A 1,153,433-nucleotide genomic window follows, 5' to 3' on the forward strand; every position below is an offset into this window, starting at 1 on the left:
GGCTTTCCTAAAATATAGCCTCTACCAAAACTAGGCTGCCCCGAACCCCTGGTAATGGAATTGTTTACCTTTATACCAAGAAGGTTGGGAAAGCACCAAAATCTGCATGTGGCGTGTGCCCTGGCAGACTTCGAGGGGTTCGTGCTATAAGACCTAAAGTTCTTATGAGATTGTCCAAAACAAAGAAACATGTCCGCAGGGCCTGTGGTGGTTCCATGTGTGCTAAATGTGTTTGTGCTTTCCTTATCGAGGAGCAGAAAATTGTTGTGAAAGTGTTGAAGGCACAAGAATGGGGTCAGAAAGCTAAACAAAAAATGAAACTTTCTGAGTAATAAAAATGAAAAGACTTAAAAAAAGAAAGGAGCAAGCGGGGAGCCCTAAAACCTGTGTAGAAATTCCCCCAGGTCTTCAACTGACCTCTCAGCTATGCCTGAGTGGGAGAGAGTCCAGGGAAACTTCCAGAAGGAGGCAGCTGGAGTGCTGAGGCGACGAGGGAGGAACGAGAAATAAGATGTAGTAAATCTCAAAAGGTTGACGTTTTGGGGAGCATGTTCTCTGACCACAGTGAAATTAAACTAGAAATCGACATCTTGAAAATCTCCAAAAAGCTATAATGGGCATTACTGGGCAATTGGTGAGCTTTGATTATGGGCTGAGGATTAAAGTAATAATATTGTATCAGTGTTAAGTCTCCGGATTTTGATAATTACACTGTGGTCATCTACAAGATGATCTTCGTTTTTGAGAAATACACACTGGAGCATTTAGAGGTAAAATGGCACAGACTGTGGGGGGAGGGAGAAGGAGATAAAAGGGAGGAGGAGGAAGAGAGGGGAGTGAAAAAGCAAATGGCATAAAATGTTAAACAATTGTTGAATCTGGGTGAACAGTATATGGGGGCTCTTTGTACTATATTTGCAACTTCTGTGAAATTTTAAAATTATATCAAAATTTACCCTTTAAAAAAAAACACAACCAAAAACAAAAGAAAACTTAACTCGCATCCTATTTTGCTTCTATTTACTTCTGGAATTGTCTGTGTAGGAGATTAGAGGCAAGACCTTCCAAAGCGTCCCACCCTCACACCCAGCTGGGAGGGGCTGTGAATGGTACCATGGGGATCGTGGCCAAACAGAAGACAGGGGCTTTGTCACCTAGCGCAGAGGGCAGACCAGGTCCCCACAGCTCCAGCCCGCTCCTGAGTACCGTCTCACCATTACTGGGTTTCTAAGTGGACGGCAGCAAGGTCCTTGTGCTAAACTGCAAAGCACATCGCAGAGCCCAGAGGCAAGGATTAGTGTCTGCTAGACAGACGACCAGCTGCGATGATCATCTTGTTCAAAGTTTAGAAACATCTAGATAGGAAAGGTGAGAGAGGAATTGTCTCTGAATAATAAGTTTTTGTGTGGTGGCAGTGGTGGTGGCGTTCAGAGGAGGCTGAAGAGGGGAGGGAAAGTTGCCACCCATGAAGCACTTTTAGAGAGCAATATTGACTTCGTGATCTGCCCGTCTATTGACTTCGTGATCTGCCTGTCTATTGACTTCGTGATCTGCCCGTCTTAACATTTCCTGCACATCCCCCATGCACCACACGCCTCAGATGGGTTCTCTTCTGTCTTTGAAGCAGGCATTAACTCTGCACACGCTGGTGGTCCTGAAGCACCTCTCTGCCGCCTTCCTGTGTTTAGGAGAATTCCCCCTCCTGTGTCTCAGTGGGAGGCAGAGACTGACTCCCACAGCAGAAGATACAAATGCCAGCGACTTGCTTCCTCAGCCTTCCTTACAGTGTAAGCTGGGATGTGAGGCAGCCAATCAGATGCATTTGCCCAGAGTCTCAGGGGCCCCCAAGGCCCTCTCTCAGGCAGCTAGCACAGCTGCAGGCCATGGAGACCCTGGGTCAGCAGTGCAGGTGCAGCACCCAGCAACTAGGACCCTCAGCGGCTGCAGCAGCAGTGTCCCTGAGGACTGGTCACGGGCATGGTTCCCACACACCCAGCCGCTCTGCGACTTGCCAGACATCATGTGTACAATCCAGTGACATTAAATACTCTCTCAATGTTGTGCAGCCATCACCACTAGCTAGTTCTAGAACTTCATCACCCAAATGGAAACCCTGCACCCAAGAAGCAGCCGCTTTCATTCCTCCCTTCCCCACACGGCCCCTTGCAACCACTAGTGCATTCTGTCTCCATGGATTTTCCCTTTCTGGATGTTTGATATGAATGGAATCACACATTATGTGGTCTGACCTCTTTCCTTGAATGTTTTCAAGGCCCATGCACGTTGTAACATGTGTCAGAGCTTCAGTCCTTTCTATGGCCAAACAATATCCCATTGCATGGATATATTACATTTTGTTCACCCATTCGTTTGTTGATGGACAGTGGGTTGTGTCCAGCTTTTGGTGATTATGAATAGAGCTGCTATGAATATTCATGTACTAGTTTTTGTTTGGAGACCTATTTTCCATTCTTTCGGGTATAGACCTAGGAATGGAATTGCTGGGTCATATAGTGATTCTATGTTTAACTTGCGGAGGAACTGCCAAGCTATTTTTCCCAGTATCCTTTTAATACATTATTTTATCTTTAATATAAGCAGAGTTTATTTCTGTTGCTTGCAACTACAAACCCTGACTGATAGCTTATTCCCACCTTACTGATGGGAAACCTGAGGCTCAGGGAAGACTGAGTGGTGTGTCCAAGGCTCCTGACTGGATCCAGGCTACAAATCCCTTAACAGTTTGCTGCTGAGACTCTAGGACAGTGAGATTCCCTTTGCATCTTACCTTCTGCATAAATGATATGGTGCGGTGGTTCCCAACAGGGGTCCCTGGAGGCCAAGGGTGCCATGAATTATTGACCAAGGTCTGGGAGCTATTTTGAATATTTCACTAAGTGTAATGGAAAACCTCCACTTTCGCACAATGAAGCTGTTCAGGCTATCTAAAATGTCAAGTTTCTTTGCTTTTGGCAGAAATTAAATCAACCCACGGTGGTAATAAGGATTACTGCCTGCTCATCAGAGACTCTGGCTCTCAGGCTGGCAGTTACATATATCTTTGATTAATTTTAAAAATGGGAAAATGAATAAATTATTACTTAATAAATGCAGTTGTTTGGTGAATGAAAATCTTTTAAAACATGGGGTCCACAGGGAGAGAAATCAGACATGAGTGTCTTGGTGACGAGAAAGTCATCAAAACATTGAGAACACATCCTTGGCTGTCTCCTGGGACTCTGGGTCTGAGAGTCTTGATTCTGCCACTGACAGCTCAGACCTTGTGCAAGTGACCGTGGGTGTCCCCTTCTCTGCCACAGAGGGGCTGACTTACCGTTGCTAAGCTTCCTTCCAGCTGTGGTGTCCTGTGATTCTAACCCACCTATGAAGGGAGGCAGCGATGAAGAGGGGAGATAATTCATTTCTTTCTAGGTGGCTGTGGGGCAGTTTCCCAGGGAAGCCAGAAGCTGAGCTGCCCGCAGGACACAGCAGTGACCAGAGATGGGAGGTCCTGTGGGCACCCCAGTCTCTCTCTCCAGACCCCTTCTCCTGCTGTATCCTCTGGCTTGCAGATGGCCACTTTCCTTCACCCCTCACCTCTTCCCTCGCCCACGTCCCACCAGGCCATTGTCAGGCCCTTTCTATCCCTGGAGGTCTGTCCCCTGGATCAATACCTGTCTGTCCCCAGGCTGTCTCCCACAGTGTCCCCAGCTGGGCTCTGAGCCTCAGGCTGGGCTCCTGAGCATTCACCACCTGTTTCCCCGGCTGGCATCACAGAACCCCGATATCTTTGTTTTGTCTTTGCTAACAGTGGTGTGGTCACATCACAACTTACTTGGTGTAAGGTAAGCAAGTAAGGTAAGGTGTCACGAAGCAGCCGTGGCACCTGCCCTCCCGGCACACCTCTCACCATCCTTCCTAAAGCCTGCACCAGCCGCAGGGAGCCACATGCGGCCTCCTGGATGGCCAGGCTGTTCCCGGCCTCCAAGCCTTTGGGTCATCCCTAATTGCTTTCTTGACATTTAGCTTGAAAGACTGACAAAGTGACATTTTAACTCCTGGCGAGACATACTGGTCCTCATGACAGATACAGTCAGCCCCAGTGGGCTTCTGTGTGGTTTTGAACCCGCCCCTCCACCTCTCTGGGTGCTGAATACGCTCATCACCTGAAAGAACATTTACTGTCTGCCTAACCATGAGCTACGGACATAAATAAATTAATGTTTGTAAGGAGCCTGAGAACGTTCAAAGGACTGTTACCCAGCAGTGAGTAAACAGCTCCGTGAAGTGCCAGCTCTGGAGGGCAACCTTGCATGTCGTGAATACTAACGTCTTTGACTGATGAACCCACAAACAGGCATTCATCAGTCAAAGACAATGGTCTGTGAACTCTTGAAGCTCATGCCCTGTGTGGGCATCAGACCTGAGATTTACCGTTTAATGGGCCTATTTAATATCTACCCAGAGATAGCGTCAGATGCCACAGGGGGAGGGCTCAAGTGTCCCAAGAGTACCCCTCAGCCCTCAGACACCAGTCACAGGGCCAGGCCTCCAGAGCTTCTGACCCATTGGCTTCAAGTTGGGGTTCCTACAGCTCCCACTTTGTGTTTGGTTAATTTGCTGGAGCAACTCACAGAACTCAGGGAAACACGTATACCAGTTTATATTAAAGAATGTCACAAAGGATACAGATAAAGAGAAGCACAGGACAAGATATGGGGGAAGGTGCCTGGAGCTTCGGTGCCCACCCTGGGCGTGCCCCCCTCCAGGAGCCTCCCTGGGTTCAGGTATCCGGAAGCTCCCGGACCCTGTCCTGGTGGGTTTTTATGGAGGCTCCAATGCACAGGCATGCTTGACAACCACACGGAAATGTGACCAGACAGAAAGCACGTGACTTAAACCCAGCAAGGCCGGCCTGCTCGGACTTTTCGTGGCCTCTCCAAGCAGCGTTCCTTCCTCTAGGGTATGGGTAGGACCTTCTGTGGAATGAGGGTTTTTTGATCCACAAACAGATTAGCATCCCGCCGTGGGCAAGTGAAAGAAAAACAGGAGAAGGTCAGAGAGAGAGATTCTGTTTCCTGAGTCCTAAGGCGCCCCAGCATTCTAACAAGGAATGTGGGTGTTGGGAGCCAGGAGCCTGGACAAAAACCAGTACGCATATCCTAACACCACAGGCCTTCTGCGATGCAACGTTTTTCCAGACACTTCCCAGACCTCACAATCCCTTCCGTCTTCCTTCCATTGTCGACTTCTCGGCCTGATTTTAGCAGCTTTTGCACACACTGTGCCATTTAACACTTAGGTGTGGCTCAGGGAGCTTAGCGGGTGCTCAAGGACACTGGATTTGAACTTGAACTGCCTGACTCCAAAGTCCAAACTCCTCACTACTTTGCTAGTCTTCCTGTGTTCATCTTGAAAATGTGCTTGAGGCAACCCTATTAAACAGCGTTTCTCAGATCTGTTGCCCACACACGGCAGAAACTGCCAGGGCTCACAGGCCCTCTCCTGGCCTGGAGTGAGTCCCCAGCAAATCCCAGTTACAGCCTGCTGGGGATGCAGGCACAGAAAAGGCCAGGCAGCGGGGTGCTCTGTCCCAGGCTGGAACAGCACAGCCGAACCACGTCAGAGCCAGTCAGCCCCGAGGCGTGAGGCAGGGAGGCTGGGCTTGTTTAGCTTTCTCTCTCCCAGGGTTCTGTGGTGCCTGTCTGTAGGAGACAGAGCTGCTCTGTGAGCTCGTTGTCCCTGTGCTATTAAAAGGCCCTGCAGACGGTGCCGCCTGGGCATGGGGGTGATGAAGGCGCAGTGACAGCAGGCTGGCCTGCTGCCCTGGTCGGGGAGCGGTGCTTTGCCACACTGTTTCCCTCATCAAACGGGGGAAACAGGTGGCTGGGTCCAAAGTGCTTCCCTCTGACGGGAGTGCGGCTTCGCTCCCATCATCTAAGTCTGAATTAATCCCATAGCAGCCTTCTCCAGGTGGGCTGGGTGGGAGACAGGTGCATAGGGGAGAGAGCGGGGGAGGAAAGTAGTGACAGGAAAGATAAGAGGAAGGGAGAGAGGGAAGGAGGAAGTTCCCTTGCACTGCCCAATGCCAGTGCTTTGCAGGGTGGGGAAATGAGAGAGGAGGGCATTGAAGATGTTTCTCTTATCCAGGCTTCCCTTGGGACCCTCAGGATTTCCTTTGCCTGGGTCCCAATGACCTGTGACTGGCTAAGGGGGCACCGCGAAATCCCCTCACATGCAACCACCTCATCAGAGCAGAGAATGTGGACCTGCTGGGCACAGGCAGCCAATGGTGGCCACTTCCTTGCTCCTCCTCCTCCCCACTGAGTAGCAAATTCTTAGGGAGTCCAGAAGACATTCTTACCTGCAAGTGCCGAGTGCCTGGGAGCATTTGAGATCCGCAATTCCTCTCGTCCCAGCTGTCACTGCCCTTCTGTCTCTTGTGCCCTCCAGTGCTGAGGTCATGGGCTGGCAGAGCATGTGGTCTGGACCCTCTGTGCGTGGACAGGCCCTCCTCAGCTGACTTGGCCTGAATGGGGAGCCGGCAGGCTGGGACACCCCTCTGAGTCTCAGCTGTGGATTACGGGCCAGCTCATAGGCTCTCAGTTCAGCTGCCCGACAGTGTGCCTCTCCAGGGCTGCCAGAACACTCGGGGGCATCTGGGTCACATGAAGGCTAAGCATCTCCTGGGGACACTAAACTTGAAGGCCCCCTTCAGCCTAAAGACACCGTGAGCCCCCAGTTTACTAGCTATGGTCACTGTCACAGGTAGGCACAGGGGGAGTCATCTGGGAGAAGGGCATGGTCCCTCTGTCTTAGGCACTGTATTAGATTCCTAGAGCTGCCATAACAAAGCACCTGGAGCCGCGTGGCTTAAAACCATAGCAATGCCTGGTCTCACAGTTCTGGAGGCCCGACGTCTGAAATCAAGGTGTCAGCAGGACCATGTTTCCCTCTGAAACCTGTAGAGGAGGAGCCTTCCTTGTTTCTTCCAGCTTCTGGGAGTTTGCTGGCAATATTTACGTTCCTTGGCTTATAGATGCTCCATTCCAATCTCTGCCTCTGTAGTCACGTGGCGTTCTCCAGGTATCTCTGTCTTCATGTGATCATCTTCTAATGAGGATACCAGTCACATTGGATCAGGGCCCAGCCTACTCCAGTGTGACCTCACCTTCACCAATGACATCTGCAAAGACCCTACCTCCAAACACAGTCACCCTCTGAGGTGCTAGGGGTCAGGACTTCAACCTTTGTCTTTTGGGAGACACACAATTCAACCCATAACTGGGGCTCTCAAGGATCCGAGGGTGAAATTTCCTTCCTCATTCCTTGTGTAGTCTACTGGTTAAGCCTTAATGGTGAGCAGCTCAGCCTTGCATGCTCTGAAAAGAACACACTGCTCCAGCTCCCCTGATCGCACGAGTTGCCTGGGGCCTTGTTAAAGGCAGATTCAGACTCAGCTGGTCTGGCGTGGCGGGGGGCACCCAAGACTCTGCATTTCCAATAAGCACCCAAGTGATGCTCAGGCCGCTGGTCAGTGAACCAAACTTAAATAGCAAGGAGCTAGACCACAAAGCCTTCCCAAGGAGTCAGGGCCCTCCTGCCCCAGAGGAGAGGTGGAGGGCTGCAAGTTTCAAGTGCTAGAAGGAAGGAAGCAAGCAGAACGCTCCAGTTTAACAGTCAACAGAGAACGGCATCCCTATTACAAGTGCATAGTCAAATCTGCTCCAAGGCCCCAGGCTGGGAGCTGCCATCTGAATTATCCATAGCCAAATCCCTAGCAAAGAGTGGAGGACAGGCCAAGCTGCCAGGGGGGCCTCAGGGGAGGCCCACCACTTCTGCCTGCTTCCACCTTTGTCCCAATTCAATCAACTCCCATGCTTTTATTTCTCTTGGGAAATACTTTAGAAATGGGATTTTTCTGGGTCATATAGTAAATATATGCTCAACTTTTAAAAATAACTTTTTATTAGGTATAATTCACCTACCATAATATTCACCCTTTTCTAAAGTGTATGATTCAGTGGCATTTAGTAGATTCACAAAGTTGAGCAACCATCACCACTGTCTAATTCCAGGATACTTATGGATTAAAGACTTAAATGTTCAACCTAAAACCATAAAAACCCTAGAAGAAAACCTAGGCATACCATTCAGGACATAGGCATGGGCAAAGACTTCATGACTAAAACACCAAAAGCAATGGCAACAAAAGCCAAAATTGACAAATGGGATCTAATTAAACTAAAGAGCTTCTGCACAGCAAAAGAAACTACCATCAGAGTAAACAGGCAACCTACAGAATGGGAGAACATTTTTGCAATCTACCCATCTGACAAATGGCTAATATCCAGAATCTACAATGAACTCAAACAAATTTACAAGAAAAAAACAAACAACCCCATCAAAAAGTGGGCAAAGGATATGAACAGACACTTTTCGAAAGAAGACATTTATGCAGCCAACAGACAAATGAAAAAATGCTCATCATCACTAGTCATCAGAGAAATGCAAATCAAAACCACAATGAGATACCATCTCACACCAGTTAGAATGGTGATCATTAAAAAGTCAGGAAACAACAGGTGCTGGAGAGGATGTGGAGAAATAGGAACACTTTTACACTGTTGGTGGGAGTGTAAACTAGTTCAACCATTGTGGAAGACAGTGTGGCGATTCCTCAAGGATCTAGAACTAGAAATACCAGTTGACCCAGCGATCCCATTACCGGCTATATACCCAAAGGATTATAAATCATGCTACTATAAAGACACATGCACACGTATGTTTATTGTGGCACTATTCACAATAGCAAAGACTTTGAACCAACCCAAATGTCCATCAATGATAGACTGGATTAAGAAAATGTGGCACATATACACTATGGAATACTATGCAGCCATAAAAAAGGATGAGTTCATGTCCTTTGTAGGGACATGGATGAAGCTGGAAACCATCATTCTGAGCAAACTATCGCAAGTACAGAAAACCAAACACCGCATGTTCTCACTCATAGGTGGGAATCGAACAATAAGAACTCATGGACACAGGAAGGGGAACATCACACACCGCGGCCTGTGGTGGGGTGGGGGGCTGGGGGACGGATAGCATTAGGAGAAATACCTAACGTAAATGACGAGTTAATGGGTGCAGCAAACCCACGTGGCACATGTATACCTATGTAACAAACCTGCACGTTGTGCACATCTACCCTAGAACTTAAAGCATAATAAAACAGAAAAAAAAGAAAAAAAAGAAAAATGCGAATTCACTTGTAACATTGTACTGCTAGAAACTAAGAGTTCCCCATGCCTTAGCTGATTTTAGCCTCACTACAATCCCATGAGTATGATTAGCACCTTCATTTTCCAAGTGGGGAAACCAAGTCACAGAGCTCTGGGAACTGCTCAAGTTCTCCCAGCTGGTCAGTGGCAGAGCCACAGTTCATGCCTGATGCCCGAGGCATCTAACCCTCAGCAGGGCTTCTGGTTCCTCCCAGGTGGCGGGTTAGATGGGTTGTTACCCAGGGGATGAGCGGCATGTGGGGTGGAGTCAGGCCCTGGTTCAAGGGCGGGTGCTGGTCTCACCCCATCTGAGTGGAACGAGGCAGATGGAGGGGCTGGCAGCCTGAGAGCAGTGGGGAGAGGCTCATGGAGTCTGACTCCCATGGGTGGGAGAGGGGCTTTCTACCAGGAAGCCGTGGGCAGCTGCCCTGGCTTTGCTGTGTGGTCACTGGGTGGGAGATAGACTCAGGAAGTACTCATGCCCACCACGCTGCTCTAGCTCAAGGGACTTTGGGAAGAAGCAGTGTGGAGAAACCAGAGGCTCGACCCTCAGCACTGGGGTCTCACCCTTTCCCTTGCCTCTCTGTGCTGTTGAGTCCACCCTGTCTGTTCCCAGGATGCTGCCCAGCTGGGCAACGTCAGCAGCCTCTGAGGCTCCAAGGAAACCACCAACAGTTGGGGCCACATGGCCTCATTGTTTCTCTCCCTTTGTCCATTGCAGGCCTGGCGTGCACCCTAGACACCTCCAGCTCCACCGTTCAGCCTCATCCATGTGGCTGTCACTCTCCTGGAGAGAGCTCCGTGCCCCAGGTGTTCCATCAACTCAAGGCTGACCCTGTCCCCAGAGCCCTTTCAGACCCACTTCTCTGCCCATCTCTTCTGGAAAATCTGCTCCCTCGGCCCTGAGCTGCCATCTCCACTTAGGAGCTGCGCTGCTCATTTGGTTGTGAGATGTAGCGAGTCATTTTCTTCTTCTATTGTGGCATAATTTGCATACAGTGAAAGGCATAGATCTTAAAGTCTAGAGTTTGATGAGTTTGGACAAATGCATTCATCTGCGTAACCCACACTCCTATGAAGACAAGAACATTTCTGCTCAGGTGTGGTAGCTCATGCCTGTAATCCTAACACTTTGGGAGGCTGAGGGAGAATTGCTGGAAGCCAGGAGACCAGCCTGAGCAACATAGTAAGACCCTGTTTCTTAGAAAAAGAGAGAGAGAGAGAGAGAGAGAAAGAGAGAATTGCTATTTGGGAATCTGGGCAGCCTCGCCAAAAAAAAAAAAAAAAAAAAAAAAAAAAAGATAGAGAACATTTCCTATCACCTGAAAATTTCCCTTGTTCCCCTTTACAGTAAATCCCTTTCCAGCCCCAGGGGACCTCTGATCTGTTTTTTGTCACTGGAGATTAAGTTTATCTCTTCTGTAACTTCATAAATGCATTTCCCTGCTGATAAGTAATGTTGAGCATCTTTTCATCTTACTGGTCATCTATAATCTTTTTGTGAAGTATTTTTTCAAGGCTGCCCATTTTTTCAAAATGGTTTTAAAAAACATTATTATCAAGTTGTAGGAATTCTTTGTATATTCTTGATATAAGTCAAATACATGTGTTACAAATATTTTTTCCCAATCTGTGGTTTCCCTATTCATTTTCTCAATAACATATTTCAAAAAGCAGAAGTTTTAAATATTGAAAAAGTTCAGTGTATCATCTTTTTCTTTACTGATGTTTTCTGTGCCCTTTCTAAAATATCTTTGCCTATCCAATGTCAAAAATATGACCTCGTTTGTCTTTTTCGTTAAGCTATTAGGTAGTAAGTTTTTGGCTTTTGTATTTAGGTCTGTGTGCCGACTTGAATTAATTTTGTGTGAAGTAGGGTGTCGAGATTTTTCTTTCTCTCCTTATATGAATAACCCGTTGCTCCACCATCATTTGTTGAAAATGCCTTCCTTTCTCTACAGGACTGCTTTGGCATCCTAGTTATTCCTTAATAATAAAGTATAGAAGGCATCAAATGATTCACTCTTGATACTAGCAGCTGTTTAAAAATAGATGTCAAAGTTTCCTTTATACTAATGTCAAGCTCATACATGTACATTGTGAGGTCTGTTTTGATAGGGAGACCAGGGGCAAGTTGTGCTCTGCAAACAGCCACGGGTGCACCTGTGTCCTGCATGTGAGCTTCTAACAGCTGAGGGTGCAGCAGGAACCACGGGCCGGGAAGTGTTGCTCTGGGAAGTTTAACACGCTGATTTCCTTTTCAGATGGAACCTTGTGTAACCAGTCTCAAGAGCCCACCTTGACTTCTCATGTTGAACTCAACATTCTCTCCACTGTTTTGCATGTGAGAGCGTGCTATGGCCTTCCTAAGGCTTAGATCCAGAATAGACAAAGACACACTTCATTTGGGGAGGGAAGGCTGTGGAGGGCAATGCACGGCTCAGATTCATAGCGTTCCCATCTGTTTTCCATGCTTGGCAGACATATGGCACGGAAGGAAGGCCGTGGCCTTTAGTCTCATGGAGAAGGGGCCTTAAATTCTATCTCCAAAACCCACTAACTGAGGACTCAGGCCTGGGCCTTGGGCCTCAGGTTCTCAACTCCCAAGTAGACATATGGTAGCTACCTTTTGTGGAGTTTTTGTGAGGTTAAAACGAGATGCATCAAGTTTTACACACACGATTTCCCTACCCCTTGCTGAGCCATTCACACTAGGGCCAGAGGTTATAACCTCCGTTTCCGGGTTGAGGAAATGTGGGCTCAGGGATGTTAATGACTCATCGGTGGCGGAGCTGGGTTTAGACCCCCAGTGTGGCCTTGGGCTTGGTCCAGGGCTCCGAGGAGCACTCCTGCTCCACTCTCCTCCTGAGCACAGCCCCTGAGCTCGGAAATGGGCTACAGAAAGAACCAGGGCAGGATGGTCTCATCCACATTGCTGGCATCGCCTGCGGCGCCCGCCTTTGAATAGGGCACTGGCTGTGTTTTTTTGTTCGTTTGTTTGTTTCCTTTTTTGACTTTCTAAGCAATGATGCATTTCTGGGTGCAGAAGCCACTTAGAAAACTCAGAGTCAGCATACTTTGGAGTGATTGCTGAGATCAGGAATAAGCACGTTCCCTCCCTCTCACTGGCCCACTTCCTGGGCGCTAGGATACACCCTCCTGGGGACACCATCATCCTTGAAGGATCCTAAGATTGCTCAGTTCAGAGTTGCCTCTATTCCTCAGGACATCTGATTTGGCATCCTGAAGCCACTGCGGTTGCAACTGTAAAGCTATTGACAACTTTGAGCATCTGAGGATAAAGTGGGGCTTCTAATGGTTTTGACCTACAGCCCACAGCTGGTCCCAAGGGCCCACGTTCCATGACCTAGCACCTTACAAAAGGGTCCCATGGCTTGTTTGTGGCTACCACTGTTGCCTTGGAAGTTGAAACCCCATGCAGTGGATGTCACCACCACGGTGGTGGCCCACCTGCCTTTGCCCTGGTTCAGAGTGAATTCCTAGCCCTGGCAGTGGGTGTGCCTGGGCAAGTGTGCAGGGGGAGTCGAGGGCAAGGTGACAAGCACAGATTTGGACGTGAGGCCTTCTGAAGTTTTAGCTTTGCAATGGCTCCTGGAACATGTTAACCTTTCACTTGGAGAATGGGGAGCATGGGGCCGGCTGGAGGGGATGGAATGAGACCATGAGCATGGACTCCACGAGGGCTGGGCCTTGTCTGCCCTGTTCGTGGCTCTGTATCTCCCACCTAAGACAGCAGCTCCACTCTCTATGGGACTGAGACTGCGGGGTGCCGCACCTGCACACTACAAACGTCAGCTGCCATCCCCCCACATCCCTGTTACTAGTGACGGCAGTGCCCCACCTACCTGCAGATTGGAAGAGCGCAGACAGCCCTGGCCAGGAGCTGCTAAGTGCTCCTCAAGTCATCACGGCCAGTGGGTAGCGTGGAGAGCTCCTGGCATGAGAACCAAAGACGCACATGTGCCTAGTGGGGGGTCTGGTAAGCAGGGCCGGCTGAGGGGGGGCATTCGGAGGCCACCACACAGAGTTCACTCACTTGTTTCCTACATATGAAAAAAATTGAACTTCCAGTGTTGAGGGGCTTCCTTTCCCATTTCTTGGCTGCCTGACCACCAGCCACCGCTGGGAGCATCAAGCCCCTGTTGAGCTTTGCTGACTTGTTCAGGACCTGGGCACAGCCAGGAGCAGAGCAACCTGGGGAGGGGACAAAGACACAAATGGCTGTTGAGCCTGCAAGGCCCTCGGCTCCACCCGAGGCTCCAGATGGTCACATAATTTATTCCCACGACATTCCCAATTGCTAATGCCTGCTGGCCCCAGTCTTGCTGGCGTCTGTAGAGGCCTATCATAGGGACAGGTAACACATGTGCTAGAAGGATCCTTGATCCACAGCTCCAGGATATGGGCTTCTAGACCATCCTTACAAGGAGGGAAACTCCCTACGTAAGGTTATCCTCTCACATCACTGTGTGTCGAAGCACCAGACAACAGGGCTGCAGGGAAACTTCTCCCAAAGACCATGGAGTTGCAAGAGTCAAGCCCAAGGGCCCTTTAGGAAGAGGCCTCTCCAGTATTTCCCGAGGTGCTGCAGCCCTGGCCCGACCTGTCCTGACCCCATGGTGGCCTTCCACCTAAAGACACCTCAGGATCTCTGCTTCATGTGGTGTTTGGAAAAATGCTCTGGAAACCCCAGTCCAAGGCCCAGCTCTACAATACTTCACTGTTACTGTGCCCTTGGGTAACTTGCCCCTTTGTACTTCAGTGTCCTCACATATAGACTGGGGGGACATGTGGATGCCCTGTGAGATCTGTTCCGGTTTGGATGGTTCATGCTTCCATTGTTTTCTCCCTGAATAATGATCAGAGCAGTGACCCTTCTTGATGGCTTATCAGGTGCTGGGTTCTGCGGCAAGTGCAGTATGTGATGTCTCACACAGCCCTCACCACAGCCTCTGCAGCAGGCGCTATTATCATCGCCATTTGACAAAGGAGGAAACTGGGCCTCCTGGAGGGTCACAGCCACAGTGCTGGTATTGGTCACCATGCTGCCCTTCCTATGGGAATCATGTGTTTCTTGAACTGCAAAGTGACTTCATCTAATGGATTAATTTACCTTTCTTTTCCTCGTTCATTATTTATTCTCCTATGGGAGTCACATGAAAAAGTCAAGAGCTGGATGTCCCCTTGGCTCTTCGGTGGTAGGGAAGGCTCACTTTTGGCACAAGTGCTGGTCGGTCAGAGTGGACCCTGAGGGGGTTCTGCACAAGCCCTCGTAGAAACAGAACGAAGGTCTAGGGAGCAGGAGAGAGGCACAGACCCTACAGTCAACCCACTACTGTTTACACATATATATATATATATATATATATATATATATATATTTTTTTTTTTTTTTTGAGACAGGGTCTTACTTTATTGCTCAGGCTGGAGTGCAGTGGCACGATCATGGCTCACTGCAGCCTCCTGGGCTCAATCAATCCTCCCACATTGGCCTCCCAAGTAGCTGGGACTACAGGGGCATGCCACCATGTCCATCTGGTTTTTAAAGTTTTTTGTAAAGGCCGGGTCTCACTATGTTGCCCAGGCTGCAGACAGACATTCTTAATGTGGAGGCCGTGGACTTGAGTGTGAGGCCTGCCACTTCCTGTGTATGTACCTTAAGTCACAGACAAGGGAACAGAGGCCTGAAGAAGTCACAGCTTAAGTCATGGCCAACTCCTGTGACTTCTTCAGTCCTCTGATCCCTTGCTTGTAAGATTTAAGTAACAGTCAATTACACCTCATGGAGTGTTGAGGGGAAGGTTCAAGAAAGGCCTCTGTGAACGCTTTGGAAAGTCAGCCCTACCCCAGGACCTTAGTATAGGGTTTGGCACAAATATAGTATCACATAACAATGTTTCAGGCAACAACAGATGGCATAGGGGACAGTGATAATACAGTATTTTTGCTATAACTTTTCAGTTTAGAGACACAAATAACATTTGTTACAAGTGCTTATAGTATTCAGCACAGTGACATGCTGTGTTACTCTGTTCTTGCACTGCTATAAAGAAATACTTGAGATTGGGCAATTTATAGAGAAAAGAGGTTTAACTGGCTCACAGTTCCGCAGGCTGTACAGGAAGCATAGCGGCTTCTGCTTCTGGGGGGGCCTCAGGGAGCCTTTACTCATGGCGGAAGGCAAAGCGGGAGCAGGCGTCTCACACGGCAGAAGCAGGACCAAGAGGGTGGCGGGGAGGGAGGGACTACACATTTTTAAGCAACCTGGTCTCATGAGAACTCACTATCATGAGAACAGCACCGAGCGTACGGTGCTAAACCATGCATGAGAAGCTGATCTCCATGATCTAACCACCACCCACCAGGCCCCTCGTCCAACATTGGGGCTTACATTTAATCATGAGATTTGGGTGGGGACACAGATTCAAACCATACCACATGCTGTGCAGGTCTCTAGCCTCTCGCCTGCAGCCTCTAGCAATAGGCTATGCCGTGTAGCCTAGGGGTGCAGTATGCTATACTGTTTAGGTTTGTATGAGTACACTCCATGGTGTTTACACAATGACAAAATCACCTATGATGCATTTCTCAGAATGTTTCGCTGTCCTTAAGTGACGCGTGACTGTATTTGACAAATATTGCTCAGATTCTGGGCCACAGGGCAGCATCATGGTTTTGCATTTTATACACCTTGCTTGCTTTCTTAAAGAACATTATTAACAGGTGCCTAGCCAGTCATGGGGATGAAGGGACATCTTGAAGTGCAGCCCAAGGCTGAATCAGAAATGGCCTGCTGGCAAATGCTACTGAAGAGGAAATCAGTGATCACATTGTGCCTTCCCACTCAGATCTATCCACTTGGGGAATTGTACCCGTGGGCCCTAAGACCCCAGAAAGCGGTTTGGTTCTAGGATTGGGTGTGGGACTTGGGGTATGGCTTCCTTAATTCCCTTAAAAATCCAAGGGAAGAGTCCAAATTAATCACATGGTAAGATGACATTAAAGCCATTCCTTCCCTTAGGAAAGCAGCTGCCCACCCCCATGCTGCTAGCTGATAATGGCCACTCCTCATCAAATATTTATTCCAGCACTTGCAGCCCTCCATCAGCCTCTAGCATCATGCCAAGGATGGAAGCTGATTATTAAAACCGGTCATGAATGAGGCAGGCAGACTACAAAGTGCCTGGGATGGAAAGGGGGGAACATCAAAGCCCCATATTCTTCCTTAAAGGTCGCCTTCTGGAACTGGAGGCTGCCTGCTGGGAAAACTTGAAGGGAGTTTGAGGACCTGGCCCCTCTGTGTGCCTCCAAGATTCTGGGGCAGCTCTCGCCCCTTTCCTTCCTCTCCAGTGGGGCAGAAGGCAGCTAAGCCCAAGTCCTGGGGCCAGAGGGCTGACTCCAAGCCATGGGTTTATGAAAAGCAAATAGATATCCTGCCCTGGCTGAAAGACGTACCTGCTTTCACATTCGACGGGAGCCCTGGCATTTCATTAGTGTCCTCTTTGAAGCCTGCCCTTTGCAAAACTGAAAAAGAAGAGAAGGGAGGAAGGAATGGAAGCTGATTCAAAAAGCCTCCTGTATTGTATCGGGAATTTCTGATGTCCCTCTGTGTGGCTTCACTCATTACATGGGTGGAAGAGCCTGTCAGGCGGGAAATCATGCCTGGTGCTTAATGGAACCCAGGGACCAATTAACCATACCAAGCACCAATGCCAGTGGGCAAAGCACTTCTAACAGGAGTAGGAAAAGACCTTCCTCCTTGCCCCAAATAAAAGACAAATGCTATGTCAACAGCTTTTCAAGAGCGATCTTTTATTTTCTGAAAGTCCTAAAACTGATCCATTTATCAAAAGATGATTGATGCCCCAGTTCACAAACCATATCTTTTTCTCTTTCAGCAAATCCTGGAGCCCCAAGAGGGCTGCAGCCTGAGTGAAGTGGTGACATCAGAACCTGCCCTCCACACCCAACAGCTGGACTGCAGCCTCCTGCAGGGCCTGGTGGATGTGCCTGACCTCTCTCTGGGACAGAGTCCGTTCCATGTGGCGGTAGGTGATGCGGTAGCAGTGGCTGGTCTTGTGCGTCCTACAGAGAGGAAGAGAACACAGGTGAGTGAGGGATGAACAAGGCTGTGCCTGAAGGAGCAGTGTGGCTTGCCCAGCCAGATCTCCCCAACTGCAGTGGAGAACTGAGGTTGGAATCCAGGTACCATTTACCGCTAACAATCTGCATCTTTTACAGGGGGAGAAGGTGATAGTGAGGGAAACATTAGCTTGACTAAAGGAGGTTGCTGGCTTCCACTGGAGTGGATGTATCAAAGTCCCCTGGGAAGGGAGCTGACAAATTTGATTTCCCAGGCCACTCTCTGGAGATTTGGATTCAGCAGGTGGGAGGTGGGACCTGGGCTTCTAAGCCTGTGCCAGGTTCCCCACGTGATTCTAACAAACCCACGTGTGCTTCCTTCATGTCATGGAAGGTAACCGTGTTTGTGAGGCAAATTGCGGTATCAGCAAGGCTCGAGGCAAGGCTGAGGGACTCATTCCCTCGGCACCCCTGTTGGCTGTCCAGGAAGCATACAGGCCATATATGCCGTGTATGTGCTGTGTAGAGAATTACTTTAGTCTGTCCTTTACGACATTGGTGTTGACTTAGTTTGCATAGAACAGCTGAGTAATTCTGGAATATGTGGAGATCACAGCAGTAGGGCCTTCTATTTGCATGGCAGGTGCTAAGACACACTGGTCAGTTGACCTCATGAGAAAGACCCCTGGGCCATGAACTGGCAGGCCTGGCCCTGTCCCCAACCTGTCTCTCACTGGCTGTGTGGCTGGGTGTCTGACACCTCACCATCTCTGAATGCTCACATTTCTCTTTTATACAATAAGGGGATCTAGTCACACAAATTCCTCTTTTCCAACCCCCAGCAGCAGCAGCAGCAGCAACAACAACAGAGGCAACCGAATCCCTTCTTGGCCTTGGGGGAGGAAACTGAAACAAACTGAGGGCTCCCAGGCAGATTCCCTTTATGATGCCGTCAACCAGCCCTTAGCCTAGCCAGGGAGAGGCCACGTGCTTTCTGGCAGGTGAGAGAGGGCTGGGCCTTCAGTAACACCAGGGCCTTGAACAAATGGGCTTCCGGTTGAGCTGGCACCTGGGCCACTCCCACATATTCACTGGAAACTGGTAGTCCCATTGATGCCACCTGAGTCCAGAGCCTTTGCTTCCAGGGGCCTCCCGACACTTCATGGATTGCTCTCACTGGATTCTCTCCTCTTTCCTCTTCCTCTCCCTCATCCGAATGCCAGAGCCCTTGGCTGGGCAGAATATGCCTGGTGCATGAGAGTCTGCCTTGGTCCTGGTCTCCCTAGTCTGCCCCTTCACCTCCCTTTCCAGTGTCTCCTCCCCTCTCCCCAACCCTGGCTTGGTCATCTTTGTCCTGCTTTTGTCCTTCCACTTTCAGGGAGGATAAGCTGCTATGCTGTGCCTCACAGGATTATGTGCATTTCAGCCACGTATGCAGTCCCCGTTTGGATCAAGCCACAGGAGGAAGTTACCACTGAGGGGCTGTGATAGACAAGCTGGGCTGGGGGTGGAAGTTTTCTGTAGGGACTTCCTGGGGATTCCCGATAGCACATGGAGGCCTGCCCATTCCCTCACCCAATGTCAGCTGCCTGCTTTAGACCAAGGGAGAAATCAAATCCTCTCCCCACCTGGCTCTTTCTTTTTCAGTCCAGCTCAGGCCAATGGCTCTGCTCTGTGGACATTCCTCTGGGGTGGGGACCCTGACTCCTGGGGGAGGCACTGCTGCCCAAACTGCCCCAAGGACCTCCCACAAAGTAGAGTGGTCTTTTCTCCTCACTCTGTGCTCCTAACAAGAGCACTGCAGGTACCATGCCCACCCGAGCCTTTCAGGCACCAAAATACAGCGAGACAGAAAAACCTGGCTTTGAGAGGAAAACAGAGGCTCTTCAGGAGTGGGAGCTCATGAAACCACATAGCCAAGACCCCTGCTGCCACCAAGTGCTGACCCATTCCATTCAAACTACAATTGCTCCATTTACAGTTATTTGGTTTTTGACAAGGGCACAAAGACTATCCAAGGGGGAAATGTCTTTTCAACAATTGGTACTGAGACAACTGGATATCCCCATGCAAAAGAATGAAGCTGAATCCCTACCTCACACCACACACACATAACTAACTCAAAATATATCATATATCTCAATATAAGAGCTGAAACTATATCACCCTTAGAAGAAAACAGATGAGTAAATATTCATGACCGCATAGGCAAAACCTCCTTAGATGACACCAAAAGCACAGGTGAAAAAAATAAAAAAAAAAGATAAACTTGGAATTAATCAAAATTAGACATTTTTTTTTTAATTAAAGGCATACCATCAAGAAAGTCAAAAAGGAACACACAGAATGGGAGAAGATATTTGCAAGTCACATACCTGATAAGGGATTTGTATCTAGAATATACAAAGAAATCTTACAACTCAACAATAAAACAGCCAACAACACAGTAAAAAAAAAAAGTACAAAAGATTTGAATAGACATTTCTGCAAAGATAAACAAGTGGCCAACAAGCACATGAAAAACGTTCAACTTCAGCCATCAGGGAAATGCAAATCAAAACCACCATGAGATACAACTTCAGGCCCATTAGGATGCCCATTTTAAAAACAAAAGGAAAATAACAAGTATTGGAGAAGATACGGAGAAATCAGGGCCTGTTTAGAAATTGACAGGACTCTGCAAATTATAAAGTGCTAATTGGGTGTGAGGTGAAAGTATCATTGTGGCGATTGTTACCACATTGTATTTTTTCACTGGTTCATTCTGGTCCCTCCTAGCAGAAGAGCTGGTAATACGGCACTTCTAAAAGTTATTGCGAATTGAAGACGGATGGGGAAAAATCTGTTTTCCTATTTCTATGTGCTCAGAAAAAGGCCTCTATAAGGATTCTCGGGATTCAAACAGCTTATACACAGCATTTTAATGAGTTAGGTGTAAATGATTCATAAATACATGGATTATGAGATAAATACTCATAATCTATAGATATGAGAGAAATACTATTTAGCAGAATGTTTGTTTGGTGATTCTGTCGAATTCAATAGAATCAAGTGAAAACCAACCAGGTTTCCCTTTTCCTAACATGAATGATGAAAGAGAAGGCTTCCTTTTATTTTCTAGAAACTTCTGTGTGTAGCTTTCAGATGACAGGACATACTCCTGTCTTCCTTTTTCATGTTGGAAAGCTGAAAGAATGGAGCTGGCAAGTGGTCAGGAGTGGAGGACCCTGGTCCCTCATTCTTGAAGAGTGGTCTCCTGAGGAAAGTCACAGGCACATGGAGCTGAAAGTTCTTGGAGCTCATCAGTGAACAGGTAAGAAAATTGATTCCTCAAGTGAAAGATGCCCTCAGCAACCAACCCCAAGTGTCTGGATTCTAGTTATGCTGGTTCTTTTATATCACCCAATGCAGCCTCTTTTAGACCAAAAGCTTTTCAGTCTTCCACCTGCCATGACCTATACTGTCTCTCAGTAACAGCAGCAGCAGCAGCAACAAACATTTTTGCAGCAGTTTTGTACACCAGGTACTGTTCTGAGGCATTCACATACACCACCTCTTTTAAGTATCACAACCCCATTGAGTAAACAGCATTACTGACCCAGTATACAGACGAGGAAACTGAGGCACAAAGAGCATAAGTAACTTACCTATGCTCACACAGCTAATAAATAAGTGGCAGGGCTGTATTCAAAACTAAGCAATCTGGTGGGAATGTAAAATAGTACAAGCCACAGTATGGTGGCTCCTCAAAAAGTTAAACACAGAATTACCATATAATCTAGCAATTCTACTCCTAGGAATATATCCTAGAGAATTGATAGCATGTGTTGAAACAAAAACCTGTCCAAGAATGTTCACAGCAGTATTATTCACAACTGCCAAAAGATGAAAATGTCCATTAATATCTGGACGGATTGGCCGGGTGCGGTGGCTCATGCCTGTAATCCCAGCACTTTGGGAGGCCAAGACGGGTGGATCACTTAAGGTCAGGAGTTCGAGATCAGCCTGGCCAACATGGTGAAACCCCGTCTCTACTAAAAATACAAAAATTAGACAGGTGTGGTGGAGGGCACCTGTAATTCCAGCTACTTGGGAGGCTGAGGCACAAGAATGGCTTGAATCTGGGAAGTGGAGGTTGCAGTGAGCGGAGATCGCCCCACTGCACTCCAGCCTGGGCAATAGAGTGAGACTCAGTCTGAAAAAAATATTTTTGGATGGATTAACAAAATGTGGTATATCCACACAATGGAATATTATTTAGCCATAAAAAGGAATGAAGTACTGATACATGGATGGATACTAGATGGAGTGTGGATGAACCTCAGGAACAGGAGTGAAGAAGGCCAGATGCAATAGAGCACATATTGTACAATTCCATTTATAGAAGATATCCAGAAAAGGGGAATCTACAGAGATAGAAGGCAGACTGATGGTTACCAGGGGTCGCAGGGGGAGACTGCTTCATAGGGATATGGTTTTCCTTTGGGGTAATGACATATTTTAGAACTAGATAGAGGTGATGGTTGCACAACACTGTTCTTATACTAAATACCACTGAACTGTACACTTTAAAAAATGGTTAATGCTATGTAAATTTTTCCTCAATTAAAATAATAAAAACTAGGAAATCTGGTTTCAGAGCCCAGCTATTAACTGTCACCCTCTTCCTTTAATCCCAACGTCCTCTAAGAAGTGACAAGGTTTGCAAGCTATGGAGAAGAGTAATTTCTTTTAATTGTTCTGTTAAAAAAAGAGATGGCATGAGCCCATGCTTCTCTCTGGCTCTGTCCTTCCACCAACAGAGGGCACAGCTGGAGAGGAAGAATGACTGTGAGTCGGGTGGGCTGTACCTGGGGCACAAATGCTTTAATGTCTTTCCTGCTTATAGGGGCATTAAAAGGTGGTCTGGGAAGCCAGACAGCTGGCTGGGAAAATGAGAGGGCTGCAAGGGTAAGAAAGGAAGGGTAAGAGCATGGGGGCCGGGGTGGGCACCATGAGGTTGCTACTGCCCTCCCCCAACTCATGCAGGCACACTCATCAGGACAAGAAACCTGCCCCGAAGGACAGAACAGCCTGCATTGACTACCTGGAGTTTTAGAGGCAAATAAAAGTTCTCTTTTATGTACTTCACAGCTTCTACTCATAGGCAAAGTAAACCAGATTGTCCATTACTGAGTCTGAGAGGTCAAATCCCATTATAAGGAGTTTGAAGAGAGAGTCTAAAAAATTTTTTTTTGGTGCTACAATTTCATTGCATTGGGGTATCGGTTAAAATGAGTTGGTCACTGGATAGAGTTTGATTTTTTTAAAGATTTTGGTATAGGAATCTTAGAATGTTTGAACCTCTGGGGCTTCCATTGTCACCAGTTTATTCATAGATTCCTTTAGTTATTCAACAAACAGCATGTTCCTGTCACTGAGCTGGACACAGAGAAGCACATGAAGGGGACCCAGTATCTGCCCTCAGCCAGCTCACCTCCGGGAGTTAGCAGCCTGCTGAGGTCCTGCAGAAACCCAGGAGCCGGCTGAGCAGAGGACTGCTCCCTAGTATGCGCATGACAGCAGGAGGGGCTGGTACTTGCTTGGCGGTGAAGTCAGCCACACTGCACCCCACGTGGAACCTCATGTTCTCCCGCGATTTGCTCTTCAGTGCATAATTTTTCCCACCTCCCTGAGAACACTGACACGCGCTGTTTGTCTAGTACAGTGTGGCACTACAGGACCCACCAGAGGGCTTCAGATGATCCTGCCTGCTAGGAGCTTACCTCTTGAGAGGGGCAAACAGAATATAAGACAGCCCACGCTCCCTGCCATTGGCAGGTGATGAACGACGCCATGGCACATGCTGTGCCCAGGGCCCACCTCTTCCACTCTCCCACTGCCGCCCATCAGCTCCCCTTCTGAGAGAGTCAGCCTGGCTCTTGAAACTGGAAACATGACTCAAACTTTTCCTGAAACTTAACTTTCACTTCGATCCTGGTCCCTGCTCCAGTGTGAATGCCACCTAACTTTACCATCCTGTACAAGAGTAGCTGCTTGTGTGGAAGCTGAGAGCCAGGGTCAGAAGGGCAGCCCCGTGTGGGCCGATGGGAGAGCTGGCTGGATGGCAGAATGCAACAGCAGAGAGGGGATGGCGTATTTCGATGCCGCCTCCTACCAGAGCCCTTAGACCAAAGACAAGGACATATAGGTGCTGAGTAGTCAAGGCTGGATCAGTGAAGCATTCTCAAAACTATAAATGTTTAAAAGGGGTCCCTCCCCAGTGATTATTTCCTTTTCCTGATCAACTTAAGTGATACAAGTAACAAGTACCAAAAGTACTGCCAAGAGTGTCACTGCTCTCCAGTTCCAAGTGTGCCAAGAGGAGATTTTCTGAAGAACTCAGGGCTCTCAAGCCTTATTGGAAAGCTGGCACAAGGGGTCAGAGTGTTAGCGAGGGTTGGAATTCCTCTATCATACAACCACTTGGTTTACCCTGGCAACCAAACAGGCTCTGAACTCAAAATAAAACCTTTCCAGGGGATCCAGCCAAATCCCAGCTCCTGCAACATCCACAATAGTCTGCTTCTCCATCTGTGACAGAGCAGCGACTTCATGTTCTTGGATGGTGCGCTCGACACCTCCCAGAATAGATCACATATGACCAGCAGTCACTGCAGCTGCCATCTATTCATGCAGGGATTACTCAACGGGAGAGAAGATGCTGTCACGGGGCAGCTTCCATTTTCAGAATAACAAACACTGGGTTTCCCCGGCTCACTCCTCATCTGTCTCCTGCTTGTCTGATGCAGAAACTCAGTCTGGAGCTGCCCACGTCAGAGGCACCGTGCATGGCTGCGAGGGTCAATACATGCAATGCTTTCGTGGGTGGGGCTGGACTCGGGCAAGTGGCACAGTATGGCAGGAGGAGGAGGAGGAAGTGGGGACAAGTTCCATGGCCTCTCCTGAAAATATAGAACTGAATGGGCATGGTGGAGTGGAGAACCAGAGTTTGCAGCTAGAGAAACCGGGTTCTAATTCCTGCTCTGCCCTTTGCTATCTGTGCGACTCTGGGCAGTTTACATCATCCTTCTTGCCTCAATAACTCCATCTGCAGAGTGAGGCGAACAAAACTTGCTTTCCAGAGTTTGTGAGGACTGAATGAGCGGGCATGTAGAGTGTTAATACAGAGCCAGCCACCCAGAGTAGGCGCTCCATACCTATGCATCCGCCCCATCTTCCTCCTTTACTCCTGTGGCTTATTGGAGAGTGGAATGAAGCTGTGGGGGTGAGGGACTTGTATTTCCTGTGTTTCTTTTACCCTCCTCAGAGTTTGGACTCTGACTTTGGACTGAATATGGGAAGAGATTCCTTCCCCCGGAGCACAGATGCATTAGTTAGCTCTGGCTGCAACAGTGAAGTGAGGAGTGGAAGTCAGATTGGGCAGGATTTAAATAAGTGGTCTGGAAACTAACCTTCTCTTTGTTTAAAAAAAAAAAAAAAAAAGGGAAGAGAAGATGAAATTCTGATCATGAGACTTAGGGTCTGATGACTCTATACGGCTTTCCTAATGAACTGCTCTGGGCTTAATGCAAGAAGAGGACACAGGCCTGGGAGGCAGGAGCCCGGGTGCCAGCCCAAGCTCCCGTGATGACTGTGTGAGTCTGGGCGAGTCATTTAACCTCTACTGGCCTCATTTTTGCCCCCAGTGACAGGGGTGGAATAAATGAGCTCTGAGGCTCCTTCTGGCTCTAGAATCCCAGGAGTCACCTCAGAAGACAGAAGAGATCCTTTTATTTTATTTATTTATTTGAGACATGGTCTTGCTCTGTCACCCAGGCTGGAGTGCAGTGGCAGTGGCACAATCATGGCTCACTGCAGCCTTGACCTTCTGGGCTCAAGCAATCCTTCCACCTCAGCCTCCTGAACAGCTGGGATCACAGGCATACACCACCACACCTGGTTAATTTTTTGATTTCATGTAGAGACAGGGTCTCGCTATGTTGCCCAGGCCAATCTCAAACACCCAGGCTCGAGCAATACTGCAGCATTCTCAGAGCCTGCACAGGAAGAAAGGGCAAGGCTAGGATGGGCCCATGATATGAGTGATGACAGCCAGAGGGAAGCATGCAGGCCTAATGAGGGCAGAGTGCAGCGGGGCAGGGCCACTGAGAAAGCCGTCATGCAGATGACGGGGCTCCAGCAGGAACAATGCTCTGGGCACTTCTTCACCCCCTCCATCTATTCCCTTTGTTATTTCGCAAATACCATACACGCACTGCCCAGAGGAGGAGAGGAGGAGAGGAGGTTCTCCTCCTCATTCTCAGAATGGTCTGTCCTGGGCCTGACGCTCCTGTGGGGCCATTCTGAGCGGTGTCTCCCCCAGCTCCCAGCCAGTGAACACCAGTGTTGCCACTCCCTGCTGCTGCTGCGTCTGTGATTTCCTCCCAGAGGGATTTCTGTTCCTCAGAGTCAGTCACAAGAAACCAGTCCAGATGGTTCCTCTGACAGTTACTGCCTTGGGAAAGACAACTCCAATCCAGGCCTTGATGGAGGCAGGGCCACAGGCAGAGAGAGAGAGAGGGCCTCCCCCGCTGCGCCCAGCTCCCAGCCAGCACACGTCGGCAACGTAAGAGTTCCTTAGAGACACGCGTTTTGCAGGCAAGAAATGCTTTTTAACATCAAATACTCACCAAGTCCCCAGGGATGTTTCAAAACACCCCCAGGTTTTTATTCCCATCACTCCCTGTGACTTCTCCTGGTACTTCCCAGTGAGTGTGTCCTGCCAAGCACCTCCTGGGGGATGTGGCCGAGCTCCTTGGTCCTTGCATGCGTGTGTATATGACAATAACTGCTCTGGGGAAATCTAATGGAATCTCTCACGGGGAGGCTTGGGATGCAGACTCGCCTAGCTCCACCCCTTCTCAGTTACAGAGTCTTGGGCTAGTTCTTAATTTCTAGTCCAGGTTCTCCTTCTAAAATATAGATCATGAACTGACAAGAGTTTTTGAAGGAATTGAATGAAAAAAATGTACAGGTAAAGTGTTAAGTGTTGTTCAGGCTAACAGTTAACAATCGGTATTATTATTCAGGCAGCTGAAAGGTACGGCGTCTCTACTTTGGGCCACACAGAAAGACCTGAATGACCTTAGACAAATTATCTGAGCCTCAACTTCCTCATCTGTACAGATGGATCACGGATAGGATGCAGTCTACAACACAGATGAACCCTAAACACATGGTGCCCAGTGATTATTACTAGAAATGCAACTTGGGAACCCACATTATATTGAAAAACAAAACAAAACAGACAACAGCTGACTGGTGTGCACACAGCGGGGGGCTGCAATGAGTCTCATGTGATTGGTTTCTGCCCTCCCCGGATGGAGCATCTTCATGATTTCATTAGCTTAGCAACGAAGATACCTTGCATTGTATACAAATGACTTTTTTTTTTTTTTTTTTTTTCTTTTTAGATCCTCCACTCATAAATGCTATGGCAGGGTCTGGCCATATTTAACACATTCTTTTCAACTATTCCATTATCTTCTGAGCCATCCTTTTACATTTCTAAAAAGAAGTAATGTCTCATTTTGCACAGATTTCCAAAGCCCTGTGCTTTTCATTTGTGTGGAAAATTTGGAAGAGATTTTATTTTTCTCTCTGGCTTAGTCTGCAGAGCCAAAGTCAACAGAGCTAACTTTAACTCTGTACTGTTACAAGGCAGCCTCCCAATCGTGTCGACACTTTGGTGGATGAGTCAGGTTACAGAACAGAAGATCTGTGGCAGGTGAAGTGCTACGTTTCCAACTCAAGCAATTGATCAGCATTTATTTGTTCTGTGCTGAGGTGGACATTGCAGGAGACACAAACAGGTATACGAACTGCTTGATCAATACATACATATTCATGGAGTGGCTGTTCTGTGCATGACACAGTGGTGGTGTGAGGGGAAGATGTATCTCAAAGTTACAGAAAGAAGGATTAGGTTATATTACAATCCACTTGGGGTCCATAAGACATTCATACATGAATAGACAGTCAACAGGATGAAGCCATTAATACTAAATGTTAAATAAATGGGATGGACCATAGACAACTTGAAAGTCAGTAAAGACTGGCAGAGGAGATGAGATTAGGTCTAGATGTTAAAGCACAAGTAGGATTTTGACAGGTGGAGAGCAAGGAGCTCAGTCCAGCTGGCAAAACATCACCAGAGGTACTGGTGGCAAGGGGCATTCATTGTATTATTTCCCCTTCCATTTCAAAAACGATTTGCTGAGTATATGTTCCAGGTACAAATGGCCCAATGGGGGCCTCTTCAAAGGGCGCATGACCTACTGAAAGAGGACAGGCTGTGTACAATCACCGTAGGAAGCTGGCTTTGGCCATGGCATGTCCACAAAGTGGTTCACCCTATCCAGGAGGGATCAGAGCGGTTTCACAGACTAGCGCCAGATGAACTGGTGATGGAAGGATGGGACAGGACTTCGGCACATGGTTAAGTGGTACAGAGGAAAAGCCCTTTCTGTGGAGGGCACAGACAGAATCGTGAGCCTGCACAGACAGGTCCAAGGAGCGGCAAATAGTTGAGAGCAGCTGGTCTGTGTGTACAGAGGGTAGAGTACAGAAATGGGCTGGGAAGCGGCAGGGAGGGGTGGGGTCACAGAAGAGGGCCTTATATTTCTGTTTGAGAAGGCTCAGCCAAAAATCCATCATTAAGCAAGCAACAGGAAAAACTGGACCCAGGATCAGGTCCTGAAAAGACTCCTCTGAAAGGCTGGGATGACCCTGCTCTGAGCGGCTTCACTGCATACAGACACCAGCCTCCTGTTCACTTCAGGTCTCATTTCTGGCAAATAAGAGAGAACTACTGAGATGTTAAATGAATGGCACGGACCATAAACAAGTTGGAGGTCAGAAAAGACAGGCAGAGGACATGAGATTACCATGTCACCCATATGGTATGAAGAGCCACCTATCCAAGGAGTTCACTGCAGCATCACCCTCAACCCCCATTATTCATGAGTAGAATTACCTATGACTGTGTTATGTTGTAAAACTTTTATTTCTTCAGTGACTAATGGAAGATATAGGTTAATCACTTTAAGACTCAGTGTCAGTTAATTATGAAGGAATTACACCTCGGTAAAGAGAAATTTGTATACATTTTCAATGACACTGTTATTTTGCAAATACCCTTGAGGGGAACCCTGGGTCTAATTAATTGCACCGTCTCTTGACAAACAGTGAGAGGGTAAAGGGAAGAGGGGCAAAACAGGGATTTGGCTGGCAGGATGCACCTCCTCCATCTATAATATTCTAGGCTGGAATATAGCAGTGATATCCTGATTAAATATTCATCATACAAGTAATATGTCCATGAAATCACAGAGTCAAAGGTAAGGCACCAGAGGGGTCTTCTGGTCTATGCTTGAGCTCTTTCTGCCAGGCCTTATGTTGGATTCCTTGTGGGGCGGCCCATTCCACGCTCTGACAGTGTGGGCTCCCCTTACACTGAGCTGACGAGTGTGTCCTATGTTTCTCCTCACTGGCCCTGGATTCACTCCAGTCCTTCTCCCCCATGACAGCCCTTCAAACTCCTCTACTCATTTTTGTCAGCAAAACAGCATGACAGCCCTGGCTAGGAAACGCCAGGACCACTGGTGGTCAGAGTGGAAAGGGACCCTGGAGGCAGCCCATATGATGTTTAACATCACCACCCCCATTCATGCATCCACTCAATTCATTTATTCATTCAGCAAATGAATGCCGACCACCCACCATATGCCATGTATTCTGCTGGATACTGAGGACCTAACAGTGGAATAAAACAAAACAAAACAAAACAAATAAGACATGACTTGCAGATTCCACAGTCTAGCATAGGAGACAGGCATGAGTTAAAGAATTACAAAGAAATGTAAATTACAATGTACTAAAAGTTAGGGAGGGAAGGTACATGGTGCCATGAGGCCACACAAAAGGGCTATTAAAGGTCAAGGAAGGTTCCCTGTGGAGGCACCAACAAGCTAAGGCCTGACAGAGCATAGGAACCGATGGGGTGAAATAAAGTGAGAGCAGGTGGTGGGCAGTCCCAGACAGAGGGGACGGCACATATCAAGGCCCTGTGATCTGAGTTTAAATTCCCATTCTCCTCCTCTGAGCTATGGGATCTAGGCAGATCACTTACCTTCTCTACATATGGGTTTTCTCATCTATAACATGGAGAAAACAGTTCTGCCTGTCCCATCAGGCAGGGAAGCTTGGTGAAGCTCAGTTCGGAGCACCACCATCTCAGGGCCTCCTGGCTTAGATCTTTTTTTTTCTAATGAAACAGAACCCCAATCTCTCTGCCCTTCCTATTTGTATCCCCTAAATTACACTGTATGTGGCACAGCTGAAACCAAAGCTGCTCTAGCTGAAGGGGCAAGAGGACCCCACATACTAGCCTTCTGCCCCACTCAACATAGCCCCTCCCCATCTGCTCCTCAGAACCCCTAAGGCTCAGGGGGCAACTTTAAATCGACTCCATTTTTTAACAATAGGAGAAAGCGAAGCTTCCAGAGACAGTGATTTGCCCAAACTCATCTCAGAATTTACAAATCCAAGCGAAACTTGTTGAAGACATGATGGGAACTCATTTAGGGGAACACATTCTTCCAAGGAGAGAGAAATCCTTGCTCTGCAGAGCATAAACGCAGCAAGAGAAGCAGAAAACAGGTTGAAGAGGTCAGACACTGGATTCTCAGCTTAGAGCTCCTCTCTGTAAGAGAAGTGAGTTGGTGTGAGTCCCTTCATGGCTCTAAGCCTAGGTAGCCCTGTTTTACAGTGGGAATTCCAACTGCCTCACAGCGTTATTGAGAGTGGACAGGATTTTAAGGCACTTTATAATTATAAATGACTATTCAAATTTATCACCATAAAAGGAAGACTTCATTTTTGCAAATGGCCCAGCAACATTTAGAGCCAAAATTGGTGAGAAAAAGTAATCTAATTGATTCATATTCCATATATGTTAAAAGAAGGCATAACCATAAAGTAACAAGATATGGTTCCTGATGTGGCTTATTATTGGGCCTATAAAATTCTTAAAAAAAAAAAAAAGAACTGGCTGCATTACAGGACTTCAACATAGACCACATGGAGGGTGTAGTGTTTGCCTGAATTCAGAAGTTGCTAGAATGTTTGTGCTTACTGTTTCATAGCTGTATCACAGTTATGGCACATGTCTTGTGGATTCATTTTTACCTTCTAGGGAGGAACGTGACTACCCCATACCACCTCTTCACCTGAAGAGCTAACATGACAAACTGATGGAAACTCATCCTAGAACTATGTACTTCTCTGTGAAAACAACCTTTAAATTCCAAATATGCATAAAACTAAAGAAAGCTCTGGGCCTTGCCATCACACAGTGTTTGTAAAATTGAAGATATTTTATTAATAGTAACTGTAGCAACAATAGAGACAATGAACAATTATAAAGTTACGCAGCTTCCACATGATCTCACTGGCTGCGATTGGAACAGCCATCCTGAGAGGCAGACACTGTCACCTCCTATTGCAGAGGCACACCCAAATATTAGGTGACAGAGGTGGGATTCCAATTTAGGCATGCAACTGCCTCCGAAGCTATGCTCTTAATCCTGGCTAGAAAACATCGTCTGATGTTTGCGGTCAATGTCTCAGCTATATCCCACCTCAAAGCACTAGCAGGTTTCATAAGGCTGATCCCTTGATGAAACTTGAGGGAATAGCCTTAAAACGGACTTCCGTGAAAAAGTGATTTTGCTTGGGGCAAGTGGGTTGGGTTGGGTTCAAGGGCACAGTTTTTTTTTTTTTTGGAGGTCTGGCTATCTTTGCTACTTGGATAAATCTATGGACTCTCCAGGTCTCAATAAAACAGAAATGATGCTATTTGCTCCTAACTACTCCCTCAGTTAGGAAAAATTGAAGCCATGAGAGTGAAGCATTGTCAGCAACTTGGAACAAGTAAGTGCTAATAAAGCAAAAGTCAGAGTCAATAAACTCTTTCAAAATCATATTGAGTTGCAGTTGCCCATTTCCAAACTTTGTGAAAAGAAGTGTTCTCTTCTTGGTATTTTCTTACTTCAAAAGAAAAAAAAAGATGTCAGGCTTACATTTCTGGTGCACTGGAGAGAAACATAATCAACTTTCTCAAGTTGAAGTCTGTCTATTATGAATGCTTAGGCAGAATTTAATAAGACTGCCTATGGGTTAATTTCAAAGGCAAAATGTCAAGAGGCTTCAATTACGGGCTTGGGGGGATTGTGAAACACTGTCATGCCTTGAAGAAGCTACTGGTGTGGCCCAACATTTTTAGGCCCCGTTGCTTCGTGCTGAATTTTTTACTGGGCAAATAAATGAGCACAGATTGGGTAGAGTGTGTGTTTTGGACAGGTTGCTGAAACACGTGATCAAAGAGTATGTCTATCTCTTTCTCTACCACAATTTTTCCTATGTATGACAGTTAGTTTATAATCAGATAGTATGACTTAGAAAGTTCTAGAGTGATGGAGAATAAGATAAACTAAAGATTCTACTGCTACATATACCCAGATGTGCTGAATAATGTTAATATGATTTTTTTTGACTCTGTGTCCCCACTTAAATCTCATGTTGAATTGTAATGCCCCTGTGTTGGGGGAGAGATCTGGTGGGAGGTGATTGGATGATGTGAAAAAATTTCTCTCTTGCTGATCTTGTGATAGTTCTCATGAGATTTGGTTGTTTGAAAGTGTGTAGCGCTTCCCCCTCACTCTCTCTCTCTCCTGCTCTGCCATGTTAAAACATGTCTGCTTCCCCTTTCACCATGATTGTAAGTTTCCTGAGGCCTCCTGGTCATTCTTCCTGTACAGCCTGCAGAACTGTGAGTCAATTAAACCTCTTTTCTTCATAAATTACCCAGTCTCAGGTAGTTCTTTATAGCAGTGTGAAAATCAACTAATACAATATGTAAGAGTAGTGACTTTATCAAAAAGTAGGTAGCTGAGGAGATAATAAGAAAGCAAGGGAAAAAAATCTCCAGACGCAAAAAGTAAATAACACAAACCACAGCAGTAAGTGCCCAATGCTGTAGCTACCTGGAGCAGAGAAAGTATCCATTATTGTAACCTAGAGCTTAGATTTTAACCTTCACCTGAGAATGAAGGCTTTGGCCGACATGAACCAAGAAGTTGGAACTGAGATTCCTGCCTGGTGCAGGTATTCTAAAGGGTTGCCACCCTTGATGTAACAGCAGACTAGGGAAAACAAAACAAAACAAAACAAAACATACCCTTGGCACAGATTGGCAAAAAGGAATCTTGTCTCTGTCTGGATTTGAAGAACACAGAGAAGAAGCCTACCCTGAAAATTAAAATTCCAGGTCTGTGTCTCATGTGGATTTAGAGTTCAAGGTGTACAGTACCTCAGACCCTCAAGCTGAGAAATTAACATAAAACTGGTCTTGGGAAGGTGCTAACCCTTGAAGAGCTGGCAGAAGAAAATGCAGAAACAGCACTGAGGAAAAGGCTGGCCACAGGGGATTGTCTCAGGATATGCTCCAATGAACATAACCTCAAGGCCCCAAATTACAGAACACATGAAGAAATAACCCATTATATACTAAACATAAAAGACAGAAGGATCAGTGTCCTAAGGGTTTCAGATACGAGAACAATCAAAAAAGTATTTAAATGATTGAAAATGAATTTAAACAATTAAGAATGTTTAAAATACTTAAAGACATAAAAGAACCACATGAAAGAGCATAATGAAAAAAGAATGGCAGGGACATGGATGAAGCTGGAAACCATCATTCTCAGCAAACTAACACAAGAACAGAAAACTAAACACCGCATGTTCTCACTCATAAGTGGGAGTTGAACAGTGAGAACACATGGACCCAGGGAGGGGAACATCACACACCAGGGCCTGTAGGGGGGTGGGGGGCTAGGGGTTGGATAGCATTAGCAGAAATACCTAATGTAGATGATAGGTTGATGGGTGCAGCAAACCACCATGGCATGTGTAAGAAAACTGCACATTCTGCACATGTACCCCAGAACTTAAAGTATAATAAAAAAAGACTTACATAAAATGTATAGAAATAAAAATATAATTTAAAAATGAGTCACAGAGTTAAATGACAGATTAGACACAGCTGAATGGAGAATGAGTAAACTGGAAGGCAACTCTAAGGAACTGTTTGGAATACAGTAGAGAGAAGGACAGAAATGGAAAATATAAAACAGGTTAAGAAACATATAGGATAGAATATGAGTATCAGAAACATGTAGAGAGAACAAAGAGAGGCAATATCTAAAGAGACAATGACTGAGAAGTTTCCAGAATTAATGAACTCTTCAGACTCAGGAAACAGTAAGTCCTGAATGGGGCTAATTTTTAAAAATCTGTATTAGTCACATTGTAATGAAACTGCAGAACACCCAAGATGAAGAGATGACCTTGGAAATAACTAGAGAAGAAAAACAGGACTTACAAAGCAACAACAAAGAAATAGCTTTCTCGGTAGCTACAAAGAGTTCAGGAGCTAACGGAATAATACCAAGAAAGTGTCAACCTACATCAATTATACCCAGCTAAGCTGTTATTTTAGAATAATGGCAAAGTAAAAACATTTTCAAAGTGAGACACAATGAAAAGGTCTGCAACTCACATACCTTTGAATAAAGACCTAAGAAGGGTATATTTCAGGAAAAAGAAAGATGAACTCAAAAAGGAAGTGGATGTGAGAAACTAGCAACATTAACCTGATGGTTCGGATCACAACCTGTGGAAACTAAGTTTACTCTCTGGCAAGACTGTTGTAAAGCTGTGGTTTCAGATGTCCCAGTCTTCCAGAGATACTCTCAGATGGTTTTTGCAGAATTGCCCTAAGCTGGAGTAAATAGCTCAGGAGAGCTGATCTCCTGTCCTGGCCATTACAATCAGTCTCAGGCTTCCCAGAGAACTGATTACTCGCTGGAACACACTGTGAAGCAAAACAGCAGAAGGGCTGAGAGCGCAGGCTCTGAAGGCCCATGGACCCGCTCTCAGTGCACACTAGGTGATTCCAGTGTGGCAAGTTACTGAATCCTTCTAATCCTCAGTTTCATCACCTTTAAGTCAGATAGATATATGTGTATGAGATCCTAACACAGTGCCTGGAACAAAATAAATACTCAATAAAAGATAGCAGTTACTATAATTATCAGTATTACAAGCTTTGTTAATTTGTTTAATGAGCAACACACATATTTATTTAGATTAATAAAAAGTTATGTGTCCCTGGCGTCACTTAAAAAGAAAAAAGTAAGAGCATTGATGTTAACTAAAATTTCGGTGCCACGTGTTAGACACTATATAGGCAATCTCATACTATTCCTGGCCTGTGAGCCCCTCCAGCTGCATGTGACAGGTAGGCAGGTCCTCTGTCAGCACCACCATGGTGCTGGACTGCCACTTTTCATTAAAACTATGAGAAGTTTTAATGACCGGTGAGTCTCTCTCTGAAAGGCTACGTTGACCATATTTGATTTGGAAGAAGAAAGATCCTGTCTGGTTTTGTCTTTTAAAAATCACACTCTGCAGCAACCTCTGGTCATAGGAAAAATCAAAACAGAGCGGAGAGAGAAGACAGATGTGCTGCTCCCTTTTCAACAGATAGGACAAAGGCATGAAATGTCTAAGCATGTTACATGGGGAGGTGATAGGTGGCAAGAGAGGCTGGGCTACTGACAGCTCTGTGCCACAGCTGATCATTTCTGCAATTCATTAAAAGACACCTTAGCCTCCAGGTACAGAAACTGGTCTATTCCAATGACAAACACAGCAACTCACAAATGTAGGCAAGTGTCCAAGGAGAAAGCTGCAGAGGGATCTAATATCTTGTTGGCAGGCACGGAGCAGAGCTCTATAGCTGGAACAGAGGTTTAAATATAAATTCTGAATCCTAGAGAAAAACATCCGAGAGGGCACCCTTTTTTTAAATTATCTACCAAATAAATTGATGTTCAAAGTAGAGTCCCCTCTGGCCACCATCTTTCTTCAAAGTTTGCGGTAGTAACTTTGATTCATAATGTTTTCACACAACAAATGTTCTCGCTGTCTCCTCCCTCACCCTCTCTCCGCCTCATGGCCCTCAAATCAAGAACGAAGGGACTTTTAGGTGCCTAAAACAAGAGTTTCTACTTGTTTTGGGCGATCATATGACTACCTCATATACTTCTCAAACTCTTACAGAACATTACACTTACAGTAACAAGCCGGAAACTGAGAGCTGGGAGGGTCGTGACTTGCCGGTTCACCCTGCTGGGTGGGGCAGAGTCAGCAGGGTCCTCTCCGGACACCACACTGTCCCTTCCTAAGACATACCTGGGAGAGAGACCTGGGGGAGTCTTGGGGAGGGCAAGGTGTGGGGTGTCAAGAGGTTTGGGTTCCTATGATGTGGGCCTTCTTCTTACCCATCTGTGTAATCCTGAGCAACTGCCTTCCATCCCTGGGCCCCAGCTCCTTCAGCAGGACCAGGTGACCACTAACTCTCTCTGGCTCCTCAGCTCTAAAAGTCTCCAAGAGCTTCCTAGCGCTTCTGTGTCAATCTCTGGTGAGGAGAGAACAAAAAATCTGGGATCCAGGGGAAAGCATGTTTCTAACTCATTGCAGAACCCGTCTGTTCTGTTCCACTCTGGCCACCCTGGCAGTGATCCTTGCTGTTAGCACACAAGTGAATCAGGGGCTGGGAGACCTTGCTGTTTGCGGCATTTGAAGCGAGACTTCGCTATAGCCATTCTGAATAAGTAGCTACAAAGCTGCTAATTGGATTCGGCAAGTTGCTGAGTCACTGTCGTGTAAGATCAAGTTGCTCTGTGCTGATGATGAGGCCCATCCTGTCAGCAGCTGAGAACATTTTCTTTGTGATTCAAAAGAACAGGAGTGTGCAAAGACACGTTGTGGATTAGTTTTCACAATTTACCATGAGTAATTAAAATCTAACAGACCGCAATTAGACAACATCCACCAGAACCTTATTTGCCATTAGTCTTTTAATTAAATATGTCTCATGATTTAGCTCTAATTCTGCACAGATTTCTGATGGGGGTGGGGGAGAATCAGAGCGCTGGGCACCCTGATGTATTGGTTATGACATCTTCCTGGAAGAGGAGGGTAGGGAGGAAGCTTGAGTGTTTCGTATAAATCACTTACCTTTCCCTTCTTGGGATCTTTGCACAGCACAACAGAGATATGAAGTGAGCCCGGCTACTCACTAAACCACCTCCGGGCACATGACGCATCCCAGGACACCCCATGAAGAGGGGCCAGGGCAGAGCTGGTTGGGGACTTTGATTTTTTAATCTTCCAGCACTGACAAGGTGAGAAGTGGGAGAAATGTGTCATTATGCCTTAAAAAGAAATGTTTAATAGGGCACTCAGGCACAAACTGAGGTGGAAAAATCATTTTTAAATGGAAGAAACTGAGAGTCCTTTTTTGTGATCTCATTGGCTTATCATGAAGGAGGAATGTCAGTGCTCGGCATGTCCAGGGTCACTGTGTGGAATCAGAGCCATAGAACAAGGGCGTGGGGAGGACCTCTCTTCTTGTGCACAGCCCAGGGGTGGGGGTGGTCCAGGCCAGCACGGGCTTCCACTAGGCCCACCCCTGGCACTAGTGGGCAGAAAAGCATTTACTCATCTGCCTTCTTTGGAGCTGGGCATGGAGAGGGAGGAGATATTCTACTCTAGAAGCTTGGAAAGGATCCATGATTGTAATTAGATTGATGGACTCTTTTAAAGGATTCCTCACTAGAATGAATGCGGGTGAGGACAGAGTTAAAGGCAGTTCACATAATGGCTCATTCTTAAGCTTGCTTTTTGCCCAACAGGAAAATGGTGTCTACTGCTTGCTGAGAATTGATGCATTTGTATTATTTCAACAACCATCAAGTGCCCAGGATAACAGCACCTAAACCCAAGGCCAGAAGATGCCATTTGCCTGATAAACTAAAAGTAGATGGAAAGCCCAGACTTAGCCTGAGTCCATTCATTGGCTACTCTTGGCTTTCCTCCCAAGACTGACAAACTGCGGAGGTTCAACTTATATGATTTCCTAATACAATTAAAATTACTCGAGGGAGAGTCCTTACAGAGAGTTATGTTCCAAAATATCATCTGTAAGACTGAGTTTGGGCCTAGAATGCATCGTACAACTCAGAAAAAACATTGAACAGTATATGGTGTTAGGACTCCGGCCTAGCCCCGCAAAACCCACCTAACTTATTATATTTACAAAGTTCACCTTAGCATGGGAAAATGGATGCATCAAGTTCTAGGTTGAGTAAACTGGGTGTCTAGCAAAACAATATCCAAAATGATGGTGACGAAAGACTTAGAAATCCTAAAACAAGGGGTTGACCATGAGAGATGATCAGAGATGAGTGGGGAAGTTGAAAGAGAGCCTATTAATAGTCATGTTTTAAAATATTCTAGCCTTTCTTTCCAGGTGGAAATAAGAAGCCACCAAGAAACGCTTTCAAAGTCCTGCGACCAAAATCACAACTCCCCCGCCTCCTGCATTCACACCAATCCTGTTCTTTCTCTTCTGTCCTCTCCTGAGTCTAACCCCACCATGGCGAGCTGCATTCCACTGCCTTCGACTTCTCAGGGGCCTTGGCTACCATTGATCCCTTCTTCCTCCTGCACCTGCAACCCCTCTTTTGTCTGGGACCCTTCTCTTCCCTCCTACCAGCACTTAGACAAGCCGAACTCACTCCTGACTGGGCCTCCTCTCTGGTCATCTTGTTTATCTCTTGCCTCTCCTTCTCAACCAAGCTTCCTGAAAATATCTCCATTGTCCAGCCCACTGCCATCTTGTCTGATCAAGGGTACAAGTAGCAATTGAAGGCCGGTTTGTGCATCAGGTGCAGGGCTGGGTCTGTGTCCCAGGAGAGAAGGGTGCCCGGTCATCACTCCCACGAAGTCATGTTCTTCCCCTTCGTCTATATCCTGCCCCGCCCTCGACCTTCCATTTCATCAATTCCCACTCATTCCTCAGGTTTCTGCTTGGAAGGTCCTCCCTGGAAAAGACTTCCCTGCCCCACTCTTTTACGTATTCCCCTGGCATTGCCGTGCCGTCGTATCATGATGGTCTGACACTTGTCTTTTCCCCCAGCCCCAGACCCACTGACTCCGAGAGGGCAGGGACTCTGCCTTTCTTCACTTTCACTTGCATCTCCAGCACCTGGTATGATGTTTGGCCCACAGGAGGGGCTCCACAGATACCTGGTGAATGGCAAATGAACAAATGTCCTTACTGGGTGGAATGCCTGTAACTCCCCACAGGCCCAATATCCTCAGCCTCCCAAGGGCCACTCCACTCGGCCAGCTGGAGCACCTTCATGGTGGCAGTGAGTGGAGGCAGCACACAGATGTGGACCTGGATTGCTTCGTGTTCTCTCATTAGCAACATGCATGCCTTCCCTAGTGACAAGCCCTCCTCCACAGGGGAGGAAGTCGGGCTGGTAGCCTGCCAACGACTGCGCCTAGGTTATAGCTTTGGGATGGGGAGGATAAATCTCTTTATGGCCTTTTTACTTCATAAACTGTAAACATGCCAGAAGGAAGAAGTTTTCAGGCTGAGAATGAACCTTGAAGAGCAAACACTTTTCACAGGGGCCTTCAGCACAGAAGGCATGGGCCAGGGTCTGAGGCCTGACACAGCACGGTTGGTCTTAAGGACCAGCAGCTGTATCTGCCCCACCTGGGTCAGTGCCAGTCCCAAGGAGGAGCTGGCAGCAGGAGGTGACACAGAAGCCCCTGGCTGGCCTCTACTGCCAATGGCAACTTCCATCCAGGCCACCAGCAATGTCTCTGTTTCTGGTCCTCCCCATCCTGACTGCAGCCTTCCTCCAATCCCCACCACAGCTGGTGAGATCTTTTAAAAACATCAATCTGATCATGTCACACCCTGCTTAAAATGCTTAGCCAGTCTGCCTGGCCCCAGCCACTTCCTCACTCTGTTGTCCTGCCTCACTCCTGCAGCTGGAGCCCTACAGCCCTTTGGTGTGTTCTTGGAGGCATTCTCACAGGCTGCTCCCACTCCCAGACCTGGACTCTTCCCTGGGGGAGGGCTGGTATGAGGGGAGGGGAGGAGAGGACTGGGCCCGTGGCTCAGCCCCCTTTTGGACCAGCTCATCTTCTGGCTTGCAAGGCCATCTCTTCAGAGTTGCAGTAGAGGTGACTTCAGGGAAGGCAGGTTAGGGAGCCTGACTGTGGCTATAAATCGAGCCGTAGCCTCTCATTTCATCATATCAGTAATGAGTATTTGATCTTCGCCTGATTCCTGTCTGTACTCTTCATGACATCTGAACTCAGCAAAGGAAGAGGGATGCCACTTACAGGTACCCCTCAAAACATCAACAGACCCAATCTTTTACAGTTGCAGGCTCACATATACAAATTAGAAAGCAAAGCAGCAAGCATCCACAGCATTCGCCCATAGGCAGCACTTAATTTGTATTGGTTGAATGAGTGAATGAAAAGTATTCAGAACTGGCTGGCAATAGTTGAACTAACTCATTTTTGGTTACTGCTCCAGGCTCTGTCACTGACTAGTAGTGTGTCTTTGAACGAGTTACTCAACCTCTCTCGGCCCCAGCCATGCCATTAGGACAAAATAATATACTGGATGTAATACATTTAGCAATCGTCTGGTATACACTGATAATCAATGTTAGCTCTTTATTTTATCAGTTTTTACTCTGATCCTTGATTCTTGCCCATGGCCATGATGGCTGGCTGGACTCATGCCTGGCCCTCACCATTCTTGGTGAAAAAATGGCCAAGCACATTAGCTTTGAGGCTTGAGAGTCCGAAAGCTTTTGAGGTTATTTTCTCTTTACATTTTCTGCATTGAAGTTGGCTGTGCTCTTTGTACCAAACATGCCATCTTTTCCACTAGATATGAGTCCCTGAGACACACTTATTTCTAGCTTTTGCTCAAAATGAGAGGTGTGATTTTCTCCCTTGGCCAACCACAAAGAAAGGTGCTCCAGGTACCAGTGGGAAAGCATGAAGGGGAGAAGGCCCAAACCTCAGAAAGCAGAGATTCCTGCTCCCACAGCAGGGACAGTGATAGGAAGCTGAGGGGAGGGGTGAGAGCGGGTAGGAGGGGTGAGGGAAGGAGAGAGGGGTAGCAATGGGAGTTTTCTTGGGATGAGGGTTGAACTGGGTTTGGAGGCAGATTTTGAGCAACATTATTTGTTAAAGCTATTTCAGATGAACTCTTGATCTCAAGAAACGATCCAGGATGAAACACAGAATATTTCAGAAAGGAAGGAGCTTAGAATCAGAGAAAATGGAGGCTTCGGATATAGATTTTTAAGATCAATTGATCTCTGAATTGAATAATTTTAAAAAGAGAAGCATCTTGGGAATATAAAAAATGGACTGACAACTCAATATATTTCAGCAATTAATAGGAAAAGATTATTTAGCAATGAAGTGAAGGCTGTCAGGTGACTGCCACCTCCGTCCTTCCAGCTCTCAAGATTACATGCACAGTTTCAGCAAGTGATTGAACCCTCCAATCCTCACTGCAGGGGCTGCTGGGTGCCTCTCAGGCATCCATTCACCTCCATCCATTGTGGCATCCAGCTTCTAAGACAGTGCCCAACAACTCCTGCCATCTGGCACTCATCCCGGGCCTGAGTCCCTCCCACATCATACTGGGGTTGGCCTGTGAGACCAACAGCATATGGCAGACAGGACAGGGTGTCACTTACTTCACACCCTGCATCTAACCCAGAAGCAAATCCCACAGGCTCCATCTCCAAAACATACCCTGCACCTGAGCACCTCTCACCACGTCATCACTGCTGTCCAACCACCACCATCTCTTGTTGACATTTTTGCAGTGGTCTAACTGGGCTCCCTGCTTCCACCCTTGCCTCCTTACAGCAGCCAAAGTCATGCTGCTAAAACAAGGCACATCACATCCCTCCTCCTGAAAATCTTCTAGTGCCTTCCCACTTCCTCCAGAGTAGAGGCCATCCTTTCAATGCCTACAAGCCCATGTGATCTGGCTCCCGCCTATTCTTCGTGACCTTATCTCTTTGCAACGCCCATCATGGACCCTGCCCTAACTGCTGTGGCCTCTCTTGGCTGGTGTTGATGGTACCACCGCCTGTTCCTCAAACTTGGGGCATGATGCTGCCATACCCTTTGCAACCGCTGCTCCCTCTGTCTAGAATGCTCTTCCCAGTCTCCACCTGGCTCACTCCTGCATGTCTTTGCTCAGCTGTCACCAGCTCTGCAAAGCCTTCCCTGACTGTCCCATTTAAAACTGCACACGCTCTCCCATCATAATCTAAAGGTCCTACATATGTTCCCCATTTATTTTATGGTCTGCCTTTCCCCACTTGCCAGCTGTACATGTACAGAGCTTTCTCCTTCTTAGTTTTGTTCTCTTCTGTTGTCTTTGAGCCTGGCAAACGCAAGGGTTTAATAAATATTAGCAGATATTGATACTGATCACTATTAGTGATGTGCACTGTTCCATGCACTGACTGAGGCAAAAAGGATGAATAAGACCTGACCCCTGCCCTAAGGAAGCTCAGCCCCCACCCCCACCTCTGCCTATTCTCCACCCTGCTTCCTCCTGACAGAGCCCGCAGTCTCACCAGCCAAATCCTGCTGCCACCTGGAGGCCGGGACAATATTCACTGAAGCCCTCAGCCCAAGGAGATGCTGCTTGCAAAGAACTTTGGTTTGAGAAAATGAAGAGCACCCTGTCACCCTGCTTGGCTGGGGGACTCCGAGTCGCAGGACCTCAACGACAATGGGGACAGAATGCTGCCGTCTGGATTGCACTCAAAGTGCAAATGAATGTATGGCAAGCAGACAAAAACCTGCCGTTGTCAAACACATAAAGCAGATACCATCCGTATGGAAGAACAGTGCACACACACAGACACACGCTCTTTAAAATCCCCTCTTCCACACACCATCTAAGGACCACGTGGCCATCGTGTCACTGTCTTTGTTCATGAGGGCAGGCTCTGACTGCTCCTAGTGGAAAGCCTGCCTGGCTTTGGGTTGGTCTCAGCAGTGTAAAAGGATAATTATCTGCCGGCTGCCTGGGAATGTAAGGTATCAAATAGATTACCTTAGTAATTAAAATAATGAAAAGAATCATCAGGACTAGAAGATATTTTTTATCTTTTTAATTGAAGACTCTAAAGAAGGCCTAAAATATGAATTGGAGAGGAACATCCTTATTAATCCATCTCATAATTATGGGCATGCAGTTGGAGGCTTAGTGCCTCCTCACAGCCTTCTGGGGTTCCTTCCAATGGTGAGGTCTCCCCAGGGTTCTCCTCCGACTCTATACCATACAGGGTCACAGAGGGCTTACCCTGATATAAAGGTGGCTGTAAAGATCTATTGATGGGTGGGGTGCAGTGGCTCACACCTGTAATCCCAGCACTTCGTGAGGCCGAGGTGGGAGGATGACTTGAGCCCAGGAGTTTGGGACCAGCCTGGGCAACATAGTAAGACCCCATATCTACAAAAAATACAAAAATTAACCAGGCGCGGTGGTGCGTGCCTTGTAGTCCCAGCTACTTAGAAGGCTGAGGTGGGAGGATCGCTTGAGCACAGGAGGCGGAGGCTGCAGTGAATCAAGATCATGCCACTGCACTCCAGCCTGGGTGACAGAGTGAGACCCTGTCTCAAAATAAAAAATAAAAAAGACCCATTGATTTATTTATTCTCTTATTTGCAGCAAATAGACAAACAGACCTTTTGATTACACTGTCTTTGAAAAGAGCTAATAAAGAATCAATTACAGGAGATACACACAAACTGAAATTGGTATTTATCTACGCAGGATATCTCCTGAAAAATGAAAAGATCATTAAAGCACAGACACACATAAGGAAGTGTGTCTATTTAAGATGGCCCACCTCAACTGTTAGTGTGCTCTGGCTGGCACAAGGCCATGGGTTGCATGACAGATGTCCCTCCTAATGGCCTTGGAAACCACTCTCTAACTTTGGATTTCCAAGAAATCACTTTAGGGGCCATTTTCCCTGAGAATTTGGCATCATGAGAGACAGAAAGTAGAACAGGGCTAATAATAGCTTCATTGCTGCTATCGCCCTAACTCAGTCAGTTTTATTTCTTTAATGGCTCTTTTCTAGGATACCATTTCATGGGTATATTTGTGGATGTTCATTGTGGCATGAATGGTATAGACTAGGGTATAAACACCATGACTTTTCCTAAAGAGTGTCAAATGCTACAGGTACAGGTAATGTCGTGACTAGGCCAGGATGATCATCTTGATTTCCTTTGCCACCAACATTTAATTGCCAAATCCAAACAGCTCTTGATTCGGGTATTATTTTTATAATTGTTCATTATGTCATGTATTTATTTTTTATTCATTTTTATGCATGTGTGTTACATCTAGCCATAAAAAGGTCTGAAAGACTTAATGTGCTGCCTCCCGTTAGGTTTCCTTGGCTACGCGCCAATCACGGGACTGCCCTGAACTTTGAGGTGTGCTGCAGAAGCCACTGAAACACTTGCCCTGTGTTCTGGCCTTTATCCATTTTCGCTCAAGGGCAGAGTCAGAGTGGGTTTCCTCCTGCTTCCCAGAAAGTGAGCGCCTTCCCGATGATAAGCTGGTGAGGATGTGGGAACAGATGGACACCGCTGGGCAGAAGAGGCAGGCTTGGGAATCAGACAGAACTGGGTTTGCATCCCAGTTCTGCTACTTAGTCCTGTGATCTGGAAAAGTTAACTAACCCCACAAAGCCTCTTCTTCCTCATCTATAAGACTTAACGGTACTTATCTCAGAGGACTGCCGTAATGGGTAATTTACTAACATACTGATTGTTACCAATGCGAACATACTGTTGGAAGTGGGTAACAGAATTTCCAATCCAAACAGCTTCAAAGGATGCAGAACTGTGTTGGACTGAATTCGATTCATGAGGAGGAGGACAGGGTTGTCCTGCCACAGTGGTTCTGGCTTGGTCTTTCCACCCCTGTTCACCTCTGCTGTCCTCTTTGTGGCAGCTTCGTCCCTAGGCCTGTGACAGGCCCAGCTGCTCACCCTCCCCAAGCTTCTCTCTCCAGAGTGAGGCATCACTCCCAGAGGTCCTCAGATCTCGCACACCTTCCCCTCACAAACCACTGTTCCCATTTGGGTTATCCCCTGTTCCTAAGCCAATCCTGTCCCACAGGAAGTAGAGTGCACTGACTGGCTTAGACCTGGTGAGAAAGCTGGGGTTAATGCCCCAAATGGTCAAGCTCCTATATAAGAGATAAGACAGGAAGGACGTTGAGGAGAAACGCACGGTGAGTGTGACACACACATATGTGATTAGCACTCAATGAGTGGAAACTATTACTGTGTAATAGAGTCAATAACAAGACAATTATTAAACGCCTGTTGATAGAATACCTTTGTTTTTAACTTCTTCCAAGGAGAGTGAAACAGCTGACTTTGAACTCAGCATGTTTTCGATGACAATGCTTTCCAAGCTTCCATTCATCTTCTCTCTCCCGCAACTCCTCCAGACAGTGGTGTCTACCAACAATGTGTTCCCTTATGAAGCCGCCCTAACATGAAAACAGCTTCGGTGCCAGTGTGAGCCTTCAACAACAGCATTCGAAGGAACATGGTTTTGTTCTAAGCCAGGCTTGCTACTGATCAAATGCTAGCATGAAACTTTCATAAGGTTATTATAGAGCATGGCTTTCACCTTCTAATATTCAAGCTGTTCTGTACAGTTGCAAAGGGACAACAAAACTAGGAAGCGCTCCTGTAAATCAATACAAACACTGTGGCCTTTCAGCTGCTGTCAGGAAGGTGATGTAAGGTCCTGGCCTCATCTGTTGGCATCCAGAGCTTGTGGCCAGTGCCCCTAAAACAGGGTGGGCTGTGGATTCCAGTGTTAGGGCTGGGGTAGGTGGAAGGAGGTCTCCACCATTTCCAATGTGGTAATTTGAAGGATGTGAGTCAACAACTTAAGGCTGGTCCATCAATAGAATTTTAGAGATGAGAAAAGTGAAAGGTTCAAGAGGGTGCTAAAATTGCCATTGAATCAGATATTGGCACCCTTAAAGGTTCCCAAGAGAGCTTGAGATGACAGCCGGGGGAGATTTTCAAAATTCAAATACCTGGACATAGCCTACAAGGCAAAACTGATAATGCCATTGATTTTTGGGGCCCATATATCCTGCCCCTGCCCTGTGAGCCTTATATACACCCCACTCCACCCTCACACAAACACACGCACCCCTGGAGGTACCCTGCTGGCCTTCAGGAAACACACATGCTCTCAGGAGTATTGGGAGCCCATTTCCTGAGAGCTCATTATTTCCTGGCAGGGCTGTGGACACTTGCTCCTTTCCTCCTAGATCCAAGGATTCCTTCAATACTATGTCGTGGTTTTTTTTTTTTTTTTTTTTCTATTTAAAGAAACTCTTATGGGGTAGAAAGTTTACCAGTTCAGAACAATGTCACCTGATGATTTCTCCTTGTTTGCAATACCCTCAAACATATCTACTTTTTTTCAGACACTCAAAAAGCAAGACGTAAGTAGAAGAGTGGAAGTGGCGGGGTGGTGTGAGGGTAGGAAAATGCAACCAACCAACAAAACCAAGATAACAAAATGAAAAACTCTGCCAGATAAAAAATAAGAGGAAACTTTGTACAGAAAAAACAACAAAAGTCTCCAATTCTAAAAGCTTTCTACCAGTGAAATTGTCATTGAAGTCAGTGCTTAGAAGGTACTACATATAATGGGGAAAAAAATACTGAGTGCCTAATAAAAAACAACCTACTAGAATTCTTCAGAATTGTCATCCCTCTCCCCGCCCTCATCCCGTACACTAACTGACTTTGTTCTTTTGTAGAAACCATTTAGAATGAAAGGGATAAGAAATATGGGAAGAGAAGCAATGCAGAGAGAAGGTTTCAAAGTAAGAGATGGGAGGAAAGTGTGACGATTAAAAGCAAAGTTGGGGAAGGGTGAAAGTTGCACCCCAAAATGGATCTGTGGGACATGAGATGCCGGCTGCATGTGAGCATCTTGGTAATCAAATAATAGGAAAGAATGTGGAGCAGGCAATCCTGGGGCAAAAGCTGACGCCAATGTATCCACTCATCTTAGAATTGAGACTCTGATCTGTTTTTCCCAAAGCCAGATCTACAGAGAAACTTTCTGTCTTGGGCAGAATAGCTGGCTGAGACATCAGAGACAGAGACTCAGGAAACATCCCAGGAGCCTGCTGACACAGAGGCCCTGATAACTACAGAGAAGTCCCAGCTGGGAGTGGTGGCTCACGCCTGTAATCCCAGCACTTTGGGAGGCTGAGGCGGGTGGATCACTGGAGGTCAGGAGTTCGAGACCAGCCTGGCCAACATGGCGAAACCCTGTCTCTACCAAAAAATACAAAAATTAACTGGGGGTGGTGGCACGTGCCTGTAATCCCAGCTGCCCAGGAGGCTGAGGCAGGAAAATGGCTTGAACCCAGGAGGCAGAGGTTGCAGTGAGCCGAGATCGTGCCACTGCGCTCCAGCCTGGGCGACAGAGCCAGACTCTATCTGAAAAAACAAACAAACAAGAGAAAACAAAAAGAAGTCCTTCAGCGCAGCCAGGCCAGGAGGCTGTTGTGCAGGCCTGGCTGCCGGTGCATACCCACAGGGGTTGTAGACCCCATGGGAGTGGCCCCGTGGAAGCAAAGGTACAGGAGTGAGCAAGGGTCACTGGTAACATCAGCTGAACCATACCCTGGAGAGGCTCCCCCAGCTGCTGGGCATTCTAATCCTGTACATAGTTTGGATGAATCAACAGGAGACCTGGAAATACATGAAGAACACCTAGAAGGGCAGGGAAAGACATGGCGTCATAGGCGAAGCTGCTGCATGACCAGTGCTCTCCATTCCCATAGCATCCACACGCCCTGTGCATCTCCCGTGCAGTCAGCATACGGTAACTCTCTGTACAACTGTGGGCCCAGTGCACAGAGTCAGCAGGAAGAACAAAAGCTACAAATGTGTATCTTACTAGTACTTGGTTAAACCTTTCTTCCTCAAACTTAAAGTGACTGCTGGTTTTAACAGGAATTAGTTCACCAACTCTCAGGATGCTTTAAGACCTGGATGTGCACCAACTCTCTCGGGATGCGGAGGCTGGTGTGGGAGGAAGGGCAGGCATTTCCAGAGAGGCCCTGGGGGACCCTGCCGTGGTCTGTGAAAGCACTGACTTGTTTGAACAGTGTGGCGGTCAGAAGTGAGTACATTTTCCCTTTAGTAGATCCAGTAAGCTGTCGCGCATATTCTGCCTCAATAAGGCTCCTAGTAAGGAGAACAGGCCATGAAGGGCAGAGTGTGCCAGCAGTAATCTTCTCAAAGGCACTGGTCTACAAAAGACGGAGCCTGGGAATGAAGTGCAACACGGATCCCGGAGCGCTGAAGTCTCTAGCAGTGGTGCTATTCCCCCAGGTTACAGACTAACGAGTTGTGTCCCTGCCTTCAATTTCCTGGATACTGTGTGCTTGCTTACTGGAGATAAAAGGCAGCCTCCAGGAGGGTTTCTCTTTGCCCAGGTGAAGCACGGTGGAGATGCGCTTTCTTACTGCGGTAAGCAGTGAGCAATTGGAAAACACAGCATCTGGAAACAGGGGCTTTTGTGGCTCCACGACAAGCCTGGGAGGGAGGTTTGTAAATATCCGCAGTGCTGAAGCCAAGCTGATGGATTTTGCTTTTTTGAAAACAAAAAACAAAAAAAAACCTCACTTGGTACTTCATTTTGATTAGGAACAACCCTTGCACAGGCTGTGCATCCACAGGCTTAAGAAATCTCTACTATTTACTCACCTCGTTGGTAAAAATTAAAATGGCCTCAAAGGTCACGTGTATCTCAAAAAACCATCCAGGCAGGCTGCTCTACGATGAGGCTCCCAAAAAACTTATTTCGGACAGTTTCCTTACTTTTAAGTAACAGCTGAAACTTTCTTGTGTGTATTTTATCATGCCTTAGATGAAAAGGCTTTGAAGGGCCCTAACCCACTCTAGGAGGGGATCCAAGATAAGTCTGGAGGAGATACTCTCGACTTCCAGTGTCCCCAGGACACATTCCCTACCAGCACACAGGGGACAGATGCCACTGTATGTAGTGGTTTGACCTGTTCTTCACTTTGGACTAAAACCATGCAGTGGTCGGAAGCATGGACTCTGGGGGCCTTTAAACCTTGGTTTAGGTCCTGGCTTTGCTATATGACCTTGACGTGTTAATTTTTCTAAGCCATAATTGCTTTGCCTGTATAATTGGGTCAGCTATACTATTGCTATAGTATCTATCTCGTAGAGATACATACTATTGCTATAGCATCTATCTCGTAGAGTTGTTGATGGGATTAAATCAAATGATGCAAGCAGTGTGTTTAGTGGGGTGGCAGGGACATGACAGGCTCCAAGAAGAGGGAGGTCGGGATGTAGACCCGGTAGACCTTTGCTCACAAAGGCCGTGTGACCTTGTGGTGGCACTAAACACCATCCTGCCTAACCTACCGTTCTGGGTAGGGGAACCCCTCACCCCCCTGGATTCAAAGCAAAGACCACAGAAGAAGGTTTAGAAGGAAGATTATTTTCTAACACTCCAGAATTTTGCTGTAAGAAGCAAAGTGGTCACTGCTAGCCTGAGAAACATACATCTGTCTTGTAGACATTTCCCACGAAGCTGGTCCTGCCTCCTACACACAGGCCATTGGGCACCTGAGGGCCCCAGGCCACAAATTCCTTCTCCTAAGCCATTTTAAATTAATTTTAAACATAAAGAAATAACCCACTGCTTTATTTTGTTTTTTATTATTGCTTCCCGGGGAATAACTGGTCAAACAACAGGCCAGTGTTCCAACTTTGCCAAAATTGGAAATGGCTGTGCTAGAAGTTAGGATTCTTGATTTTTTTAAATTACAAAATTTTTTTTTTTTAGAGATGGGGTCTCACTATGTTGCCCAGGCTGGCCTTGAACTCCTGATCTCAAGCAATAATCCTACCTTGGCCTCCCAGAGCACTGGGATTACAGGCATGAGTCACTGCACCTGGCCAGGATTCTTCATTTTTTGATACACACAACAACTTGGATGAATCCCAAGGGCATTATGTTGAGTGCAAAAGGCCCATCTCAAAAGGTCACATTCAGTATGACTCCATGTACATAATATTCTTAAAGGGACAAAATTATAGAGATGGAAAACAGATTAGTGGTTGCCAGAGGGTAGTGATGGTGGGGGTAAGGAGAGCAGGTGTGACAAGGACTAGCACAAGGGAGATACTTTTCATGACAGAATGTCGCATGACTGATGCCTGTTCTAACGAGTCATTGTCCAGGCTGTGCTGGCTGTTAAATATTATGAATATAACCCCTAAGTATTCCAAGATTTTGTCTTGCATTCTAGAAAATGAAAAAAACCAACAACAATACACATGCAACTCTTCGGTTAAAGTTTTAAGCTTTCAGGAGTCTTGAAACTGCATTTTTTTCTAAATGTATGGTCTGTGTTAAGTTTTTTGATTTTAACTGTTGGAAAGAAATCTGACTAGCTTCGTGACTCGTAACCAACTCTTCTTGCTGTTACCATATGGTGTTTCCTTTAATAAAAACATTTTACAGAAATAATGATAAAAAAATACTTTAAGCTTTTATAAAAGTTAGATGTTTCTGGCAATAAAAACATCCCTTATAATTATGTAGATAGCTTTGTACCCAGTAAACAGGAACAACTCTGTTCTCCTTGCTGCTTTACTTCTAAGAAATGATGATGCTCTCTGTCATTCATCTTTGGACATATTCTGAATCTCTTATTCATTGACCTCACTTTGGATCGTAGTAATGTACACTGAAAGAACCTGTTCTATTCATATATCTTTCAGGGTTCTATTTCCTCTGACTGTTTGCAGTAGAGCAACATATTCAATCTCTTCAGAGCTCTGGCATACTGTGTCACTTCTGATGAGGGCAGCTGCATTCAACAAAAGAAAAAGGACACATTTAAAAAATGTTAGAAGTAGCTGGGTGTGGTGCTTATGCCTATAATCCCAACACTTTGGGAGGCCAAGGCAGGAGGATTGCTTGAGCCTGGAGTTTGAGACCAGCCTGCGCAACATAGTGAGACCGTGTCTCTATAAAAAAATTTAAAAATTAGCTGGGTGTGGTGGTGTGCATCTGTAGTCCCAAGTACTCAGAAAGCTGAAGTGGGAGGATTGCATGAGCCTAAGGGATCAAGATTACAGTGAGCCATGATTGCACCACCGCACTGCAGCCTGGGTGACAGAGCAAGATGTGGTCTCTAAACAACAACAACAACAACAATAATAACAACGAATTCTGAAGGTATGCAGACCAAAGCAACTACTAATGGTGCCATGGGGAATCTGGGCTCTTCTTTCTGTTCCACCATCCTTAGGAAGCAAGCCACTGTCTTCATGGGTTGCGAGATGGCTGCTCCCTCTCCGGTCCTCCTATCATCAATGCACAGATAGATGGAAGAAGGGATACATGGTAAAAGGCCAAAGGGGCATGCCAGACAAAAAGCCCTCAGGAAACCTCACCCAGAAATTTCTGCTTATTCTCATTGGCCAAAACTGGGTCACATGACTGCCTGTAGGCTGGGATGGGGAAGTTATGCATGCAGGCTAGGTCAGCTGACCAATACCATCTGCCACTCACACTATTCCAGAAAGCAGGGAGGGGGCTCACTTCCCTTCCCATAAGATCTTACTTCTTTTTGAGACAGGGTCTCGCTCTGTCACCTAGGCTGGAGTGCAGTGGCACAATCTTGGCTCACTGCAACCTCCACCTCCCAGGTTCAAGCAATTCTCCTGCCTTAGCCTCTCAAGTAGCTGGGACTACAGGCACATGCCACCATGTACGGTTGATTTTTGTATTTTTGGTAGAGACGAGGTTTCACTATGTTGGCCAGGCTGGTCTCGAACTCCTGACCTCGTGATCCACCCGCCTCGGCCTCCCAAAGCGCTGGGATAATAGGCATGAGCCATTGCACCCGGCCAGGATCTTATTTCTAAAGCCTATTCTATTTCTTGTTTCCCCCCATTGCCTTTCAGGATCCCTTTTGAGTGGCTCTGAGTGTATTTCTGTGAGGTTTTCGAGGCTCAATTTTACTTTTGATGGAAGTAACTGTGTGATCTCCCTTCACGCAAGCTCATCTGTGTTGCTAATATATGGTACCTATGAAGTCTGATTTCATTTCCTTACATTAATTCATAGGGCAAAGGGAAAGTAGAGTAAATTTAAATGAATGTTTCCTCCAAAATCATCTGGCTTAGTGTGGAGGGCGAGAGGAAGGGAGCAAACTCACATGCTAATGGGAATGGTGGAGACAGAAGAGAGATGAGTGAGATGGCATACAAATTATTCCACATTACAGCAGCTGAGGCAGTAAATTGGTTTGCCGTGTACTTACCCATCACTGTTAGATAACTCTCCCTTCTGGATTAAAAAAAGGGGTATTCTAGCACCTATGTGGTTTAAATTTATGCAAGAGTTGAATTCATGCTGGTTTATATTTAAAGATCTGCAGCCATTTCTATGATAAATAGCAAGGGGTACATGTAATTTAAAAAAAAAAATCCCTTGAGGTTAAACTGGAAAAATAGTTTCTAGCTTGTTTTTAAACTATTATCAGTTGAGCTTTTTGCACTTGAATACAGTCCAAACAATAATCAGGTGACATGTCTTAGAATAAATGTGGACATAACCTTATTCTGAAGGGCTGCCTGCCCTATTTGGGATGGTCTTTTTAGAGGTAACAGTTGTGAGGAGGATGAGGAGAATTCTCTCAGCTCTCCAGAGACAAGAATGTGCCACCTGTGGTGGCACACTCCAGAGATGCCCCCTAGAGATCCCCACTTCCTGGTGTTCCTGTCTTGCGTGGCCCCTCCCACACTGGACCAGGGTCGGTCTGTGTATTCAAGAGAATATGGCAGAAGAGATGGTGTGTCACTTCCAAAGCCAGGCTACACAAGACGTGTGGCCTCTCCCTGTTCTTGGGTCACTTCTGGGGAATCCAGCTGCAGTGCTTGCCCTGTGGAGGAGCCCAGGTGGTGAGAAGCTGAGGTCTCTGACCTACAGCCAGGGAGGAACCGAGCCTTTCCTGGCACAGCTGACTGACTGAGCTTTGAAGGGGGTCCTCCAGCCCCAGTTAACCCTTCAGATCCTTGCAGCATCAGCTGACATCTTGGCTGCAACCCCGTGAGAAATCCAGTCAAAATCAACCCGCCAAGACCCTCTGTTTTAGGGGGCAATTCATTCTGCAGCAATAAATAACTCATCTAATATCCTTCCCACTTCCTAAATGGTTCAAGCCAGCTCTCCAATCTTCTTGAGAACAGTTTCCTAAAAGAAGAGCATCAGTGGCTGTCAGGATACTGTTAACTTCCTTATGAGTTTTGGCAGGTCAGCGTGGGACAGCACAAAACATGGTGCCATAGACAGGTCCGGCCCCACAGCATGTGTTCGACAGGCTGGGGATGAAGGCAGCTCCCAAACAGTGAATTTGAAGGGTTAGAACATCACCACTGCTGACCACGGTTATTAACAGTAAATACGTGCAGCTTCACAAAGGCCTTTCAGACTTCATACTGCTTTATTAGCAGGTGAAAGATAAAGAATTCTTGAGAGAAAACAGCCAGGACTGTATGGTGTACTATTAATTATAACCACAGTGACCACTTATGTGCTGACACTTCACATCTTTCTTTCATCTGATCCTCACAACAGCCTCGAGAGAAACGGAGGCCCTGAGAGGTCAAGTACCCAGGGAGCTTAGCGATGGAGCGGATGGAGTCAGGAGTGGCCTGGAGCTGGCTCCCTCCAAAGCTCCAAGCCCTTAGCCACCGAGTGTCCAGCACTTTCCTTGGTCCAGTCCACTAGTGTGACCTGGTGAGCTACACACACCAACAGAAGGATCATAGGAAAACGATGTGGAAATAGCAGTTGATAGAATCAGAGAATCTGGAATCAAATTACAGTTCTGCTACTTATTAGCTCTGTGGCCTTGAGTAAGTTACTTAACCTTTCTGAGTCATTCATACATAGATATATCGCATACATTTAAATTCTATAATAAATGTATAATAAATGTAGCCAGGGGTACATAGAGTAAAAAAGCCCTTGTGGCTAAATTGAAAATTAAAGTTTCTAGCCTTTGTTTTAAAGTAATAACTAATAATACTTTTTTGCATTTTAATATAATCCACAAAATGACCAGGTGACACATCTTGCAATAAACGTGGAGTGAATCTTCTAGAAAGCTGCTTAGTTTATTGGGTTGGTCTTTTTGGATGCAGCAGTTGTGAGAAGAAGAATTAACTACCTATAGCTAGATATAGTATACTATACTAACGGTTTCTATCTGTGTGACAGACAGTTTCTATCTACACTATAGATTCAGATTCTATGTATGTATATATGTATGTATCTATCTATCTATCAATCAAACAACCATCTATCTTTCCCTCTTATTTATAGAAGAACTCTCCAGGCTCTAATGAACTGTCCTCATTTTGTGTCAATTTCCCTTGGTATAAGATGAATACAATATAACGCCTATATCAAAGGGTTATTAAGAAGATTCAGTAAGATAATTTATATAAGGCATTTAAACTACTATCTGGCTATGTTAAGTGCTATTTACGTGTTCCCTGTCGTCATCACCATCATCTCCTTGCTCCCTCTCTGCAGAGAGGGACTCTGATCTGATGGGTCAGATTCTGGGTCCAGCTGGCTCTAAACTAGAGAGCACAAGCTTGCCATGTATTGAAACGGTGCCCACAGATGCATGGCTCCTCCTGACACCCTCTCCTTGCTTTATGTCACAGTGGAAAGAAGACTGAAGGCCCAAGGCCTGCTTCCTTCTCCCATGTGCTTGTAGTCCTAAAGAGGACCAGCTCTTTCCTATGGGACAAGAGCTGGCTGCGGCTTGCTTTCTCAGGATAATGGGCATTCAGGATCGCAGGCTCCTGTGCTCCAGTGGTCAGACTCCAAGTGCTGGTCTGTGGGGGACAGGAAGAGGTCTCTTTGGCCTTTAGGAATGGAGTCCTGCTCCAGCCTAGCTTTCTAGAATTCTCGTAAGAATGATACAGGGCTCTATTTCCATCTGCCACTGGAACTTGCTAAGAAGTGGTGGTCATTGTCCACAGCAGGTTTTGGCAATCCCAAGTCCCTTAGCTAGTACACAAATTTAGCACTCTTGGATCCCTTGATTACTTTTTACAACAGCAATGGTGATTATAATAGCAGGTATTTCTTGTGGACTTACCATGCATTAGACATTCACATATCCATTCATTTAATTCTTACAACTCCAATAGCAAGGCTATTCCAATCCCTACTCCATACATGTAAGAAAACGAAGTCCAGAGAGGCTAGTGATTTCACAGGGTTACACAGCAAAGAATTAGGCTGGGACCAAAACTCAGGTCTCCCTCACTTTGGAGCCGGTGTCCCCCATGGTCAGTGGGACCTATCAGTGTGTGGCAGCTATGGGATCTCTGATCTGATTTCATGACATTGAGGAAAAACCAGATGGGGGGTACAGCATGGACTCCACAGTGTTGCCAAGACTCAACTCTGGGCTATGAATCTTTACATGTTCTTGGGCAAAGGCAGTTAAAGACTGGAGAGTCAGTGTGATTAAAATTAGGGCAAGGCAGTGCAGATGAGGGAGAACAAAAACAAAACATAAACCCACCTGGGCTATGAAATGTTTTTGGTATTCTGGAAAGAGAATCAATGGTTAGGATGGAAAAAAATCACATCTTTTTAGAGCAAAAATTCCCTTTCCTGGTCCGTGGTATTGCATAGATTAAAGAAAATGGGCCATGTGACCTCCTGCTGTAATTTGAAATGATTCAGGACACACTCCATGTGTAACTGACAGAACTCCAATTTCCTCTGTTGAAAAAGAAATCCCATTTTCACTTGTGGGTATTCCATTCATCTTTGCTTTTTTGGTTTTTTAATTACACAGTAGAAAGTGCTACTGTGATTTCCTCCCCATGTCACGATGGCAGTATTCATCAAGAAGTTTTTAATTCTATACAGCAATTGCTTCTCTTCAAAAATCTAATTTCAATCTCCGCAGAGGCAGAAGGGTAGGATTTTTTGACCCTGAGGTTAATTATCTGCTAATAAGTTAAAATCACACAAAACCTCTTCCTGGGAAAAGGGAATCCAAGCCCGACCCCTCACTTCACCTGTCTGGCCGTTGGTGGTGGTGTGGAAGGTGAGGTTGGGCTGGGCACCACCTAGCTGGGGGGTGTGGGGGCAGGACTGTATGTGGCATGAAGGAAGAATTCAGCAACTGTGGAAGGGATGCAAAGTGAAGGCAGAGTGAATAGAAGAACAGGATTTGAATCATGCCTGATTTTTTTTTTTTTTTTTTTAAGGATATGAAAATGTCCTATCTCTGGAGGAAAAAAGAAAGAGAGAAGTGAAGAGGAGACCCACTAGGAGCTGTCCAGGAGCTTGTGACTGGGGCGGGAGTCTGGCTGCCCCGTGGCAGGAAAGCTTGATGTGTCCGGGAATCAGGCTCTTGCTCCCAGGCTTGGCCCCTCAGCACTGTGCTGCTTTTCTCCCTCCTCACTGAGAATGTCCACTCTTCTTTCCAAGTTCTCTAATTCTCTCTCGATGGGCCCAACATTCATTTCATTCATGGTCATTTACTCATTTGCTGAACACAATCTGTGTGGTCTGATATTGAAAGCTGGGGGAATGGGTTGGAAGGGAGAGGAGCTACAGAGATGAGAACAATGAGATCTAACAGGTGTTGCGTGCTTGCTACATGCCAGGCCTGACTGTAAGGCTTTCCCAAGCCTTAACCTGTCTAATCCTCACTGCCTCCCTAGGAGGCTGAACACACCTGGGTCGCTGCCCTCCACGGAGGGCTGGAGTGTACACCGCCATATCACCCACACGTACCTCTCTCAATCATGATACTCTTGTTTCCTGCTACTAGAGCCATTTGTTGACACTGTCACTTTCAAGGACTGTTCATTCACTTTTGTGTCCCCAGCATCCAGCATTGTGGCTGGTACATAGCAGGTGCTGAGCAATGTTTGCTGTGTTATTTGAGCGACTTTCAATCCAACAAGAAAGGACACTCACATAAGAAGAACAAAAAACCGTGCATGAGGAGCATCGGGGAAAGCTGTCTCAGTGATGGGGTCAGCAGGACCCTCAGGAGGAGCACAGGAGATAGGGAGGCAGAGAGTGTGGGGGCCAGGTGCAGCTCTACAGGGAGGCTCTCCTAGCTCGGGCTGCATGAGGGTCTCACACAGCCAGGCCCATACAGCCCAGATGAGACATGAAAGAATAAATCACATTAGGACAGCAAGAGGGGGAAGGGTCCCAGCCATGGCTAGCAAATGTTGAGGACCTCAGAGGGACCAAGGGGCCCTATTTTTCTGATTTTTTCTGATCTTCAGTTTAATGAGAAAGGATGTTGGAGAAGACAGACAGAGATCAAACAGCGTGTCCCAAAGTGAAAGATCCATAGGTTTTGGTGGAATTTCACAGCAAAGGGACTTTGAGCTCCAAGTACACGATATGCCCTGGCTTCTGCCCTGCTATGTGACATGGTGCTACTCATAGAGGAGTATGCACGAGATCAAAGGGTACAACAGAATAAAACTGTTCATTAAAAACCATACTCCTGTGTGTGAAAAGTGCTCAAAGAATGGCGCCCATGGCTTCTAATCCAAGGGGCAAGAGCCTCTCTCTGCAGTGAGTGCAGAAGCAGGAGACATGGAGCGAATCTGGGGAGCAAGAGGACTGAGGATCTGGGGCCACGGTCTCTGAGGGGACCAAGGAGACAGCCCCACAGAGGAGGAGAGTCTAGGGGGCTATATGGAGAGAGGGAAGAGCTGAAAACAAAGAGGAGGAAGAAGGGAAAGAAGAAGGCACATGCAAGAGAAGGAGGAAGAGGAAGGAAGGAAAAACAGGAGCGGGGCTTGTCTTCCTCTGAGTGGTAGTCCCTGGGGTCTATCTAATACACCCAGTCTCATTTTCCCAGTTTCTTTATGCCTCTTTTAAAAAGCCCAACTCCCAGTTTCTCTGAAATAACCAATGCTTGTCACTTTCTCAGATCAGCTGACTCTCCTGACAATCACTGGGGGCGGGCTGTATGGTGGCCATGTACACACATGCTCCAGGTCTCAGTGTTTTCTCCAGACAAATGAGCAGGTAGTCATTAGGGCTGATGCTTTCAGAGCCAGCAGCGTGGGTCTGTGTCCCAGCTCTATCACTTAGTAGCTGTGTTACACTGGGCAAGTTACTCAGCCTTGCTGTGTTCCAGTTGCCTCATCTCTAAAAGACCATCTAGGGCTGAAAGGATTAACTGAGTTAATCCATATAAAGCTCTCAGAACAGTGCTTGAAACATAAGCACACAGTAGAACTGGCAATCATCATTGCAGTGATTAGGGGAGGTAAGATTACTACTACCGAAAGAACCATTTAATGAGAGTGAGTAAGCGAAGACTTAGCTCCTGACCTCTAAAAGATTGCCAACCCTTGCAAAATCTGTCCTTTGTGATGTATAATTTGCTCCTCTTAGGAGGAGATTTAATTCTTCTCTACTGGCCCTGGGCTTGGAGATATTAACTGATGATGGTGAATTACTGCCTTGTGACACATCTTTGGAAAATAAATCTAAGAAAAACAGTTCTAGTTGTAAAAAAAAAAAAAAAAACAAAAAAACTCTTTGTAATCTAGAAAATCCTTTTTCTACATAAATACATCTAGGACTGGGTAAGTGATCTTCCTTATGACCAAAACATTTTCCTCTGTCTTTACCATTCTTCCTTCCCTCTGGTCTCAAAAGAGCAGCATCTATCTTCTCCCAAGTATCTTCCCTCAACTATTTAGTACCTTGGATCTTATCCAGCTTTCTCAGTAATTATCTCCTCTATCCTCAGTCAATCAATCGCACTCTCTCACTGTCTCTCTCTCTTTCTAGAAAGGCTCACGGTTTGAGTATGTTTAGCTCCCAAGGCACCACTGTCCCAGGACGGATATTGGGCAGCTCAGCTACATGGATAGATAGACAGATCAATGGGTAAGCAGAGAGGTGAATAAATGAACAATTATTAAACATTCAATAAATAAACGGACTGGCATATCTTTAAAATGGGTGGGCTGCCTTGGTGTGATTCCTGTAGACCAGTGGTTCTTATCTGAAGGGAATTTTGCTCCCTAGAGGGCACTGCACAATGACTGAAGATATCTGTGGTTGTCACAACTGGGGTCAAGGGGCTGCTCCTGGCATCCAGTCAGCAGAAGCCAGGGATGCTGGTAAACAGCCTACAATGCCCAGGTCAGCCCCCACGATAAAGAATAATCTGGTTCAAAATGTCCATAGAGTTTCAAAAGGTGGCTCTTAGGAAACAGGTAGGTGTTTTCAGGGTAAGTGAAGGAGCACAGGAGTCATTTTATACTTGAAAATATTGTGCCTTGAAAGCAAACATACGAAAAACAAAAACAAAGCATAGAAAGAAGCCTGTGCCTAAAAAAATGAGGGCACAGGTACTTGTGGGTAACCTACACGTCCATCCTTGAAGGGGAAAGAAGAAGGAAAGGCAGATGCAGTCCTTGAGTACCGAGGAGGACAAAGCATTGCAAAAGACCCTAAACATTTTCCAAGAGAAAAATACAATGAGCATAAACCTCATCTTTGGAAAATACTTACGGCCAGGTGCGGGCTGCTTTTTCTGGACAAGCTCCCTAGCCTCTAAGGTGTGTGTCTACTCGGCTGCTTTTGCCCATTTCCTCCAGTGATCCCACTCCAGCGTCCTCAGCCCTTGCTCTCTGGGATGTCCACGCCCCCATCCCAGGGGCAGGCTCTAAGCCTCGCCTCTGCTCTGCCCATGGGAGGGCTGGGACAGTCACAGGGCCTAACTGGACACCTCCAGAGACTGATGATGCTCTGAGGACACCTCATTCATTAGCACAAGCTATTCATTTCCCTTACCTCGAGAGGAAGGTGAGTCAACACACACTCAAGACCAACTCCAAACACCAGCTGCCCAGGGCCTGGCTCTTGCCTGCAGCAGGAAGATTGATTCTGCCTGGGACTAAATGCCTGCTATGCTTAAGTGCCCTTTTCAGTTAAGTTGTGAAAAATGGAAATGAGTCATCTGCAGTATGAGTGAGCACTGCAGATGCTGGAAGCCACCGGAATCTCCAGCCAGCTTCCCAGGTAGTGGGCGTCCTAGCAGGCTTCAGGACAGGCCACTGTCAAGAGCACACCAGCCAGGGCTGGGGACAAGGAATATCTCTCCCCTTCTACCACCTTCAAAAGTCAGTGAAGGGACAGTGGTGAGCTCAGGCAGGGTTCCGGGGCAGGCAGTCCCTGCAACGTAGGGTTGCCGAGGGAGGCCAGCGCAGTGGCCGAGAGTGGAAAGTTTCACCCAAATCGGCAGCTCACATCGGGAGAGTACCTGGTTATTTTCTGAAGAAACCCAACCACGGGAGGCTCAAGGCTGGACCTGCCACTTCTAGTACTCTAAACCCAGCCTCCATTTCTTTCCTCCAGCTAGACTTTCCTGAAGGAGAGGGAGCTGTGTATACTGAGCCTTTCTTTATGATTTAAACCAATTTGCTGCTAGTTATAGCTATCCACGGCGCACAATGTGTTTTTCCTGTCACTTACTGCAGGCAGAGAATCATGTGAGTGTGTTCTCAGCTTTGCCAACAGCAAAAATCATTTTGAAGAAGGCATCCTTTTTCCATGAGTAGAATTATTCCCTATACCTCCTCACCCCCTCCTTGTCATGAATAAACAGTCATTTTAGCGTCAGCAAACCTCACTTCAAAAACAGGCAAAGCAAAACAAAAAACAAAAACAATAAAGCTTTAATGCTCCAAAATCCATAATCCCCCTCCAAATGTCACTGAGTGAAAGCACTCGAGCCCCTTCTAAGCACATTAGCAAGTGAAACCAGCCCATTCCCAGCTATTAGACTATTTTGAAACAAACCCAAATTATCGGGTGGAATTGCAGGCCCGGCCTAATTCCTCCATTTAAGTTTCTCAGGAAACTATCCCTGTGATCGGAAACCCTGGCCACCCTTTGAGATGAACAAAGGAGGCAGACACTGTTGATGAAACATTAATGACCAATTTGCAAATGTTCTCAGACCCAGTTAGTTCTTCGAGGGGCCATCAAGGCGGCATCCACTCATCTCTCACTTTATTCTTTCAATTATTTAGCATCCATTAAGTGCCCAGGGTGGTAAGCTAAGCTCCCAGGGACCTTTCACCCCAACACTTCCCCTCTAATAGCGTCATTCACCTGGTGGCCCTCCCAGCTGCACGGGCAACTCAACCTTTGCCTTGAGGCAGGAAGCTCATTTAGAAATCAGTCTGTTGGTATCCCTCACATTACATATCCAAGTGCTGGGGACACATGGCAGTGAGCAGAATGTACAGAAGCTCGAGGAAGTGTTCTGAGCTGTCAGAGTGCATTGGAAGAAAATGCACCTGAAAATGTGATCCTTGCGGCACTCCAATCTGTGAACTCCTCAGACCCATTTTATCTGGACTTAACTCATTAATTGGGGCATGTATTAAATATGTATGGGTGCCACAGTGGCCCAAGTATAGCTTCAGTGGGAAGACAGGGATACAGTAACAGCTGCAGGGAGGGCTGAGCAAGGCTGCAGGCTCACAGAGCCAAGTCCTGACCACATGGAGACCGCTGAATGCACTTTCTTCAGTTACCCGAAACCCACTAGCGTGGCATTTTACTTGAACAGAAAGTCTCTGACCTGGCCCTTCCTATGTTCTGGCCAGTCAGCACCCTGCGTCTGAAAAGTGTAACAAGTATAAATGACACCACTGCCTCAGAGAAAGTAGCAGGTGCTGTGAGACAGGCACAAACACAGGGTTCCAGGAGACCAAGGGAGGAGGGAAAGTTCTGTGCAGAAGAACGGGGTCCAACCTCATAGAGGAGGCTGCATTTGAACCATCTGAACCACTGAATAAAACTAGTGATGAGAGGAACAGCCCCTCCCATGCTCACCCCTACAGCAGCAGCCGCCGTTACTGCTGACTGAGCAGCTTCCCGGGTGCCATGCACTGCAGTCACGCTTTTCCTACCAGTAACAGCCCGGTGAGGAAGGTACGTACTGCAGAGGCATTGCTCCTTTACGGACGGTGGAAGTGAAGCTCGATGAGGCCAAGTATCTGACCCAAGGCCATACTATTTGCAGTGACAGCGGTCATGAAGGTATTTGAACTGTGCTTGTTTTAACCAAGACCATCAATGTGATAGCCTAAGGATGCTACTTTCAGCCCCTGTCCAGTTACCCAGGAAGCTCACCCTGGAAGGGCCGTGATCCTGAGGAAGCACTGTCTGTGAAGAAGGGAAGGGCCCACTGTCTCTGGCGCAGGAGCCGTTGGCTGGGAATTTCCATTCCTAGAGATGGCGGTGTCCTTGGGGCTTAAAGAGGGCAGAGGGGTTCTGCAGACCAGGGTAGTTCTTTAAGAACTGACATCCCCCACCCTCTGGAGCTCTCCATCTCTGCTAAAACAATGGCTGCTCTGCAGTTGTGGTCTCTGAGGCATAGAGGGATCCTGGGCACATGCTCCCTCCTTTATTTTTTATACTTTAAAAATATCGTTAGGACAATTGCAGAAACATTAAAGGAAAACAATTCATGTGCTCCTGCACTGCCCATCTTAACACGAGCGCCCCTGTTTATCTGCATTTCTTTACGGCCCTGGCTCATGTGCAGCCATGTTTTTACATCGTGAGGACCATCATGCATGTGTGGTTTCAGGCTTTATTTCACTTATCATCATTGCCTAAATATTTGCCTATGCTGCTGCAGAGTCTTCGTTCTTAGCACCATACTGGTGGGCTCCAGCCATCACCTAGGAGCCCCCTGGCACTGGGCCTGCTGGTGAGGGAGTGAGGCGCTGCAAATTCCTTCCCCAAGTCTACGCATGGGCAGCATGGCCTCAAACACGCACATGTGTATTGTAACCCCTGATGAGGGCCCCCCGGAGGTGATTAATCCCAAGTGAGGATTAAAAAAAAAAAGATTCTAAAAAGAAAAAAAGAGCCAGGTTTCTACTTATGTGAGTGAACATAGTGCAGGTGCCGTTTTGAGGAAGGTGGCAGCATACCTAGTCTTTTAAAGTCAGGCCTCTAGTGTGCCCTACTGTGAATGACACCCACTGACCCAAATTCACCCACCTCCTTCCAATGCATGTTCCAACAATGATGATGACAATGGTGGTAATTATAATACCAGCTTACCCTTATTTATTTATTTAGAGGCAGAGTCTTGCTCTGTTGCCCAGGCTGGAGTGCAGTGGCCCCATCTCGACTCACTGCAACCTCTGCCTCTCCAGTTCAAGCGATTCTCCTGCCTCAGCCTCCCGAGTAGCTGGGATTACAGGTGTGCGCACCACGCCCAGCTAATTTTTGTATTTTTAGTAGAGACGGGGTTTTGCCATGTTGGCCAGGCTGGTCTCAAACTCCTGAGCTCAACTGATCCACCAGCCTTGGCGTCTCAAAGTACTGGGATTACAGGTGTGAGCCACCACGCTTGGCCCCAGCTAACCTTTTTAAAGCACTTTTCCACAGCTAGGCATGGCTCCAAAAATGTCACATGCATCAATTCATTTGCTCTTTTAAGTACATACCACTATTATTTCTGTTTTACAGATGTGGAAACTGAGGCACAGAAAGGCCAGGTAACTCTTCCCACTGCCAGTGGCCAGGATTGGGCAGCCAGGCTGCAGAGGCCATGCTTGGAACCATCTTATAATAACTGCCTCAAAACTCAGATCTAACTTCCCTCCCTGCTCAAAGCTCTTCTCACCTGATGATCATCAAACGCAGTTCCAACTTCTTACCCTGGCACTTAACACCTTGCACAACCTGCCTCCAAAGCTCCTTTCCAATTTTCTCACCACGGACACCCTTCAATTTCCTCCATACACCCCAGTGCCCGTGTTTAAAGTCATCACGCCATCACCAGAACGGGCTACGAATTTGGTGATCGCTAACCCTCTCTTTCAACTAAAGAAAGCTGCTCAGCACTGTGGTGTGTGCTCTGCATCAGCCAGAGATTTCATGGAGATCCCGTGGCTTTTAGGTCAGGCCATTGCAAAACACCTTCCCTTAGCCAGAAAACACAGCTGACTGTTTTCCACATGTGTGGTAACACAGTAATAGCGAGAACCTTCATTTTATCTTTAGAATTTTGTGTGATTATTTGTTTAATGGCATCTGCCCCACTACATTTTAGTCTCCTGGAAGGAAAGATCTATGTCTGTGTCTTGTCTGCTGCCTGGCATGGTGCAGGACACAGAGTAGACCTAATATAAATTTCGAAAAGGGGCAGATGTATTTCATGTTACTGTGGAGACCTGAGTTAGGATTGATCTGTGGAAATTATGAGGCAGATTATGGCTCAATGTAAAGAAGAATTCCCTAATTACAAAGAGTTGTCCTTAAGTCCAGTGGGCTGCTGTGCATGGAGGCTGAGGGGAGGTGAGTGGAGCCTGTGCTGGGGAGGACACAGAAGCCTCAAGACCCTTCCGTGAGGGACAGTCTTAGCCTTGGCTGGCCCCAGTAGAGCACCAGGCTCTGGCTGCAGGATGCGCTGTCTCCTGCCAGGCACATTCATGAAAGGAGTTCTTCTACTCCCTTCTCAACTAGTGGTGGCTTCTTTTTGTGCCCTGGGGGCTCTGTTCCTTGGCTGTGGGCCACCCTGGGGACTCAGAGTAGGCTCTGGCCACCTTATGGGCACAGACAATCCCGAGACTCAGGCCACAATGGCACCACTATGGTCATGGATATTTCCTGATGACCACAAAGGGAAGGGATGGCTCCAGCAATGGAGTCCCCTGTCATTTCCTGTGTGCAAACATTCTGCTTACTCCTTGTCCCTGCTAGCTCCTCTTCATGCTGGAACCCAGAATCACCCAGCTCCTCTTGAATCCAGCAGGGAGGGCACCGGTGGTTGCCCTCTCAGGTCTCTGACGGCTGACGGCCCTGTGCCAACCCTTCCTTAGGAAAGGCGTCTAAGCTGTGGAAGCTGCCTAATGGGGCAGATTCTAAGCCCCATCAGAGAAGTGAAACCATGCAGTGTGGGGAAAAGGGAACTGAAATTGAAAACCCTTGCCTGGAGCGGCTTCCCGTGTAACCCACTGGGGCAGCCCTTCCTTTCCTACCGAGCCCACTCTTTCTCTGACAGCCCTTGCGCAGTGGGCAGCCCAGCGTGGCCACCGCTCTGCAGGGCGTTTCCTCTGTCTTGGGGGAGTGTGCTTGTCCCTAGCTGGGCCCCTCACAACAGAGACCACCTGCTGTGGCTGCTTCTAGAATTCATTTCAAGGCACAGTTTGGCCCAAAGCCCTGAAGCCTCTTTTCAGGAAGAAAGCAAGGAGCCTCCCAATTTCATTTTGTTTTCTTACTGCTTGTTCAAAGGACAATCATATAAGATAAAAATACCATCCCCAGGCAAAGAGAATTTAATTCAAACATTCTTGAGAACAGATTCAACAACCTTTTCCTCACAAGCAAAACAACAACAAACCTGCTTCATTCTTGGTTTTTCCCAGTCACATAAAGAAAGGAAAAATGGATAGACAGAGGCAGTGTATACAGGAGAGAGAATCTCCACCTGTGCAGTACACGTGACTGAGAGGCTTGTGACAGCGGTTCACAGGCATTGTCCTGTTCGATGTTCTCAACAAGCCTATGAGCAGATCCCATAACTATTCCACATCACAGATGAAGAAGATGAAGACGCTGAAGCCTGGAAGGGTCTGCAATGTGTCCAAGGGTGCACACAAAGCCGAGTTTTGAATCCAGCAGCCTTTTCCCATGACCCATGATGCTACACTTGATATTTGCATAACTAGGGTTGAACAAGCTAGAAATCAAACTTCTGGCGTGTAAATAAATGAAATATATAGATATGAGCTTTGTTTCTTTTCTACCCGTATTCTCTTTTTATATCAAACCCAGGGGCACGTACTTGGGTCTGTCATGACCCGTGGCTCCCAACACACTCGTGAGTGGCCCATTCGTGGCCTGTCACCTTCACACACTCACCCTTACTAAGATCACAAACACCCACAAAACACCACTCACCCCCAGAACCGGAACTCGGATGAGGACATTTGTCCATCTGTGGAGTCTTCCCCAACTCGTCCTCCTGCCTGGCCTCTCTCAGGAAATCACTGTTCTGAATACTCGTTTACTGCTCCCTTGACTTCCTTTGTAGATAGCTCTGAGGTTTTAATAAGTTGTTTATTTTATAAAACGAATACCATGCTGTACGTAATCTTTTGGGATTTTCTTTTTCACTTATATTTACAACTTTATAAATAGGGTTTAGAGTTTCAAACCCAGTCATGGCCCCCTAGAGAAGAATGGAGGTGGAAGTGGGGTGAGGGGAGACTTCCTGAGGCTACAAGGTGGACATGACCTTTCACCTTGCTTCACACCCCTCCAAGGACATCCTCGTTGCACTTAGAATAAAATCCAGCTCTCACCTTGGTTCCTGAGGCCTGATCAGTGTAGCCCTCGACAGCCTCACTGACTTTTCTCTCCCCACGCTTGCCCCTCCTCGACACGCTCAGCACGGGGGTTCTTCTGCTGCCCCTGGAACATTCCCTGCGAGCTCTTGCCATCAAGCCTGGGCTGCCTATCCCAGCCAACCTGCTGTTAAGTTTCATCTTAAACGTCACTGCCTCCGCAGCCTTTCACGGCCATCCAACCTGAGATAGCCCCTCTGTCACAGCGCACTGCTTTGTTTTGGTTATTTTGTTTATTATCTGTCTTCCTCCTTTACAAGAAAAAAGTCTTGTCTATATCAAACTGTATATCCAGTGAGGAGTTTTAAAAGACTGTTCTGCAGACCTGTGGGGGTCTCCAAAATCCTTTCAGGGATTTGTAAGGTCAAAGCATTTTCATACTATTAAGACTTGATTTGCCCTTTTCGCTGTATTGCCACTTACATCTTTGCTGCAAAAGCAACAGTGGATAAAACTGTGGGTGCCTTAGCCGGGATCAAGGTAGTGGCACCAGCTTATACTGGTAGTCACTGCATTTTTTACCATCTCACACTTACAGGGAAAAAAACAACAATTTGTTTCATCCATTAAAGCTGGAAAAAAAAGAGAATATTTAAAAAGTCCTTAAAAAGCAGTAAAAATTATTACCTTTATTAAGTTTCAACCCTTGATATGTCTTTTTTATATTCTGTGTGACTCAGTGGGAAACACACACAGAGAAACCGTGGTACACGCTGAAGCACAAGGTTGTCTCAAGGAAATGTGCATCTAAGATTCAACCGTGAGCTGAACCAGCAACTCTTTTTCATGGAACATTATTTTTACATGAAGGAAGTGCTGACAGACCATAGATGGCAGAGATAATAAATGCAGTGAGCCTGCCACTTCAAGAACTGACAGTGTTTTCGGCCAATGATAAAATTCAAGCAAATTTGGAAAATTCTCAATGTTGGCAAATGTGTCTCCATATTTCCCAATAATTAAGGCATTCCTGATAGGATTGGTGATGATACTAACGAATGTGATTTTTTGATCTTAGATAATGAAATGTGTCAATGCTTAAAAGACTTACATAACTCACTGAACCAATATTTCTAATTGAATGATGCATGATTTCACACAATCATGAAAGAGTGAATGATCCATTCAAAATTGCAAGATAGACTAATAGATTTCAGTGTAACAAGTGAAAAATTATATCAGTCATTGATAAAATTTCAGATTTCACAATGCAACTAACTTTTAAAAAACTACTACTTTTCCAGGTTTGGTAGAGTGTCAAAGAATGAATAGCCACGATTTTCTCAAAAGGCTATTAACACACTTTTCCCTTTTCTAACAAAATATCTGGAGTAAAACAACTTAGAGCATCAGACTGAATACAGAAGCTGATACAAGAAGCTAGTTGTCTTCTTAGACCAGACCCGAAAAAGATTTGCAAAAATATAAATTGATGTCATTCTTTTCATAAAAATTTTTGTAGTTATTTTTCATAGAATTATATTAGGTTATTATGCGATGGTTTTATTATTGATATGTTTAAATAAATTAATAAAATCTTTTGAAATGTTTTACTTAAAACATTTAAACTTTATTTCTTTTTAAAGAGACAGGTTTCACCATGTCACCCAGGCTAGAGTGTAGTGGTATGATCACAGCTCACTGTAGCCTCGACCTCCTAGCCTCAAGCAATCCTTTCACCTCAGCCTCCTAAATGGCTGGGACTACAGGCATGTGCTACCATGTACAGCTAATTAAAAAATTTTTTGTTTGTAGAGATGGGGGTCTTGCTATGTTGCCCAGGCTGGTCTTGAACTCCTATCCTCAAGCAATCCTTCTGCCTCTACCTCCCAAAGTGCTGGGACTATAGGCATGAGTCACTATGCCCAGCCAAAACATTTAAACATTTATCTACAGTTTTAATTTTTAATATGGTCAATATCAGTAGATATAACCCCAAATAAACAAAACTCTCTGGGGTCCTCAATAATTTTTAAGAATGTAAAGGGGATCTTGAGGCTATTTAAATTTAATAATCTCGAGACTTGTGAATGTAAAGGTGATCTAGAAAACTAGTGGTCTGAGAATGCTGCTCTAGTGCCTAGTACATGCTAGGTACTCAATAAATGCTGAATGAATATTGTAAAGACACATTCTCTTTAGAATTTGTCTGCCTTCTGAAGCTTTTCTCTTTCAAAATATCTCCAATTAACATCTGGAAAACTGATCTGTTTGTTTTATTTTCTTGTGAGCCATAATGCTTTAACTATGGCTCATACACGTTCGAGTAGCGCTACTTAGATGAAGACCCAATGGCAAGAGTCTGTAAGCCCCAGACTCAGAAGTTACCCTCAGAATCACTATAAATGTCTCCAACTATTTTTTATCCTTTCCTTTTTCTTAAGTGCCTACATCAAGATAAAAATTAAAACTATTTTGCAATGTATTTGATGTAATTGCTTTTATTTTAACTTTGGTATTGTAGCAGTGGGTTTTTTGGTTGTTGTTTTTTTACTGTTGAGCATTGTGAATGCAGGGTGATGTGGCTACACTGCATACTGAACAGGAGCCTAACTACCATTTAAACAGCAGTTTTTAATAGGAAAGCACAGACCAAGTTTTAAAAGTGACTCTCAAGTGTCCTTCTGGAAGACAATAGACGTTGTGGTTATAACAATTTCTGTGGTATAATAGAGAGTCCACAACGGGTTTGTGTCACACTAAACGGAAGCCACATTGCAAGCTGTCTCATGTTTAAGCAAACACTATGCTTTACAAGATTATTTTTGAATGGGCTGCAATACATAAAATCAACGACAAGCTTTCAGATGAGCTGAATGATGCTACAGAACCTGAACTTGGAACTACCTCGTCTTGGTAAGATGTACATTCTCTCTGTTAGTGTCACATCAACGACAAACTGATGACAGCCACAGCTCTTGGCTGGTGACATATCCAGAACTTCTGGTAAAATCCACATAAAGCTCATCTTTGTGTGAGGCCCCAGAGAGTTGAGGCCTCACGAGGGCATTGAGTTGCGCCCTCACAACTGCCTTGCCTGAGATTTCTGAAGAAAGGTCTCCCGCTTTCAAAATCCCACATTAGCATCTCAGTGCTATCTTTCAGCTACAGCAGTCAGCTCTTTTCTTCTCTTCTTTTCTTTCTCTCTTTATCTTTCTTTCTTTCCTTTCTTTTTCTTTCTTCTCTTCTTTTTCTTTCTTTTTTTTTTAAAATTTTTTTTGAGACAGGGTCTTGCCTCAGTCTGTCACCCAGGCTGCCTCAGTCTGTCACCCAGGCTGCCTCAGTCTGTCACCCAGGCTGCAGTGTAGTGGTGTGATCACAGCTCACTGTAGCCTTGACCATTCAGCTCAAGAGATCCTCCCACCTGAGCCTCCCAAGTAGCTGGGACCATAGGTGTATGCCTCCAGACCCAGCTAATTTTTAAATTTCTTGTAGAGAGGGGATCTCACCTTGTTGCCCGGGCTGGTCTTGAACTCCTGGGCCTAAGCCATCCTCTTGTCTCAGCCTCCCAAAGTCCTGGGATTATAGGCATGAGCCACTGCACCCGGTCAGGCAGCCTTTACTTCAGATGAGCATAACTAAATCCGTAGGAGAGGGAGTGAGGTGAGAGACAAATCTCAGATCCTGACTATGATACGAATTGTGATTTGTTCTGCATAAGCTGCAAGCACTCAGGCTCAAAGTGGGATAGAAACATTCCTGCCATCTTCCATAGGAAGACTGGTGAGACACAGTGGCTCAGAAGAACCAAAGATTTAGTATTAACAGGAAGATTCTAGATAACATTTCCCTGTTTTGCAACACACCTAATCTGAATTTAATAAGCCAGGATCAAATAAAAGCATTTTATTTTCAGATCCAAAATACGAAGCCACACAGCCTTGGGCTGAGAGTCAGATTTCACAAGCAGAGCAGGAACAGGCCCCATCTTCCATTAGCTACTCAGTCAAGGAGAACTGGAGCTGCGAATTGGGAGGGAAAAGGGCCACATGTTTTCTGGCTCAATTAGGTAAAAGAGGCTTTGGTTTAAAAAAAAAAATGAGCTTGCATTCTGAATTGCCAGGCTTAAATTTTATATTTCAGATGTCTCTTGTGTGTATATGTAAGTTACAGCCTGTTTCACCTGGTTTACTGTTGAACAGTGGCATCGTCTGAAAATAGGGAAGTTGTTGAAAAGCTATCAGCAAAAATGCCGCCAACACTTGTATCACAGGAAATCTTCGCAAAGGGTATACAGTAACAAGTACCTGATTCACTTACTCAACACCTACTTACCAAGATCCTACCACAGGCCCAGTTGGGGGTGGGTGGGCACTGAGAACTAGCAAGACAGACCTAGTGCCTGCCCTTGGGAAGTTTTCAGTCTAGCATGGAAGGGTTAAGTAAATTATTACATAATTAATACAAAAATAAAATGGCCCTTTAATAGCTGATACTGGCCAGGCATGGTGGCCCACACCTGTAATCCCAGCACTTTGGGAGGCTGAGGCAGGTGGATCTCTTGAGGTCAGGAGTTCCAGACCAGCCTGGCCAACATGGTGAAACCTCATCTCTACTAAAAATACAAAAATTAGCGAGGCCTGGTGGCACACGCCTGTAATCCCATTACTTGGGAGGCTGAGGTTCGAGAAGCACTTGAACCTGGGAGATGGAGGTTGCAGTGAGCAGAGATCACGCCACTGTACTCCAGCCTGGGTGACAGAGTGAGTCTCTGTTTCAAAAAAAAAAAAAACATATATATATATATGTATGTGTGTATATATATATGTATATATATATATATATATACCTGATACCTTCTCATTTTCATGCCTTTGCAATATGAGGGAACTAGGGCATGGTAGAAAAGGCACTGTTGCATTCTCAGGAGGCATTTACTAGAGTTATGAGGAAAGCCAGCTCCCTGATGGATAATGGACTTAGGCAGTGCTCATCAATGGCTGTGGAATATATTAGGTAAAAAGCTGATGGGGGAATTTTATAATTATATATATTCAGTTAACAACACCTGAATCTAGTGGTCAATCTCAATAGCATGAAAGGAGAGACATATGGAAGTAAGTAGATAACCACTCATGAAGTAGTCTTGCCAAAACCCAAACCAAACGAACTCAAATCTGATCAAGCCTCTAGATTCAGCTACTGGTTTTCAGGAAATACAGAGGATAGAAGAATATGTTAAATGACACAATGGGGATACAACCGGCAACATTCCAAACATGGGAAACTGCACAGGGCCAACAACCCAGTTTCTTTAAAAACAACAGAGTGACCAGACAGGGGGTTGTGAGAGAGATATACATAGACACACACACACACACATACACATATATACCTATCTACGTTTCTAACCACGGTTCCTGGCTCATAACTCCCATGACCTTTGTTACACTCTTTTGTTACAACATTGGGGCACTTTAGGTCTCAGATGCAGGCCTCAGAAAACAGAATCTCTCTCTGACCTTCTACCTTCTTTTCCCCTGCTCCTTTTTCTCCCCAAGGCAGGACTCTAATCTACCCCCACCTTTCTCTGATCTACCTTGTCTGACTCTGGGTCATAAGTTCCCCATTTCTGAAGGGGCCCTGCCTCATCCCACGAGGAAGGAATGCTGCACAGAGAGACCAAGAAGAATCTGAAGAGACAGGACTTGCTGGGTTCCCCACTCAGTCTATTAGTGTTAGATCATACCCTTTTTGTCCAATCACATATCTTCCTCGTTGTCCATGCTTCAACATGCCTATTCAATGAAGTCTCCATACAAGCTTTAGGAGAACGGTGTATAGAGAGCCTGCAGATAGCTGAGCATGTGGAGGTTCCTGGAGGAACCATGCGCCCGGAGAGGGCATGGAAGCTCCATTTCCCCTCCCCCATATTTTCCCCTCTGCACTTCTTCATCTGTATCCTTTGTTATATCCTTCAAAATGAGCCAGTAGATGTTGGTACATGTTTCTGAGTTCTGTGAGCTGCTCTAGCAAATTAATCAAACCCAAGCAGGGAGTTGTGGGTTCCCTGAATTATAGCCAGCTGAGGCTTGTGAAGGCATCTTAAGCGGAAGCAGTCTGGTGAGATGGAGCCCTCAACCTGTGGGCCCTCCAGGTAGACAGTGTCAGAACTGAATTGGAGGGCATCTGCTGGTGTTTGCTGCAGAACTGACTGCTCGCTTGTTGGTGGGGAGAAATCCCTGCGCATCTAGCCACAGAAGTCTTCTGTGTTGATTGTTGTGGAATGAGAGCAGAGGAACAGCATTTTGGGGATTTGTTTTGTTTTTTCCAGCTCAGGGGAATGGGGAGGGGGGTCCCCTGAGCTGGAAAAAAAACACAAACAAAACCCCCAAGATAAATATTAACTAAATGTAAGTGTGGGCCTTGTTTGGATCTAGATTAAACCAATTAATTTTCTTTTAAGTATGAGACAAACATGGAAAACAAGAAAATCTGAGCACTCTATATGTAATAATTAAAGACATTTTTTAAGGTAGTGATAGCAATATTGCAGTTATGTTCTTTAAAAGTGTCTTTATCCTGTTATAGGTATACTATATGAGTATTTATAGATGAAATGACATCCCGAATTAGCTTCAAAAGAATAGCTGGAAAAATAAGCACATGAAAAACGCTCAATATTACTGGCCATCAGGGAAAAATGCAAATCAAAATTAGAATGAGGTAACACTTTGTACCCACTAGGATGGCTATAATAAAAATGAGATAATAACATGTGTTGGTGAGGATGTGGAGAAATTTGAACCCTCATACACTCTAGTACAAATATACAACGGTGTGGCCACTTTGGAAAACAGTTTGGTAATTCCTTAAATGGTTAAACATAGTTATCATGTGTAACTCAGCAATTGCACTCCTAGGCGTACACCCAAGAGAAATTAAAATGAGTCTACAGAAAAACATATATAAACGTTCATAGCAGCATCATAAATAGCCAAAATGTGAAAGCAGTCCAACTGTCCATCAAATAATGAATGGATATGTATGGCTTATTCATACAATAAACTATGCTGCAATAAAACGACATATTGATCCATGCTATAATATGAATGAACATTGACATCATTATGCTGAGTAAAAGAAACCAGACACAAGAGATCACACATTATATGATTCCTTACATATGAATGTCCAGAATAGGTAAATTGTAGAAACAGAAAGTAGATCAGGGGTTTCCTGGAGCTGTGGTGTCAGGAACAAGGAGACTGGGGCCAGTGGCAGGGAAAGGGTGGTGATTGCTAAGGGGTCCTGGGTTTCTTTTGGAGTAATGAAAACGTTTTAAAATCAACCGTGGTGATGAATGCACAACTCTGTGACTATATGAAAAGCCAGTGAGTTGTATGCTTTGAAAAAAGCATGCTGGGGAGGGTGTGGGCAGGGTACAGGTGAAACATAACATGCCATGTGTTGAAAGCTTTTAAATGTGTAGGCTCTATCATCAGACCCCTTGGATCAAATCCTCACTCTCAAAATTATGAGCTGTGTGACCCTGGGCAAGATATTTAACCAGTCTGAACCCTAGTTCCCTCAAATGTAACATGAGGATAGTAATATAGGTGTGCACAAGTTAAATGAAGTTGATATATTTAAGGCACAAAGAACAGTGTCCTGCACATGTAAAATGTCCACAGGACATCAAGTTGTTTTTATTTTTTATTTTTGAGATGAAATCTCGCTCCGTCGCCCAGGCTGGAGTGCAGTGGCGTGATCTCGGCTCACTGCAACCTCTGCCTCCTGGGTTCAAGTGATTCTCCCATCTCAGCCTCCTCAGCAGCTGGGATTACAGGTGCCTGTCACCACACCCAGCTAATTTTTGTATTTTTAGTAGACATGGGGTTTCACCATGTTAGCCAGACTGGTCTCGAACTCCTGACCTCAGGTGATCCACCCACCTTGGCCTCCCAAAGTGCTGGGATTACAGGCATGAGCCACCGCGCCTGGATGGACATGAAGTTTTGTTACTGTCATCTGCCTGCTTTGGGTCGGCTCCTTCAGGAGTGCCCATTTCTTCAGCATCTCCCTCAGAAACCACAGTCGTTAGGGACACCTCGTAGGGGCTCACAAAAGTCTCCCTTTGTTGGCTCTGACCTTCTTCGTTTTTATGATGCTCCTTACCAAGGCATTATCTTCAAAAGGTTCTGTTTTCTGTGACTTAGTAAGTTTGTTTTCTGTTTGATTTTAGGCTACAGATGAAAATGTAGAAGTAGCAGCAAGAGACGGAAGGAGACCAACTGAGCCACATTCATGGACTCTGTGCCAGAGGGCCTGACTTCCCCTCCCCAGGGCCATGCATGCGGGGACAGCGAAGGATAATAAATCCCATGGACTCTCCTTCCAGACCCTTCCCATTGGCGATGCCATTAGAAGACTGGCTCAACCTGGAGGCAGCTGCGTGCTGTTCCTGACATTACCAGACCTGCCCACTCTCCCCTGGATCCCAACATTGCCATCCGCCTGGGTCCTCACTCTTGCAACCCAACGATGGCTCCTAAACTAGCAAAGTACTTTGGCTCCTTGTCAATAACAAAGGCTCTTTTTGAACCTCATCAGTGAAACTATGATAAATACTTTATAAATGGCACTCTGAAAGCACAGCTCGACACACGCGCACTCACACACACACACAATGGCATGTTTAGATGCTCACATGCGCTCTCTGCACAGGGCTGCAGCATTTTCTCCCCTTCAAGTTTGCTCCCAAACAGATTTATTTTTTAATTTTATTATGTTGTACTGTATGTATCAACTGCACAAGGCAATCAGCCAAAGAGAGATTTAAACATATGGACTAAATTTCATGTCTTTGGAAAACATGGTAGAGCAAGACAGCAATATGCTCTTCCACTCTGCTCTCTGGGGCTGCCACTTGGCTGGGGAGGGGCCACGTTACACCTGGGCCAAATCATCCTGGGGCTCAGGCTCAAAGCGCCACCCTCATGTCTGCAACAATGGCCTGTGCAAATATGCAAAAGCCCCTCTGAAAGCTCTGTGGTGCTGCTTAGTGGTGCTCTTTGCACCTTGAACAATGCTTACTCACATGCAAGACCTGCCCAGGGATATACCAGGATTAGCAAAGCAATCCATAGTCCTGAATTTCTGTGGGTGCCTGCATGTGCTATACTACAAGAGTAAGAGATTGTCACTTAACAGTGAAAAATAAAGGTGGTGTTAATTAAATTTATTTTCCTAAGTGTCAATGTCTCCAGACCTCTATTCCTTTTGTAAGGTGAGCAAGTCTGTCCTACAAAAGAATGAGCCAGAAATAAACTTCATTTTACTGTGATAATACCCAGAATTCACACATTTTTAAGCATTTGCCAAAATAAGTAGTGATTTTACAATTAACTTGCATAAGCTTGTTGTATTCCTCTGGTTTGGAAATTGACATAGAACTGGGTACTGTAGTACTTTGCCCAGATACAACGTTAACACTGATGTTTTACAACCAAAATGCTACCACCTCTAGGTACATAGTGTAACCTCACATACACTGTGTATAACTTGCCTTCTTCCCTGTTAAATGTATCCATTTCCAGGTCAAGTTAAAGAGAGTAGAAGTTTAAAGACAAAATCACAAATCAGCAGCTCCACTATAATGCCAAATTGCCAGGAGCATTAAAGGTTTGTGACTGCACACCGGAGGCAAAGGTCAGGATAAGCTAGGGCACACACTGTACATTGTAACATGGCTCTTTCTCTTACTTCCAGAAAGCTTATCAGATGGAAGGATCACAATGGTGACAGTGAAAGTTCTACAGATACGCTTTTTGTACACTCCATTGTAGATACAGGTAGGTGTGTCTACTGTGTGAGCTTCAGGACTAAGCATTAGTTACGGGTTCCTCTGTGCATGCCTGACTGTGTGTCTGTGTGACCACAGCAGCTGCAGAGCAGTGATTTGGCAGTGTGAGTGCAGGAGCTCCCTAGGCCAAGCCGTTCAGGATTACAAAGCAAGGACGGCAAGGACTGGGACAGGTGGGCAGGGAGCTGGAAGACAGGCAGGTGCTACAGCAGAAAGACTGCGGGCTTTATTGTCAGACGTGCCTTAGTTGGAAGCTTGGCTCTGCCGCTTTCCAGCTTTGTAAGTGGAGGAGTGAATTCACTTCTCCTAGCCCTATGTGTCTCACATGAGAAACAGGAACCATCTATATTTCCGAGTTGCTGAGGAGATGGAAAGTGAACAGCAGGTGCACAGCAGGGGAAATGGTGGTTCTAAAAGGTGGGTGCAGAAGCCGTGGAGGTCCATGCCAGGGACCCAGACCTACCCACTCCCCCATGGACCCTTGCCACTCTCAAGAGACTGGGAGGCCTGGAAACCAGAAGGGTCCTGGACAGGCTGACTGCTTATCTCAAGGGATAGCTCAAGCTGAAGGCACTGAGTGGCCTGATTTATTTTTGTAATGAAGTAACTCAGGTTTTTCAATCTAAATTCATTATGTTACTCTATGAAGCCACTAACATCACTTGTGATATTAGGAAGGGCTGTCATAGTGAGGATGGGAAGGAGAAGTAGGGAAAGAATAAGGGGGAGGTAGCTACTTCAGCTGTGCTGTATATTTCGTTTTGGTCCCTTTTTAATATTTAAAATAATCTGGTAAAGTGAACGCTTTAAAAATATTTATTGCCTTTGTTTTAAATATTATGTAATTAAGTTTATATAATTACTTTTTAATAAACTTTTTATTTTAGAAGCTTTAGATTTACAGAAAAATTGGAAAGATACTACAGAGTCCCCACATTCCCCCCACTCAGGTTCCCCTGATATTAACATCACACATTAGCCTGGTACACGAGTATGCTAGTCAGAAGGAGTGAACCAACGTCACTACGTTATTTTCACCAGCATCCACGCTTTATTCAGACTCCCTCACTTTTCCCCTGCTGTCCTCTTCTTGTCCAGGATCCCACACTGCATTTAGTTGTCATGCCTCCTCAGGCTCTCCTGGCTGTGACACTTTCTCAGACTTCTCTTGTTTTGGGTGGCATTGACTATTTTGAGGAGCATTGGTCAGGAATGTTGCATAATGGCCCTCTATTGACACGTGTCCGATTTTTTCCCCTTATGATTAGACCGGGGTTATGGGATTCTTTTATGTGGAAGATTGCAGAAGTTGAGTACCATTCTCATCACACCATAGCAAGGGGACATACTGTCAGCCTGGCTTCACTCTTGATGTTGGCCTTGGTCACGTGGTGGAAGCAGTGGTCGTCAGCTTCTTTTACTCTCTTTCCTCCCTTTCCAACCCCTCCTCTCTGGAAGGAAGCCTCTATGTACAGCCCGCACTAAAGGGTGGGGAGTTATGTTCCACCTTGTTGGGGGAAGAGTATGAATTACTTGGAATTCCTCTGCATGGGAGATTTCTCTCTTCATTCATTCATTCATTCATTCATCCGGCATTCATTTATATTGGTATAATCAGATGGATTTTTATTTTATATTTTGTGTTATAATTCAGCACTCCACTGTTTATTTTGTTCCTTATGTGTTCCAGCTCTGGCTGTTGGAACTCTTTCAGTTGGCTCCTGTTCCCCTTTGACATTCCCCCATCCCCCAATATTGTGGCCTTTTTGGAGTACTTTCTTATTTTCTGGCATTATGAGATATTTGTATTATATTATTATTGCATTAATTATTGGCTCATATATTTCCTGGCCCAGTCCTAGAATCAATTACTTCTCCAAGAAGACTTGTAGACTTGCTTTTTAAGCATTAGCAGCTTTCAGTGCAGGGCTGTTTGTTCTCCACCACTGAAGTAATACCCTTCTGAGTATCGTACCCAAGGTTCATCCTCCCGTGGCTGCTGGGAGCACAGACTATTCCCTGCTGCACACGAGCTCAGAGATTTTTCTGCCTGTTCTTTCTGGCGTTTTTTCCACAGCTGCCATGGGAGCTCCTATGCTCACACACATGTCGATCAGTGCCCAGCCGAGGACCGGGGGATCCTGTCCGGAAATCCAGAGCCCTCTCTCTGAGCAGCTCTTGCCTGTCTGGTACTCTGCCTTGAGAATTACAGATACTTCCATGTCCCAGATTCCTATCTCTGTCTCATGAATTTAGAGACTCCTGGGCTTTGTGTGGGGTCCCCTCCCCGTGCTGTGGCCTAGGAAGCCCCCCAGGCAGTGAGCAGGGGAAGCCGCAGGGCTCATCTCCATTGCTGTCCCTTTCAGCGACCACCGTCATGGACTACTCTATGTCCAACATCTGAAAACCCTTGTTGCACTAATTTTGCCTAGTTTTTTAGTTGTTTAAGATGGGAAGGTAAATCCAGTCCTTGTGACTCTGTCTTGGCCTGAGTAGAACTTCTAATTGACTCCAGCATTTACTGCACAAAGGGTCCCATTTAGCAAGAGACTGACTTTCCTGGGATGCATGCTAAGTAGTCTCATCATAGTCAGTGACCCACAGTGAATCTCCTGAGCAAGGGAGGGACACGGCTTGGACCATGCAGCGTTGTACAGCGGCGCTCATCTGTCTCTACCAGCTATGAGGTTGCTGGTCGTACAAAATGGGAATGCATTAGACTGAGAGGCTCTGAAAGCCAAAGGCCTTCCTACTTGCTCTACAGGACCATCAGGTGGCTGCGGGGAGGGCTGCTGGGCAGGCCCAACCACTCTTCTCAGGAGACAAGGGTCTGCGCCGGCCAGCAGCCACCACGGGTTTTAAATGAAAATGGCCCATACAAGTGATACGCGTGGCAGCGCAAGTGGCCTCAAGAGCCCAGGAGAACAACTGGTTTCACAGGAGTTCCCCTCATCCTGGGCAAGCTAAGAAGTGCTGGTTAATATGAGCACTCACCAAGAGCTTGAAAACCCACTCGGCTAACAAGGGTGGAAGGTGGCGAATAGGGCTGCGAATGCCCCCGGGCCTCTGCTCAGCATCTCTCCTTCAGCTCCACTACATCAGAATCTCACACACACACACGCACCACAACTCCACCCACCCACCCCGGCCAACATGCACACACACACACCCTCTTGGAACATCAACAGGGGACCATAATTTTCTTCTTCGTCTCGATGTCATTGTCTTCCGATCTTAGAAACTTTCCTTCTAAAACAGTGAGGTAGGCTTTAAAGATTTGCGAACAATTTTTTTTTTTAATCCAGGAACCTTATACTAAAGGAAAGAATGCTTTCCAAAGCTGAGTGCAAAGAAAATTTTCTTCAAGCAGCTCACTGTGTACATCAGAGTTCCTCCAATTGGCAGATTTACCTATAGTTTGCAATAAGAACCACAAAGCCATCACCAAGTGAGTTAATGAGACCGCATTCTCTGTCCTCCTTCAACCAGCTGTGAGGGCAGGTGCAGCTGGGATGGAAAAGGTGCCAAGGAGTGGCACTGCCCTCCGCTGCTCGGGCCCGCCTGCCAGGCCTCCACTGTCCTGAGGGTAAGGTCCACTCTCAGCATCTATGGCCTCACCCCCACCTTCAGTCTCATTCCACACTCCCACCAACCACACCTTCTGGCCCACCCAAAGCAAGAAAGCCCTTAGAGAAATGAAAATGTTTCTCCTCATTAAAAAAGACTTCTAATTAGTGAAGCAACCATGAATGACCATGGAACTCCTTGTTTCAGACATGGAGCTTCTCCAAGACCTGTTTGCTGCTGTTCACAACAAGGGAGGAAGTGTCCCATTAAGACAGATGAGGGCCAGCAACCCTGGCTTTAGAGTTAATTAATATATTCATCTCTAAGAAGGGAAAGCGTCTCAGTGATTTGGGAAGCTGAGGCAGGATGATCACTTGAGGCTAGGATTTCAAGACCAGCCTGGGCAACATAGTGAGGCCCTGTCTCTACAAAAAATAATTTAAAAATTAGCTGGGTACAGTGGTGCATGCCTGTAGTCCCAGCTACTCAGGAAGCTGAGGTGGGAGGATGGCTTGAGCCCAGGAGGTCACAGCTGCGGTGAGCTATGATAGTGCCACTGTACTCCAGCCTGGGCAGCAGGGCGAAACTCTGTCTCTAAAAACCCTAAAGTAGGGGAAGGGTATGTGAGGGTGTAGAAGGATTTGGGGGGATTGGCATGAGCTCAGCTTCAGCAGGAAGCCTGCTTTGAGTAGTTTGACCAGAGGCTTTACACTCGGTTGGCACTCACAGATCTCTGCTGGATGAAACTGAAGTAGTTTCCATGACTGAGCCCCCTTTTCACCTGATTCCCTTCAGGACACCCGCCTGGGGCCGGAGCTGTGGACTCCCACAGCCTAGGGGACCACAGGACAAACTGGAGCTCACTGACCACGTAGGTCGTCCTGAGTAATGGTGTGAGCTGGCCAGTGACAGGTCCCCTTGGGTCTCACATCCTGCTAAGAGAGTGGAATGAGGCCAAAACAAAGAAAAAAGAAAAATCCATCCAATGCAAGATTTAGGTTCAACCCGTAAGGAAATCCCATCTCCCGCACAAATCTAAGGAATGAAAATATCTCACAAAATTCAGGGGCTATTTTCTACAATAACTAATCATTACCTCCAGGGCAATGTTGGTGCAAAGCTCTGCTACCCGGCCCTTGTACCACCCAGACAGTTCACTGTTCTGCAATCACACCATGACTTTGAGGCCCACACATTTGCATTCTAACCACAACAGCCCCCCTCTGACCTGTTCCACCTGGGGGAATTCTTGCTTCTTCTCCAAGGTTCAATTCCAATGGCACTTCCCCTGTGAGGCAGTCCCTAAGATCCCATGATATTTGCCACGGCCATAAGGAACTGGTAGCCAAGGCTTTCTTTCCTGGGCTCCCGCAGCTGCACCCCACTGCTTGTTCAACTCCTGCCTTCTGTTTTGGACTGTGAGGCCCCCGATGGCAGGGCTTGAGATTCATCCTGTCTGGGGCCCCGAGGCTACCCAGGGACAAGATGGGGCTCTGCGAGATGTGCGCCGGGGGATGGACACAGGGACGGAAGGACATGGCTGCTCCACGCTGGCAGTGTAGGGCTTCAGGATTTTCAAAGTAGACTGGCATGTGTGCTCGGATTCGCCCTTCCCCTCCTGGGGAGGCAGAAAAAGTATTATTCATGCTCCACTCACAAGGACACTAGTGTTGGAAAGTGTGAAATGAGAGGGAGCCTGATGCTGCCCAGAGTCCTAAACTAGACCCACAGAGACTTGAGCTCTAGTCTTGGCTTTCCTCCAGAGTATTCTGGGTGACTGTGAGCAAGTCTGTGGGCCTGGGCTGTAAGGAATCATCTACATTATCTCTGATCCAGGTGCAATCGTCTATGCCACCCCTTAGGCCACGTGTTCCTAAGTGGTGAAGCCTGAACTAGCATCAAGGTTTTCAGATGCTTAGCGGCTTGTGAAAGGTCCTGGTACCACTTTATTCTCATGGGCTGAATCTGTTTTTCAAATCCATGTAATATTGGAATAATGGTTGGTCATCAACTGGTAATGAGAAGTTGTTTTTATGAGTGAAACCCTCATCGCCAGCTCGGCTTGGGGTAGGTCCATGCTGCTAACTCCAGACAGGGATCAACAGGAACCTGCATGGACACATTCATTCCTTTCAGCAAATATGGCAACAAGATGATGATATCCAACAGGTCTCTAATAAAAGAATGCAGGAGAAGCACATACGGAAGAATAGAAGTGAGTGAGAACAAGCAAGTGCTTACAGGTTCTGTGCTGATCACGCCTCTCCTAAAACAAAAACAGAACATTTTGGTTCATCAAGGCGCGCTGGAGAAAGCTGAGCTTCTGCTGCTCAGGCTCCATCAAGCCCTGCTGACTGTGACATGGAAACAACAGGAGCCCCATCAACGGATGGAAAGATCGTAATTTCTCGACCGCATCAAAGTCTCGCAAAGCCTTGTCTGAATGCTGTTCTGAGTGTTTCATTCAGCAATATTTGGCAAATCTCAAGGCTGGAGATGTAGCAATAGGATTAATAGAAGGAGGAGTTGCTGAATGCGTTTCTCAGTTCATACACAAGGAGCAACAACACAGAAAGTGAAAACATGGCCAGTGATTCGCAGCTGGCTTGCTCAGGGTAGCAGCTGAAGGCCTCCTTCGAAAGCTAAATATGGTCTTCCTTGTAGGAAACCCAACAGTCGATGTAGCCACGAGTTTAAAAGAACCTCCCTGGGCTACTGTCAGGATTCCCAGGCAGGGTAAGTAGCACCTACCAGCCAGGCCCTGTGAGCCTCCAGTCCATAAGAAGTCAGCCAATGCTGCCATGGAACGGGAAGGGGCCCTAGAGTAATGGGGACAGCACTGGCCAACTTTAACATTAGAACTACTGACCATGAGCATACTATGTGGGAGAATCATGATGGTGATCAAGACACAGCCCTGCCCTCAGAGAGCTGTCATCTAACACAGGAGTCCCCAACCCCCGGGCCGTGGACCAGTACCAGTTCGTGTCCAGCTAGGAACCAGGCTGCATGGCAGGAGGTGAGGGTTGGGTGAGTGAGCATAATCACCTGAGCTCTGCCTCTTGTCAGATCAGCAGCAGCATTAGATTCTCATAGGAGTGAGAACCCTATTGTCAACTGCGCAGGTGAGGGATCTAGGTTGTGTGCTCCTTATGATAATCTGATGCCTGATGATCTGAGGTGGAGCAGTTTCATCCGGAAACCATTTCCACCCACCCCATCCATGGAAAAATGGTCTTCCACAAAACTGTTCCCTGCTGCCAAAAAGGTTGGGGACTGCTTCTCTAACAGATGGAGTAAAACAAACACGTCACTGCTGAACACAGAGGACTAAGATAACGATCACCAATGAGGAGAAAATGGCAAAGTGAGATGGAGGTTCAGAGGAGGTAGCGAGCACAGGCGACTGGAAAAGAAGGGGTGGCTTTGTGTGTGCGGTTGCATTGGAGATGGGCAAGGAAAGATGGGCATAAGCTCAAAAAGTGGAGATGGGGAGGCACAGGGGGGTGAGCTGAGGGATGGGTGCATGGAGGTGTTCAAGAAATGGGAACATTCCAAATGGCTCGAGCAGAGACTATGCAACTAGGCAAACAAAAGGAAATAACGTTGGGAATATGATGGGACCAAAAGGGCAGTGAGCCACAGGCGGGACCCCTGGGTTTCAGTGGGGAGAATGCGGAAGCACTGTGCCCTCTTCAGCGGCCAGGTGTCAAGGCTGCCATCGAGGGGGCTGGCTGCACAGCAAATTCAGGTTGAATCGAGGTAAGGAGGCAGGCACAGGAAACCAGTTACTGGCAGTTACCGAGTGCCTCTTCAGACCCTCAACCCACCTGTGTGAAGAGCCATGCTCTATGGCTTCAGCAGAACGCAGAGTAGGCCATCTGCCAACTCACACACCGGAATCGCTCTTCATGGCGCATGCAACTCACGTCGCATGGCTTCCACGCTGTCACTTAGCAGAGGAATTTTGCCAGCTTTTCCTCTGAGCGTGAAGTCGGGAAGAAACATGGGGATTTTCTAATATTTCACTACCTGGGACTATTAAAAAATGGCAATTTCATGATTCAAACTATATTTTCTATTTACTTTATGGCTTATTTTGTCAGATTGTAACTTGGACCAACTTTTACAACTATTTATGGTACTGCCATAGTTTTGGTCATTTCTCCATCTTGAATGACCAAATGTAGCATTTCCGTAACAAAGCACTGTTATTTTAATTCATTCTGGAAAAACCTGATAGGCTTAGAGAGATGGCTGTCTTTTATATTAATAATAATAATTTTGATAACTATGACAGCCCAGACAGCACATCGACATGTACAGAAGCATGCCACGTGTATTACCTCATTTATGCCTCACAACCACCCTGAAGTAAGTTCTGTTATCATCTGCATTTACAGATGAGGAAACTATTTAACAGAATTCCGTTAATAGACAACTACCAAAGGCCAGAGTTCAGTGCCTCTGCAGTGCAAATAAGTTTGAATCTTCAGATGTTCCTTATACTTCCTATTTGTATTTTCCTTTTTGGGCTGCTTTTATAAAATCATGACACTTGCAGATTCACAATCCACAGGCACAGTAGAAGCTTAATTATTACCACTTGCATATGTCTTGAGTTCTAGGATTTATGTATTATTTTCACTTTTTTTGGACACCAATGAACCACTTTGAACTGATCCAACCATTGTTGCAAAGGGAAATCTAGCATATGTATATATTAACAGGTGAATGAGACAAAACACAGTTGCAGAGAATTACACTCTTTTTCTTAAATGTTAGCTGAAAAGTGACCAAGACAGTCCTTGGAGCATATGGGCAATATACTTTATCATTACTCCAAAGTGAGTGTTTATGTTCCCTCCAAATTCATGTTAAAATCCTAACCCCCAAGATGATGGTATGAGGAGGTGGGGTCTTTGGGAAGTGATTAGGTCAGGAGGGCAGAGCTCTTATGAAGGGATTAGTGCCCTTATAAAGAGGCCCTGGAGAGCTCCCTTGCCCCGTGACATGTGAAGATGCAGCAAGAAGACAACCATCTATGAGCCAAGAGGTGGGCCCTCACAGACACCAAATCTGCTGGTGCCTTGACCTTGGCCTTCTCAGCCTCCAGAACTGTGAGGAATACGTTTCTGTTGTCCCAGCCTTTGGTGGTTTGTCCCAGCCTATGGTGGTTTGTCCCAGCCTATGGCGGTTTGTCCCAGACTATGGCAGTTTGTCCCAGCCTATGGTGGTTTGTCCCAGCCTATGGCGGTTTGTCCCAGACTTTGGCGGTTTGTCCCAGCCTATGGCGGTTTGTCCCAGCCTATGGCGGTTTGTCCCAGCCTATGGTGGTTTGTCCCAGCCTATGGTGGTTTGTCCTAGACTATGGTGGTTTGTTACAGCAGCCAGCACCGACTAAGACGATCGTCATGAAAACTAAGCTGACCGGCGCTGGCATCTCACCCCATCTCCACCGCTGTAGGAAGGAGAACCCAGCAGTATGTTTCTAAAGCTCACTAAAGGGAGGAGGCAACAGAGGAAGGAGGAGGAGGGTGGAAGGATCTCAGAGAGGGAGGAGAAACAGCTGGATCGGGGCAGTTCAGGAGGCACAAGCCAGGAAGGCAACAGAGGTTGGAGGATCCTAAGAGAAGGAGAAGCCAGGAACCCAGGCCTGCACAGCATTTTCCAAGGGTGGCAGGGCCTCTGTGGGAGAGCTCTGGGATACAGGGTGGACTGAACATCAAGAGCTTCTGGGGCCCTAGTGAAGAGCCCCCATGTCCACTTTGCATGGAAGCACAGGAGCTGTCTGCCTTGAAGAGACTCTCAGGCCAAGACGGTAGGTTGAGAGGGCGTTTTCCCAAATGTTCCCAAGGCCTTCCCCAAATCTGGTCTGTGTGTGGGTAGAGAGAGGAAGAGGTAGTGTGAAGTAGATGAAATCAAATTTAGACAAATAGAAGGTGGCAACAGTTCTCACACCCAGAGTTGTGGGATAAAATGTATATCTGCTATAAAGTGTTACTAAGAATACAATGGGATAGCTGCAAAAATCACAATTGATCTTATATTTCATATTTCCTCTAAAATTACCAAGCTGCCAGGAGACCCACTAGTTAGCTCACAGAGACCACCAGAGACCCACAAACCTTATTTTCTAAAATAATGTACTGGAGCTTAAGCAACAGGTGGGCTGGGGCTTTTCAGCACCCAGCAGAGAGTAAGCAGACAGTAAGACGGCACTGAACAGTGTGGATTGTGCTTGGTTCTAGTTGTTAAGTGGTGACTTCAGAATCACAACAGTGTGAAAATCTCCCATCCCTGTGGCTACCAGAGGTTCATCATTCTTTGGAACCAAAATGTATAATCCACAGGCTTGACAGCTATATTTGCTTTTTGACAAATGTCTCAATTTTAAAAAAGTAATTTGTTTCCATTAAAAGTTTTGCCTATGGAAGTTTTTGAGCTTGAAAATTTCAGACCTAGTTTCACTTTGAAGCAGAAAGATCCCGTAACACTGAAAAGCTGATATCCATAAAACCAAGGCAGTGCCTGTGGGAGTTCCACCAAAGTCCCTTCATATGAAATTTCCTGGTGTCCCCAAGGGTGAACACAGTGACATCCCAAGGGGTACAGGAAAGACAAGCCCCCCCCAAGACCCTGTCCAGGAGTCCTCCAGCCTGGGCCTCCCCCCTCATTCTCTTAGTCCTAAATGTTTAGGGACATGAAAGGGAAAGGAAAACCAAAATAAAATCCTAGTTAGCTATAAAACCCAAGCAACCAGAATCCTTGGATGAGTTTTAATTTTGCTGCCTTATTTCATTTTTAGGAAACGCGAGATGAGTGTTTTTACAAAATAAAACAAAAACTCCCTAACTATGACTTAGGGACAAGTTCCAATCTAGCCTGGAGCTCTTATACCTTTTAAAGTTTACAGTAAGAACTGACCTACACTAATCTGTTAAATTAGTGAATTGACTTTCCACCAAATTCTAGAAACATCATGGATTACAGCCCATTAGAAAAACATTTTAACTATCCAAGAAAAATTAAAGCTATATTTTATCTATTCTAAACAGGGCAGAAGGTACACATATCGCTTATAGAAGGATAAGAAGAATAGAAAGTAAAAGTTAAAAGTTCACTTTTTTAAACATTGAAGAAAAATGCCACTAGAAATCTGGTTGGGCATATAGTTTGCTAAAGGAACACTTTGAAATACTTCGCTTTCTAGTATCCTAGTTAAAAAGCACAAAACAATTTCTAACAGAGAGAGGAATATTAAAATGTGTTTTTCCCTTGCTGTTGCTCATTTGCTTACTCTGAATGGAACCTTTAAAAAAGATACATATCATTGGCTGTCAAAGTCCTAGCTTTTGGGATACCTTCTACAAGCTACACCAAAGTTTCTATCTGGTTGGGAGAGGGAGGAATGTCAAGAATAGCAGTACAATAAAGCAGAAGTCAGACAAAGGCTTGACAAAGTTAAAAAACAGCCAACATAAATTTGAAAATGGCATGAGAACACATCTGTAAATATGCTGCTGTATTTTGTATCTGACAAGCCACCCATCATTTTCTACCTATCCTATGTTATCGCTGCCGAGATCTATTTTAATATTTACCGTATATGTTAATAAAAATGAGTAATGAAAGCATCACGACTCAACCACATGCCACGAGCAGCCCATTAAAGCACAAATAACCGACTAATAAAAAGTTCTTATTAGAATACAGAGAATTCCAATTAGCCTTTTTATTTACTATTATTATCTTAGAGTCGACATAAAGTTAACCGCTTCCTGCTTTTAATTTAGTTCATTCTAAAGACTATTTCTCTGCATCTCTACTGTTCGTTTAGGGATGAAGATGTGGATAATGAAAAACAAAAGTCCTGCCAGCACTAACACTGTCAAGCCTTGATATCGGCACTTAAAACAACTGTTTGTGAGAGAGAACCTGATCTGGCTTCTGATGTTTCAGTACAATCTTCTATCCTGCACCTGGATGACGTCACTGTTGTGTGTGAGTCCTTGGTCCCAATAATAGCCCAGTACAGAGGCGCCAGGGCACGCTTTCATATTCACATTCATACGGACATAACAGGACTCCTGAACTGCATGCTTCCCCCAGTGTCACACGCCCCATGCCTCCAGGCTGTGCATAGGCAATGTGCACTGGCAGCCCAGAGGGAGAGGTGATTTACGGTGGCTCAGGCAGACACCACTAATACCGGCTTTTCATATGTTTGACCAACAGCCTTTGCAGAGATGTGCACACAGGGCCCTAACTCTCCGGGGGCTGCTGGGGCAGAGCCCGGTAATCCTGACGACTTAGTGGATCCTGTGCCTCCCAAGGCTGGCGCCCACGGTGACTGCACACTTGTCACAGACTGGCAGGCCATTTGTCTGCTGCAGCCCACCAAATCCCATAGATCCTTCTGGACCCTTTGCAGCAGGCTTTTCATACCTCGAATCTTATTTAATGTTCACATGAAAAAGCAACTGCTGCTTGCTGCGCTCATAAAAGCCTTGTTAGAAATTAACACCTTGCGCGAATAAAAACATCAAGTAAAGTATTTATCTGAGGTCGTTTGGAAAAAATAGTCCCGCGGGTAAGGTTTTATAACAATAGGTGCTGTCGTGACAGAGGAGTGCTCTCCAAAACAACGGGGCTCTCTGAACTGCCAGTGTGCAGCAGAGCGCGGCCCATGTGTGCAGCAGAGCGCGGCCCATGTGTGCAACCTCATTCCATTAGGAAAGGTAATAAGGAGGTCAAGGATCCTGATTTCTGTCTCCAAAGCCAAGTGTCTCTCAAACATGTGTCACTGATCACAAGTGGAGGTGAAGCAATGAGAGTAATGAAAAGCAGTTGTGGACACACCTGTAATCCCAGCACTTTGGGAGGCTGAGGTGGGCGGATCACGAGGTCTGGAGTTCGAGACCAGCCTGGCCAACATGGTGAAACCCCGTCTCTACTAAAAATACAAAAATCAGCTGGACATGGTGGCATGCACCTGTAATTCCAGCTACTCGGGAGGCTGAGGCAGGAGAACCCGGGAGGTGGAGGTTGCAGTGAGCTGAGATCGCGCCACTGCACTCCAGCCTGGGTGACAGAGAAAGACTTCGTCTCAAAAAAAAAAAAGCAGTTGCCCCTGCTACTGCGATACATATATTTTTAAAAGCTCCTCAGTTTATAACTCCCAAAGTTAACTCAATGAAACAAGCATATTCTTCCAATTACCCATCTTATTTTTGATGTTCAATAAGACCAAAACCAAAAAAGATACATAGCACCACAGTAAGCTGTCATCTGGATGAATCAAGCCTTACATTTTATTAATCAGGAAAACTAAATGTACAATTGAGTAAACACATGTACTTATGTCTCCGTGACTTGTACTCGTGGCACTTTCAATGAAAAATTTAGATACAGTCATCCTAGGCCCTCTCCAGTCATGAGAAGAAGGCGTGTACAATGCCTGGTGACTCCTGCTAATAGTCTAAAACACATTATACAAAAGCATAGAGCGTTCGGGGACTGGAGGTCAGTCTGATATAGAGTGAAAGACGGCACAGGGAAGGTTTGGGAGCCACACTGTAGGTGGTTGGGAGTGTCCCCTGAGTCCCTAAACTCCAGAGTTCTCAAATTCTCACCCATGATGGTCACCTGAAAGCTTTAACAGATCTTGGTGCAAGGCCCCAGTCCAGACCTGGAAACTGGGAATTGGTAGCTTTTAAAGCCTTCCAGATAATTCAACTGTGCTGCCAAATTTGAGACCCAATACTAGGCATAAGTGCTTTTCGAACTTTAATGTTTGAAATCTCGACCAGCCTGGCCAGCATGGTGAAACCTCATCTCTACTAAAAATACAAAAAATTAGCCAGGCATGGTGGCGTGCACCTGTAGTCCCAGTTACTTGGGAGGCTGAGGCAGGAGAATTGCTTGAACCCGGCAGGCAGAGGTTGCAGTGAGCCGAGATCGCGCCACTGCACTCCAGCCTGGGTGACAGAGTAAGACTCCATCTCAAAAAAAAAAAAAAAAAAAAAGAAAAGAAAAGAAAAGAAATCTCCTGTGATCCTGTTAAGATGCAGACTCTGATTCTGCAGGTCTGGGGTGGGGCCTGAGAGGCTGCATTTTAGCAAGATCCCAGCTGATGTTGATACTGCTGGTCTATGGACAAGTTTGAGTTGCAAAACTGTAGAGAATGGGAAACCTCCAAACATTTCTGTGTGAGGGAGTGATGTAACCCAAGCGGAACTGTGCAAAGAGGAATTAAGCATCCCTTAGCAGAAGTAGACTTAAAGGGGAAGGAATGAGGAAGGAGACCATTAAAGAAGTTAATGAGAGAGAACAAGAGATGGGCTTGAGAAGTCTGAATGATTCCTGGTAGCAGGCTCCCTGTGGAGAAGTAACCCTATCACATTCAACGCCACTCTACAGCGGGCTGTTGCTATGGAGTGGGCTTGTAAAAGGCCCTACCAGGATCCCAAAGACCTTGTGAACTGTAGTCTACTTTGATATACAGTCCTTCCCAGCAGTCTGAGTTACCTGCACAGCACAGTGCCTTCCCTCTGCTTCCAGGCACATGGGGGAATTGCCTGTACCTGCCCCTTAGCAGTTGGCAGGGTACGCAGGTGGTGTGGCTTCGTTCCCTGCAGCCCAGCAGCCCCAAGAACAATCGAGAGAGTAGATCCCTCACAGACCAGCTCTGTGTGTGAGAATGATGCAGAGGGCACCTCACCCACACATGGCCAGAGTGAGAAACACATTTCTGTTGGGTGAATTCACAGAGATTCTCAGGTGATTTGTTACTGCAACACAAGCCTGGCCAACCCTGACTGATACACTAATCAGCTGGACCCACACCCTGTGGGCCGGGTACAGGAGCCTGGCAGAGGTGATCTGAGGCCTGGTGAGCCTGCTGGAGAACTGCCCCGATTCCATTTATATGGGGGACATTGCTTGAGGATGTTGATCCTAATAACTCACCTAACCTCCAGGACCACTGGTGAAACCTGGCAAGACCTCACATGTTAGAAGGGTTGCCTCAGCTCCTGAAGATTTCCTTGTGATATGGTTTGGATACTTGTCCTTGCCCAAATCTCATGCTGAATTATAATCCCCAATGCTGGAGGTGGGGCCTGGTGGGAGGTGTTTGGATCCTAGGGGTGGATCCATCATGGCGCAGTGCCGTCTTCGGGACAGTGAGTTCTCATGAATTCTGGTGCGTGTGGCACTTCCCTCCGCCTACTCTCTCTCACTTGCTCCTGCTTTCGCCATGTGACGTGCCTGCAGCCCCTCGGGCTTCCACCACGATTGTAGGCTTCCCGAGGCCTCTCTAGAAGCCAAACAGATGACAGCATGATACTTCCTGTACTGCCTGCAGAACTAAGAGCCAATTAAACCTCTCTCTTTATAAATTATTTAGTCTCAGGTATTTCTTTATAGCAATGCAAGAAGAGCCTAATAAACCTTGTGAGTAAGATATTTCCTAAATCAGTGCTGCTGGCTGTGGTGCTTTATCTTTTCTTTCCTTGTCCTCCCATATCACCGTGAGTGAGAATCAGACATCATCATTTGGCTTTCACTTCTGCTGTCTACTTCAACCCGTGCTGCATTTTCTACATTGAGTTCTAACCAAAGAGCATGATACAATCTGCTGCTAAGAAAATTGAAATAATATTGGATTTTTTTTATTTTTTAATTAAAAAAAGTGTTGCTTTTAAGTTGAAGATTTAGCTTGATATTCTTTTCAGACCTCTCACTTCATGCCAAACCAAGGAGAGTTCACAGGGCTCTAATGTCACTCAGCTAAGCTTCACCCTGAAATGAGATATTTGAAGTCTGCAAATGAATGCAAAACAGGTTCTGTGTGAACCAGGTATTAAAACAATGACCTGAAACTACTTCAAAGGTGAATCATCAATTTTAGTTATATCTCATGATTTTGCCTTTGTTTGTTGAGAGCCACACTTATTTCTCAAGTCAGTAATGAGCAATGTCCTAGAAAAATATTCTTCTTGCATCAGACAAGATCAGGAAGTGGAAAGAGTATTGCATTGGATACTCGTTATTTTTAAATTGAATTAATGAAAAATGTACTTCTTGAAAAGGCTCAGGACAAATGGCAGCGAAGGCTACGTGGATACACAGTTGGTGGGTAAGCACAACGTCATCACCTTAACTTTCATGAGAATGAAAAGAAGAAATTGCTCCAGAAAAAACCAGAATTGAGACAAGAAATAAAAGCGTAAAAGCTTACATGGCATTTATATATATCTGTTTTTTTCTTTTAGAGACAGGGTCTTGCTCTGTCACCCAGGCTGTAGTGCAATGGTGTGAGCACAGCTCACTGCAGCCTCAAACTCTTCCAGGGCTCTGACGATCCTCGCACCTCAGCCTCCTCAATGGCCAGGACTACAGGTGTGTGCCACCAAGTCTGGCTAATTTTTTTTTTTTTTTATGTAGAGGTGTGGGGGGGTTCTCACTATGTTGTCAGGCTCATCTCAAACTCCCGGCCTGAAGCGATCCTCCTGCCTAGGCCTCCAAAGAGCTGGGATAATAGGCATGAGCCACTGCACCTGGCCGTTACATGGCATTCCACATAGGAGTCCTCGTTTTTCAAATGAGAACTCATAAGCGCTACACATTGCCGAGTCCTTTAGAACATAGAGAGAAATATATACACCTGGTTGAAGGTCGTGCTGAATATTCACACTCGGTCTCTTATCTGATTCTATTTATCATGGCTAAACAGGTAAAAAAATATAAAATATAAAAATTCCTCCAAATTACTCAATTATTTAAAAAGCTTCTTACTTTAACAGAAAATAGAGTCAAACTTTAATCAATTCTTATATGAAGGAATCTACTTTCCCCATGATTTCTAATCAATGTAACCTTCTATTATTCAGGAAAAAAGGTAGCCTAGATCTAAGGTATCATGATGTAACTGATTAAGAGCGGCAGTAGCTTTTTTGGTTGAATTTCAATTTCCAAATAGCTAGAAAACACTCCTGTTGGCTACCTGTTGTTAACTTAGCATCAAGACTACTGTTCAGGTACCAGGCCTAGCATACACTGACCTTAGCTACTACAAGAAATGCTAAGGATTAGCTATATTCCTATTAACATGTTTTCAGATGTGTTTTCGCCAGAGAACTCCACTTGTTTATTTCCTACAGAAACCTCTACATAGAGCACAGCACAATCTCTCAAATGCAGCAGCAACGCTATCTCCCAACTTACACGATCTTCCAGTGCAGCTTTGACAATCCTCCCCTTGAGAGGCGCAGGCTATGTCCTCTTGCCTTGAAAATGGGTGGGCTTTTATGACTGTTCCCGCTAGTAGAGGGCAGTGGAAGTGATGCTATGTGACTTCTGAGGCTAGGTGACAAAGACAGCGGAGCTTCCACCTGCTGACTTGCACACTTGCTACCACATAAGGAAGCTAACAATTCAGAAGCCACTGCAGTGAGGAAGTCCAGGCCACTTGGAGAGGTGAAATGTTCTCCAGCCATCACCACAGCAAGTCCCAGCAGACAGCCAGTGTCCAGTGCCAGATGTGTAAGTAAAGATGCCTCATCCCAGCCTAGCCAAGCAGTCACTCCCAGTCTTTGAGTCTTCCCAGACAAGGCCCCAGCATCACAGAATGGAGACAAGGACACGTGAGCATAATGAAATCAGTGCTTTATGTCACAAAGTTTTGAGGCAGTTTGTTACATGGCAATAGATAACTAGATTTTTACTCTAGGTTTACTTAAAAACAGGCCACCCTGCAACTGCTAAGGATAAATGATTCCCCAAAGCAGTGCAAAACTTCCGCAGAACAATGCAAACGCACTAGCCGCCTTGCCCATTAATATCCTGCTCAGCAGCCACGCTCTGGGAGGCGGTCGTTCGTCTCTCCCTCCCTACATCAAAGCTAAGCAATGGATTCCCCATAAGTCAACAGGCTGCTCCAGGATTAGCGGTGAGGGGGCAGATCTGGTGAGGGTTTTCTGAAAATAAAGTAAAATATTTAGATCATTTTGCAAGTTGCTTTTCAGATGCCACATTTTTCACTTTCATCTGTTCCAGCTGACAACGTGTGACAGTTGTGTCTGTGGCTGTTTAACCTTAAAACCATTTATCCTGAGATCATTAAAGATGGATGTCAGGCTGGATTTGCTATGTGTAAACTAACAGGACGTTACTGTGTCAGAAGAGTACAATAATAACTTATTGTTAATAATATTTGTTTTGCAAAACAGATGAAATACAAATTCCTTAATACAAAGTCTAACACAAAACAACAGGATGGGGAAGGGAAATATGGTATTGACTAACCTCAATCTATAAGGATCCTCATTTCTGGTGGGGGAAAAAAAAGGAGGAGGGTGGGATAAAGAGCCAGAGTATTACCTCTGAAGCTTGGGAGGGTTGGCAGCAACTTGGTGGGCTTGGTGACAGCACCCCTGATTTGGCCTTTGTGACACCTTTTAAACATTTGGGCCAACATACAAGGATATAAAACTAGTGACGCACACACATCATATCCCACATGTTCATAGGCCACAAATTCAGTACATTCGTCATGACATATATTTTCACGCCAGCATCTATTATCGATTTTTATACATTACAGAAATAATTTCATATTCCTCTGCTAACATTGGTTAACATAAACAGATTAAGATTTTTAACCATTAAGCAGTATACTTTTTAAGCCCATTAGCTTTTGCCTATCTATTTTCCTTCAATCTAAAGGTTTCAAAAATCCTATTATCAAAGTCAGTTCTGAGCATGACTTCGCAGTGCCCAGCCCAGTGTGTGGTGCAGAGTGAGTACTTAGCCAATGTTTTGGTGGACGGTAAAGGAAACCCCAGGCCAAGGCAGTGAATATATGGTTTGCCAAAAGATACAGCAAGGGCTAGTTATTACTTTGGCAGCTGAGGTTGAGATAAATTTTAAACAGCCTAAGAAGTTCATAGAAAGACTGTTATCATCCACAATATCAAACCTGCATGACTTCTGCAGACATCTATCGAGTGCTCACTACGGCCCAGGCACTATGCTAAGAAATGCAGGGGAAACAGAGATGAAATCTCATCGTCCACCAGTCTTTCTTGGGCGTGCTTCTGGGAGCTGTAAATTCAGCTCTGGCATCATTTTCACCCTTCATGTGGGAATCCTGAGGCAGCAGAAGTGATCTGAATATCCTCCGAGTGGTCTTGTGGGAAGAGTATTCTAAAGTTATTCAATCTAAATAACATGACTTAAAAATTACAGTCTTCATTCTTGCTAATACAAGGAGAGTTTTCTCACCTTAAAATTGGAGGAAATACTGTCCAGCAACTAGACTTGAATAGGAAAGGGCAGGGCCTCTTCTAAGAAGCCCTTGAGTGCAACCTCAGCTCTGGTCCTGGGTGAGGCCTATGGTAGCTGGTCCAAGTGAGGGTGTAGCATGTTCCCCTTACCCCAGCATCCAGCCCCCTAGGCCTAAAGCAAAAGCCTCGTACACTTTATCTACTCCAGGTAGAATTTAAAATGCCTTCTCCAGCCCAGAGTCACTCTGGCTTAAACTGCTCCCCAACCCGAGTTCTGCCTACACTGTGCAGCAGAGTCAGCCAGGTCCTGAGGACACCCCTCATTCACTGCAGTCACACAGTGGGCCAGTCACCTCAGGACTAAAGCCACCCTGGTGCAATAGTGACTTGCAGGGTGTTGCAAAGAGGCCTAACTGCTCACCTCCGTGGCCACGATTTAGGATGGGTTGGAAGGATTGGACAGGGCAGTTCTGAAGCCAGCCATTGGATCTCCAGACCTAAATCTTTTCAATACTTCAGTGTGACGAGACCCAGAGGAAACCAAGGGGGAATCCTGGTTCCTGTACCTGGCTCAAAAATAATGAATCCTTTATGAAAAAGCAACTATACGTACAAGGGAAAAAAAATTCTTCCTTGAAATGGCAGATGTGAAGAAACTATTGATTGGTTCTGTCTCCAAAACACAGGAACCCTTCCCTTTTGCTTCCATTCTGCTTGTGGCTGGCTCTGCTGCTTCTTGGGCTGGCTGTGAAGAGCCTCCTGCCTCCAAGTGACAACCCCACACACTGGTATCATGAGCCTCCATGGGTTCCATGGTGTTTAGGGCCAAGGATTCTGAGTTTCTTTACTTCAAGAAGAGAAATTATAAAGAAAGTTGCTCTCTGGCTCCACTTAAATTTTTTTCCTTGATTGCTAAGGGGGAAGGCACACAAATTCTTCCCTGGCTGGTAATGGGCAATCTGAATGACTTGAAAAGCTTAAATAGAGTGCTGGGGGTCACAGAAACCTGTCTTAATAGAGTTCTTTCACAAACATAATAGAATTCGGCTCCTGTTAGTAAGAAAAACATCTGATGGCTGAGATTAGCTCCCTAAATTGTCCTTTCAAAATTCATTCCACCTCTCCACTCAATGTGTAAGATGTCTCCTTTAGGTGACAGGTACTGGGATTTTTGAGATGGTATTTAAGAGAGAGAAAGAAGCTTCCTGACTGGAAGCACTAAGCAGTGCTCAGAGGGTGAAGCTAGCTCCTTGTTGCAGCTTTTCATTTATACAGCTGGCTTACTCTAGGGTAAGGGTGATGCAAATAGCCCTTGGAAATAAGGCGTCACATTTGCTAACATAGGAGGGCAGTGATAATGAAAACAAACGAATCACCTTAGTTGGCAGGAATCCTCAGAGAATGATGTGCCAGTTTAATTTTCTGGATACTCAGGGATTCATAAGGACATCATCCCTTGGTCTCACTCTTGAAGGGACTCTTTCTCAGCTGTAGTTTTGCGTACTAGTGCACAGGGCTGGGCAGGTGATGGGCGTGCGGCAGAACTAGGTGAGGGGCCGGGGACGTGTCAGTGCGGTTTATTATTAACACAGTAGGCACAACAGGGATGGTCCTCTGAGGACCCGGGCTGTGACTGCTCATGCACAGGAATGCAGGTAACAATGATGACACCGTTATGCACCTGAATTAGGCGTTAAGTGGTTGACAAAGCTCTGAAAGGCAAGCTGGGCTGGTATACAAGAAACCGCATTCTGAGAGGCAAAGTTATACTCTCTCTATAAAACTGCTATTTTGAGCAAAGACTTGGAACCAACCCAAATGTCCATCAATAATAGACCAGATAAAGAAAATGTGGCACACATACACCATGGAATACTATGCAGCCATAAAAAAGAATGAGTTCATGTCTTTTGCAGGTACATGGATGAAGCTGGAAACCATCATTCTCAGCAAACTAACACAAGAACAGAAAACCAAACACTGCATGTTCTCACTCACAAGTGGGAGTTGAAGAATGAGAACACATGGACACAGGAAGACGAACATCACATACTGGGGCCTGTCGAGGGGTAGGAGGCAAGGGGAGGGAGAGCATTAGGACAAATATCTAATGTCTGTGGGGCTTAAAACCTAGATGACGGGTTGAAAGGTGCAGCCAACCACCATGGCACATGTATACCTATGTAAATAACCTGCAGTTCTGCACATGAATCCCGGAACTTAAAAGAAAAAAAAAAGAGAAAAAAACAAAAACAAAAACAAAAAAACACTGCTTTTTTGTAGCAGAGGCGGACCAGACCCATGTTTCCCAGCTCCTAGGCTGGTGGTCTCTCCTGTATCCCTAGAAATCCTTTTCCTGCCCTGAAGAGATAGCCATGGAGTTCTGGGAGTGAGCAGCAGCTCCCAGACTTAACTGAGCACACTGGAATCAAAGCTAGGCAAATGTTCACCCAGGAATAATAAAACCTATTCCTTCTTCCTCCCAGAAAATGACATCACTATTGACCTGCTTACTTAGCCCCAAAGCCAGGATGTGTCCTTGTCTCCTGGCTTTTCCTCACACCCCACACAGCATGCCCTATGCATTCTGCCTTCAGAGCAGACTCTGACTCCCTTCATTCCCGTGCCCGCCCTCCCAGGCCAGGCCACCTGGACGCCTGAAAGCCTCTAACAGCCCTCTGCTACCCTCTTCTCTGACAGTCCATTTTCTCAATAAGTCAGATCACATGCTAAATTAGTAAATCTGTCCCACCCCTTAAAACTCTCCACCTCACTTAGACCCCAGGTTGTGGCCCACACAGCCCTACATGTCCCAGCCCCTGCTTCCCTCTCTGAACGCATTTCCTCTCACAGCCATGTCAAACTCGGTTCTGCCTCAGTGCCTTTGCACGTGCTGTTCCTGCTGCCTCCCAGCCTTTCCATGGTTTGCTCCTTTACTTCCCTGCTTTCTCAGGAGTCTTCCCTGACTCTCCTTAAAATGAGTTACTGCTTTTCACTTCACTCTCTGCCCCACACACTCCTTTACTTTTCTTCACTGCAGGTGTTACCACTTGAAATCACACTGCAAACAAACTTGTTCACTTATTTAGTTTACTTTCTGTCTTTCGCAATGCCTGGAAGCTCCACGAGGGCAGAGCCTTGTCACCCTTAACCCTGTGTATCAGCTGCAGCTGAACAGGACCTGGCTGACAGCAGGGCTCTGTATCTATTGAGTGCATGGATAAAAGAATGACATGCAAGGCAAGGAGGAAAAGCCCCATCTGCTCACTGAGGACTGAACAGACATACTGGAGTCCAGCACAGTACGTTTTACGTAAATTCAGTGTGGAAAAGAATGACATATTCAGTGTTCCCTTCGGATAGAGCCAGGCCGCCCATAATAACATCTTTGCAAATGAATTCCATCACCCCTACTTTATACTTCTTTACAACTTAACATGTTATTAAACTACCTTAAAAAATACATGGGTCTTGCATAGTGTCTGGCATATGATGAAAGCTCAATATTTATTGCCAAATTTAAAAAATTTCTCATCTGCTATTAAATTCTCTTTTTTTCCCTGCTTCCTCTATTTCCTTCCAATACAAATGTATATTTTTACATTGTTTAACTATATACAGATATTAATTTGTTTCCTGTTTTTCTCTGGTAATACTTTTTGACATTGCAACCTAGTTATTGTCATTTTTAACAGCTAGGTAATATTCCATCAAGGTGATCTACTACCATTTGCTTTTTGTAGTCTCCTCCTTTGGGCATTCGGCTACTAAAAGTTCACTGAGAGTAGAAATGCTAAACAAATGGAGGCAGAGTCGGAAGTGTCCTTTTAGCAGAACCAAACTACATGCTGACCAGGGCAGAGTAAAATGGCACGCTGGTCTGTCGCCCAGCAGCCTGAATTCCAACTCTTTACCGCATTAGTTTATTAGAGCAAACTGTAGGTTGCTGTTAGAAAGCTCTAAATCACTTTACAAATTATTGATGAAAGAATGACTTCAAGCACTGAACAAATGTAGCCACCAGCCTCAGGAAAAGCAGCAAAAGAGGGAGGGAGCCCGAGAAGGAAGGGGAGGGGGAGAAGCAACAGCTGTAAGGAAGCTGAGAAGACTTCAACAAAGGCCCTTGCTAGAGCCTGTTTTATTTCTTCGATCTCTTGAGAATACAGTCAGCAGTTTGTTAGCAGATGGATCAGCCAAAGTCAGAAGGAGAAGAAAGGGCTTGTCTATCTTGGGGATTTCCCCATCTTTCGTTGTTAGAATGCTTCATAAGCTGCTGAAAGAGTGATTTTCTTCTTTTTCCATTTTTTAAGTAACTTTTTCCCCCTGTACGCAACTGAAATACTCACTGAAAATAATTTGGGAACTACGGGAAGGCATAAAGAAAGTAAAAATCACCTGTAGTCCTGTGAACCACGGATAACCATTGTGAAAACTGGATCTGCTGTCCCGCCCTCCCTCATGGACATAACATGAATATTTATAAAATGTGAACTAGGTCACATATTCTTCTCTTTACTGTTTAAGCCCACTGTTATATTGTGAACTTTTTTTTTCAAAGGTACACAACTATTCTTTAAAATGTTTTAAATATCTGCAAAATAGTTCCTTGTCCAGATGAATAAACTATAATGTATTTGTTTCTCAATAGGTAACATTCAGGTTGCTTCCAAATTTTCAATCTAATAAAGTATAATGAATAATAATAAAGAATAAAGAGCCTTTCTCAGATAAATCTCTTAGCACAGATTGCTAAAAAACAGAATTACCAGATCAAGGGTATGGGCACTTCCAGGCTGATTCATGTTGACAAAACACAAACTTGGAGATTTACACTCAACGCAGCCTTCTATGAGAGCGATTATGTCACTACTTCCTCATCGGGAGCAGGTATTATTGTTTTTAAATTTTTAACTGTAGGTGAAAAATGGAATCATTATTTTAAATTACATTTCTTTGATTACTGGTGAGGTAAAACTTTTAAATTTTGTTTTCTGGCTATAAGTGTAGATAAACTGTTTAGTGAACTGTTTTTATTGAGCTGCTGCTCATTTTTCTATTAGAACAAATTTTTTTTCCACTGGTTGTTGGAGCTACTATAACGGTACTTGCAGAAGTAAAAAAAAGACAACGTCTGTATTTTTTGCAGAACAAAAAAGATGTGCATGAAAACAAAATTAGAAGGAAATACATCAAAATGTTGACCAGGTGTTATGGGTTAGGTGGTAGGACTGTGGATACTTGCTGAATTTTCTAGAAGCAGCCTAATAAAAAGGTAACAATAAACCATCTTCCATATACGCCTCATGTGGTGCTGATGGCAGGACAGATGGGGCAGCTATATGGGAAATACAGGGAGGACTGATTTTCCTTTTAATTCTAGTTGATCATAATTCTCATTTAACATTTTCTCTGTGTTCACCTGTGTTGTTGATAGAGATGCCTACCAGAAATTCTTTTCTAGTTGACCCTGTGGATAAACAACGGCAGGTGACAGCTGCTTAAGCTGGTGGTGTGGATGCTTATGCCTAACCCGTGGCTACTCATGCCTAACCCGTGGCTACTCCGACCATCAGCTACACTCTTGTTTTCCTGGTTATGTGTCTCAGTGTTGGTTGGGCACCTTTACTGAAGTACAACTTTGCTCACATTCGCACAATGTCCAAGCACACACAAGTGCTCTGAGCACAAGCATTGTTTCTAATGCCTTCATCAAGACCCTAACAGCATCAGAGCTACGCTACATTCTGTAGAAATCAAATAATCATTAAAATAACTGTGATTATGTAGCAAGAAGGAAAGATTGCTGTGGACATATTCCTGGCTATAGCTGTTTCCATATTGGGTTGGAGGATGAAATTCAACTTTAGAGGGAGAACAACTCTTTGGGAAAACACTTTGATGAATTTCCTTATTATGAAAAGTAAGGCCCTCAGGAACTGGGAAGTAAAACGGAAAGTAAAAGGATCTCACTCTAAGGTGTTGTTATGAAGGAAATGTGTGTGTTGGGGGGTGGGGGTGGGGGAAGTGAGGGTTCCTCTGAGTCAGGATAAAAAAGATAGGAGTTTTGGGAGGACCAGGCACTCAGGAAAAACCAGGAAAGGATAGAAGCTTTTCTAAAGAGACGGCTGCTTCCAGGTGTGAATCTATTCACAGGGCAAGGATGGAGTAAGAGATTATGGTGATGAATCACTGATAAACTGTCAAAACTGCAACGTGGAAATTCAATTTTAATAGTTTCCTCTCCATTATTTCTTTTAAAGCCATTGTACTGTTTAGGAGATCCTGGGAAAAGAGGGAGGTAAGGTGATCAGTATTGTGGACATGTTAACAACCCAGGGAGTGTTGACAAGAGGGGTGATGGAGGAGGGTCTTGAAGCCAGAATTTAGAGCTGGAGGAGACAGGAGGACATAAATACCCCCAGGCAATCTGCAAAAGCACTCAACAGGGCAGGCCAGTGCAGTAGGGCTTAATGTTTTTATTTGGATTTTAGAGGGAAGGGTAGAAGGAGGCTGGTGACCCCAGGGCACATTTTGGTCGCAATTATGTTCCAGAGGCTGGTATTGCTCATTTTGAGGACCAAGTTTTAATGTCTTGGGCAGCTAAGGTCTCTCAGGATATAGAGGGTATCACCCCTAGAAAGCATAGCCTGAAGGAAGCATTAGAAACTGAGAGGTTTGCTTTGTCACCTCAGTTTTCTGGCCTTCAATGGAAGGTCAATTGTAGCATGTCATCTCTTCACCAGCAAAAAAATTTGTGAGACTATTTCCTAAGGACAAGCCTCTGGCAGGATGTTCCTAGAGCTTAGCTTACTATTCCGGCCACAAATCAATGTGTTTCAGACATTCCTTCTGATCCAAGGGGCGCCACTTCTGGATCAAGACAAGACTGCAGCCTAATTCACCAGGTTATAAAACAGACAGTGGGGAGAACCTCCAGGAAGCACAGCAGGCATTTCCGCATTCGGTCAGCTGGTAGAACTTTCAGAGAAGTTCTTGGGAAATTTAGAGAGCTCATTCCAAAACTTTGGAGAAAGAGGGGCTCAAAATAGAAAATGAATTATTTATCATATTCTCTCTGTAACTCACAGACTTTAAAGAGCACGTACCAGGGTCTTTCACTCCTAGCTTCCATACCACTCAGCTAGGTAGGTCTCTCTTTGGCACTTCTGAAGGATGTGGGAATGAGGCAGGTTTGAAGCTCCAGAGGCCTCGTATTACAAAGGTGGCTATGTGTGAAATGAGGTGAATCTCTTCCCTGAGAGATTATTTACTTAGAAAGTAAGAGGCTATCTGCAGTAGTGGTTGAGGGCGCAGCACTGACCACACAGACTACAAAAGCATGTCCTCTGTGATGTAAACTTGGTGCCTCTGAAAGAAGCCAAGGCCTGAGGGGCTAATCCTGGCCGACAAGACCCTCCTCCAGGAGGCCAAAGCGTCTCCTCAAGGCACCAGCTTAGATTTCCTATCTCCCCCCCATCCACCTTTCCTCCCAAGTCTACAAAGGATGGCAACCTTCAAGCATTGATGGAAATGTCCCTTAAAACATGGACATCTGCTAAGTCTACAAAATAGTCTTGTCTGCTTATCAGACCTGCAGGAACTTGGGTGAGGTGTGGTAAGGGGAGGGGACGTGAGAGGCTAGAAACACAGGCACCTTTTAGGGGATGCTTCTTTGAGAAAGAGATTGTGACAAACTGTGTATCTGTTGGCTTCCCTCATGAGGTTTCTCACTGAGTTCCCCATTTCTACAACTGCCTCCCAGGCTCTTCCTTTTGCTCAGCTCAAAGCCTCGGAGGCTTTGAGGCCTTGATCTCTCTTGCTTTTCTCTTAGTTTTCTCTCTCAGTTTTCCACATCCATCCATTTCTTGCAATTTTCAAAGATGCCATTCGAATCCATACTTTCATTGCTGCCATCTGCATTAACGGACTGCCTGACAGACTGATTCATTCACTCATTCATTCCTCACCCATTTACTGCACTCCTCCTTGGAGGATGGGCATGAGACATAATTCCTACCCTCAGGAATTTCACAATCAAGTCAGCAAACAGACACGTGAACACTTCAAGTAGCGGCGAGATAAAACTATACATGTGAGAAATGAACACACAGTCTGTTATACAAGCTCCCAGGGAAGAACAATGGCTCTTGCCTTTGACTCTTTGACTCCAGCCGCTTGCTTGGCTCTGCATGAGCTGGGTACCCACTCCTCTCCGTCCTATTCATTGAAGCCAGGATAATTTCCCAAAGCATCATTGCAAGGCCACTGTCACTAACAGGGACTTACCTGTGGCACTGGCTCCCACACAGGTATCTTGGTTCTGATTGTTGGAAAGTATTTGGAGCAGAGCACTTCAATGCTCTACTGCCAGAGAAGTCTAGCCAGAGGAATTTGATTATGCCGGTTCATTGCCAAGTTCTTTAACCAATATTACAGTGTGAAGGCGCGAGGCAGAGGCAGGGGCATTTGTACCTTGCCAGAGAGGAAAGCTGGAAGAAATAACTTGAATGGGAGCTAGGAGGAGATAGAAGAAAGCAGAACACAAACCTTACCTACTTTACAGTTCCTCTTTAGACCAGGCCTTTTTAATTATGGTTGCTTTGATTCTCAGTACTGGCCATATAAAAAGAAAGCGAGACACATGGTTTGCTCAAGAATTTGTTCTGATTCACAAATTTATATGAAAGTTAATCATGTTTGGTTATATAAAAATTACTCATCTTTGGTTTGTTTTAAATTAAAAAATAACATTTCATGAAATTAATTGAGAACAGTTTTAGATGTGTGGGCACTTTAAATACACATATGCCTCTGAATTGAGATTGATTTTTAAAAATAATTGTTTCCAATGATAATAACCATCTCCTGGTTGTTCCAGGAATGACTATACTCTGTGGTTTTCTCAAATGGAATTTTCTTTGTACTAGGTAAATATTGAGACAACATTTAAGTTGGCTCAAGTCTGTCTATATTGACTGCGGAAAGCAGCAAATATCATGGGACAATACCAGAATGAGAGAGGGAATCTCGCAGTCATAAGATGGGGCATACACTTGAGATTGACTACCAAGATTTTCTCTAACATAGAATAAAAGCACACACTAAGTCCTAGTAAGTTTGGGAGCATTTAATAGATAATTAAACAAAATGAAAGTCTCACATTCAGAAATATGACTTCATATATAATTCTTTTAACTGCTGTGAACACTTTCTATAAAAATCCTATTTGCGATCATTGAATATATTATTATAAGGCATGTGGCATACAGCCCACCTTCATGTGACATTGTAAATGTCCTTATGGCTAGCTCTGCTCTTTGCAATGGTTTTATTAGAATGTTATTGAGAATTAGAGCAGATCCCAGACTCGGACACCACAGGCATGTGCAATAAAATAATTGTTAGTCTCATCATTTTAAAATAGATTATATAAATCTGAATTTGCAAATATGTATCCAGTCTAATATGTGTATTGTTTGTATTTAACGAATACAAAATCCAGTTGAAGGCCATGCCTAATATGAGAATGTAGGAGGAAAGAGAAGAATCAAATAAATGAAATCATCTATAAAAGACGAGAGCAGAATCCCTTCGTTCATCTCACGCTCGGTTCAAGCATGTTTCCTTTATGACTGGAGCTGACATCTTTGAGTGTCCTTAAGAAAAGCTTCTTGCATACATAAATGGGCCGTACTAAATTAAGCCTTTCTGTCACAAACTTGAGTCAGGTTGTTTTGACTGCCATTTTACTATTTTTTTATATGAGCCTAACCAAATTTAATAGTAGTTATCTTTATTTTAATTTATACTTTAAGTGCTTCCTTCATTCAGTAAAAAAGTGAAATTTCCCTCAGGTGAGAAAAAAAAACAATGATTTTCACCTTAGGTTCAATGCAGCGTATGCCATGATTATGACTGAGACGTTGTTCAATATGTAGGAAAGTTGATTAGGAAAACAAATTATGTGCTATGCAGAAGACAGTGAAATTTCAGTTCCTACTGGATATGTCAGCCAATGGGAAACAATGAAAACAATGTATCTTCTGTAGGTTGTTATGAATTGTCCAGGGTTATTTTATTCATCTCTGAAATTTTTACTGAATTTGGTAAAGATCAGCTCTCCCAGGCACTTATATGGAACTTCTCTTTATGTTTTCTAAGTTACTCTTTCAGAATGAAACATTCAGAAACTTGGAGACACAAATCTCAAAGACATACTGTATAATTACTTGGTAACGTTCTTACTGTACTTGTTCTGTGATTTATCCTAGCTGAACAGGACTCTTTTTAACACTGTATTGGGTACATGTGGAATGGCAAGTAACATATTTCACGACTAAACAAAGAGTTACTGCAGACAATACTACACTGATACCAAAATACACACAGAGATGTGTACGGCTTTCTCACTTCAACAATTCTGATAAGTTTCCATTGAAAAGAAGTCTATTTTCTCTGTCTCCTAAAATTCTCTGTCACTCCTCCCCAGAGCTTCTTCCTTTGAACAGAGCCACACAGACTGGGATACATGACAATCAAGTCCCTGTATTGACTGACAGCACACATATGGTTACCAGCTACTACATATCACCGGGTGTGTGTGTGTGTGTGTGTGTGTGTGTGTCTATCTACCTGCAAATATAACGCATTTTTATTGACTCAAGAGGTAAATATATATGCAACTTTATCAAACACCTTCTTCACCAAATATTTATTGACCACCTATGTTGTGACAAACTCTGTATTTTTATCTTTCCCCCCAAAAATGCAGATTAAAAAACATTTTTTATTAATTCCCCATAGTAATTGGGAAATATTGGTAGAAAGTACAGAGTATGACCAGTAGTAAAAAGGAAACTACGGTCTGGCCTCAGCCTGGCCACTGACCACTTCTTGTGACTCTGAGAACTTCCCTTTGCCTGTGTTGGTCTCAATGGTTTCATTTGTATAATGAAGGAACTAGACCAGGCAATTTCTTTAAAAAATCCCTCCAAGTACAAAATGCCACAGTTCCAAATATGGAAGTATTTTATAATGTTGGTAACTGGCAAAAATAGTACTTCTCCCAGAAGAACGAAACGATATTGATCTCATTTAGGTTACAGGCATTCCTATGTGAGAAGAAGGCAAATATCACGCCTCCATCCACCCCCTCAAGAATCCAAGAGGCTAGGCAAAGAGAAATCAGGCATTCACAGAAGTACTGTGAAAAAAAACAAATTTGAATGACCACAAACATTTTGCAAATGTAACATGATATAAAATACAAATAGCAAATCATTGCTCCTTGTCTACAGTTGCTGGGTAGTAAGAATTCCCAACTTCCAAACTATTACCTCTGCATGGGTCCGCCAAGGGTCCGATCCCCAGTGGTCTTTACAGTGTGGCCAACTGGAACCAACATCTGACCAACAAGTCTTTTTCTTAATATCCCTGTCAAAAACATCCTCAACAGGAAGTTAACTTTATAAGAATGTCAATAAATGAAGAAAGTTGGCAGTTCGGGCTGTTGCCAATATTAGGCTTACAGGCAAAGAAAATAAATGGTGTGACTCTATCAAGATGTGGCAATTTCTCTGATATGTGACATCTGCTTTCCTGTTTCTTTTTCTTTCCTTTTTTTTTTTTTTTTTAAATGAGAATGCACTAACTGAAAAGAATCCTTTTTAAACTGACAAAATAGAGGACACATCCTCAGGGCAAATGGTTTCTGAGACAGTGTTTGAATATAACATATACATAAACCTTTGCCTGGATCACCGAACACTGATACCTTCCACTTCAATATTTTGGCTAGTATTTGGTTGGGCTGAAAGAATTCTTCCACACACACAATAAATTCTTACAGATTCAGAAGTTTGAATAAGCAAATAAGTAAAATTATTAAAAGATTCCATAAACCTACCATCCAGAGAGGTACACATTTAACACCTTGTCTGTCCAGTCTCCGAAGATGTACAGATACATTATATATAATATACATTTATATGTATATTCATATGTTAAGTCCATCTCATACTCCAGACATATCAAGGTGTCCCAAGAGCTGCAGAGATCATTATGCTGGCACCCCTGTGTGCAAATCTGTGAACTAAGGCACACTGTTTGGGAAGCTCTACTCTACACTTCCATAAGTTTGAGTTTCTCAGAAACAAGCATCATCGACATGGCAGCAAACAAGCTTCATTTCTTGGAAAGTCCCCATGTTTCTTGTATCTGTCCCTCACTTCCACAGAGCTGGCATGAGTTCAACTAGCATAAGTTTAGCTGAAGTCTGCATAAATGACGGGGAGCATAGAATTTCCTCACCGCCCAAGTCCCATTAAAAAAATAAAACCATTGTAATTGTATCCTTGCTAACCCGGATCTCTTCTTGCTTCCTCAGATACTTGCACCAGGATGGACAGGCCCAAATTTGTGGCCTTATTAACTGTGGTGCCCTAGGAAGGGAATGAAGGAATGTTTTCCCGAACGAGTCTTTCTGATAGCAGAAGTGGGGAAGCAGGTGCTGGAGGCAGGACCCATTCACTTCAGCTCCAGGAACACAGGTGCCATGCGCAGCAAAACCAGCTGTGGCTTCTGCCCTCCAGGCGCAAACTGGTGTGGAAACTGACACATACATGATTATAATCAACATGGGCAGTAGAGAGTGCTTCTCTAATTGGTTTGTGCTTCCCCAAGTTCCTTCAGGGTAGGGACCGCATATTCTATCATTTGCCTTTCCTCAATGGGAAGCACAGTTTGGGGCCCAGAGAAGGTGTTGGGGGGCTCTTGGTTGGTAGACTGACTTGATGCTAAACTGCAAAGGCAGAGGAGATAAATTCCCTTCACAGCCCCAAAAGTCTTTGGTTATGTTAATTACTCCTACCTTCCCCTAACAAATGGCTAGGGTGTCACAGCACCAGGGCCCAGAGGGCTCTTTAATTGCAGTGGCCCATCTCATCCCATTACTCTCACTATTCAAAGGTGTTTCTAATCCAAAGGCAAAATACTGTGTCTCCAAACTCCAGGGAAAGAACAGAGAGGAACACATGTTGTCAGTGGCAACCAAACTTAGCTTCATCATGAATCACTGTGGCCTCATTCTGACAGGTCCAGTTGCAGCCTAGCCCTAGATCGCACCAAGCAGTGACTCAGCTACAATAAAACTTCAGATGCTATTTTTAAGGGGGGCTCGCAAGGGGAAGGAGGGAGGTGTAGAAATGCTTTATTATTTTTTCCTGAATTTTTATAGCCTCAACTAAATCTTTACTTTGAGACCAGAATTCTGGAAAAGTTAACCTGCCCCTGAAGTTACGTAACCCATAGTTTACTTTTTATATCACAGCTTACCCGTTAAAGTCACAAACCATTTCCATGGCCAAAATTTGTTTGAGCAAAATTGGAAAGGGGAGTTCTCAGAAGAGTCTGGACCCAAGGGAAGCAACTATGGTACAGTGGGAGGAACACTGGCTTAAGAGGCACAAAGTTCTGTAGCTTGTAAGCTGCGTCACGGTGGGACTGAATGGCCAGGACGTGGCCAGGGGATAGTGAGGCTGAGGTGGCTGTCCTGGATAGAGTCTTAGGGCGGGCCACCACGGGCATGGTTGGGTATGCCTACCCTGCTAACTCTGCACTTTGGATTGGTGAAGAAACCCCACCAAAGCCGCTTTAGATTCCACAGACTTCAGTGCTGTCTTCTCTTTACTCTCGCCTTCCCACTGAAGGGGCTTTGCTGTTCGCACGGCTACCGACTGATTCCTGTGTTCATTTACTCATCCTTCTCTGGACTTTTTCCAACTGCTACCTTCTCTTGAGCAATTAGCACAGTGCACATATTTCCAGAATGGAGACATGGTATTTTTGTGGAAAAGTAGGACAATGTCTTCCTCAAATGCACGTTCCTCACGATGATCAGAATTGTGTTTCCTCTCCTGGCACGGTCCCTGTCTTCTGGGGAACAGTCCCCCTACAAGCAATGGCTCAGAAGCCTCACCTCCCAACGTTGATGCGATTTCTCCTGCGGGTGTCCCTGTAACATCTTTGGTAGTGCAAGCAATCCAGCTCAGAAGAGCTCTCATGAGGCAAAACCTAATCTAAAAACTCTTCAGTGGCAACATCTTTAAAGGTTAAACCATCCTCTGTAAACATGTGCTTGGTTCTTGGAGTAAGTCCTTCCCTATTTTTTCCAGAGCTAAGTCTTCCAGGCTGCAAGGCTTAGGAAGAAATAACGCCCAAATTGGCCCTACAGTGTTGAGTGGAAATGGGGCACGAGAAGGGGGGAGCCTCACCATCTGCTGATAAATCCATTCATATCACAGTGACCTTGAACACCATAGTTCTTTCTGTAACACCAGAAGTTCCAGCAGAAACAGAGGAGAGAACTGAGCAGAGCCCCAGCTCAACACCGAGACTTCCTCTTGCTACACCACATTAATCCTATGCCTGAAGAGCTCATTAGCCAATCACTTTCATGAACAAACCCATCCAGCTCTGGGGACAGGAAGAGCAGAGACAGAGTGGGAGTAACTCTTACGTCATGCTCTGAAAGCTCGGCCATGAAGCCTCATTTTTCTGAGGTACTCATGGACACTGCAACTTCCTCCTCCTCAGCTTCTGGCCAGCAACAGGCCCTAAATTAGCTAAATTTAACTATAATAAACATGCTGCAAATGAATTATATTTAACTCTAACAGCCACCTCAGGGTTTGTCTGGAGATGAAATAATTTTAGCTTATGCTACCATAAGTCCCCCAACTAAGGCAGAAAGTAATTACCTAAGGATTTACTGTAATGAGTTCACTGACACTCATTATTCATTATAGTGCGTGAACATTCCAGTCTTTTATACAGTCAGGCATAGACTGCATGCTGCTGAATACATAGTCTTGAGTGAGCACAATAAGGACACTAAAAATAAAAAGCCACCTGATTTCAGTCTTAAGAATTAGTAATAATTATGAAGAGCCCTGGTTGAAACTTTACACCATCAGTAGAACTGGGCCTGCTAAGAAAATGAACAATGTGATAAGCTTTTGGAGTGACGGACACTGCATGGCAACACTTAAAAAGTGTGCTTATTTAAAAAAAAATGTAACTGGGCTTCAGTGCTGTGCATACTAATGAGAACTCATGTTTTTCTACCCATTAAAGCAGGATCCTACTCAGAAGCATTTGGTTAGGGGAAGAGACTGTGTTTCTAAAAGTACGTACAAGTAATAACTTGCCCAAAATGCCATTCCTTATAAAATATTATGATATTCTACATTTCATTTACTCTGAATCATCTTGCCATTAAAAAATTCTCATTTATCTAGTCACCCCTCGTGATTCATTGTGCATCGGTCGTGGGCCAAGTACTATAAGCATAAAGAACAATAGGACATGGTTTCTACTCTCTAGAAGCTAAAAGTTTAGCAGGGGACACAGCCCTGTAAGTAAATGATTTCCTGAATTGTGATCTCCACAATGATCAGGGGGTGTACTGACTGTTGAATACGTATTATCTAGTCAGTATTGATGTAAGTTATTTGGGTGGAGAAATCTAAACAGGACTTGATCAAGGACCAAAGCAATTCTAGCCAACTTTGGCCACTGAATGTCCTCTGTATACTTGTGCATTCTGGGCATAAGCGCCCATGCTTGGCTGCATATATCATTAATACACTGCTGTTAACTTCTATATAAGTGTTTATATCTTGCCTCATTCTACAAAAATTTTAAGGAGGCCTACAAAAGAAAATATACAACAAAATAATGTTTGAATATGAACAGAAATCAAGAATCAACATAAGAAATGGGATGTTATTGACACTTTTCTCATGTCAGACTCCATTCTGCCTACTTCTTCCCCACTCCCGTTCATAGGTCATGAGCTGTGCAAGCAGCTAAAGGGATCTGAAGGTGTGGGGTTAGAGGGAGGCAGAAGGCGTGCTTAAGTCAACTTGGCCTCTTCTTCTCCTTCACCAGCTCCTCCAATAAGCCCAACTCCGGACAAGGTGCTGGGTGCTCTTGCAGGTGAGAAGGTGGTGCCGGCAGCCACTCTGCTTCACTCTGAATCTCAGGACCTCTGTTTGCCATCAGGAGGCCAAATGACTAGCAGGGCAGGATTTGGGAGCTCTTGACTTGGGCCTATAATACCACAGAACAGTATCAAAGCCCTCTCCTAATACACTGCAATATGATGAGCGAAAATATTAGCAAGTACAGGACTACTGAGATCAGGGAAAAGAGCAACATAACAGCAAGCCCTGGGGGCTGACACGTATGGTGGCTCTCCCCGGCCACAGTAAGGAAAAATGGTCACTTACAAAACCCTTAAGGTCAAATTTACCCTTACCTTGAGGCACACTAACACTTGGTGCTTAATTTTTAAAACAGTTCCCACAAAAGGTTTTATAGGCAGCAGGGGGAGGGGTGGGCTGAGTGATAGGAATGGACAACCCTCAACAAGCTTACTATGGGACCTGCAGGAGCAGTTTTCTCTGTTTCTCAGGATCTGTTGATGGAATCCGAGGGCACAGTGTTCAAGTACTGACCACAGAAGGCAATGACATAGGAGGCCAGGATGACACGTCTGCTCCGTGTCAAGGAATGGCTCCTATTTTCCCATTCCAGGAGTACTTTCTTAGGAGAAAGGGAATGAACATCTGTTTGTTTTTTTCAGGGACTGCGCTAGGTACCTTATATTGATTATTAAAATATAACCTTGAAAGCACTGTGCACTGTTATCATCATTACAAGTGGTAAAAGCCCTTGAGGCCTAGAGAAGTTAAGAAACTTGCTCAAGGTGGGCCGGGTGCAGTGGCTCATGCCTGTAATCCCAGCGCTTTGGGAGGCCGAGGCGGGTGGATTGCCTGAGTCAGGAGTTCGAGACCAGCCTGGCCAACATGGTGAAACCCTGTCTCTATTAAAATACAAAAAAATTAGCTGGGCGTGGTGGCGGGTGCCTGTAATCCCAGCTCCTTGGGAGCCTGAGGCAGGAGAATCACTTGAACACGGAAGGCGAAGGTTACAGTGAGTCGAGATTGCGTCATTGCACTCCAGCCTGGGCGACAAGAGTGAAACTCCATCTCAAACAAAAACAGAAACAAAAAACAAAAACACACAAAAAAGAAACTTGCTCAAGGTAACATGGCAATGAAGAGGTAAAACCTGGATTCAAACTTGGATATTCCTTCAAAGCCATCCATTTTTGCCTCAGCTGTTTCTACATAAAGAATAACAAATGTTTTGCCTGAATTAAACAGTAAAAAACATCTAAACGTCAATTCATTTAATTGAATGAAGTTCAGGAATTCACTCTCCCTCTGGTTTCTCTGGCTATTTGACCAGGGGACCAGCCATTTCAGTATCACATAGACACACGCAGATAACCCTAACAGTGTGCTGGGTGTCCAATAGTCATTCCCGAGCTTGAATTGGTACAGTATCATTCACATGAGCTGCTGCTGTCCAACAGCACAAGAGTGACAATAAATTAAATATTTGCTTATGTTGCTGCTTATAAGATACATATAAAACAGAAAATAAACCTCACATTATAAGCAAGTCATCACCATTTATAAGTAAAATTCAACATAGCTGAAGCTACTAAACCCCACATCATCCCTTGAGGGAAGAAAGCCTCTCATCTGTTTTCAAATTTAAAAACCTCTCATCTGTTTTCAGGCCTACCATTTATTGTCGGTATACACAGACATCTGAAGGAGCTGAGCAAAGGAACGGTAAAGAGAACCTCTCTGACGGTGGGCATTAAAGGAAAGTGGGCTACGAAATAATAGAGCAAGAGATTGTGGAAAAGCTCGGCAGCTCAGGAAACCCACACACCACACACAAAATCCCACATCAGTGTTAGAAAGTGTTTCTCTTGCTCTAAGAGTTGATCACCAGCAGCCAAAATATTTTTTGAGGAAATAGCACCTGTCTTTTTCAACCCACTAAAGTTAAGATGTATTTACCCACTGTAAACGCAGCCAGAAAGAAATGTAAACTAACTGTTGCTAATACCTTTGCATGGCGGGATCTCCACTTCCCCCTCTGCAAAATAACAGATTTGGACAGATTGTTCTAAGGGCTTACCCAGCTCTGATGTTCTAGAATTCTGTGGGTTTGGCTGGAGGCTCCATGTTTGGTACTGATAGTGATTTTCTTAAGGGGTTATCTTTCATGCCAAATGATATCTTACTTTTCCCCCAAATTTTCATTTTGTTTATATTCACTTTGTTATATTCAAAAAAGAATATAATCTTTTTGTTTTGTTTTGTTTCGTTTTTTTGTTTTGTTTTTGAGACAGTAATCCCAGTGTCTTGCTGTGTTGCCTAGGCTGGAGTGCAGTGGCGCAATCTTGGCTCACTGCAGCTTCTGCATCCCGGGTTCAAGCAATTCTCCTGCCTCAGTCTCCTGAGCAGCTGGGACTCTAGGCATGCACCACCACGCCCGGCTAATTTTTGTATTTTTAGTAGCGATGGGGTTTCTCCATATTGGCCAGGCTGGTCTCGAACTCCTGACCCCGTGATCTGCCCACCTTGGCCTACCAAAGTGCTGGGATTACAGGCGTGAGCCACTGTGCCCAGCCAAATTTAATCTTTTTTTTTATTGTTATTACACTTTAGGTTTTAGGGTACATGTGCACAATGTGCAGGTTTGTTACATATGTATCCATGTGCCATGTTGATTTCCTGCACCCATTAACTCGTCATTTAGCATTACGTATATCTCCTAATGCTGTCCCTCCCCCCTCCCCCAACCCCACAACAGTCCCCGGAGTGTGATGTTCCCCTTCCTGTGTCCATGAGTTCTCATTGTTCAATTCCCACCTATGAGTGAGAACATGCGGTGTTTCGTTTTTTGTCCTTGTGATAGTTTACTGAGAATGATGTTTTCCAGTTTCGTCCATGTCCCTACAAAGGACATGAGCTCATCATTTTTTATGGCTGCATAGTATTCCATGGTGTATATGTGCCACATTTTCTTAATCCAGTCTATCGTTGTTGGATATTTGGGTTGGTTCCAACTCTTTGCTATTGTGAATAGTGCCGCAATAAACATACGTGTGCATGTGTCTTTATAGCAGCATGATTTATAGTCCTTTGGGTATATACCCAGTAATGGGATGGCTGGGTCAAATGGTATTTCTAGTTCTAGATCCCTGAGGAATCGCCACACTGACTTCCACAATGGTTGAACTAGTTTACAGTCCCACCAACAGTGTAAAAGTGTTCCTATTTCTCCACATCCTCTCCAGCACCTGTTGTTTCCTGACTTTTTAATGATGGCCATTCTAGCTGGTGTGAGATGGTATCTCACTGTGGTTTTGATTTGCATTTCTCTGATGGCCAGTGATGATGAGCATGTCTTCATGTGTTTTTTGGCTGCATAAATGTCTTCTTTTGAGAAGTGTCTGTTCATGCCCTTTGCCCACTTTTTGATGGGGTTGTTTGTTTTTTTCTTGTAAATTTGTTTGAGTTCATTGTAGATTCTCGATATTAGCCCTTTGTCAGATGAGTAGGTTGCAAAAATTTTCAAACAGAGAGCCAAATCATGAGTGAACTCCCATTCACAATTGCTTCAAAGAGAATCAAATACCTAGGAATCCAACTTACAAGGGATGTGAAGGACCTCTTCAAGGAGAACTACAAACCACTGCTCAATGAAATAAAAGAGGATACAAACAAATGGAAGAACATTCCATGCTCATGGGTTGGAAGAATCAATATCGTGAAAATGGCCATACTGCCCAAAGTAATTTATAGATTCAATGCCATCCCCATCAAGCTACCAATGACTTTCTTCACAGAATTGGAAAAAACTACTTTAAAGTTCATATGGAACCAAAAAAGAGCCCGCATCGCCAAGTCAATCCTAAGCCAAAAGAACAAAGCTGGAGGCATCACGCTACCTGACTTCAAACTACACTACAAGGCTACAGTAACCAAAACAGCATGGTACTGGTACCACAACAGAGACATAGATCAATGGAACAGAACAGAGCCCTCAGAAATGATGCCGCATATTTTTATTTTTTAATTTTTATTTTAAGTTCAGGGGTACATATGCAAGTTTGTCATATAGGGAAACTTGTGTCATGGGGGTTTGGTATTCAGATTATTTTGTCACCCATCCTAGTACCCATTAGTTATTTTTCCTGATCTTCTCCCTCTTCCCACCCTCCACTCTCCGATAGGCCCCAGTATGTGCTGTACCCCACCATGTGTCCATGTGTTCGCAACATTTAGCTCCCACTTGTACGTGAGAACATTCAATATTTGGTTTTCTCTTCCTGTGTTAGTTTGCTAAGGATAATGTCCTCCAGCTCTATCCATGTTTCTGCAGAGGACATGATCGCATTCTTTTGTACGGTTGCGTAGTATTCCATGGTGCATATGTACCACATTTTCTTTATCTCTTCTACCACTGATGACCATTTAGGTTGATTCCATGTCTTTGCTATTTTGAATAGCAATGAATGCACATGTGCATGTGTCTTTATAATAGAACAATTTATATTCCTTTGGGTGTATACCCAGTAATGGGATTGCTGGGTGAAATGTTAGTTCTGTTTTTAGGTCTTTGAGGAATTGCCACGCTGTTTTCCACAGTGGTGGACCTAATTTACAATTGGATATGATCTTAACCACATTTTAATTATTTTGTCTGTTTGTCTGTCTTTGCCTCCAGTGTCTAGCACTGTGCAGGCCTGGTATACAGCAAAACTATCATGTACTATTTATGAAAATAGCACTGCTCTCTCTCCTTGCAACTGGAAAGCTTCCTGGAACTTTAGGCACTGGGTAGTTCTTCTACAGTCAGGCTGGCTGCTCTCCTGACTTGAACTCCTGGCGGGGGGCGGGGGGGGCCATGTTGGTGGCATTTCTTTCAACTCAAAGCAAATTCAGGGACCTGCAGTGACCATTAACCAGCAAGTGTTTACTGAGCATATTTCTGTGCCTGACACTACATAAAAAACAAAACAAACAAACAATATTGTTGACTCTTAGTTATGTTTCTTTTAGTTAGGAAATAAATATTCTAAGTTAATTGAGGGAGTCACTGGATTCTTCTTTACATAGCCCATCATTCCTGGCACTAAGCACTGCACACATGAGGTACCCAGTATTTTGGATTTAGTTGAGTTCAATGAACCAATAAATACCATAGTCCTTTCAAGTGCAGCACCCCAGACCTGTTATGCTATGAATCTTCCCTTCCTCCCTCCAGATCCTACCATGGAGCCAGAGGTACTTCCCTTCCCTGGGTCTCTTCAATGCCAGTGCCTGTGCAATTAAAGCCACCTCCTCTCCAAACCCTCATGACATTCAGCCACATCACCAACTCCTCCCACTCAAGGAAGGGTGGAATTGTCCTAAAAAGGAAGCAGAAAGCTCTCACCTCCTGCCAAGAAGCTGCCCAGTAGTTGGTAGTAACTGGTTTCTCACTTACCAATTTGAGTCCTTCCAGGGTCTGTTTCGTGAAAGGATTAAAAAGGCAATACTAGACAGTTAAACCTCAAAGGAATTAGTTGAAAGAAATTTCCATTATCTTTTCAAATGGCTAGATGCATCTCAGCCCCTTATGTTTCCAGACATCGTTTAGAATGTCCTTCTCTCTATCCCAGATCACTAACATGCCTGCTCTGGGATATGTGGTTCTGGCTCAGACAACCTGATCTGAGGGGAAAATAAATATGATAGAAACATAAAGCTTACTACCTTATTATCAACCAGTTAGAAATCACCTCATCCACACACACCCAGGCCTCTGCATCTCTCTGACAGTCTCCTCTCAAATCTCTCTAGAGTCTGTGAGACTACAGCTCCGAGAAATGCTTCCTGTTTTGAAGATGGAGCTGCATCGTGACTTCCGCACACCTGCCTAGTCAGCATACCCCAGCATTCTTGCAGCTGTGACCCATGTGCTTAACAACACTGTGGGGTGCCAGCCTCAGCCACCCCTGGAGAGAGCCCGCAGAATCATGGCCCGTATTCACCTGCCTGTGGACCATGCTGCTTGTCAGCGGAGGCTCCAGATGTCAACTCTCCAGGGTGAGCCACCAGTCAACATCCTGGCCATTGGGGCTTTTGGGTGAGGATCCTCAGGACAATGATCTCATGTGACCGCCCAGCTCTACTTAAACACATTTCGTCCCTTCACAAACAGCCTGTCCTTAGAAAGCTCTTTGTGAGGAGCTGAAATCAACCTTTGATAACTTTCTTCCCACTGGTCTTTGTTTTGCCCTGAAGCAACAAGTATACTCCCTTTTCTCTTTAAAACGACAAATAAAACAAACGAAAAAACCCTTCAGCATCACTGTATATGGAAGGATACAGGAAACCAGATGAAGAGAACTGGCAGGACCAAAATAATAAAAATAAAGTATCTTTTTGAACAAGTTAAGGAGCAGGAACAAGACTTCTAATCTCTTCTCTGTCCAGCTGCCCTTGAGCTACTGAATAACAGACCCATAGGAATCTTCAGAGATCACAGATATATGCCTATGCTGAGGAAGGGTCCATGTTGGTGCTCTTAAGGACTAGGACTAGGATGAGATCCATCCTCAACATCTCATGTCCTACTAAGAGAGACAGACCAGTCTAGAAGTAAGCATTAACACAATGTCCACTTCTTATTCAAAGAACTTATAGTCATAGATTATAGGATACTTTGTGCTTTTGAGATGATGCTTTTAATGGATTAATTATTCATTTAAAACAGAAGTGGAGGAAACCAAGGGAAGTCAGCTTACTACCTTATTATCAAGCATGAGGTCTGGATATAACCTGCGAAATCATTGGTGCAAGACCAAGCAGACTGTGGGCGAGGGATCCATGCCCAAGGCCTGGAAGCCAGCTCCCGGGATGACAGGCAAAGGCCTCAGCTCCCCTGGCAGGACCCTCGGTGTAACACTGGCTGCCTTGAGAGCATTTTCTAAGTGGAAATGAGTCAAGGGGGTCCACTTGATTCTCAGCCACTTGGATAGTCTTTGACTTCCCAGCCCTTTCTCTCCTCTCCAACACAGGGGAGTTCCTATTTTCAGCATAAAATTAGCATACAGATGAAACCATTTCAGGGAGCATAGAATGAATTGACACAGGAGACATTAAGTTTTCTGTTTCTAAAATGAAAAAGTTTTCCTTTTTCTTTAAAACCCCAAAGCTGCCACTTAATTTGTGTTCAGATTGTACTTTCACTGCAGAGCTGCTAACAGTGGGATACTGTTCAGGGGGGCTGAGGGGGCCAGGGGGCCACAGATCTGAGCTGTGAACACAGCCATCTACTATGGGGCCATTTAAGCACCTGCAGGCCATGGCCCTGGCCAGCGTGCATCCATCCTTTCCGCCTGCAGTAAAGACACCAACGCAGCCCAGGTGCGCACAGTAGTGCTGAGTACATATTCCCTGGAGATCTGCAGAGCAGGACCTGGTCCTGCTCACCTCCATGTCTGTCTCTGGCTCCCCTCATATCATTTCAAAGACATCTTCCTTGTTCTTTTGGACAGGATTTCTCTTCATCTCTCTTCCCACTGGAAAAATGATTCTAAATAGCTGGACTGGGACGAATGACAAATCTGCCATGGAGCCCGCGCCACCCCTTCTTCCACACCAACTTTTGTCTTTTTTTAGGTTTTCTCACATCTCTCCTCTCCGCTCTTTTAAGCTCTCAAGTCCTCTCCACTTTTTCTTTAGTGGATTGCTTCTGATCTCATCGAAACACATTCTCTGAGTCATTAACAATACGAGGCACTGAAGAAAGCTGTCTGCTGGTGGCCCCAAAGGCAAGCCCTGGCCAATGTCAATGTCAGGGCTTTTCAATTAAGGGAGCACAGAGCAGCTTTGAATAATGCCGGATCCTTACGGCAAATGATTCCATCCAAACAGATTTTGGGAAGAATTTTTTTGAAAGTTCAATCATCTGATCTGACTGCTAAATGTTTAAAACAGCTGAAAAGGAAAGAGGTTTTACTTGTGCCAAGCTGGCTAAGATACTCCCTACATCGAAGAGCCACTTGGTACCCAGGGGGGCTTGCTTTTAATGCAAACGGAATGTCTATTGATTATTATGTGTATGGGAAATGAGAATGTAAACATTCATCTGCTATAAAATCTTATTACTGTGAACCCTATTATTTTAGACATTGTGAAAAACTGGACATAGAATCACCTACTTTTAGAGTTGTATGTGACTAAAACAATAAGTATTTCCCAAATGAAACTGCAACACGTGGAGGCAGCAGAAGGTAACAGGCTTCCGAAGCACCATCACTGCATCCAAGATGCTAACATAGAATTTATTAAGTACTTACTATGCATCAGGCATTGTTCCAAGAGCTTTATGCAAACTAATTTAATCCTTACAATGATCATATGAGCTTGGGAGTATTATGTCTGCTTTATAGCGAAGTAAACCGGGGCACAAAGAAATTGTAAACTGCCACGGTCACACACGGCCAGCAAATAGCAGGACCAGCATTCAAACCCAGGGATCTGATCTGAGAATCTTCCCTCTTGACCACCGCACACACCAATTCTACATTGCTAGCTTCTTGATGAAGGGCCTAAAAATTGACGAATTTGCATAACTTTCTAAGATAATTATAGTTCCAATAAATAACTGAAAGTAGAAGTTCATCTCTTTACACACATTTGGATGGATCTAGAGACACCTGTCCCTGAGTTAGTTCAAATGGTAAAGCCAGGAAGAGGAGTGGCCTTGGTAGGTAATGCCTCCCTCCAGGGCTTCATCCAGAGAAGGATCAGGGGAGGCTCCTTCCAAATGCAAGTGGCAACGTGACTGACGCTCTGGAAGCCAGCAGTGTGGGTGACTATTTCCACATTGCTGTTTGAGTGAGTTTAACATATAGCACAGAGGTGTCTTGAGAATGATTGTCGGATTTCATAAATTACATTCTGCTATTCATGGGGAAGTCCCTGCAAAACTAAAGTAATAACATGCATGTGGAACTGTTATAATAATATTGTCTGCAATGCACTGCAAGGATGGGAAAATATAACAAATGAATAGAACAGTTTGTAATAAAAGAGCCGACAAAGAAAAAAAGAATGAAAATATCCCAACTTTCTGCATTTAAAAATACATTAGGTGGAAAACCCATGGTAAAAAGTCCATAAAAATTACAGCGGCCTAGATCCACGTCAAAGATAAGCCCAAGATGAAATCTAAGCAAAACAAGAGAAAATATTTTTCCTTTTCTTTTTCATTCAATGTAAAATACCCTTTTGTCCAGTCTAAGGTCAACCCTGCTCACCCTCCTCCAGTGTGGGGTCCCACGATGTCTTACCTTCTGAGGCACACTGTACCACTCAGTATCTCTCCTCTGTCTCTCTCTCTTATGTAGTTACCTCTCCTACTCTACTGGATCCTTCTACTGACTTTTACACACTCTGAAGTTTATTATACTTTTACAAAACTTCTCTCACTGCACACAACCTTTCCAAGCATGGCCTTGTCTCTCTTCTTTTCTTGAGTTGTCTACTTACTATCTCCATTTCTTCTCCTCCCACTTCATTTTCAACCCACTCTAATCTTGCTTCTGGCCCCCTGAGTGATCATTTCTCCTCACAGTCACCAGTGACCCCTGTTGCTAAATGCAATGGCTTTTTGTTGATCATGTCATTGGCTCTTCAGTGATGTTGGCTACTCCCGCCATCTTGAAACCTACTACCCCTGGCTTCCAGCGCTCGCACACCCTGGCTCTTCCTCACTCCGGGCTCCCCCATGTTCCAGGCAGATTTGCTCTCCTCTATCTGGCCACTAAGGGCCCTAGTTCCATAAGATTCATGCAAAGCCCCTTGCTCTTCTCACTCCATGCTTCCTAGTATACCTTCTCCATACTTCAGTTTCAAATACATTCTCAATGAAGATCACTCACACATTTATATGCCAGTCTCTGTGTTTCCTGTAAGCTCCAGACTGTTTCAAACTATTTGTGCAACATGTTTACTTCAGTGCCTCCAGTAAACCTCAAGGCCAATGTGTTCAAACCTAAATCTCAACCAGTTGTGTCCTTAACAACAATGGCAGCATCATCCATCTGGTTCCATAATCAGCATCATCCCTCCTCCTTCATGTTCAACCAAGTAGCAAGTTGTGGAAGTTTATGGTTTTATTTATTTTGGGATCTGCTGAGTTATCTCTATCCCCTCGCCACAACCTCAGCTGGAACAACTTGTTGCTTGTGTAGCTGTGCTGTGGCCTCCCGCTGGTTCTGCAGCCACACTCTTCCCTTTCAGTCCCCCTCCATAAAGCAGCCAGAGTCATATTTTTGAAAACCAAATCTGATCGTGTGACATTCCTTGCTTAAAACATTCCATGGGCTTCCTATTGCTCTTGGTAAAGTGAGAGATCCCCACATGGTCAAAAAGGCCCAGTGTGGTCTGGCCTTAGCCCTGTTTCAGCCTCAACACCATGCCTCCCACTTTTCTAGCCACACTGGCCTTCTTTCCAGGGCCCTGATCCATAGATATCTTTTCCTGCCAGGGAGCTTTGCTTAGGCGGCTCCTTGGCTTTGAATGCTCTTCTCTCCCCGGCCTCACACTCAACCTTGACTCCACTGCTCACTGTTACTTTTTTTTTTTTTTTTTCTGAGACAGGGTCTTGCTCTGTTGTCCGGACCAGAGTGCAGTGGTGTGATGATGCCTCACTGCAGTCCTTGACCTCCTGGGCTCAGGTGATCCTCCCCACCTCAGCTTCCCAAGTAGCTGGGACTACAGGCATGCGCCAATCATGCCCAGCCAACTTTTTAATTTTTTGTAGAGATGGGGGGTCTCATTATATTGCCCAGGCTGGTCTCAAATTCCTGGGCCCAAGCTATCCTACAATCTCGGTCTCCCAAAGTATTGGAATTACAGGCCTGTGAGCCATGGCGCCCAGCCTGCTCACTGCTCTTAAAGCATCACAGCTGTCACTCACATCTACATGTGTGATTATTCCACAAAAGTTAATTTCCCCTTTAGTCTAGACTATTGCTCTTGGAGAACATCAGCCATGTCTGCCTTTGCTTTCCATAGAGACTACCGGCTTAGTAAACAGTGGACATTCAAGTGAATAAACAAATGCATGAATGAAAGAAAGAACTAATCAATGAAGGGAACAAGCAGATGGTGAGCCAGAGAGTGCAGGATTGGTGGATGGCATTCTCTTTGCACTCTATCATGGAGCACAAGACTAGGCCCACCTCCTCTAAGCAATAACACAGGTGGGACTCAGTCTTGAACTTAAGAAAGAAAGTAAAAGAGGGAAGGGAGAGGAAGATAGTAAAGCGGGTTTCCCAACCTACTTTAAAATGTAAATACCCCAAAGAAGGAGGTGCATTGTAAAGTTCCTTCGAATGACTAACACATGAAATACCTATGAAAACCTCATGAGGATTTAGGCAGGATGAAGTTGTGTCTTCCATGTACCTTGTCATGTTTATATTACAGTTCCTTTAATACTTGTTTGTACCTTGTTCTTTATATGCTTGTCTCCTTCAACTAGACTATAAATTACTTGAAGGCAAGAACCATGATTTTTCTCCACTGGTATGTAGCATTTAAGTGACTCTGGTGTCCAGCATAGCTCAGGCATTCCTAAGTGGTTTTTGATGAATGACTTATAGATAGAAAAATAAATGAATGGATACATGGAGAGACAGGCATCAAAAACAAAAGCTCCCCACTTTACAACCATGTGGATGGATAAGAAGCTGAAACAGTATATACCAAAGGCATACCAGTACAGGGGAACAAGCAATGGGTTGAGAATCAGAAGATAATTATCTGCTCACCTGACTGTCACCTCGCTGTAGTGTGAGTTCCTCAAGGGATGGCAGGGCCTTTTTTATTTGTCCTTGTGCAGAGTGAACGTGAGCTCTCTTCTCATCCCCCTTAATGTAGTTACTGAACGAAGTAAAGTCTAGTCTAAGCCCCTGCACTAACGACCGGGGTTAGACTTGGCTGGAAAAGCGTTGTTTCTCTGGACTGAAAATGAGACAATAGCACTAGATGATCTCCAAGATCTTTTTCCCAGCTCTAACATTTGATGAATCCATAATTAACCATGTGAACAAGCAGAGAAAAGCTGGGGACAGCCAGGGCTTAAGCAGTTGCACTAATCCCAGTGGGACACATATGACTTTGAAAAGCCTTCCATATCGTAAATCATATGAGGTACTGCTAAGAATGGTAAAGGAACAACTGTAGTCCAATGCGGGCAATGGGCATCAAAGTCTCCCAATACATAACAAAGCACTATCAGGAACAATTGTAAAACGCAGGGGCGAACATTCGTGTTGGGGTGCCTGGCAGCTAAGGAGACAGTAATTCAAACAAAATATAAGCAGAACTTGAAATTGGATATGAGCATATATCAAATGTTTGTATTTTCAGGGTCTGTGGAAAGGATATTAAGCCATTTGACACAAATTTAAAATTATCCAATAACTTGTATTATTGGGGTGGGGGGAAAGATGCTTAATTTCTCCTAGAATTCATCTCCTTGAAAATTTCTATGACAGAAATCCAGTCATACATTTTGCTAACCATCTATCTAATTCTAGAAAAGATTTTCTTTGATGAAAAATTCTTGTAACTTCCCTCCAGTTTATAAAACATAAATGCCATCATGGCTATGACAATAAAATGCTGTGCCATATACATTTCTTAAAGAGGCGATGTGTGAGTAGACATATAATGTAGTTTTCGTAGTTAGAGTATACATGTATATACTAGAGTGCACACTGGTATACTCTTGGGACTAGAACGGTACATTTGAATAGCTCAATGGTCACCCCCTTAAAGTACCCATATGTTTTTGGAGTTTAGTTACTAGAGATAAAAAGTCTTTGAAAGATTATGTGTTAATGCTTCCAATCTCCGCTAAGTAATAACAATAACTTAATAATAGTAACAACCCCCAATGTATATTGAGCAATTATTTTGTGCCAGGCACTGTTCTAAGTTCTCTTTTTTTTTTTTTTTTTTTTTTTTTGAGACGGAGTTTCACTCTTGTTGCTCAGGCAGGAGTGCAATGGCACGATCTCGGCGCAAACTCCGCCTCCGCCTCCGCCTCCCGGGTTCAAGCAATTCTCCTGCTTCAGCCTCCTGAGTAGCTGGGATTACAGGCATGTGCCACCACACCCAGCTAATTTTGGACTTTTGGTAGAGACGGGGTTTCTCCATGTTGGTCAGACTGGTCTCGATCTCCCCACTTCAGGTGATCCGCCAGCCTTGGCCTCCCAATCTAAGTGCTTTTAATATGTTATCTTATTTCTAATATTCACAACGATTATGAGGAAGGCATTGTTTATGACTATTCCCCACGTCACAGAAGAGGAAATTGAAGTTGAGTAACCTTCTAACCAACACGGCTGGTGAGGGGTAGAACCAAAATTTGAATCTAGGCAATCTGCCTGCGAGCCTCCACTCTTAATGATGACTCAAAACTGTTCCTTTCTAAACTACTGACCATAACAGAAATTTTTATTGGAAACTGAGAGTTATAATATTGAACATCAATTTTTGAAAATGACTCTGTCCTCCCTTTCATATTCTCTGCTTTTAAGAACCGTTAATGCAGCCCAGGTTTTGTGTAGCTAAATGCATATAAATCTCCCTGGAACACTTATAAACCAAGACCCCTCTGAAGCCAGAACCTCATTTAGCCAGGGCAGAGGATGCCAGAACAACAGACTTCCAGGACCAGTTTCATAGTCACTGCCTTCCCGCATCTTAAGAGTGGAAACCTCTGGGTCCCATAATAAGAGGACTTCAGTGATCCTGTAACAGGAGGGCAAATATTTCAATGATTTCCCGCATCTGATCTTCCATGCCATTTCCTATTCTAAGCTTGATTGGTCAATCTAATCAGTGCAGCAAAGTGGAAGAGATGCCTTCATTTCAACAAGCAATCTTTCATCTGGGTTTGTCCAGAGAAACTTAAACTCATAGGCCCTCGTTTAGATAAAGGCTTCCATCTTGAAAGATACAAGGATCAGTCTTCTGAACTGCGAGGGGGGTGGAAGCTGAACAATAATAGAGGGCACTTTCTATTATTATTTTTTTTAAATATACATTCCACAAAAAGGGGATAAGGAGATAATAGTTGAAAAGAATTCACAACGCCTTTATATATATTTTCACATATTGTGATACATATGTATATATACACAATGTATATACATATATGCATTACATAAGGATATGTAAAATATATTTGAGTATCTGTAAAATATCTGTATAACATTATTAAAGTATCTGTCAAATACAGATCAAAAGCCACTCATGTGACACTCACTGGACCACTAAGACATATATGGTATGGTTAGCCGTCCACAAAATTTTCATTCTCATTGGGACACACCACATGGATGCTTAAAACAGCTGTGTCAAAGAACAAGGTTGGCCAGACACAGTGGCTCACACCCATAATCCCAGCACTTTGGGAGGCCGAGGAGGGTGGATCACTTGAGGTCAGGAGTTCAAGACCAGCCTGGCCAACATGGTGAAACCCTGTCTCTACTAAAAATGAAAATTAGCTAGGTGTGGTAGTATGCGCCTGTAGTCCCAGCTACTCAGGAGGCTGAGGCAGGAGAACCTCTTGAACCCGGGAGGTGGAGGTTGCAGTGAGCCGAGATTGCACCACAGCACTCCAGCTTGGGTGACAGAGCGAGACTCCGTCTCCAAAAATAAATAAATAAATACATACATACATACATACATACAAACCAAAAACAAAGAACAAGGTTAAGGAGAAACATGGTCGAGAGTCAAGAGTTTGTTTAATGTCACTGCTCTGGTGCTCTGGGGGGTGGCAAGAATCAGAAGGTAAGTAAAAGTGCAGTGGACCCTGGAGCTCAAGCACATTCCTCACTCAGCTTATTTCCTCTCCTCTACGAACACTTCTAGTTCTAGGTCACCTGGTTGTGCCCGTGTGGCAGATGAGAGATTGAAGCCAGCTACAGCTGATGTGTGTGAGAGGAGGTCAAAGTTTCCACAGCAAAGCCAGTGACAGGTTGGCACAGATAGGAGCTCTGGAGTTGGGGATAAAGAAGGCAAGAATCCACAACAAAGATGATGGCAACAGCAACAACAGAGGGACTATTCTCTTCCTTGTCTTCCATTGTACTTGGAGATGAAAGGAGAGTTTCCAAGAAAAATGGCGACACTGGTTTTTCTAGAGTGTCAGTGGTTCCCTAGGACGATACCCAACACAGCTGGAGTTCAAGTCCAGTTTTCAGAGTGATAAGCCACAATCACTGTAAAGATAATTTAATCATTTCCCAACTGTTTTAAAGAACTGAGAGAAATTTTCTAACATTTATTACTTTATAACAAGGAAGTGAGTTATGTGTTTTGAAAACCTGGTCCATAAATACTCAGAGACAGAGATGGGGAAACGAAACAACCAGCTGAGTTTTAAAAATGTTTAATTAGCACCTGTGGTAGGTAAAAGAATGATCCTCCAAAGACACCTACCTCCAATTCCCTGAAACCTGAGAAAATATTGCCTTACATGGCAAAAAGGACTGTGCAACCATGCCTAAGTTAAGAATCACAAGATGGGGAGATGTGTATTGTCTGGGTGGACACAACATAATCACAGGAATTCTTATAAGAGGGAGGCAGGAGGGCCAGAGTCAGAGAAGGAGACGTGAGGAAGGGGCCACAAGCCAAAGGATGCAGGGACCGCTAGATGCAGGAAACAGCAAGTCCATGGATTTTCCCCTAGAGCCTCCAGGAGGTGCCAGCCCTGCCAACAAGTCTGTTTCAGCCCAGTGAAACTGATTTCAGGCATCTGATCTGCAGCTGTAAAATGATCAATGTGTGTTGTTTTAAGCCACTATGTTTGTGGTAATTTGTTAGAGCAGTGATAGGAAACTTGTACAGCTACTCACTGCAGTGAAAGGTGGGATCCTGGACACAAAAAGGAATGAAAAAAAAATCGATCAAGCTAAAAAGGATTATTGCTCAAACACCAAGGAAAGAGAGGTTTCTCAGACCACAAGCTGGAAGCTCAAGCTCTATAGAGTTTAAGGAAGACAAAATTTGGCTAGAAATTTTTTCTCAAGGAGAGAAAAGCATATATGGTGGGCCCTCGAACAGCATGGGAGTTGGGGACACCAACCCCTCACCCAGTCAAAAATTCACATGTAACCTTTGACTCCCCTGAAACTTAACTACTCATAGCCTACTTTTGACCACGAGCTTTGCCAACAGTGCAAATGGTTAACACATATTTTGTATGTCGTATGTGTTATATACTATACCGTTACAATCAAGTAAGCTAGAGAAAAGAAAATGTTACTAAGAAAATAAGAAATACACATTTACTATTAACTAAGTGGAAATGGATTATCATAAAGGTCCTCATCCTTGTCGTCTTCACATTGAGTAGGCTAAGGAGGAGGTGGAGGAAGAAGAGGGGTTGGTCTTGCTGTCCTAGGGGTGGCAGAGACGGAAGAAAATCCACGTATAAGTGGGCCGATGAAGTTCAAACGTGTTCAAGGGTCAACTGTAATTAAAAGAGAACCACTTCCCGACAGGATAGATACTGAAACCACCCACCGATGGGTCTCAGGTGCAGTGGTGTATGGGGCTCCCAACATACACAGCGAATATGTAAATACCCCTAACACGGTCTTTGCAAGGCCTGGAATCCGCCCTCGAAGAGTAGCAGGTCTTTGAGTCTTAAAGCTTTTCGGTGTTACACTCATCCTTGTTGAACATTCAGTTAAACCTAAGGGGAAGGGCAGTATCCTAACCCCAGAGGCAATTAATGCAGTCCAACCTATTATCCACAAAGGATGTATCAGGCTGACAACATCTTTTTTTTGGAATAAATATTTTAAACATCAACTGCAGGAAAACATTTTTAAGTTCTGATTTAATCTCTCTAAGATGGTTATCAGTGAATACTGTAACAGAGATATTGCAGAAGAGTCATCCGACCCCACGGTCTGCCAGGAGGAAACCCATGGATGTGGCAGGTAGGGTGGTCCAGAAAGGATGTTATGTCCCATTAAAGCAGACCACACTGACCTATGACCTGGCTGGGATGGGGCAGCCCTGGTTTCCACAGAAGGTCTCTGTTCCTGCAGCTCCCCTGTGGACTTAGGGCCTAATGTGACTGCGATTCAATGGTCAAAGAGTCAGGGCAGAAGCTTCTGAGAAACACTGCTGACTCCACTAGCGATGTCCTGATGCTCTCAGAGAACCCAGGGTGCCACTGATACTATACGTACACACAGCACCCATGCCAGCCAAACTCCAAGACCGCCAAGGACTGCCCAGCATTACATAGGAAACTTCCAAATGCTCCTAGAAAGCAAGGTAGAGTCAGAGCAGGGAGATGCAGCCTGCCCTTCTCCACTATCCTCTTCCCTGCACTCCACGAAGGTGAGCTTCGCTTTGGTGCATCCCCAGGGTCCAGAGGAGCATCCGACACGTAACAGGCACTCAAATTGTTGAATGGGTAAATGAATCAATGAATGAAGGTTGGGGATGTGTTATTTTATAATTCCAGTAGTGCAAATCCCTCAACTCATGTCTATCTCTTCCTGATCCCTGAAATGAGATGTCTGCCCCTCCGATCCCCCAGGAGGGGCCTGCTTGTTCCTCTCATACACCATTCTTGTCAGACTTGTGTTGTGGTCAGTTAGTTCTTAGGATTTTCCTTTTCAAAATAAAATGCAAAAAGCTAAGGGCTGAGCCTGCTTTACTCATCATTATACCCACTGCAGCCGGTCCAACGCCTTCCGTGTAGTAGGTGCACAATAAATACTCGTGGGTCTGAATTGGTAAAACATTTTTTCTTCAATTCTTTTTGGAGCGATAGGGTTTGCATAGAAAACTCACTTGTATTACTGAGCAGAAGATTACAGTAGATCAGTGTACTTTTTTGTTAAAATCAGGTTCATAATTACCCCGTAGTAGGAAGAACTGCTATAAAATAATAAGAGGATACTTCAGTAAGAGAATTCAGGTTCATTAATGTCTAAGGTTCTGCCAGAAATGAAAAACATTCTTAAATCAATTTATCAATATATAAACACTTGATATTAATGTAGATACATATGCATATATTTATGATTAGATTTACTAATTAATAGGCTTTCCCTATCTTTGAAGTAAGAAGAGATAAAAATAAAGTGGCATATTGCACTGAACAAACGGCGTATGGCATGCTTTATAAATATACACACTTTGTCTCTCTCTCCTGCATACACACAAGCCCCAAACTCTGCCTTTCAAGATACTGGCCTCTTGCCCTAGTTGGAGGTGGCTAAAAGGAAACTCTTAGGATCCTGGATGGATCACTGCCTTACAGACTGTCTGGGGCAGCTCCCCCATTACCTGCAGCCAGGAGGGCACCTTTGCTAGTGCCTCAGGAGCAGTCAGACACTGTCACTGTCCCTTCCCACAGCCGTGGGAACTGCTCTACCCACATTAGCTATGCCCCACATCTGGCCATTTGCTGGGCCTCGATCCAGGCACCCAACAAGGCCACGGATGGTAACAAGCACTCATCAAAGTCTCTGTCAACAGAATCCCCTGCTTTTCTGTCCTTCCCTGGAAGTTAGCAAGCGAGAAATGAAGGCCTGAAGGGCAGCCAGGCCATTCTGAGAGAGGTGAGCCATCAGCGGCCGCGTCGCGCCGGGCTTTCATTTCTGCCTGGGACGGGAACTTGTCCTTTGAAAGAAAAAGGAAAGAGGAAAACTAACATTTACTGAGTTCCTAGGAAGATAAAACAGATTTATTTTATAACAGTACTGCCAGGTATTTATTCCGTTCTAAAGTTTAGCTTTTATTTTTATCAAAGTTCTACTTGCACAGATTCGAAGGGTCAAATAATTCTCAGGACTTTTCCTGAAAGACAGCAGCCCCCATCCCCTATCCTGCCACAGTCTGCCCAGACGGCCTACAGACGACCTGTTTTCAACTCGTCTAGTTGGTTCCTTTGGTGGGTCTCTCTGTAGCTTTAAACAAGCTATTTTTCTTGCTACTTCTGGTTTGTTACTTGTTTTAGTTATCGCCTCTGTATCACCAAAGAGAAGCACTTAGCTCTTTCATGCCTCACATCTCCTGCCCATGCCTGTGCCTGTGCTCCTCCCGGATCTTCCTGATGTGGGCATGCTGAGACTCCTGTCGGATCACCTTTCACACTGTTACCTGTTTAGGTCACTACTGAGCTCCACAGTAAACTAAGATGACTTCTTTTCTGTGCAACGTTCTGTCTCCCCCAGCTTTCCCAGCTGTGTTAACTTGCCATTAGCTTGGTTTCTCCTGTTGTCAAGGGGGTGAGGTGTGGTACGCTGGTTATGAGTGTGGACTGCCTGGGTTCAAATCTCAGTTTTGCCACTTACCAGCTATGCAATTTTGGACTAATGATTAAGCAATGAGTGCCTCAATTCCCTCACTGATAAAAGGAGGATAATGACTACTATCTAATAGGGCTACTATCAGGATTTAATCATTAATACATATATGCTTAGAACTGTGTCTGACACACAATGAACACTCAATAAATATAAGGGGCAATGGTTGTTATTTGGTTTGCAATTACTTAATCCTCTCAAAGCATCCCTGAAGCCTTCAGATCTGCTCCAGTCTGAACAGACCCCCCCTCTGATGATGACTGCGCAGCTGAGGCTTTGGGATGGTTCTTGCCTTGCTTTTTTTGTTGCAACTCTTATTTCGTGGATCTTGTCTTAGCTTACTTCTCGTTTTGGTGGAAACACCTTGCTTTTATCCTCTCCAGAGAATAAATCTCCAGACTTCTACCAAGATGAAGGCCTGTTAGTGAATGGCAGAGTGGTCCTTTCGCTACACGTCAGTGAGGAGAAAATCGAGGGTTCTGCTCCTCAAACACATTTTCAATCGACAGTCCTGTGTTAGCCCTACTTCAAGAGGATGCTTGTACTACTAACTCCTGAATCTTTTGGGGGGTTTTGTGGTTCAAGCTGGATTGCTTCTTGATTGTCCCCCTGCCAACTTGGATTTTGGCTTTCTTGGGTCTACTGAAACCTAACTGCTCCACTTCTCCATCTGCTTTTCAGCTTCCAAAATTATGTTGCTGATGTCTCCTCTCCCTGTCACTTAGTCTCTAATTACTTTATACCTGAGGGGGAAAAAACCAAACCCTTTACTATTACTGTACTGAGAGGCAACTGAGGTTAAAGTTTATGTTCAATCTGCCATCTTTAATCAAAAGTCTATTAACCCTACATCTTACTGGTAGGGTAGCTGAGGTACCACGAGAGGGTAAATAATTGGTGGAAGCTCACAAAACCAGTAAGAATCAGAAAGTGAACTCAGGATCAGGTCAGCCTGATCCTAAAGTCCAACCCTTTCCACTGGAGCACACTCCCTCTCCAGGGAAACATGGGGCCTCTTCCAGTAGGAACTGTTTATTGGAAATGTGTCCCACTTTGGCCGGGCGCGGTGGCTCACGCCTGTAATCCCAGCACTTTGGGAGGCTGAGGCAGGCAGATCACGAGGTCAGGAGATGGAGACCATCCTGGCTAACACGGTGAAACCCCATCTACAAAAAATATAAAAATTAGCCGGGCGTGGTGGCGGGCGCCTGTAGTCCCAGCTACTCGGGAGGCTGAGGCAGGAGAATGGCGTGAACCCAGGAGGCGGAACTTGCAGTGAGCTGAGATCGCACTACTGCACTCCAACTTGGGCGACAGAGCAAGACTCTGTCTGAAAAAAAAAAAAAAGAAAAAAAAAAAAAAAGAAACGTGTCCCACTTTGACATCGGTACCAGGATAACTACCATTAGACCCTGAAGATTCAGGTGACATCTCTCGGCCTACTGCTGGTACCATGCCACAATCCATGTCCCCCTCCTGAATGCCCCTGCACTTTTGCTCCGTGAATTCTTTTAAAACCCCAGGCTCGGTCCTCTGACCTTAGTTTGAAAGGGTTCCTAACAGGAAAGAAAATGGGTCCGGCAGTGGGGCCCTTTCCCTTGCTTGCCCTATGATACGACTGTCAACTGGAACCTTTCCCAGTGATCAAAGTACCTATAGGAAATCTAAGAAGCCCCTTCTCAGAAAAAGTCTGGGGTCTTTTTATCAAAAAGGCAATGAGAGGGATATTTTTAGGCCTCACTCACCAACAATTACTGCTTGCAGCTCATGAGCAACCCTATACCACATGTGCCAGACTTGGCCTGTGGATCCCCATCAGTCTATCCTACACAGCCTAGTGGATAAGAATACCAGCTCTAGAATCACATGGACTGGGGGTTCAATCCCAGCTTTGCCACCTACCTACTTGTGTGGACTGAGGACAAGTTACTCAGTTCTCTAAGCCTTGGTTTTCTCATCTATAAAATGGTAATAGCTGCAGTATTCACTTTATTGAGTTGCCATCAGTTTAAATGAGATATCATATATTAAGCATTAAGTATAATATCTGGTCTGGTGCCAGGTAGGGCGAACACCACAGGTATCCTTCACGGTGTTCCTGGTAATGAAGACCCCAGCAGCCTGCACCCTTAGCTCCTGGCCCTGCATGTAAACCTCGAGGGTCACCAGAAGCTGGTCTCAAGGTTCCAGGGTTGCCCCCAACCACTCAAATCTTCCAAACAATGTGTACTGGGGACAGAAACTTTGGTTATGTAAAAGTTTAAAAGAGTGAAGTGATGCAAGCTACTTTAAGGATACTGGAGATAAATGATCTATTTATATTTTTATGGTGAAGACATAAATAGAAAAAAACACAGCACCCAAAGAAATGTTCCTTAAAATATATGTACAGCATGGAAGAGAGATATATGCACAGAACAAACAGATGCTAACTATATACCTTTTCACATCAGCCATAATTCTGCAAGACTCATTAATTCAAGGAGATTTACCAAGCACCATTATAATTTTAAAAATCAACCCTCTAACAAATTGCGTCATGGTGTGCTTTGGTGACTTTGAAAAGACATTTTGTAGTAAGTCTGTCAAAACAGAATAATGAGGAGCTCCTAAATCCCAGCCTTAACTATTGACCCACAGACATTAAAAATTACAGGAGAATGTTGTTTTATACTGTATTTATTCATTCAACAACTATTTACTGAGCACCTACTAAGTGCCAGGCATTGTCTGGGCCCTGGGGATGGAGCATGCGCCATGGAGACAAAATCCTTGTTCCCACAAAAGGTGTTTGCCAGTGAGGGGAGAGGGCACCAAATATGCTAATACATAATATTTTTATATAACTAAAAATTACTATAAAAATAGTAGTGGAATTGAATTAAATACTTCAAATAAAGACAGTTGGGTAACCCAAAAATCTAGCCTTCGGATTTGAATCCTATGAAGGGTAGATGGAAAGAGAGAGAGAAAAAAGGAGAGATTAAAGGGGAAAAAAAAGAAAGCATCACAAAGGAAGTCAAGGAGCTCTGAGGCTCATGAAATAGGAACCCAGGAAGGACACTCACCTAGAGACCCTGGGTCCAAACACCCTGGTTTCCTCCCTTCACCCTACAGGGAATGGATCCCCAGTGCAGGGAGAGGGAGGCCCCCTTTGGGTCCCACTCAGGATGCAGAGAACCCTGACGTGCAGCACCCCAGGTAGGGAGAGAAACAAGCTGACCAAGGGGAGTTGATGGGGTCACAGACGACATGGATCTGGGGGGACCCTAGATTCTTGCCAGTAAGTGACAGCAGAGACTGAGGGCTCCATGTAAGATGCCAGCCCTGTTTCTGAAGTTTGAAGAGGTGCTGATGTTGGCAAATTAGCAAAGGAGGCCGGCTGGCTGCTAAAGGACATGAGGCTAATGTGTTTAACTTGAGGAATTTACTCCCATTTGGAGTATGTGACTTCACTCACAGGAAATTCTCTGGAATTATCTTAGGTCTTGTAGACTGTGTACAAACCAAACAAAAGTATATTTATTTACAGTGAGAAACTTAATTGTCATTGAGTCCAGAAGGCAGTGTGCCTGGCACTTCATGTATATTAATTTATTTTAATTCTCACAAGAACCTGAATGCAGTAGAAAATATTATTACGTCCATTCTACAGATCAGGAAAGTGAAGGACAGAGAAATTAAAATAATGGTGAGTGAATACAGAGCTGTGATTCAAACCACGGCAATGTGGCTCCAGATTCCATACTCTTAACCATTGAGTTACATACTAATTACAGGAGGTGAAAAGAGGAGGAGGATTTAGAAAGTGGTTTGGGTCACTGGGTGTGTGGTATCATGCACTGATGATTCTGTGGAAGTTAAAGCATGTGTTTGCATTTAACCTGTCTTTGTTAGTCCTTTCCCCATCACCACGTTTTATTTTGAACCTGTTTTGCTCTGTTGATTTCAAGGTGTGGTGCTTGACATATAAAAGACAAGCTTCTCTTACCTTCTGAATGAAGAAGGCAGTGATTTGGGTGAGTTTGACAGAATAAGTCATCTATCTTCCATTTTGATACAGAAATCATAAGTGATCAATCAGTTGCCAAAACTTTTTAGATAACTCTAATCAATACTTAGGCAGGAAGTGTGCCTCTCAGTCCCAGGCTGGTAAAAGTGAACATGCTCTACCTTTCCCAGCTCATGTTAGTTTCCATTTTATTTTGAGGAAATATTTGATTATGTTAAATTCTAGTTTTAGTTCCATGTCTTCCTTCTCACCTTCTCAGCCCTAAACTTTGGACCAATGCAGTCAACAAATGTATTTTGATTATCTGGTATGTGCCAAACTACACTAAGGGGACAGAGATGAAGGAGACATTGGTTCCCCCAGGAAGAGAGGCGGGAAGGTGGAAGGAAGCAGGAAAAGGCAGATAGGCCTAGAGTCACACTCACTACTTGAGATGGGATGAAGGTGAAGACCTTCCATGACAAAAGAGTAGTAAGCAATAGCAGACAACTCTACCTTTACCGTTGGTAAGGAACACAACAGAAAACAAAACCAAAAATACATTTGGGCCATTGTTTTCATTCTCCTGCTCCTACGCCTTAAACTAGGAGCTTGTCACAGCTGATAATACGGAAAGGGGACATGGAGGGGGTTCATTTCACCTTACTAGATATTCTCTGATGAAAATCTTTACAAGGAGCTAGGGAAAACAAAATATAGTTGGTCCTCCATATCCATGGATTCAACCAACTGTGGATCAAAAATATTTGAAAAAAGAAAGGATGGTTTGGTTCATACTAAACATGTACAGACTTTTTTTCTTGACATTATTCCCTAAACAATACAGTATAATAACTATTTACATAGAATTTACATTGTATTAGGTATTATAAATAATCCCGAGATGATTTAAAGTATTCAAGAGGATATGTGTAGGTTATATGCAAATACTATGCCATTTTATATCAGGGACTTGAGCATCCCTGGATTTTGGTATCTGCTGGGGGTCCTGAAACCAATCCCCTATGGATACCAAAGTGAAACTATAGTTATAGTGAACAGATTCATAATCCACACCCTACTAGGCATTCTTTTAAAAACCTCTCCTCTCTTCAAGAGTAGAGGAGCCGTGAAATCCAAGGCCGTGACGCATAGACCACAGACTGGCAATGCTGGAGTAGACCATGAGACTGTGTGTGCCCACTGCCCTCACTGCACAGGTGGGAAGCAGGCTCACAGAGGCTGAGGGACCTGTTGAAGGTCACACCACAGCTGGTTTGTCAGAACCACTACAGCCTGCATATAATCTTCTCTAATCTAATTCTCACCGCAATACTATAGCCTGGATATTAGGGCAGCATTAGATATACTCGGAAAACAGTGAGAGGCCATGGGAGCAAGAATGTCATTCAAGTCTTAATTAAGGACACACGGTGACCTCAAGCAAACCTCACCATTTTTACCCTGTATCTCCCTGCTGCTCCCTCTCTGTCATGTCGGTTCTAGCTTCTTATTCTAAGAAAACTCATCCTTATCTCACTCTGCCAAACCATACGAGACTTACACAGAAAAATGCCCCTTTCGTCCTAAAAACAGGATGGCTTCCTGGCATCATTCTAGTCCCTACCTCTGTTAAACTAAGTAAAAAACATGTAAAAATGCCTCACTCTTTGAAGGGAGTGTGAGACAACCAATTGCCACATGGCACTAAAAATGGCAACGCTGAAAAGGTTCTTTGTTGAAATGCATGGCTTATTATCCTATAGCCTCTGGAAACATAAGAGGCCTGTGCAATTAATTTTAATATTTCACCCATGCCGTCTGTCAAAGCACCAGGTCAAATGAATGCAGCCGGCTGCGCCAGACAATACATTTGCCAAGACAAAGGCAGGATTCGACTGGATCCAAGCCCCCCCAGTTCTCAGGGCAGGCCACCTTCTTAAACCTGACAGCCTCCACATGCACCAGCTTCATTTTTGCAGCAGTTCATGCACACAGAGGAAGTTTCAGAGGATGGAGAAGCGGGAAAATGGCTACGTGGCCCTGAACAAAAGGCACATCTGCTCTTCTGCATGCATTTTCGTCATTCCTAAATGAATCTGTGAAACCTGGCCCGACTGTGTGTGGGGACAGAGGAGGAGCTTGGCACTTGTTCCTCATCCCTTAGGGTTTGTTAATCTCTTTACACTCTCTTCCAAGATAATATTCAAATCAACCACACAGCTCAATTTACTTTGCTTGTGACTCTAATTGAATAAATCTAAAATAACAACAGACGCACTGGCCCAGAGCCTTGGCCAAATTTTTCCTTAGACACTTAAAGCACATTCTGGCTGTTTTAATTCTGCCTGCAGGCAGGTAAATGCACTCTTGTCCAGTGCCTAATTTTACACCAGAGGGAGAATGACTGTCATTCTGTGTACTGTTTCCAAGGTGGCTAATATTTACTGATGGGTAGAAGCTTTGCAGGAGAAGTAACCCAAGGAAAACTTCAGCATCCTTGAAGGTGGGGAGAATATTCTCATCCAAGTTGGTTAGCTGGCCTTTCACACAAAGATGTTTAATAAGGTACTATTCTGTGCCTGAATATCACTTCTTCAGAATCATAAGTGCTGAGTCGGCTCTGAGAGTTTGTTCGGTCTCTTTTCTAGGTTATGTTTAGCTGAGTCTTCAACGATCCTGAGTATGCAGCTATTCCCATTTGTAAACATATCCAGAGAACAACTGCTCTGACAAGCCTGCCACTCATCCTCGTTTCTCTCAATCCTTTTGTAGAGGGTAAGAATTTTAAAAACTGGATCATTACCTACTAGGGGTAGGAATGCAGGCCGAGCCTTAGGAACATGGCAAGATAAGCAGCCAATGATAGTTTAGAACAGGTAGGTCAAACTTCAGAATGTCCAAGCTTTCCTCTGGGGCACATCACCTAACGAGAATGTTTTCGAGGTGGCTCCAGCACTTTGGGAGGCCAAGGTGGGCTAAAGATGCTGAGTATGTTTTTAAGGTCATGCGAGTAGATCTGCTGGCATTCTTGCAGCTGTCTGAAGACAAGAGTTAAAAGGAAACAACAGGCCGGGCACGGTGGCTCACTCTTGTAATCCCAGCACTTTGGGAGGCCAAGTTGGGCAGATTGCTTGAGCTCAGGAGTTCAAGACCAGTGTGAGCAACATGGTGAAACTCCATTATTACAAAATGTGAAAGAAAAAAAAATTAGCCAGGTGTGGTGGTGTGCACCTATAGTCTCAGCTACTTGGGAGGCTGACATGGGAGGATGACTTGAGCCCAGGGAGCTTGAGCTGCAGTGAGCTGTGACTGCACCACCTAGCCTGGGTGACAGTGTTAGACCCTGTCTCAAAAAAAGAAAAAAAAAGAAAAAAGAAACAACAAACATGATTGGCACCTCTCCAAGAACGGAAGGAACCTGCCAAGGGTGGCTGTGCTATGGCTAGGTGGTGATGGTGCTGTGGCAGTATCTGCTATCTTAATGACAAATGAAGACACCCCCACAGGTGCAGGGCCATCAAAACAAGCATGTCTGTTTCTCAGTGGGCAAGCGTGTTCATTACAGCTGCATCCAACATTGATCAGAGTTTGGAAACTCTTTCTCATGGGTACAGTAAATGCCCCAGCAAGCACTGTCAGGCCAAAAGCCTCTTCCAGCTTCTCTACAGAGACCAAGTGGCCTTCGCCTTCTCAATAAGTCTGCCACACACTTGACCCTAGCCCCTCCTTGAGTTTTTCTTCTAGGTAGAATTATTCCAAGTCTTTCCCTTTTCCAGGCCCTGGTGTCTCATGAAGCCCAGGCGCAATGAATGCTCAGGCTGGTAGACTGTGGACCAAGCACTTTACCCTTGGAAATTGGCTCCAAACCACTAGGAAGTCTGGTCAGAAGGTGTAGTCTTAGCAACCCAAATCCACCTCCGGTACAGATCACCTCTGATGTCAACCTCATGCTTCAGTGAGAGCCAGCCAGTTGCCCTATCTTTGTATATAAGGGTAGCATGTGATAAGTTACCTTAACATGTGATAAGTTACCTTAACACGGCTGCTAATACCACCACCGATGCCCAACACAGTGAGGAAATGTTTACTGAGTGAATGAACGAATGTTGGCATCACTCCCTGGAGCAGACCTCCGTGCTTATTCAGTATCTCACAGCCTGCACGTTTCGGCTCCTATTCGAGGTTTTTCCTCCTTATATTCATCGTCTGCCCTTCTGAGCCCACATCTTGTTTCTAATCACAGCTCAGAGTGAAACACGTGTAAGGTAATGACTCCTCAGCGTGCTGTGGCAGCGCTCATTGATTAGAAATCGTTTTCACAGGGAACACTATAACAAGGAGTTTTGATCAAAGGTGGATTATTATTTCAGTTCTTTGTCTCACCCACGTACATTTGCACCCTCCTCCTGAAAGAAAATTTGTGTGTGTGAAGACAGATCCTAAGGGAGACAGGAGAGTTTTTTAGAATGAAGCTATTTATTTAAGTAATCTTAAGTAAATATTTCTTTAAAATAAATTACTAATCAAGCTTTTTCCTGAAGCTCATGCTCTGAACCCATAATGTCGTCCTCTTCAAGCTCATCTCTGGGAAGAGGCTGTGTTCGTGTCCAGATGTCCTGCATTGCAGGGCCAGACCCAACCACAGCCAGCGCGAACACGCTTCATCAAGGCTGCAGGGGGCTGGGGTATCAGGATCCAGTGGGCTCTTCGAAGATATCAAATGGTCTGTGGAGGTTTGATGAATCCAGTGAGTTTACTTACAGGTCCTGTCTTTCTGTGCCTGCCCTAAGAGTGGACTGAACTCAAAATAACGAGCAACTATACCACACGAGGCATTTCAAGTGTGTCCTTCTTTGAAGTTGTTTACAGCTGTATACATCATTCTCTTATCGAATACTGGAAAGCAGGCATCTAAGGTCTGCAACAGAAGCTGAGGTGAGAAGTGCAGGAGGAAGTTCAATTTTTTTTTATTTGACATTTAAAAAATCATCTTCCATTCTTCTTCCTGAGATGCTGGGTTAGATTCCATATGCAAGGGGGAAGACAGGGCATGCTCTGATGTCAAGTCTCAATGACTGCTTTAGATGGAGAAAGAATAACTCAAGACATTCCAAAAGGTTTTAAAATTACAATTTTTTTTAGTAACATTTTTACCTTGGCATAAGGTATCATTAGTCCTTAATCCAAGCAATCAGAAAGCTTAAACAACAGACAAGAAACTTAACAAAAAAGTCCTATCGGGGATTTACAGTGCTCAGAATAGCACTTCCCATGGATTGTCCTGGATCAATGTAGCTCAAGCTTAAGTCTATCATTCTACATTTATAGTGCCCTAGAGGAATAAACCTACTCCTCCCAAAATGATAAGCCACACGCGTCTAAAATATATGTTGTGTATGCATATATACACGTATGCATGTGTTATAATACACATATACATACATACACACATACAGGCACACACAAATATACACATACATATATGTATGTATGCACCTATGTAGTATTAGTGGGAGTCCTTGGCTAAGGAGATCTTATTCATTCAGTGAATATTCTAATTGTGCAAGCATTATGGTAAGTACCAAGGATAACATCAGCAGATTTCCTACCCTCAAGGAGTTAACAGTCTAGTGAAAGGGACACAAAGTCAGTAAGTGTCAAACAGCAGCTTTCCGATGGACCTACATGTAGGTACAGTGACCACCAAGGATGACGACCTTGGAGGACAGGGGCATCATGAAAGCTTTTCTAAAGAAGTAGCCTTGAGAAGCATCTTAGAGGTGTTTGCCCAGAGGCCTCGGTGTATGAGATCTTTGATACATGGTTATCTTTGATATTCTGCTCTTGGTATGTATGGTAACTTATCGATAACCATTTGGGGTATGCAAACATCTTCTATATTAGCTCAAAGGGCTGACGTCAATCCTGAGTTTCATTCCCTGCCCTTGGCATCCAGTGAATGCAGCCTAGGTGCTTTCCTTAGAACTGTGGACACGTGAGGCTGGGCGCAATGCCTCACGCCTGTAATCTCAGCACTTTGTGAAGGCAAGGTGGGCAGATCCCCTGAGGTCAGGGGTTTGAGACCAGCCTGGCCAACATGGCAAAACCCTGTCTTTGCTAAAAATACAAACATTAGCTGGGCGTGGTGGTGGGCACCTGTAATCCCAGCTACATGGGAGGCTGAGGCAGAAGAATCACTTGAACCCAGGAGGTGGAGGTTGCAGTGAGCCAAGATCACGCCACTGCACTCCAGCCTGGGTGAAAGAGTAAGACTATGTCTCAAAATAAAATAAAATAAAATAAAATAAAATAAAATAAAATAAAATAAACTGGGGATATGTGAAACGGACAGTGCAGTGTACAGAGTGGAGGTTCACCAGAAATGCCTGGTGAACTGGATCAGTTGGTGCCCTTGCCTCTCAGTGGCCCTGTGATGACGTACCACTGTGAGCAAGAAACACACCCAGAGAAGTGAAGGGTGTTTTGAAAATAAAGACAATGTTGCAGAACAACTGTTTGCTATTCTCAGAGTACTCCTCTTCCCCAGAGGATGACAAGCTGGCCTCCTCTCCAGCCTGCACTGGGAGCAGGGCATGGAGGGGCTTTGTCAGGAAACCTTTGCCATTAGCATAGCCAGGTCAACCCAAAGGGAGAAACTGAGGCAAAATCAGTAAGAGGGGAGTTTATTAGGGCCAAGATAAGAAGAGCTTCTTAGAAGATTCAGACCCAAGTAACCTTGGACATGAGTTCCATTTGACCTCTGTTATAAGCAGGATTTAAAAGCCAAGAAAAGGGACAAGGAGTGGGGTGTCAGAAAGGTGTTTGTCAGGAATTCTCATTGGTTTACAGAAATAGCATTGATTAGTGATTGGCTATATGCAGTTGAACTATGTGGTATGGGTCAGGTGTCTGGTGTGCAGTATTGTTAGGTTAATTTACGGCCACTTGTGACAAGTCAGCTTCAAGAGATGATTAAGTAGCTCAAGGGGGCAGTGGGATGTGGCCACTGCCTCATTCCCATGCCTCTCTGGGCCTGATAATTTAGAGGTGGCTCACATTCCTCAGATAAAATGTTTCTTTTTCTTCTTCAGTAACTATGTGAGCAAACCAGGCCTCCAGTCTGTTATACTGACCTAGAAGGAGTAACATTTGGATGCTCCAACTCGGGGGAGGGAGTGGCGGGAGTGGCCAACTCGCAGATTTAGCTTCCTTGTTTGCCGTGATATGAAGCCAATTCAGATCTGCTGCATCTCCTTCAATCCTGCCATGACTGCTTAATGGCCATGAGACCTTAGACCTGTAAGTCAGACGCTCTGAGCCTTGGTCCTCCCACAGTACCAGTACATAATACGGGACCTCATACAGAATGGGCACTCAATGGCATGTGCAAGTACGTGTCTACACGTGTGCATCTAGGCATGTGTGCACGTTTTCTCAGGTACACACACACACACACACACCTGACAAAAGTTCCCTCAAATGATTAAAGGAAAAAGGGACTTGAAAGACACATACTCCCCCAAAAGTTAAACATTATCTTGGGAATACAACTTTTACAGGCTCAGTGCAATAATGGAACAGATATGGCAAAATGGATCCTGATGTTAAAAAAACGTTTTTCCAAAACCCACCAGATGAGCTGAGAATTTACTAAAGAGACCACTGAGGAAAAGCAGGGTACCCACTTGGGGCACTAATGCTCTGAAGTGAGCAGAATAAAGCAGGTCACTCTTCAAAGACCTCTGGGTTCCAGCCGATGCCCAGGACGTGACGGGCAGCAACAGAGACCCCAGCACAGAGGCACTGACTCCATCTTTAGTGGTAAGCAGCCACTGGTCATCAATGAAGTGTTGTAAGTACAATACGACACCTTTTCAAGGGCTTACACTTTAAGAGCCTCGCTTGGCACTGTTCTTAGCTGACTCATTTGCAAATAAACAACAAATGTGGACAGAAGAAGAGAGGAAGGTAGGTCTGATTCCCCAGTTTACAACAGAATATGGCCTTTCCCAGGCACCAGAGTTTCCCACAGGACATTCATGCAAAGAGCCCCATGGAATCACACCCCTCTACTTAAGCAAGAGAAATCTCTTCTCATTCTTGAAAATTCCCAAAGGTATTCTGAAGATATCTGTCATGATTCCCAGATAAGTGCCTATCTTTAGGAGTTCTTTTAAGTACAAGGTGTAAACATGGTAACATTTCATATGCAAATTTCAAATAATCACTGAGAACAATATAGCTTCTGGCTAAGTTGTAACTCCCATGATGGGACTTGAAATGCAAAGGCAGAGTGACTGCGCCCTGGCACTGGGAATATGCTGGCCACCGAAAGGCTGAAGAAACACATGTCAAAATGAAAAATCCATTTCTCTGATGGCCAGTGATGATGAGCATTTTTTCATGTGTCTTCACCATCTCACACCAGTTAGAATGGCGATCATTAAACAGTCAGGGAACAACAGGTGCTGGAGAGGATGTGGAGAAATAGGAACACTTTTACACTGTTGGTGGGACTGTAAACTAGTTCAACCATTGTGGAAGTCAGTGTGGCGATTCCTCAGGGATCTAGAACTAGAAATACCATTTGACCCAGCCATCCCATTACTGGGTATATATCCAAAGAATTATAAATCATGCTGCTATAAAGACACATGCACACGTATGTTTATTGTGGCACTATTCACAATAGCAAAGACTTGGAACCAACCCAAATGTCCATCAATGATAGACTGGATTAAGAAAATGTGGCACATATACACCATGGAATACTATGCAGCCATAAAAAAGGATGAGTTCATGTCTTTTGTAGGGACATGGATGAAGCTGGAAACCATCATTCTCAGCAAAGTATCACAAGGACAAAAAAACCAAACACCGCATGTTCTCACTCATAGGTGGGAATTGAACAACGAGAACACATGGACACAGGAAGGAGAACATCACACTCTGGGGACTGTCATGGGGTGGGGGGAGGGAGGAGGGATAGCATTAGGAGATATACCTAATGTAAATGACGAGTTAATGGGTGCAGCACACCAACATGGCACATGGATACATATGTAACAAACCTGCACGTTGTGCACATGTACCCTAGAACTTAAAGTATAATAAAAAAAAAAATGAAAAATCCAACACCTTGCTTTGAAATATGTGGATGTACGTTTAAGCACTTCAACTCATTTTAGACTTACAATACTGCTTTTAAGGTAGGGTTATTACATCAGTGGCTCAGAGAGGCTAAGTAACTTGTCCAGATGAGAGAGAAGCTGGGGTTAGAACACAGGTCTCTTTCTACTACATCAATCAATTTCACTGTACATGCATTTTAGAGAAATATCTTTAAGACAGAGATTTTATTTTGTAGTTGACAGGCTATACAAATTGCTAATCAGTTATGAGTGCTGTTATAAGCAGCTTTAGAGTGCCTGCCACCTTCAAGGCCCCTGTATAAGTCTGTGCCTGGACCTCATCACCAGGGCTGGGTGCCAGGCATTCAGCTGTGAGTGGCCTGAGCTCTGCCCAATGGAGGCCCCTATCCTGATGGTGACTCTATGGACCAATCAGATTCTCTCTCACGAGGAAACTGGACATGCCACCAACAGTCAACAGGAGCAGCAGGCTCAACTGCAGGAGGCCCCATCAAGTGCCCAGCCCCCATACTGGTTGAGCCAGAGCAGGGGGTATGGGAACAGGCTTCCTGGAATGCTAGCAAGGCACCCTCTCCTGAGAGTCCTCAGTTTTCAGTGAGGCCTGCTCTGAGAAGACTGGGATGGTTTTTGTTTTTTGTTTTTTGAGACAGTCTCACTCTGTCAGGCAGGCTGGAATGCAGTGGCACGATCTTGGCTCACTGCAGCCTCTGCCTCCCGGGTTCAAGCGATTCTCCTGCCTCAGCCTCCCAAGTAGCTGGGACTACAGGCACGCACCACCACACCCGGCTAATTTTTGTATTTTTAGTAGAGATGGGGTTTCACCATGGTGGTCAGGTTGGTTTAGAACTCCTGACCTCAGGTGATCTGCCCGCCTCGGCCTCCCAAAGCGCTGGGATTACAGGCGTGAGCCACTGCACCCGGTCCGGGATGGTTTTAAGTCTCCCCTAACAGCTTGTATATTCTCTCTACAAGCCTCCAGTACCTGTAGTAGCTCTTTTCATTGTAACTTAGCAGAGCCAAGCATATCATTGTTTTAAAGTACTGTATTAGAATACAGGATCAGAGAGTGACTGGACAGCACCATCTTGCAGTATAAGGCACAGCATCCCCAGGCAGAAGTCACTGTTCCAAAAGCTCTCCTGGCTTTCATCACCCACCTTGGACATCAGATGGACTGAAATTTATGGCTATCCATAAAAATCCCTGGAGGCATCTGTTATGGGTTGAACTGTGTCCTCCCAAAATTCGTATGTTGCAGTCCTAACTGCCAGTATCTCGAATGTGGCTGTATTGAGAGACAGACAGGGTCTATAAAGAGATAAGAGGTCATTAGGGTGGCCTAATCCAATCTGACTGGTGTCCTGATAAGAAGTGGAGGACACAGACACATACAGAGCGGGGATCACATGAGGATACAGGGAGAAGACGCCATCTACCAGCCAACAAGAGAGGCCTCAGGATAAATTAACTCTGCCCACACCTTGATCTTGGACTTCCAGCTTCCAGGACTGTAAGGAAATATATTTCCGCTGTTTAAGTCAGTCTGTGGTGTTTATTATGCAGCCCTAGCAAATTCATACAGAAGTCTTCAAGTTGGGTTTTTATGAAAAGAAGAGGCTCACCAGTGATTAAATCAATACGCTGGAAGCAATATAGAAATGTGGTAAGAATATGGTCCTGGATTTTGACTGCTGAGGGCGATGCTGTCTCTGTCACTTATAGGCTGTGGCTCCCTGGGCGAGCTGCTTTACCTATGGCCTCATAAATGAAAGGCAGCCAGGAACACTGCACAGGTCACGGGTGTGGTGAAGGCGTAGTGATGCCAGGCGTGCAAAAGCCTTGGCATGGTGCTAGAGCCTGTGATCCTTGTCCTCAAGAAAGATTTGCTTTTATTTTTACCCAGTTAATCCAGATGCCATCAGATACAACTACCTAGATGTGATATGTGGGGGATGAAGCTCTTGGTATCCAAGGCCTCCTCACCAGGAATGGTTGGAGAGCCTCGTCTGACCTGGCAATTGGAACGCTCCCCGTCAGCTCTGGGTTCTCTTCTCTGCAAGTCCACCACGCTGGCAGGAGCCTCTCACGCCACTGAGGCCGGGAGAACTGTGTGCATCTATTCGGCTCCGGATCTTCGTCTCTTCCTATGCTCTTGCCTAAAGCCCCCTTTAACTGAGAGTGTTTATGGAAAACAAAGAGCTTTGCTTCTTCACAGAATTTCTATGGACTTCTCACCATCTGGTGCCTGCAGTGGCTTTTCTCCCTGTGAGGTGCTGGGGCATGCTGTGCTCACTACCTGAGGTCCCCTTGCCGCACCCACTGCTTCTGTCAACGTAGTAGGTCAGGGAGAGTAACTCATTGATCGAGGTGGACCCTTAGGCTAATGAAGAGGCTCTCAGGGGACAGAAACAGGACACCTCTGTGCTCCCAGGTGCCTCTGCTGGACTCCTGGGGGCAAGTAGTGGAAAGCTACTCCTGGTGGCTTGACCAGGTGGGGAACTTGTTTCAGAAGCTAGCAGACGAAGGCGAGGCACAGAAATGGGGACTCGAATGTCCTCTGGACTCTTACATCGTCCTTCTCTGCTTCCCTCTGAAGGGAAACTTGCTTCTGCTCTCTGCAGACTGCCATTCTTTGCCTTGCTGCTGCTCAAGGCAAACAGACAATGTGGAAAGTGACTGTGGAATGAAAGACTACCTCTATCATTGCCAATTGTAAATTCCTTCGTGAGTCAGGCATCTGTCCGGGTCCAATCAGCAGAGACTCCAGGGTAAAAGGATGCCTCACTGCACAAAATGGCTGCCAGGGCCCATGGTTCTGGATTGGGAGGGAGAAGCAGTTGCTAGCAAAGGGGAAATCACCGGGAGCTGGGTGGACACCCCAGACAGTGACCGTACACTGTCAGGCCTTCGCTGCAGAAGCTCAGGTTCTGTAATCAAATTTTCTCAACCCTGCTATCACATAGAGGGCACTTCACAGTGATTTTTCCTTTTAGTCTTCCTTATAAGAGCTGCCCATTTTGTTAGCAATAACCAGTGTTATAATTTCATTTAGGACTTTAAATTTGGGGATGCTCATTAAAGATCTCCAAAGAGAAATGCTGATAAAAAAACAAACAAACCAAGAAACACAATTGCTTTTTGTGAATGAGTATAGCGGTGCTATTTTAAAACAGACGTCTAGTAGCTTATGTGTTTTGGAAATTTTTTTACCATAACATTTTTTTAAAATACCAACAGATAATGCAAAATAGTGTCATATCCTAGAAATATGGCTGACATCTCTTATTTCATGAACACTGACAGTGACTGCTTGGTATTTGCTTCCATCATCAAATCAGCAGCTCACTGAGTTCCAAATGCAAATACAAAATGCCACATGCCTTCTGCAGGCTCCCTTTGCCATGGGGTGGGCTTTGGGCCTGAATCAAAACCTGGGGAAACAACGACATGAGGCCTGGCCAGGCTGCACGTCTCATCCGACGCCGCCCTGCACACACAGGGGCTGGGTGCGTGTTCCGATTCTGCCATTTTCTACACGGGGCGCCCTTCCCATTTCCTCTACCTCACTTCCCCACCAGCACATGTGTTACCTACATCCTATAACACTTACTGTGCATAAAAAAAGAAACAAAAGTATATTGCAACTTTTTTCCTTAAGGTGTTAAAAAAATTTCTTTTTCAGATCTTAAGAACCCATCAAACTTTTATTCTCAGCTTGTGACATCTTCAACCTGCTTTATTCTTTTTTTCTTCTTTTTTCTATCGAAAACAATTAGACCTTAAGAAAGTAATTTTATTGTTTGGAGTAAATTATCATCAGCAACTGGGTGCCTATTTTGAGTATGGGCTTAACTACAGTAAACATAAAACACAAAGTTTGCTCATTAGAAACTTGGCTGTTCTTTGTTTGTATTTAATGCTTGTACTTAATTACAATTAGTTTTTCCCAGAGGAAACTCACCATTAGGATGTAACCAGCACCATCAACAATAACACTTACTGGACACTTGTTATGCACCAGACACTGCAAAATAACCTTCTAAGGTCCGTTCACTGTTAAACCCAAAGATAAGAAATTAAGGCTTAGAGAGGTGAGTAACTTGCTCGAATGGTTCCACGGCCAACAAGTGGCAAAGCCAGGACTTGCACTCAGGGTGGCCTCTAAAGCCAGTGCTGTAGCCCCTACTCTACAAAGACTTCATATTCCATTCCTTCCAGGACACATTAAGAAATAAGACAGAATATGACAAAAACTATATTGTATAGCGACTGCAGGACAACTGAACTCCAGAAATCATGATGAAAGCTCAGGAAATTGATCAATCTGACTGTGGAATGATTTAGCTGGGTCGAAGGGCACACAGAGGCTTTGCATTCCAGTTACTTATGGCTACACTGTGGCCTCCAAAAAAGGGACTACGGGATTGCCACATGGGCTACTCTGGTCTGAAATGAAATTAAGGCTATCTTTTGGTAAGAATAGGAGCAAAAGCAAAACGAACCACAAATGAATTGCTTCATATACAGCTGGTACCTAAAGTACTATTTTAAAAATTGAGCAAGGCCTGGCATTGTGGCTCATGCCTTTGGGAGGTGAAGGTGGGAGGATAGCTTGAGCCCAGGAGTTCGAGACCAGCCTGGGCTCTCACGCCTGGGCAACACAGCAAGACCTCATCTCTACAAAAAAACCAAAAAACAAAAATTAGCTGGGCACGGTGGTACACACCTGTGGTCCCAGCTATTCAGGAGGTTGAGACAGGAGGCTTGCTTGAGCCCGGAAGGTCAAGGCTGCAGTGAACTGTGATCATACCACTGCCCTCCAGCCTGGGTGACAGCGAGACCCGGTCTCAAAAATAAAAATTAAAAAATTGAGCAAAATAATTGCTTTTGTATCTTTTGTAAAAGATTCACTTACTGTAAATTATCTATCCTATAAATGGTATCAGGAAAGCTGGTTAACTGTTTAGAAAAATAAAAGTTTGATTCTCTCATCTCACAACACCTTAATAACAATTCCCGATGGAACTAGAAAAAAACGTTTAATAATAAACAACTTAAGAGAAAATGTAAGTAAATATTTATATAATCTTTTGATGGATAAGAACTTTTTGCATGTAAAAGCAATGGACAAAAATTAATGAAAAAAATGTTGGATATGACAAAACAAAAAATATAAAATAAATTTATGCCCCACATATGATGAAGGATAATAAAAGGCAGATAACAACTTGAAAAATCTGTAACAAATATGAGATAAAATGGACTACTTTGGGTATATAATTACCTAATCATTGATAAGAGATTTTTACTATTTATAAAATGCCAACAGAAAAAGTGGGCAAAAAAAGACTTGAACAATTAAGAAAGGAATACAAATGATTAGCAAATATAGGAAAATATTTTGTTTTGCCAGTCATAACAAATGCTCTGATAAATAGATGCAAATAACTATAATTTTGCCATGTAAAAAAGGGTTAAAATATTAAAATAGTATATGACAATGGCAGAATTTTCTTAGTATATATGTATGCAAGTTTATCCTACACATTTTTTAAAAAGACTAGAAAAAGGATATAAAACTTATCTCTGGTAAGCCAGGTGCCGGACGTGGTGGCTCACACCTGTAATCCCAGCACTTTGGGATGCTGAGGCGGGTGCATCACCTGAGTTCAAGACCAGCCTGGCCCACATGGTGAAACCCCATCTCTACTAAAAATACAAAAATTAGCTGGGTGTGGTAGCGCATGTTTGTAATCCCAGCTACTTGGGAGGCTGAGGCACAAGAATCACTTGAACCCGGGAGGCGGAGGTTGCAGTGAGCTGAGATCGCACCACTGCACTCCAGCCTGGGCAACAGAGCGAGACTCTGTCACACACACACACAAAAAAGCCAGGCATGGTGGCATGTACCTGTAGTCCTTGTTACTCAGAAGGTTGAGGTAGGAGAATCCCTTGAGCTCAGGAGTTCAAGTCCAGCCTGGGCAACATAGTGAGATCTTGTCTCTAAAACAAAACAAACTCTCTGGGTGGTAGGATGATGGGGAATTTAAATTTTACTCCTTAGAGCTTTCTTTTCTAAAATAAAAACCCATTACTTCTAATAACAAAATCCAATACTCTCAGTATGTAAGAAGCAAAGAAAGGAAAGAAAAAAGAAGAAAAGATGGAAGGAAGGAAAAAAGGAGGGAAGGAAGGACGGAAGGAAGGAAAGAATTCTTCACTTTCGAGAGGTTAGGAGGCAATGAAAAGTCTAGAATGATAAGGGTCTAGTGTTCAGAATATATTAAGAACTCTTACAGCTGAACAAAAAAAAAGAGAACTCAATTGAAAAGTGGGCAAAGGACTTAAATAGATGCTTCACCAAAGGAGTACATAAATGGCCGAAAAGCACATTAAAAGATGTTCAACATCATTTAGTCATCAGGGAAATGCAAATTGAAACCACGATGAGACACCATTTCTCACCCATTAGGATGGTAAGAAAGAGAAAGAAAGGGGAAGAAGGAAGGAAGGAAGGAAGGAAGGAAGGAAGGAGGGAGGGAGGGAGGGAGGGAGGGAGGGAGGGAAGGAAGGAAGGAAGGAAGGAAGAAGGGGGAAGAGAAAGGACGAAGGGAAGGAAGGAAGGAAGGGTGGGTGGGCTAAATGGGTATGCAGCTTCTTCTGGGTAATGGAAATATTTTGTAACTAGATAGTGGTGGTCGTTACATTAAGTACCACTGAATTGCCTGCTTGAAAATGGCTAACTTTATGTCATGTGAATTTCACCTCATTTAAAAAAAAAAAGAAAAAAGAACACTCTTCCCACCTCACCAGAAAAAGTTTGGAATGGCCCTTCTAGAGTGTCAGCAGCTGAATGGAGAACAACTTAAAATAGGTTTGTAGCATATTCTTGAATCTGAGACCTCGGATTCAGAGGTGAAACACCAGTAGAGCACGTCCCACCTGTGAAGAGATTCTCCTCCTGTCATCTGCTATGAATTTTTTGGATCTATTTTTCCACAGAATACACCTATGGGACATTTTAACAGATACAGTTTCTGAATGTTTATTGGGGCATAGGGTGAAAAAGTGATTTTTAAAACATAATTCAAAAGCCCAACTGATAAACAAATACAAAGTTTGAAATTATGGCTAGTTTTATCTAACTTTAATTTTCAAATTTGCTGATGAAAAAGAACTAAATCATCATCTAACAAAATTATTAGCCACTCAAGGAAGCATACCAACAGATCATAATAGCTATTTTTCACAGTTGCTTAAAAATGTGTCAGAACAGTTGAATATAATTTTAATTAAACAAATTTGCAATTATGAGTATAATAACTGCCTTGACATTTTTGCATTATAGCTTGAGAAGGAAAAAAAATTCTCCTTTTATTGCAAGAAGCATGAAACTTAAGTAAAAATATTATTTAAAATAGTTAAACAGTATAATTACAATATGTAAAATGCATAAATCGGGTCACATGTTATAGGGTTCAATTTCAGACCTCCACTTGGTCCCGCCACTGGCTGAATGAAGCAGCCTGTAGAGCAGATGGGATCCAAGATCCCAGAAAATTCCAGTCATGGAAGAAGGACTCCACGCAGACAGGATGCAGGGGCACACCTGCCTTAGAGGGCCCTGGCTACACTCTCTAAGAGAACTTTGTTTCTCGAGAAGCACTTGAGACAGCTCTGCTTAGAAGGTTAGAGGGACCTTGAATTTTGGTTTTCTATTACCTATTAGGATCTTTCCATCTTGAATATCTATATTGATCTCCTTTACTTAAACTATGCTAAGAATAGCTTCCATTCAGGCTAGTTGTCTTGAGAATTTGATCTGTTTAATATTGCCAGATTTATTCCTGTATCAGACATGATATAAATTTATTTGGGATTCATATTTAAATAGATTCTCCTGCAGCAGGAATCCCAAAACCAAGACGTTCCATGCAGAGGTATTCACTGATTCAATCTGGGTTGAAAAACATTCTAAGTATAATCAACTCTTATCTGTTTTCCCAGCAATATGTTCCTCACACCTTCCTTTCCCAGCTTGCTTTCTCTTATTTTGAGGAGGCTGTTTTTAGTTTGCGAGGTGAGTGGAGGTCAGGTCTAATTTCAAATTGTGCATACTTTGTATTGTATTGCACTTTGCTTCCCAAGGAGTGGGTTTCTCCTTTGGAGGAGGTAATTCTATGTAGCAGGTGAACAGATTCTCCTGCCATACAAAACTGAAGGGAAGTAAATGCAACTTTAAGAAGTTTTCTCCCCCATGTGCCATATTAAGAAATGCTGATCAAAGCATCGCTCAGACTCCATTCATATTTTCAGGTCTTAATTTGCATGCTATATCCTTTCTTAAGTTAGACACACTGGCTTTACTTGATGAAGAGAATTTAATGAGGCTTGTCTTAAGTGGGCCACCCCAGTGCTGGGGAACTCTGATAGCCAATCATCACGTCTGTGTAATTCTCCCTTCTCAGAGAGGGCTGACAGGAGAGCTTTCTGCCATCTTATCCCATCCTTCAAGTGAGCTATACGAGGATGGAAAATCAGAACGGGTAAATGACAGCAATGTGAAACTTCTCTGCAGTATTATTCCAAATGCCTATTACCAGACACATAACTATGAAGAGGCGGGTCTGGTTTCCAGAGTCGGGACGTTCTGCTTGCTCCATGAGACACCAACCCACCAACCCTCTGCATAAATCCATTAAATCAAGTATTCTCTAGTTATGAACACCTGTGGAATAAATACAAGTAAAGGCACAACAGGGGGGATATTTAAAGAAACATGATCATCCAAAGTATTTTTCTACCATTGAACTGACTACTAGAAGACTACTCATTGTCAAATCCATGTGGTCTGCGCTTGTTTTCTGACGACACTACGGTCTCACTCCTGCAGGAGACTGTACCTTCCAATGGCTTTCGTTCCCAGCCTCTGCTCTTTGACTTCCACCTCTTGGGTCTCCCTTCTTAGTTCCTCACTCACTCTCTCCAGCATCCTTTAAACCTTGGTGTTCCCTCGGGTCCTTTCCTCACCTTGCTCTTCGCCTGTTCTAGACATTCACCAGGCACTGAGGTCACGTCTGGAGCTCCAGTGGTCAGGAGCAGTACACACTCCAATCCTGGCCTCTCTCTGCTGAGCTCTTACGGTAACATTCCCTTGTGTCCTGCCTCAAACTCAGGAAGTCCAAAAGTCAATAAATCATCTTCTCCACCGAAGCACTGCTGCCCCTACTTAATTCTCATCTCCATTCCAACAACCAAACTCTTGGCCACACAGGTCAGGACTCTGGGAGTTATGTGGTTTCTTCATCCCCACGATCTCTCCTTTGAACTGGCCCCCTTTCTCATAGATTTGAGCTCCTGTCTTTTTTTAATATTGTCAGCTTCTCCCCACAAGGCCCCCGGCACTGACTCAGCCCAGACTCTCATCTCCTCTCAGTCAGACTATTTATTAAAATTTTCCTTGACCTGTTTTCCAACCACCAACTTTACCCTTGGCCAACATAGTTAAGATAGGTAATCATTTAAAAACTGCACATAGTAGAATTATTTAATGACTCTCCACATTTTCTACCAGAAAAGCCCACATTTTTATAAGGGAATACAGGCTTTAGGATCTAGCCCCTCATCTCCCCAGCCTCATTTTCCCACCTCTCCCATCCTCCCTATTACTCTGTTCACACTAAATCACTCTCACAGTTCTGTCTTCATACGTGGGCAACATGTACAAAGATAGACATACACATTCTACCTGAAATTTCTAGGCCCCTTCCATATCAAATTCCTATTTGTTTTTCAAGACTCAGCTGAACCACAATCTGCAAACATTTCTTGAGTATATAAGGCAAAGTAAGGTGCTACCCCTGTTTGAAATCATGGTGACACGTTTCTAATTTAAGAAATTTTTTCACAATGAATCACATTTATCTATGTGATACCTCCTATCAGACTGTGAGCTTCTTGAGGACAAGCACTCATTTTTTAAAAGTTATTTTTATATCTCAGACCATAAATATCACAGATGGCAAACTGCCTCACCCATGGTAAGTGTTTAACCCATTTATGGGACATCCTGTGATCCCTGGAACGGATGTGTTAAAACCTGACATGGTGCTGATTTTCAGCTGTTCTAGCTATAAGGAAAAGAATCATTTTCAGTTCATACTGAAATGGTCACCTCAGCCTCAACCCTGTGGTGCTCCAGAGTTCTCTCACAGGGAAGTTGATCACTTCAACCTCTTACCTCTTCCTTCTTGTCCTCTTCCAGTGCCTGAAGTCTGCAACTGCATGTGTTTTAGAACTCATTTGATCTCAGGTGCTGGCAACGCACATCAAACCAGCTTAAAGAACAGGAGAATTACCACCGGCTCAGGGAATCTGAGGAAGGCCTGGATAACCAAGCTGTGGAAAGGGCAGCATGCAGCTGGGTGCCAGGACACCAGGGAACCAGGGATTCAGGCACACCAGCACCTTTCCTCCATCTCTCATCTCTGTTCACCACATTCTCCCCTTGATGGGAAACGTGGCCAGGGATGGTTCCTAGGTACTCACAGCTTCAGCCGCTGGAGGAGTAACCCAAGTGCCCTTTGGTTTTCTGTCCAAACATTACAGAGAAGAGGCCTCGCCTGCCCAGCTTTGCTGGGTGCCCATCTTCAGATCTGTCCACGGGGCCAAAGCGTGGAGTCCCACTCTGCCAACATGGAGGCTCCCTTACTGACCATGCATTTGGGGGAAGAAGCTGCTTCTAGAAAGGGGTTCTGACAGCCCGGGCCAGAGGTCCACTATTGCTGTCACTCCAAATAGGATGGTCTAGGGACACAGTGGTTTGGAAATTACACCTTCAAGAGACCTGAAGTTTCTCTGCCTTCCCTGTACAAACAAGCTTTTTTCCTCCTTTCATGTTACCTTCCTTCAGAAATTTTCCCTGCTCCTCATCTGTGGCAAACAAACAAGCAAACTTACACACAAACACATTACAGTTTGACTCCTTGAATTTCTATCCAACCCTGTGATCTCCCCTCTTCCTGTCAGAAAGGGTTTCCCAGGTAACCATGAATAATTTACATACTTCCTACAGTTTTCTGCTCCTGGAAGCTAAAGAGTTTAAAACTATATTTCGTATAGGATATGACCAACCTTGTTAAAAGCACTTTTCTTTTTTTTCCTTTTTTCCTTTTCCCTATCTGAATATTTGGCCTGCACCAAATAATTTTTAAATCAGCAATTTACTTAGGACCCAACTTACTGTTTACCCAACTTCTGTTTCTAAGGAGTATTCTCCACCCCAGCCAGTTTCTCCCTTTCAATAAGTCATCATAATGGATAGTAAAGAGTTCTGGTCATCTAGCTGGAAAACACTGCCAACTGGGGTTAAGTTGCAGCCTGTATAGCAAGTTAGGTCAGTTACATCTGGAGAAAAAATAACACAACATACATTGTTGGTGGAATTTCTTTTTCTTTATCATTAATTCATCAAAAATATGTATTGAGTACTTACTCTGTTCCATATCCCAAATATAGTAGAAAGCTAAAGACCCAGTAATTAATAGTAACTCAGTGCAATGATGAAAAGACGTATAAACACCATGCAATGTGGCAATTGCTATAACAGAGAAATGGGTTAGAAATGCTTATTCCATCATCACTGCAGAATTTCAAAAATTGTATGCCATGTGCATTGCCGGACAGGCAATGTGCTAGGAGAAATGAGCATATTTAATGAATTCTGAGATAATCAATTACTCTAGTAAAATTCTGTGTAAATGTCTAGACCACAGCTGCCATTATATAAATATTTCACCTGCTTAATTTTCACTACTAGTTTCCTCTTTCTTCATCTTACTACTGTTATTTCCTTTAGGGGGAAGTGAAAGCAAAGAAAAGCACCACATCTGTCAAACACAGAATCCAAAACCTACTGCAGGGTATGCCTTCATTCCCGAGAAGTATAACACAGATTAGGCTCATCTTATAAAATACAGTCATGCACTGCACAACGGCATTTCAGTCAAAGAAAGACTGCATATGCAATGATGTCCCCATAAGATTATAGTGGAGCTGAAAGCTACCTATCACCCAGTGACATTATCGTCAATGTAAAGTCACAGAGCAACACATTACTCATGCATTTGTGGTGATGTGGTGTAAACAAACCTACTACACTGCCACTTGTATAAAGTATCTTCGGATATGTTCAGATACTGTACTTAACATTGTGTTCCAACTGCCTACAGTATTCAACACAGTAACATGCTGTGCTTGTTTGTGGCCTAGAAGCAATAGGCTACACAGTACCCTATACAGCCTATGTGTGCAGTAGGCTGCACCTTCTAGGTTTGTGTAAGTATACTCTATAATACTTGCATAACAAAATCTAATGATGAATTTCTCAGAATGTATCCCCATCGTTAAGTGATGCATGACTATAGTTATGTTCACAAAAGATTATTAGGCAACTGGAATTTTGTTGATTTTGTCCTCATTTCTGAACTGTGCTCCCATGGAAAAGAATTTAGTCAAAACTGAGATCTAATCAGGTCTGAGGTGAAATCTCCAAACCTTTATTTGCATGGGTTTACCTGGAGAGGAAAGCCTAAGGAGGATTTGGGAGAGGGGCTGTGCAAGGCTGGTAGAAAGGTGGGGTTCAAAGCTGAGTTGCTGAAGTCCCAGGTGACAAGTTGACAGTGGGGAAAGTCACAGCTCTGAAATACCACTGGACACCATGATGGCTCCAAACCCTCAACGGTGGTGTCCCCTGGGGGCCCAACGGGAGTCACTGTCGTGTCCAGTGGAAGTTAGCTTGCTGTGGACACGCCCTGGGACCTACAGAAATACTTTTGGGGGGCTCTGCAGGATACTGGGATCCATGACAGCAGGTAGGTGGCGATGCACTTGGGACATCTGAGTATGAACCTTATTACATTCCCTCATCTGGACCCGCAGGCTGGGGATGTCTGAGTCCGAGAACTCATTTCCTACGTGTCTGATGAGTGCCTTTTCCTTGAGGTAGTTCCCACTAGAAAACAGGGATTCCCTTATTTGTACTAGGCTTCCTTCAGGCATTATCTCCTTCCTGTGAATGTCATGGAACATTCTACCTTGCTTTTTCCTTACTAGACACCCAATTAAATTCCAACATGATAACACCTTCCCTGGCTCTAAACTATACATGAATATGTACATCACTAAGAAGCTGTACACTATTAAACAAAACAGAAACAAAGCAAAAAACCAGCTGAAGCCCCTGTAATGACCTGCTGGATGCCTGGATGTTCTAACTTAACCATCCCCACCACCTGCGCATCTGAGATTCAGCCTTGTAATTCCAAGCCCAGTCCCACCTCTCAGGAGAGGCCATCTGGAGCCTGGCCAGTGGCTCACCATCAGGGCAGGCAGGCAGCCTTGCTGATGATTCTGCTGTAACAGCAGAGTCCCACATGCCAGGAAGTGGCCTCCACATTCCTCTATAATTGTGCCTTACCTAGGACTCCACTCTGCCAGTGACTGGATTGCTGTCCCCCTAAGCCTTATTTCTCTGTAACCACACGTCTGCCCCACCACACATGTCCACAGTGTCCACTGGCCACTTGCCTCTCTACCAAACATTCCTCCTAAGACAGATACCCAGGATCTTGGGTGCCATTAGGACCACTGGCAGACATCTGTGCACATCATCAGTCCCTCCCCCTGGAGCTGACCTCATCCCTGTCTATGCTGGCCCCTTGCCTTCTTTGGTTCACCCTCCTGGCCACTACTCGAGCCTCAGTTATGAGCAAATTAAAGAAAAGAATTAGCACAAGAGACATGGGAGCTGCCTCAGCCTGCACCCCCGTGTCAGTCGTGGCCCTGCTTGTGTGATCCTGGGGCCCAGCTTGTTTCTTGCCCTGGAGAAGACCAGCAACGTGAGGCCCAAATCTGCCAGACCCGTCTGTGCTGCTCAGAAATGTGAATTGGTGAAGCGTGACTCCAATAGGTGTTACCTGCATATCCTTGAGACTTTCTCACAAATCACAGGCCTGTCTTTGGTGACCTAACTCCAAGATCTACAGTTCAGATAATGGTCCCTCTGAAGGGGCCAGGATGTATCCAAATTCATAAATCTCTTCTTTTTCAAGACAATATCATTAACTGTGGGAGCTATGGTACGTTCAAGGCTGAGCCATGTGTGGGATGGGAAGAACTCAGGAGACACAGGTGGATGGATGGTGAGTTAGGCGGGGATGAAGGGCAGACTCCCAGGCTGGCTCTGGACATCGAATTTGGGTGGTAGCCAGAAGGAAGTGATCTTGTGAATGGAGGGAACAAGTTTAAAGACCTCGAACAATTCAGAGTCTCACTCATAACTGCCCAAAATGAGGGGGCGGGGCTGCCCCACCCTACCCCATTCCTGCCAGCAATTCTGTGACTTACATCATGTCGCAGGTTGCTCTTGGTGTGTGTTTAACTTGCTTGAATCTAATCATGAGGGGGTGGGACAAGGAACATCAAAGGATGTGAGTTACTCTCATCCCTCATCTTGGAAAGAGTGTTCCATCGCTACACTACAAAAAGGTGCCCCGGATGCCAAAGGAAGACAATAGCCAAGGACTTGCTGAAAACCGCTAAGTGAAAGTTAAAAAGGATTTCACAAAGGTGTGCATTACAACAGCAGATCATTGAAGACACAGCTCCTTCAGCGCCTGGCTTCTCTCCCTGCCTAGCTGCTGTTGAGCAAGCAGTCTCTCTGCCTCTGCCCTTCTCTCTGCAGAGACACTACTCCTGGGTCCCAGCCAGGACAGCACTGAAGGGAATCCCGAAGAATCTTTAGGCAAATGGTGACGTGCAGGGCAACAAGGAGGAACAAGGTGTTTGGGGACTGAACAAACTGTGATTTAATTCGTCTAATGCTGGTGTCAAACAGGGCTGCTATGTGATGGGAATGAGATGCACCCATCGTAAGCTGTTAAAAGAAAGCTTGGGGAAGGAGGAAAGAGAAAGGAAGAAGGGGAAAACAGATACCCAGGCTACAAATAGTTCGTGAGAATTGCTTTTTCAGCTGTCTGAACCACCACAACAAAAGTTCTTATACCCACATCACCAGCATTACAATAAAAATGGAAAAGAAAAGGGAGCAGCCAGGAGAGTTTTAAAGAGGCCTGGCAGCGTCTGGCCATCTCCTTGGTACCGCATGCTGTCAATTTCAAGGGGACACAACTTCTGACAAGCTCCCTGCACCCACGGCTCTCTCAAGATTAGCTGTCATTGGCTTTTCAGCACTAGGCTATCTTTAAGTTCGGATAACTGCACTTATTTGGCTCTGTCCAGAGGAATAAGACCAGGATGTGATTTGCAAACCAGAAATGTCATCTCATCTGCCACTGTCCACAGCATTTTCCCAACACGGGACCCAGAGAACACCCAGACTGGCTATATAACTCTGCTGACCAGCGTCGATGCCACTTTACAAAGTCTTTTTTTTTTTGAGACACAGTCTCGCTCTGTCGCCCAGGCTGGTGTGCAGTGGCATCATCTAAGCTCACTGCAACCTCCGCCTCCCGGCTTCAAGTAATTCTCCTGCCTCAGCCTCCTGAGTAGCTGGGATTACAGGTGCGCGCCACCACGTCTGGCTAATTTTTGTATTTTTAGTAGAGACGGGGTTTCACCACATTGGTCAGGCTGGTCTCGAACTCCTGACCTCGTGATCCACCTGCCTTGGCCTCCGAAAGTGCTGGGATTACACACATGAGCCACCATGCCCGGCCTACAAAGTATTTTTTTAATTAAAAATTTCCTCCTTAAATTGCAGGAATAACATGCATCATTTCCAAATTGACAGTTTTATACAAAGTCTCATTCTGTTTCCCTTCATTATCACAACTTCCCAGTTATATGCATTTGGCTGCCAAGTCCAAGGCTCCCCGTTGTACTGATGTTATTCTTTATTTTAAAGAACAAGTTAGATTGACTATGACACTTACTGGTTTTTTACTCTAATAGCTAACTCGTTTTTTGGAACTGTCGTAATTTTCAAAGCATTTCACATATATAGTATCATCTAGTTTTCCTAGCTACCATTTATGGATGATATTACTTCTGGTGGTAGATGAGGAAACCAAGACTCAGAAAAGTCCCAATATCACACATCTAAGGTGTGAAAAGTCAGGACTCACCCATGCCTTCCAATTCTAAATTCTGAGCTCTTCCACTAAACTACACTGACTCTACTTCCCATAAACTATTTCCAGTCATTGAACAACAGTTCCTCTAAGGAAGGAAGAAGGACTTTTTAATCACCCACCAAACATTATGTAGTAAGTCTCCCTCCACTGACATAAACATTGCAGGAAGATGAAAATGAGCTATTGTCTTAATCTGTTCCTGCCACTATACAAAATAGCTTAGATTGAGTAATTAATAGAAATGCATTTCTCACAGTTCTGGAGGCTGGGAAGTCCAATATCAAGGTGCAAGCAGATTTGGTGTCTGGCGGAGGCTGTCTCTCTCCACTTCATAGATGGCTCCTCTTATTCGTCCTCACATGGTGGAGGGACAAAGACAAAAGGGACGAACAGTGTCCTCCCCAAGGTGGAAGAGATGGAAGGAGCAGGCAGCTCTCTGAAGCCTCTTCTATAAGGGCACGAATCCCATTCATGAGGGCAGAGCCCTCATGACTTAATCATTTCCCAAAGGCCTCGTTTCTTAATACCAACACAATAGAGATTCCTGTTCGACATGAATTTTGGAGGAACACAAGCATTCAAACCATAGCAGTTACTATTCCACAGGCCTCTAAGGAGTTTCCATCATGTGGAATAGCCTAGAAAAGTTTAAATGCAAATAGAGAATAAAAGCTAAGAATAAGCCAATAATAAGGTGGTTACACAGAGTTCTACACATGGAGCTGACTGGTGGTAGGTCGGGGAAAGAGGAAGGTGGTATAAAAAATCTGATGGGTCCTCCAGGTTGAAATTGCTCTGCCAATGGCTTCCTGCTCTGGCGAGTAGGACTGGGCTGTTTTATAAGTGGCCCCTAGTGAGATTGACAATGGATTCTTAACCCAACAGTGGTCCATGTGCAAGTGGCCCAGCACCCCAGGAGGCAGCCTGATGCAAGGGGATCTGCCCAAAAGGCACGATGGTGTTTAGCTCAGTCAGTCAGGCTATTTCCCTCCAGAATTTGCACTGGATAATGAAGCCGACTGGCTAGAAAAGACTGCAGGTAACGTAGAAAGAGAAGAGATGTTAATGTGTGTATGGTGGGGAAGTAGAGGATACAGACTGGCCAGCAGAAGGAAGGACAGAAACAGAGCCAGAGGCACCCAGAGGCTGAAGGTCTCTGGCCCTTAGACCTTCCCTCAGTTCTGAAGAGCTTTCCAGTTTGGATTCAGGTGTATCCTCAGATAAATCCCCTTTGTCTTCAAGTACCCACCATGAGTGGGTCTATCCTGGCAACAGTTTATGGAAGCTGAGTTTCTATGACAGGTAGTTCACACACATTAACTAGAGTTGGGACTGTGTACATCTCATTCATAAGGGATTAGAAGGGAGACAGACATACACAGCTTGCTATTGTTTCCTTAGTAAACTTTCCCAGACTGAAGGCCTCTTTCCTCTGAATCTACAGCCCTGGATGATGGGTACCTTCCATTTCAAGTCAATCAAAGTTTCCTGAGTGTTAATTACGTGCAAGAAACTGGGAAGGCCATTCATTAGGCTTAACCAGCCTTGTTACATCATACTTTTTATTGCTATTTCACTTTTCGCATGTTATTTAGCGCCATAAAAACCGAGATCTTGGCCAGGTGTAGTGGTTCACACCTCTAATCCCAACATTTTAGGAGGCCAAGGAGGGAGGATCGCTTGAGGCCAGGAGTTCAAGACCAGCCTGGGCAACAAAGCAAGACCTCCATCTCCATTAAAAAAAAAACAGTTAGTCAAGTATGGTGGCCTATGCCTGTAGTCCTAGCTACTTGGGAGACTGAGGTAGGAGGATCACTTGAGCCTAGGAGTTGCACTCCAGCCTGGGCAACAGAACAAAGCCCTGTCTCAAGAAACAAACACAAACAAACAAACAAACAACCCAGAATCTTGCCTCCATACCCTTATGACCCCACAGCAATTAGCCCAATGTTTTCCACAGCACAGGAACTCAAGAATCAATTGGCAAATGTATTTATGGCACATCTCTTTGCACGAAGTTTAAGGAAGTCTAGAAGTGGTGGTGCCTAAATCAGAAGCTACGTAGTTCAGGTGAAAGAGAAAATAAAGAAGGATGTGTAAGAACAGTAAACCTACTGACATATGGGAGAAGGCCGGAGGCCTGTCCACCTGACCCACGTGGCTAATTAGACCCTGGGCAGGCATCTGACTCAAGTGGAGGCCATCCACCAGCTGCCTCTGATCTGGCAGGAAAAGTTGAGTTGGGCTAATCAGGTCCCTTTGCTGAGACCATCAGAATAACGCAAGGGACTTGAAGTTGGTGCTGATTGCTGAACAGTGAAGGTCATGTGGACTCGGGGCCGGGTGGGGTATTCTGAACTCTGTATAAGACAAAAAAGAGCAGAAACGACATGGTGGGAAGGTGGGGAGAGACAGAATAAGTGTGAGAAAATGAAATGGAATAGGGAAGTGGTGATACCATGGAAAGAGTGAAGGTCAGACCCTTCAACTGCCTCAGTTCCTGCTCCTTCCAAAGCCTGGTTAATTTGTCCGGCTTGTCCTACATTTGAACAAGTGGGTCTCTCTGTTCCTTGGGACAAGAGCCCCTACTAGAACACCTCCTCCTGTGATGTGTTCTATCTCTTCTCCCCACCGCTCATAACATAAAATGAAGTACAATTTTATGAAACTTTTTTTTTTATAAGAAGCATAAGACATTCTTCATTAAAGAAAATCCCAGTGGTTCTCAAACTGGGGGCAATTTTGCCTACCAAGGGGGCACTGGAGACATTTTTGATTGTCATGTGTGTGCGTGTGTGTGTGTGTCTGTGTGCACGCATGGTAGGAAGGTTGTTACGGTATCTAGTGAGTAGAGGCCAGGGGTTCTGCTAAACATCTTATAATGCACAGGACAAACAGTTACCGGGCCTAAAATATCGTAGTGCAGAGGTTAAAAAAGCCTCCCCAAGACCAAGGGATGACAATGCAAAGCATATACCAACTTCTCTATGTAAGGGTCGAAAACTCATCTGATGTGCACATATGGAAAACAGCCATGATTGGGAAAATGTAAAAGTGTAAGAGCTGTTGTGTTAGGGTGTTTAGATGATGGGTGAATCTCATCTTTTCTATTTTCAAATTTTTATGCATTGGCATTTTTATTGGGCGTAATTCGACAAAGTGAAAATGAATGAACACATGGAAAAAAGAATGAAGAGAGGGAGACTGGAAGGAGAATGCACTGCTCCAGTACTGCAGGAGGAAGAGCTTTGACCAGGTCAACGTCCATGACTCATGCACACTGGGAAGCCAGGCCAGCCACACCGAGAAGGTGCCTCTCAGGGTGAAGACCCTCTTGAGAATTCTGTCAGACATGGTCACAAGTGTTCTAGTCTACCCACTTAAGCCAAATTATAAAAAATGGCAAGTGACAGATCACAGAAGGGAATATAACCATGAGGAAGTTCAAGTAGGGATGAAGAGAACTGAGAGGTCCCTTTGGTGACCTGGGGTTGAGGAAGGAGCTCACCTCTAGCATCCCAGCTCTGACTGACAGTGCACAGACTCAGGAAGCCCCATGTGTGACTGTGAGCAGGAAGTGGCAGGCCAGCAGCAGTCCCAGGAACAAGGAGTGAGTCTAGGAGCAGAATCGGGTTAGGAGCATCAGTGAATCCACCCTTTCAAACCTGCCCTTGCTGCAGGTACCTGGGGCATTTTTCACCACCAAACCCCTCCTTGCAGTCAAAGGAAGGGGATAGTGAAAAAAAAATTTTACTCCTCAATTCTAACTCTCAAAAAGGTCTGTCTTAAACCCAGACCAAATCTGACCTATTAAGGTCTACTTTATCTTCCAGTCCATCTCCACAGTTCATAAATAATCAGCTGGCATCTCCAAATGAAGTGTTGGCAGCTAAAGGCAATGGCTAAGTTCCCCTGGGATACTCTTCATTCTTCCTCATACCCCATTTTGCTAAGAAATATTCTGAGCAACTGGTGTCACAGAATAAAACAAAAAACAACACTATAATTCCTTAAGGTGCATGAATTTGGAGACTGAAGATGATCAATGTATTCATATTACAAATGTGTTGGAGGGGATATCAAGTTCATATACTGACATACATGATTGCCTTCTCGAGTTTCCCATTTAGTCAATGCGTCATATAGTACAATATTTCAAAGATGTCAAGGGACATGGCAACCTGGTTCCCTTCCCTACAGGTAATCACCATTCTATTTTTTGTTACACTAAATTTTAGAACGACAAGAACTCTTCTGCACATTAAGTGGCCCACAGATTAAGTGGCAAAGATCCTCTGGGAGAAGGTTCTAAATGACTGGCTGGAACAAAATGCCATTTTCTTCTAACCTGAACATCTATCCTCCTTCAGGGCACAAGCTGTTATTTGTAATCAAGAAAAAATTTCTCCATTTGTCTAATATTATGAAATTAGGCTCTTCTTCGGCAGTTTATGTCTCCCTGAAACATCCTGGGATCTGTTTTTGTTCAGAAAATAACACGCAACGTGTTCAACGACTTTGTCTTTCACTCAGTCCTATCGCGTCTCACACTTAAGCATGCTTTGATGTTAGGCAAAGAAAGGGTCGGCGCTCTTTTGCACTATCAGGCTATATTTCATTTATGTGTTTAGGGAATAAATCTTGAGGTCAAGGTTCAAGGTCAGGAGACCATTCACTTCCTATCACCTAAGTAGTCAGGGACTTGGTGGGGAGATGGGAGGGCGGGCACGGGTTGCTCAAGGAAGGATGATCTCCTAGTAGAGGGTTTTGGAATTTGGGAGTCAGAGTCTTTAAAAAAAACTTCATATCTCCCCCTCCCACAAATCAAGGGTTAGCAACCTACAGCCCATGGGCCAAATTCACATTCCACTGTCTGATATTGTAGTCAAAGCTTCATTGGAACACAACTAGGCTCATTTGTTTATATTTTATCTGTGACTGCTTTTGCATTTGCAGACTTGAGTAGTTACGAGGGAAATCTTATGACCCACAAAGTCAAAAATATTCACAATCTGGTCAACCCTTGCCCTAGATACTTATTGAGGATCACTGCACAGTAAGCCATCATGACTAAATAATGTGTCCTTTTCCTCAGGTATATTTCCCAGTACTATAATAGCAAGGTTTCGCTTTGGCTGTCAATAATGAGATCTAAAACATAAGTGGCCTAAACAAGGTATTTCTCTCTCTCAGCTAGAAGTCCAGGGCTGAAGTGACACAGATTCACGCCCCAGGCTGTTTCTTCTATGTTGTTGCTCCACTCCATACAGTCTCCATTGCCAAGTTCGCACCATGGCCCCAAACGGCTGCCAGAATACTAGCCATCACATTCACAACGCAGTGGCAGGAAGAAAAAAGAATACCCTCAATTCAACTTTTAAAGCAACTTCTGGAAATACCACTAAATACATCTACTTACAAATCATTGGCCAAATTTAGAAGTATGGACTTCTAGTTGAGTGGAAAATTGCTGAGCTAAAAAGTCAGGTTTTTGTTATTACAAAAATCGCACCCGGTGGAAGGACAGGGGCAGGGGGAATTGGATATTGAGAGATAATTAGCAATCTCTGCCACGGGAACCTTACTCCAATCACCAAGCCCCTTATTTCCTAATAAGGGACACATACCCTTGGCAGCCATGCCCTTTGGCATAGCTCCAAAAAAACAGTCTTTAAATATCTGTACAATATGTATTTAAGATATTGTAAGATCAGTGCCAATGAGGAATGTTTTCAAATTTCTAATCAAAAGTACTGTCTCCTTCAGAAGGAACTGAATAAGTTCACCTTGTAGCAGTCAGTATGGGGTTGTGCGTGTATACCTGCATTAAGAGTATTTCTAATACTCTATTTTTTTAGAAAACTATTTATTTTTTTCAGTGATTTTTTTTAATGGGGTGTCTGCCTGCCTGATCTGTCCCTGGGTCCACAGGACCCCAACACTACCCTACTCCCACTGCAGTCTTTCCAGTTAGCATGCCCACTCAGCATGCCCCTTGAACACTACCAAATTATCAAAAAGATTCAATGTTTACCCCCTCCTCAAGTGACATCTACCCCCCACATCCAGCACAACAGAAATTTCTCTCAGCTTCCTAGGTTTTTAGCATCTCTCTGTAACCTGGTAGGTTCTGAAAACCTCCAGTGCGAAAGGGCTACTCATCTCACTTTTGACGCTGGCAAGGGTGAAGCTACGGCCATATCAGAAAGCAAGAGACTGTGAGCTCAAAAATTAAGAATGAATTCCAAATCCCTGATTCCAGAGTTTTCTGTAGGTTGAGCATCTCTAATCTAAAGATCCAAAATCCAGACTGCTCCAAAATCTGAAGCTTTCTGATTATTCAATATACATAAACTTTACTTCATGCACAAAATTATTAAAAATATTGTATAAAATTACCTTCAGGATACATGTATAAGATATATACGAAAGAAATTTTGTGTTTAGACTTGGGACCCATCCCCAAGATATCTCATTACATATATGCAAATATTCCAACATCTGAGAAGATCCAAACTCTGAAACACTTCTGGCCCCAAGCATTTTTTGGATAAGGGATACTCAACTTGTACTAAAAAAGAATGGGAAAAAAATTACAAGTCACATGCATTTGGCATATCAATTAGTACTTAGCAATCAGTCTTGTTCCAATATTTTTCCTTCTCTTCAAATGTAAATAACTAGACTTCCAGTATCAACATGGAAACTCCTGGAAATTTCTTTCTCACATAAAAGTCCAGAGCTGAATTGGCATTCCACAGCATCAGGGATCCAGACTACCCCATACATTCTATTTTCTGTAAAGTTAGGAGACAGATATCATCTGCAAGCTCCAAAATACATTTAAAGGCTGCCAACAGCAGCTGAAATCAAGTAGACGCCAAATGAGAGGAAGTGAAGAGAAGAAATACACAGAGTGGCACATCTCAGAAAACTCCAGCAAAAACATGTTTTTTGTTGTTGTTGTTGTTGTTTTTTTTTTTTTTTTTTTTAGAGCTAAGGGTTACAATCTGAAGTGTAAAGTCTCTATCTCCAAGTGTTGATAATGGGGTAAGCAAAGGTAATTCTTCTGTTTCTAACAAGTGTAGATTTGGGGTGGGAGGAAGACCTATACAAAAAATTCAAAGAGATGAGTCATGTTTAAAGAAAGTTGGTTTCTTGGCATTGGAGAAAAAATAAAGCCTTAAGAGCATGAAAACAAGTTAGGTTGAATGTCTATCCCAGCCCCTTCCTGCTATGCCAACTCTCAACCTCCCCCCAGTCTTGTGCAAATAGCTGGTCCAGGAAACCCAATGCATTCAAATATGAGCGGCAAAAAAGCGATCCTATGCACACCATTGACGGACCAATTAAAAAAGAATTGAGGGAAAAAAGAGGACAACGGCAGAGAAACAGAAAAGTCACAGAAAAATGTTGCCATTGGAGCATATGAAATTTCTGGCTAAATATTTTACAATGAATTTTTAAAATGTAGTGAAGCAATTTCTCTATGAAGGAAGACAGAAAGCAGAAATAACTCAGAGAAGAGATGGCAAGAAAGCAGGGGGAGCTGAAATATGAGCTTGCAGAACCCAGAATGGGCAGAAAAGCAAAGTAACTACAGATGGAAGGTACACAAGGGAGAAAAGAGAAGGAAACACAGTAAGGGACAGAGAAGATAACAGTGAGGAAAGCATACCAAATGAAGCGGAAATAAGAATCCTAAAACATTAGAAAGAAAATAATAGGTACAGAAGTCAGACAAAGGAGAGCCTACTTATGCATAACTGGATCCCTGAAGAATGAAACAGAACAGAACAATGGATCAGAACAAATCCCTAAATATATAATTCAAGAAAATTTTCCTAAAATAAATAAGAGTCCAATCCGATCTCTGAAACACAATGATATATACTAGGGAGAAAAGATCAAAACTGAGGTGGAGCCTGATAAAGTTATTAAACTTGAAAGATAAAGAAGGAATCCTTTAAAACAAAAAGCAAAAAGATCAAGTATGGCACCAGATTTCTTTATATGAAATTAAACTTGAGAGGACAATCGAGCAGCACTTACGAGATCCTCCCTAGAAGAAAGACCAAGCCAAGATTTTACTTCCAACCAAACTGTTATTCAAGTGTAAACAGATAAACAGTTTTGAACATGCAAGAGCTCAGGGACTATTGTTTCCACAAGTTTCTGAGCAATTCTAGATGATGCACTTCAGTTATTTAGATGACTGGGGAAAGTGAGGCAAAAGAATTGGCAGTGAACACTGAACATCTTTATCTAGAGAATGAATGCTTTAAGAGACAAAGAAGGAAACAGGTGGGAGTCTGAATGACAGGATAGAATGTGGGAGCCAGGAGCCCTGACAACGTAGATATGACACACCTGGAACAATCAGGAGGGGAAGGGAAAATGGAGGTGTGAGTTAGACAGGATTTGGTGACCGTTTCTTCTCTAACAGCTAGGAGCCAAAGGGGACCATTGAAAGGTGATTAGTCAGAAATGCAAATCAAATCACGTCACTTATCTCTCTGCTCCTATCCTTCTATAGCTTCCCACTACAATTCGGGTAAAATTCCAAGTCTCAGATCTTGCAGGTTCTGGCCCCACCTAGCCTTGGAAAGACATCACTACCCAACAATCACCACTTTACACAGCCTCCCCCTCGTTCCTCGAGCTGCCATGTTCTTGGCTGCCTTCTGCATCTCATGTGCCCTTTTCCCCCCCAGGACTCCCGTGTGCTATCTGGGATGCTCCGTCTTCTTTCTTCACTGCCCATCATCCTTCTGTTCTCAGCTTCCATGTCTCAAAGCGGCCTGCCCTGACTCCCCAGATGAAATTGGTTTTTTGATGACACCCAATGCATTTTTCCCTCATAATAGCACGCTTTCATAATTATGTATTTAATGTCTGCCTCTCTCACAAGACTGTAAGTTCCAAGAAGGCAGAGCGAAGTCTGTTTGGAACACATTTAATTCCTAGGATGTAATATAGATCTTGGTGTGTGGTAAGTGCTTAATAAATATTTGCTGAGGGACTATCAAAACAGCTTCTACTCCACAAACTGCTCTTTCTGCCTCATTTCCTCTGCACCTGGAACATGCCAAGGTAAGAAGTCACTTCCAAAAACAATACTGAAAAGCTGCAGGACTTTTAAAAGATTCTGTTTCATCTATTTTCTTTACTAAGGCAGGAAAGATGGAAAATGCGTCTTGGAAAGATTTTCAGAGAGGACTGATATCAAAGAGTTTCCTGATAAGCTATACGTTCACTACAAATTCAGAAGACATTTTGTCTCAGATACATTGGGTTTCAGCAAATTTTATGATATGCTTCCATATGACAGTTATCACACAGAGATAGTCAAGGGTAAAATCAGAAAGCTTTTCACTTACTTTGGATGTACAAACTTGTCTATGAGATCAACCTTTTCCACCAGGTCTCCTCCAATTGTTCGGACTAAGTCATAGAAATCATTTTCTGTGTAATTCTCAGAGGGCAACCAGAATGAAATATCATTTATCACAGCCGGATATTTGCTAAGAGGCTAACAAAACAAGAGGAGAAAAGATACATGAACTTGTTAGTTGAACAAGAATATTTAAATTTTTCATAAAAAGTTGCACTTGACTAATTAGGAAATGCTAGTAAAACATCATTTCAGCATCTAAATTTGCAGAACAAAATGAACTTAAAAGATAAATCAATATTCAAAATTAGCAAATTCCATTATGAATATTACAGATTCTTATCACATTCATGTGTAACTGTACCATATGTTATATTTATACTGCCATTAACGTTCAACTTAGTACAAAGAAATTTGAATGTATTGTATTTCAGTTTTTCCCATTTGAATACTAGAGGAGAAAAGTTCAAATTTAACTAACATGCAATTCATTAACTTCTTGCGATACTTTCAGAAAGCCATTTTAGTAGAGAAATAAGAGCTTATCAAAATTGATATTTCAATTAGTAATGTCATTATTTGTTAGTATTTCTAATTACTAAAATAAAGGATTGGGTTGATAAGTAGTCACTTGGGGAATTATTTTTCAAATTATGCCTTTAAGGATGTGATAAACATAAATGTCCATTTCCCCCACTTTATTCCATTTTTTCCAGCTTATTAGCTCAGTAGTTCACCATTATATAGGACAGAGATTTAAAATTAGATATGTTTAGAAGTTTATTGCTTTCACACACATGCACATATATATATATATATCACAACTAAACATATAGCTCTCACATATATACATCAAAATTATACATAGATACATGTGTGTATGTGTGTATGTTTTGGTCTATAAGTTACTGCTGCAATAAAAAAAGTTTCGTTACATAACTATGAAAACCTAAGGGAATATCTGCTAAATTCAAACATCTTTTAGAAGGGCAAATTTACCAACTAATGTATGCCAAGCCTGACATTGCTATAAACCCTTTGGTGAATCATTCATCAGAGAAAGTATAAAGCTTTTAAATGGCAAAATATCTGAAGAACTAAATGCTCAAACATAAATGATTATTCAACTTGAAATATCAATAAAGTTATCAAACAAATGCATCAGTTTAGAACACACATTTCATACAAACACGATAAAGTTAGCATCCAGGTGCTGTTGACAAAATATGTTGGTTCCTGAGAAGCATTCTGTTTTCTCTCTCCTAAAGTCACAATGCTGTGATAAATGACCCATGGGTTAATGTAACAATAGATGACAGGAGTTTGGTGGTTACGCAGGTTGTTTCTCCTTTTGACAATACCCTTTTGTTCCTTATGGAAAATGGAAATTTAGGGAGAGAAGAGGCTGAGATTGCCAAGAATTAGCATGGAATTTCCTCTTCAATTAATCCAAGCTGAGGTACCATACTTACTGAGTTCTGATGCGAGACATGGTGACAGAGAAATGGCAGAAGGTGTCCCAATGAAACATGTGTCAGCAATTCATGGACAACAGTCAATATGATAATAATGCAGGCACCCAGAACACAGACCCCAAGACGTTATTAAAACACACATTGTGGTAAATACAGTTTAAAATCCATGCAGTTTAAAAGAAAAACCCAGACAGCTTATTGTATTGCGAGCCTATTTCAAGCTAAAAAATATAAAAAGTTTAATGGTTTAACGGACAAGAAAGCATTTAATCCACTAATAGGTAGGTATCGGACATGGGATACCTACTAGTGGCCTTTGCTTTTTTGAACGGGAGAAATAGAATTTTGTCTGGGAAATAAGCGGCTAACTATAGATCATGGTTACTGAGATGTGGGCTTTCTTTCAGGTGCTTAACCAGCGCTGGCGGTAAAAACCATTCGGTGGCTCCCCACTGCCCCAGGAGAAAGCCTCCAATTCCTAAAAGCTTCTACGTCTTTCTGATGTTCTCTAGGTTCAGGCCAGCCCAGCCTACTGGGTTTCTTTTTTTTTTTTTTTTTTTTTTGAGATGGAGTCCCGCTCTGTCCCCCAGGCTGGAGTGCAGTGGCGCGATCTCGGCTCACTGCAAGCTCCGCCTCCCGGGTTCACGCCATTCTCCTGCCTCAGCCTCCCGAGTAGCTGGGACTACAGGCGCCCGCCACCATGCCCGGCTAATTTTTTGTATTTTTAGTAGAGACGGGGTTTCACCATGTTAGCCAGGATGGTCTCGATCTCCTGACCTCATGATCCGCCCACCTCGGCCTCCCAAAGTGCTGGGATTACAGGCGTGAGCCACCGCGCCCGGCCCCTACTGGGTTTCTTAAACACACTAAGTGGCTTTCTCCACATACAATTTCCCACCCTCCCTATCTCACTTCTGGCCCTCAGCTACCCTGTTCACTTGGTATCCTCACAGACTCCATCAATCCCGTTACTGCACCCTATCCTTCTCCTGCACAGTACTTTTCATCCTCACTGTGTACTTACTTACTTCATGGCCGTCTTCCTGAGAGGTTGCCATTTTTGAGGGTGGGGCGTGCATCTCTGTTTCCACCTCTGGGATCTCTTTATTGTGCACAGTCCCTGTTACATTGTAGGTATTCTAGAGCCTAGAGGAGTACATTACAGAGCCGCCTGCTGTGAGCAATGACTACATTACAGTCAATGCATTCAGCTGTGTTTTCTCTTGTAACTGCATGAGCTAATGGACATACCACGTGGGTGAGACACAGAGCCTTGCCTGCATCCCTGGATTGTCCTAGGGTTTAGCAACCATGTGGAATGGCAAAGAGGCTGAAGCTGGACAGGCAAAGCCACCTGGTAGGAACTTGGCAACCCACAACCATAGAATCGTGGAATTTTAGAATCCAAAGGGACCTTCAATTACATACAACATTATTCGTGTTTTATTTCTTTTCTTAACAGAAGGATGACTATTTTACTAGTTTTATCAGATAACTGCATATAGTCGTCCCTCAGTATCTGAGGGGGATTGATTCCAGGGCCCACACAGCTACCAAAATCCTCAGGTCCCTTATATAAAATGGTGTAGTATTTGCATATAACCTATGCACATCCTCTGGTATACTTTAAATCATCTCTAGATTACTCATAATACCTAATACAATGTAAACGTTATGTGAGTAGCTGTTATATTGTATTTTTAAATTTTTATTATTTTTCATTGTTGTATTTTTAAATTGTTTTCCCCAAAATATTTTTGACCTACGATTGGCTGAATCCACAGATGTGAAACCCCCACATACAGACAGCTGACTGCATTGATGTGTTCTTTTGTTGATCCTCTTTATAATTTTTTTTTTAAATAATTGAAAAGGGCATCAAAACTACAGATATGAGATACGTTTGTCAGCTTGCTACTTTCTGCTCGTGGACGCCACCAAAGAAGCATCATTAAAGCCTCTCTTCTCCCTGCTGTCCTGCCTAAGTCAGAGTCTCCTAAAGAGCCCAAACAGCTGAGGAAGCTCTTCATTGGAGGGCTGAGCTTAGAAACAACCAATGAGAGCCTGAGGAGCCATTTTGAGCAATGGGGAACGCTCCTGGACTGTGTGGTAATGAGAGATCCAAACACCAATTGCTCCAGGGGCTTTGGGTTTGTCACATATGCCACTGTGGAGAAGGTGGAAGCAGCCATGAATGCAAGGCCACACAAGGTGGATGGAAGAACTGTGGAACCAAAGAGAGCTGTCTCAAGAGAAGATTCTCAAACACCAGGTGCCCACTTAACTGTGAAAAAGGTATTTGTTGGTGGCATTAAAGAAGACACTGAAGAACATCACCTAAGAGATTACTTTGAACAGTTTGGAAAAATTGAAGTGACTGAAATCATGACTGACCAAGGCAGTGGCAGGAAAAGGGGTTTTGCCTTTGTAACCTTTGACGACCATGACTCCGTGGATAAGACTGTCGTTCAGAAATGCCATCCTGTGAATGGCCACAACTGTGAAGTTAGGAAAGCCCTGTCAAAGCAAGAGATGGTGAGTGCTTCTTTCAACCAAAGAGGCAAAGTGGCTCTGGAAACTTTGGTGGTCATGATGGTCGTGGAGGTGGTTTGGGTGGGAATGACAACTTTGGTCATGAAGGAAACTTCAGTGGTCATGATGGTTTTGGTGGCAGCCGTGGTGGTGGTGGATATGGTGGCAGTGCGGATGGCTATAATGGATTTAGTAATGATGGAAGCAATTTTGGAGGTGGTGGAAGCTACAATGATTTTGGCAATTACAACAATCAGTCTTCAAATTTTGGACCCATGAAGGGAGGAAACTTTGGAGGCAGAAGCTATGGTCCCTATGGTGGTGGAGGCCAATACTTTGCCAAACCATGAAACGAAGGTGGCTAGGGCGGTTCCAGTAGCAGCAGTAGCTGAGGCAGTGGCAGAAGATTTTAATTAGGAAACAAAGCTTAGCAGGAGAGGAGAGCCAGAGAAGTGTCAGGGAAGCTACAGGTTACCACGGATTTGTGAACTCAACTAAGCACAGTGGTGGCAGGGCCTAGCTGCTACAAAGAAGACATGTTTTAGACAAATACTCATGTGTATGGGCAAAAAAATTGAGGACTGTATTTGTGACTAACTGTATAACAGGTTATTTTAGTTTCTGTTCTGTGGAAAGTGTAAAGCATTCCAACAAAGGGTTTTAACACAGATTTTTTTTTTTTTTGACACCCATGCTGTTGATTGCTAAATGTTAATAGTCTGATTGTGATACTGAATAAATGTCTTTTTTTTTTTTTTAATGTGCTGTGTAAAGTTAGGCTACTCTGAAGCCATCTTGGTAAATTTCCCCCAAGAGTGTGAAGTTAGAATTCCTTCAGGGTGATGCCAGATTCTATTTGGAGTTTATATACAACCTGCTTGGGTGGAGAAGCCATTGTCTTCAGAAACCTTGGTGTAGGTGAACTGATGGTTACTGTTGCCATCTGAAGTTCACCATTAAAAGTGATTACCCAAGCAAAATCATGGAATTATTGGTTATAAAAATGATTGTTGGCCCATCCTATGCAATATATCTAAATTGAATCTGCTACCAGATAAAATTATAGATGGGAATGAAGTTTGTGTATCATTCATTATCATGTGTAATCAATAAACGATTTAATTCTCAAAAAAAAAAAACTACAGATATAGTAGAGACTTTAAAAGTCATAGGTGAATATTTTGAACGATCTAATAACAATGAACTTGGAAACTTTGATTAAATGGATATTTCACTCAAAACAGAAAACTTAAACTGATGACTAGGTACCCACCATCAGCAGTGCTCTGTCTCACCACAGGTCTAACCAAGGCAGTAAACAAGAAATAGCTATGAACCTAATGAATAGAAATGGCGTAGGCAAAAATGTGTGATCCCAAATTTAAAGTTTTCCTACTAGGCATATGACTTGGACATGCGCAAACTGATGCTAAACACTCCTGTAACACTCTCTTCTTACCCTTACATTTATCGCCCTGCGGCGACTTCCAACGGTCTTGAAACAATATCCTTATATTTGAGGTTAAAAAGCAAGTTACAACAAAGTTCCAAGAATGAGTAATACTAAGTTTTCCGACATCAATGCAATTAAATTTGAAGTTCACAATAAAAAGATATTCGTTAAAAGTCACAAAATTCATATATTTGGAAACTAAAAAAAAAAAAAAAAAAATACATGCCCAAGTAAAAAGTAGCAATATAATCAATGTTCTTGGGGTGTTTGTAAGGTATATTACCTCTCATTCTGGTGTGGTCACACTTCTTTATTGTATTATTCAAATCTTCTATATCCTTTCTTTTATCTGCTTGATTTTCTTGATCCATCAGTTTCCAATAAAAAGATAATAAAGTCTCCCACTTTATCTCTGGGAAAGGTCCCTCCTCAGTCTCAGGGAATGAAAGTCATGACTTGTTAATCAAGACCAGTATAAGCGAGTCATGGTTATTTACACCATTGGCCAGGCGAAGAGGGGGCATGACCCAGCTTCACCAATGAGATGTTGTGGCAATTCTGTGGAGACTAAAGCATCAGACCTCAGTGAGGACAGCTTTTTGACCCTTCCTTCCTGCTTGAGATGTTGGAACAAGGTCATGATGACTGAGTGGCTTCAGATTTTTAACAGGTCACTTTAATCTATTTATATTCACTGTGATTATCAATATATTTTATTTCTACCATCTTCATTTGTGTTTTCTGCTAACCAGTCTTCCTCTTTTCATACATTTTCTCCTTTTCTGCCACCTATTGGATTGCTTGATTTTCAAAATATTCTAATATTTTCCCTCTGGTGTAAAGAGTAACTTGTATTTCTCTTCTTTAAGAAATATATATATATACACACCCACACATACATATTATCCTTTAATAAATTGTTCCAAATACAAAGTTATTTAGTGTCTCTATTCAGCTCCTAAAAAAGACAGGAAGCTTCATTTTCCCTAGCAGCCCCCTCTTCCTGGTTATTCTTGTCTAGAGCTTCATCTTCTAAACAAAATCACAGGAAAAACAGTAAATTAACTCAACAGCTAATTTTAAGTTAAAATATTTTTAAATGCCATATTTTTTTCTTGTATTCCACCTCTTTGTTGGGGGGCAGTGCTCTACGGAGTTTTCATAAAACTTGTGGTGGCTTGTACACCACATAGCACTGGAAGATGATTAGTCTCTCCCCTCTGGAGCAGAAAGCAGGTTTGTTCCCTCACCAGAATGATAAACATAATGTCTTCCTCAGGGACAAAGATGGAGCAGGTTTACTAATAGCCCCTTTAAAAGACTGGTATAAAAACAAACACACGCAAATGGACAAATGAAATACTGGAAGGTGCCCAAGCTTGAGGGTTTTCAGCTGTGTTCCAGCCCAGTGTGTGTACAGCATCCGGAGCTGCTCCGCCTCCCCGCTATTGAACTGGGGGACTAGAAGAGCCAATGCTAAGAGAACTCACGCTGCCTCCATGCTGAGTAACAAAGTCTTTGGTCTTTGAGGCAGGAGTCTCTTGTCTTTCTGCCTGCATCTATGAAAGTGCAGCGGTACCTTGTTAACCCACAAGTGAGGTAAAATCTTAGGCCTTTCCTAGTCCTAACACAATTCCTTCTTTTTCACTTCTGCTCTCTAAGTATCCTTCAAAGGTTTTTTTTGGCAGTGAAAGTCCACAGGAAGCAAACTCTCTCAGTATTTACATGTCTGAAACCCCTCACACTTTAATAATCTGGTAGGACACAAAATTCTAGCTTCATGTTTGTCTTCCCCAAGTACTCTGACAATTTCCCTGCCGCCTATTAGTAATGGTGACGAGTCTGCTGTCAGTCAGTGCTACTTCTTCACAGGTAAACTGTCTTTCCTTCCAGGCAGTTTGGAAGCGGTGTATCTTTATCCCCAAGGCTCTGCAATTTGACTCTGATGAGGCTGGGTCTGCATTTATCTTTATTTATTCTGCTCAGTACTCTGAGAGCGCTCTCAATCAGAGGGTTCACGTCTTGTTCCAATTCTGAAAAATTCCAGCACTACTTCTCTGCCATTCCTTTCATTCTCTCCTGGAACTGCAATAATCCATACTGCGTAGCTTCTGAATCTATCTTCCTCTCCTCTTAACTGACCTAGTTTAGGTTTTATTCTGTGTGTGTCTGTGCTGCATTCTGGGTGAATTCTTCAGTAACAGCATCTTAACTACTAATCCTCCTGTCAACTGAGTCTAGTAGTCTCATCTGCTTTTCCTTCTTTATTTTAATGAATCCATCACTCATTTCTGAGATTCTATTTTTTTCCTTATCTACTTACCCTTCACTTCTGCCAGTTTTTGCCTCTTATTCAGAATTTTCCTTTTTTTTTTTAAATGGTTATTATTTCTCCAATGGTCTCTTTGAGGGTATCTGGCATTTTTTTTTTCCAAGATAGCTTTTTTGTTTTACTTTACTCTCCAGTGAATTCACATTCTGCTTGCTGATTTGGATAGCTGACACCCCAAGGTCAGAGTTCTTCACGTGGCATGGAATTTGGGTGGGCAGGCTTGGCCTGCATGGGAGATAATTGTGAATGTTCTGTTGCTGATCACCCTCCCTGCTCAGAGGTTTTTGTGGTTCCTCTGCTTGAACCCCTCACACAGAATGGAGTTAATGTGGTGGTCTGGGTTCTTGCCCAGTGGTGATACGGCTGATGATGACATGGGGTACTTAGCTCAGCTCCTGATAAGGAGGCCTTGTCTCTTCCTGTGCTCTTCCCAGGATCAAAGCTTTCTATAGGCTAGAGGTTAGGGCAGGCAGTGATTCGGGCCTCCCTTCTAGATCAGAGGACAGGACCACTACCCCGCCCGCTTTCAAGCAGAGTACACGCTCGGGCCTGGCACGTTTAGTCTTACTGCCACCAGAGGTAAGCCTGTTTCCACCTCCCGGCTTGCGATCCTGCAGCCCACAGTGTCTGGTTTCACACTCTGCTTTGCGTTTGTCTCTGATCTATAGTGATATATCTTTTTTAGGGGAGTAGGGGGCATGATTATGATTTTTCCATTTTCCCTTTTTAGATTTTGATCTATCACTGCTGTGTGTTTGGAGCAGGCAAAGTGCAGCCTGCAAAGCAGCCACAACATGACTCTGTTTCTTCACACAACGGTTCTTAACTCTGTAGGGGAGGAGGACACAGGTCTCCCTGAGAATATGAAAACAGATTCAAATTCTCGTTCCAGAAATGTATATATCTTCTTAAATACAGATTTTCACGTAGAACTTTTAGGATTCACAAACCCAATAAAGTCATTCAATGACCAGAATAAGGATCTGGTCTATGACCCAGACTCCAAACTGTGTCATGCAGTTCAAATACAGACGGCTGAGATGACTGTCTTAAGGGAGTTAAAAAATACCAAAATCATACTTTACTAACATGATGTATACATGTATGTACATGTATATATACCTCGATATTGTTAAAAATATATACTTAACGATAAAATCAAAAATGAAGGCAATCATTGTTTGTCTTGTGGTTAACTACTTTCAATGCAGCATATTTATTTAAATTTAAAAAGTCCACCTTTTATAGGCTAGAAGACAAACCCCTGCCTGCAGCTCACACAGTTCTGTGGTTTCAGAGCCACCTGGGGCCCACCGAGGGCCTGGTAGTGAGTGCACGGCAGCCCACCTCCTCCGCTGCCCATTCCTGCTGCCACCCCTGCCTTTCCACAGGTGTTGAACCTGCGAGCACCTGCTAATGAGCTTGTGGCATGTTCATCTCTGCCTCAGAGTTTGCTTTCTGGGGAAAACTGACCTGTGACTCCGAGACATCAAAAAAATGTCAGCAACCAGTCAACATAAGAATTGGTGTCCAGGGAAACAGCAATCCTCAAAGAGCGTAGATGGGAGTGTGGCAGACCTGGCTTAGAATCTGCCCCTGTCCTACGAGCGATGACAGAGGAACGGCTCTGTCGGGGCCCCCTGGCAACCTCACACATATCTGCATAAGCCACCAAGCAAAGACTTGAACCGCAGCTCATCTGTGTCTTGAAAGGATAAATGCCTTGTGATCCTCTGGTGTTCAGGCCTCTAAGGAGCTGCTGGGAGCTATCTCCTACCCACCTGCCTACTTCCCTGGGAGGCTGTCATGAGGCAGTTTCTCCTCACCTCCCAGGTTCTGAAGGGGTGTGAGGCTCTCTGGCTCCCCTCCTTGGAATAGTACCATAGAATATAAAACCTCTGGGCTGCAGCCTTTAACTGGCTTCTCTGCAATGGGCTATGTCACAGCTGGCATTGTAATCACCTGCTCTGTTATGGACTGACTTGTATTCCCCTCCAAAAAAAAAGACAGTGGGAGTCCTAAACCCCAGTACCTCAGAATATGAGCTTACTTAAAGACAGGATCTTTACAGAGGGAATACATTTAAAATGAAATAATTGGAGGGACCCTAATGCAATATGACTGGTATCCTTATCAAACTGGGGAGATCTGGACACAGGCATGCACACAGGGAGCACACCACGTGCAGATGAAGCCAGAGGCTGGATAATGCTCCTGCAAGCCCGGGAATGCCAAAGTGCCAGCAAACCACTGGAGGTGAAGGAGGCACAGAACAGATCCTCAGAAGGAATCACCCCTGCCAACACCTTGATCTTAGACTTCCAGGCTCCAGAACTGAGAGACAATAAGTTTCTGTTGTTTAAGCCACCCTGGCTGTGGTACCTGTTTACGACCGCCCTACTAAACTAACATACCCTCCCTTTGTTTCAGGATCCTCCTTTCCTGATGGGTGGGAGCTTGCACCTTTGGCTACTCTTCCTTCTGCGTCTATGTAATAAGCTGTCTAAATCTACCGGGGCTCCCAGCCTGGCCAACATGGCAAAAACCATTTTAACAAAAAAATACAAAAATTAGCTGGGCGTGGCGGTCCATGCCTGTAGTCCCAGCTTCTTGGGAGGCTGAGGATGGAAGATGGTTTGAGCCCAGGAAGCAGAGGTTGCAGTGAGCCGAGATCGCGCCACTGCACTACAGCCTGGGTAACACAGCGAGACCCTGTGTCAAAAAATAAAACAATAAAAAATAGAGTGGCCCCTTGTATCTTTACCAGCCGAAATCGGTCAGGCCTTCGCCCTGACTGGTGTGCCGTGGGCTTGACACATGACTGAGGCCAATATGCCTCAGTTTCTTCAACTATAAAATGGAGACAGCACCTGTGTCAGCATACTGTGGTGAAGATGACATGAAATAACATTCACAAAGCACAGATGTCATGGTGTTCTGGACAAAACACTGATTTGGAGAGTTCAACAGATACACAAGTTTGATGGGTTGTCCATGACCCCATTATAAATTATAAGCTTGCCAAAAGGGATTGGGGAGGGGAGGGCTAAAAAGTGGGATTCTGGTTTAACAATGCTATTCCATCCTAACTGGCCCCTGCTCTGGGCCTAGCCCCCATATGTGAAATACAAATGTCTCCACGCACCTTCCAAGGTTAAAATCCTGGGAAGTTTCCTTTTTTTTTTTTTTTTGAGACAGAGTCTTGCTCTGTTGCCAGGCTGGAGTGCAGTGGCATGATTTTGGCTCACTGCAACCTCCGCCTCTTGGATTCAAGCGATTCTCCTGCCTCAGTTTCCTGAGTAGCTGGGACTACAGGTGGCCGCCACCACGCCCAGCTAATTTTTTTTTTTTTTTTTTTTTAGTAGAGATGGGGTTTTACCATGTTGGCCAGGATGGTCTCGATCTCTTGATCCCGTGATCCACCCACCTCGGCCTCCCAAAGTGCTGGGATTACAGGTGTGAGCCACTGCGCCCAGCCAGAGGTTCCCTTTTATCATTCCGTGATTGAATAAAAATTCTTCAGCTCCCATGAATCTGTTCATAAACGTTCTCAAGAAAGCTAGTAACACATTGTCAGCTGTTAATACAACCCAGTACCGCAGCACCCTTATTTCAGTAAAGTTTCTTTCTGCATCAAAATCTTCCCCTTACCTTAAAATTCTCTTCTCCTTTTTAATGTTACTGAAACGGTAACATTATCATTCTCCATTTGCAAATTTTTCCGTGCAAGTCAATCATTATTAAGTCATTCTCTGGTTTCCTTCCCTTTGGGCTAAGTTAGTATGTTTTTTGGTTTTCTTTCTCAACTCAGAAATTATTTGGAAAGCCTGTCAAACAGGAGAGGGTCTCTGTTTTCCCCACAAGTTCTCCACAGAGTTATGACATTGCCAAGGTGACTTTCAGTCAGCTTCTAACCATGGCCACAGTTAGTTAAAGGACCACTTTGCAGCTTCTATGGCACTTGTTCTCTTTCTAGATCAGAGCACATGTCCCCTGATTTTGATTGTGATTATATGATCACCAATGTTCACCGTTTGTGGGGTTGCTATGTGCCAGAGACTGTGCCAGCCACTTCATGTGCATTATCTCATAAACACACAGCACAACCCCATGAGATAGCCACCATCACCACTCCATGTATCCATGAGGACACTGAGACTTAGAGACCTTAACTAAGCTGTCTAAGGTCCAACAGCCAGTAAGTGGCAGAGCCAAGGTCAAATACAGGTCTACTAAGGCCGGGCTATGCTGTTAACCCCTGTACTTCGAGGCCTTCCACACCTCATTTTTTTTTTTTTTTTTTTTTTTGTGATGGAGTTTCACTCTTGTTGCCCAGGCTGGAGTGCAATGGTGTGATCTCAGCTCCCTGCAATCTCCACCTCCCAAGTTCAAGTGATTCTCATGCCTCACCCTCCTGAGTAGCTGGGCGCCCGCCACCACACCTGGCTCATTTTTTTGTATTTTTAGTAGAGACAGGGTTTCTCCATGTTGGTCAGGCTGGTCTCGAACTCCCAACATCGGGTGATCCACTTGCCTCGGCCTCCCAAAGTGCTGGGATTATAGATGTGAACCACCGAGCCTGGTTCCAGGGCCTCCCATTTAAAACTAAGGGCTCTGCTCTAGCTTGGGCTGCTGTAACAAAAATATCACAGACTCGGTGGCTTGAACAACAAACATTTACTTCTCACTGTGCTGGAGGCCATAGGGTGCCAGCATGGTTGGGTGCTTGAAGGCCCTCTTCCCGGTTTAGACATGGCGGCTTTCTTGCTGTATCTTCACATGGCAGGGGAGAGAGAGCTGCAAGCTCTGCTGTCTCTTCCTCTAATGGCACTAATCCCACTTCTGAGAGATCTACCCTCATGACCTCTCTAAAGCCCCACTTCCTAATACCCTGGTGGTTGGATCTCAAAGTACGAATTTGGGAGGGACACACACATTTAGTCCAAGTTTCTACTACTGTTTCCAGAAGCAGTCTATTCGGCCTAATTAACAATTATGTAAATAAGCCCAAATCGAACATTTATCCCTATGGTGCCTTCAATGACATTTCCTTTTCAAATGATTAATTTAGCTTTTAGATTAATTATCTTGAGTCATAAGCACGTCCAGTCTGTTTATAGCCCATGCGATCGTGTTCTTATCTAAATTAACTTAAAAATCAGCTTTACCTATAAAAAAATAGCATGCCCTATCAGTTACTTTGTTTTACATCTAAATGTTTGATGGCCCTTACTTTTAATTCCATCTATTCATTTTGTAATAAAAACTGCTTATCAAATTTGGCTGGTGAGTTTGGTACTTTATGAATTCAGGTTGTTTTAACTTATGATTTCATGCTGCTTTGATATTTACAGATTTTCTCACTTTGTTCCAATATTTTGTTTTTATTCTTACTTTCACTGAGTACCAGGAGCATACTGTGTTGGCCAGAGTCAGGCACAGTTCCTACTCAGGCAACTTTTGTTCTGTTACTTCATTAAGAAACCACACGAGACTCACCAAGTTCTAAACATCCCTCTAAATTGTAATGTTTCCCATATTTGTACCTAACTTTTGATAGAATTTCTGTAAGTATTTCTATAAGGAAATCATATGGAACGATCATTTTGGTAACCTTGTATTCAATTAACTTTTGATGTTTCAATATCATGGTCCCCCAACTATCTAGTGAATTCCTTGAGGACAGAAACAGATTTTCAAGTCTTTTTGAATCCTTTCATATTTGCCTTAAAGGTCTAGAATGCTTTACTTAAACAGATGATGCATTTGGAAAATGGAGCTACAGTATGCTACTCTAGTTAGACAGGGGAGTCAGAGCCCGTCTGCATTGCATGTGGCTCCAAAATCTTCATGGGGACTTAGGGTCTGAAGCAAGGTTTCAACGCCCCTGCCTGAACTTACTGGTTTTTCACAAAAAAAAAAAAAAAAAAAGAAAAAGAAAAAGAAAAAAGCGAGCCTGAGAAATCTTTGTTAAATAAAATATCGCATGTGCCTCTGGTTAAGGAAGGACTCGCAGAGGAGGTGGAGGCCTCAGCCCAGAGTTCATAATATTTCACTGCCTTTGAACATCTGGCCAGGTATTTTATACAGAATAAAAATGCCAAAGTACAGTATCTTGTGGGGTGATGAAAATGTCCTAAAATTGACTGTGGAGATCACGTATCTGTGAATATACTAAAAAACACCATTGAATTACAGACCGTAAATGGGTGAATTGTATAGCATGTAAATTAATCTTGCAAACGTTTTTATGAAACAAAAAATGAATAAATATATTGATAGAAGAAATATGGAGAACTTCTCTTTTCTATTCTGTCTATCTCATCTTCAGAACTTATCAAACACTTCATCTTTTACGTTCATTTTTTTTGGTTAAATAACTAGTCTTTCTGGAGGCGGCATTACTGTCACACTCTATTTTTCCTCTCAGAGGTAAAATATTTGCAGGAGGTTTGCCCATCTGTGTAGATCTTCCATTGCATTTCTTTTCTGTATCGTCATGGCCTTGTACCACCATGTACTTTAAGTGAACTCACGTATGGTTTTGATTATAATTTCTCCCAGTTAATCATGCTTACTGTGAGACAGATATAAGCCTTCCATTTGCCTCATTTAAAATGAGTGGAGATGCTAGGTGAAAACACACATAATGAGAAGCTAGGTCTGTGAACTCCTAACCTTGAATTTAACCTCAAATATACTTAGAGGATGAACTCTCAGAGCTGGCTCACAGTCTCTTGTTAATTTTACATCATCTCCGTCTCTGCAAGGCCCCCATTCTGATAGGGATTATATATGCTGCAAGGTAAAACTGAGGCCCAGCTAGCAAAGTCACTTGAATTTGCCTGAATCCACACAGAGCTGGCCTTCTGACTGTTCCAGTGCACAGAGGAAAAGGAACAAATTGAAATGAACCCAAAGAACTTAAGATGTGACTTCCAATGGCTTGTTCAAAACTGGAGTAAATGTCAAACTTCCAAATCTCACAGAAGGAAGGTCTTCTATAGACTGGACCCCCTTGAATCTGACCTTCCTCCTTTCTTCCTCACCCTATTCCCAAGCCCATGTCCTGGTCTAGTGGTCCTTTGGGGCCAGATGCTTTGATACTACGTTTTAGATTTCTTCCTGACCTCCATAGTGCTAAAGAATTAACACTGTTTCTGTTGTCTCTCTGCAGTGACCCTAGTCCCCCAGTAGACATTCACCCTATGCCTTGTTAGGGAATCTTTGTTAGAAGATAGCATTGTTCTCTATCCCTTCTGGTGACAGAAATATCCAGGGAAAGTGGTTATGCTGAGTTGATTACTTCTGAAATTATTTATTGATTGATACTTCCAGAAAATAGCCTAACATCAACTCTCAATTATAGGGTAGAAATGGAGAGAAGACAAAAAAGCTAAACATGACCACTTATTTATTTAATTACATACTTACTTACTCGTTTATTTATTTATTTATTTTGGAGACAAGGTCTCCCTCTGTCACCCAGGCTGGAGTGCAGTGGTACAGTCATAGCTCACTGCAGCCTTGACCTGCTGGGCTCAAGTGATCCTACAGCCTCAGCCTCCAGAGTAGCGGGAAATACAGGCAGGTACCACCACACCTGACTAATTTTTTTTTGCAGAGATGGGGTCTCACTATGCTGTCTAGCCTCATCTTGAACTTTTGGCCTCAAGCAATCCTCCCACCTTGGCCTCCCGAAGTGCTAGGATTACAGGCGTGAGCCTCCTTGCCCCATCTTTCACCTAAATTTTTAAGAGAAAATATCATAGTTGCTCTGGGCAAGGAAAGGGGTGGCAGGGAGACAGGATGGGGAAGAAAACTCTTGGTGACCCAAGGGACTGGTGAGATTGATCACAGGTCCGGTGGCGGCTTCATGGGTAGCTACTGTATTATTATGCTGTATAATTTCAAAAGAGCATATATTTTCTAAATATCAAATACTAGATTAAAAAGAAAATTAAAGGAAAAAGGATATCAACGTTAGTCATTACCTAGAGAAATTATGTAATGGAAGGAAATATTGACTACGGTTTATGCATTTGTATGTTTTTAAAAATTGACTTTTCTACATTTAAAAGAAAATTCCACCTGTTAATATTAGAGTAGACTTCAACAAAAAAGACAATGAGTTCAATTTCTCCACATTAGGGAGAAATGTGAAATGTTATTTTCTTTTGGGCCAAATTCAAATGAGTCCAACAAAGCCTACACCAAAGTTCACAGGGGGCTGCTGCGATGCCTTGGTTAGCAGGGTGCTGTGAGTATGGAGTGCTGCTGGAGAAACGGCTGCCTCTGAGCTCAGGCGGTGGCCTGCAGAACTCAAACATCAGACCAGAGAAAAGAACATCAGGAGCCACTATGTGTCTCGCCTGCGATGGCTGCTTCAGCCACTCAGACTTCCTCCCTGCTTCCCAAGAGCTCGTAGGCCAGAGGGGAAAGGGAATTTTAGACATGGCAAGTGCAGAATGTGGCACTGTGCACCAGGAGCAGAAGCAGACCCAGCCATCTTGGCAAACCTGGCTCAAAGCCCTCAATGAGTCAGGTCATGCTCCCCTTCCCAGCAACAGCCGCACCTTCCATCCAGCAAGCAAAAGTCTCAGTAAGATCAGTCCATTCAAATAACAAAACACGGGTGAATATTTACAAGTTTTTGGCCATCTGTTGGGTCAAATGCCAAACTTAGCAGGGAGAAGAACAAGGTACTGAGTGCTTTCTGGAGCAGCTGCTTTCCATCCAGGGCAGCAGTGCCGGCGCTGGGCCTTCTTCTCCCTGACCAGGCACAAACTGCCAGCTTTCTGCATCCAGGTTTCCTCATCTGCAAAAGCGGGTGCTCAGCACCTCACACACTGTCACCTGACCAAAACTATCCCACAGGGTGTCACGAGGGGGACTGTGAAAACCCTGGGCCATTGTCAAGTACCCTGAGACATGTTGGATTTAACCAAGTTAGGCAGGGGAAACCTGACAAAGATTATAAGTGAGTTTGTCCTTCCTACCTTGTAAACCGAAAAGACCAAGTGCAACCCAAGTTTTGGATTCCACTGGTTACTAGAGGCCAGAAGAGAAGCTGGCAGGGGCATCGACATCCGACTTGCAGGGCATCTCACCTCTCACCTCCACCCAGATCACTATTCCTGTTTCTCAAAATGACCCTGGGCTTCTTGCTGGTTTAAGAATATTAACTATTCGGAATCTGGAAAAGTAGCTTTTTAGTGTTCCATCAAATAAACCCTATACAATGTCGCTGAGGCCATGAACAAGCAAAATCATCAATTAAGAGCTAACATTCTAAGCCCTTTAATGATTAATTTCCCTTATGCAAAATGAATGATAATGGTTCCATACACAGCACTAGCCAGGAAACCAAATTTAGAGATGTCTTCTTTCTCCCAAAACTATCACATGTGCTGGTACCTACATATGACAAAAAGGTTTTCGACTTTCACTTACCCATTCTCACAATGGAGCAAGGCAGATGGTGTTGTCCAGATTTTGTGGACGGGGAAAGCGGGTGCAGAAGCAACTGCACTCAGGGGTGCACGGTTAATGAGCGAGAGGAGAGCTGGGATCAAAGCAGAGGTGCGTGTGACTCCCAAATCTCCTGTTCAGCCATCAATCACAGCACACCAACAAAGCGTCACCTCTTCCTGACGGCCTCCCTGAATATGCTGAATGTATAATGGTGGTGGCGCCTCACCTGTCTCTTAGGGACCATCTCTATTCCTATTTTAGCTTCAGTAGACTCCTACAAAATAAGACTAATATCCTTACCTCATCGAATTATTACGAAAATTAAATGGGGCAACATATTTAAAACCCTTATAAATTACAAAACTCCACACTAGGTAAGGTATAATTAACTACCCCCTTTCTCTTGCCAGGCACTGTTACTTTGTTTCATCTTCAAAGTCTAAGGGGGAGGTCACTCAGCCGCTACAACTCGGCTCTGCTACTTGCTAGTTTTTGTGACCTTGGGCATTTCCTTAATCGCCCAATCTCCCATCTACTAAAAGAGGGATCATTCCAGTCGTCTGTCATGGCGTTGCCAGGGAGGATTGAAGGTGTCAGCGTTGGTAAAGCATGTCATAAATACATTTGTGTTTACTATTTTACTGCTCTTCCATTCATGGCCAACCACAATTTAGTTCAGATCCATCTGCTTCTCCCACCTCCTCAAGCTGTGGCAATGACCATCCCAGTCTGTAACCTGGGGAAGAGTTTACATTTCTGTTTATGTCACTTGGTGGCAAGTGTTAAGGGCAGGGATCACATCTTCTCCCTCGTTCTATTAACCATAGTGCCTGGCACACAGTGGAAATAACCAACATCTGCGGACTTGAATTAGAAAGTCTGTGGCTCTCTTTCATGATTTCTGGTTTCACCAGCCTTGATCTGGCTGTGGTACCAGGGATGCAGGAAATGGGGAGAAGGGCCATCAGGGAACGCCGACAGAAGCGAAAACCTATCAGAGAGAGCATATGATGGGCGGTTCTGCTGAGACGCCATTTCCCCTTAGGTACACATCAAGGGATTAAGGGGTAGACCTCCTAGGCAGAAGGTATGAAGGGATTATAAAATGGACACTTGGAAATGCTGAGGGTCTTTTAGACTTTTTCTCTGAAGAGCTAAAGGGTCAAACTCAGAGCTAGAGAGGAAGAAACAAGAAGAGAAAGTGCAGGGCTCAAAGCTACAAGACAGGACCTTCGGCTTTGCTCTTGGGCTAACAAAGCAGTAATTAAGCTGTGGCCTCTCAGCTCCAAACCCCCTTCCTGCACTCTGCTGTGGGAGACTGGGTTGGACTCTGCAAACTGCACTTCAGCTTGGCCAGCGGCTCCCCAGGAGGCTCCTCCAGTTGGCCCTGGAGGAAGGCTGCTGGCCGGACAGAGGAGAAGGGGCTGGCTCCATTCTGCTGGCTTCCTGTTCCTGTCAGAGGCTCAGCAGCGTGGCTTCTACACACTGGCAACCAGGAGCAGAAGCTTCATTCACATCACAGTTTTCCCAACGTCACAGCATCGGCCTCATCGAACCCCTCCTCAGAGATGCCAGCACAGCCCCTCTCCTTGGAGGTGGGTCCCAGCCCCACGGGTCCCTCCTCTGAGCTCAGAGACACCTGCTCGGCTTGTCCTCCGCTTCAGGGGTTTGGGCCTTAGCTCTGAAGGACCGTCCACTGAGGTTTTAAGTTTCATTAATTCCAGCCTCTTCGACTGTTCCCTCAGCCCCAGGGTGGGGAGCTGCTTTCTGCCATCTGCCTCCATGATAGCTCCATGTTCTCCTCTTGACTTCTTAATGACCTCACTCAAAGGCTAACATTTCTTTAGTTTAAATTCTCTGTATTAAAAACCAAACAAACGGCATGGTTTCCGTCTCCTGCCTGGACCTCACTGATACGGCAAAGAAGGAAGGGAGAAACAAATTTATCAAGAAGTCTGTGGTCTCTATCCCTGTTATCACACCAGATTCTAATAAAGTACAGAAAGAAAACACAGAAAAACCAATTCACAACATAAATTTAAACAAAGAACTGAAGGAACAAGGGTGTTGATAAGTTGCTCAGGGAATAACAAAGGTGCTTCAGGCACGAATCCTCTGCTCGTTGAGGGAAACTTCAAAGGTACCAACTCTCTCTCCTCTTGTAATACTCAACAAGAAAACATTCTCCAAGTACTATGCCCTACACTGAAGGATCCCCATCCCTGCAAAGAAAAGATCCTAGGCCCACATGCCCTCAAGTTTCTTTCCCTTCCACTCTCAAAAAATACTCCGCGATGTCAGAAGAGAACTCCAAACTAGGTGAGGGACCTGGGAATGAATGTCAGGAAGGGTGAAGGAGTATGGAACAGGACAGGAGGGGCCTGTCCCCATGCCTGCCAAGTGGAAACACTCCTTCCACAGATCCTTAGCCAGGGATTTAGCTGCTGTGTGTTCAGCCACATGCTGCCCTGTGGGGCCATCATTAATTGTGTTTGAACAACAGCAATGAGCCAGAAAACACAGCCCTACATTCCGACTGGCACAGGACTCTCCCACTGTCCTCCTGTCCCCATGGCTTCCCCACTGCCCTGAAATGCCATAAAAAATTCAGCCTGAGCCTGAATAAAATGGAATCAAACATTTTCCTACGGGCTATTTTTTTCAATAACTTCCTCCCCAAATAACCCAAGGATTCAAAATGGTTTGCAGAGCCTCACCATTGTCCTCACTTGACAGGTAATATGTAGACAGCCTTTGTTCCCATGGAAAGTGTGAAGAACCTGAATCTGACAAACCACACAGGAGGTAATTTCCTCTTGGCAGAGTTTTCCACAGGTGCTGAATTTCTTTAATTAATTTATTTTTGTGGAGAGGGAGGTGGAAGAGGATGGGCATAGAAAGATGACTACTGGCTCGTCATTTCAGGTGGAGGGGTTTCTCTGCAACATGTTCTCTTGCTGCACCTTCTCTTACAGCTATCACTTTGTCCCTGCATTGTGAAGATAACTGTTTGCTGGGTATGGCGGTGCACCTCTGTGTTTGGAAGGGTGCCAGCAGAGGCTGGGGGGCGGGAGGTGCAGTTCCTTCACGGAGGAGCCATAGGGGTAACCTTCCAAGACACACAGCTTCGCGTGAGCTGGAAAACCTTGCATGGATACGCTTGTTACTCACTCACGGTCGGCAGGATCCTGTCTGTTCTGTCTACCCCTTCTTACTTGTTCTGTATGCTGCTAATGAACCAGAACCACGGCAGTGCTCAGTTCAGCTTTGGTCGGCTCACCCTTTCTAGTACTGTGACAAGGAGATAAGGCAGAAAGCAGAGATGGGAGGAGGGTGAGGGCCAGAGGGAAGATTTGGGAGATGAGGCAGAGAGAGAAGAAGCGCCGATCGCCTTAAGAGGCTGGGCCACGATCAGGCTGCGACTAGGCGCTGTGTGGTCTGGTGTGATGGATGGTTGGTCCCTCATGCCACCAGCTGTGACTTCAAGAGGCCTGGGTACCTGCTAGGTCCTCCTTTCTGGGCTTCTCTCGCTTCGGGCCTGGTGGCAGACAAGGAGTACTGACTGTGCTGTGAATATGAAACATTTCTTTCCTAAGGGAAAGCGAGGGGAGACAAAGCAGGGTATGTCAACATCAGAGACAGTGTCTGCTGTGTTCCCCATTCTTATTGGCTACCGGTTGTTTTGAAATACGGGATCTCTCCAGGTGACTAGCATATGTCCTCTCAGCTCTAAAGCAAAGGCACTAGATAAATCCAATAAACAAAGAAGGAGTCTGGGGTGGAGGCTCAGTCTATTTCAGGGTTGGCAGGTTGGTGAATTTTCCACTGTAAAATCACACCACTGTTTTCAAGGGATTTAAAACATTACAAGTGGTAGTAGAGGCTGTGTCTCTTAAAGATTTGAACCAATCAAAGTAAATATGGCAGGTTTGTTTTTTCTTCTTTTTTTTTTTTTTTCCTGTTTTTTTTGGAGACAAGGTCTCGCTCTGTCACACAGTCTGGAGTACAGTGGTGTGATCACAGCTCACTGCAGCCTCAACCTCCTGGGCTCAAGTGATTCCCTAACCTCAGCCTCCCAAGTAGCTGGGACTACAAGCCTACACCACTATGCGTGGCTAATTTTTGTATTTTTTTGTAGAGATGGAGTTTTCCCATGTTGCCCAGGCTGGTCTCAAACTCCTAAGCTCAAGCAGTCTTCCCACCTTGGCCTCCCAAAGTGCTGGGATTACAGGCGTGAGCCACCATGCCCGGCCAAATATGGCATATTTTAAAAGGCTAGAGCAGCGATATAAAAATATGAGCATCTACAAAATGTATTGTCTGCAAACACTTTGGCATCAAATGACCTATCTTAGACAGTCTTCCTTTTCTCTTCACTCATTCATTCAACAAATATGTATAGAACGCTATGTGCGAAGAAACATGAAAGGCAAACAAGATTAGTAAGATACTCTTTTTCCACAAGAAATTTACAAAGTGATGGAGAAGTACGTATGGGTTAAATTAATTTAAATATTTAATTTAAACATCGGTTACACTAATTTAAGGAATGAAGTACAAACACAGTACTATGGGAATCCAAAGCACAATCATGATCTGTTGGGAGGATCACAGAGTGAGGGGCTATGTGAATTGATGATTGCATAATGGCAGGAGTGGAAGGGAAGAAGGATCCTCGGGGCAAGAAGAAATGGGTCCAGCAACAATATTCCATCAGCAAAGCCTGGGAGGTAAAGCTGAGGTTCCTTAAAGCTCCACGTGCCATGGTATAGATGAATGAGGTTTAGTATGTCGAATGTGGAACACAACAGGTCATCCAAGTGGACATGCCAGCAGGCACCTGGATTGCCTATATCTAGAGGAGGCGCCCAGGCCAGAGGTAAACCTCGTGAGAGCAGAAGTCACGTCTTGTGTTTCTGTGATCTTCCCCACAGAATCTAACAGAGTGGTCACAGATGTGCTCAGAGAAGCTGATGTAAGTTGCGGAGGGAACATAAGATTTCTTCTCATATTCAATCAACTCTCAAATACAGAAATCTGACCACCTTGTCTAGGACCACTTGGTTCTAGTGTTTTCCCTTGTTCCTGCTGTTACTTGGCCTTAGTGTGACTTTCAGATATCTAAACTTCATTTAAGTATGGTATTCTTTTCTCTAAGTTCCAGGAAATTAATTTATAACTTTGTCAAAAAACATGAAATGGTAGGGTTTTCTTATCCAAGATTCAATGGCATTAACACCAAAAGATTCCCTCATCCATTCCCAATGGTCCAATAAACAGAAGTCTGGGTTTATTGTGAAAGTGTAATGTTGCAGTCATACTTATTTTCTCAGATCTATGTGTGTTTTATGTGTGATCGATATGCATAATTTATACCATATCACCAGAATACATTTTCACAGCTCATCACCATGACTGCTTAGTAATTTCTCATGGTTAATCCATTTTCCAGGAATTTCACTCTAAGCTTACAATGTGCAAAGCAATGAGCTGTTAGGAAATTTAAAATAAGTAAGATGTAGGTATTCTTCAAGAGGAGTTTGAAATTTAGAGAAAGGGAAAGGCCTAGAAATGTTTATAACATAAGACATGACAGGCCAAATGCAAAAATGGAGCAAAATATCTCTTCCCTCAAAAAATTAAAGTGCTGGCCAGCTTCAGTACAATGTACAAAGCTGTACTTCCACTGACGAATATAAAGTCTACTGGGATGAGACTGCACATATGGGATCGAGGGGTAAAAGATGAATGTGAATAGTGCATGAGGTCCATTTCCTACTCAAATACATATCAACAGATGCTATGCTGGGAATATTTTTCTCAGAGATGGGGATGGAATGAATGCTTACATTCCCAGCCTGTCCCTCATCAAACAACAAACACCTCTGCGCTAGACGACACCAAGGTACACCTGGTAGCTATGACCTCAGTAACTGTGGAGCACTGTGCTGGAGCTGAAGGGCTCCCAACTGGGCTGGCTGGGTGCCTGAGACTCTATGCAAGTTAATCTACATCTCCAGGAATAGTGCTGGGCATCAGTCTCCTCTGAAAGCTCCACAGAGAACTTGGACACATGAGGAGCATGGGGAAGCACTGCTCCAGCCTCATGCAAAATGTGTTTATCTCACTCTATAAAAGGCCACTGGTCATCTATGCATCATTCTTCACTATCACATTTGCCTGCACTGAGATCCAGTCCAGTAGCACCATCAACTTTAAATACATTATTTAACATTACTGGACACTTAGAGTATGTCAGGTACTGAACTGAGAACCTTACATACATTTTGATATTTAATCTTCAAAAACAACCTTAGGAGTTAAGTACTATATTGGCTTCCCAATTCATAGATGGAGAAACTGTAACTTGCAGTTAAGTGACTGTGCAGTCTCATAGCTATGCAGGGTGGGGTTGGGGATGGAAACGCTCACTGCTTGGCATCCAAGTTTATGCTTCTAATCACTAGGATATAGCAGCTCATTTATATGTATGGAATATTCAATTTTTTAATGTGCTCTGCATCTATGCACAAAAGCTAGTTGACACATACTTATCCATAAAATAGAGAAAACTAAAATATCTACTTGGAAATGATTTACCAAAAGGTTATATATTCAGCATTTATTTTCATAAAACATTTTGCTGCTTATCTGTGTCCAATCTCAGCAACCAGACTCTTAGCAGGATACCACTGGTGTTCCCAGATATGGCAGGTTGTAATGTGCTTCATCTAACACTTAAGGAATCACTGCAGTGAGGCTGCTGCATTACAGCGCATCTGCAGAGGTAGCCGCACTCAGTGTACAAATCGAGCAGGCTCTGAAAAACATGGTACTGCCAAAGCAAAGCTACGGGGTTCTTGCTGTCTTCAAAATAAAAGATGATTCTTATATTGTTCAAGGAGAAGATTACTGCCACAGACAAACTAGTTTTCTGAGCTCTGTCCTCTGATAAGCATGTACTGCAATCCTGCCACATGAATACTAATTTTACCACTAAGGGTCAATATTTATGCAGCTCTAGCTACCTGCCAAGTGCTGTCTTGGGGCTTTGTGTTAATCCTCACACCAACCCCTCATCAGAGCTGAGGAGACTGAGGCACAGCGAGGCTAAGAAACTTGCCCAGGGTTAAGTTAGGAAGCAGCCGAATTGGGGCTCGGGGACCTAGGATGGGGGGAGCTGGCTCTAGCTCTTGGCTTTTTACCACCCCCTCCCTGCAGACCAGGCTGTGTGACAGGCCTTGGCATTATAAAGGTATCAGAGATGCAGTTCCTTGAGAAGCGGAGAAACACACCCATCATCGTTGAGCTGGGACATGGAGGGCCAGTTGTCTGTTTAAGTCTAAAGGGGCAACATAGTAAAGACTAACCTCAAACTGTCAAGAAAGACTACCAGGAATGGCTCCCTCTCATAGAGTATTAATTCCTGGAAAATGGTCCCAAAGAGCTGATCGCCTATGGCGATGATGTGAATATAGAGAAAGGCATAGAGAGACAGGCAGGCGTGGCCTTAGGATGAAAAACAGAACTGAAGGCTACAATGTCAGGTTGCCTGGGGATCACAGATGAGGCAGTTGGATCCCCACAAAGAACTGCATGCGAAAGAACCTAGCAAGTCTGGAGCTTGGTGGACAATCAAATAAACTGTGATTACCAGTTAGAAAGCACTTGGAGAAAGAGTCCTATGATGGAAACCGAGGCCCAGTAGGCAGAACCAGCGGAACCCATTGCTTGAACAGAAGACACAGGTTTTCTTTCTTCTTAGCAAGGGGAAAGGGCAGAGGTCAGAGCAAAGCTAAAAGGTGAGCAAGCTGGCAAGGGAGGGAGAGGGCAGCTGTGAGGAACCCATTAGCAGAGGTCCCTAGGACTTTGCTTTTACATGCAGACACTGCAAAACCAACAGCTCATGGGCCAAACAGTGTGCTGCTTTGTGTTTTAATCTGAAAAATTTGTCTACAGAAAAATCAGGAAAGTTAACATCTTCCAGATTTCTAACTTACCTTTTAAAAAATAAGTCAAGGCAGATTGGCCTTGGGCTCCCAGGAGGCCACAGTGTGGTCCTGAGGAGAAGAGGATGGCAATGCCCCGCTGCCCACGCCCCATACCACTTCCCCCTGCCCTTCACCCTGGGCCCCTTAACATGTTTGCATCCCCTGCTTGGCCCACGTACACATTTGAATAGGTGACCCTAAGTTCAGATACTAAGAGCAGGAGGGAATACGGCTGCCTTGGGGTAGAACAAGGACCCATGCTTTACAGTAAGGGGAAACTCGATTATGAAGAGGCCTAGCTGTCACCTTCATTGGGGAGTTAAAGGCCAGAGAGGACCACTAGCCCATGAGTGATTCCAGCCTGCTCCCACCTCCTATTCCCACCACAGTCAGGGTTTTACCTATCTTAAAATATGTTATTTCATAATTTACATACACTATCCCATTAAACAACATGTATTAAAAGATATATTACCTTGTTTAACACCCTTATGAGATAAATATCATTGTCCCCCTTTTACAGATGAGAGTGTTGAGGTTTAGAGAGTTATGATCCCAAGGTCATACAATGGAGATCTGAACAAGGGCAGTCCACCTCAGAGCTCACAAACTTGAGGTGGTATATGGGATATTAGACCCAAAGAATGTTAATAGATGATCTCTTTAAAAGGATTTTTCATGTCAAGTAAGTTAGGGAAATACTCCTTTCAGGTTTCTTTCTTAAGATTCTCAGAATCTTTAAAATACTAATGGGTTTTGTGAATCTTCAAGTAAGAAAATCTATGTCTCCAAATTGAGTCATGAAAACTTTGCCAGAAACACAGCATGAAATATGCTGTGGTGGAAATATGGCTTCTAAAGCAAGACGAATGAAAGCTTGTAATTATGGGTTGAGCAATGTGGATTTTCTAAGCCAAATCAATTATTTGCAAACCTTACTTTTTTGAAAACAGTATTTCATGTATAGACGTCTATTAGCTTATGATCCCACCTTTTCCTCACTAACCTAAAATCTCAATTAAAATAAATCCTGTTGTTATGATTCTATTAATCTGAAATTCTATGAACTGGGACTCTAACACTTCAACCACAGCAAGATAATAAAAAATAATCTCACATATGTAGAGGATATTTTGACATTTACTGTTTTACATATTCCTTAATACCACCTTTATGAAGGAGAAATGATTTTGTTTCCATTTTACAGATGAAGAAAATCAGGCCCAAAAAGGTTAAATGAATTGAAAAATGTCAAAGAACAACCCAGTAAGTGACAGTACATCTTTAAAGGTTGCCAGATATTAATGTACTGACTAAATACTGATACAGTTTTTATAATAAAAGCATTTAGTTCTCTTACTTTTCAGGAGATTATTCATATTATTAAGTCATATAGCTTCCATTAGCCACACATTTTGATAATCCCATTCCTCAACCTTGGTAGTTTATAGAGAATATATTATAATCAGTCTTCTAAGTAATGTGGTTTAGCATAGCAGGATTACAAGGACTTCAGTACACCAAAAAGCCAATCCTAAGCGTCAATAGTCTTTAAAACAGAAACACGGCTACCAAGAATTTAAGGAAGAATTAACAACAACCCTTCTCAAACTATCCCAAAAATTTAAAGAGGAAGGAGCACTTCCAAACTCATTTTATGAGACAAGCATTATCTCATTCCTAAATTAGGCAAGGGTACTACAAAAAAAAAAAAAAAAGGAAAGAAAAGAAAAGTACAAACCAATATTTCTAATGAACATGGATGCAAAAATCCTCAGCAAAATACTAGTACACTAAATTCAGTTGCACATTAGAAAGACCATATACCATGATCAAGTGGAATTTGTCCCTGGGATACAAGGATGGTTGAACATACACAAATCAATAAATATGATTCACCACATTAACAGAATGAAGATAAAAATCATGCAATCATCTCAAAAGAGGTAGAAAAAGGATTTGACAACATGCAACCCTTTCATGATAAAAACAATCAATAAATTAGACACAATAAAAACCATATATAACAAGCCCACAGTAAACATCATACTCAAAGTTGAAAAGCTGAAAGCTTTTCCTCTAAGATTAAGGAAAAGATACAGATGCCTACTCTTGCCACTTCTATTCAACATAGTACTAGATGTGCTAGCCAGAGCAATTAAGCAGGAAAAAGAAGTAAAAGGTATCCAAATATGGCAAGAAGATAAACTGTCTGTTTGAAGATAATATGATCTTACATATAGAAAACTCTAAAGATGCCACCAAAAATCTGTTAGAACTAATAGACAAATTCAGTATAGTTGCAGGATACAAAAATCAACAAATATCAGTTGTGTTTCTATACACTAATAATAAACTACCTGAAAAAAATCATTATGGAAAATAGTACGGTGGTTCCTCCATAAATCCATAAACTGAAAACAGAACTACCATATGATCTAGCAATCTCATTTCTAGGCATATATTCAAAGAAAATGAAATCAGTATTTAGAAGAGAGATCTGTACCCCACGTTCAATGCAGCATTAGTTATACTAGCTAATATGTGGAAAGAGCCTAGGTGTCACTGATAAATGAATAAAGAAATTGACATATATACGTTTATATAAGTGTTTTTATGTAAATATAAGTATATGTGTGTGTGTGTATTCCATATATAATGGATTATATTTGAATATTATATATAATGGAATATTATATATAATATATTGGAATATTATTCAGCCACAAAAGGAAGGAAATCCTGCCATTTGTGACAACATAACGAGAACTTGGAAGACATTATGCTCAGTGAAATAGGCCAGACATATAAAGACAAATAGTACATTATCTTACTTACATGAGAAATCTTTAAAAAGTTGAATTAACTGAAGCAAAGAGTAGAAAGGTGGTTGCCAGGAGCTGGGGGTGGGGGAATGGGGAGGTGTTGGTCAAAGGGCACAAACTTCTAGTTATAAGATTAATAAGTTCTGGGCATCTAATACACAGTATGGTTACTATAGTTAATAATATTGTATTGTTTTCTTGAAATTTGATGAGAGCAGACTTCAATTGTCCTTACTATACATACACTCACACACACACACACAAAAAATGATAACTGAGTGGTGATGGATATGTTAACTAATTTGATTGTAGTAATCATTACACAAGGTATGCAGACATCACATCATCACATTGCATACCTTGAATATATAAATTTTTGTCAATTAAATATTTTAAAAACCAGTAAAATAGAAATACGAAGATTTTTAGTCTACAGAAAAGTAAATATTTGTTTTCCCCACATAATTCTGCTTTCTTTTCATATATAGCTTATATATATATGCATCTTAAAGACCTTTAGCACCATGTTTTGGTATGAAAAAGAATATGAGAAGAAGGATATCACAATAAGAAAAATAATGCATTTTTCTTCTCTATGCTGCCTCTTGTCATTTAGTTTCTGTGTAATCTAATTCTTATTCTGATCAGAGAAGAAGGAACTGAAAATCAGGATTTTATTAACACCATCGATATCTCCCCACTCTCTGGCAAATGCACAAACATAGGCCTCTGGTTTCTAATTATGCATTTCACAGATGAGTTTCCACGGCTGCTCTCCATGCAGATGATGAATAAAGTAGCTTTTGTTTTCAGAGATTTATTTCGAAGACCTCTTCATTAAACACTATTTGGGGGCAGATGCATATCTATGGAAGGTTAAAAAAAACATGCTGATAAAATAGCCATCAAGGAAATGTGCCACTGACAAAATCTAACATGGCCTGACTTCAAATAATACATTTAAAATATATAAACATACACACATGCACAGGCATACACGGGAAGGAGAGAGGGAAGAGGGGAGAGAAAAAGAAAGGGGAAGGCTGGGAGGAGGAATTAATTTTAAAAAGACCTTTGAAACCACGTTTAAAATATATGAAATTCCTAAGCAGAGTAATCATTACTTGCAAATATGGCTGAGTGTTGAAAAGTCAAACCAAGAGGTCTGCTTGTTTGTTCTGATGGGGGGTGCTGGGGTGGGGAAGAAATGATGATGTTGCAAAACTTACCCAATTCTTTAAGGGAATCTAGTAATTCTGCTTTTTTCAATCGTACAGCTTTGATGAATGGGTTTATGAAACTAAAAGGAAGAGTGCAGAATTCTGACAGGCAGTGGGAAGGGGCTGACTCTACGCCTACTTCTTATGTTGTCAGGCAGGAACTCAGGGCCCGCAGGGTCCTCATCCAAACACTCAAGGAGTGTGTGTGTGTGTGTGTGTGTCACAGAGAGAGAGAGAAAGAGAGAGAGAATGTCGGGGGGAGCTAGCTGAGGGGAGAAACTGGAACTAATGGCTATTCCATTACAGAAAAAGAGATACCTCCTGGAAAAATCCTTCCTTCTGTTTTTGAATTCCATACAAATTGGATAAAAAAAGCCATTGAACCTTTAAGAAACAACAATAGTTTCCTCAGGAAATAAGTGCAAAATGCATCATATTTAGGGACACAAAGAAGGACCCTTGCAGAACAGACTTCCCCAGTGAGAATAGCCGCTTGCCTGTGCCCCGGATGGAGGGTTATCACATTCAGGAAGGGTACGAACCAGACTGCCTGGGTTTAACCTGGCTTCCTCACTTACTTTCAGAGTTCTGTGGCCTTAGGCCTGTTATCTAACCTTTCTAGGTCTCAGTTTCCTCATCCATAAAATGGGAATAGTAACAATATCTATGTAATAGATTTTTTAAAAATATGTAAAATGCTTAGAACAGTATCTGGAAGTAAGGCTTAAGGATCTGTTAAACAAACAAACCACTCTAATTGTAAATATAGACAGGTAGAGTGAGCTGGTTTCTGCCAGGGAACAATTTTATTTATTAATAATGTAAATGGCAGCCATGTTTCTCTGGAAGATTTTAAGCTGCCATACAAATGAAACCTCTTGGAAGTAGAGCTGTCTTTATTCATTTGATAAATAGGGAGACTGAGGCACAGTAGAGAACACTGAAGCATGTATGATTCTTCCACAAATTCTGCAGAATGCCTCTCACCTGGCTGCAGGTGCTCAATGAACACTGGTGGACTGAGCTGAACTTCCAGAGGTCCAAGACCTATCTGCTCATGCAAACAAGATAGAAATGTTCTTCTTTATTCTAATTTCACTCATTTTAGAGGTTCTAATTGCTAAGGAAGAACAGTGATATATTAGGCATAGTGACCATTTTGTTTTTACAATTACTTTTTAATTTTAAGCATGAGAATTATGTATTGGACACAGGGGCCACTTATCCATTGACTGGTAAGATGTTTGTTTAGAGGGTGTCACTGGTCTAATGATGAAAGAATGAGGGCTGGAAATCACCAGACACACCGCCACAGCACATTTATTTTTTTACAGCCCATTAGGCCTCGGCTAACCCATTTTAATACAAGTCAAATGTCTCTGTGTGAGCTTCACAGCTCACCCTGCAGGCAGGGAAACACACTCAAGCAGTCAAAAATCAACCATCACGGAATCTGCAAGTTGAACACTGTTGCAACCACAATGATATCATAAACTTTAGTATTCCATGTCTCAGAGTTTAACATAAAGAGCTATTTTGCTGAAAGTGCAAACAAAAATGTTTTAACTTTGTAGAAGGTCATCTTTTTAATTTGGTGAAATCTGACTAAAAGTTAGCCCAGCCATGGAGCCATGGAGAGTTTTACATCAGTATATACACACAAACTTAAGAGTTATCTGGTAGCAATGGCTCTGCCAGAAATGGTCAGCATGAACTACATGAAATTTTTAATAAGTGACTGGTTTTTGACACCTAAAAAAGCAATTTCATATGGGCCACCTGATAGTTGTGTAACGTAGGACAGATTTCTAAATTCTCTAAATGTCAGTTCCCTCATCTGCAAAATGGGACACTCTTAGTACTTTCTTTATGGTGTTATTGTAAAGATTCTAGGAAATACATGAAAAGTATTTAGCATAGCCACCGTGGGTCCATAAGTACTTAACATAGGTAAGTCATTATTTGTAGTCAGAATATGAGCATCTAGTTCTGATGCTAAACTGGAAGTATGTTACTGTGACCATTTTTAAAAGCACATCAGAAATTAAGGGCCTGGCTCCTCAGAGAGAACCACTCCATGCCCCAACGTGCAGAGGCAGGACACCTCACAATGCCCTTCTTTCTTTGTGCTCCCTCTTCAGCATTAACAGCAGTTTCAACAAAGCAGCTGTCAGCTGGAGGGGGGTGCCAGGGCTCAGAGCAAACAAGCATATACCCAGCAACTGGCACACACCTGGCTGGAAAGTGCCTGTGTGAGATGCTGAGAGTTCTGCTGCCCTCTGGGACGATGTTCAGCTTCTTCAGCAGCAGCACTGGCTGGCTAGACATATGACAGACTTTGTTCATGAAAAAGCAAAATATAACTCACCTAAAGGCTTTCTGAAATCCCCTTTCTGCCCACAATGGCCGACCCTCATTTCTCTATGTGTGTGCATGGGTTTTGTTTTTAACTTCTTTTTGTATTCCTAGTCAAGAGAGCAGTAAATGTTTCTTGGGTGTTGTTTTTCTCTCCTCAGCTGCACTCGGTGCTAAGGTAGAGCCATCCCCCGTGCTGGGCACATACTAGGCTCTCAGTAAACAGATGGTGAATAATTGATGCTGCAAATCCAGTTGTGAAAATGGCTTCTTGTCCTCTGTAATTTTGCACACCTTTAAGGCTGCATGCCTTCAAAACAACAACGATGGTCCTTTTCAGCTTCCTGTAAACTCTGTCATGCTGCTGTGAATTCCAAATTCTTAATTTTATGCACACAGAGGGAAAACTTTCCAGAACCAATGAATAGACAACTTTCCCAAAGGTTCTGTTTATCTTTCATACTAAACAAATATGGTTTTTGGCAACCTATGTCTTCCACTAATTGTGCATATTGACAGATAGATATTTATATCCACAGATGGTAACAGAGGATAGGAACCAGTATCCAGTGTAGACGTGAAAAGGGCTGCCTGGACTGGGAAGGGTGATGCCTCTCCCTGAGAATGGTTTCCCAACTTTCATCTCATGAATGGCGGTGTCCAGAGCATGACAATCAATCACATCTTCCTAGCACTGTCTAGCACTATCCCTGCACACAAAGTCATCTCTCAGGCAAGGTCTCAGTTATCCTTGTGATATGAGTAAGGGAGGCATTATACCCACTTTACAGAGAGAAACTGAGGCAAACGTGGCTGCAGAGACACACAGGTGCTGCTGCTGCTGGCCATGTGGGTATCTGGGCTTTAGGTGGGTGCAGCTGTTAGGACAGGGGCACCTTGTTTCTGTGTGGTTGTTTTTCTGGTTGACCAGACTATATTATAATAAATATGCCTCAGAACGCCTCTATTTCTTCAAATGAAAAATGAGAGTAACACAATCTAGAGAATCAAACCATCTTAAACTCTACCCTTTCTTTCTTTCCTTCCTTCCTTCCTCCCTCCCTTTTTTTTTTTTTTTTGAGACGGAGTCCCCCCTTGTCACCCAGGCTGGAGTGCAGTGGCATGCTCTCAGCTCACTGTAACCTCCATCTCTCGGGTTCATGCCATTCTCCTGCCTGAGCCTCCTGAGTAGCTGGGATTACAGATGCGTGCCACCACGCCCGGCTAATTTTTGTATTTTTAGTAGACACGGGGTTTCACCATGTTGATCAGGCTGCTCTCGAACTCTTGACCTTGTGATCCGCCTGCCTAGGCCTCCCAAAGTGCTGGGATTACAGGCGTGAGCCACTGCGCCCGGCCTACTCTTTCTTTCTATAGGCCCTATGTTCTGACAAAGCAAAAGCAGACAAAACTAAAGGCAGAAAACAACAACAACAACAAAAAACAAACAAAAAACAAGATAGAACGAGTAATTGATCCAAATGTGATGGCAATATTTTTTTAAAGCTATTTTATTTTTAAGTAGATTTGCAGAGATGCGTAAAGTCTTATTTGCGTCATTAATAAGTGACAGCATTGCCATGGTGATTACTTATTTTCAGAAAAGAAATAACCACAGAGAAATCATTAATAACTCAACAAGATACAAGGTGCTGGCCAGGGACTGTCAGGCACACACATCCCTCCACATGCCGTATAAAGCATGTTCGAATGAACAAAGAAAAATACTGGTTTGGGGGAAAAATAACTTGTTTCTTCTTCTAAACCCAGAGAATAGGCATTAAAACCTGATAATAGTCTGGGTGCAGTGGCTCACGCCTATAATCCCAGCACTTTGGGAGGCTGAGGCAGGCGGATCATCTGAGGTCAAGAGTTCGAGACCAGTCTGGCCAACATGGTGAAATCCCATCTCTGCTAAAAATACAAAAATTAGCTGGGTGTGGTGGTGGGCGCCTGTAATCCCAGCCTGTAATCCCAGCTACTCAGGAGGCTGAGGCAGGAGAATCACTTGAACCCAGGAGGCAGAGGTTGTAGTGAGATCGTGCCACTGCACTCCAGCCTTGGGCGACAGAGCAAGACTCCATCTAAAACAAACAAACAAAAACTTCATAATAAGATGGGCAAAGTCATTGGCAAAATGTAAGAGCAGTGAAAAACATATTTTGAAACATTTATTTACACCTGTAAGTACATACAGCAACTCCTAGCAGGGCAAGAAGAAATTTATACACAAGCCTTAATATACTTATTTAAATACATGTAAAGCATTTATTTAATATACTAACATGGACATTTATAGTTATAATAGTTAAGGCAATGTTTTCTATATGTCAGGTACTGTGCTAAGAATTTTACGTGTATTGAAACTCACTAATCCCCACAAAACCTTATCCTCCATGTAAGCATTAATATTATTCCCATTTTACAAATGAGAAAACAGGCCAGAGAAATGTCATAAGGCAGTAGAGTTGGGATGTGAATTCAGGCCATCTGGCTCTAGAGCTCATGTCTTGCCACTGTTTTCATTTTTTGTTTTTTTGGTTTTTTTGAGACGGAGTCTTGCTCTGTCGCCCAGGCTGGAGTGCAGTGGTGTGATCTGGGCTCACTGCAAGCTCCGCCTCCTGGGTTCACACCATTCTCCCGCCGCAGCCTCCCAAGTAGCTGGGACTATAGGCGCCCGCCACCACGCCCGGCTAATTTTTTGTATTTTTAGTAGAGACGGGGTTTCACCGTGTTAGCCAGGATGGTGTGGATCTCCTGACCTCGTGATCTGCCCAACTCAGCCTCCCAAAGTGCTGGGATTACAGGCGTGAGCCACCGTGCTTGGCCCACTGTTTTCTTTTTGCTTAGTTATCTTTTTATTTGAAAATAACTTTAAAAAAAATTGAAAAGGTACTAATTCCACCTTCCAGCCCCCACCCCATGAAACCAGGCTTTTTCACGGCCATTCACATGTGGAGCGAGACACAAGCTGGGTACTGTGAAGAGGAGTTTGGTTGAGCATAAGCTCAGTGCAGCCCAGAGTTCCCTCCCTGCCCAGTGAGAAGGGGCCACTGTCTGAGCTGCTATGGGTGGGTTAGGGAGCAGTGGCTGGGGGCCCTGGCTGAGAACTTGCTCTTGGACACCAGCACCAAACAGGTGCTGAGGAAGAAGGTATTGGGGCAGACACAAGAGGGCTTAACCATTATTCACTCTTATCCAAATGAAATGGAAATATTATCACATTTCAGGAAACATCAAAATTAATATTTGCAAGAGAACACAATAAAAGATACAATGGCACCTGTAATCCGAGCACTTTGGGAGGCCGAGGCGGGTGGATCACGAGGTCAGGAGCTCGAGACCATGCTGGCTAACATGGTGAAACCACATCTCCGCTAAAAATACAAAAAATCAGCTGGGCGTGGTGGCGGGTCCCTGTAGTCCCAGCCACTTGGGAGGCTGAGGCAGGAGACTGGTGTGAACCTGGGAGGTAGAGCTTGCAATGAGCTTGGATCACGCCACTGCACTCCAGCCTGGGCGACAGAGTGAGACTCTGTCTCAAAAATAAATACATAAAAATAAATAAATAAATAAAAGATACAATGGCAATCCAATTATTGTTTGATCCAAAGCTACTGCTACATATCGGTATATCCTACTTTCCAGATCTATGCTTATCAGAGATTCCACAGTCTTGCTCTCTGTAGTTTTAGTAAGCAGTTTAAAAAAGAAAATGAATGTAATTAAATCCTCCAGAAAGGACTGTGAAGAGAGAAATAAAAAAAATCTTAAAAGCATATCAAGTTCAACAAGATATTCCAGGCTAATCTTCTATTTTCCCTGCCCTGGCCACAAGTTCAGTCTTTTCTATAACAAGCCCTGCTTCCTTTTAATGGAGTGTAGTATTTAGAAACCAAGATCTGAGTACTAGGGTAGCTCAGTGCTATTGTTGTATTGTGTCCAGGCCCTCAAAGCTGGCAGAGCTAGGAAGGGACAGACACACACACACACACACACACACACACACACTCTCACTCTCTATTTTCAATGTAAAAAACCATGAGTTTATATCAATACCTTGGATTCTAATCTAATAATCAGGTTTATTATTGCTTCTCTGTTTTCCATATCTGTAATTCTATCTATAATTCCCTTCTCAAGCAGTGAGAAATCTGACTCCCATTATTTTCAACATATTTACTCTTCTGCTCAAGCTGGAATTAAAAGAAGGTAATTTCAGAATTGCTCACCCATACTATTATTTTAAAAGCACCCTCCTGACTAGGATTCATTGTTTTTTACAGTCTCTTTTTGGTAAAATTTATATACATGAAATGTCCAAATCATAATGCACATTTCCATGGGTTTTTATACATGTGTATACCCTTAGAACCTAGCCCCATCAAGATACTGAGCATTTCCAATGCCCTCAGGAAATACAGAGATTGTCTAAGAATCATGGAGACATCAAAGGGACATAGGAGGCAGCTGGAAAGGGCTCCCAGTGGCCAAATCTGGGAAGATAAGAGGTTCAAAATTAAAAAAAAAAAAATGATAGTAATGAATTGCAACTCATTGAATAAAATTCTATTTATTTAGGTATTTACTATCTATTTAATCAAAAGTCCTTTTGATATTAATACAAATTACTGAATGAATACATAAAGTTGGGAGAGGAAAAGTTCTTCCTTATAAAAGAATGTCAATTACTGTATTAGGGTTCTCTAGAGGAACAGAACTAATAGGATATATATATATCATATATATCATATATATCACATATATAATATAGATATCATATATATCACATATATAATATATATCATATATCATATATCACATATATAATAGATATCATATATATCACATATAATATCATATATGTCACGTATATAATATAGATATATATCACATATATTATATATCATATATATCACATACATAATATATATCATATATAATACATCATATGATATATATTACATATATTATATATTATATATATATATGAAGGGGAGTTTGTTAAGTAATATTAACTCACATGATCACAAGGTCCCAAAATAGGCCACCTGCAAGCTGAGGAGCAGGGAAGCCAGTACGAGTGCCAAAGCTGTAGAACTTGGAGCCTGATGTTTGAGAGTAGGAAGCATCCAGCATGGGAGATAGATGCAGGCTGGGAGGCTAGGCCAGGCTAGCCTTTTTACATTTTTTCTGCCTGCTTTATATTCTAGCCATGCTGGCAGCTGATTAGATGATGCCTGCCCAGATGAAGGGTGGATCTGCCTTTCCTAGCCTACTGACTCAAATGTTAATCTCCTTTGACAACACCCTCACAGACACGCCCAGGATCCATATTTTGCATCCTTCAATCCAATCAAGTTGACACTCAGTATTAACCATCACAATTACAAATGCCTTACAGATAACATTAGTGGATACTAAAACCAGTGAGTAGAATGTGATGAGACTCAATTGTTTTAAAGTACCACTCCATAAATAACTTACTTATAATGTGTGAAGGGGAAAAGGGTAAGTCTGTGGTAGAGAAACATGGTGTGCATCACCTTAACCTAATGGTTAAAACTCTCATCACCAATATGGGGGCAAACTGACATCATGCCCCTCCAGACACAATGCATTGAAAAGGACAAAACAGCACTTCCATGGTATTCCACTAAAAATGCACAAGCTGAAGCCAAAAAATAGTATAAAACAGAACGAAATAGAATTTTATGTCATGAGGAAGGTTCTGCCAATTCAAATGGAAGCCCATTCTACTATATTGACCTGTAATCTTCAAAAATGTCATGATTAACTAACACAAAGAAGGGCTGAGAAACTATTTCAGATTCAAGGAGACCAAAGAGCTATAACAACAAAATACAATGTATAAAATTGTATTGAATCCTGGACCAGGAAGAAAATAGCAATAAAGAACACTATGGGGAGGGCTGACAAAATTTGAATATGGGCTTTGGATTAGATATTGAATCAGCATGAAATTTCCTGACCTATATTAACTTTACTGTGATTATGTAAGAAAAAGTTCTTGATCTTAGAAAACACATGATGCATTTAGGAGAAGAGGGTATGTGTCTCCTATTTGCTCTCAAATACTGGGTGGAAGAGGGAGGTACAGATACACAGCTGATCCTCATGATGCCCAGATTCTGAGTGTACTAATTCATCTACTTGTGAACATTTATTTTTAACCCCCAAATCATTATTTGCCATGCTCCACGGGGGAGTGAAAATTTTGAGAAACAGAACACACATGTTGCCAGCTGATGTTGAACAAGGTGATGGTCTATGGCCTGCATTCTTGTTTTATTTCGATTAAGTGCCACATTGTTTGAAATTTTGTGCTTTATGTTGGTGGTTTCACTGTTTAAAATGACCTCCAAGCATAGTGCTGAAGTACTCTCTGGTGTCCTTAGCCCAAGAAGGCTGTGATGTGTCTTACGGAGAAAATACATGTTTGAGTTATAGTGCAATTGGTCAAGAGTTCAATGTTAACGAACCAACAACACACAGCTCACCCTTGAACAACTTGGGTTTGAACTTCGCTGGTCCACTTATATGTTGTATTTTTTTTTTTCCATCAAACGTAAACGGAAAATATAGTATTCTCTGGATCCTAGAATACAGAAGCTGACATTTTGTATATGAAGGTTCCACAGGGCCAACTACGGGACTTGAGTATGTACAGGTTTCGGTATCTGCAAGGGGTCTTGGAACCAATTCTCTGAGTACACTGAGGAACAACTGTAATTTAAATAAGGTACCACTAAACAGAAACACACATAAAACAAAGTTATTCATTAAATGATTTGATGAAAAGGTGATCAGAAGCTCCAAGGAACCTAATCCTGCATTTCCTCTAGGAACTAAAGCTCAGTATTCAGTGTTCAGGGCAAGTTTATAGAACATATTTACTGCAAATAATGAGAATCTACTATACACACATACATACACAAAATCTGAGTAAAGGGTATTTTTTTCATTGCCACAAAGTATTTCTTTTACACATTCTGCATAATGTATTCAACCACTCTCTTCCTGAGGGAGGCATAGGATGTTTTCAACCTTCTACCATTATAAATATGACTGCTCCATATATTAGACCTATTTTTCTCAAAAGACTCTCCTAACGCCTGTAATCCCAGCACTTTGGGAGGCTGAGGCGTGTAGATCACAAGGTCAGGAAATCGAGACCATCCTGGCTAACACGGTGAAACCCTGTCTCTACTAAAAATACAAAAAATTAGCCAGGTGTGGTGGCACACACCTGTAGTCCCAGCTACTCGGGAGGCTGAGGTAAGAGAATCAGTTGAACCCGGGAGCTGCAGTGAGCCGAGATCGCACCACTGTAGTCCAGCCTGGATGACAGAGTGAGACTCTGTCTCAAAACAAAACAAAACAAAAAGACTCCTAGTGATTTTAATAAAGAAGTAGTTGAGAAGCACATGCAATTAGCATATTCACTATTTAAATACAAATGCTGCTGTTGAAGTGTTCCTTGGAAAAAGTTTGCCAGCCTTTAATGTATAGCAAGCTAAACATTTCTCCAATTTTCACCATTATTTTGGTGAGCAAATACATTAAGTCTTAGACTTTAGAAAATACACTTTAACTGAAAATGTTCTACTTCCCTTAGATTGTTCACTAAATATTACTGAATACTGATAGGACCCAGACACTGTGCTTGTGATAGAGAGAACACCAGTGCTGGGCCCTGAATGTACAAGGAATGCAATGTGATCCACTATACTTAAGGATCTCCCATGTCCAGAAGCAGAGAGAGAACTCCAATGCCTGGAAAGTGTTGTAATTAAGCCCAACATAAAGAAGGCACTTAAATGTTGTCGGAGGTTTGTTGAATAAACAAAGGGCAATGGAAACAATAAGGTAAAGGGGTGTAGGGAAGGGGGGATGAAGGATGGATAGAATGTCTGAATGCAGCCTGAAGAAGCAATGGAGCACAGGAGTCAGAAAGACCAGGTTTGCAGATCCAGTTCACCCGCACTAGCTCTGAGACTCTAAATTTCCATTGCTTTCACCATAATATGGGGTTAACAATAATACCTACACCATTCAGCTGGGATTAAATGAAATTATACACACACATATGCGTCTATATGCGTGTGTGTGTGTGTGTGTGTGTGTCTGTGTGTGTGTGAATAAAAGAAAGAAGCAAGGGAAAGAAGGCTGGCTGGCTTAGGCCCATTTCTTGGCCCATGGTAAGCACTCAATAAAAGTTGCCTATTGTTTTCAATGAGAGAAATGGAGTGAGGAGGGTGTTTTCTAAGAGGAGTAATTGAACAGAGGCATGGCTATAATCTCAGTAAAGGAAAGGGCTATGTCTTGGTCATGAACTCAACGGCTGAGCACAGAGTCTGTAGCACAGCAGAGACTCAACAGACAGTTATTGAATCAGTGAATCAACAAATAAATTTCTACTGACTTCAGAAAATAGAAGTCCTATGTGACTGCCAAAAAGCAGGTATAAGGGAGCAGGGGGCGAGACAGACTGGATAGGAAGAAACATTTGGTGAACAAATATTTTCCATATTGTGCTAAGGAACTCAAGATCTATTCCTTAAATAATGAGGAACTATTGAAACAAGACAGTATTAAACTATTAACATGAGACAGTACCATGACATGTGGATGATGGCCAGAAATAGGAAGAACCAAGTTAGTGGAACCAGTCCTTTGGTTATTACTATAGTGTTGGTCAGAAGTGCTCAAACTTTAAGGCACAGAAGAACCACTGGGAGCATTTTAAAAAGCAGATTTCTGGATTCCATCCCCAAAGATTTTGATTAAGTACATCTAGGATGGATAGAGGCACCCTGAAAAAAATCAGAAGTGGAGAAGAGAAAAGATGGGGGATTTCATGTCAGATGGTCTAAGTTCTTTTCCTGGAATAAAATGAGGCTACTTGTTATGGGCTTGGGGTGGGGAGGCGGGTAAGGAAGCTGTGGCACAAACCTAGAACTCCCAAGAGGAGATCGTACATTTGTATGGGAGGCAATCATCGATCTCTTTCTTACTATTTTTTTTAAGGCATTGATATAGTTTAGATATTTGTCCCTGCCCAAATCTCCTGCTGAATTGCATCCCCAGTGCTGGAGGTGGGTCCTGGTGCAAGGTGTTTGGATCATGGGGGTGGATCCTTCCTGGCTTGGTGCTGTCTTGTAAAAGTGAGTGAATTCTTGTGAGATCTGGTCATTTAAAAGTGTGTGGCACCTCCCCACCCCCAAATGTCTCTCTCACTTGCTCCTGCTTTCACCATAGGACGTGTCTGCTGCCCCTTCACCTTCCGCCATGGTTGTAAGCTTCCTGAGGCCTCCTGAGAAGACAGCAGATGCCAGCACCATGCTTCCTGAATAGCCAGCAGAACTGTGGGCCAATTAAACCTCTTTCCTTTATAAAATTACCCAGTCTCAGGTATTTCTTTATAGCAATGCAAGAATGACCTACTACAGGCATGTTCAACATGAAAGCAACATGTCCAAACAGGAAAAAGATAAATTTGGGGGCTGATATAGGATAGGGGCCTGACTAAATAGTCTGGCAGAAATTAAAGGATGAGGGAGCTGAGGGTGCAGGTGACAGGACAGTGCACACAGGTGACTGTGGGCTCGGTCTGGGCTTGATGGCACAAGAAGTGAGGCTTGAAGTTTGCCTAACAGCAGACTGGCAAGGAACAGACGGGGGTAAAGAGCCCAAGAGAGGGATTGGTGGAAATGGGGGGAAGGGAGAGAAGAGTACCAGATCCTGGGATGAGAGTGGATTTCTGATAAAAGAAAGGTGGCTAGGGATCCAGGTGTGGCTGTGAAGATCTGTGAAGTAAGAAGGAAATGCTTTTTTCCTAGTTTACAGAAGACTGAGTTACTGGGGCACTTGCACTGCCTCTAGGCTGGTGGGGAGAACCCCAGCCAGGCGCTAGAACCACTAGATGACACAGAAGGGATGATCAGGAGGCGACAGATGATAGTGTGAAGCAGAGGGCTCGTGATTCAGAAAGCCATCTCTGAAAAGGCCAACTTGAAGAATCCTAATGAAGGTCCTAGTTGTGCCTTCTTTTCAACCTCCGATGCTTTGGTAAGTAGGATTCTCCATGTGCGTTGGTGAGACTTTCTTTTTTATATGATTTAATCATCTTTTCCACTATATTAGCTTTTATTATTTAATAGCTAAGTAAGCATCTAAATCAATTTGAAATGAAGGTATTACACCTGTATGTCACAGAAGAGGCATGAGTTAAGTTAGATCAAAATGAAATTGACATCTGCTTATATTCATGCAGGCCCATCGTGCATAGTTTCACACATTTCCATAGGCTTCCCTCTGATCACAAGAATACTAATTAGTCAATAAATAACGTTTGAGGCTCTACCTCATTTGTTCAGCATATAAGTTCAATTTACATACTAATGGCTGCATATTTGCCTTTAATAGATGCACTATGTGGAAGTATAATAAATGAATAACCATTTGAGTGAAAAGTTCCCAGGTCTTCATGAAAAACTTGAAAACGAAACAGTCAGTGAATCTATTTATTTCTTCTATACTAGGAAATAAAGCTAAGTCCAGGATGAGATGATAAATGGAAATTATTTCAGAGCGGCATAGTAATGGAAGTGGTTCAGTGATTCTTCCATAAAGAAATGTGCAGAACCTGACGGATCAGGCTTGGCTTCTGTGGTGTGAAGCTGGAAATGCATGCACAGCTGCGGTGACAGTGCAGATTACCCCCCTGTTTCCAGGGGTCTGCCAAAAGCTTTTCTTGTTCCAGTTCTAGAATCTATTAAACAATCAGGTTCTCCCTGTCAGCAATCATGTTGTGGTTCCGTGCCCAGAGGCATCACTTTTTGAGGTTGAAATAACCTATTAACAGAGTGTTTTCCATTCTCTCTTTTTTTCTCTAAAAAGGCTAAATGGCATAATACAATTTTCTGTGCAGCAGGTGTGTAGTTAACAAGGTGCTAATTGGGAAACTGGGTGAGAATAATAAGAAACTCATACAAAACTGGAAATCTGAATCATGCAGGAAGAGGACAACTGAATTACCTTACAAGATGCAAAAATTATGGCAATACAATATTAAAGATGCAAATTTAAGCCCAGAAGAGTGACATAAAGAGAAGATGTTGTGGTTTTTATCACTGCACCAGAATGCAAAGGGCACACCATAATACTCAAAATTGTCAAAACTTTAAACAAGTAATGCAAGTCAACTTTCAATATCATCCTCTCTTCTCACTTCCTCACATTTCCACCAAAATAAACACATTAGGAAGATGTTCCAACTATTCAAATCTAGATAGCACTTTCTAGATAGAACACTTTATTCTATCTTTTTTTTTTCACTTTTCAGTCCTTGGTCAAGGAAGAAATATTTTCTGCTTAACATACAGAAACATTTGGGAGAACAGACCTCCAAAAGCTTAATACAGCTATGATTAAAAAATAATAATAATGTGAGTTTGGCTTTTGCTCATGACTAGCATTTACATAACCTGTCCTTAAGCAAGGTTCAAGAATTGAAGGATCCTTAAAGAATACAGCATGTTGGACAGGCAGGGAAGAAAAACTGTATGCCTGACCCTGACATCCGTCTTCTACCTCTCTCCCCAACCCCTGTTAATGCAGTCCTCTTTTCTGGAGGAAGCTTTATCTTACCTGTTGACCTTTGCGCTCTGTCCTCTTGATAGCCATTCCCAAGCATCAACCCATGCCAGTGCCTGCTCAGCAACTACCTCTCCCCCATAATAATATGCCCTGACTTCACCTCCCCTGGACCATCCTCTCTTACTCTTGAAGGGCTCAGCTCTGACTCATCCTCCACAATAAACACCCCTGTCCCAACTTACCACTTCTACCTTGGCCTGAGCTGTCACTGGGGCCAGCCACACCTAAGACCAGATGCTCAGCTGAAGACTTGACTATGCCAATTAAAACAAACAAAACAAAGACAATGACCACTATCACCACCACAATGAAGTTGTTTAAATTCACATTTTTATATTCCTGCCCAAACACAGTGGCTCACGCCTGTAATCTCAGCACTTTGGGAAGCCGAGGTGGGTGGATCACTTGAGCTCAGCATGGGCAATGTGGCGAAACTCCATCTCCACAAAAACTATACAAAAGTTAGCCAGGCATGGGGGCATATGCTTGTAGTCCCAGCTACTCAGGAGGCTGAGGTGGGAGGATCGACCGAGCCCAGTTGGTCAAGGATGCAGACAGCCATGATTGTGCCACTGCACTCCAGCCTGGGCAACAGAGTGAGACCCTGTCTCAAAAAAAAAAAAAAAATTATACTCCTGTACTCACTTGGCCAAAATTGAACTCATCATCTTCTTCTCCAGACCTGTTTTTTCTCCTGTTTCTCATCTACCCAGCTCCCAAGGCAGAAACCTAGGAACCATTTTCTTTCTGGCTCCTGTTTACCTACTGTGATTAAACACCCACTTTACCCAGGTCAACCGCAGTTTGCACCGAGACATGCAGCACAGTTATTAACAGTGACCCTGCAAGTCTCAAAGGCAGCCAGACCCCAATTTAGGTGTTAAGCCATACAGTCACTGTGCCTCTGCCTCACATAAGGATCCAAGATCTTTCAACGTTGTCTCCTAAAATTTCCTGAGCCCAACCCGACCTTCTACTCTCTGTTACTGCCCTACACGATATCACATAATTTCTTCTGTGCTGGGCCTCGAGTGGGCTCCTAGCCTCATGGCCCCAATCTATCCTCATCTTATCCACACTGGGATCTGTCTAAAATAGAAATCTGATCATGAAATTGGATGTCTTGCTAATTGCCTTACAGAGACCATTCAAAGCCTAAGCTTTGCAAGCTAAGTTTGCCACTGCCCACAGAAGGCAGAAATAGCATCTTCAAAGAGCTAAGGGAGAATGATTACCTTTCCAGAATGTTATGCGTTGTTAAACTGCCATTCAAGAATGGGAGTAACATGAAGACATTCTCAGATATACAAAGACCACAAGAATGTACCACTCATAACCCCTCACAGAAACAAATACTCAAACAATATACTTCATTAAGAAGAAAAGCAAACTCTAAGAGAAGGTTTGGTATGCCAAAAAAAAAAAAAAAGTGTGTGCAAAATTTGATAAAATATTAACAATTATGCTCAACTGTTGACTAATTGAAAATAGTGTTTCTTTAAATCAGTATATTAAGAGAATATTACCAACAGCTTTATGCCAATACATTTTTTATTTGTTTGTTTTTGTTTTTGAGACAGAGTCTTGTTCTGTCGCCCAGGCTGGAGTGCAGTGGCATGATCTCGGCTCACTGCAACTTCTACCACCCGGGTTCAAGCAATTTTTGTGCCTCAGCCTCCCAAGTAGCTGGGATTACAGGCATGAGCCAGCGCACCCAGGTATTTTTTTTTTGTATTTTTAGTAGAGACATGGTTTCACCATATTGGCCAGACTGGTCTCAAACTCCTGGCCTCAAGTGATCTGCCTGCCTCTATCCTCCAGAGTGTTGGGATTACAGGTGTGAGCCACAGCGCCCAGCCGTGCCAATACATATGAAAATTTAAAATAGACAATGCCCTAGAAAAAAACACAATTTATCAAAACCGATACAAAATAAAACAGAAAATCTGAATAGCCTAATAACTATTTAAAAATTTAATCGTAATTTAAAAACTTTCCACAAAAGAAACTCCAGCCCCTGGTGACTTCACTAGTAAATTGGATCCAACACTTAAGAAAGAAATAACATAAATCTTCAAAATATTCTTCCAGAGGCTAGAAAATGGAAATACTTCTAAACCAGTTTTATGAGGATATCATAATCTTAACATCAAAACCTGAGAAGATCGTAACAATCACAGGAAGTTAAAGGCCTAGTTCATCCCTGAACACAAAGTTAGAAATCCTGAAGAAATATTAACAAATAAAATCTACAAGTATATAAAATGGTAATATTTTACAACCAAGTTATATATATTTCAGGAATAAAATATTGGTTTAACACTCAAAAAACAATCACTAAATGTCATAAGATTAACAGAATAAAGCCAGAAATCATGAGATCATCTCGAAATATATAGACGGATTTAATAAATTTTAGCATTCATTTGTAACAAAAACTTTAAGCAAACTCAAAGTAGAAGGAAACACCCCTAATTTGATAAAATGCTATAGAAAAAACTTATAGGAAGCATTTTAAGTAAATACTCATTTCAAAACTTGGAAGAGCAGACATTTAATTAGGTTTTAATTTTATATTACCATAGTTCATTTAGTTCGATCTCCTCAATTCAATTTACTCCAAAAATAATGAAAGAATCACGGTAAAACAGCTTTTTCAAAGGCGGCAAGCTAATAAATTGCTTTTCACATTTAGATCTATGAACCCCCTGGAATTCATTTTTGAACAATTATAAATATGGGGTCAAGTTTCATTTTTTTCCATGTGGATACCTAATTATCCCTGCTCCATTTACACAGAAGCCTTGTCCTCCTGCCTCTGTTCCATAGTGCTAGTACTGCCATAAATCTAGCATAGTGCGCAGGTGTGTTTCCAAGCTCCTCATTGCATTCCATGGGCCTTTGTGTTGATCCTTGCATCAGTTCCGCATTCTCACAATTACTATCGCTTTTCAAAAAGATGACATAAGATTAAGCAAATCCTTCAACATTGTTATTTGGCTATTCCTGGCCCTCTACATTTCCATATACATTTTAGAATTTGCTCAACAAATTTCCAGAAAACCTCTCTGGATTTCTATATTTTAGCGACTTTGACCATATAATATAAATTTTGAAGCAATCCTACAAAATGTTTTTTGGACACATACAAATGGAGTAAGAACTTAAGAAAGGTAAATATCAAACTGCAGCTAGTGGTGACCTCTGGGGAGACCGGGAAGCAAAATGAAATCAGGGAGACGTAGGTGTTTCAACTGCATTTCTAATGCTTTTACTGTTTTTTTGTTTGTTTGCTTTGACATAGGGTCTCACTCTGTTGCCCAGGCTGGAGTGCAGTGGCATGATCACAGCTCACTGCAGCCTTGACCTTCCCAGCTCAAGCAATCTTCCTGCCTAGCCAACCAAGTAGCTGGTACCACAGGTGCACCGCCATGTCTAGCTAATTTATTTTTATTTGTTCTGTAAAGACGGGGTCTCTCTATGTTGCCCAGGCTGGTCTCAAATGCTTAGGCTCAAGCGATCTTCCCGCCTCAGCCTCCCAAAGTGCTGGGATTACAGGCGTGAGGCCCCTGTGCCTAACCACTTTTACTCTTTATAAAATCTGTAGTAAAATCCTAGGATTTGACAGAGGTAAATAGCTGGCTGGTAGGCACACAGTTCTACATTTTTATTAACAAGTTAAATCCAGAAATATATGTTTAGATAATCATTTTAAAAATGAATCAAAATAGATGCAAAATCGCTTCTCAAATCACAGTTACCCAAGAGTTCAAACTCTGCCATATGGACTCTTACAAGGGTCATCCATTTACAATTCACTATAAAGGACAGTGAATTATAACTTGTAATTAATAAATCTCACAGAGAGCATTAAAAAATAAATTCTGAGGCCGAGGCGGGTGGATCACGAGGTCAGGAGATCGAGACCATCCTGGCTAACATGGTGAAACCCCGTCTCTACTAAAAATACAAAAAATAAAAAATAAAAAAATAAGCTGGGCGTGGTGGTGGGCGCCTGTAATCCCAGCTACTCAGGAGGCTGAGGCAGGAGATTGGCGTGAACCCGGGAGGCAGAGTTCGCAGTGAGCCGAGATCACGCCACTGCACTCTAGCCTGGGTGACAGAGAGAGACTCCGTCTCAAAAAAAAAAAAATAAAATAAATACATAAATAAAATGAATTCTTCTCTCACATTGAAAGAAAACATTTAATTCATTATTTGGCCAAGTGATAGAAAGAATAATTAAACTATCCACTATATGAAGTACTGCTTCCTTTAACCACATTCTTCATCTTCGAGGTTGCAAGATTACACATAGAAAATGCCAGTATAAATGCACGAAGTTTGAAAGGCCATGTGACACTGTACCTACAAAGTAACTCATTTCTGTGTCTAAATACAGGCAGCCTTCAATTCCTCACATCTCAGGTGTGCCCATGTGCTCCTCTCGCCCTCTGAGTAGAGGAGCAGAATAAGCCTCTGATTGAAATAGTGAAGAAATGTGTTTGTTCTTTTGTACAGGATGAGGGAAGTTAACGACACAGAAAAACTACATTTACCTTTCTTTTTTATTTTTTATTATTATACTTTAGGTTTTAGGGTACATGTGCACAATGTGCAGGTTTGTTACATATGTATCCATGTGCCGTGTTGGTTTGCTGCACCCATTAACTCGTCATTTAGCATTAGGTATATCTCCTAATGCTGTCCCTCCCCCCTCCCCCTACCCCACAACAGTCCCCGGAGTGTGATGTTCCCCTTCCTGTGTCCATGAGTTCTCATTGTTCAATTCCCACCTATGAGTGAGAACATGCGGTGTTTGGTTTTTTGTCCTTGCGATAGTTTACTGAGAATGATGTTTTCCAGTTTCGTCCATGTCCCTACAAAGGACATGAACTCATCATTTTTTACGGCTGCATCGTAATTATTCTTACTCGGTAAATTACTTTGACTTAATTTGGTCCCCAGAACGTTAATGTGAACCTTGACTTTTCCATTTGAATTAGTTCTGATCAACATTTGAGAGTTCCTTGGTAACTCTGAAGATGTAACTCCTAGGTTGTGTAAAGTTAGTATTTGCGCCCTTTTTCCTTTTGATCAATACAGTTAAGTTAGTTGAATGCACCATAATGACCCTGATTTCTATACTCAATTTCAAACAGAAAAAAGTGTTCCATGGCTACATGCTTCCCACCAATCCTGTCCAGTTATCCTATGAAAGGTAGGCACAGCCAGTTCTAGGCAAAAGGAACATGTTAGGTTTACCTAGGATTAAAGTATTAAACTAAAGGAAGCGAGCTCTAAGGGGAGATTTCAAGCATCAGTCAGCAGAAGATAGACTGTAGGTTGCGATAGTTTTTCCAGTAGCCCCATCATCCATTTCATAAGGGACTATCTGTTCATAAAAATATCTACAGTAACAAGAGATATCTTTCTCGATAGGCCATAATTGTAAGCATGTGGCATTGTTCGTTGTGAAATAATGCAAAAGCATAAGCTTTACTGACAAGAGCTCAGTACAAACATCAGAAAATAACAGGCTAACTTCACAGACCACTCCAACTACCTTGAAAATGAGATGTGAGGGAAGTCTGCTGAGGTCTCCCAGAAAAACTCTCCCTCACACTTAAGAAAAGGAAGCAAATGTGTTCCATTTTCTGCCTCTAGACTTTGTCGTAAGAGGTAATGCTTGGTAGTCCCGCAACCATCCCTCAATCTTGAGGGGACAAATTTGAGATTAAAATGTTCAGTGTTTTAGAGCCCTGGCATCATTGCAGGTTTGCTGCTGTTGTTGTTATTTAAACCATTCTTAGCTGGGTCTTCTCTTGGTTGAAGCCGAAGTCATCCCTCCTACCACCCTGTAACAACTACTTCCCATATTCACACGCAGGAAAAAAAAAGACATTCACTTGTCCATCATCACTTAATTGACACGACCTTTCTTTCTATGTCAGTTCCTTCAAACCGGTATTTGTTTCTGGTCCCTATTCTGATGATCTCTTTCTACAACTGTAACTTTTTAACTCTATAATCCACCAAGTATTAAATATACACTTTAGGTGATTCTGTGCAGTATAAAAGTATCCCTCTGATTCCAGGGACTGAAGTGACAAAACTTCTTTGGTCAGATAGATGATTCCTAAAATATATTACACCTAATTTGTCAAATTTTATAGACTGTTGGCAAGATTTAAGGTTTAATATGCTATCTATAAATAGAAAGTTCTCATATATTTATTTCCTTAAGGTTAATAGCCAAGAAAATGCAACAAGGATATTGGATATGTTTAACATTCTTCCAATCTACACTACAAGAAAACTGTAAGAAAATGCTGAGGACCCAGTTCGTTCATTTTTTTTTCTTTCTTTCTTTCTTTCTTAGTAACTCAATAAACAAGAAAGAAATACGGAGTTACAATAATCTAAATATGTAAAACGTACCAAAAGATCTCCTTTTTCACAAAAAATCAGCCCACAGACCTCTGATGGAGCAGGTTTCAACACAAGCAGAGGGCCACAATCCATAGGACTCCACAGACTACAGGGCAATTAAATGTCCTAACATCATAAGGCTAAGGTTATACAATATCAATGTTGGCAAAGCAAGCTGAAGATGGAAACTGAGGGTACAAGGGACTGAGAATCATGAGGACTGTGGCTGCTGCTCTCGGAACAGTGTATGTTTCCTTTTGACCCATATAGTTAAGTTAGTTGAATGCACCACAATGACCCTGATTTCTATACTCAATTTCAAACAGAAAAAAGTGTTCCATAGCTACACACTCCCCACTAATCCCATCCAGTTATCCTATGAAAGGTAGGCACAGCCAGTTCGAGGCAAAAGGAACATGTTAGGTTTAACTAGGATTAAAGTATTAAGCTAAAGGAAGCGAGCGCTAAGGGGAGGTTTCAAGCATTAGTCAGCAGAAGATAGACTGCAGGTTGCAATAGTTTTTCCAGTAGCCCCTATCATCCATTTCATAAGTGACTATCTGAAGTTGTGGGAGTGGTGGTGACAACAGAATAGTAGTAGTGGTGGTAAAAATGTAAATAACATTTAGCATGGATTAAATGCTTACAATGTGACAGGCTCTGTTATAAATGCTTTAGATATAAGCACTGTGATTATTCCAATACAAACTTGTCTATACTCTTGGTCACTGCACCTCTCCTTATTTTGAAGTCAACAATGCTTACTGAATACATATAAAAGGTTCTATGATTGGTCATCTTTCACATTTCTTCCTGTATCCCTATTAGTTTTTTCTGAGATAAACATCTCTTCTCCAGCAAAAGAAAATCCTTAATATACTTTTGGGGGAAGTAAAGTGAGAAAAATACACATGGAAATAATGAAAAAGTTTGAGATCCACGAATTTCATTGCAACACAATGAAGCTGATGCGATTCTCACAGCTGGATTTATTTGGGAATAGAATGAGGAAACACTGCGAAATCCCACATTAAGTCTCTATTAGACAACATTTATGATAATGACAGCAAAACCAGATCTTGAAGCTATTCCAAGCCAAGGAGATCAGCAAGTAATCAGAGGCTCAAGGCCTAATACAATTCTGGAGAGACGCGGAAGGATTTAGAGAATTAACTAGCAAAAAAGGATTAAAGAAAGGAAGAAGAAAATTTTGACCGCCACATTCATTGGTCAGTATCAGTGAAATTCGACATTCACCTGTGTATAGTTCCACCACTGTTACATACTGTATTAGTCCCTTTTCATGCTGCTGATAAAGTCGTACCAGATACTGGGAAGAAAAAGAGGTTTAGTTGGACTTACAGTTCCACGTGGCTGGGGAGGCCTCAGAATCATAGCAGGAGGTGAAAGGCACTTCTTACACGGTGGTGACAAGAGAAAATGAGGAAGATGTAAAAGCAGAAACCCCTGATAAGCCCATCAGATGTCATGAGACTTACTCACTATCACGAGAACAGTATGGGGGAAGCCGCCCCCGTGACTCAAATTATCTGCCACTAGGTCCCTCCCACAACACGTGGGGATTATGAGAGCACAATTCAAGATGAGATTTGGGTGGGGATACAGAGCCAAGCTGTATCACATATTATAAGTGTCTCTTGATAAATCTGCCTCATACTCTAGATTAGAAATAACTTGAAGTCAGGGACCACCAAGTCCGCCTTACTCTAGCGTCTAGCACAGCAGCTTGGTATAGGCAACAGTAACAGCTTATTACTTCAATATTAGGAGGTCTCTGGAGTCAGCTTTGGTTAAAATCCTGGCTCTGTTACTTACTACGACAGTTATGGCTGCATCACTTGCCGGTGCTAAGCCTCATTTTCATCATCTGTAACACGGATTTATAGTACTCACCTCATCCACTGTGATGCATAAAAGCTGTAACAGAGGCAAAGTATTAAGCTCAATGGCTTACACACAGCATTCAACAAATGGCAAGTATTATAAGGTCCTCAACAAATTAACGTACAGGTGAATAGTGTATTGAACTGTGATTGCTACAAGGCATAAAAGAGCCAGCCCTGGCCTTAAGAACCCCCCAGGCCTCATATCATGCAGCACTCAAGGCTGATGCTTGCTACCATAGAAACAGCAAGGATGAACTCTGACCCAGAGTTTCCCCTGGGACTCTAGGCATGACTGACCTCAGAGATGACCTAATTGATACAAACTCTTTCATAGTAACTGTCCCTCCTACTGATGCTTCCAAATTCTTTGCCCTTTCTCTTCTTTCTTCGTCTTTAGCTTCTTTTTTTCTGAAGTAAATACTAACACTTTCCTGTCACAAATTAACGTGCACAAGCAAATCTCTGACTTAAGTATAATTTTTAAAAATGTGCATTTAAACTAAATGAGTTATTCACATAGTTCCCTCACCTTGAAAAATACAAGGGAGGAAGGAAGAAAGGAAGGAAGGAGTTTCAGCAGTTAATCCAAAAAACAAGTGTAATAGTTTTACAACTGTTGGAAATCCATGGAAATAAAATTTAGGGCAAAAAGAAAGAAAATAGTTTCAAGATTGAGTGCCAAAGGTATCAAATTACAGACCTGCTTATTATAACAGTTATACTCAAAATGAGAGTGCAACAGAGAAGGAAGTGGGTTTCACCACCTAGTCAGACCATCTTTTACCATCTAATTGAACAACGATGTAGCTGAGACCCTGACAAGTTAAATAATTTTAACCATTATTACTTTGATTCAGAGTGTGGCTTGTGGACCAGCAGCATGAGTTTCACCTGGGAAACTGTTAGAAATGCAGAATCCCAGGCCCCATCCCAGACCCACTGAATTAGAATCTGCATTTTAACAAGCTCCACCAGGGATTCACCTGCACATTGAAGTTTGAGAAAGCATTAATACTTGCAGCCTACAAACCAGTAAGTTCATAGATTAGATCATTTAAACTTCATGCTGTATTTGTCTGTAAACTGTATACTGATTTTTAGATTTGTTAAAAAAATTTAAATCCTTTGGCTCTGAATAATCCACCTATGAGTTTTATACTCAGGTTAAACTTTAGGGAATGGCTTCTGGAAGCCCTGATTGAGCCACATACATAACATAACAATGCTATTGAGATGATGGCTCTGCTACAACTTTCTCACGTATAACACAGCAAGAATAACAGCACCCAAACTCAGAGGGTTACTGAGAAAATTAAATTACAACATGGAAAGCCTTTATAATAGTGCTTGACACAGAGTAAGGCTGAAGTAAGTGTTAACTACTAACTACAAGTATTATCATCTTGGATAGAGTGTAGTATCATAGGTTTGCAGCCACTACCCATCCATTCTCATCTACTCCTGTTGCAGTGATAAGTATTTGAGACCCCATTCAGGATTAGAAATATTATAGTCTGTGGCCTCAGAAGACAGCCAGTAAAACCCTTTAACTGGGAAAAAGATAACAGCCAATATTGCTGAATTATTTCATCCAATGAGGACTGACCTTGTAAGCCACCATGGATAGACACAGAATTAGTAAGTCCTAAATAAAATCTGTAAGTAAAATGTACAATGTTGAGTAATTTTCAATAAGTATCGCTCTGTGTAGGACTAAATATTGAATTCATAATTTTAGACTGTTTAAAAAACAAAGCATAAATTAAAGTTTTATTATTGAATATTCAGTTCAATGCACTGAAACAGCAAATTTTGCTTCAGGGGAGTTGGCAGGAGTATATACAACAAAGACCCAAACACTCAGAATGAATACAGCATGGGAAGTTGCAGTGGTGGACAGAACAAGATATCACTTGCATAACAGAATAACCATATTGTTGACCCACTTATCTCAAGCACAGATCCAGGTTGGTTAAAGAAAGCCATGGTAGGCAAAGCACTTAATTCAAAATAAGTAAAATGAACATCAAAAATTGAAATCACATTTTAACTTGAGTTTCATACTGACTAGATTTAAAACTGGGTTTCAAGGTATTCAGGAAAAGAGTCGCACAGGTGAGGAATCAGGGTCCCATCAATCAGAGACTGTTGCTAGCACCCAGGAGAGTGCCCCACAGCTGGACAGAAAGATGTACAGGACAGGATGTGGAGGCCACACAGAGAAAGACACCACAGAAGCCAACACGGCCTAGAACATAACTTAGGAGGGCCTAAAAGGAGACCAAGGAAGAGAAATTTCTGCTTCTTGCACAACAGGATTCCCAAACGGCTTCCAGAGTTTCCTGGCCAGGGGATCCACAAGTTCTTAGCTGCCAGCAGGCCTTTTCCCCATTTTCTCACCCCACCTCTGGGATTGCAGAGGATTACAATCATTTTAAGTATTTTTCTCAAGGCAGGTCAACTGTAGTGATAAAACAAGTTTTCTGTCAACACAGTCCCCTCTAATATATGTAAATATGACAACTCTACATAAATAGTTGAAAATGGCTAATGCTTTAGTTCTATCCGTATTTTTTATCCCTAAAGACAAACCACTCTATTATATCTGAAGGCAAGCAATCTGTCATGATGAAATAGGATATAAAATGGCACAAGTGCTAGGCTAAATAATAGCCCCCTTCCAAAGATATCCATGTCTTACTCCCTGGAACCTGTGAATATGTTATCCTATATTAAGAAAGATATTTATAGCTATAATTAAGGAAGGATGTTCAGATGAGGTGATTATTCTGAATATCCTGGTGGGTTCCATGTAATCAGAAGAGTCCTTCAAAGAGGGAGGCAAAAATTCAGAGACAGGGTAAGGTGTTTACAGAGGAAAGTGGCAGGGCTTGGGGGAAGGCATGTGATGCTGTCATAAGCCAAGAACTGAGGACTGCCTCTAGACGGGCAAAGGCAAGGGAACAGATTCTCCCCCAGAGCCTCCGGAAGGAACCAGCCCTGCTGACACTTTTACCTTAGGCCAATCAGGCTGATTCTGGATTTCTGTCCTCCAAAAACATAAAATAATAAGCTCACGTTGTTTTAAGCTTCTAAATTTGTGGTAATTTATTATAGCAGCAACAAGAAACTAATACATATTTTTGTATCTGGAAGTGAGGTATTGCTTGCAACAAATACATAAAAATGTGGAATTAGCCTTGGAATTGGTCAATGGGTAGTAGACAACTTGGAGCACCATGATATTAAATGGCTATTTCGCCTTGAAAAGACTCTTGTAGAAATATGGATGTTACAGACTCTGACAGGCAAGGAAAAAGTGAGGAGCATGGTAGAGAAAACCTATTCTGTCTGAGAATATCCAAATATTCATCAACATACTGGTGGTAGAAATACAGATGTCAAAAGCCCTGCTGGTAAGGGCTCACGAGGAAATGAGGAACATGTTAGTGGAAGGTAGAGGAAAGGGGATTCTTGTTCATTCATAGCGGCAGAATTAGATGAATTGGAAATGGAAAGCAAAACTTGTAAACAATGAACTTGGATATTTAGCTGAGGAAATTTCCAGGCAAACAGTGAAAATGCAGCCTGCTTTATTCTTGCAGGAGAAAACAGACAAATTAAGAGAACCGCTATGCAAAGAGAAGCAAGGTTAGACAATTTGGGAAATTCTTAGCCTATCTAGACTGAAAAAGACAAAAAGTTCGGGGTTTCACTGAAAGAAAAGTGCTCTGGAGAGAAAGCCATGAGTGCAGCTATACAACCCTTTGTTAATGCCTCAGAAGTTTCGAAGGATCAGGGTATTTAGTGACACAGAGGGCTCTTTGAAGAAAGTAAGCATATGATTCAAGGATCCCCTCAGGCATCTCAGCAGAAGCCAAAAATAGCTATGAATTATTCAAGAAAGAGCTGCAGAGGAGCCTCTTGTGTAATGGAATGAATCCCTATGATATACATGGGAGAGCCACGAGGTTTTGAGAATGATTTACCATCAGGAACACTGTCAGCTGGAATTGAGAGGGACAAAAGAAAAGAACAAAAAGAAAAGGAAAGAAAGAAGCCTATTTGACTCCTCAAATTCTTCAGGCAAAAGCCAGGGTAATAAAACAACTCACCTGCATATACATGCCACCCTTAATAAAAAAGGAGGTTAGGCACAGTGGCTCATCATGCCTGTAACCCTGACACTGTGGGAGGCCAAGGCAGGCAGACTGCTTGAGCCCAGGAGCTGAAAAACAGCCTGGGCAACATGGCAAGACACCTTCTCTACTAAAAATACAAAAAACTGGCCGGGTGTGGTAGCATGTACTTGTAGTACCAGCTACTCGGGGGGCTGAGATGTGAGCTTGGGAGGTGGAGGTTGCAGTGAGCCGTGATGGCACCACTGGGCTCCAGCCTGATGACAGAGCAAGACTTGGTCTCATAAATAAATAAATGAACTTTAAAAAAGAAGGATATTTTAGAGGGTAGAAATACAGGTCAAAAAGGTGAAGCCATGGGCCATACAGAATTATCCCCAGGCCTTGAAACCTAATGGCTGAATTTTGAAATAGCTTGGAACCAGTGACTCTTTTTCTTCTCCTTTCATTTTCTTCCTTTTTGAATGGAAATGTCATGAGTATTCTCCAATGCCTATCCTACTCATTGTATTTTGGGAGTAGGTACCTTGCTTCAGGTGCAAAGGTGGAGAGGAATTTCGCCCCAGGATGAATCATACCCAGAGTGTCACATAAACCAGCTTTAGATAATTAAATGATGAAATGGGACTTAGGGGCTAATGATATTTAGATGACATTTTGGATTCTGAGTTGATTTTGCAATGGGTTCAGAGTTTGTGGGACCTTGGGATAGGCTAAATGTATTTTACAAAAGACAGACGTGAATCTTTAGGGGTCAAAGGGAACACTGTGGTAGACTGAAAAATCCCCCCAACCCTACCCAAAGATATCTATGTCCTAATCCCTGTAACCTAGAAATATGTTACCTTACATTCAAAAGGAAATTTACATTTCCTTTTGTATTAGAGAATTAATTTGTATTAAAGTATTAAAGGATTACTTTAAAAGAAGTATTTTGAGATGGGAAGATTATCCTGAATTACCCAGCAAGGCCTGATATAATCATAAGGGTCCTTAAAAGAAAGAAGCAAAGGTCAAAGAGAAGGCAATGTGACAAAAGATGGAAGCAGACAGAAAAGGCAACATGATGCATGGCTATGATCCAAGGACTGAGGATGGCCTTTAAAAGCCAGAAAAGGTGATAGTTCGCAAGGACAGAAAACCAAATAATGCATGTTCTCACTCATAGCTGGGAACTGAACAACGAGAACACTTGGACACAGGGCGGGGAACATCACACACCAGGGTCTGTCGTGGGGTGGGGGGAAGAGGGAGGGATAACATTAGGAGAAATACCTAATGTAAATGATGAGTTAATGGGTGCAGCAAACCAACACTGCACATGTATACATATGTTACAAACCTGCACGTTGTGCACATGTACCCTAGAACTTAAAGTATATTAAAAAAAAAAAAAAGCCAGAAAAATCAAGAAGGTGGATTCCCCAGAGAGCCTACAGAAGGAGCCAGCCCTGCTGACACCTTAACTTTAGCCCAGTTGGGTGGATTTTGGTTTTCTGACCTCTAGAACTGTAAAATAATAAATACGTGCTGTTTCAAGCTACTAGATTTGTGGTAACTGGTTACCTAAGCAACAGGAAACTAACAAGAACAGATACTAATTATAAGTGAATACGTAGGTAATAGTATGATCTATAATCTACACAAAGTAGTTTATGAACATATACTAAATATGAATATACAAATCCTAACTGCCCCATTAGAAGTTCTTAAGTTTGTTACACAAAGACAACTATAAAAATTATATATTAGTGCAGGTATGCATATATTGGCTTTCAAATTTGAAGGCAGAAAGGAGAAAAAAATGACATTTAGTACAAGAGATCAAGAGTCTATTTCTGACTACGTGTCTCATAAAAAAAGATTGTTGTAAGTACACTTAAAATTGAATTTGAGCCACTTAATTATGGTGGCAACTGTGTTTTTCATCTTTATTTGTCACACCGTGGTGTTGAGCACACCATTCTACACAATGTTGGTGTTCCATAAATGTTTGCTGATTAAATAACTGACAATATGTTAAAAAAAAAGAATGAGAAAAAGTTACAGCCTTAGCCAGGTTTTATTGTGAATTAGATACAGCTTTATTTCAAATTAGTCTACAAGGAAATTGATGCTAAAATAAAACATAATTATTCAAGTAGAAGTTTTTAAAAGTCCTCATAGTTTGGGAGGCCGAGGCGGGCGGATCACGAGGTCAGGAGATCGAGACCACGGTGAAACCCCGTCTCTACTAAAAATACAAAAAAATTAGCCAGGCGTGGTGGCGGGCGCCTGTAGTCCCAGCTACTCGGAGAGGCTGAGGCAAGAGAATGGCATGAACTCGGGAGGCGGAGCTTGCAGTGAGCCGAGTTTGCGCCACTGCACTCCAGATTGGGCGACGGAGAGAGACTCCGTCTCAAAAAAAAAAAAAAAGTCCTCATAAGGTAAAACCAAAAATATATGCACATATACATATACACATAGGAAGGTTTAAGATGCAGATGGGCACACACACAAAATCAGTGTGCTTCACTGTAACAATAAAAAAATACATTCACAAAAATCACACCTGTCCTTAAAGTTGATGATATGGTTTGGCTGTGTCCCCACCCAAATCTACAACTTCAATTGTATCTCCCAGAATTCCCACATGTTGTGGGGGCAACTCAGGTGGAGGTAATGGGATCCCAGGGGCCGGTCTTTCCTGTGCTATTCTCCTGATAGTGATTAAGTCTCACAAGATCTGATGGGTTTATCAGGGGTTTCTGCTTTTGCTTCTTCCTCATTTTCTCTTGCTGCCGCCATGTAAGAAGAGCCTTTCGCCCACCACCGTGATTCTGAGGCCTCCCCAGCCATGTGGAACTGTAAGTCCAATTAAATCTCTTTTTCTTCCCAGTCTCAGGTATATCTTTATCACCAGCATGAAAATGGACTAATACAGTTGAAAAGGTCTGTACACAAATATAAATAAGTATAACTCCAGAGAGAGATGAGCCCTTCTAGGTAGATAGACACTGATGGCTGCTTTCACCGCTGGGGCATGAGTAGGCAGAAGAGCTAGCCTGCTACTGGCAAAGACATTTTGTTGGAATAAGAAGAAATGAGCCACACTTGCATGAGCCAAGCATGGGCTGGCATATGGCAGATTGGAAAATGGAGAAACAGAGCTAACCCTCACTGCCAGCCAATTCTCCTTCATAATATTTCTGCTTACAAATGCTGGTGGTGGAAGAAGCTGGTAAGTGGATGGAAAGCAGAAAGAGATCCTGTGATCTCACATGGTTAGATCCCAAACTCTGCTGCAGGCAGGGCTAGATCTCACCATCAAGAGGAAATCAGATGTGAAATTCAACTCAAGTCCTGATTAGAACAAAAAGATCTGGCCTAGTCACCTTAGCAGCCAGAAGGTAGAAAGCATAAGGCTTTCTGGGGATACATTTTTATCTACCTCCGTCTTTGTCCATTCAAACACGATCAAAAAAAAAAAAAAAAGACAAGTGAAGAAGCAGGAAAAATGTAAGCCATGATTAGGAAGGGAAAACAACCACAACAAAAGAACACTAGATAACCACATGGTTGGAATTAAAAGACAAGTACTTTAAAATAACCATTATGAGGCCGGGCACAGTGGTTCATACCTGTAATCCCAGCACTTCGGGAGGCCAAGGCGGGTGGATCACCTGAGGTCAGGAGTTCACGACCAGCCTGGCCAACATGGTGAAACCCTGTATCTACTAAAAATACAAAAGTTAGCCAGGCATGGTGGTGCATGCCTGTAATCCTAGCTACTCGGGAGGCTGAGGTGGGAGAATTGCTTGAATCCAGGAGGCAGAGGTTGCAGTGAGCCGTGATCACGCCATTGCACTCCAGCCTGGGGAACAGAGCAAGTCTCCGTCTCAAAATAAAATAAAAAATAATAAAATAAAATAAAATAAAATAAAATAAAATAAAATAAAATAAAATAACCATTATGAATATGTGAAAGAATTTAAGGAAGAATGGATGAAATGGATGAAAAGATCAAGCATTTCAGTAGATAAATGAAAACTCTAAAAAGGAAGCAAATGCAAATTCTAGAATTGAAAAATACAGTTATCTGGGGAATGATTAATTCACTGGATGGGCTTAATAGTTACTTGGACAAAACAGGAAAAAAAAAAGATTAGCAACCCAAAGAGAAGACAATAAAAATTATCAAAAATAAAGCACACACGAAAAGAAAATCGTTAATTAAAAAAACCTTTCATCAGAGTTCTATGGCACAGGATCAAATGGTCTAACACATATGCAGCTTCAATCCGAAAAATGAATGGAGTAGAATTGTTGGACAAGATACTAGATGAGGGCTGGGTGCGGTGGCTCACGCCTGGAATCCCAGCACTTTGGGAGGCCAAGGCAGGCGAATCACAAGGTCAGGAGTTTGAGACCAGCCTGGCCAACATGGTGAAACCCCGTCTCTACTAAAAATACAAAAAATTAGCTGGGCGTAGTGGTGGGCACCTATAATCCCAGCGGCTCAGGAGGCTGAGGCAGGAGAATTGCTTGAACCCAGGAGGTGCAGGTTGCAGTGAGCCGAGATCGCAGTACTGCACTCCAGCCCGGGCGACAGAGTGAGATTCTGTCTTAAAAAAAAAAAAAAAAAAAAAAAGTACAAAATTGGTTCTCTGCTTAGACTAATAATATTGACAAATATCTTTTCTCTTGCATAAAATTTCTGAAGGTTTATAAACCCCTTGTGTGTTTATGGACCTCTATTTAGGAACTTCTTTTATTTTTTGAGACAGAGTTTCACTCTTTTTGCTCAGGCTGGAGTGCAACGGCACGATCTCAGCTGACTGCAACCTCCGCCTCCTGGGTTCAAGTGATGCTCCTGCCTCAGCCTCCCAAGCAGTTGGGACTACAGGTGTGTGCCACCATGCCCAGCTAATTTTTGTATTTTTAGTAGAGACAGGGTTTCACCATGTTGACTAGGCTGGTCTCGAACTCTTGACCTCAGGTGATCCACCCGTCTTGGCCTCCCAAAGTGCTGAGATTAAAGGCACGAGCCACCGCGCCTGGCCAGGAACTTCTTTACAAATTCACATTATTTAAAATTCATGCAGCCATAAAAAAGAATGAGTTCATGTCCTTTGCAGGAACATGGATGAAGCTGGAAACCATCATTCTCAGCAAACTAACAGAGAAACAGAAAACCAAACACCACATGTTCTCACTCATAAGCTGGAGTTGAACAATGAGAACACATGGACACAGGGAGGGGAACATCACACACCGGGGCCTGTTGGGGGGTGGCAGGCAAGGGGAGGCAGAGCATTAGGACAAATACCTAATGCATGCGGGGCTTAAAACCTAGATGACAGGTTGACAGGTGCAGCAAACCACCATGGCACACGTATACCTATGTAACAAACCTGCACGTTCTGCGCATGTATCCCAGAACTTAAAGTAAAATAAAAATAAAATAAAATAATAAAATTCAATGGCTTTCAAGTACATGATCCTGTCGATCCTTGACGGCCATTTTTATTATTATCTATTCAGTTCTTCCAAGTCATCTTACCTGAAACTTCACCTTCTGATTAATGTTGGATACACGGAACTGCTTCAGGAAGCGCTCGTCCTCACACCAGAAGAGACGGATATCAGGGATGTCGTAGAGGATCATGGCTAGCCTTTCTAATCCTAAGCCAAAAGCCCAGCCGATTCGGTCTTGAGCACCAGCTATGATTAGGAAACAAAATAGTTGTTTTTAAAAAGTATTGAGATTGGATAGGTTCATACCACTCCCTGATAGTTATCAGTGACACTAATTAGATGCCCACAGTGGCCAAGGCACTGGGCAGCCGCTACAAAGACATCCATGAAGGTGCCCAATCTTCTACGCTTTTTCATCTCCATATTCCTGACTGCCCTCATGAAAGCATTCTGAAGTCACACTGTCTGGAGTACTGTATTTCATTTCTGATTAAATTCTAGGCTTTCTGAAGCACTGGTTCCTGAACTGAGTTACGATTTTTCTGTAGTCTTTGCTTGCTCTGATTCAAACATTTAGCCCACTGTATATAGGTTACGGAGTGGAAAGTAAAGACGGTCTCTGTCCTTAAGTGTAGTAGATAATGAGATACATTCAAAACATGCCATACTAGCCATAACATGTTTAGAATGAACTTACATTAAGAAAGTGCATATGTCATGCCTTTAAGAACCTCAGCTTTATTAAACACCATAATGCTTATTCTTAGCAAGAGCTACTTCAGCATTGCAGAGAATACAAGCAAGCCCAGATGAGGGGCATATCTAGCACCACCTACTCCAAAGATAGAGGGTCCTGCTCAGATTGTGTCAATGCCATGAATTAGAAGGGTTTACTTCACAAACTGAGGCAGTGTAAAAGGGAAGATAGAAACTGCAGAATGAAGGCAGGCAAGGGAGCAATTCACACTGCTGGAAAGCTTATGAAATGAGCTCATGAAAGGAATATAATTCCAATGGGACACTAACAGATGAGTAGGATCCTGTGGTAGGCTGAGACGGCCTCTGAGACCCCCATCCCGCATGCACATGCCTTGTGTAAACTCCTCCTGTTGAGTATGGGTGGGATCTAGGAACAGGATGGGAATGTAAGCCTGTGACTGCTTTACTTTTTATCTAAGACTCCATCTTGGCCTATTGGAGAGAGATCCCCCTCCTGGCTGTGAAGAGGCCGCATGACTCGGGCCCTTGAGAAGTCCTAAAGGAGCTCAGAGAGGCACCAGCAGCCAGCGAGAAAATGGGAACTTCACTTCTACAGGGGGACGGAAGAAATTCTCCCAACAGCTGAAGTGAGCTGATGATAGGACCCCAGCTTCAGAGAACACAGCCCTGCCTCCGCCTTGATTTCAACCTGGAAAGATCCTGATCAGGGGACCCTATCAATCCATAGCCAGGCTCCTCATGAAAGGATATTATGATATAGTCAATTTGTGCTATGTTAGGCCACTAAGTGTAATTTGTTACCCAGAAAAAAAAAAAAAAAGCAAACAAACAAACATAACTAATCCAGATTCAAAATGTAGAGAAAAGTGATAGGAAATTCCAGACTGAAGGAGTTTCTTCAATAGCAAAGGGAAGGGATGCAGCACGGGAAGGCTGAAGAGTGGATTCTAGACATACAGGCAGGACTCGTCTCAATGAGCCACAAGAAACATTTTGTTCTCATTTCTACTTTGCATTTAATGTTTTCCTAAAACATAAAAAACTTGGCCGGGAGCGGTGGCTCATGCCTGTAATCCCAGAACTTTGGGAGGCCGAGGCTGGCGGATCACGAGATCAGGAGTTCAAGACCAGCCTGGCCAACAGTGAAACCCAGTCTCTACTAAAAGTACAAAATTTAGCCCGGCATGGTGGCGTGTGCCTGTAATCCCAGCTACTTGAGAGGCTGAGGCAAGAAAACTGCTTGAACCTGGGCGGTGGAGGTTCAATTTCAGCAGTGAGCTGAAATTATGCCACAGCACTCCAGCTTGGGCCACAGAGCGAGAAAACAACAACAACAACAAAACCCTTACAATTGTTTCACAAATCCCCATTCGCTCTAGCTGAACCAGAACGTTCATGGAGCTTCAGGATTAGATGTGCAAAGTCCAGGAGGGAAAAGGCTTCACTATAAGTGAAACACCAGCGCCTGTGGTTATCACTTGGCATCAAGGCAATCATCAAGACAAACGGGAACACAGGCTATAAGCTACAGATAGATCGAGATGCACTGGTCATTAGCAAAGAACTTTTTAAAAATTTCCAGCACATCACAGGCTGATAATTTGGTTGCATATAAAATTATGCACATGACATTCCACTCAACAACAACATAATTGACATTCTTTTCAAGTGTACATGGGTCATTCACCACCACAGACCATATTCTGGAACACAAAATACATTTCAAATATTTAAAAGGATTGAAATTGTACAAAAAAAGTTCTATGTCCAAATGCAAATAAATCAGAAATCAACAGAAAAATATCTGAAAAATCTCCCAAGTATTGGGAAATTAAACAACATACTTCTCTAAGTAACACATGAGCCAAAGAAGTCATCACAAGGGAAATCAGAAAATATATTTAAATGAATAAAAATTAAGATGTGACACATTAAAACTGGAACTCATAAATTATTGGGTGGGAATGATAAAACCACTTTGGTAGTTTCAAAAACAGTTTGGTAGTTTTTTACAATAAACCAACATTTCTCAACTGGGGGCAATTTTAGCCACTACGGGACATTTAGTAAGGTCTGAAGACATTTTTGGTGATTAAAACTGGGAGTGGGGAGCATCGTGACATCTAGTGGGTAGAGGCCAAAGATGTTGCTAAAGATCCCATAATGGAAGGAATGGTTTCCCACAACAAATAATTATCCAACCCAAAACACGAAACAGGGAAACCCTGAAACAGACACTTAGCATATGACACAGCAATTCCGTTCCTAAGTATTTACCTAAGATACGGAAACATGTGCACTGAAAGTCCAATATATCAATGTTCATCACAGCTTACTTCAGAATAGCCCAACCCCGAAACACCCCAAATGTCCATCAGCCAGTGAATGGAGAAATTGTGGTATATTCATATAGTAGAATTGTCAAAGGCATCTGAACCAGAGTGACTCCACCTTGAGCAGGGGCTGGGTAAAATGAGGATGAGACCTGCTGGGCTGCATTCCCAGGAGGTGAGGCATTCTCAGTCACAGGATGAGATAGGAGGTCAGCAGGGGTGGTATCACAAGATACAGGTCACAAAACCCTGCTGAGAAAACAGGATATGGTAAAGAAGCAGACCAAAACCCACCAAATCCAAGATGGTGACAAAAGTGGCCTGTGGTCCTCCTCATTGCTGGTTATATGCTAATTTTAATGCATCAGCATGCTAAAAGACATTCCCACCAGCGCAATGACAGTTTACGAATGCCATGGCAATGTCTGGAAACTACGCTATATACTCTCAAAGGGGGAGGAACCCTCACTTCTGGGAATTGCCTGCCCCTTTCCTGGAAAACTCATGAATAATCCACCTCTTGTTTAGCATATAATCAAGAGATAACCCTAAGTATTATGCAGTGGAACAGCCCATGCCACTGCTCTGTCTATGGAGTAGCCATTCTTTTGTTTCTTTACTGTCTTAATAAACTTGCTTTCACTTTACACTGTGGACTTGCCCCGAATTCTTTTTCACACAAGATCCAAGAACACTCTCTTGGGGTCTGGATCAGGACCCTTTTCTGATAGCAGAATATGACCTAGTATAAAAATAACTTATTCCTATACAGAACAAAATACATGAATCTCAAAAGAATTATGTTTAACAAAAAGAGATTAGTCACTAAAGATTATCTACAATATGGATTCAATTCACATGACATTCTAGACAAAGTGAAACTATAGAGACAGATAACAGATTGGTAGGACATGAGAGAACTTTTCCGGGAGATGGAAATTTTCTCTATCTTGATTGTGAGGTGTTTACATGACTGTATATATCCTTCAAAACTCATCTAGCTATGTTTTGAAAGTATGAATTCTGTTGTGTGTAATACTACTTCAACAAACCGGCAATTCAAACATCCTACACTTGAATGACACAGCAGTACCAAGTCAAATTGCTGTAAGTTTCTAAACGCCTCTCAGCATCTGTGGTTATCTCCTTGTGAACCGGAAACTGATAGTTTGTGGATCAGCACCATTCTGAGCACCACACGTTGAGGTACACTGATTTAAATGATATAGAATATGCTCATATAGCTTATATATATATATTTAAACCCACAAAGTTAAGACGTTCCATAGCAAACTCTTACATATTCTAAGTGCTGATCCACAGACCCCTAGGAATCTGCAGACTGCAAGCTGAGAATCACGACTGGGAAACAAAATATAACCCCTAACAACACCACCAAAGGCCCCTCACACCTGGTGCTGGGCCCAGCACCTCAGATTATCCACAGTTCTCTAAACATCATATGTCGTTGTCATAATATAGCGGATCTTCCTAACACTTGTCCCTCTCCTAAAGTAACCTCTCATGGTCCTCTAAAACTTCATTGAAGTATTCTGACTGTGAGATTCTTCCTCTGACCCTGAAGCATTAAGTTTACCTTCATTTCCCCGTGACAAACACGCTGTACATATTTCTATAAGCAACTATCACACTTATAAGTCTCTCTCCCCATCTAAACCTGAGAGTTCTGAGAAAACAGTCCCTACACAATGTCATACACAGTACTGTCTACTCCATAAACGAGTTTTAGACATATATCTGTGCTAATGAGAAGAACATGTGCTTCCCATATAGTGGATTCTTTGAGTCATTCTCACAGCACAAAGCTGAAGATACGACAGTGCGAATGAATGATGTCTCAGAGAAAAACAAAAAAGGGCTGGTGTTCTGAAAAGCAGAGTTTACACAGTGTTCACAATTAAGGGTTGGGAGGCTAAAGGCGTACGGAAGAAGAAAAAAAGCACTAACTGCTTCATTCATTGCTTGCTAGACACTGAATACCAGTTTCACAGATGGGAAATGGAAATGATCACAAAATGCTCAGAAGTAACAGCATTGAAGGGAATAAATACCATCTAAAAGGTAAATCTACATTCTATGATGTTTGTCAAAATAGAAATATCAGAAACAGTAAGAAATAAAGGTATGAGTCCAAAATTGAATTATCATAAAGTTATGGAAAAACAGAGAAATTTCCCATTTGCTATCTTCCTCCCAGCTGAGCCAGGGAGCTGCCAAGCACAACAGTCCTGAAGAGGCCAGACCCACGCATGAACAGCCACGTGGTACAGGTGAGAAACATGGCTCAGGAAAAGGGTGAACGAACTTCACCTAAGAGGGAGCCCCATGGCTGCCACTATGATGGCAGTCTAGGCTCCACTGTAATATGTCTCAGAGTAAAGGACGACTTGCTTTACCAGCCTCATGTGGCCCAGCTTCTGAATGGAGCAGGGTAAGAGGGAGCAGAGGGAACACCGCCAGCTGGAAATCACATCTGCAGAACACGGCGAGGGGAGGCTGGGCTGTCCTGTGTAAGGCTGCACACTGGGAGTAATGTTGATGATGAGAATTCAGTTTTTCGCATTCGGAGTAATGCTGATGATGAGAATTCAGTTTTTCGCATTCGAAATGGCCACAATAGATAGTTGCTCCTGCCATTCCATTACTGCCACACAGAATGGCTTAACATCAGTGAGTCTTTAAAGTCATTAATCACATTGGCTAATATCCAAGAATTCACTGAAAAGATAAAAATAGTTACCTTCACAAATACAACTTCCAATTGCTTTTTTCAGAAGGCTCACTGCAAAGCTACACTGGTAAAAGTCAGATGTTCTAGAGCTGGTTTATTAGAAATGTAGAAATGGTTGGCCGAGCGCGGCAGCTCACGCCTGTAATCCCAGCACTTTGGGAGCCCAAGGCGGGCAGATCACGAGGTCAGGAGATTGAGACTATCCTGGCTAACATGGTGAAACCCCGTCTCTACTAAAAAAAAATATATATATATATATATACACACACAAAAAAAATTAGCTGGGCGTGGTGGCAGGCACCTGTAGTCCCAGCTACTTGGGAGGCTGAGGCAGGAGAATAGCGTGAACCAGGGAGGCAGAGGTTGCAGTGAGCCGAGATCACGCCACTGCACTCCAGCCTGGGCCACAGAACGAGACTCTGTCTCAAAAAAAAAAAAAAAAAAAAAAAAAGAAGTGTTCGTTCACTGGTCTAAGTGAATGACTGGCAGGACCACACTGAAAGGTTGATGGGGGAAAAGAAGGCTGATGGTTGTGCTAGGGATATGCATATGACTCCGGAGCCTCAGTCCCATGTGGCTGCCCGTAGGGACACCCTCTTCTAAAGACAGGAGACCGGCTCTACCTGAGAGGACCCAGTGCTAAGGTGAGTGAGGGGTCATTCCCGCGGGCACATAAAATCCCACCACCTGTGTGTCAAAGCTTATGGACCAGACCTTCACTGGGAACAGAGAGCAACTGGACTCCAGCTGCCTACCACTGCCTACAACCTTTCATTCTCATAATCATCCTAATAAAAAGTTTGCCTGTGACGATCAATTTTCATGGAGGGTTGCAAGAAAGGATACGGTGTCCATTTGCTGAGTTGCATCAAATTTTACCTTTAAAACATTTTGTTTTGGTTCCCTTTCGATTTGTTTCTTTTGAATCGCACCCCTGCATTGTGTCATTGGCCTATTCCATTAGTAAGACAATACTGGCGACTCCTGTGAAGGACGTGACCACTCTATCACATAGCTTTCTGTAGGAGGCTTCAGGAAATAAACTGATCTTAGATTTAAGAAAATGACTTCGGATCTTGGGAACAGAAAAGCCTTCCTTTTCTTGACAACTGGATTGTTTTTAATTTTAAGGATGCCATGTGCTACATAATTGGTCAAAATTCACTTTTTACTTTGGCCCCATGGGAGCTTAGAGGCAAACTTGCAGGTCACCTCTACAACTGCACAAGTGTTCAGGGTACATTTCTCTTTGGGACTCTTGCTCCAGTTTTATTTTCTTATCTGCATTTCCTCTTTGCCCTGATTATCTCAACTATTTATTTTATCCTCGGGTATGTACTTTCATAAGGCACTTCAAATTCTTTATGGAAGAAAGTGAGTCATAAATACACAGACACTTAAAGGTATTGTCAACCAAGGTAGGTATAATTTTCAGGTCTTTGGCACTCCTCAGCTGTAATTTGTTGCCAAGTACCCAGGTCTGACAGGGTTTTAAGGCAGTATTTTTTTTTTTTTTTTTTTTTTTGCCTCATTCCAAAACTAGTGAGTTCCAGTAAACTAGAGTCAACAGAGTATAGAATTCACTGTGGAGGAATGTTCCCAATTAGACAGAATATGCAGGATTGGAAGCAGTTAGGCATTTTGACTAATGTAAGTCTGTACAGCACTGAGCATCCCATGCAGGAACATTGTTTGTATTTATAATTGTTGAAAATCTTCCTAAGAGGGCGACCCTATGCACAGAAGCAAAAGAATGTAAGAGAAGAATCCAGAGATGGGAAACTTTAAAAAAAAAAAAAAAGGAAAGGAGAAAGCAGAGGAAGAGGAGAATGGCAATAGAAAAGAGGACAGTGAGAAGTTATCAGTGTGAAAGGAGAGAAAATTTATCTTAGAACTTGAAAGATTCTAATCCCACGGGGCGACCCTTCTAAGCAGCAGCTGGCTCTACAGGCTCCACCTCTATAGCTGCAGAGAGGGAAGCATTTGCAAAGGACAGCCCAAAGCACAGTGGTTCTGCACGTGGCCTCTTGTCTGCATCTCCAGCTCGGAGGAAGCCCGGGACATCTCCAACTCCAGAGGAGGCCTGGGACATCTCCAACAGAAGTACAGCTCTGTGTAGGGTCTGGGGTGTAGAGGGAGCAAAGAGCACTGTGGCAAGACTAAAAATAAATGTTACTGATCAATGCCATCCCTTCAAAGGCACAGGACGTCTGTGCTGTCTGTGGAAGGCACTGGGGAAGGGGTAGGGATACTTCTCAAACCTCTATCCCCAATGTCCGTAGTCCTGTACAGCATCATGCAGGAAAAGTACACTTCAAAACTGGAGAAAGAGCTGAGAATGGCCAGGTGTGGAATGTGAAACTGGGGTCTATATGCAAGCAGCAGTGTGCTTGGGTTGTATCAAGGCAAGTGTAGCCTGTATGCCTTCACTCAGGGTGTGTGATGATCCTGAGCCACAGAAGAAAGGTACCTTTATACCATTATACTGTCATCAGTCACTGCTAGAAGGTGAGTAATTTTGGGGGGAAATTAAGTTTCAAACAGTGTCTTAAATTTACATGAATGTCTCTCAACTTCCAACAAAATTAGCTTTTCAGATTAATCCTTTCTGAAGATTTAGAACAAGTTGGAAGGCAACTGGTGTTTAAATGAAGCCAGATGTAACTTCTTGTGCCTATTCAAAGAAGCTACCACAGTGAGAAGATCTTTCTCATTCTCTCCTGGGAAACCTGGAAAGACAAGTGCTCTTTTATCTGTAATTCTTATCAATGACCTATTTAACCTTTTGGAGACAGAGTAAAGTCCTTACTTGATAACATAATCTACACCAGGCTACATGGTCACCAGGCTACATTGGTCAGGTCCAAACACATCAATCTTTCAGAGATGAAATATAATATTAAATTTGATTTTCATTGTACTTTTGGCTATGGAATGAGAATGTAAAGGGATTAGAGTATCGACATATTAATATTCTGCATTCTTGACCTCCTTATAGGGTTCTGCCTTTTTATCCTCACCATACTAGTAAGTGGCAGAGTTTATTTTTGACTTACTTATAAAACAGGAAGGACATTCCCAGCAGACACTCCTATTTTTTCAGAAGTTATAACATGAGAAGAAAGATGAATTAAAACTGAAGAGATAAATTAAAATTAAAGAGATAAATTAGGCCAAGTGCGGTGGCTCACATCTGTATTCCCAGCACTTTGGGAGGCCTAGGCAGGCGGATCACGAGGTCAGAAGACCGAGAATGAAACTCCATCTCTACTAAAAATACAAAAAATTAGCCGGGCATGGTGGCGGGTGCCTGTAGTCCCAGCTACTCGGGAGGCTGAGGCAGGAGAATGGCGTGAACCCGGGAGGTGGAGATTGCAGTGAGCAGAGATTGTGCCACTGCACTCCAGCCTGGGCGACAGAGTGAGACTCTGTCTCAAAAAAAAAGAGATAAATTAAAACTAGAGGTTTAAAGTAAAGATAGTTTCACAGGGGCTCACTACAAGAAAGCCACATACCAATATCTCTTATGAACATAGATGTAAACTTCTCAAGAAATTACTAGCAAACCAAATTTAGCAGCATATTAAAAGGATCATATACCATGATCAAATGGATTTATCCCAGGAGTGCAAGCAAGAATGGTTCAAAATATAAAAATCAATCAATGTAATATACCATAACAATAGAATAAAAGAAATAAAACCCACATAACCATATCAATTGATACAGTGAATGCATCTGACAAAATCCAACACCCTTTCATGATAAAAATATTCAATAAACCAGGAATACAAGGGAATGCCCTCAACAAAATAAAGACAATGTGTGTAAAACCCACAGCCAACATCATACTAAACGGTGAAAGTTGAACACTTTTCACTCATGCCACTTAGATAAATTTCACTTAGATCGGGAACAAGACAAAGATGCCCACAGTCACCGCTACTAGTCAGTATAGTACTAAGAGTTGTAACCAGAGAAATTAGGCAAGAAAAAGAAATAAAAGACATCCCAACTGAAAAAGAAGAAGTAAAATGATCTCTATTCGCAGATGACATAATTTTATATGTAGAAAGCCCTGAAGAATCCACACACAAAAAAACTGTCTAAACTAATAGACAAATTCAGTAAAGTTGCGTGATACAAAATCGACACATAAAAATGTTGCACATATTTACATTTCCATATACTAACAATGAACAATCTGAAAAGGAAATTAAGAAAACAATTTCATTTACCAAAGCATCAAAAATAAAGTTCTTAGAAATAAATGGAACAAGAGGCAAAATATTTGTACACTGAAAACTATAAAATGTTACTGAGAGAATTTTAGGAAGATAGACAAATGGCCAATAAGCTCATGAAAAGATACTCAACATTATTGGTCATCAGGGAAATACAAATACAAACCACAATGAGATACCACTTCACAGCTACTAGGGTGGTTACAATAATGAAAATAATCATACAAAGTGCTGAGAAGGATGTGGAGAAACTGAAACCCTGTGCTTTGCTGTTGAGAATGTAAACTAGTGCGGCTGCTGTGGAAAGCAGTTTGGCAGTTTCTCAGAAAGTTAAACACGGATTTGACCATATGACCCAGCAATTCTCTCTCAGTCTGTGTGTGTGTGTGTGTGTGTGTGTGTGTGCAAGTGTGTATGCGTGCATGTGTGTGTATACATATGTGTGTCTCTATATATGTATATATGCCTCTGTATGTGTGTGTGTATCTCTAAAAGAACTGAGTAAAGGAGCTCAGACACTTGCACACCAATGTTCATAACAGCATTATTCACAATAGTCCCAAGGTGGAAACAACTCAAGTGTCTGTCAACACGTGAATGGATAAACAAAATATGTTACTTACACACAATGGAATATTATTCAGCCCTAAAAAGGAATGAAGTTCTGATACATGCTACAGCATGGATGAACCTTGAAAACAATAGGCTAAGTGAAAGAAGCCAGGCGAAAAAAATCTATGATTTCCCTTATGTGAAATATCTAGAACAGTAAGCAGATTAGAGGTTACTAGGCACTGGCGGGAGAATGGAATGGGGAGTTAATGCTTAATGGGTACAGTATTTCTCTTTGAAGCAATGAAAATATTTTGGAGATAGACAGTGGTGATAGTTGCACAACACTGTAAATGTTAGTAATGCCACTGAATTGTACACTTAAAATGGCTTAACTGGCTAATTTTATATTACGTAACATTTTATCATATAAAAATAAAATTTCAGAGGATGTAGATATTTAAAATTTTAAAGAAAGTTTTCATGTGTTCCTCACTTTCTGAAAGGAAAACAATATACATATATTTTTTCTCATCACATCTGTCTCTGAAAACACTGATATACACTAATTGAGCCATTATACCACCAATTATTTCAATGGACTTCGGCTTTTTCTCTCATAAAGTGAAGAACAGCAATGATAGGGTGTCTCAAGTTCCTCCCAGCTCTGAACAGTATATGATTTGGCTCAGTTTAGAAACAGTTAACTAAGGTTCTATTCTAAATCTTCCTTAATGAAATATAAACTACTGCAGAATAATTTTGCTTAACATTTAACAGCATAACAAAAGATGCCTGCCAACTGCTCTCTCTCCTCTTGCCACCTGGTCCCCTTAAAGCCTTGAGACATACAGGTACATTCAATGTCACACCCCTTTTGGGGCAGTGATGTCCAGGGGAACGGTCTTCCCTCCATCTGTTTCAGGTCCCTGTTTGAATGCCCCCTTCTCAGTTAGGTCTCCCAGCCATCCACTTTAAAATTGTAAACCTCTCCATCAACCTACTCTCCCCAACCCCCTCAACTCTGTCCTCTTTTCCTCAGAAAATATCATCTTCTAATATGCTACAGTCTTTTATTTACTTATTGTTGGCTTTCAGACTCCCCTGCTAGCCTGCAGTGCATGAGGGGAGCATCTTCACTGGTTTTCATCACTGATCCATCTTGAGTGGCTGGAACACTGGCACGCAGCAAGTGCTCAGTAAATATTTGCAAAGAAACAACAGAATAGCATGGTAGGAAAGGTTTCAAGATTTTCCCACTTTTTAGTTTACTTAATTTAAATGGACAGTATTCGGAAGAATTTCATACTTTAAGTTTTCAATACAAGTGATGACTTTCTTTGTTTTTATATATGTGAGAGATTTTATCTATCATATTATAAAGTGATATTTAACAGTAGTGATATTGGGGGTGCCATTTCTGAAAAGACATCTCAGAAAGGAAAGAATTGGAACAAACAAAGTAACAGAAACAAGAGAATATTCTAATCATTGACCCCTACCTTGGTCACCATTCACTGAGCTCTGCTGTATACAGGGCACCGGCAGGCACAGAGTCGCAAGTGCCCTGAGGCCCAGGATCTTATCGCCACTTCTGCTTCAACATTCTGTCTTTCTATTTTATTTTCTTCCCCAATGACTGAGCTCTGGTAATATAAAATTAGCCAGTCAAGCCATTTTAAGTGTACAATTCAGTGGCATTACTAACATTTACAGTGTTGTGCAACTATCACCACTATCTATCTCCAAAATATTTTCATTGCTTCAAAGAGAAATGCCCCTGCATCCTCCGGTTTCTCCTCATAGATTGTTTTGTTACAAGAGACAAGTGAAATGCTTGAACTATTACATATTGAAAAAAAAAAGTTTTGTATTATTGTAAGTATATTTTTCCTTCCTTGTCAAAAGGGTTGACTTCTAGGAATTCTTCAACTTAATGAACTTGCATGTTTCCAAAATAACTGCTACAAGGAACACTAAAACAACCTAGCAATTAACATTCATATTATTATTATTATTATTGAGACAGAGTCTCACACTGTTGCCCAAGATGGAGTGCAATGGCACAATGTTGGCTCACTGCAACCTCTGCCTCCCAGGTTCAAGCGATTCTACTGCCTCAGCCTCCCGAGTAGCTGGGATTACAGGTGCCCACCCACATGCCCTGCCAATTTTTTGTATTTTTGGTAGAGACAGGGTTTCACTATGTTGGCCAGGCTGGTCTGGAACACTTGACATTGTGATCCACCTGCTTCGGCCTCCCAAAGTGCTGGGATTACAGGCGTGAGCCACCGTGCCCAGCCAACATTCATATATTACAGAACTTCACCAATGACAAAGAACTTCACCTATATTATCTTGAGTTTTATCCTCACGATGTTCCCATGGGAAATGTCAAGCTGGTATCATCTATGTTGAAAAGATAAACACCGTTTAAGAAAGATCACATAGACATTGGGACTTGAATTTATGTTTTGACTTTAAGTTTACACCCAGTAAATGTTCCCCTAGATTCACGCTGAAACATTAACTGAGAACGGCTATGTTCAAAGTATTTCAAAACACCAGAAAGTGCTGCTGACATCTGTGTGCTTTCTATGTTGTCATTGCTGATTTCCTGGTTGACCATAATTATTCCACGAAAGCCAGTAAAATGGTTTGTGTAGGTAGGTGCTCACATAACAGTAGATTTCTCTTCTGAATGTTGGGTTTTATCGCTCCAAAATGCCTTTCACACTGGATTTCACTGTAATATACACACAGACCTACTGAGTGAACTGACGGGTCTAGTAGTTAGCAGTGGTATTGAACGAAGGCATCCACGTCCCTTGATTGTTAGTTACGATGATGGAAACGCAGGAATAAAAGCACTGCAGTATCATGTTGAGACACTGCACATCCAGAGGCAGGCCTAGAAAGGTCAGCACAGCTAGGTAAATTCTGATTTCTTCTCCTCCAACCTTGTATGTAGTCCTTCATCCCCTGCTTTCCAGTCACGATACTTGAACTGCTTCCTCGGAGACTCACCACCAGATGATGACTTCCCAAGCTGTGCCCAAAGATCAATCTCCTGCCTGAAACACTTCTCCAGCTGTATATATCCTTGGCCCCAAACACTCTGTCAAAAAGTGCTTCACCTAATCCAAAGGCAGACGTCTCTTTTAAAAGAAAGCTTTTCATGGTACGGAGCAGACGGTGGATGAGAGTCTCTGGGTCTTACAAGCAGTGTTCTTTAATACGGTCTGAGCTGGATGGCATTCTAATCAACTTACTGCAAAAAACTTTCACACCCATCTCAAAAAAACTCACTTTGGACCATTCCCTTTCCTTCCTGAGTCCTAGATTTTGGTTCTCTGGAGTTTAGTAATGAAAACTGCAGTGTCTGAAGCACATGCTAATGAGCAGTGCAGGACGCAATTCCCAATGGTCCTGCGCAGTGAGAATCCTCCTTACACGGAACATGTAGAAAGTGTTGGTCCCCCTTTCTCTGCAGTTTGGACAGTGATGCACCACCCCCTGCAGAGGCTTGACTCCCACCCCCACCATTTTCCAGTGACTGGCTGAGGGGAGAGCATGGCCAATGAGATGTGAGTGATATAAAATATAAGATATATGTGAACATCTGCTAGGATGCTCACAAGCAAGTTTCTTTTCAGAAAAAAAGGCCCTTCTGAACTACTCCCTTATCTCTTCCCACATCAGATGCTATCACTCAAGAATATAATGCCTGGAGCTGCAGTAGCCAACATGTGACCGGGGCAAAAAGCTGGAGATCAGCAACCCTGTATTTATATTGACATTTATTAATATTTATAATTTATGTGTAAATTATATATTTAATTATATATGTATACATTATATAGTTATACAGATTGTAAATATATATCTATTGATATATAAGTATAAATATATATATCTATTGATATATTTATAAATATATCTCCATTTATATATTGATATATTTGTCAATAGTTATATATTATATATGAAATATTAATATATAAAATATATAGTTATATATTTGATATTAATACAAAATATATAGTTATTGTCCTATATATTTTATATTTATAAATATAAATATATCAATATATTTTAAAATATTATAATAATTTATCAAGTCATCTGAGAGTAGGTTACATACATCAGGCTCCTTTACCACTGAATACTTCTGTGTATACTTCCCAAGAACAAAGATATTCTCTTACATATCCATAGTACAGTTATCGAATTCAGGATATTTCACATGGATGCAATAACTCCACCTTATCTGCAATCCATATTCAAACTTTGCCATTTTTGCCAATCATGTCCTTGTAGCATTTTTTTCCCTCCCATTCAGGATCCAGTTGAGGATCACATATTGCACTTACATATCATGTCTCTTTAGTCTTTATTAATCTAGGACCATTCCCTAGCTTTCCTTTGTCTTGTAAGACATTGACATTTTGGAGAATCCTGGCCGGTTGTTTTATAGAAATGTTCCTCAATTTGAGGTTACCTGGTATTTCTTCATGATTGGATTCAGCTTCTGGACCCCAGCTGGAACACTACAAAAGTGCTATGGTGTCCTTCTCCAGGTGACACATCGGAGACCCCTGATGCTTACTTATCCACTTCAGAGCTCTTCTAGATCATTTATTTTTTGCTGCAAAACCAACCACCCCAAAACCTAGTGGTTTAAAACAACTATTCACTTAGCTCAAAGTTGGCTGGCCCTTTGGACTTAGGTGGAAAGTTCTTCAGCTCTCAGCTGGGTTTATTCATGCATATGTGGCCTGCCGGAACTCACATGTATGGTGTTGGCTGCCTGCTGGCTGGGGCACTTTGATTCTCTGACATCATCCAACCAGCTAGCTTGGGCTTATTTATGTGGAGGTTGCAGGGTTCTAATTGCATCAAGAGAGCAAGCCCCAGGGTGCAATCACCTTTCATGCATCTGTTTTCATCATGTTTGCTACTCCCCTGACGGGCCAAAGCAAGTAACAGGGCCAAGTCAGATTCAAGAGGCAGAGAAAGACTGTCTACTCAGCTATTAAAAAGGCTGTGAGAAGCCATTAGAGTGGCTTATCTTGCAAAGCCTGTTCAACTGCTTTATTCTGATATTCATTTACTCATTCAAATGATAATTACTGTGACTTAGGCCTGGCGCAGTGGCTCACACCTGTAATCCCAGCACTTTGAGAGGCTGAGGCAGGTGGATCATGAGGTCAAGAGATCGAGACCATCCTGGCCAACATGGTGAAACCGCGTCTCTACTAAAAATACAAAAATTAGCTGGGTGTGGTGGCAGGCGCCTGTAGCCCCAGCTACTCGGGAGGCTGAGGTAGGAGAATCGATTGAACCCGGGAGGCGGAGGTTGCAGTGCGCCGAGATCGTGCCACTGCACTCCAGCCAGGCGACAGAGTGAGACTCTGTCTCAAAAAAGAAAAAAAAAATTGCTGTGACTTGTTTTTGTACAAAAAATGTGATAGATGCTTTGTGGCAAACAATACCGTATAAAGGAAGGAGAAAGAAAGAAGCATTGACTTGCTCACCACGAGTCAGATGATGTGACTCATTAATTGTCACATCAACTCTGTTAGGTCACTATCACTAGCTCCATTTTATAGATAAGAAAACCAAAGTTTAGAGAGTTTAATTTGTCCTAGATTATACAGCTATCTAGAAATAATTTTGGCTGCAAGCAATAGAAAACTCTATTAAAAGTGATCTAAATAAGAGACATTTAATTTCCATAAAAAGGATTCTAAAGATAGGCATTTCCAGATTTGGTACGGGAGCAAGAGGATGCCACTGAAGACCCTTAGCTCTTTTTATCTTTCTGCTCCAACATCCTTAGCAGGTCAGCTTCCATCATTATTATGGTGATTTCATAACTACAAAATGGCTGGTCGATCTCCAGTCATCAAGTATCAGTCAGGAGGAAAGCAGGGACAGTTCCAGTGTGCATGACTTACATACCTGTTGCTTTTATAGGGAAACACAAGCTTTCCCAAGGGTCCCCAACTGTCTTACATTTCATTGCTCCAAACTGGTTTGCTTGACCACCCTTAGATTTAAAGGATGTGAAGAGCATAACCGTCCGGCTTTTCCAAACTCTTGAATGGGATGTATGCAAGGACAAATGGTGCTAGGACTGCCACTGAGTCAGTCAACAAACAGCAAGCAAGTGCTCGATCTGGGATGTGAACCCAGGTATGCGTAACTCCATAGTTCAAGCCTTCAAGGGATGTTTACTTTGAAAGCAGAGAGAGAAAGACCTATAAATGCATATGCAAATCAGTGCCATGAGTGATAGAAATTAGGTTCTATGGGGTGACAGAAAGAAGAGGTCACTTAAAACATCCTGAACAAGGATGTTTTGGAAAAGTCAGTCAAGTATGCTCTAAAATGACATGTAGGCATTTTCAAGGTGAACTAGGCACAATGACATATATATACCTGTAGTCCCAGCTACTCAGGAGGCTAAGGTGGGAGGATTACTTGAGCCCAGGAGTTCAAATCCAACCTTGGCAACAGAGTGAAACCTCCATCTCTTTTTTTTTTTTAAATACAAATTTTAAAAAAGGTAAAGATCTTCCAACAAGAAGGAAAAGTAAACACAAACATACGAAGATAGAAATGTGAAATAAAGATGAATTGACCAAATTGGGACAGGGTATTGCAGAACCTTTTGAAAACGTAAAGGGAATAGCTATGCCTTGCTTAGCATTTATTAATAGTTAAAGGCTAAATATACTGACTTGCATATGATCTACCAAGGACTCATATACCACGTCCTACATCTCCCTTTGACTAGCCCCCAATACAGCATTATGTCTTTCATCCCTTTCCCTCAAATTTCAATCTAAGTTCCTAGAACTCAGAATTAAGTACTGTTAAGCAGATCATTGCAACAAACAGTTTTCATTCAGCAAAAGATAGATTTCCTAACAGTTTACCAGTCTTGAACAATTTCCATTTTTCAGATAGAAGTTGTTTTTGTTTGATTGTTTGTTGTGGTTTGTTTTTAGTTGCCTGAATTGAACTGCATACAGAGCTTCAGGAAACAATATATTCCCCCAAATTTATAGGCAAGACTTTAAAAATCTGAGTGATATTTTAAGTGCATTAAAATGATCATTAATCAAATAATCACTTTCAACTTAATGTGGATTCTTCATATATCAGTTTTTATAATGTGAGTCATATCCATAAGAGGAGTTTGAGGACACACTGTTGAAACATTGTACAGAGTTGTGAGTGTTGGGAAATGTTTTCATTTACTTCAACTGTATTATTAAATTCCTTATTAACAAGTTATCAAAACTAGGCCACGAGTAGAAAGCTAACTAGGGTTTCGTGAGTTCACTACAGTAAAAATAAGTCTTTCGGAAAGAATAGAGCAGAAGGGAAAGGAAATTGAGTAAATCCTCTGAGCCAAAATTATGGAGACACTATGACTGTAGGAGATATGCTGTTGGACGGCAGGGTCAACGCAGTCCCTCTGACAGATGCCAAGAGCCTTTATTGCTCTGATTCCACTCACAAAACAGACTTATAGGGTCAGTTCCAGCTTGGGAGAAGCACTGGCCCAGCACATTGCTGACTGGTGAGAATACAACCCAAGAGTTGACAGAAGGAAAAAAACAGTGGATATAGCAGTTGAATAACTTTTATGTATATCTATATTATACTGTATACATTAAGAAGAGTGTCTGATTCCTTCCTGAGTGTGGAGAATATGAAAACCCACTGATAAACCTTTTAAACACTTTCACCCCTTGCTGAAATTCTTGAAGTATTATGGTACATATACTTATCTGTTTCTTTCTGTTAAGAAACCAGGCATAGGCCAGACACGGTGGCTCACACCTGTAATCCCAGCACTTTGGGAGGCTGAGGTGGGCGGATCATCTGAGGTCAGGAGTTTGAGACCAGCCTGGCCAACATGGTGAAATCCCATCTCTACTAAACATACAAAAATTAACTGGGTGTGGGGGTGGGCACCTGTAATCCCAGCTACTCGGGAGGCTGAGGTGAGATAATGGCTTGAACCTAGGAGGCGGAGGTTGCAGTGATCCGAGATCACGCCATTTCACTCCACCCTGGGCAACAAGAACGAAACTCCATCTCAAAAAAAAAAAAAGAAAGAAAGAAAGAAAGAAAAAAGAAACCAAGCATAATAGTGGCTTTCATATCTCCACTAGAAAAATTGCTTTCCAAAATAAAAGTTAATAGTGCTCTATTTCTTGTCACACTGTTATAATTTTTTAACCAGGAAAGGAACTTAATTTAGAGTAAGTGATGCCACTGTCACTTAAATATATGAATGATAAAAGGGATGTCAGCTGCTCTAATTCCATAATTCCCAAGTAATGACAATTAATGAAATACTCTTTACTAGAGGGAGTTGCTTTAAGCAGTAAAGGAGTCATTGAGCCTTTTAAGATTCATTCTCATAACCAAATTGCATCTTTCTTCATCATTATCCAAAATATAATTAAAAGATGATATTTAAAAACAAACTAGAAAATCAAACTGCATCCCACTCCCGAAGGAAAAGCAAGTGAGAGACAACTCTTTCCTTCCACTTGAGCGCTGAGAGGAATTTGAGAGAAACTCCCATCTCTAACTTCTAACCTTTGTGCTTCAGCTGTGGTCCTGGAGCACCAATCTCACTTATCAATACAGGAAACACTGGATAATACTATCATTGAATCTTATTGGATAGATACTAATTGAGTAGTTTCACTGCTGCAGAAATATTCTTCAACCTTTCCAAAAAGAAAACAAATCAATAGGGTTACCTTGAAAGACTTCTGTTTTCTCCCTCAGTTTGCTCCAGTAGTGTAAAATTTATTGAGTTGCACATTTGTAGTCTTCCTGCTAGAGCATCTGTTTTACCAACTATCTACACCAAGAGAAAAGGCACCTTTTAACATTTGTCCGAACACAAAATTCAGTGGCCTCTATAACTCCTTGGCTGGAGCCAAGTTAATTATCAATACACAAAATTTCTGAGAGAAAGTTAAACATCTTGATACAATCTATTCCCAAGTATCTTAAGGGCAAGTAACTAAAACCTAGGCAAGCTCTTTGAACTGCTTTTTCCTCCTTATTTTTAAATCTTAATCTACCAGTTTCTGTTCCCCTCATTGACACTCACACAGTTTTCTTTATAAGACTTAACTCTAACAAAGTGTTTGCTACTGGAGGGCACATCCCTTATGAAGCTACAGTAATCAGAGGTTGATTAGAGGCATGTGGTCAATGCCACTCTGGAATTCTCCAGGGCCTGAGCCTCTCAGTTGTGTGCAACTGCTTACAATAAAACCTGGAAATGCATGAATCATGTCGCAACACAGTCCTGAAGGGGCACTGTTCATTCACTGTGTTATGAAATATGTAACAGCTGGCAACGTTACAAAATACCAGCTACTGATTTCCCACAGCAGGAAAGCCAGGGATGGAATAATAATCTAACCATAACAATAAGTCACTAATAATATTAAAAATATACCAAATGGATTTCTTTCTATCAACATAGAAAATAAGAGTTTTTTTATGGGGGGGCTCTGCTTGCTGGGAAGAATACAGAAGCCAGGCAGAGATGAATCTCCTGGGAAGCAGAGGCTGTACGTCGGCAGCCATTTCTTTTCCAGGAATTTCAGACGAAAGCGAGTGCTCGAGGAAAGAAGGAACACCGCCCTTTTGCGTTTTACAAAGGCCTATTTATTGGCCATTCCCTGCTCAGAGCTTCCCCAAGAAGCAATGCTTGCTCTTTAGTAGAAAGCAGAACACAGTGGTCTCAGGCCAGTGGCAAAAAGCTACTGTAGAGTCACTAGGGTTTGCTTTCCTTCTCAGAGGAAAACTGGGCTCTAGCTAAGCTGCAGCCTCTTCCTGTCCTATAAGCATAGCTATACAGTTAGCTTAATCACACACTATTCACCTATCGAAAGAGTAGACAAGTTAAGAGCACAGACCCTGGAGCCAGACTAATCCTGGCTACACCATTTACTGGCTGGTGATCTTGGACAAGTTATTGAATCTCTCTCTGATTCAACTTCGCCATTTGTAAAGTAAGAATAATTGGCAGTACTTACCTCCTAGAGCTACTGTAAGGCCTAAATCAGTTATTACAGGGAAAGGGCTCAGAAGAGGGCCTGGTGCAAACGAAGGATTAAAAAGGTAATCCTTATGGTAAGTATTATCATTAGACAGTTCTGTGTAGATACCAACACATCAAGTAGCAATGAACATGCTCTGCCTTTAACTTGGGATTTGTCTATGAATCTTCACTGTGAACAAATCACTCATATCCTATACTAATGCATCTTCTCTAAATCCTCTCATGTTCACACAGTAGCTTTTATTCTGCGTAGGGATTCTAGGATTCCCTGTAGCTTCCTCTGCCCAGGAAACCAAGCGCCTCTACATGACCAGCCCACTCTGTAGTCAGGCACTCAGTGCCCTCACAATTCCTCTTTCCCGCATATGCCCTTTATCCTTGAAACCCAGCACACATCCTCTTTCAAGTTCCCTCTCTCCTATGGGTCTCACTACTATTAGTGTCTTATGGATTGCTTGCCTTAATATTTCCTTCCCATAGGTAACACTGTTATCTCAAAAGATGTGAATAGGAGTAGAATGTTAAGTGGTACATTATCTATTGTCAGTGGAGGTTCCAAAGGCTAAAAAGAATAGACGCTGGGCAAACTGTCAAATAGTGAGACAAGTCTTCTCATCACTCTCCTTTATGCTGTATTGGTAAAAACTAAGAATTCATCATGTTCTTGGAAACATGACCCCTTTGAAGAATTATCATTAGATAATTGCCTTTCCCTCGCTCCTAGGGAAAAGAGACAGTGGCTCTCCCATCAAAGAAGTAGGGGGTTTTGGGAAGCCACATGGAGAACTCTGCATGTGTCTCCTTGGATTTGAGGGACCTAGAGACTAACCATCATCCATACCTGACAAACCCTAAAGGGTAAAGACAAAATGGAAAAGGCTATAGCCGTGCAGCTGAGAAAACACACACAAACACACACAGAAAGTGTGCTAGATAACAGTAGAGAATTGTGAGTTTGCTGTAGCCTAGATTGGCACCCAAGCAAGCAGCAGCTGTCTGTGAGCCTCCATGAAAAGCGCCCTATGCACGAAGTCTGATGCAGCGGCTGAGCCAACTGCAGCAGAAAGAGCCCACAGGTATACCACTGAATACAGAGACCCTGAGTGGGGACCCAACCACCAGCCAGATATGACATCACCCATGCCCAGGCCTCCAATCCAAAGTCACTAATGGGGAATCTCCAAGAAATCCACCAAAGCACTCGCATGAGAAAAAAAAAAGATAGCATCTGTATACTGGTCACACCCATGCTGGTGGGTTCCAATTCTACCAGTCAAAAAAGCCCTTTGTTGTCCTTGCCCTACTTCTCCTCTCCCTACCTGACCCTTCCCAGCTCACCACCACCATACCTCAAGCTTCTACGCCTGTGCAGGTGTTCTGAGCTGAAGGAGGGAAAGAAGCTTTAAATTAGATGGAAGATGGAAGCTTTGCCATTAGACTGGACTGGTCATGAAAATGACGAGGAAAGTTACAAGATCCCTTGAAATTTCACTCTGAATGAGGAAGATTCTGGCAGAACTCCGTGAAGGCAGTGGGATGTAAAAAATAAAACTCTTCTAGAAGTTTACTTCCGCTGAGTCCAGCTCATTGAATGCAATGGTTATCACTATGTTTTACTTCAACCTTCCTTCTGTCCTCCCTTCATCCCAAATGTCTGTACTCAGTTCTCTTTTCCTTTCTGTTTTGTTCAATCCCATATCTGGCCTTGTCTCCTTATGCCTCTAGCCAACAAACAAATACTTGAAATATTTAAATACTTTATTCCTGGCTCAAATTAGAGTAACACATCATGTTAAACTAAGTAGAAATAACGAAGAAAGAAAAATGAAAGAGATAAATGTGGGTTAAATGGGCCCAATTTCTCTATTTTTATTCCTGTCTTTCCAATGTTAAACCTTGCCAGAAAATTCATCCAGTTAGTCAAGAAAATGGCCACTCTTCCCAAGCAAACCCAATGCATCTTTTAGCCATGGCTATGGAATATAAGAAAGAAAACAGATGGAGGAGGAACTTAAAAGGACACTGGAATAGTGATGGATAAAAATAAGTTATTGGCTGGCAAAGCCAAAAACATACTTCCGCTGGTCCGAGCACATGAAACTTCTATAACAAAATGTGTTAATGAGGCAAACCAAATTGGTATAGTTTATCTGTGGAACAATGATGCAGGCTGTCCCTTTCATCAACAAACTTTGTCAAGTCACACCTGGGCTAGTAAGAATGACTTACATGAGAGAAGATGCTATATGAAAACCACATTCTCCTCTCCCTGGTCAGAGAGGAAGCTGTATGTCCTAAGCCCCTTGCAGACAGACTGGGGCCACATGACCTTCCTCTTGCTAGTGGCATCTAAGCAGACAGACAGACAGACTGTGAGCCCCTTCCAGGTCTGGGCTTGGGAGACCCTGCAGCTCTCTATTCCCTTGCTGTGAGGACCTTGGTGGCCATATGCTCCAGAGCTTATGACTGCACATGGTGGACTCCACACTGGTCTCTCTCTGACTGAGAAACAAAGTGTCAATGAATTAAGTCACTTAAATTTCAAGGGGTTTATCTGTTAGCACAGTAGCAGCCTAGACTATCCTGACTATTAATCAGCCCTAACATTCTGGTACACAAGAGGAATCTGGAGTCACCAAAGAGTTACATAACCTCTGAATGGTACCAAACTCTTAAGGTCAATGCCATTTTATCCTTGCCCTATAAAAATAATTTTGCTCACTAATTATATACTTTTCACTTAAGCTCTAGAGGAGGAGATTTGTAGTGACTCAACCACTTATAAACAGTTATAAAGAAGATAATGTTCTTCAATAGTGCAAAGGTTCAATAAGCAAGACTTTGGTTAAAATATGAAAAAAGAAAATCCTTGAATGTCTAAGGACCTACACACTGAAACAGGTTACCCAGGGAGGTTGTATCACCATGAGTTCTGCAAGTCCCTATAATTAAGACTGACAATCATATATAGTCTTGCCTGTATCCAAATTTTAGTTAGTTTCTTGCATAGCTAGAGTCTTGTGTCTTGGCCAGAAGAGCTTTCCCGGCTTTATAATTCTTTGTGCAAGCAGTGGCTTTCTAATACAGGAAGAAAACAGAGGTAACTCTGGTGTGCATTTATCTGACAGCTATTTAGTGAGTGCTATCTATGCATGCATCAGCACTGCACCAGTATGGGGACACAACAGGAAATAAAGAGCTCCTGCCTTTCCCTTCATACATTCACAGTCCAGCAGCTTTAAGGGGCTATCCTCATCTTTTTTTTTTTTTTCTTAGTAGAAAAAGACAAATATCATATATTGAACACAGCTTCTCAATTTGAGTGTCAACTGCCAACTGGTATTCTAAATACCGAATGTTATCAAATGTCAGCACACAATTTCCCACTGCCTGGCAGCACCAAAACCTAAATCTTACATAAAACCTCAAAAGAAATCACCAGGATCTTCTTCAAGGCCCTAGGATTCAATTCTTTCAGAAATGTGTTCTTTGAAAGTTAAAACAGAGAAACAAAATATAAATACAAAAATAATTTAAAAGGGAAACAAAGGATTTCTAAGAACTCCTACAAGTATGCAAAAAAGCTTCTAAGAACCAGAGCTCATCTGTAGTGCGATTTTATCAGGAAAGAGGCAGGAACAAGACTATCACTCTTGTTGTTAAATAACACCTGTCAAAAGAAGCCTACCCTGATTCTTTTGGGGGTAGCATCCAAATCCATCATTTCAGCAACCAATCAAAATCCAACAGGACATTAAAAATATTCTGATTCACTAACACACATACATGTCAATATTCTCTGATTTTCAATTTTAATAAATTAATCATGAATTTTTAATCAATATTTTACTTCCTTTTGGGGCTGTATTTCTTTGAGAATGTGTCCTTCATGTGTTATTTTTCTCAGGAACTCCAAGGATAATTTGAAAAATATAGCTTCATCATTTTTCACTCATCAGATTGGCAAATGTGTCAGTTTGACAATGAAAAATGTTGGCAAAAAGGTAGTCAAACAAGACGTCTATATGCTGATGCCAGGGGAAGGAGGGTAGACAACAGGCTTCATTTGTATCTGTAATGTCTTCTTTCTTAAGCTAGTGATGTGAACAGGGTGTTTCTTATATTATTCTCTATATTTTGTGGAATGTTTGAAGTTTTTCTTCCTAAGAATTTTTAGAGTATGTCCCGTAACAGGACAGGTCACTTTGTTCACATCCTGCCAAATATAAAGAAATAACTATGCAAGTCTAAGAAAGCAAGACACAAGCACTTTCCTAACTGGGCAGCTCTGAACTACATGTGGCTATTCCCAGCAAGAGTGAGACTCCAGTGGGAAGTTGTGAATATCTTGTCACCAGGTGTAATTACAGCCTCTTTTTAAATGCCCACATGGAGGCCTCAGGAACCTAGAAATAATAACATTATTAAATTTAAAAAAATCAACCAAACATGAACCCAAATTCAGTTCAAACCCAATCTTTGAACTAAATTTACGATCTTCAGGTTTTGCTCACCCTAGGGTGCAGCAGGTTCCTCCTTAGCTTCAGGCCAAGAGAGGGTACTATTGTCTACCTCCCCTGAAAAAGTGCTAAGAGCACAGCATTGTGGGGAACTGATCAGAACTGTTCAGCAGGGAGACCCCAATCTATTTGACACAAAGCAAAGTCGAATTTTAAGGAAGTCATCAAAGGTCACTGCTAAAACTTCTGAGCTTGAATTCTCTCTTCTAATTTGGCTATTCAAAGCAATACAATGATATTATGAATAGATATGTCAACCACTTTCTCAATACAGCTTGTTATTAAGATTACACCACAAGCCATCCAGTGAGGCACAATGGAACCAACATCATGATGGTATCTACAACCAGACAAATAAATTTGATGACATAAGGGGATACTTGTTTTATTGTATTATTATTATTTTAATTGCATAGGGGACTGGACTCAGAGTCATACTGCCTTTAAGAGTGTAGTTTAAGAAAATGGATATTTGGAATACAGAACTGCTCTTTTATTAGATTCATCTTCTTCGTTGGCCTTGTTTGGAAATTAATAGCCTTATTTTTGTTCTAACTCAGTCCTCACTCAGCAGTCTGTCTAAAATCATGACCTCTTTCTTCAACCAATCAACATGTTTAAAACCCTCCTATCACAACAAAACCCTCCTTGACTGGTACCCCTTCTAGCATACTTTTACTTCTTGGTTTCTGGACAAGCTTCTTGAAAGAGTAATCTACACTCATGGTTTTCACTTCCTCAACTCTCATTTACTCCTCAATGCAATTAAATATAGCTGTGATTTGGCTTCTATCACACCATTCTATTAAATTACTTTCACTGACATTGACAAGAGCCCCTAGCCTCTGATTCCAAAGCTGCCTTCTAAAGCCAATCTATCTTACAGCAAGTTTCTGTTGACACGGGAAACAACACCCTTCCTTTGGGTTTGCACCGACAAACCACAGCTCATATACTCAGGGCTAGAGCCTGGTCACCATCCTTTCAGAGCTTTTGGGAAAATTTTCCAACCACAATTTTGTATTCTATCTAGAATTCTGTATGTTATGCACCATATCAAGTATTATATCAATATTTTAGAAGTAAAATTTTACCACAAAATTATCACCTATTTTGTGCAAAATGACTCCTTAAAACTTCAAGTGTTATATCAGTTCACACTAATTTGAAAATCTTCTAAACATCCAACAAAATTGCAAGTGCTGCTACTATAACCACTACAAAGCTTCTGTTTGCCTCAGAAATTCTTAGATTTCATAAGGAATTAGTTTTGCTGCTAATTATTAACAAAAGCAGAAATCAATTTTATTAGGAATTATTAGTTACAAACGTTATATAATTATTTAAAATTCTGAAGTAATTATGAAAAAAATGTATTTCTTGCTTGATGCCAATACTCACATTACTAATAATAGAAACACTATACTTTCAACATTAATTATAATAAAAATTAGTGACCCTTGATGGAATCAGTGGTGGGTTTTTAAATATATGTAATCAATCACAGTCATATATATTCATATATTTTCCTCTGGTCCTCTCTTAAAAGTCGATGTTCTTCCAGCAACGATTTCTGCCTCCTATACTTCTACTCTATATTCTCATAGAATTTCACTGTTTTAGCCACCAACTGATGACTTCCAGGTATATTTCTCTAGCTCTGACATCCTTCCAAAACTTCATTCATCTACCGTAACTTCTTTTGAATATGCTACATCCAAGTTATATCAACATTTCCAAAACGGAACTCACTCTGTATTCTTCCCAATACATAGTCTACTTCTCTGAAATTCAAAATCTCAGTTTTGTGACACAACTGCCCACCTGTCACCCAAAACAGGAATCCAAGAGTCACGTTTGACTACTTGCTCCAAACTCCAAATCCTGATCACCAGAGTTATAGCCACTGCCCTTATGCAACCCCTCATATTTGCTCCCTGGATACGGCAACAACAGCCTTCCGACCAGTACCCCAGCCTCTGCTGTAGAGCCTGGTGCACCATCACCCACACAGCCTAGAGCTAAGTAAAATGCAAACATGACCTCATGACTCTCATATTTAAAATTCACCAGTTTAAACGCCTTATTCTGAATCTGCTTAGAGAACAGCACCCAAGACTTTCCACACCCTAATTTCTGCCACTCCCTGCACCAACAACTCCTACCACATCTTCCTGTATGAGTTATGCTCTAGCACAGCCCAGGCCAAGGCGGGGATTTACATTATATTTCTATTGGGCTGGACTATGCTAGAGTGTAACTTGAATAGGAAATTTTTTAAATGTTCTAGCTACATTTAAAAAGTGAAAAGAAACAGGCAAAGTTGATTTTATTAATATATTTTATTTTACCTAATACTATATATCTAAAATACTCATTTCACCATGTATTTAATTTGGAAAATTATGAGATATTTTACATTCCTTTTTTTGAACTAAGTCTTTGAAACCCAGTATGTGTGTATGTGTGTATATATGTATATACATTCTTTTTTTTCTTTTTTTTTGAGACTGAGTCTCACTCTTGTCTCCCAGGCTGGAGTGCAGTGGCGCGATCTTGGCTCACTGCAACCTCCACCTCCCAGGTTCACGCGATTCTCCTGTGTCAGCCTCCCGGTAGCTGGAATTACAAGCGAGTGCCACCACACAAGGCTAATTTTTGTATTTTTAGTAGAGACAGGGCTTCTCCATATTGGCCAGGCTGGTTTCAAACTCCTGAACTCAAGTGGATCTGCCTGCCTCAGCCTCCCAAAGTGCTGGAATTACAGGCAATGAGCCACCATGCCTGCTGGACCTCAGTGTATATTTATACTTAAAGCAAGTATCTGTTGGAACAAGACATATTTCAAGTGTTTGCTAGCCACATGTGGCCAGTGGCTATGGACAATGTAGCTCTAGCACTAATAAAATGCTTGATGTTCTTCCTCATAGACTGTGCTTTTTTACACCTTTGTCCTTTTTTCCAAACTTACTCATATCATTCTTTGAAATTCAGCTCAGACAGCCCTTCCCATCTCCCAAACTGTGCCAAGCGCAGACACTCTTCTTCCATCCATGCTCATATTCCATACCACCACGGTACCTCCCAAGGCACAATGGATGCATCTATCTAAACTTTTGTCTCTCACGCTAGAAGATTAGTTTCTCCAGAACAACATCCTACCAGATCTACTCATTTTTATACCCCAAGCATCTTGCAAAATGCTTATATGTAGCAGTAAACAGAAACATCTTCACTGAATTCACAAGATTCAGAGTAGCATGTGCACCACTGAAGCTGGAATTGAAAATTTAAATTGGGGGGGGTCCTGAGTAAACATATTATATACGTGGTTAATTAAAAAATGCAAAGTTACACTGCAAAGATACACAGCTCCTTTATAAGTTCTCTTTCAATACAGAGCCTCCTTATAACATGATACTTATGGTCAGAGCTTGAGTTGAATAAAGAAATTTAAAAACTTTGGAGTTATAAGGGATCTTAGGCATGACCTAGTTATTTTGCAAACGAGTAGAAAATAGGTGAAAGAGTTTAAGTGACAAACACAAATTTGAAAAATTAGCTAACACAGAATAGCACCATAATCAGGAAGGTGCCCAGGTCCCTAGGTCCCTATAGCTTTTGTTACACCACTCTGCTTCTGTGGCTGTGTCAACTATGCACATTAATCAAATAAAATTTATAATTAAAACCCATTTACAAATTACAGAGAACCTGTACTACTGCAAACCCTTTGGGTTGTTGTTGCTGCTACTATTGCTGTCAATTACTTCCAAGATGGCACGGCAGAGAGCATACTGTTATACAAATATTCCTTGTGCTATACTTTCTGGTCCCTCTATAGTCTAATGGGGCTACGTGACTCATTCTAGCCAAAAAAGTATGTGTGAAAGTGAAACGTGTCCCTTCTGGGCAGAGACATTCAAGAGCTGGTGTGACGATTCCACGCTTCTGTTCCCGCACTCCAGAACTAGTATTGGGCTGGCACTGCCACAGTCTGGAAGGGCCCTGGCTGGCTATGCTGAGTTACCACACGGAGAGGTCAACCACTGCAGACTCGGAGCATTTGCAAGAGCAAGACATAACCTTGTTGTGCTAAGTGACTGAGGTTTTGAGATGTTTTTTTCTGTTGCAGGAGCTCATGCTTAATTACCCTAACACAGACAGCAAACTAAATTACACACATAGGGCTGTGCATCTTGAAGTTGAGTACTGTAACAAATGTAATTAATATGATATAAATTACTAAACATAAACCCACTTAAAATATTTTTCTGCTATTTTTATTTTAAAATGATATGCTAAATTATACATTAAATTTAAGATGTATCAGGTATAAAACCTGATTAAAGTCCTATAAAATTATCAATGTCTAAAACACACAGTCAAAATCCAATGCTGGGCTGGGCACAGTGACTCACGCCTATAATCCCAGCACTTTGGGAGGCCAAGGGAGGCGGATCACTTGAAGCCAGGAGTTTAAGACCAGCCTGGCCAACATGGCAAAACCCCCTCTCTACTAAAAATACAAAAATTAGTTGGGCATCGTGGTGCACATCTATAATCCCAACTACTTGGGAAGCTGAGGCACAAGAAATGCTTGAACCCAGGAGATGGAGGTTGTAGTGAGCTAAGATCACATCACTGCACTTCAGCCTGGGTGACAGAGGGAGACTCTATCTCAAAACATCATTCTCAGTAAACTATCGCAAGGACAAAAAACCAAACACCGCATGTTCTCACTCATAGGTGGGAATTGAACAATGAGAACTCATGGACACAGGAAGGGGAACATCACGCTCCGGGGACTGTTGTGGGGTGGGGGGAGGGGGGAGGGACAGCATTAGGAGATATACCTAATGCTAAATGACGAGTTAATGGGTGCAGGAAATCAACATGGCACATGGATACATATGTAACAAACCTGCACATTGTGCACATGTACCCTAAAACCCTAAAGTATAATAAAAAAAAATAAATAAATAAAATAAAAAATAAAAAAACGCTGAATCAGGTTTCCAGCACTAATTACTTTTTCTAAAACTGCAATATCCCCATGAAATGACCATATCATAGTCATTGTCTGAGTCTAGGACCTAGAGTTTTCGTTCCACATGGTAATCATACACCATGAGAAAGTCCTATTGGCAAGAGTTTTACGGAACTTCAATTAAGCTTCATTTGTTATCTCTGAGTAGCAGTGCGGTGTCACATTATTTCCAGAGCTACAAAAAAGTTTTTATTATTACTGTCAGATGTACCTCTTTCAATTTTACTATTTGCTATTATTTCCCTATGGCCACACATATTACAATATGTCCATCTTTAATTAAAAGCCACAGATAGAGTTTCGCTTGAAGGCTTGTCCGTGTAATCCCAGTTACTCAGGAGGCTGAAGCAGGAGGAGCACTTGAGACCAGGAGTTCAAGACCAGTCTGGGCAACAGTAAGACCCCCATCTCTTGAAAAAAAACAAAAAACATTTAGCCAGGCATGGCATGCACCTGTACTCCCAGCTTCTTGGGAGGCTGAGGCAAGATGCTCACTTGAGCCCAGGAGGTTGAGGCTGCAGTTGAGCCATGTTCATGCCACTGCACTCCAGCCTAGGCAACACAGTGAGACACCATCTCGAAAAAAAAAAAAAAAAAAGCCACAGATGTCATTTTGGGAGAAGATTAAGAATGTACAATTTGAATCTCATGACTGTACCCATAGGGATGTCAGTATAAGACTGTAGTGGAACATCTGGAAAGAGAGTTGTTCTCAGTTTCAGAGAAAATACTCTTCACCAGGTAGAACTGCTCACAGCAATAGCTACTTTACAAACTAAAACCATGATTACTTTGTGTTTCAGCAAGAATAGTTCAGCCAAGTGTGGGGTGAATTCCCTAAGCCCAGAATGTCCCAACTTTAAATTCATACTGAAAAACTTTTAGACATCTAGAACAGATTTTCATGAATGTTTAGACTTTTAAATGCAGCCAAGCCTCTCTAAATAATAAATGAAATTAGGCAAGTCCCAATCACTATTACAGAATGACTATGCAAGACAAGGCTATCCACATTTCTGAGATGATCAAGAATTTTGTCTTTTTAATGTTCCTCTAAAGTACATTTCCTTCCATTAGAAATGTGTAGTTGGAGAGAATTTCATTATAATTCACAAAACTTGTTTTAACTAGGTGGCTGGCAGATTACTTATGCTTCATTTAAGGGTTTGGCTGCATATTTGTGAATCTGTAATACACAGAATATTTCTTTAAACTACAACACATCTGGCACATTCCTAGATTCACTTTATCATATATATACATATATATGTCCTGATTTTTATGTTAATTTTCTATTTTTTTTCCCTACTTTACTGCATTGTATATCCTCCTTAAGTATCCTCAAACCTTCTGTATACTGTGGGAGAACACAAATCCCCAGTGAGGAGATACAACAGTGCATTTGGCTGGATCAATAGTTGTTTTTTTTTTTTTTTTTTTTTTTTGAAATAACCTAAAAATACCCCATAAAGTCATTTTTTCTTGAACTCTGTGATCTGTAATGGTACAGAAAGCCTTCCCCACCCTGGGAACCCGGCAGGGCCCTGACTAGGGCCTACGTGCCCACTTAGACAGCAATAAACTCTGAGAACTCAGCGTTCATTTTCTGTGACTGAGGGCTGCTGAACGAGATCAGGAAACTAAACGCTTAATAAACAGTAGTTACTATGAGGTTACCATTCTTATCACCCTGGCCAACCTGCTGCCTCCCTGCACACACAGAAGAGGCTCAGGAACAGCAGGCCACGACGCAATGCCAGGAGTAGAAAAAGGTAGAGGCAGCACCCAGAACGAAAAGACACAGGCACCCTGGATGGCGTTGGAGAGTCAAACACAAACACTGCAAACTTCTCTATCTTCCCTGATTGCTTCCAAATCATTCTCGACCTTCGGATAAATATCACTTCTTCGGGTGGCCTCCCATGGCCTTCTGAATTAGGATAACTTCCTTTGTCAGTACTTTCTGGTATGGTCCTTTTTGTAATATTCAGGTATTCACTCAAAAACATTGACTGAGTCCCTCCTACATGTCAGGCACTGCTCAGGTTAAAGTGGATACAACAAAAACACAACACTGCTCCTTTCCCCAGAGTTCGACTCTCAGGTAATGACCTCGCTGTTCACCAAAGTTCCTGACTGTCTGAACTCCATTCCCTTCCTCACCTGTCACATGAGATGAGTCACTAGGACTTGCTGATTTTGACCTCTGGATTCTCTGGTGAATCTAGTTTCTCTCCATCCCAACCACCGCCACCTCGTAGCGTCCACCCTCTCCCCCAGGAAATATTCCCATAGCCTTCATCAGGTTTTCGAGCCTGCCGTCCACCCCTCTCCAACCCAACCCACGTACTTGCAATTGGAGTGCCTGGAATGAAAATCAGACCAGGACACTTTCTTGCATCAAACCTATCCAGGGTCCCCAATGTGTCTGATGACTGGACATCAGCCTACGTTTTTCCCTCGCTCCCATATCCTCCCATGTGTGCCCTGTGCTTCTGCCATAATGAACTATTTGCAGTCCCCAACCTATGTTCTACTTTTTTTATGCCTACTAATGACACCTAGCATACACAGTTCCTGTCACCTACTTTGTGCTTAATACATATTTTTTGCTGAAAAGAATGAATGCATGAAAGTGTTTGTATTTTTACACTTACTAGGCCTTCTGCTTGAATTGTCCTTTGTCACCAAATTATCAATGTCTTTATCACATTTGCATTTTGGGTGCCTGGCACAGCATATGTAACCTAGGAAATGCTGAATAGCATTTTCAGAATAAACGGATGGACAAATAATTGACAGGCAAACCATCTACCTTAGCTTAGGACACAAAGTGGAATACAAGTAGGTAGAAAGCAATGATTTCTCCTTAATGAAGGCACCCAAAAGCCTTTGCCAATTTCCTTCAGGAACATGAACAATGCAAGTCTTGAGAGGTAAAATCAGAATAAATTATTAGTGACCCCAAGGAGAAGACATGCCCTTCTTGTTTCATTTTGTTTTTAATTCAGCTGCTATTGATTGAGGTAGCATAGAGGTAGCACCAGGTAATGGAAAGAGCATTGCCCTGGGAGTCGGAGGACCTGAAGTCAATTCTAGAACTGGCTCTCCCTCTAATTAGCTGTGTGGCCTGAATTCAGCTGAATCAGACGCAAGCCCACCACCACCACCACCACCACGCCCCGCCCCCGGGCCTCCTATTATGTGAGCAATTGAAATTCCTTTTTTTGCTTTAGTTGGGTTTCCGACTCTTGGAACTAAAAGAGTGCTGACTAACATCCCATTCTTATTATCTCTTGTGGTTGCATTTACTGGGCAGGTAAGCCAAAAAATGCCATAAATAAAGCATATTCTGATTATAGCAAAGCACTTGGCCGAAGTCCCCAGAATATACTCACAAAAGAGAAAAGAGGACTCAACTGTTTATTTAGATGGGTCTGAAACTTGTTGAACCTTTATATGTGAAAAGTTCTGACTAATGAATGTGTACACATGGAAAGAGGTTTCTTGTATCCTCTTACAGACTCCTGAACCTGTCCCTGTTCTATTTAGGGCTCTCAGCAGCCACTCAGAGAAATAAAAGGGGTGCTTACAAGACTTCTAGATCCCTCAGAGCTAGAAGAAATCATCAATATAACAGCGGCATGAGTCGAGATTCACCAGTTTAATGAGGAAAACAGAGAAAAGGCATGGTTAGGGCCACAGGTCTCCGAAATGACCCTTTTCCTCTGATATCCCTCCTAATACATTACCTGGCTTAGGTATTACCTGGCTTAGGAAATGAGACTCTTCTGTTTTTCTCTTTGGTTTTTATGGCTTATAATGAAGTTTCTTGTCTGCTTGTGTGTTTTTATTCTACTTTGTGCGCAGGGTATTATTTCTTAATTGTAACTATTCCTAGAATTATTTGGGAAACTTGCCCATTTGTGATTAATTAGCTTTTTGATTATTGTGTGTTTAAGAGCCTTGTGCCTTCAGGCATGTGCACCTAAAAATTAAAATGTATTAATATGAACATAATGAAATCAATATGATTTTATGTAACTGCATGATTTATGCTTATTGAGGAGGTTATTTAAGTATAATTTATAGGTTAGTTCGTACAGCACAAATGCTTTCCTTCTCCTCATTTTCTCTTTTTCTCCTGCAGGAAAATTGCAAGATCCCTTAAATATCCCTTAAATACCTTCTCATGTACAAAATCTTTATCTTGGCATCTATCATTCTTTCTTGTTCTTACTTCTGTCCCTCTACCATTCGTGTGCTGGTTTGACTAAAAGTTGGACCAATTTGGGGTGAGAGTGTGGGACACTTATGCCATCTGGCCTCTCCTTCTCCTTCCTGTGTCTTGAGAGAGAAGGGAAGTTCAGTCCCCTCTGAGCTCAAGCATGGGAGACAACTCCAGCTCCAATCCTCAGGCCCCCCCAAGCCCTGCTGAGGGAGGGAGAGGAGGAGATCTCACATCAAGCCCACTGGGCGGCTCCACCTCTGCATACCAGTACAGCCCAGCACAGACAGGCACTCCTAGGCATCTGCGTGCCATTAATAAACACCAGCGCATCTCTCACTGGCTCATTAACTTCCTGAGGTCATCTCCTCTGACAGTGAATCCCCAAAAGGACAAGAGGACAAGAGGGGGGTGGGTGGGGCTCAGAAACAAGGCTGGGAACCCGTTCTACTACATATGGGGTCAAGCTCATCACTGTTTCAGCACTCACGTACTCGCTTCTCACTCGGCCAACGCTGGTGAGTGTGCTAGCTCTCTAGCAGGCACAGGGGCTGCAAAGATGAGTGAGACACAGGCTCCGCACACAAACAGCTCACAACCCTCTCACGCGCTCAACAGGCACTGCGTGCCCACCATGTCCAAGGCCCTGGGCGTGCGGCGGGCATTCGGGAGCTTAAACACTACGGTGAAAGACAGGCCAGGCTGCGGCAGAACAAAGGGTCAGAGAAATGCTCTTTGAGGTCTGAAGGGGAGAGGCTGCTTCAGCTCCGCAGCTCTGATGGGGCTGCCTGGAAGGAGGCAGGCCAGGATGGCACCCTGCAAGGAGAGGGCAAAGGGACCAGGCAGAGTCTCCCCTAAGGGGTCGACCCAGGCAGAGTCTTCCCTAAGGGGTCGACTAACTCATCTGCCACCCCTGAGGAAAAATAATATAACGTTTCACTCTGCAGATATCCACAGAATCACCGAACTACAAAAAAAATTTGAAATGAGGCAAAATCTTTGTTTAAATAGAAAAGGGAGCAAAAACCAACCAACCAACCAAACAAACAAACAAAAAACCCCTCCAAACCCCAGCCTTTGGTTGTCCTATAAAAATCTAGCAGTGCTGCTTCTTGCCATCTATCCAGATGACACTCTCCTTAATCCCCAGCCCAACACTGGCGGCCCTCACAAAATGTAGAGCTAAAATGACAGTTAACACCAACGTAAAGAGCTCCACGTTAAATGAGAAAACAAAATTGGGCGACATAATGTATTTTGAGTAAGAGGAAAATAAACCAGAAACGATGTGTATATATAAACATGTAGAGGAGTGTGCATATGCTATGCGTTGGTATATATAGACGTTGTGTTGTGGATAATGCTCTTCCCAGTAACCTGTTTTTTTAAAAAACAGCACACTCCAGCAGGTATCCACAGAAAGAAACCACCCACTTTCTGCAGAGACCACAGTCCCCACGCTCAGCCTTTTCTGCTGAGCTTCCACAGCTCTCCCGCCCTGGCGCCAAGCTAGATGGACGACCCTCTGGACATCCTTTTCTCCGTCATTATCGACTCCTTGGAAAAGCAAGCCACTCACAAGTGGCTGGGACCTCTCGCCTTACCCTTAAGAACCTATTTCCCTGCACTACGCCCATCGAGTCTGCCCCTTGTCTGCTGAGCTGCACTGGAATTGTAAAAACCGGGGCCAACTGTGTCCTACCAGGAACAGCTCACTTCACTGAGATTTCTGCGTGACATTTTCATCAGCTACGTGGTGTAAGCTAGGAGCCATTCACCAGACAGAGGGGCTACTGCTTCAATCAAACCTCGTAACTTGTTCCCTTTCTCTATCTGCATACGCAAACCCAGCGTCACCCTCGAGCTCCACGCCAAGGAATGCTGGGCAGGAGAACCTGGGCAAAGCTGGAAGTTTAGTATCTCAGGAAGAAAGTGTTCTCAGCAATTCTGATTGGGTAAAATGAAACCTTGGCTACAAGGTTAACAGCTTTTACCCAATGTCTACGTCTATTCTCTAAGGTTGAAAATGTTCTTTCATCCCTTCTATCAGGGATTGGCAAACTATGGCCCTTGGGGCAAACACAGCCACACGCATGCACGGATGTATTGTCTCTGGTTGCTTTCACACTACCATGGCAGAGCCAAATAGTGACAAAAATCAACTGGAGACCAGCCCGCAAAACTCAAAATGTTTACTATCTGGCCCTTTACAGAAAATGTTTGCTGACTCCTTCCTTTATGTTTGTCACTAAATACTGTTGTTTCTTCCTCTGAAAGTCTTCTCCGTTTCTCAGTGCCCCCTCATTTCCCATGATAGTACTATGATTCAAACTCTGTCCACCTCTCTGTGCGGGATAGCTTCCCATTCCAGTCCGCCCTGCGTACGGCTGCCTGGCTGTCATCCTGTCACTTGCTGAATCCGCTCAAACCCATGCCCAAGAACATACATGCTCTTAGTTGCCACCAGAGCCAATCTCCTAATTTTACCTTTCAGGGCCTTCAATTCAGACTTCGGTCTCACTTCTGTCCTGTACCCTTTGGGCCTGTGCCCTCCCTGTGGGCACACCCATGCTTTCCTCCACTGCTGGGAGGGCTTCAGTGCCTCCTCCGCCCCACCTACCAGCGCTCTGCTCCCCTTTCCCCAAGAAGATCTCCTGCTGATCCACAGATTCCCTCCTGGCCTCTCCGCATTCTGCCCTCTGGTTCAGTCCCTGCTGTCATGTGTTCACTCACCTGAGCTTGTTTCTTGCTGAATTATCTGCTCATCTTATAGATTCCAATGGTAACAACAAATAAATTAGGACGGAGACTACAAGAAAGATTCTGATGAGAGGAATCCACGTGGGGGATGATACCCTCGGAGATGTGGCATCCAAAACTATACTAGGCCTCAACATGGCGATCGCCTACACTCCAGGCGAAAATTCCTGTCTTGGTGCACACTGCACTTAATGGTTTATATCACTGACTTAATTGCTTTCCCAGACATTTCACATCTTTGCCTTTTATCTCTTCAAAGAGTTTATAATTCCCCATTAGAATATGCATATATATTGCAGTGCTAGATAAGTAGAGGAACTTAATAACTTATTGTGAAACATAAAAGTATACCTTGCTTTAATAAAACTTCATACCTTGTTCCCTTTCTCTATTTGCCTATGAAAACCCAGAACTCTCAATCACTTGCTTACCAGACATTCTGAAATTGGGAAGCAAAGAAACCTTCTCCTCCCTCGGGGCATATGCTCTGGCCACACATCCCATTTGGATGGTCAGGTTTTAACAGGCTACACACTTATAAATAAATTCTTATACACCTCTAAGTTTTTCTCCCCTGCTCTCTGCTTCTCCTTTGTCCCTCTGCTCCCTCTGGTCTTCTCTCTGTGTGCCATCATGGCGTGTCAGCAGTCTGACCCACTAGCCAGGAGGCCACTGAGAGATGGGCTGGGAGACTGGAAAGTGAGCCTCATTTAGAAATTAAGCTCAAATCATAATTTCCGCCTCTCTTAAAAGCTATTACCATTGACAACGAACAGCTCTGCTTCCTCTTCACATTCTCTTAAAACCACCATGAGCCCCTGCCTTCCACCCCAGCCTGCCAATTACACACTCTTGTCTGGGGACTTTCACTTTTAACTGCTTTTTACAGACATAAATGAAAGCGCTAAAAATTAAAAGCTGAAAGGAGATGAAAAGAAACATGCTTCAAACTCCTTCTCAGCCATTACAAATCAACAGGAGCTAAACATCAGATTTTTTTTAAAGAGCTTCCTTTTTATGAACAAGTAAAACATATGTAGAAGAGAATACCTCAAACCCCAAATGGGTTGTGAACATAACATTTTAACTTGTGTGCCCAGTTCCTAAGTAAATGTTACCAGTGTGACCACACTTAACAGTGGAAAGACAGTCAGGCATGGCAGACTTAAGCAACTGCTATCGTTAACCACACTTAATGTGTTAGAAGCCATCACTTTTTTTGCTGCCAAATTCTGAAACCTCTGTCTTTGAAAGGCTGCAAGCACTGTATTCACAGAGAAGGTAGGTGGCAGAAAGGGGTTAAAGAGGTTAGGTGTCTGTGTGAATCAGTTTTCAGAAAGATCTAAAACTCCAAACAGCAGTGTGCATGCACTCAAATGTGCAAAACTGGAAAAAGTCATCCTATGTTGAAAAATCAAAGCCATTTACAGTAGACATGTATCCAGGAAAGGGGGGCAGTCTTTAAATATATGGTTAGCCTCTTAGCCTCTCTCTGTGAAAAACTCTGGATTGCCAAGAGCAACACTGAAGATTTATTGTTATAGTCAGATTTCCCCTGCTATCTTATTGTTCACGAACTTTCAGAGCGATTCTCCATCTAGCTGTTTTCATGAATGCCTCAATGATCAACCACTGAAGCAGATGACCTTCCTCACCAGTTGCCATGTCTATTAGCTAAATCTGCTCTTTCTCCTCAAAGCAGATCCTTCCCAGGCTCCAAGCATCTTAGTGTAACATTATGAAGTTTTGTATATGCTAGGTGTCCACAGAGTGATACCTATCTGGAATCTTAGGCAGTGGTGGGAAGTGCTAGAGACAAACCAGGGAAGCTTCTGCACTGATCCCATCCAAAACATGGAGAAGGAGCCCACAGAATCGTAAACAGCAGACGATTCGGTGTTTAAGAGGCTGTGCCCAGCCCCACTCTCTCTAGCTGCCCATTTGAATGCTGGACCAACAGTGGGGCATTCACGAATCTTGAGAGTCAAGGTTCAGGTTTTAGTTTCAACTCGCAGTGGGGTGCCTCCATTCTGCTGGCCTTGTGTTTTCTATCTGCTAAAAAACTTCCATTAGAGTGACTCTCCTGACCCCGCACCCTGCCCTTTACTGAGTCCTGCTAGGAGCTCAGTACTCCCTCGGAGGAGCAAGTTACTTGCTGGTCCATATTTCTGGATGAGGCGGAGCTGATCTACTAAAATGCCTTAAAGTTGGGAATAGGCTTTCTCGCCCTGCTCTCCACTGGGACAGCTGAGAGACTATGCTTGTTATGCAGACTCCACCATTCCCCAGGTTGGGCTGGTGGGGAGGGAGGGAGAGCAGGCCCTCTTGATGTAGATGCAAAGCCATGTGATTCAATCAGCTGAGGAGAAATAAAGCTGACATTGTCTTTCCTTCACCTGTTTCAATGTCTTAATTTGCTTAAAACTCAGGTGGAAAAGAAAAGACTCTTCTGGTTGCCAACAGCAAGTAAACTTAGATTTACAATGGCAAAAGGTTAATTTATTATAAAAATGTTTCTAATATTATAATGGCTGGTGGAACCGAAGGGGAGTCTCAGGCAAAACCACACCCTGGATATCAAACATGCTGTTTTCATTCTGCATCTGCTGTCTTCCTTTTCTGTTGGCAGACTGGCTACCTCTGCTCCTCAAGTGCAAAGTTGAGAAACATGATCGTTCAGTGCTCTCAGGCATCGCATCCTATAGCTTCAGCCATTGAAGAGGGACAGTATGTTGCGGGACGTCAGGGACCCCAAACGGAGGGACCGGCTGAAGCCATGGCAGAAGAGCGTGGATTGTGAAGATTTTATGGACATTTATTAGTTCCCCAAATTAATAATTTTGTAATTTCCTATGCCTGTCTTTACTTTAATTTCTTAATCCTGCCAGCTGAAGAGGATGTATGTCGCTTTAGGACCATGTGGACAGTACTCTTTCTTCTCTTAAATCCAAAATTCTCTGGCTAAAAGTGTGATTGCCTCCACAGTGAGGGGACTATTCCTAGACAGACAACTGTCCCAGTTGCAGTGCAGCTACTCAATTAAGAAAGGGGGTCATGGTGGAGCAAAACCACTAAAGCAGAGCAAGGACTAAAGTATCCATCTGGAAGAGCGAAGGAAGCTCCCAGGGACGGAGCTGCTGGACCTCCAAGCCTTTTCCATCTAATCTCAACGTTTTGAGTTCCACCATGTTTTAAACCTAAAGATTCACAAAAGCTATTAATAAAATAGCCATATAATTTATCATTCACACCAAGACACTTCTGAGGGTGAAAGTAGGTATTACAAATAATTAAAATTATATTATTTTGAAATGTCTATTTATTGACTAACAAACTGATTTTCTCATAATCATGGATCTATAGAATCACTTTTATTCAGAAACTATTTTCAAAACTAAAATCTTTCTTTAAAAAACGTCCAAGCCAGGTGTGGTGGCTTGCACCTGTGGTCCCAGCTACCTGGGAGACTGAGGTGGCAAAGGCTGCAGTGAGCTGAGATTGTACCACTGCCCTCCAGCTGGGGTAACAGAGAGAAAGACCCTATGTCAAAAAAGAAAAAATAAAAGTCCATATACATTAAGGCAAAATATAAAAACTTTATATTCTTTACATTCTTTATGTTAATTATAAACATTTAAAAGTAATATAAATAGTAATTGGTCTTGGCATATATTTACATACCTTGATCAGTTTTGTGACTGCATGTTTTGAATTCTGTGCTGGTATTGCTCTAAAAGTATTTGTTTTTGATACAAGCTTGGTATCGGTAATTTTTGTCAGTCTTCCTTAATGTTGCATTTTGTGCAACTTGAAGTTGTTGACATCTTCAATGGATGTTTCTGTTAAGTCCACACTATTTTAATTTTTGAAAACACCTAAGGGTAAGTTATAAGCTCAGAGCAAATCCTACCAAAGGAAAATGTTCTCAATTCTTTTTTTTTTTTTTTTTTTTTTTACTGGAAAGCATAAATATTTCATTCCCAATATTTTTAAAGACATTATCTTTCTGCTTCCACTCAGTGTATAGGTCTTTAACGAAAACTTTAGCAAGATCAAGCTCTTCATATTAATTCTCTCTTTATGATTCTTTTGAATGTCTGACCAAATGTGGATGATGCAATATTATAAGCCTTTTCAACTTCATTCCATTGTGATATAGAATAAAAATTTATCCAGTAAAATACAGAAGTCTCATGAAAAAATTATTTCCATAACGTAGTTGTTCTAAGGAAAAATTATACAATTTTGAAATTAAATTGTGTGTACCTACCATTAGGCCCTCATCCTATAATTTGTCACTCCCCACTCTGCTTTTGTGAGGAAATACGGCCATATCTTCTAGTTTGCAGGCCGTGGTTTTAACAATGGCAAGTCTCTAAAACCTGCCTATGCTGAAGTTCCTGATGCTCCAGTAATTGAATACTTTAAGATTTCCACTTGATTTGGGGCAAAAATGAAGACAAGATTTAAAGGATTCATACACTCATTAGCAGTGTAGGATAGTTACAGTGAGATACAAATAAGTTTTTCAAAGGCTGACATATTTAAGATCTGATCAATGATGGGGGCAAAGAGAGCAAGTGTGTTCTTGCCACAGTGAGGTGTGTTTTTGTATTTAACTTCAGCATTGAAAAAAATCTGTGGTTCAATCATTCTGTGTAAAGATATAAATATCTGTACATTTTTACAATGGCAGCTTCTAATTCTAAGAGTACCATATCACAACTTGTTTGGATACAATTATCAATTATATGTACATTCTATACTCAATGATTTTACAAAATACATTTCATATTATATACTTGTATATTTTATTTAAATATTTTAATTTATTTTCTTTTAAAATCATATGTACTTATGGTATGCAATAAGATGTTTTAATATACATATACATAGTGAAGTGATTACTACAGCCAGGCAAATTAATATAGCCATCATCTCACACAGTTATCTCTGTGTGTGTGTGTGTGTGTGTTTGTAAGAATACCTAAAATCTACTCTTAGCAATTTCTAGTATATGATATAATATTATTGACCACAGTCCTTGTGCTGTAATTTCTAGACTTGTACTTCACAACTGCAACTTCGTGTCTTTTGACCTACATTTTCCCATTTTTAATAAAATATTTTATTTACTATTTTCTTAAAATATTTTTATATATTTTATTAATTTTTAAACTATGAATTATATACACATATATCTTACCATCAATCCAGGTATTTTTCTGCTACACTTTTCTTAATTTACTGAGGATGTTGTTTTTATTAAAACGTTGTTCTCCATAAAAGTTTTCATATATCATCACTACAAAAATAAATAATTTGATCATAAACATTGAGCTTTTTGAATGGATTTACAATCACATGCACAATCAGGTGTGTTACCTTTGACAAAATGAACTTCCAAAAGCATTCCTCTTATCCCATGAATCAGATGGAAAAAAAAAAAAAATTGGAATTAACTAATTTTCTATTTGAAGTATCTGATGAGATGGCTGTGATATAAAATTGGCAGGATCACTTAACTGTTTGCAAAGTTATTTTGCTAACTGAGCCAAGATATTAAAAGCTATACCTACATTTTTACATGTGTGCAAGAAAACTTAAAGAATGAAATTATCTTATAATGAGAGTTACTTGTCTCACCTAAATGAAAAGTCATTCTTTGAAAACAATATGCAAAAATGCTGCATTGTTTGTTACTCGCTCATCTTTGAAATTTTTAAAATTTTAAAAATTGTAAAGCCTTCTTCAATAGATTTCTTTCTTTTAGAAATCTGGTCAGTGATACTGTTATGACTTTTATGTGAATGGTAAATATTGACAGGTTACACATTCAATATCAACTTTCTTGACAAATCCAGTAATCCATTTTTCCTTAAAAGGTGCTTTTGGGGAGAGAGTAATTGCTACCAAAAGGGTTTATTGAAAAATAATTTTAAAAATTACCAAAAAGTAAAATAAATGAATAACTTCAGATGTATACCCTATAAAACGTGACAAACCCTTGCAGAAAGGGCATGCCAAACTATTCTCTGCATCTGTAAGTTCTAACACATAATAGCTCAGCCTCTCTCCAACACATATTTTAACGAATCAGTTGCTATAATTCTCACTGTTTCATCTGACTAAAGGCCAGTGGCTCCTGCACTTTGCAAGCTATGGAGTGGTCCACGGAACAGCTGGCTGACACACCACAAGGCTGGCTGGGGTAGCAGTCTCAAATACTCCTCCCACACCATGCTGGACTGGGAGGAGTTAACTGCCCCAGCCACTGGTGTCTCAACACACTGCTTTATCAAGAGCACCTGCATGTTTCATTCAAGGAGGCACTGGCTCAGCTGCACTGTGAAAAGCCTGAGAGAAGAGAAGAAGGTCATTGCTGGACAGATTTAGATTCCACTGAGAACTCTGTTCACTGCACACGCATCTCACATGTGACTGGAGGAGCACCCTGGCAAGCTCAAAGTACAAAGCAAAGGTCTATCAACCCATTCTGGCATATTTTAATGCAACCCGTAATGATACTTTATTTTAAAAAATAAGAAACCAGCTGGGCGCGGTGGCTCACACCTGTAATCCCAGCACTTTGGGAGGCTGAGGCGGGCGGACCACTTGAGGTCAGGAGTTCAAGATCAGCCTGGCCAACATGGCAGAACCCCATCTCTACTAAAAATACAAAAATTAGCTGGGTGTGGTGGCTCATGCCTGTAGTCCCAGCTACTCAGGAGGCTGAGCCATGAGGATCGCTAGACTGGGAGGCGGAGGTTGCAGTGAGCTGAGATGACGCCACTGCACTCCAGCCTGGGCAAAAGAGTGAGAATCCATCTCATAAATAAATAAATAAATAAATAAATAAATAAATAAATAAAAATAAAAAATGAGGACCCAAGACAATGCTAATTAGGAAGGTTAAAGGAACTCACTGGGACTGTCCTGGGCAAACTGAGCTGTGTAGTCACCCATTAGTTAATGGCTCTGCTAAGAAAATGTAATTAACACAGCTAAGAGTTGAGAACTTACATGAAGCATATGCCAAGAGCTTTATAGGCAGTGTCTCTTTCAGTATGCCCACAGTGAGCATCTCTCTGAAATAGGTGTTATTTCTTCATTAGACTTATGTCCTTTGTTTATCTTAAGTACAAGGCTGAGGTATACAGATACCACCTAAACTCTTTGAGGTTTAGATACTAGATGGCGAGTGGCAATGTTCATTCATATCATATTTACATCTGCTAGCTTGGTCTGTCTAGCAGCTCTAACCCCTTCTTTTGATAAGCACAGTCCAGTTTTCTCTGGGTGAATGAATCTTGTGTTTGTTAATCACTGCATTCCCTCTTCTAACCCCATCTCCCAAAATAAGAACAAGACCAGACCTGGCATCTCTCTGTCTCTCTCAGGGATTTGAAGCTTGACTGGAATGTCGCAAGGACAGAAAATGTTTTGTTCCAAGTCATTCCAGTGGCACCACCTTCAAGTGGCTGTCCTAAATACCAGAACTACCCTGTTCTTATCCTTTATTCTTTCAACTCTTCCACCAGTTCCGTGAATTATCCACTGTCCTTTTAATACATCCTCTCCTTTAAAAAAAAAAAATGTAAGGTAGCAAAAATTGGTGCTACAGCTTACAACCAAAGCACCCTGACTCCCTTAGCAATTAAACCTAGGTTTGTCTAACTCCAGAGTCCGTGCCTTAACCATGGTACCCTGGTATGTTCCTTAGCCAGCACCTGGTATCAGACAGGCCTGCAGTTTACCTGCTCTGATGAAAAACACTGGAAGGAAGCTGCACAGGCCTCTCCTCTGCAAGCTGCATCTGAGGCGCCTGGCCTTGCCCCACCCTCCACTGGTGTGGCTGCCCTTGATTTCCCTTCAGTCATCCAGGAGAGATGCTTACTAATGTGGTGTCTTCCTCCTCAAGTCTTATTTGGTCTCCATTCTGCTTCGACAGAACCATATGGGCAGCTCTTTGCAGCCTGGGAGAAAAGCTGCATTTCTATGAGTACTTTCCCAGCCTCCACAGCAGCCTTTTCTCAAGAAGCTGAAGAAAACGCAGTACCCAAGTTACCAGAATTTCTCACTGTACCACACACATTTTCCCAAGCTAGAGAAAATAAAGTTTTCTAGGGAGGGAGGGAGGGAGGGCGGGAGGGAGGCAGCATAATGAAATAATAGAGAACAGGATCAGATACTCAATAGACTTCTTAAATGATGGCAAGTGGCAAAACTGCTGACACGAAGAATCATGTAAAAATTATATCTTCATAAAACAACACATTTGGAAAGGACACTGCCCCTAGAATTGCTACCTCAGCTTGGTACAGTTGGCATTTGCTTCTGCCAAAATTTCAGATGCCCCTTGTATTAATGTATGCAGAGAGAAGAAAGAAGGCATTGAAAAGGCAGCAATCATACAGGGACAGTTGAAAACCAACACAAAAGAAACAGGAAATGTAGGCCATTGCTATACCCAAAGTTTAAGTAGTTAGTGACTACTATTTGAGTCACTTAGTTTTAAAAAGTAAAAGAACAACTTATGATCTCATCAAAGATATTCTGGCACACAGAACTGGATAAATGGCTTTGTACCAGTTTTCTATTTCTGCAGGCAATGATATCACCAAGCCAAAGGAAGCAAATTGGGAGACAATGATCCTGAAGTTCAAACTACAGCAAACAGTAAGAACTCTATGGGGAACTTGAGGGAAGTTTGAATTTTCTAAATGCACAGATTTTAGGAGCAGCAATCATTAGCTGTCAATCCATTTAACTCACTCATGGATGAGCATGTTAGGACCCAGAGAGATGAAATGACTTGCTCCAAGCTCACAGACCCAAGCAGTGCTAAATCTGAAAACAGAAATCAAACCTTCTGACCTTATTCTAACCATTCTTTCTTTTTCATTACATTGCCCTAATTCACTCATGTCCTGCACTGAAGGGCACCAAAGTGCAGTCTGCGTCTCATGAAGGAAACATGTGTCTGGACCTCCCTAATAAAACCACTAGGGAAGCACCACACTGTCTGACTTGCTTCCCTTCTTTCTACTCCCAAGAGACTTCATCCAGAAAAAAATGTCCAATCTCCCAGGTTCCTTGGGGTAGGCACACTTTGGCCAGAACCAAGTTAGTGAACTGCCAGTGAAAGGTCAGATGCAGCCTTCATCAATACACGCCTTGCCCAAGATTCTTTTAACAAGAAAAGGGCACCACTTCGTGACCAGCCTGGCCAACATGGTGAAACCCCGTCTCTGCTAAAAATACAAAAATTTTTTTTGCTGGACGTGGTGGTGCATGCCTGTAATCCCAGCTACTCAGGAGGCTGAGGCAGGAGAATCGCTTGAACCCAGGAGGCAGAGGTTGCAGTGAGCCAAGATGGCACCAGTGCACTCCAGCCTGGGAGACAGAGCAAGACTCCATCTCAAAAAAACCAACAACAACAAAAAACAAAACAAAAAAAAGGCATTACTGGCTTCAATGGAAATGCAACTGCCTTGTTTCAATTTCTAGCATCCTGCTTAATTTATGTTGTAGGTTTTCCCAATTCAATTAAGGAGCTCCCTCGTCTTAACTCAGATGTCTTAACCTTCTCTTCATGCTCCTACCCTGCTGTAAAGAACAGGAATTCAATCTGAAAAGTGACTAAATGCTGGTGGTAAGTGACAGCTGCTTTGAGGAGGTATAGAGGAGTTAGTCATAGGTAACATAAAGCCAACTCTACTTTTTGTGTAAACTAAAAACAAAACAAAAAAAAAAAATGGATCATAAATCTAATTCAACAATTGAACATAGCCAACATCTACTGAGTATCTGGTGTGTGCAGTCACTCCGCTGGTGTTAGACACACATTGATGAACAGATTCCTCCCTGAAGCAACTTAAATTCTGGAGGAGAAACACTTATGCTTTATGATAAGCGAAAAAAGCTCCATCAGACAGTCAAATGGTTAACCTGGCCGATCTGATTCACCTTGGCATTTCCCTTCCCCGCTGATGGTCTTGAACGATAACTCTTAAAAATGAAACAACCAAAAGCCTAGTGACACAAATAAAAGGAAAAAATAGGGAGCCTGAAAACTCTGCCACTCAAATAATCTTATCTTTTGAGATAATCCAGAACTGACTATTTTATCATCAGAGGAGGATGTGTTTCCAATTTAGAACACCAAAAAATGAAAAAAATTGTAATAATTTCTTATCCTTTAAGATCTGTCCTAGATTCCATTCAGTGAAACTACAAGTACCATCAAATCGCCTAACTCAACAAATGTGTAAGTCCTAAATACCCCTAGAGAGTCCCTTCCACTCCCCAGGGCCCCAGCACAGTAGGTGAAAGCAGATGTGATCAGAGAAGGTATCTATCCCTCTCAAAACTGGCTCTGGAGTTGTATAATTAGCTACACAATCCCTAAATTATAGCTCTCTGGGGAAAGAGGGTGAAACTATTTGTTTATTCACAATGAATGATAACGTAAAACAGTTAATTGCTTTCAGATGCTCACGCTCCTATTACAATGAGAGGTTAATGAATTACTTATTTAGGGTAGAGGAGAATAAATGAAAGGATTACATTTTAAAAATAAACATTTCCTAAAATTCTACTTAAAATAAAAGAATAATAAAATTACCCACATCTATTGCTCTCAATCAGAACAATATTGAGAAAAATATTTTAAATATATTTAGAGAACTATAAGCAGTTTGAATGATACCATTGGCATTCATTTTCCATGTTAAATATCTTATTTACCATGATAACAGTTAATACAGGCTTTTAACTGAAGGTGTGAAATGATGTTTGTTGAAACATTTTTGTTTCTATTATTAATGAAATCAACACCCAGTGTTCCTTTTACTCATTTTTCTGACATTTAATCCATGACAGCCAATCATTTTAGGTGCTGTTCAGTTTGTCCTTTATCCCACATTAAGATTTTCATTCTCATCAGGCCTGGCAAAAAGATTCACTATTTTAGAACAGCTCCAAACTCAAAGAGTTGCAACGATGCTGGCCCCTGGCCTGCTCCTAACATCTTGGTTTCCTTCTCTACATGGACTGGTTTCTCCGGGAACAGTATCAAATTCAGACTCACTCTTTCCTCACGTGGACTCAGTCATTTCAAACAGGATCAGTTTTATATCATAATGATCATTATATATATTGTTGTATTTTATATAATAGTGATAACGATGCTACCATTCTTATAAGTAGGGATTTGGAGTTTTCAAAATCATCATACACAAGATTTCATTTAAGTCTCAGTACCATCCTATAAGGGAGTTAGTCTTACTTTTATATTGAATGCTGTTCACAGTCACAGGATTAGAGCTTATTCACCCCATTTGGGGCTGAATCATGCCCCCTCAAAACATATATTCAGAGCTGGGTGCAGAGGTGCATGCACATAGGCCCAGCTACTCAGGAGGCTGAGGTGGGAGGATTGCTTAAGGTCAGGAGTTTGAATCCAGCCTAGGCAATATAGTGAGACCCCTATCTCTAAAAAAAAAAATTAAATAAAAAGAAGGAAACAACAACAACAAAAACTACATACATTAAAGTCCTAACCCCCAAGGACCTCAGAATGTGATACAGCCTTTAAAGAGGTAATTAAGAGGTAATAAGTTAAAATGAGGTCATAAGATGGGCCCTAATCCAATTTGACTTGGATGACCTTATAAGAAGAAGAGATTAAGACACAGATACACACAAAGAGAAAGACCATGTGAGGACACAGGGAGAAAGTCACCATCTACAAGCCAAGGAAAGAGGCCTCAGGAGAAACTAGCCCTGCTAACACTTTGATGTCAGATTTGTAGCCTCCAGAACTATGAGAAAATAAATTTCTTGCCACTTAAACACTCCACTCTGCAGTATTTGTTATGGCACCCGTAGCAAGTTAACACACACACACCCCCATCTCTTGTATGCTCTACACAGATGTCCAGCTTTTAGGTAGAGCAAATTCACTAATTTCCCAAAGCTCCTCCCTCTCGATGACAAAATATTCTGAATGCTGAACACCTTGTAAGGCTTCATTTTAAATAATCTTATACTGATTCCTATAGTACCAACACCAGAGTCATCAACTAAAAACACAGAAGTGACAAATGGCCCACTTAAGCAATGTGCTCTGCTGCAGAGCAACTGAGAGACATGCAACGTATTCAAAAGCAGAGTACTCAATAGAGTATTAACCTCCCTCCGCCCCCCCACCAAAAAAAAGATAAGAAGAAAAGGGCATATATTGTTTTATATGGCCAAAGTAATTGGGAAGAAAGTAGAAGAATTAGTTGGGGGTAGGGAGTCAGGGAGAGTTGGGCAGGGATCTTGGTGGAAAAGCTGGTCATAGTAATTTGAGATGATTTTAACAAGACAAGCTTTCTTCCATATTCAGACAGTGAAGGGCTGGTTAGCTACTCAGGAAGGGCATCGTGTTACTGAATATTTTATAGGACCATGGTCCATCAGCCCTGCACTAGGGACTGATTAGGTCTGATACACAAATTGTAATCTATTTACTATTCCTGCTTAAATCATGAGAATTTAAATACAAATCTCTCAGAGTCCACATTGTTCTATTATGGTCTCTGCCCTTGATTACTTCAGCTGAGAAGATAATTAGCATGGATCAAGCCAGTCACAAGCTCTATGAGCTACCACCTCAGTATTACTGGTTTAATTTTGGATAAAACTTTCTAATGATCTGACACAAAGAAGAGAGCAAATTTAGAACAGAAAACCCGAAGGCTTAGAGGGCTGATGTTCCATTAGGAACTCTTTAGCCTGAGTTACAAGCTTCCATTTTCCCTTCCTAGCTCCAGATTTTTTTTTTGCACCTTTCCGTGTTTCTATTAGACTAGACCCCAGAAGCATCGGTGGAACAGAGGAAGTGTTCCCATTTCCAATTCACTTTTAATTATAGAAAACAGTTGGCAAAATATCAAAGCCCGATGTACAATTTCTTCTGGCTCCACTGGGAGCACAGGGGTTTACCAAAGGGAGAGAATAACAGAGAAAAACAATAAAGTTTGAGAATTACGACAATGTAGAAAAGGAAAGAAAAGATGAAACAAAGGCAGAAAATGATGACAAATTTACATCTTCCAGCTGGCACACTACCTTGGCTCAAGAGCAAAAATGTGCATTATAATTTCAGGCGGCTACAATTTTCACGGGGTTTAACCTGAGTCACATTTTGACCTCTACAGTTTCTATAATTGGAAAAGGATTTTATTATCTGAAAGGGAAGAAAATGAAGGCAATGAGAGGGAAGGAGGGAAAACAACAAAGTTCTCTGCTCTGGCAGACCTTCGTCACCCACAATGTTCAACCTCACACAGCAGTCATTTTAGGAGGTGTGTTCTGAAGAGAAGAGCAATTACCCCTGAAATAGGCCAACATGTTCATTTGTTTAAAGGGGTCAAAAAGAAAGGGATGAAACTGAACTATAAGGAAGCTTGTAAAAGAGTTATTTTTTATTGCTTTTCCCTCATCTAGTTTTCTTTTGACATTTTAGACCATTAGGACACCTTGAACTAGCTCTAGGGGAAAAGGGGGAGAGAGGAAAAAGAAAATAATAAAGCCTCTTGGTACAGACTATGTTTGAAGTTTCATTCCTCAAACATGTGAACTTGTGCAGGCAATACAGCAAGGGAGACACGGGAATGATAAAGAAGGATAAGAGGTGAAGGATACAACAGAAGAGAATACTCCAAGTGGAAAGGATGGGTAGTAGGAAGAGAGAGAAGAGAATTAGTGGCCAGGAACCTAATAATGGAGTTTGCCCTTCCACAGCAGGACCACCTTCCCAAAATGTAGGAAGTAAGTCTCTACAGTGCAAACCGAAAATTTGCTCTTATTAGCAATAGAAAGATACAAAAAGAATAAGAACCTATCAAGGACACCTAAACACGCAGAGTTTCAAAGCCCGCTGAGAAGCGAGGCAGTGTGAAGCCACAGCCAGTACAGACCCGGATTCCAGTCCTGCGGCTACACGAGCTTGGCAGGCTTCCTGAGCCTTCTCCGCCTTCTTTGTGAACTAAAGGATAGGTGGACTGTATGATCACCAAGGCTGCTGCTTTCTTTGAAGGTGTTATGGTTCTAAAACATAGAATTTTACTTTTTAAAACCAAACCTGACTCAAACAAGTAGTCACTGACTATTTAAACTCTGAGTATATACCCTACATTTTAAACCATCCTCACAAAGCCTACTTGACACCACAAAAAGAAAAAAAAAAAAGAAAAAAAAGGAGGAAACAGAAAACAAGAACTAGAAAAAAACAACGTAAGGAGTATTGAAACGCCCCAATAGTGGCCCAAGATGAACTTCTGACAGGAATTCCAATAGTTCTTGCTGCTGAAACAGCGCTGGCACTCACTGTCATTGTATCACATGACACTGTCCACTATGTCTTTAAACTAAAATGGTATTTTCATAATATAGAGGGGTATGCCATTAATGCAAGAGACAAAATAAAAGCAAATGACAGTAAAATATTTGTGCATGTTGACTTTATAAAGTCATTGAACTGTCATTACATCTCTAGTGCTTTATGAGAAAAATGTAAATAATTTGTTAAACGTTTGTGAGCACCTACTATGTAAGAGATCTTCATTCATTCCGTGTGCTTTCTGTGCATCATGTCTTTTAATCCTCAAAACAACTCTATGAATAACTAATACTACTGGTCCCATTTTATAAATGAGGAAACTGAGTCTAAGAGCCATCAAGTGACCTGTGCAAGGTCGCAGAGCTAGCTGGCAATACAGCTAGAAGTTAGATCTCAAGTCCCAGCTTGGTGGTCCGGGGTAGACATAAGGTCCCCTATAGAGACTGCGACTTTGACTTTCCATTCCTCTTGGAGGTCAATACACTGCAGTCTTCATCTAGCCACACATCAAAAGACATTTGTTCTATCAATGTTTTGTCAGACCCTTCTTTCATTTAAAGCAGTATTTCTTAAGTGTTGCTCTGCACTGAGCACTGTACTAAGAGATACGTGATCCCTACCTTCTAGAATATTAAATTCTACCTGGAGAAAAGAGGAATAAATGAGAATGAAAAGCAACTGTCCAATAGTTAAGTAAAGAGAGAGCAACATAGTGCAATATGTGGCTCATTTCTTTCTTTCTTTCTTTCTTTCTTTCTTTCTTTCTTTCTTTTTTTTTTTTTTTTTGAGACGCAGTCTCCCTCTTGTCACCCAGGCTGGAGTGCAATGGCATGATCTCAGCTCACTGCAACCTCCGCCTTCTGGGTTCAAGCAATTCTCCTGCCTCAGCCTCCCAAGTAGCTGGGATTACAGGCACTGGCCAATAAGTGGCTCATTTCTAAGTAAGAAGTACACAGAATACAGGGCCATAGGAGAAAAAATCCAAAGGAAAAAAATGTGTAGGTGTCTTTGTGAGCCATTGAGACCATATTACAGGAAAAGCAGAGGCAAACATCAGCTCCAGCCCACAAGGGCATGCTTATAAGGTTGGAAACCCTAAAGTGGTGGGTGGCACGGCAGGAACAAGGTCTGCAGAGTGTAAGGCAGCACAAGCCGACTAGAGCCACTATGCAAATTCCATAAACAAAAGGTTGCAGGGAAAGCCGGGCATAGTGGCGCATCTCCATGTCAGCCTCTCCAACTGGGACTCCCTGGACTATGAGATTCTCAGCTTACTCATTTCCATATATTCACTCCCAATACTAGGCCCAGAACATGGTGGGGGCTCGATAAATACTTGTTGAATAGAAAATAAAGTTCATAGAAAATATGCCAACTGCCAACATTGGCATTTACAGACCTAGTACAATGCTTAATACCTAGCAGATACTCAATAAATATTTGCAGACATGATTATACTGCTGGTAGAATTTTAAATCTTACTTAAAATAAAGCTGTGAAGAAATGCCCATTTAAACAAAACCAGCAATAAATAGTAATATTTTATCAATGTTTACATAATACATTTTACTTTTTCAGAGTTTATCCTTTAACTCATCTCTTGAGCTAGAAAAGTCGAATATACACCATCTTAATAAATCAGTCCTGTATTGAGTTATCTTAAGGAATGTAGAAAGATCTCACTTCTTTCTATAAGGCTGTTTTGTAATATATATACAAATTAGAATTATGTTTTTAAAGAAAAGCATTCAAATATGACAATGTACTATCTGTGTTTTCACCATTCAAAATGCTGTTTGGTAGTTGAAACTTTAAACTACTACTACTTTATTAAAAGTCATTTAATAAAGTGACCAAAATGTGTTGTGCTCTTTATTGCACTTTCAGAGATTTGAAAATCTATGCACATACTGTTTCATAGAAAATGAGTAGTTTTTGTTGACCTAGATAATGGTAGTTCTTTTGCACATTTAGTGATTTAATATTGGGAGGTCAAGAAGTTTGGTTACTGAATCTGTTATATACTAAATCTTGTAAAAGGAGATCTCTAACCTCAACCTTTTTGAGGTTAGAGATCTCAAAAAGAGATGTCAAAAAGAGATCTAACCTCTCTCAAAAAGAGATCTAATCTCAAAAAGAGATCTCTAACCTCAAAAAGAATTTACATACCAGGAAAAAAAATGTTTACAATAGCACCGTGAGGTAGGTGTTATGAAAATTCTGCTAATTTGACTGGATATAATTTTCATAGAATTCATTGTGCTTTATACTTACATGTGAGTTGTTATAAGAGTGGCAGTAGCCTATGATATCTGGTGAGTACAAAAGCAATGGGTGTTAAAGGGACTAGTGAGAAAGAGGGTAAGATTATAATGGAAACAAAAATTAGGGATGACTATAAAATATGAACACATAAGAAAATGACGAATGTGCTATGGCATATGCAGAAGAAAAAATGCTCATATTTTTCAGGAAAGGACTCCTGCAACATGGGGAAGTACTGTGTTTATGGAACCCTCAGTAACTGGCAAGAGACAGGGAAGTGATTAATGATATGGAAAACGTTTTGAGTGCAGGCTGGAGGATTACCATCAATGGTGCGTGATTATTAACTCGACGTCACTTCAGGAAAATGGAGGAGATGGACAACTTAAAGCTAAGTATGATCCAAATGCTGCTAGAAAGTTACTGCAAGGCTCACTTAATTCTGCACAGCAACAATTATGGTGGCTGCATCTGGTAGGGATTCTCATCTCTTATAGAGATGGGGCAACAAATTTTCAGCGAAGAAAACACAAAATGAAAACATAAAAATGACTCAATTTTTTAAATGGGCAAAAGATTTGAACAAACACTTCACAAGAGAAGACACACAAATAGCCATCAAAAACATGAATATAGGCTCGACATCATGAGTCAACAGAGAAATGCAAAACAAAAACACGATGAAATGCCACCACATAACTGCTAGAATCGCTAAAGAGAACTAACAATATAAAATGTTGCTGAGGGTATGGAGAAGATGGAACTCTCCTTGTATTCCTTATCTATTGATGTGTAAACAAATTATCCCCAAACTTTGCAGCTTAAAACAACAAACATTAATTATCTCACACAGTTTCTGATGGTCAGGAATCCAAGAGCAGTTTACTTGAGTAGTTTTCCAGGTCTCTCTTGAGGCTGCAATTAAGAGGTCCCCTGTGGCTGCAGGCATCTGGAGGTATAACTGGTTGGATATCTGCTTCCAAGCTCACTCACATAGCTGTGAGTAGGCGGTACCAGTTTCTTACCGGCTGTTGGCCAGAGGCCTCAGTTCCTCACTATGTGGGTCTCTGCATAGGGCTGCTCACAACACAGCACCTGGCTTCCCCAACAAAGCAAATGATTCACGAGAGCATAAATAACCAACCAAGACGAAAGCTAAAGTGTGTTTTAGAACCTAAGCTCAGAAGTGATGTACCACCTCTTTTGCTACACTCTGCTGATCACGCAAACCCATGCTGACAAAATATGGGAAGAGACTGTATTACCGGCACAAGCCCAAGGAAGCGGGGATCACTGGGGGCCATCTTGCAGGCTGGTGGGAATACAAAATGGTACAGTCACTTTAAAAAATACTATAACAATATTTTAGAAAAGTAAATATACAGCCCTATATGGCCCTTCACTCCCAGTTCTAAGTATTGAAACAAGAGAAATGAACACATTATCCAGACAAACATGTGTCCACGAATGCTCACAGCAGCATTAATACACAACAGCCCCAAACTGGAAGCAATCCAAACGTCCATCAGCTGATTAATGGATAAACAAATTTTGATATATCTACACAATGGAATGCTACTTAGCAATTACAAAGAACAAAATATTAATACATACAACATGGATGAACCTCAAAAATACTTTGTAAAGTTAAAGAAAGCAAACACACACATCTAAGTATTATCCAAGTCCATATATATGACATTCTAGAAAAGGCAAACCATAATGACAAAAGAAAATCAGTGATTGCTTGGGTTTGGGGATGAAGAGAGAGGTCAACTGAAAGGTCCACAAGGAAGTTTTTTAGGGTGAGAGAACTTTCTGTATCTTGATATTGGGCCTATGCGACTCTATATACTTACTGAAGTTCATCAAATTGCATGTGAAATGAAAGACTTTTATTTTATGTAAATAATACCGTAATAAAAAATATTATTATGTGCATGGCATTATCATATGCTTTTCAGCCTCAAAGAAAACTATGGCAATTTATTAAAATTTTATAAAATTTTCATAACCTATTTATTTCAACGTAAGTTCACTAGACATAAAATGCAAAAATTTTCTATAATAATAACCAGCAATTAATAATCAAAAATCAAATTTAAAAGAGACTAGTGACTGGTAGGCCTATCTGAAGGCTAATATGCCTGCACAGGAAAGAGTGATAAAGCCCAGAACTACAAGTAATGGCATCGTGAGTAGAGAGAAGGAAATAGATGGACGCATATTACACGGGTTGAACTGACTGAATTTGTCAACTGACTGGAGATGAAAGAGAATCAAAGGAGAAATTCAAATGTCATGATAACATTGAAACATCAAATGTCACCTTCCCAGTGAGGCATCTGATGATTGTCTTATTTTATTTTATTTTTTGAGATGGAGTTTCATTCTGTCACCCAGGCTGGAGTGCAGTGGTGCCATCTCAGCTCACTGCAACCTCTGCCTCCCGGGTTCAAGTGATTCCCGTTCCTCAGCCTCCCGAGTAGCTGGGATTACAGGCATGTACCACCACGCCTGGCTACTTTTTGTATTTTTAGCAGAGACGGGGTTTCACTATGTTGGCCATGCTAGTCTCAAACTCCTGATCTCTAGTGATCTGTCCACCTCAGCCTCCAAAAGTGCTCAGATTATAGGTGTGAGCCACCGCACCCAGCCTGACTGTCCTATTTTAAACTGAAATACCCCTGCCCCCACTCCCACACTCAGAATTTCCTATCCTTCTTCCCTGATTCATTTTCACTCTATCATTTATGACCTGATGAAACTAGATAATATAATTTACTCATTTTCCTTGTTGACTGCCTACCCCACCATACTGTAAGCTCCAGAAAGGTAGAATTTTGGCCTATTTTATTCACTGCTATAGACCCAGTGCCTAGAAATGTACCTAGGACACACTAAGAGCACAATAAATATTTACTGCATGAATTGACTGAAAACATTAAAAGAAATCCGAATATCCAAAAAAGAAACAGGCATGTACATGTGTGTGTTTGAGGAAAGCAGGAAGAAACGATGGATTCAGGTTTAGATATGCGGAGTATGAAGTATTTAAAAGCCAAATAAAAGCCAGAGACTGCAAGTGAAGTTAGGATGGTGATTTTCCCAAAAATAATGGTTGAAGTTCTGCAAAGACACGAGATTTCCAAGAGGCACCTCAAATTCAACAAGTCCCAACTAAACTCTTATGCTCCATTAAACCCACTCTCTTTCACGAAAGAGATCTACAGCAAATAAACAAAAATCTGCAATATTTTCTTCAGCACTGTACTGTAAAATTATTCATTTGAACATGAACAGGTGAATATGAACACATTGTAATGATGACTTCATATATGGTCAAATATTAGTACAGAGCAAATAATTCTGTCCATGGAATCAAATATAAGTATATTAGATTAGAAATACTTAGGCAGTGCAATAGTAGATATTGACCCTACTAAATCCTTCAGCTCTCATAGAACTAGTGGAAGCCTGAGTACTTCATATATATAGAACCACTGAAAAAGTTCTTCACAAGGAACAGAATTACAATCTGACTAAAGATAGCCTTTTGAACATTATCACTAATGCATGTCTGTACTTTTTTCCCTGAAGTTTCAGAATTCCAATCACTGCTGTTAGGGGAAAGCTGGGATCACGTTAGGCAAGATTCAGAGAGACAGAGGTAAAGAAAGGGTCTAGGCTTAGCACAAAAGCAAAAGATGAAGTCCAGGGCACAGGAGAAAACACATTTGTCCAAGGACACAGCTGATCATAACATCTACTTTCTGATGAAGAGTAAAATCCAAAAGAAATAATCTTCAAGCAAAGAACACTGCTTCAAGGAGAGAATATTCTCCAGAATAAGCCCCAGAGTCCAGCTTCCATGCCCCTACAACATGGGATAATATGGAAGTCAGTCTGCTCATTAATGCTTACTGAGCCTTTCCACATGCCACACACATGCAGCACGTGTCCTCATGGAGACCAGGTGACGTAAGCAAGTAAAGCCACTGAGGGGTCTGACGACTGCAGGATCTAAAAAAACCACGGCATGTCAATGACCAAAGGTCTTTGGAGCAGTCTGGTCAAACCATTCATTTTCCAGAGGAGGCCCTGAGTATTAAAGCCATGTACCTACATCAGATGTCAGTGAGTGGCAGAGACAAAAAGAGAACCCACGCATGTTGGGGAGACCACAGGATCTGCCCTCAGACCAGCTGGGGTTGAATCTGGCTCTGCCACTGACTGAAACGTGCGACTTCAGGCAAATTATCTTCTCTATGCCTCCACTCTGTCATGGGTGACATGGGAATAGCAACGATAGTGCCAAATCGACAGGGCTGTTGTAGGTATTAAGGGAGATTATTGAGGTATGTTTTTGACCTTGGTGCCTGCCACATGGTTGCTGAGTGCACGCTGTATGTTAGGAATTGTAGTGCTGGTTGGTTCTATCATCACTTCGATTCTGTTTTTGTCAGTGGTCATTGGAGACTGGTTCTCACTAACTCTGCTCCAGGATGTATACTCATGGGGTTATGGAGTTTAGCTCGCCTCCACTAGCCTGTCAGTGCAGACAGCTTGTTCCTACAACGTTGGCACCCAGGTAGGTGCACTAGAGGCTGTGTGATGAACCCAGAGGTCCAGGGAAACAGCACAACACCTGGATGTGGAAACTGAAAGACAAACAAATGAAAAACCATCTCTGTATAAGCAATGTTATATCAGCTGAGTATTATCTTTTTATGCCCACCTTACTTTGTGATTTATTTGAAAGAATCATCAGTAACCCTGGACATGAGCAGCCCATATCCAACTACCTTCATTTCTGTCAGTGACAGGGCCCTTCTAGGATTCTGTGTGATGTACACGGCACAAAAAAACTGGTAAATGAGTAGGTAAATCATACAATTCAATCGATCAAAGGTTCATTTGAGATTGCTAATAATACTGCCATTGTCAGCTGATCATATTAGCATTTAAAAACCATGATCTCTCTTCGCAGAAGACAGAGGTAGATCATTTTGCTTGGAAAGATAGAAGGATTAACTCCTGGTGGCCTATGCATGCATTCCCATGATGGAAACATAGCTGACAGCTGACCATGGGGGATGAAGGAAAGCAATGCAAAGCTTAAGCCCACACCTCAACATGCTGACCTCCTGGCATCACATTTGGCTCATTAGAATATATTTTAAAAGTCTTGTTGTTCAGCAACAAAATATCCTAGTATTGAAAGAGAAGCTAATCAATACAGCACTAGCTATCCCTCCTCACAAGCAAAGGGAAAGCAATCATTTACTCCGAAGTTCTAATGGTGGAGCCTTATCCCCTGTGAGATAACTTTTATCTCTAACCCCACCACTAAGCTGAACAAAGACTGTTACCACAAATTTTTCATGAAATTACCACAGAGTGAGAACTCACCTGAATAGAAGGTTAAAATAAAAACAAGTCATAGAAATGACAGATAACAAAGCCGGGCACGGTGGCTCACACCTGTAATCCCAGCATTTTGGGAGGCCGAGGCGGGTGGATCACGAGGTCAGGAGATCAAGACCATCCTGGCTAACACAGTGAAACCCCATCTCTACTAAAAATACAAAAAAATTAGCTGGGCGTGGTGGCGGGCACCTGTAGTCCCAGCTTCTCGGGAGGCTGAGGCAGGAGAATGGCATGAACCCGGGAGGCAGAGCTTGCAGTGAGCTGAGATCGCGCCACTGCACTCCAGCCTGGGCGTCAAAGCGAGACTCCATCTCGAAAAAAAAAAAAAAGAAACGACAGACAACAAGAACAGACTTGTTCTGTGTGGAAACAGGGCTTGGGGCTTAGAGAAATACTTCCCTTTCTTTTTTTTTTTTTTTTTTTTTTTTTTTTTTTTTTTTTTTTGAGACGGAGTCTTGCTCTGTCTCCCAGGCGGGAGTGCAATGGCGCGATCTCGGCTCACTGCAAGCTCCGCCTCCCGGGTTCATGCCATTCTCCTGCCTCAGCCTCCCGAGTAGCTGGGACTACAGGCGCCTGCCAACACGTCCGGCTAATTTTTTGTATTTTTAGTAGAGATGGGGTTTCACTGTGTTAGCCAGGATGGTCTCGATCTCCTGACCTCGTGATCCGCCTGCCTCGGCCTCCCAAAGTGCTGGGATTACAGGCTTGAGCCACCGCGCCCGGCCGAAACACTTCCCTTTCTCTGGTCAACTATTGAGACTAAAACCAAAACCTCATCTCTAACTTCCCAGGTGTCCTCTAGTGAGTATGATAATCCTTTTCCAAATACAAAAATATGTAATATATAAAAAGTTAAGCTTCACTAAAATGAGTAGTAACAGAAATGTATCTGTTTCTATATTAATAGCTAACACTTACTGAGTGTAAATGGCCCTGTGCTAAGCACTTTATATTCATTAAATCCTTGCCATATCCTTGAGAGAGGTAAGGCTATAATTTCCATTTTACAGTTGCAGGGAAAAGAAGTTCAGAAATAACGAAACTAGTCTAAGTCCCCAAGGTTAGCAGTGGCAAAGTTAGAATTCCACCTAATTCTGGAGCAGGGCTGCCCGACGGAACTTCCTGAGTGAGGGAAATGTCCTGTGTCTGTGCGGCCCAATTCGGTAGGCACCAGCCACATGTGGCTAGTGGGCACTTGGAATGTGGCTAACCAAGGAACTGAAATCTCAATGGTACCGAATTCTAATTCACTGGGACGTACACAGCCGTGTGTGGCTCATGGCCACCCTGCGGGACGGGGCACTCTAGAACAGGGGTTGACAAACCAAAGCTGCAGGTCAAATGTTCCAGTCTTGAGCAAAAAAATGTTTTGTACATTTGTTAAAAGATCTAAAAAAAGATAAAGATGCAACAGAGACGGTACAAAGCCTACGAAGCCTAAAGTATTTACTATCAGGCTCTTTACAGAGAAAGTCTGCGGCCTCTGACCTGAGAGCTATACTCTTAGCCCCACAGTCACTGCCCCGCAGGAAAAAGGATTTCAAGCCCAGTCCCCACCACTTTAAATTTTAACAGTATGAAGATAACATTAAGAACTGTGTCATGTGAGAATTTTCCTGTTTGCCAATAAGAGTATTTAAGGGATCCAAGCCTGAGAGAAGGCAAAAAATGCTGACCAAGGTATGCCCTCATTAAGTTTTGTACAGTCGGCCTCCAAAACAACACTTAACATTTACCATTTACCAACTGCATTTGCATTCATTATCTCATGTTTTATTTAAAACAATCTCATGAGCAAAGTACGCCCATTTTACAAAGGAGAAAAGTGAGACGCCATGCTCAATGCTGTATCAAAGGAGAGGCAGCTCCAAGCCCACTGACTTGGCCACGCAACAAAATTTCTGTAGAAGCTGAAAAAAATGGTACATGTACCAGGGTCACAGGAGTAGCCAATAAGTTCAACTAATTCAAGCAGAATAGCTAAGGCCATGGGCTTTCTCCCTCTTTGGGAGGAAGAGCCTCTCTCCTCTCCACCAACTGAGTGCCGAGGGAGGGCTCCTCGGGGGCCACTTCACGTTTCCAGAACACCCACAGTGTTCTGGAAATGTGGCTTTTTCACAGGGGTTCCTAAAAACTAACACAAACACAGCCCCAGGAGTCCAGGCCCCCTCAGAAAGGTGAACAGCTGTGCCCCCGTCTGCCTGGCCTTCAGCTGCACGCACTAAGGATACCATTCTCTCAGCAACAACAGAGTCCCTTTGGAAACTCACTGTGCCCTTCAACCCAGCTAGGTTTCTCTCTGACACACCCTCCAGGCCACTCCTGTGATTCCTGGGATGTGAGGACCTTCTGGGGCCTACAGAGTAAAGCAAACTATCCTTTTCTTTTTCACCCTGGGACCACTGACTGTCCCCAGGTTTCCCAGAGGTTACATGTGAGACTTCAGTATTTTGTATCCTTTCCTTATGCTCTAAACATCACTGTCCAATAAAGCAGCCAGTGGCTATTTCAGTTCATACTGATTAGAACTAAGTAATATTAAAACTCAGTTCCTCAGTTACACTCACTTGGAACTCAAGTTCACCAGTCACATGTGGTTAGTGGCTACCATACTGGACAGCACGGATACAGAACATTCCCATCATGACTGCAAGCTCTACTGGACTGTGTTGCCACCTAAAACCTAATACTCACACAATTCCAATTAGATGCAAATATATGATGAGGGAGATCGTGATTTCCTTCTAACTTCTGATTGGTAATGCACCAATGCCACATAACCAGATAATCCCTTCACAGCATAATGAATTCAACTCATTATGATTACTTTTTGAACACTGCCTTCTATATGTCCCCCTTGGTCCATCCAGAAATAATGGAATCACTTATTTATGTGTTTGCCTGAACGTTTTTCACTTTTGTTTTTGTTTATTTTTAGAGACGGCGTCTCGCTCATTCTGTTGCCCAGGCTGGAGTGCAGGGGCATGATTCTAGCTCACTGCAGCCTCGAACTCCTGGGCTCAAGCAATCCTCTAGCCTCAGCCTCCTCAGTAGCTATTGCCTGAAAGTTTTACTGGGCATTTCAAACTTCCACGTCTCCTTTTTCCCCTGGAGTATTCTGGTGGTGGTGGCATGCATTGAATCTGTTCAAATTACTCTATGAACCGCTTCAGGCTTAGAAGTGCATGTACGGCTTTACCTTCTATCCATCCGCTCTGGTTATCTTTGTCTTAATGCCCTCCCTCACCTGCTCATCCTCTTTTTCATCTCCATCTCTTGGGCTACCTTTGTTGAGCCAGTTTTATAGCATATTCTAAATCTCCTTAACACAAGCTTTATTTATTTATTTACTTATTTTTTGAGGTGGAGTCTCTGTCACCCAGGCTGGAGTACAATGACTCAATTTCGGCTCACTGCAACCTCTGCCTCCTGGATTCAAGCAATTCTCCTGCCTCAGCTTCCTGGGACTACAGGTGTGCAACACCACGCCTGGCTAAGTTTTTTATTTTTAGTAAAGACAGGGTTTCGCCATGTTGGCCAGGCTGATCTCGAACTCGTGACCTCAGGTGATCCGCCTGCCTCGGCCTGGGAATATAGGCGTGGGCCACCATGCCTGGCCTAATATAAGCTTTAAGTTAGTACTATGAAAAAATTCAGTACTGAATTACTTTGGGTTGCTCCAAAAACAGAGCCAAAGACAAGGACTTGGTTGCAGGTAGGTCTTTTGGGAATTGATTCCACAGAGTGAAAGAGCAGGGGGAGTGATAAAAGGAGAAAAGCTACGATAAAGGTGTGTTTTGAGATTGCTACTGTGAGTAATAGTATCCACTGCACTGAATACTTTTAGAAATTGTCAGCTTGAAGGAGAACCCAGGAGTTTGGGGTATCTATCCACCAGCTCCCACCCCTCCTTATTTGAGGGCTGCCATTCCATAATGCCCTTGTACATGGACCCAGGGAGTGCCCACAGAGCTGCAGAAGTCCCAGGCAGAGGTGGATAGATGTGCGTATGTGCGTATGGCTCCTTGTGGGCCCTGGCAGCAATGGTCAGTCGGAGTTCCAGCGATTCCTTCCAATGCAGCTGTGGCAGAGACCAGAGCTGGGTCATGAGGAGGAAACACAGGTACACCCAAGGCAAGCTTCTTTACAAATGAGAACAAGCACGATTTTCCCAACTGTAATTTCTGGAAAGTGCTGACTCTGAACTTTCCTAGCTAATCCATTATTGTCCTTTAGGACTCAGCCCAGTGGCCCCTTCCTTGAAGCTTTTCCTACACAGCCCCATGTCAACTGAGCTGAGGTTTTTTTCTCTGTACCTCCCCAACACCTTGCAGTGCTCATCACAGTGATTTACAAATGTGTGCTGCTCTGTCTCTCTCCACTAGACTCTCAACTCCCTCAGGATAAGGCTGTCCTTCACTTCCAGGAACCTTGCACCTAGCGCACCACCTGGCACTCGAGTGTTCAATACCTGGAGGAAGCAAAGAAGGACAAGAGCATCCCTAGAAATGCACTAAGAGGTCAGGATTCCAAGTCTCTCTCCATGTTTATGCTCTCCATTAATGAACCTCAGGAAAAAGGGCCCACTCTCAAAAAAATTAAGTGGGTATTTGTAGAGTTCCGCATGCCTCATCTTACTTCATTTAATCCAGCAACAGTCCTGGTCAGTTACACCATATTGAATCAAATCAGAGACAATAAGATGCTGTGTTATTTTATTTACCACTAAAAAAAAAATTCTGCCAAAATAATTGAAAGATAATATGGATTATACTGATATCAAATACTGATACCAGAAATATAAAAATGTGAGGAGGGATTGTCCTTCCTAGACTTTTTGGAATGTGGCATTTATTTATTTTCCATCTGATTCCAAAAAAAAAAAAAAAGATGTAAAGTGGCAATCCTATGACACAGATACTACTATTCACTTTACCAATAAAAACCTGAGGTTTCTAAGAAAGAGAAAGCATGTTTCCTCGGCTTCTTTCCTTGCCGCTTCATGAGACTCACTTCCCACTCTGGTACGACCTTCCTTCAAGAAAGCCTCTGATGAAGCGATTCATGCTGAGAAGGAACTGACGAGGACAGTCTTTGAGCATATCCACGGATACTTAGGGAGGGGCAAGAAGCCAACCTAAGGGCTGCATCTCCACGTGTGAAAATACAGCATCGCAGAGCAGACCACGAGAGTGGATTTGGAAGCAAGGAGGGTCTTTTTAACAGCCTGCCATTCCAATCTGCCTAAATATCCCTGTCAGAATGTATACTGACACCCCAAATTCCCAGGGAAAAATGGCTGGATATGCTCAAATGACCAGTGAGAAATTTAAAAGGAAATTCTCTTGACGCTGTGCATGACAAATGCAAGCAATAAATAAATACGACTGTGACTCTAAAAGACAAGGGCCTCAGGATAGAAAATGGTATCAAATTGTTGTTTTCTTTCAAAGAGTCAACTTAATGGTCACAGATTCTAGACTACTTGTAACAAATGGTTGGAGACAGCTTCTCCCCTTCCCATTTCTAAGAACAATGAACTGAGGCAGACCCAGAAAAACGACAAAGGAGAAGAAACTGTGGTAGTAATTACAATTTGCCCTGTGTCCAATTGACAGCTTGCAATGTGCCCCATGTCTTCACTCTCCCTTCACAACACCACAGGCAGCCTTAACTAGCTAATAAGTAGGTGGCTGTGGCTAAAAGCTTTGCAGTGCTTTACACATCCCCTCCCCCTTCCCTGCCTATTAACACGTCCGCCTGGCACTGTGTCCACATTTCCATGTGGTGTGCCTGGGCAGGAACACACGGAGGGCTCCCCTGGGCCCTGGAGGCAGGTGGTACCCGTTCTGAACCGAGACGAGAAGATGCTTGTGCCAGAATATTTCTCTTTCCAGCAGGGAGAGATGGGGAATTGAAAGGGAGGTGTAAGACATGCATAAAGGACTGACTGCCTTTTCCTGCTGCCAGTGAACACTGTGCTGCAGGCTAACTGCAAGGATTGTTTTAAAGAGTGCTTTCATTTTTAATTTTGCAAAATGGCTTCGACCAACAGACTAGCACATGCACAAATGCACGTATGCATGTGCACATACACACACTCATACACACTCAATGTTGTTTTCATTTTTAAAGTCTTCTATAGACCCTGTAGAATCCTGCTTTAAAGAGATGTCCATTATGACACTATAAACTCACCATGCAGTTAAACCTAGGAGGAAGGAGGAAGGATAAAAGATTGCAGGCAACTCAGTCAGAAAAGAAGCCACCTATTTGGTAGCTTTGATTTAAGTGACAGTGGTAGCAGAAGTTTTTATTTGAGGGAAGGGGACAGAGTGGCAGAGAGGCAAGAAGGAGATAGCAAAGGGCAGGGCTTACTCCAGATCCTTGACAATTTCCCAAAATGTGCTTGAAACCATCATTCTTACCTCAAAGAGTTTATCCAAAAGTCACATGTCTCAACCTATCTCAACTTGCAGTTAGAATATTTGCACTTAACTTACTAAAACAGGTATGCCATTAGGTAATCTCTGAATTTTAATGTATCTCAGGTCAGGAAGAGAAAAGAAACACCAAATACAACAAACCAGATGCGTTCTGCACCGTATTCCTACTTTTTTTTGAGCTGCATACGTACTTCCATAATATTGCCTGCATTTTTCAACAGCCTTATTATAAGTTAACTCATATTGAATCTGTGACAAATTATATCCTCCACTTCTCTCCACTCTGGAGTTGTGCAATTAATTTTTTAAACCTAATTTGAAGGCTTTATATTTAACTTTACTATTTTTCACCCTGTTATTTCTGGCGCATCCGTTTAGACGATCACAATTTTCTTGACTCAAGATCAAGTCACTAATCACATTAGCTATCCTCCCAGCCTTGTGTCAACTGCCAGTTTGATAAACATGTCTTCATCAAAGTCATTGATAAAAATCGTGAACCAGACAGTTCTGAGGACAGGGCTCTGCATCACCCCACTAGAAATATTCCTCCAGGTTAACATTAAGCCAATAATTTAAACTTTGGAAAGATCTGTTCAAATAAATACAAATATAACTAAATGCATTATTCCTCTACTCAGCCCACATCTTTCCAGTTACTCAGAAGGGCCTCTGGGGAGATTTCATCAGATGCTTCCTGGATATACAGATGTGCAATATACTCTGTGGTCTCGACCCACTGTTAGTTAGATAAATGAAGGTCCTGAGCTCAGTTGGATAGGATGGGAAGGAGAAGGGAGGGTAACGGAGGGTAGGGAAGAGCTTTCAGCCACATCTTGGCAGCACGATGGCCATGACCACCAGTCACAGCTACCCTGGCACCCCCAGTCCTAAGGATGTTGTTCATAACCATCCCTCCTCCTACCTACCCAGGACTTCAGCCCCCTGCATTGGCTTACATACTCCCTTTACCAGAGGTCTCCATATTGGTGGGTTAGAAACCCAAGACATTTCATCTTCAGAGACAAAGTAAATCAAATTCAAAACCTGAAAATGACATTTTGAAAACCAGCCTCAAGCAGTGAAAGCATAAACTACAAGCCCTTGGGTAGTGTCTTTTCCCCATGTGCTTGTGCACCTCTCCTGGAAGGAAGAGGCACTGAATAGGGGCTCAGAAGACCCATGCCCCAGAGCTGCCAGGAAATGCTCTATGTCCTTGATCATGCCAGTTGTCTTCTAGGTATTTCAGTCATTTTATCTGTCAAAGGAGGGAGCTTCCTTGGGAGGGCCCAGCTATACGCCCTCCTCAATTCTGCACAAATCATTACTTGCCCTTATTCAGCCTAACCCCTTTTTTAGTTTGGGAGCTGAGGCTTATCCTGCAAGGACAAGAAAACCAATAGACACACACACACACACACACAGAGAGAGAGAGAGTCTGTCTTGTGTCAGTGTATGTGTGCTTATTACCGTGGGTAAGTAGAGGACCTACAGACACAGACATGACAGAAGGGGGCCGTAGGTCCCTAACTCTTCCAATGGTCCTGCCCTTTTCCTTCTCCTGAGGAGCAGAGGGCTGTGCTAGAACAGGATGCATCAATATAGCTAGCTGATGTCTCCCTGAGACTGGTATATTCAGGTGTGGCTGTGTGGGTTTTGGCTTAACTGCTTTAAAGTTGTTACCTAACCATACAATTAAGTTGTAATGTGGAGTTAATATAATAATTCCAACCAGAATGATTTTTTTAAATCACTGTGGAATTTTATATATACGATACTGCCTGAACTGGGTCACTGCACAGGGCTTTAGCAATTGCTTTATTATGCAGAGATTTGAGCTGTAACAGCATTTGTTATAAGAAGTTATAACTTCTGTGGATATATTATGTAAAAGTAGAAGTTATGGATCAGAAAGATGACAAAATTTAAAAGATAAACAACCATGTATTAGAAATGCTTTTATCCTGCTGGGAGTTAAAACTAGATGACTATCTGGAGACTTTGCTGTCCTGGGTTTTCAAGAAAAGACTGTCCCCTGGTCAAACGCATGAACACGGCCGGGCACGGTGGCTCACGCTTGTAATCCCAGCACTTTGGGAGGCCGAGGCGGGTGGATCACGAGGTCAGGAGATCAAGACCAGGTGAAACCCCGTCTCTACTAAAAATACAAAAAATTAGCCGGGCGTGGTGGCGGGCGCCTGTAGTCCCAGCTACTCGGAGAGGCTGAGGCAGGAGAATGGCGTGAACCCGGGAGGCGGAGCTTGCAGTGAGCGGAGATTGCGCCACTGCACTCCAGCCTGGGCGACAGAGCGAGACTCCGTCTCAAAAAAAAAAACGCATGAACACTAAAGCAAAGTAGAACTCAATTCCTGCTTCAGACTCCTTAAATGCACTCTATGTCATGTTGCCTCGCCCATTGTGCTATCTCCTGGAATAGAATATAACATTTTGAATACAATAAGTAGAATCTAACAATGCCAACAAGAAACAGTACACACACACAACACATTTTATAGGCAACACGCTAAATGCTGTAACCCCAAGGAGGATTTCCCTAAACAAGGGATTACAAGTGAAAAGACTGTACACAGAGAACCAACTGTGCTCAGATGACCAGACCCTTAACCTAAGCAAAAGTGACTACAGGCTGATATGCATTGCAAGTATGTCCAGGATACAGATTCATGGGTTCACCCCAATGGAATTCCCAAAAGCCATAATTTTACTACATAACAAATGAACTAATTGCTTTTATATACTAAAATAAATGTGAATATATGATGGTATCTATAATTTGTATACTTTATAATCAAGAAAAGATAGGGAGCTTCTAAAAATATTGGCACTTTCAGCAAGTATTTGGGGCTCTGTCTCACTCCCCTGCAGGCCTGAACACTCTCTCCTTGGCTGAGGGAGAATGGGGCAATCCTGGGAAGCCCTGCTTTGTGGCCACCATGAGGGAATGAACAAACCACAACCATCTGGCCACTCATGGCAGCTCAGACTAGGTACACAGCAGCCCGAAGAGCACTAATTTGGGAGAAGCCAGGGAAGCACCCTGGATGAACCACCATTTTAATGGTGGTGTTGGCTGTTCTGCACTTGTAATATGGGGGCACTGAGTCGATGTGAGAGAATCATGGTGGTTTGAATGCTTATCTTGCCTGGGCGTCTGGATATTTATTCTATGTTCATTGGTAGCATAGATTGGGATGAACAGATGGGGAGCTCCAGCCAGGGTCTGGGAAACAGGAGGCTCATGCTCTACTCATGCTTCTGCCATGAGTTATTAAGGACACTTAACCTCTCTGTACCTAAGCTTCCTGTTTCATAAAACGGAAATGATATTCCTGTCTATTCCCAAGACTAGCTGTCAGGATGAGATCAGATAGTAAGAAAATAATCTGCAAAAGCATCATACAAGTGAAAGATATATTACCACCACCTATCTGTCTGTACCATACTAGGATTTTATCTAGAATTGGAAAAAGCTACCAATAGACAGCCAGGTTAAATAGTAACTGGTCACGGTTAAGGCTAATGAAATTATCTGGAGCCTGTTACAGCCACATCAATCTGTGCTCTTTCAGTTGGATTCCACACATATTGACTGAGTGTCTTCATGTGCCAGGTTAATACTGACATCACGTTTAATATGTGCCAAGCACTACCTAAGTGTTTTATTGTGTGTGTGTTGGCAGGGGCGGGTCATTGTTACTGGTTTGTTTGTTTGTTTGTTTTTTGAGACAGGGTCTCGCTCTGTCACCAGGCTGGGGTTCAGTGGTGCAATCATGGCTCACTGCAGCCTCGACCTCCTGGGCTCCAGTGATCCTCCCACCTCACCCTCGCAAGTAGCTGGGACTACAGGTACGCACCACCACGGCCAGCTCATTTTTTTTATTTTTTGTAGAGACAAGGTCTCACTATGTTGCCCAGGCTGGTCTTCACCTCCTGGTCTGAAGCCATGCTCCCACCTTGGCCTCCCAAATTGCTGGGGTTATAGGCATGAGCCACCGCACCCAGCCTTACCTAAGTATTTTATTGGATTTATTTGCTTACTCCTCAAAAGATATCAGTTAATTACACACACAAAATTAATTAATTTACAATAATTTGTAAACTGAGGCTCAGAGACATTAAGTAATTTGCCCAAGGTCACCCAGCTCGTAAGACTGGATACAAACACAAGCAGTCTGACTTCACAGCCAGTGTTCCCAATCACTATGTTATATGTCCTGGAGATGCTGCAGTGAGACAAGACAAGTGAAAACATTGTAGCATTCTCTATCTCAAGTCAACTAGGCCTTATAATAGTCACAATTGGCATTAATCAACCCTGTTCTCATGGGTCAAACAAATAAAAGTGGTATTTCAGGAAAGCAGGAAGTGTCAGCAGGAAGACAGTAAGCTAGGGTAATGAGATAGGGAATACCTGAAGGAAGTCTGTTGCGAGCTGAGACACTGCTCAAAAACTAGTTCCTGGCTAATCTCTCACCATCTAAGTATTCTTAGAACTAGCTCTGTTTGTTAGACCCAAGGACAGTCAAGGTCTTTTACTTGGTTTTGGTTTGGTTCTAATAAAGGAATTATACACAAATTATTATGATAGGCACATAAAACAGGGGCTCTGGCCACATAAATTGAATTGGACATGCAGTCTGCTTTTGAGTCATGCATAATAACCAGGAAAGAGAAGTACCAATTGCCAGGCCTGATTATCTTTATAAAGAAAGAGAGGGATATTTTCTTCTGATTATAAAAGTAGTCTGTCTTCATTTCTACATTTTCAACTACCAGCTAGAGTTCCACACTGATGCCTAACTGGCACTTAATATTCTACACTTCCAAAATACACTTCCTTGTTTTCCAGTATTGCAATTGCTATTCCTCCTACGTCCTATTCCTCCCAGTAACCCCTGGTGCAGCCTCAGGAGTTAAGCCCACCTCTCCCCGTTTCCCCCCTGGCTGCAGTTCCAGGTCATGTTAGGGTTTGTCACATCCCTTTCGTGTGGCCCTTCCCCACTGCACTGCAACAACCAAAGGGCAGGCTCTCAATACCTAGCTGTGAACTCCTCAGCACAGCAACAGCCTTCCATAAGCCCTCTCCAACCCCTCCCTGTGATATTTTATAAAATATACAAGGGCAACACGAATCTCCCTCCCTCACTTCATTCTTTCATTTGTTCATCCCTCCCTCACTCCATTCATTCATTCATTCATTCATCCAGTAAATATTTATTGGTCACCTACTGATACTCCTCACACTGTTCTAGGAGTTGTGAATTCAGTCAACAAGACAGGTAAGTTCCTGTCCAAATGAAGCTTAACTGATAGTAAGGAAGACAGGCAATAAACATGAGAATAAATAAACAGGATAATTCACCAACTGACAAATGCCATGAAGAAAATAAAGCAGAGTGATACAAAAGAAAACATCGATTAGTTTGCTCCCACTCAGGTAATAGAAAACCTGACTCAAAGGGACTTGAGAAGGAGATAACATCTCACAAAACAAAGAGTCTAGGTGTGGGCACGTTCCATCCATATCCTGGCTCTCTCGCCAGGGGCTGCCTTCCTGTGAGTGTCAACTGTCCTCACTCAGCAGACCCAGACCTCACCTCCTGATCTTCAACTTGGAGGGAAGGAAGAGGCAACATCTCTTTAGTGACATTTTCACAGAAGGGAAGACACTTCTCCCCCATCAAGTCTCATTGGTCCCTCACTGGGTCACATGCCATGAATGAACCAATCACTGATAATAAGAGAATTGCTATGATCAGATTAGCCCCTGGCCAACGGATAGGCACACCTTCCCTGAGTTACAGAATGGCTACTGGAGCAAAATCATGGGAGAAAACAACATCAGGGGAGCAACGACCAGTGTCCAGGACAGCAAGCCACTTGGGACTGGGGCATAGAGAGGGGAACTGGAGGTTGGGAGATAGGCAAAGAGTGGAAGACGGACTCTCTGAGCTGCACCTGAGTAATGAGAAAGGCATCCATGCAAAGCCCTGGGGTAGGAGTATTTCAGCTACAGAGACCAGTAAGAGCAGAGCCTCAGCTGGAAACAGTAAACAGTGTGACTACAGCAGTGAGGGAAGTAGACAGTGGTCTATGATGTCCAAATAGGAGGCAGGTGCCTACGATGCACAGCCTTGAAGGCCATGAGCTAGAGCCGAGATTCTACCTGAAGCTGCATGGGAAGTTTTTGGAGGACTGTGGTCAGGGGAGAGTCCTAGTCTGAAACGCACATGCTTCATGCAACGTCTTCTCATCTGTCCTCTTTTATTATCCCTCAACTCACTGACTATAAAAGGAAGTCTAAACTCCTTGGCTGAGCATTTAAGGTCCTCCGTAATCTGGTTTCAGAAGGCTCTTTCTACATCATACATTCAAATCAAGTTCTGTTTCTTTGTTATGTCCAAAGTAGTACTACGCCCACATTCTTGCACGTGCCTAAAATATACTTCTCTTCAAGCCTGCATATCCAACTCTTTTCGAGAACTGTCCAAGAAATCTAGTCTTTCAACCATTGGCTATGAGTGAATTGAGAACCTCTTCAAAGACTAAGTCAGATGCCACAAAACCTTCCCCAGTACCCATGGAGAAGTCATTTCTCCTATCTGCAAACAATTGTATCCTTTCATTTAGTTTTCCTCTTGTGGTATTTGTCAATTTCCACCTTGTATATGGTTCTTTCTGTATACTGTCATTCACCAAGTAACAATGTTTCAGTAAATGGCAGACTACTTATATATGACAGTGGTCCTGTAAGATGACAGTACTGGGCCGGGCGCGTTGGCTCACACCTGTAATGCCAGTACTTTGGGAGGCTGAGGCGGGTGGATCACGAGGTCGGGAGTTCAAGATCAGCCTGGCCAGCATGGTGAAACCCCGTCTCTACTAAAAATACAAAAATTAGCTGGGCGTGGTGGCGGGCCCCTGTAATCCCAGCTACTCAGGAGGCTGAGGTAGAGAATTGCTTTAACCCAGGAGGCGGAGGTTGCAGTGAACCGAGATCACACCACTGCACTCCAGCCTGGGCGACAGAGTGAGACTATCTCCAAAAAAAAAAAAAAAAAGTACTGTATTTTTACTGTACCTTTTCTATGTTTAGATATGCTCAGATATACAAAAATGTATCGTTGCATTACAATTGCCTACGGTATTCAGTAAACTGCTGTACATGTTTGTAGCCTAGGAGCAACAGACCATACCATACAGCCTAGGTGTGTAGTAGGCTACACAATCTAGGTTTGTGTAAATACACTCTATGATGTTCACACGACAAAATTGCCTAACAACATGTTTCTCAGAATGCATCCCTGTTGTTAGGTGATGCATGACTGTATATCTTATCTCCACAACACACCTTCAGCATAAAATTTGGGACTGTGGGTCTCCCTGTGTCCCACCTTCATCTCTACTTCAAGTACCCAGTACACTGCCCAATGTATGTCAATAATAAATAAGTAAAATAATGCATTAATGAACAAACAAATAAACAAACCGTACTGGCTGGCCCTGGTTACTGAAGCCCCAGCAGAAATTAATACATGTAGACAGTGGCATGTGCCATTAGAGATAACAGAAATGTGATGATGGCTCAAGAAGTACGCAGTCCTTTAGTTTGATGGGTATGAAGGACATTCATGAATGATGTGTTTTCCTGCCTTCACAGAACCGAAGGGCTGGTTATTGGGAGGCTACATGGAGAGCACAAATTTGGTAACAGGAGGGATCCTGAGGTTCCTAAATCATTCATGGATAGACTGGGTTTCTGGAGTGGTGTTCTGAAAACACAGTGATATCAGCAGTTAGGGATGCAGGGGTCTAAAGGTATCCAATAGGGTAGCATCCATTCTGTGTGGCCTGTGCAGTAAGATCTTTGCTTATGCTGATTATTTTCTTTTTCTACTATACTGAAAGACACCGCTGCCTACATCACAAACAAATCTATCCTTATATGCCTGGGTAGATCAGGCTAAAATGCAAGTAACAAAGATAATCCAATTTAGCCTGCAAATAAAAAACTGAGTCTTCCACCAAATTCACTCTAAACAAGAACAATGGAATAACCCTGAGGAATGCTGTAAGAAAAACAATGTATGTAAATATAATTCAATGTTTTCTAAAGCTTTCGATGCCCTCTCCTGAATCAGGAGCAGGGTATTCTTTTTTTGTTTGTTTGTTCTTTGTTTTTTTGTTTTGTTTTTTAGACAGTCTTGCTCTGTCACCCAGGCTGGAGTGCAGTGGCACGATCTCGGCTCACTGCAAGCTCCGCCCCCTGGGTTCACACCATTCTCCTTCCTCAGCCTCCCAAGTAGCTGGGACTACATGCGCCTGCCACCATACTTGGCTAATTTTTTGTATTTTTAGTATAGACGGGGTTTCACCATGTTAGCCAGGATGGTCTCAATCTCCTGACCTCGTGATCCGCCCACCTCGGCCTCCCAAAGTGCTGGGATTACAGGCGTGAGCCACTGCGCCTGGCCAGGAGCAGGGTATTCTTAATGCACACAGTGTATCCAACATGCGTGAGTTACAAACCATGAGGTTTTGCTTGTGCTGATTCGTGTCACAACCTCCTTGGCATTATTTAAACATAGTGTTTTGTATACAAATATAGATAACACCAAAAGTAACATCTCAAAGAGAACAAAACAAAAACAATACATACTGGTTAAAAATAATTCCACGTATGAACATATCTATGGACTGCAAACATTACCCTTTTAGGCCATGAACATATATTTGCAGATACGTCATCCAAACGTTAACACACTTTTTCCTTATGCACAAAATTTTGTGTGTGACATATATTGAATGTGTGCTCTCTGTATTTAACAAAGTTGCGGGTGTGTGTATTCTTATTTCTTCCACCCAAATAAACAAGCAGATTGACATCACAAGGCTTCTTTTACTTAGGCAGAATATTGAGCAAACAAATATTTATTCTGGGTTACTCAGCTGTGATACATAAGGGGATTCATGACATGCTATGTCTGGTGCCTGCTAAGCTTTTACAAGATAATTGAACCTTGGACCACCTAGGACATCACATTAAATGGAGAGACCTGATTTTAAAATTTAAAAAACACAGAATGGGCAGAATTTAATCAGTCACGCTTCTATAAAATTAAGGAAGATATAAATAAATGGGCAACAGAAAGGTGCAATAAAACCAGGATTAATCAAACTGTGATTAATTCAGGATCAGATTAAAACCAATAGTGCCAGCTGTATCTGATCCATTCTGCAGCATTATTCTCTCCTGCTCCTTTTTGTCTTCCCATTTTTCCTCCTTCTCATTCCCCGTTGCTCTCACCCCTAGGGCACCCTCCTTGGTGGATAAACCTGCAGGAGAGTTAATTGTCACATACATGGATTTAATCAGGCTGCCCATCACATTTGGGGGCCCTGCCTTCAGCGATCCATGACTAATTGTTGTGGTAATTTTTCAATCATTAACAGCAGCACATATGCTGCAGACAAATCCCAGCGTGCCTGCTAAACCCCAGTGACATGCGGCCCACAGGCTCCAGAAGCGCCACTACACCAGCCCCCAGCCCCAATCCTATTAGTCATGCGTGGTCATTAATATACATCTATTCCAGGGATATATCAGGCAGCAATGAGGTCGGAGGGGGCTGAGCATGCTTTATAACACAGCCTTGTTTTCAATCTATTCTTTGAAAAAGGAAGAGGAAGAAGAGGAAAAAAGGAAATTAAAACTCCATGTGGGATAAGGAGCTGGGGGACTATTCTGAATTCCACTTGTTTCTCATTCATTTTCAGGCAGGCTCCTGAGCTGTGGCAAATGCCCTTTCTTTGGGTTTCAGCAGTATTAGCGATCTCCATGGCAACCACCAGTACGCATCTGCTGCACCACACTGCAGCTTCCTTGGGCTCAATTCTCAAGTCGCCCTGGTGTCAGACGGGGCGCACCATGTGCACTGGTGGGACAAGACCCTGCCTTGGGGAATCATCCAGCTGATTGAAGCCCTGCTCTAATCACCACATAATATGAGCCAACAAGATCATACAGAATATGATCTGCCTGCACTAGGCAACAGGATTCCAGGACTGCTATTTATTTTTCATTTTCCTTTTCTTAAGGGCCTTTGTCGGTTAAAAGCAAAGAGCCACTAGAACAGCTATCTAACAAAAGGGATTAATGTTAAAATAGGTGGTACAGTGTTTCGGGTAACATTTACTTCAAGCAAAAATCTCATATGTCCTTCATTAAAGGAATTATTCAAGAGGAAATTAAAACTCCTCGAGTTTCCCTTTGGTTCTTCCTAAATGAAGGGCTATTTGGGATATTAGCCAGAGCAAGAAAAGGTAAGAGAAGGATTCCTGGGTTTTTGCTGAAATTCTGACTCTTGCTATGGAGTCTCAGGAAATTCCCTCTTATACCCAGTTTCCCCAAGATTAAAATAAGATCTACTTATTTTAGGCACTTAGCACTGGATCACTGAACAAGGCCTCAGCAAGACTTAATTAATACGTGCAATTCATTTTTAGCTCCTCAAATGAAAGATGTTTGGTGCAGGCTCCATTATTATGAAATGAGCGGCCGAGCGCCCTCTACTGCTGCTTCTGGGTCAGTCTCTCAGTGGCTAAAACTCCTCAATGGGGTTCACTTATTGTTAACATGTAACTCTCACACTCTAGCTTAGAAAGCCTTTTCTGATCAGTAAGAGTGGGAAGAAAGGAACACAGGAAGAGGAAGAGAACCACATAATAGACGGGTTATTATAAATAGAATATACCTGTACCAAGACTATTCAAAGGTACTTGAGGTTAATATAGCAAAGGGAGAAAGGTCTGGGAAAATTCAGAGTGCTCAATTTTGTATCATGAACACATATTAAAAAGATAAAAAAAAATTGAGTCTCTTACTTTCCACTCACCTTCTTCCAGGACAATGAGACTTACAGGATCTCATTGATTTGTCTATTTTCTAGAAAAGTTAGACGAAAAAGAAAGCCTTGTTTTTCTTGGAATTTTTAATAAACACACGACTTAGATTCCAACTTTGTTTTTGAGTTTAGTAGCAACAAACCCAGTCCCATGCGCTACACAAACTATAGAACTAGAACTACACAAACTATACAGAACAAATCCACTTTTAAGCCTTACATAGAGTTACTAGTTATTCTAATAAAAAATTACAGAGGAGAAAATAAAACAATCTGAATATTACTCTTATTCTTTTTTCCATTATGTAATGATGATACTTAACATGTATACATCTGTAAATACGAGTTCGCTGTAGAGCTGAAATTAGGCAGTATACAGTCATCCCTCAATATCTGCAGGGGACTGGTTCCAGGAGACCCTGCAAATACCAAAACCTGAAGATGCTCAAGTCCCTCATATAAAATAGCATAGTATTTGCATATAATCTATGTGCATTCTCTTGTACACTTTAAATCATCTCTATGTCTACTTATAAAACATAATACCATGTAAATGCTATGTAAATAGTTGCTATGCTGTATTGTTTTTTACTTGCATTTTTTTTTTCCTGAATATTTTTGATCCACACTTGGTTGAGACTGTGGATGCAGAACCTGCAGGTATGGAGGGCCAACTGTATTAAAGAAATTCTGCTTCTTTATCAAAAATTAATTCCTTTTGGAATGGTGTTGTGAACAATAATAGTAATAATAAAATAGATAATAATGAAGTCTACTACTCATTGAAGTTTTATTGTGTCAGAAACTATTCTAAGTTCTCTGCATCCATCACTTTTTAATTTTTACAACTCTTCAAGGTCAGCACCAGTATTATTCCTATTTTTGAGATGAGAAGAATGAGACTCAGAGAGGTAAGTATCTTGTGTAAGGGCACACAAATGACAAATGAGAAAACTAGAATTCAGATGCAGAACCTCGAAATCCTAAACCCACAAAGTTAGCCATTAAACTATATTGAAAAACACTGATTAGAAATCTAGTTCCCCTAAAGGAAAAAGAATAGTTGTAAAAGCTCTGTTCATCTTATATTTTCCTACTCCAAATCCAAACCTTATCTTTTTTTTTTTTTTTTTTTTTTTTTTTTTGAGAGGGAGTCTCGCTCTGTCGCCCAGGCTGGAGTGCAGTGGCGCAATCTCGGCTCACTGCAAGCTCCGCCTCCCAGGTTCATGCCATTCTCCTGCCTCAGCCTCCGGAGTAGTTGGGACTACAGGCGCCCGCCACGACGCCCGGATGATTTTTTTGTGTTTTTTCAGTAGAGACGGGGTTTCACCATGTTAACCAGGATGGTCTCGATCTCCTGACCTCGTGATCCGCCCGCCTCAGCCTCCCAAAGTGCTGGGATTACAGGCGTGAGCCAAACCTTATGTTTTTAGAAGCAATGACCACATATTTTTCCATCGCCTTTAATTTTTTCATGAGACATTATCAATTGACACTTGAACTGAGTCATTCTCACTGACAGAAACCCAGTTCCCTTAAGAGATGCCTAGGCCAGTGTACAGAACATTCTACACGACTGAATTCCAGAGGCTGGCAGAGGGTCTGAGACTTCCCGCAGTGGCAACTAACAGCTAGGCGCTGGATTCTGACATGTTGGAGTAGGAGAAGGGGTTTTCTCAGCTCTCTGCAGTTGTTTAGAGAGAAAATCAAGAAGGTATCCAGCGGAGGGATTAGCTACTGTCACCTGCTGAGGTACACACAGCAGGGATATGAAGTGTGGGGCGGGGCTCCGCAAAACGGGAGACAGGCCGGTTCTGCTGTGAGGTGGTGAGAACGGAGTGGGATTGGGGCGGTGCAGCAACGCACAGGAGAGGAACCTCGGTGGACCAAGCAAGTGGCGATAGCTGCATGAGGGAAAACAGCAGAAAGTGCGAGCTGGGCAGCTGACTGTGGGCCTGCCACCAAGTGGTCCCAAGAAACAGTCAATGGAAGTGGCAATGGCTAAACACTGGTTTCTGTGAAGACATCTGTGTAAGGGATTCATGTCAGTCTCGAGCCCTTTTCAAGAACCCAAATCTCATCAGGCTTGAAATGACCAGAATCCAGTAAACTGAGATTGGCAGGAAGATACATTTTCAAAATGTACCCGTCACATAACAGCTGGAACAGGGAGTTATGGTATGCCAAGTCATTTGCACATCTGTGTTATATGGATACAAATTCCAGATACGGAAACCCTTAAATTTCATCATTCCAAAAGGATATGACTATACAGGAACATCTCCCATACATTACCCTATAAAGGCAAATGAAATCATCTTTCAACTCTTATCTCACCATCATTTTCCTCTGTAAGATCAGAAACGGACTACAGCATGCTGGCATCGCATTCTTGTGAGTATGAATAACTGGCTAATTGTTAGAAAACAAAATGGACTGCTCATTATGCAAGGAATCTGTAATCCATTCTGCAGACACAGGAAAAAAATGAACAAACACTGGCATTAGAATAGTGTCATTACCTTTTATGAATGAAATGGCCCTCTTTGAAACAGATTCAAAGATTTCTGGTCGAATTATATTTTAAAACATAAGTATTCTTTCTATAATATTATGGATTATCCTTAAATAATTCTGTCCCTAAATATGAAGCACTTGATGAAAATATTAAAGGGAATTCGATTATTTTAATAAGATACAACATTACTGTCACACAAATTCTCCTTTTCTTTCATTATATGGTTAACTTTTTTTTTTCTTCCGCTTTCACCAGCCAAGGGAAAAAATATCTAATTGGCATGTTCTGAAATCTTGAGCTAACCCTGGTACTACAGATGTGTAATCTTTCATGGTTTGGCAATATTATTTTGCAGTGCATCGTAGAATGAGAAATGCCACTTAGAAAATCATGGGTTTTGATGTTGCTGACACAAAGGGTTTCCATGACACTGAAACTCTTGAAAGAGTTTATCTTGATGTCTATAACATGTCACAATAACTCTTGGGTTGAGAATATCACCACTTTCTGAAAGCAGGGACAGACAAGATGTTCTCTCAGGTTCCTTCCAACTCTGATATTTGGTAGCTATAAGTTTTTACCCCTGGCCTCAGTCTCTCAGTCAGGAAAATGGATAATAAACATTGCACCAAGATATATCCTATTTAATGACATTCTGAAGTTAGCCATGTTACTAAGAAAATAAATGTTTTGAAACATAGTTCATCATTCCCTTCTGATAGCTTTCTTAAGGTAATGAGCATCTATAATCATCAAAGTGTATATCTAGAATCATAGAACTACAAAATGTTAAGGCATAAGTCATCTTAGAAATCATCTTTTGGTCTGACCACACTTATTTTACTGATAGGAAACAGAGGTCCAGAGAAGAATAATAAGAACAGTAATGATGACAATAAAACTTATGACTATTATTATCATCATCAAACTAACATTTATCCACAGAAGAGAGTGGAAGCTACCGGAAAAAATTAGACTGTTCACCTATAACATGTAGCATGGTGGGGGTACTGTCAGTATGGAAAGCCCACATTCTGAGGAGTTGACACAGGAAGAGGATATAGCAAAGTTGACTAAGAAAGGAGATCACTGAGGAATATTTTATTAACATTTCAGACCTATTGTATCTTATTTCAGCATCTAAAACTTCATGGGCAAATGTTGTTAGCTCATAAGCTTGTAGGACTCTAGATATTACAATGAGAAATTACTTGGGCAATGATCGTGAACCTTCTCAGAAATGAAATGGCCCCTAGATTAGGGCTTCTGAAGCTTCGAAAGTCATTCTCCAACTGCAGTAAAATGTTGTTAATGAAACCTTAAAATGCCCATTTAAGGATTGGTTAAGAATGGGTGACCACCTGTGGCAATAAATAAATAAATAAAAATAAAAAATAAATTATTAAATTCATACAGTCAAAAAACGTAAACCACAGATAGAAACATTTAATCTAATTTAAACAGACTAATTCTTAAAAATGGAGGGCTTAACAACCAATAAATCGGGGAGTGACTATTCAACTCACAAAATAATTCACTGCCGGTATCCCATGGTCCATTTATAAAACTTTAATTTGTATTCAATGTCTCAGAAGCACATCTGTTGCATGAACTGAAGAATATGTGCCTCTTATCATTCCTGCACAGGCTGTGCTAGTAAAGAGAGAAGTCACTGCAGCGTTAAGGCCGAGGTGCCCATGTGCTCATGGGTTCAAGGAATCCATAGAAGAGCCAGCATGGGCTGCAGACTCCAAATGGGCTCCATTCCCAATCCAGATCAGCTTCTCAGAGGTGGATAACAACTTCCTGCACCAGAATCACCAGGGATGCTGCTTCAGTCTACAGATCCCAGGCACCACACACAGCCTTGCATTCGACTCTCTGGAAGGAAATAGGCATTTTTATCAAGCTCCCCAGGTTTGAAAATCACTGAGTCACTTTGCCAGCATGCCTGAGAATGAGTTCTCAGTGGATGGGTGGGTGCCATCAAGACCATTATGAAGTCTCACATCCTCTGAGTTGATGTGAAACTGAAACAAGCCTAGGGAATAACAAACAAACAGAACCTCCAATGAGGTATAGAACATATTTCCTTATCTTCTTCCACTAAACATGTATTATGTTTTCAGAGCTAAGCCTGGCAATATACAGTTGACTAAGACATGGCTCTTGCCTTTAAGGAGCTCAACATCTAGTGGGGGAAACAGGAAGGAGACTCAGAAATCACACAGGCATGACAATGGCACTGGAGAGAGGTACACAGAGCATTTCAGAAATACAAACAAAGGTTTCATGTTGGCCTGGAGGTGGGGATAGGAATGGAAAAGGAGGGGCAGAGGCAGGATCTGTGAAGACTTTGCAGATGAGAAGCAAATTAAATCTTCAAGGATGAGTAGAAATTAAGGGAATGGGGAAGGGACTACAGCCAGGAGTGGCATGTGTAAAGTTACCACGGCAAAGAGAGAAGGAGCATTCAGAGAGCTGCGCATTACCCGTCGCTGTTGAAAAGAAAGAACTACACAGGTGTTGTGTGTGAGAAATGAGCTTCAGAAGCCTGCAAAGATCAGAAAAAAGAGGCAGGTCTGTCCTGCTAAGGGCCACTCACCACAGTTATTGAGGTATGTTAAAAATAAGGATAAAATTGATTCTCCTACAGTGGAAGCATTATAGACATGGGAAGAATCCAGACAGAGGTTGATAAAAAAATTTCTGAAAAAAATTCTTTTTTTCAAAAAAAGTATGGCTATGAAGAGGTCTTTATAAGTTAAAATTGAATAAATAAAAAAGCTAATGATGCTTACATTAAAAAAAACTACCAATGAATGGACTTTTAATGCCCCCATTTATTGAAAGAAAAAAGATATCTCCTAGTGCTTATCAAATAATTTCTGACAAATACCAAAGGTTACAGGACTGGTTTTCACAAGAGTACTTAGAGTGACATGGCTATAGAAGGTAACACTGGGTTGAGAATTAAGAGGTGTGTCCGTCAGTGTTAATGGGGATGAAACAGATAAATGGGAAGACCAGGGGGTCTTTAAAAAGTCAGAACAGAAAATCGATTGGAGATGTAGTCTGAAGCAAGGTGCTAAGCTGGTCTAGTTTTAGTTAGAAGCCAATGAGCAAAATAGCAAGTAAACTATAATATGCAGATAAGACTAGTATAGTGTCCAGACTAAGTTAACTTTAAACTAGTATTAACATAAAATGAAGAAACAAAAAGTATACACATCACCAACCGAGGTTAGCACCTTGCTAACCATGCTCTCAGAATTCTCATTGTTTTTCCTTTTTCAAATGATGTAGGCTTAACAGACAGTTGTTGAAGATGAAGAGCACAAGTTCAGTTTGCATCCTAATACAACTACACAATAATTAACTATTAAAAGCAGATTTTTTTCTCCTCTTTTTGCTTTTAAATAGATTTGACTGGTACTTGAGATTAAAATGGACTTTTCCAAGGATGTTCCACGTATCTATTCCTTTCAAGAGGACTGTATTTAAAACGCCTCCAAGAAATGAAAATCTCCTCGGTCAATTTCAAAACTCTAACATACTCTTCATAACTCAGCTCAAGCTTCCGCACTCTCCAGCAGCTAGAGGGTCTTCGTTATAGCTAATCTAAGGCCCCCATGCTGCTGCCTGCGCGACTCTTCTAGTTGTTCTCTTCAAGGACACTTGAAAAGATAATTCATCCTCTTTGTAGAAAGATGTTCATTTTGTTATTTTCATGTTAAGATGTGATTTCATGAGTAAGTTGTTGACCTCTCCAAGGAGGCCAATTTCTTTATTTTCTTTTTCTTTTCTTTTCTTTTTTCTCTCCCCTCCGCTCCCCTCCTCTCCCCTCCCCTCGCCTCCCCTCTCCTCTCCTTTCTTTCTTTCTGAACTCTATAAGAGATACTTTTCTCTGGTTTGCGGTTTGAAAATTTTCATGTATTATAAAAAGGTAAGGAATGCTGGCCTGCTGCTGATTTCATAGTTATAGGAAAACACTGTATGTGGTCCCAGTACTATAAGAGCTTATAAATGAAAGAGGAAAATAGATATCTAATAGGTTGAGGAAAACCTAAACACTACTAAGGAATGTTCTCATCCCTGGTAATTGAGTAAAGGTAAGGAGAGTGTTCAAAACAGAGAAGGGAAAAAGTGACAAAGCAATCTTATAGGTTCAGCAAGGCCTGACTCTCGGGCAGCAGCTCTTTCTCCCCCAACATATCCCCAATAGTGAGGAAGACCTGGAATAAGCTAGAAGACAGCCCAAGATTCCCAATGACTCCACCCAGACTGCTCTGATGGACTTGGAGGACACTGGCCCGAGGGCCAGTCAAGGTCAGGATTGTCCATTGTGGGAGTGTGAAGCCTGCACATATGGTGGAACCAGCTGCTGATCAAGCCAGCTGCTCTGCTGAGTCACAGCCTGTTCCTCAAACTCAGCTGGGTGGCAACACAAGAAACTATTTCTGTCTATCCAAAATGTAATGCTGGCCCCTTAACAGGGACTAACTTTCCTTTGCATTTCTAGGAAACAGCACGCAGCAGGTGTTCAATAAATGCTGCTTAGAAATGAATAAACTGGTTAATAAAAAAATAAGATGGAGAAGTGCAACCAAATGTACATACTTAAGTCCAGAGGTGGAATCGTGGTCCACTCCACAGCACCTGCCATGAATCCTGACACTAGAACAACCCCTTATGAAACCTCCTGTGCCTGAAGTTATTAGCACGACTACATTACCTTAGTAGAGACTCTTCCATTCCTTCATTTTAACAAGGCCTTTCCCAACTGGCTATTACTGGGGGAAGGGGAGAGAGGAAATCAGTAATGTAAACCAAAAGGAAAATGAAAGAAATGCAGGGTTGAAACATGCTGTTAAGGGACTAACTATGCAGAATCCACCAAGCAGTTTTCATGCACAGGGCAACAGAAAAATGGCAGGTGCTATGTGCTTTAATCCCAGTTTTTTTTTTAAGAAAACAAATCTGCTCATAATGCTGTTGATATATTTATGCCACAGGCATACGAAATGAAACCTACAGATAATTTGTATTATTAAAGTTTTAACACACCTATTATTGTTGAAAATTTTTCCTATGATAGTTTCAGTACAGGCATAATAACATAACCATGCTCTTTCTCTTTCTTTCTTTTTCCTTACAAAGACGAGGCCACAAAACAAATACCCTAAACTCAAAAAAGGAATTTTACTGTTAGTTTTTTTACAGATGACAAGAAAGTTGGCCCATGCAATGGATGAAAGTAGATCCACACCAAGGTACACAATGTGAGGTTTCAGAACCCACAAGGACAAAGAAAAGGTTCCTGGAAACCTTCTAGAACTAATAAACAACTTTAGCAAAGCCACAGGATACAAGATCGTCACATGAAAATCAATCATATTTGTATGTACTAGGAATAAACAATCTGAAAATGAAATTTAAAAAGCAGTCCCATTCACAATATCATTAAGAAGAATAAAATACTTAGAAATAAATTTCATTAAGTAAGTGCAAGACTTGTACTCTAAAAACTATAAAACACTGCTGAAAGGAATTAAAGACGATCAAGTCAGAGGCCCAGGGTCTGTCTGGCCTCCAGCTTTCGTAAATAGTTACCGGAACACAGCTCATTGTCCATACTACTTTCTCACCACAATAGCAGAGTTGAGTAGCTGTGGCAGACACTGCAGGGCTTATGAAAATAATTCTTCACTACCTAGCCCTTTCAGAAAAAAGTTTGCCAAGCTCTGATATAAATATAAATTCCATCCTAACTCAATACTATTGAGATGGCGATTTTCTCTAAATGATCTAAAGATTCGATGAAATTCCTATCCAAATTCCAACAGACATTTTTGTGAGATTGACAAAATTGGTATTCTAATACAAAGGCAGTAGAATAGCCAGAAGAATTTTGAGAAAAGAACAGTTTGAGAACTTAACACTAACCAATTTTAAATAGATTCTAAAGCTTCAATAGTCAAGACTGCACAGTACTATATACAGACTTTCAACAAAGATACCAAGGCAATTCAATGGGGAAGCACTAACTTTCTCAACAAATGGTTCTAAACAAATGGATATACACATTCAAAAAGATGAATTTAGAACCTTTCCTTATGTCATATACAAAATTTAAATCAAAATGGAAAATATACCACAATGCAGGAGATAAAATAATAAACTTCTAGGAGAAAATATATGGGAGAATCTATGTGACTCGGGTTAGTCAAATTGTTCTTAGGTACAACACAAATATCATAATCCATAAAAAAAGGATGAATTAGATTTCATTAAAATTTAAAATTTCAAAAGATACCACTAAGAAAATAAAAAGACAAGCCACAGACCAGAAGAAAATATAAGCAATCACACATATAATAAAGATCTTATATCTAGAATATGTAAAGAACTCTTACAACTGAATAATAAGACAATCCAATTAAAAATGGGCACAATATTTGAATAGGCATTTAATCAGAAAATATATACAAATGGCTACTAAGCATATGAAAAGATGCTTAACATGATTACTCAAGAGGAAAATGTAAAGTAAAACTCATGAGATACAAACTCACTGGGACGCCTATTTTCAAGAAGTCAGATAATACAAAGTGTTGGTGAAGATGTAGAGAAACTAGAACCCTCACGTATTGCTCATGTACAGTCACTTTAGAAAAAGTTCAGCAGTTTCTTTAAAAGTCAATCATAAGCTTACCATACAACCCAGCAATTCTACTCCTGGGTGCCTACCCCAAAGAAATGAAATCATATGGCCACATAAAGACCTGTATGTGACTGTTTATAGCATCTTTATTCATTACAGACAAAAACTGTAAAGGATGTAAACGCCCACTGACTGGTAAATGGATAAATAAAATATGTACAATACCATTCAACAATAGTAAAGAACAAACTACTGAGACATGCTAACAGGATGAACCGCAAACACTGTGCCAAGTGAAAAAAGCCACATGCCAAAGACTACATATTGTATGATTCCATTTACCAAAAATGTCAAGAAAAGACAAATCTATAGAGACAGAAAGTAGAATAGTGGATCGCGCCACTGCACTCCTGTCTGGGCAACAGCAGTGAGACCGTCTCTCAAAAAAAGGAAGTAGAACAGGTGGCTGCCTGGGGCTGGAAGTCAGGACTGGCTGCACATGGGCATGAGGAAATTTTTTGGGGTTGTGATGGTGGCTGGAAAACTCTATAAATTTACTAAATAATCTTTGAATAATTACCTAAAGTTTTCCTCAATTAAGGTATTAAAAAAATTTTAAGTCCCAGGGAGAAAAACTGGCTACAAATAAATGATCAGAAATTAAAATGTCTGGGTCAGGCGTGGTGGCTCATGCCTGTAATCTCTGCACTTTGGGAGGCCAAGGTGGGTGGATCACCTGAGCTCAGGTATTCAAGACCAGCCTAGACAATGTAGTGAAACTCTGTCTCTATTAAAAATACAAAAAATTAGCCAGGCGTGGTGGTGCATGCCGGTAGTCCCAGCTACTCGGGAAGCTGAGGTGGGAGGATTGCTTGAGCCTGGGAGGCAAAGGTTCCAGTGAGCTGGGATTTTGCCACTGCATTCCAACTTAAATGACAGAGTGATACCGTGACTCAAAACAAACAAACAAAAAAAGACATTAAAATGTCTCAGTCCATCAAAACAAGCCCATAAACACACACACACACACACACACACACACAGCCCTGGTGTAGTGTGCACGGTGGAATGGCACTCAGCATTCATTTCCATTCCCACCTGCCTTTCTGTACTACAGAACCTATAAAGTTAAACACCACATTTCCTGGCCTTCCTGGAGTTCCTTGAGTAAAGGAACTCCTACAACTGTTCCTTCCTGCAACTGAGTTCCTTGAGTAAATTCGGTTTCTCCAATTAGATGTACTCAAGTAAGACTTGAGAAGTGAAGGTGGAGGCCATCGTTCTGCAGCTTGGCTCTTTCTCCTGGTCGGCATGTAGAGGGCTACTGGATTGTTCTAGAAGTACTTCAGCAGTCAGTCATCACCAGCTTCATGGGTATCAAGAGGCAGTAGCTGCAATGTAAGGTTCTGATCCTTGGACTGCAGCTACAGCAGAATGTTCTTGAAGTGAATAGTCACAGAGGCGGCCTCCTGACTCCCTCCCATCCTAATGTGGCAGATAAAGCAACACCCCCGGCAGGCCAGGGCAGCTGTGTGGTTCTGGGGCATTGCTGGAAACCTAGTCTCAAGCCCACTCCTCCAGCCTTTCCAATAATTTAGAAAGCACCTAATCTCTCTTTTAAATCTCTTTCTATTTAAAATAGCTAGTGTGGTTTCTGGCCCTCCAACTGAACCCCTGAAAAACATAATACACAGGAAGACACAGGAAACAGTACACCTATATGATAAAAGAACAGCCTGCCTAGGCAGGGGCAGGTCAGAGGTTCTGGGACAGACATCTCCAAAAGATCAAACAAAAAGAGCGATGTATGTGAATGTATTGAGAGTCAGTACAGGCAATTTGTAGAGAGTGTGCGTTTGCATTACTGAAAAGCATACAGAAAACTAAGCAGACAAAAAAAGACTGAAGAAAAAGTTATGTGAAAGAGAAAAGATAATTACAGTTTACTAAATATTTTACCTGTGGATAGCATCAGTCAAAATAACCTAATACAGAGCACCGATCTATTCCAAAACACGCTCTAACTGCAGAGAAGTTGGACGAATGAAAAGGCTGCCATTTGGTTGGTTTGGGGTTAGGGTAGGGAAGACATGGCTAAGTCCTCATATTTCACATTGCATGGTCAAAGGAGAATATTTAAAACGGAAAGAAATCAAGGAACAGCAATATGAACATGTTACTTAGAGATACAGAGAACGATTCCAAAGACTCAGATGTCAAAAGAGTTGAAACTGGAAGCCTCTAGGGAGGAAGAAATAGGAAGGTGGAGGGAGTCAGGGAAGAAGGAAAGGCGTATAGGAGACTGCTGGGGCTTGGTAATAAACCTTGCAGAATGATTTGACTCCTTAAGCTAGAAAGTGAGTAAACTTTAATAGAAAGAATAGAAGTCTTTTTTTAAAAGAGTAAAGAAAGAGGAACAGGCAGTGACATGGAGTCTCTGCATCATTCTAAGGCCAAAGTGCTGTGGTCAAAATGATGTCCCTCCCGCTCTGGGCACACCAACATGGGCAGCAGGCAACCGGAGCACATTCCACCACCGCCCACAAAGGTAGCTGGGTCACTGTGAGCCAAGAGCACAAAAGAGAAAAGGAAAGAAGTTCCCACAAAAGTGGAGCCAGAGTAATATAAGAAAATCACATCAAAAAGCCATCCCAGTATACTACAGTCAAAAAAAATTCATAAATTGCTTTTTAGAGATAAAAGATCTGAAAAAAAAGTTTGAAGCAACCACTAACAACAATCTCTGTCCAAAAGAGTTGTGAAAATACCAACATTTTGAGCTAAAGGTTAATTAGATTGCCTAAATTCAAATTTGTTTCTGATGTATCCAAGAGTTTCCATTTCTAGAAATATATTAAACTAATTTGTTTTTCTTGGAAGCAATGCAGTTCCAAGAAACGGATTATTAGACTGCTCTCAGAGGAATCATGTTTCCCTCCATGCCCGCCACATGGACCAGTGTCACCAGTTCTGTTGAACATTATGAGACAATGTTAAAGTTTCACAAAGCAACACATCAAGTGGAAACAAATCCATTTCGTCAAATTAATATATTTCATGCTTTAATTTTAATGGAATGCATCTGAGAGAACAAAAGAATAAAAATTACTACCACCATTCTTGTTAAAATGTATCTTCAGGGTACAATGGCACCATTTATACAGGCATGGATGGCCCTTCTCACCACAACAGACAAATTTGCACTTGCCTGAGCAAAATTTCATTCTTCCTGCAATTAAATTGCTACCAGCATGTTTGTGAACACTGTAAACCTGCCCATGTTGATTCTTGAAATGAAAAATATCAAGGGAAATAAAGAATCCTTTACTCCCTGCCATTCTTAGGAATAAGAAACAGACATTTTGATGAGGTAGAGGAAACAATAAACATGTCCTTATTTAGCAGGCTTCTGCTTGGAAGTGCCAGTCTCAATACTATCCACGTGTACGAGGTGGATTATATAACTGCTCAGGGCTGATGGGCCTGATCTCTATGTGGGAAACAAGATCCTGATTTTACGCTCTTAATAATTCACTATTATTAGCAGTTATGGGGGAGGTGGATCTGAGTCACCTCCTGCTCTTCCCATTTGTGAATTCATGTTTGACTACAGAGGCCCTTACTCTGGCTGGCCAAGGGACTAGACAGCAGTCCCCTTCTAGGGCTCCAGTGCTCCTCAGCCCTGGCAGGAAGGCCAGCTTTGCCAACCCAGGATTCTTGCATCCCTAGACCTGGGAGGGCCTCAGGTGTTTCAGACACAGGTACAGCCAGCTCTTGCACAAACCCCTTTCCTGCCAAGCCAGGACTGCATTTCCAGTCATGGGCAGGCTTTGCTTCAAATGATTACATAGGACTAAACCCAGACAGACCTGAGGAGCAGAAGGCAGAGTCAGGCCAAACCAGAGCCAAGGGGAAGGGAGCCAAGGGGACTTGGCCGTGGGAGCAGACGCACAAGCTGCGCCCTGGAGCTGATCGAGTCCCTTGCAGGAGAGGGCTGGGCAGAGGAACCACGACGGCCATGCGGAAGCCACACAAGAGTGATCCAATGTCTCATCTCCGCCCTCAGTCATGGCCTCCGCTGGTGCCAAAGTAAACCCATTCAGCTTCAGGAGGTTTTCAGCAAACAAAGCATAATTTGTATGACAGATCTGTGTGTGACAGGTAGGAAATTCTCCTGAGTGGAGAGATCTGGAAGCTTTCTAATATTACAGTGTTCTTGTATTGCTGAATTTCTCTCTGGATTTGTAGCCTTGGTTGACACATCAGCTTGTGAGTTACTTATTTTTCTTTGACTCAGTTTCCCCTGAGAGAAACAGAAATAAAAACCCTATGTTTATTTCCACCTCTCAAATTCAACTATCCAGGAACTAAATTCTGTTTATTTCAGGCTATTAAATATTCATGAAGTCCAAGAACCAGGTGCTTTAGGTGATTAAAAAATAAATAAAACCCAGGCCCTGCTATCAAAGAGCTCAGACCTAGAAAGTTTAAAAATATTCTAAAATAACCATGCCAAAAGGTAAAATGTGGTAAATATCACAGGAGATTATGATAACAGTCTGCTCAACAATTTCAGGGGATCTGGTATGTGACAGGCATTGTGATAGGCACGGAAAACAAGATCAAAAACGTTGGCCAACCCTTCCCCCGCAGCTGTGGATGGTGCAGCAGGGACTGAGAGATCCAGGGAGGAAGAAATAATCTCTGATCCTAGTGGCCGAGAATTGGATGGGTGGGTGCTGGCAAGCTCTGATGGCACTGCCATTCAATACCCATGCCCCCGGCCATAGGGTTGGGAGGTGGGGGTGGTGGAGGATGTTGGCAGGCAGAGATAGTGAGTCAGCTTCTGAACTGTGAACACACAACACAATGGCCTGCAGATGAGACAGGGTGCACCCCATGTGCTGGAGACGCCGGGCTGCCAGCTTGCCCACTGACTTGGACATATGTAGGGGAAAGGGAGGAGGGTGGCTCGGGGCCTGGCTGGACAAGCAAGTGTTTGTACCTTTGTCTTGCACACTGTAGAGGATCAAGGGCATTTGAAATGACACATCTGGAAGCTAAATCCAACAGCAGGGGGGACCCTTACCAAGGCAGGTAAGTGGGCTACCCTCGGCCTCCCTTTCCCTGCTGTTGTTTTGGTAGCTGGACAGGGCTAGGGACAGGAATATCCTTTCCTCCTGTGGACCGTTCGGGGGGCCATGAGCAATGCCCTGGGGGAGCCATTTTCACCAGCCAAGGTAAGATGGAGCCTCATTTTTCAATCTTTTCAATCCTGCCTGCTAATGACCCTGCCCATCTCTCTCTTTTTTTTTTTTTTTTTCTTTTTTGAGATGGAGTCTCACTCTGTCGCCCAGGCTGGAGTGCAATAACGCTATCTCAGCTCACTGCAACCTCCGCCTCCCAGGTTCAAGCGATTCTCCTGCCTCAGCCTCCTGAGGCTGGGCTTACAGGCGCGCACCACCATGCCTGGCCGATTTTTTGTGCTTTTAGTAGAGATGGGGTTTCACCACGTTGACCAGGCTGGTCTCAAACTCCTGACCTCGTGATCTGCCTGCCTCGGCCTTCCAAAGTGTTGGGATTACAGGCGTGAGCCACCGTGCCTGGCCAACCCTGCCCATCTCTTTACTCAACATATTCTCCAGCCACAGCCTTTAATCACACAGAACCTTTCATAAATTGGGACTAAATAGTAAGCCCTTCAAATGCTGCGTGAATGCAAGCTGTAGGAGGACAAGAACACTGCTTTGTTTGCACTCTGCTGTATCTCAAGCACCTGGGAGAGTACCTGGCACATAGTAGGCATACAATAAATATTTGTTTATTTTTTTGCTTTTTGTTTTTTTTGAGACAGGGTCTTGCTCTGTGACCCAGGCTGGAATGGAGTGGCACAATCACAGCTCACTGCAGCCTCGACCTCCGGGCTTAAGCAATCCTCCTGCCTCAGCCCTCCAAGCAGCTGGAATACAGATGCACGCTACCGTGCCTGGCTAATTTTTGTAATTTTGGAGAGACTGGGTTTCACCACGTTTCCCTGGCTGGTCTTGTACTCCTGGGCTCAAGCAATTTGCTTGACTTGGCCTCCCACAGTACTGGGATTACAGGCATAAGCCACCGTGCCCAGCCTTGTTTGTTAGGTGAACAAATGAAGCCTGATGCATGGAGGGAGTATAAACTGAGATAATAAATAATCTTAAATACCATTTCTAATAGTTTCCTTTTATAGATGAGAAATTGAGGCTCAGAGATGTCAAAGGATTCCTCTAGGGCGAACAGTCAGCCAGGCAGTAATCAGCTAGTTAAAAAACTATTGTCCAGGCCTCCTGATGCTGAGTATAAAGCTCTTTCTACTATCCTACATTACTTCTGTTTTTTGCATTTTCAATGACCTATAATTAAGAGCAATGAAATTAGAAAGCAGCAGTTTATAGATCTCCAAAGAATTTTATTCTAAAGATGTTTAGAACCTCCATGACACAGAATATTAAGGTAATAAAAACAAATTAGAAGTAGGATAGAGGAAACAAGCTGATTTCAGGTCAATGAAATGAAAGCAACACTCTCTCTCTGTGCATTTACAACGCTGCTGCTTAGAATTTCTGAGATTACCTCCATTACTCTGCTTTGAAATTGCTCAGTAAACTACATCAGACATCACTCCACTAACACTCTCACAATCTGGCCTTCCCTGCTGGTTCCCTGGAGACTAACACATACCCAAGCTTCAAAAATTTTCCCTTGGCAATAAAAGTGTATATATTTTGAAAGGCAATAAAATAGAGGCTTGTGTCATCTTTGGAGGGGCTTTTTGGAATCTTCTGCAAAGATTTAAAAATCAAAAAGCTGCTTGGTAACCATCTGCAGGGTAAGAAACAAATAAGCAATAAACAAGACGGTTTTGAATGAAAACCGGAAAAGGAAATCTCCTCACAATGACATCAAAATCAAGTACATGTGACCACCCGCTCTGTGCCAGGTATCGTGCTAGATGCTGGTGGGTCAGCAGTCTACGACCAACAAGGTCCTTGCCCTCAGGGCACTTGCAGTCTTGGGAAGGGGAAACTAGAATCAATGACATTAAATAAAGACATAATTACAATTGGTTTACTACAGTGGTGATGCCTGCTGTGAAGGAGATATGCAGGTGCTACTGGAGTGGGTCACAGGGTCATCAGATGTGCCCAGGCAGTCCCAGCAAAGGAAGGGAGAACCAAAAGGCTTGCTCAGCTGGAATGACGGTGAAGGCGGGTCCGCATGGTCAGAGAGCTGGTCAGAGCAAAGCAGAGTAGGCACTGCCTCGGAGGACACATTCACGGATTTGGACCTTTACCCTCAGAGCAATGAGAATCCAAAGATTATACGGAGATTATCAGGACCGAGAGTTAACTGTTAAAAGATTATTCCTTAAAAAACAAGGCCAGGCTCGGTGGCTCATGCCTGCAATCCCAGCACTTTGAGAGGCTGAGGTGGGTGGGTCATGAGGTCAGGAGATTGAGACCATCCTGGCTAACACAGTGAAACCCCATATCTACTAAAAATACAAAAAATTAGCTGGGCATGTTCGCATGCACCTGTCGCATGCATCCCAGCTACTTGGGGGGAGGCTGAGGCAGGAGAATCGCTTGAACCTGGGAGATGGAGGTTGCAGTGAGCCAAGATCACGCCACTGCACTCCAGCCTGGGCGACAGAGCGAGACTCCATCTCTAAATAAATAAATAAATAAATTTTAAAAAACAAGTGTTGACATTTTCAGAACAGTACAAGCAGTTTGAAATAAGCAAATGTAAATTAGGATGTAAGGATTATTTGACAGCATTCACAAGCGACAGCAGAAAGGTATGTCCATGGGTCTAAAAAAAAAAAAAAAAAAAAATGGAGGGAGAACTTAGTAACCCCAAATGGCACTGATAAAATTACTAGGAATACTGCTTTGAAAAAAACAAACAAACCAGGGACATGATGTTTCTAAAGATTGTACTAAAATTCAAGATTTGTCAAAATAATCAATTTTTTAATTTAGTGTATAAGCTAAACAATAATAATAATAATATTGATGCTATTATTAAAAGAAAAAGCATCCCTCCTTGTTAAACCTCCCTCGGCTCCTCCAGCCCGCACTGGTCTTGTCATCTTTTGAATTCACAGACCCCACCTGATGTCTAAGCAGGTACATAGCAGTAAATCAGGCACGGCTCCGTGGGCTCTCCTGTACGGTTTCTCACTATTCAACTCTTGCATTTAACATACTTTCCATGTGTTTATGCCTAGACTACCCACTGGAACTGTGAGCTCCTTCAAAAATTCCTACATACCTTGGTACCATCTGGGGCACCTGGCAACCTGCCACACACACAACAGCTGCAAGTATTGACTCACCAATAGAACGATTGGTGTAAAAGAGAAAAAACAGGGTTTTAGAAATAATTTGCAGATTTGGATTCTAGAGATCTTTCACAATTAACTTCATCATATGTTAAACAGAGCAAATCAAATCCTATTATACTAGTAAGAAGAGACTAAGGAATGTCAGAAAGCTCATTTTGAAATTCAATTGTTTGGAACACATTCCGCCTCATAAATGAGGGGAAATTTTTTCTCAGCTTTCTCTGTCAAGAATATTGTGCTTTCTCTGAAAAAGAATGAGCATGTTTTTATCTTGCAGACACTGTAGATAGTATTAATTTATTATGTTTCCCTCCTTCCTTTTACCATTAGGCAGCTGAAATCCAAATCTATGCTTTTTTGTGGCAACTGAGAGAAATGTATATTTCTTCGTGCAACCTTACCCTAGCTCTGCTATTTTCATATTCTTATTTTCCCTTTACCTTTTGCCCCTTGGTTTTTGTTTTCTCCAGATGTATCTGTATCTACAGATGTCACTATCTCATATCCTTTATAGAACTATGTTGCAGTTAAATTCGTAAATAAATTGAATAGTTGAACGAAGGATGCTTTAGTGCTCCACAATTTACTATGCTGTGCAACCTTTGGTAGTGAAGTTTTTCAGACCAAGGCAATTAATCCTCAGTTAAGCTGATTCATAAACAGACCTACACAGAACGGTTTCCACTCCCATCCCGTACCCCCACTTTCGCCCACCGACCACCCTGCAAAACATCTAGTGATATGATTAGGCGGGCTTCAGGTGCCTGTCTTCAACCTTTCCACTTCCCTTAGCCCTTCATAGCATCCATTTTATCCGCTGATCACTGGGTCCTGTCAGTTCTACTTGCCCAGGTCTCCAGAATCTATTTCCCCCCTTGAATTTCTACTGCTACAGCTATACTTCACAGGCTCAAAGCTTCTCTCCCAGGTATGACGCTCCTGCTCGGTCTCACTGCCTCCCATCTCTGCTCCGTCCCATCTATCTTCCAGTCCATAAGTGAAGGTTTTGTGCCAAAATGCATTCACCCATCCAAACATTCAATAAATATCTACTAAGTACCCACTAAAGGTTAGGTGTGCGTGAAGCCCTGGTGACAAAGAAATAAAGAGACCCGGCCTCTTTCCTTAAACAGCTAGTGAATTGTGCAAACCATGGCACGGTTTGAAAAATGAGCATGAGGACTGCCTAGGGTCCCTTTGGGAAATGCTCAACAGAGTGCGCATGGCACATTCAAGAGCTCCTTGGAGCATGGAGTACCCACAGGCAAGAGTGGGAGAGAAAGCGAGGAGGCAGGCAAAGGCCAGGGCAGGAAGGCCCCAAAAGGCCATGTGGACCTCACCACGTGATTTCTGTTTAGAAACTTTCAATGATGCCCCATTCCAAACCCTTAAGTATGGCCTCTGTGCGTCCTGGTGTAGCCCCCAAGCTACATTTCTGATCCGTTCTCAACTCCTAGTACTGTGCTACACCCACCTACACCTCACTCCTCAAAGACTCCAAGTAAACTCATGCTCTTAGCCTGATTCAAATAATTCCCTTAAGCCACTCTGGACCCCAAACCATCTCCTCCACATCTCGGCCTGCTGAAACCGGACTTACCGTTTCTTCAGTATAATAGTGCAGCCACTAACCAATAGGAATTAAGCACGGTCCTACCTTCAAGGAGGTTAGACTCTTGTGGAAGAAAAGGATAAGTTTAGTAACTATCGTGTAACTATAAAAGACATGGTGATGATATGTGATAGGTGTTTCCAAAAAATAATCACTTCATTGCAATAACAATACAGTGGGAAATGAGTTGTTGGATTTTGCAAGGAATGTTTCAAGAATAAAAGCATTTAAACTGACCCTTGCCAGTTAAATAGGGTCCAACCAATCACAACAGACACTAATACCAGCTGATTGTTACCTTTCCATCTCTTGCTGTACCTCATTAACAACACAATCTCAAAAAATGCCTGCTGAATAAACCATACATATGCATAATAAACTCCAAAAGAAAGTATTAATTATGTAGAGTATCATCCTTGATGTTAATTCTCTTCATTCTAACAAAAATCTAGAGAGGATTTTATATTAGCCTTATGCCAATGAGACTGATGTCCCCAATGTCCCCTGTAACCTCAGACATGGGTTACATGAGGACCTTAGTGATAAAAAGTCTCCACTGGCTATTTCTCCATTAATTATGGAAATGAGCAGTGAGCCCCAGCTCCCCAATTCTTATGACAGTTCAAGAGCCATCACCTTGACATACTTGAGAATTAAATACTAAGCAGAACATGTTTCCTGGAGACAAGAATAATTGAATTTTCATGAAACGTAACGCAATGTTTGTTCATTCTATGTAAACACATACAGATTGCAAGTAAGGCTAGATTAATTCCTTCAAAGCACACTAGATTTCCACAAACCTAATGAAGCTGTCTGAGGTAATAAAGCCTTAGAAGTCAACATTTGAAGACTTTTTCATTTATTTCCCTATACCTGAAGTGGCAGGATAAAAATAAGATGAAAATATAGGACTTTTATATGTAAATTAATCCCAAAGTAACTTTTCCAGGAAATATACAAAAAGTTCAGAATGAAAGCAAACTATGTGTGCATACATAGGAATGAGCAGTGGCCTAGAGAACCCTGAAGTGTTTACAGCACCTCCAATCGTATCTAAAATACTAGATTCCTGTCAGTGGAGCAGGATTTTTCCCAAATCTTCATGAAAGGAAGCTGAGGCAAACAAAGCAGAAAATGAGGGGAGAACCCTGAATACCTTCATGGAGAATCACGGAAGATTTTCCAGAGAGGCACAGCAATAATGAAAGAGATACCCAAGGCGATGTATCCAGGGATTCCACGTAGGGCAGACTGGAGGAGGGAAACCCTGGAGGCAAGGACACCCCTGAGAAGAGGTTCTCAGAGAAGCCCCTGTGTGCTTCTCTCTCCTCAACCTTTGAATAGGCTGTTCCTTGTGCCTGGACTAACATGCAGCACACTACCTCCTGCACGCCAAGGCTGGCTCCCCAACCCTCTGGTTTTTGTATGGCCTACAAGCTAGGAATGAATTTTACTTTTTTAAATGGTTGAAAAACATCAAAAGAAGAATACTATTCATGATGCATGGAAATCAGGGGAAATTTTCAGTATCCATAAATAAGGAGTTATTGGAACCCGGCCACACTTCACCGATGGCCACCGTGACCTTCACACTACAACAGCATTGGGGAGCTGGAGCAGGATACCAAGGCCGGCCCAAACCCAAATGCCTACCACTTGGCCCCTTACCAAACTAGTTTGCCCCTGCAGCCCACATCACACTTCCCCTTCCCCACTCCCTGTTACCACCAACCCTTACTCATTCCTCACATCTCAGAGTAGGAGGCCTTTCTGAAAGCTTCCCCAAGTCACACTAGATGCCACCTCCTACTCTTCCCACAGTGGAATATACTGCTCTCCTCACAGCAGGTGTCAGTACATACTGACATTACACGTTTACCTGACCATATTTCCCACCTGACTGTGAGCTGCAGGAGGGCAGGGGCCATCTGTAGCCTCATACAGTTGACCGCTGAACAACAAAGATTGGAACTACACAGGTTCACTTCTACATGGATTGTTTTTAACCAACTGTGGGTCAAAAATACAGTATTTTGCAGGATGCAAAACCATGTATACAGAGGGCCAACTTTTCATATACACAGGTTCCTCAGGGAACTGCAGGACTTGAGTATGCACAGATTTTGGTATACTCAGGGGTCCTGGAATCAATCCCACATGTATACCAAGGGATGACCGTATTTTCATCATTAACTGGTACAGCTTGAGTATCTCAAATCTGAAAAACCTGAAATCTTAAATGCTCCAAAATCCAAAACTTTTTGAGGGCCCACATGATGCTCAAAGGAAATGCTCATTGGAACATTTCTGATTTCGAGTTTTCAGATTAAGAATGCTAAATCAGTAAGTATAATGCAAATATTCCAAAATACACACACACGACAAATCCAAAACCTAAAACATTTCTTGTCCCAAGCATTTAACATAAGAGATATGCAATCTGTACCACCAGGTATTCAGCAAATATCGAAATGAATGAATGCATGAACAATGAATGAATAAGTCAAATAAAGACCTGAACCACATGAGAACTTTTGCCTTATGCCAATGAATTCTAGTAAATTTAATAGATAAAGGAACCCAGGAGAATGTTTATTTTTCTGAAACCTTATACTTTTTGGCCTTTCTCTTCTTTATGATAATTTTCATATACATATATATATATAATCTTAAGTCTATGAGTTTTCTTTTCTTTTCTTTTCTTTTTTGAAATGGAGTCTTACTCACTCTGTCAGCTGGGCTGGAGTGCAGTGGCACAGTCTTGGCTCACTGCAACCTCTGCCTCCCAGGTTCAAGCGATTCTCCTGCCTCAGCCTCCCGAGTAGCTGGGGTTACAGGTGCACCACCAACACACCCAGGTAATTTTTGCATTTTTAGTAAAGACGGGGTTTCACCATGTTGGCCAGGTTGGTCTGGAACTCCTGACCTCAAGTGATCTCCCCGCCTCGGTCTCCCAAAATGCTGGGATTACAGGCGTGAGCCACAGCACCCGGCCAGTGACTTTTAACTTCACTGATGAATTCAAAATCTCTTACCGAGCTCTCTTACACTCTCCGGTCTTTCATATGCAACTATCTCCTAGATATTCCTACCTAGATGTCTTATAGACACTTCAGACTTAAGAGTTCGAAAGCTTGGATGCAACCTACATAGCTTCTCTGTCTCCATCTTGTGAAATGGCATCATGAGTCACCAAGGCTAACTTCGCCCCATCCTCCATTTTGCTTACTGCTTACCCTCATTCAATCCACATACCAGATATGACTGCTTCACCCCAGGTCTACTTAATAGGCATGATGTCTATAAGAATTATAAATGCATACACTGTGTGATTTAGCAATTCCACTTCAAGAAATAAATCCTATAGATGTACTCGCATGCAAAATGTGACACATGTACATAGTTATTCACCGAAACATTGTTTTTAATAGCAAAAGAGGGAAACACACAAAATGCCCATCAAGGGAGCACTGATTAAATACATTATGGTTCATACACACAATGCAATACCATGCAGCTGTGAATAGAAATGGGAATGCTTTCTAACATTCAAACATGTCTAAAATATACTGTAAATGAAAAAAAACAGTAAAATACGTGTGCTGCTTTTGTTTTTAAGAAGAAAGAAAATACACATTTGTATTTGCATTAAAAAACTTAAAGGATACAGAAAAATAGGCATGAAAGTGGTGGGAGGGAGAGTGTACACACTCACAGGCACACTCACACCCCAAATAAATGCATGACCTATAAAATAATTGTATACAATACATGAAGAGGCGGACTCCCTTCTTCCACTCTCTCATCGCCTTCCCTTCCCAAATACGTCTCTACTGGCTGCAATAACAACAGCACGGAGTCCACACTCCTTTAGCTTTGCGTACAAAGCGTCACACTCCAGGCTTCTCTGGATCTACCTCCCACCAGCACTCTCATTGTCCCCTAGGCTACCCCAACCACACTGCCATTCTCTGTCCTCAAATAAACATTCTGGATCTTTCAAAACTCTGTATCTTTGAATGTGCTATCCCATCTGCCTAGAAGGCCCTGCCTTCCTATTGTCCTAGCGAAGGCCTATGCATTCTTCAAGATGAAGGTAAAAGAACATCTCTTCAAGGTAATTCTTCTGGGATAACTTCCTGATTCTGCAGGCCACTTGCCTCCAAGCATGATAACACATCTGCTTATGGGGCTATTTGTGAGACTGTGTCCCTCATCAAACAATTCAATCCTTGAGGGTAGTTGTGCCTTGTTCATCTTCACTTGCCAAGCATCCACCTTTCTTACAAATGCTACTCAGCCTCCCTACCTTATCCTCAGTAAACATTTGTTTTATCCTCAATAAACTACACAGGTTCACTTCTACATGGATTGTTTTCAACCAAATGTGGGTCAAAAACACAATAAACATTTATTGAGGATAAAGTAGGGACGATGAGTAGCATTTGTACATTTTGCCTTCTTAGGTAGCAAGAGGCTTCACCTAACAGATTGCACTTCTCTGGATAATGTTCTTTAAAAATATCTCCATGATGAGGAAGAGGTTATACTAGTGATTATGATTTAGGCAGCTTAAGGTAGAGAATGGGGGTAAAAAGCATGCTGTGGAATTCACCTACAATTCTCTGGAGGGTGTACCAGTGGCAGAGTATTGCTCAAAGGTTCTGTGTGTCAATTATGCTTAGGAAAGCTACAGTCAGAACTAGTCTGCTCCTTCAATCCATGACCTTTTCCTCATGCCAAGAAGGTGGTCCCCTTGCACACAAAGCCTGGTGATAACTCTTAAAAGGCACACAATCTGGCCCCCTCTCTGCCCACTGCTACTGCTGCTTCAGCTCCTGCCCTCATCATTTAGAGCCCAGACAATTCGCCTGTCCTCCTTGTCTTTGAACTTGCATTTCTTCCACTCACACTCCACAGTAATGCCAGATTCCCAAATATCAATCTGGTCACATTATTTTCCTACTTTAAATATTTCAATGCCTCACTACTACCAGAAGGATGAGATGTAAGGTCTTTGATTTTGCATTCGTAGCCCTTCTGGAACTGACCCTATGTAGGTTCCAACCTCCTCCACCTAACTAACATGTTTCATGGTGTAATCCAGAGATCCATGCGTCAGTCCTCCCAGACACACAGCGCTGCCTCTCACTCCCTGCATCTCTGCACAAGCAAATGAGTAGCCAACAGCTGGTCATGACACAGCGGGGGAAATGGGTGACTAAGTGAGATGATGGCTATGTTAATCCGTTCCCCTGGAGTAACCATATTACTATATATATATATCTTATAACATCATGTTGCATACCTTAAATATACACAATAAAATGTACTTTAAAAACCTTCTCTTCCCTCAGCCCCTGTCGTCTAAACTATTCAGACTTCATCTGTCAGCTCAAGCGTCACATCCAAGTATGAAGCTTTACACAAGCTCTCAGGGAACCATTTCCTTCTTCAACTGTTACCATAGCACCTTGGACAGAGCAGCTTACCCATCAGCCTCTACCACTGGACTCGAAGTCCCCCAAAGGCAGAAACCACCTCTACATCCATAGCACATGGGTATAGTTCCTACCACACAGATACTTAAAGGTTTGCTTCAGGGATGGAAGAAAAGAGGGAAGGCTGATTCTACTAAATGAAGTATCAAATACATACAATGGAATCTGAGAGCTTTTTTCTTCCTAATGCCTTTGAAGCCCATGAGCCCTCAGTTTCCAGGGCTCCACAGACAAATAATCTAAAATGATAAATGGATGTTCTGAATTACTTATGTTAGTATCAGCTACTTCCCTTTGTATCGAAGGCATGCCTCAAAGTAAATTTTTTTTTTTTTTTGAGATGGAGTCTGGCTCTGTCGCCCAGGCTGGAGTGCGGTGGCACGATTTCAGCTCACTGCAAGCTCCATCTCCCGGGTTCACGGCATTCTCCTGCCTCAGCCTCCCGAGTAGCTGGGACTACCGGTGCCCGCCCCCATGCCTGGCTAATTTTTTTTTATTTCTTTTAGTAGAGATGGGGTTTCACCATGTTAGCCAGGATGGTCTCGATCTCCTGACCTCGTGATGGGCCCGCGTCGGCCTCCCAAAGTGCTGGGATTACAGGTGTGAGCCACCGTGCCTGGCCACAAAATTTTTAAAGAGTATCTTACTGTAGTTTGTCCCTACTTCCCCAGAAAACATTTCTATCAGCCTCCTAGTTTACTGTCAATCCCAGCAGCCAATGGATGGGCATGTCCCCATGTGTCCTTCTTGGGACAGGATCCATAGAAGAAATCTTTTCATGAAGGGATTCTCTGGTCAAAGAAGTCTGGAAAATACTGCACACTCCCTCCCTCAAACAGAGCTACTTCTTCCTAGCTTGGAGACACTCTCCAGCAAAGAAAACTCAAACTTTTTCGGACCATCATTTGCCATACTTAGGTGACTATCAAGTCTTTATTTCTGAGAATCACCCAGTAATATCCAACTCTTGAATTATACCAATTAAGAATCACAATTTTAAAACCTGGCATAAATTTTGCCTAGTGACATTACCTCATTTTGTTCATGGACATAACAACATGGCCATTTCATGAAGACACTGCTTCCAGCCTAAAATACAGGAATGAAGCTTGAAAAAAAAATGATACAAGAAAAATAACTTAGCAGATTGTGTTTATCCCCACAGTACCATAAATAATTCCTAAACTTCTAAATTGCATTTTTGCAAGGGAGAAAATAAAATTGAGCCATTGAGAGCACATCACTACCTGCCTGCAAAGCTGCAGTGATCCCATGAAGCAAGAGTTTCATAAATAGTTTAAATAAAATCCAATTATATGAGCATCCTCTTTTTCTCTCTCTCTTTTTTTTTAAAGGTCTCTAAGAATTTCTTTAAGAGGAAGAAAAACCCTGATTAACCAACCATATATACCCAAGTCCTGCTGCTATGCGATTTTCTATGTGGTGCTATACAACAAAACACAATCCTCTATGAGTTTTATTAACATTAAGAATCTCTAGGCTGTTGCAGATTTGAGAGCTAAAACGAAATCTGAAAATTATATAATTTAGGCCCCTCATCTTACAGATGAAGAAACTGAGACCCACAGGACTTGCCCAAGATCTCCAGCCCAGCTGGCGGCCAGGCCTGACTGGAGCCAGGTCTTCACTCTGAGGCCCATGTGTTTCCCACTGCACCATCCTTGGAAACTGGGAATTGTACTGAGCAGCTGAGGGCAGAAGGAGCCATGAGCAAATTTCAAAAATGATGTCAGTTTCCCCCCTACATTTTACTGTTTCCATGAGCCTGAAGAAAGAATAACGAGCATTGGGATGAGGAGTGGGAGGTCCACACACCCACACAGGCATCCATCTAATTTATACATGGATATTGAGTGTCTTCTATGTGCTAGGCATTGTTCTAGGAACTGGGAATACCGTAGTGATCAAAACCAAAAAAATTCCCTGCCCTTATTAAGCTTACATTCCACTGATTCCAGAGTCTTCAACCGGAGACTAACTAAATTCAGACACCTGGCACTAAGATTTTTTTTTTCTCTCTTTTTTTTTTTTTTGAGACAGAGTCACGCCTTGTCACCCAGGCTGGAGTGCAATGGCGCAATCTCGGCTCACTGCAACCTCTGCCTCCTGGGTTCAAGCGATTCTCCTGCCTCAGCCTCCCAAGTAGCTGGGATTACAGGCACCTGCCACCATGCCCAGCTAATTTTTGTATTTTTAGTAGAGACGGGGCTTCACCATGTTGGTCAGGCTGGTCGCGAACTCCTGATCTCGTGATCCGCCCACCTTGGCCTCCCAAAGTGCTGGGATTACAGGCTTGAGCCATTGCACCCAGCCTGCGCTGAAATTTTAAAAAGATTATATTGCGAACACATGCACATGTGTGCATGCACACACACACACACACACACACACACACACACACACACACACGAGGATCTTCCATATATCAGTAGCTTTTCAAAAACCTCCCATGTAGAGGACATTCCAGATAAATGTCCTCCCCTGTAGAGGACATTCCCACTCCAAATCCCTGTCTGGTTTTCAGAACCACCACCACAACCCACTAAAATACTGAGAAACTATTTCAGTGGCTTTTCTGCAGAGGGGGGGAAGTAAAAAAGTCAAGTTCTTTCCAAATATCCTTCCTGCTAAGTTAGAAAGGGAGGTGAAGAGGAAATACTTGAGAGAAATAAATGAGCTGAATTTTCTGTGCAATGATTTTGGAAGAGAGAATCTTCAGCATTCTATGAGCCCTTGGTAAGCTGAAAAAGAATATGACAACTACAATGTATGTTTTATCAGCCAGCTACAGCTGATCAACAAACCACTACAAAATCTCAGTGGCATGCAACAACAACCACCCGTGTGCGGGGCTGGGGCTCAGCTGGTCCAGACTGGCTGGGCTTCAGGCCCTGAGGTTGGTTCGGGTCCACTCCACATGCTTCTTACTGTTCTGGAACCAGCAAGCTACATAGGGCATGTTCACCTCATAATGGCAGAAGCTTAAAAGGGCAAAAAAACAACTCCCAAGTACATTTCAAGCCTCTTTTCCTGTCACATCTGCTAATTTCCCTTTAGCCAAAGCAGTTACAGGGGCAAGTTCCAAATCAACAGGGCAGAGAAGTATATTCTTCCCATAGCAGACAGTGCTTCAAAGTCAGGGGACCAAGTGCACAGATACAGGGAGGGGTGAAGAACTTGGAACAATACTACAGTCTGATAAAAGAAGGAACCACTTGCATCAATACCAACTTTGCCAAATTCCATTTCTTTTCAATCCACACCTTTTATTTGCTCACTCACAAACTGTCCCAACAGCATCTACATGTAAAAAGCTAATGGTTAGACTGTTATTGGTGTTACTGTTTCAGGAATGGGAGAAGACAACAGGAAAAAGGGCAACAGTTTAAAATGGAAAATTAAGTCCTCATTGATGGGGGGAAACTGGAAAGTTAAATGGAAATTGCTTTATATATCTGGCAAGCATACAAGACCTTAGACATTGAAATGAACACCCAGGACAGAATCTCGGCTTTCCAGATGTTCCTTATATCTAGAAATCATGCCACAGACAGTACACAACACGTAACACAACAGTTGCAAAAACATCAGAAAGGTAGACAGATACCACAGCTTGAGACAAGTTGCCAAAGCCTTTATTTTTATTACAGTAATGGAAATACTGGAGGCATGGTGTGGATGAGAAGCAGGATTAGGGAAAACTAAAACACATAGGAGGAAATAAATCCAATTCAGTGAAATGGGCATCACTGGGCTCCCAGGCAAGCTCTAAGCTACATTTCCTAGTCAAAGAAGCACATCCTAGAGTACGACTTCCCAGCCAAGGGAAACTGTCACCGAGGGTGGGACTAAATCTGACAGAACACTAGGAAAGAGAGGGTAAACGCTTGAAAATCATTAAATATTTAGAATCCCAATGCTGAAAATACGAATGATAAGGCAATAACATGAGAGACTCAAACTACAGAATCAAGCATGACAAGCAAAAGGGTTATCTTCATGAAACTTGCCAACTTACACCCACGCACAATCCCTGGTGAAGTGACTTTTTTGGAGAATGATGTTATATAAAGAAACCTAAAGCTACTCAAAAAAAAAAGAAATGTGTGTGTGTGTGTGTATATATATATACACATTCATTCCATTTATGAAAGAGCAACTTAAAAAAAGAACAGAAAAAGAAAAGCCACAAACCTGAAGAATATAATTGCAATACATAGAAATGACAAATGATTAGTAACCGATATAAATGTAGAATCCCTGCCAATCAGTTTTAGAAGACAGAAATGAGCCTCACCCAAAAATGAACAAAAGAAAAACTATAAATGTCAAATAAATATATAAAAATGTGTTCAAACTTAACTGTAACCAGGTAAATGCAAATACAAACCACAATATACCATCTGATTTCATTTATTATTTATTTATTTAATTTTTGAGAGAGGGTCTCACTCTGCCACCCAGGCTGGAGTGCAGTGGCGGCCTCATGGTTCAGTGCACCCTGATCTCCTGGGCTCAAGCGATCCTCCCACTTCAGCCTCTAGGCTAGGGCTACAGGCGCACCACCAAGCTCAGCTAGAGATACTATTTTAAACATATCAGACTGCCAAAATAAGTTGAACGAGGTCGAGTGTTAAAGAGGATGTAAAACACCAGGGAACTTTAGAAAGGCTCAAGACAATATAAATTGGGCCAACCACTTTGGGAAACAATTTGATGATACCCAAAGATGCTCGTAAGTGCTGACTTTTGGCAATTCTACTGCTAGGTAAAACATAGCTCAGTGAAACTCTTACACCTATACATTCAGAGGTACAAGAATGTTCAGCGGTAGCATTTGTAATAGCAAAAAGAAAATTGTAACCAAGCAAATATTCATTAAAGAATGGATGAATGAACTATAAAACATTCATCCAGGAGAATATAAGCTGCAAAAAACAAAAGAACTAAAACTCTACCTATGACAACACAGATGAACTTCACACTAATGCATGAAAACCTAAAGTCATGAAAGGAGCTATACTGTGATTTCATTTGTTAAAACATAAAAGCACATGAAAGTTAACTTGTTCTAGAATATAAATAGTAAAACTCTAATGAAAATCAAGGTAATAACACAAAATTCAGAATGTGACTGCTCATAGAAAGGAGAGAGAGAGGGAAGGAGTGAAGACACTGACAGGGAGGGATACACAGAGGACTTCAACAAAGATGAGAATGAGGTTATCATTTGGAGTGAAAGAATAAAAACAAAAACTTGCAGAATATATTCTGGCATCCTTTCTAGTCTCATTAGAAAATGGACTGAGTGGCTGGGCGCAATGGCTCATGCCTGTAATCCCAACACTTTGGGAGGCCAAGGCAGGCAGATCACTTGAGGTCAGGAGTTCGAGACCAGCCTGGCCAAAATGGTGAAACTCGGTCTCTACTAAAAATACAAAAATTAGCCGGTTGTGGTGGCACACACCTGTAGTCCCAGCTACTCAGAAGGCTGAGGCAGGAGAATCACTCGAACCTGGGAGATGGAGGTTGCCAGGAGCCAAGATTGTGCCACTGCACTCCAGCCTGGGCAACAGAGAGAGACTCTGTCTAAAAAAAGAAAAAAAGAAAGAAAGAAAATGGACTGAGCCAATAGCTTCTGGGAACATGTTCAGTGACACTGGTGACCAGAAAAAAAGAAAGGGAATTAAACCACCACCACTATAAACCGGATACTGTGGCACATGCCTGTACTCCCAGCTACTTGGGAGGTTGAGGTGGGAGGATCACTTGAGGCCAGGAGCTCCAATCCAGCCTGGGCAACACAGTGAGACCCCCCCCCACTTCTGAAAAACAATAACAACAAAACACTAGTATACATTTTTTTCCTGTGAAATGTAAAGAGTAAAGAGATAGATAATGTTCAATATTGGTAAGGGTGTGGAAAAATCAACTCTTTCAAATACTGCAGGTACTTTTTTTCCAGTGTGCCTATGAATATGCATCATAAACCTAGGGAGGAAAAAACCAGTAATTCCACTTTTATAAACTTATCCCAGGAAAATATTAAGAGAAGTGCACAGGACACATGGATAAAAATTTTATTGTCAACAACCCATCAACATGGTAGTGGCCAGAAAGATCCATCCACAGTGGCTACGCAGCCACTGACAATGATGATGTAGATAAATATGTGGTAACATCAAAGGACACTTGTGTCACATTTCTTGTGGAAAAAATTAATACAAAAAATATTCAAAGTATGATTCTACTTTTTATAAAATATATATATAACTTCTACAGGTAGGTATATCTGACAATTATAAATATGCATAAAGATTTAAAGTTTTATATAGGAATTAAATTTTATAAAGAATCTATTTTATGTAGGATCATGGAATTACTTTCATTTTCATTTTTATATTTTATTTTCTTAATTTTTCAGTGATTACAGATTGCTTTTATATCAAAAAAAGTCTCACCATCTTAGCTGTTTTGAAAAGGGAAAAAGGCTAAGTAAATATTTGAACAGACATCTCTATTCTGGCAGCTTGAAAATATGTCACTAGGAGGAACTCGAGGCAAAACCTACACACAGGGCTGACGTGTATTTGTTTGCTTTTCTGAATGGGCACTAAGAGGGGCAAGACTGACTTAAAGGAAGAGAGGAAAGTTAGGAAGGTGAAAGAAAGGAACGGAGAAGGAAGGGAGGGCGGGAGGAAGGAAACGAGCCAGAGTTTCACAGATCTTAGATGGTCTCAACTAATTGGCCTCAAAAATGTACCAGGCTTAATTCTGATTAATAAAGTTGATAGAGTAAATAGACAAGTGGAACCAATACCTCCACGTTTCCAGTATCACATACGTGTGTCACGCAATTATCCTTTCACCTGGAGTGCATTCACAACCCAAACTACAGTTCAGGTCCACTATGGGGGCATGAGCCCACCAGACTATCCCTCTCTCTGATTACAACCAAAATCTCTAAACAACTAACAGAGGACTCTGAAAAGTAAACAAACAGAAAAATTAAACAGGAGAGTCGACACTTGGAAAGGCAACCCACACAGGGTGAAGTTCCTGCTTTGTTTTCTTCTCACATGATGTTTCCCCAAAGATGAGCCCCAGTTGCACAGCTGCACAACAACACAGGCAACTAAACTCAAAGAGAAACCTGTCTGTCTGTCCGCAGATAAAGGGATTCTGTGAGTTGAGGAGTCTGAGGGGATGATCCTGGGGTAGGGAAAGCCCAGGAAAGGATGCCCAAATTCTATGTGGAAACCTGCACAGATATCGGCCTGACACTGGAGTGACACGTGCACAGCACAGATTCCAACCAGCACAGAAAAAGCTGAGAAAACCGAACTGAGATCTGAACCACTCACACAAGTTGCAGACTAACCCCTTAAGTACAAGATGGACAAAAATAAGCACAGCAATGACTTACAATGAGAACTGAATCACTGCCCCTAGGAAGCAGGTCCCACTCAAAGCCTAGAGCTCACCAGGTTGATCACCCTACTAAAACATCAACAGCCACCACAGATGACAGGATGCCATTCAGAAAGTGCAACATACAATCCAAAATTTGTTTACAAACAACCAGGAAAATGTCACCAATTCTTAACAGAAGTCAATCACAAGACGATCCAGACATTGGAACTATCAAACAGATAAAGATTCAGTATCCCAATCCAAAAATCCAAAATCCAAAATGCTCCAAAATATGAAACTTTTTGAGCGTGGATGTGATGGCCATTAAGAGATGCACATTGGAGCATTTTGAATTTGGGATTTTTGAGTTAGGGATGCTGAAACAGTAAGTATAATGCAAATATTCCAAAATCAAAAAATCTGAAACACTGCTCGTTCCAAGCATTTTGGATAATGGATATTCCACGTGTACTTAAAGCAACCACTGTCACTTTGCTCTATGAGGTAAAGAAAAACAAACTTGATAGAAATGAAAATACAGGAATTCTCAGATGAAAAATAGGAACTATAAAACAAAACCAAATGCAAATTTTAAAACAAAAAAAAAGCACTCAAATAAAAATATATTTGGTGATCAAGGCAGCAGAATGGAGAGGACAGAGAACAGAGTCAATGAACATGAAGATGGATCTGTGGAAATTATCCAATCTGAAAAACAGAAAGACAAAGATTTTAAAAAAAAAAAAGTAAGCAGAGTCTCAGGGTCTCCTGGGACAAAATCAAAAGATCTACCATAAGTGTGAGATAAACTTAAAAGAAAACCATACCTAGACATATCAAAATCACACAGCTGAAAAACAAAGATTGCAGGGGGTGGGTAGAAGCCTTGAAAGTAAATAAAGACAGCACAGTAAAAAACTATAGTTAATAATTTTTTTTTTTTTAAAAGGAAAGATAACAGTATTTACAAGTGAAGAATGACTGAAAAGATTTTGGATCTCTCTTTAGAACTATAGATGCAGAAGAAAATGGATCAACATCTTTAAGTTGCTGAGAAAAAAAATTAAAATCCATCAATCCAGAATTCTATATTCAATAAAAACATCCTTCAAAATAAAGGGGAAATAAAAACATTCTCACATAAAATAACACTAAGAAATTATCACCTCTTGACGTGGTCTATAAAAAATGCTAAGGAAAGTTTTTCTTATTGAAGGAAAAAAGGATAACCAGAAGGAAACGTATTTTCAGGAATAAAGGAACAGCAAGAGAAATGGGAAACAGCTAAGTAAATATAAAAGAAAACTACTTTCCTCTTAATTTTTTAAAAAATGCATATGACTCTTTAAAGAAAAAAGTGTAACATTGAATCACGAGGTTTTCAATGTATGTAGATGTAATATATGTAACTATAACGATATAAAGGTAACTGGGGAGGAAGGAAGACAAGACAGGAATGGATATTGTAATATAAGTGAAACAGAGTCCAAGGAAAATTACCAGAGACAAAGAAAGACATTTCTCAGTGATAAAAGGAAAAATTCCTCATGAAAACATAACTACTATGACAATATATGCACCTAATAATATGGCTTCAAAAAAATAAAGAAAAATTGACAGATAAAAGGGTAAAATAGACAAGTCCATAATCATAGTAGAAAATCTTACTCTTTTCTGAGCAACTGATAGAGTACTAAGACCAAAAAATCAGTAAACATAGAAAGAAGAGCTAAACACTATTCAATTACCTTGATGTAACTGACATTTATAGAACACTCTACTCATAGGCTTTTTGCTTCTAGAGAATGAAAATATATGTCCACACAAAGAATTTTACAATGAAACACTACTCCAAATAAAAAGGAATAAATTGATACACAGTACACACAACATGGATAAATCTCAAAATCATTATATGTTGAGTGAAAGAAGCCAGGTATAATGAATACACACTGTACAATTCCATTTATACAAAATAGTAGAAAATCCAAACTAATCTATAATGACAGCAGGTAGATCAGTGGTTGCCTGAAGACAGGGATGGGTGGAGGAACACATTACAAAAAGGGCATGAGAAACAGGAATGAAAACATTTATCATCTTGATTGTGGTGATGGTGTCACTGGTGTATACATATGTCAATAACTGATCAAATTGTACACTTTAAATATGTGCAGTTCATTACACTTCAATTATATCCCCAAAAAATTGGGAAAAATATTCAACCTATGCTATAGATAGGGTTTTCAAAGTACGGTCTGAATGTGGGTCATTCATAAGAATTATCTAGGGTATTTGTTTAATATGCATATCTTGATCTCCATCCCAGACCTCCAGACTCTGATGCTCTATGAACAGACATTTTAAATAACCTCTCCAAGTAATTACTAGTCACACATCTGAGAATGACCATTTAAGGCCCAATTCAAAGACCATCTCCTTTATGAAGTCTCTACTGATCCAACTGATAGACATAGTTCACTTTTCTCATCTCACAAAGCTCGTTCTCACAAAATGCATTTATATGCATGACTATGTTCTAACGATATAATCTTATCTGCCCTACTACACAGAACTACAAGTTTTCACAGGGAGAAGGTGTGTTTCATCCATTTTCCTAATTTCCTCTGTCCAGCACAGTGCCTTGCATACAAAAGACACTAATTATATAAAAGGCATGTTTATTACTAGTACAGCCTTGGTCCATGCTATTACAGATTCACCAACTTAGATCAACAACAATGAACCATGTTAAGTATGTGTAGAGGCTATACAGATCAACTACCAGAGAGAGGGACAGACTGGAAATAGATTCATGCTAATATAGGAAAAGCAAAGAGAAAGTATATCCCTCCTTGCAAACAAGAACCTAACTAACTCTGGGATACACATTTCACATATCTATCGCATCAATGTTCCATCCTGAATGTAACCAGGGAAAGGCCTGGCACCACCTTCTCTAATCCTTCTCTTCCCCACACATTCTGTCCACGGTACCCCTGTTATGAATACTTACCACATGGAACTGTAATCATTTGTTTATATGTCTGTGTGTGCTGTGATATTTTCAAAAGCAGGAGCAATGCTAATTCACTTCGCTATAGCCTTGGAAGGACTTGCAAGAAATATTTGATAAGCAAGCCAATAATGATCCTTCAAAACCGGAAGCTGTTCATGTACCTATTTATAAGGTTTTTCCAAAAGAGCCAATTTTTAAATTTTGACAAAAAGGTAAGGAAGGTAATTTCATTTTTAAAAAGATACTTTTGACTATCAAGCTTCTGCTCCCTCTTGGCCCACGTAAAATCTTCTAAACTTCACAGGGGCAAGGAATGGTAAATTCCTTCCTGGCATGATCACGGCTCATAGTTGTCCCAGTGATGGTTTTGGACACCGTGCTCCATTTACTATGTGAAAAGACACAGCAGCCTGAGTCAACCCAGTGGGAGGCAAGTGTGTAGTATTTGGGGACGTGACTCAGTACTGTCCTCAGAATACCTCCCTAAGGAAAAAACAACCAAGTCAGCCTGAAAACAGTCACCACTCACATCACAATCACTCAGTCTAACGATCCCGAAAGCAACGGTGAAGACACTATGACTTAAGGAAGAAGAAATAAAGCAAAACGTTATAAGCCATTTAAAAGAGCTGTGTTCTGGCCGGGCGCGGTGGCTCACGCTTGTAATCCCAGCACTTTGGAAGGCCGAGGCGGGCGGATCACGAGGTCAGGAGATCGAGACCACGGTGAAACCCCGTCTCTACTAAAAATACAAAAAATTAGCCGGGCGCGGTGGCGGGCGCCTGTAGTCCCAGCTACTCAGAGAGGCTGAGGCAGGAGAATGGCGTGAACCCGGGAGGCGGAGCTTGCAGTGAGCCGAGATTGTGCCACTGCACTCCAGCCTGGGCGACAGAGCGAGACTCCGTCTCAAAAAAAAAAAAAAAAAAGCAAAAAAAGAGCTGTGTTCCACATAAAAACACATATATGCCACAGTCACTTAAATGTGTAATAAAATGTCTTCACTGACTTTTCAAATTAGCAATCTAATTTCATGCTTTAATTAAATACACTCTATCACAGGGAGAGAACACACATGGTGGCATAGCCCTTCTTTAGAGGTAACTACAGAAAAAATAAAGTTTTGTTTGCTATGTATTTGTTTCAGTTCTTTCATTCTATGTTAGGCAGAATGATTTATTTGAAATGAATTTTTAGCAACTTCAAAATCATGCAATTTACTATTTGGGGAGCATAGCTTATTAGTTAACTTGTCAGAAAGACTTGGCAAGTTTCACTAGCACTGTCTAGCTATTTGATCTGAATTACCTTTCTCCTGGTCTGTAAAACACGGGTTATAATAGCATCTACCTTGGAACCCTGTTATCATGGTTAAATGAAAGAAAGCACATACAGCATGCTTTATGGGATGCTGGCATACAGGAAGGGCTCAACTGATGTCTGCCACTATCATTGCTCTATCAGTTCCTTTGTTTTCTGGTTATTTTAGCACTCACCTGATTCTCTATAAGAACCTTAAAGGGGAGTCATCAATTATATTGTTTCTTGGAAGTTCCTTTTTAAAAGAGAAGGGAATGAAGGAAAGTAAAGAGAGGGGAAGAGCAGGGGCGGGGAGGAAAAAGGAAGGGTGAGCAGGGGAGCAAATATAGAAGAAGAGATAGAAAGAATAGCAAAACTAAACGAGTGGGATAAAGCATACATATTCGGTCTTTCTCCAAGCCATAAGAACTCAAAAAACAGAAAATTAGCTGCACTTGCAAATGTCTGTGGTTAGTGACTGCCAGGCAGTTTACAGATTTTAACTACAGACATCCAAACACCTTCGAATTTGAGAACACAGAGCAGAACTTTGTCATAATAACTTCAAATTCAAATAGCAAAGTCTACACAGAATCTCTTCTATAAAATTGTCTCTTCTTCCATTTCTTTAGTTTCCTTCTCTTGTGAAATATTTAATTTAAATATTATGACTGGGCGCAGTGGCTCATGCCTGTAATCCTAGCACTTTGGGAGGCCAAGGTGGGTGGATCACCTGAGGTCAGGAGTTCGAGACCAGCCTGGCCAACACGGTGAAATCCCATCTCTACTAAAAATACAAAAATTAGCCAGGTGTGGTGGAGGGCGCCTGTAATCCCAGCTACTCAGAAGGCTGAGGCACAAGAATCGCTTGAACCCAGAGTGGGCAGAGGTTGCAGTGGGCTGAGATCGTGCCACTTCACTCCAGCCTGGGCAACAGAGCGAGACTCTATCTCAAAAATTAATTAATTAATTAATTAATTTTTATGTGTACAGTTTCCCCAAAACTCAAAGCACTTCCTACCATCACTGTGAATCTCTGAAACATATTTACAACTTAGCTGTCTTTTTCACTTTGCCATTCTATTCAAGACTATCTAACATGGCTGATCTAATTGCAGAACAGCAGCCTCATTAACGTGCAATAATGACTTGGAAACCTGTTTCAGATAACAATATTCAGCCAATTACTGTGTGAATAAACCTCATAAAAACCCATCAAGGATATTGGAAACCGTGCAAGGAAGTGCAATTCCAAGCGACAACTGATGTGTAAGCTGATCATCCCTGACTTGCTTTCTGAGCTCCAGCCCCCTGACACCAGGCACTCCTGGGAGGAAGCCTAGTAGTCATTCAAGTCTTTTTCTAAAAAACTAAACTATCAAAACATCACAGAGGTATTTGAAGTCAGCTCCTACTCAAGGAGAGATTAAATCTTTCATATTCACGCCCAGTATTTTATGTTTTCTGTTCAGATGCACATACATCTATTAGGCTGATTTTCCTTTTCTTCCTGTTTATTACTCTTACTTTTCTTTTTCCCTGTAAAATCACTCACTCAGTATAAAATCACAGACACAGACATGACTACAGGTCAAAGAGGCAACAAATTACACTTGGTTAGAAATTGTTTCTATCACAGGCAGGAACAACTTCTGTTTAAATATTTCCTACTAAGGGGATCCTCTGTTGATACATGGCTCTAGCCATTAGAAAAATTTTAAGTACAACAACATCAGCAGTTAATTTTTACTGAATGTTTGCTGTGTGCCAGACCCTTTGCTAAGCACTTGAGAGGAATCCCCTCAATCTATCCCCATAATGGAACTCTGAGGGTGTATCCCTGCACCCATCTTAAGCATGAGAAAGCCAAGGCTCGTGGGGTGACGAACCCACCTAAAGAGACACAGCTGTTAATTAACAGAAACCCTGGGTTTCCAGACACCCAAGCCCAGGCCTCACAACTTCTCCTCCCAGGTCCTGATGTCAACCCCTGTGCTCCCTCTCCTCTAGGACAGCTCTTCACCTATTTTAAAAGTGCCCATGAAGCTTCCAGCCCTGTGCTGGGCTTTCCCCTGAGGCTTCCTCAGCAGGATGAAGAGGAATCTGGGAGCTTGTGCAGTCCAGACCTCTGCAGATGGAGAGTACCTGAGCGTTAAGAAGGGAAGGCCAGGCCTCCAGTCTCCCAGCCGAGGTAACACAAGCTCCCGCACTTCATGCACCCTGTCTCGTCACTCTCTGCTCATCCTCATTTTCCAAGCCCATGACCAGATATCATGTCCTTACCCATGGTCTATTCACATTTCTTAGTTACCAAGAAGGACCTCTCTTCATTCTGCTACAGGAGGCTGGGCGGTGAACCCTGAGTCAAAGCTGCCCTCCAAGGCCAAGCGGCAAATGTCCTCCTAAGGGAGCAGAGCCGGAAAGGTTTCCTGAACAATCCACATCAGTTCCTATCCAATTTGGTGCTCACTGCTTATGCAGTGAGCTCAAATGCCCAATCCAAGCCAATTTCCCATTTTTTTTTTTTGGAGGATTTATACTCCGAAAAAAAAATAATTTTATATATATATATATATACATACATACATATATATATACACACACACACACACATATATATATATATATTTTTTTTTAAGACTGAGTGTTGCTCTTTCGCCCAGGCTGGCTGCAGTATAGCGATATCGGCTCACTGCAACCTCTGCCTCCTGGGTTCAAGTGATTCTCATGCTTCAGCCTTCCAAGTAGCTGGAATTACAGGCACACCACCACATCCAGCTAATTTTTGTATTTTTAGTAGAGACAGGGTTTCACCATGTTGGCCAGGCTGGTCTCAAACTTCTGACCCCAGGTGATCCACTCACCTCAGCCTCCCAAAGTGCTGGGACAGCCTCCTAAAGTGCATGAGCCTGTAATATTTTTAAATTAAATTAAATTAAATTATATTAAGTTTTTTAATTAAACTCAGATAGTGACTTCAAAAAAGTACTACATTGAGACAGTGACTTTAAAAATCAAATTCAGATAGTGACTTAAAAAAATACCAAATTCAGATAGTGACTTAAAAAATGCTCAATTCATATAGTGACTTAAAAAATACTAAATTCAGATAGTGACTTAAAAAAAAACCTCACAGCTCTGAAATTACATTTAGAAGCCATCATTTTTATTAAGCAATGGTCTTACAGAAAAGAGCCAGACAGATCTTTCTGAAATGCCTATAGATATGCGTAGAATTCAATCAGCAACCTCGTGTTTCCATTTTCTCTCAGTCAGGTGGCGCCGCCTATGCAGAGGGAGGTGATGGATTAAGCATTATGGGCCTAAGTGTTTTTACATTGCGTTTTAGTGTATTTATAAAATACTTGCTGAATTTGGGACACTATACTAGGTGCAGTAAGAACAAAAATGGATTATGCATTGTCTTTGTTCTTAAATAGTCTGAAAGACAAACTACACTCCTGTGACATGCAGCAAATGCCTTTGGGGCAATTACAAAGCAACATATCAACAAATACAAAATCACGAAGTACAAATCCAGCAGCCAAGTGCTGACAAGGAGGATCTCCAAAGACAAAGAGCCTTTGCAAATAGAGATGTGAGAAATAAGTTTTTCCAGGGCTTAGTATCAAAGACAAATCTAGAGGGGAATCTGAAGAGAGACCAATGATGCTGCTGCCCCTACAGAAGTATGTAATAGCTGCAAGTGTGCAACGGGGCTGCCTGAGAAGGGAGGGTTCCTTTACAGCACGTGTAAATAAAATGTGGGATTCTTTTTTACCTGAATTGACCAGTTGTTGTTCCATCACCCCGCAGCCAAGAACTTCCAGCCATTCTCCATGAAAGTTGATCTCCATCTCAAAGGAAGGATGCGTAAAAGGAAAGTAGCCGTCCACCCATCTTATCTCCAGCTCTGCAAAGTTGCCAAAGAAACAAATAAGTAATGTTAAATAGCTGTCTGCCCTTTCTTGTGATCAAATTTTCCCTTCCACTAATGATACCAATTACTACATTCTGAGTAAAATAAATAGCAAACAAACTAATTTGCAACATGTTAGAGTGAGGCAATAAATCTTAAAACTTGTGAAAAACTGGGCATGCCTTCTCCAATATAAAAAACACTTCGTGAAATTCCAGGACCCTCTGAAACCAAATCAATCACTTGTCAAATCCCTGCCAGCAGCTGGCAGAAGAAAAAACTAGGCCAAGATCATGGGAAAGCAAGTAATTCTGTTAGTTTCTACACATGAAAATGACATTATTTCAGAGTTAAAGAAAGTATATTTTTACTATATTTTCCTCCAAACTTACATATCAACGATATGACCAATTCAAGATAAACTGATCAACTTTTACTTCCATAAGTATATATAGATATATATATTATTTTTAAGTTTGTAAAGCTAATAAAAAGTCAGATTAAACCAAATCTATCAGTCAATTTTAAGTAAAATGTTTTAAAAGTCCAACATTTTTCCTACAGATGAATGATTAAAAAGTACATGCTAAATGCCAGAATGAATTTCTAAATAAGCAAACATAAATACAGCACTTTTGAGAAAAAGTGCTTAATTTAAGCAATGGCCTTATTATTTAACAAGGGAAAAGACTAATGAATTCAAAACAATTAAAGCCTGCAAAGAGCAGAGGTCACCAAAAGCAGAGAAACCATATCAGAGGGTCACCTAGAAGCTCGACACCCACTGAGAAGAACACAGAAAAAAGTGGGCATTTGGACAAATCCTGTGTTCCTGTCCCTGTGTTCCTTTCCCTTCCTGTGCTGACCTCTTCTTTTTTTAGGCAATACTTTGCTAAAGGACTCGACTCTCCATGGTAATATGAACGTGCCCTCCTGTGAATTTAAACTACTCTGTTCTCACCCCAAACTACCTGCATGTTAAATCTTGTGGGAATCAAAATGTGAAGCAAATAAAAATAATGACAAAAATGGCTTCCATCTATTGAGGACTTCCTATGCTTCTACCAACCCATTTCATAGATTCGGGAAAAAAAAAAAAAAAGGCAATTGTCTTGCCCAAAGTCCCACAGCTAGCAGATGACTGGGCCACTGTGCCAAACCCAGGTCTGCCCAACTCCAAAACCCCTGCTCTTGCTCTTGTTGTTTTTTTGTTTTGTGTTGTTTGATAGGATCTCACACTGTCACCCAGGCTGGAGTGCAGTGGCTCCACAATCCTAGTTCATTGTAACTGCAAACTCCTGGGCTCAAGCAATCCTCTCGGCTCAGCCTCTGAGTAGCTGAGACTACAAGCACGCATCATCATGCCTGGTTAATTTCTCTACTTTTTTTACTTTAGAGATGAGGTCTCGCTGTGTTGACCAGGCTGGTCTTGAACTTCTGGCCTCAAGCAATCCTCCTGACTCCAACTCCCAAAGTGCTGGGATTATAGGCAGAAGCCACAGCACTCAGCCCCAAAACCCAGCTCTTGACAGTTAAAACATAATTGTCTGCCCATCAAAAAAGATATTTTGAGAGTCAAACAAGATAAGAGTGTAATTATCAAACACAGGGGGGCTTTCCTATGCCCCAGATTCCACAGGAGAAGGCAGATTTTTCTTTAATTGATTTGTTTTAATTGCATTTATTTTCCTTCTTACCTGCTGTCTATGACAAGGGTCAACTGATTTCTGTTTACAACAGTAATACAGTATTTCCCCCTCTTATTTTCTCTATGGTATAATAGACAAACATTAAAGTGCACAGATATAAAGTGTATAATGTGCCAAATGTTGACATAGGTATGCACCCATGATACTGTCACCACAATCAAGACAATGAACGTAACTATCACCTCCCAGTTTTCTCATGCCCCTTTGTAATCCTACCCACCTGCCCACTGCCCCACTCTTCTCCTGACCCCCCAAATCTGCAGGTAACCACTGATTTCTTCTGTCACTATAGATGAGTTTGCATTTCCTAGAACTTTATAAAAATGAAATCATATAGAATGTACTCCCTTTTTTCTTGCTTCTTTCATCGTGGTTATTTTAAGATTCACCTGTGTTGTTGCACCTATCAACAGTTCATTCCTTTTTATTGCTGAGGTCGCATCAACACTTTTTCTAACTGGGAAAAAAAAGCTGGCCTTGTTGCAGGCCATTGGAGAAATGTCCCCAGGTCCCCTGAGTAGTCAACTTTTCTGTGTGGAAGCTCAGACATGCAGAGCCACTGCTTATTTGGGACTGTCTTCTGAGAAGAAGGGATTTATACACCTGTATCCTTGTCCATCTTTGGGACCAACAAGTCCCTATCAATATTTTTGTAAAAAGCACCAGAGACAATCCTGCTAACAAACAGAACTGTGTGACGCCTTGGGACATGCAAGTGAGTGCAGAAGGACTGACAGACAAAATAATTTTTATCTTTCTTTTTTTATAACTCTTGGCAGGTACGCGGAAAACATTTTATGAGACAGTTTGGAACAATATATTTTGTGTACATGGCTTTTGACATTTGGCCTGAATTTTACCAAAAGCAGGAACAGGACTCAGGGTTAACAACACGATTTCATATAATTAAATATAATTAATTTTATGTAATTAAACGTTACCTAAATGCTTGGAACACAGCGGTAAAGTAAGTTCTACACAAGTTTACTTTCTCAGTATGCTCTTAGGTTCTGTTAAAAAAAATCATTTTAGATAGGTTAAATAAATATGGAAGAGTTCAGTTATACAACTCCATCTCTCACAAATGTAATATCTTAGGTTCCCCCTAGTCCAAGAGGAAGGCATTTCAAGACATTAATAAGCACTCAAAACAATTACAAGTGTTGATTAAAGTCATTCCATAATCAATGTTTATTAAACCCTAACTAAATGTCTACTGCATATGGTCTCATAGGAAGACAGGTCCCTGTTTACACACACCCACTAGAGCTGCTGGTGCTGATGGCGTCAGCACAACACAAGGACAGAACTGAAAGTGATGTGATGGCTCTTCCCTTCTCCAGGAACGTTCCTTCACTGAAGGGCTTTTGCTTTACCACTTCTATAATGAGAAAAAACAATTATAGCTTTGGATTGAACATTTCTGTAATGTTGAACAAATTCTTAAGATAAAATATGTTTTATCAACCCTTGCTCTTTTTTTGGTTTAAGATCTCAGCCACCACAGCCCTCAGTTTCTTCTTCCTCAGTCATCCTGCAGGTGTCTTTTTTTGGTAACAACGTGAGTAACTGCTCCACAGTGAAAACTACAGATAGCCAAGAAAGAAAAGCAGGGAAGTTAGCCCATGTTTTTCAGAATCCACCAAGATGATAAACACTAACGATTTAATGGAGCAGAATCTGTTGATAATACCATAGAAACTAAAACAGAAAACACAGACTGGTAAAAGTTGTGTCTAATGAGACCAGGAAGTTTTTAATCCTTTTTACCCCCTCAGATCCTCTGCTCAGTTTCCTTTTAAAATCTATACGACCCCACAAAGAATGCCAAATCTATACACCATTCATTTGCTTTGCTCTGCTACTTTAAGGACTTCCTCAGTTTTTAAGATTTGCCTCTTTCACATAAATAGACAAAAGTCAAAATCTACGCTTTTGAAGTCTTATCCATAAAACCTTTGCCTAGACCAATGTCCTGAAGCAATTCATCTATGTTTTCTTCTAGTAGTTTTATGGTTTCAGGTCTTACATTTAAGTCTTTAAACCATTTTGAGTTGGGTTTGTATACGGTGAGAAAGACAGGACTTGCTCAGAATCACTTATTGAAGAGAATATCATGATGGATATGCTAATTTCCCTGATTTTATCATCACACATTGTATACATGCACTAAAATGTCATTCTGTACCCCATAAATATGTACAATTATGTGTCAAATAAAAATAAAAAAGGCCAAAATTTGCAAAGCACTATTTTTGAGTACACTGTGTCTCTACTTCAAACATAAATAGTAATTATTTGAAAGTAAATTACATTAGTGTGAACTTTTTCCCACTATACCATATTTTCTTACACATTTTAACAATTTAAATTTGTTAAGTTGAGGGCTAGACACAGTGGCTTATGCCTGTAATCCCATAGGAGGCTGAGGCAGACAGATTACTTAAGATCAGGAGTTCGAGACCAGCCTTGCCAACATGGTGAAACCCCATCTCTACTAAAAATACAAAAATTAGTCGGGTGTGGTGGCACATGCCTGTAGTACCAGCTACTCGGGAGGCTGAGGCACGAAAATTGCTTGAACTTGGGAGGTGGAGGTTGTGGTAAGCCAAGATTGCGCCACTGCACTCCAGCCTGGGTGACAGAGTAAGGTTCAGTCTCAAATAAATAAACTAATTGTTACATTGACACATTAACAGAGATTTTTTAAAAAATCATTGGTAGTGAAATTATTTCTTGAATACTTTGATATTACCCCCAAAATACACTTTCTTCTTGTTTTTCAAGCTGTGATCTCAAAATTACTGTAGGTATTATTATATCTAGTTGAAAAAGCATCTTGACAAGCTTCTTGTATTAAAAGATACAATGCCAAATAACTAGCTCAAAACTATGTTGAGTGTGACTTATTTCACATGTCAAGTATTAGAAGTCAGAATATTTACTAAAAATTACGTATTTCGTGTTATATATTAATAGAGGAGCATTTTCAGTAAGCATATCCAAATCATATGGATTCATTATGCATAAGACTAACTTCTTATTGGGGCTATAGAGGAAAATTAAGTGCATATATGAACTATATATCTAGTGGAAAATAATGCCAAGGTTTTGGGTTTTTTTTTCTATTTCCTTCTTTCTTTTTATGAGGGGGGAGGGGAACTTAATAATTTCCTAAACCACACAGATGAAGCTCAGAGCTTTTTTAACGGCTTCAGAACTCTGAGATTACAGCAACTGTCAAAAATTATACACCTCAATTTACAGCCTAGAGCCACATAAAAGAAAGTATACTTTAGAAAAAAAAAAAACACACCTGGGTTCAAGCCTCAGCCTTCTACCTTTTTTCCTGTGAAACCGTGGGAAGCTTACTTACCTTCTTTGAGCACCACCTGCCTCTTCTCTACACCGTGGATGATGATTGCTCTCACCCAGTGGTTTCAAGAAAAGACGCTGTGGGAGCCCAGGTTTTCTCAAGGGGCAGCGATCGATCGTCTTTGGAGATCTGGACACTGACTCGAATTTCTCCTCTGAATAAGGATGTTGAGTTTGTTCAAGAATGAGGACAGCCCAAAGTCCAGAAGCAATCCCTCAAGTGGGACTTGAGAAATAAGTAGAAATTCCTCCAGGACAGTGACAGGAGCCCAAATGGAAGAGGTACAGCAAGAATTCTAAGCCTTTCTCAACCCCAGCAGGACATCACCTGCCACAGGGAGGGGGACGGCAGCACTGTACCTCGCCTGCTCTGTGTACCAGCCTCCGGACTTCTGCACCTTTGGCAAGACCAACCAGGGACACGTACAGGGCGGGTGTGTGTGTGTGTTTGGTCTCTTCCCACCAATCCCTGAAGGGCCTGAGCACTCTGTCTGACATACTATAAACATTTAAGTAGACGTCATTCCATCCCATCCCACCTTCGTTATGGATCTCATTCTGAATAAACATCACGTTCCATTTCCCTGATTTATTGACTCATTAAAGAGATTCCTCTGTTGTTTCCCATACCGTTTGTATTTAAAGATGGGACTTTGCTATCAGAACTGCCTTCCACAGGTGGTAGAATCTAAATTTTGAAAGATCAGTGGCCCAAACTAGAGCATATACCAGTGATTTTCTACACCATACCACGGGTACCCTCCATGAATAATTTTTTTAAATTAACTAAACAAATATGCCATTAATCACTGGTGCTTGGCATTATTTTCAAAATAGATTTTCCCTCAGTTGACACCAGAAAAAGAGTACAATATAGTGGTCTAATATCAGGGTTGCCACTCACACTTTCTGAACAGCTATGCAGTGTGTATCCAAGAAAGGAAACAAACGTGGAAAGAAAAAGGAAGGAGGGGACTCTCTGGCTGGAAATAAATTCTTAAAAACCTGGGATCATCCTCAATAACCACAATCTAACCACGGGAAATCGTCCAGCCGCCACTGTCAAAGACACCTGATGATTCCATCTCTTCTGCTTCTGTTGAAGACCCATAACCTTTTGATAGAGCCCATTTTTTCATGATGTTTCAATAGTGCTCTAACAGCATTCTTTTATATATTGTTTTGTTTTGAATAGGAAATATGTTCACAAGGTTCAAAATCAAAATACTATAACAGGATCCATCTCATTATGTAATAGGGCATGACAAAGATGTCTCACTTACCTTCCTTCCCCATCTTACCCCAATCTCCTGGACCCTTACAGTAAACTCTCAGTAAAAAAAAGGGTTTCCTTTTTACTGCCAGATGTTAAGCCAATACAAATATCTGTTTCTGTTTTCCCTCCTTTCTTATATAACAAGCAGCATAGTGTGTACTTGATTCGGCACCACGCTTTTTTCACTGAATGATATGTCTGGAGGCCTCTCCACATGAATGCATAGAGCACGCCCTTAGTCCTTTTCTTACTCCTGCCAAAGATTCCTGCATGTGGCCCACGTTCATATAAGAAGTCTTACTGATACACACTTGGAGTATATTCAGTATTTTGCTACTGAAAGCAATGCTGCGACTAAATACCCTGTCGAGTTGAAGAGGAAATGCTTTTATGATTTTAATAAATGTTGCCAAAACACCCTCGATAGGTGTTGTATAATATTTTGCACTAATATTAGCTTTCACAGGGGCCAAGGCCATAGAACTAACTGGTGGAAGAATACAACGAGAGTGTAGGTCCCAGACAAAGATCCAGGGCTTTGCCGATAAAAGAATACCAGCTCAACCATCTTACACAGCTCCCACTTAGATAAAGCAACAGTTGAGTACCCACAGGCAAATTCCCAGGGCTGCCTTCCTCGCCCTTGCTGTTTGCATCTCATCTCTCCCCTAAGAGAAGAAAAGAGTGTCTTCTGGACTCAGGAAATGTGGCTGGCAGTCATAGGGAAGAGGAGGCACTTTTAAGGCCTGAAGCATCCATGTGGGAATACAAACACTGATTCTGTTTCCAAAGCCCACCTCACACGCAGCATGAAGTCAGTTGTGACTTATACTTCATCCCTACCTAGGGCCTTACAAACCTGGCAATGCCACCACTGTGACTCTTTAAAAGCGCCATATATATCCTATGTGTCCACACAACCATGTACCCTGGAGTCCAGCGCTGCAGAGTGCCAAGTGGAATAAAAGCATTCCTACTACAAAGTTAATGGTAAATACCACCTCTTCCCTCTCATAGAGAGTAATAAAATCCTCCAGCGCGGGACCTTCCAAGCACACAACAGAAGATATTAACACTGTTTCAGCCACAATGACTCCTGCTAAGACATACACAAAGCAATAGGGGAAAAATAAAAGGCAGGCGATTTCCTCCACCATTGGCAATGGTGTAACTGGTCCCACAGCTATTATTCTTCTGCTTGGCAGAAAGACCAGTGTGTGAAAGTGCAGTTTCACACTGTTTCCCTGGGACTTCTCTACGCAGGGATCCTTTTGACTAGGGCTTGGATCGCAAGATGATATGATTGTTTCTCTACCTCACAATGAAATGAGAAATGGAGTATGGCACAATTTAATGGGCCCCTCATTCTGAAATCTGGGTATGGGTTCAGAGGCACTAGGGTAAGTGATCACTCGCGTGCTCTCTATCAAGCAGCAGAGGGGACAATCCAATAGCATCCCGGCCTCAGGGAGAGCCACAGCACAGCCCTTTGGTCCTCGATCCTCCTCGTCAACCTGTTCTCGAAGGAAACTGTCTTCAGATCCCTGCAGACTACACAGAGAGGCACTGTAGACAGAAGGCTCACACACCAGCCTCCACAAAGCTGGTCGGGTGGGGGACAGCCTGGATCTAAGAGTCAGCACAGATCTAGAAGCAAATCCCAGCTTTATCACTCGCAGCTGAGTGACCTCAGGCCAGTTACTTAACCTTGCACTGCTTCAATTTTGTCAAAAATAAGAATATCTCACAGAGTTTCTGTGACAATTCAGCATGGAAAAGTGTGTAAAAAACCTAACACAGTACCTAGCAGCTCATAAACACTCAGTGGGTATTTTTTTTTTCATTGAATGTCATGAAATTCAGCTCATAATCTGAAACATCTCACTTTTTAATAAAATATGAAAAAATAAACATGTCTAAATTGTGTTCCTGGGTAACTGACATTTACTGTTCATTTACTATGTGCTGGGCACTGTGCTAAACACTTCCCATGCCTCCTCTCACTTCATGCTTATGCTGATGTAAGGCTGGCATATAAACTCATATACACTGAACAATCATTACTCTCATTCCCACTTTGCAGATGAGGGAAATGTGACTGCAACAGCTTACGTATCTAATCTCGGTTTACAGTAGAGAGTAAATGCCAGGATCAGAACCAGGTGTGTGGGACAGCACAGCCCCATGCTGCCCTCCACTGGAGCAGCCAGTGCAACAACACATTAACTCAGCTTCCAATACAAAGCACACTCATGAGACCAAGAAGGCATGGTCTGTGTCCTTGTTCCCCTAACACACAACAGTGACATTTATGATTTTAAAAAAAGAGAGAGAGAGAGAGAACCAAACAGGCATAGTCTAAGTTGAAAGCTAAAACGTGATATGGTTTGGCTGTGTCCCCACCCAAATCTCATCTTGAATTCCCATGCGTTGTGGGAGGGGCCCAGTGGGAGGTAACTGAATCACGGGGGCAGGTTTTCCTGTGCTGTTCTTGTGATAGTGAATAAGTCTCATGAGATCTGATGGGTTTAAAAACAGCACTTTCCCTGCACAAGCCCTCTTCTCTTGTCTGCCACCATGTGAGACGTGCCTTTCACCTTCTGCCATGATTGTCAGGCCTCCCCAGCCATGTGAAACCGTGAGTCCATTAAGCCTATTTTTCTTCCCAGTCTCAGGTATGTTTTTATCAGCAGTGTGAAAACAAATTAATACAGTAAGTTGGTGCCAGCAGAGTGGGGCACTGCTGAAAAGACATCCAAAAATGTGGAAGTGACTTTGAAACTGGGTAACAGGAAGAGGTTGGAATAGTTTGGAGGGCTCAATGTGGGAAAGTTTGAAATTCCCTAGAGACTTGTTGAATGGCTTTGACCAAAAGCTAATGGTGATATGGAAAATGAAGTCCAGGCTGAGGTGGTCTCGGATGGAGATGAGGAACTTGTTGGAAACTGGAGCAAAGGTAACTCTTGCTATGTTTTAGCAAAGAGACTGGTGGCATTTTGCCCCTGTTCTAAAGATTTGTTGAACTTTGAACTTGAGAGACATGATTTAGGGTATCTGGCAGAAGAAATATCTAAGCAGCAAAGCATCCAAGAGGTGACTTGGGTGCTGTTAAAGGCATTTGGCTTTATAAGGAAAGCAGAGCATAAAAGTTTGGAAAATCTGCAGCCTGACAATGTGATAGAAAAGAAAATCCCATTTTCTGAGGAGAAATTCAAACTGGCTGCAGAAATTGGCATAAGTAACAAGAAGGTGAATGTTAATCCCCAAGACAATGGGGAAAATGTCTCTGGGACATGTCAGAGGTCTTTGTGGCCGCCCTTCTCATCACAGGCCTTGAGGCCTAGGAGGAAAAAGTGGTTTCATGGGCCAGGCTCAGGGTCCCCATGCTGTGTGCAGCCTAGGGACTTGGTGCCCTGTGTCCCATTTGTTACGTGACTGAAAGGGGTCAACGTAGAGCTTGGGCCATGGCTTCAGAGAGTGCAGGCCTCAAACCTTAGCAGCTTCCATGTGGTGTGGAGCCTGCAAGTACACAGAAGTCAAGAATTGAGGTTTGGGAACCTCCACCTAGATTTCACAAGATGCATGGAAACGCCTGGATGCCCAGGCAGAAGTTTGCTGTAGGGGTGGGGTTCTCATGGAGAACCTCTGCTAGGGCAGTGCAGAAGGGAAATGTTGGGTAGCAGCCCCCACACAGTACTGGGGCACCACTCAGTGGAGCTATGAGAAGAGGGGCATCGTCCTCCAGACCCCAGAATGGTAGATCCACCAACAGCTTGCACCAGGCACCTAGAAAAGCCACGGACACTCAACGCCAGCCCGTGGAAGCAGCTGGGAAGGAGGCTGTACCCTGCAAAGCCACAGGGGCAGAGCTGCCCAAAACCATGGGAACCCACCTCTTGCATCAGCATGACCTGCATGTGAGACATGGAGTCGAAGAAGATCATTCTGGAGCTTTAAGATTTTACTGCCCCACTGGATTTCACATTTGCATGGGGCCTGGTAGCTCCTTTGTTTTGGCCAATTTCTCCCATTTGGAAAGGCTGTATTTACCCAATGCCAGTACCCCCATTGTATCTAGGAAGTAACTAACTTGCTTTGGATTTTACAGGGTCATAGACAAAAATGACTTGCCTTGTCTCAGATGAGATTTGAGACTGTGAACTTTTGAGTCAATGTTGAAGTGAGTTAAGACTTTGGGGGACTGTTGAGAAGGCATGACTGGTTTTGAAATGTGAGGACATGAGATTTGGGAGGGGCCAGGGATGGAATGATACGGTTTGGCTGTGTCCCCACCCAAATCTCATCTTGAATTCCCATGTGTTGTGGGAGGGGCACAGTGGGAGGTAATTGAATCATGGGGGTGGGTCTTTCCCATGCTGTTCTTGTTGCAGTGAATAAGTCTCACGTGATTTGATGGTTTTAAAAATGAGAGTTTCCCTGCACAAGCTCTCTTTTCTTGTCTGCTGCCATGTGAGACGTGTCTTTCACCTTCTGCCATGATTGTAAGGCCTCCTCAGCCAGGTGGAACTGTAACTCCGTTAAACCTGTTTTTCTTTCCAGTCTCAGTATGTCTTTATCAGCAGTGTGAAAACGGACTAATACAAAATGTAAACTTCCACAGGCCAGAAGCAAAACAGGAAGAGAGGATAAAGTGAGCCTGCTGAGCTTGGGGTCCACAACCAAGAAGAACCAGGAGCCTGCCTCCTGCAGGATGGCACACTGTGGGCTTGGGGCAGGAGGGAGGCAAAAAGCTTCAAGTCAGAGGCTGGGATGGGATAAGCTCCATGACGGTGCCAGAAGGAAGTCAAATACTGTCACCCAAATGCAGCATGGGGCTGTAGCTCTAAGGAGCTGTAAGATTAGGGATCCAAGCCATGGGCATAGGATCAGCTCCATCCCCTTGTTGTATGAGTGCTAGACATCTGATGGATCCCTGGGAAATCTCATTCTGGATTTCAAGCCTACAGAATTCGGTGGAATCACCTGCAAAACCACTTATAGGGTGAAAAGCAAGAGACGGGGGATGGGGAAGAAGGACAGGAAGGAAGAAAACAGAGAAATGGTAAAGAACAAAAAAACCTTCCTCTGAATATGACCCTGCAACCCAAAATTCTAAAACACATGGATAAATCTAATGCTAAGTAATACAGCCAGCAAAACAAATAATCAAACATTAACTTACCTCAGATGAGATTATTTTTATGAAACAATCTGAGACTTTAAAATAAGTGTTTTAGATATCCTAAGAGATACATGAAAGTACAACTCACTGATGTGTTCTAGAAAATAAAATTCATAAAAATTCTGATTTTGTAAACCAGATCTAAAAATGTATCTTCAGGATTGTATCCATCTCCCATCAAATTCTTCTCTGAGAAGGAAAACACCAGCCACCCTTTCAAAGAGTTCCTGTCACAAACATTAAGCTGCATCAGAAAAGAAGACCAAAAAAGACACAGAGAGTAAGTGATGAGAGAGATGTAAGAATATAATGAAGGCGAAGAGGGGAATGAGATGTAATAGAAAATTGCAGGAAGGAAGGTCCAGAAGGAGTAGCCAAACGATTCAAATGAAAAAGAGAAACTTCCACATCTGGACAGGATGGAATAACAAACCAGTTTTACCCCTCCATATGAAAAACTAAAAAATAAAAAAGGACAAATATATAAAATCACACCACTCAAAACATAGGATACCAGGTGACCAACGACACAGAACCCCCAGAGGGGTGAGACCTAAGGAGAACACAGGAGAGCCCAACAGTCTCCTTGATTTGAGGAGACAGAGCCAGGAGTCTGGACAAGACAGGATAGCTAGAATTCTCAGGGCAGAGTAAAGGAGAGAAGAGAGGCGTGCAGAGAACTCTGGAGATCTGCAGAAGAACCCCTTCAGCATTCAACTGAACACTGATCATGTGTGTTGAAAAATCTACCTGAGGTCAGGGAACAAACCACACAAAAGGATTAGAGGGAATAAAGTTGGAGCTCACACAGGACCAAGAATAGTGCCAGTTCTCAACGGCCAAGTGGAAAACCTCATAATTCACAGGTTATCAGTTACAGAGCTAAGATAGGTCTCGCATAGGTAGTGGGCAAAACTATCCCCAGACTAAACTCTATACTGGTCCTGCCTAATAAGGCTTACAAAGAAGACCTAAAATGATCAAAGTGTTTCTAAGTAATCCCAGAACAAAGCTCATGGATACTAGGAAGGTAAAAAATATCCAGCGCATCAGTAGGTAAAATTAACAATATTTGGCAATAGCCTATAGTAAACTACCAGGCATGCAAAATAGAAACAAAATACATAAGGAATAGAAAAATCAAACGCAATTCACCAAAGAATGACAGATGTCAGAATTAGTAGGAAAAAATGCGTTAAAATATGTATTATAATATTCGTTATGCTCAAAAAGCTAGAGGAAAGACTAAACATGTTAAGTAGAAACAGGGATGATATTAAAAATATCCAAACTGAAGCAAATGAATGAGATGAAAAATACACAGGATGGGGTTGACAGAAAATTAGACACTGTAGAAGAAATATTGGTAAACTTGAAGATAAAGCAATAGAAATCATCCAAAATGCAATACAGAATGAAAAAAAATCACTGAAAGAGAAATGAACAGAGCACCAGTGGTGGAAAAGTTTTAAGTGGCCACATACACATGCAAGTGGAGTACCTAAAGGAGGAGAGTGACAGAAAGTATCTGAAGAAATAATTGACCAAAATTTCCCAGATTTCATGAAAAATATAAATCCAAGAAGCTCAACCAATTCCAAACATAAGAAATCTGAAGAAAACTGTATCTATGTACATCATAATCAAACTGCTTAAAACCAGTGACAAAGAAAACATTGCAAAACGACTCAGAGAGAAGAGACACATTATGTACAGAAAAACAAAGACAAAAGCAAAGTTAAGAGCAGATTTCTCACAGGAAACAGTGCAAGTGAGAAGAGATCTAGGAATATCATCTCTAAAAAACTAAAAGGGCCAGGGCACAGTGGTTCACACCTGTAATCCCAGCACTTTAGGAGACCAAGGCAGGAGAATCACCTGAGGCCAGGAGTTCAAGACAAGCCTGGGGAACATGGTGAGACTCCATCTCTCTGCAATTGTTTTTTTTTTTTTTAATTTTAAAAGTTAGCGGGGTGTGGTGGTGCACAGCTGTAGTCCCAGCTCCTCAGGAGGCTGAAGTAAAAGGATCCTTTGAACCCAGGACTTGGAGGCTGCAGTGGGCCATGATCACACCATTGCACTCCAGCCTAAGTGACAGAGCAAGACCCTATCTCAAAAATAAATACATAGAAGTAAAAAAACTATTAATCTAGAATTCTTTTCCCAGTGAAAATATCTCAAAAATAAAGGCAAAATAAAGGCTTTATCGGACATACAAATGCAAAAGAATTCATCATTAGCAGAAGCAGACTTTCTGCTGTGCAGAAGGAAAATATCAGTTGGGAACCCAGATGAAGAGCACTGAAGATGGTAAGGACCTAGGAGACATGAAGGCTTTTCTTATTATTTAAATATCTTTAAAAGCTGACCAACTATTCAAAGCAAAAATAATCATAACATATTTAGGGGTTGACAGCATACATAAGAATTAAAACATGTGACGGCACAAAGGCCAAGATGGGAAAAAGGGAAGTCTGCTGTTCTTACGCTATACAGGAGTGGGGTAATAGCACTCAAAGTGAGACTGTGATAATTGTAAACCCTAAAGCAAATGCTACAATAACAAAACAAAAAGTTACCCCTCATAAGACAAAGGAAATAAAATGGAATAATAAAAAATACAGTTAATCCAAACAAAGTAAGAGAACAAAGAAAAAAAAAGTTACTCATAGAAAGCAAATAGCAAAATGATCATTCAAATCCAACTACATCAACAATAACATCAAATGTAAACAAACAATCTAATTAAAACAACTTTAAAAAAAACAAAGTTACAAGAATTTAACCGATTTCAAGACTTATTATAAAGCTACTGTGATAAAGACAGTGAAGTATTGTGTCAAGATAACAAATAATAGATGCATGGAACAGAATAGAGAGTCCAGAAATAGCCCCAGACATATATGGTTAATTGATTCCAGACAATGGTACAAAGACTTTGCAGTGCAGAAGGAAAGGTCATTTCAAGAAATGATGCTGGAACAACTAGTTATCAATATGGAAAACAAAATTTCAATCCATACCTCAGATCATCCATAACATTCTTCAAAGGAATCATAAATCTAAATACAAAACTGAAAACTATAAAACTTCTACAAGAAAACATAGTAGAATAATCTTTGTGACCTTGAGTTAGGAAAGATGTCTGAGAAACAATATCAAAAGCATAATCCATAAGAGAAAAAAATTGGTTAATTCGGTTTCATCAAAGTTAAAGAACTTCTGCCTTTTGAGGAACAACACCAATGAAAAGACTGAGTGAAAATATTGCAAATCCCACATCCCACAAAAGAATCATATCCAAAATTCACAAAGTTTCAAAGATCAATAAAAAGATAATAGGGCCAAGTGCAGTAGCTCACACCTGTAATCCCAGCACTTTGGGAGGCCAATGCGGGCAGACTGCTTGAGCCCAGGAGTTCAAGACCAGCCTAGACAATATAGTGAGACCCCATCTCTACAAAATATAAACAAAATTAGCTGGCATTGTGATGAGCACCTGTAATCCCTGTTACTTGGGAGGCTGAAGTGGGAGTATCGCTTGACCTGGGAGGTCAAGGGTGCAGTGAGCTGAGATCATGCCACTTCACTCCAGCCTGGGCAAAAGAGCAAGATCGAAAAAAAGAAAGAAAACAAATGGGCAAAATACTTGAAACTTTGCCAAATAGTTCTATGAATGCAAATAAGTACATAATATTCAGCATCATTATCGACTAAGAAAATACAAATTAGGCAGGGAGTGGTGGCTCACGCCTGTTATCCCAATACTTTGGGAGGCCGAGGTTGGTGAATCACCTGAGGTCAGGAGTTCTAGGCCAGCCTGTCTAACATGGCGAAACCCTGTCTGCACTAAAAATACAAAAATTACCTAGGTGTGGTGGCATGCACCTGTAATCTCAGCTACTTGGGAGGCTGAGGTGGGAGAGAACTGCTTGAACCCAGGAGGTGGAGGTTGCAGTGAGCTGAGATCACACCACTGCACTCCAGCCTTGGCAACAGAGCAAGACTCTGTCTCAAAAAAAAAAAGAAAAGAAAATACAAATTAAAATCATAATCAGATACCACTACACTACACTCCTGTCAGAATGGCTAAAATTACAATGACTGTAACAAGTGCTAGCAAAAATGAGGAGCAACTTCCACTCCTAGGCACTGCTAGTGGAAATGTAACATGGTACAACCAGTTAAACAGTTTGACAGTTTCTTTAAAAGTTAGTCATGGCCGGGTGCGGTGGCTCACGCCTGTAATCCCAGCACTTTGGGAGGCCGAGGCAGGTGCATCATGAGGTCAGGAGTTCAAGACCAGCCTGGCCAAGTTGGGGAAACCCCGTCTCTACTAAAAATACAAAAGATATTACCCAGGCATGGTGGCAGGTACCTATAATCTCAGCTACTCACAGGGCTGAAGAAGAGAATTGCTTGAACCCAGGAGGTGGAGGTTGCAGTGAATCGAGATCACGACGCCGCACTCAAGCCTGGGTGACAGAGTGAGACTCTGTCTCCAAAAACAAACAAACAAACAAAAACAGTCATATAGCTACCATGGAGCCATTCCATTTGTAGCTATTTACTCAAGAAAAATAAAAGCTATGTCCATATAAAGACTTGTCCACAAATATTTATAGAAGCTTCATTTGTAATAGCCAAAACCTGGAAACAACCCAAATAGCCAACAAGAGGTGGATGAATAAACATATTGTGGAATATCAATACAATGTAATACCCTACTTAGTGACAAAAAGGAATGAAGTATTGATCACACGCTACAAAATGCATGAATCTGAAAATAATTACGCTGCGTGAACGCAGCCAGAGAGAATACATACAATAGGATTTCCTTGAATATAAATCTAGAAAATGCTAACCAACCTACAGTAACAGAAAGCAGATCACTAGTTACCTAGGCCTGGTGGGTAGGGAGAGTGGGCAGAAGAGGTGGTAGAGAGACAGTGAAGGAGCACAAGGAAACGTTTTGGGGTGATGAGCATATCTTGATTATGGTGATGGTTTAGTGCGTGTATCATTATGTCAAAAGTTATCAAACTGTACACTTTAGTTTATTGGAAGCCCATTATAATTCAATAAATAAAAGAGTAAGCAGAAAGATTCAGCATAGTAAGTGTTTTCCCCACTCTATTGAATTTTATAATTTGGAAATCAATTGTGACCTCAACAGAAACTGTTAGAATGAACTAACCACCCGTGCCTCTGTTGGGCAGCAATTGGAAGGTATACTTCATAAACTGTAGCTGAAAAGGACAGTAAGTTTCCAGAGAAAGATGGATCATCAAATAATGGTAGTTGTTTGTTTTATCATGAGATGACATAGTTTAGGGTATATTTAAAGCCAATGAAACAAAATTCTAGAGAAACTGATGTAATCAGCAGTCCAACTAAGCACAAAATCCACACCCAGTCACCTAGATTTTCTCAGTAAAATACAGCTTATCCTCTGACAAAGAATAGAAAAATGGAGACTGAAAAAACGGTGCAGAATAACAGAAAAAAAGGGATTTGTACAGTGAGCTGACCAAAAATAAGAAAGAAGAGAGCCACCAACCTTGACCTGGCTAAGGTGGCAAATCTGAGTCGCTACAGGAGGGGGAAGCACAAAGAGATTTGGGCACTGATTCAAGGCTAGGTTTTCATCGAGTGTCTAGTGCAAGTCAAAGGAGTGAAGGAGTTAAAGTGGTTGATAACAGAGTTCCAATAACTAACTTTATGCTGATGATCAATTCCTTAGTAGAGCTAGAAGAGAGGCCAGAAGAGAAGAGAAATCAATCAGGAAATTGAGCTTTCTATGAACCTAAAGAGTAGAAGGAGAATCTTCCCTCTCCCCCTAAATCTTAATGGTTTCTAGGTTACCTGTATACCAACCACCTGAGAGTTATTAGTACCAGTAAAAATAGTTTGCAATGGGTATAGTTCCAGGCACACTGATGGTTTTCATTACAGTAGCCCTAAAATTTTCAGTGCCTTTTTCTCTGTACCTTAAGATCCAATAATTTAATTTTAATTAATATAAAACCCCAACCAATCTCAATTTATTACTTCCCTAGATTAGTGAACCTCTCTGTTATCCTCTGCCCAACTGCCATAGAATCAGGAAGGTTTTTGGGCTCCTTAAAAGTATTACAGTTCAGCTCAATCGTTGCTATCTCAACCTTTCTCTAAAGAGGTTCCCTTGTACCAATTCCTTAGCCCCCGAAAGATCAACCCTAGTATATATTTTCCCCATTCACTAGACATCTAAGGAAAAGTGGGTCTTAGGCCTCTCTCCACCTGATTCCTAGGGTGATGTCTTATTTCCACTGAGTCCCTCCACTGGCTTAAAGCAAGGCACTTCATTTTTCATAGTTAATGATCCCAAGTCTCAGAGATTGAAGGTGTTGGCCCGTTTTTGTCGGAAAGAGCAACCTGCTCTAGGCTACATCTAAGCTACAGTGAGGCAAGTACAGACAAGTCAAAATTGCTTGAATGAAATAACTGCCTTGGCTACTTCACCGTCAGGGAGTACTCTGAGAAGGATAACACTCCCCAAGCCAGGCAACACCAGCCAGCCCAAAAGAGCTGATTTAAAAATTAATAAAGTGATACACACTTACAATTTTTGATGTGATTCCATTTAGGAAGAATGCAGCACTAACAATTAATTATAAACCTAATTCTTACTCTCGATCCCTTTCACTTCATTTATGCTAATAGAGCCTCATGGATAAAAAAAATCTGAAAAGACATGGAAGACATGATTCCTTATTACCATGATTAAGTGATTTCACTCCTGACCAGGACATCACTCACAACACAGGGCCCTAGAATGTTTCTGCTGGATGGGACCATGTATAGGTCCCTATGCAGGTTGGGCTGGCAAGCAAGTTATCTGAAGGGAATCAACACATGTGGATGGAAGACAGTGGCAGCAAACTGGGCACAGGGAGAAGTCAACCAACTACAGTCAGGCCAGTGAAGCCTTTACCTTGCCAGAGGTCTGGAGCAGACAGCCCATCAGGATGGCCCATGGAGGGCCTTTGTATTCTTGCCACATTCAGTCTTCAGATGTGGGCTGCCCCGGGAAGGGCATGTCTTTGGGCAAGGAGGCTCCCTGTAGCTGAGGCAATTCCCCAAGAAGCTGACAGCTGGAGGCGATCTGCAATCCCATCAGCCCGGACCCTTGGAGGGGACGCTGGGAGGTGCATTTCAATGACCACCACAGGTCTTTTAACAAGCAAAGACAAGACATGACTCCCCCAAGGTGACATACCTTGTCAAAAACAGAGGGTCCCAATCCATCTCTCCTTCACACTAATTAATCTAAACTGTGCTACGAGGCCAATCCTTTAGAAAGGGAAATGCCAACGTTTAGCAAAGGAACAGTGCCAAAGAAAGGCTGGAAACTCAAGGACAGAAAGAGAAATTTACAAGTCAGAAATCCTAAATCCCCACCTTAGTTACTCTGAAAGAAATGATCTACTAAGCACAGTACAAAATATACAGAAAACACTCGAGAAATATTAAAAATGACAACAAAATCCACAAGCATAAAAATAGTCTAAAGGGTTATTTTATTTCTTTCTAATTCTAAAATGATAACTTCTCTTATAATAGCCTTAGGATACTGGTACAATTGAAATGTTAGCAGAAAATAATAAACCACATTTGGACAGGAAAAAAAACCTGAAACTAAAGCAGCTGTAATAACATACTGCCACAAGGAAATAGTGTGTTCTAATTTTTAATTTTGCTTTTCAAAAACAAAGAAATCCAACAATAAAAATAAAAGGTGAAAAGCCCGGACCATAAAAACAAATATAAAAAGAGTTGCTCAATATTTCGGAGGCCTGTAGAGGCAGTTCCCATTCATCACTAATTATAGAAAGAGTGAACCTTAAGTTTTTAAATGGTCTTTGCTACCCAGAATGTAATTAGATATGATGTAGTAAATGGAGGCTTTACCACAAGCTAGCTACCAGGAGGCACAGAATGGGAAGAGAAGGTAAAGGAAAGAATCAGAGGAAGAATCAGAGGCAGCACCTAGAGAGAAGACGATTTGTTTTGTTTTGTTTTGTTTTGTTTTTAAAGAGACAGGATCTCAGTCTGTTGCCCAGGCTGGAGTGCAGGGGCATGATCACATCTCACTGCAGCCTTGGACTGCTGGGCTTAAGCAATCCTCCTGCCTCAGCCTCCTAAGTAGCTGGGACTACAGGCGTGAGCCATTGGGCCTGGCCCTGATTTGTTGTTGTTGTTGTTGTTGTTGTTTTTGTTTGGCCGGGGGGACATCATGGCTTTTATAGGCCTCACAGTCTCTGAAATATTACTAATAAGATTTCTTTGTATCCTATCAAAAAGCTAACTTCTGGTATGGCCTTAGAAGTCAGACTGTGGGCTCGAACTGCCTCAAATACTTGCCAGCCCTGTGATTTTTACATGGCACTTTATTTCTCTGTGTCTAGGTTCCCACATCTGAAAAACGGAGATTGTAACACCCATATCATAGATATGGTTTAAAAATTATTAAAGTGATACACACTTAAAATTTTTGATGTGATTCCATTTAGGAAGAATGTAGCACTAACAATTAATTACAAACCTAACTTTTATTCTCAATCCCTTATCTGAATAATGGAGATTGTAACACCCATATCATAGATGCAAGTCAAAAGAAAAAACTCCTTGTCAACGTGCTTAGCACAGGGTTTCACACTGTTAACTATTATCTCTATCGCTACCATTATTACAATTATTATTGCTATTATTAATCTAAATTTAATCCAGGTTGATGGCACCTAGATAGGTTTACCAAGACATTTTTCAGAAGCTAGCAAAATTACTTCATTAATAAACCAACCAACAGCAAGAACCCAAAACCCATAACTAAATAGTGCTTCTGAAATTCCTGAAATAGAACAAGGCGGCCAGGTACGGTGGCTCATGCCTGTAATCCCAGCACTTTGGGTGTCCGAAGTGGGTGAATCACCTGAGGTCAGGAGTTCGAGACCAGCGTGGACAACATGGTGAAACCCTGTCTCTACTAAAAATACAAAATACAAAAAAGTAGCCAGGTGTGGTGGCGCACGCCTATAATCCCAGCTACACGGGAGGCTGAGGCATGAGAATCGCTGGAACCCAGGAGGCGGAGGTTGCAGTGAACTGAGATCACGCCACCGCACTTCAGCTTGGATGACAGAGTGAGACTCCATCTCAAAAAAAAAAAAAAAATCACAAAAACGAACAAAGCACTTTTCTTCAGAGTTCAGAAGAAACAGCTGAGAATCCTGCAAGAGTTGTTAACATTCAGTGTGAGCATGAAGGAAGTGCACAGCACTGTCTGTGTTCTGTGATACAGACCCTCTCACTTTTCTAGTTCATCAGATGGGCCCGGGTTCCAGTCACCTTCCCACTTCACTTCACATCTCCCCTGAGAGGCAATACGACGGACGTCACAAACACAGCAAACATGGTCGGGGACAAGCTCACACACCTCTACAACAACAGCTCGTGGCAACACAACCGGCAGAAACACAGCAGGGCATGGCAAGGGTGTGTGAATGAGGCGCCTTTCAGCAGTTTCAGGATGCCTGGCCACTGTGTGGATGGGGTTAAAAATGACCGTGGCTCAAAGGAAAGAAGAAAAAGAAAAGGCTTTCTTCCCAGACAGATTCTAATGCGTGTGAACCAACATGTATTCTCCAAGCAGGTGGATTTTTCAACTTTAATTCCATTCCATAATTCTGCCAACTGAGTCTTACAGACAAAAAGCGAATTTGAACATTTATAAAATAGCAACATCGATCTGTAATAAAAGCTGACTACCAAAAGTCTAGGATGACAATATTTTTAAAACAATAAAGCAAACATATGCCTAAATGAAAGAAGCTACAACTTCACTGCTATTCTAAAATTTAAGTTTCTTTTTTTTTTTTTTTTTTTTTTGAGTCAGAGTCTCGTTCTGTCGCCCAGGCTGGAGTGCGGTGGCGCAATCTCGGCTCACTGCAACCTCCGCCTCTCAGGTTCAAGCGATTCTCCTGCCTCAGTCTCCCGAGTAGCTGGGACTACAGGCGCGTGCCACCACGCCCAGATAATTTTTTGTATTTTTAGTAGAGACGGGGGTTTCACCATGTTAGCCAGGATGGTCTTGATATCCTGACCTCATGATCTGCCCAACTCGGCCTCCCAAATTGCTGGTATTACAGGTGTGAGCCACCGCGCCTGGCCCAAATTTAAGATTCTTAATTCTTGGCCAGAATCATGCCCACTATGTCAGGACAGGCATCACAGTCAGAAAAGTCATATATTGCAAAAATTGTTCTTTGTAAGGAAACCCGCCATCTGGATTTGAAAGCTATGCAAATACAAATATAAAAAATAATACGAAGGAAAATCTGGGACCATATTTTCAGAGAGATATATATCCTGAAGCACCTTTGGGCAGCTTACATAATCTATACAGAGGCTAGCACGTGGCTTACTTTTTAAAATATCTCCTGGTGCAGATATGAAAGCCACCATCAGCACCAACAAGGCTGCGGTGCCACGGTCTGGTACACAACTCCTTCTTGCTCTCTGAGACTTGATAAGGGCAAATCAACCATGACCGTTAGTCTTTGATCGTATTACTCTTTCCTCATGTGCTCCCTGCTTTTACTGTCTTGTATTAACTTTCCTTCCCTTCCTTCCTCCTTCCATTTGTTCATATTTACACATTTATCTGATATTTTCTACTTACAAGGCATCTTTCACATTATCTTGTTTTATTCTCGAGTGAAGCAAGTATCATCACAACTTTTAAAAGTTAGAAAACTGGGACCTGAAATGCTACGTGACCCGTTCAGGACATCAGAGTAAAGGGATGAACAGGAGCTTCATTTTAAATTTTCTGATTCTACACTACTGTTTCTCCATGGTCATGAGTCGGCTGTCAATCATTTTTCTTCCCCTTGCCTCTTCTTTCCTTCTTTCCGTAGACTGTGCTACATCATGCTTGCTTTCCATGAGTACTTGTGTCACCTACTTGGTCATTTTTCACCCCATTCTTCTGCCCCTCCCCTTGCTTATCCGTTCCCAAGGCTAGTTCCACTTCTCAGGTGTCAGTGTGCATGTGCCTCACCAGGAGCCTTCCAGGAGCACAGTCTGGGCTCAGGTGGAGACGCCTTGCCTGTGTGCGCGGAGAACATCCTATGTTTCCCAAGGAGAGAGCTCAAGATCCAAGGCTCCACGGCTCTTTGAAGACAGGGAGTATGGCTAGTTTATTGAATATTGTGATGCCTGCAACAGGGTGCCAATCCAGTTTCTAAACCTCACCAACAGCAAATCATTTGATTATAGAAATGTGTAGGATGACATAAAGAAGGAAGATGCTAAAAAAAAGTCTCTCCATAGTTTGGCAATGGAAAAATTCAGATGAGCCTGAATCTTTCTGTTAAGACACAACACTATCTCCTTAAAATACTAGAATCCCTTCTACCTCATCCTGCCTCTAAAATGGCCTAAACAGCACAATCCATCTCCCTGCATTTGTGTTAAATAGATGATATAACTGTTTAAAATATCACAATTCCTTTCTTTTATGATGAAAGCAAAGAGATGCTGGCTATCATAGGTTTTTCACATCAGCAATTTCTATTTGAAACCTATTTCACTATTATATTACGCCATTTTAATGAAATATATCAAACCTAGAGACAGGAAGAGAAAATAGCAACCACCCATATACTCATTATTCAGTTTTACCAAACCATAACATTTTGTCATATTTAACTTTAGATTTTAAAAAATAAAACATTATAAATACATTTGAAACATGGTATCCACCTCTCCCTAATACCATTTCCCACTTCCTAGAAAAACATTATCCTGAAGTTGATGTGCACTTTTTGAAAATGTATTTATATTAAAAATATACAAGATTAGCTAGTGGTTTCTTATATGTTACATTAACTACGCATTTGGCAATATGGCAGTCAAGATACTCTAAAAAACCTTGCTAAAACAGAGCAGGAGAGGCTTAATAAATTACAACAAGATTCTCTTTAAATACATATTTGAGCTCAGGCATAAGCAGGGGAAATCTGGAGTATGAAAAAATAGAGGTGAATCAAGAAGAGTGAGTACTAAAGTCCCAGCTGGAAGAATGGTGACCATGAATCCTGCATAAGGCCAGAACTTTGTGCTATACTCTATTTCTCTACACCTTTGTCAACAATTTAAAATGTTAGATTTAAAAAATTATTTCCCATTTGAAAAAGCTCTTCATGGTTTTCTTTTGTTTTTCCCTGATTACTAATAAAGATAAGCATCTTTTCATATATTTATTGGTCATTTTATATATATATAATATATATATATATTTTATATATATATATAATATATATATATATTTTATATATATATATAATATATATATATATTTTATATATATATAATATATATATATATTTTATATATATATATAATATATATATATATTTTATATATATATATTATATATATATATATATTATATATATATATATAATATATATATATATCATTTGCCACCTTCATGTTCACTGATTTTTCTCTTCAGTTGCAATTTGTTTATATGGAGGAGTCCTTTATAAATGACAAATGTGTATTTGACATACCACTGGACTCCTGTTAGAATGGCTACAATTAAAATGACTAACCCTATCAAGTGTTGCTGAAGATGTACAGCAACTGGAATTTTCAGACTACTGGTGGGAATTGAGATGGTGCAACCCTTCAGAAAACAGTTTAGCAGCTTTTTTTTTTTTTTTTAAGTTAAACATACACCTCTTATTTGATCTAGTCATTCCACTCTTAGGTATTTACTCAAGAGGAGTGAAAACTTAGGACCCAGAAAGAATCATCCATGAATGTTCATGGACACTTTACTGGTAATAGCAAAAAACCGGAAACTACCCAAGTATCTACCAGTGAGTGGATGGATAAACAAATCACGGAATTGAATACCTTATAAATGCCAAATGTGTATTTCACATACCACTAGACCCCTGTTAGAATGGCGACAATTAAAATTACTAACCCTATCAAGTGTTGCTGAAGATGTACAGCAACTGGAATTTTCATAAACTACTGGTGGGAATCAAGATGGTACAACCACTTCAGAAAATAGCTTAGCAGTTTTTTTTGTTTGTTTAAGTTAAACATATACCTACGTCTATGAGGAGTGAAAACGTAGGACCCAGAAAGACTGATCCATGAATGTTCATAGATGCTTTACTGATAAGAGCAAAAAAACTGGAAACTACCCAGATACCTATCAATGAATGTATGGATAAACAAATCGTGGAATGGAATACTGATTAACAATAAAAAGGAATCAACTACTGATATACACTATGACATGGATGAATTTCAACATAATTATTTTAAATAAAACAAGCCAGACAAAAAAGATCACATAATCTAAGATTCCATTTATATAAACCTAAAATATGCAAACTAATTAATGGCACCAGAAAGCAGATCACACGTTGCCCGGGGTGAGATGTGGTAAGGGCAGAAGGGAAGGATCGCCTGTGAGCAGGAGGAAACTCCTGGGAACAATGAAGATGTTCAGGTATTGATTGTGCTGGTAGCTTCATGGCATGAACTTGCAAGATGTCAAAACTTGTATGATTGTGCAAGTATGTTCGTGTTCAGTTCATTGTATGTCAACTTATCAAAATGTACACTTTAGATACGTATAGCTTACTTTATATTAATTACACCTCAACAAAACTGATTTTTACAAAAGCTCACAAGAATAAGAGTAAAGGAGAATCCTAACCACAGTAGGTAATCTGTCTTCTCAGATAAGAAATATAAGTATTTCTTAAAGATAGTCACAATTAGGAAAATCCACTAACCTTCTCTTTATATTGTGATTTAAAAAAACAAAATATATCTCAATTAAGTTAAAAACAGTTGGAGGGGGAAGGTGGCATTACTGAAAACAAGTATTTTTCAAAAAATAAAGGCAAGTGACTAAGTGAGGTCTAGATTGTAACAATATTGTTCCTCCTTGAGGAAATATACTGTTAATGTTTTTGCTGTTGATAGTGGTAATCAGTATGGCAATATGTCAAGTTTTCCACTGGTTCATTCACATGGTTAAGAACTTTGCTCCACTGGGCCAGGCGTGGTGGCTCACGCCTGTAATCCCAGCACTTTGGGAGGCCGAAGCAGGTGGATCATGAGGTCAAGAGATAGAGACCATCTTGGCAAACATGGTGAAACCCCGTCTCTACTAAAAATACAAAAAATTAACCAGGCGTGGTGGTGGGCGCCTGTCGTCCCAGCTACTCAGGAGGCTGAGGCAGGAGAATGGCGTGAACCCGGGAGGCAGAGCGTGCAGTGAGCTGAGATCACCCCACTGCACCCTAGCCTGGGAGACAGAGCGAGACTCCATCTCAAAAAAAAAAAAAAAAAAGAACCTTGCTCCACCGATCACATCCTCATGTAATGATAACATCATAATATACTCCAAATCGGCCTGTATATTTTCACTCCACTGATGACATTGACCTAATCCATTATCATTCTTAGCAAACGTTATAATCGTTTTTCTTTCTCTAGCTAAAAGTTTCTGAGTGCCAATCTGAAGCCACAAGTGAAACATTTTGTACCTGACCTCATTAAGATTTTCAGTCAAATCGCAGTCAAAACTTTGTTTCATGCACGAAATTATTTAAAATATTATATCAAATTACCTTCAGGCTATGTGTGTAAAGTGTATATGAAATACAAATGAATTTCGTGTTTAGACTTGGCTCCCATCCCCAAGACATCTCATTATGTATATGCAAGAATTTCAGGCCGGGCGCAGTGGCTCATGCCTACAATCCCAACACTTTGGGAGGCTGAGGTGGGCAGATCACGAGGCCAAGAGTTTGAGAACAGCTTGGCCAACATGGTAAAACTCTGTCTCTACTAAAAATATAAAAATTAGCCAAGTGTGGTGACAGGCACCTAAAATCCCAGCTATTCAGAGGCTGAGGTAGGAGACTTCCTTGAACCTGGGAGGTGGAGGTTGCAGTGAGCCAAGATCGCACCACTGTACTCCAGCCTGGGTGACACAGCAAGACTCCGTCTCAGGGAAAAAAAAAAAAAAAGAATTTAAAAATCTGAAAAAAAAAAAAAAAAAAAAAAAAAACCCAAATCCAAAACACTTCTGTCCCAAGTATTTCAGATAAGAGATAGTCAACCTATGTTTGAGTACTTACCATCTCCAAAAAGATGTACCATGAGCCTGGTAAGCGTTTGCTTAAGATCAAACTCTACAAGCTTCACAGCCTCCATGGTGTGTGTCTCTTGTTTATGTGCAGAGCGAGAACTTTGTTCAAAGAGCTGCAGGCTTTCTCCATCCTTTATACCAGCAAATAACTGTAAACCAACAGGAAAGTATAAATAAAGAAAATATCCTGGCCCATCTATATCAGCTAACTTTAAAATTCTGCTAAGAATCTTTGATTTTTAAAAGTTATAATGTGGGAATAAGACTCATTAAGTCCTGTCAATAAACGTAATGAAATTAACATTCACTTAGTACAACTCTGAAGAAAGCACTACACAACAAGGTATGGAGGGTCTTCAGAGAATTAAGACACTCTTCTGATCTTTGCTAATCTGTTTTTGATTTGCATGAACTTATAGTCAGTTCCCAATAAGAGACATTATCCTCAATTCTAGTGGAAATACTAGTGAATCGCTTTCATACTCTAAAATTACATCCCTGACCATCCCACAGTGTCGAGGAATGAAATCCTGTAAGGTCCATGAAGGTAGGAAGCAAGCTGGAATTTGCTAGTCCTGTATCTCCAAAGCTCAAGGCAGAGCCTGAAACATGTCTCTGCCACTTACTATCTGTGTAAACTTAGGCAAGTGATATAGTAGCTAAGCCTTAGGGAATCATCGATAAAGTGGGAATAATAATAGTAAATTAGTAGATTTTATTACAAACAAAATAATATATAAAAAATACAAAGTATCTGGCACATTCCAATGGCTAAACAAGTTTTCCTCATTATTGTCATCATGATTATTAACCACAGCTATCATCAGTCATAAGCTGCTTTACCACTGAAATAAAGTAACTTTCTGGTTAGCGACACAGCAGGTCTTTACTTGGTAGAAGATTGGCTCAAAAGGGATAACTGAGCAAATGAATGTATCATTCTTCCCACCCAAAGTCCCATAATCAAACATAAAAAATGTTTTAATAAAAGAATGAATCAGCTGCCATTTCTAGTCATGTTGGTTTGGATAATTAGAACCAAACTTCCTGATAAATGCTATTGAAAAAATAACAGAAATTCTTAAAAGCATTGAGGAAGTAAAACTGAGATAGGAGTGACTGAACTCTACAGGAAGCATGAAGCCAGGAGTAAAAAATTAAAAAATAAAAATAAAAAATAAAGTAAGCACAAAGCCAGAGAGAAGCATTGAGAATATCTGTCTATCTAACCTACCAACTGAAAACCTGAACATGGGTTGTAACAACTTACCATGGAAGTGAGACAAAAGAGAAAACTTTGCTGTGGAACCAAGCTGGGGTGTTTGAGTCCCTAAAAGACTCATCCCCCTGATAAGGATGAGCACAAAAGTAAACCAGTCCTTGTGTAGACTTGCAGTCTTTAGTCAGGACTAAAGACAATAACAGCCGTCAATGCTTCCTCTAAAAATAATCTAGAGCAACAAGAAAAACAAATAAAACTATTGAACACAATGCCTTTGGCAGGCAGGCAGGCAGGAAGGAAGACCAGTCAAAACCTAGGGACAGAACTGTTACACTCCTACCCCACTGATAAGGCTTTGAAGTAAGCAAGAGCAAGCTGGAAAAAATGAGAGAAAGGAGAATGAGTGAGGTGCTAAGGTTGACTTTAGAAACTCAGAAAGTGTAAGTTACACTAAGTGTGAAAATCCTTTAAAAAGAGTCCTAGTAGACCTGAGCAAGGATCACAGAAAAGTGGTGTAAAAGCATGCCCAATTTGAAGTGACAGGCTTCCAAAACCCATAGTTACAATGGAAGAGAAAGGAGTTAATACAAAGTGAAAGACAAACTTTTCAATCGAGTAGGAAGAGAAAAAAGATGCAAACAAGAAAATTCAAGGTTGTGAAAGATAAAGCACAACTAAAAAATTAGAGGATTTACAAAACCATTCTCTAACTCACACCAAAAATAAATAAACCACTAAAGTGTGCATTGCTACACTAACAGAAGAGGGCACCAGAGACTAAGGAAGTCTTTTACACAACCAAAAAGGAACAACAAATAAATTCAATAAAAATATAGAAAATTATTACTCAAAAATCAGAAAGTCAATTCAAAAAAGCTCAACTAATGAAAATCCAACTTTTCTCCCACCCACCCCCCAAAACTAAGGAACACTAGAAAGAAACACAAATACTTAAAAACTAAGTTACATATGCTCAATCAAGCATTTAAGGATATAAATTGCTTTAGTCAGAAACTCAAAAATTAAGAACAAAAATAGAGAAAAAGTGAAAAGAGAATAGATTTAACTCAGAAAAAAAAAACAAAAGAAATAAAATCATCTCAGAAACAAAATCTAAATTCCAAAGCATGCAAGGGACAATGGAATCAATCAAGATTTAATAAGGGGGCATTGAAGAAAAGGAGAAAAACAACCAGAAGGAGGATGGTAAAATAAAGAAAGAAGAATCAGAGAGAAAGTGGTAGAAATGGAACACAGGCAAAGAAGGAATTACATTTATATAATTGGAGTCCGTTAAAGAGGGAAAAAAAACAATGGAGCAGAACTAATACCAGATAAAATGGGTACCTGTGAAAAAGAACCTGGAAGGATCAAATATAGGACATATTCTTATAAAACAGATTTCACAAATAATAATGGGGAAAATCGTCAAGACCTCTAGGCAAAAAGATCAACTAATGTAGAAGAGTAAAGTAATCAGAGTGGCATCAGATTCTTCAAAAACAACACAGAAACAAGACAACAATGAAGCCACATTTTCAAACAACTCAATTTTTAAAAATGTGGGCCGAGAAGTTTATATCCATCAATGCTGTCCTTAAAGCACGAAGTCTACAGAAAAAAACGTGAAACACACAAGAGCGTAGGGAATGTCACATTAATGAGCTCTTTCTGAAGAATTTACCAAAGGATGAGCCTTGTTCAAGTAATAAATAACTAGGAAAATTTCAGCACAAAACAAATGGAGAACATGTTAATACATAAAAATTACAGATTTCAGACTAAAAGCTGGTGATTACATTGAAAGACTAATACCCAACTGTTATATGTTCTGACAAAGTAGACATAACGTAACTAAACAATGGAAGAAAGAAGCAAAGAGGAAAGTAGAATATACTGATTATGGCATAGGCAATAGTTAAAGAATACTTTTACTAAAAACAAAGTTAACTTTGAGGGATAAGGGAATTTAAAAGTTTTAAGTATAAAAGCAACCATTAAAACAAAAATATAACCTTTGTAAAGAGCAACAAAAATTTCAATTCAAATGCATAATAAAACATATATTGTAGAGAAATAAAATATAACATGTTATGACATATATAACACCACATTATGATAGAGTTGAGATCAAATATATCAATAACTCAATAAATGTGAAAGTCATATCAATAAATATGAACAGGCTTAATTCACCTCTTAAAAAAAATAAATCTGGCCACAAAGCATGACTCAACTATACAAAAGATACACCTAAAGCAATGTTAAAAACAAATGGATGGACAGAATATAACAGGCAAATGGATACAATAAAAAAGCAAGCACAGCATTCTTAAAATCAGAAAAAGTAGAATTCAAGCAAAAAAACACCAAGCAAGACAAAGAAGATCTTGTATTAATGCTAAAAGTTTCAAATCACAATGAAGGTATAATACTTATGAATATCTATATATCAATAAGACAATTATTACCTTTGTGTAGAAAGAACCATAGGGGATGCAAAAGACACACATAGAAACACATTAATATTAATGATAATAGGAAACTTTAATACACCATTCTTAGTATAAGATCACATGTGCAAAATTAACAAGATAAAAGACCTAAAAACATAATTAGGAAATGAAATCATGTGTGTATACATAAATATGTATATGTATATTTTACACACACATACATACACACACATTAAACTTACTCCCTTCATAATGAAAAATACATTTTATTTTCAAGGTCCCAGAGAATATTAACAAAAATTGATCACATAGTAAGTCACAAAGAAATAAGTATATTCCATAAAGAAGAAATAATAAACTATACTCTCTGATTAAAATACAATAAAACTAAAAATCATTAGCAACATACAAACACACACACACACACACACACACACACGTCTTTCCACCTGAAAACTGACAAAAAAAGAAGGGGAACAAAAGTTAGGAAACATAGACCACAAAGAGGTAATACCACTAATGTAAAGAAACTTAAAAGTTGACAAAGGGCCAAAAACTCCATAGAAAATGAACAGACAATTCACCAAAAAAAAGATATGAAAATGACCCCTGAACATATGAAAAGGAATTCAAACTTAAAGAGCAAATTAAGCAAATTAAAATAACACTGACATAATACTTCCATCACAATGGCAAAAATTTAAAAGCCAGACAACATATTCTTTTGAATACGTTGAAGCTTTGGAAAATAAGTACAGTCATACTTTGCTGGTGAAAATGGAAACTGGTAGAACCCTTTAGGAGATTAATTTGACAATATCCAACAAAACTACGTATCTGTTGATCTCTTGACCCAGTCCTTCCATTTCTAACTACTTACTCTGAAAACATACTTCCAACATTAATACATATGCATAAAATTTTCATTTTAGTATTGTTTTTAACTGCACCATATTTTTTTTAAAAAGTCTTACATTGGAAAGATGTTAAATAAACTATGGTCTACCTATACAATACAGTACTTCTGCAGGTGTAATAAAGAACGAGGAAGATCTCTCTGAACTGATACGGAATGATTTTCAAGATATACTGGTAAGTAAAAAAGGCAAAGTGCAAGACAGCATATATTACTTGCTACCTTTCATGTAAGAAATAAAAAAATACACATGAATCATCTCATTTGTGAAAAGAAAGAAGAATAAGCTAGGAATAACAGAAATAAATCACCTACAGAGAGGTGGGTAGAAACAGGATGGAAAAAATGGTTGAGTGGGAATGGAGTATAACGAATGGCAGAGTGGAGGTCATGACCTCTAAGTAAACCTTGTACAGTTCTGAGTTTTAGAAGGATGTTAATATTTTATCTACGTAAAACATTAAAAATAATATCCTGACACCTGCAATCCCAGCACTTTGTGAGGCTGAGGCAGGAGGATCACTTGAGGTCTGGAGTTCAAGACCAGCCTGGCCAACATGGCAAAACCCCGTCTCTACCAAAAAATACAAAAATTAGCCAGGCGTGGCACATGCCTGTGGTCCCAGCTACTTGGGAGGCTGAGACAAGAGAATCACTTGAACCCAGGAGGCAGGAGTTGCAGTGGGCCTACATCACGCCACTGTACTCCAGCCTGGGCAACAAAAGGAGACTCCATCTCAATGATGATGATGATAATAATAATAATAATAAATATAAAATCTACCCAGAATAATAATAATAATAATAAATATAAAATCTACCCAGAGGTGGGAAGAATCCAAATGGAATACAAACAGTAATGATGGACAGAAGTTTATTCTAAATAAATGACAGCCACTTAAAGAGAGTGGAGAAGAAAAGAATTAACCAAAATAACTTTCAAAAACAGTATTTTAACTAAATATTTTAAGTGAAAAACAAAATAACCATAGCAAATATTGTACACCAGTTAGCAAATTTTTTCCACAGAGGTATGTGTTAACAATTATGAAACTACCTTATGTTCATTCCAGGACTGAACAAGAAAGTAAATATATCATGAGTAAGAAGAACCAGGTTTCTCACTGTCACTGTCAAAGGCAATGCGGAGGGCTAGAATGAGCCATGTGGTGTTGGCTTAGATTGGAGGTACCCATATGAATTCATATTTTGTAACATATATGCAGATACATCAATACAGAAATAGAAGTAGGTATATATATTTCCTAGCTCTGTCACTGGAGGGGGCCTACAAGTAATGATATCCCTAGGGCAATAAGTACACTCAGGTCCAGGCTTCTAAATACCATTCTTTAATAAAAAAGGAGCAGAGTTTCTTAAAGAAATGACTGATTCCAGGGCTGGGGTGGAGAAAGTAAAAGATGAATCTGGGATATCTCATGGGCACAAAAAATGATAACATGTCAGAGGACACAGGAGACTACTTGAGGGGGCTCCCAAAGACCAAATCTGGGTAAATTTCAGCAATAAAATAAATCATTTTAGTAATAGGTTATAACCCATACAATAACCAAATATTCATGAAGCCATACTGATATAAATAATTAAATAAATGTATAGGAGAGAAGGTAAAGGTCTTCCTTACAGTAAAATTCTAATTAATACCTTTAGAATAAATTAGAAAGAAAATAACCATTTGACAAACACCACAATAATTTCAGGCAAAAATTATCAATGGAATCCAAAGTTAATAGGGCAAAATATTATGAGAACTATTTATACAGTCTCAAAGTATCTTCCTGCAAACACTATTAACTACAAAGGGGAAAATAATAATGGCGGAGAATCCTAATAGATGCCACATTTACCAAGTGATCAAAGTTAACATATCAACACCACGTTCTTCATGATATAACGCACTAAGGGCACAACAAAATCTCCATGGCATTTTCATCAAAAATGTAGAATATGAATTTCACTATGAGAAAATACCAAATTATGTCAAGTTGAGAAACATTACACAAAATATATGGCCAGTACCTTTCAAACATATCAAAGTCACGATAAACAAAGAAAGACTGAGTAACAATATATGGCCAGTACCTTTCAAACATATCAAAGTCATGATAAACAAAGAAAGACTGAGTAACAATATATGGCCAGTACTCTTCAAACATATCAGAGTCACGATAAACAAAGAAAGACTGAGTAACAATATATGGCCAGTACCTTTCAAACATATCAAAGTCATAATAAACAAAGAAAGACTGAGTAACAGTATATGGCCAGTACTCTTCAAACATATCAGAGTCATAATAAACAAAGAAAGACTGAGTAACCATCCCAATTTAATAAAGGAGATGGAGACATGAAAAATATAACATGTAATCCTAGGTTGAATTCTAGTCCAGAAAAAGGACATGTTTTTAAACTTAAGCAAACACATTTTTCAATTTTCCATGTCCTGTTTAATTCTTTCTCAAATCAGTATAGTCTCTTTTTTTAAATAAAGACTTTTTTAAGAGCAGTTTTAGGTTCACAGGAAAATTGAGAGGAAGATACAAAGATATCCCGTATTAATTCCCCCTCCACACATGCACAGCCTCCTCCACTATCAACATCCTCCACCAGAGAGGTACACTTGTTAGACTAGATGGACTTACACTGACACATTATAATCACCCAAAGTCCTTAGTTTACCTTAGGGCTCACTCTTGGAGTTGTACATTCTATGGGTTTAAGCAAATGTCGAACATAACATCCACCATTAGTATCATACAGTGTTTTCAGTGCCCTAAAAATCTTCTACGCTCAGCCAATTCATCACTCTCTCCCCATTGGGCCCTGATAATCACTGCTCTTTTCACTGTGTCCCTAGCTTTGTGTTTTCCAGAACATCATATAGAGGGAAACATAGAGTATGGGGCCCTTTCAGCTTGTCTTCCTTCTTGAGTAATATGCATGTACATTTCCCCCATGTCTTCTCATTGATTAATAACTCATGTATGATCTTCTGTTAAAAACTATTTTTATTACTTACACATATTTGAGATTGTATTTTCTACTTCTTTAAAGATTTCATACAGTTATTCTATACTTTGCGCCAAGGAATTCAAATAGCTGAAGCAATTGGGTGTGATTTCTGCTGATTTTCACACAGGATAGTTTGTGTGTGGTGATCTTAGGCTGGATGAAATCAATTGGGGAAAACGTGAGGGCGTAGGTAGGGGACACTTGCCTTCAAAGACTGTGTGTAGCCAGGGCACCAACAGCCCTGGAACCAATTTAGCGCTCTTGAAGAGGCAAAGGTGAGGGGCCCAGGTTCAACTTCCCCATCTTGCCGCTACCACGAGGCCTGATCGCTCAGCTGCCCTGCTGCTAACAGCAGCTGTAGCACCTCCACACACTTCATGTCAGCTCACTGCTCCTGGCACTCAGTTCCTTCCATTTTCTCCCCTCTCCCTTGGGAAATTCTCTCACTTTTCAGTGAGCCTAAAAATTGTAACAAAATTATTTTATGTGGAGTCTTGTTGGGGTTTGTTTAGCCAGCATATCTAGTCTGTGAAAGAAGTGGAAGTTTCCAGAACTTGATTTCATAAACTGCTTTCAGAATCAAATTATAAATCTCCCAGGGGGTGAAAAATCCTTATACTTTTATACCTTGTTCTTAATCAAAACAGTATTATTACTCCGCTTGACAACCCCAAATTCCAGCCTTGTAGCCAAATGATTTTTTACAAATGATTATGCACAAAACAAATCTCTGAAGTGATGAAGGCTTAGTACCAATGACAATATATAATGGTGAAATTAAACACAACTCTAACAATATTTGAGCAACTTTAGCATCACTGGAATTTATTTCCCCTGAGGAAATTAACTGAAAGATAAAAATAGCCTAATTACTAGAATCTGTTTTTAAAAATCTCTCAGTACCTTTTAAACATAATATACATGCAACATGGAGCTCTTGGGAAACAGTTTATATGAATTCCAGGTTTCATGAACATTATTCTTCTTTAAGAACAATAAATTTAGTAAATACAAAAGATTAAATTAGCAAGCAATAACAATTTTCTTTAAAGAACAGTTATATATGAAATAGAGTTATTCTAATAGAATACCAGAATGTCAGTGGGCTATGACATTAACATTAAAATTCAAGATTTAAAACAAAACCATAACATTAAAAACATTTATCACCACTAGGTGGTCAGGTTGCCCATAATTTTGTTTCTTCTCGCTGCTTTTATATATTTTATACATTTCCTCAATAAGCAAGATTACATTTGAAGTTGCAGAGAAAACAACAAATGTTACTACAAGGATAAAAAGAGGAATAGGAAAGGATTCAAATGTCAGTCTCTCCTAATGCTAGAAATACAGTGGCCAACCCCCAAATTATCATAAGCACACAGTGTTTTGATCTTCCTACAAATGAAGATAAAGCTGATTTTTCCTGAGATGGAAACTACTCCCAGAACACATTAATTAGTGGGGAATAAGGAGAGGAGAACTAATAAGATGAAATGGAGGGGAACATTTCACTAGTAATGGTACAGAGAAAAATGAGGTGTTCTTGGTCAAAATGTGGCTCCAGGTAGAGAGTGTCATCCCTACTAAACAAAAATACAAATAACTGATCAGGGCCAGAAAGACTCCAGGTTCCAAAGAATATCTTTTATAATCCAGGAAAAGTGAAAATTCTGTTACCTGATCTAGTTTGGTAATAAAAGGAAGTATTTACTTGCAATTATACATTAAAAACCAATCAGTGGCCAGGCACAGTGGCTGACACCTGTAGTCCCAGCACTTTCAGAGGCCGAGGCAGGTGGATTCCTTGAGGTCAGGAGCTCAAGACCAGCCTGGCCAACATGGTGAGACTCTGTCTCTATTAAAAATACAAAAATTAGCCCAGTGTGGTGGTGCATGCCTGTAATCCCAGCTACTCAGAAGGCAAAGGCAGCAGAATCGCTTGAACCTATGAGGCAGAGGTTGAAGCAAGCCAAGATCACACCACTGCACTCCAGCCTGGGTGACAGAGCAAGACTCTGTCTCAAAACCAATCAGCACAGTGTTGATGGTCATTCAACTAGAAAAGGGAACTAGAGCAGGGCCTTGCAGAATAAGCCTGGCTAAACTAAGAAACAGCAAAAAAAAGAGAGAGGCCCACAAGGTGACAGTCCTACCCTCTTTCAAAAGACATAGATCATCCTTTTTTAGACAATGGAATATGGTTTCTGTACCACTTCAAATGGCAAATGAGTGTGATGTCAAAAGTTAATGAGCATCAAGAAAAAAAATTCTTTTTATATTGCAGTTATTTAAGGACACCAAATTTTTTTTTTAAAAAAAAACACTGTCATTTACTAACAACACAGACGTTTCAAAGTGACACTTGGAAGAGAAAACAAACAGCCCCTACTCCATGTCACTTATAGAAGGTACAAGAAAAACAGTGGAGTTTCCATGAGACATTACCAGTTCGACATTTTCTAATTAGGTACTTAGATTATAAAACCTGAGTAATAAAACCTTCATAGTTTTACTGTAATTTTTATATGTACATATATGTACACACACAAGCATGTGTCACTTAAGGAAGAGGATGCAATCTGAAAAATGCTTCATTAGGCAATTTTGTCATTATGGGAACACCATGGAGTGTAGTCACACAAACCCAGATGGTATAGCCCACTACGCACACCTAGGCTATGAAGTACGGCCTATTGTGCCTAGTCTGCAAATCTATAACAGCATGTTACCATACTGAATACTGTAGACAACTGTAACACAAATCACTAGGTGATAGGAATTTTTCGGCTCCATTATAATCTTGTGGGACCATTGTCATATATGTGGTCTGCCATTAACTGAAATGTTTTGCGGTCGTGCTCGCCTCAGCAGCGTATATACTAAAACTGAAATGTTTTGCGGTGCAGGGCTGTGTGCGTATATGTATATATACACACATACATATATTTCAGCTTTATGCTCCTCCTCATTCTGAAGCTTAAATAGTCCCCTCTTTGACACTAATGTCATTATGTAGTTACCAGAGAAAAATAAACTCTTCTCTCAAATTTCTACTCAAGCCAAGGAGAAATACTTGATCATTTAGGAAGTCAGAGCCTTAAGCTTCAGTCCAATGTGGCCATGACCATTCCTGGCAATAAAAACTAAAGTCAATACGTTTTAAGTCTAAATGCCTAACAGGATGCTTGCGATGTCTCATTCATTCTGCCCCTTCCATCCACACACTAAATAAACACCACAGAGGAGATGACCAATGAGCATCTCAGCAGTTCTCTGTCCTCCCGCAAGGAGGAAAGCTCTGATACCCACAGTCAAAGAGGAAAAGGGTGCCTTTCTCCAGACAACACATGTTTGCGTGATAATACTAATTATACCTCACACTGCTAAACTGTATTATTATCTTAAAAGTACTTGTCATCTTCTTGCCTTTTTTTTTAGGTGGTGTCTCGCTCTGTTGCCAGGCTGGAGTGCAATGGCGAGATCTCAGCTCACTGCAACCTCCGCCTCCAGGTTCAAGCGATTCTCCTGCCTCAGCCTCCCAAGTAGCTGAGACTACAGGCATGTACCACCACACCCAGCTAATTTTTTTTGTATTTTTAGTAGAGACGGGGTTTCACCATGTTGGCCAGGATGGTCTTGATCTCTTGACCTCATGATCCGCCCACCTTGGCCTCCCAAAGAGCTGGGATTACAGGTGTGAGCCACCATGCCTGGCCAAAGCACTTGTCACCTTCTACATGAGCCACTCCATCATCACTCCCAGACCCTCCACTGCTGCCACTGACACCACAACCACCACTCCTTTACACACATGGAATCCAAATCTTTAGGAGTATCTTTTCCAGGATTCCATGGTTAGCATATAATAATCCTGGGAGTCCACCTGTGCACTACAGGATTCAATTATTGATTGCGGCCAAGCTAGTTTCAATAGATCAATCAGAAATACTAGTATATCCATGTAGGTACATATGAAAAATATTAGGGGCAGATGGGAATGGTTGAAGCAATAAATCCAAAACCCACTGATAATTCCCAAAATGCAGCACACATTCCACTGTGAAAACTTATTTTACATATATTTTAATAAATTTTAAAAATATTTTAAGATATTTGCAATCAATATATTTTATGTGTGTGTGTGTATATATATACACATATATAAATATACATATATATATTTTAGAGAGAGGGTTTTGCTGTGTCGCTCAAGCTGGTCTTAAAGCTTAAGCTTCAATCCAGTGTGGGCATTCTGGTCATCCTAGGTTCAAGCAATCCTCTCACTTAAGCCTCCTAAGTAGCTGAGAGAGCAGGTGGGCTAAGTACTTCATTTTAATTACTACATAATACTTTCAATGGGTACTAGAAAAATAAATAACTCTCCCATCAAACCTATGATTTCACAGGTACTATAGCTTAGAATAGTGCTAAGCAAAAGAGGTCAGTCACTTTAAGGCTATTTTTATAAAATTATTAAGATCTAATCACACATGCACTATATGGGTATGACCAAAATGTAACTGCAACACACACTAAAGTTTTCAAAACTCTGAAATAAGGAAAAGCAGCAGTGAATAAGGCCATGTGCACAACACAACACAGAAGAACAAGACTAATCAAAGGCAGAGATTATTTCTCATGGAAATAGAACACTGGAGCTGGAAGAGACTGTAGTCCATTAACCAATGCCATATACGGAGAGGAAACTCAGAAAGGTAAAGATCCAGAGAGGGTAAGATCATTCAGCCAATTAGACATCAAGCCAGGACCAATCTCACCCTTGATTCCGGGGTCCTCTAAGTGTCTGCCTCTCACTCAGCTTTATGTTTGGGAGATACCACAGTATTGAAATTAAATTAATTTCCATTAATCGCACACAACAGTCTGTATAATTTATTTTTCCACTAGGACTGCTTCTATTTCTCTGACATTTTCCTAACTGTCCTTGTGCAAATCCAAATGACCCAGAACACAAATTCGACCCCAACTACAACTGCTTACAAAAGCCACAGAAAGTAGTTCAGAACTACTGAGGAATTCCTGAGCAAGGAATTACTTCTAATCAGATTTAAGAATAAAAGTAGATTGCAAAAGCCAATTAAATTTAAAATTTAGAAAGCCAACAAGATTTTCCCAAAAGCTCTAGATTTTAAACACACATTTAAAGAGCATATAAAAAAGAAAGCGAGCAGAAGAAGAATTTGCTTCTATGCAAAATCCTAGAAGTGGTAAAGTGAAAATGAGGCTTGGATGATAGCAGATTTTCAAGGAGATATTGAGGACTGGTCTGTGGCTCCCAAAGTAGTCATTTTTATACCAGCCATTAAAAAAATTACTATTGACCACCAGTTTCATCTATACAACCTGCCTTACAAATTAATTCCAAACACTTATCTATCCTGACTCTGAGTTCCTGTGACTGAAAACATGATCCTGTAACACACTTCACTGCCACTTGCAGTACTAACGGTTAATAGTTACACACCATTTAGTACATTTGCTACCTTGCTGCGTGCTTATCTTACATACTATATGGTTTTCTTTAATCTTCACAATCCTTATTATTTCCCCATTTCTCAACTAAGAACCCTGAGGCTTAGCGAGGTTAAATGACATGTACCATGACATAGTAAATGGTGGAGCCTGAATTCAACCCAAAATCTCCAAGTCATGACCCCATCTTTCAGGCTCCGTGGTTATTTCCATGATGGGATATGTATTATCACTCTCTTCAGCTTCAGTATTAAAAGCGTCAATAGGGTCAGATGAATAGGATTTAGAACTGGACATAAAACACTCATGAACAGAGCTGAGCTGCAATGGCTCCACACACTTCTACTGCTTTAGGCACCCTGAATAAAATAATGATGGTTTACCCTAGTTAAATCATTCTTATTGAACAAGGACTAATACGTTTCTCAAAAAGTGATAAATTCAGGTCTACCTTTAAAATGCACTTAGCATATATGCAATTGCATCAATGGGAACAGTTTCTTGGGTTATTCTAGGAGGACTGCTTTGAAAAAAATGTTACCTATGATCATGTTCCACATTATTCACAAGAAGGCATTGTGTGGTTAGAGGCCATGTGAACTCCCAAAGGCAACATGGATTACGGGAAAGAGGCCATACCTGGGGCACCTATTAGGACACCAGGGCTTGACACTGGTTATCTCAACCCCTTTCCTCTTAAACTAAGGGAATGGAAGAGAACCAAAGAAAAACAGCAGAAGAAACATAGGCATAATATGTTTGAGAATTGACCAAATAAATGTTCCTCGTATACATGGTAAGGGAAGGAAATATCACTCAAACCCAGGAGGTGTTCACAAGAAAGGCTTCACACAGAAAAGACACTGGTTTGTGATATGGTTGTTCGGTTTATAAAATTACGAAAGATGATGTGTTATAGAAAATAATCAAAATAATCCTTGAAGTAACAGTAGGACTTGAGTAGTCCCTGGGGTTACCTGGAGACTCATAAAAGGCAGGATCCCTCAAGGGTACTGAGTAAGGATATTTTTAGCATGTGGGATGCAAAAGAATATACACTCATTGCTTTCTAACTTAATCCTAACACTGATGAAACAATTATACCTACTGTTCCTGCCTGAGGTGTCCGGGGCCAAGCATGGGCTTGGAAACTGGCCTAACCTCACTGGGAAAGAAAGCAATAGTACTCACTTTCTGAATAACCTAAACAAGCAAGATAAGTACTGGAACAAAAAAAACTGTAGTGGAGGCCGGGTGCAGTGGCTCACGCCTGTAATCCCAGCACTTTGGGAGGCCAACATGGGTGGATCACTTGAGGCTGGGAGTTCAAGACCAGCCTGGCCAACATGGTGAAACCCCATCTCTACTAAAAATACAAAATCAGCCTGGCGTGGTGGCGCGTGCCTGTAATCCTAGCTACTCGGAGGGCTGAGGCAAGAGAATTGCTTGAACCCAGGAGGCAGAGGTTGCAGCAAGCCGAGATCGTGCTACTGCATTCCAGCTTGGGTGACAGAGAGACACCCTGTCTCAAGAAAAAAACAAACAAACAAAAACAAACAATAACAACAACAACGAAAACCAAAACAAAACAAAATTGTAGTAGGAGCAGAATTCAGAAAGCTTTGTTTCAGAGACGAGAATCAGAAACAGATGTAACATTTTCAAACTACAGGCATTTTTGCATTGTAACATTAAGACAAATATAATAAAGTCACTTCAACTGCATTCGAAATTTTCAAGCAGGTGGTAAGTCAGTTAGCCATTACCATATCACCAATTTCACTAATTCTAGCTTCATAAGTCAATCTTTGCCTGAGGTAATAGACCAAAAAGGTAAAGTCTGATGGGATACACCACAGGACATTCTTCCTCTGCACAATACCAAACGCAAGTACAAGTGACATGAGCAGTGAAGAGATGATCCAAGAGAATGCTAATAGAAAAATCTTGCTGGGTAATGCAGCCAAACAAAATCGTTTAAGTAGACAGATTGAGTACATGAAAGAAAGGAGGTCATAACTAAGAGTCCAGGCTGTGCCAACCAGCATTTTAATAAAGAGGAGAGAGAGAGGACATGAGAGAGAAAACAGGGAGGGAGGGGAGGAGGAACAGTAGCAGCTTGGAGAACTCAACAATAGTACTGGAATAACATAGTGGTCAACTGACGTAACATTTTCAAACTACAAGGCATTTTTGCATTGTCCAAGAATGACGCTATGTCCAAAGTCATAAAATATTTCTGCAAGCTGATATTTTTTAACTGTTTAATTTAGCTGTGTGATTCTATTAGAAAGGATCTGACAGAAAAGTTTAGCAGCTTAATTAGGAAGGAAAAACGTCACTCTCTGAGTAAAAAGTAAAGAGAATCTTTGACATTTGTGGATGTGAGGGGAGGGCAACAATAAACAGATATGATGGAGAACTGAAAACCCAAAGGGGCCCATGGAATACAAGATACCTGCTAAGTAATTCCGTATGACAAGTATGACAAAAGAGATTTTTTAAAAGGATTTTGAAATATCCTGGCTCTGAGAAGCGGATACCAGAGAGCAAAGTTCCACCTGGAGGAATAGCTTGGGACAAGTGCCCACCGACAACAGAAAAAGGAACTTGGAGAAAATACAGATCCAGTAAATATTTCTCAGAATGATTCCATTACAGGTCACATGATACAAACGCTCTCATCCTTACAAATTCATCAGCAAATCCCAGATCACTCATGAATGATTTTGTAGTGGCTGGAGTCTTACAGGACTAAAACAGGTTCCTAATTCTGTGTTTTGCTGAGAGTGAAGTAAAAACAGAGTGCACAAGTGAGCACAGACACAGTGTTAGCCAGAAAAGAACAGGCTTTTTTATTCCAAATTCAACAGCTTAAAAATCAAGGCCAAATATAAAATCAGTGCCACCTAGAGGCAAAGACATAGAGAACTATTTTATTACTGGTGATGGTATATGATCTTGTCACCAAAAAACATTCTTCATTATTAATCCCCCATGAACCCCATTTTTAAAAAGATTTGTGTCAAATTGCATTTAATAAATAATAATACTTTTTAAATTAAACACACATATAACTGACAGTAGGGTCATATGAACTTGATAAAATCCCAGCTGATATTTACTTTTTCTCTGCAACCATTTCCCCCCCTCAAGTGTATGATTTTTGAAATAAGAAGACGTAGGGTTTAGGATAAGATAATCCCAAAGACACAAGAAAGGGGATGCTTCAAATTATTGGTTCATCTCAGGTTTCTGAAGCATTAGTAGATAAGAGCTTCTCCCACTGCCAAAGATAACTGAAAAGGTCATATCAAGAGAGTTTAGAAACAAAAGAACAAAAATGAATACAGATAATAATGTAAAAAAAAAATTGGTTCACCAATTGTGACAAATGTACCATGCTAATATAAGATGATAATAATAGGAGAAACTGAATATGGATTATACAGGAACTTTCTGTACTGTCTTTGCAATTTTTCTGTAAACCTACAATTATTCTGAAATTAAATGTTTATTGCAAAATTTAATATAGAGACAGTATACTCCTCTGAATGAGTTCAGCATGCTATAGACAGATTACAGCCCCAGGAACAACACTTCAGTCTCTTATCGTGAGAGAAGACAAGCAACCATGATTTGTAACCAACATAAAAGAATGAGGAAGGAGCTCTAGAAGGGGAACATCACGACCTCCGGAGAAGAGACCTCCAGCACAGCGTCCTGAACACAGCAGATGCTTCACGCTATTCTTCCTAATTACTTGATCAATGTAGACTGCCTCTATAAGCACATGCTGAGTCAAGAACCAAATTTTGGAGAAGAAAGTACTAGCTGTTCTCTCCAATTAACTTCAGAGACAATGCTAATCACGTATCTCACTTGTTAAAATGTCTATCCCACCCACACTACTTTCAATTGGGGGAAAAACCGGCTTTGTCCTCTTCCTTACTGAGAACAGAGAAGACAACAGAGAAGAAGCTCCCTAATGTCTAAGCCCTGTATTCCCATTCATAAACATCTGTGCCTTTTCTGCAGCCATGCTTCAGTCTTTCATTCCTACCTTACTAACAACAGGAAAAGTGTGCCTTTCCCTGGTCGGGCGGCAGGTGTTACTAATCCATCTCCTCACGTCTTGGGTATACCCTATCCCATCACTCTGTCTCCTCAAAGATGTCACTTAGAAATCATGCCATCTCTCTTGTACCACTAATCTCTCCAAAGGCTCTTTCTCCTCTATGAATATATTCCATTCTTTCCTTTAAACAAACGGACCAGCAAACCAACAACACTCCCTCCAGCCCCAGACCATGCTGCAACTATCCCCTCTCACAAACACAGTTAGGTTGATGGCTCTTTTTTGGTCTTCTTCACGCTTCCCTTCCTTCCACTGTCACTAAATATTGGTACTCCAAGGGACTCGCTTTCAGCCCTCTACAGTCTTTACCCTGCGTACCTTCCCCTAGGTGAATGCAGCTAAACTGATAGCTCCAATTATCATCATATGCCCATAGGTCACATATCTCCACCTCCACCCCAGGCGACTGTGCCAGGCCCAGATACACAGGTGCACCTGCCAAGGGGGCATTTCTACTTGCAAATCCCAAACCTAAACATGTCTCAGACTCAAGTCTCTCTCTTGTCCCTACCCCAAAACACATTTCTCTTCCTGAGACCCCTAACTCTGTGAATGGCACCAAAAAAGCAACCCAGGAGTTAGTTTTAATTGCTTTTCCCTTTCCCTCACTTCCCCATGTACAGGGATAAAATCCAGTAAATTCCACCTCTTTCACATTCTTTCTTATCCATCATCCCTGCCATTTCCTTGGCTTAGCCTGCACTGGTTCCCTCGGACGATTATAATAAACTCCTAACTACTCCTTCCATCACCAGTCTTGCCTGACCCTGCTCCATTCCACTGGCCGCGTTGCAGAATTATTTTTCTAAAATGCTAACCTGAACGATTGCCTCACTCTGGCCACTTAAAAATTAGTAAAGACTCCTTATTATTTTTAAACTGAAGTTGAAATTATAAAAGTTACATAGCAGGCCCTTCATGAAGCAGCTCATGCTTCCTTCTCTAACTCCATCACCTGTCACTTTCCAATGTGCCACACTCCACAATACACATTCCGGGGACTCGTCACCTTCATACATCTTCATTCCTTCAATCTGCTACTCGCACCACCTGAAACACAGTGCCCCTTCTTCTCTGCCTGTACAACTATAATGTTTTGTCTCAGATTCTTTGGGACACCTTCTATTATTACCCCCAGGAATAGAGCTCTCCCTCTTCCATGCCTTGGCTGTATCTTCCACTATGCTGACTGTGGGGAGTAGAGTTTATACTTCATCTCTCTCTATATATATATAGGAACAACACTTAGTCAAGATCTTATTTTACAGCAGTCTGGTTTAGGATGAGCTTCCCAAGAATGTGTGGCATCCAAACACAAAGGCAATCTATATCCAACTCGGCTCAACCAAAACCTGTTGCTAAGCAGGCGACCCCTGAGCCCCAGGGATAAGCCAGTCATCTGGAGAGTGACAGACACAGGCTGTAACTGTGATGAATACAGCCTCACATATTTGGAAGGCCTACTGCTTATTAATTCTTGGTTCACAGACAGAGAAATAAGAATCACTTCTAAACATGAGCACACTCACATTTCTTACCATGGAAACTCCCAGCTGGGTGTGGTGGCTCACACCTGTAATCCCAGCACTTTTGGAGGCCGAGGCGGGCAGATCACGAGGTCAAGAGACCAAGACCATCCTGGCCAACATGGTGAAACCCCGTCTCTATTAAAAATACAAAAAAAATTAGCTGGGCATAGTGGTGCATGCCTGTAGTCCCAGCTACTTGGGAGGCTGAGGCAGGAGAATCGCTTGAACCTGGGAGGTGGAGGTTGCAGTGAGCCGAGATCATGCCACTGCACTCCAGCCTGGCGACAGAGCGAGACTCCGTCTCAAAAAAAAACAAAAGAAAAGAAAAGAAACTCCCAAGCCTTCATTTCCCCTAAATGCAGCAAGCAAATTCAATTACATTATTCAAATCCAACTAAAGCATTTCAGCAAATATTAAGTATTCAAATCACTTTGGAGGAAGGATTGGGATGCCTTAGTAAGATGAATAGACAGATATATTAAAAGGATAGCAAACTCATCCAAGTGGATTTCAGCTGCTAATTTCTACAGTTTTCAATTTCTTTAACCAAGTGGGCCCTAAGTAGGATCTTCTACAGCTCATCACTCGGGAGGACTTGTGTTTGAAGGGCCCAGTTAAATACAACTCTGTCCTAAGGTCTCTATGGGAAGTCCATCCCTGTTTTAACTAATTGATATTGAACTAGCTTTGCCATCCCCTGGATTTTCTGTAACGCACCACATGCCAATTAATCAAGTTACAGAGATTAGCACAGGGGAAGAAATGCATTAAAGCCCTGTACTGCAAAAAGCAGACTTTATTTTCTCCCTGCTGCTTGTCTCATTTCCTCTCCTTGCAATGAGACTTTGTGCCAGTGGATTAATGGGAAGAGATGTGAAACAGTCAGTATTCTGTGGTGAAAGATGCTACAAAAATACATTGGTGGCTGAGAAACAACTTCTGCCAGACAGCTGAACAAAATACTGGCTGTCAGGGTGCTATACTAGATTAGAAGCTCAAGCTTCAAACAGACAGGTTCCTCCTATTTCAGTCTAAGCTTCCTCAGGGAAACCCCAATGTCAGACCTTTATTTTCCAATTCAAACAAGTCCTCGCTGGCCGACATGGCCTGTCCATATCTCCCCTTACTTAAGCCTCCATGACAGAAAACTCAAGTTGAACATATCACAGAGGCTACTCAGTTCCTTGCTTAGTGACCAAAACATGTGCTCTCCAGAGGCCAGGGACAACAGAAATCCTAAGGGCAGCAGGTTCCATCCCATGGGATTCCACGCAGCCATGTGGCCGCCACAAGGTGAGGCTGCCCTCCACAGTGCTGTCAGTGGGGTGGCATTGGGCAGCTGCCTGAACTCGGTCTCCCCAAAAACACTGCCAAATGCTGCTCGGTATTTTGGAAATCTGGCCATTTGCTTTGCCTGCTTTTATTAACCCTGACATATCGCGATGACTATACTTTCCAGCACTTTTCTTCTCTTAGGGGCTCTCCTAGGGGGAAAGGAAGTAGATTAATATTCCTGCCAAGCTCTGGCCTCTACAGAGAATCAGAAATTTCAATCCGTCAAAGCAAAGAAGCTGCACACAAATTACATGGAGATTAAATATCTGCATGTGTGAAGGCAAAAAGCACAATGACAACAACAAAAAACACCCCATTCTGGTGTGAACTGGTTCTCATGACAACCACCATTTAAAGTAGGAGAAAACTTCACCCATTCTGCTGTCAACTTTAAAATTATGATCTCTCAACATCTTCTTCCTGGGCCATGATGGCAGATAAAACAGAGAGAAAGAGATTGCATTTTCTTCTCCAGGTGGCTAAACAGCTCATTCATGATGCCAGTGAGTAAAATATAACAGGACAAAGGCCCTATCTAAATTCCATCACCTATTCTACAGGAAGGTGACAGAAGACACATTATTAATCAGTCAACCATGGGAAGGAACAGAAAAGAAAGCAATGGCTTAAAAAAAAAAAAAAAAAAAAAGTAGATCAGAACTGAAAAGGACAACCTACAAGATACATAATTGACATTAACAATACTCAGACAGATCTACACTTAACACAAAAGGAGGAGACAACTATTTGTAAGATACACAGAAGGGGATGGGCAGGGCAGCGACCATTAGCTGAACACCTCCTAATGTCAGGAGCGTGGCAGGCTCGTTCACCATCACTCAAGAGTTGTCCTCATTTTAGTTACGGACACTGAAGCTCAGAGTGTAATGTTAAAGAACTTATCTAAGGTCACCAGAGGCTGAGTTGCAGAGCCAGGATTTGCCTCTCGTTTCGCTAGCTCAAAAGCTGGTGTTATTCTGGAGAAAAACAAGCACGGCTACAAACACAAACATTTTCAAGATATAATGTCCAGGCCCATGGAGGGGCTCCAAAGGCCAGCAGCCAAAAGTTCCAGTCCTAAAGGGCAAAAAAGGCATAATTCCTTATTCTTATACTTTTATGTACAAATAGAGGCCATTTATTAGTCATTGGCTAAGTGGTATACTAGGAGTTACTAATAAAAATGTGGCATTGATAGAACATATAAATTAGAACTGACTGAGGACTCTCAGTGTTTCACCATGAAGATCCCCAAGAATGGTATGATGGTTAATTTAATGTGCCAACTTGATAGGGTCACAGGGTGCCCAGATATTTCGTTAAACATTATTTCTGGACGTGTCTGTGAGGGTGTTTCTGGACTAGATTAATATTTGAATACATAAAGTGAGTAAAGCATATGGCCCTCCCCAGTGTGGTGGGCCTCAGCCAATCCATCAAGCACCTGAATAGAATAAAATGCTGAGGGAGAAAGAATTCTCTCTGATTGACTATCCCTGTGCTGGGACATCAGTCTTCTCCTGTCTTCAGACTTGGACTCCATCAGCTCTTCTGCTTCTCCAACCTTCAGATTGACACGAACTGTAACGCTTGTCCTCCTGAGCCATCTTTTTACTATAAATCTGTGCTATGTCCTATTGGTTCTGTTGCTCTGGAGAACCCTGACTAATATAAACAGACAGTAACCAAGAAGCTTCTACTCCCTGCAGCACTCTTCAAAAGGTGGAATCTCCACGATTCCAAGAAGTAAACTGTCAGTGGATCTTCAGTGGGAGCCTGAGTTGGTTGTAGACTTCACATACTATTAGGGCCTTTTAATAATAAATCACTGTTACTCTAGCTACATCATTATGGATGACTTTACTGTGTATAAATTGACATGACAGAATCAACATCCAACAACTAGATTTTAAGATTATATTTGAGACACTAAAGTTTAAATAAAAATCATTTGTACCACTATTACCAAAGGAGATGGATACATATTCTACATAGTCGTACCACCAAATTCCCAAATGACACCTCATTGCTATCACTGAGTTCCTTTTGCATTAAAGAGACGAAAGAGTTGGGGTAACTGAACTGAAGGGCCTTTTACCTTATCCAGAAATCCACACCATAAAAGTATTAAGAAGTATCACCCTGGAGAAGGTTAACCCAAGTTCCCTTCAAACTCATTCTCTCACTCAGAATCTGCATGGTAAGAAAGCGTTCCTTGTCATTTGTCAAATGTAAATCTTTCTCTGCTTGATTTAAGCATAACTCATAAACCTTAAAGAATACATAAACACACTATCTAAAGTCCAACACATAACAAGATTCCAAGGGCCAGTGTTTCCCAGATGCATGGCAAGATCTGCTCCCCGCAGGACCCATGCTGCCCCCTGTCCCTGAGTCTGCTCTTTGGCTATCCCTCCGCCTCATCAGCTTTCTAAACAGAAACCAGCTCTTTGTATTTCCTGGTTCAGAAATAACCACAACTTAGGAATGTTCCCAGCCCTCGGAGAGAAACTTTCAACTTTTCCCTTGGTTTCCCCCAACAAATCCAACTCAGCCTCCCGTTCCTACACTGCCTCTGAGTCTGAACTCCTGACTTGGTTCTCAATCTCAAATCATTCTAATAACTGACATCTGGTCATACCCAAGTTAGGCAGCATTCTCTGCCTTCCTATAGCTAACTTAACCCTAACTTCTGTTGCTACTTACATAATCTACCACCAAACATAACCCCAGCATGGCAATGTGACCCAAAAGAAGTGTTACAGAAAAGTGGAAGATGTGGAAAGAGAGAAGATTGCTGAAAGAATCAAGAACAGCTTTTCCAATTTACTACAGACTTAGATTGGGAATTACCTATTAAAAGCAAAAACTATCTCCTTGACCCTGACTTCAAATTTCGTAATCTAATCCAGGAGCCTATAAAACCCTTTAAACTATATAAAAAATTCTCTGTGTGTGTGTGTGTGTGTGTGTGTGTGTGTGTGTGTGTTTCTGGGGAGTATGCAAATTTCTCATCAGACTCTCAAATAGGAAAAGAAAAAAAATTTAGAAATCATTGCTATAGGCTGGGCACGGTGGCTCATGCCTGTAATCCCAGCACTTAGGGAGGCCGAGGTGGGAGGATCACGAGGTCAGGAGATCGAGACCATCCTGGCTAACACGGTGAAACCTCGTCTCTACTAAAAATACAAAAAATTAGCCGGGTGTGGTGGTGGGCGCCTGTAGTATCAGCTACTTGGGAGGCTGAGGCAGGAGAATGGCGTGAACCCGGGAGGAGGAGCTTGCAGTGAGCCAAGGTTGTGCCACTGCACTCCAGCCTGGGCGACACAGCAAGACTCCGTCTCAAAATAAATAAATAAATAAATAAATAAATAAATAAATAATTGGTATAATGAACTACTATTGATCTTATATAAGATTATATAACGTTTCTATAAAAATTAAAAAATACAGCTAAAAACTAACATTGTATTTAGATGATGTATCTAGTTTAAGAAAACTATTTTACCTTTCAAATTCATTTAAACTAACAAAAGTTTACACTTTTGCAGAGACCTATCCCAGGATGAGTCAGGGAGATGACACAGAAAGCAGATTTTAGGACAAAGCCTCAGAGCGAGGACAATGAAAGTACCTAGTACAGGGTGCATTCTTGGTCAAATAGCAAGAGTGTAGTCTTTTACATTTATGAATAGACTCGGGTATCTGGACATATAATTCAACACGATGTAAGTGGCACAGGCTGCTAGCCATTTTTGAGGCTGGCTGGTAAAGAATACTCCCTTTCACCTACAGCCCACCTGCACCTACCAAGCTCGAAATGTGAAATTAGACCACTCCAGCCCTACAAGTAGCATTCGATGATACACACCAGGCAGAGAAATGCAGTTCCTAGCAAGGTGTGAAGTTTACTGTTAAAGAGCATAATTTCTCTGTGAAAATATTTTTGCTATTTTCACACATCACTTCAGCTAGTAGAAAAAAACACTGTTACTGTAATTATTTGGATTTGGTAAACCTAATGAGGCCCTCTTAGCCTTCAACAACAAATGTAGAATGTAAATGGCAATAATTTTCCTGAGATCTTAGAGAAATGAGATGTAAAGAATATTAATCTGTTTTTCTTTGGATGCTATTATTGGCTCAGGAGCACAAGCTTTTACCCTTGAGAACATCCTCTATTCTCTGTGTATTCCATCTACTAAGATCGAATAACTGGAGAGCTTTCCCATTACCTAATTGTTTTCAGAAATATTAAATTTGAATTAAGAACAAATCTTTTGCCTCCATAAATATGACTTTCCCTAGCAACTCATGTAATTGCATAAATGATAGCCTATCTCCCTAAAGGCTTCTAGACATTCCGGAAAGGGAGCAAGCTGACTCTGTCACTTATCACCTACACAAAACAATCAATCCTTCATTGCCTGCTCTGTGAAAACGGAGTTGAGTCCTTGAAATATTTTTCCTTTGCCAGCTGGCAAAATGCTAAACTTTGTCAGCAGAGGTCGCTGGAGGGACATTGCAAAGGAAGGTATTCTTACTGGGCACCCTGCACTTCTTTTGCCCAGATCTACAGTGTAGGTGGCAACACGGCCCCTCCAATGGCCAGCTGCTCACCTCAGTACCCCATTTGATCATTTTCATAGCACAGTGCTTCTCGCAAGACAAGTCTCCCAAATTAACTTTCCCCACACCCAAGAAAGCAGATTTCGGTAAATTCCAGAGCGTGGATATCAAGCAATTTCACCAGCATGGCACCACTACCACTTCTGAGACACTCAGTGAGCCACAGCTGAGGGAATGAGGAAGGGGATCTTCTCTGGGTCACCCGTCTTAGTCCTAGGGGTAGCAGCTCCTCCTTATAGATAACACTTCTGGACTCTCTCATTACCTCTTACTAGCCAATCCCTGATTACACAAGTTCTGTGTTGGAGTTTGTAATTCTTTACATTATGCTTTCCTTGATCAAGTTACTGTGTGGTTTCTGTATCAGAATTGGACCCTAACAGACACATGTGCTCTTATAGCTGAGAATACCCAACTAGACAAGCAGATAGGTGAGCTGCCATGCAGTTAACAGTGCTAGCTGTCATCTTTTGCAGTGAAAGTTGGCAGCCCAGAAAGAGGGAGACATTGCTGTTCTGTGCAGAATCCTGGGTTAGAAAGATGAGGCACAAAAAGAGATAGAGTGGCACCCTTAAGGAGCTGACTAACTAGCTGGAGACACCAGGCACACACAAACTAACATTTCAAGGCAGTGAGTTGTTGAAAGCCCAGTAAGGGTCATGGGCAAGACTGCTACAAGGCAGTGATGGGTCTCAGACTAAGAGCCTATTAGTTTCAATCTTGTCATAGCCAACGACTAATTATCTGCAAACGCCCTGTGCCACAGAAAAAGGGGTCTCTCTCCAAACGGTCCTCCAAATCATGCTTTGTCCTCCAATAATGGGGTATTTCCCAAATCCATGGACTCCTCGCTGTGACCAGTTGCCTCTCACTTCACTATCAAGACAGAGAACTATGTAAACATGTGGGCAGAGAAAAATAATTTTAAAAAGGAAAAGCTGTTTGAATTTCAGTGTGTCTTTGACAGGGACAATGCTTCCTAAAATATTTTAAAGAAGAGATTAGGGAAACATAGGGACTATAATCTGTCAAAGCCGAATAAAAATGCCTTCAACAAAGCCCCTCCACATGAGGCTATTAAGGAAACCCAATAACCACACAGTGGAGAATAAAACCCTGTCACTCACTGAAAGACAGAAAAGTGATTCAGAGCAGAAAGCAGGAATAAAGAGACTACCATGGGCTCACTACAAGAGTAACAGCGGGGAAGCTTGGAAAGAGAAGCCCAAGAACAGGAGGGTTCCAGTGAACCATCTGGAAAGTGGGAGAGAATATCAAAGGCAGCAAAAGTGAGACTTTCTAATGATAAATGACAGCGGTTTTTTCTGACAACGATGAACCACAAAGGATGCCAAAGGGGTATTCAAAAAGAAGCGCCTCACCCAGGGGGAAGGAATCGTGAGTGCAGGAGCACCCTCCATGGAAGGAGCCCCTCACCCACAGTGGTTGAGGACAGTGGTTTGAGAACAGTGGTTCTCCAACATGTAAGTCTCAAAATCCTTCTACGCTCCTAAAATCCCTCCATGAGGAAATGGCGAATGAGCATGATTATGTTTAAAGGGGTGGGTGGTATATGAACTGAACACACACCTCTTGATGAAGGGCCACTCCAGTAACGGGTTGTGGTCAAAATTATATAAAAAGCTTACTTCTCTGTACACCTTCACTCATCCTCTTTTCTAAAAAGAGTTCCCTTTGTTTCTGTGTGAATATTTGTAAATTATATATTAATTATATAATATTTATAACTTCTCCACAATTATGCCTTCATTTGTTAAGGTGTAAGGCTATATATTTCATAGATTGGTAAAAATTTCAAAAAATTATAGGGACTAAGATAAGGTAGGCAATGCTTTCTTTTGCCAAGTACAGGCATATGCTTAAAATACTATCACCATCACTTCATAAGAGAAATTGCATTTTAACACTCAAGAAAGTGGAAAGGAAATCATCCTAGAACAGAGGAGAGCTCTTTAAAATAAATAAATATGCCTTTATAAAAATTGGTATATTGCTCTTATATTTTTGATTTTCCTGTAAAATCAACAAAAAGTTGGTCATGGACCAAGACCGGTTAATACCCTCAAGTTTGAGAACTACTAGCAAGGACAAGAAACAGATACACACATTCTTATATAAAATTTAAGAAAACAAAAGGCATTTAGAATTTAAAAAAAATAATAATGGAGACAGAATCTGGAAGAAAAGAAGGCTCATTATGAAACATCTTAAATTCAGGAGGAAGTATTGCCTGCATATGTGTGTACAGGACAGAAAAATCCTGGAAGAAACGGACCCAGAGGATGTTATCAAAGGGGAATGAAGACAAAATAAGGAGGCAAAGACTCCACAGCCAAGACTGGAGAACAACCTGCAGAATGCCTGTCTCTCACACAACTCCTCTGTGCATCCTCAGGGCCCACACACGAGTGTGCATCCCATGAAACAGGACAAGGCGCCGCCAGGGAGAGTGGGAAAATAGAACTTCTCTGAGCACTGGTCCACACATGCATGTTTCAACTGATATTTTTAATCAGATTAAATAGACACAGGATTTGTATGAGCTTCCTCTGGTAGGTCTGTCAAATACTTGAAATCCACCATTCTTTGCAAACTAAATGTCTCAAATGTTTTGTAAAAATTTCGTTTTGAAGCTATAGAACAGTAGTTTTCAAACATGTAAGTCTCAAAATCCTTCTATGCTCCTAAAAATTACAAAATATTGCATTGTTTGCAGAGAATGATACGATGCCTGATCTCATTCACCCTCCTTCCACATCATAAATAATCACTACCTTGATTTTTGTGTTTATTATTTCCATATATTTTTTCACATCTACTTTTATGTTTATCTAACTGGATTAAAGAAAAATTGTGTTTGTGTGTGTAAAAAGAGAAATAGACAAAGACAGATAGAGAAAGAATATAAGCAAGTCCATAAGAACACACATTGTTGGGCATGTTTTTGTTGTTGGGTGCATTTTGAATATCCATTTAAAAAGATACGATAGTTTAGTACCACTCGCGGTGTACTTGTTTCCCTCAAGATTGCATTAAAACCCATCCATGTTGACACAGGTACCTCTAGATCGTTTATGTTAATTGGTATAAAGCATTCAACATAAAAACAGAGCCCATTTTATTTATCCTTGCTCCTCTTGATGGGTATTTGAGACTTTTTAACACTTAAAGAAAAAAATGCCAAATCACATAGCATACAATTTTTGTTTTCATTGGAAACTACCAAATTACCCTCCAAAGTGGCAGTAACTATATACACTCCCAAGAGAAGGCTGTAAGACGGACGGTTCCTCTAGGCCTTTGATATTGTGAGGATTATTAAATTTTGCTAATCTGCTGAGTTTGAAATAATATTTGGTTGTTTTAATTTGCATTTTCTTGTTTTTGATAAAGCTGGTCTTTGTTTATCAGCCAGTCATGTGCCTTCTTCTTACACAATAAATCATACACATAAAAGTATACGAGCATGACATGTTTAAAGAATAGTAAAAGCACACACGTGTGCTCACCACCTATATGCATTTTCAGAAAAGAGGACAGTGTCAAAAGATTGACACAAGATGGGTAGTGATCATGTAAAAGAAAGTCTCAGGATGAAAAAAAGAATCCAGTAGGAAAATGTCTGACAACATAGCAAATATCTCCACCCAGCATGTAGAAATGTCTCATAACTTTGACTATGGAGACCTTTATTAGGCAGCTGTTTTAACATAATGTAGCCAACTTTAGCACTTTTTTCCCTTATGGATTTTTCTTGTTTAAGAATTCTCATGTTTACGATATTATATTCTATCGAAGTAAAAATGATAATCTCCTATATTTTCTTCTGAAAGTTTTAAAGATTTCTTTTTCACAAATGAATTATTAATCCATCCATTTGATGGATTTAGTGTGAGGTAGAGATCCATTGTTTTCCTATAGAGATGATTGTCTCAGAACAATTAATGTAGAATCCATCACCTCCCACTTATGTAATATCACTTATATTTTATAAGTTCTCAAATATGAAGTACAGCTGTTTCAACATTCTCTACCCAATTAACCTTGTGCCATTACTAAACTATCTTTGCAGCTACACAAGTATAAGTCTTAATAGCTGGGGTTCTTTCTATAAATTTTAAGATTAGTCCCTCAATTTTTCCAGAATATCCAGTGAAAATTTTGGTTGGACTTGCACTGGATTTGTAGATTAATTTTGGATGAATTGTCATCTTCATGATATTGTTTTCCTATGAATCTACAAATATGGTAAATATCTCCGTATGTTCCTCTATGTCTTTTAATAATATTTAATAATTTTATCTGTAAATATCTCAAATATCTGATGCAAGATTTATACCTAGGTACTGAAATATCTTAGTTGATACTGCAAATAAAATGTTATTATATTTGATAATTGGTTCTTATGGATGAAAACATTAATTTTTCTATATCGTCTTTGAATCCAACAACTTTGTTGAATTGTCTTATAAGTTCTAATAGTTGATCTGTATATTCTATTTTTTTCTAGGTAAACCATCAAATCCTCTACAAATAAAGCAGTTTTATCTATGTTTCCAATGCTTATGCCTTCTATTTCTCTTTCTGGCTTACTGCATAAGCTAGAATTTACCACATAATGATGAACAGTGATAGCAAGGAATCCTGACTCGTGGCTAATTTGTATAAAAATGTTTAGAATGATTCACTATTAATTATGTTTGCTGTAAGAGCTTCATGGATTTCATTTATAAAGTCAATGAAGTTTCCTCCTATTTCTAATTTGCTAAAAGTTTTTATCGTGAGTCATTAATGTCATCAAATGCTTTTTTAATGTCATGAGACATTAAAAGCAATCAAAGTATTTTTCTACATCTATTGAGATGATCACATGCTTTTTCTCCTTGTATCAGTTAATACAGTACAATGTAATGTATATACAATAATAATGTGGTAGGACACAATAAATCAATGAATTGAATTTTCAAATATTTCATTTAATAATTCTATATCTGTTCATTAAAATGGAATAATCTATGTTCATAACGATGAAACTTCAGAAGTTTTCCTTCTTATCTAGTTGGGATATTAACATGTCTAACCTCATAAAAGGAGCTTGATAGGACTCTCTTTTCTATGCTCTGAAACAGATTATACAAGTAATTCATGATTTGGTAAAAACTTGTGTAAAATCATCTGAGGCTGATGGCCATTAAAGGCTATTAATTTTAGAGTTAATTGCTTTCAGTTTTCTATTACATGCAATGTATGCTTTCATCTTTAATTTATCCTGCATTTTTTTATATTAGTAGTTGTCTTCCCCATGAAAGCAGGAACAATCTCATGACTGTCTGATATCTTCTTACAGTCTTGAATCCCAGTATATATTCAGCCAATGTTTCTGACTGACTGATGGATCCCAGTGTTTTCCTTCAGTCTTTTCCCTTAGCCTTTGATTTGGAAATTTTCAAACATATGCACAAATAGAAAGGATGATGATTTCTCTGCATCCAACACCTGTTTCAATAATTAACAATTATTAATCCTCTTACAATGAACACAGATGTACCTTATATAAGAAGATTAGATACATACACATGAGCATAATTTTTTAACTATACGCAGAATATACAGTAGCATTATCAGTTTAGATTAGTAATTTGTGCTAACTAACAAATTGGACTGGACCCAAAACAAATATGAAACAAGGTGAAGGCTAATTTCCTATCCACTTCCTACTTCCCATCTTCTGTGGCAGCCTTGATTTTCCCTCCATTAAAACGCTAGAAGTGCCTGGCAGCCTTCATTGCCTCTTTCATGGCATGCATGCTTACAAATCAGTGCACACAGTCCTTTCTTATTTCTTTAATGAGGTAAGCTGGGCTGAGCATCTGTCTGCTACCGTGACCTGGACGTCATATTACTGGCATCACAGCTCCTCTTGTACATTAATTTTAAATGGCATTCTATCACTTGGTCACATTTCCCAGATTTTGACCTGTCTTTGTTATCTCATATTAGTTCCCTAATACATCTATATCCTTATTAATCATTATTTTTCCTAACTTGGAAAATAGCTATTCCAAGTAGTGAGAATGCTCATTTAAGATCCCCTGAGATCCAGCATGGATGGCCTTTCTGTGTAAGGCTAAGCTATTACTGTATTATCACAGAGTCACAAAAGAATAGCACATCCAGAGGTAAACAGAAAGAAAAATGAGAGAAGGGGAGGGCAGTCCTGTTCAGTTATCTCCTGCTATATGACTTACAGAATACAACAAAACAATGGTTACCTATTGGCCTAAGGATGCTATACTATTTGTTTTCATATTAATAACTCATTTAGCTTACGTTGGCAGGATAGAGTTTTGTGACAATAATAATTCTTCCTATTCCAAAGAACATGTCTGGAAGGGACATTGCTAAGGAAATAAAATGAAATACACCCTGTGCTTAGTTTAACGCATTTGTTTCTTATACAAAAACAGAGCTGGTTTTTAAAACATGAGTGAGGGACAAGTGGTATGGCAAGTTTTTAGGAAATGGAATCAAGCTTTTAGGGATTTCATAATTTGCAAAAAAACAACAACAAAAAAAGATGCACACAACATATTAGGATAACATTTAACAGATGCAAGGAGTTGGGAAAAGGCTCCATGCATCCTAACATATACTTCAAGAATAGCAGCAATTAAGACATCCCACAGCGATTAAGACATCTCACAGCAACATGCAAAGCCACGGAGGGTGAGGAAAGTGCCTGGGGACAAGACACAGTTTACAGCCCAAGCCAATAAATCATCAAGCCCCTAAGGTACCTAAGAAATTCATCTCTCTCTAACAGCATGAAAACGTAATTTACTCCTCCTAACAGAACTAAGAATGACCTGACCACAGGTTTCCGTGCTGCACCTTCAGCCATCCTTGATTAAAGGTGAATTTGAGCCACAGACTATTCTCCATTCATATGAAGTAACCCAGAGAGAGGCGGGTCAGTATTGAGAGAAAGGATAAGGACAGGCAACTGAAAATTAAGGCTTATCAATTTCTGTAGTTACTAACACAACAAATCAGTCAAACAATACTGAGGCAAACCTATACACAAGATGTCATTAAGCATGGATGATTCACTGAGGCAAAATAAGGCAAGCAAGGATGACCATACTGGACTCATTGAGCTAAATGTTAGTGACCTCAACATAAAACGTCTATGACATCCTTCAGCGATGAGAAACATCTCAAGACTCACCTCATGCTTGGAGAAGAGCCGCACAGCCTCCAGCTGATGGAAAATAGGGTAGTGCTGGGAGTCGATCTGGTCACGCCTGTAGACATCACCCACCACCAGGAAGGCATCCAGCCCCGCGTGCAGCAAGTCCCACTGGTGTGCAGACGTGTGCGCTCTCAGCATGTGAGTCCGATTCAGGTAATAGTTGTCCCCCTTCTTCCTGCTGGGGTGATCAGCTGGGATGAGCAGGCTGTCAAAGTTCTGCCAGGTCGTGACCACTGGAGAAAGGTTGTCGTAGACCGAGAACAACGGGGTCCCGAAGCGGCCCACATACTGCTTGTAGAAGTGCTCCTTCACCCTCTCCTTGATCAGCCACAGAGGGTGATGCTGCTGGTTGTGCAGGTTCCTGCCAACTCTGGTGAGGACCTTGCGGGTGAGGTTGCTGTGGTCGTCCTGAGGGTAGGATTTGCCCAGCAGCTCCACCACACTGCCTGGAGCTCTTTGGGTGGCACACTGTGCTGCAGCAGGCCTCGATCCCCAGGCCTGGTGCTGATGGCCCCTGGAGATGTGACTGGCCTTACTCACCAGGTAGACACATGCATGGGCACCTCTCCTGAGAGCTGAGCCCACCATTGTAGAAACTTCTCACAGGTTCTGGAAAGAGCACACAGGTAAAGCACAAGTCAGGTGTCACTCTGTGGAAAGCAAGTGTGTTCTTTGCGTCTCCCACCAGCTCCCTCCTGTCCTACTGGCATGTTTCCCCCACTACGACCTCCACACAGCTGAAAGAGCCAATTAAAGACATCTGACAGACGCATGATACTTAATGCACTAAATGAAACGATTCTCGGAAGTCACTTTTATATCCCTAATCTCTAGCTGTCCTTCCTTTGTCATTCAGATCCTTGGCTTTGTAGAAAACCTCGTTTACTATGTTATCATGTCCTGAACTCGTGATGTGGAAAAAAACTTTAAATGTGACAACCTGTACATTATAGAACCAAAAAACTTTAGAGGGATCCCCTAAAATACAGAACTTAATTGGACCCTATTAAGGGTCCCACTAATAAAGGAAGAAAATGATTAGATAGAGGCTTCTGAAGGAGAGTGGAAGAGAAGAGATTTAAGAGCCTTCCTTCACATTTCTGCCGATCATCCTGATAACTACAGAGTTCTCTTTATCTTTGACACAGCATAACTTCTGGATTACTTCACTAGATCACAAAGTGACATTACTAATTTTTTAAAAAAGTTTTAAATAAAATACACCACTTTAGATTGTGGTTAACTTTAATATTTTAAAAATAAAATAGAAAATCTCAGGAAATATTGTACAAAGTGATAGACTATATCAATGGACAGCTGTAAATGCAAATCTTCTCACATCTGGTCATGTCACTTAAACTTAATACCTTTGTGGCATCCTTTCAATTACACCTTTGGCAAAAGGGCAAATTTCTACTACACACCCACAATTAACCAGAAACAGGACTAAACTTGTTGGGGAAGAGTGACAGAGCAGCCAGAAGGCAGAGCACCGACCTAGATTTTTAAGTAAATAAAATGCCTAGAATTTAATAAAATCACCAAACTTCACAGCTGAAAGTCACCTCAGCTGTCATCTAGCATAGGCGATTCAAGTCACGGATGAGGTGAGAAGGACCTAAGTATAACTGGCGAAACTCTAAGGTAGTGGAAGATTTCAATACGACAACCACACAGGGCCGTGGACCACTCACACAGTGTCTTCTTTGCACTCCCACAGAAGCCAGTTTTAAACTCACTCAGGGATCCCAATAAGGAGAGTCTTGAGATGTCACATCCCAATGTTCACAAATAATTTACATTCACAAACTTAAATTATAAAAATCCATCTTCTAAAATGTGGAATTCTTCCCTACCAGGCTATTTTAAAGCATACAACTATGTGGCTGTTTTACTTCAAGGGCCGTGCAATCATACCAAGAACATATATAACTTCATGATATGAAGCTGCATTAGGAGAGAAGTATATTGTTCCCAGTCACTATCAAAAGCACAGTCTGTCCCTGGACAACACAATCCACCTGACTCCAAATTGGAACTGACGAAATCTAGCTGCAAGTTGAATGGCTGTGCTTGTGTGTGACTGCTTCTTAGAAGCTGTGCACAGCACCTTTGTCTGAGACTGTCATCATGGGAGACATTTTCAAAGATACCCAGGAACTCTCTGGTTTTATTCACTTATGGCGTTATTTTGTCAGAGGTGTTTCAAAAGGGCTTTTGGCTGAGCTTCAACTGAAATGTCTTCCCATCTAGTGTTCAGTGACTTGTCACTGCAGTAGATATGAATTTTAAATATGCATATGCAGCTTTACACATCTTAGCACAAAATCAAACTGTTAGGTTATTAGCTACCTAGCTCAGCACCCTTGCCAAAACAGAAGAAAGCCTTTCTTCCTCCCAAAGGCATATGTGTTAGACAAAGTCCAGAATTGTTCTGGGAAAGGTGCTTCTGATCCAGTTATTTGTGGGCTGCTGTCGATGCTTTTCCTTCCCAGTTTCCAGCTCTTCACACATCCAAACACACACTTGGGTTCCATTCCCAGGGATGCACCCCAGCCTCGTGTCCCTTCCTTGCTCTCCTCACGCAATCCCCAGCTTGCCGATGAAAGTTTGAGGTTGTTGCCCTTATTTTCAGGCCTTCTATCTATCTGCTCAGCCCTGCTTACATTTTCCACTGTCATTCACCCCACGCAGAAAAGTATCCATCCTTTTTGTTGTCATCTCTAACAGAGAGAGATGGATGACTAGGAGAGCCTTCCCACTTCTATCTGAGAAGTGACTTCCTTTCCTTCCATCTCTATCGAATTTCTCTATAAGAAATATATCATCTGGAAATACATAAGAGACCCAGGAGGATAAGACCAACGACATTCATACTTCTATTAATACATTGTTCTTCCATTTCATCCCTTCAACAGTTCTGTGATGTAGGTATTGTTTGTACCACTTTACCAACAAAGAATATAAAGCTCAAAAAGATCACGTAACTAGCATAAATTCATATGCCTAGCTAGCCATGAGACACAGTTCAGAATTCTTGGCAATTCAAATATAGCTGACCCTCAAACAACATGGATTGAACTGTGCAGATCCACTTAAATGCAGATTCTTTTCAATAACAGTTACATTGAGTGTGCCTGCCCTTCCTGCCTCCCCTTCTGCCTCCCCTATCTCTTCTACCTCTGCCACCCCTGAGAAGGCAAGACCAACCCTCCTCTTCCTCCTCAGCCTATTCAACATGAAGATAATAATAAAGATCTTCAGGATGATCTACTTCCACTTAATAAATAGTAAATACATTTTCTTTTCTCATGATTTTCTTAATAACATTTTCTTTTCTCTAGTTTATTGTAATACAGTATATAATGCCTATAACACATAAAATATGTGTTAATCAACTGTTTATGTTATCAGTAAAGCCTCCAGTTAACAATTAGTAGTTAAGCTGGGGGAAGTCAAAAGGTATACGGGAATTTTCAACTGACTGAGGGAGGGTAATCAGTGCCCCCAAAGCCCTCCCATTGTCCAGGGGTCAACTGCATTTCTCAGTAGGGTGTGGTGGCTCACGCCTATGATCCTAACACTCTGGAAGGCCAAGGCGAAAGGATCACTTGGGCCCAGGAGTTTGAGAGCAGCCTGGGCAACATGACAAGACCCTGTCTCTACAAAAAAAAAAAAAAATTATTTAATAAATTAGCCGGGTATGGTGGCACACACCTGCAGTCCCAGCTACTGGGGAGCTGAGGCAGGAGGACTGCATGAGCCCAGGAGTTCAGGCTTCAGTGAGCCAGGAGCACATCACTGCACTCCAGCTTGGGTGACAGAGTGAGACTCTGCCTCACTAAAAAAAAAAAAAAAAAAAAAAAAAAAAAAAGAAAAAGAAAAAGAAAAAAAAGAAAGTATACTTCTCAATCAAAGGTCCAAGATTGTTAAGTTCAAATGGTATCTCTGCAAGGACCTCCCTTAACTTCTATTTTACCTAATTGAGATTATACATCAATGTGTTTTTAAATACACAAATAAATGCATGAATAAGTAAAGCCAATAAAACACATTAGCTTAGATGGTAAAAATGAAGTATTTACAGACCCAAGGGCCAAACTTGCCCACAGTCATCTGTTTGGGGATTTTTTTTTTGGCTTTGGCTTTTTTTGTTTGTTTGTTTCCGAGACAGGGTCTCACTCTGTCGCCCAGGCTGGAGTGCCGTGGGATGATCGTGGCTTACTGGATCATCAACCTCCCAGACTCCAGTGATCCTCCTGTCTCAGGCTCCAGTGGCTCCCTGCCCCAGAGACAGCTAGGACTACAGGTGCAAGCCACTATGCCCAGCTAACTTTTGTACTTTTTGTAGAGATGAGGTTTTGCCATGTTGCCCAGGCTGGTCTCAAACTCCTGCCTCAAGTGAGCTGCCCACCTCAGCCTCCCAAAGTGCAGGGATTACAGGCATAAGCCATCGTGCCTTGCTCATAGTCTGTTTTTACAAATAAAGTTTGTTGGAACACAGCAACAGCCATTTGTTGATTTATCATCTGCAGTGGCTTTCTTGCTATCAAGGTAAGATTGAATAGCTGCTATAGAGATTGTGTGGCTCACAAAGCCTAAATACTCACTCTCTGGTCTGTTATAGAAAGGGTTTGCTGAGCCCTGTTTTAGCTTAACCTACTGAAAAATTTTTCTACACTATTAATAAAATCTTCCTAGTCACAAATACATGTAGATTATAAAGTCACAAAAAAGGAGCAAGAAAACAAATGTGGACGTGAAGTATGTTAGCACTAGTACAAAAGAAACAATCAGACCAACTATAAGAAGAGAAAATACAATAGGCCAGACTTCACAGAGATACCAATGTTGGTTTGATCCTAGGTTGATCTCTTAGGTGCCACATATCATCCTTAGAAATGTTATTTGACCCTTCTGGCCCTCAAGGTCCTCATCCGTAAAACAGAGAAAAATAATACCTATCTCATAATGAAAAGATTACACCAGATCATGTTCATCAGCTAATTAATTCATTGCCCAGTGTGTAACAGATAAGATGAGCTGAATTCAGAGCTAAAAGTGACCCAGAGATTTCTAAAGATCGGGTAACGGATGAACTAATAAAGTCATTCACTGACACAGAGAACTCAGAATGGATTTTTGTTGTTTGTTCAGATCATCTTTTGTAGAGGAAAACAGATTTGGACAAACGGAAGTTCAGTATGAATGAGATAGCCACATTACAATTTCTGTATGGCAATTCGAGTTATATTATAGTTTGGAAATGAGGTAAGACCTTAGTCCTGGAAATGTAGACCTTGGAGGTAATTTGCATAGACGTAAGAGTTAATACCACAGGCGCATATAAGAATCCATGGGAGGCTAAGAGCAAGATAGAAGTGGTCAAAAGATAGAAGATTACGTGGAACTTATCATATTTAAGGGAAGGGGATGTAAGGAGTAAGACAGAGGGGATGCAAAGGGTGCCACAGCACAGAAGTCAGGGGAAAAGACATCTAGAAGGAAACAGGGGCCTGTTTCCTGAACCCAAATACTACTCAATGTGCAATGTTTAGCATGCCGTATTATTACCACCTGCTGTTGTCTGTATTCCTACTAGACTGTGTGGTTCTTGAGAGTAGAACACACAAACATATATATATATATACACACACACATACTCTTTCTCTCCTCTCTCTCTTATATTTATCATCGTATGCCCATAATCTAGCACTACATCTGATGCTGGGTGGAAGACGCGGGAAGAAGAGAAAAAGGAAGAAAAAGAAAAGAATGGAAGGAAATTGGTCAGCAAGGTCAAACAAAACAAAGAAGGCTGCCTCTTTGGTAGGGGCAGTAAAGAACTATTTAAAAACTCAATAGACTGAAGAGACAACTCACAGAATGGGAAAAGTTTACAAGCCATGTATCTGGGAAAAAGCTAATGTCCAAAATATATAAGGAACTCATGCAACTCAACAGCAAGAAAGCAAATAACTTAAAAATGGGCAAAGGGGCTGGGCGAGGTGGCTCAGGCCTGTAATCCCAGCACTTTGGGAGGCTGAGGTGGGAGGAGCATGAGGGCAGGAGAACAAGACCATCCTGGCTAACACGGTGAAACCCCATCTCTACTAAAAATATAAAAAATTAGCCGAGTATGGTGGCAGGCGCCTGTAGTCCCAGCTACTTGGGAGGCTGAGGCTGGAGAATGGTGTGAACCCAGGAGACAGAGCTTGCAGTGGGCCGAGATCGTGACACTGCACTCCAGCCTGGGCGACAGAGTGAGACTCTGTGTCAAAAAAAAAAAAAAAAAAAGAAAGAAAGAAAAAAGAAAAAATGGGCAAAGGATCTGGATAAACATTTCTGAAAAGAAGACATATAAATGGCCAACAGGTATGTGAAAAAAAAATCCTCAAAATCACTAGTCATCAGAGAAATGCAAATCAAAAGCACAATGAGATAGATACCACTTTACACCTGTTAGAATCGCTTTACCAAAAAGAAAAGGTAAGTGCTGGTGAGGATGTGGAGAAAAAGGAACCATTGTACACTGTTGGGGGAATTTAGAGGAGTATAACCATTATGGGAAATAGTATGGAGGTTCAAAAAAATTAAAAAATATAACTATTAATATATGATCCAGCAATCCCACTTCTGCGTATATAACATAGGAAATGAAATCTGCATGTCAAAGAGACATCTGCACCCCCTTCTTCACTGCAGCATTATTCACAATGGCCAAGATATGGGATCCACCTAAATGTCCATCAACAGATGAGTGCATAAAGAAAACGTGATGTATGTATACAATAGAATATTATTCAGCCTTTAGATAGAAGTAAATCCTGTGATTTGTGACAAGGATGAACTAGGAGAACTCTCGCTCTCTCTCTCTGAATCTTACTTTCCCTATATTTCTCAACGTGAAAATAACATATACCTTGCATCGGTAATAAGAGTATTAAACAACAATGAAGGTAAAAAACATAACACAGTATCTTGAAGGAATATAACAAGTACTCAATAAATGGCAGCTATTATCATTATTATTATTATTTCTATCATTACTATTGGGATACAGCTGCCTGGAATGTCCAAACAGTGGGCATGGTGGTCAAGTCCACTTCTCTACAAGTCTGCTCTAAGAAGTAACATTTCAAAAGGTATCTGAAGCATCTGTTACATGGTCATGGATCACATTTGGATTATTGTGCTTGTTTTTCATTTCGGACACATTCAGAATGCTGTAAGCATTCTTTATCACTATAAAGCGGCACAATGACAACAACTAGTAAAATACTGAATAAATGTTTGTTGTTAGAATGAATGAGTTTTATAATGGTTTCAACAGTCCTTTCAACCTCCCTCATTCTTCTGTGTAAAGAAAACATTAAGTAGTACACAAACTGTACTGGACTGATCATTTCCCTAAAGCATAATTAGGTAAGGGAAATAGCCAATGGTGAGCAAGCATAACCCATATATGGTCACCACTATACAAAAGTGTTCAAGCACAATCCATAACCACCAGATGCAATACTCACACATTTCTATCAAGAAAAAATGAAGCTTGGTTCAGTCAACATGGTTGCACATTTTATTCTACTAAATAATGGTGGGAAAATGGCCAACTTCCATTAACTTTTACTGATACAAAGGCAAGTCAAGAGAATGCTTTTTTGTTCCTGCTGACTAGTATGAACAAAAAGAGAAGGGCTATAAGCAGGCAGTTTCCTGTATTACTCGTGAGGGTGTTATTGGCACAACCTTTCTAGAAAGCAATTCAGCACTATCAAGAGACTTAAAACTGTTCATACCCTTTGACAGGGTAGTTACCCTTCCAGGAATTTATCACAAGGAAATAATGTAAATGAAGACAGAAGTTAAACACAAAGAACTTTCATTACAGTATTATTTATAATAGAAAAAAAATTATACGCCACATAAATGTCCCACAACAAGGGAATGATTAAGCAAATTATGGGAGACCATACAATAAAATATTATGCAGTCATTAAATATAATGGTTGCAAAGAGTTTTAATGATATAACTATATAAAGTGATAAACAGGATATAAAATTGTATGTATGATATGATCTTAACTCTATAAATATATACCTACCTATAAACACATGCATAGGATATTTAGAAACCATGAGAAGATCTAGCCAAAAGATTTCATAGCAATTATCCCTGCTACTTATTTTCTATTTTATGTATTTATATTTCCAAATATTCTAAATAGACATTCATTATATTTTAAATTAAACTTTAAAACCATTGTCCTATCTGACCAAGTTTCAACTGGGCTCTTACTTTCTGTGGCTCCTTTGGTTCAGGTAATATAAGCATTCTCTAGCCTGATCTTGTCTGTTTGACTAAAAATGTCTTCAATACTGGCATCAATTTTTCTAAATTCAGAACATTGTCCTTCTACTAACATAACATGATAAATTTTAAACTGTACAAGCTCAGCTCCTGATCCTGGTTACCCTATCCAGACCTTGTTTCTGAGAGGGAAGACAAAATTTTTAAAAGTTCACATGCAAATGAAATCAATTATCAGGGACAAGGTCATACATTATCTACATATCTACCTTGGAGAATACTTGGGGGTTATTCTTAGAGGGACTTTGTGTAATACGCAAATAATAAGATCACCAGGAAGCCAGCTTGGATGCATAGAAGAACAGAATATGCTGGGTCTACAAATTCTGGAACTAACTGGGCACCAGGGAAACCTATCTCCCACTAGCTTTGTTGAAATCAATATAAATAAGCTGGATGTTTAAAATGGAAATACATTTTTCATGCCAAATGACCCAGGCAGTAATTACCTGCAGACATGTGTACCTCTCCCACTAGAAAATAAGACTTTGAGGGCAGGAGCCATTCATTTGATTGTTTCTATAAGGTGGTCAGGCACAGGAAGTAAGTGCCCAAAGAAACTGCTTCTTCCACGAATGAATGAATGAAAAAAGTGAATGAATGGCTCTCATACCACACTGCTACAATTGTTTCTAGTGAGCTCAAGAAAAACAAGTTGCATAGTACCATTCAACCAATATAAGGCCAAATGAACAGTGCATTTTGAAATCATTAATTTGAAGTAACATGAAATGCCTGGGAGAAAATGTTAATATACAGTTGTACCGAGAGCATCTCACACCCTTTTCTTGAGTTTCATCCATTTAGACTCAATTATTAATTTTTAGAGAATTTGGTGTACCTAATTTCTAGAAATGATTGCAGGCCCTGATACAATGACATTGCTTCTAGACTAGGCACTTTAACAGCCTTGAAGAAGTGAATAACCTCTTTTCTGTGATGATTCATCAGGGTATGTTTTTCTGATTGATTCTGGAGCAAGTAAGTGACAAAAGAGGCGCCCTCCAGGCAGGAAGCTGCAGCTCCCGCACATGGGAGTGTCTACAGCCCAGAACCCCAGCAGCCCCTTACCATTCACAAATGCTCTTGGCTTCCATGGATAAATGTAAGTATTTTTAGGTCAAATGGCTATTTACTTATCTATCATTGGTCTCAACAATGTATTTAAGGCATGGTTTATAACCATCAGCAAGAGTTTGGCACTGGATTTCACTGCCCGGGGCACATGGCTTCTACAGGTTGGCAAAGGCCCAACACAATATTAATGAGTATGCCATTTGTCAAGACAATTATGCAAGCACTTGGCAACTGCATGAAGAGGGCAAGCCTTATGAGAGACAGTGCCAGGGCATATGGATCAGAGAGCCCAAGAAATCCTTTGACACTTTAGTCTTCTTTTGTAATAGCTACCTTTTGTGCAGACAATGTCTTTTTAAAAACTTAAGTCTAATGGGGAAAAAAGTAGTGAGGGAAGCAATTCTAAAACAATTATTATCTCAATATACAATGCCATCTTCCCCATTAAGAAGAGATATCTTGGCCGGGCGCAATGCCTCACGCCTGTAACGCCAGCACTCTGGGAGGCCGAGGTGGGCGGATCACCCTGAGGTCAGGAGTTTGAGAATGGCCTGGCCAACATGGTGAAACCCGGACCGTACTAAAAATACAGAACTTAGCTGGGCACAGTCGCGCACACCTGTAATTCCAGCTACTGGGGAGGCTGAGGCAGGAGAATAGCTTGAACCCGGGAGGCAGAGGTTGCAGTGAACCAAGATTGCACCACTGCACTCCAGCCTGGATGACAGAGCAAGCCTGCATCTCAAAAAAAAAAAAAAAAAAAAAAAAGATATCTTTTCATCACTATAATTTGGTTGAGAAATGACTATCAATACTATTCTTTGCTAATAAATGCCATATGTCCAAGAAGGAGAGATTTGAAGGTGTTCTGTCACACTGGAAACGTCTATACCCATGAGAAACATATCTTGTGACAAACACAAAAACAAATGGAAAAATATAACTTTTAGAAGTTTTTTTTTTAGACACAAATCATAGTACTTAGTTCCAAAAGAAATCCGTTTTGCTGTCCTAAGTCAAAAGGTTAAAATCTGTAATTAAATGAATACATAAGAGAATGACTACAGACCAAAGAAACTGCAAAATTAGTCTGAAGATAACTGTCTAAAGATATCACCGTATTTGGAATTGTAGTGATCCCCAGTCATTCTTTTGCTTTTTTAACTTTCAAAAATATATTCAGTTAAAATTAAGTTCACGTTACCAATATCCATTTGTACCAATGCTTTCTGAAACATATCAGGGAAAAAAATTCCTCTCAATAAATGGAAAAAGCACAATACATACTCTGGCCTTCTCTCTCTCACACACACAAAAATATCAAAACCACCCTCATGTTTTTTAGCATCTCAACAAAATCATTTATTTTTGTTTTTAACAAATGGTATTAACTAAACTATAGTTCTACATATTCCATATTTGGGGAATGTTGGCATAATTAATTATCCATGATATTCAGCATTTAAAAGAATTTTATAATAATCTTACTATGTACATATATATAACAGTTTTTAAATTAAAAATATTCAGCTAATGAGAAAGAATCAAGTTTTCCCCCACAAACAATTTAGCAAGCAGAATAGTTATGGCAAGTAAAATAAAAAATTTTTTTAAATCAACCCTCTAAACCGCATATTAAAAACTATTTTAAGCAATTAAAAACATTACTGTGCTACAGAAGAAATAGCCTCCAGGTTAAAAATTCTTTTCTCTTGAATATTCTAAATAAACTATTTATAAGATTCTCTAAATGAAGTCACTGCACATAAACTCCTGGCTCTTGACTGTAGTGCAGCAATTACACAAAGGTTTTGTCAGTCTTTACACTCACAATTAGTAAGTAGAGTCTAACAGCCTGAAATATTTCTCTACCTACAAATGGTAAAGGAGAATCATCTTCTCTATGAGGCCTTTTCTTCATTACTTCTTTCTTTTAATCCTTATAACACCACTACGAAAGACAAACATCAATCTGTGAAAATCATGCCAACTGACCAAAGTACTTAAGTGGCAGTACCAGGATTCGAACCAGGTTCACCTGACTCCTACCTGGTTCCAGTCTACCCCTGCTGTTTCCATTGCCTGCCCTCTCCTAATGAATATTAGCCTACCTTGCACTTTTCAATAGATGTAGTCCTAGTAAGTTCTTGATAAAATTTCTTTTTAAGTCAAAACACATCTTCCCATTGACATGATCTGTAATTCCGGAGATGTTTTACCTCTCTGCAAACCGTAACTTATCCTACATGCTCTCCTCGGGGAGAACTGAGCCATCTCTTCTCTCTTCCCAATTGTCTTCTGTACACACTTCACTCATGGCACATAAAACACTCACTAAACCTGCTAGTTAGGGTGCTAGTCCATCTGTCAGATCTCAAGCAACTTGAGGTCAGGGACAGTATGTCCTCAAGTTGCTTCAGACAATGTTTCGGACAATAGGTCTGTCCTTAAAAGGAATGTTTTTCCAGGCCGGGTGCGGTGGCTCACCCTTGTAATCCCAGCACTTTGGGAGGCCTAGGTGGGCGGATCATGAGGTCAGGAGATCGAGACCACAGTGAAACCTCGTCTCTACAAAAAATACAAAAAATTAGCCGGGCGTGGTGGCGGGCGCCTGTAGTCCCAGCTACTCGGAGAGGCTGAGGCAGGAGAATGGTGTGAACCCGGGAGGCGGAGCCTGCAGTGAGCCGAGATCGCACCACTGCACTCCAGCCTGGGTGACAGAGCAAGACTCAGTCTCAAAAAAAAAAAAAAAAAAAAAAGGAATGTTTTTCCAAATCAAATGGAGCAAACCTATTATGAACGTTTATGTTATAAATTTCCAAATCACTGTTTAGCTAAGAAAAGATACCATTTATTTAACTCACAGTGATTATTTCCAAAGCTCCATTTTCTCCCCATAATGGATCTAGTGACAAAGTAGTTGAAAAACTAAAGCACAGCACTGGAGTTCATTTAGCAAGTACTTCGAAAAGATGGACATCAAATAACTTTTTATTTTATAATTCAGAGTAGGCTGTTCTATGAATGGTAAGTCATATCCTGAACATAGTGGCAAGATTGCTAGAAGAGTGGAATTCAGGCCTACAGATCAGAGTTCCATTAACCCCAAACAGCCCCATCATACTGTGCTCTCTGCTAAAATTCCCGTTTAAAAAAAAAAAAATAGCCTTCCACTTCTCTATAATCTTTGTAGGTCTGTTGTAAGGATTAGCAATACATGAAATCATTTAGTTGAAATTGCAAAGCATATAAGAAATAATACATATGCCGTCCATTCTTCTTATCTGCAGTATAGTCTATAAAGTTGCTATGACCACTAAATTAGCAAACAGTGAAGTGCTGCTCCGAGGGGAAATATACAGTTGGTTTCCCGCAAGCCTCTGGTCACATTTTTGTCAACTAATCATTACATAATTCTGTCTTCTGTGTGTTTCTGTTTAAAAATATTTAATACATATTATTGACTCATTAACATTGCACTCATAGCCAATAGCACTATAACTCATACTTAAACGAAGCTCTTCACATACATGTTTTCTCTGTAAGGCACATCACAGCCTTCTTGCACTTAGAGACACTATACAGCACTTCGGTCAGGTCTATCTGTCTAATCTATCTAATCTATCTATCTATCATCTATCTATCTATCATTTGACAGTCTCGCTCTGTCACCCAAGCTGGAGTGCAATGGCACGATCTCAGCTCACTGCAACCCTCTGCCTCCTAGATTCAAGTGATTCTTGTGCCTCAGCCTCCCAAGTAGCTGGGATTACAGGTGTGCACCACCACACCCGGCTGATTTTTTGTATTCTTAGTAGAGATGAGGTTTCACCATGTTGGCCAGGCTGGTCTTGAACTCCTGGCCTCAAGTGATCTGCCCACCTCGGCCTCCCAAAGTGCTGCAATTATAGGCGTAAGCCACAGCGCCCGGCCGTCTCGTCATTTTTAAACAGCAAAATCACCAACAGCACAGAAAGGCGTGAAATGTGACACTACATAGACCATGAAAAGGACACTTGTTTACAGTTTGAGAGCTGAACAAGGCAGAACATCACCGTGTTCAACCTCAGCCAGGAACGTGCACATCGGGCAAGTCAGATTTATTCCCCCTGTTGTGCACATCTCTGTAAATGCCCATGAAAGCACCTCAAGTGCTTATGTTGAGGTTAAAAACAGATTTTAGAGAGCAGGCAAATTCACAAGTACAGAATCCGTGAATAATATTGGGTTGAGTGTATATCAAGAAATTGATCACAGTAGGTGTCTCCAAGGAAGAGAATGATGTGGCTGGGAGACAGCAGGGAAAGAAATTTATGTTTTACCATTTGACTTTCTAACCTTTCGCATGTTATACTGTGTGTGTGCATGTGTGTCTGTGTGTGTGTGTGTGTGTGTGTGAATATTATGACCACTGCTCAGAAAACAGCATTATAAATCTAAAAAGGCTGGGCATGGTGGCTCACGCCTATAATCCCAGCACTTTGGGAGGCCGAGGCAGGCGGATCACAAGGTCAGGAGTTCAAGACCAGCCTGGTCAGCATGGTGAAACCCCATCTCTACTAAAAATACAAAAAAATTAGCCAGGCATGGTGGCATGCACCTGTAGTCCTAGCTACTCAGGAGGCTGAGGCAGAAGAATCACTTGAACCCAGCAGGCAGAGGTTGCAGTGAGTTGAGATCACGCCTGGGTGACAGAGTGAGACTTTGTCTCAAAAAAAAAAACTAAAAAAAGTAAAATTATCCTTTGGGCTCAAACAGTAAAAGGGAAGCAAAATAAAATTAAAAATATGAAAATAGAAAGAAGTAAATTCAAAAATGAAAAAATCACAAATATTTACAGTCTCTCTAAATAGAGGAAAACGAGGGCAGACTCCCATGGTGGAGGAATCACACAGAGAATTATTTAAAAGCAAAGAATCCCATGACTCTCAATTCACACCAAAGGAGGTGGGAGCCACAGGAAGTGGGACACAAAATGAAAGTATTTTTAAAATAATTACGTAGTAAGGACTAAGCTTTACACACAAGTTATTTTTCCCAGGAAATTTAAACTTCTTATTTTAAATAACACTTAAAATAATTTTGAATACAACAGTAGTTCTCAAAATACAGTCCCCAGACCAGTGACATCAACATCACCAGAGAGGATGTTAGATTCTCAAGCCCTACCCTAGACCCAAAAAATAGGAACTCTGGGGCAGGGCACATCAGTCTGTACCCTAATAACCCTTCAGGGTGATTCTCATGCCAGCTACGACTTGAAAACCACTAGCATAGGCCGGGCGCAGTGGCTCACGCCTGTAATCCCAGCACTTTGGAAGGCCGAGGCATGTGGGTCACGAGGTCAGGAGATCGAGACCATCCTGGCTAACATGGTGAAACCCCGTCTCTAGTAAAAATACAAAAAATTAGTCAGGCGAGGTGGCGGGCGACTGTAGTCCCAGCTACTCGGGAGGCTGAGGCAGGAGAATGGCGTGAACCCGGGAGGCGGAGCTTGCAGTGAGCAGAGATCGTGCCACTGCACTCCAGCCTGGGTGACAGAGCGAGACTCCGTCTCAAAAAAAAAAAAAAAAAAAAAAGGAAACCACTGGCATAGAAATCCACTGAAACGTTACTGTACTATTAAACAGAGGATATAAACATATTCTAAGCTTTTTTCAATGACCATAGTAATCCTTTAAGAAAATCTGCATTCTGTGCAATCACAGATTTTTAGCGTTTTCATTTTTGCCCCTTTGATTTCGGTTGGTCAGCAGATCCTCTACTGCTATTATAATAATAGTACTCAGCTCCGCCATCCCCTCTGAGGCTAAGGCTTTCATGCTGTTGTAAGCTATCTGGGAAGCAAAATAATTAAGCTCATGAGAACTGAATGCTAAGTAGTTTCAGTGAAATTGGATAAAGAGCTAGAGAATATGGTGTCTGGTTTTAGTGTAAGAGGATTGAAATGGCCATGTTTTATCCTTAGAGGCTTTGAATTCTCAGTCCTGGGCTCTGCTCCAGAGGATGACATGGAGAGAAAACTAATCTCTAGATGAGATGGAGATGTTAACATAGTAAGATTTGGGAGGAAAAAAAAAAAAAAGATTTTATCACTTAGACCAGAATATATGTTTGTGACCACTGTTAAAAGAAATCACTTAAAAAAAAAAAAAAGCAGCGAACAGGGGATGAAAAGCCTGGTTTGTCCTTCTGCCTTAGGCTTTGGTTCTGTCACAGTCACTATCACACCTGAGAAAGGACAGCTCTCTGGAATACCTACAGTATGAGAAAAAAATATCTGCAAACTGTACATCTGACAAGGGGTTAATATTCAGAATATCTAAGAAGCTCAAACAACTCAATAGCAAAAAAAAACCAAAACACCAAATATTACAATTTTAAAACAGGTAAAAAAAATCTGAAGAGACATACAAATGGCCAACAGATACATGAAAAACTGTTCAACATCATAAATCACCAGGGAAATGCAAATCAAAACCACAGTAAGACATCACCTTGCGCTGGTTAGAATGGCTACAAAAAATCAATCCTGGCAAGGATGCAGAGAAGAGGAATCCTTATACACTGTTGGTGGGAATGCAAATTAGTACAGCCACTATGGAAAACAGTAAGTAGCTTCCTCAAAAAACTAAAAGTAGGACTTCTATATGACCCAGCAGTCCCACTATGGAGTATGCACCCAAAAGAAATGAAATCAGTATGTCAAAAATGTATCTGCACTCCCATGTTTCTTGCGGCACTATTCACAATAGCCGAAAAATGGAATCGACCCAAGTATCTATCAACAGATAAGTGAATAAGGAAAATGTGGAATATATACACAATGAAATACTATTCGGCCATAAAAAAAAGAATTAAATTGTCATTGACAGCAACATGGATGAATCTATAGCACATTATGTTAAACGAAATGAGCTAGGCACAGAAAGACAAAAATCACACAATCTCACTCATGCAGGTGCTAAAGAAGGTGATCTCACAGAAGAGTAGAATAGTGGACAGCAGAGGCTGTTGAAGGGAAGCGTGACTGGGAGAGACTGGTTAACATGTACAGGGCCACAGACAGGAAAAATAAGTTCTGGTGTGCTACTGTGCAGAAGGGTGACTATCGTTAACAATATTGTATGGCATAATTTCAAAATATCTAGAAGAAGGGATTTTGAATGTTTTCACTACAAAGAACAAATGAATGTGTGAGATGATAGAAATGCTAAATATCCTGATTTGATCATTACACAATGTATATGTATCAAGGCATCTCACTGTACCCCGTACATAAGTACGATTACGTGTCAGTTAAAATAAAAATAAAAATTAATCCAGGAAGAAGGGAGGGAGGGAAGGAGGAAGGGAGGGCAGAAGGATGGAACGCTCTCAAGGCTAGTCAAGCAAGTAATTACATCTCAAAAGAAATGTAAAATTTACAGTTAGAGGAAACTGAGAGATGAGTTAGATCAACCAGAGGGCATTTACTAGATGAGGAAACCAAGGCCCAGAGCTGGTCTTCTCTGCAGAGGCAGTGCTGACTGGAGGTAACTGAGGACAAAGCCTCAGGCCTTCCTTTCTCCCTTCCTGCTCACCTAGTGCTCTCTAATGACCCACCCATTGCATCTCCCTTCACACAAAGGAAGCACCAGCATGAGGCACTGACATAGTGACAAGCCACACACCTGAGCAGAGTGGGCATGACGTACTTCAAGTTAGAGTTTAAGATTTCAGAAAAAAATCAATGCTCATCTTCTGGTTGGGAAGCATTTTTTTTTTTTAAGGCTCCCTCCCAGAAATCAAAGTGAACTTCAAAGAACATCATGACAGTCGATCACCTATCAGATAAATCAGGAGTGTCCAATCTTTTGGCTTCCTTGGGCCACATCAGAAGAATTGTCTTTGGCCACACATAAAATACACTAAGACTAATGATAGCAGATGAACTAAAAATTAAAAAAAAAATCACAAAAAAAAAAACTTAAAGTTTTAAGGAAGTTTATGAATTTGTGTTGAGCCACATTCAAAGCCATCCTGGGCCACATGCTGCCCACAGGCCATGGGCTGAACAAGCCTGATATAAATGAAGGGTGGAGATAAGCTGTTTTCAAATCTCTATTTCCAGAGGTTTACTCTAGTAGACATGGTGGCATCTTTTTATAGAGATAGCAAAAGTGTACTGCCCCTAACACAATATGGTAGAACAAGAAACAGTTGTTATTCCTAATTAGAAACAACTTGACTGTCCAACGCTAAGGGGCTTGTGCAATAAAGTACGGTGCAGTGATGTGTGAATTAAGATAGTTTTTTGACATTGTGCAGTGGTCACAATATAAAGCAGCTAAAAATTACACACATCTCATGATATCATCTTTATTTGGTATGTATGTAGCTGTGTCTTATGCTATAAAAAAATACCAGAAGAGCTCATAAAGAAATTAACAGTGGCTTATGAGATTATGGCAATCCATCTGATTTCCCCCACCCTGCTTTTATGCACTGAATTTCTGTAATCGAGGAAAGTAAGAAATGTAGTTTGTTGTGGGGGGGATCAGTTAATCTCTGTCAATATTCTATCAAAGAACATCTGAAAATCTTCTATAAGCTATTACAAGAAACATATCACAAATATGTGTTTTGGAGACTGGTTTTCCTGGGTTTGCTAAATTTCGGGGCCAGCTGTCATAGTACTGTGAAAAGACATGCTCCTGCAATCTACAAAAAAAGAAAAATTAGTTTTGTATCTCCCTGTCCAGTCCCTTTGTTTGGTCATATGGCTTACTGCTCTCATAAAAAGTAAAAGCATGTATTCATGCATTAAATCAATCATTCACCATATTTGCATAAAATGGCTTATATATACGAGCTACAAAAGCAAGTAGCTGGTATTGAAGATGAACAAATAATGGCCCTATGCTCCAGTTCACAGGCTGGTGGAGACAACTCTGTGGAGTACAGAGAAACAACTATAGCCTTGATGCTCTCTGAAATTATACATTCTTCCTGGGGTAATACCCTACCACCCATATGGCTCTGAATCTCAAATATTTATATCTAGACATGTACTCACTTTTTGAATTTTCAGAACCTATCAGTGAATTTGGCAGAAAGTAACAACTTACTAAATGATGAGTATGTAAACGACTAAATGAGCAAATATACAACAAGCTAGAAGAAACCCCAGCTCTCCAGAGGAATTAGCTTTGAAGGGGATTTTTTTAATGAAACTTTTCATTTGAACATAACTATAGATTAACATGCAGTTGTAATTAAATAATACAGAGCAATTCCATGGACTCTTTACCCAATTTCTCCCCATGATAACATCTGGCAACACTAAAGTACAATATCACAACCAGGATATTGACACAATATCAATGGTATTGATATATATACATGATCCATTTTGGGCTAATTTTTACACAAAGTGTGAGGTTTAGGTCAAAGTACACTGTTTTTCCTAGGGATGTCCAAATGTTCCAGGACAATCTCCTGAAGTGGGTAGCCTCCCTCTACTGAATTGCTTTTAGACTTTTGTCAAACCTAAATTGGGCATATTTATGGGGATCTACTTCTGGATTCTCTATTCTGTTCCACTGATCTCTGTGTCTAACCTTTCACAAATGCCACATTGGCTTAGTTACTATAGCTATGGCAGATATGAACATCAGTTAAAGTGATCCTACTGACTACGGTTTTTTTTTAATTTTAGTTATTCTAGAAACAATGTCTTTCCAAACAAAACTTAAAAACAGCTTGTGTATAAAAAAATCTTGCTGGGGCTGGGCACAGTAGCTCATGCCTATGACCCCAGCACTTTGGGAGGCTGAGGCAGGAGGAATGCTTGAGACTAGGAGTTTGAGATCAGCCTGGGCAACAGAGTGAGACCCCAACTCTACAAAAAAAAAAAAAAAATACACCAGGCATGGTGGTGCACACCACGTAGTCCCAGGCAAGAAAGAAAGAACGAATGAATGAACCTTGCTGATTCCAAAGAGAATAGTAAAGAAAAGGTAGGGGTGGGGTAAGAGCAACTGTACAATGGAGAAATCTGACGAACACTACACTGCCAGGTGATCAAAGTGACCATCTGCAGCAATAAGTTTTGTTGATAGTAATGGACCCATGATATGCTGTGATGAAAATAATGGCCCTTTACAATTGTGATCCTTCCAAAGGAAAAACAACAACAACAACATATAACTCCAGTCTAAAAATGAGAAAAACATCAGAAAGATCTAACTGACAGACATTCTACTAAACACCTGACAGGTACTCCTTTAAATTGTCAAAGTCATCAGAAACAAGGAAAGTATAAGAAACAGTCACAGTCCAGAAAAGATTACTGACTAAATGTAATGTAGCATCCTGGAATGGAAAAAGGGTATTAGGTTAAAAAATAAGAAAATCTGAATGAAGCGTGGATTTAGTTAATAATGTAACAATAGTGGTTCCTTAATTGCATCAAATGTACCAGGCTAATTTAAGACATTAGTAAAAGAGAAAGGGTGTAGAATATATGGAAACTCTCTGTATTATCTTCCCAATGTTTCTGTAAACCAAAGCCTGCTCTAAAATACAAAGTTTACTGAAATATTTACATACATTTCTAAAAAGTACTGAAGGGTTGAAATTTAGTAAGTTTAATCATTTTAACTGTATCATCGAGGATGTTTTTAAGAAAAAAAAACTTTGGTGATATTTTCATATGAATCGAATTAAACCTACAAGTCAATTAGGGAAAACTGACATCTTTAGTATGTTGAGTTTTCCAACCTGTGAGCACAATATGTCTCTCCATTTATTTAGGTCCTTTTTCAAAAATCAGGTTTTTGTAATCATCAACATACAGATCCAATATGTTTTGTTAAATATATACCTAAGTATTTCATTTCCTTGAGAGTGATTATAAATGATATTCTCTTTGGAATTTTGGTTTCCACATATTCATTGCTAATGTGAAGAAATCTCATGGATTTTTATGTGTTGCTCTTATATCCTGAAACCTTGCAGAACTCACTTACTAGTTTTAAGAGGGTGTTATGTTTTATTTTTGATAGATTACTTTGGATTTTCTATATAGACAATTATATCATTTGCAAATAGACATAGTTTTCTTTCTTCCTTTCTAATCTGAATGTCTTTTATTTTTCTTGCCTTATTGCAGTGGCTAGAACTTCTAGTATGATGTCAAGACTGGTAAAAGCAGACATCTTTGTTGCTTTCCCAATCTTAGAGGGAAAGCATTCAGTCTTTCACCATTAAATATGAGGTTAATTTAGGATTTTTATAAATGTTCTTTATCAGGTTGAAAAAGTTTGCCTCTATCCCTAGTTTGGTGAGAGTTTTTATTTGTATGAGTATTGAATTTTTCCAAATGTTTTTTCTGTATCAATTGATATAATATGATTTTTCTTCTTTAGCCTGCTGATAATGGTAGATTATATTTATTTGTCTTCAAATACTGTAAAGAAGAGTTTTAAAGGATAAAAAGAACTTTACCAGATATTCATAGAAGAGCATTTATGTTTATCTGTTTAATGTCTATCCTTACTACGCAACAAGAACCACAGTGGCACAGATTACTTATGTTTTATTTAGTACTATATACTTGATACCTATCCTAGCTGCTAGCACATAATAAGCAATCAATAAATAAAGAAGTGGCAGGCACAGTGGCTCATGCTTGTAATCCCAGCTGAGGTGGGCAGACCACGAGGTCAGGAGTTCAAGACCAGTCTGGCCAACATAGGGAAACCCCATCTCTACTAAAAATACAAAAAAGTAGCTAGCTCTGGTGGTATGCACCTGTAGTCCCAACTACTCAGGAGGCTGAGGCAGAAGAATCGCGTGAGCCCAGGAGACAGAGGTTGCAGTGAACCGAGATTGCACCACTGCACTCCAGCCTGGGTGACAGTGTGAAACTCTGTCTCAAAAAAATAAATAAAATAAATTAAATAAATAAATAAGGAAATAACACAACATACAAGTACACAGACATGAGTGTATATACATTTAGGAAATGGCCAGTAAGCCAGGGTAACAGCAGCAGAGATTATGTTGAAGGAGTGGCCAGAAGAAGGCTGAGCTCCTATCTCACAGCACACACATACATCCATTCAAGATACAGCAAAGACCTAAATGTAAAGACTAGTGACCAAATGTGCAACTTGTACAATAAAATATATGAGAATGCTTTCATACCTTAGAGTGGACAAAGGTTTCTTAGAATACAGAAAGCAATAATCATGAAAGAAAATATTGAGAGAAAATTAAAATCTTACATTCCTCAAAAGACATCTTTAGGAAAATGAATAGGGAAGCCAAAGACTGGCAAAGAATATGACACAAACTGACAGCTGGATATATGAAGAATTCCTACAACTCAACAATCAAAAGACAAACAGCTCAGTTAAAAACAAATCAACAAAAACAAACACTTCACCAGAGAAGATACAAAAAAGCTGATAAACACATGAAAAAGTGCTTGACATCATTAGTCAGCAGGGAAATGCAAATAAAAGCCAGTGGAATACCACTATTAGTTATCACCATCATTATTATTACTGTTGTTGTTGTTGTTCCAGTAGAAAAACTAAATTTAAAAAGACTGAAAACACCAAACGTCAGTGAAGATGTGGAACAGGCAGAACTCTCTTTTGTTGGTGACGTTGTAAAATGGTACAAGCTCTTCAGAAAAAGGGCTGGCAATGTTTTACAAAGCTAAAATACACCTACCGTATGATTCAGCAATTCTAATCCTAGGTATCTAACCAAGAAAAAATACTCACAAGAAAGAGTTGTACATTCACTGCATCTTTATTCATAACAGCCCCAAAATGGATGCAGTCCAGATATCCATCAACAGAAGGGTAAACAGTGGTATATTCATAAAATGGATTCCATACACACACACACACACACACACACACACACACACACACACACACACAAACTGCTATACACACAACGTGGATGAATCTCAAATAATCTCAAAAACATTTGATAAGTGAAGGAAACCAGACACAAAGAATATATATGACTCTCTTTATGGAAAGTAATAACAGATAAAACAACTTTTTTGGTTGGAAAAAAATCAGAACAATACCTACTTCTAGATGGTGTGAATGAAGACTGACCAGAAAGGGGCATGAGGGGACTTCTTGGGGTAAAGGGGATGAGTAGCATCTTGACAGAAAGTTTAAATTGCAAAGATACATACTTTTGTCAGAACTTAACAAATGGGCCAGGCACGCTGGCTCACGCCTGTAATCCCTACCCACACTTTGGGTGGCCAAGGTGGGAGGATCACCTGAGGTCAGGAGTTCAAGACCAGCCTGGCCAACATGGCAAAACCTTATCTCTACTAAAAATACAAAAATTAGCCAGGTGTGGTGGTGGGCGACTGTAATCCCAGCTACTCGGGAGGCTGAGGCAGGATAATCACTTGAACCTGGAAGGCGGAGGTTTCAGTGAGCCAAGATCATAACACTGCACTCCAGCCTGGGCGACAGAACGAGGCTCCATCTCAAAAAAATAAAATAAAATAAAAAACAACCTAATGAATGGTATAACTAAGGTCTGTGAAGTTCACTGTATGGAAATTTTACTCTAAAAAAAGAATTACAAATAAATGTTGAACTCCAGCTAATTAGTTATCATTATCTACATTTAGGGGGAATTCTGAAGCATATTTGAAACCTATAAAAAAAAATTGGTAGGCCGGGCGCGGTGGCTCACGCTTGTAATCCCAGCACTTTGGGAGGCCGAGGCGGGCGGATCACGAGGTCAGGAGATCGAGACCACGGTGAAACCCCGTCTCTACTAAAAATACAAAAAAATTAGCCGGGCGTGGTGGCGGGCGCCTGTAGTCCCAGCTACTCGGAGAGGCTGAGGCGGGAGAATGGCGTGAACCCAGGAGGCGGAGCTTGCAGTGAGCCAAGACTGCGCCACTGCACTCCAGCCTGGACGACAGAGCGAGACTCCGTCTCAAAAAAAAAAAAAAAAAAAAAAAATTGGTGGAGGATAGAGGGATAGACAGATGAATATGTGAATATAAAGCAAGTACAGCAATATGTAAATTGTAGAATCGAGGTGGTGGCTATATGAAGGTTAACTGTAAAATTTTTTCAACTTCTCCTGTATGCTTGAAAATTTTCATAATAAAATGTTGGTGGGAAAAGTAGGCACAGGATTAGATCAAGAATACAATGGTACACCCAGGAGCATGGATCTAACCCTGAATGTCAACTTTTCAAATCCTGGGGTTCTATGGATATGTCTCAGGGGATGCTCAGGGGGTGAAAGTGAAACAGGAACAGTCTCAGGGGATGCTCAGGGGGTGAAAGTGAAACAGGAACAGTCTCAGGGGATGCTCAGGGGGTGAAAGTGAAACAGGAACATAGGGCTCAGTCCCTGAGGAAACCACAGCCACTCTACTTTATTTATTTTCTAAACTGGCCCTTCATATAAAATAATTTTAATGACTCCAATGATGCAATGAAACCCAAATACACAGAAAATCACTGCTGGAGGTGATGATGAATTTTATCCACCCAAGTACTATGGGCCTCAGTGAATAAAAATGTCTTCTTCAAGAATGGTTGATTATAATATGCAGAGTCATTTTTCATATGATACACCCAAAGAAATGGAACTCAGGAAAGAACATTAAAGATCAGCTGGTTTAATATCTTGACCTTACGGATGAGAAAGTTGGGTCCTGCGAGGGAAGAGACTTCTAGGTGACTGCACGTCCCTGGTAGTCAGGGTGAGGTGGACAGGACGCCCTGGCCAGTGAGCACTGCTGATCCAGGCCTGCTCTTCCACACCACCATGTCCTGCCACCATCCCCAGTACTCCTCAAGAGTCTTTTAATGAGAATTGCTCATGGTTTCTGGTGACAAGGCATTTGAAAAATAAGGTCTGTGCTTTATAGGACAAAATGCTTCAGAAACGAAAAGTCCATTCTCTTCATAACTGCCTGTGAAAGATTATAGGCCTATTTTCTGATTTTGACACTTATTTGAAATTCAAATTCTACTGTATAACCTAATAGGAGCTGTGGAGATAATTAATACAAATGGAAAATCTCAGGGTAAAATGGGAGAATGGTGGAAAGGGAACATTCTTAAAGTTCAAGCTACTTTCCTATGCCACTGCACAGCATTTAATTGTGGGCTATTCTCAAACACAAAATGCAAACACTAACCTGAAATTATTCTGCTCTCTAAATCTCTTACCACTCATCTCTGTTCTATTCTGAACAGAGAGCATGTGGACCTCATTTTACACATGCATGCCTGAGAAGCTGTGGGTAAACTGCTACGTAAAGGAGACCTAGAACTGAACTTTTGCTGTAATCAAGATGCTGCTCTTAATTTAATGTACCTGGGGGTGAAGTGACACTCCTGCCAAACATATTCTGTTTAACTAAGTGACACTCTTGTCAAACATATTCTGCTTAACTACCAGTTTTACAATCTGTGCAGTCCTGGGTCTTTCTGAGATTTTTCAAAATCAAAAATAGCGGCTTGCCTTTAAGATTTTTCACCTCTGTAGCAGATCAAAGAGGAACATCTCTAAAAGCTGGTTACCTTCTTACTAACACCTCCAGCAAAACATCTGGTGGAAGAACAGATGCATAATAAAAATAATTATAATGCATTTTTTTTATTATTATTATTATTTCTTTAGTCACCAACAAGGCACTTCACATACATTGCCTCATCTAGTCATCATCATAATTAAAGATCAATATTACATTATACAAAGGCAACACACTGGCCAGGCATGGTGCCTCATGCCTGTAATCCCAGCACTTTGGGAGGCCAATGTGGGCAGATCACCTGAGGTCAGGAGTTTGAGACCAGCCTGGCCAACATGGTAAAACCCTATCTCTACTAGAAATACAAAAAAAATTAGTCAGGTGTGGTGTCACACAACTGTATTGCCAGCTACTCAGGAGGTTGAGGCAGGAGAATTGTTTGAACCCAGGCGGTGGAGGTTGCAGTGAGCTTGAAACCACGCCACTGCACTCCAGTCTGGGTAACAGAACAAAACTCTATTTCAAAAAAAAAAAAAAGAAAAGAAAGAGAAAAGGGGGCACTGTGGTTACATAGAGAAGAAGTGGGACTGGCAAGCATCAGAAATCCAGATCTAACTCCAATTCCCATACTTTTTTCCACTGAATCTGGCTGACGGATAAATGTCAGTTACCCAAGCCAAGCAAGCTCACTCTCACTTCACTGCCTCTGGTTAGTGGAGCAGATTTTATCAGTTGGTGCAATGTGCCCTTTCATACACACAAAGGCTTCAAGGAGATGCTTCCATAACACACTGCCTCCTCCCTAAATCACTTAAGGTCAGTACAGGTTCAGTTGTCTGTACTTGGCCTTTCAGCCCAGCAGGTTAGGAAGGTACAGTATACTCAAGAGGACAACGTGGATTATCCAAGACATAAAGAGAAGCAGCAGCAACTACTCTGAATGTGAAAAGGGGACATACCTACATCAGGGCATTCCGTCAGGTCAGTGTGATCTGTTACAAATCCCTCTCACTTCCTCTCTGGGCCTGTGTGCCTCCATCTCCAGGAACCTATTCCTCTGCAGAAATGGTATTAGCAAGCAGATACGCCCACAGGTGATAAGGTCCTTGCCTCGGCCAGCCTCTCTACAGGGAACAACTGCAGTGGCTTTCCTGAATCACAGCTTCTGACTTAGATAAACTGCATCTGGAGGCCACTTGCTCTGAGGTCACCACATCAACTGCAGTGACTTCTGTGTCGTTCGGTGAACCAAAATCTAAGCATCCATTGAGGTAAACATTTGGTGAACCAAAATCTAAGCGTCCATTGAGGTGAACACATACCCAGAAACAAGCCTCCGAAGAGAGGCACGGAAGGCACAGCTGTCACACCGCTCACAGCAAAGACAGAGGACACCTCAGAAGCAGGCAGTGCCCATTCTTAGCCATTGCCACACACAAGGACCACTTATGGCTGTGGTTAGAATTTGAGCTAATTTGTTTTTATCTTTTAAAGGGACTGGGGAGGTAAACTTCATTTCTGAAATTCTCAAGTGGTAAAACTGACACTACAGACTTGGGCAGAGAGGCACGAATATTAGTACAGTAGAAAGCTACCAAGACAAAGGTCCTCTCCCTCCCACAGGTGAATCCCCAGACAGGAACCATGTCATACCAGCTCATCCTCCACGTTCAGTCACGACACATTCCTGGAAAAGGTGATAAAAACTTAACGTACAGAAATTCAACACTAGGTTTTTACATGTTCCAGAGAACTAAAAATGTGTAAAATTTCTAGTTATAAGATGTATATTTTTATATCCAACTGTTATGGAATGCATACTTTTAAGACACATCAAGAATAACTGAAATGTAGGCCAGGCGCAGTGGTTCACGCCTGTAATCCCAGCACTTTCAGAGCCAAGGCAGGTGTATCATCTGAGGTCAGGAGTTCCAGACCAGCCTGACCAATATGATGAAACACTATCTCTACTAAAAATACAAAAATTAGCTGGGTGTGGTGGCGTGCACCTGTAATCCCAGCTACTAGGGAAGCTGAGACAGGAGAATCGCTTGAATCAGGGAGGTGAAGGTTGCAGTGAGCCGAGATCGCGCCATTGCACTCCAGCCGGGGCAACGTGAGCGAAATTCCATCTCTAAATGAATAAATAGATAAATAAATGAAATGTACAGTTTTGTCTACATTAATAAACAACAGTTTTGTCAGCAGTAGTACCATCTCTAATCGGTAAAATAAATGATTACTACCATTATGAACTGTAAGGAGATATCAATGGTCATTTCATACAGATTGGGGCAGAAATGAGTGATGTAGATTTTAATGAGGTCTTGTCTGTTTTCTTGTAAGGCATTAGCTGCCTTCTGTTGATGACGAGTCTGTAGTAAGCTGTATATCTAGCGAATAGACCTATGAACTCTTTCCCAGTATTTGAGTTCCCAGGATATTCTGATAATAATTTTCATTTCATATTTTACTGATCTTTTCTCAATTCTCTCTCACTCGCCCCTATCACTTGGACATTGTAGTCTTGGAATTTGGGATATGTTTAATTTTCACCCCTTTGTGCACTGAGTGGATCAGCTTATATTCTTTTTTTCTTTTTTTTTAGACAGTCTCACTCTTGTTGCCCAGGCTGGAGGGCAATGGCGTGATCTCGGCTCACTGCAACCTCTGCCTCCTGAGTTCAAGCAATTCTCCTGCCTCAGCCGCCCGAATAGCTGAGATTACAGGCATGCACCATCAAGCCTGGCTAATTTTGTATTTTTAGTAGAGACAGGGTTTCTCCATGTTGGTCAGGCTGGTCTCGAACTCCCGACCTCAGGTGATCCACCCACCTCAGCCTCCCAAAGTGCTGGGATTACAGGCAGATCACCTTATATTCTATAACTGGTCTAAATGACCATGAGTCACTTAATTGTGTCCATCATGGTCTCAGCTGCCTGGCTGTTAGTATCAGCACTTATATTTTACCATTTCTGTTCATTTTTAGAAGCTAATATAAATAAATGCACCACAGTATTCAAATAGTTGTGCAAATAAATACTGCTTAGCAAAGTGCAACTGTTGATTATTGCGCTTGACTGTAATGAAGTATTAGAATGTTTGTTCATCAGCTGATGCATGGAAGTCCCAATTAGGCCTAGAAAAGGTAGTTTGAGGATATCTATCTTTTAATATTTGAAAGTGCTGATTGCATGAAAGTCACACTGTCAAGTTGTGGAGAACTCATAAATAGCTAGCATTATAAACTTTAACTTGCTTTCTAGGTCTCAGTTCTCTCTTCTACAAGATGACCAAATAATCTTTATGATCTTTAAGATGCTTTCCAATATGATCATGTGATTCTACTTGGGCTATTCAGATCCTTACAAAGAAACTGAGTTTTCTTACTTTCAGTGTAATTTCAACTGGCTTATTTTACCTATCTCATTTTTTTCAGCTCAGGTAAGAACTGGAAATTATTTTTTTTACCTTCCTCTTAACTTGAATAATTAAAATAAGCTTGCAGCAGAATATAAAGTTATGATAAAAATTAGCCAGATGCGGTGGCTCACACCTGTAATCCTAGCACTTTGGGAGGCCAAGATGGGTGGATCGCTTGAGCTCAGGAGTTCAAGACCAGCCTGGCGAATATGGTGGAACCCCATCTCTACTAAAAATGCAAAAATTAGCCGAGTGTGGTGGTAGGAACCTTTAATCCTAGCTACTCTGGAGGCTGAGGCAGGAGAATTGCTTGAACCTGAGAGATGGAGGTTGTAGTGAGCTGAGATCGTGCCACTGCACTCCAGCCTGGGCAACAGAGCGAGACTCTGCCTCAAAATAAATAAATAAAATAAAATAATAAATAAATAAATAAAGTTATGATAAAAAATAAAAACAAAGAGTCCCAAGTAGGGAAATAGAAATAAGAGTGGAAAATCAGAACCATACGAACGCATTGTGAATACATAGACGACTAGGGACCTGTTGATGTTTTGCAGTGTAGGCAGGTCAAGAGCAGCTGGGACACTGATGGGGGAGCGGGGAGCTGTCAAACCCCACCCACTGTCTCCCAGGAAAAGTTTCTCACAGTTTTCTCAAAACAACTGCTCTCACAGGAAAAAAAAAAAAAAAAAAAAAAAATCTCTCCCCATGGCCACAGAGCATGCAAATCAAAGTGAAACGTGTGCATATGAAACTGTGTCAATAAAAATATTTCCTCATCCTTTTTTTTTTTTGAGACGGAGTCTCACTCTGTCGCCTAGCCTGGAGTGCAGTAGCACGATCTCGGCTCACTGCAACCTCCGCCTCCCTGGTTCAAGCAATTCTCCTGCCTCAGCCTCCTGAGTAGCTGGGATTACAGGCGCACATCACCATGCCCGGCTAATTTTTGTATTTTTAGTAGAGATGGGGGTTCATCATGTTGGTCAGGCTGGTCTCGAACTTCTGACCTCGTGATCCGCCCACCTCCGCCTCCCAAAGTGCTGGGATTACAGGCGTGAGCCACCGCGCCCGGCCTCCTTAATCCATTTTGTCTTCTATTCCCTGTCAAGCCCCCAGGCAGATGGTTCCTCCTCCCTGCAATAGCCAATTCATTTACAGCCATAGCAGCACCCAGGCAGAAGGGCAGAAGATGGCTTAGCCTTGACTGGAAACAACAGGGAGCTCCCAGAGCTCCTACTGAAAGAAGTGGAGACCTTAACGTAGCCATTTCCTGAGACCTACTTCCATCTTTGCATTTATTCTGTATCACCTATGGCACTGCTGATGCTCTAACCATTCCTAATATTAGGAAAACATAGGCTAAAAATGATTTTTAAAAAAACCAGAAAATTCTGATTGATCTTTAAGGAAAATCACTTCAAACTTTATGGGCTCATGTATTTACATGAAGATCAGAGAAAGGCCGGGCCCGGTGGCTCACGCTTGTAATCCCAGCACTTTGGGAGGCCGAGGCGGGCGGATCACGAGGTCAGGAAATCGAGACCACAGTGAAACCCCGTCTCTACTAAAAATACAAAAAAATTAGCCGGGCGTGGTGGCGGGCGCCTGTAGTCCCAGCTACTCGGAGAGGCTGAGGCAGGAGAATGGCGTGAACCCGGGAGGCGGAGCTTGCAGTGAGCCGAGATCGCGCCACTGCACTCCAGCCTGGGGCGACAGAGCGAGACTCTGTCTCAAAAAAAAAAAAAAAAAAAAAAAAAGATCAGAGAAAAAAGGTGATTATTCTTATAAAAGTATTCTGAGACCTTAGGAACGAAAACACAGTAGGATTAACCTTTCACCAAGAGTAGACTTTAGTTAGAATTTTCTACTTGACCTAATAATAAACTTGAGCCATTTCTAGGGTATACGCACGCATCCTTCTGAACACATGCCGATGCTTCAAGTCATGTAACAAAGCCTGCTTCCTGGACATGTGGGCTATTTGACAGAAGCAAGGCCATGTGGAAAAACATCTCACAGGAGACTAGTTGCTACCTTATCACAAAGTATGGCCTCATCATTGCATAGCAAATGCACAGCAAAGCAGACTCAGCATCAATTCTAGCTCACTGTGATAAGGAGATGTGAAAGGCACCTAATAAGAACTCAGTCAGTATTTGGTTGTTATTAATATTGTTATTGTTAAAGAAAAATCAAATGGAGGCCACAGTGTGGGCATGTCCTTAGGCCAACCACCCATAGCCACATAACAGAAACTTAAGATATCCTGACTTCTCTAAAATGCTGGCTCTGGCCATAAATGAAACTTAAGCTGTCTGTCCTTGTCAGCATGATAAAAGTGAACCAACCATCTATAAGCAAATAAGCTTTTACAGCTCTGCTTGCCCTGAAAGGAATGTAAGATTATAATAACAGCAACAGAGATTAATGCACTTCTTCATTTATGCTTCGTAAGTTGCTCTGAGCCAAGCTTCTTACCACTATCTGTTTGAAGACTCCTGGTTTGGCCAGGTGCCATGGCTCATGCCTGTAATCCCACCCCTGTGGCAGGTCGAGGTGGGTGGATGCTTGAGCTCAGGAGTTTGAGACCAGCCTGGGCAACATAGCGAGACACCATCTCTACAAAAAAATATAAAAATATAAAAATTAGCCAGGCAAGGTGGCATGTACCTGTGGTCCCAGCTACTGCCAGCTGAGGCAGGAGGATCACTTGAGCCCAGGAGGTCAAGGCTGCAGTGAGCTGTGTTTCTACCACTGCACTCCAACCTGGCTGACAAGGTGAAACCCCATCTCAAAAACAAACAAAAAAAAAGAAGTCTCCTGGTTTGTGAATTAAGTTTTGGTATGCGCAATAAACAAAAAATTTGCTAACTTGCCCTGATTTCATTTTTGACATTGCCATTCATATTATTAAACATGATTTTAAAATATAGTTATCTTTGAGCTAATTAGGAATATTTGCTAGGTAAATTGTTTGTTACTGAGATAAAACTTTCCCAGTTACACGACAGTGTCTAAAACATTACACATCGGCACTAGGGTACAATATTTTTCATTAGAGGACAAAAAATACTGACAGAGTAGTATAGCCATGCCACTGGACACAAAGTCCTGGCTTTGACCACAGTTGTATTTTTATCATCTTGCATTTTTTCTGATCCTTTGGTGTATTTTTAGAGTAATTTTTTTTAATGTTTGAAATGAAAAAGCCATATAAAAATATAAACTTTAGTTTCAACTCATTTTCACCAATAGCCACACGACACCCAATAAAAACAAAAATCATATACCTGTACATATCTTGACAGTCATTAATATATTTTTGAAAATAACAGTATATTGAGGGAAGGCTAGTAAATCTGGGGACTGTACAGGAAAATTGCAAGAAAAGTGCATGTTCCAAGGCACTGAGCACCAAAGTACAGCAGCCCTGCACTCACTTATTCAACAAACAAGGGTGATGCTAAGCACTGAAGATTCACGGAGAATGTGATATAGCCATGAAAACACCGTGCCAAACTATAAACATGTCTCAAATACACAGAATGCAAGCTACAGAGTACTAAATGCCATAGAGAATGCCGTGAAGTGCCCTGCAAATCCAAGAACTCATACCTGAGATAATCAGAGAGTTCTATCAAAGAGGTAAACTTCTGTGCAGGTGGGTTGGGTGGGTGGGGAAAAGGGAGAGCATTTTAGAGCAGAGGAAAGAGCATGAGGAAAGTCACTGCGGTCGAGTCGACCTGGACAAGACCATGTTCCACATGAATTCTGCTCACGACTGTGGGGCATTTGAAAGGCTTTGCAGAAGATTGCTGAAGAGAAAAGAAAGACAACACACCTGCATCCAAGAAACAGTACAGAAAGGGAGACGAAAACACACCCAGAGAGCAAACAGATGGATGTTTTCAGCTTTAGTAAAAACAAAAGCACAGTACACAATTCAGGAAATGAAAAACAGTGCATCGTGAGAGCAAGTTAGTTAGTAGGAAATTCACATGAACAATTGTTTAAAAAGATAACTCTACCCGAACCTAGTGAAAAAAATCCAAACTATTTTATTCTATATAATCTACAGGTCTATTAAAACAACATCCATAAAAGTTGAGTTTTACTTTTGAATCACTGAACTCATTATTTTTTCATTCTAAGTTTCTCTTTCTCAATATCACCAAGTTTCCATCCAGAAACACAAAAAGGACAATATACAATTATCTATTTTAAAATCTGCTTTAAGTTTTCAAAGCTACTATTTTAATAGATTTTCCCTAAAAATCTAATTGTTCTACCAAAAATATGAAAAGATGGCATTACCACCTAAACTTGATGCTTTCTTGGAAGCCTTTCTTCACAGTAATTTGTGGTCTCTGGATGAGTTACAAAATCACTCCTAACAGTGAATAGGCACTTTACAGCCAATCATTTCTAAAATTTATAGGACTTTAGCCAATGTAAGAACATTAGACAGGCAGTAATGGAATGTGACTACTAGAAGGAAGAAACCGAGATACTGTTTTTGGCCACAACACAATGGTATATCCAGAATGCTCAAGTGAATCAACTCATGAACTATTAGAACAAATAAAAGCATGGTGAAGGGAATTAACTTACAATTTTGAGAAATCAACAGCTTAAATCCCAGCAATTACCAACAGTAAATAATGATATAATGAAAAACATCCTTTACAATAACAAATATATAAAGGGACCTATGTGAAACAAGTCACAAGACTTTATAAGAAACCGTGAAAGAAAATTGGAATTTAAAAAGGAGATATTCCTTGTATGTGAAGATTGAATAGTATAAAATGCCGCTCTACCCAAATTATTTTCCTGGAATTCACAGTGAAAAGGTCTGCAGAAGAAAGAGGAAAATAAGGGGAATGACTTGTGAAAATGATTCCCAAGTTCATTTAAAGATTAAACAACTGACAGGAGCCAGGAATTTTTCTTGAAAAGGACAATGAGAGCAACGATAATGAAAACTAACACAAGACTTGACACAGCAAACAAACTCTGATATTTTAATTCTCTCTCACTCTCCATATATATATATATATATATATACATATTATATATATATATTTACACATACACACACACATACATATATAATCTTATAAACCAATGTAGAAAGAAGAAATTACATACAAAATAGTGTTGAAAAACTATTTGGGTAAAAAAAAAAAAGAAGTGATATTTATTTCCTGCCACGTGTCAAAATAGAATGTACAGAGTTTTATTACCTGTTTAAAAAGAAAAACAAACAAAAAATACTGGTAATTCTTTAACTGATTTTGTGTGAGGAATGACTATTTTACAAAAGAAATTTAAAAGAAGTAAACAAAATCAAATGAAAGATACTTACATTTGACCACACGAAAATTTAAAACTTCTGATGTTTACAAACATCAAAAACTTGCAAAGATGAAAAGGAAATTGTGGGAAATATCTGCAGTGCATGAGGAAACACGTGCATAATTTTCTTTCAAAAACTAATCTGAAAAAATAGGAAGAATGAAGACCTACTATTTGAGCACAATAGGATGAATATAGTCAGTAACAACTGTACATTTTAAAATAAAGGGTGTAAATGGATTGTTTGTAACTCAAGGATAAATGAGGGGATGCATACCCCATTCTCCATGATGTGCTTATTTCACATTGCATGCCTGTATCAAGACATCTCATGAACCCCATAAATATAAACACCTACTATGTACCCACAATTTTTAAAAATTAAAAATTAAAAATTAAAAATAAATTTTAAAAAATCTGGACTTTTGAAAATAGGTTATCTGACCATAGGTTTATGAGATCCACATATGTAAAGAAGTCTTTGGTTTTAGAAACACTTTGAAAAGACTCATAGCTTCTAGTTTAAATGGGTATAAAATAAAGTCACCGAGACTTTTAAAATCCATCAGACTGCCATGTCTCTGTTCTTCCAGAAAAAAAGGCTGTCTTATTTTATAACCCTGAAGTGATATATTTAGAACTAAGGTTTTTTTTTTCTCCTGAGTGTTTTTACCAAAAACCAATTTTACCTTTCAGTTTGTTTATTTGTCAGATACTTTTAGTATCTGAAAAATAAAAATAAAACACAATAGGAAAAAATCTAGCTGAGAATTAATGGTTCCACTACATTTACACCTCTGCAAATTTTCCTATTAAGTCTTAAGAGAGCTCTGTGCTGAAGAAACAGGTCCACTGCTCCTCTGAATCTGCACTAGAAAGACAGTGGGCAAGTAGGAGGCACCTCAGATTCAGCACAGGCTTCACAATAAAATCTCTTCCTCTCTCTCCCCCTCCATACAAAGCAAAATATCCAACTCAGAAGTACAAAAAGAATGGAATTAAAAGCACAGGATCACTATCTACTACACATATCATCCTGCTACTTGACAATATGACTAAATTAAAATGAGGCCTATGTTTATATATCAAATGTTAACAACTTTTCACTTTCCACTTGGCTAAATGTTTTATACCTTTTGATTACTGGTGACACAATTTCTCCAAAAACTTAAATCTCCAGTAATAGTGAAAAACTCATTTATGACACTCTTACACACTGAATCATCCAATAAAACTTGATTTCACCAAACAGCAGTGATAAAGTATTACAGAAAACTGATTTACATTACAACTAATTGCTAATTGCTCAATAACATGTTAATATTCACCTAAGAATATTTGTTCCAAAAAAAAGAGCTTGAAACAGTTTCTATCTGAATGATAAGTCTAATTAATTCTACATTTCAATATTGGTAAAAAAATAAATAACATCTGGCCGGGCGCGGTGGCTCACGCTTGTAATCCCAGCACTTTGGGAGGCCGATGCGGGCGGATCACGAGGTCAGGAGATCGAGACCACGGTGAAACCCCGTCTCTACTAAAAATACAAAAAATTAGCCGGGCGTGGCGGTGGGCGCCTGTAGTCCCAGCTACTCGGAGAGGCTGAGGCAGGAGAATGGCGTGAACCTGGGAGGAGGAGCTTGCAGCGAGCCGAGATCGCGCCACTGCACTCCAGCCTGGGTGAGAGGGCGAGACTCCGTCTCAAAATAAATAAATAAATAACATCAATATGTAAGTGCAACATACCAAGATGAAAAAGAGTCCATCAATATAGTAAGCTTTCAACACTGAAGAAGAAATATCAATATAAAGCGCCTGTACAGTTAACTCTGGGTCCCTCCCTGGCACTTAATTCATTTCTTATTCTCATTTCCCCTCTCTGTTTGTTCCTCTTTCAGGCCTGGGCTGCTAAACAGATCACAAAGGATCAGATGGGAGCAGAATTGAAATGGATATGGGCTTTGCAAATACAAGAGTCACTTAAAGCAATGAAAATCCTGAAGTGAGAATACTGATTTGGAAGTAAAAATTCAGACAACACCTTTCTAGAGTATAGTCATACGTGTGTCAGGGAACTAACGCTTTCACAGGTCAAATGTCAGGAGATGGTGACACACCTTAGAAGCCAAATTCAGTTTCATCAACTTAAAAGAAATCATCAAACCATCATAGAAACCATCAAAATATCAGATCCCAACCTTAATTTGTAGATAGAAAGCTTTGCTTCTCACAACAGGGCTTGCCTACATATGGAGCTGGGAAGCAGTTGTTCTACACTGCCCCAAGATAAACATGGCTCATATACCAAGACTACACATTTTGACAGAATAATATTTTTATTCCTGAAGAGATAATATTTTTGGATTGTTTTCCTGGTATTAAGTGATTTATAATTATTGTATGTGAAAGACAATTGGGGAAATATTACAGAGGAGAATAAAATCATAATTTTTAAACTAAAGCCCCAAAACTATTAAATATTTCACAATTTACATCATCATCTTGTATGTATAAGTATACGTGCCCATCTTCCACCAGATTTGATTTTCAAACAAACATTAGCAAACTGCTGTGCACCACTTCTTGTCTGGTAAGAATTAATACTCGTGACTTTCCACAGCAGTACGGTAGTGCCTAGCGATCTACCTCATTCTTTTCAATGGTGCCAAGTATTCCATCATATAAAAGCCCATGTTTACTTAGCTGTTTCCTTACTGATGAACATTTGTTTCCAATATTTTGCTAAAATCAGTAACTCTATAAAGGAAATACTTGTATCTTTTCATACACAAGCAAGCATTTTTAGAATAAATTTCTGAAAGCTGAATTACTAGTCAAATGATTTGTGTGTTTTATATTTTAACAGATAGGGCCAAATGGATCTCCTAAGAGGGAGTGTGCCAGTTAGGACTCCCATCAACAACGTACGAGTGCCATACTCCCTGCACCGTTTGTACCACTGTGGTTAAACTATTTTACCGCTACACTGCCAAGTAGTTTTACTACAATAGTTACTGTACACTAAGTGATAATGCGAGAGGACTTTGAAAAAAAGTCCTACTTTCCAAAATACTGTTGTTTAAATCATCATCCCTGACCACAAACATTTTAAATGTATGAAGCCAGAGGGCCAACATATTCATAGGGAAACGTAAATACATTTCTAAAAGGGCATATGATTAACAAGAGGACAGGCATCAAGTCCCTTGGAGGTTTAGGAGGAAGAACAGCACATGTAGAGGATGCCAGGAGACATTCCTGAAAGAGGCTGAGGTTCCAACTGGATATTTAATGATGAGTCACACTGGGAGAGCCTGAAGCAAACAGGGATGATGCAGTAGATGGTAGATGATGTACATACAAAGTGCACAACGGCAGAGCTCAAGTCAGTAGAGAATTACATGGTAAGCTATAGGTCTAACACCTGGCTAGGGACTGCCCAAAATACAAACAGGCCAGTCAAACAAGAGAATCAAAACAGTGGCCGGAGTACAGTTTTTAAAGTGTAGGAAACTCAATTATACTCAGCCACCACCAATTCAGAAAGACACCTGCCTCTGCTCGAGGTGAATAAATCCTCAATGCCCAGCAGGGCGGGAGGTTCCTCAGACATGTCCACACTGTCTAAAATATCTACTTAATATGATAGCATTGCTCAAAATAAGTCAGAAAATAACCACAACTTTCCCACTTCATGTTTTATAATCTAGCTGGTCATTACAGTTCAGTCACTTCAAACTGGAAGAAGCAGCACATTCTAGCCAAATAAAGGGGTTTTGAAAGAAACAGTCCTGGGCTCAAATTCTGACTGCGTCTTAACTAGCAAATTCATTCAACCTCTTAAAAAATCACAATGTCCTTATCTGCAAAATGGTCATCAAGGCTACGCAGATGAAATGGGATAGGTATGAAGCTAGAGGGCCATAAGAGACACAAGTCTCTTTCTCCTCCCTGTCCATCTATTTCAAGTAAGAGTAAAATAAACAGTATTGCTTAATTATTGACTGTTCCCAAAATCTTTCAGTTTTCTAATTTCACTGCCATAACTCCATTAAAACAGTAAAAAAGTATTTGGTGATGAAAAATGTCAAGGCGATTCAGAAAGCAGAATGGTACACTTTAGAGGTTACCAATGCCAAGACAAAGTATTATGGATTAAATTCAAAAGATCATATAAGAAAATCCATATTAGTATAACATTCTTGATTTGGTCTATAAACCTAAGAGCTGGGTCAACTAAGAATAACACATTTTGCTCAATAAAAACCAATGTTCAGTATCCACTCTTCTCTACTCCTTAATACTGAGCCATTACTCTTTTAATGCGGTTCATCCTTGTCTTGATTCTAATCACCCTCCCATGAAAGCGTTTGCCCTATGTGTCCTGCACATATCATCACTTAACCCCCTGGGCACAATATCATGTGCTATATATAGATGGCTGGTGTTGAAACCACATAACATTGCCCTCGTTTTATTTGTTTCCTCTGACTCTGTAACATCTTACATCCAACATAAATATGTGTATACCTTCAGGTGTATTAACAGTAAGGTTCTCTGAGTTAGCGTGGTTTTAAATAAAACAAGTGATGTTAATCGGAGTAACTCAGCTACTTTAGGTATAAGATCAATCATCAAAATCAGCCAAAAACTGCTAGAGTAACATCTTCCAAACTCACACAAATAAATCTGCTAGCTTCTTAACATTCCACGCTTTCCATTAGCCTTTCTATGGCTCTGCTCATTTCTTTTTTATAACCATATACTTCTTTCTATTGATTCTTAGCACTTCATATATTGGCAGGAAACTATTGCCAGCCTAATGTCATGCATTTATGCAGTGCTTTCAATTAAGTCATTTTGGAACCTCCTTAGCACGCCGCTGAAGATGGTGTGCTATGCCCCTGCAAAGTGGGTGGCTTCATTCTTCTTTATATTTCCAGCACACAGCCCACTGCTTGCTGCACATTGGGTGCTCAGTGTCTATCACTGGAGCAAGATGAGAGCATATCTCTAAAGTTACACAGTCCTGGGTCTGAATTTCAGCGCTGGTACTTCCCAAATTTAACCTGAGGCCTAGGCAAATCATGTGACCTCTCAGGGATTTAGTTTCCTGTCTGAAACAAAAGGGGATCAGGAATATCTATTTCATTGACTTCCTGTGAAAACTCAATGAAATAATGTATTTACAGTGACTACGAAAGCAGCTGTGCCATGGCATACTAGGGCTCAGGAAACTGGAGCCAATTCACTAAACCATGCATATATCCTCACTCAAGTTCTCTTGGAAATCATAAATGACCTGAGCAATGTTGGGCAATAGGTTCAGAGTAGGGCAGTAGGTTCAGGGGCAAAGCCCTCTCTCTAAGACCAGTGACTACAGAGGTGTGACCCCAGGCCCCAAGAACAGCTGATGCTCTCTGAAATTCACTTTGATAATGCGGAATTATTTCCCACACATTGTTTTTAGTCCAATTCTGTCAATGATGACCTCGCTCTGCCTTTCAGACTCAACCCCACTCTGACCCAGTAACAATACCAGCTGAGGTGAAACTGGGCTGGCTAATCCCCAGCTCTCCCTTACACATGTCCATCTTCATATCAAACCTTCCTTATTTCACTATTGGCAATAATAGCAACAGGGGAACTAGAGACAAATGTGAACAAGACACCAGGTAAGTTAACATATGTGATCAGATAGGAGAAAATCCCAGCCCTTCCCTGTGACCAGGGAATCCTAAGGGGTATAACTTGGCAGGCTGGACATGGGACATGTGAATGCTCCCAGAGATGTGATCCACGGCTCTGGTTGATCTCTCATTAAGAGAATCTAAATACACAGCACTTTAAAACCACAACTCATTAGTCAGGCAAAAACTCTTTGAATGAGGTAACATTAAAATGAAGAAGGCCATGACTAAGATAGCCAAGTAAGGCCGGGCGCGGTGGCTCACGCCTCTAATCCCAGCACTTTGGGAGGCCGAGGCGGGCGGATCACGAGGTCAGGAGATCGAGGCCATCTTGGCTAACACAGTGAAACTCTGTCTCTACTAAAAATACAAAAAAAAATTAGCCAGGCGTGGTGGCGGGCGCCTGTAGTCCCAGCTGCTCAGAAGGCTGAGGCAGGAGAATGGTGTGAACCGGGGATGCCAGGCTTGCAGTGAGCCCACATCGCGCCACTGCACTCCAGCCTGGGAGACAGCGAGACTCCGTCTCAAAAAAAAAAAAAAAAAAAAAGAGATGTGATCCACGGCTCCAGTGAATCTCTCATTATGAGTATCTAAATACATAGCACTTTAAAACTACAACTCATTAGTCAGGCAAAAACTCTTTGAATGAGGTAACATTAAAATGAAGAAGGCCATGACTAAGATAGCCAAGTAAGGCCGGGCGCAGTGGCTCACGCCTGTAATCACAGCACTTTGGGAGGCCGAGGCAGGCGGATCACGAGGTCAGGAGATCGAGACCATCCTGGCTAACACGGTGAAACCCCGTCTCTACTAAAAACATACAAAAAAATTAGCCGGGCGTGGTGGCAGACGCCTATAGTCCCAGCTACTCGGGAGGCTGAGGCAGGAGAAAGGCATGAACCCGGGAGGCGGAGCTTGCAGTGAACTGAGATCGCACCACTGCACTCCAGCCTGGGCAACAGAGCGAGACTCCATCTCAAAAAATAAAAACAAACAAATAAGACAGCCAAGTAAAATAAAAGAGAAAATTAAATCTGTTAAAGCCCATCTAAGTAAAATACTGAAAACATCGTAGAAATAAGACTCAAAAAAATATGTAGAATAAGACCATCAATCTTTTTTTTTTAAAACAGAGTTTCACTCTGTCACACAGGCTGGAGTGCAGAGGCGCAATCTCAGCTCACTACACCCTCGACCTCCTGGGCTCAAACAATTCTCCAGCTTCAGCCCCCCAAGTAGCTGGGACTACAGACCGTACCATCACACCTGGCTAATTTGGGGGATTTTTTTGGAGATGGGGTTTTACCATGTTGCCAGGCTGCTCTAAAACTCCTGAGTTCAAGCAATCCTCCTGCCTTGGCCTCCCAAACTGCTAGGATTACAGGCGTGACCTACCCCACCCAGCCAAAAATTATTGAATTAATGTCTACTACAATTAACATTTACTCCTGTAGAATTTACAAACTACACACTCAGATGCATACATATTCTGACTTCTCAACTTTACCCCATTAGAGAACAGTGAACGAATATATCTCTGGGGAAACATGCATAATCCAAAGGTATCTGTTAATGAACATAAAATTTCATTGATGCCACCTGTTTGTGAATCATTTGCTACTCCATAATATTCCTGTATTCGTTTTAATTTCCTCCAAAGCTGAGTGAGATTAAAACTCCATGAAGATGCGCTACAGTTCTTCTCCTAGCCTATATCATACCATATAGGAGGCAACGCCCCACACAGTACCCTCAATGTTCCTGGGGTACCCCTGGAGCCAGCATAAAAAACACAGCTTCCTCTTGGGATACATAACAATGAGCCAAATGGAGCCACCAGCACAGAAGCAGCATACGCTACATCTCCTCTCTCGTGGGACTTAAAACCTATTTCGGGATGTAAAACTGAAAAATCAAAAGTCTACATGGCGAAGTAGGTCTCAGAGATGTTCAAAGAAAGGGAAATCACAAAAGAAAAAAGTTAAGGATGGATAAGATTTAGAAGACAACACTATACTACACTCTGATATAATAATATCTATATCTATATCTATCTATCTATCTATCTATATATATATATATATATATATATATATTTGCTTACTGTCCCAGGTTCCGATCAAGGGGCTCCTAAAATCTTTGTGGTATCTTGATTGATAGGGATAATAGGAGCAGCTTGTGTTCTAAAATTTGATGTTTGTCCCCTGTTCCTGATTGAGAACTCCTAAACCCCGTGGAATTTCTAGGAAGCTAGGGGTATATTTTGTTTTCATAAGGCCACTCTTGCTGGCCCATGAGAAAGCTTCAGGATGGACAAGGGTCTCCAGAAATATCACAGCAAGAACTGAGGGCCTCATGAACAGAAAGGGGAGAGGAGCTGGAGATTAAGGCAATGACCAATAGCCAATGATGCAATCTATCATGTATATGTAATTAAAGCTCGATCAAAACTCCTGAACCACAGAGCTGAGAAAACATCTTGGCTGGTGAACACACCAAAGTGCTGGGAGAGTGGTGTGCCAGGAGACAGCATGGAGGCTGTGTATCTCCTCCTGGGTTGTATCCTTTATAATAAACTGTTAATAGTAAGCACGATGCTTTCCTGAGTTCTGGGAAACCTTCTAGCAAATGATCAAGGGGACCCCCAATTTATAGCTGGTTGGTGAAAACTACAGGTGATAACATGGGATTTAACTGGAGATTCTACTGTGGGTAATCTTGAGAGACAGTTTTTAACCTGTGGGGTCTGGGCTAACCCCAGAAAGTGTCTGAATTGAATTGCAGAACACTCAGTTGGTGCCCAGAGACTTGGATGATTTGTTGACATAAAAAAATTTTAAAAACTCATATATTTGTTGTCACAAGTTTTATTAAAAACAAAACAAAACAAAACAGGTTGAAAGCACATCAACCATGCCAGGGCAACAAAAAGACAATTGAAAAATGCTGGTGAATTCATTCCAGATCTCAATCACCATTCATAATTTTGAACCATCACTCTGACATTGGGAGAAACTGAATAAGGTAAAGCATATGACTTGTTGTAAATTGATATGCTACATTAGCTTTAAAATATTTTATCACATGGTTTACCTCACAGTAAAAAAGGATTGCCTCCAATCAACTTGTTTATAAGTTGGTTGGTAGCCACAATTGGGTTTTTTTTTTTTTTTACAGAAACAACATTAAGCAGAGACTTTAGAGATCGACCAGGCTACACTATCACTGAAACACAGCACTCTAATACCACAGAACCTACCCACCACAAAGAAGAGGACCACTTTGGAAAGTTATAGAGATAAGACACTTCACTCCCTCGAACTGCTCAGCCACGCTAATCCTTTCCCTCCGGGGAAGATGTATAAGGTCATGTCTGGGGAAGGAGTACAAAAGACGAGCTCTTTGGCACAAAACTGGGCAAACTGCAATAAGAAATAACTCCATTATTAACAGGTTAAAAGCAGAAGGTTCCAGGACGTGGGGCTGCAGAGAAGAAATCCACATGTCACGTTTTGTCTTTTATTTTTAAGGACCTCTCACTTACAAGGCCTTCTTGCTAGGAAAAGATTCCTAACTCAATTTGCCATGAAATCTTCAAAGTCAACAGGGTTAAGGTAGGAGTGAGCAAGATACCATAAACACACTGCCATCAGTTATCCTTCAAACCATACAGTAACACCAGTGAAAAGATGTAGCCTTAGTGGATGTCAGAGACACGATGGACCAGGGGGATCAGCTTAGGAAACAGAGGCAGAGATTGCCCCCCATCATATGGGAGCTCAGGGGCACAGAGCTCAGCCAGAACCTGGGTCTCCTGAATCTCAAGCTTTTCATCTTTCATGACATGACACTGCTAACAAGGAGCCTATTTCAAGGTCTTAGTGTTAAAAACAAAAAAACAAACAAAACCCCCTAACTTTGTATCACTCATGCTTAAAACTCATGGGAGAGCATAACCGTAAAATTATAAAGGATATAAAATTATTCCCTAGACCAACATTCTCAACCAACAGGGACAATAGTACTTTGGGGGGAAGGGTAAACAAGGAGGGAGACTGAGCATTCTCTTGCTAAAATTAAAATATTTTCCTAATTCCTTAAAAATAAAGCAAAGCTAACATGTAGACTCTAAATGAATAATGACTTAACAGCAACAAAAACAAAAGGTATACATTTAGTTACCAAAAATCTATTAAGATCAGTATTTTAAGGTGAATGCAAAGAATGACATGAATTGCAGGTACTCTTTTACTGTTTGACAAATGGTCTTCCTACTCTCGGCACAACCTATGAAAGGGTAAAATTTCCCCAAAGGGTATTGAAAGTCATCTGTACACACCAGTAGTCAGCATGTCATTTCAATAATGTGCAGGACAATATCAACATCCAGTGGAATCCATCAAGTGGAAGTCAACACAGGGTCAGTGGCAGAGCGGGTTGAGCTGTCCCCTTTCCCGCACTATCTATTCTCAAGTGAGGCAGGTGGTAGACTACTCATTCCAGGATAAAGGGTAAGCAAGGAGAAAAGGAGGGAAAGATAAACTCAGCTCCAGTGGTACACTGTAAACCCTAAGGGCAATGTATTAGTCTATTCTCACAGTGCTAATAAAGACATACCTGAGACTGGGTAATTTATAAAGAAAAAGAGTTTTAATGGCCTCACAGTTTCACATGGCTGGGGAGGCCTCAGAATCATGGCAGAAGGCAAAGGAGAAGCAAAGGTATATCTTACGTGGCGGTAGGCAAGAGAGTGTGTGCAGGGGAACTTTCCTTTTATAAAACCATCAGATTTCATGAGACATATTCACCATCACAAGAACAGCACGGAAAACCCTGCCCTCATTATTCAATTATCTCCCACCAGGTCCCTCCCATGACACGTGGGGATTATGGGAGCTACAATTCGAGATACGCAGCCAAACCGTATCAGGCAAGCTTCAGATAATCTACAAAATCTATAGTATAGCCTTTCCTAGATGTTTCAACTCTTCATAAACCAATTTGACAAACAATGTAGATTTTGTATTGAATAGCAGAATTAAAGTAGAATAATAACTGTTAGCATTAGCACAGGCCTATAAAATAAAAGATAATAAATGTTAATTTCTTTTCCTTCCTTTTTTGTTATGGGGAAGACTAATTCAGCCAAGAGTTATGAAGGCACAATTTCCCTGGAATTTGTTAATTGAGCTATCACTCCAGCATAAGGAATCACGGCTAAGGAGCAGCTATTGCCAGCTGCATTTGAGAGCGGCCTAAGCTGATTTACCATTACCATGATTATGGTTTTACAAATCTATTCAGTAATTCACGTTTAATTTCCTTAATGCTGAGTTGGGCTACAACACTGGTTAGCTGCAATAATTAGTTGAATAGAAGAGTATCTGAAGTTATTAGAGGATTATATGTAAATTAATGCTAAGTGTATGTCAATAGTTTCTAATTCCAAATATTGCCTCTAGAAAAAAAAAATCCACAGCACAACTGCCCCATGCTCCCCACAACCCACTGACTATCTGATGACACTGGCACATGGAGATGCCATTCATGACGACAGAGCAAACCCTGCTGCTGTGAGGGCATCGGGTCACCCAAATGGCTACTGGGTTCCAGTGGTGTTCCTGAAGAAGGTGAAGGAGAAGCCTGCTGCTCCTGGAACTCCAAGTTTTAATGAAGGTGACACAGGAGGGAGCCCCAGGCCACTCAGTCTCTAATCCTGGCTGGTGCCAGTCAGTGCGGGAGACCAGACCTGCCCTGGCTAAATAGCTGCAGGTGGATCTCGGAGCAGGCACGCCAAGCCCTGGGGACAGCAGTCACATGGGCCACCCTCTGTCTGCAGAGCTGACACAACTGCTGTGTGCTGGATGTTGATTTGCTTCAGGGAAAGACAAAGTGGATGTTCCTCACCAAGTGTCAGGGCCCCTGCACTAGAATCTGTGACTGTTCTACCCAGAACAGAAGAAATGTCCTTTCAGTCACTAGCCGGGTACCTTCAGCTTGCTCTGGGGCTATGAATAAGCCCTAAATCCAGTGAGTTGCACATCAGAGGGAACAGGAGGCAAAGCAGACTCTCCACTGACAGCACAGGAAATAAATAAAGCTGCACTCAGCCATATTGGGCCAGTCTCCTTTGGGGTTTGTCCATTTATCTTAGGATGAGTTAAGAAGAAATTCTTGGCCGGGCGCAGTGGCTCACGCCTGTAATCCCAGCACTTTGGGAGGCCGAGGCGGGCGGATCACGAGGTCAGGAGATCGAGACCATCCTAGCTAACACGGTGAAACGCCGTCTCCACTAAAAATACAAAAAATTAGCCGGGCGAGGTGGCGGGCGCCTGTCGTCCCAGCTACGCAGGAGGCTGAGGCAGGAGAATGGCGTCAACCCCGGGGGGTGGAGCCTGCAGTGAGCCGAGATCGCACCACTGCACTCCAGCCTGGGTGAAAGAGCGAGACTCCGTCTCAAAAAAAAAAAAAAAAGAAGAAATTCTTATGTCAGAAATTGAGTGTGCATATTCTAAACTGTCATCACACATTGCCAAACATTGTCATAAACACTGTCCCTATAAATGCCCCCATCAACAATATATGAGAAGGCACTTTTCCCAGTTCCTTCCTGACATGGTATACTGTGAGATTTTCTATCTCTGCCAACCTGATGCTTAAAAATGTATGCTTTCATATTTATTTATAATATTAGTGATGCTTAAAATTTTTTTATTCAACTTTGGTACTTGCTTTTTGTTAACAGCCTATCCTTGACATTTTACTACTACCGTCTTGTTTTCTTATCAATTTATCCATCATATGTATTGCAAATATTTGGTAATTTCTCTTTCATGCTTCCTTATGAAACTTAGTAATAGAAAAAAATCATTTAAAATTTTCATCAAAAAGGATAAATTGAGGCATGTTCATAAACAAGTACATCATTTTTTTCATAGCTAGCTTGATACTGGATGCAAGGAATTCTACCTGATACTTGTTTAGCAGCCTGCTGCTTCAGCTGTAGGAAGATTACTGGGCCCTACAATAAACTAACAGAGGTGTTTGTGGCTTCTGCTCTTCAGCAACTAAGTGATCCTTCGTGCTTAAAGCTTGGAGGCTGCACACAGCTGAAACCAGCCCCTGCACAGACAGGCAGCCCACGCATCAAAGCACTGGGAACCACGCCAGTCCCTGCCGCCCCTGGATGGCAGGAGGGGGCCTCAGCATGCCTGCTAGGTGCACTTAGCACCAGGGAGCAAAAATTAGTGATGCATTGCTCTGGCAATTTCCTCACCTACGCTACTCAAGCTGGAAATGGATTTGCTTCAGGTGCTCTGGCTCACAGGATGTCAGCAGTTCCTCTCCCCTTTGACTCAGGATGAGAAGGTAGATTTGAGAAGCACCCACCAGAGCTCCCAGCTTACAAGGCGGTGAGGGATCCAGAAGAAGCTGCTCTGCCGTGCATCTGTGGAGTAGCCAAGCAATGTTCAGCCATTCCCTCCTAATTAAAAAGACTGAACAAAACCAAAAAGGAACGTTTTAAACACTGAAAGCCTTTTTTGATAAATGGTGAAATTTCTCAAAATCTGCTACCATGAGGTACACAGAAGTACAAGGAACCAGATGTGTTTGCCAGAGCTTGCTAACAAACTCCTTCCTGCAGCAGGGATGGCATGTCTCTCAACATGATGCTCTCAGGAGGCAGGGATGAGACAGAGGAGGGATGGCATCTGTTCTTGGTGGACAGCCATGTGACTCTCCCTCCCTGCACGGTGTGAAGTACACGGTGACCTTGGGGCACTTCTTCCTAGAAGGGGACTGAGACTCAGGGACTGCCAGGCAAGCCCAGAAAGGCTTGAGTCCATTGTTCATTTCACCAAGTTGTAGTAAACAGCTGAGTTTTTTCAAACACTGTTTATTGTATATTTACGCTTGGAGTATGTGTACTGTTCATACATTGGTAAATGGAAATTTACCTCACAAAAGGGCTTAACTGTTTCTTCACTGACATTTTCCAAAAACTTGCAAGAAGCAGAGCAATAAGTGAGAAAAGAAAGGGATGATGGTTGAAAGATGGGGGGATCCACATTTTCCCAGAATAGTAGAATGGAATTGTAACCAATGTCTTGGTTAAAAAAAAAAAAAAAAAAAAGTCTCTTCCCCACAATAATACCACAATCCCTAAAAAGACCAGTAACTGGCAAGTAAGGAAAGAGAAAGGTGAAATAGATTATAAATTAATTGATAAAGCAAAACAAAAAAATCCCAGAAGTAAATTCCCAACCAGTTTCAAGCAGGTGAAATGCATATGCATGATCCTCTCTCTAAATAATTTTACAGCCCCACACAATAGAGTTTGTCACTGCTGTAAGAGTTAAAATAAGAGGAAAGAAACATGAACGGCAGCTTGACAGTTAAAGACCGGTTTACTTTAGATAAAACCTGAGAGGGGCTTCTGGCTGATTTCGGTCAGGAGCGCTTTCTCTTACAGACTAAGAGTATATACTGGTTTTAGGGTGAGGGGGCTTATCACAAGCCTGGCATGTTTCTGTGTGAGGGAGAAGTTTTATGGCAGGGTTGGAATGTCTCTGGGAGGAGGGGAAGTTATCCTGGGGGCTGGCATCTTCCCTGCTGGAGGGAGGTTATCTCAGGGCTATAATTGTCTCTGGTCAGGGAGGAGTTTGGAATGTTTCTGGTTGAAGATGTTATTTGTGGTTTATGGTCATGCTGACCTTAGCCATTAGGCTGATGCCCTTTGGATTTAGGCACTTTTTGATCAAGGTGAATTTTAAAATGACAGTGCTTGTCCAAGATGGTGATACTCCTGCTCTGTCAACTACAGAACCAGGATCAGCTCTGGAAAGTCCTTGAGGAAGCCAGCTTCCCTCGAGCTCTTCCTCAGGCCCAGCAGGAATGAGTCCTTCCGACACTGGGTCATTCTATTCCATCCTCTCAGTTGGTGGTAGAAATCTTGGTAAGATTCTGGATGGCAGCTCCTTTACATCCTAATTGTCATATTTTAACAGAAACTCATAATGAAAAGTCAAGACTTAAAAGCCTAAGTCTCTAATTGTATAATCTGAGGTACAAGGAAAGCAGTAGGAGGTTTTTTCAGCATCTCTCAAGTCACAATACAAAAACAACCCAGGCTTCCTAAGGCCAACCCTCGGTGTCTCTATTGTGCAAAGAAGGTTAAGTCCAAGATGTCATAAAAGACAGGTTTATGCACTATTCTCCTCGGTCCAACAAAGCTCTCTCACTTTAAATGACCCAGTGGGTCTTTAAAATAAATAAATTATGGAGCATAAACAAAGAAAAACTTTGTTGAGAGGGAAATTTTATAGATCAGAGAAAAATCTAGACTCTTTGCATCTTTTAAAAAATAAATTATATGCCCTATAATATCCAATATCTATTTCTATGAGTATATGGTGAGTACTTCCAAAATAATTATTTTTAATTTTCCCCTCAAAATGTATGGATGCTTAACAAAAAATGATTAAAACCTGAAAACACAGATTTAATTGTTATTAAATTGATAAAAGTAATAATGCATTAGTTGCTTCCAAAAGAAAGCTTTCAAATAAAACAATCGTTTTTGGTAAGGACTGAAGATGGGAGCTATCGCTGTGAAATGATGAAACTAATCAGAACAATCCACGTATTGATCAATAACAAAGAGGGTAATCAGATGTCCAGGAATACTCACTTACCAACTCTAATAATCATTGGAAGCATTTCTAAAGCTTTCTCTCTGAACACAAGTTTTTGTCTTTCAAAACAGCAGACAAAATCAAAACCAAAATAAACACTATACAGAGGAAGGTGAATCCTGCTTAGGCAGGCAATAAAAGGGAATTAGTGCCCAAAGGTCACATCTCTGCAAGCCCCACTGTCCCTCTGTGTGACGGCTTTCACCAGAACACCAAGGGTCTCACTCAAGAAGATGAACCCTCCAGGACCCTCACCTTACTTCCCACCCTATTGTAACCAAAATGAAACAAACCAAAGAAAGAAAAAGAATACATGCTAAAGCTTCAGTTCCTCACTTAATGCATCCAATGCATTTAATTGTAAATTCAGCCAATGGAAACAATCTACCTTCATTCTGGTTAAAAAAAACTACTCCTAAATGAGAACACGCTCAATGCTTCCTCTTCATATCACCAGGGATAAACACTGTTCATTGTGGTTCATAACCAATTTTTCTATACATTGGCAAACACAAATTTGTTTTTATAAAAGAGAGATTATACTCTGTACTTTTATAATCAAACTTGTTAACTATCCAGTGTTATTAAAATTATTTTACAATTCTTGGAAACAATTTCAGTGGCTACCTAACATTAAGCCAAAACAAAATGATAGTTTATTTTATCATTTCCTTATTGGACATTTAGGTTGCTTCCCATGTTAAATTTATATTTATATGACTATTTGATGAAAGCTTGCCTGCCTCATCACATTGTAAACATGTGTTTGTTTTGGGTCACCATTATTGTTCATTCTCTAGCAATACCTAAAATATAACAGGTACCAATAGCATATGGTGAATAAATGAACCTGCCCTTCAATTCTTGCTTCAAACCAGCCTCATCTACAAAAGGTTTTAGCACCAAGAGCTGGTTGAAAATAAGGTAAGATAATTTATGTCCCACCACACCATAAATTTTGAATAGCTCAGGCCGGGCGCGGTGGCTCACGCTTGTAATCCCAGCACTTTGGGAGGCCGAGGCGGGCGGATCACGAGGTCAGGAGATCGAGACCACGGTGAAACCCCGTCTCTACTAAAAAAAATACAAAAAATTAGCCGGGCGTGGTGGCGGGCGCCTGTAGTCCCAGCTACTCGGAGAGGCTGAGGCAGGAGAATGGCGTGAACCCGGGAGGCGGAGCTTGCAGTGAGCCGAGATTGCGCCACTGCACTCCAGCCTGGGCGACAGAGTGAGACTCCGTCTCAAAAAAAAAAAAAAAAAAAAAATTTTGAATAGCTCTACTCTGTGTGTGTCATAACACACATGTGAAAGCAGGTGATCGAGTATCTAGTTAATCTTTACTAAAGATTCCGGCTACTTGACTTCCTAAAAGCAATCAATATATAAGGCAGATTTAGTGGATGAGGAAGGAAAGGGTAGCATCTGGAGGTTCCCGCATTTAACCAGATTTGATTGTAGAGACAATCTTTTAAGTACTTTATATGGTACATTTCTATATGGATGAAAAATGACACTAGGATATGAGTTAAACATAGAAGACATCTACCGAATGGGGATGAAGTAGATACGACAAAGCTTAGTGCAAATGTCCCTGTCTGAACACCCTCACCTCTTCACCCCTGCACAGTCCTAACCTTGTCTCCTACAAGGCATGGAGGCCACACTCAAATTATGACAAGAGGAAAAGATAAATAAACACAGGAAGGCTTCCCCCAACACATCCCACAGGCCACACTCCACCCTCTGCTCACACTGTTTCTCCCTTCTTCATGAAGAAGCCCCACCCATCCTTCTAGATCTACCTTAAAGGCTACGTCCACAAACAGTGCAAGAACACATCAAGCCCAATGCACCATCTGCCATCATGTGTAAAGATCTTTTTACCCATAGGATTTTAGAAGTCTAAGCATCATGAAAAACACAAGTCAAATACTTACTGAAATTAACACCTGGAAGGTACATAGTGACATCAGGAGAGTAACTGGGGCAATGATAACTTTGTACAAGTGACCCAAGAACAAAGGCTTTATGGAATCAGGAGAAATCTATAACTTTTTTTATTGCTTTGATGTCCAAGAGAAGGTCAGATCCTTTCTAAATGACCTGCCCTCATTGGTAACCCTGACATTTCCAATATAGTTGAGAAATGAATCTTATGTAACTTTCTCTCGCAAAATACAGCCAGCTTCCTGCTGTGGTCTAAATGGCAGAGCCCTCATGAATGAGATTAATGCTCTTATAACAGAGGACCCAGGGAGTTATCTTGGCCCCCACAACCACCACGTGAGGGCACAGGTAGAAAGTGCCATCTCTGAGAAATGAGCCCTCACCAGACATCTAATCTCCTGGTGCCCTGGTGTTGGACTTCTCAGCCTCTGGAAAGCAGAGAAGGTGGAAACACCTTCTGGAAAGCACTTGCTTTTTGTTTCTTTCCCACATGGGCAGAGTGCAAATTTTCCAAACTTTTACACTCTGCTTCCCTTCTAATTATAAATCCCAACTTTCAGTCATTTCTTTGTTCCCACATCTAAGTATAGGTTGTTAGATGCAGTCTGGCCACATCTTGAATGCTTTCCTGCTTAGGAATTTCCCACCCCTACCTTCTTGCCTCCCTTTAAGCTGATCCGAGTCAGGTAACAGAAAGCTTCCCGTTACCAGCAACTAATCCATAGAGATCTGCAGCAACTCGATTCTTTCCTCCTCGGAAGAAAGAATTTCACCAATGGGCATAAGGGAGAGTGAGAGACCAAGGCAACTTTTAGAGCAGGAGTGAGAGTTTATTAAGTTTCAGAACAGGAACAGAAGGAAGTAAAGGACACTTGGAAGAGGGTCAAGTAGGCAAGTTGAGAGATCCAGGAGCACTGTCTCGCCCTTGACTTGGGGTTTTATACATTGGCATGGTCCGAAGTTGGCATTTCTCCTCCCTTAATTTTTCCCTGGGGTGGGCTGTCTGCAAATGCAGTGGCCTGCCAGCACTTGGGAGGGGCCACATGCATAGTGTGTTTACTAAAGTTGTGCACATGCTCATTTGAGGCATTTTTCCCTTACCAGTCGAGTGTTCCTAGAGGAAGGCTATATACCAATTAAACTCCATCATTTTACCTCTTAGTGTGGATGCTGGAGCCCACTTGCCCAACTCCTGAGATCTTATCAGGAAGCTGCTCATCAACAGCTCAGGTGTCCTCTATCTATTGGGAGACTGCTTTTCCCTGGCACCGGTAGTGACCAGTTATTATTTTAGAGAGACAGTTTAACAACTTCCTGACTATCACCTGATGGTCACCTGACATTCCTGGGAGGGTACAGGTGGCGTCTCCACCTGCTCATGTCTGGATAGCTATCTACTCTAACAACTGCTCCTAACATAGCTGACCAAGCAGAATTCCCAACCATAAGGAAGAACCTAACCATTTATCTCCTTCAGTTACTTCTTCCCAGGTTGCTGAAGCTGAGACAGGAGAACAGGGTCGGGAGGCAGGGAACCTAAGACCAATGCAGGCTGACTGGATATCAGAGGCTACTTCCTTTTCAACCATGCCCTTTTCTGCATGGCAGTTGCTGACTGGTTGTTGGAAATGAAAGTACCTCTGATTGGTCCCCTACTGCAACCAGTCAGACTGGTTGCGGACCTACTCTTCCCCTCCAACAACCAATCAGACTGATCGTGGGCCACTACTTCATTTGCATAGAGTGAGCCAATGGGAAAGCTCTAGAGACTATTTAAACCCAAGAAAATTCTGTAACCGAGCCTAAGCCACTTGGTGGAGCCAGCTCCCACTCTGTGCAGTGTACTTTCGTTTAAAATAAATCTCTGCTTTTGCTGCCTTGCTTTGTTTGTGCTTTTTGTCCAACTCTTTAAGATGCCAAGAATCTAGACAACTACCCTCAGCTGGTAACACAGTGAGACTCTGGCACTCCTGATAAAAACCTGACCAGATCCAGCCAGCTAAAGACAAGATGGCCTCCAGCACTGACCTTCCACCAAGTTTTTCCTCATTATCTTGTTGGGTTTTGTTTGTTTGTTTGTTTGTTTGTTTGTTTTTGCTTGTTTGCTTTTTCTTGAGACGGAGTCTCACTCTGTCACCCAGGCTGGAGTGCAGTGGTGCAATCTTGGCTCACTGCAAGCTCCACCTCCCCGGTTCAAGCGATTCTCCTACCTCAGCCAACCAAGTAGCTGGGACTACAGGCACCCGCCACCACGCCCGGCTAATTTTTGTATTTTTAGTAGAGATTGGGTTTCATCATATTGGCCAGGCTGGTCTCTAACTCCTGACCTCGTGATCCTCCCGCCTTGGCCTCCCAAAGTGCTGGGATTACAGGAGTGAGCCACCACGCCCGACCTATCTTGTTGTAATACTAAAAATCAGACCCAAGGGTGGAGATTTAACAGGCTAATGAGACACGTGACCCATGAACTGCACTGGTGTGAAAAGTTCCCCACCTCTACATGCCTATATGTTGCTCCTTTCCCCGCCTCAACTTCCTGAAAATTACAAGAGCGAAGCCCTCCAGAGAGAGAGCACAGGGACCCCTTTCCTGGACACTGCTCCCTTGTGACTACTCGTCAAGCCACAAGCCTACTAAACTTTGTCTAAGAAAAATTTGTTTGGCCGGTATTAATTTTTCCTTTTTTTTTTTTTTTTTTTTTTTTGAGATAGGGTCTTTGCTTTGTTGCCCAGTCTGGAGTACAGTGGTATAATCATGGCTCACTGATGCCTCAACCTCCTGGGCTCAAGAGATCCTCCCGCCTCTGCCTTCTGAGTAGCTGCAACTTCAGGCCCGCATCACCATGGCCAGCTAATTTTTGTATTTTTGTAGAGATGGGGTTTTGCCATGTTGCCCAGGCTGGTCTCAAGCTCCTGGGCTCAGACAATCCTCTTGTCCCGGCCTCCCAAAGTGCTGGGATTACAGGCATGAACCACCACATGCAGCCTGGCCTGGTATTAATTTATGTTTACAGGAAAGCCAAGAACTCAGAATCTGAGCTGCAGTAGCGCTTGTATGCTTTCCCTTTTTCCATTAGCACCCCTAGCACATTAATATTAGTTACTTTAAATTACTGCTCTGATAATTCAAAACCCACTGCCTGACTCTGGGCCCGTGGGCTGCTCTGTCTCTTCAGACGGTGCTTTCTGCCTCTTAGCGCGCCTTGTAATTTTTTGTCGAATACTAGACAGAACCTATTATGTGAAAGAACTGAGGTAAGTAGGCTTTTGGTGTGAGGTTTTATGTTTATCTGGGTAGGAGTCAGCTGCTTTTACCGTTTGCTGTAACTGTAGATGCCGGAGGCTAAAATTTCCTACAGTATTCTTCTTTGGTCTCCTTTAACCCTTGCATTACTTTTCACTGTAATCCCTTGTTACCACGCAAGAGCCTAACTGATGTGGAGGCGAGTGTGAGAGGAGGTGAGTGTGATTAGCTACTGGGCTGTGCCCTTCACAAGTGGGTCTCAGCTTTACTTTTCCCCCTTAATGGAGACAGGAAGGCTAGAAGGGGACAAGAGCTGGGCATTTCCCATCCCTTGGGTCAGTTAGACTCTGATAAAAGCCAAGTCTGCTGGGCTTTGGTAAATAGTTTGAGAGCAGGCTTTTGTTAAAGAGAAAAGCCTGTTGTGGATATATTTCAAAATGGTTACTTTCCCCCTCCCTCTGCCAGAAACAAGTAGGATTTTTGTGAGACACTGGTGAGACTCCTGGAAGTAAAATTCATGAAACTGTGGCGGCTTCCCTAACGCTGGGCCCCACAGTCTTTAACTCTCAAAGCCAGTGCATGCTGGGCCCCCAGCAATTCATCAATTACGGCTTATCTGTTCCCACTAGTATAGGGGTCGGGGTGAGATTCTGTCCCTGGACTTCTGTTTCCGGTCACCTGTCATTCGAGGTATCCTCTCTCCATTTCTCAGGGCAGCAGTTTACCCTGTCACCTCAGTTCTCCCATGGGTCTAGGAAGAGTCATTGATTTTTCACTTTGCTCAGCCTTTTCCCTTATTGCTAGAACAAGAGTACAGACGTTCAGGCTCTTTACATGTTGTCTCATTAATATTTTGGCTTATTAATGTGTCATTCGGGTAGTTTTATAGTCCTCCACATTTACATTGTTCATAACTTCCAAAACATATGTTTGTTTCAAATACCTTGTTATAACATGCTGTCTTAAAGTACTATTTACACACAGAAGAAACGCACTCCGCACATACAAGCATTTAGAGAAACTGCTAATCCTTTTCACAGTGCCAGTCACCCTAAGTGAATCTTTCCCAGTACATCTGACATTTAAAATCTCGCTGGCTGTTTTGATCACAACGATCCTTTCTTTATAAATAACTTCTAAAACCAGATGTCAGCCAACATGCAGATGGCTCCATTAGTCAGTTCGGGCTGCCAGTTAGGCTGTCTGGATCACCATCGGCATCCCTCTCCATAATGAAGCCCCTGCAAGGTGACACAGTGAGTATCAGCACTACGTGCTTCTCCCTTCCTCACGCACAACTCATTTGTTGATGCCCTGTAAGGTAGCAGGAGGGAAATGACTTCATTTAAATAAAGCAGTTTCCTAGATAGTAGTTTATCATGGTTATTTGCCTCTGAACATGCATTTATAACCAGCCCATCACAAATGTGTTAGGTATTCTGCTGTCCTCTATTCCTTCCTTTCTTCTCCCAAAAAAAAAAAAAAAGAAAGAAAATCAATATACCCTTTAGAAATAAAACAAACATTATTTTCAAAATAATACATTGGCAAGACTAGATTTTGGTATTTGGGGAAAAACTTGCTGTTTTTCAGATTGTAGATGGGTTTTGTTTGGTTTTTGGATTGTGATTTGATCATTTCTCCTTGCTCCTTTTTCTCACCATCAAATGAATTTCCCATTTACTCCTGTGATTTTTGGCTTCAAAACTTATTTGCTTACCTAGGTAAATCTGTGGTGAATTTCATTACAGTTTATGACTTTAGAATTACATTTATGTCAACAGACCAAAATGTCACACACAGGGATTTGATTTCACTGTGGAGTTCTTTAGGCACTGGATGCAAGGAAGGAGATGTGAAAACTTTATACCAAACCCACGTTAATGGGGAAAGGCTAGACGGTGTATACATAAAGGAAGAAGACTCCCTTTCTCTGACATTTCAGCATTATGTGGGGGCAAACGGGTCTTAACCCTTCCTAATCCTTGGCCAAGATTCTCATAACAGTACATAGTAGATTATATACATTATAATACCCAGATAGGCCATTACTTATTCCAAAAATTTATTCCTAAAATCCAAGTCACTTAAAGAACATAGAAAACTTACTTTACAAAAGATTCTCAAAGGATATCTTTTCACAAAGCCAAGAATTCATTAACAAAATCATCAACCACCAATTACCTCTACCCAGAATGTACGTGCTTTGTAAATTCAGATTTTTGTATATTGGATTTTCCTAAAGAGAGAACACAACCGAACTTTTGTTACAGAGGTTGTATTTCTTTCTCAAAGAACACTCGATTGCTACATAAAATTTGCCTCACATTTCTCCAAGAACTTTTCAGATAAAAGTGAGATACATTTCCAATTCAATTACATGAAAGAGTAATGAAATCTGTATTTCCCCAACTACGTCTCATTCTTTGCACAAGAGATCTGAAGTTCTCTGGAGGCCACTGAGCCAGTGGTAACCCCATATCGACCAGGACCTGTGTGGGTCACAAGTGTGAGGAGAATTCCCCTTAATCAAGGTCACAGATGTCTCATGCAAATGAGCTATAAAATGATTAATCATTAGAGAAAAAAACACCCATTCAAACTGAGGAGGAACAAGACATCACCTCTGCCTCGAAGAAAACAGACCATAGGCAGTTTATCATATAAGGTAAGTGCTCAGCAAACAACTGATGGATTTTCTCAGCTACCTCTTGAAAGGAGAAACTAGTATAACTTGGTCACCTTGGTTCAGCAGGTCTGGTAGAGTGACCCCTACTGAAACAAGGAAACAATCTCCCGGGATCATCCCTTTCTCCCTGCTCCCACCCACCTAAATTCAACTCATCCCTCTCCTCCACCCCCACACACCCATCCCATCCATCACACCCACGCCATCCATAAACAGTTCTGCTGAATCCACCTCTTCAATATCCCAGGTATCCATCTGCCTCTTTCCAACTCTACTGCCACTCCCTCCTCCATCAGCCCACCTTAACCTTCAGGGACCCTCAACTGGTTTCACCAAAGCAATCTGAATGATCTTTCTAATTTACAGATCTGCTGGTTAACGACTTTCAGTGGTTCCTCAATGACATAAATCCCTCTCTGAATAAAATCCAAATGCTTTAGTATAATTCGTAAGACCCTTAATAAACTGGCTCAGAGGTGCCCAAATGTTGCTATACATTGTAATCTGAGAAACTTTTATAATTCCCAATGCCCCGGCACACTACATACCAATTAGGTCACAATGTCTAGGGCACGGGAGGTGGGGAGGAGCCAGAGATTGGGAGGTTATTTATTTTATTTTATTTTAAATGTAATTTTCTCTAAATTCCCAGGCAACTCCATTGTGCAGCAAAGTTTAGGAACCACTAAACCAATGACTTACCTCTCTAGCTAGGCTCACCTATTACCACTTCTCCACCACATATAAAAATCATTTCCTTGTTTTCAATACTTTCTTATGCTTTCTTACATCTAAGGCTCCACCTAGGCTGTTCCCTCCCTCCGAACACTTCTCCCCTATTAAGTCTTGTGCAAATCTCCTTCCCAAAATAGCTCACTCGATTTACAGTAGAGTTCTAAAAAAATTCCCTAACAAAAACTGCCTACTGGAGAAATCCATATGAAGTTACCAATCAGGAAAAGATATATCAGATGGCAATAAATGCAGATCTGTGTTGTGAAAGCTGTGATATGTAATTAGGGAATACAGCTGGGAATCAGCTAAAATGATAAGGTATGGCCCTGCATCAATTAGCCTTTATGCAGTAAGTACTACAGATGAGCTAAAGAGTAAAATATAAAGCCAGTAGTAAATTAGAAGTAACTGGGAAACTAGAACTAGCTGATGGTAGTCTGAGCATGGACAGCCCTCAGCAGACAGACAACCTGCGATCTGCACAGAGAATTTGGTAGCACACCCTAGCCTGACGACAAGGGGCGGGTGATTTTCCAACAACAAATTCAGATGATCCTTTAATAAGCCATTATCTGTTGATCTTTCAACGAACCACTATATGTGTAAATAACACTGAAGTTTGTGTTAGGGGGTGTTGGTTGGTTGTACTTTGCTGATTAGGTTGTTCTGCAGTACCACCACACATTTTTCTCTCTCTCCCTCTCCCTCTCCCACCCCAGAGTCCTCAAATTTGTATTTGATGCCATAGCTATGTGCTCTCCAGCAATTCATACATCCCCTATTATATCACTGAACACAAGGTATTGGGACTGCCATTGACCTGACAGTATCCCCCAGGTTCTTTGGGGGCGGGAACGTGTCCACCGTCACCACAAGTCACCAACAGGAAGCCCCAGATGTAAGCTCCTAAAAAAAAAAAGGGCTGTGCCTTTGCTGTACAACAGTGTGCCTCCAGCACTTACTACAGTGCTTGCGCATACTGGGCACTCAAATTCTTATTTGAGTCTCGGTTGGACTCCTAATAACTGATACTTAGCACTGTGGTCTTGAAAATCTGAGAGGCACTTCTTTACGGAACAAGAGCCCAGAACAGAAGGCAAGAAGAGAGAGCCCTACACTTTCTAACACACACTGGGAATAACCCTGCTTTTCAAAATCCCCTCCATAAGCACATTCCCAGAGGCTAGAGATGAGTTAAATCTTTGAAGTTTTGATATTTCCTTTTTTCTGCTGTCTTAGTCTAATCTTCTGCATTATTTTTAACATATTCTCTAAGCTGGCAATATTGTCCTCAAACATCAAACAATAAGTCCTCAGATAATAAAGAAAATTCCCAGTCTACTTCTCAGTGTTGTTATGAAGTTTAAGTGAGAGTGTATAAAAAAGGCCTTCTGAAACACAAAAAATACTACACAGACATAAGCTATGAGACTTACAGATTAATAGTAAGCAAAGCCTAAAATAAATTCTTATTAAAATTTTTATACTTCAATTTCTGAGGTTAAATGAATGCTATGAATTAAACTGCCACCCTTTTGAGTTAAAGACACATTCAAAAGGACTGCAGCTTAATTCATAATCTGAGTCACTTTCAGAAGATGGTCCCAAGTTATATGCTTGTTCCTAGATTATTTATAAGTTTCAGACATTCTACACATGTAAAAAGTTCATTAGAAATCAAGGAGCTTTATGTGTCTAAATATGGTTTGTGGATGAGTATGTTTGTATTACATAAAACCCCTCAACACACCGAAGATTCTACGATGCATGGAAAGTTACTTAAACTAACTTACACTCCCCCAGACAAACCTAAAATGGGCAAATTCACTTGAGGCCACAATTAATATATTTTATCAATGTGAATCAGAAATACATTACAGTTGTGGAACAAAGGAATCTGTGAGTGGCTTTTTATCTCTCATTTTTGACAGCTAGATCCAAACATGAGCTGCTTCTTCCCAACAAGTACAAACCATTATGTTCTCACTTACCCTCCATGCCAAAAAAAAGAGGCACATGGTCCTAGTCTTAGCTAAATAAGACACCCAGGTCAAAAACTGAGAAAATCTCAATCTTAAGATGGCTTCATATATCTAAAGAAAACAGGATAAAATAATTTGATCTGAGGTCAATACCACAGTCAACAAATAAAGAACATTTTGTGGAAGTTTTTTTCTAAGGAACATTTATTAGGGTTGTGCAGGTGTATGTTTTAATACACAGAAGAAAAAAGAGGGAAAAGTTCTGTAACCTCATACTCAGATAACAGTTGAGTTAAAAATAATGAGAATAATAAAACATGCCAAATGTACATACACACACACACACACACACGTGACTGAAATAGGACGTGTGTGTATCCCCTTCTGTATCTCCAACTCAGTGGCTTTTGCGACTTTTCCTAAAAGTTTCCTGTGATCCCTTTTGAAGGGGTTGAGGGAACCCCTGCAGCATCTATTTAATCTATCAGTAAAACATACTCCTTTTGATTCTTAACACAGGGTCATGTACCACATCTTGCTTTTTACTTAATAACAAAATGCACTGGAATTCCCTCTCTGACAGCACGTACAGATCCCCTTCACTCGCAACAAGTACAAACCATACCATTGAGAGGTGACCGCGTGCTGGCAGTCCTCACAGCCCTCGCTCACTCTCGGCGCCTCCTCTGCCTGGGCTCCCACTTTGGCGGCACTTGGGGAGCCCTTCAGCCCAGGGCTGCACTGTGGGAGCCCCTTTCTGGGCTGGCCAAGGTCGGAGGCGGCTCCCTCAGCTTGCAGGGAGTGTGGAGGGAGAGGCGCCAGCGGGAACCAGGGCTGCGCGCCCGTTTGTGGGCCAGCTGGAGTTCCGGGTGAGCGTGGGCTTGGCGGGCCCTGCACTCGGAGCAGCCGGCCGGCTCTGCAGGCCCAGGGCAATGAGGGGCTTAGCACCCGGGCCAGCAGCTGCGGAGGGTGTACTGGGTCCCCCAGCAGTGCCAGCCCACCGGCGCTGCACTCGATTTCTCACCGGGCCTTAGCTGCCTTCCCACGGGGCAGGGCTCGGGACCTGCAGCCCACCATGCCTGAGCCTCCCACCCCCTGAATGGGCTCCTGTGTGGCCGGAGCCTCCCCGACGAGTGCCACCCCCTGCTCCACAGCACCCAGTCCCATCGACCACCCAAGGGCTGAGGAGTGCGGCTGCCCAGCACGGGACTGGCAGGCAGCTCCACCTGCAGCCCTGGTGCGGGATCCACTGGGTGAAGCCAGCTGGGTTCCTGAGTCTGGTGGAGATGTGGAGAACCTTTATGTCTAGCTCAGGGATTGCAAATACACCAATCAGCACCCTGTGTCTAACTCAGGGTCTGTGAATGCACCAATCGACACTCTGTATCTAGCTGCTCTAGTGGGGCCTTGAAGAACCTTTATGTCTAGCTCAAGGATTGTAAACACACCAATCAGCGCCATCAAAACAGACCACTCGGCTCTACCAATCAGCAGGATGTGGGTGGGACCAGATAAGAGAATAAAAGCAGGCTGCCAGAGCCAGCAGTGGCAACCCGCTTGGGTCCCTTTCCACACTGTGGAAGCTTTGTTCTTTCGTTCTTTGCAATAAATCTTGCTACTGCTCACTCTTTGGGTCCACACTGCTTTTATGAGCTGTAACACTCACTGTGAAGGACTGCAGCTTCACTCCTGAAGCCAGTGAGACCACGAGCCCACCAGGAGGAACGAACAACTTCAGACGTGCCGCCTTAAGAGCTGTAACACTCACTGGGAAGGTGTGCAGCTTCACTCCTGAAGCCAGCAAGACCACGAGCCCACTGGGAGGAACGAACAACTCCAGATGCACCGCCTCAAGAGCTGTAACACTCACCGCGAAGGTCTGCGGCCTCACTCCTGATCCAGCGAGACTACGAACCCACCAGAAGGAAGAAACTCTGAACACATCCGAACATCAGAAGGAACAAACTCCAGACACGCCACCTTAAGAGCTGTAACACTCACCGCGAGGGTCCGTGGCTTCATTCTTGAAGTCAGTGAGACCAAGAACCCACCAATTCCGGACACACCATCACCTGGATGCACCATGATTTATTTAACCAATGCCTCACTGATGTGTTCTGACTGTTCCCAGGTTTCTGCTATGACAACCAGTGCTGAAATAAGCATCCTTGCCCACATATTTTAGCAAACCTTTGTAAGCACAGAAGAAGAGTAACTTTTTAATGGTGGGATTGCTGGAGAAAGGCGCACAGGAATTTTATTTTGATATTCCTAACCTGCACTCCACTCAAGTGAGATTGCTCAACTTACTCTACCAAGGACAATATTTTCATGCATCCATTCACTCACCACATGTTCACTGACCCCTTACATTTCTCTGTTTTCAGGATATAGCAGTGAAATAGATTTTTTGTTAAAAAGGGCCTCTGCCTATGGACCTTACGTTTTGGTAGGGAGTTTCTGTTTGCCCAAACCTTCATGAGTGCTTAGATTACTTTTTGTTTGTTTGCCAAATGGTTCCAAAATGATGTCTCACTAACATAACTTCCCATTAATTATCAGTGAAGCTGCACATTTTCATTTGTTTTTAGCATTTGTATTTTTTCTCTTAAACTACCAATTCACACGCACACACACAAAAAAATGTATTAGGCAGAGCTTTTTCATTACTTATTTCTATGAGTTTTTTTTAATTAAGATTGTTACTGGCAACTCTTTCTTGGTCATATGTATTACAAATAATTGCCAGTTTGTGGCTGATCTTTTGACTGCCTTTGTAGATTTTTTTTTTCTTAAACCTAAATTTTATGTAAGGAAATCTAACAATTATTAGTTTATGACCTTTGAGGTTTTTGCCTTGCTTACAGAAAGGCCTTCACCATTCCAAAATTATTAATAAATCTACTCGTTTTCTTATAGAAATTATACTTTATGCTTTTATGTTTAAATCTTTTATCTATCTGGCATTTTCTTGGGTATAAAGAATGAAATAAAGATATTGCATTTTGTTTACTCTTGTTTCCTTAAACATTTAAAATTATTGGAAAATCTACTTTCCCTAGTGATTTGAAAACCATCATTATCATAATCTAATTTCAGGTCCATTTCAGGTTTATTTTTGAACAATTATTTTGTTCCATTCATCTGTGTGCCTTTTTCTTTTTCTGTAGCAAGATCGTAAATTATTCAGTTCTAATGTTTAAATTATTATAGCTTCATAATGTATCTAACATCCAGTAAGTCAAGTTGCCCCTCATTACTTATCTTTTGGAGAATTTTCCAAGTTATTCTCATAATTTGATTTTTCCAGATGAATTTTGTATCACTGTGCCAAATTCCTCTGCACAACAAAAGCAACAAAAACTCTGTTGCTCTTTAAATTAGGATTTCATTGATTATTGGAGTAATTTATAAAGAATTGATATCTTTCAATATTGTCTTCCTTTCTAACCTGTTCCTTTTTCCATTTAACTCTTCTAGCAAATCTCTTTGTGTTTTAATGTTTTCATCATAGATATCTTCCACATTTCTTATTTCAGATTTATCCAAAGGTATTTTATGATTTTGGCTGTCATAAGAAACCTATTTTAAAACACATTTTATTGAGTAGGTATATAGGCACAGTACGAAATTCAAAACTCCCCCACCCTTACCCTTAGCCACCCAGATTTCTTCCTAGAGGCAGCATGTCATCAGGGAAATTCATTTCAAATCTGCATCAGCAGGATGTTAATCATTTTGCTTTTATGAAATTAGTATATCATCTCTCCAAAAGATAAAACTTCAAGACTAACAAGAATCTCACACAATCCTGCCAAGTCTAAAGAAAGTGTCTCTCTCCCCTCTGTAGAGTACCCCATCCCTGCCTCTCAACCTTGAGTCCTCCTTCTCCTTGAATCTCCCACATCCAACCCATTAGTAAGTCCTAGAGAGTCTATCTGCAATATATGCCTCATATTCATCTACTTCTCTCCCAATTCAACCTGACTATAAAGTCTGAAAGGCAGAGACAACCTTTATTTCATATCCCACTGTTTATCTTGTACACAGCACATTGTCTGGTGTAAATAGTTGCTGTAAACTCAATGTTTGTGTGCCCCCAAAATTCAAATATTGAAATTCTCACCTCCAAGGTGATAGTACTTGGAGATGGGGCCAGTGGGAGGTGGTTAGATCACGGGGGCAAAGCCCTTATGAATAGAATGAGTGCCCTTATTACAAAGGCCTGAGAGAGATCCCTTGCCTTTTCTATAATGACACAGGGAGATGGTGCCATCTATGAACCAGAAAGCCCTACCAGACATCAAATATGTCCCTTGATCTTGGACTCCCCAGCCTTGAGGTCTATGAGAAATAAATTTCCATTGTTTATAAATCACCCAGTTTATGATATTTTGTTACAGCAGCCCAAATGAACTAATACAGTTGACAGCCACATACCATGACTTGATCCACAGAAAATATGCAACACATTGTTAGATGTTGGAGCCGCATTGTCAGCCAAGGCTATCAAAGTGGGGTCCACCTGATACCAGCGCATGATAAGGACACAAGGCAAGAGTAAGTACATAGAAACTTTTGTAGCAATTTGACATTACTGTCACATTCAAGCTCATGGTCATTCTTCTGGTAATCCATATTTCTTGTATTCTATAACAGTATCAGTGTACAACAGATTAGAAATAAAAATTTATGGCCCTTTACCAGAGATGGTTTAGGAAGCATAAGTACGCAAGGTACCATCACCTCTTGCCTTGGCTTCCCCAGGAGGCATCCATCGGGAGTTGCTGCTTCCTCTCTTGCCTTTCTAGGGTGATGTTTCTGTGAATCACATGCCTGCAACTCAAACCCTTTGGTGATATGCCACAGCATTTGCCCCCACCTACTAATGTCTGCATCACTGGGCTCCTTCCCGCTTCTGTGACTTCACCCAGGTCTTCCTTGTAAACATCCACGCACCCTGGTTGTTCTTCCCGGGACATATCACTCCCTTTTTTGCCTTGAGGCCTTTGCATGTGGCATTCTCTCAGCCCAGAATGCTGGCTGAGAGGAGACACTCAATAAATTGAGGAAATAAGAAGAAAACGAAAAGAAGAAGAATTTTGTAGCAAGCTGTTTTTAAAAAGTGAAAAAATCTCACATCCGCGACCCATTTTATTTGATAAACATAAAAATCTCACACCTTCCCTACTGTCCTTAAAAAATCTCCATACAAATTGCAAATAGTTGGCAATTCAAACTGAAGCAGTAGTAAGGTCAAAAACAAGCATTTATTTTAGTGTTGAGAGATCCTGACTTCCTAAAGCAATGTGGGCAGTGTAAGTGCTTTTCTGCCAACTCAGGTCATGAGCCTTGAGGCTGACCCATGAGGCTGCACAGCAGCTTGTGTCCTAGTCCCATGTGCCCCACCGAGATGCTGACAGGTGCCACTCCTTTCTAACCACTACAACTTCAAGGCCAAGATGAATTAGCTCGTAAAACAGGAAATCAAGTTGCTAATCAATGTGTGCTGAAGTGCTCATGCTCGCTACTAAGTCAAGAAATTTAAAACTTGATGCTATTTTTTGCCTATCAAGTTAACGAACTTAAAACAGCAATAATACCCAATGTTACATGTAGTATATGGTTAGTTTTATACATTTGAGATTACTAGTGGCAACTTGCAGAAAACAATACATACAATATGATACGATGTAAATTGTGCATGTGTGCGCACGCCTGTGTGTAAAATATCAAAATGTCTCATAGATCTTATGAAAACGTCCCTTTTATGGACAGCAATTCTACTCTGAAAAAATATCCCAAAGAACTAATGCACAAAAAGCCCACTAGAGGATAATTTATAATTGGAAAAATATATGAGCCATTCAGATCAACGACTCTCAAATGAAAGAGGAGGCCTGGCCCCTACTGAGTGAAGAGACAGCCAACTCGTCAGTCATAATTACTGATGGACAGTGCCATTACCCACTTACATCTCACTGATAAGTAAAGGACTGAGCCATTGGACAACATGTGGAAAGAACAAGTAAAGATTTTAACAAATGCCCCTCAATGGAAAATGAAGCTTCTGTAGGAAAAATATATAACAAAGAAAAACATATGTAATAATTTTTAAAATACCGAATTTCCATAAACAGATTACAACTACATAAAAATTATGCATTAAAAAAGAATGAAAGAAAATTTAAAATATCCTAAGTGGTTTGCATTCTGTTGGAGGGGTCTTAGATAAGTTTTCTCTCAATTTCTCCATTTTTTTTTAAGTTTTTCAGAACAAGTTCATATTTATCAGTTAAAAAATGTTAATCCTTTCAAAACCAAGCAAAGTCAAAATATGCCCACCTCAGCATGCTGTAGGAAAATATTTATCAACAGCAGGTCAGTAACACTCTTCTAACTTCTTTTACCATGGGACTTGTTACTGTACAGAAGACAGTATGGAGCTGGTTTAGTAGAGAAGCAGAGAAAAATCATCCTGTCCACTAATCCAAAAGTAGGATTAAGTATATCATCTTTTTGCTCTCCCAGAAAGAAAGTGGCTTACACACTGGGACACACTGGGAATGTTAAGGGGCTTAAACACTCTAGCACTGTGCATAAAAAACAGTTATATCAAGGACAAGCATTTCTAATCCAAAATTACAGAAACATAGTAAAGGCCCTCTGAAATGTAAATACCCATAAATTCCAAACCTTATTACCCAGTAGCTGTAACTGCTGACAGCTTATGAGGTTCACATCAATTTCAAGGGGCCTCAAGCCACCACGGAATGAGCAGGATCCAGTCATCTACAAATCATTCAATTCCCAGGGCAGCCATCACACGGCTGTTAAAAGAACCAGTAGACTGTTAATTCTCTTTCCTGCTTTGTCTCCCTCAGTCATTTCATTCGACATTCACCGTGAATACTTCCCTCACTATTAATGCATTTAGCTTCAGAATCTCAACTACACAACCAAATGTGCTCATCAGATTGGGGGTGAGGGGTTCTGGAAAGAAAGGAGGAAAAACAACCATGGAGTTGATGCAATATTGAGGTTTAGATTTCAGTCACACAAGATAAATCAAGAAGCTCAAAGTTACTGCTCCCTTAACAACCTTAAATCTCTACCCTAGGCATATGGATCAGAATGGCAGTTTTATTAGGATCACAATTGTACCAAATACACACTAAAATCATGTACCACATCTACCATTATATGTTCTCCCTTTAAAATGAAAAAAAGGTTATATTCCGAACTGGAGATAAGGCAAAGCTGTAAGTTTGAATAGAATTGAATTTTGATCCGGCACTGTCTCTTGGCCCTCAGTATAAATCTTCATACCCCCATCTGACTACTGCCTCAAGGCCACAGTCTCTAAACTCATTCCTAATTCAGTTACATGAGAGGACAAGCATGGTCAGACAGCAAAGAAAACTCCAAATACACACCTGTAGGGGCTATGGTGGGAGAGGGGCAAGCAAAACAAGCACACCAAGTTCTCCCAACAAGGTGTAGAGGAAAGGACACTGGACCCGGAATCAGGACCCAACTTGGGGTCCCCAGTCACCCACCATCTGTGTGATCGTGGGGAAGCCATTTGCTCTTATTTGGCTGAATTTACTCCTCTATAAAACAATGAGGTCTCATTCAATGGTTTGGGTGGTTATATAAATGAGTCAAAGGTCTCTGCTGGCATTACTTTCCCTAAGTTTCTCACTTGAAATTTCCTTTCCTTTACCCCTGTGAGGTCTGCTGGAGGTTTCACACGTGAGCAGGCAAACTGTGGGATCCCACTCCTTAAACACAAGGCTTTGATAAAATGCCTGGGACTATGAGGATAAAGTAGTATTTTCCCTCATTCATTCAATCAGGAGACACAAAACTACCATACACATACACCATATACAATACAACGTGCTAGACATTTCAGGAAACGGGGAGAAAATTGTAATTTTAAAAGGTACAGTTCCTACATGAAAGCATGTAATGTTTATAATCCAATTGGATAACAAATTGAAGAAAATTGCAATGACAAAGATCTAGAACAAATTGCTAATTAATCACAGTATCTTTCCCACTGAGCCTAGGTGTGACCTCAAAATCCTTCTCAACGCAAGCACTCCATTCAGCACCCAAAACTGTCCTCACCAGGTGAGGTGAGCTGCTTTGTGCAGTCCACAATAGGCACTCTTCTAGGCACATGCCCAGCTACTTCCAGTGCCCTCCCACTACTGCTCCTACCAAGCTCCTTTGACTTCCACCTTCACCTCCAAATCACTAGGTATTCCCAAAAAGAAGGGAGCCACTAAGAACCTAGTCACACTGGCTGAACACTCTTGTCAACTCACCTTTGTCAATTTTTTTAAAAGTCCGAATTCTAGGGAAAGAGGAAACACCTATACCTTGCTTTAATCCATATCAAACACACATCTATTTTAAATACTAATGGATGACCATTATGTTGTCATTAGACATCTAGTACATTCCTATTAACATAGGCAATGCATGGTGTCACTGGGGTTAAAACAATACACAAACACGCCAACAAGTTTTTTACACACACACACACAAACACAAACACAAACATAAACACAGCTTCTCATGTACTGTGAGAGGCTGCATCCCTAACCAAGTTGTCCATCTGGGAAACGAATGCCTTTGTGGTGGCGTTGTAAATTGCCTCCCTCTTCTGGAAAGCAATCTGGCAATACATTTTAGAAGCCATAAAAATGTTCACACTCTTTGACCCAGTAATGCCACATCTGAGACTCTATCATAAGAAACTAATTCAAAATATGAAAATAGCTACATGCACAAATGTATACCTTTAACTGTTATTACTAACGGTAAAAAGTTGGAAGTAGTGCACAGGTCAACAACAGAGTTAAATAATTAATGATGTGGCATCACAACAGAATATGATACAGCCATTCAAATGGTAACTGTGGAGATTATACAGCGATAAGGGGAAATGCACATACAAAACAACTGATACAACTGTGAAAAGCCACTGAACAATTGTTTAAAAACTGATTACCACGTTTTAGGGCGGTAAATGTGGGTGCTTTCCCTTCTCTATTTCTAAGCTTTTTGTAATACTGCTATGATGCCTCTATAATTAAAAGATAATCTTTTATTTAAAAATGATATGCATGCCTTTGATCTCAAGGATACAGAGCTACACCAGACCATGCAGCCTGCTATGTTACCCAGGGAGGAAGAGGCACCATTAGCATTCTACGGACGCACAGGAATCATGGGCTGAGCCACACAGAGCAGTCCATGGAAAGCCACCTGGAGGTGTTGCGTACTTGTCAGTGATTGCCAAAAAATGAGCAGTGTCCATCTGTTAACCCCAGTCAATTCCCTTCATTATGAGCATCCCGAGGCAGAGAATTCCCCAGGCGCACTTCATGTACTGTCAGCTTAGTTATCCATTTAAAAAATTTATTTGAGGTCACATGGGGCTGTACAATCATTTGGTTAAAGTAACAAGCCCAGATTTTCACATTGGGAGCAATGAGAAATGTCTGTGGCAAGAAATGCAATAATCACAAAGATGAAGGAAGGCAAGCAGAAGCAACTTTTCACTTTCAGAGAAGCAGGGGGCTTGGGGAGCAGCCAACGTGGCCGCAAACACATTTGTCTAAGAAACAGAGTCGTGGAGAGGGCAGGGTCAAAGGGAGGGCAGGAGTGGCTCTCCCGAGCTGACACAAGGATGAAGACACAGGAGTTAAAGATGTGTGTTCAGTCCTAGCAAGCCTTAACCATCAGATGGCAACCGACTTCACCTTGGGGCCATTTAACCCCACCTGCAGTTTCAGCCCTGTGCCAATCCAGGCACCAGCCCCACTCAGGAAAATCTCAGAGATTCCAGTCCAGTTTTAACCAGTCAGTCCCAGGTGCTGCTCTTGCATTCTTGCCCCTCATCTCTGTGTCCAGGCACCTCTTTACACCCTAGTGTCAATGCTCAAGTTCTTTTCTCCTCTATGCCTTCACTTCCCCACTGAGTCCCTGCCAGGGAAGCAGCAGGGCAAAGAAGCTTCACACACAGGTTGTGAAATCAGACAGCACTGACTTAAAATTCAAGTTAAGCTACTCTTCTCCCTGTATGACCTTGGGAGAATTACTCTCTTGAACTTCGGTTTCCTTCTCTAAAAGATTTGTACCTGCACCACAGGATCATTATAAGGGTCAAATGAAATAACAAATGTAAACCCCAGTATCTGACACTTATGAATGCTTAATAAAAGTTTGCTATATTTACTCTCGTTCCTCAGCAGCTGGCACCCTGTGTGCCTTCTTCCTCCACTAACCCTGTCCACTGAAGATGAACCACACAGTCCCGCTCTCTGTTGCTCAGCCCTCCTTATGCTGACCTCAGTCCTGAACTCAGCGTGCCTTCTGGAACCACTCCACTGCCCAAACCAAGACACTCTCATTTCTGCACTGTGAGCCAACTCTCTCTGCCAACAGTTGTAGCCCCCCACACACTCAGGAAGTGCACAATAATTTCAAAGCTTAGTACCAAAGCTACACTGCCTGATTCAGAGCCCTGCTCTTTCACTCATTAGTTCATGTGACTTTGCTCAACCTACTTAACTTCTCTGTGCCTCATCTCCCCGTCTGTAAAAGACAGTAATAGTGTCTACCTCCTAAGATTGAGGAGAGGATTCAGTGTGCAAGTATATTCAGCTTTAGCTCTGAGAACTGTGCTAGCACATCATAACCAGGCACATTTTTTTTAACTTCAACTCCCCAAGGCCAGAGGTACTTGATTAGCCTATGTCATCCCATGTCATCCAATAACCCAAGCAGCTTTGCAACTCTCTGACACAAGGGAGATGTAATCTGTCTCAACAGCAAAGCCTTGCTATCTACCACGTGGTGCACAGACCAACATGGGCACTGCCTGGGAGCCTGTTAGAATCTCAGGTCCCACCAAGCCCTGCTGAAATAAAATCTGAATCTTAACATGTTTTGCAGACTGAAGTCACCTAGAGGTCTTGTTAAACAACACAACACAGGTTTGGATGGGGCCTGAGATTCTGCTGTTCCTAGGACCAAACTTAGGGGAGCAGAGCTCTAGAGGAAAGTTCTGAAGTAGAAGCGTTCCAACATGTGGGAAGACTGTCACCTGGAGTCTGTAAGCAACAAGGAGGGTAGGTGGGCGTGACTGGTAACTGGAGAAGTGCATGGCTAAGATAAATGACCAACAGCATGAGGAGCTCCTTGGTAAGTTCTTAAGAGGGTCGGGACCAAGTCTTCTTAATCTGTTTTATTGAGTGAATTCCCAACATGAAGGAGATGGTTCACCAACATCATCTGCCATAACCCTTACTTGTGTGGGGTCCATCAATTTATCCCCATTTTCTGTGTGTGTGTGTGTGTGTGTGTGTGTGTGTGTGTGTGTGTGAGAGAGAGAGAGAGAGACAGAGAGAGAGAGAGAGAAAGAGATGAGAGAGAGAGACAGAGAGAGAGAAAGAAAGAGATAGCATCTTACTCTGTCACCCAGCAGGCTGGACTCATTTTCAATAAAACTAGAATGTTAGTTTTTTAAAAAAAAAAAAATTGTTTTATATTAGTTGCCCCTCCCCAACCCACCCTAATATATTAAACTGCACACTTTCTGCATGGAGACAATGCAAACTACTCTTGATAGAAGGAAATGATTTCACAAATGCTTCCCTTAGAAATGATGCTGGCTTTGATCCAGGAGATGGGGTGGGTAGGTTGGAGATAAGAGATGGGGCTGGCAGAGTATCTTCTACAAAACAGTGAGCTAGGCTTTGAAAGAGAACTTGCCGTTACTTTCCTGCCATCTTCTTTCTTTGTTTTTTTAGAGACAGGGTCTCATTCTATCACCCCGGCTACAGTACAGTGGCATGATCACAGCTCACTGCAGCCTCAAACTCCTGGGCTCAAAGGATCCTCCTGCCTCAGGCTCCCAAGTAGCTGGGACTACAGGTGCATGCCACTGTGCCCAAATTTTGCTACCATTTTCCTTTCAAACTCCCAGGATGTTGCAAACTAAGTTAAGGCATCAGAAAAGTAAGTGCCTCATTTCTATAACCCTTGACCTTTTCTTAGTGGCATATGTAACTAACCAGACCCTGGAGGTCAACGACCAGAGAATAATAATTATAGAGAAGAAAAATAAAAGACTACAGACTAGAAAAATCATACCAATTGATCCAAGAGCCCCCTAAACACTCCCTCCCACCCCCAGTAAGCACAGCCTTCATTTTCTAGGACTTCAGAAATAACCAGATGTGGCTGGGCGTGGTGACTCACGCCTATAATCCCAACACTTCGGGAAGCCAAGACAGGCAGATTGAGACAAGCCTGGGCAACATGGCAAGACCCCATCTCCACACACAAAAAAAATTTTTTTTAAATAAAAAAAATTAGCCAGGTATAGTAATAGCACATGACTATAGTCCCAGCTACTTGGGAGGCTGAGGCAGGAGGGTCGCTTGAGCCTGGGAGATGAAGGTTGCAGTAAGCTATGATGGCATCACTGCACTCCAGCCTAGGCAACAGAGCAAGACCCTGAGGAAAGAAGAAAAGAAAAGAAAAGGAAAGGAAAGGAAAGGAAAGGAAAGGAAAGGAAAGGAAAGGAAAGGAAAGGAAAGGAAAGAAAGAAAGAAAGGGAAAGAAAGAAAAGAAAGAGAGAGAGAAGGAAGGAAGGAAGGAAGGAAGGAAGGAAGGAAGGAAGGAAGGAAGGAAGGAAGGAAAAGAAAGAAAAGAAAGGAAGGAAGGAAGGAAGAAAGAAAGAAAGAAAGAAAGGAAGGAAGGAAGGAAGGAAGGAAGGAAGGAAGGAAGGAAGGAAATGAGCAGGTGCCCATGACTGTTACCTATGCAATCTGTCTCTCTCATCCAACAGTGCCCCCTGCCCCACCCACCATCTCCACACAGACACCTCTCACCTCAGTAATTAACTAAGGGGAAAAATCTGCATAAAAGTGAGAAGACAGCTACATTCCCAGTCCCCACAACCGTCATGAAATTATCTAAATGTGAATGCTATATCAAACCCAAATGTGCTTCTCTTTGAAAAAAAACAAAATAAGGATCAGCATCAGATGTCCCTTCCAAGTCAAAGGTCAGGAAGAATTTCCACTATGTCGCTCTGAATCAGCAGCTATGTATGACTATAAATAGACATAACATTTGGACATGCTTATGTTATATATACTTACATGTACACACAGAGACACATATGTCTCTGTTCTACCTATGTCAAAAAAGGTTTTGGAGCAGGTAAGAAGTCCTTGTCCTCAACCACCAGAGTAATCCAATCATTTTCTGCCCTCAGTGAGGGCTCTAAGAGATACACAGTGGGAAATCTACCACGAATCATACATCCTTTAACTACTTACAGAGTCCTCACAGATAAATAAAAAACAAAAAATGAAAACATTTTTAAATTTGACATCTAAACTTTCTGCTCCAACTACTGACAGAGCTCTCATATATAAATAAAAAAATGGCAAATTTTTAAAATTTTATATCTAAACTCATCTTTTTTTTAATAGATAAAGGAATTTATTATGGAAATTGGCTTATGTGACTATTGAGACTGAGAAGTCCTGTAATCTGTAAACTGGAACTAGGAAAAAGGATGAGTTCATGTCCTTTGCAGGAACATAGATGAAGCTGGAAACCATCATTCTCAGCAAACTATCACAAGGACAGAAAACCAAACACCACATGTTCTCACTCATAGGTGGGAATTGAACAATGAGATCGCTTGGACACAGGGCGGGGAACATCACACAGCAGGGCCTGTTGGAGGGTGGAGGGGTGGGGGAGGGATAGCATTAGGAGAAATACACAATGTAAATGACGAGTTGATGGGTGCAGCAAACCAACATGGCACATCTAAACTCATCTTTTAAACAAAAGCAAGGCCAAGAGAATACTTGTTTCCCCTGAACCCCAAGTGTCATCTCCAAACTTTGATGAACTTTCAACCAAATCAGCTTAAAGCCACAGTCCGGGACAGCCATTGCTGTTATAGAAGAAAAGATTACACAGATACAGCTCTGTAATTTTAAACAAATCCGAGGGGCCCAGAAAGGGCTCAGACAAAGCATTCCTTGAAACCAAAAAACCCTCAGATTGACTGTATGGTTCAAAGATACACCTAGATTTTCTAATTTAATAATAAGGCTAAGTGTTTAAATACACAGGAGTGTAGGAAGCATTATAACTATGTTCGCCAGAGGAGATGACAGTCTAAATGAGAAACCTTCAGGAACTATCAGAAATATCAGCACAGACGTCTACATAGTATAGTCTTCAGTTTATAAAATGAAACTGCCATCAATACTCAAAGTGAGCTAAAGCTTGCATTGAAATCTAGGCAAGCAAACAGTTGCTCTTTATCTTTCAAAATGCAAGGCTCTGCAGAATAAACTAGATCTATATTTTAGCAACCTGCACTATATCATTTCAATATAAAAACATACTCTATAAAGACATAAAAATGATCTTCCACCACAAATTAACAAAATAGAAGAAATTCCCTTCATATGTGAGGAATAAATTTCAGCAGTCTCAGCTAATAAGGACACCCTAAGAAAAGAAAAGACATTATTGTATCTTTTTTTTTTTTTGAGATGGAGTTTTGCTCTGTCGCCTAGGCTGCAGTGCAGTGGCACGATCTCGGCTCACTGCAACCTCCGCCTCCTGGTATTTTTGTATCTTTTGACAGTAAAAATCTTATTTAAAGCCCAAAGAACAAGGTATTAAAAAGAAATTACAGCAGTGGACCTACATCTTGATGGCACATTAGAATCACCTCAGAAGCCTTTTAAAAATCCCACGGACCAAGGCCCACATCAAATCTGTTACACTGGAATCGCTGGACATGAGACTCTAGCATCATTGTTTTTCTAAGCTCCTCAGGTGGACTGCAGTGTACAGCCATAACTGGGAACCACCGAATTAGAGATTAGTCTAAAGATATCTTCCAAATCAGAGTTCCTCTTTGCAAGATCATGGGCCCTTGATATGCTGGGACAAGAAGCATTTGTCTAAAGCAAGTGTTTGTCTAAAACCACCAGCTAAGATGGTGCACTGTACAAGCCACCCACCCCCAACCCCAAGAGTGGGGCTGAGGACTATGTACACCCAGGCTTCCCAGCCTTAAAATGCAACCCTGATGAGGCAGGGTCCAGGAAGCCACTAAGTCTGTATTTTCAGGGGGCATCTCCCTTCCCTGACATCAGTACAAGAAGAAGTAGAGACAGACAGTGACATGAAGTGACACACAGGCCCAGCAGAGCAGCATGATCCAGGGGCGGCGCTATTTTCAGAAGGCCATGCAGCCCCACTGTGACTCTGAGGGAAAATGCATATCCTCGTAACAAAAATAATACAGAGAAATGTGTAAGTTTCTTAGCTGTTGCTCCTCTCTTGATAAAGCTGCAAAATTCACTTCATCTAAATGTTAAAAGTCCTCAATGTTTACCATTGATGCCCTCCAGGCTTCCCCTAACCTAAATCCAGCTTTAAATATTGTTGCTTGGTTTTATTTAAAAGTAAACTTCTGAAGGGAATGGGTAGAGTGGAGATGTTTTTAAAAACTCCACAGGAACCAATGCATATTTGCTTTAAATTATTTAAAGGCAAAATTTTACCCACAAATCTTAAATAAAAGGGAAATCAAAGATACTACAGACTTTTTAAAGATGATGTTTTAAATAACAAGAACATTTTAAAGCATACATTTGGAAAGGCAGGAAAAAGTCATATAAAAATATGCAAAGCTTAGTTTTTTGTTGTTGTTGTTGTTGTTGTTCTTTTGGGTTTTTTTTATTTTTTTGTTTGTGAGACAGAGTTTCGCCCTGTTGCCCAGGCTGGAGTGCAATGGCATGATCTTGGCTCACTGCAACCTCTGCCTCCTGAGTCCAATCAATTCTCCTACCTCAGCCTCCCGAGTAGCTGGGATTACAAGTGCCCACCACCATACCCGGCTAATTTTTGTATTTTTAGTAGAGATGAGGTTTCACCATGTTGGCCAGGCTGGTCTCGAACTCCTGACCTTAAGTGATCCGCCCGCCTTGGCCCCCCAAAGTGCTCGGATTACAGGTGTGAGCCAACGCGCCAGGCCAAAATTAGTTTTTTTAAAGAGAATTCTTATTTAAAAAGAGCGAACTCTACAAGTCCTTCACAACATGAACTCTGAAGGCAGGCTCTGAATCACTGATGCTATGAGGCAGGGGCCCTCAGTCATGCCCCTTGGACTCTCTGTGCCTCACCTTACCTGTATGTCACAGAAGGTAAGCTTCTGGAGTCAAATTCAGATTCAGGTCTGCACATGTTAGCTATGTGAGCTCACTTAACCTCTCTGTGCTACCCTTCCTCCGCTGTAACATTGAAGGACAAATAATTACCTATCTCCTATGTGAAGAAATTGGAACCCCTGTGCTCTGCTGGTGGGAATGTAAAATGGTACAGCCACTGTGGAAAAAAGTATGGAGGTTCCTGAAAAATTAAACATAGAATTATCATATGATCAAGCAATTCCACGTTTGGGTCTGTATCCAGAATAACTAAAAGCAGGAGCTTGAAAAGATATTTGTACACTCATGATCACAGCAGTCTTATAGCCAAAGGTAGAAGCAACCCAAGTGTCCTCCGATGAATGAATGGAGAAACACAGTGTACTCTATCCAGACAATGGAATACTGCTCGGCCTTAAAAAGGAAGGAAATTCTGGCACATGATACGACATGGATGAACCATGAAAATGTTATGCTCACTGAAATAAATTAGATGAAAAGTACAAATACTGTATGATTCCACTGATATGAAGTTCCTAGAGTGGTTAAATTCAGAGACAGAAAGTAGAATGGTGGTTGCCAGAGGCTCGGGGGAGAGGGGATGGGGAGTCCGTGTTTAATGGGTACGGCGTTTCAATTTGGGAAGATGATAAAGTTCTAGAGATGGGTGGTGGTGATGGTTACACAAGACCATAAATGTACTTAATGCTAGCGAACTATATGCTTAAAAATGGCCAAAATGGGCCGGGCACAGTGGCGCACGCCTGTAATCCCAGCACTTTGGGAGGCCGAGGCGGGCGGATCACGAGGTCAGGAAATCGAGACCATCTTGGCTAACACAGTGAAACCCTGTCTCTACTAAAAATACAAAACATCAGCCGGGTGTGGTGATGGGTGCCTGTAGTCCCAGCTACTCGGGAGGCTGAGGCAGGAGAATGGTGTGAACCCAGGAGGCGGAGCTTGCAGTGAGCCGAGATCGCACCACTAACTCCAGCCTGGGAGATAGAGCTAGACTCCGTCTCAAAAAAAAAAAGGGGGGGGGGCCAAAATGATAATTTTTATGTTTGTGCATTTCACCACAATTAAAAATAAAAATTAAAAAATGAGAAAGAATAGTACCTACCTCCTAGAGTTGCAGTGAGGATTAAACATACGGGAAGTGTTTGGCGTGCGCCTGGCACACAGTAAGCCCTCCATGGATAGCACTGCTATCTTACCTTCCCACCTTTGTAGCACCCCACAGTCCCTGCCACAGTGTTTTACGTGAAAAGATGCTCACTGCCTAGACTCTGATTCTCCCCCTTGGAGCTATATACCTTCTGCGACAAAACATTTCCAGCCCTGGGCTTCTTTCCTGCATAAATAAACACTCCTTCATTTAGAGAAAACTCCCACTGCAACAGGATGAAGATGAAGAAGCCACCTGTTTCTGAACTGAGTCTTCACCTTGTATAAAGCTAAGATGACCCATTAAAAGCAACCGATTCTACTGTCTTTGTTTCCAAAATGGCTTGTTAATAATTCTGGCTCAAAAATAGTTTCAAAGACTATGGTTATCCTATAAAACTGACAGAAGAGAGAAGAAAGTCCCCTTGCTATTCATAAATATTCCCTCATTTTTATCATTACCAAGACTATTTTATTTATTTGCTTGATCCTTTTTAAAATGTTTTATTATTAAATTTCCAAGCACACACAAAAGGAGAGTTCAGCTAGCATCATGTTACCAGCTTCAAAGCCAATTTTAGCCCTTTTGACTCAAACACCTAAGACTCGAAAAAAAAATTAGAATAACACCATGAGTTACAATTGAAATAATTTCTAACTCTAACACAAATCATCATCATCACTATTTTTCTTTACTTTTAAAAGATCTTTTAAAAATATCTTTTCACCTCCTTTCATTTCTTCCTTTGAAACTTCAAATAATTTCACTGCCCATCTTGCTAGGTTATTGTGAGGATGTAATGTATATGACGGCACATAGCTTGGTGTGTAGCATGTATTCGTTCCTAAGAAATCCTAGTTCTCCATAGACTGCTGCCTCGTGCCACTCTCCAAGACTGAGACACACCCCCGATATGTGGTGTTAAGAGGTATATTGGCTTTTGCCCACGGTTCCTGGCTCATAACTCCCACAGCCCTTATTGTGGGTGTGTTAGGCCATGTTGGGTGTTTTAGGCCTCAGGGGCAGGCCTCTGACCTCCTGCCCTCCTTGGACTGTATGTTCCCCCAGCTTTCTGATAGTGGGTCTTAAGACCCTTCCATGAGAGAGTCCCACCCTATACTTTGGGGGAAGGAATGCTGATGTCATGAAGCTTCCATAAAAACCCAAGGGAAAAGGGTTCAGGGAGCTTCCTGATAGCTGAACACATGAAGGTTCCTGGAGGATGGAACACCCAAGGAGGGCATGGAAGCTCCACACCCCCTCCCCCATACCTTGCCCTGCACGTCTCTCCGTCTGTAACCTTTGCAATATCCTTTATAATAAACCAGTAATCATAAGTTTTCCCAAGTCCTGTGAGCCTCTCCAGCAAATTAACCACACCCAAAGAGGAAGTCATCAGTCAGAAGTTCAAGAGGCCAGGACTTGTGACTGTCAGGGAGCGAGGGGGACAGTCATGGGGACTGGGCCCTCAACCTGTGGGATCTGACACTACCTCTGGGTAGAGAGTGTCAGAACTGAATTACAGGACACCCAACCGGTGCCTGCCGCTTGGTGTATGGGAAAAAAACCCACACATTTGGCCACAGAAGGCTTCCTCTGTGTTGATGATTGTTGTAGTGTGAGAGCAGAGGAAAAACACGGTTAGAGAGTTTTCCCTACACACCACATACACATCATTCTCCATTCTTTGTCCTCTACTCCTCTTTTCCCTTTCTAAACACTGGTCCTGGCTTCCTTCCTTCCTCTCCACCTCCTTTTACACCAAGGATCCGAAACTCAAATGCCTCATCACAAATTCAATCATCAAGAAGACCCCAAATGTAATAAGTGGCTATATTGAACTGATAAATGTATTTCACAATTAGGGCACCTGTTCCTGAATTAAAACTATAAAACCTACCTCTTTATTATTTATAACTATACAGAACATCGGGCTAGATGCTAGGTTGTATAATAATCACAAACAGGAATTCTTTAAAAGGAATTCTAATCACCCAATCAATCATGCTCTTGACCTTCAGCCTTCACAGCCACTTCACTGTGGTCAAAATTGGCTCTAAAATTCCTGTTGTAACAGTTCTGTTGTCCTCAAGTTCCAAAATGCCAATGACAGGGATATAATTTAAACAAACCTTCTCATCAATGAACAACAACAAAAAATGGTACACGGAGTTTCTAATTTGTTTTCTAACAAGATTCTTTAAATAAACGTGAATATCTATGATATTATTAACTAATAACTTTTCTCCCATTGGGGTTTACAGATTTATAAGTCGTCCAAATTTCTTGTAGTGAATCTAGTCTCTTTACCACAAAAATCACATGGCTCAGTTGTGGTTTTAAATGCCATCTTTTATAATGCAGATATACAGAATGGTCAAGTAATAATCCCTCCATCCCCACCTCCTCCCCTCCTAGCATACATGCAACCTTAATTGCATCAGCATCCATCTTTCCTGCTCGCATCCTATGTGGATGCAAGCAGAAGCTTTCTTGCCTACGCCAAAGCCTCATGGCTCATTCACTTCAGCACATAATTTCTCCTACTAAAACAAAAAGCATCCCCTCTCTTGACAATCCTTTCTTGATAGCTACAACCCCCTCTTTCATGGCCTTGTATCTTTCTTTCCCAAGAAGGCACTGAGCCATAAACACTAAACACTTCTTGTTTGCAATTCCTCATCCATTCATCTCTCAACCCAGTGAATTCTGGATTCTGCTCTACAACTGCACTGGAGCTATTTCCAACAGTGTCACCAATGCCGTCCTATTTACTCAATCCAGTAGCCACTTGTCAGTGCTTTTCTTACTTGAATTCTGTGCGGCATTGGCCGCCTTTGGTTGCACATTGGTTGCACCCTCTTCAGAACTGTGCCTTCCCTCAGTTTCTGTGGCCTCTCTTCCGGCCTTCCCACCTCCCTGAACACTCCTACTCATCTTCTTTAAGGATCTTCCATCATCCCTAACACTCAATAACCCCAGAGTTCCATCTTTGGCCCTCTCCTCCCTCTACTACATATCCTTTTTTGGTCTCATCTACCTACAAACATAATAGGCTTGAATTGCCAACTATACACCAAGGTCTCTTAAATATTTGTATTTCTAACACCAGTCTCCCTTAAAGGCTCCAGGCTACATGTGCACCTGTCTATGCAGGACTTCTCCACTTGGGTGTCCCTCAGGTACCTCAGACTCAACACAACCAAATCTAATACCACCTTGTGCATTTACTACCTGGGTGAATGCTACCAACCACCACCTGAGTACCCAATCCAGGAAACTGGGAGGCATCCTTTAGTCTTCCTTCTCTTCAATTCCTCATATCCAGTCAGGGGCCAGACCTGATTACTTCCAAATCCCAAATCACTCTGGCATTTGTCCATCTCTCCATTTTGTCTATTGCTGGCAGTTCAAGACTTCATCATCTCTCACTGAGATTACCAGAAGTATAACACAAACGTAGTTCTCTGCCACCAATTCATACATGTGCCTCTGGCCTGCTCTCCAGGCTGCTGTCAAAATGATCTAAAACACAAGTCTTAAAAGGTCACTTTTCTGCTTAAAACTCTTCAGAAAAATCTAAAGTCTTTTGCCTTCATAATTTATTTCCTGAATACCTGACCAATCTCATGTCTTGTCATCAACTACTTCCCTGGAAACATCAGCCATACAGACACATGTGTCATACAAACATAGTTCCTTCAGCCAAGGAAAGGTCTCCCAGCCCCTTCACCTGCTTACCTCCTGTTCATTCTGACAACCCCCCTCCCCCGTCCCCCGCCGAGAAAACCTTCTCTGACTTATCTGTCTGGGTTAGGTAACCAACCCTCCTTTCTGACCTCACAGCACATATCTGTCTACCTATCTAGGAATGATCACCCATATTATCAATTTTTATTGTAATTGTTGACTTATTAGTCTCCCCTACAGACTATGCACTCTTTGGAGGAAGAAAATAGTGTATCTTATTAGACTTTGTATATATAACAGTTAGCACACCTTTGTAAAATTAACAAATGAATACTCATAAAGAAACCTGATTCTTCATAAAACATATTCAATATTTAATTCTTTTTCCTTTTTTTAAGAGATGGGGTCTTGCTGTTGTCCACACTGGCGTGCAGTGGCTCAATCACAGCTCACTTTAGCCTCAAACTCCTGGGCTCCCATCTTAGCCTCTCTAGTAGCCAAGACTATAGGCATATGCCACCACACTCAGCTATTCAATATTTAATTCTAAGGGTAAAAAGGATTGATAAATCTCTCACTAATTATCAGTATCAGAAAGACTAAATAATTATTTTTCACAAGAAAGATCCCAGACTTCATTTTCTTAAAAATTATAAAAATCAAAGAAGATTCTTTCCTCCAAATTGGACAGTTTATGAAGTTGGGATCACCATCGGCCTCTAAAGCCTCTTCACCGACCTCCCGCCTAACCCTCCAGGACCTCACCTTCAGAGAACTGTTTTTAGCAGCACTGGATTTTGGAAAAAAGATTAGAAGGTGTTCAACTTATTCAAAATCAGCATCCGACTAAAATCCCAATGATAAATGAAAGGATCAAGGTTAAGCACCAGCTTCCTGTGGTTAGATCTTATATTAGATCAAGTCAACAAGACTGAATTAATCAAAATGACTAGGTACTTGTTAGGTAAATGCTCACAAAGCCTGTTCTTCATGGTAAATGCACATCGTGCCATAAAGTTTCTACAACTATTTCTGAAGTGTATGAAAGTGATAAAAACACAGGTAGATTCTTATATACACTATATGCTTCAAGAAGACATTTGGAAAGAAATTTTCCTTCTAAGATTAGCACAGGCTAGACATGGTGGCTCACACCTGTAATCCCAGCACTCTGGGAGGCTGAGGTGGGAGGATCACTTGAGTCTAGGAGTTCAAGACCAGACAGGGCAACATAGTGAAACCCTGTCTCTACAAAAAAGTTAAAAAGTAGCTGGGCATGGTGGGGTGTGCCTGTGATCCCAGTTACTGGAGAAGCTGAGGTGGGAGGTGGAAGGCTGGCAGGAGGTGGAGGCTACAGTGAACCATGATTGTGCCACTGCACTCCAGCTTAGGGGACAGAGTGAGAACCTGTCTCAAAACAAACAAACCAAAGATTAACACAGTGCTGCCATTCTAGAATTATTTAAAGCCACCCCCAGGGAGATAAAAGGGAAATACTACCTACTAAGGATGAGCTCATCAACCAATCGCAGGTCATCAAAATAGGAGTATGTCAACCTAGAATTTTTGTCCTTCAAGTAGAAAAACTGAGCTACTTTCTACATTGAGCATATTCTGCTTTAAAAACTCCTATATTATTTAATATAGGCTGTCTTGTTTTCTAATTTTGAAAATTTAGAAATAAACATATTGTGCATTTTAAGTTGTCAATTTAAAACAGATACCCAAATTGCTGTGATCTTTTCTCCCATGGAGTTTGCAATCTCAGAGGTAACTTAAATGCAATCTGCGAGATACCATGGTTTCTGTCCACAGAACCTGCCAGCTTTGTAGTGAACTACCTACCTAGAGAAACCTCTGTATCAGGAAGCATGAGTTGTCAAGCATTACTGTTTCCCTCACACACACAGTCACTTGCCATAGTAGTTGGTACAAAACAGATAAATGGGGGTAAAATGTCATTGACTTAAGACTTTTGTTGAAGGGTCTGGATATCAAAATATACCAAAAGTCAACTTTCCTGTAGTTTCAGGAAATGTAATACACAGCAAGCTGTTTCTTATTTCTGTCCAAAACTATTTTACACTTTAAAACACCATTATTTAGTATCAATCTTGAAAACTTTACACTGTCTAACTAGCTTTCAAAAAGAACTATGAATACAGAAGAGTGGCATTCCTTCCGTTTCAGATTTTCTCTGGTGCAAGGATTCAAACTGAGGCAGGAGAATAGGGTTTGGAAACAGGGAACCTAAGGCCAATTCACACTGACTTCCTACAACTAAATCAAAAGGAAAACCCCAACTTTCCACGCCCAAGTAACAAAAGAACCAGAGGCTACTTCTCCCTGCTCTTCTCCATGTGCCAGATGAAAAATTGAAAGTACCTCTGATTGGTCCCCTCCTGCAACCAATCAGACTGGTCACAGGCCAAGTCTTCATTTGCACTGGAGTATAACCTTGTAACTTCACTTCAGCCTCTGATTAGTCCCCTCCTGCAACCAATCAGACTGGTCACAGGCCAAGTCTTCATTTGCATAGGAGTGTAACTTTGCAACTTCACTTCAGCCTCTCATTGGTCCCTTTCCGCAACCAATCAGACTGGTCGTGGACCACTACTTCATTTACACAGAGTGTACACCCACTAACCAGTGGGAACCCTCTAGAGGGTATTTAAACCCCAGAAAATTCTGTAACTGGGCTCTTGAGCCACTTGCTCGTGCCCCTTCCCATTCTGTGGAGTGTACTTTCAAAATCTGTGGTTTTCTTTCATTGCTTTGTTTGTGCGTTTTGTCCAATTCTTTGTTCAAAACGCCAAGAACCTGGACACCTTCCTCCAGTAACAAAACCAGTGCCTGATGTGGCAAATAGAAAAGCAATTCTATTATTTCCAGTCTTTGGAGCACTGGTAGAAAGCACAGAGTGCTCAAACTTTTAAGCATTAGAACTCAAATGTAATCCCTTGAGTTTTGGCTTAAATCTGGAATTTGATTCATGTTACATGTTAAGTGTGTCATCAAAATATTTTATTACCTTTTTTTACATTTTAAAAAATATTTCAGTTATCACTGCTAAAATCAGTCATCAAAATTCTCCCACTCTAAGGGCATGCCGATTGTGAAGAAAATGTAGCAAATGTAGGAGTAATATTCTTAATGATTCTAATGTTGAGAGTTGGATATCTTAGAAATTCAACCTAGAATAAATGACTTCATCTACAGCTATATATGTTTACAACAGCCCTAAAATTCGCAACATTTTGATGATGGAGAAAACAGACTCGAAAACTGGGTTGCTTAAAATCAGAATCAATGAAGTGATGGCAAAGACTGAACAATAGCTGTTTCCTCTCACCTATGTCTTAAAAAGCCAGCGGAGAGGTATTTTTTCTAATTCTCTGTCTTTTAAGAGCATGTTCTTGAGCTCCATGAGAAGAATGGAAGCTGCATGAGAGCAGGGATTTTGTCCCCAGTCCCCACCTCCACATACTGCTAGCACCTACAACAGTGCCCAGCACGTACGTGTACTTGTTGAATGAATGGGAGAATCCAACCACATATATTCAAAACCACAGATCACAGCTGTGTCCTAGAACAGTTCTCATCAAACTCAGTAGCATTAGAAAGTACATTTGGTGATTCATACAGTGCACAAGTGAGAAGAACAACCTGGACTTCACGATAAGGTATCAAACGAGGTGCTCCAGAAAGAAGTGATGATCTCAAGTGTTCTGACAGTGATTCCCTCTTGGAAAGCAGGAGGGATTGGTGTTTGGGAGAGGCTCAATGGTGTATGTAATGTTCTTTTTTGACTAGGATGGTCAGGGTATTTGCTTTGTAATAATTCACTGGGGTTAAAAAAAAAAAGAAGAAGAAGAAGTCACTTCAAGCTATTGACTAGAAACATCGAAAGAAGCAGAAAGCAAGATCTCAGGGCAGATGGTTGGACAAAACATGAGAGATTATCACTGGACTCAGCACAGTGGGAAAGCAAGACCCAGAGAAGATCTTTGTCACCCAGTCCTGGCTGTGAGGTTACCAAACAGCAACATGGGAACAAACATGTTGGATGCAGTGACACTCCCTGGATAAATATGAGGAGGGCTCTGGGAACAAGGCAGGTGGGAGGAAGGAAGATGACAGGAGGGAGAGGAAAAGAGAAAATATTACAGGAGAACATGACAGACACCTGCACTACCTTAATAATAATGAGGCCTCTGTGACTGTTTTCCTCATCCCCAGCCTCTGTCTTCAGTAGACTGAACAGCTTTAAATTTCCCAAGTGTGGACACAAAGATGAATCATCTCTTGAAAAAAACAACTGGAGCCACATGGGGCTGGAGTAACTTGAAGAAGAGCTCCGCATCTAAAGGAATTCCCCGTGTGTACTAACAGGGTTTTTCTGGAAGAAGCTGACATCCAACCATCCAAATAAACAGAGCTATTTCTGATACAGAATTTGTGGCATTCTACAAGGTCCACCAAGGGAGTAGCATCGACCAGAAAGTAGGCCAACTCTCTAAGGTTCTTTCTGTGGGACGGGGAAGGGCTATGAGGTGGGAGAAAGCAGCCCGAACACCCCTCGTTGGGCTAGCACCAGGCCAGGGGCAGGCTAATTTCAGGGACACGGGAGAGCAAGAGGAAACAGGCAATGGAAAAATGGTCCCTCTCAATGCCAAAAAGAGAATCAGGATAGAAAGAGCAAACAGTGCAGCCAGGAAGGAACAGGCTATGGGATGGGCTGAGGACACCTCCGTGAGCAGTTCTGAGCACTAGAACAGGATGATAAGAAGGACCACTCCACCATTTCTCTTCTCCCTTCCCCACTAGCACCACTGCCATCTCTGACACAAGGTCCACAGCAAATGTCTACAGCCCAGTTCCCCACAAACAGAACTGAGAAGCCAAGTCAGGCATGCAAAATCAAATCTGAACACCATATCACACCCGGGAAATTTGCTTTGCTTTGGAAAGAATCAACACCAAAACCAAATGGAACTTGTCTGGCTTTTTACCTAAAGAGCTAACCAGGCTAACAGTAAAGCTGGAGCTAACAGGCAGCCCTCAACAGAGCCAAGCCAGGGGGCAATGGCCACGCTCCGTGCTCCACAGGCGGCCAGGCCTGGGGCCACAAGTGCAGCCAGTCTTCCCGTGCTAGGTCTGATGAGGTCAGGCTTTCTGCACTCTGGGTTCAGAGGCGAACAGGCCCCAGGAGGAGTTTCTCACTCTCAGAAAGATTCTGCAGTGGCACTAAAATTAACGTGGAAATTATTTAACATATAGAAACTATTCTCGCTCACACACATATACATATGCCAACATATGTGTTACATACATAATAATAAAGTATATATTATGAATGTTCTATATACATAATTATATGGTATTAATGTATTTGGTACCCATATCATATATGTATTTTATAAATCGCATTGAATATAATTATGTACATAATACACACACACTCGTACACATATACATAATTTATTTCTACATACAGAGTGATAGAGCACGGGTAGGAAAACACACTTTATATTCTGAATAGAAGGACAAATTGGTCAGGCACAGTGGCTCACACCTATGATCCTAGCAGTCTGGGAGACCGAGGCAGGCAAATCACTTCAGCCCAGGAGTTACCAGTCTGGGCAACATGGAGAAACCCCCTCTCTACAAATAACACAAAAATTAGCCGGGCATGGTGACATGCAACTGTAGTTCCAGCCACTTGGGAGGCTGAGGCAGGAGGATCCCTTGAGCCCAGAAGGTCAAGGCTGCAGTGAGCCAAGATCACACCCCTGCACTCCAGCCTGGGTGACAAAGTGAGACTCTATCTCCAAAAAAAGTATAAACTTAGTGCCCTTATGATAAGCACCATAAGATACTATAAGGAAACATGGACAGTCAGATTATATATAATTCTGTCTAGGAACAAGGGGTCAGTGTTGACCCCACTGACAACAATCACTCCAATGTTCAATTTAGAGTGTACTAAATGCAAGCCTATGAATTAAAGTGTCTGGAAATCAAGTATTTAGAAGATGAGCAAAAAAGGTTACCTTTATCCTGGAGAAAGAGACATAAGAAAGGCACAGCTATCACATTTGAAATGTTATGATGCAAACGAAGGAAGAGATGTGTTCTAGGCAGGTGTATGAGACCGTGAGTGGGAAGGACAGAGCAAAGTGAAGAACCATATTCTCCACAGGTATGAACTTTCTTAACAATTGGGACAAACAACTGGAGAGAAGAAGCCCCGTGCAAAGAAGCAGCACCCACGACTGAGGAATTCCAGGGAATGCCGCGAGGCCTCTCAGGACTGCTGAGGGGACTGCTAGCTGGGCTTCATGGCCCCTTACCATCCACAGAGATAACGTCACTGAGAGAGACACTGAAACTTGACCTAAATGGTTTGATTGACATTTCAAGAGATATGAACTCCTTCTCTACCTGCCCTAAAGCTGCTGATATGGAACTGCTAATGGAGAGATTTAAAAAGCAGTCTTGCCTGAAGAGAGAATGCACTTGCTGATGCAGCCTTACATTCAAGGAATAACTGTGAGCACCCACCATGTGCAAAGATGTGCCTCCCATGGTCCTCCGTGTCCTCCTACACACTTTAGGAGTCTCTCAAAAGTAGCTGAGAACAGCATTTTGCTCACGAAGGTATAATACACATTAAGAAAAATGTTCAGAGGACTTAAAATGTCTATTCTCCTCAAGAACCAAACCCCACTCTTCTTCACAGCACAGGCCTCATCCTGCAGCAGCTGGTGTTCCCCCATCAGTCTCTCTGGATCCTGCCTTCCTCCCTTCTCCCTCTGCTCTCCTCCTCTGGCGTATTGCTCCCCTCAGTCTCCTCCTGGACACTGCTCCCTTGGCCTCTTTGGTCCCTGCATCTGATGCTTCTCACCCTGACTGCTTCTGCACCTCAGACAGATCAGGCTCCTGTCAGCCTCTCCCTCTGCAACCTGTGGCCATTTCTTTCTCGCTTCAAGTCTCTTGAAATCTGTAGTGGTTGCCTGCCCCCTTTGCTGTCACCTTTTCTCCTTGCTAGCTGGCTTCTCAGAGCCAGGCACATGGCAGGCACTCCACACATGCTGGAGCCAGGATCCTTAACAAAACATTAGAGGTTGAGTCAGAAGCTGACTTGGGGTGGGGGCGATGGCTGAGTTTGTTTCAGACACATTGAGTTCCAGGTGACGGCAGGCCATGCAGATGAACATGTTAAGCAATGCTTGAGAGAGGCCCACGCCAGTGATCATAGGAGTCGAAAGGCCACGGAGGGAGGCTCTGGGGAGAAGACAGAAGTGCTGCCAGGAGGAAGACCCACCAAGGACCACAGAGCTCAGCATTTCACGTCTCGGAAGAGGAGGGAGAACACTTCAAGAAAGTGAAATGAGAACACTAGTCAGGGTGTGAAATGCCACAGATGAGTGGAAGGGGATGGAAGACGGTAAACAAGGTGAGGGGGTGTTAATGTAATCACCAGGAGGCGACTGGTGATCTTTGAAAAGTAGTTCCAGTGATAAATGAGATATAAAACATAAGCACTATTTATGATCTATATGCAGAAATCCCAAATAAAATGTTAACAAACAGAACCCAGAAGCCATGGAGGGAACACTGCACCACAGCCAGAGCAGGTAGTGGATGGCAGGCACACACGCCATAATTCAAGACAGGAAATCTATTTCTCTAATTTGTCCTATGATCTAAAGAGAAACAGCGTACCATCAGCTCCCCAGACATTTGACCAAAGTTAAAATTCCCTCTTAAGACAAATAAACTTTTAATAAAATAGGAAGACTGCCGCCTTAATACATCCACCAAAACTCCAGAATAGTGATTTGTGAGAAACCACTACCAACACTCCATAAAAGTCCAACCTCTGAATAGCACAATGAGAACGAGCTAATGACAGAAAGATCCCCCGAAATAAATTACAAATGCCTCTGAAAGCTATAACAAGGTGCTCAATAGCATTCATGAGAGAAATGCAAATTGAAATGACAATTAGACAGTATTTTTAATGTGCAGTATGGGAAAGATCAAATTGCTTGATAACACTATCAGTAAGGGTCTAAGAAAGAGGCATTGCTGGTGAAAACCTTTGTACAAGGTAATTTGACAATATCTACCAACATTTTAAATGCATATATCCTTTACTTCGGCAAGCAGTGATTTAAACCTACATATATACCTGTTTGTATATGTGCAAAATAGTGCCTGAATGAGGATATTATATTCACTAAACAATTTGTAAAAGCAGAAGACAGGAAACAAATTTTTACAGATTGGAGACTGGTTAAATAAATTAAGAATAAGGCATCTCTACATGTATTGATATAGGGTATCTGTGGGATATACTGTTAAAGGATAAAAACAAGAATACCTGACACCTTTTAGAAATGCGATATAAATGTAGTTTATGCATATACACGCATATATAAGATGTCTAGACCAGGTAAGAGCTGAAGGACAGAGACAGGAGAGAAGCTGATTTTTCATTCTGTATGCATTTATGCCTTTTGAATTTTTTTTTTTTTTTTGAAACAGAGTCTCGCTCTGTCACCCAGGCTGGAGTGTAGTGGCACGATCTCAGCTTACTGCAGCCTCCACCTCCCGGGTTCAAGTGATTCTCCTGCCTCAGCCTCCCAAGTAGCCGGGACTACAGGTACCCACCATGACACCTGGCTAATTTTTTTTGGTTTTTTTTTTCTGAGACGGAGTTTTGCTCTTGTTGCCCAGGCTGGAGTGCAATGGCACAATCTCAGCTCACTGCAACATCCACCTCCCAGGTTCAAGCGATTCTCCTATCTCAGCCTCCTGAGTAGCTGGGATTACAGGTGCATGCCAACACGCCCAGCTAATTTTTGTATTTTTAGTAGAGACGGGGTTTCATCATATTGGTCAGGCTGGTCTTGAACTCCTGACCTTAGGTGATCTGCCTGCCTCGGCCTCCCAAAATGCTGGGATTACAGGTGTGGGCCACTGTACCCAGCATTTTCTTTTGAATTTTTAGTCGAGACAGGGTTTCACCATGTCAGCCAGTCTGGTCTTGAACTCCTGACCTCAAATGATCCACCCGCTTCAGCCTCCCAAACTTACAGGTGTGAGTCACCATGCCTGGTCCTTGAAAGTTATACTATATGCATTGCAAGCTAGTGGATTTACGGCCACTCTCTCCTTTATCCCTGCTGTTCAGCCAGCCTCTGTCTTGACAATGTCTCTGCCATTTGGCCCTCCTTTCCACCCTCACCACAATGGACATAACGCGGAGACCCTCAGCATCTTCTTCCTGGAGAATGACAACAGCCTTTAACCACTTTCCCTTTTAAATAACTTACTTTCTCTGATTGACATTAGGCACCATTCCTGGACCGACCTTTCTAAAGTACCAGTTTAAGTTTCACAAAACCAGGGTTCCACTTGGCCTATCAAAAGTGTTGCACACGGGCCCAAGCCCCTTTCTCTTCCAGGGACTACATCGCACACTCCAGCTGATCAAAACTCGAACAGCTGCTCTTTTTTTCCCTACCACTAACCCTCAACTCCGGTGCCCTCCTTTATCAGGAATGCCCATGTCATGTTTGTCTCCCTTCCCCATGTGCACCGGCTAAAATAGCTCGTGGCCTTCAGCACCTACTGAAACCACCACCAACCTCAGGCGCATCCCCTGGTGTCCACCCGGGATGTGAATGCTCCCGCCCCTAAGCGCCGTGGACTGTGTGTTTCTTTTGCAGCCCCCGCAATAGGCTGCCTCTCATGCCTGCTTGCTGCTGCTTCCTTCTAGGCAGTCCTGGCAATGGTAGGCCTCTCCCTGCAGAGGCTGCATGCCCTGCTCTCCTCCTCAGTCTCCTGAGCACTGATATTCCCCTAGCAATATAGAGCAAGTCCTGTGGTAAGGTAACACTTCCCTTGAAATTCCAAAAATTCCTATTGCTCATTAAATGACTAAAAAGCCATCTGAATCCCTACATTTAAATGTACTTATTTTGCATGGTTGCACAGCATTCACAATGACATTATACTGACAAGCTAGGAAGTATTCAAAATATGACATCATAGTTACTGATTCTTTTTGCCTTCTCAGTGGAGACTGGTAAAAAGTTTGGAATATCAAGCACATACTCAAGACAGTCCATTTTACCACCTGTCACTTAAAAGTCATTTTCTAGAATTATTGTTTTCTTAAATGAGAGAAAGGATCTGACTCCGGGTGAAAACGTAAGGTTAGTGGCGGCTAGGAGCACTGACTAAATTGAATGGTTTCAGGTCCTTAAGAAGTATCTACCATTTCCCAATATAAGGCAATTATGCATTTAGTTAGGATGCAGTCATGTTAGAGGAGGTGATCCCTGTAGACACACAGAGAGATATCATTACTATATACTGGTTTGGACAATCACTGTGGACAACAATTTTAAAATATCATCGAATTCATAGAATAGTGGTTACCAGGGGTAGTGGGGTGGGAGAATGGGGAGCTGTTGTTTAAGGGGTACAAGAGTTTCAGTGTGGGATGATGAAGTTCTGAAAAATGGATGATGGTGGGGTTTTACTCAACCACGTGAACGTACTTAATGCCACTGAACTGCACACTTAAAAATGGCTAAAATGGTAAATTTCATGTTATTTATATTTTGCCACAATTTTAAAAATCCATCATGAAACATGACTTCTAAGCATTTTTTTGACACAGTAAAAACAAAATAACTACAGGTTCTTTTCATTTCTAATTTAAAGACTGGAATAAGACAAAATAAGTGAAAGAGCAGCAGTTTATTGTAAACCTGATGCCTCTAATACATGAATTATTAAAGTTTATGCTATTAAATCTTTTTAAGTCTTACCTTCACTTGTAAAGTATTAATATATTATTAACATTTAATCTGCTAACTCTTCTTTTTTAAATCCCATGCTTTGTTTAAGAAGCTTTTAGACTCCAGGACCAACCCATGCTATGTAGTCATAAGTTGCATAAATACTTGCTGACAGTGGTTAGCCCTACAAAGGAAATTGTGGAAGGCTGGGGTACAAAGTAAACCCAATCTTTACTCCCCAAAGTGTCATCCCTCAAACTATAGTCCAGGATAGCTCCAGCCAATCTGACAAAATACAATTAAAATAATATAAATCAAAAATAAAAATGGAAGGAAAATGCAATTGACAATAGTAAATCATAAAATGTCACTAAAAACATAAGATCTTCTACCCCTACATACTTCTTAACTAAACCTTAAAATATACCTACAATATATTAAAAAATGAATTACACACAGTGTACAATTTACTGTAAACCCAGGTACTTTCTGAAGCTGTGAAGGCCTAACAATTCAAGCAGGAATCATTAGAAACCTAAAAATAGGAGAGGAGATGTTATTTTTTGATAAAAAAAAAGAATGGCTGGGGAAGGCCTGTCTGAGGAAGTAAACTTTAAATCAAGATTAAACAGATAAGCCATTCAAAAAGACAGTTTCCACAAGGACAAAAAACCAAACACCGCATGTTCTCACTCATAGGTGGGAATTGAACAATGAGAACTCATGGACACAGGAAGGGGAACATCACGCTCCGGGGACTGTTGTGGGGTGGGGGGAGGGGGGAGGGACAGCATTAGGAGATACACCTAATGCTAAATGACGAGTTAATGGGTGCAGGAAATCAACATGGCACATGGATACATATGTAACAAACCTGCACATTGTGCACATGTACCCTAAAACCCTAAAGTATAATAAAAAAAAAAAAAAAACTTCAAAAAAAAAAAAAAAAAGACAGTTTCCAGATAAAGAAACTGAAGTATCAAGGTACTCAGATGGGAAAGGCTTAGCATGTTCTAGAAAATGAGTTTAGTTTATTCTACAGCTGTCTCATTAAACTTGAAACACCAAGCAAAGCATTTAACTGACACCCAAATCTATTCCAATGGGGAAGTTAGACAACAGTGCATATATTATCCAAGGCAGTTCTCCTTCTCCCTCTAAATCACCTGCCTGTCATTTCACATCTCTTGAAGCACCAACTTCTGAGTGGGCAGGTACAGAAAGAGCAATTAATTTTGTTACTTCTTAGAAGACAATAGGCTTAAATGAGTTTCTGAATTACTGTGAATTTTAACTAGCTGTGTTCTTCCATGCCACTATTCATTTAAGTAATCAAGATATTTTCAACATAGGCTGAACAGTTTCCATTTAAGGGCATGCTATCATTATTTATGCCAAGGGCAAAAAATGCACATAGGCTTCAAGCAGCAGTATCCAGGAAATGTAGCTGGCTGCCTGCAGCCACAGCACTGTCACTGCTCCAGAGACAGCTCATAGATAGAGGACCAAAAACACCCCTAGCCTTCAAAAGACAGGACTAAAGGGAAACTAGGTGTTTTCAATGACTTTGCCTAGTGTAATGGTTAGTCTTACGTCAACATGACTGGGCCTTGGGGTGCCCAGATATTTGGTTAAACATTATCTGGTGTGTCTATGAGCATGTTTCTGGATGAGATTAACACTTGAATCAGCAGACTTAAGTATAACGGATTGCCCTGTCCAATGTAGTGGTCCTCATCCAGTTCACTGAGGTCCTGAATAGAAAAAAGGCTGAGTAAGAAAGAATTCTCTCTCTGCCTGTCTTTCAAGCTGGGACATTGGCCTTCTCCTGCCGTTGAACTTAGACCTGGACTAGAACTTACACCATCCACTCTCCTGGTTCTCAGGTCTTCCGTACTGAACTGAAACTTATGCCATGTGCTCTCCTGGGTCTCCAGGTTGCCAACTACAGATCTCGTCTTCCTTATTTTATATATATATAAAAAATATATATATAATATATAAATACATATATAAAATATATATAATATATAATATATATAAAATATATAATATATATAATATATATAAATATATATACACACACATATATTTATATTTTTTATTTCTCTATATTTATTTATAGAGAGAAATATAACCAAATGAATACACTCAGCAACTCACTCAACTCCATTTATATACACTTGTCATTCTATTATGTTTCAATCTTCTCACTGCATTTTCAACTCCAGATTGCTTTCTTTTTTTCTTTTTCTTTTTTTTTCTTTTTTTTTTGAGAGGGAGTCTTGCTCTGTCACCTAGGCTGGAGTGCAGTGGTGCAATCTCGGCTTACTGCAACCTTCGCCTCCCAGGTTCAAGTGATTTTCCTGTCTCAGCCTACCGAGTAGCTGAGATACAGGCACGTGCCACCATGCCCGGCTAATTTTTTCTATTTTTAGTAGAGACGGGTTTCACCGTGTTAGCCAGGGTGGTCTCGATCTCCTGACCTCGTGATCCGCCCACCTCGGCCTCCCAAAGTGCTGGGTTTACAGGTGTGAGTCACTGGGCCAGCCCCAAGATTTTCTAATCTCACATCACTGGCTGTGTTCATCACAGCACACCATTCTCAGTTCAAGTTCTCTCTCAAAGACCTACACAAAGTATCTGCAGGACACATCACCAAGACCTCTGAACAGTGTAGACAGCAGGGCCACAAGCAAGTGCTGAAGCCACCTGTCTTGTTGTGCACTCGAGGCCTCCTGAAGATGCCTGGAAGACTCTACCCTCCTCTCTACTTAGTGGAAGCCAAACCATCTAGGCATTTCCTTTCCCTCTGCATTTCTTTCAGAGAGAGAAAACAGAACCTCTTTTGCTGGGAAGAGCTGAAGTGTATCACACTGGGTGGGGAGGGGGAAGGCTGCATCTCATACCCAATTAATTCAGAGTCAAATGTGGAAATCATGCGACTCATGTCAGGGTTTGATGGGTTTCTTTTTTAGCCTAATAAAGAAAAGACCATTGCTAACTAAACAGGAAAACACAGTGAGGTTGAATAGTTATGGAGGATAATGTTAAGGAATGTATTTTAAATCTACACACATTATAACATATATCAAGTATTTCAGTAATAAAAATAAGGCCTCTTTCAAATAAACTATGCCATTAACATTGTCATTTTTAGTAAAAAAAACTTCGTGTAAAAATCCCTTCATTTTACCATATTTTGAAGAAACCATAATCTTCTGCTATTAAAACACCATGCAAGTTAAAAAACAACCAACCAAAAGCCAGTGTTTCTATTAGACCCCAGCACTCGTGGCAACAATACCAAGCTCTGGCTACACACCCTCCTTATTTCAGAAAACCAAAGCACCCTAATGAGAATGTGTTCTTAATCTTTACAATGTCCCTAGGGGTAAGGAGAGAATAGGTTATTTCAGTTCTGCTTTAGATTGAAGAAAGCAAAGGAGGAAAAGGTCATTTACACACAGATCACACAAGCTAGGGTACAGCCAGAGCCGAACTCTCATCTTTCAGGGCTCTGTTCAGTCCTTCCCCATTTCAGGATCACACTGTGATAACTGAAAATGTCAACAGTCAACTGCTTTATTTGACATTATAATTTAGATTAATTACAGATGAAGTATACTTTAAGGAGAAAATATTCAAAAGATTAAGGTTCTAGTCCAAACGGGGCAGGATATAAGACATCGAACTCCTAAGTATCCACTCTGCTAACACTTCCCACATTTATGAAGTCAGGATATCCAAAATGGACTGGGTACAGTGATATTCCTTAAAATGAGGGGTTGGGGGCAGTGAAAATGGACAACATGGTGTTAGGATTTTGTTGCAAAAATTTTTTGAATAATGCTGAGCAAGGAAAAAAAGCCAATGTTCTTGCATATTATCAATTATGATATATAAAGATTTAATAAAAAACAAAAGTCCCCAAAATATCTTTCAAATCTTTAATATATTCACTCTAAATCTGGTATTATTGATAATATGCTGTAACATAGAAACAGATTTTAGTTTTGAAATTGCCAGCACCCTTTATGCCCTACAGAGATTATAGGATATATCATCTCTTCACAAACAAATGTATAAAGTATTCAGAAGGTGGCATTCTTTAACTTTACCAAGTTTTACTGCATTTTCTTTGCAGCTGAACTTGTACTTTACTGGTAAATTAAAAAAAAATGTGTATTATTGGAACTATTAAAAAAATGTATCTGCAACCACCCATTTGTAATTGATATCCATTTTCTTTTCCTCAAAAATGTAACTGAAAAATACAGTCATTCTAAAATCTCCTGGGTCAATTTAGTTTGTTTAAAAAACCAACCATTTTGCCATTCTAAGCTGCTACTTTATTTAATGTTTTGGTTTAAGGCTTTCAAAAAGTCAAATATCTACATGTGACAAGTAACAATTAATCTGGGGGAAAAAAAAAACTGTGAACCAGCCCCTGCCAACAAATGCAAAAGCTTTGAGTGACATGACACTGCACTCACTATCGGTGCCTTCATCCAGCTTCTTCTTCAGTCACCGTTTGATCAATGAATGACAGAAAGGTGAAGTTAATCACAGAGCAGCTTCTATTTGAATTAGGCTTAAACACCACAGGGAGGAAAAAGTATTTCTCCCTACACCGCAATGTACTGAGGCTGGCTCAGGAGATACTGAGCCTGCACTGGGGAGGAATAGGTGGATTTCACTTCAAGGTATAACAATAACACGTGTTTGTTCCTCCTGTGCTGCCTGATTTATACAGATGGGAAGAGCCAGGCAGAGAGAAATCCTTGCGGTCAGCCAAGTCCTGGGGAGTGTCTGGACAGCCCGATATGCCCTCCTCCTGGATGCCCCGCTACCTGGACAGCCACTCCCATCACACCAAGCCACTCACTCTGCTCACCGTTTCCTACAAACTGCCTGGTTTGGTTTTTGTGTCGTTGTTTCAATAATTATGCACATGAGCCTGTGCTTATCTTGGGAGGTAAGATCAGTTTCAGCTAGGAAGCAGCTTGAATTCTGCAATATTTTAAAACAAATGAAACTGATTTGAAAATATTTACCGTAGACTTAAAAGAGGTTCAGTGCTGTCACCTATTACGGAAACAAAGAAGAGTAAGAAATTTGCTTTCAAGGATTTAACGAGGCAGGCCTTGCAAGACTCAGAAATGAGGTATGGGCAATTACTATCATTTCATCAGTCCCATATTCTGGGGGTAGCACTAAGGCCAGTGTTTCTCAGTCCTGACTGAACATTAGAAATTCCTGGGAAGCTATTTAAAAATATCTCTGTCAAGGTGCCACCTCCAGAAATTTGTATTTGATTTACTGGAGGATGAAGGAAACTGGATGCCCTGACAGCAGTTTTACAAGATCCCAGGGACTCCAAGGTGCAGCCAGGACCATGAACCACGGCCTGGACTGGCCGTTCACAATTCCCGCCATCGTTAAGGTCCAGGATTCCTCATGCTGGTTCTCAAACTGTCAAGCGGTGTTCAAGATAGCCTTGGATTTCATGAAATACCCAGCACACTACCCATGAACCCATGAATTTCTTCCTTGTTTTTTTTTTTTTTTTTTTTTTTTTTTTGCTTTACGTTCAAAAGACTTTCTGTAATTTGAACTTTGACTAGTATATAATCATAACTTAAAAGGCTATAAGCACATTTAGATAATAACTATTAAATTTATCTACATTTCCCAATATCACTTTTATCACAAAAATCACTTCATATGAAAATTTCATTTCAAATTAATTACTAGGATGTGTCAAAATATTTAACAGAAATAAAAATATTTTGCAAAGAAGTAAAAAGCAAGAAATACTGGCCATTTTCAGAAAGATCCTAAAATTATCTTCACATCTTCTACAGAAAGTTTTGCTAAGACCAGTTCAACAGCAGGCGAAGATATAACTTCAGGCCTTTATGCAACATCAGATTTTGCTTTATAGTTTTGCTGCTAAGAGTCTGAAAGAATGACACACATATGTTATAAGAAGACTGGTTAAATGAGGTGGCAAAAAGTCTTGGTGTGATGTTAACTGTCACGTGTTTCAAAATTATGGACAGAATCAATTCTAAAGCTGCTTAAGGAAGGAAAAGTTCAAGTACAGGACTTTTTTCACCCTTCTTTCTCATGTCAAAGGGGCTTACCAAGGGAAGCTCTGCACACAGCTCACGCATAGTCATGAGTTGTTTCTGGAGATCTGTGATGTGGAGATAAAGGTGGCAATTATTTTTCCTGGTGGCATTTACATCATCCTGCTGAATTCAGGGACACATCACAGCTGTGCTGAAAAGAAATGGCAAGGACACACTTCATGGGGGCAACAGGCACAGATGGGTGCCCTCTGCCATTCCACTCAGCTGTCTGACTCAGGCCTGATGACCGTGGTTCCATCCTGGTGGCACATTAGAAGCCTCTGGAGCTTTTTAAAGACCTTATTGCTGCGCCCCATCCCTAGAGTTTCTGTATCTTTGGTACAGGTAGAACCCTGGTATCAGTATTTTTTCAAAGGTTCTTGGCAGTCTAAAGTGAGGCCAGGATAGCTAACCAGTGCCAATGAAGCTAGAAGGTTACCTATCTGCCAACTCATGTGGCAGGAAATAACTCAAGGGACACAGAACTAGATGAAGACAGGTCTGACCTCTGGGCTTGGTTAGATGATTCAAACCTTGGTCTCTAATCTAGACAGAAATATAAAGAGAAGGCATGTGAGAAAAGAGCTTGAGCTCACAGTCATCCAGACAAGAGTTCAAATCCCAGCTTCACCAATAACTAGCTGTGTAACCTTGGTAAATTTGTGGAAGAGTTCTTTCCGCCTTGGTTTTCCCAGATGTAAAATGAGACTCAATTATATCTCATCCAGGTTTTGCCAAGATTAAAATGAACGAGATGTAAAATTAGTGCAACAGGTATTCAAAAGTAAGAGCTGTGTCAACATCTGAGCAATCCACATGAGCTATGGCAATAAAGAGAAGCATCCTGTAGTTCAGCCCTTCAAACATAAGAAGCATTCAATAAATCATTTCTCAAACTTTCACAACTTTCACAATCTCCAAATTTTTCTCCAAAAGTCTCTCGAGGCTAACATGTGGAGACAGCATAGCTTGCTTGTTGAAACAAAATTGCCAGTAATGCCAAACTCTGAAAAAGAGAAGTGATTAACTTGAATGTCAGAGCAAAGGAAAAATGCTCAAGAGCCTCAGCCCTACATCTAGGGAAGAATGGAATACTTAACTGCGGGGCAGAGAAGGAATCCAAATTGCAGAACAAACAAATCCCTGTGGCTTTAGAGTCCCACGGTCTTGGGTTCAAACTCCAGCTTCAACACTTCAGTATATCATACAGCCTTGAAGCTTTAGTGTATTCATTTGCTAGACAGGGATTCTGCCATCTTTCTCAGAGTTCTCATAAAAAGCGAAATGTAGAGAAAGAGCTCAGCACAAGGTAATGTTTGGCCAATCCGGCTTCATTTCCCTTGCCCTAGCTACATTTCGATCCCTGGTCAACAAGTTTCTGATTAATAATGCCTCTGAAATATTTATTCTTCATGAATCAAACAACTGTCAAACATAGTGAGCAAAAATTCACAGACAATCCTATTAAAAGTCACTAGAAAGGTATCTTTGGGAGAGTTATTTACCTTTTGGAAGTGGGCAATTAGAAAGGTAAGAAGAGGGTAAGATACAAATTCCGACAGAGATTATTTAATTCCATTGAATACTGACTTCAAGTCCTATATAACATTTCCAACGTCTGAACTTCAACACTATTGCCAAACAAAAATTGATTAAAAAGAGTAAGAATGATAATGTCATAGGTTTATTTCTTGCTCTTTCATGTACAATGGACTGTAATATCCTTCCAAATCTTGAAGTTGTCATCATCTGACCAGGTCTCAAAGGGGAACTCCATGGAGGTACAGATTAATTACTAAGCAGCAAACAAATCACATTACATTATGAGATTCATATAGGAAATCTGTATCAAATACTGCAACTAAATGACACAAAAGCTGAGATATGTGATCAATTGACAAACAATTGCCATTGGTTGACAGAAAAAAAACTCAACCAGTTTTCTACTTGAATTATAAACCTGGGAAATCTAGCAACCCACAGATGATGTTACATAATTATTATTATGTTTAGAATGAGACGGATGAGAAGTAGAGGTATATGATTATATAAACATCAAAATGACTTACTTTTTCCAGCAGTCTACAAAAATCCATCCGCATGCACTCTTCTGAAATATCACAACTAATAACATGTTACACGGGTTTAGCCGTTTAAGAGTGAATTGAGTATTTGGCACCGTAACTCACAACTGGTCATACCTCTCAAGCAGCTCTCAGACTACCAGGGAACCAGGAGTAAGAGATATGTAGGTTTGCAACTAAAACACAGGAAGTGACTACCCAACGTGGGGAAATAGAAGAAGCAACTAAGAACAAAGATTCCACAAAAAGTGAATCTTCAGTGGTTGACCGCTCACATCATTAGACACTGTGCGTATCTCTTCCCAATTCTTTGGTGCCTTCATGTTGGCAGCCTGAAATTGAGTGTCAATACACCCACCATGGCCAAACACTGCAAATCAGCCTCTCTCTCTACAAACCAGTTACTGAACATCTACCAGCGTACCAATGATCTTAATGGCAAAGTTCTACTCGCCAAGACCACATGTGCAAAGGACTAGAAGCAAGAGAGTGTGAAGACTATCAAAGAGCAAGTAGTTCGGGATGAATGAAGTGTAGAGAACAAATGGGGTGGTAAAGAAGAGGAAGACAAAGGGAGTTTGGGGCTACATATTGAGGAGCTAGTAATACTTATTTTTACCCTAAAGAAAAAGTAAGATCAATATCATTAGAAGAGTAATAATAATGACATGTGTGTTACAAATATCACCCTGGAACTCACAGGGGAGGTGGGGCTGAAGGAGAAGAAGAGCAAAGATACACCACCTTTAATGTCTATAACCTATCAGTGAGTAACTGCCACAGTGAGGTAGGATTGAGGAACAAAACAAAAAAGCAACAGGCATTACATCACAATATACAAAGCTTTTAACATAAGCCACACTGACCTGAACCTCAAAAACTCAGGAGCCCCCGGACTGTGATAAATAACCAAACCAAAATGGAAGCTGCACAGTGACTATTTTTGATAAAAAGAAACTGCCAATCCAGAGATGAGGAATTACCAGAAAAGAACCAAATCAAAGACTATCCATAAACACTAGTAGATGAAAACAAAATTTAAAATATAAGCAGAAAAGAGGAAGAGCACATTGCTCAGAACAGAAATTACCCTAAGGAGGCTAAGTGTTGAGACAAATTGCTATGCATAATCTAAAGATAAAGGTAAAAAATAAAAAGGCCAGGCATAGTGGCTCACGCCTGTAACCCCAGCACTTTGGGAGGCCAAGGTGGAAGGATCACTTGAGCCCTGAAGTTCCAGACCAGCCTGGGCAACATGGCAAAACCCTGTCTCAGCAACAAATACAAAAATTAGCTGGGCGTGTCGGTGCATGCCTGTAGTTCTAGCTACTCAGGAGGCTGAGATGGGAGGAAATCTTGAGTCCAGGAGATTGAGGCTGCAGTGAGCCGTGAGCATGCCAGTGTGCTCCAGCCTGGGCAACAGAGAAAGACCCTGTCTCAATAGATGATAGATAGATAGATAGATAGATAGATAGATAGATAGATAGGCAGGCAAGCAGGCAGGCAGGCAGGCAGACAGACAGACAGGCAGGCAGACAGACAGACACAGTAGTCTTGGGAGGGGCAAGTCAAACAAGACATACCAGAGATTTTTTAAAAAGAGACATCTTAAGACAACAGAAGATAAAAAATATATTGGTACAGCTCAAAAAATAGAGGAGAAAAATGACACTAATTCAAAATGACTGTGATATTAGAAGTAACAAGATGTTAAGTAAGCACAAATAAAAATCCAGTCAAAAGAAGGGAAGACGAGCCTGAGAAACCTCACCAAAAAAGATGAAAAAGAATAAAAATACAAGTGTAACCAGAAGGAAGATGCTGGTATGTAAGACAAAAGAGATCTAGCTTCACATCACGTGCTGCTAAGGAACAACAACAAAAAAAATAGAAAAATATTCAAAGACATTGTAGAAAAGAGATCTCTTCTAAATTAAAATAGCAGACTATGCTCCAAGGAAAATTAATATGTAATGATCGACACTACTGAACTTCAGAGAAAAAGAATTCATCACACGGGCTCAGAAAGACAGTAGAGTCACTCAAAATATGGAAACTGGAACCAGATTCCGTATGATTAGGCAGAAAAAGCTAGTCACCTAGAAAACAGAAAAGTCAGGCTGGTATCAATTTTAAGGCTGGTCGGTGTTTCTTGGAGTACAAAGGTAACACATATTCTCAAACATCCGATAACTCGAGGACATAGTACTGATAAACCCTTCCTTGAAAAAAAAAAAAAGTTGGTCAAATACACATCCAAGAAATGGAAAACTCTTTGAAAAGAACTGGTTGGTAGGCACAGATGCCACTTAAAAGAGTACAGCTAAACAACCACTGGAGTTACTGGGAACAGCAGAAAGTTCAAGTTAAAAAATCAAACAACATAAAAATAAATCAAAGGGTGGAGCAGGGAGGGAAGGTGGGAGGAAGTACAAATGCACCCCTTTTATTCATCTTTCAAAGCAACCACATAGACCAGCTAAAACCAAAACTTTCTTTCAAAAAAGATCATGACCCGACCATCAGTGTTTCATGATTGGTTTGAAGTTCAGCAATACCTTCATTTTCATAATTTCTCTCTCTTCTGTTACATTTAAGTAAAATTAAATATATTTATTAAAAGTAAAAACACCATGCGTGGTATGATCTTATCTTTGTAAAAGACTTTCTAGCCATCCACGCTTCCATTGATAGACACAAAAATTCAGAGAGGTGGCCGGGCACAGTGGCTCATGCCTGTAATCCCAGCACTTTGGGAGGCCAAGGCAAGCGGATCACATGAGCCCAGGAATTTGAGACCAGCCTGGGCAACATAGTAAAACCCTATCTGTAAAAAAAAAAATTAAACAAATAAATAATACAACAATTAGCTGGCTATGGTGGCTCACACCTATAGTCCCAACTACTCAGGAGACTGAGGTGGATGAATCCCTTGAGCCCGGAAGGCAAAGGTCTGCAGTGAGCCAAGATCGTGTCACTGAACTACAGCCTCGGCAACGGAGCAAGACCTTGTTTCAAAAAAGAAGAAAATTCAGAGGGGTAATCTCATCTTGAATTGTAGTTCCCATAATCCCCAAGTATCATGAGAGGGACTCGGTGGGAGCTAACTGAATCATGAACGCGGTTTCCCCCACGCTATTGTCGTAATAGTAAGTTCTCATGAGATCTGATGGGTTTTTTTTTGTTTTTTTTTTTTTTGAGATGGAGTCTTGCTCTGTCACCCAGGCTGGAGGGCAGTGGCACGATCTCTGCTCACTGCAAGCTCCGCCTCCCGGGTTCAGGCCATTCTCCTGCCTCAGCCTCCTAAGTAGCTGGGACTACAGGCGCCCGCCACCATGCCTGGCTAATTTTTTTGTATTTTTAGTAGAGATGGGGTTTCACCGTGTTAGCCAGGCTGGTCTCGATCTCCTGACCTCGTGATCCATCCGCCTCGGCCTCCCAAAGTGCTGGGAGGCGTGAGCCATTACAGGCGTGAGCCATTGCGCCCGGCCGAGATCTGATGGTTTTAAAGAGGCTTCACTCTTTGCTTGGCTCTCATTCTTCTCTCTCCTGCTGCCTTGTGCAGAAGGATGTGTTTGCTCCCCCTTCTGTCATGCTTGTAAGTTTGTTGACGCCTCCCCAGGAACTACGAGTCAATTAAACCTCTTTCCTTTATAAATTACTCAGTCTCAGGTATGTCCTTACAGCAGTGTGAGAACGAACTAATACAGGTGATTAGAATGATGTTTACCAAATATTAACCACCATTATTTCTAGACTATAAGACTTGGGGTGGCTTAATTGTCTCCCACTTCTTTTCCAATGTGTTTGGATTTTTAAATAATGAGTGGGTATCATTTTCACAAAACCTGTATGTCAGAATGTTAAATGGAAGTTTTGAATGAGGTAAAAATAAATAAATGCCACATAACAAAATGTACAATTTACAAAGGTAATGGGTGAAAATTATTTCTGCCACTCTAGGACTATAATCAGTCCAAAGAAGATACCAAAAGCAGTCAGAGTGTTGAAAGGAGAAGGATTTTAAAAGGATTCCTTCAGAGGAAGCTTGGTGGAGCCCCTGGCCTCAATCCAAGGGAAGGGGAGAAAAGTGTTGGCCTCCTAAGCTCAAGAAGTTTCAACCAACCCCCTGGGGAAGGACGCTGATGTGTGCTCCATGCAATGGGGTAGACCATGAACATGCACCCAACAGGCACTATAAACCTGAGGAAGGGCCAAGCATGAGCACAGAGGACTGCGCCAGTGAGGTCACTGCACCAGCCAGCAGTAGGCTGTCTCATGGGCCAGACAAGGGCAGTACAGGAGACAGCCAGCGCTAAGCCACCGTAAGTCTTGCCCAAGAAAGCACCTGGGCAGGTTGGAGAACATCAACAATAACATTTCTTCTGTGGAAGGGACCTCTGAAGAGCCAGGAGCAAAGGGAGATATAGCAAGCCAAGGAAGAATCACCTAATTCAAGGAAGATGGAGTTGGAAGGATCCAGTAGGGGTCTTCTGAAGAAAAAGCCTAGAATACCAAGCCACCCAGCTAACATGGAACTGTTGTGGTCCTTTACTCTCCTCTCCCAACTGTTCCCCCCGGCAGTGGCCTAAGTGGTAAACAGCCAGCTCAGGGGAAAGGGATAAGTAGAAAAAGAGGAAAAAAGCCAGCCATACACCCCAACCCTTTCCCATCACAAAATCCTTTGCAGGGGGAGTGGATAGGGATAGAAGTTTTCATCCAGAGGCAGGAGATGATTACCCTGAATGACCACATTTCTTTTCTAGTTGAAAGATCTCAATTGGCTTTATTAGGATTCTAGAATCACACACTTCATTTCATCAAATAAAATAAGTGTTCCTGAACACAATTTTAAAGGCATGCTGGAGAAAAAAAAAATTGTGTTTGATTGACATTTCATGGCTTGTGCCAGGTCCACATACTGGTTATATATGCAATATCACCAAATAACAAGCAGAAATGTAGACAGCTAGCCAGGTGCACATATACCTACAAGGTTTCTTCTTTACACGATAAATTAGTCTACAAGTAAAAGCACGTCAACAAAGCAGAGTAGGGAAATAATTGGAACTGAGAACTATACAGCAGACCAATTAGGATATCACAAAGCAGTGAACACAAAATCTAGGCTAAGTAAGGAGGGAAGTAAAAATATGAGAGGGATATGGTGTAATGCCCAAGCTTGTTTTTACTAACCTTGTTTTTAGGCTTGTTTCCACCTGAATGGACTCTCTCTTAGCTAAGAGAGCCAGACAGACTCCATCTTGGCTCTTTCACTGGCAGCCCCTTCCTCAAGGACTTAACTTGTGCAAGCTAACTCCCAGCACATCCAAGAATGCAAATAACTGATAAGATACTGTGGCGAGCTATATCCACAGTCCCCAAGAATTCATCTAATTGATAATGCCCAAAGCCCCGCGTCTATCACCTTGTAACAGTCTTAAAGCCCCTGCACCTGCAATTGTTTACTTTCCTGTAACCATTTATCCTTTTAACTTTTTGACTACTTAACTTCTGTAAAATTGTTCTAACTAGATCCCCCTGCCTCCCCTTCCTAAACCAACGTATAAAAGTTAATCAAGCCCCTTCCTCGGGGCCAAGAGAATTTTGAGCGTTAGCCGTCTCTCGGTCGCCAGCTAATAAAGGACTCTTAATTCGTCTCAAAGTGTGGTGTTTTACTAACTCGCTCGGGCACAACAATGGCACAATGAAAAGGCAGGAAGGCCAATGGATTGTAAATCCTAGCAGTTTCAAAGAACTGCAGAGTAGTGGGAGCAAAAGGAGTCAAATGAAATCTAAGAATATCAGTGTAAGAGAAAGGCTTAAAATTGAGGTTATGGAGGAAGTTCAGTCAATAAACCGTGTCTGACTCCAAATCCCAGCCAAGCCACTCACTGTTCATGTTTCGTCCTTCTACAGGATTGCTATGAGTATTAAATAAGGTAACACCTGAAGCAGCTACCTAACACCCAACACATAATAAGCACTCAGAGTAGTCCCACTAATGCAGATGGGAGCTGAGGAGAGCATGAACCAGGAACATCAGAGGGACAAGGAACAAAGACAACCAGAACAGAACCACACACAATTTTTTTTTTTTTTTTTTTTTTTTTGAGACGGAGTCTCACTCTTTCGCCCAGGCTGGAGTGCAGTGGCGCGATCTCGGCTCACTGCAAGCTCCGCCTCCCAGGTTCACGCCATTCTCCTGCCTCAGCCTCCAGAGTAGCTGGGACTACAGGCACCTGCCACCACGCCCGACTAATTTTTTATATTTTTAGTAGAGACGGGGTTTCACTGCCACACACATTTTTAAATTCCTATTATCTAGCTTCAAATACAAGAATCCTGCATCATGAAAGAAATCCAATTTTCAGGGGAAAGAAGTAAGAAAATCAAGAGACATTAGTAAACAATGAATCTACAGCAAGATAAGGGTATTCCAGTGAATAATTCAACAGTCAATTAGCAAATACTTCTCGAATTCTATGCAAATAGTCATTGAATCCTATGCAAGGTGAAATCCCAGAATTTATCTCAGCATCTATCTGCTAATAATATATTATTCAGTACATAAACAAAATCAGAGCTGGATTAGAAGCAAAATAGAGTTTTATTGATTGCTCAGTCAAAAAAGGGTGGGAGCCAAGAATAACGTGACCCAGGAGCTGCCAATAGAATGATGAGAGGACATGGTTCTGCCACATGAGGGTAGATGAGAATATGCCATGTAGCCATGGAACAGACAGAAGCCATATGGTCAAAATGGGAGAAACATCCCAACCTAATGATGACCACACCAGGGATTCCCAGGCTATTTTAGCCTGAGGGTAAGTTTTAACTTTGAGAAAGTATCCAACCCCCAACAAGATCAGATATACAATTTCAATATCCATTGTGTAATTCAAAATTACTTGAAAGAATTAATGAATCACAGTAGCTTTTAATCACTGCATATTTTTATAATCACTACACTGCCTGCATATGTTTGAAAATGGGGAGGGCATACATAATGTTTAAAACTTTAAAACTCTGTTAAATCAACAGATGATGTTGGGAACACTCAGGGATTCATAAGCCCTTGTTTCTGTGGCTCCCACGGTTGCCTAGCACACAGGTTAGAGACCAAAGTTGTCACTAATTAAGCTGACAGAACCATAAGTCTTCTAAAATTCATATTCCCCAGTCTAGAATTGCAAAACCTGCAATATAGTAAGGAAAAAAAAAGCTGATATTGAAGCTGAAAAAATGCTTGCAAGGGATTCAAACGAAATACAAATTCAAAGCTCAAGTTTCCTCGAATGACCAAGTAGCAAACATTCATTTATTCATTGAATGCTTAGTGTATGCTTACTAATGATCACTCTCTATAATCACATGTAAAAATCTACACACCCATCGTACTTCTTCAAGCATAGAGCCAAAGAGAACAACCTAATTATTGGACAACCAGGGCTTGAAAACAAACATTTAGTGGTAAAAATGCTTACCCAGTGTAGAAGGATGCTAATTACAGACAGTAAGAATTAAACGTAAATAATTTTTTAGTTTTCCAAAACTGCTTTTAATTTGTACCACCAAATCAAATATGGCACGCCATAGTCTGGCAAATGCACACATTTTGGAATCAAACAGTCCTCAGTTCAAATATCAAATCTGTCATGTGAACTGGAGCCACTTATTTAAACTCTCTAAGCTTTGGTGGTGGTGGCGGGGGAAGAGAGGTGATTCTGTTTTTGTTCTTCATAAAATATGAGTAACAATGTCTACTTCGTTAAACTAGCATAAGAACCAACCAAGTAAGAATGTATGTCAAATGTCTTCTGCAATGCTCGGCAATCAATTAAAAACTGAGAAAGAAGAGAATTCAACATTGTCTGTGACTCTCAGGAAAATCTCCTACATGAGGCTCAAGACCACATCACACTGACATGTTATCATTTTTCTGTTTAATGGAAGACAGACTGAGTTAACAGACAATCACTATCTTAACCAAGGAAAGGCAGGGGTAGAGGCCCCTTCCAAAGCACAGATGGCAGAGCTGCAGCAAGGGGAAAAGACCTGAAGAGCCTGCAAATCCTTTGCTAAAAGTTCCTGTACTGAAATGCCCAACTACTTTCTCATGTTCCTGTTAACATTCAGAAGCTTTCTTTCAGAAGCCCAAACAATACAAAATAAGACCATGATTAAATAACCACATGCCCACAATTTCTGTATTAAGTAAGTGAACATTTCCCTTCCTCCTGCACCTTAGAACAGCCAGCTAATCATGCACAAAGAGATTCATCCCTGAAGCAGAGAACAACCCACAGCCCCGGTCTCCTACTGCCCAGGAAGCCACATCAGTTTGGGGACCCAGAGTGATCCACACAATTGAAGAATCAAACCTCTGGGCAGAAGGTGTTGAGGATGCAGCCATTCTGTAAAGAATAAAGGGAAAGTAAAGCTCTTTGATGAGCCTCCAATTCTTAGTTCCTGCAACTCACAAGGGTATGCAGATTAACATAGTCATCACAGATTATTGTTATCAAATAGAGTGACCATATGTCTCACTATCCCCAAGACAGTTCATGTTTATGCCTGTCATGCCAGCATAATTATTTAATAGCACCCACTTTCACTGATCTCAAATGTCCTGATGTAGGAAATAAATTATGTGATTATTATGTAAGTAATTTACCTAAAATGATGTGAAAAAACCTATGATACAGCTGTGAAATGAGACCAAATCGACAAAATCTTAGTCAAGTTTTCTCCCTTACTATCACATATATACAGCATTTACACTTATTTCAAAAATGTACAATAAATCATTCTAGACATAGTAAAACTAATACCAACAATCTAGAATTACAGCATGCTGAAACTAAAAAATTTATTTTAAACTACCTCCATTCTAAGTCAATAACTTGTGTCAATAATTCTTAAAACCCCCCCATTGAGCCTACTGTTTCGGAAAGAAAATAGGGTTTCCAAATGCAAAATGATTGTGACTAGTAACAGAGCTAAAATGATAGTCATTTCCATGCTTCTAGCTCTATCCGAAAGCATAAAATAAAAACATTCACTACTAGGGGCTCTTAACTTCAATTTATAAAAATAGTGCCAGCAAAGCTTAAGATAATATAAAATTATGGGAGAATACATCATAACACAAGAGATAAAGTATGCAAAATATGTATCACTCTTCTGAAGGAACTGACAGGATGTTTACTCAGATACTATGCTAAGTGACTATGCTACTCCCATTATATTTTCTATTGAGGCAAACAAAATTAAAGTCTGAAAGCCTAAAATCTAAACCTAAATCCTGGCCAGCAGGGAGCAATATAATCCAAACAAATGCAACAGAATCTGTGCTGTGGCTGAACACTTCCATGTTACCTAATATTCTTGGTGGTGACAGGGCAGGAGGATGAAAGATGCAGAAATCTAAAAATTCCAGGCTTATATTCCTTCATTTCCTCATTTAACAAAGGTTTACTGAGCACTTAGTGGGCACTATGCCTCTAGTGATGAACAAAACAGACATGGTCCCAGCTGTCATGGAATTCACATTCTGGTGGGAGAACTCAACATTAAACCAAGAACGTTCTATTATGTAGATATACTTCATACAATTCTAAACTATAAAAAGGTAAGGTAAAGAATAAGATGTCATAAGAAATAATAATAAAATCAGAAGAGTGTAATTTAAACTGAGGTTGGGAACATTCCCTGAAGAAGTAACATTTAAGCTGAGTAGTCATGACTGGAGTAAAGAGTATAAGAAAATATTGATTATTCAAGAGAAGGACCCTCATATACAAATGTCCTTCCGTGCAAAAAAGCTTGGCCTTATGTACACGTAACAAGCACAGTCTATCTAAGAAAAAGAAAAAAAAAAGAAAATATCCCAGTGCTTCACAAGTAGCAAAAACAAATAAATTGACAAATATAATAAATTCCAAATAAAGACTTTTGGCAAGGCTGAAGCAGGGAAGCTCTATTTTATTTTTGGCACTATATTGAAATATGTTGGGCCAGGCTCACACCTGTAAGCCCAACACTTTGGGAGGCCAAGGCAGGAGGATTGCTTGAAGCCAGAAGTTCAAAACTAGCCTGGGCAACAGAGCAAAACCCCATTTCTACCAAAAACAAATTTGTTTTAATTAGCTGGGTGAGGTGGCATGCACCTGTAGTCCCAGCTACTTGGGAGGCTGAGGCAGGAGGATTGCTTGAGTCTGGGAGTTGGAGGCTGCAGTGAGCCATGACTGTGCCACTGCACTCCAGCTGGGGTGACAGAGCAAGACCTTGTCTCAAAAAAAAAAAAAAAAAAAAAAAGGACATGGTGAGCTGCATAAAACAGGAAGACTAAATAATCGTGGCTGAAAACAGAAAGACATTAGTTGTTAACAAAATATGAAGTCCAGGCCGGGCGCGGTGGCTCACACTTGTAATCCCAGCACTTTGGGAGGCCGAGGTGGGCAGATCACGAGGTCAGGAGATCGAGATCACGGTGAAACCCTGTCTCTACCAAAAATACAAAAAATTAGTCGGGCATGGTGGCGGGCGCCTGTAGTCCCAGCTACTCGGAGGCTGAGGCAGGAGAATGGCGTGAACCCAGGAGGCGGAGCTTGCAGTGAGCCGAGAATGGCGTGAACCCAGGAGGCGGAGCTTGCAGTGAGCCGAGATTGCACCACTGCACTCCAGCCTGGGCAACAGAGCGAGACTCCGTCTCAAAAAAAAAAAAAAAAAAAAATGAAGTCCAGAGGCACCCAGTTCCAGGGTTCATTCCATGGCTCAGAAAAGCCAATGTTTAGGCTAGAATCTCAGATTCTCTTGGCCTTTCCTTCATGCACTTCTGCTGAGCTTCAAGCTTTAATATTACTTGCATTCCAAGCAGGGCAGAAGATGACAAAAGTAAGCTCTCTTGTGCAAATACTTACCTTTTAATAGAAAACAAAATCTTTCCTAGAAACCTTCCAGACAACTTCCTGTTGTCTCATTAACCAGATCTGTGTCTTGTGGCTATGCCTGGCTATAACAAACAAATATCTGGTAAAGACAGAATGGAATCACCACGAAACTAAGACCACATTACAATTCATTTCCAGGAACCAAGCACATGGCCACCCAAACAAAATCAGGGTTCTAATGGCCGGGAAGAAGTATGGTTGATACGGCTGATGGGTAGCCAACTAATACTATCTGCCAAAGTTACTCAATAATTTTTACAGGTAAGTTACAGTAGCTCCTCTGTCTGTGGAGGTTCCAAGACCTGCAGTTGATGCCTGAAACCGTGGAGCATATGAAACCCTAAGTACTGTTTACTACGTTTTTTCCTGTATGTGAATATCTATGATAAAGTTTAATTTATAAATTAGGTAAAGTAAGAGATTTAACAACAATAACTAATAATAAAATAGAGAACCAGATATAAATCCATACATTTACAGTCAATTTATTTTCCACAAAGGTGTTAAGAACATACAATGGGAAAAGAAACACTCTTCAATAAATGATGCTAAGTTCCTATCTCTCACCATATACAAAAATCAAATAAAAGTAGATTAAAGATTTAAATCTAAGACCTCAAACTATGAAACTACTACAAGAATACATCGGGGAAACAACCCAGGATATTGGTCTGGGCAAAGATTTTTTGTGAAGACCCCAAAAGCACAGGCCACCAAAGCAAAAAGAGAAAAATTAGATTACGTCAAGCAAAAAAGCTTCTGTAAGCAAAGGAAACAATCAACAAAGTGAAAACACAACCCAGAATCTCCCACAGTATAGGAGAAAGTATCTGCAAACCATCCACCTGGCAAGGGATTAATAACCAGAATATATAATGAGCACAAACAACTCAATTAAAAAAAAACACACAATCTGATTAAAAATTGGGCCAAAGATCTGAATAGACATTTCTCAAATGAAGACATACAAATGGCCAGTAGATATATGAAAAATGCTCAACATCACTAATCATCAGAGAAATGCAAGTCAAAACCACAACGAGATATCATCTAACCCCAGTTAAAATGGCTTTTATCAAAAAGGGAATAAAAGATGCTTGCACAGATGTGGAGAAAGGGGAACCCGTGTAAACTGTTGGTGGAAATGTAAGTTAGTATAGCCAATATGGAAAACTGTGTGGAGGTTCCTCCAGAAACTAAAAATAGAACTACCATATGTCCAGCAATTCCACTGCTGGGAATATATCCGAAAGAAAGGAAATCAGTATTATCCAAAAGATACGTGCATTGTAGTCAGCACTCCCATGTTTATTGCAGCACTGTTCACAAAAGCCAAAATATGGAATCAACGTTAAGTGTACATCAACGGATGAAAGGACAAAGAAAATGTGGCATAAATACACAATAGAGTATTACTCAGCTATAGAAAAGAATGAAATTCTGTCATTTGCAGCAACATGAATGGAACTGGAGGTCACTATGTTAAGTGAAATAAGCCAGGCACAGAAAGACAAATACCGTATGTTCTTACTCATATGTTGGAGCTAAAAAAGTGAATCTCATGAAAATAGAGAATAGACTGGTGGTTACCAGAGGCCAACAAGGGTACAGGGTAGGAGGGATGCAGACAGGCTGACTAATAAGTAAAAATATAGCTTGATAGAAGAGATAAGACTTAGTGTCTGACAGATCACTGGGTGACTATAATAATCTATTGCATATTTCAAAATAGCTAGAAGAAAACAATTTGAATGTTTCTAGCATAAAGACAAATAAGGTGATAGATATCACAATTACACTAATTTGATCTTTACAAATTATATGAATGTATTAAATTATCACATGTATCCCAAAAATATGTACATCTATTATGTATCAATAAAAATAAATAAAAGAATCTGAGACAAGAAAAATACAAACCATTATAATCATAGTTTTTCTGCCTGTTCTCTGCATTTTCTCCTTGATTTGATAATGCAACTGTTTGTGATATCATTTCTGCATAAGATAGTCATTATTATTATTTTTTGGAAAGAAAAAATAAAAATCCATCATTAATTCAACAAGAAAAACTAATAATAAAGTAGAACAATTATAACAATATACCTACTGTAATAAAAGTTATGAAAAAGAGAAAGAACATGGTCTCTTTCTCTCTCTCAAAGTATTTTATCCCACTGCACTCACCCTGTTTCTTCTTGTGATCTGTCCATAACCAAAATCGTGATCTTGTGGTAACTGAGAAGGCAACAAAGTGACTAACGGGTGGGTAGTGTGTATACAGCATGGAGACACTGGACAAAGGGAAGATTCATGCCCTGGGCAGGTTTCAACACAAAACTCAGAACGCACCCATTTAAAACATGCATTATTTCTGGAATTCTCCATTATATATTTTCAGAACACAGTTGACTCTGGGTAACTAAGAAAGCAAAACCACAGGTAAGGGTGGGGAGGGGGGGCCTTACTGTATTTGGAGCTTATGTGATTGACTGAGTCATTACACTATTAATATTTATTGATCATTTACTATGTGCAAAGCTAGATGTAAAATGTTGAAGAAACAACAGTAATCAAAAACAGACTTGGGAGGCCGAGGTGGGTGGTTTACAAGGTCAGGAGTTCGAGACTAGCCTGGCCAATACAGTGAAACCCCATCTCTACTAAAAATACAAAAATTAACCGAGCATGGTGATGGGTGACTATAGTGCCAGCTACTCGGGAGGCTGCGGCAGAAGAATCGCTTGAACCCTGGAGGCAGGGGTTGCAGTGAGCCGAGATTCGTGCCACTGCACTCCAGCCTGGGCAACAGAGCGAGACTCCGTCTCAAAAAAAAAAAAAAAAAAGACATAGTCTCTGTTCTTATACACAGCCTAATATCACAAAAAAATATTAATCAAATAAAGAAACATAACTTTGGCAAGATTGCTCTAGTGACCTTTGTTACCTTTTACAAAAAATAATTCCCCTTTCTCCCTAGGAGCTAGGCAAGTGGTTCAAGACCAAAAGAATCCTATCTCCTCCCTGGCCACAGTTATTGGTTCAGAAATGGATGAGTACATGACACAAGGAGGGCCAGTGACATGAACGGAGAGGACTGCTGGGCACTCTTGGTCCAGAAGCTCTCTCACTCCTCTAAGGTTCTGGAAACAAGCACCCCCAAATTGTTGATGATTTCCCATAACCAAGAGAGGACTCTGGCCAGACGATAAAATTGACATTAGAGAAGACAAAGTAGAGAAAAGCACAAAATTGAATCTTTGGCAACATCACTCAAACCAATCAACCCTAAAGCCCATCTGGCTTCTGAACTCTCAAGACACAGGAGACAATAAAGCTACTAGGTTTGTTTAAATCAATTTGACTTCGGTTTCCTGTTACTTGCAATGGCAGTCACTCTAAGCTGAAGAGCAATTCACAATACTAAGGGAGCTTAAGAGAGGAAGATGTACTCAAGTTAGAGAAGGTAACTTTGAGTAAGCATCTCTTAAATTGGGATCAGAAGAAGAATTAGGAAGGGAAAGAAGGGCACTCCAGGCAGCTGGATCAGCATTTGCAAAGGTCCCCAGGGTACAGGGGAAAGAGGTGAGTACTAAAGAATGAAAAGCAGCAAGCGAAAAATAAAAAGGTATGACATGGGACTGGAGAAGTGGGTAAGCGCCATACTCGTCAGGGTCTCATAGGCTGTGTTAAGGAATTAGACTTCATCCTAACAGTGCTGCAGGTTTTTGGAGAGAAGGTGGCATAAAAATTACTGTCAATAGTGTGGTGACATTAATTCATACATATCTAAGAAACATACCTGACCACCAGTACTATAATGAACTTTTAATTTTCAAATAGCTTTCAAGACAAGAGAAAAATTTCAGGAAACACTGTAACTTGACACACGTGGAATCTCCTCTACAAAGTTAACAGAAGGGCATCCAGACAGCTTGACAGTTCTAGTGAACCACACTTATGTCCTGAAATGTATTCATCTGGGACAGTTTAGTTGGAAATTATTTGAAGACCTGGGCTCTACAAATGAAAGCTGACTGTAATTATCATCCAGCCCAGATCTCACAGTACGCAGAAGCCAAAGGTGTAAGTGGGATTCCTAACGAGGCTTAACAACATGAATGCCCAGTCACATGTGCTTGTCTCAAAGTGCTCCAAGACTTGAAATAAATAACAATGTGCTTATCTCAAAACGTCAAGAAACAGGAAAGAAAGTATGCTGCCTGCTAAGCTTTTTCTATTTCATGACTGCTTCATTTTACTTTCCCTTTGCACTGCAGAATTCCAGGAATTGCTTAAAAAAAAGATAATTCTCCCAAAAAACTCATCTTCATTAACTGAAGCTAACTGTTTTACTCTCTGCCAATACTACTGTAATCCATTTCACAGAAGCCAGGCTTTTATTATTCTTAAATATTGTTAGTTAACTCAAACTCACAATTACAGATACAGATTACAGGTTTGCCAGGCTGAAGTGCTTCAATTGTGCTCAGAAAATAAATGTTTACATTAAAAATTTATAAAATATTAAATCATGTAATTCACTATAATAGCAAAGAAATCATGAATTCTCTGTATATCTTCTATTGTTAATAACAGTCTACAGTACACTATCAACGGTATGTATCATCCTCTGAGAGATCAGTTAACATCACAGATCTCAGTATTGCACATCTTAAGACACTGACCTGTTATTTTTCCAGTGATTAGCAAAACATAGGCTGTTTTTTTGTAAACAGGCTCAACACTGCAAATCCTAAATGTTTTCTATAAACAACCTACTGACCTGAACAAACAAGAGATGGCGGCCAATACACTCACTCGAAGAGGTCAATCAGAACTTCAAATATGTCACTAGAAAAATTACTAAAATGAGATATTGCTAAATAGCATGAAAAGGACTCTTCTTTTTTTTTGGTTATTTTTATTTTTTTTTATTATACTTTAAGTTTCAGGGTACATGTGCACAAGGTGCAGGTTTGTTACATATGTACACATGTGCCATGTTGGCATTAGGTATATCTCCTAATGCTATCCGTCCCCCCTCCCCCCACCCCACTACAGGCCCTGGTGTGTGATGTTCCCCATCCTATGTCCAAGTGTTCTCATTGTTCAATTCCCACCTATGAGTGAGAACATGCGGTGTTTGGTTTTCTGTCCTTGCGATAGTTTGCTCAGAATGATGGTTTCCAGCTTCATCCACGTCCCTACAAAGGACATGAACTCATCCTTTTTTATGGCTGCATAGTATTCCATGGTGTATATATGCCACATTTTCTTAATCCAGTCTATCATTGATGGACATTTGGGTTGGTTCCAAGTCTTTGCTATTGTGAATAGTGCTGCAATAAACATACGTGTGCATGTGTCTTTATAGCAGCATAATTTGTAATCCTTTGGATATACATCCAGTAATGGGATGGCTGGGTCAAATGGTATTTCTAGTTCTAATACCTAAGAATCCAACTTACAAGGGATGTGAAGGACCTCTTCAAGGAGAACTACAAACCACTGCTCCATGAAATAAAAGAGGACACAAACAAATGGAAGAGCATTCCATGCTCATGGATAGGAAGAATCACTATTGTGAAAATGGCCATATTGCCCAAGGTAATTTACAGATTCAATGCCATCCCCATCAAGCTACCAATGACTTTCTTCACGGAATTGGAAAAAACTACTTTAAACTTCATATGGAACCAAAAAAGAGCCCGCATTGCCAAGACAATCCTAAGCAAAAAGAACAAAGCTGGAGGCATCACACTACCTGACTTCAAACTATACTACAAGGCTACAGTAACCAAAACAGCATGGTACTGGTACCAAAACAGAAATATAGACCAATGGAACAGAACAGAGCCCTCAGAAATAATACCACACATCTACAACCATCTGATCTTTGACAAACCTGACAAAAATAAGAAATGGGGAAAGGATTTCCTATTTAATAAATGGTGCTGGGAAAACTGGCCAGCCATATGTAGAAAGCTGAAACTGGATCCCTTCCTTACACCTTATACAAAAATTAATGTGAGATGGATTAAAGACTTAAATGTTAGACCTAAAACCATAAAAACCCTAGAAGAAAACCTAGGCAATACCATTCAGGACATAGGCATGGGCAAGGACTTCATGGCTAAAACACCAAAAGCAATGGCAACAAAAGCCAAAATTGACAAATGAGATCTAATTAAACTAAAGAGCTTCTACACAGCAAAAGAAACTACCATCAGAGTGAACAGGCAACCTACAGAATGGGAGAAAATTTTTGCAACCTACCCATCTGACAAAGGGCTAATATCCAGAATCTACAAAGAACTTAAACAATTTTACAAGAACAAATCAAACAACCCCATCAAGTGGGCGAAGGACATGAACAGACACTTCTCAAAAGAAGACATTTATGCAGCCAAAAAACACATGAAAAAATGCTCATCATCATTGGCCATCAGAGAAATGCAAATCAAAACCATAATGAGATACCATCTCACACCAGTTAGAATGGCGATCATTAAAAAGTCAGGAAACAGCAGGTGTTGGAGAGGATGTGGAGAAACAGGAACACTTTTACACTGTTGGTGGGAGTGTAAACTAGTTCAACAATTGTGGAAGACAGTGTGGCGATTTTCTTTTTTTTTTGAGACAGAGTCTCACTCTGTCTCCCAGACTCCAGTGCAGTGGCGTGATCTCAGCTCACTATAAGGTCCACCTCCCAAGTTCACGCCATTCTCCTGCCTCAGCCTCTCGAGTAGCTGGGACTACAGGCACCCGCCACCACATCCGGCTAATTTTTTTTGTATTTTTTTAGTAAAGACGGGGTTTCACTGTGTTAGCCAGGATGGTCTCCATCTCCTGACCTCGTGATTCACCCGCCTTAGCCTCCCAAAGTGCTGGGATTACAGGTGTGAGACACCACGCCCGGCCTGGACTCTTCTTTTCATGGCAAAGCTCCTAGAAGAGAGAAAACAAGCTCTAAATAAATGATAGCTATCATTACAATAAGCTGTAGCTAGTTTGATTAACGAATCATCCTAAAATATCTGGACAACATGAAAACATTATTCCTAAAATACTGGTCCCTCACACGCAGCAAGAAAGAAAGAATGAAAGTGATCTAAGATTACAACAAATCGCACTGTGAAAGAATTCTCATGGTGGTCGGAGTTTGTAACATGAAAAGATGGTTTCTTTCCTTTACAATGAAAAGAATTAATGTATTTTCCTTTTTTTAAAGAAAGAAACCTCTAGAAATAACTGACATTTAATATACTTAACACAAAATAAATTGTCAATTTCATTGTTACTGCCCACAAATACGGGAACCCTTAGCCTCCAATCAATGAAGCTAGAGTGCCTAGTTGCAACATATCATAGCTTTCAGGATTCCTCAAAACAGAGAACAGATTTTCATAAGTATATCTGAAAAAAGCTTCTACAGAAATGTGTCTCAGAGAATCCCCCAAGAGGAAATGTCTCACATACACACATAAATAGACAACCTAAAAAAGCACTACGTCTTTTCAAAGAGATGTTAATAGAATAAAATGTAAATTTATCTTAAATAACTAAAAAGCTAGTATAAAATCAACATTTGAGATTCCCAGAATATTTATAATATTTCCAATACAAACCGGTTAGCTTTACAAATAAGTGAGAATTCAACTAAATTAAAATTCAAATACGACTAAAATTTACCCGTTATCCAAGAAAAATCAATAAACTTCAAATTCCTGAAGCTGGTACTTTATCTGTGAAGCAGTGTTGCATCATAGCTAGGCAGATCACATCTCAGGCCAAGGCCCACACTAGCTACTTTCCAGCTGTCTGACCCTGGCTAAATAAACTCTCAGCTTCATTTCTTTTTCTATTTTTTATTCTATTTTATTGAGATGGGGTCTCGCTACGTTACCCAGGCTGGTCTCAAACCCCCAAGCTCAAGTGATCCTCCTGCCTCAGCTTCCCACAGTGCTGGGATTACAGATGTGAGCCACCACACCTGGGCAGCTTCACTTTTCTTAAATGGAGATAACAGCTCTTCCATCAGGTCATGGAAAGACTAACTCAAATCGTATCAGGATTCAGCTCATCTCGTGCCTAAAACACATGAAAGCCGATGTATTACCTTTTCACGGGATCTCCCCGTTCTCACCCTCATGCACTCTACAGCTCTGACCAAAGCCTTCCACAGGTCATGATTGTTTTTTCTTAGACCTCAATCATGGTTTCTCCTTCATCCTTTCAAGGTAAAGGGTGAATCATCTTCCACCTACAGTAGCCATCTTACCACCACACTCACACATTTAAATCCTTCAATTCCTTTCAAGGCCCAGGAGAAACTTAAATCCTCTCAAGCCCAACACAAACACTACCTCCTCCATGAAGCCCCCTAATTCCTTCAGGTCAATGTTTCTCAGCCCTGGCTCTACCCAATTATGGAGAGAATTAAAAAAAAAAAATTAAACAAAATTACCTGAAGCCTGGGCATTAGCCCTGCTGTTGGTCTGAGGTGTGGCCTAAGCATCAGGGATGAAGTGACCTCTCCTTGCACTGAGACCCCACGATGCTTCACCAGCCCTTCCCTTGCAGCACTTTGTACAGGATGGTGGAAAAGTTATTGCTGTTTTCACCATTAAAAGTAACGGTCAAAACCGCAGCTACTTTTCACCAACCTGATACCTTATTTTAATCATATACAAATGCATTCAAACTATAAACTTCTGGAAAACAGGATCAGTGTTTGATTTATATATCGCCCTCAAGTTATCACAAGAACAGTAACTTGAATTGCTAGGCTGCCAGCTATCTCTTGAATGCACAGGTAAATAAGCAACATTTCGGTGCCTCTGGAATATAGGATTCAAATTCATGATTTGAAACAAAAGGTTATCAGTACCCGAATAAATAATCTCCACTTCAACAGCTCAGCTCTTAAGTTCTACTTATATGACTCAGCCAATGCATAAGGGAAGAAATGATTTATTCCAGAAAGAGAGAAAACATCACTAAAATAAAGCTAGTACAGGGCTAAACACTTCAGTGGTCCCTCCCTTCCCACCTCCTACCATTCTAAAACACTTAGAGTTCTCTAAATAGATCAAGCACCCTTCTTCCTCCATGCTTGGAATATACACTGCAATCTTTAACCACATTCCTCATGTGGCTCTTACTTCTCATTCTGGAAACACCTTCCACGATGGAAAGCCTTCCCATAGGTGAAACTCCTGGTTTAATATTCCTCTTCCGTATTCCTTTAGCGTCTGCTATTACTCATATCGCAGCAACTGTCAACAAGAAATTATCGGCCAAGTGCCACGACTCACAGCTATAATCTGAGCTCTTTGGGAAGCCAAGACAGGAGAGGCACTGAGGAGTCTGAGACCACCCTAGACATCATAGTGAAATCTCATCTCTACAAAAAAAAAAAAAAAAAAAAACACTTAAAAATTTGCCGGGCATGGTGGCATGAGCCTATAGGCCTAGCTACTCAGGAGGCTGAGGCAGGACAATCACTTCAGCACGGGAGTTTGAAGTTACAAGGAGATATGATAGCAGCACTGCACTCCAGCTTAGTAAACAGAGACCCTGTCTCTATAAAATAAATGATTGTTTGGCTTATCTAGTCACCTACAAGTTGCTTAGGGGTGGTGAGGCTGTCATCACTGTAACTATATCGTCTTATATAACATATGGTACTTATGGGCCGGGCGCAGTGACTCACGCCTGCAATCCCCACACTTTGGGAGGCCAAGGCAGCTGGATCACCTGAGGTCAGGAGTTCAAGAACAGCCTGGACAACATGGTGAAATTCCATCTCTACTAAAAATACAAAAAATTAGCCGGGCGACATTGCACCACTGCACTCCAGCCTGAGCAACAAGAGTGAAACTCAGTCTCAAAAAAAAAAATAAAAAAGAAAAGAAAAGAAAAACCATAACCCATAGTACTTAGGAAGTGTTCAATAAATGCTGAAGGAATGAATGAATGAGGAAAAAGGCTTCAGTTTGTTCATCTGTACAAATGAATGAGTTGATATCTAAGGTCTTCCCCCTTCGTGTTCTATTAAAATGAAGGATCAATGTATAATACTTGGATTCATGTGTGGTGTAGAATAGAATAATTTTTTTTGTTGTTGGTTTTTGGGTTTTTTTTTTGGTTTTTTTTTTGTTTTTTTTTTTTTTTTTTTGGTAGACAGGGTCTCACTCTGTTGCCCAGGCTACAGTGCAGTAATGTGATCATGGCTCAATGCAGCCTCAACCTCCAGGGCTCAAGCAATCCTCCCACCTCAGCCTCCCAAGTAGCTGGGACTACAGGCACACGCCACCACGCCCAGCTAATTTTTGTATTCTTTGTGTAGAGGTGAGGTTTCGCTATGATGTATTTTTTGTATAGATGGGGTTTTGCCATGTTGCCCAGGCTGGTCTCAAACTCCTGGGCTCACGCAATCCACCTGCCTCAGCCTCCCAAAGTGCTGGGATTACAGGTGTGAGCCACCATGCCCAGCTGAATAATTTCCAAATAATATCGTAAGTTACTACTACTATACAAATTTTATTTTATATATCATTTTGATATTTAAGCTTAAGGACAGTAAATTGTTGTTACACTGTTTATTATGATTAGAGAAATTTCTCTTCACAAAGCATTAAGTGGTCATTGACAATTGACAACCCTAATTTGAATAGAAGTTGACACATGATCTTACATAAAGAACTACAGGTAGTCGATAACTTTTGATAAATGAATACTAAAGAAATTTTTACATTTGATGCCTAAATGGTACCTCCTATTTTACAGATACTCTCTAAGAAAAATTTCAACCCAGAATAGAATGAATATTAGAGGACATATGTGTAAGGTCCATTCTTCAGCTTCTGGCCCAAATCTACTTACAATCTCAAATAGAGCTATTTTTTTTTTAAGTCATCTCCACAATGAAGATGTGCAAAAGTGAGATGTAGCTTCGGAATGATTATTTTCTTTTAGCTTCTCCAGGCAATGATGTCCAACGCACTGGTAAACCATTTTAAATAAAATAATGAAGTATTTTTGTGAAGACTTGGCTCAGAATTAACTGGCAAGCTATCACTTTCCTAACTGCAACCATTTCTCGTACTAACAGAGGACTAAGCTACCCAAATTATTTAAACTATACATATTTATTTGGAAAAGTTTTATTTGATTACAACAAAGCCGAGTCATTTAGATACATTAATTATATACATTAATGATTAAATTCCTTGATAATTAGGTAGAAACAGTTGTATATAGTAATTATTCCAATTTTACTCTCAAAAGCAAAATATACAATGTAATCCTTGCTATTTTTAAACAAGCCAAAATAATCTTCAAGTTTTTCCTTTTCACTCTGATAGCATTCTCCATCAGTAACTTGCATTAATGTTGTAGCTTTGAGGTGCCGCATATCATTTCATATCACCAGCACACAATAGTGTATCAAGAGAAATCAGCTCTGAATCTTACTCTATAACAATGTGCAATTGCCTTGGTCTTGGATCCTTTAAGAAATACCAAAGGGAAAACTCAAAAAAGTCCTTTCAATAAACCAGATGCTAGATTTGCTCCGTGACCTGACCAACCAGGAAGTAATAGAAGTTTTGCTATCCTGTTTTAAAAAATAATAGTAATAATAACAGACATGAGATTTTCAAGAAATCAGGGAGGAGACTTAAAGGTATCTTAATAAAAGTATTTTCTCTTCAGTGCCTTTTAAAAACTATCACTGCATCAGGATTAGTAAGAATATCTGGATGCAAGGACACCAGGTTGCAAGTACACTAAAGAATGGTAAGGTCAGAGAAGTGTTTCCTGCCTTTAAAGTTCCTGAAAATAGAGGCTGGGCGTGGTGACTCACACCTGTAATCCCAGCATTTTGGGAGGCCGAGGCGGGCGGATTGCCTGAGGTCAGGAGTTCGAGACCAGCCTGACCAACATGGTGAAACCCCGTCTCTACTAAAAATACAAAAATTAGCTGAGCGAGGTAGCGCGCGCCTGTAATCCCAGCTACTCAGGAGGCTGAGGCAGGAGAATAGCTTGAACCCGGGAGGCGGAGGTTGCAGTGAGCCCGAAATCCCGCCACTGCACTCCAGCCTGGGCGACAGAGCGAGACTCCATCTCAAAAAAAAAGGAAAGAAAAAAGTTCCTGAAAATACAAAGTTGCTTAGATATACAGCAGGTATATCGTTTCAAAACCAAATACACTAAAGCAGATGAGAACACAACCGTGACCAAGTGGTTGGGAGAAAGATGGATTTTAATGCAAAGTTGTTTTGTTTTTACGCATAAAGGTACTTCTCGCTGTGCTTGAGTGCAGAAAGGTGTGGTTCTTCCTAAGGTTGATTACATAAAGCAAGATTCCAAAAACCAAGAAAAGTGCTTGGCAAACACAGTAACTAGAACTGGCTGAAGCTTCCTGCGTCCAGTCCCATGCTCAAAGATCAGAACAAGCAACTTTATCCACCACTTTAATAAGATGATTCAAAAAAGTTGAAGTCTTCTGAAGAAAGCCATGCTTGAAAACTTGCTCCGCTTCTTGGAGAACGCCTAAAGTCCTAAAGGTCTCTAATTATTCTCCAAAGTCTGCAGCCCAGGCTGCATTTTACGCATTTATTAGATTACAAAACCACGGGGACTCTTCACTCAAAAGCAAAAACACATCCAGAAAGAGGAAAAACTCCACGGCCAATGTAAACCCCCTACACCACCAACCGCCCACGTCGTACCCCAGGCTGCAACGAGGCCTGCACTCACCCACCGCTCGCCCGGGAAACCCAGACCCAGGTGTTTCAAAATCAGAAGCACGGCAAGCTCGTTCGCTCTCACGGGCAAGAACCTTAAACACCAACTTCAGAGATACCCGTGCACGCTGGGCGCTGCCATTTTGACAGAAAGCGGGCCTGCCCCAGAGGCCCCTAAGCAGGTCGCCCTGAGCAGAGCCGGAGTAGCACAGAACCCCTGTCTCATCACCTCCACACCCAGACGTCGCATCCTCCGGCCTGAGGAATACCAAGAATCCCCACCCTGCCGACCAGGATCGGGCGAAGTCAAGTCACCCTTGAAATCCCGCAAGGCCTCTCAGGCAGCGCCGAGGGCGGCCGCAGCCAGCGTGGGCGGGGCATCCGCAGTCAGGGGCGGGGCGTCGGCGTGGCGGCCTTCGGTAACCAGGGCAACGCGGCCTCCTGAAGGTAGGAAGGGGCGCTGCGCCCCGAAACACAAATGTCTCCGCCAAGACCCCGGATGGTTCGCAAAGGCTCTCCGTGATGCAACTGCACGTCCCTCGAATGCCCGGGCCTCCGATATCCATCCCCCAGGAGCTTGGATGGATGCACGGGCGGCCGGGCCTCTTATTTCCCCGCCCTCCCGCCGCGTGAAGCGGCGGCTGGGTCCCGAGCCTCCCGGCAGGGGCGGGGTCGGGGCGGGGCGGGGCGGAGGCATCTCCGTCTCCGCACCGCCCCCTTAGCTGTCCCGAGCCTTGCCTGCGCCCGCCCCCGAAGCGGCGCGGGACGCCCGGCGCCGCCCGCGGTCCTCAGGGCTGCCCGCTTAGGCTTAGGCCCGGCCCGCTGTCAAGGCCGAGCCGCTGCATTTTATTTCGTTCGTGGTTTCTGCACAGGCTGGAGTTCCGTCGGTTGGGTCGTACTTGGGACCTCGGCGAAGAGGACCCGTTTATTTTTTTTCTTTCCAAAATGGCAGCCTCCAGTCGCGCACAAGTGTTAGATCTGTACCGGGCGATGCTGAGAGAGAGCAAGCGTTTCAGCGCCTACAATTACAGGTGACCCAGCGGGCACCGGGGGCCGGGGGCGGGGGACCGGGGGTGCGGGCTGACGCGGAATGTCCCCGGGAACTGGGAGCCACCGTGGTGCGCCAGCGGCCGCGAGGCACGGACCGGGCTCCGCCATCGAAAAGCGTACTCCTGCCTACAGGTGTGGCCTCTGAGACCTCGGGGAGGAGCTCTTTCTACCAGGGGAGACGTTCGTGTCTTGTGACGTTTTCCCCCTAAAGGCTATCTTGGTAGTTCTAGGAGCATGATTAGTGTTATGTTTTTCTGCAGAAGAGAAAAAAAGGATGGAAATCAGCCATTGGTGAAGTTAAGGCCAGTGTGCTGCATATGTAAAACTTCCCTTGAGCATTGGAAGCGTTGAGAGTGGAAGTGGCCAGTGAGTAGCACACAGCGACAAAGCTGAAGGCACACTCTAACACCGCCCTAAAATTTCCTAGGTGTCGTAATGAGTTCTTTTGTTTGCAAGAGTCCATTCTATTTAAGGTATGGTGGAAATGCGTAGCGGTAAAGGCAAAAGGGTCTCACAAGCTTTGGAGCTGAAACCTCAGTTTCTCCTGGCTCACCAGACAGAGATCCCGCTTACTGGACCTTGACAGCAGGATACTGAGGGCCTAAACTCTTACATCTTTAGTATAACACATTCACTGTTTCTCATGCCTCCCCACTCTCCTATTTGCCTATGAGTCTTTTAGCGTTACTCTTTGTATGTTTTTTCTAATTCAGAGCCTCTGCTTTCACAGTGTTGCTGGTTCTGACCCATAATTTTCTTATGAATTCTCTCTCTGCATTTTTTTTAGATTTGTTTGTTTTGTTTTGTTTTTACTAACTACCTGTCCCTCTCTGAGTTTGAGCCATATTCCCATGAGAAAGAATCTGGTTGGATCACCTCATCTCTTTACCCCAAGCCTCACTTAGGTGACTGGCCAGACTGTGGATTGGATGTCATAAGAGCAGAGCCTACCCTTGGAACATACCTGGTTAGGTAGGCCCCCCCTCCAGCAGGTGTGTGAGCTGGCAGGCCCTGAGATGGGTCTGCCCAGTACAACCTCTGTCAGAGGACAGGAACAGTAAGCCTCTTAAGCAATGACTCTCAAATTTTTAGAAACCCGCCTGGAAAGTATACTCATCCTGCAAATTTGTAAACAGCATCTGGGTCATACCACTAAGGTTGTATCCACCCAGTTAGGTGGTTAAATTTCATGGGAGAGAATGATTTTGCTTAATGACTTTGACTTTGGAGAATAAGGAGTGTAATAATAGGCATACTGGTGGAATTTTAGCAAGAATTAACCAAACACGTAGCACCAAGTACTTAACCAAGTCTGTTGAGGAAACACATGAAATATGCAATGTAAATAAATAGAAACCATTTGATTTCACCATAGTCTGGAGTAAGATAGTTTGTCATTAAAGCTTACTCAGGTTACACAAGGACTTGGAATCAGCAGGCAATTCACACACTAAAGAAAGTGGCAGGGAGAGGGTCTATGTGAGAGCATGTAAGAAAGTCAAGGTGGAGCCCTCGAAAACTGTAACTTGGACAAGTCACTCAATCTCTGTATTTCAGTTTTCTTGTTTATGAAATAGATTGTTGGACTAGACAATCTCTAAGGACCCTTCCATTTCTGAAATTCTCTTTGGAAATGATTTATGAGCAAATGAGGCCCAAGTGTTTTCAAATGAGTAATTGCCAACTGAACAGGAAAATCATTCACGAAACTCAACAGGAAAATCATTCAAACTTTAGGAAAATCATTCAAGGCTGTACCTGAAAGGCAGAAAATTGAAAATGGGTTTCAGTATGGGCAACTGTAAGATCATATGCATTCAGAAAACAATTGGTCAAATTATACCTTAAGCATATACTTTTAAGCTAAACTTATTATCTAAATATAAATATATTATCCAAAGGAGCCTGATAATCATTTTATACTGTTGCCTAAGGTCATAGACCTAAAAACCCAGATTTCTGCTACTATTACCTCCCTGGATAAACTTGCTTGTTATAAAACTATGTCCTCCTTTTACATTAAGGCTGTGTGTCTTGTGAATTTCAAGAACTGTCTCTTCCCTCCTCTCTAATCTCAGCAGCTATTTGTCACTGATGGCAAATCAATAGCAACACAACATCCACTATCAATTCTGTGTGCCACTGCTATCTTATGTTCTTCACGTCCATTAACACATTTGTTCCGACAATAATCTTGTGATTATTTGTATTACCCTGTACGGCAACTGCGGCACAGGAAGCTTAAGTTACCTATGAAAACTAACACAGGGAGTGCTGAATAAGCAATCAAAAGCAGACTAGTAAACGTTTTTTAATGACCTGTGAATTGTGCCTAAAGTAATTGGAGTAGTGAAATAAATACTTTGGAACTCTCTCACAAGACCTATAATATAGGCCACGTGTTGATAGCAGGAGCCCTGTCTGCCCCTCCAGTCTCAGCCTAAGTCCCACATGTGCATCCTGTCCTCTGTCATCATCAGTTGCAGTTTCCTAAATGTGCCACGTCCTGTTGGGCCTCCAGGCCTTTGCAAGTACTGTTCTATCCAGCAGGCTCTTTATCACTCCTGTCTGGAGTGCCCCCTCTTCCTTCAAGATTCAGCTCAATTGTCACCTTCTCTGAACAAAAATTTTCCCAACTCTGTTCATCCCACAGCCTCCATTCCCATCCCTCCCGCCAGCCAAACAGGTCTCATTGCTGTGTGTCATTCTTTTACCTCAGTGCTTCTACAAAACTTCTCTGAAGCATACTTTGCCCAGTGCTATACCACAGCTATCCCCAACCTTCTTGGCACCAGGAACCAATTTCGTGGAAGACAGTTTTTCCATGGACCAGGTCAAGGGAGGGGATAGTTTCAGGATGAAACTCTTCCACCTCAGATCATCAGGCATTAGATTCTCATAAGGAACATGCAACCTAGATCACTCGCATGCGCAGTTCGCAATAGGTGCACCTATGAGAATCTAATGCCACCGCTGATCTGACAGGAGATGGAGCTCAGGCCGTAATGCGCACTCACCCACCGCTCAACTGCTGTGTGGCCCGGTTCCTAACAGGCCATGGACCAGTACTGATAGGTCTATGGCCCCGGGGTTGGGGACCCCTGCTATACCAGGACCTGGAGACAGAAAGATGAGATTTTTGAACTAAGCTAGGCACCTGTTATCAATGGCTTTACAGGCCTATGTGGGACACAGGTACAGAGATAGTTGTCACAGACTGGGTTAAGTGCTGTGACAGAAGGATGCACAGGGTGTAGAATCTAGAAGGCCTCCCAAGGGGTGACGTTGGATCAAAGGCATGAAGCAGTGTGGTGTGGTCAGGCAGGCAAACAGCACAGCACTGCCAGAGAGGTAAGTATGATGCGGGGGGTGACAGGAAGGCACTGAGGTTGGAGAGGGCTACTGATTTGAGGGCCTGGGGGCCGTGCTGAGGACCCTGGACTTTACCCTTAGCTCATAGACAGCCACTAACCTGATATGACCAGATTTGCATTTTTTGATAGATCACTCTGGCAGCAGTGTAGAAGATGATTTTGAGGGGTCAAGGACATCAAATGGGAGTTTATTACAGCAGTGCAGAGTAGAGATAAGGATGCTAGTAAGGACAGGAAAGTGGAAGATAGAGAAGAATGTTGTATTTGATAAATCATTAGAAGGGAAAATTGTTAGAACTCGAATGATTGGATTGAGGACTAAGGAAGACGAGAATCCAAGCAGAGTCTAGAAGGGCATCCAGGTTTCTGGTTAAGCTAAAGCACAGAGAGGGTGAATTTAAACTTGCACCATTAACTGACTTAGGTAATACAGAACTAGCTGGTCTTGTGGAGAGAGGGTTTTTTAGTTCATATTTAGGGTATCTTGGGTGTAAATTTCCCCTGGGATGCCCAGCAGAGGTAGTTAATCATAGGGCTCTGAAGGTCAAAGGAGTGATCAGCACTGCAGTAGTCAGCACCACCAACTCTGTGACCCCAAGCAAGTCGCATCACTCTCTGTTCTGTAGTTTCTTTATAAAATGAGAGTCATAACTGATCCATCTCACACAGTGTAAAAGGGTCCTGAGACCAATAAGTTTAAGAACCACATTCTTTTTTTTTTTTTTTTCCAGTTGAAATCTTGCCCTTGTTGCCCAGGCTGGAGTGCAATGGCGCGATCTCAGCTCACTGCAACCTCCACTTCCCAGGTTCAAGCAATTCTCCTGCCTCAGCCTCCCGAGTAGCTGGGATTACAGGTGCCTGCCACTACGCCTGGCTAATTTTTGTATTTTTAGTAGAGGTGGGGTTTCACCATGTTGGCCAGGCTGGGCTTGAACTCCTGACCTAAGGTGATCCGCCCACCTCAGCCTCCCAAAGTGCTGGGATTACAGGCATGAGCCACCGCGCCCGGCCAAGAACCACATTCTTAAACTTTGTCTTCTTGGCTCTTGTTCAGCCAACTCCTTCAATTTTGCTGCTCCCTAGAATAGCATCCGTAGCCACTGATTTTCTCACCTTAAGCTAGGATTTCTCAATCTTGGCATGACCAACCTTTTGGGCCAGCTAATTCTTTTTTTTTTTTTTTTTCTTTTTTTGAGACAGAGTCTCGCTTTTTCACCCAGGCTGGAGTGCAGTGGCTCAATCTCGGCTCACTGCAAGCTCCGCCTCCCGGGTTCACGCCATTCTCCTGCCTCAGCCTCTCCCAGTAGCTGGGACTACAGGCGCCCACCACCACGCCAGCTAATTTTTTGTATTTTTAGTAGAGACGGGGTTTCACCGTGGTCTCGATCTCCTGACCTCGTGATCCGCCCGCCTCGGCCTCCCAAAGTGCTGGGATTACAAGCGTGAGCCACCGCGCCCGGCCTGGGCCAGCTAATTCTTTGTTAATGGGGGCTGTAGTCAGCACTACTGTTGTGAGTTAATACACGTCAAGTACTTAGGATAGTCCCTGGTGCAGAATAGGTACTTGATAAGTGGAATTATCATCATAAGTCAAATTAAAACCTAGATATTAGATGAATTATCTAGGAATACTATTTAGGTTAGTAGTTCTCATACCGGGGTGATTTTATTTGACAATATCTGAAGACTTTTTTGGTTGCCACAACTTAGGGGGTGCTAGGCATCTGAGGCCAGAGATGCACAGGGGACAGCCCCCATTAACAAAGAATTCACTGGCCCAAAAGGTTGGTCATGCCAAGATTGAGAAATCCTAGTTTAAGGTGAGAAAATTAGTGAGCTACGGATGCTATTCTAGGGAGCAGCAAAATTGAAGGAGTTGGCTAAAGAAGAGCCAAGAAGACAAGGTTTAAGAATGTGCTTCTTCAGCTTAACTGGTCTTAGGCCTTTTACGTTCTGAAATATTACTGAGGACCCCAAAAAGCTTTTGTTTATGTGGGACACATTTCTCATATTAGAAAAAAAAAAGCTTTTAAAAATACCTATTTTAAAATGACTAAATCCAATATGTTAAATAACACTTTCATGAAGAATAACCATTTTTCCTCCCCCTAAATCAGCAGATTGATAGTTTGACACTAGTGCAAGTCTCTTTCATGTTTGGCTTAATAGAAGACAACTGGGTGCTTGTATTTGTTGCTAACTGCAATTTGTTGCTGTATCACATATCACTTAGTGTCTAGTAATTTCCCCTGTATACTCATAAGAGAATGCAGATGTCTTCTGATAACTATGAAAATAGTTTTCCTGGTGGATCCCCTGAAAGGTCTCAGAGACCCCCGCCATGGTCCCTTGGCTAACTACTGTAGGGTTTAAGAAATGGGAGGAGACCAAGTAAAGAGTAGTGTTGCAGAAGTCAAGATAGTCGTATGTTTGGGGAAGGTAGCTGTGGTCAGCAGGGTGGCTTGTCTAAGCAATATCCAGTTCATAAAGAGGGCAATGTAGAGACCTCCTGTACCATTACTAGAGCAGCATTCTTAGTCAAGTGGTTATGGCAGAACCCAGACTGTGGGGGTTGAGACATGAATCAGAACTGCGTAAATTGCTACCAGGGGTAGAGATACCCCCTCCACCTCCCACTGGAATTTTGGTAATAAAACATGAGAGTAGATAACCGATAGAGCAGGACCCCACAAGAGGTGAAAAGTGGTACCTGAGAGCACCGCTGGTGGGGTTGGTCTTGGACAGAATGAACGGTATTTCATTTTACGTGAGTGGAATGAAGAAGAGGGCAAGTTGGAGTATGAGAGGGTGGAAAGTTGAGTTTATTTGTGCCAAGCCTGACAGCCAGTTTCTGGGTTAAGCAGGAGATAAGCAGATGCTGAGGAAGCACCTGTTCCCACCTTTGTTAGGGCACATATCACACATACATGGTTAGCAGAAATTCTGTCATCTCTATTCCTAGTGCTTAGCATAGTACTTATGTAGCAAGTTGGTGCAAAAGTAATTGTGGTTTTGGGCCATGAATTTTAAATTATTATAACTAGGATCAAATATATCTTTATTAATCAAAATAGGAACTATTACAATCAACACGTTTTTGCCAACAAGAAATAAGTTTATTCCTGTGGCGTAAAAATCCATGCTTCGGGATTCTACAAACTCTTGGAAAGCGTTTTCTTCATCCTGCTAGTCAAGGGAGCATTTTCCCTGTAAAAAGTTGTCGAGATGCTTGAAGAAGTGGAAGTTGGTTAGCGGGAAGTCAGATGAATATGGTGGATGAGGCCAATTTGTTCAACTTGTGAAGCGTTGGTTTTGTGACGTGCAGTCAAGGGTCGTTATGGAGACAATTGGGCCGTTTCTGTTGACCAGTGCTGGCTGCAGGCATTGCCATTTTCAGTGCATCTCATGGATTTGCTGAGCGTACTTCTCAGATGAAACAGTTTTGCCGGGATTCAGGAAGCTGTAGTGGAGCAGACCACCAAACAGTGAGCATGACCTTTTTTGGGTGCAAGTTTGGCTTTGGGAAGTGATTTGGAGCTTCTTGGTCCAGCCACTAAGCTGGTCATCACCAGTTGTCATATAAAATCCACTTCTCATCACACATCACAGTCTGATCGAGAAGTGGTTCATTGTTGCGTGGAATGAGAGAAGACAACACTTCAAAACGACGATTTTTTTTTTGCTCAGCATGAAGCACCCACTTATTGAGGTTTTTCACGTTTGCATTTTGCTTCAAATCGAACAACCATCGAATGGTCAACATTGAGTTCTTTGGCAACTTCTCGGGTAGTTGTAAGAGGATCAGTTTCCATGATTGCTCTCAATTAGTCGGTGACAACTTCCAATGGCCGGCCACTAGGCTCCTCCTCTTCAAGGCTCTCGTCTCCTTTGCAAAACTTCTTGAACCACCACAGCACTGTACGTTCGTTAGCAGTTCCTAGGCCAAATGAGTTGTCACAAGTTGTCTCCGCAGCTTTTTGACCAATTTTGAGCTCAAATAAGAAAATTGCTGAAATTTGCTTTTTGTCTAACATCATTTCCATAGTGTAGAATAAACAAACAGCAAGTCATTAGCAAAAAAGAAAAAACAAGAATTGCCCATTAAAATGATATATAACATAACCACATTTATTTAGGAATGTATTCCAGTATCAAACAGCAAATTCCAACAATGCAAAAACTGCATTTCCTTTCACACCAACCTAATAAATATTCATTGTTGAAATGCAAGAGAAAATTGTCTTCAATGTATCCCTCTTATAGCTTAAGAAATATGTTACTGTAAAACTTGAGAAAAGGCTAAAGTGATGGCCAAATGCATACCAAGTGTAGTGTCAGAACTCCCTAATTCTTCATCAGATATTTGAGTTTTTATTAATGTGTTATACACTGAGCATTGTGCAAAGAGCTGCAGATCAAAATGAGCCTCCTATTAAGGGTAAAGAATTACAAGCTCCTAAAGAAGTTTATCAACAAGTACAAAGGAAAGGCCATAGAGAGGAGCTGGTCTCCTAAGTGCCACCTTAAAATCAGGAATGCTTTTGACCAGAAGTCATAGGAACCCTTACACAGGGCTTAATTGGGGGCTTATTCTTCTCACATAGAAAAGGTCTAGAGGTATGTAGCTGCCAGAGCTTATTTAGCAGCTAGAAAATGTCAAGGTATGTGTGGAGTCTCAGTGTTCCTCTCATGCTTATGCCTGATGGTTGCAAACAGCTTTTGAAGCTCCAAATATATCCTTATTTAGTCAGAAAGAAGAAGGGCAGTCACAGCTAGGAAAGGGTAAAGCTTTCCAGGAGGACTCTGCTTTTGCTCATTGACCAAAACTTCATTACATTTATATCACTAGGTAAACAACAAGCTGGAAAATTAGGATACAGCTATTCTAGCATCTCTAGTGAAAAGACAGCAGAGAGAAAACGGTGGGAAGAACTATTGATTAGGCAACAGTCTGTGTCAGCCACAGAGGTGGACATGGGATGGAGGAGCACTCCAGGCAAAGACAGTAAGGCATGTGAAAAGAAAATGCAAGGCAGGCATCAGAACCAGATGTGGGTAACTGTGGCTGAAGCGTTGGACTGAGCTAAATGTCATGATGTTAAATGCTAGGTAAAGTCCCCAGTAAGTAACAAAATAGGTTTCAAGGCAGAGTGAAGCATAGAGAGGAGAAGCAACTTGATTGGTCTCACAGCTGGTCAAGGGCAGAATGGGATTAGAAGGCCGCCTCGCTCCCCATGGGCTGCTGCTTCCACAACCCCATCCTTTTCAGAAGAAAATTCCTGCACCCATGCATCCTGTGAATAAGCCTGCAAAATCTGTAGAAACATCATCCCGAGGAAGTTTATTTTCACAGTTCCTCCTTATAGGTGAAATGGTTAAACAGGCTCCCTAGTTTCATGAGTGGTAAAATTCCTAACTCCTGATCAACCTAAGTGCTGATCAACGTCAGGTCTCGATTACTATGTACTACACAACTGAATGAAACATTGAAATCGGTGATTGCTGTCTTAATGAAGGAACCAAATAATGATTCGTGTTTAGGAGTCTGTTTTCTTTTTGAGCCACTGGAATGCTTTAATATATTACCAGTTGCAATCCAGATTTATTGGCAAGCTGAGGAATTAGAACCATTAGCTCTTGGAATGGGAACCAGGCAGCCCTCTCACTCATCAAAGGATTTCTTTCACATGTTTTCCTTGTTGCGGATCTTTTAACAGTGACTGCCTCTTCCACCCTACGTGGAAGATCAAGAAGGCTAGCATGAATAGCAATGATACAGTTTGGATGTTGTCTCCACCCAAATCTCATGCTGAAATGCAATCCCCCATGTGGGAGGTGGGGCCTGGTGGGAAGTAATTGGATCATGGGGGCAGATTTCTCATGAATAGTTTAGCACCATTCCCCTTGGTACTGTACTCACAATAATGAGTGAGTTCTCATGAGATCTGGTTGTTTTAAAGTGTGTGGCATCTCCTTCCTTCCTTCCTTGCTTGCTCCTGCTCTGGCCTGTGATGTGCCTGCTCCCCCTTCACTTTTCTGCCATGATTGTAAGCTTCCTGAGGCCTCCCTAAAAGCTGAGCAGATGCCAGCATCACAATTCCTGTACAGCCTGCAGAACTGTGAGCCAATTAAACCTCTTTTCTTCATAAATTAGTCAATGTGAGAACAAACTAATTCGAATACCAAGCGCAATATGAATAGTATTAACAAGCACCTTTCACTTTGTAAAACAGGGCAGCTACAGTGAAAGCTTTGATGCCCAATATGCTTCTGGAGACAAATCAACAGATCCATTTCTTCCTAATATTTCTTGAAAACTCACAGTGTGTGTGTGTGTATATATATATATTACCACACTAGAACCTAGGAATAGGTAGAATCAAACACAAGATGGCCCTGCTGTTACAAGATTGTAGTATGGTTGGGCATATGCAATGTACATACAAGGACAGCTCAAGAAACTTACAGAGGAAGCATGCAAATTGAAATAGTGCCCGAACAGTGGAGATTTGCAGAATGTACTGGGGCTGAGGAGACACCTTGCATAATGATGTTTTGGCTGTCATGTATTATATTACAGAAATATTTTTTAAATAACACTGTATTCTATTTTAAGCAGCCAAATAAGAGTTTTGCTCACTATGAAATGTTGAACACATCATACATGTTTGTAAAAATTGCTTTAACTCTTATTATACCATATGTAAGAACATAGTAAAGGAAGGGAAAATTAAAAGAGAAAAAGACTGCTTTATAAAATTTTCTGAGTTGTTTCCAAATCAGTTCTTACATTTGTTCTGAATTTATGTTACTAGATTTCATATAGAGCCTGTGGCGCTGTGTTACAAAGAACTGTTGTTACCTGACCTCTTCAACAATGCACCACAGGCAACTAGAGGTGATTCATGTGTGCCTAAAAACAGTTTCTTAGACTTTTGAAAGATTATTCATTATTGTTAAATATGCTGGAGTTTCCAAAAAAAATTTTTTTTCTCTTACATTGCTAAGTTCTGCCAGGTTTAATGATAATGGTTTTAAAAAATAAAAATAGTAGAACTTAGAGTAGAAAATATTTAAGATATTTAGATTGAGAAAATTATATTCAGCAGCCAAGGTTTTGGGGTGAAAAATAACATTCTTTTTTACTCTAGATATTAAAGCGAAGTGTTAGAAAGTTATTAGATCTGTGTGTCATTGCTGATTTATTGACTGTAGTTTACAAGAGTTTCTAAATTGCACTTATTCTATTTATACTTTGCCTTGGCTTTTAAAGCGTTTTTAAAGCTTACAAAAATACATATAGTAAAATGTAATAAAATAAAATAATTGTTATAATTAAAAAATAATGAGGGAGTCAAAGCAATGAGAAAATAAAGATAGAGAATATAGAAAATGAGGAGTAGAGTTAGGCCAAAAAGTACAATTATAAGTAAATAGAATTTTCTTAAAGTATCTCTAAATTATTCTTTGTTGCAGTAGGATAATACTCTTTTGTATGCCAAGTGTGATTACAAAACGTTCTGTTTGAAAAGGGCTATAATGAACCTAATAGAAAATTACCTCTTAATGACTCATGTCAATAGTCATATGCAGACTTTGCTGAGGATGAAAGGTACTTCATGTCATATTACTTCTCCTGTATACCCCTTTCTTCACACTGAATCCCACCTCATCAGATCATCGATTTCATTTCTCTTAGTATTTCCCCAGTCAACTGGTACCTAGCCAATTTAGGGAAGTTCTGACCTTCAGAAACCAAATGAAGTAATAAAACTAGATAAGTTACATGAACCGAGCTGAGAGTTTCTAGATTTAGCAAAGTTCGGCTCAGTTAAGGCGGGTCCTCCTGGCTGTTGTCTGGATCTGTGATAGGAATGCAAGTTGCCAAAGTTATGACATAATGTATCACTGTGATATCTTAATCATCTGTGTGGTTTCATAGGTTCTCATTGGAATTCTGTTTGATTGTATTAATAGTTCTCTTAACTCAGACATTTTGAAGTTAAAAAATAGCTCGGACAAATGATCTTTCGTGATAAAAAAAAGAGAAGAAACAAAAATCGCAGTGACTTCCTTCTAGAAGTTTCCCCTAATTTTCTTTTCACCCCATCTTTCCCCAAAGTTGTGACTCCTGGACTACTTTGACTTACATGTTGTTTTCAGTATAATGAATGAGTATCATGAGTGAGGCAGTCTTGATTTAGAAAGATTTCTGGCCTTTAAATTAAGAAACCTTGGCTCGAATTTTAGGCCAACTGGTTTTTTTTTATTCTGTGACCTTGGTATAAATCATTTACTCCCTGTGTGTCATCTGTAAATTGAGACTACTACAGTTGCAGAACTTTCTAGCAGAATATTTGGTATTCTAGTAGGTGCTCCAAAATCATTTCTGTATTTCAGCAGATACAGATGAATTAATTACTGCATAGTTGTCTCTTACACTGGTAGTCCAGCTGCCAAATCTTTGAAATTTCTCATAGCTAACCGTCACTTTGCCAACTCGGTTAAATTTGTTGAACCATATTCTCAACCAGATATTTATTAGTCATCCAAAGAACTCTATCACTGTGGCTGGGCACGGTGGCTCACGCCTGTAATCCCAGCACTTTGGGAGGCCGAGGCAGGTGGATCACGAGGTCAGGAGATCGAGACCATCCTGGCTAACACAGTGAAACCCCATCTCTACTAAAAAAAAAAAAAAATACGAAACATTAGCCGGGCGAGGTGGCAGGCGCCTGTAGTCCAGCTACGCGGGAAGCTGAGGCAGGAGAATGGCCTGAACCCCGGGTGGCGGAGCCTGCAGTGAGCCGAGATCACGCCACTGCACTCTAGCCTGGGCGACAGCGAGACTCTGTCTCAAAAAAAAAAAAAAAAAAAAGAACTCTATCACTGTAATATGTAGCTTTGATATGATGCTTGTTTGATGTTTCATTCAGCAAACATTTACTGGGTACCTGCTTTGTGCCAGACTCTGTTCCTTGCTGAGGATGCAGAGATAAACAAAACATGACCTCTGCCCAAGAGGCACCTGTAGTTTGGGGCACAGACTGATAGATTCCCTGAAATTTCTGCAACAGCATAGTGACAATATAGCAATAGTGAAATGAACAGAATATTGTGGAAGCAGATAGGAGAGACAGCAGCCTAACCTGAAAGGGGAAAGGAGTTGAAGAAAGCAGTGGTGGCTTACCTGAGCTATAAAGGGCTAGTAGGGACTAGCTGAGGAAGGGAGGCAGGAGCAGATGAGAAACACAGTGTAGTTGGTGTTGGCTGTAAGGAACTACTAACACTCTGTGTTGCTGATGGCACGTAGTGGAAGAGGAGGGCGGAGACAGGTGGGACTACTAATCACAGAGAGCTTTGTATGCTGTGCTAAGATAAGATGCTAGAACGTGGTCCTCGGCATTGAAAAGCCATTCAGATGTTTTCTGCAGATTGCAGACTCTCCTTTAGCTAGCTCACCCCATATAGAAAAGACGCTGAAGACATGGAGGCCCGTCGGGAGGCCATTGCCCTGGTTGAGTTTACTCGGATGTTTCCCAAGGCCTGGCTAGAGCAATGTGACAGCACAGGGAGAAGGGGACTGGCTTTGAGGTATTTTGATAACAGAATTAGCTGGCCTTAGTGTTTGGTTGAATATGTTGGATTAGAGAGAACAAATCAAACTAAGGTTAGAGAATATCATTGCAAGGAGAAAAGTCATTCCAAATGAAGCATCAAACATAGAGGACACTGCCTTCTTGGTATGAGGAAAACATTTGCCTTGAGTACCTTTGTGTACAGTATCACCTCCTGAGAGCATCTGAACACTGCAGGCATGGATCTTAAAGCAGGTACCTGGATCTGGGTGTTAACTTAATGTGTAGCCCTCTATATCTGCTGATTTCTCTCTTTCTTATCCAGTTTTTGTGTATATTTTCTATATTAATGTTAATAATTTGCCCATTAATTATAACTATAATATATAACTATAACTATAAACTATTAATGACCATCAGTGCTCAATTAGTTGATTACGTCTGCTCTCAGGTAATTTTTTTTTATTTAATGAATGGCTGCTGCCCTCATTAGACATCACTGATGCATCTGTTAAGCTGTATGTATTTATTCTTTTCTTCCTGGTGTAATGTTCTGAAAGGGTTTACCACACTCTTCCTTTGGCCTAGTTTATTCCAAGTTAACTTATGTGATCAATTCATTGTAATTATGAATATTACTCTGTAGCATAATTACTGACTTAAGAATTTTATACATTTTTTCTGCATATTCACTCAGATATTTTCCCTATACAGTTAACTCTCCTCCACATCTGATTCCTAAGAGTGATATTGTTTTAACCAGATATCACTTCTATAGGCAAAAGTGTCTCTTAACTAAAATCTCCTTTACCCTTGACTAAACCAAAAGCTAAATTAAATGAGAAAGCAATTCCTTGCAGACAGATTGGAGCCAGAAAGGATCATTGATTCTCCTGTCTTAGTCCAGTTGTCCTTTATTCATCCAGCAAATCTTGTTTGAGCACTCACTGCATCCAGAAGTCTAGTGTTCAGTTTCTCTCCTCCTCAGACTAAGAATCAAAAGCTTCCAGCACTGTGGGGGCCTCTGGACTTGGGGGGACATTGACATAGTGAGCACAGCATGCTTTCGCCTCAAACTTGAAACTTGAAGGAAATTCCCAGTGGGGGTATAACCAAACTGGAGCAGACCCTGATCAGGCAGCCTTCTGGAAGGGGCATTGCTCACAAGCTCTGCCCACTGTGGGCCACAGAATCCTGACCGTGACCATCAGTCTCAGCACCTGGATTAGACATGTCTCCTTTCCTGTGTTGCAAGGACTGTTTTCACTTGAGGCTCTGACGTATAAAAGTATGTCCAGACACCTCAGATCTCTGTGGGTGGCCCTTCATCCATTTCCCTCTTTGCACTTTCCCTGTAATTTTATCACATTCCGTGGTTTCAGTTGCCACCTCTGTGTTTACTCCCAAGTCTCTGTTTCCAGCCCCAGCCCCTCTCCCAAGTACCGGACACATTACTTACCTGCCTCCTGTGAGGGCCCTTCCGAGGTACATAGGCAACTGCTCCACATCCACCCAGACCTGCCACAACAAAGCTGGAACTGGGCATTTGTCCAAGACTCCTTCCTTGCCCCAACTTCCCCGCATTCTGTCTGGACACCTCCCAGGCCCACTCCCTCCACTTCACCCTCACTACCTTTGCCCATCCCATGCTGACTTCTAACCTGGATGGCTGTGTCCATATACCACTGTCAGTCCCCCTGCACCCTGCCCTCCTCACTGTGAGGTTTCTCAAGTACAGCAGCAACTAACTGAGCTGTGTGCTGGGCACTAGGATAGATGTGGTAGTTGGGGACTTCTTGGGAGGAGGAGTTCAGTGGTTTCTCCAATTAAAGACCTTGTAAGGAGAACAGAGAACTGAACCCAGTCTTTGACTCCAGAACCTGCACAGTCTCACCTTGCCACTCCACCCCCTTGCTTCAAATGTGCCAGTGGCGCCATGTGGTTTCTGGAATGGAATTCATTCCTAGCTTCACATGGCACTCTTGTTCTTCCCCCTCGCTTCCTGTCTACTCTTCATGTCAGCAAATCCAACTTCTTGCATTTTCTTAGTAGTGCCACACGGCTATATTGGCGTGAACCCCGGGGGGTGGAGCCTGCAGTGAGCCGAGATCACACCACTGCACTCCAACCTGGGTGGCGGAGCGAGACTCCATCTCAAAAAAAAAAAAAAAAGTGTAAGTAAGCCAGGAAATTATAAATGAGACAATTTGTGTGTGAAGGCTTTGTAATCTGTAAAGCACTTGCAGATTAATGTAGTAGTAATATGGTTGGGAGTGTTTGGGAGTTTCTTATTTAGGTTGGAGGATCTTACGGCCTCGCTAAAGAACATGAAGGCCTCTATTAGAATCTCCAATATTTCTGAGTCAGGCCAATGGCATGTATCACCATTTTACTTCCAGTTATCTCCACTGCCTGTTTCCTGTCTCTAATCCTTGTGTACAGGAACTTTTTAATATTGATATATAACATATGCCTGTGAACCATATTCATTCAATTAACAAATATTTACTGAGCTTCCACTGTGTAACAGGCACTGTTCTAGGCACTGGAGATTCATCAGGGAAATAGAACTTATCAAGTTTCAGCCTTCATGGAGTTTATGTTCTACTAAGATTTATGTTACAACAGAGATTTCCAATACTTTTGATCACTGAATACACTGGAGGCAGTGGTCTCATAAATGCCTTTGCTGTACAAAATTCCATACCGAGGCTAAGTTACAGTTTGATTCCAGGGATCAAAAGCGTTGCAGGAATTGGTTTCATTCAAATTCTGATGAAAACCATTGTAATGCTAATAAAGTCTGTACTTGCCTATGAGACTGTTCACGGCCATACTTACACAAATCCCTTATTATTCGGTAGACTGAGAAGAAAGGGTAGCTCCAGAGTGAATTAACATTGATTGAATACATGCTGTCTGTCACGCACTATATGTTATAAACTTTAATATGCATTGTTTTATTTAGTATAGAATCACTATGAAATGGGTATTCTTCATTTTACAAATACAATCATAACAGCTCTTTTTTTTATTAACCATCTCCCATGGGCCGGACACACACTAGGCCCTTCCTTGCATTATCTTATGTAACTGTCATAAAAACTCTATTAAGCAGGCGCTTTTAATTTCCCCCATTTTGCAAACAAGAAAGCTGCAGTTCACGGAATAGAAGTAACCTAAAATAACAAAGTTGGTATGGAGCCAGCTTTACACCAGATTCTCCAAAGCCAACGCCTTTCCCCGTATTCCACGTTGGTTCAGGCAGGTACATGCTCTGCCTCCATCTCCTTATGCATTTTTGGATGTGCTTCTTTATGTAAGTGATAATAAGACTGGCATGTTCCAGTGTCCCGTCAAGTGGGCCCCTGCCATTGAGGTGCTGCTGGTGTTGCAGTGAAGCTTTTTCTGTTCTTGCCTCTCCATGACTTAAATTACAGGTCAGCATGTGGACTCTTTAGTTGCTACACCCTAAATAATTATTTTCATTTTCTTGGCAGTCCTTTCTTTCCCTGGCCACACTCACAAAGCTGGGACCTACATTGGATACTACTACCGCGGGGTTTACAGTCCTCAGTCAACCCGTCTGGGGGGAGACGGAAGCCCCTGAGTACTTTGCCCAGGATGTCTTGTCTTTGGAACCCCACTCCTCCGCAGCTTGGCAAAACCGTTGGTGTGCTCTTCTTTTAAGACAGAGGGTAAAACAGATACTTAACAACTGTCATTTCACAGTTGGTGTTTTAATAGATATTTCTCCCAACTGCTGTTGTTTTAGATTTCTTAAGTAAATATTTTGTATTGTGTTTGAATATCCTAAGGTAATATTATCACAAAGGGTACAGTTTTATAAATTGAAAATAAATTAACTTGGGTACATGCCGTATTCCAAAGTGTCAGCAGAGGAGAGGGAGTCGTGTTAATGTAAAATACTTCTGCAAAGTAGTAATAATGGATGGCAGAAAAAACGAAGAGAAAGGAAAGATAGGGGTCAAGATTTTACCAGAGTGAGTCAGGGAAGAAGCAGACGTACAGACGGCCTGGAAAGGTTGGATATACTGTAAGGAGAGTTTTCAGCAATAGGATACAGCTGAGGCTAGGTTTGGCCGCGCTGGGTGGAGTACTGAAAGGTGATGTCTTCGAAGCCTGTGGTGTTTTGAGTCTTATTTTGCCCTGTTTACCTTAATGGAAGGAAAGATCTTAGACCACAGGCCCTGGGTTCCACCTGATTGGCTGCGGCAGGCAGCATGAGCATCCCTGCCGGGGGCATCAGCTTTCCTCCTCTTTCTGTCCTCTCATGCACTTGTTCTGCCATGAGAACTGTTACTGTTCCCTGTGGGGGTGGTGAGAATATTTTTAAGGGCCTGTGATCAGGGACCCTTACAGAGCAGAAACCCAGATTCTGCAGGTCCGCATCATGACCTGGAAGAGCCTGTAACCCTCCTGGGAAAAGACCAATGTGGCCTGTGCTGATTAGGAAGTCAGTGATACTCTGAGAGCCTGCATCTGGTGGGAATGGTCTGTGCACTCTCCCTGCTGTCAGCTGCCCTCACTCCTCACTCTGCTGCAGTCTGGCTTGCCACCTTCCTTCTTGTCACTTTCCTTCATTGTATCTTTGGCCCGTTTGACCAGTCTCCAGCTTCTTTCTTCCTTCCCTAGCGTGCAGGACACCACCTTCTCCTTGTCTCCTCCTCTCTTGGCTCCCCTTGACATTGGAGGCCCCTTGCACTCCATCTTGACCTTGTCACACCCTCCCTAGATGCCCACACAAGTCATGGCTCCAACCTTGTGTGCTCTCGTGATTCCCCTCCATTTGTCCTTTCCAGGGGCCTCCTGGGCATTTTCTGGTTATGCTACCAACACCTCATATCTAAACTAAAACTCCACATCATCCCTAACCCATCCTGGCCCTTCAGGCGAATTCAACACTCCAGCATTCCCTCTCATCATCCCAGTATTTACTTGTGCAAGCTGGAAGTCACTTCACTTTCTCCCCTTATTTTACCGTAGTCAGTAGGTCCTTATGCCTAGCAGGTTCTCTCACTTACTTCCCTTGCCGGACCTTCTTTAGGTCTCACGAGTTGATTGCTTTTTGTTGGTTCATCAGTTTCTGTCTGCATTTTGTACAGCCCCCTCCGGATCTGTCTACCTCCTGTTCTTCGCTCTGCCAGGCATCCTGCCTATTGCCACCAGAAAGAGTATCTTTCTAAATTCGAAATCTGATTCTGCTGCTTGCTTAACACATGCATGTTTAAAGTAGCATAATGGGTTATCAGAAGCAGAATTCCTCCTTTAGAGGCCAAAATTTTGTCAAGAAAATTTGACTAGGTAGATTTCAAATGCATAAATGCTGAATGAGAGCCCAGTTAATAGTCTCGGACTATGAATAACTCTGTCCAAGACCTTATTATGTTTATATGAAATAGGTTGGATTTGCTTATAAAATTCAGGTATCCTAGTAGATTCATTTTCTACTGCTAGAAATAGTAAGGACTGACCCTGGGTCAAAATTTGCATTTGTTTCCTATCATGTAGAAACTTCAGCAAAATAAACAAGATCATAAAATTAACATTTTATTGTTCTTCACAGATCTGTATTCACTTCACCACTCTCACTGAATTAAATCACCCTGTTACTTGTTTATATAAGGAAAAAAGAATAAGTCAACTGACTGAATAAAATATGGATTATTTACAAGGCCCTTGGACTCCTATTTAAATGCTTATGATTTGTTAGTTGACGTAACTTATATATCCAGTGCCTATACAAATTCAGATAATCAATGATGTCTCTTTAAACACAAATCCTTTAATAATAATTTCTTTTTTAACATGAATATAGAATTACGCTGGGAGTGACTTCTCTTAACACTGTCATTTTGCTGTATCATGGTTAAATTAAATTTACTTGGACTGCCCTGTGAACCTTACCATCGTTTAACATTGTTGTTCCAGATTCTCAGTAAGAAATTTTAGAACCCTATCATGTCTCTCAGTATATAGTTTATACTTTCATAGTTTATTTGAAAACAAGTTGCATTTAATTTTATTCTGAATTTCGATATATTTTTAACAGATCAGAATTGTTTGTGGGTGCTTTAAATAAGAAAAATCAGGAAAATAAGAAGAGGAAAACCAAAATAAGTCCTGGGATGAGGTTTCCAAGCAAAAGGGTGGTTAGAAGGCAGGACAGTAAGCAGCCAGGAGCACGGCCTCAGGTCTGGTTCTGAGCTTCCCAGCAGCCTATGCAGGGAGAGGACCATGATTAGTAATGTGAGTCAGAGTGTCTGTGATACAGAAGCAGCCACTTTCTTAGAAGAATTGTAACTCTTTCTGGTACTAAAGCGGAAGACATTCTCTTATGCTCTTTCAGTGAAGGGCGGCATCCTCAGCATAAATACAACGGTTTCATAGGGCCTGTGCTTCTGGTGTCCTGTCATGTTGGCTGGTAGCACAAGGCCACAGTAGGAAAGTATTTTGCAGGTAACCAAAATCGCAGGTCCTTGGCATATCCAACAGACACAGCTTAGCATACCTAGAAGAGTAGATATGGGGCTTGCCTTTTAGGCAATCCTTCATAAGTAATGCTCAGTTCAGCCCAACTTTTGATACATTTTAAACCAGTGGTCCCCAACCTTTTTGGCACCAGGGACTGGTTTCATGGGAGACAGTTGTTCCACGGACTGGGGTTGGAGGGGATGGTTTCAGGATGATTCAAGCACATTACATTTATTGTGTACTTATTTCTATTTACTACATTGTACTATATAATGAAATAATTATGAAACTCACCATAATATAGAATCAGTGGGAGCCCTGAGCTTGTTTTCCTGCAACTAGATGGATCCCTCTGGGGATGATGGGAGACAGTGACACATCTTCAGGCATTAGATTCTCATAGGGAGCGCACAGCCTAGATCCTTCACATGCGCAGTTCACAATAGGGTTTGTGCTCCTATGAGAATCTGATGCCACCACTGATCTGACAGGAGGTGGAGCTCAGGCAGTATTGTGAGCGATGGGGAGTGGCTATAAATACAGATGAAGCTTCGCTCACCTGCTGCTGTGCAGCCCAGTTCCTAACAGGCCACAGACCAGGGTTTGGGGACCCCTGTTTTAAACACCAATGGATGTGAAGTTACACTCCCATACCAGCTCTAGACTGAGTAGAGAGCCAGTTCTTTACCTTGAGGGATTTCCCACAGACAGAGTCAAAGACCCCTAAGAACTCTGAACCCACTGCAATTCAAAGCCCTTCTGTTCTGTTCCTTAGAGATTGTCTCTTTAAGAGACAGGGTCTCACTGTCACTCTGGCTGGAATGCGGTGGCGCAATCACAGCCCACTGCAACCTCGACCTGCTGGGTTCAAGTGATCCACCCACCTCAGGCTCCCAAATAGCTGGGGCTACAGGCATGCAGCACCACACCCAGCTAATTTTTAATTTTTTTTTTTTTTTAGAGACAGGGTCTCACTGTGTTGTTCAGGCTGGTCTTGAACTCCTGGGCTCAAGCAATCCTCCCACCTTGGCCTCCCAAAATGCTGGGATTACGGATGTGAGCTACTGCGCTTGGCCCCCTTAGAGATTTTTTTTAAAGGGATTATTGTAACAGACCATCTCTTTTAAACAAAATAATATTCAGATGAGACCTTCAAATAATTTATAAACTGTAAGTCTGTAGGGTTAGTTTGAGCTAGGAGCCACTTAACATGTACCAAAAATTAAAACTTTGGTTTCAGAAAATTTTATCTTAACACTTATTTTTTTTTCTTTTTTTTTAGATGGAGTCTCACTCTGTCGCCCAGGCTGGAGTGCAGTGGTGCTGTTTCAGCTCACCGCAACCTCCTCCTCCTGGGTTCAAGCAATTCTCCTGCCTCAGCCTCCCGAGTAGCTGAGATTACAGGTGCCCGCCACCATGCCTGGCTAATTTTTGTATTTTTAATAGAGACGTGGTTTCACCATGTTGGCCAGGCTGGTCTCAAACTCCTGATCTCGGGTAATCCACCCGCCTCGGCCTCCCAAAGTGCTGAGATTACAGGCATGAGCCACCACGCACAGTCTAATGCTCATTTTTAATAATGTAATATTTTGAGCTTAGAGCCATTATCTATTAACACCACTCCACTTGTTTATTAAAACCTCAATATCCACGTACGGGAAAATGGCTTTCCCTCTACACTCAGGAAGAGATATATTTGACGGTACTTTGTTCTTGTAGAGTGGTCATAGTTTTGTTGACATAGAGTTCCCTCTCAGATAGTGTCAAAAATGTGGCATTAAGCATAATGTTAACATTTATTTCTTATTCTAGGCCAGTATATTATATATATAGTATTAGGAATCTCAAAACCAGTGAGAACATTTTACATTTTCACGTTTTTTCCAGTGGCAGTCAGTAAACACATTTTCTTCTGATGCAACCACTTTGTAACCAAGTAAAGCTCAAACACAGGGGTAAAAGAACAGACCTGGAGCTATGTTCTTAAGACTAACACAACCAGATTATTTTTCTGTTTAAAGAATTTGAAAGTAACTTACATCCACATACTTAATCTTGTGCAGGAGTAGAATTGTAATGATGTGTTTAAATACCTTATGCCTGATACAGCAAATGTTGAATGTAATATGCTGATATTTGGAGTTATATGTAAATTATTTCCAGAACTACCAAATATTAGCAATTTGCTATAATGGCTATTAAATGAATAATGAAGAAAAGGTAAACATGTGATTAGTCACCAAAACATAAAACTATTATCCAAAATTTCTTGTGAAGTTAAAAAAAAATGAGTACTGTATTAGTTTAGTCTATTGATATATATTATTCTTGTGACTAAATGTAACTGAATTTTTACTCCTTTTAGAATAGAAATCAGCTTACGGGTCTTTGTGATTGTATCTGGTTTGTTTGTTTGTTTGTTTTAATTAAATAAAAACTTACAGTGTGCCAGGCGCAGTGGCTCACGCCTGTAATCCCAGCTATTCAGGAGGCTGAGGCAGGAGAATCGTGTGAACCTGGGAGCCGGAGGTTGCCATGAGCCAAAATCATGCTACTGCACTCCAGCCTGAGCAACAGAACAAGAGTCCATCTCAAAAAAAATTACAATTCAACAGTGGTTTTAGCACCACTATATGCAAAGCATAGCAGGTCCTATGGGGGAAGTAATGATGGAAAGGGGCCAAGCAGTGTCTTAAAGAGATGAGGAACCTGGTGGGAGGAGAGACCTGCAGTGAGTCCCCGGGTACAAGGCAATAGAATGGGTAAGCAGCGTGCCAGGTACAAAGCTCTGGAGCGCAGCTGGCAGTGAACCAGAGCTCTGGGGTTTTGGGAGTAGGGGGACAGGAGTTTGACATTCTCATTGGTAGAAACCAAATTTTGCTTGCTAGCTGCAATTCTGAAACTACAACTTTACTGGTAATTTCCTTCTCCCTCAATCTAGTAATATTACCAGAGAATTCCATCCCATGTTCAGTTCCACATACTTCTTTTTAAAGTCACCTTTCTTTTTTTCTTATAGCTCCTCTCTCCTTTTTCCAAAACTTTGTATTCCTTCTTCCTTATTTTTATCTTTCGTTTTCTGTGTTTTCCTACTCATGTAGAACATGGGATTTTGAATTCTATATTTATTATTAGCCTGCCTTTGCAGAATGGCTTTCCCTCTGGTGAAATTCTGTTCATCCTTCAAAGACATCACCTTCTCTGGAAAGACTTCTCAAAGCCCCTGGCTGAGTTACTCCCTCCTTCTCTCTTCTCAGAGCACTGTGTGTATACTCCTGTTATAAAATAGAGTAATTTATAATATGTCCCCAATACCAGGAGCTTTATAAAGCTTGTCCTGTTTTCATTTGAATCGTTACAGCCTAAGGGCACCTGACCCCTCTGCAGAGGAGCCCAGGAGTGAAGGGAGCTGCGCGGCGAAGGCCACTTGCCATTGGGTGATAAGAACATGAGGGGCTCATCTCACAGAAGTTCCTTGTTTTGTCCACATCTCAGGGATGCTAGACACAAACAGAATAAATAATTTAAATAACAGTGAAATTTTCCCCAAAACTAATGCTTCAAATGTAAAGCAGTGCTAAATTTAGTCTTCCTAAACAAGAATGAGTTTTTTATTTTATTATTTTATGTTTTACATCATGATAGAAAATATATTGTATAGACTGTTTTCAGAAATATGACTTGAAATTAGAGCCAGTTGTGGTGACCCATTTTAAACCAAATGAAATGATTAGTTGTAGTTGTTGGGGAGGAGGGGGTGAAAGGGCAGGCTGTAGAATTGCATTGTGACAGAATTTTTCGATCAGACCAGGCTTCACTTGCCTAGGTCAGCATCTTCTCAAAGTTAGTTCTGTGTATGACCATAACCCAGCACAGGGATCTGTATGGTCTGGGACCTTCTGGGAGAAGGGACCATGAATATATTGCAGATCTCTGTTGTAACTAATGGAACTCACACACCTAAGACTATCAGATGCAAGCTAAGCATGGTGATATGGGCCTGTAGTGTCAGCTACTGGGGAGGCTGGGGCAGGAGGATCAGTTTCACCCAGGAGTTGGAGTCCAGCCTGGGCAACATAGAGAGACCCTGTCTTTAAAAAGAGAGAGAGAGAGAGAAATCTGAGGCACTTCTTAGGATATGTGGCTAGAGGGTTATGTGAGATTCAAGTAAGGTACTTTGAATCAGCCTCCAGCCTCTGAATGTTGAAGGCACTGGCTGGGTAGAAGTTTTGTGCACATCAGCATTTCCCACAGTATAATGGGTGTTACTGGGGGTGGGTAAGGTTCTGCGAATGAATCCAGGTCCCTAACTTTTCTTCTCGCGTTCCAGGGCCTCTCCACTGCTTTAATATTCAAGTATTCTTTGTGATTGTTTTGGGAGTAAAGGGAATAAGATGCTGTGTTCCTTCTTCCTCACTTAGGACTAGTATTTTCACATAACACGTGCTGGGACATGCTGGTTCACATGTCAGATCTGATTGTCACCTGCTTTCAGCTTGCGGAAGCACAACTAGGCAATCAGGAAGCCCTCCCCAAATGTGCCAAGTCACTCTTTTTTTTTTTTGCCTGCCATTGATCATGTGGTTGAGACCCTCTCTCAGAAAATGGGAGGCAGGGCATCTTCAGAGAGAAGGCAGTGAGGACGCCTTCCAGTTGAGCCTCTGCATACTGAATGCTGGGGATGGGGCTTCGCTTTGTGTGCTAATCCGTGGATGAGCGCTCTCTTAAGTATTCTGATAAATACAGAGTATCACACTATTGTGGCCTTTAATGCAGGGTATACAATGTTAAATTTTTAGTAGGTAGTTAAGATGGAACTCAGTTAAGTTGGTCTACCCTACATTAACATGGTTGCTAAACACCCACGGGGAAGCTGCTGTTTGTTGATTGTGAACAGAGCTTATTGGATCATGGAATTACAAACAATACTGAGGCCAAGTACCTTCTTGCTCTGAGCATTTATGCGTATAGAAAACTCAGCCTTGGATTTAGGCCAAGTTATAAAAGTTTCATGCAACTCAAAATGAAAGTGTGTTGCAGATTTCTGATCCCTGAGATTTTTAGTGCTAAAATACAAGTGGTGGAGAGTAAACTCCTTATGTCACCATTTGCAACCTGGTATCTACATACTTAAGGACAGCATCCAAACAGCAGCAGTTGCTGAGACCCTGGACCGAAGCAATTAGAAGATACCAAATTTAAAAAGAAAAGACTCCAGTGAGATATGTGAATGCTTTATTACCAATGCAGCAAATTCTTACTTGTACTTCTTTGCACTACCATAAAATATACTGGCTCCTTTGATGTAGTGACCCTCAGTTGCCTCTTTTCCATGTCTTCTAAGCCAGGCATGTTCTCTTTAAGTGTCCAGAAATTGGCACCACCTTTGTGTAGCATCTTTATTTCTAGAGAATGTCCACAGCTAGGCTGTCCAGTCAAGCAGGCAGTTTTCCTTGGAGCTCTGCAGAGTGACTGCAGGTTACAGGGATGACCAGGTTCCTTCAGCCTCAGTGTGCCCTGAAGGGAGAGATGTGATACTCCCACAGGTGAAGACTCCTTTTGCCAATCCTGTGGCAGGAAGAAGAGTCCAGTTTATATTATTCAACAGTTTATTTTGAGACTGCATTTTTTGGCTTCACCTTCCATGTCTGTTCTTCTTGTGTTTTGACAGATCAATGCCAAGTGCCATTCTGATATTGTTTAGTTAGTATTAAAAAGGAAAAAGTGGCATGGTAACCAGTAACCATTTGTAAATGCAAATGTTTGCTCAATTTTATTCAATCTCAAAGTCCTAGAGTTCTTTAAAGTAAAAATAAATCCTAACACACAAACACCTACTGGATGATTCAGAGGGATGTTACAGAAATAAATTATGTAATGCACAGAAATATTTTGACCTACTTGGAAGAAAGATGCTGTAACAAGTTATTTGTATTATAAGTAGCCAAGCAAACAAACTTTGTTTCAAGACAATATGGCACTCTGATCAAAATAACTATCCCTAGTTATGTTACAGTGCGTGGTATTGTATTCCAGGTCTCATGCTGCTTACGGCATCCCAGCAGATAAAAGAGGCTAAGTGTATTTTCAAATTTACGGAATTTTAGACTGGACAAGACTTTAGAAATGCCCCTTCTCTGCAACAGGGAAAATTAAAGCTCTGCAAAGGGAGAAAGGGTTACCAGATTTTTTTAGTAAACACAGGGATGTGATTCACAGGCTCATCTGCATAAAAATCTACATAGAGCATTCAGAGCCCTTTAACTTCAAGAAGTGAAGTAAAGTTAGCTGATGGGCTCCCTTGCCCTGGATTCAATCCAGTATTCAGGGATTGAGGGAACAGAGGCCCAGCTTGTTCCCTTGCTGCCCTTTCAAAACCAGGACACTCGGGAAGCCCAGCAAGCTTTTGACTGTGCTCTGTGGCCTCCCTGAATTCAGCTCTGCAGCCTTTTTTAGTTACCGTCCGGTTGGTAGCTTTCTTGTGAATGGTTGAGGTTACTGTACACCTGAAATGTTTGGGGTTTTTGTGGGTTTTTTGTGGTTTTCTATTTTTTTGAGACAGAGTCTCGCCCTGTTACCCAGACTGGAGTGCAGTAGCTGTGATTATAGGTGCCTGCCACCACGCCCAGCTAATTTTTGTATTTTTAATAGATACACAGTTTCACCATATTGGCCAGACTGTTCTCGAACTGCTGACCTCAAGTGATCCATCCACCTCAGCCTCACAAAGTGCTGGGATTACAGGTGTGAGCCACCGCACCTGGCCTTGAAATGTGTTTATATGGACTTTTTTTCCTTCTGAATAGCCCAGTAAACATTCTGCCATTTCACACATTTTAGGAAGGGGGAGGGAGAATTCTTCTGCATTTTTGTGCAGAGTTCATCATCCTAGATGACGTGTCCAGAAGAAGGTAGATGACTGATACGTGTCCCCTTTTCTCCTTCCTTCCTTGCTCGTGTGTTGTTGCCAGTGACTAATAGCTATTGGAAAGGATAAAGTGAAAGTCATTTTATTTGACTCCTATTTCCTGTTTCCATAGAAAATTTTAAGGAAGACATCTTATGACTAAGAGGAGTTTTCATCGTTCGTGCTTTATTTCACCCATAAAGTGGAAAATCTAGAATTAATTGATCTACCGTAGGTAGTTATTCTCCATAAATTTTAAATAATTTAAAGGCCATGTCTTACATTATTGGCTGGTTCACACTATAATTTTAAAATAAAATTTAGAAAACTGTGTTCTGTAGTCTAATATTTAACTCCTCATACATGATGGAAGCTTGAGCTGGCTTTTCTGGTATGAGATCAAGCTCATTCTGGTAGGTGGGGGAGAAAAAGAAGCCAGAAAATCTTTTCCATATACATGGAGCTTTTATACATGGGGACTGTACTGTCACAGTGATACTTTTAGAAGAAATATGACCAGTTTCATAAGAGGATATGTAGATATGAGGAAAGTGTGTTTTTCCCCTGACAAAAGTAGTTTGTAGGACTCCACAAATGAAGCATTTGGTCATCTTTGAGTCTATGAGCACGTCAAGAGGGAACTGTGGATCTTAGCCACAGCCACCAGTTCTCAGCCTTCAGCCACAGAGACCTCGCTGCTGCTTGATCTGCATGCCTCATGCAGACAAGCTAAACACGTTTCGTTTTATAGGTGGCCTTTACTTTGATAAATGGGTTTACATTTTAAAAAATCTTGTTTGCAACAAAATGTCAGTGGCTATGAGGATAAATCCCAGTGATAGAGTTTAATTTTGATAAATTATAGGTTAAAGATCTTAAGTGTTATTAAGCACCAAAAAGGACACCTGGGCAGAAATACTCCTGAACTTTTCCTCTAGAGACTGAAAGGAGCATCTGCTGCAGAATGGTGATGTTTCTTCCTTTCCATTATTTTATTAATGTTTTAAGACAATGTTACTTTCAACAGACCCCATAGAACTTTCTTAAAACTTGCAGTTATATGAAACTGTGTCATATTGTTTTGAATATACTTTTTTGCACATACATTTCATATTTATCTCAACATATTTTTCAGTTGATTTGCCATAATTTCTCTGACTGGTTTTTATTGAACATTTACATTAGGACTCAAGTCCTACTTAGGGGGCTGAGTCAGAGGATAGCCTAAGTCACAGGAGCTAGGGCTTTGGGAATTTTCTAACTGTGGAGGAAGAAATTCTGCACCATCCACTCTGAGCCCTGGAGAGAGTTCTCTCCCTCTTTGCCCTTACGTTACACCCATCTGTCAAAACTGCACCTGTGGATGTAATCAGACATCTGCCTTTTCTGTAACTACACCTGGGCATCAACCACAGCAGGAAGACAATTGCCCAGTTTGGCAAATTGGTACCACCACATTGGCCATTTACAACCTCAACAGCCTTTTTCGTTTGCTTGGCAGGTTCTGGAGTCTGCCCACACTGTTTCCAAAGTGATTGTCCAAGACAAGACTTCTCTCAAACTTCCAAACCTCTTCACTTTTTTTCTTATAATTGTTTTTTCTGATGTGTAACCCAAGAGCCACAACATTAAAAAACAAAATTGTCTTAGCTGTGTCTACTTACCTTTTTTCACTTTGAACTTGTTTAACAAATATTTTTAAAACCTTGTTCCCTATTTTCTCATGGGGACTGTACTATTTTCCTTTTCTGGACTATTAGGAAATATTCTTTTTTTTTTTTTTTTTTTGAGACTGAGCCTGGCTCTGGCTCTGTCGCCCAGGCTGGACTGCAGTGGCGCGATCTCGGCTTACTGCAAGCTCCACCTCCCGGGTTCATGCCATTCTCCTGCCTCAGCCTCCTGAGTAGCTGGGACTACAGGTGCCCGCCACCACGCCCGGCTAATTTTTTTTTTGTATTTTTAATAGAGTCGGGGTTTCACCATGTTAGCCAGGATGGTCTCGATCTCCTGACCTCGTGATCCTCCCACCTCAGCCTCCCAAAGTGCTGGAATTACAGGCATGAGCCACCGCGCCCAGCCAGGAAATACTCTTGATTATTAAACTTTGCTAGTATTATTAACAAAGATATTTAAACCATCGTTTCATCTAAGTATGGCTTTGACTATATTCCAAAGATTTTATGCATTATCTTTTTCATTATCTTAAAGACACTTTCTTGGCCAGACATGGTGGCTCACGCCTATAATCCCAGCACTCTGGGAGACTGAGGCGGGTGGACTACCTGAGGTCAGGAGTTCAAGATCAGCTTGGCCAACATGGTGAAACCCTGCCTCTACTAAGATATACAAAAAGTAGCCAGGCATGGTGGCATGCGCCTGTAGTCCCAGCTACTCCAGAGGCTGAGGCATGAGAATCGCTTGAACCAGGGAGGTGAAGGTTGCAGTGAGCCGAGACCACATCATTGCACTGCAGCTTGGACGATAGAGCGAGACTCTATCTCAAAAAAAAAAAAAAAAGAGAGAGACATTTTCTTATTGTGTAATGAATTTCCTCCAAGGTCCAAGTATTATTTATGACTGTACTTCCATGAATTTAGGGGTTTTTTTCTGCCATATTTACTACATTGTGATCAACAGGTATATGCTGGTGTTTTTTTGTTTTGTTTTGTTTTGTTTTGTTTTGTTTTACTTTAAGTTCTGGGATACATGTGCAGGTTTCTTACATGGGTATACATGTGCCATGGTGGTTTGCTGCACGTATCAACCCATCATCTAGGTTTTAAGCTTCACGTGCAATAGGTATTTTTCCTAATGCTCTCCCTTCCCTTGCCCACCACCCCCAACAGGTCCTGGTGTGTGATGTTCCCCTCCCTGTGTCCATGTGTTCTCATTGTTCAACTCTCACTTATGAGTGTGAACATGCAGTGTTTGGTTTTCTGTTCCTGTGTTAGTTTGCTGAGGATGATGGTTTCGAGCTTCATCCATGTCCCAGCAAAGGACATGAACTCATTCTTTTTTATGACTGTATAGTATTCTGTGGTGTATATGTGCCACACTTTCTTATCCAGTCTATCATTGATGGGCATTTGGGTTGGTTCCAAGTCTTTGCTATTGTAAATAGTGCTGCAGTAAACATACATGTGCATGTGTCTTTATAGTAGAATGATTTATAATCCTTTGGGTATATACCCAGTAATGGGATTGCTGGGTCAAATGGTATTTCTGGTTCTAGATCCTTGAGGAATCACCACACTGTCTTCCACAATGGTTGAACTAATTTACACTCCTACCAACAGTATAAAAGCATTCCTATTTCGGGTGTTCCTATGCTGGTGGGGTTTTTTGCAAAATTCACTGACATCCTAAAAATCTTATCTACTCTCTGTAAAATTTGCCTTCTTGTCTCCTGTGAATTATCCTGGCTTTCGTGCTTCTGCGTTGACCCCTATTCCTCCCTCTCCTTTCATAGATCCTTCTCTGCCTGCTCTTAAATATTGGTATGATTTCTCCAGGGCTCCTTCCAAGGCTAATGCCTCTTCCCATTCTGTGGCTTTCATCGGAACAAGCTCTTCTTACCCCATGGTGTTGCCTCACACTTCCTCGTCCCTGATTTTCAGGTTTGTTGACGATCTGAACCTTCTCACCTGAGCTCTAAAACCTTATTTCTGGCAGCCTATTGGACATGTCTACCTTGTCCCATTGTTGCCTCAAAATAAACAGTCTAAAAATATATCATAGAGCCTGTTGTCTTTATCAACTAAATACCTCTTAATCCAACCCCTCTTCTTTTCACCAGGGTTTAATTCCTCATCATATATCCCACCTGCTTATATGTGTTGATCTAATTGTATATACCCTTCCCCATTCTCTTCTCACACAATTTGAGCCCTCTCTACTACTGGTTTTTCCTTATTGTGGTATATTACTGATTTTTATTATATCAATAGGAACTTTAAAATCATTAAGAAATAACAGTTATTGTAGTAATTTAGGAGGCATAAATTTCAATAACCAAAAGTAATTATTGTTAACATGCTGTCATATTTCCTTCTAATCTTTCCTACACATATATTTTCCATAATTGAGATCATCCCGAATATCAAATTGTATCTTTCACTTTTAAAAACTTAACAATGGGCCAGGCGTGGTGGCTCACGCCTCTAATCCCAGCAATTTGGGAAGCTGAGGCAGGCGGATCACCTGAGGTCGGGAGTTTGAAACCAGCTTGACCAACATGGAAAAACCCTGTCTGTACTAAAAATTAGCCGGGCGTGGTGGCACATGCCTGTAATCCCAGCTACTCGGGAGGCTGAGGCAGGAGAATTGCTTGAACCCAGGAAGCGGAGGTTGCAGTGAGCTGAGATTGCGCCATTGCACTCCAGCCTGGGCAACAAGAGCAAAACTCCATCTCAAAAAAGAAAAATCTTAACAATGGATGGTGAAGTTAGATTCATATTCAACAGGCCGGGCGCGGTGGCTCACGCTTGTAATCCCAGCACTTTGGGAGGCCGAGGCGGGCGGATCACGAGGTCAGGAGATCGAGACCACGGTGAAACTCCGTCTCTACTAAAAATACAAAAAAATTAGCCGGGCGTGGTGGCGGGCGCCTGTAGTCCCAGCTACTCGGAGAGGCTGAGGCAGGAGAATGGCGTGAACCCGGGAGGCGGAGCTTGCAGTGAGCCGAGATTGCACCACTGCACTCCAGCCTGGGCGACAGAGCGAGACTCTGTCTCAAAAAAAAAAGAAAAAAAAAAGACACACAGATTCATATTCAACAACTTCCACCAAAACAAACTCCGGAAAGACCAGAGTTAAACATGAAAAATTAAGCCATGAAAGTTCTCAAGAACACATGGATGAATATTTTTTTAAATCTCACAGTAGGGTAGGCTTTTATACATATGATGTGTAACACGGAAGCCATAACATAAAATTTGGTACACCTGACCACACAAAAATTGAACATCTCTACATCACAAAAATAAAAAGCACCATAAACATAGCCAAATGGCAACAAACCAGAGTGAATATTGTAACTCTGCACAAAAGACTAGCTTCTTAAAGACCTCCTTACAAATCCATTCAAAAGACCACTCAATTAAGAAAAGGCAAAGGATATAAACAGAAGTACAAATAGGCCTGGGACAATGTGGTGGACATCATACATGATGAGAAAAAGGCAATTAAAATGAATACTGTTTTTCACCTATTACATTGATTAGCAAAGATCAAAAAGTTTGATGATGCACTGTGTTGGCAGAGATGTCGGGGACATAAACTTGTACTTCCTATGAGGAAAATAGCCTTATGGTGTATAATTTTTATAGTATTTTGCCCAGTAAAATATTTATTTATCTTTGAACTATCAGTTCCACTTTAGAGAATCCATCCCACAAATAGACATGGACGTGATGCTAGTATAAGCAAGAATGCTGATTACAGCATTGTTTGTAGTAGCACAATTGGAGACAACCTAAACATCCATTAATAAAGGGCTACCTAAATGAATTCTAGTTCATCTATACAATAGTATATAACCATTTTTAAAACTAAGTCACCTTTATTTGTATTATCAAATAATCACTAAGATAGATTTTCAGTTAAAAATTAAAAGTCTACAGTATGTTTAGAATGCTACCATTTGTGAAGAAAAAAAAATTTACAAGGAGAGATTTTAATATGAACCTAATGTCTCCAGAAAGCTGTATAAGTAACTGCCAACTGTGATAGCATCTAGAGAGAACTGTTGTTTAAGGGACAGGAATGAAAGGGAGAATGATTTTCCACCTTACATCTTTTTTACCTGTGACTTTAAGGTTTTTTTAAACATTTTTTTTTTTTTTTTTTTTTGATTCAGAGTCTTGCTCTTCCGCCCAGGCTGGAGTGCAGTGGCGCAATCTCGGCTCACTGCAAACTCTGCCTCCCAGGTTCATGCCATTCTCCTGCCTCAGCCACCCTAGTAGCTGGGACTACAGGCGCCCGCCACCACGCCCAGCTAATTTTGTATTTTTAGGTGGAGGGGGGTTTCTCCATGTTGGTCAGGCTGGTCTCAAACTCCCAACCTCAGGTGATCCACCTGCCTCGGCCTCCCAAAGTGCTGGGATTACAAGCGTGAGCCACAGATCCTGGCCTATTTTTTGAGACAGTTTCACTCCTGTTACCCAGGCTGGAGTGCAGTGGCGCAATCTCAGCTCACTGCAACCTTCCCCTCCGAGATTCAAGTGGTTCTTCTGCCTCAGCCTACCGAGTAGCTGGGATTATAGGCATGCATCACCATGCCTGGCTAAATTTTGTATTTTTAGTAGAGATGAGGTTTCACCATGTTGGTCAGGCTGGTCTCAAACTCCTGACCTCAGGTGATCCACCCACCTCGGCCTCCCAAAGTGCTGGGATTATAGGCAGGAGCCACTGTGCCTGGCTGAAACATCTGTTTTTAAAGCTATATAATTTCATAATTTATGTAGCCAATTCTCTTATTGAAAACTTAGGTGGTTTCTATTTTTAATACTTATAAATAATTCTAAAATGAACATCATTCTGTATATCTCTGCATATTTCAGGTTATTTCTGTGGGATAGATCCCTAGAAGTAGGATTACTGGGTAAAATATTAAGAATATCAGTATCCATCCATTAGTATACTGTTTTCTTCACAGGAAGTACCAGTTCATGCGCACACCAGCAGGGTGTACCTGTCCCTTTGTCTTTTCAAAAACTGCAGGTTATTTGATGGACACAAAATGATGCCTCGTTTAAATTTTCATTTGTTTGATTGTGACTGAGGCTGAACATTCACACATCTACATCTGTCTGTTTCATCACTCTGTGGTCTCTTGTGAGTTATTGTTTTATGCCACTTATTTATTTACTGTGGTCTTATTGTCTTTCTACTTAATTTATATGTGCTATTTGTATTCCAAGGATATTAATATTTTGTGATATTTGTTTCTAACTGGCTTAAGTCTTTAAAGATGAATAGGAGTTAGCCAAGAATCCAGCTGGAAAAGGACCCTCCATATGTGGAGAAATAGCAGGCCTCCAGGAGAGAAAACCAGGGAGACTGCAAGTCTTCAGGATGGCCGGAGTTGGTGGTCCTTGCTGGAAGCTGCTAGATGGAGTGGGAGAGATGAGCAGGAATCCAGAGAGTCCTGTAGGCCATCCATGCCAATGCAGTTGACCGTTATCTCAAGATAATGGAAAACCATTAGGGAATTTTAAACAGGGACGTGTATAATAGGTTTTATTTACAACTGCCCAAAAACCCAAAGCTTTGATCTCCAAAATGGATTTTCTGATGGTAATTTCACCTGCCACTCCACAAGCCTCCATTGGTTGCCCTCCTCCTTTTTAAAACAGTTAAACTCAATTATTTCACTTAGTGCTTTTATTAATAGCTCTTTCCCTTGAAATGCTCTCATCCATTTGTCTTTTCTTAAGACATGTTTGGCGCTGAACTATTTGTAGGAACACTTGAAGCAGAGTTGAAAGGTTAGATGACCTTTTAAAGCTTTGTGATGCCAGAGACAATTTTTTTTTAATGCCTCTTCCAATGGACAGCCACTCGGCTTTATACCACCTACTTAACAAAGATTGGATAGGGCTTATCGACCTGTGGAGGAGGAGTAGCCTAGGGTTGAAAATCACAGGCTCTAGAGTCAACTGCGTTCAGAACCCAGCTCTGCCACTTAAGAGACATGTAATCTTGGCCTACATTTTTTAAATCTCTCTGAGTTGTAGTTTGTGAGGATTAAATGAGATCAGTATGTATCAAGTACTTAGCACACTACTCTGTGCTTGGTATGTGTATCATAAATTGATGATATTCTTTTGTTATCCTAGTGTACCCTCAAAACAGCAATGCAAATGACTGTGGAAAGCAGCCCTTTTCTTTGAAGATTTGAAAATAGGTATCTGAGGACGTGCTTATCCGTATTCCGTTCAATATTAACTGCTTAAAGTTCTTTCTTTGTGCTTAAAGTATTCTTTCTCTTAACCTTGGAGTCCAGGGTTTTGTAAGTAAATGTCTTGGCATTGTCCTCTGGTTGTTAAATTTCAGCGATGAGTCTTCTCAATTTTTTATAATCAATTCTGGGACATACCCTTCCATTCTAGATTTAATTACCTATGCAGTTCAGTTTGTTCACACTTATTATTCATAGGTCATACACCTTTGCCCTATTCTGAAGGTTAATTTTTTTCATACATATTTCTCACCAACGTATTTAATTTTTCCATGCTTTAGATTTGAATTTCTAGTTTGTCTTCTGTTTTCTTTAATTCAGTGTTATTGCTTCTGTCAGCCATGTACATATTCTCTAGCATTCTAATCTTTCTTTTGTGTTTTGTTTTGCTTTTCTTAAAAGTGGGCAAATGTAATATAACTTCTATACTATTTATTTTTTAATTTAATAGTCAACTTACCGAGGAATAATTTGCATACAATCAAGTGCATCCATTTTAAGGGTACAGTTCAATGATTTGACAAACCTAAGGGCATGTGAAAACACCATCCCATTCAAGAGAAGGACCACTCCATTACCTCACTCCAGTCCCCTTGGGCCCTTTGTGTTAACTTGGAATGGCTTCTGTTTCTTATTTCATCTACAGATCTTGTCACCCATCGAACCTGAGACCAGTACCCTAGTTCTTCTCCACTGTATTCCCAGCTCCTGGCATAATGCTTGCATAGTAGGCATTTAGTATGTATTTCTTGAATAAATTCCAATTGTGAATTTTGTAATCATTGCCTTCTAGAAGTTGTTTTAATCTTTTTGCTGCAAACCCTTTTTTCATTGTTTTGTTTTCATTATTGATTATTGATATTTTTCTTGAAGGTCTTTTTGATATTGCCTATGATATTTTGATAAGCTCATTTGTTCATTAAACATGTATGGAATATGTTCTCTGTGCCAGACACATACAGTGGTGAGCCAGAAAGATTAAAGTTCCTGCTATGTGGGACTTACATTGTACCAGGAGCTCACATTATCAGAAAGAAGCTTTCTGCTCTTCTTCACTCTGTTATATACCCAGAGTCCATGTGACCTTCAAATGATCCTTGAGTTTCCTCTCCATAGGCATCATGATCCATTTGATTAGACACCACACACATACACACACCATACCCCAAGGCTGTTAAATAACTTTGAGAGAGAAGAGCCTGAACCAAGATTGGGGCTGAGGAGTTGGAGAAGTAGAGGTGATTCAGAAGGGATGTGGAAAGTTACAGTTGGAAGATTTGTGATTGGCTGCATATAGGGAGTTCTGGGAAAGGAAAGAATTTAGGATGAGTCTTGAAGTATTTGACTTGAGCAGTTGACCGCATGAAGATTCTCCGACCTGAGGAAGGAAACAGTGATCATCATGAGCACTTCAGGTTTTTGTTTGTTTGTTTGTTTGTCCTGGAGACATTGTCTTGCCCTGTAGCCCAGGCTGGAGTGCAGTGGCACGATCTTGGCTCACTGCAACTTCCGCCTCCGGGTTCAAGCAGTTCTCCTGTCTCAGCCTCCCAAGTAGCTGGGATTACAGACGCGCGCCACCATGCCCAGCTAATTTTTGTATTTTTAGTAGAGACGGGGTTTCACCATGTTGGCCAGGCTGGTCTCGAACTCCTGACCTCGTGATCTGCCTGCCTCGGCCTCCCAGAGTGCTGGGATTACAGGCATGAGCCACTGCGCCCAGCCGGGCACTTCAGTTTTGAATGTATTCACTGGAAGAGTCTATATTTTAGTTGACAAGTCCAAAAGGCAATTGAGTATATGTATTTGGACCTCAGAAGGAAGGTCTGGACTAGAGAAATATTGGTTGCCAATGGCATCTATATGGCAGGTGAAACCTTTGACAGATGCAATTACTGGCGGAGATCTTATGAATAAGAAAAATAGTTCACATATGTGCCCTAGAGAATACAGCATGTAAGGTGCAGCAGAATGAGACGAGCCCACAAAGGAGCTTGGGAAGGAGTAACTAGGCCAGACACAGTGGCTCACACCTGTAATCCCAGCACTTTGAAAGGCCAAGGCGAGAGGATCACTGGAAGTCAGGAGTTTGAGACCAGCCTGGGGCAGCATAGTGACACCCTGTCTCTACAAAATGAAAATTAGCGGGTCATGGTGGTATGCTGCTCTATTCCCAGCTACTTGGGAGGGTGAAGCGGAAGGATGGTTTGAGCCCAGGAGTTTGAGGCTACAGAGAGCTATAATAGCGCCATTGCACTTCAGCCTGGGTGACAGTGAAACCCTGTCTCTAAAAAAAGAAACCTAAAACTGGTGGTCTGTGTATTGCAATGAATGCTCTTTAGACATTAAGACTTGAATATGAAGACTTGACCTCCAGAAATTAACAAGTAACAGTATCATGGAGGCATGCAACACAGTATTGTCAGATGGCATGGCCTGAAAGATGCGTAAGGGTGAATCAGTGATCTGAAAGCAGCAGCAGGCTCCCGGAATACACCAGCACCCTCCTCTGGGCTCTGTGGAATATGGGGACATGCTAGAATTTAGCAGCTTCCTCTTGCACATTTCAGTTAAGGCAAGTAGATGGAGGATATGTCCTTCCAAGTCGTTGGAGGTAGATGAGTTTGCCCCACAGAGGCCAGTAGAAAGGATTCAGCTTTTATTCCTAGGATACTTGAGTTCAGGTTGCAGAGGACCAAGAAAAGGCACGGATGTGTTTATAGGATGTGTACACAGAGAAACCAGCACTTGAGATGCTGATGAAGATGACAGAAATGAAAGGCATTACATTAGGTGGTTTCCACATCACACATTGGATGCTAAAGCTGATATGAGCCCCTAAGTGCTCAGAGGCTGTGATTATGGCTGCATTTGGTGTTTCTGGGAGGGGACAGTAAAGCAGAATCTCAAGCACTGAAGAGCTTTCGTTACTGCCTGCTGTGTTGCTGTGTTGCTGTGCAGCTGGGAAATTAGAGTTTTGAGTGGAGGAATCTCAGAAAAGAGTATAATCCTTGCAATGGTAATGGTAAGAACCTGTGGGCCTTGAGATCTAATGACAGAATGAAGAGCAAAGGCTGGGGTGGAGAAGGAAAGCCAAATGGGAGTCTCCTGCGCAAAGAAGCACCAAGAAACTGCCAAGCTTCAGGAGAGTGGAAAGGGCAGTGTGTGTGCGAGCATCCGAGGCTGTGGGGCTGCTGCTTTGTATTTGGTTGTGTTGCCCTTTCTGTGTTAGTTTTTCATGCCGTATTTCAGACAGCGTCTGACTCATTAGGGTCATCCTAATGCACGGCATTGTGTAGCACCTAGCTGCCATTTTCACTGCAACATCTGCAAATTTTTCTTTGAAATGTTGTTGCTCAGTGGTATGGTCAAGAGGCTGATAGCCAGAATCTGCAAAAAAAAAAAAAAAAAGCAAAGAAAAAAGGAAAAAAAAAAAGCAAATGGTAAAAACCAGGGCAGGGCCAGGATTGAAATAATTGGTGATTAACCCACTCCCACCAAATTTGAAGATTCAATCAGATTTTTGATGACTTTCACAAAGCTGTGATCCTTCGAAATAAGAATTCTTACAACTAAGGAAGAAACTGTTCATGCAGTAGTGGTTTTGTGGTTCTGAGCCAGTGAAATATTTTCCCTTAGGGCAAAGAATAACACTTGGTGCTTTAAGTGAGGCAGAAAGAGCAAGAAAGAGAGGAGAGAACCGTTACAGCATTCATCTCAAAAGTGCATTGAAAATTTGAATCATATGACTCTTGATTGCTTTAGACACATTTAATTCCAAGATCTAGAGCTGCTTTTCTTTAGGTAAGGACTTTGGAGAGCTGGGGAGACAAACAAGTATACATAGCAGAATATCCTGACCCTGGGTCTTGAGCTCAGTTGATATAAATTGTTGAGTGTTTTAAGCTATTTTCTCATTTCTTTAAACTTTGGAAGACCTTAGGTCTTTACATTCCAAACAGTTCTCCTTTTTTCCTAGCTATTCTAAGCTAGTTTCTAGCTTTTAGAAAAATGAGTTTAGCAATGACTACTGTTGCCCATTTTGTTTTTCCAAGAAGCCCATGCAGCATACGAAATGAAAAATTGAAACAATAGATGATTCCTGGAGGTAAATTCATGTTATAAACCAATTTTGCCTATGGAACAAATATTAGAATTAAATTATTTTGTCCCCTCTTTGCTGCCGTCATTGCCAAAAAAGAAACTGCTTTGGAGGAGTGTGTGGGTGTCAAGAAGAAGAGTGATACTGTGTTATATAAATAGCCATCAGGCTATGCAAGAAAGTGTGCCAGAAATTGCTGTTAATTTACCTAGCTGCTATCTAAAATCTTGTTAGATTAGCATCTACACCTGAGGAGAGTCTGTATCTGATGTATTCTATTTGTAAAATCCTCCCGTATCCCTTTAGAAGTGAATGAGCCCCAGTTATTTAGCAGCTGCTAGTACATGGATTCCATGCCCAATCGCTGTAGCCCTTTAGGATTGATACTGAGCGCTCAGCAGCTCCTCTGAAATACCCCAGCTGGCTCACAGAGGGTTAAGATCAAAGTCTCAGCAGTGTCTTACATGCTGAAAGCACCAGTTCCTAAACTCTTCCCTTCTTTATGATTCGTAATATTATAAGATTTAGTTTTACTCTTGCTTTTAAATGCAAATAGACCTGACATTTGAATTTTTTAATGTAAAATGCCTTTTTACATTAAAAAAACTTTATCTAAAACAAAATTTGTCCTTTTTAAGATAAAGTTTCCCAATAAGTTATATGAGTTTCCAACACCCCCTCCCCGCTGCTCCCAAGGAAATTGATATTCCCTCCTCTCATTTCTTTGCCTGTATTTCCATTCTTCTATTGCTAAGTATTACTACTGGCATCACATGGATTCTTTAACCAGTGCTCAAAGTTAAAAGCAGAGCAGTCTGATCATTAAGAAGACGAGAGAACCAGGCACTGTGGCCTGTGCTTGTAATCCTAGCACCTTGAGATGCTAAGGCAGGAGGATAGCTTGAGCCCAGGAGTTTAAGACCAGCCTGGGCAACACAGCAAGTCACCATCCCCCAAAAAGTTTTTTTAATTAGCCAAGCATGGTGGTGGGTGCCTATAATCCTAGCCACTGTGGAGGCTGAGGCGGGAGGATCACTTGAGCCCAGGAGTTTGCGATTGCAGTGAGCTATGATCATGACACTGCCTGGGCAACAGAGAGACACCCCATCTCTAAAAAAGAAAAAAAAAACATAGAGAAAATGGTGTCTCATGTGCCTGACTCAGTCTGCTTCTCCTTAGTCTTGTGCCTTTCAATCTGGAGTAGTTGGGGTAGAGCGAGGGATAGGCTGTAGCCATCTGAGGGTGGGACTGTGTCTAAGGACTGCTGAGTTGTCTGTTGTGGCTAATTATCCAGACCACTCTACCTTCTGTACACACACTGTGGTGTGACCAAAAGGATGCAGGATGAAGGCAAGGTTATGGCATGAGGAGAGGGAATAGTAACTGCATTAAGGCATAACAAGTGTTAAGAAGAATAGCTTTCATTTATTGAGTCTTTCTATATAACAGGCTTTGGGCCAAATTCCAGACACACGTTATGAAGCCTAATCCTCCCAGCAGCACTTAGCAGTATTATGCCTTTTTGACAGATGAGGAGACATGGCCTTACGTTAAGAAGCTTGCCCAAGTTCACACAAACAGTAGGAGCTGGAGCTAGGCTACTGTCTGATCGGCAAGCCTTGCTCTGGAACTGCTGTCCTGTACTGCAAGTGATCTGTCTGGTTGTGGGTGGGTGGTAGGCATGTGCACTTTCAAGATGGAGGTAAACAAAGCATGTTGGCCTAATTCCACAGGTTCAACTGTGGTGGGATCCTAATGTGGACCACGGAAAGGGAAGTGAGAGCCAGAATATGGGACAAGGATTGGAACGCATAGGTCACTATTTGGGTACATGCAAATGTGATCATCATTTCACCTCTGAATTTTTTTCTTCCTTTCTTTTAAGTCAGGGTCTCGCATTGTCGCCCAGGCTGGAGTGCAGTAGCACCATCATGGTTCACTGCAGCTAACTTCTGAATTCTTGATTTATCTCTGTACACTAAAGGTTCAATTATCCATGTAAATGGAGTGAAGCCAGATGTGAATAATGCAAAAGAACCAATAATCTAAGGAACACTTCAGTAGCAGTTTGCCATTTGTATGTGACTTGTTGAGTAGATTTATTTTCCTAAATCTGTTTCCTTACTCATCCCAGAATGGTAATGGATCCGCCTGCGCCATGAGCAAAGATCAAAGTGGATTATCCATAGGAGAAGATTAGACAGTTAATTCTAAAGGAAAAACTTTAAAATTCATTTGAAAGCATAGCTTCAGACACACTGACACCTTTTCTTTTTTTTCCTCTGAATTCATTTAGAACATATGCTGTCAGGAGGATAAGAGATGCCTTCAGAGAAAACAAAAATGTAAAGGATCCTGTAGAAATTCAAACCCTAGTGAATAAAGCCAAGAGAGACCTTGGAGTAATTCGTCGACAGGTAAGATGGTTCAATGATGTACTGTTTTTCATTAAGAGCTTTAAACTTTGACATACTCCCCTTGATTAGTCAGCAGTGCTTTTGGTGTTGGTGATTTACAGAGCAGGATCATGAAACTCTGTTCCTTGTACTAATACAGACATGTAAAGGTGAACTCTCATATTTTCAGATTCAAGTTGAACTTAAAATAATCAGCTTTTCAGAATTTCCAGGGAGTGTATCCTTCTGGAAAGCTGATACTTTAAGTATGAGAAACTTCTGCATTACTTTTTTTGAAAGCTAAGTTTTTGTAAGATGTATTGCACATGTATACTTGGATATATTTCAGAGTATAAATATATTCTTCCTTTCCTAGTGTTTTTAATCATAATTCAGGGTAAACAGAACGTGGCCCTTTTCTTGAAGACACCATTGTGGGTGGTGAACCTGAATTACGTTGCCACATGGGAGGTGCATCTGCAGGTGCAGGTGGTGTAAAGTACAGCTGCTTGGGTGCTGACCCCGTAAAGGAACCTGGAGGATGTGTTAGTTTTCATTTTGTGGAAGTGCCAAGGATCACCTTGACGTGTGCTTCCTTTTCTCATTCTCATGAGGTGGGTGGAGCATGTGCCGCGGCATGATCTCCTGCGTGGTCTGGTAACATCCGCAAGAGTAATTAGAACGTCAGAGGTTAAAGTCACCGTCCACTGATGGGTTTTCTTGCTCTCTAAAAAAAAAACACCCTTTTCACTGTTTTTCTTTGACTTAGCAGCAATCTCGCAGTAAACTGCATTTCTGCTTCCATTCGTGTTTCTCTTTTACTTGCAGGAAATTTGTTTATAAAGTGTGGAGGGGGAAACTCTTTACCATTTTTGTAAGTTATGCTGTACTGTTTTGAAAGGGCTTCTTTAGCATCATCAAGAGATGCCAGCTGGGCTGACACTAAATTAGATAATAATCTTTCCCTGACCCTTCCTCATGCTTGACTCTAAAAAGAATTCAAAAAAGAAGCAATATTTGAAACTATAATTTGCAGTTTATATCGAGATTAAAGGTCTTGTTATATTGCCTACATAATGTAACAGTTCTTTCTAGAATAGCATTTCGGATTCTCATAACCATCCTTGAGTTCTACAGCTATTTAGTAATAGAGTAACTGCCACACTCAGACAGGCCTAGGAAATGATCTCTAAAGCCATGAGGATAGTAGGGTACTCAGAAAAGAAACTGATCTCCACATATATGTATACTTTGAGAGTGGCATTTATGTGAGTCAACATTTTGAAAACTCTAGAACAATGGCATTTCCAGTCACCAGTGGTTGAATTTTATGAGGTCCTTTAGCAGTGGAGCATAGAAGAACAAGCAGCTGAGTTCTTATTTTGCATAAACTCAGAAAGATTTTGTTCTTTGGCACTTACTCTGTGTAGAGGTTGGCAAAACAGGCAGGTTTTATCTTTAGCATAAAATTATCCAGAGTATAAACTGCTTAGAAAAGGGGGATTGTAAATAATATGTGCCATCATTTCTCCCGCTGTATCTAATTGTCTGTGTCACTTCTTGGTTTGAAATGCTCAAACTACCCTTGCAAACAAAAAAAAAAGACTGAACTGGCCCTCATCTGACATCCCAGTGAGTTCTCCTCCCAGGACAGACTCATTGGAGCAGTGGCATGTGCAGGGCAAGGGCGCCCTCCCCAGGGCAGCCTGGCCACTGCACCTTCCTGATGGAGAACACATACTGTGGGGCCAGGGCTTCCACGGTGACCTTGCAGAACAGCTTGCTGTCACCACCTCAGGGATGAAAGCATTCTCACCCTTTCAGAGAACCAGTTAGACAGCAGCAGCTGGGAAGTTTCTACTCACTTCCCTTTCATGTCAAGACTCTTCCTGAATCTACATGCAGCCTTTACCGTAGTTAGGGCGTAAGGCGCAGTGGCTCCCCAAGCCATCTGGCTGCAAGCTGGCATAAGTTGCCTTTGGACTAACAGCCTACGGCAAGGTGGAGAGTCTGTATTCTTACACACTGTCCTCTGTAACTGGCTGCTGTAGCAGCCTTCTGACCTGTCCTCCGGGTGCCCCTGGCCCCACTCCACCCCACACATGGTCTGTTTTCCACACACCACCACCACAGTGATCTTTTTCAAAAGAAAGGTCGGGCCACTGCCCCGTTCAACCCCTTCAAGGTTCTTGCTTCGTGACACCCTAATATAAAACCTGAAGCCTGTCTGAGGTCCCCAGAGGCCCTCCATTGCACTCCTCTCCCTCACTCTCCCTATTTCCTTGAACTTCTTGCTCCCATCTCAATGCTTGTGTACCCGCTGCCTGGAGGAGTCCCTCCAAATGTTCCTGTAGCTCCCTTCCCCTTCCACCCAGGCCTGTGCTCAGATTTCACCTTCCCGTAGGGCCCCCCCTGGGACCACACTATCTGAAACAGACTCTCTCTCTCCCCTGCCCCCCCTTAGTTTTCCTGACAGCACTTATCAGTACCTACTATGACATTACTTGTGGCCTTGTCTGTTTTCTCCCTCTTCTGCAAGACGGCAGGAGGACAGGGATCTCCCCTGTCGCTGTCATCATCTCCACTGGGTGGGGAAGAGCACGGACTCTGGGGCCAGCCGGCCTGTGTTCACATCCTGACTCGGCCTACTAGCTGTGTGACCCTGAGCAAGATATTTAACCTCTCAGTGCCTAGTGCAAACTGCAAATGAAAGAAAGCCCTACTTTATTGGTTGTAGTGAGGATCAAGTACAGTAACATATGCAAAGCCCCCGGGATAATGCTAGCACATAGGAAATGTTATGCAAATGCTTGCTGTTATTATCCACAGGATCTAGAACATCCCACATAGAGCTAGCTCTTAGTAAGTTTTCACTGACTAAATAAATGCATGAAGTGTGTTCCCTGAGATCATACACCTCAGTCGCAGGGTCTATACCACCAAAATCAGGGTGTCTTTTTGGCCACCCGCAGTCTTCCTCCTGAAGGAATGAACCATGAAAGGAATATGGAAATCTGATGGGGATCGTGACATATTAACCCTCATGGAGTTGTGCTACTCTTCATATCAAGTCTCTCTTCCACTTGATGATTTGGACTCCAAGCCCCACCCGCCCAGGTGCACATGGATCCCAGCTTCGCTGTTCCACCAGTGAGGAAGCCCACAGCCACTTTTCCAGCTGCCAGACATGCACGCCGGAAAGGCAGTGCTCACACTGAAATCCTCCACCCACAACTCTTACCTGCTTCCCCTGCGTTCCACTCATTCTCCAGAGGGCGGCTTCTTCGGTCACATGAGTCAGCTGTGGTGCTCATGATACCCCTCCATCCCGCCATCACATAACCCTAGTAAGTTTTGCTTTTTAAAATAAGTCTCTGGACAAAAATGATCTGGTTTTCTGGGTAGAGAAACCAAGACGCAGGAAAGCTGGAAGCCTTGTCTAAGGCCACATGGCCAGGTGTGAGCTCAGGTCTTCTAGCTCCTTAGAGCAAGCTCAGAAGTTCAAGGACATGGGCTCCTGAGTCAGTAGAAACTGAAGGATAGTCTTAAGTCATTCTCCCATTTTGTTCCAATGATATTTAAGGACCACTTCAACTCTCAGAGGTCATTCATTCTTCCTTTATGTCCTTAATGTGCAAGATCTTCAGTCTTCATTGTGGCAACCCTGAGGGATTCGAGATACATCAGCATTTATTAGCCTTCTCACAGCCCTTAAGGATTACTCTCATTCCAAGAAGTGGCAGCTTGTTTTTCTTTCATGATAAGCAAGTCAGCCTCCTTTTGCCCATTTTCCATGATTATGGCCCACTCAGTAGAAGCCAGACATACACTTGTTCTTTCCTTAACGTTCTTGGACCACGTCTCCCCTGGAAAATTACCATCCAGTCTGTCAGTCTCGAATCTCTTTCCAACTTCATGCATCATGTCATATCCCAGAATTAGCAGAGACATTCTTCTACCTTTTGATAAAGTGCCATTATTTCCATATAAGATGATTCTGTAAAGTCAGCTGACCCTGAAAGCTCTTATAGGTTCTCCCTCTCTGCTGAAAGCAAGTTCTGGGCTAGCCTCCACTACACCTAATTTCCCTATCTGCCTCCCAGGTGAGATCAGAAAGATTTGAGAGGCCTTTTATGTCCAGACCAGCTGGAGCCAGAAAGAATGAACAAACCTAGGTGGTTTGTAGGGTTGGGCAAATAGCTCTCAAACAGTCTGAGCAGCAAAGAAGCACCAAAGGATTTCTACCCCAGACAATTAACAAGGCTTCTTAGGTGTTTTACATCAGAAACAGCAAACAGGCAGCCAGATTTTGCTTTTGTCTTTGTACTTTGCTCCATTTTGCTGTTCTAAATAAAAATACTCCTCTGGACCCTATTTGCAAGGCATTGGTTAGAATAACTATCAGTAAACTGCCTTGGCGTATTGTAGCTCTGCAGTTTGCCACACCTCTTTGGTTTTTAAACAACTCTAGTGTACCTTGTTTTGTGTCACTATTTCCTGTCTGTTAGCACCTGCTCTTCGAGCATCTTCTAGAGACCTGCGGCATCAGCATCACTGGGGCGCCTTCCTTCCCTGTGAGGTTCATAGAGATTTAGTGTTTACCAAAGAGAAAATATTTTCTAAGCATTTTGAGATAGAGTTGTAATCTTTGTTATAGAGCTAGCTTCATAGCCTCATGTCTAGAGAAAACAGTAAAAGAGAGTGTTGGGAATGGGAAACAGGAATGGGAATGCAGCACCAGAGAAGTTGCCAGAACTGGGTTTCTGGATTCTAATGAGATTCCCCTGAACACATGAATTAAGATCATGACTTCAGGAATATTCAGCAAAATCTAAGTATTTGGATGAAAAAATATATTGTTACTATAGTACATAATTGTGCAGTAAGAAGATAAACTGGATGTGTTCTAATTCTAGATAACGGTAGGGTTTTGGAGTCATGCCCATCTTCCCATCAGCTTTTCAGGGGTCACTGTTTTCTACCACAGCAGCTGTTCTTAAGCTTGTGCTTTTTTAGTTAAGCAACTCAAAATGGTGGATGTATTACACCCAAATTCAGAATCTGCACTTGTAAGAAATTAAGAGCAGACACTATGTACAGCCACTAAAGATCATTGGAAAGGGGTTAATATTACACATAGCTTCCATTTTTGTTAATGTAAGTGTGAGATGAAGCATTTTCAGTGTTTCTTAGCTTACACTTTATTTTTCCTTTTGTAGATCACTAAGCAAAGTAATTTGCTGAATTTATTGATGTTTGGGGTAGTGGTAGTTGAGTGTCTGAAACCATACTTATTTTTACTTTTATTTGCTATTATATGGTTCAGTCTTTGAATGTGCTGTTGTGAAATTAGAAGCTAGTGAATCATGATCAGGCCCTCTCTCATTGTCAGTCACTGCAATATCCGCTCCAGTTCCCTAGATGGTGGTTAAAACTTGAATGAAAGTGATATCTTACCCACAATTCTCATCCTTTTACAACAGCCCAAGAAAAAGTAGGTATGTTTGAGGGCCTTTGCAAGAAAACAGATAGTGCACCCCACATCTCTCCACTGGTATGCATTTACCTTAAGGATTATTAATACCCCGCATCTCTCCACTGGTGTGCATTCACCTTAAGGATTCTTAATATTTGATAGTTTGAGAGAATTTATAAAATTTATATGCCTATTGTTTTAGTGGAATAAAGGGAAGTCAATCTCTATCTAAGGGACATTTAAAATACATGAAAATGATTATATACTATTCACAATAGCCAAAAGGTAGAATCAATCCAAATGTCCATCAACAATGAATGGATAAACAGGATATAGTATATACATACAATAGAATATTATTCAGCCCTAAAAAGGAACAGAATCCTGTTACATGTTACAATATGGATGAACCTTGAGGACTTAACACTAAATGAAATAAGCCATACACAAAAAGATACTGTATGATTCCGTTTATATGAGGTGTCTAAAGTAGTCAAATTTGTAGAAATTGAAAGTAGAATGATGAATAATGGGCTGGAGGAGGAGAAAAAGGCAAATTGTTTAATTGGTACAGAGTTTCAGTTTGAGAAGATGAAAAAGTTCTGGTCATGTTTCACAACAATGTGAATATACTTAATACTGCTGAACTAAATGCTTAAAAATGGTTAAGATGATAAATTTTATGGTTTGTGTTTTTTCCACAATAAAAATAAACCCCTTCTTTTTCAAAATGAATTATAGCCAGTCATTTTTTTTTTTAATTGGAAGAATGAAATTAAATTCTTCAGACGCTGGTATTTAGGGAGAGGAAGCTTAAGTCATTTGAAGCTTGAACTAGTGAATTTATATCTGTGAGCCCTCTGTTTTCTCATCTGTAAAACCAAAGGATTATACTGTAATTTCTAAGGCTGCTGCCAGTTCTAAAATCCCATGGTTCAACATTCACATAAATATCTGTCCGCTTCTTCTCTATTTACAGAAACTACTGATACATGTTAGACTGAATTATTCTATGCCTGGTTTTCCTTGGCCATTTTTCACGAAGAACTTAACACTACAGAGTTTAGGCTGCAGATGAACAAAGTTATATGCCACCTATATATTTATATCATTATAGATTCCAAAGACTTCTCTTCATCTAGCCTTTCTGTTAGAAGGAAACCCAGAAAATTGAATTATTTCATTCATGTTGTTAGCACCTCTGCTGTTAGCCTTCTTCCTTCCTGGTAGAAGATGTGTTACCAGTACTAGAATATATCTCTGATCAGACAGTTTTCTTCCAAAGAAAATGAAATAATAGTTGAAGAACAATAATGTAATAACTGATAGGCAAAGAGAAATTTAAATGCTTTTTCCAAGCCCCATCTTAATGTTTATACTGGTGTCTTGGTTTGACTTCTCCCTGTTCCCTGGTTGGCTTCTCAGCTATGTTCCACATCATGTGCTTTATAAGTAACACACACTGTATCGTTTACAATTCCATTGCCCATGGTTGCTTTTCCTAGATATTTACTGAGCACCAACTCCATGTCGTATAATTTTGAAATGGAGAGTTACCATAGAATTATGAGGTCCTTCCGACCTTGTAGAAGTTCTTTCTCATTTTGACTCTTCAGGGACCTAGCACTCTTTCCACTTCTAATGTCCCATCTGTTCGCTCATTTAATAGAACAGGGATAAAGTTTAAAAGCATACCCCAGCAGCACTTTCCCCTATACCTTTATAAATCAACTACGATTAAATCAAAGGATCAATCTACATATTTAAAAAGTAATAATAGGCTGGGTGCAATAAAAATGTAATAATAGGCTGGGTGTAATAAAAAAGTAATAATAGATTCACACCTGTAATCCCAGCATTTGGAGAGGCCAAGGTGGGTGGATCACTTGAGGTCAGGGGTTCCAGATTAGCCTGGCGAACATGGTGAAACCCCATCTCTACTAAAAATACAAAAAAAAATTAGCCAGGTTTGGTGGCAGGCACCTGTAATCCCAGCTACTTGGGAGACTGAGGCAGGAGAATTGTTTGAACCTGGGAGATGGAGGTTGCAGTGAGCCAAGATCGCACCACTGCACTCCAGCCTGGGTGACAGAGCGAGACTCCATCTCAAAAATAATAATAATAAAATAAAAAGTAGTAATAAACCCATCAGAGGTAAAGGAGATTTAAATACTCTGTCTTGGATTTCAATAAAAATCCTCAGGAAAGCAACATGAATTTATATACAATGACTGGAACTGCCCCCTGAGTGAACCTTATATCTTTTGGATATAAGAAGTTTTTCCAGATGAGTGGAAAATTCCCCAGCCCCCTGTCAAAGTTTAAGAAAGCAAGGCAATGAGACAGTTTGTTTAGTTTTATACCTTGGCCCCTGTGTGACATTCATTTTTTCAGTCTATTTAATATATAATTCCTCTGCAGCTATAAAAAGATGTCTTCAAATAGGAATTTAAACTAATTTCCTCCCTGCTTTTTCTAGAAATTCCAGTAAATCCTCAAGTCTGGGGCAACAGCATTCCCATAGTTGGCGTTCCTGTGGAAGGAATGCCTCTCATTTGGTTGGAGATTGCCTGTTAGTTTTGCTTGATTCCTCCGAGGATAATGTGCATAAAACGAGATTCCATTTCCTTTCTAGAAGAAGCCTGTCTCCCTATGCGTCTTTCATATACAACAGTTGTCCTTTAGTGTATTTCCATGTGCCGGAGAGCTCCCGAAGAAGGCAGCAGTAATGCTGTGTATAGAAAACTTTTGCAAGAGTTTCATTTGGGAATTTTTGTTATGATGTCCATCCTTCTCCCATTGAGTCCTCATATCATTCACTGTGGAATTCCTTGAAGAACTGTTTTGATGCTGAAGCACCTAAAGTGGAAGCAGATATTATTAACTCTGGCAGAGAAAGCACATTGGTCTCATACATAGGCAAGAAGCGGAAGTTCTCAGCTCAGATGGTATTTTTACCTCATGGTCTCGGGCAAGTTGCCTATTTGCCTAATTTACCACATCTGTAAAGAGTCAAGTTTATGATGGTGTGTGCTTGTCAGTGCTGCTTCCTTACACACACACTGTGCACCACACACTGTACTCCACACTTTGAATACATTGTCTCAGTGTCTCCTAAGAGAAAGGAACTCTTATCCTCATTTTTTTAGGTGAGGAAATTCAGACCTGGCATGCTGGAGTAATTCTCCCAAGGACACACAATTAGGAGAATGATGGGCCCACATGCACTCTCACTTGTTAGCCAGCTCTCAGAAGAGGGATCAGATTATGGGTGGCCTTATCTTGACAGAAGGAGACAAGACATTGAAGATGAAAGACAGTGGCAAGATGCATGTTTCCTTTTTCTAATTGTTCATTTAGAGCTCTTGTTAGAAGGTAACAGCTTACCCTCTGTAGGCTCATGAATAGCTTGATCCCTAGAGGCCAGGCTCCTTTATCACTTATCAGAAAACACTCTCCCTCTCTGCCTTCAAAAGAAAAAAAATACAAAAACTACACTCCGAAAATGTGAAAGTTCAACCACCTTATTTAAGAAATATTTGCTCAGAATTTCCCCATAGATTTGAAGGCTACAGCTCCGATTGTGCTTTTCCAGACAAGCTATCACTGAAGTACCCTTAAGTGGAAACTTTTTGGTGCATCACTGCTTGTCTTGTCCTTTCAAGTAATCAAAGTTGACTCTAGTCCTGCTTATGCAGAAGACCTTCTCCCAAGATGACAAAGGAACAGTGTTAGGAAGGACAATCCAAGGGGCTCCCCCTTGTTTGTGTTAATTTGTATTTTTGTATTGCACCCTCTGAGGTGCAGGGAGGTGATGACCCCTTGCCTGCTGTGTATATGAGGGCATGCACTCATTTCCTGAGCCCTTGATAGCTGCAACTGAATTTTCTTTTCGGACTGGATGGATTTCACCTGTGTATATGTGACAGCTCATTTCATCAGTGCTGTTGGGAAGATCTCTCCTAATTATACATCTATCAGTCTAAAAACGGCGTGGCTTTTTCCTCCCTGAGATGTAATAGGAGTAGTGAGTAAGAGAAGAGGTTTTGAGCAAGATACACCTAAATTTAAATCCTAATAACACTTACTCAGTAGCTGTCTATCTTTGGTCATGGTATTGACTCTCTCTGAAGTCATGTCATCATTCAGTGTTTCTACTAAAGGCAAAGGAGTACCATTCTAGTTTTGTACTCATTGTGTTTTTGAAATACCAGAGCCAAGTGATGTGTCAGAAATTTTATATCTTCCCCAGTCTGGTAATTAAAGCTGCAATTTCATGGATTGGTCAGTTATGAATACTGAAAAGGCTCTAAGAATTCTCTAAAATGTGGTACCAGAATGACCTTAGTTTGATTAAATATTGCTAGTGTGGAATTAAATCAGTATTTTACATACTTTCTTTTCCCCAAACATTTCCACTTCATCCAGCCTAAGAAGCACTTCTCTTCTCCCCACTTCTCCCACCTCCTCAATGGAGTAAAAATAGCACCAACCCTGAAGTCATAAGGATTCCCCTTCAAAGTCTGTCACATAGTGATAGCATCACTCCTCACCTCTAGGCCTCACCTGTAAAAAGTAAGAAATTGAGCATATTGGTTTCCAAGATCCCTTATAGCACAAGAATTTTTTCAGGAATTGGCTCTGTTGTTACAACCTAAATTTAACTGCCTTGTTGAGATCCTTGGGGTTTCTTTCCAGAGGCTATTCCACTCCACTGATAAGTGAGTACATTTCGGAATTACACACAGAGATAGCTATGCCAGGGGAACCCAATAAATACTCACTGATTGCTGGCCCAGCGAGCCAGGAGACCTAGGTTCTGCTCCCACCCCCCGGTAGCTGGCAGCCAGCCCTCATAGGCCAGCTTCCTCCTGTGGATAAAGAGGGTTGCTCAGTGGATCTCTAAGGTCCCTTTCATGCCTGACATTTTCTGGTTCTGAAAATAAATGCTAATGATTGCTAAGTCCCAGAAACACCCTGGTGGATGCTGGAGTTTGACCAAGGGTGAGCTATGTCACTGACCCTCTCTATTGACTAAACTGACTGTAAAGGGAAAGCCTGACTGCCCAGATCTCCCAGCAAGTGTGTTTTCTTGCACATGGAGGAGTAACTGGATGATGTAATGCTGAGTTATGTAACGCTGGTTCTTCACGGTCGGCCCCAGCAGCAGGGCCTGTTTGAGAAAAGCCTGGAGCTGCACTTTGTGAAAGCTTTTGACACCCAGCAATGGCAGGAGTGTTGCATGGATCATGGTGATTTCTGGGGTACTGTGACCTGGAAAACAGAACCTGCCTTTTCCTACAGGTGATAGGTTGTAGATATCTCATTTACGAATGAGGTTTCCCTCCCTGAAACTCATCAGAGCTTCTGAGAAGGAGTGAGGTGGAGAAGGGAGGGCTGGTAAAAATAGCAAAAATAAATTTTCCTCTTGCTTTGAACCAGGTTCTATTTTAGCAGAGCCAAACTTAGTGTTTTGTTTTTTTAAAAATAAGTCTCAGCTATTATTTAAAGCTCACTGCTGTCTGTATAGCTGTTCATGTTTTTTGTAATATTAAAGTATTTTTCCTACTGGAAATAATTTTTGAAACTCAGCCTGTTTTTTTTTTATAAGACATTGACCATACTTTTTTCTCTCCCAGGCAGTTCAGGGAACCACTCGGAAAATGGCTTGCTCCTGTCTGTTTCTGTACTGTGTTCAGCCTGTCCCCTGATAGTCGTACTTTATGGCCAGCCTCTGCAGTGTTCCAGTTGATTCATAACCATGAGTCTCTCTCCAGCCAGATTGCAGGATGCTGGAGGGCTGGGCCTTCCGTGTCCTTGGGACCTAGCACAGCACGAGGCACACAGCACACCCAGTGCACTTCTGTCTGCATTCACCTCCTCCCCCAGGGAAGGCCTTCAGTGACCTTCCTGCCCCTTTCTTCCTGCTGCAATCTCATTGTCCTGTGGACCAACAACACACTTTATTGTGACTTCGCTTAATAGCATGATCACACTGTTTTAGAACAGCATTTTAATAAGTCATCCTGTCCCTGCCCTGTGAGCTTCCAGAGGAACCGTGTTGTTCTTATTCACTGTGATACCCCCAGTGCCTTGTTGATGCAGAAAGCACTCCATTAATGCCTAATAAAGTCAAGCTGGCTGGGTAGAAAAACATAGGGAGTTCCACTGAAACTCAGAAGGATGGTTCTAGTCCAGACTCTGACTTGCTTTCTGGCCAGAAGTCTTCACCTACCCTGTGCACCACTTAGTATCTTTGCGAATAGACAAAGTGAGATGATGTGCACTAGCACCCGCTGAAAACAGCAAAGCTGCTGATCAGTTTAAAGCAAAAAGTGACCGAGGCAGATCTCAGTCGATGGAGGTTTATTTGGCCAAGGTTGAGGACGCACCCAGGAAAAAGAAACACAAGTCATGGGAGGATCTGTCATCTGTGCTTTTTTGAAAGAGGGTTTTGGGAACTTCAGTGTTGAAAGGGGAAAGAGCGTGCAGGAGAGGAAAGGGAAAAAAGGCGAGAGGGTAGGCAGTGAGGCAAGTGGTTCCTTGCTTGTGAGGCTGTGACTAGCGCTCGGTGAGTCTGCATTTCACATGTGAAGAGAGGGAGGGGGAAGTCAGTTATCTGTTTGGGAGCAAAAGGAAGGCAGTTTTTGTGTGACTCACTTCCAAAGCTTCACTTTCCCTTTGGCATCATGAGTTTGGGGTTCTTTGATTCTGCTTTTCTTTCACACCAGTGAGTCCTGTTATCCTTAACTAACAAACACTCAAACTAAAACTCCTTTTTTACTTGAGGAAGTGGCCATATCCCTTTCCAGAAAAGAAGCCAAGGAAACTAGAGTATTCCCCTGTGCCCCAGCCCACCCCCAGAGTCAGTTGAAAAGAAAAGGTGGTCCATGAGGTAAGTTCCAGCAGGATGAAAGGAGACTGTGAAACTCTTTTATTTTCCCTGGTGCCCCACGGGAAGGCATGAAGGCACAGGCCCAGGAGTACAACAGGAGTGGTTTCAAGTCCTGGCTGTCACTCCCAAGCTTTATGAGTTTAGGCAAATGACTTTCTGTGGGACTCTTTCTCTTCTGTAAAATAGGCATAATTGTCTGCCCTTCCTAGGGGTGTGAAGGAGACTGACAATGTTTGTGAGGCACACAGCACAGCGCTGGGCCCGTGCTAAGTGTTCAGTAAGCACGAGACAGCTGCAGCCTCATCTATACTTCAAACTGCTTTTTCCATACTACTTTTAAAAACTCAAGTGCTAAAACAAATCCTGATGGAGACATTCCCACTTTGGTTTCAGCCGCGTAAGTGTACGGAAAGGGAGCAGCTGTCCGTTCTTCTTTCATGTGCTTCTGCTCTCCAGCCACTTAGACGCGACACGAGGGGCCCTGCCCAGCTGCAGGCTCTCGGCACGCCGTTCTTGTTATAATACACGTCTGACTTTCCCAGACGTTTTTCAGTGCATTAAGTGGAGCTGTGAAGACTAAATTCCAAGTGACAGTTTCAGTATGAAATATTTATTGCATGCTGATAAAAGAATATCCACCTGAATAGAATCACGAGGGCCAAGGGAAAATTTCAGTCCATGTAATCTTCCATATTTTAAACGTTCCCATCACACTGTAGACTGCTAGGCAAGAAAGTGAAATAAAGGCTCCAGGAACAATCTCATGTAGGGCAAGTTGGTGTTTGGAAGTAAAAAATGGGAGTCCTTTAATTTGAATAAAGGTGTTCTCAAATTCAGAAGATGGGGAGGCAGGAGCCATTAGGAGGCCTAGCAAGCAGCTGTCCCAGACAGCAGACTACTGTATACAGGCAGAAAGGCGTGATTTCACAGTTGTCTTTTCCTCCATACCCATGTGCGTAGGATGCTGCCTGATCAACAAGATATGCCTAATCAGAGCTTCAGTGAAATTTTCCTTGGATTTCTGTAATACCCATCTCAGCCTGTATCTCCGAGCATCATGGAACGTCCCCTGGAGCGAGTTACCAAAGTCCAGGGGGCGTGGGTAGTTAATCGTCTGTATTTGAGGAATTTGTTTTCTAATGACAGAAGAAGGACAGATTTCATGTGTGCATGTTCAAACACATGCCTGTAGAGGTGGACAAGTGCTCAGAGTGGCTTATGTGACTTTTTGGTTTATTAGTGTTGTATGTCGTTCTCTTCTTGGGGACTAGGGCTGTCCTGTCTGTCTCACACTTATCACAGTGCCCTACACACTGATAATGCTTAGAAAATGCTGCCAAATGAATTATATGCTATAATTATAAAGGACTAGATTCCACAAACTTGAATTCCTTCATAGTAGCCCATGTCATTCACTGTATTTATGGAATACCCTTATGAAAAAAGCAAAAAGTCTAAGCCAACAAAATTTTAGCCATATCCTGGAACAATAATTAGAGCTGTAACTAATTATAACAGCTCTGTCTTTGGAGGCAGTTGGCAGCCCTGACATATATACGAACTTAGGGCAGGCTATTCATCTTTTCTTGGGAGAACTAGGGAGAAATAAGGTGGGTGGGGTGGCCAAAAACCACTTTGGAAAGGCCTGTTGGAACAAGTACTTCTTGCCCAAACATCTGAACAAAAGGCCCTTTGCTGAGTTAGGCCACATGGTCCATCCAGTGCCCACATCATCCTTTCGCAGCCTCTTGGGATGGCATAGAAAGTTCATATTCCTCCTGTTTGTATGTAAGGAGGTTGGAAGTTGGGAAATCAGGCTGCCCCAGGAGTTGAAGCATCAAAGGCAAGTCCAGGAACCACGTACTGCACAATGAGCCAGGCCCCTCTGCCTCTCAGTTTGTGTCTCTGGACTTCCATGGAATACAGGTATTGTAGACACACAAACTCTTCACACAGTGTAATTTACTCACCTTTGCCTGTGGGAGAATTCTATGTATGTGAATTCAGACATGCTGAAAATACAGAAAGATCATATACAGTAATGTTCTTGTCAGGGCACTTTGTTTACACAAATTCATTATAAAAAATTTAGAATTGCGAAGTGTAATTCAGTTAATTGAGCACCTGCAAAAACAAGTTTTGGTCATGGTTATTCACTGATTATGGAGGCTGAAGCAGTTAACTTTTCATTTGTTTTATATACCAGGTGCCGCAGGCATGGATCATTTCATGAAAGAGGATGACCCTGCAGGGCCTCCTTATTTTGCAGATGAGGAAACTGAGGCTCAGAGAAGTTAAGAAATGAGCTCAGAGAGGTTAAGGAGCTTGAGACTCTGCAGCCAGTAATGGTTGGTGCCAGGATTTGAGCTGAGGTCTCCATCACCATATCATGCTGCCTCCCAATAGGATCCTTTAATTGCATTTTAATAGAATGAATTTTATTAAAATTTTAGGTAGATATACTTTCGTAGCCTTGGCTAACCTCTTCCAACTGAGAGCCAGTGACCTGCTCAAAGTCAGAGTACGTCTCTGAGGAAGGCACCCACAGCCCTGTGATTCCTGACTGCCCCTTCTCGATGACCTGGATCTTCAGGAGTGCACAGAGAGAAATGAGGTGCAGGGGGTCACTGCCAGCAGGTTTGGAAAGACAGATGGTTCCCTCTGGAGCAACAAACAGATTAGCTAAGGAGATGACCCAGCAGGCCAGCCCCAGAGCTGAGTGCAGAAGGCTGAAAAGAGGATTTAGTCAGCTCGGTGAACTGATTCACTCAAAGAAAAGTAAGACAGTTTGTGGCATGAGCTTGTCAACCCCCTTACCCCTTGCCAGTTGGTGACGATTTGATGCGTTGGTATGTTTCCAGGCCACTATCAGGGATCTGAAATTCTTGGCTAGACAGGGAAGAGCATTTGAGCCTGCCTATGCACTTGCACTGCCAGGACTGGCAAGCAGTGCCAAGGTTTGCCTGATCACTTGTCCCCATCCTTGATGGCAAAAGAAAACTAAAGGAAGACTGATACATTCCATATCAAATACCCATGTTACACTCTAAATTACTCTCCTCAGATACCTTAAACCCTTCACAACTGGAGTTTTCCATTATCTAAGCACTTGTAATATTTGGAAAGAAAAACCATAACCAATCTCAAAACAGCCATGATTCACTCCCCCACAAAAAATGAAAAATTAATCTTAATTTTGAAATATTTTGTTCTTATACATTACAGTACACTGAGAATTTAGTTCAACTTTCTCTTTTATGGGGTATTACTGGGTGAACAAAAGGCTATCTGGCTCTAAGGGTGTCTTCAAAGACGGGACTTTTACCTTATGCCAGTGGTTATCAGCCCTGACTGTACGTCAGAACCACCTACAGTGCTTGTACAGTGACCAGTCTACTCCAGACCAAGTGAATTTGAATCTCTGAGTGTGGGACTCAGGCATCAGTATCCTGAAGCGATGACAGTGTGCAGCCACGGATGAGAACCCGTGGCTTACAATGAACTAGAGAGGGGCCTTGGCCTGGTCCACTCCGCCTGTGAGCCCTGCGGCGTGCATGTTCTCCAGAAGGCTAGTCTCTGGGCAAGCTGTCTTTGGTTTTTGTGATGACTTTCCCTGATCTCTGGATCTCTCTAAATTCCATCTTTGTTATGGTGATTATTTTTATTCTGTTGCACTTTTACCGAGTTTCAGACTCTGTTTATAAGTTTTGTTTTAAATTAAACAATGAAAGTTTTACTGCAACTGAAAGTTTCATGTGCTTCCACCCAGTGGAGTAGAGTGCATACTACTGATGAGGCTCTTTGGGGTTCGGGCTGATATCACAAGACAATATCCTTAACAACCAAGTAGAATAACAGGGCTTAGTGCCAAAAGAATACCAGAGACATGTCCTCAAGAATGGAATCGTCATCTGAGGGAGATGTTATTTAACATTCTTTTGGATGCATTTTTGTAGTGCAGCTGAGGGTTTGCTACCCATACAAATTGTGGCTCATCCATCCTGCACTTATGGAGACAGGCTTATCATGTAAACCCTGGCAATAAGAATATCCACAGTGTCCTATATATTTATAGCAGGCATTTTCCCAAGCAGGATTCCAAGTACATGTACAGTTATTAAGAAAGTCACACACCTTCTCTCCTTTCAGGGGGAATTTGTGGGAAGAAAAGATTAATATACCTATATACCAAGAAAGATACATGTAAAATTTTTTCAGCCCTTCAAGATTGTTGTTATGAATATGCTGTAGACCAGTCTGTTTTGAAACTGTGTTGCAGCCCTCAGCATCACAACTTGTTCTCAATATCAACTCTCTCATGGCACCTTGGGAGCAGCAAGGAGACCTGTAGAAGCAAAACAAGGCAATGGCTTTTGGGAGCTGACCCAGTGACAAATGCTAATACCCTGGGCCAAATGTCCTAGCATCCAAAGGAACTGGATGGCACAGCTTAAATTGGGATGGGTTGGCCAGACCAGAACACCAAAGTTTTTTCAAGCAATTGCCTGGCAATTCCTGGTGATTTGAGAAAAATTGAGATTTTTCTCAACTTCAGGGCCATTCAAGGTTCAGCCTGTTGATGGAAATCTCTGTGACAGTTTCAGTCTGGTAGTGACTGTTCTTCCCTACAATACTGTGTAGATTTCACAAAAGCATGTGTAACAGCTTTATTGAGATGTGATTCACATACCACAAAATTCACCCATTTAAAGTATACAAGTCAGTGGTTTTTAGTATATTCAAAGTTGTGCAACCATCACCATGATCAATTTTAGAACATTTTCATCACTGCAGAAAGAAACCCCATACCTATAGCTGTGACTCCCCATTTTCCCCCAACCCACTCTTCCCTAGCCCTAGCCAATCATCAGTCTACTTTCTATGTCTGTGGATGAAATTTATATTCACGACTGGCCTCTTTCACTTAGCATAATGTTTGCAAGGTTCATCCATGTTGTAGCATAAGAGAGTACTTCCTTCCTTTTTAATGCCAAATAATCTTCCATTATATGGATAGACTGCATTTTATTTATCCATTCATTTGTAGATGAACATTTGGGTCATTCCCACTTTTTTGCTCATGTGAATGATGTTGCTGTGAACATTCATATGCCAGTTTTTGTGTGGCCATATGTTTTCATTCCTCTTGTATATATACTTAGGAGTGGAATGGCTGGGTCATATGGTGACTCTGTTTTAACTTTTTGAGGAATTACCTAGTCTTTTTCCAAAGTGGCTGAACCATTGTGCATTATTACCACCAGCAAGGTATAAGGGTTCTAATTTTGCCACATTCTTGTAAACGCTTGTTTTTTTCTGTCGTTTTGATTATAGCCACCCTAGTGGGTATGAGTGGTGTGAGATATACCTTTTATACATAAAAACAACCAGATCTAGATTAGAAGGCTAACTTTGGCCTAGTTACCCTTTAAGGAAGGTTAAGATGGTGAGGAGGTGGGGGTGGACATGGACCTTAGGCCAGTCCTCTGTATCTAAACTCAATTCTCTGTGCTTGGAAGAGATGGGTATCACTGGGCAATGAGGTTTGGATAGCCGGGGGCTAATTCAGAGCATCTGGAGCTCTGGGTAAGAATCCTGTCTCTCACTGCTCCCTGTGGCCCTCCCTGAGCTGCAGTGGAAGAGAATGACCTCCAGATGGACAAGAGTAATGTGCCTTGCCTTTTGTGGTACCTCATAGAGTCCTTTCACACAGTAGGTGGAGGTTGATTTTTTTAACATCAAAAACACAGACCTTCTCAGTGCTAAGCCAGCCAGACTTTTGTTAGCCTGATTCTTCTTGACAAACCTGATGCTGCTTATCATACCTCCTCTTTGAAACTTCATCTTTAGTCTCCTTTTTTCATGCAAAATATAGGCCTCTGTGACAAGTAGATATTTGCACTTGGGTGTTTTGTGAGTACTTGAAAGCCATGATGTCCAAAACTCAATTAGTTGCCCTCTCTTTCTCTTTTCTTTTTTTTCTTCGAGACGGAGTCTCACTCTTGTTGCCCAGGCTGGAGTGCAGTGGCGCAATCTCGGCTCACTGTAACCTCTGCCTTCTGGGTTCATGTGATTCTCCTGCCTCAGCCTCCTAAGTAGCTGAGATTACAGGCGCCCGCCACTACACCCAGCTGTTTTTTTTTGTTTTTTGTTTTTTGTTTTGTATTTTAGTAGGGATGGGGTTTCACCATGTTGGTCAGGCTGGTCTCGAACTCCTGACCTCAGGTGATCCACCCACCTCAGCCTCCCAAAGTGCTGGGATTACAGGCGTGAGCCACCGTGCCCTGCACTGCCTTCCCTTTCTCTTAAACTAATTTACCTTCCCAGTTCCTCCATTTCTCAGTAACCAAGGCTCAAATCTTCCCTCTTGCCTACACATAGGAAATGTGACCTTGATTAGGTTATCTATTTAAAATAAATTCGGGACTTTGCTCAGGTCCTCCAAAACAGAAGATCCCTGGGAATATTAAAATATATTCTTTTATTTATTTATTTATTTTTGAGACAGAGTCTCACTCTGTTGCCCAAATTGGAGTGCAGTGGCATGATCTCGGCTCACTGCAACCTCCGCCTCCCAGGTTCAAGCAATTCTCTGCCTCAGCCTCCCGAGTAGCTGGGATTACAGGCACCCGCCACCATGCCTGGCTAATTTTTTTTTGTATTTTTAGTAGAGACGTGGTTTCGCCATCTTGGCCAGGCTGGTCTTGAACTCCTGACCTCGTGATCCACATGCCTCGGCCTCCCAAAGTGCTGGGATTACAGCCATGAGCCACCGTGCCTGGCTGAATATTAAAATCTATTCTAAGATATTACCCTTTTTCTTGAGGTTCTGCATTGGCATATGCTCTAGACTTATATAATCAGGCACAGCCAACTCAGGCACTTGGCCCCTCCCCCCCTTTAACCAACTCAGTGTGTCATAGTCTTGAATCCTCTTGAAGACCTTCCTTGCCTACCTTATCATGAATCACCAGTAAGTACCTATGTTTTTTCCAAAGGACTTGGTTTGAGGTTCTGTTAGATATTCCTGTTGACTAGATGCTCATCTGTTTCAGTAATCTCACTTGAATGTGGAAGTACCCTTTGTTTCCTGGCAGCTTAATTTCTCTGCACAGTTACAGTGGTTAGATGTGTATTGATGAGCATTACTCTCTAACTGCTTGTGTCAAAGCACTTGGGAAGGCTCATCAATCTTGTGCTTTTTTAATTGACATCAATAACGTGTTTGCATTTATCAATATTTCCTAATTGCCGAGTTATCACAGTGGAACTTCTATAATAAATCATGCCCACAGATAACTTCAGAGGTTACAGCTTAACATTCCTGTCAGTATTTTGATGTATTATAAATTGTTTTTATGAGAATTTTTTCCTGTGAGAAAGGAGGAGCTGTACAGCAAGAGACAAAGAATTGAGTCACTGTCACCATATACAGTTATGTTAAAGAACCAAATCATTCCAGTGGAAATAGAAAAAAGCTATTTCCCAAGCTGGTACAATTCATTCCCAAAAAGTTCGGCATCATCATCTAGATTAATGCAAATATGTTTCCCCTGAGAGTGGTGTGCTGTGCCCAGCTCCTCTGAGGAAAGGCATCTGGACGGTCGGACAGTGAGCACTCTTAGGAAGGCACTGCACCAACCTGCTTTTCAGAAGAGGAAGCTCTGTGAGGAAGCTTTGTGAGCTGCAGTTACTTGCCCAGAGTCAAACAGTGATTTTGCAGAGCTGGAACTCAAACTCAGGGCTGTCTGAGTCCATGTTTGGACTCTTGACCTTTTAGGGACAAGCTTAAACCCAAAAGAGGATGAGGCCTGGATGTTAGAAGGCATGAATCTCCATCATCTGTTAAAGCAGGTAGAGGCAGTAGGGTGTTGGGCTTGGAAAAGCAATGGTTGTGAAGGCTCCAGTACCTGCCCTCCTGTACCTGCAAGACAGTCACATGAGGGAGAGTTAGACATGATATCTGCGCCAGATGATGGGGACTGGAAAGGTAGAGGGAGGCCACTGCCCTGGGTAGAGGCAGTGCTGTGGGGTCGGAGCCACACTGCCCCAGCGTCCTTGAGTGACTCTTACCCACTCTCTGTCCCAGTTTCCTCAGCTCTGAGATGGGAATGTGGGAGCGCCTCACTTACGGGATCATTAGGAGGATTCACAAACCAATACCTGACAAGTGCTTATGATGATGCTTGGGGCATACGAAGTGCAATATAAGGGTTTACTGTTACTTTGTTATAAAGCCAGACTTTCAGTTGCTGTGAGGAAGTTTTTTTCTAAGAAATCATTCAATATTTATTCATTAATTCTGGGGATACAGTGATAGATAAGACAGATATAGTACCTGCCCCTGCCCTCATGCAGCTTACAATCTATGTTAGAAAGGGAATTGCTATGTGCCTCAGGTGAATAGCTGTTGAGCACCTGAAGTAGCCATTTCTGAGACCGTGACCCCACCCTTTTCCTGTCATTGAAGATGCCCAGGCAGACACTGGGGTCCTTCTGAGAAGGGCTTCATACTGTGGGGGTACTTTGTTTTGTTTTGATGAAACAGGATCTCACTTTGTCACCCAGGCTGGAGTGTAATGGTGCTGTCTCGGCTCACTGCAACCTCTGCCTCCCAGGTACAAGCAATTCTTCTGCCTCAGCCTCCCAAGTAGCTAGGACTACAGGCACGTGCCACCGTGGCCAGCTAATTGTCGGGGGTTTTTTGTTTTTGTTTTTGTTTTTTTTTTTGTAGAGATGGGGTTTCACCATGTTGGCCAGGCTGGTCTCAAACTCCTGACCTCAAGTGATCACCTCCCTCAGCCTCCCAAAGTGCTGAGATTATAGGCGTGAGCCACCGTGCCCGGCCTGATACTGTGGGGTTTTATAATGTCCTTAACATCCCTCTGCAAGGGAAGGTTAATTAAATGCAACCAATGATAACAACATCAATATGTACATTGCTTTACTTTAAAACTACCTGGCACCCTCCAGGTCTCCAGGGTGAGGTGAGTAAACTTCAAGATTATGCAGGGCCATCTTGTGAGCTGCAAGAATGAAAGGCAGGACTTCTACTTACAATTTTCATTTATCTATTGTATATATTTTAATAAGCACAATTTAGTGGCACAGGAACACATATGCATAATTTTTAAATAAATGTATGTACATCAAGCCTTTATGTGTAACAGTTTCTTGCTAATGACATAAACAATTTTAAAAATTTAAAGTCTTCCACTGTAGGTTTTACCAAAATACCTGAGCTTTGTAAAGCAAGAAGCTATTATAGTAATGAAACAGCGTTTCCATAGCTGGGTGCCGTGGTGCACACCTGGAGTCCCAGCTACCCAGGAGGCTGAGGTGGGAGGATCACTTGAGCCCAGGAGTTTGAGGCTGCAGTGAGCTATGATCATGCCACTGCACTCCAGCCTGGACAACAGAGTGAGACCCTACCTATAAAATAAAATAAAATAAAATTCACAGTTTTTCTATATTTTCCTAATTTTCTGATTTAGCCATTTATGGATAATTTTCAAAGGTAGTATTTTTCCAAAGATGCTTTCACTTCTACTGGAGAGCTTAAAAAAGAATCATGAAATACTTGATGTTTTTATAGGGCTTAACAATACTATTGCCTTTAACCCTCCTACTAGCCCATGAGGTAGGTCTTATGTCCCGCCTTGAAGAAGAGGGAACTAAGCATTTTAGAAGGTATGCCCAGTTCTGGCTGCACCTCATCGTTTTGCCAGAGAAGAGAAATTACAGACTTAGGAACTGTAAAGCTGGTGCTCGTTACCAGCCTCATACCAGGGTATGCCTGTTCACACGGGTCACAGGAGAGGCTGGGAGGGACTATGGCCATTTGTTCTTACTAGTGCCGCCCTCTGCTCTTACCCAAAGACAGCACCCTTCAAATATGTATCCTTCAACAAGATTTATTAGGAAACTACAGTTGGCCAAACCTTTAGGAGCTTTCAGTTTACAAGAAGAGGTAACGTATCTTTTCTAATCCCCAAATGGAGAGTATGAAGCTGACTGTTACTTAGTGGCAAACTTTAATTTGGAGGATAGTCTCCATGTTTATCCTCTGTCTCTCTCTTTCTCATTCTCTTCCCCCCACCCCCCCCCCACACACACACGTATGTGGGTACACACACACACACACACCCTGTTGGTTCTGTTTCTCTGGAGAACCCTGCCTAATACAAGATCTAAACCTTTGAAATCAGACCTGGCCTACATAGTATGCTTTTTTAACAATCATATATTTCTTTTAAAGCAGGTGAAATTAAGCATGAACCATTAATTTTGATCATCCGTTTTATTAAAATTTGGGAAATTTTAAATACCTAGGTGCTCTATGTCCCTTTTCTGAGTTTCTCTTAATTCCTAACCGAATCATATCCATAGTATGCTCCTTTCTAAGTCACTGTCACTACTGGCTGCATCATACTTTCCAAGGGTTTTTACTGATGGATTCTCAGTTTCAGCCTAGGAAGGTTGTCAGGATCTCTGGCTTGCTTTCTTTGGCTGTTCATCTATCTCAGCCATCAACATGGTCTCTTGATAACTTAGATTGTTGGTTAATTAGAGAACAGCTTTAGTTTGCCCTTTTAGCACTCTGATTAACTAGGACAATCTGCTTTAGTCTCCCTCTGACTTCTCTAAGATTCCCTGCTGCCTCATTTCCAAAGACCAAAACAGGAAGACAGAAACGCAACACACAGAATCCCTCAGCTGAGTATGAAATTTCTGGCCATCCTTCACTGTTCTCTCTGAGGATTATTAGATGCTTTGGGAAGAGTCAGAAAGAACCCTGCCCTCTATTACATGTTTCTTCAACTGGATGGCTAGCAAGCTACAATTTGAAATGGTCTTCAAATACTGCTCTTCTTAAGCTAAGGCGGTTTTTGTTTTTTGTTTTTTTTAAATCACATACAGTACATAGAGGTGCTAAAAATGGAGCTTAGTTGTTTCTATTTCTTCACTCATAGGAGAAGAAAGCCCTGTAACCCCAAGGGTTGTTTCCTTGTTGTTATTTTTGTTGTTGCTGTCATGTCAACCCCGTCTTCTTGTTTAAGGAATCTTGCATTGTGAGGCCTTGTGCTGTAAGACTGTGTGCCTGTTACCTCTGCCTACTGAACTGAAATCCAAGAGTAAGCTCTTAGGCCCAAACGCACTTGGTTTTTTGTTTTTGAGACAGAGCCTCACACCGTCACCCAGGCTGGAGTACAGTGGCGTGATCTTGGTTCACTACAATCTCTGACTCCTGGGTTCAAGCCATTCTCCTGCCTCAGCCTCCTGAGTAGCTGGGATTACAGGCATGCACCACCATGCCTGGCTAATTTTTGTATTTTTAGTAGAGATGGGGTTTTGCCATGTTGGCCAAGCTGGTCTCAAACTCCTGACTTCAGGTGATCTGCCTGCCTCGGCCTCCCAAAATCCTGGGATTACAGGCACAAGCCACCGCGCCGGTCCTGGGATTACAGGTGCGAGCCACCACGCCAGTCCTGGAATTACAGGCATGGGCCACCATGCCAGGCCCTAAATGCACTTTGGATACAACGGAGTCCACAGCCTGTTGTGGATTTGATGCCTTTTAACCATGCACAGATTCAGAAGTTAGATCTCATCATGGGAGAGGACAGCAGGAACAGCCCCATAGAGGTGCAGTCCCCTGTGGATGGTGCCCCTCACAGGCATTCTGTCCTGTGCTGATGAGCACAGTGGGGGACTCAAAGGCCTAACTGTCCCAATGCTGTGGTAATGATTAGGACCTCAGAACGGTTTTCGTTACATTTTAAAAAGTCAGTTTTTCCTAACAGAGCCTCAGTACATGTCTCTTTGGGAGGACTGAGTAAGGGGAGGGGTGCTTCCTCAGAGCACATTCAGGAAGCGTATTAACACTGCTCTCCAGGCGAGGACATTATGTACTGGCCTCCTGCCTTGCCCCCAGCCATTCTCCACCCACACAGTGTCCCTCCACCACCCTACCCCAGGCCATCTTCAGTCAGAAGTAGCAGCAATTTAAATGTCATTCACAAAGTCCTGTGGGGAACAGCCCCAGGATGCTCAGCAGAGGAAACACAAATTTTATATTGCTGAAAAGGTAGATTATAAGCCCATTGCCTTTTCTAATGTACTCTGTTTTCACATTTCCTCAATTGTCCTATAATATCTTTTATAATTTTTTTATCCAGAATCCATGCAGGCATCAAGCATTGCATGCATTAGCACTCCTGCATTTTTTTAAACTTTTATGACATTGATGTATTGAGTCCAGAATGTTCTCCAATTTTAATTTGTCAGATTGTTTCTCTAAGATTACATTCAGAATAAGCACTTTCGGCAGGAAAACTACGTAAGTAATACCGCATTCTTCTCAGCGCACCACATCAGGAGGCCCATAATGTCAATTGTACCATTATTGGTTCATGCTGAGTTTGATCATTTGTTAGAGTAGAATTGACCAGATGTTTACACTGTAAACATACTGTTTCTCTTTGTAATTAATAAATCTGTTCCCCAACAACCTTTTACTCGGTGGTTTTCAGACCCATTAATGTGCCTTGCCTGAATCAGTTGTTACATTAGTGGTTGCAATATGGTGATTTTTCTAATTCTCTGATCACCAAGGTGTCTTCTTAATAACACACTAGGGCCCATTTTAATGAGAGTAAGTCCTAAATTACAAGCAGGTCAATTTGTCACTAATGTTATCTCAGTTCTCATTCCAGGTTTCACAAACTCATGATCTTAGCTCAAAACAGTGGAAATACTCTCTCACAACACATTTTCAGGCCTTTGAGTTACCTACTTCTCAGAGTGGCACGTAGCTCTTATTTCCACTCAGAGACATGGGGTCGATCTGGCATCAAAAGGACTTCAGATCGCTTCCCTGAGCTGCCTGTGACAATCATCCAACCTGCCTGGACCACTGACATGGACAAAAATGGAGACCTAGGTTCCCTTTCTAGTCTTTTGGGGATGGATCGTAACCTCTTTTTACCAAATGCATCATGAACTTCTCTCATGTGACTCCATTCTCTCTTGACTCATGTTGCTTTAATAGCTTCCAGTATTTCATTTTATAGCTTGTCATTTGTTTATTGTTTCCCCCAAATGTTGAATATTTACTTGGTCCCTAATTTTTTTTTCTATTACGTGTTGCCATAAATATCTTCACGTACATCCCTGATTTTCTTTTAGGAAAAATTCTTATTAAAATAACTGGATCAAATAACGTATATGCTCTTAAGGCACATGAGGCAAGTTTTTTTTTTTTTTTTTTTTTTAATTATACTTTAGGGTTTTAGGGTACATGCGCACAATGTGCAGGTTTGTTACATATGTATCCATGTGCCATGTTGATTTCCTGCACCCATTAACTCGTCATTTAGCATTAGGTGTATCTCCTAATGCTGTCCCTCCCCCCTCCCCCCACCCCACAACAGTCCCAGGAGCGTGATGTTCCCCTTCCTGTGTCCATGAGTTCTCATTGTTCAATTCCCACCTATGAGTGAGAACATGCGGTGTTTGGTTTTTTGTCCTTGCGATAGTTTACTGAGAATGATGTTTTCCAGTTTCATCCATGTCCCTACAAAGGACACGAACTCATCATTTTTTATGGCTGCATAGTATTCCATGGTGTATATGTGCCACATTTTCTTAATCCAGTCTATCATTGTTGGACATTTGGGTTGGTTCCAACTCTTTGCTATTGTGAATAGTGCCGCAATAAACATATGTGTGCATGTGTCTTTATAGCAGCATGATTTATAGTCCTTTGGATATATACCCAGTAATGGGATGGCTGGGTCAAATGGTATTTCTAGTTCTAGATCCCTGAGGAATCGCCACACTGACTTCCACAATGGTTGAACTAGTTTACAGTCCCACCAACAGTGTAAAAGTGTTCCTATTTCTCCACATCCTCTCCAGCACCTGTTGTTTCCTGATTTTTTAATGATGGCCATTCTAACTGGTGTGAGATGGTATCTCACTGTGGTTTTGATTTGCATTTCTCTGATGGCCAGTGATGAGGAGCATTTCTTCATGTGTTTTTTGGCTGCATAAATGTCTTCTTTTGAGAAGTGTCTGTTCATGTCCTCTGCCCACTTTTTGATGGGGTTGTTTGTTTTTTTCTTGTAAATTTGTTTGAGTTCATTGTAGATTCTGGATATTAGCCCTTTGTCAGATGAGTAGGTTGCAAAAATTTTCTCCCATTGTGTAGGTTGCCTGTTCACTCTGATGATAGTTTCTTTTGCTGTGCAGAAGCTCTTTAGTTTAATGAGATCCCATTTGTCGATTTTGGCTTTTGTTGCCATTGCTTTTGGTGTTTTAGACATGAAGTCCTTGCCCACGCCTATGTCCTGAATGGTATTGCCTAGGTTTTCTTGTAGGATTTTAATGGTTTTAGGTCTAACATATAAGTCTTTAGTCCATCTTGAATTAATTTTTGTATAAGGTGTAAGGAAGGGATCCAGTTTCAGCTTTCTACATATGTGTAGCCAGTTTTCCCAGCACCATTTATTAAATAGGGAATCCTTTCCCCATTTCTTGTTTTTGTCAGGTTTGTCAAAGATCAGATAGTTGTAGCTATGCGGCATCATTTCTGAGGGCTCTGTTCTGTTCCATTGATCTATGTCTCTGTTGTGGTACCAGTACCATGCTGTTTTGGTTACTGTAGCCTTGTAGTATAGTTTAAAGTCAGGTAGTGTGATGCCTCCAGCTTTGTTCTTTTGGCTTAGGATTGACTTGGCGATGCGGGCTCTTTTTTGGTTCCATATGAACTTTAAAGTAGTTTTTTCCAATTCTGTGAAGAAAGTCATTAGTAGCTTGATGGGGATGGCATTGAATCTATAAATTACCTTGGGCAGTATGGCCATTTTCACGATATTGATTCTTCCAACCCATGAGCATGGAATGTTCTTCCATTTGTTTGTATCCTCTTTTATTTCATTGAGCAGTGGTTTGTAGTTCTCCTTGAAGAGGTCCTTCACATCCCTTGTAAGTTGGATTCCTAGGTATTTTATTCTCTTTGAAGCAATTGTGAATGGGAGTTCACTCATGATTTGGCTCTCTGTTTGTCTGTTATTGGTGTACAAGAATGCTTGTGATTTTTGGACATTAATTTTGTATCCTGAGACTTTGCTGAAGTTGCTAATCAGCTTAAGGAGATTTTGGGCTGAGACAATGGGGTTTTCTAGATATACAATCATGACATCTGCAAAGAGGGACAATTTCACTTCCTCTTTTCCTAATTGAATACCCTTTATTTCCTTCTCCTGCCTGATTGCTCTGGCCAGAACTTCCAGCACTATGTTGAATAGGAGCAGTGAGAGAGGGCATCCCTGTCTTGTGCCAGTTTTCAGAGGGAATGCTTCCAGTTTTTGCCCATTCAGTATGATATTGGCTGTGGGTTTGTTGTAGATAGCTCTTATTATTTTGAGATACGTCCCATCAATACCTAATTTATTGAGAGTTTTTAGCATGAAGGGTTGTTGAATTTTGTCAAAGGCCTTTTCTGCATCTATTGAGATAATCATGTGGTTTTTGTCTTTGGTTCTGTTTATATGCTGGATTACATTTATTGATTTGCGTATGTTGAACCAGCCTTGCATCCCAGGGATGAAGCCCACTTGATCATGGTGAATAAGCTTTTTGATGTGCTGCTGGATTCGGTTTGCCGGTATTTTATTGAGGATTTTTGCATCAATGTTCATCAAGGATATTGGTCTGAAATTCTCTTTTTTGGTTATGTCTCTGCCAGGTTTTGGTATCAGGACGATGCTGGCTTCGTAAAATGTGTTAGGGAGGATTCCCTCTTTTTCTATCGATTGGAATAGTTTCAGAAGGAATGGTACCAGTTCCTCCTTGTACCTCTGGTAGAATTCAGCTGTGAATCCATCAGGTCCTGGACTCTTTTTGGTTGGTAAGCTATTGATTATTGCCACAATTTCAGAACCTGTTATTGGTCTATTCAGGGATTCAACTTCTTCCTGGTTTAGTCTTGGGAGGGTGTATTTGTCGAGGAATTTATTCATTTCTTCTAGATTTTCTAGTTTATTTGCATAGAGGTGTTTGTAGTATTCTCTGATGGTAGATTGTATTTCTGTGGGATCGGTGGTGATATCCCCTTTTTCGTTTTTTATTGCATCTATTTGATTCTTCTCTCTTTTCTTCTTCATTAGTCTTGCTAGCGGTCCATCAATTTTGTTGATCTTTTCAAAAAACCAGCTCCTGGATTCATTAATTTTTTGAAGGGTTTTTTGTGTCTCTATTTCCTTCAGTTCTGCTCTGATTTTAGTTATTTCTAGCCTTCTGCTAGCTTTTGAATGTGTTTGCTCTTGCTTTTCTAGTTCTTTTAATTGTGATGTTAGAGTGTCAATTTTGGATCTTTCCTGCTTTCTCTTGTGGGCATTTAGTGCTATAAATTTCCCTCTACACACTGCTTTGAACGTGTCCCAGAAATTCTGGTATGTTGTGTCTTTGTTCTCGTTGGTTTCAAAGAACATCTTTATTTCTGCCTTCATTTCATTATGTACCCAGTAGTCATTCAGGAGCAGGTTGTTCAGTTTCCATGTAGTTGAGCGGTTTTGACTGAGTTTCTTAATCCTGAGTTCTAGTTTGATTGCACTGTGGTCTGAGAGACAGTTTGTTATAATCTCTGTTCTTTTACATTTGCTGAGAAGAGCTTTACTTCCAACTATGTGGTCAATTTTGGAATAGGTGTGGTGTGGTGCTGAAAAAAATGTATATTCTGTTGATTTGGGGTGGAGAGTTCTGTAGATGTCTATTAGGTCCACTTCATGTAGAGCTGAGTTCAATTCCTGGATATCCTTGTTAACTTTCTGTCTCGTTGATCTGTCTAATGCTGACAGTGGGGTGTTAAAATCTCCCATTATTATTGTGTGGGAGTTTAAGTCCCTTTGTAGGTCACTCAGGACTTGCTTTATGAATCTGGGTGCTCCTGTGTTGGGTGCATATATATTTAGAATAGTTAGCTCTTCTTGTTGAATTGATCCCTTTACCATTATGTAATGGCCTTCTTTGTCTCTTTTGATCTTTGTTGGTTTAAAGTCTATTTTATCAGAGACTAGGATTGCAACCCCTGCCTTTTTTTGTTTTCCAGTTGCTTGATAGATCTTCCTCCATCCCTTTATTTTGAGTCTATGTGTGTCTCTGCACATGAGATGGGTTTCCTGAATACAGCACACTGATGGGTCCTGACTCCTTATCCAGTTTGCCAGTCTGTGTCTTTTGATTGGAGCATTTAGCTCATTTACATTTAACGTGAATATTGTTATGTGTGAATCTGATCCTGTCATTATGATGTTAGTTGGTTATTTTGCTCGTTAGTTGCTATAGTTTCTTCCTAGCCTCGATGGTCTTTACAATTTGGCATGTTTTTGCAGGGGCTGGTACCGGTTGTTCCTTTCCATGTTTAGTGCTTCCTTCAGGAGCTCTTTTAGGGCAGGCCTGGTGGTGACAAAATCACTCAGCGTTTGCTTGTCTGTAAAGTATTTTATTTCTCCTTCACTTATGAAGCTTAGTTTGGCGGGATAGGAAATTCTGGGTTGAAAATTCTTTTCTTTAAGAACGTTGAATATCAGCCCCCACTCTCTTCTGGCTTGTAGAGTTTCTGCTGAGAGATCAGCTGTTAGTCTGATGGGCTTCCCTTTGTGGGTAACCCGACCTTTCTCTCTGGCTGCCCTTAACATTTTTTCCTTCATTTCAACTTTGGTGAATCTGACAATTATGTGTCTTGGAGTTGCCCTTCTCAAGGAGTATCTTTGTGGCGTTCTCTGTATTTCCTGAATCTGAATGCTGGCCTGCCTTGCTAGATTGGGGAAGTTCTCCTGGATAATATCTTGCAGAGTGTTTTCCAACTTGGTTCCATTCTCCCCATCATTTTCAGGTACACCAATCAGACGTAGGTTTGGTCTTTTCACATAGTCCCAAATTTCTTGGAGGCTTTGTTCATTTCTTTTTATTCTTTTTTCTCTAAACTTCCCTTCTCTCTTCATTTCATTCATTTCATCTTCTATCAGCGATACCCTTTCTTCCAGTTGATCGCATCTGCTACTGAGGCTTCTGCATTCTTCGCGTAGTTCTCGAAACTTGGCTTTCAGCTCCATCATCTCCTTTAAGCCCTTCTCTCCATTGGTTATTCTAGTTATCCATTCCTCTAATTTTTTTTCAAAGTTTTTAACTTCTTTGCTATTGTTTTGAATTTCCTCTCGTAGCTCAGAGTAGTTTGATCGTCTGAAGCCTTCTTCTCTCAACTCATCAAAGTCATCCTCCATCCAGCTTAGTTCCGTTGCTGGTGAGGAACTGCGTTCCTTTGGAGGAGGAGAGGTGCTCTGTTTTTTAGAGTTTCCAGTTTTTTTGGTCTGTTTTTTCCCCATCTTTGTGGTTTTGTCTACTTTTTGTCTTCGATGATGGTGATGTACAGATGGGTTTTTGGTGTGGATGTCCTTTCTGTTTGTTAATTTTCCTTCTACCAGACGAGACCCTCAGCTGCAGGTCTGTTGGAGTTTACTAGAGGTCCACTCCAGACCCTGTTTGGCTGGGTGTCAGCACCGGTGGCTGCAGAACAGCGGATTTTCGTGAGACCACAAATTCAGCTGTCTGATAGTTCCTCTGAAAGTTTTGTCTCAGAGGAGTACCCGGTTGAATGAGGTGTCAGTCTGTCCCTACTGGGGGGGTGCCTCCCAGTTAGGCTGTTCAGGGGTGAGGGACCCACTTTAGGAGGCAGTCTGTCCGTTCTCAGATCTCCAGCTGCGTGCTGGGAGAACCACTACTCTCTTCAAAGCTGTCAGTCAGACAGGGACATTTAAGGCTGTGGAGGTTCTCGCTGAGTTTTTGGTTGTCTGTGCCCTGCCCCCAGAGGTGGAGCCTACAGAGGCAGGCAGGCCTCCTTGAGCTGTGGTGGGCTCCACCCAGTTCGAGCTTCCTGGCTGCTTTGTTTACCTAAGCAAGCCTGGGCAATGGCGGGCGCCCCTCCCCCAGCCTCGTTGCCGCCTTGCAGCGTGATCTCAGACTGCTGTGCTAGCAATCAGCAAGACTCTGTGGGCATAGGACCCTCCGAGCCAGGTGCGGGACACAATCTCCTAGTGTGCCGTTTTCCAGGCCCGTTGGAAAAGCGCAGTATTAGGACGGGACTGACCCGATATTCCAGGTGCCGTCTGTTTCCCCTTTCTTTGACTAGGAAAGGGAACTCCCTGACCCCTTGCGCTTCCCGAGTGAGGCAATGCCTCGCCCTGCTTCGGCTCGCGCACAGTGCGCTTCACCGACTGTCCTGCACCCACTGTTAGGCACTCCCTAGTGAGATGAAACCGGTACCTCAAGCAGAAATGCAGAAATCACCCGTCTTCTGTGTCGCTGGGGCTGGAAGCTGGAGACCGGAGCTGTTCCTATTGGGCCATCTTGGCTCCACCCCGAGGCAAGTTTTTAATACAATGCCTTTATCTGATAAAAACTTTTCACCCATTCCGCAGAAATAGGTATGTATATACACAGAGACAAAGTTTTGCATAACATATCTGGAAGTTCCTGAAGCCGTGGGCTCAGGTTCAGAAACTTTAGTTTGTAAAATTGAAATCTGAAAATTCCCAAGATTGTATTATCTAAGAAGTTCTCTCAGGCTTTCTCTGATCCCAGCATTCCACAGTTCCAGACACTAGATTTAGCATCAGCCTTATGACAACACATGAGTAATGCATTGCACAATGGTGTTAACAACGGCAGAGTTACTAGATGATAGGAATTTTTCAGCTCCATTATAATTTTATGGGACTGCTGTCATATATGGGATCTGTTATTTTGTGGCACGTGACTGGTTTTCGGAATTCAATGCTTTGAGTCACTTGAGAGATAGTCAAGTTATCACGATCTGCATGCATGCATGTGTGTGTCCCCCATGTGTATATTAGGGGGCAATGATTTTAATTAAATAAATATCATTTAATTGAATATTTAATGCCAGAGCCTATTAGAACAGATACAGTGTTACTACAGAATACCAAGTGAATTTTTTTCTAAATGGGCGTTTTCCTAAGCAGAGTTACATTGTGCTAAAATGTATCCATCCGTCTGTCTATATATTAGGAGAGCATTTAGAAGCCACTGCTACTTAAAAATGTTGAGCATTCTCAGTTTGAGCCAAATTGGTTTTTTTTTTTAAAAAAAAAAAAAAAAAAGCCTCAAGGAAATCAAATGCTTTGAGTCTATTAAGGAATTTACTGAGACTCCAGTACTATCTACTCTGTGTACTTAGTGTAATACTTTATTATTCCAAAATCAACTCAGAACTGATTCCAAGAAAATCCTAGGAAAAAATTAAAGTGAGGAGGAAATAATCCCTTTGTGCAGTGTTTGAGGCAAATTAGAAAGCAGGAGTCTCTGAACTCAAATCTGGTTCTGTCATTAAATTACTAAAGGACTTGGGAAAATTACATAAATTCTTTTTGTTCCATCTATTAAATAGAGACAACAATATCAGTCTACTTTTCTGGACCAGGAAAAGAATTCTTTGGGTCAGATCAACCTTTGTTATATAAAGATTTATTGAACACAGTAGTACTACAGTGAAAATGCCTGGATTTGGGGAGAACAGTGAGTAGATTCATAGACTAGGTGAAGCATGTACTGATTTTTTTAGACAGGTGATTTAGCCACCTTTGTGTGTTTTACTTTTTTGCTTTTTGAACTCTTCTCACTCTCATGGCTAGCATTGTAAACAAATTTAAAAGCTCTTAAAAAGTCATGCTCATCAACAAAATGGAGTCGTAAGTAGCTCTTAATTTTCCTGTCCTAGGCACCATGTAGAATAATGTAGAGCTTCATGGTGCCTTGTGGCTGGAATTTCAGTCACCCAAAATGCATGTCAGAGCACCAGGACTAGTGGCTTAAGCTGGCCTTCAGACAGCTGTGCTGGAGCAGCATAAACTCTTGAAGTCACAGATCTGCTTTCAAATCCTAGGCTAACCACTAACCTTAGGCTAACCACTTAATTTCTCCAGAACACATAAAATTGGGGCCGTTAGCCGGGCACGGTGGCTCACACTTGTAATCACTACAACCTCCACCTCCCCGGTTCAAGCGATTCTCCTGCCTCAGCCTCCCGAGTAGCTGGGATTATAGGCGCACGCTACCACACCTGGCTAATTTTTATATTTTTAGTAGAGATGTGATTTCACTATATTAGTCAGGCTGGTCTCAAACTCCTGACCTCAAGTGATCCACCTGCCTCAGCCTCTCAAAGTGCTGGGATTACAGGTGTGAGCCACCGTGCCCAGCAGACAATTATAATTTTTATGTAGTTACATTTCACTTCATTGCCTTTGAATTTTGTGTCATGCTGAATTCCCACTCCAAGATAATAAAAATTCTCTTGCATTTCCTTCTGGTGCTTTTGTAGATTTTTTAAATGTTTAATTTTTGAAGTATTTTGAATTTATTTTGGTATAAGAAAGGAGATAGGAGTTCAGCTTAACTTTCTCCAAAATGGTAACTTTCTCCTGTCCTAGTATCATTTATGGAATAAGGAGACATTTTTGTCTTGGTCCAACATACCAGAACGCAAGGCCAGAACACCCTCAATTCCCTGCATTTTGCTTCCAAAGGAAACATCCGTCCTTTTGCTGAAGTGACTGGTCTGCTTTACTCTGAGTTACCACCCGTGATGCTGGTAAGCCTGCTCCTTCAGCTGTCTGCTCTCCTAAACCTCCCCTTCTTCCTCTCCACATAGCATCTCCCCAGTCCAGAAAGAAGCCTTTGGCTTCCTGGCTTTCAAGTCACCCTTCTGCCCAGCTCTTTCCCCTTCTCCTCTATCTGCAGGGTCATTTGCACTCATAAGCTTCACTGCCTCCCCTTAACACCTCAACCCCCTGGCATCCAAGCAGTAACCCCCCATGCTTTGCTGAACCAGCTCCTGCACAGATACCCAGCGTTCTGATCGCCAAAAACATGTGCATGCCTTTGTCCAGTTTGACCTGTCCAAAGCGTCTGACCATTCTGGCCGGCCACTCCAGGAGGTTCTCCCAGCCCTCCTCACTCCTGCCTCCCCTTCTGCTGGCCCTGGCCCAGTCTCATCTGCTGGCCCTCCCCCTCTGTCCCTCTAAAACTCAGGCACTCCCCAAGCCTTCATTATTGGTCCCTCTCTTTCCCTGTGATCACATCCACCACCGTGACACACCTGTCTCCTGCAAGGATGACTCTGAAGTCTGTCTCCTCTCCTGACATCTCACTTAAGTGTGGTGGTCCAGAACACGGGTGTTGAAACCAGACAAGCCTGGGTTCAGATCTCTGCCACTAACCAACTGACCCTGAGGAAGCCACTTAGTATTTCTCAGCCTCCTTGTGGGCTTGTCTCTCTTCCAGGACTGTGGGGTTGCTCAGGCAGGGACTAGATATTAGATTAGATTTGACCATATTGAATGCCCACTTGGTGTCAGGTGTTACACTGTGTGCTTTATGCAGCTCATCTCAGATGAAGTAGGTGTGTGTTTGTATTCCCTTTATATCTCAACTTGGAGCTATTTGAATTTGAATCCAAAACCCATTTCTTCCCAATATTTGTTGGTATGTCTACAGAAGCTTATGCTCTAGCAGAAGACAAGCCATGTTCTCCTGGGAAAATGTCCTTTCCAGCCGTCTTAACTGCCTGTGCTCTTTCCACTGGCTTAGCCAGCTTTCTGTCTTTCCTTAGCTTGAGCACAGGGCAGATGCTTGGTCATTGTTTAGTCACTGAGGGACACAGCATCCTCATTCATTCGTTCACCCATTCATTCATTGGGCACATATTTATCCTTGTCTTTGTGCCAGACTTTTACCCAGGTATTGGGATTCACGGTAAGAAGGGGCAGACTCGACTCGAGGAACTGGGTGGGAGAGTATTGTGATGCAGCAAAGTAAGTACAGGGCCTCGGGAAGACACAGGGCAGGGAGGAAGGGACTTCAGCGCATAAATGACAAGAAGCAGGGCATAAGGAAGGGACTTCAGTGCATAAGTGACAAGAAGCAGGGCATAAGGAAGGGACTTCAGTGCATAAGTGACAAGAAGCAGAGAAAGCAAGAGGTAGCAACCTCGTGCGACCTTGACCCTGTGCTTGGACTTGTGCGGGGGAAGGGGACCTTCCAAGTGTAATCAGAGGTGTGATAAGGATATGTTATTCCACTGTTCCTTCTTTTCTGTACTGATATCTGCAAGGACCATCTGCTAATTTACCACCCTCTCAGAGTGTCTGGAGATCAGGGACTGTCTTTTTTAGCACAGAACCTAGAACAGTACCTGATCCACAGTAGGTGCTCAGCAAGAGTTTGCTGGGTAAATGAGTGGGTGTTACAGTGCAGAGCATATGAGCAAAAGGGTCTACTTGTTCTTAAAACAAAAGCATGAACTCATGAGCTACTTACATCCTGTTCATTTATTTTCTTTGAAGGACAAGATCCATTTTCTAAGTACCAGATGACTTAAATTAATTTATTAAAATGTTAATAAGTTTGCCCTTTTTAAAATATAAGCAAGACTTTTTGTTTTGCTGTGGTTTTAACGGCATCTCCACAAAGCAAAATCAACCCTTAGGCCTACGTGCTTATTAATATAGGTCCCTTTTGGACACGAGGATGTTCAATATCTACTGCCTTCTAATGGGGAAAAAGAAAATTTTAACTTCTTTTCTCTTAAAGGGACACTTCTTTTGAAGGAGGAAGAGAGATTATCCAGTTATAATTTTGAATCCCTTTCTTGTGAAACTGCATGCCACTCGCCATTTATATCCTGCTTTAGATTGTTGGGGTTTATTTATTTGAATACCTACAAAGTGGACATCTCGGGATCATTATCGTTAAGAATATATATGAAAAAAATTTATCTTCAATGCAGGCAAGTCTGAAGATAAGAAAATGGACTAGATTACCACTTCGTTTCTTATATAAAAGCTTTGATACACAAGAAAAAAAGTATGATTTTTGGTTCTTACTCTTTTTAAAAAAATGGACGAGTAAAAATTGTATATATTTATGGTGTGCAACATGATGTTTGATAGATGTGTACATTGTGAAATGATTTAATCCAGTTACCACATCCATTACTTCACATACTTATCATTTGTTTATGGTGAGAACATTCGAGGTCCACTTTCTTAGCAGTTTTCAAGTATGCAATACATTATTATTAATAGCCTCCATGTTATACAATAGATCTGCAGTGGTTCTTATTATTCTTAACAGCTGAAGCGGAGCATTAAATAAGATTCAGGCTTGCCTTCTTATTTAGTTGTCAGACTATTTTTCTCCAATTTTGTTTATTTCTAGTCACATAATTGCATAGCCGAAAGATGAGAAATTACCACTTCTGTTCCATACACTTGATTTTGTTGATCTAAAGGGGGAGAAGAGGGGTGTGGGAATAGAGAGAGAACTGAGGTTTGATGTGGAATTCAAAATTGGAGATTGTAGAGGCATAGCAGAATTACTCAGTAGTAAGCTTATTCTCCAGAAATTTTTTTACCAACTTTATTGCATTGGTGCAAGTTCATTCCTTTTGAATAGGAAACCTTTGCTATACTGTATATTATTATGGCTATAATAATAATAGCAGTTGCCATTTAATGCATTGCTTATATGCTACATGCTATAACCCGTTTTCACTGGCTAAGTTTAAAAAAAAAATGCATGCCACTGAAAGCTGCAGAATTCTGCATTTAAGTATTTAAGATTATTTCTCCAACAGCAGATGGAGGATGTTGTGCAGGGATAGAGCACAGGGAACCTTTCATTTATGCATCATAGGAAAGGGTGGAATTACAACACAGCACTTTTATTTTCTCTTTCTTCCTCCAACCATGTCCCCATAAGCTCTGGATTAGCCAGCTAGAGGCCTCATCTCTGAACGTCTTTCTAAATAAATGCACGTTGGCTGTAGGTTAGTTTTGGTAGCACATGGAGCCTAAACCCTGGAGAGAGGAAAGTGGGGTGAAGGGAAGAAAAAGCTTTAGTAATGAAATAATATAAATGTGCCAGGTACTTTCACTTAAAATCTAAGATTTATGCTTTCATTACAGTCTCCACAACTGTATGTGGCAAATGCTAGATTATAAAAATAAAGCATGCATGCAGGTTAAATCTTTTACAATAAAAAAATTCTCTATAACATAAAATATTCCCCACTCTCAGGCAATGGCCTCCTTCAAAACTGATGCATTTCAGCTAAAAAATATAGAAGGTCCATGAATGTCAAGCAAAATTACATTTAACTAGTAATTCAGGTGTTATATAGGCCACACTGATTACTGTCCTCTCTCATGGCTGATTAAAGGATGAGTCTAAACAGTGGTTCCCAAACAGGGTTATCTTTTTAAAATACACATATTCAAGTTCGTAGTTCTGAGCCCCTGGGCTCTCCTAAAGTCATTGTTCTAAACCACTCTTAGGATGAAGAGAGATGTGTATGATATACATCTAAAATATTGATGGGTTTCCAATATCTAGAGGGCTTATGACCATGTATAAGTTTATTCTCAGTTTAATGATCAATTTATTAATTTTACACGTCTAATAAATGAAACTTTAAGATGGATTTTTGTTAAACATTTAAGCATTGATTAAAAGCTAAATTATATTTCTATAACCAATTTAAAAAGCAGTTGCTAATCTAATCTAGCTGTTTCTTTTAAAGTCTTCAGACACCTTAAAGGCTAACTAAAACAACACAAAAATAGTCATTACAAAACCAGTTACTACATTTGCAATTCCACCTATTTCAAAATGTTAACATCATTGGTTTAATTCAAATCTTCATCCTATATAATATCATAGGGGTTCAGAAATGTCACATTAATTAATACTTGTCTCAGCTTAAAAACAAGAGAAAAAAAAATAGCTGCAGTTACAGGACCTGGAGGAGATATCACCTGATTCCCAGGCAGGGCACTCACTTGGTCACCAGTCTGGACTGCCTCATTATGGGCGAAGTTCATTTGTTACAAAGTTTACTTATTACAAAGTACGTTTGGGGATTGTGGGGGAGGTATTTTTTTTGCTTGGTTCAACAGGAATGCTCTTAACAGCAGTAAGGAACAAAGGGGATCCATGTGAAGGAAGGAGAGTTTTCTTGGAGACAGACTGAGTCAAAGATGCTAGCATTGTGTCTTCTGGGTACATTGAGCAGGCAGGTGAAAATGCAGACCTAGAGCTCAGAGGCCATCTGGGCAGGAGACCTGAGTTTGGAAGTCATCTGGTGAGAGGCGAAGCTGGAGTATATCACCTAGAGGGAGTGACTAGAAAGAGAAGAGGCTGAGAAGAGCAGTTGGAAGAAGAGAGTTGTGAAATGGGGTGTTGGGCCACATGTCTTAGAGAGAGCTCGGCGGGGAGGCCAGTTGAGCATGGCCCGTGGGAAAGAATGGAATCTGCTCACAAGGGGCATGGAGCCAAGGCGTGGTCAGGAGGCAGGGGCACCAGACCTGGAGGAGCAGTGTGGTGGTGAAGAGGAGGAGAGGACACAGCGACCATTTGAATATCTAGGGAATGGGCAGATGGGCCCGTGTGGGGTCTTGTTTTTTTTTTGGATTTTAGGTTGTGGTTTTTATAAGGATGTAAAGATTGTATTGTGTGTGTTGACTGGGAGGAAAAAGCCAATGCAAAAGAAATCATTGACGACACAGTACAGGGTAGAAAACCATTCATGGAGCCTGGTCCCAGGGCAACGAGGGGAAAGTAGGGTTTCCCGCGTGAGTCCTCAATACATCGTGGAAGAAAAGAGGGAGAGAACAAATGAGAGCTGTGCAGGACAATTCTAAGGCAAAGAAGTTGGAGAAACTCACATTTTCTTTTCCCGCCTTGTCATTCCTCTTTCAACCTGGTTTGTGGTTTTGTTTTTTTAAAAACAAGCAAACAAAAACCTTGTAATCGTATAATCAAATATTTCAATTATTTCATGTTTTTGGCTATTTGGCATGAAAATTCATCTTAAATGGGCGTGATCCTTTCAAAAAATTAAATGAAGAGAGCAAAACTCTGTGCATAAAGTCTGTGTTGTAGGATTAAGATGTGTTGCTTGAGAAAAGTGAAAAGGGTTCAATAGTAATGTAGTGGATGTAGGGAGGGTGAGAGGAACTCCGTTAACAATGGGTTCAAGGATAGCTATACAGCAGTGGTAACAAAGGTGAGTGACATACTTTGCTAGCAAGACCAGTCAGTCCTGTTTTACAGTGTTCTGGCGCACATGGGAGAGAGAGATTGGTGCCATCTTCCCCAGACTAGGATTGGCAAGGAGAATGCAGCAATAGAAGTCAGGTGAAGCAAGGGTATCCACGAGAGGATCATTGCAGTGATTGGTCACCAGGTCCACGCTGGCAGAGCAGCTGAGAGGCTGGAGGCAACTCTGGGCTAGGAGAATAGGAGGAACCAATGAACCAGAGGTCATATTGAGGAAGAGCAAGCTCAGGGGTGACAGACTGAGAAAAGTGGGAAGATGGGAAACTGAGTCAAAGTCTAGGGCTCGAATATGTTCTAAATGGCGGTAAGATCCAAGCTGCAACCTACCTAAGGTTAGGTAACATTAGGGAAGCAATGAGGATCTACATTTGAGGATGCTAGGGCCTGTGCAGAGCCAGGCTGTTTGGAAGATCTTTAGCATAGATGCTGAGCCTAAAAATGCAGACTGAATATTGACAGGAAAACTGAGCTGGGTATTGACGTTGTCACAGTAAGGAAATCATGAGATAACAGTCACATGCCTAGGAAGAAGTTCAATCCTGCCACGGTGTACACCTGTGCCACCATACGTAATAGCCCCAGGGAACGGCTACTGTCTGTGAGGCAGCAGGAGGTATAAACTGCAGAAGAATCCACAGGTTCTGTAGAGACCTCTAGGATTACCAGCCTTTCAGATTTCATTAGTAACCAGCTCCTGTGACATGCTGGCATTGTCAGATTAGCTCCGTAAACAAATCTGCTTATTTAGCTGAGTCGTAATTTGTGGTTCTGTTTTTAGCTTTAGCCTTGTTTGTTTCTGCCTAAGAAACTGGTATGTGACCAGAAGTAAAGGAAATTGATTATTCTGAGTGACTGGCACAGTAAGATTCTATCTGCCATACTTAAATCTCCTATGATTAGCCACAGTAAGAAATTATTGATAAGCAGAGCGATAGTCAAAAGTGTGTTGTAAGCATGATGGGGCAAAATGTTATAAAACCCAACTTAGTAATGCTGTTTCTCCAGAAATGAAACACAGCATTACCATAGGATGCAACTATTACACTTCTGGCTATATACTCAAAGGAAATGAAAGCAGTGTCTTGATTAGGTCTTTGTACACCTGTGTAGGTAGCTACATTTTTCACAGTAGCAAACAGGAGTAACCCAAGTGTCCATGGATGGATGAATGGATAAACAAAATGTGGTCTGTACATACGGTGGAATATTATGCAGCCTTAAAAAAGGAAGGAAATTCTGATACATGCTATAACATGGATGAATCTGGAGGACATTATGCTAGGTGAAATAAGCCAGGCACAAAAGTACAAATACTGTGCTATTCCAATTTTATGAGCTACTAAAGTCAAATTCATAGAGATAGAAAGTAGAATGGTGATTGCCAGGGGCTGAGTGATGAGGGGTTGGGGAAGACCGAGGGGTGAGAATGGAGAGTTGGTGTTCAATGGGTACTGTGTTTCAGTTTCGGAAGATGAAAAACTTTTGGAGCTGGATGGTGGTGATAGTAGAAAAACAATGTAAATGTACTTCATGCCACTGAAATTACACATAATTACAGTTTAAACGGTAAATTTTGCTATGAATAATTAAACACTTTTAAAAAAATACATGAATAGGTCCTTCTGGAAAAGGGCTTTACCTGCTAAATTTTGTGTTATCTATATTTTACCACAATAAGGAAAAAATAAAAATAAAAACTTAACCCTGACTTTGAGTTATTGAGGGGTGTTTCCTCTTTTCTTCCTTTTTTTTTTATTTATTTTTTTTTTTTGCAATTGTATATTTACTTCTCAGTGAGAAGAAAAGCAGCAAGCACATGACCTGTAGATCATTTTCTAATCTGACAAGGGCATGTAAAAATACAGGCTTTATTCAGCTTTTGAAACAACAGATTCGAACTGCCAGTAAACTTCTTTCCTTAAAAGGAACTCACTGTATTTCAACCCTTTGTAGCAGTAAGGTACAATCAGAGGAAACTTTTTTTTTTTTTTTTTTTTTTTGAGACGGAGTTTCGCTCTGTCGCCCAGGCTGGAGTGCGATGGTGTGATCTCAGCTCACTGCAACCTCCGCCTCCTGGGTTCAAGCGATTCTTCAGCCTCTGGAGTAGCTGGGATTACAGGCGCGGGCCCGGCTAATTTTTGTGTTTTTAGTAGAGACACGGTTTCACCATGTTGGTCAGGCTGGTCTCAAACTCCTGACCTCAGGTAATCCACCCGCCTCGGCCTCCCAAAATGCTGGGATTACAGGTGTGAGCCACTGCACCCAGCCTATTTCTGTATTTTTCATTCCCCCCTCCACCCACTAATGCAGAAAATAAAGAATTTACTTTTAAAAGCTTAATTAAAAAAAAAAAAGAATTATGAATCCCTGAACAATTTTTTTAAGAACCATATGAGAATTCCTACATCCAAGTGTTACCTTTCAAATTATTTGCCTTAGAGGGTCTGTCTGCTTATTCCAATAAACTTCCTTTTCAGAATGGCCTTCAGGTTTAGTTTATGATACACATAAGAAAATTGAGTAGTATAGTGGCCTCTTTCTTCATACTTGACTCTGAATGACTGTTACCAAAAGGTAAATCTACCCTCAAAGGATGAAACTGCCAACACAGACAATATACAAAAGAAAGTATGTGTGATTCAATAAATGTTGAGTGCCTACTGTGTTGCCAAGCGTTCTGCTAGACACCAGGGATGTAAGATGAAAAGACGATTTTAGTCACTGCTCTTAAGCTGCTGACACTCTTAGGGGAAGACAGACATTCTCACAAGTAATTAAATACTTAGTTAAAAAAAAAAATAGTGGCATGTGTGGGTATAGTGAGAGCCCAGGGTGAGGAGTGGCTTTCAGAAATGTTTTAAACAAAGACGTCATCCCCGGAATGCATTATCCCCCAAGTTGGCAGTGTTGAGGAGCGTGTGAGGCCTAGTATGTTCTTGGAAAGAAATCTTTATTTCCTGAGAATCACTTCTCATCCCTGTATAAATGCATCTGACCTGTTTGTAAGAGTATGAAACAGACACTGCTATGTGTGATAACTTGTCCTCAAACCGTTCAGAGAAGATAACAAGTCACAGCATCTTGTGACTCTAGTTGGATTTTATTTTTTTATTAGTCACTGAAATAACCTGGTGCCGTAAGGAAACATTTGACAGCTGTAGCTAAAAGGATTAAAGAAAATACGTAAATGAAAGATTCCTCAAGCCAGAGCGGCAGGACAGAAACAGCATGTCCTAACAAGACAGCATGGGAGACTGGGTCTAGAGGTCTGTTCAACAATGATCACCCAAATGATCATTCTCTTGGCACCAAGAGCTTGTGTCTCACTGAATGGTGCCCCCTAGAGAGGCAGGCAGTGCCTAGGAAGGGGTCATCCTGGACAGCTGGGTAGGCTTTCCAGTCAGAAGGCTGAGTTCCAAGCGATTAAAATGTTTAGATGCAGTACTCCTCCAAGGACATGCTTATCCCTGTCACTGCATTACTAGGAAAACTTCTTGGTTCAGTGTGTAAGAGGACTGTGTCATTTGAGGGCAGCCTTAAGAAGATATTAAGTAGCAGAGAATCTTCTACGCTCATATGTGATTTCAGCAGTGGTCACACCTGTTAAGAGCAGAGTTCTTTTAAACACACAGGGAAGACACAGGAGGCCTTGAGAGTCCTCTGGCAGCTGTTGACGGTGCAACTGTATTCGCGCTTTTCTGTATTTTCCCTTCATATTGCCGTTCTCAAGTTTTGTTCACATGTATGACATTTACACAGTAGGGGATCTATTGAGATATTTTCAAAGAGCCAACAATCCTAATCAAAATGCGTGCTACTGAAGTAAGTTATTTGGAGTATTAAAACAAGTGTCTTCCTGTGGACAACACTACTCATTTGTAATTATGTGATGGGAAGCTTGGGGAAATGTACAGGAGCTTTCAGAAGTAATACTTCTGCCTCCATGCCATTGCAGATGAAATTAGATACTCACCCTTTTAGAAATCCGAGATACACATTGACCAAAACTTTTAACGACTGTGAAAGAAACAGATAATCAGCTGTCATTATCCTTGTGTTCAAGATGAAGACCGAAACTGCATTTTCAAAGGTAAATCTGTCAGATCGTAACATAAGCACACTCCCTCCAGTGCTTCAGGCCTCCGTAACAGCCAAGACTTATTTCTAAACCACATTGCCCATCAGGGTGCAGTCTATGAAAACTGCCCAGGAAACCTCCTTCCCACTGGTTCCTGAGGAGGAGAGGAACAGACAGCAGACAGGTGAGTACTCAATTTGATTATCTCAGGTAAAGCTTAGAACCCAGCAAAGGCTAACAGACCGTAACACTGGTAGCACCAAAGAAGGCATTTCAGATAGTTTCTTAGTATTCCATAGGCCTTAGTATACCAACAATCTGTTTCTGCCACCTTAAAATTTAATAGCATAGGCCAGGCACGGTGGCTCATGCCTGTAATCCCAGCACTTTGGGAGGCTGAGGCGGGTGGATCATGAGGTCAGGGGTTCAAGACCAGCCTGGCTAATATGGTGAAACCCCATCTCTACTAAAAATACAAAAATTAGCCAGGCGTGGTGGCACACGCTTATGGTCCCGGCTACTTGGGAGGCTGAGGCAGAAGTATAGTTTGAACCTGGGAGGCAGAGGTTGCAGTGAGCTGAGATCGCACCACTGCACTCCAGCCTGGGCGATAGAGCGAGACTCTGTCTCAAAAAAAAAAAAAAAAATTAATAGCATAATACAACCACCATTTTTGTTATAACTCGCAGATTGTCTGGGCCGGGAATGCTGATACTGCATATGCTATCAGCCGTAGCTGGGAAGACTAACACTGGGTGTACTCAGATGGCTGGGGTTTGGAATCACCCAGAGACAGGTCTGGTGCCTAGGCCAGGATCAGCGGCAGCTGTGGAGCAGAATGTGTGTGTGTGGCCGGGGCTTGCTCACATTGTGGTAGCCCCAGAGCAGTGCGACTTCCTACTTGGTGGGCAGAACTGCTGGGGAGAGTGTTCTGGCGGACAGAGCAGAGCTGTGTGGCCTTTTGTGAAACAGCCTTGGAAATACGTAGTTTCATTTCTGCCATATTTTTTTGGTCAGAGGAGTCACAAGCTCAGATTCAAGGGGTGGGAACGTAGACCCCCGATTCTCAATGGCAGGGGTGTCACAAAATGTGTGACCCTGTTTTAAAACCACCACAGGCCCCCTCTCCTTAGTATTCCACTGGCCTTTTATCCTGGAAACCTCGGGAAATGGTTTTTCGTGATTTTCTTCTTTAATTCTCTTCTCCCATCCCTTCCTCAATCCAGTTCAAGGATAAGGGCCTAGAACTCCACCTGTGTCCTATTCCCTCTTGAATCCACAGGTCGAGCAGGAAAGTGAAGGATGAGGCTGGCATGTGTAGAAGTGCCAGTGGAGGGCGCTGTGGCTGACTAGACGGCCTCTGTACATTTTAAAGGACAGCTGTTCCAAACAGAGGTGGGAATTAAGTCCCTGTGTTTCCAGATTTCCCATTTTAATGTGAAATTAGATACTGAAATAATTGCTTCATAATGTTTTAAAAGCATTCCATGAGATCTGGGTTTATGCTCTTGTCTATGTGCTGGCTCTGAGCCCCTCTTTCAAAGACCCAGAACTCATAAAACAAGGCATTATTTAAGATTGCACATTTATGTTTATCCCCAGAAATTTCCACATTGAGGTCTGGAATGCCCTTACTTCTTTAAATACTACTTACTTTAAATCATATTTGCAAAGAATTCTTGTAACTGAGAATCTAGGCGCTCAATAAATAGACCACATCCTTCCTTCATCTGCACATGAATGGCAGCATTTTGCACATTAATTATGTGTGTGATGTCTCTAAGCTGAATTGGCTGAGGAGCAGAACTTTAATGATTAGCTGTATAAAACTGAAAGAGAGCTTCAATTTTGACGTTAACGCTTGCTTATCTTTTATATTCTCAGCCTTTCTTGATGTTTGTTAGAATTTAAACTTGTCCTAAGCATGACAACATCTGTTCAAAAGAGAGGGGGGATAATATATGTTTATATATACACACCTTCATTTAGTATTGGGGACCTTCCAGTTACCAATTATAAGTGTAAAGACTAAATAAAAGTTATAGAAAAATAGACAAAATAAACAGTGACCAAGAGAAGATTTAAGAAATCTGAAGCTAAAGATTTATTTTTCTGCCTGCCCTCCTTGAAGTAATCATTAAGTTTATAAATAGCCTCCTTCCTCTGAGAAGAAAGGTCCTAGTGACACCAAACAGGATGCCGCGCGCTGAATACTCTCCCCTTTCATTTTGAAACTCTAGCTTTTGTGAAGACTATCATTGTGCATCCCTCTGTCTCTCCTCATTACCACTTCTGGGTGGAGCCGGAAGCAGGACAGATGCATATAGTCCTCATTTCAACCACAGGAATTGATTTTAAAGGTGACACTGTCCTTAGTAACATGGCTGATGCCCTGTAGGGGTAAAATTAGTTGTGTTTTCTCTGTGCAGGTGAAATTTTAATGAATTTTTTTATATTCTGTAGAGCATTCACTGCAAAATGCATTGTAAGATCTAAACACCAGCAGCTGATTGTGGAAGACTCTTTATTTTTTCTTTACCCTAACTTAAAAAAAAAATAGAGACTGTTTACAGAGAATCTACTAAGGAAAACATCAGGTCTGACAAGAGAGAACTGAGAGAGTGAAGAGGAGGCAGCTTTCTGCATTTTGCACACTGGATTGCAGTTCTCACAGAATCCTGGGGCTCAGGACAAGATGGGAGCTTCCTCCTTGGACCTGCACTTACCCCAGGCCTCGAAACAAAGCCCCCCAATGTATAGCTTCCAGTATCACTTCACAGATCTTTTCATGCCACAGCAACCCATACTGCCAGGCATCTGCCAGTTGTCTCCAGGACAGCTTCCTATTGAAAGCAACTCTATGTCTAACCTGCCTTCAAGCAGGTTGCAGCTATATTTTAAAACCCACTGCATTAATTCAGGACATATCTTTTTATCAAATGGATTTCTCTTCTGCATACATATTTAAACATGAGCCGTACACTCAGAGCAATGGACTGTTTTATAAAAGGTGATTAGCATATAGTACTCACTCAAAGAATCTGTAAATGAAAAAAGTTGAAAATACGAAATATTGATCACTGGGGTACTCATTAACTGTACAAAAGCATAATTTAGTTGAATTTCAAATGTGTTAATGTAGGATATCATTCACTGAAAAGGAAAGGATTGTAATTTTACACATCATGTTTAACTTTTTAAAGTGTGACATCTTTTATGCAGGTATTTGTTCTTAAAACTCTTATTGTATGACTGATTCAGACTTCATGATTCATTAGCCCTACAAATCCCGAGAACATACATGAATGTGCTCATACAGAGGTTAGAACCTTGGGCTAGATTAAGGGTAGCCTGAGAGAATATTGCAGACAGAAGGTTCTCGTTCCTTGAGTAGTGCCCAGAGCATAGCTCCATGTATAGTAAGCATAACAGCGTTGATGTGTCTGATTGGTGTGTTGGTATTAACAAACATGTAATGGCACAGAGGACAGGAAATTTCATTACATCTCTGGCAAATTCACATTGAAAGAAAGAAGGACAGATGGTTGAAAACAGCCATAAAATATTCTATTACATGTCTGCAGAAGTCATTAGACAGCAGTTAAAGAGATGTTATTAATGGATCAGATTCACTTGGGGAGTCATGTTTCTATAATGCACATTAAAGCAATGATACTTCTGGTATTTTTAATGCAGTCAGGGCCAAAGACAAACCTGTCTTTCTGAATAATTAGAAAATGGATTTATTGGCAGTGAAGAAGCTGCTCTCCAGCTTGACTCCAGATCATTTGGGGAGGTTGTTTTTATCATCTAATGTCAAAGAGTAGAATGTAACTGGCTGCTAGCCCTATAGGTCACTGAAATAATGCCATATTGCTTTATTAGGATTTTGGGGGAGATAGGAAGGAATAAAATTAGTATTTCTGAAAATCATCAAGGAGTAATTTTAATCTCTCAAGTGCCTTAATGTGTCTCTTTAGAATTAATGCAAACATCAGGGTTTTGACTTTGTGAGGATGAGAATGATTTTTGGTGCATGTTTCTGTCTGTGTGATAAGCAGCACAGTGTCTGTGAGATGCTGGGGCGCCCTTTGGAGTAGTGCAGTCATTTTTGTGGTCCTCCCTTCGCAGAGAGGAGCTTTCAGCCCTGCAGGTCCAGGATGTGAGAACACGAGGTGCTCAGTCCCTGGGAGGAGAGGTTTTCCTTAGGGCATCTCACACTTCAAAGCAAGGTAGGGTCAGGGCAGCTTAGTGACGCTAGCATCAAAGCCAAAGGAAAGGAGGTGCTCATGAAACCGTGGTCATCGTTCCTGGACAGTCCAGAGCTTCCTCTCCTTCGAAAGTGTTTGGAAATGCACCGACAAATCCTCCCTCCTCAGCTTGTTTTTGTGGGCCTTCTGAGAATCGTTGCCGCTCGGTTGATGCTTTTCCGTGCTGTGCAGCCCGTGTTTCAGCGTGCTTCCCCAGCATGTTGGAACTCACGGTGTGCAGCACCTTCCTTCTAGATCAGCTGCCACCCTAGGGTTTCCAGGTAGGCCTGTCGTCAGGTGGTTAGTATGTCTCCAGAGCACCTTTCAGGGATGGTGAAGGGTTCCTGAGCGCAGCCTGTGAGGCTCGTGGTGTGTGGACTCTTTGCATTCTGTAGCCAGGAGAGCTTTCCCTAAAGGACACAACCCAGAGCTCCACATAAAGACTGCAGTCCTGTCCGTGACCCCCTATTGCCATGTGGGTGTCACTGTTATGTTTATAGACTCTCTTCCAATGGAGTGGTGATTTACAGTGTTCTGTCCTAGAAATTGATGAACTCTGAGTAGGTTTTCCCCCATTCATTATTCTTCCCATATCCCTTCAACCTAAAAATCATGATAAAAAACAATTTAAAGATGCTGTATAAATCTGCCATGTTTGATAAAACGGGAAATCTCATCACCTATAATGACAGTGGTGTAAAAGCCCTGCATTTTGCATAATTTTGCTTAATGAGAGTTTTCACCACAGAAAGAGGTGCTTTGTCATCACGTTGGACTCTTAAAATGTTTATATGGTTGGTTAACAAGCATCAGCAAAATGGTAACAACTGCTTATCGATTCTTATATCGAGTTTGGGAAAAGTTTAAACTCTCCGATTTATTTCTGCTTCTAAAAATATCTCCTGGTTCTCTTTTAGCCTTCACTGTTTCTCCCCCCACCACTTCCCCCAACACACACACCAGGAATCATTTATTTTTGTTTGACGTTGGTGTGTCTTTCTCAGGCAAGAGGTATAAACTGGAGGCCAGAATAGGCATTCCAAATATTAGTTGCTGAATGGCTTTAGTGATTCACAGTTGTAAACGCAGGAGCTGGAGGGATGGAGGACTCTCCTGAAACAGTGTTTTAGTGCTGTGCCTGACAGGAAAGGAGAGTTAGGGTAGGAGCTAGAGAGGGATGTAATGTTGATGGATGACTAGGGGTTTGGTTGGCATTAGGAGGGGTGGCTTAAGGGAAGTATTGCTTTTTTATTACACAGATAATCCATGGTTATTGTAATAATATTTGAGGGTGGAAAGAAAATTTATTCATAATCTTTTTATCATGAAATATTATTTTCATGTATATCCTTTCAAAATATTATTCCGCAGATAGATAAATATGAATGCATAGTTTTCCTTAAATGGAATCCTACTGGTCATTTATAACTTACTTTTATGATTTCCTAATTTCAAATTAACATCTTTCATCAGTAAAAAATATGCCTGTATCATCAGTTTAAAATAGACACGTAGGGTACCACTCAACGCAGTAACCATCATATGTTGAGCCAACCCCTAATGGTGGACCGTTAGGTCACTTCAGCTTTTGCTTCTTTAAGTGATGCTATGATGAACACCTTTGTGAATCCTATATCTTTGTTCACTAGGATAGATTATTAGAAGTAGAATTGATAGGTCAAAATGTATACCCAGTATAAAGAGATTTTATACATCCCCAATTGGGGAGAAAAGGGTGTGTTTGTTTTTAACATTCTACTACTGTGTTACTCTTGTGGTATGAGACTGGATGAAACCCTGTTACTCGTATAGCCCTATTTAAAAGAAAGAAAGTTGGGAGGCTGAGGCACAAGAATCGCTTGAACACGGGAGGCAGAGGTTGCAGTGAGCCGAGATCGCACCACTGCACTCCATCCTGGGCGACAGAGCGAGACTCCGTCTCAAATATATAAAATAAATAAATGAATGAAATAAAGTGAGAAAGCTCTTTTGATACCCAAGAATATTTTGGGTCACAGGCCTTTTGTGAATCTGACTAAGCTTTGGATACTCCCCTTGAAAAATACATATATATGTATGTGCTCATACACACACAGTTCCACTAAGACATGTACCTAATCCATGGATTTCAGTCAAGTCTTTGATTTATAGCTATTTCCTAATGATTGGTTTTTGTTTTTAATTATTATCTTCATGCCAGTTAAGAATGAAGTTAATTCATTGTTTCTGTGTTAATCTAGTAAATATAACTCCTTTTTTATAGCCTATTTTATATTGGACTATCAAAAAATTGAGAATAAAATGATTTTCCAAAGACATAGAATGCCCCTACTACACTAGGCTTAAATTTGGCAGTGACTCACCAAAGATTTATCTGAACCATTTTAGTGAGACTATTGCAAATATATAGGATGTGGTGGTCTCATACTTCACCTTATTATATCTGTTCATGTATGTTCCCTGATTGTAGAATTTATCCAGTTAAACACTGTCCCCTTTGGCATGACCAAAGCCAAAGTCATTGTTTTCTCTCAAAGCGTGTGCCATCCAACCAGCCACAGTGGCTCACGCCTGTAATCCCAACACTTTGTGAGGCCAAGGCCAAGGCCAAGGCCAAAGCCAAAGTCATTGTTTTCTCTCAAAGCGTGCGCCGTCCGACCAGCCACAGTGGCTCACACCTGTAATCCCAACACTTCGGGAGGCCAAGGCACGCAGATCGCTTGAGCTCAGGAGTTTGAGACCAGCCTAGGCAGCATACTGAAACCCCGTCTCTGCTAAAAATGCAGAAAATTAGCCGGGCGTGGTGGCACGTGTCTGAGGTAGGAGGATGGTTTGAACCTGGGAGGCAGAGGTTGCAGTGAGCCAAGATTGCACCACTGCACTCCAGGCTGGGCAACAGAGCGAGACACCCTCTCATAAAAAAATAAAATAAAATAAAAAATACTCCATCCACCTCCTTGCATCCAAATACTTGTTCATTGCGCCCCGCTTTTTCCAGTCACTTATGGTTGAAACTTTAGATTCACCTTGAGCCCTCCTTTGCCCAGTGTATTAGTCGAAATTCTCCCGAGAAACAGAATAGGAGATGTGTGTGTGTGTGTGTGTGTGTGTGTGTGTAAATACAGATACAGATACAGATAGAGACGTAGATAGATTTATTGATTATAAGGAATTGGCTCATGCCATTATGGAAGCTGTTAAGTCCTGAGATCTGCAGGATGAGGAGGCAAGCTGGAGACCCAGGAGAATTGATATAACTCCCAGCCTGAGTCCAAAGACCAGAGCACCGAGACAGTTGATAGTATAATTCTAGGTCAAAGGCCAGCACACTCAAGACCGAGAAAGAGGCTATGTTTCACTTCAAGTGTGAAGGCAGAAAAAAATGCCTATGTTCCAATTTGAAGGCCATCAGGCAGGAAGAATTCTCTCACTCTGGGGAGATCAGCCTTTTTGTTCTATTCAGGCCTTCAACTGATTGGATTAGGCCCACCCACATTAGGGAGGACAATCCGCTTTGCTTAGTCTGCTGATTCAAATGTGAATGTCATGCAAAAACACCCTCACAGACACACCCAGAGTAATGTTTGACCAAATATATGGGCACCTCGTGGCCCAGTCAAGTTGACACATGAAATTGACCATCACACTCCACATTTCCACTTATTAATGGGTCTGCAAATCGTATTAATTCCTCCTGCCTGGTGTCTCTTTGTCTCTCGCTTATTCTCTCCATCTCCAGCTCTACCTGCTTAGCTCAGACTCTTCTCTTAACCCAGGTCTATTGCAGTAACCTCCCAAATGGTATTTTTGCCTTTATCAAGTGATTCGCAAGGTTTTTACCACCAATACCCTTTTTCCTATTTTTCCCTATGAATCCCAGCTTCTGAGAGAGTTTTGTCTACCAAGCCAGCTGTTTTGCCATTTTTTAATGAAAAACATTTATAGTTGTCAATAAGTAGCACTTATTATCTACTATACACAAGGCACTATTCTAGCCTTTGTGTAAACCACATCATTTCAATGTGATTTATATATTTTAATATTTGTATATTTTTATAAATTACCTTAAGTATACAGATTACCTCTCTATAAGGCAGACACTGTTCCGCTCCCACTTTATGATGAAGAAACTTAAGCCTAGGAGGCTACATACATAGCCCAATATTGCACAGCTAGTAAATGGTAGAGGCAGGATTCAAATCCAGAACTATGAACCCAGAGCCCTGGGCTCCACCTCACAACTACACTGCTTCCAGTTCAGCACTGTGAGTGATGTGAGACCATCTGTGTGTTACCACAGCACATTGGTAGAATCTCAACCAAAAGCCAAAAGGTTGGTGGTTGGATTCACTTGTGCCATGTTATTGTAGGTCAGTATGCTAATTCCATTAGGTTTTCTGGAAAAACAAAATGAAAATGCTTGCTTTCAAACAAAGATTTGATGTTGACATTTACCTTGCCCCCTTTCTCAGATCCAAAACCCTTTGGCATCCAAAGATGCCAGGTGGGAGTCCCACAACCTTTCTCCCTTCAACCAACACTGTACACTGTAGCCAAGCTAGGCTTTTCTCCTAAAATTCTGTTTTCACAACCATTACCAAATCCCTGAAACTTCAGCTCCGTCAGCCTGCCCAGTTGTTGTCTGTGTGACCCTGGGCTGTAGCCGTGTTTGTACCTTGTCCATAATATCCCTCCACGGCACCTTTGCTGGCCATTTCTTTTTAAACACTTGTCTCTGAAAGCTTTCTCAAGTTATCCTACCCTTGTAGCATTCCCGCCTACACTGGTCATGGGTCCCTCCCTCCAATCCCAATAGAAGGCTCACAGCAGACACAAAATGCAAGGTGATCTGTGGATCTTACAAAATAGTGAGAAAAATCATCAGTAAATAGGCAAGCAAATAAGTCAGTGTGTAATTGTAAATTGTGAATTGTAACCCAAGACAAGAATCACTTTCAAGTTTGAGAAAGAAGTTTTAATTAAAGGGGGAAATGTGTGTGGTGTATATGTATGAAAATAGGTATGTATTTCACATACCGTCTACTCTCATTCTCATTATTCATGTTTATAAATTCGCCTACTCACTGAATGTATTTGTAACCTTAGAACCCATGCTCACTGCATTTTTGCCTTGTATAGTTATCTGCTCAGTTCCATTTGTTTAACTATACTCTTGGCTGTCATTTAAAGTCGCATTGTAATTCCTCATCTTAAAAGGGATTCCTGCTTGTTGCAAATACTCATGTGTGCCCGGATGCGTTTTGTCCACACATTTTGTTTGTGCCAGTTCCTTCCTTTTGTTCTTATTCTGGCCAGTTTTATCTCCACCATTGAATTCCAAAATGATCAGATCTGACTGCTGTCAGATAAGTCATAAGGTTTGGTGTTCAGGCAAGAGCAAGTCAGTGCCAGGCACGGTGGCACACACCTTTATCACCGCCACTCCAGAGGCTGAGGCAGGAGAGTCGCTGGAGCCCAGGAGTTCCTGGCTGGCCTGGGCAGCATAGTGAGAACTTGTCTCAAAAAAAAAGTTAAAAATGAAGAAAAGAACAAGCCAAATGCACGTTTGTCTTTTTTTCCCCTAATTTTTTACATTGCAAATTTTCAAGAATAAAAATAATAATAAAATGAAAACCCATATACCTTCCCCAATTCACCAGCTGTTACCTTTTGCCACATTGGCCAGGTCTCGCTCATTCACACATGCCCTGGCCCTCCCCCCTCTCCTTTATCACCATCACTCTCGCAGTAGATTCTTGCCTGAGCCATTTGAAAGTAAATCGCACACGTAATGAGACTTCACCCCTAAATTCTTCAACATACGTCTCCTAAGAAGAAGCGTGTTCTCCTACATAACCACAGTACTAATGTCACACCCAAGAAATTTATCAATGATGCAATAATACTATCCATTGCCATAAAATACAGTCCAATACAAATTTCTCCAAACTCCCCACCAAGCCCTTCCCTGCCCCTGCCCCATCCAGGATCAGTAAAGGGTCAGTCCATCATCCCTCCTTGATTATCATGTTTGTTTTGTCTCCTGTAATCTGGACACCCCCACTTTCTCCTTTTTCTGTCTTTCGTGACGTTTTGATTTTGAAGAACCCAAGCCAGTTGTCCTGCAGTCTGGACGTGTCTCATTGTCCTCATGCTTGGGTTCAGGTTAAACATTTCTGGCAAGAATACTGCATGCATGATGTGTGCTTCCCATTCTGTCACATCAGGAGGCGCGTATTGTGAGTTCCATTATTGATGATGCCAACTTTCAGCATTTGCTTGAGATCTCTCTTTCTCCTTGTCATTAGCAAGTAATATTTGAAACCTAGTTAATACCCTGTTCTGCAGCAATGTTTTGCCAACGTTTTGCATCCATTGATGATGAGCCTTGCCTGATTTAATTATTATGTGAGTGGTTTTAGAAGATGATTTTGTACGTAGCTGGCATTATTTTATAAAGAAGAGCTTCTTCTTTCCTCCTTCCTCTGTCTTCTCCCGCTGTTTTTTGTTTTTTTTAAGTATCATGATAGACTCATGGATTCTCTTTTATTCAGCACATTACAATCCATGACCATCCTTATTATTTTTGATGTTCACATTGTCCCACATCTGCCAGTGGAAGCCCTTGCAGCCCAGTTCCTGTGTCCCTTTGACAGGGCCCCATTAGTCTCTGAGCACATCCTTGCTTTATAACAGTTTTTTTTTCTTTGTCTTTTCCCAGTAATATAAGATGCAATAGTTATTCTCTATCCATAGTTACATCAGAAGAGCTGAGTATTTCAAATTAGCAAACAAAAAAAGGTGTATACCCCATTCATAGCTAAAAAAAATGCAATGTATTTCTCTAGAAATGGATCTCTGGATCAGAGCCCAGCTACTAATAACCCAAATAAACAGGGACTTCCTCTCCATGAAGAGTAAGCCATTAAGAAATATCGAGCTCAGCATTGTTTGTGTGTGAAATGCCTCCTTCTTGACAGAAGAAGGAAGGTGAATTCTACTTGTGATTCAGAATGTAAGAACATTCATCGGACAAGGGTTTTATCATTTATATTGCGTGCCTAGCACCGCATTAAGTCCTATTATAGATATAAAAGGAGGTGCTGTTAAAAAGGCAAAATAAGATGAAACTAATTGAAAAATAGAAACTTTTATTAAAAGTATAAATACATTATGGTGTACTTATTAGTGTTACAGGACTTAATAGGGGAAGAGATAAGGCAATGAAGAGTGTGGAGGAATTAGTCTGTTTCTGTGTATTTGTGTAGGCATAGAACAAGACATTTTCTGGTATAAGACTATTAATGGTGATTATCTTTGGGGAGGATGACCAGAGGGATAAGAGAGAAGGAAAATTAAACTTTAACTTTATACCCTTCTGTACTTTTAAAAATTTTGTCCCTTGCATATATTACTGTGACAACAAAAAGACTAATGTAAGGTTTTTGTTTTAATTAAAAATATTTGAACTTACGGGAAAAAGGCATCTACACCAACTGAACAAAATGCCTCAAGCCTCATAATGGGTTGGGTCAGGTGATGAGAGTACAGCTGATCATTCAGGCAACAGGAACTTCTGGAAGCCAGTGATCAAAGCAGGCATTGGGCTGGGCCAGCGGCTCTCACCTGTAAAACCAGCATCTTGGGAGGCTGAGGCAGGAGGATGGTTTGAACTCAGGAGTTCAAGACCGATTTGGTTTGAATGGCTTTTTGGTTTTGACAGGTTTCAGGTGTATATACGTGTTGTTTGTTTGTTTCTCTCCCTTGAATATAACAACTTATATCGAAGGAAAAGAATCAAACACTCTGAATAATTCAACTTTCATTCATTCACATACAAATGGTCCCAGTTCATCCAAGCGAGCTTTTGAAAAAGAATATTTCATTCCTCCTTGATTTTAAGCAACTTGTCACTTTCCTCCTGTCTCCAAAAGTAACCATGTGAAACCCAGACCAATATTTTGTTTCATCTGTGCTTAAGTCTTACCTGATTGTGGTGATGATAATATACATCCCAACATGGGTTATTTTGGGGATAAAATGACTCGGTTTTTTCTCTCTTCTACTCTCGAACCGATATCCTAGAACAAATAGGACAAGTAGGAAAAGGCTTCAATACAATAATGTTGTCTACTCCCCTTCTACCCTGCCCCCAAAGTCAACAGTCAGTAGAATACCTTGAAAACAAATGAAGAATAACTGCATGATATATTCAGCTTAAACAGTGGGCCGGAATATCACATGACGGGGCTTTCTAAAATGACCGTCAAACACTCAGCTCTCTGCTGTTTAGGTCATGATACGGCCATGTCAGGTAACTTCTGTGCTTTCTTAAATGAAACCTTTAAATACTTGATGTGGCTTTTAAAAGTTTTTCTATGAGTGGCTTTCAAAACTACCATAAATCTATTTGTAGTGATAGTTATCGTAATGTGTTTCTTAAAAATTTTAAGTTTTTAATGCATTACCAAAGCTGAGATAAATACAAACACAGAACAGCATATTCTTCAGGTTAGCTCTTCACAGCACTTGCTATTCTCATGTGTCAGAATTTATTTTTATTGAAATATGAGTTATAATTACAGTTTTATATAAGTGTATAATTTTAAAAAAACACTAAAATTATCCATCTAGCTATTCAGTATACTCGTTTGCTTAAATAATCTCAACTTCTTCCATAATTCGTAGTTTCATTTGAGAATTTTTTAGTGAATTATATGTGAAGCTCAATCACAGTGGCATATTTTCTAAAAAGAAACTAAAAGGATATAAACTTGCATTTGTGGCCGGGCGCAGTGGCTCACGCTTGTAATTCCAGCACTTTGGGAGGCCGAGGCAGGTGGATCACCTGAGGTCAGGAGTTCGAGACCACTCTAGCCAACACGGTGAAACCCCGTCTCTAGTGTAATTACAAAAATCTGTTGGGCGTGGTGGCATGCACCTCTAGTCCCAGCTACTCGAGAGGCTGAGGCAGGAGAATCACTTGAAACTGGGAGGTGGAGACTGCAGTGAGCCGAGATCGCGCCACTCTCCAGCCTGGGCAACAGAGTGAGATTCTGTCTCAAAAAAAAAAAAAATTAAAAAATAGAAAAAAAATAAACTTGCATTTGTTACAAGTTTCTTGGGAAATTGGGTTGTGTCATATCTAAAAATGCATCTGGAATTCAGTAATTGCATCTACTGATTAGTTTAGCATTGACACAAAACTAGAGAAAAACAAATTAGAACAAGGACAGTAGCATAACTAATCTGCAAAAACTGAAAGAACACTTAAAGCTGCTGTGCCTTTTTTATGATATTGTATTACACTTCTTTGAAAAATAAACACAGATATACACTTGTGTCCATGCTAGAGCGATTGATAAATCGCTATAACAGGTAGGAATAATAAGGGATAATTGGAATGGGAAATTAAGGCAAACTCATTGAAACTGGGAATATGTTGTAACTTTTATTTCTCCGTTTTCTCAACTAATAACAAAGAAAATGTTTCTAATTGTATGCTTACAGAGAATTCAGCATGCTAGGAGGAAAGATATAATATTCAAAAGTACTGCATTAAAATGTTTAATTTACAATTTTGAAAGCTTCTATAGAACATGAAAACTTTTTTTTTTTCTCTTGGTACTAGTAAATTTTTTTTTTTTTTTTTGAGACATAGTCTCACTCTGTCACCCAGGCTAGAGTACGGTGGTGCAATCTCAGCTCACTGCAACCTCTGGCTCACTTCAACCTCCGCCTCCCAGGTTCAAGCGATTCTCCTGCCTCAGCCTCCCAAGTAGCTGGGATCACAGGTGTGCACCACCACGCCCAGCTAATTTTTAAATTTTTAGTAGAGACTGGGTTTCACCATATTGGCCAGGCTGGTCTCAAACTCCTGACCTCAAGTGATCAGCCTGCCTGGGCCTCCCAGAGTGCTGAGATTACAGGCATGAGCCGCCGCACCCGGCCAAGATGGATTTTTATATACTGAAGATACCATCTACCCAGAATCCACATAAACAAAGGGAACATTACTAACACTCTAGAAACACTGAGAATTTTTTTGCAGTCACTGTACTCCACCACCAATAACCACTATCCTGACTTCTGAAATAGGTTGGTTTTGCTGTTTTTTCCATTCTATTAAAAGGCATCTCATACAGTGGTGCTCTCTTTATACATTATCTAGATGGAATCTGATCACTCTTGCTCATTATTATTTGTGAGATTCTTCCATATTGCTGCATGTAGATGTGGACAGTTCATCCTCAGAGCTGTATGTTTTTTCATTGTGTGAATAAAGCACAATGTATTCATTCTTTTTACTATTGCTGGGCATTTGGGTGGTTTCCAATTTTGGGCTAGTGTGAATAGTGCCGCTATGAACTTTCAGATACTTATCTTTAGTGAGCTGTCATTCTAGGAATGGAATTGCTAGATCATAGATTTTGCATATGTGTACAGCTTTAGAAAATACGACCAAGCGGTTGTCCAAAGTGGTTATGCCAAAATGCATTCCCATCAGCAACATGTGTTCTAGCTTTTCTACATCCTTTCTAGTACTTGGTATTTCCTGTATTATTTTTAACCATTCTAGTGGATATGGTGGTTTTAATTTGAATTTCTCTAATGAGATGATTGCCTTTTCATGTATTTATAGATGACAGCATATTCCATGTTTATAGATTAGAATACTCAATATTATAAAGTTGTTAATGTTCCCCAAATATATAAATTTAATGCAGTCCTAGGCTGGGCGCAGTGGCTCATGCTGTAATCCCGGCACTTTGGGAGGCCGAGGATCACCTGAGATCAGGAGTTTGAGACCAGCCTGGCCAACATGGTGAAACCCAGTCTCTACCAAAAATACAAAAATTAGCCAGGCATGGTGGTGCATGCCTGTAATCTCAGCTACTCAGGAGACTGAGGCAGGAGAATAGCTTGAACCCAGGAGGCAGAAATTGCAGTGAGCCAAGATCATGCCACTGCACTCTAGCCTGGGTGATAGTGAGACTCTATCTCAAAAAAAAAAAAAAAAAAAAAAAAAAATTAATGCAGTCCTGGGACTAGCAAATTTTCTTTTGCAGAAACTGAGATGCTCATTCAAAAATTCACATGAAAATGCAAATGGCCAAGAACAGCCAAGGAATTCTTAAAAAAAAAAAAAAAAAAGTTGGAATGCTTCTGCCACCAGATGTCAAGCCTGTTCTAAAGCTCTGGTAATGAAGGTAGTGTGGCATTGGTGCGAGGCTAGGCAAACTGATCGGTGAAACAGAATAACCTGCAGAAAGAAACCCACTTTTATACAGTCACCTGATTATGTCAAAGGTGTTGTGCAGTGCAGTGGGCATGGCACGGCCTTGTCAATAAATGGATTTATCCAATTGGATTGCTATTTGAAGGGAAAGATGTCTTGACCCCTTCCTCATACCATACATGAAATGGATTGTAGATTTGAATGGGTGAAACAATGAAGTGTTGGAGGAAACAACACCTTTGTAAATTTGGAGCAGACAAAGACTTCTTAAACAGGACACAAAAGAGTGAGCCATAAAAGGAAAAAATTAATACATTGGACCCTATTAAAATTATGGTATCAGAGGCACTATTATTTAGAGAATGAAAAAGTAGAATGAAAAGGAAGAAAACATAAGAAAAATTTATATCCACAATATATAAAGAATCCTACAAATCAATTTTTTTAAGGCTGAGAGCCAACTTTTAAAAATAGGTAAAGTCTTGAATGTTCACTTTACAAAAGGCCATATCCAGATGGCCAGTTAACATACAAGGATTCCATCTTTTATTGTTATCAGTTTCCCTTTTCTTCTAATGAGAGAATATGTATGTAATTCAACTGTTCAAATAATCCATACTAATGATGTTCTTAAATAGTATGTTTATAAAGCATTGGCATTATGTATGATTGCATTAAAATACAACGTCCTTCAAATATTACTGTTTAGGCTCATGATGTTTTGATGCCATAGACGTATAAACATACAGAATCTAAAGGATGCAACAGCAGGAAACACCAGATGGCTTCACAAATACTTATAACCCTTTGAAGAAAGTATTTCCATTACCATGAAATGTGAGCAAACAGATCTCCTCTGCCACCTGCCTCCTGTCTTTCTCTCTCTCTCTCTCTCTCTCTGTTGCTCCATCTCTGAGCTGTAGACATCACATCCCTGACCCAGGGCCACATCATGCTGTCGACGGTCAGTAGTGTCATCCTTCAGGAAACACTGAAGGGACATATAAGGAGCAACTATGAAGTAAGGAGGCCTCTTGTGTGCTCTGCCTGGAAGTTCTAAAAAGCTGGGAGACTTAGTGGGATTTTTAAAAATAAGGTAAATGAAATGGGTGTAAAATTGACACAAAGACCAAGTTAAAACATTCTGCTCTGATACTTACTGATTGACTGAAATCATCTAGCGAGCTTTAGAAACTAGCGATGCCTGAGGCCAAGAGTGTAGCCAGGTGATTCTGCAGTGCAGACAGGTTGAAAGCCTTGGTGGTGCTCAGTCCTCTCATAGTTAAAGCTCAAATGCCATGGTCACCTTCCTGAGCAACCTGTTAGGCTACATGACTTGTGTTGTGGCTGGGTTGGGGAGGAGTTCTTTTTACAGTTTTTTTCTGGGAGTCGTTATAAATCCTGGGAATGGGTAACAGAAAGTGGTTAAGAGTGTCTTTTCATGAATATGCTCACAGATTTCCTAAAGAGATAGACTTCCCTCCCCTCCTAATCACCCCTTGAGAACCTCGCTGAAGATAATGGGCACCCAGTGTTATCTCAGCAGAGAGAGCTCTTGCAAACAAGAAAGGCCTAGACTGTTCATGTGTCCCTTCGTCTTTCCTTCTCCTCAGCCCTACTACACTGATTAGGAGTTCATGAGTGTAACGCAAGTATGTCAATACTGTGAAAGCACAGGGCTCCAACAGCCACCTGCAATGAGAAATGTAGTGGTAGGAGCTGTTTTAATTTTTATTTCTTAAATGCTATTGTGAATACAGATATACTGTAATGAAAATACATCTCTGAAATATTTACATATTTCATACAGCCCTTTGCAACTGCTTTCTTCAGCAGTTAAAATCTTACTCTCCTCTTCAGTAACAACAAAAAAAAGATATATTTTCATATTTTGTACTATACTGCTTTGATTTCATAAGTTATTCCAAATGCTAACCAGTAAGGCTGTACTCATCTAATAATCTATTTAAGGTTGTCATATGTTCAAGAAAACAGGTTATATAGAACAATTTGAAGACAATGCAATAGAAAAGTATAAATAAATAAAAACTTTTAAAGATAGGTCCTACTAATTTATCATTTAGCTAATAGGTTTTTGCATTTCATATATTTTTTCTGTTTCTTTATCTATCTTTTCTGCCAACCAAAGAGCAAACAGTAAATAAAGTTTTCATCTACAACCTCCAACCTGGTTCTAATTCTTAACATAGTTTTTCACTCACTAGTTCAGAATACTGTTATTTAATTTTAAAAATGTAAATTTGTGTATCATTAATATAAGGTGGAATATTTTCATAATTCTGTAACTTAGTGATTTCTTCTTCTAGTTTTAGATATTCCACATATGTAGTATTATCAGTGTAGGGTCTCAGCATTTTCCGTAGTTTGGAACAAGACCATATTCTTAATTTGTCTAGTGGGAAAAGGAAAGCTGAAGTCCAGAGCAGTTAGACTGTGACTGACTTTCTATATTGTTAACATAGGGTAGAGAAAATGGAATGCCATTTTTCTGGTCTAAATCATTTGCTCCCCATCACATATTTGGAGCTTTTCCATGTCTATAAATGGCCAGTTGACTCAGAGGCATAGGGAAGGAGAACATCTCGTGGTCAGTGAAGGCCTGCAGAGCCATGCACCAAGCAGGTGCCTTTCCACCTTACCTGGTGTATTAGTTCATCTTCATAATAAAGACATGCCCAAGACTGAGTAATTTATAAGAAAAAGAGGTTTAATGCACTCACAGTTCCACATTGCTGGGGGAGTCTCACAATCACGGCAGAAGGCAAAGAAGGAACAAAGGCACATCTCACGTGGCAGCAGGCAAGAGAGCATGTGCAGGGGAACTCCTCTAAAAAAAAGCCTTGGTGGTACTCAGTCCTTTAATATCCTTTAAATTTGATATTATAAAAATATCGGATTTTGTGAGACTTAGTCACTATCACAAGAACAGCACGGAAAAGACCCGCCGCCATGATTCAATCACCTCTCACCAGGTCCCTCCCACCACACGTGGGAATTATGGGAGCTACAATTCAAGATGAGATTTGGGTGGGGAAACAGCCAAACCATATCTCTTGGGTTGAGACCCATACCTGATGCGTGATGCGTCAGCCTTCTGCTCTCCACTTCTCAGCTGAGCATGTGGAGGGTCCCAGAGGCTAGTAACCAATCCAAGGGAGTTGAACCCAGGTTTGCCAAACTCTGAGATTCTACCAGTTTGCTACTACTCCAGGAGCTTAGCATCCACTGGGAAGAAGGGAATGATACACACACAAATAGACACCGCTGAAGAAAAGGGCCATTTACTATTATGAGTTACACAAATAGCAGTCACCAAGCTAATGGAGTCCAGAGAATTAAGACCTCACTTCCGGATGGGTGGTCCTCGAACTGCTTCTGCATTGAAAAGATCAGCCGGAAGCTGAAGTTTTAAAAAGAGAAGGGATTTCAGGAAGCAACAAACTAAAATGGAAGAAAAACATCCCAGGAAAAAGTGATGGCTTCAAATGAGAAAGGCATAGACGAGGAGAGATGAGGATGTGGGAAAATAAAGCAGATTCTAAGCCAGTGCCCGTGTGTCAAGAGGGCAGAGCTGTGTTTGATGTAAGCCAAAGTCAATGTTCATATGCTTTTTGAGGTTAAAGGAAGTATCAAGAACTATGAACTGAGGAAGTCCCATAAAACTTCCCAGAATGTGATTCGAGGTAGATTGTAAAAGATAGGTATGAATTGTAAGGAAAGGTCTTGAACAGAATGTCAAGATTGGAAGACCCAAGACCTAAGGTGTGCTCTCCCTGTGGGAGGCTAGAGGACAGGTTTTCTCTGGAGAGAGCTTGAGATGGGCTTGGATAGTAGCCATGTAGGTGGTAAAGGACGCTAAAAATACTTTTGTTCAAAAGCTACTCTCACCAGGGTCACCAGTGGCCTCTTTGTTGTAAATACAATGAATAAATTAAAATAAGTCCTTTCCATCCCTTCTTCTGCATGATCACTCTCAGCTTCTGACAATGCATTGATCAGTTTCTCTGGAAAATCCTGCTGCACTGGTTTTTGAAACACCCCTCTCTCCTGGCTTCCCTCTCACCATGGCTCAGTCCCCTCCATGGCCCCTTCTAGGCTTGTCCTCTTGTCCCAGCATTGCATAATCTGGCCCTGTCTTCTACTCATCTTCATCTTCTCCTGAATGGGGATAACACCCACATACGTGTCTGGGGCCCACCCCGCTGCCAGGACCCCATGGGGACCATCCTACCTGCCTAGTATACAGTTCTTTTGGAAGAGTACAATCGCTGCTGTCAGTCTGGCCCCCTCCAGCCCAGCTTTCTCCCAGACACAGATCTGATCATGCCTTTCCCTGAAATCCATGACTTCAGCATGCAGTGGCATTAGAATTTCCCTGATCCCACCTCCCTCATATGGCCCAGCCAAGGTCCACCTTCAGAACCTGCCTGCATGATGAGGGGGCCAAGGTTGCCTTCTCACCTACATTTCAGTAAAATTATGAACCTTTAAAATACTCCCTCTCAAACTGCAAGGGATGTTGCCCCTAGAAATCTTTGTTTCTTCCAGATTTGACCCTCTTCCAGCCTGGCAGAGGCAATGGCTACCACTCTAGATTTCTGCTTGACAGACATGACCTCAAGAGCTGCAGACTTGACCAGGCATGGTAGCTCACACCTCTAATCCCAACACTTTGGGAGGTCAAGGTGGAAGGATTGCTTGAGGCCAGGAGTTTGAGACCAGCCTGGGCAACATAGTGGGACCCTCTACAAAAAAGTAAAACATTAGTCAGACATGGTGGTGCATGCCTATAGTCCCAGCTACTTGGGAGGCTGAAGTGGGAGAATCGCTTGAGCCCAAGAGTTTGAGGCTGCAGAAAGCTATTATTGCACCACTGCACTCCAGCCTGTGTGACAAAGCAAGACCCTGTCTTTTAAAAAAAAAAAAAAAAAAACAAAAACCTGCAGACCAGAGAAATAAACCTGCCATAGCCAGTTTATATCTCACTCTGTGTGTGGCAAGGGCTTTGGAAAAGAATATTATTAATCCTGGCTTGTGACAATGCATTCAGTATAAATTTTTATTGCCAAGAATACTTGCCCAAGGTTTTTCTGTTCCTGTTTGTTTATGCTTCTTGAGATACTTTGAAACACTGCTTAATTACTCTTATATCGGTATAGATATATATGAAGACACATGTGTATATGCATGCATAAATGTACACACAGACACAGACATATACATTATAAATTTGGGTGGTAGGGGCTATTTTTCTTCCTTTTTTTCTTTTGTTCTTTTTTTCCTTCTCTCTGATCCTGTCCCCATAGCAAACAGAGTGTGTGGTTTGTGTTGTTGTTGTTGTCCTGGCGTTTCGGGCCAGCACCCCTGTCAAATCCTGCATCCTCTTTTTATTAGACCTCCTGGATGGCAGCAGGGCCTGCCAACAGTGCAGAGGCAGCTGCTGGCCGGCTGGGGTGTTCTCACTGCAGTCTGCGCCTACAGGCTTGATTAAAATCCAATTCATGTTACCCTACTCTGGCTCAGGCACTGTTAAAATTGAGAGATATATTCAATTTTAAGCAAGAACAAACGAAATCTGTCTTCTAAAGAGAAGTAGGAACAGCCTCTTGTGGCATTTCTTTAAATGGACTAATATGTTGATCTCGGAGAAACTGGGAGCCACCTTTCGTGTTTCATTATTAAGCCAGGTAAAATAAAAATCAAATCTCACTCCCAAATACCACCTCTGGGAATTCTCTGTTGTTTCTGTTTTAAAGTAACCTACATGATTCCTTCTGTCGTTAAGGCATACTGTTGAAAATAATAAGATTTCAGTCTTCTTTTTTTTTTTTTAGTTTTAGATGCTGTTTAGGTACTTCCTGTTTGCAGGGCTCATGCAAAGAACATTTCATTATGTTCACTGGTTGTGAATATCTAATTGTATGAGAAATAATTGCTGTGGATCTTCCTTCACAAAGAAACTACAATCCGAACCTGGCAATAACCTACCAATTATCAGAGTACTGCATCATAGTCCGTCGCAGATACCTAAGTCCTTATTTATTTACATGTTTGTTTTTAAGTGAAATTATGTGTCATAAAATGTAGGCATTGAATGGTAACTTTTGCCACGCTAGGTTATTCCTGATGATCTAGGGAAAATACTTTTTCACATTGAGTGCTTTCACTTAGTAACTCTTATAAAGGAGCAAATATTCATGTGATTGTAAGAGAACAGAAGAATGTTTTCTTCTTTCTTTTGCTAGGTTCACTAACTCACTGACCTTGTAGCCCAGTGCTGTTTATCTGACTTGAAGGGAGAGATTCTGGAAAGTGGGCTTAGCATTGCTTTATTCTTATTTACCAGTTTCTCTTAAAAAGATGGAATTGGGCTAAAGCGAGAGCTTCAGGGGAGATCTTGTGACATTCCCATTGTGTCTGTTGTGATTTGAAAGCTTTGCAGGTTCATGAGCAGCTGCAGAGCTGCCCCTGGGAAGTCAGGACTGCCTTGCAGTACAGATTCTCACCCGTACTCTCCTATCCATCTTCCCCGTCACCATCCCTCCCTGAAGAAGAGCTGGGTGTTTCCGTTTCTGTTTCTGGTTGTAGCGCAACACAGATTATAGGAGATCTGGATTTCAGTTGCATAAAACAAATCTGAGACAGGGCATTATTCTAATGCCATCTAGAGCATGAGGCAGCTCAGCAAGGAGCCTCCGCAGGTCACCCACCCAGACTGGAAGTCCTTCAAGATGGACGGGCAGCTCCAGCCATTCCACACGTGCACCATTGCTTTGCTTTTTATTTCTTTGCCCCTCTATCCTGGCTTCTGCCCCCACCTTATTCTTTCTGCTACCAGTGGATTGGCTGCCACTGTGTTCTGGAATGCTGTGATGAGTCCAGTATAGCAAATGTACAGGCACACTCTTGCACACATACATACCATGGGTTCCTGCCCCAGCCACTCCAAAGACCTGGACCATTAGCGGGCACATGTGGTCCCAGCACCTCTCCTAGGTCCCAGGGGCTCTCCAACCGAAGCACAGTGCCTTGCTGGAAGGAGCCATCTCTTGGCCAGTGTGCAGAAAAAGGGGCTGTGAGCCTCAGCTTCATGAACGGCTGCCTTGCATGTTGAGCTTAGGCTGTATCTTTGGAGCACAGTCTTCCTCTTCAGAGCTAACTTCGTTTCATCATCCTGGATTTGATAACGGTTATTCATTCTATCTCTTTGCCTCCTATTTTGGCAAACACTCCAGAAAACAGGTGATACCATCCTATTGAAAAAATGACTGTTGAATAACAGATTATAAATCTTGTGTTTCCTCTGGAGAACTGTGTGTGAAATGAGAACACTGGGTTTGCCCAGCCTGCCTCCAAACATATCTCAAGACGTTTCTCTCTGCCTGTTGTCCTTAGCCATAGGAGACAACTAATGTGTATTTCACAGGGATCATGTATAATACTTTGGAACATACACAATTCCAAGAGGTGTAACATACCAAAGACCTTTGTTTTTTCCTTTGCTTTGCTTAATGCCTTAAACTTTCCTAAGTACTCCTCTGTACATTAACATGTGAGCCTTCAAAGTAGCTGGGAGAGGCTATCCATACGTTTTGCTGCCAAGAAAAACAGGCCCAAGACTTTACAACAGAATAATGGCAGGACCAGTGTGAGAATCCTGGTTTTCTGGTAGGCTGGTTCCCTGACATACTGGTACAGCAACGTATCATCCTTCAAAGATACATAAATATTGGCATGACTCCCCAGCCTTCCCAACACCCACAGCCAGTGAAACCCTGTGGTTTCTGAAAAATGACGGAATTTACCAGCATCAGTAATTTCCTTCTGTGTAAATGATCTCAGTGGCTGAGGAATTGCCTAGTAGCCTAGTAAAGACGGACTCTGAAAACTGTCCTATGTTTCTGTAGTAGTATTTATTAGTAATCCATCTAGCTGGGCTTAGCGGCTCACACCTGTAACTCCAACACATTGGGAGGCCAAGGCAGGCAGATCACTTGAGGCCAGGAGTTCAAGACCAGCCTGGCCAACATGGTGAAACCCCATCTCTACTAAAAGTACAAAAATTATCCAGGCGTGGTGGCACATGCCTGTAATCCTAGCTACTCAGGAGGCTGAAGCAGTAGAATTGCTTGAACCTGGGAGGCAGAGTTTGTAGTGAACCAAGATCACACCACTGCACTCCAGCCTGGGCAACAGAGCAAGACTCTATCTCAAAAAAATAATAATAATAAAAGATCAGTCTCACAGTAGGCAGGGTAGGGGACTCAGTAATTCTGTACAGAAAAGAAGCAGTGCTTCTGTGTCACTCTTGCTCGATCTATCCACCCCATCCTGTTAGAATGCCATTGTTTATTAAAAGTCCCAGGCCTGGGGTGAGGAGACCTGAACCCTGATGCCCCCCTCTAACACTGTGTAATTTGGGTTAAGTTACTGCACCTTTGTGAATCCGCCTTTCTGTTTTTTGTTTTTTTTTAGACAGTCTCACTCTGTCGCCCAGGCTGGAGTGCAGTGGCACGATCTCGGCTCACTGCAAGCTCCACTTCCCGGGTTCATGCCATTCTCCTGCCTCAGCCTCCCAAGTTGCTGGGACTACAGGCGCGTGCCACCACGCCCGGCTAATTTTTTTTTTTGTATTTTTAGTAGAGACAGGGTTTCATAGTGTTTGCCAGGATGGTCTTGATCTCCTGACCTCATGATCTGCCCGCCTCGGCCTCCCAAAGTCCTGGGATTATAGGCGTGAGCCACCGCGCCCGGCCGAATCCGCCTTTCTTTTTAATCTGTATGAGGTGTTGGGTTGTCTTCTGATGTTTCCATCTGTGTCCTGTGTGATCGTAGATCCTGCGTGCCACTCTGTCCAGCACGTGATCCCCTTTGCAACCTCCTTTCTCACCCACCCTGGGGCTTGGGAGCTGGAGATGGGGGAATAGCGGTGGTCAGTGAAATATTAAAAATCAACCTCCTATAGACCCAGTTTGCAGGTGTTATATGAGATTCCTTCTGCTGTTTCATTCCACTGCATTACATTTTTATGTTAACTTAATAGGCTAATATTTTATGAACTTGTAAGATTGAATATATGGAATGAAATAAATGTTTCTGATAATTACTTGATGGGGTGGCGAGGTTCAGGAGAAAGTCATTTAAAACCTCCAGACTGATATTGATTAAAATTAGTGGCTTAAAGATTTAGAATATCTAATTTATAGGGTTTTTTTCTTGGTTGACTCTATAACTTAGGTAAAAAAATGTTTCCGTAGCATTTATGATAACATTTAGCAGGTAATTTTCTTTACTAGATGTAGGGAAGAGCCAGCAATTTACAATCAGAGCATTCCATATGTCCCTATTTAGGGCGTTTCAGGGTTTATTGCTGCAATTTAACATTTTTATCTGGGATGTTCAACTTCTAAGGGATGGGCTCTCTGTTTGCTTTGCTGTTTTAAAATTATTAGAGTCTTTCATTGTATCTGTCTGTATTCACAGCATATATGGTCATTTCATTTGAGTGTTCATGAACAGCCCTCAATATATCAGTAATTACTTATATGTGTCGAGCACCATACAACGGTGGTTGCCAGTTCTGACTACACATCAGGATGTATTTTTGAAGACTTACAGAGATGATTTTGTTGAGCACCACTGTTGAAAACCACAGGTTTTCCAAGAGTGTCCATGTGTATTTCACATGGCTTTACTCGTCAGGAGGTACTGGTGATTGCCTCTTTTACAAAAGAGGAAACTGAGGCTCTGGAAGGTTCTGTGAGTTGCCCCTGGTCACACCAAGCAGCAGCACTTCATCAAGTAAGTTTCCAGATGTCCAGCTTCTCTCCGCCCAGCTGGGCAGGCACAAGAGACTTGCTGCATTATGACCTGGTGTCTTAGTTGTGTTTAAGATTACCAAGGGCGGTGGTTCACACTTGTAATCCCAGCACTTTCGGAGGCTGAGGTCGGCGGGTCACTTGAGGTCAAGAGTTTGAGAGCAACCTGGCCACCATGGCAAAACACCATCTCTACTAAAATACAAAAATTAGCCAGGCGTGTAATTAGCCACACTTGTAATCCCAGCTACTCAGGAGGCTGAGGCATGAGAACTGCTTGAACCCAGGAGGTGGAGGCAGAGCTGAGATCATATGACTGCACTCCAGCCTGAACGACAGAACAAGACCCTCTCTCCCACAAATAAAAATAAGAAGAAGATTACCAATGGTTCAACAGAAACAAAACTGACAGCGTAGTGTATTGTGACAGTCATGGGACACAGAGGCAGAATTAGGTACGTACTGCCTTCATTTAAGGAACCTGCAAGCCCAGCGGCCTTAAGTATGCTACTTAGGATATAGTACTAGTTGTCACATAAATAAAATTGTAAATCCTGTCATTACATAAGCCACCCTTTATGCCTTTCTCATCTGGCAGCAAGTTTGTCAGCACAGGGCAGTGGTTAAAGAGTTGCCGTCTGCTGCGTGTTTCCATTCACCCCATGACCTAGCCTGGAATTCCTACCAGCCAACAACAGAGGAGGCCCAAGAGGAAGGCTTTCCCCAGAAACATGCAGTCCCGTCCCCTGGAAACAGTTCCCATGAGCACGTTAGCTTAGCTGGTTATGAGAGTAGCTAGGCATCAGCTCAGGCACTGAGTAAAGCAGACCTTTGTAATGGGGCTGTGGGAAGAAGCGTGTAGACCAGAGGGAAACAGCCAGGCCAGAGACAGACACGCAGCTGGGGCTGCCTCACTTCTCCGTTTGCCTCCGCCAGCCACGCCTTCTGACTGGACATTTTCACCAAAGAAGATACGGCGGGGTATACTTTTTAAAAAAATATTAGACGGATGGCAGATTATTAAAAGCCAGCTCTCGTTCCCTATTTAATCTAGTACATCATGCCGGCACTGGAGATAGTACATGTGTATTGTTTATTGTTTGTGGGTGTTTCCCCAAGTGACAGAGTTGTAAGGGAGGTACCACTTTCCTAGGAAATGCTTTTGGCATCACATACCTGCCTGCGGCTGATCAGGGAAGCAGCTTGGCAGGGCAGGAGAAGCACAGAGCTGAGTCTGCCGCTGCTCACTGACATGGTAACATGGGCAAGCTGCTTAGCTTCTCCGTGTCACGTTATTCCTCATCTATAGAATGAAATGGGGTCAGCGATTTATCTCTAAGCTCCTTTCCAGTTCCCATACTTAGTGGTTCCAGTGATACGTATTGACAAGAATATGGTATCATTCTTTTATTCATTCATCAAATATGTGTGAATCACCCATGTCTGGGAGCTTGCTAGATGCTGTGAGCAATGCAGCAGTGAATCCCACAAAGATCCTGCTTTCCTGGAACCTGCCATCCAGCCAGGGAGACAAAATGGGGGCACACATGATTCTCCCAGAAAGCAAAACGTGAAAAATACCGGTTGAAAAGAACAAGGAAAAAATTATTTTCTATTTGTTAAGCCTCCCTCTGTGCCCTAAAGACTCTATTTGATAATTTATGGACTTAATGTAATTATGACAGTAATCCGGTGAGGTGGATATTATTGTCCCACTTTATAGATAAGGAAGCAAACGTTCAGAGAATAAATAATCTGCCTCTAGTCATGCAGCTAGTAAATTGAGCCAGGATTTTGGAACAAGCCTTTCTGATTTCAAAGCCCATCCCTTCTCCATTAGAGCATGCTGCCTCCTGATAAAATGCTCAGAGAATTGATACAGGAGATAGCATATACCACTGAGGGTAGGATAAGCATTTTCTGGTAGAGGAGCCATTTGCTCAAGGACTGAGAAATGGGTGGAATTGGCACGTGTGACTGGAGAGGGGATTTCCTGGAGGCAACAACTGTGAAGGAGTAGGGGCAAACCCAGTGAACAGGGAGATGGGCCAGGCGGAGACCAGAAGTTATTTAAAAGGCATTTTGGAGGCCGGGTGCGGTGGCTCATGCCTGTAATCCCAGCACTGTGGGAGGCCGAGGCAGGCGGATCACGAGGTCAACAGATAGAGACCATCCTGGCCAACATGGTGAAAACCCGTCTGTACTAAAAATACAACAAATTAGCTGGGCTTGGTGGCACGAGTCTGTAGTCCCAGCTACTCGAGAGGCTGAGGCAGGAGGATCCCTTGAACGCGGGAGGTGGAGGTTGCAGTGAGCCAAGATCGCGCCACTGCAATCCAGCCTAGCGACAGAGCGAGACTCCGTCGCAAAAAAAAAAAAACAAAACAAACAAAAGGCATTTTGGAGCCCCTGAAGATTTGGAGTAAGAGGTTAAATAAATAAAGGTCACCTCTAGCCATGCCATAAGAGTACTAGTGTAGACACTGATTAAATAAGCTGATAGGGGCTTGAATTTAAGATTAAAAGTCAGGAAGGGAGAAAAGAAGACATGGAAGAGAATGCTATACCATTCTCATAAAGGCTGTATCATCAGAAATAGCAAACTCAAACTCAGGAACAGGAGCCAACCTTAGGAACACATTGAGGACTCTGATTTTAGTGACTCTAAGCTGCAAGAGATTGCTTCAGCTGTAATTCTAAAACTCAAGATAGTGGTCAGAGCCTGAGCGTGCAGCGGTTACACGCTTGCAGGGGAGAGCTGGAGGCTGGGTTGAGAATTAGTAAATGCATGGCACTCTGCTGCTCACAGAGCATGTGCACATTTGCTATCTCAGATGCTTTTCAAGGTGGCCAAAGGAGAGACCACAAAGAAAGAATAATTATGTTAACAGCTAACAATTAGTGAGGGTCTGCTGTGTACCAGGCACTGTGCTCAGGATTTTGCATACCTCAGACCTCACCTCCCTATGAGGTATCATTATTATATCCCATTTTCATAGAAAGTACCTGAAACCAGGGTATCCATGGTCACAGACCTAATAAATGGCCAAGCTGGGACTTGAACCCAGGTCTGATGGCCTAAGGTCCCCAGCCTTGGTTAAATAGAGAAGGAAAGGAGGTGCAGCAATAGGGGAAAATCAGACTCCAAAAGAAGAAAAAATTGCAAGGAGGGCAGATACGGTTGGTTTCTCTGTTTATTCGTTTGCCATTAGAAACTTTGAGAATAAAGATCCAGAATGTAGTTGCTTAAAATAACGTACACCTGATTCACCACTGTTAAATGATCACCTGCCTTCTACAAAGCTTACATATTGAGCTTTTATAGGACAGATGGGCTGCGGTGTATTACTGCCTCTTAATACCCTGCTTTACTTTAGCCTGAAACAAGGGTGACTGTCTGAATGTCAGCGAGGACTTGGGGCTGCCAGAGGCATGCTGCTGTGTTCATCTGCTTCTGTGCATAAAGATTTAACATTTGACGTTTGCCCTTTGTTACGTTTCTCCTAGAGTTTCTTAACGGTATTTTAAAGTGATGGATTTTTTGCTTGTAGGAAATCATTCAGACGTGTAACAAACGTAGTACCATGAGGAACTAGTAAGGCGACATGTTCTGGGAATGGCTTGCACCTGCCTGTTGTGCATGTGTGTCCATGTGTGGACAGGCATGCTTTTGAGTGGAATTGTGTATCTGATGTTTATGTATCTAAATAATTTGTATATAATTTGGTCCAGATTTTCTGTTACCTCTTAGTTTTATTATTCCAATGAGAACTTTATAAGAAGCCCTCTGATATCCTGATCTCCACAGTAATCACGGACTTCAGGGTTCCTCTTCCCACCCCCGCCCCCCGAAGACACACCAAGATTTTCAGATTAATGTTCCCCTAATCCTAGAGTATTTTGGAGAATGTCTCTCTGGAGAAGCAATAAGGATCAGTGGTTTGAGCTACGACTTTGAAAGCAGACATGTAAGGAGGTTTGAATCCCAGCTTTACGACATGCTGTCTGACTTGGTTAACCATTGAAAATCTCCCTAGCCTCAGTTTCAGTGTTTGAGATAATGAGCCCAACACCATCCTTGATATCTGTGTCCTGGGGACCTGGAGGAATTAATGAGCTGATGCCGTAAAAATACCTATCCGGGGTTGAAGGGCCTCTCCTGTGAGGTCTTTCTGTTGCAGTGCGTCTTTGTTAGCAGGCTTTTCCCACGTATCGGGGCTTCTTTCAGGCCCTCATTTTAGTGTTATCACCACATTAGTGCCTATTTCACTTATTTTTGAAAACCTGAAAATATCACACATACTAATGGAAATTTCATTGAATATTAATGAACACTCAGGACTGTACCTGCAACAGAAAGTGAAATTGGCTAAATATTACTCATCCAATCATTTATCTGAAATATGGTGTGATTTTGCAATCCTAAAAATATAATAATTAATGTGAAATTTCAGGTTTAAAGTACAGTTTTAAAATATGAAGCAAGCATCATGTCAAAAATGAAATTTTATTAAAGGAGCTATTCTAGACGATTAAGAAATGAAAACGAGTTCTAGGGGAAAAATTCAGAACCACGTTTAATTTTATACTTGGAAGCGCACTGCAAATGACAAGGTAATTTTTATATGTATATTTATAGATTTAATTAGCAGTTATTTTATTATATCTTTCATATAACTATAAATGGAAAATGATTGCAGACAAGAGGCTCTCATCTTCAAGAATCATTGTTGGTAAAGTTAGGGGAGAGCTGATTTCTCAGTCACTATAAAGCAGAGAGAGGTGTGTGTGTGTAAAGGTCATTACCTGTCACCTAACGTGAATTCTTTCTTGCATTAAAAAATATTGTCTATAACTTTTCTCATTTTCTCATCCATGTTTTGCACTTGAGAATATTTAGAAGGCGCCATGACTTGTTCAAGGCATATACCCAGCCCAGCTCAGGATTGCAATTCAGAGTTCTAACTCTCCCCACACAGCACAGGGAAGTCCTGCATATCCTGTTGATCTGTGGGTGTCAGATAGCCTTGAGGCTCATAAAGGCCTCTGCTTCTCCTTCCTGCTTTTATGTTTCAGTGAATATTGAGGCACTGGGTAGTGGATGATAGAGACTCGGTACCCACTGCTGAGGGTGGGGACCAAGTCCGCATCATCCACTCCTCAGTGCCTCAAACGGTCTGGGAGGCCATGTTCAGCCAACGAGCATGTGGGTGAGTAAAATACAACCAGCTGTAAGACGTGCTGTTCAAAAGGGTGGGCTGGGAGGGTGGCGGGACACCAGTCACAGATGTCTTCTGTGAGCGAGAGCTCTTTAGTCTGGGACCTGGCGATGAGTAAGATGATGTAAAGGGAGAGTAGGGGAGGGCAGGTGGCCTGGGGAGGGACGGACTATTGGAGACCCTGAGTGCTAAAGAGCTTGGTATGTTCTGGAAGTAAAAAGAAGACAGAGATTGTTTTCCCGCTCCATGTGGAGAGAATCAGTTGCCCACGGATTTACAAAAGAAAAGTGTAACAATAATCTCTCATCAGTGCAGCTATTAACGAGACCTGGAGCTTCCAGGAAAATTTGGCTTAATAAGTACCATACTGTTACTTCCTCGGGAAAATTAAAAAGGAAGGAGCGATGAGACAGAAGGGCCTAATTCACCCCCCACCGTGGACCACATCTGACTTGGCCTCGTAACAAAGCAACTTTAGACAGTAGGGAGAGAAGCGAGGGAAGATGGACGTCTCTACGTGGAAATATTTTATGAATGTGAATTTTAGTGTCCCTGTTTCCTGTCTTCCTTCAAAGATTAAAAGGAATCCATGTATAAAACAGGTAGTCACATGAGCATATATAAAGTTTGGTTAAGCAAATTCAAGGACTTTTTCTACTTACCTACGGTCAGTATATTCTGTGGACATTGATAACCCATGGTTTCGACTGTAACCTCACATTGATCCCCAGTTTTCAGAGAAAGAGGATACCATCTACTTCTGGTCACGGCATTTTAGGTGAAATCCTGCAGGGATTGTTTATTGGTAGCCTAATTAGGTACGTTATCCATTATTTAACCCAAAATCCAGGTTAAAATATGACATCAGTGACTTCAGCTAGACCATGACTACACATGTTTACTTCCTGGAGCCATTAAACCGGTTAAAGAAAAGAAAATCCCAGCACATCCTTGTTTTGTTAAGGTAACAAAATGAGCTCATATCAAACATAAATACAGGTTTAAATTATTTTAAAAATTTTTTGTGGGCTCAAACACAAACATCACAGCAAAGCTTACCTGTGACCCAATTAGGAGCATCATGAAAACATAAATCCCAGTTCTACTCAAGTAATACCAATGGCCTGGTACCAACGGCTTCCAGCGGCCACTGGGGTTTGACTCCCAACTAGGAAAAACCCCTGCCTCTGGGGGGATAGATGATGGGGAAATCATTCCATCCATCTCAGTGCTGAGCTCTCACATGCTCTCCTGCTTTTCTGTAAATTGACCTAAAATGGCCATCTTTGATGGTCTCTCACTTTCTCTCTATATCCCTAATATGAGAATGTGTTAGAATTATTTTATGTAACAGTGAGTCTGCCCACAGACTGACCTCCTGGCTCCAGCTTAGCAGTGTCCAACAGTAAAAATAGAAATGCCCCTGACTCTTGTCTTCTTTTGAGAGGAAAGAACCCTTTTGCAGAAGGCCCAGGCACCCCCTTCTCTAGCCACATTGGCCAGAGTTGTGGTATACAGTTATGCCTAAGCCATTCACTGGACAGGTAGCTGGACCCCAGCACAACTGCCTTAGGTCAAGCAAGATTGATGCCTGGGGGCTGTGCTGGGAAGGGGCCCGCTTCAGGGGGAAATTGAGGTTGTGCTGAGAAGGAAGGAGGGCAGCTGTGGAATGGGCCTGCGTTTCACAAGCATTCCAGGTCCTGCCTGGGGGTATAAATCCTGACTTTCCCTTTTCGAGCTCTGTGGACTGCGCAAAAGTGTAATACTATCTCACTTATCGGCATTTCTGTTTTTTCACCAATAAAAAAATGAAGATAACAATACCCCCCTCGGAAGATAACATGCGAGCAAGATGGAAACACAGACCTAGCACAGGCCCATTATTTACCCCGAGTCGAGTCTAGTCTCCTTAGGGACAGGGCATCAATAAGGGACTTCTCAGCACCTTGCACGACTCATTTAGTTCTCAGGCATTCATTTGCTAGGACTGAATGAGGGAAACATGCTACTAAACTGCCACTGAACTCACAGGCTTGTGATGTGTGGTGGATGAGACACAGCCCGTGCTGAGGCAGGCAGGTCTGAATCCAGTGCCGGAAGCACCATGTGCCGTGAGGTGGCATTAGAATATTTGGAGCAATGAAGCGATCTCATTGAATGTATATATGCTAGAGGAATTGCAGTCATGAGAAAAATTAATTGCAGACTTGATCGTGGAGGCATAGTGTCCAGGCAGAAACCTAATCCAAGCAAGAGATCATTTGATGGCTGAGGAAAGAGAGTGCCAAGGGGAATGGAGTGGAATGGAATGGAATGCAGGAACTCTAGAGGGGGTTTAAAGGCTGAATATGCTGGTTTGCAGGCTTGAGTTAGCAACCCACATCTAGCAGTCAGTATTACTGGAGCATTGGTGATGAAGCCGTGGGTGTAAGTAAGACCACATGAAGTGGGCATATATTAAAGACATATTGGTGACCTTTCTGATGTTTTCCACCATTGCATATTAATAGGCAGGAGGATTGAAAATAGGAAATGATTTTTCTTTTCTCCTCCCTGGCAGCCTTCTCTCCTGTGATGTTTTTTCCTCATAAGGCTGGGGTCCTATTGCTTTCTCTTTTGATGAAGCTTTTTTATTACTTGGTGGGTAGAGGGCCTTAGGTGTGGCAGAGAAATTCCACAGCCTCGCCCTCGCCCTCATAGTGATGAAGAGCATTGACTTAGGAGTCAGGCGCTGGGTTTAGTTCCCGCTGCACCACATATTAACCAAGTGAAATTAAGCACATGTTTTATTAATCTTTATAAACTTCAGTTTCCTCTCCTGCAAAATGAGAACAATAATAGTGCCGACTTCACAGCACTGTTTACAGTGTGAGGGTGATAAGGCGCTTACACAGGCGTGCGCCCGCCACATGGAAATGCCTGTAGATGCTGCTGGCTCCTCCACTCACCAAAACTGCATTTTGTCTCCTTTGTTCTAAAAGAGAAACCAAGTGTGGGGAGCAAATGGGAGAAAGGAGCAGGAGAAACTTGCCTCAGATTCCAACTCATATGACCTGTTAGTGACTAAAGATGGAATGCCAACACATGGATTGTGTGTTTGAAATGCCAGGTTGGTGTTTTCCACAGGGATGTGCCCGTTGTTCTCTGCTTTCTGTGGAACTCTCTTCCAGCCCCAGGCCTGGAGATGGGGCCTGCCCTTTTACCTCTCAAATATGTTCCCAGGGAGGAGTGCGTCCTTCTCTGGGGGCCACCCCATCACACTGAATCTCACGTTGGGCTCATTGCTAGAAACTCTGTGGCCTGCACCTGCTTCCCTATGTCACGTCAAAGCGTCTCAGCACACAGACTAAAGGAAACCTCAGAGGTCACCCATGATGGCCTCGCAGAAACATCTGCAGGAAGGGATTACGGAGGTTTGCAGGGAAGGCCAGGCAGCCTGGGAGTGAGCGCTGCACTGCAGCTCCCAGATACACACAGCTCCTTCTCCTAGGCAGGAACGAAGTGATTTCCCAGCTCCTGGGGCCATGGGTAGCTAACTGATTAAATATCCAGTTTGGAAAATACACCTGACATATTTTTTTTTTTTTCGAGACGGAGTCTCGCTCTGTCTCCCAGGCTGGAGTGCAGTAGCGTGATCTCGGCTCACTGCAAGCTCTGCCTCCCGGGTTCACGCCATTCTCCTGCCTCAGCTTCTCAACTAGCTGGGACTACAGGCACCTGCCACCACGCCTGGCTAATTTTTTGTATTTTTAGTAGAGACGGGGTTTCACCATGTTAGCCAGGATGGTCTCAATCTCCTGACCTCGTGATCCGCCCGCCTCGGCCTCCCAAAGTGCTGGGATTACAGGCTTGAGTCACCATGCCCGGCCTCACCTGACATATTTCTTACACGTAAGCCACTTCTTTTTCTTGTCCAAGCTGAGGCCAGCCCTCACCCAAGACTTGCCTGTATCTCAGTGCAGGTAGCTGAGCAAGGCACAGCCGTCAGGAGGAAGTCGGGCCACAGCAGCCGGAGCCTGGGGAAGCCCTGCACAAGTTGGCTTTGAGGAAACCACCTGACAGACGTTTGCGCTTCCTCACAGAGTTGGTGAGCATTCTGACTGTGTGGTCACATCAGATCAGATCGCTGTCACCTCTCTAAGCATTTCTTTTTCTGGAGTATGAAGCAGCTGAATTCAGGGAGGAAAGCAATTTGATGTCAGGGGCTCCTTTGAGCCTTGGGAATTAGAACTCAGAAGCTTAGAACTGGAGCTCAGCTGCTGGTGGAAAATACACTGTGAATGTTTTATTCAGTAATGCATATATAACATTGAGCAGAATCCAAATACATAAATCACTTATACAATAGCTGTGAAGAGCTACCTTCCAGCACTTGAGAACCAGGCAGCCAGTGGCTCACAAAGGCCTCTGTCGCCATCTGCTGGCCGCATGCTTTCTCGTGCTGTTAATTCTTGCTCTGGTATTTTTTCTTCCCGCAGCCTTTGGCACTCAGGTTCTTCTGCTGTAAAATTTGCCTCCATCAGAGCCGTATTGCCTTGTGTTTTTGAGGCTTGCAGAAGAGACCCTTAGCACTCCTTAAAATTCTGGCAGGACAGAGAAAACAAGATGGAGAGAGATGACGAAACCGATTTCTTCCCCCTGGCTTTTTTAACCAGTTCTGTGCACTATGAGGAGGCCCTCTGAGCTTAAGCCTGTGCCAGCCACATCTCAAGGCCAAGGACACAATACTCAGTTTGTCTTTATAATAGGTCCTGTTATTGTGTCTGCCAGCCTCCCGATGTCTGTATCACAGTCATCAATATATTACACTAAAGAAATAGGAATTATTCACGTTGCTAGTAAAACTTGCCCAAGTATAAGCACGGACTCCCACAGTTATGGGCCTGAAGACCATCCCCAATGGCGAAACTGTGCCCCAGAGGTTGCCGTAAGTCACTGGAGCCAGAAAGCAAATTTGATCCCCTGTGTAAGATTGGCCACCGTACCCTGAATGACAGTGGTGTGCTGACACGGCATCAGACTCCACTCACACAGAAGATCCACTCGTGGTGCAGAGCTTGGCCTCCTCAATGTGGCCACAGGCCCTAGAGCGCTAACAGATGTCACTTATCGGGATCACCCCTGAGCCATTGTGAACATGAAGTGGCATCACTGATCTCTCACCAGCTCTGAACCAATACATGTGGCATCCCAACTTCCTGAGAGGCTGGACAGAGCATATCCAGAATGCAGCCACGTGGGGAGTCAGAATAGGGCAAGGATATAGGAGTGCTGATGAAAACTGAAAACACGGGGGACCGTCCCGTGATGCGGCCTCCTGGGAGACATCTGCGTGAGGCCAGCAGGCCAAGGGTCCGTAGCTGGGGATGGCTGCGCTCTCCTTAGGGAAAGGCATTGCAGAAACTGAAGTTATGAGGCAGCGTAGGGAAAGCATCCTGGGCTCTTCAAATCTGGGCATGGCTGTGAGCCCCAAAGAGTTGTTGTCGGTTTACACCATCTCCTAATACAAGGGCTAAGTCATTAGGGAAAAAATCATGTTTCAGGTTTTAAGGGGAAAAAATGAAAAGGTGCATGGCCTTTAACTGTAAACAGTAGAAGGGGGTGGGGAATGGTTGAATGGTAGAAATGAAAATCAAGAAGTCTAACAATGGCTGGTAACTTAAGGACCTTACATATCAGTTATTGCTGCACAGTAAATCATCCCCCAAAACTTAGTGGCTTCAAAGAACAATCTTCATTTAGTGCCACATCCCACTTCTATAGGTCAAGAATTCAGACAGGGCATGGTGAGGGGGACTTGTGTTGCTCCACAGTGATTGAACCTCAGCTGGAAGATTGGAAAGCTGGGGGCAGGAATCATCTTTTACTTAGCTGTCTGGAGGTTGATGCTGGCTGTGAGCCGGGAGTCTGGCCAGGGTGTCAGCCAAAACATAGCACATATGGCCTCACTGTAACCTGGGCTTCCTCACAACATGGCGGCTGGGTTCCAAAGGCAAGAGTCCCAGCAGAGAGAGCCACACAGAAGCCATATTGTCTCTATGGCATAGCCTCAGGAGTTGTGTAGTGTCACCTCCACTGTCAAGGTTACAGAACCTGTCCAGGTTCACACAGAGAGAAGACAGACCCCTTCTCTCAGTAGAGGAGGGTCCATTCATTGTAAGATAAGCATTGGAAAATACCATCTGCCACACCAGTTCCCTTATCACCTGTACCCGCATCCCCCGCACACATGCACAGAAACAGGGCAGCCTGTCACAGACCCTCAGCAATCGTGGCATGGGTTCGTGCCGGGTAAATAGGTGCATTTGTGGGTCAGCTCTGCTTCTGGTTTGTAGTTTGACCTGGTCTTAACCTCTCTGGATCTCAGTTTCTTCTTCTGGGAAACAAAAAGGCTGAGCTCCAAACCAAGTCGTTGGAAACTTTAACCTTTTTTATACCCTGATGCATATGCCTCAGTGGTAGTGAGGGTCACGGTTCAGTTTGGTGGGGGGGTAAAAGTTTGGAAAAGCCTCCCTCAGAAACTCTAGAATCCGTTCCAGCTCTGACCTCTGTGAGTGTTGAGACGTTGGTCATGCTCTTTGGCCTTTTGGGATTTTACTTTCCTGCTCTGTAAAATGAAGGGTCTACTAAATTATCAGTTAAACTTTTTCCAGCTGTCATGTTTGATCTTAGTATTCGTTTTGGCATAATGAGTTTCCTTCATCCACACCAGTACTGTTCCGCTGCTGTGGACATGTGAGCTGGCGGAAGAAATCCTGTATTTACAAGTTCCTGCCCAGGCTATTGAAGAAGTTCTTCCTTTCTGTGGAATGATAGAAGCCTGAGTGGCTTTTGCAGCAGGGACCTGGGAAATCAGCCTGCTCTCCACTTTACAGAAGAGAAAACTGATGCGCAGAGAAGCCGAGTGATTGCCAAGGACAGAGGGCGAGTTATTGATAAATCAGGCTACAGTCCTGTGACCTAAGGCAGTGTACGTTACTGTTGCGACCTCATCCTCTTAATACAAAATAGGTGAGCATGAGGACCCTGAGTCATACCATCCCCATCTCTCCCATCTGCATTATTCCTATGAAGGGCCAGTACCCTCAACAGCGCCATCTTCTTTTTATTTCCACAAATGTGATAAGTGCTCAACTTTTGTGAAAGTATAGTTTTTCAAACATGAAAACTAGATTAAAAAGCTGAATGTCCAAATAATTGTAACCATAAGGTAGTGGTAGTCATGATCACACACAGAGGCTCTTGGTCTGATTTCTACAGAGAGAAATAATGCTTGGATATTTGTAGAACTGGACACCTGAAAAACAGGTTGGAAGGCTTTTAAATCCATGTGGTTGGTTATTTAAGAAGTGGAAGTGGCATCAGGAGGGCAGTACTACTCACAGTCTAAGAAAAAGGAAAGGGTCTACGTTTTGGTTTCAGTTCGTGTTACCTCTTTTATTTTTCATAGTGGCAAAATACACGTAACATAAAATTTACCACCTTAACCATTTTTAAGCATGTATGTTACATTTTTAACATGCTTTTGTTGAATGGTTAAGAATCTAGGAAATGATAAGCCTCACGTGTTCCCAAGTGCAAATCAAGTTGAAGCACAAATTGACTTTCCCGAGCCCAACTCCATGTTCTAGAAACGGGATCCTCAGCCACACACTGTGAATACCTGTAATGCACTTAAGCACTTTTGACTTGTAAAGTACAGAGAGCACATCATAGTTTGTCTAAACCTTTGTGTTGGTGTCCTTCAGTGCCACAGCCTTATGTACTTGGGAAATGCTCATTTACAGGTTTAAATGTTCCTTCCTCCAAACAGATTTTTTCAATCTTTTCAAATTTTAGTTAAGCTTTATTTTTTTTAAGTATTGTTAAAAGAAAAACCTTAGACAAATTAAATTTAACCGAGTTTCACTGAGCAAATGACAATTTGCAAATCAGGCAGCCTGTGAAGCAGAATAGGTTCAGAGAGGCTCCAGCACAGTCATGTGGCGAAAGGTTTTTTTTCTTTTGAGACAGGGTCTCACTGTGTTGCCCAGGCTTGGAGGCAGTGGTGCGATCACGGCTCACTGCAGCCTGGGACTCCCAGGCTTAAGTGATCTTCCCACCTAAGCCTCCCAATTAGCTGGGACAGGCACACCACCATGCCCCACTAATTTTTGTATTTTGGTGGGGACGGGGTCTCACCATGTTTTCCAGGCTGGTCTCGAACTCCTGGGCACAAGTGATCCACCTGCCTCAGCCTGGGAATTGGTGGTGTGCTTGTCCTAGCTGCTTCGGAGGCTTATGTGGGAGGATCACTTCTGCCTGGGAGGCCAAAGCTGCAGTGAGCTGTGATCACACCGCTGCCCCCCAGCCTGGGCAACAGAGCGAGACCCTGTCTCAAAAAAAAAAAAAGAAAAAAGTGCTGGGGTCACAGGCATGAGCCACCATGCCCCAGCCTGGAAGAAAATTTATAGGCAAAAAAAGGAAAGTGGAATGGAAATGGAAAATGGAAGTGAGGTGCTAAAACAGCCAGATTGGCGACAGTTTGGTTGTTTGCCTTATTTGCGCACAGTTTGAACAATTGGCTGCCTGTAGCCAAAGCTCAGTGATCAGCACAAGAGTAGATTATAGTCTGTGTACACATCCAGTTAGGTTACAGTTCACTATGTTCACAGAAACCTTTAAAATATGTAAAGAGGCAGCTTTAGGCTAAACTTAATTTAACAGTATCTTGTTAATATTAAACACGGTCATAGCAAAAGTGTCGAAAACCAGTCAAGTGCTACTGTTTTAAATCGAGCCAAACATTAACTTTTATCTGATACTCCTGTGTCCTACTCCAGTTTGTATTTGTAAATACAGTGTGACCTGTGTCATGCATGAATGAACCTTGATATTCTGTTGTCTAACTTTGAATGAAGGCTGCGCCTTCGTTGGTCAGAGTTCTGAATATGATATGCTCACCATGTTTCCAGAGTTGCCGGTATTTCTCCAGTTAGCGAGGTGGAGATGCAGCGGTGCCTGGGAAGATCAGAGGCACTGGGCTGGCGCGCCTACTTTGCTCTGCCGCTCACCAGCTATTGCCATTCAGAACAAGCTACTTATGCTCTCCAGGCCTGTCTTCTTCTCCCTACCACAGAGATGTCAAAACCTATTTCCTGAGAATGTTAACAAGGACGACATTCAATTACATCTACAAAGTACCTGGCATAAGTGCCTAGAACATAGTAGGTACTCAATGAACATCAATATTATTCTTCTTTTGAGATCAAATTCTCTTAGGCTTATGTGTAACAATCACCTTGAAGTCCTCTGATTGCTCGAAAGACTTTCTTTAAGACTTCAAAGTATTAACCTGATTGTGAAGAGCAAAATGTCTATGTCTAAAGGATTAATCTCATTTCTAGCTTTTAACCTGTCTTAAACACCTCTAGCACTTGCTTCTGTTTGAAATCCCAAAGAACTCATTCTTTCTGTTAACTGTTACTCTTAACTTTTATTTTGTTCTCTTTTTACCCCCAGGCATAAAGTCCATAGTCATGTCTGCCACCGGGTTTGTTTTCTATTGCATCTTGATATTTTCTTGTGTTTTCAGCGGGGAGCATGTTAGAATTCCTTAATATACAGATGTCATAGTATATAAGGTTTTCTTGTGACTTAGTCTGGAAATCATTCATTTAAAAAAACAGTCATTATTCGTACTGGCAACTGATAAAAATTCTTTAAGAAAAACTATCGATTTTTTTATTTTTATTTTTTTTGGAGACAGGGTCTTACTCTGTTGGCCCAGGCTGAAGTACTGTTGGCATGATTACGGCTCTCCGCAGCCTCGACCTCCCCAGCCTCAGGTGATCCTCCCACCTCAGCCTCCCGAGTAGTTGGGACTACAGAGGTGTGCCACCATGCCCAGTTAATTTTTATATTGTTTGTAGAGACAAGGTTTTGTCATTGTTGCCAGGCTGGTCTCAAATTCCTAGGCTCAAGCAGTCTGTCCACCTTGGCCTCCCAAAGTGCTGGGATTACAGGTGTGTGCTACCACACCTGGACTTTGAGTATCTTTTCTTCTATATATAAAATCTTGGCAGAAATGTCTTCTTTTGTCATCATGAAATTTACTTTCATGAAACCTCCTCAGTGCCCCTTATCAACCATTAGTTTTTTGGAATCCTTTTTGACCTGCTGAAAGACAGCACCATTGTATTTTTCTTTGCAACTTGTGGAGCCACCACCATACCCAGTACGTTTTGACCAAAGGCAAAGTTAAGTCTACACCACCTCAAGCCTATGAGTAACACAGTGGAAAGGGGTCAGAAGACTTGGCTATTGTGGTTTGCAAAAATGGCAGGATGAATGCTCCATATCCTCCCTCAAAAATACATTCAGATGAGGATAATTTGGGTGGTGGGCCACAGGCAGCTTACAAGGACAAAGTCTGTCAACTCTTACTCCAGTGTGTGACCTGAGTGGAGATGTCTACAAAAGAGCAGGAATCCTGTCTTCTTTGAGAATAGGGCAACAATCAAGTATGTGGTTTTAATTATTCAGATAGGGTCACAGGACATTAGATGCATAATATTAAAATCTCCATCAGTCAGGGGAAATGATTTTAAATACAGGTAGACATATAGAGGCATATCACTAGCCGGGTAGCAGAGTCATTATTTAAAGGACACTAGAGTTCCTCTGTGAGGAGGAACTGAGCTCTGAGAAGATGTTCAGTATCAATACAGTGAGATTACAAAGTACAAATCTCAACACCTTTGTAACTTCTCACTAAGTGGAGGAGTGGGGCCAACTCCGGGAGTTTGGTTTTTGCTTGTCTGAGAATCTCTTGACAGATCCTAGAAGCAACAATTCTATGTTGGGGCTTAAAAAGAAGAGGTAGTATGATCCAGCAATCCCACCCCTACATGTATACTCAAGAGAAATGAAAACATGTCCACACAGAGACTTATATGCAGATATTTATTGAAACTTTATTAGCAATAGCCAAAAAGTGGAAACAACCCAGATGGCCATCATATAATAAATGGATGAGCAACATGTGGTATAGCCATACAATGAAAGTATTATTGGTGGTAAAACCGAACATGGATGGCCCTTGGGAACATTATGCTATGGGAAAGAAGCCAGACACAAAAAGTCACGTATTGTATTTCGTTTTTATGAAATGGCCAAAATAGGCGAATGCATAGAGACAGAAAGTGGGTTAGTGGTTGCCAGGGGCTAGGGAGGATGGGACATTTGAAAGGTGACTAATGAGTAGTGTTTCCTTGGGGGTAATGAAAATGCTCTAAAATTGATTGTGGTAATGGATGCACAACTGTGAATATACTAAAAACCATTGAATTGTACACTTTAATTGGATAGATTTGATGGTGTATGAATTATATCTCCATAAAGCTGTTAAGAGACATCGGGAAGAGACCAGAGTTTGTTCTGTGCAGAGCCCTCTGCCACAGGAAAGGAAGGAAGTCTACCCAGTCTTCCTACAGGCGTTGCTCCTTGGGGCAGTTTAGCGTGCCATTAGCATAGACTGTGGCTAGGACCTGTGGGACTCATTTGTAAATGCCACCTTCTTTGACAACACCTGGGATTGTTGAAATGGAAGTAATCAATTACTAGAAGCCATTAATTGAATGCTGTGTGCCAGGCGTTGTACTAAGACATTATAAATACCATCTAATTTATGTAAAATTGATATTATCCGTTTCTATAGGTAAGGAAACTGAGACTACAGGGTTAGGTGAAACCCAAGGTTTCTGAGCCAGTGATTGGCAGAGCAGGTGTTTAAACCAGGTTTGTCTTGGGACAAACCCCAGGCTCTTAAGTACTACCTTATCCTGCCTTCCCCCTTCTCCACCCTCAACCCAGCCCCAGTCAAAAAGACAGCAGGAAATGGGACAAGTTATCACTTAGAAGAATACTGATTTGGTTTTATAAGTATTGAATAGAATGACCAAATGATCTAGTGATTCCATTTCTCAGTATATACCCCAGAGAACTGAAAGCAGGGACTCAAAAGGATACTTGCTCACCAATGTTCAGAGCAGTATTATTCACAACAGCCAGCCGGTGTCCCTCAACAGATGCATGGATGAACAAAATGTGGTATAGCCATACAATGGAATGTCACTCAGCCCTGAAAAGGAAGGAAATTCCACCACATGCCACAGCAAGGGTGAACCTTGAGGACGTTGTCCTAAGTGAAACAAGCCATAACAGAAACAAATGCTGTATGATTCCACTTATAGGGGGTCCCTAGAGTCCCCCTCTAGGCAGAAAGTAGAATTGGAGTTGCCAAGGACTGGAGGGGGGGGAGAATGGAGAGTTAGTGTTTAATGGCTACAGGGTTTCAGTGGAGGAAAATGGAAAGATTCTGGAGAAGGATGCTGTTGATGGTTGTACAACAATGTGAATGTACTTAATGCCACAGAACTGTACACTTAAAATGAATAAAACGGTAAATGTGTTTTGTATATTTAACACACACACACACAAGTATTGTGTTTGTTTGAAAGTCTAGAGCAAGAAAGCTTTTTTGAGTGTATTTAGCAGGAAAACTTAAAGTTCTCGTCTTTGGAGGGTTCAGGCCTGAGGCATCCAGAGGAAGTGAACGCCACCTAGGGAGCCAGTTCCATTCCCATGAAACTCACACCTGGAGTGATCCGCACTCTTCACAGTCCTAGGAGTGCCATTACCAAGGGAGAGGAAGGAGAAGGAGTAGGGATGAGAGCTCTTAGACATTTGATGGGCCGGGCACGGTGGCTCATGCTTGTAATCCCAGCACTTTGGGAGGCTGAGGCGGGCGGATCACGAGGTCAGGAGATCGAGACCACGGTGAAATGCCGTCTCTACTAAAAATACAAAAAAAATTAGCCGGGCGTAGTGGCGGGCGCCTGTAGTCCCAGCTACTCGGAGAGGCTGAGGCAGGAGAATGGCATGAACCCGGGAGGCGGAGCTTGCAGTGAGCCAAGATCGTGCCACTGCACTCCAGCCTGGGCGACAGAGCGAGACTCCGTCTCAAAAAAAAAGAAAAAAGAAAAAGACATTTGATGACATTTTCCCCAATTTGTTAGTTTGCAATGACTAAGACTTTTTGCTTTTTAACCTGTTATTATGGAAAAATGTGAACATATACAAAAGTATGTAGAATTGTCAAGTGAATCCTGTGTATCCATCACCCATCTTTAAGAGTTAGATACTCTGTAATATCAGTAGATGGTATTTTTCATCCTTACACCTACCCGTGCTCTCCCGTATTGTTTTGAGAAAATGTGAATTTGTTTCATATTAAACTGTTTTGGTACATATCTGAAAAGATGATTCTTTTTAAAACATAGCTATGATACCACTGTCATAACTAACAAAATAATACTAATTCCTTAACAGCATCAAATAAAAAGTGTTTAAATTTTAATGTCACAAATACCATCAATTTTCAAACTGGGTGATCTGTCTGTAATCTGTCTTTAAAAGAAATCTATAGGCCCCATGTGTATCTTTTTTTCTTCCTTGCTCTTCTTTTTCCTTATAACTTCTTTGCTGAAGAAGTCAGTTCTTTTGTCTAGATTTTGCTGATTTTATCTTTGTTTTCTTGCTTATCTTATGTAAAAACTGAAAGCTCTATCTTAACCAACTAGGTTCTTAGCCTTGGCCAGACATTACACTCACCTGGGAAGCCTGTAAAATCCTGACATGTGGAAAGCAGCTTGTCACTTCCTCAATAAGTTAAACATAGAATTACCATATGACCCAGCAGTTTCGCTCCAAAAGAAATGAAACAGGTTCAAACACAGTCTTGTATTCGTATGTTCACAGCAGCACTATTTTCAGTAGCCAAAAGATGGAAACAACCCAAATGTCCTTCAGCTGAGGAAAGGGTCAACAAAATGTGGTATATCCACGCAGTGGATGTTATTCATCCTTCGAAGTCGCAAAGTACTCATGCGTGTTTACAACCTGGATGAACCTGGAAAACACTGCAGTAAATGAAAGAAGCCTGACACAAAAGCCACGATTATATGATTTCATCTGTATGAAATGTCTACGGAAACCCACAGAAACAGAACATAGATTAGTGGTTGCCAGAGGCTGGGAAAATAAGAAAACGGGGAGTGGCTGCTTAATGAGTATGGGGTTTCCTTTGGGGGTGATGAAAATTTCCAAAACTAAATAGTGTTGATGATTGTACAATTGTGAAGGTACTTAATACCACTGAATTACGCACTCTGAAGTGGCTTAAATGATTTTATGTTATGTGAACTTTACCACAATTTCTTATAATTCTGATGTATAAAAACACCCCAGACCAAGTAATTAATAATATCGTAAGTGTGACCCAAGCATCAGAATATTCTAAAGCCCTCCGAGGGATGCCAGTGTACACGCAAGGTTTGGAATCATTGACAGCGGCTGGACGGGTCAGGATCGTGTCTTTCGAGCCTTCCTCACAGGTGGTGGTGGCGTGCTATATTTAAGCACGCACAAGTTTGCTTCTGTATTCTAAAGGATAACCATCTCCCTTGCACTCCTGTCAGACAGCAGACGCTGTCAGGAATCTGCTGCCTACAGTCACAAAAAATATTCTCTCCTTTTTTAGAAAATAAAATTTAGGAAAACCTAAGAAGAAAACGATCGATCATCTTGATCTTGTTTTTATGTGAGAGGAAAGGCCCTCTGTTGCTAGCTACCATATAGATGTGTAAAACAGTGCCGCCCATAGCCTCACCTGTGAGATGGCAGCACGGGGACAAATGGCCCTCAGGTTGCCCAGCACACACGCACACACCCTGCCCAACACAACAACAACAACAAAAAGAGACAAAGTAACCACTCCTGATTCCCCGGGGAGGAGGGCGAATCTCCTGTGGTCATCTTTGTCCTGCAGTGGCTGGTGCTGCCGTCATACCCGTAGAATCTCAGCAGTGCATGCTTCCCTACCCTGGGAAGGAAATGTCATTTCCTTGCAAGACTCACTTCCCATGAGCACTGATAGGCCACAGCTGCTGCTGGCTCTGCAGCCTTGGCAGAGTTGCAAATAGGTTAAATGGAGATGGGAGTTCTAGTTCTCTTTTGCTTCAGCCAGCTTCCTTTTCTGGCTAAATCTGAATAAACTCAAAGAAACTGGGCAAGCGGTTTGCGGCGCCCCATGGAGCTTCACAAAGATAAGTTCCACTTATGTGATCCAAGAGATGGTTGGCTTGTGATTTTCTTCGCTCGGCATTACTCGTTAATATCCTGAACTCACATTTCTGAAAACAACTGTAGCTGAGATGTGCTCCTGCAGCAGAACTACAAATTAAACTTGGAAATCAAACCTCCCACTTCCACTCAGCCTTTTGTAGCACAGGCTGGATACTCCTCTTTGAAAGCATGGGATTTTCATTTAAAATGTTAATTAGAAAGCATAGAAGACATTCTTTCAGAGGAGATGTGTTGTAGTTTTTGTTTTTGTTTTTTAAGTGCCAGATTTTGAAGTCAGAAGACCTGGAAAGGAGTATCTCAGCTCCATAATCCATTTACCAATTGTGCAGATGTACACAGGTTACTCAGTTTTCTCTGGTTCCATATACTCATTCCTAAGGAAATATGAATATTATGTATTGCATAGGACAAGGGTAAAAACCGTGAGAAACTAAGTAAAGCATGCAAGCTTAGCACATGCCCAATAAATGTCACTTTCCTAAACATGTATTGCTTATGTATTAAGCAAGTGATCCTCAAACTTAATCCCTGAGAGGCAGGGAGGTTAAGAGATGAGATGCAAAAATGCCCTTTTTCGTTTCTGTGGGCATGTCCTGAAAGCAACGAGGAATTGGGTACGATCATGAAAACTTGCTTTGGGTTAAACCAAGTTAAAATTTAGGATCTGCTGATATGTCTTGATCTGTCAACTGGGGACCCACGACTGCTTAAAGATAAAGGCGTAAGTCGGGGATAAAATAATGAAGCCAAGGCATACAATGATTGCCTCTCAATTATGAGTTGTATCCTGCTGCTGCTTTTCACAAAACATATTTTCCCAGTCTTTAAATATTCTTCTATAATGTCATTCTTAATGATTGCATAGTGAGGATATGGTGCAGCAAAAAGCTTATGGACAGCTCTGTGGCAGCTAATTTGAAAATCTAATAAAAAAATGAATTAACCTGAGGAATAGAAAGCTTGAATAGACCAATTACCATAGAAGAGATTAAAGTATCTATTGGTTTGAACCTTTTCAGACTTTCTTTTGGCCTAGTCCTTGATGAATTTTTGTGAATGGCTTACAGACAACGTTTTCTTTGTTGTTTTTGGAGGGAGATTTTTTGCAGGCACAATTTTTTTTTTCTCTTTTAAGAGATGAGGTGCTGCTGTGTTGGCCAAGTTGGTCTCAAACTTCTGGCCTCAAGTGATCCTCCTGCCTTTACCTCCCAAACTGCTGGGATTACAGGCGTGAGCCATTGCACCCAGCCAGACACAAATTTTTTAAATGTATTCTCTGAGATACATGTGTTTGTATTTAGTTTGTCCATTGTATTATTCAAATTCTCTGTGATTACCTTTTTAAATGTACTGTTACTATCCAGCTTTGAAAGAGGAATATCAAAGTTCCCCACCATTATTTTGCCTTTGTCAGTTTCTCCTTTTATTTCTAATAATTTAGGTTTATATACTTCGCTACAGTCTTATTTAGTGCATACAGCTTTATGACTGCTGCATCCTTTCTGTAAATGTTGCTCATTATTTAGTTTGAAGGTTTTAGACTCAATTCTGCCTTGTCAAATATTAATATAAACTAGAATTTTCCCCCACAAATGTACCCGGTATATCTTAACTCATCCCTTGATTTTCAGTCTTCCTTTACCACTTTTGTTTAAGGGGTTTTCATCTTGTTTTGTTACCTATCCCCGTTAGTCCATTCACATTTCATATCATGGCTGATGGAGTTGATTTTATTCTGTCTTATGTTATTATGTATTTTAGTTGGTTCTCTCTTTTCTCTTCCTTATTTTTAATGGTTTTATCTAGTAACTATTCATTCCCTGTTTATCTCTCTTTTCTTTTGTCAGTTTGGAAATTCCATTCTACTTTTCTGTGCCCTTAATAACTGTCTTCTGTAGCCCAATGCTTATAATTGGAAGCATATATTTTTTACTATTATGTGTAAGAGGATACCAGTTTTTCCCACCAAGACCTGTTTCCCTAGACATAAATTTCATCAGTAAGTTTCTTGCTTACTCGCTGTTTTTCCGAGGCTCTGAGCGCTCTTGCTGGGTACCACTTGTCTTCCTCTTCTCAGCAGTTTTAGAAGCAGCCATTTGTTTCAGGGTTTTTTTCTGTCTGGCTCCTGGATCCCCTTAGGCATATTGTTATTTTTCTTTGTCATCTCACTGGGGCCGAGGTCTGCTTGTTACAGCGCCCCATGTGGCTGCAGTTCTGTAGGTGATAAAAGTGAATGGCTCCCTACTCTGGAGGACCAGTGGGGCAGCAGCGGCAGCTGCCAGTCTCCCTGTTCCCAGGTCCCCTGTGCAATGCCAGCCTGAGGAGCAGGGAGCAACAGCCTTGCTCTCTAGCCCCTGCTTGGCAGATAAAGCTCACTTGGGAGGCCAGTGTCAGCCAGATTCCCAGGGCCCACACTCTCTCCTCCAGCCCCACTAATCCCAGAACCCAGCGTTGGCCTCCAGGCCCTGCATGGTCCACCAGGAGGAAAGCTGTCATGAACTCCCCCTGCAGCCCACTCCCAGGCCCAAGACCTCACTCACACCGGCGTCTCCCCCAGCGCTGGGTTGGGAACAGGGGAAGCATAGTCTATTCAGGGCTCCACGGTTCCAGAATTCCTCTCTCTAGTACCTCTTAATAAAAAGATTTCAGATTTAATTAGTTTTTGTGGTCAGAGCTGGGAACCTAATCCATATTTAGAACATATTCTGTAAGAAAAGCATATTGCAAGTACTTACCAACTTTGAATGAAGACTTCCACGGCACAGCTGCCTTCCCACCCGTCCACACCCCTGCTTCACCTTGGCACGAATCTCTCTGACTTGGCCTGTTGGGCTGCTTTGCGCTCTCGCTTCTGCCTCCCTTCAGTGTGGCTGGTGGAGTAAGGATGGTCCTAGGTCCTACATTTTCACATTTTCCACAGTAAGATACATTACATTTTTAAAAATAATTGTTTTCAACAAAGCCATAAAGTAAGATCTGGTAGGCTGAATAATGGCCCCCAAAGGCATCCACACCCTAATCCCCAAGACCTGTGAATGTTACATTTTATGGCAAAAGGGACTTCACAGGTATGATCAAATGAGGATCTTAAGATGGAGATCAGCCTGGGTTATCCACATTGGCCCTACTGTAATCACAACTCTTCTTCTAAGAGGAAGGCAGAGGGAGGTTTGACTGCAGAGGGAGAGAAAGTGACAGAAGCAGAGATGGGAGCGACTGCTTCGAGGATGAGGCAGGCACGCCACACTAAGCAATGCAGGAGGCCATACAGGCTGGAAAAGACAAGGGAACATTTTCCCCAGAGCCTCGGGAAGAAGCCAGCCCTGACAACACCTTGACTTTCACCCAGTGAAACTGATTTTTGACTTCTGGCCTCCATAACTGTAAGAGAATAAATTTGTGTTGTTCTAAACCACCGGTTTGGGGGTAATTTTTGACTGCAGCATCAGGAAGCTAACACACAGGGTAATCCTTTGGAGAAACCTGAGTTGTCTCAGGGCAGCCCGCGAGCCCAGTACCACTATTTCCCATATCCCCAGCTGAGTGCGAGAGCAGGTAGACGCAGTCCTAGGATCACACCATCAAGTGCAGTGGCCCTTGATGGCCTGGAAGCATGGCTGGGGTGCAGGCAGGGTTGTGGCTGCTCGCAGCCTCTAAGCCCTTGGGGACGGTGCACACGTGGAGAGAAGTCCTTTGGGGGGATTGAGCAGTTTTTTGAGCAAGCGCATATGTAAGGAGCACATCAGAAGCTCTGGAGAGGCAAAGTCAAGCCTTTGAAGGGCGTAGGCCCAAGCACTGGCTGCCCAAGAGAAGCCCCAGGCCCGTCTCTGCTGGTAACATCTGCTCCCTCCAGGTGCTGGCGGCGTCACCTAGTCATGCAGGTGACATGGGGCCTCACACACAAAAAAAAATGTAAATAAAAGCAAGATTGATGAGCTTGGTCATACCCCATGTAGTAGTTCATATCCAGAGTCCTGTGAGAACATCGGAAGTGTGGACAAAGAGGAAACCAAAAGAACAGTAAGAGAGTTCAAGAGACGTGTTCACAAAATGGTCATGAGGAGGGAAAAGAGGAGGGAGGCATCTTCTCCAAATACACATATTTATGACTGTCACTTCCTCTCAAGGAGCACTGAAATCTCCAGATATGATTTCCTTCCCTGAGGAGGAAAAAGTTAAAGGTGGCTCCTTTTTATCTGCCACCTGTCAGCCAGGCAGCGTTGTCACTTTGACTTTCTTCAAAGAGATGTACTCTGCCACTATGAAGCCCAATAGTTCCATTTACTCCCGAGTGAGGGGTGAGCTAGGGACGCGATTTTTATCTACGAGGCCACAGGGCATTCTTATTTTGCAACTCCATATCACCCCTACGTACAGCTGGGAGCAGGGTGTGAGCAGTGATGGGTGCTCTGCTTCCAGGATATAAATGTCATCACTGCAATCCTCTTCACTATTGGCAGCTTCTATAAAATATTTCTCTGCAGACAGTAAGAAACCTAAATTTGGATTTTCACTTAATTTTTATTATTCCAAGCAGAACCAAATTTGCTTTACAGAGAAATCAACAACTGTAAGACACCCTCTCCCATTGCCTGCCCAGACCCTTCCTCATCCAGGTGCTGATTTGTCTACCACCAAAAAAATGTAAAGGATGGTGTAAATGTCAGTTTCCGGGTTTCATACTATCCTATAATTTGGCAGGATGTCTCCATTGGAGGAAATAGGGTGAAGGGTACAGGGACCCTCTCTCTACTCTTTTTTGCAACTTCCTGTGAATGTATATTTATTTCAAAATTAAAAGCAAGGGTTAAAAATAGTAAATTGTAATGTAACAATGTTGTTTTTATCACAGGTTTTTAAAAACCCACTAAAAATAAAAAGGAAAAAAGGATGATACAGATCACACTGTCCATAAGAAAAATAACGTAAGCTATAAATAAATGCAAACTATACATGTAATTGTCTAGTTGCCACATTTTAAAAAGCAAAAAAGAACAGGCAAAATTAATTCTAATAACATAATTTCTTTAACCCAGGATATTTAAAATGTTGTCATTTAAGCAATACAAAAAAAAAAATTAACGTATTTTGCTTTTTTTCTTACTAAGTCTTTGAAACCCAGTCTGTATTTTACACTTATAGAACATCTCTGTTTGGACCAGCCATATTTCGAGTGCTAAATAGCCACATGCCCAATAGAATAGCACAAGTCTAGACAGTATTGGGGCTATAATTGCAAAATCTTTAATGACTTTTTAACCTAAAATTTTTAACATCTTTATTGAGATTCACATACCTTAAAATTCACCCATTTAAAGTATATTATTCAGCCGGGCATGGTGGCTTATGCCTGTAATCGCAGCACATTGGGAGGCCGAAGCAGGTGGATCACTTGAGCCCAGGAGTTACAAGACCGTCCTGGGTAACATGATGAAATCCTGTCTCAACAAAAAATGCAAAAAGAGGCCAGGCGCGGTGGCACATTCCTGTAATCCCAGCACTTTGGGAGGCTAACGTGGGCAGCTCACTTAATGTCAGAAGTTTGAGACCAGCCTGGCCAACATGGTGAAACCCCATCTCTACTAAAAATACAAAAATTAGCCAGGTGTGGTGGCGGGTGCCTGTGGACCCAGCTACTTGGGATGTTGAGACAGAAGAATTGCTTGAACCAAGGAAGCAGAGGTTGCGGTGAGCCAAGATCATGCCACTGCACTCCAGCCTGGGTGACAGAGTGAGATTCTGTCTCAAATAAATAAATAAATAAAGTATATTATTCACTGGTTTTTAGTGTACTCAGAGTTGTGCCAGCATCACTACAATCAAATTTAAAACATTTTCAGCACCCCAGAAAGAAACCCCGTACTGATTTGCACTCACTCCACATTCCTTCCCACTTGCCCACCCATCCCCAGCCACTAACCTGCCCTCTGTCTCTATGTATTGGCCTATTCTGGATATTTCATATAAATTGAATCATAACAATATGTGGCCTTTTGTGTTTGACTTTTATCACTTAGCATAATATTTTCAAGGTTCATCCTTGTAGCATGTATCTGAACTTCATTCCTTTTTGTGGCTAAATAATATTCCATTGTATGAATATACCACATTTTATTTATTTGTTCATCAGTTAATATGTATTTGGGCTGTTTTCACTTCTTGGCTTTTGTGAATTGTGTTGCTGTGACTGTCTTCGTACACGTTTCTGAGGCGTATGTTTTCATTCCCTTGGGTGTAGTTGCTGTACAGAATCATTCTTGCACTGTACTTCTGTTGCTTTTTCATGCATTTCTCTTGGCTGTTATCTGCCTGCTGTCTGCATTCTTCAAATACCTGAGCATTTCTAGCAGCTACACTGCCGATCTCCCCGGGGTCTTGAAGGGTTTGTTTCCATTCCCCCCCAAGCATTATACTCAGTTGGTGCTGGTGGCCTGGCTCTCGCCGGGTCACTAGCAAAGGTCCAAGGATGTGAAGCGCTTTCATCACTGTCTTCCAAGGGAGAGGAAGCCTTGCGTTTGCACAGCTCCAGAAGAGTCATTGTTTTGCATCAGAAGAGCTTAGGATACTTCTATCAAAAAATAAAGGAACTAATCTTCTTATCTAAAGGGCTCAACGTGGTGGTAAACTCTGCAGCTTTCTATAACAGGGTCCCAAAGGTAAGTGACAGGAACATATTACTCTAATTCAGAAATAAACCATGTGAATGGTGAAAGGCGATGTCTTCGCAAACTGCCCAGAAGGAAGGTCTTGTCCCACCAATGGGCAGTGTCCTCAGGGTTAGACCCAGCATCAGTGTCCCTTTGTCTTGATGCTGAGAGAGGTGGATCAGCCGCCTTATTTGAACCAAAATGCACATTAGAAATGGGTCCAAAGGAAAGCCACTTACTGCAGGCTGAGTTTGTGGGATTCAGGGGTCAGAATGAAAACCCAGAGCTTTTCTCACTGAGCTTATCATCAAAGCCTTTAAGGTTTGCTTTGCCTAAAAAGAGCTGAGTCCCTCAGATATCTCAGTTTCCTAGTTCATATGAGTATATTAGAACATCTTGTCCCTAAACAGCATGGAGAATGCTCCTGGGAGGGGTGCCTTCCTCTGCCAGGCTCAGCTGCAGGCTTGTGGCAACTCCAGGTGTGGTGACCACTCTGGGATTCTTGTTCCTATTCTGCCACGGCTTGCCCTGAGACCTTACACAAGTGCCTCCTTCTCTTGGAATTCATTCCTTCGTTCAGCAGAGTGGCTGAGGCACCATGCGAGGCTGGGAACAGGCCAGGGTCACTGTGCTCGAGGAGCTGCCAGGTGCATGGGGGTGTTTGCTCACAGCCTGGGCCATGGGCTCCATCCCGGCTGCCTAGACCAAAGGTTCCATGTTGAGGCAACCAAAGCAAGTGATAGGCCAGGACTAGTTGATTGGAAGAGGGAGGAGAGCTTGGGGAGGGCCTGGCATCCAGCCAGGGAATGAGGATTCCATAGGAGTGAGCCGTTCTAGAAACCACTGGAGGTTTCTGGGCCATGGGTTGATGTGATGAGCATGTGTCTCTAGAGGGATGACTTCAGCAGCCATGCAGGTGCAGCAAGGTGGGGCACAGGCCCCTTCTCCTTACCATGGCTGCACCAGCCACGTCAGCAAGGCCAGGAAGATGCCCACAGGTCTCGTATGAAGATGACCGGCTTCCCAGACTCTTGGGAATAGTTTCACTAGGAGATGAGGGAAGCTCTGCACTGCTAGGTGCTGGGGACATGAAATGGGCTCATCCCGACTTCAGGGAGCTCACAGTCTCATGTCGGAGACAAACACTGAAACCACACAAAGTATATTGACAGCCCAGTGTGGCTGGTGCTGGATGGTGACAGGGCACAGTTGTGAATACCTGGAGCAGTTTTCCAAAGCATGGTCTGCCGCCTTGTCCCAGATCTACTAACTCATAATCTCTGGGGTGGCAGAGAGCCCTCTGGTAAATCTGACACCCACTGCAGTCTGAGCCCTGCCGGCTGAGGGAGCCAGGCAGGGAGGTGGGTCAGAGGGACACTTGCTGGTTGGAGGGCCAGCCCCTGTCAGGATGAAGTCTGCTGCCCGCTGTTGATCCTTTGTTAAATGGCTACCTGCCTGCAATCATGGTGATTGAAGTCGAATCCCATCTCCCTGAATAGAGGTGATTGTCGCTTGCAGATCCACCCATGAGGGACGAATATTTCTGAAGTCACACTTTAGGCCAGTCGGGGGCATAGGCAAAAGGGGGAAATGGAAAAGAGGAGAAAGAACAAAGAAGCAAAGGACACAAGAACTCATTAAAGCCCTGTGTCTGCTAGGAAAGAAACCTTTTCTCTTAATTTTCTTAAAACTAGAAAATAAGGCTGGACGCAATGGTTCATGCCTGTAATCCCAGCACTTTGTGAGGCCGAGGTGGGAAGCTCACCTGAGACAGAGCAGCGGGGGCAGCAGCAGGAGAAAAGGGGACACGTTCTGGTGTGGAGGCCAAGGCCTCTGGGCCGGTGTGTGGAGCCCTGCAAGTGGGTTCTTTTCCCTCTAGGTGTTTAACTGGGAGGGGTGTCCAGTCAACTGGGCCTCAGGGACCACACGGGCTGTGGAGCTGCCAGCCAATTCCCCATGCCCTAAGACAGCCCCAGGGGCCCGGGAGGGAGCTTGCTGAGAGAGAGCATGTGCCCGCCCTCTCCATGGCCCTGGGAGAGCAGAGGACTACCAGAGAGCCACCACAGTTGGACTGGCACCAGAAACAGGAGGCCCAGCTCCCCACCTCCCAGACCCCGGTGTCGTCTGAGGCTCCCATTCACGTCATCTTCACCTCTTGCAGCACATGGCTGTTCTGTGCAGCTGTGCGTGCATCTCCCCTGAGGAATGCTAGAGAGAAACTGCACTGTGAGTGGCTTGATCGTGGCCTGTCACCACAGACCATGGCTTCCTTTTCAGGGACAGCCCAAAGTCTTACTCTGAGGTCCTCACCCTACAGGTGACACTCAAAATACTGAACTGCCGTGGGCCGTCGGCATGGGCCCCTCAGAATGGAATCTGGTCACACTAGAGCAGCATGTCAGGGGCCCACCAGGCCGGACGGGAGCCAGGGCACCCCAGGAGAGGGAAAAGGGAAGGAGGGCGGTTTATTAAGTAGGGGCTGTGGGAACGGCTGGAAGTTGTTCAACTTCTGACCACAAGGCCAGGACATGCTGGCTGAACGTCAGTTTTGTCCTATTCCCTGGCCAAGGGTCCCCTTCCCCCAGAAGTGCTTATACATATACTCAGACGTCTCCTAGATCCTGCAATGTGGGGGTCCTGCAGAAGAGCTTAGGAGCAGCATCTTCGGGGGTGAGTCATGTTAACCAGGGTGCTGCCTGTTCCCTGCTCACCGCCCCCTGCCCCACCACTGCTGACTCCCCATGTCCCACCCTCTATTCTCTCTCTCACCTCCACTCTCCACGACCAGCTCTTCCTGAGGGCTTCTGGGAACAGAGCTGCTGCCTTCCCAAGGCTGGGGTTGGGATGAGGATGTGTGTGCTGGGCGCGGGTCAAGTATTCTCAGAGCACCGGGCCCACCGCTCCAGCCCAGGCCCTGTGGCTCAAGGCGATGTTTTTCCCTCTCACCATTTTGGGGCTCCCTTCAGCCTGACTTCTGGGTGGGGCGAGACAGAAGGGAGCCCAGGCAGTTGGGTGTGTTGGTATACATATGACCTCAATATCGTTAGCCTATGACATCATTCCTGGAAGGCTCCCAATCCCTGGGCGATTGAGAGGGTGTTGCTGGCCATGTGTTTTCAATCCTTGGATGTCGGGTAGCGGCTCCCTGTGGGAGGTGAGCAGAGGAACACAGTGCAGCCATTGGGAAGAGAGAGTTGGGTCTGTGCGTGCTGATGTGGAAGGATGCCTGGGATGCTGAGCGTGAAGGAGCGTGCGTGCTGGGAAACCGTGCAGACGGGGATGTCTGCCTTGTTTGTCTCTGTTGGTATTCACCACCATTTCTTGCATGAGCCAGATGTTGGCCCACGAGGGCAGAGGTAGGACAGCTGCCTCCAGCCATGGCATGCAGTCAGGAACAGGTGGATGTGGGACTGTCCAAGAGAAACTTCTGGAAAGCACTGGGTCGGCGAGAGGAGGGAGCCCAACGGGGAAGGGGCACTCATTGCGTCTCATCAAGGGATGTTGTTCATTCCTGACGATTTGATGCCAAAAAGGATCAAACTCCCCTGGACCACTTATTTAAAGAGGCCAGTAATCAGCACATTTTACAAGCCTGAATTTAAAGGAAAAAAACAGGTATGACTTCTGGTTCCTACTCTGGAAGCCCTGTCCAGTTCTGAGTGTCGCATTTCTGGTGTGGTACCCTTGACTCTGGTTCTGCTGTGTTCGTTGCTCTGGAAATTGTGAAACTCTCAGAGTGGTGACATCTCAATGCTACCCTCCATCTGGAAGCCCACAAAGTCAGGAACTTCTAGAATCAGATTAGTGTGGGTGATTATTCTCTGTACCGTCCAGCCAAGCAGGGTGCTGTCAGTCATCACCAGATGAAGGTGACAGGCAAAACCAGAGAGGCAGTCCATCTTTAAGTCTCTGCAAACAAGTCGTCTGGGGGTGGGCGAGCAGACTCGGGATGTGCCTTTTTCCCGCAGGTTTCTGCTGAGCTTGCCTGCTCAATTATATTAGGTTAAAGCAAATATTAAAACCAGAACTGGTTCAAGTTGACTTTGAAAAAAGGTGCCCCTGGAGGAGTAAAATAGCAACAGGCAGCCTGATTGCCCCAGAAAGTTTGTCAAAGATATATATCCCCCAGAGCAGGTGGCGAACACACCATCAAGAACTGGCTCATTCCCCAGCACACATCCCAGGAAGGATCAGCCTCAGCATTTGCGTCACCTTGTAGCTAATTGTAGAGGGGCCAGGATTCTGGCCTTGCCACTGTGGTTTTGGTGGCATGAAGCAGAGTTCAGGGACAGACATGCAGCTGAGCTTTGGTCTCTCCCCAAATGCAGGAGTGTGACCTCTGATGGGACGTTACCTCTGGCGGTTTGCCTGGGTCCTGTTGTCGCCATCCCAGGGAAATGCCAGGTTTTCCTCTGACGTGATGTTTGGGCCCTGAGTTCTGCCCAGTTCCCAGAAGGGCCTGGTGACAGTTGCAGCGGTGCTGACATGTAACATGGTGTGTTGTTTGGATGCTTTTTCTCGGGGATCCTCTGTTGTGCAATGCTGCATTGCCAGCTCCAGGGGACTCCTGGCTAGCGGCCGGCACTGTTTGCATCCACTCTTCCCATGTGGCCTTCTCTGCACTGACCATCGGGGTCAGGGAGGTAGCTGTCTCCTGTTTTATAACTGTCTTCCCCACCCTGAGCAGTGGTCTAGACCAGCAGATAGAAATCACGCATAAAACCCAGCTCCTCTAAAGTACAGATGTATGTATAGAAGACAGGAAGATATTCCCTGCCTTCAGCTAGCAGTATAGCAGGCGATAGCATCCTATAGGAACACCGTAGGGTGCAAAGACACTTCTGTCCCCTGGTTTTGTAGTCCATGGCCCTATGTACCCAAAGTACACCTGGTAGGAAAATAGATACCCTGGTTTTTCGCTTGTTTTTTGGAAAAGTATGCACTCCATTGCAGGGCAGGGGTGGAGGGAAGGAAAGCCAGGTAATACTCAAAAAATAAGTGCTAAGCCTGAATCCCCTTAGATGAGCACTGCTTCTCATTCAGGGACGCTTGTCAGAAGCAAGGAAGCAGTGACGTGTGCCCCCGCCCCCCAACTACCTCCCTGTTGAGAAATTCCACAGGTAGGGCTGGGCCACCTAGGTCCTACTGAGAGGCGAAGCCAGCTGGACTTCCTGGGTCGAGTGGGGACTTGGAGAACTTTTCTGTCTTACAAGAGGATTGTAAAATGCACCAATCAGTGCTCTGTAAAAACGCACCAATCGGTGCTCTTAACTAGCTAGAGGTTTGTAAAACGCACCAATCAGTGCTCTGTAAAAATGCACCAATCAGCGCTCTGTGGCTAGCTGGAGGTTTGCAAAATGGACCAATCAGCACCTTGTAAAATGGACCAATCAGCACTCTGTAAAATGGACCAATCAGCAGGACATGGGCAGAGACAAATAAGGGAATAAAAGCTGGCCACCCTCAGCCAGCAGCAGCAACCCACTGGGGTCCCCTTCTATGCTGTGGAGGCTTTGTTCTTTCGCTCTCCACAATAAATCTTGCTGCTGCTCACTTTTTGGGTCCACACCACCTTTAAGAGCTGTAACACTCACTGTGAAGGTCCGTGGCTTCATTCCTGAAGTCAGAGAGACCACGAACCCACCAGAAGGAACAAACTCAGGGCACACTACAAAGCAGACCCCGTGGCTCCTGTGCACAGACCTCAATAGGAACCTCTGCCTTAACATGTGTGCCCATTCAAAAAGGACTCACTCCTGCAGAGGGAACAGAAAGCTTGTGAGATGGGAACCACTGTTAGCTGCCCACGACTTTGGGCTCTTTGAGATCCATTAAAACACTTTCATTCCCAGCCGGGCATGGTGGCTCATGCCTATAATCCCAGCACTTTGGGAGGCCGAGGTGGGTGGATCCTGAGGTCAGGAGATCGAGACCAGCCTGGCCAATAAGGTGAAATCCCATCTCTATAAAAATACAAAAAAAATTAGCCAGACGTGGTGGTATGCACCTGTAATCCCAGCTACTCGGGAGGCTGAGGCAGAAGAATCGCTTGAACCCAGGAGGCAGAGGTTGCAGTGAGCCGAGATCATGCCACTACACTCCAGCTTGGGTGACAGAGTGAGACTCTTTCTCAAAAAATAAAATAGTTTCATTCCCTTTCTTATGATGATGTGGAATGTCACAGATGCCATAGAAAGAGACCATCACATGGTGGGCCTTGCCTGTTTTTTGTTTTCGTTTTTTTTGTTGTTTTGTTTTTTTGGAGACAGAGTCTCATTCTGCCGCCCAGGCTATAGTGCAATGGTGCAATCTCGGCTCACTGCAATCTCTGCCTCCCATGTTCAAGCGTTTCTTCTGCCTCAGCTTCCAAGTAGCTGGGATTACAGGCATGGGCCATCACGTCCAGCTAAATTTTTTTGTATTTTTAGTAGAGACGGTCTTGTCACGTTGTTCAGGCTGGTGTCGAACTCCTGGCCACAAGTGACCCACGCACCTCAGCCTCCCAAAGTGGTGGGATCACAGGTGTGAGACACCACAACCGGCCTTTTGTAACCGAACGTAGACATTCAGAAAGACAACAAGCCAGTGCAGCATGCTGACAAAAGTGGGTAAGAGTGAGGGAAACCGTGTGTTCATGATTGAGGCAGACACTCGAGAATGAACAAGGGCTCTATCTATAGTCATCCAGGGACAGTGGATGTGGACTGGACGTGTGGTCATGCTGATGAATAGTGCACGCTCTTGCACCTTGTTTCTCTCTTGTCCCAACAAGCAAAGATGAAACATATTAATTATTAACTGTGACACGGGATAGTGGGAAGGGATATGAACTTGCTCATCACTCTGCCAGCAACAACACAGAGGAAATAGGAGGCCAACTCCCCACCGCTTCCCTCCACATTAAGAATATCCCATATCTAACATTCAAGGCTTACAGGAAGGATGGAGATGGAGTGTGTACTGGGAGAGGGGAGGCAAAAAGATGCACCCCTGGCTTCTTTGAAATGGCCTTCTTTCTCAGCTACCACACTTCGTTGGAGATTGAAGTTTCAGTAATCCAGTTCGGATGATCCCTTCAGGCACTCCTCTGTTGCATAAAATGGTGGCAGAATTAAAAGTAGCAGTGTTATCCTATTATATGTAAACATTTTGAAAAACAAGCCTACTGGATTCTAAAAAGAAAAAAGGTTGTGTGGACTGAGGGCTATTTTTAGAGGAACACCATGTGGTCGATATTCGTAAGTTTGGGTTTCACAATACTTCTTGCTGCTATACAGAAGAGACTGAAAAAATATAGACATAAACTCATGTCTCTCTATTTCAGTGTGCTTTTTTTGAAAAATTGGGAAATATAAAAAGCATGATAAAAATGGTCTATTTGACAAATAAGCTTTTATCGCTGGTGACTTGACTGTGACAAGGCTGTGGCAGTGCCTCTGCATGCTGGGATCTCACCAGAGACAATTGCTGCATGAATTGCAGGCAGTGTGAAAGGATGTCCAGCCTTGTCATAAGCCAGAGGAGGGGCACAGATGTCATGCTTACCTTCCTCAGTGCAGGTGACAGGAGCAGGCAGTTTAGCATGTGCCATCTGAGACCATATGCTGAAATCCTACTATCAAAAATGTATTGGCCAGGCATGGTGGCTCATGCCTGTAATCCTAGCACTTTAGGAGGCCGAGTCAGGGAGATTGCCTGAAGTCAGGAGTTTGAGACCAACCTGGCCAACATGGTGAAAGCCCATCTCTACTAAAAATATAAAAATTAGCCAGGTGTGGTGGCACATGCCTGCAGTCCCAGCTACTCGAGAAGCTGAGGCATGAGAATCACTTGAACACAGGAGGTAGAGGTTGCAGCGTGCTGAGATCACACCACAGCACTGCAGCCTGGATGACAGAGTGAGACTCTGTCTCAAAAAAAAAATATATATATATATAGTTTTGGTGGCCTAAGGGGATTTTTTTGGCCTTCCAAAGCCCCCATGAAAGTGTAGCTGTCTTAGGAAAGTGCAGTATCTTAAAAATCTGCTTCTGAAACTGAGTGTATCAGAAGGTACTCAAAGGCAACAGGGTAAAAACAGTGCATCTTCTTGGAGGGTCAGGGTTACTTGTCAACTTGGAGGAAAAAAAAAACTGTTAAGAGACTGGGTCGTGCTATGTTGCTGAGACTAGAGTGCAGTATTTATTCACGGGCGAGATATAGAGCACCACAGCCTCGAACTCCTGGGCTCAAGCAATCTTCCCACCTTAGATTCTTGAGTAGCTGGGACTACAGGTGTGCACCAAGGTGGGTTTCCCTACCACATCTGGCAGGGAAAACATTTTCATACGAAAATAAGCACAAATATGCTATAGAGCAGAGTACACCATTTACATGAAGATCAATACGAGACTTTCAAGAAATATTCTGGCTACCACAGCCCCTTTAAGCTAAGTCCCAAATCCCCAGGAGAACAATTTTTTTTTTTTTTTTTTTTTTTTTTTGAGACAGAGTCTCGCTCTGTCGCCAGGCTGGAGTGCGATGGCACGATCTCAGCTCACTGCAACCTCTGCCTCCCGGGTTCAAGCGATTCTCCTGCCTCAGCCTCCCAAGTAGCTGGGATTACAGCCGCACACCATCACACCCAGCTAATTTTTTTTTTTTTTTCTTTGAGACAGAGTCTGGCTCTGTCCCCCAGGCTGGAGTGCAGTGGCACCATCTTGGCTCACTGCAAGTTCCGCCTCCCGGGTTCACGCCATTCTCCTGGCTCAGCCTGCTGAGTAGCTGGGACTACAGGTGCCCGCCACCACGCCCTGCTAATTTTTTTGTATTTTCAGTAGAGACACGGTTTCACTATTTTGGCCAGGATGGTCTCGAACTCCTGACCTCGTGATCTGCCCACCTCGGCCTCCCAAAGTGCTAGGATTACAGGCTTGAGCCACCGCGCCCGGCCTAATTTTTGTATTTTTAGTAGAGACAGCGTTTCACCATGTTTGCCAGGATGGTCTCAATCTCTTGACCTCGTGATCCACCCGCCTCAGCCTCCTAAAGTGCTGGGATTACAGGCATGAGCCACCGCGCCCTGCCCATGCTGTGCATCTCGACAGAGACAGGCCTTGCACAAATCTGTGCATGTAAGTAACGCTTAGCAGGCCCTTGCCAGGTGCCTAGCACTGTGCTTATTTAATCTTACCAGTAGCGTTAGGACATTTCATATATTTGGGCCCCGGGAAGGAACTGGGGAAAATGGTAGATTTTCTTCATATCTAGTGTTTTGTTTGATTCCCATAGCAACTTTGCGAAATAGGCAGGAAGTGGCAGAGGCAGGAGTAGGATCCCAGCCCAGGGCTGCGTCCGTTCCCCACCCACTACCCTGGCAACTGCGCCCAGCTTCTGGGACCCCCATCAGACAGAGATGTTTTGCGGGGATGACTGTGCATTGCTTCAGAAGAGTAAGCGGTGAAGACCTGAAACATTGTACACAATTGTATTTTCTTATCTCCTGCTCCTTCCTCCCCTGCAGGTTATTTGTCTAATGAGTCTCAGAGCTCTTAAGTGTTTCTGGGCCATCTAGTCATCCCCGGCTACTGGCAGTTGAGTAATCTGTGTACTTTCCCAATGGACTCTAATGCCAACTCCCTAAACTTAATAGAATAAAAGTGTGATCAGCTTTAATGACCAATTTATGCACAGTAATAGTCTGATGTGGCTGTATAAGTCAATTTGGGATTCTGGAGGGACTGCAACTTGAAGGTGTTAATTGCACTACCTTACTTCCGTTGACCAGACCCTCTCACCTGCAGCTTGGAGCATCGTTCTCTGCCATTAGCACCACAGCATCAATCCCAGCCAGCCTCCTGTTGTGTGCTGACACATTTTACAGCCCAAATACATGCAATAGAACTGTTACACAAACATTTATTGCCTCAACTCCTTACCCCTCATTGAGATAACTTTTTAATATTTCCTCCCTGTGTGAACTGAATATTTCCCCTTCTTCTGTAATGGCTCTGAAAATCCCATATAGCCCCGGATTCTAGCCTTAAACCCTCTGCTGGGCCAAATTTAAATCATTTGATTTCACTTAATGGTCAGTGAACATTCTTTTTGCAGTAAATGGTCCTACCGCTGTTTTTGTTCACTTGTCTTCATCAGTTCTGTGTTTCCACTTGTGGCTCACCATCAGAGTACTCTGCACTCACTCATCTATCTGGATTTGAGAGTCAGCGGGCACAGACCCTTAGAACCATGGAGTATGGGACTGATATTTTTAGTTGTCAGGTACTTTCTGAGTACTTTCTAGGTGTCTGGCACTGTCCTAAACTGTGCTCTGAAGGCACCTAAGTCAAGTAACATGATCCCTTCTCCCTCCTCCCCTCAGTCACCAATGCTCATGTAGGGGAACTGAGGCAGGCACACTTACCACTTCAGTATAGGGACCATGTGGGTGGCCCCAATATATGCAGCATATATATTCAGACAGACATGCATCTCTATAGCCTCTTAATAGCATTCACATTGTAAGACCTGATGCCATTAGTTTTTTCCCCCCAACGGCCATAAAATTGTCATACTGGAATGGGTTTTTTTTTTTTAATTTAATTCAAACTTCTGTCAAAGCAGGCTATAAATTTGGTTAGTTTTGATTTCAAGTTTCCTGAAACTTGGCTCTTCAGATTGCCCCCCAGTTCTCCATTCTGTGGGTTTCCTTTGGGGTCTTTTCCATGGGGCCGATCCCACCTCACAGCTACATGCCTTACAGGAGGGCACCCCAACCCCAGAAGTGTCATCCTCTACATTGGTGGACTTTGTGAAATAAACATGATGGTAACTGCTGTAATGGGGGCTTTGGTAAGGAACACAGCAGAGGGCCACACAACAGGAGAATCCTGTGTTCTTGTTCTAGCCGCCGCATAGAGAATACGGCCTTCAGCACTCAGAGCTCACACAGGGAGCTACGTGGGGAGACGCGTGTTTGTTCTGCGGCATGAGAAGTGTGCCGCCAAAGCCTCAAAGGGGCCACCAGAGGGAGCGTCAGCCGGACAAACAGACCTTCTGGAAAGTAGTTTTGCAAGATCCATCAGTAACCATCAAAATATTCACCTCTGTTTATCCAACAATTCTACTTCTAGAAACCTTTTATAAGGAAAAAATCAGATTTAATAAAAGGTTATATATAAGAATGATAATCCTAGCATTAAGTGGAAACAGTCTAAATGTTCATCATATGGGAGTGATTAAATAGATTATGATATATCTTTACAGTGGAGTATTATACAGTTACTGAAAATATTCCTTAAAAGAACAGTTAATGACATAAGGATCATAATACAAAGTTAAGTTAAAAAGCAAGTTATGTTATGATCCCACATTTAAATATTGTGTATATATACACCACGTTTTAAATCTATACGTGATTTAACAGACTAGACAAAAATACCAAACTATTAATAGCCACATATCCAAATGCAACTAAATATTTAGAGCAAGCTTGTCCAACCCACAGCCTGCGGGCCACGTGCAGCCCAGGATGGCTTTGAATGCGGCCCAACACAAATTCGTAAACTTAAAACATGAGATTTTTTTTGCGATTTTTTTTTCTTTAGCTCATCAGCTTTCGTTAGTGTTAGCGTATTTTATGTGTGGCCCAAGAGAATTCTTCTTCTTCCAGTGTGGCCCAGGGAAGCAAAAAGATTGGACACCCCTGATTTAAAGAGAGAAAGAACAGAATCTTTATAATTTCCTGTGTAGCTTTTTTAAACTTTGGAAACAGCTACAGTAGGTACCTGTTGATTGCACCTCCCCAGGTGATAGGGACATTGTTTCCACTTGCCACAGGGCACAGATCACCCCCTTCTCTGCACCAGCCTTCGTTTCATTAGTCCTGTGATCTCTCATTAAAATTCTCATTGTGCATTCAGGTCAGTAAGGATTGCTTTAGCTGTATGTAGCAAGAAACCCAAGTAACAGGAGCTTTTAAAAGATGGAGGTTTATTCTTCTCGCACATGAAAGAAAGCTGTGGCAATAAGGCGTCCAGAGCCGGCACGGTGGTTCCCTGGTCATCAAGCACTCAGGCCCCACCTTTCTGCCCCCCAGCCTTAGCGTGTAGCTCCCAGATCAAACTTACCTTACAGTGCTAGATATCCGCTGGTGTTCCAGCTATCAAGTTCATATTCCAGGCAGAACGGAGACAAACGGGGGGGACAGGCAGGCAGTTGAGTGCCCCCATTCTGAGGCAGCCCACTTTAAAGAACTGTCCTAGATGCTCCAGCCATGATGACAGCTGACATCTCATTGGCCACCTCTAGCTGCACAGGAGTCTGGAGAGTGTAAACTTCTAGATGTCCACTGACCCCGTAAGGAAAAAGGAGAGATGGATGCTGGGCAGGTCACAGTTATCTCATGTGGTTATCTCAGATTTTCATAATGTAGGCTCATAGTTATAGTGATGTGTAATTCGCGTTATGAAGAAATCACTGATTAGCCAGGCATGGCGGCACATGCCTGTAATCCCAGCTACTCGGGAGGCTGAGGCAGGAGGATCACTTAAGCCTAGAAGTTCAAGACCAGCCTGGGCAACATAGTGAGAACCTGTCTCTAAAAAAAAAGAGAGAGAGAAAAGAAAGGAAGAAATGGTTGGGACCTGGTAGAGGAGCAGCATTTTGGAGAAAGCACTGGACAGAGATCAGAAGATCTGGGGTTCATGTCTTTGTGTCTATATGGATTGATTTTTCTGGGCCTTCATTCTTCACCAGAAACTGAGGGCAGTGATTCTTACAGCATCCACATGCAGCAGTCTTGAACTTGCAAGGGTGGGTCACCCTTCAGTGCAGCACCCACGTATTCCTCTGGCTGCCCCTCTATAACTTCTGCCACTCCTCCTTCCAAGCTGGAATCACCTCTCACCTGCACTCTTTTTTGGGGGGGGGACGGAATCTCGCTCTGTCACCCAGGCTGGAGTGCAGTGGCGTGATCTCAGCTCACTGTAAGCTCCGCCTCCCGGGTTCAAACCATTCTTCTGCCTCAGCCTCCTGAGTAGCTGGGATTATGGGCGCGTGCCACCATGCCCTATGTATTTTTAGTAGAGACGGGGTTTCACCGTGTTGGTCGGGCTGGTCTCAGACTTGTGATCTCGTGATCCACACGCCTTGACCTCCCAAAGTGCTAGGATTACAGGCATGAGCCACCGCGCCCAGCCTCACCTGCACTCTTACTGGTCCCTTAACTGGGTCCCCTCGCCACAACTCTCTACCTCTTCTTTGCCTTGACCCGAAGACGAGATGATCTTTTTAACCACAGATCTGGGTGGGTTGGTGCTCCATTTTTAACATTTTAACAGCTCTCCTTTCCCTCCAAGTGGAGCATGGCATCTGTGTTCTGGCCCTACCCCGCTTCTCTTTTATTCTCTCTTCTCTGCCTTCTCCACCCCCATCCTCACCCTCACCCTTCTGTATCCACACTCATCCCTTTTCTGTCTCTGACAGGCTCCACGTCCAGTCATGTCATGGGCTTCTCACCCCTGCCCCAGCTCCAGCCTCTGGGCCTCCGATCTCCTCCTCCCTTGAGGCCGTCTCCTCTGAGAAGTCTTCACTGACTCCCTCAGGCTGAGTCACATCTTCTAGATCCCTCTAGTCCTGTGTGCCCTCCTCTGTGCTAGCACATTCCAGATGCTAGGTCATTTATCTCAATTCTTGTCTGTTTTCCCTTCCTGGACTCAGATTTCTGCAGGCATTAATCAGATCTGAAAGTCTCACCCACACAAGGTGCCTGGAACAGGAGGTGCTCACATTGTCTGCAGAACGACTCAGGGCTGGAGCTGCTCTTCCAGGGCTCCTTCAGGTTTTCTGGGTCTTTAAACACCTGCGCACTGTGTGCTGTATATGCCTTTCACTTGTAGGAAAGAGCCCTGCCTGCCTGTCCGTCTTCGCGGCAGAGCCATTTGCTCTCAGTGCATTGGGCTCAGATTCCTTCTCTCGCTCACTCATCACAGATCTGCTGAGCAGTGTTGTCTACCAGGACTGTGCGAGGCCCAGGGACACAGAAAGCAGTGTTCACCAGTCCTGCCTTTGAGGGGCTCTCGGGGCTGGAGAAGGGAAGACAGACATGAACTGGAGCACGTGACCTCATAGGGACCACACACACAGACCACACAGATGGTCCAGGTGGCTGCAAAGAAGAGGACAGGCTTCGCGAGCATGCCGCCCAGGCTGCAGGCAGTGACTGGGTGGACAGAAGAGCGCCCTCCCTTCAGGAGGGGGCAGGAAGCCAGTCACCCCTCCTGCTACCGCAACACATTTCTCCCCTCCATGTCTGCCATGACTGTCCCTTGGCCAGGTTCCCACCAGCGCCCTAGGGACTCCCATGCCATGTAGGTGCTGTACTGGTTGGGGACCTCACACGTCTTTCTCTTGACACTGGCCAGCTTTGTTGAGGGCCCAAAGACTGCTGGAGCTGCAAAGGACCATAAAGATCACCTAGAAGTTTCCAGACCTCATCCCACAGGCAAGGAACTGAGACCAGAGGAAGTGCAGAGTCTCACCTGGCAAGTGGCAGAGCCACCCAAGCTGCAGCCCAGCTGTCCTGTTCTTCCATCCCAGGGCCTTCCCAGGGTGCCACCTTTCCTTCCAGAGTGCCAGAAGTAGAACACGTGGATCAACACTGGGTCATTCAGAGACCATGCGGCTGTCATTAGAGGCGTCCCAGATGGATCCTGGAGCCGTGGACAGTGCCTGTAATCACAGAAGCTGAGAGTTGGAAGGAATCCATCTGGTTCAACCCCAGTCTAGCATATACCTTCCTTCTGCATCCTTGCTTTCTGCTCCTCACGGGGACAGAGAACTCACAGCTTCCCAAGCCAGCCCATTGCATTTTTGAACAGGTTTCTTCTTCTGCCGTCCCATAACTCCTGCCTGCCACTAAAGCCTTGGGAAGATGATGGTAAACTCTCTCAAGTACTCATGAATGTCCGATTGTGGACACTTCTAGGACAGGTTCCTGGGGAATCCCCTGAGATCAATTAAATACAGAGCAAGCTCCCAGGTAACTGAACCATCCGAGCTCTTATACAAAATTGTTTGTATTAGCCTAGTTTTAATTATCCAAAAAGTAATGGTTCCCTTTTTTTTAAGGATCATTGGTATTCTAGCCTTTCTTTTCTCAATATCATTTGATAGTGGGTTCATCTATCTGTTGAGGTTAATATATGAAAACAAAACCAGGTACTATTCAGGGCGGAGGACAATGCCAATCTTCCTCTTCTCTGTAGTAGGGTATAGATGGCTTCAGCTCACCCAGCAGCTATTTCAGGTTGTCCAGAAGGGAAGGCCAGAAAAGTCCCTGTGCTGCATTCATCATGACTATACCGTAGCCCCTGAGAAACCCAGTGCGGGTTCTCACAGCCCTCAAGATGACTTCCGACCTTGCCACCTAAAGTGTGGCCCATGGACCAGCAGCATCAGCATTACCTGCAGGTTGCGAGAAACGCAGCACCCAGACCCGCCCCATCCACTTGCATCCAAAGTCTTCTCTGTATTAATGAGAGGAAGGGACGACTGAAGACACGGTAGCAAAGTTCATCACTGTGACTTGTTAGGAGTTGTGCTGGAGCACTCATTCTCTACACCGCCTTCCCATAACTCCTACCTACCGCTTTTGGTTTTTAATTAGGACGTTCACTTGCATTTAAAAATACCTGCAAGATCTCCCCCAAATCTCCACTGTCTACTTCTCTTTCTTCTTAGATGACGCGCTGCTCTCGCCTCTTCCTTCGCTTTCCCTTGCACCGCAACACTTAGCAGTTATTATCCATGCCACAGACCTTCAAGATGCCTCTGTGCAAGGGCAGACTGGAGACCGAGCAAATGGCATGGAAAACAGGACACTTCAGATGGACCGCGCGGCTGTCCTTGGTGACAGAGCACCGCTCTTTAACACGTGCTGTAGTAATGACATGATCGCCTTCTGTCCAGGGTCTTCACTTCAAAATAGAGCACCGAGATTGGGGAGGAAAACCATATGAGGATGTTGACCCCTGGCTGCTCTGGGTGGTAGCTGTGGCCTTTAGGAGTTTACCGTCGTTTGCTTAAACAGCAGTTACTCGCCCCGAATTACCCATAGATAGTGACCAACTGGTCTGAAATCCAGATAGACTTGCTAATGATCAGCCCTTTCTTCACCAATTCCACTTGTTCTTAAAAATATCACTCAGGAAATGCTTTTACAGAAAAATTGTGGCAAGACCCTTTGTTTCAGAGGAAAGACCTGCTCTAGCCGCAGATGATGGCTCCAGCATCCACCTGGGACAGTGGAAACATTGGGCATTAAGACACTTAATAAAAAGGACACTTTAAAAAGAAGGGGGCAGGAAAGATAGAAGACAGGAGGTGCAGGCACTCAGACAACTGCCCTCAACCCCACCCGGGATGGGCCACGGAATAGGTGTTTCCATTACCCTGAATGCAATGCTTTTTCTACCCCAGCATAGACGGCACCCATTTCTGCACTGTTCTAAAACCCTATGCAAGAGTCAGTTCTAAGGGAAGGAAGTCCTCTCAGGAGAGGAGGTGCCGGGCACACGTCTGACAGCTCTGCCACCAGCAGGCAGGCATCGCCCAGCTCAGCACAGCCTCAGAATCCCAGGCTGCAGCCTCCTGTGCTGTTTCAGAGAGAAGGAATGGGTGTGTGGATCTCTGTGACTTCTCAGAGAGAGGGAAATGCGGGTTGGATGGTGCTCTAGTGGCTGGCTTTGCCCCACAGTGCAGTTGCCGGAAGGCAGCAGCCCTGGGATGGCCGACATTTGTATTAGAAATGTTAGGAAATGTTCTTTCTGACCTTTCCCAGGGGCTAGAGGGCCATGGTTCCTGACCTGTGTCCTTTCTTTGCCTTCAGGTCCACATTGGCCAACTGTATTCAACTGACAAGCTGATCATTGAAAATCGAGACATGCCCAGGACCTAGCAGGCCGGGGACCAGCCACCAGCGGCGGCCAGGGACCACCTTCAGCATCCACTCTGTTTGAGATGGGGGCTCCCAAAACCAGCTTACAATAGCCTTTTGCGCTGCCTGCCCTTTGGGAGCTGATAAACCAAGTCACGTTTGCGTTCTGTTGCAGGCTTAGTGAAAAAGGACTGCTGTCTTTCCTTGGTTCGAGTGTTAGAATGGAGAGCTGGAGTTCATTGAGAACAGTGCTGTGTGTTACCGCGTCTCCCTCCACCCCGTCCCTATGTTGTACTCATCACCATTGTGTATGGCATTTCTACACTTTGTTTCTTGGTCCTTGACAATAAAAAGAATGATCTCCCTGAGTCTTTGACCCCAGATAAACCCCTCCCGATTAATGCATTTTCATTTCCTACTGATACAAGGCCTGGAGAGGACTGTTGGGGGCCCTCAGGGAGGGTTCAACCTTGAGACGAGAACTGCCTTGGTGAAGGCAAGTTCAAGCACCACATGAGACTGGGGGCAGCATGGAGTAGGGCAGGGCTACGGGGGTACACGATGCACCCTGCAACTTATACCTGAGCCCAGTACAACAAAGGTGACGGGTGTGTAGGTGCACACCCAGAGATGGAGCACTGCGGATCAGCAACCTCAGCCCCACCTGGGAGCTTGCTGGAAATGCAGGCGCAAGCCGCTCCCCACACCTGGTGAATGAGAGAGCCCCAGCCTGACCCAAGCCCAGGGCGACTCCCATACCCTGAAGCCTGGGACATGCTGGGCAGCACTGGTGCCCAAATCTGGCTGGTGGACAGAAGCACCTGGAGAGTTGGAGAGCTTTTTAAAAAGACACCTCTCAGCACTTCCCTCTCTGCAGATTCTGACTCAGTAAGTGAGGGGTGAGGCACGGTCATTTTTCTTTATTTCTGAAGCTCTCCCAGTGTTTTCAATGTTTAACCATTTGGGGACCCCTGCTCTTTAAGTATATTATAGGTAATAAAGATATTGTTTGTATGCATTTATTCTTGGAAACAGATTCATTCCAAACATAGAAAACAAATAACTCGCTTGTCATCTGGGGAGTTTACAAGGGACCAGACCTGGCAGAGCAGTTTTTTGTTTCCCTTTGCATACAGTGTTCAGTGGATTTGGCATCTGTGTGTTAAGGTTTGGAACAGGCTCATATAAATAGCACCGGTCCTGGAGTAGCTGCAGCACTGTCACCCCCTCATGTTAACTCTGACAGTCATGGGAGTGAGCACACGCAGTCTGAGCCCATGTTCTTCTCACCCTCTCATGAGAACTCATGTCTTCTGGTTGCTTTTAGAGAGCATAGATTTGCTGCAATAATGCATTCAAATAGATGCAACGTGTAGCCATTCTATTTGGCAGTACAACTTTTGATTTCAGGATAAAGTCTTTTTTTTTTTTTTTTTAAGACGGAGTCTCGCTCTGTCGCCCAGGCTGGAGTGCAGTGGTGTGATCTTGGCTCACTGCAACCTCTGCCTTCTGGGTTCAAGCCATTCTCCTGCCTCAGCCTCCCGAGTAGCTGGCATTACAGGGGTCCGCCACCACGCCCAGCTAATTTTTTGTATTTTTAGTAGAGACGGGGTTTCACTATGTTGGCCAGGCTGGTCTTGAACTCCTTGGCCCCCCAGAGTGCTGGTATTACAGGCGTGAACCACCACGCCCTGCCAATTTCAGGATACAGTCCTGAGCATCTGAAAATAATGAAGCTCTTAGCAAGTCCCAGATCTCTTACCCTCTAACCAGTTCCTGCCTGGGAGCTGCAGTGTTAAGAGTACGTGCAAAGCCCTTAATTGGGGGAGAGCTGTTGGGTGGACAGTGAACGGAGGTGATGGGGCAAGGGTAGTCGCTCCCTTCAGCTGACTGTCACGGGGCAGAGCTGCCCAGCCCAGCCCTGTGTGTGGCTCTGGCTCAGGTTTTCCACCTTGCATCAGCGGAGTGGAGTTCGTGGTCACTCAGCAGTGAATGCATCCAACCACGCTACTAACGCACAGCCCTGCTGATTTATACTTAAGCAACTACTACTTGGAACCGAAGTCCAGATTTGAAGCTCCGTGCTAAAGGTATCAAATTGCTAGCAAGGTAACAGCTCCATAAGAGACTTCCCCACTGCCCCAGGTTTTATGCAATGAGGCAGTCCACCCAAACTTAACGTGGGCTGCAGGCTGTCACAGCAGGTTGCTTTTGTGTTCATTAAACTGCATGAATGGGTTTGAACATGCCCAAAGCCTTGCTAATGCAAACTTAATTTTGTAAAATTAACTGTGCCTTAGGAATCTGCAGAAAGATATAAATCCGAATTCTGTGGCAGGAAACGCCACAAACAGGCCTTGGTCCTCCACATTTCAGGTGTATATCTGGCAGGCAGAGCCTGGCACTGGGTACTCCCCAACTGAGATGACCCAGTATTGATGCTAGAGCTTTCAATAAAGTGGCATTCCCATAGGGGTGATCCCTGGTGTTTCTCTAGGGAAGCATTCCACCTCCTTGACTATGCACCAACTGAGGGGAATGTGGGCAGCTCCAACATCCATCATGGCCAGCCTCACAGAACTCTCTAGAACTTGTGCCTGCTCTGAAGATAGGATCCAGGCTGGGGTCTGGATATCACTTTGCAGCGCTAACATTTAGCAAATGAGAACTACTATCATTAGTTAACTTCCCAGGCAAAACTTACTGGCCGAGCAAGGCTATATCCTAGACATTCAGAGATGGTTCTGGGCTGGGCTGGCTGGGAAATCTTGCACGGCCAAGTACAGGGTTGTGTTGTTCTGATGGCGGTTGGAATCTGGATTTTGGAACTGAAAGAATTGGCTAGATTGCTTTAGGTATACTCCGTCCTGCTACTAAGTAGCAGTGACCTTTAACTCCCTTCATCCACAGCCCCTGCCATACAACCCACCGTCATCCAGGAGCAAAAGGGACAGGCAGGGGGTGAAGCCTACAAAGATGACAAACATCAGAGCTCACCTAGTCCAACCCTCCAATCTTCAGGTGTTAAAGAGCCTGAACAGAGTCGGGGCCTTTCCCCTAAACCCCTTTCACTCATTAATTTGTTCACTGAGTATTGACTAAGGCCACCTAGTGCCAGGTGCCAGGGAGCAACCAGCGAACAAGACAGACGTACCTTCACAGAGTCTGTGTCTAGCAGGGAAATCCAAGAAGAAAATGACAAGTCTTATGAATGTTACAAAGGGGGAAATAAGAGTGCTGCCAGAGCCGATGGGATGGGCCAGGAAAGGGCTCCCTGGGGAGGGGATACTTAGGCTTGCAAATTAATAATGAGGATTGGCTGTGTGAAGGTGGGGAGAGGAGCTCTCTAGGCAGAAGGAACAACACATGCAAAGCCTTTAATTGGGGGAGAGGGTAGTGCCATGCAAAGAACTAAAGGGAGTCTGGGATGGTGGCAGGCAAGGAGGAGGGCTCTTTCCACATCGCGGAGGGCCTTGGAGCCTCGGCCTAAGGATGGTGAGCAACTCGGGAGTTTTTAAGCAAGATGAGGTGTTCGTTTTGTTTTGTTTTGTTTTGTTTTCTTGAGACAGAGTCTCACTCGGTTGCCCAGGCTGGAGTGCAGTGGCATAATCTCAGCTCACTACAACCTCTGCCTCCCAGGTTCAAGCAGTTTTCCTGCCTTAGCCTCCTGAGTAGCTGGGACTACAGGCACACGCCACCATGCCCAGCTAAGTTTTATATTTTTTAATAGACACAGAGTTTCACCATGTTGGCCAGGCTGGTCTTGAACTCCTGACCCCAGATGATCTGCCTGCCTCGGCCTCCCAAAGTGCTGGGATTACAGGTGTGAGCCACCACCCCCGACCAAAGTTCGTATTTTTTAAAAGGTCACATTGCCTGCTTTTGAGGGGATACACTGGGAGAGACGCAGGGACACCAGCCTTTGGGAGGAGTGGGGGATTAGGTGTGGCATTCCAGGCAAGCGATGATGGTGACTTCAGGAGGCAACAGCTGAACAGAAGCAGAGTCAGCATCACCCTGAGAACTGGCTGGGCTGGGCCGCTGTCCAAGGAGGATAGGAAACCTGGAGCAGAGCTGCCCCCAGCTGAGCACAGCCTGAGCTCCCCAACCCACCTGCGGACGCGCAAGGAAGTCCACAGAGTCCCCTACCCTGGTCTAGCTTAGGTCAGTCATATTCAGCCACCCCTCAGACATGTGCTAAATAATTAACTGTTGCATTAGTCACTGAGTTTGGAGGTAGATTATTATGAAGTAACAGCAAACTAATACAGAGAGCATCTCGTGTGATACCTTAATGTATTACTTTCTCAGGGCCACATAGCAAACCAAGAGTAGGCAGACAAACGGCCAAAACTGCAGGTCTCCTGTATGGGGACATTGCCACAAATACCTTCAGAATACAGGTCACTCCCTTTAGAGAAAAGTCCTGGAGAAACAGTTGAAACAGCCATCACGTGTCCTACAGATAGAAGGGCTGGCCAACCAGAAAGAAAAAGTCGAGTCAGCAGGACTTGGTGATTGATTGGATGAGGAGACCAGCCTGAGGGCTGCAGGGAGTCAGGAGGAGTTCCAGGAGCAGGGCCTGAGGAACTAAGAAGGGGCTCTGGCTGAGACCAGACAGGAGCAGCCACTGTCTGGAATTTTGTCCCCGCTGCTGACTTCAACAACCTCAACTTCAAACAGAAAGCCCAGACTCTTACGAATTTATCTTTTCTTCAAAGTAGAGAAAGGGTAGCTCTTTTCTTCCCAGGAAATTGTTTATCCATTTAATAATTTTTAAAAATCACTGGAGTTGGGTTTGGTGACTCATACCTGGTAATCTCAGCACTTTGAGAGGCCGAAGTGGGCAGATCACTTGAGCTCAGGAGTTTGAGACCAGCCTGGGCAACATAGTAAAACCTGTCTATACAAAAAATACAAAAATTAGCTGGGTGTGGTGGCATGCAACTGTTATCCTAGCTACTCTGGAGCCTGAGGTGGGAGGATCACTTGAGCCTGGGAGGTGGAGGTTGCAGTGAGCCATGATTGTACCACTGCACTCCAGCCTGGGTGACAGAGTGAGACCCTGTCTCAAAAACAAAACAAACAAACAAAAATTCACTGGGATAAAACAACTTGAAAGACCCTTATAAAGATTTTACCTGTAACTCTGTAGAGCAAATAACTTCCTTCTTTAGGCAAAGCTCTTTGTGTGTAACTTTGATTGGAAGGGGAGGGCTGGTGGGGGGAGATTTTCTACTTTGGTCATGAGATTAACATTAAAAGTTTGAGGAAGGTTGCTCTATATATTGGCTGCCTGTTTCTAAGAGTGAAAATAAAAGCACAGTAAAATACCAACAAGTATACAGAAAATATACGTTTGTAGAAAATGAGCTTTTTTTTTTTTTTTGCTAAGTACTTCATACAAACTAGTATTTGCTTTCTAGATTAAAGAATATCTCGCCCAGGTGTGGTGGCTCACACCTGTAATCCCAGCACTTTGGGAGGCCGAGGCAGGTGGATCACGAGGTCAGGAGTTCAAGACCAGCCTGGCCAATATGGTGAAACCCCATCTCTACTAAAGATACAAAAAAAATTAGCCAGGCGTGGCAGTGAGTGCCTGTAATCCCAGCTACTCAGGAGACTGAGGCAGAGAACCCAGAGGCAGAGGTTGCAGTGAGCCGGGATCATGCCACTGCACTCCAGCCTGGGCGACAGAGTTAGACTCTGTCTCAAAAAAAAAGAATATCTCAGATATTGAAGCGAGCCTATAAATACAGCAGAAGCTGAAGAAAAGATAACGGCTCAAAAAGCAGAAGGAGAAAGCTTCCCTGTCCCCAAGGACCTGCCTATGCTCGTGGACGAGAAGTCTCTTGATAAGTAGGGTCTGAACCCACATGATCAACTGTTAGCTCTGTGAACCTGTGCCAGTGGCTGTGTGTCAGCAGCCCAGGGTGATTCAGAAGCCCCATGAAGCAGCCATCTTGCCTGGATCTCTGGAATGTACACATTTGCTGAGATCACAAAGATGAAGCTGGTAGAACCCCTGTGGATATTCATTATTACGAACAAAAGAACAGCCAACAGGAGCTGTGCCACGGGCATACCCTGAGTTGACAGATGCCTCCCCGCTTATTCTAGTGTTTGCCAGTTGTTACAAAGTGATCTAGAGAAAAACTGGAACTTGATGGAGAAAGCAATGACTTATGATTCAGCCGGCTTTCTTCGAGAGTTTACCGAAAATCTCTATGCACGGTGGCTCAGCTCACCTCTGAGAACAATCGGATCTTCACTTTTCAATCTTTCTGCAGCCCTTATTAGTGCCACAGGGAACCATGGATGAAAATTGCTTCTCGTGTTGATATCCATGTGGGGAATAGGATGGATGCAGTTGCTTTTGCTCAAGGGCAGAGTTTTGACTCCAAAGACCCTGAAGAGAACCCAGAAGGAAAACTCTCAGAGGTTAACAGACTGTACTCTTTACCTGGGGGATCATTGACACCACAGCAGTAAAAGCAAAGTCAGTGTCGTGTTGTCTTGAAATTAGATGACAAGAATAACTGACACCAATAGAGCTGGAACTGCACTTGGAACCTGAGTAGCCGGTCTCAGGCAAACCACACCTGTGCTGACCACAGCGTGGCCCGTGTTAATCATGAGGCATTCTGGCTGTACCTCCATAGGGATGCAAGGCTTCCAGTGACAGGCTGGCTCTGAAAGAAAATACCTGCCTAGAAATGGTCCACTTTCTCTTCCTAGTAAAGTGATAAGCTTTCTTAGTCCAATGGTACTAAATAGAAACCTTTTTCTTCCATCAGCCAGAAAGGTACTTTATTTACTTTGTTTGGGAGTGTCAGTTTAATATTGTTGAAACATTTCACTAGAACTTCCTGTCAATTACCTAGTGAATTCATGTGGCTTCATCGGTCTTGAATACAGAGACCGTTTAATAACAATACAGTTGGTTCTAGTCTTAAAGGAGCGTTTCATTTACGTGCACATGTGTGATATGCACAGCACATGTAGGATGTATGGTCAAGGACTACAATGCTGAGACTAACAGTCTTGTCAAGAGTTGCCAAATACACTCTTCCATTCCTATTTCAAGCATGTAATGTGTTTAAAATTATTAATTTCCCAAGTTTTAGCATACATTAAGATACTTAAAATATAACCAACACTTCCTTGTGATTCTATATAAATAGCTTATCCAAAGTAGAGAAAGTGTAGCTCAGTAGCTGAAACTACTGAAAATATAAAACATTTCTTTAAAAAAAAAATCAGGCCAGGTGCAATGGCTCACACCTTTAATCAAGTGCAGGTATGCTGTCTTCTCCGCGTGTGTATTTGCTTTATGAGTAGATGGTTAAGAGCAGTGGATCTGGGTCAGATTGACCTGGGTTCAAATCCAAGCTCAGGCTCTTATTTCCCGGCACATGACTCAACCTTTCTGACCATCAATTTCTTCAACTATAAACTAGGAGTAATGTGCCAGGTGCAGTGACTCACACCTGTAATCCCAGCAACTCAGGAAGCCAAGGTGGGAGGATTGCTTGAGGCCAGGAGTTCAAGGTTAGCCTGGGCAACATAGCAAGCCCCCATCTCAAAATAAAAGAAATAAAAAATATGAAGATCATAGAGACATAATGTCATCTTGATAATTGACATAGGCTACAATGAACAACATTAGAGTCAAAATTGGTTCTATCCCAGCACTTTAGGAGGCCAAGGCAAGAGTTAATTAAAATTAAATTACTTGAGCACAGTAATTTAAGATCAGCTTAGGCAATATAGTGAGGCCTCATTGCTACAAAACACAGATACATAGATGATAGATAGACAGATAGATAGATAGATAGATAGATAGATAGATAGAGAAATATATAGATTTTTTTTAATTAGCCGAGTGTGGTGGCACGTGCTATAGTGGTCCCAGCTACTCGGGAGGCTGAGCTAGTAAGATCGCTTGAGCCCAGGAGGTGGAAGTTGCAGTGAGCCTAGATCATGCCTCTGCACTCAGCCTGGATAACAGAGTGAGACCCTGTCTTTAAAAAAAAAAAAAAAAAAAGAAAAAATTATATAAGTCTATACCTTCAACTAGCCCCTTCAAATCCAAGGGAAACATGAGTCTGCAAAGCACATGCACTGCCCAGACTGTAGCCCCCACTGGTACAAGAAGAGAGAGAAGAAAGCCGTGACCCACCTACCCTCAGAACCTCTGAGAGATGCGCTTGTGCCACCAGTCAGTGTGGACAATGGCTGTCACCCACCAAGCAGGTCACTGTGAGCAGCAGTGTGGGGGTGGGAGGGGGGGAAGTGACCACAAATATGGGAAAAGTCCTCTCGGCAACCAGGTGTGAAGAACAGGTGTTCCTCCAGCCCACCCCCCAGCTGAGAGTTAGGATCAAGTAAAGTCATCCAGGAAAGTGGCATCACATCCCCTGAGTACCTAACCAAGAGAAAGCAGCCATTCCCCTCAGCAAGGGAGAGACACAGTTGGCAAGTGAGGATACCAGGGGTTCTGCCCGCCACGGCACTGATGGGTGCTTGCCTCGGGTGATGTAAGATGAGGCGCGTGGACGTGTACCTCCCTCACTCCGTTCCGGCCGCCCTGCCTCAGCTGGGCCGTTCGCAGCATGCATTGTTTCCAGCTTTTGACTATGACAGATAATGCCACCGTCAATATTGTATGTGTCTCCTGGTGCTCGTGTGTACACACTCCTGTACCTAAGTGGAATTTCTGATCATGGGGTGGCTCTGGTTCAGGAGATACTGCCAAACAGGTTTGCATAGGGACAGGCCCACTCCGAGGGTATGTATAAATGGCTTTGCTCATGAGAACGGCAGTGATGTGAAGCGGGGATCTCTGGGCCAAGCCTAGGCTGAGAAGCAGCTTTCTGCTGTGGGCAGCCTGCATCCGAAGGCCGCCTGGCCCTACACCACTCCCGAGCAGAGCAGAGCCACGTGCCTGCTGGCCCTGCCCTACCAGAGACTCACAGTGCCAACTCTGGGGAGGCTGAGGGTCCATCTGAATGAAGAAAATGCCATTTCCTTACATGTGTGGAGCTGGCTGGGTTTGGAACGAAGCAGGATGTGTAAGCGCAGAGACTATCTGTAGATGTAGGTGTGGAATTGTCCATATAAATTAAGGTCCAAGCTGGGTGCAGTGGTGCACCCCTGTAGTCCCAGCCACTCCGGAGGCCAAGGCAGGAGGACCACCCGACCCAGGAGTTCAAGGCCAGCCTGGGCAACATAGCAAGATCCTATCTCTAAAAAGAATTGTTTTTGTTTAAAAACACACACAAAACAAAAAGAACAGACACCAAGCAGCCATCCGGGCACTTCTGCCCAGGCCAGAGTCTGCAGAGGCCAGGGAGGACAAGCCACAGCCTGGGCTTGGAGCCCCAAGGCAGGCGTTCCATCCCCCTCCACTGTCACATTCTCTAGATAGTGGTGGGTCATGCCAAGCAGGGACAGCCCCTGGCCTCATAACTTAATATTTTTACAATACATCTCAAAGGCATCGTTTCCTCTGCCAGAAAAAAAGAAAAAAACGTCTTCCAGGGCTCATTGCACCAATACATAAATTCATCTTTAGTTACTTTGGTAAATAGCACAATCCAAAATAACTCAAGATTCTGGTTACAAAAGCAACATCTAGTTCAGGTGGGGTTTTTTGGGAGGGGTTGTGGGTGGGGGACTCACAGACCTTTCTAAATGTGTACTGTTATTTTATTTTCAAGAGTAGCTGCTTTAGGTCGGGTGGATAATCTCTGAAGAGGCTGTTGTAAGGAAAGGCAGTGTATGTAAGTGAGATTAGTGTATGTACAGCACGTGTATGATGTCATAGCAATGTGCATGCTTAATACACATCTGCGGTGGTTTGAATATTTGTCTCCTTCATTGCTCATGTTGAAACTGAATCCCAAAGTGGCAGTATTGAGAGAAGGGGCCTTTAAGAGGTGATTGGGTCATGCAGGCTCTGCCATCATGAATACATTAATCCATTAATATATTAATTTATTGGCCGGGTACAGTGGCTCATGCCTCTAATCCCAGTACTTTAGAAGGCTGAGGCAGGAAGATTCCTTGAGCTCAGGAATTAGAGACCAGCCTGGACAACATAGTTAGATACCGTCTCTACAAAAAATCAACAAAAATGATCCAGGTGTGGTGGCTTATGCCTGTAGTCCCAGCTACTTAGGAGGCTGAGGCTGGAGGCTGGAGGATCACTTTAGCTCATCACTTTAGCTGCCATGAGCCATGATCGTGCCACTGCACTCCAGCCTGGGTGACAGAACAAGACCCTGTCTCAAACATATAGATATATTAGACTGGTGGTTTTCTAAGAAGAGGGAGAGAAACCTGAACAAGCCTGCTCAGCCCCCTCACCATGTGATGCTCTGCATCACCTCAGAACTCTGCAGAGTCTCCACCAGCAAGAAGGCCCTCGCGACATGCAGCTCCTTCACCTTGGACTCCTCCGTCTCCATAACTATAAGACATGAATTCCCTTTCTTTATAAATTATCCAGTTCCAAGTATTCTGTTATAAGCAACGGAAAACAAACTAAGAGCATCCCACTATGTGGACAAGAAACAAATGGATACTTTCTGCCCAGGTAACAAAAACAGTTTGTCTGTTAGCGCACTCAGGGCTACTATCATTTGTTCTCCGAACTGGAAGATTCAGTTATGCTTCCTACACTCAGCTGCAGCCAGACAGTGTTTATCCTCAGGATAAAATCAGCAAAAACCAAACTGGCAGAGGCCAGAGGGAAAAGAGAAAGATGTTGAGACCAACGGCTTGCTTGGCACTTCACAACTAACTTCACTCAGTGCTCACAACAATCTATATTAGGCAAGAGTTACCGCCCCTATTTTGCAAGCATGAAAACTCACTCTCACTATTTTAAGCGTTTTATCTGAAAGCACTTGGCTAGCCAGGGCTGAGCTGGTGGCAACTGCAGGCCTGGCTGTCCTAGAGCCAGTGCCTCATCCCCACATAGGCCACCTCCCCCATAGCTAAGGGTACTTCTTCACCAATGCTTTATACACTTCTCAGTGGTAGGGTTGGATTTTTGTGTTTGTTTTTTTGAAACAGTCTTGCTCTGTCACCAGACTGGAGCGCAGTGGCATGATCATGACTCACTGCAGCCTCTACCTCCCAGGCTCAAGCAATCCTCCTACCTCAGCCTCCCAAGTAGCTGGGACTATAGGTGTGTGCCACTACACCCAGCTAATTTTTAAATTTTTTGTAGATATAGGGTCTCACTACGTTGTCCTGGTTGGTCTCAAACTCCTGGCCTCAAGCAATCCTCCCACCTCAGTTTCCCAAAGTGCTGAGATTACAGGCATGAGCTACTGCACCCACCTAGTGGTAGTTTTTTTTGTTTAATTTTTATTATTGTAGCTCTTATTGTGAAATGGTTTAGAACTCACAAGAAATTGCAGAAATAGCACACAGAGGTCCCATATCCCCTTCCCGCAGCTTTCCACAATGAAAATGTCTTCCGTAATCATAGTACATTGTCAAAATCAGGAAATCTATTTTGGCATAATACTCAGGGTTTGTTTTGTTTTGTTTCGTTTTGTTTTTTGTTTTTTTTTTGGGATGGAGACTCACTCTGTCACCCAGGCTGTAGTGCAGTTGTGCGATCTCGGCTCACTGCAACCTCCACCTCCTGGGCTTAAGCGATTCTCCTGCCTCAGCCTCCCGAATAGCTGGGCCGACAGGTGTGAGCCACCACGCCTGGCTAATTTTTGTATTTTTAGTAGAGATGAGGTTTCACCATGTTGGCCAGGCTGGCCTCGAACTCCTGATTTCAAATGACCCACCTGCCTCGGCCTTCCAAAGTGCTGGGATTATAGGCGTGAGCCACTGCGCCCAGCCAATACTCAGGGTTTTTAACCTCAGCAATGAGGTTTGTTAAATTAAGTTTATCCTAAAGCTGTCTCCTTACATATTTTAAGTTTGGCCTAAAGGTTTTTCTGTACATAGTGAACTGTAACCTAACTGGATATGTAAACAGACTGTAACCTACATTTGTGCCAATCATTGAGTTTCGGCCAATCACAGGCAGCCAGCTGTTGAAATCAGCTTTAAATAAGGCAATAAGCTGTAACCAATCCGGTTGTTTCTGTACCTCACTTCCATTTTCTGTACGTCACTTGCCTTTTTCTGTTCATTAATCTTCTTCCACCACGTGGTTGCACTGGAAGCCTCTCTGAATCTATTCTAGTCCGCAGGCTGCCTGACTCATGAATAGTTCTTCGCTTGGTTAAAGTCTGTTAAATTTCATTTGTCTAAGATTTTTCCTTTAACAGGTTTAGGTCAAATAATTCTTTATTATGAGGATCTGTTTAGCAGCAACCAGGGGCTCTACCACTAGATGCCAGAATCACACCCTGTCCCCGATTGTGAGCACCAAAAAATGTTTGTAGACATAATGATCACTTTTATTTTAAGTCTTTAATTGATATGTAATAGTTGTACATATTGGGGGTACATGTGCTATTTTGATACCTGTATATGTGTGATGATCATATCAGGGTAACTGGGCTATCCGTCATCTCAAACAGTTATCTTGGTGTTGAAAACATTACAAATTTTCTCTTCTGGCTACTTTTAAATACACAGTAAATTACTGTGAACTATACTTTCCCTCCAGTACTAACGAATATTAAACATATTCCTTCTATCTAACTGTATATTTGTACCCATTAACCAACTCCTCTTCATCCCCCTTCCCCTTCAGTGATCCCTTTTAAAGTACCACATTGCTTACATTCTGTATTCAAAGCAGGGCTTTGGTTCCACAATTTGTAGGTGTAATACATACGGAAACATAACCACACAGTCATGCAGCAAACAAAAAGTACAAGAAAATCCTCAGAACTGAACAGACATTTTCAAGCCACAAGGATAGAATTACCCTGTTTAAAAACCAAGGAGACATCTGAAGGCTGGGCTTGGACTGCAGTAGTTCTCAGTGTAAATAAACACTGCCAAAACCACATTCACAGAACTCTGTTAGTCATCCCTAATATTCCACCAGGCACGCTGCTCAAGCAAATGTTTTGTCTAATTTGTTGTTCTGTTTTGTTAAGAAACAGGATCTCACTCTATCATCCAGGCTGGAGTCCAGTGGTGCCATCCTAGTTCACTGCAGCCTCAAACTCCTTGGCTCAAGCGATCCTCCCACCTAAGTCTCCTGAGTAGCTTGGACTACAGGTGTGTGCCATCACGCCTGGCTAATTTTTTAAAAATTTTTATAGAGATGAGATCTTGCTTTGTTCTCCAGGCTTGGCTTGAACTCCTGGCCTCAAATGAACCTCCTGCCTCAGCCTCCCAAAGTGCTGGGGTTACAGGCATGAGCCACTGCACCTGGCCTCAAGCAAATCTTAAAACAGAGGTAAATGAGGTTTTTTTCTTTCACATTACTAGAAGAAACTGTATAAAATTCCACGTAACCACATTAAAATACACCGTCCACAATAGTGGCTCATTCTTGCCACTGCTGTGTAGCTGATAAAGGAGCACTCAGCCCTGTCTGGTTTCAGTTAAGTCAGACACTTTGGCCCAAGTCCCAAGAACCACCCCAGTCGGGGTTGGGGGCCTCATCAGGCCCACTGGCAAGTCAGGAGCCTGCACAGGCAGCATCCCTAGAAAACTCAGGGACTCCAGACACACACCTGGCGAGGCTACATTGCGTTTTCAGACCCTGAAGAAATGACTTGGACATTTCAGTGATATTACAATGGTGGTCGATGGACTATTACTCACAAGGAAGCCATTGCACATGAAATTGGGTCTCCCTTGCCCTACAGTCCCAAACCTCTGCTATCACGTAATGGTTAATGGACCACAGGCATCCACCATTGCCTCTCATGCATGTGTCTGCAGAGAATGGGGCCGAATTATTATAGAAACCCTTGGATCTAACAAATCTAACCAGATAGTACAGACTCCTTTTAAAAAGTTTTTTTGTAAAGTGACAAATGATAGCTGGATATACCAGACTCATTTTGTAAGATTTTCTGAACCAACTGGACATGGCAGAGTCTAAAGTGGAGGCTCAGAAAACTCTGCCTTTGACTTTGAAGCAGCCATCCGGGCACTTCTGCCCAGGCCAGAGTCTGCAGAGGCCAGGGAGGACAAGCCACAGCCTGGGCTTGGAGCCCCAAGGCAGGCGTTCCATCCCCCTCCACTGTCACATTCTCTAGATAGTGGTGGGTCATGCCAAGCAGGGACAGCCCCTGGCCTCATAACTTAATATTTTTACAATACATCTCAAAGGCATCGTTTCCTCTGCCAGAAAAAAAGAAAAAAACGTCTTCCAGGGCTCATTGCACCAATACATAAATTCATCTTTAGTTACTTTGGTAAATAGCACAATCCAAAATAACTCAGGATTCTGGTTACGAAAGCAACATCTAGTTCAGATGGGGTTTTTTGGGAGGGGTTGTGGGTGGGGGACTCACAGACCTTTCTAAATGTGTACTGTTATTTTATTTCCAAAGAACATATTGTGTGTTTCATTGTTAACACTTGTCTGCAATTTAATATCCAAGTATATTCACAGATCTCATGGGGACCTTCACAGCCAGTTGGATCTATGCTTTTACAATCCTAATGCAGCAAATAGAAACTTACTAATCTTAGGTTCTGCACCTAATGGTGATCCGAGCGTCACAGGGGCTCTGGGTTTGCTGGTTGAAAAATGCAATTAAAAAAAAATGCCTGAAGTCTGTGCACATAAACATGACTGCTGCTTCACCAGACTGAAAGGAACGCAAACAGAATGCCTCAACCTACTTACAGTGGTTTTGAACATAAACTCACTGCATTTTTTTTTTGAGACGGAGTCTCCCTCTGTCGCCCCGGCCAGAGTGCAGTGGCACGATCTCAGCTCACTGCAACCTCTGCTTCCCGGGTTCAAGGGATTGTTCTGCCTCAGCCTCCCTGGTAGCTGGGACTACAGGTGTGCACCACCACGCCCAGCTAATTTTTTTTTCGTATTTTTAGTAGAGACGGAGTTTCACCATATTGGCCAAGCTGTTCTCGAACTCCTGACCTCATGATCTGCCCGCCTCAGCCTCCCAAAGTGCTGGGATTACAGGCGTGAGCCACCACACCCGGCCATTTTTTAAAAATAATGTAAAACCTATGGGAAGAAAAATTTTCTGCGAAATAGCTCTTTCACCTACTAAAGGTTTAAAAAGATGCTGCCTCACCTGCACCAGAACAACCTCCTGCTGACAAGGGTTCTTTATCCAAAGCTGTCAAGGGAGGAGCTGAAACTGCACATCCTCAGAGAGCACAGCGAGGCGATCCCTTTACGGGCTGTTAGTTTCCCAGGAACATAAAATTCTCATCTGCCAGAGTGGACACTTCCTCAACCTGACCCAAGAGTAGCTACTTGTAGAAAAACCATCTGCAGGATGTGTTCATGAAATTTTCAACTTAAAGATGAAATGTTTCAAGCTTAGTTCATGAAATCTGTCTGCCCCACTCCTAATTCATCCAGATTTTCAGACTGAATTTCCTATTTCCAGCTATGTTAGGATGCTGTTGACTCTGTGGGAAATGACCTCAAGTAACAAGTTTCAAAGAACAGGAGTTGACCAATGACAATGATGGGAATGGGAGGAGTAACTACAATGGGAGAAATTATACCAGCCCAATTTCCTTAAATGTCATACAAGTCACTTGAAAATGGCTTTGCCTTACCAGAAAAGTTTGCGTATGTATATGTGTGGTTTGTATAAATGTGGAGTTTCTGGTTGAACTTGCTCTGAACTCATGATTTACTTAAATAGCCTTTTACTATTCCCTTGATCTCACCTGTTTGATTCCTCTAGTACCCAACTCAGCAGGAAAATCTCACCAGCAAATCTTAAAAGGAAGCCCTTGATCTTTGCCATCTCGAACATCTTCATTTAGCTGACATGTGCCTCTGTTCTTTCCAAAATGTTCCTGTTCACAGTCAACCAAAGTCAAAGAACTAAATTCACAAAAAGCAAATGCAATGTCTACCAAAAAGATTCAAAAGAGTTGAAATCTGAATGCGCCTGAAGTCACGGTATTTAGCACTCTGACAATCAGACCTTGAAGGATTTAAGGATCAGTGACCGCTGCGTTCTGATGTCACCTCCCTGATCAGCTAAAGCGAGTCCAAAGAGGAACACAACAGATCACAGGGTGGGAGGTGTCTATTTTGTGGTCTGGAAGCAAAAAACAGTGTGTCCCAGGTTTCCAAGCACCTGCCCACTTACACACAAGACAGCCAGGACCACTCTGCAGGAGGGGAGGCCCGGACACTGCAATGAGCCCGGGTTGTCAGCTGTTCCCAGCCCCTTGCCTTAGTGACTTCAGGCAGCACATCCCTGATTCCAGGAGTCCATCGGGTCCCGGCATCTTGGGGACCGGCTGGACAAACGCTGGACTGCAAATAGCTCACGATCCGTGTTGCCAGTTAAGTTTCCAAAGTCACAGCATATTCTTTTAATCTACAAACCTGGGTCCTATGGTGCGAGCCAAAAATGCAAGTTTGGTTCAGTTCCATGATGCCATTAAAAAAAAAAAATCACATTTCCTCCCTAGGGCTGTTCCTTACACTCCTGATAAAGAACACATGGCACCAATCGCTCTGCCCCACAAGGCTCCAAGCCACAGTGCTCCAAAGAAACACACAACTGAGTCGGGGAATGACAGATCTCAGCCTAGTAAAATAGAAACCGTTGTGCTAGAAAGCTGAACTATGGAAACCTGTGAAATGAGGTATGAAGAGTCCAGCACTAATGCTCCTAAAATGAACTGAGCAGGAAGGCTGTGGGCGCGCTCCTTGTGGACAGGCTCAAGAGCCGCAGCGTTCCAGGGAAGCCCTCACCCCCGGGTCAAGGCAGAAAGGACGCTGCGTGAGGAGACGGTCAGAACAGAAAGCCCACCGCACACCTGAGAGGAGAAAATCCCCTGCCCCTACAGCTGAGGTTGGTGGATAACAGCAACTACCCCCATTCCCAGTTGCTCCTGAAAGGCTGCCTGAGCCGTGGCTCTTGCTGCCCTGGACAGAGACTTCTGGTGTCCCCAGAGCTCAGTGGGCTTCCAGAGTCCACCGTACACTTCCTGGAGCAGGATCCTACCCTCCCTAGTTAAGTCTTGGAATTGGCTGACCACCTTGCTTCATAAACCAGAAGGTTCCCAGGGAGAAGATTGTTTCATACAAACTGCCACATTCTCAGCCCATGCTTCTGAAGCTCTGGAGAGGGACACATTTCGTCCAACATTCCCTCACCCAGTGATCCATGGACACACTTGCCAAGAAGGAAGAGGCTAGACTCCCTCTCTGTGGAGGACAGGGTCATTAACTCAGCTGAGAACTTCGTTTTTATCACTAGTGCTAGGGAACGTGTTAAAGTTACTGCATTTTTAAGGAGAACGACCTTCACTTACTCAAGTTGAAGCAAATATTGCTGCAAAAAAGCACTGACTGCATTGCAGGAATTTTGTTTGTGGTGTGTGGTGTGTGGTTGGTGTGTGTGTGTGTGTGTTCCTTTCAGGAAATACACTCTTAAATACTTCCTCACTCTGGTCGTATTGCCCTTTCCTTTGAAATAACTTTTCAAAAACAAAGAAAACCTATTTTTATTACCTTTACATTTCACTACATAATGTTTGCTATTAGTCTACAATGAGAAGTTGGCATTTTTATAAAATAAAATTGACATTCAAAAGATTGCCAATGCTAATGCTTTGGACAGGCTACACGCATTGGTGAAATACTGGGCTGTTTAAAATATTTTACCAAATTATGAATATTTGACGCGCTAGTCTCTGAGACTGGGAGGAGAGCAAAACTAGGTTTCCTTTCCTAGCAGCCACACTGGATGCTCATTATATTATGAAATAATTCCTTTTCAAATGAATCATTTGAACTTTAAAACATAGTTTTGAAAATCAATAATGGTGTTATGATAGAATAGAAAGTCTTCTGTACATACCACTAAAAATCTGTTTCTGTTGTTTGAGTCTAGATTTAATGGGTTACCATTTTAAAGGATACTAGACAAGATGATCTCTGAGCCCATTATATTGGGCTCCTCATTTAATTTTAAGTAATTCGAAACAATCCAAAATGTTGCTTTATTGCCCCATAAACAAGCATTTTCAAACAATGTTATAGCATATGTATACTGTCAATATCTTAAAAATTAATGTATTTATAAATATATAGGAAAAATACGGTTATGCAATAATGTACTTTTAAGAAATGGTATACCAGACCAAGATTACCTGATGATGCATCAGAAGGCTTGATTGCTTTTATATTTAGTAACAGAAAAATTGTTTCATTTTATCATTTATTTTTAGTCATAAAGTTTTTATAAGCATATATGAATTAAGTATTCATTACTTCATCGATGTGACCATTGACAATTTTTAAAAGTCTAAATTGTAATATGTTAACTCCTGATGGCTTGCTGTCAATAAATTATTTTTTTCCTATGATCAGTTTACTTTGGGAAACACTGCCATAGTCAAAGGGATATCTCCAACCCAAAGTTCAAACTGATACTTCTATTGTGTAAAGATGCCACATTCTGAAGCACAGAAATATCTGACAGTTTTGTAGTTTGAAGCTAATTCAAACGGGTGCTGTATTTTTTATTTGTACTGATGTGTTATTATTTTTTTAGGTGAAAGAAGGCAACAGGTAGATTCCCCTATCTGACACAATAATAACTGCACTTTTCACATTTTCGTGTTTATTCTAAACAAGATTACTGAGAGTCATATAAAGTTTTACCTTGACCCAAAGGGGGTTATTTCAAGTGGCAAAAGCTCACTAAAGTCTAAATGCTTTATTAACTATAATTCTCAGCATATAATGTTTAAAAAACACTACTTCTCTAGAGCAGGGGTTGGCAAGCCTTCTGTAAAAGGGCTAGACAGTAAATATTTTACACTTTGCCATCTGGTCTCTGCTGTGTCTACTCCACTCTGCTGCGGTAGCATGGAAGCAGCACAGAGAAGACAGAAATGAGTGTGCATAGCTGTGTTCCAGTAAAACCTGATTTGTGAACACTGAAATATGTATTTTATATAATTCTCATGTGCCACCAAATAGTACTTTCTTTTGAATTTTTTTCAACAATTTAAAAATGTAAGGCCAGGTGAGGTGGCTCACGCCTATTATCCTAGCACTTTGGGAGGCCAAGGCGGGTGGATCACCTGAGGTCAGGAGTTCAAGACTAGCCTGGCCAACATGGTGAAACCCTGTCTCTACTAAAAATACAAAAATTAGCCAGGTGTGGTGGCAGATGCCTGTAATCCCAGCTACTCCGGAGGCTGAGGCAGGAGAACCGCTTGAACCTGGGAGGCGGAGGTTGCAATGAGCCAAGATCGCACCATTGCACTCCAGCCTGGACGACAAGAGTGAAACTCCATCTCGAAAATAATAATAATAATAAAATTAAATTAAAAATAAAAATGTAAAAACTATTCTTAGGTCACAGGCTACAAGAATAAGCTATGTGCCAAATTTGGCCCATGGGCTAAATGTATGTATGTCCAGCCCTGTTCTATCAAGCAACAGTGAAACTGTCCCTCCTTAGAGACTACCATTCCTAAAACCACTGATTGTACTCGCCATGTGCTGGAAAATGGGAAGACTAAAAAAAAGGAAATCACTAAGGCAGAGTCAAGGGGTGACAGACCTTACTCGGGATGCCCTCCTGCCCACCCATGCACAGAGGGCCACATCATCTTGGCATCCACAGCCAGCACAGCGACCAAGGCCGTCCATACCCCACCCCACGGGCCTGCAGAGGTGGCCATCTGCGTCTGCGCAGCACTGACTCGCTGGGCATGCTTCCTCTTCCATCAAGTCACCACTCCCCACTGTGGCTCTGACGGGAACAGAAAGCCACCTTCCCATCCCCCATCCCCTGCGCTCGCAGTCCAGCGACTACAAGGGCCCAGATTCTCTGCCAATGGCCCGGCAGGTCTCATAACAGTGCGCTCTGTCTACACAAAGGGCCCTGGGGCGTGCGTGCCCGGCTCTGGCAGATCACAGCCAAGGCCTGCCCGAGGACTGGCATTTCAATTCACCAAACGTCTTAATTCGGAGGGGGACAGAACACTTTCTACAGAACATTTTAAAGCACATGGGAAGTTTGGGCCCTTTCGCAGTAGAGAGGAAGGAATGAAGGGGAGGAATTTGTAGGCTGTTGTTTAACGATTGTTAAAGTGCGCACATCATCAGCTGACAAAGATCGGCCGACTGCCAATGTCTCCCCAAACGCACGAAAGCCAAAATTCAGAGTACAGCGTAAAAGGGGGTGCAGTGGCCTTTACTTTTATAAAGGACATTTGTACACGATGTCGCACAATAAACAACGTCAAGTCTGGGCAAACATTTCCCACATCTCAGTCAAAAGAAAAGGATGGCCTGGCCCAGCCCCGACCGGGTTTTCTCTGAGAAATAGGTTGGGGTGTAAAGGTCCCACGCGTGCACCTACAGTCCGTGGCACCTTCCTCTGGTGCACGGTGGCAGGACGCTTTGTTCTTTCCCTAGGGGTCTCCAGCAAGCCGTAAGGGCTAAAATATATTTACAGTTAAAAACCAATCCCAAGGCCTTAGAACCATATGGGCCCATGGAGTTGGGAGCCTTTTTCTTGGAGGCAGCTGCTCCGGGCCTTGGAAGTTGCTTCCTATTCTGACGCAGGCTGGGAATTCTAGAGGCCTTGTAGGAAGGTCAAACGGACGAGAAGACTGAGGTCAGAGGCTTTCGGAGCATTGTCCGGGCTCTCTAAGCTCACTCATTTGTCTGCTGGGGTGCGAGTGGACGGTTCAACGGCTCCCTCCTTTTCCTCCACGCGCCCCTCACGCCAGATTCGCCGTGCTCAGCAAAGCGTCCCGGCAAGTCCCTTGAGGCGGCAGCCCGAGCTCCACGTGCTAATCAGCCCCGCCCCACCGCTCTTCGAAACTCTCCAGGCTCAGAGCGCGTCCGCAGGGCGCGCGTAGCGCAGCGTGTAGTTGGCGCCCGCGTTGTTGTCCCAGTACTCGCCCTGCGCGCAGCGGTAGCAGACAGCGAAGTGGACCGCGACGCCGCGCGCCTCGGCTTCCTCTTCGTCCTCAGGCTGCAGGCCCGGGGGCAGGCACAGCGAGAAGTGGAAGCACTCGGCGCCTGGCTCTTTCTTGGCATCCCCGGACTCTGGCTCGGAGGCCCCGGACTGTGCCTCTGGCTGCCTTGGCTCCAGCGGCTCGGGCTGCAGCTCAGCCGGCACGTCCAGGTAGGAGCGCCACTCGGTAAAGGTGTAGCGCACGGTCACGGCCCTGGGCCCAGGGCAGCTGAGCACCCGGCCGGAGCCCTTCACCTCCGCGCCCCAGGCCGTCGAGCACTGCACGCGCTCCAGGCACACGCGCTGCCGCTGCAGGCGCTCGGCCGCGGCGTTCGGCCCCGGGAGCTGGAAGAGCGGCCGGAGCCGGGAAGGCGGCGCTGAGAGGGGCGCGGCCACTGCCGCCGCGGCCAGCAGCCCCCCGAGCTGCTCCAGGTCCTCGGCACGCATAGGGAAGCTTCGGAGGCGCGAGAGCACGGCGGGCGGCACCTGCGGCTCCTCCGCCTCGCTGAAGTGCTTCACACTGGCCAGGCTCAGCCCCAGCGTGTCCGCGAACTGCACCCGCTTCTTGCACTTGGCGCAGCAGCCGCCCGGGCCGAGCGGCGCGTCCTCCGCCCCCTCGCCGCCCAGGGCCACCGCCTGTTGCTGCTGCTGCTGCAGGAACTTGGCCGCCTGCAGGATGGGGTCGGCGGGCAAGGAAAAGGAGCGCGCGCGGCAGCGGCGGCGGCATTCCAGCAGCTCCCCCTGCTCCTGGGGGGCGGCCTCTTCCTTCGGGGACAAGGGCCTATCCCCTAGCTGAGCGTCAGGACTCGGGGTCTCCGAAGTGCCACCGCCGTCGCCGCCGCCCTGCACACAGAGGACCACCGGGGCGGGCAGCTCCTCGGCCGGCGGGGTCTCTCGGAAGGGCGCTGGTCCCTGCGCCTCCAAACTTAGCCGCGCCCCCATCGGCTCCATGACGCCGTTCGCCCCTGGACTTGCTCGGGCCGAACTGGGCCCCTCTGGAGACTTAACTCACTCCTCGGGCCGTGGAAGGAGCGCAGGGCTGCAGTTCAGGCTCGCCCTCCCCGAGGCGAATCGCCTCAGGCTCGACAAGACAACGCAGTTCCACTTTGGAGCCTTCGGCTTTTAGCTGCGGCTGCCCAGGGCGAAGTGGGAGGAGGATGCGGGCCTGGGGCCGGCTCCGGGGCCACGCCGCCTCCCGGTTGAACCTGCCCGCGACGGGGGAGGGCCGGGGGCGGGGAGGCGCGGCCGCTGAGACACCTGGAAGCCGTGTTCCCGAGTGCTCGGGTGGAATGTGGGGGGCGACTTTCTGTCGTTCGCGGGCTCCCTGCAGCCCTCACCCGCACCCCCGGCGGGACTTGCGTCTGTTCCGCCTCCTGAGTGCCTCGAAGTGGGGGTGCAGAGCGCACGCTCAACCTTCAGAGACCACCACGTGGACAAAGTCTTCCTGCCCATGAACTTGGCCTGACGGCTCTGCCCCCCCAGAGGGTCACTGAGCGCCCTCCTCTTGGCAGTCTCACGGGCCTGGGGAGTCCCCCGTGCAGCGCGCAATCGGGGAAAACTTGCCTACGCAGAGGCTGGAAGGAGGCCCATTCCGCGCCGCCGGTGAGCGGGGAGCGCATCCCTTCCCTTCTGCTCCTGCTTTCCCCAAACTTCAGGGCGCCCCGGGTTCCAATCCCACTCGGAAGCCTGACTTGGTCAGGCGCGCTCCGCTCTGCTCTTCCGAAAGCCGGGAGGCAGGAGCCGCCGCCCCCATCTGCCCAGTGGCGGCGCGGGGTGGGCTGCGGCCAGACTGGGGCGGGGAGCGGCCATGGCCCGCTGCCGAGAGCGGCCGGAGGCCATTCGCGCCAGGCCCGGGAGCACGTCCCGCCTCTCCCCCTGTCCCGCCCGCCGCCCCCGCGAGTCCGCGCCCAGGGCTCCCGCTGGGAGGGCGGAGAGGGAGCCCCGTGGGGCCGGCGCCCACGCTGCACGCACCACCTCCCACCGCGACCAGACGCCAGCGCCCCACGCACCCTCCCCGCCCACCGGGAGTGGGGGCCTGGCCCGCGCCGGACTGCGCTGTCACTGCCCTGCTGCTCCGGCCTTGCCAGGGGCCAAGGCCCAAACCTGAGGCCGGGGAGGGGTGGGGGAGCTCGTCGTGGTACCTAGGGATTGGGGAACTTCCAAAAGTGGTGTTTTTCTTGTTTTGGTTTTAAGGCCACCCTGAGGGCCATCTAAGTGATTCTTCTTCAGCATGCATAGACGTCACTCGGGGGCTTGTTGGCACATTACGGGGCCCCACTCCCAGAGTTTCCTTCTTTCTAACTTTTTCGAGATAGGGGTCTTGCAATGCTGCCCAGGTTGGTCTCAAATTTCCGGCCTCAAGCAGTCCTCCTGCCTCAGCCCCTAAGGTAGCTGGGATTACAGGCGTGCCCCACTGCTCCCAGCTCCCTAGCGTTTGTGACTCAGTGGGCTTGGGCTGGGGCCTGGAAGTATTTCTAACAAGGGGATGCTGATGCTGGGCTCTGGGGACCGTATTTAAACCTATGTGGATGTGTATTCAGTTACTTAGATGGAAAGTTGGGGATTCTAGAAACAGAACTACTAATTAAGAAATGTAATTAATTGAGGCTTCATAACTAAAACATGTCATGGTTTGGCAGAACTGAAAGGGTCCAGGGCTTTAGCCATGTTGGCAGAGGGCAGGTAAAAGAGATGGTGAGTGGAGGGTGAGGAGCATGTTAAGAGCTAACATTGATTGACTGAGCACCTACAGGATGTCCCATGCATGAAATCGGAATCACATCATTCCTGCCTACATACAGGACACAACACTGCAGAAAGATTTCTCATCACCAAGGCCCCACAGGGTGGCTGTCATGGGATTTGAACCCAGGCAGCTTGGAGGAAACATTTCCCCCATCACTACTAAGCCTGGGCTGCGAGTGGTGTCCTGTAAAGCGGGCCCTGCCGGTCCCTTTGCTGGACTCTTGCTGGTCGTTTTATGCCCAGTGTGGAATTCCATGATTGTGTCTCGACTTGGGCATGGCACCTCCAAGAGGCCCCAGGCACACACGGCTTGTCTTCCTGCAGCAACTCTGATTTGGGGAAGGACATTGCTTTTACATTTAAATAAACGTTGCTACATTGTGGAGTTAAATACAAAATTCACAAGCTATTTTAAAGATAAATTAGACTTCAAAGAGATTTTGAGGTGGTGCGACCCTTTGGGCTACAACCCTCATTGGGGCACATGCTCACTCCAGGACAGAGAAGGAGGTGAGGGAGGTGCTGGGGCATAGAATTGAAGGAGGCATCACTCTCAGGGTCATGCAGGTGCACTGGTCCCAGCCCCGGCCCACCCTCCTCTGTGCGGTGGAAATGCTAGAGGTCCCACCCCCGGGGAGCTCTCAGTGCACTGGAGGGGCCAACACTGTACAAACTCAGCCCCTCTGGCCAATGCTGAGAAGCTGGGATCTGACCTGGTCAGGAGGCCAGGGAGGCCTGTGAGGAAGGTGAGGTGGAAGGAACAGCTCAGACTGCAGGGAAGAACGTGCTGGACCACGCAGAGGCTCTGTTGGAGGGAGTGTCAGGGGGCTGGACTGGAAGAAGGCCAGGGTGGCCTGAGGGCAGAGAGCACAGAGGAGCTGGCAGAGCTGAGGATGGGAGGGGACAGCCACTCAACGTTGAGCAATGAGAGGCCGTCAAAAGGTTTTGAGTCATGAATGTGACTAACCAGATTTAAATTTTACAAAGATCATTCTGGATACAGGACAAAGAGCAAATTACTGGGGACACAAACAATGTGAGTGAGCCCCATAGGAGGCTGTTGCCATTGTTGTGGTGAAGGGTGATCATACTTAAGAGATGATGGTTGTGGGGTGGACAAATCTGAGAGCTATTTAGGAGTGAAAACCAATGCAGCACACTTAGGGCCCCAAGTGTGGGTAGGTGCAGGGAGGCAGGGGGAGGGAGGTGCCTTAGGATTTGGACTTGAGCTGTTGGGTAGAGACAGTAGCAGTCACTGGGGCAGGGACCCCCAGAAGAGGAATAGAGGGAGGGTAAGATCATAAATTCTGTTTTGACCAGGTTGAACTTCTCTGGTTCTTTCCAACACCAAGTGCTGTCTTAACACCAGTTCTCCAACAGGGTGTCCAATAATTCAATTCTGACATTATCTACCTGGAACTAGTGTCTGTCTCCAGAGTTTAGAGGCTCAGTCCCACAAGACTGCCCCCACTTCAGAAGCCACTTGCAAACGAGGTGCCCAGGCTGCCTGCATTTCTGCCCCGCCAGCTACAAATTAGTGTTCCCACAACCCATCCCCAGCTTCCATATGACTCACGGAACCCAGGAAAACACTTTGCTCGAGTTCACTAGTTTATTATAAAGAAGAAAACTCAGGAACTGGCAAAGGGAAGAGATAGAAGGCAGAGTGTGGGATGGGCATGGGATTTCCAGAGCCCCTCTGGGTGCACCAGCCTCCAGGGCCTCCACATGCTCCCCACCCAGAAGCCCCACCAGCCTTGCTCTTCAAGACCTCAGTAGCTCAGTCTCCAGCCCCTGCCCCTTTCTGGAGGTCAGGGGGTGGAGTTAAAAGTTCCAGTCCTCTAATCACTTGGTGTTTCTGGTACCCAGCCCGTCCGGAGGCTCTCTAGGGAGCCCACTCCAAGTCATCTCATTAGCATAAATTCAGGTGTGATCAAAAGGGACTCTTTATAAAAATTATGTTACAACAAAATAACACTAACGATGTAAGTAATAACAAATGTCAGAAAATTCCAAGAGTTTTAGCCTTTCTATTCCAGGAACCACGGACAAAGACCAAATGTCTATTTTTATTATACTGTGGTAGCTCTAAAGCTGGGAAGGGAAGAGGGCCCAGCACTGAGCTTTGAGCAGCCCTGATGTTCCCAGGTCAGGAGGAGGAGGATGAGCCTGCAACGGGGGTAGAGAATGAACAGCCAGAGGGTTAGAGGGAATGGGAAAGGGTTGCTCTCAGAAGCCAAGGCAGGACTTCAGAAGCAGAAACAGTGTGCACCCACCTTGCAGCCCATGAGGACTTAGGGTCCTCCCCCTTGCCTCCTGAAAGGTGCAGAAACAGTGGGTGATCTCTGGCTCCCACACCGCTCCTCCACTCCGGCACAGTGGGTGGTGGGGACGGACTGCTCTCCCAGGCTCACTGTCCCCTAAGATTTCTCCCGGAGACAGGGCCCAGGTCTTCTCTACTCTGAGATGCAAAGCCCTGAAGTTAATAGTTAAATGATGTAACATGCAAAATAACTTCTTGAAATTTAGACTGTGCAGTCTACCCCCGCCCCCCCGAAGTGTGTTCAGTCCTACTTCAAACATCATGTGCCTCCACTGCTGAAATATTTACTCCGGACATTCAGAGGCTCCAAGCTTTACCGTTTGTTCATGTTACCTATTACCGCATAACAAGCCACCCCAAACAGGGCTGTCTTTAAAAATAACAACAGTATTTATTTTCTTTATTAATCTGTAGATTGGGCAGGGCTCTCTCAGGAATAGCTTGTCTCTGCTCTATTTGCAGTGGTTTGAAGGCTGGGGCTGGGATCATCTGATCACCAGTTCTGGAGTCTGGGCTGGGAAATGTCAGACAATTCAGGTGAAGGCATTGGAAAGGAATTTTCCCCTTTGCATTGAAAACAGAAATGGTCCTGGACCCTTCCTAGGTGATATACCAAGGCAATGTTACACTCAAACCCTGTAGTCGGATTCCATAGGTAGCATTCTCAAACCCCTCATGGAAGTCATAAGTGGTTCCAGCACTGCCTTTTAAGCACAAACCTTTGCCAAATTACCAAATGTTTCAGCTGTTTCCTAGGCCACGCTTGCACAGCCTGAGACAGTTCAGGTGCTCCCCAGTTCGGATGCTCGACACCAAAAATTATGAATGAGTAGACCAAAAACCTGGAATAACTTGGCCAAGTAACAAAACCAGGCCTTACAGCGTCCAGACCCAGATTGCAGGCCTCCCGTATTAGATATTTGGCAACGAGTTCTACTCTTCCAGGGGCACATGGAGGTATGCAGATCCCAGTATGACCAATGACAAGGCTCATGAAACACATTAGATCTGGAGAATTGCAGGTTCCACTCTGACTTTGACCATGAACAGCACTGGTCTTTTTCTTTTTATTTTATGTGGCAACAAGGCATGTAAAGGGTTTTCACTTAAAAGGTCAGGACAGTTTGCACTCAGATATCTGGGACCTTCCATCACCATGTCCTCCACCTTCAATACTAGCCAAATTACAAACTTGGGCTCCTTCATTCATATAGTAGTGCCACATAAACATACCAGATGAGATGTCATCGAATACCCACTATATCCTCACTCCAAGTTCTTTCCAATGTCGAGGACCTTATTTCCAAGTTTTAGAATTCATGGTCTGGTAAAGGTGATCCTAAATCTTCCCATGGTAATAGAACCACAGCCCAATACCACTGTGCAAGCATTGGAAGTATTCCAGTCAGAAATGAATAGTTTAGCAACTGTTGTACTCCAAAATAGTTGTGCCCTGGATACACTGACTGCCCAACAAGGAGGAGCTTGCACAATCATTGGTGAGAAATTCTGCTTCTATATGAATCAGATAGGACAAATGGTGTTTAATTCGTACCTTTAAAAACAGGAAGTTAACACTCCATCAGATCAATGAGGCTCAACCATTTGATTGGACTGGCCTATTCCCAGGATAGGGAGACTGGTTTAATGGTATAAGGAGAAGTATGCTTAGTTTTGTTGTTGTTGTTGTTCTGTTTGCTTATTCTTGTTCTAATCCATCTTCTTCTCTCCTTTTGCAAATCTCTTACCACTCAGCTACTGATTCAGTTTTTCTCTTCACATCCACCAAGTCAGCTTTTAATATGTGATGCTTCCTGTGAAGTTTCAGATAGGGAATTGAAGGGGATCAGAACATGTGACCCCAAAATATGCCATTTTGGCGTGTTGATAATTTTGAGCTGGAAGCAATTGAGAAGATGCTGGAAGACCTCTCAAACTTCCCCTTACTACCTAAAAGCAGGACATAAATATTTTATAAGAAAGATGCCTTCCTTGCACCAGGAAGAGGAGAATATTCTTATCATTAGAGATGGGAAGTCAATGCAGAGATGAATCTGTGCAAACAAACCTACTAACTTAACCTTTATCTTTCATTAGTTTCCTCCATGTATTTCCTAGTTACTTTCTGACAGTTTACTAACCTCAGCCCAAACCCCTTTTTCCTTTGTTTTATTACCTCTCCACAATTTACCATTCTTTGTTAAAAGGGTGTGTAAGCTCTCAGACCTATCCACTTCTTTGGGTTTCTATTTCTTACACAGGAAGGGCTTTGTGTACACATAGAGATATTCATATTAAGTTAAAATTTGTGTGCTTTTCTCCTGGTTAAGTGCCTTTGTGAGTTTAATTCTCAGGCCCAGCCATAGAACCCAAGTAGGTAGAGGAAAAGCCTTTCCTCTCCTACACCATATAAGATATGCCAAAGTACTTTTTAAATATTTAAAAATTTTAAGTATTTTAAAAGAGCAAAAGCATTTTAGAAATAATTTTCCTAACTCTTCTTTGGCTTTTTGAAAGAGATTAACTTGCTTAAGCCAAAGCCACAGTGATTTTTTCAGGGGCTTAACTGCAGCAGTGGAAACTTTCAAGAAAAATGCCTTATAACTTGAAGGGATCAAATTCTATAGCACCTTAGGCCCCATTTATCAACACAAACTGAAATATGGCAAGGGAATACACTTGCAATGAATTTGAAAAAAACATGACCCTTCTTGCCTGGATCATTTGTTTTCTCATATGTGTGCCTTCTAATAGAATTAAGGAACTTTAAGGGCTCAGAATATAAAGCCAGGGAGATTTAAATAATGTGTTTAACCAAAGTCATTTAGCCAATCCAGAAGAGCCAGGACTAGAATGACATCTGGTACAGCTGACACCTACTGGTCACCGTGTACTAAACACTGCTTACATCATTTGTCATCCTCATACAGCCCTATGGGATGAGGATGATGATTATACCCAACAACAGGTCTTAGAGGCTGAGAGAGATTGAATGAATAGCTCTTGTTACCCAGGTAGCAAACTGCTGAGCCAGGATTTGAGATGAAGCACGCTGGCACAGTCCACCGTCTGAGCCCCATTGCAGCCCTCTCTGGAATTCCACTTGAGACAGGTCATGTTGCTTTTGATTATTTTATTTATTTATTTATTTATTTATTTTTTTTTTTTTTTTTTTTTTTTTTTTGAGACGGAGTCTCGCTCTGTCGCCCAGGCTGGAGTGCAGTGGCGCGATCTCGGCTCACTGCAAGCTCCGCCTCCCAGGTTCACGCCATTCTCCTGCCTCAGCCTCTCCGAGTAGCTGGGACTACAGGCGCCCGCCACTGCGCCCGGCTAATTTTTTGTATTTTTAGTAGAGACGGGGTTTCACCGTGGTCTCGATCTCCTGACCTCGTGATTTGCCCACCTCGGCCTCCCAAAGTGCTGGGATTACAAGCGTGAGCCACCGCGCCCGGCCTGCTTTTGATTAAACAACAAAAAAAAAGTACCCAGTTAAAAGGGGCCATCCCACCTTCTTACAACCAAGGGGATGACGAGAAAATAGGAAAGACTTAAGGCTTTTTATGTTTTTAAAATTCTTAATCTCTTCAGCTTCTCCATTTCAATGTGCTTGACTTATGTTTACTTAAGACTTTAACATGATTTGCATAATCTTGTCTCAGTGTAACTTGTAGGGCAGAACTGACTGGCCTGAGGATGAAACCCAAAATGTTTCTGAAGGTAACAGTTATGTAAACTTTAAATTCTGCAATTATTCTTAACGTACAGGCGATAAAAATTTGTTAAGATTACTGAGGAAAGTTGTAGAATCATCCTTCATATTTTAGAAGAAGAACCCTAAATGGATTTTGCTTCTAAAGAATCAGTTTTAACTCAATTTTCCTTCTATTTATATGATTCCATTAGTTGTATAATCACTTATTTTACATGCTGTTTTCAGTAATACATTTCTTAGAATATTTCCACCAAATAAAAATTAAAGGTGAAAAACCCTTTAAATTCTAAAGGGACCACTACAATATAGTTGACTTTCTATCTATTAATTCTTCAAGTTTTAGTGTCAAGTTTTTATTCTCATGTAGATCTTACACCCCTTTTAAGTCGTTTCACTTGTATTTCATGGTTTTTTAAAATTTAACTTTGGATGACTATAAATACTCATCATGATAAGTACAAGTATGTAAAAATGTCAGCTCTTGATACGTGTAACAGGATTCTAACTGATGAACAGAAAAAACCACTGGGAGTCCAGGACTGATGGCGACGTCCCACTTCCACAGCGTCACCCGGAGCAGGTCCTGTCCCCAGTCTCTCTCAGCTTCTGGGAGGAACGCCCTTCATTTGCCTTCTCAACTTCCCTGTCCACAGAGCCTGCCCACTTTTTCTATGTGAGGCAGAACTGAAAGGTTAGGGAAATGACCACGTTTGACAGTTTTCTTTGAGGGAAGAACTTGGCGTTCTCACTGTATGACAGAGACCATGTCTTCTGTAATCCTTATAGGAACCTAGTGAGGTGGTGGAGCAGGCAGCGTGGCTGACCTGCCCTAACGGGTATCCCCACTGTCCCACACACAGCCCCTGGCTCAGGGGAAACTGACCCCATCCTGCTCCAGAATAGCGTCTGTGTGACTTCAGAGCAGCACCCCGGCCTAGGACGGGTTCAGGATGAGCACGTAAGATGTGGCAGGGGGAGCCTTCGAGGAAGCTCCTGAGGGAAGTTTTCTTTTTTCTCAAGAGAAAGTAGAAGATACGGCCTCTCTTGTTCCCTGGACATTGTTGTATCACCCTGAATGGTCGCAGCCACCCTGCTACCGTCAGAGGTGAGGCCATGAGCATGAGAAATGGAAGAGAGAAGAACGGAGGTCCTTGGCGTGATCGTGTGACTGAGTGGCTAGATGGATGCTTCCTAATGAGCCAGCTATCGGCATTTTCAGCAGCACAGTTCCTTGATGGGGTGGGCTGCTACAGACATTCTAAGATCTCCAACATCCATGATCCCCACCCTCAGAATGCTGCTAGCAGCTCTTGGAATTGTGACAACCGAAAGTTCTACACCCCTGTTCCCAAGCACTCCTCCTTGGGTGGTGATACCATCCCAACCCCATTGACAGCAAAGATGCACTGTGGCTAAAGCTCCTATTGTGTGGGATGAAAACTACAACCTTAGGTTTCAGCCAGCTGGAGTTGAGTTTACTGCTGCTTGCAGCCCAGAGTGTCCTAACAGGAAGACATTATTATAATAATTTTGAAAGAAAGAATACATTGAGCCTCCAAGAGCTCAAGGAATGTGCCCAAGGCTATCAATGAATTGGTAACAGAGCCAGGATTTGGCTCAAGGTCTAACTCTACAGCCTGGCTATTTTCTCCCTGTTTACCTTCCTTCCAGTCACATGCAAGTTACTCTGGCTGGTTTGTTCAAAGGGAAACAAACAAAAAACCAACAAACTACAGAATAGTTATGTGGAAAAAAAAATAGCTGGGTGCCGAGGCTCACACCTGTAACCTCAACACTTTGGGAGGCCAAGACGGGTGGATCACTTGAGCCCAGGTTTTGAGAACAGCCTGGGCAACATGGTGAAACCCTGTCTCTACAAAAAAATAGAAAAATTAGCTGGGCATGGTGATGCACACCTATAGTTCCAGCTACTAAGGAGGCTGAGGTGAGAGGATTGCCTGAACCCAGGAGGATGAGGCTGCAGTGAGCCATGATTGCACCACTGCACTCCAGCCTGGGTGACAGGTTTTTTCTGAGAACGCTGTTTCAAAAAAAAAAAAAAAAAAAATACATAAACCCAGTTAGCAGGGGGTGCCTCTGAGGAGCTAAGGTATATGAAGTGGGAGGGAAACTTACTTTTCATTCCAGATCCTTTTCTCCTGTTTGAATTCTTTAGTGCAAATACCTTTCCATTTTGTAAAACAGCAAAATTTAAAAAGCAATTGTAAATACATGTTATGTATATTTTGCCGTAATTTAAAATATAATAAGAATTGTTTTAAAGCAATGTAGCACTCAACATTGTTCTACCGGGATTCATTACAGCATTTGACTTCTGTCCTCTCATTAGCCACCTTTGGCCACTTGGTCTTATTTCTGTGCCCATTCTTCCTTTCATTATACTGTCTTCTTGTCCACTACTTCCTTTTCCAGATCGCTGTTGCCTGCCTAGTGTGACTCACCTGCAGTCCTCTGGTGCAGCTCTGATAGAGAAATCTTTGATGCCAACTATATCCACCTAGCAAGTTTAGTCCGAACTCCTCACCCCAACATAATCTGACACTGATCATGTGTGTCCATCCTCCTCTCCTCTATCCCCCTCAAGACGGTGTTTTCTGCAGAGCTTCCCTAGGAATCCCTTGGGCTAATGTGAGCTCCAGTCCCTCTGCTCCAAATTTAGCTGAGAAGCCATACTTTTACCTGTTTTGCGCATTGAGATTCCCTAGGATTTTGTTTGACCAAGTGCTTGTGTTAGGCTGTTCTTCCGTTGCTATAAATATCTGAGACTGGATAATTTATAAAGAAAAGAGGTTGAACTGGATCACGGTTCTGCAAGCTATACAGAAAGCATGACACTGGCATCTGCTTGGCTTCTGAGGAGGCCTCAGAAAGCCTACAATCATGGCGGAAGGTGAAGGGGGAGCCAGCAGGTCACATGGCAAGAGAGGGAGCAAGGGTGGGGGGAGGCGCCATACACTTTTAAACACCCAGATCTTGCGAGAACTCACTCCCTATTGGGAGGACAGCACCAAATGAAGAGCGCTAAACCAGTCGTGAGAAATCCGCCCCCATAATCCAATCACCTCTCACCAAGCCCCACCTCCAACATTAGGGATTACAATTCAACATGAGATTTAGCAGGGACAACATCCAAACTATATCAGCACTCCACAGTAAAACAGTATCACCATTATGACCACCGTCACCACCACCACCATCATCATGTATATAAAGGCAGTGCCTTAGAGAAAACTCCAAATCACTTCCCTTAAAAGTACTTGAGCTTCTCCTTATATACCTGTATAACAAGCCTGCACGTTGTGCACATGTACCCTAGAATTTAAAGCATAATTAAAAAAAAGAGAAAAGCAACTGCTCACTTGTTCAAGTTTTATCATGAAATTGCCACAACCCAGTCACAGCATAGCTTCAAGCTGTACTCAGAATTCTAGTTCTCTTGCTGCTATTTCTATCACATCTGCATTGACTTCTTCCACTGAAGCCTTGAACCTCTCAAAGTCATCCACGAGGACTGGAATAAACAACTTCTTCCAAACTCCAAACTCCAAAAAAAAAAAAAAAGTACCTGTGCATCTCTCCCCATCTCATTATTAAAATTAGCCAGTCACAGGCAATTTACAAATTTTACCACCTTTTTGCCATTTTTCTGGACTGACCTAGTCAGTAATAATGGCTTCTACTCAGAGGCCAATTTATGGTGAAACTACTGAAGCTTCAGTGCCCTTCGACCTCTTTTCTGTGTATTTACATAGCCATGTTTTTGTAGAATTTGCAAAAGTAAGGTATTTTAACTGCATTCAGTTAAGGCCACTTGTATAAGATGGTGTTGGAGTGGCCAGTGCATTTTGGGGATCCAGATGGGGGGCAGGTGAATTAGGGACAAATAAGGAGCAGATGAGTTTAATGATGTAGGTAGAGGTGACTTGCAGTCACTTGTATGTCTAGCTGAGGCATTGGTGGATGTTGGAATAGTGTCAGAATGGCTTCCAAGAGGCTTCTGTGGCCCCTTGTGCCCCCAACCAGTGGCATGACAGGAAGGTATAAGGCCAGCCAGTCACAGAAGAACGCCACCTCCAGATGTTCACTTCCATATTACCCACTCCCCTGAGTGTGGCGGAACCTAGCGCTCCCTGCCTACTGAACAGTTATGGGATGTCATTTCTGTGATTAGGTCTCTTGCCAATGCTCCCTCTTGCTGACATTCTGATGAATCCATCTGTTGTGTCTTAAGATGCTTTCTGGAGAGACTCACATAGAGAGTCACATTTTATTTTATGGTGATCATGGAAAGTGGAATATATCAGATTTCTGTGCTTGTTGGCATAATCCTATACTATATATATAGGATTATGTATTATATAGACTATATATAAAGTATATATACTATGTACTATATATAATATAGTATATATAATCCTATATAGTATAGGATATATATATAGAATAGGAAAAATATATATATATACACATATATATACATATATATATATATATATATACACACACATATATATATATATTTTTAACCGTCTTGCTCTGTCACCCAGGCTGGGGCACAGTAGCACTATCTCAGCTCACTGTAACCTCCACTTCCCAGGTTCAAAAGATTCTTGTGCCACAGCCTCCCGAGTAGCTGGGATAGCAGACATTTTCCACCATGCCTGACTAAATTTTTTGTATTTTAAGTAGAGATGTTGGCTAGGCTGGTCTCGAATTCTGGCCTCATGTGATTGGCCTGCTGCCTGCCTCGGCCTCCAAAGTGCTGGGATTACAGGTGTGAGCCACCATGTCCGGCCCCTATACTACATTTTTTAATAACTGACATACAAAGGAAACTTCAAAAGGTCTTCCAAAATTTTCCTACAAAAATATAAAGGAAGATGTATTATAGAGACATGTCATGCAATTAATTTAAAAATTGTTTAATACATTTTGTGATGTTTGTGATATACGTCAGTCTTTAAATGTTATTTTGTTATTCTATATAAATACTTCTTACATCTAATTTGTACTGGAAATGCTGAGAACTTTTCTAAAAGTTCTTCATCCCCTGCCCCTCCCTGATCACCTACAATTAGAAAAGCTTCAGGCTCCATAGAGTCTGGATCTGCTTCTAAAAACAAACAAACAAAAACCTGGTCTTACCTTTGTTTAAAACTGTGATGTGGGCCGGTGCAGTGGCTATTTCTACCACATCTGCATTCTACTACACTGCAGAGGTTGCAGGGAGCCGAGATCGTGCCACTGAACTCCAGCCTGGGCAACCAGAGTGAAATTCGGTCTAAAAAAAAAAAAAAACTTTGATATGAGAAATGCAAATGAGAACCACAATGAGATACCATCTCACACCAGTCAGAATGCCTATTATTAAAAAGCCAAAAAACAACAGATGCTGACGAGGTTGTGGAGAAAAATGTAGGCTTTTACACTGTTGGTGGGAGTGTAAATTAGTTTAACCATTGTGGAAGACAGTGTGGCGATTCCTCAAAGACCTAGAGACAGAAATACCATTCAACCCAGCAATCTCATTACTGGATATATAAATCATTCTATTATAAAGACACATGCACACATATGCTCATTGCAACACTATTCACAATAGCAAAGACATGGAATCAACCTAAATGCCCATCAATGACAGACTGGATAAAGAAAATGTAGTACATATACACCATGGAATACTATGCAGCCATGAAAAAGAATGAGATCATGTCCTTTGCAGGGACATGGATGGAGCTGGAGGCCATTATTCTTAGTAAACTGACAGGAACAGAAAACCAAATACTGCATGTTCTCACTTACAGTTGGGAGCTAAGTGATGTGACCACATGGACACATGGTGGGGAAAAACACATGCTGGGGCCTGTCAGAAGGTGGGGGGTGGGAGGAGGGAGAGGATCAGGAAGACAGCTAATGAGCCGGGTGTGGTGCCTCACACATGTAATCCCAGCACTTTGGGAGGCCTAGGTGGGCAGATCACTTGAGGTCAGGAGTTCAAGACCAGCCTGGCCAACATGGTGAAACCCTGTCTCTACTAAAAACACACACAAAAAATTAGCTGGGCATGGTGGTGCATGCCTGTAATCCCAGCTACTGGGGAGGCTGAGGCAGGAGAATCGCATGAGCCTGGGAGGCAGAGGTTGCAATGAGCTGAGATCGTGCCACTGCACTCCAGCCTGGGTGACAGAGCGAAACTCTTGTCATATACACACACGCACACACACACACACACACACACATATATATATAAAATTTATCATGAATGCTGAGTTTTCTGGCATTCCCTTAAATTTGATGTCCAAGCCAAGTGCCTTGCTCACCTCACCAGAGTCCTAGCCCTGCTTGCTGAAGGTGATTGAAAAGTAACCTAAGATACCTTTTCTTCCTAAGCAGCCAGCCCTTGGGTTAAAGTTTAATTTAGTGTGGCTTAAAAAAATTTTTAAATAGGTATAATTGTATATTACTTTTATGCACAGACTATCATTGAAAGGTTATCCAAAAACTAGTAATAGAGTTCACTTTGAGGGAGGGAAAATGGAACAATAGGAAAGAAGCTTGTCTTAGATACTAACATTAGATTTTTTTTTTTTTTTTTGAGACAGAGTCTCGCCCTGTCACCCAGGCTGGAGTGCAATGGCGTGATCTTGGTTCACTGCAACCTCTGTCTCCCGAGTTCAAGCGATTCTCCTGCCACAGCTTCCTGAGTAGCTGGGATTGCAGCTAATTTTTGTATTGTTAGTAGAGACGGGATTTCACCATGTTGGCCAGGCTGGTCTCTATCTGCTGACCTCGTGATCCGCCCACCTCAGCCTCTTAAAGTGCTATTATTACAGGTGTGAGCCACCGCACCCAGCTGAAAATGTATTTTTAAACCTTTTTTTTTTTGAGACAGGGTCTTGCTCTGTCACCCAGGCTGGAGCGCAATAGTGCGATCATGGCTCACTGCAGCCTTGAATTCCTGGGCTCAAGCAATCCTCCACCTCAGCCTCCCAAGCAGCTGACACTGCAGGCATGCACCACCATGCCCAGCTAATTTCTTTTTCCTTTGGTATAGATGGTGTCTCACTATGTTGACCAGGTTAGTTTTGAACTGTTGGCTTTCAGCAGTCCTCCCCTTTCAGCCTCTCAAAGTGCTGTGATTTCAGGTATAAGCCACTGCACCCAGCCTGTTTTTAAACTTTTAAGAGAAAATTTCTTAAGATAAATATATTTTTTCCTTATGCCAATACTTGTAATAATTACAGTACTTATTACAAACAATCAATACTTGTTTACTATGGAAAAATTAGAAAACATAAGATGAAGTAGGAAATAAAAACATTAAACATTTATACTTTCACCATCTAGCAATAATACTGTTAGTAAACATCGTGCTGTTTATCTTTTTGTGCCCGCCCATTTTCACTCCTGCACCCTCCATCACACTTCATATCATTACTGCCTTGGTTGGTTCTGACTTATTTCCAGATTTTATCTCCAACTATTCTGCTTGCAGAACAGGGACTGTGTCTAATTGGTCTTTGTAACTTTCCTAGAGTGTGGCTTTGGAGGCTTGGTCTGAACTAAAGACCTAGGAGACAGAACACCTGGGATTAAGCCTCAATGCCACCGTTTCTGCAAGTTATATGGCCTTTCTGAGCTGCAGTTTCCTCATCTGTAAAATGGGACAGTGTTAGAGCCTGCGTTGTGGTGTTGCTCCATTATGAACATTGAAACAGGAAAATTCATGCAAATTGCTAAACCTAGCATGTGTTGGTGCACAGTAATTACTTGCTGTGATTACGTGTCAGCATGGTGCTTCCATTTATTAACTCAATTCATAGTTATTGCATGCTGGCTGTGTGACATGCCGCTAGGTGCTCGGGACACAGCAGTAAATAAAACAGACACAAATCCTTGCCTTTGGGGAGTTCATATGCTACTGTCCGGGAAAGGGAGACAAGCAATATACAAATAAATACATAAAATACATAGTATAGGCCAGGCGCGGTGGCTCACGCCTGTAATCCCAGCACTTTGGGAGGCTGATGCAGGTGGATCATGAGGTCAGGAGATGGAGACCAGCCCGGCTATCATGGTGAAACCCTGTCTCCACAAAAATACAAAAAATTATCCAGGCATGGTGGCGCGTGCCTATAGTACCAGCTACGTGGGAGGCTGAGGCAGGGGAATTGCTTGAACCCAGGAGGTGGAGGTTGCAGTGAACTGAAATCACGCCACTGCACTCCAGCCTAGCGACAGAGCGAGACTTCATCAAAAAAATTTAAAAAACCAAACCACATATATATATATAAAATATATAGTGTAGCTGATGATATGTTTTTTATGTTAAAAAAATGACTAGTTTTTTTATGTTAACATGTAGATGTTTATTACTCTTGTTTTTTAACAAATTAATATCTTTGCAATATCTGAGTTTGAATTTCTAATAGAGCACGTATTAGTAGATATAACCCAAATAAACTGTTGGTCTTTGGGATCCTTAACAACTTTGAAGAGTGAAAAGAAATCCTTAGAACAAAATGTTTGAGATGCTGCCTTACTGCATTTGATCACGGAAGCTTTTCCATGTGGAACAGCTTAATTAAGTACACAATGGGTTTTCAAAAAGTTCATGAAAAATGCATATTATTTAACAACTATGCATGGATTTCCTTTTTTTTTTTTTTTTTTTTGCACCAAATAAACTTGTACTAACTTGTTGTAGCATGTCTGAACAGGATCTAGGTTGAGGCTCTAAGAAGGATAAAACATCAGTTTGAAAAGACTGCCTATCAGAGAAACATGAATCCTGCTAAAATTGAAGCAAGAAGAAACATGAAACTTATGGTGAAGTTTGGGTGGAAGAATGGTGACATCACTGATGCTTTACAAAAAGTTTACAGGCACAATGCCCAAAGAAATCAGCAGTTTACAAATGGATAACTCATTTTTTAAATTTTTTTTTAAATACTTTAAGTTCTAGGGTGCATGTGCACAACGTGCAGGTTTGTTACATATGTATACATGCCGATAGACTAGTTTTTTCCCCAGACTCCCGTCCTCCACTTTCTGTCTGTTCCAGTGTCCCCTTTCCAATGGGATTAAGTCACGTGCACAGGGTCTGCAGCAGAGACAGCAGCAGTGGGCCCTAGGTATGCTGTTTGGAAGGGCTGCGCCGTGGAAGAGCCAAGCCCCAAGATCATGGGACATTTGAACTTATGACGTCGGAACACATCCACAGGTGTTTTGATGTGAGTTTTCTTCCGCACCATCACACTGTTGTACTCTTATGTTTGCGCTCACCCGTGATCAATAGTCACGGCACTGTGAAGTCAGGACAGTAAACAGTGGCCAATGGCTCTGTGTGGGGTGAGGGGCTGGCGTGCTGGCAGGAGGCGTTTATGATCCCAGGTAAGTCCTGACTGTGTCAGACTGGCTGCTGCTGCAGGACCTTTCACCGTGTTTACCTTTGCTCTGCTCCCCAGCGGACGATGGCTGACGTCGCATTTCCAAACAGACTTCTACTTTGACCTCATGCAGCGTGACGGTGAATAGACAACAGAAGTGTAAGGCAAATACCTGTTTGTAAATAAGGAAAAGCCCAACCACCCAGGTCAAAATGAACGAGCCCAAGCCTAAAATCAATCAGAGTGTGGGCAACAGGGTTGCCTTTTTAAAGGAAAAATAAAACTTAGAGCCTGTTTTCCATAAGCGTGTGCTTTCCATAGCACATTTAGCACTGTGATAAATGTAGGGTGTTCTTGGGAGGAGATTTTAAGTATGTGAAAGTTAATTTATTCCTGCAATCTTCCCATATCCAAGCCTCAACAGATTAGTTCTCACAAAGTTTAGATCACACTATGTATGTAATCATTTTTTCACTATTATGATGGCTAAAATTCCTCAACGTAGATTGTTTGCTATAAACTGGCATGGGATTTGTTTTAATACTGCTTACTTTGTGTGTATCGTAATGCTTAAAAACGATTAAGATTTGTAACTTTTCCGTTTCCGAAATGTAAAGTTTTCCACAAAAACTACAAAAAAATCCATTAGTTTCTCTACATGGTAGTCAGTCTTTATAAAAACAGCCGCCAAGCCTTGCCTCCTGGTGTTCACAGCCCTCCCATAGCCCAACCAACAGGAGGCTGCAGAAGTGGTAATGTACAACTTCCAAGGCTGAGTCACAAAAGACACTGAGCACTCCCCCAGCTCTCTCTTGGAGGAAGCTGGCCACCATGTTGTGAGAACACTCAAGCAGCCCTTCAGAGCAACCAGCATCAAATTGCCAGCCATGTGAGTTAACCTTGGAAGCCGATATAAGACTCCAATGGCTATAGCCCTGGCTGACAGATTGACTGCAACCTCATGAGAAACGGAGTCAGAACCACCCGAATAAAACATTCCCCAATTCCCTAACCCTCAGAAGCTGTACAATTGTAAATGTTTACTGTTGCTAAAGACATACTAAGTTTGAGGTAATCTGTTACACAGCAATAGATAACTAATGTATTCTGTGTACGTAAATATCTATAAATGCTTAGGAAGGATCTAGAAAGATGCACATGGGGAATGAACTTGGAAGAGGTGGAGTAGTAGCAAAGAAATTAATACTTTTGTCCGTATCACGTTAATTTTTCCTCCGAGTGCATATATGTATGTTTCAGTGATATAATTAAAAATAAATTTAAGGGTTCACTGCAGTAGCAACCCTGGGTAATCCTTGGAGTGGGCCTGAGAGACAACGACATGTGGATCTCAGTGGCCGGGACTCCTCCTCGGCTGAGGCTCTCCGCCTTGCGGGGCGCTGGTCACTTTTGCATTTTAGGGTCTGGAGCGGCGACGCGAAAGCACTTGCTGGCGAGGAACCGCCGTGGCCTGTCCAACTCCTGTCCGCAGCTGTGGCCGGATCCGGATTTCAGGAACCCGCCAAGGCGGGTGTCTAACTCCAGCTTAGACTTTGAGCGTTATGTAGCCAATCGGAGATTGGCTGAGACCCTGGCGCAAATCGTATGGAGAAAACAAAATAGACCTCCACACCTATTGCTGTAGTGTAGTCCAGGTCCTGGAATCCTGACTCAAGCATTACTTGAAGTTGGTGCCAAAGTGGTTGCCCTTGAAAGTGACAAAACTTTTATTCCACATTTGGAGTCCTTAGGAAAAAATCTGGATGGAAAACTACAAGTGATTCACTGTGACTTCTTTAAAATAGATCCTAGAAGTGGTGGAGTAATAAAACCACCCGCTATGGCTTCTCAAGGGCTCTTTCAGAATTTGGGAATAGAAGCAGTTCCTTGGACAGCAGGCAGCCCTTTAAAAGTAACTGGAATGTTCTCAAGTAGAGGTGAAAAAAGGGCCACTTTGGAAACCTGCATATGACGTATTCCTGTACCTCTATATATAAATTTGGACGAATAGAACTAAATATGTTTATTGGTGAAAAAGAATTCCAGAAACTAACGGCAGATCCCCGAAATCCAGACTTGTATCATATATGAAGTGTTATCTGGCAAGTAGCTTGTGAGATTAAGGTTCTGCACATGGAGGCTTGGTCATCATTTGATGTATACACCCAAAATGGGCGTCTGGAAAACCCAAAGCGTAGGGAATTATTAGAACTATTACAACAAAATCTGTATCTTATTCGAATGACTCCTCATGGAAATTTATTTACCGAGAACTTAACACCTATTAACTATAATATATTTTTTCACACGTTAAAGCACTGTTTTAGAAGGCGCAGTGCCAGTCTAATAGACCACTTACATTCATTGACTCGACTTGATGGAATGGATATATTGATGCAAATAGGAAAAAAGGAAGAAGAGAAAATAACTAACATGTACCCTCACGACTTCAAAAAACTTTTTGAAACTATGGAGTGTTCCAAAGATTGTGCTTATAAATGGCTGTACGATGAAACCCTGGAAGATATATAGCAACTGGACTGTCATTTTTGGTGGAGCAGTTCATTTATTTGGAAACTATGACATGAAAACCAAATCTGAAAGCTCACATCCCTTCAGCAGAAGGTAACTGTTCTTGTTTCACACAGAACACGTAGATCATTTCTCCTGCAGTTGATATCGTTGGCATATTGGATGAAATAGTGGCTGCTATTTTATTCACAATTGAATAAAATGAAAACTTCAGTTAATTGTGGATTTGATCAGATTGAATTCCTTTTGTTTCAGATTCCTATTTAAATATTTCACTTTCACTATTGCTGATTTTTGCATCTTCTTGAGGAGCAAGAGTTTGTACGTTATTAAGCTTAGAAAGTAAACAAAACTGATTTACTGATTTGTTTTGCATTTCAGTTTGTTGAAATGTATTGTCAAGTACTATACAATGAAATTGTTTAAATTTTCATATGATTTAAACTTTTTTTAGATATTAAAATATTTTAAATAAAAATAAATAAATAAATTTAAAGCCAAAGCTTGGAAGCAACGAAGATGTCCTTCTGTAAGTGAATGCATAAATAAACTGTAGTATATCTAGACAATGGAATATTATTCAGCAGTAAAAAGAAACACACTGTCAAGCCACAAAAAGACATGGAGAACACTGAAGTGCATATGACTAAGTGAAAGAAGCCTGGAAAGGCTATATACTGTATGATTCTAACTACGACATTCTGGATAAGGCAAAACTTGGAGATAGGAAGAGCAGTGGTTGCCATGGTTTAGGGTAGAGAGGGATGAGTAGGCAGAGCACAGAGGTTTTAGGGCAGTGAAACGATTCTGTATGTCACTGTAATGGTGGATACATAACATTATTAAAACCCGTAGGCTGTGCAACACCAAGACTACGCCTTAATGTAAACTATGGACTTTAGTTTAAAATAACATATCCAGCTAGAAGAGCACATTTGAATGTTCCCAACACAAAGAAACGATGAATGTTTTAGGTGATGGACATGCTTAATTTCCCGATTTGATCACTACACTTTGTATACATGAACTGAAATATCACACTGTACCCCATAAATACGTACAATTGTGTTTCAACTAAAAATAATAATAAGGCTAGCCACGATGGTTCACCTCTGTAGTCCTAGCACTTTGGGAGGCTGAGGCGAGGGGATTGCCTTGAGGCCAAGAGTTCAAGACCGATCTGACCAATATAGTGAGACCCTTGTCTCTATAAAAAAATTTTTTAAGCAAAAAGTTAATTTAAAAAATATATGATATGAAAGAAGGTATCAATGTCTCATCAGCTGTAACAAATACATTACATTCATATTCATTGTTAACAGTGAGCTTGGGTTGCCAAGGGGTATATGGGAAAGCTGTACCTTCCACTCAATATTTCTGTAAACCTAAAACTGCTCTAAAAATAAAACATATTGTTTTGTTTTGTTTTTTTTTTTTTGAGACGGAGTCTTGCTCTGTTGCCCAGGCTGGAGTGCAATGGCGCAATCTCGGCTCACTACAAGCTCTGCCTCCTGGGTTCATGCCATTCTCCTGCTTCAGCCTCTCGGAGTAGCTGGGACTACAGGCGCCCGCCACCACGCCCGGCTAATTTTTTTTGAATTTTTAGTAGAGACGGGGTTTCAGCGTGGTCTCGATCTCCTGACCTCGTGATCCGCCCACCTCAGCCTCCCAAAGTGCTGGGATTACAAGCGTGAGCCACCGCACCCAGCCATTGATTATTTTTAAAATAAAATAAAATTTAAAAGATGACTAAAGACAAATAGACAAACATAGATATCACATCTCATTTGCCATTCAGGGCTTGCTGGAATAGGAACTTTTCCGAGCTAGGTGGGAAGGCTGATTCATTTGTCACCCTTATTTCTGCCCCCACCTTTTTTTTCCAGCCAGCAGATGGGATAAAATTTCAAAAACCTTGACTTTGGAGTAAAGAACATTCTAAAACCTGGGTCCCCTACAAGCGTGTATGTTAGGAACAGGCTCCCAAAAGCCAAACGCAAGTGGAGAATGGGCTCCCAGGGTGTGCTAAGAGGCTCTGGGGACCCAACAGATGTGGAAGAACTCAGCCGTGAACCTCGCTGTATGGCTTTAGGCCACAGGAGAGGCAGCTCCCACCAGAGCCACTGCCCCTGTCCTGGCAAGTCAACTCCTTCACCCAGAGGCCTAGTGTGCCCAGTTCCTGGAACCAGCGCATGCCCACTTTCTGGGTCAGGTTCCCAACATGCTGGGGAGAGCAGAGAGATGAACAGGACTGTCCAGGGTCTGGGGAACGGGGGCAGCCTGAAGAGGGGCTGGATGGGACCAGGCTGGGCAGTGATGAAGGCTGAGTCTGGTCCCGGGAGATGGCTCCCCAACTGTGGTCCACGGTGGCACCCACATGTGATCTGTCGGGGGAGGAAGCCACACACGCCAGGAGCAGTGCCTCTCACTCACTGAACAGACGTCACTCCAGGCCAAGCTCAGTGCTGGGGAGACCGAGGTGAACAAGCCTGGGTTCCAGGGATCGGGAGCTTCTTCCGGTGGGGTTCAGATTGTGTCAGAATAAGCAGCCACACAAGGGTGTAAGTAGCGTCCCATGGCGATAACTGATGTGAAAAAACCAAAGCAAGGGAAGGGGACCAGGAGGATGGGCCCGGGGGAGGGGCCCGGTAGGATGGGGGTCGGGAAAGGCTTGCGGGGCTGGAAATGGGCGGTTGGCTAACGTGCCTTCCAGGGACTCCAATCTCCCCAGAAGAGCACCAGGTCCTCCCTGAGGGCTACAGTGCCTCCGAAAAGCCCAGCGTCAGCCAGGTCTCGGTGCACAGAATGCTTCATGCGGACCAAGGCTTTAGTGGGTGGATGAAGTGGCCTTCCCGTCTGTGCCATTCTCAGTGCCTTCCTAAAAGAGAAAACTCAAAGCTTGCTGCCCAGCTTGCCCCATTCAAAAAAAAAAAAAAAGTCCTATTCAGGAAGACTTTGTATTGAGGGAAAAAAATGTCCACAGGTGACTCCTCTTGTGCCTGTTGAGAAGGAGGCGCAGAGATGGAAATGACTCACGGGAAGCTGCTTTGTGAACGAGCAGACCCAGTGGTTCGATGATGGATGCCCACACCACCCTCCACCATGGTCCACTTGACCACAGGACAGTCCTTCCAACGGCCCTTGCCAGTGTGACCTCCTCCTTCCCTTCCCCTCCTGGCTTGCGGCAGGCTTTGATTTGCTCCAAATCCAGTGGCTGCATTCATCAGAGAACACAGATTCTAAAGTGTGCAGCCTCTCCCATGAGGTTACAATTCCAGAAGTCACCTGACAGAGCCAGAAATGCACAGGCCACTTGCACAGAGAAATAAATTATGTCCTGAGAGTCGCCTGGATCCTGGGGAGGTGGAAAACTGTCCTCAAAGAGGATGTGTTTTCAGTAGAAGAGCCAGCTGGCAGCTCACCCGCAGCTCTGAGCAAGGGAGGCTTCTAATCCTTCCTGCCATGCTGCCTCGTTGATACCATCCCTTTGGCAACACTTGTCTTGGGCCTTTGTTAAAAGGGAAGGGTGAATTAAATAATGATATGGAAGAAAAATGCAGATAGGTCATTAAATTCAGGGGAAATGATATTATTAAGAAATGAAAATAAGGCCAGACAGGGTGGCTCTCAGCACTTTGGGAGGCTGAGGTGGGAGGATCACTTGATGCCAGGAGTTCGAGACCAGCCTGGGCAACACAGTGAGACCCTGTCTCTAAATATATATATATGTTAATATATATTATAAATATATTAATTAATATGTATTATAAATATTATTAACATATAAATATATAATTAATATATATTAATTACCTAAGGGTGTTCAACTTATAAATAAGTTAAAATCAGAAAAGTAGAAGAAATGAAGGATTAAAAATTAAACACTAAGAAGTTAAAAGTAAAATAATCCCTCACCAAAAAATACAATTAATTAAGTGTCTTTTTAATTAATTAAGTGACCTGCATGGCCAGCCTCCTGTCTGAAGGACCTGAGAGTCTCTCCTGTGTCCCCTCTTGAGGCTGCACCTGACTGGCTGTCACCTAAAAGAACACAGGGACAGTATAGGATAAAGGTGGCATTCAAAATTGGTCGAGAAAATATGAATCATTTAATAAATACCACTGGTATGACTAGTTGGCTATGGGGTGGGAAGAATCTCTCTGAATTCTAGTTCTCAAAATAAATTCCAGATAAATTGAAAAATATAACACAGCTGGGCATGGTGGCTCACGCCTGTAATCCTAGCACTTTGGGAGGCTGAGGCAGGTGGATCATCTGAGGTCAGGAGTTCAAGACCAGCCTGGGCAACACAGTGAAACCCCATCTCTATTAAAAGTACAAAAATTGGCCGGGCGCGGTGGCTCACGCCTGTAATCCCAGCACTTTGGGAGGCCAAGGCGGGCAGATCACGAGGTCAGATTGAGACCATCCTGGCTAACACGGTGAAACCCCGTCTCTACTAAAAATACAAAAAAATTAGCTGGGCAAGGTGGCGGGCGCCTGTAGTCTCAGCTCCGCGGGAGGCTGAGGCAGGAGAATGGCGTGAACCCCGGGGGGCGAAGCCTGCAGTGAGCCGAGATCGCACCACTGCACTCCAGCCTGGGTGAAAGAGCGAGACTCCTTCTAAAAAAAAATACAAAAATTATCCAGGCATGATGGCACATGCCTGTAATCCCAGCTACTTGGGAGGCTGAGACACAAGAATAACTTGAACTCGAGAGGCAGAGGTGTGAACTGATTTTTGTGAGTTTTCTATGGGAGTCCTGTGGAGATCGTACCGCTGCACTCCAGCCTGGGTGACAGAGTGAGACTTTGTCTCAAAAAAAAAAAAAAAAAAGTAATACAAAAATCAAAACCCAAGGGGACTATAAGAAAATGTAGGTGAGAAAAAAAAAAACTTCACTGGGCAAGACCTGACTTAAGCAAGAAACAAAACCAAAAGGCCTACATGAATGTACCTGCAAAGCATAAACAGTAATTTATCTGCTTAAAAATCCAACACTTCTTCATGGCAAAAATTATAACCAGCAAAGCCAAAAGATAATCAACACACAGGGATCAATATTCCCACCATCTTTGACAAAAGGCTCACTCTTTGGTGGAAAATAAAATAATATCTATCAATGTTTTAAAAGAAATAGTTTGGACCTAAGAACTCTGCTTCTAGAACTTGATCCCACACTTTCGTGCGTACCTATGTATGTCACTGAAGCACTGTTAGTAACAGGAAAAGACCAGAAACAGTGTATATGCTCTATAAAGAGGGGACAGGTTCAATATATTATGGGACATCCACAATTTATGTCGGAGGGGCCAAAGGAAAACTTCCCCTTTGCCCTCTGAATGCTGGCTGAAAATCAACTGACAAAAGGTAGATTAAAGCCACGTGTCATGTCTCATGCCTATAGTCCCAGCTACTCAAAAGACTGAGGCGGGAGGATCACTTGAGCCCAGGAGTTCAAGGCTGCAGTGAGCTATGCTTACACCACTCTACTCCAGCCTGGGCAACAGAGCAAGAGCCCTGTCTCTAAAAAAAAAAAAAAAAAAAAAAAAGGCAGATTAACAGGAGAAGAGTCATATAAATTATCTTCTTTTTCAGCCAGCAGATGGGATAAAATGCAGATGAAATACAGATGGTATTTAACCACCTGTACCCCATTGCTTGTGATTCTCCCACCATGCAATAGGGTACAGATGGTTAAATACCCTTCTTTTTAGGGAAAGGGAGATGAGGAAGTGTGGATGATGTTAGGGGGGTAGTAAAGGATTTTTAGGATGATTCAATGAACTTGAAGAGCATACAATGGCCTGGGGACAAAGTCTGATGGGGCCGCAGAGCAGGCATGTCCAGGTGTGTTGACAGACCACAGTCCTCTTCCTGTGACATGAATTCAGTTAACGGAAACTCAGGGAAGGGAGTCGAGTAGCTGTTCTTGTGTGGATATGAAACCATCCCCAAGATACAGCGGTAAGAAAAAATCAGAGAGGCCCAGAACTGTGTGAATGCCAAGCTTTTATTAGCGCAATAAAAGGGGAGGAGAGTGCTTGTTATGTATATAGAGGACTTCTCTTTTTTTTGAGACAGGGTGCCACTCTGTTGCACAGGCTGGAATGCCGTGGCACCATCATAGCTCACTGCGGCCTTGAATTTCTGGCCTCAAGGGATCCTCCCACCTCAGCCCCTCGAGTAGCTAAGACTACATGTGTGTGCCACCACACCTGGTTAATTTTTTAATTTTCTGTACAGACTGGGTCTCTCAATATTGCCCATGCTAGTCTTGAACGCTTGGGCTCAAGGGATCCTCCGGCCTCAGCCTCCCAAAGTGCTAGGATTACAGACATGAGCCACCACCCCTGGCCATATAGAGGACTTCTAAAAGGAAACACAAGAAGCCAGTAGCGGTGTTGCCTCTGGAGACAGAGATTAGGAGAGCAGAGGTCTTGCTTGCTTTTCATTGTGTATGCTTTTCATCTCTTTCAATTTTTGTCATGTGCTTTTATTACTTTTTCAATTAAAAGCAGTTAATAATAAATCAGGGAAAACAAGTTGGAAGCAAGACATTTTTACCTTAAAGGAATATAAAGAAAATTAAACTAGAAAGAGAAAATGGAAAACATAACAGCAAGCATTCAAGCAATATATATATATATGGTGTGGAGATACAGGGCTGTAAAACCGAATCAAGCATGGCTAAAACAGGAAACATAACAAGGGAATAAGGAAGGCAGAAGGCAAAACATAGCAGGGGGAGGCAGACAGAGCCAAGAGTCCTCTGAGGAGGAGATAGGTTGGACACTGGGTGCCTATGGGTTCCCCCCGAGGGATGCCTGAAGCTGAGTCACATGGAGCTGGCGGAGGCTCAGAGGCAGAAAAGGAGGACAGAGAGAATCCAGGCTGAAGCAGGGAAACACTGTGTGGCAGGTGCAGAAGCTCCCCCAGGTCAACTCTCTGTGGCCCTGTGGCTGTGGTTTGGAGAACGATGGCTGGCGTGGAAGTGGATGGTAAGTCCCAGACCTTAGAACATCTGTTCCCACGGACATGAGACAGCAGGCTTGGGACAGGCTGTTGAGAGAGCAGGCAGCACTCAGGGAAGGCCAGCAGCTCTGAACAGACGTCTCCTGTCACACTGTGCAAGACTTGGTTTCATTAATGACCCCACGTGACAAAAAGAAGCAGTGGCTCCCATGGTTTCATGGAACTCAGGTCCTCTCCTCTCTCCAGTCACAGAGAGCCCTGTGTAGACTCTTCATAAGGTGGAACCCTAAGGAGACACTGGGTCTTGGGAAAATGGAATAAAGGAGATGTTGTTGTATTTGGAAGCTAATGTGGAGGAATGGGCCATATAAATAACTGAATAGAGGCAGGGTGTGGTGGCTCATGTCTGTAATTCCAGCACTTTGGGAGGCCGAGGCAGGAGGATTACTTGAGGCTGGAATTTCGAGACCAGCCTGGGCAACATAAAGAGACCCCATCTCTACAAAAAATAAGAATTAGCTGGGCATGTGGTGGTGCACCCAGCTACTCAGGAGGCTGAGGTGGGAGGATTGCTTGAGCCCAGGAGTTCGAGGCTGCAGTGAGCTATGATTGCACCACTGCACTCAGCCTGGGTGACAGAGCAAGAGACCCTGTCTCTTTAAGAAAAAAAAAAAAAAAAAAGTGAGAGTTTCACCAGGAATGAGGGAAGTTTTTTGTTTGTTTGTTTGCTTGTTTTTGGGTTTTTTTTCTTTTTTTCTTTTTTTTTTTTTTTGAGATGGAGTGTCACTCTGTTGCCCAGGCTGGAGTGCTGTGGTGCGATCTCAGCTCACTACAACCTCCGCTTTCCAGGTTCGAGCAATTCTCCTGCCTCAGCCTCCTGAGTAGCTGGGACTACAGGCACCATCATGCCCGGCTAATTGTTTGAATTTTTAGTAGAGATGGAGTTTCACCATCTTGGCCAGGCTGGTCTCAAACTCCTGACCTCAAGCAATCTGCCTGCCTTGGCCTCCCAAAGTGCTGGGATTACAGGCGTGAGCCACCACACCCAGCTGGAATGAGGGAGGTTTAAACTCCAAAGCTAGAGTACCTTTGGGTCTTCCATCCTGGTCTCTTTTGTCCCAAAGTTGAGAGAAAGGGTGGGCAGGGAGAGAGGGAAGGAAGAAGATTGGGAAGGCCTTGAGCTCCCCCTTCAGGTCAAAGCCTGTGCAGGCTTTAGCAATGACAGCAGGCTAGGAGAGCAGATCTCGGTGTGTGGCTTGTGGGCCCCCAGGTCTCCCAGAGCCTTTGGGGAAAGGGGGGTTGGGTTGTGAGGTTGAAACTATTTTCATAACAATGCTCAGACATTATTTGCCTTTTTTACTTTGTGGACACTTGCACTCATACCACAAAAGCAGTGATGGATAAAACCATGCCCGTATCACTTAAAAATATCCTAGATAAACCAATAAAAATAATTAATTTTATTAACTCTCAACTCTTGAGTACACGTCTTTTTAATATTCAGTGACAAAATAGGAAGTATTTTGTCCCTTCTGCTACCAATGTATGACAGTTGCCTTGAGGAAAAGCTCTTGGATGACTGAGTTTTGAGTTGAACTGGCTGCTTTTATAGTGAAACACTATTTTTTACTTAAAAGAACAATGGATAAACTATAAATATTCAGACTTGGGCATCTGGTAGACATTTTCTTGAAAATAACCCATGTGAACCTCTGACTTCAATGAAGTACAGTGAAAACAACTGAAATAATGCATTGCTGAGGTTAAAATCTGAACTTTGAAGGAAAAATGATAATTTCGAAATACTTGTATGCACCATGAGCTTGACAGCTACCTGGTATTTAAAGACTTTTATGATGAGATCAGCATTGAAACAAATGTGATTGTTGCTATTGGATAAGAAAAGCTGCCAACATTTGGAAGACCTGCATTTTTCAGTGAACCATATTTTCCAAATGATCAATGCATAATGTTACACAACCATGCATAGGTAAAAGATCCATGTCAAGTGCAAGATAAACCGACTGCAATGTGACATAGTGTGGACAGTTTGATGATAAGGTTTCAGATTCCACACTGCAACTACCTTAAAGAAATGACATCCAGTTTAGTCTTGGTGTCATATCAAAGAAGAATGCCTACAGTCTTCTGAAAAGGCCATTAAAGACACTCCTTCCTTTTCCAACTATGTATTTATCCGAGGCTGGATTTTCTTCATATCCTTCAAGCAGAACACATATCACAACTGGTTGAATGCAGAAGTAGATATGAGGATCCAACTGTTTTTTAAAAAGCCAATCATTAAAAAGATTTGCAAAAAAGCCAGGCAGGCATGGTGTCATGTACCTGTAGTCTCAGCTACTCAAGAGACTAAGTGGGTGAGAGGATTGCTTTTGCTCAGGAGGCTAAGATGGTACTTGTTGAATAGCCACTGCATTCCAGCCTGGGCAACATAGCAAGACCCTGTCTCTAATAATAAAAGGAAAGAGAAAGAGAGAAACAGAAGAGAGAAAGAGAGAAAGTGAGAAAGAAGAAAGAAAGAAAGAAAGAAAGAAAGAAAGAAAGAAAGAAAGAGAAAGAAGAAAGAAAAAAAGAAAGAAAGAAAGAAAGAAAGAAAGAAAGGAAAGAAAGAAAGGAAGGAAGAAAAAGAAAAAAGAAAGAAAGAAAGAGAGGGAAGGAAGGAAGGGAGGGAGGGAGGAAGGGAGGAAGGAACGAAGGAAGGAAGGAAGGAAGGAAGGAAGGAAGGAAGGAAGGAAGATCCAAAGGCCAAAAACTTGAATACCCACTGGCCTGAGATTCTAGTAGGTCTATCTGGCAGGGTGCATGTGGTTTTTAACTGTTCCAAGGTTACGTTGGTGGGTCCCTTTGGCCCTGTCTCTCAAGCCCCACTGAAGGGAAGCCACAAACTGACCCTCTGAGTAGATTCTGGCTGGGGACCAGAGCTCTCTTAGCTAAGGATTCTTTCTCCCACTTAGAAACTATCTGTGGACCTGAGTGGTTTAGGGGTGGAGGGTAGAGTGAAGGTATATTCAGTCTGGAGATGCCAGTCAAGAATGTGAAACACTTTTAACTGAGCCAAGAGGATTCCAGGGTGGGGAGTACGAAGTGGGACATATATTAGGTAGCATTTGAGCCTAATCTTGAGGAACGTGTCCTATTTGGCCAGGCAATGTAATAATCACAGGTCTGAGATATTACTAGGCACAGTGACTTCATCGGGGTGAAACCATGTCCATTCTTCTCTTCTTTGACCTACTCTTACTCCCATTTTTACTTTTCTTTTGTAAACCAGAATGTATTTGAGACATATCTCAATCAATTTAGAGGTTTATTTTGCCAAGGTTAAAGACCATGGCCAGTGACACAGCCTCAGGAGGTCCTGAGAACATGTGCCCAAGATGGCTGGGTTACAGCTTGGTTTTATACCTTTTAGGGAGACAGAAGTTACCAGAGAAATACATAAATTAATACATGTAAGGTATACATTGGGTTGGCCCAGAAAGGCAGGACATCTCAAAGCAGGGGCTTCCAGGTCATAGGTGGATTCAAAGATTTCCTGACTGGCAATTGGTTGAAAGAGTTAAGCTGGAGATTAAGCCAAGGTTCTTGTCATGTAGATGAAGCCTCCAAATAGCAGGTTTCAGAGAGAATAGGCAGTGAATGTCTCTTGTCTGACCCTAAAAGGTGTCAGACTCTCCAGAAAAGGCCTAATAAGGGAAGAAGATTCTCTATAGAATGCAAATTTCCCTCACAAGAGACAGGTTTTCAGGGTCATTACAAAATATGTCAAGGAAATATATTTCGGGATAAAATACTGCCATTTCTTTCAGGGCCTGATATCTGTCATATGATTCCATACCAGAGTCAGGTTGGAATGTGATATGTTATTGCTACAAAGAGTCTGTTTTTTCAGTCTTAAGGTCTCTGAGTCAATGTTAATTGTTGGTCAGCCATGTCTAAACTCCAAAGGGAAGACAGTAGAATGAGGCGAGTCAGACTCCCCCTTCCCATCATGGGCTGATGTAGTTTTTCAGGTATTTTTCTGGAATCCCTCTTGGCCAAGGGAGGGATCCATTCAGTTGGTTGGGGGTGCTTAGAGTTTTGTTTTTGTTTTACACTTCTCATAAACAAGCATGACTCCCAAGACTCCCTGGTCATGCTGTAGAATAACGCTGTTACCAGGAATTTGTCAGGAAATACTCTGCATGATTGGAGGCTGAGAGTAAAGGCTTAGGATTTGGTGCTGTTTGCACAGACCTCCCATGAAAAGACCATGCACACTGGAGCAGGACAGTTGCAATTTTGGCTTCCCTCTCTCCTGACTCTGGGATCTAGAGTAAATTACTCCAAGTCCTTAAGCCTCTGTTTCCACATCTGGAAACTGAACATAGTAACACCGACCTATCAGAATTGTCGGGGCAATTAATCAGGAACATATGTGGAAGCACAGTGCCAGGGACAAGGCATTCATGTGATAAATAGTGATGTCTTTCCTTCCTTTCCCACCCCTTTTCTTCCTCCCTGCAGAGACACTCAAGCTGGGATTCTGGTCATGGCCAGGTGACTGCCATGAGGACAGAGCCATCTGGCATTAGTTCCTGGATGAAGGTAAGAGGCTAATTAAGCTAGAAAACATCACGTACCCTGTAAATAGCCATCTTAATCATTTTCTGCTAGTGGTGAGTCAGCAAGAGCACAGGTGTTACTTTCAGAATTTGTAGAATAACCAGACTATCTTAAGTTCGATTAAAGTACATTCTGGGAGCCTGTTTACCTGTTTTGGGGCACATTGAGTTCTAGCTGTTTTTACTGTAATAGGCAGAAGGCACCCAATGAATGTATATATGCTTGATAGGTTACTTACCTTGGGACTTCGTGAAGGCAACAAAGAGAGTCTTTGAAACTGGTTGAGATTCCTCCATACAGACCTATTACTTACAATTGTCTGTACAGTTAACTTGGAAACAATACAAAAATACTAGAAATAATTTCCCAGGTATTCTGGTTTTAATGTCCAATTTCTTTTCTTTTCTTTTCTTTTTTTTTTTCAAGAGACAGGATTTCATTCTGTCACCCAGGCTGGAGTGCAATGGCAGGATTATAGCTCACTGCAGCCTCAAACTTCTGGGGCTCAAGTGATCCTCCTGCCTCAGCCTCCCAAGTAGCTGGAACTACGGGTGCAGACCACCTCACCAGTTTTCTTTCTCTTTCCATCTCTCCCTCTTCTGCTCCCATGTTCCTCCCTCTGCTTCTCTATCCCTGTCTTCTCTCCTTGCTCCCCAGCCCCATATTCATGGCCCTGAGGTAGAGTCAGATACTTTACCCTATACCCAGCCATTTCCATTTTCTGGATTCTGTGCTCTGTGGGACTGTTAGTGGGCTGGAGTAGAGGAAAGGGTTTATCTTTCTCACTTTCTGGCAGGAACAAGAACTTCCTGATTTAGAGTAAGAGCTGGACATAAAAACCCATTCTGGTGGAAACAGATCATCATGGCATTTCCTGTCTAAAATCATCTAAAAAAAATCCCCCATCCGCACTTTCTGCAGAGCTTCCAAGGGAATGACTGCTTAACCATTTCATATCCAAAACAACAAGTACTACATAGCACCAAGGGAAGTAGAAATATCTTGCCTTTCTTTCTATTATACATAATCATAATATGTTTTTTAGTTTGCATGGCTCCATAATATAAGAGACATAGCTGGTCTTCACTAGTAATAACCAAAAGTGAGAGAAAGAAAAAGCATTATCCTTTAGAAAGAAGAATCAGTTAATGAGAGCAAGTTCAAAAATAAGTGTACATGCTCCTCCTCAAAAGTGAAGTGAGTAGGAATGAAGCATAGAGAGTGTAGGTAGAAAAAGGGGCTCCTTAGACAGCATAAGCTGCCTCTTCTTTAATTTTTTAAAAATTATTTTTCAAGATTGTAAATATGCATAACATAAAATTAACTATTACATAACCATTTTCAGTGTACAGTTCAGTGGCATTATGTACATTCACATTATTATGTAACTATCACCACCATCCATCTCTACAAATTTTTTCATCTTTAAAACTACCTTCCTGAAGTTATACACTGGGCCAGACATGATGGCTTACACCTGCCTGTAATTGTAGCACTTTGGGAGGCCAAGGCAGGATGATCACTTGAGGCCAGGAGTTTGAGAACAGCCTGGGCAACATAGTGAGATTCTATCTCTACAAAAAAAAAAAAAAAAAAAAGGCATACACTGTAGTTTGAATTTATACCAGCTTAACTTCAAGAGCATACAAATATTCTGCTTCTATGCAGCTCTGTTCCTACCCCCTTTCAGTTATTGATATCACAAAATGACATCTTTGTGCATTGTGTCACCTGAAATATAAACTAATAAGCTTTTAAATACATTACTCTCTTGAATCATGTAGAAAATAAAAAGTGGAAGTAACAAACCAAAGTTGCAATAATACTATTTTATTATTGTTTATATATTTACTTTTGCCAGAGATCTTTATTTTTCACATTGCTTTGAGTTACTGTTTAGTGCCCTTTCATTTCAACCTAAAGAACTCCCTTCTTGCAGGGCAGGTGCTACAGTTTGGATGTTTGACTCCTCCAAACCTCTTGTTGAAATTCAATCCCTGGTGTGGTGGTGCTGGGAAGTGAGGCTTAATGGGAAGTGTTTGGGTTATGGAGGCAGACACTTCATGAATAGATTAATACCCACACAGTCACAGGGAGGGTGAGTTCTCACTCTATTAGCTCCCATGAGAGTTGGTTGTTAAAAAGAGCCTGGCATCTCCCTGCTACCTCTCTTGTTTCCTCTCTCACCGTGTGATCTCTGCACATGCCAGCTCCCCTTCACCTTCTGCCATGAGTGGAAGCAGCCTGATGCCTTCATTAGATGCCCAGTCTTGAACTTTTCCACACATGAGAATCCTAAGCCAAATAAACTTCTTTTTTCATTAAAAAAAATTACCTAGAAACAGGCATTCTTTATAGCAACACACAACAGACTAAGCAGGTTTAGTGGTAACAAACTCCCTCAGCTTTTGTTTATCTGGGAATGTCTTAATTTCTTCCTCATTTTTAAAGGATAGTTTTGCTGGATATAACATTCTTGGTCAACGGTTTTGTTTTGTTTGTTTTTTCCTCCTTCAGCGCTCTGAATGTATCAACTCACTGCCTTCTGGCATCTCCAAGATTTCTGGTGAGAAATCTGCTTACCTTACCAGGGATTCATTGTACAGGATGAGTCACTTCTTTCTTGTTGCTTTCAAGATTCTTCCTTTGTCTTGACAGTTTGAGTATAATGTGTCTTGGTGTGGGTCTTTTGAGATCATTGAGCTTCTTGAATTTATGTTCATGTTCATATTTATGTTTATGTCTTTATCATATTTTGGAAGTTTTGAACCACTATTTATTCAAATAATCTCTTTGCCCCTTTTTCTTTGTCTTCTCCTTCTGGAACCTCAACAATGTATATGTTGGTTTACTTCATGATGTGCCAGAGGTTCCTAAGGCTCTGTTCACTTTTCTGTAATCTTTTTGGCCTTCAAGTCCTCAGAGACAAGAATTTCAATTGTTCTATCTTCATGTTCACTTATTCTTTCTTTTGCCTGCTCAAATCTGTGTTTGAGTCCTCTAGTGAAAATTTCATTTCGGTTATTGTACTTTTTAGCTCCTTTAGTTCCTTTTCATGTTTTCTGTCTCTTTATTGATATTTCCATTTTGTTCATACATTTTCTTGATTTTTGTCTACATCTTTAAGCTCTTTGAGCATCTTTAAGATAATTGTTTTAAACTCTTTGTTTAGTAAGTCTACCATCTAGCCTTTCTCACAGATGGTTTCCATTGATTTTTTAAAATCTGTTATACTTTTCAGTTTGTATGCTTTGTGATTTTTTGCTGAAAACTGGACATTTGAATCTTAGTATGTAACTCTGTAACTCTCTGCCTTGACAGGGTGTCTGTCTGCCAAAGTTCAGCCTTAACTGTAAATTTAAGGTCTTCTCAGATCTGTTTTTGAGCCTGCACCTTTCCCTGGGCATGTGTGATGACTTTCCAAATACCTCTGTATATGTTGTTGTTGTTGTTGATGTCCTAGTTCTTAAATATTGTATTCCAAAAGGGTAATAAAGGAAAAATAAAGAAGAAAAAAAGAGCAGGCTCCAAAAACAGGCCCTGGCCCTTTAATTCCCCTGGAAGTTGCTTCAGCCAGAGAGATGAGGATTGTAAAAGTGCAAATGATGGTTGCAGCAATGCTGCTCACCTCTGTGTCTACACCTCCATAACTAGAAGCAGCAATTAGCAATCACAGCAAAGATCCCCATTATTTGGAGGACAGGGTCCTTACACCCACCTTGGCTCCTTCAAGCTTTTTGCAAGCTGCCTCAGGCACACATGCATAGCTGTTTGCCTGACTGGTGGGTGACAGCTGCTACTGAGCTAAGAGCTGAAATTAGCCAAAATCAACCACAATTTACCACCCAAGTCTTCCCCTGGATGTTGCAAGCCTTCAGTAGACACCACAGTTCCAAAATAGTTACATTTGAGAGATCCTGCCAGTGCAATTGTTGTCTAAATGGGGAGATGGATTCCTGATGCTTCTACACTGCCATCTTCTTGAATGTCAAACATCAGAGTGCTTCTTAGTGCAGGGTTTGGATGTCTATGGCTGAAAAGCCAATGCCTTCATATTCTAGAAGAATGACACTGCCCAGGCCGGGCACGGTGGCTTACACCTGTAATTCCAGCACTTCAAGAGGCCGAGGCAGGCAGCTCACGAGGTCAGGAGTTCAAGACCAGCCTAGCCAACGTGATGAAACGCCGTCTCTACTAAAAATACAAAAATTAGCCAGGCATGGTGGTGCATGCCTGTAATCCCAACTACAGGGGAGTCTGAGACAGGAGAATTGTTTAACCCGGGAGGTGGAGGTTGCAGTGAGCCAAGATTGCACCACTGCACTCCAGTCTGGGTGACAGAGCAAGACTCTGTCTCAAAAAACAAAACAACAACAACAACAACAACAACAACAAAAATGACACTGCCCAAACCAAACCAGGAGAAGGAATTCAATTTAGGTTCTCACTCAAGGAGGCTATGTACTGTTATAATGAGCTGTTATTATGTTACAGATGAGGAAACTGAGAGTTAAAACAGTTAATAACTTACCTATTAAGGGTTCCTTAACTGCCAAATGTCAGGTCCTACTAATTCTAATATCTATGACCCCAACTAATACTGTGCTCTTTTGTCATGGGATGGTTTCCTGGGGGTGGCAGGATGCAGGGAAGATTTGAGGACAGTATGTCATGACTATTAGTTGACCTAGGGAAGAAGCTTGTGCTCCCAGTAGTTGGGTCCTCTGAGGACAGGATATTAATTTGACAGTGCCTTCAGAGTCCAGTGGAGAGCCCATTAGCCCATCCTCAGCTCTCAATTTGGGTGGTGGTAGGGGGCTCTATGTTATCTCTGGAGAAGAGGATGCAGCTTCTCACTCCAGTAGCATAGCTGCTCTTGGGACCAGGGATGGAAGTGAAGGTGGTGCTGACCAATACCAGATCTGTCTCACAGTGATCATGCCCATGAGATCTCATTCTGCTCATCCTTCCACTGCCATCCCCTTTCCCAATCTTCCTCTGCAGTGACTCCTCCCAAATCTTTCTTACACTATAATTAAAGCCCTCTTTGTTCTCAAGGTTTATCTCAACTTCCTCCCTAAAAGTCTATCTTCTGGCTCTCCCTGAGTGCATTGACTCCCTCGCAGCCTTCTGGAGCAAGTCCTGCTAATTCTTCCACATTTATTTCCAAGTCCCACAAGCTCAGAGGAATGACTGGCTTTCTTTCCCTTCCCATTGCCCCGTTCAAACCATTATTTACCTTCCTTTATGCAATTGCTCTCTTCACTTTAGGTACATACTACTTGGCTACACCTACCCTCCTGTGAGCTGCTATATGCCTCCATGAATCATTGTACACATGGGGCTCTGAAGCAAAAAGTGATGAAGTGAAGTAGGGGTCTGTGATGGACAGCATAGAATGCATTAATGGAAACACAAGGCCTGGGCATGTTGACTCATGCCTGTAATCCCATCTCTTTGGTAGGATCACTTGAGTTCAAGACCAGCCTGGGCAACGTAGTTCAAGAGCAGCCTGAGCAACATAGTTCAAGACCAGCCTGGGCAACCAACCCTGTTTCTACAAAAAATAAGAAAATGATGTGGGCATGGTGCCATGCGCCAGTAGTCCCAGGTACTTGGAAGGCTGAGGTGGGAGGATCACTTGAGCCCAGGAATTGGAGATTTCAGTGAATATGATCACATCACTGCAATCCAGCCTGGGCAACAGAGAGGGAGCCTCCAAACACACACACACACACACACACACACACCACAAAGTGTCAAAGCCTGTCTTTAAATGTAATGTTGCCATTCTGCTGAAGCCAAGATAGCATGAAAAGAAGATTTATCACATGGAAAAGTTCCTACAGAATCATCAAGATTTGTCACTAAAATTTTAATCTATCATCTATATTCAATACAAATCTTAGAATATGGATGCTCACAACTTTAACCGAATATGAACTATGTTAGTAGACATTGAGGCTAAGAGAGATTAAGCTTATCCACGACCGTTCAATGACCCAGAATTTACTGAACACATACACCATAGAAAACTATTGAAGGAGACTGATGCCGTCTGATTTTTAAGTCATCTTCCAACTTTAATGGTGACCTCAGGGCGGAGGAAGCAGACCTGGGAATGCTTCCTCATAACCCCCACCCAGGGCACAGAGCTACTCAGCAGGACTCCTGTCTACCCAGAACTCTTTCTACTTTGTGATATTTTAGGCTATTGTAATAAGGTAACAAGCATGTATGTATTAATACTAATAGTATATTGGTGTTCATAGTCCAAATACAACTTGAATTGCTTTTAGATTATATTTTTTGTCAAATTGTTGGTTTTTTGAATATGTCACTCCCACCAAGACAGGGTCATATGAACTCCCAGATTTATATTAGTTACATTTTAAGGCTTATTGTATGAGATTTTAGATCTAAGATATGGTGTTCAGCTGTATCTTGGATTAAAATAATAACTGTGGGCCAATAAAAGAATGCATCATCACTGTCATGTTATTGGATTTTCACAGCTCTGAAGTCAAGTGGATCCTATACAAACCAGAAAGACAGAGGAATATGAGGAGACCTCATCAGGATGGAAATCACAATTTTAAGGCAGATACATGTTTTTGGAAGATCAACCTTACGCAACATTGAGTTCATGAAAATGAGGAAGTCTAAAAGTAGGGTGACCAATCATCCTGGCTTGACAAAGACTGATAGATATTTCCTGGGGTGCAGGATCTTCAGTGCTAAGACTGGGAAGTTGCAGAAAATGCACGGATAGTGGAAATCTAAAGTATACTCAGAAATATGTTGATCATCTTATCTAAAAGATGGTGACAGATTGTGGTAGCTAGTCTCCAGAGATGGTTCCCCAGTAAATTATACCTTCCTGAATCTGTGACTTTGTGTAATCCTATCCCCTTGAATCTGGGTTGACCTGTAGCTTTTATTTTTTTGAGACAGGGTCTCACTCTGTCACCCAGACTGGAGTGCAGTGGCATGATCATGGCTCACTAAAACCTCAACTTCCCTGGGCTCAGGAGATTCGCCCACCACAGCCTCCCAAGTAGCTGAGACCACAGAGGTATGCCACCATGCCTGGCTAATTTTTGTATTCTTTTGTAGAGACGGGGTTTCACCATGTTGCCCGGGCTGGTCTTGAACTCCTGGGCTCAAGTGTTCTACCCGTCTTGGCCTCCCAAAGTGTTGGCGTTACAGGTGTGTGCTACCATGCCCCACCGTGTGGCTTATTTTTGACCAACAGAATATGACGGAAGCCGTCTTGGTGTGAAATCCAAGACTAGGTCATTAGAAACCTTACAGCTTCCACCTGGGTATCTTGGCCTATTTACTCTGAGGGAAGCCAGCTGCCATCTAAGTTCAACTACTTTAAAATCACCAAGCTCAAACTAACCATATGGGGAACCTGTGTGGAAAGAGCGAGATGCCTGTGCAGCCGCCAGCTGTCCCAGCTGTCCCAGCTGAAGCACCAGATGTATTAGTAAAGAAGCCATGTGGGACGTCCAGCCTTCAGAAGACGGCAGCCCCGCGAGAGACTCCAAGTGCAAATCACCCAGCTGAATCCAGTGAGTCCACACAATTATGATAAAAAAATAGTGGAATATCTGTAATCCCAGCACTTTGGGAGGCTGAGGCGGGTGGATCAGGAGGTCAGGAGATCGAGAGCATCCTGGCTAACACGGCGAAACCCCGTCTCTACTAAAAATACAAAAAAATTAGCCGGGCGTGATGGCGGGCACCTGTAGTCCCAGCTACTCGGGAGCTGAGCCAGGAGAATGACGGGAAGACGGGAGGCGGAGCTTGCAGTGAGCCGAGATTGCACCACTGCGCTGCAGCCTGGGCGGCAGAGTGAGACGCCATCTCAAAAAAAAAAACAGTGGAATATTATTTTAAGCCACTAGTTTTTTCCTTAAAAATGCTGTGGTAAGCTCATGCTGAAGGCCTATTTCCTAACCTACGCACTGGAGACTTCTTCCTTACTCCTGTGCCTAGGGGAATGTGCCCGGGCTCTGGCAGAGTGCCCTGTGCTCATGCAGGTAGACGTTCCCGCTACCCACTGCAAAGCCCAATAGGCAGCACGATGTCCTGCTCTTTTAGTTACGAAGGCACCAGAAGCCCAAAGGAGCAGCAGAAAAATACTGACAATAGAGGTAAGTCCGTTATGGGTAATTCAGTTCATAAAGCTCGCTTTGAAGGATTTCATTTCTCCATGTTAAATACAATATGTTTTCTTTTGAGACACCTCTTTTCGGCAGGAAAATCCTGCCATCATCATTTCCCATTTGAATTCCGTGAGCTTCTACCTAGAGGCAAAATGGAAATGGGAATTTTATAATGAAAGAAGCAGACGGGGAGAGGAATCTGCCATCTTCTTAACAAGCCAGTAAGAGGCACCGAAAATCTCAGAGAGCTGCCAATGACAAGCATGCTCTTTCTCAGCGCAGCTGCTCTTTTACAAATCGTGGTAACATAAACAACGTAAAATCACCATTAACCGTTTCCAGAACATTTTCATCTTCCCAAACTTTCTTCTCAGAGGGTACAGAAACTCTGTACCCTTTAAACAATAACTGCCCTTTCCTCTCTCCCCGAGTCCCTGGCCACCCCAGTCTACTTTCTATCTCTGTGAGTTTGATTCTCTTTGGTACTCTATAAAGTGGAATCACACAGTATGTGTCCTTTTGTGCCCGGCTTCATTTAGCATAGTGTCCTCAAGGTCCATCCATGTTGTAGCACGTGGCGGGACTTCCTTCCTTGTTAAGGCTGAATCATATTTCATTGTATGGATGGACTACGTTTTGGCTATCCACTCGTCTGTTGTTGGACATTGGGTTGCTTCTGCCTGTTGGCTGTTGTAAATAATTCTGCTAGGAGCATGAAATGTGCAAATATCTCTTCAAGACCCCGCTTTCAATTCAAGCCACTGAATGTTGAAGTGGTTTGTTACGTAGCAATTGACTACCAGATGTTGAGTCATGATTAGAGCATGCCACCAACATGGTACAAGTATGATGATCACTGAAGGAGAGAAGTGTGCTGTCCATGTGAGTGCATGAGGTCCAGCTGGAGAGATTACTACTTGACTTAGTGTCACTAGGACCTTCGCTTTGGAGTGGAAGCTCTCACTTCCCTGGGTGCCCAGGAAAGAGCATAAGGCAGGCAGGCTGTAGAGCAGCAGCAGTTTAAAAATTGGACTCATAGCTGTGTAACAACAAAAGAAACGATTATTCTGGATTTGCATTCAGATTGGGCAGACTGCTATAGCATTTCCTCCACCAGGATGGTCTGAGAGCCAAGCTTGGAAAATCAGAAGCGATTGGGTCATCCAGTGCAGGACAGTTTAGCACCATGAATGGCTAATTAAGCTTGGATTCCATCACAAACTAGAGGGGATACATTTTCTTCTGTTGAAATTAATCAGGGCGGAGGAAGGAAAAAGAGAAACCATGGCCGCCTTTTTGAAACAAGTCCAACAAACAGGTCAGAGGGAGGCTCCAGGCTGCAGGTGGGGATCTGGAAGTAAAGCAGGTGAGCCCTGCCCTCCTGAAGCTGGACCCTGGCACCGGTGATGAGGGTAAGAGGTTTCCCAGCTGTTTAAAAGAAAACAGTGTGTCAGCCGGGCATGGTGCCTCGTGCCTGTAATCCCAGCACTTTGAGAGGCCAAGGCGGGCAGGTCAGTTGAGGTCAGGAGTTCGAGACCAGCCTGGCCAACATGGTGAAACCCCATCTCTACTAAAAACACAAAAATTAGCCAGGCATGGTGGTGCATGCCTGTAATCCCAGCTACTCAGGAGGCCGAGGCAGGAGAATCACTTGAACCCGGGAGGCAGAGGTTGCAGTGAGCCAAGATTGTGCCACTGCACTCCAGCCTGGGAGACAAGTGTGAAACTCTGTCTCAAAAACAAAAAACAAACAAAAACTCACCAAAAAAAGTGTATCAATACAAAAAATTTGAGGTATACTAAGGCCAACAGAGAGGATTAGGAGATAGTTTCACACAGTTCCCAAGAGGAAGGTGTGCACCACACCACAGGGCCGCACGGGGAAGCAGGAGGCAGAGCGAGAGCCGGGCTGTGGACAAGAGCCTTTTTTTGTGGTTTCCATGGGAAGAAACAGGAAGGCAAAGTAAATAGACTCAGGACTGGCCAGTTTGCTCATTTCAGCAGGCTCTGGGGTATAGGGGCTGTCCCTAGTTGTCTGGTACCTGACTTTGGGTGATTAGGGAAAGTGGATAGTGGCCCAGCATGTGAGAGACCAATAAAGGAGGTGGTTGGGGTGTGGGCTCTGGATTGGTTGGTTTGTATTTGAAAAGTGCACCCCTGGGAGGAGGAGGACTCCCAAGGAATGGGGGGTGGCACAGAGGAGGCGACAAGGGAGGCCTGAGGCTGAAGCAAAGCATATTGTTGGGTTTTCCAGATCAAGGAATGTTTGGTGTATGCCTGTAGGACAGATGTTAAAACATCGACTTTATAGACGCCAGAAACATGGTCAATACATTGACCCTGTGACACTTTAACATCAAACTAAGGCACCTTTGCAGCGATGATGGGTGAAACTTAGAAAGAAGGCCATCATTTGCCCTAAATAGTATAGAAAATATTTTATGAGAGTTGAAAGGAGGAACAAAAATTGAAGTATAAGGAGTTCTTGTAGACCAGCCTGTATCTAAGTTTCCCATTCATATGGCATTAGCAGAGGATATATATTCGAAATTTCCAGGGTCTCTACCAATATCTTGGTGGATTGCAAAGTATGTTAAAAGTGTGAGATATATATATAAATATATATCTCAAAAAAATTGGACAATAATATCTTGGTGTATTTCTCAGGTCGTGGTGGCAAGTCCTGCAGTTGTCTTGTTGGAGGGTATGATCTGAGAAGTCGGTAAAGTGCATGTAAAGGTTGGTGATATTTGCGTGTAACCAGGGGGATGGGGTGGTTGTGGTGGTTACAGCTGGGGACAGGGCAGGAGGTCCTGGTGGAAAGCGGGAGGGTGGAGTAGAAGTCACTAGGGAGTGTATGACCCTCTCCCCAGGGTCCAAAGGATTCACTAACCTGCAGCAGCTGCCTCTTGGGGAAAATAATACTCTTCGTCAATTTTAGAATGGCATTGAGAGTAGTAGCTTCTACCAGATTTTCCTTTAGGTGTGGAGGGGAGGGTGCATGTTTTGGCAGAGAGCAAGGAACATACCAGGATCATGGGCCAAGGAGACAGTAAATTCAGGAAACACAATAGAGTTCCTGATTGAAAAGAAGAAAAGCAACAAATGCCCATGTCCATTTTGTCAGCACCTTGAGAGTGTCACTGGGGTGGAGGCTCTAGTGTCCACGTGATGTATCTCTAATAGCGATGTCTTGGGCTAGGGTGATGTTGTCTAAGGTGATGTCATCTCCAGCTGCCAGTTTCTGAGGAATGTCATCTGGGATGTGGGTCTGAGGTACCCTGTGCAACTGCAGAAAGTTGGATGTGATTAAGATCTTGTCTGCAAAGATAGTGTGCAATGGCAAAGCTGTTGAGGTCCTCATGGGTAGCCTAGAAAAGCTAAATTGTGACCTGTTAGAGGTGAAGGCAAACTGCGCTGAAAGGTTGTTGAAGGAGGCAATGAACAGAACACAGTAGCCAAATCTGTAATAATAAAATACCAGTCATTGAGTGGGTGGTGCTGATTATTTTAATAATACTGAATATTGCATATGGGGCTTTTCTTTTCACCAGGAACTTCCAGTTTTCATTTTTTAAACATCATTTAACAAGAAAAACATTCAATCAAATTATAAAAAATTAGGTTGGATTAATTTACAATAAAATAATCAACTTGAAATATCAGCCCCTCCATTTAGGGCCAAGGAGGCCAATAGTTCCTGTTTAAACAGCAGAATTGCACAATTATTTTTACCTATATTTGATGACACACAAAAATAAAAGTCTTACAATTTCCACTGACACCCTCCCCTCCCTCCAGAGTAGAGTTCATACAATTGCATCTTAGATCAGTACTCAGGCTTTTAAAAATCATCCTACATTTTGAAATATAATACAACTACTCTGGTAACAAGAATACTTTTAAAACAATTCTTATAGAAAACAAATACCTTAGATAATTGTGTGGCACATAAGACTGCTCAAAGAAACAGCAAAAATGAAAAATAATGTACAAGAATTATAGTCCTTTGTTTATAGAAACCATCCAAATAAAATATTTTCCCTGATTTTCCTTACTTCTTATAGTTTATTAGCAGAGATGAATTACAAGAAGCAGAATGCACCATTTTTTAGTTCTTGGTTGTAGCTGCCAGCTTAGGAGTTCATAACTATAAATATCAAGCAAATATGATTATACTCACAAGTTCTGGAATGAGAAAAAAACCCGGATATCTCTAAAGTGTTTCTCTATCCTTGCTTTCAAGTCATGACAAAAAAATTCACAGCAGTTTAAAGGATGGTGAAAGACGAAACATGGGCCCACTAAAATAGAGATTAATTTTACGTATTACACTCCTATGGTAAAAATTGTAGTAAGTATGATATTGTATTAAGTAACATTCTATAGTAAGCTGTTGGGCAAATACAGCATTTAACAGGTTCATTTACAGACCAGGCATAGTAGCCTTTAGAGAGAACATCTTATTTTCACACTCTTGAACATGTAACCTTTAAACAAACCAAACGGAATATATAATTTGTGACAGCTGGCCAGGCACTTAATTTGGGGAAAGAGAAGGATTTTGAGGTAAACTAGAATTATTTTTAGCAATCAAAAACATAGCCTATAAACCACATTTACACCACACTGAAGTTATTGAGCATTTAACTATAAGTTTGTCACTCCTCTGTGCCAAAATTCACACCTAAGTATAACTTTTTTTTTTGAGATGAGTCTCACTCTGTCACCCAGGCTGGAGTGCAGTGGCGTGATCTCCGCTCACTGCAACCTCCACCTCCTGGGTACAAGCGAATCTCCTGCCTCAGCCTCTCAAGTAGCTGGGACTACAGGCACGGGCCACCACCATGCCCAGCTAATTGTAACTTCTTAAGAAGCTATTCAAAGAACATGCTCAAGTCTGAATTTTGGCCCCGCATATGGGGCTCTTTATGCATGGAACCACAGAACTAAAGTTGCAGTAATCCACCATCAGGCGCCATTTATTTTTTTCTATTTCCCCAGATTTTGACAAAATTGGATTGTCAAATGGAGAAGCAGTAAAGATAATCCTTCTAATTAATTAGGTTTTATATAGTCAGGTTTTTATTGATACATAGTAGGTGTACATATTTTGGGGGTAATGTGATACTTTGGTACATTCATATAATGTATAATAATCAAATCAGGGTAGTTGGGATATCATCACCTTAAACATTTATCTTTTCTTTATGCTGAAAACATTCAAATTATTCTAGAAGTTGCAGCTGTTTTGAAATATACAATAGATTATTGTTTTCTATGGTCACTCAACTCATTTATGGAACATTAAATCTTATTTCTTCTTCTTTTTTTTTTTTTTTAAGAGATGAGGTCTCACTATGTTGCCCAGGCTGGTCTTGAACTCCTGAGCTCAAGCAATCTTCCCACTTGGGCCTCCCAAAATGCTGAGATTACAGGCATGAGCCACCACGCCCGGGCTTCTTTCTTTAAAAGAAATTTCTGTATGTATGTATGTATGTATGTATGTATCTATCTATCTATCTATCTATCTATCTATCTATCTATCTATCGTTAGAGATAGGGCCTCACTCTGTCACCCAGGCTGGGGTGCACTGGCATGATCATAGCTCGCCTCAACCTCTCGAACTCAAGCAATCCCCCCACCCAGACTCCCAAGTAGCTGGGACTACAGGCGTGCACCACCATGCTCAGCTAATTTTTTTGTATTTTTCGTAGAGATGGGGTCTCACTATGTTGCCCAGGCTGTTTAAAGCTACATTCCTTCTGAAATTGATTTTTGTGGGTAGTTTAGGATATGTTTCAAGATTTTCTTTTTGCATATGGCTATCTAATTGATCTATCAGGATTAACTTCTTAAATATATTTTTAATCACTAATCTATAGTATTTCCTTTGTCACAGATATGTGTCCACACATGTGTGGGTCTGTTTTTAGGCTCTGTTCTTTTCCATTGGTCTATTTTCTATTCTTGTTTCAACATTACTCCCTTAATTCTTGTAGCTTTATATTAAGTCTTTATATCTGTAAGTTAATTTCTTTTATTTAGTTCTTTCTTCTTAAGAATGTCTTGGCTTTTCTTGGTCCTTTTCACATCATATAAATTTTAGATCAGATTTTCAATTTTCATATCTAAAACTCTGTGGGGAGTTTGACTTATTTAGTGTTAGTTTTTAATTGGATGTCAGAATGCTCCCTTTCTCTGTTTCTGGTTTTTATTATTATAATTATGATGTTTCATAGATGATAGCAGGATTACAAAATATCAGAAAGCAGGGACTCACAGCTTGCTTAACGTAAGGTAATTGCTGTTTTCAATGTTCAAATTGCGAATTTGGTGGCATAAGGTTGTTCCTTTATACTGTAATTGGAAAACTTTGGGGCAAGACTCTAGGACTTACTTTTGACCCTCATTCCACCCCTTCCCTGCTCTTCATTGTTCTAAAAAATGGGGAAACAGGTTGATTGAACACATACTATTTAACTTTCATGAAAGCAGGAATGTGTTTGTCTTGGTCACTATTGTATTCCCAGCACTTAGAACAGTGCCTGGAATATAGTTGGTTCTCAATAAATATTAATTGAGTAAATGCCATGTTACATATTACCTTGCTTTGAAATTCTAAGACAAAACAGTACTAATAGCTTTTAAGTAATGGTGGCTTCCAGTAAGCTTCATACCAGTTTCTCTTGTAGTGTTACATATTTATTTTTAAAGCAACCACTCATTTATTTAGATTAATGAAAATAAATACTGTATTGTGGGCCCACATTTCAGTGTTCTAGTGATATCAGGCAACCTTAAATTTTAACCACAAATAATTTTGATAAAAGAAACATGTGTAAACATCCCATAAACCAGGTGTGGATGTTCATCCAGACTTTGCAGGCTTAACCCAAACATCTGAAGCAGATTTAAAAAAATACAAGCTGAAGAGACGAGACTTCTCAATACTGGGGCAGTGATGTGCTTCAGAGACCTAGATAACAGGGGGCTTTGAAGGGCACGCTCCTAGGAGGGAGCTCCTAACTTCTCAGGCGTCAGTTTCTGCTTCTGTTGACTCAGAAAGGGGCTCCCAGTGGTATAACTTGAGCGTGTCCCGTGCCCACAGGTCTCCTGAGAAAGTGGACTGTGTCTTCTCACTGTCCAGGCCCAAGGAGAAGATGTTGGGCTGAAGGGAAGCTCATTTCGAGGGAGGCCTTTATCTCAGGAGAGAAATCGATGCGAGATCTCAGTCCAGCAGGAAGGAGAGTGACTATCTAAAGCAATTGGATGCTTTCTTTGCAGAGGGATTTGAATTTGAAACTGTAGGGACCATCAGTACTCGCTAGTCTGGACCGAAGCAGATAGCAGGCAGAGAAAGCAGTGGTAGAAGTAATGAGTCAGGACAAACCATGGCCAGGCAGCGGCTGAGGTGGCCGGGGCTCTGTGACAGCAGCCCCCCTCCTGGAGCAGCACATGCCAGCTCAGTGGAGGCAGCTGGTGTTGCATCTCAGAGTTGCCGTTGAAACCACGCCCGGGCTGCCTGTGAATGACCTTCCTTTCAGGCCCCAGCAGCCTGCTGAGGCTCTCTCTGTTCTTTCCCTCCTGTCTCCTAGGCTAACCTGGAAGAGCCTAATTAACACGCGTGTAAATTAAGATGTCCTCTGGCTCAATATTCTAGAATTACACTGAGAAAACTCATTAATTCAGACCACTTCTTCCACATTTTTAATTATTCAATTTGGATTAAGCTGGAGTTTATTTTGCTCAACAAAATTTTATTGTAGATATAGCTCAAATTAAAAAGAGAGGGGGCAGAGGAATTACTTAAAATATTTAAGGGAACATGGTCTTAACATGTTAATTTTAAACTATTTATTAAAAATTCATGACACAAGGAACTTCAGTTAGGTAAAATGAATAGAATTGTTAAGCTTTTTGCTTTTTTTCAGCAAATATTTATTGTCCTTTCTTTGGGCCAGGTTCTGTGCTGAATTCCAGAACACAACATCAAATCAATTAAATAGGCATGATACTGTAGGTTAATTTAGAAATGAAAGTGCAACATAAGGAATATCTTGAAGTATTGTTTTTCACCACCTCCCCAAACATGTCTATATGCATACACATATACTAATATACATACATACATATGTGGGGGGGAAGGAAGGAAGGGAGGGAGGGAGAGAGGGAAGGAAGGAAGGAAGGAAGGGGGGAAGGGAGGGAGGGAGGAAGGGAGGGAAGGAAAGAAGGAAGGAAGGAAGGAAGGAAGGAAGGAAGGAAGGAAGGAAGGAAGGGAGGGAGGGAGGGAGGAGAAAGAGCCTTGCCTTGAAGCAGCTGGTGGGGGAGGCAGAGGAGTGTGTGACCAATCTCACTGCTGCGATGCGCGCTGAGCCAGAGGTGTGTGCAGGGCGTGTCACCTGGCGCTGAAGAGGAGATTCTTAGCCACCCTAGGGGAGGGTCCAGAGAGACTTCCTGGGCATCACTGGGGCTGAGGCTTAAAGGATGGATCTGGGTGACCAGATGGAGAGGAGAGGGCAGCCCAGGAAAAGCATCTTCAGGCAACTACATAGAGTTCAATGGGACTGGACCCCCCGGGGTAAGGGCAGTGGGAAGCACAGCTGATTCTTGTGATTTGAGGTAGTTATGTTCTACGAACGTGCTTCAAACCCTGAACTAGCAAATACTGAGCTATTTCTCCTGGAGAAAGCGTGGGTTGGGTTCTGTGAGCGTCTGGTCACAACATTTTCATCAGCTGAAACACCATTTATGTTACACAGGTTTGTTTATCAACATCCTAGTAGAGCACGCAGGTCTCATCAGCATTGAGAACCTGCCCTTCCACATAACCCTTTCCCTGTATAGCACTCAGGTGTTTTTACAATTCTCCCACAGCCTCCTGATCTGCAGAACCCGCCTCGCCTGCCCTGCAGGTTTAACCTTTTTCACATTGTATCACCTCCTGGAACATGGGAGCCAGTCAGCGCTAGCTGAGAAGGGCTTGACATTTTCCTGACTGTAAACTTCTTTGGCTTTCAGACTCACAACAGTGTTGCTACCACACTTTTTGAAAAAAAAAATCATTTATTGTCAGTCTTTGCGTTGCTATAAAGGAACACCTAGGCTGGGTAATTTATAAAGAAATGTTTATTTGGCTGTTGGTTCTGCAGGCTGTACAGGAAGCATGGTGCCAGCATCTGCTTCTGCTAAGAGGTTCAGGCCGCTTCCGCTCATGGCAGAAGGCGCAGGGGAGCCGGCGAGTCACATGGTGAGAGAGGAAGCAAGAGAGAGAGGAGGAGATGCCAGGCTCTTTTTAACAATCAGTTCTCATGGGAACTCAGAAGAGCGAGAACTCATTCATTACTGCAAGGATGACTCTGAAGCGGGTGGCCTGCCCCGCCACACCTGTGGGTATTTCTAGTCGGGTGGGACGAGAGACTGAGAAAAGAAAAAGACACAGAGACAAAGTATAGAGAAACAACAGTGGGCCCAGGGACCGGTGCTCAGCATACCAAGGACCTGCACTGGCACCGGCCTCTGAGTTCCCTCAGTTTCTATTGATTATTATTTTCATTATTTCAGCAAAAAGGAATGTGGTAGGAGAGCAGGGTGATAATAAGGAGAAGGTCAGCAAAAAACATGTGAGCAAAAGAATCTATGTCATAATGAAGTTCAAGGGAAGGTACTATGCCTGGATGTGCACGTAGGCCAGATTTATGTTTCTCTTCACCCAAACATCTCAGCGGAGTAAAGAATAACAAAAGCAGCATTGCTGCAAACATGTCTCACCTCCCACCACAGGGCGGTTTTTCTCCTATCTCAGAATTGAACAAATGTACAATCGGGTTTTATACCGAGACATTCAGTTCCCGGGGGCAGGCAGGAGACAGTGGCCTTCCTCCATCTCAACTGCAAGAGGCTTTCCTCTTTTACTAATCCACCTCAGCACAGACCCTTTACGGGTGTCGGGCTAGGGGACATCAGGTCTTTCTCATCCTGGGAGGTCATATTTCAGACTATCACATGGGGAGAAACCTTGGACAATATCCCGCTTTCCAGGGCAGAGGTCCCTGCGGCTTTCCACAGTGCATTGTGCCCCTGGTTTATTGAGACTAGAGAATGGCGATGACCTTTATCAAGTATACTGCCTGTAAACATTTTTTGTTAACAAGGCACGTCCTGCACAGCCCTAGATTCCTTAAACCTTGATTTCATACAACACACGTTTTTGTAAGCTTCAGGTTGGGGCAAAGTGGCTGGGGCAGAGCTACAAATTAACAACATCTCAGCAAAGCAATTGTTTAAAGTACAGGTCTTTTTCAAAATGGAGTCTCTTATGTCTTCCCTTTCTACACAGACACAGTGACAGTCTGATCTCTCTTTCTTTTCCCTGTATGACTCCAAGCCATTCATGAGGGACCACATTCCAAGACCCAAACACCGCCCACCAGGCCCCATCTCCCACACTGAGGATTGCATTTCAACATGAGACTTGGATGGGACAAACATCCAAACTGTATCAGACATCATCTCACGAATCCACAAATTTAGCTGCTTTTCCTTCTTTTCTGTAGTTTCACAACCTACTATAGAAGCACTTTCTAGAAGGGCCTGCAGAAGTGAATTTCCTCTTCCATGGCCTCGATGTACCTGGCTGTTGATTCGTTAACACTGAACTTACTGCCAACAGCACTACAACTCACGCTGAAGGCAGCTCATCCAGCACAGGTACTGTCTCCACAGGCACATCGCAGCCTCCTGCACTCAGAGACAGTAGACAGCACTTCAGCACCGTGCCTGGGGGCATTTTAAACAGCACAATCACCAACAGAAGTACAAAAATGCAAAGCATGGCTCTGGATAGACAGCAGGAAAGACCACTTGTTTATAGTGTGAGCTAGGACAAGAAGGCAGAGAGGTCACCTTGCTTCACCTCAGCTGGGAACAGGTGCCTTGGACTACTCAGATTTTTTCCCTGCTCTGTACAAGTCTGTGAATGACTGTGAAGCCTCAAGTATTGATTTGGTTTACAAATACATTTTAGTGAAGAGGTGAATTTGCAGGTATGAAATCCAGAAATAATGAGATCAGACGGTAAGGCTGGAGAGGAAGATGGAGAGGCTGCTGCCAAGTGAAAGTCTGGCTCTTGTCCCAGAAGCTGTGGACGGCCACTGGAGTGTTTCAAGCAAGGGAGTGGCTTGATCCATGTTGTAGGAACAGAACCTTTTCTCAACTTAAAGTGTGGCTTGAAGAGAGGAGGACGGGAGACTGGTTAGGAGATGGATGTATCCAGGCGAGGATGAGGGTGGGTGAACGGAGCCAGGGTAGAGGTCCTCAGGGGAGCGGAGCTGAGAGCCCTGTGAGTCTCCGGTCCTGGCAATGGGGCGGCGGTGAGTGGTGGGGGGGAGGCATTGAGGACAGCACCAGGGACCCGGCTGGGGCACATACTGGGGTGTAGGGCAGTGGTCAAGGGCCCTAGCCTTGGAGTCAGACACCCCTGATTTTAAATCCAGTCTCCACCACTGGTGGGCTGTGTGGCTTAGACATGCCCCTCCACTTCCCTAAGCCTAGTTGTTTCATGTCCAGTATAAAGATTCCATGTGGCAGGAAGAACACACCCCCGGGAGTTATTCTGAGATTCAAATGAGTGCTGGTGCTTTTCACCTAAACAAGGAAAACGGGGAGAGAAGCAGTATGTGGGGTGGGAGGGAGAAGGAGAGGAGTCTGTCTGGGCGTGGGGAGTCGGACGTGCCTCTGGACACCCATGGACAAATGTCCTGAGGCCGTCTGATGTTTTCCCGGGGCCACGGGAGTGGGGGAGGGGAAGCTGGGGTGGAGACACAGACTCGGGCATTACCAGCAGGCAGGAGGCTGCTACCACCATGAAGAGCAGGCAGTGCCAGGATCAGAGGGCCGGGGTAAAGCCTGCATTGTTCCCACATTTCAGAAGAGGCTGGGAAGGAGGTCAAGGAAGAGCAGCAGGAGGAGGAAGAGGAGGAAACGCAGGAGGGTGTGGAGGGACGGCAGGGGAGGCGGGGAGGAGGAATTCCAGGAGGGAGTGGCCGGGGTGACTGTTCTGAAAGCATGGACTGGAAGCCACAGCACACTTGGGCTGCAAGGAACCCGAGAGATCTTTTAGTCTAATCCTCTTTTAGTCTCCATCCCCGTCCGGATGAAGACAGCGAGATTCAAAAGCAAAGTCAGTTGTACTGTGACTTCATAGCAGGATACCCTAACTCCTAATTCATAACAAAACTACAGACATTCTCAATTCAAACTTCTTCCTATTCAGTCACACTGGACTTTCTCCCAATGTGACAAAATTATTGAGATTTTATTGACTTACTGAACAACTGTGGTCTTTGCCATATACTAAGATGCTGTGTAGTCAAACTGCACCTCTGAATCTATTTTTATTGTGCATTTAACAAATTTTGCTGTAAACAATAAGTTTAAAAACAATAGTCATAACTCATTAAACTGTATCTTTTAATTTTAATATGTTATTATACCTCAATGAAACTCAGTTTTAAAAAACAGTGGAAAAGTTGAGCTATTAAAACTAAAAAGTAATTATTTGCTAATCTGTATACAGAGACCGAAGAAATAGAAATACAGGAATATTTGGAACTTGCTTCTTCTTACAGCCTTGAGGGAACCGCTTATCCCTTATTACATCTTGGTTTCCCTCAGTGAAACCAGAAAATATTATCTTGCAAGACTGCTTATAGTTAATTAATATGTATGAAGCTCTTGAATCTAAATATTAAATACGTGATGATATTGTCTGGTAAATATTATCTAACTGCATTTATAAATACTAGCATTTTTACAGCCTAGTTGTAATTACAAAATATAGCCCATTTAAAATGTATACAAATATATGAATATATATTTTTTCCTATGAAAGTAGGAAAAGAAAGTCGAAATTATGCAAGAACAAAGTAGAAAAATATGCCTCTCATATAAGATTGAGTGTTTCCATTGATCAATATAATTTTTAAAATGTTGTGATGATTCTTTTTTTCACTTAATTGGTTATGTCATTTGCACTCTACCTAACTGAGATACTAATAAATTGTATATGACGTAAATAACAGGAAACAAAAAGAACTGCTGGCCTTATTCATAGTTAATAAAGAGAACCAGATGATGAAATTGTCTGAAAATAAGCCATTTTGTTTATTAAAAAGTGACTTCTGCTCCAGGGATCCAAGTAATAGAGCTTTGTATTTTCAGAGGGAACGTTGCCATAAATCAGGGTATCACAACCTCAGCACTACTGAGGTTTGGGGCAGCTGGATAATTCCATTGTGGAGGCTGTCTTGTGGGCTGTGGGAGGTTTAGCAGCATCCCTGGCCTCTGCTCACTAGATGCCAGTAGCACCCCCTCCCTCATTTGTGACAACCAAATGTCCCCGGGGGGCAAAATTGCCCCCAGTTGGGAAACACTCCTATAAATAGTGTGTCTATGCTGGGGTGGGTATACTTTTACATGTACAGGGGATGGGCCCATAGGTTTGGCAGTAAGTCCTGGGGTTCCAAATTGGCATTTCCCAGCAGCTGGGCTGATGCGACAGCCTTCAGTTGCTTGGGTCTCCAGGCAGAAAGCGGAGGTACAATAGGGGCTGTTTGCATGCTGCCTTGGCAGAGTTGGGGTGACAGGCACATCTCATGTGTTCACAGACACTGCCAGGCCCTCTCAGGGCTCATGACTTGCCTCCCCTTTCCCTGCAGTTAGGGAGCCTTTTGTCTTGCCGTCAATTCTCCAAAATAACCCAAAAGGTTTTCTTTATTTTTAACTCTCTTATAAACATGTTGACACTTCACCAAACAAAAACTTGATGAAACATATCCTGAGTTTTCTACTTTCCTACATAAAAACTTAAAAACAACAGGCTGCAGGAAAGAATGTGTAGAGAAGATACAGGAAGTGACATCATAAAGCTGGGGGAGACTTTAGAGCTGAGCTGCTCTTGGCCACGCGGCACACGGTCCCAGTGCTCTCACCATGTGTCCTGCGTGGCTCCCATGTGGGACGGCACAGACAGAACATTTCTATCGTTACAGGAAGTTCCACCAGATGGCACAGTCTCCAGGGACATCTAGCACAGGCCTTACTTTATAGGGGATTAATGAAGTCCTAGAGATATTTATGTTCACCCGGCTGAAGAGAAACATGAGCTCAGGGCAGAACCAAGACTGGCAACCAGCCCAGTTAACCCCACGCTGTGGTCTCTCCCGCACACAACTGCCTTGTGGCACGTCCACACCTGGAATGCCACATGGGGTTTTGGCCATCGTAGCCTAAGAATGAGGGTCAGATAGGTAATTAAGAGAATGGACCAACTCTAAATAAAATTTTAGTCCAGTTCAGTAACCATATCTCGTCTACCTGCCATGTACCAGAACTTAGTCTGGTTATGAAGTTGAAAACAAACAACAAACAAACAAAAACCAAGTAGATCCCTGTCCTAGTAGGGCACATAGACTGGGAGGTACTCACTTTCAATCCCATGTAGCCATTGCAGAGATAAAGATGAGCCCAGGGCCCAGCCTGGGGTGGGGAAGGTGGGGAAGGCATGCTCGCTAGAGGAGATAGCATCCCTGTAAATAAGGCAAGAAAGGAGCTGGGATGGAGGGAGCTGCAGAGCCCAGCACACAGGGGAGCAGACGGGAGGGTGGCCTGATGATTCCCCTGACTGTGGCTTCGTTCCACTTACCTGGCTGTGCCCGGCCACCCCATGTAAAGGTCCCTCCTCAAGGCAGCATGTTTGGGGCATCGTCTCCACACAGATTCCCTTCCCATCTTGTGGCCCCGCTTCTCATCCTCCACACCCGTCTTGCTCAGTGACGCTGCGCTCCACGCAGGCTTATGCTTCTGGGGCCTGAGAACCAGCCTCCACTCTTCTCTCTCACACTCTATATCTCGCCTGTTGGCACACTCTATTCCTTTTTTTTTCTATAAGTTCTAGAACCTGCTTCATCCATCCCCACGACTATCTTTGTCCCGGCTCCCATCATCTTTTTCTCTCTTTCCCTCTCTTCTTTTTACTTTTTATTTTCTTTAAGAGATAGGATCTTGCTGTGTTGCCCAGGCTGGAGTGCAGTGGTGCGATCATAGCTCACTGCAGCCTTGCACTCCTGAGCTCAAGAATCCTCCCGCTTCAGCCTCCTGACTAGCTGGGACTACAGGCATACTCCACCATGCCGAGCTAGTTTTTAAATTTGTTGTAGAGGTGGGGTCTGTGTTGGTCTGACTGGTTTTTGAACTCCTGGCCTCAGATAATCCTATTGTGTTGGCCTCCCAAAGCACAGACTACAGATGAGCTGTGATGCTTGGTCTTCTTTTTACATTTAAAAAAACTGAGATATAATTCACTGCCATAATATTTATCCTTTTAAAGCATACAATTCAGTAATTTTTAGTGTATTCACAAAGTTATAGAACCATCACCGCTATCTTATTCCAGAACATGCCATCACCCCAAAAGAAGCCCCATATCCATGAGCAGCCACTCCTCATCTCCCCTTCCCCTCTCCCTGGCAACCACAAATCTCCTTTTTTTCTCTCTAGGTGTCTCTGTTCTGGACATTTCGTATAAATGGAATCCAACAATATGTGGTCTTTTGTCACTGGCTTCTTTCAATCAGCAAGCTTTCAAGTTTGTTGAAAGGTTTCCATGTTGTAGCACACATCAATGTCATCACTTTATTCCTTCTTATGGCTGGACAATATCCTCTTGTATGGATATAGTGCCTTTGTTTATCCATTCATGGTTACATAACAGTATGCTTTTGTTTGCCCACGGACATCAGGGTTGTGTCCACTTTGGGGGGACTATGAATAGTGTGGCTATGCACATTCCTGTCTTAATCCATTTGGGCTGCTATAGGAATATACCACAGCTGGGTGGCTTACAAACAACAGAAATTTATTTCTCACCATTCTGGAGGCTGCAGGTTCAAGAAAAGGTACCCACAGATTTGGTGTGAGCTGAGGACTTGTTTCCTGGTACATGATGGCACCTTCTCACTGTGTCCTCATATGGCAGAAGGGGGCAGTGAACGCTCTGGGTCCTCTTTTATAAAGTAGTAACCCCATTCATGAGGGCTCCATTCTTATGACCCAATCACCTCACGAAGGCCCCGCCTCCAAATACCATCACCTTGGGGGTAAGGATTTCAACATAGGAATTTGGGGGAGACACACACGTTCAGCCTATAGCAGTTCTTGCTCAAGTGTTTGTGTGGACGTATGGTTTCACTTCTCTTGGGTACGCCTTCATCTCTTCATAAGATTGGTGAATACATTCCTCAGTTTTTCCTGCCTCCCAACTTATCCTCTCAACCCACTCTCCAACCTTTTAGTCAAATCTATTTATTTACTTATGTATTTATTTATCTATTCATTCATTCATTTATTGAGACAGAGTCTCACTCTGTCTCCCAGGCTGGAGTGCAGTGGTTTGATCTCTGCTCACTGCAGCCTCTGCCTCCCAGGTCAAGCGATTCTCCTGTCTCAGCCCCCCGAGTAGCTGGGACTATAGGCGCGCACCACCACGCCCGGCTAATTTTTGTATTTTTAGTAGAGATGGGGTTTCCCCATGTTGGCCAAGCTGGTCTCGAACTCCTGAACTCTAGTGATCCGCCTGCCTCGGCCTCCCAAAGTGCTGGGATTACAGGCGTGAGCCACTGCACCCAGCCTAGTCTAGTTTTTTTAAACATGTAAATCTTTTCAATGTGTAAATTGTATCATGCTGAATCCTGTATGTAAAATCTTTCCATAACTTTCCATTACACTGAGAAAAAAATGCCATAGCTTCATCTGGCCTTCCTCTTCAACCCCATCTCTGGGAGATGAGGGAGGGGAGTTGGAGATGGGGCTGGAAACACCCCTCTGTTTCCCCCAGCTCGCTTTAGGGTACAGTGGGGCTACAGTCTTCTGCAGCATAAACACTGTTGCCACCTGCCTCTCTCCTGTGCCCAGCCCTCCACCAGCCCAGGGCACTTAAGCACCCTGAAAGGGAAAGGCTGCGGTGCCACCGGTCCTGTGGTCTCCAGGGTCCTTCCTGAAAACTCCACGGCACGAGACCCCTGAAGGTTAGAGCTGAGAGGGCCTTCGGGAGCACCCAGCCTGGCTGGCTTTCCAGCTGTGCCCTGGGCAGCTCTGTGCTGCTGGGGACCTGTCAGAGCTGGGAACCAGGAAGTGGTGCTGAGTCCCAGGGCTCTGTGGGTGTGTTTCCTGGCAGTTTTGTTTGAACAGAATTTTTATCAGCAGAAAGAAAAAGGGATCTGAGCCGGTGTGGTGGCTCACGCCTGTAATCTCAGCACTCTGGGAGGCTGAGTCAGTGGATCACCTGAGGTCAGGAGTTCGAGACCAGCCTGGCCAACATGGGGAAACTCCGTTTCTACTAAAAATACAAAAATTAGGCCAGGCGCGGGGGCTCATGTCTGTAATCTCAGCACTCTGGGAGGCCAAGGTGGACAGATCGCTTGAGGTCAGGAGTTCAAGACCAGCCTGGCCAACATGGGGAAACACTGACTCTATCAAAAATTATAAAAAATTAGCTGGGTGTGGTGGCGAGCACCTGTAATCCCAGCCACTCGAGAGGCTGAGGCAAGAGAATCGCTTGAACCCAGGAGGTGGAGGTTGCAGTGAGCCAGGATTGTGCCACTGCACTCCAGCCTGGGCAACAGAGTGAGACTCCACCTCAAAAAAATAATAATAATAAAATAAATAAATAAAAATACAAATACAAAAGTTAGCCAGGCATGGTGGTGGGCGCCTGTAATCCCAGCTACTTGGAGGCTGAGGCAGGAGAATCGCTTGAACCCAGGAGGTGGAGGTTGCAGTGAGCCGAGATAGCGCCACTGCACTCCAGCCTGGGTGACAGAGTGAGACTCCATCTCAAAAAATAAAATAAAATAAAACAAAACAAAATAAAAATTAATATATAAAAAGAAAAGGGGATCTGAGAACAGATTAATTTAATCCAGCCTTCTTCATTTACAGAGGAGGAAACCCAGGCTAAGGCAAACGCAGCTCCTTCTTCTCCAGGCCAGAAGCCAGGAGTTGCTGTCCACTGCCTCTCCCGGCGACCCATGGACACATGGCAGTGGCTCTGCCTTCCCCAGGAAGTCTGTGGAGTCACCAGAGCAGGGTCAGCGCCCCGGGACACCAGGGCACAGAATGAATGCTGGAGAGAAAACAAGGTATGGGCTTTCAAACAAAGGTTTGAAGGCGACAGCAGAGTGGCCTGCTCCGGCGGGGCAGAGACCAGGAAAGTGACTCTCTAGCGACTCGGGAAGTGCTGCCTCCAGCAACGCCGTCCCAGACCGCAGAGAGCAAAACCTCAGAGGAGACCTCACGTGACCAGGCTTTAAAGAAAGTTTGGGGGAAGGGTCCCAGAAATAAACGAAGGGAGGAAGGAAAGAAAGGCGCCGTGTGGGAGCCTCAGGAGAGGGTCTGGGAGGCGGGAGGCTGAGCTGTCCCCCTCCCTCCTCGCTCCCTCCCTCCGGACCCACCCCGGGAGGAGCAGCTGTCGGAATCCAGCTGCAATTTTTCAAACCAATTAAGGAGAAGTGCCTCGGTCCCAGGAGGGAGGGCTGTCGGCCTCTCCTGAGTCAGCAGGCACAGACCAGGACCTTTGGGGACGCGATCTGAGGGCTGTAATTGATCCCCTTTAAGGAAGAAATCAAAAGTAGCAGCAGCTACTCTTCAGACTTTAAACTACTGAAGGGGCTTTCAACAGAGGTTTTCCACGGAGCGCGCGGCTTCCTGGCTGCCTTAACTGTCTGTACGCCGGCAGGTTTCCCTCTTCATTCCCATTGTCTCCTGCACAGGCCTCCTGTCCTGCATTCAGCAATGAACCTCCTCGAACTTGCATTCGGTGTGACATTGCCATCCAAAACAAAGAGGCCCAAGTGCCTGCGGGCCGAGAAAACTCACAAAGACTTTGTGCGGGGTCTGAAACCGCCAATCGTCAGTTACAATTGAGTGGAAACAAAGCCGTGGAATAAGGCAGAGACCGAGAGCCAACCCCCTCTTCGGTTATTCTGTAACCCTTGTAGGCCAAATCGCTCGATGTCCCCCAGTTTGTTTGGCATTGTGTGGATGTTTCTTCAGAAGAAAAGCCCGACGTACCTGATTTACCTCCGAGACTGAGATCAGAACAGGAAGATCCGGGCTTCTGACCCCGCCCTTGGGGAAGAAGGTGAAGTCAGGATTGCTGTCCTTAGATCCCACATCCACCTTCTCTATCTTCCAAAACATGAAAGCAAGAGTGCTTCTGCTCATAAAAAATGGATGGCAGCAAAATCCGCACTGACTGTTGTTTATGAAAACACAAGTCTCAGTGCAACGTTATCCATGTAAACCTGAAACCCCAATATGGCCCATCCTTGCCTGGTGTCACCTTCCAAAAAATAATAGCCTGACATAAAGTGAGACTGAAAGCAGTCCAAACCTTTATGTAGTCCTTTGAGGGAAATAAGAAGGAACATTTGTTCGTAAGACACAGCAAAACATCTATTAAAAAGTATGTCTCTTCGTCTCCCCTATCCCCCACACTCCCGTACCACCACCATGGCAGCCTCCTGAAGACCGTGCCTCTGACACCCTCAACTGTCTAAGACCCAGCCCGCAAGGCCCCTCTCTCTCCTCTCTCTCCTTCATTCTCCATTCTCTGCCTCTCTCTCTCTCCTTCTCTCTCTGTCTTTATTGAGACGGGGTCTCACTCTGTCACTCAGGCTGGAGTGCAGTGGCACAATCATGGCTCACTGCCTCCTCAAACTCCTGAGCTCAAGAGATCCTCCCACCTCAGCCTCCTGAGTAGCTGGGATTACAGGCATGCACCACCCACCCGGCTAATCTTTTTTATTTTTGTAGAGACAGGGGTCTTGCTGTGTTACCCAGGCTGGTCTCAAACTCCTGACCTCAAGCAATCCTCCCACCTCGGCCTCCTGGAGTGCTGGGATTGCAGGTACGAGCCATCACACCTGCCCTCTGCCTATCTCTTTATTCTATCATCCATTTAGCCTTTCTGGATGCTATAATTTTCTTTTTAAAAAAATTTTCCTAGCACCTGGGTTCTGCGCAGATTACATCCCAGAAACCAGGAATTGATCTAGCAAGAAAGTTGGAGGTGACCAGAGGAGCAGGGAGGAGGAAAACTGCTCAAAGGTAAATATATACAGTTTTTTTGTCCTTCCCTTGTTTGATCTTTGTGGGGCTCTGCCCAAGGGGAGCATGTTTATTGCACCTCCCTGTGAAGCTTTGCCTCAGCCCCATACCCACCTCTGCCTTTTCTCCTTCTGGCAGATCAGGAACCCCAGAACCTGGGAGCAAAGACCCTGGCTTAAGGACTTCCTCCCTCTCTCCTCCAGAGCCTCTGTGTGTAGCAGGCCGAGGGCGCTCACTGTACTGTTTCCTTCAAAGGGGCTTTTGGCCGCTAAATGGCCTGTGCTGCCAATCACAGCCAGCATGGGACAGCCCAGCCCCAAGTCTGAGAAGGCTGGAGGTGTCTCTGGATGGGCACCACCCATATTTGGGGCTTGTGAGAAATCAAGGGAAAGTGGCTAAAGGATTGAAGCAATCCCGTTTGTCACCCACCCAATCACACCGAAAGTAAATCAGAGCATGGAGTCTACATGCTGCACCCCAGCATGGCTCTGGGCGCAGAGGGAGCTATCAGGGCTGGGGTGTGTGGCCCTCACTGGCGGTCTGTGAACTTGATGCTTTCACATGCACCCTGCAAGCACATGCCTGACACGCCTTGCTCTGGATAAACTCTGGTGATTCCGAGTGGAGTGGCCCTGCCTGTAGGCACTGGTCTTCTTTTCCAGAGTGTCCCAGGCAACCTTGCCAGGGTGGGGTCAGCATCTAGCCGGGCTACTGTGGCCTTCCCGAATTTTCAGTAGAGGGAGGATGTGTTTTGGAGCTGTTCACATGCTCCCAGCCCCACACGGGGTCAGTGTGTGGCATCCACCTTGGGCCACGGCCCCCACAAGGGTGCTGTTCTGGACCTAGTCTCATGTTGTTGCTGTCTGTATTCATCCCTGACTGTGATATGAGATCCCATCGTTGGAGACCCATGGTACGATGTCTAAGGAAAAAGAGCAAGCAGCATTTCCTTCTGGCCCCTTGTAAAACCCCAGAGCGGGTCATGCAGTTCATTTAGGAGTGCAGAGCATCCAGCAGTGTGCCCAGACTTTATTGAGCACTGCTGCCTATGAACTCAACAAGGGCCTGTAGCCTAGAAAATTCGGGCAAGGCCACAGTAGCCCGGCTAGATGCTGACCCCACCCTGGCAAGGTTGCCTGGGACACTCTGGAAAAGAAGACCAGTGCCTACAGGCAGGGCCACTCCACTCGGAACCACCAGAGTTTATCCAGTAAACACTGAAAGGTAAAAAGGGCTGGACACAGGAGACAGAAAATTTTTTTTTCCCACCTAGAGATATAAGGCATTCTGAACGATTTTGCCATGCTGCACGTGGTGGCTCTGTAATCCCAGCACTTTGGGAGGCCAAGGCCGTCTGATCGTTGGAGCACAGGAGTTAGAGACCAGCCTGGGCAACATGGCGAAACCCTGTCTCTACCCAAAATACAAAAATTGGTACAAAAGTCAGCAGGGTGTAGTGGCATGTGCCTGTAGTCCCAGCTACTTGGGAGACTGAGGGGGGAGGATGGCTTGAGCCTGAGAGGTGGAGGTTGCAGTGAGCTGAGATGGCACCACTGCACTCCAGCCTGGGCAACAGAGCCAGACCCCATTTTAAAAATAAATAAGTAAATAAATAAAGAAATAAACAAACGATTTTGCCCAGATAGACAATGAAAAAGGACTGATACTTCAGGCAAGGGGTCTAAGAGAATTGTAACACATGGTTAGACGGGGGCTTCTAAATGTACTCTTGGATCTAAATCATGGGAGAGACTGTGATTACTCTTTAAGTGCAAACCCCAATCTGTGAGAGGTGGAGTGGGAGTCTTTGAAGCCCAAGGAGGAAAAACCAACCCAGATATGGGAGAAAAAATAAGAGGTAAATAAATAAATTACATGTCTATAATATTTTTAAATTTTAAAATTTATATATATTTACATATACAAAGGTCCATAATTTAATACAATTGGAAATCCAAAAATTTCCAATTCATAGATTTAATCAATGCAGAAGCTCAAATTATACTTTGAGATGCCACTAAGTTTAAACACTGTACCCCCTATAATCTTAGGAAAGTAAATATAAAATAGAGGAAATATAGGTGTGGCTCACTTTAACTATACTCTTGCCTAAATGTCCCCTAGTCATAGTAGCCATTGCCCTAAAATATCTGATATTAGGAATAGATGGGCCAACACAATGAATAATAAATTTAAAAAGTCAAATTGTTGGTACTTACAAATTGGCTTGATTAAAATGGGATCCCAGTGGCTGAGCATGGTAGGTCGCACTTGTAATCCTAACACTTTGGGAGGCCGAGGCAGGCAGATCACCTGAGGCCAGGAGTTCAAGACCAGCCTGGCCAACATGGCGAAACCCCGTCTCTACTAAAAACACAAAAAATAGCCAGGAGTCATGGTGGCTGCCTGCACTATAATCCCAGCTACTTGGGAGGTTAAGGCAGGAGCATGGCTTGAACCCGAGAGGCAGAGGTTGCAGTGAGCCGAGATCGCGCCACTGCACTCCAGCCTGGGCAATAGACGGAGACTCCCTCTCAAAAAATAAATAAATAAATAAATAAATAATAAAAATAATAAAATGGGATCCCACAGATCCACAGCTAAAATAGTTAATATAGCCTTATGTAAGTTAAAACAGGGATTAAAACTTGTGTAGTATCTACCTAAAAGAAAGGAAATCAATATATGGAAGAGATTCTGCACTCCATGTCTAGTGCAGTACTCTTCATAATCGCCAAAATTTGGCCAGGTGCAGTGGCTTACATCTGTAATCCCAGCACTTTGGGAGGCTGAGGTGGGCAGATCACTTGAGGCCAGGAGTTTGAGACCAGCCTGGCCAACATGGCAAAATGCTGTCTCTACCAAAAATACAGAAAATATCTGGGCATGGTGGCACATGCCTGTAGTCCTAGCTAATCAGGAGGGTGAGGCAGGACAATTGCTTAAACCCGGGAGGCGGAGGTTGCAGTGAGCTGGGATTGTGCTCAACAACAGATGAATGAAGAAAGAAAACATCACACACACACACACACACACACACACACACACACACACACACACCGGAATATTATACAGCCATAGAAAGGAATGAAATCTTGTCATTTGCAGTAATGTAATGTGGATAGAGCTGGAGGCTGTTATCCCAAGTGAAATAACTCAGAAACAGAAAATCAAATACTGCGTGTTCTCAATCACGTGGAACTGAAGAAAGTGGATCTCATGAAGATATACTCTATCCAGTGGTTACCAGAGGCCAGGAAAGGTAGTGAGAAGGAGGGAGGGTGAAGAGAGGTTGATTAATGGGTACAAAAATACAAGTAGCTAGACACAGTGGCTCACACCTTTAATCTCAGCACTTTGGGAGGCCAAGGTGGGTGGATCACTTGAGCTCAGGAGTTTCAGACCAGTCTGAGCAACATAGCAAGACCCCATCTCTACAAAAAATACAAAAAAATTAAAAATATAATTAAGAAATTAATGCTGACAGATCAGTTAGATAGCCATGTGTAAAAAGAAAATCTTGAAACATAAACTACCCACAAAAATCAATGTCAGAAGGAATGTAGCTTTAAACATAAATATTAAAAAAATAAATTATTTTTATAACTTTGAGTAGGGAAATATTTTTTAAAGAGATCACAAAAACCAATAGCTATAAAGGAAGAGATTGATAAATTAGACCACATTCAAATGAATAATTTTTATTTATCAAAAGACCATTAAGAAAGTGAAGAGGCAAGTTTTAGAGTGGGAGAAAATATATACACACATGTAACTGACAAAGGGATCACATCCAGAATGTGTAGAGAACTCCTATAAACAATAAGAAAAAGACAAATAATAGAAAAATGAGTAGAAGGCTAAATAGGTAATTTATAAAAAATCATATCCAAATGTGTTCAATTTCCTCAATAATCATGTAAATGCAAATTAAGATCAATGAGATATCACCACACATCCTCCAGAATAGCTAAATTAAAAGAGACTGATGGGGATTTCTGGCAAGATATCTGAATAGGGACAACTCTGGTCTGCAGCTTCCAGCAAGATCGACAAAGAAGACGGGTGTTTTCTGTATTTCCACCTGAGGTACCTGGTTCATCTCATTAGGACTGATTGGACAGTGGGTGCAGCCCACGGAGGGCGAGCCAAAGCAGGGCGAGGCGTCACCTCACCCAGGAAGCACAAGGGGTTGGGGGATTTCCCTTTCCTAGCCAAGGGAAGCCATGAGAGACTGTACCAGGAGGAACAGTACACTACTGCCCAGATACTGTGCTTTTCCCATGGTCTTTGCAACTGGCAGACCAGGAGATTCCCTCTGGTGCCTGGCTTGGTGGGTCCCACGCCCACAGAGCCCAACAAGCTAAGATCAATTGGCTTGAAATTCTCGTGGCTAGCACAGCAGTCTGAGATCAACCTGGGATGCTGGAGCTTGGAGCAGGGAGGGACATCCACCATTGCTGAGGCTTGTAGGCGGTTTTTTGCTCACAGTGCAAACAAAGCTTCCGGGAAGTTCAAATTGGGCGGAGCCCACCGTGCTCAGCAAACATCTGCTTCCTTGTACTTCCTACATACCCCAGAGCTGCAGATCTCAAGAAACTTGAGCATTTATCGAAGACGTCTTTCAGTGTTAAATTGTTCCTTTTTGGTGTTGTTCAGTTTTTTAGTTAAGAAGAATGAGTGATCGTTGCTTGGCTACTCCACAGATGCATGGCAGAGCAGCTTCTTCTGGATCCCTCGCCCTCTTGTAAGCTGGGAGCTCTGGTGAGTGCTTCTCAAATCTACCATCTCTTCCTGAGTCAAAGAGGAGAGGAACTGCTGACATCCTGTGAGCCAGAGCACCTGAAGCAAATCCATTTCCAGCTTGAATAGCGTAGGTAAGGAAATCGCCAGAGCCATGCATCACTAATTTTGCTCCCTGGTGCTAAGTGCACTTAGCAGGCATGCTGAGTACTGCCCCCTCCTGCCATCCAGGGGCGGCAGGGACTGGCATGGTCCCTAGTGCTTTGGCTGCCTCGGCTGCCTGTCTGTGCAGGGGCTGGTTTCAGCTGTGTACAACCTCCAAACTTCAAGAACAAAGGATCACTCAGTCGCCGAAGGGCAGGAGCCACAAGCACCTCTGGTAGTTTATTGTGGGGCCCAGTAATCTTCCTACCTTTCAAGCAGCAGGCTCCTAAACAAGTATCAGGTAGAACTACTTGCATCCATTTTCAAGCTAACCATGAAAAAATGGTGTACTTGTTTAAAAAGGTGCCATAATTTATGCTTTTTGGTGAAAATATTAAATGATTAATTTTATTAATTATTAAGTACCATTAGGAAGGATGAAACATAAATGATCAAATATTTGCAATCTATGCAATACCTATGATGGATAAATTAGTAAGACAACAATCAACACAGTAGTAGTAAAATGTCAAGAATAAGCAGTTAACAAAAATGAAGTACCAAAGTTTAGTTAAAAGATTTTAAGTATCACTAATATTATAAATAAATATTTATATATATTTATATATATAAATATGAAAGCATCCTTTTTAAGCATCAGATTGGCAGAGATGGAAAAAACTCACAACACACTATGTCAGGAAGGAACTGGGAAAAGTGCCTTCTCATATATCATTGGCGGGAGCACTCACAGGGACATTTTTGTAAAGCTGTTTGGCAATAATGATGGCAGTCTGGAATATGCATACTCCTTTCCTGACATGAGAATTTCTTACTTCTTAACTCATCCTAAGATAAGTCCACAAACCCCAAAGGAAACTGGCCCAGGATGGCTGAGTGCAGCATTATTTATTTCCCGTGCCATCAGTGGAGCCTGCTCTGCCTCCTGTTCCCGCTGATGTGCAACTCACTGGATTCAGGTCTTATGCATAGCCCCAGGGCAAACCCAAGGTACCCAGCTAGTGACTGAAGGGACATTTCTTCTGTTCTTGGTAGAACAGTCACAGATTCTAGTGCAGGGGCCCTGACACTTGATGAGGAGCATCCACTTTGCCTTTCCCTGAAGCAAATCATTAACGTCCATCACGGGGTAGTTGTGTCAGCTCTGCAGACAGAGCCCGGCCCATGTGGCTGCTGTCCCCAGGGCTCAGCATCCCTGCTCTGAGATCCACCTGCAGGTCCTTAGCCAGGACAGGTCTGGTCTCCCGCCCTGACTGGCACCAGCTAGGACTAGAGACTGAGTAGCCTGGGGCTCAGAGAAACAGCCAGCCTCCCCCTTTCCTGCCTCCTTCGTTAAAGCTTCAAGTTCCCACAGGGCGCAGTGGCTCAGGCCTGTAATCCCAGCACTTTGGGAGGCCAAGGCGGGTGGATCACAACATCAGGAGATCGAGACCATCCTGGCCAACATGGTGAAACCCCGTCTCTACTAAAAATACAAAAAAAATTAGCGGGGCGTGGTGGTGTGTGCCTGTAATCCCAGCTACTCAGGAGGCTGAGGCAGGAGAATCACTTAAACCAGGGAGTCAGAGATTGCAGTGAGCAGAGATCGTGCCAACAGCACTCCAGCCTGGCGACAGAGCGAAACTCCGTCTCAAAAAAAAAAACAAAAAACTTCGAGTTCCAGGGGCAGCAGCCTTTTCCCTCCACCCTCTTCAAAACACGTTCTGGAGTATGCTGTGTCATGCTGAATGGCGTCTCCACGTGCAAGTGTCATCACATGGACAGAGTGGGGAATGGGGATCATAGGATAGTTATGCTATGGAGGTTTTTTCCCTGGAGGCAACGTTTGGAATTAGAAACCTATTTACATAACTTAGTATCAAATTACATATCAACCTCTAATAACTAACTCCAAATACTCTTCTATGAATTCCAACCAATTAGTGCAGCTAACCACTATTGTAGCCCAACCCGGCATTAAGGGCATTAGTTACATACAATACTGAATAGATTTGTAAAGTCATCATCATGATAATGGTAAATCAGCTTAGGTCGCTCACAATTGCAGCTGCCAACAGCTGCTCCCAGCTCTGACTCCTTATGCTGGAGTGATAGCTCAATTGACAAATTCCAGGGAAATTGTACCTTTATAACAGTTGGCTGAGTTACCCCTACTCCTCACCTCCCCTAAACAAACACAAAGAAGGAAAAGAAACTAATGTGAATTTACTATCTTTCATTCAATAGGCATTGTGCTAAGGGGGGCACAGTTATTATTCCACATGTTCCTGTCATTCAATAAGAAATCTACATAGTGGTTGGTTGATGAAGAGAAGAACACACAGAAAATGTCACATTGTAGATTGTAGGTTATCTGAGATTGCCCTTAGGATTTGGAGTGTTTGGCTGCATGACTGCCTGGTGCAGCTGAATCTACCTTTCCCTCCTTTCTTACCCTGTATCCTGGAGTGACTAGACCACGGCCGGCCTCACTTGAGAATAGAAAGTGTGGGGAGAGAAGATGGCAGGTAGTCCTATGAGGCAGGACTAGCTTGCAGCTCCCGCTCAGACAGACAGAACAGCAAGTAGAGACTCACATCGTGAACTTTTGCTCCAAAAACTACCGCAGGAGCATACCAGGAAAACCAAAACAATTCACAGACCCTATGAAGGAACTGTGAGTCTGTTTGCTTTCTCAGGCTCATGGTCTGGGGCAAGTTCTCAGTGGCCTTTGAACCACACCCCTATCCCCAACAGCAGCCACAGCAAGCCCTGCCCACAGGGAGGCTGAGCACAGAAACATCTATCCCTGCCCCCACCTGGTGGTCTTTCTTTACCCACCTTGGTTTGCTGAAGACAAAGGACATAACCTCTTGGGAGGGCTATGGCCCTGCCTACAACACGAGAAACCTGAATACTTAACCAGGCATCCCTAGGGCAAGTTTGCATCCTCCCTATAGTACTGCAGCTGATGCACTCTTGAATGTGCCACTTCTTGGCTGGAGACCAAGCAAAACAAAAGCAGTGCACTAAACAAAAATACAGCCAAGGACCCTCACAGAGTCCATTTACCCCACTGCTACCTCCACTGGAACAGGTGCTGGTACCCACAGCTGAAAGACCTGGAGACAGATCACATCACAGGACTCTCTGCAGACACTCCACAGTACCAGCCCAGAGTCCACTGGGTGGTTAGATCCAGAAGAACAAAAACAATCATTGCAGTTTGGCTCTCAGGAAGCCCCATTCCTAGGGGAAGGAGGAGAACACCACATCAAGGGAGCACCCCATGGGACAAAAGAATCTGAACAGCAGCCCTTGAGTCCCAGATCTTCCCTCTGACATAGTTTACCTAAATGAGAAGGAACCAGAAGAACAATTCTGGTAATATAACAAAACAAGATTATTTAACACCCCCAAAAGATCAAGCCAGTTCACCAGCAATGGATCCAAACCTAGATGAAATTTCTGAATTGCCAGAAAAAGAATTCAGAAGTTCGATTATTAAGCTAATCAAGGAGGCACCAGAGAAACGTGAAGTCCATCTGAAGTCAAAAACATGATACTGGATATGAAAGGAAAAATCTTCAATGAAATAGCATAAATAAAGAAAAATCAGGACTTCTGGAAATCAAGGATACACTTAGAGAAATGCAAAATGCACTAGAAAGTCTCAGCAACAGAATCAAGCATAAGAAATAACTGCAGAGCTCAAAGACAAGGCCTTCAAATTAACCTAATCCATCAAAGACAAAGAAAAAAGAATTTTAAAAAATGAACAGAGCCTCAAAGAAGTTTGGGACTATGTTAAATGTCCAAACCTGTGAATAATTGGTGTTGTGGAGGAAGAAGAGAAATCTAAAAGTTTGGAAAACATATTTGAGGGAATAATTGAGGAAAACTTCTCCAGCCCTGCTAGAGATCTGGACATCCAAATACAAGAAGCTCAAAGAACACCTGGGAAATTCATCACAAAAAGATCATCACCTAGACACATAGTCGTCAGGTCATGAAAAGTCGAGACAAAATAAATAATCTTAAGAGCTGTGAGGCAAGAGCACCAGGTAACCTATAAGGGAAAACCTATCAGATTAACAGCAGATTCCTCAGCAGAAACCCTACAAGTTAGAAGGGATTGGTGCCCTATTTTTAGCATCCTTAAAACAAAACAATTAGCAGCCAAGAATTTTGTATCAAGTGAAACTAAGTGCCATAAATAAAGGAAAGATAACAGTTTTTTTCCAGACAAACAAATGCTGAGAGAATTTGCCACTACCAAGCCAGCACTATAAGAACTGTTAAAAGGAGCTCTAAATCTTGAAACAAATCCTCAAAATACACCAAAATAGAACCTCCTTAAAGCACAAATCTCACAGGACTTATATAACAATAACACAATGAAAAGAAACACGAGGTATTCAGGTAACAAATAGCACAATGGATGGAATACTACCTCACATCTCCGTACTAATTGAACGTAAATGGCCTAAATGCACCACTAAAAGATACAGAGTGGCAGAATGGATAAGAATTCACCAACCAATTTTCTGTTGTCCTCAGGAGACCCACCTAACACATAAGTACTCACATAAACTTAAGGTAAAGGGGTGGAAAAAGATATTCCATGCCATCGGACACCAAAAGTGAGCAAGAGTAGCTATTTCTTTTGTTTTGTTTTGTTTTGTTTTTTTTGAGATGGAGTCTTGCTCTGTCGCCAGGCTGGAGTGCAGTGGTGCGATCTCGGCTCACGGCAACCTCCTGGGTTCAAGCGATTCCCCTGCCTCAGCCTCCTGAGTAGCTGGGAATACAGGCACATGCCACCATGCCCAGCTAATTTTTTGTATTTTATATATATATATATTTTTTTAATTTTTATTTTTATTATTATACTTTAGGTTTTAGGGTACATGTGCACAATGTGCAGGTTTGTTACATATGTATCCATGTGCCATGTTGATTTCCTCCAGAGAAAGCTGAACTGTCTTGGAAGAACTTAAAATAACTTAGGGAAAAAGCTGAGGGCTGAGTTTAAGAATCAAGGCTCCAGCAATATATTTTTTATTTCTAATTATAGGGGAAATTTGAAAACATATATAATGCACTCCATATGTTTGCAAATTCTTTTCGTCCATTTTTGGTATTTGTAGGCTATTTATGACTTTCAAAGCAAGCTAAATCAAACTGTGCCTGAAACAACCTCTTACTCTGAAAAGCAAGCAACGTAAAGATAGATCTGCTGAGAAGACATTTCCACCTGCTGCAATTTAGCCAAACAGCTGACCGTGTATTGAAGCAGTCCTTTGATTTTAACAGGGCAAAGCTGTTTCCAAGACCCCAAACTGAGGAACTGCCATGGGGCACACATGAAAATCACACACAGCTAATGTATCCCTCACCCTGAACCAGTGATCCATATCTATGGCTGCACATTAAAATCACCTGGGGAGCTTTTAAAATCCCAAAACCCAAATTACCACAGGCCTATTAAATTGGTTTCCCTGGAGTGGGACCCAGGCAGCAGCGTTGTTTAAAGGTCTCCATGTGATTATATTGTGTGGTCAAGGCTGAAAACCCACTGCTTCAAACCAGCATCTTTTGATGAACTAGTTGCAAATAATTTCTCAAATAAATGTAAAATGTTTGCTGCTGAATTGTAGGCTTTCCGTCTTATCTGTGGTACCTACTTACTATCCTTGCACAAACTGACCTCTGCTGCTTGTTTGATTCCCAGGTCAACCCCGTTCCATGGGTTTTGAGGGCATTTTATGTGCAGGACAGCATGCTAGGTGCCATGGCCTTGGTGAGCATCACTGTTGGGAGAGGACTTTGCCGGGGAAAAAAGATGTATTATAAAAACTCAAAAGCATGCCATTTACCGAACTGAGGCAAAAATACAAATATCTGGGTGGTCACCTGAGAGAACATGAATAGATATCTTGGAATTTTAAAATCCATCTGATGACACCATAAGTGAATGTATTCCACTTTTTAAAAAACGCTGCTGTTATTCTCAGATATTGAGTTAGGATTTTTGTCTCAGCATGATGCTGCCTGGCCTCATCACTTGGGTTTGGAAGTGTTCTCTTCAATTTTTTAAAGGAGTTTGAAGATCAGTGTTCTCCATTAAAGGTTTGGTAGAATTCACCAGTGAAGCCAACAGGTTCAGGGCTGTTTGTTTTTGGTCAGGAGGTTTTTGATTACCGATTCAGTCCCCTTAATGATGGATCTATTCAGATTTTGTATTTCTTTGCAATTCAGTATTTTGTGTCTCTAGGAACTTGGCCATTTTATCTAGGTTGTCCAGTTTGTTGGCATACAGTTGTTCACAGCGTGCTCTCATAATCCTTTTTATTTCTCTAGAATTGATAGTCATGTCCCCATTTTAATTTTGATGTTAGTAACTTGTTTCTTCTGTCCTTTTTTCTTAGTCAAACTAAAGGTTTGTCAGTTTTGTTAATTTTGAAGAACTGACTTTTGGATTTGTTGATTTTCTTGTGTTTTTCTATTCTCCGTTATTTATCTCTGCTCTAATCTTTACTATTTCCTCCTTCTACTAACTTTGGATGTAGTTCTTTTTCTCATTTCTTAAGTTGTAAAGTTAAGTTGTTGATTTGAAATCTTTCTTCCTTTTTAATGTAATATAGCTATAAATTTCCCGCTTAGGATTGCTTTTGAAGTGTCTCATAAGTTTTAGTATGCCGTCTTCATTTTCACTGATCTCTAGTACTAATTTCCCTTGATTTCTTCTTTGACCTGTGGTTGTTTACGAATGTATTGCTTAATTTTTTTAGTTTTCCATTATTGATTTCTAACTTCATCCTGTTGTGGTCAGGGAAGATACTATGTATGACATCTATCTTTTTTTTTTCCCCAACACAGGGTTTCACTCTGTCACCCAGGCTGGAGTGCAGTGGCCCGACCTCAACTCACCACAACCTCCATCTCCTGGGTTCAAGCGATTCTCCTGCCTCAGCCTCCCAAGTAGCTGGGATTACAGGTGCATGCCACCACACCCGGCTAATTTTTGTATTTTTAGTAGAGACGGGATTTCACCATGTTTGCCAGGCTGGTCTCAAACTCCTGACCTCATGATCTGCCTGCCTTGGCCTCCCAAAGTGCTGGGATTACAGGCATGAGCCACTGCCCCTGGCCTGATATCTATCTTTTTAAGTCTACTGAGACTTAATTTGTGGTCCGACATATGCTCTATCCTGAAGAATGTTCCATGCACACTTGAGAAAACTGTTTATTTTGTTGTTGTTGGGCAGAGTTTTTTGTATGTTTGTTAGGTCTGGCTGGTTTATGGTGTTGTTCATGTCTTCTATTTCCTTACTTATTTCTGCCTGATTATTCTGTCTGTTATTGGGTGGGATATTGAAGTCTGCAATTGTAGAACTGCTTCTCTGTTCAATCTGTCAATTTTTATTTCCTATATTTTGATGGTATATAATCAGGTATGTAAATGTTTATAATTGTTATTTCTTCTTCCTGTATTGAACATTTTGTTAGATAATATGCTTCTTTTTTAATTTTTAAAACTTAAAGTCTATTTTGTCTGATATAGTATAGCTTTCCATGATTTCTTTTTTTTTTTTTCTATTTGCATGGAATATCTTTTTCTATCTTTTCACTTTCAACCTATTTGATTGGAGGGACTTCTGTCATTTTGCTATTTGTTTTATATTATGTTGGTGCAAAAGTAATTGCAGTTTTCGCCATTACTTTTATTTTTATTTTATTTTATTTATTTTATTTTTTTGAGATGGAGTCTCCCTCTGTCACCCAGACTGGAGTGCAGTGGCATGATCTTGGCTCACTGCAACCTCCACCTCCTGGGTTCAAGGGATTCTCCTGCCTCAGCCTCCCAAATAGCTGGGACTACAGCCGTGTGCCACTACGCCCAGCTAATTTTTGTACTTTTAGTAGAAACAGGGTTTCACCATGTTGGCCAGGATGGTCTTGATCTCGTGATCTGCCTGCCACGGCCTCCCAAAGTTCTGGGTTTACAGGCATGAGCCACTGTGTCCAGCAGCCTGGCTAGTTTTTGTATTTTTAGTAGAGACAGGGTTTTCCCATGTTGGCCAGGCTGGTCTCGAACTTCTGACCTCAGGTGATCCACCCTCCTCTGCCTAACAAAGTGCTGGGACTGCAGGCGTGAGCACGGCGCCCAGCCTTTTGCCATTACTTTTAATATATGCCTGAGAGCATTATGTCCCACGTTTCCTGCATTCCTGTCTTTTGTATTTAGCTGACTTTTTTGTAGTGAAAATTTTAATTTCCTTCTCTTTTTTTGTTGGTGTATATAGTTATCTATTTTTTTGGTGGGGGGGGGGTGCGCACTTACCACCAAGGGGATCACATTTAACATCTGAGTCTGTTCATTTGATTATTGCATAGTATTTAATGATAGGAACATACTGCAATTTGTCCATTCTAGTCTTAATTGTCATCTTGGTTTCTAATTAATAGACTTTTTTTAGGGCAAGTTTAGGTTTACAGAAATATTGAGTAGAAAGTACACAGAATTCCCATGTAACCCCTACCCCATACCAGTTTTATATTTTAGCCATTCTAACTAGGTGTGTAGTGGTATCTCATTGTTTTAATTTGCAGTTCCCTAATACCATATGATGTTGGGCACTTTTTAATATGGTTATCTATCATCTGTGTATTTTCTTTGGTGATGTGTCATTTGCAAATATTTTCCTCCCACTCTGTGGCTTGTCTGTTCATTCTCTTAACAGTGTCTTTCACAAAGGAGAAATTTTAATGCAGTCAAGCTTATCAATTTCTTTCTGTCATGGATCATGCTTTTGTTGTTGTACTAAGAAGTCATTGCCAAACATAAGGTCATATATATTATTTCCTATGTTACATTTTAGGAGTTTTACAGTTTTGCATTTTTCATTTAGGTCTGCGATCCATTTTGAGTTAATTTTTCTGAAAGATATCTGTCTAGATTCGTTTTTTTCTTTTCTGTGTTTTGTTGTTGTTGGTTTTATTGTTGTTGTTGTTTTTTGGCATGGGGATGTCTGGTTGGGACAGCGCCATTTGTTGGGAAAACTATCCTTTCTCCATTGAATTGCCTTTGCTTCTTTGTCAAAGACCAGTTGACTCTATTCATGTAGGCCTATTTCAGAGCTTTCTATTCTGTTCCATTGATCTGTTTTTCTGTTCTTTCACCAAATTGCCTTGCTATTTGGGGGTCTTTTGTGGTTCCATATGAATTTTAGAATTGTTTTATCTATCTCTGTGAAGAATGCCATTGGGATTTTGATAGGGATTGCATTAAATCTTCACAATGTGGTATGGACATTTTAACAATATTTATTCTTTCTGTCAATGAGCATGGGATAGCTTTCCATTTATTTGTGTCTTCTTCAGCTTCTTTCATCAATGTTTTATAATTTTCAGTGTATTGATCTTTCACCTCCTTGGTTAAACTTATCCCTAGGTATTTTTTATGCTATCATAAATGGGATTGTTTTCTTGATTTGTTTTTCGGCTAGGTCACTCTCTAGGTTTTGTATGTTAGTTTTGTATCCTGCAACTTTACTGAATTCATGTATTAGTTTTAACAGGTTTTTTCAAAGGAGTCTTTGGGGTTTTCCACATATATGATCATGTTATTTGCAATAGATAATTTTACTTCAATTTGATTTGGATATATTTTATTGCTTTTTCTTATTTGATTACTCTTGATAGTATTTCTAGTACTCTGTTGAATAGAAGTGAGGAGACTGAGTATCCTTGCCTTGTACCAGATCTTAAATGAAAAGCTTTCAGTTTCTCCCCATTGATTGTGATGTTAGCAGTTGGTTTTTTTATAAATGGCTTATGTTGAACTTTCCTTCTTTACCTAAACTGTTGAGAGTTTTCACTGAGAATGGTTGTTGAACTTTGTCAAATGCTTTTTCTGTGTTGATTGAGGTAATCATGTAGTTTTTGCCTTTCAGTATGTTCATGTGATTCATCACATTGATTTGCATGTGCAAGCCAGCCTTGAATGCCAGGGATACAACACACTAGGTCATAGTATATAATCTTTTTGATGTGTCGTTTAATTTGGTTGGCTAATATTTTATTGAGGATTTTTGCATCAAAGCCCATCAGAGACATTGGCTTATAGTTTCCTTTTCTTGTGGTGTCTTTGTCTGGCTTAGGTATCAAAGTGATGCTGGCCTTGTAAAATGTTTTAGGAAGTATTCCCTCTAGCTTTATTTTTTTGAAAAGTTTAAGAAGTCTTTTTTGTGTGTTATTGTTGTTGTTTTTCTTTTTCTTTCTTTCTTTTTTTTTTTTTTTGAGATGGAGTCTTGCTCTGTCACCCAGGCTGGAGTGCAGTGGCATGATCTTGGCTCACTGCAACCTCCACCTCCTGGGATCAAGTGATTCTCCTGCCTCAGCCTCTCGAGTAGCTGGTGTTACAGGTGTGTGCCACCACACCCAGCTAATTTTTGTATTTTTAGTAAAGATGGGGTTTCACCATATTGGCCAGATTGGTCTTGAACTCCTGACCTCAAGTGATTCACCCACCTTGGCCTCGTAAAGTGTTCAGATTACAGGTGTGAGCCACTGCACCCCGCCAAGAAGTATTATCATTAATTCTTTTTTGAAGGTTTGGTAGAATTCAGCTGTGAAGCTATCTGGTCCAGGGCTTTTCTTTGTTGGGAGATTTAAAATTATTACCTCAATCTTGTTTGGCATTTTCTTTTCAGGCTTTCGATTTCTTCTGATTCAACCACGGTAAGTTGTCTTTTTCTAGGAATTTATTAGTTTCCTCTAGATTATCAAATTTGCTGGCATATAATTGTTCACAGTAGTCCCTTATGATACTTTTTATTTCTTTTCTTTCTTTTTCTTTTTCTTTTTGAGACAGGGCCTTGCTCTGTCACCCAGGCTAAAGCCAAAGATGTGGAGTTTTCTGTCTGAGATAGAACATTATTTTTTATTTTTAATTGTGGTAAACTACACATAAAATTTACCATCTCAACACTTTTATTTGAGACAGGGTCTCACTGTCACCTAGGCTGGAGTGCAGAGGCACAGTTACGACTCACTTGACTTCCCTCACTTGGGAGGCTGAGGTGTCAGGATCGCTGGAGGCTTAACTTCCCAGGCTCCAGCCATCCTCCTACCTCAGCCTCCCAAGTAGCCAGGATCACAGGTGCGTGCCACCACACCCAGCTAGTTTTTGTATTTTTTGTAGAGACGGGGTTTTGCCACGTTGCTCAGGCTGGTCTTGAACTCCTGAGCTCTAGCTATCCACCCTTCAGCCTCGCAAAGTCCTGGGATTACAGGTGTGAGCCACCAGACCCAGCCTCCATCTTAACTGTTTTTAAGTGTTAATCTTAAAATAACACTTAAATAAATAAAATAAATAAAATAACTTAATGTCATCTGTGTCAAGGGTATTCACATTGTTGTACAACCAATCTCCAGAGCTTTTTCATCTTGAAAAACAGAAACTCTAGATCCAATCAAAAACTGCATTTTTTGATAAAAAACAAAACCCCCTGAATGTAAAATGCTTCATTTCTTCACTTATTAATCAATAATTGCAGTGTTCGCATTCTATGAAGAATACACTTCCAGGAACTAGGAACTGTAGAGAGATGGAAAAGAGACGACAAATGCGCCTATGAGATGGAAAATCCCTGGAAGGCAGGGACGGGGTGACGTTGTGTCTCTGGTTCTCCCTCAAGTTCCACACCTAGTGCTATGGCCTTCCATGTGCACATCCATGCCCGCTGTGTCCCGACTCCCTGCTTGAGCCTGAGCCCCGCCAGCCCCAGCTCCCACCTGTGAGGTGATATCCAGGCCCCTGGGGCCCAAGACTCCAGGTGCTGGAATCTGGGGATTTATGGCGTGATGTTTTTCCCACATCCCTTTCATCCTTCCCCTCAGTGCCTGCACTGGCCAGTACCGGCCTTTCCTTGCCCACAGCTCTGCTTATTCTGCTCCAAGCAGCTTCCCTCCTTCCCTCCTTCCTCCTGCTGTGTCTCTTTCAATATGTGTGTTCCCTTCCCTCAGTAAAATAACTCTTCTTCTACTCCCTGTCTCATTCACTGGGAACCAAAAATACACTCCATGGCATAGCATTCTCAGTTTTGAAAAAAGTTGCCAAGATCGCGCCACTGCACTCCAGCCTGGCCAACAGAGTGAGTGAGACTCTGTCTCAAAAAAAAAAAAAAAAAAAAAAAAGTCACATTCTGGAACAAAAAACCAGTGTCATCCACCTCTAGAGATGTTAGAAGTAATTGAAAGTCCTTTAGGATCTCCAAAAAACTTTTCTTTCTCATTTCCTTCTGGCTCATGCCTATAATCCCAGCACTTTGGGAGGCCGAGGCGGGCGGATCATGAGGTCAAGAGTTTGAGACCAGCCTGGCCAACATAGTGAAACCCCATCTCTACTAAAAATACAAAAATTAGCCGGGTGTGGTGGTATGCACCTGCAGTCTCAGCTACTCGGGAGGCTGAGGTGGGAGAATCGCTTGAACCCAGGAGGCGGAGGTTGCAGTGAGCTGAGACCACGCCATTGCACTCCAGCCTGGGTGACAGAGTAAGATTCCATCTCAAAAATAAAAAAAATTCCTTCTAATTAAACTATTTTTCCTCAAGCACCAGTATTCAAAATAAAAAAATTAAAAAAAAAATTATGATGGTAATAAAAGGAATAAAGTACTGACACAACGCTGCAACTTGAATGAACCTTAAACATATTTTGCTATGTGAAAGAAGCCAGTCACAAAAGTCCACATAGTATACGATTCCTTTTATATGAAATGTCCAGAAAAGACAAATTTACAGAAAGTAGATTAGTGGTTGCTTAGGGCTGGAGGAAGGGACAGGAGGGTGACAGCTAAAGGATACGGGGTTTAGGCGTCGTGGCTCACGCCTGTAATCCCAGCACTTCACGGGGCCAAGGCAGGTGCGTCCCTTGAGCTCAGGAGCTCGAGACCAGTGTGGGCAATATGGCGAAACCCCATCTCTACAAAAAAAAAAAAAAAATTAGTTGGGCAGAGTGGGGCGTACCTGTAGTCCCAGCTACTCAGGAGGCTGAGGCAGGATTGCTTGAGCCTGGGAGTTCAAGGCTGCAGTAAGCCAAGACGCACCACTGCACTGTAGCCTGGGTGACAGAATGATACAATGTCTCAAAAAAAAAGTTATAAAACTGACTGTGGTGTTGGTTGCACATATCTGTGAATATATTAAAAACCACTGAATTGTACAGTTTAAATAAGCAAAATGTAAGGTCTGCTAACTGTATCTCAAGACAGCTATTTAAAAATTTTTTTAAATTATGAACTATTTCATACACACAAAATTATATATGTATGTATACATATATGATATAAAGAAAAATAAAATACTCTGCACCTATCACCTGCCTAATAAATACAATTTCACTACTACCCACGAAGCCTTCTACATGGCCTCTCCCAAACATAACCCTTTGCGTCCTCATCTAGGAGAACCATTCATCTAAAGTTTAAAAATTATTCCTGGCCAGGCTGGTGGCCCACACCTGTAGTCCCAGCTACTGGGGTGGAGACGCTTTAGCGCAGAAGGTGGAGGATGCAGTGAGCCGAGACTGCACCACTGCACTCCAGCCTGGGTGACAGAGTGAGACACTACCTCAAAAAATATATATATTCCTTTGACTATCATTACAGTTTTACTATATATGTACATATGTCTAAACAATATAGTTTAACTTTGTAAGTTTTTAAACTTTTCTATAAATGTATCCGTTATACTTGCAAAATGCATTTTTCAGTCAACACTGTATTTTTAAGAGCCTTCTGTGTTTTATTCAATTATGTGTATTGTTTATGAATCAACAATACTCTAAATTGAAGATACTGAAATCTACCTCACAGAGGATTCATGTGAGATAATGAATATAAAATGCTTATAGCAGTGCCTGACTCATTATAGGTATTACATATGTAAAATACTATATGTTAATAATTGTATACATTATAGCAATTGCTCCTTTCTCTGTGAATGTGTATTAATATTATTTCATCAACTCCATTAGCCCTTAACAGTTTTCAAAATGCAGTAAAATCCAAGTTACACAGGCCTTTGGGAAATGCCTCATTCTAGATATTGAAAGTTTCTGTATAGCTAAGATTTGAGTTTTTCATGTAGCAATTCATTTCCACGTACCAATTCATATACCAAGGTATGTTTTTAAATTAAACAAAAGAATGATCTTTATGAAAAAATTTCAGCCATTTCCAAATTCTCTTCCAAATTTCTTTATGAGCATGTGTGACAAAGCTTTAATCAGACCACAAACTGTACTGTGTTCTGCTTTTTTTTTTTTGAAACAGGGTCTTGTTCTGCCACCCAGGCTGGAGTGCAGCAGCATGATCATAGCTCACTGCAGCCTCAAAGTTCCAGACTCAAGTGATCCTGCCACCTCAGTCTCCTGAGTAGCTGGGACAGACAACAGGCATGTGCCATCAGGCCCAGCTAATTTATTTTTATTTTTATAGAGACAAGGTCTCACCAAGTTGCCCAGGCTGGTCTCAAACTCCTGGGCTCAAGCAATCCTCCCACCTCAGCCTCCCCAAGTGTTAGGATTACAGGCATGAGTCACCATGCCTGGCCATGTTCTGCTTTTAAAGCATGACTTCATTTGTACACTTCCATACAGTGATACGGCCCATGGAGCCGCCATGGTTAATGTTTGTGTCCTTCACTGATCTCCACACCAGTCACAGAGAGAGCAGCCCAGGAGAAAATGAGGCTGTCTAGTTCTTAGGCGGGTCCATACATTCTTCTTGGGGGCTTTCTTAGTCCATTTGTGCTGCTATAAGAGAACATCATAAAATGGGTAACTTATAAACAACAGACATTTCTTTCTCACAGTTGTGGAGGCTGGGAAGTCCAAGATCAAGGCACTGGCAGATTCAGTGTCTGGGGAGGGGCCGCTTTCTTGCTCATTAGACGGCATCTTGTCCATCTGTCCTCATGTAGAAGGAGGGGCAAGGCAGCTCTCTGAGGCTTCCTTTATAAGCGCATGAATCCCATTTCTAACCTCCCAAATGCCCTACCTCCTAATACCATCACATTGGTGATTGCATTTCAACACATGAGCTTTGGGGGAACACAAACATTCAGACCATAGCAGGGGCCATTATTATGACTATTATTTTGAGATGGAGCCTCACTCTGTTGCCCAGGCTGGAGTGCTGTGGCACCATCTCGGCTCACTGCAACTGCCGCCTCCCGGGTTCAAGCGATTCTCCTGCCTCAGCCTCCTGAGTAGCTGGGATTACAGGCGTGTGCCACCATACCCGGTTAACTTTTGTATTTTTCGTAGAGACAGGGTTTCACCATGTTGGCCAGACTGGTCTTGAACTCCTGACCTCAAGTGATCCACCCACTTTGGCCTCCCAAAGTGCTGGGATTACAGGCATGAGCCACCGTGTGCGGCCCACAGGCCATTAATTTTCTCCATTGCAGCTATTGGTGCCAGTTTCCACTCTGCCGTCTGAGGGCAGTTTCAATCTATAGGCCAACACCAATTGATTTCTAGCAGCTGCCTGGAACTCTGTGCTGACAGTAACTGTGAGGTCAAGTTCAGGTTCAGCAGGCGGGCATCCTCTGATTTAGTACAGCTGTCTGCAATAGATCCATTTCCCTGCAGTGCTGCTCTTAACCATAAGGAGATGATGTTAAACAACTCCAGGGCAGTGCTAGTATCCTAATGAACATAACCTGATCACTCCCTGTGCTTCTGAGTCAGACAGCTCTCTCCTTTCACCAATACTGCCTGTGTATGGTTATGATATATTCACAAGCACATAAGTTTATAGGCACTGTCATTGTGTTTTGGATTTGCACCCTGAACCAGGCATTAATTTATTTAAAAGAATATTTTAACATTGTCAAAGAGTTGAGCACCTTTAAATTGTTTCTTTTTCTTTTTTTTGAGATGGAGTCTCGCTCTGTTGCCAGGCTGGAGTGCAGTGGTAAGATATTGGCTCACTGTAACCTTCACCTCCCAGGTTCAAGTGATTCTCCTGCCTCAGCCTCCCAAGTAGCTGGGACTACAGGCACATGCCACCACACTCAGCTAATTTTTGTATTTTTAGTAGAGATGGGGTTTCACCATGTTGGCCAGGACGGTCTCGATCTCTCGACCTAGTGATCCACCCACCTTGGCTTCCCAAAGTGCTGGGATTATAGGCATGAGCCACAGCGCCCGGCCAATTCTGTTTCTGTTCTTCCTAACTTTATTGCATTATGGCCCAGAAATGGGATGTGTAAAATTTTTGTCCTTTTATATTTACTAAGTCTATATTTTTTTGTTTTCAGAATATGATCAAAGATATTTCTATTTCTTTGCAAGTCTATTAGCTCAGATTTTTCAAAATTATGTTACTATTTTGGGTATACATATAGATATGTTTTCAGTTTCATGTGCTTTTTTTTTTTTAACCATTTCTGGCCTTTCCATCTTGCACTTTTCCTTCCATACCCTGTGCTCTAGATTCTATGATCTAATATGTTTGTCGATTAAGACTGCTTTCAGCTCTAGAGACCAGAAAATATGACAGAGTATGAATAAGCAAGGGAAGGAGATGAGGCTGAAGAGGCAGGCTGAGGCCAGTGTGTAAGCTTTTATTCCATCACAGTGAGAAGCCAGTGGCAGGGTCTAAATGGGGCTGTGGGGGTTTATCATGTTTTCCATGTTTTTAAGAGATCACTCTGGATGCTGAGTGGAGAATGGACTGTGGGAGGGCAAGAGAGGCAGCAGGGAGAAGGTTTGGAGGCAGTCTTGGGCAGCAGACCAGTGAGTGACGAAGGTGGCTGAAACTGGCTGTAGAAACGCAGAGAGCAAGAAAAGGCTGAAATCAGGATGCGTGCTGCAGGCAGGGCCACAAGACTTACTGTGGGATTGCATGGTGGGTGAGAAGGGAAGAAGTCAGGGGTGAGTCCTTGTACTAGAGTCATCTGGATACTCCGCTCAGAGAAGAGGCTCCACGCCTAGGGGTTATCAGCAGCCAGAGAGGAGGACTCAAAGCTGCAAGACTCTGTGGGGTCACTCTTGAGAAGAGGGCAGTTTGTATCTCTCAATACGTTTTTCAGCTGATATTTGCATAGATAAAATTTATTTTGCATCTTCAAAATATGCAACATTTTAAACTAAATGATTTGCTGGAAAAGCTTCATGGTGCTTCCAAATACAATTGGTAGACCATCAGGATCACACCAGTCACTTTGTGGAGTTTTGGAATGTCGACAAAGGAGAGGTACATCCATGATGTTTCAGTCTTGGGCCACTGCTACCACACACAAAGCAACTGTCTGGTGACAACCACATTAAATGTGAGGTGACCAAGAAGCAATGCTTTAAGCCTTTTACAACTTAACATGTTATTCGTAACTGTTATTTATAAAACATCTAGCTGCCATATTGTGATCTAGGAAATTAGTAGGGTTTTTTTAAATTGATTTGCCACGCCTTATAATTCTGCTGTTTAAAATAATGGGAAACAGGTTCTCATTAGGTTTCCTTGGAAAGAAAATGTGACATTTCAGTCATAGATTACATTTTGACTTTTTTTTTTTGAGACGGAGTCTCGCTCTGTCGCCCAGCCTTTAAGTGCAGTTGCGAGATCTCGGCTCACTGCAACCTCTGCCTCCCAGGTTCCAGTGATTCTTCTGCCTCAGCCTTGAGTAGCTGGGATTACAGGCGTGCGCCACCACACCTGGCTACTTTTTGTATTTTTAGTAGAAACAGCATTTCACCATGTTGGCCAGGGTGGTCTTGAACTCCTGACCTCAGGCGTTCTGCTCGCCTCGGCCTCCTAAATTGCTGGGACTACAGGCGTGAGCCACAGCACTCAGCCAGATTACCGATGTTTTTAATGGCAGCTGACTTTCCAGCCTTGTCTTAGTTTTATTTTTATTTTTTTGGAGATGGGGTCTCACTATATTGCCCAGGCTGGTCTTGAACTCCTAAGCTCAAGTGATCCTCCCACCTCAGCCTCCCAAAGTGCTGGGATTACAGGCATGACCCACTGTGACCGGCTTAGTTTTAAATTCTTATTTACCTTGTAAACTACTTAATTCCATTTCTTCCACAGGATGCTCCAGGAAGATGTATCACCAACATTCTGCTGTTTTTGTATCCTGCCAGAGCAGAATTGGGGCTGTGCCTCTCTAGTTTGAGAAGCATGTAGTAACATACTTGATTTTGCCCTGAATCAGTAACGTACCGCATGCTGGGAGCCGTAGTCTCTTAACCGCTCGAAGCCCGTGACAGAAAAACGAAATGGAAAAATGACTTAGAAGTATCACTATTAACCCCCAGAAACAATACATTATTAAAAGCGGTTCTGAAGGGCTATTTAAAAGGGAAACCAATAGCAGTTTCAAAGGAGTCCTATTGTAAGGCAAAAATTGTGCTTTACCTTCCCGCCTAAACTTCCCTAAAGTTTTGGGAAGGACCGATGCAAACTTTTAGTCCTGTTGGCCTGTGTTAATAATGGCCAAGAGGTCCCCAGTGGGTAACAGAGTCCTGTGAACCAAACAGTGTGAGAAGTCAGAAAAGCAGCTGGGTGTGGCCCCCAAAGCAGCTTAGGGGGTTACTTAACTGTGCGGCTACATTTCTTGACCATATACTAAAGGAACTGGGCCTTTCCATGTGATGTTTTCCTTTTATAACGGTGGCAGGAAGCGGTCCCTCTGAAGGGCCTGACCGAGGTATGCGCCGGCGCCAGGCCGGGGTCCAAGGGGCGCTCCGAGGCGGGGCCCATAGAGAGGGTTTAGGGCAATTCCAAGGGATGGCGGGGACGGAGGAAAAGTGGCGTTGAAAAGGCAAGAGCCAGGTTCCCAGCCACTGGATATTTCCACTTGAGGCAGTGAATTTACAGCTTCAGACATCCACCAAAGAGCGGCTGCGTGGGCTCCTAAGAAGTGTTAACTGTTCAGAAACCCGGCGCCGCCATCCCCACTCCACCGCCGCCAGGGGCGCACAGCAGCAGGTATGCGGCCGGAGGGAAGGGGCGGGGCGGGAGGAAGGGGCGGGGCGTCCCCGCCAGCAGAGGCCGGAAGGACCAGGAACCCAGGAGAGCATGGCCACTCTGCGCCGGCTTCGGGAGGCGCCGCGGCACTTGCTGGTTTGCGAGAAATCCAACTTCGGCAACCACAAGTCGCGCCACCGGCATCTTGTGCAGACGCACTACTATAACTACAGGGTGAGTCCAGTTGTCCTCGGCTTTTCGGGCCGTGGTCAGTCCCCGCATGCAAGAGAGGTTTGGGAAGAGATATAGGCTTCGCGGGTAGGGGCCGCCGGCGGTGCGCGGAGGGGCGGGGGCCCTCGCCCGGCTTGCTGGGAGTTGTAGTCTCTCAACTGCTCTAGGCCAGTGGCTTGCAGGGCTGCAGTACTACAACTCCCAGGATGCGCCGGGCGTGGGGGCGGCACCCAGACTGGATGGAGCTGTTGTCAGGGGCGTTCTGGCTGCTCACTCGTGTCAACCCGCCGCACTGGGAGTCAGTCCAGGGAGGGATTCGTGGTTCAGGGCCGGGACCAGGGAGTTAGGAAGGTGTGATGGCTGCTATGTGCAACTGCGGGGCAGCCACGTGCACCTCGCTTTTTCCCCAAATCAGGGCGGGTCTCGCGCCTCCTCCCCACCACCGCCTCCCTCCCCAGCTTGAGTCCCTCTCCCACCTGCATACCTGTGGATCTCTCCAGAGCATCCTGCCTAGGCTCGGCCCAGGAAGCGACTGATTTTCTAAATTGGTTGTGGGAACTAATTTGATATATGAGAAACTTCAAGAAACCAACCTTATCATGGGGGCTTAAAGATTTTACACTTTAAATGGATCAGCTTAATAACTTAGGTTTGACTGAGCAGTGTTTCAGAGATGTTAAGTGGTGACCTGATCAGTCGGAACAGGCTGGTGTTTGAGCCTTGGGACAGTGATGACTTTTACAGTGTGGCAACATTTGAAGCCTGCCCTGTTTTTAACAACTATTTTGAATGTAAAGCTCATCACAGCAGTCAGGGATGTATACCTTAACTCGCCTGTTGCATTTTTCTGTCTCGAAAATGGGAACATACAGGAGCACCATTGCTTGCACATAGATTCTTAGTAATTAGATGTCCACAAATTAATTCCTTATGCCCCGACAGTTCGTTTTATTCCAGGATAACACCAGGGTAAACAAATCAAGGGATATTCAATTATACTATATTTCCTTGAAAATAAAATAGTGAAAGGAACAGGACATAAAATATAAAGCATTGCTAATTTGCAAAAGATTAAATGCAAGCACGAGTTTTCCATTAAAAGTATTCTGTTCAATTCCCTTCCTGTACTGTACCTTTGAATGCGGAAATGAAAAACTTGAGTAGTCAGATTTCTCTTTGCCTGAGATAGGTAAGTTAACATAAGAGTTTTGTTGCCCGTGTTTTTATGTTCCAGTGAAACTCATGGAGACATACTAACTTTCATGATCTTATTTCATTCCTAAAAACCTGGGTGTTCATCTTCATGGAAGTAAGACTTTGTTTGTATTACACATTCCAATAGGTTTCATTTCTCATTCCTGAATGTGGGATACTATCGGAAGAACTGAAAAACCTGGTCATGCACACTGGACCCTATTACTTTGTGAAGAATTTACCTCTTCATGAATTAATTACACCCGAATTCATCAGTACCTTTATAAAGAAAGGTAAGAAAAACCTGAAATGGCTGTGAACAAGGCTAGATGAGGAAGTGTAGGGAGACCACATCACAATGCTAGGGCTGTTCTTTTGCTTCAAACAGGGCCTGTGGTATAGTCTGTGTGGTCAGGTGCACACACGTGCTCCCCCGCACTCTCATCCTGTTCTTTCTTGTGCCCTCTTTAGGTGGTGGTTTCTGATTGCAATTGCCCACAAGTGTTGGATGAGGATGTTCTAACATGACAGTATCTGTCCCCTTAAAATGAGGATTAATGGAGAGGAGAGACTTGCAATCTGTGTTCAGATGCACTGCTGTTGAAGATGTGGCTGCAAAGACACTATGCTGTCAGCAGTCCCACAGCAGCTGTCTCAGAGGGTTGGTCTCCAGATACAGCCACGGCTGCTGTTCACAGCGCAAAGTGCTCATTGGGGTCCAGTGTCTTCTGCTTAGATTTTGTAGCCGTAACCCCCGTCTGCTAACCCCATTTCCACCCATATCTGCTGGGTTGGACTGGTTTGTTTCAGTTGATTCCTGGGAGCCATTTGTTTGAAACTATTTCAGAGGGCCTTTAGGGATTCCACCCACACTACGTAAGTCACCTGTACAGTGGCCACATGCTTATCTTGTGGTAGCCCCCACATGTGTCCTCTCCAGTGAAGATATGACGAATTCTAGTTTCCAGTAGCTCCTCTCATTCTGACACTGCTGGGGCTACGTATGAGCTGGGCATCTTGTCTGGTCTCATCACCGTTATTCCTTTCATTTATTTTGAGGTCTGGCACCACTCTGTCAATTACATGGATACTGGCTGTAGCAGGCACTGTTAAGTATCTTATCAAATTTAACCCTTGTGACAACTTTATGAAGCAGGCCTATGATCCTCATTTAACAGGTGAGGAAACTGAGGCTTGGAGACGTTGAGTAGCTTTTGAATCTTAACTTGGAACTCCGCCTCTAAGATGTGTATGTTTATCTAGAATTCTACTTTGTACCCCTCTCCACGTGACCCCAAAGGTCACATTCCATCCTGAGTCAATGTTTTCCTTGATGATAGTAAACTTGCACAAATGGGCCCTTGGTCGGGGAGTGAACTAGCTGCAGCCTGGTCTTCGGCATGCTCCAGCTTACCTTTAGCAGATGTTTGGTTTATTGAGTGAGCTGGAGCAGTGGTAGAAACTGACCTTTAATTACCTGGAAGACTGGTTATCATCTTGTGAAAATAATCCACTAACATCTTGCAGGTGTAATTTCTTCTTTTAAATGTTTCCTCTGGACTTTCTCTCACAGGTTCGTGCTATGCACTGACATACAATACAAATATTGATGAAGATAATACTGCTGCCCTGCTACCAAATGGTAACACTTTATTTTTTCATCTTTAATTGTTAAAATGCATACTGTAAAAAAAAAAAAAAAAAAAAAGTCGGCTGGGCATAGTGGCTCATGCCTGTAATCCCTGCACTTTGGGAGGCCAAAGTGGGTGGATCACCTGAGGTCAGGAGTTCGAGACCAGCCTGGCCAACATGGTGAAACCCTGCCTCTACTAAAAATACAACAATTAGCCAGTGTGGTGGCACACGCCTGTAGTCCCAGCTCCTTGGGATGCTGAGGCAGCAGAATCACTTGAACCCGGGAGGTGGAGGGTGCAGTGAGCCAAGATCGTGCCACTGCACTCCAGCCTGGGTGACAGAGTGAGACTCTGTCTAAAAAAAAAAAAAAAAAAAGGATATTCAAAAGAATGAGTATACCATGACTTGTTTATTTCATCTTTAGTAGAAATTCAGATTATTTCTAATTTCACCATTATGAATAATATCCTTGGATGTATAATGTATAAATAATATCTGTTACAAGACATGTATACATATAAATAATATTCTTATGATATAAATAAGATCCTTGTGTGCAGTTTGTTACATCGATATCTAACTGCTCAATTTGCCTTGCTTTCTTTTAGTCAGACAACATAAGTTCTATTTTTGGTATCTCTTATGGGAGTTATTATTTGACTTACAGGAAAATTAATTTTGTCACTGGATAAAGACACTTACGAAGAAACTGGACTTCAGGGTCGTCCATCTCAGTTTTCTGGCAGAAAAATTATGAAATTTAGTAAGTATCATGTGTGCTCCATCTGTTTCTAAGAAGTCTGTAATCTTCTTGTGGCAATTTAAATTTAAATGTTTGAATTGCCTCTAATCTCTGTGTTCAGAAAAATGTGCTTTTTAAAAAAATTTATCAAACTTCTGACTCGAGCTTCATAGAGGATAGGATGATGCTTTTAAGTTCATTTCTTTTCAGCTGTAGATGCATTTGATAAAGATTGTAGACTTGGACTGGTCAATTAAATATATATGTTTTGGGTTAAAAATTCAAAGTAATTTGGGAGGCTGAGGTGGGCGGATCATGAGGGCAAGAGATTGAGACCATCTTGACCAACATGGCGAAACCCCGTCTCTGCTAAAAAATACAAAAATTAGGTGGGTGTCGTGGCACGTGCCGGTAATCCTAACTACTCGGAAGGCTGAGGCAGGAGAACCGCTTGAACCCAGGAGGCGGAGGTTGCAGTGAGCCAAGATCGCGCCACTGCACTTCAGCCTGGCAACAGAGTGAGAGTCCATCTCAAAAAAAAAAAAAAAAAAAATTCAAAGTACTGAACCCAAGATAGGAGTCTACAACTTATTCTTAATAAAGAATTTCCTTTGATTTCCCCAAGTCTTTCTGATTACTAGTAGAAATTCAGCCATGAGTGAAGAGATGTTTTGCTGACAGTGTCTGGCTGGAACATTAATAGCTAAGGCTGCCACATCCATAAGTAGATTAAACCTGACCTCTCAAGTTCCTCTGCCCTTGGTCTTTGATCTAGGAAACATGTAAATTGAAAATGTCTGTTTTTATTAGCTCTCAAGGTTAAGAAGTGCCCACCAAAGGGATCTTATTTATTTGGCAAACGAAAGGGAGTGGAAGAAGAATAAAATAATTTTACTATCCATAAAATTTCCCAAAATTCTAGTTTTTAAAAATGTTTTCCATAGTAGAAGCTGTACATATATGAATGAAATATATATTCTTTTTTTTTCATTTTTAAAGTTGTTTCCATTGATTTGATGGAATTATCCTTAAACTTGGATTCTAAGAAGTATGAAAGAATATCTTGGTCCTTCAAAGAAAAGAAGCCATTGAAATTTGATTTTCTTTTGGCTTGGCATAATACAGGTATGAAGAATAAATTATGTAATGATACAGTGATTTTGAAAGTAATTGTTAATTAAAGAGGAGTAATGGAGGATTGAATGGTGACTCACTCTTGTAGTCAAGGAATATTGTATACGTATATATAAAAATATTATTAAGGAAACTAGCCCTTCTGACATCTCTGAAAACCATAGTTCAGGGTCATCTAGGCATGCAGGCCTTTCTGCCTGAGTCTCATTGGGTTATATGTAGATCCAGAGATCCTGAGAGTGGCTTCAGAGCAGCTAAATTTTATCTATTTCTCCCCTTTCCTGTCTCCAGCTTACCTTGAACAGCCTTGACTATAATATTTTTAAGTAGCACCAATTATATACACAATCTGCTTATTTATTATCACAGGGTACTGACTCAGGCCTACCATTAAATGTCAGATTAATTTGTTATAACTTTTAATTGATTAGGACACTAAATTTAGTTCAAAGTTTGCTGTTCACCACACAGCGTAATCTGCCTAAAACAGCCATGTATGTTTCTCCTTTTAGAAGTGTATCTTTGGCCCAGATAATAATGGATCAAGTCATCAGGAATTACGGTGTAGTACTCTCTTTTGGAGGATAGGAAGCATGGTGGTCTGTTTTAGAAATAGCCCCATCTGTCTGCTCCTTGTGGGAAATGTCTGGTCACTGGGTGCTCCAAGTTGCTCCCATGAGTCCTAGGTCTGGCCTTTGGTGCCTCTCCTTCCATATATGGTAGATAGAAAAGAGGGCAGAAAGGCTTACTGAAGTTTCAGTTGCGTGAAGTCTTCTATGCAGATCATCCAGACATTGGATTCTGGAGAGCTCCCTGTTCCTAAAGCTCCTAACTATTTTAAGGATTTGTCAGGACTGTGAAAGGTCTGAGATTTCCTCATACTTGCAGGCTAACAAGGTAGCCTGCCACGGTCTCAGGGATGCTGGCAGAAGATACATAAGCCCTGGGTCAGAGACACAGGACTGAATTCCTCAGAGGAATGGTAGTAGCCAGAATATATTAGTCCGGGTTCTCCAGGGAGAAAGGACCAGTAGGATAGATGGATGGATGGATGGATGGAGGGATGGATGGATGGTTGGTTGGATCGTTGGATGGATGGATGGATGGATGGATGGATGGATGGATGGATGGATGCATGGATGGATGCATGGATGGATGCATGGATGCATGAGAGGAGATTTATTGGGGAAATTGATCACGCACTTACAGAGGCTGAAGAGTCCCATGACAGGCTGTCTGCAAGTGGGAGACCCAGGGATGCTGGTAGCATGGCTCAGTCCAAATATCAAGGCCTGAGAATCAGGAAAGAAGATGGTATAAGTCTCAGTCCAAGGCCAAAGCCTGACAACCTGTGGATCTGCTGGTGCAAGCCCCAGAGTCCAAAGGCTGTAGAACCTGGAGTTCTGCTGTCCAAGGGCAGGGGAAGAAGGGAGTCCCAGCTCCAAGGGACAGCGAATTCACTTTTCCTCTGCCTTTTTGTTCTACCTGGGGCCCCAGCCGGGTAGATGGTGCCGCCCACAGTGAGGGCAGATCTTCCCAGTCTACCCACTCACCCGCCAGTCTCCTCCAGAAACACCCTGACAGACACACTTAGAAATAATGCTTTACCAGCCATCCAGATGACCCTTCATACAGTCAGGTTGACACCTAAAATTAACCATCACACCAAATATCACCATTTGCACCAGTTCACCAAGTCCCATTTGCCAGAGTGACACCAAGCGATGCTGGCACATGCAGTAGGTTGCGTTACAGGAGAGGAACCTGGAGTTTAAGAACTCCAGTCCTTTGTCAGGGCAGTAAGCCTGCTGATCTCTGCCTGGAGAGAGGGAGGGTGACATTATTTCTATTATACTGGGCAGTAAGCAAGCCTGCCCTTTTTGCTGTAGAGGGAGTACTATTTCTGTCTTCCAAGGCCATTGGCTACACAAACATCCCTGAAAAGATACGCTGGATTTTATTGGTTTTTCAGAGTCAAGCTGGGATGAGGTTCAATCACCATTCAGTTTCTCTTCTTTTTCTTTAATAGAGGTTGTGCAGATAAGCTCCTTCTCTCCGGAGTTCACTAATATGATTCATACATCAGGAATGCTTTTGGTTTTAAGTGTGAAGTTGAAATTTTTTTATTAGCACAAACGGTGAAACTAGTTTGGGTCTGATCAGAAACTATAGTGCTTTTCCAGGAAAAGTGTGAAAAAAGATGAACGTTTACAGAACTTGAGCAAAAGGAGCTGAAAGCAGCTTTAAATGATTTTAATTTGAATGCAGCTCTGCACAGCTTCCATCTTACTCAATCTTACCACTCAAATGGGAATGGGCGGGTTCAGGGATTCACTAAACTTGCCTACGATGGTCAAATGGATTCAAGTGGCCTTGTGTGGTGTGTTTTTAAGGTTCAGAAGAATCAACAATGATGTCATATTTTTCCAAGTACCAAATTCAGGAGCATCAGCCAAAAGTAGCACTGAGCACGTTGAGAGATCTCCAGTGCCCAGTGCTGCAGAGCAGAGAGCTGGAGGGAACGCCAGAGGTGTCCTGCCGGGCTCTGGAGCTGTTCGACTGGCTGGGCGCCGTCTTCAGTAACGTCGACCTGTGGGTATCTGAACTCTCTGTGTCTTCTAGGGCTCTGGCCTGCTGCTTGTTTTTAATAGGAGTTTAATACTTTGGAAGTGATCATGTGATGGATATAAGTGTATTATCTCTCCCTTTTTTTTTTTTTTTTTTTTGGTGACAGAAATAATGATCCTAATAATTTCATATCAACCTATTGCTGTCCTGAGCCAAGCACACTGGTGGCAAAAGCTTATTTGTGTACAATCACTGGCTTCATACTTCCAGAGAAGATCTGTCTCCTATTGGAACATCTCTGGTGAGAACTCCTTACCTTTTATATCGCTCTTCAGTGCTCTATAGAACAGTATGTAGAATAGTATAGATTTTTTCATTTTGGGAGGCAGTATATAAATAAAATGTACATTGAAAGGAAACTCAAATCCCCTATTGCAAAGACCGTACATTGAGTATAATCCTATTTAGCAAGCATATCTTCTCAATCTTCCCTTTTAAAATGTCAGATTTACGTCTTGAAGATTTTCCTTTTTAAACCCAACATCCTTTTTCACATTTATCGGTTTGGTACTTTGATTTTCTTCGATAGGAAGGCTGGGTATTAAAAATCTGGTGAATTATCCTGCAACGTTTCAGTTAACTGAGACTCTGAGAACAGTACTCTTAATAGGAGGGACACTGTCCTTAAACACCTGTGGGGTTTTTTGTTTTGGGTTCTTTTTGTCTTAAAGACCTCCCAGAATGAGGGTGGGAACAGCTGAGGTTTGTTTTGTGTGTTGTATATTAGTTAATCCTTATGGAATTCACAGTGTGACATCAGGAACTTACCACACACGTCTTGATTTTCATAAATTAAAGCTAAGATCTAAGCTTTATTAGAATATCAGAAACGCTACTTATCCTGAATAAATTTTTTAAAAATGCAGACATTCCTCTCTTTTAAAACTCTGTTTAACAAACAATTACCTTTTTTTCAGTCACTACTTTGATGAACCGAAGTTAGCTCCGTGGGTTACATTGTCCGTTCAAGGCTTTGCAGACAGCCCTGTTTCTTGGGAAAAAAATGAACATGGTTTTCGAAAAGGAGGAGAACATTTATATAACTTTGTGATTTTTAATAATCAGGACTATTGGCTTCAGATGGCTGTTGGGGCAAACGATTACTGTCCACCATAAAAATAAAAAATTAAAAATCGTGTTTGCTTACATTTATGCCTGCTTTCAGATTTCTTAATGGTAAAAGGTCTGTGTGTCCACTCAGGCTTGTGTGATGGTGACATTTCTCTGATCAGCATTTGCCAGCATCCTGCCCTGCACCTGGGACCCGTCTGTGATGGCAGCAGGGCCTGCTGTCCAATGAATAGCTCATAGTTGATTTCTGTCTGTCAACATAAGCACAGGGTTGTGGGTTACAACGTGGTACACTGAGCCAGGATGTCTAAGGACTGGGGGTATTTGTCCCCATCTCACCCCATTGGTTGAGATATATTTATTTTGTTCATTACAACTTTTTCAGATAGATAATAAAAAGAAATCTCATCCTTACCAGGGCCAGTCCCTGTTGTAAGTGCTGTTTATGTATTACCATGTTAGAATCTCACACCAACCCTTTGAGGAAACTGAGGCACGGTGTGTAAATATGCTACCGAAGTTACAGTGGTAGTGGGCCTGAGACTTGATCTCAGGCCAGCCTAGTTCCTAAGTGTGTTCTCACGCTAATGCCTCTGGATCAGGGAGGGATCAATGGATTCTGTAAATTGTTACAGAACAGGTTGAAAAAATTTTATTTCCAGCAGTAAGGCTGATAAGGACCAGTTGAAAACAACTAAAACTTTAGAATACATATGAAGAACCATTTTTTTTTTATACTTTAGGTTTTAGGGTACATGTGCACAATGTGAAGCTTAGTTACATATGTATACATGTGCCATGTAGGTGTGCTGCACCCGTTAACTCTTATTTAACATTAGATCTCCTAATGCTATCCCTCCCCCCTCCCCCCACCCCACAACAGCCCCCAGTGTGTGATATTCCCCTTCCTATGTCCATGTGTTCTCATTGTTCAGTTCCTACCTATGAGTGAGAACATGCGGTTTTTTAATGTAAAAAACAAGAGCTGCAAAATAAGAGTTCTTAAAGGGAAAAAGAATTTTTTTTTTTGTAAATGGAAGCAGAAACCCAAAGAAGTAAGTGGAGTGCTGATGCCACTTTTCCACCTTAGTGCGTCTGCCAAATGTCAAGTTGAATTTTTCTTATAGCCTGGAGTGGGAAGGGGCTGCAGAACAGCACACAAAGCTCGGGGCCTGCCCAAGGAAGGAAAACTAACAGGAGACCTCATAAAGTGAGGCCCCAAAAGGATAGATGTAGGGGTAAACTAGGAATAAATCCATCTGCTTCACCCATCCCCCCAACCCCTGTGAACAGCAAGGAAGATTTCTGTCCTGGGGGAAAACGTCACTTGAGAGCCTGTATATAACTACAGGCAGTTTTTAGGTGGTTGGTTTGCACAACCTGGGTAGTCTTAAAAAATCTCAAGCTGGAAATTTCAAGTGATAACAGGGTTTTGGTGCCTTACAGGTAACTGGCAGAAGCAAAACACTGTCTTTGGAGGAACTCAGAGAGTTTCAAGGAATGTAAGTTCATAGAAAAAAATCACAAATGTAAAATAGACAAGAACCAGCAGAAACAAGGGGCAGAAGCAGACCATTAAGTCTTAGAAAGACTTAAGATGTTAAAGTTAGCAAGCACATCCATAAAGTACGCTGCTTTATACTTACAGAAATAAGGGGGGTTAAATGGCATGAGTATAAGAACAACGAAGCAGATTGTAAAAAGTGCCAAACAAATCTAGGAATGAAAAAGATAGTTGAAATTGTAAGTTCCACTGGTTGTTTTAACAGCAGACTAGATGCCACTGAAAATAGAATAATGGATATGAAGAAATTAAGATCTTTTCAAATTTGCAAAAGCTGAAAGACTGTCACCCACAGGTCTGCACTGCAAGAAGAGTTAAAGGATGTCCTTTGGGCAGAAGGAAAATGCCTGCCTTCTGAAGGAAATAAGCACTGGAGATAGTAACAATATGGGTAAATGTAGGATTTATTATTTAAACCTTTAAAAGACAGTTGTTTAAATAAAAGTCATAGTGTGGGATTTATAATGTATGTAAAAGTAAAACGGATGACCACAATAGCTTGAAGATTAGGAGAGGAGAATCATTCTATTGTAAAGTTCTTATACACAAGGTCACATGCTACCATTTGAAGATAGAGTGTGATAAGTTACAGATGTGTGCTGTAAACCCTAAAGCAGCTGCTAAAATGACATACCAAAAAATCATACCTATTAAACTATCAAAAGATAAAATGGACTTGATTCATCAAAAAGAAGAAAAAGAGGTAAAAGGGAATAAAGAACAGATAGGATGAATAGAAGACAAATAGCAAGATGACTCAACCTAACCATATCAATAATCACATTAAGTGTGAATAGTGTAAACACCCCCAAACACAGTGAAACCCCGTCTCTACTAAAAATACAAAAAATTAGCCGGGCATGTTGGCGGGCACCTGTAGTCCCAGCTACTCGGGAGGCTGAGGCAGGAGAATGGCGTGAACCCGGGAGGCGGAGCTTGCAGTGAGCCAAGATCGCGCCACTGCACTCCAGCCTGGGGGACAGAGAAAGACTCCGTTTCAAAAAAAATAAAAAAATAAATAAAAATTAAAAAAAAAAAAGGCATAGATTTTCAGACTGAATTGAAAAAAACATGACCCAATTATATTCTGCCTACAAGAAATGTACTTTAAATAGAAATACAAATACTTAAAGGATGGAAAAAAGATATGCTAACACTAGAGTCGCTATATTAATCAAAATAGAGCAAAAAGTAATTCCCAGCATATTGGTCAATTCTCACACTGCCATAAAGAAATATCTGAGACTGGGTAGCTTATAAAGAAAAGAGGTTTAATTGGCTCACATTTCTTCTTCTTTTTTTTTTTTTTTTTTGAGACAGAGCCTCTCTCTGTTGCCCAGGATAGACTGCAGTGGCGCAATCTCGGCTCACTGCAACCTCCGCCTCCTGGGTTCAAGTGATTCTCCTGCCTCAGCCTCTTGAGTAGCTGGGATTACAGGCATACGCCACCACGCCTGGCTAGTTTTTTGTTTTGTTTTTTTTGTTTTTGTTTATTGTTTTTTTTTAGTAGAAACGGGGTTTCACCGTATTGGCCAGGCTGGTCTAGAACTCCTGACCTCGTGATCTGCCCACCTCAGCCTCCCAAAGTGCTGGGATTACAGGCATGGGCCACTGCACCCAGCCTAATTGGCTCACGTTTCTGCAGGCTGTGCAGAAAGCACAGTGGGCATCTGCTTAGCTTCTGGGGAGGCCTCAGGAAAACTCAGTCATGGTGGAAGGTGAAAGAGAAGCATGGCCAGAGCAGGAGGGAGGGGTGGGGGGGGGTACCACACACTTTTGTGAGAATCCTATCACTAGAAGAGCACTAAATGGGGGAATCCACCCCCATGATCCAATCACCTCCCACCAGGCCCCATGTCAAACACTGGGGATTACAATTTGACATGAGATTTGGGCAGGGACACAGACCCAAACCGTATCACCCAGGATTAAAGAAAGTTATTTCATACTGATAACACACACCTCATAACAAAGCTTCAAAACACACAAAGCAAGAACAAGTAGAACTTCAAGGAGACATAGATCAATCCACTATTATCAGACGTTAATACCCCACCCTCAATAACTGACAGAACAAGTAGGCAGAAAATCAGTAAGAATAAAGTAGACTTCAACAATTCTATCAATGTACTTGACCCGATTGATATTTATAGAACATTGCATCTTACAACAGCAGAAAATTTTTCTTGAGAAACAACTCAATTTTGTTTCTTGAGAAGTAACTTGAGAAAAATTTTTAGTGGTTGCCTGAGATTAGGGATGTTGGGGGTGGGGAGGGGTCGGTGTGGCTGTAACAGGGCAATAAAAAGGATCACCACGGTGATGGAACTCTTGTATATCTTGACTGTGGTTGTCAGTACATGGACCTACACATGAAATAAAACTGCATAGAACACACCCCACCACTGCCCCCGACACACACACTACAAGTAAAACTAAGGAAATCTGAATCAGGTCTGTGGATTGTACCAATGTCAATTTCCTAGTTTTGTCAATGTGCTACAGTTATATGAGATGTTACCACTGGAGGTATAAAATGTTACACATGACCTTTCCATATGATATCCGCCACTTCCTCTGAATCTATAATTGTTTCAAAAGGTAAACACAACTTTGGGAAAGAGAAAAGAGGATAGGAGGAGGGAGGCCTATATAGGTATATGTAAATTGTTGTGCTGACTCAAACTTCCTTGCAGAATGGATGATTCCTGTGGATTTATTACAATATTCAAATAAATAAATGGCCATGCACAGGAACACTGATGAAAATGGGTCAAAATCAATGCAAAATCACAGTGGTTATTCCAACCCTGTGCACTGAGCCTGGAGGAAGTCTACAGGGGATGGATGGGAATGAGAGTGGGTGGATGTCTTCAGTAGATGGAGTTAGTCCTGGATTTCCTGAGGATGAGAAGCAACTGGGAGCACAGCAACAAGCAAAAGAGAAAGAAGGCAGGTAGTGCTCAGAACATAAGGCCGCAGCATGAACCGCCTTTTGCACGAAAGCTAAGGCTGGTCTCTCTCTGAAAAAGGCAGGCAGCCAGGGGCTGGCCCCAAGGACAGCGAGGTGGGGCACAGGGCTGGGCTCTGCAGCAGCCTGTTCTGGCGCCCAGCCTCTGCTGGGAAGGAGTTGTGGGCCAGCCTGTGGGGAGGAATGCCTAGACTGGTTGAAGAGGGCTGTGGTGGGGCAGGATGTGGAGGGTACTCGTGGTGGGCTTCCAAAAACCTAGAATCAGCCCCCAGGTCTCCCCTTCCATGTCTCCTTTATGCCCCCAACCCCAGCCATTAGCCATCTCCCTGCTCTAGCTGGGGCAACCTCCTTCAGTAATGTTGACGGCAAAATTTTGTATCTATTTTTAGCAAAGCTACTCTGTATATGACTTGTTTAGCACCACACTACCTGCCAAGTGGATATCTTCTCTGGGACAAGATGCTCTTTGCCCATCTGTTATGGACTGAATGTTTCTGTCCCCTGAAAATTCATAATGCTGAGGCCCTAACCCCAGTGTGATGGTCTTAGCAGGTGGGCCTTTGGGAGGCGGTTGGGCTTGGATGAGGTCGTCAGGGTGGCGGCCCCACACTGGGATTAGTGTCCTCACAGGAAGGGGATGAGACCACAGCTCTCTTGGGCGTGTGAGGGTACAGCAAGGACATAGCCATGGAGAAGTCAGGAAGGGAGCCCTCACCAGGACCCCAGTCATGCTGGCACCCAGCTCCAGGGACTTCCCAGCCTCCAGAACTGTGAGAAATTGGTTTCTGTTGTTTAAGGCATGCAGTCTACAGTATTTGTTTACGGCAAGCTGAGCTAAGCCCCCATCTCTAGCAGTCACATTCAGAGGGAACAGTGATATCCATCCAGGAGCATCTACTGCCTCCCCTCTCCACTAACCACTCAGCCACACCCATCCTTACTGCCAAGAAGTTTTTTTTCCCCCCACTTTCTTCATTAAGACTTTTTTAGAGGCCAGGCATGGTGTCTCACCCCTGTAATCCTAGCACTTTGGGAGGCTGAGGCAGGTGGACTGCTTGAGCTCAGGAGTTCAAGATCAGCCTGGCCAACATGGCAAGACCCTATTTCTACAAAAAAATACACAAATTAGCTGGACATGGTGGTGCCTGCCTGTAGTCCCAGCTACTCAGGAGGCTGAGGTGGGAGGACGACCTGATCCTGGGAGATCGAGGCTGCAGTGAGCTGAGATCACACCACTGCACTCCAGGAGATTGAGGCTGCAGTGAGCTGAGATCACACCACTGCACTCCAGCCTGGATGACAGAGCAAGACCCTATCTCAAAAAAAAAAAGACTTTTTAAAAGAACAGTTTTAGATTTATGGGAAAAAAGCAGTACAGAGAGTTCCTATGTACTTCCCCCAACACACACACACACACACACACACACACACACACACACACACACACACAATTTCTAATATTAACATCTTTCATTAGTATGATACATTTGTTAATGAACCAATATTGATACGTTATTATTATCTAGGGTCCAGACTATATTCAGACACCCTTAGTTTTCCCCTGAGTCCTTTTCCTGTCCCAGCTCCTTCCAGGACCCTACATTCCACTGAGTCCTCCTGGCTGTGAGTGTCTCAGGCTCTCCTGGTTTTAGGTGGTCTTGACAGTTCTTCAGGGTGCTACTCGGGGGAACTGTGGAATGCCCCTTTGGTGCAATTTGTCTGATATTTTTTCTTGAGATTAGATTGGAAATAAGATTAATTGCTGTTAATTCTCTTTAGTCATCCCATGCTGACTCATGTTTTCAAACTATCTATACCTGCCCATTAATACCATGTTAGACTATCTTCCATTTTAAAGAAAAGACTGGCCTGGCACGGTGGCTCATACTTGTAATCCCAGCACTTTTGGAGGCTGAGGTGGGTGGATCACGAGGTCAGGAGATGGAGACCATCCTGGCTAATGTGGTGAAACACCGTCTCTACTGAAAATACAAAAAAATAAGTCAGGCGTGGTGGCGGGCGCCTGGAGTCCCAGCTACTCGGGAAGCTGAGGCAGGAGAATTGTGTGAACCCGGGAGGCGGAGCTTGCAGTGAGCTGAGATCCCGCCACTGCACTCCAGCCTGGGTGACAGAGCGAGACTCCGTCTAAAAAAAAGAAAAGAGAAAAGACTGATATAAAAGAGGGGTTTTAAAAGACTAAGTTGAGGAATTTATATAAATAGGAAGAAAAACTTGTAAATCTTCAAGGAACAAGTGTCAAGGGGTTTCTGTGGGGAAAAAGACTCTACGAGTTACCCAGGCAGTTCTCTTAGGTTTAGAGCAAGGGAACAGTAACACGGCACAAAACTACACCAGAAGCCCTGCTTTTAAGGAGCTAAGATTGTGCTGAATTCTCAGTGTAACCTGCTGGATCATGGAGAGTAGAGTGTCCATGCAGGCATATTCCTCAGAATACAGGTTACGGAAAATAGTTTCTCCTCTGAGTGAAAGTTATTCAATATTCACTTTAGCAAAGAGGTTCAAATTAAACTAGTTAGTTGGCAACCAGCAAGATCCACTCAATTCTGAGGAAATGACTGAGGCCAAAGAGGATGCTTCTCATCTCTTATAATTAGAGAAATAATGGTCTTGTTTCCCTGTGGCCAACATTGGGGTTGGCCCCAATGGCATGTTGCCCCTAAACCCAGGTGGCATTTTCACCACAAGCCTCCTTCATGAATTGCTTGGGTCCATTGTAACGTGCACTGAGCACCTGGCTTACACTCCATCCAGTTCCTGCGGAGGCTGTGAGGACAGGAGGAAGGGATGAACCCGCTCCTCCCTTTGAGGAGAAGACTTTTAAGGGGACTGCCGTCCCTACCTTGACCTCATCAGTTCTTGGCTCAAACTGATGTGCTAGACGGTTATCCCCAAGGAGCCACATGAACACATGGAAAGAGACGGAGCCTTGGGTCAGCTGGGACCCTTCCCCCAGGAAGGAAAGACACCGGGAACTTCCTGGTCTTGGAGCGCCCCCTCCCTCACCTTTCTCCCATGCCTGGGCCCCAGTGTACCTGTTTAGAAAGGCACTGCTCAGCAGCACACTGGCTAGAGCTTCACAAGCACCATTTTCCTCCAGTGGCGAATGGAAACTTTTCTCAGAAGAATGCTTGACTACAGAAGCAACAGTTTTCCCAGATAAAACTCCATGCGCAGTGATGGATTAGCAGCTCACACATCGTGTCTATGGTGGCCTTCCTTGTTTTAGGGCAGGGAGAGTCATGGAAAGGTGGCTGGACTTGGGGTAGGGCTGTCTTTTTTCTTCCTCTTTTAATATCCATGGGAGGGGGTTGGAGGAGAGGCGTCAGGGGCAAGCTGGGCGGGAAGGAGCTGCAGGAGCCCACTGCAGTCACCTGAGCACCACTGGCAGGGAAAGCTCCGCGAGAAAGGTGGGAGTGTCAGGTGGTTCAGGGACTGGAAATCCAGGCCGTGCCTCTATTAGCATCTGTGAGCTCTGAGGAGAAAATACACACAGAAAAAAAATGTATATTCGGCCAAGCGCAGTGGCTCACGCCTGTAATCCTAGCACTTTGGAGGACTGAGGCAGGCGGATCACAAGGTCAGGAGATGGAGACCATCCTGACCAACATGGTGAAACCCCGTCTCTACTAAAACATACAAAAATTAGCTGGGCGTGTTGGTGCCCGCCTGTAATCCCAGCTACTCAGGAGGCTGAGGCAAGAGAATCGCTTGAACCAGGGAGTCAGAGGTGGTAGTGAGCCAAGATCGCACCACTACACTCCAGCCTGTCGACAGAGCAAGACTCCATCTCAAAAAAAAAAAAAAAAAAAAAAAGTATATTCTTACAGATTTTGTCTTTCTCAACTAGTAAATTGGAGGCCTTTCTTTCATTTAGGAGGTGCTCACATCTGGCATACTGTGCCTCTTGGCTGTTAGGCCACGCTGCACCCAGGGAAGATTGGGAGGCGTGAGAATGGGGGCAGGCTCTTGGATCTATAAGCAGCCAGAATTTGTCATGTTTCTTTCAGGCCTCTAACAGGCCTCCATCTCTTTGTTCCTGAGGGAAAGTTGTAGGCATATAACGCCTTCTGAACTTCTAAAATGTGTCACTTTTTCTCAACTGGGAAACTTTGCCCCTATTTCATTTTAAAGTTCTCAGAATAAAAGTACAGCCAGTATATTTGACTTCATAATAATAGCTGACATTTCGGAGCACTTCCTGTGTGTTCAGGCAGGCCGAGCATCTGATATACCCTCTGTCAGTTCATGCCGCCTCTAGCCCCTCAGGGCAGGTTTTGCTCACACAGGAGAACAGAACATGCCGGTCCAGAACGCAAAGGATTGTAGATTGAGCTGAGGATGATGAAGAAGCTGATGCAGGAGAGCTCCATGCCAGCCCTCTGTCTGCCAAAAGGCAGGACATAGATTGACAAAGAGAAAAGGTATCCTGTCCTGTCCCTGGCTCTGCCAGGGAGAACAAAGTTTGCCACCGAAGACAGCTGTGGGCCCCCAGCAGCCTGGAGAAGGAACCAGAGATGTTTATGCCAACGAGCTTGGCTGACAAACCTGCATCGGCCATGGCTTGCCTTCCCTTGAGTTGCTGCCCACAGAGACCCACAGTTCTTCTGCTTTGTCTTGCTGCTTCTCCAAACTGTATTGTTCTTTGTTGAAGATGCTAGATAAGCCAGAGTTCTAAGTCCCTGCTCCGAGTGACCTCTCACTGAGATTTCTCCACATGGTGTGCACTGCGCGTGTTCATCAATTGGCTTATCTTTCGCTTGTTAATCTGGTTTTTTCCACAGGGGTCTGTCCTAACGACGAACTTATGAGAGTTAAGGACAAATTCTGTTTCCTCCCCAACACTCACATTTTACAAATAAGTTTAGAGAAATTAAGTAATCTTCCCAAGGCCACATGGCTAAGTAAGCAGTCAAATGAAAATTACTAATTAAGTTTGATTCCATAGTTAGAGGTCTTTCTTTTTTTTTTTTTTTTTTTCTCAGGCTGGAGTGCAGTGGCACAATCACAGCTCACTGGGGCCTCAACCTCCTGAAATCAAGCTCAAAGCTGGAGTGCAGTGGTGTGATCATAGCTCACTGTAACCTCAAACTCCTGGCCTCAAACAATCCTCCCACTCCAGCTTTCTGAGAAGCTGAGACTACAGGCACGCACCACCATGCCCAGCTAATTTTTATAGTTATTTTTGTAGTGACGGGGTCTCACTATGTTGCCCAGGCTGAAATACATATATTTATTTAAAAAGGAAGAAAATCCTGAAACTGCCTTTGCAAAAATCTTAATGGAGAAAATTATGACAGTGAAAGATATCAGATCTAACTGACCCCATCTTGCTTCTAACCTCTAAACTGTTCTTCTTCCTTCCTGGGTGTAGGCCAAACTAGCTTTGGGAAGAAATTTAGTGTATCGTTTATATAAGAGCCTTTCCCAAAAGGCTAAACTGCTCTTGTAAAACAAATGAAAGGCCACCAGCCACCAAGGTAAGATGAGAGGGGCTAGAATTCTAAATATTACCAGCCATTATTCCAGAGGACACAAGATTCGCAACTTCCCCAATTACTCTTGAAGGTAACATCACTACTGTGAACCTAAGATCGGCCTTTTGAGGTGTCTTTTCAGGTTTTTGCCTTTCTAACATCCAGATGGCCCTATCTGGACCTGCCAGCCAGTTCTGTGGCCCCCATCCAGGAATTGATCCAGCAGAAGAGAACAGCTTCCACTCCCTATGATTTCATCCCTGAGCCAGCCAATCAGCACTCCCGATTCACTGGCCCCCTACCCACCAAATTATTCTTAAAAACTTGGATCCCTGAATTTTTTGGGAGGCCTGATTTGAGTAATAATAAAACTCTGGTCTCCTGCACAGCCAGCTCTGTGTGAATTACTCTTTCTCTATTGTAATTCCCCTGTCTTGATAAATGGGCTCTGTCTAGGCAGCAGGCAAGGTGAACCCCTTGGGTGGTTACAATTCTGACATGCTGCAACATGGATGAACCAAAGACATATGCTAAGTGAGGTAAGCCAGTCACAAAAGGAACAGTATTGTATGATTTCACTTATAGAGTGAGCAAATTCATAGATACAGAAAGTAGACTAGGCTGGGCGTGGTGGCTCATGCCTGTAATCCCAGCATTTTTGGCAGCCAAGGGGGTGGATCACTTGAGCATAGGCGTTCAAGACCAGCCTGGCCAACATGGTGAAACCCCATCTCTACCAAAATTACAAAAATTAGCTGGGCGTTGTGGCAGGCACCTGTAATCCCAGCTACTTGGGAGGCTAAGGCCGGAGAATCGCTTGAACCTGGGAGGCAGATGTTGCAGTGAGCCAAGATTGTGCCACTGCACTCCAGCCTTGGTTGGTGACAGAGCAAGATTCCATCTCAAAAAAAAAAAAAAAAAAAAAAAAAGAATAGAGCCAGGTGTGGTGGTGTGCTCCAGTAGTCCTAGCTACTTGCAAGGGTGAAGTGGGAGTGTTAACTGCCCAAGGGGTTATAATATCATGTCATCTACAGAGACAACTTAGCGTCTTCCTTTCCAATGTGGATGCCCTTTATTTCTTTTTCTTGCCTAACTGCTTTGACAAGGACTTCCAGTACCATGTTGAATAGAAGTAGTGAAAATGGGCATGCCCGTCTTGTTCCTGATCTTAAAGGAAAACTTTCAACTTTTCCCCATTGAATATGATGTTGACTTTGGCCTTATCATATGTGGTCTTCATTTTGCTGAGGCGGATTCCTTTTATACCTAATTTGTTAAGAGTTTTTATGATCAAAGGACATTGAATTTTGTCAGGTGCCTTTTCTGCACATATTGAGATGATCATATGGTTTTCGTCCCTCATTCTGTTAATGTGGTATATCACATTGATTGATTTGCATATGTTGAGCCATCCTTGCATTCCAAGGATAAATCCCACTTGATCATGGTGAATGGTTCTTTTACTGTGCTGTTGAATTCTAGTTGCTAGTATTTGTTTAGGTATACAAACTATTAATTAACAGACAAGGCATACAGATTTATTTCTTCTTGGACATACCCATGGCATGGCCCTGGTGACCAGTGGTTTTGGTGTGCTGACCTTGGACACAAAAGTCCCAGAATTGATGCGGCCCTTTATTGACCCAAATCTTCTTCAGTTTCTCCAGACCATTGGCCAGGACCTGGCTATATTTTCCATGGTTGACATCCTCCCGTCTGTTCAAGAACCAGTCTGGGATCTTGTACTGTCATGGATTCTGCATAATGGTGATGATATATTCCACTACATCCTCAGTGAGTTTTCCTGACCTTTTGGTGAGGTCAATATCTGCTTTCCTCAACCCACACCCTTAATGGCAGTGATGGTAAAGGCTATTTTCTGTCACCCATTGAATACTCACAAAGTGTGCTGGAACTTCTCAAGGATCACTAAAGACATGGTGGCAGCATGAGCAGCAGTCTGTAGGACTTTGGTGTAAGAGTAGCTTGCTAGTATTTTGTTGAGGACTTTTACATCTATGTTCATTAGGGACGTTGGCCTTTAATTTCTTTTCTTGTAGTGTCCTCACCTGCTTTGCTATAAGAGTAATGCTGGTCTTATAAAACAAAAGGTTTTTTTCCCAAAAAAATTCCTTTTCTGATAAAGTGTCCTTGCCTTTTTGCCCCAAGTCTGGCTCCATCGATGAAATAATAAACTCTGAAGCTGATGTCACTACTACGCTCCCAGGCACTTTATGATGTTTGACATTTTATTTAGGAGACAGTTTCGTTTTTCTACTGAATGATTACAAAGAAATCATTTTCCATGCAGCATACTGGCTCTCAATCAAAACACTCGGATGTGATTTCAAAGCCTTGACACAGACCTGGTGGGCTGTGGATTTCCAGGAGGGTTTGACTCTGGACACTGTAGCCCCCTGGGCCTCCCCAGATGTGTGTGTGTGTGTGTGTGTGTGTGTGTGTGTGTATGTGTGTGTGTGTGTGTGAGAGAGAGAGAGAGACAGAGAGAGAGAGAGAGAGGCTGAGCAGTGACTGTCAGCCCTGAGTCTAGATGCTGGGTGGCAGCCCCCAGATCCTAAAGGGAGAATCTGCTGACCCCAGAATTCACCCAAGCTGGAGAAGCTTAGCTTTTGGATGCTGTGCAGTCTTGCACTTTTCTTCTGTACACTGTGTAGATCCACATATGATCTCTAAGGACTGAATTCTGAGGGATGCCTGCAGTTCAAGGAGATTAAAGTATCAACAGTTTACCGTGTGCCAGGGAGCGCTAAGCAACTGTGTGAGTTTCCTCATTTAGTTCTCCCAAGGACCCCATGAGGTAGGGACACCAGTGCTCTCTCTTTTTAGCAAGTCTGTGCATTGAGCTTCTTGTTAGTTTTCAATTCCCACAACAATAGTTTTAAGTCAAGGCTTCCTCACTGGAACAACAGGCATAGAAGCGCTTGTGTCCCCTGATTCCTGGATATTGCTCTGAGGAGTCTGACCCAGCACCTGATGTGTGCTTGGCTGTGCCGAGACTGAAACTTTTAACTGTGGACATAGAAGAGGCTGGTCTCTAGCCTGGACACCATGCAGGTGACACTCAAATGACAGAGTAAATAAAGGGGATTCTGAGAATATGTATTCCTGGCAATAAATGACACAGAAAGAGTCACTGTGTCACTGTGGCACGACTCCTGCCAGACTGCACAAGGGTGGAAAGAGGGAAGGAGAAAGGCATGTGCTTGATTCTCCCTGAGAGTTGGAACAAGACAAAAATGCCCACTTTTACCACTTCTACTCAACATAGTACTGGAAGTCCTACCCAGAGCAATCAGACAAGAGAAATAAATAAAGGGCATCCAAATTGGAAAAGAAGAAGTCAAACTGTCACTGCTTCCTGATGATATGATTGTATACCTAGAACACCCTAAAGACTCTTCCAAAAAACTCCTAGATCTGATAAACGAATTCAGTAAAGTTTCACAATACAAAATTAATGTACACAAATCAGTAACTCTGCTACACACCAACAATGACCAAGCTGAGAATCAATCAAGCACTCAATCCCTTTTACAACAGCTGCAAAAAATTAAAATAATAATAATAAAATACTTAGGAAAATACTTAACCAAGGAGGTGAAAGATCTCTACTAGGAAAACTACAAGGCACTGCTGAAAGAAATCATAGATGACACAATCAAATGGAAACACATCCCATACTCATGGATGGGTAGAATCAATATTGTGAAGATGACCTTACCACCCAGAGCAATTATAGATTCAATGCAATTCCCATCAAATTACCATCATCATTCTTCACAGAACTAGAAAAAACAATCCTAAAATTCATATGGAACCAAAAAAAGTACACATAGCCAAAGCAACACTAAGCAAAAGGAAAGCCAGAGGGATCACATTACCTGACTTCAAATTATACTACAAGACTATAGTCACTAAAACAGCATGGTACTAGAATAAAAATAAGCAGATAAACCAACAGAACAGAATAGAGAACACAGAAACAAAGCCAAATACTTACAGTCAACTGATCTTTGACAAAGCATACAAAAACATAAAGTGGAGAAAGGATACTCTATTCAATAAATGGTGCTGAGAAAACTGGCAAGCAACATGTAGAAGAATGAAACAGGATCCTCATCTCTCACCTTATACAAAAATCAACTCAAGATGGATCAAACACTTAAATCTAAGACCTGAAGATATAAAAATTCTAGAAGATCATATTGGAAAGACTCTTCTAAACATTGGATTAAGAAAAGAATTCATGACTAAAGACCCAAAAACAAATGCAACAAAAACAAAAATAAATAAATGGGACCTAATTAAACTAAAAGGCTTCTGCACAGCAAAAGAAATAATCAGCACAGTAAACAGACAACCCACAGAGTGGGGAGAAAATATTCTCAAATGATGTATCTGTCAAAGGATAAATATCCAGATTCTACAAGGAACTCAAACAAATCAGCAAAAGAAAAACAAATAATCCCATCAAAAAGGACGTGAAGAGACAATTCTCAAAAGAAGATATACAAATAGCCAACGAACATATGAAAAAATGCTCAACATTGGTGGGCGCCAGTAGTCCCAGCTACTTGGGAGGCTGAGGCAGGAGAATGGCATGAACCCGGGAGGTGGAGCTCGCAGCGAGCTGAGATCTTGCCACTGCACTCTAGCCTGGGCGACAGAGTGAGACTCTGTTTCAAAAAGAAAAAGGAAAAAATGCTCATCATCACTAATTATCAGGGAAATGCAAATTAAAACCACAATGAGATACCACCTTACTCTGCAAGAATGGCCATAATTAAAAAATTAAAAAACAATAGATGTTGGCATGGATGTGGTGAAAAGGGAACACTTTTACACTGCTGGTGAAAAGGTAAACTAGTACAACCACTGTGGAAAACAGTGTGGAGATTCCTTAAAGAAGTAAAAGTAGAACTACCATTCAATCCAGCAATCCCACTCCTGGGTGTCTACCCAAAGGAAAAGAAGTCATTATATGAAAAAGACACTTGCACACACATGTTTATAGCAGCACAATTCACAACTGCAAAAATACAGAACCAACCTAAATGCCCATCAGCCAATGAGTGAATAAAGAAAATGTGGTATATTTACAACATGGAATACTACTCAGACATAAAACTAAATGAAATAATGGCCTTCGCAGCAACTTGGATGGAACCAGAGGTTATTATTCTAAGTGAACTAACTCAGGAATGGAAAGCCAAATATCATATGTTCTCACTTATAAGTGGGAACTAAACCATGTGGACAAAAAGGCCTAAGAATGATGTAACGGACTCCAGGGGGAGTCCAGGGAGGAAGGGTGGAAGGGGGATGAGGGATCAGAGACCACATGTGCTCAGTGCACACTGTGTGGGTGATGGGTTCACCAAAATCTCAGAAATCACCACTAAAGAACTTATCCATGTAATGGAAACCACTGGTTCCCCTAAAAACTATTGAAATAAAATAAAACTTTTATTTTTATTTTTAGAAAAAGAAAGGTGAGTGCTAGGAGGAAGGCGCCGGATTAAAGGCGTGTGAAGGGGCTGGCAGGCTGGGCTCGGAGGGGGAATGGGGCCTTCAGCTCTCAGCAGGGCAACAGTGGAACCACCTGGATGGCGGGACAGAGAGGAGCTCACAGCTCGTCCTGGACCCCATCCCCAAAAGAAAGTGCCCCACCTGCTCCTTCCAAGATGCAGGGGGGCTTTGTGCACAGGGCTTTGTGGGCTCTGTAGGAGTAAACGTACCGAGTTTTTGCACCTCCCTGGAAATTCTCTGATAACTGCCACTGTATGCCCCGGTGTCAGTCATCACCAGCCAGGATGAAGACTCATGCCCCAGGCCAGGTCCCAAACAAGCTTGTGGCTAAAGGAATTTCACATTTCTTTAGTCTGTCTCTCTCTCTCTGTCTAAAGTAAAGGGAAGAAGGGAGACCCTCTGAAATATCTAGAAATATCTGAGCTAAATGTATGGATAAAAATTCCTTTCACAAAATGCTATTTTTCAAAAGGAAGCAGGGTGTCTGTTTTCACCAAGATGGATATTTCACAGCACTTTGGGATGTTCATAAACACTTTCTTGCCTTCATTTAGCCCAGGAAGCTGAAAAAGAGACAGAACTGAATGAATTTGCCTTGCTTATTCTTCCCTGAAAGATGGCAGACAGCAAGTTGCTGCTTGGCATAAACCCAAGACCTGTGTGATTAAATAATATATAACCATGGGGAGCCAGCAGGCACATGAATCGGTTTTCTAACAAGTGCACTTTCGGCCAAGAGGGTTAGCTGAGGTGCCTGCTCCCTCTCTGGAGCCAGACCAGCAGCCTCGGGGCTTTCAAATACAGCCACTGTCTGCCCCAGGTGTATTTAAGACGGCGGTGGGGGGCGGGGGGGGGGGGCGGAATGCGCATTTAAAGGAGTCCAAATCTTACGTAAAAACAAGTCCACAGGTCCAGCTGGAATGGTCCTTCCAAAGAGGGAAAACATCAATTTAAATATTTGATTTGTATCCAAATCCATTTCATCAAAGACCTGGCACCCAGAACAGTCTGCCGACCCATCTGAGAAAGAACACAGACATTTCTGCTGTGCCTGAAAAGTAGCCTCAGCTCCCCAGACCACCGGAGCCAAGAGCCAGAACCGGCTCTGAGCTTGGGGCATCAGATTACCCAGTCCCGGGATTACACACAGGCAAGTCCGGCTGAAACCAGAGCTGCCCCAACCCTTGCTTTATGCTGGCTTTGGGGCTTGAGCTTCCTCAGTCACAGCCAAACAGGGCCTCAGGCTGGGAGCTGGTGGGCTGGCAGCGGGGGCCTCCGGGAGAGCTGGGTCCAGCCCCTGGGTTCCAGCTTCCCTGTGCTTTCTGCCTCTCTCTCTGGATCCTTCGGCGGCAGATTTTCGAGTGGTCCAGCCAAAGCCCAAGACAGCCACTGAATAATCAGCTGCAGTTTGCAAAGCTATTCCGTTTTGCAACTGCTGTTTTCATTCAGAATTTTCTGGAATTCCAATCCTTCCCCACCGCCCTCCATGGTAGCTTTGGGTTTTTTTTAAGTCTTCACACTTGGAAGGCACTTGGGCCTCTGAGGTGAGGGCATGGGAAGGACTCGGATCTGCCTCCCTATTTTGGAAGGACACCGAAGACACAAGGGGACCGAAGGGAGGGCAAGATGGAGCATCCAGCTGCTTCTGGGAAAAGACCAGGCCACAGACATGGGAGAGCAGGGAGCACCCCGCATCACAGCACTGCTGGCCACTCGGCTCTCCACCTCGAAAGCAAGATGCCAATCATCAAAAAGCAGAGCATGAGAAACAGCCAAGTCATCAGACAGACAAATCTCCCTCCCTACCACGCCTGGCGCACAGTGGGTGCCCCAACAATGTCAGTTCAGTGGAACTGTTTGTTGACAAGATCGCCTCACTGAGTACCAGCTTCCTCACTCTCTTTTCGTCCATCGGAACGCTCAAGTTATTTGTACTTCATGGACTGTTCCCAGCAACTCTTCTGACACTTTTTAAAAAACAGCTTTGCTGATCAAGACCATTAAGGGTATTTTGTCTCAAATATTCAAAAATGCACGTCAAGCGGGAAAACTAACTCCACAGAAATCTTTCTTTAAAACAATTTATTTACTCATTATTTATTTATTTATTTGAGACAGAGTCTCGCTCTGTCGCCCAGGCTGGAGTGCGGTGGTGTGATCTCAGCTCACTGCAACCTCCACCTCCTGGGTTCAAGCTATTCTCCTGCCTCAGCCTCCGAGTAGCTGGGATTACAGGTGTGCACCACCACATCCAGCTAATTTTTTGTATTTTTAGTAGAGACGGGGTTTCACCATGTTGGCCAGGCTGGTCTTGAACTCTTGGCCTCAAGCGATCCTCCTGCCTTGGCTTCCCAAAGTGCTGGGATTACAGGCATGAGCCACTGTGCCCAGCCCAGATCTTTAAATAGGAAGAAGTGAAACAGAGCTGATGTTCATATCTCCGAGGGCATCAGTTTCCAAATATTCAGGCAAAGCCTCCTTGGGGAAGCTTGAGACAGGGACAAGAAGCATCTATCTATAGGTATATTTTGTAAGAATTAGTCACGTAAACATGCTAGTAACAATTAAAATATTTCCCCAATTTATTTGAAAAGTAAAAGTTTCTCATAATCACACTCACTAGAGGTAATTAGTGATGATCAAACCGAAAGTTTGGTGTCTTTTCTGTGCTGACATAACTGTCCCTCACCATGGAAATCACCAAGAAGTTCCTGCTGGGGATAATGAGTGTCAGGCACCAAGCTTGCATCAAGAGTGATGGCACACATTCCAAATGAATTGCATTCCTGAGTTTAAGACAGTGAGTAGCAAAAGTTTATATACCGAGGCTTTGTCTAAAAACTTACCTAATTTTCTTTCACCCTGGAGCTTGACAGTGACAGCGTGGCTAGCAAGAATACCTATAATAACATACATATGACAAGTCTACAAATTGCTTCTAAAATTCAAGGGGCAAGAAATGTCACATTTACTTATTGTCATAGAAAGAGAAAGCCCAGGCTGGGCGCGGTGGCTCACGCCCGTAATCCCAGCAGTTTGAGAGGTCGAGGAGGGCGGATTACGAGGTCAGGAGATCGAGACCATCCTGGCTAACACAGTTAAACCCCGTCTCTACTAAAAATACAAAAAATTAGCTGGGCGTGGTGGTGGGTGCCTGTAGTCCTAGCTGCTCAGGAGGCTGAGGCAGGAGAATGGCATGAACCTGGGAGGCAGAGCTTGCAGTGAGCCGAGATCGCGCCACTGCACTCCAGCCTGGGTGACAGAGTGAAACTCCATCTCAAAAAAAAAAAAAAAAAAAAAGAAGAAAGAAAGACAGAGAAAGCCCAAGAGCTCATGACACACCATTACCCTGGGGTCTACAGAGCCCAAAGGATGAAAAAGGAGAGAATGCTATTCTTGGGTGTTGTTTGGTTGCTATAAAATCTCTGTTCCAGCTCTTACTAGGGGGGTGACCTTACGTAAATTATATAACCTCTTTTGGTCTCAGAGTTCTCATTTGAAAAACAGGGCTGATTGTAATTCTCATCTAAGACAGTAATAAATATTCATCATCATCATTACATGTTCTCTTAAAGAGTTGCACAGTATGGGCATAAGATCATTTGTACATCCAATCCCACATAAAGGGACATTTAAATGCAGAGAATAGACTATTTTAGCAAGCTGTTACAGGAGGTGAAGATGAAAATTTTGTCTGAGACCCCATCTATATCAAAGTCTATGTTTGTATTTATCTCTCTCTCTATCTCTACATCTATCTGTAGATTTATCAAAAGTGAGCGGTGAGAATGACCACCCTGGTTGTATTAGTTGTCTACTGTTGAATAGCAAATTACCCCCAAACTCACACTTTCTGGAACAAAGAATCCAGATGTAGCTTAGCTGGATCCTCTGTCTAGAGGTCTCTCCAGGGCTGCGGTTGAAAGGGTGAACCGGGCTGGACTGGGAAAGGATTCTCTCTCAAGCGCGCTCCTGTGGGCACTGGCAGGACTGAGTGGATTGTTACACTGAGCGCCTCAGCTCCTCACTGGATGTTGGTGGGAAGTCGCCGTCAGTCCCTTGGCTCATGGGCCTCTCCTAAGGGCACTTCCCAGCATGGCAGCTGGACTATCCCATAGTAAGCCAGCCAGAGGAGGCAAAAAGAGAACATGTGTGCACCAGCCGCAAGCCACAGTCTTTTACAGCCAGATATCAGAAGTGACTGCTTTTGCCATGTTCTGTTTGTTAGAAGCAAGTCACTGGGTCTAGCCGCACATCATACACAGATGTGAAGAGCAAGAGGTCGGGATTACTGGGAGCCAGTTTAGAAGCTGCTGACCACACTTCCTTCTCCTTCTCTCCTTCTCCTTCTCCTCCTTCTCCTCCTCCTCCTCCTTCTCTCCTTCTCCTCCTCCTTCTCTCCTTCTCCTCCTCCTTCTCTTCTTCTTTCTTCTTCTTCTTTCTTTTCTTCTTCTCTGAGGATAACAAGGTACACACAAATTTAGAACTATATATCTTTCAATAGAACTTAGTCTGCTGTCATTATGAAGAACTTTTTCCTACCATGCTTTTTGCTTTAATAGATATTTTGATATTAGCATAGCTACACCAGTTTTTGTTTGGTTATTGTTTGCACAGTATATATTTTCTACCTTTTTACTTTCGACTTTTCAGTTTCTGATGTGTTTTCTTTCCTTGTCAACAGCATATATGGATATCTAGGTCAATATATTTTGAATACAGCCTGAAAATATTTAGCTTTCACACAAGAATTTAGTCTATTTTTATTTAATGTATTTGTTAATATTTTGAGATAAAATATACCATATTTTCTGTTATTTGTCCTGCCAGTCTATGTTCCTTTTTCACATCTTTCTTGCACATTTCAGATCAGTTAAGTATTTTTCCATAGTCTCCTTATGTTAGAGGATTATATATATACCACACATTCAAAAAATTGAGCTATAACTGAAACAACATAAAATTAACCATTTTAGAGCACACAATTCAATTTTTAAAGGATATTTACAAGGTTGTGTGAACATTGCCATTATTTAATTGCAGAATATTTTCATACCCCCCAAATACAAACCTGTACCTGCCACTCCCCACTCCAAATGCCCCATGTCACCCCCAGTCCCTGGCAACCACGAATCTATTTTCTGTTTCTCTGGATTTACCAATCCTTGACATTTTATATAAATGGAATCATACAATATGTGGCCTTTTGCGTCTGGCTTCTTTCACTTAGCATAATGTTTTCAAGGTTCAACCACACTGTAGCATGTATCAATACCTCATTCATTAATCTTTATTGCCAGATAACATTCCATTGGATACGCCAATTCATTGTTTATCCTTTCTCCAGTTGGTGAATATTTCGGGGCTATTATGAATAATGCTGCTATGAACATTCACATACAAGTATTTGAGTACCTATCTTTAATTCTCTTGGATATATACTAGACGTGGAATTGCAAGGCTATAAGATTTCCTCAAGAAGTTTAACTTCATCCTTATGCCAGTGTGAGGAACTATCAAGCAGTTTTCTACTGTGGCTGTACCAATTGACATTTTCACCAGCAAATGTGTGAGGATTTCAATTTTTTCACATTTTCATCAACATTTGTTTTTGTTATTATAACTGAACATATTAGCTCAGTTTTTGGTATTTTCTTATTATAGCCATTCTAGTGGGATAAAGTGATATCTTACTGTAGTTGGATTTGCATTTCCGTAGTGGCTATTGACATTAAGCATCTTTTTTTTTTTTTTTTGTGACAGGGTCTTGCTCTGTCACCCAGGCTAGAGTGCAGTGGCACAATTGCAGTTCACTGCAACCTACTTGGTAATGGTGTACATATAAGTTTTATATGTTGTCAGATTATTTCATTGAGAATATCTGCATTTGTATTAATAAGAAATGTTAACATAAATATATAGTCTATATGGTCTATAGTTTTCTTGTGATGTCTTTGTCTGGTTTTGGTATTAGGGCAACACTAGCCTTATAGAGGTAAGGAAGCATTCACTCCTCTTTTTTTTGGAAGAGTTTGTGAAGGATTGGCATTGATTCCTTTTTAAACATTTGACAGAATTTATGAGTGAAGCCATCTAGTGCTGGGCTTTTCTTCGTAGAAAGTTTTTTGACAGCAGATTCAATCTTTTTGTCTATTTTAGTTTTTTCTTTCTTCTTGAGTCAATTTCAAGTTTGTGTCTTTCTAGGAATTTGTCCATTTCATTTAGCTAATCTAATTTGTTGGGATATGATTACTCAGTACTCTCTTATAGTTCTTTTTATTTCTGTAAGGTTGGTAGTAGTGTCCCCCTTTTCATTTCTGATTTCGGTGATTTGAATATTCTCTTATTTCCTTGGTCAGTCTAACTAAAATTTGTCAATTTTGTTGATCTTTTCAAAGAAATGACTTTAGGTTTCATAGATTTTTCTCTACTGTTTTTCTATACTTCATTTTACTTACTCCTGCTCTAATCTCCCATTTCTTTCCTTCTACTTGCTATGGGTTTAGTTTGCTGTTCTTTATTTCTAGTTTCTTAAGGTAGAAGATTAGGTTATTGATTTGGCATCTACTTTTCTCATACAGATGTTTTATTATATAATTTATTGCATAAATTTTATGTTGTGTCTTCATCTTCATTCATCTCAAAGTATTTTCTAATTTCTCTTGTGGTTTCTTCTTTGACCCATTTGTTATTTAGGAATGTGGTTTAATTTCCGCATATTTTTGAATTCTCCACATTTCTTTGTTATTGATATCTCATTGCATTCCACTGAGGTTGGAGGACATACTTTGTATGATTTTAACCATTTTAAACTTTTAAGACTTGTTTTATTGCCTAACATATGATGTACGCTGGAGAATGTCCCAGGTGCACTTGAGAAGAATATGCACTCTGCTGTTGTTGGATGAAAGGCTGTATAGGTGTGTTAGGTCTAGATGGTTTAAAATGTTGTTCACATCTTCTATTTCCTTGTTGATCCTCTGTCTAGTTGTCCTATGCAGTGTGTTTCATATAGGTGATATACATATACATGTATATAATTTGCCCAGTTTTAGCATATAAAATTTAAGAAAATAAGAATGTTAAATACATTTGATCTTAGCTTTTATTCTAATGCCTGTATTAAACCATTTATTAGCCATTTAAGTGCTTATGACTCTAAGGTCATAAAACAGATTTTAAATTTTGAAATGCTAGTCTCTTATCCTGCCAAAAAAGTTAAGTTTTAAACCAGGGTTGAATCATTCAATGTCATTTTCACCAAAGCAGACATTCATTTGTTTCTTCAGACATGCTGTCAGAATGTTCCCTAGGGAAGAGGGAGAGGGTTCCTGTGATATAGTCAATCTTTCCTCTGTTGCCAAATAGTGAAGGTATTTATTTTTAAATGCTAGTTAGTATTGAGAGAGCTCGGTGGGCTGGTCCAGCTCTTACAGATGCAGAAAGTTTGTAGACCATCAGAATTCTCTGGTAAGTTTAGCCTTGGCTTGAAAATAGCCCTAAATCCAGAGTCACTGAGCAGGCTGGAACCACCCGTTCTGCCATGCTGCTCCACCACTCTCACTTGCAGCGAATCACAGGCCCACGGGATGCCAGGATGGGCTGGACACCACAGGCCATTTGTCCCCTCCTCGCCTTCCCACTTAAGGGAAGAGTGCATAGAGCAGTGGAGTGCAGCCCTCTCTTCCCAGGTGCTAGGTCACCAACAGGCTGCGTGATGGTGGGCAAGTTGCCTGACCCTTCTGGGCCTCAGTCTCTTCACATGTGAAGTTAAACTGGTGCATGAAACATCAGCGATCTCCTCTCCTCCTTAGTTCTGGACCGTACTCCAGGGTCTAATATTCCCAGGTAAGTGCTTTCACCTGCCTGAGTCTCTACCTTCCTCTAGAGGGCAGGACTCCCTGGCATGTCCTGGAGTCCATTTGAAAAGTTTCGGCTTAGAAACAGCTTCTCACACTTGGTGGGGCACAAACCTGGGGCTATTGTCAGAAAAGTCTCAGAAAGCTGTCTGAACGCTAGGACAGGAAGGCCATGCGCTGGGGCAAGTTGATTACAGGAGAGGTCAGTACAGAGAGGCCACCAGATGGCTCAGTGAGTAGATCTGGGAAAAGCAGAGACTGAGTTTCCCTAGGGCAATGACAGAATCCTGTGTCCCCAGGGCTTTTCCCTCTTAAGCTGTGTGTCACTATTTGGCAGGTGCCAATTCTCTTGCAACACACAGAAAATATATTTTCTTCTTTTAGAATATTTATATTTATCTCTAGGGGAGAGACTTGATTTTCTTCTTTCGGAGAAGCTGTAACGCTTGTTCATACTAGTGTAAGAAGTAGTGTATGAGTGGGTTGCAGACTCTGATGGGGCCCAACGAGACGGAGTTGGCCACAAGGCTGACCCTAACACCCTAGACTCCTGCTGTGCCCAGAGACTGGGGGCACCCCTCACTCCCCCTTGACCAAGTATGGGGCGAGAGGAGAATGGGAGCAGCCCGTCTGAGGCCATCTACAGTCCCGTTTACGTAGTTGGCACGACTTTCTCTCCAAGATCGTCAGAGTTCTGGGTTCTTCTCATTTCTGTAGCTGTCACTAGTTTTGCTGGGGACATCACAAACTAAATCAGCCTGCCTAAAGACTTTTTGAGAGCTGTCATTTTATAGAGTGATGCTAGGACAGGAAGGCCATGAGCTGGGGAAAGTTGGTTACAGGAGGTCAGTACAGAGAGGCCAGCAGATGGGCTCAGTGAGTGGATCTGGGAAAAGAATATTAATGTGTATTACATTAATATTCTCTGCAAAATAATCTCAAAAAACTGAATGAGCAAATGGACATCAAGTGTTTTGAAGCGAGCCTGGTCTACACTGTAGCGTTAAGTGCCATCGTCACTGTTACCCTCATGGTCGAGGAAGCAAGGCTGCCTGGGTGTTGTGCCTGTCTCTGGCTCTCAGGGGTAACAGGCTCCCGACTTTAGCTTTGAGGGGCTGAGCAGTTTTAAGCCCAGGAGCTGGGAACCTCTAGGGGAGAGAACTTGATATATACAAGATAATGTTTTTCATGCATATCCTTTAAAGTTTTTTAAAGCATACAATTTTTTTTTATACCTAAGATTTCATCAACATTCTTTTTCAATAAATGTGTACTCCACTGTGGTGGTGTTGCACCATTATTTAACCAAAACCCTACTGATGAACACAAATGCAGTTTCCAATGCTTCACTGTCAGGAACAATCCTGAGATGAACTTAATTGCGTACATATCTTTATTGTCGTATTTCCTATAACCACTCATTCCTTAAGATGAATCCTTATTGATGGAGATGCTGGGTCCAGGCTTTTTATATTTGACAGTTACTGTGAAATTCTCCTCAAAAGTTGGACAGAGACTTTCATCCATCTGAGCAGTCGCATTTCCCTTCCTCTTCACTCACACAGGGCACAGAACAGAAGCACTTCACTGCTGTCGCCGGTGCTACTTCTAGTTGGGCTCAATTATTGTGCAAGAAGTTGAAAGGTGGAAGGTTTGCTTCAGAAAAAGGGGAGGTGACTCACAAGGCCCAGAGGATTCAAAGTCTTGGATGATGCAAACAGACAACTTGGAGATTTTACTTAGTTCCCTATTTGTAAATTCTACAACATTGACATCTTGGTGTCTTTGCCAGAGTATGTGCTTTGCCACATCGACCTTGGATAAAAGCTTGATGCTTCTCCTGATCAAATTACCTACACGGCCTTGGGCAAGTGTTGAATTCTTCAGGTTCCTCATCTGTAAAACAGGAGTGAAAACAGCCACATTACACGTTTGGGTAAAGGAGGGGTAAGTTACAACTCTATGTAAGAGAAAATTTAACACTGAATGAAGTCATTCAGTCACAGAAGCTTATCTGTGATATGATATAAAGGTTAAAAATATGTAGAACTAAAAGTAATTTATTTTAGGAATAAGTTCTTTGAAGGAGAAGTGGATGATGGACACAAATTCAGGAAATGGTCACCTGGGTGAAGGTGACCAGGGAGGATACTGGTCAAATTGTAGGTCCTCCCCAGGTGTCAGTCACACAGGGCTTCATTCCATTAAACTCTACAGATGCTTGACACACACATATATTTCACACACACACAAAAAACATCCCATGAGAAACCTCACAAGAATCAGAGAAACATTTCAAATGTGTTAAGAAATATTAGTTTTATTTAACCAGTTTTCACAGCTGAATATTTATTCTATAAAAACTTTACAGATTGTACAGTTTATATATAGTTCAAACTACTGAACGAAAAGGTAGGTCCCACAGATGCAAAAATACTGTACCAATCAATCCAAGATAAAGGCAGATTTACACACTGTACAGCTCTCCACGTGGCCGGGGAGGTGGTCAGTTCTAAGTATAAACTTCAAAACTGTACAAAAATAAGAATTTGATTTTATTTCGCTCTTCATACATTCAATATGATTGCAAGCTCAGAAGCCTAACTAATAATAGGCATCTGGAGTCTGGAATCAGTACCCACTCCTGGAAGGAGTGCACGTGTCTATCCACACAGGGCACTCTTGGACACCATACTGAACTCAGTATATTGTATAGACGTAAAAGCTGAGGCCAAGAACATTAAATGTCGAATATAAGGTAGTTCTTTTTTGTTTTGAAAGGAGTTTTTGCATTTAATAGTGTGCCAAAAGAATTTTAACTTATTAAATAAAATATATTCTAAGTGAACCTAAAAATTACACTTTATAAACATAAAAATATTTTATTTTGGTGTAATACATCAATCATATCTGCAAACAGAAAACCAAAACTGTCTATAAAGTAGTATTTCTCACCCAGCAACAAGAAGCACTTATGTAGTTATTTTTCAGAAGGGTCAGAAAAACTATTTAAAACCCACTAAAGACTAACTTATAACTTAGATAGTCATACTTAAGCTATTCAGTGATTCACTAATACTGCAAAACAAGCTTTCTTCTAGAGACAGTGGTTTCTTCATGTTAACTGGGTAAGAACTGGACGTATTTTAAAAAGAAGGGGAAACCAAATGATATCTCAGCATGAATCTAAGCGTATGTCTGGTTTGGGGTATGCTCCTCAGTGGATTTTTCATCAGATGTATTTATCCTAGAAGCTAAGTCTTTTGATTTAGAGTTTCCCAAATCTGAGGTATCTGTACCTTCTTGGAGAAAAAGCCAACACCTCAGATCACTGTGTCTCTATGTGGGGCAGGGGAGGCGAGGCTGGCTAATACCCCTTTAGATTCTGTGTTCTAGAAGGAAGAAATGAGGAAAACAAACATTATTCCAGACTTTCCTGTCATCCAAAACCAATAAAACACAATTCTGTTTTTTATACAGTACTAGCCAAAGAAAACAAAAATTAGAGCTTCTAAGAGCAGTCTAGTGCTCACCTTTATACTTCTACACTTGCGTGTATTTAAGTATAAAATAATGACGTTTGGACAAAGAAGCTTTGTAGTTATTTAAAGTTACTTTAAAACTCCTCAGTAATAAATAGCGTGGACGTTCCCAGTCCTGCTTCCAAGTGTAAGCTACGGGGGAGCTTGTTTCAGGCTGTGAGAATGGATTAGGGCAACGAGCCGGTGATGTTCTTCTGCTCGGCCCGATCCCGGTGTCACCAGTGGGCAGGCCGACACTCAGAACTCATCGATCTTCCTCTGCAAGTACTTCAACATGGAGTCCATGCCCTGGGCCGAGCCCCAGATTTTCTTCAGCACCTCACACTCCCTCTCGTTGGCCTGTTCCAGCTCCATCTTCATGTTGCAGCGCACAAGGGCTTTGGATTCCTCAAGCACCTGCACCGGAAAATAAGCAGCCAGTTAGCAGGGTGCGTGCAGGCAGACACGGGTCCCTTGTGCCTCCACATTTACGGAGGCAATCATCAAATTCCAGCAATCACCTGTTAAAAAGGTTACCAGACATTTTCTCAGAATGTGTCGGGCCTAATATATGTACAAAGCACATTTCACGCTAGGCACTGGGTGCGTTCTTAACTTCACAACGGCTTGTTTCAAAGGAGAGCTGCGCTGTCGGCAGCCAGCCTGCGATCAGCCTCGGCCCCGCGCCACTGCCGCATACTGGCATGGACCCCCGAACTGGACGTCTGCTCTGCTGATGCCCAGAAAGCTCTGAGGATGCCTGTTGAGGGAATTTTTCTAAACAAAATGTAATTTTCATAATGAGGGTTGCTTGTCTGCCTGGGATGGGAGTTGTGTCAGTTAATATTAATATGTTTCACATCCTGTAATTTGCCAAATGCAATTTTGTTAGAAGCATATTTAAAATAAATTTTTTTTTTTTTTTTTTTTTTTTTTTTTTGACACAGGGTCTTGCTTTGTTGCCCAGGCTGGACAGCAGTGGTGTGATCTCCGCTCACTGCAATCTCCACCTCCCGGGTTCAAGCAATTCTCTCACCTCAGCCTCTAGAGTAGTTGGGATTCCAGGCGTGCACCACCAAGCCTGGCTAACTTTTGGATTTTTAGTATAGACGGGGTTTTGCCATGTTGGCCAGGCTGGTCTCCAACTCCTGACCTCAAGTGATCTGCCCTCCTCGGCCTCCCAAAGTGCTGGGATTACTGGCGTGAGCCACTGTGCCCGGCCTATTCAGCACATTTATTAAACAAAAACTTAGGAGGCCGGGCACAGTGGCTCATGCCTGTAATTCCAGCACTTTGGGAGGCTGAAATGGGTGGATTAACTTGAGGTCAGGAGTTCGAGACCAGCCTGGCCAACGTGGTCTGAAAATACAAAAATAACCCAGGCATGGTGGCGCATGCCTGTAGTCCCAGCTACTCGGGAGGCTGAGGCACGAGCATCACTTGAACCCGAGAGGTTGAGGCTGCAGTGAGCCAAGATTACACCACTGCACTCAAGCCTGAGCGACAGAGTGTGACTCCATCTTACAAACAACAACAACAACCGAAAAACAACTTAGGCCCACTGTGGGGAAAGCGGGGGAAGCTAATAATGCGGATGAAAGGCTTTGGAACCAGTAAAGAATTATATCCATGTTAGTTGCTGTTGACTTTTATAGGACATTTGCTAACTCGCTGACATTTCAGACTGAAGTCCATTTCTGTGGTTCCTGGGTATTTGCAAAGGGAAGGCATGGCGTGTGTGGGGACAGTGGTGGCGGCAGTAGCTTCTGGCAGGACTTCACGGGAAGGTGCTCTGTTGAGGACAAACGTAAAGGACTTAGGAATAACTGCAAGTTTGTGAGCTCTCTGAGGGAAAAGGTTCTACTTTTTAAAAAGTAACATGTGTAACAGAAGCAATTAGACATACAACTGGATTGCACGAAGCAAGCTCCTTAATGCGAACCATCACTTCCTGAGTGAAGGTCCCGGGCCAAAACACCTGGGAGACCAGGCCCTTGCCACATGCCTCCTGCGCCGTCAGCTTCCGTCCACTGAGCAGCATCTCGTTTGCCTGCAAGGAAGAAGAGGGGATGTAATATGAATTGCGGTGGGAGGCGGGCGGGGAAGACCCATCCCTTAAAATCCACACCAAAGAGAGACATTCACAAACACCAGGCCTGCAGGGAAATGGGGCACATTCTCTAGGGGCCTCTGGGAACAGACCCTGGGCAAGGTGCAGTCCATTGGGCAGGTGGGAAAGTAATCTATTGGGCTGATGATTTTTTTCTTAAAAAGGAATGCAAAAAAAGTCTTATTTTACAGCCTACTACAGAATTACAGGGACTCAATAAAGAAATCTTAAATAGGGAAGGTCTTTTTGCCATTCGTTTAAAAACTTACTGGTATAACTTCCTCTCCTCCATCTGCCTTCCTCCCCCTAATGCCGGCCCTTCCCACGTTTGAGCTCTTTTAATACACAAAACAATCCCGGGAAAAGCAGCATATGCAAAGTTAGGCAATTTATAATTTTAAGGATTTGAACCAGGCAGAGAACTCCTACCAAACATTTTCTTTATCTAGGAGGCTAATGGTGACTTGTTTTTAATATACAGAAAAAATATTCTAATGGCAGTGACTGTTTCTGCTAGAGTGTACCTTGGAGGCTGCCTTGTATCGCTTGGATATGAAAAGACAGAACTATCCAGGACTTGAATGTGTCAAAAAATTACCGTAATCTGCTTGAGAGGGGCTGGCTATAGTTACCTCATATGGCTCAATGGAGAAAGTTAACATTAGTTTTTCTTTAAAAAAAAAATATATATATGTGTATATATGAAATTAATTTTAACCTTGTCCTGGATTCTAGATCACTTTTTTTTTTAATACATGACATTTAACTAGATCACTTTTAAGGTCTCAGCACGACATGTATGGATTTTACATCACTCAAATGACAGGCTCACAGATGCCGAGATAAGGCGGGAAGGGCTGCACACATGTCTGATAAAGAAACTCCACACTGGCCTGATGGGACAATTTTTGGTCTGTCGTTTATCTTGCCTGGTTAACCTTCCTAACAACTCTGATGTCACAAAGCCTTGACTATGAGCTCCTGGGGCTCTGGTAAAACACAATTTCTGTAGGTGGCTTCCACTTCCAAGAGGCAAAATCACAAAAGAGAGAAAAGGCCCTAAAGTCGCTGAGACAGTGTAAGACTAAGACTGCCCATACACCTTCTGTCAATGTCTTGATGCCGTTTACTGCATGTGAAGCCCACAGCTTGGAGAGCACACAGGCAGAGGTGGCAAAGCAAACACGTGGCTGACTCACCGCCCCTCCCATGCAGGCAGAGGCTGGAAAACAGGGCTGGGGACGGGCTCCTCGCAAGGGTTTGCAAGGCTCTTAACGATCACTCAAAACTGGAGTCGGCCACTGGAGCTACAACTTGGACAAAGTCATGAGTTTTTGAAAAGTCTGGAGAAGTTCTAGAAACCCCTGAACTGAAGAGCTTCTTCTCAGTGAAAAGACGGTCCATAAACACGGATTTAGAAATGTGACCTGACCTTACTGTGAGTGGTTCTGAGAGTCCTTCTAACGGCAGACCCAGATGCAGCAGGAAAGGGAGCGGGACTCCCGGTGTGCTGCCGCTGCAGGAAGTGCCCTGTGCTGTCCGGGTTTTCCTTTCAGAGACTGTATTTCTTTCCTTCTCAGCATAGAGTGAGGACACTACAGCCACATCCCTGAAGTGACCATGAAGTATGTTCTCAGGACCAGCTTAGCAGAGCCTTAGCTTGGGCAGCGGAGGCAAGCGATCCTGCCAGGCCTGGTGCCTGTGGCTCAGTCACGAAGGGCAGGTGTCCGCAGGCTTCCTCTCCTGCCCTTCCTGCAGGGCCCTGGCTGTCTGTCCCAGTCAATTCTTCCAACTTTATTTTCTGCCACCTGGAGGTCAACTTACAGCCCCACCACTGTTCTCTTCCCTGTCTCCCTTTCATCCCCCTTTCTTGACTCTCTTGGGCCTGATGCCAGCCGAGAATGGCCCTTCTCTCTGCTCAGCACTCACTCATTGTGGCTGCTCTTCCTCCCTAGCCCCGCTGGCTCCACGCCTGCTCATCCCTGGCGATCCTTTCCCTGCCTTCGGTGTTCTCCATTCCAGGTGGCTGGATGTGCAGGACAAGCAAGGGCGTTTCTCAATGTACTCAAGAGCAAAATGACAGGGTTCACGCTAGGTGGTTAATGCTTTCTCACTTAAACATGGCCAGTGAGTTGGTTTGAACGACAGTCACCCAAGAAAACAACAAATCTCCCTTGGTAATATTTGTATTATAGGATTAAATACACGCAATTTACGTGAGCATATTCTTACATAAACACACTATTTTCAGTAGTTTTAAACTGAGAGGTTTCAAACTTCTACCGGAATAACAGATTCACACAGATGCAGTCGGCGGGAACCTGACCAGCTAGCGCATTGCTCTGAGATGGCTGAGTGCACAGGGACTCCCTGTAGACAACCTACATCACCCCACGACGTGGTCAAAGTTGTCCAACTATTAAAAGAAAGTTATCGTGGAACCATCCAGAGAAATGGGAAATGCCGAGGAAAGTTAAATAGAGATGTCTTCAGTTCGGCCAGAGTACAGCAGGAGGGGTGGCGAGGAAACTGGCCCAGTATGAGCAGAGGGGATCCAGCAATCTTCTGCCTTATGGGGACGGCTGTGGCAGAGGTTTTACCACCTGCTCCCTCAAGCTAGTCTCTGAAGTCCCAAAGAGACGGCTCTGAAGGTGTGAGCTTGGGGTAAGGCCCTCAGGCACTCACTGGGCATTCTCCAGCTTCACACCCCAGCAGGCCCCTGAGAGGTGCAAGATTTCCACGTGGGAGCCTGTGGGCGTCAGACCGTGCCATCCTCTGTGCACTCCATGAATGTCTACTGGGCACTAGGAAGGCTAAACTGGAAGAGACTCCTCGGCTGATTTACGCAGCCCGCGCCTACAGCTGAGGGCCTGCTGTAAGAACCGGGAGGCCACACAGCCTGCATTATTTGCATATTCTTTTTATCTTGATAATGTGATTCCTTTAGCTTACCCTCCTGGCAGAGCTCTGCACATGCAAAGTGGGGAAAACCACACTTGTCCCAGTCTTGCCTCAGGCTGCTGAAAGCTCAAATACACCAAAGGCTCATGAAAGGAACGACTTCATTTACATCATTTGCATAGTCACTTTCAACAAGAGTTGTCATAACACAAGTCATCTGAACAGCGTTTATTCACTTTCTGTAGAGAGGCTTAGTCAGATACTCTGCTCAGAAAGCGTAGAATTCACGTTGAGTGAAACGCAGGCTCTTCGCTCTTGAGTTAGAAAGCAGGGTTTCTCCCCCTGGACACTAGGAACATTCTGGGCTGGACTGTTGTTTGGTGTGGGGGCTGTCCCGTGTGCTATGGAGGATGCTGAGCAGTACCCCGGCCTCGGCTAATGGCCATCTCCTCATGTGTGACAACCAAGTTGTCTCCAGACATTGTCCCCCGGGGTGAGTGAGGTCAGGGGGTGAAAACTGCCCAGTTGAAAACAGCAGCTCAAGAGGCACCAGTACATTCCCAGGGGAAGCGTAAAGTAAAGATCTGTCAAGGCTTGTGGAGTGGGGAGCAACACGGCTGACCAGAGGGCAGGCATTTGTCCTGTGATGACTTCAAGCCTCACGGCCCTTTCTGGGCATGGTGAACTCTGAGACCTCTACCCCTGAGCAGCATTCAGCCCCAGGGCTCCACTTCCAAAACGTCTTTGGCCAAAATGTGTCTGAACATCAAGTTGGTTTAGTATTTGCCCCACATCTGCACCAACACCACACATCTCCATAGATCATACAGTGGGAGGGGTCAGAACCTCAGATCTCAACCTCCTTTGGATAAATAACTCAAAATGAGCTTCACGCGATGTTCTGGAGGATGAGGATTCTTTCCTGCTGGGACAGGGCTAACTGGCAGGATACAGTCTGGTTTACAGTAATCACTACAATGAACTTATTTTACTGATAATGACTCTTTACTATGGGAGTCTGGTGGTGTCAGGTGCGTGCAGCACAGTGTAAAGGACAAAGCAAACGACTTGGATAAGCCACCCACGTCCCCACCCCAGCAAGCTGCCTGCTGTGGGGAAGTGTGTCAGCAGGCAACAGAGAGCTCAGGGCCTCCCCCATGGACCCCTCTTCCCAGGGCTGCCAACCCCACGGCCAACTGCAGTGGGACACCTGGAACCGCCGTGAAGCCACGTGGTTCCAGAACTCCCTTTCAGTCAGCTCTGCCCAATCCTGCTTCCTTTCTGCCCTTCCACACACGCTGGCACCTCATCTACCAGACCCTGCTTCCCAAATCTATCTTAGCTTCCAGAGAAACCACCTTGTGACGGGGGCAGTGGACAGACCGAGGGTGAGGAGAGGGATTTAGAAACCGAACGGCTCCCCAGCTGGCAACGAGGGACCAGCCCCCAACAGGTCAGGTGGAGAAGCCGCAGTACCTGGCACAGGTGGCCGTCCCCGTGCTAACACTCTCACAGGTGAGGGCAGGGACATGGGTGCAAGCAGAGGGGCAGCCGGTAGCAAGAGACGGAGAGGGCTGAGACTCGGCCCTAGCCCCTGGACTTGTCAGCAAGAGTGGTCAAGCTCCACCCAGGTTAATCAGCCACTGGAGGAAGGTCTGTCAGCTTGTGAGGGGTGGGGAGGTACCCTAGAACTTGGTATGGGTGAATGCCCTCAACTTTGAACTCCAGCTTCCTCTGATCCCGAGCCTACGGATATGGCCCACCCATCCCTATCAGAACACGTAAGCCCCCCTTGCTAGAAGATAAGGCAAATATCTCTCAGCAAGGCAACACTGCCCCCCAAAACGTGCCCCATCCCCTCTCCTGGCATCAGGCCTGTAACTTGCTTCTTCCCTGCAAGGGGCTGCACGACCCAGCCAAGGGTGCAGGTGGGAGCTGTGAGAAGACACGAGGGCCTGGATTCTCAGGGCGCCTGACCTGGGGCCCAACCACAAGCTGGACAGGAGATTCACTGACATGGGGGCTCTCCTGGGATACTGATTTACCCCTGCTAGGTTCCTAGGAGATGGTCTGACCTGGCTGCTGGGATGGCTACCGGAAGCATGAGGGAGGTGGGGGCCCTGCTGAGTGAGGCTGAAAGGCCAGGGCTGAGTAGGGAGGGGTGGGACAAAATGCATACGGAGCCTGTGGTCAGTGACAGAGGGAGGAGGGCAGCACAGCCGGTGAGGCCATCCGCAGCAGGGAAGGGCGAGCCTGGAGTGCTGACTGGGACTGGGAGAGGCAAAGCGCCTGACCCCACATGACCACACGTGGGAAGTGAGCACCATGAGCTGAGTTCCATCAGCCCCACAGGTGCAAGGTCAGGCAGGGCCCGCGGCGGATGCACAGCTGGGCTTGGCAAGCTCCGGAGGGCATGGGACGGCAGCCTAGACCCCTGTGTCACCCCCAGACCCTTGAGCACCCACGCCCTACCTCACCTCATATGTACAGCCATGGGGGGACTCCCTGTGACTGAGTATGGCCTGTGGGTGGGTTGGCTCACTGGGTGGATGGGCAAGCCAAAAAGGGGACAGCAACTTCACCAGAGCCTCATCCAGCAGGCCTGGAAGAGAACGTGGTGAGGAAAATGCCCCCAGTGGCAGATGCACCTGGTCACCCTCGGTGTAGGAGGAAAAGTGGATCAAGGTTAGAATAACACTAGCTCCCAGGAGGGGTGGGTGTCCTGGACAGAGGCGTGTGGTGGGTGGAGGAACAGGAAGCATGCAGGTTGCTGTCTCACATTAATGTCCACCTGACAGCATCCGCCATGGAGGGGCCACTGAAGAGCTTTGAGAGATGGCTGGTGGTCACTGGCCACCCAGGGCTGGCAAGAGGAGCCTCAACAGCACAGTCTGACTTATCAAAGGCTGATGCAGCCGCTGTTGCTACTGAGCGTCCAGTCTGCCAGCAGGAGATGCCAATGTGATTGGCCCACATGGCACCATTCCCAGGGAGGCCCGCCTGTGGGAGCTGGGCAGCACGCTGACGGCTCCAACAGGCATGGGTGCATCCTCTGGGTCTGAGTCTGCCTGTCCCACCTGCAGATCCTCAGGCAGCACCACTCTCTGTGGCTATGGAAGGTCTAGTCCACCAGTGTGGGGTGCCTCAGGGTGCTGCGCTGTGAACAGAACACCATCCTCACAGCAAAGACCATGTCAGGGGACAGGACCCCAGAGTCCTGTGGCTAAGTTACATATAGCACCTGCCACAGCTGCCAGCCTGGTAGGGCGTCGGCATGGCCTGAGAGGTGCCAGTTTGGAGGTGGCTCCATGACGGTGGGCAGCAGCGTTTTCTGATCTGTAGCACAAATGGTACAAAGACCTTTATCTAGAAGGACACGTGGCCTGGGAAATGGGACGGAGGCCGGTGCCACTTGTTCCTCCCCTGATCCAACTATAGCAGCTAAGTGGACAAGTGCAGCAACTCTGCGCTGGGCACAGTGAGCAGGCCACAGATCCCTTGGGGGTGAGTGTTTTAGGATTTGGGCGGCTGCTGAGGCCAGCAGAAGTGGGAGCTATGGGTGAGGGGAACTAGCCTGGGGTGTGAGAAGGTGAGCAGCAGGGCAGCTCTGAGACCAGTGCGGCACTGGGGGACACGGTCTGGCCTATTCACCTTCCTCCTCCTCTCTTGCATTCCTTTATTTTAAATGTTCTGGTTTTCAAGTACGTTTAGATGCAAGAAGATGACAAAAGTAGTACAAAGTTCCCATAAACCTTCAGGCAGCTCTCCCTAGGTTAAAAAATGTCACATAACATCTTAAGATGACCAAAGCCGCTGACAACGTGCTATTCACTCAACTACAAACACGATGTGAATTTCACCAGCCTTCCCACTCTTGTCCTTTCTCTGGCCCAGGAGCCCATCCAGGGTCCCTGATGTTCTGAGCTATCATGTCCCCTTGGTCTCCTCCAGTCTGAGACGGTTCCTCAGTCTTTCCACGTCTTCTCCAACCTTGGCGCTTTGGAGGAGCACTGTGGGTGTCTGCAGACTGCCCCCCAGTCTGGGCCTGACGTTCCTCATGATGAGACTGAGCTGCCGCACCTTCAGGAGGAATCCCACGCAGCGACGATGGCTGTGTTCCCTGCAGTGCTTCATGTTGGCTTTTGTCTTATTTCTGTGAACTCTGACCACTCAGCAAGGTGGTACCTGCCAGGTTTCTCTACTGTAAAGTTACTAGTTTTCCCACTGCAATTAATGAGAGGATCCAAATATCCTTGTTCTCATCACACGTTTACCCACTGATTATAACATCCAGGTTAAACATTTCAGGTTCCGGCCTGCAAGTTATTGCTGCCTAATCTTCTTCCTCTAAGTTTCTCCCAGAAAGAATGCCCCCTGGAACCTGAAGGAGCTGACCCCCAAAAGGTGCATGAATGATCTGAATGGCCCTGGGGTGAACTGTGGTGGACATGGAACTGTGCTGCCATGATCACTTCTGGGGAGGCCTGGCTGCCTGGCTGCGGGTGCTGCTGTTAGCAGACAGCCATAGGGTGCCTTTAGGGATGCCCTCAGCTGTAGGGAGCCACCTCATCCAGGGCACAATGCTTCCCGTGCATCCCACACCCAAGGATGATGGACATAGTATCACTTTGACCTCTTCCTCTGTCCGGTCCTGCTTCCTTCCCATCCCTTCCACAGGTACTGATTACCTGCTAATTCTCCATGTGCCAAACTCATCTCAGTGTCTGCTTCTGGAGAACCTGACCTGTGACACCACCTCCTGCCCTATTTCAAGGACTAGAGAATGAGATGTGAATAACTGCTTGATAAATCACAAGCTACAATACAAACACAAACTACTATAATGAACAGATTCAACATTAAAGAAATAAAAACACACAATTATATGGAAGACAACCCTCTAATCCTATGTAACTTTGCTCCCTCTTAAAACTGCCTTCTCTTTAAAGTGCAGCTTTTAAGTTATTAGGTGAAGAACTTTTCGATTGCAAATTGTTGGGTTACAGATTGGATATTTACTAACAGTAGATATCAGTGTGAATTATGCAAAGTGGTAGGCTCCTCAATGAATGAAGTCCTTCTCTAGGTAATGATGCAAAAAGGGTCAACAATGTCTATGAACCCAAATCTGAATTACAAGATGGAAAGTCTGCACAGACATCTGTGCAGCTTTAGAAAAACAACAACCAAACTAGATTTCTTCAGGAAGCTTTCTAGAATGATTTTTTTTTTTAAAAAAAGGTACTCACAGATGCTCCTCCCATTATCTTGGGAAACATAACGGTAGAACAGCCATCTGGACTCTGTCCGAAGGTAGTATAGGGTGTTTGAAACCAAGCCTTTTCGTTAGCCCAAACCACATCGCAAAGAGGCAATATAGATGCTCCTAGACCAATGGCTGGGCCATTGACTGCTACAATAATGGGCTTCTTAAATTGAATGAAAGTATTCACGAAGTTTCTAAAATGAAAAATAAATGGGGAATTACTCAAAACATTGCATATTCGAGCAAAGGAAAAGTCTATCATGGAATTCAATTTACCAAGATGCAAACGCTGCGGAAATCATGAAGCCTTGAGATTTAAGGCCTTCCCCAGCAGTTATGGACCCTAGACTTCTTTACTACGTTTTGTAAAGGTTTGGTGACAGCCTGGAGCCCACGCATGTGGTGGCTGTCGCTACAGGACCTATGTGAAGGCCACAGGGTAACATGCAGCCATGAGCTGCGCTGGGATTTGCAGGTGGCCCTCAGGCTCTATAAATAACACATCTTGCTCCCCAACCTGTCTTCCCTCGAAGACACAGGAGCCCAGTACATATTCTGGGCTTCATAAGACAAATCAAGAAGCTGTCACAGAGGAAATCTGGCCCAGAGCATGTAAGAGAGCCTGGTGTTAAGTGTACAGTGCTGGATTAGGGGCCATAAAAACCCTGGGATCTGGGTCTGGCCTTGGCTCATGACTTCAGACAGCTCACTGATGATTTGGCAATAGCTGCTATTTCCTGAGTTTATGTGGAAGTGGACTGAACAGTCTGGGGGATACAGAGACAAGAGTGTCACAGGCTGGCTCAAGACATGAGACACAAACAAGAAGAGCAAACAGCACAGGGCTCAGGCCTGTACCCACATCCTGCTCCACTGCGGGCTGGAGGGTATGGCTGCAGCAGGAGTTCGGAGGACAGCGGGGTCAGGCGTGGGGCAGCCTCTGCACAGGATAGAGGTTTCATAAATCAAGCCAATGCTATTTTGGGATTTGCTTTAGATCGGGCTGGAGAAGGAGACTGCTTTTCAATGCAGGGTGGCTTGGTGTCACACCACTTTAGGAATGTGCATTTTCTTCCCCCGAATACTAGAAGCTGATTTTACGCTCAGAGGTTGTTTCTTGTTATGATTTCACACGATGGAGAAAAGAATAAACACAAGATAGTCCCTTTAGTGCAGGCGGAGTTCTAGATCAGAAGTGCGGAGTAAGGACAGCTTTTCACTCGCTGGATTCTAAACCTGACCCCCATCTTTAATATGAAAATAACAATCTAGATGCTCTCTACAATTCAGCAATTTAAAACCGGAGCAATCTGTTCAGATCTTCTCTGAAAATCGTGACTCAGCATCTGAGATAGCTCCCCGCTCAACTCCCGAGACACTGACGGATGACTCATATTTTTTGGAAGGGGCAGGTTGGGGAGGTGAGGAGGGTGTGTCTTTGGGTATGTGAACAGGAGAGTGAGGAATTGCAGAGTTTAGCAGCTGGACCTCAGCCTAGCCCCCAAGGTTTGTGGGATCTTTGCATTGAGCAAGAATTAACTCACTCAAATGAATGAGTTGCACTAAGTCTTTCTAAATGAGAGAGCCTGAGGCATTGTTAGAAAGATCACACTGGGGTTGAATGACACAGAGTGTCAGACAATCTTTTAAGCAGACTCTTGAAATAAGCCTAGAAGAACTACATGAAGCTATTTCAGTTGTGTCATCTTTTGAGGATATGGGGTCAATGACACAAGATGGAAATATATTTTCTAGGCCCAGTAACTGATGACTCATGAAAAGGTAAAACTGCTGAACTGTCTCCATGATAAGGAGCAGCTGTTTCCAAAATCTGAGTAGCTCCAATTTCATCTGCCTCATGGAACAGAAGGCAAACTGTTATAGCCGTTGCCCAGGCTGACATCTGGAAACCACAGATGGGGCAATAAATTAACATAAAAGGGATGATCAAAATCAAGGTAATAAGAAGTTAATTCTACAGAGAAACAGTAAAAGGAATTATTTCACATATCCTTGCCCCCCGCCCATATATTTGTATAAAAAAATCTGCTTCTAAAATATTAATAGATATTGGTAAGTCAAAACTTAGATTTTGATAGGCTGAAGGCGTTTTTTGGAACTGAAATTGTATTTTTGCTTTTGCCTGGAATGGTGACTTCACCTGAAGCTGGCGGCTCTCTCTGGGCGGTGTATGAAATGAACCAGCACGCTCTGGAGCAAAGACTCCCTTCCCTTTTCAGGGAATGGGAACTGGCCATTCTGAAGAGTGAGCCCTGAGATGCCAGAAATGGATGTGGTGCACACAGAGACTCGTTTTAAAAAAGAAAACCTTTACAGAAATGCTTTCTCTGCCTAGTAGAAACTTTCCAGGACCATAAAGGCTTAACCAAGGGAGCTGCAAATCAAGGCACAAGGCACCAGAGGCGAGGCAGGGGCTGCCTTCAAGCCTGGGATGGTCCTCTCCCGAGTAGCCCCTGCTTCTGTGGGCTTCAACTGAGTGTGTTTTAAACTTAAAATCAAAATGTATGAACACTCAAATGTGTGCCACACAACGTACTGAATTTAAATTTGTTTCTTTGGAATTGAATTCAAGGCTGTTGGGTATGTGGCAGGGAAGGAGGCTGGTATCTGCCACATAATTAGTCTAAAAAGACTTTATAACTAAACAAAACTCTTCCTTTAAAGGACATTTACTAATCTGGAGATATCAAAGAGTTGGAAAATCACATAAGATGTAGGGACTGTCAAAGGAATGTTTGGGGAGAAGGAGGCAGCAGGGACCTGAAGCTGGGCAGCCAGTGTGCTGCCTTTCCATGGCTGAGGGGTCTCTCATTTGAATGGCACCTTCGTTTGAAGCAGGGGTACAGGTCAGGGTCATGGGGCATGTTTACTGGCTCACTTTGTTCTCTCCCAAATCCTCTTGAACCTGGGGCACTGCTTGGGCAGGGCCCCCGGTCTCCCTCTGTGGGAAGAAGAAGAAACCTCACTTCTGGGGAGGGAAGTCTCCTGGTCCCTAACACCCAGTGGCAGCTACTGGTTCCTGCAGACTTCAAAAGCCTAATGCTATTCATGAATTTGAAATAATTTTGTTTTAATCACGAATGTGCAGAATATTTTTGTTGCAATTACTCTGCAAACTGCAAACCACCAATCCTCGTCACGGAGTCAGCTGCTCTAGATACCTGGTGACCTAATACGAAACCTCATCTTCCTGTTTCCTGCTTTTCCTTTGGAAACTTGCTACAATGAAGTCCTTTGCCTCCAAGTTTTAAGGAACATGAGACAAGACACCAGAGAAATGAAAAATATACACAGGAAGAGCTTTTATCCACATAAAAATTAATTTAAATGCAAATAAGAACAGGAAAGGTTAAGTAACTCTGGTGTAACTAATTATTTTTCTGATCTTGCCAGAGTATATTAAGGAAAATTCACATTGACAAAAATATAGTCACATAAATAAGAAACAAGTCAGTTTTCCTGAAGCAGGACTTGGCTCTTCACAAGAATATCAATCCAGCTTTTTGTGGGGAGTAGGGAGAGTGCAGTGAGCAGGGAGCTGATGAAAATGAACTTTTAAAGTGACGTAAAGTTCAAAAAAGGAGATTCTCCACTTAAATCTGACTTGATCTAGCTTTCCTCTGCTTTTACTAATCCCGGTGCCACAAGCCCACAGCCTCTGTCCAAGGGAATTCAACGCTGGAGGGAGGAGTGAGCTGCACCCGGCGAGGCACCAGCCGGGCTCACAAGTGGAGCCAGGACCAAGAAGGCACTGGCTGACACATCTGATTTTCTTATTACCGCAGAGCTACCAAAAAGATGTACACAGTATTATGTGTACATTCAGCATGATATTATGGAGAACATACAAAGTGACCATATGAGGCACGGTGGTTTGTATTTTAAAAATAAAAGTTAAGTTCATGGAATTCACCCTGAATGGATAATAATGAAGCTGTCTTAGAGGTGCTGAGAGTCAGCCAAGGATGTATGACACTGATCAAGCAGTTTAATCTTAGACTGAAGAACACGATGGTCCCACCTAGTGTACCACAGGAATGAAATCCTCTAGGAGATCAGAAGCGACACTTAGTAAGATTAGACCATAAAATTTCAAACTACTTCTGAAAAAAACACACATCACGTGATAGCCTGTGAAAGGTAACGTTCAAAAGATTAAGGGATAACCTCCTAAATACATGTGTACATCATATGAGAGAATGTAGTAATTCTGAAAATGATTAAATATGTTATGAGAGGCTAAGGCAATCCCCTTCAACCCAGGGGTGTGGGTTCCGGGACTCCTGTGATGGGCCGTTTGGGCAGTGCCCATTAGAGCTATCTTGGATGTCAAAGAAAGACATCCCTGCCTACCCCAGACTCACCAAAACAGAAAAAAGAGTGGCCCCCCCCCTCCCCCATCACACCAATCCTGCTGTGCAAGCTGTAGAAAGGTTTAGGTGCTAGAAAGCCCAGTGCAACAAGTGCAGTGCTCAGTTGGAGCCCAGTAACGATCAAAAGTAGTTCAACTTCAGCCCTCCAGGAATCTGGGATTTTGGAAAAGATCCAACTTACTTTTACTGCCATTTTGCAAGTCTACGTTTTCTTTCATTTTTCATCCTCTGTAAGTTAAAAAGCAAGCACAAAGGGCTTATGGGGGCCACCTGGGGATATGTCATTTTAGGGAGGTGGGTAGAGAAGCATAGCCAACTTTCATGTTGGTGACTAGGTTTCATCCATTTTAAATATCATCTCTGAAAAATCAGATACTTGTAATTATACATAGAGTGATTAGCATGATAAATGAGGGGATATGCTATTAGCAGAATTAAGTGATTTTGGAGAAAGTTTCGCTGCTATATGTTATCATATAGCAGAGGAAAATCCAACAACCAAGGAAATAGAAATATCTCAAAGTCATACTGGCACATGAAAAAAGCAAGTTGCAAAGCAACAACAGAACTAAATTGATATTACTTGTGTGTATATATGAAATAAATATTTGAAAATGCTTAGATCAAGACATCTATTGTACATCATGGTGACCACAGTTAATGTATTTTATACTTGAAAATTGCTGACAGTAGATTTTAAGTGTTCTCACCACACACACAAAATGGTAAGTATGTGAGGTAATGCGTAGGCTAATTAGCTTGATTTAACCATTCCACAACGTATTCGCGTTTCAATACATCATGTTGTACACTATAAGTATATACAATTTTTACTGGAGAATTTAAAAATAAGTCTAAAAAATTAAACTGAAAATGAGAACAAAATGTTCAGAAAAAGTTTGGGGAAGACACACAGATGAATGTTGGATACCTTGAGGGGAGTGAGGGAGAAGGAGGACTTCCGCTTTTTATTCCCTACTATCTGGTTCTCTGTCCAGCTGGAACTTAGGATGAACCTGAACAAGAATGTGCACTACTTGTATTTAAAAAAACAAACAAAACAAACAAAAAACAAAAAAACAAAACTCTCCATGTGATGTTACGGAACTACCTCATCATAAAGCCTAGACAATTTACTTCAGAGTCAAGCAAATGGTAGCTTATTATTTGGAAGAGATCTTTATTTAAGGGTTGAGGACAGAACATACTCATGGCACAAACAATAGGAACTCTAGCTACACATGATCGTATACCGTAATCATCAGAACATTCCCTGAACACTTGCTGGGTTTAAACCAACCTTGAAATCAGTTATTTGCCCAAGGCAAGTAGTAATTTATGGCAGGCCCATAGAAGAGACAGATGATTTAATTAATTTTGCTGCTCGTGTCTCTCCATGGAAGAAGATGTATATTTTATTCTCAAGGCTTGGTCAGCCCCATTTCATCAGGATTGGTATACCAAAAACAGAACACCCAACCAATGTTTAAAAAACATCATTTTTACATACCTGATAGCTTCTGCCATTTTAGTGCTTTCTCTTTTCCTGTCATCTGTCAGACGTCGTATAAAATAAATAAAGTCAAGTCCACAACAGAAGACGCTGCCAACGGCGCTGAGCAGTACCAGCTTGCTGTCATCGGCAGCGGCCGTGCTCAGAGCACTCTGGACTTCTCTCATTACCTGCAAGTCACCAGAAGTTAAAGTGGCAAAGAATATTTTGGGTTTAAAATCTAAAAGGATGTTTTTTTGGAGACAGTCTCACTCTGTTGCTCAGGCTGGCGTGTAGTGGTTTAATCAAGGCTCACTGCACTCTTCAACTCCTGGGCTTAAACAATCCTCCCGCTTCACTGCACTCTCGAACTCCTGGGTTCAAACAATCCTCCCGCCTCAGCCTCCCGAGTAGCTGGGACTACAGGCTTGTGCCATCATGCCTGGCTAATTTTTCAACTTTTTTGTAAGAGATGGAGTTCTGCTATGTTGTCTAGGATGGTCTTGAACTCCTGGGCTCAGGTGATCCTCCTGCCTTGGCCTCCCAAAGTGCTGGGATTACATGCATTAGCCACCGCACCCTGCCTAAAAGCATTTTATTACTGGATAATCTGCATCTATGAAAAGTGCATCATAGCCTGATACAGTTACTGAAATCTACCATGATTTTAATTAATTTGCAAATGTCTTATTTTCTGTAACCAGAGATTGAGATGCTGGGGATGGAGTAAAATATAACTACATAACTAGAGTATAATTAAAAAGACACGAGAATCTACATTATCTTAGTATTTCTACAGCCATTGCGGCTCTTAGATAAGGCAAGTTGCTTATTATATCACTGGGCATTTCTCCAGTTTGGACAGCAGGTGGCACATTCAAACCAGTTGAAAGAAACTCGTTCAGTTCTACTGTTTTTTGTTTTGTTTTAAAAACTACCCTATTACACTTGGGACAGAAAATAGTTTGGTGCATAAGTGCATTAAGTCCAAGCACATTAGCATGGACTGGTAATTTTAGGGCATAAAATCATTTTAAATGATCTCTGTGAAGCATTTAAAAATAACCAATGAAGGGACTCTGCAGTCTAAAAATGTACCAAGGACCAACTTTGAACTGGTTTGTTACGTGACCCTGGGCGAACACACAGACTTTCTGTAGTTAGGTTTTCTTGTCTGGACAAAACTCAACCTAGCTACTCACAAACTACTAGGACTTAAAATTTTGGAAAGGTACAGGTTAGGTTCAAATACTCCCAATTCTAGAAACTTCACAAAATTCATGTTCTAACCTTTCCAACAACCAGTTCTGGAAAACTTACTAGGCACTATCAGCAATGAGCATGTGTGGAAATCCCTGTTGCTGCGTGTTCTGCTACAGCCGCTGAGGAGTATCTGGGGACTGGAAAGATGATAAATATTCTGAAGGGACTGGGACCCCCGGGGCATTTAAATTCTGTCTGAACAAACAACCCTTTAAGAATCTGATGAAAGCTAAAGCGAAGCGCGTGCACACACATTTTCCACGTGCTTTCATGGAGCCCCGTGCCTGCCAGACGAAGAGCTTCCAGACAGGAGGTGAACCACAGAGACACAGAGGCCTGGGTGGACCCACACCCGGGAGAATAGCGAGGGACACTTAGCAAAGGCCAACCATCCTGAATTCACGGCCATCGGAGGTGGGACACGGAGCAAAGCCCGCAACTTCCCCTCTGCTCCTTCCCTTCTGGTGGGCATCGGGAAATGGCCCAAAAGGAGGTTTAGAAAAAGCACAGGAAGAGCCAGTTCCGCCAAGCAGGCCTGGAAATCAGGCGGGGAGAAGCGCGAAGCCCACGCCAGCCCGAGAGCGCCTCTCACCTCTGGATTTAGTGAGTTATTCTCTGAGGACTTTGTGGATAACAAGATGTGGGTGAAGCCATCCTGCTTCCTGACCACAATATCTCTGTATCTGTAGGCACTTTCTGTTTGCCTCACGCTGAAACGCAATCGCTTGTCAAAAGGCTGGTCTCTTCTGTCGTCAATAAATTTCCTTTTGCTGGCAGTCACTCCTGTAACAGATGTCTGTATGTTGGTTGTCCCATTGGCTGTTAATGCATCCATGAACGGAGATGTACCTGCCGAGAGTTTGAAATCACAGTAGTCTGTGACGTCCCACCACCAGTTCACTCCCAGGTGTCATCTTTGAACTGGATAAAGATGTTCATTACACACTTAGGGTTGAATGAATATAAGAACATTAAAACTTAGAACCTTTAGAATGCCAAAGTCTACTTTTAAAGCCACTTGTTCTCTTTCAAGGTCTGACAAGAAAGTCACTCTTTCGTTTCACCTTGCCTAAAAAATACAGATGGAGAGGTACTTACTGAAAGGAAGCTACATAGTTAGGGATTTTTTAAAGGACAGAATCAAGAGAGAATGGGTCTCATGGAGAGTATCTATTCCAGGTTTGAGAAGCTGAAAGAAAAAAAGAAAATAATTCAAGAAAATATCTTATTATTAGAGTCAAGGCCATCTAGTCGAAATTTCTTTTTCCAAATGCAAGATAACTGGATAGACACATGGATGCGGCCAGCCTTCTCTGCGGGTCATAGAGCTGTGTGGCAGCCACCACTTCAGACCACCGCCCCTGTGGGACACTCAGGAGTTGTTTCTAGCTGCCCTGGGAGGGACTATCAGAAAGTCCATTTACTTGTCCCAGTTCCACTCGTTTTTCAAACAGCCCTGTTAAGCAGCTGAAGATAGCTCTCCTCTCCCCCACCACATAAAGCATCCTGCCAACGTTCCCTCGTATGTCACAGCTCAACAGCAGCAACCGTGTTTTGCCAGGGTCTTGAGATGGAGTTTTGCTATGTTGCTTAGGCTGGTCTCAAACTTCCGGCCTCGAGTGATCCTCCTACCTTGGCCTCTCATGCAGCTGAGATGTACAGGCATGAACCACTGCGCCTGGTTAAGAATGCAAATAATTATCCTCCTATCTGTATGAATTGTCCAAATATCATCTAATGTGGTGATGAATGTACAGAGTGGATGGGGAAAAAAGGAATGAAATGTAAGAAAACTAGATCAGGCTTTACCAGTAACATTAGCAATGGCAGAAGTTCTCTGAGGGCAGAGCATGAATAATTATGAATCAGAAATATTTCCTCCAAAGTGAAAGAGAACAAGCCAAATCCACCAGAAAACTCATGAATGGACATTTCAGAGGAGCCAAACAACCTCCCTGGCAAAACAACTTGACTTTCATTCAACTGGTGGAAATATTTTAATTGCTAAAGGTTTTCTTTTTTTAATTATACTTTTTGAAAAACGTAAAGAGGTTATAATACATACACATGGTTCAAACACCTAAAAATATAAAAGATATTAAGGTGAAAGACCCCCACGGCCTGATCCTATTTACACAGGACCCCCCTGCGCTCTTAGCCACTGGGGCTGGATTCTCAGGGGCCCCCCCAGAGTATCTCCATGGATATACAAGAAAATATCAATACAGACTTCTCCATCACCCTGGCTTTTAAAAGCACAGATGGCAGTACACTAGACACAGTGTTTTGCTGTATCTTATACATTGTTGTCTGGCTTGTACATATATAAGATATATACATTGTTACATCTCATGGTTATTCCTTTGACAATATCTTAGAACGGCTCCTCTATCAGAACATAGCTTCCTGTTCTTTCCTAAGGCTGCGTGGCAGGCGAGGCCCATGGTAGGGACGCACTGTAATTCATTTTCCAGTCCACACTGGAATACGCACTACTATTCAGTGACTTGTCGATATGACCAACAACACAGTGACACATAATACTGACCTCTGTCATCCCAATGCTGTCAAATCTCTACAAGCTTCCAAAGGACTTGTAGCCTGGAGTAGTTCTAACTGGAGACCACTGGGTCAGAGGTTACCAGTCAGCCAAGGTGTTGCTGAGTCCTTCCAAGGAACTCAGGAAAGACTTTTTCTTTTAACCTCCATCCTCTTCCCTACCAGTTCCTTCTTCCATCTTTGTTTAAAAACGTTTGACAATCTCGTCTCCCCTCAGGAACCCTCTCTAATCTGTTCCTCCAGTCTCAGTCCCATCACAGCCTCACCTGCCTGCACTTGCTGTCTTCACCTCTCCTTCTGTCCATCATTCTTCAACCCATTCAACTGGGACCCAGAGTCCACATGGCCAGGAACCTTCTGAGTCTAGAGAAATGGATGCTGGAAGACTGTGAACCTGCGAGCCTGGGGGAGCGGAAGAGGGGCTTCCACAGGGCAGCCTGGAGTTGCTGAGGGAGGAGGCGAGGGAGAGATGCTTGCTCCTCCAGGGTGAGCGTCCAGGTGGAGATGTGCACAGCCCAAGGTGCACATCTAGATCAGGGGAGGGAAGTCAGGGTTGGAGAGAGGTACTTGGGGTTGGCGCCAGAAATGGCTGAACTGACAGGATGAGCTCCCAGGGGAAGACTGAGACAGAGAGTGAGCCTGCTGAAGCCAGCTGAGAAGTGCTGGGGAGGGGCGCAGGCAGAGCCAGGAGGCAGCAGAGAAGCAGGAAGGCAGTAACTGCTTTCCTCCAAGGAAGGAGAGCAGGCCACAGCAGTGAGGATGTGTCTGCAGGGGCAGGTGTTACAGAGGCGGAGGAGAATGCAGAAGAGGTGACATAGGGGAAATGAGAGCGTGGGCAATGCTTCACTATGGCGTGAAGAGTGGAGGCCAGACCACAGGACACAATGAAAGACAACTAAAAATCAATCAATCAAAACACACATGGGCACAGCAGTTGTGAGAAGTGCAGGTGAGAAGACATTGACACCTAGGTGACAGCCAACAGCAACGATTTCCCTGCCTCAAAAGAGAGCACACCAGCGACAATGCTGTGCAGAGGCAGGCAGAGGCTACGTGACACGGTGCTGGCATGTTGGGACAGGAGACAGATGTGGAGACTCCGGGCATTCTCAGAAGAAGGGGGTTCCTTCAGACTACACACGCCAGCAGCTGGTAATGCCAAATGAGAGTTCCTGGGTCTTCAGGAGCTCCTCAACCGGAGCTGGATTTTTCAATTGCTGTTCTATCCAAGCACAAAAAGCAGCATCCAGGCTACACAGGGAAGGCCTGGTGCCATGGCCCAAATGCCTGTGTCTCACCCCAATTCCCATGGGGAAATCCTCACCCACAAGGTGCTGGTCTGAGGAGGTGGGGCCTTTGGGGGGTGACTAGGTCACGGGGTGGGGCCCTCATGAATGGGATGAGTGCCCTTATAAATGAGGGCCGATACCCCCAGCCCTTCTGCCATGTGACGATGCAGCAAAAAGGTGCTATTTGTGAACCAGGAAGTGAGCCCTCAGCAGATCCTGAACCTGCTGGCACCCTGATCTTAGGGTTCTCTCCAGAATTATGAGGATAATTAACACAACAATTCTGTTGTGTATTTACAAGCCACCCAGTTGATGGTATTTTGTTATGGCAGCCCAAATGGCTAAGACACCTGCCTCCCACCAGGGCAAAGCTAGCTGGCTTCAGGTCCGCTCTCCCCACCTCTGAACTGCTCTTGCTTTCACTGTGTCTTTCCTTTCTCTACGTAAAAGTCACACATTCCTTAAACTCTCCCAGCAGTTTTCCTGGTGGCTTCCTTCCACTGAAGCAACATTTCTAGGCCATGGAGTCTGTGCAGCCTTTATATGTGAGTCTCAGAAAAAGCTTCAGCATTTTCTTTGAGGCGATAGTGCCTACGGAACTATCCGTGGTTCTGCTAATTTAAAAATGGATTCATTTTGGCTCATGTTGACCAAGACTACTGAACTTGGCCTTCAGCCTCTTGAGTTAAAACTGTGTTGGCTTCTCGTGCCAGTGAGGTCCCTGCTCATTTCAGACTCTGTGATCTTGCTGGAGCTTCAGCGACCACACCCCACCCCAATGTAATTCCTGGCACTCCCTGTTACTCATCTGAGTAGGGCATGTGACACTGAACTTTGCACTATTTAGGTAGAGAAGTATTCACAGCAGGATCGAGTCTTGGAGTCACAGGCTGCCAGCATTGACTAGGACTCTGATCATCACATAGGCCCCTCACTCAAGACAATCCAAGACAATCGAGCCACAGTGTTCTCACATCACCCAGGGTTCTCACGCCACCCAGGGTTGTGCCCATCTCAGGACCTTTGCACATGCTCTTCCCTCTGCCTAGAACGCCTGTGACCTGGAATTCAAATTGCCAGTTTCTTCTGCTCATCTGGACGGCAGCTCGAATTTCGGCGTCTCAGACAAGCCTTCTTGGACCTCCCATCCTAATGCTGGTCCCTCCCATCAGTACTTCATATCACCCTGGTTTGTTTTCTTCAAAGCACCCCTGAAAGTTATTTCTTTCTCATTGTATTTTTATTTATAGTATCATCTATGTACTCCACCAAGCTGTGTAACAGCAGGGTCCTCGCCTGTCTTATCCAATCATCCCCAGCGCACACAACACTCAGCACATGTTTACTCAGTAAACTCATGGAAATGGCCTTCAAGTCCCTTTAGTCCAGATCCCTCAATTTAAAGACGAGTAGCTAAGTGACTGGCCAAGCGTCACACAGCTCATTACCTCAACCCAAGCCAGGGATGGTAAGCTCTACACTTCAGAGCAGAATTAGCTGCTAATGACTAAACAAACGGTAAACACTGAGATTCAGAAAACCCGCCCCCCTCACCCCAAACTGTGGAAATTAGTGCAACTCCCCGGAACGATGACTCTCATGGAAACACAGGAGTACAAGTTGCCTCTGTGAACTGAGAGTTCCTTAAGGATTTGGATTCAGAGAGTACCAAGGTTTTCCTAGGATTTATTAACATTAAAATTCGACTAGGAAAGAAACCTATTTTAGTATCTCTTGCAATAATTGATTTTCTTTAACACGTTCAAGAGCAAAAAGGATACCCTCAAATATGTATGGCGAATCTGTTAAGGATACCCTCAAATATGTATGGCGAATCTGTTAAATATCACTGCTTCAAAAACTGCAAGTCTCTAACAATGACTTGTGACACCCACTTCCCACTTAAAGAGAACAGTGTCTGTACTTCTTCACCTGCCACTGATAACTAGGAAACTGAATAAAATACACATAGTAACTGTTAGCAGGCACTGGACCACAGGCTGTGCAGGGCAACGTTCCCAGAGTGAAAGGAGACAAACGTGGTGAGCCTAACAGTCCACCCGCCTTTCCACCGAAAGCAGCTGCCACACTGCAGGTGCAGGGAGGGGAAACCCAGACATAGCTGGCAAAAACGCTGTCTTAGAACAGATGACTTGGGGGAGGCCCAGGAGGCTGTAATTTGTGAGGCACGATATGGAAAAGGAGGGAGCTACACAGATAAAAAGTTCCAGAGAGCCTAGGGGATCCCTTTGAGTCTTGCTGAACCAATCTGAGCATGCACAGGCAGAAATTCCACAAGGCTGGGCAGGGAACAACTTTTGAGGAAAGAACAATTACCAGAGACCTATAAACTGAATAATCTGAAGTTTGCCTAGGGCCGGAAGTCCTCATCAGCCAGAGCAGAGATCTCATGAAACATACGAGGCATTCAGTAGAGAGACCCCAGATCAGGCACATATCAGCAGTGGAACTAATCTAGCTCTAGAATAAAGAATACTTAAAATTGCACTAATGAAGCTTCAAAATAAGTCGTGAAAGGATCAAACTGATATGCAACTAACAATTTCCTGCTAGAACACATCTAACACTTTAAAAAAGCATACAACAAAATCCAGCACCCCAAAATGTAAATCACAATGTTCATCAACCAACCAAAAATTACTTGACAAGCAAAGAAGTGGGAAAATAGGACCAGTGACTAAGATTAAACTAGTTAATAAAGACTAAAAATGAGAGATGATGGTATTATCAGAAAACAACATCTTCAAAACTGTTATAATCTCAATGTGCTCAAGGATTTAAAGAAAAACATGAACATAACGCAGAAATGAAAGATTAGGAATAAAAATTTCATTGAATATGTTGAACCAATTAGATACTAAAAAGATCAGAGAACTTGAAGGCACAGCAATAGACTATGTCCAAAATGCAGTATGACAGAAGAAACAGAAAAAACAATGAACCTGAGTGCCCTGTAGGACAATATTAAGCAGTCTAGCATATGTGTAATTTGAGTCTCAGAGAAGGGACGTGTATGTATATGTGTGTGTGTGTGTGTGTGTGTGTGTGTGTGTGTGTAAGTAAAATATCTGCAGAAATAATAGTGGAAAGTTTTCCATATTTGATAAAAACCAGAAGCTGACAGATTCAAGAAGCTTAAAAAATACTATGATAAATACACATAAACCCCAAACTAAGGCCTATTATAATCTGCTGATAACGTGAGAACAAAAAGATTACAGATAGAATAACAGATCAACTCAATACTTACATTCAGAAAGTATACAAGACAGAAGAAAATGGAATGGCACCTTTGAAGTGTATGAAGAAAAAAAAAAGCCAACCTATATACACAGCACAAATGCAGCATACATGTCCTTCAAAAACAGAGGAGAAACAAACAGATTTCTAGATAAAAGCTGAGAGAGTTTGTACCAGCAGGCCTGCACTGTAAGGAATGTTAAAAAATGTTCTTCAGGCAAAAGGAAAATAATACCAGACAGAAGCCTGAATACATACAAAGGAATAAAGAGTATCAGACCAGTAAATATATGGGTAAAAATGAACCTGAACCAACTGCATATTAAGTGTAATTAACTAAATGTAGACAGTAGTAACTGCTTGGCCTCATCACCGAAACGATGTCTCACCTGCTTTCATACCAACCTAACAAAAATGAATAAAAACCACTTTGTACATACTATACAAATATATCAAAGTATCTTCAAAAAATGACTATTCTTTGGAAAAATATAAATTCTCAAGACTGATCTTTGATGTAGCAGAAACAGAAAAAAAAAAAAAAACGAAAGACGAAAAATAAAATCATTAATGAATTACCTCTTAAAACGGTTTATAGGCTATGCAGGTTAAGGAACAGCTGTGTAGTAACAAATAGCCTCAGACCACAGAGAAAAGAAAGAAAATTCATCCAATCTGTTTTGCAAAGATAACTTAACCCTGACTAGACACAAATGCCACAGAGCAAAACCACGTACCAATTTTACCCATTACTCATGGAAGCACAATCTTATTTTACTAACGGTTGATGGTTTATGTCAAAGGGCATTTTAAGATGTTGTGAGATAGCTTAGTTCAAGGGCAAGAATTGCAAAAACATACTAAACAATAGCATTTCTAGATTCTGGGAACTATTTAGAAAATAAACATACATTAAAAAGAAAACATCCATAATCCTGAACTAAAATTAGGAATAAACAACTTAAAAAAAAACCAGAATAAACAAATAGAAAACATCAAGTTGTACTAAGAAACATAAAAAGGCACCCCCCCGCCAACACATACACACACAAAAGGTGGGGTGGGAATGCCACGATTCTGAAGAACACCAAATACTGTAAAGCTATTTCTCTTTCCCAATTTGAATTCTAGTAGACTTCCAATTAAAACCTCGGTGGTTAAGATTTAGCGGGAAGATAAGCTAAAATTTTTTTGAAAAGAATAAGGAGTGAAATATGCCTAACTAGTTGTATATTATAAATCTACAGGAAAAGCACAGTTCTAGCACAGGGGAAAATGATGAGCTAGAATCAGTCTAAGAATAGCTTCTATGATGAGGACACATGCATCACGAATCAATAAGCTGGTATAAAACATTCAATAAATAGCAAAAGTCTTGTTTAATAAAAAGCATAATAGAACACATAAAGTGTCTAGATGGAGAAGAACTTAAACATAGAAAGGACAGGAAAAAGGTTAAAAAATTCGAGTACATAAAAATTGAAAATTTCATATACGAAAAGCTAGTATTATCATTAAAGCACGAATAACTACAAAGCATAAAACAGACCTAAAAACGCACACACCAGGTTGGGCGTGGTGGCTCACACCTGGAATCAATCCCACCACTTTGGGAGGCCAAGGCAGGTGGATCACTTCAGGTCAGGAGTTTGAGACTAGCCTGGTCAACATGGTGAAACCCTGTTTCTACTAAAAATGCAAAAATTAGTCGGGTGTGGTGGCGCATGCCTGTAGTCCCAGCTACTTGGGAGGCTGAGGCAGCAGTGAGGTGAGATCACACCACTGCACTCCAGCTTGGGCAACAGAGTGAGACTCCGTCTCAAAAGACACACACATACACACACACAGACACACACATACACACACACACACACACAGTGAGCTGAGATCACACCACTACACTCCAGCTTGGGCGACAAAGTGAGACTCCACCTCAAAAGACGCACACATACACACACACACGCACACACACACATACACAATGTGTACAGTAAATTCGAACGATGGCATGAAAACACTAAAACATAAAAAATTGATCTGAGTTAAAAAAAAAAAAAAAAGACACATTCTTTCTACCTTCAGATTAGAAAACCTTAAAATATGGCAATTTAGGGCTAGTGAAGGGCACATGTACATAAATCGGTACATTCCTGGAAAGCAATTTTGTACGATATGGCAATCAACCCCTGCCCTTATAATTCTACCTTTAGAATTTTACTCCTAAAACAGAAAGTATATGAGGATATGTTTTTACACACAAAAGGTATTCAAAGAGCTTTACTTTTAAAATGGAAAAATTGCCAAAAGCCCTGAACTTCGTGCCTAGTAGTAAGGAAATAGTGAAATTATGGCACACGTGTACCTGACATATTATATAGCTATTATGCTTGTGAAGATTTTTAAAAATACGGGTCAATAAGTGCATCACAGCAGCTGCCATTTACATCACACCTTACACATGCTGAGCTCCTAAGCATAAAATCGGATTCAAATCCCCACAGTACACCTGAAAGGTGTGTGGTATCTGCAGATCTGATTCTCACGCTTGTGTCCTTCCACCGCCCATCCCCAAAGTCATACATGAAAAAAATAAAAATGAAAGCTAACAGAAGGGGTATGTGGACAGACAGATAGCAACAATGTTTCCATGTGAGTTTATTAGGAATGTAAATTATAGAAATGTTAATAATGGCTCTTTATTGGTGAGAGAGACAGAATAATTCTTATCTTCTTGCTATTTTGTGAATTTTCACAATACATTTGACATAATCAAGAAACCACTTGAAACTACACTGTAGCATCCAAAATCCAGACAAAAGTGTCCGGGATTATTATTCTTCACTAGGTAAAGATCAATTGGTATTTCTCCGATTATATTTTAGTTTAGAATTGTCTAATCAAGAGTTAGCAAGTTTTAATATGTTTTCAAGGCAGAAGGGTCTCAACTGCAAAAAGAGTTCAGAAACTGTATTTAACCATCTTGGATATTAATGACCACTGTTGTCTTTGGTCTGAAGTTAAAAAGCAAGGACTACAGCATCTATAGAATTAACAGCTTTCCCTTTATGGAGTTTAATATTTCAAAATATTGTTATTTACATATATTGAACATAATCCTATCTACCTATACAAAACCTTACAATTTTATTCAGATCATATAATCTGCAAATTTTCTTTAAGAACAATTTTTCATATGAACATGGAAGTAAATATAGGCTTTAAACATCAATACCTCTTTTCTTCATAATGTGTTAAATAAATCCTTTACAAATAATTGTAAAAGTGTCTTTGCTCTAACTCCTTCAATTCCAGTTCTCTATCCATAAGGGTCTCCGAGTTAAAGGCTAGTCTAATTCTAGTAGACTTCCAATAAAAAACTCAGTGGTTAGGATTTAGCAGGGAGACAGGCTAATAAATTTTTGAAAAGAATAATGAGTGAAATATACCTAACTAGTTGCATGTTATAAATCTACGTGAAGAGCATAGTTCTAGTACAGGGGAAAATGATGGGCTAGAATCAGTCTAAGAATAGCTTCTGCTGGGCATGGTGGCTCACGCCTGTAATCCCAGCACTTTGGGAGGCCGAGGTGGGCAGATCACGAGGGCAGGAGATCGAGACCATCCTGGCTAACACAGCGAAACCCCGTCTCTACTAAAAATACAAAAAAATTAGCTGGGCATGGTGGCGGGCACCTGTAGTCCCAGCTACTCGGGAGGCTGAGGCAGGAGAATGGTGTGAGTGAACCTGGCAGGCGGAGCTTGCAGTGAGCCGAGATTGTGCCACTGCACTCCAGCCTGGGCGACAGAGCAGAGACTCTGTCTCAAAAAAAAAAAAAAAGAAAAAAGAATAGCTCCTGTGATGAGGACAGACGCATCACAAATCTATATAGGCTGGTATAAACCATTCAATATATAGTTCACTAAATGTGCTCATTCTTAGCCATCTCTAAGAAAGACATTGATATACCATCAGGACCGCAATCATGTTTTGTTGTAAAAACAAGTGACACATTAGGAACAATCTGAGTATACTGCGAATTTCACACATTTATGCACAGTTGTCTGGAGAAAGTCAGTGCATGCACAACCGCACCCAGCTGAAACTGGCCAGGCAGGAACACACAAAACACACTCAAACAGCCGCCCACCCACATCGGGCATTACAACTTTCTGTATGATTTCAGACTGCAGTCCTTCTATTGCTTCACAGTAACCACATGCTGCAACCCTTCCAATGCCCACTTCTACAGGCAAATTTCTGCTGTCCTTTTTCAAGATAAAGTGTCGTATTTATTGTAGTACTTGCTTTTCTTAACTATTTGACACTTGAAATTGTGCTACTGTTTCTATTAGGTTAATGTCTCCATGACAAAGTTTTTGCGGGCTGTGCCTCTAATCTAATTTCCCCCATAAGCCCTGTAGCTTTTATTGCATGATTTTGCAGTGTGGCAATTTTTAGGAACACATATATCATATTACAGCAGAACTCACTGTAAGTTTTGTTTCCACTGCTCAGTATCAAAGTCATTTTTTGGTTGACTCAAGAAAAAATTTATTCACAGCCATGTTTTAGACCTGGCCCTAAAAATAAAACCATCCAACTTAATGATATGCTTCAAGATGTCATACAAACCAACCAGCAAGAACTCAATGGGGAGTGAGGATGGAAATGCTTACTACCAAACACCACATTCAGAGAATGCTTTAAACTCACTTTAAAAGCAAAAGAAAAACCTGAGAACGGAGGAGGTGTAAAAGGCATTTTAGTCCATGAAACATACAAATTACTCCTTGAAACTGCTAAATAACTTGAGAATGCTAGAAATATAAGGAAGAGCAGGTGAACGGCAAACCACGAAATGAGAACATTAAATACCAGAGACTCCACAGGCTTAGGGAGCATTCTGAAAATCAACAGAGAGAAGAACATAAGCTATGGTTCCTGCAATTAAAATGATTCTGTTTCATAGCTAACTTTTCACAGAGAATCAACCCCAAAAAATTAGGTGCCAAAAGCAATGAGGGGACTTTAAAGAGAAAAATAACTATTTTGAGATAAAAGTACCAATTAATGAGATAATGTATCTTTAAATCAACTCTAGATAATTATATTTTCCTAAAACTAAATAAGACTAGCCTGATTAAACCACCGAATTGTGAACCTAGAGACACACAATAATGTTGTATTAGAGGTGGCAAGTGCAATGTGTCGCATGACAGCAGGGGTTCTCACCCTGACTCTGCAATGGGATTTAGAAGCCCAGGGGACTTCTAAAAAATGCTCCTTGGAGAAAGGGGAACTCTTTCTTATCCACTGTTGGTAGGAATGTCAATTAGTACAGTCACTATGGAAAAGAGTATGCAGGTTTCTTCAAAAATAAATCTACCGTATGATCCGGCAATCACTTGACTAGATATTTATCCCAAGAAAATGAACTCAGCATGTCAAAGAGGCATCTGCACTCCCATGTTTACTGCAGCAGTATTCACAATAGCCAAGATATGAAACCAACCTAAGTGCCCATCAACAAATGAATGCATAAAGAAAATGTCGGTATATACACACAATGGAGTATTATTCAGCCTTAAAAAAAGAGTGAAATCCTGTCATTTGGGACAACATGGGTGAACCTGGAGGACATCACGCTAAGTGAAAGAAGCCAGGCACAGCAAGACAAATACTGCATGATCTCACTCATATGTGGAAGCTAAAAAGTTGACCTCACAGGGAGTAAAACAGTGGTTACCAAAGGCTGGGAAGTAGGGGGTTGGGGGAGAAGAGTCAAAGTCAGTTAACAGATATAAAATTAAAGCTAGACCGGAAGAATAAGTTCTGAGTGCTGTATGGCATTGCAGGGTGACTAAAATTAGCAACAATTTATTGTATATTTTCAAATACAGCAGATTTTAAATGTTACCAAAATAAAGAAATGATAAATGTCTGAAGTGATGGATTTGGTCATTACATGTTGCACATATATATCAAATTATATTGTACATAATAACTAATATGTACATAAGTGTTGAGTAAAAATAGTAAAAACATAAAAGGGGGAAAAAGCTCCCTGGGCCACACTTGCAGGCGCCCGAGGACTCTGGGTGGAGCTCAGGCCCCGTGCGTGTGATCAGACACTCCCCGAGGCTGGGGACCCGCCCCAGGTTGGTGTGTTTGGTGTCCAGTGCTGATGTTGCGTATTCGAGGCCCAAAACAGGATATTCAGGGTAACCCAAAGGAAATGGTTTGGGTCAGAAAACTGAGATTACAGCAGTAGTAACAATTCCCATAAATCAGAGGAAGGGCTGTTCAAGTCCAGGTAATTAGCACAGATAAATAACAATGATAAAAGGGGAGGCAGGCAGCTCAGGATCTGGACACTAGTAGGGAGCTCTGAAGCACGCACCGGTGGTCACCACCAGGATTATGCCGGGCTCCTCGTTAAAGCTGCACCCAAGGAAACACGCTCACCAGTTCACAGTGAAATGGTCTCCAATGTAGACACACTGTAACTGCTGGTTCTTGTATTGCTTGTATTTATACTGTTTTAAACAATATCATTCAGGAAGATAAAAAGTTCACATATTAATCATCTGTCCTCAGGATTCATTGCCCATGCATTGATAACTCTTTCCAACTGTGTTTTATTCTTCACCAAAAGCAAGAGGGGGAAATCCCAGTGAACAATCATACTGGCTTTTCAGAACAAGGTGGTCACAGGAGGTCAGAGACACAGACACCGTGGCAACGGGTCGGCAACCAGCATCTGTGGACCCATCACTGCTGGCCGGGCAGTACCAGGTGTCTCACCCAACCCCCACGCCATAATCCCCTGAAGATGAAAACTTCAGGTCCAGAATGCCTAACCACCTCGCCTGCCCAGGGTCACTGAGCAGGTGAGAGGTGCCAAGCTCATACCAAATTCAGGCCTATGAGGCTGCACAAATGCAGCCTCCATCATCCCCAGCTGCCTGCTGCCACAGAGGCAGTAACGGTACCTACATGAAAAATGAACTAGCAAAAGAAAAGTGGTGGAAAAATGAGTGATTACTGCCAAGAAATCTCTCCACGGAGGTTAGGAATATTCCCAGGGAATGCTGGTGAAGACTTTATGGAGTTGGGATTCTAACAGACTCCGAAGTGCTTTGCATGCAGTTGGTGCTCAGTTAAGTATTTTTTGAATGTAATTGGTTAAAAAAAAAAAAAGAATATGGCATGTCAAGGTACTATGCCATTAGCATAGAAACGGAGGTGGCCGGATACACTACATATTCAGGGGATGATGAAGGTTTACCATGAAAAGCCAGGATGGAAATGAACAGACTGCAGCTAGCCTTTGAAGGGTTAAATGCCAAGTTAAAAAAGCATATGACACAAAGCTGAAGGCACTGGAAAGGGCACAAGGAAGTCTACAGCTCACCCACCTGCGAGGAGTAACAAAAAGCTGAGCCTAGGAAGTAGGGGCTGAGAAAGATCTTCCAGGGCTCAGAAAATGTGTTCCGAGCCAGCTTAAGGGGAAAAAATAAAACATAAAAAAATCAAGAGCTGTTGTAACTCCCAAATATGTCTTCTTGTTTATTAAATGTTAAGGGCTTCAAACTAGAGTCCTCTTGTTACTTCTGGCATCAACCTAGGGGAAGGGCAAGTGGACTGGTTTTCACAAATGGGCAGAAGGCCGGTGCTGGGCCACCATGCGGTGAGCCTCAGTTACTTGGGCAGAAAGAGAAAACAAGGCTTAGTCACTAGCACTCCGCGTCCTGCGGAGGGAAAATGCGGGAAGTGACACACTAGGCACCTATGCTGGTGCTTCCTGCCCTGTGCTTAAAACACACCCATCTCTGTCCTATTTCTCTATCTACCCACCTACCCTGAAGCTGAAACTGACCTTCTCTTCTTGCCATGCCTACAGCTGGGTTGAGACTACCATTTTCCAGAGGAATGGCTCAGGGATGTAGAGTGCTGGTGCAGTTACTAAGAAGACACACACACACACACACACACAAATTTAAAACTGAACAAATTCAGCTTGGTGCGGTGGCTGACGCCTGTAATCCCAGCACTTTAGAAGGCTGAGATGGGTGGATCACTTGAGGTCAGGAGTCTGAGACCAGTCTGGCCAACATGGTGAAACCTCATCTCTACTAAAAATACAAAAATTAGCTGTGCGTGGTGGAGCGTGACTGTAATCCCATCTCCAGAGGTGGAGGCAGGAGAATCACTTGAACCTGGGAGGTGGAGGTTGCAGTGAGCCGAGATCACACCACTGCACTCCAGCCTGGGCGACAGAGTGAGACTCCATCTCAATCAATCAATAAAACTGAACAAATTTGATTAATGAGCTCTGCCATTTCACTTTAACCACCCCTGCTTTTATCCCTCCTACTGCTTAAAGCTGCTGGGGCACTGGTGTTCCAGGAACGGCGCTCTCCACTGTTTGCATGACCCACCCAAGGCTTGGCAGCAGAGCCCCGTCTCACTGGGGACACCTATGGACTTTGTCTTTAAATAATTACAGTCCAGTGATGCCATAATCTATATTGTATATGCATATTTTTCACAAGTCCTACATATTAGCAAATGGAATCTAGAGCATTTTTTATTGTGATACCATGCACACAGCATACAATTTACCATTTTTAAGTGTGCAGTTTGATGGCATTAAGCACATTCACGCTACTGTGCAACCATCACCACCATGTATCTCCAGAACTTTTCGTCTCCCCAGACTCCAACTAAATACCAACTTTCTACTCCCACGCCCCAAGCCCTGGTAAAGCACCACTCTAGTTTCCTCTAGGTACCTCTTGTAAGTGGAACTGTTTAGTTATTTATCCTTTTCAGACGGTCTTATGTCACTGAGCACCATGTCCACAAGGTTCATCCATATTGCAGCATGTGTGAGAATCTCCTTCCTTTTTAAGGCTGATTCATATTCCATTCTGTGGATAGGCCACATTTTGTTTATTTATTCAGCTGATGATAGACACTTGGGTTGCTTCCACCTTTTAGCTATTAATGATGTTAACATAGGGGTACGAAGATTTCTTCGCCACCCTGCTTTCAATTCTTTGGGTATATACCTAGAAATAGAACTGCTGCATCATGTGGTCATTTTAATTTTTTGAAGTTATATTTAATAGTTTCCTAAATTATCTAGAATGTGTTTAATTAGTAATTATAATAAAACTCTTGGAAAAGATTAAAATCATGGACTGTGATTACTTCCATTTCCTTGTTAAATGTCTTCACTTTAGTTCTCCTGGGATGTCTCAAGAAGCAGGGATACAAGGAGGCAACATCCTTTACATGTTGGAGAGAGGTTAGTAACTCTAACCTGAAAACTCGAAGAATTTTTTTGAATAATGCTCCAAAAGCGGAAACTTTTCACCAGTGTAACACTCAACGGAAATGCTCATCGTGGACTTCTGATTCGAGATACTCAACTGGTAAGTATAATGCCAATATTTCAAAATCTGACAAATGCGAAATCTCAAACACTTCTGGTCCCAAGCATTTCAGACGATAATACATTTAACCTGTATTATCGATGATAAATTGTGCAAGAATCTCTAGCCAATTTTGAGGCTATCTTAGCTTAGAGACAACACCTTCATAAACTCTTACTTCTTTTTTTTACGTCCTGGAACTGTTGTATGCCAGCCAGCCTTGCAGTTTTAATGCATACACACAGGCTACACATGTACCCAGGGTAGGATCCAGGCCTCATCAAGCTTGTGCCTCTGGTTCTGTGCAGGAGCCTCACTCTTAAAGACACTCATTTTGCTGAATGACTTTCTGACAGTAGGATAATGAAAAGAACTTGAACTTGTTTTGTTCTGGTCTTCTGGAACAAAACACTCTAATTAGCAATATCACCATAAACTATGCAAAACTATACAAAACTATACAGTGAGCGCAGGTTTCAACTACAGACAATCAAGTGTCTCTGCCCGTGTCTGGAGGTTCTGTGGTATAAAGGCCCATACTTATAGATTACTATGTGTAGAAGAATCCTGTGTCAATTTTAATCTTCATTTTGAGTTGTGCTGAGTTCCTCTGAGAGCATTAATCCCTAAGGGGATTTGGACTCCTAAATCAGAAAAGCAGCAAAGTCTTTAGTAACCCAAAGGAAATCTACGTGCTCATCCTTACTCAGTTCTTCAAAACATACACAGAGATAAAGCAGTTTCAAAGCGATCTCTACAACCAGCATTTTAGAATCAAAGTTAAAAACACTGAGGAAAGTGAAATCCTTAAAAGTGAACTCTATTATTTGAAGAAGTTAATGGAAAACTTCATTCAAGCGTGGTCAATCTTTAATTACAGATGCAAATTCATGCTATTTAGTTTTACTTTTGACAAACTAAAACAAAAAAATCAGAAATTACTAAGTAATATTAATCCTATCATTCTAACTAAGCATATAGGGATAAATTCCTAAAGTGAATTAAACAAAACAGGTGGTACTTTAAATTTAGTTATTTCCTTATTAATGGCTTTGAAAATACATCAAATATTGGAGAGAAAAAAGCAACAATCTGTATGTTACAATGTCACCTTTGAAGTGCCAAAAAAAAAAAAAAAGGGGGGGGGGACAGAACATCACCCAACCTTTCTTTTCAGTGCAGAGAATAAAGAAGAACTAACAATAACAACAATAATTAAAAAGGACAAATGAAAATATAAGAATAACCACAGCTATCAACATGGTATAATTCTTCAGCAGTGGGATCTTATTATTGATCACATCTTCAAAAATTATATTTCCTGCAGAAATGATTCTACTTTGACAAGGGATTGAATCATCAATACTTTTCTTCATGTTTATCCTGACTCTCAGAACCAACTGGCTTTTGCAACTATTGTTTTCATAAGACAACTGACCAATTACAATCTAATTTCTCTATTTCATTAACAGTGTGTGGCTATTAATTTCAAAACCTAGATATTAAAGGAAGATACTATCTTGGGTAGATACATGAATAGTATCTACAAGCAAACTTCTACTCCAAAGAAAATTAGCTCACAACCTATAGTTATTGCATCTAATGTGTTCTAAGCTAAAATGTTCAAGTGCTAATTTTCCACCCCTAGTTCACCTCAGAGGGTAAAACTTCAAACACCTCATTTGGAAGTACATTTATAATTACCCAGAGTAAGGAGGGGTTCAAGGTGTTTGCTGATATTCATCATAATGTCTACTTCAGCCTTCTACCTGCAATGCCAACAGCAATAGCCTAAGAATGAAAACTTGCCATCTATACTTTTAATCCTTCCTCAGTGCTGCCATTTCTATCAATTTCTCAGTATTCAAACAGCAGACTACACCACAGGACAATTAACTTCTGACTTCCGCCCCCCACTTCATCTCTAAATCGGAGATTAGAGAAACAGTTTAAACTGAGTAACATTTACATTAATTTTAACTGTGTCTCAACTGCTATCATAATGACTCTCTATGCTTAGTTACAATGTATTAGTATTAGTATATGTTATAGACCTCCCTTAAAACTACAGAGGCAAAGCCTACTCAAAGTCTAACAACTAAACCCCAACAAGAAGCTAGCGGTGGAACCACCACACAAAAACAGTCAGTCTTGTGGTTAGCTCCTAAAAGCAAGCCACATACTTAGTTCTGGTGTTTCTAGAGGCCAAAGCAAGGATGCAAACGCCATTAAAACGAAGATTCTAAGACAAAAACAACCCTATGACTTCGAAAGACAATCTGGTACTTCTAAGATCTAAGATAAATTTCTCCATGAGGTTCTTTAAAAGAAACAAGCCAACACACACACAGACACTCAACCACCCCAAAACCATAAGGAAGGAATAATAACCATGAAAGCAAACGGCTCGATAAGACAGGGCAGGTTACAAACTCAGTAGAATCCCCAAAGGACAGAAAAGCAACTGTTTTCCTAGCATTGCCCCGGTACACAGAGCTGTTTTTTCCTCCCTAAAGAGAAATCTTAACTTGGAATCTCAAAAACAAAACGGATCAAAGCTGAGGTTCTCTGGTGGGCAGGGTGCTCTGGACTCCCCGTCAGCCTCAGGGCCCACCTGTCAGAGGTGGAGGTGTGGCAGTGGGCTGTGCACGTGGCCAGGCCTCCATCTGGGGGACCTGTCCAGCATGGGGGGATCACTACACACTACACCTTCTTGGAATTAGGAAGCATCATAAGAAAATGGAAATATGTGATTTTATTTTAGAGAGAAACAGGCTGCTGAGAGAATGGAGAGACACCTCTGTCCTCAAAGGCTCAGCTGCTTTCCTGGAATGAACCACTCAGATAAAGGTGAATGGTCAGCAGCACTGAAAGGTGGGAGGCCGGACAGGGGGACAGAAACTGCACCCCCCGACACACACATCTGGTCACCCTTCTAGGCGTCATTCTGTTGGCCTTTCAATTAATTTTCAGACCATGTGAACAGGGTCTTCATTTACCTCACAGTGAACTTTTCAAAACCGGTTCTCGGTGGTTGTGACATTCACTGAGTCTTTATTTTTAGTTCTCTTCAGTCGAGAATTTCTCATCTCATGAGTTCTTTGCGGAAATTTATCCACAAGTACATAGATTTTATATAAAGACTATCCTTGAAATTTAAAAAATTTGGCATGTAGTGTCATCTTCTAAGAGAAGGCTAGAGGTAAGTAGTTTGTAAAAAAAAAAAAAAAAAAAAAAAAGGCCACTCCAAACCTGAAGGTTTAAAGCAATCAAGTTAATCATTCTGTAGACTAGAAAGTATCTGAGACAAGTCTCAATCCATTTAGGTGTATTTTACCAAGGTTAAGGATCATTGCCCTGACACAGCCTCAGGAAATCCTGAGAACATGTGCTAAGGTGGCTGGGTTACAGCTTGGCTTTACACATTTTAGGAATACAGAAGTTATAGACAAAGACATAATTCAATACATGTAAGGTATACATTGGTTTGGCCTAGAAAAACAGGATGGGGTGGCGAGGTGGGGAGGCTTCCAGGTAATGGGTGGATCCAAATATTTCCTAATTGGCAACTGGTTGCAAGAGTAAGCCCTATCTGAAGAGGTGAATCCAGCATAAAGAAATGCTTGGGTTTAGACATGCAGGTGTGGAAGCCAAGGTTCTTGTCGTACAGATGAAGTCCCCAGGTAGCAGGCTTCATATATAGGGTGACTGTCTCTTATCAGAGCTGAAAAGGTGTCAGCCTCTCTGGAAAAGACCTGGTAAGGGAAGGAGACTCTCTACAGAATGAAAATTTCCCCCACAAGAGAGCTTTACAGGGGCATTTCAGAATATCTCAAGTTATATTTTGGGATAAAATACTTTGGCTTCCTTCAGGGCGCCTATTATCTGTCATGTGATGCTCTGCCTGAGCCAGGTTGGAATTTGGTATCTGGTTGCTACAGAGTCTGTTCTGTCAGTATTAGGATCTCTCTTTTAATGTTAATGCTAGTCAGTTGTGTCTAAACTCCAACGTGGTAAGGGTATAATGAGGTGTGTCTGCCCCCATCCCCCACACTATGGCCTGAACTAGTTACGTAGATTTCTTTAGGGTCCCCTTGGCCAAGAGGCAGTCACATTCCAAGCTGGGGGGCTTAGAATGCTATTTTTGGTTTACAATTCTAATGTCAAAACACATAAGTTTATCAAACACCCAAAACAACCCTAACATCAGGGCCAAGCAAAATGTGTTCAGTGGCTAGAGAGCAGGGTGGTAAAATGTGTTTTGGAAGATGGCTTGATAACTTGTATCAAAAATATTAAACAAAACAAAACAAACCTTTGAGAAATCCGAATCTAGGAATTTATTCATCATGATGGATTTCCACTGGGATGTGATCGACAGGATGCTCTTTGCAGTGTGACTAAACAGTGGGGCGTCTGCTGTAATTAAAGTAGACTGTAGTTACGCCTAATGACACAGAGCTAAACATGATCTATGAGGTTAGGCCAACCCCGGCACACAAGACAGAGATGTGTGTTTTCACGTGCAAACCACAGGCAGGGCACAGTGAATAAAGGCAAGGATACGCGTCTGACCTCCTCGGCTCAGAAGCCGGCTCTGTCCTGGACTCATCCACCCGCACCTACTCATCCCTGCCTACTCCCTCAGCTGGAGGACAGTCTACCCTTCACCCTGTTCCCACAGCTGTGAACACGGTGGTACCGTGCCAGGCTGCTACTGCTGTACTGAAGCACCTCTATGCGTGGGCCACGTGTGGGCCCCGTTCTAAGAAACCACGTCAGAACCCACCCCAGTCACAAACCCATTCTGCAAACCCTGTGTTCTATGCAAACAAAAGTCAAATGAAAACCAGCTTAATAGCTCGGAATGAAGAAGAGGCCCATGCACAGCTAAAACGTTGGTTACAGCTGGATAAACTATCAATTACAACTGTTCTTGAACTTGTAAGAGGGCTGAGGTTGCAAGGCAGCCACACAGCCTGCAATCTGAGGCAAGACGAGCCGCTGCAAGGAAAGCTGGGGCCATGTGGACTGCCTCAACTGCGGCAGAACACAAGAGACAGATAATAGTAAGAAACACTCAGCTGAGCTTCTAAAAACTGCAAGAGGCTGCGTGTGGACTGGCACGACAGTGTAGCAGTTCACTAATGAGAAAGTCTGGAGGCGAAGCAGACTTTCAGGCACAGAGGAGGGGACCTGCCACCCCCATGAGAAAAGCACGGAGCCCTACGCTCCTGCCCTGCCCTCTCTCTGGCCTCTGGGGGAAGGGCAGCAAACCCTGTTGATATAGTAGTGCCAAAGGAAGGAGAGTGTAGAAAAAAAAAACAAAACTCTTTCACTCCTTGAGCAGAAGAAAAAAATCACAAAACACTTCACCCCACAGCTGAGACACACAGGGTAGGGGACAAACCAGAACAACCGAAGATGACCCTGTTCCCACCCTCCACTGCAGCCCCTATCCTAGCCTAGCAAGAACCAAGTAAAAACAATAGTCCACTCCTAGGAGAGGAGAAGACCACAGAGAGAGCAGTCGGTCCTCTATGACTCAGGCATACATGGTAATAAATTATGTTTCCCAAGGTGGGAAGGTTAGGAGGAGACAGGTAAGAACTTGGGTGGCCAACAGGCTAGACCCGGGCTCGGCCAACAAGGGCTCCTGGCCAAATCTGGGCTGCTTCCTGTTTTTGTGAATAAAGTTTTGTAAGCCACGGTCATTTGTTTACCTGTTGTCTTTGGCTGCTTTCAGGCTACAATAGCGGAGTTAAGTAGTAGTAGAGACCGTCTGGCCTGAAAGTCTAAAATATTTACTAACTGGTTCTTTAAAGAAAAAGCGTGCTGATCCCTAGACTAGACGGTCTTCTTTGGACCAGTGTAACCCTCCTAGTAAGGAAGTATAGAGAGTTCCCTGGAAGGCCGGAAGAAGGTGGAAATATTTTAACGTCAAGGGCTGTTGTTTCTAAATCTACAATTGTTTGCCAGTCATGCCACCAGGCTTTCTGTTCTCTGCTTAAAGATGGAAATATCAACTTTTCCCCAATCCTATAATCACTTTTTAAACAGTTTTAAAACACTACAAGCCACCATTCTCTAAGCTTTTAGCTTTGGTGATTCTATTGCCACTGCCACACACTTTCTGCTTTTTAACAGAGGCCCTAAACGTATCAGGGCCTCATGCTGTGGAGAGGGGAGAAGCTCAGATTAGCAAATTACCGATGTAATGCTTTAATAGATGGCACTTAAAACAACCTCTGAAATAAAAAAATTTTAATAATAAGGAGGAGTGTTAATAAAATTATCCTCATTCAAGAGATTTTCGTTCCTTGGCTCAAATTTTGAGCACTGGGAAGAAAATTCTGAAGACACAATAAGGTCTTTGCCAAGTTAGCTTTGATCCCAGGGAAACAGACTTTTAAGAGTTTAGTAATGCTGGTCTACATCTGCAAGCCACCAGCATTAACAGCCTGGCCTGGACTCCGAGGAAGGCTCTGATGACTTCTGCTAGTCCACCTCACCTGCAAGTCACTCTCCTCAGAGCAGTCAGCAGCTGCTATGGTTTGTCATTTATCCCTTCCAAAATGCATCCCGAAATGTAACCCCCAGTGTGGCAGTACTGAGACCGGGGGCCTTTAAGAGGCAATTGGGTCATGGGGGCTCTGCCCTCATGCATGGGTTATCACGGGAGTGCGACTGGTGGCTTCATAAGAGGGGGAGAGTGAGCTGAGCTGGCACATAAGCAGGCTCTGCCCCCTCGCCATGTGGTGCCTGGGAACTCGGCAGAGTCCTCACCAGCAAAGAGGCTCCACCAGACAGGGCTCCTTGATCCTGGACCCCTCAGCATCTATCACTTGAAGAAAGAAAAATTCCTTTTCTTTGTAAATTACATAGTTTCAAATGTTCTCTCACAAATATCTGAAAATGGACTGAGAAAGCAATCAAACATCAAATGTCAATCAGCGCACGTCATGTTTCCACTTCAATCCCTTTACCATCTGAAAAAAACCCAACCTTCTTACCCTGGCCACAAAGCCCTACGGCGTTCCGCCCCTGCCAATCAGCAAGTGTAAGTGCGCCTTGGTACCTGCCTTTCATGAACAGGGTGCTACTCCTCTCCCAAGGAGCCACCGCAGGGAACAGTGACCCTCCAGGTCATGTGCAGATGACGATGAGCTGGGGTCTACACAAATGAGAAGCGGCCGTGTTATCCTATTACTCCCAGGAAGAATGGGTCAGATCAGATTCACCAAAACCAACGTCAACATTTTTCCTAACGGTCGGGAAAAAAAAAATTCCCAACTTGGAAACAGGTGAAAGGACCACGTATCATTTCAACATCATGCTGGGGCACTGGGAGCCACTCCCACCAGGGATCATCTCGTTCTTTATGGCCGTGTACCTTCATCTGACTGTTTAGCACTGGTTAGAGTATTTTATAGCTCCACATGGAGGTTAATTTTAGAAAACTGAGAGTGATATAAATCAATGGCATCGCTTAGAGATTTAAATGACACCTGTTCAGGAGAAAAGACAACAGCAAAGGTTAGTATGGCTGCCCTGCAGGCCGTTAACCGGGTTCGTCTCTCTCTCTGCAGCTATCCCAGCATTGTTTCAGTGCCTACACATGGTCTCCTGCATCTTCTTTGACTCAACTTCACTATCTTTTTGATTCCTTCCGTGAGTTAAATGAATACCTGATATGAATGGATTCTGTATTTATAAGTCATGTTTTTACTTACTGGAAGCTGAAATTTGAAAGTGGATGTCCTGTAACCCCTACAGGTTTAAAACTAACCTAGGAAGTTATTTAAAGTTAAATAATTTTGAAAATTATAGATTCTTTTCTAATATTTTATTTAAAGCTAAGGGGCGGCGGTTAGAACCACCATGCTCTATGACATGAACTGAGGCTTTTAGCTATCCCTAGAACCAATACCAAAATTGCTTTGCGCCTCTGGCTACAAACCAAGGACCCCCTTTAGCAAACAGTACCATGAATACCATATCAACGGTGAAGAAAGTGGTGCGGACACATTTTGTTCACTAAACCAGACAAAACTTTCCTAATGAACTAGGGCAAAATTTTCTTTCAAGTCTGATTACCGTGCACAGTTATACTTTTACTGAGCAACTACTGTGTGCATGTATGTGTGAGAGCACTGTGTATCTGACTCATCGGCACACTCTTATTACATGCCACCAGACAGCTTAAAGCCAAATTTGTGGCCCACTTGCAGTCACCAATGCCACGGCATGCATACCCTGGACTGGACTAACCATAACCCTGGCTTTAATATGTTTTCGTTTCAGTTTGTCTTGACATCTTCACTTGGATTTAAAAACAAAACACTATATCCCTGTATTTCCAAACTGTCAACTGCCTTAAAAATCCTTTTTCAGGTAAGGTCTAGAGGTGTATAAATCATCAGAAACACTCCACTACCCACTTCATGCCTTCTATCCAAACCATCGCTTCCAACACTGCTGCTTTATAAAAACCCGACTAATCCTTCCAGGCCCACGGAGACACCTTTTCCCTCTTCCTAGTTTCTGCAGACCTCAACCAGACATGCTCGCTCCTTGAACCTTTGAACACAGTCTCTTAAGTTGCTCAGCTGAGAGCACTTACCTGCTGCCTTATGTTACAGACTTTTGTGCAACTGGCTTCTCCCCAGCCCAGCAAGCACTGGCTCTCAGAGGACAAATCAGTCACATGGCCCCATGGGGGTCACCCAGTGGACCCCATGACATGGCACACAGTATGCAGTGTGCTTAATAAACTGGACAGAAGGAAAAGAGCAGAAAGTATGAAGGGAGTTAAAGGCAGAGTAGCATTCATTAATGTGTGCCTCTTCTGGCCATAAAACCATAGAAGAACTTAATCTGGCAACAAGACTAAGACACGAAAATCACAATCACTGTTTAACAACACTGAGCAGGTGAGCACTGCCTGGTGTTGTTCCAGGTGCTAATGCTGTGAGACTGAGTAGATAAACATATACGCTGTCTAACTTCCTGCAGCTTAGCTTAGGCAAAGAAACAAACACATTAAGCATGCAACTAGAACCGTGGCTGAGTGCTACGTTTTAGATGGAGGGGGAAGATCAGGGAGTCTTCTCCCAGGAGGTGCCATCTGTGCTGAGGCCAGAAGGATAAGAGGTCAACCAGATCAAAACAAAACAAAAAAAGTATGTGTGTATATGTATATATATGAATACATGTGCAAAACCAGGAGGAAAGAAATTGGCCAATTCCAGAAAGTGAAGGCAGCCTAGTGTATTGGAAGCAGAGTAAGCAATGAAGGGTCAGCCCCGAAGGGTCCTGTAGGCCACAGTAAGAAGTATGAAATTTGGCCAGGTGCAGTGGCTCATGCCTGTAATCCCAGCACTTTGGGAGGCCGAGACAGGTAGATCACGAAGTCAGGAGATCGAGATCATCCTGGCTAACACAGTGAAACCCTGTCTCTACTAAAAATAAAAAAAAAAAAAAGCCAGGCATGGTGGCGGGAGCCTGTAGTCCCAGGTAAATCAGGAGGCTGAGGCAGGAGAATGGCGTGAAGACGGGAGGCGGAGCTTGCAGCAAGCTGAGATGGCGCTACTGCACTCCAGCCTGGGCAACAGAGGGAGACTACGTCTCAAAAAAAAAAAAAAAGTATGAATTTTATCTCAAGTACACCAGAAAGAGAAGACACACCCTCAAGCAGGGCAGTAATATATGACTTACATCTATAAAAAATCTTCCTGGTGTGTGAGAAATGGATTGGAAAAAGGCAATAAAGACAGATGTCAATTGCTTGGACAACGTGGTGGCAATGGTGAGCGGCAGAGTGGATAATAAGGATGCAGGAGAAGGGAGGGCATGGCTTTTAGCTGGAGCTACTGAATAGCTGGAGGTAGCACTTACGGACACCGGAAAGCCTGGACACAGCAGCCCTTCCCTGATTCCTCACATGGAGGGAGTCAGTAATTACCCTAGTGTTTACAATATGTTTAATACAGGGCTTAGTAATGACATGATAAATGTATCTTCTCTCCAATATACTTGCTTCTCCTTTCTTTCTGGATGAGTTCCTTTAAAAGACTGCTCTCATTCTCACAGAGCAACAAAACCAAAGGTGTCAGGTGAAATACAGAGAACACCATCTTATGATCTGGGGCCCCCCAAGGCACGGTGTGTCTATGACTGTGACCAGGTGCTCATGCATACTTTGTACATTTCTGTACATGAGCATGGAAACTTTTAAATCCCATGTCTAATCTAAGCATAGAACCTTTTGTGGCTTAACCAGTAAGCAGAACGCAGCGAATGAATGGAGCCTCTCAACAGACAGGCAGAATGTGACCATGCGCAGGAGAGGTGATCAGACAGGCAGAATGTGACCATGCACAGGAGAGGTGATCTCCAGTGAGGAAGTGCCACAGTATGGATTAAGGGGCACAGCATTTCCACCTGGGGATGTAAGAAGCTGCAGGGTGGAGGATGCACAGCGGGTCAGGATGTTAAAGGACTGCCTGTGGGCTACTGGTTGTCCTGGATCAGAATTTAAAGTTCCATTTCTGCAGGATGGAGGCGGAGAAAATGGGAAAAGAGAGACGTAAGCTCAGAGGTCAGGCACGATCTTGTAAATAGTATTTAAAAGTAGAAGCATTTATGCTTGAAAAACAGACCCTGGAAGCTTGGAGAGCCAAGGATATAGGCTGCCTGTGGGGGGTGGGGAGAGGGTTCTGAGGAGGTATTTTCAATAAGTAGCTAGCTTAATCTGCAAAGCTAAAGGCTGAGCAAACTACAGCGAAATTAGATACTTCCTTAAGCAAATTTCTAAAACAAACATCTAGCTTCAGTCCAGATCAGTGTTTCTCAAAGTAGGGCCCAAGGACATACCACCTATCCATCTACGAAACACCAATGCCTAAATCCTGTGCTCGCACCCTCTGATCATCTACAAGGCCTGGATGGCCTGCCCGGTTCCGGACCCCTTCCCATCAGGTTCACCAGGTGCTGCCAAGGATCACCCATAGCTATGGTTCTGAGTGGCTCCCAGGACAATCACTGAGGGATCACGCCCATCTCTGCAAGGGAATGCCTGGGTACTTACAAAGCCGCCAGGGCTGAGAAACAAGAACTTGTAATGCAGTGTTCCTCTAACTAGGGTGCTAGAATTTTCCATGTGTTTGGCATTTCAGGGGTCCACACTAAGTACACTGAGAAATGACAGCCCATGAGCCCCCTGACAGCAAGGAGGAGCTTTTATGTGTCTCTTTCCTTATGGGCACCAAGTGGGGTGGTAGAGAACACGGTGCTCAAGGGGGGCCAAATTGTGGAACTGATGGTTTCCTCTAACAGAGACGTTTAGGACGTGCTGAAGAGCAAGGGATCAAAGGAGAGCATCTAACTGAACACATCATGTTCTAGAGGAGGGCAAAAGCTACTCAAAATCCAAGAAAGGAAGCTGACCTCACCATAACAGAAACCTAAAAGCCACAATGTGCTAAGTTTTATAAATACAGTAACAAAAACTATAGAGTAATTTTAAAATCCAGTTTTGTGATCAGTTTTGAGCATCCAAGAATACTTAAAAACTGTATTAGAGGCTGGACATGGTGGCTCATGCCTATCACAGGCACTTTGGGAGGCTGATGCTGGAAGATTGCTTGAGCTCAGGAGTTCAAGACTAGCCTGGACAAAACCCCATCTCTACAAAAAATACAAAAATTAGCGGGGTGTGATGGTGCACGCCTGCAGTCCTGGCTACTTGGAAAGCTGAGGTGGATCACCTGAGCCTGGGAGGGGGAGACTGCAGTGAGCCGAGACGGCACCAGCCACTGTATGTACTCCAGCCTGGATGAGACGGAGCCAGACCCTGTCTCAGAAAAAAAGAAAACAAACAAACAAAAACTCACAAAAAACCTGTATTAGAGCAAAACTCTGACAGTCAGCTTTTCTTCCAATCCTTCCATAAATCATGAAAATGCAGGCTAAAACTGCAGCGGGGTGGTCTGTTCCCCCCCCCCCATCTCCCCTTTCTGTAGGAGGACAATCTGGTAACCCACTGGCCCTACAGTGATCCAGCTCTTGGGGTGCACCCCTGACTCGAGCTTGGAGTAGCAGCAGTTTCTAATGTTACACAGTAATGTGCAACTCTGAAGATTGTGGCGAAGTGCCACCCCAGGATGTCACAGCATTACACAGACTATATAATCAAGAAAACCCAGTGTGGAACTGCTTATTACATGCATATGAGAAAACCCCTTGTGAAAACTGGGAAATGCACACATTAGATTGCACAATATACATTCCTAAATGGCGAATTTCTGTAAACAGTGATTAATATAACACAATAAATTTAGTTTAGACCACTTATCGAGAACATATTAACAGAAAAAATGGCATGTGGAAGACTCTGCAAGCAGAAATTTTACTAGGGCAACCTCCTTCTCCCCCAAATAAAACTAAACCAAACCAAAACTCAGACTCAGTCTATTTTTACACCACTCTTCCTCTTGGTTTGTTGTTATAAAGCTGTGACAATTTTGATAGCTGCCATAGTTTTAGAACTTTTGTCCCATCAGATAAGATTTATCTGAAAAACCAAAGCACAGAAGTTAAACTTATGCTCACTTTCCCTTTGAAGTCCATAATAAAAGAGTGGTTCAAATCACGGAAATCAGAAGCAACCGATACACTCTGTACGCAATGTCATGCCTTCCAAGGCCGGTCTGGGCTGTGCGGTCCTGTTCTTTTTCTCCTGTGGCCTTCACGCTTGTATTGTCATGAGGCAGACACAAAGAGGCAGTCGCACTCCCAGAGGACGGTCAGAAGCTGGCAATCCAGCAATTAAACAGCGTGATCTTCCGCACTCACCTAGTTGATAATGCTCACGTTATGCTCCCATTGTATTCCTACACAATTCTTATGTTATTTCACCTTTAGAGGTAATGCCAAGTATGGGAAACAGCTACCAAACTTTGCTGAAAGTGTCATGCAAGAAAATGCTACAATTACAATGTGAACATGGAATACATAATTTAAAACTACATTAGCAAGATGAAAAATAATCTCTGTCCCGTTTTCCATTCAATAAAAGTCACATCACCCGACCACGGGAGAGGCAGAGTTTCTCTCACCAGATAAAATGCACAACCCTCTCACCATTACCAGTGTAGTAATAAAGCTGTAGACACTCCTCCTTAGAGACCACGTCATCTTACCATTTGATTTTACAATTTTACTAGGAGGAAGTTACTTCTTTCAAGGCTTAAATCACTGTAGAAACAATTCCCACAACAATTACTGTTGACAGTAGAACGGTCCTATGATAAGAAATTACTCAATTGGTGAAATGTATGTTTATGTGGGTGAGGGAGTCCCTAAAAGCCCTGACTTGATCCCTATGCAATCTATGCATGTTACAAATGTGCACTTGTACCCCATACATTTAAACAAATAAAAAATAATAAAATAAAAAGAGGAACAAATAAAACTAAAAAAATGAAAAAGAAGAGGTCCTACGAAAATGGAGGCAAAGACTTGACATAAGAGGCGTGCAGCATGCAGAAAGCCAGTGCTGGGGGCGAGTGGCTCCCAGCCACCAAAGATGGCCCTTCGGCTCTGACCCAGGCAGTCAACGGCTTCACTGATGTAATTCTCAAACATGAATTTTATGACTGATTTCCCCTTTCATTACTTCAAACTCAGCAGTTCCTCTTCTCCCGCCGACTGCTTCTAAATATCCCCCCACTGCCCCTGCGGAATTAAGCATGCCACTTCAGAAAAAGCGCTGAAATGTGGCCTGCCTTTGTCACAGAATACATTTCTCACAATCAGCTGAGCAGCTGAGGAGACAGTTCAGGTCTGTCTCGTGGGAGGAGAGGCAGGCACCCACAGGCACATCGTGTCTGAAGGCTCAGGTCAACCCCGGTAAGTTGGTTGACAGAGTGTCAAAGACCAATGAACACAGTCCTTTAGACCAACGAGAATTCCTGAGTGGGTTTAACATTCCTATTCAGTCTGGAGAGGGTTGAAGAGAACAGCAAGCCATGCGCAAACTCACTTGTGTCAGCATCCTAGTCACATAAACCCAGGTTCAGTAAGACGGACACACGGTCACTGTGACAGCCATGTTACTACTGGGCTGGCTTTGTTTATCCACCGTGGACTCCTCTGACTTCAACAGTTCAGATCACACTGGGAGTAGAGCACTGGGCTGTCTGGGGCAGTGGTCGCCGTCCTAATGCTGTCTCTGAGATCAGCAGCTCACACGGAGGCGGCCGATCACACAGGCACCTTGGAGGTCTTCTAGTGATTAAACGTCTCCATTTCAGTGCATGGACTCTGTGACAATTATTTCTCAGCTGGGGGTTGGGGTGGGGGATGAGGGGGACACAGTGCACAGCTGTAGTCTAAGTGGCTAACACGGGTCCTAAGTACAACCTGTAGCTGTACGATGAGGCCCAAAGCCATTTACAGCTTTTCTCCTGGGAACACGCTCCCTCTCCTTGCTGCACAGACATAAATAAGAACTTAAACTGCAGACAGAAATTAGAGATGACCACGACTGAGGTAATTGGGCTGAAAGTATATTTGAGAACCTAGTATGTTCCCATTAAAAAAGTTCTTTTTAAGCACAAACAAGTCTTAAATAATAAAGTAGGGAGGACAGGCCAGATGTTATCATAAATAAACCTGATTGTGAAATGTTATCTTCCCAAAAGCCAGGGCAGGGAGGGGTGCGGTGAATGGAAGAATTGAGCATCAAATCCACTTGCTTGGGAGAGCAAACACATCGTCCAGAAAATAACCTGGAGTAACAAATACTTTGGAGGTAAGCTTTAAAATGTTTTCTCAGTATTTCCTATTAAGAATGCCTTGGCAGATGCCATTTATGATCCTAGACTGAGGGCCAATCACATCCAGGTCCGTTTATCACTGGAGGAGATGGGTATTCACTACATCAGGGTAACTACTTTTTAAAAAGAGACAGTTTATCTCATTCGGTGTCATCACTCCATGAGAAGCAGGGCTGTACAAGCATCAGTTTAGTATAATCTCCTGAACAATAGTCTGGCATCTGCTCTTGCCTTAGGGAATGCTACCCACAACCGCAGGGCTGAACTTTCAACACTGCGAGGGGCCCGGCCTCTGGTCTGCAGACAGCGTGGCATGGCTCTGTCAACCACAATGCTTTTCAAACAGACCCTATCATCAGAAACGAGGGCTCTTTCTTGAATCTCCATTCTGCCAGGCTCTGAGCTCCTGGAAGTCAGGGGTTCTGCACTGCCAAGCTCCAGTCACACCTGCCTGCCGTGTGGTACATGTTTAACACGCCTATGAAGAGGCATGGAGCTTCCAGAAACTCTCCCAGGCAGAGGGCTGACGGGTGTATGGCATGGGACGTAGAATGAATCCGAAACTACAAGCAAGCCTTAAAGAGATGCCTCCAAACCCGAGGAAAATCTCTCAGGAACTCAGAAGCCATGGAAGACACTCAGGAGCCAGCAACTGTGCGGACACCAAGGAACATGAATCAAGTACAGCAGACTCCGACTGCAGGGGCCGAGCACCCAAAATGCGAGAGGGGAGGTGAGCCCAGGCCTCCACTGGGGCCAGAGACTGCTGGTGAGAACGGACACAGAAGCTGCCTCCTCCCTCCAGCACCCAAGCCCTGGCAAGCCGCTGCGGGCATCGTGTGGGTTCTTTCATTACTTCACTTGTTGAAGGTGAATGAACCCTTTAAGTAGATTTTGCTCAGATAAAACAACATAATTTTCAATAGAATGCTAATTATCAAAAGACATTTAAGATGAACCATCAAAGAAGAAAACGCTTTCATCCACTCCACAGTTTAGTGGCCGCCTACCATGTGGCAGGTAGTAGAAAAACTAGGACGAAATGTCTTGGTTCCTCCTCTCAAGAAGTTCCCTTGAGCACTGGGATGCAGCTGTGAAGAGGCATATATTAACCTCACTTAAAAGGACATGTGCACGTACAGCAGGGACGTGGCGCAGGAGCACAGGCCTGCTGACTCGTCTGATTTGGAGGAGGTCCCCTAAGTGCTCAGGGCAGCAGGAGTGTAGGAGTGCCTCTTGGTGCCTTTGTAATTTGTCCCGACTACCCTGACAAACCATTCTTTTTACTCTTCTTTTTAAAAGACAAACACTAATAATGGAAGCAGAAGGGATAAAAATTCCTCCAACAACTCACTCATGTACACGCAAATGTTAATGAAGCCCCTAATGTGTGTAAACAACTGGACTAGGCAATGTAGGAGATTCTTAAGACCATTAAAATATCTGCACAACACTTTTCCATTCTACCATTTCAAGTTTAAATGAATTCGTCCATCTACTCTGGATCTTTGCCTGGATATTTTAAAAACATCCAATTTTATTTTTTCAGACTCTTCTAGGGAATTGGCTCCCATCCATCCAATCTAAGTACTCAAGCCACTTTAGTTAAGCCTTCCCCACCCAAGGCAAAAGAGCCTTGGCGAATCGGACTCCCTGGCACCCTCCTTCAAGGGGATCCTCATAAACAGTCCGTTTGTGTAATTAATGTGACTGATGTGTAAAAGGTGAGATATCAAACTAGAAAGGAGATAAATGCAGTGCCTAGCTCCCAAAGATAGGACTAGAAAAGGAGGAAGAACACCTATTGAAAAGGACAAAGCGCAGAGCTGGGCACGGCTCAGTCTCCTGGTGAGCAGCATCTTGGGCACAGCTGTACTGGGAGGGTGACTGTGTACTGTTTCAGACGACCACCCAAACGCTGGAACATGACATTAATTCAACGTATGATTGTCCAGGCCCGCTCAGTACCTATTGCCGTTTTTTTTTTTGAGACGGAGTTTCACTCTTGTTGCCCAGACTGGAGTGCAATGGTGCGATCTTGGCTCACCGCAACCTCTGCCTCCTGGGTTCAAGTGATTCTCCTGCCTCGGCCTCCCGAGTACCTGGGTTTACAGGCATGTGCCACCACGCCTGGCTAATTTTGTATTTTTTTTTTTTTTTTTTAGTAGAGACAGGGTTTTTCCACGTTGGTCAGGCTGGTCTCAAACTCTAGACTTCAGTTGATCTGCTCACCTTGGCCTCCCAAAGTGCTGGGATTACAGGTGTGAGCCACTGCACCCGGCCTCTATTGCCATTTCTATTGTTACTAGCCCTGGCTTTCCCTTGGGGTATCCTCTCATCCCCTTCCTTCTAGGTTACAGAGTTTAGATGAAGTTGACCTCACCCCTTGAAACATAGGAGGAAGAGAAGCCCCTTTTCTGTCTGGTCAGCTGAGAGGTCAGAGTGGCAGCCCAGAGCTGCGGGGGCACCTTGCTTCCATGCGGGAAGGACTGGCCTGACTGAAGCAAGTGGAGGCTGGGGATGGGTGGGGTATGAGAATGATGGTAACTTCAGGCCACAGATCCAGCTGTGCCTGGATTTCGGTTCCATGAGCCAACAGATGCCATTTCATTTGCTTGTATGTTTAAGTCACTGTGGGTTCAGTTTCACTCACTTGAGACAGAAGCGAAAGTCTTGAGTAATACTGTGTACTTAATAAAATCAATTACGCTTATAAAAACTTCACTTATCAGTGTGACACAGTACAAAGAACTAAATGGAAGTCAGGAGTAGGTTCTAACGTAGAGTCTACTTTCCCGCCAATTCTGCTAGTGGTTTGATCAAATCACTCTTTCACAAGCGGCCTCTTCTGTAAAACAAGGATTCTCTGGAAGAGGAAGACGAACGTTGGAGGAACTTAAGACAGAACAAAGGCACCAGAATAGCATGCTCAGAAGAGGTTAGAGAGCCTGTACCCTGTGTATATATAGCTGCTCTCAACCTTAAGGAACAGCATGCCATTGGAGGAATATTCCAGAAGGCCAGTACCTGGCTGCAGCAAAAACAATGCTAACAGGAACAGAGGAGACAAGGGGGATTTGTAACAGGGCTCAATTCCTAGTAGCACATGCAGCAACAAGAGCAAATTCAATCTGAAAATGTAATTTCCCCCCCCCTTTGTCCTTGTATCAGTTAAAGTTCAAAAGGAGCAAGAACTACAGTTAGAAATATTCCTTTTATGTCATCTGACCTAAGAAATCTAAATTTCTTTTACATTGTACTTCATATAAGCCCAAAGTAATGAAATATACTTAGGTATATTCAAAACTGAGCAGGAACCATAAAATTAATGCAAATTAATTAGAAGTTTTCTAGCCCCTTAAGGCAGGGCCTAGATAGTCCTACCTCACCCCTGAGTGGGGTGGGGAGGACCCTGAATCATGGACCTCTTTTGAGGCACTCCCTTTACAAGCATGAACGCCACAGCTCAAACATGCAGAGAAGATCAGTGTAGTCCCTGGGCAAGGACAGGTACATTCACGAAATGTTCACATTTTGGAAGTTAAACCACCCAAAAGAAAAACAGGCAAGTTATATATATACATATGTATCTATCTATCTATCTATCTATCATCTATCTATATATCTATATATGTATATATGTGTATATATACACATATGTATCTATATATACATGTATATATGTGTGTGTATATATATATATATATATATACACGTATATGGAATTAGAAGAATGAATACAAACAGTCAATTAACCTGCAAAAACAGTTTTCCTGTTTTAAAATTAAAACAATGAGAGAGCATTTTCTCATCTGCCAGACACTGAAAAATAGATTAAAATGTTGGTTAAGAATAGGTAAATATGTACTCACAATCTTTTCAGCTTTTTTAGAGAGCAATTTGGCAACATCTATTAAAATTTTAAATCAATTACAGGCCTTGTGTTTTATCATTTACAATAGCAAGTTGCCAACTAACTCTCAAATAGTATAAAATGTATCCTCAAATAGGAAAAAAATGTATATGCTTATGTGTATGTATATACTTCCATGGGGGAGAAAGAGGAGAGGGAAAGTAAATGAGGCAAAATGTAAACAATTGGTGATTCTGGGTAAGGGATACTATATGGGTATTTCTTGTACTGGTCTTGCAACTTATAAGTTTGAAATCATATTTATATAAAGTTTAAAACATAAAAAGAAATCATTTGAGTCTTAAAATAGAAAGTTCTCCAAGACATGATGTTAAATGAAAAGAGCAAATGCTAAGAACAAATTATGTAGTATGATCTCATATAAAAGAGTATAAATTCATAGAAAGATAGAAATGACACACATCAAACTACTGATGTTCTCCCTGGGGAATCTGGTACTCAAGAGGGGGAGGTAATAGTGAACTCTTATATTTTGCTCAAAGTACTTCTAAATTACTTGTGCAAAAATGTATGACATTTATATATTCTGTTTAGAACAGGAAGTGTGTTAACATTTCTGGAGCTGTGACATCAATAAACTTCATTTGCAGGGAAAAAACTCTCAAAGTCTGCAGCAGGGACTCTCAGAGTAAGAAGGAAAACACTCCTTGAGAAACCCTGGTTCCCTATCCAGACTGAGATGCTCACTGGACTCCACACAGCCCACACGTGACTCTTCCCCTCAGGACATGGCTGCTAAAGAGCTGGAGGGGTTCATTCCCTAAACTTCTGACGGGAATCAGAATATGCGATTCCAAAATATGCCACTTTTGAATACGGATTATTTTTAGCTAAAGGCAACTGAGAAGCAACTGAGAAGAACTCTGCCCTCTCTATTTCTGCCTGAAAGGGCTTAAATTCCTATCTGTAAAGGTATTCCCACTTTCCTGTACCAGGAAAAGGAAAACAACTCATTACCAGAGAGATGAAACTGGGCCAAGACTGTATCAACAGACCTTACTAAACAGCATTTGTCTTCCACTAGTTTCCCCGTATATCTACCTCCCCACATTTTACCACCCCCAAGAAGCCTAGAAACCCCACTTTCTTTTGTCTAGGAACTTCTCCACAATGTATCACCCTTTGTTAAAATGGTATATAAGCTCTCAAGCCTAACCACTTCTTTGGGGTTTCCTCTTTTGTGTGGACACCTCTTGGGCACATAAAATTTAAAACACCAATTAAATGTATATGTCCTTTTCTCCTGTTAATATGTCTTTCACCACTGTAATTCACAGGCCCCAGCCACAAACCTAAGAGGACAGAGGGAACACTCTCCTTCCTCTTACCCTTTTTTGGCCAGCTGAACTTGTTATATTTAATTCATTTTTACATAAAACAGGAGATGATTACAAAAGGGGAGCTGATGCTTCAAAGGAAACTACATTGAATGATTTGGAAAGGCTCTAGACTAAAAACTATTGTCAAAACCAGGTGTGAGAAAATGAGAAAAATCAAAAAAGGCTAGGGCTATACTCAGATTTCTAAGTACACCTAAGTTTTGCTCTACTTTGAAGAAATCCGAAGTGGTAACAGTAAGTGATACATTATGAGCATGCTTTACACAAGACAGGGCTCCAAGCAATGAATCCATGTTCAAAAGTCCTTGGCTCTTCCAACAAGTGGCAAACGCAAGCGCTCCCTTGGAAAGGGCCTTGGTTCGACATCAATGATTGGAAAATAATGCACATTTACTAAGTTTTAAAATAAAATCATTATGGTGTGCATGTTTTTAAAGACTCCTGGGAGTAAGCAGACTGGCTCCAGCTGGACAAGAGCATCTTCTCTATGGGCTCTGTGCCTGAAACTCTGCACTAGAATTCTTAAGCACACGCAGGTTTGAGGACCACTGTGCTCACTCTGAGGAACTGAGGAACCCAGCTGCTGCTGCGCATCACATCATTCTGCCTGAGGATACCTATTAAATGTTTAGAAAGGAGGCAGGCTGTGCACCTGCTTGTCTCAAAGGACTACTCTTCTCGTTTGATTTTTAGCTTCTGGACCCTTTCCTTGTGTAAGTGGGTTTGCTCTTGAAAAGAATAAGCAAGATAACACATGTGGAAGCCTCTAGCATGGACCCACTATACAGGACAGGTCAATCATTTGTGGGGTTTCAAACTGAAATCTTTCTTGATCAAACCCTCAAACACACTTCTAATTGCCTGTTTGCTGTAACTTGACTTCAAATGTCTTCTCTTTTCAAGTGGAAGTTTCCTGCTGTGGCCCCAGGGAATAGCTGCTACCTCTGGGCACTGGTCTGCTGCCTTTTCTTTTTTTTTTTTCTTTTTGAGACAGGGTCTTGCTCTGTGGAACAGGCTGGAGTGCAGTGGTGCAACCATAGCTCACTGTAGCCTTGAGTTACTGGGCTCAAGCAATCCTCCCACCTCAGCCTCTTAAGTAGCTGGGACTACAGGTGGCATGTAGTCACCATGCCTGAATTTTTTTTTTTTTTTTTTTTTTTTTTTGGTGGAGACAGAGCCTTGCTCTGTTGCCCAGGCTGGAGTGCAGTGGCGCGATCTCAGCTCACTGCAACCTCCACCTCCCGGGTTCACACCTTTTCCTGCCTTAGCCTCCCTAGTAGCTGGGACTACAGGCGTCCGCCACCATGCCCGGCTAATTTTTTTGTATTTTTAGTAGAGACAGGGTTTCACCGTGTTAGCCAGGATGGTCTGCATCTCCTGACCTCCATGATCCGCCTGCCTTGGCCTCAAGCCTGGATAATTAAAAACAAACAAACAAACAAACAAAAAAACACCTTCAAAACCTAGGAGAATAGTTTTTATTTTTATAAAGATGGGGTCTTACTATGTAAACTCCTGGCCTCAAGCCAACCTCCAGCTTCAGCTTCCCAAAGCGCTGGGATTACAGGTGTGAGCCACCACACCTGGCCTGGTCTCCTGATTTTTTAGTCTTCACTGGGGTTAAGTTCTAATTTCTGAGACTAAATCATAAAAGGCCCTAGAAAGCCCTGGGGCCTCTTCCTAGAGGGCAGCTGTGCCTCTTATGCTTCCCTGATAATCGCAGAGGAAAGGGAGATGGATCATCTACTCATATTCTTACTGAGAGGAAATCACTCCAGCTCCTCAGAAGCAGCCAGGTTTTCCTCAACACCTTCTCTTAGGAGTTTCCTTTGGCTGAAATGTTCATGAAATGCAAGGTGTGCTAAGGTATTACTTCCTCAGTCATTTTCCTACTAGGTCTGTTGGCTTCAATATGAAATCCAAACGCCAACCCTACGTCACAACACTGATAAGGTTTACACCTATTTGTTTTAAGTTTGCTAATTGCATTTTCTGAAATTTCATACTTATGGAATGATAATGAATTATATGTTTGAACTCATGAAAGGTATAGGATTAATTCATTAGGGAATTAAAAGAGCAAGAAATCACCATTAAACATTGATAAAGAGAAAGAAGACAGCTAGCTGCATCACCTAAATTTTAGAATTTCTCACATTTCTGAGTGAAATAATATATTCATTTAAGCCTTTGTGCCATACTTAAAGTAATTAAGAAGCAAACACATATATGGTTATTCTATAAAAATAAGTAAGTGTGTGTGAAAATACTCCAGAAACATTCATTCTTTGGGTTCACAGATATTCAAATATCTGTGGTTTTGGTGGCAAAAATATCCCTTCAGTACAAGATTAATGTTTTGAATAGGGGATGGTTCGTTTCCCAATGACTCCACCAGTATCTACTTCAATTAGTTTTAGAAAAACAAATCAGTTTCCTTACGTAGCTCTAAAATTAATCTGGAAGTAAAAGCAAACAACGGCTTAAAAAGTGTCTGAGTGTGGACCAACAGCCTAACAGAGCTTCAGCGCGGCTTCTCCTCATTCAGGAAGGATGTGCCAGAGGGCCAACGAGGGCTTTCTGGAATGTCTGTGTTTCTGGCCATATATGTTGTTATTTCAATAGCATTTCTCCCCTCCTGCTCTCCTTCCCTCCTCTCTGAGCCAGAGATCTGGGCCACAAATGACTCCTTCCAACAACCCTCGTCTTCCATGCGCACCCATTCTACTGGAATCGCTCCATCCACAAGTACTTGCGGAGCACCGACTACACGGCAGGCGCCATTCTGGGCACAGTTTGATTTAGTCAGGAAAAATAAAATGCTTTCTTGGGGCTCACGTTCTAGCAGAGAGTATAACAAAGCTCTTCTCTGCACAGGGACCAGGGCAGCGACAGCACTGACCCTCCCGAATCCGCAGGAGACCTGCTGTCAGGGGCTCCGCCAGCTCTGCAGTTGCTTTTCTTCCAGAAAGACTTCCTCCTCGTTAATCTGCAAGCCTGATTTAGATCAACGCCGCAGGGGATGTCATTCACCACTGTCCTAAAAATGCTCCCTAACGGCTTCTATTTTCTTCTAACTAGAGATTATATTCTCAGCAGTATACAGGGGTCAGGGCTGATCTGACCAGGGCCCAGACAGAAGTGAGAGAGGGGCAGAGATCATAGCTTTGGAGAAAAATGATGGTGAGGGCCCTGGAAAAATACTGTTATTCCCACCCCAACCTCCCAACTCCACAGAACACGGTAAAATAACTTAAGATTCTATGCTTACACATCCCTTTTGGTTTAACCAATGCCACACGTGTGGATGGATGTTTTTTTAGAAAGGAAGTCACTAAATCCTCATTTAAATGGAAGCTATTACCTTCCTTATATAAGAAACATAAAGCAATGAAGGTTCTTGTTGCGAATTGTTTCACATGTGGTGAAAGCGGAATGTGGATCTGGTGAGGGCTGCAGTTCATTTGGAAAGAACTAACACACGAGAGGGAACTAGCAAGACTGCACTGGAGGTGGTCACCAACCAAAACTGGACGTGCGGGTTAAGGACTAGAGCTCTTAACCTTGTTGGCGCAAAGTTTTGAAAATCAAGGGTTCCCACAACAAAAAATGTGTATATATATATATATATATACACACACACACACACACACATACACATACAACTTTTGTGGACAAAAAAGGGGGCTCACAGATCTATGGCCTCCTAAGAGCAGAGATCAGCTGTCCTCTCTGTAAAGAGCCAAGTAGGTCAGATGCAGTGGCTCACGCCTGTAATCCAGCATTTTGGAAGGCCAAGTCAGGTGGATCACTTGAGGCCAGGAGTTTGAGACCAGCCTGGCCAACATGGTGAAACCCTGTCTCTACTAAAAATACAAAAATTAGCCGGGATTGGTGGTGGAAGTAAATGAATGGATAGCTCCATTCATTCATAGTAATGGATGGTTAGCTGTGTTCCAATAAAACTTTATGTATGAACACAGAAATCTTAATTTCTTATATTTTCACGTGAGTAAATATTCCTCTTGATTTTTTTTTTCCCAAACATCAGGAAATGTAAAATCCATTCTGAGCTTGCAGGTCATACAAAACCAGGAGTGGGGCAGGGCCAAGCCCACGGGCTATAGATTGTCAGTCCTTTTTGGTAGCACTACAGTCCAGCACCGTGCCTGGCCCCCAAGTCATCAATGAAGACGGAGGTGCTTATCTGTCCAGGAGGCAACAAGCAATGCTGGGAAGAATGCCACGGAGGCACTAAGGCACACGCTCTGGTTCCCTTTCTGGCTTCAGTTCTCTCCATGAACATCACCTTCTCTCTGGACTCAACTTCCCTAACTGCAAAATAGAGTGTGCTATTAAGTGAGTCCCTTCTACATCTGAACTTCTCTGATTCCTCACATAACTAAGAGAAAACTGTATCCATGAGGTCAACAACATAGGAAGTCAAACCTGCAAACAAGTTCATAAGCTCCAATGGAGCCGGAAAAGGCACCGTTTGGGTCAAGCGTGTATCTGAAAAACACTGGCAAGATGGCAATTTCCTGTCAAAGGGAAACCCCAGATTTCAGTTCATATTCCACTTCTTTGCTACACAAGGGCCTGGGCCAAGGAGAAAACCTGTTGAATGCACCACAGCAGGATGGTTAGAATGTCTTAGTGAACACTTCTCTTTAGAGGAAAGTAGCTCCCCAAACAAACCAACACCACTGTATTTTGTTTGCTATTATTCTACTGAGCTTGGGTTGCAGGAGACACACACAGGTAAAGAGACAATTTTTTTTTTTTTGGGAGATGGAGTCTCACTCTGTCACCCTGGCTGGAGTGCAATGGCACCATCTCGGCTCACTGCAACCTCTGCTTCCTGGGTTCAAGTGATTCTTGTGCCTCACCCTCCTGAGTAGCCAGGATTACAGGTGCGTGCCACCGCACCTGGCTAATTTTTGTGTTTTTCGTAGAGACGGGGTTTCACCATGTTGGCCAGGCTGGTCTTGAACTCCTGACATCAAGTGGTCTGCCCTCCTCAGCCTCCCAAAGTGTTGAGACTACAGGCGCGAGCCACCACACCCAGCTAAAGAGACAATCTTAAGACTGCAACTCAGAAAGGAGAGAGAGGAGAGGGCCAGGTGGCGGGGCGCCCCTGAGCAGATGGAGAGGAGGGGACGACGTGCGGCCCTGGTGCTGACAGAGAGAGGGAGCCAGAGGGCAGGGGAGGGCCGGGTAGCAGATACACAGGGCACACCTGCTACTGAAGGCAATGGGGTGGGGGCACCAGTGGACACCACCCTCGTCCAAGAATGACTGAAAAGGGATGGGAGCTGTCAGAAGGCAGGAAGCAGGAAGTCCTATTAGAAAGCTCCAGCAGCTGAGAAGTCATGAGGACTCGTAAGAGAAAACTGCGGCCGGCACAGCACGGCAAGTGAGGAAAAGGAAGCCACCCGTGTGAACTCCCAGTTGTGCTGTCCTGGGAGATGGACAGGTCATGGCACAACCAAGGCAGCTGCAGAACCCAGGAGCGGGGCTGGGTGTGAGAGTAAAACAGAGGACACCAGTGGCGCCAGGCAGACTTGGCTCTGACGAGGGGGAGCAATGGCACCTGCACTGCCGATCACAACAGAGAAGCGAGCCCGGCTCCCGAAGGCTCTACTGGGTTAGCCATGCTCCCACTGAAAGGCATTCCTGGGTATTCAAACAGATGAGCAAAATAAGAACCAGCACTTCTGTATCAATGCTGGCCACGCTTAGAAAAAAACGCTTAACACGAGACAAGACTCAGCACTTAAGAGGTGAAGAACGGTAGACAGCTTCAGAAACTTGCTATAAAAACTTACCTAATAACCTAGTTAGAGGGAGATACTGTTTAAAGCAAGTCAGTGTGGTAGCACAGTCTGTGGATGGCGAATTACACAGAGACAACAAGTGCCGAATTAAGAGAAATATCAAAGGCTTCAAGCGAAGAAAGGAGAAGCTGGTAAAATCTCTGCAAGGCTCCAGCAGATGCCGTGAGAATCCGCGGACTCTCCATAGCTCAAGGCCTGATCTCTAAAGAAGGACCCACGCCCTCTGGGATCACCACGGAGCCCGAGGCAGCTCTCTAGACACTCACCTTTCCCGTTAACGGCTAAGCCTGTGGCCATGGCTGCAGTCACAGGGCCGGGCACCTGAGGCACTAGCGGGTGTATCCTGGGCCTGCTCCCCATCCTGGCCCTCTCGGCACCGGGGCCCAATAAAGCTCCGACCGGCTTTTCCGCTGCCACTTCGGGTGCCACTGTGTCCTCCTGACCCTGCTCGACCGGGTCCAGTTTCTCGGGGCTGTCGCTCTGAAAGCCGTCCACTGCGGTCCTGCTCTTAACGGGGCTCTTAGGCACGAGGATCTTGATACCTGACTTCGCTAGGTCCATGTTCTTCCGGCTGGAGAGAGATGGAGCTGTGTTCTTCCTGAACTTCTGGCTGGCAGCAAACAGCTGGCTGTTTTTGGATTCGTGGTCTTTCCCAATCACGAGTGCCTTAGGAGAGGTCTTAGAAAAGTTGCTGTTGGTGGATCTGGAGATTTGTTTCCTAGCATTGTTGGGAGAGGTCCTGTTTGTTCTGGTCAATGTGCTCTCCTTCTGCTTCTCCGTGTGGCGTCTGTTGAAGTCGTGGATGTATTCCTCACAGTTCACCAGGTGCTGCTCCGGCTCCCAAGTGTCGTCCTCGCTGTCGTAGCCTTTCCACCGAACCAAATACTCTGTCTTCCCTTTTTTATTTTTCCTTTTGTCAACAATCCTTTCAACCTGTTTATAAAAGGAAAAAAATAGTTTAAAAAAAATCAAAATTTGGGGGGAAAAGTGCAAGTTTCATTAGGAAATATCAAAAATAGCAAAAACGACGATAGATTATAAAAATGATCTCTTCTGCAACCTCAATAAAACAGTAATAGGCCATTTGGGGTGTAGGCAATTTCCCTGAAAGTAAGTCAAACAAGATGCTAAATTTGTATGCTGAGAACGTGTGGATACGCTTTAGGTGACTTATGTTTCTTGTGACTGAAAGCGGCTCTCTGCTATTGCTGTGTTGAAGCCTGAGCACCGAGTTGGTTTCCACACTCATGGCTGGAGCAGCTCGAGGCATCTGCAGCTGTGCCTGGTCATCACAGGGTTCCCGCAGCAGGCACCCAGGCAACAGCCTGGAGTGGTGACGGCAATGAGCTACAAGGGGCAGAGAACCTTCTGTGGTGTGAAACTGCCATCAAAGAAACATATGATCTGTATCACAAGTATCATTCAGAAGCACTCAATTAAAACTAAAAAGGTCAACAGAGAACATCATATTTGATTGTAATAAAACAGTCTACAGCGATCAGGTTATTTTCAGATCTTGGTTTTAATTAATTTTACACTAACATCTTTCAATGGAGAAGCTGTTAATCGTTGAAATGGATGACCAACACATTCTGGATCAAGTTTATCAGTTCACACAACCCTGCCTTGTAAGCATGTTTTATCACTGTGACAAATTCTACTGCCTTAACATCCGAAGTGTAAATGGAAGAGAGATCTTCCACAACTCACATGAACAAGAATTATGCGACACAGTGCCTCCATGAGTTACTGGAGAAATACCTAGAATCTGTTGTTACATCTGCAATTGTTATAAAAGCATCAGCTTGCATCCTGGGAGCAGCATGTGACACTGTATCTTGTGGGCAGAGGCCTACAGCCACGGAGTGGCTCTTTAATTAAGAACGCAAAGGTCTGCACCTATCAATTAGTAAGAACATCAGTACATTTCTGGCAGTTACAGGTAGGTCAGACGACACAATGGCATGCCTGGTTCTCTAACATCCCCAAATACTCGAGCCTAATGAGTAGAAGTGCAGATGTTGGTAGAGAACGGGAGAATACCCCATCCCCATCATTTTCTCTGCTCTCAAAGAAACAAAAAACTCTCCAGTATATCTGCCTGAGATACAGAAAACTGAAGCCGTTAACTACTGAACAGCCTAAAATTAAATACAAATTATTGCTTCCGAGCAAAAAGGATTAGGAACAGCAAGACCTTAGCTCATCACAGAGCCGATTTCACATAGGTCTAACCGATCTCCACAGAGTCAGAACTAATGTCAGGTCAGCAAGTGCGAGTCCAAGCAGTCCGTATCATAGCAAGGAAAGCTTTTGAAAGCGATTTTTCCCCTGCTCCTTCACTTGTGAATAGTTGTGTATGATGGTGTATTTCAATTTAAGTAGAAGACATATTTCTGGAAAAGTCCATATAAATGACGTTTTTGCAGAAATAGTTTAAGAGTTTTAAATGAAAGGGGGCAAAGAGATTATGTCTTGTAGGAAAGCTATGTTTAATGTTCCCCCTCCTCCTGCCCAACCCACCTTAAATCAATGTCCGCTCCAGAAGTGGGCAGTATACTAAACCAGAGTACTCCTGTTTGCTTTCCTCCGTTTCCTTAGAGCCGAGGCAGGAGCCTGGTGGAGCACAGTGCATTTCTTTCCCCTCCCTCCTTAACCATGTACCACTGGTTCCTCCAGGGCCAGCATCCCCGGGGACCTGCAGCTGCCAGGCCCCAGGCAGATCCTGTCCCTCCCTCCTCAGGAAATTGAGCAAAGAGGAAGAGCAACAGTAGCCTCCACAGCTAAGGGTAAGTGTGTGCTCCGTTTTTAGGCATACTCAGTGGCCAGACTGAGTATACATAAGGAAGTCATAGTGGATACATTAGACCAGGAGTTGGCAAACTTTACATAAAGTGCCAAAGAGTAAATGTTTTAGGCTTATGGGTCATCTGGTCTCCCAATCACTGTAGCAAGGAAGTAGCCAGACACAATATGTAATGAACGAAATGGCATTAAACAAAGACAAAAACAGAAAAACCCTCTATCTATGGACACTAAAATTTGAATTTTATAACTGTCACACATCATAAAATATTATTATTCTTTTGATCTTATTCAGCTAGTAAAAAAATGTGGGCCGGGTGCGGTGGCTCACGCCTGTAATCCCAGCACTGTGGGAGGCCAAGGCAGGCAGATCACGAGGTCAGGAGTTTGAGACCAGCCTGGACAACATGGTGAAACCCTGTCTCTACTAAAAATACACAAAATTAGCTGGACATGGTGGCGCACACCTGTAGTCCCAGCTACTCAGGAGGCTGAGGCAGGAGAATTGCTTGAACCAGGAAGTGGAGGCTGTAGTGAGCCAAGATCGAGCCACTGCACTCCAGCCTGGGCGACAGTGCGAGATTCTGTCTCAAAAAAAAAAGGAAAAAAAAGGTATGAAAACCATTCTTTGAGTTAACCGGCAGGCAGCCATAGCTTGCGATCTCAGCATCAGACTGCGAAGGAGCAGTAAGGCATCCAGGGCAGACAAACTGCTCCATTAATTCTTGTAATGGAAACATTATGCAAGTCTGACAAGGAGATAACTCTGCACCCAACAACAGCAAAATATACATTCTTCTCAAGCACACACAGGATACTCACCAGCACAGACCATATGCTAAGTCTTAAGATAAGCTCAGTACATTTAAAAGGATTGCAATCATGCAAGTTCTATCTCCAAATGGGGATGATACTGAAAATAACAAAAAAGTTGGGAAAATTCATAAATATGCAGAAATTAACCCATGCTAAATAATCAATGGGCCACCTCCCCCCAAAATGTCTCAGGAGAAGCTGGAAACCACAACATACCAAAACTTATGGAATACAGCAAAAGCAGTGATGGGAGGGAAATTTCTACCGGTGAACACCTTCTAAAAAGAAGAAAGAAGAAAGACCTCAAATCAATAACCTAACTCTTTATCTTAGGACACTGGCAAAAAAGGAAACTAAACCCAAGGCAAGCAGAAGAAAAGAAACAATTTAGAACTTAATAAACTGAAAAGCAGTATTTTAAAAGCAACAAAACCAAAAGTTTCTTTTAAAAAAATTAACAAAATTGACAAACTTTTAGTTATTTTGATTAAGAAAAACAGAACATCCACATTTCTAATACCAGGAATTAAAGAGGGAACATTACTACAAACCATATAGGAATAAAAATAATTAAAATACTATGAACAATTATATGCCAATAATTTTAATAGATGAAATAAACAAATTCCTAGAAAGATACAAACTAGTCGAACTGAACCAAGGAAATCTAAATAGGCCTATATAAGACTGATCATCAAAACCTCCCTTAAAGAAAAGCATAGGATTAGATAGCTTCACTGGTGAATTCTACCAACATTTTTAAAAATTAATACCTGTTCTTCACAAACTCTTCCAGTAATCAGAAAACAATTTACCACACTTTATATGAGGCCACTATTTACCCAATACCAAAACAAAAGACATCACAAGAAAGCTATAGACCTATACCTCTTTTATGAATATAGACACAAAAATCCTCAACAAAACATTCGCAAATTGAATTCTGCAATATACAAAAATGACCATGACCAAGAAGGATTTATTCCAAAAATGCAAGGCTGGTTTAATATGTGAAAGTCAATTAATGTTCATATGTCACATCAATAGAATAAAGGGGAAAAAATCACATATTGTTTCAATAGATGCAGAAAAAACATGAGAAAATTCAACACCTCTTCATGATTAAAAAAAAAGAAGTCAATAAACTAGAAATAGAGGGAACTTCCTCAACTTAATAAAAGGAATCTACGAAAAACACACAAATAACATCACACTGAATACTGAAAGACTAAAAGTTTCCCCCTAAGATCAGAAAAACAAGATGTTTGTTCTTGCCACTTCTACGCAACATTGAATTGGAGTTCTAGCTGGTTCTGGCTGAGTGACTAGACAAGAAGTACAAAGATATCTGAATTGGAAAGGAAGAAGTACAATTATTGCTATTTGCATGTGACATACTCTTCTATATAGAAAAGTTTAAGGAGTCCATTAAAAACTATTAGAACAAAGAAGTTCACCAAGATTGCAAGATACAAATCAACATACAAAAATCAATTTTTTAAATGGAATAACTGCATTGTATTTCTATACAGTAGTAATGATCAAACCAAATATGAAATTAAGAAAGTCTCAGTTATAATATCATCAAAAAGAAAAAAAAACAGGAATAAAAGAGGTGTAAAACTTATAAAGTGGAAACTATAAAACATTATTGGAATAAATATCTAATTAAATGGAAAGACATTCCATGTTCATGGTTCTGGGGACTTAATATTGTTAATACCATAAGAATCTCCAAATTGATCTTTAGATTCGACGTAATTCTTACTAACATTAAAGTTGTTTTCTTTGTAGAAACTGGCATGCTAATCCCAAAATTCACATGGAATTGGTAAGAACAATTGAGAACAGCCCAAAAAATCTTCAAAAAGAAGAAAAAGTTGAAGAACTCACACTAACTGGTTTCAACTTAATACAAAGCTACAGTAATTAATATACTATGAAACTGGCAGCGTGGAACTGCCTAATGGAATAGAGGGCCCTGAAGTAAACTCCCCTATATTTTGGACAACAGTGCCACGACCATTCCATGGGGAAAAGAATAATCTTTTTAACAAATAATCTTGGGACAACTGGACATCCATATGCCAAAGAGGAAGTTGGACCTTTACACCTCATACCATACATTAAGTTGATCAAAGATCTACAAGAGTTAAAATTATAAAATTCTTAAAAGAATATAGCGGTGTAATTTGTTGTGACTTTAAATTAGGCGGTGATTTCTTGCATATGGCACCAGAAGCAATGACAACAAAAGAAAAAAAGTGGATTAAACTAGACATCAAAATTTAAAACTTTTGTGCTTCAAAGGATACCACCAAGAAAGTGAGAGAATAACCTACAGAATGGGAGGAAAAAAAATTGTTTTGATAAGGGACTTACATCAAACGTATAGTCCTACAGTTCAACAACAAAAAGACAACCCAGTTTAACAATGGCAAAGGACCTGAACAGACATTTCCCTGAAGATACACAAATGACCAGTAAAGCACATGAAAAGATGCTCAACATCATTAGCCATCGGGGAAATGCATACCGCAACCACAGTGCGGGTACACTTCACAGCCGGTAGGATGGCTGTAATAAAAAGGATAAGTAGTGGTGAGGGTGGAAAGGAATGGGAACTGTCATGTACTGCTTGTGGTAATGTAAAATGGTACAGCCACATTGGAAAACAGTCTGGTTGTTCCTTGAATAATTAGAGGTATCATATGACCCAGCAACTCCATTCCTAGGTATCTAGCCAAGAGAAAGAAAACCTGTCCCCACCAAAACTTATAGAAGAATGTTCATAGCAGCACTGTTTATAATAGTCAAAAAGTAGAAACAATCCGAATGTCTATTAATTGATGAGTAAGTAACAAAATGTGGCATATCTATACTACAGAATATTATTCAGCCACAGAAAGGAATGCAGTACTGATACAAGCTACAACATGGATGGACTTTAAAAACATCATGCTATGTAAAAGAACTCAGTCACATACATGATGCCATTATAAAAAATAACTGGAATGGGCCATTTTATAGAGACAGAAAATAGATTAGTGGCTGCTTAGGGCTGGGGGGTAGGTAATAGGGGTAAATAGAAAGATGATAGCTAATGGATACTAGATTTCTTTTTGAGGTGACGAAAATGTTCTAAACTCAACTGTGGTGATGGATACAAAACTGTATATGCTAACAGCCACTGAATTCTATAATTTAAACCGGTAAACTGGTATGTGAGTTAATCTCAAAAAAGCAGTTTAAAGAAAGGGGGAAGTGAAATAAAGACACTTTCAGATGAATAAGAGCTAAAAGAACTTTTTGCAAGAGACAAAAGGGAACTTGAAGGGTCTGAGATTTTACCTGCTTGCAAACTACCAAGCTATAACTTGTTTTTGACATTTTCATGGATGCTGGCAGAAGACAAGAGTCCTCATCAGAGAAACAGTGTAAGAGTCACCCCTTATCAGTGGGGGATATACTCCAGGACCCCCTGCCGAAGCCTGAAACCTCGGATAAAACCCAGCCCTATATGCACTCTGATCCATCTGATAACTGAACCAGCTACTAAGTAACTAATGAGGTGGTAGCATCTACAGCATGGAGACACTGAACAAAGGAGCAATTCACGTCCTGGGCAAGACACATCGGGACAACATAAAATTTCATCACCCTACTCAGAATGGTACACAAGTTAAAATAATGAATTGGCTGGGCGCAGTGGCTCACGCCTGTAATCCCAGCACTCTGGAAAGCTGAGGTGGCAGCATTGCTGGAACCTAGGAGTCTGAGGCCAGCCTGGACAACATAGCAAGACCCTATCTCTACAAAATACAAAAAAATTAGCTGGGCATGGTGGAGTACAACTGTAGTCCCAGCTACTTGGGAGGCTGAGGTAGGAGGATTACTTGAGCCAAAGAGGTCCAGGCTCCAGTGAGCTGTGATCGCACCACTGCACTCCAGCCTGGGTGACACAGTGGGACCGTCTCAAAGAAAAAAAAAATTATAAATAGTTTCTAAAATTTTCCATTTAATATTTTCGGGCCATGGTTGAACACGGGTAACTGAAACTGTGGAAAGTGAAAGCTTAAAGGGTAAACGGGGACTACCGCTTTTCCTACCCACAGCAGTAGCAGCTGTCAGCCTATTAGCATTGCTTGTACCGGTTACCTGAACCTGTAATTCCTACAGGGCAATACAAAGACAGTCAGGTAAAAACTGCGGAAACAGTAGGTTACATTACAAGAAAGGATCCCTGAGCTTGGGGATCCCAAATGCTTATAATGGGGCATGCCTGCCCACCCCCCATCTTTATCCTACAATGCAGTAAACAAACTTATCCTATGGCCTGGAGACACTATCTTGTCTCCAAGGCTAACTGCTTACACCAACACTACTGAAGAGACAGTCCACAACAAATGCACTCACTCTCTTTTCCAGAGACATACAGAAATGCAAGAGATCCCTGCAGAACTCTCTCCCAACAAGACCACTCCTTGTATTTATACCGTCTCGGCTTCTGTCAAATTTCCCTCTCAGTATCCACTCCATTAGCCACTCTGATCAATCTAATACAGGCTGGAACCAAATCCACTCACTTTGTCTCACACATTTAATAAAAGCTGCTATCAACAGGACTCCAATCATCATGATGAACCAAACTAAAATCCTGACCTTAACCATGCTTCCCAGCATCCTGGACCCAGCCAGCTAAAGCAATACCATAAAACATCAGGGTCCACCTTAGCAAGCCATGTGGCTTTCTCCTGAAGCTTCTGAATGGACATTTCCTTTCGGTTGGGGCCACTGACATGGATAATACAGGATGTGTTAGCAATTGCATGAACTCTGTCTTGGCCCAAAGGAGGACATCTACAGCAATCCTATCATCCATTAATGAATGCTTCCAGATGCTTTTATGGATCACTTCAGAGAACGTCACGGACAAATTTCCTACCACCATGTCTATGGCTCTCACAGTGGGGTAAGCTACCTGTAGGATGCACACACATGGTGAGTCAATGATCCCTCTGGGGGGCTGCCCCAGCTGCTCAAGGGTAGACTCATTTTGGAGAGTTCGCCACTGTTCTATGAGGACTATGGGATCTAATGGAGTTTTTTTCTTTACATACTCAAAGTTCTCTGATGATCACTGCTAAGGTGCAAGTCACCATGCTTCTAGGAGGAAGACAAGGAAGATAATACCTGCCCTTCATACAGGGAGAGTGCAGTCTCAGTGTTGCATTGGTCCTGGAAAGTGCTGCTTACAATTACCAGCGAGCCCTGCATCACAGGGGCACAGGCTGACAGTGCCTTCAACAGAGCTTTCTAGATGGCTATGGCTCTTAAAGGTCTACAGCTCAGTTCAATCATTGAGTCTTGCCCTTGTTTTTGGAGAAACTGCCTGACAGTGGTCAGTCCAATCTATCCTGTTTGCCTGCTCCACCAGTCAGGTGGCACTCATCTGTGCCATGGCCATGAGTATGGGTGGGCAGACAGCCAGAGGTGCTAGCAGGTGTTCTATGTGGCAGGTGCAGGCGCTGGCATCATCCCCTGCTGCTTCTGATAGAATTCTCAGCATGGGTCAAAGGAATGCACCAAATCGTCATCAGAGTGGTCCGGCAAGGAGGAATGGCAGATCTAAAAGCTTCACTTTGGTCCCTTGCAAAAATTTGGGAGAACCATACCAGGGCTTTTTCATCCCTGAGGAAGGCTCTAGGGGTGGTTCTGAATGACAAGGATCATTAATGTTCCCTGCCCCAGAACTTCCCAAGGTGTAATGCACTCCCCACTTCCCTAGGTACTAGCATTGTTGCTCTCCTTCCACCAGGACAAAATTGTGTTTCCTATTTTGGGAGCTATTTTCACCTGTTTACCAATGATACCCTACTCAGACCCAGCCTTTCTGTAAGCAAGGGCCAGATGCAAGAGGGACAAGGCAATTTTAGGTCGCTTACACAGATTGATTATGTCCTCCATTTTGACCAATGTGGGCCCCACAGTCATGGTAACATCTCATGGGTTATCACGTGGCTTTAATGGAAGGGCCACGGGAGAATTTCCCAGAGCAGTGGAGTGGATGGCAAGAAAGTACGTCAACTTGTTTGGGTTAAATTTCTCACTCTCCAGTGGGTCATCATCATTAGCATTGGACACCTCATCTGGGGCAGTAAGAGCTGGAATACTAGTCGATGATCTTATTAGACATTAACATTTTCCTACATGTGTCTGTCTATGTCAGGGTAATCTGAGAGGGCTACACATCCCTAAAGCAGCCAGGATCCACTACAAAAATCATTCAGCCTTTCACTGTCATCTCCCAGCACATCTGAGGTTGGCAGGACCAGTGCTGGGAGAGCCAACCATGGGGCAACCTAGCTGTTAGCCTTCTGCCTTAACAAGTCCCACCCCTTCTTCTCCCAAAAGAACCAGCCAACATTCAGCTGAAACAATTTGCCTGCTTCCCACCCCTGGTGGTTATCAATTTCTCTCCTTTAACAGTTTGAAAAGGGTCAGAACCATCTGCCCACCAAAGGGTGAAGATATCCTCCCACCCAGAGAAGAATTAGCAATAACCAAGGCATTGTTTGGGCAGCTGTGTTTAAAACCATCTCCCCAATTTCCCCTCATTAGCAGGCAGCAAAGTGGAGGACCATTTATCACTAGGATGACAATTTGGTCAACATGTCAGCTACAAATCCCATGGATTTTCCTAAAATCTCACCAACTGACCCATGAGACTACCATCCTCCTCTTTGAGAAAAACCACAGGGAGGACAGAAGCTAACAAGTGAGCTTGCCACAGTCTCAAGAACGCTCACAGATGGCAAGAGACTCTTGAGTCATGGATCAAAGTGACCCGGGAGCATGCGCAGTAGCCAGGGTACCAACATGTTCCTGCTCCGGTGTGCTGTGCCTCAGTTCCCAGAGGATGACACCTCTGCGTGCAATGGACGGTGTCACAGGAGCAGAACCCTGAGCTTAAAAAGGCAAACTTTTATGATGGATAGTGAGCATGCCTGCTCCAGCCTCTGGCAGGAGAAATGACTTTTGTCTTCTCTATGAATGTCCTTGAAAAGGTAGTCTAGAAGAAATGCAGCCAGTGCACTGCTCGCAAAAGGTGCAGAAATGCAGGAGACCTGTGGAGAATTGTCTCCCCAACAATTTCTATCATGAGAAACACTAATGAAAATTATCTGGGCTGAAGCAAAATGGTACCAGATGGAACCTCAGATATACAGGAAGAATGAGAACCAGAAATTGTGAATAAATATAAATACTCATTTTTTGTTTCTCTTAATTTTGTAAGACAGTGTAATAATGTTTAATGCAAAATCCCAAAAACACTATTGTGAGGCTTATCATATGTAGATAGAAAATATAACAATAGCACAAACAAGAAAACTCAATTGACTTATAATGTTACAAGATTCTTCTGTTTTACATAAGGTGGTACAACAGATTTTTATCACGCATTTCAGAAGCATCTGATACCTTTACTTAAACCATGAAATGCCAGGTCTCTCCCACAGAATTTCTGAGGCCTGGGATGCAGCCTGGTAATTCATGTTTCAAAAAAGTTCCCATTCAATGCTGAGCCTGAGTTATTACTCAGAAGCACTACTCTACAATGATCACCAAAAAAAAGGTAAAAACAGAAACCATAATAATATCAATAAGTATAACTAAAAGCCATTAGAGAATTATAACGAAATGTCAAATTTCAATAATGTTATTAGCCAAAGAAAGCACAGAAGAGGAACAAAAACCAAAAAAAGAGAACTAGAAAAAAAAAAAAACACTAGACCTAAATCAAATCCTATCAACAGTTATACTAAATGTAAGTGGACTGAGTGTTCCACTTAAAGGGCAGAAATCATCAAAATGGATTTAAAAACACACACACACACACACACACACACACACACACACACACACACAGAGAACCCAAGTACATGCTATCTACAAATGATGCCACATAAATATAAAGACACAGATAAGTCGGAAATAAAAGAATGGTAAAAGAAAATGCTATGTAAATAATAATTTAAAAGACGGTGTTTCAAGAGAATGAGAAGACAAACCACAAACTGGGAGAAAATATTTGCAAAGGATTTATCTGACAAATGGCTGTTACCAAAACAAAGATATCTTAAAACTCCATAAGTGAAACGGATTTAAAAATGGGCAAAAGACATCTCACCAAAAATGACGTACAGATGGCAAATAAACATATGAAAAGATGTGCCACAGAATATGTCACTAGGGAAATGCAATTAATACAACACTGAGATACCACTACACATCTATTACAATGGCCAAAATCCAGAACACGACAACAGCAAATGCTGGTGAGGATGTGAAGCAACAGAAATGCTCACTCCCTGTTGGATGGGAAGCAAAATGGCACAGCCACTTCGGACAACAGTTTGGCAGTTTCTTACAAAATGAAACATACTCTTACCATATGATTCAGCAATCACGCTCCCTAGTATTTACCCAAGAAAGATGAATGAAAACTTATAAAAACTTTCCACACAAATATTTATATAGTAGCTTTATTCCTAATAGCCAAAACCTGTGAAGCCATCAAAATGGTGTTCAGTAGGTAAATGGATAGATAAGTACATTGTGGTACATCCAGACAAAATACTATTCTGCACCAAAAAGAAATGAGCTATCAAGCCACAAAAGGACACAGAGGAACCTTAAACATATTATTGCTATGTAAAAGACGCCCATCTGAAAAGGCTACATACTATATGATTTAAACTATACAACATATTGTAAAAGGCAAAACTGTGGAGACAGTACTAAACTCACTGGTTGCTAAGAGAGGGCAGGAGGAAACATAAAGGCAGAGCGCAGAGGATTTCCAGGGCAGTGAGACTACTCCATGACACTAGATCCACGCTGCTATACATTTGTCTAACCCACAGAATGCATAACACCAAGAGTGAACCCTGATGTCAAATAAGGACTTGGGGTGATGATGTGTCAATGTAGATGCATCAAATGTAACAGCTGTATCACTCTGGTGGGGAATGCTGATAATGAGGGAGGCTGTATGTGTGTAGGGGCAGGGGAGAGGGTATAGGGAAATCTCTATTTTTCAGCCCAATTTTGCTGAGAATTTGAAACTACTCTTTAAAAAAATAGTCTATTAAAACCACAAGGCCGGGTGCAGTGCTCACGCCTGTAATCCCAGTACTTTCAGAGGCCGAGGCGGGCAGATCATCTGAGGTCAGGAGTCCAAGACCAGCCTGGCCAACATGGTGAAACTCCGTCTCTACTAAAAATACAAAAAATTAGCTGGGCGTGGTGGTGGGCTCCTGTAATCCCAGCTACTTGGGAGGCTGAGGCAGGGGAATTACTTGAACCCGGGAGGCAGAGGATGCAATGAGCCAAGATTGTGCCACTGCACTCCAGCCTGGGCAACAAGAGTGAAACTCTGTCTCAAAAAAACAAAACAAAACAAAACAAAACAAAACAAAACAAAACAAAACAAAACAAAACAAAACAAACAAAAAAATCCCACAAAAAAGAAATGGAAATATTACAACTACTCCTAGATATCAGGAGACTCTGATGAAACTAAATTTATTTTTTCTTAATGCTGGTGTTTACTGAAGTAAATTTCAAGACAGCATTACGAGACATAAATAGGGACATTTCTTTATTATAAGGTCAATTCATTAAGATGCTATAACAACCCTAAAGGTGTATTCACTTAATACAACAGCTTCAAAATATACGAAAGAAAACTGACAGAACTTAAGGGAGAAAGTAATCTACACACTCAGTTGAAAATTTTAACATCCCTCTTTCAGTAATTGATAGATACATAATTCACTAAAGACTTCAACAGCACTCTTAATCACATTAAACTAAGTGATATCTACAAAATGTTATATCCAACTGTCGAATATATCTTTAAATCACTTGAAATATTCACAATGATAGACCACTTGGTAAGCCATAAAATAAGTCTCAATAAAAATTTTAAAAGACTGAATGGAATATCTTACAGGTTATATTCTCTGACTGCAGGGGAGTTAGACAACAATAACAATATCATATCTAGAAATAAATAAGCTATTAGTAAATTTTTCTAAATAAACCATGAGTCAAAGAAGAAATCACACAAAAAATGTTATAAAATATTGTGGGATCCAGCTAAAGCAATGTTTACGGGGAAATGGTGCCTTTAAATGTTCACCTTAGAAAAAAATAATTATCTTAATTTCTGCTTGAAAAAACAGAAAAATAAACTGCACCCAAACTAGTAGAAATAAAGAAATAATTAGGAACAGAAATAAATTAGAACAGCAATACAAATAACAATTAAAAAGCCAAAAGATGCTTCTTTGGAATATTATTTAAATTCATATAGCCCTAAGTCAAAATAGTCTGGAAATAAAACACACACTACCAATATCGAAATATAAGGGAATAACACTACAGATCCTACAGACATTAAAATAACAAAATATTATGAAAAACATTATACCAATAAATTCATCATCGTAAAAGTAGACACGTTCCTTGATAAATACAACTTACCAAAACTGACACCAAGATGAAACAAAAGTATGAACATATACATATATGGCTATTTTATACATATAAAATTATATATAATATACACTAGCATATTAATTTATAATATATTAAAATGTTACACACACACAAATTTCTCCCAAACCTCTACACACACACACCAAACCCCAGATGGCTTCGCTGGTGAATTCCATCAAACATTTGAGGAAAAAAAATACCAATTTTATAGAAACCATTTCAGAAAATGAGAGACTATTTCCTACTTTGCTTTATGAAGCCAACATAATCTTAAAAAAAGAGATAGATAAAAACAGTAAATTATGGACCAATATCCCTCAAGAATACAGATGTAAAAATCCGTATTAAAGTATTAACAATCTGACATCAAAGATATAAACAATTAAAATGTCATGATTAAATGTGGCTTATCCCAGAAATGCAAGGTTTACAAAATCAATATAATCCACCATACTATGAGAATAAAAGAGAAAAGCCATATTTCAACAGATGCAATAAGATACTGCTGAGAAATTAAAAGCCTAAATGAATGTAAAGATAGTCCATGTTTACAAATTAAAAGAGCAAATATTAATATAAAATTTCCCCCAAATGCATCTATAGATACAACACATTCCCAAAAATAATCCTGGCAAGCTTTTATGTGGGAACCAACAAGATGATTTCAACATTTACAAGGAAACGCAACAAACTTGAAAGGCAACCCAAAGCAATCTTGTAAAAGAAGTACTAAGTAGGGCTCATACAATCTATTGCAAGATACAACATCATAAAGCATCAGATTTCAAGGAAAACCAGTACCTGTGTAAGTATCTACAAAGACATCAATGAAACAAGAGAGCACCAGAAATAGATTTTCACTTATGATTCTAAATTACACAACTGATTTTTGATTATGAAAATCCCCAAGAAATCTATTTGGTCAAGTCTTTTGGAAAAACGTAGCTGGGATACTGGATATCCATATGTTATAAAGTGAACCACAAACTACGACATACACAGAAGTTCATTCAAGATGTATTACAGGCCTAAGAATAAAAGCTAAAGTGATGATGTTTTTAGAGCAAACCAACATAATCCTTGTGACTTTGGGGAAGGCAAAAGTTCCTCAGGTCACAAAAAAGCAATAACCAGGAAGGTAAGAAAATTGATTTAAAAAAAGACTTCATTAAAAAAAATTTAAACTTCTCATCAAAAACAATGTTGACGGGGACAGATTGTGAGGACAGAATAAATACGAAAAAAAAAGTTGAAAGATGGACAAACAAGCCATAGATGGGGAGATAATATCTATGAAACACCCACTCTCAGTACCAACTTCTGTCTTGGTCTATTTGGGCCACTATAACAAAATATCTCAGACTGGGTAATTCATAAACAATAGAAATTGACTGCTCACAATTCTAGAGGCAGGGAAGTCCAAGGTCAAGGTGCCAGCAGATTCGGTGTCCGGCGAGGGCCCATTCCTCATAGATGGCACCTTTTATGTGTCCTCACATGGGGGAAGGGACAAAGAAGCTCTCTTGGGCCTCTTTATTAAGGGCACAGATCCCATGGTGGCACCCTCATGGCCTAACCTCCTCCCAGTACCACGATGGCACTGCATTAATCCCCAAGTGTCAAGATATGAATTTTGGCAGGACACAAACATTCAGACCACAGCATTCCACCTCTGGTCCCACAAAATCCATGTCATTCCCACATGCGAAATACATTCATTTCATCCCAACAGCCCCTAGTCCCTAAGACCTATAAAAAGTTTCTGGAATAATGAAAAGACCAAGTATAATTAAAATGTGGGCAAAAGATTTGAACATATGCTCCCTAAAGTAAGTATATGAATGTGTAGCGAGCACATTAAAAAGTGATGAATATTTTACTTGTCAATAAAAATTTTTTGAAGTGATGAATATCACACCGTTCATGATGGAAATGCAAATTAGAAGCACAATAAGTTACAACTACATGCCCATTAGAATGGCCAAAAATGAAAAAAACACCAAAGGTAAGCAACTAGGACATTCACACATCGTTGGTAGGATTTTAAAGTGGGACAGCCACTTTGGTGAAAGGTCTGACAGCATTTTATAGAACTAAATACATACCTAATACATACCTACCCTGTGACCCAGCAATCCCCAACCTAATTACCCCAAAGGAATGAAAACACATGTCAGCAAAAAGACTTGCACAAAAATATTTATAGGAGCTCTGTTCATAACGGCTCCAAACCAGAAACAGCCCACGTTTTCAACAGGTGGCTGACCAAACTGTGGTATAAATTATCAAAAAATACTTTGTAATATGATTCCATTTAAAAGAAAATTCTAGAACAAAAACTACTGTATAAACAACAACAACAAACAACAAGGGTGGGAGGGAAACTGACTGGGAAGGGATATGAATGAACTTTCTGGGGTGACTGACAGCTTTCCAGCTTGATAAGCTTTTAGGTTACCCAGGTATATGCATTTGTTAAGCTCAGCAACTGGATGCAGTATTTAAGATCAGCACATTGCACTGTTAGGAAATTTTACATCAAAAGAAAAAAACTATGAACAAAGTGGAATTCCAGTTAATGAAATGCTTGCTGAATAAGGTATTTTTAGGAGTATGTCTCCATTTATTTTAAAATGTTTCAAAAAATAAGATGGAGTGATGGATGGATGCACAGTAAAATGACATTCTTTGTAGTCGGTTATAAACATTCACTGAATAATTTTTTCAACTTAGTTGTATGTTTAAAATTTTCATAATTAAAAAATGTGAGGGAAAAAAGGAAAAAAATCAGTGTTCATTTTCAATTTAAAAATTCTCAGAAAATAAACAAATACACAACTAACCAACTAGAAAAAGTGAATTCAGTAAAGTCACAGATATGATGTCAAATTTTTAAAATCAAATGAATGTTTATATAGTAGTCGTAAGATTTACCATATAATAAAAAGCCAAAATATTAGAAATAAATTTAACAAAAATGACAAAACATGGCTGACACAAATTAAAGAGTACCTATAAACTGGGAGACATGCCATATTTATAAGTTGACAAATAAAATATTGTCAATTTTTCCCAAACTGATACCCAGATACAATCCCAATCACAAGTACCCAAAGGCTTTTTCATGGCAATTGACAAATTTCCATGAAACTCTAACATTTATACAGCAAAGCACCAAACCTAGAATTGCGAAAACAATCTCATGAGAGAAGAGCAAAGTTCTTCAGGTCTCACCATACCTAAATTCAAGACTTACTACAGTGGCTAAAATTATAAAGAAAGCCGTGAGTGCTGCTAGGATGCAGGACAACAGGGACTCTCATGCGATGCCTGTCAGAATCAAGAGTGGCACAACTCCCCTGGAAAACCACGTGGAGCTTCTTAGTCAGACACCTCCCTCGGCAATTCCACTCCTAGGTATTTTACCCAAAAGAAATTTCCATGTTTGTCCATGGAAAGACCCACGCAAGAATGTTCATAGCCACTTTAGTCGTAAGAGCCAGAAACGGAATCAGCCCAGGTACCCATCGAGAGCAAAGTGGATAGACACGCTGGGTGTGTTCACACAACGGAACACTGCTCACCATCCCACGACAACACGGACGAATCCAAACGTCACCATGCTCAGCAAATGAAAAGAGACACCAGCAAGTACATACTATATGACTGTGTTTGTATGAAATCCTAGAAGAGGCAAACCCACCGGTGGAAAGGGACATTAGAACAGTGCTTGTCCATGGTGACGGGACGATGGGAGCCCAGAGAAACTGTCAGGGGGTGAAAATGTTCTGCACGTCTAGGGAGATGGTAGTTCCACAGATGTCCACATTTGTCAAGCTCACCAACTGTACACTTAAGATCTGTGCACATACTGTATGTAACCCACATCTCATTGAACGCACCGAGCAGAAAGGAAGCTAGGCAGCGCCTAGTCTGGGATCGGTCTTGCAATGGAGAGGTGCTTCTGGCCAACAGCACCTAACAGTGCAGCTGGGCTTTCAGAGAGTGCGCGGTCCTCACAGGCAGAGCTTCCCATGAGGAGCACCGAGCAACAGTTCCTGCCATGCGCACAGTGGGGAAGGCATCGCCAAGCCTAATGCCAACGCTGAACAGAAACACTGAATAACGTGCACATGTACATATAAAGAAGAAACGCTATAAAATAAAACTGACAAGCTGTAAATAAGAGGCTATGTATTATTAACAAAAAGCTCTTTCAAATCAGTAAGGCCAACACAAAGAATACTCACCAAATTCTGAGGAAGCAATTCATGAAAAAAAATACAAATGGCCAATAAATATGAGTAACGTTTAACCTCACCAAAGTGAACCGTTTTCTGTCCGTAAGGCTTACAGAGGTGTGAAGAAACACCTTCTTTAACTGTTGAGAGTGTGTGAGTGGGAAGAATTTTAGAGGGCAACTGAACGATGAGCACCAAAAGGTTTTAAAACAATCTTACTCTGTGGTTTGGGAATGTAGCTAAGGAATGAACCCAAGGAAATAACTGAATGGGGGCTCAAAAGATATGCACATGTGTACCCAGGTACAGACAGGAAGAAGACAGGGACCTGAATGAGCAAACAGGTGGCAGGAGGTGAAATCTGCACAGCTGCGGTGCATGTGACGGTGTCCCCTGTGGGATGTTCCTACTTGACGGTTTCAAACCAGGCTCTCAGAGCCTATTCACAATAAAACATATCACCACAGGAATGCTAAACTTCATTTTTGAATTTCTTTAATAACGATAGAATTGTATATTATCACATCCATTTATTCTTCAAGCAGGTGGGTAGAATTAAGGTACGGAAATTTCTGACAGTCATGTTTTCCAAAGTGTTAAATGTAAGCTAATGTTGTAACCAAAAACAAAGGAGAAATGCTATGATTTGTTATTAACAAGTATGAATTTTTATCCATCCCATTAAAAAATGCACAGAACAGTATCATCATTACCCCCATTTTTCCTTCCCATAAGGACACCAAATACTACAGCAATGAAATGTCTCTCGGTTTATACATAAGAAGGTAGAAGAATAACATATTGTTATTCTCTTCCTCCCCAATACGAGATTGGGAATTCTATGTGCATAAAAATTAAATATACCCCTTTTGCTAAAAGTCATAGTACTATCATATCTATCCACTTTTTTTCTTACACGGCCTACCCAAATAAAAACTGATTTAAATATTTAAGAGTTTAAGCCATTTATTCATGCTAAGAAATGGGCAGTGAAAAAAAAAGTTAAGCCATGTAGAAAAGATACTGGCAAGTCCTATTTCTAGTGTTTTGTTCTAACAAGTGTAGAATGGTGTCTGGTACAAATAAAACCACTTGCTTCTTTGTGTACTTGACAAATCACAAATTGAATAATATCTATATATGTGTATTGTATAAACAGAACTTTTCCCACACAGCTGCTACAAGTGAGAAGGAAAAACTATAAAAACATATTCATAACAACTGTATTATTCTTCAGATACCTCAAAAGATAACAAAGCATTTGTTATTTCTCATTGACAACACAAACCAAAAATGTTAAACGGAAAGCTTGAAGAAACCATAAAGAAACTCCTGTTCTGAATCTGAATCACTGCTACTATGCTTTACTGTCTGGCTTTATTAAATGGATAGAGACAAAGATGAACTGTTCAGGAACTAAAAATAGATAAACTAGGATTTCTGAGGTTAAGAATTTTCTATCTAGTTCTATTTTCATAATAAAACGGCAAAGTTAGAAACTATAGTGTTATAGGCAAGCCTTCAAATATCTTAAATTATAAAAACTTTGCAGCTGGGCACGGTGGCTCATGCCTGTAATCCTAGCACTTTGGGAGGCCACGGCGTGTGGATCACCTGAGGTCAGGAGTTTGAGACCAGCCTGCCCAACATGGTGCAACCCTGTGTCTACTAAATACAAAAAATTAGCTGGGCATGGTGGTGCATGCCTGTAGTCCCAGCTACTTAGGAGGGTGAGGCAAGAGAATCCTTGAACCTGGGATTGCAGTGGGCCGAGACTGCGCCACTGCACTCCAGCCTGGGCAACAAGAATGAAAACTGTCTCAAAAACGAAAACAAAAAACTCTGCCAACGTTCACTTTTAAACCTAATGTACCACCCCCCCCCGAAAAAAAAGCCAAATCAAAACACCAAGACATGCCGAAATTAAATGGGTATAGAATTCACTAGGCACATAGTAAGCTCTTGGTGTGAAGGTCATGACAGGTTTCACAGCTGCAGTGTGATGATCACTCACAGAGAGGGTACCTTAGTGTTGAAAAACTAAGCCCTCTGCTAACAAGAATGAGTATTTCCACCAGAGGAATAAAATCCACTCCAGAGTGAAATGCTGCAAAGCTGTTCCACAGCCCACAAAAGACTACTCAAACCACACACTGATAAACTTGCGCACACATACTGAGACCAGTGACAGACAGATAAAGCATTTAGGAAACAGAATACAACAGCTCTGGTCAGAAACCCAAATTGCAATTCCTGCACAGAGATCCTGGGCGATGTTATGGAGGCAGGACCTCTTCCAACCTCACAATGCAGGCTTCTAACAGCAAAAGTGTCACAAAGCCAACGCGGAATATTAGGGGTCAGTGGGAACTTAGGTTCCTTCAGTCGTAACATGAATATCAGAAGATGAGTGTCAGACAGACCAGGGGTACTGAGCAGTTTTTGTGAGAAAGCGCCCCTTTGTATTTCTTCTAAAGCTCATCTAGGGGAGACTATTTAGGGTGGAGAGGACACAGCCAAATATAAATTTTACAAAAAATCCCAACCCACTAGAGTGAATCATAGATGCACAGTCAGTATTTGCAGGCTCCAGGTGACACTAGCTTGAAGGTCTGCCACGTGAGAGGCTGCAATGCTGAGACCCTTCAGTGTGTTGGAGCCTCCTAACCAGAGGGACCCTAGAGTCTGGTTTCACTAACTGCAGTCTTTCATTATAGCAATACTTATTGAACCCCTATGACACATCAGCCCTCTTGTTTTTTGCTGAGGATATAGTACAGGTTGAACAATCATAATCTGAAAATCCAAAATGCTCCAAAATCCAAAACTTTTTGGGGCAGGCTTGAAACCTGGCTAAATTTTGAATGCACTTCCAATCCACACTAAAATCCAACAGCAGGGAGTGGAACCCCATAGGGCTCAAGATGTTTGTCCACAATCCCTGACCAAAACATAGCTCACAAATAAACTACACAGCTATAAGAGTGACTCCTAGAAAGTCAGACTAAAAGAAAGGGGGACAGGGGGTGATGAAAAGAAAAAAATTCAGTGCCCATTCAATGTAGAGAGGACAAGATCCCTCAGCTTACACCCAGGCAAGTGACTTAAAACACACATACACACACATTCATAAAACAACAAAACTTAAAGTAAAATCCTGAAAACAAAACACCAGGAAAAGCATGAGTCATACTCAAATTAGAACAGTCAGTGGAAACTAAGTTTGCCTAGAATTTGGGTTTAGTAGAAAAGGACTTCACATCAACTATTTTAATTGTGCTTGAAAGATTTTTAAAACCATGTTTAATGAACTAAAGGAAAACATGACAATGACTCAAATAGAAAATGCTGACAAATAAAAAGCGTCTATGGACTCAACAGTAGATTTGAAATGGCAGGAGAAAGAATCAGTGAACATTTGAGAGATCAACAGAACTTATCCAAAAGACACAGAGAAAAAAAGATGTAAGAAAAACAAAGCCTCAGAGAGTGGGGAAACAGCAACAGTGCAAACATACATGTAATGGGAATACCCTAAGGAGAGGAGAGGGGAGAGAGAAGGAACAGAAAAAGCATTTTAAGAAATAATGGCTGAAAATATTCCAAATAAAATCAAATGCAATTAAAGGAGAGGAGAGGGGAGAGAGAAGGAACAGAAAAAGCATTTTAAGAAATAATGGCTGAAAATATTCCAAATAAAATCAAATGCAATTATGTATAGATCCAAGAAGCTCAACAAAGCCCAAATAATACAAACACAAAGAGATTCTTAGACATATATTAAACTGGTGGAAGCTAAAGATAAAAATCTTAAAACCAGCAAGGAAAACAATAATTCATAATTTATACAGGAACAAAAATATATACAAATATAATGGCTGACTTTTCATCAGAAATGATGGAGGTCAGAAAGCAGGAGAATGAATGACATACTCAAAGCACCAAAGGGAAGACAATCAAGAATTCTATATTTAGCAAAACTATCCTTCAAAAATGAAGACAAGGCTAGGCACAGTGGCACACACCTGCAGTCCAAGCTACTTGGGAAGCTGAGGTAGGAGGATCGCTTGAACCTATGAGTTTGAAGTTACAGTGAGCTATGATCACACCATTGCACTCCAGCCTGTGCAAAAGATCAAGACCCCATCTCATAACAATAAATGAATAAATTATTTTTAAAAGAAAAAAATGAAAGCAAAATAAAGATATTCCCAAATAAATGAAAATCTCTTGCCAACAGAGCTGCCTGACAGAAAGCATGAAGTCCTATAGGCTGAAAGGACTCCAGACAATAATGCAAAACCATGGGAAGAAGGGTAAAGCACTGGAAATGGGAAATATGTGAGTAAATACAGAAGACTATTTGAATATTGTTTCTTCTCTTAATTTAAATGACATAACATTTTATAAAACATTAATTACAACACTATGCAAATTTAACACATTCTGTATAATAAATATGAATAAATTACCAAAAAGGAGTGGGAAGGAGATGGAGAGACACGAAGTAAAGCTGATATACTGACTAGAATTAGGGTAGTATTAATCCCAAGGGGGCTGCGATAAATTAAAATGCATATTATAATCCCTAGAACAATCAATAAGAAAATAATTCAAAGATTAAGTTTTAAAATTCACAGAATATGGTACAGGCCAAAAAATAAAAACAAACACATTTAACCAAGAGGCAGCAGGAAAGGATAAATAAACTGACAAGAGATAAACAGAAAAATAGCAAACTGACAAACTAAAACCAACCATATCAATAACTACATTAAATATGAAATAATAAACACTCCTAATTAAATGCAGAAATTACTAGATCAAGGCCAGGCACAGTGGCTCACGCCTGTAGTCTCAACGCCTTCGGAGGCCAAGGTGAGTGGATCACCTGAGGTCAGGAGTTTGAGACCAGCCTGGCCAACACAGCGAAACCCCGTCTCTACTAAAAATACAAAAATTAGCTGGGCATGGTGGTGGGCGCCTGCAGTCCCAGCTACTCGGGAGGCTGAGACAGGAGAATCGTTTGAACCCAGGAGGCAGAGGCTGCAGTGAACCAAGATTGCACCACTGCACTCCAGCCTGGGTGACAGAGCAGGACTCCGTCTCAAAAAAAAAAACAAAGAAACTATCAGATCAGATTTTTTTAAAAGCAACCATATGCTGTCTGCAAGAGACACATTTTAGACTCTAAGACAAAACTTGGTAAAAAGTAAAAGGATAGGAAAAAATATGACATGAAAACAATAACCATAAGAATTGACTGTATGGGTATCAAACAAGACTTTTAGCCAATAAATATTACCACAGACAAAGACAAACATTTCATAAAAGAGTCAGTATTTCAAGGAAGATGTAATAACTATGAATGTGTGTGTGTGTATGTGTGTGTGTGTGTGTATGTACGATCCTCAAAATACATGAAGCAAAAACTGACAGAAATGAAAGAATATACAATTCTACATTTATGGTGGGATATTTCAATATCCCACTATAAATAACTGATAGACCAAACCAGAAAATCGGTAATGATATAGAAGACTTGAACACTGTCAACCAACTCACTCTGAAATTTACAGTCCATCCAACAGTGGTCCTTCCAAGTGCACTCAGAACATTTACTACAAAAGACCAGAATGTAGGCCATAAAACGGGACTCAGTAATTTTAAAAAGATTTAAGATATATAAAAAGATCCTTACCTGGACACATAATAGTCAAACTATCAAAAGCTAAAGACAAGAGAAAATTGTGTTTAATGGCCATAATGGAATTAAATTAGAAATCAACAATTTTGGAAACTCTCCAAATTTTAAAAATTAAAAAAACACACTTCTAAAAAAGAAACCATCAGTCAAAAAATAAAATATAGGGAAAATGAGAAAGTATTTAGCATTGAATGAAAATGAAAGCAACACATGAAAATTGATGAAATGTAGCCGACGTAGTACTTAGAGAAAATTGTAGTTTTAAACACTTACGTCATAAAAGAAGTAAAAGAACCAATGATCTAATCTTTCTATTGAAGAAATGAGAAACAGAAGGGCAAATTCAGCCCAAAGCAAGCAGAAGAGAGGAAACGATAAAGATCCAAGTATAAATCAATTCAGCCGCAGCAACAATAAAACAGAAAAATACTTCAAACCAAAAAACAAGTTATGAGAAAGGTTCAACAAAATTGATAAAGTCTTCACTAGAATGACCTTCCACCCAAAAAAAGAAGAGAGATGACACAAATAACCCATATCAGAAATGAAAGAGGAGACATCACTACCTACACCTGGCAGAAAGGAAGGAAACATGATATACTCTGAATAACTCTATGTCAACAAATTAGGCAACTCAGACGGAATGCAAAAATTCCTAGGAAACTATAAGTTACCAAAACTGACTCCAGAAGAAAAGGAAATCAGCAAAATCTTTTTTACCGAAAAAAAAAAAAGCCCCCACAACAACCTACATAACAACATTCCTCATAAACACAGACATGAAAATCCCAAACCAAATTCAGCAACATATAAATAGGATTGTGCACCATGACCAAGCAGAGTTTATCCCAAGAATTCAGAGTTGGTTTCATATCAGAGAATCAATTAATGTAATATTCCATATTAATGGATTACAGGACAAAAACCACACAATCATCTCAATAGTTATTGACAAAGCATTTAATAAAATCCAACACCCCTTCATGACCAAAAACTCTCAACAAATTAGAAATAAAAGAGAACATTCTCAACTTGATGAGGAAATCTACAAAAACCCTACAGCTAATACATACTTAATGTGAAAGACTGAAGATGTTTCCCCAAAGATCCCAGGAATGAAGTAAGGATGTTCATTCTCAGCAAGTCTGCAGATTCTTGGTAAAGAAAAAGACAAAATCCACATTGATTGGAAAGAAGTAAAACTGTCTTTATTCACAGATGGTATGATCCAGTATGCATGAAGAAATTAAGAAATTAAAAAAAAAACTTTTGAGAACTAATAAATGAGTTTAGCAAGGCTTGGATTTAACATACTCCAGAAACAACAAACAAAACATTAGAAATGAAAAGGAGGTCATATCTACAGTTACAACAAGTATTTTAAAACAAACGAACAAAAAAAGTATCTGTGAGAAATTATCGATGAAATACTAATGGCAAAATATTCTAATTGTTAATGCTAGGTGACTGATGATGGGTTCACAATTATTTGTTATACTTATCTGTGATAGAAATTTGAAGCTTTTCATGATAGCTTGAAAATAAAACCAAACTATAGGATCAATTTAGTTCCTTTTTTTTCTTGTCTCTGGAAATAATGGTGTAAAATTTTGAGAATCCATTCCCTTGACTGTTTGGTAGAATACATCCGTGAACTCTCTGGGCCTAGTATGGGGATAGAGTGTAAAGTGAGAGGGTATAGATTATCAACCCATTCATTTCTTGAATGGTCTCCTACTCTTTTTTAGTCAATTTGGGTAAATTTGGTTATTTCTAGAAAACTGCTTATATTCTAAGTATTATACAGTAAGTCCTCACTGTCTTTGATAGGTTTTTGGAAACTGTGACTTTAAGCAAAATTACTTATAACACAACCATTTTTCCCCTCATCAACATTATAATAAAATGACACTGAAGAAAATGATCTTATTCAAGGACTTGCCATTGTCTTTTCGCTTAAAGTAGCAGTTTCCAAGAACTTATTGATGACATTAAGTGAGGACTTACTATAATATCTCATACTTGTTGGCAGGCAGTTGTAGTCTTTTAAAAATACTTGTTGTTCCTGTAGATGTGACCTTCTTTTCATTCCTAATGTTTTAATCTTCTTTCTTCTACTTGATAAACTGTCACTTTTAAAAAAATAAATAAATAACCACTTTTGCACTTGTATCCTCTCAACTGTATCCTTGTTTTGGAATTATTTTCTGTTCTTCTCTTTAACATTCTTAAAGAAAACAAAGAAAAACATCTGTTTTCCTTTAACTTTAGTCATTCTTCTTTCTGATTTTTAACTTGGGTACTTGACCGACTCCAAAATTTTGACAACCACTCTTAATTCCGGTTTGTTTTCTTCGTTAGCCCACAAGTTATATTGAATTCAAATTTCCAAAATGCATAAAATTAGAAATTCAGTTTCTAATCTAATAATTGTGATAAGATAACAGTATGATATGTATTTTTTGTTGATAATAACTGCTTTCTGGCCTAGTGTGTAAAGAAATTTGAATGTCTCTTGTATTTTAAAATAATTTATCTCCTTATTAAAGGTAAGGTTCTTTATGTCCACTTAAACAAAACTGTAGCTGTTCAAATCTTCTGATCTTTGTAATTTCTGATCAATCTACTAGTTACTTACAGAGAAGTCATTCAACAACTGACACTGACTATGGATCTAAAATTATGTTGGCTTTGCCTTAACTATTTTGAAACTATGCTACCGAAGGCAAACAAGTTTAAAATCACTTTATCTTCATGGAGAACTATACATTTTATCACTGTACAATGACCACCTTCATCTTCTTTCCTCCTTAAAACTGTGTTTTATCCAATCTGATCATCTCTGAACTTTACCTGAAATTTAATCCTTTTTTAGCTATTCGGATTACAAACACATTTTATCTGTATTTATTTTGACCATTTCATTCTATACTCTGTTAGAAACAAATGCTTGTTACTTGGTGCTGCAAGAAAATAGCACTCGAACATAAATTTCCTTTTCTGAGCAAGGCAGTTTTTACTTCTATAGAAGGGTGCGACTCACGGATGGAGCAATGGCGAGAGCACACCTGGACAAGGGAGGGGAAGGGGTTCTTATTCCTGATGCAGGTAGCCCCTACTGCTGTGTCATTCCCCTATTGGCCAGGGTTGGACCGCACAGTCTAAGCTAATTCCAATTGGCTATTTTAAAGACAGAAGGGGTATGAGCCCGAGTGGCGGGATGAGTAGTTTGGCGGGAAGGGAGGTTACAGAACAGGTGACCCAGGATGATTCAGGTCAGAGCTGGTGACCAGGGGTGACTCAAGATGGAACAGGTGACCAGGAGTAACTCAGGGCAGAGCAGGTGACCAGGGGTGACTCAAGATGGAACAGGTGACCAGGGGTGACTCAGGATGGAGCAGGTGATCAGGGGAACAGATGTGAACTACTGATTAGAACTGGCAGGAAAGTTGTTTACTGAAACTAGAGGCAAAGGGGCAAGGAGAACCAGAAAGTTAAACTTTAAAATGGAGAATCAAAGAATAAGAGAGCTGAACATACTGACATACTGATTCTTTGAAGAGAAACTTGGAGTTCACTCTAACACTCTTGCTTTTTCTAAAGTCCTTTGGCCCTTCCTTCCTATAATTTGTAATTTTCAGTTGTTATCCTTACAGCTTTAGCATGTGTATTAGTTCATTTTCACGTTGCTGATAAAGACATACCCAAAACTGAGAACAAAAAGAAGTTTAATTGGATTTACAGTTCCACATGACTAGGGAGGCCTCAGAATCATGGTGGGAGGTGAAAGGCACTTCTTATGTGGTGACAGCAACAGAAAAATGAGGAAGAAGCAAAAGCAGAAACCCATGATAAACCCATCAGATCTTATGAGACTTACTCACTGTCACAAGACAGCATGAGAAAAACCGGCCCCCATGATTCAATTATCCCCTCGCCCTGGGTCCCTCCCACAACACGTAGGAATTCTGGGAGACACAATTCAAGTTGAGGTTTGGGTGGGGACACAGCCAAACCATATCGGCATGCTTATCTATTAAAATCTAAAGTTATTTCTTTCCCTCCAAAATAATAAAAGGACAGGATAAAATATTACTCCTGATCACCTACCTTCTTCTTGTTGCTACACATTTTAGTGAATAAAATGTTCCCCAATTTTATCAAAATCAGTATTACTGTTTCATACAACTAACGTGGTTTAGACATACCTGCCATCTCCCATTTCCTTGCTCACCAATCATCTTATGCCTTTCGGAGTTCAATTTCTTTCTTTTTGAAGAATATATTTTCATGATCTTTTTAGCAAGAGTCCACCAGTGGTAAAAATTTCAGGCCTTGTTTGAAAGTGTCCATTTCATTTTGTTTCTTGAATCATATTTTACATTAGTAAAGTATTCTAGGTTGGCAGTTATGTTCTCAGCTCCATCTGCATACTTCTAAGATTACTGTGGAAATCCACAGTCAGTGTCATTGCAGACCCTCAGGCGATCTCTCTTTCTCCCTCTGTGCCTTCAACATCTTCTACTTTACCTTTGAGGGTCTGTACTTTCTAATAATATATCTAGGTCTCAATTCAATTTGCTAGGGTTTTAGCGTGCTTCAATTTGAGGATCTCATCAGGGCCTCTCTCGTCTCCTGAGAAACACTAATTTTACTTAAACTGGACCTTCCCATGCTTGAGACAAGGTCTTGGGTCCCACACGAGGAAAGGGAATGGGATACAGGTTTATTCCAATGCAGGCATTAAAAACTAAGCCAATTTGAAATCAGCTTCTGCATTAAATATGTCTTAGCTTCTGCATGAAATATGTCTTACATGCTTATAAAAATTTGCAAAAGGATATTCATTTTCTGGATTAAACATGTTTGTAGAACAAAATGGCTTTCTAGGAGCAACTCTTCATAATCTCACACTCATGGGAAATACCATTTTGCAACAGGAACCAGCTGCATCAAAGCAAGGATCTCTTAGAGAAGAATGCCACCAAATGCAAATGTCAAACAATACCTAGTTAGCTGTTAATTCCTTTGGAAGGATCATTCTTTTTGAGTGTAAAGTGACCTTTTCTTAATTCCAAAAGAACAAGACATTATGTGACTCGATTTTTTCTATTTTTGCCATGAAAAGCAAGGCAAAAAAGGGGAAGAGGTAGTCTTTTTAAAAATAATTTAATTATTTCAGATTCAGGGACTACATGTACAAGTTTGTTACGATGGTATAATACATAAAGCTGGGGTTTGGGCTTCTTGTGAACCCATTAATCAAACAGTGAACACGGTAACCAACAGGTAGTTTTTTCAACCTTTGATCCCCTCCCTCCCTCCCTCCTTTTTGGAGTCCCCAGTGTTTACCGCTCCTATCTTTACCTCCATGCGTACCCACTGTTTAGTTCCCACTTATAAGTGAAAATGTGGTATCTAATTTTCTGTTTCTGCATTAATTCACCTTGGATAATGGCCTTCAGCTGCATCATGCTGCTGCAAAGAACATGATTTCATTCTTTTTTATGGGGTTATAGTATTCCATGGTGTATATGTACCACATTTTCTTTATCCAGTACACTGTTGATAGGCACTTAAGTAGACTCCATGATTTTGCTATTGTGAACAGTGCTGCAATAAACATACATGTGCAGGTGTCTTTTTGACAGAACAATTTCTTTTTCTTTAGGTAGATACCCAGTAGAGGGACTGCTGGGTCAAATGACAGTTCTAATTTTAGTTCTTTGAGAAAGGGAAGAGGATTAAAGTGGACCACCTGGAAAATTACTGCCACAGACTTTCTCTTTGAAGCTATAAATGAGGAAATAGTCTAGGAATTACAAACTAAGTATAAGCAAATTAATTAACTGTTCTAAAGTATTTTATGTGAAAACATTGTAGACCTAGCACACTAATAGCTATCGTGGGCATTTGCATTAACTTAACAGCCCCCAAAGGTAGGGAGCTTTGAGATCATTGTTTATTAGATCATGTTTACAGCTCTTTCAGAGGTTACTTTTAAGGAATACTCTTTTAATAAATATCACAATAATTATTATTTACTATGGGTTTTATGTTTATAAGGCTCAGGTAAAAATTACTCTCCACAAAAGAAAGAAAGTTGTAGGGTGAGCTGTCACCAGGGAGAGCTGATGGCCACGTCATGGGCTTAAAGCCTACTTTATAGGCTTAAGCCATGGTCAGAATTAACTCATCCCACCCCCTCAAAAAAGAACAAAAATACCTCCAGTGAAACAGCAGCACTTTCCTCTCTCTCTTTCTTTTTTTTTTTTTTTTTTTGAGACGGAGTCTTGCTCTGTCGCCCAGGCTGGAGTGCAGTGGCGCAGTCTCGGCTCACTGCAAGCTCTGCCTCCCGGGTTCACGCCATTCTCCTGCCTCAGCCTCTCCGAGTAGCTGGGACTACAGGCGCCCGCCACCACGCCCGACTTATTTTTTTTTTTTTTTTGTATTTTTAGTAGAGACAGGGTTTCACCGTGGTCTCGATCTCCTGACCTCATGATCCGCCCGCCTCGGCCTCCCAAAGTGCTGGGATTACAAGCGTGAGCCACCGCGCCCGGCCTCCTCTCTCTCTTTCAAACAAATATTTATTTCAAAGCTAAAACCTACAGACTATGCCAGGGGATCAGAGGCGATTACAGGGAAGGAGGGGACTTGTTACTTTTCATTCTAGGGTGTTTTGTTTATTTACGTAGGATGCTAAAACAGCAACAGAACCTGGCACACACAGAGACCTGCACAGTACCCGCAAGAGCAAGATATCCAGGAGTCTGCCAGTTCTTTTTGTTTCTGGTTTCTGGGGAGTGAGGGTCGGGGAGGAGGCAGGGTCCCTTTACTTCCTGTTTAGGACCAGGGCTATGAATTTATAAAAATGACTACGTGATTGAATGGGGAATGTACACTTTGTGTTGGATGCTGGATTTTAAGGAGATGGTCATGGGTCTTTGTAACTTAACCAGATCCATGCACATCATAACCAAGGTGCTTTAAAGGCTTGCTGAGTGGAGAAGTCAAACTGCATAAGGACAAACAACAAGCAGGGAGTCACTCTGTACCAAGCACATGTAAAGAGACAGATATGGTACTGCATAACGGCAGTAAACTGGACTCATGTGACAGCTTCCAAGGGCATCAAGAAGCACAGCTTTTAAAATCTACTCTCTTTATGGAGCAATCCCATAAAGTTAAGATATCTTCAACATAGGAAAATATTGTGACAGCTCTACTCATGAAAACATATCCTTAGACATCTTATTAGACGTGGACTATGTCTTAGGATTCAGGTTTCCATTTCCTGTCCTACAAGTCTCTTCCCCCTACTTCTTGAGAAGAGGCAGACCATGATTTACTGGCCCTCTTGGCCCTCAAAAAACATCTGATGCAGGGAAGTGGAGCTCAAACATGGCCAAGGACAGCATCTCCAGCTCTATGATCTGGGTGACCACAAAAGCCACTTAGGGGCAGGTGCCACTCCAACCTTCAGTAAGAAGTCCTGGGGCCACCTCCTCCCCAGCCACCAGCCTGGCCCTGAGACAACTTATGCCCACAGCTAATGACCCCATTTGCACCTTAGTGCCTTTCAGGCCTGGGTGCACATCCCAGAGAATGGTAACCTAGGCATCACTGTATACGCCATAAATACACATAACCAGAAAGGACACAGATAGGCTTCCCAAATATTTTGCTCATAGCATCACATTTTTCATTGATATTTATGTTTTAACTGTTCTATATTTTTAGATCCTCTGCATCAAATAAGTAACTGCTGTTAATGAACTAATCTCACTTTCTATACTGTCTTGATTATTGGTGTGATGGTTAATACTGAATGTCAACTTGATTGGATTGAAGGATACAAAATATTAATCTTGGGTGTGTCTGGGTGGGTGTTGCCAAAAGAGATTACCATTTGAGTCAGTGGGCTGGGGAAGGCAGATCTACCCTTTATTTGGTGGGCACAATCTAATCAGCTGCCAGTGAATATAAAGTGGCAGAAAAACGTGAAAAGGAGAGACAGGCCTAGCCTCCCAGCCTACATCTTCCTCCATGCTGGATGTTTCCTGCCCTTGAACACTGGACTCTAAGTTCTTCAGCTTGGGGACTCAGGATGGCTCTTCTTGGCTTCTTGCTTCTCATGCAGACTGGCTATTGTGGGACCTTGTGATTGTGTAAGTTAATACTTAATAAACTCCTATATATTATTTATATATGATATATATCATATATAAATATATAATAAAAATTTATATATGATATATATCATATATAAATATATAATAAAAATTTATATATGATATATATCATATATAAATATATAATATAAATTTATATATAAATTATATATCATATATAAATATATAATATAAATATTACATATTTATATTTTATATGTTTATTGTTATATACATATTTTATTTATACATAATATATGATACAAAAATATAAAATACACAATATGATATATGTATATAACATATACATAATATATAATATATACATATGATATATACATGATACATAATATATATTTTATACATATATAATATATATTTTATACATATATATTATATATATTATACATATATATAATATATATATTTTATACATATATATATATAATATATATATATTTCCTATTAGTTCTGTCCCTCTAAGAGAACCCTAATATAATTGCTAACAAGCTCCCTAACTGGAGACTCACCTCCCACATGCTAGCACCTGCATGCTACACTATCAGGAGCTTCACCATAGTAGCTGGGAGAATGGGGAGGGAAGGAAGGAGGGAGTGAGGGGAATATGGATGGCAAGAACGGCTGGTAACAATCATATGCATTACACACATGTAATGAAACATTAACAATGCACAGTTCAAAAGTTTTTCTTTTGCTGGAAGTATAAACTTGTTCTTAATATCCTTATGAACTGGCCGGGCGTGGTGGCTCATGCCTGTAATCCCAGCACTTTGGGAGGCCGAGGCAGGCGGATCATGAGGTCAGGAGATCGAGACCATCCTGGCTAACACAGTGAAACCCCGTCTCTACCAAAAATACAAAAAATTAGCTGGGGGTGGTGGCGGGTGCCTGCTACTCGGGAGGCTGAGGCAGGAGAAAGGCATGAACCCAGGAGGCAGAGCTTGCAGCGAGCCGAGATCGCGCCACTGCACTCCAGCCTGGGCCACAGAGCGAGACTCTGTCTCCAAAAAAAAAAAAAAAAAAAAAAAAAGTCCTTATGAACTGTGTTTGTGTTGACAAAAGTCATCCCACCAGTCTAGCCACAAGGCAGCCACTCAGAGCTGTCTGCCTGCAGTCAGGCGAGGTGTTCAGAGAAAACCAGCGCGGGGAGCGAGGAGAGGTGGTGCTGGCAAACAGATGCCCTCATTCGCCAAACATGTTAGAAAGCATTCTGTAAATGGGGTATCTCAAGACAGAATTATCTCCTAAGTAAGGCAGAGTCCCCAAAACTTTAGCAAGTGTGCAGAACTGGCACTCATCAAAGTAATCTAATTACCTAAAGACAGAATCCACAGTCAAAATCCCCTTTCATGGGACAGTCAAAGGCAACGCTGCCACCCTTAAACTGGGCTTTCCTTACAGAGGGAGTGAGTGTGGCAGTGCTCTGGAGACCACCACTGGCTCTGCCAGGGGACCGTGGCTGGGACATAACTCCATCCACTTCTTCGTCTGTGATGCAAGGGCAACCAACTCATGACTGAGAAGGTTTAAGCAAGGCACCCAGGGCAGCTGATCTACCTACACGATGGCAAGTAACCCGCAGTGACCATTACTGGAAAAAAAAAAAAAAGACTACAGGTAGAAGCACACCGTTCACAGACTCGAGCTCACACTAGGAAGAAAATGTCACTGTCTGTTGTAATCCAAGGATAGGTTTGTTCCACAGAACATGTCTCTGCTATGTGACTCACTGAAAATATCACAAAACAGAAAGCATGAAGGAAAGCTTAGCAAGAGAACTGCCAGCCACCAAACCAACAATAAACTTTCCCATGAAAAAGGCTTTTAAAGAAATAACAAATCAGTGAAATGTGTACAAATGATTCTAGCTCTAGGACTCCTCTAAAAGCACATGTACTCTCACAAACCCATCAGTCACGAACAAGCCCAGAATGAGCTGCAGGGCTGACATTTAACCTGGGTAACATTGGCCCAGTGTTTATGTGGCAACCACTGTTTTAAGCCCTTTACCTCTGTTAACTCATTTAATTCCTGCAAAACCCTATGAAAGATACCACTTTTGTCTTCCCCTTTTTCCAGAGGAGGAACTGGGGCACAGAGGTTAAGTCACTCTGTCAAGGGAGCAGTAACTGGAAGAGCTGGATTCAAACTCACACAGTCTAACAGTCTAATTCAAGTCTACACTCTCCACCTGCAAGCTGACAGCCTTAAATTGCAAGTCTGTACATAAATATTGCAAGATTTGCAACATATCTTTGAATTTAAAACAAAACAAAAGGCGGGTCACAGGAAAAGATGGATACACATGCCAGCCAAGAGGGACTGCCCAGACAGGCTGGCCAGGGTGGTGCTCAACCCCGTGCCTCGGGCTCTGTGGCTCTGGCAGGTTCCTTAAGCTCCGTTTGCTCATCCAGGTGGCTGAACAGCTGGACAATAATAGTGCTGACCCTCAGAGGGCTGCTGTGACAAGTAGTAGAAGTGTTTGGGTGGGAAACATTTTAGTGCCTGACACCTGCCAGGACTGTATTTGTGTTCACCATTATTACATGTCAGTAAGATAATAACCTCGAAGAATAATCAAATCAAACGGTGGTTTAGTACTGAGTCTTAGATTTTTCCCTGAGTTTCCCTTCCTCTTTACTGCTTGACTTTTTCTAGGAAAATATGTGGTTTTTTAAATACAACCAAAAAAAAATCTATTTAAAGCCTCACTTTGGACAAGAAGTATATTTTAAGACAAAAGGAAATGAAAGAAAGCAGATGAACAAGGCTCCTAGCTGAACTTCTTGCATTCAGAAATCAGCACAATTTTGAAGGGCAAGGAAAATAAGCGAAGGAGGCAGAGCCTTGATCTAGTGCGATACAGAAGCTTAAGTTAATGGAACAAGATTGAGGGGAAAGGGGTAGAAAAACCTTTAGGCTGAATGGATACAATCCAACTTGGCAAATGCACATGTCTTTAAATCACTATTTCAGCAAAGAGGTGGTTTTTCTTCTAAACAGGCATAATGAGAAGTGAGTATGAGCAAAAAGCTGACTTAATTTCTTTAGCAAGCGTTCAAGGAACACAGCAATCATCGGATAATTCCCTGCAAAGTTATATGGAAGACCTGGGACACGTCTTAATTCAACAGACCTTTCTGAGAAGCACACGGCAAGAAACAATATTCTTATGTCCAATGACAGATTGTATTGAAATAGACAGAAGAGATCCATAAACAGGTGGTACTGTGAGCACAGGTCATGCCCTGGAGACCTGCCTATCAGGAGACTTTTAGAAAGCATCCACACACACCAAACCGGCAACAAACAGTCCTCAACAATCTACCTGTTCTGAAGGGACTTCAAAGGCCTACAAAGCTACAAAGAAGACCTTAAGTTTGCTAAAGGGTGAGTTACCAGAAAAAGGCAGCATCTAGTAAGAGTGCCTTAGACTTATTTCCCAAGAATTTCAGCATATTTTGCCCCAGATATGGAGGTCCTCCCCTACAGCAACATTTGCAACTGCTCTTAAATTCCATGTTTACTCTTGTGTATATAAAAATGCATTGTTTTTATGTAAAACTTTTCACCAGAAATTTGGGTAATTCTGAAATACTTTTGGGAAGGGTGTCTGAATGCAAAACTTCATTTTTTTTAAGTTCTGGCAATGTTTGGTGGTGATGGTTGATTATCAGTGTGAATGTATTTAATGCTAGTGAACTGTACACAGAAAATGGTTAAAATGGCCAACTTTGTCACATATATTTTACCAATTAAAAAACTCAATTTTTACAATGAAAAAAGCCTGTGTTTTTCTGATTGTAAAAGGCCACAAACTATAACACTGAACCACGCATGACCACTGAAAGATGGAGGAAAGCTGCCTCTCTCTTAAGCTGTCTTCTCTCACCTCTGTGGACCTCCCCCGGCTGGCTGAGCAAGGAACTGCCAGGAATTCAGCCCCACATTAAAAATCATATGAGACAGACATGGACAAAAATATCCAGACTATACTTATCAGGTCAGGTTAGAGTTTGTCTTTCAAAATAGTGAGGAAATGCGCAAAAATTGTTAATTAATGATTCTATTATCTTCTTGACTTTTCCAATGAGGTGTAAAAGGCTTCACAAAGTTCCACCTGCCCCAAGCTGAGCTCCTGAAGTTCCCCCAGACCCCAAGCTACTCCATCTCAGTCTTCCCCATCAAGTTCCAGCTGGGGATGCCCTGGGCTCTCTTCTTTCTTTCCCATCCAGGTTCAGTCTTTCCAGAATTCATGCATTTCTCTCTCTTCCCGTTGCCATCACCCAGGACCACACCACCATTGTTCTGGCCCCGACTGTCGCAACAGCGTCCTCACAGCTGTTCCCCTGCTTCTACCCTGACACCCTCAGGCTGCCTGGCACAACCAAAAGGTCCCATGGACATGTGTGGGTGGCCCCTTGTCCCCTTCCCTCCTCGCCAGACACGACTGGGCTCTGTCTCATTCAGGGACTGTGCACTTCCATGGCCTCTGCCTACAAAGTCCTGTCTGCAATTATGTATCTGGCCGACCTCTTCATTTCACTCAGGCCTTTACTCAAAGGTCGCTTTCTCAGTGACACTAACAACCCAGCGATCCAACCTAACATTTCAAACCTTATCCCAACTCTTCATACCCCACTCTCTGCTTTATTTTTTCTCCTTATCATTTATCACAGTCTGACATATTTTATGATCTCATTTGACGCCCCTCTCCTCTACTAGAAGGGTGGAACTTTTGTTTGTTTTGTTCACTGCTATACCCTGGTGTTTTTAGATATCTGTGCTGTGACCACAAAGGAGGCACATTTGCTGAGCATGTGAGATCTCTATAATCTATATGAATGTGGGCCAGATCGTAACACCTTTAATGTGTCAGAAGTTGAATTGCAATTCTTCTTTTCTAACTGCCTGGGGTTTGCATTTAGCCACAATCAACCTTGGCAACAAATGGACAATGAGCATAAGAACTATGTCCGAATATGAGATGCCCAGTACTGAGCTTGGCCGTGACAAGGCCAGGGTTCTAAAGCCCACCCACTCTGCACGGTGAGAGCTACATTTTCCTAACTGCAGGTGGAGACCCCTTAATGCGTCATAAAATCATTTCATAAAACGAGCCAGAACAGAACAGTGTGTGTTGCCCATAGTAAGGTTAGTATTCTACGAAGCTTTTCATCTTATATGCTTACGTGTAGATTGTGATGTAAACTACATTTTCAACTGTGGGCTCCGGTCAAGAAAACTTTTTGAGATAAAAGATCCACAAATAACTTTCAGATGAATTTGTGATTCCCCTGGTTCTTCCATCAAATGGAAAAAAACTGTGTGAAAAATCGTGGGTGCATGTGTGCAACTTTCTAGGTTGAGAATCTATGTCTTCTTGGCACATTCCAGAAGAGACTCTGGGCTTAAATAGGTTAAAAACTGCCGATAAAAATTAGCTGGGTGGTGGCATGCACCTGTAATCCCGGCTACTCCAGAGGATGAGGTGGGAGGGTCCCTTGAGCCCAGGAGTTCGAGGCTGCAGTGAGCTCTGATCATGACACTCTGATCACAACACTGTACTCTAGCCTGGGCGACAGAGCAAGACCTCATATCTAAAAAAATTAAAATTTTAAACTGTTTGATGGGAGGATATTAATAGAGAAAAGGGTCAATTATCTTTCACTTTACTTCAAGGGTTAGATACCAGGCTTTCATTGGTTCTCTTTTTAGAATCCATTGCAGATCTATTAATTTATATAAACCATCCTCCAATCTATCTATATAGTCACTCTGTATTATCCAGGAAATAATTATTTCTCTCATTTTATCTTAAAGCAACTTTGTCTAGACATAGACTATTTCTAGAATTCCAACACTTGATAAGGAAGCTCATACTGACCCTATTCGTATATTTCATAATTACAACCGGATTGGGTTGAACTCCGACCTTAGCCCTGACTGCCAACATGAGTCTTGGCTGACAATTATCAGGGGCCTCCTTAGACTTCTTCCTTTAATCTTACCTAACTCTTTACACTTCTAAGGCAAGTGGCCAAAAGAGGACAGGTCAAACCTAAATTGGTGTGTGGTGCTTCATGTACACCCCCGGGGCGGCTGGTTTTTGTTTCGACGTCACCCTGGGGGCTGATAGACTCCTGGAACCCAGCCTTCCCTGTGCTGCCACTGATGTGTGACAACTTACCTGCTAGGTGTGTGTGCCCTCAATGGGACATGCTTCCCCCCAAGCCTTGGAACCTTGTTTCTCCTCACGTAGTGTCATGAGGCTATTTTATTCCAGGTGGCGTAGCATTTTGCCATTTGAAAACACCTGCCATAGTAGAAGACTTGGCGTCTTTATCCTCTCTCTAGACACCACTAAAAGGAACACACACACAGCTCCCAGGTGACCAAGCGCCTCCACCACTTCACCAACCAAAATGACTCACTGGGAGCCTGTGGGGTATACACAGTCCTTTGTACTGGGGAGAACTCTTAAGTGCAAACTTGGTGATCTGATGGGGTAAATACATGACTAGTATGAAACTGCGTAACATAAACAGGGTGATGTGAACTGCGGATGCTGAGTTTCCCGCAAACTTAAAGAGGATCTGAGCCATGCCTGCAAGATGGCGTCACTCAGATCACATAAGAATCTAAGCGACAATTCCAGCGAGGAGAGCCAGACACTGGTGTGCTCACACAGGTCTCGAGGGTTAACAGTGCCTTATCTGCTGACTGAAAGAACTGGCCTACGAAGATGAGTCGGGCCCAGCTTTGTCACTGCCCTGCTGGAGGAGGCCGTGTGTGCACAGTGAACTACACCCCCGGGGACATGCGTGCAAAGTACACACACTTCAAGGGGACTCACCAGGAGCAGGAGCTCACCTCTGCACAGAGAATCAGGACAACACCTTCACAGAGGCCCGCTAAGAGGTGCCTGCCATGTTGTTCTGCACACGCAGGTGTGCTGTGGCATGGCAGGAGAAGCTGGGGCAGGTGTGGGGACAGGTGTGAGGAGCCTGTGTGCCACACGAATGGCGGCGGGCTCTACCATGTACGCAAAGGTGACAGCTGCCTGGCGTTTTGTTTTGTTTTCCGTTTTAAAAGATCTTCCTGACAGGAATGTGGATATTGGGAGAAGAAAGGCAGGAGACAGGGACTCGATGCAATAATCTAAAAGAAAAACCAGCACCTGAAGCAAGACAGCAGTGAAGCTGAGACTCAGATACTTTAAGAGCTATCCTTGGTACTAAAAATGGGAGAGGAAGGGAGGAGGAGGGGAATGAGGAGGAGGAGGAGGAGGAAGAGGTCTGCTAAAACTGACAGTGATTAGAACACCAGTTTGGAGGTTCTGCAGTTGGGTTCCAGAGTTAAATGAAGTCACCCAGCTAATCCACTCTAGTTACTGGTAGGGCTGGAACTGCCCCCCTCCCTCCCTACCCTTTCCCCCCAATTCTATCCCCTTCCCTGCCTCATGTTTTCTCCTGAGCACATCACACCATCCCACCATCAAACACACTGCATTTTATTTCTGTGTTTGTGGTCTACATGGGAGCTTCATGAAGGCAGAAGTTCATTAGTATTGTTTCCTGCTATGTCCCTTGAACTTTGAAGTGCCTGGCACTTAACAGGTGCAAAATAAGTAAGAATTTTCTGACATGCTTAAATTTGTAAGGAAGAGACTTTTTTTTTTTCCTGGCATGACCAGTTTGGGGGACACTTCATCTTAAAAATAAAAAATAAACTGAATGGACAATATTCTTTGAACAGTAAACTTTTTGTGCAAAGCAGTGGAGAAAGTAAGAGAACTTATTTAATACTTTCCCCCAAATAACTTAGCAACATAACATACAAAAGACTTCAGATTGTTAATCTTTAAAAAGAATGTACCACATGAATTATCATGCTGCTCAGCAGTGACCTGAGTGTCTGCAGGCTCCTGTTTATAATTCTGTTAACCTCAAAAAGCACTTGCACTTCTCAGATAATCATTAAGGTATGTTTTCATAAAGACTCATTTTGCCAAAAGTCAGTACTATCTGTTTTCATAATCGGCTTTTCACTCCACATTTTTAACAGGCTCCAACGCCATTATGAAACCCCCTTCAAGATGTTTTTCCTCATCCCAGTTTGCCTAAAATGTTGCTTTATACATGTTGGTTTTAAGAAACACTCATTCCTGCCTTTAGGAATTTAAAGGAGAAATGATGGACTAGGGCAAAGAAGTTTCATCTAGATGTTCCTAAATAATCAGAATACTCTTAAGACAGACCACTCTTCTAAGCTAAATATGATTAAACCTAAAATTTGATCAAGAAAAAAGTATCGGCTCTACAAGAACAGGTGAATGACAACTAGGGCCTAATATATTACATTACTTATCTTTTTAATCTTTGCTGTTATGCAAAGAACAATGTTTAGAAAAATGACTCAAGTATTATTAAAAAAGTAAACAAGATAAGCTTCAACTATCCTATAAATACAATGACCTTCTGCCCTTGTCTCTATCACCTTCACTAAGAAAGGCCAAACTGGCCAGCAGGTGTCCCACCAGGCTTCACAGAGAAGCCTCCAGCCAACCGAATGCAACTGCGTCTTCTATACAATTGAGGCCCACGACCCTCAATCCTTAGCATGTCCTAAAAACCAAATAAAGACTCAGACGCAAGCCATCGGGCAGCTATAAATAGCCACACAACTAAAAATACACTGTGCTAATACTCCCTAGGAAGAATTCCTCTCCTGACCAAAATATTTGCCTTTTCATTGAATTGAACGTTCGGATCAGCTGTGATGCAGTGCAGACTCTCTCCTGTCTTGAAGACCTTCATTGTTGTTTTTCTACATAAGAAGCTGTGCACTGTTCTCGCGTACCTGGTCATTGATGCATTTGTCAAAAGAACATTTTCAACACTGTAATAGGAGGCATACATCTGGCTTAAGGTACCAGCAATTGTTTCCAAATTGATTATCTAGGAAAGGATATCACAGGTAATTCTGACAACTTTTTAAAAGTCTTTACGAAACTCTCCAATTTCTATAAAAGTTTGCCATTGGAAAAAAAGCACCAAGAATCAATCTGCCATACTGGAGTTATGTTACCATGAGTTCACTCATTCAGCAAATATTGTCAGACACTACTATTTATCAGACACTGTTCGAGAGCTTGCCTATACAATAAAGCACCCCCCTCCCAAAAATACCCTGCCTTACATTGCTCACATTTTTCTAATTTCATTGAATCATATGTAACTATGGTTAAATTTTATTAAACTTCAATATCTATAAGCAAAAGCATAAGCCAGTAGTATTTTCCCATTTCAACACTGGTCACTAACTACTTGCCAGCAGTTCTTAATTTCAATTATGGGACAAGTGAAAACAAGGGCAAAAACCCTCAGGAAAGCTTTCGCAGATCTTTTTTCTAACCAACCTTATGGCAATCCCAACCTGCAGAATCAACTACAGAACTCCTGACAATTGTTACTGACTCTATATTCTCAAAGTGCAGGAGGCTTCCAGCACCTTTCAGCTTTCGCTTGTTGAGCCCTACCCTGGCTGTAGGGAGACACAGTTGTTAGTTTAATTCAAAATGCAGCAGAAATTGTAAATGTTTAGGAGGCATTTTTGCCCATTCTAAAGCTCAATTTTTAAGGTATGAAATTTAAAATTAAAACACTGATTGATCCTGGAGAAAACTAAAGTTTTAAAGACAGAACTTGATACATACAATGAAGTGATTACACAAATCCTACTTTAATTCATTGAACTTTCAGTTCATGACAAGAGAAACAATGGAAAGATTGTTAACTTGAATCTTATACCATCACTCAACAGTAACCAGAAGTTTCAGGCATCAGGTTAAGAATATAGATATCTGAGACCTAGATCCTGCTATCACACAAGATGCTCAGCTAGACAGAAATGGAATCAAAGAGCAATAAATTTAATTTCAACAGAAAGATGTACAACAGCAGCTCCTTAGCTGCTGAAAAAACATGGGGAAAAAGACAGACAGGTCCACTAAACAGGACCCTTGGGGACCTACAACAGCTGGGTGGACCATGAGACAGGGACGGGTGGGGGCGGCAAGTGACAAAGTAATGAGAGGGACAGAGACCCAACTTTGATGCATCAGTGCTTTCCCAAGACTTACTGAATACCAATCTCTAGAAGGGAACCAAAAATTTGCAACTACCCCCACACACTGATGATTTTGGTGCACGCAATAGTCAGAGGGCCATTAGTGGCATTCCTGGGTGGTCCATGCTGGGTTTTAAGCAGCAGATAAGACATGACTGTAACTGGGTCTCATTAGTTCACACAGCAGGGCTGTGTAAATGTAGTGTGCAGAATAAGAATGGGGAGATCACAGATCTAAGTGGATCTGAGACTACTGCAGAAACCTAATAGGGGGCTACTTTGCTGACCAAAATGGGAAAAGAGTAGAACTATCCAAATTACAGAAAAAAAAGTTTAATTTTATGGATTTAAATAGGACAACCATATGTCTTAGTTTGCCTAAAACAGTCTTGGCTTACAACTGCTGTCTCAATGTCCAATCTGGTTTTGTCTTTGTATTTTTCATTTTTAATTAAATATTATGATTCATTATTGCATTAAAACAAGTCAGTTTGAGTTTCATAAATAACTTTGTTTTTGTATGTCTTGCTTCTGTCACCATCTCATCTAGTAGCATGCAAGACACACATACAGTGAACAGAGTTCACACTTCAATGTGTTGTTAACTCTGAAAGTCAACCAGAATAAATCACCTATTTTCTGGGCCCTTTCCAGGTCCAAGGTAACTAACAGCTCTCTCTCCAGCACTCTGATGGAAGAAAGCTTGCTGGCATCACATGGGAAGCAATTACATAGAATATTAGTCTGACAGCTCGTATTATAATGATTTTGTCATGTACAGTGTAAATCCACAACTATTTTATTGTTTTGATTGTTTGTATTTTACAAGCCATTCTAGGAGCAATGAACTAAAAAATAAAAATGCAGATTTAATAAGTACTACATTTCCGTTTCTCAAGAAAGTTAATAGTAAATAGTAATTTGCACATGTCTCCACATTTGCCATGCACCCTGTGGGGTTGGGGTGCTATCAGTGGGCACATGAAAACCAGATGACATCTGAAAAAATATCCACACCCACCTTTTTTTTTTTTTTTAAGAAGGCAGTACCCAAAGACAACGAATTCTTAGGTGCAATCACTGAATTTGCATTTATAAAACTGTAGTATTCACATTTCTTTCTAAAGCATGACTGTTCATTTAGATCAAATGACAGTTCTAACATAATTAAGCCAATTTTTCCCCTTAATGTTCTCCTGAACGTTAAAAAGATACATAATAGCAGTTAAATATTGGTTCCTTTAGCTTGGAAGAACTTTACAGGCAATTAGATCGTGCCAGTTTTCAAATAGGAGATCAGTTCCATTAGTAGTTCTATTTTTTTCATCCAACTCGTGGAACAAGGGTCAACAAACTGGTCTGCGGGCCAAATCCACCCTGCTACCTGTTTCGGCATGGCCTGCAAGGTGAGAATGGTTTTTACATTTTCAGTAGTTGGAAAAAGATCAAAAGTTGAATGCTTTGTGATATATGAAAAGTATATAAAATTCACATTTCAGTCTCCATAAATAAAGTTGTATTGGTATATAGCCACACTCATTTGTTTGCATACTGTCTATAGCTACTTTAAGGCTACCAAGGCAGAAGTGAGTTGCAATAGATAGCTGTGGCCCAGAAAACGTAAAATATTTATTGTCTGACCCCTTACAGAAAAGGTTTGCTGAATCCTGCCTTAAAAGGTTAAACACTACTGTTAATAATATCGTAAAAGCTCAATGAGGAACACTATTTGTTATTCTGATTTTAATACAAATACAGGTTTTCATATACACAGTAATGAAAAACAAATTAAACTAAAGTTAAGAATACTTCATCATGGCAGTATCCATTCTCTTTCGCACTCAACTCATTTAGCCTTCAAAAAACTACTTTGAAAACCAATCCAGGCATCGCAAAATGACTTGGAACCTTTTTTTGGTTTTGTTTTGGTGAGACCTCTAAGATTGGGTTACTTTTTGTTCAAAATCAGCTGGAAATTTTGATTAAAACTTTCAACAAACAGAACTGTTTTTTGAAAAGTCAGCTTTTGAACCTTTTGGCAAACTGCAATTGTTGAAATCAAAGTTTGCAAGCAAGCATACAGTGAAATTAACCTCTAAAAAAATCAAGTGACAGACAAAAATGCAATACATAGAGCAATGTACGATAATTTTGAAATTCAGTAAGTGCACTTTGGAATATCTCAAATTGTAGAAAGAATAATTTCATGGTGCTTCTATTTTTAATTGGATAAAAACAACATTTTACAGCATCTAAATTTAGCAAAAGATTCGAAAGAACTAAAAAGGCAATTTATTTGACAACTTTTTTGTCTTGCAAAATTATTTGTTCAAAATAGGTATTGTAAATAGAGGTTTAGAAAGACAGTTCTTATGAAAATATTTGAGCTATAATACTTCACAGCTCATTAAAAAAACAACAAAATATCCTTCCTTTAGCACTAGTTGCTCTGAACTCATAAGCTACCTTAGCACAAATAAACGTTTTCAATAATAAAATGATGGCTTACAGAAGAATAAAATCCGAATGTCAACAATCTCAAATGTACTAACTGAAAATGCAACTTTTAAGAAGTATGTACTTTTATGAGAATCTCAGAAACAAATCCATGTTGGGGGAAAAATATTCTTGAGAGTCACAAGGAAAATGGCAGACAGGAAGGCAGGGCTAACTTGCAGCTCCCACTCGGACGGACAGAGCAGCGTGTGGGGACTCACCTCCTGAACTTTTGCTCCAAGAACTACTGCAGGAACGTACCAGTAAAGCCAAGAGAATCCACAAACCCTCTGAAGGAAGCAGATTGCTGCAGAAGGCCCCAGGGGACAGCTGAAAAACTCCAAAGACAAAGGACATAATCTCTTGGGAACTCTAGGGCCCCCCACACCACCTGATCCTCCCTATACTACCACAGCTGATGCTCTCTTGACAGCGCCACCTACTGGCTGGAGGCCAACCAACACAAAACTAGTAACAACGAACAAAACTACAATTAAGCACGCTCACAGAGCCCATGTCACTCGCCTGCCACCACGAGAGCAGGTGCTGGTATCCACAGCTGAGAGACCTGAAGATGGTTCACATCACAGGACTCTGTGCAGACACTCTCCAGTACCAGCCCAGAGCCCCGTATCTCTGCAGGGTGACTAGATCCAGAAGAGAAAAAACAATCACTGCAGTTTGGCTCTCAGAAAGCCACATTCCTAGGGGAACGGAGGGAGTATCACATCAAAGGAGCACCCCATGGGACAAAAGAATCTGAATAGCAGCCTTTGGGCCCCAGATCTTCCCTCTGACATAGTATACCCAAATGAAAGAACCAGAAAAACAATTCTCGGTCACACGACAAAACAAGGTTCTTTAACAACACCAAAAGATCACACTACCTCAAGAGCAATGGATTCAAAACAAGAAGAAATCTCTGAATTGCCACAAGAAGAATTCAGAAGGTCATTAAGCTAATCAAGGAGGCACCAGAGAATGGTAAAGTCCAACTTAATAAAACCATAAAAATGATACAAGATAGGAAGGATAAAATCTTCAGTGAAATAAATAGCATAAATAAAAAATAATCATGACTTATAGAAATGAAAAACACACTTAGAGAAATGCAAAATACACTCAAAAGTCTAAGCAACAGAATCAAACAAGTAGAATAAAGAACTTCAGAACTTAAAGACAAGGCTTTCAAATTAACCCAATCCAAAAAAGACAAAAAAAGAAAGAAAAAGAAAAAGCCTCTGAGAAGTTTGGGATTATGTTAAATGGCCAATCCTAAGAATAATTGGTGTTACTGAGGAAGAAGAGAAATCTAAAAGTTTGAAAAACATATTGAGGGAATAATTGAGGAAAACTTCCCTGGCCTTGCCAGATAGAGATCTAGACATCCAAATACGAGAAGCTCAAAGAACAGCTGGGAAATTTATTGCAAAAAGATCATCACTTAGGCACATTGTCATCAGGTTATCTAAAGTTAAGATGAAGGAAAAGAATCTTCAGAGCTGTGAGGCAAAAGCACCAGGTAATCTATAAAGGAAAACCTAACAGATTAACAGCAGATTTCTCAGCAGAAACCCTACAAACTAGAAGGGACTGGGGGTTGCAGGCGGGGGGGGGGCGGGCGGTGGCAGCTATCCTTAGCCTCCTTAAACAAAACAATTATAAGCCAAGAATTTTATATCCAGCAAAACTAAACTTCATAAATGATGAAAAGATACCATCTTAAGACAAACAAATACTGAGAGAATCTGCCAATATCAAGCCAGCACTACAATAACTGCTAAAAGGAGATATAAATCTTGAAACAAATCCTTGAAATACACCAAAATAGAACCTCCTTAAAGCATAAATCTCACAGGAACTATATAGCAATAACATAATGGAAAATAAAACCCACAAGGTTTTTCATATTCATTCCCATGTTGTGTATTCATAGCACAATGAACAGAGTAATACCTAACATCTCAATACTAATTGAAATGGCTCCACTGGAGAGATAACAGAATGGCAGAATAGATAAGAATTCACCTAGTATCTGCTGTGAAGAGGCTCACCTAACACGTAAGTACTCACATAAACTTAAGGGAAAGGGGTGAAACAGATATTCCATGCAAGAGGACACAAAAAGCAAGCAGGAGTAGCTATTCTTATATCAGAAAAAACAAACTTTAAAGCAACAGTAGTTAAAGAAGACAAAGAGGGGCATTATATAATGATAAAAGGACTAGTCCAACAGAAAAATATCACAATCCTAAATATATACGCACCTGACACCACAGCTCCTCAATATATAAAACAATTACTACTAGACCTAAGAAATAAGATAGACAGCAACACAATAATAATATATAGTGGGGGACTTTAATACTCTGCTGACAGCACTAGACAGGTCATCAAGACAGAAAGTCAACAAAGAAACAATGGACTTAAACTATAACTTATAGCAAAAGGACTTAACAGATATTTATATTAATATTTATTTTTATTTATATTAATATTAGTAGTTATATATATTTATATATTATTATTTATATTAATAATTTATTATTTTATATATTATATATTTATAATATATAAGTAATATAATTTTATAATAATATAAATTTATGTATAAATAATATATAATATAATATATAATTATATATAAATAATATATTATATATTATAAATAATACAAATATAAATGATATAAATTATTTATATTAATAATTTATTATTCATATTATATTAAATATAAATATTTTTATTATTTATATTAATAAATTATTTTTATTATTTATATTAATAATAAAGTGGGGGACTTTAATAGTCCACTGACCACTAGACAGGTCATCAAGACAGAAAGTCAACAAAGAAACAATGGACTTAAACTATAACTTATAACAAAAGGACTTAACATATTTATAGAACATTTTATCCAACAACTGCAGAATATACATTCTATTAATCAGCACAGGGAACATTCTCCAAGATAGGCCATATGATAGGCCACAAAATAAGTTTCAGTAAATTTAAGAAAATCTAAACTATGTCAGGTACTCTTTCAGACCACAGTGGAATAAAATTGGAAATCAACTCCAAAAAGGAACCCTCAAAACCAGGCAAAAACATAAAAATTAAATAACCTGCTCCTGAATGATCACTCAGTCAACAATGAAATCAAGACGGAAATTTTAAAATTCTTTAAACTGAACGATAATAGTGACACAACCTAGCAAAACTTCTGGGATACAGCAAAGGCAGTGCTAAGCGGAAAGTTCATATGCTTAAACGCCTACATTGGAAAGTCTTAAAGAGAACAAATAGACAATCTAAGGTCACATCTCAAGGAACTATAAAAACAAGAACAAACCAAACCCAAACCCAGTAGAAGAAATAACAAAGATCAAAGCAGAACTAAATGAAATTCAAACAAAAAATAAATACTAAAGATAAATGAAACAAAAAGCTGGTTCTTTGAAAAGATAAATAAAATAAGTGAGATTAACCAAGACAAGGAGAAGAACCAATAAGCTCAACTAGAATTGACACAGGAGATACCACAACTGATACCACAGAAATACAAAAGATTATTCAAGCCAACTATGAACACCTTTATGCACATAAATTAAAAAACCTAGAGGAGATGGACACATTCCTGGAAATATACAACCCACCTAGACTAAACCAGGAAGAAATAGAAACTCTGAACTGACCAATAACAAACAGTGACACTGAAATGGTAATCTAAAAACTGTCAACAAAAAAAAAGTCCAGGACCAGATGGATTCATAGCTGAATTTTATCAGACATTCAAGGAAAAATTGGTACCAATCCTGCTGGCACTATGCCACAAGACAGAGAAAGAGGGAATCCTTCCTAAATCATTCTATGAAGCCAGTGTCCCTCTAATATCAAAACCAGGAAAGGACATAACAACAACAAAAAAAAAACCAACAAAAAACAACAAAACAAAAAAATCGCTGATGAATACAGATGCAAAAATCCTTCACAAAATACTAGCAAACTGAACCCAACAACACATCAAAAAGATAACCCACCATGATCAAGTGGGTTTCATACCAGGATGCAGGGATGGCTTAAAATACGCAAGTCAATGTTAAGTCACCACATAAACACAATTAAAAATTTAAAAATCACATGATCATCTCAATAGAGCAGAAAAAGCATTTGACAAAATCCAGCATCCCTTTACAATTAAAACCCTCAGCAAAATCAGCATAGAAGGGACATAACTTAATATAATAAAAGCCATCTATGACATACCCAAAGCCAACATAATACTGAATGGGGAAAAGTTGAAAGCATTCCCCTGAGAACTGGAACAAGAAAAGGATGCCCACTCTCACCATTTCTATTCAACATACTGGAAGTCCTAGCCAGAGGAATCAAACAAAAGAAAGAAATAAAGGCCATCCAAATCATAGAGAGGAAGTCAAACTGTCACCATTTGCTGATGACATGATCATATACCAAGAAACCCCTAAAGATTCTTCCAAAAAGCTGCTAGAACTGATAAATTCAGCAAAGTTCCAGGATACAAAGTTAATGTACACAAATCAGTAGCTCTGCTATACACCAACAATAACCAAGCTGAGAATCAAATCAAGAACTCAACCCCTTTAAAAATAGTTGCAAAAAAAAAATGCTTAGGAATGTATCTAAGGAGGTGAAAGACCTCTGCAAGAAAAACTACAAAACACTGCTGAGAGAAATCATAGATGACACAATCAAATGGAAACACATCCCATGCCCATGGAGAGGTAGAATCAATATTGTGAAAATGACCATACTGTTGAAAGCAATCTACAAATTCAATGCAATTCCCATCAAAACACCACCCTCATTCTTCACAGAACTAGAAAAAAAATCCTAAAATTCATATGGAACCAAAAAACTGCCCACACGGCCAAAGCAAGACTAAGCAAAAGGAACAAACCTGGAGGCATCACATTACCCAACTTCAAACTATACTATCAGGCCATAGTAACCAAAACAGCATGGTACTGGTATAAAAATAGGCACATAGACCAATGGAACAGAATAAAGAACTCAGAAATAAAGTCAAACACTTAAAGCCAAGTGATCTTTGACAAAGCAAACAAAAACATAAAATGGGGAAAGGACACCTTATTTAACAAATGGTGCTGGGATAACTGGCAAGCCACATGTAGGAGAATGAAACTGGATCCTCATTTCATCTTAAACAAAAATCAACTCAAGATGGATCAAACACTTAAATCTAAGACCGAAACCATAAAAATTCTAGAAGATAACATCAGAAAAACCCTTTGAGACATTGGCTTAGGCAAAGACTTCACGACCAAGAACCCAAAAGCAAATGCAACAAAAACAAAGATAAATAGATGGGACTTAATTTAACTAAAAAGCTTCTGCACAGCAAAATAAACAATCAGCAGAGTAAAAAGACAACCCACAGAGTGCGGGAAAATCTTTGCAATCTATAAATCTGACAAATAACTAATATCCAGAATCTACAAATGACTCAGACAAATCAGCAAGAAAAAAACAATCACATCAAAAAGTGTGACTAAGGACATGAATAGACAATTCTCAAAAGAAGATATACAAATGACCAACAAACATGAAAAAATGCTCAACATCACTAATGATCAGGGAAATACAAATCTAAACCACAATGCGATACCACCTCACTCCTGCAAGATGGTCATAATCAAAAAATCAAAAAATAATAGATGTTGGTGTGGATGTGGTAAAAAAGGAAACACACTGCGGCAGGAATGTGAACTGGTACAGCCGCTATGGAAAACAGTGTGAGGATTCCTTAAAGAACTAAAAGTAAGGCTGGGAGCGGTGGCTCACGCCTGTAATCCCAAGGCCGAGGCAGGTGGATCATGAGGTCAGGAGTTCAAGACCAGCCTGGCCAATATGGTGAAACCCCATCTCTACTAAAAATACAAAATTTAGCCAGGCGTGGTAACACTCGCCTGTAATCCCAGAAACTCACGAGGTTGAGGCAGGAGAATCGCTTGAACCTGGGAGGTGCAGGTTGCATTGAGCCGAGATGGCACCACTGCACTCCAGCCTGGGTGACAGAGGGAGATTCTGTCTCAAAAAAAAGAACTAAAACTACCATTTGATCCAGCAGTCCCACTACTGGGTATCTTCCCAGAGGAAAAGAAGTCATTATATGAAAAAGACACTTGCACACACGTTTATATTTGCAATTGCAAAAACATGGAACCAGCCAAATACTTATCAGTCAACAAGTGGATAAAGAAACTGTGGTGTATATATATACCATAGAATACTCTCAGCCATAAAAAGAAATGAAATAATGGCGTTAGCAGCAACCTGGATGGAACTGGAGATCATTATTCTAAATGAAGTAACTCAGGAATGGAAAACCAAACATCGTTAAGTTCTCACTCATAAGCGGGAGCTAAGCTATGAAGATGCAAAGGCATAATGATACAATGGACTTTGAGCTTGGGGGAAAGGGTGGGAGGGGGGTGAGGGATAAAAGACAACACACTGGGTACAGCGTACACTGCTCGGATGATGGGTGCACCAAAATCTCAGAAATCACCACTAAGGAACTTACTCATGTAACCAAACACCACCTGTTCCCCAAAAAACCTATTAAAATAAAAAAAATAAAAAGACATAGCAAAAAATTTTTAGAGTCACAAGGCATTACAATAGATACATGATAAAAATGTATCAAGAATATTCACAGCCTGGTGTGATAGCTCACAAGTGTAATCTCAGCACTTTTGAAGGATGAGGAAAGTGGATCGCTTGAGCCCAGGAGTTCGAGACGAGCCTGGGCAACATGGCAAAACTCCATCTCTATTAAAAAAAAAAAAAAAAAAAAATTAGCCGGGTTTGTTGGTGCATGCCTGTAGTCCTACATACTGGACAGGCTGAGGTATTGGGATCACCTGAGCCTGGTAGGCAGAGGCTGCAGTGAGCCACGTGCATGCCACTGCACTCCAGCCTGGGAGACAGAGCAAGACTGTGTCTTAAAGCAAGGGAAAAAAAAAAAAGAGGCTGGGCACGGTGGCTCATGCACCTGTAAGCCCAGCACTTTGGGAGGCCGAGGTGGGTGGATCACGAGGTCAGGAGTTCAAGAGCAGCCTGACCAACATGGCGAAACCTCGTCTCTACTAAAAATACAAAACTTAGCCAGGCGTGGTAACACTCGCCTGTAATCCCAGAAACTCATGAGGCTGAGGCAGGAGAATCGCTTGAACCCGGGAGGTGGAGGTTGCAGTGAGCCAAGATCGTGCCACTGCACTGCAGCCTGGGCGACAGAGCAAGACTGTCTCCAAAAAAAACGACGACAACAAAAAAAAGAGTATTTACTAATTTTTGTAATGTACAGGTGATCCATTTATTTTAGAGCACTGACGTTTACTTCAGAATTTTTTGAAAATTTTTTTGAATAAAACTATTTTATGTCTATCAATACAACAAATGTATTGGCCAAAAAAAATTCCAGATTATATAACAATTTTCAGTCCTCCTTTTGCTTTCATGTGCCTCCATTTGAATGATAAATTATATTGTCACTCAAGTTATAACACTGAGGAATGTACACAGAGGCAAATTAGTAAAATAAAACAAATTGCCAGTTCATATCCCTGAACATGTAACACCCACTGACTCAGGTCTGTGCCTCTAACAATGATTGACCTATCTTACCTAGATCCTCATTTATTCAGCAAGGGAGTGTCTTCTATGTATAAGGCACTGTACAAGATACTGGGGATATACAGGTGAATAAGGTGAACACCACTGCTGCCTTCATTCTCATGAGAGAGACTTCCACCCAGCAGAGGTGGGAGCAGACACACATACCCACACCCACATCCATCACTCCATTCCAGGGCACTCACATAATTCCATTTTGTTCCATCAAACTTCTGTATCCCCAACTCTATATCCAGGGACAAGGTCTACAAGTGATAGGACCATCTCCATCAAGGTGCCAGAATCAGAAACGTACTCACTCCCCTTCCTCACATTCAGTCCCAGCATTTTCTCTTTCAGCTACACTAGAGACCAGCACACCGAGGCTGGAAACAGCCCCCAAGTTCAATATAAACAGTTCTTTTCTGCCTCCTTTCCTTTGCACGTTTTTCCTTGTTGCATGGTGGTGAGCATAGAAATAAGGCTTATTTTCTCTATTGCTAACAGATTTAAAAATTATTCTAATGAGCAATCTTTTAAAGGACTTTAGAAGGACAAAGTACTTACTGAAAAAACAGGAGACGGGAGAGGCTGGTGAGAGCCATGCTCTCGAATGGACACACAATGGCAAGTGGTATCACTGGAAGGAAAGCCAAAGTCTCAATTCCGAGAACCCGTAAGGGAAAGGAAAAAAATAAAAAGTAAACTGAAGCAAACAGAAAATGTATCACACTGGTTTAAAATCCCAACTCCTCTAGGGGGTTAGAATTCTGAAAGCACATGTATAAAATAATTAAAACTCACTTTTTAGTTCTATGCAACTTTTTTCTACTTTATGTAGTTTTGGGTAGCATTTGTGGCTGACTTAGAAACCTAAGCCTTATGAATAACACTGATTTCAAAGTTTCCAGATCAAGCACCAATTTAAAAATAACAAAAAGCTTCAGAACACAAACTATTCCTGAGTTGTGGAGTGCCTGCCAGTAAATGTGGCTGTGACCATATACACAATGGGGTAGCCTGATCTAGAATATAGCAGAGGGCTGGGGAAGGAAAACTATCAATGCCAGCCAAGATCTGTACTTATGGCAGAAGATGGTTTCCCAAAGCATGACGTACATCCTCCTAGTGGTCCACAAGATGACTTCTAGATGGTATAAGGATGAGTATTTAGACTTATTAACACTGTTTATTATTATTATTATTATTAACACTGTTTATTATATAATTAGAAGAACCATAAGCCAGCGCCAATTGTTTAAATGGGTAGTGCGGTGATAAGCCCTTTTACACAGACTCACAGTTGTAGGGATGGTGCTTATGCACACCTTGAACACTGAAAATTGTCAGTGACTTTCCACCACAACCATTCAGATGTACAGACAGGGGCAGACTTGGTAGAGTAGGAAGCTCTGACTTCTCATACAGAAACATTTCCAAAAAAACAGCAACTATTGTTACCACCAACATTATAGGACTCTGGAAATAAGTCAAAGATTGACAGCAGACAAGAGAACATTGAATCAAGAAGCTAGCAACTTCAGAATTACAGGAAAGGTTTGTGGTATTTTTACTTGTACTTGCTGTACCCTCTCCCTGGCCTGGCAGCCTGCACTCCCAGTGGGAAAGTTCCTGGTTCCTGGTACCTAAGGAGCACAGCCAACCTTATTCATGAATTATTGTGTAGGTATGTTCTAACCTGACTGAAGGCTATCTAGAAGACCATGGCATGACATCTGAACTTGGGCCCTTAAGCCAGAAAAGTGGGGAGATTGTTCACAAACTAACATCCACAAACACCTGGGCTAAATGATCACATTGAGATATACAAACAAGTCCATAGCCCCCCCCGCCCCAAAAAGCTGCAGCAGAGTTTCTTTGGAAGATCAGGACATTCTAAAGCATGTGGGTGTAAGAGGAAAGACAGAAAGCCATGCACATGCCCGGGGCAAGATGCACGCTCAGAAAGACCTGAGAAGTTTCTCGGCTTTCACCTCAGGTTGATCACCTGGCTCAATGCAAACCTGGAGTCACAGAGTTAAATGCAAAAACTAGGAGAAGTGCTCTGTTTTGTTTTGTTTTGTTTTGTTTTCTTTAGCTCCAGGCTTCCAAAGAAATCTCTGTCAAAACACAGTGGAACACAATCTGAGGAACACAGGCTTCAGTGACCACATACAATAAGGAATACAGTCTCTACAGAAATAGTGTGGAAATGTCACTAAACAGACAACTCTAGCCTTCAACAACAACAACAAAAAAATCCCAGGAAAACAAGGAAGAAAATCTGATTTCCAGAATTACATTAAACTATCAAATGTGCAGTTTTCAACAATAACAACAACAAAAACCCCACAAAGCATATAAAGAAACAGGGAAGTACAATTCATTCAAAATAATAATTGACAGAAATCAGCCAGAAGGAAACCCAGGCAGACTGTCTTAAACAAACTCAAAAAGCAAAAGAAAGATATGAAGAACTGAAGGAAATCAGAACAATTTATAAACAAAATAAAGAAACAAATTTTATAAAGGAACCAAGCAAACATTCTGGAGCTGAAATGTACATAATTGAAATAAAAAATTCACTAGAGCGGTTCAAAAACAGTTTTTAACTGAAGAAAATGAATCAACGAACTTGAAGATAGCACAATTAAAATTATTGAATCTGAAAAGTAGAAAGTAAAGAAAATAACGAAAAATGAATAGAGCTTAGTAGGCTAGTAGGACACCATCATGCATACCAACAAATAAGTTATGGAAGACTTGGGAGAAAAGAAAGGGACAAAGTGATTATCTAAATAAATAATGGACAAATCTTCCTAAAGCTGAAGAAAGACATGATTTACTTATCCAAAGCCAATGAATTCCAAGCAGAATAAACTCAAAAAGATCCACACTGAGACACATCATCATCAAACTACTGGAAGCAAAAGACAAAAAGAAAATCCTAAAAGCAGCAGGAGGTGACTTGACAAGCACAAGGTATCCTTAATAAGATTAATAGCTGATTTCTCAACAGAAACCACAGAAGGTAGAAATCAATGGAATGACATATTTAAAATGCTGAAGCCAGGCATGGTGGTGTGCACCTGGAGTCCCAGCTACTTGAGAGGCTGAGGCAGGAGATCACTTGAGCCCAGGAGTTTGAGGCTTACAGTGAGCTATGATCATGCCACTGCACTCCAGCCTGGGCAACAAAGCAAGACCCAATCTCTTAAAAACAACAACAAAAAAGGCTGAAAGTTAAAAAAAAAAAACCTGTTAAACAAAAGTCCTATATCCAGCAAACTAACTGTCAAAACTGAGGGGGAAAGTAAGACATTCTTAGATAAATAAAAGCTGAGGAAGTTCATTACCACTAGACTTTCCCTGAAAGAAATGCTTCAAGTGAGAGCATGCTAAACAGTAACTCAAAGCTGAAAAAGAAATAAAGCTCTCTGGTAACGGTAAATACATGAGCAAACATAAAAGCTAGTAGTACTGTATTTAGGGATTGTGAATGTACTTCTTCACACATGACTTAAAAGAAAAACACAGGCTGGGTGTGATGGCTCACGCCTGTAATTCCAACACTTTGGGAGGCTGAGGTGGGCGGATGACTTAAGGTCAGGAGTTTGAGACCAGCCTAGTCAACATGGCGAAACCCCGTCTCTACTAAACACACAAAAATTAGCTAGGCGTGGTGGCACACGCCTGTAATCCCAGCTACTCGGGAGGCTGAGGCAGGAGATCACTTGAGCCTGGGAAGCAGAGGTTTCAGTTAGCTGAGATCATGCCACTGCACTCCAGCCTGGGTGACAGAGTGAGATTCTGTCTCAAAAAAGAAAAAAAAAGGACAAACACATGAAAAATAATTATCAATCCATGTTATTGAGCACACAATGCATAAAATATGTACTTTGTAAGAACATAAAGGGAGCAGATGGAGCAGTACAGACAGACATTTGTATGCTATTGAAGCTGATATTGATTTAAACAACATTATCAATTGTGGATGTTAAACATAATTCCCATGATAACCACAAAGAAAATATCTAAAAGCTATATATTCAAAAGGAAATGAGAAGGGAATCCAAACAATCCATTATTAAAAAGGAAAAAAGATCAACTAATCACATAAGGTAGTAATTAAGGCAATGAGGAACAAAAGTATAAGGCAGAAAACAAATAGCAACATGGAAGAAGTGCTTGTCAGTAGTAACTTGAAATGTAAATTAAACTTTTCTGACAGAAGGCAGAGACTGGCAGAATAGATATAAAAACATTATATAACTATATGTTATCGACAAGAAACTCAAGATTCAAAAACAAAAAGGTTGAAAGGGAAAAGATTAAAAAATATATTAAATGTAAATAGTAAGCAAGAGAAAGCTGGAGGTGGCTACACTAATATCAGACAAAATAGACTTTAAGTCAAAAACTGTAACAAGACACAAAGGATGGTGACATAAAGGCCAGTTCAACAAGAAAATATAACAATTATAAACATACAAGCACCAAACAACAGGGCTCCAAAATACATGAAGCAAATATTGACAAAGCTGAAGGGAAAAAGATAGCTTTACAATAACAGTTGGAGAATTCAATACACTACACTTTCAGTATAGGACAGAATATCTAGAAGATCAAAACGGAGGATTTGCACAACACTATAAACCAACCATACCTAACACTTCACCAAACAGCAGAATATACCTTCTTAAGTGCCTATGAATCATTTTCCAGAACAGACCAAATGTGAGACCTCATAACAAGTCTCACATTTTAAGAAACTGAAATCTTACAAAGTTATCTTGTGGAATGAAGCTAGAAATTAACACCAAAAGAAAAATGGGAAAATTCACAAATATGTGGTAATTAAAACAACACCCTCCTTCAACAACCATGGGTCAAAAAAGAAATCACAAGGGAAGGTAGAAGACACTTAGGGACACATGAAAACAAAATCACAACACAGAAAAAGCATGCAATGTAGTGAAGGCAGTGCTCAGAGGAAAGCTTATAGATGTAAAGGCTACATTAAAAAAGAAAAAAAGATCTCGTATCAGCAGCCTAACTTTACACCTTAAGGAGCTAGAAAAAGAAGAGCAAAGTAAACCCGAAGGTACCAGAAGGATGAAAATAATAAAGATTATGGTGAAGATAAATAGAGAATAGAAGAAAAGAAAAATCAATGAAATTAAGAGTTGGTTATTTGAAAAACTCAATAAAAATTGAGAAACCATTAGCTGGACAGAGAAAAAAAGAAAAGACACAAATAACTAAAATTAGAAATAAAGGTGAGGACCATAGAATCAGTGGATACTAAACCACCTGCTCATAAGGTAAATACACACACACATATCTCACATAGATTATAATCCTACAAACAACTGATCCTAGTCGATTCTATTTTACAGAATGGAGAAAATGAAACTCAAAAATGTTAAGTGACTTGCCTGAGACCGTCCCACTAACAGGTGCCAGAGTTGAGATTTAAACCACTTCAAGTGGCTCTGAGGCCAAAGGTTTTGGTACTACACTGCATTACCCCCATCACTTCCACCCTCTGGTGGTCTCAGCTGAAACAAGGCAGTGTGTTGTTATGGGCAATTTCAGCTAGGAAGGTGTGTCAGGTGACTCTCTTTTTTTTTTTTTTTTTTTGCCACTCTAGATGTATGTATAAATGACCATGAAACCACTGCATTATTAATTTTCAGGTTACAAATAAATTTTAGCAAATAGGCAAACATGGAATCCATGAATAATGAGGATTGGCTGTTCGAGCAAACCAAATCTAACATCTAAAAGGATTATAACCAAATGGGATTTATCCCAGGAATGCAAGGGTGGTTTAATATGAGAAAATCAATCAATGTAATATATTGCATTAGAAAAATCAAAGAAAGGAAAACCACAGGATCATCTCAATCAATGCAGAAAAGGCACTGATAAAATCTAACTCATGATTAAAACATTCAACACACTGGGAATAGAACAGAACTTCCTCAACATGATAAGGACATTTATGAAAAACTCACAGCTAATACACTCAATTGTGACAGACTGAAGCTTTCAGAAACAAGATAAGGATGACTGCTTTCACCACTGCTGTTCAACATGGTACTGGAAGTTATAGCCAGAGTAATTACACAAAAAACAAACGCATCCAAATTGAAAAAAATAAAACTATCACTATTCATTCACAATTCTATATATAGGACACGATCCTATAAATAGAAAATCCCAGAGAATCCACAGGAATGCTACCAGAGCTAATAAATTCAGCAAAGTTGCAGGATAACACACAAAAATCAGAGTGTTTCTATATACTAGCAATGCATACTAACCAAAAGTGATCTATAGGTTCATGCAATCCCTATCAAAATTCCAGCAGCTGGAGTGGCATGGTGGTTCATGCCTGAAATCCCAGCACTTTGGGAGGCTGAGGCTGGTGGATCACCTGAGGTCAGGAGTTTGAGAACAGCCTGACCAACATGGTAAAACCCCGTCTCTACTAAAAATACAAACATTAGCTGGGTGTGGTGGCGGGCACCTGTAATCCCAGCTACTCAGGAGGCTGAGGCACAAAAATTGCTTGAACCCAGGAGGTGGAGGTTGCAGTGAGCCGAGATTATGCCACTGCACTGCAGCCTGGGCAACAGAGTGAGACTCTTTCAAAGAGAAAAAAAAAATCCAACACCCTTTTTTGCAGAAACGGAAAAGCTTGTACTCAAATTCATATGGACTTGCAAAAGGTCCCAGAAAGTCAAAACAATCTTGAAAAAGAAACAGTTGGATATGTCACCCAAAGGATGAACAGCAAAAGAAAAAAAAATAGGTAAACTGAACTTCAACCAATTAAAAACCTGTGTGTTTCAAAGGACATTATCAAGCAAGTGAAAAAACAACATAAAAATATTTGCAAATCATATCTGGTAAGGGCTTAATAACCAGAATATATAAAGAACTCAACAAAACTCAGCAACGACAAATAACCCAATGAAAAATGGGCAAAGGACTAGACAAAGGAGATATACAAATAGCTAATAAGCATATCAAGTGATGCTCATCGTACTCATTAGGAAAATGCAAATCAAAATCACAATGAAATACTACTTTAAATCTATGAGGATGACCATAATTTTAAAAATGGAAAATAAGTGCTGACAAGTGCTGCTGGTGGAAATATAAAATGGTGTGGCCATTGTGTAAAATAGTTTGACAGCTCCGCAAAAAGTTAAACATCGAATTACCATATGACCCAACAATGATCCACCATGCAACCCGCAGGACCCACTCCTAGACACATATGCCAAATACCTGAAAACAGAGACGCAATTATATACTCGAATATCAAGGTACATTGCAGCATTCACAGTAGCCAAAATATGGAAACAACGCCTATGTCCACTAAGATGAATGGATATATAAAATGTGGTATATCTATGTAAGAGTATTATTCAGTCATAAACAGGAATAAGGTGCTGATACATGCTGGAACACCGATGAACCTTGAAAACATTATGCTAAGTGAAGGAAGCCAGACACAAAAGGACAAATACTACAAGATCTCCCTTATATCAAATACCTAGAATAGGCAAACTCACTAAGGCAGAAAATAGAATAGAGATTTCCAGGGACTGGGGGAAGCGAATGGGGAGTTTTTACATAATGGTTACAGGGTTTCTGTTTGGGGAAATTAAAAAGTTTCGGAGAGACAAATAAAATATAAATACAAATATAACACTGTGATTAATGTCATGGAATTGTACATTTAAAATGCTTATAATGGCAAATATTAGGTTACATATATTTTACAGTTACAAAGTTTCTGTTTGGGGGAATTTAAAAGTTTTGGAGATACAAATACAACATTGTGATTAACGTCAGGGAATTGTATACTTAAAATGGTTATAATGGCAAATGTTAGGTTACCTGTATTTTATTACAAGGGAAAAGGACTACAGATAGTATGGAAAGCATGCATGAATGCCAATCACGATTTCTGAACGTTGACTTTCCATGTGTATCTATGCACTCTTACCAGTGACAGACCAAAAGTCACCCCTAGAAGCCAGCAATATTTTAGTAGGTATGTTATAGTTAAGTATACAAAATTTGGAAATGGAATTGGGACTGTTCTCTGAATATTTGTTCTTTGTGTTGAACCCATCATGGATAAGACTGATTAGGTAATTAAAAGGAGTCCTAAAGGTAACTGTCACGGAAATATACTAAATTACTAAGTGTTTTTGCTAAAATGCTAAACTTATCTACTCCCTGTTTATATACGGAAGCAAACTCAAAATGTTAAAATTTGTTAAGAAAAGCTGCCGAATCCTGCACTTTCCCCCTCTGCTTTCTATAGAGATAGGTGGTGTCGACTTCTTACAACAATGCACAGCCATGTCCATGTCAGAGCATAGAAGGAATTGGGCAGGCTTCAGGAATCAGTGTATTCTGCTAAGGTATTTGTTCATTTAAAGCACCTGAATTTATCCTTACAAGGTGGTATTGGACATGCAAGAAGAGAGAAATTCCCTTGTGAGCACAGAAGTAGAGCTGTGGGGTCACATCTGAATAACAAAATACAGGACGTTTTTGTTGTTGTCTGCATGACTGAGACAAATATTAATCTGAAAACTCACTGAAAATATTTTGCACATTATGAAGAGAACTGAAAACACATGAAATAGGGTTTCATTTTCCATACCAGATGGCAGCAATGTGTGGCAAAGGGCCCTCTTATCCCACTGTCTGGATACTACCCACATACTTTGACACATTCAGATAGATTCCAGAGAATGGCTTCTGGTGGCTCCTGGAGACCCAAGCCACTTTCATTGCCGGTATTAGAAATTCTTGGTATTCAACCAAAATAAAGAAAATGGTAAAATAGCTTTTATACTTTACAAGTGTACACATGTGAATTGACTCTCAGGCTGGTTATTCCAAAACTATTAACAGATGAATGGTACCACTGATTTCCCCCCCCAGATAAACTTTGTAGCTTTGTTAATGCTTTTTATATTTCTATTTAAGCTGAATGATACTCCATTTATGGCAAAATAATATTTATGTTTAAAAGAAAAGGTTGTTAAGAAGCTGATTTGGCCAGGCGCAGTGGCTCACATCTATAATCCCAACACTTTGGGAGACTGAGGTGGGTGAATCACCTGAGCCCAGGAGTTCAAGACTAGCCTCGGTGACATAGTGAGATGCCCCCCACCAACCCCATCTCTACAGAAAGAAAAAAAAAAGAAAGAAAGAAAAGAAAAAATTGCCAGGCATTGTGGTGTGCACCTGTAGTCCTAGCTACTCAGGAAGCTGAGTTGGGAGGATCATTTGAACCCAGGAGGTCAAGGTTGTAGTGAGCCGTTTACACCACTGCACTCCAGCCTGGGTGGCAGAGCAAAACCCTATCTCAAAAAAATAAATAAATAAAAAGCTGATTCACTTAAATAAAAAAGTAACCATTTGGCTGGTACATACATTATTGCAACAACCACCAAGAAAAACTAAAATTTGGAAAATTATTATACGGCTACAATTACCTCAAATGGAAATGTAGGTGCATATTTTAATCTATGTACTCTGAAAGGAGCATGCTTTAAATTTGGTAAGCCACAAATATTAGGAACACAAGGAAACCCAAGGATCGCTTTTTTTTTTTTTTTTCCTGAGACAGAGTCTTGCTCTATAGCCCAGGCTGGAGTACAGTGGTGTGATCTCAGTTCACTGCAACCTCCGCCTCCCGGGTCATTCAAGTGATTCTCATGCCTCAGCCTCCTGAATAGCTGGGATTACAGGTGCATGCCACCATGCCCAACCAATTTTCGTATTATTAGTAGAGACAGGGTTTCACCACGTTGGCCAGGATGGCCTCAAACTCCTGAGCTCAAGTGATCCGCCCGCTTCGGCCTCCCAAAGTGCTGGGATTACAGGCATGAGCCACCACGCCGGGCCACAAGGAATGCTTTTATATAAAGAATCCCCATACGACCGACTGGGTGTGGGGTGGCTGAGGCAGGAGAATCACTTGAACCCGGGAGGCAGAGGTTGCAGTAAGCAAAGGTCACACCACTGCTCTCCAGCCTGGGTGACAGAGTGAGACTCCAACTCAAAAAAAAAAAAAAAAAAAAAAAAAAAAAAAAAATATATATATATATATATATATATATATATATATATATATATGACCATGATAATCACCTCTCCTCTGATTTACATTTTGTTTTGCTTTTTTCTTGAGAGAGCTGTTCTCTTAAGATTTACATTTTGTATACCTCAACTTTCACTTGGACCATAAAGGCACTAGAACCACAAAGATGAAAAGGCAAGAAAGAAATGAATAATGATAAAGGTAAAATAAGATTCTACATGACATCATTAATAAGATGAATACAATCAAAAGCCAGGTTAGAAAATTTAAAGACGGCTCCCACTGCTATTAATACTGAAACCTATTCTGTGCCAAGGACTGAGTGAGACGTAAGACAATTCTGGTTGTGGATGTCACATTCTGGATGTGAGGCAAGGCCTGTGGATGTTTTACAGATTTCAAGATGTCTCATGATTGCCGTATTTCTGCACGCTGCATGCTGCCGCTCTGCCTTAGTGTCCACTATATTTCTATTTTCACACGCGTTTTGCAGGACTATTTCCATACCTGCAATTAAGGTATCTCAGTCATCTTGTGGGCATCACTTCAAATCACTTCCCAGTGCACTCACGAGGGAACTGGTTTAATTTGGTCCTGTTTTCCTTCATATAGCTCCTCAAAGTTTTCCTGTCTATGCAGCCTCTTCTTAAATACAATCTCGTGGGGGAGAACGTAACATCCACTAGTGAGAGGGCTGTGGTGAAGAATCAAAGTCCCTCGATTCCCTCACTGGGATGCCTCCCGGAGGTCCAAGAGCCAAACCTCAGGACCCCAAAGGCCTGATGCTGCCAGAGAGAGAGACAGGAAAATAGCAGAATCCAACCCTCAGAGGAACCCATCTCTTTACCGTGGTACAGGCTGGGTTCAGAACGTTGAACCTGATATGTAAAACTTTGCTGTGAGGAGGGAGAAAAGCCCAGCTTTACAGCCAAACATCAGGGAAACTGTCTTTAACATCTGTTGCCTCACCACAGAAAATCAAGTATTTTTCACAATCACTTTCAAGTCACAGAGGTGTATTCAGAGCCCTGAAATAAAAGGGAAATGCTACAACTGCTGAAACACCACACTTTATGGCTACCTGTTGGGTGCATTTATGCACTTTTAGAGAAAATCTAGATCTCTGTGCTGGCATCTGTGGCTCTAAGAGCTCTCTGTGTATCTGTGTGGCCATAGGATGAATCACCACAGAGAACACAGAGGGAGATGGATTAGGAATCAGCCCGTATTCTCCACCACGGCCTAGGATGGCCTGTCTCATTTCTCTGCCTACTCAGCCTCCCTTAATGACTCTTGTCCTGCTGAAGTCACCAACAGACCTTCCACTCCACCACCAGTATCTGGTACATTCCCATAACACAGGGTTTCTCGACTTCAGCACTACTGGCATTTGGGGCCAGATAATTCTTGGTTGTGGGGCCATCCTATGCACTGCAGGATGTTCAGCGGAATCCCTGGCCTCTACCCACAAGATGCCAGGAGCACAGTCCCTCACCTCGACCTGGCCGTGACCATCACAAAATGTCTCCAGACATTGCCAAATGTCCCTTGGGGGTGAATTTGATCTACCTCCCCCTCTGAAAACCACTGTCATAAACACCTGATATCAGATTTTGAGATCAGAGAAGAAATAAGCAGAGATCAAGGAAGATGGCATCACTAGTGACCTCTCTGACTTGAAGTTCTTAACTACAAAATTGCAGATACCTGAGCCTCAGGATGTTGTCATGATGATACCTTTAAAGCAGTGAGCTGGACCCCAAAAACAGCAAGTTCCCAATACAAGAAGGTTGTCAACAGACTGGAAAGAAAAAGGGCAGAAGCCACTACTATCTGGTAGACATGACAAATTTTTAAGTCTGGACAAACCCCTCAGCCACTTGTCCAATGAGGGAGTGGGAACATCTTAACAAAGGAAGCTTGAGAACCAATGACTGACAAACTAAGTAGTAATTCTTTACTGCTATGAATTGAGTATGAATAAAGTATTCCCAAATCTCAACATACAAGTGAGATTTTAATGATTTATAATAAAAGCATTAAAACCAATGCACATAAATAACATCCCTATTCACGAAAAATGAAAAACTGTTGAAGAGCTACACACACACACACAGAGAGAGAGAGAGAGAGAAAGAGACAGAAAGAGAGAGAGAGAGAGAGAAAATGAACCTAAAAAGAGAAAGAGCCAGGGAGCATTTCCATTATCGAGGTATAAAAACAGTTGGATTTATGGACAATACTCAGACTCCCAGTGCTCATCTCTGTGGGGTATCAGGGAAGCACTTCCAATTCACAGGGACCTATAGAGAGGATAGCAGTGACACCGCACCTGCATTAACTTTCACAACAGACCTGTGGTCTTAAAGGCAGGAAGGGATCAATCCCTGGAAAAAGAAAAAGTAACTGAATAAATAAGCCCTCGTGCCTCTCTCCTCAGTCACCTGGTAATACAGTTAACATGATTTTTACATCCACAGTTTTCATGCTAAGCAATTGCGGTCAGAGTCAGCTTTCACACCTTACCCATTTAGTGTCTTTACTACGGAATACAACTGTGCCTCCCTCCTGAAGAAGGAAAATTAATCTGGTGATAAAAATGCCCAGGCAAAGCAGGATAAGCCTAATATGAGTAGGAAAACAAGGCACCCACAAGAGAAATGTCCGTTTGCTCATGGAAGACAATTAAATTGTCGCCCAAAAGTCAATAAACTCTGTGCATCTAATGAATATATCTCCAACCTCAGACTCACACTGAAGAAAATTATAACACCCCCAAGGTCCAAACAATCAACTAAGGGCAAAGACTGCCAACTAATTCAGCTGTCCACTGTACATACCTCACACAGCGTTAACACGGGGAGGTATCAAATATGCCTTCAAAAGGCTGAGAAAATCTCCCTTTCATAGAAACAATCTTGCTTAGAAAGGTTTAACAATATCAATACCATTTACATTGCCCACACTCCTTTTCTTGGTGTTTTCCCTTTTATTTATTTTATTTTATTTTACTTTTTGAGACAGGGGCTCACTTTATCACCCAGGCTAGAATGCAGTGGCACAATCTCCACTCACTGCAGCCTCGACCTCCAGGCTCAAGTGATCCTCCCATGTCAGCCTCCCAAGTAGCTAGGACTACAGGTGTGTGCCACCACACCCAGCTGATTTTTGTATTTTTTGTAGAGATGCGGTTTTGCCATGTTGCCAAGCCTGGTCTTGAACCCTGGGCTCAAGCAATCTGCCCGTCTCAGCCTCCCAAATTTCTGGGATTACAGGCGTGAGCCACTGTACCTGGCCTCTTTTCCATATTAAATGTAAATAGCTACTATCTTACTTAAGCATTTAAAGGCTGACAAAATATAACTTCATTTGTAGCCAAAAAACAAATACCAATGCCTAAACGTTTTTAATACGAAAAAGATGTTATTTCAAAGTTTCTTTAGAGGATGTTTTGTCTCAAGCAATGAGACTACAGACAAATTCATCTAATTCTGATGCAGCAACCAGCCCAAAACAAACCCTAGAACACACAGAAGTTTAAACTTTGGTAGTCATGATGAGTCATAAATAATACGAAAATGTTGGCTAATTGATTATGAGATTTAGGCCCTCAAGACACAACATTGGGCAAAATAAAGTCCAGATATGTAAATTATAGATTTAAAAGTTTAAAATGACAAAAATATTAACTTTAACAAAAATTTCCAAATCACTTAGCTTCTAATGAGCTAAGAAATGCAAATTAAAAGATAACACTTTTCTATCAAATGAGCTAAGTTTTGAATTTACTGTCTAGTGGTAGCTGGTAAGGGAATGCTCAGATGGTCACTCAGGTACTGCTGGTGGGAGTGAGTAGCTGGCTCTGACAAAAGCCATGGCTTCTGATCCAGGAATTTCACTGTGTGTGTTGTTTTTTTTTTTTTTTTAATTCTCTCTTAAAAAGGAAAGGGTGATTGAAGAGTAGGTCACAGTATTACTTATAACTGTGTACCTGTAATGAAGGGCCTGAGGGAAAGAGCACACAGTTCAATGCATGAGTATTAGATAGGGTCTGGCTGAAGTTAGCTGGCTCCCAGGCTTCTTTAGGAGGCTCCATACGTCTCACGTGACATACTCTTTCACATGCACCACAACTGCAAAAGAAAGATATCACCAAAAAAAATACAATGCCTGTAGTGAATAACTAGATTTCGAAACAATACAACAGGCAAGACACAATATATTTATTAGTTGTATTTCTAAAAGCATTTTGATGATATCAGGAAATGCTCATGACTTATAAAAAGCAGGACACAAACACTGTTAACTGTGTTCAATGTGGGTGTATGAGAATTGGGGGTGTCCCTTGAGGGGCAAGGCTGGAACCTCAGTCCACCTCAAATCTATACTAGACACAATTTTATACTGTCTCAGCTAAAACACATAGGTGTCAGCTTATTATCATTTTCCCACTACAGTCATGCAATCAGACCAATTTTTTGCTCACTATGAAATCAAAATACAGGCTGGGCACAGTGGCTCATGCCTGTAATCCCAGCACTTTGGGAGGCTAAGATGGACAGATCACTTGAGCTCAGGAGTTGAAAACAAGCCTGGGCAACATGGCAAAACCCTGTCTCTACTAAAAATACAAAAATTAGCCGGGCATAGTGGTAGTCCCAGCAACTCAGGAGGCTGAGGTGGAAGGACTGCTTGAGCCTGGGAGGCGGAGGTTGCAGTGAGCCGAGACTGTGCTACTGCGCACTCCAGCCTTGGTGACAGAGTGAGACTCCATTAAAAAAGAAAAGAAAGAAAGAAAAATAAATCAAAGTATAATTGCTTCTTCTGAAACAATACCTGCAAAGTACTTAAAACAATACCCAGCAGATGGGAAATAAAAATAAATCTTCGTAGTAGTAGTTTCTTGGGGCTATTTGTATTTTTGGCTTTGTAAAATGCAACCCCTTTACTACTTACAAAATCCAAAATAAAACTCTTAAAGTCAACCTACATACACAAAAATAATCAAGAGAATTTTGACCAAAAAAAAAAAAAAACAAAAAACAGGGACGAGAGAGATTTGCATGCTTGATGCTCAGTGCGCCCTCTACAGCTGGGGCAACGACAGCTCTGTCACTGCTGCTGAATATGAAGCTGAACAGAAACTTCGGAAATATATACAAATTTAGTGTATGCCAACTGGTAGCATTTTTAAAACATGAAATTCAATAAACTATTGGGGCAACTGGTTATTTCATGTGGAAAATTTTAAAGCTCAATCTCTATGTTCCCAAACATAAACAATAATATCCTCCAACAGGATAACATGAAAAAAAAAACCTATAAAAAGACTCAAAGAAAATATAGGAGGGTGTTTATAATGTTGATAAAGAAAAGGACTTTTTAACCAAGACACACAAGCCAGCTGCCATAAAGAAAGAGTTGACGATAAAAACATTCTGTAAAGCAAAAATATATGTATTTTTAAAAGCCAAAACAGGCAGCAAATTAGAAGAAAATGCTGACATGGGACTACTGCATATAATATGGAAAGTGCCAACTGCCTGATATGGAAGAACATTAAATAAGCACACCTTGGACAAGGGAAAAAAAAAAGTAAAAAAAAAAAAAAAAGTGAAATCTCACTATTAAAATAATCACATGCCAATTTCTGTCCATTAGATTAGCAAAAATTAAAGACTGATAATAACCAGTATTGATACACATGCAGGAAGACAGGCACTCAATCTGTGAGTATGAACAAATACACTGGAAGGCAATCTGGTTATACACAGATTTTTAAAATGTGTGTTCTTTCTGACATAGTAAGTCTATTGGAAAAAACTGTAAACAACCTAAAAATCAAAAGAGAAATGGCTAAATAACAGTATTCCATACTAAGGAATAAAACTATGAGGCTCTTAAGTACAGAAGGTTGATATGTGGTAACTGACTACATAGTGATGTACAAAATATTCTTAAATTCCAAAATTAAAAGCCTTATAGCTATATTTATATAAACTTCTGGTGCATATTTAAAAATCTATTTATGTGATACATGATATATATATATATAAACATATGCATATATACACATACATACATATTCAGGCATATTCTGGAAGGTTAGGGTTGAGGGAGGGTGAGAACACACACATATCCTATTTCCATCTCTAAGTATTTGTTATTACTAGTATATAAGCATAAGCGTGTACTATTAAAGCTCAAGTTCCTATTGGCAGCTTTAAAAATCTTACTTTGGGATTGAAGAGAAGACAAACTAAGGGTCACAAACCAGGAAAAATGAGAATATTTCTGAATAAGAGATCTGTTACCAAGAGACTGGCAGACCCTACAACACTGTCCCTTAATCTGGCTGGCTGTCTTCATCCTCTCCCTCTTCTTTGAATGGATTCCATCAAAACCCTACAACAAGCTGACATGAATCCCACATGGCACATCTGTAGGATCTATTCTCAATCCTAAATTTGGGCCGGGTGGGGTGGCTCCCACCTGTAATTCCAGCACTTTGGGAGGCTGAGGCGGGCGGATCATTTGAGGCAAGGAGTTCGAAAGCAGCCTGGCCAACATGGTAAAAACCCCATCTCTACTAAAAATACAAAAATCAGCCAGGCATGGTGGCCGGCTGTAATCCCAGCTACTCGGGAGGCTGGGGCACGAGAACTGCTTGAACCTTGGAGGTGGAGGCTGCAGTGAGCCAGGATTGCACCACTGCACTCCAGCCTGGGCAACAGAACAAGACCCTGTCTCCAAAACAACAACAACAACAACAACAACAAAATACTAAATTTGTCTGTGAACTCTACTTTTCTAATATTAAGTCCTCACAGTCAACTGAAGCAGAACTTCCTCTTGTTATAAGTTAAATTCCTTTGACCTCTTAGGTTGACTCTGCATATGCTCCATGAACAGTAAATTCCCTGTTCAGTTTCACTTTCTAATAGGTTCAAGTCAATTACTTAAAGGTTGTTTTTCCCCTCTCATGATTTCAACTCTAAAATAATTAACTAATATAAAAATAGCTGCTTACACAAAGTTTAAGAAAACTTACTTCAACATTTTAAGAAAATGTTTTGTTCCCAAAAGTTTGCTAAAAATAATTTTAACTCAATGTGGAAATGAAAATAATGGGAATGCTACCTATCCAGATGCACCAAAAGTTCATTGTTATTAGAAATAAAAAATACTTGGCCAGGTGCAGCGGCTCATCCTGTAATCCCAATGCTTGGGAGGCCAAGGTGGGTGGATCACTTGAGTTCAAGCTGGAGTTCAAGACCAACCTGGGCAACGTGGTAAAATCTTGTTTCTACAAAAAAAAATTAGCCAGGCATGGTGGCACACTTCTGTAGTTCCAGCCGGGAGGCTGAGGTGGGAGGATCGTTTGAGCCTGGGAGGCTGTGGCTGCAGTGAGCCATAATCGCACCACAGCACTTCCAGCCTGGGCTACAGAGCAAGATCCTGTCTCGAAAAAAAGAGAAAAACAAAAAAAGGAATTGCACCAACAATTCTGTTTACAAGTCTGAGATAGAAACTTGAGGCAAACTCCACCAAAACATCAAGAAACAAGTAATTAGATTCTAATAACAATCGGATAAAATAAAACCAGAACAGCATGTGCATATATACACACACATGCACAAATGGATCCGTCAATCTCACAGCAGATATTTACACATCCTAAACACACAATTTAGCAAAATGAAGCCATCAGTGGCAGAAGAATAAATGATAACCCAGTAGAGCAAGTCCCTGAAATAACAGGGTAATTCAGTCCTAGAAAATCTGTCACTACCATCATTAGATACAGGAGAAAACCTAAGAATATCAGCGGATGCTGCAAAAGAACACCATCAAATTAAAACCCACTCATGATTTTAAAAAGTAACAAAGACCTCTTCGCCAGCAAATCTGGATAGAGTATCTACAACTAGACATTTTTGGGAATGCTCATACTTCAATGGTGAAACACTAAAAGCACTCCAGTAGGCCAAGATGACAACGGCAGTGTTCACCACCATTGTTACTCCTCAAAATGGTCCTGGAAGTTCCCAGCCTACACTAGATGAGAAAATGAAATGGATGCATAAACACAAGGAAAAGCAAGTACGGACTATAATTAATTCGAAGGTAGAAGACTGCCGACTCCAAAATCCTAGGGCTCTGACCATTAAAACAGTGTCCGGCAAAGGAACAAGGCAAACGTATGAAAACTCAGTGATTTTCCTATACAACGGCAATCAATTAGAAATCAGTCTTTTTGAAAATCCTATTCGTAATAGCTAGAGAAACAACCTAAGAATAAATCTAAAAGAAAACAGACAAAACTACAATACACAACACACACATACAAATGCATATATACCTATACATTCAGCTATAAAACTTTACTCAAGGACAGAAGAAGACAAGTAAATTGGGAGAAATACCACGTTCAGAGATGAGTATCAGAAGGCTCAACACTTCACATACCTAGTCTCCACCCAAATTAATCTAGAAATTCAATACAATCTTCAGCCATGAAAAAAAAAAAACCCTACCAGAATTTTTCACAGAACTTGACAGGCTGATTTTAAATTTCCTATAGAAGAATGTGGAATTTCTTTAAAAGCCAATGTAATTTTGAAGAATTACAGCAAAGGGGAGGGATAGGCAACTTGATATGAAAACATTATAATGCTATGGCCATTAAAACAATGTTATAAAGAATAAAGACTATGTAAATTGATCACTGAAACAAAATAAGAGTGAGATTGATACAACCAGTTTGGAGGGCAATTTAGCAGGATCTTTAAGTTAAAAATGTTCACACTCTTCTATCCAGCTACTTTCGGGCACATGTACACAAGACATGCCCTAGAGTGAGTTCACTGCCACACCGGACATCTCAAAAAAACAAAAGCTGCAGACAACCTTAATGTCCTTCAATGGGGAAGTGACTAATCATTTAACACTGCAGAAGTAAAGTTAGGAAGCAACTAAGAAAAGAATGAGACAGGTCTACACACACCACACAGAGTGATCTTTAGAGGTATCTAGGGCATCTTGTTGATGGAAGAAGTTACATCATACCGTTTGTGTACATTCTAAACACACATCGGCAGTACTTTCTATGTTCACTATAGAAAACATGTATACAAAACCATGTCCCTACAAATCACCAAAGATCTTGTTAAGATGCAGATTCCAATTCAACTGGACTGGGTGGTGCCTGAGAGTCTGCATTTCTAACCAACTCCAGCAAGCTTGATGCTGCTGCCAGGCCACGGACCACCCTGCACACAGCAAAGGCACGGAAGACGATGTGGAAGGTTCCAGGGGAGACCAACACTAACAGCTGCTGAATGGGGAAGAGGGTAGAAGAGAAGAGTCACAACAGTCAAGTGAGATGGCCAACAGGAGTCTTCACGATGTTCCAGACCAGCCTGGGTAACAGTGAGACCCATCTCTAAACTAAATAAATTAATTTAGTATTTGTTAAAGAAGACAGAGGCCAGGGGTGGTGGCTCATGCCTGTAATCCCAGAGCTTTGGAAAGGCAGGGCAGGAAGCTCACTCGAGGCCAACAGTCTGAGGCTGCAGTGAGCTATAATGGCACCACTGCATTATGGCCTGGATGACAGAGACCCTGTCTCAAAAAAAAAAAAAAAAAAAAAAGAATAATGTCGTTGAGTACTTGTGTAATTAAAAGGTAGTTTTAAAAAACCCATATAGACTACTTTTGAGTATCTCCTTACTAAATTCTAGGAGCCTCATGATGTTAAGTACACAGAGAGGGCCAACTAGTGTTGCCAGCTCCTCTCCTCAAACAAGAATCCGTAACTGACCAGAAGAGAGCAACAGCTGGGGAAAAATAACCAACAAGCTAGCAGTGACAGCCTATTACTACTGAAGAGGTACTTTTTAAAATGCTATTTTAAGTCAGGTGCTCTGTTTTTATTTAAAATAGTTTAAGTCTAGAGAGCTTATTAAAAATAAACAACTGCTAGTTCTATCTTTAGTATTATCTATGCAACATAGTTCAGGAAGTTTTTACATGGTCTACTATGTTTTATTTTTACTTCATATTCTTGCTAATTAATGCTTCCAGAGGAAATCCTTCTTAACTACTAAAGAATTAATGAGCACGCAAAAATGTCCCCTCTATAATGCCAACTATCAAAAACTTCTGTCAGACCTGAAACTGAAGCTTCATTAGCTCCCAGTAAATGGACCTCTGTATGGCTGATCTGACACAAGATGATATGCATTGACCAGCTCTTTCTCTATTTACTGAAGGAATTGCCTGCAATAACTGAATAGACACAAATGGCCACTTGCTATGGTCTGAGTATTTGTGTCCCCCAAAATTTCCTATGTTGAAACCCAATCCCTAGTATGATGGTACTAGGAGGTTAGACTTTTGAGAAATAACTAGGTCACAAGGCTCTGCCCTCATGAATGGGACTGGTGCCCTGATAACAGACACCTGGCTAGTCCCTTCCACCATGTGAGGACACTGTGAGAAGGTCAGAGAGCAGCCCTCGCCAGGCATCAATCTGCTGGGTGCCTTGACCTTGGACTTCTGGGCCCCCAAGACTGTGAGCATACATTTATGTTATTTCTAAGTCTCCCAGTTTATAGTATTTTGTTACAGCTCTCCAAATGGACTATGACACCACACAAGTCAAAACTGAGATGTGTAGATTTTATTATGTACTACAACAAAAAAGATTTTAGTGGAAATGGATTCATGAAATATATTAAAATTGGAGGCAAAGTCTCAGGTCCAACACTGAGTCATCCCATACAGTCACAACAACTGATAAAATCTGAAAGAAACTGACACAGTTAACTGGTACTAGACACATAATCACAGGGAGTCATTGAAGGGTACCATGAGGATCAAACAACTTTTAAAAGTAGCACCCTCTGAGAAGGCAAAACATCATCTCTTTCTTTAACTCATGCTAGTTGAGAAATCATTTGGGAACTGATGCCTGAACTGAAATCTTGCGAAGTAGGAGTTAGGAAGTACAATGCAAACAACAAACAGCAAAGAGTAACCCATCACACACTTAGACAACTATGTATTATGTCATTATCCTGTAGGCAAGAGCGAGTCGTAAAAGCAAAAATAAACACACACACATACACCAAGATCAAAGTCAAAAGCCAACGGGGACAAAGTATGTCCAATAATATCACCAAGGACTAATATAATACCCCTATCATACAACACACTCGTAAAAACTGGCAATCCCACATCTAAGAAACTACCGTGAAGACAGGCCTCCAACAGTATAAAACTACACATCCATGAGTTTATTCACTGCAACACCATTTATAATTACAAACACCGAAAACATTCTAAATGCCATACATAGAAGAGTGGTTGAATAAACTATGGTACACCCACACAAACGAGCGGCTATTTTTTAAAATGAGGATGATTTTAAGAGCTGATGTGGAGTGATTTCCAAGACATACTGTTAAGTGAAAAAAGTCAAGTGCAGAACAGTATCTTATACCATGCTACTTGCTCTTAAGAAAGATAATGCGAGAAAATACATATGGATCTGTTGATTTGCACAAAACATACATGAAAGACAAACTAGAAACTAAAGAGACTGGTCACCCACAGAGGGTGGGTAGAAAAGGAGTGGAGGGCATACAGAATGGGAATGGGAAAGCTGGAATGAGGAGGCTTTTCTGAGTGTATACCCTGGTGCACAGCTCCCACGCTTGGGAGCCACAGCAATGTTTCACACATCCAAAATACACAATGACAATCAACCAGGATGTGTGTATGGGGAACAAAAAATGGAATCCAAGCAGTAACAAATTAATCTAACTGAATTACAAATGAATAAAATAACCACATTGGGCCAGGCGCGGTGGCTCACGCTTGTAATCCCAGCACTTTGGGAGGCTGAGGCGGGCGGATCACGAGGTCAGGAGATCGAGACCACGGTGAAACCCCGTCTCTACTAAAAATACAAAAAAAAAATTAGCCAGGCGTGGTGGTGGGCGCCTGTAGTCCCAGCTACTCGGAGAGGCTGAGGCAGGAGAATGGCGTGAACCCAGGAGGCGGAGCTTGCAGTGAGCCGAGATCGCGCCACTGCACTCCAGCCTGGGCGACAGAGCGAGACTCCGTCTCAAAAAAAATAAAAAATAAAAAAAAAACCACATTGAAGGAGGTGAAAAGAAAAAGCCATCTTGGAAAACAGTATTTTGACTAGGACACCATAAAGCTAAAGACAAAAAGAGCTGTACACAAAATCTATATTCTTGGAGTTTAAGAGTCAGCAAACCATATCCATAAGGGGCCAGACAGTAAAGCTTTTCGGCTTTGGAGGCCATATGGTCTCTCTTGCAACCATGCGTGATATATAAACAAATAGGCAGGCTGTGTTCCAATAAAACTTTATTTACAAAAACACTAAGTGGGCCAGGTTTGACCCACGGGCTATAGTTCACTGGCACGTGTTCTAGTTAATAAAGCTGTTTCTCACTGGGATTTGGGTTAGCAAATTTGAGACTACTTTGATGTTATACTAGAGTTGAGCAAATGAGTAAATGTATTACAGACAGTGGAGTATGGATTTCTCACTGCTGGAGAAAGGAGTTAAAAATTAAGGAAAAGAAGAAGGTTAGAACGAATGCTATGGTGTTAAACTGGAAATGGAACTCATCAATATGAACTCATTTTTAACTACACATGCAGAGAGATCCATATATAGATGTGCAGGTTTGTGTGGGCTAAGATACGGGCACACACTTCCACAGCTTTGTCCTCCTAGAGGTTCGAGAGACAATGGCAACAAGCACGTGTTGCCTCACATCTGCATTTCTAAATGCCGTTCTCCAATAAAACAAAACAGTGCTCCTTCAAGTGCCTGACTCCAGAGCTGGAGCAAAGAAAATACAAGATGCACCGTGAGTGTCCTGTGGTAGCTGAAAATAAGAAAGTGCCATAAGCACATAAAGACATAAATGAGCCCGGCGCGGTGGCTCATGCCTGTAATCCCAGCATTTTAGGAGGTGGAGGCAAGTGGATCGCTTGACCCCAAGGAGTTCAAGACCAGCCTGGGCAACATAGCAAGACCCTATCTCTACAAAAAAAAAAAAATCAAAAATTAGCTAGGTGTGGTGGCACATGCCTGCAGTCCCAGCTATTTAGAAGGCTGAGGCAGGAGGACTGCTTGAGCCCAGGAGGTAGAGGCTGCAGTGAGCCACATTCACACCACTGCACTCCAGCCTGGATGACAGTGCAAGACCCTATCTCCATAAAAAAAAAAAAAAAAAAAAGACATGAATGAATGATATACAGAGAAGGAATAGCTTCTCCTTCTCCTTGCAAAACAACTCCAATTAGCAAATGTGGAAGAAACAAAGGAACAGACAATCACCATTAGATAAGCACCACAGAACTGCTGCAGGCCAATGGAACGAATGCTAAAGATGCGTAAAAGTTCAAGGAGAAATACCCTATTTTCACAGTCTCAGAGTTATCGCCCCCAAGATATGTATTAACTACAAAGTGAAAAGTGGTTACTTTATGGTGGAAAAATTTGGCAGACATCTCCGTAACCAAGTGATCAAAGTTAATATCACCAGTAATTAGACAACATCATATACCCCCTCCCTCCATCATATACCCCATCTATAAGCGACCCACTGAATGTATGGGCTGAGCTGCAGTCCCCTAAACTCCTATATTGAAGCCCTAACCATTATAACCTCAGAAAGTGACCGCATTTGAAGACAAGAGCCTTTAGTGAGGTGACTGAGTTAACATGAGATCTACAGGGTGAGCCCTAATCTAATATGACTGGTGTCCTCATACGAAGAAATTTGGACACACAGAGACATCGGGGCACGCACGCACAGAGGAAAGAGCGTGTGAGGACACGGCGGAGAGATGCCATCCACAAGCCTCTGAGGGAAGAAAGCCCTCGGGAGAAACCCATCCTGCCTGCACCTTGATCTTGGATGCAGCCTCAGAAACAGCGAGGAAACAAATGTCTGTTGCCTGAGCCACTTGGTTTGTGTATTTTATTACAGCTGCCCAAGGAGACTAACACAGGACACAACGTCGCGTCTATGGAATTCTTGCCAAAAATGTACTAACCTGACAGAAAACTGGAATTTAGGAACATTTTACAAAAGAACTTAAAGGCACTCTTCGAAAGTGTCCAGATCATCGAAGGAAAGACTGAGGAACTGTCGCAGAGGGAAGGAGCCTAAAGAGACAGGACTCTGAATACAATGCTGGGTCCTGGAACAGAAAAAAGGCATTCATGGGAAAATGTGAAGTGTGAATACAGCCTGGATAGCTCGTCCCAAAGACTTTCCCTGTTTTGATAACTGCTACAATATTACAGAAGATGTTAACACTCAGGAAGTTGGAGGAGTGGTATTTGAGAATGCTGTATCATTTTTACAACTTTTCTGCAAAACTCTAAAACTACTGCAAAATAAAAAGTTGCAACACTTTCTGTTTGACAGCTATGAAGATCCTCTGGTAGGGGGATGCCAGAATGAATTTCACATTTTGGAAAGATGGCTCTGGGAGCTGCGTGGAGGTGGTGTGAAGGTGCTGCCTCTCAGATGCAGACCTCGCCCTGCCCTGCTCTGAAATCCTGGGTGACGCCTGATGCCAGGCTTTGCCAACAGAGGGTGCTGGAGGGACTGCAAGGATTCCTTTTCTTCTGCAGCATGTGGTTTTCCAGGTGGCACAGCCAGTGGGTCGGCATGCAGGGCCCCTCCTGCTGACCTCAGAGGACTTTGTGGATGGCCACTCTGTCCAGCACTGGCAGGTCTTGCGTCCCTGCGGCATGTACACCCGCTCCCTGCAGGTCGAATCTCAGCAGCAGGCAGGCTGCGCTGCTCTCAGCTCCTTCCTCACGCTCCTGTGCCAGCGGCTTGCTGCAGCTGCCCCTCTGTACACATCTTCTTTCAGCCCCTCATGATGGTAAGTTTTACATGTCAACTTGACTGCTGAAGGGATGCCCAGATGGGTAACTGGTAAAACATTATTTCTGGGTATGTCTGTGGGGGTGTTTCTGGAAGACACTGGCATTTGAATCAGTGAACTAAGGAAAGGAGATCCACCCTCTTAAGCCTCTTAGGCGTCATCCAATCCACTTAGAGCCTGGAGAGAACAAAGAGGTAGACAGAGGAAGGGCAAATCCCCTTTCTCTCTTCATGAGCCAGGATCCATTTCTCCTGCCCTCACACATCACTGCCCCTGGTTCCCGGGCCTTCAGTCTCCCACTGGGACTTCACACCACTGGCTCCCCTGGCTCTCAGGACTTCGGGTTTAGGCTGGAACTACACCACCACTTTCCAGGGCCTCCAGCTTGCAGAAAGCAGATCATGGGACTTCTAGGCCTCCATCATTGCATAAACAAATCCCTATAATAAATCTGGTTCTATATATCTATCTCTACCCTATGGGTTCTGCTTCTCTGGAGGGTCCTCAACACCCCTCCAACAATTCTATGAAATTTCCACCATTCGAATTACCAGTGTGGCTCTGAGCCCTGATGGCACCTTGCCTGATTCAAGTCCTAACATTTCCTTCTACTTTAACCAAGCATATGCTTTTTTTTTTTTTTCCCCGATGGGGAACAGAATAGATTTTCATTACTAAGTTACTTAGATTACATGAGTTACCATGTTTGGTTCTAAAAGTTTCTAAAAGTAAAGCAAAACTTACTCTTAAGTTTAGAGTAAAAAGCTAATTCACTGACTGATGAGCATATACTAGTTTTTAGTGTTTTGAGAGCAATGGTTTATATATATTATTTCTATTCAAAAGCACCTTCTAGTCTGTTTTCTGGGTTTTTGTTTTTTGGGTTTTTTTGGTCTAATTTAGAAATCCAATTCAAATCTTTATTCCAGCCAACACCATTAACCATACACCTACTATGAACAATTTCTCCCTCTTTCTTTTCTCTTATTTAAAATAAGTGTAACCTGGAACACAGAGATAAAAGTATAGACATGGGACAGATGCATGTACTGCATGGGCCAATAGTTCTGTAAAATTTTCCACATTTGTGTTTTAAGTGATGGACTAAAAAAAACTTTCCAGTTATTAAGTCTTATTACTCTTCTTGAATGTTAATTTGCCATTAAAAGACATTTTTTCAAATAACCTAAAATTTCCACCACTGGCCATGAGTAGGAGAATGGACCCAGATGGACGTGCAGACACTGTTCCTTTCAGCAGCGGTCTCTATGATAGTCAAGTTTGAAAAACAGTGCCAGGGTCTAGAAACCACTGAGTGAGGGCCGTTCTGTTATTTACAGCAGTGGGGCGAGAGTGATGAGCAAAACAAGCCTCCGAGGCCATCATTTCCTACTGATGTGGAGGAAGAGCAGGGCCCTGGGTGTCAGAGAACAAGCTCTCTCTGGCTCCCAGGCTGCTGGCCTGGAGATGCAGTCGTGAGTAAGACAAAGGTCTTTATTTTGAGATCTGAACTGTACTTCTATTTCAACACTTAACCAAAGACTCATTCTCTTCAGCTCTAAAAGTGGTGACTAATGCCTGCCTTGCAGTGATGTGGGGAGCCTAGGAGCTAGGTTCTTAGGCAGCGCCCTGCACTTCAACATGACTGAATAATGGCCTTCTCTTGGTCTCAGGCCTACCATTCCCGTGGGTGAAACTGGAGGTTGGCTGACTGGGCGAGGCCACTGCTTAGGACGTTCCTCCTGTAAAACACGGGGAGTGGCCTCAGCTCTCCCAGACCTCATAACACAAGTGTTACACTTTTCCTCTTACTTCTGTCCACACTGGTTAGTCTGTAAATAACTGACAGCCCAAGTTTCATAAAATTATGGACCTTGACTGGTTTCCTAAAGAGAGCAAACTCTTAAAACATGCACAGCAAACAAAGTATTTTAAAAATCAAAAATATTTAGGAGAGCAAAAAAAGCATGCTAGGCCATGAGACACATAAGCTATTTTTAAAAAGAAAAGTTTTAAAACATAATTTACACCACCAATATAAGAACAAAGGTACCCCCAAAATTCCTCCTAGTACAAAAAACACATACACACACACAGAGTTGGATAAAATATCTTTTAACTACTTTTAAAAATACATCATTTACAAGCTAGAATGAAGAGAAGTCATCAGGAAAATAAAGACGAAAACTAAAAAAAAAAAAAATCAAGGAAAGTGAGCCAACTCTGAAGCCAGGTGATATCCCAAGGCCACACGCTGATGCTGGACAGGGATGCAGAGCCACAGTGACGGGGCTGTAAGGTCGGATTAGAGCCCACGCAGACCACAGGCTACACTCTCAAGTGAAAGGGCGACCAGGGAACAGCGCCCACAGGAAACCTGCCTGTCGTCTGTCAATCCTGTTCTAGGAGAAAGTTGGCGAGAGAATCCTGAAAGAATTTTCACCCATGCCCCAGGCTTCAGAGCAGGATAAAATCTGCTTCACTTCAAGGCAGATGGAGGAGAATGGGGGCAGCAGAGGAGGTGCAGAAATTGCCCAATCCCTCAAATCTTCAGATAATAGCCAAGAGGAAACTAAGTACCCTACAAGCCACAAAATATGACTGGAAAGGGATGATAAACGGACAAAAGCTGCAGGACCAGGTGGATGAGGATCTGTGCAGAGGAAGCAGAGGATAGCAACAGGGTGTCTGATGGATGGGAGCAGAAGAACCCTGACACTGTCAACAGGCACTCACAGGAAAACTCAGGGAGCCAGCTGAGAATAGCCAAACCAGAAGGGTCTTTGCACACTTCCACCTATAGGTGGACACAAGTGATCACAGCCAGGTCTGAAGGGACTGCAGCACTCGAAGGCTGAAAAGCTCTTCAAACTAGCCAGCCAAAGCATCCTTCTACTAAGAAAAACTGCTGGGAACAGAACAGCAATGGAGCAGGAAAGGGACAGCGTGGGGTAGGGGGACGCAATGGAAAGAGAAGGTCTAGCCCAGATGGATGGTGAAGGAGAGGAATGGGAGGACGGCCCTTGAGCTCAAAAGGTACCAGGCCACACTGTCAAGTACTTAGTGAGATGCCGGAAGAGAGAATGCTGTGGCCTCTGAAAACCTCTCCTGCCCACCCTCCCTGCACAAGCACACACAGCCTAATTTCAAATAAAAAGAAGAACAGAAAAAGGATGGTGGCTGACTCTCATACAAACTTATCTCGACGGGAAAAAAAGAAAAAAATAAACTGAATAATGACCCTAAAAGCAATGAAAGCGCAACAGAAAGACACGCTCATGAAACAGACAAGCTATACTCACCCTAGTATTTCAAAACTAAAAATACCAACTTTCTGTAATGGCAGGAACGGTGAAGAGGTCACACAAACACTCACATTTATAATAACTGTTTTTTTTTTTTTTGAGGTAGGTTCTCGCTCTGTCACCCAGGCTGGAATACAGTGGTGCAATCATAGCTCACTGCAGCCTCAACCTCCTGGGATCAGGTGATCCTTCCACCTCAACCTCCCAAGTAGCTGGGACTACAGGCATGTGCCACCACATTCAGCTAAGTTTTTTATTTTTAGTAGAGATGGGGTCTCACTATGTTGCCCAGGCTTGTCTTGAACTCCTGGCCTCAGGTGAGACTCATGCCTCATTCTCCCAAAGTGTTGGAATTACAGGTGTGTACCATCATGCCAAGCTAATTAGTGATTTTTTTTTTCAATGATCTAAAGGTAGTATTTGCAAAAGCCAGGAAGAGAGTTAAATCTCAAAAACTGTAACTAGAGGGGTTAAGAATTGTGAGTTTGTGGCATCTTGGCTCAAGGCACTGCTCAACCCCCACAGCTATTGCTGCAAAACATGGGGGCAAACAAAAGCCAGTTCCTCACCAACTAAAGGCGCCAGATATCAGAATCTGGGATTGGGGAAGCAGCTAGAAATTTAAAGCACTCTGACAGCACTAGAATATAGAGGTGACACTCAAATTCAGCACATAAGATGCTGAAATCCCTAGCTGACAGCTGAACTACATACTACATATGTGCTGAGGGAACCACAAGCAGCATGGTGAAAAAGCAGTCAGAAACCAGAAAGCAATATTTTTAAAAAAGAGTAACATGGAGCCAAATCTGTGAATATGATGCTCTTTCCCAACTGTGCTCAAGCTAGGGCGGCATAAAGCTTGAAATGTCAGAGTACAGAGCTCAAAGCTGGTGGAGTGCTAGAAACTAGGGGAATCCCCAGAAGAAAGAAAACCACAGAGAAAAGTCCATCTCTACTCAGATCCTTAGCCAACTTTCAAATTTTGCAGACACAGGGGAGACTCACACGGTGCCAGACTAAAAACACCACCAGTGCAAAGACATAAGAGCAGAGGAGAGGTACAAGCAGCTGCATATCGCAGGAAAAACAAAGTGTGTAGTTTGACCAAGCAGTTTATTAACAGTCTGCTACAATAAAAACACAATAATCCTCAGAAGAACACAAGAGTTCAGAGTCACTACAGCATATGTCCAACTTTCCGTTAGACAAGAAAAAAACAGGAAATCTTGACCCTATGTAGGTAAAATGACAGCCAACAGAAACTGATTCCAAGTGAGCCCAAATGTTGGATTTAACAGACTTCAAACATTTATCATAAATATTTCAAAAAGTCTGAAAAACATGCCCAAAGAATTGAAGGAAAATATGGTATCAATAAGTGAACAGATACGGCAATCTCAAGGGAGAAAAATGAAACTAGAAAAATTAAAAGTCTAAATCGGAACAAAACATTTACTAAAATAAATGCATTAGACTGGCTAAGCAACGGATTGATGCTTGGTTCTGCCATCTGCAATGAACCTGAATATAGAATAATCTGAAGAACATAAAGAGATGAATGAAAAATAAGTAGAATTCCTAAAAATGTGACAACAGGAAGCAGTACATTAATTGGAATCTAGAGAGAGGAAAGGAGGAAAAGACATCTGAAGACACAACAACTGAAATATCCCCCAAAAGCTCAATAAACCTCAAACAGAATAACACAAACAAAACTTCTTCTAGATACACCTTAGTCAAATGGTAGAAAGCCAAAGATAAACAAAATCTTGAAAGCAGTCAGAGAAAATGACATGTCATAAACAGGAAAACAACGGCAACAATAATGATAAGAACAAAGACAGACTTCTCCTTAGAAACTTTTAAGTCTGAAGACACTGGGACCACATATTCAAATTACTGAAGAAGGAAAAGGAAGAAAACCAGTCAACCAAGAATTCTAGTATTCAGAAGAAGTATCCTTTAAAAATGAAGGTAAAATAAGGGCATTTTCAAATAAACTATTTGCCACTGGTAGATCTATAACAAGAAATGCTAAAGAAAGATCTCTAGTCCAAATGGAAACTACACTAGATGGCAACTTAGAGCTACAGGAAGAAATGAAGACAGCCAGAAATGGTAATTCTGCAGATATATGTAATATCTTAGTTTTCTATAAAAGATGACAGCATAAAGCAAAAAATATAACACTACTGATGGGTTTACCAAGTATATAAATTTAACAACTGTGGCAATAATAAGGATAACTAGGGGAACTGGAAACACATCATTGAAAAAATTATATGTCTTATCCAAAGTGATTCAATATTAAAGAAAAAGCTAAGATGCATATAGCTAGAAAACCAATAGAAGAATTAAAATGAATAAGAAATTTTGGTTAACACAAAATCAACAAAAGAGGAGGAACAAAAGCAAATAAAATCCCTTCCCTAAGAAAAGCAAAAGAAGATAGACCTAATATAACCATATTAATAATTACTTTAAATGTAAATGGATTAATTTCAATTAAAAAGCAGAGACTATCAGATTATTTTAAAAAGGCAAGAACTGACTATATTCTGGTTTCTAAAGAACAATTTTAAATATAAAGACAGAAACAAACTAAAAGTAACAGGCTGGAAAAAGATATACCAAAGCTGGAATGGATACATTAATGTAAAACAAACTAGACTTCGAAAAGTATTACTAGAAACAAAAAAGGCATTTCATAGTGATTTTAAAAGGGAAATATAACAATATTATAAATATACATCCATCTAATGACAGAGCTTCAAAATATGTGAAACAAAACCAGAAACAACCAATGCACAATCATAGTTGGAAATTTCAACATGTTTCTCAGTAATTGACAAAACTGGACCAAAAAACAATAAAACAAAGAGATGAGAGATCTTGGCTGGGCGCAATGGCTCATGCTCTGTAATTTCAGCACTTTGGGAGCCGAGCAAGGCAGGCAGATGGCCTAGCTCGAGAGTTCAAGATCAGCCTGGGCATATTATGAAACCCCATCTCTACAAAAACTAGCTGGGTGTGGTGGCACACACCTATAGTCCCAGCTACTTGGGAGGCTGAGGTGAGAGGATCAACTGAGCCTGAGAAGTCGAAGATATACTGAGCCATGAATCACGCCACTGCACTCCAACCTGGGTGAGTGAGACCTTGCCTAAAAAATAAAAAAATAGAAAAAGAGATGGGAGACCTATGTGACTACACCAACTGCAGTTTAGCTGGTATTTATGAAAAGCTCCATCAACAACCAGAGAATTATATAATCTTTTCAAATATACACAGAACATTCACCAAGATAGACCATATGCTGGGCCATAAAACAATTCTGAATGGATTCTGAAAAACTGAAATCTTATAGGAAATGTGCTTTGACTGCAATGGAATTCAAAATCAACAATAAGACATTTAGAAAAACCTCAAATATCCAAAATTTAACCTAATTCTAAACCCAGGGGTCAAAGAAGAAATCACAAAGCAAGTCAGAAAATATTTTGAACTGATTGTAATGAAAGCATATCAAATTTTGATACACTGAGGCAGAGCTACAAGAAAATGTACAGCACTATATGCTCATGTAAGACAATAAAGCAACGGCCTAAACTTCCACCTTAAGAAACCAAAACAGAAAAAGCAAATTAAACTGAAAGTAAAGGTAAATAATAATAAAGAGCAGAAACAAGTATCTGCTAATGAATGCAACACTTTAGACGAGGTAAATTCCTTTGAAGATACAACTTTCACAAAAACTGACCCAAGGAGAAATGTTAAGTCTACTTAGCTGATGTTTAATTAAAGGCTGTGAATTCATAATCTAAAAACTTATCACAAAGAAAATCTTAGTCCTCAATAGCTTCACTGATAAATTTTAGTATAATTCATGAAAGAATCCAAACCAGTACAAAACATTCAATTTGAGAAACAGAGAAAGTGCTTTGTAACTCCTTTTATGAGGCCAGCATTGACTGTGATATGAAATAAGAAAATTATAGACCGACATACCTTATGAAGATAGACACAATTCCTCAAGGCATTGACATTTATTAAAAGATATGTTAACATCCTCAGATCAATTCATACTGAGACCAAAAGTATATTGTATCTACTCTTAGACCCACTGTAATAACATTACGGAACTATCAAAGGTAAGAAATCTTAAACTATCAGAAACTCAGATAACTTAGAAAAGGAGAACAGGAGACTTTTCATCAGCTCTAAGACTGATAAAAATGGTAAACCAATAAACTTATCTCCAGCTAAAATATCATTACTAGTGACAACAGTGCAATTATCTTTAGACAAATGAATACCAAGAACTTATCCCCAAATCCTCACTAAAATAATTATTAAAAGATGTATGGCAAGGCATGGTGGCTCACGCATGTAATCCTAGCACTTTAGGAGGTCAAGGCGGGCAGATTGCTGGAGCCCAAGAGTTCAAGACCAGCCAGGGAAACACGGTGAAACTCCATCTCTACAAAAATTATAAAAATTAGCCAGGTGTAGTGGCACACACAACAGTCCCGGCTACCTAGGAGGCTGAGGCTGGAGGATCATCTGAGTCCAGAAAATCAAGGCTGCAGTGAGCTGTGACTGCACCACTGCATTCCAGCCTGGGCAACAGAATGAAATCCTGTCTCCAAAAAAAGAAAAAAAAGAAAAAAAAAAAAAAAAAGACATTCACTCCTGGGTATCATACTCAAAAAACAACAACAACAACAAAAAAAAAACAGAAAATATATGTTCACACTAAAACTTCTACATGAATGCTCATATTCATAATAGAAAAAAAGTAGAAACAACTCAAATGTCCCACCAACTGATGAATGGATAAACAAGTCACAGTGTATCCACAAAATGGGGTATTAATCAGCCACAAAAAGGAATGAATTACTGATACATTATGCAACATAAACCTTGGAAACATTCTGCTACGTGAAAGAAGTCAGACACAAAATGTATGTTTCCATTTATATGACATGTACAGGATAAACAAACTTACAGACACAAAAAGTGGATTCATGGTTGCCAGGGGTGTAGAGTAAGATGGGAATTGACAGCGAATGGGCATGGAGTTTCTTCCCAAAAGGATAAACATGTTCTGGTATTAGATAGTGGTGGTGGCTGTACAACTTTGTGAATACATAAAAACCAGTGAACTATGTACTTTAAAAGGAGAAATTCTATGGTATGTGAATTATATCTCAAAAAAAAAAGAAATGAAAATAAAAAGATGTAATTCAGGAAGAAAAAACAGCCCACACAGAAGAGAAGGAATAAAGAAAACCGTAAGCTCTCAAATGTAATGTTGGGAAATTTAAGTAACCTGTGATTTTTAAAAGTATTATTGAAGTGTTTTCTAAAGCTAAAATTAATCTAGTGGAGGGTAAGATTACAGATTAGAATGAAGAGTTAATCAGCGAATTTCCTTATTATGTCTTCAAGAAAGATGGATATAAATTAAAGTAATATACATATTCTATTTTTGGTACACTGAAAAGAATTAAAAATTCTAGATACACATAAAGTAGGAGAGAGAATACACTCAAAAGGTGAAGAATGCCAATATCCTTGTCACATTCCTGGAGAAATTATTGAATAATTTATTCAAAATAACAGATAAGCAGAATTCAAAGAAACTAACGGCAACCACAAGATCAGACACAGAATCTGTATAGTTCAACGCAGCAAATAGCAAATCCATGTAGAAAAATCTCTCATACCAACAAGGTGCTAATACTAATAGTAAGCCAAGAAGAATGATAAACCGCAAACACTAAGAATTCCAAACATTATAGTAATAACAAAATTAAACACATTAAACTGATAAAAGATACTACACTGAAGTGTTAAAATCTAGTTATATGATGCTTTCAAGACAGAGTTCCAAACAAAACCAAACTTTTTTAAATAAAAAGGGAAGGAAAAAGATTCGACTAGTAAATACTATCCAAAACTAGTTATTACAGCAACATAAACACATTTTAAGGGAAAAATTCATTAAGTGATGGGCACTACAGCTTAACACAATAAATGATCATGAATTTGTATACATCTAAAGCCTAGGCTCAAAATATACAAAATATTTATTGACAAACCTATAATCTTAGGAAACCAACTCATTTGTGCCAGTTAATTAAAAGATCAGGCAGGAAAAAAATGAAGGGTATAGTAAATACTTTACATTTGACATACATGTATATATATGAACCCTGAAGAAATATTTAAATCTAATCTCAATATAAAATATTTTACAAAATCACAAGAAAAAAACTTCTCACCTTAGAAATGTAAATGTTATCAAATCGAACTAAAATCATTTTTTGGTTTTCATTTTTTATACTTTTTGGCCTTTTAGACCTATGAATAAATAACCTAGTCAAAAAATAAGTGGGCCAGGCGCAGTGGCTCACGCCTGTAATCCCAGCACTTTGTGAGGCCGAGGCAGGTGGATTACATGAGGTCAGGAGTTCGAGACCAGCCATGGCCAACATGGTGAAACCCTGTCTCTTCTAAAAATACAAAAATTAGCCAAGCATGGTGGTGCATGCCTGTAGTCCCAGCTACTCAGGAGGCTGAGGTAGGAGAATCACTTGAACCTGGGAGGCAAAGGTTGCAGTGAGCCGAGATCATGCCATTGCACCGCACTCCAACCTGGGCAGCAGAGAAAGACTCTGTCTCAAAAAAAAAGTGGGGCCGGGCGTGGTGGCTCACGCTTGTAATCCCAGCACTTTGGGAGGCCGAGGCGGGCGGATCACGAGGTCAGGAGATCGAGACCACGGTGAAACCCCGTCTCTACTAAAAATACAAAAAATTAGCCGGGCGTGGTGGCGGGCGCCTGTAGTCCCAGCTACTCGGAGAGGCTGAGGCAGGAGAATGGCATGAACCCGGGAGGAAGAGCTTGCAGTGAGCCGAGATTGCGCCACTGCACTCCAGCCTGGGCGACAGAGCGAGACTCTGTCTCAAAAAAAAAAAAAAAAAAAAAAAAAAAAAAAAATGTGAATGTATTTTAAATAAACAGAAAAAAAAATCTAAAAGTGAAAAAAATGAAATTAAACTTACAAGATGCAGCAAAAGCTGCATTTAGAGGTTAATGTTCATTAAAGAACAATACAAGCTAAATGTTCAACTCAATGAGCTAGAAAAAGAACCAAATAACCTGAAGGCAGAAGGAAATAAAGAACCAGAAATAATGAAAGACAAGGATGCAATAGAAAGAACCAAGACAAAAACTGATTCTTAAAAAAAAAAATCAAAGAAAAGAAATACCTCTAAGAGAAAAGGTACAAAAAGAATGAGGCATGCTGAATCACAGATCCAGTATAGATGTTTAAGTATCCTAAGAATCTTCTAATATAAAAGACATTAAACCATAATTGATTCAAGAAATAGTACTCATAAATCAATAAGATCAAATTCTCGATGGATAAACAAATAGTTCACCTTCCATCCTAAAAGGCAGCAGAGGCTCAGATGATTTTTTAGGCAAGTAAAGCCAAAACCGGAAAAAAACAGAATTTCCAAAAATTCTAAAAACTGAGAAGAGAAAAAAATATTCAGTTGTGTCTTTCTCTTTCGTGTGACTAATTATAACAATGATTAGGAAAAAAATCTATAGCAATACACACAAAATAATACATGTGACTAAGCAGGGTCACATTTATCCCAGAAATGTAAGGATGGCTCAACATCCGAAAATAAAAATAAGGGTAAAATAACAATCTGCAATAAATGCAGAAACATATTCAATAACCATGATTTAAAACTCTTCACAAGCTACAAATTTCAACCAGATTTTTTTTTTAAAAGAGCATCTAACAAATATTCACAGCTTTTATTTAATAGGAAAATTTTACAGATCCACTCTTTTGGAATTAGAAATAAAACACAAATGCTTGTTGTTACAACTTACATTCAACGTTGTACTTGATGGTCCTAGCCAATTCAGTAAAAGAAATCACAGGTACTGCAGGAGTTTGAAAAGAAAAAAAGTAACTATCCCTATTTGCACAAGATATAATTGTCTACATATAAATCTAAAAGAAATTACATATTTTCAAATATGAAGACAGTTTAACAAGTCTGCTAGATATAAGATCAGATATACATAAACAGCCTTTCTATGTACTGGCATTAACCAACTGCTTTTCCACTCACAAGACCAACAACAAAAAAAAAAAACACTCTAGTTTCTAGGAATAAATCAAGAAAGGTTAGGCAAAACTTTCAAAAGGTTCATAACAAAACATTCCTGAGAGAGACGAGATAGGAGTAAGGGACATGCACCCCATACTCTTTGATGCAATCCCTTCTGGCCACCTCAGGAAATCGTTCCAGCCACTCTGCACTCTCTCTCCTGGCCCTCCCCTTCCCGAGCTCTTTCCCATCATCACACAACTACCATCATTCCTCTGTCTTTAAGCAAACAAACCCCAGAGCCTGCCCGGCACTCCCAGTTCTCTTTCCATGAAACCCTTCCCAGGAGTCGCCCATAATCACCACCTCTAAATCCTCTCTTCCCATTCTCTCATGAGCCCATGCCAGACTCCAGTCTCCATACTCCACCGAAAGGGCTGCTGCCAAGTGGCCTCCACGCTGCCAAATCTAACAGTCAATTCTCAGTCCTCAGCAGCACCAAACACGGTGGGGCTCGTTCCCTCCTTGAGGTTTTCTTCCAGTGCACCACTATCTCTTGGTTCCCCTCCTCCTCTGGCCACATCTCTTCTCAGTCTTCTTTACTGTGTCTCTTATCTCCCCCCAAGCTCTATGTGATGAGGGCTGCAGTGCCCCCAGGATTCAGTCTTCACATCTCTTCTCTACTTATGCTTACCTCCTGGACGAGTAAATGCACTCACGGCTCTACGAACCAAGTATATTACATGGATAACTCCTAAAATTCTCTCCTGCCCTAAACTATAATCCTGTGTAGTTCACAGCTGCCCAGCACCTCCCGCTAGATGTCTAAAAGGGATCTCAAACTCGACACAGCTAAAATCCAACTCCTAAATACCCACCAGCCCTCCCTGGCAATAAAGTCAAAGCTGTGCCCTACACATTAACCCCCATCTCAGTAAATGGCAAGTCCACTCTAGTTACTCAACCCTAAAAACTCCAGGTCCCTTCTATTTCTTCTCGTTCCCTCATATCCGATATCCAATCCATGGGTAAATCCTGCTCAGCAATACCTTCGAAATATCCCCAAAATGCAATCACTTCTCACTACCTCCCAATGCTACCACCTGGGTTTCAAACCACCATCATCCTTTGCCTGGATTATTCTGCCAGCCTCCTAGTTGGTCTCCCGGCTTCCTTCTTAGTCTCCCTCCAGTTGCCCAGATAGCATCCGGCATAAACTTTAAAATAATTTAATTTTATTACATCATTCCTTCATGGCTTCCCATCTTACTACAAATAAAACTCAAAGTACTTCTTAGCACATCTATGAAGTCCTACAAGTACCCCCAACCTCATCCACCATTCTCTCCCTTGGTTTCCAGAGACACTGGCCTCCCGCCGGCCTCACTCCAACCCCAGTCCCAATGTTACCCTATCAATGAAGCTCTCCCTGATTGCTTCACCTAAAAATAACACCACCCCCACCAGCCACCAGCACTCCGATTCTCATTAGACTGTTGCCACCACTAGAATAAAGGCTCCTTGAAGGTGGGTGGGCAGTGGCTTGAGCGGTCATGCCTGCTGCTACATCTCCAGTGCCACAGATTAATCCATGAACGCAATGCAGTACCAACCCCAGTCCAACAGGGTTCTCACCTAATCAACATGATGATTCCAGGGTGTAGATGGAAGAGCACCCCACCAAGAGGAGAGAAATTTGCCAGAAAAAAAAGAACACAATGAAGATACCTGGAAGGACGAGTTTCCACGACTTACAGAAAGCCATGCTAATCAAGCCAGAGTGGTATGAAATCAGGAAAGACAAATACCAACTGAAGGGAAGAAACTGCCCCACACATGGATGGAAACATCTATGACGGAGGTGGCAAATAACGGGGAGAGATGGTCTATTTAATTAACAGTGACTATGGACCATCCACATTTTAAAAATAAGTTGAACCCCAAGCTCAGGCTACACTCTAAAAACAAACTATAGGTAGGTGACAGTTCATACAGTAGAAAGCAAAATATTTAGAGGAAAACACAGCAGACAATGATCTTGGGGTAGGAAGGATTTCTTAAACAAAAAACGAAATGAGAGAAGCCAGGTGTGGCGGCTCATGCCTGTAATCCCAGCACTTTGGGAGGCCAAGGTGGGCAGATCACTTGAGGATAAGAGTTCCAGACCAGCCTGTCCAGCATGGTGAAACCCTGTCTCTACTAAAAATACAAAAACTAGTCGAGCGTGGTAGCGTGTGCCTGTAGTCCCAGCTACTTTACTCAAGAGGCTGAGGCAGGAGAATCGCTTGAACAGGGAAGTGGAGGTTACAGTGAGCCGAGATCATGCCACTGCACTCCAGCCTGGGAAACAGAGTGAGACTCTGTCTCAAAAAAAAAATTTTTTTTTAAATAAAAATTTGACTACATTAAAATGTCAGATTTCATTTGGCAAGTGAAACGTAACTATATTATTGATTTTAAAAATGTTTAAAAAGGACAAAGCCATATGTCAGAAGATATTTCCGACATACATAGTAGCAAAGATTAGAATCTGTTACATACCAAGATCTCCAACAAATCCACAAGGAAAAGGCAAAATAAAAGTGATCCAATGATGTAAAATGTTTTCATATAAAATTCTACAATTCCTGGCCAGGTGCGGTGGCTCACGTCTGTAATCCCAGCACTTTGGGAGGCTGAGGCGGGTGGATCACGAGGTCAGGAGATCAAGACCATCCTGGCTAACATGGTGAAACCCTGTCTGTACTAAAAATAAATAAATAAATAAATAAATAAAATTAGCCGGGCGTGGTGGCGGGCGCCTGTAGTCCCAGCTACTCAGGAGGCTGAGGCAGGAGGATGGCGTGAACCCAGGAGGCGGAGCTTGCAGTGAGCCGAGATCGTGCCATTGCACTTCAGCCTGGGTGACAGAGCGAGACTCTGTCTCAAAAACAAAAACAAAAACAAATTCTACAATTCCTTCCTATTAACTTATATTTGTCTTCTGCTAAATACCATGTATACAATTCTATGTTTACGAAATAACTGTTACCTGTATACATCCTCTCTTCTGTTCAGAATGATGGTCTTCTGTGGTTCGTAGTAGTTAGACCAGGGTGGTAGGGCCATGGGACTTTTTCTTTTTTTTCTTTCTGACATTTCTTTGCTCAGTAAACACGCATAGGGCCCTTATATACGTCCCATACTAAGGTAATGAGACCACATAAATGCTAGCAATTCAGAGGGCCTGCCTGTCAAGTGGATGTCAGCTAGTTCAAGCCAAGACGTCAGAGGCCAAACTCTCAGTTCAAAGAAGCTGTTGACAACACAGAATATCTTCAGAACTTTTTCTCTTTTAGGACTGCCCTCTGACACAGTTTTTCGAATATGCTCTATGGTGCCAAATCTTCACTCCCTAGTTGAGAAACAGATTTTGACGTGAACTAAAGTACTTCAGTACTAGAAGTCTAGAGAGCGAGGCTGATGATACGTTGTAAATCAAAAGCGGTTTCTCACACACAAAATGAAGGGTCTTCACTAAAAATTCCATCACTAGGGCCCAGCCTTGTTCCCTCCACCTCACTGATTCTCAAAACATCCTGATTTCCACATCTCTCTGAGCCTTTGGAATCGGTTATACAGTGAACAGTGCTATTGATGACAAAGATCATATGGTGCTTTCTTGATTCTTAGGAATGCTAACGCTGGCCACTGTATATGAGTCTTCATGTTGGTTTTGGAAAGCTTCCTCTCTTAATGTATTCTCCAAAGATGTTACATTTTGTTCTGTTTCTCTAAGAAACACTAATAACAGATGTTAAATCATCAGTTTGTACCCACCTTTGGGGCCTAATTTTTTAAAAACTCAAATTCTCTTCCAAAGTGAGCACTTGCTGATGTTTGTTGGACCAAATTTTCAGTTAGCCTACTTGGACAAACCCAATCTCTGATATTTTCTCTGTTTTAATCAATGTTTTGTGCTTCATTACAGATACTTGCTTAACTTGAAATCGTTGATGACAGTCAAAAATTGCTATCCATGATGATGCATTAAATCCATGATGATGCATTAAATCCATTCTTCCTGCAAATTTGCTTAACCTCGTACAAAGCTTATTCATTTTCTATTCTGTAAATTAGTCACTCATTTTTGGGTCCATACAAAAGATTTTCAAGGTGCTGTACACAGGAAACCTACTGGCTGCCTTTGAAATTACAGGTAATTAGCTGAGCCTTCCTATTTCACTTCCATAAGCTGCATTAGAAAATGTCATTGCTTTAGTCACATCTGCTCTATGTTCTGCTTAATGATCCCACATATGACGACCAGGGGAAAAGGCAGACGAGGAACTCAAATGTCCACCTACATTCCAAAAGGGCTTCAGAAATTCTCCTAACTCTAGTCCTCATACCGAGAAAAATGGGTTTGTTGTTGTTAAGGTCATTAGTATGTGTCTTGGAGAAAAATAACATCTAATGTTCTCAAGTAAACCCAAAACCACAGCAGTAACACCTCCTGAACTCTGACAAGCTTTTATACAGCATGCAAAAGGTCACTTACACATAGTATTAAGTCCCACTGTTAACTGCTCACTAAAAATTTGTTAGGCAAAAAGCTGTCTTCGTATTTAAAAGATTTCATTAGTACTTTATTATTTATAAACTCGAGGCTTTCAAATACCACCACCCTTAACAAACACTTACTGAAAGAGTAAATAGCTTCTTCAGCAAGAAGCGTATATCCAAAAGAGATAACTGAGGAGAACAGCAAATCTTCCTACATGCTTGTTGCTTTTTCTTATCATTATCAATATCCACACAACACCGGCCTAGCAAAACCCTGACGGGATGATGTCCTCAGTGATGTACAGCAGGAGAGAAAGCCTACTCTCCAGCAAAGACAAACAACCCACAGGGAAGGGGGAGCACAAAGGCATAAAGGGCAGCTTCCTGTCGTCTGAAAGGCAATTTGTTTTAGAAGAACAGGAGGATTTTATTGTTCACCTGATGTCTTTCATTAAGAACAGGAAACTACACTTCTCTGAATGGTTCAACTCCCCATTACTCCACGGAGTGCTGCGGGGGCCCTACCCAGGTGAGAAGAGTAACACCCAGAGTAGGTGGGAAAGAGCCAGATAGGGCCAAAGGTACGAGAGCTAGGGAAACAGAGCAAAGTGATTTGGGAACAACGCTGAACGCAGAGTTCAGATAACTGATTCTACAACAATTTTTAGTGGCAGGTGCTTCTGATGCACGTGGCCCCTCCAAAGCTCACGGAGCGCTGCAGAGCTCCTCAGTGACCGTAATGGGCAGCAGGCATTTAAGTTTGAATCGCTGGAGTTCCTGCCCACTGGGATTGGGGGAGATGCCTAGGGCGGGGAGGCTGCCAGGGCCAGGGAACCAGAAATAAAACTGGCCTGGCAAGACAGAGGTGGTGCGGAGGGCCCACTGCGCCCAGAGACACCACTAGGGGAGAGAAGTGCAATAGAAAACCAGGAGCAGCAGGGCGCGGCAGGTCACGTCTGTAATCTCAGCACTTTGGAAGGCTAAGGAGCAGACTGCTTGAGCCCAGGAGCTCGAGACCAGCCTGGCCAACATGGCGAAACCCCATATCTACTAAAAATACAAAAATTAGCCAGGCATAGTGGTACACATTCATGGTTCCAGCTACTAGGGAGGCTGAAGTGGGCAGATCACCTGAGCCCAGGAGACAGAGGCTGCACTGAGCGGAGATCGTGCCCCTGCACTCCAGCCTGGGCAACAGAGCAAGACCCTGTCTCAAAAACAAACAAACAAAAAACACGAAAACCAGGAGCTTCTGCATGAAGTAGTATGGCTTGGCTATTCCTGGGACAAAATGTAAAGCCAGGAGGAGCAGCACCTGGCCCGCCATGTAGCTACAAGACAGGGAGGGCTCTAGCTCACATAGCTTCACCTTGAGGGACAGGACCAAAGGAGGCTGGTCCACCTGGCACAATGGAGGAAGCAGCAACATCCTTCATCTCAGAACAGCGGAGCAAAGCCAGCGGGGATCCTAACAGGTGGGGTGAGAAGGGGGCTGGCTGTTAGGCAGGCAGACCACAAATTTCGGAGAAACGCGGGTCACACTAGATATGAATTCCCCACTTCTGCTGCTGAATGGTGGTGGGGAAGCACAGAAAGGATGGGAATTTCCATCCTACTTACAGTTCCCACCCCAGTGACCCAGGAGAGTGAGGGCTCAGGAATGTGGTGGGGGAGGGGTGGTGTTCCAATCTTTGAGAGTTCCTGACCCACCTTCAGGGTCTAGGGCACACTGACGTCCTTATTTGCCCCAAGGGTTCCTTTTCAAACTCTAAGGGAAGCACTTTTCTTCACAGAGAGAGAACTGCTCCACTACTGAAAAGCTTTTTTTTTTTTTTTTTTTTTGACAGAGTCTCACTCTGTCACCCAGGCTGGAGTGCAGTGAGGCAATCTCGGCTCACTGCTAACTCCGCCTCCTCGTTCAAGTGATTCTCCTGCCTCAGCCTCCCGAGTACTTGTGACTACAGGCACCACCACACTTGGCTAAATTTTTGTTATTTTTAGTAGAAACGGGGTTTTACCATATTGGCCAGGCTGGTCTTGAACTCCTGGCCTCAAGTGATCCTCCTGCCTTGGCCTCCCGAAGTTCTGGGATTACAGGTGCCAGCCACTACACCCAGCCTGAAAAGCCTTTTTAAACAGTTTGCCAAACCCCAAGTCATGTCCCTTTCCTGCTACAGAACTGAGCCACTGGAGACCCAAAAGAAGGACCCTGACCTTTCCTTTCAGTGGAATTATGACTATAAGACTCGAATTTCGGCCAGGCGTGGTGGCTCACACCTGTAATCCCAGCACTTTGCAAGGCCAAGGCGGACAGATCGGTTGAGGTCAGGAGTTCGAGACCAGCCTGGCCAAAATGGTGAAACCCCGTCTCTACTAAAAATACAAAAATTAGCCAGGCTTGGTGGTGCACACCTGCAGTCCCAGCTACTTGAGAGGTGGAGGCAGGAGAATTACTTGCAGAAGTTGCAGTGAGCTGCGATCGCGCCATTGCACTCCAGCCTCGGCGACAAAGCGAGACTCTGTCTCCAAAAAAAAAAAAAAAAAAAAAAAAAACAAAACAAAAGACTTGAATTTCAGAGCAGCCTGTCCCCACCCCCACCTTCATGTCTTTGGTCTTCTTCTCTCCCAGCTGCCTTTCTGTCGAAGGTCAGGGGCAGTGTTGCCATGAAGCTGCCCAGCTCACGCCCCTGATTTCTTTTACTGTTGACTTTCATTAGGTTCCCGGGCGAGCTGAATGTGTCTGGTCTCAACACTGAACTTCTTCTGCCAAGGCATACGCATGCACTTCCACAGGACCTCATTTCCATGATCTTTTCAAAATACTCTATACAGTCACTGCAGCCTCTTCATTTTTAAGCAGCCCCAATCTACAGCTACTTACGAAGGACCGAGGAATGCACATTTATATCTATCAACTGAATCAAGATTTTTTCAAAAAGCTCATTTACGAGCAGAAACCAGTGGTGTTGCAGGATGGCATGCCAAATGATTTTGGGGGAACTCTGACTCATCTAGGTGCACTCTGAAGGAAGGGCACAACGAATCAGTCTAGTTAGCACCTCCCCTCAAACACACACTCCTACTTCTTTGCATCCCTAAAGGTGCTAATAAAATAATCACTTGCCTCTTGCTTTAAGTTCAAAAGCTCATCTGCATATGAGAGAGAAGTTAGAGGACTAAGAATCCCAGAAGCCTGTCCTGCTGGGAGAGTTGGCTACACTCTACCTCATGTGACCGGGGTGTAAGACAGTTGAGAACTTCCCTCTGAACTGTGCAGATGAAAAGCCAGGTAACACAAACACAAGTGGGCAGCCATTCTTCTACTTCCCAGGCCAGAGCTCTGCAGGGCCACCAGCAAGTGCAGAAGCCAGGGTCAAGAATCAGGACAGGAGGGATGAAGCCTCAACTACAGGGACCTGGCAGATGGCTGAAAATGAGGTTAGAGGGACACAGCTGGACATGCAGACAATAACAGGAAAAAGGGAGGAGAAAAACGGTGGAAACTCCCTGGAAGACATGGAGTTTTCCAAGGGTACTTTGGTCTAGCCCACAGACGGAGGAGTTACGAAGCAGATTGGTCCTCGTTCCAACAGGGACCCTGCAAATGCTCCCACAACCAGCTCAAGGCAACAGCACCATCATTTTTAAAGTACAGAGAATAAACAGCGAGACTCAAGATAAAAACTACTAGTGCACCTTCTCTTGAACCCCTAGCAGTAAGATGACTGCAGACAGAAAACAAGTATTTTTAATATTTATTGGTTAAAAACAATTACTAAAACAAACTTTTTAAATCTTTTTTTGAACTGCTTAATTCAAATCTTATTTACATTTCACCAGATCAGCTAATGCCTCCTTTACCCAGCGTCATCATTGAAGATAACACAGTCCGTCTCTGCTTCTGAAGCCGGAGTACACACACACAGCAAGAGACCAAGGGCACACAGGACCACTAATCCACAGCTCAGCTTCCTGAAACATCAGCCTAAATCAAGGATCTCTGGAGAAGAGTTCCTTGGTAAATATGTTTAAAATATTTCATATTGAAGCCCAAAAATTGTATGGACTACATGGTTAACATCACAAAACATCTAAGGCAACTTGAGATTTCAAACAACAGGTCAGGCTTGCAAAGGCCATTTCTTCCCCACTCCCACCTCTACCTCCTTAGGAGAATACCTGCTGGCTCCTCTGCTGTATGGAGAACTTGGGTAGAAATACCATAAAATTTGTGTTTAAGTTTACCATAAAAGTAGACTTAATTTTTTCACTTACATAGCAACACTTTTTAAAAACTCTTCTTGATAGCTCTTTGCAACATGCCTTTTCTTCATAAGCATGCCCTTCACTTGCTCTAAGGGGTGCAGGACTGGCCCCACAGAGCCTGCAACCTCAAGACTTGGAGTGCCATCACCAGCTACCCTCTTCAGCGAACTTCATGAGCAAACTTATTAACGTCAACTCACCTGCCTCTAGCAGAGCCTTTTCCTTTACCAAATAACCTGTTTCTAACATGCTAAAGGTGCCAGTTAAGTCCAAGTACATAATGCCTAAAGGAAATGTCAACAGTCTCCAAGACAGACCCAGAGCTGTTGTCCAGTGTGCATGGGGTGGTGCATCTTTTTGCAAACTAAGATGACTTTTTTTGTCCTGGTTCTCAGATACACTAAAGAGCTGGGATGTCCACATTAGTTACATGCTATTAATAAAATAAGAAAAGCTTCTGTGTGCAACTATGTGATGCCCTGAATTCCTAAACAGTAAACTACTAATGAAAAATGGGTACAGATAAAAAATGGATACATTTTAACCAAAGAACATTCATGATGTGCAGTCAACATTGTTGGGTTTTATCAACAAACACTGGGAAACTACCAACAAAGAAAACTTCACATAGCAGAGAGCCTGCTGCAAATGGAAATGAGACAAAAAGTAAATAAAACAAGACATTCTCTAAATATACTGAAGCTAACTTCTCCACAAAAAAGAAAGTATACTATACAGTCACACGTTGCTTAACTATGGTGATATGTTCTGAGAAATGCGTTGTTAGGCAATTTCACTGTTGTGCGAACCTCACAGAGTGAACTTACACAAACATCAATGTTGTAGCCTACTACACACCTAGGCTGTATGGTAGAGCCTATTGCTTCCAGGCTACAAACCTGTACAGATGTTACTGTACTGAATACTGTAGGCAATTGTAACACAATAGCAAGGACTTGTGTGTTAGTCCATTCTCACACTGCTAATAAAGACATACCAGAGACCGGGTAATTTATAAAGGAAATAAGTTTAATTAACTCAGTTCCACATGGCTGGGGGAGCCTCACAATCATGGAGGAAGGTGAATGAGGAGCAAGGTCACATCTTACATGGTGGCAGGCAAGAGAGCTTGTGCAGGGGAACTCCTCTTTATCAAACCGTGAGATCTCATGAGACTCACTATCAGGAGAACAGCAAGGGAAAGACCCACCCCACGATTAAACTACCTCCCACAGTGTCCCTCCCATGATACGTGTGAATTACGGGAGCTACAATTCAAAATGAGATTTGGGTGAGGACACAGCCAAACCATATCAACTTGTGTATCTAAACATAGAAAAGGTACAGTAAAAGTGTGGTATTATAATCTTATGGGACCACCATCGTAAGACCAAAGTACCATTATGTGGTACAAGACTATGTATCAAGGCATGCAGAACAAAGACGTTGAACATTTTGCTTCAGAAGCAATTGTGTTATAACTATTATAATCCATTTTCATAAACAGTCCCCTCGAAATTTACTGTTTCGCATTTTCAATATCATTAGGTAATTCTCAAATGTTGGTTCAAAGCCTCAATCCCTGCTCATGTCACAAATTCCAAATCAAGAAGGTTTCTTCAGATTCTGGCAATAAAAGCAAACATGACTCCAAAGGGCCCTCTCATTACAAATTAACTAGATCTTTAATAAAATGTAACTCTCATTAAGACTGATACTATATAGCACTTGTAGGAAGCAAGGAAAATATCCCAACTGCCTTGTAACTGCCCCCAACCCAAAATAATGACTAAATCATAAAAATGGACAAACACCAAAGACTTAAAAAATGAATTGCAGTCTGGGCGCAGTGGTTCAGGCCTGTAATCCCAGCACTTTCGGAGGCTGAGGCGGGCGGATCATGAGGTCAGGAGATTGAGACCACGGTGAAACCCCGTCTCTACTAAAAATACAAAAAATTAGCTGGGCGTGGTGGCGGGCAGCTGTAGTCCCAGCTACTCGGAGAGGCTGAGGCAGGAGAATGACGTGAACCTGGGAGGCGGAGCTTGCAGTGAACCGAGATCGCGCCACTGCACTCCAGCCTGGGTGACAGAGCGAGACTCGGACTCAAAAAAAACGAACAAACAAACAAACAAAAACGAATTGCAAATTAGGTAAAAACTCCCCAGAATATTTCGAAGTAAAAAATGTAATTATTGAAAATTAAAACTCAATGGTTGAATAAAACAGCAGATTAAACACAGCTCATTAGTGAACTATAGCTTAGATCCAAGGAAATAGCTGAAATGCAGCACATAAAAAGAAAACAAAACACAAACAAGGAGATGGAAATGAAAAGGTAAAAGACAAAGAAGAGAGAATGAAATGATCCAAACAGATATCTACTTGGAATTCCTGACGAGTACAGAGAAGCAGTATTTGAAGACAAATTGGCCAAATCCATTTTCGAGCTGATGAAGCACAAATACAAAAAGCAACACAACACATACCCACCTAATAAATAAAAAATCACATAAAATACATTGTCGTATTAAACAAGAGGAAACCAAAGTCAAAGAGATGATCTCAAGAACAACCAGAGACAGAAGACAGATCTCCTAGAAAGTGACTACACCTATGCTGACAACAGTCTGGGCCAGGTGCAGTGTGGCTCACGCCTGTAATCCAAGCACTCTGGGAGGCTGAGGCGGGTGGACCACTTGATGTCAGGAGTTCGAGACCAGCCTGACCAACATGGTGAAACCCTGTCTCTACTAAAAATACAAAAAATAGCCAGGCATGGTAGTTATGCCCATAATCCCAGCTACTTGAAAGGCTGAGGCAGGAGAATCACTTGAACCAGTGAGGCGGAGGCTACAGTGAGCCAAGATTGTGCCACTGCACTCCAGCCTGGGTGACAAGAGTGAAACTCCACCTCAAAAAAAAAAAAAAGTCTCAAGAACAGTGCAAAGGCAAGGCAGAAGACAATGGAGCACCGTCTTCCGAATGAGCTGAAAGAAATTAACCAATTAACTGGTTTTATTTGAAATACGATTCTCTTTCAAAAATGATGGCAAAATAAAGACGTGTCCAAATAATAATAAAAAAAAAACCTAGAAACTTTTCCATCCATAGTCCTTCACTAAAGAAATCTCTAAAGGATTCACTTAGAAAAGAAAAAAAAAAATCCCAGAAGGAAGTTCTGAGATAGAAGATGGATGATCTGATTGAAGAAACTGGTGAAGAAACTACAAAGTCATAGGTGAATCTAAAGAAAGGCTGTATAAAATAATAATGTTCTATTTGATGGGGGATTTTTTCATGGGCAATAAGAAAGCAGTAGCATGTGAGTTCAGGAATGCACCAGGGTTCAAGGACTGTAAAATCTTTACATTGCCAGAAGTGCCATTAAATATTGACTATCTTTAGACTTCATGTATGCATAGTTACAAAATTAGCCACTTAAAGACTAGAAATAGCATATGACTTCTAAACCCAATCAGTGAGGTTTTAATATGGTTTTACTATAGGTTGTGGCAGAGGACAGTTCGACAAAAATAATGTCAAAGTGCTCCATGGAGGGCAGCCACTGTTAAGTCTTAGTTCAAAGGTGTCAATGCAGTTTTTAATACTTGCTTTGGGTCCTATATCCCTCTGAGAATCAGATGAAAGCTCTTGATTCTCTCCCCCTGAAATATGCTCATATGTGCTTGTATAAATTTTCATAAAATTCTAGTTGAGGTTTTAACTGGATTTAAAGTCATAACTAGACTTGTAATAGGCCCTCCCCAGACTTCCTAGACAACATAAACCCCAAAACCTTGCCCAGCTTAAAAGGCTGAAGAGAATTAAGTTTGTGTGGGAAACAGTGAAATTCTCCATTCTAGAGTTGAAACCATGTTAGCAGATGAGGAACTAAGTGTAAAAGGAACAGCAAGAGGCCTAATGCTTAGAGGAGGAGGAACCTCGAGGTAAGTCAGGAGTCAGGAATGGAGACTCGTTCCTGTAATTCACTCTTCCATTAAAGTAACTCAACAATTATGCAACAATTGCAACATTTTGAGCTGTGGAAAATAATGACCAGAAAATGAATCTGAGCTTTAAAGCACTTACATTCTAGTGGACAAACACGTCAGGCAATAAAGACAGAAAACAGAAATTACAATGCCCTTAGCTAACTACCTGATGTTTTTAATATTCCCTTCCCGGAATTACTCAGTTAACAACCAGTAGTGGTCAAGGAGCCTGCAGAAAGAACCAGTCTGGTCCACCGAGAGCTCCTCTTCCGGCAGGCAGATCCCCAACCCACCCCCACCCACCTCCACGCACAGCCTGAGGGTCAGCAACAGAGAAGGGCATATCCAGAGGCTCCTAAATCCACCTGCATTCCAAAAAGAAGCTTCTGGGAACAGAAGATTCCTGTCTCCATCCAAACATTGAAAATTATAATCTCGTGGTTTGGGTTCAAGAATCTGAATTGAAAAAAGACCCCAGGCTGGTCCTGTTCCACCTAGGAGTGCTCACAATATAAAAACGATCACTCCTTATTTACAAAAGAATTCATTTCAGGCCTGGCTTTGTGAATCACGGTTATCCAAAACTGTGAACCAGAACAATGCGAAGAAAGTGTTGCCTACATACCATGAAAATATTCTCTGTGGTTAAAATCATCAGAGAGCATGAGGGAAAAGTCTATGATTCTTAGATATCACAGCAGGAATGAGAAAACACTATTCTGGTACACAGGAATTGAAAGTAGTTCAAAGGAAGAGCACATGAGAGGTCTCCACACTGTTGTTAGGGCAAATGAATAATATTCTCAGCAACTCACAGGAAAAAGAGCTTTTGAGATAGGCTATTTATTGTCAAAACACACATGCATGTTTGACCTCACTGCCTCACTATCAACTCCAGAAGTCAAATGAACTCTTTTTCTTTCCTAATTTTGGTGATCCCCATCTTTTCAGACAGCTACACCACATACAACATATGCTGACCTAGCTTGGCCAAAATCCATGAAAGGTGTCCTGGTCTCTGTGACTTCCATTTGAACTACAGATTGAGACTTTATTCACAACTGCTTTTGGTCAATGTTAAGTAAAAGCCTTGTGGTGCACGGGAGAGAGCAGGAATCTTATCCCAAAGTAGGAAAAAAGATTGAAAAGACCTACCTTCCCCTGCAAATCCTGATCATCCTTTCAAACTAATCAACTTTAAAACAATTTTTTACACACCAGATATGACTTCATTCTTGAAAGCTTACTTCCATTTTTGAAAATGAAAACAAATATTCTCTCAGGTCAAGACTAATCATTGAGAGTTTACTGAAATTTAAATTAACTATTACAGGAGTTCTCAAGGGAATAACTCCACATCTACTGAGGAAAAAAGGAATTATTAAGACATACAAATAAAGAGAATGCTTATTCCATTTTACTACAGCATATGTTCCTTATTCAGTTCCACGTGAACAAAGTTGCCTGACTGCTAGATAAATTAAGGTCCTCTTGACCTCACAGCTTTCTCTGGTGATATAATCAATTTATAGAAGACTTTCAAATCCTAAATCTTGAAGAAGGGAAAACAGGTTTGGTTTCATGATTTGAGAGTTGGGTGGGTTTTTTTCCTCTTTAAAGATGGAAAATGTTTTGTAGAATTGCTTTTACATGCTAATGCCATTTAAGCCTCAATTACTTGGTTATCATCCTCCCTATTTTACTGATGAGAAAGTTTAGGAGAGATAGTTAAGACAAGTACAAGACAAGTTACTTAACAAGCTTCTAAGAACAAGGGAAGGCCAGGTGCAGTGACTCATGCCTGTAATCCCAGCACTTTGGGAGGCCAAGGTGGGCGGATCACTTGAGGCCAGGAGTTTGAGACCAGCCTGGCCCACATGGTGAAACCCTGTCTCTACTAAAAATACAAAACATTAGCTGGGGCGGGGGCGGGGGCGGGGGCGGGGGTGGGGGAGGGTGCACGTCTGTAATCCCAGCCACTCAGGAGGCTGAGGCATGAGAATAGCTTTGAACCCGGGAGGCAGAGGTTGTAGTGAGCTGATAACATGAAGCCACTGCACATCAGCCTGAGAAATAGAGCAAGACTCTTGAAAAAAAAAAAAAAGAACGAACGAAAGAAAGAGAGGGAGGAAGGCAGGGAAGGAGGAAAGGAGGGAGGAGTACCACCCAGCTCTGCTAGCTCTAAGTCTAGAGCCGGGATGAAAGTTAGAAATACCGTCTAACTTCCACACACCTCCAACCCTTGAGTAAACCCAGGTTCCTAAACAGACTATGACAGTTCATCACCTACAGCAGGGCTTAACAAACAACAACCGACAGGGCAAAGCCAGCCCACTGCCTTTTTTTGTGGAACCTACAAGTTAGGAATCATTTTTACATTTTTAAATGATTGGAAAAAAATGTGTATTTCACGACACATAAAAATGATATGAAATACACTAAATGAATTTTACCATCCATAAGCAGTTTGAGACACGGCACACATTCATATAGGAGTCTACGACTGCTTTTGCACTACATGAAGTGAGCTGAATGGTTGCAACCAAGATCATAATATAACCCACAAGTCTAAAATATGTATTATCTGGCCCTTTACACTAGAAGCGTGATGTAAAGGACGCTTGTGTTTTTGTGAAAACTATGAAGTTCTAACCTATGCCACATCAAAAATCTGTTTTTCCTCAATCCTAGCTGCTGGAAAAGTAGGGAGTAAATCTATTCTATCCTTCAACTAATAGTAACTCTTCAAATTTTGCAAGGTTCATGCTCTACCCATCTTTTCCAGGATCTGTTCCTTTATTTTTTGTTCACAAAGCCTAGTTTCAACAGCCATTTAAACATTTACTAAAGACCTTTTACTACATACCAGGTTCCATGCTAAGTATTGGAGACATTTCTTTTAGGTGAGAAAACCAATGCTCAGCAGTTGGGTAACTCACGCAAGTTCCCACAGTTACTGCAGACCTGTCCTCCTACCAGATCACATGAGTTCAAAGAAGCAAGACTTCGCATTTCCTTCTGTCAATACATCCCTCTAGATTTGTGGAGCCTAAGGCCAAATATAAAACGTCTATTTCAGTTTAGGCAGAACTGGACAAAACAAGGCAACTAACAACCCTTGACTTGGCCACAAAACGTCATCTTAGTGTCTTTCCCAGCCTTGTCAGACTATCGTGTTCGTTTACAATTGCGTATCACTTCTGCCCGACAAATAATACTGCCTTTATGAAAATAATACAACTCTATACCTTTAGAAACAAAACCAGGTTTCAGGGAGGCATTTTAAGCCAGTTACAATACAATCATCATCACTTACTGGGTGCATGCCATGGGAATTTTAGGGTGGGCTTTACATATGTTCTCATTTAAACTTCATAGCTCTATAAGGGAAACACTGATCCCAATTTCACAGATGAGGAAACTGAGCTTTCAAGGCTAATTTACCCAAGGTGAAAGAGTTGGAAGTCACTAACTGGGTTGTCTGACTCCAAATCTAGGCTCTCAACTGCTATGCAAAACTTTCAATGTCAACTTTCAATGGTAACATAGTCACAGTGTTGCCTACAAGTAAAAGAAAAGTTACAAATTTTGCCTTGAAAGATACTGACCACTACATATTTACTATACATATTTAAATTTATCACCTGAACTATACTTCTATAATACCTTTTTTCCAAAACTAAAATAAAACTCAGAATCAAAAGTTCAATTGTGCAGGTGTATCATTTATTTGCAATATACTTACTTCCTCCCCAATAGACACTCCTTAAAGCATGACCCATTCTCATACTTCAATATCTCCCCATGAAACCTCCATATGGCAAGCATTCAATAAACGTCAAATGAACACAAACTTAGTACAAAATGTTACTCATTAATGACTTCTGTTAGGAATAGAAACCTTAAGATATAGAATAAGCACAGAAGGAACTAAACTTAGATCATAATATACTAAAGGGAAATGTGCTGTCTTCAGAATCATTCTTACACACATAGGATACAACTCACGTATAAGGTGCTACTCTCATCCTCAGATGGAACTGATTATGTAATTATACTCACAAAAGCAAATGCCAAGAGTGAACACTCATGACTAAACAACCAAAGAATGATCTAATGTAGAAACTAAAATCCCCCATACCCTCATGCTATGTAATTCCCCCTGTACAGACTTCACCTGGAAGACCTCAACCTCAAACATCCTAGCCTCCATTTCTGTGTCTTCCAGACACACAACACTTTCCTTCCTAGAAGGAAAGCTCCTGAGAACAGGGAGATTTTTCTTCTTTTACATCCCCAAATGACCTAAAATAGTATCCTGAGTACAGCGGGGCACAGCTAATGTGTAAAATGGTTGAAAAGAATGAACATTTTCAGTAACAGCTAAGGTACACTGACCACATACAATGTAAGGAGAAGCAACAATCTTACCCTTAATTCTACAGATGGCAGCTTCCTCCTGAGAACTTTTGCAAACACTTGCTCTTAAAAAGCAACAAAAAGGTTGCTAGAAGACTAATACCGCAGACAACAAAGCTCTATTCTACGCCAACAGCAATAATACGCCCATAAGAGAAGACAACTGAAAGGATCCCCGGGGCCACAGGACTCTACTTGTTACAGATGCCTCCTTAAGTCCCTCAACACCCAGGTCCCTAAACGCATCATAAAGGTGAGTCTAGAGAGTCTTCGCAAGTTTTAAGTCTCTTAGGAACTTATTTATAAATACATGTGAAACAAGAGAATCATTTATCCAGAAGAACAGAAAGCCTTCCAAACTTCTGTATTCCCAGGAAGTCTACCTTGAAATACGTCAAAAGAAGTTACATGGAGACATACAAAACATGTCTAAAGATCCAAATTGGTAACTCTCAAACTTGAAGCTGGTTTAAACCCATCGACCATAACTTACAGTTCTGGCTATGCCCTTTCTCATTTGCAACGCTGCGGCGCAAATGAATGACGGTGTATCAGCGTTAAATTTAAATTTCCTGGCTCTGGCCACAATGCTAACCTAATTAAAGCATGTGGTCAACGTTTAGCATTTTCGGTGCGAGATTTTGCATCGCTTTGGTGAAGAGCAAAGTCGAAAGCGTTTGCACCGGTCTTCTCCCTGCCACCCCCCGACCTAGGGCAAAACCCTCTCCCAAATGCTTTATTAAATGGTCAAGAAAACCCCCCCACCCCACCCCCCGCACCGCCCACGGTCCCCGCCGAGCGGCAACGGAGGCTCCACTTCCATGACCCACGCCAAGAGCACTTTGAGCTCAGTCCGAGCAAGTCACTTGTGTCAGCACCACTTCCCCACGGCTGGGACCCCCCACCCCCCACCCCACGCCCGGCAACTTCAGGACCCCCCGGCCGGGGCCCCTCGGAACGGAGGCTCGGGCTCCCCTCACACACATTTCCCGTCCAGCAAACTGCGGCCGCGGCGGGGGAGGGGACGCGGCGGGCGCGGGCGGCGAGCGGGGCCGTCGGGCGGCGCGGCCGGGCCGGGAGGGGCGGCGGGCGGGGGGCGGCCCGAGGCCGGGGGGAGGGGAGGTACCTCGTACAGCTCCTCGGAAGCCATGGTGGGCGGCGGAGTTGCGGGCGGGAGGGGCAGGGTCGGGGCGGGCGCCGGCGCCGGGCGGCCGACACTTTGTTTCAGTTGGGTCCTGCGTGGCCTGCGCTTCCTGCTCCCGCGGCCGGCCGGGCGCTGGGCACGGACAAGCCTCTCGCACTCCGCGGCCAGTGCGGGCCGGCGGCGCGGCGGGGTTGTGCGCAGGAGCAGCTGCGCAACGCGCCCTGGGCGCCCCGCGCTCACTCCCCGGCGGGCCGGCTCGGGCTCGGGCTCATCGCGCCCCGCCGCGGGGCCGGGCGGGCTGGGGCGGGCGCGGCGGCGTGCGGGCGGCGCGGCCGGATCGCGGCTCCCCTCTCCGGTGTAGTGCAGAAAGCTTCCTACTTGCGACCAAAAAACCTGCCCCGGCTACTGAGCATGCCCAGTGCGGCCGCCCGGCCCGGCGGAGCCGCGCTCCCGCGCTCCGGGTTTTCGGGCCGCCCGCGCGGGAGGGGCGGGGCGGCGGCGGGGCGGGGCAGCCGAGGGGAGCAGTGGGCTCCGCTCGGGGCCGAGGCGGGCGGCCGGCGGGACCGGGAGCGAGCCGGCAGGAAGGGGAGGAGCGGGGCCGCGGGGGCGGAGCCGAGAGCGCGGGGGCGGGGTGGTGGGCGGGGCTCCGACTTCCCCAGTCCCTCTTGCGGGGTCGGCCTGGCCCGCGGCACCGCCCCCCGGCCCGCCTCGACGTGGGCGCTTGCCGCCCGGCCCAGGGCAGGCGGGACCTGGACCTCGAGGTTCGAGGTGCAGGGCGGTTGTGCACACCAGGACGGGCAGCGACGGACCCGAGATGGGGCAGGGGACCATGCGAGCGAGCCGGCCCGCGTCTGGAGCCCACCGCCCCGACGGCAGCGGCCGCGCGGTCTACTGCGCGCCTCCCTCCAGGAGGAGCCCAAAGAGGCGGCCTCCGTGCGCCCGCCCGTCCGGGGCCGGGCCAGCCCGCAAAGGGCCGGCGGCGTGGCCAGGTGGAGCACCCACCCCACCCCGTGCCCGCCCCACCGGCCACCGCCAAGACCCGGAGTCCGGGCCGCGCGCCCCGCGGGGTGGCCCGGCGAGCTCCGGCTGGCACGCTGGCTCCGCGGCAGGCCGGGGGTGGGATCCGGGGGGCGGGAGCCGGGCGCGGCGGAGGGCGGCGCAAGGGCGCGGCTGCCTCCGCTCTGCCCGCAGCTCCCCCCACGCCAGGCCTCTGGGTTCCTCTTGGAGCGTCCGCCTCCTCCGAAGCGCAGTTGGGAGGGGACCGAGTCTGGATTCCCCGGAGGTCCGGGTTCTAATCGAACGAGGCTGTCAATGGTGGTTCCTTTCGCGGAACGGTATGGACTACACGACAGGCCCTCGCTCAGAACAGCGAGGGCTGGCCCGCGCTCTACTTCCCAGGGAAGATCTACTGCCAGGGCACACCTGCCGGGCCCTGGACGTGCCCCATCAGTGGCGAAAGAAGGGGCTTCCTGGCCTAACTCCCCCAGACAGCCGCCAACTCCGAACACTCTGGCCGAGTATGCGGAACTTCCCCACGGGGCACTGCGGAGGCATTAGTTCACCTTCTCCCCCAGGCCCTGCATGGGGAAGCCCTCGCCAGTTCCTCCATGTCTCCCCGGGCATCCTTCGGGCCGCCTCACTCCTCCGTGCTCCATCTCGCTCCAGTTCCTAACCTACCTTGGAGCCACAAGGCTCCTCCTACCAGTTTTCTTCCTAAAGCCCTATTCATTTGTGCCCCCCAACAGCGTTTCAACAACCACGGGGCGTTTCGCAGACCCCGCGGTTTCCTGCCCTCCCCACGCCCAGGAACAAGCACCACGCCAACCCTTAAGTCACTGCGAGTCGAATCGCCGTTCCCTTAAGCGGTGCTTCTACCTGCGGTCCCCACCGTTTGAAACAAACTCCCAGCTCAGGCACCACCTTAAAAGGATAGCCTTCCTGACTTGCAGGGCCAAATCGGTAACTCCCTCTTCAAGCGCTCCCTAAGCACTCACACGTGCTCACTGCAGCACTCGTCTCTGTATTTTAATGTTTGTCTACTCTTCACCCCACCCCAACTCCAAACGATGACCTTCAGTCAAACTTCATCTTCAAATTTGACGCTGGCCCCTAGCACCATTCTCTATATAGGAAATACGGTGTTGTTCAATGAATGGAATTTCAGTGTCCACAAGAAAGCCCAATACCTACACATCCAATTCCCATTATCAAATGCTTGCACAAGAATCGCAAATTAAAGTCACCACTTCATCTACTGGTCAAGGCGCCTCAAGTTCTGCCTCTTTCCCGGATGGCCCAGCCAATTCCCTCTCCCTCCTCCAAACAGCGCCTCTTTCCTTTCACTTAGCATTTCCATTATTTGCTGCATTTCATTGTTGCCTTCTCTCTAGGTTTACCCATTTATCAACAAAAGTTGTAAGTTCCTTGGAGACAAGGACTGGGACTTTATACATTTGAGAAATCTCAAAGCCTTGAGTGCACACTTCGGCAAGCGCTCAAATACTGGCAGGTGATAGTTGAAAATCCCTCAAGAAAAATAAACTATAAAAAAGAAGAGATCCTCAATAGGAAATAAACAGATACATCTAACATATGAGCCTATTATGCAATGATGGACCAATACAAATAAAAGCACTTCTCCCCATGACCATTACTCTAATTATTGCCCCCTTCAGAACATCCACAAGCTTAGGCATTCACAAGGGGCTCCACCATGTGCTTAATGGTATAGTGGTCTCCAAGGAGTCTCCAAAACTGCCATTGTTGCCCAGGAGAGGGAAAGAAAGGAACATAGACATCCACAACAAACATATCCAGATATTGAGCTAGTAAGGTGATTTTCCCCATTGTGGAAACAAAAAGGGGAAGAATTATAGCCTCAAAAAGGTAACTCAAAAATGTCAATTTACATAGACCTTTGTCAATTTATGTAGCTTTTCAATCTTGACAATCTGGAATGTTTATGCTGCTATCCTTAGTCTACAACATTAAGAGTAACCACGGGTAGCCTCTAAAACAAAGCATGAGTGAGCGATACTCCTAAGTTCCAACCACCTCTCTACTCTTGACAGTTGGCTTCCACTGGCGAAAGAGATGGGTATCCACCTAGCGACTGAGAAATTGAGCAAGTTCTCAATTGTCTACTTTGTTCCTTTCATCTGCCCTCCATTTAAAACTCACTGATTTATGGAATGCTATTTTGCTTATATATACATATATATTTTAACCTCATTCGTTCAATTTGTCTTACTTTTAAGCAAACTTTGCTTTCCTCCGTCACTTTTTTATGTAAACATTTGACCAGCACTCATAGCAGAAGTAAATATGCCCAAGATTATTTAATGACTTGGAATTTCCACCACCTTTTATGAAACAGTGAAGTTCTGTAGTTTCCATGACCACGTGTGTGGGTGCTATTATTTTCTCAGTGGCTTAAGAATAAAAGTGAAATCACATCCCCAAAGCACATCGGGAAGATTGCACCAAAAATACATACTGCACAATACTACGCACTAGTAAGACATATGACTCTTAAAAGATTAGAGAAGTGGTCAACAAGAGAGACGATGTACACACATGATTAAAAGACATGTCTACCAGCAATAAACGATTCTTACCTGACCTGCTCCCGTTGTTGTAGGCCAACATAATTCAATTCTCACCTCCTCAAATCCAAACAATTGATTATCAATGGCAAATACTACCCACGATAAGACTGTTCAGATCAAGAATCACAGCCTTTTCCCATCTCGGGAGAACAATAACTAAAACCTTAAGTTTGAGATCCTCCTCTTTCCCCAATCACCAGCCAAACCAGGCTCCTCTTCCTTTCTCCCAAGAATCTGCATTTCATCTACATTTGAATCCCAAGGCATCCAAGAGGTGATGGGGGATGGGACAGAAAAAAACAAAAGAAGCCAAAATCTAGCTACTACTATTCTCAGAGCCAAAGGCGTTTTATGGTTGGGTAGCTGTGAAAAGCTGCTGATAATGATACCCTTCAACAGTTTTGTACCCCCAAAGCATATTCTATCCTGGTTACCTCCTCCATAACCCAAAATTTAATTGTGATTTTTATGAAGATGCGACCTAAGTTTGTTTGTTTTAAACCCATGGTGGCTGAAGGGAAATTAAATGCCATTCTTGTCATAGAGTATCTACTCCAGAAAACTTGGTGGAATTTCCATCTCAATCACCCGCTCAAAAGAAAGACCATTTTAAACCTGAGACCCAAAAGAAAGATGCATACAGAACCAGTTATAAGATTAATTCAGATCTTAGGGGCCTTGTCTGAACTGGGAGCCAACCAGTTCTTCCTTCCCTAAAAGCTTAGAGTGGATACCAGTACCCTTTTCTGGTCAACCAATAACAGCTGATTCCTTTTTTCAGTCACTGTTTCCTTCTCTGCCCAAATAGTCAGTTTCCCCATTTCGAGGGGCAGCCTCTCCCTGCCTCCCTCCATGTTGGTCCCAGGTAGGTACCATTTCTCTCTTTCATATGGAAGCCAGTAGCCAGCTGCCACACTGCTGCTCCTTGGCCAGATACACTATTTGTTTCATCTCTTTGCCCTCGTGATGTCAATTCTGAGACCTCTTAACATTTGATTTCACCAATTTCATCTTAGGCTGTGATACCATCACTGGCCAGAGCTCATCATCTACAATTAAGGATCATTTGCTCTTTCAACTAGATTTAGTGTTTAAGTACGGTTCCTTTTTCTATTTAGCTAATGGTGTTCTACCAAGAGAATCCTTGTAATATGTACTTGTTGAACTTTTTTTGATTAAAGTAATGAGCAAGAGCAAGGAAGTTTTTCATCGATACTTTGATACATTACCCCATTTTTGGAAAGCAAAAAGACCAAAAATCATAAAGAGGAAATAGGCACAGGTATTCTCATAATTCTGGTTGACTTTATGCCAAGGCAGTAACTCAGTCATTTTGGATCCCTGGAAAAAAACAGCAAGTACTGTTTAACTTTCCCTTGAATTATTGTGATGATTAATTGCATTTGCCTCTCAAGTCAGACCATCCCAGCATCCTCTTTACCTTTCCATTTCTAGACAGAGAGAGAAAGAGAGAGAGAGAACAACTAGGCAAGAGATGAGTGTGGACATTTTGACTCATAAGGAAAATAGAAACACAAGACCCACCAGAAGTGGGGGAACCCAGAATTATCCCAGGAGCAGGTGGTTGTTGAATCTAAAGCAAAGTGTAAATGAGTTCGAAGATTGGGGCCAGACCAGCACTTGGAGGCACTTAGTGGGGCTTGATTTTTTTTAATCACTAGTATTGTCTAGTGTAGAAGTTCTCAAAGTGTGGTCCCCAGACTAGTAGCAATGGTATCACCTTGGGACTTGTTCAAAGTGCAAATTCTCAGCTGGACGTGGTGGCTGACGCCTGTAATCCCAAAACTTTAGGAGGCCAAGGCAGGTGGATCACCTGAGCTCAGGAGTTCGAGACCAGCCTGGCCAACATGGTGAAACCCTATCTCTACTAACAATACAAAAATTAGCCTGGTGTGGTGGCATGTGCTTGTAATCCCAGCCACTCGGGAGGCTGAGGCAAGAGGATCGCTTGAACCTGGGAGGCAGAGGTTGCAAGGAGCTGAGATAGCACCACTGCACTCCAGCCTGGATGACAGAGCAAGACTCAGTCCAAAAAAAAAAAAAAAAAGCAAATTCTTACCATCTCACCTACTGGAACTAGAAACAGGATTAGAGAGCATCCATCACTTTACTAGGAATGACTATTGTGTAGTAAAATTTTGTTTCCATTACACATATACACAAATATTTAGGCATGCATATATATGCTTATATATGCACACACATATATTATTGTGTATTAAGTCATCACGTAAAATGTATTTCTTACATTTTGAGCTAGGGCAAAAAGTTTGAAAGCCAATGTTTTGAAACCAGGTAACATACCCCTGCAAAGGTGGATTGTTAATTATATATGAATGGTATTGCTGTAGTGCACAGCAATTTTCTTAAATGATTTAATGATTCCTTTTTTGTAGTACACATTACTTCTCCATAACTACCACAGAAGTGTTCAGATCACGTTCCTTTCTGAATTACACATATCCCAGATTGATATATTTTGAACGAATCAGAATAGTATGCATTTTAGGCCTCATCTTTCCATACAATGTAGAAGATTTTCCAAAGAATATCCCTAACAGACTAAACAAAATGAATGTGAAGTTTAACTTGGTCAACAGCAACATTAAAAAAATAATAAATAAACACAAACAAGAAGCACTTACCCTGTTCCAGGAACTGTTCTAAGCACTTTACAAATATTAAGCTATTTAATTCAGCAAGCACCTAATAAAAATCATAGCTAACATTTACAAAGAACCGTAATAAGTAAGCACACTCGAGCACAAAGCGCCTTTTGGAGTAGGCATTATTATTGACGCCATTCCTAGTAAGTGGGGAAGCTAAACTTCATACTCAGGTCCAGCTAACTCTAGGGTCTAAGTTTTGAATCATTAAGTTATAGTCACTCAATAAATACTTATTGACCGTTTATTGTACGCCAGGCACCTTGCTACTCAGTGTATGTACAATCATCCCTGCTCCCATGTAGCTAGCAATCTGTTAGGTTAGATAGACATTAAGTTGTCAGGAAAAAAAAAAATGTCGGCCAGGCGCCATGGCTCACGCCTGTAATCCCAGCACTTTGGGAGGCCGAGGCTGGCAGATCATGAGGTCAAGAGATTGAGACCATCCTGGCTAACACGGTGAAACCCCATCTCTACCAAAAATATAAAGTATTAGCCAGGCATGGTGGCGGGCACCTGTAGTCCCAGCTACTCAGGAGGCTGAGGCAGGAGAATGGTGTGAACCCCGGAGGCGGAGCTTGCAGTGAGCCGAGATCGCGCCACTGCACTCCAGCCTGGGCAACAGAGCGGGACTCCATCTCAAAAAACAAAAACAAAAGCAAAACAACAACAACAAAAGTCTTAACTACCAATCAAAGAAAATGGCAGGAAGCTGTTGAGCCCAGGCCACCTAGAGATGAGTCTGGTTTGCTGCTTCCCCAGAGACAGTGCCCAGCAACCCATGGGCACACTGGACATGCTTCGGTACCAGCAAAGCAGAATCATTGAAAAATGATTTTCAAATAATTTGATATTTTTAAACTAAGTAGCCATCATGGGAGAGATCAACATTTTGACTTTTACGCAATTGCTTTACAGTTTAGCATTTAAAAAAATGAAATACTAGATATGCAAAAAGGCATAAAGAAAAATACAACAAGGCCCATGTACCCACTCCCCAGCTTAAGCAAAATATGATTTCCATATTCAGACCAATACTTGGCAGACTGTTGAATAATTTATGAGAAGTAGGAAGTATACCGTATTCTATCCACTATTTAGAGCTTATTTAGTTGTTGATGTTTTTCATACAGATTTAGATTTTAACAGATTTAGATTTACAGAAAAATTGCAAATATAGTACAGAGAGTTCCCATACCCAGTTTTCTTCATTACATTTAGTCAGGTACACATGGTACAATTAATGAACCAATACTGATACAGTATTACTAACTAAAATACACGCTTTATTCAGATTTCCCTAGTTTTTACCTAATTTTCTTTTTTCTGCCCCGGGATCCCATCTGTGATACCCCATTACCTCTATTAATAGTTCTCCTGTCTCCTTACGCTTCTCTTGGCTATGGCAGTTTCTTAGGCTTTTCTTGTTTTTGATGACCTTGACAGTTTTGAAGAGTACATTTTGTGAAACGTTTGCAGAATGTCCTCAACTGGAATTTGTCTGATATTGGTCTCATGATATGATTAGACTGGGCTTTTGTGTTTGGGGGAGGAAGACCACAGAGGTAAAATGCCATTCTCGTCACATTGTATCAAGGATACCTACTATCAACATGACCTCACTGTTGATGTTGACCTTGATCACCTAGCAAATACAGTGCTTGTCAGATTTCTGCACTGAAAACTTACTGTTCTCTACTCCCAGCCCCTGTCCCTTCCATACTGTAGTGTTTGGAAGGGAGTCACTTTGAGCAGCCCACACTTAAGAAATGAGGATTATGTTTCCCCTCCTTGAGGGCAGAGTGTCTACAAAAAGTATCTGGAATTCTTCTGCATAGGAGATTTCTCTCTTCTCCCCCACTTATTAATTTATTCATTTTTTATATCAATTGAGACTCATGGATTATTTTATACCCTGGATTATAATCCATAATGCATTATTTATTTCCTTGATCAGATTCTCTAGCTTTGGCCACCGGGAGCTCTTTCGGTTGATTTCTGTGTGTCTTTGACATACCCTCATCATGAGGCGGTGTATATTTTGAGCATTTCCTTACTTTCTGACATTGTAAGATGCACAGGCTCATCTTGTATATTTTCTGCTCTGGTCCTAGAATCAACCATTTCTCCAAGGAGCCTTGGTTCCTCTTTGTTGAAAAATCATATTAGAAGGCAAGTTCTGGGTGCTAGATGTGTTTATTGTGACTGAGGCTATTCCCTATTTGTGATTAGGTTGTCCCTGAACTAGTGAGCTAAAATCTAAAGGATGAATTAGGTGCAGAGGGCATTGGAAATGGTCCCAGGCTGAGGAAAGGGCTTTTTCCAAAGGCCTAGATGTGGAAGGTGCATGACACCTTTGAGACTCTGAAAATGCTGGTGAAGCTGGAATGCAGACAACAGGAAGGGAGACATAAGATGGGATGGAGAGGCAGGCAAATCTGGTAGCTCGTGACCAGGTCCTGGGTCTCTTCATCAATAATCTGACCTGTATTTTTTAGAAGTTTGGCTCTATGAAGAGAAAGTGGTTGGAGCAGAGTGGTTAGGGAATTATTGCAATATTGCATTAAATTTGATTTTTTAAAATTTTGTTTAGATATCAAATCATTTCAAAATAAAGTTTTGGTGGACCTGCTTCGCTGATGCCAGCTGCATATGCAGCATGCCTATAAAGTGAGGGACACTGCACTTAGGACTTCCAATATGACACTGAGTAAAGTGGATATCAGGTCTTGATTTTTATTACAGAGGGAAAGCGTTTACCATTAGGGATGATATTTGCTGAAGGAATTTTGTAGGCCTAATTAATTAGATTAAGGCAGTTCCTTTCCATCCTAGTTTCCCTCTCCTCCCCTTCCCTCCCCTCCCCTCCCCTTATCTCGCCTCTCCTCTCCTCTCGAGGGTGTCTTACTCTGTCACCCAGGCTGGAGTGCAGTGGCACTATCTCAGCTCACTGCAACCTCCACCTCCTGGGTTCAAATGATTCTCCCGCCTCAGCCTCCCAAGTAGCTGGGATTATAGGCGCACGCCACCACGCCTGGCTAATTTTTGTATTTTTGGTAGTGATCGGGTTTCACCATGTTGGCCAGGCTGGTCTCGAACTCCTGAGCTTGTGATCCACCTGCCTCAGCCTCCCGAAGTGCTAGGGTTACAGGTGTGAGCCACTGCGCCCAGTCTCCATCCCAGTTTTCTAAAAGTTCTTTTAATCATTAATGAATATTGAATTTTGTCATCTACTGAAATGATCAAATGATTTTATTCCTTCATTTTGTAAATGTGTTGACTTATATTTATTATTTTCAATTTTAAGCCAATTTTCTTTTTCTGGAATAAACCAAATAAAGTGTTGATGCATTATCCATTTCATAAATTGCTAAATTTGGTGTGCTAATAATATGTTTAGGATTTTGAATCTATGTTCATGAGGAAGATTCACCTGAAATTTTTCTTTCTCGTCAATTTTTTTTTAGACAGGGTCTCACTTTGTCACCCAGGCTGGAGTACAGTGTTAAGATCTTGGTGTACTGCAGCCTCACCCTTCTGGGCTCAAGTGATCTTCCCATGTCAGCTCCCCACAAGTAGCTGAGACTACAGGTGCATGCCACCATGCTCGGCTAACTTTTTTTTCTTGTAGAGAACAGGGTTTCACAATATTGCCCAGGCTGGTCTCAGGCTCCTGAACTCAAACGATCCACCAACCTCAGCCTCCCAAAGGCTAGGATTACAGGTGTGAGCCACTGTGCCCAGCCTCTTGTCAGATTTTAATATCAAGGTTATAGAGATCTCATAAAATAAGTTATCATGTACTTCCTCTTTTCCAATTTTTAGTTTGTGTATGAATACCATTATTTCTTCTTTTGATACCTGTATGCATTTGCTTATAAAGCCACCTGGGTCTGGAGCATTCTTATTGGAAGACTTCAAATTATAGATTCAAATTCTTTAATAAAGAAATATTCAGGTCTGGGCGCCATGGCTCACACCTGTAATCCCAGAACTTTGGGAGGCTGAGGCAGGTGGATCACCTGAGGTCGGGAGATCGAGACCATCCTGGCTAATACAGTGAAACCCTGTCTCTACCAAAAACACAAAAAATTAGCCGGGCGTGGTGGCACATGCCTGTAATCCCAGCTACTAGGGAGGCTGAGGCAGGAGAATCACTTGAACCCAGGAGGCGGAGGTTGCAGTGAGCCAAGATAGTGCCATTGCACCCCAGCCCGGGCAACAAGAGTGAAACTCCGTCTCAAAAGAAAAAAAAACAAACAAACAAAAAAGGAATATTCAGGATTTCTATTTCTTTCTGTGTCAATTTGTCCATTTTATCTAAAATTTCAAAGTTAGTAACATAAAATTGTTCATAAAATTTTAGTATTTGTAGGATCTGCAATAATATTCCCATTTTAATTACTGAAAATATGTATCATTTCTCTCCTTTTTCTTTATCAGTCCTGCCACAGGTATATTAATTTATTAGTCTTCTGAAAATACCAATTTTGAGCTTTTTTGGTTCTTTGTATGGTATGTCTACTCTATTTAATTATGCTTCTATCATTATTATTTCCTTTATTTTATTTGTTATTCATTTTCTAATTTCTTTCTTTCTTTTTTTTTTTTTTTGAGACAGAGTCTTGCTCTGTCCCCCAGGCTGGAGTGCAGTGGCGCGATCTTGGCTCACTGCAAGCTCCACCTCCCGGGTTCACGCCATTCTCCTGCCTCAGCCTCCTGAGTAGCTGGGACTACAGGTGCCCGCCAACACGCCCGGCTAATTTTTTGTATTTTTAGTAGAGACGGGGTTTCACCGTGTTAGCCAGGATGGTCTCGATCTCCTGACCTCGTGATCCGCCCACCTCGGCCTCCCAAAGTGCTGGGATTACAGGCTTGAGTCATTTTCTAATTTCCTAAGATGACTTTGTTCAACAGGCATGGTGGCTCATGCCTGTAATCCCAGCACTTTGGGAGTCCAAGGTGGGTGGATCACCCGAGGTCAGGAGTTTGAGACCAGCCTGGCCAACATGGCAAAACCCCATCTGTGCTAAAAATACAAAAATTAGCCAAGCGTGGTGGCACGCACCTGTAGTCCCAGCTACGCGGGAGGCCGAGGCAGGAGAATTGCTTGAACCTGGAAGGCAGAGGTTGCAGAGAGCTGAGATTGTGCCACTGCACTCCAGCCTGGGCGACAGAGCAAGACTCTGTATCAAAAAAAAAAAAAAAAAAAAAGAAAGAAAGAAAGAAAACAAAAAAGATGACTTTGTTCATTGATGTTCAGTCTTCTTTTCAAATGTGTGAATTAAAACCTATAAATTCCCCTGCATCCCATGAGTCTTAATAGTTTGTATTTTTATTATTATTTAGTTGAAAATATGTTCTAATTTCCATTGTGGTTTCTTCTTTGAGCCACGTGTTATTAGAAGGATATTTTAAAATTTCAAAATATAAGGATTTTCTAGTTATTTTCGTTTCTGTCTTTTTTTTTTTCTTTTTTTTGCAACATAGTCTCCCTCTGTCACCCAGGCTGGAGTGCAGTGGTGCGATCTCGGCTCACTGCAACCTCTGCCTCCCTGGTTCAAATGATTCTTGTGCCTCAGCCTCCCTAAGTAGCTGGGATTACAAGTGCCCACCACCACGCCCAGCTGATTTTTTGTACTTTAGTAGAGATGGGTTTCGCCACATTGGCCAGGCTGGTTTCAAACCCCTGACCTCAGCTGATCCACCCACCTTGGCCTCCCAAAGTGCTGGGATTACAGGCGTGAGCCACCATGCCCAGCCAATTTCTGGCTTAATAACATTGTGGTGAAAGAATATAATCTGTAGGATTTCAATCCTTTAAAATTTGTTAACACTATGTCACAAAATTGCTTAAGTTTTATACATATTTTATGTGGTACTTCAAGACTATGTATCTTTTAGTTGTTATGCAGTGTTTTCTCTCTATTATATATACGTGTGTGTGTTTAATTTTGCTGTATTTTACTGTTTATGTTGTTCAAATATTCTATTAGTTACTGGGATAGGTGCATTAAAATATCCCAACATGATTATGAATTTGTCTAAGCCTTTCCATATAGTTTTTGCTTTGCATATTTTTAAGCTATGTTTCTAGGTACATACAAGTTTAAAATTGTTATATCTATCTGGTGAAGGAAGCATTTTGTCATTATAAAGACACCAATAATGCTTTTTACATTGTCTACTTTGATATTAAGATACCTACAACTGACTGGATGCGGTGGCTCATGCCTGTAATCCCAGCACTTTGGGAGGCCGAGGTGGGCAGATCACGAGGTCAGGAGTTCGAGACCAGCCTGACCAATATGGTGACACCCCATCTCTACTAAAAATGGAAAAATTAGCCAGGTGTGGGGGTGTGTGCCTGTAATCCCAGCTACTCAGGAGGCTGAGGCAGGAGAATCTCTTGAACCTGAAAGGCAGAGGCTGCAGTGAGCTGAGATTGTGCCATTGCACTACAGCCTGGGTGACAGAGCAAGACTCCATCTCAAAAACAAAAAACAAAAAACAAAAAAACCCTACAACCAAATTTCTTTGGTTTTGTGTTTGTATGATAGCTAAATCTTTCTCCAAATGTGTTTTTTAAACTTTCTGGATTCTTAAGTTTTACATGTCTCTTACAATTAACACTTTTATTTTTTAATCCAGTTTGATAATCTTTGTCTTTTAATTGGGGCATTTAGTTCATTTACATTTAAAGTAATTACTGGTATGTGTAATTTTGATTCTACCTATAATTCTAGGTATTATTCAATATGTTCTATTTATCCTACTTTTTCTGTTTCTTTTTCTTTCCTTCATTGATTTGTTCCAGACCGATTGAGAACTTTACAACAAATTTTTCTTTTTGGGGGTTGGGGGACGGAGTCTCACTCTGTTGCCCAGGCTAGAATGCAGTGGCGTGATCTTGGCTCACTGCAACCTCTGCCTCCCAGGTTCAAGCAATTCTCCTGCTTCAGCCTCCCGAGTAGCTGGAACTATAGGCACACGCCACTGTGCCCAGCTAATTTTTGTATTTTTAGTAGAGACGGGGTTTCACTATGTTGGCCGGGCTGGTCTTGAGTTCCTGATCTCAAGTGATCCGCCCACCTTGGCCTCCCAAAGTGCTGGGACTACAGGTGGGAGCCACTGTGCCTGGCCCTACAAAAAAATTATTCTATTATTTTTATCCTTATTACCTGGAAAGCCATATGTTCCTTTAAAATATATACAGTAACAACCCTAAATATTAAGTGTGTCTTTTTCTTAACTAAATGTAATACCAACACTTTTATTTTTTTCCTGGACAACACAAGAAACTTAGAACATTTACACTGTTTATTCCATGTCCTACTGACCCACGTTCCAACACCACTAATTCTATATTCCATCTTTATTGTTGCTTTATATTTTAATTCTTTAATTGCTAAAAATTATTATAATTATTGGCTTATGCAATCAATATTTATTCAGAGTCACCCACATATTTAACTCATTATTTTGTCCTTCGGCTTTTTTGTTTTGTTTTGTTTTTACTGTATCTCCAAGGCTGGACATTTTCCTTCTGCTGTAAAAACATCTAATATTTGCTTTAGTTTGTCTAAAAAGTTATTTATTTTACCTTTTTATGGAAGGCTATATCAGCTGGTATAGAATTTCAGTGGCAATGTTCTTACTTTCGCTCAGTGCTTTTAGTATATTTTATAGTCTCCTACTTTCAATTGTTTCCATTGAGAAATCTGCTATATTTTTGCTCCTTTGAAGGTAATCTATCTTTCTTCTCTTGCTATTTTTACCATTTTCTCTTTGTCTTGGGTTTTCAGCAGTTTTACTATGATGTGTTTAGGTATTCATTTGTGTATTTATCCTGGTTGGCTTTCCTAGGATTTATAGAGTCTTTGAATTGATTTATTTTACCAGTTTGCAAAATTATATCAGCCATTATCTCTTATTATTGCTGCTACCTCAGTCTCTTCTTCCCTTCTGAGCTTCCAATGAACGTATGTTACAGCTTTTCACTATAGTCTTATGTGTTTTATTATCATTTCTGATTTTTCTATTATTTTGTTTTTCTACTACATTCTGGGTACTTTCTCGTGATCTATCTTTTGGTTTACAAATTCTTGCTTCAATTGTGTCTCATCTGCTCTTAAACCTTTTTTTTTTTATTTTGGTACCCTTTAATCTGGAATATCCTTTTGATTTGTTATTGAGTTTTTGTTGTTGTTGTTCTTGGTTGAAATTCTTAATCTTGTTGGATTTTTTTTTAATCTCTTTGACCTGAATAAGATCATTAGTTTGAAGTCAGTGTGCAAACTCTAACACCTGTAGCCTCTGTAGGTCTATTTCTATTGTCTGCTGTATCTATTGATACTAGTTCATGTTATTTTACTCCTTGTGTGTCTGATTTTTTTTATTATGTGCCAGATATTGGATCTACAAAATGTAGAAATATATTTGAGGCCTGGGATGATGTTATATTTCTCCAGAGAGGATATGTTTGTTCTTGCCAGCTGCCTAAGCGCTCAAACACTAAAATGTCACCTAAAACCAATTTCATGGCTTGAAAGAATTAAAAGCTAAGCTGTAGTCTCTAGGAGTGCTTACTTCTGAATTACTCTTTTCCCTAAGGTCCTTCAGAGTTTTAATCCAGTGTGAGAAGAGTTCATCCACCAGGACTGCCATCCCTTGATGGAAATTGAGCACCAACCCCTGTCACCTTAGGTGTTTGTGGCTTTCAAAATCGTAACTCAGCCTGTTGTTCTCTCAGCCTTCTGGTCTTGTTCACAGGGGAAAAACATACAGAGACTCTGGGCTCACCTCCATGGGCTTCCAAGCTTCCCCACCCTAACTCAGTGTTTTTGAACATCTTATTAGTTCTCTAGTGCTTTGAATCAGATTCTTAAAATGTTTTTCCCCCAGCTTTCTTGGTTGTCCTTAGCAGGAAGCTCAATCATACTTATTTAATCTGCCATTACTGGAAATCTGATTTAACCTTTATGACAATTCTATAAAACAGATATTATTTCCATCTTACAGAGAGGAAACAGGTTGAGAATAATGAAAGAATGGGACCAATACAAATACAGCTTATTTTGCTAATTAGAGTAGGTGGTCTTTGGGTACTTGAATACTACCACATAAGTAGTCACCTTTAACAATCCTGGGGAAAGTAGGCCAGGCGCGGTGGCTCATGCCTGTAATCCCAGCACTTTGGGAGGCTGAAGCAGGCGGATCACGAGGTCAAGAGTTCAAGACCAGCCTGGCCAACATGGTGAAACCCTGTCTCTACTAAAAATACAAAAATTAGCCAGGCATGGTGGCGGGCGCCTGTAATCTCAGCTACTCAGGAGGCTGAGGCAGGAGAATAGCTTGAACCCGGGAGGTGGAGGTTGCAGCGAGCCGAGATTGTGCCATTGCACTCCAGCCTGGGTGACAGAGCAAGACTCAGTCTGGGGGAAAAAAAATCATGGGGAAAGTCACTGTCACCAAAAATATTTCTGTGATTGACCCTCTCATGGTACCTTATATTCCTACATTAAATTATCCCTTGAGATACAGCTTTGAAAGGATGTGTTGAAAGATCTGTTTAACACATATGTAACTGGAGAGTGCTCAATCTTGGTCTTTATCTGCTGCCGAGAGCTTATCTCAACTGGCTCTCAGGTTGTGGAAATAGTTTTTAGGAAGTGTGTACAATAGTTGGGAGCAAAAACAATTTTGCCACAGTTACTTTGAACATTTCTATAAAAGAGAGTCTTAGAGTAATATTATAACATAGTTGGAAATATAGTCAGAAGAGTGGGCTAGGTCCTGGAGTTACGTAACACTTTACATCAAATTGAGAACATGCTAAATTTCCACTACGAGGAATAGGACAAGGACAATAGACTTTATCTACGGGGGTTGGGATGGGGCTGGGAGTTGGGTTGGTTGAGAGAGAATCCCAGAAAAAAAAAAAAAAATCCCAGGAGGCTCACTGATTTATCTGGTTTTGTTTGTTGTTTGTTTTCTGGCAGTTGCTCTTATCTTTGACAGTTCTACCTACATTAAGCCCATATTTCTCCCTTTCTACTGCAATGTTTTTAACCAAGTATTTTCCTTTCTTGTCAGGCTTCTTCTTGGTCCTTTTATGCCAATGTCCTCATAGCGTAGGCCCAGATTTCTCACTCTGAAGAGCTCTATTTCACATAGACCTTCTTCTAGGCAACAAATTCATGGCTTCTCCTCTGCTTCGGGAAGGCTTCCTCACCTCTCTCTATTCATCACCACCTCCACGAATATTCCTCTAAATGAGGCGAACTCTTTTCTGACCAATCCACGATGAACCAGTGTCATCACAAAGCCCATCAACACCTCACAGTCCTCTGAAAGCAGCATAAACATTTATTTATTCTTGGGCATGCTTTCTACTTGGGTCGTCATTTTTTTTTTTTTTTTGTATTGCCGTGCTATTCCTTGGGTATGCTTGCATGCATAACTCCTCTTTGCTTTCGAGGGGAAGCTCCAAAGGGAGTCTTAAACAGCAGTGCTTCGACCCTCTGAGCTCCCAGGATACAGGGAGTCAGCAACAATGATGAGGTCAAAATGCCATCCACTTTGGACTGGGGCATTCCTACTATAAATATTTATGGAACACTGAGCTGAGGGATGTTCTTTCCAAAGTATAAGAGGATGTGACTGTAACTCATTGAGGTCAGTTCATGGAGATAAAGGATTGTTTCAACCCCAGGTTGATAGACTAGCCTTAGCAGAAAAAAACAACAGACTTGCATTTGAGAATAGGGGTAAAATGAAACTAATCTCTTCAAGGAAAATTACTCTAAAAGTCCTATAGTTTCTTTTTTTTTCTTTCTTTTTTTTTTTGAGATGGAATTTCTCTCTTGTTGCCCAGGCTGGAGTTCAATAGTGTGATCTCAGCTCACTGCAACCTCCACCTCCTGGGTTCAAGCGATTCTCCTGCCTCAGCCTCCTGAGTAGCTGGGATTACAGGCACACACCCCCACGCCTGGCCAGTTTTTGCATTTTTAGTAGAGACAAGGTTTCACCATGGCCAGGCGGGTCTTGAACTCCTGAGCTCAGGTGATCCACCCACCTCAGCCTCCCAGAGTGATGGGATTACAGGCGTGAGCCACTGCACCTGGCCAAGTCCTACAATTTCTAAAATGAGATCAATAGGCTTTTTTAATTTAAGCACTAGGATCTACAAAGTTGCTAAAACTCAAAAGTTGGAAACAATTTTAATGTCTGATAGATAATTAGGACTAAGCAAATTATGGTATATCTATATAATAAAATATTATGTGGGCCTTAAAATGGACATTTTATATGATTTTAAATAAGATGGAAAGTGAATATGTTTTAATATTAAGGTAAAGAATCTGAACAAAATTCACAAAGTCTCTTTGGAAAGATACACATATGAAAACTTTTAACAACTGTATTAATTTTGGTTAGGAAGAAAACTGGGTGATTGGCCGGGCGCAGTGGCTCATGCCTATAATCCCAGCACTTTGGGAGGCCAAGGGGGGTGGATCACGAGGTCAGGAGATCGAGACCATCCTGGGTAACACGGTGAAACCCCGTCTCTACTAAAAATACAAAAAAATTAGCCGGGCATGGTGGCAGGCGCCTGTAGTCCCAGCTGCTTGGGAGGCTGAGGCAGGAGAATGGCGTGAACCCGGGGAGGCGGAGTTTGCAGTGAGTCGAGATCGCGCCACTGCACTCCAGCCTGGGAGACAGCGTGAGACTCCGTCTCAAAAAAAAAAAAAGAAAGATCAGAAAGAGCCTCTTCACTCTATATCTGTTTGTTCTTTCCAAGCTTTAAAATATGTAAATACATTACATATTTTTAAGAAATTAAAATAAATATGTAAAATGAAGAATCAGGAAATATGTAGTACAGTTTCAACCATACAAAAATATACATCAAAAAATATGTAGCAGGAACTATGTTAAAGTGTCAATTGTGACTTTTCTCTAGAATTATAGGGTTTTTATTCCTTCCTCTTATATTTTCCAGAATCTTCAGGTACACAAAGTTTTTTTTTTGAGACAGAGTCTCTCTCTGTAGCCCAGACTGGAGTGCAGTGGCATGATCTTGGCTCACTGCAACCTCTGTCTCCCGGGTTCAAGCGATTCTCGTGCCTCAGCCTCCCAAGTAGCTGGGTTTACAGGTGTTTGTCACCACTCTCAGCTAATTTCTTTTGTATTTTTAGTAGAGATGGGTTTTGTCACTTTGGCCAGGCTGGTCTCGAATTCCTGACCTCAAGTGACCCGCCCGTCTCTGCCTCCCAAAGTGCTGGGTTACAGGTGTGAGCCACTGTGCTGGCCACAAAGATATATATATATACTTATTTATTTTCAAGACATGAGTCTTGTTCTGTCACCCAGGCTGGAGTGCAGTGGCATAATCTTAGTGCACTGAAACCTCTGCCTCCTGGGTTCAAGTGATTCTCCTACTTCAGTCTCCCTATTAGCTGGGACTACAGGTGTGAGCCACCACATCCTGCTATTTTTGTATTTTTAGTAGAGACAGGATTTCACCATATTGGCCAGGCTGGTCTCGAACTCCTGACCTCAAATGATCCACCTGCCTCAGCCTCCCAAAGTGCTGGGATTACAAGTGTGAGCCACTGTACCAGGCCACAAAGATATTTTTAATAAAAGTTAATTTTGTTTGAAAATAAGTAGAAAAAAATGAAATTAAAAATTAGGAAAATTGTTTTTAAAAATTTTTTACAGATGTATAGTTTATCATCCAGTTTCTTTCATTTAGTGATAAAGCCATCTTTTGGGAGGATTTTAATAAGTTTATTTACTTATTTTTATTTGACATGACGTTTCACTATGTTGCCCAGGCTGGTCTACAACTCCTGGGCTCAAGTAATCCTCCTGCCTTGGCCTCCCACAGTGCTGGGATTACAGGCATGAACCACCACACCTGGCTTAATAAAATTATTTTTAGCAAATAAAATTTACACAATGCCTTTTCTTCAAAAGGTATATGAAAAATAGATTCTTTTTTTCATTTGTAGAAAAGAGTTTTTCACTTAAATAATGAGGCATATTCTGCATTGAGAGTTAATCGGGTTGAATTCTCATATTGGGTCTGCAGTAGTAAGTTACATGATCTCGAACAAATAATTTAACTTCTGTAAGTCAAATAATTCTCAGCTCTAAAACAAAGAGCTTGGGCTAGATTATGGTTTCCAAGCATTTGAGGTAATATGGATCTGTAACATTTTCAAAGCTATTGTGGAAATGAACATCAGTTTGCTAACTTGGTTTTGTTAAGAAAAGCCATGATAGAAATAACAAAAACCACAGCTACTGTCCTCTACCATCTATCATCACCATTGTTTTACAAAGCAAAGAAATGTTAACCCACACAAAAAGTAGGAGAGTCATGATTGCAAAATACAGAATAATCCTAAAAATTGCATTATTTAGTTTAACCAAAAAACTCATTATAATAATGTTTTTCTCATTTTCTTGCAGACCTGTGTTTGGGAATCATTGGTTTAGATAAGAACTATTTCAACACTAAAGTTATATTTCTAAATACAGAAATATTCAACAAACTTTTAAAAAATAGTTGGAGTTTATATTCTGTATATTTATTCATGTCAATCAGTTATAGGTACAATGGTGACTCATACCAATCACTTATGCTCACACAAGACTTGAAAAGACAGTGATACCCTTCAGTTATCAAATAACCACAGTAGTTTTGCTTTTCAGTACACATGGATGGCAGGGATTGGCCTAAATTCTCTTGTAATAAGCTATGAATATCACAATAAGCTATAAAGTGACGAAAGTAACCCATATTATTAAAAAATTTGAACTTGACTGAATTCACACAGCTGATTGGATTGGAATTCATATAGTCTTAATTCCAAAACCCATGTTCTTTATATTATACCCTGTTGCCTCTATCAAAGTAATTTGCTTTCTTTGAATACTATATTGTTTGTAGAATGATTTACATGTAAACTCTTTTCAAACATCTGAGAGATGTAGAAGACGGTTGTAATTCATTTTGCCTTCTAGGAATTTAAAATCTGACCAAGGAGGCAAGATACACACACACACACACACACACACACACACACACACACACACACACACACGATAATTTTAATTACTACAATTCCTACACAGGGCAACATATGCTTCTGCTGAATGAGTAACACAAATAATAAACACAGTAGGTACACTTTAGAGGAAAGTAAAAACCACAGAGCCAACTCAGAGACTTGAGTTGGACATTTTAACAGAAAGAGGTGGGAGGATGTTTATTTTGAGAGGCAAGGCTGAGTGAGCAAAGTTTAGAAGGCAGAAAGTAAAATGCCTATTCCAAGCAGTGTGAGGCGAAAAGAGTGGAATGAATTTTATCAGCTATTGGAAAAGTAGGTTGGAGTGGAATTGTGGAAAGCCTAGACTGTCAGGGTAAGGACCTTAAGACATTGTATCAGCTGAAGGCTTCTTGTCAACTAGAGGACAGGGCAACCGCTGCATTCTGAAAGGTTGTTCAGTGGCCATTCAGGGAAGGAGAATGTGCAAGGAGCTAAAAGCAGAAAGAGAGGACAGAGATTTATTGGAGACCTTAATGGGTAAGTGTGTGAACTAGAGGAAGGAAGAAAGGAAAATTAGGAAGAGGCAATACTACAGGACTTACAGATGGATTCGATAGGAGAAGTAATAAGGAGGAGGGAAAAACCTTCACAGTTTCAAGTTTCCATATGAAGGAGAATTATGGCATACAAGAATATAGGCATACAAGAAGAAAGTTTGTTACAGAGAAAACAAAAATAATTTAATTTTAGATATAATTTTTGGGAGACCACTTAACATGACACTTGAGTTCAAGTTTTGCAGTATACTTGCTGTGAGACCAGGGCAAGTCTCTTTCTTTACGTCTCTTATTTCCAATTTCCTAATAGGTAAAGTGAAAGTGGTAAAACTCACCTATAAGATGGTTCAGAGGATTAAGTGAGATTTGTTTTTAAAGCAGCTGTTGTAGTATGTAGTATACAATTGATAAAAGTTTTCTTGTTATTGCTAAGTCTTTTGATGCCACTAACATGAAATTAACAGTAATGATTAATAGCTGACACAATGAATTTGAGGTGACAGTGGAAGTATCCAGTGGGTAATCTAAGAAGTTGGAACTCAAGTGATATTCAGGTCCGAGAGTCATCTGTTAAGAATGATAGTTGATACTTTAAGAAGGATTAGTTATCCTAGGTAAGCATGAAGGGAGAAATGCTGAATTTGGGGAATCACACAATTAGGAGGTGTGAAGATGAAGAAAAGTTTAACAAGACAAAGGTGGTCGGGCGTGGTGGCTCACGCCTGTAATCCCAGCACTTCGGGAGGCCGAGGCAAGTGGATCACCTGAGGTCAGGAGTTCAAGACCAGTCTGGCCAACATGGTGAAACCCCATCTCAACTAAAAATACAACAAAAAATTAAGTGGGCGTGGTGGTGGGCACCTGTAATCCCAGCTACTTTGGGAGGCTGAGGCAGGAGAATAGCTTGAACCTGGGAAGCGGAGGTGGCAGCGAGTCGAGATTGAGCCATTGCACTCCAGCCTGGGTGACAAGAGCGAAATTGTCTCAAAAACAAAACAAAACAAAACAAAAAAACAAAACAAAACAAAACAACAACAACAAACAAGACAAAGGCTTAATCAGAGAGAGAACTAAAAGAAAGAGGATGCAATATTCCAGAATTCAAGAAAGGGGTCATTTCTAAAAAGAAGTAAGCAGACACATTTCTGAATATTTCAAAAAGGTGCATACCATGTATTACTTACATTTCAGAGTGATTTCAGGAATTTAGAATGATTTTTAAGACCATACATATTAGTAAATGTTTTAATTTATAGGATATGATTCAAGAGTACATATTTATGACCTTCAAGGATAGATTTCCTTCAAAATTATAGTAATCAAATATTAATTTAACAAATAGGACGGGTCTGTAATAGGCATGTTAAAGTACCAATCAGAGCAGTGCTAGATTATAATCTAATGGCATTTTAATATGCAAATAGGAATAAAAGCTGTTGGGAAATAGCTCTTTAATATTCAGATATTCCTTCTTACAATTTATACTCATTTGTTTAATATACTCAGAGAGCAAAGAGTAAACTTCAACCACTCTTTGTCCAAATTGTCACAAAACCCAAATAATACAGCTCAACTGACTGAGATTTTACTGTTTTGCTTGTTGGTGAGTCCAATAACTATGTGTCAAAGATCAAGTGCCTATTTACCCTTCGATGTCTGTTTATAAATTTAAGAGCTCTTATAAAGCTAAGTATGTCTTCTGAAATGAAAATCTGCCAACTTCACGGACTTGAAGATGTGACTGGTTTGCATTCATGACTTAACATATGCCTCTGAAAAATCATAGCTGAGTGTCATCTCCAAGGTCCAGCTGCTGAAAATTGTTGGCTTAAAGACCGATTCAAGGCTTCACTGGAAAATGATGTTAGAGACTCAATTCAATTGAGATTTATGAAGTAATCACAATTGATTTTTTTTTCTTGAGAGACAGGGTCTTGCTCTATTGCCCAGACTGTAGTGTGCAGTGGTGCAATCATAGTTCACTGCAGTTTCAAACTCCTGGGCTCAAATGATCCTCCCACCTCAGCCTCCCAAGTAGCTAGGGACAATTAATTTTTAAAAACAAGTCGACTTACAAAAGGTAGGCAACTACATAGATAAAACAAATTGCCAAAGGGAAAAAGGGGGTAAGAACATTAAAGCCAAGATTGTTACAGAGCAATGGAATCCATTTGATAAATAAATTTGGCCCCAAGTTTCCTAGTGGCCAGAGCAAAGAGGGAAGAGGCTGATACTTTAATCATAAGATTAAAAAGTTGTTTAGTAGAAGCCGGGTTTCTCCTGAAGCTGTGGCCCCAAGGAAATTTATCCTGTGAGTCCTCATAAAGAGGAATCTAGCAATCTATCAGATGGGATTCTCCATAAAATCCTTGTGTTGAATATAATAATGCATTTCTTACAGTTGGGTCTGATAGCACACCCCTTCATGTAAGCACAGTTCAGTCAAGTTAGTACTACCAGGAGGCAAATACCTGGGATCCAAATACACAGTGCCCTGACAATCAGGTTTGATCCATAGGTAAATTTTAGGATATCCAGCAGAGTGGAGAATTTGCATAACCTTCAGGCGATTCTTCACAAACATTATTTCTCAAAAATCAGTATTTTGCTAAGGGATTGAACAGCAGGGAGTTCAAAGTTATATTCTCTAGTGAGAGTCCAGAGTGCAGGTATTCTGTATTATTATACATCTTTAGCACTGACAGCCCAAGAGGAAAACTACCTCATACAGTTTAGCATGCAGGTGGGTGAGCACCTCTAAGGGAGCTCCCGTCTTGTTACCACTTGACTCCTTTGAGTCTATTTTTTCAGCTTAAAATAAAGATCATTAAAAATACACATATTAGGCCAGGCACAGTGGCTCATGCTTTCAATCCACCACTTTTGGAGGCAGAGGCAGGCAGATTGCTTGAGCTCAGGAGTTCCAGGCCACCCCAGGCAACAGGGCAAAACCCCGTCTCTACCAGAAATACAGAAAAAATTAGCCAGGCATGGTGGTGCACACCTGTGGTCCCAGCTACTCAGGATGCCAAGGTGGGAGGATTTCTTGAGCCCAGGAGGTTGAAGCTGTGGTGAGCCAAGATCACACTGCTGCACTCCAGCCTGGGTGACAGAGTGAGATGCTGTCTCAAAAAAAAAAAAAAGCTATCTACCTACCTACCTACCTATCTACACACACACACACACACACACACACACACACACACACACACACACATTATTTTCATTTGCAGACATGAAAGAGTTTTCCGTTGCAAGCTCCCAGGGTGTCTAATTTGGTCCTCACCGCCGTGTGATGAGGCAGGGTCTGTAAGATCCTCATTTCATAGACAATTACCAAAAAAGGAGGGGTGGGCTTTAAAATATCTTTGAGGGCTAATATTCCATGATTTTCACTAGGAACTACTTCGCCTACTTGGCCTTTCAGGATAACAGATTTGATTGTTGTAGTGCTCACCTATTCTATTTGAACTATAAAATCCTAGGAGGCAGGGTAATCGTTTGTGTTAGGAGAGCCCCAGGAGGGTGCTTAGTCAATATTATCCTGATTTCGACCCCATCTGTGCACCTAAATCTTCCCCATTCTAATTCTTCTTTCCCGAAGTTATGATGAAAGCCTGTTAAAGTACAAGTTCAGAAATGTAAATTTGTAAAGTTGTGAAGCCAGCAGGCGAAAGAAACTACGAGTGAATGACTTACAGCTTTAAAGAGCTATAAAAGACCTTTATTTGGAGGCACTCACAACCCCCTCATTGCCCTTCACAACACTCATCTTGGGAAGGAAGGGAACGGCTGCCCAGAAGCTGCACTGGATCTCTACCCTTGCAATTACCAGCCCTGAGGATGGTAACGGGGCATTAGCAGAATTCTCAGGAGCACCCACCCGGGATATGCTGCGAATATTAACGTGGGCAAGAGTCTGCTGGGAAGACCCGCTGTCCCTGTGCTAATTGCCCCAGACTCAGTATTGTTGCTTCATTGTACAGGGGATTGATTCATTGGGTCACATGTGCAGCAACACATGTTGGAGATGGGAGAAGCTATTTAATGCCTGCAAAAATAGAGATGCAGTGCAGGCCGGCATGCAGCTGTGGCCTTGCCCAGTACCACCAAATTCATGCCGGGCCCAGAGCCAGCAAAACAGTCGCAGGAAAGACACCCCCATAGCATGTTAATATTCCTTCAACTTGTGAAAGATAAAGCCTTTTGTTCAGTATTTACAAGGACTGAAAGTCAAGATTTCCTTGAATAGTTTGCATTTCTAAGTATGGTTTCTTCTTCTATCACTTTTTTTTCTTCTTCTGGGAGAAGTTTTAAAAACAAAATTGACTAGCTAGAGTTAAAAACTGGTTCATGCCAAAATGGAGCAGCTTATCATGTGAATTTGAGTCTTTGTCCATCGTTACCCCTGAATGGGGAATGCATTATGGGAATCTAGGGTGTTCATCCTATTCTTACTGTTTTCTTTGTAAACAACAGCCCTCTTCATTATTATCATTAAAGTTCTAGACACTTAAATGGCTTAAAAGCAAAAGGAAGCATACTGTCAATACATTTTACAAAGGAGAAGAAGAGCAAAGTAGGAAAGGTATATTTAAATGCTTAAATAAATTTCATACTTTTGAAAGAATGAAGGTTGTATAGACCAATGCTTCTTGAACTTTAGTGTGCTTGCAAATCACCTGGGCACCTCATTAAAAGGCAGATTTTGACTCCATAGGTCTGGGTGAGGCCTGAAAATCTGCATTTCTAACGGATTCCCAAGTGTTGCTGGTGCTGCGACTCCAGGGACCACAGTTTGTATAGCAAGTAAATAAACCCACCCTATTATTAGCAACATTTCTACCATTTAAAAATAAACTCTAGGCTACTCTCATTAAACCATTAAAAAGAGTATTTTGGCCGAGCGCGGTGGCTCACGCCTGTAATCTCAGCACTTTGGGAAGCTGAGGCGGGCGGATCACGGGGTCAGGAGATCAAGACAATCCTGACTAACATGGTGAAACCCTGTCTCTAGTAAAAAATATACAAAAAATTAGCCAGGCGTGGTGGCGGGCGCCTGTAGTCCCAGCTACTCAGGAGGCTGAGGCAGCAGAATGGCGTGAACCCGGGAGGCGGAGCTTGCAGTGAGCCGAGATCACGCCACTGCACTCCAGCCTAGGTGACAGAGCAAGATGCCATCTAAAAAAAAAAAAAAAGAAAAAGAAAAGAGTATTTTGCTCAAAGCCAAATATCTGAAATTTAAAACTCTAGAAAGACACGTGTGATTTTTTTTTAAATGAGATAACAAACTCCTGTCTGTATACTTACAGTATGTACAGAATCTTTAATTTTTTTTCTAGCCTTTATCATTCATACACAGTTTTCAAACTTATTTTTAATACATCACATATGTTAATTTGATAGTTGTTGTGCACTGGCACAATCACAGCTTACTGCAGACTTGAACTCCTAGGCTCCAGCAGTCCTCTGGCCCCAGCCTCCTGAGTAGCTGAGACTACCTACATGTGCCACCATTCCCAACTAATTAAAAAAATTTTTTTGGCTGGGCATGGTGGCTCACGCCTATAATCCCAGCACTTTGGGAGGCTGAGGCGGGTGGGTCAGTTGAGGTCAGGAGTTTGAGACCAGCTGGCCAACATGGTGAAACTCCGTCTCTTCTAAAAATACAAAAATTAGCCAGGCATGGTGGTGCACACTTGTAGTCCCAGCTACATGGGAGGCTGGGGCAGGAGAATCTCTTGAACCTGGGAGGTGGAGGTTGCAGTGAGCCAAGATCATACCACTGCACTCCAGCCTGGGCAACAGACCAAGACTCTGTCTCAAAAAATAATAATAATAAAGTAAATAAAATAAAAAAAATTTTTTTGTAAGGACAGAGTCTTGCTCTGTTGCCCAGACTTGTCTTAAACTCCCGGCCTCAAGCAGTCTTCCAGCCTCAGCCTCCCAAAGTGCTGAGATTACAGGGGTGAGCCACCATGCCTGGCCTTTATAGTTATTAATTTTAAGACTAAGTAGCTGTTACCTAATTAGGAATGAAGAGAGATGTGCTCCAAATTATGGGCACAGCACAAGCAAAGTTCAAGAAGCCTCCTCAGTACGTGGGAAATCTGCCCTCTCATCTGAACTGCCTCCTTGGACCATATATCCCTGTTTGTTCCTATTGTGTTGGTGTATTAATAAGGCCCTCTTTCACTCTCGAAGGGGACCCAGTTTAGAAAACAAGTTATATCACTCTACTTACAGCTTATCTGCAAGAATAGTCATCTGGCATTTAACACATTGTTTTCCTGTATTGCTAATCATTTCTGCTTACATCCATGCCTTAGGTTTCCTATGAGATTATAACTTATTCAAAACATCTCATTTATTAATTAGATCATTTACCAAGAATTCTTTAAAACAACCTGGGAACATTGTCCCATATGCAGAAGCAAGTTAGATCAAATACCTCTTAAAGTCAGAAAACATTGAAACAGTCTATTCAATAACTATCTGAATAGTGGTGGCAGCCCTAAATAGAACACATTTATCCATCCATCCTTCCATTCATTCATCCATCCATCCATCATATATCCATTCACCCATCCATCTATCCATCACATATCCATCCATCCATCCATCTCATATCCATTCATCCATCCTTCCATCCATCCATCAATCCATCAATCCATCCATCCACCCATCACATATCCATTCATCCATCCATCCATCTCATATCCATTCATCCATCCATCCATCCATCAATCCATCATACATTCATTCATCCATCCATCTGTTCATCACATATCCATCCATCCATCCATCCATCCATCCATCCATCCATCTCATATTCATCCATCCATCTATCCATCCATCCATCCATCCATCCATCCATCCATCCATCCAACAAAACCCTATTGAAAACTACTTTTGTGCCAGGCTCTGGGCTAGGTGCTATAAGTACAAAAACCAGCTCTTGCCTCCCAGGCCTATTGCTTAGTCCTTCACAATGAAATGTTTATTGACTTACTTTAAAAAACAGACTTTTTCCCCCCAGTTTTTGAGAAAGTCATTTGTTTGGGAAAATGGGAGCAGAAAACAATTACCTGTTGGAATAAACACTATTCTAGAAATACACAGACTGTGACTTTGGCTCAGGCTCCAAGATGATCTAACAGTGTGTCTACAGGGGAGTCACTTCCATCCTCTGTGTGAAACGAAGGAGCTTGGTGATTGCTAAGATCCCTTCCAGTCTCACTGTTCTATTATAGGAGGTAAGATGTTTTCTTCTCTGCTGTTAAGGACTTCTAGGAAGAGCAGAATTTTAGGAAAGCTTTGAATAGCAGAGGGAATAATTTCATAGAAGCCTTTAGAGATGAATAATTATAAGCTAAGATACTTCTTGGCTTTTTTGCACATTTTCCTTTTTTACCTCTCCCTCTTCCATCTTCAGTTTTACAGTTTGCCAAGATTTCTTTTCTTTGTATTTTCTTTTACTAAAATTTGTTTTGTGCGTGTGTGTGTGTGTGTGTGTGTGTGTGTGTCTTTACCATCAATCTCTCCATCCAACCATGTACGTCTTCCTATCCTGGTCCTCATACCTCGCACGCTCCTACCCCTACCCCCGTGTCCATTCCTCCTCTTGGCTTCGCGAACTTCCCTGGAATCTCCCAATGCCATCATACTCCTGTTTTGCTCCTATTCCAAGTCTTGCTATCAGTTTCTGTTTTTCTTCCCTCAGAATTCTCTTTCTCAGTTAGACATTTGCCATATAGCCTGTGTTATTAGTATGTATCCTTTATGTTTTTTCCAGGTGAAAAATGGTGTTTTTCACCTGGAAAAAAATGCTGTGTTTCCCAGGCTGGTCTTAAGCTCCTGGCCTCTGGCAGTCTTCCAGCTTTGGCCTCCCAAAGTGCATGAGCCACTGTGCTCAGCCTTGATATTTATTAATTTTAAGAAGACTAAGTAGCTGTTACCTAATTAGGGATGAAGAGAGATGTATTCTAAATCACGGGCACAGCACATGCAAAGGTCAAGAAGCAAGAGGTCAACATAGCAAAAGGAATCTTGTATTCCCTGGAAAACCTGCCAGTGTGACTTGGTGTGTCGAGAAGCCCCTGACATGCTCTGTGAATGGCATATATCTCTGCAGATTCATTCACCCAATAGATATTTATTAAACACCTGCTATCTACAGCAGCATTGTGTTAAGGCACAGGGACAGGCAGTACAAAGATGGAGAAGGTACGACATTTCTCTTCTTGGAACTTACAATATGGAAGGAAAGACTGACTTGAAAACAAAAGAATTGCAGTGCAGTATGACAAATGCCATACTGCCATGGGAACATGGTGAAATCCCTAATGATTCCTGTGGGAAAGCTTCCCTGGGGTATTGGCATTTAACTTCACAGTTGTTTCTTCTTTGCCACTCACTGCCAGGTGTTTCTGACTCAAGGGCCTTGCACTGGTGAGAAACAGTTCTAGTTCCCTTTTGTCTGTGTCCTGTGCTAAAGTAGCCACAATCGCAGTTGTCCATTACAAAGATAAATAAATGCACTAAGTGCTAGTACAGGCTCTCTAAGGTAAATAGGATCAGGACCTGGGAAGCAATTTATATCTGTGCATGAAAAGCAAATGAGATATTCAACTTTTGGAAAATACACGGTTGGGGAAATGAGAGTTCTAGTGGCAGGAGTGGGACATGAGGGCCAGGTCACCGCAGTAATAACCACCTATCACAAATACATAAATAAATAAAAGAAAGGAAAAGCTCTGACCTCTTCTATGAATTCAAATCCTATTGATTGACGAAAATTCAGAAATGTTTTGGGTAATAATGCATTAATGCCTATGAATTTTTTTTTTTTTTTATTTGAGATGAAGTCATGCTCTGTCGCCCAGGCTGGAGTGCAGTGGCACAATCTCTGCTCACTGCAACCTCTGCCTCCCAGGTTCAAGCAATTCTCCTGCCTCAGTCTCATGAGTAGCTGGGATTACAGGTGCCTGCCACCACTCTCGGCTAATTTTTGGATTTTCAATAGAGACAGGGTTTCACCATGTTGGCCAGGCTGGTCTTGAACTCTTGACCTCATGATCCGTCCTCCTCGACCTCCCGAAGTGCTGGGATTACAGGTGTGAGCCACCGTGCCTGACCCATGCCTATGAATTTTTAACATTAAATCATTCACCAGAGTAGCTAGGAGAGACCCTGAGAGAAAGGGACACACAACTGACTTAGGATGGGGATTGGGGCAACTCAGCATGGAGCAAGACCCCCAAGAGTAGACGGGGTGAGGGGCCGGCACAGCAAGAAGACCTGGCCAGTGTGTGCTATGTGGGATGTAGGGCAGGAGGCCAACAATCCTCTTCTGGGAAAATCTCATCCTTCCCTGGCTCCCATTAGTCTATGCCAGTGAACCCACAGCTTCTTCTCCAGGCCAGATCTGTCCTGTGAACTCTGGACTCCTGTGAGCTCTATTTGGTTTGAACCTGTTTCCAAATCTGCTTCTCTCCTCCCTGTTTTTTTGGACCCACTCACCAGCCTAACTGTCTGAGCTAGGTACCTGGACATTGGGCCTGACCCCTCCTCCTCTCTCACCCACCAGGCTTAAGCATGCATCAAGCTCTGGTCTCTACACCTCCTCAGCAGCCTTCCAGTCTCTCCATTACTGTCCATTCCTGTTGTTGTGCCCTAGGTCTGGCTCTCACCATTTCAACACTGCATTACCTTGATAGACTTACTGATTTCCTTCATTGAAGTCATCTTTCAAACCATTCTCTACCCTGCGGCTAGACTAAACTTTTTTTTTTTTTGAGACAGGGTCTGCTCTGTCGCCCAGGCTGGAGTGCAATGGTGCAATCTTGATTCATTGCAACCTCCACCTCCCGGGTTCAAGTGATTCTCCTGTCTCACCCACCTGAGTAGCTGGGATTACAGGTGTGTGCCACCATGCCTGGCTAATTTTTGTACTTTTAGTACAGACAGGGTTTCACCATGTTGGTCAGGCTGGTCTAGAACTCCTGACCTCGCGATCCACCCGCCTCAGGCTCCCAAAGTGCTGGGATTACAGGGGTGAGCCACCGCACCCGGCCAGCTAGAATGAACTTCTAAAGCACGAATTGGATGCCCCCTTTGTATCATCTAACATTTATCTCGCTCGGATGACGTCCATACTGGTGAGTGTAACATGCCAGCCATCTTCAGGCTGATTCCTGTCACATCCCTACGCATGGCTCCCACATTCTGGTTATCATCAACACTTCCCTGAACACATGCTTTCTCTTGCTCTGGGCTTTTGCACTGTTGCCTCCACTACTGGGATTGCCTTCCTGCCTGCCCACACTTGGCAAGCTTCTATTTATCCTCCCAGGCCTCAGCTTGGGCCTCATCGAAAGGATTTCTACCCTCATTTCCCCATGAGACCAGCTGCCTCTCATTGCAGGCACACACCTGAGCTTAACTGACAGCACTGGACGCCCTGTTCTGCAAGTGCAGAGCTGGGCTTTGACCCTGGGGACACTTCTACTCCTCAGTGTTTTACCTGACCAGAGTGGATGCTCAGTGTTATTTAACTTTTTTTTTTTTTTAAATTTTAGTAGAGATGGGTTTTCACTATGTTGGCCAGGCTGGTCTCGAATTCCTGACCTCAAGTGATCTTTTCTGCCCACCTCAGCCCCTCAAAGTGCTGAGATTACAGACGTGAGCCACTGAGCCCAGCCAACACTAAGTGTTTGACGAAAGAAAGGAGGGAGGGAAAGGGGGGGTTTTCTGAGAGAGGAATAAAAGGTCTTCAAATCATACTTGGTCTATTTTTTCATTTTCCTAAATGCCAACCTCTTCCTTTCCCCCTTTGTGTTCGTAGATTCCGTGACATGTGGCTTATAAATACAAATTAGTAAAGTATGGCTGGGGTAGTCCAGGCGAGGTGGCTCGGGCCTGTCGTGCCAGCACTTTGGGAGGCTGAGCCTGGAGGATCGCTTGAGGCCAGTAATTCAAGACCAGCCTGAGGTACACAGTGAGACCTCATCTACAATAAATAAAATTAGTCGGGTATGGTGGCACCTGCCTGTAGTCCTAGCTAATCGGGAGGCTGAGGCAGGAGGACTGCTTGAGCCTAGGAGTTTGAGACTGAGGCTGCAGTGAGCTATAATCACGCCACTGCGCTCCAGCCTGGGCAACACAGCCAGGGGCCTGTCTCTAAAAAGAAAAGAAATGTATGTCTGAGATGTCTTTTCTCATAATTAAACCAGACTGATTATACAGGTGATGAATGATTGGCTAGCGCTGAACAGTTGACACAGCTGAGAGTCATTCCTTTGAAGAAAAAAACAAAAAGCCCAAATCTACTTTACAAACAATTTACCATGGAGGTTAAGAGATCAGCATTGCTCTCTGAGAGACCTGAGTTCAAGTCTTGGCTCTGCCATTTGCTATGACCTTGGAAAAATTAACCTCTTTAAGCCGTAGTTTCCTTACCTGTAAAATGAAGATCATGGTAGTATCTACCTCATAAGGTTTTTAGAGATTAGTAAAGGTATGTAAAGAATTTAGTACACTGCCTGGCACACAGTGACAAGAAATGTGGGTTCTTATAGTAATCAGTGGCAGTAGGACTCTGGACTTCTCTTTGATTTCAACATGCATCTCTCTTTCTCTTTGTCTCATAATTTGGCAATTTTTTTTTGAGACAGGGTCTTGCTCTGTTGTCCAGGCTGAAGTGCAGTGGGTTCAATCATAGCTCACTGCAGCCTTGAACTCCTGGGCTCAAGCAATCCTCCTGCCTCAGCCTCCTGAGTAGCTGGGACTACAGGCACGCAGCACCACACGTCTGGCTATTTTTAAAATTTTTTGTAGAGACAGGGTTTTACTATGCTGACTAGGCTGGCCTTAAACTCCTGGCCTCAAGCAATCCTCCCACCTCAGCCTCCCAGAGTGCTGGGATTGCAGTGTGAGACTTCGCGCCTGAGCTATTTAGCAATTTTACAGTCAGATTCTGGACCGATGGTCCCCCACTGATGGCTTCCCTCCACGCTCTCCTTCCCAACTCCCATCTGACCTTCGTCCTGCTTAGTAGTGATTCAGCTCCCCACCTCTCCTTCACCAGCTTCTGCAGATTTCTGGGTCAGTAATTAGTCGACATTATTATAAAATCTTTGGATCCTTCCTTATGAGAAACAACATCTTAAATCCTGTTCCAACTTGCGAAAAGTCTCACAAGCTACTTAGGAAAAGGAGCCGTTATCACACTCACCTGTAGGTATTTTATCTAAGTCATATAACTCTCAGGTACAAGTTATTACTAGGAACTGTTATAATTAATAAGCAAAATGTGTGTTTCTTATCATACTACACATCTGACAAGCCACATCTGTGGGGTTACCGCCTTGTATTATGTTTAAACATATTATTTTGCATTTTCCTGTTTTATGCAACTAAACCTTATCCTAATCAGTATAAAATTCAACACCCACGAGTTGGATGATATATATAATATAATCCGATTGTGTCATTGGCTTAGTGGAGAAGATCAGATATGGAGCAGTGATGAGCAGATATCATCGGCTGGAAAATTAGTGACCCTTGTTATGCTGTAGCAAAACATTTGATCAAAATTGTCATTTCCTGAATAATATAAAGCAAGCAACATGCACACTGAAGATGTGGCTGGGGGAAGGGGTAAGAAGTGTAAAATTTTGGTTTGTATTGATTGCTTCTTGCAGCTTTTAGCTAAGAGCTGTGATAAAGACATAAACTCATCTGGAGCTATCCTGCCTGCCAACAGAGATGGAAGGAAACACAGCTTTGTAAAGATTAGACTCTGCCTGTAATCTAAACTCAGCTATGAGTCCTGTAACTGGGAGTCTTGTAGGATGAAAAACACAGCTTCCAGTGAGTGCAAGCTCATCCAGCCTTGGCAGGAGATAAGGCTGTGGCCCCAGGCACTTTCCGAGCATCTTCCTAGGTTCCTTGCCAGACAATGGAAAAAAGCCCAGACACAAAGATTAGATTAAGCGTGTTCCCATCTCACCCAACTTCTTTCTACTTTCAAATGGTCTCAAGGCAGCCAGGCCAATTGGAGAGGGAAAGGATGGGCAGAGCTTAAAGAGCTCTAAATAAAAGATCAGAGCCTTGGGGCGTGAGAAGTGTTTCTGGACGCAGTGTTAGGCTGTAGTAACCCACACTCGGAACTGACTGGAAGCAAAGAGATTGGATGGAAGCTTACTATGTTTGGCCAGAAACCTCAAGCTTGGCCTGCAAAAACTTTGATTAGTCAACTCTGAAAAGAATTCCTGGGAGCCTGCACCTGCACAAGCAAGAAGCTGGCTGTGGAAACCATGCAGCTTCAAGATGATCCTATCTGCACTGCCCAGGGCTCAGATATAGCCATAGAGGAAAACTGACAAGGAAGAACCCCTGAGAGGGCAAAGCCCAGAGGCCATGGGGGCAATGGACAAGAGAGTTCCTCCAAGGCAGCAGATCAATCAAGGAACGACCTTCTCTGCCAGCAAAGGGAGTCTTTGCCTTTCCTATCCAGCAGGATTTGATCATTGCTATGGACCAATACCTGCAATATTTCTCTTTCTTCCTTTTTCTTTCTTTTTTTTTTTTTTTTTTTTTTTGAGACGGAGTCTCGCCATCGCCCAGGCTGGAGTGCTGGAGTGCTGGAGTGCAGTGGCGCAATCTCTGCTCACTGCAGGCTCCGCCCCCTGGGGTTCACGCCATTCTCCTGGCTCAGCCTCCTGAGTAGCTGGGACTACAGGCGCCCGCCGTGACGCCCGGCTAATTTTTTTTGTATTTTTAGTAGAGACGGGGTTTCACCGTGTTAGCCAGGATGGCCTCGATCTCCTGACCTCGTGATCCGCCCGCCTCGGCCTCCCAAAGTGCTGGGATTACAGGCGTGAGCCACCGCGCCCAGCCTCTTCTTGTTTTTTTTTTTTTTTGAGACAGGATCTTTGTCACCCAGGCTGGAGTGCAGTGGTGCGATCTTGGCTCACTGCAACCTCTGCCTCCTGGGCTTAAATGACCCACCCACCTCAGTCCCCCAAGTAGCTGGGACTACAGGCACATGCCACAACAACTGGCTAATTAAAAAAAATTTTATTTTTTTATTTTTTGTAGAGACGAGGTTTCACTGTGTTGCCCAAGCTGATCTTGAATTCCTGGGCTCAAGTGATCTGAGTAATCCCAAAGTGTTGGGGTGACAGGCAGGAGCCACCACATCCAGCCTTTCCCTGCTTTTCTAATGTGAGTTTTTCTGTGTGTCTGCTTATTCTGCTCCTATGCCAGCAATTACATTGCATGTAAATGCAGATAACATTTTTTGGTTTGCAAATTACCAGACCATGAGGAGGCACATGCAGACGTGATCAAGCACGTCACCTAGAGATTCTGGACTTAGAGTGAGATGCACTAACTGGATGGGAAATGCCTGGGTCTACACAGGGGCAGAAGAGTATTCATGAGTATATCTGCCAGGGGAGCAGTCTACAGCATCAACTACCAGCTGCCTTCCAAAACCCACTCTTTGCTTCTCCTTTAGCAAAGAAATCCTGATTTTTACGCAGGCACATTGCTGCCCAGCTAGAAATCTGTATTTCCCTGCTTCCTTGACCATTAGGTATGGTCAGGTAATTAAATTCTGGCCAATGAGATAAAAGTAGTTGGGTTGCAAGGAGCTGCCTGGAAGTGTTCTTAAAAGAGTAGAGCCATGCCCTTCCCTTCTCCTTCCTGCTGATTTGAACTTAGAAAGAGGGATGTTCTGGGGGAGCTTCAGCCGGCATCTGGAACTATGAGGATGAGGGGCGCAGAGAATGCAATGGAGCATGATGATGTCATGGGGCTACCAAAGCAGCTCTGGACTGCTTATCTCTAGGTTTCTCTTAACTGAGAGAGAAATGAAATTTAATCTTACATAAGCCTTTGTCTTTCGCAGTTTTCTGCTATGAAGCTGAATGTAACCGTGATCGGTAGCCTCTCCATGCATGATTTGGCCAATTGAACTTTAAGACTATGGAGAAGGTGATTTAATGGTGTGGATTTGACATCTGGTCCATGGATCAGTTGAACTATTTCCTGGGAGGTTGAAAAGAAATACTGGTGTTGTGCTTCCTTTAGCTTTGGAAATAGCCAGGGTTCGACTGAATTAGAATGCAAGCCTGATTAATTTTTATGATTGAAAAAAATTCCATAATATGTTGCCCAATTAAAATGATTATAGAAGCCGGGTGTGGTGGCTCACACCTGTAATCCCAGCACTTTGGGAGGCTGAGGCAGGTGGCTCACTTGAGGTCAGGAGTTCGAGACCAGCCTGGCCAACCTGGTGAAACCCCATCTCTACTAAAAATACAAAAATTAGCCGGGCATGGTGGCACACACCTGTAATCCCAGCTACTCCAGAGGCTGAGGCAGGAGAATCGTTTAAACCCGGGAGGCAGAGGTTGCAGTGAGCAGAGATTACACCATTGCACTCCAGCCTAGGTGACAGAGCAAGACTCCATCTCAAAAAAAAAAAAACAAAAAAAAACCACAAGATTTTAGAGTATATGCCCTTTCCAACAGATGCCATTCTGCCTGCTGTGGATACAGAGAAGAGAAACTAGAGGCCATGGTTTTGGCAGAAGCATCTCTATCACCCACACTCTCCGGTCTAGTCAGTGTCCAGTATTAGAAAGAAAGATTAGAAAGAAGATGTGGCTTCATTTGTCTGATAATTTATAAAAAGGACTCATCAGAAAAGTAGTCAAATTTAGTATATTAGATTCAATGCAACGGTTATTTATGTTACTTTCCATGAGCTTACATTGGGTTTCTCAACCTCGGTACTATTGACATTTGGACCAGATGATTCTTTGTGGTGGGGGCTGTCCTGAGAATCACAGGATGTTCAGCAGCTTCCCTGGCCTCGACACTCTACATTCTAGTAGCAATGCCCTCTGCCCCAACTGTGACAACTCAAATGCCTCCAGACAATGCCATGTGTCCCCTGGCGGTGAAAATTGTCCCCAGGTTGAGAAGCATTGGCTTTACCTGAGGCTCATGGCTCATATCATGTTGATCTGTGATACACAGAGCCTGCTGTTAGCACATGTGTGGGATGAGGAGAAGCCACCAGTTGGTGTAGTTGGGAAACAGGAACCAAGTACATTTTAGCACCTGTTCTTGATAGATAACTTCAAGAATAGCTATAATTTAGTAAGTATCTAATAAAAGTCAGACACTCTCCTTCGTAATTTCACATGTACTGCTTTTTTTGGGAAAATTTTTTTAAAGTATAGGAAAGTACAATAACACTTCTCCTGTTTCCTTCCCCATTTCCTTTCCATCAGAAATTTAGTGTGTATCAATTACTTTTTTTTTCTTTTTGCTTTGAGACAGAGTTTCACTCTTGTTGCCCAGGCTGGAGTGCAATGGCGTGATCTCGGCTCACCACAACCCTGCCTCCTGGGTTTTAGCGATTCTCTTGTCTCAGCCTCCGAAGTAGCTGGGATTACAGGCATGCGCCACCATGCCCAGCTAATTTTGTATTTTTTAGTAGAGACGGGGTTTCTCCACGTTGGTCAGGCTGATCTCGAACTCCTGACCTCAGGTGATCTGCCTGCCTCGCCTCCCAAAGTCTGGGATTACAGGTGTGAGCTACCACGCCTCGCCTCAATCACCTGTTTATGCTTTTACTAGGTAGAAATACATCTATAAATATTTAATGTTGCTTTGGGTATTTAAGAATATTTATATAAGTGGTATCATACTGTATAAAACTATCTGTGGCATTTTTTTTTTACTCGACATTTTTTTTTTTTTTTTGAGACAGAGTTTCACTCTTGTCACCCAGGCTGGAGTGCAATGGCGAGATCTCAGCTCACTGCAACCTTTGCCTCCAGATTCAAGTGATTCTCCTGCCTCAGCCTCCCGAGTAGCTGGGATTACAGGTGCCTGCCACCATGTCCAGCTAATTTTTTGCATTTTTAGTAGAAACAGGGTTTTGCCATGTTAGCCAGGCTAGTCTTAAACTCCTGACTTCAGGTCATTCACCCACCTCAGCCTCCCAAAGTGCTAGGATTACAGGAGTGAGCCACTGTGCCTGGCCTCAACATTGATTTTATTTTATTTTATATTTTAATTTAATTTAATTTTTTTATTTTTTTATTTTTATTTTTATTTTTATTTTTTTTTTTTTTTGAGACGGAGTCTCGCTCTGTCGCCCAGGCTGGAGTGCAGTGGCGCAATCTCGGCTCACTGCAAGCTCCGCCTCCCGGGTTCACGCCATTCTCCTGCCTCAGCCTGTAGCTGGGACTATAGGCGCCCGCCACCACGCCCGGCTAATTTTTTGTATTTTTTTTTAGTAGAGACGGGGTTTCACCGTGGTCTCGATCTCCTGACCTCGTGATCCGCCCGCCTCGGCCTCCCAAAGTGCTGGGATTACAAGCGTGAGCCACCGCGCCCGGCTAATTTTTTTATTTATTTGTTTTTGAGACAGAGTTTTGCTCTTGTTGCCCAGGCTGGAGTGCAATGGCATGATCTCGGCTCACCGTAACCTCTGCCTCCCGGGTTCAAGCGATTCTCCTGCCTCAGCCTCCCAAGTAGCTGGGATTACAGGCATGTGCCACCACACCCAGCTAATTTTGTGTTTTTAGTAGAGATGGGGTTTCTCCATGTTGGTCAGGCTGGTGTTGAACTCCCAGCCTCAGGTGATCCACCTGCCTCAGCCTCCCAAAGTGCTGGGATTACAGTCATGAGCCACTGCGCCCGGCCTCAACATTGTTTTTAATAATTCCTCGATGTTGCTACGTATAAATCTGGTTCCTTTGTTTATACTGCACATATTGTTCCGTTGTAGTTTATTTATCCATTCTTCTACACACGGACATTTGAGCTAGTTCCAGCTGATCTCTACTATAAAGCAACACTGCAGTAAACATCTTTATTTGTCTCTTTGCACACATGTACAAGTGTTTCTTCAGAAGTAGAATTGGGTCAGAGGTTGTACTCATTTTTCACTTTGCTGAATAATGCCAAATTTTTCTCCAAAGTGATTGAATAAATTTGCATTCCCACTAATAGTGCACAGAATCTTTGTTTTCCCAGGATCCTCTCTAACACTTGGTTTTGTCAAAATTTTAAAGATTTTTTAATCATATGGGAAAGTGAAATGATTTGTGGGAGTGAAATGTGGATTTATTTGCATTTACATGGTTGTGGTAAAGTTGTACAACTTTTCCTGCATTTGTTTTATTTTTATTTTTACTTATTACTACTTTTTTGAGACAGAGTCTCACTTGGTCACCCACGCTGGAGTGCAATGGTGTAATCTTGGCTCACTGCAACCTCTGCCTCCTAAGTTCAAATGATTCTTGTGCCTCAGCCTCCCTAGTAGTTGGGATTACAGGTGTGCACCACCATGCCTGGCTAATTTATTGTATTTTTAGTAGAGATGTTTCACCATGTTGGCCAGGCTGGTCTCGAACTCCCGGCCTCAAGTGATCCATTTGCCTTGGCCTCCCGAAGTGCTGGGAGCCATAGAGCCCAGCCTGTATTTGTTGACTATGGCAGTTTCTTCTGTAAATTATTGTATGTATCATATACTCATTTTTTTCTATTGTATTTTCTTTAAAGTTTATTTAAAAGAATTTTAGTATGTTTTGTATATTAATGCTTTGTTTTTTGTGTTGCAAACACTTTCTTTTAGGCTTTTGACTTTTTAAATTTTTTCTAAGATGTCTGTCATTGTGTTGAAGTTTTTAACTTTCATGTAATTCAATTTATGTTTTTAAAATTTGTCCGTTTTGGGTCTTATTTAAGAAACCATTTCCAGCTGGTGTGATGGCTCACACCTGTAATCCCAGCACTTTGGGAGGCCAAAGTAGGTGGATCACGAGGTCAAGAGATTGAGACCATCCTGGCCAACATGGTGAAACCCTGTCTCTACTAAAAATACAAAAATTAGCCAGGCGTGGTGGTGCATGCCTGTAGTCCCACCTACTTGGGAGACTGAGGCACCCGGCTCTTCTTTTTTTTTTTTTTGAGACGGAGTTTTGCAACATGATCTCGGCTCACTGCAACCTCCACCTCCCAGTTTCAAGGGATTCTCCTGCCTCAGCCTCCTGAGTAGCTGGAATTAGAGGCATACACCACCATCCTAATTTTGCATTTTTAGTAGTCACGGGGTTTCACCATGTTGGCCAGGCTGGTCTGAAACTCCTGACCTCAGGTGATTCACCCGCCTCGGCCTCCCAAAGTGCTGGGATTACAGGTGTGAGCCACTGCGCCTGGCCCCTTTTGTTTAATTTTTGTTGCAAATATTTCTTACGTTTGTTATTTTTGGTCTGTGACATTGTTGTGTTTTGCATCTGTTTTTTTGTGTGTAATGAAATCTATCAATTTCCCCCATCATTCCTTCTATTACTTTTATACTTAGAAAGCTTCTACTTGTCTCAAATCAGTTAAAGTCACATATGGTTTCCTTTAGAAAAACTTTTAAAGTTGTCTTTACAACTTGTTTTTCATCATATAAAAAGATGTTTATTATTATTTTTAAAGACAGTACAAAGGAGCTTAACATGAAAAGAAATTCCCTTCTTTTCCTCTCAATTTCCATCTCTACTCCCCAGAGGTAATCACTGTTAGCAGTTTCTTGGGTATCAGTTCCAGAATATTTTGTGAATATCAAACATAAACAGGAGTCACAGTAACAGACTATTTAGGGAACTCGTTCTGTCATCTCAGAGTTGCTTGTCTCAAAGCTGAGTAGGATTGGCTTTAATGTCTCTCCACTCCTAGGGAAGTTACTAGGTGATTCTGCAAACCTCACCAAGAGGCCACCAAACCGGCCCTGCAGACATGTCCCCTGCACCCTCCTGACTATATAAGCGGAGGCCAGGAAGGCTGTGGGAGGATTCCCTGGAGCAGGCAGTAGTCAGTCTAGGGCAAGGGTTCTTTGTCCGTCCTTGGCAGGTTGCGAACATGAATGGGAAAAATATTCCATCCTTATTTTCACTATCCTCTAGCTGAAATGTTGCATTTCCCCCAATTATGAATGTAGGCAACAAACTATAGTAGTACTAGCAACAACTGTAACTTAGTCTCTAGTACAAGGCACACGTGTTTTCATATTACATACAGCTGTTGCAGATCACTAGTTAGAAATCACTGTTAGACCTTGTCACATTATGTTTTAATAAGGCATCATCTAAGTGAAAGAAGCCAGACACAGAAGGACAAGCACTACATCATTTCACTTGAGGAATATAAAATAGTCAAACACATAGAAGCAGAGAGCAGAATGATGGTTGCCAGGGGCTGGGGGAGTGGGAAACAGGAGGTGTTGGTCAAAGGATACATTTCCCTTATACAAGATGAATGAGTTCTAAAGAGCTACTGGAGAGCATGCTGTGTATGGTTAACAGAACTTGCATACTTGAGCATTTACCAAGAGGGTAGATCTTAACTGTTAGGTGCTCTCATCCCCCCTCCCTCTCTCTGTCACGTGCACACATGCACATAAATACAGAGGGCAGGGGGAACCTTTTGGAGATGATGGATATGTTTACAACATAAATTGTGGTGATAATTTCATGGGGGTGCACTTATACGTTAAATATGTACAACTTTTTTTTTTTTTTTTTTTTGAGATGGAGTTTCGCTCTTGTTGCCCATGCTGGAGTACGGTGGAGCGATCTCAGCTCGCTGCAACCTCCACCTCCTGGGTTCAAGTGATTCTCCCACCTCAGCCTCCTGAGTAGCTGGGATTACAAGTGTGCACCACCATACTTGGCTAATTTTTTTGTATTTTTAGTAGAGATGGGGTTTCACCATGTTGGCCAGGCTGGTCTTGAACTCCTTTCCTCAAGCGATCCGCCCACCTAGGCCTCCCAAAGTGCTAGGATTACAGCCATGAGCCACCGCGCCTGGCCTGAATATGTACAGCTTTTTGTATGTCAGTTATATCCTAATAAAGTGATTTTTTAAAAAAAGAAGCATTATTACTAGAGTACACATTTTCAAATGATTGTGATAACTGCATTTCAAAGTAATTATAACCTTCGTAGTCCTGTATATTTTATTTTATAAACTTAAAAACGTCTTTTTTTTTTTTTTTTTTTTTTTGAGACGGAGTTTCGCTGTTGTTGCCCAGGCTGGAGTGCAACAATGTAATCAATCTCAGCTCACCGCAACCTCCGTCTCCCGGGTTCAAGCGATTCCCCTGCCTCAGCCTCCTGAGTAGCTGGGATTACAGGCATGTGCCACTACGCCCGGCTAATTTTATATTTTTAGTAGAGACTGGGTTTCTCCATGTTGGCCAGGCTGGACTTGAACTCCCGACGTCAGCTGATCCACCCGCCTCAGCCTCCCAAAGTGCTGGGATTACAGGTGTAAGCCGCTGCGCCCGGCCAAAAACATCATTCTAAGGAGTCCACAGCTTCACTAGACCACCAAAGGGGCCCAAGCACAGGAAAGATGTAAAGGGAGAGTGTGGTGTGGGGCGATTCCCCTATGGGCTCTTCCTTGCCAGATGGACTTGCCACTGGGAGAAACGAAGACCTACCTGCAAACCGGGAGGCTGCTGTGCCCTGCTGTGCTCACTGCTCGTGGAGATGCTGGGGTCTGAAGGCCCATCTGGTGCTGACACTAGCACAGAATAACGAGAACGTTTCTGAGAGAGGTGGACCCGTCCTCTTCCCCATCCCCATCTTCCCTCCATCCCCATCCCCCAACTTCCCATCCCTGTGCCCTCCCCCTCGGCCTCACTGAATTAGGAGTCTGACTGAACACAGAAACTGGTCTCTCCTTTTCATCTAGAGAATTCTGAATGCAAAAGTCTTGCTGGAGCAGCCCGTCCCAGCGGGATGAAGAGAAAGCAGAGAGACAGAGCAGCTACACTCTCCCCATCTGGAATGTGGAGTGGAAGGATGTGCTGTGGGCCAAGTGAATGCAGCAGACAGTGACTCAGGCCATCTGGCTGGTGCCCCACCCAAGGTGGCTGGCTGGTGCGGAGCCCCCTGCAGCATGTCCCCCAGGCTGTGATGGGGATGGCTGGGCGGGAGCCTAGGAGCGGAACTCTGAGATGAGCCAGTGTGCATCCGACAACAGTGCCCTGGAGAGACCCTCAAAGGTCTCTTGAGCCCACACAAGGGGACCCTCCCAGAGAGAGAGCTTGACTGTCAGGACAGCTGCATGACTTACATAAATGCACCTTTCCCCTAGTCCTTTCCCCTCCCTTCCCCACAACTCCAGAGGAGAAAGAGCAGAGAGAGGGCTGGGCGTGGTGGCTCACGCCTATAATCCCAGCACTTTGGGAGGCTGAGACGATGGATTACCTGAGGCCAGGAGTTCGAGACCAACCTGGCCAACATGGTGAAACCCCGTCTCTACTAAAAATACAAAAATTAGCCATCACCTGTAATCCTAGCTACTTGGGTGGCTGAGGCAGGAGAATGGCTTGAACCCAGGAGGCAGAGGTTGCAGTGAAACTAGATTGTGCCATTGCACTCCAACCTGGGCAACAGAGTGAGACTCTGTCTCAAGAGAAAAAAAAAAAAAAAAGAAAAGAAAAGAAAAAGAAACTGCAGAGAGAGAGGAGAAGAGGAGTAAAATGCAGAAGGAGCAAACAGCCCACCTTCCAAAGCAGGGACAGCAAGCCTGGCCTTAGGTGGAGAGGAAAAGCCTTTAAATGAATATAAAATTAATCTTTGCCTCCACTTACTGAAATTTTCATACCTGAGATGGAGTCTTAATGACCAGAATGAAGTTTTTCTTAAAACTGAGTGACTAAAAGTCTGTCCGTTCAGCCCAAGGAGTAAGGAAGGGGACAAAAATTTGGAGATTTGGAGCCAGAGGTTGAAAAAAGTATTTCATGGTGTGCACTAAACAATTTAGACTAGTCTTCTGTAATATTTATCCATTTGTTCTGGCTTTTTAAAAACACATAATCACTCACTTTTTTTTTTTTTTTTTACTTTATCTGAGTCACATACATTTTTACGGTTTCATTTTTTTAAAAACACGTAACTTTTTAATCCAACTGGAATTGATTTTGCCATGCTGTGGCGGAACAGGGACATGGCTTTTACCCTGAGGTTAGGATTGCGGTGTGTCCAGGAAAGCCCTGGATTGTCACTGCATGCCTACCTGGGAGGTTTCAGTGAAGAGTCGTTGACATTCCTCTTGAAACTTGCAGGGTTCTGCTTGATCATCATCAGGCAGGGTCCTGCTCAGGCCCTGGGGAAGGAGAGGAAAGCACAGCAGCTGAGTCACCGGGAGGGAGACACTCACGTGTATAGGGAGTCTGTACCCAGAGCTGCGAGGGAACGCGCCTCCTGGCTTTGGGCCACACAGGCTGAACAGCAGTGGGAGGCTGACTGCCTTAGGTGGCTGAAGCAGAATGCTGAGGAATAGGATGGATTTGCTGACGTTTCTTGGAGGATCTGAAGTAGCTTTCGCTGTTTGGCTCTCTCCCACTCTGCAGCGCTGCAGGGACTCCTCACCACCTCTGTTGTCTCTGTTCAGCCAAATACTCCATCCAGTCCTCCTGTCTCTGCCTGTCTTCCAGGTCTCTATCTTTTCTTTCATTTTCCTTTTCAATCTTAAAACTGTTTTCCTCCCTTTCATTTGCTTATCTATTGCTTTCTCCTTATTTTTTCTCATTACCTTTTTTTTTTTCCCTCAAAATTGAAGGGATACTGAGAATTTCCCCCCTTCCCCCCACTTTTTTTTTTTAAACAAGATCTCTCTCTGTTGGCCAGGCTGGAGTGCAGTGGTGCAACCATAACTCATTTGCAGCCTCAACCTCCCAGGCTCGAGCAATCCTCCCACCTCAGCCTCCCAAGTAGCTATGACTGTAGGCATTCACCACTATGCCTAGGGAATTTTCTCTTTTTTAATGTCTTTGTAGAGATGGGGTCTTGCTCTGTTGCTCAGGCTGGTCTTGAATTTCTTGCCTCAACTGCTCCTCCGGCCTCTGCCTCCCAATGTGCTGGGATTACAGGCATGAGGCACAGTGCCCAACCATTTCTTCCTATTACATTAAATTAATTAATTAATTTAGAGACGGGGTCTGGCTCTGTTGCCCAGGCCGGGGTGCAGTGGCACAATCAGAGCTCACTACATTTGCGATCTCTGGGGCTCAAGCAATCCTCCCGCCTCAGCCTCCTGAGTAGCTGGAACTGCAAGCATGAGCCATCATGCTTAGCTAATTTTTGTATTTTTTGTAGAGACAGGATCTTGCTATGTTGCCCAGGCCAGTCCCAAACTCCTTGGCTCAAGTGATCTTCCTGTCTCAGCTTCCTAGAGTGCTGGGATTACAGGGATGGACCACCATGCCCAGCCATTTCTTCCTATTTTAAATCAACTCTACATATTACTTTTAAATTATCACATATTTAAAATTTGTATCGTTGACTATTTCACACATACAAGAGAATATATTATAAAATAAAATGACCTCATGTAATTAACACCCAAAAGAAATAAAACATTACCATATTCCCCCTCCTTCCACAGATTACTAGTCCCTTGAATTTTCTTGCATATTAATTTTTGCAGGAGGCAATAATTCTTTTTTTTTTTTTTTTGAGACAGTCTTTCTCTGTCACTCAGGCTGGAGTGCAGTGGTGCGATGTTGGCTCACTGCAACCTCTGCATCTCAGCTCACTGCAACCTCTGCCTCTGGGGTTCAAGTGATTCTCCTGCCTCAGTCTCCTGAGTAGCTGGGATTACAGGTGCATGCCACCACGCCTGGCTAATTATTGTATTTTTAATAGAGATGGGGTTTCACTATGTTGGCCAGGTGCTGATCTTGAATTCCTGACCTCAAGTGATCTGCCTAGCTCACTCTTCCAAAATGCTGGGATTACAGGCATGAGCCACCCTGCCCGGCCAGGAGGCCACATTTCAAGAAATGTTTTGTGGATCCACAATGGAAGGATGAGACACAGAGGGAGCCAGGGGCACCTGACATAGACCCTGGAATGCTCACCATTTGAATTAGATCATGATAGCCCCTTTAAAAGGCATGCTGGTTATTTAGGTAGTTTAATACACTAGCACCCTTTAATACTGTAAGAAGGATTTATGTCTTAACTACTCATAAAGATGAAAATAGGTTGGGAGATCCATGATTTATGTGAACACTTCATGTGAAAAAGACCTGGAGGCTTCAGTTAGCTACAAGATTTATATAAGCTGAAGGTGTTAAGTGGTCTTCAAAAAGACAAATACAATCATAGAATGTATTACCAGAAGTGTAATGTTCTGGACACAGGAGATGCCAGCAATGGAGTATTTGCACTAGTCAGAATAGTGCACTCAATGCTGAGCATCATCACAGAATGAGCAAAGGAATACCTGCACTTGTTCCAGGCCCAGACGTTGAAAACACACAAAGAAGAAGCAAACAACAGTGTTACCGGTAATTTCATCATTCCAAACAACCACGTTTAACTTTTTTTGGATATATATTTCCAGCATATTTGCTAAATAGGTGCTAAAAATTAAGAGGGACAGCAAGGCGGAATGTGGGCAGAGGAAAGTCAACAGAACGGGGTGGGGAATGAGGCATTGAATTGCAACTGCGTAAAGAGATATGTCAGGTGAGGGAGGGAGGCCAACTCTTCTGTGTTGTTTCAGAGATAATACTATTAGAATCACAGAGATAGGGAGGACCCTGCGAGGGGATGCTGCAAGAGGTATGTTCTTTTTTTTTTTTTTTTTTGAGACAGAGTTTCGCTCTTGTTGCCCAGGCTGGAGTGCAATGGTGCAATCTCGGCTCACTGCAACCTCCGCCTCCTGGGTTCAAGCGATTCTTCTGCCTCAGCCTCCCGAGTAGCTGGGATTATAGGCATGCACCAGCACGCCAGGCTAATTTTGTATTTTTAGTAGAGACGGGGGTTTCACCATGTTGGTCAGGCTGGTCTCGAACTCCTGACCTTGTGATCCGCTCGCCTCACCCTCCCAAAGTGCTGGGATCACAGGCATGAGCCACTGTGCCTGGCCAATCTTCACATTTCCTTGACTCTTCACTCTGCCTCTGTAGGAGAACTCAGCTTAGCTCATGAACAAGACTTTAAAATGGACTTGCTGAGCAGGAGACATTTGGTGCCAGTACTGGAACCGTTACATTTTGTCTCCAAAGAATTTCCTTCCCTCACTTGGAAGCATGTAAATGACATTACCTAATTATAGAATCTCAGAAAAACACAGAATTAAGTCTCCATGGTTGCTTCTGTAGTTTACCCCCAGCAAAGGTGTGTAATCTCAGGCTGGTTTCACTGTGCCACCCAGAACCCACCTTTATCATTTTCCAGACTACCAGTGCTTGGAGACACTTGTTCTGATAATATCTCCAGCAAAGCCTCATCAGAAAAAATATACTTCTTGTAAGAAAATTGTCTGATACCTTCAGAATAGCAAAGCTTTTGGGTTTTTGGATGTTTCAAGGTACCTGTACTATTGTCTCTTATCTTATTTTTTTTTTCCTTGAGACAGAGTCTCACTTTATGGCCCAGGCTGGAGTACAGTAGCATGATCGTGGCTCACTGCAGCCTCCATTTCCCAGGCTCAAGTGATTCTCCCGCCTCAGCCTCCTGAGTAGCTGGGACCACATACATGCGTCACCACGCACAGCTAATTTTTGTATTTTTTGTAGAGACAGGATTTCACCCTGTTGCCCAGGCAGGTCTCAAACTCCTGACCTCAAGTGATCGACCCGCCTTGGCCTCCCGAAGTGCTGGGATTACAGACATGAGCCACCATGCCCAGCCTCTACCTTTTAATCCTAATCAAAATGTGATTTGGTCATTTTTTTTTTTTAGATGATGGATTTCTCATTACTTAAGGAATGGGCCTTCTGCATGTGAACATGTGAGGACTTCTCAGAGGCATGCCTAGGTGTGACGAATATTCTCTTCTCTAAAGCAACATATAACCTGGGAGTAATCCCAGTTGGTCTGGGCTTTAGATGTGCCAGAGGTCTGAGAAGGCATCAAGGTCTAGAAATGTGGATGTGGGTTTTGCATGCTCAGTACGACTTGTTGATTCTGGTGTGTGTATATGCACACAAAGTTTCAGAGAAAGTAGATTGGAAAAAGGCTTGAAAAAAGCCTGAACAAAAACAGGCTGTAGGGCCTCTTTAGGACCTTGCCGCATGCCAGCACAAGGGATAATCTGTTTGGGGGAATTTCAGGGGTGGAAAAAAGATGCTGCAGAGCTGGGTTTGTGTGTTTGGAGAAGAGGGAATTTTATCCCACTCTGTTGTTGACCTGCTGACTCTGCGCTGTAATTGATGAGTTTCTGTGCCTGACTACCACACTGGGCTGAGTAGGCAGAGAGAAGACATTAAATAAGCGTTAAGTTGAATTGGTTTGACCCTAAGAGGGAGACTGGGACCTGGGAGGAAAGATCTTTGGGAAGGTGTGTGCTGGGACTGGGCTTGGGAAGTAGAACCGAGACCAGACTGAAGCCTGGGTACACCCTGGTATGTACTAAATTAGTGGAATGCCATGGAACTGTGCAAATAGTTAAAGCTGGATTGTAGAGAAGTCATTGTTCCACTTCAGATGGCCAACTGATCTTGAGAACTGGAGTGGCCACAATATGGCAAAGTGCACAGAAAGGGCTCTGAGCCCATGACATCGCTTTGAAGGATGACACTTTCCGATCTCTTTACAACCAAAAGCAGAAAGCTACCCTGGTCACTCAAGCCCTCTGTCCAGGGGCTTGCTGGAATTCCTTGACAAGTCTCTAGTAAAATGGACTTCCTTTCCCTTTAATAAGCAAGAGTCCAGGATTCCTCGTCAGGTGTGCAGGGGAATCTGTCCTTTCTGGGGACCTCTGAAGAGTTTAATTAACTGATTTCTCACTGCCTGGCTTTCATCATCTTTTCCATTTTTCAGTTCAGCCACTAGTGTTCAGGACCGGGAAGCAATAATTGGAAATGTTCTAGAAGCAAGTGGGACAGAAGAGGAAGCCCGTTCAAGGATGGGGGAGTGAAGAGGAGGAAGCTGAGGCTGAAGAGCCACATGCAGCAGGGAAGCCCACACCGGGATTAGAGGCTTGGGAATGCCATGGCACAGGCAGTGTCCTCAGGGGCTGTGGCCTCAGGGGTGAGCCCGAGGCAAAGTCCTCCTAAGTAGCCAGCCAATTGGCTCAGACATGGATCGGCCTACTGCTAATCATCCACAAGCAAGCTTAACTTTGCTGGGTGTGACCAGAGATAAAAGAAGTAACAGTCCCAGTCATTTCATGGGAGCGGAGTGATAACACTCAGAAGAGAAACTGTTTAGTTGAAGAAAGAATCCTTAAAAAGAAAAAAAAAAAAAGCAAATTCTGAAGCATGGGTTAACTATCAAATGGGTACTTGTAGGTCGTCTCAGTTGTGAACCCTCTAACCAACAAATGGCTTCTGTCGACAGCAAGGAGCTTGCTGCAATAACCCTGGAGGAGAGGCAGTCACAGGCTTTAAATGTGGAAAATGTTGGTAACCCAGGAGAAAGAGCCAGCGAGAGTGAAACCAACCAGTCCTAAACCACAGAAAGAAAAAAGTCAACATACCTTTTGTCACCGTGTCACCACCAGCCTTGCTAAAGAGCACTCATTGAGTGCATGAGCCCCCAGGTGGCAGCTGAAATCCTCAGCAAACATGACACTGTATTTTATCACGGTGGCATCCCACCCCAGAGGGCAGCTGGAAGCGGTTTGTCAGGGAAAATTCAAGAAACAGAATCCATATCTACTCAGGGCTTGTGCTAAACACAGTATCAAATAGAGATACTTGAGAAATTTAATTTCATTTGGTGGAGGGAGGGGGTGGGTGGGAGGCAGGGGATAATGACTGAACAGAGAGAGGGAGGGAGAAAAGAAAGCTTTGAATAAACAATCAATACTTGGCTGGACTTGTGCGAAGAGAGATGACTTGGTAGTTTTCCTCCTTGTTCTGTCCTAACTCATGCTCCTTACAACAGATGGGCTTGAGCCTGTGGAAGGCTGTGTTGCAAATCCACCCTATGTATGGACAAGAAACTTTTTTTAGAGTGTTTGAGAGGAGTTCTTAAGTTCCTTTGTATACATCCATGAGGTTCCTACCCTTCTTCCTCACCTGAATGTATGACACTTTTGGACAAACTGTCATTACTTAGTGACTTAGATTACATCAAAGAGGTTGAAAGGAAGAAATCCACACTTCTCTGGAAACTCCTGGTTCAATGCAATGTCCTATTCCTTTCACCTCATTCCTTGTGTTGGCAAATAGCTACTTTGTGTCAAGGAAGTGGAGATACATTTGGAGTTTCTAGGAGGGTTTGGGGAAAATATATTTTTTAAATTACTAAAATGTAACATTGTTAAACAAAGTGACTAAAACTATGTATTTAAATGTATAGATGCACTTAGGGTAAGGTAGAGAGTTTGAGGCTGGGGAGACTAATTTTAGAGCCTACTTAGTGTTAGGTATTTTTTGGGAAATTATATTATTTAATCCTTACAACAATCAATGAGTCACCCATTATTTCCCACATTTTACAAAGAGAAGAATGGAGTCTCAGACTAACTTGTCTTCCAAAAATCATAAGCACCCTTCACATGGAGACTTGTGTTTTCATGAGACGTTAGCTGCCATGATGATATCATTGTGTGAGGAATTTCTGCAGTTTAATGCTAACAGAATGAAATCTAATTTTATGATACATTTATTCGCCTTTTTTTTTTTTTTTTTTTTTGAGACAGGTCTCACTCTCTCACCCAGGCTAGACTGGAATGCAGTGATGCCATCTCAGCTCACTGCAACCACTGTGGGCTCAAGCAATCCTCTCACCTCAGCCTCCCAAATAGGTGGGACCACAGGTGTGTGCCAGCATATCCAGCTAATTTTTTTTTTTTTTTTGAGACAGAGTCTCGCTCTGCTCCCTAGGCTGGAGTGCAATGGTGCGATCTTGGCTTACTGTAATGTCTGCCTCCCGGGTTCAAGCAATTCTCCTGCCTCAGCCTCCTGAGTAGCTGGAATTACAGGTGCTTGTGGGCCAGCGCGAGTTCTGGGTGGGCGTGGGCTTGGCAGGCCCCGCACTCGGAGTGGCCAGCCGGCCCCGCCGGCCCTAGGCAGTGAGGGGCTTAGCACCAGGGCCAGCAGCTGCTGTGCTCCACTTCTCGCAGGGCCTTAGCTGCCTCCCCACAGGGCAAGGCTCGGGACCTGCAGCCCACCATGCCTGAGCCTACCCCTCCCCCTGCAGTGGACTCCTGCGCCGCTGGAGCCTCCTCCACGAACGCCGCCCCCTGCTCCACAGCGCCCAGTCCCATCGACCACCGAAGGGCTGAGGAGTGCGGGCACACAGGCGCAGGACTGGCAGGCAGCTCCACCTGCAGCCCCTGTGCGAGATCCACTAGGCGAAGCCAGCTGGGCTCCTGAGTCTGGTGGGAACTTGGAGAACCTTTAATGTCTAGCCCAGGGATTGTAAATACACCAATTGGCACTCTGTATCTAGCTCAAGGTTTGTAAACACACCAGTCAGCTAGACACAAACCCTGTGTCTAGCTCAGGGTTTGTGAATGCACCAGTCGACACTCTGTATCTAGCTAATCTGGTGGAGATGGGAGAACTTTTGTGTGTAGCTCAGGGATTGTAAATGCACCAATCAGCACACTGTCAAAATGGACCAATCAGCTCTCTGTAAAACAGACCAATCGGCTCTCTGTAAAATGGACCAATCAGCAGGATGTGGGTGGGGCCAGATAAGAGAATAAAAGCAGGCTGCTCGAGACGGCAGTGGCAACTGGGTGTGGTCCCTTTCTGCAGCTTGTTCTTTTTCTCTCTGCAGTAAATGTTGTTGCTGCTTACTCTTTGGGTCCACACTGACTTTATAAGCTGTAACACCGTGAAAGTCTGCAGCTTCCCTCCTGAAGCCAGTGAGACCACTAACCCAAAGAGAGGAAGGAACAACTGCAGACACCTGCCTTAAGAGCTGTTAAAACTCACTGCAAAGGTCCGCAGCTTCACTCCTAGAGCCAGCGAGACCACGAACCCACCAGAAGGAAGAAACTCCGAACACATCAGAAAGAACAAACTCCGGACAAGCCGCTTTAAGAACTGTGACACTCACTGCGAGGGTGTGCGGCTTCATTATTGAAGTCAGTGAGACCAAGGACCCACCAATTCCAGACACGAGCAGGTTCCTTCAGGGTATAGACCTTGGGCACAGTACTGCAGGGTAAACCCAAAAAGGTAAGCTCTGAGATGCTACACGAAAGACACCCTCACATTTGGAACTATACAGGGGGGGAACAGGTTGGGCCTGGTGGCTCACACCTATAACCCCATCACTTTGGGAGGCCGAGGTGGGTGGGTTACATGAGGTCAGGGGTCTGAGACGAGCCTGGCCAACATATAATGAAACCCCGTCTCTACTTAAAAAAAAAAAACACACAAAAATTAGCTGGGTGTGATGGGACATGCCTGTGGTCCCAGCTACTTGGGAAGCTGAGGCAGGAGAATCATTTGAACCCAGGAGGTCAAGGTTGCAGTGAGCCAAGATCATGCCACCGCACTCCAGAGCCTGGGTGACAGAGCAAGACTCACACACACACAAAAAGTGAGGGGACAGATGCAGGACTCAAACTAGCACAGGTATTTAGGATGACTAAAATAATTTCACGCATACATAAATCTTTTAGCTTCCAGGGCTCATTCATTCTAACCAAAAGCAGATCGGATCAGGAGCCATAAGAAATGAATAACTTGATTTTGATTTAATTCTGCAGGGACCGGTTAGACCTAAACACTCAGTTTTTGGCACTAGTGAGTTGTCTCAGTATGTGCCTAAAATAACGCCTTGATGTTTCCCTTAGATTTTTAAGTTGCCAAGAGCAGGGGCCAGGCTTATGTGTCCTTTGTGTGCCTTCGGACTCACTCTGCCCTGCTCTGTGGCTTGGGGTGCTGACAGGCGAGGACTCCATCAACAAGCCCCCTTCCTCCGCCTTGCAGTCCGATTCACCCAGTGGGAGGCACAGTGCTAGTCTGCAGGGTGGAGGAGGGGAGGGCTTGCCGCCTCCTGCTAGGTTGTGGTGAGTTCAGGTTGGACAGCCGCCTCTGCCTTTTCAGGTGCTGGCAGTCCCCACTCTTTCTAGCCCAGGATGCTTCTCTGTTCACTGTTTTCCCTAACTATGTCCACACCTCTGTAAATAGCCTCTTTGTGACACTGTCCTCAAATCGCCCAGTTTGGCTGTACTGTCCGTCTCCTACCTGGACCCTGACTGATTCCTGCTCAGCACAGTGCAGTCATCTTTGGTATCTGTTGAAGATTGGTTCTAAGACCCTAGGAATACCAAAATCCACAGATGCTCAAGTCCCTGACATAATGGCATAGTCAATGCGTATAACTACATCCTCCTGTGTACTCTAAATCATCTCCAAATTTCTTAGATAATATCTACTGCAATGTAAATGCTATGTAAATAGTTGTTATACTATATGGGTTTTAAATTTGTATTATTTTTATTGTTGTATTATTTTTACTGCTGTTTTACCCCCAGATATTTCAGATCCATGGTTGATTGTATCCATGAATGTGGATATGAAGGGCTGTGGGTATGAAGGGCTGCCTGTACTTTGTACACAGAAGGCATTCAATAAAGGCTGTTCAATTCAATTAAAGGGAGTGGTCTTGATAATTCTGATATTTTCATTCAAAGATTGCTTATGCTAGGGTAATCAGTTGCCTCAGTTTGGTCTGTGGGGTGTTCCCAGGACTGTGGGCTTTATTTATTTTTTGAGACAATGTCTCACTCTATCACCCAGGCTGGAGTACAGTGGCACGATCTCGGCTCATTGCAGCCTCTGCCTCCTGGGTTCAAGCAATTGTCATACCTCAGCCTCCCGAGTAGCTGGGATTACGGGTATGCACCTGCACATCCAGCTAATTTTTGTATTTTTAGTAGAGATGGAGTTTCACCCTGTTGGTCAGCATGGTCTCGAACTCCTGGCCTCAAGTCATCTGCCTGCCATGGCCTCCCAAAGTGCTGGGATTACAGGCATGAGCCACTGTGCCTGGCCGTGAACTGTGGACTTTAAAACAGTTTTAGTTTTAAAACTAACAGTTCTAGATTAACCAGGATGAGTTGGTCACTGTGGCACGTACTCTTTTTAAAAATCTTTACTTGGTATTTGACGAACATTTTCTTATCTTTCAGAAGATTTCTGTGATCATATTTTAATTAGTTTTTGTGTTTTTAAAAATTTTTTCTTTACGTTTTCTTGAGACAGGGTCTTGCCAAGTAGCTGAGGCTGGTCTCGAACTCTTTACCTTAAGCCATCCTCCCACCTTGGCCTCCCAAAGTGTTTTTTAATTTTTTTGTTGAGATGGGGTCCTGCTGTGTTGCCCAGGCTGGTTGAACTGGCCTCAAATGATCCTCCCCCTGTTGGCCTCCCAAAGTACTGGGATTAAAGGCGTAAGCTACTGTGACTGGCCTCTGAAGTTGTTTATTAAAAAATATTTCTCTGGCCAGGCGCACTGGCTCATGCCTGTCATCTCAACACTTTGGGAGGCTGAGGCAGGCGGATCAAAATGTCAGGAGTTCAAGACCAGCCTGACCAACATGGTGAAACCCCATCTCTACTAAAAATACAAAAATTAGCCAGGAGTGGTGGTACATGCCTGTACTCCCAGCTACTCAGGAGGCTGAGGCAGGAGAATGGCGTGAATCTGGGAGGCAGAGCTTGCAGTGAGCCGAAGTCACGCTACTGCACTTCAGCCTGGGCAACAGAGCAAGACTCCATCTAAAAAAAAATAACCCCAAAAAAACAAAAACAAAAATTCTTAATTATGATAAAGTCTGTGTCTGAAACTATTCAGGTAAATTTATGTGAAGTGGACAGAGCATGTATTGCCATTTTGTGTCTGTTTGAATCTTTTCACTCTCCAGGGAATTCACTCAAGGAAGAGTGAGACAGCAAGCAGTGACGTGTAAGTGTTTCTTAGGAAGTTCTGGGCCAGGCATGGTGGCTCATGCCTGTAGTCCCAGCACTTTTGGAGGCTGAGGTGGGTGGATCACTTGAGGTCAGGAGTGGATACCAGCCTGGCCAACAGGGCGAAACCGTCTCTGCTAAAAATACAAAAATTATCCAAGTGTGGTGGCACACACCTGTAATCCCAGCTACTAGGGAGGCTGAGGCATGAGAATCGCTTGAATCCTGGGAATTGGAGGTTGCAATGAGCTGAGTTCGTGCCACTGCACTCCAGCCTGGGTGACAGTGCAAGACTCTGTCTTAAAAACAAAAATAGAAAAACAACACCCCTCCCCTCCCCGAAAAAACTGCTCGCTTCGGCAGCACACATGTTAAAATTGGAAAGATACAGAGAAGATTAGCAAAATATATTCAATTTTTAAAAAAAATTAAAAAGGAAATAAGAGGAGGACAATGTGCATCATAGTGAAAAATCAGGTTGTTTGAATATGGTTCCTAGTTGAAAAAATGCTGTTAGGCATTTAAAATAATAGTTTATTGTTTCCCTATCCTTCCTGCCTATGGTTATCCTGAGAAATAAGAAGATATTGATGTATTATGAAAAGCATACTTTATTAATCTGTGTTACTAACTCTATTTATTGGTATTTTTTTAGCTCCTCAAAGGCGGATCAGTTGCGCAGAGGCAAATCAATTGGAAAGGAAAAGCAGCAATCCCAAACCAAGCTAACATTTTGAGAAAAAATCTTTACGCTGTGGTAATAGTTGGAATAGAGTTCATTTTTACTAGAAATCTGTTTATTAAATGATAATATTAACAGCTATCATGCTGCTTTAGTAAATAGGCTACCTGGGAGAAGGAAATTTAATTGGGTTAAAAATCTACCATGATCCGAAGGCTTTTCAATTCAAGATACTATTTTCCAGCAGGAGAGCTTTGACTGGTCACTCCAGGAAGCCAGAATTTCAAATGTTATCCCTTTACTCCTGCCATTTAATACTAATTTTCTTGATCTACTTCTGATCCCCAAATCATTGTTTCCTTCTAGGATTTGGACAAGTTATTCAAAACGAATGAGTAATATTGGTTGTGGTTAAGTTAGAATTTAATAACTCATTTCAGGCATCTTAGGATGGCTCCCTTTGGTAGTATCTTTACATTTTCTATGGATGAAGTAAATATTATTCATGGAAATGGCTGTTAATATTATTTTCCAAATATAAGACCCTATAAAGAATGTATTGACCTGAGCATGTTACATTTAATTCATTTCAACAAACATTTATTTCATGCCTACTAGGTGTAAGTGGATAATAGAAAATCCGATTTCGCAACGGAAATGCACTAACCCAAACATCAAACTATTGGAAAGAAAGATCAGTCGTCGTTCATTCTGGTTAAGTTTTAAGAATTTTTCAAGACCACATTCCCCTTTTGCTTTGTAGCCTTGTGAAATTTGTAAGAATTTTTTGCACTCCTCCTCCCTCCAAACTTTGTAAGGTTTTGACTGAATGTTTACAAGTTTTTTTCCTTCAGAGAAATGTGAGGACATGAAATAAGATCCCAGGTTTTCCCGGGAAACTCTTTCTAGCTTCCATGGCTTGCCCACATACGCACTTTGCAAGGTTAGTTGGTGAGGTTTGTGATTAATAATGCAGTAAATAATGGACTTCATAATTATTAGGTCACAATGTTGATTTGCTATAAGCATTGAAATGGACTACAGAGAGAAATACAGAGGCCAAAGGCGTGTGATTTTGTTGTACACAGTTGGGATAATTTGGTCTAAAGCTGAGTTTTCTTTGGAGGCAAAAATAAGTTTTTTTCTGTGTAATGGCCTTAGAAGGTATTTTGGGGAAAGTGGCAAGAGATCTTGGAAATGCAAATTCTGGTGACTATTTCAATGAAGAGATGGTACTCATTAAAGATCAAGAAGATCTCTCATTATAGATGGGCAGAGTATCTGATTTTAATTCAAAGTGACTCATCTTGGGTGCTAATGGTTGACTTTGAAGTCTGTCAGCCAAGGATCAACCCCCATAATCGTTCTCCTGTCTTTGTTGTCTTCATTATAGCTTCATTCCTTGGCTCTGGAAGTCATTTTAATCTTCATGAAAATGAGTCATAATTTTAAAAGCTCTAAAAAGTGAATATTCTATTGATTAGCTAACAGGCAGCTAGTAGGCAGCTTAGGCCTTGCGGGAATGGGGGTCAAGATAGGTGTAGAGCTGGGAAAGGGGTACCACATGATGAATGGGAAGTACTTAGAGGGAAGGGAAGGTGAGGCCACAGTTTAAATGACTTGATGTTAAATTTATCTAAGGACAATATGTATTAATACCGTTAACCACATCTTTCGACCTAGTAATCCTACTTCTATAAATGGATAGTAGTAAGGAGAGACACCCAGATACACGCACAAGAGTACACATACGAAGATGTTTATCATCACAGTATTATCTAAAAGTAATTTAGAAGTGGAAATAACCAGCCAGGTGTGGTGGCTCACAGCACTTTGGGAGGCTGAGGCGGGTGGATCACCTGAGGTCAGGAGTTCGAGACCAGCCTGGCCAACATGGCAAAGCCCCGTCTCTACTAAAAATACAAAAAATTAGCCGGGTGTGGTGGTGCATGCCTGTAGCTACCGGGAAGGCTGAGACAGGAGAATCGTTTGAACCCAGGAGGTGGAGGTTGCAGTGAGCCGAGATTGTTACATTGCACTCCAGCCTGGGCAACAAGAGCAAAACTTTGTCTGAGGGGGAAAGGGGGGAGAAAACCCAGTGGAAATAACCTGAATGTCTATCAATAAACTGGAATACCCTGCAGGAATCTAAAATGATAATGTAGATGTATATGTCAAAAAAGGCCATGATATATAATTTAGTGAAAAAGAAAATAACAAAATTACAACATCATCCAATTTTTGTTTTTTAAAAATATGCAAATAAAAGTAGAATCAACACACAAATATTAATTTGCCTTAATTGCATTAATCAAATAGAAAAGTTCGGTACTATAAATGATATTACCTCTGGGTAGTGGGAATATGGATTTAAAAAAAACTTTTTTATACTTTTCTGATTAAGGAAACCATGGGGGCCGGGCATGGTGGTTCACACCTGTAATCCTAGCACTTTGGAAGGCTGAGGTGAGTGAATCACTTGAGGTCAGAAGTTCGAGACCAACTTGGCCAATATGGTGAAACCGTATGTCTACTTATAATACAAAAATTGTCTGGGTGTCGTGGCACACGCTGTAATCCCAGTTACTTGGGAGGCTGAGGTGGGAGAATCCTTTGAACCCAGAAGGCAGAGGTTGCAGTGAGCTGAGATCGCGACACTGCATTCCAGCTTGGGCAACAAAAACCAACCAAACAAATGAAAAAGAAAAAAAACACCACCAACAACAACGACAAAAAACTGGGCATTCTTAAAAATGAGAAAAAATGAAATAATAAATTATTTCCTGGTCTATGGCCTAATACATAACCTATTATTGCGAATGTCTTAGGTATATTTAAAGAACATCTGGGACCTGGTGCAGTGGCTCACACCTATAATCCTAGCACTTTGGGAGGCTGAGGCAAGAGGACTGCTTGAGACCAGGAGACCAGCCTGGGCAATATAGTGAGACACCATCCCTACAAAACATAAAAGTCAGCCAGGTGTGGTGGCATGTGCCTATAGTCGCAGCTATTTGGGAGGCTGAGGGAGGAGGATGCCTTGAGCCCAGGGGGTTGAGGCTCTTGTGAGCCGTCCTGAGCCACAGCACTTCAGCCTATGTGACAGAGTGAGACCCTGTCGCAAAAAAAGGAAAAAGCAAAAAAAAAAAAAAAAAAAAATCTAACAGGGTGATGTCTGTGAAGACAATGTAAAAAATAAGAAAACAACAACCTAACAAAACCACAAAACACCCTTTTAACTTTTTTATTAATTTTTTTTTTTTTTTTTTTTTACTCCGGGTCTTTGTTCTGTTGCCCAAGCTTCAGTGCAATGACCTGATCATAGCTCACTGTAGCCTCAAACTCCTGAGCTCAAGTGATGCTTCTGCCTCTCACTTAAGCCTCCTGAGTGTCTGGGACTACAGGCACATGCCACTGTGTCCAGCTAAATTTTAATTTTTTTTTTTTAGAGATGGAGCCTCACAATGTTGGCCAGGCTGTTGCTAAACTCCTGGCCTCAAGAGATCCCCTCACCTCAGCCTCCCAAAGGCCTTTAGCCACCGTGCCTGACCCTCTTTTTTTTAAAAAAAAACTGAAATGCAATTTTGCCTAAGCAGAAGTCCCTTGTGGTGGATCCTGGATGAGCCAGCTGCAGCAGAACATCTGTTGGTAAGTTAAAAGCCCCAGCTGCACCAGGCTCTGGAAGCTGCAGGAGTGAAAGTATCCCAGTAGGCGGAACAGGAATTAGGGAACTGAGGATACCCTCTTTCTCAGACTCCTTGGCTGAAGTGATCCTCTCGCCTCAGCCTCCTAAAGTACTGGAGTCTCAGGTGTGGGCCTCCCACCGCTCCAGCCATGACAACCTCTTCCAAGTGACTTTGGACCCTCCCTTTTCTTCCTGATTTCGGTCCCAGGTTCCCACTGCCTGCTCATGCTTCCCTTGAATGCCCCGATGACTTCAAACTCATCATTCCCAGAACTGACCTAAACCTCCACCAAGTCTTTCCGGGTGAGATGTAATCTTTCCCTCATTGGATTTTCCCATAGCTCTGTGTCCCTCTCTGGGGTGCCTACTACATGCTACCTGTATGGTATCAATTTGAGTTCCTGTCTTTTTCGGCTTGCAGAATGAAAGCTTGTCAATGTCTTTGTCTTGCTCCTTGCTAAACACCCTGAAGCACCTTGCTTCATGCTTTTTGTGCACCCAACACCATATATGGTAAATAAATGGAAGAATGAACACATGACTTCTTCAGGTTGCTAGCTCTCGTGGTATCTAGACTTGGCTGTTAGTTCTTAGCAATGTAGAAATCCACTTTTACATTCTATCTGGCCCTGTCAAGAATTCAGGCATCCCTTAGTGAAGATGAGGAGAAAAAAAAAAATTGTTGCTGCCTTCTGTGATACTTGTAAACACAGAGTGTAGGATGTGCTATCAATTGACTTGGAGGAAGTGGAAAATGAAAGGAAGCCAGTGATGTCTCAGGTCATTAAAAGTTACTAAAGAAAGCAATAGGAGACACAAAAGGAACCACTGCAATAAAATGGAGGCTCTGGCTACAAAAAATTAATTTAGGGAAGCCAGATAGGCGGAGATTTAAAGAGAATGAGAAAAGAGGAGAGCTTGCGAGAGAGAAGGCGTTGTCTGAACAGCTAGAGTATTATGACTCTGGAATACCAGAAAGCTTATGTTGAACAATTTCTGACTACATATTGGTAAAATCATTTTTTTTTTGAGACAGAGTTTAGCTCTGTCGCCCAGGCTGGAGTGCAGTGGCACGATCTTGGCTCACTGCAAGCTCCGCCTCCCGGGTTCACGCCATTCTCCTGCCTCAGCTTCTCGAGTAGTTGGGACTACAGGCACCCACACCACGCCTGGCTAATTTTTTGTATTTTTAGTAGAGACGGGGTTTCACCGTGTTAACCAGGATGGTCTCGATCTCCTGACCTTGTGATCCGCCCTCCTTGGCCTCCCAGAGTGCTGGGATTACAGGTGTGAGCCACTGCGCCTGGCCGGTATAATCATTGTTTTTAAATAAAAGGGGCCTCTCTAAGAATTCTGCCTACTACATCAGAACTAACTTGATTCCTGCAAGTTCTCACCATTGTTTCTCTTCAGGAATAACTTTCGGGTTGGGCCCTCGTATTGCCAGTTTTTCTTCCTGCTTTTTCCCCAGGCTGGCCTGTGGCCTGCCTGAAATGCCATAAAATTCTTCCGGGGGGGCTCTGTGTTCTCTGATTACCACCTGCAATTACAATCCCAACGAGAGGAATTTACTACAGTACATGGGAAAAAACCCAAGGCTCGTGGCATTTAATGACTTTCCCCGGGTCTACATTGAATTTGAGAGTGAGCCAGCATTTTGTGCTTGTGCAGAGGAAGCAATAAATATCAGTAAGCAGTGCATCAAAAGTAGCAACACATTTAAAACGATAAGGAATAAAAAGCAATGTTTAAAGTTGTCACACTTGCTCTTCTTTACCACAATGTATGTCAATATCTTGGTTACCTGCAATTTATAATGACGTATTACAATACATGCAAGAGTAAGTAAGCCAAGTGGCCCGATATTTATCATGAGGTTGGAAGGCTATCATTTGCAGGCATGAAAATGTGTCTGCATTACAGCTTAAGGACCATCCTCTTTCCTTTTTTCAGCTTTTCTAGTAGACTGGTGGACACACAGATGACAAGGAGGTGCGTCTTGTCTTCATGTGGTCTACAGTCTAGTAGGAAGCCATAACCGATGTCTTATACAAAAGGTCTGAAAGCAGGAAGAAGTAACCGAATGCTTCAATGGAGACAAGGAAGTGATTCATTCTAAGGTAGGGAGGGTGAGAGCGAAGGCACAGAGGCATGAGAAAGCACGATGCATTTTCAGAGTGGCGAGTGGTTGGGTGTGCTTATGCAGAGGGTCTATGGAAACATGCCATTGGAGATGGTGCTGGAAAGTCTATACCTTTTGGACTTTGTTTTGGAAAAATAAAAAACAACTGAGGTCATTTCCTTTTGTGTCTTAAAAGCCAAAGTGAAAAAGTCACATATAAATTTAAAACTATTTTAACTCATGTCATTTACAGCTGAGTGGAACCCTCACTCAGGTGGCGCATCAAGATTGCTGCTGTCAATACAGGCAACTGGGGTAACTGAGGCCTCTAAACCAGCCAGAACACTCATGGATTCTGCAGTAGTCAGTCCTCAAGTTTGTTGGGGAGCATGTGCTGTGACCCTAAAGGGAGAGCTTCATCCTCTAACTTATCTACGCATCCACACTGGGCTCCATATGAATGGCAGCTGGTCGTCTACCTCACAATTTAACTTGGGATCAAATGTGCTCTTTCTGGAAGCTGCCTTTAAGGCAGGGAATGTTCAGGGTAGCTGAAATCTGCAGAAGCTGGCAGGTTGGGAGGATGGTGCTTCAATCCAGGGCTGGCCAGCAGCAGTGCTGTGATGGGGGCCCAGGTGATCTTTGGTGTCCTGAACCATGATTATGTGCTTCTATTGAGAGCTTATTATATACCAGGCATTGCACTGAGCATTGTACATGGGTTCTCCGATTTAATCTTCACAACAGTTCTGTGAGCAGTAATCTAGAATCATTCTTCTTTGGATGAGACACTGCAGTTCATAAAGGTTAACTTCTCCTAAGTAATAAGTGGTGGAGCTGGGCCTCGAGCCCAGGTGCTCTGATGTTGTCTCTTATCTTCCTTACTCTGTCAAAATTTGACTTCAGTAATGGCATTAGAGGGACATATTAATGCCAGGTGTAAATACCCACCGAGAGGCAGTGTGGTGCAGGGATCGGGGACATGGACTGTGGAGTCAGTCTATCCAACACACTTGGGTTTGATCCTGGCCCCAAACCTCCCCTGTGTGGATGAATAAATGACCTAACTCGCCAACGCTCTGTGTTCGCATCTGTAAGGTGCTGGTAACAGCCACACGTCCCATAAGCATGAGATGAAATGACATCTACAAAACTCCCAGCACACGGCATCCTCTCAATGTTAGCTGTGATTACTATCCACAAGGAGTTATGTGAGAATGCTCCTCCAGCGGCATATCTGTGATTTACCTATTAAATATTAGTTAAGCCAAAATAAATGAATCTAGGCCAGGTGTGGTGATTCACACCTGTAATCTCAGCACTTTGGGAGGCCGAGGCAGGCGGATCACTGGAGATCTGGAGTTTGAGACCAGCCTGGCCAAAATGGTAAAAATACAAAAATTAGCTGGGTGTGGTGGCCCACGCCTGTAATCCCAGTTACTTGGGAGGCTGAGGCAGGAGAACTTCTTGAACCCAGGAGGCAGAGGCTGCAGTGAGCTGAGATTGTGTCACTGCACTCCAGCCTGGGCAACACAGCAAGATTCTGTCTCCAAAAAAAAAAAAAAAAAAGAATCTAAATGATAGAAGTTTTAAGACTGTGTATTCAGTTTTTAATTAAGTCATAGTGAAATGCCTGCTTGATTGTATGAAATTCAAATAATACAGATAGAGTCGAGTTGTCTTTAGTCACCCCCATGGAATTTGACTTTTCGTCAGTTTCATGGGGAGCCCTGACAAAGAGCAGAGCGGCCTTCTCTTGGCATCTGGAACTTTTCCACGTAGCCTGCGGCCTGCGTCTTGGGGACCTTTCTAGCCTATGGCTCCGGGATCCTCCTCCCACCACTCCTATTGACAGCATGACTGGGAATCGCAGGCGTGAGGAAGGAGATGCCAGGTAGAGCAGAGAAGCACAAGATCCAGGGAGGCAGGTTCCAGCTCTGCTCTGACCCAACTGGCTGTGTGATTGGAGCCCTCACTTAATGATTGTGAAATGAGGGTTTGTAACTAGAGGATTGTCAGGGCCATTTTCAAAGAGTCATTTTGCTGGACCCCCTCATGTGGTCACGGCTCACTGCAGCCTCGACCTTCTGGGCTCAAGCGATCCTCCCACCTCAGCCTCCCAAGTTCCTGGATCTACAGGTGCATACCACCACACCTCCCTAATTTTTGTATTTTTTGTAGAGACGGGGTACTGCCATGTTTGCAAGCCTGGTCTCAAACTCCTGGCCTCAAGTGATCTGCCCACCCCAGACGCAGGAATGGTGAGCCACATCCACAGTGCCCGGGCTCACATACTTGGTATATACTTGGTAAACGGCAGAGTGAAGGCTGGAAAGAACCCCTTCCTGCTAGTTCTCCTAGCTTGAACATCTGTAGCACGTGAGTCGTGAATCCTTTGCTTTGCTCTCTCATCCAGTTTCTCACAAATGGGAGCCATTTAAAGCTGAAATTACCTCATTCTAACAGTCCGAATCTCCGCTTGGAGAATAGCAGAGTGGTTCCAGGTGTGAATGGGGGTATACATGATAGTGAATATCCCAGTGTGGAAAGACACAGGGCATGAGAGTACCCACCATCCACAGCTGTCCCGTCACAAGTGTCCTTCGGCTTGTGCCCAGGTGGGAGGTGGCCCTCCCCAGCCATGGCTGCTGTGGGCTGCTAATCAAAGCCTTAACTGCTGTAGATGGGAACAGCGGCCACCTGTGTGGGCCCAGCCCCTGCTGTCTTTCTCACTCCCCTGGCCACTGTCACCCTTTCTACCTTCAGTTGGGGACCTTGGCAACAGCCTTGCCCAGGAAGAAATCCAGGGGGAATTCCTGGTGTCTCTGTACCTCTTGGGGATGGAAATCACTTTAACATCTGCCAATGACTTGGGATTATTGCTGGAGTGCAGAATTCTAATTCTCTCATGAACATGTGCTCCTAGCCTGAATTCCAGGGCCACTGTCAGCCTCTCCACCCAAGAGGTGCTCTTTCCTGCCTGTCCTGGCTTCACAATTGGTTTATAGAGGTTGCTTTTCCCCCAAATTGGTGGAAGCTTCTGCTTCTACTTAACTGTTATATATTTTTTCTTTTTCTTTCATTTTTATTTCTTTGAGACAGTCTTGCTGTTGCCCAGGCTGGAGTGCAGTGGCGTCGTTACGGCTCACTGCAGCTCGACCTTCTGGGCTCAAGTTATCCTCCCACCTCAGCCCCCCAAGTTCCTGGATCTACAGGTGCATACCACCACACCACACTAATTTTTGTATTTTTTGTAGAGATGGGGTCTTGCCATGTTGGCCAGCCTGGTCTCAAACTCTGGGCCTCAAGTGATCTGCCCAACCCAGCCTTCCAAAATGTTGGGATTATAGGCATGAGCCACTGTGCCCAGCCTGCTTTTTTCTTTTATACTCGCTTGGTGGTCTGCCCTCCTGTAGCCTCAGCTGAAGCCTCTTCCTGGCCAATTTAGAGCCATACTTACTCTGTTTAACCCGGAAGACAAACTCAGCCTTTGGTGTGTACGTCAGCAATAAGTTCAGAAATGTCCCCCACCCCCCTCCCTCACAAGGAATGACTCTTCAGAGAAGGACTTTCAGAAGAAAACCCCAGCATCTGAATTGCCCTGAGGGCTGTGGTTCTGTGCTGTTCTCTGGACTCTGCCACCAAATACAGCAGCTGAGTGACCTATCACTGAGAAAGACACAGTTCATAAGACTAAGAGAGAAAGGTGAGGGTAAAGGGCCTTCTGTCGCTCCTGAGGGGGAATCAGAGGAGAGAACCAAGAAAACAGATGGCTGTGAATAAGCAACCAGAGAAGAGCCTTGAGGTTGCTGGATTTGGGTCAATGTGTGCGACATCCCGTAAGTCACTTAACCTTCTTTTTTCTTCATTTACTCTGTGGCAGGAGGGGGTTAGGTTAAAGGGCCTCTTCTGGAAAAAGCATTCAGGTAGCAAACCATCTCTCCACAGGGTTAGAGGCCAGGGTTGTGGCCACAGAATCTTAGCCATGGTCCCTGTTCTCAGGGTATTTGTGATCTTAAAGAGACAAGTGCATGGACTGGTGGTGGAGAGAAGTCCGTTGCGTCGATTTTGTGCCGACTCGAAGGTCTTACTTCTTTTTCTTTTATAGTATATATTTGAAGGGTGCAGCATGGTGTTTTGCAATATATATCCATAGTGAAATGAATACTACAGTCAAGCAAATTAACATATCCATCTCCTGACAGTTACTTCTGTGTGTGTGTGTGTGTGTGTGTGTGTGTGTGGTGAGAACACCTGAAATCTACACTCTTCATCAATTTCCAGCATTCAATACAGTGTTATTAGCTGTGGTCATCATGCTCATTTCAACCACAGGGATTTAGAAAGGGATGGTAGCAGTGGTCTGGGAAGCTTTGAGGAGGAGGGAATGGCTTGGAAGGATGGTTAGAATGTGAGTAGGGGAGGGGAGAAGGGAAACATCCAGGTGCAAGGAGCAGAGAATAAAGACAGGAGCACAGCGTGCCTGCGGGACCTGGAGGAGCTTGGAGCAGAGGCACCTGTTAGAAGAAGTAGCTGAATAGATTGGATGGGCCTGTGAAACGAGGCCCTGAAAGCCACTGGGTTCCTCCCTCCCTCCCTGTTTTAGAGGTTTAGAGATAAAACTCGTCAAATTAAAAGGGACCAAAAAAGCAGTGGTTCTCAATCCTGGTGGCACATGAGAAAATTAAGGATGCTGGACTCCTTCTCCAGAAATTCTCATGTAATTGGTCTGGGAAGGGGATCTAAATGTAGTTTCCTTCCTTCCTTCTTCCTTTCCTCCCTCCCTCCCTCCCTTCCTCCCTCCTTCCCTCCTTCCCTCCCTCCGTTCCTCCCTCCCTTCCTCCTTTCTTTCATTTCATCCTTCTTTCCATCCTTTCTCTTTCTGCAGAGCAGCAATCAAAATGGAAAAGAAATTAACATAAAGAGATGTGTTTTCTTTTGTTTTGTTTTTTGAGATGGAATTTCACTCTTGTTGCCCAAGCTGGAGTGCAATGGCATGATCTCGGCTCACTGCAACCTCCACCTCCCAGGTTCAAGCAATTCTCCTGCCTCGGCCTCCTGAGTAGCTGGGATTATAGGTGCATGCCACCATGCCCAGCTAATCTTTTGTATTATTAGTAGAGACAGGGTTTCACTATGTTGGCCAGGCTGGTCTTGAACTCCTGAAGACAGGCAATCTGCCCACCTCAGCCTCCCGAAGTGCTGAGATTACAGGCATGAGCCATCGCGCCTGGCCAAAGATGTTTTAAGGGGAAAAAATGCTAGCTATCTTGAATAATGAAACACAGATGAATTAAAGAAGATATTCTATTCATTTCTTTAAAATATTGGTTGAGCACTTATCATATGCCTCACTATCAAGCTAAGGAAACTCAGAGGTTAAGACCTTTGTCCTGTCTTCAAGAAGTTTATATGTAATAGGTGACAAAGAAAATAACCACAATATGAGAAGAATATGAAAGCTGGCTTAAGGGTAATTTTTAAAAAAGGTGTAAAGATATATAGAATAGAGAGGCAGAGGTTCCCTCTTGAGGAAAGAGTGAAGGACACTCTACAGAGGTACTACTTAGCTGCAGTTTGAAGCCTGGGGAGGTTTTTGGCAGGGGAGGTGGGGGAAGGGACTCTCACATGAGAGTCATCACTAGGTGTAAGAGAAGCCATAAAAATGACTGGGTACGGCCGGGCGCAGTGGCTCACGCCTGTAATCCCAGCACTTTGGGAAGCCAAGGCAGGCGGATCACAAGGTCAGAAGTTCAAGACCAGCTTGACCAACATGGTGAAACCCTGTCTCTACTAAAAACACAAAAATTAGCCGGGCGTGAGGTGGTGAGTGCCTGTAATTCTCCTGTGAGGCAGGAGAATTGCTTGAACCCAGGAGGCAGAGGTTGCAGTCAGCCAAGATCACGCCACTGCACTGAAGCCTGGGCAATAGAGTGAGACCTTGTCTCAAACAAACATACACACACACAAACAAAATGACTGGGTGCAATGAATAGCAGAATTAGTGCATAGTGACAAACAGCCTTATCCCTAAGAAGCATGAGGTATATGGAAGGGTTGGTGGAGAAGGTGGATTAGTGCCAGAAAAGATTAGAAAGGTGGGTTTATTTTTAAAACTGTTAATTAAAAAAAGTTAACAATATTTTATTTTATTTATTATTATTATTTTTTAAGACAGGGTCCCACTCTGTCACCCAGGCTGGAGTGCAGTGGTGTGATCTTGGCTCACTGCAACCTCTGCCTCCTGGGTTCAAGCGATTCTTCCTGTCTCAGCCTCCAAGCAGCTGGGACTACAGGCACATGCCACGACACCCCATCAATTTTTGTATTTTTAGTAGAGATGGGGTTTTGCCATGTTGGCCGGGCTGGTCTTGAACTCCTGACGTCAGGTGATCCACCCATCTTGGCCTCCCAAAGTGCTGGGATTACAGGTGTGAGCCACCGTGCCCAGCCTATTTCTTGACCTTAGTGGTGGTTGTATGGGTGTCTATAAGTATTGCTTTAAATATGCATATAAGATTTATAAACTTTCTTCATTTGAATTATATTTCACAGTTTAAAAATGTTTAAGGTACAGTATAAAATCAAAATAATAATCATAAACATATAACACCTAACACTTAATACAATCTTGAACTATATCAGATACATAGAAAAAATACAAAAATTAACAGTTGCAGTTGGAAATGTTCATTCACGGATATGAATGGGCACAAATACAATTAAAAATATATGTCTGGGTATGGTGGCTCACAGCCGTAATCCCCAGTACTTTGGGAGGACAAGGCGGGCAGATCACTTGAGACCAGGAGTTTGAAATAAGCCTGGACAACATGGTGAAAACCCAAATTTACTAAAAATACAAAAATTAGTCAGGCGTGGTGGCACGGACCTGTAGTCCCAGGTACTTGGGAGGCTGAGGCATGAGAATTGCTTGAACCCTGGAGGTGGAGGTTGCAGTGAGTCAAGATTGTGCCTGGGTGACACAGCAAGATTCTGTCTCATATATATATGTGTACACAACATAAACAGAAAACATTATTTTTGATTATACCTAAAACATTTGCAATAATAGATCACATATTAGACCATAAAGGAAGCTTCAGTAAATTCCAGAGTCAATCCCATTCTGACGATGTTTTCCAACTACAATGCCATCACAGAATTAATATTTTTAAAAAGATGGCTAAAATAAAGTCTTGCTTATTTAGAAACTGGATAGCATACTATTAAATAACATTTGGACTAAAAAAATAAATAGAACTGAATAAAATACTACAAGATTGAATTCGTATACATCTAAAGCAGTACTTAAAGGCAAATTTATAGTCTTAAATACCTTAATGAACAAAAAAGTTAAAAACAAGTGAGGTTTCATAAGATGTTACCTCACACCCACTAGGATGGCAACTATAAAAAAAACAGAAAATAACAAGTGCCTTGAGGATCGGCTTAACTTTTAAATTAGGTATTATTTGCATATGATAAAATGCACACATTTTAGAAGTCTGATTTTTTAAGGTCTTGAATGCCCAGGTAAGGGATTTGGATGGCTGGAGGTCATACAATACAGTAAAAAGTTTAACAGACAGCCAGGCGCCATGGCTCACGCCTGTAATCCCAGCACTTTGGGAGGCCAAGGAGGGTGGATCACGAGGTCAAGCCATCAAGACCATCCTGGCCAACATGGTGAAACCCAGTCTCTGTTAGAAATGCAAAAAATTAGCGTGGCGGCGCATGCCTGTAGTCCCAGCTACTTGGGAGGCTGAGGCATGAAAATAGCTTGAACCCAGGAGACAGAGGTTGCAGTGAGCCGAGATTGTACGCCACTGTACTCCAGCCTGGCGACAGAGCGAGACTCTGTCTCCAAAAAACAAAAAACAAATAACAGACTTGGCACTGAATTACAGTTTAGTCATTTGCTCACTGTGTAATCTTGGACAAATGACTTGAGTCTCAGGGCCTTATCTCCTCATCTCCAATGGTGACAGGAATACACCCCTGGGGAATGTGGAAAAGGATCAGATAAAGTATTCTATGCAATGTATACCTCTTTCTTGGATATTTGACTTCATGGAATGCATCTTTTTCTTAAAAAAACCCGATTAAGGCCCTTATTATAGAAAACACCTGGGTTTTCTGCCTCTGTTTCATCTTCCAACTCTGGTCTCCATCCTGAACACTGTAACCAAGTTAGTCTCTGTTCAGCCTTGCTTTCACCATTCTGTTCCTTCCACAGAAGCTTTTGGCGAGTCCCCACTGGCCTGAGGTGAAAATCTGAATGCCTTAGATTAGAGTTCAAGGCGTTCTGAAGTCTGTCCTCAATCTGCTTTGCCACTCTCTGCTCCTCTATATTTGTAGTTTTATTTTATTTATTTATTTTAAGACAATGTCTCACTGTCACCCAGGCTGGAGTGCGGTGGTGCCATCTCGACTCACTGCAGCCTCTGCCTCCAGGATTCAAGCGATCCTTGTGCCTCAGCCTCCAGAGTATCTGGAATTACAGGCGCACACCACCACACCTGGCTAATTTTGGTAATTTTTTTTTAGTAGAGACGGGGTTTTACCATGTTGGCCACGCTGGTCTCGAACTCCTGACCTCAGCCCCCCTCGGCCTCCCAAAGTGCTGGGATTACAGGCCGGAGGCACCACACCCGGCCTAATTGTAGTTTTAAAACTCTTAAATTCTCTATAAATTCTGATGTGGCAAAAACCAAACAAATTGGAAAAACAAAGAAACAAAAAAACCCACCAAACCCAAACTCTTAAAGTTACAGAACCCAGAGCTCTTTGTTCAAATGGAATCTCTTGTTCAAAAACATTGCAGCTCCATCCATCAGGCACATGAGAGTGAAGCTTTTGGTTGAAGCTGGGATGAGGGTCCCAGATTGACTTCCTCTGCCCTCCCATTTCCTCCTTTCCATTCCTACCTGCTTAGTTCCCTGAGATGAGTCTCTTCAGGATATTGTTTGAAACCCATTGCCTTCCGGGAATGTCCTTAGGTAGAAATAGGTCCTCTCTCCTCAAGGAACAAGGGGGTCACTGAACTCCATGTGTGTTAACCTCCACTGGGCCTCTCGCCTGACCCTCCTCTGGTTGTTTGCTCATCAGTCAGGGACCCCGCCTCATAAAAGGCCCCCTCTGTGATGTAATGTTAACATGCTTACCTACGCCTCTGGCATGAGTACAACAGCAATTTTAATCATATGCCTTTTTGTAGCAGCCTTCAAGCAGCCGAGGATATCACAACAAATCACGGCCCCGTGAAAACAGTTTAACAGGGGACTGTCTGATGTGGTACAAGCATTCCCTTGGTCTGATTTCACCTAGAAAATGTTGTGTCAAGAGCAGTGGTTTTCAAACCTGCAGATGGGGCCTTGGAACTTGTGTTTGCAGATAATCCCCTGAGTTCAGAATCAGTAGCATGGGCACTAGAAAACAGCTAAGGAGAATGGAAATTTCGAGTTGAGTGCAGGGGTGCAGGGAGGATGGTACACTCAGAGATGAGAATATGTGCTGTACTTCATGTGGATATTTTCTCATATGAAGGAACAGAAGAGTGGAAAGTGCAGAAGAAGTAGGTTTTCAGGGGGTTGTCTTGCTTTCAGTTTTGAACAGTTGGAGTTTAAAACACCCATGGGCCAGTGAAGTGCAGATTTCCAGCAGGTAGTTGGAAATTTGAGTCTGGGACTCAAGAGTGAAGTGAGGGGTAAGCTGATAAAACAGAATCATCTGTATGAGGGAGAGAGTTGAAGGTGTAAAATGAGTAAGTTTTTTAAGGGAGAGGAGGGCCTTGTGAAATGCCTATGTTTAGTTTCCAGAGGAAGAGGGTAGAGTGAGTAAAGGAGGTGGGAGATGTGGCCGGAAAGGAACAACAGAAGTTCACCTGACAACTCACAGGGAGGGAAGAGCTTCTAGGAGGAGGAGGTGGGTGGGTGGCCAGTGGGGTGTGATATGGTTAGGCTTTGTGTCCCTATCCAAATCTCATTTTTTCTTTTTTCTTTTCTTTTTTTTGAGATGGAGTCTCCTGCTGTTACCTAAGCTGGAATGCACTGGTGCGATCTCTGCCCACTGCAACCTCTGCCTCCCAGATTCAAGAGATTCTCCTGCCTCAGCCTCCAAAGTAGCTAGGATTACAGGCACCTGCCACCACACCCAGCTAATTTTTGTATTTTCTGTACAGATCGGGTTTTGCCATGTTGGCCAGGCTGGTCTTGAACTCCTGACCTCAGGTGATGCACCCTACTTGGCCTCCCAAAGTGCTGGGATTGCAGGCGTGAGCCACTGTGCCCGGCCAAATCTCATTTTGAATTGTAATCCTCAGATGTGCAGGGAGAAAAGTGATTGAATGATGGGAGTAGTTTCCCCCATGCTGTTCTCGTGATAATGAGTGAATTCTCACGAGATCTGATGGTTTTATAATGGTAGTTTTTCTCGTGCTCTCACACAGTCTCTCTCGCCTCCCGCCATGTAAGATGCTGCTCCCTCTTTTGCCATGACTCTAAGTTTCCTTCCCAAGGAAGTTGGCTTCCCAAGACATGTGGAATTTAAATCTCTTTTCTTTATAAATTATCCAGTCTTGGGCAATTCTTTATAGCAGTGTGAAAATGGACTAATACAGGGTGAATGTTATTAACTACAGTTCCTGGGGAGGATAAAAGGTGAGAAGCAGTCAGGACTTTGGAATTCAGGATCACCTTGCAGTATGTATGATGTGGATGGGTGGTTTTCATGGGCCTGAGAGCTGAGTGGGAAGTGAGAAGTCTCCTTTCCCTTCCTGGGACTTCATGGAGATCATTTCAATCTGATAAGTCTCCTGACCACCTTCTTACTCTTGCTTTATACAGAAAATATGACTATTTTTTATTTTTTATTTTTTTTTGAGACAGAGTCTCGCTGTCGCCCAGGCTGGAGTGCAGTGGCGCGATCTCAGCTCACTGCAAGCTCCGCCCCACTGGGTTCACGCCATTCTCCTGCCTCAGCCTCCCGAGTAGCTGGAACTACAGGCGCCTGCCACCTCGCCCGGCTAATTTTTTGTATTTTTAGTAGAGACGGGATTTCACTGTTAGCCAGGATGGTCTCGATCTCCTGACCTGGTGATCCGCCCGCCTCGGCCTCCCAAAGTGCTGGGATTACAGGCGTGAGCCACCGCGCCCGGCCAGAAAATATTATTTTTAAGAAGTCTGGCTGGTGCAGTGGCTTACACCTGTAATCCCAGCACTTTGGGAGGCTGAAGCGGGTGGATCACTTGAGGTTAGGAGTCTGAGACCAGCCTGGCCAACATGGCAAAACCCCATCTCTGCTAAAAATACAAAAATTAGCTAGATGTGCTGGCACACATCTGTAGTACCAGCTACTCTGGAGGCTGAGGCACGAGAATTGCTTGAACCTGGGAGGCAGAGATTGCAGTGAGCCAAGATTGTGCCACTGCACTCCAGCCTGGGCAACAGAGTGAGATTCTTTTTTGTGTGTGCGTGAAAGAGCACGCTTTATTGGGAAGCAGACTGCTGCACAGTGACCAACAGACGAAGGCCACCCAATGGGCACTTACACATTGTACTCCAAAAGACACAGGACGTTTTTCTAATAAAAATCACTGGGAACAGGGATTCCTCTGGGCAAATGTCCCAAGCTCATCCCTTTCAGGGATTGAGAAATCTCCCAACCATTTTCCTGATGGCAGCTGTGGTTCACTAGAGAGACAGCCCCTCAGGGGTGCCTTCCTGTTTCTTATAAAGAACATTTTCTTTAGATTTTTTTGAAGTCTTCATTTGTTACTTTCATTCTACGTTCTCTTAAGGCCATCGGGCCAGCTTCTGTACAGATTTGCCTTGATGTCAGCACCAGAGAGGTCATCTTTAGCCGTGATGAAGTCATCCAGGGTTACACCATCTGCCAGCGTCATCCTGCTTGTGTGAATCTGAAAGATGCACTTCGTAGTCTTTTCATCAGGCAGGGGGAACTCGATCTTCCTGCCAATGCGGCCTGGTCTGGTAAGTGCTGGGTCCAAAGTTTCTATTCAGTTTGTGGCCATGATATCTTTCACATCTCCCCTAGAATCAAATCCATCCAACTGGTTCAACAGTTCCAACATTGTTCACTGAATTTCTCTCTCACCACCAGAATTTGAGTCATATCTTTTTGTCCCAATGGCGTCAATTTCATCAATAAACACGATGGATGGTGCATGTTCTTCAGCAACTTGAAACAATTCCCGTACGAGTTTGGGCCCATCACCTAGGTACTTCTGAATAAGTTCAGAGCCAACCTCTCTCAAGAAAGTGGCTGAGGTTTGGTTTGCTACCGCTTTGGCTAACAAGGTTTTAAATGTGCCAGGTGGACCATAGAGAATGACCCCCTTAGGAGGCTTTATACCCACCTCTTCATAATATTCAGCATGGGTGAGAGGAAGCTCCACAGATTCCTTAATTTCCTGAATTTGATTGTCCAACCTCCCAGTATTGGCATAGGTCTCCTGGGGGACCTTTTCTACCTTCATCACTGTGACCAGGGGATCCATGTCATCCATCAGCACCCCTCTCATGGCATGTACCTTGTGGTTGAGCAGGACCGAGCAGCCAGTTTCCAGCAGATCCTTGTCTACAAATGAAAGAATGCTGACCTAGGTTCTGAGCCCACAGATGTAGACACGATGACGTGATTGTCATCGATGATCTCTTCCAAGGTTCCTACTAACATCAGAGTTCCCCTCAGATCATCCGCCTTTGATCTTTCCTCCTCTTGCTTTTCTTCTAATGGTTTCATTTGTTCCTGATTTCTAATGAATTCCTCCATGAGAAGATAGTCTTTAATTCTCTCTAACTTCAGTACTTTTAACCAGCACTGAGTGTGAGGTGTCACCAGTGGCAGTTTGCTGGCAACATCTGGTCCTTTTGTTTTCTTCTTCTTTTTCCCCACTCTAGTTGGTACAGGAGGTTCGTGTTTCTTTTTCTTGTCCTTGTCATTCTTCTTGCCACCTCCAGGACCGTGACCACCACTCTGACTTTGACCCATCTTGCCTTGGCCACTTGAGCTTGAGACTCTTAAAAAAAAAAAAAAAAAAAAAGAAATCCAATTACTCAACAAAGACTGATTAAGCCCAGAATCACTGATTATTATGATTCTTAATGTTGAGGCCCTTCAAAGGTGGGGTTTAACTTCTTTGGTGTAGAAGAAATTTTGCATTGAAGAAGAGATTCTTCAACCTTTTAAACCCTTGCAAGTAATTGAGTTTCAGAATCTGTCATTGGTAAATCCCTGTGAGGGCTTTGATTCTGAACCTTTTAAAATGTATCTTCAGAGGGCCATCTTTTTTGGTGTATTCTTGCTAGTGAGTGAGGGACAGTCTCCAGGAAGCTCAGAATCTCTCAGTTGTCCAAACAACCTAGCAAAGCTTCCGACAATGGATTCAGAGTGAGATGGTTCTGTCACAGGAATGTGAGATAGGTCTGTTTTCAGTGTCGTTTTCTAACTATTGATAACTTGATCTCTTTTCTTGCTTGCTTTTTTTTTTTTGAGACGGAGTCTCTCTGAGAGATAAAATTGTCTCTGAAAGAGGGAAATAGAGACTGCTTTGAAATAACATACTAATATTTTTACTAGCAGTAGAACTGCTAAATGAAATTTAAGATTGCTCTGCAGAAGTATGCCACCAAGCATGCATCAAGTACTAACTTCAAAGTTTCTAGAAGGAGCTCTTTCCTTTGGATGGTTATTTACAATATTACTAGTTTTATTTACTTTAGTTTGTTTTCAATTCCAGGATTTGCTTCATTTTTTTTTTCAGTCGAGTTTATTATTTGAGTATGTAAAAATCTTTGCATGGTTTAAAAATTAAAACTATATGAAAACATATACTTAGAGAAGCTTGTCTCTAATCTCTTCTTTTTGATTCTGCCCCTCTCCCGTAAGTAATCATTTTTTGCTTGTTTGTCTTTATCTTTTATTACAAAAAACTGCTCCTTGCAGAGCAGGGCTAACTCGTAGGTCATGTGTCCAGAGTTGACTAGGTAGTCATTTTTATTGGTTTCTAATTTATTCTTTTAACGTTTCTTTTTATAAATGAAGGCCATTTATATGTGTATATTACTATTATATGATACTATTATTTAATAGCATTATATTGTATATTTTTTCTTTTTTTAAAATAAAAGGCTGTTAATCTCATTATTCACCATGAATTTTTTACTGAACACACACTGAGGATCACACCATATCAGTGGACAGAATTTTTTCGTATACTTTACGACTGTACCCTACTTCACTATGTTGAATGTACCATTGTTCCAAATTTATAAATATTTATGTTGTTTCTAATCTCTTGTTATTTCAAATAATGTTGCAATAATAACCTCATACTTTAGTCATTTCATTTATGTGTGGGTATGTCTTTAGGACAGAATTGAAATTGTGTGGCTGGTTGTGTTAACATTTTCATTTTTTTCTTGCCTTCTCATTCTTTATTTTTCTTTAACATTTAAAATTATCAAATAACATATATACAGAAGAGTATATGATATACATGCAAACTTGAATGAATACCAGCCCACATTCACAGCTTTGGAATAACACACTACCAGTATCCTTGAAGCCTCTTGTATAACCCTTTCTGATAACACCCCTGCCTCTTCCTACCAGAAGTAGTGATTTTCCTGAACTCTGTGTCAACTGCTTCCTGTATTTTCTTTACATTTATTTATATATACTAATGTATCTCCAAATATGTATATACCTATGTACCTCCAAATATATATATATGGTACGTATATATGTGTATGTCTCCAAATAATATATTGTTTAGTTTTAAACTTATATAGATAAAATCATACTGTGTATAGCCTGTCGTGAATTATTTTCACTCAACATTATTTTTGCAATGTATCCACACTGATATGTAAAACTGTAAGTTATTCATTTTCATATCTGTCTAGTATTCTTTTGATTATATCATCACTTCCTTATCCATGCTACTCTTGACAGATATTGGGTTGTCTCCAGTTTTTCATTACAAACAGTGCTGCAATAAGTATCCTTGTATGTATTTGTGGTTTACATATCCAAGAGTTTCTTTTTTTTTATTATTGTACTTTAAGTTTTAGGGTACATGTGCACAACGTGCAGGTTAGTTACATATGTATACATGTGCCATGTTGGTGTGCTGCACCCATTAACTCGTCATTTAACATTAGGTATATCTCCTAATGCTATCCCTCCCCCTTCCCCCCACCCCACAACAGGCCCCGGTGTGTGATGTTCCCCTTCCTGTGTCCATGTGTTCTCATTGTTCAATTCCCACCTCTGAGTGAGAACATACGGTGTTTGGCTTTTTGTCCTTGTGATAGTTTGCTGAGAATGATGGTTTCCAGCTTCATCCATGTCCCTACAAAGGACATGAACTCATCATTTCTTATGGCTGCATAGTATTCTATGGTGTATATGTGCTACATTTTCTTAATCCAGTCTATCATTGTTGGACATTTGGGTTGGTTCCAAGTCTTTGCTATTGTGAATAGTGCCACAATAAACATATGTGTGCATGTGTCTTTATAGCAGCATGATTTATAATCCTTTGGGTATATACCCAGTAATGGGATGGCTGGGTCAAATGGTATTTCTAGTTCTAGATCCCTGAGGAATCGCAAGAGTTTCTTTAGGGTCTATACCTAGGAAAACAATTGTTGGGCTGCATAGTATGTACAAATACAACTTTGCTGGTGTATTGATTCAGGTAGAGAACAAACAGCAGAATGCACCCTCATTCATTAAAGCGGAAAGGGATTTATGATAGATGATTGATCGTTTACAGAATTGTTGGGAGGGTTAAAGAAATAGACTCAACACTGAACTTCTAGTGATTATTCCCAAGGCCACACCAAAGCCACACTGAGCCACCAAGAAAGCTGCCACTTTTCCCTTCAATGGGAAGCTATGTTTTGAATTGGAAAGCTGCCAATACAATCTGACTCCAAAGCCACAGTGCCTTGGGCACAATTAGGGGTCACTTCAGCTAAATCAAGAAGCCACTGTCAGACCTGCTGGCTCCAGAACTAAACACAGCTCTGAAATCACCTTCTAAAATTGGGAAGCCACCATTTTAATCCCTGCCAGTAAAACAAATACTCTCAGCCTTGCCTCTCTCTCTTCACTTAACTCAGTTCAGGTCTCACTGAGAGCATTGGATGGGTCAAACTTTAATCGTATATGGAACCCCTAGCTATAAGAGTGTCTTGCAAATGGGGTTTTTAGTTTTCTGCCCTTTGAAATATAGGGAGGCACCCTAGGAGAACGTGGAATAAAAGTTGAGCAAGCCAGTTCATAGTATCTGGTGCATGAAGTAATGACAATTTCTAATGTGGTTGAGCCAACTCCTGCCAGGAATGTATGAGAATGTCTATGGTTCTCAACTTTTGGCAATGCTTGATTTTGTTGGGCTTCTGTTTTTGAAAATCTATTTTATTGTCATTCTAATTTGCAGTTCCCTGATTAACACTGAGGTTGAGTATGTCTTTGTAGATATCTTGGCCATTCATATTTCCTTTTCACAGATATGCCTGTTTAAGCCTTCTGTACATTTCATTTTTTTCTTTCTTATTCTTTAGCGTACTCTACATGTTCTGTACAATGATTCATTGTTGGTTATAATTACGAGTGTCTTCTCACATTGAGGCTTATCTTTTTACCTCCTAATGGTGATTTTACTCAATAGCATTCTTTTTATTAGTCAGTTTTATTAATTTTTTTCTTTATGGTTTGTATTTTTCTTGCTTGATTAAAAATCTTTCCCTACTCACAGATCATTAGAATATTCTTTTGTATTTTCTCTAAACGTTTTAAAGTTTTGCTTTCCCTGTTTTGATTCCTGATACACCTGAAATTGATTTTTATGTATGGTATGGGACAGAAATCCATTTTCACTTTTTTTTTCTATGCGGATAGCCCCTCTGATCTGCAATGCTAGATTTATCATCAATCATTGTTTTAAGTGTGGACCAGTTCCTGGGTTCTCTTTTTGTTCCGTTGGTCTGTTTTTCATCCTCATGCTAATAACACACAATCTAATTACTTATAATATGTCATTTCTGGCAGAACACTTTCCCTTGTCTCAGCTTTTTGGTCGTTGGCTCTTCTTTATACATTTTAGAATGTTTGCCAAGTTCTATGAAATGTCTTATTGGTATTTTTATTAGAATTACGTTGAATCGGCCGGGCACAATGGCTCACGCCTGTAATCCCGACACTTTGGGAGGCCGAGGCAGGTGGATCCCCTGAGGTCAGGAGTTCGAGACCAGCCTGGCCAACATGGGGAAACCCTGTCTCTACTAAAAATATGAGAAAAAATTAGCCAGACATGGTGGTGGGCACTGTAATCCCAGCTACTTGGGAGGCTGAGGCAAGAGAATCACTTGAACCTGGGAAGCGGAGGTTGCAGTAAGCCAAGGTCATGCCATTGCACTCCAGCCTGGGCAACAAGAGTGAAACTCTGTCTCAAAAAAAAAAAAAATTACATGGAATCCATATGAAAGTTTAGGGGAGAATTGATTGATCTTTAAGATATTTAATCTTCCTATCCATGGAAAAAGTGATGTTGTTCTCTTTATTTAGGTCCTATTTAAGACCTTTCACTAAAGTTTTATAACTTTCTCCCAAAAGGCCTGGTATATCTTTTGCTAGACTTATCCTTTGGTACCTTATTTTGTTGTTGCTACTGTAAATAATATATTTTAAAACTGTATTTTCCACCTTTTTTTCAGCTGGTGTTTAGAAACGCAGTTGATGCACATGTTGATTTTATGCCTAGGAAACTTAATGAAACTCTTTTATTACTTCTAATAATGTATATGATATGGTTTGTCTGTGTCCCTACCCAAATCTCATCTTGGATTATGGTTCCCATAATCCCCACGTGTCATGGGAGGGAAGAGGTAGAGATAACTGAATCATGGGGGTGGTTCCCCTCATCCTGCTCTTGTGATAGTGCATAGTTCTCATGAGATCAGATGGTTTTATAAGGGGCTTTCCCCTTTGCTCGGCTTTCATTCTTCTTCTCCCTGCTGCCATGTGAATAAGGACATGTTGGCTTCCCCTTTCACCGTGATTGTAAGTTTCCTGAGGCCTCCCTAGCCATGCTGAACTGTGAGTCAATTAAACCTCTTTATAAATTACCCAGTCTTGGGTATGTCTTTGTTAGCAGCATGAGAATGGACTAATACAGTATAGATAACTGGAAGTTTTCTGTATAGAACATAATACCTGCATATAATGACAGATATTTTTTGAATCTGTATTACTTTCCTTATATTTGCTTGTATTCTTATGTTTGCACAGGTTAGAATTCCAGTGCAACACTGAGTAGAACTGAGGATTATGTAACATCTTATTATGCCTGATTTTTAAAAGTATGTGTTAATATTTCACAATTGAAAAAACCTTTTTTGCTCATTAGTTTGAAGATATACTTATCGTGTTAAGAACATTCCTTTTTGTTTCTAGTGTGTAAGTGATTTTTTTTTTTACTTTTTGTCTCATGAATGTTGTTTTGAATTTTATCACATGCTTTCTCATCTCAATTAAGATCACAACATAGGCTGGGCACACTGGCTCACGCCTATAATCCCAGCACTTTGGGAGGCCAAGACGGACAGACCACGAGGTCAGGAGATTGAGACCATTCTGGCTAACACAGTGAAACCCCGTCTCTACTGAAAATACTAAAAATTAGCCGGGCATGGTGGTGGGCGCCTATAGTCCCAGCTACTTGGGAGGCTGAGGCAGGAGAATGGCGTGAACCCAGGAGATGGAGGTTGCAGTGAGCCAAGATTGCACCACTGCACTCCAGCCTGGGCAACACAGCGAGACTCCATCTCAAAAAAAAAAAAAAAGATCGCAACATAATTTTTCTCTGACTAATAAGCTAAATTACATTAATGTATTTTCTAATGACCTAACTTTTCATTCCTGGAATAAACCCAACTTGGTCATTTTTTAAAAATTTTAATTGCTGGATTCAGTTTGGTAATATTTTGTTCAGGATTCTTGCATCTATGTTCATGAAGGAGATTGACCTTCAATTTTTCTTTCCAATATTGACCTTGTTTACTTTGTTTTTATACTAAGCTTGCAATTGCTCACAAAACGAGTCAGCATAGTGTTCCTTCTTTTTCTGTTCTCTAAAGAGTTAGTGTGTGTGGTGAGAACACTTAAGGTCTACCTGTTTCGCAAATTTTAAGTATACAAAGCAGTATTATTAACAGTAGTCACCAGGCTGCATATTAGATCTCCAGAACTTATTCATCTTGCATAACTGAAAATTTGTACTCCTTGACCAACATCTCCCCATCTCCCCTCCCCTCAACTACTGGTAACCACCATTCCATTCTGTGTCTTTTCTTTTCTTTCTTTCTTTCTTTTTTTTTTTTTTTTGAGATGGAGTCTCACTGTGTCGCCCAGGCTGGAGTGCAGTGGTGCGATCTCGGCTCACTGCAACCTCCGCCTCCTGGGTTCAAGCGATTCTCCTGCCTCAGCCTCCTGAGTATCTCGGATTACAGGCACGTGCCACCATGCCCGGCTAATTTTTGTATTTTTAGTAGAGATGGGGTTTTACCATGTTGGTTAGGCTGGTCTTGAACTCCTGACCTCGAGATCTGCCTGCCTTGGCCTCCCAAAGTGCTGGGATTACAGGTGTGAGCCAGCGCACCTGGCTCCCTTTTTAATTTTTTTTTTTTTTTTGAGACAGAATTTCATTCTTGTTGCCCAGGCTGGAGTGCAATGGTGCGATCTCGGCTCACTGCAACCTCCACCTCCTGGGTTCAAGTGATTCTCCTGCCTCAGGCTCCCAAGTAGCTGGGATTACAGGCATGCGCCATTATGTCCAGCTAGTTTCATATATTTTTTTTTTTTAGTAAAGACAGGGTTTCTCTATGTTGGTCAGGCTGGTCTTGAACTCCCCACCTCAGGTGATTAGCCCACCTCAGTGTCCCAAAGTGCTGGGATTACAGGTGTGAGCCACTGAGCCCGGCCTCCCTTTTTAATTTTTTAAAGCAACCTCCATTACTGTTTTCCATAATGGCTTTATAAATTTACCTTCCCACCAAAATGTACAAGGGTTCCCTTTTCTCTGCATCTTCACCAACACTTCTTATTGCTTGTCTTTTTGATAATGTCCTAACAGAATTGAAGTGATATCTTATTGCCGTTTTGATTTGCATTTCCCTGATGATTAGTGATGTCAAGCACCTTTTCATATACCTGTTGCTTATTTGTGTGTCTTGGGATTATTGGGCTTTTGAAGATGCTAGAGGCAACCAGTTTCATGGAGAGATCAGTACTTGGGGTCAGAGACATGTTTGAGCTCTGATCTTTATTATTTAGTGCTAAGAACTTTTGGGCTGGTAACTTACATATTTGGGACTCAGTTTCCTCCTAAGTTAAATGGACGTAGTAGTACACACTGTCTCCGCCTTTCGGAGTTGTGTACTGTGAGCATCAAATGGAATACTTTACAGTATGTGTAAGTGCAGTATAAATCCTCTAAGAAAGAGAACCACCTCTCCTAAAGCTGACCTTAGGGCAAATATTGTGTTGTGGATTGTTTTCAAAACAGATTCTCTCCCTGGTATTTTAAATCAGAGCAGAAATGTTCCTGGTGACGACCTCTGCTTATAAGGTTGGGGTCAGGAGCTCTGACAATGCACTTCTAGAAGAGATGATGTTGGCAGTTTGTGAAGTTAAATTCATGGCCTTTCCAGGTAACTTTCCAGGTGTTTTAGAATGTTAGATCTAGAGATCTTACAGATCATCTGGTCAATGATGAGTTTCGGCCCTGAACGTATTTAACTCATATCTAGAGAATCTTAATTTTAAATTGCATATTAATTTTGCATATATGTTTTAACTTATTAAAAAATACCTTCTCATGATAATGGTACAGAGATATTTAAAATGGTATGAAAGACATAAGTGAAGAGTCTGGGGCCAGGTATAGTGGCTCACACCTGTAATCTCAGCACTTTGGAAGCTGAGGCAAGCAGATCACTTGAGATCAGGAGTTCGAAACCAGCCTGGCCAACATGGTGAAACCTTGTCTCTACTAAAAATACAAAAATTGGTCGGGTGTGGTGGCTCACGCCTGTAATCCCAGCACTTTGGGAGGCCGAGCCGGGCGGATCATGAGGTCAGGAGATCGAGACCATCCTGGCTAACACGGTGAAACCTCATCTCTACTAAAAATACCAAAAATTAGCTGGGCGTGGTGGCGAGCACCTGTAGTCCCAGCTACACTGGATGCTGAGGCAGAAGAATGGCGTGAACCGGGGAGATGGAGTTTGCAGTGAGCTGAGATCACGCCTGGGAGACAAAGTGAGACTCCATCTCAACAAAAAAAAAAAAAAAAAAAAAAAAAAAAAAAAAAAAAAATTAGCTGGGCGTGGTCAGATGCCTGTAATCCCAGCTGCTTGGGAGACTGAGGCAGGAGAATTGCTTGAACCTGGGAGGCAGAGTTTGCAGTGAGCTGAGATCGTGCCACTGCACTCCAGACTGGGTGACAGAGAGAGACGCCAAAAAAAAAAAAAAAAAAGTCCAAGCCTTCCTTTTTCTTCAGCCACCTCAGCCTGTTTTTCTCCTTAGAGATACAACTTTTTAAACTTCCTCTTTTTGGTTCTTCTGGTAGTTACTGCCATGTTTGCAATGATGTGATTTTACTTCTGTTCCTTGATTTATAATTTTTTGACAGTATCTGTTGTCTCCCCATTACAACAATGATTAATTTATGTTTCTTTCTTTTCCTCCACTTTAGTTTCTGCTTGTCACATTTTATTTTTAGTTCCTCTCCTGGCTACCACTGTAGCTTTAAGTAGTATTTTTGGACTTTTACATCCTGACCTATTGGTTAGAGTGTCCCTTGAATTCTCACTCTGTAAAATGAGAAAATTGGTTCCCCTGCATTTCCCTTCACTGTCCCAGCTCCATCTGTCTCTTGGCTGCTGTCACCATTTCAACGTCTAGGTTTACAACACACATTGTGTTCTATAACCATATGTGTCCTTTATGCTTTGCCTACAGGTTGATTCTAAAAACTGAAAGCCAATATCCGTAGTTTATAATAAGATTATATAAATATTTGTTCAATGAAGAACCACGTAATGTGATTGTGTAACTAGAGAAGGAAATGAGATCCTATGCTTATAAACCCAGGTACTTAAGAGAGTGATTTTTAGGAGACAGAAAGAGGGACAGCATATTTTAACTATTTACCTTTATTATTATTATTTTTTACAGGCTGAATTGAACTCCTGGGCTCAAGCGATCTTCCCATCTCTGCCTCCTGAGTAGCTGGGACTACAGATACATGCCTGGCTTACTTTTATTATTTTATGCATCCATCTTATAACTAAAATTATCCACTTTTAAGTGTTAAAGTTTCTTGCAGGGAATCAATTTTCTTTATGAATACACTTAGTTTAGAGCTTGCTGAATTTTCTAATTTTTCTAGGTTCTAATTTGGATCTAGCTGTTGCACAGCTATCACCCTAGGGTATCTTTTCACTCTCTTGTGGGTTAACACTACTGTGTCTGTCACTTCCTTGCACTCCTTTGTTGTTTTGCTGGGGTGCATACTTGAGTAATGCTCTCAGAGAAGATCACTATTTGATAAATATCAGAGTCTTTGCTTATACATTAATATCTAGGTTTTATTCTTATTCTTGATTGATAGCTCAGGAAGCTATAACCTTTTATGTTTAAAATAAAATTTCTTCAAAACTTAAAGGTAATACTTTATCGTCCTATGGCATTGAAGATTGCTGATTAAAAATCGAATGCCAGTATGATTCTGGTTCCTTTGTAGGCAACTTACTCTGTCTGGAAACTTCATATTTGGCATTCTAAAATTTTATGATGATAGCTCTAGGGTTGTGTATGTGTGTGCTTTTTTTTTTTTTTTTTTCCCCCGAGACGGAGTCTTACTCTGTCACCCAGGCTGGAGTGCAGTGGCACGATCTCGGCTCACTGCAACCTCCACCCCCAGGGATCAAGCGAGCCTCCTGCCTCAGCCTCCTGAGTAGCTGGGATTACAGGTGCCTGCCACCATACCTGGCTAATTTTTGTATTTTTAGTAGAGACGGGGTTTCACCATCTTGGCCAGGCTGGTCTTGAACTCCTGACCTCGTGATGCACCCACCTTGGCCTCCCAAAGTGCTGGGATTACAGGCATGAGCCACCATGCCTGGCCATGTGTGTGCATTTTAACTTATCCTTTTCATGACTTAGTGATGCCTGGAGACTCACATCTTCGTTCTTGAAAAATTTAATAATTTTCTTCTTGCCTGTTGTCTGTTCTCTTTTACTTGAACATATATTAGGTGGATATTAGGATTTTTGAATTGGTCTTTTTAAGTCTCAACTTTTTAAGTGACATTTTTCTAAATCTTTGCGTTTTAAATTTATAATCTGAAAGATCAGTGTTTTGCTTCTAGCTCTTTTATTGAATTTTTGATTTTGTCAATTATATTTTAAAAATTCAAGAATTGTTTTGTTATCTACTTTTTTTGGTGAGCAGCTTGTATTTCTTTTCTTTTTTAATGAATAAACTATAATGTCTCTGAGACAGTTTAGAAAGTTTCGAAGCTCTCTTCTGTCGTCTGCATTATCTGTTTCCTCTAGGGTCTTTTGTTTTTGTTTATTTTATTCTTTCTTGGTCTATTTTTTCCCACTAAGTAATTACTAATTGATTGATTATAAATAATATTCATTTAGTTCTAATTCTGAGCCAGACCCTGAGCAAGACAGACAGAGTTTCTACCCTCATGGAGCTTGCATCATAGGGCAGAAGTCACAATTACCATGTATGTAAATGGACGCACAGGAATTCCAATTTGTAGTAAGTGCCATGAAGGAAATAAGCAGGGTGGTGTGAGAGTGAGTGATGGGGAGGCTTCTTTCAGAATGGGGTGTGTGAGCTGACAGCTGGAAGACAAGGGGCAGCCACCAAGGTGACCACAGCCGGGGGCGTCTGGAGGGGAGAAAGGGTCAGATATGGTGCACCTCTAGGTAGGCTCTGGGGTAAGGAGCTTGCCTTTGATTTAAGTGCCGTAGGAAGCCATAGGAGCATATTAAGAGAGATGTGATTCAATGGAATACTATTCAGCCATAAAAAAGAATGAGATCATGTATTTTGCTGCAATGCAGATGAAACTGGAGGCCATTTTCTTAAGTGAAACCAGTCGGACAGAAGACAGACAAATACCACATGTATTCGCTTATAAGTGGGAGCTAAATAATGTGTAGACATGGACATAGAGTGTGGAATGATGACCATGGACACTTGGAAGGGCAGGGGCCTGGGAGGGAGGTGAATGATGAGAGATTACTTAATGTGTACAACGTACATTATTCGGGTGATGGATACCCTAAAAACCCTGACTTCACCACTACACAATCTATGCATGTGGCAAAATTACACCTGTACCCTATACATTTATACAAATAAAAAAGAGCGAATAAAGGGGGGAGGGGTGGTCTGATCTGACCTATGTTTCTAACGATCCACTCTAGCTGCTGAGTGGAGAATGACCTGAGACAGGCAAAAATAGCAGAGGGAGGATCTCGAGGAGTCTGCTGCAGCTGGCTAAGCTCAGAGAAGGGTAGGGTGGCCGGGTATCCTGGCAAAATGGTAAGGGAGCATCACCAGCAGAGCATGGTGTCAGAAAGGCAGGACAGAAAGTGTTCCATGGAGAGAGTCGTTCAGTACGTCCATGCTGCTGAAAGGTCACGGAAGGCTAGGACAGAGCAGTGGGCACGCTGATTGGCAGGTGAAGGTTGCTGGTGACTTGATAGCCTCAGGGGAGGGCTGAAGAGAACCTCAGATGGTGGGAGGCGTTCACCCAGGTTTTGGACATAGTAACGGCACAGTAAGTTACTGCAGTGGTGTATTTGTCACTTTCCGTTGGATATGGTTTGGGTCTGTGTCTGTGCCCAAATCTCATGTGGAATTGTAATCCCCAATGTTGGTGGAGGGGCTTGATGGGAAGTGATTGGATCACGGGCGCCGACTTTCCCCTTGCTGTTCTTGTGATAGTAAGTGAGTTCTCATGAGATCTGGTTGTTTAAAAGTATGTAGCACCTCCCCTTTCTCTTGGTGTTCCTCCTGCTCCTGCCAGGTAAGACATGCCAGCTTCCCCTTCGCCTTCCACCGTGATTGTTTCCTGAGGCCTCCCCCGCCAGGCTTCCTGTAGAGCCTGTGGAATGGTGAGCCAATTAAATCTCTTTTCTTTATAAGTTACTCAATCTTGGTCAGGCATGGTGGCTCATGCCTGTAATACCAACACTTTGGGAGGCGGAGGCAGGTGGATTGCTTGAGCTCAGGAGTTCTAGACCAGCCTGGCCAACATGGTGAATCCTCCTCTCTACTAAAAATACAAAAATGAGCCCGGTGTGGTGGCAGGTGCCTGTAGTCCCAGCCACTTGAGAGACTGAGGTGGGAGGATGGTGCCTTGAACCTGGGAGACGGAGGTGTCAGTGAGCTGAGATTGTGCCACTGCACTCCAGCCTGGGCAACAGAGCAAGATGCTGTCTGAAAAAATAAAAATAAATTAAAAAAATACCCAGTCATCTCAGGTAGTTATTTATTTATTTATTTTTATTTTTTTATTTATTTTTGAGATGGAATATCACTCTGTCGCCCAGGTTGGAGTGCAGTGGCACGGCCTCTGCTCAGTGCAACCTCCGCCTCTGGGTTCAAGCAATTCTCCTGCCTCAGCCTCCTGAATAGCTGGGACTACAGACATGCACCACCATGCCCGGCTAATTTTTGTATTTTTAGTAGAGACAGGGTTTCACCAGGTTGGCCAGGCTGGTCTCAAACTCCTGACCTTAGGTGATCCACCCATCTTGGCCTCCCAAAGTGCTGGGAATATGGGTGTGAGCCACTGCACCTGGCCTCAGGTGGTTGTTTATAGTAATGTGAGAATGGACTAATGCACGGTTGGTAGCTTGGAAATGGAAATTCCTTGAATAGTTGCTCCCTACCCAAAACACTTTGTAGTACCCTCCTAATTTCTTCCAAAGCCCTCTTGTTTTCTGTACATTTCCTCCTTTTCTTATGATTCCATCAGAAAATATCTTACATGAGGAAGAAATGGTTTAAAACATTTCTATTTACTTTCATGTTATTTCTGATTATCTACCAGACAGTATAGCTTTTTTTTTTTTTTTTTTTTTTATGAGGTGGAGTCTCACTCACTGTTGCCCAGGCAGTGCCGTCTCAGCTCACTGCAACCTCTGCCTCCTAGGTTTAAGAGATTCTCCTGCCTCTGCCTCTCAAGTAGCTGGGACTACAGGTGTGTACTACCACGTCTGAGTAATTTTTTTTTTCCAATAGAAATGGGGGTTCCCCATGTTGACCAGACTGGTCTCAAACTCATTACCTCAAGTGATCCACCCGCCTCAGTGTCTCAAAGTGGGATGTTCAGTACAGACACAATGTTTTTCCAGCTATTTTCAATCAGAAATAATCTGATTGAAATCAGATTATCGAAATCAGTTGGTTGAATCCATGGACGTGGAATCCACGGATACAGAGGGCCAACTATACTTGGTGGTCAAACCTACACATGATTCCAAAGCCCATGGTCATTCATTCTTCCTTCTTTTTTTTCTACTTTTACTTTTACTTTTGTTAAAGCCATATATGTATAGAGCGCAAATATTAAGATCACTCAACGTGGCTGATTGTCAAACATTGCAGCAGTTCCCTGTCTCACTTTCCAGAAGCACCTCCTTGTAACTTTCACCTGAGTGTTTTGACATTCATTTCTGTATTTGTAAAATATGTAAATTTGTAAATATGTAAAATGCTAGCATATTTCTTGAAGAAAAAATGTGGGCAGTAAGTATTTGCTGGAATACAAAGATTTCACCATCTTTTACCCACCTGTCTCTCAGAACACAATTTAAGCCTTCTCCATTCTCTTTATCCAGTTAAGTTCTAATTTCGGCTGGCTCATTTTTCAGTGTTTATTGTGACTATGCTTGCTGAGTCATGCAGTACACAATCATTACCTTTCCTTCCTGTTGCACTTTTTTATTTTCCATAGAGTTAATAATTGTATTCCAGTTCTATTTGCTTATTTTTCTGTATACTTGTAACTAATTCAATACCAGCTCTTTCAACTGGGCATACTTCTCAATATGTTTAATTTCATTTTCTTGAAGAAATCTCTTCTGGATCTTCTGATCTGCTCCAAACTGCACGGGTTGCTCACACAGCAGTGACTCATCTGCCATCTTGAGTTCTGCCTCCACCCGTTATCTGGGTAATTTCTTCACCTCTTTCCCTGCAGGTCTGAAAAGGCCTTTATCGTATCATCTCATTTCATTGATAGTTTGGCTGAATATTAAATTCTAGGTTTTAAAATATTTGACTTCAGGAATTTGGAAGTTTTGCTCCATTATATTCTGCCTGGTTACATGAGACCTGCGTTGTTCTCTCTCTCTCTCGAAGTTTGTGTTCTCTGTCCCTAGTGTTCCTGTATGTCACAATGATGCACTTTATTGTGGGTTTATTTTGTCTTCTGGGACTTGGTGGGCTCCTTTTAATCTAGAAACTTATGTCTTTCAATTCTGAGAGACTTTTCTTGAATAATTTTGCTGATGGTTTCTTTATTTTCTCTTTTTGAAACTCCTGGACAATTCTCTAATTTTCTTATTTTTTTCTTGTCTATTTTCTATCTCTTTTTCTGGTTACCCTTCTCTCTGGGAAATTTTCCCAACCTAGTCTTCTATTGCAAGCTACCTTATTTTAAATTCCAAGGATTATTTAAATGTTCTTTCATATTTTTAAAAAATGAGTATGTTGTATTCCATTATCTCTCTCAGGATATTAATAATGGTATGGGGGCTGTTTTCTCTGTTTTTACCTCCTTTTTCCAGTTTGCTTTGGTCTCTGGCTTTCAGGTTACCGTATTTTATCGACTCTGAGAACCTTCGATGGTGGTGCTCTTAATCTTACGAGAAAGTGTCCACGAAATTATTTTGCATGGCTGTGTCACGGCTGCCTCCTGACTGACCAAGATTTTGCAATACTATCGATTCGTAAGGCGGATTTCAGGGATGCTCATTCGAACACATGCATCTTAGGATCAATGAAACAGGGTAAATGCTTCTCAAGTTATCTTGGGATTCTTGCCTATTCTGTTCATAGTTTAAGAGTGGTGCACCAAAAATCTGTTCGTAGTCTGCTCTGCGTGGTGCTGGTGGTAGTAGGTGAATGGAGGGCTTTTCTGACAGTGGAATTAATTGTAAGATGATTGAGCTCGGCCGTTCTTTTTTTTTGTTTTGTTTTGTTTTGTTTTTTGAGACATAGTCTCGCATTGTCGCTCAGGCTGGAGTGCAATGGCGTGATCTCGTCCCACTGCAACCTCCACCTCCCGGGTTCAAATGATTCTCCTGCCTCAGTCTCCCGAGTAGCTGGGATTACAGGTGCCCGCCACCATGCCCAGCTAGTTTTTGTATTTTTAGTAGAGATGGAGTTTCACCATCTTGGACAGGCTGGTCTCGGACTCCTGACCTCGTGATCCACCCCACCAGCCCCTTGGCCTCCCAAAGTGCTGGGATTACAGGCGTGAGCCACAGCGCCCAGCCTGTTTGTTTGTTTAAGAAACATGGTCTTGATATGTTGCCCAGGCTGAAGTGCAGTGGCACGATCATGGCTCATGGCTACCTCCAACTCCTGGACTCAAATGATCCTCCCACTTTAGCATCCCAAGTAGCTAGGACTACAGGTGTGCATTACTACACCTGGCTGATTTAAACATTTTTTTTGTAGGGATGGGGTCTCACTATGTTGCCCCGGCTGGTTGTGAACTCCTGGCCTCAAGTGATCCTCTTGCCTTGACCTCTCAATACATGGAGATTACAGGTGTGAGCCACTGTGTCTGGCCCAGCTTGACAGTTTCGTTAAGAAACCCTCTGATGACGACTTTCTCATGAACTTGTTGGATTCCCAAGAGAAGAGTTTTTGAATCTTCTGCCTGGAGGATTTAAGCTTGGCTGTCAGCCTTCTGAGCGTCACGAGGGGAAGGAAGGCTGGGATTCAGGTGCTCAGCGTGCAGCTTTGACATAGCTCCTTTCTTCCGTGCAGTACTCCTGCCCTTGTCTGTCTGGTGTTCCCCAGCCCAGAGAGGCTTGATTTTACCTCTCCAGAGGGAAAAAACCCTCCAGGCTCCTGCCCTTTGTGGAGCTTGGAAAGAAAGCTGATGGGGTTAACTGCTTCTCAAACAGACTTTTCAATCAAACCTTCTGTTTTCTGCCCCATCTTTTTCTCTGCTTCCAAAGAAGCTGGGTGTTGCTGCCTCCTGAGCCTTTGAAGTTTGGGATGTGATTCAGGTTGTGTCTTAGCTTTACCTATGGTTGGTTCAGGTTTGCTTAAGTTAGTTACTTCTCCTTCATTTTCCAGCTTTCAAAATGTTTTTTTGGGTGGGCATAGTGGCTCACACCTGTAATCTCAGCACTTTGGGAGGCCAAGGCTGGTGGATCACTTGAGGTAAGGAATTCGAGACCAGCCTGGCCAACATGGTGAAACCCTGTCTGTACTAAAAATACAAAAATTAGCCGGGCGTGGTGGTGCACGCCTGCAATCCCAGCTGCTTGGGAGGCTGACACAGGAGAATCGCCTGAACCTGGGAGGCAGAGGTTGCAGTGAGCTGAGACCATGCCACTGCACTCTAGCCTGGGCAACAGAGTGAGATTCTGTCTCAAAAAAAAAAAAAAAAGAAAAAAAAAAGAAAAGTGTTTTTCTGTCCCCCCATTCTCTTTGTTAAAAATCACATTACAGGGAGGGGAACATCACACACCCGGGCCTGTTGGGGGATGGGGGGCTAGGGGAGGGATAGCATTAGGAGAAATACCTAATGTAGGTGGCGGGTTGATGGGTGCAGCAAACCACCATGGCACGTGTATACCTGTGTAACAAAACTGCATGTTCTGCACATGTATCCCCGGACTTAAAGTATAATAAATTTAGAAAAAAAGAAAAAAAATCACATTACTGTTATTTTAGTTTGGTTTTGGGAGAAAATAAGGTAAATATCAGTGTTCAATCTGGCATCTTTACCTGAAAGTCCTCATTTATTTTTTAATAAGTTCAAGACTGGGTGTGGTGCCTCATGCCCATAATCCCAGCACTTTGGGAGGCTAACGCAGGTGGATTGCTTGAGCCCAGGAGTTCAAGACCAGCCTGGTTGACATGGCAAAACCCTGCCTCTACAAAAAATACACAAAATTAGCTGAGCATGGTGGCACGTGCTTGTGGTCCCAGCTACTAGGGAGGCTGAGGTGGGAGGATCGCCTGAGCTAGGGAGGCAGAGGTTGCAGTGAGCTGTGATTGTGCCACTGCACTCCAGCTTGGGTGACAGAGCAAGATCCTGTCCTAAATAAATAAATGTTCAATTTAGAACACTTGGAAAACAATAACAAGTATAAAGGAAAAAAATAACCAATTATCAGAGATTACCACAGTGAACATCTTTGCATATAACTCGAAATGCTTCTTTGTGATAAATTCTTAGTTTTGGAAATGGTGACTAAATTAGCAGGCACATCTTGAAGGCTTTTTCAAATTTTATAGGGATGGGGTCTTGCTGTGTTTTCCAGGCTGGTCTCAAATTCCTGTGCTTAAATGATCCTCCCTCCTTGGCCTCCCAAAGTGCTAGAATTACAGGCATTTATTAAAAATATATTTTCCACGTTGATTTGAAATGCAACTTTATTTGGATCTGTTTTGGAGCAAAGACCATAAGGCTTCCAGTGCTTCACCCTCTCCCTTAATGCTGGGTGAGTTCATCTTTCCTTCTGGGTCTCTGCTTCTTGCTCTGTAAGTGATGTTGGGGAACTGCATTATTCTTGCTGTTGCTAAGCTCTGCAGCCACATATGCTCTTATTTATTAATTTGACCAACACGTGTGGGTCCTCTGCAGTGTCTGTGTTTGTGCTAAATACTGGGGATACAAAAAACAAGGCAAGCCCCCTGCAGAAGTCACTGTAGGAAGCCAACAACACGTTAGTCTAGGAGTGATTCCTCTGTCCTAGGATGGGTCTGTTTCATGCAGGATTACAGAGCGTTCTGGAGGACATTGTGCAAAATGTTAATGATGGTTGTTTCTGAGGGTGTAGTCAGTTGAATTTTGATCTCTGCTTTATTCCTTTCTGTATTGCTTATATTTTTGGCAAGCATACACGTTATTTTTTTATTTTTTAGCATGATTGTTTTGTTTTTAACAGACCTCAGTTTCACAGAATTGGTTTGGTTGTAATCCTTGGTTCATAACACTCTCTGGGGTTCCACATTACCTTTAAAAAAGAAAACAATGAGAAGCAATCTGTAGAGGTTAGGGAGGATTCCAAGAGTGACCAGAGGGTGTTCCTTAGGTAAGACACATCAGTGAGCCAGAGCAGTCAGGCACCCCTGCTGCTGTGAGGTGCCTGTGTGAGGGTGCAAGGTACAGCTGCCTGAAACAATGTGGCCTTTGGGGAATTGTGAGGAATCCAGCTTGCCAGAAGCTGAGGTTATAAACAGGAGGACCTTGTGTTACCTGGTGTACACAGAGAACACTAGAAATGAATAATTTTAAGACTGTGAGAATTTGCACAGCTGAGGATCTCATATACCCAATTAAGCCCATCCTTTGCGGCACTTTCTCACAAATGGAGGATTAGATATTCTTTCTATTAAAAAGTGTAACTGTATATTAGTACAACAGAAATAAAGACAGCATCCCTAAGTGAAAGAAAAGTTATAAATACATGCACCTATACACAAATTATTAACACAATGATAGCTTTTACAAAAATTGCCTTTGTCCAGCATTATCAATTTCTTCCTGTCTGCTACATTCCTCCAGAGGGCATGCTGACATGTCATTGGCTCTTCTTTGACCTCTGTGCCTATCTAGATACCACTTGATTTCTCTGCTCTCCCTCCCAGAGAGAGGGTGTCTTGCTGTCTGTTTGCTTTTTCACATTTCCTTCTCTCTTGAGTTTTCTTCAGTCAGGCTTTCAGCTGAAACTGTCTTCACAATGAATACCTCCACCCTGCCAAGTCCCATGGCCCATCTGCTAGCCTCTTTATCGAGTCTTTCAGTGACATTTGGCATGACTGACCACTCCTTCCTTTTGGAAGCATTTTTTTGGAGCTTTCATTTCATTCCATTCCATTCTATTTCATTCCATCCCATTCTATTCCATGCCATCCCATCCCATCCCATGCCATTTCATGGCATCCCATGCTTCTGGTTGTCCTGCTATCTTGCCAGCTGCTCCTGGTCAGTATCTTCCCTCAATGTCTGTCCTCTGAATGTTGGAATATTCCAAAACCCAACTCTAGATCCCCTTCTCTTTTCCCCATTTTCTCTCTGTGTGATCCTACCTGCACTCTTAGCTTTCATGACCATCTTTCTATTGAAGACTTCTGATAGCCTAATTTCCCCCTGGATCTCCAGATTCCTAAATCCATCTGCCTGCTTGACATCACCTAGAGGTGTATCAAGCATCTCAGGCTTGTGTGGCCAACACAGAGCTCTTGTTTCCCTGTCTCCTCATGGCTGCTTCTCCTGTCTTTTCTGTCTCAATAAATGGCACCATCATCTACCCACTCTCTGGGCCTCAAACAATCATTCTTCATGCTTTTCTTCCTTTTGCTCCTTACAAAATGTAAGGAGCAAGTCCTGGGATATTTGTTTTGAAAATGTATTCCAAACCTGACCCTTCTCCCCATTTGTACCACTTGAGTCTTACTCTAAGCCATTGTCCTCTCTTAGTGGGGCTACTCTGAAAGTCTCCTAACTGGTCCTACTGCTTTTCCTTTTATCCCCTCCAATCATTTCTCTGAAAAGTAGAGTGGACAGTGATTCTGAAATGTTAATCTAAATTTAAAGGCTTCAAATTACCACTAGAGTGAATCCAAACCCCTTCTGAAGCCCCATGAAACTCATACTTAGACACTGCCTACCTCACTGTATTTGTCCTTTGTCATACTTCCATAAAGAAATACCTGAGACTGGGTAATTTATAAAGAAAAGAGGTTGAACTGACTCACAGTTCCGCAGGCTGTACAGGAAGCACGGTGGCCTCAGCTCCTGGGGAGCCCTCAGGGAACTTACAGTCGTGGCAGAAAGTGAAGGAGGAGCAAGGCATCTCACGTGGCAGAAACAGGAGCACTCATGGGGGAGAGAGGGAGGCACCCCACACTTGTAAACAACCACGTCTCACCACCGTGAGAACAGCAGCACCAAGGGAGAGATCCGTCCCCGTGATCTAATCACCTCCCATCAGGCCCTTCCTCCAACACTGGGGATTACAATTCAACATGAGATTTGGGCGGGAACACAGATCCAAACCATATCACTCACAGACGGCATTTTGTACACTTCTTCATTTTCTGCCACTCAAACACAACAAACTTCCATCCATCCTTGACGCTTGGTGTTTGCTGTTCCCTCTGCCTAAAGTGCTTTTCCCCAGACCTTTGCGTGGCTGGCTCCTTATCATTCAAGCTGGTTACCATATCCTTGAAAAGGCCTCCCTAGAGTCACTTACATCCTCTGCATTGCACAGTGTTTTAAAAAATTCTCAGAATAGAATTTATTCCTACTGGATATTTCTATTCCTCTTCATGTGTGTTTTCCTGATCAGAACAAAAGCTCTCAGGGAGCAAAAGCCTTGTCTGACTTGCTCACGGCCTCTATCTTTGACACCTAGAGCAGTGCCTGCACTCCATAAATGTGTGTTGAATGAGAATATGTTATCTTGTTACACCTTTGTAACAACTCTGCGATGGAGATAGTCTCATCCTCAGTTTGTAGGTGGGAAAACAACAGCAAAGAAGCTAATTAGTTTGCCCAAGGTCAAACAGCTCTGAAGAGTGTAAGTTTTGAGCTTTTGATTTTAATCTCCCACAATACTGCCTTCAGAATCTATTCCCCTGGACTCAAGAACTTATTTTATACGATGGGGAGGAATCCCTAAAATATCTATAAGCAGATGAGTTAACTTTTTATACCTGCTGGAAACTAGGGTTACTAAAGGTGTTAAAAACATTTTTATCAGCGGAGAAGATCAGGTTTAAACAAAGTTATTTCTTCTCTCCTTTTTTAAACTTATAATTAACACACAGTGCTATTTCTATTAGAACCTGTAGCTTGAGCACAGATCCTAGTCTGTAGCATGCAGAGCTCTAGGAGGTAAGTCTGACAGGCTTGTTGCATGTTGCCCTGGCTTGTCACCTAAAGTCCCAGACTCTTGAGTGGCTGCCCCTGACTTCTCCATGACAGATGCATGAATTAATTTGCTCATACAGGGCCTGCTAAGCTTTTCAGAACAGGGGAGTGTTCATATGAATATGTAAATTACTAGGTGTGTCTTTCCCCCTCATCCTTTAGAGCCCAAGCTCTTCAGGGACTGCATTCTAAGTATGTCACAAAATCCCTGAAGCTCGTGGCCCCCATAGAGTTGCCAAGGGTCTGCAGTGAGCCTTGCTGGCTCTTCCGGCCAGGTATGTTTCCTGATCTCTTGGGCCTACCTGGAAAGTGGCCTGAGAGGAGCTGATCTGGAGGAGAAGTTGATTTCAGGACCGCGCCTAAGACAGCTGCTCCGCCAATGCTCTATGTCCGCCCAACTCCTGGTTCTGCCTAGAGAATGGCAGGTAGGGTGGAGGTAGGCAGGAAGGGCCATTGCAGCTGAGAAAGCCAAAGACAACAAACCTTTGTTTCTGTACTGTGATTCTCTGTGAGGTCAGCACTCCTTTGGGTATCAGCCGCCAACTGGAAAAAGACATTTTTTGAGAGAGCTGAGGACAATGTAAGATGGACGGATGGACTGTATATTAGATGTTAGTTTTGTTGGGTGGGTCAATGGTGTTATGGCTATTTTTTTTTTTTTTTTTTTTTTTAAGACAGGGCCTTGCTCTGTCGCCCAGGCTGGAGGGCAATGGCACGATCTCGGCTCACTGCAACCTCTGCCTCCTGGGTTCAAGCAGTTCTCATGCCTCAGCCTCCCAAGTAGCTGGGATTACAGGCGTGCACCACCACACCCGGCTACTTTTTGTATATTTAGTAGAGATGGGGGTCTCACCATGTCGGCCAGGCTGGTCTTGAACTCCTGACCTAAAGTGATATGCCCACCTATGCCTCCCAAAATGCTGAGATTTCAGGTGCAGGCCACTGCACCCGGCTGTTATGGCTATTTTTAAAAAGCCCTGTTTGTTAGAGATACATATTAAAGTACTTACAGCTGAAATGATGTGATGGCTGAGATCTCCTTTAAGCTCCAGAAGAAATTGTGTGTGTATCTCTGTGGAGGGGGGTCAATAAAACAAGTAAGGCAGAAAGTCGATGGTTGTTGAAACTGAGTGATGGATGCAGGGGGATTCGTCATGCTAGTCTCTGCTTCTTAATAAGCTTAAAAAGTCCTCAATAAAATGGCTTTTATACACCATCATTATTATTTATGGGTTCTGCCTGGCGTTGGGTTTATAAACTGCGTGTTTTAGTTGCCTTGTAGAACTTAGTGCTGCAGTGGGTATTAAGGGGTTTACATGGAGGAAGTGTCAGCCAAGATCCTAAAGGTTGTGTACTCTTCAGCACAGTGCTCATAATTAAGGGCTTAAAAATAGCCAGGTGCCGTGGCTCATGCCTGTAATCCCAGCACTTTGGGAGGCTGAGGCAGGTGGATCATCTGAGGTCAGGAGTTCAAGACCAGCCAGGACAACATAGTGAAACCCCGTCTCTACTAAAAATACGGAAATTTTCCGGGTGTGGTGTTGTGTGCCTGTAATCCCAGCTACTCGGGAGGCTGAGCCAGGAGTATTGCTTGAACCTGGGAGGTGGAGGTTGCAGTGAGCCAAGATCACACCATTGCACTCCAGCCTGGGCGATAGAGCGAGACTCCGTCTCAAACAATGACAACAACAACAACAACAAAATAATTTACTGATCACAAGTTTCCCATGTAGGTAGATGGTATGTGCTATACTGATTGAGCTATTTGAGTAAAGTTTCAACTCTTTGGTGCAAACCTTTCTAAAAAGATCACCCTCTTTTTGATCATAATAAATAGATCCTACTTACCCTAACTGAAACTTTGTTGGACAGTTCGTTGAACTACTCAGGTTCGGGAGGCCATGGCATAGACCTTGGTCTGTACTGCGGATGAGAGCCGTAGGAGCTCAGGGAGGTAAACATCTAGGAGGTGCCAACGCTAAGTGCTTAGCACGCAGCTGGTGCTCAGTGAAAGCATCGTGACTGCTTTACCTGAAGAGTGCCCTAATCAGAATTACACTTCAAGACTGGTTTTTCTTCTGCAAGAAAGAAGTTGGCAATGGCTTCAAGGTTTAGGCAGGATAGAAGATCACAGGTTTTCCTTGGCCTGGGAAGAATCGCTAATGGAGTCTCCCTTACAAGAATGGCGTAGGCAGGGCACATTATGCTAGGGGCTTTGAGTGGCTTTTTGTCTCTGCAGTGGGGGTCTCCAGGCAGGAAAAGGACAATTGGTTTCCGGCTCTGGGAGATGGGCCCGGCTCCCTCTCATCTCTGGGGGCTGCTGGTACTTGAGAGGGGAGCCTATAGGGTTCTCAACCTCGGCACTATTGACATTTGAGGCCAGATCCTTTTTGTGGTGGGGCTGTCCTGTGCATCGTAGGATGTTCATTAGTGTCTCTGGCCTCCACCTGCTAGATACCAGGAACAACCCCTGCCCAGCTGTGGCAACCAAAAATGTCTCCAGCCATTGCCAAATATCTTTTGGGGGGCAAAATCACTCCTAATTGAGGAGCACTATATTCACAAGAGAGGTCCACCTCCCGGCCTGCCAAGGCCTGAAACCAGCATGAAGCAGCAGGTCCCCTTTCCCCAGCAAACCCAAGAACCACCCCCCTCAGTTTCAGGCCCCACGTAGGGGAAGCAGAGGCCTCAGTTTTCACATCAGCTCCCTCCTAGACTTGCAGAAACAACGTCTGCCTGAGTGGGCCATGTGTTACCCTCGACCAGGGTGGGGCCACACCTGGGAGCCCCATACATTCCCTGCTGCTGCACGTGCCTCCATGCTGTGTCTGTCACCCGCTGGTGATGAAGCTTTGGCTCTGTCTGCCAAGGTGAAGAGCAGATAGTGCCTTGAGATAGGTGAGCCCAGCTGGACTCTCCAGGCCTAACTCACAACATGTTTCAGCACTGGAGAGTACCTGGTTGTATTAATCCAGTTTCACACTACTATAAAGATACTACCTGAGACTGGGTGATTTATAAAGGAAAGAAGCTTAATTTATTCACAGTTCCGCATGGCTTGGGAGGCCTCAGGAAACTTACAATTATGGCAGAAGGCAAAGGAGAAGCAAGCACCTTCTTCATAGGGTGGCAGGAGAGAGAGCAAGAGAGGAAGTACCAAACACTTTTAAACCATCAGATCTCGTGAGAACGCACTCACTTTCACGAGAACAGCATGAGAGAAACCGCCCCCACGATACAATCACCTCCCACCAGTTCCCTCCCTCAACAAGCAGGGATTGTAATTCAGATTACAATCCAAGATGAGATTAGTTCCACACAGAGCCCAAACCATATCACTGCGGTCAGAGCCTTGAGGCCTTGGAGGGAAGGACTGGCCATGTGAAGGCTTGCACTGTGCGTTGTGGGGACAGGAGCCCATTATTGGCATCCAGAATTAGGCTGAGAGATGCCCCAATTACAAATACATATTTGATTAATCTACCAACTCATTAGCAATTTGTATGGGCCCGAGGAGATATATTAGAAATTGGGCCAGCCTGGGCAACATAGTGAGACCCTGTCTCTACAAAAAATTAAAAACAAATTAGCTAGGCATGGTGGCATGTGCCCAGTTTCTTGGGAGGCTGAGGAAAGAGGATCACTTGAGCCCAAGAGGTTAAGGCTGCCGTGAGGCAGTAAAGCTATGATCGTGCCACGGCACTCCAGCCTGGGTGACAGAGCGAGACCCCATCTCTTTTTAAGAAAAACAAATGATAAAAAAATTGGGGTTGTATTTTTAAAGCCACAAAGAATAAAATACAAACATCAGCTTCCTTGGCTGTGATTGAACTCTTTCTAAGGTAAAATGTAGATGCTGGGAAATGCCAGTGAACTAGTGATTCTTGTTGGTCAGGTTTGGTTGACAGCAGATTTACTTTGTTTTTCTCTGGCAAGAATGAGGATTCTAAACAATTTGTTTCCTTGGGTTCTAGCTGGAAGTGCCTGGAGCCTGCGGGCAGGGTCTCTCCACCGCAGCTGCTGGTGCAACCTGCCTCACAGGGCGTGACGTGGCTGTTGTCGTCACTGCCTTGCACTCTGCCTCACCAGCCCCAGTGAGTACAGTGAATCGGTGCCTCCTCCATTCCTGTCTTCCCCCTTCCCACATGCCCACTCAGTTGAGGTCATTTTCTGCACAAATGTTGTGCCGTGTGTATTTTCTTATGACATGCATGGGAGGTAACCCGCGGGCTACCTGGACTAGCCTGCTGGACCAGGCTGTGAAGGCCGAATTAAGCTTCATAGAGCAGATAGAGCGGAGTGAAGGATTTGGGTTCTCATTACCCCATGAAGCCAGGAAACAAGACCAGAGGAACTGGCTCATGTTGGGGGTGTTGGGTAATGTGGTGTTTCTAAAGCATTTCCACAAACTCTTTGGCACTTCTCCCTCAAAAGGTGAATTCTAATTTCATCCCTTTGAATATGGGCCAGCGCTAGTGCCTCCCTTTGAACAACAGAGTGTGGCAGAGTGGTGGTGCATGACTTCTGAAAGCTAGGCCACACAAGGCGACCCGGTTTCCACCTGGCTGTCTGTGTCCTGCTTACTTCCCATGTGTCTCTGCATATCTGTCTATCTCCCCCTTGCTCCGGCTTCCAGCTGCCATGGACAGGCCCGTGTGGGTGTTCCAGGTAAGGCCCTGGATAAGGCCCTGCTGGGGCCAGCACCCCCACCTTCCAGGTGAGCGAGCTGTTTGCAGGTATTTTCAGCCCCAGTCTTCCACCTGCCCCAGCGGACATCCAGTGGAGTTGGGACGAGCTGTTCTTGCTGAGGTCTGTCCAGATTTCAGATTTGGGAGCAATATAAATGCCACTGTTGTTTTTTTATTTTTGAGTATTTTTAGAGACAGGGCCTTGCTCTGCCCCCCTGGCTGGAGTGCAGTTGTATGATTATAGTTCACTGCAGCCTCTAACTCCTGGGCTTAAGTGATCCTCTCGCCTCAGTCTCCTGAGTAGCTGGGACTAGAGCCATGCATCACCATGCCCACATAGTTTTTAAATTTCTTGTAGAGGTAAGATCTTGCTATGTGGCCCAGGCTGGTCTCAAACTCTCAACCTCAAGGGTCCTCCTGCCTCAGTCTCCCAAAATTCTGGGATTAAGGCGTGAGCCACTGCGCCACACCACCATTGTTGTTTTAAGGCACTTAGTTTTGGGATAGTTTGCTATGTAGCAACAGATAACTGGAATAGATAACAGTAACATCAAAAAAGATTAACAGCTACCATTAACTGAGCCCTTACTGTGTACTCAGACCCTGCACTAAGCATTTTATACAGATCATCTCATTTTATCCTTGTGGCAACTCTGTAACATAAGGTATGTCATTAACCCTGTCTTTGAAACAAGGCCCAGAGAGATTGAGTAACCTCAGGGTGGCTGATGAGTAGCTGGAGTCAAGATTCAAACCCAGAATCTGTGTTCTACCTGATACGGAGTGATCAGCTGTGAGTGTTGGTGGAGAGGTTTATAGGTGTCCTGGGGCTGCTGAGAGGCTGCAGAAGGTGTCCCCATGTAACTGCTTCAAGCTGCCTGGTGGTATCCACTGCCTTTTAGGTGACAGCAGCTCAGCCTCACTTGCCAGCTCCTGCCCTGCCCAGATGCTCTGGCTGCTCTCCGGGCAGCTCCCTCAACCTTCGGTCGGCACAGCAGTGCTTCTCAAAGCGAGGGCCTGTGCCACCTCCGTCAGAATCCCCTGGGCAGCTGGCTAAAAATGCAGATTCCATGATCCCTCACCAGACTTCCTGAAAGAGCATCTCTGGAGATGGGACCGTGGAAGCAGCATTTGTTACAAGCTCCAGTGGGATTCTCATGCCTAAGGAATCTTTAGACCCATGGCTTGGGACAAATGCAAACTCCAAGGAGATGCAGAGGGGAAGCAGAGGAGCCTCAGGCTCCTCCTCCAACCCCCCCCCCCACCTCTCCCTCCCCATCCGTCACTTTTGGAGAGGTGACTACAGAGGCTGAAAACTGTAGCCAACTCCCTATGTGTCAATGAATGACAGATTTTGCTCCTCTTTTTATAATGGGCCGAAACAACACAATTTGCGAGAGCTCTTTTCCGGGCTTTTTCTGAAGTGCTGGTGGATATGCAAAGCCATTCCCATGAAACTTCATGAGATAAGTGCTTCCAGTGTACTGGAATTTTTTTGTTCTTGATTCTGACATCTTTGTCAGCCCTGCCTGACAGTACATGGCCTTCAAGACAAGGGGAAAATAATCTTAACACTACCTTATCCCACCGAATTTGTGCAGAACAATTGCCACAGCTGAGAATCAAGTGACAGTGCGCTCTAAGTACGGTATTTTACAATGAAAAGCCTTTGATGGCCACGGACACTCCTAAGGGTTTGTTTCCCAGAGGGAGACACGGAGGGGACAACACTGCCAGATGCGATCCCTTTGGTCCTGATGGCGTGGGAGGAAACCATATGCATAACCTCTATCTGCAACACTCTTTTATCGTGGTATGTCCGTAGCATCTTTCTCTTTGTAATTCAAGCCATTAGTACAGAGGGATTCAGCATCTGCGGCCATGGGGACACTGTTGGCAGCTTGCCAGAGATGCAAAGAAGCCACACACACAGCCCCTCAGTCACTGTACTGCCGGTGCTTCAGATGGGAAAGGGGCATGAAGGTGGGAAGATGGCCCCTGTCCGGAAGCTGTTTGCAGTCTACTGGGAGGGATAAGGGGTGTTCACACAAACAAGGACAATGCAAGGGTACTGTGGGAAAAAGCCATCCATTTGCAGTAAACAAAGGGCCTCAGTTTCCACATCTGTAAAATGGGAATCATAGTAGCAGAGAACTACAGCAAGGATTTAGTGCGTGAATACATGTAACACTGCCTCACACTAAATATCAACTATTATTATGACCGTTATTATTCCTAAAGGAAGAAGTGTGGCCTTCTAGGCCAGGGAGCCTTGGTGGAGTTAGACATCGGAATGGGCCAAATTGGAGAGCCAGAATCACCTGTACAAGCCCTTCCGGAGAAAATAACTTGCAAATCCAGTCTTTAATGACTCACTTTTTTTTTTTTTTTTTTTTCCAGAGTCTTGCTTTGTCGCCCAGGCTGGAGTGTGGTGGCATGATCTCGGCTCACTGCAACCTCCACCTCCCGGGTTCAAATGATTCTCATACATCAGCCTCCTGAGTAGCTAGGATTATAGGCATGTGCCACCACACCCAGCTATTTTTTTTTTTTTTTGCATTTTTAGTAGAGACAGTGTTTCACCATGTTGGCCAGGCTGGTCTCAAACTCCTGGCCTCAAGTGATCCAGCTGCCTTGGCCTCCCAAAATGCTGAGATTACAGGTGTGAGCCACCACACCTGGCCCAATGACTCATTTTATAAGTGTCGTCTACAGGCAGAAGACACTTCCTAAATACGCTCGAATTCTCATAACAACCCCAGGTGGAGGACATGGTCATCCCCATATCACAGATCAAGAAACCGGGGCTCAGGCTGCCAAGAACCTTGCCCCCAGGCAGTGGAGGACTGAGAATTGGACTGAAAATTAGCACACCACCTCTTGCCACAGCTCCTAAGTCAGGACTAGCCAGTGCAGTCACTTGGAGGTGCTTAGAGTGACTCAACTCTGGACATATACAATTTTGCACAGGCATAAGTAATCGAAGGTTACACAATGTCTTTGCTTGGAAAGAGCCTTAAATGTGTTATACATAGTACATCTAAGAATTAATTCACCAGCAAATGAAGTGTGCCTTTTGGAACCCAAGGCAGCCCTTAATAGCCCACAGCCAAACCATGCATGAGGCTGGGGTGGTTTAATAATGGGTGGATTAGGGTCGTGAAGATGCAGTATTCTGAGAAATTGAAATTGGCATCCCACTTGTGCTGGAAATGAATAGACTTGCCACAGGATCTAGAAGGAGAGTCTCTGGGAGTTGAGCATCTCTTCTCTGGTTTCTGGGCAGCTGCTTGGCTGTCACGGCCACTCTTGTGGTTCTCTCTATCTCCCCCCTCCTCTCTTCCTAAGTCTCTCCTCCCACCTCAATGACCATGTGATTCCTCAGGCTAGATTTCCCTACATGCAGTGTGAGGGCGTCTGTGTGCTGGTGTGTACACGTGTGGATGTGTGTGTGTGTGTAAGAGGAGAGGCTCTGATAGTCCTCCCGGCAGGGCTGGAAGCAGGACGCGAGTGTCCATAAAAAGCACACAGACGCCAGATGGCACATGTCCTTTGCATTTGAACAAAATGCCACATGCCGTGTCTTCTTGCCCTATTTCATATTCTTATAGTGAAATTGAGCCATTTGAATGTAAATTTAGGGAGGAAACAGTCGTATGTTTGGTGCATTTATCTAATACAGAGATGGGCGCGGAGCTGCATTTCTGATGAGTGGGTCCCCTGACTGTCTCTGCAGCTTTCTCCCCTTCTCATTCTAGGCAAGATTTTCATAAAGCCTGGGGCCATAGCTGCATGTGGACTTTGCACTAGCATAGGCCCCAAAATGCCCTCTTTCCATCATGGACTTCGGAGTTAGGTTTCTCTCACGTACAACCAGAGCAGACCCGTCGAGTACAATATGAAACAGCGGGGAGACGCTAAGATTGTAAAATTTCATGGGCAACCTTTGTGTAGTACATCATAGTTTGTAAATAATGACACTGAACATTTCTAAGGTGCTTACTACGTGCCAGGCACTGTTATGAATCCATTACACAGAACATCCAAAGATGGGTTCTGTGATTATCCCCATTTTACAGAAAGAAAACTGACAGCCAATGGGCCGGGTGCAGTGGCTCATGCCTGTAATCCCAGCATTTTGGGAGGCCGAGGTGGGCAGATCAGGAGGTCAGGAGATCGAGACCATCCTGGCTAACGCGGTGAAATCCCCGTCTCTACTAAAAATACCAAAAAAATTAGCCAGGCGTGATGGCGGGCGCCTGCATTCCCAGCTACTCGGAGAGGCTGAGGCGGGAGAATGGCGTGAACCCGGGAGGCGGAGCTTGCAGTGAGCCGAGATTGTGCCACTGCACTCCAGCCTGGATGACAGAGTGAGACTCTGTCTCAAAAAAAAAAAAACACACACACACACGAAAAACTGACAGCCAATGAAGTTAAGGAAATTGACTAAGTTTCTACAGCTAACAAGAGACAGAGTCAAAATTAGAATCTAAATGAACTGGCGCTGAGCCCTGACTACTCAGCTATGCTGCCTCTTCCACTCAGAGTGAGGATGGTTGTCGTATCCTTTGCAAAATGCTGGAGACTTCACAAAGTAATGAGATTCACCCAAGATCCTGCAGCCAGAGAGTGATGGAACCAAGACCCAAGGCAGATCTTTGGATTTTGAAGTCCTGCCTTTTACGTCACACTCCATTGCCTCACTTGGAAAGGGTAATATGCCACCTGCAGTTGTGGAGGGAGACAGCTGTGGAGATGTCCACCAGGCAGATGGAACGTTGGGCTTGGATCTTAGGTGCTTGATGATGCAGTAGAGAGAAGCTTCTGGGAGTGATTCGTGAGCAAGAGAGAGCAAGTTAGGCCAGAAAGCAGGCAGCCAGGAAGCTGTGACAATGTCTAGGGACAGAGTCTGATGGGGAGCAAGTGACGCAGCACACATGAGATCGGAGGAGAAAGGAAGATTATGGGCAGGAAGGCTCCTGAAGGGTTCTGGAGTGGCAGGCACAGGCAGTCAGAGGGCAGCCACTGGACATGGGGCATCTTGGTCAAAGGGTGACAAAGAAGGTTTCAGAAAGCAAGAGTGGCAGAGAAGTGAAAATACAAGGTAGCAAGAAAATGCAGTCATCTAGGTCTTTTTCATGTGAGCTAACCCAAGTCGCCTGACATCCCAGGACTCAGTCTGCCCCTCTGTGAAATGGAGAAGTTGTGTAAGGCCTCTCTCCCCTTTGCATTAGACCTCACTTCCCACGCCTGTCCGCTGGGCCTGCTCAGATGCAGCTCTTCATTGTCCCCCGTGGTTTTGTTTTGAGCCTGACTCATGTGCCCTCTCCGTTGCTTATTAATGCTTTCCTTAAAAAGAAAAAGAAAAAGCAACAATGGTGTACTGTGGGAAAAAGCCATCCATTTGCAGTAAACAAAGGGCCCTAGGATCTCAGAGGAGTGGACATGAGAGCTGACGGGTCCTCAGGGAAGGCTCGATGGAGGGCAGGTCTTGGGTAGCCTTTGAAGGGTAGGCAGACTTTGGTCCTCTGCGGTGGACTGGAGGGAGGTGCCCCATGGCCTGCAAAGGATGGTTCTCACACTCAGTGCTGACTCTGCACTCACTCCATCCTGAGAATGATGCCTCCTGGAATTCTGCACCCTGGGGCCTCTTTCAGCTCACTCTTGTTTGAGCCCTGTGGGAGCCACAGGTTTATCGGGAAGAGTTAGAGACACATTGGAATTTGCATCTTCCTTCCTGGGAGAATTGTTGTGATGCTCTTGGTTGTGGGGTGGGGAGGGTGGAAGCCAGCCTCACACGCATCCCGCAGGAGGAGGCTGGCTTGGGATCACTTTGTGGGGTCCTTGCAGCTGTTGGATTGACTAGAGGCCACATGGCAGATTCTTCTGACAAGGGTCATAGGTTCCAAAGTGACCACAATTGGTGGCCGAAATGGAACCATCTTTTGATTTTTTTCCCTTTGGAGATGGGGACCATGCTGGGCATTTCTCTTCTTTGGGAAGTTTTTGTCTTCTGCTGTTGACACTCTGCAAAGGCCAGGGATGGAGTAGATAGGTATGCCCTCTTTTTGAGAACATCACTGTAACCAAGAAATGTTCCAGGAGTGTGTGGAAGCTAGACCCTGGGCTTCAGAGCACAAAGGAGCACTTATTTAGTTCCACAACAGACCCCGCCCCCCCCGCCCCCCGCCACTGTCTTGGCATCTTCCCTGCATCTTTATAGTGAAGGCATGACCTATGTGGTGGGGACTGAGCCCCAGCACATCCCATCACAACAGCCCGATCATTAGCACCTTTCAGAACTGATGGAGCAGGTGCAAGAGGAGATCCTCCACAGTGGAAACTTTGTCACTTGGGGTGACCACTGCAAGAGTGAGAAGACCTTGGCCTCTGGGAAGCATCACTGATTAGGCACTAAGTCCTTTCCTGAGTTTACCCTGGGACCATGCCTCCCAGGGCTATTCCCTGCCAACCACCTGTCTAGGAGAGCTGGGATTCCTTTGTCAGCTCCCTTGGGCTCAAGGACTCCCCAGTGGTTTTGCCAAAGCTCCCTTTGACAGCACGGTAGTTTAGGGCATTTCCACCTAACCTCCCTTCTTCTGTCCTTCCCTCCAGGTCAGACTTGCACTGTGGTCTGATGACCGCCCCCCCAGCCTTCCTTAGTTCCCTTCTTATTTACCTTAATGCAGGCATTTCCTTTCTTAAAATCCTTGCGTGTTTAATTCCATCCTGGAGATGGAGGAGCTGAACTAGCATAACTTGCTGTTTCATCTTGCAAAACAGAAAAGGGTTTGAGAGGGTCCAGTCAGGCAGCACTGGTGATGGAATACCTCAAGCAACAATTTGAACATGACCAAAGGGTACACATGGGTAGCCCCAGGCCTCCTGCCAGCCCTATTCAGGAGGGCCCTTATGTTGGCTGCTGGGATATGTCTAATGCTCTGGAGACAGTTGAGCAGGGCTTGGAGAACATGAAGAAGCTGAAGGTTGTCTAGGGCTAGTGTGAAGGGCCAGATACCTGTTCCTATAGTGCATCGTTGGGACAGACAATGTAGTGCATTGTTGAACCTATAGGCACTGGCCCCAGTGGGCAAGAGGTCACTCCACCTTGCTGGCCAGCAGTGACATGGGGTTTACCTACTGGGATTTCTGACCTCATAAGCCTGCTGTGAAGAGGCACAGGGAAGCCTATGGGAAGAGGTGAAGGGATGGCTGCATCATAAACCATTCTTTCCTCCATTCTCCTTCCTTTCTTCTTGTTTCTTTCTCTTTCCTTCTTCCTTAGCTTGGTTTTTTCTCTCTTTTCTTTCTTGCTTCTTTTCCATCATGCAAATCTCAAAGTAAGGCAAGACAGAAAACCTGCTCCCATATTTTCCTTATTAAAATCACACGAGTGGGCTGGTGGTCAAAGGTTGACCTTCTGAGCTCCTCTCCCTGAGGTTTCTAGGGGACATGTCTGTGCTGCAGTGGGTTAAGGGAGGACTGGCTTCCCGTTGGCATTGGGTAGATGGGGGAATTTCCACTGTGAGAGCTAAAATATGCTGAGTTAACTTGCGTTTTCCTGCGGTTTTGAAATTGGAGCTGGGAGGAAAGCTCTTCCTCTCTGGTTGGAGAGCTGCTAAAGATGTGAGTCAGAGGTCAGAGCTGCCCCCATGAATCCACCCCAGTTAAAGATGTGGGTCAGAGCTGCCCCCATGAATCCACTCCAGTTAAAGATGTGAGTCAGAGGTCAGAGCTGCCCCCATGAATCCACCCCAGTTAAAGATGTGGGTCAGAGGTCAGAGCCGCCCCCATGAATCCACCCCAGTTAAAGATGTGGGTCAGAGCTGCCCCCATGAATCCACCCCAGTGAGGAAGTGGATGGGCTGGGTGAAGTCCACACAGAAAGAGAAACTGAGGCCAGAGCACAGTGGGTGAACCCCGATGGAGTCTAGTCCCCAGCTTGGTGGTCTGCATGGCTGTCTCCTCTTCAGCCTGTCCTTCTCTTGGTTTGGTCCCATGAACTTAGCTTGGATTTCTGCCACTTGGGTTTCTGCAACCAGAAGAGTCCTCACTAATTCAGGTAGAGCTTGGGTTACATTAAATCTTGTCAAGAATATAAGGAGAATGAAAAGGGTCGGAAAGCTATGTCATGAGCAGGAAGAATGAGAAAAGGAATCGGTCCATGACCCAGAGAAAATGGCACAGTGCCATCTGATGATTAAGAAATATCCAAACACCTTAAATTATCTTTGGTCATTACTTCCTGAACAAGAGTCTTCTTCAGATTTGAGAGGAGCAAATAAACTTGGCTAAAAGGGAAATTGAAATCCAAGATAAAAGAGAAAACAGTAAGAAGAGACCACCAGCATTTGAACAAGCTTTTCTGAGCCCTGCTGAGTCATCCCAGTGGAGTGGACCCCTTTCCATGTAATTCGGAGACAAGTTCTACATTTGCAGGAATCGTGACAAGGGGGTGACATGCTGTAAAAGTGGAATGAGTGTTGGAGCAATTGTGGAAAGGTGTGGGGGATCCAGGGTGGAGGTCTTAGACCCTCTGGGAGAATATCACACCTTGATGTTAGCAAGGTGTTCCACAGAGCCCTTCATGACCAGCTTGTGGCTGAACCTCCCATCTCAGACAACTAGAAATGGAGAAGCAGCAGCATTGCTCAGTGGGTGGGGAGTAACGAGAGGGGGTGACAAGGGAATGAATTTTGTTTTGGCCAGGCTGTGTTCGAAGTGCCTGCAGACCATCTGTGTATGGCTGTTCAGATGGCAAATCAAACATTTTGATCCAGAGCTCAGAAGAGAAGTTGGGGCTGGTGAGGCAGTTCTGGAGATGATGAGTAGAAAGGGAGAAGGCAGATGCTAAATGAGGCCCCCTGGGGATTCCACACATAGAGAAAAGAGAAGAGCAGGTGCAAAGCCAGAACCTTGGGACAGCTTACATTTGAGGTGGAAGAGAGGAGTGTGTGTGGTGTGGCAGGGTGGTGGTGGGGGGGTGGTGTGGGGAGAGAAAGAGAAAGAGGGAGAGAGAACGGAGGTTCAGAGACAAGAAGGACTGGGGGTGGTGAAAGGGAAGACAGCCTCCAAAAAGAGGCGGTGGTCAAATGCCACAGGATGTCGCCGCTAATAAGAAAGATGATCCTTGGTTCTGGATGAGGAGGTCACTGGAGAGCTTTGAGAAATCTGTTTCAATTAACAGTGATATAAAAGTTGAATAGAAAGAGGGAGTGGATGATGAAAAATATCTCCTCCTTTCCTTCCTCTCACAGTCACTGTCTTTCTTCACTTCTCATCTCTTATCTGCCCTTCAGTAGTCTTTCAACAGAGTCCTGCTCTGGCTTTCTTCCTGCGTCCACACCAGCTTCCACGCTGCCCCTGGGCTTCCCTTCCCAAAGCACGGCCTAAGGAAGAACATGCGACTCCAACCCTGGTATTTTAGTTGGAGAAATGCTGACTTCAGGGTTCATGCAAGTGAATCCTGGCATCTGAGCAGCCTGCATCCTACAACTTTCTCACTCAGGAAAAGCCCCTTGGGAAGTGGGGCTGGGTGGGAGGCGGTGGTGTGCTCCCCAGCACACAATCAACCAAGGATGACGTTGGTGGAAGTTCTGTTGTCTCCGTGGTGTGCTCCAAGCTTGCCATGGGTGTTGCCATCCAAACTAGCAGAGAGAGAGTGTGTCCAGGCAGAAACCCCTGGATGGAGGCCCAGTCACGGCCTGAGGAGGTGGGATTCAGGCCAGTCCTAGAAGTGGTGCACATTACATCACTTCTACTACCTTCTGTTGGCCAGCATTGAGTCACACGGTCAGACTTAACTGTGGGAGAAGCTGGGGGAATGCAGTCCAGCTGAGTCACGCGAGGAAAGGAAAAACATAGCCAGGCTCTGGTAGTCATGACCTTCCAGGCCTTGCAAACTTGAACGCAGTCTGCTTTTGCAGTTCCATCTTATTGGAGTTTGACCCGACTCCAAGGCACAAGAGAGCATAACTTAACTGTTCTTTAAGCATACCACATACATTCACTTTCCCCCTCCATCAAGAATATCCCTTTTTTTGAGACATGGTGTCACTATGTCACCCAGGCGGGAGCGTAGTGGTGCAATCTCAGCTCACTGTAGCCTCTACCTCCTGGGCTCGAGCAATCCTCCCACCTTAGCCTCCCAAATAGTTGGGGCTATGGGCATGAGCCACTGCACCTGGCCTAAGAATATTCCTCCTCCCAATACCTACTGACTTGTTGAAATTTCACTCATGCTATAAGCTAACCAGGGGCATGCCACTGGTTTTACAGAGCCTTCCTCTGAGTTGCAATGATTTCCTTCCTTTAGTAATTTGTTAGTTTCAGACCCTGTCGCTGCTTGCCTCCTGCTGGTATTGTAGTTACACATGTTCCCGTGGCCTTCTGTAGGCACTGACTGCATACTCATTCAGGGCATGGTTAAGTTATAGTTATCTTGCTCACTCTATAATTATGCTAACTATAGGGCCTACCGTCCCAAATCAGAGCGTGTGGTCTGAGATTTCTTCCTGTACATGCACCAGGATCAAGTGGGTAAAATACTGGATACCGGCAGTCTTCAGGAATATCCTGGAACAGGATCCTGAAGATGCAATAGAAACCCAATATATATTGTTGGTCTGGAATGGAATTGAATTACTGTTATCACTGAGTAACATACAAAGCAAGAGAAACTTGCAGGGACTTTTCAAATCACACCTAAGCTGGCTTGAGACATTTCTCAGGACACTGGTTTACCCGGCTGATTCCTAATACCCCAAGACGGACTCAGCCATACTGAAATGCCCAGACATTTCATTGAAAATGTACAAAAATCAAATACAGCAGAAACATGATGTTTCATGCTTGGCGTTTTGTGCTTGTGTGTGACCATTTGAATTTGGCACTCCTGGGTTCTGAGATGATTTGAAGACGAATGGTTTTATCTAGGGTCTATTATGGTTCGTTCAACAACTGGAAGCTTGTTTACAGCTCTGTGGCCGAGGGCCTGGGAACTGTCTGTGAATTATTTTGTCAACAAGTCAACCAGGGATGGCTGGCTCTGAGTCTGTTTTTTGCTTATACTTGACCCTCAATTATGAGATGTTAATACAAGGAAGGCATTATTTTAATAATGAAAATGTTTGCAGGCATCTGTTCCATTCATGGCTGAGATTTTATTGGCATTCTTTGGAGTTGAAGTGGGAAGGAGCAAATGAATTGGTTGAGCTGGGGCTTGGCCTCTGAGGGGAGGGGTCTGGTGTAGCATTGTCCTGGGTGGGCTGCTGTCTGGTGGGATGGAAGATCACTCCCCAGCCTGCCACCACATAGTCCTCCTCCCTGAACTGTGTGACAGGGAATGTGGTTAAAGGATGAATGAGTCATGTGGAACTGCCACATGGCTGGTCCTCCTTCCCCAGATCCCCAGAGAGCCTGCGGGGAGCTCAGTGGGTATTTGTTAAAGGACCCTCCATCCAGCCCAATCCCCCAGATTTTCCTTTTCCCACATTCCTGTTAAAATAGCAGATGTTCCAAGCCGCACCTCTGCGTGCCTGTGTCCGCTCCGGTTCCTGTCTCTGGAATGCGTCCCCCAGCCCCCAGCTGGCTGACCCAGCTAGAATCTAAAACAGTCTTCAGTCCCCTCCAGTAACACTTCCTTCATTCTTCTTCATGTTGGCCTCACCCATTTTTTTATTTACTGACTTGTTTATTTATTTATTTAGAGACAAAGTCTGGTACAATCTTGGCTCACTGCAACCTCTGCCTCCCTCAAGCCATCCTCCCACCTCAGCCCCCACCCCGAGTAGTTGGGACTACAGGCGTGTACTGCAACTCCTGGCTAATTTTTGTATTTTTTGTAGAGACGAGGTTTCACCACATTGCCCAGGCTGGCTTCGAACTCCTGAGCTCAAGCAATCCTCCTGCCTCAGCCTCCCAAAGTGCTGGGATTATAGGCGTGAGTTGCTGCATCCAGTCTGGACTGAACCAATTATGAACTCAGAGTTCTGGGTTCATTAAAACAATTTTTTTTTTTTTTTTTGGTAGAGAAAGGATCTCTCTGTTTCCCAGGCTGGAGTGCAGTGGTACGCTCATGGCTCAATGTAGCCTCAAACTCCTGGGCTCAAGTGATCCTCCCATCTCAGCCTCCCCAGTAGCTGGGACTATAGGCATAAGCCATCATGCTCAGCTAATTTTTAAATTTTTTTTTCTTTTAGAGATGGGGTCTAGCTATTTTGCCCAGGCTGGTCTCAAATTCCTGCCTCAGCCTCCCAACAGGGAAGACAGGTGCCTACGACCATGTACAGCTGGGTTCATCTTTAGTGCCTGTTGCTGCTGCTGCTGCTGCTTTGTAGATACCAGGCCCGGAGCTTCACCTCTCTCAAGGCAGACTGCCTAACTGAGGGCTTCCCTGGCCTAGGCTGTGAAATGGGAAGAGTAACAGCCCCTGCCTCCTGGGACTGCTGGGGGGCTATGCAGGTAAACCACGGAAGGGCACATGCTCAGGGCCTGCATGTGGCTGGGAGCTGGCTCAGGACTCCTGGGAAGAGGCAGCTCACTTTGCGCATAAATAGGCAGTGAGAGAGGCGGGGGACGCCTGCAAAGCGCAGAGCCCAGGTACGTTGGGAATGGGCCACGGAGTCATGTGTCATGGTTGGTGGGACCCAGAGCTGCTGCTGGTTCTCTCCTGATAGCTGATGGCCACGGTGATGGGGAGCAAAGTCCAAATGGCTTGTCTGGGCAGAAGTCCCTGTGGGGGCCGATCCTGGGCCAGGGGAGGTGGTGCTTATCCTCATAGAGAAGAACTTTCCTGCAAAGAGAGCTGTCCACAGAGGGACCGCGGAGCTCCCCGGCCAGAGAACGGGGGGAAAGCCGAGTCTCCACAGGGTCGGGCCCCGGGAGCAAAGTCAGCGTCTCCTGGCTCATCCCCAGCACTGCTGGAAGGGTTGTACTGTACAGTGGAAGAAGAATGTAAATATTGTTGCATGCAGGGATTATTTTTACGGGTAGACGTCATGGCCTCCTCCCCATTTAAGAACAAGTGTTGGGTGCAGGGTGGGGGCAGATCAGATCCTGCCTGTTGGAGACACAGCAGAGACAGAGCTGTGGGAGGAAGGGAGGCCAGGACCAGCCGAGAGGGCTGGCAGCTGGCCCCCCAATCCCTGCTGCGGGGGCGTCCTAGTGAGGTTTCTTGCCTCCTCAGCCCTCTTGTGCCCTCCCGAGGTCTTGCTGCTTTTCATCCATCTCTGGCCGGGGTAAAGGTGGGGCGTGCCCCCGGGGTGGGACGGGGGCTGCTGGGCTGAGGATCGCACACAGGGCGGACCTTTGCTTTGTGGGACGGGGTCGGTACAAGGTGGCCCTGGCGTGGAAAAAATAAAGGCCGCCAGAAGGGAGTTGGCAGGGGCCTCCCGTGAGAGCCCGTGCCTCTGAAGGGCTATTTATAAATCGGGCACAGGGCGTTCAGCTTCCTGGGGCTTCCCTTCCTCCAGGGCACGGTGGGACCAGCGCTCCTACCTGCTGGGCTGGGGGGCTGGGGTCGCCAGGCTCCTCGCCTGGCAATGGGAGCTGCACGGTCTCACAAATGGACTCAAATGCCACAGTTAACTGCGGCTGGTGTCTATTTTATGTCAGAATATTGGGGGGGGGCGGGTGGTGGGCAGGGTGGAAGTGGAGTTTGCTTTTTTCCCCATTTGCTGAGGACATTATTTTGAACAAAAATATGTTCAGAGGGTTGAGAGAGAGCATCAAGTAAAGCTGTTTTATTGACAGTGAAATCACAGCTATTGAGGTTAACTCAGGCTGTTCATAAAAGCAACCCTGAAATAAGTGGCTTATGAAAACAAGCTGCAAAAAGAAACAAATGAGAGAGAATTCTGCAATGACCTTAGAGGAAGAAACTGTGGGCTGGGTGGAGCCCCGGACTGCAAGTGAGAAGCTCTGGGCTTAGTCCCAGCAATCGCTCTTACTGGCTATGTGACCTTGGGCCAGTCACTTAACCACTAGGCCTCCATTTTTCCCTCTGTAAGTTTGCCTAATCATCGCTGCACTGCCAGCCTCACTGAGGTGCTATAAGTCTATCTTGGTAAGCAATATTAAAATATGGGTTTTGCCCCAGCACTGTGGCTCACGCCTGTAATCCTGGCACTTTCGAGGCAGGAGGATGGCTTGAGCCCAGGAATTTGAGACCAGCCTGGGCTGGTCTTGCTATGGCAAGACCCTGTCTCTAAAAAAAAAAAATTAAGAAATCATGCTGCTATAAAGACACATGCACACGTATGTTTATTGCGGCACTATTCACAATAGCAAAGACTTGGAACCAACCCAAATGTCCAACAATGATAGAAGGGATTAAGAAAATGTGGCACATATACACCATGGAATACTATGCAGCCATAAAAAATGATGAGTTCGTGTCCTTTGTAGGGACATGGAAGAAATTGGAAACCATCATCCTCAGCAAACTATCTCAAGGACAAAAAAAACCAAACACCACATGTTCTCGCTCATAGCTGGGAATTGAACAGTGAGAACACATGGACACAGGAAGGGGAACATCACACACCGGGGCCTGTTGTGGGGTCGGGGGAGGGGGGAGGGATAGCATTAGGAGATATACCTAATGTTAAATGACGAGTTAATGGGTGCAACACACCAACATGGCACATGTATACATATGTAACAAACCTGCACGTTGTGCACATGTACCCTAAAACTTAAAGTATAATAAAAAAAATGTAGGTTTTATGAAAATCCACTGCTTTTTCTTGCTGGCTATGTGCACAATCTCTGTTCTACTTTTTGAAAACTGGCGTCCTGCTTCTCCTGCATCATGCCTGTCTATGATGCTGTTTCTCTGTCTCCTCAAACAGCCATTTGCTCTTGCCTCATGGCTGACTTTGGGGTGGTGGTGGGGAGGCTGGCTTTCTTAAGAGAAGCATGTCAAAATTTCTGTCTCTCTACCCCTCTCTCTGTCTGTCTCCCTCTCTGTCTCCCCACTCTCTTCTCATTCTCTCTGTGGTTTGAAGGATCAAATTCAATAGAAACTCTATCCTTCCAATTGCTCCAGCCCAAAGCCCTGGATCCCCCAGGGATCTCCTTCTGTCTTTCTCACCCCAGTTCAATCCATGAGTAAATCCTGTAGACTCCATCTTTCAGGTTTGCCCAGAATGCAACCCCTCCACCTCCACGGCACCACCTCATCTGAGCCGCCATCATCTCCTGCCCAGATTGCTGCAATAGCCTCCTAAAGGGTCTGCTTCCACTGTTGCCCCTTCAGTGTATTTTCAACATAATAGCAGGGTGATCCCGCAAAAACGTAAGCCAGATTCTGCCACTCCTGTGCTGCACTCTCTTGAGTCACAGTCGAGGTCTGGCCCCTCATTTCTTACTCTCCTTCCTGTTGCCTGCCCTCTCCCAGTCATACGGTCCTCTGTCTCACCCCTGCACACTCTGTGTTACCCCTGAGGTGGTGTTCCCACCTCAGGGCCTTCGCACTTCCTGCTCCCTCTGACTGCACTGTTCTTCCTCCAGTCAAAACGGGTCTCTTTCTGTCACCTCCTTCAAGTCTTCCTGAAATGTGAGACCCACCCTGACCATCTACCTAAAATGGCATGACCCACTTCCCCTGGGTCTTTCTTGTTTTAGTTTTCTCCGTAACAGTTACTACCATCTATCATACTGTATCTTTTACTTATTTACTGTGTGCCCCTCCCATACCCACCCTAGAACGTAAGTTCCATGGGGCAGCAATTTTTCTTAATTTTTCTTAATTGTTCACTGTCCATTCTCCTTTAACATCTCCCCTTATAAGAGGAGTTAGGGAGTAATTCCTCATTTTCTTTTGTCTGGAAGAATTTTTCTTTTGTCTGGAAGAATTTCTTTTGTCTAGATGGTCTGGTCCTTGAAAATTTCACCTCACCTGTAAACCCATGTGGGCTTGGTACTTTTTTTGTGTGTGTGAGAATAATTTTTCTTTAATAATTATAGCATTATTTAAGTTTTACCTTTTGTTTTTTTATTTGAGTCAGTTTTAATAAATTATGTTTTATAGATATTTGTGTAAGTTTTCAAAATTTTTGGCATATTGTTTTTGGTCATATTCTCTTATTATGTATTATGTATACTTTACGTATAATAACACCCCCCATTTCATTCATCATATTACTTATTGTGACTTCTATCTTCTTATCTTGACAAATCTTGAAAAGTTTATCTATATTGTTAGTTTTAGTGAAGAACCAGTTCTTAGCCTTTTGGTTCTTCTCCATTGTATTTCTTTTTCTACTTTGTTGATTTCGGCTCCTATTTTTATGTTCTGAATTCTAATTTCTTTGAGTTTGTTGCTTCCCCCTCACTTCTTAACACTTAGCTCAATAATTTTGGGATTTTATTTCATTCTAATATAAGTAATTATCTATTAATTTCCCTCAAAGTACACATTGGCTGCATCCCAGCAATTTTGATATTTGGTATTTTTATTGTCATTCAGTTTTAGATATATTAAATTTTTTATTATGATATTTCCCCTTTAACCCATGTGTTGTTTAGCAGTACTGCTAAATATGTAGTCATTTTAAATTTATACTTTAAACTTCTAATTTAATTTCATTGCAGTCAGAGTTCCTAGTCTGCTTCATATCTAAGTTCAAAATGTGTTGAGACTTTCTTTATGGCTTAGTACATGATCAAATTTTTGCATATATTCCATGTGTTCTTGAGAAAAATGTATATTCTCTAATACTTGAAGGAACTCAATATATCCATTAGATGTTAGTTGAGTGGGTCGTAACTTGAAATTGAGTGGTTCATATTTTTAATATCCTTTCTGATTTTTTGTTTTCTTCATCTATCAATAACTGAGAAAGCCATGCTAAATTCACTTAGTTCCAAAAAATTTTACCTAATATACTTGAGGCTATTTCATTTTGTGCGTTTATGTTTAAAGTTGTTGTCTCTCTTTTTTTTTGACAGTCTTGCTCTGTCTCCCAGGCTGGAGTGCAGTGGCATGATCTTGGCTCACTGCAACCTCTGCCTCCAAGGTTCAAGTGATTCTCCTGCCTCAACCTCCCGAGTAGCTGGGACTACAGGTGCGCACCACCATGCCCGGCTAATTTTTGTACTTTTTAATAGAGACAGGATTTTGTCATGTTGGCCAGGCTGGTCTCGAACTTCTGACTTCAAGCAATCCGCCCATCTTGGCCTCCTAAACTGCTGGGATTATAGGCGCGAGCCACCATACCTGGCTTGTTCTCTTCTTGATGAATTAAACTTTTACTATTTTGTAGTGATCCTCTGGATCCCTAATAATGTTTCCTGTCTAGGAGCCTGGCACATATGATACTAATATGCTATACAGCTTTCTTTTTGTTCATACTTGCCTACCATGTCATTTTCCATCCTTTTGCTTTCAACCGTTGTATGTACTTATGCTTAATGAGTGTCTCTTATAAATAGCATATATCTGGATTTAAAAAATTCAATTTGTTAATCAAGTGAGTGGTGAATTCCTTCCAAATACATTTATTTTAATTATTGATATATTGGACCTGTTTCTACCTTCTTTATATCAAGTTTTATTTTTTTAATCTTTTCTTGCTTTTGAAAAAAAATGAATATTATTTTCCCTCCCTATAAGATAAGAACTTTAGTTTAGCCATCCTTCTTACCCCTGGCCTCTTTTGAAGAGGATGTGTTCGTCAGTTGTCTTGTTGATTCCGCCTCTGAGCTTGTTTTCCTGAGAGAGTACTGTACTGGCTTTTCCTCCAGCTCCACATCGGAGAGTTCCCAGGGGCTCAGGGAGGAGGGGGTGAATGCATGAGCCCTCAGGAGGTGCTGAGCTCCCTACTCTGAAAAACAACTCCTAAAATCAGGTCCTGACTTTTGCCCTCTAGAGAGAAGCAGAATTAGGAGAGATAGACGCTCTTAGAATACAATTCTCTAGCCCTGGGGTTTGGAGGAGAAGGAGTGAGAAGGCTGCAGCTTTAAAATTTCAACTTATATATTTTTTCAGCTCCTCACCCAGATTGAGCTTATGCAAGGTCTGATTTTATTCCTGAGGACGCGTGAAGCAGAGGCTCGAGGGCAGGCGCAGAACCCTGAGGATTCCTTTCCCATGTGATCATCTGTAGCTGCTCTTGCTCTAAGCCCAAGCCTCCTCCTGCAGCCACACATGTCCATAAAAGCACCCCCTTTTACTCTTGGGTTTCTTAAAATGTCTCAGTGCACATCTTCTAAGTTCCCAGGTTACCTTTGGGAAAGGGCCTATGCTGGAGATTGACAGCCCCTTGAAAGAAATGCTGCAAGTCCCTTTCTCTGTGTGGAGTGCTCTCTTTTTGCTGCCACCCTACATTGCAGCCGTGCTGGCCTCCCCGAGGAGCTCGGTCTGCACCTCGGAGCCGGTGCCCTTGGGGCTGCACTCAGCTGCCCCACTTGTTTTTCTCTCCTTAGCCTTTCCTTTATTCTGCAGAACCACATTCCACTCAACTCATGACTTATCCTGCAGAGCTTTTCCCAAATCATAGCAACTCTTGATCCAACGCACTCCACCTTGACCCAGATTTCTGCTCTATGGAAGCCAGGGACAAAGGTAGAGGGGAGGAGAGAGGCGATGATGAACCTGGTCATGGCGTTTGACAGCCCCTGCCCTCCCCCACAGCATCTATTTCCACTCTGCCCCTCCAGGACAGTCTTAATCACAGCATTCTGTTTCAGGGGAAGAACCATTCCCTTCAAAATCCTGATTTAAGAGCCTTCAGAGTCAGGGACACAGGGCTCAGTGGAAGGCAAGGATGATATTTGGCCTCAAAATAGGAGTTATAAGTGAACGTTGGGAAGAATGATGAGGAGACCCCGTCAGCCTGCTTCCCTTGCTCTCTGCCTGGAACACCGGAAATCGGTACGTTCTTCCTACGCAGGGGGACGGAAAATTCACCCTTGGAGGGACTGTAAATTCCCAGAGAAAACACCTTCAGACATTGACATTTTCTCAAAGGAAAAATCAACTTTCTGCTGCTTTCTCATTTTCCGAAGGCAACCACTCAACACGTTCTACCCCTGCTTACAGGACAGCCAATTTTAAGGCCCTCATCTTAGTTAAATATGAACAAACAGCTAAGGTGATCACCATGCATCCAAGGACATCTTTCAACTTGAGAGGCTGAAAGCGGCGTTATCTCTAGAAGGGACGCACCTGCAGGGATTGGAGGAAAAAGAACTGAATTACAATAGCGTCCTTAGAGAAGATGAACAATTCGAGAACAAGAAAAAGCTCTTTGGAATTACAGATAAGAAAGCTGAAACAAAGACTTCAGAAAGAGCTGGAAGATAAAGGCGCTCTGCTAGAAGGAAAAGACAAAAAGATAGACAACTGTTAGATAAGATGAGAAAGTGTTTTCTGGAGTCCCAATATCTTTCTGGAGTTCTAGGAAAAGAGAATAGAGAAAACAGACAGGAAAAAATTTTAAATAAAGCGTGCATGAAAACTTCCTAGAAAAGGACTTAATTTTCCAGTTTGAATGGGCTTATTATAAGAACCTAATTTAGGGACTAAAAACTTTCAGAGGAATAAAAATGGTCACAAAGAATTAGGAATTAAGATCACATCAGATTTTTCAGTAACATTGCTGAATTAACTTAAAAAATAGAATATTTCTAAAAGTCTGCAGAAAAATTATTTCAGTATCTGTAGAGCTTCTCATTTGATTATAATGAGGGGCGTGCAAAATGTGTAAGGGTGAACTCATATCTCCTGGGCATAGGGACTGTTGTCCCAAACTGCTTCCTAAATTTTAAAAATCAGTTTTATTGGGGTAGGATTTATGTATGCTAAAATTCACTAATTTCTATTTTACAAGTCTACTATTTGATGAGTTTCTCTCTCTCTCTTTTTTTTTTTTTTTGAGACAGAGTCTCGCTCTGTTGCCCAGGCTGGAGTGAAGTGGCATTATCTCGGCTCACTGCAACCTCCGCCTCCCGGGTTGAAGCAGTTCTTGTGCCTCAGCCTCCTGAGAAGCTGGGACTGCAGGCATACGCCACCACACCTGGCTAATTTTTGTATTTTTAATGGAGATGGGATTTTGCCATGTTGGCCAGGCTAGTCTCGAACTCCTGACCTCAGGTGATCTGCCCACATTGGCCTCCCAAAGTTCTGGGATTACAGGCCCGAGCCACTGTGCCTGGTCTTTTTTCTCTTTTTTTGAAATTAAAAAGAAAATTTCTGGCCAGGTGCAGTGGCTCAAGCCTGTAATCCCCAGCACTTTGGGAGGCCGAGGTGGGTGGATTGCCTGAGCTCAGGAGTTTGAGACCAGCCTGGGAAACACGGCGAAACCCAGTTTCTACCAAGAATACAAAAAATTAGCCCGGGGTGGCGACATGCACCTATGCTCCAGGTACTCAGGAATCTGAGGTGGGAGGATCACTTGAGTCTGGGAGGTGGAGGTTGCAGTGAGCCGAGATCATGCCACTGTACTCCAACTTGGGTGATAGAGTGAGACCCCATCTAAAAAAATTTTTTTTTAAATTTGAATTTTAAAAATAAAATTTAATTCTATTTTGTTAATTAATGTCACCCAGGCTGGTCTCAAACTCCTAGGCTCAGGTGATCCATCCGCCTCAGCCTCCCAGTGTTGGGATTATAGACATAAGCAGCTGTGCCCAGTCTATTTGATGAGTTTTGACTAGTGGTTCTCAACCAGAAGTGATTTCACTCCTCCAGGAGATATTTGGTAATGTCTACAGACAATTTTGGTGGTCACACCTTGGGAGGGGGTGTGAGTGTGATCCTCGTGTTGGGTAGAGGCCAGGGCCACTGCTAAGCATCTTGCAGTGCACAGTAAAGTCCTGCAACAAAGAACTCTCCTGCCCAGAACGTCAGCAGTGCCAAGGCTGAGAATCCCTAGTTTTGAAAATATGCAGTCATGTATCCACCACTACAATTATGACACAAAATGCTACCATCACCCGAGAAAATTTCTTGGACTCCTTTTCAAGGAGATTAATTATCCTTTCATTTACTTCCTGGACCCTGACGACCACTGATCTGCTTTCCACCACTATAGTTTTACTTTTTCTAGAAGTTAATATAAGTAGAATCATATAAATAAATCGGCCCTCTGTATCCGTGAGTTCTAAATCTATGGATTCAGCCAACCATGGATCAAACATATTGGGCAAAAACATTGTGTCTGTACTGAACATGTATAGACTTACTTTTTCTTGCCATTATTCCCTAAATAATACACTACAACAACGATTTTTGTTTACACTGTACTAGGTATTATATGTAATCTAGAGATGGTTTAAAGTATATGGGAGGATGTGTGTAAATACTGTGCCATTTTATATCCGGGACTTGAGCATCGGAGGATTTTGATATGCAAGTGAGGTCCCAGATCCATTCCCCACGGACTGCATGACTGTAGTCTTTTGAGTCTGATCTCTTTTATTGAGCATAATGTTTTTGAGATTCATCCATGATGGTGCATATACCAGCCATACATTCTTTTTTATTGCTATATATTGTTCTACTCTATGACTGTATCATAGTTTATCCATTCATCTATTGAAGGAAACTTGGGTGGTTTCTTTCCAGTTTGGGGCAATTAATGATAAAGCTGCTATGAACATTTGTGACTATGAGTTTATGTGAACATATATTTTCATTTCCTTTAAATAAATGTATAGGAATGGAATTGTTGTGTCATATAGTAAATATAAGATTGACTTTATAAGAAACTGCCAAGCTTTTCTCCAAAGTGGTTGTACCATTTTACATGCATATCAAAACATATGAGAGTTCCAGTTGCTCCATCGCTTGCCAACACTTGGGATTATCAGTTTTTTTAAATATTAGCTAATTTAATGCATATGTTGTGATATCTCATGGTATTTTTAAATTACTTTTTTTGAATAATGTGTTGAATATCTTCATTTGCTTGTAAATTTTTGTGTATCTTCTTTTTTGAAGTGTTTATTCAAGTCTTTCCCCTATTAAAAAAATGGGTTGTTTATATTGTTGAATATAACAATGAATGTAACAGTTGTTACATATTCTGGATACAATTTTTTTTCTCAAATGTACGTTTTCAAATATTTTCTCCCATTCTGTGGCTTGCCTTTTTTTTGTAAACATTGTCTTCAGAAGAATAGTGGTTTTAATTTTGATAAAGTTCCACGTATTAATACTTTCTTTCGTGATTAGAGGTTGTTATGTTCTGTATATGAGATATTTGTTAGATTGAGATTGGATATGTCTTCTCCTGGATGTTTTATAGTGTTATCTTTTACATTTAAGTCTATGGGTTAACAGTTGTGTATGGTTTGAGGTAAGGGTCATAGGATATCTGATTGTTCTGGCACAATTTATTTGAAAATACTGTCTTTGAGCTATTGGCTTACCTTGTCACTTTGGTTGAAAATTAGTTGAGCATGTACATGTGAGTCCACGTCTAGACTCCCTAATCAGTTTTTTTGATCCATGTGTCTGTCTGTATACCAATAGCTCATTACCTTGATTATTGTAGCAGTTTAGTAAGATTTAAAATCAGGTAGTGTTAAATCCTCAAACTTTTTTCTTTTCCAGAATTGCACTATTCTAGGTGCTTTAAATTTTCATATAAACTTTAGAATCAGTTTGTCAATTTCTACAAAAAAATTCCTTTGTTGAGTCTAAAGATCGATTTGGAAACAACTGACATTTTATAACTATTGAGTCTTCTTATCCATGAATATTATTTATTTCTCCATTTATTTGAGTCTTTTTATATCTCTCTGCTATGTTTCATGCTTTTCAGCATACACATCTTGATTTTATTTTGTTAAGCTTATCACTAGGTATTTCAAGTATTTAATTTTTGTGTGTGTGTTGTAAATGTGAAGTTAAAAAATTTTTTTTATTTTCCAATTGTTTGGAAATACTGTTGATATTTAAATATTAACTGTAGCTTGTAACTTTGCTAAGCCTTCTTATTAGTTTTAGTAATTCTAGTAGCTTTTTCATATTTTTCTTAGGATTTTCTATATAGACAATCATGTCTACAAATAAATAGTTTTTCTTCTTTTCCAATTTGGATGACTTGCACTGGCTATGCCTTCTAGTACAATGTTGAATAGGAATAGTTGAGAGTGACTATCCTTGCTCTGTTCCTCATCTCGGGGGAAATGTCCTGTCTTTCACCATTAAGTGTGATGTTAGCTGTAGGTTTTTCATAGATTAAAAAAAAATAAGATTGAGAAAGTTCATTTTTGCTGAGAGTTTTTATCATGAATGAATGTTAAATTTTGCCAAATGCTTTTTCTGCATCTATTGAGATGATCATAGGGTTTTACTCTTTTATTTTATTAATATGATGAATTACATTGATTAATTTTCAAATGTTAAACTAATCTTAAATTCCTGAGATAAATCACACTTAATCATGATATATTATCCTTTTAAAATAGTTTGATTTGTTTTGCTCATATTTTATTAAGAATTTTTGCCTTTATGTTCATGAAGAATATTAGCTATAGTTTTATTTTCTTTTAATGTCTTTGTTTTTAGTACCAGGGCAATACTGGCCTCATAAAATGGATGGGAAATGTTCCTTGATTCCTATTTTATAAAAATATTTGTATAGGATAGGTATTATTTCTTACTTAGGTATTTGTTAGAATTCATAAGAGAAGCCATCAAGACCTGGATTTATAATTGTGAGACTTTAAATTACAATTGAATTTCTTTAATAGTTATAAAGCCTTATCATATTTTATATTTCTTCTTGTGCCAGTTTTGATAATCTGTGTCTTTTGAGCAATGTGACCACTTACGTAATTTTTCAAATTTATTGGCATATACGTGTTTATATTCTTCCCTATCGTTCTTTTAATATTCGTAGGATCTGTGATGATGTTCTCTCTTTCATTCCTGATTTTGGTAGTTTGTGTCTTCTTGCTCAGTCTAGAGTCTTAGTGGTTTTATTAATCTTCTCAAAGAGCCAGGCTTTGGTTTCATTGGTTATCTCTATTGTTTGCCATTTTTGATTTCTTTTTACACGAGAGGAAATAGTAGTGATAGTTTACCCTTTGTCTCAGTGGCAAACAATATTAGATAACCATAACGATGTTAATACTGACTCAAGAACACATGACTAATAATTATTATGTAACCCCATTTTGGAGTATGAGGAAAGTGGAGGAAGAGAAGTAGTTTATGAAAACAATATCCTTATCTTTCTAATAGGAAGTCAATAATACACTAAAATAGATTAATCAACAAGTTGCAGAATAAATGTATCATTTTGAAATGTGAAAGTAAATACTGGAAGAAAGAGAGGAAGGAAAGGAAAATGATAGTATTCAGCAAGAAAATTGGGGAGTTAGGTCAGAAACTTTTTTTTTGTATTGAGTATTTGACAAAATATATGAATGTTATTATATTGATAAAATAAAAATTAATCTAACACTTCAGTATCAGAATAGGAAAAAGTATGGCTGGAAAACAAGGTTTTCCAAGCCTGGGAGAGGGTACAGACATGATCTCAGGGAACAGGCCGTGACTTTGAGTAGTACGGAAAGCTGCCTTTTATTTTCAGTTAGTTAAAAAAACTCTGCATTTGTTTTATTCTGATGGAATTATTATAAATGTGAAGTTATAAAGCCTGTTGTAATTGAATTAGGAATTGCCACATCACTATGTCCTTAACATCATATTAGATAGTTCTTTACAGTTTTCAAGGAGATTTCATATACATTGTCTTCTTTAAATGTCACTTTAGCTCCGTGAGCCCAGTGTTATTGTAGACGGCATCTTCACTTTGTAGCTGTGTTTCGGCTAAAAGATCTGCTCAAGGTCACACTGGCGGTAAGTACCTGGGGATGGACTACAAACTCATCACTTTCACTAAGAACTCCATAATATACATAGTTGAATCACAAAACAATTTTAAAGATGTTGATTTATTTATCTGCTTGTTTTCATAACTATAACCTGATTACTTGAACAGTTGGTAGCAGAATAGAACATATATTGATGTTGCTTTGAATAGATGTGAATATCTGTGCAGCAATTAATTGCTGCATGACCTTGGGAACATTATTTAATTTATCTGAGCCTCTTTTTCTCCACCTGAAAAAGGATATTACTACCTTTCTCATAAGGTTGTTCTTCAGAGTTAACATAAGTAAAATGCTTATGACAGTACCTAGAATTTAGTATGGACTCAATAATTGCTTAATATTAGATCATTTTTGTTAACTATACAAATAACTAAGATTATTTAATAATTCCTGCCTGCTATCTTTTGTATGAGAACCGCAATACTGCCTCACTATCAAAATGATGATATTGAGTTCTCCTAGTGAAATGCTCTGTTAAAAAAATGACACATTCATACGTGAACATCAAAGTTAAACTGAAATTACTTTAAAAATTAATTTACTTTTGAAGATCAACTTCCTAGTAATGTGAGTCACTAAGAATCTGAGGACATAGATATAAATCCTGCTTTTGTAAGATAGCATATATGCAGAGAAAAATGTGGATGAGTACATATCAAACAGTTAACAGTGGTTATCTCTAAGGATTGGGATCATGGTAGGGGTGCATTGATCTAATTTATTTATTGTTTTTAGTGCTTTTTTTAAAAAAAATAGAAAGCATATACTACTTTTATTATCTGAAAAAATATGATTTAAAGATAATTATGTAAAAAATAAGCCTTACAGAAATCACAGCCTTATCAGAAATGTTTGACATGACTTGCCCCACACTGACTTCTAGCGAAATGCTCTGAGATCTCCCTGAGGATTGACATCCCGCTGAGAAGGTCTGTGGTTCTAGGATTCGCAAAGGCACCAAGGAACCACTTGTACCGTAGAATTTGCATCTCGTTTCCACGTAGGAGGTGTGTTCTGTGGGGCTCCCTGGGTTTGGTAGGCAAAACATTTTAGGAATAGAGAAAATGTGTTGGCTTTAAAGAAGAGATTTCACTGCTGGTCTTTCCAGCTATGACCTATGACCGGCTGTGGACATCACTGTAGTCAAAGCAATTTTAATTAAACACATTTATAAGCAGAATTAAAAAGGGACTGTGGCTGTTATCTCACACCCCAAGATGACATTCAAGCTTTGCTTTTTCAGTTATTCCTAAAGTTCTTTCTAAAACCAATGCTGCACTCAATTTTAGTCTTTCTCTCTCTCCCCTTCCTGCCCATCCGGGGTCTAGCCAAAGCTCCCTTCCTCAACTGCAGCTCCGTCTTTCCAGGTTTTCCCTCTGCCCGGCTCTCCCGGGAGCGGGAGGGGGTGGGGAGAGGCGGCTTTGGCGTCAACAGCAGCACGAGCTGCGGCTTCCTGCCTCCCCTGGCGGCTTCGGTTCCAAGGGTGCCCGGCTGCCCAGCGTCCCGCAGTGTCCAGGGCTTTCAGACCTCACCTAAGGTCCTAAAGATGTCCTCATTCTCCAGAGTGGCACTGTCTCTACCAAGGAGGACACTTTGAAAGTGTTGGTCCCGGCTAGAGGCGCCCTCTGTTACTGACTGGTACCTGTGAGTCTATATAAAACCCACAGAGCCAATTCCGCACACCCTCAGCAAATGAAACCTGCCGGTGGGATGCCCTTCGGCTTTTATTTCACCAGTGATCAGAAGCTGGCTGCCGCCCTGGTGGCAAGTGTGAGCTTCCTGTCACTTACTGTCTGGGCAGCAGTTTATGACATCTATATGGTTTTAACTCGCAACCTTTACACTCTCTTGAATAACAAATTTGAAAAGAGATGACTCCCGGGAAGAACTTCCCCAGTTTTGTTGTTGTTGTTTGTTTGTTTTTCTTCTTTGAGACGGAGGGACTCTGGCTCTGTTGCCCAGGCTGGAGTGCAGTGGCGTGATCTCGGCTCACTGTAACCTCTGCCTCCTGGGTTCAAGTGATTCTCCCACCTCAGCCTCCCAAGTAGCTGGGATTACAGGCACCCGCCATCATGCCCAGCTAACTTTTGTATTTTGTATTTTTAGTAGAGATGGGGTTTTGTCATGTTGGCCAGGCTGGTCTTGAGCTCCTGACCTCAGATGATCTGCCTGTCTAGGCCTCCCAATGTGCTGGGATTATAGGGCCAAGAACCCGCTTTCAAAGGAATTGAGAACATTTAAAAAAGATGTCATAGGCCATGTTCCGAAGAAAGGGAACCTTATGAGATTATTGATGACAGATTCTGAGGAATTAGCTGAGCTTTCTGATGGGTCATCAGAAATGTGGATGGGAGACAAAGGCTGTTCCAAAGTGTTCCAGGCCAAGGTCAGAGCAAAACTCGTGCATGTGTTGGGTATCTGGCCCCATTCGAGGTTGCTTTGGCCGGGCACGGTGGCTCACACCTGTAATCCCAGCACTTTGGGAGGCTGAGGTGGGCAGATCACGAGGTCAGGAGTTGGAGACCAGCCTGGCCAACATGGTGAAACTCCGTCTCTACTAAAAATACACAAATTAGCTGGGCATGGTGGCGGGACCTGTAATCCCAGCTATTTGGGAGGTTGAGGCAGGAGAATTGCTTGAACCTGGGAGGCGGAGGTTGCAGTGAGCCAAGATCATGCCATTGCACTCCAGCCTGGGCAAGAGCAAGACTCCGTCTCAAAAAAAGCAACCTCCCCCCACAAAAACAAAAAAAAACAAATTTGCTTTGAATACAGTCCCCTATATACAAGGACTCCTATGGGCATCTTCTGTGATGAGACAGGATGTGGCTCAGGCTTTAATTTTTGTAACAAAACTGTAACTTGGGTATTTTCTTCCTCTGTACCTGGAACTTATGGGTTCTTTCCTAACCAGCAAGAGTCCTTATTTTCCAACAGGGGTATAAAATATGGTCATTAAGAGCATATCAGGCCAGGTATGGTGGCTGACACCTGTAATTCCAGTACTTTGGGAGGCCAAGGCAGGAGGATCGCTTGAGCCCAGGAGTTTGAGACCAGCCTGGGCAACATAGTGAGACACCATCTCTACCAGAAAAAGAGAAAAAATTAGCCAGACATGGTAGCAGGAGCGTGTAGTCCCAGCTACTCAGGAGGCTGAGGTGGGAGGATCACTTGAGACTGGGAGGTCGAGGCTGCAGTGAGCTGTGGTCCCACCCTTGCACTGCAGCCTGGGTGACACAGCAAGATCCTGTCTCAAAAAAAAACTAGTGTGAAGAAGAAAAAGAGCATATTATTTGAAGTCATACAATCTAGAGTCAGATTATCAGTTCTGCCACATATCATTGACAACATTTAACATGTCTGTTCCTTGATCTTCCCATTTGTAAGTCGCGTATAAGAATAGTGCCTACCCATAGGGTAGTTGTGAAGAATAGTGAAATAGGGTGTGTCAGGCACTCCAGATCTCACCTTGTGCTGGCAGATAGTACAAGGGAGGCACAGCAGAAGCAGGATTTGTTTTTGGTTTGCTTCTTGTTAGTGATGGTAAATGTTCGGCTCCTGCCAAAGTCCATTAAGAACAATGGTCTCTGAAAGTAATGATGATGGCTCACACCTGTAATCCCAGCACTTTGGGAGGCTGAGGTGGGCAGATCACGAGGTCAGGAGTTCAAGACCAGCCTGGCCAACATAGTGAAACCCTGTCTCTACTAAAGATACAAAAATTAGTTGGGAGTTTTGGTGTGTGCCTGTAGTCCCAGCTACTCAGGAGACTGAGGCAAGAGAATTGCGTGAACCCAGGAGGCGGAGGTTGCAGTAAGCCGAGATTGTGCCACTGCACTCCAGCCTGGGCAACAGAGTAAGACTCCGTCTCAAAAAAAAAAAAAAAGAGAGAAAGCAATGATGATAACAATAATCAACTAATGTTTACTGGATACCTACTATGTGCATGACCTTACTCATTTGGGTCTCACCACAAGCCCAGGCGAAGAAGCCCAAAGCACGTGCCATCCACCATTCCCAGTCTAGTCCCTATGCTTGCTCTGATGAGATGAGCACAAGGCTAGCTGTGGAGGAGAAAGTTCTTTCCAAGGCTTAAGGTACCCTTATGTCCTCAACCTTTATTGAGGGTTGATGTGAGAAACAGCCATGTGACAAACATCTCTGAAGGTGTTCTTTATCTGTTATTGACTATGGTGCATTTCATTGTCTAGTGGCTTTAAAAGAAAACCATATATCATAAATTCTCTTGGGAATTAAAGGTTGTTTCTCTTGATGGTTTTTTGTGCTTCCTTTTATTAGACAGATGTCTTGGTCTAAGGCCTAGAGATTCTGATTCAGTGCATTTGAGTAGGGTGAGATGACCAGACTTTGAAAATGCCCCCTCCCTTTGAGTCCGAGGCACAGCCAGGGCTGGGAACCCCTCCTGTGGCTCTTGGTCAGCTCTCCCTGTGGTCCCTGATTGGGATCACGGAGATAAGATTTGTGCTCCTTTTACCTAGGTTTTCTGACGGAATTTTTGCACCCTTTTCATGTCTTGTCTCTTTTCTTGTCTCTTGTTGTTTTACTTCCCTTCCCTTAATATTTTTAGAATTCATGTGTCATTTATTGTAAAATACCTTGTCTGCTTTCAGCATAAAAACAAATGAATGAAAGAACGGGTGTCATTCTCCACCTAAAGTTTCCAACAGGATTTTCCTTAAAACACCTCCTTATTCTTTCTTTCTGTCATTCTTTCACCTACTTTGCTGTTTTTAATTAATTGCTTGACAAAGTAAACATTTATTTACTTTTAAAAGACATTAATGTATTCTAAAGGGAAACTGGCTCCCTCTCCAATGTCTGGAGGCATCATAATTGTGAAGAGAGACTGTTCCAGGAGAAGGAGTTCAACCTTGAGATAATGAGAGTGTTTTCTGGAGAGGACCATAATGAGTTCAAAGGAAGGTGCTGGAATAAATGCAGGCATGGAGGTTGTTAATGCAATGTAGAGATTGTCTCATCTTGTGGCCCTCCCACTCCATTCCACTGATGTCAGTTTAGTTACTTCCCTTGCTTGTGGTATGTCAACATGCAGCAATTATTTTGTTTTTGTTAACAATGATAGGACTTCAGTGCAATGAACTTGGCCTACATCCCTGAATGCTGCATTTACAACCAGCTTTCCTTGCTTGACAGCAAACTTCATCGAATAAAAAGAGGCAATTCCAAAGGTTATTGCAAGATTACAGCATAACAGGTCTGGACAAAGGCACTGTGGAATGTGGGAAGATGACTGACTGGGGCCTGGAGGAAGTGACATTGGCTTCAATGGGGCACTGTAGAGTCACACAGTAATGTACATGTGACCAGCTGCAGGTGTTTGCTTGATCCTATCTTCTACATAAGAAAAAGAACTTTAAAAAAATCATTTAGTGTGACAAAGACTTCAGTACCACCAGATTATTAAAATTATCGTACTGATGGAATGGTTTTTAAATTAAATTTTGAGTAATGTTGACAAACCTCTATATTGCTTCATCTGCTGCTAATCAGCATAAGTGACTTACAACTAAGTTAATCAGCCATTTTCGTTCCAGAGGTTGATCTTAATCCAATTGTTTATTAATAACTCGAGTGCCCCTCTCTCTGTTTTCTGAAGGAATCGGTTGTTTATACTTTTCAAGTGCCTGCTCCGGGTTAACTTTCTTTTTCTTTTTTTTTTTGAGATGGAGTCTTACTCTGTAGCCCAGGCTGGAGTGCAGTGGCATGATCTTGGCTCACTGCAACCTCCGCCTCCTGGGTTCAAGCGATTCTCCTGCCTCAGCCTCCCGAGTAGCTGAGGTTACAGGTTCATGCCACCACGCTTAGCTAATTTTTGTATTTTTAGTAGAGACAGGGTTTCACTGTGTTAGCCAGGATCTGGGTAAACTTTCACACTAGATGCTGTCACTGTCTTTTGGAAATTTACCACTGAACTGGGATGATACACCACATAGGAAAAAACCATTAGCAATACAAAGCAGTGTAAGTTAGCGGTGCTAACGGGTGGTAGAAACCCAAGCTGCCAGGAATTGAGAAGCAGGCATGACCACATGGGTTGGGGAGAGGAGGGAGTGATTCCCTAGAGATGGGACCTAGTCTATGGGAAAACCACATCCTTGTATACTGTAGGAACCCTCTTCTCCAGCCATGGTGGCCATGCATCTGTGGAATTTTCCTTTCCCTCTTACCACCACATCTTTGCCAGTATCATTTTTCCACCTAAAATGTCTAACCTTTTTGTTCACTTAACACAATTCTCCCCAAGTTTCCAAACTCAGGTTGTGGAGGTCCTTGACTGTGTGGCTTGGAAACGTGCACTTTCTGTTGTTGGAAATCACTACCTACTATTGAATGAGATTGTGAAATGATAAACATGAACCCTAGCTGGGTAATAAGAAGAGAATTGTTTCCAGACATGCAATACAACGGGCCTGTGCCTCCTGTTTACTCATTTGTTGTCACGCCAGCCCGATAATGTGTTGATAGATACGAAGGAACACATCTCACACATGAGCGTGAAAACCTGACCATCAGCTTATGAACTACAAAAGGATTATTATTTATTGTTTTTCTCTTGGACATCTGAGAAGGGGCTAAAGAGTTCACGGCCCAACCTGGTTTTATTGTGCTTTGCTTTATTGCATTTTGCAGATAGTACATTTCTTACAGATTGAAGTTTTGTGGCAACCCTGTGTGGGGCAAGTCTATCAGCATGATTTTTCCAGCAGCCTTTGCTCACTTTGTGTCTCTGTGTCATAGTTTGGCAATTCTCGCAACATTTCAAACTTTTCCATCATTTTAATATCTGTTCTGGTGATCTGTGATGTTACCATTGTAATTGTTTTGGGGCGCCACGAACTATGCCCACATAAGATGATGAATGTAATTCACAGATGCTGTGTGTGTTCTGACCCCCTCCATCAGCCTCCTGTTCTCCCACCACTGTCCCTTTTCTTGGGCCTTCCTATTCCCTGAGATACAATGATGTTGAAATTAGGCCAATTAATAACCCTACAATGGCCTCTAAGTGTTCAAGTGAAAGGAAGAGTTTCGTGCCTCTTACTTTAAATCAAAAGGTAGAAATGATTAAGCTGAGATAGCTGAAATCTAGGCTATTGTGCCCGAGAGTTAGCCAACTTGAGAATCAAAGAAAAAATTCTTGAAGGAAATTAAAAGTGCTACTCTAGTGAACACACAGATGATAAGAAAACAGAACAGCCTTATTGCTGATATGGAGAAAGTTCTAGTGGTCTGGATAGAAAATCAAACCTGTCACCACATTTCTCTGGGCCAAAGCCTAATCCAGGGCAAGGCCCTAACTCTCTTCAATTCTCTGAAGACCAGGAGAGGTGAGGAAGCTGCAGAAGAAAAGTTTGAAGCAACAGAGGTTGTTGGTTCATGAGGTCTAAGGAAAGAAGCCATCTTTGTAACTTAAAGGGCAAGGTGAAGAAGCAAGTGCTAATGGAGAAGCTGCAGCAAGTTATCCAGCAGATTTAACTAAAATTGATGAAGATGGCTACATTAAATAGAAGATTTTCAATGTAGAAGAAACAGCCATGTATTGGAAAAAGATACCAACTAAGACTTTTGTAACTACAGAGGAGAAATCAATGCCTGGCTTCAAAGCTTCAAGGACAGGCTGACTCTCCTGTTAGGGGATAATGCAGCTGGTGACCTTAAGTTGAAGAAAATGTTTATTTACTATTCTGAAAACCCTAGGGCCCTTAAGAAGTATGCTAAATCTACTCTGCCTGTGCTCTATAAATAGAGCAACAAAGCCTGGATAACCCCTCATCTGTTTACAGCATGATTTACTGGATATTTTAAGCCCAGTGTTGAGACCCACTGCTAAAAAAATTCCTTTCAAAATATTACTGCTCATTGACAATGCACCTGGTCACCTAAGAGCTCTGATGGAGAGGTACAAGGAGAATAATGTTTTCATGCCTGCTAACATAACATCCATTTTGCAGCCCATAGATCAAGGAGTATTTTCAACTTTCAAATCTTATTATTGAAGAAATACATTTCATAAGGCTACAGGTGCCATGGCTGTTGCACTGGTCCCACTGATGGATGTGGGCAAAGTAAACTGAAAACCTTCTGTGAAGGATTCACCATTCTAGAAGCCATTAAGGACATTCATGATTCATGACAGGAGGTAAAGATCTCAACATTAACAGAAGTTTGAAAGAAGTTGATTTCAACCCTCTTGGATGAGTTTGAGGGGTTTAAGACTTCAGTGGAGGAAGTAACTTCAGATGTGATGGAAATAGCAAGAGAACAAAAATTAGAAGTTTAGCCTAAAGTGGTTTCCTTACATATTTTAAGTTCAGCCTAAAAGTTTCTCCGTACATAGTGAACTGTAACCTAACTGGATGCGTAAACAGACTGTAACCTGCTTTTGTGTCAATAACCAAGTTTCAGCCAATCAGAGGTGACCAACGATTCAAATCATCCTCAAATAAGGCAAATGTGGAACTGCAACCCATCTGGCTGTTTCTGTACCTACTTCTATTTTCTGTACATCACTTTCCTTTTTCTATCCATAAATCTTCTTGGACTGCGCTGCAGGGCTGGAGTCCCTTTGAGCCTACTTTGGTTCGGAAGGCTGCCCGATTTGTGAATTGTTCTTTGCTCAATTAAACTCTGTTAAATTTAATTTGTCTAAGATTTTTCTTTTAACAGTTGCCAGTGGCAGAAAATCAAAATATCTCTTTAGACTCTAGATCCCAGAAATACCATCTGGGGATAGTTTTGGTTGGCACAACCTGGGGAGTGCTACTAGCAACTACTGGTAGAGACCAGAGATTCTGCTAAACATCCTACAACTCACAGGACAGGACTTCACAACAAAGAATTGTCTGGCCCAAAATGTGAATAGTGTTGAGGTTGAGAAAACTTGCACTAGAGGAACTTAGAAGTTACTGACTCACACCCAGTTAAGATAAAGTTGCTTGGAGAAATTGATCTCAGAGGAAAGGAAAAGAAAATAATAAATCTGTTTAACTTACAACATTTCTACGAGAAAATAAAGTTGAGGGAAAAGTTCAGCTCATTTGTTAAAATGCCCCATTGCCAACCCTTTCTTTCCCACCTGGCTGTTTATTCAGTGGGAAACTGACGTTTCTGACTTTGACTAGGCATGTAGCAATGCCAAACAAATGACTTCAGGAAAGTCGTACTCCTGAATCACTGCTGAGCAGTATCGTCATCACTTTAATTTGTTTAGTTTCTCCTTGGTCAGGAGCACCCAGCTTTCCAGGTGTGCGCAGGTTAGGCAATTCTTCCTAGTTCCCATTTCCTTCTGGAGGAAATGTATGCAGGGGCAGGGTTGGGGAGGGGAAGGAGCCCATGATGGAATCCTTAGAGGATGGTGGAACCTTCTGCTGGGATCTTCCCTTCAGAGGGTGTGATCTTGGCTGAGGGGAGGCTATTGATGAAACTTAACTGTTGTTTTATACATTTATAATACATTTATTTTGGGAGATCAGGGTTCAGAGGTTATTTTAATATTGTTTTGATGATTAATGTGTAGAATTTACATACATGTTTTAATAGTACAAATGATTTGAATGCTCATGTGTTTTATTGGTGAGCCTAATTTTTTACCCATGAAAAATTATTAATTAATTCACCGTCAAGGATTTATTGCATGTCAGTTTTGTACAGACATGCTGCTATGTACAGTGTCATGGGGACTTACAGTCTGGTGGGAGAGACAGCCGAGTAAAAGGATAATGGCAATACTGTGTGCTAAGTGCTGTGATGTGACAATTATAGGGCACTCTGGGAGCATGGTTAAAAGAGGTCCCTTCAGCTGAGACCTGAGACTTGCAGGTTAATAGGAGTTAGCTATACAGAGTATAGGGAGAAGCAGGGGCCAGGATGGGAGATGGTATTCCTTGAACAGCAGTAAACATGTTCAAAAGTTCACAGGTTAGGAAAAGCATGAAGAGTTCAGTGGATTTTTTTTTTTTTTTTTTTTTGAGACAGAGTCTTGCCCTATGTCCCAGGCTGGAGTGCAGTGACATGATCTTGGCTCACTGTAGCCTCTGCCTCCTGGGTTCAAACGATTCTCATGCCTCAGTTTCCCAAGTAGCTGGGATTACAGACATGCACCACCATGCCTGGTTAATTTTTGTAATTTTAGTAGAGAAGGGGTTTCACCATGTTGGCCAAGCTGGTCTCGAACTCCTGGCCTTATGTGATCTGCCCACCTCAGCCTCCCAAAGTGCTGGGATTACAGGCATGAGCCACTGCGCCTGGCTGAGTTCAGTGGATTTTAAGAGCTATTTTGAAGATACAGACTTAGGATTTAGGTGCATATGCAGTGGAAAGTTTATTCATTGGACTGATTGACATGGGATCACATATGGAACAAGGAGAGAACAGGACGCAAGAGGGACAGGAACAAGAGACGGGCAAAAGAAGAGGAGCCTAGGTGGACAAAAATTGGCAAGAGAAACTGAAAAGACAAGCCACAGGCGATCAAAGTAATTGCAACTGCAATACGTGAAGACCTTCGACAAATCAACAAGGCAAGAGTGAACAACCCAGTAGAAAAATGGACAGAGGAAATGAAAAAGCATTTCATAAACAAATGAAAAGATTCTCTACCTTGTTGGTAATCTGGGAAAGGCCAATTAAAGCCACAAAAGAGATATTATTTTGCACCCATGAGATTAGCAAATTAAGAATTCTGACCATACCAAATATTGGTAAGAATGTGGAGTAACTCCGATATCCTGCCGGTGGGAGTGTAAATTAGTGCAACCACTTTGTAAAAGAATTGGGATTAACAGTAAATATAGAGATGCATGTATGCTACATGTTCATGGGAGCCAGGCTGCTTGTGGCAGTATCATGTATAATAAAAAACTGGAAATAACCAAAATATCCATTGTTGGTACAATAAATAATATACTTTTGTCTATTCATAAAATGGGATACTATAGAGTAGTGAAAATTAACAAACTACAATTATGTGCATGCTGTGGGTTGAATTGTGTCTCCCCAGCATTCCTCTGTTGAAGTCCTAACCCCCAGGACCTCAGGACTGTATTTGGAGTTGGGTTCTTTAAAGAGGTGATTGAGTTAAAGTGAGGTCTTTAGGGTGGCCCCTAATCCAACCTGACTGGTGTCTTTATAAGAAGGGGAGATGAAGACACACACAGAGGGAGGACCATGTGGGGACACAGGGGGAAGATGCCATCTGCAAGCCGAGGACAGAGGCTCCAGGAGAAACTAACCCTGCCCATGCCTGGATCTCGAACTTCAGCCTCCAGAACTGTGAGAAAATAAATTTCTGTTATTTAAGCCCCTAGTCTGTGGCACTTTGTTATGGCAGCTGGAGCAAACTAATACAGTGTGTCAACATGAATGGATTTCAGAAGTATAATGTCTTGTGAAACTTCAAGTCGCAGAACACTCACAGTGTGATTCCATTTAGGAAAGATTAAAAAAGAAAGACACATAGTTTAGGGACACACACACACACACACACACATACACATTTGACAAAGTTTTACTTTCTTACACTCATTTCAAAAGGAGGAGCTTAATTTCCCTTCTCTTGAGTGTGGGCCGGACTTCATGACTCACTTCCAATGAACAGAACAGAGCCCGTGATAGTGAGTGGCTTCTGAGATGAGTCATGAAAGGCAGAGTGGCCTCCTCCTTGCTCTCTCTCAGATCACTTGCTCTGGAGGAACCCAGGTGCCATATTCTGAGAGCACTCAAACAGCCCATTGGAGAGAGGTCCCTGTTGCTACAGCAGTGCCTCTCGTTGGATGCACCCTTCTGCAATGAACTCTTGCCAGAGGTCCACTAAGTTTTGGAGCTAGTCAGATTCAAGCGACTGCTGGTAACCAATAGAATGCAGTTGAATCCACAGAACTTCATTGCTGACATCTGAAGCGAGGTCAAAAAAGGTCTAGGAGCTTCTGACTTGGTGTCTTGGAACTCTTGTTCCCCAGACACTGCCTCTTGGAACCCAACAGCCATGATGTGAAAAGCGCAACTCACATGCAAGACCACACATAAGTCAACCCAGCTTCAAGAAGCTTCCGGATGGTTCCAGCCTGCAGTCATCAAGCCACCCCCGTCTTTGAGTTTTTCCAGCTGAGGCCTCACACACCATGGAACAGAAACAAGCTGTTCCCATTGCCCTGTCCAAACGCCTGACCCACAGAAGCTGTGGGCATAGCGAAAATGGCTGCTGGTCAATGCCACTGTGTTGGGATAGTTTGACAGGCAGCTGTAGAAAACTGCAGCAGTAATCATTACATTCTCGCTTGGCATCCTTTTTGTCTGTGTCCACCCTTTCCATTCTCCTGCCCAAATTTTTAAGGATCACCTCCTAATAATTCCCTTTTGTACTAATTTGTGTCTGCTTCAGGGGAACCTTAGCTGAGACACCCCTGAACCCCGTCTGGCCTGGAAGTTGGGGTGGGGAAAGGAGCTATGAGGATTTTGAGGGAAAAGCATAGATACACCTATGGCTGAGGAAATCTGACCTAGAAAACAAACACCTGGGTGTGTCCTTGGCTCTGCCGAAGCAGCCCCGGGACATGGGAGTACCGGGGTAAATATAGTCAGGAAGGCTTGGCAGGTGGGAGTAGCTGGCAGGTGGGCCATGTGGCCTGCCCTTCAGAATGCCAGGGAAATTGGTTAAGGGGAGGAGCTGACTTAATTTTTTCAGGAAAGATGAACAAACAGAGGACGAGGAGGAAAGACAAGGCAAGGCAAGGTGACGGGCCAAAGCTCTCGAGGCTGTTTTCAGGCCAGCGTTTCATCTGGGAGAACTGCTGATTCACTGAGTTCTTCAGCCTCCACAGCTCTTCGTTCAGGGAGCCGCTGCCCCAGGAGGCAGGCAGGTTGGACTCGGACCAGGCCAGAGGCGGGGGCTGTGCCAGCCCACTCTACCAGCATTGCAGAGACACTGCAGGGTGAAGGGGAGACCCAGGAAAAAAAGATGGAAGAGCTTGCTTATAAAAGATCCATTGGGATTTAAGGGTAACACAGACATATGCTTTAAAAATTCATACAAATTTATATTCTCTACAAAAGAACATATAGTAAAAAATAAATGTGCATCCCTAACTCAACTCCCAGACCTCCATTTGCCCACTGCAGAAGCAACAGCTGTTGCAATTTCTTATGCATCTTCCAGAGATACTCTGTGCATATAGAAGCTTACGTGGCTATATAGTCATGACCTCCTGATACATTTTCCACACATTTGACAGCATACCAGAACCTGTCATGAGCTGGGGCTGGCCATATCAGCTTACAGGAGCCAACTGTGAAATTTTCGGGAATGCTGTGAGCTGGTTGTTAACATAGTGATTATTAAACATTAAATTATGTGACCTTATAATTAATTAGATAAAAAGCAAATAGTCAAAACTCATGGCTTCCTAATGATTTTTCCACTTCTCAACATTATGTGTTCTTGAGGTTATTCACAGCCATTGGTAGAGTGGAAATACCAGACAATGATGTGCTATTTGTGTCTCTTCTCAATTCTGCATTTAGTGAGGACTTGTCGGTGGCTTCAAATTGGTCATGGTGGGAATATTTACACTTTGGAAACCAGCAAACATTACAAATCAGATCTTGTTCTATGGATTGTTCATTGTCCAGACCAGAGGTCTGCAAAAGTCGTTTGTAAAAGGCCAGATAGTAAATATTTTAGGCTTTGTGGGCCACGGTCTCTGGTGCAACCACTCAACACTATTGTTGTAGTGCAAAGGCAGTCGCAGGTAACTCATGAACATGGCTATGTTCCAGGCTTTATTTGCAAAGCCAGACAGCAGGCTGGATTTGGCTCAAGGACCATGGTTTGCTGACTCTTGGTCTAGACTTAAGAAAGTGATGGAGAAAATAATATTAAGAATTAACATCAGTGTTATGTCTGAGTCTGTTACATTGTGATGAGCACAAAAACTTCAGGAAATATTCTTCCAGTATTCAAAAACTATCATCTGACTCAGCAAAGAAGTTGCTCATGTCATTGATAGACAAGTGAAGTTCCAACATACATATTTGTTGTCTCACTTCCATTTTTATTATGAATAAAAATGAAATATCAACCAACATTCATGTTTGAACCACACACGTTTGTCAATGATATGAGCAACTTCTCTGCTGATCAAATCATAATCAAGCAGCCGGGCATGGTGGCTCATGCCTGTAATCCCAGCACTTTGGGAGGCCAAGGCGGGCGGATCACGAGGTCAGGAGATCGAGACCATGCTGGCTAACATGGTGAAACCCCGTCTCTACTAAAAATACAAAAAAAATTAGCTGGGCGTGGTGACGGGCGCCTGTAGTCCCAGCTACTCGGGAGGCTGAGGCAGGAGAATGGCGTGAACCCGGGAGGCGGAGCTTGCAGTGAGCCAAGATAGCACCAATGCACTCCAGCCTGGGCGACAGAGTGAGACTCCATCTCAAAAAAAAAAAAAAAAAAATTATAATCAAGCTTATTCAGAGTAGTATTTTGGGACACAATCATGGATGATAAAATTATTAAAAACTTGACATTGGAATTTTTAGGAAATAGCAAGTCACATTGACATTATAGAATGGAATTTACAATAAAGAATATTGTTTATTTTATTTGCAAATTATGTACTATACATCCTTTTTATTAGTAAACTTTGTAATTATCTTATGTACATATCTGTATACTTACAGTGTTTTTATATTGTTAAACATTTACCAGTATAGCATTGTACGTAACTGTTCAGAACTTTGCTTTTGTTCACTTCATATGTTTTGAAGAATCTTTTGTACATATATACCTGCCTCATTCTTTTCAGCAACTCTATATTTTTAAACAACTTCTAGCATTTTAGAGTCCCTATTTGTTTAAATAGTCTCTTAGAGATAGATATCTAGGCCGTGTGTCAGCCTGTCTCCATTAGAAGCAATGGTACAGCAAACAGCCTTTTATACCTCCCACTACACACATACACAAATATATCTGTGGCATAAATTCTTAGAAGCAAAATTGTTGGGCTAAAGAGCACAAGTATTTGCAATTGTGATAGATATTGACAAATTGCTTTTCAAAGACGTCAAACCAATCTATACTCATATCAAGGATGCAAGAGAGTGCCCATTTCGGTATACCTTTGTCAACATGGCATATTATTATACTTTTTTTTTTTTTTTTTTTTAAGAGACAGGGTTGGCCGGGCGTGGTGGCACACGCCTGTAATCCCAGCACTTTGGGAGGCTGAGACAGGCAGATCATGAGGTCAGGAGATCGAGACCATCCTGGCTAACACGGTGAAACCCCGTCTCTACTAAAAATACAAAAAATTAGCCGGGCATGGTGGCAGGTGCCTGTAGTCCCAGCTACTCGGGAGGCTGAGGCAGGAGAATGGTGTGAACCTGGGAGGCAGAGCCTGCAGTAAGCTGAGATGTGCCACTGCACTCCAGCCTGGGTGACAGAGTGAGACTCTGTCTCAAAAAAAAAAAAAAAGGGTCTCAATGTATTTCCCAGGCTGGAGTGCAGTGGCATGGTTATAACTCACTACAGCCTCAACTCCTGGGCTCAAGCGATCCTCCCACCTCAGCCTCCTGGGTTGCTAGGGCTACAGGCATGTGTCAACATGCCAATTAATTTTTTAAAGTTTTTGTAGAGATGGGGTCTCAACATGTTACCCAGGCTGGTCTTGAACTCCTGGCTTCTAGCTATCCCTCATCTTAACCTGTAATCCCAGTACTTTGAGATTACAGGCATGAGCCACTGTGCCTGGCCTTATTGTACTTTTTGATTTTGCAAAGTCAATGGATGAAGATGGTATCTTACTAAAGTTTAACTTGCATTTCATTTTTATTTTTTATTCTTATAATCTTTTGTTTGTCTCTCTGTCACCCAGGCTGTAGTGCAATGGCGTGATCTTGGCTCACTGTAACCTCTGCTTCCCGGTTTCAAGCATTTCTGTCTCAGTCTCCCAAGTAGCTGGGACTACAGGCATACGCCACCACGCCCAGCTAATTTTTCCATTTTTAGTAGAGATGGGGTTTTGCCATATGGATCAGGCTGGTCTCGAACTCCTGACCTCAGGTGATCCACCCACCTCGGCCTCCCAAAGTGCTGAGACTACAGGCATGAGCCACTGCACTGGGCTCATTTTTATTTTTTTCCTATCCACTAGACAACCAGGGAGAGCTTACATTTCATTTGTTTTGAGGGAGAGTGAACACTTTTCTGGTGTTTAATACCACTTGTGTTAACAGCCTTGTCAACTATTTATAGTTCATTTTTTATTGTGCTTTCCTACTAATATGCAAGATTTCTATATGTTCCCCAACAGAATATGAGCTCCATAAGGCAGGGAATTCTAATTGTTCTGAAGTCTTAAATGCTTGGAATGGTGCCTGGCACATAACAGTTGCTCATTAAATATTTGTTAATTAATTAATTAATTATTATGGGATTTAGCCCCTTGTCTGTTGGGTATGTTGCCTTATTATCTCCCAGTTTGTCACTCGTCTTTTACTTTGTGGCATTTTTTTGTCCTTTCAGGAATTTTTAATTTTTAGATAGGCAAATTAAAACTTTTTTTCTCTATAGCTTTTGTACCTTTGTGTCTTATTTGGAAAGGTATTCATTTCTTTCTTTCTTTCTTTCTTTTTTTGAGATGGAGTTTCACTCTGTCTCCCAGGTTGGAGTGCAACGGCACGATCTCGGCTCACTGCAACCTCTACCTCCTGCCTCAGCCTCCCAAGTAGCTGGGACCACAGGTGCCCACCACCATTTTTGTATTTTTAGTAGACACGGAGTTTCGCCACGTTGGCCAGGCTGGTCTTGAACTCCCGACCTCAGGTGATCCGCCTGCCTTGGCCTCCCAAAGTGCTGGGATTACAGACGTGAGGCACTGTGCGGAAAGTATTCATTTCTAGAAAAAAAGAAAAATTCTCCTATGTGATCTCCTAGGAATTTATAGTTTGATTATTTTTATATTTAAATCTTTGAAACATCTGGAAATTCTGTTAGATAAGTGATAAAGTGGCATCAGATATTATTTTTCCATTTGGCTGCCTAGTTGTTCTGAGATACTCATTGAAATATCTCATTTCCCCAGTGATTTAAATTCCACTTGATCATACATTGAATTCCCATATGTAGGTGGTCTATTTCTAGTCTCTCTGTTGCTCGTCTGTGTATTCATGTGCCAGCACCAAGCTGTTCTCATTATTAATGCCTACTCTCTTACGTGTTGTTTACAGCATCTAAGTGAGCAAACTCATGTTAAGTATCAATGTGGTTAACCCATCTTTGGCTTTAGGCCTACATGTAAAGCACATCTGAAGTACTTTCACAGACATTCATCTCACTTGAGTTTTATGGTACCTCTGAGGAGCAGATGGTAGAAGTTGCCCCCTTTTGCATATGAGGAAGTTGAAGCTCAGAGAGATTGGGGGACTTCTCCCCATGATTGTTCACCTAATAGTTTATGGAATGGATACTAAACAAGCTCTTATTCTTTCTTGTAATAAAATGTTGATTCATGGCAAAATGCTTTAATAAACAACTAAGATAAAAATTACTCCAAATCCTGTAACCTAATCAGATGACTGATTTATTTCCATATATCTTCTTCGTTCTTACGTATTGACTCCGAGGCTGTCCTCCTCAGCTCTTATCCAGAAGCTCCGGTGAGTTAATGTCAGAGAGCTTTGAAAAATAGGCTGGGCATGGTGGTTCCCACTTGCAGTCTCAGCACTTTGGGAAGCTGAGGTGGGCAGACCACTTAAGGTCAGGAGTTTGAGACCAGCCTGGCCAACATGGCAAAACTCTATCTCTACTAAAAATACAAAAATTAGCCAGACGTGGTGTGGCACGCCTGTAATCCCAGCTGTCCCAGCTACTTGATAGGCTGAGGCATGAGAATTGCTTGACCCCGGGAGGCGGAGGCTGCAGTGAGCCGAGATTGCGCCACTGCACTCCATGCACTCCAGCCTGGGCGACAGAGCAAGACTCCATCTCAAAAAAAAAAAAAAAAAAAAAAAAAAGATGACTTGTGTGTTGAGATATTCATAGCACAGCTCTTAGCATATAGTGTTAGCCCCATAAGTGATAGCTATTAATTATATTCGTATATGTATTCTTACTTCAGAGCATGAGCTGTGAAGTAAGACAGACTTGAGTTCCAGTCTCCACTCTTTCATTCATTAGCTGGGTGACATTGGACAAGTTGCTTTACCTTTCCGAGCCTTGGTTCCCTCATATGTAAAGTAGGCCTTGTTATAAAAGCCTCAGGGGTTTTGTGATATTTAAATGAGATAATGAATGAAGCCTGCCTCAGCATAGTGTCTGGCACATGGTAAACTCTTAATAAATATTAGTGATTTCTGATTGATTATGTTCTTCGAGAATCCTAAACTTATTTCCTCATAAACGGGGGACTGTCCCTTTTTTTTTTTTTTTTTTCAAGAAAACCAGGTATGGTTAGTTCTTCGGCTATACTGTATTCACCGATATACTCTTGTATACCTAATGAATCTCTGCTGCTTTATCTGAAAAAGCAGAAATAAAAATCGACACAGGCTGCTTACTTTAATTTAGATTCCATTTATTTTGCTAAGTCCCACTGGATCTGTTGGCATTATTTGCTAAGAAAGGGTTTGTGAAATATATTAATAGTGTAAACAAGACTCGGGCAGAGTGCTGAAAATAATTAAGGGAACTATTTCTAAGCAAGCTTAAATACTTTAGCAGCATTATCTACATACAGACAATGTATCTGGGATCTCTGCACCACTCATCTCCATTCTTGAAGTAGTAATTACAGCTAATTCTGCAGCACTCTTTCTCTGCACTCAGTATGAGTCTGAGGGCAGGTCCAGCCCTGTCCATCTCCGTTCCCTGTGTGCCCAGTATGGCAAATCTGCTCCTGGCAGGTGCTCAGAACATGTGGAAATAACAAATATGTCCCAAGAACTCTTGCTTAGAGACACTTGGATATTCTAGATCAAGTGATTGATTTATCTTTGACAGCTGGCTGGACAGTCCCAGTCAGATGTTCTGTGGTCCCTTCAAATTCAGCTACGTGTGTTGTGTCATTTATAAAATTAGCTCCTCACCCCAGTTTCCTTTTTTTTTTTTTTCTCCAGGCATCATCATTTTTCCAGGCTAAAAACTTGGAGTTGGCTGTGTGTGTTGGCTCACACCTGTAATCCCAGAACTTTGGGAGGCTCAGACTGGAGTATGTCTTGAGCCCAGAAGTTTGAGACCAGCCTGGGAAACAGGGCAAAACTCCATCTCTACAAAAAATACAAAAATTAGCCAAGTGTGGTGGTGTGTGCCTGTAGTCCCAGCTACTTGGGAGGCTGTAGAAAGTAAAAAGTTTCCTCTTCAAAGTTTCCCTTCTTGTTAAAGAATAAATCATAAATGTTAGTAATAATAGTTTCTTTTAAAGACTAACTTCCTTCAAGCCTCTTTGCTTTGTGCTAATAACTCTTTGTTAAGCCCTATCTTATGTAGCTGCTAGATATAAGGGGATAAGTACATTCTATGTCCTTGTACTTTAACCAAGATATCTGTGCTGAACATGCTCACAGGCACGTTCCAGCTCACAGCCTATGCCCCTTCCTTATTTGGAAATTTATTACTTTTCTAAGTCGTCTCACAGGCAACTTCCTCTTTTCCTTTGTTCTCTTTTGCCTTTACCTATTTAGGAAAGTTTTAAATTATTAGCCAGTTGGGTTTAATTTAGATTGTGCAGTCTGGCTCCAGCCAATGGAGACAGGACACAGTAACAGGGACAAACTACGTAAGAGATAAAAATTGCTTCCCTCCTTTGTTTAGGTGTGCTCTTGCCATTGTTCCATCTGCAAGGAGCACCCTTTCTGCAGGAAGTAAAATTGCCTTGCTGAGAAAACTTTTTGTCTAAATGCTTATTTTTCCTTGCGGTACCGAGGAACAAGCATTCTGTTTCTAAATAAATATTTTACTTATAACAGAGGTCTAAAGTAGAAGGATTGCTGGAGTTCAAGGCTTTGGTGAGTCATGGTCATGCCACTGCACTCCAGCCTGGGTGAGAGAAGGAGACTCTGTCTCAAAAACTCAAACAAAACAGAACCTTGGAGTCCTGTTTGCTTTCCTCTTCCCCTTCCTCCTACAAGCCACCCAGTCCATTGTGCTACCTTCCAAACATTTGTTGTCTCTGTCACCCCCACTCATTGGATGGCATCCTTTGGTCTAGGCTCCGTCACCTCACGCTTGGTGCTGAAATGATCTCACTGTCTTCAGCAAAGACCCCTTCTAATTCTACATTATTTTTATATCAGATGGTAATACATTTCCTTTCTTTGGAAATTAAAAGGTGAGCAGTCCCCAAAGAAATGTGTAAGAAAAAAGGGTGTTAGTTTCCTCTCAATTCCCCTCCAATTCCACTTCCTTAAAGGTAATCAGTGTTAACAATTTGATGTGTATTTTTCTGTATTCTCCTCCATGCTTATGTATAGTTTTAAAAAAATGGGTCCTATAGTTCATGTGATCCAATGGAGAAAGGATAGTTCTTTCAAGAAATGGGGCTGGAACATCCTGGATACCACATAGGAAAAATGAACCTCTATCCTTATCTTGCATTATACACAAAAATTAAAATGAAATTGATCACAGACTTAAAGGTAAAATTAGGCAAAGTTTTTTTCAGAACACAAAAAGCACCAGTTATAAAATAAACAATTAAAAAGTTGGGCCTTATCATCAAAGTTAAAAACTCCTCTTTGGAAAAGCACCATTAAGAAAATTAAAATGTAGTCTGGGCATGGTGGCTGATGCCTGAAATATGAGTGGTTTGGGAGGCCGAGGCAGTCAGATCGTTTGAAGCTAGGAGTTTGAGACCAACCTGGCCAACATGACGAACCCTTGTCTCTACTGAAAATACAAAAATTAGCTGGGCTTGGGGGCATATGCCTGTAATCCCAGCTACTCCAGTAGCTGAGGCATGATAATCACTTGAATTGCGGAGGCAGAGCTTGCAGTGAGCTGAGATCGTGCCATTGTACTCCAGCCTGGGAGACAGAGCAAGATTCTGTCTTATTAAAAAGAAAAAAAGAAAAAAGAAAACGAAAATGCAAACCTCTGACTTTAAGAAAATATTCTGCAATACGTATATCTAAAAACTTGGCTCAAGAATATGTAAAGAACCCTTGCCAGGCGTGGTGGCTGATGCCTGTAATCCTAGCACTTTGGGAGGCCCGAGGTGGGCAGATCACCTGAGGTGAGGAGTTTGAGACCAGCCTGGCCAATGTGGTGAAACCCTGTCTCTACTAAATATACAAAAAATTAGCCAGGTGTGGTGGTGGGTGCCTGTAATCCCATCTACTTGGGAGGCTGAGGCAGGAGAATCCCTTGAACCTGGAAGCTGGGAGGTGGAGATTGCAGTGAGCTGAGATTGCACCATTGCACTCCAGCTTGGGTGACAGAGTGAGACTTCATCTCAAAAAAAAAAAAAAAAAAAAAGGCCAGGTGTGGTGGCTCATGCCTGTAATCCCAGCACTTTGGGAGGCTGAGGTGGGAGGATCACGAGGTCAGGAGTTTGAGACCAGCCTGGCCAACATGGTGAAACCCTATCTGTACTAAAAATACAAAAATTAGCTGGGTGTGGTAGCACGCTCCTATAGTTTCAGTTACTTGAGAGGCTGAGGCAGAAGAATCACTTGAACCTGGGAGACGGAGGTGTCAGTGAACTGAGATTGTGCCACTGCACTCCAGCCTGGGCGACAGAGTGAAACTCCATTTCAAATAAATAAATAAAACTCTTACAATTCAACAATAAGACAATCTAATTGAAAAATAGACAAAAGAGTCAGTTCACAAAAGATATTCAAAGCAATAAATGCGAATATAAATTGCTGATAAGTACAGATAGATGCTCAGCATTAGTTTTCATGTCAATGCAAATGAAAGCCACAATGAGATACCACTATACATCTAATTAAATGGTTAAAAGGTAAAAGATTGACAATACCGAGTGTAGACAAAGATGTAGAGCAACTGGAAATCTCATGCATTGCTGGTAGAAGAATTGTTTGACATTTCCTTATACAGTTAGACACACACTTAGCATATGACCTAGGAATTTCTCTCACAGTTACCCAAGAAAAATGAAAAAGCATGTTTGCCCAAAGACATGTACATACATGTTAATATCAGCTTTATAAAACAGGTAAAAACTGAAAACACCACAAAGGGCACACACTATATGATTCCATTTATATCAGATCCTAAATTAAGCAAAATTAATCTATAGGGACAGAGAGAAATTCAGTGATTTCCTGGGGGTGGTTGGGAGATTAACTGCAAAGAGGCACAAAGGAACAATTTGGGTAATGGAAATGTTTGGTATCTTAACTGTGGTGGTGGTAAATGGATGTATGTATTAGTTAAAACTCATTCAATGGTATGCTTAATAGATGTATTTTATTGCATAACAATTATAACTTAAAATCTCTCTGTGTGTATGTGTGTAACAAGAACCTGCGGTTTGTGTGATTTTACTTTTTTTGCTTAACAATATATCACGGCCGGGTGCAGTGGCTCATGCCTCTAATCCCAGCACTTTGGGAGGACAAGGTGGGAGGATTGCTTGAGCCCAGGAGTCCCAGTAGCCTGGGCAACATATGAGACCTTGTCTCTTAAACAAAAAACAAAAAACCTAAAGCCAAAAACAGCTAATATATCATGGACATTGCTCTGGGTAACACAGAGGACCTAGCCCATTTTTTTTAATAGTTGCATACTATTTCATAGTATAAATACATTCTTTTTGATGGACATTTAGAATTTTCCGTTTTTCTTAACAAACATGTCTGCAATAAGCACCTTTGTATGTATGTTCTAATATGCTACAGTTTTTATTTCTGAAAGTGTGGATTTTCAAAGATTGGTTCAAGGGGGTATGGGCATTTACAATTTTAACAGATGTTGTAAAATCCTGCCCTTTTATTTTGATATTTACATTTTATCTTCAGCAAATCAACTGTTCATTTCTTTTGACAAATTTTCTGCAGGGTATTCTTTTGAAAAATTCATTTTTTCTATCAATATCTCAGCAGAGCTCTTTGTGTATTGCCTATTTGGTTATTAGAAAATTATTTTTATAGCCCTTCTCACCCATCTTTTTATTTAAGGGACACAATGTAGTCATTGAACAAATCTCTCTAAAATAACTCCTAAGGCTTAGCACTCTTTAAAAGCAAAGCCTCACTGGAAATTTATAAACTCTTAAGAATTATCAGATGAGCTGGGAGTGGAGGCTGAGGTGGGAGGATCACTGGAGGCTGGCCAGGAGTTCAGCGTACAGTGAGCTGTGATCGTGTCACTGCACTCCAGCCTGGCCCACAGAGCAGGATCCTATCTCAAAAAAAAAAAAAAAGTTAACAGAAAAGAAGTTTTCACTTTTCGAGTTTACATAAATTTCTAAAAATTGAGATGTGTCTTTACCTAAAAATAAAAATATTCAAAGAAGGTTATAAGAATTACACTATATTCAATAGTATAGTTGCTTAATTGTAGTCTATTGGTTTCTTTTAGAATTAAAAAACTAAGAGAGTATTTGCCACATGGCACCAATGCTAGATCAATGTCACTCCAATGTGACTAGGAAAACATTGTATTCATTCATAATGGAATAAAGTTTCAATATTTCATACTGCGTATTTCTTATGCCTCTACAGCTCCAAAATCCAGTTGATCTTTTTCCATTTTTGAGGGTTGATGGGCCCCTAAAACTTCATTAATGGGAGCAATTTTTTTTCACAAAATGTACTCCAACCCATTAACCAATCTGGCAGTTTCTAGAATTGGTCATCCATAACAATCTCAATGGGATGTAGATGCGTCCTAAGACTGGAAGAAAAAAGTGCTGGAGTGTAGACTGTTTTGTGCATTGAATTAGCCTAGGATCATGAGATGTGATCCTTTCACCACGAAGAGGGGGTAGGTCTTTCTTTCTCCCTTTACCGTATGCCCAGGAAGCTTCAGGTCCTGGTGCACAGGTTTGGCCCTTGGAAGCTGGACATTTTGTATTGCGTCATAAATGAACCCTCCTTCATTCCCGACACCATGAAAAAGGCAGCACTTCCCCTACCTCCCCAGCCTGCTGTGTGAGACCTGAGTGTGGACATCTCAGCTTTCCTCCCCCATGTGGATAAGGCCAACCCAGCACCCTGCCTCCATTCTGGGTGACAGGTTGCAGCTAAGAAACCACAGGGTTCAACCTCCAGTCCACTTTGTACAACGTTCCAGACCTGTCTTTCTAAGACTTTCTCTTAAACTACTTCCCTCCCAGACTGTTAGCAAGCTTCCCGCCATCTTCTGCATAAAGAACAAACACATGTCAGGGAGCTTTATAAGCTGATCCCCAGACTGGCATCCACCCTGCCTCACAGACCGGTCAGCCATTCTCCTCCTCCCAAGCCTGCTCACCAGCCTCCTGCCAAGAGGGTCTTCTACTCCTGGACACTTCATCCTTGTCTCCCTGCCCTTTGTGCCCTACATCAGGGGTGTGTTTGTGCACAAAGACATCCCCGATCCTTCTGGGTCTATGCTGATTTCTCTTGCACCTGAGCTTCCTGAGGATCTGTGTTTGTGTTTATCAAGGCTTTACGTGATGTGTTATCTTTTGGAACTGCCATTTTGTGAGCATTTGTTTCTTCTCTCTGCATTAGCATGTGGTGTGCGCTCAGTGGCCATGTCAGATGTTCCTCCTGCTCCTCTCCTTGTCCTGAACGCCTACAGGTAGCTCCACAACGACCCGTTTCATCAAATTATATGCCCATATTTGTAAGCAAGAGCACTGCATTCCTTCATAAAAATGCAGTAATTCAGATTAAGTAATTCAGACTTGCTTGCTCCCAGTTGTTCTGAATTCTTGTATTCAATTATTCAGCATTTTGGAGATCTTACTAGTTGCAAGGTACTGTGCTATGTGTGGTGGTGGTGGTGGGACACAATGGCAAGCAAAAAACAAAACGAACAAAATGCCAAAAACAAACCATCAACCCCCCCCAACCCCAAAACACAGTGCCTGGTTTCTTGTGGCTAAATGTCTCGTGGCCTCAGAGAACCACACCAGAAGTGCAGGCTTGGCTAGAGTGGGCGATGCCACGTGATTTTGTGAGAGCCTCAAAGAGGAAATTGCCCCATTTGGGAAGGTGATGGAAGGCTTCCCTTAGGAGGCAGTCATTGCCCTGTGGACTGAAGGAAGCTAGGAGTTAACCAGCATAGGTGGGAATGGAGAAGGAAGGAGAGGATTCCAGCCAGAGGGATGGTGCTGGAAGAAGGAGGCCACAGTCAGAGAAGGGGAGGAGGTTCCAGAGATGGATGGGGATGGGTGGGGTTGCATAGCGGGGTGAGGCCAGACCAGTAAGGTTTTGTAGCTCATGTGAAAAGCACTGGATGCCAATGGATGATTTTTTTTTTTTTTTTTGAGATGGAGTCTTGCTCTGTTGCCCAGGCTGGAGTGCAGTGGCGTGATCTCAACTCACTGAAACCTCTGCCTCCTGGGTTCAAGTGATTCTCCTGCCTCAGCCTCCCTAGTAGCTGGGACTACAGGTGCACGCCACGCTGCCTGGCTGATATTTGTATTCTTGATAGAGACAGGGCTTCACCACGTTGGCCAGGTGGGCGTCAAACTCCTGACCTAAGGTGATCTTCCTGCTAGGCCTCCCAAAGTGCTGGGATTACAGGCATGAGCCACTGCATGTGACCGCCAATGGATGATTTTAATGGAGGGACTGGAACACCCTTTTGTCACTGGGAAAAGACCCCCCTGGTTGTTGTATCAAGAATGGAAGGGAGGGCATGGGGTGAGGGCAAGGAACTCAGTTAGGAGGCTACTGCAGTGGTCCAGGTGAGAGATCATGGATGCTCATGTTAGGATGGCAGGAAAGATGAAGAGAAGAAGCTTCATGATTAACAATTAGCAGGGCATAGTACTGAGTTGGATCTAGAGGTGAGGGAGAGAGGAATGTATACAGGTGCTGAGGTTTCTTAGGAGCAATAGCGGGGTGGATGATGGTGGTGTTCACCGGTGTGTAATACTTACTGATAGAGGTTTAGACCTGGGAGGGCATGAACATGACTTTGGTTTTGGACATGTCAACTTGAAGAGACTTTGAGATATCTGCAGCAGAGGATGCTGATATGCTACCACAGCTGTTCTCCCCTTATTCTTTTCATGAGAAGTCCTCCTGAATTTAACTGGGAATATGCCTGTTCAGTTAGAGACATTTCCTAACCTTCCTTGCATTTAGGTGTGTCTATGCAATTGACTTCTGGCCAGTAGGATGTGAGTGGAGGTGATGTGTGCAGCTTCCGGGTCACACCCTTGGCAGGAAATAACTTATGGCGTTCCCCCCTTCCCCTGCCCGCCTGCCTCTTCCCCTTCCTGCTGGCTGGGATGCAAATGTGGCAATAGAAATTGCCATGGTCTTCTTGAATCCAGAGCTAGGAACCTTGTATTGAGGATGGCGGAACCCCTCCATCAGCTTGGGCCTGCCTATTGCTAGCCTGTGATTTGAGAGGGAAATGTACTTCTACCTTTCTTAAGGTATTGTATTTTTGGGTCTCTTTGTACCTCAACCCGTACAGTATCCAAGGGGAGATGTCAGGAAGGCATTTGCATGTATGGACCTGGAGCTCAGAGAAGAAATCTGCACAGGTGATATGAATTTGAGAATTCTTGACATGTAGGAATAATGAAAGCCATGACTGTGGATGAGATTGTCTAGAGGGAGAGATTACAGAAAGAGGAGAAGAGTGGTCTCGGATAGAGCCCTGAAGAATTCATATATGTAAAGGCTGGGCTTGGGGAAGATGAATGACCAAAGAAAATTGAAAAGGCTCAGCTAAAGCAATGTATGGAAACCCAGGACAGAGCAGGCTCATGGAGTCCATGAGCAAAGAGTGCTTTAAGAAGGAGGGAACAGTGAGCAGTGCTGGACTTAACCAGTGTCCTTTAGTGAGCTTTCACTGTACATTGGCCAGCTTGGCCGGTGATAGATGGAGTGTTCTTGTCCAACCAAGGGCTTGTTTGCTAATGGGGGTTATTACTGGCTAATGCAAGTTCATAAAAACTGTGCGTATCTCTGGCAAGAACACGGGGAGATCTAATTATTATTTCTCAATCCAGTTTTCATGATACATTATCCAGAAACACTAAAATTTGTCAAACAGCATGATGCTTCATATGAAACCCTAAACAACTCTAAGTTTTTTTTATATCATTTCTCTAGATTCTAAAAATTCGTTTTTTTGAAAATTCAAATTTTTAAAATTGTGGTAAAAAAAATCCTATAAAATTTACCATCTTAACCATGTTTTTGTGTTTGGTATACTCACATTGTTGTGAAACAGATCTCCAGAACTTTCAATCCTGCAAAACTGACCCACTAAGCAGTCACTGGCAAACTTTTCCTGCAAAAGGCCAGATCATCTGTATTTTTGGTCTTGTGTCCATACCGCCTCTCTAACTACTCAACTACTCACTTTCAGCAAGGCTACCTGTCTCTTGCATTTTTGTAGCTATTTATGTATTTGTTCACTGTGTGTCTTCCCTGTTAGACTGCATATTTTGAAGGCAGAGGCTGTCCCCTCCCACTCTCAAGGAATTCCTAGCACCTGGCACATCACCAAACATGTAGTGAAGGCTTCACATGTGACTTATTTCCTCGTGCATCATGTAATTGATGGGTACCTATGATAAGGGAGGAGACCACCCCTCATATTGTCTTATGCCCAATTTCTGGCTCCAAAGAAAGAAGAAGTAAAAACTAAAAGGCAGAAATGAAATCTACAGGCAGACAGCCTGGTGCCACACCCTGGGCCTGGTAGTTAAAGATCAACCCCTGACCTAACTGGTTATGTTATCTATAGATTCCAGACACTGTATGGAAAAGCACTGTAAAAATCCCCGTCCTGTTCTGTTCCATTCTGATTACTGGTGCATGCAGCCCCCAGTCACGTACCCCCTGCTTGCTCAATTGATCACGACCCTCTCACGCAGACCCCCTTAGAGATGTGAGCCCTTAAAAGGGACAGGAATTGCTCACTCAGGGAGCTCGGCTCTTGAGACAGGAGTCTTGCCGATGCTACCGGCCAAATAAACCCCTTCCTTCTTTAACTCAGTGTCTGAGGGGTTTTGTCTGTGGCTCTTCCTGCTACATAATGAAGGGAATATGGCATCTGTTGACTGACTGGCTAACTTTGTCTTAAGTTGAGAGAGTGTCCCTACAGTGACAATCAATTTGGGAAGGACATATTTTCACATGTATTTGCCTAGAGGACAATGTCCAGTTGTGTAAAATATTGGTATGTCATTTTAATCTGTGACATTTTCTACAATAAAAGTTTCTCAACCAAATGTCTTCTAACTGTCAGGGGTTTGGCTGTCAATGAGCAGGAATTAAAATAAGAATTTATGACAATTTAATAGCACTTTGAGGGAAAAGGGCAGAAGTATTCTCAGGATAATGTAAGAGTTAATGGCTCTGTGTTAACATGAAAGGAAATGTTTTCTCCCTCTTCCTTCTGTTCCTAGTGACTTCAGAGCTCTCACATATGTGTGTTGCTCATTACACCGAAGGCCCTGGTCAGTGGGCAAATGGGCCGCCCTCTCCTCTCGGCTCTGCTCTCTCCGCTGGGTGCTCCAGTGTGGGCTGCAGCCACTGGAGGGGCACCTTTTCCTTATTCATATGTGGACTTTTTTTTGTTTTGTTTTGAGATGGAGTCTTGCTCTGTCACCAGGCTGAGCAAGTGGCATGGTCTCGGCTCACTGCAACCTCCATCTCCCAGGTTCAAGTGATTCCCCTGCCTCAGCCTCGCAAGTAGCTGGGACTATGGGCGCCAGCCACCACACCCCACTAATTTTTGTATTTTTAGTAGAGACAGGGTTTCACCATGATGACCAGGATGGTCTTGATCTCTTGACCTCATGATCTACCCCACTCGACCTCCCAAAGTGCTGGGATTACAGGCGTGAGCCACTGCACCCAGCCCATACATGGACTCCTTAAGGGCTTGCTGTGCTGGCTGACTCCTGTGTCATTTGACTTTTGTAGAGGTTTTTGTCTGGTGTGTACAACAGTCTCCTTCCTTGTCTTTCTGTCTCTGAGTTTTCCCTCAAATAATCCCTTCCCCAACTACTGCTAGATGAACCTCATCATTCCCATGTTCAGAAAATGTCAGTGGATGCCCAACACGCACACAGGGACCTACAGATTTCCTAGCCTGGACTCCAGGCCTGCTCCTCTGGCCCTGTCTAATTTGTCCTGTGTTGGCTGCCTCTACCTCCCACCAGACACACTGTACTCACTCCACCTGAGCTGGACACTGCTGGCCTCCCAGCTTTATGGGGCTAGTGATCAGTAACAATGGGGAGCATTTATTGACACCTACGTGGGTGCCAGGCACGGTGCCATGACTTTTGCCTGCTCTAGCTCATGGACTCCTCACAACTCTATGAGAGAGGTCCTACAAAGCTGCATCCTTCCAACCCTAAAGAGCTTTGCATGCTGTCTCCTCTACTGAAAAGAACCCTACAAAGCAGATTCTACAAAACCATGTCTGATGCATCTCTTCATTCTATTTCTCTTACCTTTTACGCATGCGTTAGCTGATCTGTCTCAAGGACTCTGTGTGGTAGATATTATTATTCCCACTTTTCAGCGGAAAACACCGAGGCTCAGAGACGTTAAATGGTTTTCCCCAAGATCACATAGTAAATTAAGACAGAGCTGGTTCTCAAGCCTTGCTCTTGGTTTGATACCAAAAGTTGTGCTCTTAAAAGACCAGTGGTTCTTAAATGGAATCACCCAAAAGAATCACCACTCATTGTGACCTACTTTAAAATGGGCACCAACTCCAGAGATTCTGCCTCGATAGTCCTGAGGCAGGGCCTGGGAGCATGCATTTTCAAGTTCAGGTGGTTCTGCTGCAGGTGTGTTTTGGAACACTGTATTCGACTACCCTGTTTCAAGTGATGACTTTTCAAATTTCCTTTTGGGGGATGTGGTCAGTACATTCAGCTGTTTTGGGATCATGATTATTTGACCAGATCATGAGTGTAGAAAATGATGCTGCCTTTTTTTCTTCTTTATAAATCATAATTCTTTTAATTTTGTTTTCTTGCCTTGTTTTTAACATTTATTTATTTATTTATGTACTTATTCATTTTTTGAGGCAGGGTCTTGTTCTGTCACCCAGGCTGGGGTACAGTGGAATGATCATGGCTCACTGCAGCCTCGACCACCCAAGCTCAAGCCATTCTCTTATCTCAGCCTCCTGAGCAGCTGGGACCACAGGCATGTACCACCACACCTGGCTATTTTGTATTCCCCAGGCTGGTTTCAAACTCCTGGGCTCAAATAATCTTCCCACCTCGGCCTCCCAAAGTGCTGGGATTACAGGCATGAGCCACCATGCCTGGCCTTAAAATTTATTTATTTTTAAATGACAATTTAAAAACTTAAGGTGTACATTACAATGTACTCCTTAATTTTGTTATATGGTTTCACCCATTTGTATACCTTATAAAATGACTGAATCAAGCTAATTAACATACCCATCACCTCACATAATTATACATATTTTTTTCCTGTGGTGAGAACATTTAAAATCTACTCTCTCAGCAATTTTCAAATACATAATACACTGTTACTAATTATAGTCACCATGCTGTACAATAGATCTCCAGACCTCGTATCTCCTGTCTAACTGAAAATTTGTACCCTTTGACCAGCATCTCCTCGTTTCTCTACTCTCTGCTTCTATGAGTTTGATCTTTTTCAATTCCAAATATAAGTGAGATCACATGGTATTTGTCTTTCTGTGCCTGGCTTACTTCACTGAGCATAATGTCCTCCAGGCTCATCCATGTTGTCACAAATGAGATACTTCCTTTTTATTAGTTGTGGCAAGAGGAAATGCATCCATTTCATCCTAAGGAGGCCCTGAAATCTTTCAACTTGGTGTTAAGAAGCAGAGCACAGGTCTACCTCACACCATTTGAAATAGCAATCTGCTTTCCTGGAAGGACTGTGCTTCCTGCTCTGATTCTGGAGGTCAAATTGAAACAATTCTCTGAAAGAGTGTTGAAAGCATTGGTTATTCACTTGGATCCTATAGCTTGGCCAGTGATAGATCTACAAACGCCGTGAGAAGCGTAGATTGATCCTGATTTCCTGGACAGGTTTAACTGAGTGTGGTAACAGTCAGTGGTGGTTCGGCTGCACCTAAAGCCTGAATGTTGTTTCTGCTGAGTGTCAGAGTCACAGATCCGGGCTACAGTTCTTGAGAGAAGCAGGCTTGTGTTGAGTCTAGAATCAATAGATTATGAATCTATACTTGGGAGGTTTGGCAAGGTGCCGTTTTAGGACTAGACCTAAGGTGTTAATTGAGGAAAAAGGCTTTGCCTATATTAGGATCAACCACACAGCATCAAGCCAAGGATGATATTCTTCCATTTTAAACTCTAATGGAGTTTACTCTCTAGGTTTCGGACCTGCTTGGTACCTAGGACCCCCTTTTCTCCTTCCAGTTTCTCCCTATTTGAATGGGACTATTTGCTCCACTGTGGGACAGGAATAAGACAGATATTTCCGTTCTGAAAATAGATAACTTGTCTGGTTTCATAGATTTACATTTGGAAAGAAATTTTGCCCAAGGATGAATCATACCTCAGGTCTCACTCATATCTGATTTACAGAATATTTGGATAAGATTTTGGACCTAGAGTTGATGCTGGAGTGGTTTAAGACTTTTGAGGATGTAGGGAAGGGGTGAAATATATTTTGCCCATGAGAAGAATGTGCATTTTAGCAGGGCGGTGTGGGGAACTGTTAATTGTGTCCCCTAAGTTCACGTGTTAAAGTCCTAATGCTCGGTACCTCAGAATGTGACCTTATTTGGAAATAAGGTTATTGCAAATGGAATTAATTGAGATGAGGTCATACTGGAGTTGGTGGCGGCGGGGGGGCGGGGGGCGCTAATCTAATTTCACTGGTATCCTTACAAAAGGAGGAATCTTGGACACAGACATGCACACAGGGAGAACTCCATGAGAAGACGAAGACAGAGATTGCAGCGATGTGTCTACATGCTAAGGAACACCAAAGGTTGCCAGCAACTATGAGAAGCCAGGGGAGAGGCATGGAATGGATTCGCCTTCAATAGCCCTGCTTACACCTGATCTCAGATGTTCAGCCTCCAGAACTGTGAGAAAATACGTTTCTGTTGTATAAGCCATCCATTTGTGGTACTTTGTTACGGCAGCTTTAGCAAACTAATACAGATTTTAGCAGGATTTAAAGCTTCATGGAAACAAAACTTCTCAGATGATTGTCTTCATCCCTAAGTTAATCAGCCCTAAGTAAATCCTTCCATTTTTTAAAAAAGTTTTAAAATTAAATTATTATTATTATTATTTTCGGAGACAGGTCTTGCTCTGTTGCTCAAGCTGGAGTGCATGGTGCAATCATGGCTCACTGCAACCTCAACCTCCTGGGCTCAAAGTGATCCTCCCACCTCAGACTCTCAAGTAGCTGGGACCATAGGCATGCACACCACCGTGCTCAGCTAATTTTTAAATTTTTTGTAGAGATGGGGTCTCCCTGTGTTATCCAGTCTGATCTCAAACTCCTGGGCTCAAGCAATCCTTCTGCCTTGGCCTCCCAAAGGGCTGGAATTACAGGTGTGAGCCGCTACCCTCTGCAATCCCTCCGTTTTAAGAAAATTCTAAAATACAGGGGAAAATATCACAGAATTAGAGTTTAATTGCCAAAATATCAGTGAGGGTTGGTGTCTCCACACAGTCTGTCTCTGAAGCCACAGAATGAACAACCACAGCTCAGAACCCACCTACACGACTAGGCCTTAGGGTTAAGCATTATTGGATATCTGTTGTGACCCATAGTAGATTCTCTTAAAAATAAAAATAAAAAGCCCTTGAATGTAGTGAATTTCTGAGTGTTCTCTAAGCTCCACTTATGACGTTCCCTTGTTAGCTTTGCTAAGATATTTTTAGCTTATTCTCCATTTTGGTCACATCAGGAGTCAGGAAAGCAAGTCCGCAGTTTCCTGGTCCCCAGTGGCTGGGCCAGCTTTCAACCTGTTCACCATCTGCTTCTACGAAGACAGCTGGGCAGAGAGTTGGAGGCTTCTTATGTAAAAGATGTGAGGTTTGTGTCATGGGCTGCCACTTAAGAGGGTTTTGTTGTGGTAAGAGCTGAGCGTAATAATTTTCTTTTTGATGAAAAGGGAGGCCAGGCGTGGTGGCTCACGCCTGTAATCCCAGCACTTTGGGAGGCTGAGGCAGGTGGATCACTTGCAGTCAGGAGTTCAAGACCAGCCTGGCCAACACGGTGAAACCCTGTCTCTACTAAAAATACAAAAATTAGCCAGGCATGGTGGTGGATGCCTGTAATCCCAGCTACTTGGGAGGCTGAGGCAGGAGTATCACTTGAACCCAGCATGTGGATGTTGCAGTGAGCCGAGATCATGCCATTGCACTCCAGCCTGGGTGACAAGAGTGAAATTTCGTCTCAAAAAAAAAAAAGGGATATTTCTAAAGGTGAAGCACGTGGAGAAACAATGTGTCCAGAGCAGCCGTGGACGCCATGCCAAATTCTTGCAAATATTAAAGAAGGTGTGTTAAACGTAGTTCAATGACTGTGAGGTTGGTGCCAGGATCCTTGACCAGGGAAATATGGGCGTGGAGACACACCAGACTCATCTGAACAGGCTGCTGAATCTGATTAGGAAGGAATGCGTCCCTGATTGTACAATGCCTGGAACCCCCTGCAACGTCACCCAGGACACCACCATTAGCTTGTTCTTGTCTCAGTGAAGACCATACTGTCAGGTGTTCTACAACCTTGGATGTGAGAGAATGTATAAAATCTGGGGCTCTTGGGGATGGATGACGCTAAAGCCCCAAAGAAAAAAATACCCCCCGGAGCTTGGTGTTTACTTCTCCATCCTGCTCCTTCCAAGCCAGAATCCTTAGTTACCACGATACACAGCCCGGCAAGCCCTTGCCAACAGGAGAGCATGCAGTTGTTTGCTTTTTGAAGCTTAGGACTACCTCGTGTGCTGACTTGCCTACATAACCAGGGTTAGAGGTGAGAGGTGAAGCCAGCTGGACTTCCTGGGTCAAGTCGGGACTTGGAGAACTTTTCTGTATTGCAAGAGGATTGTGAAACGCACCAATCAGCACTCTGTAGCTAGCAAGGGGATTGTAAAATGCACCAATCAGCGCTCTGTAAAAACGCACCAATTAGCACTCTGTAAAACACACCATTTGGCAGGATCCTAAAAGTAGACAATTGCAGGGAGGATTGAAAAAAGGGCATTCTGATAGGACAGAAACGGAACATGGGAGGGGACAAATAAGGGAATAAAAGCTGGCCACCACCCCCAGCCAGCAGCAGCAACCCACTGGGGTCCTCTTCCACAGTGTGGAAGCTTTGTTCTTTCCTCTTCACAATAAGTGTTGCTGCTGCTCACTCTTTGGGTCCGTGCCACCTTTAAGAGCTGTAACACTCACCACCAAGGTCCACGGCTCCATTCTTGAAGTCAGCAAGACCACAAACCTACCAGCAGGAACCAACTCCAGACACATCTGGGGGGACTAATTTGTTCAGCTGGAGTGGATTGTTTTTCTCCGGTAGGAAGGTGTTTAAGACTTCCCTATCCAGAAAAGGCAGAGAGGAGTCTAGTGGGGAGTCATTTAGCTGTATAGGGGTGGTCTTCTATTATAGGGAGAGGGGAGTTTGATATGTGGGAAGGGCTTCAGGTATAAAATGCTCTCAGGAGTTGGGGATGCCTAATGAACTGGATTCGTAGATGAGAAAGAAAGCAGAGGGGCACTTCATCTTTCATGGTACAATCAGGAAACGAGTTCCTCAAAGTGGTTTCAACAGAGAGAAATTAATGCAGGGAATTGGTTGCCCAGGAGGAGCTGAGAAGGCACACAGTGGATGGTGAGGCAGGTGAGAGATGAATAAGGCAGGAAGCCTCTACCAGCTGCGGCCTCAGAAGTGGGATTAGCCAGAGACCAGAAGCTGGGGCACCAGGTGGAAACAGAAACCAAACCAGGGCTGCTGAGCGCGAGCTGGCATCGTGGAGGAGGGTGCTGTCTGATGGGAGACGGAGCTACTGTCCGAGATGCTGCTAGAGGTAACAGGAAGAAATACCCTCGCAGGTGCC

General features: G+C 42.5%; 5 protein-coding genes and 5 pseudogenes across 37 annotated transcripts; 4 read left to right on the forward strand and 6 right to left on the reverse strand.

The window, feature by feature from the left end:
* Positions 1–17,097: 17,097 nt before the first annotated feature.
* On the reverse strand, positions 17,098–541,530 carry FARS2 (phenylalanyl-tRNA synthetase 2, mitochondrial). 21 transcript variants are annotated; one of them, XM_063632665.1, is made up of 8 exons: positions 529,541–529,856; positions 523,630–523,723; positions 405,867–406,499; positions 373,852–374,011; positions 346,948–347,079; positions 230,088–230,248; positions 168,715–168,866; positions 17,098–17,390 (listed from the first exon to the last, which is right to left on the reverse strand). In XM_063632665.1, exons 3-8 carry the CDS (start codon positions 406,476–406,478, stop codon positions 17,252–17,254), a joined length of 1,356 nt encoding a protein of 451 aa, XP_063488735.1. In that variant the 5' UTR covers positions 406,479–406,499; positions 523,630–523,723; positions 529,541–529,856; the 3' UTR covers positions 17,098–17,251. The 21 variants fall into 21 exon arrangements, with proteins under 21 accessions (XP_063488735.1, XP_063488737.1, XP_063488733.1 ...); XM_063632672.1 differs by lacking the exon at positions 523,630–523,723 and adding an exon at positions 162,843–162,950 and having other exon boundaries at positions 17,282–17,390; positions 529,541–529,881; XM_063632671.1 differs by lacking the exons at positions 17,098–17,390; positions 523,630–523,723 and adding exons at positions 161,313–161,694; positions 162,843–162,950 and having other exon boundaries at positions 529,541–529,881.
* On the forward strand, positions 171,868–173,796 carry LOC129473306 (heterogeneous nuclear ribonucleoprotein A1-like; annotated as a pseudogene).
* LYRM4 (LYR motif containing 4) lies at positions 530,249–684,699 on the forward strand. 4 transcript variants are annotated; one of them, XM_063632679.1, is made up of 4 exons: positions 530,249–530,558; positions 571,287–571,407; positions 590,262–590,366; positions 604,843–604,962. In XM_063632679.1, exons 1-4 carry the CDS (start codon positions 530,473–530,475, stop codon positions 604,945–604,947), a joined length of 417 nt encoding a protein of 138 aa, XP_063488749.1. In that variant the 5' UTR covers positions 530,249–530,472; the 3' UTR covers positions 604,948–604,962. The 4 variants fall into 4 exon arrangements, with proteins under 4 accessions (XP_063488749.1, XP_055119661.1, XP_063488748.1 ...); XM_055263686.2 differs by lacking the exons at positions 590,262–590,366; positions 604,843–604,962 and adding an exon at positions 684,284–684,699; XM_063632678.1 differs by lacking the exons at positions 590,262–590,366; positions 604,843–604,962 and adding an exon at positions 678,302–678,675.
* Positions 684,700–702,325: 17,626 nt separating this feature from the next.
* On the reverse strand, positions 702,326–707,196 carry PPP1R3G (protein phosphatase 1 regulatory subunit 3G). Its single transcript, XM_055263683.2, has one exon. The coding sequence runs from the start codon at positions 706,384–706,386 to the stop codon at positions 705,310–705,312; it is 1,077 nt and encodes a 358-aa protein (XP_055119658.1). The 5' UTR covers positions 706,387–707,196; the 3' UTR covers positions 702,326–705,309.
* Positions 707,197–723,441: 16,245 nt separating this feature from the next.
* Positions 723,442–726,543, forward strand: LOC129473302 (dimethyladenosine transferase 2, mitochondrial-like; annotated as a pseudogene).
* Positions 726,544–764,274: 37,731 nt separating this feature from the next.
* Positions 764,275–798,686, forward strand: RPP40 (ribonuclease P/MRP subunit p40). Of its 8 annotated transcripts, none has more exons than XM_055263674.2 (14): positions 764,275–765,133; positions 765,808–765,901; positions 766,001–766,101; positions 770,761–770,978; positions 789,096–789,136; positions 789,639–789,714; positions 789,870–790,208; positions 791,548–791,692; positions 792,973–793,041; positions 793,702–793,797; positions 794,776–794,901; positions 797,304–797,502; positions 797,645–797,779; positions 798,456–798,686. In XM_055263674.2, exons 7-14 carry the CDS (start codon positions 790,086–790,088, stop codon positions 798,652–798,654), a joined length of 1,092 nt encoding a protein of 363 aa, XP_055119649.2. In that variant the 5' UTR covers positions 764,275–765,133; positions 765,808–765,901; positions 766,001–766,101; positions 770,761–770,978; positions 789,096–789,136; positions 789,639–789,714; positions 789,870–790,085; the 3' UTR covers positions 798,655–798,686. The 8 variants fall into 8 exon arrangements, with proteins under 8 accessions (XP_055119649.2, XP_055119654.2, XP_063488745.1 ...); XM_055263679.2 differs by lacking the exon at positions 764,275–765,133 and adding an exon at positions 781,704–781,731 and having other exon boundaries at positions 789,885–789,995; XM_063632675.1 differs by lacking the exon at positions 764,275–765,133 and adding an exon at positions 781,704–781,731 and having other exon boundaries at positions 789,639–790,208.
* Positions 798,687–809,728: 11,042 nt separating this feature from the next.
* On the reverse strand, positions 809,729–810,908 carry LOC129473305 (small ribosomal subunit protein uS13-like; annotated as a pseudogene).
* A 13,440-nt stretch (positions 810,909–824,348) lies between these two features.
* Positions 824,349–1,053,789, reverse strand: CDYL (chromodomain Y like). Of its 3 annotated transcripts, XM_055263656.2 has the most exons (8): positions 1,053,647–1,053,789; positions 1,035,484–1,035,566; positions 885,763–886,429; positions 843,588–843,844; positions 841,751–841,923; positions 835,830–836,040; positions 827,476–827,619; positions 824,349–825,986 (listed from the first exon to the last, which is right to left on the reverse strand). In XM_055263656.2, the coding sequence occupies exons 1-8, from the start codon at positions 1,053,747–1,053,749 to the stop codon at positions 825,828–825,830; spliced, it is 1,797 nt and encodes a 598-aa protein (XP_055119631.1). In that variant the 5' UTR covers positions 1,053,750–1,053,789; the 3' UTR covers positions 824,349–825,827. The 3 variants fall into 3 exon arrangements, with proteins under 3 accessions (XP_055119631.1, XP_055119636.1, XP_055119634.1); XM_055263661.2 differs by lacking the exons at positions 1,035,484–1,035,566; positions 1,053,647–1,053,789 and adding an exon at positions 993,028–993,475 and having other exon boundaries at positions 843,588–843,778; XM_055263659.2 differs by lacking the exons at positions 1,035,484–1,035,566; positions 1,053,647–1,053,789 and adding an exon at positions 993,028–993,468.
* Positions 1,053,790–1,065,941: 12,152 nt separating this feature from the next.
* On the reverse strand, positions 1,065,942–1,067,400 carry LOC129473301 (26S proteasome regulatory subunit 4-like; annotated as a pseudogene).
* A 57,258-nt stretch (positions 1,067,401–1,124,658) lies between these two features.
* Positions 1,124,659–1,124,751, reverse strand: LOC129473887 (uncharacterized; annotated as a pseudogene).
* Between the last annotated feature and the right edge of the window lie 28,682 nt (positions 1,124,752–1,153,433).

The sequence above is a fragment of the Symphalangus syndactylus genome, chromosome 23 (assembly GCF_028878055.3).
Source record: "Symphalangus syndactylus isolate Jambi chromosome 23, NHGRI_mSymSyn1-v2.1_pri, whole genome shotgun sequence".
Classification (NCBI taxonomy): domain Eukaryota; kingdom Metazoa; phylum Chordata; class Mammalia; order Primates; family Hylobatidae; genus Symphalangus; species Symphalangus syndactylus.

Excerpts from the sequence above, each read along its gene's own strand:
- FARS2 (XM_063632667.1), bottom strand. The coding sequence starts at position 406,478 with ATGGTGGGCTCAGCTCTCAGGAGAGGTGCCCATGCATGTGTCTACCTG. Across the intron at positions 347,080-373,851 it reads GGTACATCTTTTTGGAGATG|AGCTGGAGATAAGATGGGTG; the intron begins GTAAGTACTCAA and ends GCAACTTTGCAG. Across the intron at positions 17,391-168,714 it reads GACAAGTTTGTACATCCAAA|GACGCACAAGACCAGCCACT; the intron begins GTAAGTGAAAAG and ends TCCTCTCTGTAG.
- LYRM4 (XM_063632678.1), top strand. The coding sequence starts at position 530,473 with ATGGCAGCCTCCAGTCGCGCACAAGTGTTAGATCTGTACCGGGCGATG. Across the intron at positions 530,559-571,286 it reads TTCAGCGCCTACAATTACAG|AACATATGCTGTCAGGAGGA; the intron begins GTGACCCAGCGG and ends GAATTCATTTAG. Across the intron at positions 571,408-678,301 it reads TTGGAGTAATTCGTCGACAG|CCGCCGCATAGAGAATACGG; the intron begins GTAAGATGGTTC and ends TTCTTGTTCTAG.
- PPP1R3G (XM_055263683.2), bottom strand. The coding sequence starts at position 706,386 with ATGGAGCCGATGGGGGCGCGGCTAAGTTTGGAGGCGCAGGGACCAGCG.
- RPP40 (XM_055263674.2), top strand. The coding sequence starts at position 790,086 with ATGGCCACTCTGCGCCGGCTTCGGGAGGCGCCGCGGCACTTGCTGGTT. Across the intron at positions 791,693-792,972 it reads CAGTACCTTTATAAAGAAAG|GTTCGTGCTATGCACTGACA; the intron begins GTAAGAAAAACC and ends TTTCTCTCACAG. Across the intron at positions 797,780-798,455 it reads CTCCTATTGGAACATCTCTG|TCACTACTTTGATGAACCGA; the intron begins GTGAGAACTCCT and ends CCTTTTTTTCAG.
- CDYL (XM_055263656.2), bottom strand. The coding sequence starts at position 1,053,749 with ATGGCATTTCAGGCAGGCCACAGGCCAGCCTGGGGAAAAAGCAGGAAG. Across the intron at positions 1,035,567-1,053,646 it reads ATTCCTGAAGAGAAACAATG|TGTCAGCACCAGATGGGCCT; the intron begins GTGAGAACTTGC and ends ATTCTGTGCTAG. Across the intron at positions 843,845-885,762 it reads CTTAGCCGTTAACGGGAAAG|GTACATCTCCGTTCATGGAT; the intron begins GTGAGTGTCTAG and ends AACTCTCGGCAG.